The 876,485-nt window shown below is 46.9% G+C and overlaps 14 protein-coding genes, 6 long non-coding RNA genes, 2 other non-coding genes and 2 pseudogenes across 89 annotated transcripts, besides 112 other annotated features; 9 read left to right on the forward strand and 15 right to left on the reverse strand.

Annotated features, from left to right (window-relative positions):
• Window positions 2,132-2,631: an enhancer, noted in NCBI's record as "H3K4me1 hESC enhancer chr10:105014513-105015012 (GRCh37/hg19 assembly coordinates)". NCBI's record gives its function as "activates a minimal SCP1, AML or CMV promoter by ChIP-STARR-seq in primed H9 embryonic stem cells {active_cell/tissue: H9 hESC(primed)}" and the evidence as "EXISTENCE:reporter gene assay evidence [ECO:0000049][PMID:30033119]".
• INA (internexin neuronal intermediate filament protein alpha) lies at window positions 24,514-37,722 on the forward strand. Its single transcript, NM_032727.4, has 3 exons — window positions 24,514-25,652; window positions 34,411-34,535; window positions 35,736-37,722. Exons 1-3 carry the CDS (start codon window positions 24,588-24,590, stop codon window positions 36,043-36,045), a joined length of 1,500 nt encoding a protein of 499 aa, NP_116116.1. The 5' UTR covers window positions 24,514-24,587; the 3' UTR covers window positions 36,046-37,722.
• Window positions 24,929-25,533: an enhancer, noted in NCBI's record as "H3K27ac-H3K4me1 hESC enhancer chr10:105037310-105037914 (GRCh37/hg19 assembly coordinates)". NCBI's record gives its function as "activates a minimal SCP1, AML or CMV promoter by ChIP-STARR-seq in primed H9 embryonic stem cells {active_cell/tissue: H9 hESC(primed)}" and the evidence as "EXISTENCE:reporter gene assay evidence [ECO:0000049][PMID:30033119]".
• PCGF6 (polycomb group ring finger 6) lies at window positions 50,172-98,516 on the reverse strand. Of its 5 annotated transcripts, NM_001011663.2 has the most exons (10): window positions 98,083-98,516; window positions 96,276-96,375; window positions 96,092-96,188; window positions 94,771-94,826; window positions 94,614-94,673; window positions 92,400-92,508; window positions 81,301-81,328; window positions 73,910-74,008; window positions 61,562-61,648; window positions 50,172-51,337 (listed from the first exon to the last, which is right to left on the reverse strand). In NM_001011663.2, the coding sequence occupies exons 1-10, from the start codon at window positions 98,440-98,442 to the stop codon at window positions 51,281-51,283; spliced, it is 1,053 nt and encodes a 350-aa protein (NP_001011663.1). In that variant the 5' UTR covers window positions 98,443-98,516; the 3' UTR covers window positions 50,172-51,280. The 5 variants fall into 5 exon arrangements, with proteins under 5 accessions (NP_001011663.1, NP_115530.2, XP_047281788.1 ...); XM_047425832.1 differs by lacking the exons at window positions 50,172-51,337; window positions 81,301-81,328; NM_032154.4 differs by lacking the exons at window positions 92,400-92,508; window positions 94,614-94,673; window positions 94,771-94,826.
• Window positions 59,812-59,944, reverse strand: RNU11-3P (RNA, U11 small nuclear 3, pseudogene; annotated as a pseudogene).
• Window positions 97,744-98,249: an enhancer, noted in NCBI's record as "H3K27ac-H3K4me1 hESC enhancer chr10:105110125-105110630 (GRCh37/hg19 assembly coordinates)". NCBI's record gives its function as "activates a minimal SCP1, AML or CMV promoter by ChIP-STARR-seq in naive H9 embryonic stem cells {active_cell/tissue: H9 hESC(naive)}" and the evidence as "EXISTENCE:reporter gene assay evidence [ECO:0000049][PMID:30033119]".
• Window positions 98,415-98,644: a silencer, noted in NCBI's record as "silent region_2778". NCBI's record gives its function as "represses an Ori minimal core promoter by ATAC-STARR-seq in GM12878 lymphoblastoid cells {active_cell/tissue: GM12878}" and the evidence as "EXISTENCE:reporter gene assay evidence [ECO:0000049][PMID:35858748]".
• Window positions 101,871-102,425: an enhancer, noted in NCBI's record as "NANOG hESC enhancer chr10:105114252-105114806 (GRCh37/hg19 assembly coordinates)". NCBI's record gives its function as "activates a minimal SCP1, AML or CMV promoter by ChIP-STARR-seq in naive H9 embryonic stem cells {active_cell/tissue: H9 hESC(naive)}" and the evidence as "EXISTENCE:reporter gene assay evidence [ECO:0000049][PMID:30033119]".
• Window positions 115,168-115,462: an enhancer, noted in NCBI's record as "tiled region #5935; HepG2 Activating DNase unmatched - State 1:Tss, and K562 Activating DNase unmatched - State 1:Tss". NCBI's record gives its function as "activates a minimal TATA promoter and a strong SV40 promoter by Sharpr-MPRA in HepG2 and K562 cells {active_cell/tissue: HepG2 | K562}" and the evidence as "EXISTENCE:reporter gene assay evidence [ECO:0000049][PMID:27701403]".
• Window positions 115,215-115,454: an enhancer, noted in NCBI's record as "active region_3956". NCBI's record gives its function as "activates an Ori minimal core promoter by ATAC-STARR-seq in GM12878 lymphoblastoid cells {active_cell/tissue: GM12878}" and the evidence as "EXISTENCE:reporter gene assay evidence [ECO:0000049][PMID:35858748]".
• TAF5 (TATA-box binding protein associated factor 5) lies at window positions 115,352-136,441 on the forward strand. 2 transcript variants are annotated; one of them, NM_006951.5, is made up of 11 exons: window positions 115,352-115,924; window positions 120,734-120,971; window positions 125,611-125,926; window positions 126,984-127,147; window positions 127,260-127,395; window positions 129,097-129,217; window positions 130,614-130,743; window positions 132,702-132,866; window positions 134,551-134,728; window positions 134,897-135,074; window positions 135,382-136,441. In NM_006951.5, exons 1-11 carry the CDS (start codon window positions 115,366-115,368, stop codon window positions 135,597-135,599), a joined length of 2,403 nt encoding a protein of 800 aa, NP_008882.2. In that variant the 5' UTR covers window positions 115,352-115,365; the 3' UTR covers window positions 135,600-136,441. The 2 variants fall into 2 exon arrangements, with proteins under 2 accessions (NP_008882.2, NP_620640.1); NM_139052.3 differs by lacking the exon at window positions 132,702-132,866.
• Window positions 115,585-116,124: a silencer, noted in NCBI's record as "silent region_2779". NCBI's record gives its function as "represses an Ori minimal core promoter by ATAC-STARR-seq in GM12878 lymphoblastoid cells {active_cell/tissue: GM12878}" and the evidence as "EXISTENCE:reporter gene assay evidence [ECO:0000049][PMID:35858748]".
• Window positions 116,585-116,654: an enhancer, noted in NCBI's record as "active region_3957". NCBI's record gives its function as "activates an Ori minimal core promoter by ATAC-STARR-seq in GM12878 lymphoblastoid cells {active_cell/tissue: GM12878}" and the evidence as "EXISTENCE:reporter gene assay evidence [ECO:0000049][PMID:35858748]".
• On the reverse strand, window positions 136,426-143,851 carry ATP5MK (ATP synthase membrane subunit k). Of its 4 annotated transcripts, XM_024448237.2 has the most exons (6): window positions 143,785-143,851; window positions 143,122-143,408; window positions 141,575-141,770; window positions 139,747-139,842; window positions 139,567-139,659; window positions 136,426-136,542 (listed from the first exon to the last, which is right to left on the reverse strand). In XM_024448237.2, the coding sequence occupies exons 4-5, from the start codon at window positions 139,831-139,833 to the stop codon at window positions 139,570-139,572; spliced, it is 177 nt and encodes a 58-aa protein (XP_024304005.1). In that variant the 5' UTR covers window positions 139,834-139,842; window positions 141,575-141,770; window positions 143,122-143,408; window positions 143,785-143,851; the 3' UTR covers window positions 136,426-136,542; window positions 139,567-139,569. The 4 variants fall into 4 exon arrangements, with proteins under 4 accessions (XP_024304005.1, NP_116136.1, NP_001193356.1 ...); NM_032747.4 differs by lacking the exon at window positions 143,122-143,408; NM_001206427.2 differs by lacking the exon at window positions 141,575-141,770.
• Window positions 141,629-141,777, reverse strand: MIR1307 (microRNA 1307). The gene has a single exon (NR_031707.1). It is a non-coding gene; the product is annotated as a microRNA 1307 (primary transcript).
• Window positions 143,114-143,946: an enhancer, noted in NCBI's record as "H3K27ac-H3K4me1 hESC enhancer chr10:105155495-105156327 (GRCh37/hg19 assembly coordinates)". NCBI's record gives its function as "activates a minimal SCP1, AML or CMV promoter by ChIP-STARR-seq in primed H9 embryonic stem cells {active_cell/tissue: H9 hESC(primed)}" and the evidence as "EXISTENCE:reporter gene assay evidence [ECO:0000049][PMID:30033119]".
• Window positions 143,339-143,428: an enhancer, noted in NCBI's record as "active region_3958". NCBI's record gives its function as "activates an Ori minimal core promoter by ATAC-STARR-seq in GM12878 lymphoblastoid cells {active_cell/tissue: GM12878}" and the evidence as "EXISTENCE:reporter gene assay evidence [ECO:0000049][PMID:35858748]".
• Window positions 143,579-143,828: an enhancer, noted in NCBI's record as "active region_3959". NCBI's record gives its function as "activates an Ori minimal core promoter by ATAC-STARR-seq in GM12878 lymphoblastoid cells {active_cell/tissue: GM12878}" and the evidence as "EXISTENCE:reporter gene assay evidence [ECO:0000049][PMID:35858748]".
• Window positions 144,002-193,670, forward strand: PDCD11 (programmed cell death 11). 5 transcript variants are annotated; one of them, NM_001437421.1, is made up of 36 exons: window positions 144,002-144,106; window positions 145,792-145,904; window positions 147,773-147,904; window positions 150,494-150,661; window positions 152,398-152,559; window positions 153,361-153,484; window positions 153,985-154,166; window positions 157,075-157,182; window positions 160,492-160,698; window positions 161,342-161,466; window positions 161,646-161,706; window positions 162,381-162,527; window positions 163,867-164,118; window positions 165,168-165,308; window positions 165,816-166,010; window positions 166,914-167,084; window positions 168,724-168,943; window positions 170,364-170,513; window positions 170,919-171,034; window positions 172,360-172,901; window positions 174,705-174,767; window positions 179,505-179,610; window positions 181,324-181,413; window positions 181,624-181,726; window positions 182,174-182,351; window positions 185,391-185,447; window positions 186,062-186,184; window positions 187,122-187,244; window positions 187,666-187,957; window positions 188,110-188,226; window positions 189,202-189,351; window positions 189,586-189,836; window positions 190,541-190,709; window positions 191,291-191,444; window positions 191,893-192,058; window positions 192,754-193,670. In NM_001437421.1, exons 2-36 carry the CDS (start codon window positions 145,803-145,805, stop codon window positions 192,923-192,925), a joined length of 5,619 nt encoding a protein of 1,872 aa, NP_001424350.1. In that variant the 5' UTR covers window positions 144,002-144,106; window positions 145,792-145,802; the 3' UTR covers window positions 192,926-193,670. The 5 variants fall into 5 exon arrangements, with proteins under 5 accessions (NP_001424350.1, NP_055791.1, NP_001397987.1 ...); NM_014976.2 differs by having other exon boundaries at window positions 189,589-189,836; NM_001411058.1 differs by having other exon boundaries at window positions 144,002-144,071.
• Window positions 144,486-144,987: an enhancer, noted in NCBI's record as "H3K27ac-H3K4me1 hESC enhancer chr10:105156867-105157368 (GRCh37/hg19 assembly coordinates)". NCBI's record gives its function as "activates a minimal SCP1, AML or CMV promoter by ChIP-STARR-seq in primed H9 embryonic stem cells {active_cell/tissue: H9 hESC(primed)}" and the evidence as "EXISTENCE:reporter gene assay evidence [ECO:0000049][PMID:30033119]".
• Window positions 144,988-145,488: an enhancer, noted in NCBI's record as "H3K27ac-H3K4me1 hESC enhancer chr10:105157369-105157869 (GRCh37/hg19 assembly coordinates)". NCBI's record gives its function as "activates a minimal SCP1, AML or CMV promoter by ChIP-STARR-seq in primed H9 embryonic stem cells {active_cell/tissue: H9 hESC(primed)}" and the evidence as "EXISTENCE:reporter gene assay evidence [ECO:0000049][PMID:30033119]".
• A 491-nt stretch (window positions 193,671-194,161) lies between the features above and the next one.
• Window positions 194,162-199,746, reverse strand: CALHM2 (calcium homeostasis modulator family member 2). Of its 30 annotated transcripts, none has more exons than XM_047425278.1 (5): window positions 199,532-199,746; window positions 199,255-199,412; window positions 198,459-198,577; window positions 196,776-197,475; window positions 194,162-194,944 (listed from the first exon to the last, which is right to left on the reverse strand). In XM_047425278.1, exons 4-5 carry the CDS (start codon window positions 197,315-197,317, stop codon window positions 194,896-194,898), a joined length of 591 nt encoding a protein of 196 aa, XP_047281234.1. In that variant the 5' UTR covers window positions 197,318-197,475; window positions 198,459-198,577; window positions 199,255-199,412; window positions 199,532-199,746; the 3' UTR covers window positions 194,162-194,895. The 30 variants fall into 30 exon arrangements, 28 of the variants coding, with proteins under 28 accessions (XP_047281234.1, XP_047281226.1, XP_047281231.1 ...); XM_047425270.1 differs by having other exon boundaries at window positions 196,763-198,176; XM_047425275.1 differs by having other exon boundaries at window positions 198,459-198,661.
• Window positions 198,419-198,788: an enhancer, noted in NCBI's record as "active region_3960". NCBI's record gives its function as "activates an Ori minimal core promoter by ATAC-STARR-seq in GM12878 lymphoblastoid cells {active_cell/tissue: GM12878}" and the evidence as "EXISTENCE:reporter gene assay evidence [ECO:0000049][PMID:35858748]".
• Window positions 198,419-199,357: a biological region, named in NCBI's record as "H3K4me1 hESC enhancer GRCh37_chr10:105211118-105211738".
• Window positions 198,737-199,357: an enhancer, noted in NCBI's record as "H3K4me1 hESC enhancer chr10:105211118-105211738 (GRCh37/hg19 assembly coordinates)". NCBI's record gives its function as "activates a minimal SCP1, AML or CMV promoter by ChIP-STARR-seq in primed H9 embryonic stem cells {active_cell/tissue: H9 hESC(primed)}" and the evidence as "EXISTENCE:reporter gene assay evidence [ECO:0000049][PMID:30033119]".
• Window positions 199,358-199,979: an enhancer, noted in NCBI's record as "H3K4me1 hESC enhancer chr10:105211739-105212360 (GRCh37/hg19 assembly coordinates)". NCBI's record gives its function as "activates a minimal SCP1, AML or CMV promoter by ChIP-STARR-seq in primed H9 embryonic stem cells {active_cell/tissue: H9 hESC(primed)}" and the evidence as "EXISTENCE:reporter gene assay evidence [ECO:0000049][PMID:30033119]".
• Window positions 199,358-200,147: a biological region, named in NCBI's record as "H3K4me1 hESC enhancer GRCh37_chr10:105211739-105212360".
• Window positions 199,818-200,147: a silencer, noted in NCBI's record as "silent region_2780". NCBI's record gives its function as "represses an Ori minimal core promoter by ATAC-STARR-seq in GM12878 lymphoblastoid cells {active_cell/tissue: GM12878}" and the evidence as "EXISTENCE:reporter gene assay evidence [ECO:0000049][PMID:35858748]".
• Window positions 199,819-210,071, forward strand: LOC124902494 (uncharacterized). The gene is made up of 2 exons (XR_007062275.1): window positions 199,819-200,612; window positions 209,806-210,071. It is a non-coding gene; the product is annotated as an uncharacterized LOC124902494 (long non-coding RNA).
• CALHM1 (calcium homeostasis modulator 1) lies at window positions 200,616-206,276 on the reverse strand. Its single transcript, NM_001001412.4, has 2 exons — window positions 205,573-206,276; window positions 200,616-203,123 (listed from the first exon to the last, which is right to left on the reverse strand). Exons 1-2 carry the CDS (start codon window positions 206,125-206,127, stop codon window positions 202,638-202,640), a joined length of 1,041 nt encoding a protein of 346 aa, NP_001001412.3. The 5' UTR covers window positions 206,128-206,276; the 3' UTR covers window positions 200,616-202,637.
• Window positions 206,127-206,286: an enhancer, noted in NCBI's record as "active region_3961". NCBI's record gives its function as "activates an Ori minimal core promoter by ATAC-STARR-seq in GM12878 lymphoblastoid cells {active_cell/tissue: GM12878}" and the evidence as "EXISTENCE:reporter gene assay evidence [ECO:0000049][PMID:35858748]".
• Window positions 214,796-214,935: an enhancer, noted in NCBI's record as "active region_3962". NCBI's record gives its function as "activates an Ori minimal core promoter by ATAC-STARR-seq in GM12878 lymphoblastoid cells {active_cell/tissue: GM12878}" and the evidence as "EXISTENCE:reporter gene assay evidence [ECO:0000049][PMID:35858748]".
• Window positions 215,286-215,345: an enhancer, noted in NCBI's record as "active region_3963". NCBI's record gives its function as "activates an Ori minimal core promoter by ATAC-STARR-seq in GM12878 lymphoblastoid cells {active_cell/tissue: GM12878}" and the evidence as "EXISTENCE:reporter gene assay evidence [ECO:0000049][PMID:35858748]".
• Window positions 218,323-218,522: an enhancer, noted in NCBI's record as "active region_3964". NCBI's record gives its function as "activates an Ori minimal core promoter by ATAC-STARR-seq in GM12878 lymphoblastoid cells {active_cell/tissue: GM12878}" and the evidence as "EXISTENCE:reporter gene assay evidence [ECO:0000049][PMID:35858748]".
• CALHM3 (calcium homeostasis modulator 3) lies at window positions 220,180-226,616 on the reverse strand. Its single transcript, NM_001129742.2, has 3 exons — window positions 226,122-226,616; window positions 223,670-223,925; window positions 220,180-221,080 (listed from the first exon to the last, which is right to left on the reverse strand). The coding sequence occupies exons 1-3, from the start codon at window positions 226,406-226,408 to the stop codon at window positions 220,589-220,591; spliced, it is 1,035 nt and encodes a 344-aa protein (NP_001123214.1). The 5' UTR covers window positions 226,409-226,616; the 3' UTR covers window positions 220,180-220,588.
• Window positions 223,385-224,279: an enhancer, noted in NCBI's record as "H3K27ac-H3K4me1 hESC enhancer chr10:105235766-105236660 (GRCh37/hg19 assembly coordinates)". NCBI's record gives its function as "activates a minimal SCP1, AML or CMV promoter by ChIP-STARR-seq in naive and primed H9 embryonic stem cells {active_cell/tissue: H9 hESC(naive and primed)}" and the evidence as "EXISTENCE:reporter gene assay evidence [ECO:0000049][PMID:30033119]".
• Window positions 224,280-225,174: an enhancer, noted in NCBI's record as "H3K27ac-H3K4me1 hESC enhancer chr10:105236661-105237555 (GRCh37/hg19 assembly coordinates)". NCBI's record gives its function as "activates a minimal SCP1, AML or CMV promoter by ChIP-STARR-seq in primed H9 embryonic stem cells {active_cell/tissue: H9 hESC(primed)}" and the evidence as "EXISTENCE:reporter gene assay evidence [ECO:0000049][PMID:30033119]".
• Window positions 226,617-226,978: 362 nt separating the features above from the next.
• NEURL1-AS1 (NEURL1 antisense RNA 1) lies at window positions 226,979-264,818 on the reverse strand. 2 transcript variants are annotated; one of them, NR_120675.1, is made up of 4 exons: window positions 264,762-264,818; window positions 262,717-262,778; window positions 241,937-242,111; window positions 226,979-227,373 (listed from the first exon to the last, which is right to left on the reverse strand). It is a non-coding gene; the product is annotated as an NEURL1 antisense RNA 1 (long non-coding RNA). The 2 variants fall into 2 exon arrangements; NR_120676.1 differs by lacking the exons at window positions 226,979-227,373; window positions 241,937-242,111 and adding an exon at window positions 259,155-259,531.
• Window positions 237,991-238,060: a silencer, noted in NCBI's record as "silent region_2781". NCBI's record gives its function as "represses an Ori minimal core promoter by ATAC-STARR-seq in GM12878 lymphoblastoid cells {active_cell/tissue: GM12878}" and the evidence as "EXISTENCE:reporter gene assay evidence [ECO:0000049][PMID:35858748]".
• NEURL1 (neuralized E3 ubiquitin protein ligase 1) lies at window positions 241,081-339,922 on the forward strand. The gene is made up of 6 exons (NM_004210.5): window positions 241,081-241,848; window positions 318,248-318,489; window positions 318,877-319,198; window positions 331,912-332,601; window positions 336,890-337,036; window positions 337,510-339,922. The coding sequence occupies exons 1-6, from the start codon at window positions 241,764-241,766 to the stop codon at window positions 337,746-337,748; spliced, it is 1,725 nt and encodes a 574-aa protein (NP_004201.3). The 5' UTR covers window positions 241,081-241,763; the 3' UTR covers window positions 337,749-339,922.
• Window positions 241,290-241,439: a silencer, noted in NCBI's record as "silent region_2782". NCBI's record gives its function as "represses an Ori minimal core promoter by ATAC-STARR-seq in GM12878 lymphoblastoid cells {active_cell/tissue: GM12878}" and the evidence as "EXISTENCE:reporter gene assay evidence [ECO:0000049][PMID:35858748]".
• Window positions 241,426-241,975: an enhancer, noted in NCBI's record as "H3K4me1 hESC enhancer chr10:105253807-105254356 (GRCh37/hg19 assembly coordinates)". NCBI's record gives its function as "activates a minimal SCP1, AML or CMV promoter by ChIP-STARR-seq in naive H9 embryonic stem cells {active_cell/tissue: H9 hESC(naive)}" and the evidence as "EXISTENCE:reporter gene assay evidence [ECO:0000049][PMID:30033119]".
• Window positions 241,450-241,579: a silencer, noted in NCBI's record as "silent region_2783". NCBI's record gives its function as "represses an Ori minimal core promoter by ATAC-STARR-seq in GM12878 lymphoblastoid cells {active_cell/tissue: GM12878}" and the evidence as "EXISTENCE:reporter gene assay evidence [ECO:0000049][PMID:35858748]".
• Window positions 241,660-241,759: a silencer, noted in NCBI's record as "silent region_2784". NCBI's record gives its function as "represses an Ori minimal core promoter by ATAC-STARR-seq in GM12878 lymphoblastoid cells {active_cell/tissue: GM12878}" and the evidence as "EXISTENCE:reporter gene assay evidence [ECO:0000049][PMID:35858748]".
• Window positions 251,868-252,162: an enhancer, noted in NCBI's record as "tiled region #14515; K562 Activating non-DNase unmatched - State 8:EnhW". NCBI's record gives its function as "activates a minimal TATA promoter and a strong SV40 promoter by Sharpr-MPRA in K562 cells {active_cell/tissue: K562}" and the evidence as "EXISTENCE:reporter gene assay evidence [ECO:0000049][PMID:27701403]".
• Window positions 262,891-262,970: an enhancer, noted in NCBI's record as "active region_3965". NCBI's record gives its function as "activates an Ori minimal core promoter by ATAC-STARR-seq in GM12878 lymphoblastoid cells {active_cell/tissue: GM12878}" and the evidence as "EXISTENCE:reporter gene assay evidence [ECO:0000049][PMID:35858748]".
• Window positions 262,991-263,150: an enhancer, noted in NCBI's record as "active region_3966". NCBI's record gives its function as "activates an Ori minimal core promoter by ATAC-STARR-seq in GM12878 lymphoblastoid cells {active_cell/tissue: GM12878}" and the evidence as "EXISTENCE:reporter gene assay evidence [ECO:0000049][PMID:35858748]".
• Window positions 274,959-275,459: an enhancer, noted in NCBI's record as "H3K27ac hESC enhancer chr10:105287340-105287840 (GRCh37/hg19 assembly coordinates)". NCBI's record gives its function as "activates a minimal SCP1, AML or CMV promoter by ChIP-STARR-seq in naive H9 embryonic stem cells {active_cell/tissue: H9 hESC(naive)}" and the evidence as "EXISTENCE:reporter gene assay evidence [ECO:0000049][PMID:30033119]".
• Window positions 275,460-275,960: an enhancer, noted in NCBI's record as "H3K27ac hESC enhancer chr10:105287841-105288341 (GRCh37/hg19 assembly coordinates)". NCBI's record gives its function as "activates a minimal SCP1, AML or CMV promoter by ChIP-STARR-seq in primed H9 embryonic stem cells {active_cell/tissue: H9 hESC(primed)}" and the evidence as "EXISTENCE:reporter gene assay evidence [ECO:0000049][PMID:30033119]".
• Window positions 311,158-312,138: an enhancer, noted in NCBI's record as "H3K4me1 hESC enhancer chr10:105323539-105324519 (GRCh37/hg19 assembly coordinates)". NCBI's record gives its function as "activates a minimal SCP1, AML or CMV promoter by ChIP-STARR-seq in naive H9 embryonic stem cells {active_cell/tissue: H9 hESC(naive)}" and the evidence as "EXISTENCE:reporter gene assay evidence [ECO:0000049][PMID:30033119]".
• Window positions 316,675-317,175: an enhancer, noted in NCBI's record as "H3K4me1 hESC enhancer chr10:105329056-105329556 (GRCh37/hg19 assembly coordinates)". NCBI's record gives its function as "activates a minimal SCP1, AML or CMV promoter by ChIP-STARR-seq in naive H9 embryonic stem cells {active_cell/tissue: H9 hESC(naive)}" and the evidence as "EXISTENCE:reporter gene assay evidence [ECO:0000049][PMID:30033119]".
• On the reverse strand, window positions 327,347-331,119 carry LOC124902496 (uncharacterized). Its single transcript, XR_007062277.1, has 3 exons — window positions 330,088-331,119; window positions 329,815-329,960; window positions 327,347-328,365 (listed from the first exon to the last, which is right to left on the reverse strand). It is a non-coding gene; the product is annotated as an uncharacterized LOC124902496 (long non-coding RNA).
• Window positions 331,790-331,849: a silencer, noted in NCBI's record as "silent region_2785". NCBI's record gives its function as "represses an Ori minimal core promoter by ATAC-STARR-seq in GM12878 lymphoblastoid cells {active_cell/tissue: GM12878}" and the evidence as "EXISTENCE:reporter gene assay evidence [ECO:0000049][PMID:35858748]".
• Window positions 339,788-340,082: an enhancer, noted in NCBI's record as "tiled region #3797; HepG2 Activating DNase matched - State 18:Pol2". NCBI's record gives its function as "activates a minimal TATA promoter and a strong SV40 promoter by Sharpr-MPRA in HepG2 cells {active_cell/tissue: HepG2}" and the evidence as "EXISTENCE:reporter gene assay evidence [ECO:0000049][PMID:27701403]".
• SH3PXD2A (SH3 and PX domains 2A) lies at window positions 341,403-602,952 on the reverse strand. Of its 11 annotated transcripts, NM_001394015.1 has the most exons (15): window positions 602,571-602,952; window positions 548,658-548,738; window positions 514,470-514,545; window positions 483,108-483,184; window positions 471,646-471,737; window positions 440,404-440,432; window positions 415,984-416,028; window positions 408,359-408,490; window positions 374,465-374,578; window positions 369,846-369,929; window positions 364,573-364,690; window positions 360,229-360,566; window positions 358,957-359,006; window positions 353,174-353,293; window positions 341,403-351,165 (listed from the first exon to the last, which is right to left on the reverse strand). In NM_001394015.1, exons 1-15 carry the CDS (start codon window positions 602,640-602,642, stop codon window positions 349,192-349,194), a joined length of 3,402 nt encoding a protein of 1,133 aa, NP_001380944.1. In that variant the 5' UTR covers window positions 602,643-602,952; the 3' UTR covers window positions 341,403-349,191. The 11 variants fall into 11 exon arrangements, with proteins under 11 accessions (NP_001380944.1, NP_055446.2, NP_001380949.1 ...); NM_014631.3 differs by lacking the exon at window positions 369,846-369,929; NM_001394020.1 differs by lacking the exons at window positions 415,984-416,028; window positions 471,646-471,737; window positions 483,108-483,184; ... (1 more) ...; window positions 548,658-548,738; window positions 602,571-602,952 and adding an exon at window positions 440,710-440,854.
• Window positions 346,228-346,522: an enhancer, noted in NCBI's record as "tiled region #15000; HepG2 Activating DNase unmatched - State 12:CtcfO, and K562 Activating DNase unmatched - State 12:CtcfO". NCBI's record gives its function as "activates a minimal TATA promoter and a strong SV40 promoter by Sharpr-MPRA in HepG2 and K562 cells {active_cell/tissue: HepG2 | K562}" and the evidence as "EXISTENCE:reporter gene assay evidence [ECO:0000049][PMID:27701403]".
• Window positions 354,740-355,597: an enhancer, noted in NCBI's record as "NANOG-H3K27ac-H3K4me1 hESC enhancer chr10:105367121-105367978 (GRCh37/hg19 assembly coordinates)". NCBI's record gives its function as "activates a minimal SCP1, AML or CMV promoter by ChIP-STARR-seq in naive H9 embryonic stem cells {active_cell/tissue: H9 hESC(naive)}" and the evidence as "EXISTENCE:reporter gene assay evidence [ECO:0000049][PMID:30033119]".
• Window positions 368,475-368,975: an enhancer, noted in NCBI's record as "H3K4me1 hESC enhancer chr10:105380856-105381356 (GRCh37/hg19 assembly coordinates)". NCBI's record gives its function as "activates a minimal SCP1, AML or CMV promoter by ChIP-STARR-seq in primed H9 embryonic stem cells {active_cell/tissue: H9 hESC(primed)}" and the evidence as "EXISTENCE:reporter gene assay evidence [ECO:0000049][PMID:30033119]".
• Window positions 382,901-383,480: an enhancer, noted in NCBI's record as "H3K27ac-H3K4me1 hESC enhancer chr10:105395283-105395862 (GRCh37/hg19 assembly coordinates)". NCBI's record gives its function as "activates a minimal SCP1, AML or CMV promoter by ChIP-STARR-seq in primed H9 embryonic stem cells {active_cell/tissue: H9 hESC(primed)}" and the evidence as "EXISTENCE:reporter gene assay evidence [ECO:0000049][PMID:30033119]".
• Window positions 384,063-384,642: an enhancer, noted in NCBI's record as "H3K27ac-H3K4me1 hESC enhancer chr10:105396445-105397024 (GRCh37/hg19 assembly coordinates)". NCBI's record gives its function as "activates a minimal SCP1, AML or CMV promoter by ChIP-STARR-seq in primed H9 embryonic stem cells {active_cell/tissue: H9 hESC(primed)}" and the evidence as "EXISTENCE:reporter gene assay evidence [ECO:0000049][PMID:30033119]".
• Window positions 387,166-387,961: an enhancer, noted in NCBI's record as "H3K4me1 hESC enhancer chr10:105399548-105400343 (GRCh37/hg19 assembly coordinates)". NCBI's record gives its function as "activates a minimal SCP1, AML or CMV promoter by ChIP-STARR-seq in primed H9 embryonic stem cells {active_cell/tissue: H9 hESC(primed)}" and the evidence as "EXISTENCE:reporter gene assay evidence [ECO:0000049][PMID:30033119]".
• Window positions 399,267-399,561: an enhancer, noted in NCBI's record as "tiled region #2777; HepG2 Activating DNase matched - State 5:Enh". NCBI's record gives its function as "activates a minimal TATA promoter and a strong SV40 promoter by Sharpr-MPRA in HepG2 cells {active_cell/tissue: HepG2}" and the evidence as "EXISTENCE:reporter gene assay evidence [ECO:0000049][PMID:27701403]".
• Window positions 405,155-405,656: an enhancer, noted in NCBI's record as "H3K4me1 hESC enhancer chr10:105417537-105418038 (GRCh37/hg19 assembly coordinates)". NCBI's record gives its function as "activates a minimal SCP1, AML or CMV promoter by ChIP-STARR-seq in primed H9 embryonic stem cells {active_cell/tissue: H9 hESC(primed)}" and the evidence as "EXISTENCE:reporter gene assay evidence [ECO:0000049][PMID:30033119]".
• On the forward strand, window positions 407,536-413,527 carry LOC124902495 (uncharacterized). The gene is made up of 2 exons (XR_007062276.1): window positions 407,536-408,513; window positions 413,323-413,527. It is a non-coding gene; the product is annotated as an uncharacterized LOC124902495 (long non-coding RNA).
• Window positions 425,754-425,813: an enhancer, noted in NCBI's record as "active region_3967". NCBI's record gives its function as "activates an Ori minimal core promoter by ATAC-STARR-seq in GM12878 lymphoblastoid cells {active_cell/tissue: GM12878}" and the evidence as "EXISTENCE:reporter gene assay evidence [ECO:0000049][PMID:35858748]".
• Window positions 425,824-425,993: an enhancer, noted in NCBI's record as "active region_3968". NCBI's record gives its function as "activates an Ori minimal core promoter by ATAC-STARR-seq in GM12878 lymphoblastoid cells {active_cell/tissue: GM12878}" and the evidence as "EXISTENCE:reporter gene assay evidence [ECO:0000049][PMID:35858748]".
• Window positions 429,357-430,137: an enhancer, noted in NCBI's record as "H3K4me1 hESC enhancer chr10:105441739-105442519 (GRCh37/hg19 assembly coordinates)". NCBI's record gives its function as "activates a minimal SCP1, AML or CMV promoter by ChIP-STARR-seq in primed H9 embryonic stem cells {active_cell/tissue: H9 hESC(primed)}" and the evidence as "EXISTENCE:reporter gene assay evidence [ECO:0000049][PMID:30033119]".
• Window positions 431,297-431,366: an enhancer, noted in NCBI's record as "active region_3969". NCBI's record gives its function as "activates an Ori minimal core promoter by ATAC-STARR-seq in GM12878 lymphoblastoid cells {active_cell/tissue: GM12878}" and the evidence as "EXISTENCE:reporter gene assay evidence [ECO:0000049][PMID:35858748]".
• Window positions 433,997-434,046: an enhancer, noted in NCBI's record as "active region_3970". NCBI's record gives its function as "activates an Ori minimal core promoter by ATAC-STARR-seq in GM12878 lymphoblastoid cells {active_cell/tissue: GM12878}" and the evidence as "EXISTENCE:reporter gene assay evidence [ECO:0000049][PMID:35858748]".
• Window positions 439,270-439,329: an enhancer, noted in NCBI's record as "active region_3971". NCBI's record gives its function as "activates an Ori minimal core promoter by ATAC-STARR-seq in GM12878 lymphoblastoid cells {active_cell/tissue: GM12878}" and the evidence as "EXISTENCE:reporter gene assay evidence [ECO:0000049][PMID:35858748]".
• Window positions 439,570-440,536: an enhancer, noted in NCBI's record as "H3K4me1 hESC enhancer chr10:105451952-105452918 (GRCh37/hg19 assembly coordinates)". NCBI's record gives its function as "activates a minimal SCP1, AML or CMV promoter by ChIP-STARR-seq in primed H9 embryonic stem cells {active_cell/tissue: H9 hESC(primed)}" and the evidence as "EXISTENCE:reporter gene assay evidence [ECO:0000049][PMID:30033119]".
• Window positions 439,570-440,669: a biological region, named in NCBI's record as "H3K4me1 hESC enhancer GRCh37_chr10:105451952-105452918".
• Window positions 439,690-439,849: a silencer, noted in NCBI's record as "silent region_2786". NCBI's record gives its function as "represses an Ori minimal core promoter by ATAC-STARR-seq in GM12878 lymphoblastoid cells {active_cell/tissue: GM12878}" and the evidence as "EXISTENCE:reporter gene assay evidence [ECO:0000049][PMID:35858748]".
• Window positions 440,420-440,669: a silencer, noted in NCBI's record as "silent region_2787". NCBI's record gives its function as "represses an Ori minimal core promoter by ATAC-STARR-seq in GM12878 lymphoblastoid cells {active_cell/tissue: GM12878}" and the evidence as "EXISTENCE:reporter gene assay evidence [ECO:0000049][PMID:35858748]".
• Window positions 443,086-443,832: an enhancer, noted in NCBI's record as "H3K27ac-H3K4me1 hESC enhancer chr10:105455468-105456214 (GRCh37/hg19 assembly coordinates)". NCBI's record gives its function as "activates a minimal SCP1, AML or CMV promoter by ChIP-STARR-seq in naive H9 embryonic stem cells {active_cell/tissue: H9 hESC(naive)}" and the evidence as "EXISTENCE:reporter gene assay evidence [ECO:0000049][PMID:30033119]".
• Window positions 443,397-443,506: an enhancer, noted in NCBI's record as "active region_3972". NCBI's record gives its function as "activates an Ori minimal core promoter by ATAC-STARR-seq in GM12878 lymphoblastoid cells {active_cell/tissue: GM12878}" and the evidence as "EXISTENCE:reporter gene assay evidence [ECO:0000049][PMID:35858748]".
• Window positions 443,717-443,776: a silencer, noted in NCBI's record as "silent region_2788". NCBI's record gives its function as "represses an Ori minimal core promoter by ATAC-STARR-seq in GM12878 lymphoblastoid cells {active_cell/tissue: GM12878}" and the evidence as "EXISTENCE:reporter gene assay evidence [ECO:0000049][PMID:35858748]".
• Window positions 443,942-444,086: an enhancer, noted in NCBI's record as "145 bp enhancer 292 fragment used in the MPRA reporter construct; PK_construct_3458". NCBI's record gives its function as "activates an SV40 promoter by MPRA in K562 cells {active_cell/tissue: K562}" and the evidence as "EXISTENCE:reporter gene assay evidence [ECO:0000049][PMID:23512712]".
• Window positions 444,009-444,019: a transcriptional cis regulatory region, noted in NCBI's record as "NFE2L2 motif; enhancer activity is reduced when this motif is scrambled". NCBI's record gives its function as "necessary for full MPRA enhancer 292 activity {active_cell/tissue: K562}" and the evidence as "EXISTENCE:site-directed mutagenesis evidence [ECO:0005528][PMID:23512712]".
• Window positions 455,053-456,032: an enhancer, noted in NCBI's record as "H3K27ac-H3K4me1 hESC enhancer chr10:105467435-105468414 (GRCh37/hg19 assembly coordinates)". NCBI's record gives its function as "activates a minimal SCP1, AML or CMV promoter by ChIP-STARR-seq in naive H9 embryonic stem cells {active_cell/tissue: H9 hESC(naive)}" and the evidence as "EXISTENCE:reporter gene assay evidence [ECO:0000049][PMID:30033119]".
• Window positions 456,033-457,011: an enhancer, noted in NCBI's record as "H3K27ac-H3K4me1 hESC enhancer chr10:105468415-105469393 (GRCh37/hg19 assembly coordinates)". NCBI's record gives its function as "activates a minimal SCP1, AML or CMV promoter by ChIP-STARR-seq in naive H9 embryonic stem cells {active_cell/tissue: H9 hESC(naive)}" and the evidence as "EXISTENCE:reporter gene assay evidence [ECO:0000049][PMID:30033119]".
• Window positions 469,957-470,458: an enhancer, noted in NCBI's record as "NANOG hESC enhancer chr10:105482339-105482840 (GRCh37/hg19 assembly coordinates)". NCBI's record gives its function as "activates a minimal SCP1, AML or CMV promoter by ChIP-STARR-seq in naive H9 embryonic stem cells {active_cell/tissue: H9 hESC(naive)}" and the evidence as "EXISTENCE:reporter gene assay evidence [ECO:0000049][PMID:30033119]".
• Window positions 479,569-480,117: an enhancer, noted in NCBI's record as "H3K4me1 hESC enhancer chr10:105491951-105492499 (GRCh37/hg19 assembly coordinates)". NCBI's record gives its function as "activates a minimal SCP1, AML or CMV promoter by ChIP-STARR-seq in naive H9 embryonic stem cells {active_cell/tissue: H9 hESC(naive)}" and the evidence as "EXISTENCE:reporter gene assay evidence [ECO:0000049][PMID:30033119]".
• Window positions 480,118-480,665: an enhancer, noted in NCBI's record as "H3K4me1 hESC enhancer chr10:105492500-105493047 (GRCh37/hg19 assembly coordinates)". NCBI's record gives its function as "activates a minimal SCP1, AML or CMV promoter by ChIP-STARR-seq in naive and primed H9 embryonic stem cells {active_cell/tissue: H9 hESC(naive and primed)}" and the evidence as "EXISTENCE:reporter gene assay evidence [ECO:0000049][PMID:30033119]".
• Window positions 493,200-493,721: an enhancer, noted in NCBI's record as "H3K4me1 hESC enhancer chr10:105505582-105506103 (GRCh37/hg19 assembly coordinates)". NCBI's record gives its function as "activates a minimal SCP1, AML or CMV promoter by ChIP-STARR-seq in primed H9 embryonic stem cells {active_cell/tissue: H9 hESC(primed)}" and the evidence as "EXISTENCE:reporter gene assay evidence [ECO:0000049][PMID:30033119]".
• Window positions 494,138-494,638: an enhancer, noted in NCBI's record as "H3K4me1 hESC enhancer chr10:105506520-105507020 (GRCh37/hg19 assembly coordinates)". NCBI's record gives its function as "activates a minimal SCP1, AML or CMV promoter by ChIP-STARR-seq in primed H9 embryonic stem cells {active_cell/tissue: H9 hESC(primed)}" and the evidence as "EXISTENCE:reporter gene assay evidence [ECO:0000049][PMID:30033119]".
• On the forward strand, window positions 494,155-502,785 carry SH3PXD2A-AS1 (SH3PXD2A antisense RNA 1). Its single transcript, NR_038940.1, has 3 exons — window positions 494,155-494,472; window positions 497,158-497,296; window positions 501,220-502,785. It is a non-coding gene; the product is annotated as an SH3PXD2A antisense RNA 1 (long non-coding RNA).
• Window positions 494,639-495,139: an enhancer, noted in NCBI's record as "H3K4me1 hESC enhancer chr10:105507021-105507521 (GRCh37/hg19 assembly coordinates)". NCBI's record gives its function as "activates a minimal SCP1, AML or CMV promoter by ChIP-STARR-seq in primed H9 embryonic stem cells {active_cell/tissue: H9 hESC(primed)}" and the evidence as "EXISTENCE:reporter gene assay evidence [ECO:0000049][PMID:30033119]".
• Window positions 503,303-503,960: an enhancer, noted in NCBI's record as "H3K27ac-H3K4me1 hESC enhancer chr10:105515685-105516342 (GRCh37/hg19 assembly coordinates)". NCBI's record gives its function as "activates a minimal SCP1, AML or CMV promoter by ChIP-STARR-seq in primed H9 embryonic stem cells {active_cell/tissue: H9 hESC(primed)}" and the evidence as "EXISTENCE:reporter gene assay evidence [ECO:0000049][PMID:30033119]".
• Window positions 503,961-504,616: an enhancer, noted in NCBI's record as "H3K27ac-H3K4me1 hESC enhancer chr10:105516343-105516998 (GRCh37/hg19 assembly coordinates)". NCBI's record gives its function as "activates a minimal SCP1, AML or CMV promoter by ChIP-STARR-seq in naive H9 embryonic stem cells {active_cell/tissue: H9 hESC(naive)}" and the evidence as "EXISTENCE:reporter gene assay evidence [ECO:0000049][PMID:30033119]".
• Window positions 506,747-507,041: a silencer, noted in NCBI's record as "tiled region #10495; K562 Repressive non-DNase unmatched - State 23:Low". NCBI's record gives its function as "represses a minimal TATA promoter and a strong SV40 promoter by Sharpr-MPRA in K562 cells {active_cell/tissue: K562}" and the evidence as "EXISTENCE:reporter gene assay evidence [ECO:0000049][PMID:27701403]".
• Window positions 510,995-511,124: an enhancer, noted in NCBI's record as "active region_3973". NCBI's record gives its function as "activates an Ori minimal core promoter by ATAC-STARR-seq in GM12878 lymphoblastoid cells {active_cell/tissue: GM12878}" and the evidence as "EXISTENCE:reporter gene assay evidence [ECO:0000049][PMID:35858748]".
• Window positions 511,135-511,254: an enhancer, noted in NCBI's record as "active region_3974". NCBI's record gives its function as "activates an Ori minimal core promoter by ATAC-STARR-seq in GM12878 lymphoblastoid cells {active_cell/tissue: GM12878}" and the evidence as "EXISTENCE:reporter gene assay evidence [ECO:0000049][PMID:35858748]".
• Window positions 511,375-511,444: a silencer, noted in NCBI's record as "silent region_2789". NCBI's record gives its function as "represses an Ori minimal core promoter by ATAC-STARR-seq in GM12878 lymphoblastoid cells {active_cell/tissue: GM12878}" and the evidence as "EXISTENCE:reporter gene assay evidence [ECO:0000049][PMID:35858748]".
• Window positions 518,718-519,688: an enhancer, noted in NCBI's record as "H3K27ac-H3K4me1 hESC enhancer chr10:105531100-105532070 (GRCh37/hg19 assembly coordinates)". NCBI's record gives its function as "activates a minimal SCP1, AML or CMV promoter by ChIP-STARR-seq in naive H9 embryonic stem cells {active_cell/tissue: H9 hESC(naive)}" and the evidence as "EXISTENCE:reporter gene assay evidence [ECO:0000049][PMID:30033119]".
• Window positions 526,837-527,336: an enhancer, noted in NCBI's record as "H3K4me1 hESC enhancer chr10:105539219-105539718 (GRCh37/hg19 assembly coordinates)". NCBI's record gives its function as "activates a minimal SCP1, AML or CMV promoter by ChIP-STARR-seq in naive H9 embryonic stem cells {active_cell/tissue: H9 hESC(naive)}" and the evidence as "EXISTENCE:reporter gene assay evidence [ECO:0000049][PMID:30033119]".
• Window positions 532,411-532,912: an enhancer, noted in NCBI's record as "H3K4me1 hESC enhancer chr10:105544793-105545294 (GRCh37/hg19 assembly coordinates)". NCBI's record gives its function as "activates a minimal SCP1, AML or CMV promoter by ChIP-STARR-seq in primed H9 embryonic stem cells {active_cell/tissue: H9 hESC(primed)}" and the evidence as "EXISTENCE:reporter gene assay evidence [ECO:0000049][PMID:30033119]".
• Window positions 537,163-538,163: an enhancer, noted in NCBI's record as "H3K4me1 hESC enhancer chr10:105549545-105550545 (GRCh37/hg19 assembly coordinates)". NCBI's record gives its function as "activates a minimal SCP1, AML or CMV promoter by ChIP-STARR-seq in naive H9 embryonic stem cells {active_cell/tissue: H9 hESC(naive)}" and the evidence as "EXISTENCE:reporter gene assay evidence [ECO:0000049][PMID:30033119]".
• Window positions 547,647-548,148: an enhancer, noted in NCBI's record as "H3K27ac hESC enhancer chr10:105560029-105560530 (GRCh37/hg19 assembly coordinates)". NCBI's record gives its function as "activates a minimal SCP1, AML or CMV promoter by ChIP-STARR-seq in naive H9 embryonic stem cells {active_cell/tissue: H9 hESC(naive)}" and the evidence as "EXISTENCE:reporter gene assay evidence [ECO:0000049][PMID:30033119]".
• Window positions 548,378-548,457: a silencer, noted in NCBI's record as "silent region_2790". NCBI's record gives its function as "represses an Ori minimal core promoter by ATAC-STARR-seq in GM12878 lymphoblastoid cells {active_cell/tissue: GM12878}" and the evidence as "EXISTENCE:reporter gene assay evidence [ECO:0000049][PMID:35858748]".
• Window positions 551,149-551,992: an enhancer, noted in NCBI's record as "NANOG-H3K27ac-H3K4me1 hESC enhancer chr10:105563531-105564374 (GRCh37/hg19 assembly coordinates)". NCBI's record gives its function as "activates a minimal SCP1, AML or CMV promoter by ChIP-STARR-seq in naive H9 embryonic stem cells {active_cell/tissue: H9 hESC(naive)}" and the evidence as "EXISTENCE:reporter gene assay evidence [ECO:0000049][PMID:30033119]".
• Window positions 555,113-555,614: an enhancer, noted in NCBI's record as "H3K4me1 hESC enhancer chr10:105567495-105567996 (GRCh37/hg19 assembly coordinates)". NCBI's record gives its function as "activates a minimal SCP1, AML or CMV promoter by ChIP-STARR-seq in naive H9 embryonic stem cells {active_cell/tissue: H9 hESC(naive)}" and the evidence as "EXISTENCE:reporter gene assay evidence [ECO:0000049][PMID:30033119]".
• Window positions 582,031-582,587: an enhancer, noted in NCBI's record as "NANOG-H3K27ac-H3K4me1 hESC enhancer chr10:105594413-105594969 (GRCh37/hg19 assembly coordinates)". NCBI's record gives its function as "activates a minimal SCP1, AML or CMV promoter by ChIP-STARR-seq in primed H9 embryonic stem cells {active_cell/tissue: H9 hESC(primed)}" and the evidence as "EXISTENCE:reporter gene assay evidence [ECO:0000049][PMID:30033119]".
• Window positions 582,588-583,143: an enhancer, noted in NCBI's record as "H3K27ac-H3K4me1 hESC enhancer chr10:105594970-105595525 (GRCh37/hg19 assembly coordinates)". NCBI's record gives its function as "activates a minimal SCP1, AML or CMV promoter by ChIP-STARR-seq in primed H9 embryonic stem cells {active_cell/tissue: H9 hESC(primed)}" and the evidence as "EXISTENCE:reporter gene assay evidence [ECO:0000049][PMID:30033119]".
• A 21,992-nt stretch (window positions 602,953-624,944) lies between the features above and the next one.
• STN1 (STN1 subunit of CST complex) lies at window positions 624,945-665,560 on the reverse strand. Its single transcript, NM_024928.5, has 10 exons — window positions 665,476-665,560; window positions 664,838-665,032; window positions 657,903-657,998; window positions 652,467-652,532; window positions 647,438-647,599; window positions 646,253-646,376; window positions 644,924-645,095; window positions 639,506-639,628; window positions 636,448-636,520; window positions 624,945-630,217 (listed from the first exon to the last, which is right to left on the reverse strand). The coding sequence occupies exons 2-10, from the start codon at window positions 664,968-664,970 to the stop codon at window positions 630,060-630,062; spliced, it is 1,107 nt and encodes a 368-aa protein (NP_079204.2). The 5' UTR covers window positions 664,971-665,032; window positions 665,476-665,560; the 3' UTR covers window positions 624,945-630,059.
• Window positions 655,079-655,680: an enhancer, noted in NCBI's record as "OCT4-NANOG-H3K27ac-H3K4me1 hESC enhancer chr10:105667461-105668062 (GRCh37/hg19 assembly coordinates)". NCBI's record gives its function as "activates a minimal SCP1, AML or CMV promoter by ChIP-STARR-seq in naive H9 embryonic stem cells {active_cell/tissue: H9 hESC(naive)}" and the evidence as "EXISTENCE:reporter gene assay evidence [ECO:0000049][PMID:30033119]".
• Window positions 655,544-655,673: an enhancer, noted in NCBI's record as "active region_3975". NCBI's record gives its function as "activates an Ori minimal core promoter by ATAC-STARR-seq in GM12878 lymphoblastoid cells {active_cell/tissue: GM12878}" and the evidence as "EXISTENCE:reporter gene assay evidence [ECO:0000049][PMID:35858748]".
• Window positions 655,725-655,869: an enhancer, noted in NCBI's record as "145 bp 10:105668179 sequence used in MPRA reporter constructs". NCBI's record gives its function as "activates a minimal TATA-containing promoter with rs35176048 allelic activity by MPRAs in C283T melanocytes and UACC903 melanoma cells {active_cell/tissue: C283T | UACC903}" and the evidence as "EXISTENCE:reporter gene assay evidence [ECO:0000049][PMID:36423637]".
• Window positions 655,797-655,799: a transcriptional cis regulatory region, noted in NCBI's record as "rs35176048 or 10:105668179 MPRA-significant variant associated with a GWAS melanoma risk locus at 10q24.33". NCBI's record gives its function as "allelic transcriptional activity by MPRAs in C283T melanocytes and UACC903 melanoma cells {active_cell/tissue: C283T | UACC903}" and the evidence as "EXISTENCE:reporter gene assay evidence [ECO:0000049][PMID:36423637]".
• Window positions 665,022-665,351: an enhancer, noted in NCBI's record as "active region_3976". NCBI's record gives its function as "activates an Ori minimal core promoter by ATAC-STARR-seq in GM12878 lymphoblastoid cells {active_cell/tissue: GM12878}" and the evidence as "EXISTENCE:reporter gene assay evidence [ECO:0000049][PMID:35858748]".
• Window positions 665,022-665,871: a biological region, named in NCBI's record as "H3K27ac-H3K4me1 hESC enhancer GRCh37_chr10:105677593-105678238".
• Window positions 665,211-665,856: an enhancer, noted in NCBI's record as "H3K27ac-H3K4me1 hESC enhancer chr10:105677593-105678238 (GRCh37/hg19 assembly coordinates)". NCBI's record gives its function as "activates a minimal SCP1, AML or CMV promoter by ChIP-STARR-seq in primed H9 embryonic stem cells {active_cell/tissue: H9 hESC(primed)}" and the evidence as "EXISTENCE:reporter gene assay evidence [ECO:0000049][PMID:30033119]".
• Window positions 665,487-665,781: an enhancer, noted in NCBI's record as "tiled region #190; HepG2 Activating DNase unmatched - State 1:Tss, and K562 Activating DNase unmatched - State 8:EnhW". NCBI's record gives its function as "activates a minimal TATA promoter and a strong SV40 promoter by Sharpr-MPRA in HepG2 cells, with weaker activation in K562 cells {active_cell/tissue: HepG2 | K562}" and the evidence as "EXISTENCE:reporter gene assay evidence [ECO:0000049][PMID:27701403]".
• Window positions 665,522-665,871: a silencer, noted in NCBI's record as "silent region_2791". NCBI's record gives its function as "represses an Ori minimal core promoter by ATAC-STARR-seq in GM12878 lymphoblastoid cells {active_cell/tissue: GM12878}" and the evidence as "EXISTENCE:reporter gene assay evidence [ECO:0000049][PMID:35858748]".
• Window positions 674,501-675,166: an enhancer, noted in NCBI's record as "H3K27ac hESC enhancer chr10:105686883-105687548 (GRCh37/hg19 assembly coordinates)". NCBI's record gives its function as "activates a minimal SCP1, AML or CMV promoter by ChIP-STARR-seq in primed H9 embryonic stem cells {active_cell/tissue: H9 hESC(primed)}" and the evidence as "EXISTENCE:reporter gene assay evidence [ECO:0000049][PMID:30033119]".
• Window positions 675,833-676,498: an enhancer, noted in NCBI's record as "NANOG-H3K27ac-H3K4me1 hESC enhancer chr10:105688215-105688880 (GRCh37/hg19 assembly coordinates)". NCBI's record gives its function as "activates a minimal SCP1, AML or CMV promoter by ChIP-STARR-seq in naive H9 embryonic stem cells {active_cell/tissue: H9 hESC(naive)}" and the evidence as "EXISTENCE:reporter gene assay evidence [ECO:0000049][PMID:30033119]".
• Window positions 684,489-714,421, reverse strand: LOC102724351 (uncharacterized). 8 transcript variants are annotated; one of them, XR_007062282.1, is made up of 5 exons: window positions 713,157-714,421; window positions 707,139-707,216; window positions 705,835-705,922; window positions 685,086-686,735; window positions 684,489-684,523 (listed from the first exon to the last, which is right to left on the reverse strand). It is a non-coding gene; the product is annotated as an uncharacterized LOC102724351 (long non-coding RNA). The 8 variants fall into 8 exon arrangements; XR_007062281.1 differs by lacking the exons at window positions 684,489-684,523; window positions 685,086-686,735 and adding an exon at window positions 704,888-705,575 and having other exon boundaries at window positions 713,157-713,289; window positions 714,107-714,421; XR_007062279.1 differs by lacking the exon at window positions 684,489-684,523 and having other exon boundaries at window positions 685,023-686,735; window positions 714,107-714,421.
• Window positions 714,378-714,837: a silencer, noted in NCBI's record as "silent region_2792". NCBI's record gives its function as "represses an Ori minimal core promoter by ATAC-STARR-seq in GM12878 lymphoblastoid cells {active_cell/tissue: GM12878}" and the evidence as "EXISTENCE:reporter gene assay evidence [ECO:0000049][PMID:35858748]".
• Window positions 714,516-776,609, forward strand: SLK (STE20 like kinase). Of its 4 annotated transcripts, NM_014720.4 has the most exons (19): window positions 714,516-715,271; window positions 738,051-738,215; window positions 739,974-740,022; window positions 740,360-740,509; window positions 746,275-746,347; window positions 746,495-746,689; window positions 747,243-747,324; window positions 748,820-748,948; window positions 749,548-750,903; window positions 752,937-753,067; window positions 753,288-753,411; window positions 755,553-755,732; window positions 758,192-758,284; window positions 765,536-765,665; window positions 766,160-766,284; window positions 767,110-767,298; window positions 767,864-767,989; window positions 768,996-769,109; window positions 772,950-776,609. In NM_014720.4, exons 1-19 carry the CDS (start codon window positions 715,122-715,124, stop codon window positions 773,094-773,096), a joined length of 3,708 nt encoding a protein of 1,235 aa, NP_055535.2. In that variant the 5' UTR covers window positions 714,516-715,121; the 3' UTR covers window positions 773,097-776,609. The 4 variants fall into 4 exon arrangements, with proteins under 4 accessions (NP_055535.2, NP_001291672.1, XP_011538703.1 ...); NM_001304743.2 differs by lacking the exon at window positions 758,192-758,284; XM_011540401.4 differs by lacking the exon at window positions 749,548-750,903.
• Window positions 714,878-714,927: a silencer, noted in NCBI's record as "silent region_2793". NCBI's record gives its function as "represses an Ori minimal core promoter by ATAC-STARR-seq in GM12878 lymphoblastoid cells {active_cell/tissue: GM12878}" and the evidence as "EXISTENCE:reporter gene assay evidence [ECO:0000049][PMID:35858748]".
• Window positions 714,938-715,037: a silencer, noted in NCBI's record as "silent region_2794". NCBI's record gives its function as "represses an Ori minimal core promoter by ATAC-STARR-seq in GM12878 lymphoblastoid cells {active_cell/tissue: GM12878}" and the evidence as "EXISTENCE:reporter gene assay evidence [ECO:0000049][PMID:35858748]".
• Window positions 718,387-718,888: an enhancer, noted in NCBI's record as "H3K27ac hESC enhancer chr10:105730769-105731270 (GRCh37/hg19 assembly coordinates)". NCBI's record gives its function as "activates a minimal SCP1, AML or CMV promoter by ChIP-STARR-seq in primed H9 embryonic stem cells {active_cell/tissue: H9 hESC(primed)}" and the evidence as "EXISTENCE:reporter gene assay evidence [ECO:0000049][PMID:30033119]".
• Window positions 718,889-719,388: an enhancer, noted in NCBI's record as "H3K27ac hESC enhancer chr10:105731271-105731770 (GRCh37/hg19 assembly coordinates)". NCBI's record gives its function as "activates a minimal SCP1, AML or CMV promoter by ChIP-STARR-seq in primed H9 embryonic stem cells {active_cell/tissue: H9 hESC(primed)}" and the evidence as "EXISTENCE:reporter gene assay evidence [ECO:0000049][PMID:30033119]".
• RN7SL524P (RNA, 7SL, cytoplasmic 524, pseudogene) lies at window positions 721,891-722,190 on the reverse strand (annotated as a pseudogene).
• Window positions 778,662-833,256, reverse strand: COL17A1 (collagen type XVII alpha 1 chain). The gene is made up of 56 exons (NM_000494.4): window positions 833,099-833,256; window positions 827,998-828,060; window positions 825,918-825,962; window positions 824,798-824,902; window positions 823,677-823,805; window positions 821,560-821,607; window positions 820,586-820,621; window positions 819,408-819,455; window positions 817,802-817,945; window positions 811,814-811,972; window positions 811,123-811,194; window positions 809,634-809,705; window positions 808,781-808,849; window positions 807,495-807,656; window positions 807,014-807,094; window positions 805,522-805,566; window positions 804,351-804,548; window positions 803,158-803,379; window positions 802,748-802,777; window positions 802,357-802,383; window positions 801,468-801,494; window positions 801,296-801,358; window positions 800,407-800,511; window positions 799,531-799,593; window positions 798,857-798,892; window positions 798,224-798,277; window positions 797,997-798,032; window positions 797,465-797,500; window positions 796,785-796,847; window positions 795,445-795,480; window positions 795,115-795,186; window positions 794,123-794,149; window positions 793,134-793,169; window positions 791,201-791,236; window positions 790,877-790,957; window positions 789,796-789,831; window positions 788,861-788,914; window positions 788,679-788,720; window positions 788,441-788,494; window positions 787,727-787,786; window positions 787,349-787,375; window positions 786,984-787,016; window positions 786,821-786,895; window positions 786,447-786,497; window positions 785,782-785,904; window positions 785,012-785,149; window positions 784,421-784,489; window positions 783,868-784,008; window positions 782,850-782,939; window positions 782,639-782,749; window positions 781,997-782,143; window positions 781,321-781,710; window positions 780,614-780,751; window positions 780,282-780,344; window positions 780,050-780,130; window positions 778,662-779,666 (listed from the first exon to the last, which is right to left on the reverse strand). The coding sequence occupies exons 2-56, from the start codon at window positions 828,047-828,049 to the stop codon at window positions 779,611-779,613; spliced, it is 4,494 nt and encodes a 1,497-aa protein (NP_000485.3). The 5' UTR covers window positions 828,050-828,060; window positions 833,099-833,256; the 3' UTR covers window positions 778,662-779,610.
• Window positions 795,465-795,562, reverse strand: MIR936 (microRNA 936). Its single transcript, NR_030760.1, has one exon. It is a non-coding gene; the product is annotated as a microRNA 936 (primary transcript).
• Window positions 800,458-801,044: an enhancer, noted in NCBI's record as "H3K27ac-H3K4me1 hESC enhancer chr10:105812840-105813426 (GRCh37/hg19 assembly coordinates)". NCBI's record gives its function as "activates a minimal SCP1, AML or CMV promoter by ChIP-STARR-seq in primed H9 embryonic stem cells {active_cell/tissue: H9 hESC(primed)}" and the evidence as "EXISTENCE:reporter gene assay evidence [ECO:0000049][PMID:30033119]".
• Window positions 801,357-802,556: an enhancer, noted in NCBI's record as "CDK7 strongly-dependent group 2 enhancer chr10:105813739-105814938 (GRCh37/hg19 assembly coordinates)". NCBI's record gives its function as "activates an origin of replication core promoter dependent on BRD2, BRD4, P300/CBP, MED14 and CDK7 cofactors, with strong dependence on CDK7, by STARR-seq in HCT116 cells {active_cell/tissue: HCT116}" and the evidence as "EXISTENCE:reporter gene assay evidence [ECO:0000049][PMID:35650434]".
• Window positions 814,314-814,969: an enhancer, noted in NCBI's record as "NANOG-H3K27ac-H3K4me1 hESC enhancer chr10:105826696-105827351 (GRCh37/hg19 assembly coordinates)". NCBI's record gives its function as "activates a minimal SCP1, AML or CMV promoter by ChIP-STARR-seq in naive H9 embryonic stem cells {active_cell/tissue: H9 hESC(naive)}" and the evidence as "EXISTENCE:reporter gene assay evidence [ECO:0000049][PMID:30033119]".
• Window positions 814,970-815,624: an enhancer, noted in NCBI's record as "H3K27ac-H3K4me1 hESC enhancer chr10:105827352-105828006 (GRCh37/hg19 assembly coordinates)". NCBI's record gives its function as "activates a minimal SCP1, AML or CMV promoter by ChIP-STARR-seq in naive and primed H9 embryonic stem cells {active_cell/tissue: H9 hESC(naive and primed)}" and the evidence as "EXISTENCE:reporter gene assay evidence [ECO:0000049][PMID:30033119]".
• On the forward strand, window positions 867,542-873,759 carry SFR1 (SWI5 dependent homologous recombination repair protein 1). 6 transcript variants are annotated; one of them, NM_001384830.1, is made up of 4 exons: window positions 867,542-867,695; window positions 870,341-870,462; window positions 871,090-871,500; window positions 872,889-873,759. In NM_001384830.1, the coding sequence occupies exons 2-4, from the start codon at window positions 870,367-870,369 to the stop codon at window positions 873,078-873,080; spliced, it is 699 nt and encodes a 232-aa protein (NP_001371759.1). In that variant the 5' UTR covers window positions 867,542-867,695; window positions 870,341-870,366; the 3' UTR covers window positions 873,081-873,759. The 6 variants fall into 6 exon arrangements, with proteins under 6 accessions (NP_001371759.1, NP_660290.3, XP_047280535.1 ...); NM_145247.5 differs by lacking the exon at window positions 867,542-867,695 and adding an exon at window positions 869,484-869,530; XM_047424579.1 differs by lacking the exon at window positions 867,542-867,695 and adding an exon at window positions 869,547-870,172.
• Window positions 867,610-868,809: an enhancer, noted in NCBI's record as "P300/CBP strongly-dependent group 1 enhancer chr10:105879992-105881191 (GRCh37/hg19 assembly coordinates)". NCBI's record gives its function as "activates an origin of replication core promoter dependent on BRD2, BRD4, P300/CBP, MED14 and CDK7 cofactors, with strong dependence on P300/CBP, by STARR-seq in HCT116 cells {active_cell/tissue: HCT116}" and the evidence as "EXISTENCE:reporter gene assay evidence [ECO:0000049][PMID:35650434]".
• Window positions 868,293-868,392: an enhancer, noted in NCBI's record as "active region_3977". NCBI's record gives its function as "activates an Ori minimal core promoter by ATAC-STARR-seq in GM12878 lymphoblastoid cells {active_cell/tissue: GM12878}" and the evidence as "EXISTENCE:reporter gene assay evidence [ECO:0000049][PMID:35858748]".
• Window positions 868,965-869,628: an enhancer, noted in NCBI's record as "H3K27ac hESC enhancer chr10:105881347-105882010 (GRCh37/hg19 assembly coordinates)". NCBI's record gives its function as "activates a minimal SCP1, AML or CMV promoter by ChIP-STARR-seq in naive H9 embryonic stem cells {active_cell/tissue: H9 hESC(naive)}" and the evidence as "EXISTENCE:reporter gene assay evidence [ECO:0000049][PMID:30033119]".
• Window positions 869,023-869,072: an enhancer, noted in NCBI's record as "active region_3978". NCBI's record gives its function as "activates an Ori minimal core promoter by ATAC-STARR-seq in GM12878 lymphoblastoid cells {active_cell/tissue: GM12878}" and the evidence as "EXISTENCE:reporter gene assay evidence [ECO:0000049][PMID:35858748]".
• Window positions 869,313-869,542: a silencer, noted in NCBI's record as "silent region_2795". NCBI's record gives its function as "represses an Ori minimal core promoter by ATAC-STARR-seq in GM12878 lymphoblastoid cells {active_cell/tissue: GM12878}" and the evidence as "EXISTENCE:reporter gene assay evidence [ECO:0000049][PMID:35858748]".

Genomic DNA, 876,485 nt, shown 5'->3' on the forward strand with positions numbered 1-876,485 from the left:
AGTTCAAGAACAGCCTGGCCAACATGGTGAAACCCCATCTCTACTAAAAATACAAAAATTAGCCAGGCATAGTGGTGGGCACCTGTAATCCCAGCTACTCGGGAGGCTGAGGCAGGAGAATGCCTTGAACCTGGGAGGTGGAGGTTGCAGTGAGCTGAGATCATGCCTCTACACTCCAGCCTGGGCAACAAGAGAGAAACTCCATCTCAGAAAAAAGAAAAAAAAAAAAGAGTATTGGTTAAGTATTTTGTTGGATAGTCTTCAATTTGAGTTTGTCTGACATTTTCTCATGATTAAATTGAAGTTAAGCATATTAGGAAGAATACTAATTTTTTTTTTTTTTTTTTTTTTTTTTTGAGACAGATTCTTGTTCTGTCACCCAGGCTGGAGTATAGTGGCACAATCTCAGCTCACTGCAACCTCTGCTCCTGGGTTCAAGCAATTCTCCTGCCCCAGCCTCCCAAGTAGCTGGGACTACAGGCATGCACCATGACATCCAGCTAATTTTTATATTTTTGGTAAAGATGGGGTTTCGCCATGTTGGCCAAGCTGGTCTTGAACTCCTGACCTCAAGTGATCTGCCCACCTTGGCCTCCCGAAGTGCTGGGATTATAGACATGAGCCACTGTGCCCAGCCTTTTTACTATATTTTGAGTTAATTTCTTAGTCATTGTCCTGGGAATTACAATTAACATCTTATTTAATAACAACTTAGTTTAGATAAATGCCAACTTAATTTCATTATTACACAAAAAATGTGCTCCTATATAGCTTTGGTTCCCTTTCTCCTTCTTTGTGCTATTATTGTCACACAAAATACATCTTAATACATTGTGTGCATTATCAATGCAGGTTTATAATTACTGCATTATGTACTTATCTTTTAAATAGGATAGGAAAAAATTAAACAAAATTAAACAAGAATACATTTATGCTACCTTTTATATTTACCTATGGAGTTACCTTTAATGGTTTATTTTATTTCTTCATGTAGATTCAAATTACTGTCTACTGTCATTTCAGTCTGAAAGACCTCCTCTAGGATTTCCTTTTTTGTTTTTTTGTTTTTGAGACAGAGTCTTGCTCTGTTGCCCAGTCTGGAGTGTAGTGGCGCAATCTCGGCTCACTATAACCTCTGCCTCCTAGGTTCAAGCAATTCTTATGCCTCGGCCTCCCAAGTAGCTGGGATTACAGGTGCGTGCCACTACGCCTGGCTAAGTTTTTTTTATTTTTAGTAGAGACGAGGTTTCACCATGTTGGCCAGGCTGATCTCAAATTCCTGACCTCAGATGATCCACCTGCCTCGGCCTCCCAAAGTGCTGAGATTACAGGGGTGAGCCACCGTGCCTGGCCTAGGATTTCTTATACGTCAGGTTTACTAGTGATGAAATCTTCCAGTCTTTATCTTAGAATGTTTTAATGTCTTCTTTCCCTCCTTCATTTTTGAAGAATAGTTTCGTTAGATAGAGAATTCTGGGGTGACAGGGGGTGTTTTTTTCTTTCAGCACTCTTAATATATGTCATCTTACTGCCTTTTGGCCTTTATGGTTTCTGATGAGAAATAGGATGTTAATCTTATCGAGCATCCATTGTACACGATGAGTCCTTCCTTCCTCCCTCCCTCCTTTTTTTCTTTTCTTTTCTTCCTTCCTTCCTTTTTCTTTCTTTCTTCTTTCCTTCCTTCCTTTTTCCTTCTTTCTTCCTTTCCTTCCTTTCTCTTTCTTTCTTTCTCTTTCTTTCTTCTCTTTCTCTCTTTCTCTTTCTTTCTTTTTTGTGAGACAGGGTCTCACTCTGTCACCCAGGCTGGAGTGCAGTGATCATGGCTCACTATAGCCTGGCCTCTCAGGCTCAATCAATCCTCCCACCTCAGCCTCTCGGGTAGCTGGGAATACAGACATGCACCACCATGCCCAGCTAATTTTTGTATTTTTTGTAGAGACAGGGCCTCACCATGTCTTGAACTGGTCTTGAACTCCTGGGCTGGTCTTGAACTCCTGGGCTCAAGCAATCTACCTGCCTCAGCCTCCCAAAGTGCTGGAATTACAGGCATGAATCACCACGCCCAGCCTACTTTTTTTTTTTTTTTTTTTTTTTTAAAGAAGCAAGGTCCCACTCTGCTACCCAGGCTTCAGTACAGTGGCATGATCATGCCTTGCTGCAGCCTCAAACTCCTGGGCTCAATCAATTCTTCTGCCTCAGCCTCCCAAGTAGCTAGGACTACAGGCACATGCCACTGAGTCTGGCTTTTTTTTTTTTTTTTTTTGGAGAGACAGGATCTCACTATGTATCTCAGGTTGATCTTGACCTCCTGGCCCCTCAGGTGATCCTCTTGCCTCAGTCTCCCAAACTGCTGCTGGATTACAGGCCACCATGCCCAGCTGCTTTCTTTTTTTAAATTTGAGATGGAGTCTCACTATATTACCCAAGCTAAAGTCGAACTCCTGGGCCCAAACTATCCTCCCACCTCAGCCTTCTGAGTAGCTGGGACTACAGGCATGCACACCACACCCAGCTTGTGATGAGTCACCATTGTCTTACTGATTTCAAGATTCGCTCTCCTGCCTTTGGCTTATAACAATTTGACTACGATGTGTCTTGGTGTGAATCTCTTTGAGTTTATTTTACTTGGATTTTATTGAGCTTTCCAGATGTATAGATCAATGTTTTAAATTAAATTTAGAAAGTTTTCAAGTTTTCAGCCATTATTTCTTTAAATATTCTTTCTGCTCCTTTTTTTCCTCTCCTCTCCTTCTGGAACTCCAGAAGTTCACTTAGGCTCTCTTCATATATCTTCATTCTTTTCTTTTTCTGTTCCTCAGACTTGATAATCTCAATTGATTTATTTTTAAATTCATTGATATTTTCTTCTGTCTGCTCTATCTTTTTTTTTTTTTTTAGATGGAATCTAGCTCTTTGCCTTAGCCTTTGCTTCATGCTTGTGAAGAGCCTGAAGATCAGCCAGAACACTTAGGGCATTCTCAGATCTTTCCTGAACATGTGCATAGGCCTCGGCATGCAAGTGGCTTTCCGGTTTCCCAGGGATATGTCAGTTTTTCAAAGTCCTTCTTCTCCAAAGCATCTCATTCTTCAGTCTTCTCTCCCAAGCTTTATATTAGTCTATTGTTTGCCCCAACTGTTATCCAATGCCCCAGGCAGCAATAACCAAAACATTTGCCTGTAAATATCTTCAACAAATGCTCCTTGGGTAGCCACACTCACCACTAGAGAGTTCCAAGTTAGACAAGATAAAGGTAAGCACTTGAGAAAGTCCTCCAGGGAGCCACCATACAGGTCAAAACAAAGATAAAGGTAAGCACTTGAGAAAGTCCTCCAGGGAGCCACCATACAGGTCAAAACAAAACAAAAACAATTTCTTGCGAATTAGGTCCATTCTCTTCCCTCTAGTACTGGTACCTATACTGGGACTGTAGCTATTTTCTCCAAATTCACTGCTAACCTGGGGATGGGACCAGGGTAAGTTAAAATACTACAAAGCTTGCTATTCTTACTAAGAATCAGCTGTCTTTTTTATGAAAACATTTCACTGGCTGCTGCAGGCCTTTTGGTTAGTGTCTAGAGTTCTGAAAAGTTGATTCTAACAGTTTTTTTGTTTTTTGTTTGTTTGTTTGTTTGTTTAGATGGAGTCTCGCTCTGTCGCCAGGCTGGAGTGCAGTGGCACGATCTGGGCTCACTGCAACCTCTGCCTCTCAGGTTCAAGTGATTCTTCTGCCTCAGTCTCCCGAGCAGCTGGGACTAGAGGCATGTGCCACCATGCGTGGCTAATTTTTGTATTTTTAGTAGAGACAGGGTTTCACCATGTTGGCCAGGATGGTCTCGATCTCTTGACCTCGTGATCAGCCCGCCTCGGCCTCCCAAAGTGCTGGGATTACAGGCGTGAGCCACCGTGCCCAGCCAATTCTAACAGTTTTAACCAACCTTTTGGTTGCATTTATGGAGGGATAAACTTTTGGATTTCCTTACTCTGCCATTTTTCACTGATAACACTTCAGTATTCCTTATTACTGGTAATGTTAACTTTGATCACTCAGTTAAGGTAGTGTCTGCCAAGTTTCTTCACTGCAGAGTTACTATTTTTTCTTTTTCATATGCTATTCTAGAGGTCAGCAAACCATGGCTGGAGGCCCAAATCCAGCCCACTGCCTGTTTTTATAAATAAAGTTTTATTGGCATACAGCCACATTCATTCATTCACATATTTTTTATGGCTGCTTTCATGCTACATCAGTAGGGGTGAGTTGTTGCAAAAGAGATCATATGGCTTAAACAGCCTAATATATTTCCTATTTGGGTCTACGCTGACCCCTGCATGATTTGTTAGAAGTGCACCACTAAATCAGCCCACACTTAAGGGAAGGAGAATTAAGCTTTCCATTGTGGAGGGAGGGGTATCAAAACATTTGGGGACATATGTTAAAAACAAGATAATTAATGCATATTTGGAGGTTTATACTTAGATGCTATGTAAATATCCTGGTCCTCCTTAGAGTTTTGCCCACTAATATTAGCTTCATCAGTGGACTTTATCTGCAGCAATTATTACTGTGGTGTTCTAATTTTCTGTTTCCTTCATTCCCATTTTTTTTTTTTTTTTTTTTTTTTTTTTTGGAGACAAAGTCTCACTCTGTCACCCAGGCTAGAGTGCAGTGGCATGACCTCTGCTCACCTCAGCCTCCACTTCCTGGGTTGAAGCGATTCTCCTGCCTCAGCCTCCTGAGTAGCTGGGATTACAGGTGTCTGCCACAATGCCCAGCTATTTTTTTTGTTTGTTTTTTAAGGACAGAGTCTCACTCTGTCACCCAGGCTGGAGTGCAGTGACGCCATCTCAGCTCACTGCAACCTCTGCCTCCCGGGTTCAAGCAATTCTCCTGGCTCAGCCTCCTGAGTAGCTGGGATTACAGGTGGCCACCATCACGCCTGGCTAACTTTTGTATTTTTAGTAGAGACGGGGTTTCACCATATTGGCCAGATTGGTCTCAAACTCCTGACCTCAGGTCATCCTCTGGCTTCGGCCTCCCAAAGTGCTGGGATTACAGGAGTGAGCCACCGCGCCTGGCATATAGTTTTAAAGAAGATTTTAAATAGCCTTATAAACTGGGAAAAGAAACCCATAGTTCAGGAGTTGAGGCACTTTCTCTTGGTGTAGAGACAACTGGTGCAATGGAGAACACAGTACAAGGTCTTGAGTTAGAAACCTAAATTTATGACCTTGGGCAAGTCCCTTGACCTCTCTCCCTTTTTTACTTTTATCCACAGAATAAAAATATCAATGGTCACCTCACAGGATTCTTGTGAAAATGTTGTTTATATTAGGAAGTAGGATGTAAATGCTAGATTCTTTGGTAATGCACATCCTTTACTCTCACTTTCTTCTTCACTTTCTTTCCTTCCCACTTTCCTTCTTTTTTTCTGGTCCTACCTTTTTTCTCCTCTGTCTGTGTTTTGGGCCCACCAGGGGCCCCCTATAGCACTACAAGTGAAACCAGTGGGGTCTAAGTCATAACACTTCTTATAAAGAAGGATTGCACCAGGACCAGCCCACATAGCCAAATTCCTTTTTCTGTTGTCCCCAGAAAGCCACGTTAAGGACTCCCTTGCTGTTCTAAGCAGACTGCTTCTTTCACACATTTCCTCCCACCACCCAATGAAGGGCAGGGGCTGTGCTTTACATATTACATCTTTGTAACCCCCTCCCCTCCCTTACTGCACAAGGCTTTCCAAATAGTCTTTAGATGTCAACCTTGGATGCAGATTTTAACACACACATATTCTGCATTTTTTTTTTTTTTTTGAGACGGAGTTTCGGTCTTGTTGCCCAGGCTGGAGTGCAATGGCGTGATCTCGGCTCACTGCAACCTCTGCCTCCTGGGTTCAAGTGATTCTCCTGCCTCAGCCTCCCAAGTAGCCGGGATTACAGGCATGTGCCACCACGCCTGGCTAATTCTGTTTTTTTTTTTTAGTAGAGACAGGGTTTCACCATGTTGGCCAGGCTGGTCTCAAACTCCCGACCTCAGGTGATCTGCCTGCCTCGGCCTCCCAAAGTGCTGGGATTACAGGCATGAGCCACCATGCCTGGCCCATATTCTGCATTTTAATACACATTCTACATGTTGCCAGTAGATATTTGATATGGCTTGGCTCTGCCCCCACCCAAATCTCATCTTGAATTCCCACATGTTATGGGAGGAACATGGTGGGAGGTGATTGAATCATGGGGGTGGGTCTTTCTTGTGCTGTTCTGATGATAATGAGTAAGTCTCACAAGATCTGATGGTTTTAAAAAATGGGAGTTTCCCTGAACAAGCTCTCCACTCTTGTCTGCTGCCATGTGAGACATGCCTTTTACCTTCCGCCATGATTGTGAGGCCTCCCCACCCATGTGAAACTGTAAGTCCAATAAACCTCTTTCTTTAGTAAATTGTCCAGTCTCGGGTATGTCTTTATCAGCAGTGTGAAAATGGACTAATACAGTAAATTGGTACCGAGAGTGGGGTGCTACTGAAAAGATACCCGAAAATGTGGAAGCAACTTTGGAACTGGGTAACAGGCAGAGGTTGGAATAATTTGGAGGGCTCAGAAGAAGACAGGAAAATGTGGGAAAGTTTGGAACTCCCTAGAGACTTGTTGAATGGCTTTGACCAATATGCTGATAATGATATGGACAATGAAATCCAGGCTGAGATGGTCTCAGATGGAGATGAGGAAGTTATTGGGAACTAGAGCAAAGGTGACTCTTGTTATGTTTTAGCAAAGAGACTGGTGGCATTTTGCCCCTGCCCTGGAGATTTGTGGAACTTTGAACTTGAGAAAGGTGATTTAGGGTTTCTGGCAGAAGAAATTTCTAAGCAGCAAAGCATTCAAGAGGTGACTTGGGTGTTGTTAAAAGCATTCAGTTTTAAAAGGGAAACAGAGCATAAAAGTTTGCAAAATTTGTAGTCTGACAAGCAATAAAGAAGAAAAACCCATTTTCTGAGGAGCAATTCAAGCCAGCTGCAGAAATTTGCTTAAGTAATAAGGAGCCTAATATTAATCTCTGACAGTGGGAAAAATGTCTCCAGGGCAGGTCAGAGGTCCTCACAGCAGACCCCCCACCCCCAATCACAGGCCTGGAGGTTTAGGAGAAAAAAAATAGTTTAGTGGGCCAGGCCCAGGGTCCCTCTGATGTGTGCAGTCTAGGGACTTTGTGCCCTGCAACCCAGCTGCTGCAGCTGTGACTAAAAGGGGCCAAGTTGCAGCTCAGGTTGTTGCTTTAGAGGGTGGAAGCCCCAAGCCCTGGCAGCTTCTACGTGGTGTTGAGCCTGCAGGTGAACAGAAGTCAAGAATTGAGGTTTGGGAACCTCTGCCTAGATTTCAGAAAATGTATGGAAATGTCTGAATGCCCAGGCAGAAGTTTGCTGCAGGGGCGGGGCCCTCATGGAGAACCTCTTCTAGGACAGTGCAGAAGGGAAATGTGGGGTCCAAGCCCCCATGTAGAGTCCCTGCTGGAGCACCACCTAGTGGAGCTGTGAGAAGAGGGCCACCATCCTCCAGACTCCAGAATAGATCAACCGACAGCTTGCACTTTGCACCTGGAAAAATCGGACATTCAACATCAGCCTGTGAAAGCAGCCAAGAGGGCGGATATACCCTGCAAAACCACAGAGGCAGAGCTTCCCAAAGCCATGGGAGCCTACCTCTCGCATCAGCATGTCCTGGAAGTGAGTCACAGAGTCAAAGGAGATCATTTTGGAGCTTTAAGATATGACTGGGGGCCGGGCGTGGTAGATCACACCTGTAATCCCAGCACTTTGGGAGGCTGAGGCAGGTGGATCATGAGGTCAGGAGATCAAGACCACCCTGGCTAACACAGTGAAACCCCATCTCTACTAAAAATACAAAAAATTAGCCGGGCGTGGTGGTGGGTGCCTGTAGTCCCAGCTACTCTGGAGGCTGAGGCAGGAGAATAGTGTGAACCCAGGAGGCGGAGCTTGCAGCGAGCCGAGATCCTGCCACTGCACTCCAGCCTGGGCGACAGACCGAGACTCCATCACACACACACACACACACAAAAGATATGACTGCCCCACTGGATTTCAAACTTGCCTAGGGCCTGTAGCCCCTTTGTTTTGGCCAATTTCTCCAATTTGCAACAACTGTATTTACCCAGTGCCTGTACCCCCATTATATGTAGGAAGTAACTAACTTGTTTTTGATTTTACAGGTTCATAGGCAGACAGGACTTGCCTTGTCTCAGATGAGACTTTGGACTGTGGACTTTGGAGTAAATGCTGAAATGAGTTAAGACTTTGGGGGACTGTTGGGAAGGCATGATTGGTTTTGAAATGTGAGGACATGAGATTTGGGAGGGGCCAGGGGGGAATGATATGGTTTGGCTGTGTCCCCACCCAAATCTCATCTTGAATTCCCACGTGTTATGGGAGGAACCTGGAGTGAGGTAATTGAATCATGGGGGTGGGTCTTTCCCATGCTGTTCTTATGATAGTGAGTAAGTCTCACAAGATCTGATGGTTTTAAAAATGGGAGTTTCCCTGCACAAGCTCTCTTCTCTTGTTTGCTGTCATGTGAGACATGCCTTTTGCCTTCCACCATGACTGTGGTGGCATGTGGCACTGTAAGCCTAATAAACTTCTTTCTTTTGTAAATTGCCCAGTCTCAGGTATGTCTTTATCTGCAGTGTGAAAATGGACCAATACAGTGTTCTACTAGCAAACTTCATCATTGCAATTCATTTAGTAGTTTCTATCTTCCTACTAGGGCTTCCTTCCTAGTTTGGAGATATTTGACTTTTCACTTCAATAGGCAGTAACTGTGTGGGAGGCTATGAACTGAATCAAATGTGATACTGGGCCTTGAGAAGCCTACAGTACAGTGGATGAGAGAGAATTCTGCAGAAATAACCAAACACAGATTATCAAGGACCTCAAAGGCCTGATATCACACAGTTTTTGTTTATTTATTTATTTATTTTTGAGACAGAGTCTTGCTCTGTCACCCAGGCTATAGTACAGTGGCATGATCGTGGCTCACTGCAGCCTTGGCCTCCTAAGCTTAAGCAATCTTCCTGCCCCAGCCTCCCAAGTAGCTGGGACTACAGGTGTGCACCACCATGCCTGGCTAAGTTTCTTTTCTTTTCTTTTTTTTGTAGATACAGGGTTCCACCATATTGCCCATATTGGTCTCGCACTCCTAGGCTCAAGCAATCCACCCACCTCAGCCTCCTTAAGTGCTGGGATTACAGGTGTAAGCCACCATGCCCAGCCCAAATGGGCTTTTTTCAGCAGGCAGTGAGTAGCCAGTGAAGGCTGTTGAGTAAGAAGGGAACATGATCTATATAAGGAAGTGGAAAGACAGATGCATGTGGCCGATCAGGAGGCTCAAGTGAGAAAGTATATACCTCAGTGGCAGTAAGAATGGAAAGAAGTAAATGGAAACTCCACCCAGGAAAAGTCAACAGGACATGGTAAATTAGGAATCATGAAGGTAACCTTTGAGATTATTTGGGGCAATTCTCTTATGTTTCAGAAGAGGAAGATGAGGACTGAAGACACTGTTACTTACCCAAGGTCACACTGCTGGTTGGTGACTGTACTAATCAGGGTGACCCAGGCTATACTGCAGTAACAGTCAAACAACAAGGTCTCCAGGGCCTAACCTACAGAGGTTTATTTCCTACTCACAAAAGATCAGGAGGCTCTCCAGGGCAGCACTGTTTCAGACGATGACTCAGGGATCCAGTCTGCTTCTACCTTGAGGGTTCTGTCAACTAAACTCATGCCTTCCAAGAAGAGAAAGTGTGGAGAACATGTGTCACCTCCTCTCACAGCCTGTTGGCCAAAATTAGTCACATGCTCCAACCTAACTACAAGGGAAGCTGGGAAACGTAGTGGAGGCAGAGGACATGAGATGTTTGTGTGATGTGTGATGAGCACCACATTCTTTGTCACAGTCACGGAACTAGGAATGGCCTGATTCCCACAATCCAGTCCTTTTACCCACTGCTTACTGAAAGGTGGGATCCACCTCATGGATTTGCTAGCACCTCGGTGTGTCTTGTGTTCTGAAGATCTTCCTGTTACTGCAGACTTGGCATGGGAATTGAAAACAGATTTTCAGTGTTAAAGAAACAACCCCATTCACTGGCCGGGCACGGTGGATGATGCCTATAATCTCAGCACTTTGGGAGGCCGAGGTGGGTGAATCACCTGAGGTCAGGAGTTCGAGACCAGCCTGGCCAACGTGGTGAAACCCCGTCTCTATCAAAAATACAAAAATTAGCCAGGAATGGTGGCATTGGCCTGTAATCCCAGCTACTTGGGAGGCTGAGTTAGGCAGGAAAATCACTTGAACTGGGGAGGCAGAGGTTGCAGTGAACCAAGATCATGCATTCCAACCTGGGTGACAGAGCAAGACTGTCTCAAAAAAAAAAAAAAAAAAGAAAAGAAAAGAAAGGAAAAGAGCCCCATTCAGAAACCACAAGTAGGCACCTTGACATAAGCTAAGCATATTTCAAGCAATTCCAAACTCCGTATCACCATATAGCAATGATTTGTATAATCTAAAAATATGAGCAAAAATACCTGCATAGTACACATCAACTCAGCCAAATACACCTCTCTACAAATCTCTGCTCTGAGATTTGTAAAGTCACAGAAGTAAATTCATAGGGTTAAAGTACGATAAACAGCCTGATGGGAGAGCACCAGAGAGCTCATGCAGAGGGATGAAGGCAATGCCTCTCTGTGCATCCGCATGCCATGCACTCAACTTCCTCCTGAGAGAGGCAGGTCTTTACCATTAGGAGTCATGTTCAACAGCATGTGACTTGTCACCCTGGGTACAACAGATCAGAGCAGGAGAAGATGCTCATCTCAAGGGCAGATAATTTCTAGGTAGGCAGGTGGCTTAGAGCCAGAGATTTATGGAAAGTTTGTCAACTGGCAGTGGGAGCAGGAGATGAAAGCCACAAAGGGAAAAAATATAGCATATCATTAAAATGGTAGAAATGTGGGGTTAGCAAAAGCCTGAGGGTTGCTTTTCACAGGATATGAAGTAGTTCATTGGTGGTGCCAGACCACAAGGAGAATATTGCTAAGTAGAGCATCACTATGTTGACATAATGGGTAAGTATCAGAAAACAACAACTTCCTGCCACTAAGAAATCAATGAGCTATCTTGGTCCCCAGAGCTGTGCTGATCAGATTCCAAACTATATTTAAGTCCTAATAAACCCAGCCACATGGCTATTCCTAAACTTCAGCATGTGGCTGAGATTTCTGTCTTCCTGAATTCTGTTAAGGCTGCTTACAATAACCCTTCATTCCTTCTGGTGGCCTGAGTGAATCTCTGTCCTCTGCAACCACAAGATTGTACCAGGTCATAAAAAGAGATGAAGTTCTGGCCAGGCATGGTAGCTCACACCTGTAATCCCAGCACGTTGGGAGGCTGAGGTGGGTGGATCACCTGAAGTCAGGAGTTCAAGACCATCCTGGCCAACACGGCGAAACTCCATCTCTACTAAAAATATAAAAATTAGCCAGGCATGGTGGTGCACACCTGTAATCTCAGCTACTTGGGAGGCTGAGGCATGAGAATCGCTTGAACCTGGGAGGCGGAGGTTGCAGTGAGCCAAGATTGTGCCACTGCACTCCTGCCTGGGCAACAGAGCAAGACCCTATCTCAAAAAAAGAAAAAAAGAAAAAAAGAGATGAAGTTCTAACACATGATATAACATAGATAAACCTTGAAGTTACATTAAGTGAAATAAGCCAGGCACAAAAGGACAAATATTGTATGATTCCTTTCCTGTGAGGTACACAGAATGGTCAAATTCGTAGAGACAGAAAATAAAACAGGGGTTGCCAAAGACAGTGATGGGGGAAATGTGGAGTTATTGCTTAATGAGTACAGAGTTTCTTTTGGGATGGTGAAAAGGTTTTAGAAATAATAGAGATGGCTGTACAACATTGTCAATGTAACACTACTGAACTATACACTTAAAATGATTAAAATAGTAAACTTCCTGTTATATGCATTTTACCACACATAAAAAGACCCAATTAGCGATAAAGTGTGATGAAAGGAACACCAGCTTGGAGTCAGAGGAACTTGGTTCAAGACCCAGCTCTGCCAATTTCTGGATGTGTCACTTTGGACAAGTTCCCTAATCTCTCAGAGTCTCAGTTTATTCATTTGGAAAATGGGAATAATAAAACCCTAAATTTGTCATGAAGAATAAAAGAAGACAAAATACATCAAATCATTGCATAAATTATCTTTTGGAAATTAGTTGGCTGGGCATGGTGGCTCACACATGTAATCCCAGCATTTTGGGATGCCAAAGTGGGTGGATGGCTTGAGCTCAGGAGTTTGAGACCAGCCTAGGTGCTGTGATGAAACCACATCTCTACAAAAAAAAAAAAAAAAAAAAAAAAAAAAAAAAAAAATTATTTGGTCATGGTGGCATGTGCCTACAGTCTCAGGCTGCCTTGAGAGGCTGAGGCAGAAGGATCGCTTGAGCCCAGGAGGTTGAGGCTTCACTGAGCCATGTTTGCACCACTGCATTCCAGCCTGGTTGACATAGCGGGACCCTGTCTCAAGAAAAAAAAAAAAAAGAAAAGAAAAGAAAAGAAAAAGAAAGAAAAGAAAAAAAATTAGTTTGGAAGAGGAGACAGTGGGAGACCTCTGTATTCTCATTTTGGGAAAGTGTGAGGCATATCTTTGACTGTGTGCTCAGGGCACACTGGTGTGAACTGTGTGGAGCTCACCAAGACTGACTTCAGAGTCCCCAGAAGTCCCTGAATGCCCCTCTTCCATTCCATTTCGCCACTCCCTCTCCAGCCCTTTCGGCTCCCAATGCTCTGGGCTGTCTCTTCCTCTATTTCCCGTGGAGAACAGCCTTTAGGAGGGATTATTTTCTTATTAAACTAGAGTTCCTTTGTTCCCTCTCCGAGACAGTATCTGTATTTAGGCCTTATCTCTCCAGGGAGGGAAAGGCTTGGTCCACACAAGTCTGCTGAGTTGAACTGAAGGATTTTTCCAAGCATTAGCAGATTTGAGTGCAGGAAACGCTGGGTGAAGGCGCCCTCCAGGTCCTTTGTATCTCCCCCCAGCCAGGCAGTTAATAATCCTGGACTATTTGCCGACTAGGATCCTTTCTCTGGGAAACAGCAAAAGGTAGGAGGAGGTAGGCCAAATGGTTTCTCAGATTCGTTTCCATTCTCAGAATCGGTGAAGTCTATAAAGCAGGCGCCGACACCAGGACGGCTGGGGAGCTGTCCATGGTCTTGAAGTGTAACTGAACAGGCAAGTCCCTGTTTCTCCTAATCCTGGGGTTCTGGAAACTCTGGTTCAGCCTAGCCTCAGACTTAGAAGTAAGTGAATAAAGAGAACATTCTGGGAAGGGGAAAGAAAGAGAGGGAGAAAGAAAAATAGGGAGAGAAAGAGAACACAGAAATAGGCTTAAGCACTGAGATACTGCTAAAGCCAAAACATAGAAACCCCAAATTCCTTAAGCAAAAATATGGAAAAACAAACGCTGCACATCAAACAATGCAATGCAAAACTGTGCAAACACAATTTTGTGTGCACAACTACAACCACATAGGACGAACTGTTACTATCAACTAATCCACCCAAAGAACCTTTTTTTTGGAGACGGAGTCTCGCTCTGTCAACAGCCTGGAGTGCAGTGGCGTGATCTTGGCTCACCACAACCTCTGCCTCCCAGGTTCAAGCAATTCCCTGCCTCAGCCGCCTGAGTAGCTGGGACTACAGGCGTGCACCACCATGCCCAGTTTATTTTCGTATTTTTAGTAGAGACTGGGTTTCACCATGTTGGCCAGGATGGTCTCGATGTCTTGACCTCGTGATCTGCCCGCCTTGGCCTCCCAAAGTGCTGGGATTACAGGCGTGAGCCACTGCGCCCAGCCTATTGTTTGTTTTTATCTTCTATGTACATAGAAACAGTTGAGGTTTTATAAATGAAGGACAAACAGGAGTATGATTTAGCTTCATGTCATGTTCTTTCATGTTTCTTTGTTAAAAACATTCCCCTTTCTTCTAGAAAGTTTGGGGCATGATTCTCCCTCATCTTCCTTAATGATATGCTCATGCAATATATTTTCGTAGAGGCTAAAGAAATCTAGCTGAAAAAATAGTCTGAAATCAGACAAAAAAAGGGTAGGTTTCCCTCTGAGTACTTAGAATGTATGGTCTGTAATCAAGTGCATACTGCCTGGTCCTTAAGTTAAAATCTCAAGTTAGTCAAACCTCTTCAACTGATTGTAATTTTTTGGGAGTGTGACTATGTCTCGTGTCTTTTACCATACAGACATAAAAAGTACCAAGCATGCAGCTGGACACACAGCAGGTGTGTGTGTGTGATTATGGCAAAGTAGAGATGAAGGCTGGATTTCACTCAGGCAATGTATTTTTCTTTTCTTTTCTCTTTTTTCTTTTCTTTCTTTTCTTTTCTTTTTTTTTTTTTTCTTTTTTCTTTTTCTCAGACAGAGTCTCACTGTGCTGCCCAGGCTGGAGTGCAGTGGTGCAATCTCGGTTCACTGCAACCTCTGCTTCCTGGGCTCAAGCAATTCTCCAGCCTCAGCCTCCTGAGTAGCTGGGACTACAGGCGCGTGCCACCACACTCGGCTAATTTTTGTATTAATATTTTATGTAGAAATGGGGTTTTGCCATGTTGCCCATGCTGGTCTCGAACTCCTGAGCTCAAAGAAATCCACTCACCTCGGCCTCCCAAAGTGTTGGGATTACAGGTGTAAGCTACCATGTCTACCTTGTTTTTTTTCTTTCTTTTTGTAAAAATCTCATATGCACTTGTGGTAATCATAAGACAAAGAAAAAAAATCAAGAGTGGTGTTTTTATTAGAGAAAAACGAATATTATGGCACATCCTTACAAGTAAATGCTATACTGAACTGTAAAAAGAAGTAAATAGATGTATATAACTAATGTGGAAAAATGTTTATGATTTATGAAGTGAAGAAATAAAGTCGCAGCACATTACATACTATATATAATTCCATATTTTTAAAAATTAAATTAATCTGAGAGAAATGACACCATTTGTCACTTCTAGCTATATTCATCTCTAGGATCCCAGCGGCTGGCATATAGCCAGGGTTCAGTAAATGTGTGTGAGATGACTATGGCAATACCAAGGACTCAGAGTAGCACTTAAAATACTCCCAACATAGTGTGAATTCTGACCTTTTTCTGTTACTTCAAAACAAGCAGGATTTTCCTATTGGTGGGCAAGAAGGAAGGGGGAGAGGTCTTTACAGTTAGCCCAAGTTAAAAGAGTGTTAGACTGAAGGTCACTGGTTCAAGCCCAGATTTGAGTGATACTTTCCTTTTTGCTCTCTCTCTCTCTCTCTCATCTATGTATCTATTAACCAATTTTCCTAACTTCTTAGCTGGGCACAGTGGCTCATGCCTGTAATCCCAGCACTTTGGGAGGCTGAAGCAGGCAGATCACCTGAGGTCAGGAGTTCGAGATCAGCCTTGCCAACCTGGTGAAACCTTGTCTCTACTAAAACACCAAAAAAAGACTGGGAGCGGTGGCTCATGCCTGTAATCCCAGCACTTTAGGAGGCTCTGGAGTTCAAGACCAGCCTGGCCAACATGGTAAAACCCCACCTCTACTAAAACTACAAAAATTAGCTGGGCGTGGTGGTGGGCACCTGTAATCCCAGCTACTTGGGAGGCTGAGGCAGGAGAATCGCTTGAACCTGGGAGGCAGAGGTTACAGTGAGCCAAGATCATACCATTGCACTCCAGCCTGGGCAACAAGGGCAAAACTCCACCCAAAAAAAGAAAAATACAAAAGAAAAATTAGCCTGGCTTGGTGGTACACACCTGTACACCCAGCTACTCTTGTGAGGCTGAGGCAGGAGAAATGCTTGAACTTGGGAGGCAGAGGCTGCAGTGAGCCGAGATCGTGCCACTGCACTCCAGCCTGGGCAACAGAACAAGATTCTGTCTCAAAAAAAAAATTTTTTTTCCTGAATTTTTAATTTGGAAATTTTAAACCTAGAGAAGTTGCAAGGCTAATACAATAAACAACTGTACATTTTTCACCTAAACTCACCAATGGTCAACTTTTTGACGCATTTGTTTTACCTCCCCCTTCTGTGTGCATTTGTGTGTGTGGTATGTGTGGACAGCATTTTTGCCAAATCATCTAAGAGTAAGTTACATAAATTATGATACCGCAACCCTAAAACTTCAGTATGTATCTCCTAAGAACATTTGCCTATTTTTATATATGTCTTACTTTGAAATAGTTTAAGACATAAAAAAATTGCAAAAATAGTACAGAAAGTTCCCATGTACAATTTACCCAGCTCCCCCCTATGATACCATCTTATATAACTATAGTACATTATCAAAACCAGGAAAATGACATTGATACAACACCTTAATTCACTAGAGACCTTATTTGGATTTCATTAGGTTTCTCTCTTCTCTCTCCCACCCTCTGAATTTTTATCATGTGTACAGATTTGAGTAGCAGAAATGTTCCATTACCACAAAAATTTCCTCCTGTTAGCCCCTTTATAGTTACATCCTCCCACAACCCTACAACCTTAATTGCTGTCAACCATTGATCTTTTCCCCATCACTATGATTTCTTTGCTTCAAGAATGTTTTATAAATGGAATCATGTAATATGTAACATTTTGAGATTAGCTTTTACTCAGCAAAATGCCCTTATAATTCACCCAAGTTGTTTCATGTGTCAATAGTTCATTCTTTCTAATGGTGAACAGTATTCCATTGTATGAATGTATTTTAGTTTGTTTATCCATTCACCTGCTGAAAGACATGTGGGTTGTCTCCTGTTTTAGTACATCATATAGAAAGCTGCTATGAACTTTCATGTACTCATTTTTGTGTGAACATAGGTTTTCCCTTTTCTGGGCGAAATACTCAGGAGTGAAATTGCTGAGTCACATGGTAAATATATATTAATTTATTTAATTAATTCATTAATTTATTTATTTTGGAGGCAGAGTCTCGGTCTGCTGCCCAGGCTCGAGTGCAGTGGTGCGATCCCAGCTCACTGCAACCTCTGCCTCCTAGATTCATGTGATTCTCCCACCTCAGCCTCCCGAGTAGCTGAGATTACAGGCGCACACCACCATGATTGGCTAAATTTTTGTATTTTTAAGAGAGATGGAGTCTCACCATGTTGACCAGGCTGGACTTGAACTCCTGAGCTCAGGTCATCTGCCCACCTTGGCCTCCCAAAGTGCTAAGATTACAGTAATGGCTTGAGCCACTGTGCCTGGCCAAATGTATATTAACTTTATAAGAAACTACTAAAGTGTTTTTCCAGAGTATGTGTACCATTTTACATCCCCACCAGCTTTTCTGGCGGGAATAAATTAGAGATCCAGCTGTTCTCCATCCTTGTAAGCACTTAGTATTGTCAGTATTTTGTGTTTAAGCCACTCTAGTAGGTATGTAGTGTCACATAATTGTGCTTTGAATTTGATTTCCTGATGGCTAGTTATGTTGAACATATTTTCATCTACTTATTTGCCATTTGTATATTCCCTCTGGTAAAATGCCTATTCAAGTCATTTGCCCATTTTCTAATTGGAATGTTCATTTCCTTTCTGTTATGTTTAGACAGTTCTTTTTTTTTTTTTTTTTTTTTGAGATGGAATCTCGCTCTGTCACTCAGGCTGAAGTGCAGTGGCGTGATCTCGGCTCACTGCAACCTCCGCCTCCTGGGTTCAAGCGATTCTCATGCCTCAGCCTCCCTAGTAGCTGGGATTACAGGAGCATGCCACCAGGCCCTGCTAATTTTTTTGTATTTTTAGTAGAGACGGGGTTTCACCATGCTGGCCAGGCTGGTCTTGAACTCCTGACCTCAAGTGATCCACCCACCTTGGCCTCCCAAGGTGCTGGGATTACAGGCGTGAGCCACCACGCCTGGCTAGAAAGTTCTTTACAAATTCTGGATACACATTCTGGATACATTTGTTGTCATTTGTAAATATTTTTGGCTTGTCTTTTCATCTTCTTCTTTTTTTTTTTTGAGATGGAGTCTCACTCTGTCGCCTGTTGCCCAGGCTGGAGTGCAATGGCACAGTCTCGGCTCACTGCAACCTCTGCCTGCCGGGTTCAAGCAATTCTCCTGCCTCAGCCTCCCGAATAGCTGGGACTACAGGCACGTGCCACCATGCTCAGCTAATTTTTTAGTAGAGATGGCTAGGCTTGTCTCGAACTTCTGACCTCGTGATCTGCCTGCCTTGGCCTCCCAAAGTGCTGAGCCACCATGCCCAGCCTTCATCTTCCTTTTTTTTTTTTTTTTTTTGAGACACAGTCTCGCTCTGTTGCCCAGGCTGGAGTGCAGTGGCGCGATCTTGGCTCACTGCAAGCTCTGCCTCCTGGGTTCATGCCATTCTCCTGCCTCAGCCTCCCGAGTGGCTGGGATTACAGGCGCCCGCCACCACGTCTGGCTAATTTTTGTATTTTTAGTACAGACGGAGTTTCACCGTGTTAGCCAGGATGGTCTCGATCTCCTGACCTCGTGATCTGCCTGCCTCAGCCTCCCAAAGTGCTGGGATTACAGGCGTGAGCCATGGTGCCTGACTGCCTTCATCTTCTTAACAGGATCTTTTGCAGAGCAAAAGATTTTAATTTTGATGAAGTTAAAAGCATTTTTTTTTTTATGAATCTCACTCTTGGTGTCATGCCAAAGACTTTTCCCAAGTGGTTATATGAGAAAGCATTTTCAACCCCTTTTTTCACCTCACATGTGTTTAATACTGTGATAGGTGCTGAGAGATATATATAGATGTAGAAGATGAGTTGTGCTCAAGGAGCTTCCAGTTCTATTCATCTATTTATTTATTTATTTTAATATTTAGAAATGGAGTCTCACTATGTTGCCCAGGCTGGAGTGCAGCGGTTATTCACAGGTGCAATCATAGTACACTACAGCCTCGAACTCCTGGGCTCAAGAGATCTTCCTGCCTCAGCCCAAGTAGCTGGGCCTATAGGTGTGCACTACTGCACACAGCTCCCATTTCAACTCAGACAAGCATACAAATAATTACAGTAGAAGACTATGTTCATTATGAGCCATGTGAGTGCTGCAAAGGCTATGGGTTTGAGGAGGAGAGTTCAAGGGAAGGATGGATCACCTTCCACTGGAGATACCAAGGAAGGCTTCAAGGAGGGGCGGCATTTGAGCCTTAAGGATCTCAACAGTTGAAGTAGGGCTGGGGGTGAAATTCCAGGAAGAAGGAACTGTGTAAGCAGAGGAACGAGTGGGACAAAGTGAAGATCAAGAAGCAAGGGGAGGGGGGAGGAGAAGAGGGAGATAATAAGTTCACTTTCAGATCTATGGTATTTGAAGACCAGCAAGCATTCACGAGGAGATATCCAACAGGCAGTTAGATATGTGTTTGGAGGTGGAAATTGGAAATAGGGGTTTGGGACTCATTGGCATAGGTCAGGGCCTTAGTTGTATGCCCCACAGCAACTTGTACTTGCCTTCAGAGCACTTGTCATAAGTGTAATTAACAATTAATGGTGTAATTAGCTGCTTAATCTCTGTCTCTCCTACTAGAATGCCACTCCCATGGAGGCAGAGCCCACATCTGCCTTATTCCTATGGAGAAGGCACCTACTCCAGGGGCCTTGGACATAAACATTCAGTAACTATTTGGTGAATGAATTAATTAAAGAAGTTGATACTTCTAACAGCTACCATTTACTGAACATGCACACAGCAGGCACTGTGATGTCTGCTTTGTATACATAATCTCATTTAAACTGCACAGTCATTTCACGAGAGGTAGGTCTAGGGATCTCAATCCCTTAGATTAAGTGGGTTATGGGTAAAGCCCAGGAATCTAAATTTAAGTTCTCAGGTAATTCTAATGATCAGCCAGGTTTGCAGAGCACTCTGGTGGATTGTTTTATTGAAATTTCACAGACAATTTCAAGAAATTACGGCTCAGCAAATAATAGTAATGTGTTTGAGGTCACCTGGCTAGATGCAAAACTAGATTTCTCAGGGAGAAAACTTTATAAGCCTCCCTGCTTCTGGGAGATCTAATATCGTAAAAAGAGAGTTGTTTATTATTATTATATTATTATTATTATTATTATTATTATTATTATTATTATTATTTTGAGACAGAGTTTCGCTCTTATTGCCCAGGCTGGAGTGCAATGGCGCGATCTCTGCTCACTGCAACCTCTGCCTCCCGGGTTCAAGCAATTCTCCTGCCTCAGCCTCCTGAGAAGCTGGGACCACAGGCATGTACCACCACACTCAGCTAATTTTTGTATTTTTGGTAGAGATGGGGTTTTGCCATGTTGCCCAGGCTAGTCTCAAACTCCTGGGCTCAAGTGCTCCTCCCACCTCAGCCTCCCAAAGTGCTGGGATTACAGGCATGAGTCACGGTGCCTGGCCTAAAAAAAGAGTTTACAAAGGAAGAGCGGAAGGCTAAGAACTGAGTCATTAAAACCAAGGAGAGTGGTCAGCACTGCCAAATGCCACAGAGAGACTGGAGAATGTGGCCTTAGGGAGAACTGGGGATGACTGACAACGTGTCTGTGGTGTCTGAGTGTGCCATCAGAGGAAGATGAAGACACAGCCCTGGCACACACAGGGAACTCCCTCAGGAGGCCTGGCCAGCTGGAAGGAGTTATGGATTGAGGCTCAGCCAAGATCACTCCTTCGCAGGATAGCTTTGTGCTAAAATTATTAAAGCCAAACATCTGGGCCTGTGGGGTGGGATGCCAAGAAAGAGGAGGCATAAGTCCCACAGGGGAATACCAGTTTGGAATCTCAGATAAGCTGTTGAGAAAATGCAAAATGCATCTTTGCCAGGGCAACTGTCACTCTGCTGAAATATTTAGGCCTTTTGCCTCACTTTCTTCTGTTCTATGTGTGTTTTGCCTTTGGGGTACTGATTCCACTGGAGGATGGGAAGGGAAAGAAAGCGGAACTCCAACCAGGACATTTTGCTGACTTTCAGTAGTAGTAGCCTGGAGACCTGTGCAAGGGTGTGATGGACTATTTCCTGCAATCCCCTCCCTAAACCCAATTCATATCCTGTTGCTGATGGATGTGAAACCGTTCCTTTCATTTGAAAGAGGATGATGATGACCATAACTCTTTATACCTACAGCTTAAAAGCACCTTCACATGCATCAGCTCAAGCTTTCATGACTCTTGGGAGGTAGGTGTTGTTATCCCTACATGCTTAGTAAGTGGCAGAAGCCACAATTCAAACCCATTGCCTCTGACTCTGAGTCCAATGTTCTTTCAATTACAAACCAGCATGCTGATTTGTTATCAGCCAAAACTCTTCCAAAGCCCACTTAGTCCTATTCTGGCTGCACAGAAATATTTTGTTTTTTTGAGACAGTTTCACCCTTGTTGCCCAGGCTGGAGTGCAATGGTGCGATCTTGGCTCACCACAACCTCCGCCTCCCGGGTTCAAGTGATTCTTCTGCCTTGGCCTCCAGAGTAGCTGGGATTACAGGCATGTGCCACCACCCTCAGCTAATTTTGTATTTTTAGTAGAGACAGGTTTCTCCATGTTGGTCAGGCTGGTCTCGAACTCCTGACCTCAGGTGATCCACTCGCCTCGGCCTCCCAAAGTGCTGAGATTACAGGCAGGAGCCACGGCAGCCGGCCGTGCTGCATGGAAATTAACAAGACTTCAAGAGTCTCACTGCAGGCTGGGCGCAGTGGCTGACGTCTGTAATCCCTGCACTTTGGGAGGCCAAGGCAGGTGGATCACCTGAGGTCAAGTTCAAGACGAGCCTGGAAAACATGATGAAACCCCGTCTCTAGTAAAAATACAAAAAATTGGCCAGGCGTGGTGGCTCATGCCTGTAATCCCAGCACTTCGGGAGGCCAAAGCAGGTGGATCACGAGGTCAGGAGTTCAAGACCAGCCTGGCCAACATGGTGAAACCCCATCTCTACTAAAAATACAAAAATTAGCCAGGTGTGGTGGTGGGCACCTGTAATCCCAGCTACTCGGGAGCCTGAGGCAGAGAACTGCTTGAACCCAGGAGGCAAAGGTTGCAGTGAGCCGAGATTGTGCCACTGCATTCCGGCTTGGGCGACAGAGCGAGACTCCATCTCAAAAAAAAAAAAAAATACAAAAAATAGCCAGATGTTGTGGCAGACACCTACCCGCTGACCTGTGGTGAGCCAAGATCACGCTACTGCCCTCCAGCCTGGGCAAGAAGAGCGCAACTCCGTCTCTCTTTTTTTTTTTTTTTTTGATGGAGTCTCGCTCTGTCACCCAGGCTGGAGTGCAGTCGCATGATTTCGGCTCACTAAAACCTCCACCTCCCGAGTTCAAGCAATTCTCCTGCCTCAGCCTCCTGAGGAGCTGGGATTACAGGCCCGTGCCACCACACCCGGCTCATTTTTATATTTTTAATAGAGACAGGGTTTCACCATGTTGGTCAGGCTGGTCTCAAACTCCTCACCTCAAGTGATCCGCCCATCTCGGCCTCCCAAAGTGCTGGGATTACAGGTGTGAGCCACTGCACCCGGCCAACTCCGTCTCAGAAAAAAAAAAAAAAAAAAAAGAGTCTCACTGCACTAAGCAGAATTATGTAGTGAAGAGAGAATGTATGCTTGTCTTTGCTTGCTGGTGACCTTGTGCTGCACCCGCACCTCGGTGCCTTATCTATAAGATGGAGGTGAGGGCCACCTTGAAGCATGGTTCAGAGGTAAACCTATGCAAAAGTGCCAGCACAAGTACTGGCAGACAATCATTACTCAGCAGTGTTAGCAATCTTTTATTGTTCACCTTACCAGGTCTTTCTAAGCCCAAAGACCTCAGAATTGAGTCCCTCCAACTCAAGGCTTTGGTCTGTGATGAGGAACCAGAGGGGCAGGCTGTGGCAGGGCCTGACCATCTTCCATGACATCAAGCACAAAGCCAAGAGATATGCTCCAAAGTCCCATAAGATCCCTTTTCACCCTTCCTTTAGTGGCCTGTCCCAAGCATATTCCCCTTTCCCCATGAAGTAAAACTTATCCTAGAACTACGTCCTTGAAGATTCCAATATCAATAAAAGGCCCTCAGTCTGGAATTCTGGGATATAACTAAAAAGGTCTTCCTACTCCCTCTCCAAAGCCATATCCACATCCTGAATGATATTAGAAGCTTGCAAGTGGGTACATATTACAGACGCCACACTGACCCCTCCCAGCCTTCATCTTTTCAGATTCCATTCTTTGATTCTCACCCCCTGCCCCACCAACCCTACCATGTGGCAGAAGAGGCCGGCTCAGTCACCAGCACTCTCCCCCACTCCTGGAGTTTAATCTTTTTGCAGGGATCTCTTTTCTCCAAAAAGAGATCTGCACAGGGAGTGGCTCTCTGAAGCCAGTTGAGAACCTGCCCTGCTGGATTTACACAAACTGAAATCTCAAATGCCCACAGGGTCAGAGAGGTAAAGTAAATGAATTAAGAAGGGGGGCGTAATTCAGTGGAGAATGGCAGGGACTGTAGTGAACAGGAGAGCACACTTCTTATACAAATGGCAAGGGCAACTCACCTCTGCCACTGTGGGCATCCCAGCTCTTCCCATTTTCAGAAGAAGCCAGAAATCCAATTTCTTTACAGGTGAAATCTCCTGGTTTAAAAATGCTCCTTTCGAAATATTTTAAAATATAATGCTCTAAACACAAAAGTCTGCAGCCCCCTTTCCAGCAGCTTGTGGTCCTGGCCTGTGCCATGCTTTAGTGCCCTAACGATGAGCCCCAGCAATTCCCAGCGCCTCCTGCTTCTCCAAGTCTGGCCTCTTTTCCCCTCTGTACCGCCGCTTCTCCCCACTCTCCGCAGCTCGGGGTCACTTTCTTTACTGATCTCCCCTCTCTTCTGGGAGAGGCACTTGCTGAACATCTTTCCGCCCGGAGCCTCCCCAGGAGCTGCAGAGGGGCAGCTGGAGAGATGCTTTCTGACGTAGCATCTCCCACCTTTCTCCTTGGGGACCCTGAGGAAGGGGACAAGGGCTCGCTCTGCAGGTCCTCACTGTAACTGGAAAAACACGACCTCGCCCTCGGGAAGGCTTTCTGTGCGCCTCACCTCAGGATGAGGGTGGGTGTAGGGGACACCTCCCAGAAACCCCTAACCTCCCAGTCGGTTAAAGAAGAGGGGATAGGGTCAAGGGATGCGACAGAGCTGTGTGGTTTCCGGATGGGAAACCTCAGTCGTTTAGGCACCCCTCCGCTCGAGTCACTTCCGAAGCAGTCGATTCTTGGGGAGAAGCGCTGCGGAAAGGGGCGACTCCGATGCAGATGGCCCTGTCCCGGCGCCCCAGGTCGTCGCGCGCGCAGCTGCGGTAGTCACTGCGCCTCCCCGCCCCCACTCCTGGATGCCCCCCTTCCCTCTCCCGGCCAGACTCTGAGCAGGAGCTCCGCCCCCAGCGCGCCGCCCCAGCCCCGGCGCCTTAAAAGCCGGGCGCACCGCCCCGCCGCGCCCTGCCTGCCGCACCTCTCCTTTCTTCTGTAGCTCGCGTTGAAGCCGCACGTCCGGCCCCGATCCCGGCACCATGAGCTTCGGCTCGGAGCACTACCTGTGCTCCTCCTCCTCCTACCGCAAGGTGTTCGGGGATGGCTCTCGCCTGTCCGCCCGCCTCTCTGGGGCCGGCGGCGCGGGCGGCTTCCGCTCGCAGTCGCTGTCCCGCAGCAATGTGGCCTCCTCGGCCGCCTGCTCCTCGGCCTCGTCGCTCGGCCTCGGCCTGGCCTATCGCCGGCCGCCGGCGTCCGACGGGCTGGACCTGAGCCAGGCGGCGGCGCGCACCAACGAGTACAAGATCATCCGCACCAACGAGAAGGAGCAGCTGCAGGGCCTCAACGACCGCTTCGCCGTGTTCATCGAGAAGGTGCATCAGCTGGAGACGCAGAACCGCGCGTTGGAGGCCGAGCTGGCCGCGCTGCGACAGCGCCACGCTGAGCCGTCGCGCGTCGGCGAGCTCTTCCAGCGCGAGCTGCGCGACCTGCGCGCGCAGCTGGAGGAGGCCAGCTCGGCTCGCTCGCAGGCCCTGCTGGAGCGCGACGGGCTGGCGGAGGAGGTGCAGCGGCTGCGGGCGCGCTGCGAGGAGGAGAGCCGCGGACGCGAAGGCGCCGAGCGCGCCCTGAAGGCGCAGCAGCGCGACGTGGACGGCGCCACGCTGGCCCGCCTGGACCTGGAGAAGAAGGTGGAGTCGCTGCTGGACGAGCTGGCCTTCGTACGCCAGGTGCACGACGAGGAGGTAGCCGAGCTGCTGGCCACGCTGCAGGCGTCGTCGCAGGCCGCGGCCGAGGTGGACGTGACTGTGGCTAAACCAGACCTGACCTCGGCTCTGAGGGAGATCCGCGCCCAGTATGAGTCCCTGGCCGCTAAGAACCTGCAGTCCGCGGAAGAATGGTACAAGTCCAAGTTTGCCAACCTGAACGAGCAGGCGGCGCGCAGCACCGAGGCCATCCGGGCCAGCCGCGAGGAGATCCACGAGTATCGGCGCCAGCTGCAGGCGCGCACCATCGAGATCGAGGGCCTGCGCGGGGCCAACGAGTCCTTGGAGAGGCAGATCCTGGAGCTGGAGGAGCGGCACAGTGCCGAGGTAGCTGGCTACCAGGTAAGGGCCGGGGCTGGGCGTGGGGAGGGGTGCCCTGCCCTCTTCCGCGCGTACCCTCTTCCTCTGGTAAAACTGGGCCCCAGGACTTAAGGGGAGGGCAAAAGAGAGGAGAGAAGAGCCGCGGCTGGAGGCGCTGGTTAACAAAAAACCCTGGAGTCTTTAATGTTAATTTTAGGGAACGCCCCTCATTTATGTCCCTGCCCCAGCCCTTCAAACAAAGAAGCCCTTAAATTTATTTGAGGTTCGAAAACCCAACTCTGCCTGTCTGTCAGCAAGCGGGCCTACACACACCGGCGACCCGGAGAACAGTGCCCCACCCAAAGTAAGACTGAGCCCAACGGGGCAGGTTACGTGGGCGGTGCTGTCTCGGCTATCTGGCTTGTTTGGTTGACTTTGAAAAGCTTTCTGTGCGCCCTAGAAGTTATTTATGGAGTATGGTCTGCTTCAGGGCTGAAGGAAGAATGCGATCCTGAACTGGGAAGAGTCCTATCCCATTTTCTTGACTTTCGCGCTCCAAAAAGTAGAGATTGGGAGCCAACAAGCTGAGCGATGCTTGAGCTAGTAGTAACCACCCTGCTCTACCCACCTCCCCAACACACACACACACACGATTCCCTTGTCCACCAGCACACACACACACACACACACACACACACACGATTCCCTTGTCCACCAGCTGACATTTCCTCCTTAAGAAAGCGTTCGCCGGTTGGCAAAACGTGAAAGGTCGGGGCGCTGTCCACGGTGCTGATCTCGAGTTCTTCCCATCTCAGAAATTATGTCTCTCCTGTCTCGTGTCCCAGTTATGAATCTCTAGGCAATTAACTGCTTTGATTTTTTTTTTCCTGCAACACCAACACATCAGTCTTGGCTACCTGCAATCAAAGGTCACCTCATAGACAACATCAGTTTTGGCTTTCATGGATGGCTTAGCACTAAACAAAAAACACTTAATTTGCTCAGCAGCTGTGAGGTCCCACTTGAAAATTCCTGTTTTGTTAGTATTTTTTTCATTGTAAGTGCATGTGATAAGTCACAGAGATGGTTTTTCTTTGTTCTAGTGTATGTATTTTTTCCATATTTCCCTGTCCTCTAAGCTCCTGTGATGGTATTGATTGGCTATTTCTTCCCAACAAAGGCCACTGTGTCTTCAGTTTTACTATATAAGAAATTCTGGGATTATGACCGCAAATGGCACAGAGGCAGGGGACAGGGTAAATGGAAGGTGTAGAAAAGAATTGGAATAGTGTGGTTCGGTTTCAAGGTACAATAAAAGCTCCTTTGAATAGAATGACTATAATTCAGAAACTTGCAATAATTCTAGCTAGGATTAAAGTTTACATTTGGTGAGATTAATAGGGCTTGGAACATTGGTAAAATAGAACCAAGAAAGGAATGAAATCTCAAAAGTAACATTTTAATCAGAAGCTAAAGAATTCTTATTGATGTGCAGGTATTTGCTGTTTGTTACAATAACTTCCTTTGATAAAGGAAAAAAGCCTGCTTGGACTGTTTAGGTTAGTTTGGTATTGCATTATCATTCAAATAAGTACTTCCATTTCTGCCTCAAAATCCATAACTTGAACTTTTCATTATGTACCCTAACCCCTGGATGGCCTGAATTAATCACATTTGGCTAATTGAGACTTCATTTTTTTCTTCTAGAAGCCTCCAAGTACGAGCTAGGTGGTCTTCTGGAGGGCTAGCCCAGTATTTCTACAAAAAAAGGATAACTTACTCAGAGCTGCCAGCTGAATTGGGCTTCTCCATTTTCTCTGCTTGTTATAGCCCATACATTCTAAGAAGTAGTGACAGTTTTGCCTGGCTTGTTTGCTGTAAAAGGCTTTCATCATTAGACAATGGTAGCGTCATCCAGACATGGTCTACAGGAAACAAACAAAAAACAACAACAGAGAAACTGCAGCATCTGCAGCTCTGCGGTGCTGCCCCCATCAGCTTGAGCCTTTAGAGCCACAGAGGACCTGCTGATGGGAGTGGAAGAGGAGGTCAGACAACAGAGAGCTGGTTCCCTACTCCTTGGGACCTAAGGCTAAGGTGGAGCTCAAGTCTTACCTGCAGATCCTAACGGCCTGATGCCACAAGGGTGTCTCTGACTGTTCTAACAATCTTAGCAGTGCTGACCAAGGTGAAAAGCCTCCCTTTCTACAGTGAGATTTAGCCATTGTTTTCTTGCCCTCTCATCTCATCCCCACCTTTCACTGCAGTAATGGGAGGCTGTTCTCCTTCTTCTGCTACAGAGATTAGTGGTAGGGCCATTTTTCTTTTCAAACTTGGCACCCTCTATGAAACATAGGAAGGCCCCATTAAAGTCCCATCTTCTCTGCCCCAGATAGCTGATAGCCTATTTAAGGAGAGAAAGCTTCTTACACTTTTGAAAGGGTAAAAAATGATTCACGGTGACACAGTAAGTACACAATAGTGGATGAGAGAGTCTGAATCAGGCAAGAGAAGAGATTAGGAAGAGCTAAGGCTATTGTCTTCAAAAGCCAAATGCAACTCCCCTCTGCATAAAAAGCTGATGGGGTTTCCATTTCTGACATAGGGCAATGCTGGTGCCTACATAGCCACTTCGGCACCATTAGAGTCCTAGTTCTGTTAAAGATGTCCAAAGACATTCTTGGAGGGTACTCAGGGTCTCAGACCTCTACTGTGGTCAGTCTTGGAAAGTTGAAGCTTTCCTTGAAAGACCTTGCTGAATGATCAAGATCACCGCAGGTTAATGCTCTCCAGGGAGACAAGCCAAGTCTTCTCTTTTTTCTCCATTATGAGATTGGAGTACAGCCTAATTAAATAGCAGGAAGGGGCTGGCCCCTTGGAGACTGGAGGTGACAGTGGCTGCATATAAATCCATAGCTTGATAGATCCATTTCTAAAATTAGCTACATTTGATCTTTTTTAAGCTCTTCCACCTGGTTTTTGTTTCATTTTGTTTTGTTTGCCCCTCCCTATCTTACTGTATTACTGTCACCTGGGCTACCATGATAGCATCTTTATAGAAAAAAATTTAAACTAGTGGATCCTAAACCCAGTGACACTCTAAGGTCAATTGGGGGCTTAAAAAAATTATCAGGCCCACTCCCAAAGATATGGATTCAGCAGTTCACAGGTAGGGCCCGGGAATATGCATTTTTCAATAAAAGTGCTGCATCCTGTTGGTCCTCAGACTGACTTTGGAGTACATTGATCTAAACCACTTCTTCCAGTAAAGTAGTTTACGGAGATACGTATAATACAGGATTTTCGAGTGTGGTGGAGGAAAGAAAAAGATGGGGACAAAGGAAAGGTAGGAGTGAGAATAAAGCACGCATGGTGAACCACAAATAAAAATCCTCCGTCCCCACTCAAGTTGATTATGCAGAGCAGTAATTCTAAATAGCCTCTTTCAATCAGACTGTGGGGCACTCACTACTGCCTCCCTGACCCAGGGCCCCCAAACGTGCTGAAATCCACAGCTCTGTCGTTCTTCTTCACCACTGCAGATGTTAGTGTGGCCATTCATTTCTCTTACTCCACCCGGCATCCTTCCAGCCACGGGCTGCGATGCTCAGACGAGCTAAGACGATGCTCAGCGTTTGTCTTAGCTCCTCCAGGAGAGACCCCAGCTGGAGCTGGGCGTGCCGCTCTCCGGTTCCCTCAGGCTAAGCCGGCAGCAGCTGCGTGGTTGGGGGAGGGGACAGACTGCAGCGCTCTGCTCAGATCTCGAGCTGGAGGCCATCTTTGGCAGGGCTTCTGAAGGGCAATGCAAGACACAGCCTGATGTGGGGAGGAGAGCACAAACAAAGAGACCAGACATTGAAGAGCAATCAATGGTCAGAACACAGCACACTTCCTTCTGAAAGGAGCAAAGTTGTGCTTTTCTCTACAGTGATCTGTAAAATAGATATATGAAATCTGCAACATAGAAGTTCAAGGAAATCTCATCTGTCTAGAACTCAGCTCCCCAACCACCTCTTATTCAGAAAACACAGCTGTGAAACAAAAATAATGTTTTAAGCAAGGACCTAATTAACCTGCTGATGAGACATATCATCTATCTCTAAGCCAAACATTAGGAACTTGGCACCTCTACTGCCCCCAGCCTATTCATTCTTAACACGATTTCAAAATGCTTTTTTATTTGGTTTCAAGACTGCAGCAAGATGGAGAATGGGGACCACTGGAGTCAGGCATTGTTAAGAATGAGCAGCAGCAGATCCGTTCATCTTTCAGAACAAAGAAAATCAATGAGCATCAACACTAATCCAAACACCGCACTTTGGGGCCATTTAGGGTAGAATTAAACAGCCTGATATACCTCGAATGACCTAAAAGATGTCACCGAATTATTTTTAAAATTGATTATTATCATGACCCTTAATTGCTGTGGAAGGTGGCATTATGTTTAGTGTCCTGATTGTGAGTGGTATAAGCCACTTTAGAAAGGCTTTTTATTCAAAATTGTTATTAAAAAAAAAAATCTGGTGCTTTAAGGTATATGCCTCCAACTATCCAATATTAAAGTGTTGTTATATGTTACTTTTCGTAGTTATCTAAGGGGTTGGTAATAGTGAGGGCTTGTGATTAATTTGTCTATATCATCAAAAGGATAGAGGGCCATGTGGTATGATATTATCAAGAATAAAAATCACTAACATTTATTGAGTTCTTCCTGTGTGCCATGCTGTTCTGATGCCTACTAATTTAACAGATAATGGACTCATCATATATTAATGTATATGTGAGATATATTAAATTGAAATCCTAATTTGAGGATCTCAGAACACCTTAGAAAAAGAGTAAACATAACTTTCCGTATGCAGAAGTAGAAGATTGGAAGGAACTAAAATGTAGAAAACTGGCTGAGGTCCAATGGATGTTAGTGGCAGAGCAAAAACTGCAACCCAAGTTCCTGATGAAATCCTCCTCTTATCTTCATATAGCATTCCTCCTCCTTCTTTGCATAATCATATTTTCTTCTTTCTCCTTTTTCCCTCACTCTAGACTCTTTTCCCTCTTACCACAGTAATATTGATTCTCTTGTCAGTAGCTAGAGGGTCTATGTCAGTGATTCTATGTCAGTAGCAGAATTGATTATAACCTCAAATAGGAACTATCAGGTAAAATTTCTTGGTAAAAATCTCTTTAAGGCCTCATGATCTCTTAACACACTTTGAAATATATGCATCACGGTCCAGTATAATACGTATTTTTCCTACTGACTGTCATTCCTTGTTCTGTACCCATCAGTCAATTGAGACTCCTCTTTGCAGTATTCCTGTCAATATTTATAGAACAGGTAGGTGGTATGAATTTTAATTCTGCAAATTCTCTTGATTTGGAAGTTTGTACCCCCTGATGTCTCAGCCCTACCTTTCACCATTGCTTTATCATTCTCACACAAGGGGAGTTTCAAGGGCCTGTCAACACTTACTTTCTTGAGGTTTCTGATATGTTTATCTGCATCACTGTTTCTTTTTTTTTTTTTTTTTTTGAGATGGAGTTTTGCTCTTGTTGCCCAGGCTGGAGTGCAATGGCACGATCTCAGCTCACTGCAACCTCTGCCTCCCAGGTTCAAGTGATTCTCCTACCTCAGCCTCCAGAGTAGCTGGGATTACAGGCACACGCCACCACGCCCAGCTAATTTTTGTATTTTTAGTAGAGACCATAGTTTCACCATGTTGGCCAGCATAGTCTCAGTCTCTTGATTGACCTGAACTCCTGACCTCAGGTGATCCACCCGCCTCAGCCTCCCAAAGTGCTGGGATTACAGGCATGAGCCACCATGCCCGGCCCTGCATGACTGTTTCTTAAAAATAACCCCCAATCATTGTGTCTTTTTTTTTTTTTTTAAGACGGGGTCTTGCTGTGTCGCCCAGGCTGGAGCACAGTGGCGCCATCATAGCTCACTTCAACCTCCGCCTACCGGGCTCGAGCAATTCTCTCAGCTCAGCCTCAAGTGATTCGCCTGCCTCAGCTACCCAAAGTGCTGGGATGCCCTAGAGATGTTTTCTTGTTATCGCAACTGGGAGAGGGAAGTATGTGCTTCTGGCATCTAGCCAGGGATGTTACTAAATATCCCGCATTTCACAATAACAAATAATTAGCCAGCCTAAAACATCAACACTGCCAAAGTTGTAAAACTCTGTTATAGAGGAAAGCAACAGAAAATAAACTAGTATAAACCAGTAAATTGCCGGGGCCGGACACTGTGACTCATGCCTGTTATCCCAGCACTTTGGGAGGCTGAGGCGGGCGGATCACGAGGTTAGGAGTTCAAGACCAGCCTGGCCAACATGGTGAAACCCCATCTCTACTAAAAATACAAAAATTAGCCAGGTGTGGTGGTGCACACCTGTAATCCCAGCTACTCAGGAGGCTGAGGCAGGAGAATTACTTGAACCCAGGTGGTGGAGGTTGCAGTGAGCTGAGATTGCGCCACTGCACTCCAGCCTGGGTAACAGAGCAAGACTCCATCTCGGAAAAAAAAAAAAAGAAGAAGATAATTTCATATAATGGTAAGAGCTGAGAGCAGGGTGGCTGCATTCAACTGAGTGCTTTTTTTCTAATTTGCACAAGGTTCCTGCATGGGCCAGTAGCTGCTCTGGCTTAAGGTAAAATAAAGTGCTGGGTTGGTCGAGGATGGATACTTAAATTGGATGCAAATGAAGACCTGTCTGAGGAGAGGACATTATATTTTATTTTATTTTATTTTATTTTATTTTTTGAGATGGAGTTTCATTCTTGTTGTCCAGGCTGGAGTGCAATGGCACGATCTCGGCTCACTGCAACCTCCGCCTCCCAGATTCAAACAATTCTCCTGCTTCAGCCTCCCTAGTAGCTGGGATTATAGGCATGCACCACCACGCCCGGCTAATTTTTGTATTTTTAGTAGAGACAGAGTTTCTCCATATTGGTCTGGCTGGTCTCGAACTCCCAACCCCAGGTGATCCTCCCGCCTCAGCCTCCCAAAGTGCTGGGATTACAGGCATGAGCCATCGTGCCTGGCAGGAGAGGACATTTGAACTGAATCTTTTTTGAGACAGAGTTTTGCTCTTGTTGCCCAAGCTGGAGTGCGGTGGTACGATCTCAGCTCACTGCAACCTCTGCCTTCCAGATTCAAGCGATTCTCCTGCCTCAGCCTCCCAAGTAGGTGGGATTACAGGCGCTTGCCACTGCACACAGCTAATTTTTGTACTTTTAGTAGAGACGGGGTTTCTCCTTGTTGGTCTGGCTGGTCTCGAACTCCCGACTCCAGGTGATCCTCCTACCTCAGCCTCCCAAAGTGCTGGGATTACAGGCATGAGCCATCATGCCTGGCAGGAGAGGACATTTGAACTGAATCTTTTTTTTTTTTTTTTTGAGATGGAGTTTCGCTCTTGTTGCCCAGCTGGAATGCAGTGGCGCGATCTCGTCTCACTGCAACCTCCCCCTCCTGGGTTCAAGCGATTCTCCTGCCTCAGCCTCCCAAGTAGCTGGGATTACAGGTGCATGCCACTGCACCCAGCTAATTTTTGTATTTTTAGTAGAGACGGAGTTTTGCCATGTTAGCCAGGCTAGTCTTGAACTCCTGATCTCAGGTGATCTGCCTGCCTCAGCCTCCCAAAGTGCTAGGATTACAGGTGTGAGCCACCACACCCGGGTGAACTGAATCTTCTATGACAAGGAGTCGGCCATGTAAAGACCGGCATTTTAGATAGAGGAAATAACAAGCCTGAAGGGCCTGGGACAGCAATGAACTTGGTATAGTTAAGGAGTAAAAGAAAAGACCAGGCTGGGCATGGTGGCTCATACATGTAATCTAAGCACTTTAGGAGGTAAAGGCAGGAGTGTCTCTTGAGGCCAGGAGTTCAAGACCAGCCTGGACAACATAATGAGACCTCATCTTTACAAAACAAAAATCTTTTTTAACTAGCCAGGCATGGTAGTGTACACCTGTTAGTCCCAACTGCTTGGGAGGCTGAGACAGGAAGATCGCTTGAGCCCAGGAATTTTGAGGCTGCAGTGAGCTGTGATCACACCACTGTACTCCAGCCTAGGCAACAGAGCAAGACCTTGTCTCAAAAAAAAAAAAAAAAAAAAAAAAAGAATTCCTTCTGGCTGCTCAAGGACTATAAATATATAAATATAAAGCGATTTCTCTTCCATGCCTCGGTGTTTTAAAAATTCTGTGGAGTATTTCTGCTTTCTCCTTACCTATAATGTAAAATGCTCTCAGTAAAGTGACTGATTAGCAGGCTTCTAGGAAATCATCAAAATGAATGGAGGCAGAGAGGTCTTCCTGGAAAGCTCTCTGTGCTTTCCACATTCGGAATTTTCTGAATCTAAGCTGCTAACCTGAGGCTTTGGGTTTTGGAAAGCACATGCTACAACAGAGTTATTTAGCAGCAACACAACAAGCAAGGGAGGGATGGTAAGTGTAAAAAAAAAAAAAATCATCTCCATGTTCAGTTCAGAACTATATGCCGTGTGGCTATCCTGAAAAGGGCAGGTGTTCACTTGCCCTCTGGGTAAAAGTTCCCAGTCCTCACCATGAGTCCAAATCTCCTGGGGACCTTTATGAAAAAAATGCAAATGCTGGGACCCCACCCCAGAACCAGTGAATCTGGATCTGGACTCAGGGACAGACCTGGATATAAGCAAGTTATAAGTTCATTAGATGATTTTAATGTGTAGTCAGGGCTGGGAATCCTTGCCTTCTGGAAATCTTGAGGAATTTCAGCTGGTTTGGCCTAACTATTTTGGATATGTTACTTTTCAGGATAGCATTGGGCAGCTGGAGAATGATCTGAGGAACACCAAGAGTGAGATGGCACGCCACCTTCGGGAATACCAGGACTTGCTCAATGTCAAAATGGCTCTTGACATTGAGATAGCAGCTTACAGGTACTGCAAAGGACCTGCTTACCCGAGTAAATCCAGTCACCTAGGGGCAATGCTGCCCAAATAAGTGGATCTAGTCTCTCTGGCTTCTGACTGGTGAGGGAGGGAAGAAGGGCATCACTGGCCCCTTTCAGGTGAGCTGACTGCTCTGTCCCTCTACTTAGATATAATCCAGCTCCATCTGACTAGTCCCAGAGTATTCTGTGTACCTCTGAAAGGATTTAAGGGGATAATGTGAGTACACAGAGGTTAAAATAAAAACCCATGAGACTCGTAACTTTAAAAATAGGGTTTGGGGCCAAGTGCAGTAGCTCACTCCTATAATCCCAGCACTTTGGGAGGCCAAGGTGGGTGGATCACTTGAGATCAGGAGTTCAAGACCAGCCTGGCCAACATGGTGAAACCCAGTCTCTACTAAAAACACAAAAATTGGCCAGGCGTGGTGGCACACACCTGCAGTCCCAGCTACTCTGGAGGCTGAGGCAAGAGAATCGCTTGAACCTGGGAGGTGGAGGTTGCAGTGAGCTGTGATCATGTCACTGCACTCCAGCCTGGGAGACAGTGAGACTCTGTCTAAAAAAAAAAAAAAAAAAAAAGGATAATTAAAAACTATTAAGAGTTATGAGAAACATGGTTTGGGGCCACTCTTTTATAAGACTGTTTTCGTCACGCTGATAAAAATCTGTTATCTGAAACAGTGTCATTCACTGGTTTTTGTTATTGCTGGTTCTATTCCCTTTGTACCCGTATACACTGAAAAAGTACAAATCTCAAATCCAGGTTGAGTAAGACAGTTTCTACCACCTTTGTGGACATCTCACCTCCTTATCCCTATTGCAGCTAAGGTGTTACTTAGGAAAAGTACTTCTCCCTAGAGCTTTGTTGCTAATTGCCAAAAATGGGTGTGATGTGGCCAAGTGGAGTTGCAGGTTTTCCTCCTGGAATATATTTGTGAACAGGATAGGTTTTCCTTTGACAATGCTTTAAACATAGCTGGTGCTGAAGGGGGGTGTGTGTGTGCGCATGCGTATGCACGTGGTCCAACCCTTTGAGCTTTGAAATTAAATATTTATTGGTTTCAATCTCATGAAGAAACTCCAAAGTCCTTTGGAATCTCTCTCAAATGAATCAGGATTGGAGGGTTGAGTTCTGGGGGGGAAAAGTTATTGACTTCCTAAGAGTTTTTCTCTGTTGAATTTACAGGAAACTGCTGGAAGGCGAGGAGACACGTTTTAGCACCAGTGGGTTAAGCATTTCGGGGCTGAATCCACTTCCCAATCCAAGTTACCTGCTCCCACCTAGAATCCTCAGTGCTACAACCTCCAAAGTCTCATCCACTGGGCTATCACTTAAGAAAGAGGAGGAGGAGGAGGAGGCATCTAAGGTAGCCTCTAAGAAAACCTCCCAGATAGGGGAAAGTTTTGAAGAAATATTAGAGGAGACAGTAATATCTACTAAGAAAACCGAGAAATCAAATATAGAAGAAACCACCATTTCAAGCCAAAAAATATAATTCCATTGCTTTGAAAAAGTTAATGCTTAAGAGGGAATGATATGCATTTGACTTGTTAAACAGCCTATTCCTGAACTATAACACCTGCCACCACTATAAAATGTCTTCAAGGCTTCAGTCTCATATTTAGTATTGAATACTTACATTCTCTAATAAGAAAACCACCCCTTAGATTGAAGTAAACTGCAGTCCTGGAGCAATCACAGATGAGTTATCTAAGAATACAGCTTTCTGACCTTCAGCTCACGCTTCACAGTGATCGATGATTCAGGTGCAGAGGAAGTACAAACTAAGGTGCTAAATCTGCGATCATCGTCATTTGCTGTGAACTGAAATTAAAACTATTCATGCTACCCAGCCATTACCCAGCTAAATAATCTTACTCTAGATACCTAAAACATAAGATCACTGCCAGAGATAAACTAATGGTCCACACCCAATTCCACTCTGATAGAATTATTTCACAAATAATAGGTGTTTGTTTAATGGACACTTTTCACCTCCTTCAATTCCATATATCCTTTTCTTCTATGTAGGAAAAAAATAGTCTAGTGTAGTATTCTTCCCTTTTAAACACATTTTGGTTCTTCTCAAAAGAACTTACCCCCATTCGCGCTCTGCTCAGTGGGTAAAATTAGATGCATGTTGACCATGTCTATGATTCGTGTAATTACTTATCCCTGCCCATTTCATATTCTTTCAATTCTGTAGGTTAAAAAAATGGCAGTGATGAATTTTAAGGGTTTCCCCCAACATATAAAATAATGCAAAGAATCCCTAGACTTTAGGCTTTCAGCTTACACAAATCTATTTAATTAGGAAAAAAACTATTAAGGATGTAGCTTTTCACCTTTACTTTAGAAGCACAGTAAATATCCCAAACTGTGATGAAGCCGACCTTAGATTTAGTAGTGTAAGCTAGAAGAAGTGAGTGTTTCTATGAGTGGAAAAAGCCAAGGTGTCATTTATGTGTCAGTTCATTTGTGGTGATATAGAATTAGCTTTTTCATCCCCTTACCCTTAGAATCCACGTATTCCCCTTCCCACTAGCCTAGGTCATAAAGAGGCGTTGCTTTCACTCTCCTATGCCTTTTACGAGTGCTAAGTGTAGGATATTTTGTCACCAGAACACAATGCTACCGCCCCAAAGTAAAAGAAACCACTTCTGGTCAATCAACACTACCAGCGTATATATAAGAAAGACATCTTTCTCTTTTCTAAAAGACTTCCCTAACACTTACCCCATGGCTGCACAGTTGGTGGGGTCCTGCCGGAGAGGAAGAGACACTCAGACCAGAGAAGGGGTGTGCATGCGCCTACTCGCTTGCTAGAAGTAGATTCTGGACAGTCAGCTCTTCATCTGCCCAACTGTGTAGCATCTGCATTGCCCAGTCTTTCATGTGTGCCAAGGCTGATGCAGGATTTGTTCTCTGTCCAGCAGTCACTTCGGCCAGAGCTGAAGAGTTGCCCCGTCTCTGTTCCATGTCTCCTTTAAGAGCTCTGGTGATAAGGACATGATGCTTTTACTGAACTTTCTTATCCTAGCACATGCTTCAATAGTTCAAGGAACTTGAAAAATACTTTTCCTTACCTTTACCCCATCCCTGTCTTTACTCCTCACACTTACTGTAAGACATTAGTAACATAATAAATTAAAAGTCACACGAATCTCACCAACATAATTCGTGTTCTGTGGTTCCTGCCCTTTCACTGAGAGAAGCACTGTTTGGGTTCAGAGTCAGTCTGGCTCTGACTGATTTGTATCTTCTCTTTTTAGTGAGCCACCTTAATTGCCATGAACTTATTTATAGAAGAAAGATATTGGCCAAGCGTGGTGGCTCATGCCTGGAATCCCAACACTTTGGGAGGCCAAGGTGGGGGTGGTGGGGCAGATGGCCTGATCCCAGGAGTTCGAGACCAGCCTGGGCAACATAGGGAGACCTCATCTCTCAAAAAAATACAAAAATTAGCCAACTGTGGTGGCTCCTGTAGTCCCAGCTACTGGGGAGCTGAGGTGGGAGGATCACTTCAGCCCGGGAGGTGGATGCTGCAGTGAGTTGAGATCACGCCACTGCACTCCAGCTTGGGCAACAGAGTGAGACCCTATCTCAAAAAAAAGAAGAGTAACTTACAGAGTTGAAAAATGATTAATTCAGAATAATAGATAACATGGAAAATGTTCAGAATCAAAGCAGAGAGGTCAAGAGAAGGAAAGCAAGTGACATCAACTGTTACCTAAACAAGACAACAAAATGAATCCAAGAGATGAGGGGAAAGCCTTCCTGCAGCATGTGCTAATGATATCCCATATGACTTTCAGATTCATTAGACAATTATATCCCCTGCATCCAGAGACTTCATAATAGCTAAACTTTATTCAGTACCTATTTACTATGTGTCAGACACTATATGAGCTAGTAAACAGAATTGTATAAACCTCACAACTACTCGTTAGGTATAGTATTTGTATCCCCATTTTACAAATGAAGAAGTAGAACCTCAGAATAACAAGGTTAATACCCTGGTCTGATATCACACAGGAAGTGGCAGAGCTGAGCTTTGGACCCTTGTCTTCTGTCTGACTCTACAATACTTGCTTTTCTTCCCTTTTTTTTTTTTTTTTTTTTAATGAGATGGAGTCTTGCTCTGTTGTTCAGGCTGGAGTGCAGTGGCATGATTTCGGCTCACTGCAACCTCCACCTCCTGGGTTCAAGCGATTCTCCTTCCTCAGCCTCCCATGTAGCTGGAACTACAGGTGTGTGCCACCACGCCCAGCTAATTTTTGTATTTTCAGTGGAGACGGGGTTTCATCATGTTGGCCAGGCTGGTCTCGACCTCCTGACCTCAAATGATCCACCCGCCTCGGCCTCCCAAAGTACTGGGATTACAGGCGGGAGCCACCACACCTGGCCCTTATGTTTCCTTTCTACATAAATCCCCTTGCTGAAGGGAGTAGAAGTCTTTCTTTTTATCTTGTTCCACCTCTTTCTCACCATGTTTTACTTAAGGTTTCTCTGTCCCAGAAAACTTTTGCAACACCAAATCCTCCAGGCAAACTGCTGCACTCGCAGACTTCCTCAGCCGCTGCCTTCCTGCATTGCCAGGAGGTGGTGGTATCTCAAAACTGGACTTTGGGCCCAGGCAACCACAAATCACCTCTGCTTCTGCCAAAAATTACATAGACTTGGGTACTCGTTTTCTATTAAAAAAAAAAAAAAAGGGAGGTGGGGTGGGCTTTCTTATAATTTAGCAAAGGAATTCTGTAGCTTCCCATCAAGGGGCCAGAAAATGAGGGCGTATTACAGAAGGGACAATTCTACAAGAGGTGGTCAATCCAGGGCACTTAGAATTCATTCTACCGCCTTGGCTATCAAGGCAAAATCTGAACAACTGTCTGGAGGCTACAGCCCAAAGTTTAGCTCCAGAGTTAATGTAAGTCACAAATAATTGTGGGGATAAACTTCTAGAACTTACTTGTGAACTCGAACAGAGGACCAGTGCCACCATTAATGGCTCTAAGGACAAACATGAAATAGCTTTTAAAATGTATTTAAGGTCATACGCGGTGGTTCACGCCCGTAATCCTGGCACTTTGGGAGGCTGAGGCAGGTGAATCACTTGAGGTCAAGAGTTCAGGGCCAGCCTGGCCAACATGGTGAAACTCCATTTCTACTAAAAATACAAAAACTAGCCAGATGTGGTGGCACGTACCTGTAATCCCAGCTACTCGGGAGGCTGAGAGAGGAGAATTGCTTGAACCCAGGGGGTGGAGGTTGCAGCTAGCTGAGATCGCACCACTTCACTCCAGCCTGGGTGAAAGAGTGAAACTGTGTCTCAAAAAAAAAAAAAAGAGTATTTAAAAATCAACTGGGGCCAAGTGTGGTGGCTCACACCTGTAATCCCAGCACTTTGGGAGTCTGAGGCGGGTGGACCACGTGACTTCAGGAGTTCAAGACCAGCCTGGGCAACATGGTAAAACCCTCTCTCTACAAAAAATACAAGAATGACCTGGGCGTGGTGGTGCACACCTGTAGTTCCAGCTACTTGGGAGGCTGAGGTGGGAGGATTGCTTGAGCCCAGGAGGTCGAGGCTGCAGTGAGCCATGATAGTGCCACTGCACTCCAGCCTGGGTGATAGAGTGAGACCGTGTCTCAAAAAACAAAATACAAACCTGCAACAAAAAGCAGACTGAAAGTTGCCAAGGCTTGGCTGGGCGCAGTGCCTCACGCCTGTAATCCGAGAATTTTGGGAGGCCGAGGCGGGTGGATCACCTGAGGTCAGGAGTTCGAGAGCAGCCTGGCCAACATGGTGGAACCCCATCTCTACTAAAAATACAAAATTAGCCAGATGTGGTGGCAGGCAGCTGTAATCCCAGCTACTAAAGAGGCTGAGGTGGGAAAATCGCTTGAACCCGGGAGGCGGAGGTTGCAGTGAGCTGAGATGGTGCCGTTGCACTCCAGCCTGGGCAACTAGAGCAAAACACAGTCTCAAAAAAAAAAAAAAGTTGCCAGGGCTGGAGAGAGGGGGCAATGGGGCATGACTATTCATCGGATATGGGGTTTTATTTTGGTGTGATGAAGATGTTGTGGAACTAGATAGAGGTGGTGGCAGCACAACATTGTGAATGCACTAAGTGCCACTGAATCATTCACTTTAAAATGATTGATTTTATGTTATATAAATTTCACCTCAATTTTAAAAACCCGCTGGTAGGAAATTTGGCCAGGCATGGTGGCTCACGCCTGTAATCCCAGCACTTTGGGAGGCCAAGGTAGGCAGATCACGAGGTCAAGAGATAGAGACCATCCTGGCCAACATGGTGAAACCCTGTCTCTACTAAAAATACAAAAATTAGCTGGGTATGGTGGCGCACGCCTGCAGTCACAGCTACTTGTGAGGCTGAGACAGGAGAATCGCTTGAACCCAGGAGGCGGAGGTTGCAGTGAGCCAAGATCGGGCCACTGCACTCCAGCCTGGTGACAGAGCAAGACTCCATCTCAAAAAAACGAAACAAAAAACAAACCCACTGGTAGGAAATTTATGGAACTATCAGAAAAATATAATCATGAACGTCTCATACACTTTCTGCTCCAGCTGAGACCACTGTGTATAGCCACCCTGGGTCAATCCCCGTTAGAAGGAATCCCATTAGGAAAACATAAACCAGATCTAATAAGAGTATTGATTTCAGCTAGGCGTGGTGGCTTATGCCTGTAATCCCAGCGCTTTCGGAGGCCAAAGCGGGTGGATCACCTGAGGTCAGGGGTTCAAGATCAGCCTGGCCAACATGGTGAAACCCCATCTCTACTAGAAATATAAAAATATTAGCCAGGCATGGTGGGGGACACCTGTAATCCCACCTACTTGGGAGGCTGAGGCAGGAGAATCACTTGAACCCAGAAGGCGGAAGTTGCAGTGAGCCAAGATCATGCCATTGCACTCCAGCCTGGGCAACAAGAGCAAAACTCCGTCTCAAAAAAAAAAAAAAAAAACGAAAAAAAAGAGTATTGATTTCAAAACAGAGCCCAAAGAAAAAGCCAGAAATCTCTCTGGATGTAAATGGGTTTAAACACACACACACACACACACACACACACACACACACACACACGCACGCAGAGCTGGAAATGTTGCTTACTTATAAGTACCATCACTAAATTTCAACTAATATTATTTTTATTATTATATCATCAGATGTCTCTAAGTTCCTGAAAAACACCTAAATTGTAGGAATACTTTTATTTTTTTGGCCGGGCATGGTGGCTTACGCCTGTAATCCCAGCACTTTGGGTGGCCGAGGCGGGCAGATCACAAGGTCAGGAGGTCGAGACCATCCTGTCTAACACGGTGAAAACCCATCTCTACTAAAAATACAAAAAATAAGCCAGGCGTGGTGGCAGGCACCTGTAGTCCCAGCTACTTGGGAGGCTGAGGCAGGAGAATGGCATGAACCCAGGAGGCGGAACTTGTAGTGAGCAGAGATAGAGCCACTGCACTCCAGCCTGGGCAACAGAGTGAGACTCCATCTCAAAAAAAAAAAAAGAATACTTTCATTTTTCTTACAACAAAATAAGTTTATGTACCTGAAAGTTTTTTTGATGTGTGTTTTTGTGTTTGTTTTTGTTGTTGTTGTTGTTGTTGTTGAGACAGAGTCTTGCTCTGTTGCCCAGGCTGGAGTGCAATGGCACGATCTCGGCTCACTGCAACCTCTGCCTCCTGGTTTGAAGTGATTCTCATGCCTCAGCCTCCTGAGCAGCTGGGATTACAAGTATGTGCCACCACACCCGGCTAATTTTTGTATTTTTAGTAAAGACGGGGTTTTGCCATGTTGGCCAAGCCGATCTCAAACTCCTGGTCTCAAGTGATCTGCCTGGCTTGGCCTCCCAAAATGCTGGGATTACAGGTGTGAGCCACCGCACCTGGCCTGTACCTGAAAATTAGCACAGTAATTTAAAATGGAAATAACAGAGAGTGGGCTTCATGGGCGTTTAAAGCAGAACTCATATGTGACATTTGATTTTTCTTTATAGAACACACAATACTGGCTTTGCGAAATTTTCAAGCTTAAGGTACGGGTTACATTGAAGTCATCATGCATTTTGCGATTTTCAAATATCTCACCTGCCATTTTCAAAAGGGTGGGTGCTCCTGAATCTAGCAAATAAAGGACTGTTTTTATTACATTACCATGCCCTGCTGCATACTCTTAAAGAATGAAGAGAGTGATTACTATATAGATCAAAGGGCTTCTCTCCTCCTTTGTTGATCTCCCATAAGATGGTTTGATTTCCCCTATGTTTTATGCTGATATTTCACAGGCTTACTAGCTGGGGGCGGAGACCAGCTAAGATTTATAAACCCTTTTTTACATTCCCTTTAAAACACACACATACACACACACACATACACACAGCAGAATTATGATAAAATGGAGTGAGTCACACTGCAGATATTTCAAGACTTATTTTTTTGCAGTGTCTCAGGGATTCTGAATGAAACAAAACAGAGGAAGCTCAAGCTACAAAGAAAACTGAAGATTGAAGTTAGAGGGGTCTCTAGGCTTGCTTCCTCATTGATTAATCACTGTGGATCACCACATGGCTATTCTCTCCCATAATGAGGCAAATGGTCTCTGTTCTGGGTCTGAGACATTTCATTCTAGTTCTATCATACACTCCTAAGGGTTATAGAATGCTCAGTAGAGTGTAACCAAGATCATTTGTATAAGGACTAGAGTTTTGGAATACTAACGAGTGGCAGCTTTTAGTCAATTGCTGATTATTGCACATGGCAAAAATAGCATATTTTCTTAGAAGTGCTTATTAAAACAAATTTAACTCACAGGTTCATTTGCTATGCTACATGTATGAATAAGTGAGAGGTGTAATTTCAATCTTCCATGGTTTCCTGGGATAAGAATTCATACACGACATTTAAAATTCCTGATATTCTTTAGGGCTAAACAATACTTTATCTTAAACTAAGACTTTAGCTCAACAACAGGAACTCTTTCTGACAACTGAAACTGTCTGTCCATGGAATAATCTGGTCATAAAGCAGAAGCAGAAGAGCTAAGATTGGAATTAGGGTGAAAGCAGAATGCAGGTCCAACTTCTGCTCCTGAGATGTTGATCGCCAAGCTGTATCCCCATCTCTTTCCTGGTTATTGATAGAAGCAGGTAAGATGATAAATATGTAAGAAGAAAGGAAAAAATAGATGGCTCAACAGCAATCTTGTAATATTAATGGACCCTCTTATTCATCAGAAAGGAACTAACTCAGCAAAGTAATCTGAGAAGTGAGTATGTAAGGACCATATTTGAACTTGATAATAGATTGTGCCAGGTACTGTTCTCAGTGCTTTATATATTCACTTGATTCTCATGACAACCCCTTGAGTTAGGTACCATTGTTCCCTTTTACAGAGAAGAAAAACTAAAGTTTACAAAAGTTAAATAATATGTCCAAGATCACAGAGTTTGCAAGCAGCAAAGCTGGGATTTTATGTTTTTGTTTTTTGTTTTTGTTGTTTGTTTTTTTGTTTTTGTTTGTTTTTGAGACAGAGTCAGACTGGAGTGCAGTGGCATGATCTTGGCTCACCGCAACCTCTGCTTCCTGGGTTCAAGTGATTCTCCTGCTTCAGCCTCCCAGGTAGCTGAGACTACAGGTGCTTGCCACCATGCCCGGCTAATTTTTATATTTTTAGTAGAGATGGGGTTTCGCTATGTTGGTCAGGCTGGTCTCAAACTCCTGACCTCAGGTGATCTGCCTGCCTTGGCCTCCCAAAGTGCTGGGATTACAGGCGTGAGCCACCACACCTGGCCTACAGCGGGGATTTTAAGCTCTGTAGTCTGGCTCTATGATTTGTGTCCTTAACGACTATGCAATACTGCCTTTATGTCTTATTTTATTTTATTTTATTTTACTTATTTTTTAAGAGACAGAGTCTCATTCTGCCGCCCAGGCTGGAGTGCAGTGTTATAATTATAGCTCACTGCAGTCTTGAACTCCTGGGGTCAAGTGATCCTCCCGAGTAGCTGGGATTACAGGCACAAAGAACCGTGCCCAGCTCCCTGCCTTTATTTCTGTTCAGGGAAAAAAAATGTTCCTGGCAGCCTTTTCTTCATCTTCTAATTTAAAATATTATTCAACTAGCTTTTCTCTCAGGGAAAATGTTTCCTGAGAAACCTCAGAAGAAAAAATTGTTTCTCATTTCAATGAAAATGGTGTCATAATAAGAAGCCCTGTAAAACCACAGACACCATCAGCACCAAATCAAAATGCAGTATCGATCAAGCCATAATACCCATTCTGTGTAAGTAACTACTTGGCAGGCTTTCGGGAGATCAATATGTCATTTCATTTGTGAGAGGACTATTAATCTCTACAGGTAATAAAATTTAGATTTCACTAGTCCAGTTGTGAAGAGAAGCCAATAATCAAACTCATATACACAACAACATAATGAAAAAGGATAAAAAATAGGACTTCCTCTTAAGACATGGTCTACTAAAGAAAACAAAGATGAACATTCAGAATCAGCATGTGCTTGAATCTTCTCTATTATCAGAGGTTTCCAAGATAACAAAATACAGCATAGTGGTTGCAATGACTAGAGGTTCTTTTTTGAGACACAGTCTCACTCTGTCACCCAGGCTGGAGTGCAGTGGTGCAATCTCAGCTCACTGAAACCTCCGCCTCCCGGGTTCAAGCAATTCTCCTGCCTCAGCCTCCTGAGTAGCTGGGATTACAGGCACACGCCACCACGCCCGGCTAACTTTTGTATTTTTAGTAGAGATGGGGTTTTGTCATATTGGCCAGGCTGGTCTCAAACTCCTGACCTTGTGATCCGCCCACCTCGGCCACCCAAAGTGCTGGGATTACAGGCATGAGCCACTGCACCCAGCTGCGAGTTTTAAAGAAAAGAAAAAACAGAATAAAAATTTTAACAGTGAGTTACAAATACATCTGATGAGTAAATATCTCCTGGTGAAATTATAAGAACACTTATCTAAGAGTGGATAATAGGGTACACACTTTGGACAAGCTGAATTGGACAAATACATGGGTCCAAGGTGTTACTTTCAGGAATCCTAAACCAAGTCTCTGTAGGAGAGGGGATAGAGTATGTCCAGGTCGGTGTTAGCTTGGAGTCCAAAGGAAGAACTGTTGAAACTAGGTAAGAATGCATCTGACTGAAGCAGCAGAGAAAGGCAGTGCAGAGGAAGGAGAGTGACGCCCAAGGTCAGCGGGAATGGCTGAGATCTATATTACAGAGAAAACGGGATGGCATTAAAGGAGAAACGAGAAAACTGCTAAGCACTCATTCTGCCAAATTAAAACTACCACGAATGGCCAGGCACAGTGGCTCATGCCTGTAATCCCAGCATTTTGGGAGGCCAAGGAGGGCAGATCACCTGAGGTCAGGAGTTTGAGAGCAGCCTGGCCAACATAGTGAAACCCCGTTTCTACTAAAAATACAAAAATTAGCCGGGTGTGGTGGTGAGTGCCTGTAGTCCCAGCTACTCGGGAGGCTGAGGCAGGAGAATTCCTTGAACCTGGGAGGCAGAGGCTGCAGCCGGCTGAGATTGTGCCACTGCACTTTAGCCTGGGTGACAGAATGAGACTCTGTTTCAAAAAAAAAAAAAAAAATTAAAAAAAAAAATAAAACTACCATGAACTATTCCTCTGGGCATCTTTGCTTAATATTACCTCAGATAGGGATTAGGCAAAAACAAAAGGACCTGCAAATTGTCCCAATCAAACAAATCTTTCTTTAGCCATTGAAGTTAGGCTCTAGAATCTGTACTTCATATGCTCTATTGCAAACTTTTGTGCAGATTTGGGTATCTAGTTTTGTTTCTGTTTCTGTTCCTAGTAAAAACTCCTTTTGAAAAAACTTTCAACCAGGCGCAGTGGCTCATGCCTGTAATTTCAGCACTTTAGGAGGCTGAGGCAGGAGAATTGCTTGAACCTAGGCGGCAGAGGTTGCAGTGAGCTGAGATCGAGCCACTGCACTCCAGCTTGGGAGACAGAGTGAGACTCTGTGTCAAAAAAAAATTAATAAAATAAAAAACCTTCATCTCAGCTAAACTAAATGCATGGTGCTGGTGGTGACAATAAGACTAACACATGTATCCGGGCCTTGTGCACCTTCAGCAGAGATAAAGTGAGAACAGGTAAGTGGGGGAATCAGAGTGAATCAAGACTGGGCATTTGAGCCTGACATGGTGGCTCATGACTGTAACCCCAGCACTTTGGGATGCTGAGGTGGACAGAAACCCCAACTCCACTAAAAATACAAAAATTAGCCAGGCATGGTGGCAGGCACCTGTAGTCCCAGTTACTCAGGAGGCTGAGGTGGGGGAGGATTCCTTGAGCGGGGAAGATGGAGCCTGCAGTGAGCTGAGATCATGCCACGGCACTCCAGCCTGGGAAACAGAGGGAGACCTTATCTCAAAAAAAAAAAAAAAAAAAAAAAAAAAGCTGGGTGTGGTGGCTCATGCCTGTAATCCCAGCACTTTGGGAGGCTGAGGCAGGCGGATCATGAGGGTCAGGAGTTCGAGACCAACAACAACAACAACAACAACAAAAGACTGGGCGTTTTTTTTTTTTTTTTTTTTTTTAAGGAGACAGAGTCTCACTTTGTCACCCAGGCTGGAGTGTGCAGTGCAGTGGCATGATTGTAGCTCACTGCAGCCTTGACCTCCTGGGCTCAAGCAATCTCCTTGCTTCAGCCTCCCAAGTAGCTGGGATCAGAGGAGCACACAACCACGACTAGCTAATTTTTTTTTTTTTTAAACGGAGTCTTGCTCTGTCGCCCAGGCTGGAGTGCAGTGGCGTGATCTCCGCTCACTGCAAGCTCCGCCTCCCTGGTTCACGCCATTCTCCTGCCTCAGCCTCCTGAGTAGCTGGGACTACAGGCGCCTGCCACTATGCCCGGCTAATTTTTTGTATTTTTAGTAGAGATGGGGTTTCACCGTGTTAGCCAGGATGGTCTTGATCTCCTGACCTCGTGATCCGCCCACCTTGGCCTCCCAAAGTGCTGGGATTACAGGAGTGAGCCACCTCGCCCGGCACAACTAGCTAATTTTTATTTTTATTTTTTGAGACAGGATCTGCCTCTGTAACCCGGGCTATGTGCAGTGGTGCAATCTCAGCTGACTGCAACCTCCATCTCCTGGGCTCAAGTGATACTCCCACCTCAGCCTCTTGAGTAGATGGGACTACAGGCTCGCCCCACCATACCTGGCTAATTTTTGTATTTTTTGTAGAGTCGGTGTTTCGCCATGTTGCCCAGGCTGGTCTCAAACTCCTGGGCTCAGGCGATCCTCCCACATTTGCCTCCCGAAGTGCTGGAATTACAGGCGTGAGCCATGGTGCCCAGCATCTGGCTAATTTTTACTTGTGGTTTTTCCCTCATTTTTTGACCTTCTGGTTATTTAAAGACAGCTACAGGCCGGGCGCGGTGGCTCACGCCTGTAATCCTCGCACTTTGGGAGGCCGAGGTGCGTGGATCATGAGGTCAGGAGTTCAAGACCAGTCTGGCCAAGATGGTGAAACCCCATCTCTACTAAAAATACAAAAAATTAGCCGGGCACGGTGGCGGGCACGGTGGCAGGCACTTGTAATCTCAGCTACTTGGGAGGTTGAGGCAGAAAAATCGCTTGAACTCGGAGGATGGAGGTTGCAGTAAGCCGAGATCTTGCCAATGCACTCCAGCCTGGTGACAGAGCAAGACTCTGTTTAAAAAAAAAAAAGAAAAGGTAGAATTTTTTTGACTCACAGTACTTACCAATAACTGCTTTTTATTAGATTCTTAGAGGTGTTGTAACCCATAGGCTGTGAGTTCCTTGAAGACAGATCACTCCTCTTTGAATCTTCTTGTCCACACAATGTCTAACAAGTGACACTCTTAACTTGCTCATCACAGAAGTGTTTATCAAATAATTACATTTGATATTCTACTTTTAAGGAGATAAGTATTTTGCCATGTTACAGTAATGAATGGGATGGTTATTGAGGAAAATAGGGGGTAAGTGAATGCTTACCCCAAGTCTACAGTTGAGTCTCTGTGGGGATAATCTCTTCCCTGAAATGGCAAAATTTGTAATGTGGCCGGGCGCGTTGGCTCACACCTGTAATCCCAGCACTTTGGGAGGCTGAGGTGGGCGGATCACGAGGTCCACGAGGTCAGCAGTTTGAGACCAGCCTGACCAACATGGTGAAACCCCGTCTCTACTAAAAATACAAAAATTAGCTAGGCATGGTGGCGGGTGGCCTGTAATCCCAGCTATTCAGGAGGCTGAGGCAGGAGAATCGCTTAAACCCGGGAGGTAGAGGTTGCAGTGAGCCGAGATCATACCACTGCACTCCAGCCTGGGCAACAGTGCGAGACTTGTCTCAAAAAAAAAAAAAAAATTAGCCGTGTGTGGTGGCACAGGCCTGTAATCCCAGCTACTCGGGAGGCTGAGGCACAAGAATCGCTTGAATTTGGGAGGCAGAGGTAGCAGTGAGGTGAGATCACGCCACTGCACTCCACCTGGGTGACAGCCTTAAGACTCTGTCTCAAAAAAAAAAAAAAAAATCTGTAATGTTGAAAACAACAAAATCTGGGTTCTGAAGACAATAATCTTTAAACATTAACATCTCTTCAACTCTCGGTCAACTCACTTGTTACAAGTGGCACATTCTAAGTAGCTACTAAAGATCAGGCTTTTTTTGAGACAGTGTCTTGCTCTGTTGCCTAGGCTGGAGTGCAGCGGCAGGATCGTAGCTCACTGTAGCCTTGACCACCCAGGCTATTGATCCTCCTGAGTAGTTGGGACTACAGCCATTCACCACCATGCCCAGGTAATTTTTTTTTTTTTTCTGTAGAGATGGGATCTTGCTATGTTGCCTAGGCTGGTCTCGAATTCCTGAGCTCAAGTGATCTGCCCACCTTGGCCTCCCAAAGTGCTGGGATTACAGGCATGAGCCACCACGCCTGGCTTATTTTTTATTTTTTTTGAGATGGAGTCTCACTCACTCTGTCGCCCAGGCTGGAGAGCAGTGGCACAGTCTCGGCTCACTGCAACCTCCGTCTCCTGGGCTCAAGCGATTCTCCTGCCTCAGCCTCCCAAGTAGCTGGGAATACAGGCACACACCACCATGCCCAGCTACTTTTGTATTTTTAGTAGAGACGTTGGCCAGGCTGGTTTCAAACTCCTGACCTCAAATGATCTGCCCGTCTGGCCTCCCAAAGTGCTGGGATTACAGGCATGAGCCACAGTGCCTGACCTGGTTTTTTTTTTTTTTTTTGTGAGATGGAGTCTTGCTCTGTCTCCCAGGCTGGAATGCAATGGTGCAATCTCAGCTCACTGCCTCCCAGATTCAAGCAATTCTCCTTCCTCAGCCTCCTGAGTAGCTGGGATTACAGGTACCTGCTACCACACCCAGCTAATTTTTGTATTTTTAGTAGAGACGAGGCTTAACCATATTGGCCAGGCTGGTCTCAAACTCCTGACCTCAGGTGATCCACCTGCCTCGGTCTTCCAAAGTGCTGGGATTACAGGCGTGAGCCACTGCACCCAGCCCTGGCCTGGTTATTTTTTTTTTAACCCACAGTAAACACTAACATTCCCAAATAGGTTAAAATACATTTTTATTAAATGTTAGAATAAATTTATACACAATTCACAAATTCTTTACAAAGAATTGCCAATCTTTTTCCAATTTTGTAGTAGTCTCTACACATTCAGAAATTCTGCTGTTAAACAGGATTTATAAAATATTTCTTTCAGAAAGCATCACAATGCTAATTTTAGGCAAATAATGTTTTAAAACTGAAGTCTTTGCATGGAGGTGAGCTCAAACACCCTTATTCTTTATTGCAGTGATGAAATAATGAGAAAAATAAACATTAAACTGACTTACTAAGAAAACAATGAATAAGTAATTCTGTAAACTTCTCAAATTCTCCTAAAATTTTTTATTACTTTCAGAAGCAATACTATTGCAAGGTATCAACAACCACACTATGTACCCAAATAAAATGAATGTCAGAAATAAAAATACTGTCACAAAGAAGCACCCCTTATTGGAAGATGTATTGAAGAAGTCTTATTACACTGAAATTTTATGGCACAGATCATAAACTCAGAGTCTCTTCACACATAATAACAATTCATCCATTTTGAAATGAGTAACTTCTCCTTTGTAGTGTTGCTAGTATAAAAAAAGGTACAAGTTCAAAATATGCTGGCAACATACAAAAGTGGCCAATAGTTTTGGTCTTTGAGAGTACACCCTGCAGTTTAACAAAGACTGGCTTTGAATCTTCCACTCAAAAGCACACTTCTCTTCCAAAAAGATGACTGCCCAACTGATGCCATCCCAGAGAGCAGATATCCCAACCACCAACTTGAAATGGCTGAACAAAGAAAACTAACCAATTACTTCAAAGATGGGAAGCAAAATCAATGTCAAGGTATTTAAAATCATAAGAAATTTTAAAATTCAATTTTTGAAAAATTTCCCCTGAGCTTTGGCTGCTTTTTATATACAGTCTCTAGTAACAGATGCATTCCATCGTTCCAAGTTGTACTTATAAACGCTATAATTCTTGGTGCTAAAAATAGGTAAGTTATGTCTTGAACAGCAAAGTGGTAGCAATTACATTTCATGGAAATCTTTGGTGAGATGCAGTCCTGCAGAAGCCTCCTTTGTTTCCCTCCTCATAATGTGCCTAGAATCTTCAAGTTATCTTCAGAGGAGAAACCACAAGACCATAATGAAGGACAAGCAGACCATCCTGAAAAGGGGAGAAAAAAAGACGATTTTGCAGTTCTTTCAAACCAGTAATGCAAATGATCAAGTCAAAGCTGGCTTACTTTTTTTTAATAATCTAACACTAAGGTGAAATTCTTTAATTTAAAGAAAATAAGTGGACCATATAGTTTCTTATTCACCAAACACTCCTTGTGAATGTGCTTTTTTTTTTTTTTGAGACAGAGTCTCACTCTGTTGCCCAGGCTGGAGTGCAGTGGTGCAATCTCAGCTCACTGCAACCTCTGCCTCCCAGGTTCAAGCAATTCTCCTGCTTCAGCCTCCCAAGTAGCTGGGATTACAGGCACCCGCCACCATACTCAGCTAATTTTTGTACGTATGTATCATATGCATGTATGTATGTATACATTTATTTATTTTTTGAGTCGGAATCTTGCTCTGTTGCCCAGGCTGGAGTACAGTGGTGCGATCTCTGCTCACTGCAGCCTATGCCTCCCAGGTTCAAGCAATTCTCCTGCCTCAGCCTACCGAGTAGCTGCAATTACACGTGCGTGCTACCAGGCCCAGCTAAATTTTGTATTTTTAGTAGAGACAGGGTTTTGCCATGTTGGCCAGGCTGGTCTTGAACTCCTAATCTCAGATGATCCTCCTGCCTCAGCCTCCCACAGTGCTGGGATTAGAGGCGTGAGCCAGAACACCTGGCCCGACACCCAGCCCCACTTTTTTTTTTTTTTTTGAAGACAGGGTCTTGCTGTGTTGCCCAGGCTGGAGTTCAGTGGCCAAATCTGGACTCACTGCAGCCTTGACCACCTGGGCTCAAGCGATCCTCCCACCTCAGCCTTATGAATAGCTGGGAAAATAGACACGCACCACCACCAGACTCATTTTTGTATTTTTTGTAGGAGACAGAGTTTCACCGTATTGCATAGGCTGGGCTCAAACAATCTGCCTGTCTCAGACTCCCAAAGTGCTGGGATTACAAGCGTGAGCCATCTAGACCAGCTTGTCAATGTGTCTTTTTAATGACTCTCAGGAGCCAATTCTGAAACTATCATGTAGCCATAAACACAAACTGGAGTGCAATGGCGCGATCATAGCTCACTGTAGCCTCAATCTCCCAGGCTCAAGTGATCCTCCAACCTCAGCTTCGCAACTAGCTGGGACCACACACACGCATGTGCCACCATGCCTGGCTACTTCAAAATTTTTTTTTTCCCAGTATAAACGAGGTCTTGCTATGTAACCCAGGCTGGTCTCAAACTCTTGAGCTTCAAGCAATACCCCCATCTTGGCTTCCCAAAGTGTGGGATTACAGGTGTGAGGCACGCATCCAGCCCAGACTTTTTTTTTTTTGAAACACAGTCTGGCTCTGTCACCAGGCTGGAGTGCAATGGCGCAATCTTGGCTCACTGCAACCTCCGCCTCCCGGGTTCAAGCGATTCTCCTGCCTCAGCCTCTTGACCAGCTGGAACGACAGGGGCCCGCCATCACGCCTGGCTAATTTTCGTAATTTTAGTAGAGACGGGGTTTCACCATGTTGGCCAGGCTGGTCCCGAACTCCTGACCTCAGGTGATCTGCCCACCTCAGCCTTCCAAAGTGCTGGGATTACAAGTGTGACCCGCTGCACCCGGCCCTAGACTTCTTAATAGACTATTTAAGCATTAGATTCTCCTAAAAAAGACTCAACTACTACAACGCATCGCAGATCTGTTCACTTCCACATAAATGCAGCTCACCACTATAATAATTGCTAAAGCTCTGAAACACTTACTCATTTAATGAAAGCCTAAAATATATATGTTTTACTTCTGCCTTAAAGAATGCCCTCAGCTGGATGCAGTGGCTCATGCCTGTAATCCCAACACTTTGAGAGTCCGAGGTGGGCAGGTCACTTGAGACCGGGAGTTCAAGACCAGCCTGGGCAACATGGTGAAACTCCCCCTCTCTACTTATATAATTTAAAAAAAAAAAAAAGGAAAAAGAATTTTTTAAAAGAGTAAAGAATGCCCCAGGGCAGTTAGGCAACTTAACCCCCATACTATATGATTCCAGATGCTATGTGTCCAAGTCTTTTTATCTACTTTTTGTGGCGTTCTATCTCCTTTCTTGATACCAGATCTTAATTCTTTGGCTCTCACCAAGGCTGCATCCGCAAGCAATCCACCTTTTTTTTTTTTTGAGATGGAGTTTTGCTCTCTTGCCCAGGTTGGAGTGCAATGGTGCCATCTCGGCTCACTGCAATCTCCGCCTCCCGGGTTCAAGCGATTCTCCTGCCTCAGCCTCCTGAGTAGCTGGGATTACAGGCAGGCGTCAACACCCACCGCTAATTTTTGTATTTTGAGTAGAGATGGGGTTTCTCCATGTTGGTCAGGCTGGTCTTGAACTCGCGACCTCAGGTGATCCGCCCGCCTTGGCCTCCCAAAGTGCTGGAATTATAGGTGTGAGCCACAACGCCTGGCCGCAATCCACCTTTTTAAGGGACTATTTCTAATTTCCTGCAGACTGGATAACTAGCTAAAAGGAAAGGTCATTGGGAAATGTGCCACAGACCTGAACTGAGCAACACAGAGAAGGGGTTGCAGCTCATATATCCTGTATTTCCAGTGCTGCTCTGGCTATTACTCTCCTTCGCTTCTTTGCTAAGCTTTTCCATGGCTCCACTTCCTCACTCCTCAACTCACTGCAATCTGGTTTGTGTTCCTGGCAATTACAGTAAAAACTCACCAGAATTCTAGAAAAAGGTTCACAAATTCAAGTGCCCACAAGGCCCAGGCCAGTAACATAAATGAATACATAAGTTAGGTATGTGAAGTCAATAGGGAATGTTGAAGACCAGTGGTAAACCAGAGAGAGCAGATGTCTATCTAAAGAAATTTAAACTCAAGGCCAGGTGCAGGGGCTCATGCCTATAATCCTAGCACTTTGGGAGGCCAAGGCAGGTGGATCACCTGAGCCCAGGAGTTCAAGACCACACTGGGCAACATAGTGAGACCCCGTCTCTACAAAAAATACAAAAATTAGCCAGGTGTGGTGGCACATGTCTATATTTCCAGCTACTCAAGAGGCTGAGGTGGGAGGATCACTTGAGCCTGGGAGGCAAAGGTTGCAGTGAGCCAAGATCATGCCACTGCACTCCAGCCTGGGTGACAGAGCCAGACCCTGTCTCAAAAACAAACAAAAAATAAAAAATAAAAAAATAAAAAAATTTAAACACAAGGCCAGGTGTGGTGGCTCATGGCTCATGCCTGTAATCCCAGCACTTTGAAAGGCTGAGGTTGGAGTATCACTTGAGCTCAGGAGTTCAAGACCAGCCTGGGCAACAAAGTGAGACCCCCATTTCTATGAAAAATAAAAAAATTAGCCAGTGGCACACCTCTGGTAACCAGCCACACGGGAGGCTGAGGCAGGAGGATTGCTTGAGCCCAGGAGGTTGAGGCTACAGTGAACCATATTCATGCCACTGCACTCCAACCTGGGCAACACGACAAGACCACACAGCAAGACCCTGTCTCAAAAAAAAAAGAAAGAAAGTTTGTTTATTTCATTCATTTATTATTTTGAGACAGGGTCTTGCTCTGTCGCACAGGCTGGCATGAATGATCAGAGCTCGCAACAGCCCTGAACTCCCAGGCTTAAGTGATCTTCTCACCTTAGTCTCCCAAGTAGCTGGGACTACAGGTGCATGCCACCATGCCCTGCCAGTTTTTGTATTTTTTGTAGAGACAGGGTTTCAGCATGTTGCCCAGGCTGGTCTCAAACTCCTGGGCTCAAGTGACCCTCCCGCCTCGGCCTCCCAGAATACGGGGATTACAGGTGTGAGACATCATGCCTAACCTGAGTACATTTTATGATGCTTGCACAATCATTAAATTGCCTAACAATGCATTTCTCAGAACATATCCCTATTGTTAAGTGACGCATAACTGCATATATATTTGCAGACTTAATGACTATGGTTTATTGTGGAAATCTTTATTGAATTTTTAAAAATAAAATTAATTTAAAATGTTCTTTTTGGCCAGGCATGCTGGCTCACGCCTGGAATCCCAGCAGTTTGGGAGGCTGAGGCGAGCAGATCACTTGAGGTCAGGAGTTCAAGACCGGCCTGGATGTCTAGGCAGAAGCCTGCTGTAGTGGCAGAGCCCTCACAGAGAACCTCTACTAGGGCAGTGCGGAGGGGAAAAGTGGGGTTGGAGCCCCCACATAGGGTCTCCACTGGGGAACTGCCCAGTGGTGCTGTGAGAAGAGGGCCACTGTCCTCCAGATCCCAGAATGGTAGACCCACTGAGAGCTTGCACCCTGAGTTTGAAAATGCCATAGGCACTCAACACCAGCTCGTGAGAGAAGCCATGGGGGCCAAACCCTGCAAGGTCACAGAGGTGGAGCTGCTCAAGGCCTTGGGAACCCACCCTTGCACCAGTGTACCATGGATGTAGGGCAGGGAGACAAAGGAGATTTTAGAGCTTTTTTTTTTTTTCTGAGACAGAGTCTTGCTCTGTTGCCCAGGCTGGAGTGCAGTGGTGTGATCTCTGCTCACTGCAACCTCTGCCTCCCAGGTTCAAGCAATTCTCCTACCTCAGCCTCCCAAGTAGCTGGGATTACAGTAGTGCACCACCATGCCTGGCTAATTTTGAGCTTTAAGATTTAATGAGAGCCAGGCATGGTGGATCACGCCTGTAATCCCAGCACTTTGGAAAGCTGAGGCAGAAAGATTGCCTGAGCCCAGGGGTTTGAGACCAGCCGGGGCAACATGGTAAAACCCCATCTCTACAAAAAAATACAAAAATTAGCCAGGTTTGGTGGTGTGCACCTGCAGTCCCACCAAGCTGGGAGGCTGAGGTGGGAGAATCACTTGAGCCTGGGAGGCAGAGGTTGCAGTGAGCCTATCACACTACTGCACTCTAACCTGAGTGACAGAGAGAGAGAGACTCCATCTCAAAAAATAAATAAATAAATAAAAATAAAAAAATTAATGGCTGCTGTTCTGTGTTTCAGACTTACATGGGGACATATAGCCTCATTCTTTTGGCCAATTTCTCCCTTTTGGAATGAGAGTTATTTGCCCAATGTTTATACCCCCATTGTATCTTGGAAGTAACTAACTTGTTTTTGATTTGACAGGCTCATAGGCAGAAGGGACTAGCCTTGTCTCAGATGAGACTATGGAATTTTGAGTTAATGCTGAAAATGAGTTAAGACTTTGGGGGACTATTGGGAAATCATGATTGTCTTTTGAAATGTGAGGACATGAGATTTGGTGGGGGGGGGGCATGATTTGGGTGGAATGATATGGTTTGGATCTGTGTCCCCACCAAATCTCATGTTGAATTGTAATCCCCAATGTTGGAGGTGGGGCCTGGTGGGAGGTGATTGGATCACGGGGTTGGATTTCTCATGAATGGTTTAGCACAATTTCCCTTTGGTAATGTCCTCACAAAAGTGAATAAGGTCTTGTGTGATATGGTTGTTTAAAAGTGTGTAGCACTTCCCTCCTTATTCTCTCTCTTCTGGTTCCTATCATGTTTTTGCCTTCAGCCATGATTGGAAGCTAAGCTGCTATGATTCCTGTACAGCCTGCAGAACTGTGAGACAATTAAATCTGTTTTATTTGTAAATCACCCAGTCTCAGGTATTTCTTTATAGCAATGTAAGAATGGACTAATACAGTATGTGAATTACATCTTAACAAAACTGCTATTTTAAGAAACAGAGTTCAGGCATGGTGGCTCACACCTATAATCCCAGCACTTTGGGAGGCTGAGATGGCTGATTGCTTGATCTCAGGAGTTCAAAACCAGCCTGGGCAACATGGCAAAACCCCATCTCTACAAAAAATTAAAAAAAATAGCCAGATGTGGTGGTGCACATCTGTAACGTCTGTTGTCCCAGCTACTTGGGAGGCTGAGGTGGGAAGAGATCAATTGAGCCCCCCAGGTTGAGGCTACACTGAGCCATGATTGTGCCACTGCATTCCATGCATTCTAGGCTGGGCAAAACAGAGTGAGACCTTGTCTTTCTTTTTTTTTTTTTTGAGACAGAGTTTTGCTGTTGTTGCCTAGGCTGGAGTGCAATGGTGCAATTTCAGCTCATTGAAACCTCTGCCTCCCAGGTTCAGGCAATTCCCTGCCTCAGCCTCCCGAGTAGCTGGGATTACAGGCACCCGCCACCATGCCCGGCTAATTTTTTGTATTTTTAGTAGAGATGGGGTTTCACCATGTTAGCCAGGCTGGTCTTGAACTCCTGACCTTAGGTGATCCCCCCACCTCGGCCTCTCAAAGTGCTGGGATTACAGGCATGAGCCACCACACCTGGCCCAACCATGTCTTAAAAAAAAAAAAAGAAAGAAAGAAAAGAGAAAACTAATCCCCAGTGACAAAATCATAACAATGGTTGCCTTGGTGCTAGGGAGAAGAATTAACTGGGAAGGAGCATGAGAGAACTCTCTGGGAGTGACAGAAAGGTTCTGTATGTGAAGGAGGGGTTTGAGTTAAACAAATAGGTATTTGTTGAAACTCATGCATTTCATTATATGTCAATTAAAATATATCATATGTACATTATGCACATATAACTATGCATATGTGTATATTTTCTGCTTCTTCCAAGGAACTGTATAATTTGCATTAAGAAAATAATTCTTGGGAACAGATTGTGAGGACAAGAAAAAAAGATAATTCTTATAATATTCACATCTTCTTTTGAGCAGTTGTTCCATTGAGACAAAGGAACATAGGCAATTATACCAAAAAAAAAAATATTATTTCTTTTCTTTCTCTTTTTTTGAAAAAGGGTCTTACTCTGTCGCCCAGGCTGGAGTGCAGTGGTGTGATCATGGATCACTGCAACCTCAACCTCTCGGGTCAATCAATCTTCTCCCTCCTCAGCCTTCTAAGTAGTTGGGACTATAGGCATGTGCCACCACACCTGGTTAATTTTTGTATTTCGTAGAGATGGGGTTTCATCACGTTGTCTAAGCTGGTCTTGAAGTGTTGGACTCAAACAATCCCTCTGCCTCAGCCTCCCCAGGTAACTGGGACCACAGGTATGCACAACCATGTCTGCTAATTTTTCTATCCTTTGTAAAGACGGGACTCGCTATACTGCCCAGGCAAGTCTTGGAACTCCTGGGGTCAAATGATCCTCCCATCTTGGCCCCACAAAATGTTGGGATTATAGGAGCAAGCGACTATGCCTGGCCAAGAATCACTTTTCTTTTCTTTTTGAAACCGAGTCTTGCTCTGCCGTCCAGGCTGATGTGCAGTAGTGCGATCTTGGCTCACCGCAAACTCTGCCTCCCGGGTTCAAGCGATTCTCCTGCCTCAGCCTCCCGAGTAGCTGGGATTACAGGCACCTGCCACCACGCCCAGCTAATTTTTGTATTTTTAGTAGAGATGGGGTTTCAGGATGTTGGCCAGGCTGGTCTTGAACTCCTGACTTCAAATGATCTGCCCGTCTCTGCCTTCCAAAGTGCTGGGATTACAGGTGTGAGCCACTGTGCCCGGCCTCTCTCTTTTTTTTTTTTTTTGAGACATGGTCCTGCTCCGTTGCCCAAGCTGGAGTACAGAGCCACTCATGGGTCATTGCAGCTGCGACCTCCCGGGCTTGAAGCGATTCTCCCACCCTGCCTCCCGAAGTGCTGGGATTACAGGCATGAGCCACCACCGCACCTAGCCGCATTTCTTGTCTTTAATAGAGATATTTACCATATGTTTTCTATACTTAAGATACACAAAATGTTTGTCCTTGTGTTATAATCACCCACAACATTTAATACAACAAACCAATCACATAACCTAGAAACAGTGCATCACACCACACAGCCCTAAGAGGGAGCAGAAACCTGGATTTACCCAATAGGCCATGACTGTCAGCCACGTGTGGTGGCTCATGCCTGTAATCCCAGCACTTTGGGAGGCTGAGGTGGGCAGATCACTTGAGGCCAAGAGTTTGAGATTAGCCTCGCCAACACGGTGAAACCTCATCTGTATTAAAAATACAAAAATTAGCTGGTGTGGTGGGACACCTATAGTCCCAGCTACTTGGCAGGCTGAGGTACTAGAATCACTTGACCCCAGGAGGAGGAGGTGCAGTGAGCCGAAATCACGCCACTGCACTCCAGCCTGGTGACAGAGCAAGACTCTGTCTCCAAAAAAAAAAAAAAAAAAAAAAGTCACGGTTGGGCATGGTGGCTCACGCCTGTAATCCCAGCACTTTGGGAGGCTGATGCAGGCAGATCAGGAGGTCAGGAGATCGAGACCATCCTGGCTAACACAGTGAAACCCCGTCTCTATTAAAAATACAAAAAATTAGCCAGGCGTGGTGGCAGGCACCTATAGTCCCAGCTACCTGGGAGGCTGAGGCAGGAGAATCCCTTGAACCCGGGAGGCAGAGGTTGTAGTGAGCTGAGATCGCACCACTGCACTCCAGCCTGTTGACAGAGCAAGACTCCGTCTCAAAAAAAAAAAAAAAGTCACAACTGTCTAATTTACACAACAAGTAAGGGCTACAGGACCAATGATCACCAGCTGCCCAAGTACCAAAAAATTATGCTTCTGAAATCTCTTGATGTTGATTCTGGCACCAAGAGCAAACGATGCCCTATGTGTGCCACTCACAGCAGAAGCCCTTTTTTCCCCAAGAATTATATTTCTAGCAAACAAAAATTTGTTTGAGAGTTCATCAAATCTTCATTAGTACTTCATAAGCTTCTCAGAGTCATATAGCTCTTAAAACAATTTTCATGGCCGGGCGCGGTGGCTCACACCTGTAATCCCAGCACTTTGGGAGGCCCAGGTGGGTGGATCACCTGAGGTCGGGAGTTAGAGACCAGCCTGACCAACACAGAGAAACCCTGTCTCTACTAAAAACACAAAATTAGTTGGGCGTGGTGGCGCATGCCTGTAAACCCAGCTACTCGGGAGGCTGAGGCAGGAGAATGGCGTGAACCCGGGAGGCGGAGCTTGCAGTGAGCCGAGATCACGCCACTGCACTCCAGCCTGGGCGACAGAGCGAGACTCCGTCTCAAAAACAAAAACAAAAACAAAAACAAAAACAAAAACAACTTTCCACTATAGATTCAGAAATACATTAGAATATGTGGTCCTATTTTCTCTTCATTAAACTTGTAGATCCTATCTTGGTTTTTATTATTTTGACTAAGAGACTTCACATTATATTCCCACTCACATTATAGGTTAATTAAAACATCAAAATAGTTACCTTGAGTTCTTATCTACTGTATAAGAAAAGCTATGTGAATCTCTAAAGCAGGGGTGTCCAATCTTTTGGCTTCCCTGGGCCACACTGGAAGAACTGTCTTTGGCCAACATAAAATATGCTAACACAGGCTGGGCAGAGGGGCTCACCCCTGTAATCCCAGCCCTTTGGGAGGCCAAGGTGGGCGGATCACTTGAGGTCAGGAGTTTGAGACAAGTCTGGCTAACATGGTGAAACCCTGTTTTGACTAAAAATACAAAAATCAGCCGGGTGTGGTGGCACATGCCTATAATCCCAGCTAATAGGGAGGCTGAGGCAGGAGAACTGCTTGAACCTGGGAGGCAGAGGCTGCAGTGAGCTGAGATAGTGCCACTGCACTCCAGCCTGGGCAACAGATCAAGACCTTGTCTCAAAAAAATGAATAAATAAAAATACAATATACCAGTACGAACAGTAGCTGATAGAAAAAAAAAAATCTCATCACGTTTTAAGAAAGTTTATGAATTTGTGTTGGGCCCCATTCGCAGCTATCCTGGGCCACATGTGGCCTGAGGGCCACAGGTTGGACAAACTTGGCTCTAAAGCCTAATAAGTACTTGCAAGTTTTTCTTGAAATGTCCTTCTGGATGCATTGGCCTAGAAGCCTTCAAAATTGTATTATAGCACTGGACAGGCGGAAAAAAACAAGGCTTTTAGAATCAAACTGCCTAGAGTCTGAGCCCTGTCTCACCCACTGACTGTAGGAAGTTATATGTCCTTACTGTATCTCAGTTTCCTTTATCTTTAAAATGGGAAATAAAAAACTGCCTGCTTTCTTAGAATAATTATGAAGAATAAATAAGCTAATCTACATAAATTACTTAGAACAGTACCTGACACACAGCAAGAATTTGATAAATATTAAATATAATTATTATTTATAGTGTAGGTAATTTTAAGAGTATTGTAGAATATTTATGAAAACTTACTGATAACATGGATAACTTTCACTAAGTAACTTATCTGTTAGACATGGGTATGTCTATAACCTACCTGCATTGCTGCATCACCTATTGCACGTCGGATTTCCCTTAGAGTTTGATACTGCTCCAACAGGTGATCACCACAGATTATATCTACCTATGGACATGAAGAGAGTATTAGATTGATTTCTTGCTTCAAAATACCATCTGAAGAAATGAGGAAAACAAATCAACATAAATTGTTTCCAAACTAGATTTTGTAATTTTATTTTAGACTGATTAAACGCTCTTGAAAAGAGAGTTTTAGAAACTTTTTACAGAAGTAAATAAGGTAACATGGGAAGAGCATTAGAGGATACAGCAGGACAACAGCACAGTATAATTGATATTCAAAATGATTTCCCTGAATCTCAAAGAAATTAAGTCATTTTAGACTTTAATTAAGAAATTCATTTTGACATTAATTAAGAAATTAAGTCAAATTAGATGTATTCAACATCAGGTAGCAAAGGAAAGTATATCTTTTTAAATATCTGTGATAAAAATCATTAAGGCCGGGAGCAGTGGCTCACGCCTGTAATCCCAGCACTTTGGGAGGCAGAGGCGGGCAGATCACCTGAGGTCAGGAGTTCCAGACCAGCCTGGCCAACATGGTGAAACCCTGTCTCTACTAAAAATACAAAAACTAACCAGGCACGGTGGTAATCATGGTGCCTGTAATCCCAGCTACTTGGGAGGCTGAGGCAGGAGAATCACTCGACCCCAGGAGGTGTTGGTTGCAATGAGCCGAGATCATGCCATTGCATTCCAGCCTGGGCCACAGAGCGAGACTCTGTCATAAAAAAAAAAAAAAAAAAAAAAAAAAAATCATTAAAAGGTATTAATGCTTAAAAAGGCAATCATCCATTATTTGAAAAAATTCTCTTAGGAGGAATATCTCATTTTCCAACAATGCCACATAAATCATAGTACAACACTGACTTGAAGTTCACACTAAGGAAACTGTTTTGTAGATGGAACAATTTCAACAAGGACTTTTCAGCCCTTTGGTAATTGCAAAGCTCCAAGATATATCTTTTTATTCCCCCCAGACAGGGTGTCACTCTGTCACTCAGGCTGGAGTGCAGTGGCCCAATCATAGCTCATTGCAGCCTCAAACTCCTAGGCTGAGGCAATCCTCCCACCTTAGCAACCCAAGTAGCTGGGACTAGAGGTGTGCACCACCACATCTGGCAAATTGTGTGTTTTTTAGTTCGTTTTTTGAGATGGAGTCTCGCTCTGTCGCCCAGGCTGGAGTGCAGTGGCACAATCTCGGCTCACTGCAAGCTTCACCTCCTGGGTTCACGCCATTCCCCTGCCTCAGCCTCCCGAATAGCTGGAACTACAGGCACCCACCACCATGCCCAGCTTATTTTTTGTATTTTTAGTAGAGACGGGGTTTCAGTGTGTTAGCCAGGATGGTCTAGATCTCCTGACCTGATGATCCGCCCACCTCAGCCTCCCAAAATGCTGGGATTACAGGCGTGAGCCACCGTGCCCGGCCAATTGTGTGGTTTTCTTTTTTCAATTTTTGTAGAGACAGGGTCTCGGTATATTGCCCAGGCTGGTCTCAAACTCCTAGTCGTAAGTGATCCTCCTGCCTTGGCCTCCCAAAACACAGGTGTGAGCCAGTGTGCTCCGGCCAATATACTGACTTTTATATAGAATTCTCTAGAGAGAATATTGTTGTATATATACATTTTATTAAGACTCTACTATACTTACTTGCTAAGATAGAAATGCAAATCTTTAATCTTTCACTGAGTACTACTTCCTATTACCTTAAAATGGGGTTAGAGCCTCAACAGCTTATATGTGTGTGTGTGTGTGTGTGTGTGTGTATATATATATATATATATAGAGAGAGAGAGAGAGAGAGAGAGAGAGAGATATCTCACTTAACTGGCTCCATCTCCTAACATTACTATTTAGATTATGGTATGAAATTTCTCATTGTCTTCCATACCAGAATGTCACCTCTGCTTCCTCTTTCTCCTTTTCCTTTCTTCTTACATGCAATCAATTACAAAGTCCTATTGCTTCTTTCTTCCTATCTCTTGAATTCATATCATACCTTTCAACTACTGCCCATAGACTTAAACCACTAAAACTACCTCCTAGCCAGACTTCTTATCTTCAATACTGTTTACTCCAATAAATTTTATACACTGTCAACATGTTAAACTCTAAAAACTTTTAGCATGGTTGGGAAAGAACAGTAATAGCAGCTGCATTTAAATAAGCAGCCACTATGTACAATAAGTTACATATGTATTTGACATGTGTTATCTAATCCTCATATTCCTATGAATTAGGTAACTACAATTCTGATTTTACAGATAGGGAAACTAAGAAGTAAAGACATTAAACTTTCCTGAGATCACAAAGCTAGTAAATAGCAAAGTTCAGATATAAACCCAGGTCTGTCCAAGATCTAATTTTCTCCAAAGCCTAAATGCCATCTCAGGGGTCGGCAAACCGTTTCTGCAAAGGGCCAAATAATAAATGCCTCAGGCTTTGTGGGCCATAGCATCTCTGTTATATCTCTTCAATTCAGCTGTTATAGCACAAAAGCAGCCACGGTGTGGCTGTGCTTTCAATTCATTTTGCAAATACCACTCTGTCAATTTAAAAGCTAGTAAGTCTAAAATCCAAAAGTTGTTACTAATCTGAGATTATATAGAATTATGAGATAGAACCCGGGTTGGCATACTCAAGGGCCAAATCTAGCCTGTCACCTGTTTTTAGAGTGGTATTTCCAAAGTGACTTGAAAGTAATGATATGAGATCTTGCACAGAGAACTTAGATCCATAAAAAGTTAAAGAATTTGGTACCATCATTGTTTTATTAATTTTATTTTATTTTATTTTTTTAGACAAGAGTCTCACTCTGTCGCCCAGGCTGGAGTGCAGTGGCGCAATCTCAGCACACTGCAACCCTTGCCTCTCAGGTTGAAGCGATTCTCATGCCTCACCCTCCCAAGTAGCTGGGATTACAAGGGCACGCCACCACACTCGGCTAATTTTTGTATTTTTAGTGGAGATGGGATTTCCCCATGTTGGCCAGCCTGGTCTCAAACTCCTAACCTTAGGTGATCCGCCCACCTCAGGCTCCCAAAGTGCTGGGATTACAGGCATGAGCCAAATCACCGGGCCTATGTTTCATTAAATATTTAGCAATCCAAAAACTATCACTCTTAGTGGGCTTTATACCACGTGGTATACATTCACGGTATTATTACTATATTTTCAACTTTGAATTTTTACAGATCTTTAAATTTTTTGTAAAAAGCTTTACAAAAATCTTTACAAAATAATTCACTGTAACAAATTCAGAAAACACAGAGGTGCTGGGTACTGTGGCTCTCATCTATAATCTTAGCTGCTTGGGAAGCTGAGGCAGGAGGACTGCTTGAGTTTGAGGTAGTGAGATATGATCGTACCGCTCCACCCCAAGCCTGGGCAACAAAACGAAACCTCATCTCAAAATAAATAAATAAATAAAAAGACAGGTATATAGTAACAAACTTAAAAAAAATTGTAGAAAGTAGAATGATAAATCCTCACTTCAATCCTAGCCCCTAGAGGGTGGTCAGTTTCTTTTTTCTGTTTTTTTTTTGAGACAGAGTTTCGCTCTTGTTGTCCAGGCTGGAGGGCAATGACGCAACCTTGGCTCACTGCAAACTCTGCCTCTCCTGGGTTCAAGCAATTCTCCTGCCTCAGCCTCCCAAGTAGCTGGGATTACAGGCATGCATCACCACGCATGGCTAATTTTGTATTTTTAGTAGACACGGGGTTTCTCATCTTGGTCAGACTGGTCTCGAACTCCCGAACTCAGGCAATCCGCCCACTTCAGCCTCCCAAAGTGCTGGGATTACAGGCATGAGCCACCGCACCCAGCTGGGGTTGGTCAGTTTCTAAGAGTTTGATGTGTATGGTCCTAGAACACTATGTGTGCATGTGGGTTTTTCTGTTATTCATTTTTTGCTTTAAAAAAAATGGGATCAACTGGGTGCGGTGGCTCACGCCTGTAATCCCAGCACTTTGGGAGGCCGAGACGGGCAGATCACCTGAGGTCAGGAGTTCGAGACCAGCTTGGCCAACATGGCAAAACCCTGTCTCTACAAAAAATACAAAAATAAGCTGGGTGTGGTGGCAGACACCTGTAATCCCAGCTACTCAGGAGGCTGAGGCAGGAGGATCACTCAAACCTGGGAGTCAGAAGTTGTAGTGAACCGAGATCGCGCCACTGCACTCTAGCCTGGGTAACAGAGGGAGACTCCATCTCAAAAAAAAAAAAAGAAAAAAGTGCGGGTGCGGTGGCGCACACCTGTAATCCTAGCACTTTGGGAGGCTGAGGCAGGCGGATCACAAGGTCAGCAGTTCAAGACCAGCCTGGCCAAGATGGTAAAACCCTGTCTCTACCAAAAATACAAAAAAATTAGCCGGGCATGGTGGCGGTCGCCTGTAATCCCAGCTACTCAGGAGGCTGAGGCAGAGAATGGCTTGAACCTGGGAGGCAGAGGCTGCAGTGAGCTGAGATGGCACCACTGCACTCCAGCCTGGGCGACAGAGCGAGACTCTGTCTGAAAAAAAAAAAGAAAAAAGAAAAAAAAAGTTGGTTTTGTTGGCACTCGCTGTCTAACAACTACCAAATTGCAGTTAGAAAACTTTTCACATTAGTGTAGGAAACTTTTTGCAGGCCTAGTTCCTCGATAGCCAAAGGCCAGCTTTGTAAGCAGGCCCTTCTAACGACAGCAGCCTCAAGGCTGATACGTTAACTCTTTTGTGCATAATATCTTACCCTCTGGAGTATCAAGAAGAGATAACAAAAATATTTTTGAATCTCAGAGCAGAAATCAGACCATGAAAGTAGTCTTATTAAAAGGAGAAAAAGTCCTCATCTTTTTAAAAGCAAGATCATGCTAGAGCTTCCAAGTTAAGATTTTTCAATCAGTGTGCTTTGATAAGCCACACTGGCTCATTCCTTTGATCATACATACTCTTCTTTTCGAGATGGAGTCTCACTCTGCCGCCCAGGCTGGAATGCAGTGGTGGGATCTCGGCTCACTGCCACCTCCGCCTCCTGGGTTCAAGCGATTCTCCTGCCTCAGCCTCCTGAGTAGCTGAGACTACAGGCGTACCACCATGCCCAGCTAATTTTTTTTTTGTATTTTTAGTAGAGACGGGGTTTCACCATGTTGGCCAGGATGGTCTCGATCTCTTGACCTTGTGATGTGCCCGCCTCGGCCTCCCAAAGTGCTGGGATTACAAGCGTGAGCCACCGGACCTGGCCATACATACTCTTCTTTGCTACTAAGTTCTTTTTTTCTGTGTCTGGCAAATTCCTATTTGTTCTTCAAACCCATTCCTGAGTTAAATCATTCACTTTTGTGTTATCTCCACTGTTGCATTCATTACATCCTATTGTTAGTTAGTTGTTTACTTATATATCTTTCCTACAAAATTCTGAGTCCCCTGATGGCATGAATTTTGTCTCATCTTTGTACTCCTAAGGTCAAATACATAGACCCTCAATTTAGTAACAATATATAATAAATGGTATGGAAACATCATATATTAGTCCTTAAAAAATTATTTGGAAACTAAATTTAATAGAAGGCTTAATATCATACACCAAATAAGTAATAATAATAACCTAACTTTTTTGAGATGGAGTCTTGCTCTGTCGCCAGGCTGTAGTGCAGTGGTGCGATCTCGGCTCACCGCAACCTCCACCTCCTGGATTCATGTGATTCTCCTGCCTCATCTTCCCGAGTAGCTGGGACTATACAGGTGCATACCACCATGCCCAGCTAATTTTTGTATTTTTAGTAGAGATGGGGTTTCACCATGTGGGCCAGGATGGTCTCCATCTCTTGACCTCGTGATCCGCCCGCCTCAGCCTCCCAAAATGCTGAGATTACAGGTATGAGCCACCATGCCTGGCCAGCCTAACTTTTAAGATGGAATTAGTTATGGCAGGATTAACAAAATCAAATATCACATCTTATAGAAGAATTTTTAGTGATCAATGTGAGGTGTATGTTCTAAATTTCATCTCATAAAAGCAAAATAAGGTCTGAATATCAAACAAAGCAAAATACAATAAGACATCAAAGAGTAAATACCACTAAATCAACCACAGTAACCCTGAGACACTGGAGTCTCTATGAGAAAGAAACATATTTGGATAATTATTGATCTCTAAATTTTAAATGAACTTAAATCTTTCTTAAGAACACATGATGGCCGGGCGCGGTGGCTCACACTTGTAATCCCAGCACTTTGGGAGGCCGAGGTGGGCAGATTGCCTGAGGCTGGGAGTTCAAGACCAGCCTGGCCAACATGGAGAAACTCTGTCTACTAAAAAAACTAGAAAATTAGCCAGGCATGGTGGCGCATGCCTGTAATCCCAGCTACTCAGGAGGCTGAGGCAGGATAATCGCTTGAACCCAGGAGGCGGAGGTTGCGGTGAGCCGACATCATCGCACCATTGCACTCCATCCTGGGCAAAAACAGTGAAACTTTGTCTCAAAAAAAAAAAGATCTGTATTTTTTAAACTTTTGGAATTGTCTTGTTTTTAAAATTTGATCTGCCACAAAAAACTTTAAAGTTTAACAGTCCCGTGGGAATTACTCGTTCCTGTTAGTAAATAACCATAAATGAAGGTCACATATCTGTAAACCATGCACACATTTCCCACCTGGGACTAACTGGTTCAAAGAAAGTCAGCATAGCAGGCTCGTGACTGCAGGACACCAAGAATTGTAGTCTGATGACTAGCAAACCAGCTCAATGTTTTGTTCATATTAGAAGTAACTCTTAATTACTTACTCTACCTTAAATTTAGGCCTCAACAATTTTAGTCCCCAATTAATGGGTCTGTATATTTGATAATTCTAACATTTTGGTTAAATAATAATTTATGAACATTACCAGCTATACAGTAGCTGAGTGGTAGAATATTTATTTAGAGAGCCAAGAGCTGACAAAGAAAATTAAAGGTTGAAACAAATTTTATATCTTTCTTTTTGAGACAGGGTCTCATCATGCACTGCCGCCTTGACCTCCCAAGCTTAGGTGATCCTCCTACCTCAGGCTCCAGAGTAGCTGGGATTACAGGTATGAGCCTTTATATCATTTTATTTCAAAATGCTAAAAGCCTTAAATTCTATGATGTAAGCAAAAAAGAAACCCACATTTTTAGGTAACAAAATCAACTTAGAAGAGAAATACTGTACAAGATGGTGACTATATGTAATAATATATTGTAGGCTGGGCGCGGTGGCTCATGCCTGTAATCCCAGCACTTTGGGAGGCCAAGGTGGGCGGATCACGAGGTCAGGAGATCGAGATCATCCTGGCTAAATGGTGAAACCCTGTCTCTACTAAAAATACAAAAAATTAGCCAGGCGTGGTGGTGGGTGCCTGTAGTCGCAGCTACTCAGGAGGCTGAGGCAGGAGAATGGCATGAACCCGGGAGGCGGAGCTTGCAGTGAGCCGAGATCGCGCCACTGTACTCCAGCCTGGGTGACAGAGACTCCGTCTCAAAAACAAAGAAACAAACAATAATAATAATAATAATATATTGTAATTGCTGAATAGAAATTTCAAGTGTTTTCACCACAAAAAATGTGAGGTAATGGTATGTTAATTAGCTCAATTTTGCCATCCCACAATGTATACATATTTCAAAACATCATGTTGTATACAATAAATAGATATTATTTATTTCATTTCACTTTTTTTTTTTTTGAGACAGAGTCTCACTCTGTCACCCAGGCTGGAGTGCAGTGGCATGGTCTCAGCTCACTGCAACCTCCGCTTCCTAGGTTCAAGGGATCCTCCCACCTCAGCTTCCCAAGTAGCTGGGACTATAGGCATGTGCCACCACACCCGGCTAATGTTTGTATTTTTACTAGGGACAGGGTTACACCATGTTGGCCAGGCTAGTCTTGAACTCCTGACCTCAGGTGATCCACCCACCTCGGCCTCTGAAAGTGCTGGGATTACAGGGTGAGCCACCTTGCCTGGCCTTCACTTCACTTATTTTTATTTTTTTTGAGACAGTGTATTGCTGTCGCTCAGGCTCAGTGCAGTGGTGCAATCATGGATCACTGTAGCCTGGATCTCCCAGGCTCAACCCACCTCAGCCTCCCTAGGAGCTAGGACTACTAGGATTACAGGTGTGCGCTTAATTTTGTGTGCAGCTAATTTTGGTATTTTTTGTAGAGCTGGGGTTTCGCTATGTTGCCCAGGCTGGTCTCAAACTCCTGGGCTCAAGCTATCCATCCACTTTGGCCTCCCAAAGTGCTGGGATTACAGGTGCAAGCCACCACGGCCAGCCCAAAATATTTTGTTTCTGTCAATTAAAAAAACAGGCTGGGCACAGTGGCTCATGCCTGTAATCCCAGTACTTTGGGAGGCTGAGGCAGGAGGATCACTTGAGGCCAGGAGTTTGAGACCAGCCTGGGCAAAATGATGAAACCCCATCTCTACTAAAAAATACAAACAATTTAGCCGGGCATGGTGGCATGCACCTCTAATCCCAGCTACCTGGGAGGCTGAGGCAGGAGAATTGCTGGAACCCGGGAGGTAGAGACCGCAGTGAGTCAAGACTGTGCCACTGCACTCCAGCATGGGTGACAGAGCAAGACTCTGTATCACACACACACACAAAAAGTCCAGCCTGGGCAACACAGTATGTTATCCTTGCCACCAAAAAAAAAACAAAAAACAAAAAACAAAAAAAAAAACAACCCACAAAACACAAAACATACACACACACAGACACATAAATAGCCATAGAATAATCTGTATTCTAGAGAGGGTCCTCCTGGGTATCACTTCTTTTTCTATAATAAGGGCAAGTCTTCTGCTTTTAGAAATAACAGGCTGTTATGGGATCACTCATAATTCTTAATCCAGGAGTCACTAACCAGCTTTGTCTCTAACAAAAACCTAAGAATAACCTCAAGTGTGCTGTGGCTACAAGGTAAAAATAAGTCATTTCTAGTTTTCAGCTGCCATGAGATATAACCAGGATATGTCAAGCTCAGTTAGAGAAGTCATATTTCACTGGATTTAGTATATATTTACTACCAGTAAATATCGGTACTAAAAACACTAGCAAACTTTCAGTCACTTTTTTTTTTGAGTTGGAGTTTTGCTGTTGTTGCCCAGGCTGGAGTGCAGTGGCGCCATCTCGGCTCACTGCAACCTCCGCCTCCTGGGTTCAAGTGATTCTCCTGCCTCAGCCTCTCAAGTAGCTGGGATTACAAGCATGCGCCACCACGCCCGGCTGATTTTATATTTTTAGTAGAGATGCGGTTTACCATGTTGGTCAGACTGGTCTTGAACTCCTGACCTCAGGTGATCCACCTGCCTTGGCCTCCCAAAGTGTTGGGATTACAGGTGTGAGCCACCGCGTCCGGCCCCTTTTCTTTTTTTTGATATAGAGTCTCCCTCTTGTCGCCCAGGTTGGAGTGCAGTGGCATGATCTTGACTCACTGCAATCTCCACCTCCCGGGTAATAGCGATTCTCTTGCCTCAGCCTCCTGAGTAGCCAGGACTACAGGTGTGCGCCACCATACCTGGCTAATTTTTGGTAGAGACGGGGTTTCGCCACGTTGGCCAGACTGGTCTTGAACTCCTGACCTCAGGTGATCCACCTGCCTCGACCTCCCAAAGTGCTGGGATTACAGGCATGAGCCACTACACATGGCCAGTCACTGTTTTAACATATCTATTAATTTAACTAACAATACAGTATTTTATTATTTTATTTTACTATTTTTTTGAGACAGATTATCACTCTGTCGCCCAGGCTGGAGTGCAATGGCATGATCTAGGCTAACTGCAACCTCCGTCTCCCAGGTTCATGCAATTCTCCAGCCTCAGCCTCCCGAGTAGCTGGGATTACAGGAGTGTGCCACCATGCCAAGCTATTTTTCATTTTTTAGTAGAGACAGGGTTTCACCGTGTTGGCCAGGCTGGTCTCAAACTCCTGACCTCAAATGATCCACCTGCCTTGGCCTCCCAAAGTACTGGGATTATATAGGTGAGTCACTGTGCCCAGCCACAATACACAGTATTTTAGATAAAAAATTATTCTATAAAACTTAACACATGATGGAGAATAACAAAAAGGCTTTTTAAATTTGACTAATGAAAAAAAAAAAAAGAAAAAGCAAAGCTATATAAATGTTCATTTTTACTAACTGGACCACAGAACTAGAACTATGAGTATATTTTACTTTTATGTTCAATGATACATGAAGTTTGAGGTTTCCATCGTACAACAAGAAGAAAATATTATGGCTGGGCGCGGTGGCTTATGCCTGTAATCCCAGCACTTTGGGAGGCCGAGGCGGGAGGATCACGAGGTCAGGAGATGGAGGCCAGCCTGACCAACAACATGGTGAAACCCCGTCTCTACTAAAAATACAAAAATTAGCCAGGTGTGGTGGCACAGGCCTGTAATCCCAGCTACTCAGGAGCCTGAGGCAGGAGAATCACTTGAACCCGGGAGGCGGAGGTTGCAGTGAGCCGGGACCGCCCCACTGCACTCCAGCCTGGGCAACGGAGTGAGACTCCGCCTCAAAAAAAAAAAAAACCAAAAAAAAAAAAAAAGAAAATATTACATAGCTAGAACAGGAGATCTCTTTTAATCCATAAAAAAAACTAATAGGGTCAGCTGGGCATGGTGGCTCACGCCTGTAATCCCAGCACATTGGGAGGCCGAGGTAGGCGGATCACCTGAGGTCAGGAGTTCGAGACCAGCCAGACCAATATGGAGAAACCCCATCTCTACTAAAAATACAAAATTAGCCTGGCATGGTGGCACCTGCCTGTAATCCCAGCTACTCAGGAAGGCTGAGGCAGGAGAATCGCCTGAACCCGGGGGGCGGAAGTTGCAGAGAGCCGAGATCACGCCATTGCACTCCAGCCTGGGCAACAGAGTGGGACTCAGTCTCAAAATAATAAATAAAATAAAATAAAATAAAATAAAATAAAATAAAATAAAATAATAGGGTCCCTATTAGATAAAAATATTTCACTTCTCTAGGTGTCCTGAGCTTTGCTTGTTTTTTTGTTTGTTTTGTTTTGTTTTGAGACGGAGTCTCGCTCTGTCGTCCAGGCTGGAGTGCAGTAGCGCAATCTTGGCTCACTGTAACCTCTGCCTGCCAGGTTCAAGCAATTCTCCTGCCTCAGCCTCCTGAGTAGCTGGGATTACAGGTGTGTGCCAACAGGTCCGGCTAATTTTTGTATTTTTTAGTAGAGATAGGGTTTCACCATGTTGGTCAGGCTGGAATTCCTGACCTCGTGATCCACCCACCTCAGCCTCCCAAAGTGCTGGGATTACAGGCATGAGCCACTGCGCCTGGCCGAGCTTGCTTGTTATACTTGAACAACTAATAAATGCAAGGATGTCCTATAAAGAAAGCGGATGATAAGCAATATTTTTCTCTACTACCAAAATGGAAAGAGCTGGAACTGAGGCCTCTTTAATATTTCTATCTTCAGCTTTTCTATGACACTAATAGATTGCCATCAGTGGCAGTAGGAAATGGATACTAGCCTGGCACAGTGGCTAACTCCTATAATCCTAGTGCTTTGGGAAGCTGAGGCAAGAGGATTACTTGAGGCCAGGAGTTTGAGACCAGCCTGGACAAAAGCAAGACCGCATCTCTTAAAAAAAAAAAAAAAAAAAAATTAGCTGGGCATGGTGGCATGTGCCTCTAGTCCTAACTACTCAGGAGGCTGAGACAGGAGGGAGGACCACCCAAGCCCAGGAAAACCTCAAGGTTGTAGTGAGCCATGATCGTGTCAATGTACTTCAGCCTGGGCAACAGAAACAGACCCTGTCTCAAAAAAAGAAATGGACAGTAAATCAAATGTGATTAAAGCTGGAGGTGTGAATCACTATGTATCAATATTCAATTAGCATTAACAATGTCCAGGCGCGGTGGCTCATGCCTGTAATCCCAGCACTTTGGGAGGCCGAGGCGGGCGGATCACGAGGTCAGGAGATCGAGACCACAGTGAAACCCCTTCTCTACTAAAAATACAAAAAAAAAATCAGCCGGGTGCAGTGGCAGGTGCCTGTAGTCCCAGCTACTCGGGAGGCTGACGCAGAAGAATGGCGTGAACCCGGGAGGCTGAGCTTGCAGTGAGCTGAGATCGTGCCACTGCACTCCAGCCTGGGCGACAGAGCAAGACTCCATCTCAAAAAAAAAAAAAAAAAACAATGTCTACAACATCATAAAACAAAAATAACAAAAATAATTGCATGAAATCCTACAGAGTTCTTTCTACAGTGTGCTAAAGGTAAGCTCACAACTTTACCTATTCTTTTACATATATGTACTGTACCTGACAAGCTGGATCAAGACCCATTTTTCTTCTGAGGAATTTTTCTACATGTCCAATAGTTGCTTCTCCTGAAACTCGAACAAACTTCTTTTCCAATGGCTACAAAAACAGACAGATAAAACTATTTTTAGGTTAAATATACCTGTACATGCATGACGTATGTGTATATATATGTAATGTGTAAACATTAAAGAAAATTTTATAGCGAAGATGATTCAATAGACTCTTGAAAAAACTTACTATGAAACAAGTTAATACACATATCAGAGAAGAAAAATGGAAATTCTGCTTAGCTTTCCCTTTCTGAAAAGTATGTCAACAATTTTTCTAAATAGGCTTGCTGGTTTATTTTAATGTTTCATTGAAAAAACAAAACTCAGAGTAAAATTTATTCATTCATTTCAAGTACTGAACTTACACTTTAAAGACACAGAGAAAACACCCAATACCAAATGTCTGAAACAACTTTGAGGCCGGGCATGGTGGCTCACGCCTGCAATCCCAGCACTTTGGGAGGCAGAGGCAGGCAGATTGTTTGAGGTCAGGAGTTCGAGACCAGCCTGACCAACATGGAGAAACCCCGTCTCTACTAAAAATACAAATTAGCTGGGCAAGGTGGCACATGCCTATAATCCCAGCTACTCGGGAGGCTGAGGCAGGAGAATCGCTTGAACCTGGGAGGCAGAGGTTGCAGAGAGCCAAGATCGTGCCATTGTACTCCAGTCTGGGCAACAAGAGCAAAACTCCGTCTAAAAAACAAACAAACAAACAAAAAACCCAAAAAACTGCAAGGAAGAAAAAACAAGATGGAGAAGGAATGGCGAGACTAAAAAACATTAAGGGGTGTAAATGACAAATACATTAACCAATTACAATGTATGGACCTTACTGAATCCTGATTGAAAAACTATCAACAATTTTCAGGGGACAATCTAGGAAATTTAAGTAGTACATGAATATCTGATCAAGGGATTATCATTAATTTAAAAAACTGTAGTATCATTATTATGTTGCCATAAAAGGACACTTAACATGAATTTATAATTATTGGAGTGGTGTGTACATGGGAGTTCATTATACTATTCTGCCTACTTTTGTATAAGTTTTAAAATTTTCATAATAAAGGGAATTCTTTTTTTTTTCTTTTCTTTTCTTTTTTGAGACAGAGTCTCACTCTGTCACCCAGGCTGGAGTGCAATGGTGCAATCTCAGCTCACTGCAAGCTCCGCCTCCCGGGTTCACGCTATTCTCCTGCCTCAGTCTCCCGAGTAGCTGGGACTACAGGCGTGCACCACTACGCCCAACTAATTTTTTTTTTTTTTTTCATTAGAGATAGGGTTTCACTGTTAGCCAGCATGGTCTCAATCTCCTGACCTCGTGATCCACCCGCCTCAGCCTCCCAAAGTGCTGGGAGTACAGGTATGAGCCACTGCGCCCAGCCAGGGATTTCTTTTTTAAGTGAAAAATAAAAAGATCACTATCTAGACACATGTGGCTGGAATGTGGGACCCAATAGTTTGAGGTGTAGGAGGTGATAAGTAGATGACAGAGTTTGAAAGTAAAAACTAATGCTTACCCAGCTCCGATCTGAGACAACTAACGATGCTACGACCTCATGCAAATAAAAAGCTGAAGTAATCAGAACTAAACAGTCCCTTACAGGAAAAGCACAAAGTGTTTTTTTAGGACTTACAGACTGGGAGCCTAGAATGGCTACCTAGGGAACCGAGGCACACATTTGTTCCATGTTACAGCACTCAGCTTTCCTATCTGTACAGTAGTTTGTTCTTGAGAACTTTCCCAACTAAAACTCAGAGTCTATATTAGATAGGTATTTTATTTTTCTAGGTGTCTTGGGCTTGCTTGTTATACTTGAGCAACTGATAAATGGTCTGCCCGTTATTACCACAGTACAGCATACAGAATAGGTGTTGAGTGTAGGCACTCCAGGCAGACACCTGGGCTCAAACCCTGGTTCTGCCATTTTCTAATAGTGAGTCTTTGGGCAAGTTCCTGAACTTGTCTGTGTCTCTATTTGTAAAATAGATAAAAATAGCACCTGCTTCATACAATTATCATGAAAATAAGTTAATGTATGTAAATAATAAAAATACCTGTCACATAGTAAGCACTGAAGAGTTGTTAGTGTTGTGAGCCATTTGTCTCTAAGATTATTTGCATCATTTTTGCTCTTTATGTACAGGATTTTAACTTTTTTTGTTTGTTTTTTGTTTTTGAGATGGAGTCTTGCTCTGTCACCCAGGCTGGAGTGCAGTGGAGCGATCGTGGCTCACTGCAACCTCTGCCTTCCGGATTCAAGCGATTCTCTTGCCTCAGCCTCCCAAGTAGCTGGGACTACAGGCGTGTACCACCACGCTATTTTTTGTATTTTTAGTAGAGACAGGGTTTCACTGTGTTAGCCAGGATGGTCTCGATCTCCTGACCTCATGATCTACCGGCCTCAGCGTCCCGAAGTGCTGGGATTACAGGCGTGAGCCACTGCGCCCGGCGGATTTTAACTTTTGAGATGGAGTCTCGCTCTGTCACCCAGGCTGGAGTGCAGTGGCACAATCTCGGCTCACTGCAACCTCTGCCTCTTGGATTCAAGTGATTCTCCTATCTCAGCCTCCCAAGTAGCTGGGACTACAGGTACCCGCCACCAACGTCTGGCTAATTTTGTATTTTTAGTAGAGATGGGGTTTCATCATATTGGTCAGGCTGGTCTCAAACTCCTGACCTCAGGTGATCCACCCGCCTTGGCCTCCCAAAGTGCTGGGATTACAGGCGTGAGCCACCGCACCCGGCCCCAATTTCTTAAACCTAGTAGAAAATGATTTTATTGTTTTATAGGGCTGTCATTACTAAAAGAGAAAACTGAAACAAAGATTTCATGAAAAAAATATAACCAGTAACGGGCTTAAACAAAAATTCTAACATAAGCATATACATATATATGTTTTTGAGATGGAGTTTTGCTCTTGTTGCCCAGGCTGGAGTGGAATGGCGCGGTCTTGGCTCACTGCTACCTCTGCCTCCCGAGTTCAAGCAATTCTCCTGCCTCAGCCACCCAAGTAGCTGGGACTACAGGCGTGAGCCACCACACTAATTTTTGTTTTTTTAGTAGAGACAGGGTTTCACCATGTTGGCCAGGCTGGTTTCAAACTCCTGACCTCAGGTGATCTGCCCACCTCAGCCTCCCAAAGTGCTGGGATTATAGGTGTGAGCCACCGTGCCCGGCCAGTTTTTTTGTTGTTTGTTTGTTTTTGAGACAGTCTCGCTCTGTCGCCTGGGCTGCAGTGCAGTGGCACGATCTTGGCTCACTGCAAACTCTGCCTCCTGAGTTCACGCCATTCTCCTGCCTCAGCCTCCCGAGTAGCTGGGACTACAGGCGCCTGCCACCATGCCCTGCTAATTTTTTGTATTTTTAGTAGAGACGGGTGTTAGCCAGGATGGTATCGATCTCCTGACTCGTGATCCACCCGCCTCAGCCTCCCAAAGTGCTGGGATTACAGGTGTGAGCCACTGTGCCCGGCCTGTTTTTTGTTTGTTTGTTTTTTTTTTGAGATGAAGTTTTGCTTTAGCCCAGGCTGGAATGCAGTGGCGCAATCTCGGCTCACTGCAGCCTCTGCCTCCCGGGTTCAAGCAATTCTCCTGCCACAGCCCTCCTGAGTACCTGGGATTACAGGCATGCATCACCATACCGGGCTAATTTTTGTACTTTCAGTGGAGACAGGGTTTCCCCATGTTGCCGAGGCTGGTCTCAACTCCTAACTTCAAGTGATCCTCCCGTCCTGGTCTCCTAAAGTGCTGGGATTACAGGCGTTAGCCACCGTGCCTGGACAAGCATATATTGTTTCAACCAGATACATTTTTATATCCCCAAAATGTTTACACCAAGCAAATTACAAACAATGTTTCTATTCAAAGTTTCTATCGAATCTTGGCTTAGGTATTAAAAAAAAATCAACAGCTTTATTGAGATGTAATTCACATACCATTAAATTCACCCTTTAAAAGTGTACGATTAAATGGATTTTAGTATATCTACAAAATTTTGCAACCATCACTGCTATGTAATTTCAGAATATTTTCATTACCCTAAAAAGACGCCTGGCTGGGCAAGGTGGCTCACGCCTGTAATCCCAGCACTTTGGGAGGCCAAGGCGGGTGGATCACCTGAGGTCAGAAGTTCAAGACCAGCCTGGCTAACACGGTGAAACCCCGTTTCTACTAAAAATACAAAAAATTAGCTGGGCGTGGTGGGGCGCACCTGTAATACCAGCTACTTGGGAGGCTGAGGCAGGAGAACTGCTTGAACCTGGGAGGCAGAGGTTGCAGTGAGCCCAGATTGCGCCACTGCACTCCAGCCTGGGTGACAGAGCGAGACTCCATCTCCAACAAGAAAAAAAGAAACCTGTACCTCTTGGTAGTCACTCCCCATTCAGCCTCTTCCCCAAGCCTCTGACAACCACTAATCTGCTTTCTGCTCCTGTGGATTTTCTTGTTCTGCACATTTCAGATAAATGAAATCATATAATATATGGATGGCCTTTTGTGACTGGCTTCTTTTCCTTAGCATCATGTTTTCAATGTTTACCCATGTCAGACCATGTATCAGTACTTCATTCCTTTTTACTGTCAAATAATACTCTATTATATGAAAATACATTTTGTTTATCCATTCATCAGCTAATAGGTTATATACACTGTTTCCAGTTTGGGGTTATTATGTTTTTTGAGACAGAGGTTCGCTCTTTTGCCCAGGCTGGAGTGAAGTGGCATGATCTCAGCTCACTTCGCCAAGTTCTCTGCCCTCCGGGTTCAAGTGATTCTCTTGCCTCAGCTTCCCAAGTAGCTGGGATTATAGGTGCCCACCACCACGCCTGGCTAATTTTTGTATTTTTAATAGAGATAGAGTTTTGGCATGTTGGCCAGGCTAGTCTCGAACTCCTGAACTCAGGAGATCCACCTGCCTTGGGCTCCCAACGTGCTAGGATTACAGGCATGACCCAATGTCCCCAGCCCAATTTGAGATTATTAAAAATACATATATATTTCAAATCAAATCCAAATAATGTGCACACAATGTAATTAATTTATATGTCCCTTAAGTTACTTTTCTCAATAGGTTTCATCTGTAGGTTTATTCTTCATCTCTTTCCTTTTTAATTTATTTGCTGAAGAAACAGAATTGGTTGCTATGTAGTTTTCCACTATCTTGATCTGGCTTATTATATTCCTTCAGTGTCATTTAATACATCTCTCTCTCTCTTTTTTGAGACAGAGTCTCGCTGTGTCGCCCAGGCTGGAGTGCAGTGGTGAGGTCTTGGCTCACTGCAAGCTCCGCCTCCCAGGTTCACACTATTCTCCTGCCTCAGCCTCCCGGGTAGCTGGGACAACAGGCACGCGCCACCGCGCCTGGCTAATTTTTTTTGTATTTTTAGTAGAGATGGGGTTTCACTGTTAGCCAGGATGGTCTTGATCTCCTGACCTCGTAATCTGCCCACCTCGGCCTCCCAAAGTGCTGGGATTACAAGCTTGAGCCACCGCGCCCGGCCTAATACATCTCTGTGTCCCCTGTATTTCTTGTAAATTAGTAATTAAATCTAGAAGCATAGTCACCTTCCTATATGTCTTGGCAAGAACACTTCAAGGTGATATTGCTACCATGTTTTTTCATGTGTAAGAACCACAACTATATATTCTGGGTTGCACATGTGTTTCTGAGGAAGCAGTAGACTAATACTTTATCTTTTCTGTTTTTAAGACAGAGTCTTACTCTGTCACCTAGGCTAGAGTGTAGTGACGCAATCACAGCTCACTGCAGCCTCAATCTCCTAGGCTCACGTGATCCTGCCACCTTAGCTTCCTGAGTAGCTGGAACTGCCCATGCCAACATGCAGAGCTAACATTTTTATTTTTGATAGAGACAGGGTATTCCTGTGTTGCCCAGACTGGTCTTGAACTCCTGGCTCCAAGCAATCCTCCTGAGTTGGCCTCCCAAAGTACTGGGATTACAGATGTGAGCCAACGAACCCGGCCTAATATTTCAATTCATTCTCTAGTTCTTTCTTCATGAGGTTTTAAAACTCTGTTGGACTGACTACTACAGGTTATTAGACAGGCGTCTTCAGGGAACACTGGTAGCATATATCCTGGTGCTTAAACCATACAAAAACGTATCTGCCACTATCCCACCCACTACATGGCTACGAGAATTTCCTAAAGCTGAACACCACCGGTTTGATGTTTTACAACTTAGAAGAGGTTCAACGCTATCAAAAATCATGGGGATTTATGGTCGGGCGCAGTGGCTCACACCTGTAATCCCAGCACTTTGGGAGGCCCAGGTGGGTGGGTCACCGGAGGTCAGGAGTTTGAGAATAGCCTGGCCAACATGGTGAAACACCGTCTCTACTAAAAATGCAAAATTAGCTGGGCGTGGTGGTGCATGCCTGTAATCCTAGCTATTCAGGAGGCTGAGGCTGGGTTCAAGAATTGCTTGAACCCAGACGGCGGAAGTTGCAGTGAGCCAAGATTGCGCCACTGTGCTCTAGCCTGGGCAACAGAGGAAGACTCCATTTAAAAAAAAAAAAAAAAAAAAATCATGAGGACTTAAAACTGCATTCCCTCTATCACATCAATCTCTGAGACACATGTATAATATGCTTCACCCAGAGAATTACCTATCTATTCCTATGCTTTAATTCATGTCTCTGAGCTAGTGTGTTCATAAAACAGTACAGTATATCCAACTAGGTATAATTCACCTAACTTTCAGTACAGACACTTGACAAAGTCACTGAAAATCTAAACAGATCAAAGTCACCTATTCCTTGTATATTTACCTCCCAAGAAACTATAAGGTCTGATTTACCCCTTTTTAAAAAGTTACCTTTTCCTGATGACTCACATTATAGTAGTAACACTGTATACAATGTTACCTGTGATTTCGGAATCTTTAAATCAACTCTGAACTTAAATATGTTACAAAGGAGTTCATTCTTACCTCTAAAACTTCAGTGAATAATTGAAGTAACAAGTAGGGCAAAATAACTTGAGCAAAAAATGTTACATGCAAATAAAATTTTAAGCTCATATTTAATTCTAAATGCCAAATATGCAAAAATGCTTTGAGACATTTTTTATCACCAAATTAACATAGCATTTGGTTTTAGTTTTAAAAAGTATTCACTTAATTTTCCTTAGACTACTGTTCTGAATGAACAAATCCCTACTTAATAACTTTTATTCATAAATCTATAATATTATTAAATGTACTTCATATTTAAATAACTTATTTATACAATCTCCATTTGGTTGCTAATCTGACTCGAATTTGTGTGCTACAGAGTCCTCTTGTGAAATGAATGAAAAAAAAAGTAAAATACCTTAAAATGTCCCGTGCCTTCATTAGCACTGAAAAATGAGAGCAAAATTAATCAATATTTAATACTTTAAGCTATATGTTTAATCATAAAACAACATATATAAATATTTGAGAAACATCAATTCATTGTAATTCTAGAACACAGTCACCTGAAGTTTTATGAAATAAACAAATGTAATTGTCATTTCTGCCACCTAGTGGTTAAGGCAAAGGCAGTTTTATCCAGTATTTTAGTCTACTTTCTATACTTAATTTTAGAAGTTAAAAGTATATTCTCTTTTTTTGATGGAAAATATGAGAATTTACTTATTTTTTCCAGCTTTATTAGGGGATAATAGACAAATTAAAATTGTGTATATCTATAGGTTTTGATACGTATATACTGTAAACTAATAAAATCAAGCAAATCAACATATCCATCAGCTCACATACTTATTTTACTGTAGTGAGAACATTTAGGATCTACTTTTAGCAATTTTCAAGTATATAATACATTATTAACTGTAGTCATCATGATGTACAATAGATCTCCAGGAAAAAGTATATTCTTAAATATTAGATTCCCCCTCACCCCACATTTAGCATCCTAACATTTTACAGCTTAGTCTAATTTCATATTTTTCTTTTAATCATAATCAATGTGATTTTCCTCTCTATAGTAACATTTACAATATAAAATTTCTTACAAGAAGGCTGCTATGCTTCCTATTGCTTTTTTTGCAGAATAATTACCTGGACATAATTTTACTCAGTTTCCTTTTCACCTAGAAGCCTACAGATTTCTTGGTTAAATCAATTACTTTTAAGCCATGAGGGAGACAAGGGTATCTAACTTTTTGTTGAGAAAGTACTATGTGCCAGGCATTGAATTAGGTATTCATGTGCATATGCATGCTTTTCATTTAGTCCTCACAATAGCCCTGCAAATGAGGTATTAGTACCCCTTTCTACAGATGAAAAAAAATTAAGCTCACAGAGGTCATAACTTTCTTTGGGACACACAAATATGGTAGGTAATAAAACTGAAATTCACACTCAGGTGTGCCTAACATCAAAGCCAATGTTCTTTCTTCCTTATGTTGTGAAGATTAGACAAGTTCACAATTCCATCATCTCCAAAGTATTCTTTTTTTCTTTCATTTTTTTCTTTAAGAGATAGGGTCTTGCTCTATCACCCAGGCAGGAGTGTAGTGGCTCACTGCAGCTTCAACCTTCTGGGCTTAAGTGAACTTCTTGCCTTAGCCTACCTGAGCAGCTGGGAGTACAGATATGTGCCACCATGCATGGCTAATTAAAAAAAAAAAAAAATTTTAAGAGATAGGGTCTCGCTGTGTTGGCCAGGCTGGTCTCAAACTCCTGGCCTCAAGCCATCCTTCTGCCTTAGCCTCCCCAAATGCTGGAATTACAGGTGTGAGCCACCACACCCAGACTCCAAAGCACTCATTTTTTTTTTTTTTTGAGACAGAGTCTCACTGTCACCCAGGCAGGAGTGCAGTGGCGTGATCTCGGCTCACTGCAACCTCTGCCTCCCGGGTTCAAGCGATTCTCTTTGCCTCAGCCTCCCGAATAGGTGGGACTACAGGCACCCACCACCACACCCGGCTAATTTTTGTATTTTTAGTATAGACGGGGTTTCACCATGTTGTTCAGGATGGCCTCGATCTCTTGATCTCGTGATCTGCCCACCTTGGCCTCCCAAAGTGCTAGGATTACAGGAGTGAGCCACGGTGCCCAGCAAAGTACTCTTTGTAAGAAAAAAATAGGCTGGGCGAGGTGGCTGATGCCTGTAATCCCAGCACTTTGGGAGGCCAAGGTGGGCAGATAATGAGGTCAGGAGTTCAAGAGCAGCCGGGCCAACATAATGAAACCCCGTCTCTCCTAAAAATACAAAAAATTAGCTGGGTGTGGTGGCGCATGCCTGTAATCCCAGCTACTCGGGAGGCTGAGGCAGGAGAACTGCTTGAACCCGGGAGGCGGAGGTTGCAGTGAGCTGAGATCGTGTCACTACACTCCAGCCCGGTGACAGTGCGAGACTCCATCTCAAAAAAATAAAGGAAAAGAGGCCAGGCGCGGTGGCTCACGCCTGTAATCCTAGCACTTTGGGAGGCAAGGTGGGTGGATTGCCTGAGCTCAGGAGCTCGAGACCAGCCTGGGCAACAAATTAGCAAGGTGTGGTGGCGTGCACCTGTAGTCCCAGCTACTCGGGAGGCTGAGGCAGGAGAATCGCTTGAAATCGGGAGGCAAAGGTTGCAGGGAGTCAAGATCATGCCACTGCACTCCAGCCTGGGCAACAGAGTGAGACTGCGTCTCCAAAAAAAAAATTTAAAAAAAAATAAATAAATAAAAAGAAAAAAGTAATAGAGATACAGAAATATTTATATATTATAAACCTATAAATGATATATTATTTTATATGAAATTATATCAATATATAAATGTAAACTGTAAATCCGTAAATGTACAAATAAATATAAAATATACACATAAATAGAATGTTAAATTATATTATCTTAGAGTTATAAAATAAAACATCCCATTCATTGTAAGAATTATCTCTGTAGAATACTTGGTACATGGGCATCAGCTTCTACCTGAATATCTAAAGACAGCTTAACTGACAAGTCAGCAGTTTCATTTGTGGGTGACTTTGTTAGAAATTGCTTGCTTGCGGCCAGGTGCAGTAGGTCACACCTGTAATTTCAGCACTCTGGGAGGCTGAGGTAGGTGGATCGCTTGAGGTCAGGAGTTTGAGACTTGCCTGGCCAACATGGTAAACTTATGTCTCCAATAAAAATACAAAAATTAGCCAGGTGTGTTGGCACATGCCTGTAATCCTAGCTACTCGAGAGGCTGAGGCAGGAGAATCACTTGAACCCGGGAGGCGGAGGTTGCAGTGAGCCGAGGTCGTGCCACTGCACTCCAGCCTGGGTGACAGAGCCAGACTCCATCTCAAAAAAGCAAAAAAAATTACTTGCTTCCACTTAATCAAACACGCTTCACCCTGTAACATATACCTAGAAGTCATAGTTTTGCCTTCTGGTATTGTGAATCAGACCAATTTTTCTTTTATTTGGTAACCCTTTAAAGATTTTAAACTAATTTGAGGGACTTACCATTGCTTTATTTCCAAACAAAATATTTTTGTTCCTTCTGCTACCACATGACGTATTTTCAAACTTTTACCATTCCAGTTATACCTGTTTACCAATATCTCTCTTAAAATATGGTACCCAGAGCTGAACACAATACTCTTGTTGGACTAAGGCAGCACAGAGTGGGATACTACTCTCGGGTTTACTAAACACCACTGAGCTTAAAATGGCATTAAATTTTTGCTGTATCACACATCTCCTAAGACTCTATTTTCTTTGGTATGCAGGTGTATGTATTATAGCACCATGGACCACTTTAACCTTTATTTTTGAACGGCCCTGCATTATTTCAATACTCATATTGATAATAATTCAGACTTAAGAATATCACATGTTGATTCTTACAACAATCCTTTGAGTTGCTATTGTAACCTCCAGTTTAGAAATACAGAAACTGATGATCAGTTCAGAGAAGTTACATCCCAAGGGTTACCTACTCTGAGTTAGTCTTCAAAACCTATACTCTTTCAACATACCATACTGTCTGTCTTGGGTTATTTCTTTTTATAATCTACTTTACACATAGAAACTATAGAACAAAAAGGATAAGAGTCTATCTTAAGATCATAAAGCTGGGCACGGTGGCTCACGCCTGTAATCCCAGCACTTTGGGAGGTCGAGGTGGGTGGATAACCTGAGGTCAGGAGTTCAAGACCAGCCTGACCAACAAGGAGAAACCCTGTGTCTACTAAAAATACAAAATTAGCGGCCGGGCGCGGTGGCTCACGCCTGTAATCCCAGCACTTTGGGAGGCCGAGGCGGGCGGATCACGAGGTCAGGAGATCGAGACCATCCCGGCTAAAACGGCGAAACCCCGTCTCTACTAAAAATACAAAAAATTAGCCGGGCGTAGTGGTGGGCGCCTGTAGTCCCAGCTACTTGGGAGGCTGAGGCAGGAGAATGGCGTGAACCCGGGAGGCGGAGCTTGCAGTGAGCCGAGATCCCGCCACTGCACTCCAGCCTGGGTGACAGAGCGAGACTCCGTCTCAAAAAAAAAAAAAAAAAAAAATACAAAATTAGCTGAGCATGGTGGTGCATGTCTGTAATCCCAGTTACCCGGGAGGCTGAGACAGGAGAACTGCTTGAACCTAGGAGGCAGAGGTTGCAGTGAGTCGAGATCATGCCACTGCACTCCAGCCTTGACAACAAGAGAAAACCCTGTCTCAAACAAACAAACAAAAAAACCGGTCAGGTGCAGTGGCTCATGCCTCTAATCCCAGCACTTTAGGAGGCCAAGGCAGGCAGACCACGAGGTCAGGAGATCGAGACCATCCTGGCTAACATGGTGAAACCCTGTCTCTACAAAAAAACAAAAAAAAATTAGCCGGGCGTGGTGGCAGGCACCTGTAGTCCCATCTACCTGGGAGGCTGAGGCAGGAGAATGGCATGAACCCGGGAGGCGGAGCTTGCAGTGAGCTGAGATCGCGCCACTGCACTCCAGCCTGGGAAACAGAGCGAGACTCCATCTCAAAAAAAAAAAAAAAAGAAGACCATAAAACACACATACCCTGTTGGGTGCAGTGGCTCACGCCTGTAATCCCAATACTTTGGGAGGCTGAGGTGGGTGAATCACCTGAGGTCAGGAGTTCGAGACCAGCCTGGCCAACATGATGAAACCCCATCTCTACTAAAAATACAAAAACTTAACCGGGCATGGTGGCACACGCCTGTAATCCCAGCTACTTGGGAGGCTAAGGCAGGAGAATCGCTTGAACCCTAGAGGCAGAGGTAGCAGTGAGCCGAGATCACACCACTACACTCCAGCCTGGACAAGAAGAGTGAAACTCCGTCTCAAAAGAAAAAAAAAATGCATACCCAATTTAGGGGAGAAATCTAATTTCATATTCCAGTAACAGAGAAATTAGTGCAGAGGCTGAACCCACCTCAGTGTTTTTCCTCCTCCAAGTCAAGCAGAGTCAAGCACTGAACCAAATTTGCCCCTGTGCTTCCATCAGACTAAAACTCCCCTTGTCCTGTCATGAAAACAGTTTCCTACAGGTTACCCCCAATAGCCTAACTTTTGCGGTAACATAAATGCTTTTCTATGTAATAAAAAGGGTGAGGTGCAGTGGCTCACGCCTGTAATCCCATCATTTTGGGAGGCCAAGGCGGGTAGATTGCTTGAGCCAGGAGTTCAAGACCAGCTTGGGCAATATGGTAAAAAATTAGCTGGGCATGATGGTGTGTGCCTATAGTCCCAGCTGCTCAGGAGGCTGAGGCGAGAGGATTGCTTGAGTATAGGAGGCAGAGGCTGCAGTAACCTGAGATCGCGCCACTGCAGTCCAGCCTGGGCAGCAGAGCAAGACCCTGTCTCAAGGAGGAAAAAACAGATAAAGGACTGTCTTAGGAGGTACACTGAATACCCATCATAACCAACAATTTCTAAGGTTCAATTTTTATTTACACAGGAGGACCTTAATATATACCTTATGAGTCCAGGTGCAGTGGCTCACGCCTGTAATCCCAGCACTTTGGGAGGCCAAGGCAGGTGGATCACGAGGTCAGGAGTTCGAGACCAGCCTGGCCAACATGGTGAAACCCCATCTCTACTAAAAAATACAAAAATTAGCTGGGTGTGGAGGAGGGCACTTGTAATCCCCGCTACTCTGGAGGCTGAGGTGGCAGAATTGCTTGAAACCGGAAGACTGAGGACTGAGGTTGCAGTAAGCCAAGATCGCGCCACTGCCCTCCAGCCTGGGGAACAAAAGCGAAATTCTGTCTGTCTCAAAAAAAAAACACACACACACACACACACACACACACACACACACACACACACACACACACACACAAAAGCATCTTATGAGGCCAGGTGCAGTGGCTCATGCCTGTAATCCGAGCACTCTGGGAGGCTTAGGCAGGTGGATCATGAGGTCAAGAGTTCGAGACCAGCCTGGTTAACAAGGTGAAACCCCGCCTCTACTAAAAATACAAAAAAAAAAAAAAAAAAAAAAATTCAGGCATGGTGGTATGCGCCTGTAATCCCAGCTACTTCAGAGGCTGAGGTAGGAGAACTGCTTGAACCCAGGAGGCAGAGGCTGCAGTGAGCCGAGATTGTGCCTCTGCATTCCAACCTGGGTGACAAAGTAAGACTCTGTCTCAGGGAAAAAAAAAAAAAAAAAAATATATATATATATATATATATATTTTATATACATACCTTATGAATAAACAAAAGCAATTTATTCAAGGTTACAAAGCTAGAAAACAGCAGAGCTACGACTTAAATCCAGATCTCCTATTCCAAGGTAGGGCTTTTTCCTCTACAGCAGGAAATGCATTAATAATGTAACAACTTTAGTAATGGTAATGACTGCCTTGAGCAGTGTGGTCAAGTCTCATCAGGAAAGCCTGCTATGATTAATTATTGATTTCTGCTACAAGTAAAGAAAGAAGAAATGGTGGCACACCCATCACACGTTTACCATCGTTGTATTACAATATCTGACTTTTCAAAAAAGGTATAAAAAGTGGATCCAAGTTCCTGCTGTGATTAGTGGAAAGTGTTACATTTCCCCAAAATAATTTTTTTTTTTTTTGAGACAGGGTCTTGCTCTGTCACCCAGGTTGGAATGCAGTGGTGCAATCAAACCTCACTGCAGCCTCAAACTCCCGGGCTCAGTCGATCCTCCCCCATCAGCCTCCCTAGTAGATGGGACTACAGGTGCATGCCACCATGGCCAATTAATTTTCTTTTCGTATTTTTTTGTAGAGACAGGGTTTTACCATGTTGACCAGGCTAGTGTCCAGCTCCTGGACTCCAGCGGTTCTCCTACCTCTGCTTTCCAAAGTGCTAGGATTACAGGCATAAGCCACCATGCCTGACCCTCAAAATAATTTTTTAAAATTTAATTTTTTAAAAATATAATTCCTTACAGGCGCGGTGGCTCACGCCTGTAATCCCAACACTTTGGGGGTCCAAGGTGGGCGGATCACCTGAGGTCGGGAGATTGAGACCAGCCTGACTGACATGGCGAAACCCTGTCTCTACTAAAAATAGAAAATTAGCCAGGCATGGTGGCTGGCACCTGTAACCCCAACTATTTGGGAGGCTGAGGCAGGAGAATCGCTTGAACCCGGGAGGTGGAGGTTGCGGTGAGCCGAGATTGCGCCATTGCACTCCAGCATGAGCAACAAGAGTGAAACTCCGTCTCAAAAACAAAAAAAAATCCTTTTAATTTTCTTTTTTATTTTTTTTGAGACGGAGTTTCACTCCTGTCACCCAGGCTGGAGTGCAATGGCACTATCTCGGCTCACCACAACCTCCGCCTCCCGGGTTCAAGTGATTCTCCTGCCTCGGTCTCCCAAGTAGGTAGGACTAAAGGCGCGCACCACCATGCCTGGCTAATTTTTGTATTTTTTGTTTGTTTTTGTATTTTTCGAGACGGAGTTTGGCCCTTGTTGCCCAGGCTGGAGTGCACTGGTGTGATCTCGGCTCACTGCAACCTCCGCCTCTCGGATTCAAGTGATTCTCCTCCCTCAGCCTCCTGAATAGCTGGGATTACAGGTGCAAGCCACCACATCCAGCTTTTTTTTTTTTTGTATTTTTAGTAAAGACGGGTTTCACCATATTGGCCAGGCTGGTCTCGAACTCTTGATGTCAAGTAATCTGCCCACCTAAGCCTCCCAGAATGCTGGGATTACAGGCGAGAGCCACTGCGCCCGGCCAACTCTTTAATTTTCAAATTGTAATTAGCTAGTCATTAAAAGATATTACTCCAGCCTTCTTTTGATTAGTATGAAAACAAAACAAAAGTCACATTGTCACATGTGTAAAAATTCAAACACAATGGCAAGTAAGACTTGTTCCCATCCCAGACTCAATAGACTCCAGTGCCGCTTCCTAGGGGCACTGCCATTAATATGTTCTTTTTTTTTTCTCAGCAGTCTTTCTCTGTCACCCAGGCTGGAGTGCAGTGGCACAATCTCAGCTCACTGCAACGTCCACCTCCCAATTCAAGCGATTCTCCTGTCTCAGCCTCCCAAGTAGCTGGAATCACAGGCACGTGCCACCACACCTAGCTAATTTTTTATACTTTTGATAGAGACAGTGTTTCACCATGTTGGCCAGGCTGGTCTCAAACTCCTAATCTCAAGTGATCCGCCCACCTCGGCCTCCTCAAGTGCTGGGATTAAGAGTGAGCCACTGCACCCGGACTTTTTTTTTTTTTCCTTCAGACAGAGTTTCGCTCTCATTGCCCAGGCTGGAGTGCAACAGCATAATCTTGGGTTACTGCAACCTCCACCTCCCAGGTTCAAGTAATTCTCCCGCCTCAGCCTCCTGGGTAGCTGGGACTACAGGCACCTGCCACAACACCTGGCTCATTTTTATATTTTTAGTAGAGACAGGGTTTCATCATGTTGGTCAGGGTGATCTTGAACTCCTGACCTCGGGTAATCTGCCCGCCTCGGCCTCCCAAAGTGCTGGGATTACAGGTGTGAGCCACCATGCCTGGCCAAGATTTTCTTATATGGCCTTTCAGGAATGGCCTGTACACATAAAAAGTATACGTGTACTTGCGTATTTTCCACCATCCTCTTTTTAAAAAACTTAAGTGAGCACAAGGTACATGGGCTTGCCTTTCTGCACCTTGCTTTTCCCACTTAATACATCTTGGAGACTATTCCACATCATCACACACATTATTATATTAGTGCATACTCATGTATGGGTATACCATTATTTAACCTACTCCCTTATAGAGATATAAATTGCAACACTCTTTAATAATAGAAATTGCTGGATTAAAATTTGGAATTACATGATTTCTTCTAATTTTTCCAAAGGGATCTTTATGTCATTATCATCAACCACTACTATGGGCTTCTTGGGGACATAACAAATCTCTTGCCTTTTAGGGGTTCTTTTCTTTTTGAGACGGAGTCTCTGCCGCCCAGGCTGGAGTGCAGTGGCACCACCTCGGCTCACTGCAAGCTCTGCCTCCTGGGTTCACGCCATTCTCCTGCCTCAGCCTCCCGAGTAGCTGGGACTATAGGCACCTACCACCACGACCAGCTAATTTTTTGTATTTTTAGTAGAGACGGGGTTTCACCGTGTTAGCCAGGATGGTCTTGATCTTCTGACCTCATGATCCGCCCGCCTCGGCCTCCCAAAGTGCTGGGATTATAGGCGTGAGCCACCGCGCCCGGCCTTAGGGGTTCTTAATAACAGTTGAGAGCACGAAGTGGATATACAAGGAGATAAATACAATAAAGCACACACTAGATAATAAATGATACAAGTAGCCTAGAGTTATAAAGAGATGACTGAGAAGTAAAATAGTCATCAGTGATACAACATGAGAAATCTAGATTTTTTCCAAGAAAGGCATTTTAGTTTACTGGGCCAGCCAGTTAAGCGTTTGAAAACTAGTTTGATACATGCCAACTCTGGGACCATGACAGTCTGTTTAACATTGCTGCACTAAAATGGAGTACACCATATGCTACAGTGTATGAAAGAAGCAATTTATAAGTATCTAGCAGGGCACGGTGGCTCACGTCTGTAATCCCAGCACTTTGGGAGGCTGAGGTGGGTGGATCACCTGAGGTCAGGAGACCAGCTTGGCCAACATGGCAAAACCCTGTCTCTACTAAAACTACAAAAATTAGCCAGGCGTGGTGGCATGTGCCTGCAGTCCCAGCTACTTGGGAGGCTGAGGCAGGAGAATCCCCTGAACCTGGGAGGCAGCAGTTGCAATAAGCTGAGATTGCACCACTGCACTCCAGCCTGGGCGACAGAGTAAAACTCTGTCTCAAAAAAAAAAAAAAAAAAGAAAGGTATCTAACTAATTTGGCAAAATCAGGTAAAGTTGAAGAGGAACATACCCTAAGACTCAGTAAATCTACACTCGTGGAGAACTATCTATCTCACATATACACAGGAGATACATATGAATTTGTTTACGGCAACATTGTTTAAAACAGCAACAAGTAAATAAACCAACAAACCTGGAAACAAACCTAAATATTCAACAGAACAGGAAAAGATAAGAAATAATATATTCATTTTAATGGAATGCCAAATAATGGTGAAAATGAATGAACTAGGCTATATATTTCAACAGGGATGAATCACACAATACTGAGTGAAAAGTATACCATTTCAAGTTTGGCAAAAACAATGCTACATATTGCTTAGGAATAGATATACACGTGGCAACCACATGAAAAAAAAAGGCATGGGAATGACAAACACTTTTTTTTTTTTTTTTGAGACAGAGTCTCACTCTGTCACCCAGACTGGAGTGCGGTGGCACGACCTCGGTTCACTTCAACCTCCACTGCCCGATTTCAAGTGATTCTCCTGCCTCAGCCTCCCGAGTAGCTGGGATTACAGGCACCTGCCACCATGCCTGGATAATTTTTGTATTTTTAGTAGACAGGGTTTCACCATGTTGGTCAGGCTGGTCTTGAAATCCTGACCTCGTGATCCGCCCACCTCAGCCTCCCAAAGTGCTGGGATTACAGGCGTAAGCCACCATGCCCAGCCTTTTTTTTTTTTGAGATGGAGTTTTGCTCTTGTCGCCTAGGCTGGAGTGCAATGGCGCGATCTTGGCTCACTGCAACCTCTGCCTCCTAGGTTCAAGAGAGTCTCCTGCCTCAGCCTCCCAAGTAGCTGGGATTACAGGCACCCGCCACCACGCCCAGCTAATTTTTTTTTTTTGTAATTTTAGTAGAGACGGGGTTTCGCCATGTTAGCCAGGCTGGTCTCGAACTCCTGACCTCAGGTGATCCACTCACCTCGGCCTCCCAAAGTGTTGGGATTACAGGCGTGAGCCACTGCACCCGGCCCTTTATACCTTTTTCTAATTATTTCTAATATTCAGTTATTTCATAATTTTCCAAGGGGATGTCAGAAAACTTGATTTTACCTGAGTTCACAATGATTTCCTATTAGGACTTTTAACATTCTTTAAGTTAAAAGGTAAATTTTTAGGGTACTCACCCAATGAACTCCAGTAATAAAGACATATCAAGTTCAGGTGGAATACGAAACACTGATTCTAGGACTTTTTTAGATCTTCCTTTGCTTGAAGGGACTGGCTGTGGAACAGCTATTTAATAGTCAAACAAAAATGTTAATTAAGAATAAAAATGCCATAAATTGAGATCTTTGGAAAAATACACAAGTATTATAATTATGTTGAGTATTTAAAAGATCATAAACCACTCAATCTCCCTGTCTTTAATGACATTGGCTAATCTGTCAAAGCCAGTGAAATGAGAGGCAAGCCTGGGGACCACTCCACAATGGAAGGCAGACATGTGGCTGGCTTATTAGGGACGCAGAGAGAGCTCATTAGAACAGCAACATGTGTAGACAACCCTGCATAAGCACTACTATGTGTCAGGGCTCATACTTAGCACTTCTCATGCATCATCTCATTCGTCCTTACTATAGTCCCATGATATAGGTACCAGTGCTACTGCTTTTTTTTTTTTTCTTAACTAATAAAGAAACTGAGACCGCCAGTCGCCATGGCTAATGCCTGTAATTCCAACCCTTTGGGAGGCCAAGGTGGGTGGATCACCTGAGGTCAGGAGTTCGAGACCAGCCTGGCCAACATCGCAAAACCCTGCCCCTACTAAAAATACAAAAATTAGCCAGGCATGGTGGCATGTGCCTGTAATCCCAGCTATTTGGGAGGCTGAGACAGGAGGACCGCTTGAGACTGGAAGGCGGAGGTTGCAGTGAGCCGAGATCATGCCACTGCACTCCAGCCTAGGTGACAAGAGAGAAACTCTGTCTCAAAAAAAAAAAAGAAACTGAGGCTTAGAGAGAGTAAGCAATTTGTGTAAAGTCACTCAGCTAAGTCAAGGAACCAGGATTTAGGCCAAGCAAGGTGGCTCATGCCAGTAATCCCAGCACTTTGGGAGGCCGAGGTGGGTGGATCACTTCAGGTCAGGAGTTCGGGACCAGCCTGGCCAACATGGTGAAACCCCATCTCTACTAAAAATACAAAAAAAATTAGCTGGGTGTGGTGGCACATGCCTGTAATCCCAGCTACTCAGGAGGCCAAGGCAGGAGAATTGCTTGAACCTGGAGGCGGAGGTTGCAGTGAGCCAAGATCATGCCACTGCACTCCAGCCTGTGCGACAGAGCAAGTCCATCTCATTTAAAAAAAAAAAAAAGCCAGGCGCGGTGGCTCACGCCTGTAATCCTAGCACTTTGGGAGGCCAAGGTGGGAAGATCACCTGAGGTCAGGAGTTCAAGACCAGCCTGACAAACATGGAGAAACCCCGTCTCTATTAAAAATACAAAATTGGCCAGGCACAGTGGCTCAAGCCTGTAATCCCAGCACTTTGGGAGGCCGAGGAGGGCAGATCACGAGGTCAAGAGATTGAGACCATCCTGGCCAACATGGTGAAACCCCGTCTCTACTAAAAATACAAAAATTAGCTTGGCGTAGTGGCGGGCGCCTGTAGCCCCAGCTACTCAGGAGGCTGAGGCAGGAGAATCGCTTGAGCCCAGAAGGCGGAGGTTGCAGTGAGCCAAGATCATGCCACTGCACTCCAGCCTGGTGACATCTCAAAAAATAATCATAATAAATAAATAAAAATACAAAATTAGCCAGGTGTGGTGGCGTGTGCCTGTAATCTCAGCTACTTGGGAGGCTGAGGCAGGAGAATTGCTCAAACCCAGAAGGTGGAGGTTGCGGTGAGCTGAGATCACAGCATTGCACTCCAGCCTGGCAACAAGAGCAAAACTCCGTCTCAAAATAAAAAGAACCAGGATTTAAATCCAAATCTATTTCATGTCCATTCCGTGACATTACATCATCATAAAAACTAACGTTTGAACAGTTACTGTGTGCCAGGCACTGTTTTAAGTGCTTATATTACTCAATATATTTTTTTAAATGAAGTGGTATGATTATCATTATTTTGTAGATGAGGAAACAGACATTTACGTATGTAACTGGCTTGGCTTAAGTTATACACCTCATAAAGTGGCAGGGCTAGGAACAAACTCAGAGAATCTAGCTCCACAGTCTGCAATCTCTAATTTTTATAAATAAATTGGATTACACACAGCATTACCTTCAAAATCTCTCTGATCATATAATAAGCTACCCCCAAAAGGAACTTCAAAGGGCATATATTTTATTGTTAGTATTCTTTAATCTGTAAGTACATTATAGTATACACCCAAACTTACCAGGTTTAGGTACTTCTAGACCTCTTTCTTTATAGAAATCATGCATTTGCTTTTTTTCTCCTAAAAAATGATAAAACACAGACTAAATTACACTTAAAATGTAACTACTAGAGTCAGAGATTCTGGGATTCACAACCATGTAATAAAAGAAACTTACTTTCCTCTAGATTGATCACTAATTTGTACACTATGTCTTGTAACTGTCGGTCCAACCTAATAAAAGGAAAGGATGGAGAATACCTCAGAATTCAGAAAAATGCATTTTGGTACAGAGTGAGTTAATTGTGTTTTCTCTTGAGAGTGGGTATCTTTTTTCTCAGAGGTGAGTTACTTTTAAGTAGCATTTACAGTTCCTAAAATATAACTCACTCAAGAAAACCTTAAGTAAATATATGTAATCATAAGTATTCACAGATTCTTGAATGGGTCACTAAACTGTTTCATGTGCATTGTTTTTTGTGTGTGTGTGTGACAAGGTCTCACTTTTGTCACCCAGGCTGGAGTGCAGTGGCTCAATCATGGCTCACTGCAGCCTCCACTTCCTAGGCTTAGGTGGATTTTTCCCACCTCAGCCTCCTTAATAGCTGGGACTAAAGGCGCGTGACACCACGCCTGGTTAATTTGATTTTATTCCCTTCATAAGAATACGAGTTGAGGGCAGAGACTGTATTTTGAACTTCTGTCTATCATCTGCAAAGCACTCCTGTGTGAAGGTAGTAAAAATCAATAGTATTTGTTGAATAACAGTAATCTACTGTTAGTATTTTTCCCTCTCTTAAGAAACTGAGTATGAACTGGAAATTTGAATAATAAGCCACAATGAGCTAATGACAAATGGGCTTTACTAAAGAGGCCAGTTGTTTCAGGTATTACTTCTAAAAAAACAGAATTTGGAATACCTATATACTGGAAATGAAAAGCCTAAACTAGCCTCATTAACCTGAGTAAGTGATGGGATTAAAATTCTCAGGAAAAAGGCCTGTGCCTCTTTTAAGTCCTCAGCAGATATTACAGTGCCTAGTACATAGTAAGTGCTCTATACATATTTCTTAAAAGAATATGTAGTTCCCTTTTAATTTTGAGAGAGGTCAAGAGTTTTTTTGTTTTTTTTTTTTTTGAGATACTCTCATCAGTCTGTCGCCCAGGCTGGAATACAGTGGCACGATCTTGGCTCCTGCAACCTCTGCCTCCCAGGTTCAAGCGATTCTCCTGCCTCAACCTCCCAAGTAGCTGGGATTACAGGCATGTGCCGCCACTCCTGGCTAATAGTGGAGATGGGGTTTCACCATGTTGGCCAGGTTGGTCTTGAACTCCTGATCTGAAGTGATCCACTCACCTCGGCCTCCCAAAGTGCTGGGATTATGGCATTAGCCACTGAACCCATCCTGAGAGGTCAATAATTTATTCCAACTATATAACTTCAAGCTTTCAGAAAAAGTATATTTAAAATACAATTGTAATTTATATATTCTTCTTACCTTATGTTATAAAGAGGTTGTGTCTGATGTACTACTATATTGCATTTTGGACATCTGTTGCTGTAGTAAAAATGTCTTACGATGCAGCTTTTACAAACTGTTGAAAAAGAATGTTGAAGTCAGGATGCTTTCAAGACATTTCAAAAACTGAAAAATTATTCAGAAATGTGATCGGTATGCTTACAGGTATGAAGACATTCTGTGATGGTAGTTGCATCTATTAAGTAACCTTTGCAAATGGAACACAAGATGTATGGGGTCAGCTCAGAGAGATTAATCAGGCGCTGCAAATAAACGGAAACAGTTTTAAAATACAAGTCCTTGCCTTTTACAAATTCTTTTTTTTTTTTTGAGACAGAGTCTCACTCTGTAGCCCAAGCTGAGTGCAGTGATGTCATCTCGGTTCACTGCAACCTCCGCCTCCTGGATTAAAGCGATTCTCCTGTCTCAGCCTCCCGAGTAGCTGGGATTACAGGCGCGCACAACCACGCCTGGCTAATTTTTGTATTTTTAGTAGAGATGGGGTTTCACCATGTTGGCCAGGCTGGTCTCGAACCCCTGGCCTCAGGTGATCCACCCGCCAAGGCCTCCCAAAGTGCTAGGATTACAAGCATGAGCCACCGCGCTCAGTCCACCTTCTTCAAAACCTTAAACCATAATCTCAAAATGTCATTGCAACATGGAAACATACACCTCCAACCCATTAAAAGACTACTGAAAGTTACAATAATAACACAATATAAATTATTGTTTCTTTCTTTCCGTTTTTTTTTTTTTTTTTTTGAGAGGGAGTCTGCCTCTGTCGCCCAGACTGGAGTGCAGCGGCAAGATCTCGGCTCACTGCAACCTCCGCCTCCCAGATTCAAGTGATTCTCCTACCTCAGCCTCCTGAGTAGCTGAGATTACAGGCGCGTGCCACCACGCCCCGCTACTTTTTGTATTTTCAGTAGAGAAGGGGTTTCACCGCTTTGGTCAGGCTGAACTCCTGACCTCGTGTTTCGCCTGCCTCGGCCTCCCAAAGTGCGGGGATTATAGGCGTGAGCCACACCGCGCCCAGCCAAATTATTGTTTCAAAAGGATCTTTACGCTGGGCGCAGTGGCTCACGCCTGTAATCCCAGCACTTTGGGAGGCCGAGGCGGGCGGATCACGAGGTCAGGAGATCGAGACCATCCTGGCTAACACGGTGAAACCCCGTCTCTACTAAAAATACAAAAAATAAGCCGGGCGTGGTGGCGGGCGCCTTGTAGTCCCAGCTACTCTAAAGGCTGAGGCTGGAGAATCGCTTGAACCTGGGAGGCGGAGGTTGCAGTGAGCCGAGATCGCGCCACTGCACTCCAGCCTGGGCGACAGAGCGAGACTCCGTCTCAAAAACAAAACAAAACAAAACAAAACAAAAGGATCTTTACTGCCTAGTAAGCAGTAGCTTCAATAATTATACAGGACAGGCAACGTGGCTCACGCATGTAATCTTTCGGAAGGCCAGAGAGGGAGAATCTCTTGAACCCAGGAGTTCGAGAACAGCCTGGGAACATAGGGAGCCCTCCTCGCTACAAAAAAAAAAAAAAATGTTTAATTAGCCCGGCGTGGTGGCGCGTGCCTGTAGTCCCAGCTACTCCGGAGGCTGAGGCGGGAGGATCGCCTGAGGCCAGGAGTTGGAGGCTGCAGTGAGCCATGGTCGCGCCACTGCACTCCAGCCTGGGAGACCCTGTCTCAAAATAATTATAATTATTAACAGAACGAATGAGTTGGACTCGCAGAGCCTAAGTGACCTGCAAGAACTTCACAAAATAAGCGGGTAAAGACCCAGGCCGGGCCGGAGGCCTGTCGGCGCCACACGCCTAGGCAGCCGGGGCAGAGGTCGGGGGAGGTCCGCTCCAGTGCTCCGCGCGGCGGCGGCGCACTAGGATCGGGCCGGCGCCCGGCAGACGAGGGCCAGCTACGTCCCTGACGCCGCTTGGGCCCAGCGGGGTCGCGCGGGGGCTCTAAATACCTCCTCCTCGTCCTCCGAGTCCTGCCGGCCTCCCTCCAGCCTCAACGAGAAGTGACTCATGTCCTCCTCCTCCTCCTCTTCTTCCTCCTCCAGCTCCTCTTCTTCTTCCAACTCCTCGTCCTCGTCCTCGAAGCGGCCTCTGAAGCGGCCCAGGCTGCGCTCCGGCTCCAGCTCAGGGGGCCGGGAGCCGGAGCAGCCGGGAGCCCCCGTCTCAGACAGAGGCGCCGGTCCCTCCTCACCCGCTGCGGGTGCAGGGGTGAGGGCGGGCGGGGAGACAGGAGGCGGAGGCGGCAAGGCTGCAGCTCCCTCGGTTTTGGCAGCGCCTACGCTGCCCGCCGTCACCACCGCGACCCCCTCCATGGTCGGGAGAGACACCAGGCGAGGCGAGGCGGCGGGAGAGCGCGGGAGTTCGGCCGGCCTCGGACGCCACCACTGCGCAGGCGCGGCAGCCTGAGGGGCTCGCCGGGAAATGTGGTTTAGCGGCCCTCACCTCCGCGGGGCGCAAACCCTGCAGCTCCGGGGCAGGCTGCGGGGCGCGCGGGCCGCACTTTAAAGGAATCTCACCAGATTTTCTCCTTGGAAGGGGACGCTCTCTTCGCCGCCTTTTAAAAACAGCAAAATTGCTACCGTTCCAAGCAACAATATTCTGTTTGCATCACCTAATTCACAGAGCACTGAACTAGGTAGCATGTGACGTTGCATCACAAATAATAATCATTTCCACTTGAGTACCAATTATGCATTTCCTCTGTGGCAAATCACCTCCATCCAAGATTATTTCCCTTAGGAAGTATAAAGTTCCTGTTCTGAAGTATGTACGTTTATTTATTTTAAGGAATTATATAGTGTATTGATACAAGGTGAAAATCTAATCACTACTCAAAGATCATCCATGTCACCCCATCCCATAAAGCCCATTATATTGAATTCGAAAAGCTTTTTTTTTTTTTTTTTGAGACAGTTTCGCTCTTGTCGCTCAGGCAGGAGTGCAGTGGCGCTCACTTGCAACCTCCGCCTCCCGGGTCCAAGCGATTCTGCCTCAGGCTCCCAAGCAGCTGGGACTACTGGCGCCTGCCACCACGCCCAGCTAACTTTTGTATTTTCAGTAGAGACAGGGTTTCACCATGTTGACCAGGCTAGTCTCAAACTTCTGATCTCAGGTGATCCACCCGCCTCAGCCTCCCAAAGTGTTGGGTTACAGGCCTGAGCCAGGGCGCCGGGCCCAACAAACATTTATTGAGGGCCTACTGTAGCAGAAACTCAGACCCACCCAGGTACAACCCACCCCATTGCCCAATTTTATTAAGAGAGGTTTGGAGTTGGCTTAACATTATTCTTGCTAGTCCGGGCGCGGTGGCTCACACCTGTAATCCCAGCACTTTGGGAGGCCGAGGCGCGCAGATCATGAGGTCAGGAGTTCAAGACCAGCCTAGCCAACATGGTGAAACCCCGTCTCTACTAAAAATACAAAAATTAGCTGGGCATGGTGGCGCGTGCCTGTAATCCCAGCTACTTGGGAGGCTAAGGCAGAAGAATCACTTGAGCCCAGGAGGCGGAGCTTGCAGTGAGCTAAGATCGTGCCACTGCACTCCAGCCTGGGCTACAGAGTGAGACTCCATCTCAAAACAAAACAAAACAAAACAAAACAAAACAAAAAACAAAAAAACCATTATCCTTGCTAAGATAATGCCAGCTAATGTCACGATGCCTGCAAGAAAGATTCGGGAAGTCAAATGCTCCTAATCAAATAATGCCTGGCAAAGTCACATTTAAGAGCTGAATGTGACCAGGCACAGTGGCTCCCGCCTGTAATCCCAGCACTTTGGGAGGCTGAGGCAAGCGGATTGCCTGAGGTTGGGAGTTAGAGACCAGCCTGACCAACATGGAGAAACCCCATCTCTACTAAAAATACAAAATTAGCCGGGCATGGTGGCGCATGCCTGTAATCCCAGCTACTCGAGAGGCTGAGGCAGGAGAATCACTTGAACACAGACGAGGTGGAGGTTGCGGTGAGCCGAGATCACACCACTGCACTCCAGCCTGGGCAACAAGAGCAAGACTCCATCTCAAAAAAAAAATAAATTTTAAAAATATGGCCAAGCGAGGTGGCTCATGCCTGTAATCCCAATGCTTTGGGAGGCTGAGTTGGGCGGGTAACGAGGTCAGGAGTTTGAGACCAGCCTGACCAACATGGTGAAACTCCATCTCTACTAAAAATACGAAAATTAGCCGGGCATGGTGGTGCACACTTGTAATCCCAGCTACTCAGGAGGCTGAGGCAGGAGAATCACTTGAACCCGGGAGGCGAAGGTTGCAGTGAGCCGAGATCGCACCACTGCACCCCAGCCTGGGCGACAGAGTGAGACTCCGTCTCAAAAAATTAAAATACAATAAAATAAAATAAAATAGCTGAATGTGTGCCAGGGGTGGTAGCTCATTGCCAGCCTGGGCGCCAGAGCGAGACCCGGTCTAACAACAACAAAAAAAAGAAAATGCTGAATGTGTTGTCTAGGGAATTGATGAGGAAATCAAGTCATGGTGTTTCCTTGGGGAACAGTGAACCAAGTTAAGTATTCCCATTGCTTCTGGACCAGACCCCACCTCTCCTTCTCCAGTCCCAACGTCTGGTCAAGTTTGAGATACTGAAGTCTGCAAGACCCAAGAAGGAATGGAAGGAAGAAAATGTCTTCTAAAACATGGAGGAGGTGTAGACTCCAGAGGGCTGGAAATAAAAACGACTATAGTATTGAAAAAGAGTGCCTCAAGTGGATGTTGGTGGAGCTCTACAGTAATTCCACATAGTCAGAGTTCAAGAACAGCCTGGGCAACACAGTGACAGCTCATCTCAAAAACAAAAACAAAACATGCAATCCAATTTCAAAATGGACAAAGAATCTGAATAAACATTTTTCCAAAGAGACTATATCAATAAGCATAAGAAAAGATGGTCAACATCATAAGTCTTCAGGGAAATGCAAATCAAAATTACAATAATATGCTAGTTCACCCTATTAGGTTTTTTTTTTTTTTTTTTTGAGACAGAGTCTCGCTCTGTTGCCCAGGCCAGAGTGCAGTGGCATGATCTCGTCTCACTGCCACCACTGACTCCTGGCTTCAAGCAGTTCTCGTGCCTTGGCCTCTCAGTAGCTAGGACTACAGAAGTATGCCACCACACCCAGCTATTTTTTGTAGACATGTGGTTTTGCCATGTTGGTCAAGCTGGTCTCGAGCTCCTGACCTCAAGTGATCCATCTGCCTCTACCTCCCAAAGTGCTGGGATTACAGGTGTGAGCCACTGTGCCCGGCCTACTTCACCCATTAGGATGGCTATAATAATAAACAGATAATAAAAAGTTTTGTGGAGGTTGTAGAGAAATGGGAACCCTCACACATAGCTGGTGAGAATGTCAAATGGTGCAGCAACTTTGAGAAACATTCTGGCAGTTCTCAAAAGGTTGAACATAAAGTTACCATGTGAGCCAGCAATTCCACTCCTAGGTATATAAAGAAAAATTAAAACATATGTTCACACAAGAACTCTTACATGAATGCTCATACCAACATTATTCATAGTAACAAATAATTAGAATGAACTCCAATATCCATCAACTGATAATGGGTAAATAAAATCTCATTGATCCACTCAGTGGAATATTATTTAGCCACATTTTATTATTTCATAAAAAATGAAGCAATGGGCCAGGCGCAGTGGCTCACGTCCATAATCCCAGCACTTTGGGAGGCTAAGGTGGGCTGGCGGATCACTTGAGGTCAGGAGTTTGAGACCAGTCTGGCCAACATGGTGAAACCCTGTCTCTACTAAAAATACAAAAATTAGCCGGGCATGGTGGCATGCGCTTGTAGTCCCAGCTACTCAGGAGGCTGAGACAGGAGAATCACTTGAACCCAGGAGGCAGAGTTTGCAGTAAGCCAAGATCATGCCACTGCCCTCCAGCCTGGGCGACAGAGCAAGACTGTCTCAAAAAAAAAAAAAAAAAAAAAAGCAGCAGCAATGGCCAATCAGCATATGAAAAACTGCTAAGTATCACTAATCATTAAAGAAATGCAAATCAAAACCACAAGGAGGCTACTCATGTCTGTAATCCTAGTACTTTGGGAAGTAGAGGCGGGCAGATCACTTGAGGTCAGGAGTTTGAGACCAGCCTGGCCAACATGGTGAAATCCTGTCTCTACCAAAAATATAAAAAATAGGCCGGAGGAGATGGTTCACGCCTGTAATCCCAGCACTTTGGGAGGCCAAGGCGGGCAGATCACCTGAGGTCTGGAGTTCGAGACCAGCCTGACCAATATGATGAAACCCTGTCTCTACTAAAAATACAAAATTAGCTAGGCGTGGTGGTACACACCTCTAATCCCAGCTACTTGGGAGGCTGAGACAGGAGAATCGCTTGAACTCGGGAGGAGGAGGTTGCAGTGAGCCGAGATCGCGCCATTGTACTCTAGCCTGGGCAACAAGAGTGAAACTCCATCTCAAAATAAAATAAAATAAAATAATTATATATATAAATTAGCCAGACATGTTGGCATGAGCCTGTAATCCCAGCCAAGATCACACCACTACACTTCAGCCTGGGCAACAGAGTGAGACTCCACCTCAAAAAAAAAAAAAAAAAGACAAATACTATATGATTCCACTTATATGCGATACCTAGGGTGGTTAAGGTCATACAGGCAGAAAGTAAAATCCTGGTTACCAGGAGCTGGGCAGAGGAGGAATGGAGAGTTTCTGTTTTACGGGTTTGGAGTTTCAGTTTGGGAAGACGAAAAGAATCTGGAGATGGAGGGTGGTGATGGCTGTGCAACAGTGTGAATGTACTTAATGACACTGAACTGTACATTAAATATGGCTAAAGTGGTAAATTCTATGTTTTAGATATATTGTACCACAATATAAAGTAATACATATGATAAAGAATTAAGGCTGGGCGCAGTGGCTCACGCCTGTAATCCTAGCACTTTGGGAGGCTGAGGTGAGTGGATCACCTTAGGTCAAGAGTTTGGGACCAGCCTGGACAACGTGGTGAAACACTATCTCTACTAAAAATACAAAAAATTAGCCAGGCATGGTGGCGCATGCCTGTAATCCCAGCTACTCAGGAGGCCGAGGCACGGGAATCGCTTGAACCCGGGAGGCAGAGGTTGCAGTGAGCTGAGATCGTGCCATTGCATTCCAGCCTGGGCAACAAGAGAGAAACTCTATCAGAACAACAAAAACAAAAAATTAAAACAACATGAGAAAGTATATAAAATAAAATATTGAAGTCCTTTCCCATAATCCCCGTTCATGGACTTGAACACACTTACACTTTCTAAAATACCTGGTATTACACCATCATATTCTTCAGAGGACAACCCTGTGAAAGCCAGCGCATACCTGATAATTACTTCCATACTTCTAGCTGTGGAATTCGTGGGTCATAAGGTAGAAACATTTGTATTTTGGCCACATGTTGAAATTGTCAAGTTATTATTTTAGTGAAAATAGGCCTTTTTTTATTGCTGTTGACAGTGTAATCTGTACAACCTTAAAGAAAGCAATTAGGCTGGTGTGTTGGTCCATGCCTGTAATCCCAGAACTTTGAAAGGCCAAGGCAGGAGGATTGCTTGACCCCAGGAGTTCCAGACCACCCTGGCAACATAGTGAGATCCCGTCTCCACAAAAATAAAAAACATTTAAAATTGCCCACAGTAGTAGCACGTGCATGTAGTCCCAGCTACCTGGGAGGCTGAGGTGGGAGGATCACTGAGCCCAGGAGGTCAAGGCTGCAGTGAGCTGTGATCATGCCACTGCACTCCAGCCTGGGCAACAGAGTGAGATCCTGTCTGAAAAAAAATTAAAAATAAAAATGAAAAGAAAGAAATTAGTTAACATATAACAAGAAACTTAAAAATATGTACAACTTTAGACAGGCAGGATGGCTCACACCTGTGATCCCAGTGACTCAGGAGGCTGAGGCGTAGGATTGCTTAAGCCCAGGTATTCCAGGCTGCAATGAGCTATGACAGCATCACTGCACCTAGCACTCCAGCACTCCAGCCTGGGTGACAGAGAGAGACCATGATCACACACACACACACACACACACACACACACACACACACACACACACACACACATTTAAAAATTGGAAAATAAATGAAAATTATCAAAAGAAATAAAGCCAAATAGCTGAGTGTGGTCCTCACGCCTGTAATCCTAGCATTTTGGGAGGCCAAGGCAGGTGGATTGCCTGAGCTCAGGAGTTCGAGACCAGCCTGGGCAACCCAGTGAAACCCTGTCTCTACTAAAATACAAAAAATTAGCCGAGCATGGTGGCATGCGCCTGTAGCCCCAGCTACTTGGGAGGCTGAGGCAGGAGAACTGCTTGAACCTGGGAGGCGGAGGTTGCAGTGAGCCAAGATCGTGCCACTGCACTCCAGCCTGGGCGACAGAGCAATATTCCATCTCAAAAAAAAAAAAAAAAAAAAAAAAAAGAACAGAAAAGAAAAAATGCCAAATAGATACAAGCTTTTTCATGGAAACAGACATGTTGATTTTAAACTTCAATACATCTATGATACGTGATAGAAAAAAAAATATGCAACAATAGCCAGGAAAACACTACAAAGACAAAGCCCCACCTTGGGCAACATGGTAAAACCACATCTGTATAAAAAATACAAAAATTAACCAGGTGTTATGGCCTGTGCCTGTAGTCCCAGCTACTTGGGAGGCTGAGGTGGGAGGATTGCTTGAGTCAGAGAGGTCGGGGCTGCAGTGAGCCAAGATCCTGCCACTGCACTCTAGACTGGGCAACAGAGTGACAGTCTGTCTCTAAAATAAATAAATAACTTTGTTAGGCTGAGGCGGGTGGGTCACTTGGGCTCTGGAATTCAAGACCAGGCTGGGTAACATGGCAAAACCCTGTCTCTAAAAAGAATACAAAAAATAAAAGATTAACTGGGCGTGGTAGCACTCGCCTGTAGACTCAACTACTGGGGAAGGGATAATGGGAGGGTACGCTGAGGTGGGAGGTTTGCTTAAGCCCACGAGGTGGAGTCTGCAGTGAGCCATAATTGTGCCACTGCACCCCAGCTTAGGTGACAGAGCCAGGCCCCGTCTCAAAAATAAAATAAAAATCTATAAGATGTGTTAAAACTCACAAAAGTACATCAAAAAAGTTCAACTTTATTACATGTAAATTAAATGATGATAATGACAATAATAATAAACCATACTGAGATACCATTTCTCACCTATCAGAATGGCAAAAATTTAGGAAGTAACAATTCACTCTGTTGATGAGGCTGTGAGGAAATAGTCACTCTCACACATTGCTGACAGGATTGCAAATTGATACAAACTTTATGAAGGGGAATTCTGCAACACCTGGGAAAACAAAATGTCCACTTATCTTTTCACCTAGTGATCACTCTTCTGGGAATTTATTCTGAAGATACAATCCAACAATATAAAAATACATACACAAAAGGTTATTTAATGCAGCACTGTTGGTAATTACACAATTCTGGAAACTAAATGGCCATACATAGGAGAGTAGTTAAATAAACAATTGAACATCCACAAGATAGAGTACTGTGCAATGCTAAAAAAAGAAAAGAATGAGGAATTTCTCTAAAGACAGTTACGATTTCCAGGATACATTTTTTTTTTTTTTGAGACGGAGTTTCGCTCCTGTTGCCCAGTCTGGAGTGGAATGGTATAATCTCGGCTCACTGCAACCTCTGTCTCCCTGGGTTCAAGCAATTCTCCTGCCTCAGCCTCCCAAGTAGCTGGGATTACAGGCATGTGTCACCACACCCAGCTAGTTTTTTGTATTTAATAGAGACAGGGTTTCACCATGTTGGTCAGGCTGGTCTTGAACTCCTGACCTCAGGTGATACACCCGCCTCGGCCTCCCAAAGTGCTGGGATTACAGGCGTGTGCCACCTCGCCTGGCCGATTTCCAGGATACATGGTTAAGTGAAAAAGAGCAACTTAAAAAAGAGGACCTGTCGGGTGTGGTGGCTCTCGCCTGTAATCCCAGCACTTTGGGAGGCCAAGGTGGGTGAATCATGAGGTCAGGAGTTTGAGACCAGCCTGACCAATATGATGAAACCCCGTCTCTACTAAAAATACAAAAATTAGCCGAGTGTGGTGATGTGTGCCTGTAATCCCAGCTACTCAGGAGGCTGAGGCAGAAGAATTGCTTGGAGCCAGGAGACGGAGGTTGCAGTGAGCTGAGATCACGCCATTGCACTGTAGGCTGGGCGACAGAGCGAGATCGAGACTCCATCTCAAAAAAAAAAAAGAGGATCTATAGTATGCCACCTTTTGTTTAAGAAAGAGAGGCTGGCCGGGCATGGTGGCTCATGCCTGTAATCCCAGCACTTTGGGAGGCTGAGGCGGGCGGATCACGAGGTCAGGAGTTCGAGACCAGCCTGACCAACATGGTGAAACCCCATCTCTACTAAAAATACAAAAAATAGCCGGGCGTGGTGGTGTGCGCCTGTAATCTCAGCTACTTGGGAGGCTACAGCGGGAGCATTGCTTGAACCTGGGAGGCGGAGGTTGTGGTGAGCTGAGATCGTGCCATTGCACTCCAGCCTGGGCAATAAGAGCGAAACTCCATCTCAAAAAAAAAAAAAAAGAAAGAAAGAAAGGCCAGGCGTGGTGGCTCATGCCTGTAATCCCAGCACTTTGGGAGGCTGAGGCGGGTGGATCATTTGAGGTCAGGAATTCGAGACCAGCCTGGCCAACGTGGTGAAACCCCGTCTCTACTAAAAATGCAAAAATTAGCTGGGCGTGGTGGTAGGTGCCTGTAATCCCAGCTACTCAGGAGGCTGAGGCAGGATAATCGCATGAACCTGGGAGGCGGAGGTTGCAGTGAGCCAAGATAATGCCATTGCACTCCAGCCTGGGCGACAGAGGTGAGACTCTGTCTCAAAAAATAAATAAATAAATAAATAAATAAATAAATAAATAAATAAATAAAAAGAAAAGAAAGAGAAAGAAGAAAATATACTGTACCTTATCTGCACATTTGAAAAAGAAACAGAAAGGATAAAAAGGTGTGGTTAGAATGGGGTGGAACAAAGGATAGAAGGAATGGGTATGACACTTCCCTGAATATACTTTTTTGCATAGTTCTGAATTTTATATTTAAAAATAAGATGGGAAACCTTCTAAAATTGAACACAGCCGGGCGTGGTGGCTCACGCCTGTAATCCCAGCACTTTGGGAGGCCGAGGCGGGCGGATCATGAGGTCAGGAGATCGAGACCATCCTGGCTAACACAGTGACACCCCGTCTCTACTAAAAATACAAAAAATTAGCCAGGCGAAGTGGCGGGCACCTGTAGTCCCAGCTGCTCCAGAGGCTGAGGCAGGAGAATGGCGTGAACCCCAGGGGGGCGGAGCCTGCAGTGAGCCGAGATTGCGCCACTGCACTCCAGCTTGGGCAACAGCGAGACACCATCTCAAAAAAAAAAAAAAAAAAAAAAAAAAAAAAAAAAATATATATATATATATATATATATATATATATAGAATACAAAGAGAAATAAATTAATCAAACCGTGCTTCAAATGATTAAGATAACCACCGTGAAGGATGGGGTGGGGAAGAACTAACCCAAATTACTTTTCAGCATAGGATTTGGACTATATATCCATAGGCTAAACACAAAAAATACAGAAGGTTCTTGCTTTGTTCAGTTCCGACATGTATGAATTTCAATTACCACAGTTTAATTAAATAACATCAGTCCAACAATAACATGGTTCAAAGGTAGTTACCATAGTATATTAACTGTAATTGCATAAAGTATAAACTTTGCTACTAGCTCTTCAGTCCACAAATCTCTAAGTAAACAAGAGACACCTGGTGATCGGTAACCATCATCTCAGTTCTTTCTTTTCTTTCTTTTTTTTTTTTTTTTGAGATGGAGTTTTGCTCTTGTTGCCCAGGCTGGAGTGCAATGGCACGATCTCAGCTCACCATAACCTCCGCCTCCCGGGTTCAAGCAATTCTCTTGCCTCAGCCTCCTGAGTAGCTGGGATTACAGGCATGTGCCACTATGCCCGGCTAATTTTGTATTTTCAGTAGAGACGGGGTTTCTCCATGTTGGTCACGCTGGTCTCGAACTGCTGACCTCAGGTGATCCCTGCGCCTAGGCCTCCCAAAGTGCTGCGATTACAGGCATGAGCCACTGCGCCAGGCATCTTACTTCTTTCAAAGTCAGCTGGTGATTGGTCATTGTACTTACCTTATTCAGTTGTAGTTGTCTTGTCTCCTTGTCTGCCAGTGACTCACATGACATTTTATAAAAATGAATAATCAGGCTGGCACAATGGCTCATGCCCGTAATCCCAGCACTGTGGGAGGCTGAGGCGGGCGGGTGGATCATTTGAGCCCAGGAGTTCAAGACCAGCCTGGGCAACATAGTGAAACCCTGTCTCTATAAAAAATACAAAAATTAGCCAGGTGTGGTGGCTCGAGCCTGTAGTCCCAGCTACTTGGGAGGCTGAGGTAGGAGGATCCCTTGAGCCTAGGAGGTTGAGCCTGTAGTGAGACACAATTACACCTTGCACTCAAGCCCAGACAACAGAGTGAGACCCTGTCTCAAAACAAACAAATAAATAATCAGAAGAAAGAATTAATGAACAAACATGAAAGTGTAGTAACGAAAGGAAAAGTGTTGGAAGTCAAATTTCAATCACCCATAAATGGCAAATTTATTGACATAAATGATGAAATTTGTTGTTATTAAAAGGATGAAGATATCCCAGAGGAAGTGTTGCCAGCAAAAAAACCTTTGCATTAAATACGAGGTCTCAGAGACATTTCACAACATTGAAAGCACAAAAGAAAAAAAATGCAAACTTAGAAAGGAGTACGACAATTTGCTAAGGAACGAAAAACACACTATCACTATACTGTAAATTATAAGAGAAGAAGGCAAGCACTATTCAAACTATTCGTAATGAGTTTTTTTTTTTCCAATAAGCCTTTTGGACTCCTATTATTCTTGATGAATTTTTAACAAAGAAATGAAGCACTTTAATCCTCAATGTTTCTTTTTTTTTTTTTTTTGAGACGGAGTCTCACTCTATCACCCAGGCCGGAGTGCAGTGGCGCAATATTGCTTCACTGCCACCTCTGCCGCCCAGGTTCAACCGATTCTCCTGCCTCAGCCTCCCAAGTAGCTGGGATTACAGGTGCCTGCCACTGCGCCCGGCTACTTTTGTATTTTTAGTAGAGAAGGGGTTTTACCATCTTGGCCAGGCTGGTCTTGAACTCCTGACCTCGTGATCCACCCGCCTCGGCCTCCCAAAGTGCTGGGATTACAGGCATGAGCCACAGCACCCAGCCAATCCTCAATGTTTCTAATATTTTAAGTTACAGTGTACCAAATAAATATTAGTTTTACTATGTTTTTCATTTTTGTTTTTTTTTTGAGACAGAGTCTTGCCCTGTCATCAGACTAGAGTGCAGTGGCTCGATCTCGGCTCACTGCAACCTCCACTTCCCAGGTTCAAGCAATTCCCCTGCCTCAGCCTCTGCAGTAGCTGGAAGTACAGGTGCACGCCACCATGCTCAGCTAATTTTTTGTATTTTAGTAGAGACAGAGTTTCACCATGTTGTCCAGGATGGGCTTGATCTCGTCATCTCCTGATCCACCTGCCTCTGCCTCCCAAAGTGCTGGGATTACAGGCGTGAGCCACCATGCCTGGCCTGTTTTTCATTTTTCTATACATTTACACCCAACAGTAAGAGACTGTTGAATATTTTCACATTTTTTGAAGGTCACAGAGCAATGTTAACATTGATTATTAATATCACTTTGCATGGTTTCCACTTGCAAACTTTTTTTTTTTGAGATGGAGTCTTGCTCTGTCACCCAGGCTGAAGTGCAGTGGAGCAATCTTGTCTTACTGCAGCCTCTGTCTCCCAGGTTCAAGTGATTCTCTTGCCTCAGTTTCCCAAGTAGCTGGGATTACAGGTGCCCGCCACCATGCCTGGCTAATTTTTGTATTTTTAGTGGAGATGGGTTTTCACCATGTTAGCCAGCTGGTCTCAAATTCCTCTACTCAGGTGATCCGCCTGCCTCAGCTTCCCAAAGTGCTGGGATTACAGGCGTGAGCCACTGCACTTGGCCAGCACACTTATTTTTTATGGCCCCAGACTATTGTGCAAAGCTAGAACTGCCAGCATTCTAAAAATTATTGAATCTAATTAGTACACTTCTTTTTTAAAAGAGACATAGGTTAGCAATTCTGAAGCCACTTTCTCTACATCCTAGGATTGAGCAAGTAAGTAAATATGTTGTGAACAATGACAGAATTCTCACTATTGGAAAAGGGTGTCAAAAATACAGAAAAGGGAATGGATAGAATAAATTCTGCTTTACTAGATTAGAATTGGAGACATTTAAGGTGAACTTAAGGATAAAGATAAATGGATATAGATAGATATGTACATGTAGATGTATGTACATTTCTCAGCACTATCTGCTGAGAGGGCCTAGAAGCAATTACATACCTCACACTCTGGTCTTGGTTTCTAATACCAATAAAAGGAACTTGCCAGGCACGGTGGCTCATGCCTGTATTCCCAGCACTTTGGGAGGCCAAGGTAGGTGGATCACTTGAGCTCAGGAGTTTGAGACCAGCTTGGGCAACGTGTCAAAACCCCATCTCTACAAAAAACACAAAAGTTAGCCAGGCATGGTGGCACATGCCTGTGGTCTCAGCTACCTGGGAGGCTGAGGTGGGAGGATCACCTGAGCCCAGGGAGGTCGAGGCTGCTGTGAGCCATGAATGTGCCACTGTACTCTAGCCTGGGACAATATAAAGGGAGTGTAGAATGTCTCATTGTGCTAGAAATTAAGAAGGAAGTGCTCAAACAATTATGTGGCCATGTCAAAGAAATACAGGAGCCAGTTTGAAGGAGATCCTAATGATCAAATTTGTGACAATATCAAAATAAAAATGTTGATAGTAACTGTGTGAATAAATAAATAGGGAGACAGAAAATTATTATTTTTTTTGAGACAGAGTCTCCTCTGTCACCCAGGCTGGAGTGCAGTGGCATGATGGCGGCTCACTGCAACCTCGCCTCTTGGGTTCAAATGATTCTCCTCTCAGCCTCCCAAGTAGCTGGGATTACTGGCGTGAGCCACCATGCCAGGCTTTTTTTTTTTTTTTTTTTTAGTAGCGATGGGGTTTCACCATGTTAGCCAGGCTATTCTCAAACTCCTGACATCAAGTGACCCCCACCCCGGCCTCAGCCTCCCAAAGTACAGGGATTACAGGCGTGAGCCACTGTGCCCAACCAAGAGATGGAAAATTTCTTCCTTCCATTAGAAAACCAACTAATAAGTGTAGGAGAAATGATGAAATTAGAAAAGCACCAATTGGTAACCATGGTATTAATAACTGACGCAAAAAAAAAAAATTCAGCAATGGATGCTAAAACTAGTGTGTGAAAGTGTGAGGGGTTATGCCGGGCGCAGTGGCTCACGCCTGTAATCCCAGCACTTTTGGAGGCCGAGGCAGGTGGATCACGAGGTCAGGAGTTTGAGACCAGCCTGGCTAGCATGGTGAAACCCTGTCTCTACTAAAAATACAAAAATTAGCTAGGTATGATGGTGCACGACTGTAGTCCCAGCTACTTGGGAAGCTGAGGCAGGAGAATTGCTTGAACCTGGGAGGCGGAGGTTGCAGTGAGCCGAGATCACACCACTGCACTCCAGCCTGGGCGACAGAGCAAGACTCCGTCTCAAAAAAAAAAAAAAGAAAAAGAAAGTGTGAGGGGTTATAGAATTATTACTATTATTATTTTTTAAACACAGGGTTAACCAGGTGCGGTGGCTCATTCCTGTAATCCCAGGAGTTTGGGAGGCTGAGGCGGGAAGATCACTTAAGGTCAGGAGGTTGAGACCAGCCTGGCCAACATGACAAAACCGCATCTCTACTAAAAATATAAAAATTAGTTGGGCATGGTAGTGCACACCTGTAATCCCAGCTACTCGGGAGGCTGAGGCATGAGAATCACTTGAACCTGGGAGGTGGAATTTGCAGTGAGCTGAGATTGAAAAAAAATTAATTCAGGCCGGGCGCGGTGGCTCACGCCAGTAATCCCAGCACTTTGGGAGGCCGAGGCGGGCGGATCACGAGGTCAGGAGATCGAGACCATCCTGGCTAACACGGTGAAACCCTATCTCTACTGAAAATACAAAAAATTAGCCAGGCATGGTGGTGGGCGCCTGTAGTCTCAGCTACTCGGGAGGCTGAGGCAGGAGAATGGCCTAAATCCAGGAGGTGGAGCTTGCAGTGAGCTGAGATCCGGCCACTGCACTCCAGCCTGGGCGACAGAGTGAGACTCCGTCTCAAAAAAAAAGAAAAAAAAAAAAAGAAAAAAAATTAATTCAGTTAAGATCAATTTAATGGGTCACACTCAGTATTTTATTTTATTTATTTATTTATTTATTTTTTTGAGCTGGAGTCTCGCTCTGTGGCCCAGGCTGGAGTGCAATGGCACAATCTCGGCTCACTGCAACCTTCATCTCAGCTCCTAAAGTGCTGGGATTACAGGCATGAGCCGCCACCCCTATCCCTAGATTAGCTTTGCATTTCAGTCTCGGGATCACTTTTGAACATTATGCTTGCACTTTCTTAATCAAACATTTACAGAACACCTTTTAAAGTGAAGTAGAAATAACCAATGGTTATTTATTACATACTAGGTATTGCATATGCATTACCTCATTTAATTCTCAAAACACTATGACGTAACTACTATTATTTTTTTGTTAGAAATTGGGCAACTGGGGCCAGGCGTGGTGGCTCACGCCTGTAATCCCAGCACTGTGGGAGGCCGAGGCAGGTGGACCACCTAAGTTCGGGAGATCGAGACCAGCCTAACCAACATGGAGAAACCCTGTCTCTACTAAAAATACAAAATTAGCTGGGCCTGATGTGGCACATGCCTGTAATCCCAGCTACTCGGGAGGCTGAGGCAGAATAATTGCTTAAACCTGAGTGGTGGAGGTTGCAGTGAGCCGACATGGCGCCATTGCACTCCAGCCTGGGCAACAAGAGTGAAACTCCGTTTCAAAAAAAAAAAAAAAAAATTAGGCAACTGGGACATAGTAAATTAAGTAACTTGCTCCAGGTTATTCAGCCAGTAAGCAAGGTCAAGCCAGGTGGTCTGTGCCTGTAGTCTCAGCTACTTGGGAGGCTGAGGTGAGAGACTGCTTGAGCCCAGGAGTTCAAGGCCAGCCTAGGCAATATAGTAAGGCTTCAGATCTCTAATTAATAAAATAAAATATTTTTTAAAAGTAAGCAGGGTCAAAGGACGCTGGTAAGACCTCAAAACCAATAACTTGAACGGCTGTGCTAGATTTTCCCAATGTCTCAGGCTCACTTTTCTCGTCTGTACCTATTCCACAGAGTTACAAGTTTCCAATGAGATAAAATATGCAGGAGGGTTTTATAACCTATGAAGCACATTGCAAAATGGCATATATGATTTTTTTTTTTTTTTTTTTTTTTCCTGAGACGGAGTTTTGTTCTTGCTGCCCAGGCTGAAGTGCAATGGTGCGATCTCGGCTCACTGCAACCTCCGCCTCCTGGGTTCAGGTGATTCCTCTGTTTCAGCCTCCCGAGTAGCTGGGATTACAGGTGCCCGCCACCACACCTGGCTAAATTTTTATATTTTTAGTAGAGATGGCGTTTCATCATGTTAGCTAGGCTGGTCTCGAACTCCTGACCTCGGGTGATCCACCCGCCTCGGCCTCCCAAAGTGCTGGGACTACAGGTATGTGCCACTGCGTGTGGCCATGATTTTTAAATATACAATTAAAATGGTTTATTTGTAATAACGGATAATAGCATGAATACATAACGTACATATTTCACAACCACAACATTCTGGTATTTAAAAACTTTTTTTTTGAGACGGAGTCTCGTACTGTCGCGCAGGCTGGAGTGCAGTGGCGGGATCTCGGCTCACTGCAACCTCCGTCTCCCGGGTTCAAGCTCTTCTTCTGTCTCAGCCTCCCGAGTAGCTGGGATTACAGGGGCGCACCACCATGCCTGGCTAATTTTTTGTATTTTTAGTAGAGGCGGGGTTTTGCCGTGTTGGTCAGGCTGGTCTCTAATTCCTGATCTCATGATCCGCCCGCCTCGGCCTCCCAAAGTGCTGGGGTTACAGGCGTGAGCCACCGCACCTGGCGTTAAAAACTTTTTATTGAAATGTAATGTATACGGGCCAGGCGCAGTGGTTCACGCCTGTAATCCCAGCACTTTGGGAGGCTGAGGCCGGTGGATCACCTGAGGTCAGGAGTTGGAGACCAGCCTCGCCAACATGGCGAAACCCTGTCTCTACTGAAAATACAAAAATTAGCCGGGCGTGGTGGCACACGTCTGTAATCCCAGCTACTCGGGAGGCTCAGGCAGGAGAATCGCTTGAACCCAGGAGGCAGAGATTGCAGTGAGCTGAGATCGGGCCACTGCACTCCAGCCTGGGCGACAGAGCGACACTCCGTCTCAAAAGTTAAATAAATAAATAAATGTAATGTAATGCATGCAGCTCGATTAACTTTTACAAAAGTAAAAATGACAAAAAAAAAAAAAAAGTAAGCACTATTCAGGTCAAAATGTAAAACTACCAGTATCTCGGAAGCCTCCCTCTGGCAAATGGTATATGTTTTTGAGTTAAATACGTGGATTCGAATGTTGACATTTGGACTTTCTTCTTGCCTCTGGTAAGTTATTTAACCTCTCTTGGTTTCAACTGAGCCATCTGCGAGGTGGGGATAATATTACCTCATAAGATTATTTAATTGTAGCAGGGCGTGGTGGCGCATGCCTGTAATCCTAGCTACTGGGGAGGCTGAGGCAGGAGAATCGCTTAACAGCCTGGGCGACAAGAGCGAAACTCCGTCTCAAAAAAAAAAAAAAGAAAAAAGAAAAAGATTATTGAATTGAAGGAGATCACATAATGTAAAACATCTATCATAATGCCTAAATATAGCTGGCCTGCAATAAATGGCAATTATTCTCAGGCAAATGTAATAGGTGGTCACCAATGCCCACTTCCTGCCTTTCTTTCGCTCGGTTTTGAAAGTTGCTCTCTTTCCTATTCCGTTTCTCCTTCCTTTTCGCTCCTCCTACTGCCGTAAATGGCCTACTAGAGTTGTCGTGAAATGCTCCTCCCCGCCCTCCATGTGGCGAAAATGCAATCACGCTTGACGGCGCGAGGTGGCTCAGCCGCAAGATGGCGGCGCTGGCGGAGGAGCAGACGGAGGTGGCGGTCAAGCTAGAGCCTGAGGGACCGCCAACGCTGCTACCTCCGCAGGCGGGGGACGGCGCAGGCGAGGGTAGCGGCGGCACTACCAACAACGGCCCCAACGGCGGCGGCGGGAACGTTGCGGCGTCGTCGTCCACTGGCGGGGATGGCGGGACCCCCAAGCCCACGGTGGCTGTCTCCGCCGCTGCCCCGGCGGGGGCGGCCCCGGTGCCCGCCGCTGCTCCGGACGCCGGCGCTCCGCATGACCGACAGACTCTACTGGCCGTGCTGCAGTTCCTACGGCAGAGCAAACTCCGCGAGGCCGAAGAGGCGCTGCGCCGTGAGGCCGGGCTGCTGGAGGAGGCAGTGGCGGGCTCCGGAGCCCCGGGAGAGGTGGACAGCGCCGGCGCTGAGGTGACCAGCGCGCTTCTCAGCCGGGTGACCGCCTCGGCCCCTGGCCCTGCGGCCCCCGACCCTCCGGGCACTGGCGCTTCGGGGGCCACGGTCGTCTCAGGTTCAGCCTCAGGTCCTGCGGCTCCGGGTAAAGGTGAGCCGTGGGGTCCCGGGTAGGTACGGCCGCCGCGAAGGGGAGCAAGCCGGTAAGGCAGGGGCTGGCAGGCCTGCACCTCTGCGGGCTTGTTTTGAATTTCCTGGGCCCGCCTCTAGGGCCACATGCCCGCCCCTTTCTCTAGTGCGCGGGCTGCGCAGTCAAACCCCCTTCCGAGCTGTCAGTTCCAGTGAGAAGCTGAGGAGAGCTGTTGAGCAGAGGGATGTATGGGGAAGGTGAGCGCGGAGAGGCGGGATCTTCACGCTCTTGGTCCCTTTCCTTTCATTTGGGCTTTTGAGCCTTGGGCAGGTCCGCATGACACTAACAGTGTTTGTACAGTTTCGTACTAGCGTACTTTAAGTACTGTAAGTACTTTATTTTCTCTTTATTTCTTTAGTTCCTCTTAAAAGATGTGTTGATAAATACTTTATAGATTTTTTTTTTTTTTGAGACGGAAACTTGCTCTGTTGCCCAGGTTGGAGTGCAGTGGCGCAATCTTGGCTCACTGCAACCTCCGCCTCCCGGGTTCAAGCAATTCTCCTGCCTCAGCCTCCCGCGTAGGTGGGACTACAGGCTCCTACTGCCACGGCCGGCTAATTTTTGTATTTTTAGTAGAGGCGGGCTTTCACCATGTTGGTCAGGCTGGTCTCGAAATCCTGACCTCAGATGATCCACCTGCCTCGGCCTCCTACAGTGCTGGGATTACAGGCGTGAGACACCGCGCCCGGCCGCCATACAATATACCCTTGTAACAGTCCTGCACATCATGTACCCCCTGAATCTCAGCTAAAAGTTGAATTTTTTTTCTTTTTCTTTTTTTCTTTTTTTGAGACGGAGTCTTGCTCTGTCGCCCAGGCTGGAGTACAGTGGCGTGATCTTAGCTCACTGCAACCTCTGCCTCCCAGATTTAAGCGATTCTCCTGCCTCAGCCTCCCGAATAGGTGGGACTACTGGCACGCGCCACCACGCCCGGCTAATTTTTAAAAATATATTTTTAGTAGAGATGGGGTTTCGCCATATTGGTCAGGCTGGTCTTGAATTCCTGACCTCGTGATGCACCCACCTCTGCGTCCCAAAGTGCTGGGATTACAGGCATGAGCCACCGCACCCGGCTGAAATTTTAAAAATATATATGGGCTGAGTACCACCAGTGTTAAGTCTTTGGAGGATGCAGGTTCCTGGGCATCACTTCAGACTTAGTGAATCAGGTCCTCTAGAGGTGGAATCTGGGAATCTTCACTTTTGAATAAGTGCTTCTAAGGAGTATTGACATATGGCAGCTTGAGAGCCATGTGTTTAGGCATGGGCATTGGACAGACCTTTTTGTCTTTGCTGCATTTACTTGTGTGATGCTGATTGTCATTATTTTTTTAGTTTTTAATTTTTTTTACCTTCGTATTGGCCGGGCGTCGTGGCTCATGCCTGTGAATCTCAGCACTTTGGGAGGCTGAGGCGGGTGGATCACCTGAGGTCAGGAGTTTGAGACCAGGCTGGCCGACATGGCGAAACCCCCTTTCTACTAGAAATACAAAAATTAGCCGGGCGTGGTGGCGCATGCCTGTAATCCCAGCTACTTGGGGGGCTGAGGCAGGAGAATCACTTGACCCCGGGAGGCTGAGGTTGCAGTGAGCCAAGATTGCGCCACTGCACTCCAACCTGGGTGATAGAACGAGACTCTGTCTCAAAAAAAAAATTTTTTTTTTACATTAATATTGTCAGGAGGCAGGTCATTCTCATGTTGAATTTTCTCTCTCTATTAAATGAGTGGTTATGAGGCTTTTTTTTTTTTTTTTTTTTGACTGAGTCTCGCTCTGTCGGCCAGGCTGGAGTGCAGTGGTGTGATCTTGGCTCACTGCAACCTCCGCCTCCCAGGTTCAAGCGATTCTCCTGCCTCAGCCTCCCGAGTAGGTGGGACCACAGGCACGTGCCACCATGCCTGGCTAATTTTTTTTGTATTTTTATTAGAGACGGGGTTTCACCGTGGTAGCCAGGATGGTCTCGATCTCCTGACCTTGTGATCCACCCGCCTTGGTCTCCCAAAGTGCTGGGATTACAGGCGTGAGCCACCGTGCCCGGCCACTTGAGGCACTTATAATATCTATATGTAAAATGTTTGGTATGGATAAGTTTATGCCTCTGTGTATGTACCTGAAACCTGAGCCCCTCCTTTCTCCCAGCAACTGTTGTCACAAATCCATGCAGTAAAACTCATATACCGTATAAGGTATCAAAGGTGATCCTGAGCTAACAATAAATGTTTATTGAATTACCCAGTGCAGAGCTTTTAGCCAAATTAGTCTGTATGAGGCCTAATTTTTGCAGCATTGCCAGAAATGAAGTATTCATACATAGCATTGTATTCATACCTCATTGTAATCCGTAAATAGAAATGTGTGCAGATGTGATTGAAGGCCGGGCTCGGTGGCTCACGCCTGTAGTCCCAGCACTTTGGGAGGCCAAGGCGGGTGGGTCACTTGAGGTCAGGAGATCAAGACCAGCTTGGCCAACATGGTGAAACCCCATCTCTACTAAAAATACAAAAAAATTAGCTGGGCGTGGTGGCATGTGCCTGTTGCCCCAGCTACTCAGGAGGCTGAGGCAGGTGAACCACTTTAACCCAGGCGGCAGAAGTTGCAGTGAGCTGAGATCAAGCCATTGTGCTCTGGCACGGGTGACAGAGCAAAACTCCGTCTTTACAAAAAAAAAAAAAAAGAGAGAGGAATCTTTTTTGAATGTTGAATTTTGTGAATGAACTATAAGATGAATTATATTGTTGGTTATTTTGCTGTAATCTCAGATCTCTTCAGAAACTTGACCTAATTATAGATCATAACTGAGAAATCAGTAAGGAGGAAAAGAGGCCATCAGAGTAACCAAAGAAATTATCACATTTCTGCAGTAAAGAGCAAAGTGTACTATAATGGCAACTTACAGAAATTTCCAACAACCAAATTCTGATTTAATTGACAGATTAATTGACTGATTTAATTGACAGATGTATTGTTAGGTGGTGCTGTATTACCAATAAATACTTACGTTTTCTGTTTTGAAGTGGTGGTTATGGAAATTGTCTTAAGCATATAACTATCTTTTGAAGATATAAATAAGGCATGGTCCTTCCCACCCTTAAGTACTTACATTTTGTAAGGGGTAAGAGATGTATATAATGTGAAGGGAACACAGGATAGGATATGTTACAAGAATGTTACACAGTGCTTGGGTGGCCCAGAGAGCTGGGAATGTTACTGCAGTGCATGGCTTGGTCGTGGTGGGTGCCATTTGCACAGAGCATTGAGAGAAAGTTAATGTAGTTGTTTGATTTGCACATATCTTTTATACAATTTGTCTTTAACATCAGGTAGTTCCAGGAGAAATACTGACTCCTTGTTATTGTTTTTTTTTTTTTTGAGACGGAGTCTTGCTCTGTCACCAGGCTGGAGTGCAGTGGAGCGATCTTGGCTCACTACAACCTCTGCCTCCTGGGTTCAAGTGATTCTCATGCCTTTGCCTCCCGAGTAGCTGGGATTACAGGCACGTCTCATCACACCCAGCTAATTTTTGTATTTTTAGTAGAGACGGGGTTTCACTATGTTGGCCAGGCTGGTCTTGAACTTCTGACCTTGTGATCTGCCCGCCTCAGCCTCTCAAAGTGCTGGGATTACAGGTGTGAGCCACCGTGTTGGCCTGTTATTGTTATCTTAAGATATGGGTGTGCTGATGGGTTTCGGTTTGGGTGATGAAACAAGTGAAAAAAATTCCATTAAAAGATTATGGCTGGGCGCGGTGGCTCGTACTTTTTTTTTTGAGATGGAGTCTTGCTCTGTCGCCCAGGCTGGAGTGCAGTGGCGCGATCTCGGCTCACTGCATCCTCCACCTCCCGAGTTCATGCCATTCTCCTGCCTCAGCCTCCCGAGTAGCTGGGACTACAGGCGCCCACTACCACGCCTGGCTAATTTTTTGTGTTTTTAGTAGAGACGGGGTTTCACTGTGTTAGCCAGGATGGCCTCGATCTCCTGACCTCGTGATCCACCTGTCTCAGCCTCCCAAAGTGCTGGGATTACAGGCGGGAGCCACCGCACCCGGCGGCTCATACTCGTAATCCCAGCACTTTGGGAGGCAGGTGGATCACTTGTGGTCAGGAGTTTGAGACTAGCCTGGTCAACATAGTGAAACCCCGTCTCTACTAAAAATACAAAAATTAGCTGGGCATAGTGGTGCATGCCTGTAATCCCAGCTACTTAGGAGGCTGAGGCAGGAGAATCGCTTGAACCCGAGATGGGGAGGTTGCAGTGAGCCGAGATTGTGCATTGCACTACAGCCTGGGCGACAAGAGTGAAACTCCATCTTAAAAAGAAAAAAAAAAAAGACTACGTGGGCCAGGTGTGGTGCCTCATGCCTGTAATTCCAACACTTTGGGAGGCCGAGGCGGGAGGATCACAAGGTCAAGATATCAAGACCATCCTGGCCAACATGGTGAAACCCTGTCTCTACTGAAAATATGAAAATTAGCTGGGCATGGTGGCACACGCTTGTAGTCCCAGCTACTTGGGAGGCCGAGGCAAGACACTCGCCTGCGAGGTGGAGGTTGCAGTGAGCCGAGATCTCCCCACCGCCCTCCAGCCTGGCGACAGAGCCAGACTCCCTCTCAAAAAAAAAAAAAAAAGATTATGTGATTGTGTTGAGGAAGAGACAGTGGGAAGAAAGAGACAACAGTCTGAGAAACAACTCACCTGTGGGCTTTAACAATACAGCCATAGTCACATGGTCATAATAGGTCATTTTCTTAAAAGTTTTTTGTTTTTTAAATAGTTGGAAGTGTTGCTGTGGAAGACCAGCCAGATGTCAGTGCCGTGTTGTCAGCCTACAACCAACAAGGAGATCCCACAATGTATGAAGAATACTATAGTGGACTGAAACACTTCATTGAATGTTCCCTGGACTGCCATCGGGCAGAGTTGTCCCAACTTTTTTATCCTCTGTTTGTGCACATGTACTTGGAGCTAGTCTACAATCAACATGAGAATGAAGCAAAGTCATTCTTTGAGAAGTATGTAAATTTTTACATATATATATATACACACATACGTAGTGTGTGTGTGTGCGTGCATATGTTTTCACATCTGTAACCACAAAAATGTAAGACTGCAACTTAAAAAGTACGTTGTGAAGGAGAGGTACCTGAGGCTATGAGAACTTAAAATGTGGGGTTTGATCTAGCTGGAGAAGTCAGAGAAGGCTTCCAGAGGAAATGATACTTGAAGTGAGATTTGAGATCTGAAGATTAGGTAGGAGTTAACCAGATGAAGAGAAGAGGGAAAAGCATGTGTAAAAGCTCTCTGGTGGGAAGGATCCTGGTAGGTACAGAGGCTGAAAGATGGCCAGGGTAGCTGGAGCAGAGAATGGGATGGGGGTGTGGTATACTATGAAGCTGGGAATTGGTTAGGGACTGGAACAGTAGGCAGGTTCTATTGTTAAAGTGAAGGCATTGAAAAAAAAGGATAGGCAGGTTTTTGGGCCATGTTGAGGGTCTTTGTTTATCCTAAGAGCAGTAGGGAGTTGTATTGGATAGGATTAGATTTGGTTGAGAGTCACTGAAAACTCATCAACAATGGCATAAATAAAAGTTTATTTTTGCCTTTATCTTAAGAAAACTAGGAAGCAGTGTTAGGATTCGATTAGAATAAGAGTAACTGAGAACCCAAACAACAGAGGTTTAAATACAATAAAAGTTTGTTTATTTTTCTCGTAAATGTGGGACATTCGGGATTGGTGTGGTGGGTTCTTCATTACCAGGGCCCCAAGCTCCCTCGGTCTTGTTGCTCTCTCATGCTTTTCATGCAATTTCCACCTTGTGGCATAAGATGGTTTTCCTGCTCTAAGCAGTCACATCAGTGTGCCAGTCAGCAGGTAGGGCACACGGAAACTGCACACACTTCTTCCTTTTATATCTTAACAGTCAGTGGCCACACCTAGCTACAAGGGAAATAAGAAATGTAGTCTTTACCTAAGTGTCTATGTGCCCAGCTGATATTCAGGTTTTCTTTTATGGAGGAAGACAGGAAAAATGGATATTTGGGGAGAGCGAAGCCTTTTTGCTACAGAGTCATTTCTGCTACAGAGTCATTAAAGGACCATGTCGTTATTAGATATATACTTTGAAAGGACCTTTATGCAGTGGGGAAAACAAATGGGGGATAGAATGACTATAGGGACAAGTTTTGGAAGTTATTGCAGTGGTTCTCAACTGGAGGTGGAATTGCTCCTTCCACTAGACCATTTGAAAATGTGTAGAGGTGGCCCGGCGCTGCGGCTCACGCCTTTAATCCCAGCACTTTGGGAGGCTGAGGCGGGTGGATCACTTTGACCTCAGGAGTTTGAGACCAGCCTGGTGAGACCTAGTCTCTTCAAAAAAATGCAAAAATTAGCTGGGTGTGGTAGCTCACTCCTGTAATCCCAGCTATTTGGGAGGCTGAGGCTGGAGAATCGCTTGAACCTGGGAGATAGAGGTTGCAGTGAGCTGAGATTGCATCTCTGCACTCTAGCCTAGATGACAAGAGTGAGACCCTGTCTCAAAAAAAAAAAAAAAAAAAAAGAAAATGTGTGGAGGCATTTTTGGTTGTCATAATGACTGGGCGGAGGAGCAGGAATACTAAATGTTCTAATATGTGCACCTAGGTAGTCCCACTTTACAAAGAATTATCCTGCCCAAAATGTTAATAGCACCCTTATTGAGAAGCACTGGACTAGGTTGTGGTGGAGGTGAAGAGAAGTAGACAAAGTCATGAGACACTTGATAGATTGGCTAGGGAGGTGAGGGAGATGGAGATATCATTGAAATCTCCAGTTTTCTGGCCGTTCTAGCTGGATAGGGGAGCCAATTCCTGACACAGAAAACCCTAGAAGAGGACTTGATTTGTCAGCCTTGGAATAATTTTGAGTTCTGATTTGAATATGCCTTTGACTCATTTAAGAAATGTCAAGTTGATAGGTAGATGATATATGAGAGCTCAGAACAGAGGTAGGGACTAGAACTATTAATTGGAGTTGTGTGCAATATTGATGGATATGGATGAGGTTGACTAGGGGAGAGTATGAAATAAGTCAGTCAGTGGGCTAGGCCCAAGGAGCTCCAAATTTAATGGCCAAGTAGAAGAGATACACAGGAAGAAAACCAGGGGAGGGCTGAGTTATAGAAGCCAAGGGAAAGGAGTATTTAAGAAGGAGGCAGGCTGGGTGTGGTAGCTCATGCCTGTAATCCCAGCACTTTGGGAGGCTGAGGTGGGCAGATCACCTGAGGTCAGGAGTTTGAGACCAGCCTGGCCAACATAACAAAACCCTGTCTCTACTAAAAATACAAAAATTAGCCGGGCGTGGTGGCAGACACTTGTAATCCCAGCTGCTTGGGAGGCCGAGGCAGGAGAATCACTTGAATCTGGGAGGCAGAGGTTGCAGTGAGCTGAGATTGCGCCATTACACTCCAGCCTTGGCGAAGAGTGAAAGTCTATCTCAAAAAAAAAAAAAGGAGGCCGTGCTTAGCAGTGTGAATAATTTTTTTTTTTTGAGATGGAGTTTTGCTCTTGTCACCCAGGCTGGCATGCAGTGGCGCCATCTCGGCTCACTGCAACCTCCGCCTCCTAGGTTCAAGCAATTCTCCTGCCTCAGCCTCCCAAGTAGCTGGGATTACAGGCATGCATCACCATGCCTGGCTAATTTTGTATTTTTAGTAGAGACAGGGTTTCTTCATGTTGGTCAGGCTGGTCTTGAACTCCCGACCTCAGGTGATCTGCCCACCTTGGCCTTCCAAAGTGCTGGGATTACAGGTGTGAGACACTGGGCCTGGCCTGAATGAGAAATGTTTAATACAAGCAACAGAGCCTGAAGTCAAGATTTATCACTTAACACAGGGTAGTAGTAATAGAGGAACAGTAGAACTTAGCACCCCTGGCTTCTATGCCATTATAGTAAATTCATTATATTAGGATGCCTAATAGGAAGTATATAAGGCAAAATGTTCTGTAGCCAAGTGCTTTTGAAAAAAAAAAAAATAAGAAAGGCTGATGACAGAACTTCTACCCTAGAAGCTAATTTCTCTTTAAAGTACTGTCATCTAAACACTCCATCCTTGGCAACATAGATACTGTCACTTAAAAAAACAAAAACATAGCCTGGGCAAAAGAACGAGATCCTGCTTCTACAAAAAGTAAACAAAAATTGAGCCGGGCATGGTGGCTCATGCCTGTAATCCCACACTTTGAGAAGCCAAGGCGGGCAGAATGCCTGAGCTCAGGAGTTCGAGACCATCCTGGCCAACATGGTGAAACCCCATCTCTACTCAAATACAAAAGATTAGCCAGCCATGGTGGCACGTGCCTGTAGTCCCAGCTGCTCAGGAGGCTGAAGCATGAGAATTGCTTGAGCCCTGGAGGTGGAGGTTGCAGCGAGCTGAGATCGCGTAAACAAAAATTAGTGGAGTATGGTGGCACAGCAGTCCTAGCTACTCGGGAGACTGAGGCAAGAGGAATCCCTGAACCCAGGAGTTTCAGGCTGCATTGAACCACTGCACTCCAGCTTAGGCTTCAGAGCAAGAACCTGTCTCTAAAAAAGAAGGAAAAACCTTTTTGCTCTTCCTGTCTCATGGTGTAGCTGTCTCCCCACATAGGAAGCTGGAACGTCATAGGGGATTCTCTGTCTTCCCATTATGGACAGTCTCACCCCTTGCCAGGACCCCATCACCACAGGAGGATAATGGGCAGTTACTGATATAAGAGGCTGAGATTTCTAATTTTATTCAAATCTTAGATCATATATTGATGAGTTGTAATGGGGTAACATAGTTAACAGTTTAGAAATCTGTTGACTATGTGCTTATCAGAGCTGGAGCCCTAATATGTTTAGTCATTGTTTTAAAAATGTTTTTGCATTGATTGCTGTTTTTAGTGAATGCCAAATATATTGTCTTTAATTTTATTTTCTTAGGAAAATTAAGCGTTGTAAAAACAAAAGTACATTTAAGTTTACTAGTTGTTATCAAGGCTAAAGGCTTTATTTTATTGTCTTTGGTAATAGTTGTTGATACCAAACAATGAGTACTTCCACTTTGTTGTTTAGTGATCATATTAAAGTATTGATATTTTAAAAATGTCTGGTACATGTTTCCAATAAATATAGGAAATCATTAAAAATGATGGGTTTTATGAGAATGTTATATATTGATTATTGTTGAGATGCTGAGTACTGTGTACATTGAGTTCATTATACTCTTTTTTATGCCTTTGAAATTTTCATAATAAAACTTTTAAAAGTGGGTTTTGAGAAACCATAACATTTAGTAAAGCAAGGGTTCTTATATTTTCAAATGTCTACCAGTTTCTTTTAAATGTCTCCATTCTAAAGAAACTGTCTACCAATGGTGGGTATATTATTTTTCACTTAGGATATTTAAGTTCTTTTCTTAAAATGTTTGTGATACATTTCATTAGAGAATTACATTTGTTCATTTTTAGAATAAATTCAGAAACTGAATTATAGTCATTTTGAAATGAGTTACTTCTTATCCTACAGCTTAGTTCAGGATTATTTAGACTACTACATTGAAAATATTCTGGGATGGTTTATAAGTATATGGGGGAAAGGCAGATCCCTTAATGATTACATTGAAAAATGACTTTTTAAAATCACTGAAACAGGTTCCATGGAGATCAGGAATGTTATTACCAGGATGACCTACGAGTATTATCTAGTCTTACCAAAAAGGAACACATGAAAGGGAATGAGACCATGTTGGATTTTCGAACAAGTAAATTTGTTCTGCGTATTTCCCGTGACTCGTACCAACTCTTGAAGAGGCATCTTCAGGAGAAACAGAACAATCAGATATGGAACATAGTTCAGGAGCACCTCTACATTGACATCTTTGATGGGATGCCGCGTAGTAAGCAACAGATAGATGCGATGGTGGGAAGTTTGGCAGGAGAGGCTAAACGAGAGGCAAACAAATCAAAGGTATGGGAATGAACCTAAGAACTCTATAATGCAGATTATGAAAAATTGTAGCATTTCCATCTACATAAGTTACACATTTTTCTTATAGCTAGCTTGGAAACAATTTTTTTCGTTTGTTTGTTTTGAGACGGAGTTTTGCTCTTGTCACCCAAGCTGGAGTGCAGTGGCGTGATCTCAGCTCACTGCAACCTCCACCTCCTGGGTTCAAGTGATTCTCCTGCCTCAGCTTCCCGAGTAGCTGGGATTAGAGGCACACGCCACCAACCTGGCTAATTTTTGTATTTACTTTAGTAGAGACAGGGTTTCACCATGTTGGCCAGGCTGGTCTCGAACTCCTGACCTCAGATGATCCACCCGACTCCGCCTCCCAAAGTGCTGGCATAACAGGCGTGAGCTACTGCGCCTGGCCGCTTGGAAACAATTTTATACTGTATATAAAATTTTGTGTTCTAAGGGTGATGTTTATATGTGACAATTTGGGTATGGTTGCATTTTATGGAACCCTGAATGCAGTGGCTGAAACAAAGAATTTTTCTCCCATAAAATGAATTTCAGAGGAAGGCCTTCCAGGGCTGGCATGAAGGCTCCACAGTGCCATCAAGGTCCCTGGCTCCTTCTGGTTTCTGATCCACCATCTTCAGAATGTGGCTTTCCTCTTTGTGCTCACAAATGGCTGTTGCAGTTTCAGCATTGCAGCTCCGTTCCAAGAAGGAAGAAGGGGGAGGACAAAAGGCATATCTCTGCTGAAGCTTTCCCTTTTTAATCAGGAAAACAATATTTTTTTGATACAACCATACCCAGTATACTTATATGGACATTCCTAGCTGAAAGGGAGCCTGGGAACAGAAATGATTTAACTGAGCACATTGCTACTCCAATAAAATCAGGGTTCTGTTAGTAAGGAAAAAGGGGAGAATGGCTATTGGGTAGACAAATACAGAACCCTGCTTCAGAGTGTAAATTACTATTTTGTAATTGTGATTTATCCTATCAAGATGTAAAATGGGTATATTAATGAATAAATAATTTTAAAAATGTTGGCTCTTTTGACTTGTAGGTATTTTTTGGTTTATTAAAAGAACCAGAAATTGAGGTACCTTTGGATGACGAGGATGAAGAGGGAGAAAATGAAGAAGGAAAACCTAAAAAGAAGAAGCCTAAAAAAGATAGTATTGGATCCAAAAGCAAAAAACAAGATCCCAATGCTCCACCTCAGAACAGGTGAGGAAAAAACTTCAGGAACTTGTGTGTGGAGGTATAAGACAACATGTTATATAGAGTTCAAGTTTGTTAATAGTCAAAAGGTAATTTTGACTCTCTTTTTCTTTCACAGAATCCCTCTTCCTGAGTTGAAAGATTCAGATAAGTTGGATAAGATAATGAATATGAAAGAAACCACCAAACGAGTGCGCCTTGGGCCGGACTGCTTACCCTCCATTTGTTTCTATACATTTCTCAATGCTTACCAGGTTGGTAAAAAAATTGGGCGATTTCTGCCTGGAGAGTCATGTAGGATGATGATTTACCATTAAGAGAGAAACAAATGTATTAGCTAAAATGGAGTTTCGTTATTTAAACTCCTTTTTTTTTTTTTTCTGAGACAGAGTCTCGCTCTGTCGCCCAGCTGGAGTGCAGTGGCGCGATCTCAGCTCACTGCAATGTCCGCCTCCCAGGTTCATGCCATTCTTCTGCCTCAGCTTCCCCAGCAGCTGGGACTACAGGCGCATACCGCCATGCCCGGCTAATTTTTTGTATTTTTAGTAGAGATGGGGTTTCACCGTGTTAGCCAGGATGGTCTCGATCTCCTGACCTTGTGATCCGCCTGCCTCAGCCTCCCAAAGTGCTGGGATTACAGGCATGAGCCACCGCATGTGGCCCCTAAACTCTTATACAATTTAAAGACAGCATTCAGGAAGAGAGAATTGGATACTGCACAGAATAGATAGAAGTCAATGTTTAATGGCATTTGTTTCACCGATCAGAATTCTGCTAGCCTTTGAGGAGGAGCAAATTGTAGTTCATTTCTGTTGAACTTGGTTTAAGTACTTACGTAAACTTATTTATCAATTTTTTTTTTTTTTTGAGACAGAGTTTTGTGCTGTCACCTAGGGTGGAGTGCAGAGGTGAGATCTCAGCTCACTGCAACCTCTGCCTCCCGGGTTCAAACGATTCTTGTGCCTCAGCCTCGGCCTCCTGAATAGCTGGGATTACAGGCACCCTCCACCATGCCTGGCTAATTTTTGTATTTTTAGTAGAGACAGGATTTTGCCGTGTTGCCCAGGCTGGTCTTGAACTCCTGACCTCAAGTGATCTGGCCGCCTCAGCCTCCCAAAGTGCTGGGATTACAGGCGTGAGCCACCGTGCCCAGCCATATAAACCTTATTTTATTTTATTATTTTAATTTAATTTCATTTTTTGAGATGGAGTCTTGCTCTGACACCTAGGCTGGAGTGCGGTGGTGCAATTTTGGCTCACTGCAACCTCCGCCTCCCAGTTCAAGTGATTCTCCTGCCTCAGCCTCCTGAGTAGCTGGGATTATAGGCATGAGCCACCACGCCCAGCTAATTTTTGTATTTTCAGTAGAGAAGGGGTTTCACCAGGTTGACCAGGCTGGACTTGAATTCCTGAGCTCAGGCAATCCACCCGCCTCAGCCTCCTAAAGTGCTGTGATAACAGGCATGAACCCCCGCGCCCGGCCAAACTTAGTATTTTATTTTATTATTATTTTTTTTTTGAGATGGAGTCTCACTCTGTCGCCCAGGCTGGAGTGCAGTGGCACGATTTTGGCTCACTGCAACCTCTGCCTCCTGGGTTCAAGTGATTCTCTTGCGTCAGCCTCACAAGTAGATGGGATTACAGGTGCCCACCACCCTGCTTGGCTAATTTTGGTATTTTTAGTAGAGATGGGGTTTCACCATGTTGGCCAGGCTGGTCTTGAACTCCTAACCTCAGGTGATCCACCTGTCTCAGCCTCCCAAATTGTTGGGATTACAGGCATGAGCCAGTGCGCTTGGCCAATATTTTAAATCAAGAATTTTAAAAGTCTTTATATATTCCTTAAAATAGAGGATTGAGGAGATATTTAGTATAGTGTGAAAATGATTAACATTTGCTTCCTATCTCTAAATATCCTAAAATAGTATTGTTTAGTCTAACCCTTTTATTGGCAGGGTCTCACTGCAGTGGATGTCACTGATGATTCTAGTCTGATTGCTGGAGGTTTTGCAGATTCAACTGTCAGAGTGTGGTCGGTAACACCCAAAAAGCTTCGTAGTGTCAAACAAGCATCAGGTAACTGAGATGACCTTTTGGAATGTGAACTTGCCATTAGTCTATACCAATCTTGATTCCATGGAAAATACACAGGAGATTGTGTTCTTTACAGAAATTCACTTGATTTTACTTTAACTCAAGATTCTAACATTCCCAACAGTGAAAAAAGCTTTGGAGTGACTGGGGTGCTAGACTGGTTTAATTTCTTTAGGTCTCAGTTTTCTCATCTGTAGAATGAGTGAGTATTAAGCTAAAAAACTTAAAGTTAAAAATCTAACATTTTATGATTGCTTGTAAATCTTAAAAAATCTTTAAATAAGGGATGGTACTTCCTGTTTTAGTCATAAAAATGGCTAAAAAGAACAAATAAGGTCAGGATTTTATTTGAAAGTTTTTTACTTTTTGTTTTTTTGAGACAGAGTCTCGCCCTGTCACCCAGGCTAGAGTGCAATGGCGCAGTCTTGGCTCACTACAGCCTCTACCTCCCAGGTTCAAGGGATTTTCTTGTGTCAGCTCCCCAGCTCCCCAGTAGCTGGGATTACAGGTGCCCACCACCATGCCCAGGTAATTTTTGTATTTTTAGTAGAGATAGGGTTTCGCCATGTTGGCCAGGCTGGTCTCGAACTCCTGACCTCAAGTGATCCGCCTGTCTGGCCTCCCAAAGTGCTGGAATTATAGGTGGCTCACTGCAACCTCCACCTCCCTGGTTCAAGCGATTTTCCTGCCTCCACACCCGGCCTGAAATAAAGTTTTTTACTAACTATATTATTTAAATAAAACAATATATTTTAAATTATTTCAATATTTCCATAGGTTTTTTTTTTTTAATTTTAAATTTTTTTTAGATGGGGTCTCACTCTGTTGCCCAGGCTAGAATGCAGTGGTGTGATCACGGCTCACTGCAGCCTCTAATCCCTGGGCTGAAGTGATCCTCCCACTTCAGCCTCCTGAGTAGCTGAGACTACAGGTGTGTGCAACCACACTGGCTAATTTTTTATTTTTTGTAGAGACAGGGTTTCTCCATGTTGTCCAGGCTGGTCTCGAACTCCTCTGGGCTCAAGCAATCTGCCCGCCTTGGCCTACCAAAATTCTGAGACTACAGGTGTGAGCCACCATGCCTGGCCCATAGTTTTCATTTTGTGAAACACTGTGGCATAGTGGGCAAAACTGAGTTTCAGTTCTGGTTCCCACACTGAGTAGCTGTGTGCACTCTAGCAAATTATCTGTTCTGAACGTCATTTTCTTCTCTTACACGCTGAGATGATACTGCCTAATTTAGAGGGATTAGCAAAGTGCGGTTGGTATATAGGAGGAAATTTTCAAATGTTAATTCCTCTCCTGCACTGTGATATGATTACTTTAAAAGTTTTGATGAATGTACTTATAAAATATCAATATTTCTGGACCATTTTAGATCTTAGTCTTATAGACAAAGAATCAGATGATGTCTTAGAAAGAATCATGGATGAGAAAACAGCAAGTGAGTTGAAGATTTTGTATGGTCACAGTGGGCCTGTCTACGGAGCCAGCTTCAGTCCGGATAGGTAAAATACAAACAATAAAAATTAAATACTGCTATGTTATATTGAAATTATATAAAAGTTAACTACTGGAAACATTATGCAAATGCTGGGAAAATTCTGATAAAAATCTCATGGTTGTCTGACGTTCATCATCTTTTAGAATCTTGCCATTTGCTAATTCATCTTTGAATCCTGGTGTTTGTACATGGTAGCAATTTAATGTATACTCACTTTTTTTTTTTTTTTTTTGAGACAGAGTTTCGCTCTTGTTGCCCAGGTTGGAGTGCAATGGCGTGATCTTGGCTTACCGCAACCTCCGCCTCCTGGGTTCAAGCGATTCTCCTGGCTCAGCCTCCTGAGTAGCTGGGATTACAGGCATGCGCCACCACACCTGGCTAATTTTATTTTTTTATTAGAGATGGGGTTTCTCCATGTTGGTCAGGCTGGTCTTGAACTCTCAACCTCAGGTGATCTGCCCACCTCAGCCTCCCAAAGTGCTGGGATTACAGGCGTGAGCCACTGTGCCTGGCCTGTATACTCAAATTTATAGAATCAAAATGCACAGTTTCAGGGCTTACTGGTTTTAAAAATTAGCTTTAGTATTTCCCTTTTTTTTTTTTAATTATTTTTATTTGTTACCCAATGGTAAATAACCAACCAAAGCTTTAGTTTTATAGAACTCCATTAGGGGTTGAATTGCTTCATTGGGTCCCTGCATTGTGTCTTCTGGCTGCTTCATCAAATTTAAGACAAATTCCTGACATTAATGGCATATTAGCTAGTAATTGAGGATTAATCTTTCTATAATCAAAAGTACTAAGAGTAAATGAAAAAGGAAATTCAAAATTGGTTTGCTTCCCTTTAGGTGTATGATTACAATGTCATCCTATGTGTATAGGTATTTGCCTATTTTTCATGATCTCTAACACTGTAAAAATGGGTGGAGGGTGTTTTGTATTCATAATACCATCAGTATATTACTTGGATAGATAATAGCTTTCAGGCCGGGCACAGTGGCTCACGCCTATAATCCCAGCACTTTGGGAGTCCAAGACAGGCGCATCACCTGAGATCAGGAGTTTGAGACCAGCCTGGCCAACATGGGAAATCCTGTCTCCACTAAAAAGTACAAAAATTAGCAGGGTGTGGTGGCGCCCACCTGTAATCCTGGCTACTTGGGAGGCCGAGGCAGGAAAGTCACTTGAACATGGGAGGCAGAGGTTGCAATGAGCCGAGATTGCACCACTGCACTCCAGCCTGGGTGATAAGAGCAAAACTCCATCTCAAAAAAAGAAGAAAAGAAAAAAAGATAATAGCTTTCCATCCATCAAGGTTTCATCATTACGAAACTTTGAGAATTAGGTTTTTTGTTGCTTGATAAGGTTTTGCCAGATGATACATTTTTGAGGGAAACGTCTGATTTCAGTGAAAATTGTAATAACCTTCTGACTATCAATCTTTTGTGTTTATGCTTGAAAAAGGTAGAGAATTATTAGCATGTCTGTAGTTTTTTTTTCTTTTTCTTCAAAAGACATTTCCTTTTTAATTCTTACATAGCTTACACAGCATGGGAAAATAGCATCTTTATTTTAGGGTCAAAAATTGTTGAGTTTTAAGTGACATATCACATTTCTTAAACTTTCTCAATTGACCTTATTTGACTATACTTTGTTAATTACCCCTGCTATTTTTTTCTTGTAAAGAACTCTGATTTTCCCTAAGTTTTTGTATCATATTACCTCATTCAGTAGGTGCTCGGTATATGTAGAGTGTCAGGGTTAACATTAGTTTGGTTAGTTCTTTCAATTGATACCTACTGTGAATTGCGTGTATGAATTAAAAGTGAGATGCAGCATGTTAGGTATATTTAATATAGTCAAATATATATAAAATATTAAATGTATTCAAATGTATATAAAACTGGGCAGGTGACCAAAGGTTACTCTGGGAGTCAAATATATCACCTTCTCTTCTCTCAGGAACTATCTGCTTTCCTCTTCAGAGGACGGAACTGTTAGATTGTGGAGCCTTCAAACATTTACTTGTTTGGTGGGATATAAAGGACACAACTATCCAGTATGGGACACACAATTTTCTCCATATGGATATTATTTTGTGTCAGGGGGCCATGACCGAGTAGCTCGGTAAGAACACTGTGATCTTATGACTGGGTCTATTCAATGAACAGAATGGTTTCTTGTTGGGAATTACACAGCCAGCCAAATTCATTTACACTTCCATTATTGAGGTTCAACTTTCTGAGAAGCTTTTGCATTTATAACTTATTTGAAATTGGGGCCGGGCGCAGTGGCTTATGCCTGTAATCCCAGCACTTTGGGAGGCCGAGGTGGATGGATCACCTGAGGTCAAGAGTTTGAGACCAGCCTGGCCAACATGGTGGAACCCCGTCTCTACTAAAAATACAAAAATTAGCCGGGCGTGGTGGTAGGCACCTGTAATCCCAGCTATTCAGGAGGCTGAGGCAGGAGAATCATTTGAACCTGAGAGGCGGAGGTTGCAGTGAGCCGAGATCGCACCATTGCACTCCAGCCTAGGGGACAAGAGCGAGACTTCATCTCAAAAAAAAAAAAAAAAAAAAAAAAAAGAAAAGAAATTGGGGCAGGAGTATTATTATATCTGCAATTACATCTATATGAATCCTGGTTTTTAAAAAATAGTTAATTAACAATCCTCCCTCCCAACCCCATCAGATACTTAACCTTGTCTTCCATACCACTGTGAGCACCTTTATGTTTCTCTGTCATCTGCTTAGAAGTTGAGGATAAGGTAGTTCAGGTTAGAAACTATTTGGCCAGGTGCAGTGGCTCACGCCTGTAATCCCAGCACTTTGGGAGGCCAAGGAGGGCAGATAACTTGAGGCCAGAAGTTCCAGACCAGCCTGGCCAACATGACGAAACCCCGTCTCTACTGAAAAAAAAAACAAAAATTAGCCGGGTGTGGTGGCACGTGCCTGTAGTCCCAGCTACTCAGGAGGCTGAGGCAGAATTGCTTGAACCCAGGAGGCAGAGGTTGCAGTGAGCCGAGATTGCACCACGGCATTCTAGCCTGGATGACAGAGTGAGACTGTCTCAAAACAAAACAACTATTTGGTGGCCAGAACTAGGGGAAAATACTTTTCTGTGGTTTAGACTAGGAATAGAGGAGGAAGAATATACAGAGAATTGGAGTTCTAGAACTTAAGTTTTGGCTGGCTACAGTGGTACACGCCTATAGTCCCAGCTACTGGGGAGGCTGAGGTGGGAGGATTGCTGGAACCGAGTTTGAATCCAGCTTGGGCAACAGAGCAAGACCTCAGCATTTTTTTTTTTTTTTTTGAGACAGAGTCTCGCTCTGTTACCCAGGCTGGAGTGCAGTGTCGCCATCTCGGCTCACTGCAACCTCTACCTCCTGGGTTCAAGCAATTCTCCTGCCTCAGCTTCCTGAGTAGCTGGGATTACAGGCGTGCGCCACCATGCCCAGCTAATTTTTTGTATTTTTAGTAAAGACGGTGTTTCACCATGTTGGTCAGGCTGGTCTCGAACTCCTGACCTCGTGATCTGCATGCCTCGGCCTCCCAAAGTGCTAGAAGTGTAAGCGTGAGCCCCCATGCCTGGCAAGACCTCAGCTTAAAAAAAAAAAAAAATTGTACCAGATGAACTCTTAGGACTGTGAGTCTCATTTTTCTTCCCCTCAGTTAACTAGTAAGTGGGGGGCCCACTCAGAACTAACTTTTTATGTGGATGTTTCTGTATTTATTTTGTATAGATTTTTGGCGTTTCACAGCTATCTACTAATTGTCATCTTTTGCTTTCAATAACTTTATAAAAGGCTCTGGGCTACAGACCACTATCAGCCTTTAAGAATATTTGCCGGCCATCTTGCTGATGTGAATTGTACCAGATTCCATCCAAATTCTAATTATGTTGCTACGGGCTCTGCAGACAGAACTGTGCGGCTCTGGGACGTCCTGAATGGTAACTGTGTAAGGATCTTCACTGGACACAAGGTATTTTACACTCTTACTATTCCAGCATCCAAGGTTGCTTTCAAAATAAAAATATTTTTTAAACAAGTGACACATAAATTTTAAAGATACCATTCTTACTACAAAACTTTAAAATTTTGTCTTATTTTCCTAGACATACTTTGATCTTTTCTATGAACTTTTTTCTAGGGACCAATTCATTCCTTGACATTTTCTCCCAATGGGAGATTCCTGGCTACAGGAGCAACAGATGGCAGAGTGCTTCTTTGGGATATTGGACATGGTTTGATGGTTGGAGAATTAAAAGGCCACACTGATACAGTCTGTTCACTTAGGTTTAGTAGAGATGGTGAAATTTTGGCATCAGGTAAATGACTATTAATGGCTTTACGATAAATGCTATGTTAAGAGGAAACAGTGTTGACGACTGCAATACTAAGTCCTTATGTTTTAGGTTTTACTTCCCTTTAGCTATGATTCCAGAGTGTCATCCTACATCAATCACTTCTCAGGTTAAAGTACTGCTTGATAATGCTCCTTAGGAAGGAATAGAGTTATTGGTCAAGTTTAGATTTTTCACCCAAAATGTACAGTAAATACATAGTGTAGTGGACAAAATGTCCGAATGTAAATATGATGGATGCAACTAATGGTTTCCTTTGACTTCCCCTTAGGTTCAATGGATAATACAGTTCGATTATGGGATGCTATCAAAGCCTTTGAAGATTTAGAGACCGATGACTTTACTACAGCCACTGGGCATATAAATTTACCTGAGAATTCACAGGAGTTATTGTTGGGAACATATATGACCAAATCAACACCAGTTGTACACCTTCATTTTACTCGAAGAAACCTGGTTCTAGCTGCAGGAGCTTATAGTCCACAATAAACCATCGGTATTAAAGACCTTTTGGAAGCTACTGTTTTTAAAAAGGGAGACTAAAAGCAAATACCTCAGTGATTAATATTTAAGCTACAGAGAATGTTTTTGTCTATATGGATCTGGAAGTATGCTGCTTGGAAAAATCTGAACAGGACAGTTCCACGTTTCTATAGCAACCACATTTGACTAATTTCCGTTAGTTGAATAAGAGGTATTATGATCATGGAGGGGACATTTATGGTGCTTTGGATTGTGTGGAAACTATGCATTTTCTGTTCAAATGCTATTTTAATTTATTACATTTAGAAAAAAAGTTGATTTCAATAATTCATCCTGCTTCAAGATTCAAATTCAGAAATATACTATCATCTTGAATTTTAGCTGAAGAATCCTATGAGCATGTATGTTTCTGCTGTAAAAACGTAGTTACTGTATGGCACTCAAAAACTATGTTAAATGATCCACTAACTTTTTTTTTCTTGGCCCATGATTAATGGAATGTATGTAACTAGGTAGGGTTCCTTTCTTAGATCTAGAGGAAGTACAGCCACCCACTGACATCTGAATTTATATACCTGTTGAGTTTTGAGTGCACCCAAACACTCGATAAACCAGGTGAAGAAATTTAGCTTCCATGTTCTACTTCAGCTAAAACAGCTACATACAACCTAGTACACTTGAAGTCAGACAGACATTTCAGTTGCTTACCTCCAGTACTGAGCCTTGCTTTGGGAAACTAAAAGATTTAGACCAAGTCACTGCCAGTTTTTGCCTTTGTTGCATTTTGTACAGTTTTTATATTTTTGATATCTTGTAAATAAAGACAACCAGCTTTTCCAGGTTCATAATTTATTGTACAAATTGAATTATCACATGATGAGTTGGCATTAGCTTCTCCAGGCATGGGAACTTAACAGATGAGGTTAAGAACCGTAGACAGTTTAAAATCCTATAAACAAAGCAAACAGTTTAGATACAAATGTGGCCAGCTTTACTCTTAAGACACTCAAGAATTACTAAGGTAACATGAACCCACTGAAACTGAATGCGAATTTATTAGATTGTCAAAGATGTAACACCAAAAAAATTAAAGTGTATCTCAGATTAATACTTTTTTTTTTTTGAGACAGAGTTCGCTCTTGTTGCCCAGGCTGGAGTGCAATGGCACAATCTCGGCTCACTGCAACCTCCGCGTCCCAGGTTCAAGTGATTCCCCTGCCTCAGCCTCCCAAGTAGCTGGGATTACAGGCATGTGCCACCACACCCGGCTAATTTTGTATTTTTTAGTAGAGACAGGGTTTCACCATGTTGGTCAGGCTGGTCTCGAACTCCTGACCTCAAGTGATCCACCCGCCTCAGCCTCCCAAAGTACTGGGATTACAGGTGTAAGCCACTGTGCCTGGCCTCAGATTAATACATTTTAACCTAACATTCCACCTTTAACAAATAAGCTACCAACAATTTAGTATGATCCTAAAGGTATACTATTGGAAAAGTCTAGCATATAAAGTAACATCTTTTTTTTTTGTTCGGAGACACAGTCTCGCTCTATCCCCCAGGATGGAGTGTAGCAGCGCAATCTCGGCTCACTGCAACCTCTGCCTCCTGGGTTCAAGTGATTCTCACGCCTCAGCCTCTCGAGTAGCTGGGATTACAGGTGCCTGCCACCACGCCCGGCTAATTTTTATATTTTTAGTAGAGATGGGGTTTCACCATGTTGGCCAGGCTGGTCTCGAACTCCTGATCTCAGATGGTCCACCCACCTCAGCCTCCCAAAGTGCTGGGATTACAGGCGTGAGCCACCACGCCCAGCCTCTCCATTTTTGTAATGGGGATACTACCACCCTTCTGAAGTTAGGAGGTAATTAATATAAAAAATTGGGCAAAATACTACCTGTTCGTCAGGAATAAGCCAGTGATCACTGCATTCTCGGATATGCACTCCCTAAGGTCAACTGTTTTGAGATTGGAAAAGCTCTTAAGCATAGAAGAGGCCAGGCACAGTGGCTCATGCCTGTAATCCCAGCACTTTGGGAGACTGAGGCAGGTGGATCACTTGAGCCCAGGAGTTTGAGAGCAGCCTGGGCAACATCACAAAACCCTGTCTACCAAAAGAAAATACAAAAATTAACTGGGTGTGGTGGCATGCACCTGAAATCCCAGCTATTCAGGAGGCTGAGGCGGGAGGGTCACTTGAGCCCGGGAAGCAGAGGTTGCAGTGATCTGAGATCGCACCACTTCACTCCAGCCTGGGCAACAGAGCTAGAGTCTCAAAAAGAAAAATATCCGGGCTGGGTGTGGTGGCTCACACCTGTAATCCCAACACTTTGGGAAGCCAAGGCGGGCATATCACCTGAGGTCAGGAGTTTGAGACCAGCCTGACCAACACGGTGAAACCCCGTCTCTACTAAAAATACAAAAAAATTAGCCATGCGTGGTGGTGTGCACATGTAATCCCAGCTACTCAGGAGCCTGAGGCAGGAGAATTGTTTGAACCGGGAGGCAGAGGTTGCAGTGAGCCAAGATCATGCCATTGCACTCCAGCCTGGGCAACAAGAGTCAAACTCCATCTCAAAAAAAAAAAAGTCTGCGAAGGAGAGCTACATCAGATGAAGATCTGGCATTTGGGCTTTCCACATATCACCCATTGCCAACACAACAGATATTTAAAGGGTGGGCAAATGGGGGTTGGAGGATTATAAGAAAATAAAACCTATGGGGATTTAAGGAAAAGACAGAATTACATAAACATTGGAAACAAACTAGAAAAAGAAATATTTGCAACTGATATAAAAGGTTGGTTAATGATTACATAGAGCTTCCAAGTCACCCAATTGATAAATAAAAACATGTATAGAATGAATTGTATTTTCAAGAAAAATGCAAACAGTAAACACAGAAAAACATGCCCTTCAAAAAGCAAAAAACACAATTTTTTTTACTCATCAAATTAGCAAAAACCAGAAACTTACATTTCACATTGGCTGGGCAAAAGACACACCCATTTACAAAGCTGGGTACCTCATAATTGGGAAAGCACTTTTGCCTAAGATGACAATCCTAGATATAGACAAGGCTTCATGCTCAAAAGCATTCATTGTAGTATTACTAATTCTAATGGGAACGAGAGTTCCTCTCTGAAATAGTTCATATATTTATAAACAGACATGCATTCAAATTAAAGATATATTTGGTATAAGACAAAATTACAGACGTGATCATAGTCACTGGAAACCAAACAAAATACATGTAACAAAAACTGTTAGGGTCTTGGGACATGGGCAATATTTTTCTTGCTTTTTTTTTTGAGACAAAGTCTTGCTCTTGTCCCCCAGGCTGGAGTGCAATGGCGTGATCTCAGCTCACTGCAACCTCTGCCTCTTGGGCTCAAGCTATTCTCCTGCCTCAGCCTCCCGAGTAGCTGGGATTATAGGCGCCTGCCACCACACCTGGCTAACTTTTGTATTTTTAGTAGAGATGGGGTTTCACCATGTTGGCCAGGCTAGTCTCAAACTCCTGACCTCAGGTGATCCGCCTGCCTCGGCCTCCCATTGTGCTGGGATTACAGGCACAAGCCACTGCACCCAGCCTCTTTTTCTTTTTTTTGAGACACGATTTTGCTCTTTCGCCCAAGCTGGAATGCAGTGGCGTGATCTCGGCTCACTGCAACCTTCGCCTCCTGGACTTAAGCAGTTCTCCCACCCTGGCTAATTTTTGTTTTTTGGTAGAGATGGGGTTTCATCATGTTGCCCAGGCTGGTCTTGAACTCCTGGGCTCAAGTCATCTGCCCGCCTTGGCCTGCCAAAGTGCTGGGATTACAGGTATGAGCCACTATACTAGGCCTCTGTATTTTTTTTTCTTGTATGCTATAAATTTTGCAAAATGACAATGGTTTATTTTTATACTAAATGTTAGGGAAAAATCCTAACATCAAAATGGCTAAATTATAAAGGTTTAAATGTCAACTTCTTACCATTTATGTTGCTTTCACAGCTGGAGTTTTTTTGGACCTTAACTTGAAATATAAGACAATCAATGCAATGCTTCCATATGTGGCCAGTACACACTGAGAAAGAAAGAAAAAAGTAAACAAGACTTGTTGTTCCATCTATATTATTTTAAAATATAACTGCTTAAAGTTATCAATACTTACGTTCATTCTACCTGTGAGAGTATAAGAGTTGAAATATTTTTTAATACCAGTGAACTGGTATTGCGCATCACTTTCTGGACCTGCCATGATTTCAATCTTTTAAAAAAAGAAAGAAAGCAACATTAAATTGGTTTGGATGTAATTTAAAAGTAAATAAATTTTGTCTTGTTTTAGTCTAAAAACTCAAGGTCACTGCATATAAATACTGTAAATTTTTATCTATATCTCACCCAACACAGTAGTAGCAAAGATGGTGGAAAAAGCCTTCCTGAAAGAAAAGCTTTTGGAAGTAGGATTTTACCTTGATCGCTATTTCATGAACACCTCAGAATACATCAAATCACACAATAGCCCCTGCTAAGTTCATTCTCTGACCCAATACAGCTTAATATTTTCATTCCTGGCTCCATCACACCACAGTCCATTGAATTAATCCATTTTAAGGCTACTCAAAAATTGGAGCTGGTATTTTTCAAACATTCAACGGGTGACCATCAACTAAACAGCTCAATTACAACCCCTACTTATACAATTTTTCTTGTTATAAGTAATTTAGGACCTCCATGGGAGAAGGGAGAAGGGATAATTTATTAAATGGAGTTAATAATAGCTACTGGTGGTAGTAAGGAAGCTGGAATCCTTGCACCACCACCAAAATAGATAAAAGATTTAAATGTAAATAGTGAAACCAAAAAGTCCTGGAAGAAAACATGGGGAAATATTTAAGTCATCTCAGGGAAGGGAAAATATTAAGAAAAAAAGCCAAAAACCAAAAAAAACATAAAACCTATTAGTCAAAGAAATGTAAAATGAGATCAATATTTAATCATCAAACAAGCAAAAATAAAATTATGGTAAGTAGTAGTATTAAGTATGTGAGAAAACTAAGAATTCTCTCTCTGTTGCTTGGAGTATAAACTGGTAAAACCAGCCTGGCACGGTGGCTCATGCCTGTAATCCCAGCACTTTGGGAGGCCAAGGCGGGTGGATGCGAGGTCAGGAGATCGAGACCATCCTGGCTAACACGGTGAAACCCTGTCTCTACTAAAAATACAAAAAATTAGCCGGGCGTGGTGGTGGGCGCCTGTAGTCCCAGCTACTCGGGAGGCTGAGGCAGGAGAATGGCATGAACCTGGGAGGCGGAGCTTGCAGTGAGCCTAGATTGCGCCACTGCACTCCAGCCTGGGCGACAGAGCGAGACGCCGTCTCAAAAAAAAAAAAAATAAATAAATAAAAAATAAATAAACTGGTACAACCTTCAGAAAGTGCAAGTTGGCAGTATCTTATCGAATTATAAAATGAGTATACCCTTTCATCTAGCTGGTGTTTTTCTCCAGGAATTTACCCTTATTGAAATATTACAAAGTGGAAACACATTGTGTGGTTCAAAGATGGTCAATGAAATACTGTTTATGAAAATCTTAAAAGTCCATCTATAGAAGACTGATTAAAAAATGATGGTTTCCATTAAACGACACACAACAGGCACAGATCTTTGTGTACTGACATGGGAAGATGTCCCAAGTAACGTTCAATTTTGTAAGAAAAAATCTTATTTCTGGATTTTATAAAGCACGTCAATGGTTCTGGGTCTTGTCCCTAGACCAGCAGCATTAGCATCACTGGAAACTTGTTAGTGCAAATTCTTAGGCCCTACCTATTGAATCAGAAACTCTGGGTCCAGGAATCTATTTTAATAAGGCTTCTAGATAATTCTAAAGCATGCTAAAGTTTGAAAAATACTGCAGTAAATGAAATAGAAAAATAGTAAGTGTATTAAAAAAAACTCTGGAAGAATATATAGCAAAGGCAGCTTAATCTATAGTACCTGTGTATTTTACAAAGGCATGAATTTCTTTTATAGACAAGACGTATTCAAAAGGTCACCAGAACAAGAGCTGAAAATTCGTATGCATGACCGCCTATCTACCACGACCGACGCCACGCCGAGTCGATTGGCAACACAGACGAGCCGGTCGAGGTCCGGTCGAGATTGGTAGGCAGTGACAGTGACTCAGCTGGGTCTTGATGAAATGGAAGAGGGAGATATCTGTCAGGGAGTCATTACTATGGAAACTGGAACTCCCCCATTCAAAGGCTTTCAGAGGCATTCTTGTGTAAAGAATTGGCAATGAAAATTTGAGAAAAATGACCTTAATTTTCAAGTTTCAAGAAGGTTCTTGGAGCAATGAAGGAAATCCAAACTTCCTTAGGCCTCTTCAGAGACCTTGGCCAGTCTAGCCCAAGTAGGAAAATCTCCATTAAAAATAACTTTATACACTTGATCTTAGCCAACAGAAGCGATAAAAGCAACTTTATAATGTAGCTATCAACTGTTCCACTTTACTAAACTTACTAAAGACATACTTCCCCCCGCCCCCCGCCCCCCCACCAGCTCCATTCATTTCATGATACATTTTTGGATTCACTTCTTAGGGTTTGAAGTAGGTTTTTAGGAGAAACGCTACAGAAAATAAGGGCTTCACTTTGACCATTAACGAAAACCTCCACTACATTACATCTAACTAAACTTTTTAGGAGGATATGCCCAACAATACTACAGCGCTTTAAATTTCCCTTTAATTTACACACAATATGGGAGGAAGGCTGATGTTTTGTGATATCCCACAGAAGACTAATTCTGATTGCAGGGAAGTGCATGGTTCAAGAACTGAAATCAATCACTCAAGTTAGTCTGGGTCTTAAAGGAGGAGGACTCTTGAGAGGCTCAAATGGAGGGCCAAATGGGGAACGGGATTGTTGCTGGTGAGATAATGGAGTAAGGTCGAAAAATTTGGTTCTGCACTCTTCAGCACGGTGCAGGTTACTTTAGGGCAAAGATAAAGGAACCCTTGTGTTTACAGTGCCCTTTGTAAGACTCCTAGTTGTGATTTAATGTTGTTAAACGGTGGTATGTTTTAATTAAGTTGCTAACTGCCCTTCTTGAGACAAGGTCTCGCTCTGTCGTCCAGGCTGGAGTGCAGTGGCGCGATCTCAGCTCACTGCAATCTCCGCTTCCCGGGGTCAAGCGGTTCTCCTGCCTCAGCCTCCCGAGTAGCTGGAACTACAGGCGCGCGCCACCACGCCCGGCTAATTTTTGTATTGTTGGTAGGGACGGGGTTTCACCATACTACTCAGGCTGGTCTCGAACTCTGGACCTCAGGTGATCTACCCGCCTCGGCCTCCCAAAGTGCTGGGATTACAGGCGTGAGCCACCGCGCCCGGCCACTAACTGCTCTTAAATGTAACTAATCCTTCCGTGCCTCTCTCCACCTGTGAGATGGGCACTTTATTAAAGGTCCAAAGTGACCAGTAGCTCTTGTTACTTTCTCTGTTCCTCGATATTGCTATTTTCCTTTCTAACTTAACACCTACCTGGAATGGTGAGATCACGAGGTAAGGAAGGCAAAGATGAGTGAGAACCACTCAGGTAACAGAAGCAGCCTCTTGCATTCACGGAGTTTACAGCTCTCTGTTCTGGTTACCTCCTAGGAAAGGCCTTCCCACTGATCGTCTATAGACTGAAATCTAACCCTTTTACAGCGGGCCTGGCGAACTGTAGGGGCCGGGCCACATTCACTCGCTTTGAAAAAGGCTGCAGCGCACCTAAAGGAGGCCCGGCTGGCCAGCTTCCTAAAGCACAGCTCGGTGGGAACAAACAGCTATGGACATACAGAAGAAAAGAGGTTAATTCGGCCGGTGATGGGGATCAGAAGCCCTAGTCCTCGTCCAATATTACGTCACTGGGTGACCTCGAGGGACGCTTCGCGGAGGGCCTCATTTTTCTCCACTGGCGAATGCAATCTAAGGGTCTTCGGAAACTGTGGGAGCCCTTGGGCGCACCTATCCGCCTCACCTCGAGGCTTCTCACCCGCTGGCCGCCCCCTTGCGCCCCTCGTTTTTTCTAGCTCCTTTCCCATTCCCCACCGTTTCTCTCCTCCAAAGCTAAGAACTCGAGTTGCTCCTCGGCCAGAAACGGCGGGCGGTCCTGCAACGTGCAGGCGCCAGGTCCAAGCCCGGACTCCCCTCTTCACCCACCTGCCAAAGCCGCAAATTCCGCAGCTGGTGTCCTTCAACGAATGTAACCACCTCTCGGCCCGGCCGGAAGAAGCCACCTCCCCCGCACGCGTTTAGCCGGCCCCCGCGATTCGGCCTAATGCGACGATTGGCTATGGCTCCAAATCCCGCCCTTCCGATTCCTGTCTCTAGGTCACCTCCGCAACACAGCAACGGAAGTAGGGTGTTGAGCCCGCCCACACTTCCGGAAGAATTGCACTGGACTGTGGGTATCCTGGTCTCCGCGTGTGTGAGTACCGCGGCGCGAGGTTAGTGGTAGCTGGGTGCAGACGCCGTGGCGCTGGTGAGTAAAGGCAGAGGCGAAAAAGGAGGAAACCTCATGGCTGTCAGGTCTGTCCCAGGCCTGGTTCCCTGCCAGGCACACGCTAGATGAGTGTGGTTCGGCCACCTTAGCCCCGCTTCGAAGCCGGCTCTGTTGTAGCAGCCCCTGTAACCCCAGGCTTTGTGTTCGGAAAGTAGCCTAAGTATCTTCTGTGCCCCTGGATCGCCTTACTTTTCAGAGCCTCAGTTTCCCCTTGCTTGAAAGGAAATTAAGGGTGAAATTATCAGCAAACTAGACCCCCCAAACTTTCCTGTTTCTATGAATCATATACCCATCCCTGATTCCATATCCTTGGCCCCACCCGGTCATCACTTCTTTAGTCTAAAGCCCTTGTAGAGTCTTATTACCAAGTGTCTGTCAGAACTAACCTCTCCTGTCTTCTGTTTTCACTTATACCCAGTTCTGGTTCTCATGGTTTCTCTGCTGTACTGCATTTGAATCCTTTTTTTTTTTTTTTTTTTCTGTCACTGAGATAACAGGAAACAGTGCATTTGAATCCTTCTACCGAATTTACTTGCCTTCAATACTGTCTCTCTTCATGTCCAATCTATAGCCTGCAGTATATTTTTCTTGCTTACTGTTCTCTCGCTTTCCCTGCTTAAGTCTCTGACTTGCCAAAGCAAACTACCCATATCTAATTCAAGGTCTTCCACAAAAAAGCCCAACTTCTCCTTTAATTTTTTTGAGACAGAGTCTCACTTTGTCTCCCAGGTTGGAGTGCGGCGGCATGATCTCAGCTCACTGCAACCTCCGCCTCCCGGCCTCAAGCAATTCTCACGCTTCAGCCTGCCTAGTAGCTGGGACTAGGCGCAGGCCACCACGCCCGGCTAATTTTTGCGTTTTTGGTAGAGACGGGGTTTCGCCATGTTGACTATGCTGGTCTCGAACTCCTGACCTCAGATGATCCACGCGCCTCGGGCTCCCGAAGTGCTGGCATTACAGGTGTGAGCCATGGTGCCCGGCCTTCTTTAAAATTTAACTTCAATTTTTATGCTTTAATCTCCCAGTGGTCTAGTTGAATAATTCCTCAGAGACAACAGCAAGCCTTTGAGCAGTTGTTTGATAGGGAAATTGCTGGTGTTTATTGAAATAATAGGCTTTTCCCATCCATGTCTTTTCTCACATTCCCTTTCTACCTGTCAAGCTTCTGTTCATCTTTTACCCTTAAGCTAAAAAAGATCTTCTTTATGAAGCTTGCCTCCTTTACTTATCCCTTCCTACATTGCCTTATCCCTTCCTACATCTTTGTGATCATTTATAATCTGATTTGCATTTTAAGTTACTTGCATAATTGTTTTATCTTCCAAAAAGTGTGCATGTTCTTTGAAGGCAGAGGATTATATATTCATCTGTAGAGCTACAGTGTATCTCTGACTTAACTGTAGCTTCTTAGTGAGTATGTGCTACATTGAATCTATAACTTCTTTTTCTGGAAGAAGGTGGGTGGACTTGTGGTTTTGAAGCAGAGACCTTTGGAAAGATGAAGTATGGATTATTCCGGGCCTGACATCTAAACCATCTATGTTGTAGTCCTGAATGTTGTCTAGCATATTGCTGGAACGTTCTGTCTCTTGCCCGTTGATAACACCTTTCTGAAATCTGCTACCAAGACAACATGTCACCATTATCCTTTGCATTGTTTTTAGGAGACCCAAACATGGCAAACCTGGAAGAAAGCTTCCCCCGAGGAGGTACAAGAAAGATCCACAAACCAGAGAAAGCTTTCCAGCAGTCAGTTGAACAAGACAACTTATTTGATGTAAGTAGTATGCTTGTTTGGTGACACTCACTGGAAACTTTTACTGTAGTGTCTTGTGAAAAATGAGCCTTATTTGAGAATGTGTTATTTTTCCAGATTTTTTTTGCATTGAAGTCTACTTCTATAAATTTAACTCATTTAGAGAGGCCATACCACCACAAGGCTGTATCTTTTGAAGCTTGGCATTTAGTATTAAAGTACTGTTATTAGCTGGGCGTAGTGGCTCATGCCTGTAATCCCAGCAGTTTGGGAAGCCGAGGCAGGCGGATCACTTGAGGCTAGGAATTCAAGAGCAGCCTGGCCAACATGGTGAAACCCCGTCTATACTAATACCAAAACTAGCTGGGCATGGTAGTATACCTGTAGTCCTAGCTACTTGGGAGGCTGAGGCATGAGAATTGCTTGAACCAAGAAGGTGGAGGTTGCACTGACCCAATATTGTGCCACTGCTCTCCTGCCTGGGCGACAGAGTGAGACTCTGTCTCAAAAAACACACAAACAAAATAAATAAAGTGCTGTTCCTTGTTCTTAGACACTCTTTGCCATGTGCCATGTTGATTAAGGATGGAGAGGAAGCAGTTTTTTTTTTTTTTTTTTTTTTGAGACGAAGTCTTACTCTGTTGCCCATGCTGAAGTGCAGTGGCGTGAGTAGCTGGGATTACAGGTGCCTGCTACCATACCTGACTAATTTTTGTATTTTTGTTAGAGATGGGGTTTCACCATGTTGGCCAGGCTGGTCTGAAACTCCTGACCTCAGATGATCTGCTCACCTTGACCTCCCAAAGTGCTGGGATGGCAGGTGTGAGCCACTGCACCCAGCTGATGTTTTTGTTATTTTTGTTGTTGTTTTTTCAAGAGATGGGGAGAGATGATGTTTCACTCTGTTACTCAGGCTGGACTTAAACTCCTGGGCTCAGTCGATCCTCCCTCCTTAGCCTCCTGAGTAACTGGAACAACAGGCATGTTCCACTGTGTCTGACTGATCATTGCATTTTTACAGGGGTTCCTTGCCACATGTAATGGTCAGAATTTGCATTAGACTTCACAGTCTCACCTAGACTAGGCTGTGCTCCAAATGCTTGGGGAAAGGGAACTAACATTTGAGTGTGTGGCTTTAGGTCTGTATTATGTAATCTTTTCAACTGTACTGTGAAGCACTGATTGCAATTCCATGATGAGGAACAGTGTCTTGCTCTGTCGCCCAGGCTGAAGTGCAGTGTTGTGATCTCAGCTCACTGCAACCTCCACTTCTTGGTTCAAGCAATTCTCCTGTATCAGCCTCCCGAGTACCTGGGACTATAGGTGCGTGCTGCCATGCTCGGCTTAATTTTTTTGTATTTTTAGTGGAAAAAAAAATACAGCCTGTTGGCCAGGCTGGTCTTGAACTCCTAATCTCAAGTGATCTTCCCGCCTTGGCCTCCCAAAGTGTTGGGATTACTGGTGTGAGCCACTGTGCCTGGATTTTATATAATTTAGCTGAAACCACATAGCTTGTTATGGTGGAAAAGATGAGAATTTAACTTGGGTCTGTGTAACTCTGGTGTCCATTTTCATGCACTATTCTACATTGCTTCTCAAACTGGGGAACCCAGTGTTCATCCCAGTCAAGAGAGGGAGAACACAAGAGAGAAGAGACTTTGGGAACATGAAGGAGGCTTCTCAGACCTTGGGCAGAGGGAACATTGGCGGCCCCCCCCCTTTTTTTTTTTTTTTTAAGCAAGAATTAAAGGAACAATTGGGAGTGGGATGGGGTAGGGTGGAGTGAAGGAGTAACAAAGCAAGGTGAGTGATGACCTGAAATAGGAGGGAAAACTCAGATTGCTTCTTATTCTTTTGGGTCTTTGTGGGCTCCCCCTACCCGCTTCTAGATTTCTACTGAAGAGGGATCCACCAAAAGAAAAAAGAGCCAGAAGGGGCCAGCAAAAACAAAAAAGTTGAAAATCGAAAAGAGAGAAAGCAGCAAGTCCGCAAGAGAGAAGTTTGAAATCCTTAGTGTTGAGGTTTGTTAAAGTTGGTTTTCATTTAAACAATCGACCTTGGTTGCTTAAGTTTGTGTATGTTCTTTTTTTCTTCTTTCCTTCTTTTTTCCCTTAATTCCATTTTCCCCTTAATATATTATATTTCATGCGTGTGTGTGTAGAGATGCTTGGAATTTATGCTAAGGAGTAAGCATGATTTCCTTCCATTGCTAACCGATGCCAGGAATCTTTTCTTTTTCTTTGTATTTATTTATTATTTTCCAGAGACAGGCCTGACTCTGTTGCTCAGGCTGGAATGCAGGCATGATCATAGCTCACTTTAGTCTTGAACTCCTGGGCTCAAGCAATCTTCCTGCCTCAGCTTCTCCTGAGAAATTGGGACTACTAAAGGTGTGTGTCACCATGCCCAGCTAATTTTTAAATCTTTTGTAGGGCTTGGATCTTGCTATTTTGCCCAGGTTGGTCTCGAACTCCTGTGCTCAAGCAATCCTCCTGCCTCAACCTCCCGAAGTGTTGGGATTATAGACATGAGCTACCCACCGTGCCTGCCCCCTTTTTTTCCTTTAAAGCTGTCGTGGGCTTGTTTGTGTCCTCACAGGACTTGAGTTCTGATATATTCAGAGGTTAGAATGGACAGTAACTTTAGCAGTCATTCTCATCTTACCCATTCATTTCATAGATGTGAAACCCATTTCCAAGAATTGAAGTGGTCTGTGTTCCTTACATTTTTATTTTTTATTTTTTAATTTTGAAATTATTTTATTTTATTTATTTATTTATTTTGAGACGGAATCTCTCTCTGTTGCGCAGTCTGGAGTGCAGTGATGTGATCTCAGCTCACTGCAACCTCTGCCTCCCGGGTTCAAGCGATTCTCCTGCCTCAGCCTCCTGAGTAGCTGGGATTACAGGTGTCTCACCACGCCTGGCTAATTTTTGTATTTTTAATAGAGACGGGGTTTCACCATGTTGGTCAGGCTGGTCTGGAACTCCTGACCTCGTGATCTGCCTGCCTTGGCCTCCCAAAGTGCTGGAATCACAGGCGTGAGCCACCGCGGCCAGCCTGCCTTACATTTTTAGATGATAACACCAATATGTGTTAGTTATAAAAAAGAAAAGAAGTTAAATAACTTTGAAGAGGAACATTCATATTTGGCTAGATTCAGAGTCAATATTTTGTCCTATATGATACTTTAAAAAAATTGTTAGACTTGGTGCCAACATTAGAAAACTAAAATTTTTTTTTTTTTTGAGACGGAGTCTCGCACAGTCGCCCAGGCTGGAGTGCCGTGGTGCCATCTCTGCTCTGCTCACTGCAAGCTCCGCCTCCCGGGTTCTCGCCATTCTCCTGCCTCAGCCTCCTGAGTAGCTGGGACTACAGGCGCCCGCCACCACGCCCAGCTAAGTTTTTGTATTTTTGGTAGAGACGGGGCTTTACCATGTTAGCCAGGATGGTCTCAATATCCTGACCTTGTAATCTGCCCGCCTCCGCCTCCCAAAGTGCTGGGATTACAGGCGTGAGCCACTGCACCTGGCTGAAAACTAAAAATTTTTTTACATGAAAATATGATTTCTGGCTTCTTGTAAAAATTTGAAAGTACTGATAGCAGAAGGCCCGTATTCCCTCATGTTTGTAATGACAAGGAGCTGAGTAGTGGTTGTGTCCTTTAGACCTGGCATGGTCACTCCAGACTGCCATTGTCTCCACTAGCTGGCTTCCTTCATTGTGTTGTCTGCCAGGCATTTGAGTTTGGGTTGCTCAGAATAATGTAAAAGGCAAAGGTGTCCTCCAGTATCCCAGTGCTGTTAACACTGTTGTATAATCTAGACCTTTTACAGTGCTCGGTCAGATATTTGAGAAGTTCACTGATATGTACACATGTGTATTTCTTTTCATTTATAAAATTCCTGTAGGTTTTTATTTTTTATTTATTTTTATTTTTTTATTTTCGAGACAGAGTTTCACTCTTGTTGCCCAGGCTGGAGTGCAGTGGCATGATCTCAGTTCATTGCAACCTCCACCTCCCAGGTTCAGGTGATTCTCCTGCCTCAGCCTCCTGAGTAGCTGGAATTACAGGCACCTGCCACCATGCCCGGCTAATTTTTGTATTTTTAGTAGAGACGGGGTTTTGCCGTGTTGGCCAGGCTGCTCTCGAACTCCTGACCTCAGGTGATCCACCCGCCTCAGCCTCCCAAAGTGCTGGGACTACAGGCATGAGCCACTGTACCCGGCCTATTTTTTATCTTTATTTTTTGAGATAGGGTGTCACTTTGTTGCCAAGGCTGGAGTGCAGTGGTGTGATCACAGCTCACTGCAGACTCAACCTCCTGGCTCAAGCGATCCACTCACCTCCGAGTACCTGCGACTACAGGCGTGTACCACTATGCCTGGCTAATCTTTTTTTTTGGAGAAACTACGTTGCCCAGGCTGGTCTGAAACTCCTGAGCCCAGGCAGTCCTCCTGCCTTGGCCACCCAAAGTATTGGAATTATAGGGCGTAAGCCACTGTGCTTGGCCTTATAGCTTTTAAATTGACACTAGAAGCCAGACCTTCCAACCTTCCCTATTGTTGTTCCCATCCTTATTGTACACATTTCACTTTTTCTCTTCTAGTCCCTGTGTGAGGGAATGCGTATTTTGGGTTGCGTGAAAGAGGTGAATGAACTGGAACTGGTGATTAGTCTCCCCAATGGCCTCCAGGGCTTTGTGCAAGTCACTGAAATCTGTGATGCCTACACCAAAAAGCTGAATGAGCAGGTGACACAAGAACAACCTCTGAAGGTAAGGGAAATCCGAATGAAGCCTGTTATTGAAAATAAGTGGAACACAAATAGATTTAAAATTACAACTTTGCCAGGTGCTAAGAAGGGAAAGTACAAGGTCCCGTGAGAGTTTATCATAAAGGAATTTTTGACTAAGTCTGGGAGCCTGGAAGACTGTTGAGGAAGGGATGCTTAAGCTGAGATCTAAAGAATGAGGGTTCCCTAGATAAAGAAGGAAAGGCGTTCAGGCAGAAGCAATGTAATATATAACAGAGAGAAGGCTAGTATGGCTAGGTAAGGAGAGCAAGAGAGAGTGTGATGTGAGATGGGCAGGAGAGCCTGAATGGGGGCCAGGGCACATGCAGCCTTGTAGACCATTTTAAGGGTTGTTTTTAAATTCTAGAATCAATGGGAAGTCCTTGAAATGTTCTCACTGGGGTACAGCATAACGTGTAGATTGAAGAGGCATGAGAAGTTGCTTAGAGACAAGTTAGGAGGCTCTTGTAGTCGTTCACGTCCTGAGATTGATGGTGACCTGGGTTCAGGATTTCCTGAGGACTGAGGAGGCAAAGTCATTGCTTGGTGATAGATTCAATATGGGTGGTGGGGCAGATAGAGGTGTCAGGGCTGAGTTCTAGGTTTCTGTTTTGCATGATTTGATGCTTGGTCATGACATCCTGAGATAGGAAACCCTGAAGGGGACCTGGATTGGGAGAGATGATCATGATTTTTCAGTTTTTGAGACAGAGTCTCACTCTGTTGCCCAGGCTGGAGTGCAGTGGCATGATCTCAGCTCACTGAAACCTCCATCTCCTGGGTTCAAGTGATTCTCCTGCCTCAGCCTCCCCAGTAGCTGGGATTACAGGTGCCAGCCACCACACCCAGCTAATTTTTGTATTTTCGGTAGAGACAGGGCTTCACCATGTTGGCCAGGCTGGTCTCTAACTCCTGACCTCAAATGATCCACCCGCCTCGGCCTCCCAGAGTGTTGGGATTATAGGTGTGAGCCATCATGCCTGACCTATGATTTTTGTTTGTTTGTTTGTTTTTGAGATGGAGTCTCACTCTTTAGCCCAGGCTGGAGTGCAGTGACATGATCTCAGCTCACTGCAACCTCCAGCTCCCAGATTCAAGCAATTCTCCTGCCTCAGCCTCCTGAGTAGCTGGGATTACAGGCAGATGTCACCACACCCAGCTAATTTTTGTATTTTTAGTAGAGACAGGGTTTTACCATGTTGGCCAGGCTGGTCTCAAACTCCTGACGTCAGGTGATCTGCCCGCCTTGGCCTCCCTAAGTGCTGGGATTACAGGCATGAGCCACCACACCCGACCCTCAAGTGCTTTTTAATGGTCATGTAAGAGATAGACTGCAAAACTGACCACTGGATTTAACAATATGGAACTCATTGGTGATTCTATGGGAGATAGAGTGGTGGAGTGAGAGGGGTGGAAAGCAGATTGCAGTGAGCCGAAGAATGAGTAAGGGATGAAGTAGAGGCAGAAAGTGTAGACAACTCTTTTGACAAGTCATTTTACATGCCAGTTATGTGGAAATATTTGAAGGCCTTATGCTGAAATTCAAGACTGTGGCTAGGCCACAGACCCAACTTCCTTTGTGGATGGGGGGTTATTCCTCACCCACCTTTTGGGTTCTCTGGGGTCTGAGGATGAGAAGTCACTGAGCCAAAGCTGGGTAATGGATTTTTGGTTCAGGAGAAGGGTGTATATCAGGTCTTTCTCATTTGTGTTATGCAGGACCTACTTCACTTGCCTGAACTTTTCTCACCTGGAATGCTGGTAAGATGTGTGGTGAGCAGTCTGGGCATCACAGACAGGGGCAAGAAGAGTGTCAAGCTGTCTCTGAACCCCAAAAATGTCAACAGAGTGCTGAGTGCTGAGGCCCTGAAGCCTGGCATGGTAGGTGTCTAGGGTCGGGGAGGAAGAGTGGCAATGTGCCTTCTCTCTGCCTCTGAGGGAGCGTGGTCTAGGCCACCTTTTACTTTCAGCTCAATTGTGACACATAGGAGTGGTTCTTTTTCTGGAAGGAAGGTCTCTTGGGTTCTTTGGGCACTTAATGGACATTGAAGACTTGAACCTAATCATTACATTGGAGAAGAGAAAAGAGAAAGCAAGTCCAAATTTCTTTTTTTTTTTTGAGTCGGAGTTTCGCTGTTGTTGCCCAGGCTAGAAAGCAGTGGCATGATCTCGGCTCACCACAGCCTCCACCTCCTGGGTTTAAGCAATTCTTCTGCCTCAACCTCCTGAGGCAGGGATTACAGGTGCCATGCCCAGCTAATTTTTGTATTTTTAATAGAGACGGGATTTCACCATGTTGGCCAGGCTGGTCTCAAACTCTTGACCTCAAGTGATCTGCCTGCCTCAGCCTTCCAAAATGCTGGGATTACAGGCATGAGCCACTGTGCCCTGCCGAAAGTTTGCTATCTTTTGAAACCACTTGAGGCAAGAGACTCTTCTATATTGTTCCATCATTCAGCTGTGTTAAACATTCCTCATTGCCTGGCAACCATCAGCTCCTTCAAGCCTGGGAGTGTTGAATTTGATGTCTGCTGTCTAGTGGGATTGTGGCTTAAGGTTTAATGTGGGAGTGGGATAGTGGCAGAGTGTGAGCTTAGTGGCAGGAACATTCAAGTTTGGATGTTTTGTGTGTGTCCCATTACCTTTGAATTGGAACTTCTGGGACTACTTTCTCTTCCCCAGCTACTTACAGGTACCGTATCCAGCCTGGAAGACCATGGCTACCTAGTGGACATTGGTGTTGATGGGACCAGAGCTTTTCTGCCACTGCTGAAAGCCCAGGAGTACATCAGACAGAAGAACAAAGGTGAGGGCAAGAAAAGGGGCCAGTACATGGTGGTGAGGTGGTACATGTGGGGATTATATTTAAGTGCCATTTTGATGAGTAACATGACAGAATGGTGACCCTGAAGGTGCTGTGGCTTTGGTAAAACCAGCACTTAATCCTAGTTAATAGGAAAGGAAAGATGTATGAAGGGCCAGCGAGTGGTAAGGTCTCACTAAGATCTGATGGAACAGTGTCAGTTTTTCTAACCTGGAAGATTCCACTGCAATTAGGGCCCCCATGGCTTCTGAACCAGCAGTCTCCTGGCTTGTGTATTTTTGTGTGGTAATTGAATTCCAGATCAATTAGGATAACTTCGTTTCCTTCTTGTAGTTGGCCCCTTAAAGATTGGGAATTTGGGGAGTAACTGATGCTAACTGGGCAGGTAGGCCATGGGTCTTTTCAGGTATTACTTGGGCCCACGTTAAAAGTCCTTCTCATAGATACATTTTTCCTTTTGGGGCCTGGGTCTGGGCTTACAGGTGCTAAACTAAAGGTGGGTCAGTACCTGAACTGCATTGTTGAAAAGGTGAAAGGCAACGGAGGAGTTGTTAGTCTGTCTGTTGGTCACTCAGAGGTTTCTACGGCCATTGCTACTGAACAGCAGAGCTGGAACCTTAATAACTTGCTACCAGGACTGGTGGTCAAAGCTCAGGTACAGAAGGTAAGCTGTTATGCTACTACTACTTTTTAAAATAAAAATAATTCTTTTCAAAATATTAAATGCATAAAGTCTAAAACTACTGTCTGATAAAGGTAGTCACTAGTCACTTACGCCCATTGAGCATTTCAAATGTGGCCAGTGCCACATGTTGAAATGATAATATTTTGGATATATTAGGTTAAAAAACTATACTAAAAAGTCTTTTGTTTCTTTGTAGTTTCTAAAATGTGACTGCTAGAAAACTTAAAATTACTTGTGTGACTGACATTGTATTTCTGTTGGACAGTGCTGATCTGAAAGGTCAAATGGAATTAAAAGGTTTATAATGAAGAACTTATCCGTCATAACCCCCATCTTTAACTCTTTTAGCTTATCTTTTGAAATTTCTCTCCATATTTTTGAGTAATAAGCTTCTGCTGGTATCTCTTGATTTTTCCATCTTAGGCATTGAGTTTTAACTTTTTATCAAGGTAGAAAAGATTTTGGTCTCTCTTTTTTTAATTAAAAAATATATATATTTTCCTAGCACTTTGGAGGCCGAGGCAGGCTGATCACGAGGTCAGGAGATCGAGACCATCTTGGCTAACACGGTGAAACCCCGTCTCTGCTAAAAATACAAAAAATTAGCTGGGTGTGGTGGCGGGTACCTGTAGTCCCAGCTACTCGGGAGGCTGAGGCAGGAGAATGGCGTGAACCCAGGAGGTGGAGCTTGCAGTGAGCCAAGATTGTGCCACTGCATTCCAGCCTGGGCGACTGTGCGAGACTCCGTCTCAAACAAACAAACAAAATATATATATTTTATAGAGGTGAAGTCTTACTCTGTTGCCCAGGCTGGTGTTGAACTCCTGAGCTCTAGTGATCCTCCCACCCTGGCCTCCCAAAGTGCTGGGATTACAGGCATGAGTGACCTCACCCAGCATACTAGCATGACTTTCTTTTTTTTTTTGAGACGGAGGCTCGCCCTGTTGCCCAGGCTGGCATGCAGTGGCGTGATCTCGGGTCACTGCAACCTCTGCCTCCCGGATTCAAGCGATCCCCCTGCCTCAGCCTCCCGAGTAGCTGGGACTACAGGCATACACCACCACACCCGGCTGGTTTTTGTGTTTTTAGTAGAGACAGGGTTTCACCATGTTGGCCAGGCTTGTGTCAAAATCCTGACCTTAAGTGATCTGCCTGCCTGGGCCTTCCAAAATGCCGTGATTACAGGTGTGAGCCACCACACCTGGCCTACTATGACCTTGAACAGCTTTTTTCCCTTGGAGTTGGCAGTCAGCTTTGTTTTTGTCATTTGCGAAATTCTCTTCCTATCAGTATTTTTTCCTATACCTTCAACTTATTTTCCACTTATTACAATTCTGCATGTTTTCAAACCCTTTAAGTAAACTACTAGTTTCTTTTTCCTCCCACCTAGAACCCTTTTTAATGTCCTTGTGCTCTAGGATGGACTAGTTGCTCTGTAGGGCTCCTGCATAGCCGGTATCCTAGGACTTCCCTTCTGCTGTCTCCTCTGTCTGTATTGGAGCCTTCTTTGGTCCCATGTATTCTTCTTTTTGGGTTTACTCCCTCGTTTTAGTGTGGTACATTATCCAGAAGCATCCTGGGAGAGCCTCTCAACTTTAACTTCCAATTCTCTAGGAAGTTTTTGTTTAGATTGCCATATGATGAGTGAGGTACTAAAAAACTGTGAGCAAGTCTATGTGCCTGTGTGGGATTGTTGACTGTTTTTTTAATTTTTAAAATTTTTATAATTATTTATTTATTTATTTTTGAGACAGAGTCTTGCTCTGTCACCTAGGCTGGAGTGCAGTGGCATGATCTCGGCTCATTGCAGCCTCCACCATCCAGGTTCAAGTGATTCTCCTGCGTTAGCCTCCAGAGTAGCTGGGACTACAGGCACCCACCACCACACCTGGCTAATTTTTGTATTTTTGTAGAGACAGGGTTTCACTGTGTTGGCCAGGCTGGTCTCAAACTCCTGAGCTCAGGTGGTCCACCTGCCTCAGCCTCCCAGAGTGCTAGGATTATAGGCATGAGCCACTGCGCCCACCTTCTTGTTGACCGTTTAACTTTCCTGTCAGGAACAGGACTAGCAGATTTAATTTGGGCAACCTCCTAATGTGATTGTTATAGGTCTTCTCTGGCATGTTAGATTTCTCTAGAAAGGATCTGGCAATCTCCACCCACGAGGGTCTAAGCCTGGCTGCCCGAGAATGAGTACGAGAAAGGGGCTGGATATTTACATGATATTTAGAATTTAATTGACATAAGAATATTTACATGATATTTAGAATTTAATTGACATTTTCAGAATTTGCACTTTTCCTGTTTTTTGATTCTGGTAACAGTTTTCCCAGAGAATAGGTTTAGTATTTTCCGGGAAGGTAAGAGAGAGGTCTTAGTTCTCTGATTTCATTCATCTCCCTCACCACTATCTTTTGAGGGGATTGTTACTTTTCGCTTTTTGGTGACTCCATAAGGGTGACTTGGCTTGCTTGTGGTCAGTATCTCCCTTTTGCAAGCCCTTTTTTTTTTAACCTTTTTTTTTTACCTTCCTATACTGGGAAAATATCTAAGTTAGTAACAATCTATTCCAGTTGTCAGGCTGGCAGTTCCCCAAGGATACATATACAAAGCTTCTTCCATTCCATGGAGGACTCCCAGAGAGTGGGAGGATTGATGTCCTCTCTTAGCTGGAAGGGAGGTGAGCCTACTAAGGAAAGAAACAGCCAGTGCAGGAATTGTTCTGCCAGTTATTTGTATAGGAAGAAAAGATTGTTAAGAGTTACCTGGGAGAGGAGAGATACACAGTTAGGGATACTATGGCATTGAGTGTTTACTGTGAGCAATGTCTCACATTCCTGGTTCTTTCAAAGAACTTTTTTTTATAACTTGTTCTGTTTATTTCTAGGTGACTCCATTTGGCCTTACGCTAAACTTCCTCACATTCTTCACGGGCGTGGTTGACTTTATGCACCTGGATCCCAAGAAAGCTGGAACATATTTCTCAAATCAGGCAGTAAGAAATGTTGAGCCTATATTTTCTTGATTCCAGTTGTGGTCCATTTGCTGTCCAGTATCACAGCTAGCTACAGGGAGGTCCTAGGACTGCATGCATACAGGTGTGCAGAGAGGAGATGAGAGGAATAATGAAAAGTGTTATGGAGGCCAGATGCAGTGGCTCATGCTTGTAATCCCAACACTTTAGGAGGTGAGGTGGGCGGATCACTTAAGGTCAGGAGTTCAAGACTAGCCTGGCCAACATGGTGAAACCCCGTCTCTACTAAAAATACAAAAATTAGCCAGGCGTGGTGGCGCATGCCTGTAGTCCCAGCTACTCAGGAAGGTGAGGCAGGAGAATCGCTTGAACCCGGGAGGCCGAGGTTGCAGTGAGCTGAGATCGTGCCACTGCACTCCAGCCTAGACAACAGAGCGAGACTCCATCTCAAAAAAAAAAAAAAAAGTGTTATGGAAGGAAAGTAAGAAACTCTCAGTGGCTGAACTGAAATTAGAGAAGGAGCAGGTGGAGAAGAAGGCAACTTTCAGTTTTTACTTCATAGTCTTCCATATAGTTTGATTTTTTTTTCCTTTGGTGGTAGTAGTATTTTTGTTTTTATAATTTAAAGTAGTTTAGAAGAATATTTAACATAGGAGAATAAGATACGTTTAAACAGCAAAAGGTGATTTTAAAAGTTGTATAGTATAGATCCAACTTTGAAAAAAATTTTAAAAAGTACCTCTGGTTAAAATACTGGAATATTAGGCAATCAGGTGTTAATAGTGATGAATTCTGGGTGATTTTTCTTTTCTTTTCTTTTTTTTTTTTTTCTTTTTTTTTTAAGACAGTGTCTTACTCTGTCACCCAGGCTGGAGTGCAGTGGCGCAAACACGGCTCACTGCAGCTTCAATCTCCTGGACTCAATTGATCTCCCACCTTAGTCCTCAGAGTAGCTAGGACCACAGATGTGTGCCACAATGCCTGGCTAGTTAAAAAAAATTTTTTTTAGGCCAGGTGTGGTGGCTCACGCCTATAATCCCAGCACTTTGGTAGGCCGAGGTGGGAGGATCACAAGGTCAGGAGTTCAAAACCAGCCTGGCCAGCATGGTGAAACCCCGTCTCTACTAAAAATAAAAAAAATTAGCCAGACCTGGTGGTGCGTGCCTGTAGTCCCAGCTACTCGGGAGACTGAGGCAGGAGAATCGCTTGAACCCAGGAGGCAGAGGTTGCAGTGAGCCGAGATTGTGCCACTGCACCCCAGCCTGAGCGACAGAGTGAGACTCTGTCTTTAAAAAAAAAAAAAAAAAAATTTTTACAGGCGAGGTCTCGCCATGTTGCCCAGACTGGTTTTGAACTCCGGGGCTCAAGGAGTCCCCCAACCTTGGCCTCCCAAAGTGCAGGGATTACAGGTGTGAGCCACAACCCTGGCTCCGCTCGTATTTAAATATTCAAATTTCCTACAATGAACATGGATATTTGGGAAGAAAATCCTAATATATGTTATTCAGAATTTTTTAGAATTCTAAAATGATTTCTTACTTTTCTTTTTTTAAATAGTAATGTGTGCTATAGATAATTTATTTATTTATTTATTTTTTGAGACAAGGTCACACACTATTGCCCAGAGTGGAGTACAATGGCACAACCACGGTTAATTGCAACCTCAACCTCCTGGGTTCAGGCGATCCTTCCACCTCAGCCTCCTGAGTAGCTGGGACTACGGATGCATGCCACCACGCCCAGCTAATTTTTGCTATGTTTTATAGAGATGGGGTCTCGCTGTGTTGCTCAGGCTGGTCTTAAACACCTGGGCTCAAATGATCCTCCTGCCTAGGCCTCCTAAAGTGCTGGGATTAGCCTCCTAAAGTGCTGGGATTATAGGCTTCAGCCACTACAACTAGCTGAGAATTTTTTTTTAAAGTGAAACTAGGATTTTCTACTACCTAGTGGTAATACTGTTAATATTTTCCTAAACCTCTTTTTAGTAATTTTTTTCACCCTATAAGCATTTGTGTATAGAGTTGAGACATTTTACATCTTTTAATGTTATGATGAGATCAGGCTTTTTCTGTTAGTTTCAGAGGAGCCTTGGATGCAGTGACACCAGTACATGGTTTCTGTTGTATTACAGATACATCAGCTCCTTGGTGTTGAGGGGACACCTAGTATATAGTTTTCTGGCCTTGAGTAAACTTTCTGGCTAATTTTTATTTATTTATTTTATTATTATTTTTTGAGACAGGGTCTCACTCTGTCACCCAGGCTGGAGTGCAGTGGCACGATCATCACTCACTGCAGCCTTGACCTCCTGGGCTCACTCAGGTGATTCTCCTGCCTCAGCCTCCCAAAGTGGTGCATGCCACCATGCTTGGCTAACTTTTTTTTTTTTTCTTGAGACTGAGTCTTACTTTGTCACCCAGGCTGGAGTGCAGTGGCACAGTGTTGGCTCACTGCAACCTCTGCCTCCCCATTTTAAGTGATTCTTGTGCCTCAGCCTCCTGAGTAGCTGGAATTACAGGTACGTACCACCATGCCCGGCTAATTTTTTTTTTTGAGACGGAGTCTTGCTCTGTCGCCCAGGCTGGAGTGCAGTGGCGTGATCTTGGCTCACTGCAGTCTCCGCCTCTTGGGTTCAAGCGATTCTCCTGCTTGAGCCTCCTGAGTAGCTGGGATTACAGGTGTGTGCCACCACACCCAGCTAATTTTTTGTATTTTTAGTAGAGACGGGGTTTCACTGTGTTAGCCAGGATGGCCTTGATCTCCTGACCTCGTGATCTGCCTGCTGCCTGCTTCGGCCTCCCAAAGAGCTGGGATTATAGGCATCAGCCACTGCTTCCAGCCTAACTTTTTTTTATTAAAACTAGAGATGAGGTTTCGCCATGTTGGCTGGGCTGTCTCAGACTCCTGATCTCAAGTGATCTGCCCACCTCAGACTCCCAAAGTGCTGGGATTACAGGCGTGAGCCATGATCCCCAGCCTATTTTTGTATTTTTTGTTGAGACAGGGTTTCACTATGTGCGCAGGCTGGTCTCTAACTCCTGAGCTCAAGTGATCCACCTGCCTTGGTGTCCCAAAGTGCTGGGATTACCAGTGTGAGCCACCCATACCTGGCTTGAGTAAGCTTTGATTTAGTCATACATAGTCCCTATGGGACATTTTGATTTTTCTGCATTCTGCTTGAGTGTGGAAGCCAGTTTGAGTACTTACATACTAAGGATGTGAGTACTCACATACCTGGTTAGCATGTGGAAAGGCTTGATGCCTGGAAGGTCTGCTCTAGGGTGCTCCTGTGTGCCTCCTCCTGCTCACCCTGCCCTTCCTTTTGTCTAGGTGAGGGCCTGCATCCTTTGCGTCCATCCTCGAACCAGAGTTGTGCACCTGAGCCTGCGCCCCATCTTCCTACAGCCTGGACGCCCACTCACCCGACTCTCTTGCCAGAACCTTGGAGCAGTGCTGGATGATGTTCCTGTCCAGGGTTTTTTCAAAAAGGCTGGGGCCACCTTTAGGCTGAAGGATGGGGTTCTGGCCTATGCCCGGGTAAGGAGGCCTCTTTGTTTGGTCAGGGATCTTATCACTGGAAGGACTTCTGGAGCACAGGGGGCCATTTCTGCTTCTTTCATTCCTTGATGCTAGTTTAAAATTTTTGGATATTGTAGTTCTAATTCCTGTTCATAGTGATTAGAACAATGTCTATTGACTGTATTAGGATGCCTTAGAACCAGCTTGCCATATCTGATACTTGGTTAATAGTTAAGTATAAGGATGAGTTAGGATCCAGACCAGGGCCCAGCAGAGTTTTTCTTAAAGGGCTATGTCATAAATACTTTAGGCTGTGGGCCCTGTGGTCTCTGTCCTAATTGTTCAACGCTGCTGTTATGGCATGAAAGCAGCCATAGACAGTACGTAAATGAACAGATGGCTGTATTCCAATACAACTTCTATTTACAAAAACAGGCACTAGGCACAGTTGACTGACCTGTGTTCTGGACTTTCCCTGACCTTGCTGAAATTCTGTGATGATAAAGAGCAGTTTTTTAGTGTGAAGAATTACTTAACCAGGCAATCAAAGTACTGTTTTTATGGTACATGATAAGTGTTGAGTCCTCTCTATGGGCTGTAAGGTCTCATTGGCTCAGACCTGTTGTCCCTGGCTTATCCTCAATCACTTGGTACTTTGCAGCTCAGCCATCTCTCTGATTCTAAGAACGTCTTCAATCCTGAGGCCTTCAAGCCAGGGAACACTCACAAGTGTAGAATTATTGACTACAGCCAAATGGATGAACTGGCCTTGCTCTCTCTACGAACGTAAGTCTGTCATTAACAGGTAGGGGTGTAGAGATGTGCACCTGTACATGTTCATATTCCATTTCTCCTGGCTGTGCTTGGGAAGGGTTTTCTTTCTTGCCAGCATGCCTGTGGTAGCCCTGAATTTTAGGCAACCTCTGCCCTAGTTTATTTAATTCTGTGTTTTCTCCTTGTCCTAGGTCTATTATTGAAGCTCAGTACCTTAGATATCATGACATCGAACCTGGGGCAGTGGTAAAGGTAAGACCTCAAGCATATAATTAGGTACTGCCTCACCATCAGGCGTTCTTTAGTTCACGCACAGGTGACTGTCAGCCCGTTAGTCCTCATGTTAACACATTGAATGTCATGTTCCTTGCTTCTGCCTGCTGACTAGAATTTCTTTCTCTTTCTTTGGGTAACTCATAGTTAATTTCAAGGTAAGATCTTACTAGCACCACCCAGCTACACAAAGGCAGTAGATCATAAATCCTGAGATTTGGGATTTGATGGTGGTTAGTAGACCTGATCAAAAGTTAGTCCTGTGATTATTGATCTACCTGGGATATTAGTGAGAAGCCAGTTCCAGGTACCTGTCCTGTCCGACCATTTGGCTCTAATCGAGCAGCTCCCTTTATATGTAGAGTTTATTCCTTAGGAGACCTTGACATAGTCCCTTCCTTTGGGGAATGTATTTTAAGGCACACAGAAAGCACATGCTCACACAGAAAGATGTGAAGGCTCCCATAAATAAAGCTGACAGAATAATCCAGCTCAGTGTGGGGTGTGTGCTTCACCCATGTGCCATCTGGAATAACAGGCACAGTTAGCCCAGGAAGTTGGCTGTGAAGGGGAGGTATGACATGCCTTGTTGTAAGAGGTGGGGGAAAGGCCATTCTTGAGACATTGTGGCAGCTTATCTTTGGATTCTCTAGGGCACAGTGCTAACCATAAAGTCATATGGGATGCTGGTGAAGGTGGGCGAGCAGATGAGGGGCCTGGTACCTCCCATGCACCTGGCTGACATCCTGATGAAGAATCCGGAGAAGAAGTACCACATCGGGGATGAGGTCAAGTGCCGGGTGAGCCTCCTGAAGGGTCTCTTGGGGTTTTGGCTAGATGGGAAGAAAGCAGTTCTCAACTGAAGTTTCTGCCTTTTTCCACAAAGTGAGTGTGTAATGTCTGTAGTGTGTCTTGTGCTGTACCTGGCATTGGGAAGAGAAAAGTGAGTCCCCGTTTTGTGTAGTATAATTGGGAGTTAAAATATTCATACGTGATGAGAGAGCAAGCCAGCCTGTGATCTTTTGCCATGTGGCTTGGTGCAGGTTGTGTGCTGTGGTCACACCTGAGAAAGGGGAGGTGAGGGTGGGCTGGAGCAGCCAGAATTGTTGACGTTATCAGTAGCGACTGCCACGAACAGGACTGCCACGAACAGGTATTCCGTGCCAGTTTCTATGCTAGGCATGTGACAAGCATTATTTCATTTAATCCTTGAAACAACCCTAACAATTAAGCACTATTATCTTCATTTTGCGGGTGGGGAAATTAAAGCTTCGGAAAGCCAACCGTCTTGCCCAGAGTCACACAGCTAATACATGGCAGAACAATTCAGCTCTGTATGACAATAATGTTTTCTAGATTTCTGGCAGAGGTGGAACTTGAAAGGATAGGTAGGATTTGGAAGGTTGGGGAGAGCAAAGGTTGTGTTCTAGGCACAGAAATAGCCCTGGCAAAGCTGCCAAAACATGGGTGATTTATGACAAAGGCTCGAATCCGAAGGAAAGCTTCATAGGGTTGTGAAGATCCAACATGATGATGCACACAAGAGTGCTCCACGGGCAGGCACTCAGCATGTTAGATTTTCCGGTATTCAGTTTATCTCATCGTTATTGACTCAGCAGAGGTAATGATTGCCCATTGGTGCAAAATTTTACAGTAGTGGGATCAAGGGTTAAAAATACTTTTTCTGTCTTTAAGGAGATGACCTTCTGAAGGGGTGAAAGACAGTTGCATCTCCATCTTATTTCATAGCTAATAAACGGCAGTACTAAGGTGGTAAATTGGTTCATCATTGGTTCTGTTAGACTAGATGCAAAGCCCACTAGGAAGGAGCCAAGATGGTGTAGAAGTTAGTGTAACCAAGACTCCATAGAGGTGATGTAAGATAATTAATGTTGCTTCATGGTCAGGAGAGGGTAGTTTGCAGCAATTTATGGGAGGAATTACATTTGAAATAGTGATTTGTATGCTCCAGATTGTCATACAGCAGGAAGAATCTGCCACTGAGATGATTAGAGGAAAAGCTATAGCAGGTTCTTGGGGAATGGCCCCGTGGCTTTTGGGTTTAAGAGGTTGCAGAGACCAGCTCAGTGGCTCTCATGATAACAGATAACTTGATGACAGCCTGTGTCCCTCCCCTAGGTTTTGCTTTGTGACCCTGAAGCCAAGAAGCTGATGATGACCCTGAAAAAAACCCTGATTGAGTCCAAACTACCTGTCATTACCTGCTATGCCGATGCCAAGCCTGGTCTGCAGACACATGGCTTCATCATCAGGGTCAAGGACTATGGCTGCATTGTGAAGTTCTACAACAATGTGCAGGGACTGGTGCCCAAGCATGAGCTCAGTACTGAGTATATCCCTGACCCGGAGAGAGTTTTTTACACTGGCCAGGTAACCCTTCCCCTAGACAGGTCCCCTTTACCCTTGGTGACCCCACAAACACAAATATGAAGGAGCAGTAAGTAGTGGGGCTGCCTTTAGGAGGCTGAGGAAGAGAGCACATGGGGCAGTGGGTGTGAGCCGGCTAAATGGAGGAGACGGGGAACAGAACAGAGAGAAAGCCTCAGCGGGGTTCAGCAGAAGCTGGCAAGCTGATGGATCTCAGGCACGCATGGAAGAGGTCAGTCTTTACTTGTAATAAACCTGTGCCTCTCATATCGGAAATTGTTTTGAGGTCACTGTCACCACATGGGGGCAGTGCTGTAAAACTAGTAAGTCTTGGTATCACTAGGAAAAGCATTTTTTTATTCCTTTAAACGACTTTAAACAGATAGATAATAATTGTACATATTTATGGGGTACAATATGATATTTCTTTTTTCTTTTCCTTTTTTTTTTTGAGACAGAGTTTCCTCTGTCACCCAGGCTGGAGTGCAATGGCGTGATCTCAGCTCACTGCAACCTCCACCTCCCAGGCTCAAGTGATTCTCGTGCTTCAGCCACCCAAGTAGCTGGGACTACAGGCATGTGCCGGCATACCCGGCTAATTTTTGTATTTTTAGTAGAGATGGGATTTTGCCATGTTGGCCAGGCTGGTCTCGAACTCCCTGGCTTCAAGTGATCAGCCTGCCTTGGCCTTTCAAAGTGCTGGAATTACAGGCCTGAGCCACTAAGCCTGGCCACCATGTGATATTTCAATACATGCTTACAATGTGTAACGATCAAACCAGGGTAATTAGCATCTCCATCACCTCAAAAAGAAAAATAATTTTTAAGACTTGGATTGTACAAAAAAAGTTACTTATGTCTTCCATTTATCCCAAAGGCTGCCCTGGGGGATTGTGTAGCTCTCAGTGCATTTCTTCTTTTCACTGCCTCCTGATCTGATCCAAAGGCTCGGTAGATCTCCCAAGTCCTCTGCAGCAGTAGTGGAGGGCACGTTGCAGGGCCTGCAAGGCTTGCTGGGAGGAGTTGGCCAAGCCTGTGTGGTTTCTTGCCAGGTGGTGAAGGTTGTCGTATTGAACTGTGAGCCATCCAAAGAGAGGATGCTCTTATCCTTCAAGCTGTCGAGTGATCCAGAGCCAAAGAAAGAGCCTGCAGGACACAGTCAGAAGAAAGGAAAAGCCATTAACATTGGGCAGGTACGTGGACTTCTCTGGACAAGCTATTTTATGTTACAGTGGCAGAGAGCAGGGAACCACTAACACATGGCATATTGGAACCCACGAAGCGGAAAGATAGAGGTAGCTAGATAAGATTTTGGGGCTAGAGGGGTTCATACGCATTCCTTCCTGTGTGTCAGAACAAATGGAAGCTGTCCCTGAAAGTCCTGTTACAGTGAGGCTTTTCAGCAGTGGGCTGCTGACCTCTTTCCTCTCGGGTCCCTAGGGCCAGCCTGCAGTTCTGGCTTTCCTGGGGCTCCGTGGAGGGACTTGAGAGAGGAGTGCGATGGGTCCACCCATGAGTCCTGGTGAATGTGCACGTACATGCATGCTGGGTGGTTGGGGTGGTGGGTGGGGTTTGGAAGAAAGCTGCCTCTTAGAGATCCTTGGTGCCGGAGTTTAATGCCTCCAAGCCCTGCCTAATCCAGACCAGGTTGTTCTCTGTTCATGACAAGTGCTATTTTTGTCTTTCTCTTCCCTGGGTAGTTGGTAGATGTGAAGGTTTTAGAGAAGACCAAAGATGGGCTGGAGGTGGCTGTCCTGCCCCACAACATCCGTGCTTTCCTCCCCACATCTCATCTGTCGGACCACGTTGCCAACGGCCCATTGTTACATCATTGGCTCCAGGCAGGTGACATCCTTCACCGAGTCCTGTGTCTGAGCCAGAGCGAGGGGCGTGTTGTATCCTTGACTGGTATCTGTGGAGCAGAGGAAGGTGGGGGGCCATGGGTGCTTGGATGGGAAATTCTGGGGAAATTAGACAGCTATTTGACCTCAGAAATATCTCCACAAAACCAAACCAGTGATGAAGCCTGTGCTATGGAAAGTAAGAGCAGGCCTGAGTAAGTGCTGCCAGCAGATGCTGGTGGTCAGGGCGGAGTAGCCTGAAAGGTTGCAGAGAGGGGGACTCTCGGAGGCTGGAGAAGGAGGCCCAGTGGGGTGCTTGGGAGCACATCTAGTTTTCTTGGGGCTTTCAGTGCCTGCCCCTTGGGTTAGAACCAATAATAAGGTGGCTTCTGTCCCCCTTTCCTCTTTTTTTTTTTCCCCTATGCCTTCTCCCCGCGGGGCTATAGGCTCAGGAATATTCCCTTTGGTCTTTGCATGGGTGCTTTGAAGGAGCTTCTCACAGAATGTAAAGTTCATTCTCCTGGGAGTAAAAATGGGCAGAGGAGGGAAAATGAGTTCATCAGTGTAAAGAGGGAGTAGTAGAGGATTGTGTGATGGCTGATCCAGCTGCCAGACCAGGGGGATGAGCCATCCCTTTTTGGTGTCCTCTAGTAATCTGCAGATTAGTGAATCGGGAATGGAATAAAACCGTGATTCTCAGCTGTAGTGTGCAGTTGGGCCATGCAGATGGCTGGGCCACACCAAAGTTTCTAATTCAGTAGGTCTAGGTGGTGCTTGAGAACTTGCATTTCTCCTAAGTTTCAGGCGATGTTGATGCTGCTGGTCTGCACACTTAGAGAATCGCTGTAGCAGCAGAGATCAGCCTGCAGTTCTGTCCTTCTCTGTGGAGAAAGGAGATGGGAGAGATGGACATTTCATCTGCCCTTTCTGGAACATTCCTTGATGAAGTACCACTAGCTTCTTTGCAGGAAGCCAGCCTTGGTCTCCACAGTAGAAGGTGGCCAGGATCCCAAGAACTTCTCAGAAATCCATCCTGGAATGCTGCTCATTGGTTTTGTGAAGAGCATCAAGGACTATGGCGTGTTCATCCAGTTCCCCTCAGGTCTTAGCGGACTGGCCCCAAAAGCTGTAAGTTCAACTCCATGTACAAGGGCTTTGAGGAGAGATACAAGGTCACAGAACCTGAGGGCGGGTAGGGAGGAGTAGGATACTTTATTCCTTTTTTTTTTGAGACAGTCTTGTTCTGTCGCCCAGGCTGGCTTGCAGTGGTGTGATCTCTGCTCGCTGTAACCTCCGCCTCCTGGGCTCAAGCGATTTTCCTGCTTCTGCCTTCCAAGTAGCTGGGATTACAGGTGCCCACCAACATGCCAGGCTTTTTTTTTTTTTTTTTTTTGAGTAGTAGAGACAGAGTTTTACCATGTTGGCCAGGCTGGTCTTGAACTCCTGACCTTAAGTGATCCACCTGCCTCGGCCTCCCAAAGTGCTGCGATTACAGGTGTGAGCCACCGCACCTGGCCAAGGATACTTTACTCTTTTGAAAGATTTTCAGGGGTACCTCTTAAGGTGTGTGTGACATAAAGGCACCTGGGAGGGGTGAGTGCAGCTGAGCTTTTGGCCCATGTTCCTCTCGCCCAGCTGTGTGACCATCTGGAGGAAGGGACACCTTTCCCACTCCACACTACACATTGAAGGCCTTAGTCTCCAGTGTGAAGATGACTGCACTTGTTTTTATTCTCTCAGCACACTTAGACAGGGAAATTGATCATCCTGAGCTACTGAGTACAGGTTTTGCAGACTTCTGAGGTTTTTGAGGTGTTAAGGGACCAGAATGTCTTTGAAATTATTACCTCCCCCACCCCCATGTCATTGAGTCCTGCACTTTCAGATGGGAACAATCCCAGCAGTCCCCTAGCAGAGCCTCCTGGTGTGCCTGGCACGTCAGCCGAGGCCTATTGAGGGGATGGGACTCACCAAAGTCATGGAAGACAGCGAGCAAATGGCGTGCAGCTGATTGCTGCTGCAGATCATTCATCAGTATTTCTTCCCCTCTGTAGGCCTGTCTCCCTGGTGTTTTGCCTGGGAAAATCTCATTTGCATCCCCTGCCAGAAACATTTTAAAAATGGGAGCAGAGGGGAGGGCCCCAGAAACAAGCCCAGTGAGGGGCAGAGGGTTCCCGTGGGTTGTTAGGGGTGAGGACAGCCCTGGTGTCTGCCTGGCTTGCTGTGAATGTGCCTTCTTGACTGGGTGCCCTCTCCTGGAGGCTCTGTTTTTTTTGTTGTTGTTGTTTGTTTTTGTTTTTGTTTTTTTTTTTTGAGATGGAGTCTCACTCTGTCGCCCAGGCTGGAGTGCAGTGGCGCAATCTCGGCTTACAGCAACCTCTGCCTCCCGGATTCAAGTGATTCTCCTGCCCCAGCCTCCCGAGTAGCTGGAATTGCAGGTGCATGCCACCACTCCTGGCTAATTTTTGTATTTTTAGTAGAGTCAGGGTTTCACCATGTTGGTCAGGCTGGTCTGGAACTCCTGACCCCATGATCTGCCCGCCTCGGCCTCCCGAAGTGCTGGGATTACAGGCGTGAGCCACTGCTCCCAGCCAATCCGGAGGCTCTGTTTTTATGGAAGGGAAGTAGAGCTGTGTTCAGAGAGGGCTTGGGGGAGCTTCCTAGGCCCCATTTCCCCCTACTCACGTACCCCTTTCCAGGAACATCAAGTGGGTTGTCTTAATGAAGACCTTTCCTCTTCTCATCTCCTGCCTGTTCTTCTGTTCAGATCATGAGTGACAAATTTGTGACCTCCACAAGTGACCACTTTGTTGAGGGCCAGACAGTAGCGGCAAAGGTGACCAATGTGGATGAGGAGAAGCAGCGGATGCTGCTGTCACTGCGGCTGTCGGACTGTGGTCTGGGGGACTTGGCTATCACCAGCCTCCTCCTCCTGAATCAGTGCCTGGAGGAGCTGCAGGGCGTGCGCAGCCTTATGAGCAACCGAGGTGGGGCACCTGTGGGGCAGGGGAGGTGGGCCAGGGGTGGGAGTATGTGTTGTAAATTACACCTGTTGTTAGGTGAGTTGTTGGGCTTCCCAGAACATAAGAAAAAAAAATTTGGGGCCGGGCGCGGTGGCTCACGCCTGTAATCCCAGCACTTTGGGAGGCCGAGGCGGGTGGATCATGAGGTCAGGAGATCGAGACCATCCTGGCTAACAAGGTGAAACCCCGTCTCTACTAAAAATACAAAAAAAAATTAGCCGGGCGCGGTGGCGGGCGCCTGTAGTCCCAGCTACTCGGGAGGCTGAGGCAGGAGAATGGCGTGAACCCGGGAAGCGGAGCTTGCAGTGAGCCGAGATTGCGTCACTGCAGCCCGCAGTCCGGCCTGGGTGACAGAGTGAGACTCCGTCTCAAAAAAAAAAAAAAAAAAAGAAAAAAAAAATTGGGTTAACTTTTTTTTTAATGGAAGTATGACCTGCATAAAGTGCACAATTTTATTATTATTATTATTATTATTATTATTATTATTATTATTATTGAGACCAAGTTGCACTCTGTCGCCTGGGATGGAGTGTGGTGGTGCGATCTTGGCCACTGCAACTTCCACCCCCCAGGTTCAAGCGATTCTCCTTCCTCAGCCTCCGGAGTAGCTAGGATTACAGGCATCTGCCACCATGTCTGGCTAATTTTTGTATTTTTAGAGAAGACAGGGTTTCGCCATGTTGGCCAGGCTGGTCTCGAACTCCTGACCTCAAGTGATCCACCCGCCCTGGCCTCCCAAAGTGCTGGGATTACAGGCGTGAGCCACTGCGCCCGGCCAAAGTGCACAGTTATTATGTGTGCAGCTCAATAAATGTTTATATTACACCCCTTTAAGATAAAGGTCATTACGAGCATCCTAGATGTCCTCTTCTCCCCACTGCCAGTCCAGAGTCAAAATTTCCCTTAGTTCTGTGGCTTTATATTTGCATTTGCTGTGAATTCACTCGCCTTTTCACCTTTCATTCCTTTATTCAGCAGATGAAATGGAACTGGGACCTGCCAGGCTTTGTGAGGGGTTATTATTCTGACCCTCTTAGACTTTGAACCATTGTGTGGGGTTGTTGTAACTTTAATGGAATTTCATAGCAGGAGGCTTGAGAGGGGACAGTGAAAATTCAGAAACCAAAGGAAAGCCTGTCTTCCTGGTATTTGTTGGCTACTCCCATGAATTATGGTCAGGTAGGATTATTAGCAAGGGGCTTAGGTCTGTCTGCTTGTGACAAGAGTTTTCATGGATACTGAACATTTTTGCAAAAAGTGATTTTACCTTGTCAGTGGTTCCAGTGCTCCACTGTCCTCCGTGGTGATAGCACACTGCCAGAGGAAAAGAACAGTGAGAGTTCTTTCATGGTACTAATCCGTGTTTCCTTTGGATCTCTGGCAGACTCTGTGTTGATCCAGACGCTGGCCGAGATGACCCCAGGAATGTTCCTTGACCTAGTGGTGCAGGAGGTGTTGGAAGATGGCTCTGTGGTATTCAGTGGGGGTCCAGTGCCCGACCTGGTCCTGAAAGCCAGCAGATACCATCGCGCAGGTGAGTGCTTCTGTCTTACCCATTGTGGTTGGTGGGAGGACCCTTTGTCCATTGCTCCCTCTCCTGGATATAGAATTTCTAAATACTTACGGTAGGTGAGTTGATTCGGTAGAGATTTTTGGCATGCCTATCTTGTGTGAATGCAAAGGCTTAGGTATGAATCCTTTAATTGTTACAATTGGGTAAATCTAGATTTTTATATATTAGGTTACATAAATTAAGGCCTACCTGAACTTGAACTATGGGAGGTAGACCCTTGATTTCCCTAATTATGGCCCGTATGGACCCAGGACATGTGTCCTCTTTGCTTTTTTGGATCTAAGGGGTAGCAGCTACATGTGAGAGGTGCTGCTCTCCCTTCACTCTGTTCCAGAAGGATAATCACACTGTGGTTCTGCACTGCAGGGCAGGAGGTGGAATCTGGGCAGAAAAAGAAGGTTGTTATCTTAAATGTTGATCTTTTGAAGTTGGAAGTGCACGTTTCCCTTCACCAGGACTTGGTGAATAGAAAAGCTAGAAAGGTAAGCTTGCTCCTGACTTCCATTTCCATGGTTTCACATGATGTACCCTTCAACCCCACTCCAGTTCAGGGATTCCAACTCAGATGCCTGTAGCAAGGGTAGCCCTATGTCTGGATGGATCCAGGACACCCCCGGTTTAGACCTCTTGTCCTGGTGTGGTTCATAGTGCTGACTTCTGTTCTGGTTCCGGTGATAAGTTACATGGGCACTCCATCTTTAGGGCCAGACAGATAAATAGTGTGCAGGAGTGGAGCTGGCTGTGTGGGTAGGGAGTGGCTGGCCTGGGACTCTGACGAGCTGGAGAGTGCATGCCCAGCCCCTGTGGGGCTGAGACTGTTCAGTCCCGCCCAATTGTTGCCGGGTGGGAATCTGGGGCTACTGCTGCTAAATCTTTGATTTTTAAGAGAAGGCAGAATTTGGATTTTTATTTGAAATAAAAGCTGAAAATGTTGGAAACTTATTTTTTTAAAAACATCCCATGAGCCAAACAGCATGTCTGTGGGCAGTTCAGACCTCCAAGCTGTGCGTCCACACCCTCGCCTGCCTTGTCTTCTGGACACTTTTGTGTGACATAAGAATGGGTTTGAGGGAAAAATTATTATTTTTCTCTGGGTGATGAATATATTTGGTTATTGTCTAAAGCACTTATTAGGCACCTAGTTGCACAGAGTATGGTGCAGTGTAGATATAATCCTTAATTTCCAGTTGCTTACAGTATTAAGAGTTTAGGACAGAGAGAGAATGGAAAGCAATACTAACCTCTCATTCAGTTTTCTAGCAGGACCCTGTACCATTTTATCACCTAAGGGAAGCTTGGGCATATAAGAGCATGAGCACAATTTGGATTTTGAGGAAAGAGAGGCTAGGTGCCTTGCACACAATAAGCTCTCAGTAATGACTCTATTCATTGCTTGGGTTGAAGAGTGATTAATTGGGGGTGGGGGAGCTGCAGGACAGATTCAGGAACCACAGTGTCTCTAAGCTGAGAGAGCTGTTAGAGGTTGCAAGGCTGTGCATCAGAATTATCTCAATAACTTGTAAAATTCAGATTTACTAGATCTAGGATAGGGTCTTGCAATTTAAATTCAAAGCAAAGCAAAAACCAAGCCAAGGTAATTCAGAGGCAGCCCCATGAGTTTAGTGTACAGGAGAGGAAAGCTAGGTCCAGGGAGTGAAGGCTAGTCTGTTCCAGCTCAGACCAGCCTTGAGTTCCCTAGCCTTGGGACCCCAGAGGGTTTCCTCAGCCACACCCTGCCCAGTGGGGCCATGAGTGAGTGACCATGCTGTGTAAGGAAAGCAGGGATGGTGGCTTTTCTCTCTTCTAGCTGAGGAAAGGCAGCGAACACCAGGCGATTGTGCAGCACTTGGAGAAGTCCTTTGCCATTGCCTCCTTGGTAGAGACGGGCCACCTGGCAGCTTTCTCCCTGACCTCTCACCTCAACGACACCTTCCGCTTTGACTCAGAGAAATTGCAGGTGGGACAGGGTGTCTCCCTAACCCTCAAGACCACAGAACCAGGAGTGACTGGCCTTCTTTTGGCTGTGGAGGGGCCGGCTGCCAAGAGGACCATGAGGCCGACCCAGAAGGACTCTGAGACAGTTGATGAGGATGAAGAAGTGGATCCAGCTCTGACTGTAGGGACCATAAAGAAGCACACCCTCTCCATCGGGGACATGGTCACAGGGACTGTCAAGTCCATTAAGCCTACCCATGTGGTTGTGACTCTGGAAGATGGCATTATTGGCTGTATCCATGCCTCCCACATTCTAGATGATGTTCCAGAGGGCACCTCTCCTACTACCAAGCTGAAGGTTGGGAAGACGGTCACTGCCCGAGTGATTGGCGGGCGAGACATGAAGACATTCAAGTATGGAGGCTCTGGGGGTGGGCTGGCTTCGAGGGAGATTGTTGTTGTTGTGGGAGGACTGGGAAAGTAGGTGGGCTCCAAAAAGTTGCATGTAAGTCAGATTCTCTTTTAGTTAACAAAAGGCATTCACCAAAGAATTATTTTGCAAGATTCTTTTTTTTTTCTTTTTTTTGAGACGGAGTCTCACTCTGTTGCCCAGGCTGAAGTGCAGTGGTGTGATCTCGCCTCACTGCAAGCTCTGCCTCCTGGGTTCACACCCTTCTCCTGCCTCAGCCTCCCAAGTAGCTGGGACTACAGGCACCCACCACCACGCCCGGCTAACTTTTTGTGTTTTTAATAGAGATGGGGTTTCACTGTGTTAGCCAGGATGGTCTCAATCTCCTGACCTTGTGATTTGCTCACCTCCACCTCCCAAAGTGCTGGGATTACAGTGCATTATTCTTTTTAAAAATATGGAATATATGGTGTGGTTGTTAAGAACATGGGTTTGGAGTCAGACCCGGGTTTGAATTCTAGATTAACTGTGACCATGTGGCAGTAGCTACTTAAGTCCAAATTTTATTTTCTTAATTTGTAACGTGAGAGTCATGGTAGCGACTACTTTGTAGGGCCATGGTGAAGACTGAAAGAGAGAACGTGTAGTCTGTTCTTTGCCTAGTGGGTTGCTGGCCTCAGTTACTGCGCTGTATACATCTGCAGTTGTCATTCTCCACCTCCCACTTTAATTATCCTCATTTACTTTAAATCTAGTGCCACATGTTACTGTAGCAGAAATTCTTGCTATAACAAGAACAGCAAAAAAAGAATTCAAAGTCTGGCCAATAATTTGCATATTAATTTCAGTAGCTAACTGTGGGGTCTTCAGTAAGTCAATTATCCTCTAAATAAAGACCTCAGTTTCCTTATTTTTAGAATGAAAGAATTGGAGTATATAGACTGTAAGGAAAATTGTTTTCAGGATCTGATATGACAATCCTAAAAGATCAGGCCAGGCACGGTGGCTCACGCCTGTAATTCCAGCACTTTTGGGAGGCTGAGGTGGGTGGATCACCTGAGATCAGGAGTTCAAGACTAGCCTGGCCAACATGGTGAAACCCCGTCTACTGAAAAAACAAAAATTAGCCGGGCACAGTGCCTGTAGTCCCAGCTACTCGGGAAGCTGAGGCAGGAGAATCACTTGAACTCAGGAGGCAGAGGTTGCAGTGAGCTGAGATTGTGCCATTGCACTCTAGCCTGGGCAAGAGAGTGAGACTCCGTTTCAAAAAAAAAAAAAAAATCAGGTGAGGCTGGGTGTAGTGGCTGAACCCTGTAATCCCAGCACTTTGGGACGATGAGGGAGGTGGAAAACCTGAGCCCAGGAGTTCAAGACCTGCCTGGGCAACATGGTGAGACCCCATCTCTACAAAAAAAAAAATAAATAAATAAAAATAAAAATTAGCTGGGCATGGTGGCATACACCTATAGTCCCAGCTACTTGGGAGGCTGAGCTGGGAGGATTGCTTGAGCCCAGGAGATTGAGGCTACAGTGAGCCATGATTGCGCCACTGCATTCCAGCTTGGGTGACAGAGTGAGACCTTGTCCCAGAAAAAAAAAAAATTCAGATGAGCCTGCTCCTTACTAATAACTGCAAAGGTTGGGAATGGAAACCTTCAGCCTGACACATCTGTCTTCAGTGGTGGTGTGACAGTGGAACAGGGTGCTTTTGTGAGCTTGGTTTGGTGGAGAGTAGGGAGAAATCCTGACCTACAGATTACTGTGTTACAGAGATGAAGAGAAATGATTCAGCTTATTTGTTTCTCCAGGTATCTCCCAATAAGTCACCCCAGATTCGTTCGAACCATCCCGGAGCTGAGTGTTCGGCCAAGGTGAGGGGGACATTAGCAGCACTGTCTTACGGAAAGAGCACTGGGCTTTGGAATTAGGAATCCCGAATTCGAATCTTGATTTTACCAGTGTTAGGATTGATTTTTGCCTTTCTCTGTCCAAGTTTTCTTGTTTCTCTAGTGGGGATATTTGGTTCTCCTAGGGCTGGAGGGATCATATGAAAATTAATGCAAAAGCTGTGTACAGGTTTTAAGTATCAATTTAAAGCCTGGTTTCAGTTCTGTTTGTCAGCATGTCACAAAAAGAAACATTTTTGCTCTCAACCCAATTTTCTATAACTCAGTAATTCCCTAAATAAGCAACATGTATCCAAGAATACCTGTTATTTCAACCTAGACGACTGTGTGGTGGGCTGGAGGCTGAATAGGAATTTCAGGTCATGGTGGGGTAGATTCTGAAGAGAAGGGTGTTCCATGAGATACTCTGTGGGGAGGAGAACGAGGAGTTCTCTAAAAGAACCCAGCCTCTCAGATTGATAGACCCTTAGTGAATGAAGCTAGGTGTGTATGACCTTAATTAAGAAAGGCTCTGTGGCTCAGTCCTGGGATCCAGCCAGGTTGTAAATCTTAATGCACCTAGAGATTTACAGAACGGTCTCCAAAGTAACTTCCAGAGCCAGGCACAGTGGCTCACGCCTGTAATCCCAGCACTTTTGGAGGCTGAGGCAGATGAATCACTTCAGGTCAGGAGTTCCAGACTAGCCTGACCAACATGGCGAAACCCCATCTCTACTAAAAATACAAAATTAGCCGGGTGTGGTGGCGGGCGCTTGTAATCCGAGCTACTTGGAAGGCTGAGGCAGGAGAATTGCTTAAATTTGGGAGACGGAGGTTGGAGTAAGTCAAAATCTCGCCATTGTGCTTCAGCCTGGGCAACAAGAGCGAAAGCCGTCTCAAAAGAAAAAAAAAAAACACAAAGTAAATATTCCTGGCACATTGAGTTTCAGATGCTAATAACACTTTTGGAACTTCAAAGTAAGCCCTAAACTAAAATTTCAGAATAATAAGATTTGGGGGATGAATTACATTCCTATTTGTTAACTGTGGTTTCTTAGTTTTGTAGATTTTGATTGTATTTATCCTCCAGTCTTTGTTGGAAAAATGAAGAAACCTCTTCATATTAATGGTTTCAGCCTGCAGTATCTTCAACTCTGACATGTGATGTCTTGTTTTAATTAAACCCTTAATTAGGGTTGAGGTTAAGTAGTTTATTCAAACTAAGGGTAGATATCTTAATTTAACAGATATATGGGGGATGAGTCAGTGAACTCTGTGGGAACACTGAGATCCTAAATGGTTTTTGATCCTAGGAGTACTGAGGAACCCCTCATTAACACTGCTGGTGTTGGAAGACTATGGTATGAGCCAGAGTGGGGGTACTTGGCTGTAGCAGAGTGGGCCATGACAGGAATTGAGTGGATTTGTTAAGGAGGTGGGAGATGTAGAGTTATAATAACAGATAGACAGATGGCCAGACACACTCCCAGACAGATGGCCAGACATCTTCCACTTCCTCCATGGACCTTTGTTGTACTGTGACTTGTTTTAATCTCAAGGCTCTTGAGAAACATAGTGATATTTCTCATGCTTATGTTTTAAAATAAATATTTTGAAGTCAGGATGAAAAACATTTAACTGACAGTTTTGACTTAACGGAGGAATTATAGCTGTATTTTTATTCCTCATTTCGTATGGGGATCTCGTTCACAAAGAGAATGCTGTCTGTTCTAGAGCTGAGTTCAGAGGTGTTGAGGGGCACTCAAGGTTAAGATTCATCTTACCTGCTTACTCCTCTGGAGGGCTGAGAGGAAAGAGACAAGGCCATTCAGGAGTCTTAAACGGTGTCTCTGGCATTCCTGTTAGCCAGTGAGTTTTCTCATAGGTCCCCATTCAGTACTGCCAACCCTTCTTTTTTGGAGGGTTGCTCTTTTTGGAGAGGAAGTTTCAAATCACTTCAGGAAAAGAACAAAGGATAACACATATCCGTTTATGTGGTGGGTTTGGTTTGGTTTGGTTTGGTTGAAATAACAGAAATTTCTTTTCTCACAATTTTGGAGGCTAGAAGTCTGAGATCAAGGTGTTGACAGGTTTTGTTTCTTCTAAGGCCTCTCTCCCTGGCTTACAGATGGCCATCTTCTCCCCATGTCTTCACATGGTCTTCCTTTTATGTGTATCTGTGTCCTCATCACAGATGAGTAATTTTTTACAGTAAAAAATTACTGTAATTTTTAAAATTACTATAACACATACATTTACCCTCAACAATTTTCAGGTATACATTACCTGAAACAACATGCATTGTTAACTAAATGCATGTTATACAGCAAATCTCTAGAAGTTTTTTGTCTTGCGTGACTGAAACTATACCTATGGAACAGCAACTCTGCTTCTCCCTCTCTTCCGCCCCGGCAACCACCATTTCCCCTTCCGTCTCAGTGAATTTGACTGTTCTAGGTACCTCACTCATATAAATGGAACACATACAGTATGCGTCCTTTTGTGACTGGCTTATTTCACTTAGTGTGATGTCTTCAAGGTTTATCCATTTTGCAGCATGTGTCAGAATGTCCTGTCTTTTCTTTTCTTTTTTCTTTTTTTAGAGACAGGGTCTTGCTCTGTCACCCAGGCTGGAGTGCAGTGGCGTGATCATGGCTGACTACAGCCTTGACGTTCTGGGCTCAAGTGATCCCCCTCCCTCAGTCCCCCGAGTAGCTGGGGCTACAGGCACGCACCAACATGCCTAGCTAATTTTTGAATTTTTTTTGTAAAGACTGGGTTTTGCCTTGTTGCCCAGGCTGGTCTCAAACTTCTGAGCTCAGGCAATCTGCCTGCCTCGGCCTCCCAAAGTGCTGAGATTATAGGCATGAGCCACTGTGTCTGGCATATCCAGTCTTTTCAAGGCTGAATAATATTCCATTATAGGTATATGCCACATTTTGTTTATCCACCCATTGGTCAACGGACATTTAGGTTGCTTGTGCCTCTTGGCTATTGTGAATAGTGCTGCATTGAACATGAGTGTGCAAATACCTCTTTGTGATCCTGATTTCAGTTCTTTTGAGTATATACCTATAAGTGGGATCACTGGATCGTATGGTAATTCTATTTTTAATATTTTGAGAAACTTCCATACTGTTTTCCATAATCGCTGTACCATTTTACATTCTCATCAACTGTGCACAAAGGTTTCTATTTCTCTACATCCTCGCCAACACTCGTTATTTTCTTTTTTTTTTTTTTTTAATAGTGGCCATCCTGCCGGGGTAAGGTGATATCTCATTGTGCCTTTAATTTGCTTTTTGTGATAATTGGTGATGTTGAGCATCTTTTCATTTGCTTCTTGGCCATTGGTATATCTTCTTTGGAGAAATGTCTACTCAAGTCCTTTTGCTCTCTTTTTTTTTTTTAAATGGAGTTTCGCTCTTATTGCCCAGGCTAGAGTGCAATGGCACAATCTCAGCTCACTGCAACCTCTACCTCCTGGGTTGAAGTGATTCTCCTGCCTCAGCCTCCCGAATAGCTGGGATTACAAGCGCCCACGACCACGCCCAGCTAATTTTTTGTATTTTTAGTAGAGACGGGGTTTCATCATGTTGGCCAGGCTGTTCTCAAACTCCTGACCTTAGGTGATCCACCCGCCTTGGCCTCCCAAAGTGCTGGGGCAATTCTTACTTTACTAGATAGGAAAGTTCCCATTTTCTACATTTGGGAGCACTTGCTATTGTATTTTACAAATTTACTAACATTACTTGTACCAGTTTGGTTCATTTGGGCTTAGAAATTATTTGAATTGGTAAGTAGGGGTGGCAGTTTTGTGATTCCTTTGAGGTGATTGTGGACTGATAACTTTCAGGCTACATCCCTTTGTGGTTTTTCTGAGAAGAAAAAAGAAAATCAAAGGCTGAGTGCCGTGGCTGACATCCATAATCTCAGCACTCTGGGAGGCCAAGGCCAGTGGATCACTTGAGGTCAGGAGTTCGAGACCAGCCTGGCCAACATGGTGAAACCTTGTCTCTACTAAAAATACAAAGAAATTAGCTGGGTGTGGTGGCGGGTGCCTGTAATCTCAGTTTTTGGGAGGCTGAGACATGAGAATCACTTGAACCTGGGGGGTGGAAGTTGCAGTGACCCGAGATTGTGCCACTGCACTCCAGCCTGGGTGACAAAGCAAGACTCTGTCTCAAAAAAAAGAAAAAAAAATTACTTGAATAAATGAATGCTCATTTTATTAAAAAAAAAAATCAAGAAAATGCTAATGGAAGGGTAGCATAGGGCAGAGAGCCCTGGATTTTGAGTCAGAAGCCCTGATTTTAACTCCTGGTTCAGTAGCATAAAATGGGCTTAATATCTCCCCTGCTGAACTCACACAGTTGTCAAATTCAGTGAGAGATAATTTTTGAATGCAGTTTTGCAAAGTAAAGCAACAGCCAAAGTATTATGAAAGAAGTAAAACAATTTTGTTTCCTGAGTTTATAAAGCCTATTGTGGGCTACCTGCTTTAAAAGCAGCTTGTTCATAAGTAGATGAATGAAACGGAAAAGATTAGCCTCGGGCCAGTATTGTGGACATTCCCCTTTGAGGAGAGAAACGGCCTTGGAGGGTGAGTATGAGTAGGGGAGTCCCGTACAGTCAATCCGTGGCCACTTGGGAGAGATGGTTTCAAACTGGAAGTCTTATCCAGAGATGGGTTTACTGTTTACATTTCCTTTCTGCAAACAGTGAGCTGGAGGATGGCCACACTGCTCTTAACACTCACTCTGTTAGCCCCATGGAGAAGATTAAACAGTACCAGGCCGGCCAGACTGTTACTTGCTTCTTAAAGAAAGTAAGTAGTTTTGCCACTCGGCAATGAGATGTCATTCTTCTTTCAGAAAAAAGGTCATGACGTTGGAGAGAAAAGCCATTAGCAGAGAAAGGCATTTGAGTCTGTGCTACCATGCTGGGTTTGTGGGAGACAGTACGTGGCCTCTGCCACTAGAGAACTTCTGGTCTAATTAGGGAGCTAAAATATGGCTTACACACAATTAGCAAGCAGCTCGTAATTCATTGTTGGTAGGTTAATTGTAGAAATGGAAAGTAAAATACATGGCAAGATTTAGAATATAAATGTATATAATTTGGATTTTAGATTCATGCTTTTCATGAAGTTCAGGTGCACTGTAAAACAACATGAAATTGGGTGCCAGATTATGTGTTCCAACCCCAACTGGAACAGGAGTTCAAAAAGGAAGGAAAGCAGCCTGTACTGGTTGAAACATGTAGGAGAGGCGGCTGGATTGGGTTTGACCTTGAAGAATAATACCTCTCCATTGTTGCCAGATTCCTCTTCGATGAGCATCTTTGAGCATGATCGTCTCTGATGCTTGATCCCTTCAGTTACCTATTGTCTATAGACATTCATACACCCCAGATGCCTTAGCGTGGCAGATAAGGCTCTTCATAATCTGACCTTCCGTGCACCTTGTGTGGCAGTCATTCTGAAAAGCTTTTCTGTCTTTTTCCCTTCCTGTCTTTATTCATGCTGGTTTCTACATCTGGAGTACCTTCTATTCCAATTGCCTACTGCCCATCAAGGTTCAGCACAGATAACCTTCCCTCGTTACTAGTTCCTGTAGCATGTTGTACTTCCTACATGTTGCTTGCTGTTGTAGTTATTTGCACACTGATTTGACTTACTGCTTGTAGGCTGTAATCTCCTTGAAGGCAGGCTCTGGCTTTTATTTATCATTATGATGCCATGTGCATAGTAGCTGCTCGATAAATGATTTGTTAAGTTGACTAGAAAATTGGAGTATGTATTTACGGCCAGGTGTGGTGGTTCACGCCTGTAATCCCAGCACTTTGGGAGGCCGAGGTGGGCAGATCACTTCAGGTCAGGAGTTTGAGACCAGCCTGGCCAACATGGTGAAACCCCATCTCTACTAAAAATACAAAAATTTAGCCGGGCCTGGGGCGTGCGCGCCTGTAATCCCAGCTACCCTGGAGGCTGAGGCAGGAGAATCACTGGAACCCAGGAGGTGGAGATTGCAGTGAGCCGAGATTGCCGCCACACACTCCAGCCTAGGAGACAGAGCGAGACTCTGTCTCAAAAAAAAAGGAGAAAATTGGAGTGCATATTTAGGGCAAGACACTGCATAAACAGTGAAGGATCCAAATCCAAATTGGTTTAGAAATTAAAAATTGGCCTCTGGAGATGGTTAACAATCGCTGGGCACAGCTGAGCTTGGAGGAGGCTACAGAGGTCTGTGGGATTGGTTCTCCAGTTTGAGGACATCTCTGGAGTCTCTTTTGCCTCCTGGTCAGCTGAGACCCTGGAAGAGATGCACATTCTGCTAGGCTAGCAAAGGTTCTGAGCTGGAGTCTGAGGGAAGCTGGTGAGAAGTGGAGGTTGGGCAAGGGCAGTGGGATGGAAGGGTGGATTCCTGTCTCTTGGAAAAGTGTACTGGGGCCCTTTCCACCTTGTGGTTTTAGGAAAGTTTTAATGGCGGGAAACCTTGTATTTGTATTTGCCCTACTCTGGTTCCTTTTTTTCCCTCAGTACAATGTGGTGAAGAAATGGCTTGAGGTGGAGATTGCCCCAGACATCCGGGGGAGAATTCCCTTATTGCTCACTTCTCTGAGCTTCAAGGTCAGTGTGCTTGAGATCCCTGGAGAGGGGACCCAAGTTCCCTAAGCTTGGCCCAGTGCCTGGTGTGTGGGTTTACAGTGGATTTGAGGAAGCTTGTTCTTTATTTAAGGGTTGCTTTGGGAGATACTTGCTTTGGAGACTTAAATGCTGTGGTTTTGGATAAATGACAGCCTTTCTTCAAGCATCACAGGAGTTTTTTTATCCTTCCAGGTTCTGAAGCATCCAGATAAGAAGTTCCGGGTTGGCCAGGCCCTGAGGGCCACCGTTGTTGGCCCAGATTCCTCCAAGACCCTCTTATGTCTGTCCCTCACAGGTGTGGGGATGAAACAGTGCCTGGTCGGGGAAGGGGAGCGGCAGGAAGGGGTGGGATGGGTTTTCAGCTATTGCTTGAGTTGGAGGACCCCTTCGGTATTGGAATCCTCAGAAAGCCTGGTGTGGGACCTTCTTGGAACAGTTTTTCTCTTGGGCTTTGCTCTGGCCCAGTTACTCCACTGCTCTCTGAGTTACCTTTACCTATACAGGTTACCCTTACCTACACAGGTGTTTTTCTCAAGTCCCTGGGAAAGAGTTGTCCACCACTTGGCCCTGAGGTCCTTGGCTACATGGCAGGGTGATCTCAGTCTAGATGGTTCTGGATCACTCAGCCCAGATACCCCAAGTCTGGGCAGCCTCCACCTTCCCCAGCCTGTGTGTGGCTGGCATTCCCGCTCCTCCCTTAGCTCATTTCCTCTTCCCTGAATCAGGTTGGTTCTTCCACCAGGTCCTCACAAGCTTGAGGAAGGGGAAGTGGCCATGGGCCGAGTGGTGAAGGTGACTCCCAACGAGGGGCTGACCGTCTCCTTCCCCTTTGGGAAGATAGGAACAGTCAGTATATTTCACATGAGTGACTCCTACTCCGAGACGCCCCTGGAAGACTTCGTCCCCCAGAAGGTTGTCAGGTAAGCGAAGTGTTCTTCCTCTTTTCACCTGTCTGTGGAATTGGTATATTTAAAAAAAAACGTTGTTGTAATACATGACTTTTTATCAGAAAAACAGGTATATGAAATAGAAAATGAAAATTTCTGTAACCCCTCTGTTTCTCTACCACTTTTTGCCATTATGTACTTTGATTTCTATCTTTCTAGACTTTAATGCATATATATATAGTTTTTCTTTATATAAATAATAGAATATCATTTGATATACTGTTTTTTTCTCATAGTTTATCATGAATTTTTTTCCTTTTCTATGCTAATATATCAAAATCTATTTTGTCCTTTTACCTTATTTTAAAACGTTTGTTTAGTATTCTGGGGTTTTTTTAATTGAAATTTGTGTAACCAATTCTCTGTTGATAGACAATACTTTTTTTGATAGACAATAATGTTGAAGTATCTTTGTACATATATTTGGGTTTTTTGTTTTTTTTTAATTGAGACAGAGTCTGGCTGGAGTGCAGTGGCGTGAGACAGAGTCTGGAGTGCAGTGGCGCGAGACACAGCCTTTTTTTAACTGAGGCAGTCTGGCTGGAGTGCAGTGCGTAGGCTGGAGTGCAGTGGCGCGATCTCAGCTCACTGCAGTCTCCTCCCAAGTTCAAGCAATTCTCCTGCCTCAGCCTCCCAAGTAGCTAGGATTATAGGCATGCGCCATGACGCCTGGCTAATTTTTGTACTTTTAGTAGAGACTAGGTTTCGCCATGTCGGTCAGGTTGGTCTCGAACTCCTGACCTCAGGTGATCTGCCCATCCTGGCCTCCCAAAGTGGTGGGATTACAGGCATGAGCCACGGTGCCTGGCCCTTTTGCATATATTTGGATACTAATGCAGGTATGTTTGGTAAATAAATTCCTAGAAGTGAAATTGATGGGTTACATACCCTCCAAAATGACTGTGCTAATTTATGTCCCCATTAACAGTAAATATGACTGTCCATTTCTCACACCACTATTGGCACTGGATATTTTAAATTTGTGTCTTAGCCATTGGTTCAGCAAAAATTGGTCTCTTGTTTTTTTCTTTTTTTTTTTTTTTGAGATAGAGTCTCGCTCTGTTGCCCAGGCTGGAGTGCAGTGGCACAATCTTGGCTCTTGTTTTGTTTTGTTTTGAGACAGAGTCTTGCTCTGTCACCCAGGCTGGAGTGCAGTGGCGCAATCTTGGCTCACTGCAACCTCTGCCTCCTGGGTTCAAGCGATTCTTGTGCCTCAGCCACCCAAGTACCTGGGATTACAGGCGTTGTGTCACCATGCCTGGCTAATTTTTCTGTTTTTAGTAGAGACAGGGTTTCACCATGTTGGCCAGGCTGGTCTCAAGCTCCTGGGCTTAAGTGATCTGCCTGCCTTGGCCTCTCAAAGTGAGCCTCCGCACCCAGCCAATTGGAGTTTTAAGACTGTTTTAATAGCCTGAATAAACTAAACTTGAGGAGACAGATTTCAGCTGCATCCAGTAGTCAACTGACAGTACAGTAGATGCCCTTGGAGGCAGAGACTGGAAAATAGTAACTGCCCTCTCCTGTCTCAGCTGTCCCAGCCACCAGCACCTACCTGCCTAAATTCTCAACCACTCACAACCACTGCACGGCACACACATGCCCAGGGCCTGGGAGAAGACAAAGAATGAGTCCTAGAGACAGCCAGGATCATCTCTGGTTTCTCTTGAGGCTTAGATAATGAGGTTGTGGTTTTAAATGTGTTTTATTGTGGCCAAACCTACGATAAATTACTTGCCTAAAGGTAGACGGTCCCTTGAGGTTCTGTCCAGCTCTGATGGCTATGATGCCACGTTACCAAAGGCAGACATCTGTCGTGGGAAAATTTTGGACTGGATTTTTGCTGAGATCCTTTCTACCTCTAAGAATCTGTATATTATGGTTTTGGACTACTAATTGCCATTTTAGATGAAATGTTTAGAGATGCAACCCTGCTGTCCCTCCTGGAAGCGCTGACCCGCCTCCTCTGAACTGCTCTTGTGTGTCTGCAGTAGTACCTAGCTGATGCCTTGGGCATGATCTCCTGGGGTTAGTGTGTCTCTCTGCTGAGATCAAACGTTCTCAGGATCTAACACAGAGCTGGTTCTTCTTTTAAGGACATACTGTATGCCTCTGTGAGACTTCCTTTTCTTCTTCCCTCTCTCCCTCCCCTTTCTTTCTTTCTCAGGGTCTTACTTAGTTGCCCAGGCTAGAGGGCAGTGGTGTGATCGTAGCTCACTGCAACCTCAAATTCTTGGGCTCAAACAATCCTCTGTCCTCAGCCTCCCAAGTGGCTGGGACTACAGGTGTGTGCCACCACACCTGGCTTTTTAAAAAAGTTTTTTTATAGAGACAGGGTCTCGCTTTGCTGCCCAGACTGGTCTTGAGCTCCTGGCTTCTAGCAGTTCTCCTGCCTCGGCCTCCCAAAGTGTTGAGATTACAGATGTGAGCCACTACACCTGGCCCCAACACCCTTGTTAGGTAAGAAGAGTAGGTAGTGTTATTTATTTATTTATTTATTTATTTTGAGATGGAGTCTTGCTCTGTCGCCCAGGCTGGAGTGCAGTGGCACGATCTCGGCTCACTGCAACCTCTGCCTCCTGGGTTCACGCCATTCTCCTGCCTCAACCTCCCCAGTAGTTGGGACTACAGGCGCCCGCCACCACGCCCGGCTATTTTTTTTGTATTTTTAGTAGAGATGGGGTTTCACCGTGTTAGCCAGGATGGTCTCAATCTCCTGACCTTGTGATCCGCCTACCTCAGCCTCCCAAAGTGCTGGGATTACAGGCGTGAGCCACCGTGCCCAGCCCGGTAGTGTTATTTCTATTTAATAGACTAGTAAACTGAAGCCCACAGAGGTGACGTGACTTGTCCAGAGTCCCTCAGCAGGTTTTCAACAGAATGAAGAAACATGACCAGAGTCTCCTGTCTCCTCACTCCTGCCTATTCGTCAGCCTGGAGGAGAGGAAGCTGAGACCCTTTGCTGTTCACAGATGCTGAAAATTGAGCGTTTCCTTCTCTTTTGCCTTCATTCAGATGTTACATCCTGTCCACTGCAGACAACGTATTGACTTTGTCGCTGCGATCATCCAGGTGGGTTTCTGTGTTGTTGGAAAAAGAAAGGAGGAAGACCCACTCAGGATCAAGGGGAGGCTACGTGTATCTGACACAGAATTTTGGGCTTCCCACCTTCTCTGCTCATCACTTTTTATCCTGAACCTCTTTTACCCAGAAAAGCTGAGGCTGTTCAGATTGCTGCAAGAATCCTGTCTGCTCAGGCTCTTGTTTTCCATGGAAAGGGTCAGATATCCAGATGTGGGTGTCCAAGGTTGCAGATGGTAGTCCTGGTGAGGGGAGATGCTTTAGCCTCCAGGGTTCCATTGTAGGGGTGAGCGTGCCATGTATGGAGTTGGCTTGAGGTCAGCTTGCTGTATGGTTAGACATCAATGTTAATGAGGCCAAGGCTTTAGGTTTGACCTCTCTGGCTTGGTCCGCCTCTCCCCATTTCTACATAGCTGGGCCCCAGGCACCTGCTTCTGGCCTGGCAAGATGTTAGGAGAGAGTAGAGTTGGGCTCTAAAGGTTATATCCTGCTGACAGGTCCAGAGTCATATTCTTATTTACTAAGTATGATGGTTGCAGGTGTATTGGGGGTGGCATGGGACAGTGGAGGTTAAAGGTGTGCATGTAAGCCTTTTATTCCTTTAGAACAAACCCGGAGACGAAAAGCAAAGTAGAAGATCCAGAGATTAACTCCATCCAGGACATTAAGGAAGGGCAGCTTCTGAGGGGCTATGTAGGGTCCATCCAGCCACACGGTGTGTTCTTTCGGTGAGTGAGGGGGGCTCTGCACCCGGACCCAAGTGCCTTCCCTGAGCCTGTGTTGCTCTGGGGTCCACTGTGTTCCTCGGTCAACTTCTTTGATGGGAATATGAAGGGAGGAGAGTTTATGAGTCCCCACTCATTTTTAAAATTCCAAGTTTTCTAATACTTTTAAAACAACTGTTGAGTTATTAGTTATTTGGTGTTTTGGACAAAGAATATGGCATTTCTAATTTCTGTTCTAAGTAAGTCTGGGGCCGGGCGTGGTGGCTCATGCCTGGAATCCTAGCGCTTTGAGAGGCCGAGATGAGAGAATTGCTTTGAAGGCCAGGAGTTCAAGACCAGCCTGGGCAACAAAGCAAGACCCCCATGTCTCCAGAAAAAAATTAAAAATTAACCAGGTGTGGTAGCATGAGCCTGTAGTCCCAGCTATTTGGAAGGCTGAGGCGGGAGGATTGCTTGAGCCCATAAGTTCGAGGTTACATTAAGCTATGATTGTGCCTCTGACCTCCAGCCTGGGAGGCAGTGATACCCTGTGTCTAAAAAAATTAAATTTAAATTAAAAAATACATAAATGTGGATATTCTGTTTTAGTGTTTGATCATGATTTGTAAGTGTTCGTTCTGTGAAATCACCTCATGTTCACAAGCACCTGATACTGCAGCCTTCCCTGCCATGCTGTTTCTGCAGTTTCTCCTAGCAGTTTGTGATTTATATATTATGATACCACAGTGTGGAGTAAAAAATACCCTCAATCATATCTTCATTATGCTTGATGATGATTTCAAGTTTACAAAGCCCACTTCATCCTGCTGAATGCCAGGAACTTATGTCTGTCACAAATCCTTGTCACAACTTGAGTCCCTGTGAGAGTGAAGTCCCGAGGCCTGGTTGGAATTCTGTTGTTGCATTTGTGACCACAGGACTCTTGCCTCTCTCCTTTCAGCCTTGGCCCCTCCGTTGTGGGTTTGGCTCGGTACTCCCATGTCTCCCAGCACAGCCCGTCCAAGAAAGCCCTTTATAACAAACACCTCCCTGAAGGGAAGCTGCTCACAGCCAGGGTCCTACGGTAGGTGCCTTCCCGTTCTCTCTCTCTCTGTAATGTGAATCAAACCCCTTTCTCCAGGAGCCCTGGGAGGAGATTTCAGGGTGAACTGTAAACATAATGGCTTGCGTAGTGGTGTTCAGATGAATAAAAGGCCTTTGTTTGGAACCTTCTCCCCCAGTGCCTGTGAAAACAGGTGGTAACTTATCTCTGCATAGCTCCTGTTGTTGGGGATGGTGGAGGGGGCATCACATCTACCCCCTGTATTTTTCTACTAAGCATGAAAAATTGTGCAAATCATTCTTGAGAATATTGAAAGGACTCCCAAGGCAGATGGGGGCAGGGCCCAGAATCGTGGGCTGATCAGGAGGAAAAAGGCCTGGGCCGCCTGTGGTGCCCTCTGCTTTTTATGATGTCTTTACCTCCCCATCTTGCTCTGTCATAGCCTTAACCACCAGAAGAACCTGGTAGAGCTGTCTTTCCTCCCCGGAGACACTGGGAAGCCAGACGTGCTTTCTGCTTCCTTGGAAGGGCAACTTACAAAGCAAGAGGAGAGGAAAACAGAGGCTGAGGAGAGAGACCAAAAAGGGGAAAAGAAAAATCAGAAAAGGAACGAGAAGAAGAACCAGAAGGGGCAGGAGGAGGTGGAGATGCCCAGCAAGGAGAAGCAACAGCCCCAGAAGCCACAGGCGCAGAAGCGGGGCGGGCGGGAGTGCCGGGAGTCTGGGAGTGAGCAGGTGAGGTCCTGCGGAGGGCTGTGGCTGCCTATCCTCCTCCTGGAGGGACAGCCATGAGGGCGTGGGGACAGGGCACCCAGTGGGGCCGAGGGAGGGTGTCGCCTGGGGCTGCAGGAGGATGCTCCTAGGCATTCTCCCACCTGGCCTCTCAGGAAAGAGTGAGCAAGAAGCCAAAGAAAGCCGGCCTGTCAGAGGAGGACGACAGCCTTGTGGACGTGTACTATCGGGAGGGAAAAGAGGAGGCAGAAGAGACGAATGTGCTGCCCAAGGTGAGGGTGACGTCGCGGGGAGGGGAAGGCTGCTCCAGGCAAGGGAAGAGCTGGGCCATCCTCTGCCTCATCCTCTTTTACTTCATTTCCTATAAAATACGAAAGCAGGGGCTGTCAGTTGCCTCCATTGACCGTCAGCTCCTTGAGGACAAGGGACCCTTTTTACCCAGAGCAGGCTGCATAAAATAAATTCTAAGGAATATTTATTGGGTGGAACTGAATTAAATTAGGAGGCTGGGCAGAGAAAGAGGAGGCTGAGCCGTTCTGAGCCTGCATCCTCCAAAAGATGAGAATAGTAATACCTGGGCTGAGAGGACCGGGTATGGGATGGCTTATAACCATCTGGGCAGGGCCTCCCTGCCACCCTCAGAATTATTGTCATCTCTCTGTCCCAGCTCTACTGTTATTTTTATTTTTATTATTTTGAGACAGAGTCTCGCTTTGTCATCCAGGCTGGAGTGCAGTTGTGTGATCTTGGCTCACTGCAACCTCTGCCTTCCAGGTTCAAGCAATTCTCATGACTCAGCCTCCCGAGTAGCTGAGACTGCCGGTATGCACCACCATGCCTGGCTAATTTTTGTATTAGTAGAGAGGGGGTTTCGCCATGTTGGCCGGGCTGGTCTCGAACTCCTGACTTCAAATGATCGGCCCGCCTCAGCTTCTTAAAGTGTTGGGGTTACAGGTGTGAGCCACCACACCTGGCTTCTACTGTTATTTTATATACTGGTATGCATATGCATGTGTGTGTGTGAAAATTTTGTTATCTAAATAAATGTATTTACAAAGAAAACTTTTATGTCACTGCTATAAAGTTTCCCCAGTGGGCTGGGGCCTGGCATGGCCTAGGAGGAGAGGAGAGGAGAGGAGGGGTCTCTGGGCTTGGTAGGAGTCCATGCTCCTCCAGGTGGGCTGGCACGGGGGAACAGGGAGCAGCCTGAGCCAGGTGCTTTCTTTAGCGCCTCTGTGTTCCTCCAGGAGAAGCAAACCAAGCCAGCAGAAGCGCCCCGGCTGCAGCTGTCTTCAGGCTTCGCTTGGAATGTGGGACTAGACTCTCTGACCCCGGCCTTGCCACCTCTAGCAGAGAGCTCAGACAGCGAGGAGGATGAGAAGCCACACCAAGCCACGGTGCTGTATTTTGCAGGGCATGTCCTTTTTGCAGGGACCCCTTGGTGTCAGTCTCTTGTGCTCTGTTCCTAGACTGGGTGTCTTCCTGGGTGAGTGGGGGAGGGGGCAGCGGCCAGTCCCAGGCCAGGGGGTATATATAGAGCCCTGGGCTGCCCAGCCAACTCGTGACTTCCACCACAGACCTCCCCTAGGCCTTGAGGAGCAGATGACTCACGGTGTTTCTGCTTTCCATAGCAGATAAAGAAAAGCAAGAAAGAAAGGGAGTTGGAGAAGCAGAAGGCAGAGAAGGAACTGTCCCGCATTGAGGAGGCGCTGATGGATCCTGGGCGGCAGCCAGAGTCCGCGGATGATTTTGACCGACTGGTGCTGAGCTCCCCCAACAGCTCCATTCTGTGGCTGCAGTACATGGCTTTCCACCTGCAGGCCACGGAGATCGAGAAGGCCCGTGCCGTGGCTGAGAGGGCCCTTAAGACCATCTCCTTCAGGTCTCAGCTTTGCCCCAGGGAGCACAGTGTCTTCGCACGTTCTGGGCTGGGAAGTTTCTCAACCTGTGGGGTAGCTCCTCCTAGGCAGGCCGGCAGCATTTTGGGTGGCTGCCACCAGGGGCCCATGGGTCCTCAGGCTTTCTGCCATAGCTGCGGCCATCTGTGAAATAGATCTACTCATTTATATTTTATAGTCTTCTTCCCTGAAACTGCTAAGGGTAACCTTCACAAGAGTCCATACACTTATATGAGGGAACCAGTTTGAGCAGAAACACAGTAAGAAAAGAACTCACTACATACCTGGGCGAAATCCCTGTGGTGGTTTTCCAAACAGAGGGAGTTTTTGAGGCCTAATGAAGAGGGAAGGCAGTCCTTTGCTTCATCCTCTTAGCTTGAAGAGAGAATCAGACCCAGGACTCTGCGTCCAGCCCAAACCTCAGGCCCGTTTGGGATCTGGTGGGCATCCTTTCTAGGAATGGAGGCAGAATCCAGGAGAGCCTCAGACTCAGCCATTGGGGTTGGGGCAGGGGTTTCTAATGCTGCAGGAGCTGTGGGGACACAGCCTCTTAGGGTCTACATTTGGGGTGGGATCTGAGGACACAGATAGAGGCTGGGAGGGGGAGGTGGTTCCTGAGTCTGTCTGGATGGGGCGGGAGGCTCACTGGTTTCATGTGGCGCTCATGTGCTGACTGCTCTCCCTCCAGAGAGGAGCAGGAGAAGCTGAACGTGTGGGTGGCTCTGCTGAACCTGGAGAACATGTACGGCTCTCAGGAGTCCCTGACCAAGGTCTTTGAGCGAGCCGTGCAGTACAACGAGCCTCTCAAAGTCTTTCTCCACCTGGCTGACATCTACGCCAAGTCAGAGAAATTCCAGGTAGGAGGTTGGGCCACAGACGAACTCCTGGGAGTTCCAGGGCCACAATCTCAGAGAAGAGCCCCTGGGGTGCTGGGTCCAGTCCTGCTGTGAGCTTGCCACCCAACATCGGGGCCCCAACTTCCCTATCTTCCAAGTAAAAGAAGTCATTTCCCTCACCTCTTCTTCAGGCCTGTGGGGTCAAGGTGAGGGAAGGAGTGGCTTTGGAAGTGAAGGGGCAGTGGACCCCTGGTGTGTCTGCCTTGGGCTGCTGGCAGGGCATCACAGACAGAAGGGGACGTCCCGGCCCAGCATCCGCTCTGGCGTCTCTCCTACTCCCCCTTGTCATTCTCATGTTCTAGGCTAGGACCGCCCTCCCATGGGTGCGGATCAGCAGGGAATCCCCTCCGTCGTGTTGTGCCTGTTCACGGTGCCCTTCTGTGAGCCTCCCTCCCGCTCCTCTCAGGTCTCTAGCATTAGGCCCTGAGAGTGATTTGGTGTCTGGGAGCCCAGGTCTAGCTTCTTGTGAGTGTTGCTGCTTGTCTGTCTTGTCCCCTCTGTAGTATCACACTCTCCTCAGCGTGCCTCGTCTTTTCCCACAGGAAGCTGGTGAACTCTACAACCGGATGCTGAAGCGTTTCCGGCAGGAGAAAGCTGTGTGGATCAAATACGGCGCCTTCCTTCTGCGGAGGAGCCAGGCTGCAGCCAGTCACCGCGTGCTGCAGCGAGCCCTGGAGTGCCTGCCTAGCAAGGAGCGTGAGTGCTCATTCCCAGCTCCTGAGCCCATGAGCACTCCAGGATCGGGGAGTAGGAACTGGCTGTGGCATTGCTTCTTCTAAGTCAGGAGAGCCTTGTGAGGGCTTTCCTCTTGCTGCCTGTTGATTCTCTGCCCCTCAGCATAACAGTGCATGTTAAATTTCAAATGTCAGGCTCCAAAAGATGGAGGAACAAAACGCAGTTAGTACTAGTTCTGTTGCCCCTGGGATCCCCCACCTCTTCTGTGCCCAGAGAGTGGTGTGTCTGCAGTGCCCATCTGTGTATTTGGCCCCAAACCCACCCCTTTTGGGTCTTTGTCCCTCTTGTCACAACCTGAGTCTTGGGACCCAAGAGCAGGGAGTCAGGTGCACGCTGACCCTGCGGAACACTGTGTTGTGGTGAGGGGGCTGTCTGCTTGTTGGGTCTCTGAGCAGTCCTCTCCCTGCAGATGTGGATGTCATTGCCAAGTTTGCCCAGCTTGAGTTTCAGCTGGGGGATGCAGAGCGGGCCAAAGCCATTTTTGAGAACACGCTGAGCACCTACCCAAAGCGCACAGATGTCTGGTCGGTCTATATCGACATGACCATCAAGCACGGCAGCCAGAAGGACGTCCGGTGAGTGGGGCAGCTGGCCAAGGCCGAGTTCCTCAGGAGAGGGCGTGGTAGGCACTGGTCCCACAGCAGCTCTCAGCATCCCAGTTCTCTTACTTGATCTAGAAAACCAGCTAGATGTGATGCCCCAGGCCCAGTGACATTCACTTCAACTCCTCTTTCTGCCTCAAAGGCCAGCATCTGGTCTGTGTCTGAAACCATTGGTAGGAGGTAGCCTTGTCAAGAGACTCGAGTTTCTCTCATAATTAACACTGTTCCTGACTCTCATTGTAGACTACTTTCACAGGCATTCTCTTGCTTTTGACCCCAGCGTCTCCACAAGACAGGGAGGGTTTAGAGATGAGTAGACTGAGGTCCAAAAAGAACAGGTGCCTCACCCAAGCCCTTCACTATGTATGTTTCTCACTGTTGTGTCCCCCATCCCAGTAGCTTTGTCTTGATCACTGTGTGGCTTTAGGCAGGGAAGTCCCTTACCATCTCTGGGTGTCCATCTGCTCATCTGGAAGATGAGGGTGGTAGTGCCTCTCCCCAAGGCATCATGGGAGTTCATCATGGATTAATAAAGATAATGGTAGAAGTGGGAGTCCTGGATGGGAGAGGGTCCTGGTTCCAGGGCTGAGAGCAAGTGGGTGAGTGCTAGGCAGGAAGCACGTGACCTGGGACTGACAGGCAAATGCCACTCTGCTTTTCCTCAACAGGGACATCTTTGAGCGGGTCATTCATCTGAGCTTGGCCCCCAAGAGAATGAAGTTCTTCTTCAAGCGCTACCTGGACTACGAGAAGCAGCATGGCACTGAGAAGGATGTGCAGGCAGTCAAGGCCAAGGCCCTGGAGTATGTGGAGGCCAAGAGCTCAGTGCTAGAGGACTAGTGGCAGGCTGGCTCTGTGGGACACTGTCAACAATGGGCCAGCCCGGCCCCGCCTCGAGTGCCTGGGCACTCGGAAAACTGTTACCTCAGGACTCTATTTAAATGCTGCTTTTTCTGCAGCACGCTTGGGGAAATCCTGTCAGGATGAAAAGGAAGTTGAGATTTTTTAAATCCCTCTTCGCTTGCTTTATTTTCAGTACCAACTTGTTATCTTTTTCCTTATCTGAGGCTACCTGGGGATTGTGGGCAGCAGGCCCCTGGACTCCCAGAAATGCTGAGGGTCCCTCTTCCAGGGGAGTTCCCTGGGGAGCAAGAGTAGAGGGGCTATTCCCGAGGGTCCTGTGGTCAGGGTCCTGCTTTGTCCCTGGCAGGCTGTCAGTCCAGCTGGAGGGGGTCAGTAGGCTCCAGGGAGTGGGCCCTCCCCTCCGATCTTGGAGTCTCTGGGTGTTCCTTCAGCCTCAGCCTCACTGGTACCTTCTGCCCTTTAGGGGAGGCTATGAGTCTGGGACAGGAGGACAAATTCAGAGCCCAGAGGGGGAAATGGAGAAACCTGGGCTGCTGAGGAAAGCCACGGGTGTTGGCGTGAACTGATGATGTCTCATCCCACGCCCACTATGGCCACATTACCTAACCTCTCCATATCTGGGCTATTCAAGGTCTTGGAGGCCAGCACAGACCCAGCTAGTTGTTGAAGCCAGTTCTTTTTTGTCTTGGTCATGAGGGAATTAAACGTTTTCTCTGGCAGAGCTTTAAGTGTCCTGAGAGCTTTTCCATGGGAAATGACTGAGTCATATGCCAGGAAGCCGGACAGGGCCAAGGGAGAGCATCCAAAGGTTCTAGAGGTGGGGCGGGTGGCGGGCAGGGATGGGAGGAAGGAGAAGCTGGGGCTGGCCTGCTTCTTGGACATGAGCACTAGGTTACGAGAGCTAGTTCTGGCCTGCCCACTGAGCGCAGAATCTTCTGACTCGTGAAATTTCAGACTGTTTCCTTCTGAGAAAGGCCAGGCTTCATCTCTTCCCCACACCAAATCAGATAATAGAACCCAACTGCAAAGAGATCATCAGCCCCAGAGCCTTCCCCTGTGTTGAACCCCTGGTACTCACTGCACCCTCCCTGCCACCCCTGTGGGCCATTTTAGTCCTGTCCCCTTCCCTAACACGGCATAGGATTTGGGCCTGGCCCTATGACCACCAGCCTGCTGTGGCATGCCCATTCAATCACACAGACACCAGGCTAGTCCTTTTAGTAAGAAAAACTTTATCAAAAATTTAAATATATAAAATAAGGCCAGAGGCTGCACTGGAGGCCACTTCCCAGTGGTGCACTGCTGCGCTGGGTGTCCCTATGCAGCTAGATACATGTTAACTGCATAGAGTACCATAAAGGAGCCCACTGGTGAGCTTCACTGTCACCTGGCCCTGCTGGCTGGGGCTTCCATTGTCTACTGGGTCTGTCCACACCCCAGATTGCCTTGTGGTCCTTTCCCCTGGCCAAGAAGATAACAGTTTTTTAAAAATCCCCTTCTGATATGGATGTGAGCAAGCAGTGGGGTTCAGTTTGGGACCAAGTAGTGCCATTTACAAAGAGCATGGGAAGCACCTCCTTAGGAGGGGAGCAGGGCCATCTCCACGTTGTCAGGGGCCGCGCCGTTGCCTGCCAGACCCTGGGCCCACTTGTGCAGGCGGCTGTAGAGTGGGAGGCCCTGGTTCTCACGGTACAAGTAGACGCCGGTGATGGCATTCCACTGTGGCCGTGGCTGCGTGCCTTCCACTGGGAAGTTGGCAATCAGTTCCTCATCATCCTTGTTGAGCGCCACAAAGCCAAAGAAGCGGCGCACATTGTTGGCAGCGAGCACCCGAGAGTGCACCTCGGCCGTGCGCTGGAACAGCTGGTCCTCATTGGCGCGGTACTGCGCCCAGTAGGCCTCCTGGCGGTAGCTGAGTGGTGAGCAGTAATGCTTGAGGCACTTGGTCAGGAACACCAGGATGGCCACCACGCCGATGAGCAGCCATCCAAAGAGCTGGCCAGAGAATGGGCACAGTTCAGGAGGGGCGAGGAACTGCCTAAGCCCTACCCCCCAGAGCGAATGGAAAAGGAGCAAGTTCTGCTTGGGTAAGAGAAGCAGGCCCTTGTGGCTGTGATTCCATCGTTTCCTTACCCCCTTTAACTCACACTCTACTTGCGCTTAGACTTAGCCTGCGTTTTCTGCTGCCACCCCTGCAAACTTAAGAGCACCTCCTTCCCCTGCCATCATCTCAGGCCATCAAAACCCAGCTCAACCTGCCAGGCTCAGCTCAGATGCCACCTCTGGGAAGGCTTCAAAGGCCCCTCTGGGAGCACTTGTGCCTTTTCTGAATCTCCCGTGGCCTGGTTCCTCTCATCACCATCTGCCTTGTTTGGAGGTCACACATGTGCTTGTCTGAAATGCTTGGAGGGCAAGGACAGGCAAGGTCATCCTTGTTTCACCACTTGCTCCTGTACAGAGATCTGGGGGCATTTGATCAGCATCAAATAAGTATCATTTCTTTGTCTACCATCTTCCCGCTCTGGTGCTATCTCCAGCCTTTTCTCTCTTTACGTTTCTTTTTCTTTTTTCTTTGTCTTTTTTTTTTGTTTGAGATGGAGTCTTGCTCTGTCGCCCAGGCTGGAGTACAGTGGCGTGATCTTGGCTCACTGCAACCTCCACCTTCCGGGTTCAAGCAGTTCTCCTGCCTCAGCCTCCCAAGTAGCTGAGATTACAGGTGCCCACCACCACTCCTGGCTAATTTTTGTATTTTTAGTAGAGAAAGGGTTTCACCATATTGGCCAGGCTGGTCTCGAACTCCTGACCTCCAGTGATCCACCCGCCTTGGCCTCCCAAAGTGCTGAGATTACAGGTGTGAGCCACTGCCCAGCCTCTGTTTACATTTCTTATTTACCTATTGAAGAAACCTTTTAGAAAATCTGTGCTCCCTTGAGGTCAGGAGTTTGAGACCAGCCTGGCCAACATGGCGAAACCCCATCTCTACTAAAAATACAAAAATTAGGTGGATGTGGTGGCTGCGTGCCTGTAATCCCAGCTACTCGGGAGGCTGAGGCAGGAGAATTGCTTGAACCCAGGAGGCGGAGGCTGCGGTAAGCCAAGATCGTGCCACTGCACTCCAACCTGGCAAGAAGAGTGAGACTCTGTCTCAAAAAAAAAAAAAGAAAAAAAAGAAAACTTGTTCTCCTTCCTGTCTCTCCCTCACCCCCTGCTTCTCTAAGTTAACACTTGCAGCTGAGATTTTCTGCTACTTCCCAGTTCTCTTCCCTTGCCCTCTGTCCCTTGACCAACCTCCTCTCCTTCAGAGCCCAGCTAAGGCTCAGGACGGCAACTGCATCTTCCTGACTCAACACTCCATCCTGACCCAAGGGACTCCCCTTAGGTCAGCAACACTTGAGGCTGACTCAGTGCTTGGCTGGGCCCTTCCTGGGATAGGAATGTGTTCATCCCCAGAGCCAGCCACACTCCACTGTCAAGGGCCCATGCTCAATCTGGCTGGGGTAAGGGGCTTATCTGTGATTGCAATTAAGGCCCAGACTGAGCCAGAAGAATGTTCCTTTAATGTTTAAAACTAATTTGGTCATATACAACTGAGATTTACAGTAAAAAAAAAAATTGATAAAACTGTCTTATTTGTGTCTGGAACTGGCCCTTGCCCCACCATGCACCAGTTAACCAGCCCTGATACCTAACGCTAGTGCTTTCCCACAGACCTCAGCCCCTGAGGACCAACCCCAGCTTTAGCACTAGGCCATCCCCGGACCTCTCACCAGCCACCACTAGGGAAGAGGAGCTTCCCTTTGCACAGCTCCTTACCTGGGACTCATACCTGAGCCTGCGGCTGACCTCCTCCCGGAAGTCTGACAGGTTGTCAGGGTTCTCCTTGCAGGGGAACCTGGCCAGGATTTCAGTGGCGTGGGCTGATGGGAAGTGCTCTTCCCTGGCCGTGAGTGAGGAAGGGTCCACGAACTCACTGAGAGCACAGACATAAGCCTCACCACGCAGCAGGGAGATGACAGACCAGGTGACAGGGGCCACAGCCGCACGTCCCAGGATGGAGCTTAGAAGGAGGAAGGTGGGGGCGGCGGAGCAGTTCTTGGTCCTCCGGTGCTGGCACTCGGCCACGAGGTTCCAGGTGTGGTTGTTGAGGATGATGCCAATGATGAAGAGCACCAGGGCGGGCACGCCGATGGCCGCCAGCCCGTACAGGTAGTTCCGGGCCGGCGAGCAGGGGCAGTGGAAGGCCACCACAGAGAACAGCTCCTGGCTGCCCACCGTGCCCAGTGCCACCAGGCCGTTGAAAATCATCACATCCTTGCTCTTGAAGAAAAGTGACAGGAAGCGGAAGTTCTCTGCGATCAGGGCTGCCATGGCGATAGTCGTGGCGGGGTGGATTGCAGGAGAGGAGGCAGGAGGAGACGGGATTGATGGTTGCTGGTGGTACTAGGAAGGGGCACAGGCTGGGAGGCGCTGGACGGCAGGGTGTGGTTGTGCTATTTTATCCCCAGCTGTGGTTGGCCTGGTGTTTCCTGTGGAGCAGATGACCGATAAGTGTTTCCCTCTGAAAACCAGGAGTTGAGGAAGATGCTAGTGTGGACAGGCTGGGGAGAAAGGAAGGACCATAGGGCCCCAGGGAAGTGACAGTTGCCACTGTTCACTGAGTTCCTCCAGGGTGCATGGCACCCCTCATTTCCCATCCTCACAGTCCCACGTTGAGCTGTGTGCCCGCCGTGCACTAGGGAAAGTGAAGGCTTCCTGAGGACGAGTGGCTCGCCAGGGTCACAGATGAGAGGCAGACTGAGATTCAAGCTTGGGTGACCTGCCTCAAATGCTTAGGTTCTTTTTGCCACCACGAGCTTCTCCTGGGGTAGGGCTTGGGGGTGGCCCATGGTGCTAATGCATGTGGGGTGCTGACCGGCTTTCCCTCTGGGAGTCCAGGTGGCGCATATTAGCAGAGGGGCCAGGGACTCCTTGGATCCAGGGCGTGTCCTTAGGGTCTCAGCCTTGAGGGTGTAAAAGCTAAAGTGAGTGTCCGGGTGGATAAGGGACTTGGATAGGATCCTGCCGTGTGGGCTGGGGTGGGTACAGCAAGATGCCAGAATCCCTGGAGTTCGCAAGGACATTATCTTTTTGGAGACCTCAGGGTCTGATCACACTTCATGACTGTTCTCTGGGCCTCAGATTCCTCATCAGTGAAAAGAGGATAAATCATCCTGAGCCTTGCTCTTTCCTAGGGATGTTGGAGGGAAAGAAAAGAATAAAAGATGCCTGATTGTGCTCTGCGTGAAACTCTCCATCTCTTCCACCCTGTCTTGTCTTTGGGGTGGGGACGATTCTCCTGCCTGCAAAGATCAGGGAACTGAGACCTGAAGAGGATAAAGTGCCTTGCTGAGGCCCAAGAAATACAGAGGTGCCACAGCAGGACCTCTAACCACAACCTAAGGAGACTTGGGAAGTGGATAAGGGTGATTCTGCACTAAGTGAACCCTCTTTTTTTCTGTCTCCTACTGACCTTGCCGTGTCCATCCACGGGTGTCCCGAAGAACCTCCTCTTCCGCAGCCGTGACCCCTCTCCTATCCAGCAGCCTCCCAGCAGCTCCGCTCCACCCCGCCTGCCAGCAACAGGAAGCCCTGGTGAGACCAAAGGCTCAGCGGTGCCACCAGCTCATCCGGAGATTATTCTGCCTTGGTCTGGGCTGTAGCGACGCTGGCAACCTGCCGGGAAGTGGCCATGGCCTCGGGCAACAGCGAAGTTTAGCCCAACTCCCTTCCCAGCCTCCACCCACACAAGCCTGAGAGACAGGCCAGGGTGTGGCCCCATGTCCTCCCCCTCTGGAGGGTGAAAAACAAAACTCCCCAGGCCAGAGGAAGCCAGGGAGTGGAGGGATGGGGTGAGCGCCAAACACAGACCTAGCCCTGTTCCCTTCCATGCTTCATGGAGGGATCACCCCTTCTAGATCACCCCTTCTGTCCCTGCCAAGGAAGGCTGCCAGATGGGCTCAGGCAGAGCCATGTGGCCATGCAGACTCCAAGAAAAGGAGAAGCTGGAGGAGGAGGACCAGGAGGAACAACAGGAGGAGGAGGAGGAGGAGGAGGAGGAGGAGGAGTCTGATTCTTCCCCCACTTCACAGCCTGGAGCTTCCAGCCTAACTTCCTGGGAAAGGCAGTTTGCATCACTGCTGGGGAAGAATGGGTTAAAGTCAGCCCCCTTTGCCCCATCCTTTTCCCTTCTTGGCTTCTAGGCTCCTAATTAGCTCCCTGTGGAGGCCCTGGGTTCATAAACTGGCTCAAAGTGGGGTACAAGATACCTGCACAGGGTGGGTGGTGAGCAGAGGATGGGCCAGGCCATCTTCTGAGACCACTGCCCCCAGGCCAAGGATGGGTCACATCCAGACCCCCAGTGGGACCTCCTCCAACATCAGTGACGACAGGAGACTGGCGGCTCGGGGAGGGGCAGGACTGCTCCCTGTTCAACCGGGTGGAGGGAACCTCAGCTAGGGGCCTCTCTCCCTCTGGGCAGCGTGGGACAGGCCCCACCATGCTCCGCTGACACCTGGCACACCCCAGGGAGGGCCCCTTCCTTACCTGGGGCCAGCTGTGGGCACTTGTGGCCATGGCCTCCTCGGGGCCGGACTCTCCAAGTGGCCTCCAGGAGGGCGGTGCAGGGCAGCGGCGGCCTCCGCCGTTCCCTCCCGCTTTTCTTCTGCACGGGGGCCTGGGGCTGGTGGCGGCTTCAGACTAATCTAACTCCAGAAAAGAGAGAAGAAAACAGTGGGATGGAGTCTGCGCGCCAGTGAGTGGAAAAACAGCCTCCCGGCGCCACCAGGCAGAGGAGGGCGGGCCCCGAGGGCGGCGCGAGAGGAGAGGAGCCGAGAGGAAGTTGAGATGCCTGTTCTGCAGCTGCTGCGCGTCCCACCGACCCGCTGCTCGCCGTCCCTGGGCCGTGCTGGCCCTCCGCCCTCGGCCCAGACCCGGACCGGGCCATGCTCCACACCAATGGGACCAGTCGGGAGGGCCACGTGGGGATGTGGAGGCATTGGGGAGATCTGACCCAGACCTGCCCCCCATGACAGTTTCAAGAGCACCCCACGTACTTGACCCCCGCTGGGCAGAAGCTACCAAAGGAGACCCCGCGAGGGTCAAGGGAGGGTGTCGTCAGGCCCGCGCTGAGCCCTGCAGGATGCTCAGGGCCAGGGCCCCACCCTCTACTGGCCCTTCTCCCTCAGAGTTGTCCATTGACTGGACAAACCATCCCCAATGCTGACTCTTTGACCTATAGTCAGCTAACTCCCCGGGACCTGCTTCGGATCCCTGGAGGGCTGAGGATTGAATTCAGGAGCCTAGGGATTCTCCGGGTCCTGCAGGCAGAGCTCCAACTGGTGGGTGAAAGTTACAAGGAGGCAGGTTTCTGAAGGAAGCCCTGTGTAATAATCAGAGCTGCCCAGCCTGTATCTAAAAGTGGTCAAGATGCGGGCTGAAGCGTCACGGGTCAGGAATGCTGCACAGGAGAGTCTACGGACAGGCTAGATGACCCTTAGCATGGAGGGAGAGGACCCCCGACATCTGTCAGCTCTGCAGTGCTCGTGGTTCCGTCATGGTGGAGCTGCCGAGTGACCCGCTGGCCTCCCTGAGCTGGGCTTGACCATATGTACGAAGGAAAGAAAAGGTACCAAGTTCTGCTTGTTTATTTGTTTGTTTCAGATCCCAGCATGTGCTAAACACAGTCCCAGATCCTTCCCTAAAAGTTATCTTCCTCTATCCTTACCACAATCCTGAAAATCAGGTCTTTTTTAAAAAATAATTTTTTCATTTTAAAAAAATTATAAATCTTCTCTTTATTCTTCTTCTTCTTCTTATTATTATTATTACTTTACAGAGACAGAGTCTTGCTATGTTGCCCAGGCTGGTCTCCAACTCCCAGGCTCAAGTGATCCTCCCTCCTTGGCCTCCCAAGTGCTGGGATTACAGGCATGAGCCACTCCGCCTGGCCAAGCAGGTCTTCTAATATCCATTTTATAGACAGACACACTGAGGCTTAGAGTGGCTGGGTGACTGGCCACAAGTCCTGCAGTGCTGGTATTTGAACTCAGGTGTGCCTGACCCAAAGCTTTGCTCTTCATCACATTTGTACCTCCTGATACCTCCGGGCCTTCTCTTCCCACTGGAAGTGCTGCCACCCACCAACATACACCTTGTTTTTTGCTCATCCTAATCCTCCCTGACTTCAGGGCCCATACCAACTCCTACCTCCTGGAAGAGCCCTCCCAGCCCACCTTGGCCCACAAAGATCTGAGCAACTCCTCCCAAATAATTAAGAGGAGGGAAACTGGACCCCAGAAGTGGGAATAGAGGGAAGGATGGATAAAAAAGGATGGAATCATGCCAAGATCAAAATGAATCCTTAGATGCTTGGGACTTATGTCTCAGAGCTGAGGGCGGTGCTGAGAAACCTATCTGTACCTCTGTTTCCTCCTCAACAAGATGGAAGCTCGAGTGTTTGTGTTGCTGTCTCATCCCTGCCCAGGGGAGGAGGAAGGAAGTCCTTAGGTTCAGAAATCAACAAATACATTAGCCACCCTGTGCTGGGTGCCTACTATGTGCCATGTGCTTTTACACACAGCAACCCCATGATGGCGGGCCGGGGGGGCCTCATCCTCATTGTATAGATGAAGAAACGAAGGCACAGGCAGTGATGCAGCTGGCCCAGGGACAGGGTTTGTGAGTGGTAGAGACACCATTTGACCCAGTTCTGTCTCACTCTGGAATCTGAGCTGCTTTCTCTTTACACTGCTCTCCTCCACCCTCATCCCACCTGGGCTAGAGCCTTGGAGCTCCTCTTAGCCTCTTAGAACTCCATCCCCAAGAGGTGGGGTCTTTGAGAAAAATGGAGAGACTTCAGCTTCTGTGTCTAACTTCTCAAGCCTTGGGGATGGTCTGATTTCCCCTGGAGACCTGGATGTGACGGGGGTATTAAGGTGGTTTTTCAAAGACCCCTCTACAGGAGGACTTTTGTGCTTGGTTTGTGCTAAATAAACATGCAGTCCACCTGGACAATTGTCACATGACCCCCATGGTGACCACACACTCTGACCTCTTCCATGTGAACCTAGCTTCTGACATCTTGTCTCATCGCCTGTCACCCCAGGTGTGTCACACCAGGTAGGCTGTGTGTCATGTCCTTATGGACCTGCCCCGGCACACCCAGTCTCACCTACGACACGCTTGCCCAAATCAGAGGGCTCCCACTTCATGAGACGCCTGATGATTCCCACTCCCCGAGCCCGGAGCATAAAGGAAGAGAGGTACTGAACAGCCACAGACGAGGGTGGACCCTGGGGCAGGGATGTCTGTTGAACCTGGGAGGAGACAGTGAACATCAGCCTGGGAAGGGCTGGGCAGAGGGGAGCCATTGGTCCCTGTACCTGCCATGACAGTTCCGACCCCTTTAGACTAATACTGCTCATGGGCCCACTGCCCTAGGGCCATCCAGGGCAGTGTCACACCTGAAGGCATCAGATCCCCTTCCAGCTCCAAATTTCCTGCCTCCAATGGGCAGGCGAGTGCTAGGGAGTGTGGATCTGCCTAGGGGAGTACTGCCCAGCACTGAAACCCTTCCTTTTTCCACCTGGTTTGGGGGTTGGAGGGGCTGTGGGCTCAGATCCCCGTTCCTGCCTCTTCAGCTGGCCACACCTCACACTTTGCTGAAGTAGGTGGCCACCTCCTTACGCGGAGGCCGGGGCCCACCCCCAGCCCAGCCGTTGCCCATCAGCGGTGGCTCCTCCTGGCCCAGCCGCAGAGGCGGTTTGCATTTGTGCCAGCTCGTGAGCAGCCTGTTCATGGTGCCTTGATCCGTGATGCCACGCAGCTTCTCCCTTTCCTCCTCCGCACCATCGGGGGTCGTGGGGGCAGCTGCGGAAGCAGGGGCCGTGGCCAGTGTCCCGTGGGTGTGACCCAGCTCCAGGTCATGGTTCATGGCCTCGAAGAACTGCTGGATGCAGACCTTGGCAAAGGCTTTGGCGTGCTCCGTGCACGTCTCGTCGAAGAGCTTGCGCTCGATGTCGATATAGTGGGACCAGTACTTGCTCTTGAGGAAGGCGGCCTGCGTGAAGCAGGGCCGCACAGAGCGCACCACGAATGCCAGCAGAGTGGTCAGCAGCACGAAGGACCAGCCCAGCGCCTGTGGGAAGATGAGAGAGAGTCACGGGGCACTGTCCTTGGGCCTCCGAGCCTGTTCAGACTCCCAAAGCACTCTCTATGCCAGTGCCTCTAGGGCAAAGAGCACAAATTGGGCAAGTGAGCTTGCCTCTTGGCCTCCATTTCCTCATCTGTAAAATGGGCATAGAAATTGAAATAATGGAGATAGGTGCACCTCATGGAAAGAAGATCACGTGGGTAAAGCACCCACCGTGCTGGCGGGGCACCCAGGGCCCAGGAGTTAAGTGGGCAGACCCTGGAGTTAGGCTGCTTGGGTTTGAATGCTGTCTCCACTATTTACTAGTTGACCAGGAGCAAAGCACTCAACTTCTCTGTGCCTCAGTTTCCACACCTATAAAGCAGCTGGTGGTAGCACCTATCTCAGAGTGTTGTTGTGAGGACTGAATGTGATAAGCTTAGTGCAGTGCCTGGTACCCAGTGCTCAGTGACTATTAACCATTACTGTTGTGCCAATAGGCCCTCACTTACTTACTGTGCCTCTTCTTTCAGGAAGCCTTCCTTGATCTCCCCAGGCCATAGTGGCCCATTTTCCTCTGAGTCCTGAACCTCTCCTTTGGCTCCTAGTATTGTCACCAGTGCCAAATGAGCACCTCCTCTGTGTCGGTTCTGAGCTGGGCCTTCAGGGGTCATAGAGGCGAATCAGGCAAGAAATCAAACTCTGCGCTGAAGAGCACCCTGCGCTTGGTTCCAGCTCTGCTCTGTCACCTCACTGCAGGGCACGGGGCAGGATGCTCCCCTGGCCCACGCTTCAGGGTTAGGCCCCAGCCGCACAGAGAAGCACTTGGGCAGATCAGGACTGGGGCTGAGGGCAAGCCCAGATGCCTATGGGGCCAGGCAGGTCGTGACAGAGCACACGGGGTGGGGAGCCACTGAGCATGTGCATAGGCTGGGGGCACCCCAGCCTGTTCCAGGAGTACACGCGGGCCTGGTGGGGCTGGATTTTCTGGATTTCCAACTTGAAAATCTGATTTTTATGTGAAAAATTCCGATTTTTATTTTAATCTTATTTACTTTTTTGTTTTGAGACAGGTCTTACTCCGTTACCCAAGCCAGAGTGCAGTGGCACAATTACATTTCACTGCAGCCTTGACCTCCCAGGCTCAAGCAATCCTCTCACTTCAGCTTCCTGTGTAGCTGGGACTACAGGCATGTGCCACCAAGCCTGGCTAATTTTTTTCTTTTCTTTTCTTTTTTGGAGACAGGGTCTCACTATATTCCCTAGGCTGGTCTTGAACTCCTGGGCTCTAGCAATCTTCTTGCCTTGGCCTCCCAAAGTGCTGGGATTACAGACATGAGGCACATCGTACCCGGCCCATTCTGGTTTTTAGAAGATGCCAACAAATTCTAAAGTTGAATCTAGAATTCAGTCTCTGAAGGCCAAATGAAACATGTATAGGCCAGGCAGCCTGTGGCCTCTGGGGCCCTCTCAGCTTATGATGTGGTGGCTTAAAGGTCAGGTGGAATGACAGCTGCCAAGGCCCTGAGGCCGGGGACGATGGGATGAGTGCCCACAGGAGAGGAGGCACAGGTTAGGGAGGAGAGGGAAGTAGAGTTCAGTCGGGATGCTTAGAGCATGACATTCACCAAGGTCATCTGGGTGGTGACAGAGGCCTCCCAGGAGAGAGGCCCCTGCTAGAGTGGGAAGCCAGGGGTGTCTGGACTTGCCAGGGCAGAGTGTGCACGTTTCTCCAGTCCTTGCAGAGCAGGCTGGCCCCAGCCCCTCGCCCTGACAGCACCTGGTCTGCCAGCTGTGAGGGCAGGCTGCCTGGGTGGTCCTCCCCACACGGCACTGACTGGGTTGGAGAAGGCCCGAGAGGCTTGGATGGGTGAGCATGGAGGGGCAGAGGATGTGGGAGTAGGGCTGGGGAGGACCCTCACTCTGGCTGACCCGTCAGTGGTCTCTCCAAACTGCCTTTCCATCACATCCCAACAGGGCCTCCTCTCTCTCACCCATGCACCCCCTTCCAGGACACCCTGGTCCTCAGCTCCCACTCCCCAGCAGGGAAGCACCAGATGGGGGCATTTGCTAGGGAAATGTACCCAAATGGCCTAGCCACCCACTGGCCTCACCACTGCCGAGGCCCGGAAGAGGGAAAGCATGCAAATTCCTCCAGCTTCCAAGCTCAGAAATCAGGATGGGGATGCAGGTCCACTCTGGGGACCTCAGGATAGGGGTCAGGCCCACTCACCAGAAGCCTCTGGACAGAGGGAGCCAAAGCACGTTCTCCGGATGGCCCTGGGCTGAGGGCAGATGCGTGGCTCTGCCTTCAGCCTCAGTTGGGAAGATGCCCCCCACACCTCGGAGCTCCACCTGAGCAGAGGCCCCATTTTGAGAGGTAGGGGGATAGGGCCCTCCCAGAGGGACCTTGATCTGCCAGGGAGACCCAGCGTGAAGCCATGCGGCCCCTCACCTGGGAGATGCAGCGGAGGTAACGCACGGCCACCTCTCGGGCCAACAGCCAGTCGCCATCGTAGATCTCAGGGCAGGGCACCCGGGCCAGCAGGCGGGCGAGCTCGGGGGCAGGAAGGCCGGGTGCCAGGCTGCCGTTGCCCAGTGCGCTCACGGGCACGGCAGTGCAGAAGGCACAGAGGAAGCATTTGCCGTCGAGTAGCGTGACGGCCACCCAGACGACAGGCGCGATGAGGGCGCGCTGGGCCATGGAGCAGAACATGTAGCGCAACACAGCGGGGTCCTTGGCCCGGCGGCCCAGCGGCCGCTTCCACTCTTCGGCCAGCATGGACACGTTGTTGTTCATGACCAGGCCAAGCAGAAAGAGCACCAGGGGTGGCGCCAGCAGGATGCCCGCGCTGTAGGCTGCATTGTAGCCCGGCAGGCAGGGGCAGTTGAAGTCGAAGGCCGAGTACATCTGGGCACTGGCCAGGGCCATGATGCCACAGATGCCATTCATGAAGGACTCCTGGTTGGACTGCAGGAACTGGAAGATCATCCGGAACTTGTCCATCATGCCCGCTGTGGGGCCCGGCCTCCTCTTCCCAACTCACTGCTGCCTCCAAGAGGGCCCCTGCTGCCCACCCTGCCCACTGGGTGCCCACCTCATGACTCGGGCTCTCCTGGCTGGGACCAACAGAGCTCAGAGCAGAGGCTGAGGTCACTGTCGCTTTGAGGAATCTTTAGTCAGGTGCTGGCTGAGAGGATGCAGATTGACCAATCCTGTGGGTTCAGCCAGGGCTGTGCCCCTCCCTCCTGGGCTTCTCTCTCTCTGCAGCCGCCTCCACCTCCGGCGCTAGCACCTGCTAGAGACCAGCTTTCTGTGGGTGTGGGAGGGAGGGAGGGAGGGGCGGGAGAGAAGGCTCAGACACAGACTGGGAAGACACTGTCTCCAGCAGGGCTGGAGTTTGGAGAGTCCAGGGCTGCTGCAGGGGCCTGAGGTCCTGGACCTTGTCTTCTGGGCTCCTAGGAAGCTCATCGCCCTCCTTTTGCCCTTCCCACTGGGGGTCTCCTCCATGCTGTATCAGAATCCTAGAGGGCTCCTCCATCAGTTCCCCGATGACGGTGTGGTGCTGCGGTGGTGGTGGCTGCAGTGAGGGTGCTGCTGGTGGTCGTGGGGATACTAGCCACAGAGGGGATGGCAGTGGTGGTGCAGGGGATGGTGCTAATGTGGACGTGGCGTAGAATGAAACATCCTGGATTTGCTGGCAGAGGACTTGAATTTGATAAGTTGCCTGGGCAGGGGCTGTGGCCTGTGAGTGTGCTGCAGGGGTCCTTGTGTCAGCCTGCCTGTGTCTCTGTGGGTGTGCCTGTGTGTTTGTGGGCTGTGGATGGCAAACCCTTTCCTGGCTCCACCTCCGACCTCTACTTCCCCAATCAAAAAATAAAGGGGTCTGCATGCTGACAGCAAGGGGGTGAAAAAATTAAATGGGTGGGGTGATGGGGTTTCATGCCTGGAGTTTGGGCCTCCAGAGTGCCTGCAGAAACCTGGCCAGCCCTCCTCCACAGACACATCAAAGAGGAGGAGCTGAGCATGCTCGCTCTGATGCCCAGGGCTCTCCCTGACCTCCCAAGGGCAGGTCAGATCCAGCTCCAGCCGGGGGGCTCCTGTCTGGGGAAAGGGGTGGGGTCTGGGGCTGAGACAGAGCCTGGCCAGGACATCCCCATGGGGCCCACAGATCTGTGCCTCCCCATGTGTGTGCCCACATGTGAGCTCACTGTGCCTTTGGGCCTCTGCATCTGTGTATCCGTGTGTGTGTGTGACCACGTTAGTGATCTTTGTGTCTGAGGGTCTCTGTATCACTGACCAGAACCAGCATTGACCCAGGCTTGCCCTGGGTGGAGCCCCATGGCAGGCACTTACATGCATTGCCTGTGTAATCTTCTTACAATCCTATGGGACAGGTACTGCCATCCCCATTTTACAGAGATGGGGACTGAGGCTTGGAGAGGTTAAGTTATCAGCTGAGAGTTACCCAGCTTGTAGGTGGAGGAGTGGGACTGGAACCCAGGCTAGCTCTCTCGTGGGGCTGGGAGTGGGGGGTGGAGGAGGGGTCAGGAAATGTTTTTTGGCCTTTCTCTTCTGGGCAAATCAGGCTCCTGTTCTGCTGGTCTGGGTGGAGATGCTGGAGTGTCACCAATAGGATACAGTGGGGAAGGATGTTGCTCCTCTTGCTGTCAGGCTGGGCTTGGGGCAAATGGAGCCCCCAGGCTGGTAGCCTCCGGAAGACCCTTGCAGAGGCTCCCCAGGGAACACTATAGGTGGATGGCAGGATGAGGGAGGTCCAGTGATGGAGGCGACCTACCCTGCACGTCTCCTGCAGTGTTTGCGTGCATGGCCAACAGCAGGTGTGAGCTGATGCCAGAGCTGGGGTGGGCTTGGGGTGGTCCAGGAAACCAGGAGGAGTGGTTTCAGGGGGCCACCTGGAATTCTGTCTTGTATATTGCACACAGCTCCCTGTTTGTAGATAATGTGCCTTTCTAGTAGTGCCCATACTGCGTGCTCTAACCACATATACACATTCTGCAAATTCTAAGCGCAGTGTTATTTTAAAATACTTGAGGCTGGGCACAGTGGCTTAAACCTGTAATCCCAGCACTTTTGGGAGGCCAAGGTGGGAGGATCACTTGAACCCAGGAGTTTGAGGCTGTGGTGAGCCATGATCACAATACTGCATTCCAGTCTGGATGACAGAGCAAGACCTTGTCTCTAAATAAATAATAATAATAATAATAATAATAATAATAGTTTGATTAGATTCTCAATCAATCATTATCATAAGAATTTTGGTTGCAGGGTGGGCACTGTGGCTCACAGCTGTAATCCCAACACTTTGGGAGGCCACGGAGGGAGGATTGCTTGAGCCCAGGAGTTTAAGACCAGCCTGGGCAACATAGAGAGACCCAGTCTCTATGCCTGAAAAAAAAATGTGTTACAGTTGTCAGTGAGAGTGAAGAGTGAGGGTTAATTCTTTTTTTTGAGACAGGGTCTCACTCTGTCACCCAGCCTGCTGTGCAGTGGCATGATCTCAGCTCACTATAACCTCTACCTCCAAGCCATCCTCCCACTTCAGGCTCCTGAGCAGCTGGGACTATAGGTGTGCATCACCATGCCCGGCTAATTTTTGTATTTTTTCCTTGTCTCAAAAAAAAAATTATCACCTACTTGGGGTAAGTTTTTTTGTGGGTGGTGTTTATCCAACATTTGAAGAAATCATCATTAAAGAGCCTTCATGAGGGCGGGTGCGGTGGCTCACACCCATAATCCCAGCACTTTGGGAGGCTGAGGTGGGCAGAGCACAAGGTCAGGAGATCAAGAAACCCTGTCTGTACTAAAAATACAAAAACTTAGCCGGGCGTGGTGGCGCACGCTTGTAGTCCTAGCTACTCGAGAGTCTGAGGCAGGAGTATCGCTTGAACCCAGGAGACAGAGGTTGCAGTGAGCCGAGATCGCGCCATTGCACTCCAGCCTGGGTGACAGAGTGAGACTCCTATATCTCAAAAAAAAAAAAAAAAAAAAAAAAGACCTGATGAGCTGGGAGTGGTGTGGCTCATGCCTGAAATCCTAGCACACTGGGACACCGAGATGGGCGGATCACTTGAGATCAGGAGTTCCAGACCAGCCTGGCCAACATGGTGAAACCTCGTCTCTACTAAAAATACAAAAATGGCTGGGTGTGGTGGCTCACACCTATAATCCCAACACTTTGGGAGGCCGAGGCGGGAGGATCACCTGAGGTCAGGAGTTCGAGACCAGCCTGGCCAACATGGTGAAACCCCATCTCTACTAAAAATACAAAAATTAGCTGGGTGTGGTGGCGGGCACCTGTAATCCCAGCTACTCAGGAGGCTGAGGCAGGAGAATCACTTGAACCCAGGAGATGGAGGTTGCAGTGAGCCAAGATCATGCCACTGCACTCCAGTGTGGGTGACAGAGCGAGACTCTGTCTCAGAAATATAAATAAATAAATAAAATAAAGAGCCTCGAATAGGAATTGCCTGTGGTCATTTCATGCAAAAAAACACCTCATATTAAAAAGTGCTCACGAAAGCAAGCTCATTTCTCATTTTGAGAAGTTTAGGAGGTTTCATTTGGATGTTTTACACAAGTCTTTCCTAATACTTTATATTTCATTTTTTCCTATCATAATTATATAAGATAAAGAAATAGTAATCTTTTTGTTTTTTTCACCAGGCATCCCATGGATGTCTCCTAGTTCCCTCACTGTGGCCCAGTGTTGTATATCAACGTCATCATGGATACACCTCCTGTGGGAGGTGATTAGGCCATGAGGGTGGAGCCCTCGTGAATGGAATTGGTGCCCTTATAGAAGGGACCCTGGACCCTGGACCTCCACTCTGCAAGGATACAGTGAGAAGGCAGAACCCAGCCTCAGGTACACTCATCTCAGACTTGCAGCCTCCTGAACTGTGAGAAATAAATGTTTGTTGTCTGTGGTATGTTTTGTTACTGTGGCCCAAGCTGTTGGACACAGGGACACCCCTGGGCTCCCAGGCACCACCCTTCCCTCACGCTGCTGCTCTCCTGGAACACGGTCGTGCCTCACTGCCCATCCAAAGCCACATCCCGGCTCCACCTGCTCACTCCTTGTTTCTTCCACTCGATGGTCAAATTTTTCTCTTACCAAGAAGCTGGCCAGGTGCAGTGGCTCACACCTGTAATCCCAGCACTTTGGGAGGCTGAAACAGGCAGATCATTTGAGGTCAGGAGTTCGAGACCAGCCTGACCAACATGGTGAAACCCCGTCTCTACTAAAGATACAAAAAAAAAAAAAAAATTAGCCAGGTGTGGTGGTGTGTACCTGTAATTCCAGCTACTCGGGAGGCTGAGGCAGGAGAATCGCTTGAACCCAGGAAGCGGAGGTTGCAGTGAGCTGAGATCATGCCACTGCCTGGGCGACAGAGCAAGACTCCCTCTCAAAAAAAAAAAAAAAAAAAAAAAAAGCCATGTCACAGAGCTAAGAGCAACCCAACCAGTGATCTGGGTTCAAGTCTCAGTCTGGCCACACACTAGCCAGGGACCTTGGGCAAGTCATCTAACCTCTGGGTGCTGCAGCGTTCTCATCCGTGAAATGGGGAGAATGATAGCGCCTGCCTCCCAGGTGGTTGTGAAGATTCAATCAGCTGTGCAGGTCAAGAGTTTCGCAGTGCGCCAGGCACACAAGGAGTGGTCGTGAACCATCTTTACAACATTGTAATAATAATAGTGATCATCTCTGCACCTGAGCTTCAGTAGTGCATTTTCAAAATCTGTATTAGTTTTCTATTAACTGCTGTAACAAATGTCCACAAATACAGTGGCTTAAAACAACATGAATTTTTTTTTCTTGTAGTTCTAAGGTCAGGAGCCTGTAATGGATCTTGGCTGACTAACATCAAGTGGCTGGCAGGCTGTTCCTTCTGGACGCTCTAGAAGAGAATCCATTTCCTCGTATTCTCTACTGTGTAGAGGACACCCACATTCCCTGGCTTGTGACATCGCATTCCTCCAACCTCTGCTTCCCTCATCACAGCTCCTTCTCTGACTCTCACCCTCCTCCTACCTCTCTCTCTCTCTCTCTCTTTTTTTTTTTTTGAGATGGAGTCACTCTGTCACCCAGGCTGGAGTGCAGTGATGTGATCTCAGCTCACTGCAACCTCCGACTCCTGGGATCAAGTGATTCTCCTGCCTCAGCCTCCCTAGTAGCTGGGACTACAGGCGTGCATCACCATGCCTGGCTAATTTTGTATTTTTAGTAGAGACGGGTTTTCACCATGTTGGCCAGGCTTGTCTCGAACCCCTGACCTCAGGTGATCCTCCCCTCTCAGCCTCACAAAGGGCTAGGATTACAGGAGTGAGCCACCGTGCCGGGCCCTACCTCTCTCTTATAAGGACATGCAGGACCCACCTGGCTAATCCAGGATCATTTCCTCATCTCAAAATCCATAATTTAATCACATCTGCAAAGCCCTTTTTGCCATGGAAGGTAACATATTCACAGGTTCTAGACATTAGGAGGTGGACTCTTGGGGGCCCATGGTTCTGTTTAACTTCAGTAGGGGTCTTTGGTGGTGCATTTATCAGTGCTTAGTCTTCTCCATCTCTTCCCTATAACTCCCAGGTCACGACTAAATAAATAAAAAGCAGGATGTCACACACATTTTGGAGCATGGTGGCAAACTCAGCCATGGTCACCACTGTGGGATGTACACTCGCCTCCTGCTTCCTGGCCTTGGGGCTGTTGTCCAAGCACCCAGAGGGCACAGCTGGTGAGTGCCCTCTGGTTTGGAGGAGTTAGGGGTGTCATGAAAAGCAGCATGCAAAGGAGGCTCCTGTGGACAGTGGGTGCCGTACTTTTAGGAAAATGCCCAATTTGCGTAGGAGAGTGTGAGTGTGGGGTGCGTCCAGAGATTGGGGCAGTGGAGGAGGCAGGAGCCAACAGCAAATGTGGCTGCCAAGGCATCTCAGGTGCTGGTAGGCTGGGTTATCAGAGGTATGAAGTCTCTACCTGAGAAAGATAAAATGCTACGTTCTCCTTCATCAGCCAAACCCTATGGGGGTGTATGCTGTGGCAAAATGGTAGCACTCACCAAGTCATTCACGTGTTCCCTTATAATTCTCAGCCTCTGTGCCAGGGAGGCTGGGGCCTTGTGCCTGAGTTCTGGTGCAGAATCTACCCTCATCCTTTACCATCTTCCCATTCTTCTCTGAGGGTGGCCATGGACACCAGGTGTAACAGACCTCTGTGCCCCGCCCACTCCCCTCAGACCTCACCACTACCTTCTTTCTTTTTTTTTTTTTTTGATATGGAGTCTCACTCTGTCGCTAAGGCTGGAGTGCAGTGGTGTGATCTCAGCTCACTGCAACCTCGGCTTCCTGGGTTCAAGTGATTCTCTTGTCTCAGCCTTTCAAGTATCTGGGACAACAGGTGCCCGCCACCACGCCTGGCTAATTTTTGTATTTTTAGTAGAGATGGGGTTTCACCATGTTGGCCAGGTTGGTCTCAAACTCTTGACCTCAAGGGATCCAACCGCCTCGGCCTCCCAAAGTGCTGGAATTACAGTCTTGAGCCATCACACCCAGCCTTTCACCACTATCTTCTAAAGGTTGCTCACTAAAAACAGCCCAGACTGTCTGCCTGAGGGCTTTTTTTTTCTGGCACTGGGTTTACATTTGGCCCAAGGAAACCTGGAGGTGCCCAGCTAGTGCCCTAGCCAGTGACAGCCAGAGATTGGTGAAGACATGCCACCTCCTCGTTCCTGGGGAGCGGTTACTCGTGTTGTGCTCTCCCCGAGCTCCCCGGTCGGATCATGCTCTGGTTGCCCACGGTAGTAACTGGCTGGCGGCTCTACCCTTGGTTGGCTTTCTTCCCTCTCCAGTATCACTTCTGTTCCTTGCAGGGTTCCCCGGAAGCAACATTCTTATAAGCTATGTGCACTCATTTCCTTTTCTCAGGACCTGCTTCTGGGAAATACTGTGGGTCTTTTAAATTTTTATTTGTTTATTTAGAGACAGGTTCTTGCTCCATCTCCCAGACTGGAGTGCAGTGGCACAATCACAGCTCACTGTAACCTTGAACTCGTGGACTCAAAAGATCATTAAGTCTCAACCTCCAAAGTAGCTAGGACTACAGGTGTGCACCACCACGCCCAGCTAGGGTTTTTTTTTTTTTTTGTAATTTTTGTAGAGATAGGGTCTTGCTATGTTGCCCAGGCTGGTCTCAACTCCTGGCCTCAATGGATCCTCCCTTGCCTCGGCCCCCCAAAGTGCTGGGGTTATAGGCGTGAGCCACTGTACCCAGCCATATCATGTGTCTTGATGGTGGCATCACAAGATGGCAGTGTCAGCTGGGTCCCCAAGCGACTGTGTGGGGCAGATCCCCCTTCTTCAACCTCCCTTCCCTGTTTAACTACATCAGGTTTTGCTTGAGTGAGAAATACATCTTTATTGTGTTAAGCTACTGACACTTTTGTTTTATTTTTACTGTATTTTATTATTTATTTATTTATTTTTGAGATGGAGTTTCACTCTCTTGCCCAGGCTGGAATGCAGTGGCATGATCACGGCTCACTGCAACCTCCACTCCCCAGGTTCAAGTGATTCATCCTGCCTCAGCCACCCAGGTAGCTGGGACTATAGGCATGTACCACCACCCCCAGCTAATTTTTATATTTTTAGTAGAGACGGGGTTTCACCATGTTGCCCAGGCTGGTTTCAAACTCATGACCTCAGGTGACCCGCCTGCCTCAGCCTCCCAAAATGCTGGGATTACAGGCGTGAGCCACCGCGCCCAGCCTAGTGTATTTTATTTTACATTCCCAGCCTAGCCTAATACAATGTTTATGTGTGAGATTTTAAGCAAGACACCCAGAGTCCATTCTAACTCTGAAATACCTCTAATCTATCGATTCTCTCCATCTCCACCCTAATCCAAGCCCCATCAGTTCTTGCCTGCCTTCTGCAATTCACATGGGCCCCTTTCAAGACACTCCCAGGCTGTGGCCAGGGGAATCTTTTAAAAGTGAACATCTGACTAAATTACTACTTAATTCCCTCCAACGGTTTAAGTCCAAAATCCTTAACAGGGCCTGTAGGACCATGTGAGAGCTGGTACCAGGGCAACTCTCCTCCCGATGCCTCCTCCCCAGCTGACCAGTTTGCTTTCAGTTTCTCAAACAGGACAAGCCCCTTCCCATCTCAGGCCTTTGCACAAGTTCTGCACATTCCAGCAATACTTCTCCCCCTATTCTCACCAGAGAAATTCCTGTGAATCCTTAAGGTCTCAGTGTAATGATTGTGTTGGGGCTCAGAGAAACAATACCCTGAAATGAAGGTCTCAGAAGCAAAGGACTCTTTCTGACCCTCACCTGTGCCCCTGTCTCTCGCCCCTCATTCTCCTCCAAGGTTAGCCATAGAAACTAGACTCCCTCTTCCCCAGGGTGGGTCATAGAAACCAGAACCCCTTTCTCCCTGAAGCCAGCCATAAAACCATACAACCTAAAAATATTACTCTAGGCCCAGCGGGTAGTGGTTCACGCCTGTAATCCCAGCACTTTGGGAGACCGAGGCGGGTGGATCACCTGAGGTCAGGAGTTCAAGACCAGCCTGGCCAACATGGCGAAACCCCGTCTCTACTAAAACATACAAAAATTAGCCGGGCGTGGTGGCAGGCACCTGTAATCCCAGCTACTCGAGAGGTTGAGGTAGGAGAATCGCTTGAACCTGGGAGGCGGAAGTTGCAGTGAGCTGAGATCACACCACTGCAGTACAGCCTGAGTGACAGAGAGACTCTGTCTCAAGAAAAAAAAAAAAAATTACTCTAATCTCCACCCCCAACATTTCTGTGTGAAAACTGGCCATAAAGAAATGATTTGACCTGCCTTGTTAGGTTGCAGGTCACAAGATCCCCTTCCTCCTGTCCCATGGGAGAAAGAAGTGCTGCCCAGAGAGGCCCGGGAGAACCTTAACGGAAGCCTTGCTGGGTTTTCCCCCCAAGTCTGTGACATCAGCTCAGATCTTTTTTGTCCAATCGTATTTCTGCGTGGTTGTTTCCATACTCTGTTGAACCTAAGCATAAAAATGGACCATTTCCTCTGTGTCTTTGGGTCTTCATCCTAAAAACTCTGGCATCAAATTAATATGTATGCTTTTCTCCTGTTGATCTGCTTTTTGTCAGTGATTTTCAGTGAACTTTCATTGGGTGAAGGGGACGTTTTCCCTCCCCTACAGTTCCTTCTTTAGAGAGGCCTTCCTGAACCTTCTGCTGAGACCAGTCCTGCAGGATACAGGCTTTCAGAGCCCCCTGGATGTACTTCCCCTTCCAGCACTGAATACAATTGTAATTACTTTTTGAGGTGGGTGGGTTATTTAATATCTAGGGGCTCCCATTGTACCATAAAGGCTAAAAGTCCTCATCTGTTTTATTCACTACCATATGCCCAATGCTTAGCACAGTGTGCCTAGTACATAAAGGATGCTCAGTTAATAAGTGTGAATGAAGGAATACATGAACAAGTGAATGAAGAAAAGAAGTGAATCTTGGACCAAGATAAATTTGTAGGGAGGCAAGAATTCAGACACAAAAGGGAGACAGCACTCACCTGTACAGTTCCGCGAGGAGATAAGACAGTACACTTCTGAGACGGCACAACTCTGTGAGATGAGTGCGGGGTGAAATGCCTGTACGAAGCTCACTGCCATGGCAGCTGCCACCAGATCACCTCCGACTGGCCTCCTCTAGACCCTCAGGGACCTCTCCCCATCCCACATGCCTCAGCCTCCCCCATCACAGCCAGTCAGCACAGGCAGGGAGAAGTCATTTCATGTGGCTGCAAAGGGCTGGGCAGAGCTGAGCCCCAAACAGAGAACTCCCTCATTTTCTTCTTCTTTTTTATTTTTATTTTTTTGAGACAGAGTTTTGCTTTTGTTGCCCAGGCTGGAGTGCAATGGTGTGATCTTGCCTCACTGCAACCTCTGCCTCCTGGGTTTAAACGATTCTCCTGCATCAGCCTCCCAAGTAGCTGGAATTACAGGTGTGCGCCACCATACCTGGCTAATTTTGTATTTTTAGTAGAGACAGCATTTTACTATATGTTGGCCAGGCTGGTCCCGATCACCTGACCTCAGGTGATCCACCCACTTCGGCCTCCCAAAATGCTGGGATTATAGACGTGAGCCACCGCATCCAGTCATCTTTTTTTTTTAGGATGGGGTTTTGCCATCTTGCCCAGGTTGGTCTTGAACTCTGGGCTCCAGTGATCTGCCTGCCTTGGCCTCCCAACATGCTGGGATTACAGGCATGAGTCACCATGCCTGGCTGGACTCCCTCATTTTCAATGAGAGCCTTGGAAATGGGAGCATGTTAGTGTGGACACGATTTCTCTGCTCCCATTGTAGTCTTTGGGTCCCAGTGCCCTTCCCCGTATGGGGATGCTGAAGGTCTCTCTTGTATCATCGTCACAAATTGGGGCAGGTGCCCAGGGATTTATACGAATCATATAGAAACCTACCCATCTGCTTGGCCAGGACTACCTCCCTGGGTGAGCAGTCCCCTCCCCTGGGAAGTTGGCAATAACCGGTGACTTTCCCTCTGTCCTTCCCCTGCTCGGTTGCTCAGAAGCACCACTAGATTTGTTGGTCCTCCTTCCCCCGTCTAGGGATTCTCTCCTCCCTGGCCTGCCTCTGGACTCTGCCTCTGTGACTAACCCTTTCTCTCCCTTGTTGCCTCCTCTTCCCACTCCAGAACTTTAAAAGTCTTAGTCCTTCCTCATCTCACAGAAGCCCCTCCTCTCGATGGCCCTATCCATTTCTGCAGCTTCAGCATCCTCTCCACATGTGTGAACCCCAAATATCATCACTCTTCCTGACCTTGCCACCAAGCACTTGTCTCTCATTCCCAATTGCCAGCAGGATAAAATCAAAGTCCTGAGCTAAATCCTCAAGTCTCCTGCCATCTTCCCCTCCTCTTGCAAACCTAGCTGAGATGGGGACCACAGCTGCCCAGGCAGCATGAGGGTGGGGACTGGAACAGCCAATGCCCATGCCTCCAGTACATTCCTGCCTTGTCTGGCTTGCCACTGTGTCTCCCGAAGAAGGTCCACATACAGGACACGGTGAGGGGTTTGAAACCACACTGGGGACAGAAGAGGATGAAAGATACATTTGAAAGCTGTCAAGGACAGAAGATCAAGAGAATGTATTCCCAGGTACCGAGCTCAGGGAACATGGTTTGATGGGACTCCTGGGCCCTCTGGCCAAGGTCTTTTGCTTTTGCCAGGCTGGACTGCATGCCTCTCCACTTGGCTCTTTGTTCACTTGTTTTATCTCTCTATCCACTTCCAGACTCGAAGCTCCATTAAGACAGAACTATCTGTCTTGCTCTCTGGCCACTCTAGGCATTCAGTGAGTATCTGCTGAATAAATAAATAGAACATGCTTTGCCCCTTGCCCAACTTTATGCCTTTGTTCCTTTTTCTTTTTTTTTTTTTGAGACGGAGTCTTGCTCTGTCACCAGGCTGTTGCAGTGGCGTGATCTTGCCTCACTGCAACCTCCGCCTTCAGGGTTCAAGCGATTCTCCTGCCTCAGCCTCCCGAGTGGCTGGGATTACAGACGTGCTCCACCACACCCAGCTAAGCTTTGTATTTTTAGTAGAGACGGGGTTTCACCATGTTGGCCAGGATGGTCTTGATCTCTTGACCTCGTGATCCGCCCGCTTCAGCCTCACAAAGTGCTGGGATTACAGGCGTGAGCCACTGCGCCCAGCCTATGCCTTTGTTCTTATTTCTTCCCTTGAGATGCTCTGCACCCTCCCTCCATCTTTCTTTCCACATGTCCAAATCTTTCCCATCCTTAAGACCCATTCAAATGGCACCTTCATTGTGAAGCCTTCCCTCACCCTCAACCCCCGCCCCACTGAGAGCCTCCTTCTCCCTGCTAACTCCCCATGGCACCTGGTTTGCCTTTATTAGATCACTTACACCTTATGCTTTGGATTCTCATAATTTCTGTACTCACCTCTGTCCCCCTAATAAAGTGCCAAGATGTAGACTTTGCTCTCCTCTAGGCCTCTGCCCCTTGCTGATGACTCCCCTCTCTACCCCATCCCTGCCCCGCAGACGTCCTGCTATGGCCTCCATCAGCACAGATGTTGGCCACAGACAGCATACCCGGGTTCGCCCCATGCTTTTCTACTTCCTCAGCACAAGGAAGCACAGCTCCTTGAGGGCAGGGGCAGGTCATCAGTGTATTCTCTCTTCCCTATTCCCTGGCACAGTGCTTTCTATGCAGTAGGTGCTCTATAAGTGCTCAGTATAGGAAGATAAGAGTATTGATTGCAGTCGGCGACTTTTTACTCCAGATGCTGCTTCCCTGGAGCCCAAAGCAGCCTCCCTGAGCCTCCTTTCCCCAGGCTGGGACCTCACTCATGCAGACTGGGCCGCCGCCAAGGTCTCCCTCCTTCCTCCACACCCTATCACTGCTAAAGCTTTGCCTAAACCAGGTCCCAACCCAGCACTATTTCCGACATTTGCATGGCCTGACCGCAGCCAGTAGGTCGGGGGAGGCTGAGCTGCAGGGATTTTCGGGTCTCACAAGGTCTCTTGTCAAGAGCCCAGGAGCACAAAAGTTGCCTGATGAAGGGGGCAGGCTCCAGGGTGGGGGGCATCCAGGGGCCCCTGTACTTCCTGGGGTGCTGAGGAAGTAGAAAAGCATGGGGTGAACCCAGGTCTGCTTCCTGTGGCCACCATCTGTGCTGATGGAGGCGACCACAGGGTGTTGGGGGTGGGGGTAGGGAGTGGGGGCTGGATGAGTCATCAGGGAGGGGCAGAGGCCCAGAGGAGAGCAAAGGCTAAATCTTCCCCAAACCCTTCCTGTTCGGGCTGCCAGAGATGGAGTGGCAGTTTTGTTTTTTTGTTTTTTGACACAGAGTTTCGCCCTTGTTGCCCAGGCTGGAGTGCAGTGGCGCGATCTTGGCTCACTGCAACTTCTGCCTCCCAGGTTCAACCTATTCTCCTGCTTCAGTCTCCTGCGTAGCTGGGATTACAGGTGCCCACCACCACACCCGGCTAATTTTTATATTTTTAGTAGAGACGGGATTTTACCATATTGGCCAGGCTGATCTCAAACTCCTGACCTCAGGTGATCTACCCGCCTCGGCCTCCCAAAGTGTAGGATTACAGGCATGAGCCACTGAACCCGGCCTGGAGTGGCAGTTTTTCCAGCAGAACTAACACCGGCATTTCAAGGGTTTTTATCCCTGAGCTAGAACCCACACTCCTACTTTGCTCTGAGGAAATCTTCACCAGGGTGCTAACCTCTTGCTAAGGGCAGCAGTAGATACCCCTGGGAATGTCTAGGGGAGGGGGTCATCTTAGGAAGGGACCTTGCTGAGCCCAGGGCTCAGGCTAGCGGTGGGGCAGGTGGTGCATGGAAGGTGAGGGAGGAGCACCTGCCCCCGCTGCAGGAGAGCAGAAGGCTGAGAGGAACTGAATCTTGAAGGAGGAGGACCCAGGCAGGGCTGTTTGGCCTTGGTTGGCCAGAATTGGTGGGGCCTGGGAAGGTAGGAGCTGGGAGAGTCAGCCCCTTGACATTCAAACACAGAAATATCCCCTCAACAGGAAAATATAAAAGTAGTCATCTGTAGTAGCCAGCAAGAGGCACTAACTAGTGGTTTCAAGAGGAACTCAACTAGCAGAGCTTGCTAGAACTTGCTATGAGAAACTTGGTATAAGCTGCTAGAAACCCCAGAGAATTAAAGACACAAGCCCGGGCATGGTGGCTCACGCTTGTGTATCCCAGCACTTTGGGAGGCCGAGGCGGGTGGATCACCTGAGGTCAGGAGTTCGAGACCAGCCTGACCAACATGGTGAAACCCTGTCTCTACTAAAAATACAAAAATTAGCCGGGTGCGCATGCCTGTAGTCCTAGCTACTCGGGAGACTGAGGCAGGAGAATCGCTTGAACCGAGGAAGCAGAGGTTGCAGTGAGCCGAGATCGCGCCATTGCACTCCAGCCTGGGCGACAGAGCAAAACTTTGTTTCAAAAATAAAAGACAATTACACAAATGAAACTATCGAGGCAGCAGACTAAGGTCATTATTATTATTTAGAATTGACATCTAGAACCCAGAACCCATGGCAGATTTACTTAGATTCTTGCTACTCAAAGTTTGGTTCACTGACCAAAAGCACATCAGCCTCCAGGAGCTTGTTTAAAATGCAGAATCTCAGACTCGGTCCTGGCTACACTGTCTGAACCTGTATTTAACAAGGCCCTCGGTGAACCGAGTCCACATTAAAGTTTGTGAAGCGCGCTGGAGGCCACACCCAGAAACTAGGCAGAGATTGGGCTACTTTAAAAAGGAGGCTAACAAGACTTAGGGTGCCTGCCGTGGGGTCCCCACGGCCTGGAAAGACTCCAGAACTTTGTCAGCGCGGCATTTCACCTGCGAACACTGCCGCTTCAAGCCTGGCCAGGACCCTACACGTCGGTGTGTTGTGACAGCCTCGTGCCCAGTGCCAAGGTAGGGGCGCGGTGGCTAAGGCCACCCCCGCAGAGCCCGGGGGATGCAGCCAGGTCCAGCGGCGGCTTGCTGGAGTACCACGTGCTTAGGAGGCGGTCCACCTGCTCCCGGCTGGAGATTGCGCGCAGGTGGGCCTTCCCACTTCCACTATCCAGGCCTTCTGGGGGCTCAGGCACTGCGGGGAGCTCGAGTCTCCTGCCTGCATTGCCCCGGCGCAGCCCCCGCGCCTGCAGCTCACTCCGCATGCTGGCAAAGAAGTGCAGCACGCAGCGGTGCGCGAAGTCCCGCGCATGCTCACAGCAGGTCTCGTCGAAGAGCTTCTGCTCCAGGTCCACGTAGTTGCTCCAGTATCTGCGCTGCAGGAAGACTGTCTGGTCGAAGCAGGGCCTCAGGCAGCGGGCCAGGAAGGCCGCGATGATCAGCAGCAGGGTGACGCTCCAGCCGATGGCCTGCAAAGTAAGGAGGCCCGAGGTTAGATGTGAGTGGGGCCTAATCCTATATACATATGTATTTATGAATACGTATATGAATGTTGCATATTTAATTTGATCATGTCTACATAATAATATTCTTCATTTTCCAATGGATTCAAATACTCCTTAGAGAATTTAACTGCAGTATACCACTCCAAACATCATAATTCATTAATCAGAGTATTGAATGAAATGGGACCAAATAAAATAAATTGAGAAGAATGAACGCAAAGAAAATTGTGTGATCATCAGATTACATGTCCTCTTTTGTATCCCTGTGTCCTTGTAAATTTAATTAACTCTTAGAGCATCTGCTACTTGAGGAATTGTCCTGTATAGTGTGGCAAAGGTATTCCAAAGTCCCTCCTTTTACATTTCCCATCCATCCTTCCTCAAATCTATCCACTTTCCTATTCAGTCATCCGTCCTGCCAACCATCCTTCATCCATTCATCTATCCTCCCTTCCATTCATTCTCTCATCCTTGCATCTATCCACCCATTCAATCATCTCTCCACCTATCCAATCGTCCATCCTCTTGTCTTACTGTAAATTCGTCATCTTCCCATCCAGTCAAGCTCCTAACTATCCTTCCATCTGCCATCATCTATCCATCTCTTCTCCCATTCATTCATGCTCTCATATGCTCCTCCTTCCTTCCCTTGATCTATCTACTCATCCACCCCCCCCATCCAACCATCTATCATCCATCCTCTCATCTTTTTATTTATTTATTTATATTTTTTGAGATGGAGTCTTGCTCTGTTGCCCAGGCTGGAGTGCAATGGCGTGATTCAGCTCACTGGAACCTCCCCCTCCTGGGTTCAAGCCATTCTCCTGCCTCAGCCTCCCGAGTAGCTGGGATTACAGATGTGCACCACCATGCCCAACAAATTTTTGTATTTTTAGTAGAGACGAGGTTTCACCATGTTGACCAGGCTGTTCTCAAACTCCTGACCTCATGTGATCCACCCGCCTCGGCCTCCCAAAGTGCTGGGATTACAGGTGTGAGCCACCACGCCCGGCCCCCCTCATCTTTTTATCCAGTCCTTTGTCATCCTTGTGTGTGCTTATCTGTCTATCTTCCCATTTAGGCATCCACTGTGCTATATTTTGTGGGAGGCACTGTGCTAAGAACTAGGGGCTCAGTCGTTGCTCTCACAGAGCTCATACCTTAGTGAAGGAAATAGATGATTAAATAGGTGATGACTGGGTACTTGTCATAGAGAGGGAGTCCAGAGGAGGGACACCCATCCTGACTTTGAGGGCCAAGACTGAAGGCTGAACGACAGTGACACACAATATGAACAGGGGACAGTGTTCCCAGCCAGGAATGAGGACAAACTGAAGTAGTTCTCTAAAGCTGGGGCCCACACCTGGCAGACTCCTCTCCCTCCTCTCTACCTTCCAAAGCCATAGTCTCTTTAAGGCCCAGCTTGAGACCTGATGCAATTGTGTGGACCTGGAGCAGGGAAGTCACGTCTCTAAACCACAGGGACATATTTGAATCCTTATCATTTACAGAAGTGATTTCCACGATTTATAAAGCTCTCTCATTTGGCATCTCACAGGACTCCCCCAACATCACCAGATTTAAGGTGAGTATTTTATACACGAGAGTAGAAAACCAAACAACTTACTAAACTTTACATGACTGATAATTTACAGCTGAGTCAGGATTCAAACCCCGGTCTCACTGCAAATTCCATGCTCTTTCCACCGAACTAGGGAAAGCCTAGAGTTTTGAAGCTTGCAGGGACCATCAAGATGGAGGAGACCAAGCTCCCCTGTATTTTGCATGATAAACTGAGGTCCAGAGGGGTAGTCCCATGGCCACGGTCACAGTCTGAGCCAGAATCAAGTGCATCCTGCACCTGGGTCCTCCCTCCACCGCACCATTGGCCAGCCCATGAGCCTGTCAGACTTCCCAAGGGGCAGGGGCTGTGTGTTTATTATCTATAGCCCTAGTGGTGCTCCGTGTGTAGTGGGTTCACATAAATACTTTTTGGTGGACACAACTCAGTGCTGGGGCTGTAGGAGCAGTGGTGGTGGAATCTGGAGTCTAGGCTGGGGGTAGAGCTGGGGTTTGTCCCCCAAGATAATAGAGTTGGTGCCTTTTGGGAAGATCAGCATCTGGAGAGAGCCTGCATTGTTGGAAGGTGGTTAAGAGGAATAATGACACTCCTTCCGATCCCTGCTCTGCCTCTTATAAGCTTTGTGACTTTGGCCTTATGAACTAAACTCTCAGAGCCTGCTTCCTCACCTGGAGAATGGGATGATAATGGTTGTTCCACAAAGTAAATGAAATAATACATATAAAATGCTCACTGCAGTGCCTGGCACATAAATGCTCAATAAGTGGAGATTAGTATTATTTCTCACGGGTGGGAAGAAGGTGTGCAGTGGGCGCAGGCAAGGCAGAGCAGTGGTCTCCAGCACTTCCCTGCCTCCTGGGAATGGGCTGAGCCCATCATCTGTCCCTCCTCACCACCCCCTCACCCCACTCCAGAACCAATGCGGGGGATTTGTGAGGGTGCAAGGGCCGGGGGAGGATCACCCCAGTTACCTGTGACAGGCACCGCAGGTAGCGAGACACTGCCTTCCGAGCAGGGCTATCCCTGACCAGCTCATCCTCCTTGCAGGGAACCTTGGCCAGGAAGAGCTGTACCTGGCTGGGGGTCATGTTGGCAAAGTCCAGAAACTTCTCAGGGTCCACAGAGCTGCTGAAGGCACACACGAAGCACTTCCCGTCAAGGAGGGCCAGCAGGATCCAGACCAGGGGGGCGGCCAGCGCCCTCTGCAGCACAGAGGAGCACATGTACCTGGCAGCAGAGGAAGGAGGGGGGTCAAGGGGCAGCTGGAAGTCAGCTGCAGCAGGGGAGGTGCAAGGATGGACTGCTGGGAAGTCCCAGGCTGGGTTACATCAGACTGCAGCTCCCAGTGTAGAGGTCCCAGTGACAGAGACAGGCAGAAAGGAGGGCAGGGGCCCCTGGGATCCCCAGGACTGGAGCACTGAGGACTTGGTATTCCTCTTGCCCTAGGCCTTACAGCAGACACTGCTGGTGCCCTGCCCATGCCAGAGGCATCTGTGGGTGCAGTGGCTGGTTCTATTCACCTGGAGGGCCTGAGGGCCTCCTACCTCAAGCATCTGCATTGTTCTGCCCCTGGGGCTTTGGAGGATTTTTTGCTCCAGAGAGGGGTAGGCTGGAAGCACTGAAAAGTTAACCCCCAAATCAACCTTCAACCCCAGAGGGATGGGGCCTTGTGGATAAATATCCCAGCTTCTTAAATCCTCAGTGGGAAAATTCTGAGATGTGTTCTATGCATGCCCTTAGGGGGTCCCCTGAAGGATTAAGCCCCAGTTGCCCACTCATTATCACATTCTTTCAGAGCCTGCTTTTGGAGGAGAGCCTAAGCTAAGACAGCCCTGCCCAGTAACCCTCCAAAAGCAGCACCTCTAACACCCCTACCCACAAGGCATCCCAGGAGCCCACCCTCTGACCGGCCTCAGGCGCCTTTCCAGATCAACTCTGCCCCTGCCTGTAGTGACCTCGACTGGGTATTGGCCACAGGACAGGAGCCCAGTGGAGCTGTGCCCACTGGACCCCAGAGGAAAAGGCCAAGGACACACCCAGTGCCTGTGACCCACCCTGCACAGCTGAATTGCAGGGAGATGTGATCCCTGAGAACATGGAACAGAGGCTGAGGGTGCACCGGATGCAGATGTTGTTTCTGAATTGGATTGTACACAAAACATCCAATGGTGTGTGCCAGGTGTGTGCGTGCATGGCCTACCCAGTGTGAGCTGTAAATATGTTCTAGGCAGTGGTGGCTTTAGCATTTTCTTTTCTTTTTTTGTCTTTTTTGAGTCTTGCTCTGTCGCACAGGCTGGAGTGCAGTGGCACGATTTCAGCTCACTGCAACCTCTGCCTCCCAGGTTCAAGCGATTCTCCTTCCTCAGCCTCCTGAGTAGCTGGGACCACAGGTGCCCAACACCACGCCCAGCTAATTTTTTATATTTTTTAGTAGAGATGGGGGTTTTGCCATGTTGGCCAGAGTGGTCTCGAACTCCTGACCTCAGGTGATCCACTCGCCTCGACCTCCCAAAGTGCTGGGATTACGGGTGAGAGCCACCGCGCCTGGCCCCCCCACCCAATCTCTGGCTCCTTATTTTCCCCCAAGGCTAGCCATAGAAACTAGAATCCATCTTCCCCAAGGTGGGTCATAGAAACCAGAACTCCTTTTCTCCAAAGCTGCCACCATAAAACCTAAAAATATGATTCTAATTTCCCCCCGCCTTTCTGTCTGAAAACTGGCCGTAAAGAAATGATCTGACCTACCTAGTTTCATTGTAGATCATAAGACTCCCTTCTAGAGAGGGTCCTGCCCCGTGTCTGGGAGAAAGGAACACTGTATAGAGAGGCCAAGAAGAACCTAGATGGCCTTGCTGAGTTTCCCCACTCCGTCTATAACATCAGTTCATCCCTTTTTTAATCCAATTCTATTTCTGCGTGGCTATCCAAACCTTGTTGAACCTAAGCATAAAAATGAACCATTTCCTCTGTATCTTTAGGTCTTTATTCTGAAGGTTCTGTGGCACATAAAACGGTAATCAAATAAATTTGTATGCCTTTTCTCTTATTAATCTGCCTTTTGTCAGTTGATTTTCAGCAGAGCTTCAGAGGGCAAAGAGGAAGTTTTCCCGCAGCCCCTAGAGTGGCCTGGGTAATTGGGAATCCTGTGTCATTCCTATGTTTACAGCACTGGCCACGGAAAGGTGACAAACGATAGGAACAGAAATATGTTTCCAGAGTGGAAACTGGCAAGTGGCTCTCTGTGAGCCGATAATTCCTAGTTGGGGAAAGGAGAGGGCGCACCTGGCAGTACCTGTAGGGTGGGTGGAGAATCCCCTGATAATGAGAATGGTTGGGGTCTGGGGGTGCACTTGACAGTGCCTGTGGGGTGGCTGGGGAGCCCCTGGCAAAGCTCATGGGTCACTGAGTGGTGTGGGACCGCACCTGATGATGCCTGGGTCCTTCCTCCGGTGCCCTGCGGGCCGGCGCCACTCCTCGACCATCACCACAGACTGCCGGTTGGCGAGGAGGCCGCAGAGAAACAGGGCGAGCGGGGGCGTCAGCAGCAGGCCCAGGCCGTAGAGTGCATTGTAGTGCACCAGGCAGGGACAGTTGAAGTCAAAGGAGGAGTACAGCTTGACGGTGACCGCAGCCAGCAGCAGGCAGATGCCATTCATCACCGACTCCGAGCTTGACTGGAAGTGCTGGAAGAGCATGCGGAATTTATCCATGGCTCCAGCCTGGGTGGGTGGGCGGCCGTCGGTTCGGCTCAGTGAGGCTCTGGCCACCTTCCTGGTGTCTGCTGTGCTGGGGACGAGCCTGGGATCTGCAAGAGGTTCTCTCTCTGCTTCCAAGGGCCTGAGGGGCCAAGGAGGAAGCAGTGCCCAGGCCCCAGCCCAGGCTCCCGGGATCCAGTAGGCACTTAAGGCAGGGACAGGCTCTCACCACAAAGGCTCCCCTGCCCAGCCCAATGGTCCCCTGGTGCCACTCCCCTCCTGTCTGGGGGAGTGAGTCACCCTCTGTGACCGGGCAGCCCAAAGCACCTCTAGGCAAATGGGCCCCGCCCTGTCACTCCATTCCTCCCGGCCCATTTCTCTTTGCTTTACGGTCTGGATGCTCAGGCTTGACAGCCGTTGGAGCTTCCTTCGGGGGACAGGCAAATTCTGGGTGTGGTGAGGAAAAGATGCTGATGGAGCCAAGGTAGTATATTTTCTGGTCTTGATCAAAAGCATGACTCTGAACTTGTCTCACAGGCATAGTAAAACAACAGCAACAACAACAACAAAATATGACGACTCAGCTCAGCCCAGGGAGATTTCATGTTGGCTTTCAGGCTAGGAGGAGCCAGAAGGGGCACCTATTCCTGACCGAAGGCTTCCTGGAAGAGGAGACCCTTGAGAGGAGTCTTCAACGATGTTTCAGCATTTGCCATGAAAGGGGTAGCGGAAGGGGATGGCCTCCCTGGGCGACGTGCTAAACATTGTGCATTAACCACTGGGTGCCCATGGGAGAGGCTGCTCAAGTGCCACGCCCACACCTGCATGGCTTTCCCCCTGCCCTTCTTCCGTGTGAGGGGCATGCGTTTGAAATCACTGCTTCTTCTCCTAACTCTCCCACATCACTAGGTCTCTCCTTGTGTCTCAGTTCCAGTCTCTCCGAAGGATGACAGCCCAGATGTTTGAGGGACCCCTGAAACCTGCAAAACGAATTTTGTAAAGGTCACTTGGCCCATATTGTAAGTCAGATCATCCCAAATAAGTCTTGCAAATTTCGTAACCATCTGTGTGGTCTGTACTTCTGATGAAGACAGACAGAAACCTGGGTCTTACTTATTATTATTATTATTATGAGATAGAGTCTTGTTCTGTCACCCAGGCTGGAGTGCAGTGGCACGATCTTGGTTCACTGCAGCCTCTGCCTCCCGGGTTCAAGTGATTCTCCTGCCTCAGCTTCCAAGTAGCTGGGATTACAGGCACCCACCACCACGCCCAGCTAATTTTTGTATTTTTAGTAGAGACAGGGGTTTTGCCATGTTGGTCAGGCCGGTCTCGAACTCCTGACCTCAGGTGATTTGGCCCCCTTGGCCTTCCAAAGTGCTGGGATTACAGGCATGAGCCACTGAGCCTGGCCACTTAGTATTTTTATTTTCCATATTTGTACGTTACTCTAGGTCCTATGAGACAGATTTCCCTGTGTGAGGGAAATGAGGCACTGGAGAAGATGGGGAGAGCCACCAGTGGCCCTGTGAGTCTGACTCTGAGCGGAGGAGAGGGCGGGGCAGGGGTGAGAAACCCTTCAAGCCAGGAGGACCACCACAACTTCAGGTGGGTACAGTCCCAGAGGGGCTGTTGGAGGTCACATACCCTGGCGGGGACAGAGCCAGGGAGGAAGCTGGGATCCTCCATCTGTGCCTTTCAGCCTTAGTCACCCACTGGGCTGCTGACCAGAAAAGGGGACTGTCCTGGCCCAAGGCCAGGCTTCGTGACCCTGAACCAGCAGGGCTGGTGTGGAGCAGGCGGGGAGCTAACTGGGCTGGGAGGGTCATGAGCACCCCTCAATCCCATTCTAGTCTCAGGGAGGGATAGAGTGTCCTAAGGGTCCCCAGCCACTCTAACCTTGAGAGTTCAGAAAACAATAGACAATGCTTCTGGAAGAACACTTTGAAGAAAACTGGGTCAAAGACTCCAGGCCAACCTTTTCACAGCTCCAGCCTCTGAGAGGTAAGACAGAGCTACCAGGTCAGCCTGGGTCCCTGGAGCCCTGCAGGGCAACAGGTGCTGAGTGACTGCAGCGGGGCTGACCCTTGCCGGGTATTTACAGGAAATACTTCAGTAAAGAAACAGGCCAGAAAGAAGCCCACCACAAAAGGGATATTATCTGTCAAAGAGAGGGGATGGCTTACATTTTTTTTTAAATCTCTATTTTCTGAATTGTCGACTTTTATAATAGTAGACATAATAAATCATTACTATAATCATAATAATGATTTTTAACTATTTCCAGCAAAAATCATAAAACATTTTAATTAGAAAAACATAAAAAGATAAAAGGACAAGGCAAAAAGGAGAATTCCATTTTGTTGCCTGGAGCTTGGCCCTGCTGAACTAGTAGAGAGAGAACTAGAGGCAGCAATAAATGGAGAAAGGCTTCTTTTACTCACACATATGGAAAGATATTAAATTGCAGATCTGGCCGGGCGTGGTGGCTCACGCCTGTAATCCCAGCACTTTGGGAGGCCGAGGCAGGCAGATTGCCTGAGCTCAGGAGTTTGAGACCAGCCTGGCCAACATGGCAAAACCCCATCTCTATTAAAAATACAAAAAATTAGTCGGGCATAGTGGTGCATGCCTGTAATCCCAGCTACTTGGGAGGCTGAGGCTTGAGAATTGCCTCTCTTGAGGCTGAGGCATGAGAATTGCTTGAACCCAGGAGGCGGAGGCTGCAGTGAGCCCAGATCATGCCACTGCTCTCCAGCCTGGGCAACAAAGAGAGACTAAAAATAAATTACATTTTTCTTTTTAATAATGATTTAATCTTTTTTTTTTTTTTAAAACCAGTTGTAAATATGTGTTAATTTGCAATTGGAAGATCTTTATAGAATAAATCTTTGGTACTTTCTTCATGTTATTTTGTTTTATTTTCAAATTGGAGTCTTGCAGATATATTCTTGGGGGTCTTCCAGTTTTTTTTGATCTTTGCAAAGGAGTCTGGATATTATTTGAGAAACACTGGCTTCACCGTTCTTGGAGTTCCTGTTATTGAGAGGGCTGTTTAGGACTAGATGCCCCCTACTGGAGAAACTCGTTGTATGTGATGTGTGAGAGATGTGTCTATGTACCTGTGTATGCATGTGTGTACACATGTATGTGTATGTGCGTAGTGCATGTGTACATATTTGGTGTGTGTATGCATGTGTGTTTTCATACATATGGGTGTGGCCGTCTTCCTACTTTGTATATGGTGAGTATGCCCTCCCCTGACAGTTCTTTCTTTTCTTTTTCCTTCACAGGGAAGGCATTGAACGTGCGTCCCACTTCTCAGGACTGGGAGACTGTTGTTCTGTGTGTCTAGCAGAGGGTGGTGCCCTTTCTGTCTCTCGGTGGCGTGATTCTCTGCTTCCCTGAGGACACAGGCCTTTGAGCGGTCCTGGCAGACCCGGGGAAAGCAACGTGGCACTTCTGTGGGCCCCACTCTGGTGACTCCACAGAGCCGTGTAGCCCTAAGGGCAGAGACAGGCTGGAAATGAAATGGGGCCATCTAACAGATGGCGCTGGAACAACTGGCTAGCCATTCGGGAGCAATCTCTACTTCATGCTTCATACCAAAATAATTTTCACATGGTTCAAAGATTCAACATAAAAATTAAAATCATAAAAATTCTACAGGAAAACGTAAGGGAATTTATTCATAATCAGAGGCTAAGGAAGGCCTTTGTGAACAGACCCCAGAATTTAGTAGCTGTAGAGGAGTAGATGGACAAGTAAGAGTCATAAAAACTAGACGCTTCTATGGGCAAACATACCAATAAACAAAATAAAAATAACAAACTGAAGGAAGGGTATTTGCCACACAAAGGCCTCTTTTTCTTAATTTGCAGAAGGCTCATATAAATCAATCCAAAAGACGAACAATCCTCTAGAAAAATGGGTAAAGGATTTGAACAGGTTATTTGCAAAAAAAAAAAAAAAAAAAAAAAAAGAGAGAGAGAGAGAAAAGTGACCAAACATCCTGAAAAAATTCTAATCCTCATTCATAATTAAATAAGAAATGAAACCACCAGTTGCCTTTAAAAATTGCCAAGTTGTTAGCAACTGAAAGATTGATACTTCCCAGTGTTGATGAGGCTTAAGGAAATAGCTACTTTTCATCTATGGTTGGAGTACAAATGGGTAGGTTTTTCATGGAACAGTTTAGCAATACATTTAAAGCAAAAATTTAAATACACATGCCCTTTGACTTAGTAATTACAAAGTCTGTATTCATCCCATGGGTAGCTTTGCAGAAGGAGCCATGATAAACAAACAAGAATGTTCATTATAGCTCTTTTAATGACAATCAAACTGGAAGCAATCTAAATTTCATCAACAGGGGACTGTTTAAATAAAATATGACACAGCCATAAAATGGGATCCATGCAGTCATTAAAAGAATGAAGCAGGCCAGATGTGGTGGCTCATGCCTGTAATCCCAGCGTTTTAGGATGCCAAGGCGGGCGGATCACCTGAGGTCGGGAGTTCGAGACCAACCTAGCCAACATGGTGAAACCCTGTCTCTACTAAAAATACAAAAAAATTGGCTGGGCGCGGTGGCTCACGCCTGTAATCCCAGCACTTTGGGAGGCCAAGGCGGGTGGATCACGAGGTCAGGAGATCGAGACCATCCTGGCTAACATGGTGAAACCCTGTCTCTGCTAAACAATACAAAAAATTAGCTGGGTGTGGTGGCGGGCGCCTGTAGTCCCAGCTACTCGGGAGGCTGAGGCAGGAGAATGACGTGAACCCAGGAGGCGGAGCTTGCAGTGAGCCGAGATCGCGCCAGTGCACTCCAGCCTCGGCGACAGAGCGAGACTCCGTCTCAAAAAAAAAAAAAAAAAAAAAAATTAGCTGGGCATGGTGGTGTGTGCCTATAATCCCAGCTACTCAGGAGGCTGAGACAAGAGAATCACTTGAACCCGGGAGGCGGAGGTTGCAGTGAGCGGAGATCCCACCACTGCACTCCAGCCTGGGTGCAACAGAGCGAGACTCCATCTCAAATAGTAATAATAATAATATTAAAGTATTATTATTGACATAAAACAAAATAATCAGGTTTAAATCTTAACATTGTTTCTGACTGAGGAACAGAACATGGAACTGTTTCCCTGGTTGATAATACTTTTTTTCTTTTTGAAACAGGGTCTCACTCTGTTGCCCAGGCTGGATGCAGTGGCACGATCATGGCTCACTGCAGCCTCAGCCTCCTGGGTTCAAGTGATTCTCCTTCCTCGGCCTCCCAAAGTGTTGGAATTGCAGGCATGAGCCACGGTGCCCGACCATAATATATTTTTAACTCCTGTTTTTCTAAGAAGAGATAAATAAGCCTGAATTTTAGAATATTATTTTCTCTTCCCTCTTACATGACTAAGAAACTATAAAGGTAGATTTTCTGCCCAAACGGAAATGACGTTTCCAGACCCTGAAAAGCGGGGCTGGTGCTCTGGCTAGGAGATCCTGCGACCATCGCATGTGACACTACATGTTGGGCCAAATGCAGAGACCTGGGGGCAAAGACAGGCAGGCTGCTTTGGGGGAAGAGGGCACCTGGATAGAGTTTCAGCTCTGGGGGTGATCGGGTGCACAGAGGGCCAGGCTAGGAAGCACCTCTGTTGTTGACTACACACCCTCAAGCTCTGGCCATGTAGTGACAGACGTTCCCTGGGCATCTGCGGAGTGCCAGGGGCTGGGCTTACGCAGATGCCCATACTGGGTAACTGGACACAGCCAGAGGGGCATCCCGGTGTGAGTAGCGGTGCTCTGGAGGACTGTGACTCAGCTGAAGTTTGGGGAGCCTCGGCCTCAGTCCTGGGAGAGAGTCTCTGCAGGGAGCTTTGGCCTTCTGTCCTACGGTCACCATGACAGGGAGAGCTCCTCTGCTGCCGGAGACCCCATCTCAGGATGAAAGGTAAAACGTGGCCTCAGTGAAGGGCACATACTCAGAGGGGAACATCTCAGTGATTGAAGAGGGGGCCAGTTTCCTCAACGGTATATTTTCTTTACCATGAAGTAGCCAATGGAAACTAGAAGGGTATATGTTTTCCCAGCAAAACTCTTTTCATTTTGAAAGAGGAAAAGAGCAATCCGTAAACATTTATTTATTTATATATTTTTGTTTTGAGACAGGGTCTCCCTCGCCTAGGCTGGAGTGCAGTGGCGTGATCACTGCTCGTTGCAGTCTCAACCTCCCCAGGCTCAGGTGATCCTCCTACCTCAGCCTCCTGAGTAGGTGGGTCTACAGGTGCACACCATCACACCTGGCTAATTTTTGTTTCTTTGGTAGAAATGAGTTCTCACTATGTTGCCCAGGCTGGTCTTGAACTCTTGGGCTCAAGCGATCCGCCCACCTCAGCCTCCCAAAGTTCTGAGATTACAGGCATGAGCCACCGCACCTGGCCTCATAAACTTTTTTTTTTTTTTTAGACGGAGTTTCACTCTTGTTGCCCAGGCTGGAGTGCAATAGCGCAATCTCGGCTCACTGCAACCTCTACCTCCTGGGTTCAAGCGATTTTCTTGCTTCAGCCTCCCGAGTAGCTGGGATGCACCACCCAGCTACTCAGTGGCATGCGCCACCACGCCCCACTAATTTTGTATTTTTAGTAGAGACGGCGTATCTCCATGTTGGTCAGGCTGGTCTCGAACTCCCAACCTCAGGTGATCCACCCGCCTCGGCCTCCCAAAGTGCTGGGATTACAGGTGTGAGCTACCGCGCCTGGCTCTGGTAAACATTTTTAAGGTGTTTTGAATGGCTTGAGGGCTCCCCAAAAACGTTTGTCAGAGACAAAGGGGATTCCAATGGAGTTGTAGTGTCACCTAGTGGTGGCTGGAGGGAGGAACTGGGGTGAGAGGAAGGGAGAGGCGGGACACACAGCAGGTCTGCTCTTTTGGCTATGAGAAAAACTTCCCCCAGCTATCGTCCCTGGGAAGAGAGCTGCCCTTGGGTGTGCTCTGGGACTGCTCTGGGGAAGGGTGCGTGAAAGGGAGATGTCACACTGCCAGCAGCAATTGGAGAAAAGTCTGCTCCCTGTCCTGGGTCTCACGCTAAAGGCATTTGGTGTGATTTAAGGCTGCTGGCTTCTTGGAGAGATGCCTCCTGACTCCTATTTGTCTTTCAACTTTGGCCATGAAGGAGTGTTACACTTTTATGTGGTCATATTTATCATACTTTTCTTTTATGATTCTCTGGTCTTTGTAACGTTCTTGGAAGGGCCATCCTGCCAAGTAAAGGCCACTTAAAACATCTGTGAGAGAAAAGAGGATGCTGGGGGTACTGCAGCCATTTCGAGCATCTTTCTTTGATTTTATTGTCTTTTTACTCTGTTTTGTGTTCATCAGTAGCTGTGTGCTCCCTGGCTAACTTCCAGAAAGCTGAGCTGAAGCCACCAGGCATCTTAGGTGTCCTCAAGCAGGAGGGGGCTGGTTCAGGAGCTCAGTGAGGAGGCCTCCTTTGCCACAGGTGTCTCCCTCAGGCTAGGGACGTGAAGGAATTCCACCCTGGTGCAGGCACAGTATCATGGGAATCAGGACTCAGGCTGTCCTAGGGCTGTGCCTCCACGCCTCCCCCATCAGCTCCTAGGCAAGTGACTTAGCCTCCTGAAGCCTCGGGATTTTTATTTGTAAAATAGGAATAATAATAGTAATAATAACAAGAACAAAAATAGTACCTATCTCACAGGGTTGTTTCCAGACTTAAATGAACTAATGCATCTGAAGTGCTTAGACCAAGGCCTGGGACACATGAGTAAGTGCTTCATAAATGTCACCTGTCACAGTTATCTGAGCAAGTGGCCCTGGGATAGATCAACTGATGCTGGACTTTGAAGTCAGTACACAACTGTCTCAGATGGAGACACACTGTCCTCTTTCCGACATTGGGCATTTTCTTTTTTTTCCTTTTTTTTTTTGAGATGGGGTCTTGCTGTGTTGCCCAGTCTGGAGTGCAGTGGTGGGGTCTCAGCTCACTGCAACCTCCACCTCCAGGGTTCAAGTGATTCTCTTGCCTCAGCCTCCCAAGTAGCTGGGACTACAGGCATGAGCCACCATGCCTGGCTAATTTTTCATATTTTTAGTAGAGATGGGGTTTCGCCATGTTGGCCAGGCTGGTCTCAAACTCCTGACCTCAGGTGATCGGCCCACCTCGGCCTCCCAAAGTGCTGGAATTACAGGCGTGAGTCACTGTGACCGGCCAACACTGGGCATTTTCCTTTCTGCTTCATGGAGGAACCTCCTTCCGTCCTTTCAGATACAGTCTTGGGAGTGCTTGGCCTCAGGTCTGGATTTTTTCCATGGGTGCTATGGGTACTTAAGCCTATGAACTTTTAAAGCATCTGCTTGAGACCAGAAAAAAACATTACTGTCCTCAAGTTATGAAAGGAAAACTTCAAACCAAAATTAATAAATGTTCACTTAAATGCCTTTGTTGTATCAATGTCATTGATTGCTAAATGTAGTACTCATAAACATTTCATTATATTTGAAGACAAACATAGTTTTTTTCTCACTTGGCAAGGCATCCAGCACACGCATGATTGCTTAGAAATAAAACCAGTTGTAAATTCAGTGAGTCCCTTGTCATCCAGTGATTCCAAAAGCCAAATTTGTAAAAATCCTTTCAAAATGTTTACTGCAAGAAAATGATGTTTAATGTGGAATGCGGTATATTTTAGTACATTTGGCCTGACAGGGTTGGGCTCCAAAATAAGAGTTTGGGGGTCTATGAAGACCTCACAACTGATCCTGGATTCAGGGGCCACCTCCCAGAGGGCAAGTTTGTCTGTGGGGCAGAGGAAGGGGCTGGGATTCACCCCTGCTACCTCCTTGCACAGTCACCTCTTCCAATAAGTTAGCCCTGCTTGTGTGGCAGCCAGCACTGGCCTGGTCCCCATGGGGTGTCCAGCTTTCCCCCGAGAAAGCCTGTAGGCCTTCTTTAAACACCGTCTTCACAACTAGAACATGTGACCATGTGGAGCAGTTTCCCAATGTGTAATCAATAAATGACCTGTATCATACTCTGCTCAATCTAAGTCTCAAGGGGTGAGGTCTGGGAGTCTGCATTTTAGTAACTTTCTCCCCCTCTCCCCAAGGCCTCATAGATGATTCTGATGCACGTTTAAGTTTGAGAATTATTAGTCTAGAGTGTGTGTGCACCCCAGGAGGAGGGCAAGATGATCCCTTTTTCAATATCATTAGTCTATGTTTCATAATATACATAATATGAATACAGTAGTGCATTTTTAGAAATTATAAATAAAGAAATATACATATATTGGTGTACACACTTTAAAAATTTATTACTGCTAGGGGTGCGTGATCAAAAAAGTTTGGAGCTCAGAGCAACGTGCCCAGCCCAGCTATGCGGTCAGACCTGCTGTATGTTCAGCTCTGAACCTGGGCCTGGGAGGTGGGGAACTGGGACTGGAGTGCACAAAAAGCAGAGGACAGGCTGCCCCATGGTGCTAGCAAGGAAACTGCATCTCATCAGCGCCAGGGATACAGGTAGTGCTCAATAAATGGTCACTGGGCAATGAGTGAAGCTGAATCCCAAAAATACCTGGGAATAAGATGGCATAGGGCCCATTCCATCCTAAAATGGGCAGCACAGACTTCCATCCTTCAGAGGGAGGGCCCGACAGCTTAATCCATCCATTTCTTTATTCATTCATTTATTTAATAACTAGTTATTGAGTATGCACTAGGCATCAGGCACAGGCACTCAGAGATCTACCCCTCCAACTTGTCCAGCCACCCCCTGAAGTTCAGACAGGACACCACCCTCTCCCCCGACAGCTTTTCTGATAGTCTGATTAACTATGGGCTGGTGGCTGGGTGGACATGGTGGCACATGCCTATAATCCCAGAGCTTTGGGTGGCCTAGTCGGGACCTGAAGCCAGGAGTTCAAGACCAGCCTGAGCAACAAACTGAGCTCTCATCTCTTACAAAACACAAATAAATAAAAAATTAGTCAGGTGTGGTGGCGCATGCCTGTAGTCCCAGCTACTCGAGATTGAGGTGGGAGCATCGTTTGAGCCCAGGAGGTCGAGGTTGCAGTGAGCTATGATCACGCCTCTGCATTCCAGCCTGGTGACAGAGTGAGACCCTCAGCTCTAAATACCAAAACCAGGCGGAGTGCAGTGGCTCACGCCTGTAATCCCAGCACTTTGGGAGGCCAAGGTGGGCAGATCAATTGAGGTCAGGAGTTCAAGACCAGCCTGGCCAACATGGCAAAATCCTGTCTCTTCTAAAAATACAAAAATTAGCTGACCGTGATGGCACGCACCTGCAATCCCAGCTACTCAGGAGGCTGAGGCACGAGAATTGCTTGAACCCAGGAGGAGAGGTTGCAGTGAGCTGAGATCATGCCACTGCACTCCAGCCTGGGTGATAGAGTTAGACTCTGTCTCAAACAAACAAACAAATAAACAAAACCCAAACAAAATGAAACAATGGGCTGGGACTTGGGGAATGGGAGGGTGCTACCTGTGGTAGCCAGGGATAGTTGTGGCTGTTTCCCATTTTAAGGTTAATTTCTCTGCCTGGAGGGAGGTGTCATGCCATTGACTAGGGTGGTCTCAATTCAGGGGAGTCCAGCTTGGCCTAGAGGCGCCCCACTTTTGTCTGCCTGAGGAAAGGTCATCACTCTGGTTGGTTCTGAACTCAGTATCCAGAGGCTCAGGGAAGGGAGTAGACTCTCAGTTAAATATGCTATTATTTTATCAACGCGGTAACTCTTCAAGACTTGAATGGATCTGGAAGCTATGGAGAGAGAGAAAGAGGAAGGGAGGTAGAGAGAGGCGAACCAGGCAGGAGCGGACAGCCAGGGTGGGAAGAACAGAGGTTGCAAGGAGAGAAAGTGACCAGGGTGGGAAGAAGCAGAGAAGGAAGGGCAGGGGGAAAGACGAGAGGGGGTGGGAAGGGGGTAGAGAGTGAAAGAAACCAGCAAGGGCCAGGTGCGGTGGCTCACTCCTGTAATCCCAGCACTTTGGGAGGCTGAGGCGGGCGGATCACTTGAGGTCAGGAGTTAGGGACCAACCTGGCCAACACGGTGAAACCCCATCTCAATTAAAAATACAAAAATTGGCTGGGCACGGTGGCTCATGCCTGTAATCCCAGCACTTTGGGAGGCCGAGGCGGGTGGATCACGAGGTAAGGAGATTGAGACCATCCTGGCTAACACGGTGAAACCCCATCTCCACCAAATATGCAAAAAATTAGCCGGGCGTAGTGGCAGGCACCTGTATTCCCAGCTACTCAGGAGGCTGAGGCAGGAGAATGGCGTGAACCCAGGGGGCGGAGTTTGCAGTGAGCTGAGATCGCGCCACTGCACTCCAGCCTGGGTGACACAGCGAGACTCCGTCTCAAAAAAAAAAAAAAAAAAAGAAGGAAAAAAAATTAGCTGGACATGATGGTGTGTGCCTGTAGTCCCAGCTACTCGGGAAGCTGAGGTTGGAGAATTGCTTGAACCTGGAAGGTGGAGGTTGCAAGATTGCAGTGAGCTGAGATCGTGCCACTGTGCTCCCACTGGGCAAGACTCTGTATAAAAAAAAAAAAAAGAGAAATCAGCAAGAAGAGAGCAACAGGGAAGGAAGGGAAGGTGGGAGTGGAGCTGCTGTTGAAGGAAGCTTCCTCAGGTCCCTGCCTGGGGCCTCCCTCTCCTGCATGCCTGTGTGTGCACTCACAACACCTACGCATGCACATACAAGGACACAGGTGTTCGCGAAAGTGCACACGTGTGCACTGACACCCACCCCCTCAGGCACTGCCCGCAGAATCTGCACTGCTGGGTGTGTGGGTGTTGCCACGGTGACTGGTGCTGGAGCATCACCTTGTGGGTATTAATAGCTTCCCCTGAAGCCATCAAAACAGTGACTTCATCAGCCCCAGTCTCCCTGGCAGTTTCCTTCTTCCTCTTCCCTTCCAGGATGGGTCTGGGAAGGGTCTTCTGGATCAGAGCCACCACCCAGGCACCCCACCCCTATGAGCTGCCTTGGGGAAGGATGGCAGGAAGGCCTCTGAGTTCTGCCCAAGGTCTGGGGGTAAGGAGACTGCTGGCCTTCTTTAACCCTCTGAGCTGGGTCTACCCTAAGTCCCTGCCAGGGAGGAGTTGCTGGGGCACAGGACTCCTCAGAAGGGCCACGCTCAACTTCTCTGAGTCCTATGCAGCCACACCAACCTCCTCTAGGTCCCTTCCTGGCCAGAGACCTAGTTGACTCTAACAGTGGTGTCCCCTCTTCCAGTACAGAGCTCCCTGAAGTACTAGGGTGAAGGTAGAGAGGGGCCTAGGGCGTGAAATATAAGAGGACCTAATTCCCAGGCTCGCGCAAGTGCAAGCTTGGTATCTGCATGAACTTGAGAGTTGGCGCCTTCTTCAATTTTGCGCCAGGGATGCCTTGGCTACCTCATCCTATCCCAGCCCTATTGATACTCCCATCAGCTCCTCAACCCTCAGTTCCCTGCCTTTGTCCCTGACGCCTCTCACCTTCCTTTGGGACTCCCTGGGATCACGCTGCCCTGAACTGCAGAACCTGGGCTGCCTCTGGACTCAGGTGAGCATCCGCCTCTGGCCTTCACTTCCCTCCTTCCCTTTGACGTCTTCCTCTCTCCCCTGCTTTGCCCATAGCCCCAGGTCTAGGCCATGTGGGGCCTGTGACATCCCTTTGTCAGGCGCGGTGGCTCATGCCTGTAATCCCAGTACTTTGGGAGTCCGAGGCAGGTGGATCACCTGAGGTCAGCAGTTCAAGACATCCCTGCTGTGCTCTACCTTTGGGGCCTCATCCCCTCCCCCATTCCCCTGCCCACACCAGGCTTCCCTGGAGCCACCGTCTGTAAATCCTAGCTAGGCCCTTGTACTTCAAACACACTCTAGCAGGATGAGTCTCAACTATGCAGAGTCCTCATATTTGTTCTAACTTGTGAAAGGCCTGATTCTAGTGGCCACTCACAGTGACTTCATTCCGGCAGATTTCAGGGGGAATATAAGTGTGTGTGCTTGTATAGGTGTGAGTGTGTGAGATAGTGTAGCGGTGTGTTAGCACATGTGTGAGTGTGTTGCCATTAAGAGCCTGTGGATTTCTGATGCATGAGTCATTAGCTGGGAGTGAGCCTTGGGAAGATACTGCCCATAAATAAGACAGCCATCCCTGACCTGCTGTGGCCATCTGCAGCTGCCTGCACACGTGATCCTGGGCATCTGGGAGGCTGGAGGCCGGGTTCGGGGCTGCCTTTCCCTCCAGATTCCAGAGAGACAGTGGCTGTCACAGATATTTCTAGCTTGCCTGGAGTCCCAGACATTTAAGGGTAGAATGCCTGGAATGGGGATGGAGAGAGGAGAGTAGGAGAGGAAAATAAAGGGTGGTTCAGGAGGCTCTGCCCCCAGGGATCTCAGTGGAGCCTCCTGGCCCACAGTGGGAAGCATGCATTCCACAATTATTTTCTGAGAATCTGTCACATGCCAGGCATTCCCCCAGTGGGTAAGGACACCCTGGTGAACACGACTGACCTGTGCTCTCCCCTCACAGAGCTTATGTTCTAGCAGGGAGGCAGAAGATAAACGAGGAAAGGCTACTTGTAAACAAGTTCCATATAAAAGCTATGATGAAAATAAAATGGAATATTGTGGAAAGTGACTGACAGTGGAGGGGGTCCTTTAGTTGGGGCAGTCAGGGAATGTCAGGACACGAATTGTGCCTAGATAATGAGGAGCTGCCAAATGGAGACTTGGGGGAAGAACCTTTATTACAGAAAAGGATACATGAGATGTCCCCCTGCCCACCCATGTCTTCACTGGACTCTGGATCTGAGTTGCTGAAGCCAGAGCAGGGAGCTAGAGATGACTTAGAGGAGCAGGAAGTCTGATTCCCTGGGGGGAACCTTGGAACATCTTCCATCCCTGATAGACCAGGAGAGATGCCCCGGGTCCAGGAAGGAGAAGAATGACTTCTGTTTCCCTTCCTGAAGGCTTCTTGGTGCAGTGTTGAGCTACAGGAAGGCACTAGCCACATGAGCAGGGCCCTTGCTGAAACCCCCTTCCTCCAGGAAGCCTTCTTTGACTGCCATAGGCTGCAGAGGCTCCTCTCCCCCACCTTGTTATAGCTAACAGAACCACTCAGTTCAGAGCTGGTGGTCTTCTGATGATCTGTCCCGGAGATCTGTTCCCTCAGCTTGGCCAGAGCTCCAGGCTTGTGAGTCTGGTCCGCGGGCATTCAAAGGCCCTCAGTGGCATCTGTGCATCAGTGAGACTGCCCGGGGTTCCTGCTCTGAACCCTTGCCCTAGTGCCCCTAGCCTGGCTGAGAACGGAGGGTCAAGTGCCGGGGTTCTAATCTCAATTACTTTATCCAAGCATCCGCTCGCTCATTTACATGTTTCCCTGGGCTCTCCACTCTGCGCCAGGCCCGGTACCTGGAGCTAGGGAAACCGAACATTAGTGCTGGCTCGCCCGCCCCCGCATCCGGGGAGCTCGGCGTTCTCGCGGCCCTGCTCCCCTTGTTTTCAAGTGCAAGTTCCATGTTTCCGTGCTGGGAATAAGGCCAGCCCCGGGTGCCACCATACTCGCCTGATGTCTTACCCCGACCCGCGCCGCCGAGAGCTTGCGGCTACGGGAACGCGGCGCGCCCCGGGGCCACATCTGGCCTAGCGGGCGCGCGCGTGTCACTAAGACGCTCATTCACCGGCGCAGCTGTCACCATAACAACCGGAGCGAGGGAATCCTGGAGACTGCCGGGGCGGGGGGCGGGGGCGGCGGTCGCAGGAGGGACCCGGCGCGGGCGGGACCGCGGCGGTCGGGGGACACCAGCTGCGTCGGAGCGCCCAGAACGCCCCGCGCTCCGCCGAGCCCCGCTCCACGCAGACCCGCGGGCGGGAGGGAGCCACGCACATCGCCGCCGCGGCCGTCTCCGCGGGGCGGTAACCGAGCCTGCCTCGGAGCCGCCGAACGCCCACGCCAGCGACCCTGACTCTATGGCCCCGGGGGAGCGCGCCGGAGCCGCCGCGCCGCCCACCCCCAGCCGGAACCCTAGCGTCCCGGGGAGCAAGCGGGGAGCCCCGGGCGTCCCCGGCCCCGGCCCAGGGCCCTGCTTGTGGCCCCCGCTCCCGCCACGGGGCATGGGAGGCAGGTAGCCCAGCCTGCGCCAGGACACCCGTGGCGGGCGGAACCCGCCAAGGACCGCGAAGTCCAGAGAAAGGAAGCTGAGGAGCTGCCCGCCCGCCCCCGGCTGCAGCCCCAGCAGGGCCCTCCCCCGGTGGCGCGCACCCGCGCGCGCACACTCGCACACCGCACCTCAGCGCCTGCCCGGCCTCGCCCCCACCCGCGAGCGCCGAACCTCCTGGGGCCGGATGCCATGGGTAACAACTTCTCCAGTATCCCCTCGCTGCCCCGAGGAAACCCGAGCCGCGCGCCGCGGGGCCACCCCCAGAACCTCAAAGGTAGGCTCCCCGGCCGAGCGCTGCTGGAGGACTGGGGCGCAGGTGGAGGGCCAGGGAGGTGTGGTTGGGGAGGGCGGGCAGACGCCACCTGTTGTGCGTGTCTGGAGGCCGGAGATGCACCTCTGGCCGTGGAGTGGGCTGGGGGTGGAGGGCAGCCGGCGATGATGGTGATGGAGGATGGCGTCCCGCGGGGTCTGCGCAGTTCTGTCTGCTGGCACTGGGAACGTCACTGGAGTCCCCTCAGGCCATGGTCTTAGGCGAGCCTGAAGAGATGGGAAAGGATGTTTGCCAGGTCGATAGGGGAGTGGGGAGTGAGGAGGGAAGCTTGGGTCGTCCGTGTCTCCAGGGAGGCACCTCGATGGGTCTCCTTTCCATCGGCCCTAGGGCTGGAGAGACCAGGCTGGGAGCACTAGTTGCATTTCCAATGGGAGGGTTTTAAAAATTCAGGACAGGATTACAGCAGCCTGGAAGAAAGGGTCAGAGCTGCTGGTTCCTGGGGTCCTTTGCAGCCGTTGGGTTTTTGCATCCATTGAATTAGTTTGATTTCTGGTTTTCCCAAAGACCAGATATCCAGTCAGAGCCCTAGAAAAGAGGGTCTGGGAGCCTTGAAACAGAGGGACATTTACTAGGAATGTCTTTGCTCTTCACCTCCCCAGATCCACTCAGCACCCTCAGGGTGGCCCTAGGCCCAGTCTCCCCATTCGGAGCCTGCCATTCCTGTCTTGGATCTTCCAATGCTGTCTCTGACCTTTGGAAGACACTGCTGGGTCCTCCCGGGCCCTCAGACCCTACTAAATTCCTTCCGGAAGGTGCTTTTCTGTCACCTCAGAACCAGTGGCACTTGTCCTGGGCATGATGGCTAAAAGCCAGGAAGGGAAGCCCTTGGGCTTTCAGAAAGAATACCCCACTTCCTAAGCTCCTCAGGTTATGAGAAGGATAACAATAGTGCCCTTTAACACAAGGCATCGAACTTTCTCAAACACATTTTCAGTGAGCATGGACACTGCTTGGGGTAGTCAGCAGAGCAGAGCTAATCACACTATACCCATTTTACAGATGAGGAGAACCAAGGCTTGCTTCAGGTTCCCAAAGCCAGCCAGACCTCGGCGCTAGGTGCTAGGCTGTAGACCCCTATCTTTTGACTTGGAATTCTGTCCCTTCTTTTGCTGAACAGTTAACTTTTAAGACCAGGGAAGAGGAGGAGAGATAGGACCACTGTCCTGCATTCTAATACTCCAGCTCTTTCAGAACTTCAGCTTTCACTTGGCTCAGGAAAATCAGTGGATTTGTTGTGTCTTTCTGGAAATTAATATGGCAATACATGTCAAGATACTTTAAAAATATCAATTTGTTGGCAGGGTGCGGTGGCTCACGCCTGTAATCCGAGCACTTTGGGAGGCTGAGGCAGGTGGATCACTTGAGGTCAGGAGTTCCAGACCAGCCTGGCCAACATGGCGAAACACTGTCTCTACTAAAAATACAAAAATTAGCCGGGCATAGTGGTGCGTGCCTATGATCCCAGCTACTTGGGAGGCAGATAGGCAGGAGAATCCCTTGAATCTGGCAGATGGAAGTTGCAGTGAGCTGAGATCGTTCCACTGCACTCCAGCCTGAGCGACAGAGCGAGACTCTGTCTTGCTAAAAAAAAAAAAAAAATCAGTTTGTTGACCTTGTAATTCTACCTTGAGGAATTGATACTAAGGAAGTGGAGATGCAGGAATATATACTTATGGCACTAGGCTAGGATGTTCATGGCAGTGTTATTTATACTAGGTGGATAACCTAAATGCTCAGTAATCATGGTATATATTCTTGGTAGAGTACTATGCAGTGATTACAATTATATTTGTGAAGAATAGTTGATGACTGTGGAAAATGCTCACAGTATAACGACAGAATACAAAGTTGTGAAGACTGTATGATCCCAATTTTGTTTAAAAAGTGGTGTGAATGCAAAAAACCCCAACAAAAACAAAACAAGCAAAAATGCTTGTAAAGTTTCCAAAGGGTTAACAATTATTTCCTCTGGGTATAGGATCATATGGGATTGCATTTTTTCTTTTTTATATTTTGCTCTTTTCTAAAATTTCTATAATAAGGAAGTATTATTTTTGTAATCAGAAATAAGCTATCAGTGTTAGCAAGTATGAAGACTGTTTCTGAGCATTGGAAACAGATTCCTAATGAACCTATGAATATCGTTCAGCTCAACCTTCTCTGCAAGTGAGAATAATGAGGGAAAAGAATAATTATTTGCCCAAATTAAAGTGGCAAAACTTGGCCCTGTCCTTCAGGGGGCAAGGGTTAGCTGGGGGCAGGGGTTAGTTGGCCCTTAATATTCACAGACTATCTTCCTGAGAAGGTCTTGCTCCATCCTTGACTCTGTGGAAACCCAGAGAGCTCCCAACTAATTGCATCTTTTTAATCTAAAATTTGGAATTGTGGGGATCTGAGGTCTCTGTGGCTAGGGTCTTTGGCAGAAGGCAGGAGTGGGGGCCCCATCCACACACCACTGTAGGTGACCATGGGAATTTTGATCCCGCCCCTACTAAGCCTGAAATGAAGGACAGAAGGTACCCATGAAGGCCGCCAGTTGTTGGCTCTGTCCTTCACCCAAGGTCCACTGATCCTCCTTCTCAGCTTGACTTCTAAGGACTTCTTCCCGTCTTTCTACCCTAATAGAGCCATCACCTTTATTCTGTAATTGTTTAGTGTTTATTCCCAATTCTCTTCTAAATGTATCAGCATTGACCTACGAGTCTTCTCTGGTATATCAGTGGTCAGCCAGAAGTTCATTCTAATTGTGTTGGTGTTGACCTGATAGGCTGTGATGCTAACTGCCTAGCCAGAGTTCTGCTGGGATGGCGTCTGTACTCAGCTTGAATTCATCTCTAATTCTTGTCAGTGCTCATCCAGAAATTTGCTGGGAGTAGGGGTGGAGTGACTGTCTTGATTTTTTTCTCTCCTTACATAATTTCAGTCTCTTGATTCCTCACCATTTTAATTAAAACAACTGGAAGGGACCTGGTATAATGGGGATCCTGGGACTGATTGGAGATCTAAGATTGGTCTGGCTGTTAGGCTGACATGACATGGGACATGGGACCCCACCATCGCCTCTCGGGTGATAGACTTTGGTCTTCTTCCTGGGAACACACTGACCCCACTCTGCTGCTGGTGATTCCCACTGGGTTCTGAACAGCGTTGGTCTAGGAGTGTTCAGGGGAGAGGTCCACGGTGTAGCTCTGGGCTTAGAACCAACAGGCAGTGCCCGAGGAGCTCCCATGTGCCCAGCTCAGAGATAAGACACCCCTGGGCTTTCCCAGGCTGGAGATCTACTCAAAAGGCATGGATGAGGGAGTGAATGGAATCAAGTGTTTGCTTGGTTGTACTGTCGAAACCCAGATATGTGGGCAGAGGTCAGACAAGGGGTATCAGGGGAGGATCTGAGCTGGACATGGAGGGAACTGCAGGAACTGGACAGAAAGCAAGGGATGCAGCAGAGTCCTAGGGTGTGGAAGAAGGGGGAAAGGCACTGACAGTAAAGGCTTGGAGGGGCTTGAGCGTATATCTATATATTACATGAAATAGAAAGTATATGTATATGGAAGTTATGTATATATTTTCAGTGAGGGGCACAGAGTGACTGGGGTAGGGTGCACAGGAGGTTCATGCCTCTTGGAGAAAAATACAAAGAATAAAGATTTTCCTCCTTGCCCAGGTCTTTCTGAGTGCCTGACTGGATGGGCTACCTCCTTTTATTTTTTATTTTTGAGACGGAGTCTCGCTCTGTCGCCCAGGCTGGAGTGCAGTGGCGCGATCTCGGCTCACTGCAAGCTCCGCCTCCCGGGTTCACGCCTTCTCCCGCCTCAGCCTCCCGAGTAGCTGGGACTACAGGCGCCCGCCACCGCGCCCGGCTAATTTTTTGTATTTTTAGTAGAGATGGAGTTTCACCGTGTTAGCCAGGATGGTCTCGATCTCCTGACCTTGTGATCCGCCCGCCTCGGCCTCCCAAAGTGCTGGGATTACAGGTGTGAGCCACCGCGCCAGGCCCATTGTTTTTTATTGTAAAATTTATATAACCTGAAATTTACCATTTTAAAATGTATAATTCAGTGGCATTTAGTACATTTACAATATTGTACAACCACCGCCTCTACCTAATTCCAGAATATTTTTATCATCCCAAAAGGAAATGCCATGCCCATTAAGCAGTCACTCCTGTTACCCTCTCCCCTGAATCCCTGGAAACCACGAATCTACTCTTTGTCTGTATGGACTCGCCTATTCCAGGCGTTTAATATACATGGAAGGATACAATATTTGTCCTTTTGTGTCAAGCGTCTTTTACTTAGCATAATCTTTTCAAGTTTCATCCATGTTGTAGCGTGCACCTTTTTTCCTTTTGTGGTTGAATAATATTCTATTGTAAGAGTATGCCACATTTCACTTATCCATTCATCAGTTGGTGGACTTTAGGATGTTTCTACCTTTTGGTTTTCATGAATAATGCTGCTATGAACATCTGTGTCTAAGTCTTTGTTTGAACACCTGTTTTCGGTTCTTCTGGGTATACACCTAAGAGTACACCTCCCATCTTTCAAAAGGTGGTGCTTCTTGAATTGGATACTTCACAAAGTCACTGGTTGTGACAGTTGTAGGAAGGCCGTCCCCCTCCAGCTCTGGCTGGGTGTGACGCCAGCGAGACACCTGTTGTTTTCAGTCTCTTTTCTATGATGGCTGAGGCTGCTGGGGGGCTGAAGGAGAAGCTGCAAAGGTTGACTAAGGGTCTTGATTCTTGTGGTGGGCCAGAGTGTCTGTAGACCCTGAATTTCCTCACTACTCTCTGGGGATGAGAGCAGGGGCAGGGGAAGGCTCATCCTTGGACAAGGTCTTAGCTATTTTTCTTTCTCTCCCTCCCTCCCTCCTTCCCTCCCTTCCTTCCTTCCTTCTCTTCTTCCCTCCTTCCTTCCTTCCTTCTTTCCTTCCCTTCCTTCCTCCTTCCCTTCCTTCTTTTCTTTTCTTTTCTTTTCTTTCAGCTGGAGTGCAGTGGTGGATCTTGGCTCATTGAAGCCTCAACCTCCTGGGCTCAAGTGATCCTCCTGCCTCAGCCTCCCAAGTAGCTGGGACCACAGGCCCACGCCACCACTCCTGGCTTATTTCTGTAGGTTTTTTTTTAAGAGATGGCATCTTGCCATGTTGCCCAGGATGGTCTGGAACTCCTGGACTCAAGCAGACCTCCTGCCTTGGCCTCCCAAAATGCTGGGGCCACTGTGCTCAGCCTCTAGCCATTTTTCTGCATTCACATTCTCGCTGCTACTTCCCCTATCTGAGTCCTCATCCCAGATATTGCCACAGCTGCCATCCTAATTGGCTTCTCTGCCTCCGGTCCCTCCTTCGATGCTGCCGGAGTGATTCTCCCAAAGTACTATCTTCATCATACCCTTCCCCGCTTCAGTCACCATAATGGGATATTCAAGGTCTCCATTCTTTGGTCAACCCACAGATCTTCCCTCAGCTCTTGTCTGGGCTCCTTCCTTGGTTGTCATGACGCTTGCAGATTAGGTGAGCTCATCCAGCTCTCCACCCCCGGGAATGCAGCAGACGGATCTAGGGGGTGCCTGGTGGCCTCCTCAGAGTGACTGGCTGCGTCAGCCCCGTGTTGAACCCAGAGCACCCATCCTGCATGCCCTGTTGGTTTTCAGTTCGGTTTTACCTTTGAACCCTGTTATGTTAATTATCATAATAATATTTACAATAGCTACCATGCACTGGGTGGTTACTTTGTACCAAGTTCTTATATGTGGATTATTTCCATTAATACCCTCCCAACAACCTACAGAAGGAGGTAGCATTGTCACTGTTTTACAGATGGGGGAAAAGGGGCTAAGAGAGGTTAAGTAACTTATCCCAGTCCACACAGTTAGAAACTGATGGGGCTGGGATTCAAAGCCAGGGCTCTCAGACTTTAGAGTTTATTATTGTGATCGCTGTATTATCCTGCCCCTGTAGCATTTAGCCTTGGGTGGGCTCTGTCTTTCATTGTGGGAGAGAGATGGGGGAGTAATTTTTGCGTCTCTGGACAGAGCCCCAGGGCCGGGAAAGGGCACACAATGGGGTTCTTGATGCTTTCTCCCTTGGCTAACCAGAAGATCAGGAGGGCTGTGCTAGTCTGGAATTCCCAGCCTCCTCCCCCTTACGCTTTCTTCGGGGTTTTAGACACTTTGGAGGAAACTTGTGGTTCTTTGGGGCCAGTGTTTCTCAGAGTGAGGTTTTTCTACTGCCTGCATCAGCATTAGCTGGAAGCATGTATACCATGCAGGTTCCCAGCCCCCAGCTCAGACCCGCTGACTCAGAATATATTGGGGATGGGACCCTCAAACCTGCGTGTTTAACAGGGTCCTCAAGATCTGAGAACTGTTGTGACTCTGGGGCCTCAGAACAGTCCTACTCTTGCATGCTTGGAGGAGGTGGGACCAGGCTCCTCAGAGGAGGAGAGCCCAGAGTTGGATGGGGGAGATTTGGAGGGGAGCTAGAAAGGTGTCTTGGTGAGTGGGCTGGCAGCAAAGGCACAGAGGCAGAGAAACACAGGATGTGTTCAGGGATGGTGAGCAGTCCTCTTGCCTGGATGTGGGGTCCCCAGTGGGGAGGTTAACAGGTCAATCTTTGAAGGTAGGCTAGGGTCATATCTTGGAGGGCCTATGATATTAGGACGAGGAGGTTAGATTTTATCCTGTAGGCATTGGGAGCCATGGACAGCTTTTGAGCAAGATGCATGTAGTGATTTTATTTCAACAGCACCAACAGTGGTGGAAGGCAGGCTGGGGAGAGGAGGAGATGAGGCATCTTGAGCTGCTGAGAGGTTCACAGAGGCTGTCAGCCTTCTGTCCTAGGCCACGCTGAAAGGGCTGGGCGTGACAGCCAAGCTGACCTGCTCATCTGGAGTTCCCATGGGCAAGTCTGAAAGCATTTCCAACCCACAGCTATGGGCAGCAGGACCACTGCTCATAGGCAGGAAAAAAAAACAACAAAAACCAGCAATGAAAGGATTTTTAAGAAGCCCAAGTTCTGATGCTAGGTGTATTCATGTAAATAAATTCATTTAATCTCCCCATAAAGGAGAGGTAGGTATTATTCCCACTTTATTTATTATTATTATTATTATTATTATTATTTTGAGACGGAGTTTCCCTCTTGTCACCCAGGCTGGAGTGCAATGGCGTGATCTCAGCTCACTGCAACCTCTGCCTCCCGGGTTCAAGTGATTCTCCTGCCCCAGCCTCCTGAGTAGCTGGGACTACAGGCGCCTGCCACCAAAGTCCAGCTAATTTTTGTATTGTTAGTAGAGACAGAGTTTTGCCATGTTGGCCAGGCTGGTCTCGAACACCTGACCTCAGGAGGTCTGCCCGTCTCGGCCTCCCAAAGTGCTGGGATTATAGGCGTGAGCCACCACACCCGGCCATTATTTATTTATTGTAGAGACAGAGTCTCTGTATGTTACCCAGGCTAGATTCAAACTCCCGGGCTCAAGCGATCCTCCTGCTTCAGCCTCCTGAGTAACTGGGACTGCAGGCGCACACCACTGTGCCAGGCTCTTATTATTCCCATTTTATACACGAGACAGCTGAGATTAATGGATGTGAAGAGTGCTGCCCAGAAACACTGAGCTAGGAAAGAGCAGGGCTGGGATCTCTACTCAGGACACCAAAGCTGATCAGCGAGGAAACTGATCTTGGGGGGAATTTCTCCATATTAGGACTCTTTTCCTGGGCCCTCTGGGATGGTGTCTTAGTCGGCTTGTTCTGCCATAACAAAATACTACAGACTGGATGGCTTAAACAATGGAAATGCATTTTCTCAGAGTCCTGGAGGCTGGAAGTCTGAGATCAAGGTGCCAGCACTGTCAGGTTCCATTGAGGGCCCTCTTCCTGGCTTTCAGGTGGCTCCTTCTTGCTGTGGCCTCACATGGCCTGTCCTTGGTGTGTGCATATGGAGCGAGAACGATCTTTCTCTCTTCCTCTTATTATAAAGCCGCTAATCCTATCAGATCAGGACCTCACCCCTCTGACCTCATTTAACTTAATTACCTCCTAAAGACCCTATCTCCAAATATAGTCATATTGGGCATTAGGGTTTCAATATATGAATATTGAGGGGGCGGGTAAAATTCAGTCCATAGCAGATGGCATGTGCTCACTTCCAAGGTGTGCACAGTGAGGCACAGGCATTGGTTCTAAATCACAGAGCCCAAGATGGAGGCAGGACGAGCAAAAGCAGTAAGAAAAGGAGGAAGAGTGAGGATAGGAAGGAGGGTGGGAGCTGGGCACTGCCCAGGGTGTGCCAGGGCCGCCTGTTTCCTGTTAGTTTGTGCCTGTCTCATTCCTGGACCTGCACACCCAGGGGCTAGAACTGAGGGGCTGCTTCACGCTGAGCCGGTTGCTTTGGCAACCCTGGGCAGGATGCAAGTGGTCTCCTTGGTAACGCCTGGGAAACCTGCCTCAGGGATGGAGGGAAGTGAACTGGCCAGCATCAGGCTCGGTGGCACAGGCAGAACTGGCCCTGGCTGCTGAGACAAGCTGGCCGATAGGAGGGCCAGCTTCCCAAATAGCCTGGGCTGCCTTTTGGCCATTTCCAGCAAGCCAGAGTCCAAAGGCCCTGTGGAGCCTGTGGGTCCCGCCTGGCCAGACCAGAGGCGCTAATGGGCCAGCCCAGGAAGTGGGAGGTGGTGAGGGGCTGGGGAGAGGGAGAATATAGCTTCTGGATGACAGATCCAGCTCCAGAGTTTATTAAAAGATGCTTATCAGGAGTCATCCCCCGGATGGCTTTGGGAAATGAGCAGGTGTTGACACTTGTAGGGGGTAAGAGGGCAGAACTTAGAGAAAAAGAAGGGCTAAGAGAAGAGGAGGAGGAATAAGCAGGAGTCACTGGGAGGCAGGTGGGAGGCCTTGGCTTTTTCTCTGCTCTAGTGACAGTTCCAAGGGGAGGTGGGGCTCTGGCACTGGGCTTGGGAACTGAAGTTCTCTGAGGATGAGAGTTGGGGTTTGTGGGATGCACTGATGGGGACGGTAAGAGGTAGGTGGGAGAGCTCATTTCATTGTTAAACTAAGCATCAGCTGAGGGCCATCAGCCGTGGGCTAGACACCTTCCTGGGCACGCCGATACGGTGAGAAATGCAATAGGTGAGTGCTCACCACTTCCAGCTTACCCTTTAGTGGGAAGGCAGATGGGAACAAAAATGACAAATGCATAAAAATGAATCTGGAGATCACAATTGCTAACATATATGTGCTAGAGCTCATGCTGTGCTCCCCCTGGCTTTTTTTTTTTTTTTTTTTTGAGACAGGGTCTTGTTCTGCTGCCCAGGTTGGAGTGCAGTGGCGTGATCACAGCTCACTGCAGCCTCACCCCCCGGGCTCAATGGATCCTCCCTCCACAGCCTCCTGAGTAGCTAAGACTACAGGTGTGCACCATCATGCCTGGCTAGTATTTTATTTATTTATTTATTTATTTATTTATTTATTTATTTATTTATCTTTTTGGAGACAGAATTTCACTCTGTCGCCCAGGCTGGAGTGCAGTGGCGCCATCTCAGCTCACTGCAACATCTGCCTTCCAGGTTCAAGGTATTCTTCTGCCTCAGCCTCCTGAGTAGCTGGGATTACAGGCACACACCACCACGCCCGGCTAATTTTTGTATTTTTAGAGAGCTGGGGTTTCACCATGTTGGTCAGGCTGGTCTTGAACCCCTGAACTTGTGATCTGCCCTCCTCGGCCTCCCAGAGTGCTGGGATTACAGGCGGGAGCCACTGTGCCTGGCCTGTTGTCATGTTTTCTTAGTCTCCCTCCTCTTGGTTGTGACAATTTCTCACACTTTCCTTGCTTTTGATGACCTTGACAGTTTTGAGGATTACTGGTTACGTATTTGTAGACTGTCTCTCTATTGGGATTTTTGTGGTGTTCTTCTCATGATTAGATTGCGGTTTTAGGTTTTGGAGTGAAAGACCACAGAGGTAAAGTGCCATTTCCCATCATATCAACGGCACATGCTGTCAACATGACTCATTGCTGTTGATGTTGACCTTGAGCGCCTGGCTGAGGGAGTGCTTGTCAGGTCTCTCCATTGTGCAGTTAAAGTTACACTTTCCTCCCTTTCTATTGCATTCTTTGGAAGGAAGTCACTGTGTGCAGCCCACACTTAAGCGGTGGGGGGGTTACGCTCCACAGGGGTGGGTGTTTACGTTCCACCTCCTGGAGGCCAGAGGCCCCGCTATCTTTAACAGTTCTTCTCCACTACTTCTTTAATTTCTTACCCAAACAATTATCTCTGGGTAAAGGCTTTGAAGGAGAAACTAGGGAGCTATAAGGGGGGAACTTGACTTGGTCTTGGGGATCAGGGAAGGTTTCTCTAGGAAGTGACCTGAAAATGAGTAGGGGTTGGCCTCAGTTCCTAGATGGGAAGCTACTAGCACGTTAGGCGAGAACTGTTCATTTCTCATCCTTGGCCTCTGCCGATTAAATGCCACTGGCCGCTCCAAATGCCAATGTGCCATTAAAAAAATAATAGCTCTCCTGTATCTTTTTTTTTTTTTTTTTAAAGAAACAAAGTCTTGCCTTGTTATCCAGGCTCTGGAGTGTGGTGGTTGTGACCTTGGCTTGCTGCAGCCTCAACCTTCTGGGCTCAAGCAATCCTCCCACCTCAGCCTCCTGAGTAGCTGGGTCTACAGGCACACAATACCAAGCCCAGCTAATTTTTTTTTTTTTTTTTTTGGTAGACGGAGTCTTGCTCTGCTGCCCAGGTTGGAGTGCACTGGTGCGATCTCAGCTCACTGCAACCTCCATGTCTGGGTTCAAGCAATTCTCTCTGCCTCAGCCTCCCGAATAGCTGGGATTACAGGCACCTACCACCACACCTGGCTAATTTTTGTATTTTTTAGTAGAAACAAGGTTTTGCCATGTTGGCCAGGCTGGTCTTGAACTCCTGACCTCAGGTGATCTGTCCACCTTGGCCTCCCAAAATGTTGGTATTACAGGCTTCAGCCATTGCTCTCAGCCCTGGCTAATTTTTTAATTTTTGTAGAGACAGGATGTCACTATGTTGCCCAGGCTGGTCTCAAACTCCTGGCCTCAAGTGATCCTCCCACCTTAGCCTCCTAACGTGTTGGGTTTACAGGCATGAGCCACCATGTCCAGCCAGCCAGCTCTTCTGTATCTTAAAAAGCACCCTAGACGGGGCAGTACTACCCCAGTTGAGCTGGGTATGGAGGCCACATGAAGGGTGTTCTTAGGAGAAGGAGCTCAGGACTGGCTCAGAGCTGCTGCCGGGTACAGCAGGGCTGAGCCCTGGCCAGAGTCACCCCAGCCCTCCTGGCCAAGGAACTTTCAGCAGAAAATCATTAAGTAGCTGCTTCCTTGCCTCTCAGAGGTGTCCCACCCGCTTCTCACTCATTCTGTCCGTGGAAGTACATTGCTGATCACAGACTGTGTGGGGACAGGGGAGGAGGAGGAGGAGAGAGGGCCCTTCTTGGGATGGGGGGACAGAAGAGGGAAGTATGTCTGCTGGCTTACCCAGATGGCCTTCTTTAGCCTTGTTGCCCTAGAATGCCATCCTGGCTGCTCCAGCGGTTGGGGTAAGGACGGAAAAGGGAGAACGTTGACAGGCGAGGTTGCTAGGATTAAGATGATGGCAGGTCCACATGCTCTTGGCTTTCACCTTCATCCTTCCCACTTGGCTTGCCCCAGCCCCTGCCTGGTGTCTGCTGAGAGGCTGATGTTCTCCAGGGCATGGGGCAGTCCAGAGTATGTGTGTCCAAGTATGGGTGTCCAGGTGCCCCTGAGAGGGAGGGGAGGAGGCACTCTGGCCCAATCAGGGTAGAATGAGGCTGTAAGGATATTCTAGCTGATTCATTTCATGTATTGGTGCCTGCTCTGAGCTAGGCATGGTGCTGGGTATGGAGAATTGAGAGGTGAGTACTGGGCATGGTCTCTGCCCTGACATACTCAGGGCCCTGCCTTGTCCAATTCAGTCGGTCCTTATTGGCAGGAGGGTCCTCCCTTCTTCCTCCTCCTCCTCCTCCTTCACGTCTGCTGTCTGCTTTTTTTTTTTTTGAGACGGAGTCTCACTCTGTCGCCCAGGCTGGAGTATAGTGGTGCAGTCTTGGCTCACTGCAGCCTCCACCTCCCGGGTTCAAGCGATTCTCATGCCTCAGCCTCCCAAATAGCTGAGACTACAGGTGTGCACCACCACGCCCAGCTAATTTTTGTATTTTTAGTAGAGACAGGGTTTCACCATGTTGGCCAGGCTGGTCTTGAACTCCTGACCTCAAGTGATCTGCCTGCCTCGGCCTCCCAAAGTACGGGGGATTACAGGTGTGTGCCGCTGTGCCCGGCCCACTTCTGCTTTCTTTTCCTTTTCTTGCCCTGCTCTTTCCAGCTAATGTTCCTTTAAACACATTCTTCCCGAAGGGAGAAGGTCTGGCAGGTACCAAGCACAGGCACAAAGTCAGGCCTGTGCTTGGTTCCTGGTGGAAGGGCTGGTGGCCACTGATTCAAACATCAGAACCCAAGTGTATCATGGAGATTGTTTTGCCCTACCTGCTTTCTCATCTCAGGTCCCCTTGGCCCCAGAGTGGGAAAGTGACCTGCCCAAGGTCATACAGCTGGATTGGACCAAGCAGTAACAAGATCCCCAGGCTCTGACCTTGCAGGATGATGCTCTTAGGAGCTGCTGGAAGCTGACTCCAGAGGAACACCTGAGGGGGACAAGTGCTGGCCCTAAATGTGATGCAGATGCTCCTCTGCTTAGAGTGTGACGCCTGAGGGGAGTCACTGAAGAGCCTTAAACAGAAGAGTGACAGGATCACTTAGATGTGCTAGTAGGCTCTTGGGGCAAGAGATGGGGAGGGGTGGAGAGGGGCCAGGCAGGAGTCCACTGCAGTCCTTTATGCAAGGAGAGAGGTGTGGCTTCTGTCAGAGTTGGGCAGGCGAGCAGATTGACTCGGGAGATACTTTAGAAGGTCAACTTGAAGCTCTGGAGGTGGGTCCAGGAGAGGGAGCTGTTGGGGAGCTGCTTGTGCCATCTCTGAATCCTGACATCTGTGGCAGTGGTCAACATGCACCTGGGGGCTCTGTGGAAGGTCAGGGTGTGCACACTTGGGACCTGTGCTCCTGCCGTGGGTGTGAGGTTTTACAGCCAGGAAGAGAGACAGGTGAGCAGGCTGGGCAGGCTCTGAGCTGTGGTTCCATCCCTACCCCTTGGGACACCATCAATCATTAATGTCCTCTCTGCCTGTCACAGGTGGCTCCCAGGAGGGCAGAGGCAGCACCTGCGGTGTGATGTGCACCTGGCTTCTTTTCTGCCAGGGACCTGCAGCCCTGCCCCAGCCAGGCTCTCTCAGGTGGCTCGCCTCCCTGTAGGTTCCAGTTCCCAGCCACACACACACAAGCCCCTGAAAGGTGGCCATAAATCAGCCGGGACAGGCCAAGGTTGCTCTGGCTTTCCCAGAGTGGAGATCAAAGCCCCAGACCCCCACCCTGGGGCTCAGCACTTATTAAATTATAAAACTGTCAAGGGATGGACAAGCAAGAGGGACTGGATGGATGGCCCTGTAGTAAAACAGAATGCGGAAGAGCAGCTGAGAACCAGGCAACAGCTGGGAAAGTGGGGAGAGGAGGAAACGCCTGTTTGTCTCCGCCCCTGGGCTTGGGGACTTCTCACAGGGTCAGGTCCCTCGAATTTGAAAAGCATGTAACCAACCCCTCTCCCCTCCCATGACAGAATTCACAGCACACTTTACAGAGGAGACACTGAGTCCGAATTGCCACAGGACTGTGAAAGTCCGATCTTCCAAATCTCACTCAGATTCTTCCTGGGTCTCTTCATGGGACCTCTTTGAATTAGCATTAGGGTGACATCCATTTGCGACTCTCATCCTCAGGATACAGCTAGGACCTCTTTCTGTCTCTGAGCGCCCTGACTTCTCTTCCAGCCCCGAGGGACAAAGGCAGACCTTGGACTCAATGGAGTGCCAGCCCTGTCTGGGTGGACAGACTTTCTCACCCACCCCTCCGCAAGTCCCATGCAGGAAACCCCCTCTTTGGAGGGCTGAGAGGGCTTAGCCAGTGCCTGAGAGGGGCAGAAGGGGTTTTCCCTTTCTGAGGCTGGCGTTTGCAGATCTGTGGGACTGAGGAGACCAGCCAGACATGCAGACCCTGATGTGGGCCCAGGGGTTGGAGGAAGCGGTTGGGATAGGTCATGAGGGAGCAGAATGCCACTCACATGAAAGTTTCGGCCTCAGAGGGCAGCCCGCCAGGAAACTAGGGCTCTGTGTGCATGAGGGAGTCCTGCCTCCTTCACAGCAAAATGTGAAAGAAGCTGTTTTAGGGATCTTGGGTTTCCTCATCTGATCCCCCAAGTTGAGGTTGTGTTAAAGAAACCAAATACAGGGTCAGGTGCGGTGGCTCATGTCTGTAATCCCAGCACTTTGGGTGGCTTTGGCTTAGCTTCACCTCCTTAGCACGAGGCTGAGGCGGGTGGATCACCTGAGGTCAGGAGTTCGAGACCAGCCCGGCCAACATGGCGAAAGCCCATCTCTATTAAAAATACAAAACAATTAGCTGGGTGTGGTGGCGCACACCTGTTAGTCCCAGCTACTCAGGAGGCTGAGGCAGGAGAATCACTTGAACCCAGGAGGCAGAGGCTGCAGTGAGCCAAGATCGCACCACTGCACTCCAGCAGCCTGGGTGACAGAGCAAGACTCTGTCTCAAAAAAAAAAAAAAAAAAGAGAAAGAAACCAAATACAGTTGTGTGTGGCTTAACAATGGGGACACATTCTGAGAATTGTGTTGTTAGGCGATTTCGTCATAGGGGAACAGCACAGAGTGCACTTACACAAACCTAGATGGTGTAGCCTCCTGCACATCTAGGCTATGTGTTGTGGCCTATTGTTCCTTGGCTACAAACCTATATAGCATTACTGTGCTAGATACCGCAGGCAGTGGTAACACAAGGGTAAGTATTTATGCACCTAACCATAGAAAAGGTAACATAATGCATTGCACGATGATGTTATCATGGCTACGACATCACTGGGTGATAGGAATTTTTCAGCTCCGTCATAATCTTATGGGATCACTGTCTTATATGTGATCTGTCATTGAACGAAATGTCATTGTGCGGCTCATTTCTGTATAAGAAGAGGCCAGATCGGCTTTTGAAGAGAGAGCTCCCTCCCCAAGATTCAGGACTTTTTCTGAAAGTGGAGGTTTTCTGTCTGGTGCTAAGGTTCTCAGTTCCTGAGGCATGAGGTGGTATTTTGGGGTGAAGGTGCTATTTCTGCAGGCAAGATTTTGGGCTGATCTTGAGGCTCCCATTTGGGAGTATGGGTTCCAGGTTGAGGATGAGGGTTCCATTCCTGGAGGGCAGGTTTCCGTTTCAGGGTCCAGGATTTGTGATTGTGTTTCAGTCTTGTGGTCAAGAGTCCATTTTGGAGCTCAGTATTCTGGAATTGGGTTGAGATTCTCTCCCTGGGTGGGGTTTGATGATCAGGGTGGAGGTCTTGTACCCTGGGAGGAAGGGAAGAGCTAGAACCTCCTTCCTCTTCTAGAGGAGACTTCCTGGGGCCATCAGCAGATGAAGGGGCCGGTAGAGCAACCTCTGAGCTGACACCTGGGAGGCCCAGGCTCCAGCCCTGGCCTTGGTGTAAGACTGTTTGTGGGTAAGTCACTTATAAGCTCTAGGTCTCTGGCTGCAAGCTTTGGCCGGACAGTGATGTTGACTCACAAAGCACCATCCATGTTCACTTGAGCTTCCCAAAATGACACTAATGGTGGGCTCCGTAGACACCCACGGCCACTGCTTTGCTTGGTGAGTCAAATCCATGGTGACAGGACTCAGGCTGCCCTGGGCACTGCCAGCTTGGTCCAATTAGTGCCAATTGGATCTTAACGTGTGCTGAGCGGCCCCTGGGGAGAGTGAGCACACATCGAGTGGGACATGTTAAATCTGGGTCCCTGGGGCTTGGCATGTGGCTCTGTGGGGCGGGAGATGGGCCAGGTTGGGCCAACAGCCCCCCTCCTTGTAGGCCAGCTCTTACCTAGGCCAGGCAGTGGGCAAAGACATGTGGCAAGCCAGGTTCTGAAGGGGCCCAGCTGTCTCCCTTGTGCTGTGCTGAGGGGCTGAGACCCAGAGGGGCTGTTCTTCACCCCTGGCTGGGCTGACCCCTGCCTGAGAAACATCTGTGTCTATATAGGACTGCCACCCACACCCCTCCTCTGTTTCTCTCTTGCTACCTCCAATGTGGATCCTTCTCTTGGAGAGCTAAAGTTGCTGGGAAGAAAAAGTTCCATTCCATTTGTCCTGGGCTTTGAGCTCTGGGAAGCCCTCTTCCTTCCCAGGTGTTGCTCAAGACCCCCCTAGAAGTTTCTCAGGCAGGCGGTCTTGGCCTTATTTCCTGGATGTTTCCAGGCCACCCCCCGCCGCTGTTTCCCATTTCCACTGCCCAGGTCACACCATTGCCAGTGGGCCTTGAATGGGGGGGCTCCTGACTTGGCCTCTTAGCCCGCATCCACCCTGCTGCAGGTGGACTTCCCCATCTCAGAGGCCCTCCTTTGTTTTACCAAAACAGGCGACAGGATAGGAGTGAGTGGGGGACATGCTTTCCAGGTCTAGGGCAATCTCTTCTGTGCTCTGAAAGGACATCTTTGGGATAGAGTCCTTTCCCTGAAGTGCAGGAAACTCAGGCACTTGAGAAGAGGGGGAACTTTCTCCACCAGCCAGTCTGTCCCAGGGACACAGGGGGAGCTCTGGGTCTGCAGGGACCCCCAGGCCCCCTCTCTTGGCCTGGCCATGGAACCTGAGAGGCTGAGAGGCCTGGGGGTCCCACTGGGCTATGGAAACCCAACCCACATGCTGACGCTGGTGCAGCCCAGCAGGCCTCTGGAATTCTCCAGCAGCATCTGAGGGGACCTGGGGTGCAAGGAGGGAAGAGGAAAGGTAGGCAGGATAGAATGCACTGTAGCCAAGGCATAGACTCTGGAATTGGACTTTGTCTTGGCTCCCTGGGCCTCAAAGCTTAACTTCTCCATGTCCTAATTCCTTATTTGAGGTAATGCTTGACTAGTAATAAAAGCATAATAAATATTAGCTATGGTTGCCATCGTTGGGCTCATCCTTCAGGTCTTGGCTTAGCTTCGCCTACTCTAGGAAGCTTTCCCTGACCACCGGGTGGGTTAGATGGCTTCTGCTGTCCCTCTCTGGCTGCCCTGGGCTTCACCATCCTCGCACTGATCACACTAGCTGCCAGGCCTGTTTGCTTGTCTGTATTTTTTACTGTCTCTCTTGCTTACTGCTGTATCACCACCACCAGTGCCTGGCACACACAGTAGGCACTCAACTATGTTTTGAAATTAATGCAAGAATGGGCTGATTCTGGGGAATTCAAACTTTTCTTCTATGGGCTCTTCAGGGCTGCCGCAGCCACATCCAGTTAGTTCTCTGCTGAAATGACATTTTCTGAATACCAGGCTCTGGAGCCCAGACAAGAGCAAGATGGAACCATTGCTTCATTCATTCATTCATTCATTGATGGCACAGATGTTCTTTGGGTGCTCTTTAGGTGTCAGGCCTTGTGCCAGGCTCTGGAGACAGACATGGTTCTGCCCTTATAGAACTTGTGCTGCTGATCACTTGGGCAGAGGGAGGTCAGAAGTCAGAGGAGAGAGTGGTCAGTTAGGCTGAATGGAATCAGGGAGAACTTCCAGGAGAAGGGGTTTGCTTTGAAGAATGGTGGAGAAGTTTAGATGGACAGAGAGGGGCTTTCTCTTGGGAGTGGGCAAGGAGCTGATGGAGGAGATGGAGCCACCTATGTGTAGCCATGAGGCAAGGCTGACCAGTGACAGTGTGGCCTGAGGCTGTGCAGCCAACCCACAGGACTCAAAAGCTGTGGGGACCATTGGTCCTGGCTCTGCCAGCCACAGATAGGTGACCTTGGGCAGGGCACTTCTCTGTCCCTCCAAGTAGTTTAGTCATTTCTAAGATGGGAACTGGCTGGGTGAGGTGGTTCATGCTTGGAATCCCAGCACTTTGGAAGGCTGAAGTGGGTGGATTGCTTGAGCCCAGGAGTTCAAGACCAGCCTGGGTGACATGGAGAAACCCCATCTCTACCAAACAAACATAAAAAGGACGGGAGCTGTGCTGCTCGGCAGTTTCCCCAGCGCCCGCAGGGTTGGGCTGGGCTCAAGGGCAGGTATGTGTGGAGGGAGGCTTGTGTGGGAAAGGGGAGGGCTTCAGGTGTCTCTGTTTTGTAAATAATTAAATTCTTATCTTAAGCTAGTTGTGTCCACACTGAGGGAGGCAGGAGGGGGACTGGGAACAAGGTGCTGTGTTGTCCAGGAAGTGGCTGGGTCCCTTCTCTCCCCTCTTCCCTCCCTCCTGGCCTCCCAGTCAAGGCAGGTGGTGGGGGCCCCTAGGGTCTTCTCGTCTCTGGCTGCCTCACTCCTTCCCCGTCTTTCTCTCTCCCTCTACCTTCTCATTTCTGGTTCCCTGTCACATTCCCACCTCTACGACATAAAGGACCCCCTGCCCCTCTCCATTGACACCCCCCCAGGCCACCATGGCCACCATCACCCGGTGCCCACCCGGCTTTGCTGCCTGCTGAAGTCTTGCTCGCTCCCCAGCAGCCCTCCCTGGCAGCCCCCAGGTCTGCTGAGCCTCTCGGGAGGCCTCAGGGGAGCACTGGCCTCTCCCTTGCCCCAGTGCTCCAGAGACAAGCAGGCACATTTTCATTTTTAGTGCTTACTACTGGGAATGTGAAGGTCTGTTTAGTCTTGTCCAGCTAACATAAACCAGCCGGAACTGGGCCGTGGCAGGGAACTTTGCTGTAGTTCCCTTATTTGGAATGAAATTCATTGTTTTTCACTGGGAGGTATTGGGGGCTTTGGGGAGGCCCCACTGGGCCCTGCCCCAGGGTGTGGCCTGAGTGGCCTCTCCAAGGCTCACTGAGGTGCCTGTGCCACAGAGGCTAGCCCTGGGATACCTCAGCCCCTGCCAGGTTCACAGACTGCGGACAGCCGCGAGCCACGCCTAGTGCCTCAGGAATGGAGAGTGTCTGGGGTCATGTCCAACTCTGTCAGTTCACAGAGGAGAAACTGAGGCTCACAGAGGAGCAGGGACCTACCCAGACTCACAGGGCAAGTTGAAGCAGGTGGAGGTCTAGAACCCAGGGCCCCTGGTCCTCTGGTTCTCAGACCTCTATACTGTGGGGCCAGGGTGCCTCTGGCCTAGGAGCTGGTGAGGGTGGGGGGTGGGAGGACAGGGGTGCGGATGAATCTGGCTGGAGTGGTCTGCAGCTTGGGAATCCCCCAAGGCCTCTGGGGCAGGCTAGTGTGAGGCCTGGGGCAGTGAGGCCGGGGGAGGGCTGTGGGAGAGGAGGAAGGGGAGGTGAGAGGAGAGGGAGAGGTGTCCAAGAGGCTGGGGGAGCTGGATCCGGCCCTGACCCCGCTGTTGTCAGTGTGACTTTAGCCTTGGTTTCCCCCATCTGTCCCAGAGGCTCAGTCTTTTTACTTTTTCTCTTTCTTTTTGCACCTCTCCCAGGAGGTCTCCTGGATGAACTGAGTTGGGGATGTTTCTTTTTCTTTTTTTTTCTTTTTTTTGAGACAGAGTCTTGCTGGAGTGTAGTGGCACGATCTTGGCTCACTGCAACCTCCGCCTCCTGGGGTTCAAGCAATTCTCCTACCTCAGCCTCCCAAGTAGCTGGGACTACAGCATGCGCCACCAAGCCCAGCTAATTTTTTTTGTATTTTTAGTAGAGATGGGGTTTCACCATGTTGGTCAGGATGGTCTCGATCTCTTGACCTTGTGATCTGCCCACCTCGGCCTTCCAAAGGGAGTGTTTCTTACCTGCCATGGACCGCGTCCCCGGGCTGGTTACTATCCCTCTCTGTGCCCAGGCTCCTTTCCTTGTCAAGTGGAGTGTGGACTCTCCTTGAGGCCTCTGCTCTCTGACCCCTCCTGCCCCAGCCTGGGCCATCTGCCCCTGGGCTTCTCTTCACTCTAGACTCCTGAGTCTGCAGGGTCTGGCCCCTCAGACCCAAAAGTTTGTCTGGGGAAGTCCTCCTGCTCAGACCCCCAGCCCTGCAGAGAGGGCAGGGCTGGTGGAGAACAGAGGGAGTAGCCCCTGGCACTGTGGCAAGGGAGTGAGATTGACAGGCAGATCTTGGGTTCAAACCTTGACTCTGACACTTATTAACTAGGCTATTAATTTGGGGCAGCTACTTCAAAACCCAGGGACCCTAAGGGCCCCATACGTAGGATAGGGAGTGGGGCAGGAAGCATGCATGCCCAGGGCCACCGACAGGGGTGTGCTCAACTCTAGGTGCCTCAGGCCAGCCTTGGGGCTCTCTCTGGACAGCCCCCTCTCCCCATCCACCTCACCACCCTGTGGCCTTAGTTCTATCTCAGTCTACTCAAGAAACATCAGGCTGGGCAGGTGGCTCATGGCTGTAATCCCAGTACTTTGGGAGGCCGAGGCAGGTGGATCACCTGAGGTCAGGAGTTTGAGACTGGCCTGGCCAACATGGTGAAACTCTGTCTGTACTAAAAATACAAAAATTAGCCAGGTGTGGTGATGGGCACCTGTAATCCCAGCTATTCGGGAGGCTGAGGCAGGAGAATCGCTTGAGCCTGGGAGGCGGAGGTTGCAGTGAGCTGAGATCACGCCGCCGTACTCCAGTCTGGGCGACAGAGCAAGACTCTGTCTCAAAAAAAAAAAAAAAAAAAAAAAAAAAAAGAAACATCAAGTGTGTGTTTAGATATTCTTTCCAGAGGAAGTTCCCCACTTCACATCCTTTAAAATAACTTCTCATTTACTCACTTATTCTTTTCACAGGAAACGCACAGCTGGGACGTAGGAGGCTGTAACTGACCAGTGTGGGACTGGAAAAGGAAAGAGAGATGTTAGAAAGTGTGGGCCTGGGGAATCCTAACTAGAAGGCCCCTGGTGCTGGGGAAATTAGGGTAGGAGATGCTGCATTGTTTACTATGAAAATTCCAGTCACTGCTCTTTTAGCAGTCATGCTAGTACATTAGCCAAGGCTGTTTATAAAGGTATAGTAAACTTTCACTTCTGCAAGGTCAGTGAGACTCTCATTTGCAAAAGATCATCTTGTTGCCAAGAACAAATCACCACCTAGTGAAACATTTAGCTCAGCCATGAAAGTGAAACCAGATGACGAATGAACTAGTGTCCACACAGACCCTAGGTGTCTCTGGGCAGTAGGAGCTATTGAAAGTTTTAGATTTGCTTTTTGGAAAGATCGTGCTGGCTACCCTGTGGAGGATGGAGTTAAGAGGGACAAGTTGGAAGACCACTTATGAAGGAAGTGAAGTTGTCTAGGGGAGGGATGCTGAAGCCTGAACTACAGATGTGGTCCAAGAGAGGAAGGAACACGTTTGAAACATATTTAAGAGGTGTGCTTTGGCCGAGTGCGGTGGCTCATGCCTGTAATCCCAGCACTTTGGGAGGCCAAGGCAGGTGGATCACTTGAGTCCAGGAGTTTGAGACCAGCCTGAGCAACATTGCAAAACACCATTTCTACAAAAATATAAAAAATTAGCCGAGTGTGGTGGTGTGCGCCTGTAGTCCCAGCTACTTGGGAGGCTGAGGTGGGAGGATCATTTGAGCCTGGGAGGTGAAGGTTGCAGTGAGCTGAGACTGCACGACTGCACTCCAGCCTGGGTGATAGAGTGAGACCCCATCTCAAAAAAAAAAAAAAAAAGAAAAGAAAAAAATAAAAGGTTGTGTTTGGCAGCACTGATAACTGAATGATGCAGGCGGTGAGAGTGAGGGAATAATCCAAGATTATTCCTGGTGCCAGGTTTTCAGGTGACTGGGAGAATGGTGATCCCATCAGGACCCCAAGCAGAAGGCGGGGGTTGGAGGGAAAGATGATAGGTTGAGTTTTGGCCAGGGTGTGTCAGAAGAGCCCTGAGATATCCTGGGGGAGACGCTGGGTTGGCAACTCCATGTGTGAGCTTGAATCTCAGAAGAGAGATCAGGGCCACAATGAGTTGTCAGCAGTGGGTGTCACTTAAACCATGAGAGTGGTTGAAATATCACAGGGTGGACAGAATGAAACCATGAAGAAGGTGTGGGAGAGGTACAAGGAGAATCAGGAAAGGTCAGAGGGCCAGAGAGGCCAAGGGAGCAGAGTTTAGAGGTATGATATGGCACAGTGCAGTGGTTCTCTAAGGGCCTACGAATTGCCTGGAGAGCTTGGAAAAATGTAGATTCCTCCTCAGGGGACCTGGAATAACCAGTACGATTCTGGAAGAAAGAAAAACCTGGAGGACTTACACTTCCTGATTTATTTACTTTCCTTTCTCCTTTCTCCTTTCTTCCTTCCTCCCTCCCTCCCTCCCTCTCTTCCTTCCTTCCTTCCTTCTTTGGAAGAAAAACCTGGAATACTTACACTTCCTGATTTATTTCCTTTCCTTTTCCTCCCTCCCTCCCTTCCTTTCTTCCTTCCTTCCCTCCATCCTTCCTCCCTCCCTCCCTCCCTTTTCTTTTTTCTTTTTTGAGACAGGGTCCTACTCTGTCACCCAGGCTGGAGTACAGTGGCGTGATCTCGTCTTACTGCAGCCTCCACCTCCTGGGCTCAAGGGATCCTCCCACCTCAGCCTCCTGAGTAGCTGGGACTACCAGCATGTGCTACCACGCTCAGTTGATTTTTAAACTTTTTGTAGAGATGAGGTCTCACTATATTGCTGAGGCTGGTCTTGAACTCCTAGGCTCAAGCGATCCTCCTGCCTTGGCCTCCCAAAGTGTTGGGATTACAGGTGTGAGTCACCATTGTGTGACCTGCCCTATACCATTACTCACCTTCTTCAAACTTCTAATAATAAACAAGAAATACCTACTGTTTAATGACCTCCTACTGTGTACCAGGCCCTGAGCCCCAAGACCCACAGCTCTGACCTCATTTACTCAACACAATGGCTTTGTGAGCTAGGAGCTAGGTGGGTCAGCCTGAGGGGCTGGTTTCCGTAGTGAGTCCTCTCCTGCCCACATCTGGCCTTTGCCTGAGCTGGCCCCAAATTTCATCTCCTCTGTGTCTCCTCTGAGTTGATAGGACTGGAAGCCCCTGGCTGTCTGTAATCAAGTCCACAAAGGTTCATGAGTCAAATCAGAAGTCAATGTACTGTTTCCCAAAGAGAAATTTTCTGTCAGATGGACTTCCTGGCACCTTCTCCCCTGCAGCAGCTCTTTGAGTGCTGGGTGAACTTGCTCTAGGCCTGGCAAGTTGAGAACACAGTCTGAGAGTTCAATGCCTATGGGCTCTGAGCCTTGCCCAGGCCACTTCACCAACAGGGAAATGCCTGCCAGGAGGACCCAACACTTGGGCCTGGCAGGCCACCATCTCCCTGGCTCTGCTCCCGTGGGCCTCACCGCAGTGTGCCTCAGTGACATCCCCTTTTCACCGATCTTTGGCATCCAATGAACACATCTTTTCTTCACCTCCAGCCAGGTATCCTTTATGTCTCTTGAGGGTAACTTTGCATGCCCTGATCCATGAACAGTCAATTTCCTAGACTGAAATTTGGGAAAGCTTATTGCCAAGAGCCATGGACTGGGAGTACCTTATTTTGCCCCTTTCTCCACTTACTGCCCACACAGTTTCAGGAAGGAAGCAGTGGGTTAAGTAAATGATGACGTCTATTCACAGGAATACCTTGCAGCTTTACACATTAATGAGGTACCATGATTTAAAAAAAAAGTCTACTATATTATTAAAAGAGCAAATTGTGTAATATGTATAGTATGGGCCTGTTTGCATTTAGAGTGCTACATTTTTCCTTCCCCCTCTTCCTCTCCCTTCCCTTCCCTCCCTCTCTCTCCCTCTTTTCTTTCATTCCTTTCTTTCAACCAGTATTTAGTCAATGCCTACTGTGTGCCAGGCACTGTTCTAAGTACTAGGATACAGCAGGGAACAAGTCCTCTGTCTCATGGAATTATATTCTTATGAAGAGAGACAGATTTTTAAAACCCAAAAACATGACATATGGATGTCAGATGATGAAAAATGCCCTGGAGAGAAAGAAACCATGAGTGAGGCAGATACAGGGATTATGAGTTGGGGGGTCTGGGGAACAGCACTTTGAATAGGTTGGGCCAGAGAAGACCTGATGGCATTTGCAGGAGGTGAGGGAGTGAGCAGTGCAGGTATCTTGGGGAACAACTCTATTCTGTGGTTCCATACCTTGATATCTACCTGTGCATCTAGTTATCACTCAGACATATTTACTTTGTTTGTTTGTACACACACAGACCAAGGCTGAGTGGATACCCACCCAACTGTTACCAGGGGCTACCTCTGGAGAATTGGCTGGGGTTGAGTAGTGTTGGGGAACGGGATGCTTTTACTCCACACAAATCAGTACTGTTATATTTATTTATTTTTAACAATAAGCACATATTGCTTTTACAGTTTAAACTTTTATAGGCGCAGTGTCTCATGCCTATAATCCCAGCACTTTGGGAGGCTGAGGCGGGTGGATCGCTTGAGGTTAGAAGTTCAAAATCAGCCTGGGCAACATGGTGAAACCCTGTCTCTACTAAAAACACAAAAAAATTAGCTGGGCATGGTGGCGGGTGCCTGTAATCCCAGCTACTCGGGAGGCTAAGGCAGGAGAATTGCTTGAACCTGGAAGATGGAGGTTGCAGTGAGCCGAGATCGTGCCATCACACTCCAGCCTAGGCAACAGAGCAAGACTCTGTCTCAAAAAAAAGAAAGAAAGAAAGAAAGAAAAAAACACTTTTTTAAAAAATGAACTTTTATAGCCCTGTCCCCTCCCAAAAGAGAGTATGGTCAGCAGAGTCGTCTTGCTGCTTTGACCAGTGGTATCAAGGAATAAATGAGATAATTGATACGTGATTGCCAGTGGTTGTGCCTATGTCTAGAAAAGGTTAAATTTTGTTTCCTTCTCATATTCTTCCCCTCAGTGCCCAGGCAGGGCTAGGTATCCAGAAGTGCATAATATAACCACAGTGGAGTCCTGGGCTCACCTGCCTTGGTGCAAGTCCCTGGGAGTCAGTGCCTGGGCTCCACATCGTATGCATCTGAGGGCTGGTCGGGTCTAGTTCCCTCCATAGAGATTAAGGAACCCCTTAAGGGCTTATCCAGAAGATGCCAAATCTCCCTTGAGCCTGTTGTTTTGGGCCACCTGTCCTGGACATCACATTACACCATCGTCATCACTTTTGTCACCATTTTAAACTCTACTACCATCACCAGCAATAGTTTTTTGTTGTTGTTGTTGTTTCTTTTTTTTTTTCGAGACAGGGTCTTGCTTTGTTGTCTAGGCTGGAGTACAGTGGCGTGATAATGGTTTATTGCAGCCTTGACCCCCCGGGGCTCAAGCAATTCTCCCACTTTAGCCTCTGAGTAGCCGAGACTACAGGCATGTACCAGCATACTCTGGCTAATTTTTAAATTTTTTTTAGAGATGGGTCTTACTATGTTGTCCAGGCTGGTCTCACACTCCTAGCCTCAAGCAATCCTCCTGCTTCAGCCTCCCAGAGTGCTGGGATAACAGGTGTAAGCCACTGCTCCTGGCCCAGATAGTTGCTTTAAAAACAGTTTATTGCTTAAATTTTTATAAAGGTAACATATACTTTTAGGAAAATCCAAGAACATATGAAGGAAAAAATAAGAACTCACTTATAAATGATTAAAGTCAGTGTCACGTACGTCCGTGTGAAGAGACCACCAAACAGGCTTTGTGTGAGCAATAAAGCTGTATATTTCACCTGGGTGCAGGCGGGCTGAGTCTGAAAAGAGAGTCAGTGAAGGGAGATACGGGTGGGGCCATTTTATAGGATTTGGGTGGGTAGTGGAAAATTACAGTCAAGGGGGGTTTTTCTCTTGCAGGCAGGGGCGAGGGTCACAAGGTGCTCAGTGGGGGAGCTTCTGAGCCAGGAGAAGGAATTTCACAAGGTTAATCACTCAGTTAAGGTGGGGCAGGAACAAATCACAATGGTGGAATGTCATCAGTTAAGGCAGGAACCGACCATTTTGACTTCTTTTGTGATTCTTCACTTGCTTCAGGCCATCTGGATGTTTACGTGCAGGTCACAGGGGATATGATGGCTTGGCTTGAGCTCAGAGGCCTGACATTCCTGTCTTCTTATATTAATAAGAAAAATAACATAAAATAGTGTCGAAGTGTTGGGGCAGGGAAAATTTTGGGGGGTGGTATGGAGAGATAATGGGTGATGTTTCTCAGGGCTGCTTCCAGCGGGATTAGGGTTGGCGTGGGAACCTACAGTGGGAGAGATTAAGCTGACGGAAGATTCTGTGGTAAGGGGTGATATTGTGGGGTTGTTAGAAGGAGGATTTGTCTTATAGAATGATTGGTGATGGCCTGGATACGGTTTTGGATGAATTGAGAAACTAAACGGAAGACACAAGGTCTGAATAAGAGAAGGAAAAAAACAGGTATTAAAGGACTAAGAATTGGGAGGACCCAGGACATCCAATTAGAGAGTGCCCAAGGGGTTCAGTGTAATTACTTGCTTGGTTGGTGAGTTTTTGGGCTCTATCCTGGACAGAGTCCTCCTTTTTAAGTTGGAGGCTGAGCTTCGTGAGGTGTGTTTTTAAAAGACCATTAGTCCGTTCTACCTTTCCTAAAGATTGAGGACAGAAAGGGGTATGAAGGTTCTACTGAATACCCAAAGCCCGAGAAACTGCTTGGGTGATTTGACTAATAAAGGGCCGGTCCGTTATTGGACTGTATAGAGGTGGGAAGGCCAAACCGAGGAATTATGTCTGACAGAAGGGAAGAAATGACCGCAGTGGCCTTCTCAGACCCTGTGGGAAAGGCCTCTACCCATCCAGTGAAAGTGTCTACCTAGACCAAGAGGTATTTTAGTTTCCTGACTCGAGACATGTGAGTAAAGTCAATTTGCCAGTCCTGGGCGGGGGCAAATCCCCGAGCTTGATGTGTAGGGAAGGGAGGGGGCCTGAACAATCCCTGACGAGTAGCAGAACAGCAGATGGAACACTGAGAAGTGATTTCCTTAAGGATAGATTTCCATGATGGAAAGGAAATGAGAGGTTCTAACAGGTGGGCTAGTGGCTTGTAACCAACCTAGAAGAGGTTATGAAATGATGATAGAATAGAATGGGCCCGTGAGGCTGGAAGGAGATATTCTCCTTGGTCCAAGAACCATTTGCCTTGTGTGGGAAGAGATTGATAGGCGGAAGTTTCATTGGGAGAGTAGGTGGGAGTGATCGATGAGAAGGAGAAAAACTGGCCATAAGGGACAGAAGTTGGAATGCTAGCTGCCCGGGTTTCGGCACCAAATGTCATGTGTGTCCATGTGAAGAGACCACCAAACAGGCTTTGTGTGAGCAACAAGGCTGTTTATTTCACCTGGGTGCAGGCGGGTTGAGTCAGAAAAGAGAGTCAGTGAAGAGATAGGGTTGGGGCCGTTTTATAGGATTTGGGTGGGTGGTGGAATATTACAGTCAAAGGGGGTTTTTCTCTTGTGGGCAGGGGCAGGGGTCACAAGGTGCTCAGTGGGGGAGCTTCTGAGCCAGGAGGAGGAATTTCACAAGGTTAATCACTCGGTTAAGGTGGGGCAGGAACAAATCACAATGGTGGAATGTCATCAGTTAAGGCAAGAACTGGCCATTTTGACTTCTTTTGTGATTCTTCACTTGCTTCAGGCCATCCGGATGTTTACGTGCAGGTCACAGGGGATATGATGGCTTGGCTTGGGCTCAGAGGCCTGACAGTCAGCATTTTGATGCGTTTTTTTTTCTGGGTCTTCATTTTTATGTTCTTAAAAGTCCTCTTGCCAGGGATGGTGGCTCACGCCTGTAATCCCAGAACCTTGGGAAGCCGAGGTGAGCGGGTCACCTGAGGTTGGGAGTTCGAGACCAGCCTGACCAACGTGAAGAAACCCCATCTCTACTAATAATACAAAAAAAAAAAATTAGCCGGGTGTGGTGGCACATGCCTGTAATCCCAGCTACTCGGGAGAGTCACTTGAACCCGGGAGGTGGAGGTTGCGGTGAGCCAAGATCACGCCATTGCACTCCAGCCTGGGCAACAAGAGCAAAACTCCATTTCAAAAAAAAAAAAAAAAAAAAGAAGTCGTCTTTGTCTCATGCAATCAGAATGAAACCTTATTGGTTTGTTAGGTAAAACATCAATGTAGGGAATAGTAGTATAAAATAATACATACATAAATATTTTCACCAAAACACACGAATTTGCATTTACTAGTTGGTGTCTTGATGCAGAGCCATGATCCGCTGGTTGGAATTCCCTGAGTACCTCTTGTAGGAACCCTCCTAAGGCACGCTCTCCAGTAGTCAGTTTTGGCTGCTTTGAAGTGCAACAGGAGCCTAAAGATGCTTTTGAATTTTTTAGGGGCAAAATCCTTCTAGTTTTTTTTTTACTGAGGATTTTATAGTTGTCTTGCCTGTATATAATTTGACAGTATTTTTTAGCCTTTATTATTTTTAATTGTCACATAATAATTATACATTTTATGGGGTACAGTGATATTTTGATATATATAGTCAATGTGTTATAATCAAATCAGGGTAATTAACATGTGTATCAACTCAAACACTTATCATTTCTTTGTGCTGGGAACATTCAAATCCACTCTCCTAGCTATTTGAAAATATACAGAGCCAGGCTTGGTGGCTCAAGCTTGTAATCCCAACACTTTGGGAAGCTGAGGCAGGAGGATCGCTTGAGGCTAGGGGTTTGAGACCAGCATGGGCAACATAGTGAGACCCCCATCTTTACAAAAAATAAAAAAAATTGCCAGGAAGGTTGGCACATGCCTGTAGTCCCAGCTACTCTGGAGGCTAAGGTGGAAGGATCACTTGAGTCCAAGAGTTTAAGGCTGCAGTGAGAGATGATGGCACCACTGCACTCCAGCCTGGGTGACATAACAAGACCTTGTCTCAAAAAAAAAAAGAAAAGAAAAAGAAAAAAAAGTACAATAAATTGTTGTTAGTTATAGTCACCCTATAGTGCTATAGAACACTAGCACTTATCCCTTCTATCTAGCTGTGCTTCTGAATCTGTAAACCAACCTTTGGTTATCCCTCTCCCCCTTCCTTTTCCCTGCCTCTGGTTACTATTCTGTTCTCTACCTCTATGAGAACAACTTTTTTCACTTCCACATATGAATGAGAACATTTGCTATTTATCTTTCTGTACCTGGCTTATTTCAATATCGTAATGTCCTCTGAGCTCATTCATATTGCCATGAATGACAGAATTTCATTTTTTAAATGGCTAAATAGTATTCCATTGTGTATATATACCACATTGTCTTTATCCATTTACTTGTTGATCGACACTTAGGTTGATTTCATATCTTGGCTATTATGAAGAGTGCTGCAATAAACATGGGCGTGCAGCTCTTTGACATAATGATTTCCTTTCCTTTGGATATATACCTAGTAGAAGGATTGCTGGGTCATATGGCAGTTCTGTTTTTAGTTTTTCTGAGGAACCTTGATACTGTTTTCCATAATGGCTGTACTAATTTACATTCCCGCCTGCAGAAAGAGTTCCCCTTTCTCTGCCTCCTTGCCAGCATTTGTAATTTTTTGTTTATTTTGATAATGGCCACTATAACTGGGGTGCAATGATATTTCATTGTCATTTTGATTTGCATATCCCTGATGGTTAGTGATGTTGAACATTTAAAAATATATACTTGTTGGTTTTGTCTGCATTCTTTTGAGAGATATCTATTCAGCTCATCTGCCTGTTTTTTAATTGGAGGATTTTTGTTTGTTTTTTGCTGTTGAGTTGTTTGAGTCCCTTGTATATTCTGGATATTAACCCCTTGTCAGATGAATAGTTTGCAAATATTTTCTCCTATTCTGCAGGTGATCTCTTCATTCTCTTGATTATTTCCCTTGCTGTGCAGAAACATTTTAGTTTGATATAATTTCATTTGTCTACTTTTGCTTTTGTTGCCCGTGCTTTGAGGTTTTCTTTATAAAATCTTTGCCCAGACCAATGTCCTGAAGCATTTCTTCTATGTTTTCTTCTAGTAGTTTTATGGTTTTGGGTCTTACATTTAAGTCTTTAGCCAATTTTAAGTTGATTTTTATATATGGTGAGAGATACGGCTCTAGTTTCATTTTTCTGCATATGGATATCCAGTTTTCCTAGCATCATTTGTTGAAAAGACTGTTCCATCCCCAGTGAATGTTCTTGTCACCTTTATTGAAAATCAGTTTTGCTATAAATACATGGGTTTATGTCTGGATTTCCTATTCTGTTCCATTGGTCTATGTGTCTGTTTTTATGCCAGTGCCATGTTGTTTTGGTCTTTTTAATATATTTTGAGGTCTGGTAGTGTGATATGTCTAGCTTTGTCCTTTTTGCTCAGGATTGCTTTGGCTATATGGGGGGTGGGGTCCATAGAATTTTTAGGATTGTTTTTTCTATTTCTGTGAAGAATGTCTTTGGTATTTTGTTGTGAGTTGCATTGAATCTGTAGATTGCTTTGGGTGGTATGGTAATGTTCACAATATTAATTCTTTTAATCCATAAACATGGATGTCTTTCAGTTTTTTTATGTCCTCTTCAATTTTTTTCATCAGTGTTTAACAGTTCTTATTGTAGAGATCTTTCACTTCTTTGGTTGAATTTATTCCTAGATTTTTTTTTTGTAGTTATTGTAAATGGGATTGCTGTGTTTCTTTTTCTGCTAGTTTGTTGTTGGTGTATAGAAATGCTACTGATTTTTGTATGTTGATTTTGTATTCTGAAATTTTACTGAATTCATTTATTAGTTCTCAGAGTTTTTTTGGTGGAGTTTTTTTTCTTTCTTTCTTTCTTTTTTCTTTTTTTTTTTTTGAGACAGACTTTCACTCTGTTGCCCAGGCTGGAGTGCAGTGGCATCACCTCGGCCCACTACAACCTCCTCCTCCTGGGTTCAAGCCATTCTCCTGCCTCAGCAACCCAAGTAGCTGGGATTACAGGTGTGCGCTACAATGCTGGGCCACTTTTTGTATTTTTAGTAGATATGGAGTTTCACCATGTTGGCCAGGCTGGTCTCCAACTCTTGACCTCAAGTGATCCACCAGCCTCCTCCTCCCAAAGTGCTGGGATTACAGGTGTGAGCCATCGTGACTGTAAGTCTTTTGTTTTTCTATATATGATAGTTTATATGCAAATAGGGACAATCTGACTTCCTGTTGTCTAATATGGATGCTCTTTATTTTTTTCTCTTCCTTAATTGCTCTGGCTAGTACTTCCACTACTGTGGTGAATAAAAGTGGTAATAGTGGGCTTTCTTGTCTTGTTTTGGATCTTGGAGAAAAAGCTTTCAACTTATCCCCTTTCAGTATGATGTTGGCTATGATTTTGTGCTATGTGGCCTTTACTGTGTTGAGATATACTCCTTCTATACCTAACTTGTTGAGAGTTTTTATCATGAAGGGATGTTGAATTTTATCAAGTACTTTTTGTGCATCTATTGAGAGGAGCATATGGTTTTTGTCCTTCATTCTGTTGATGTGATATATTGTGTTTATTGACTTGTGTATGTTGTATCCCTGAGATAAATTCTGCTTGATCATGGTGAATCATCTTTTTGATGTGCTGCTAAATTTGGTTGACCAGTATTTTGTTGAGGATTTTTTGCTTCTATATTTACCAGAGATATTGGCCTGTAGCTTTCTTTTTTTTGTTGTGTACTTGTTTGGTTTTGGTATAGGGTAATGCTGGCCTCATTGAATAAGTTTAGAAGAATTCTTTCCCCCTTAATTTTCTGGAAGAGTTTGAGAAGAATTGGCATTAGTTTTTCTTCAGATGTTTGGTAGAATTCAGCAGCGAGGCCATCAGGTCCTGTGCTTTTCTTTGATGGAAGACTTATTATAGATTCAATATTGTTACTTGGAACTGGTCTGTTCTGGTTTTATATTTCTTCTTGGTTCAATCTTGGTAGATTTCATGTGTCCAGGAATTTCTCAATTTCTGCTAGGTTTTCTTTTCTTTTCTTTTCTTTTTTTTTTGAGACAGTCTCACTCTGTCACTCAGGCTGGAGTGCAGTGGCACGATGTCAGCTCACTGCAACCTCTGCCTCCTGGTTTCAAGTGATTCTCCGGCCTCAGCCTCCCAAGGAGCTGGGATTACAGGTGCGTACCACCATGCCCGGGTAATTTTTGTATTTTTAGTAGAGATGGGGTTTCACCATGTTGGTCAGGCTGGTCTTGAACTCCTGACGTCATGATCCACCTGCCTTGGCCTCCCAAGGTGCTGGGATTACAGGCATGAGCCACCACGCTGGCTGGTTTTCTTTTATTTTTCTGCATATGAATGCCAGGTTATAGCGACTAGGCTTTCTAATTTGTTTGTGTATAGTTGTTTGTAATAGTCTCTAATGATCCTTTGTATTTCTGTGGTATCATCTTTTTTTTTTTTTAAGTAAAAGCAAGTTTATTAGAGAAGTAAAGAAACAAAAGAATGGCTACTGCATAGACAGAGCAGCCCTGAGGGCTCCTGGTTGGCTATTTTTATGGTTATTTCTTATCATATGCTAAATTAGGGGTGGATTATTCGAGTTTTCCAGGAAAGGGGCAGACAATGCCTGGAACTGAGAGTTCCTCCTCCCTTTAGACCATATAGGGTAACTTAGGGATGTTGCCATGGCATTTGTAAACTGTTATGGCACTGGTGGGAGTGTCTTTTTAGTATGCTATTGGCACTTTCATTGCTATCTTGGTTTTGGTAGGTTTTGACTGGCTGGATTTTTTTATTGCACTTTTTTTCTTTTTTTTTTGGTTTTTTTTTTTTGAGGCAGAGTCTCGCTCTGTTGCCCAGGCTGGAGTGCCCTGACACAATCTTGGCTCACAGCAACCTCTACCTCCCAGGTTCAAGCGATTCTCCTGCTTCAGCCTTCCAAGTAGCTGGGATTACAGGCATGCACAACCATGCCAGGCTAATTTTTATATTTGTAGCAGAGATGGGGTTTCACCATGTTGGCCAGGCTGGTCTTGAACTCCTGACCTCAGGTGATCTGCCCACCTTGGCCTCCCAAAGTGCTGGGATTACAGGCATGAGTCACTGCACCTGGCCTATTGTATCTCGTTTCATCAGCAGGGTCTTCGTGACTTGTATCTTGTGATTCCCTATCTCATCCTGTGACTAAGAATGCCTAACCTCCTGGGAATGCAGCCCAGCATATCTCAGTCTCATTTTACCCAGGCCCTGTTGAAGATGGAGTGGCTCTGGTTTGAACACCTCTGACATATTTCTCCCTCCATTTTACAAGGGGACCCTTAATCCTATGGGTTGTAGAGGGATGAATATCTATCTTCTCTAACTTCTGCTGGCTGAATAGGGGTGATGATATTTCTATCTATTAGGGTCTCTTGTATTTAGAGTAGAGAGGAGCTCAGTCAGAAAACATTGGTATAAAGGCCGGGCACAATGGCTCACGCCTGTAATCCCAGCACTTTGGGAGGCCGAGGTGGACCAATCATCTCAGGTCAGGAGTTTGAGACCAGCCTGGCCAACATGGTGAAACCCTGTCACTAGTAAAAATACAAAAATTAGGCCAGGCACGTTGGCTCATGCCTGTAATCCCAGTACTTTGGGAGGCTGAGGTGGGTGGATCACCTGAGGTCAGGAATTTGAGACCAGCCTGGCCAACCTGGTGAAACCCCATCTCTACTAAAAATACAAAAATTAGCTGGGCGTGGTGGCAGGTGCCTGTAATCCCAGCTACTCAAAGGCTGAGGCAGGAGAATCACCTGAACCCGGTAGGCGGATGTTGCAGTGAGCTAAGATTGCACCATTGCACTCCAGCCTGGGCAACAGAGTGAAACTCTGTCTCAAAAGAACAGAAAGAAAAAAAAATACAAAAATTAGCCAGGTGTGGTGGTGTGTGCCTATAGTCCCAGCTATTTAGGAGGCTGAGACAGGAGAATCGCTTGAACCCGGGAGGCGGAGGTTGCAGTGAGCTGAGGTAGTGCCACTGCACTCCAGCCTGGGCAATAGAGCGTGACTCCGTCTCAAAAAAAAAAAAAAAAGAAAAGAAAAAGAAAATGTTGGTATGGTGAGGGTCATTCATAACTCTGACTTCTGACAAAAGGTGATATCAGGAAGAAGAATAAGTGTTCAATTTAAGAAATTGTTGAGTAAGCTTATCCTGCATTCCTGCACAAAGAGTACAACAGCAATATGTTTCACAACAGTAAATCAATATAAGTAAAAGCATTCCAACCAAACTAAATGATAAGTTTAGTTTGCAGTCACAGGTATTTGACTGTGACTTGCCCAGTTCCTGGAAAGAACTGGGAACTTCCCAGGAACTGGAACTGGGCAAGTGTTGGAACCAAGGAACTGGGCAAGTGTTGGAACCAAGCTGATTTGGGGTTGCTACCCAATTCCAGTATATGCCCATAATTAGAAGACTGATCCAGATTTTTATATTACCTATTTCTCTTGTTTCTTCTGAGCAGCAGCCAGAAATCACTAACTGATTCACAGAAATAAGCAGGGTCAATCTAAATTGCAGAAAAAAACTAAAAAACAGCAAATAAGACTAGACTCTAATAACAGGTGTACCATAGTTTTTGAAATACAAATTTTCTCTCTCCAGTCTTCATTTTTATTAAAACCAAATCATGGTTTCATTTGCAAAATAAGCTTTAGTCTTATTATAATTGTCTTGATTGTTTGTAGAAGTGCAGCAAGAATAATTATTTGCCATATAGGCACCTTTTAAAATTGCCTTTGATGGATCTTTGTTCGATAAGGAATCATGGATTAGACTTTTTAAAGCCTTGAGCCGAGCCATGGGTTTGTGACTGCAAATACCTGTATGAGCTGGGTAAATTTCTCTCCTCTCGAGGTCCCAAGATAACTTGGGGCTCCTAAGCCTGCCAGAAAATGACATTCTATACTTACCACAGGTGAGGAACCCTGTACAGGGACTGTGTAGACAAGATATGAGGCCAGTTTTCCCAAGGGGCTTTTATTCCTTAAAGGAATCTGTTTATATCTGAAAGAATGCCATTCCAGTCAAAGCCTTGGTAAAAGAACCAGTCTCCAACTGTGTTCTGTTACAAAAGAAAACAGTTGCTTTTTGCACTTATGTAAATAACTATATTGCCATAAGTTAAGAATACTCACAAATAGTTTCCAAATTCTGGAGAAATCAAATAGAGAGAAAGAAATATGCTCCAAGTTTTGCTTACAGGAGGATTCTTTACTCAATTGCTAAAAGCTGTAAATAATTGAAAAGTTTTCTTGACTCCAAAGTTGGCCAATTGATGCTGCAATCTATTTTCTTTGGGTCAGGGGTCTCTTCAGTATCATCCCTTTGTGATTCACCATGGAAGATGTTACTGGAAAGCGGTCACAATTCAGACCCCAAGAGAGGGTTCTTGGATCTTATGCAAGAAAAAATTTGGGGTGAGTCCACAGAGTAAAGTGAAAGCAAGTCTATTAGAGAAGTAAAGAAACAAAAGAGTGGCTACTCCACAGCCAGAGCAGCCTCTGTGGTATCAGTTGTAATGTCTCTGTTTTGATTTCTGATTTTATGTATTTGGGTCTTTTATCTTTTTTTCTTGGTTAGTCTAGCTAATGGCTTGTCAATTATGTTTATTCTCTCAAAAAAAACCAACTTTTTTTGTCAATCTTTTGTGTTTTCTTTAGTCTCAATTTATTTTATTTCTACTCTGGTCTTTACTATACCTTTCCCACTACTAACTTTGTGTTTTGTTTGTTCTTTCTTTTCTAGTGCCTTGAGATACTTCACTAGATTTTTTTTTTTACTGTATTCATTTATTCCTATAAACTTTCCTCATAATACTGCTTTTGCTGTATCCTATAGGTTTTGCTTTGTTGTGTTTCTATTTTTATATGTTTCAAGACATTTTTAAATTTTCTTCTTAATTTCTGTATTGACCCATTGATTGTTCAGGATCATGTTATTTAATTTCTATGTATTTGTACAATTTCACAAATTGTTGTTACTGATTTCTAGTTTTGTTTAATTATGGTCAGAAATGATAGTTGATATGATTTCAATTCTTTTTTTTTTTTTTCTCTGTCACCCAGGCTGGAGTGCAGTGGCACGATTTGGGCTCACTGCAACCTCTGCCTCCCAGGTTCAAACAATTCTCCTGCTTCAGCCTCCTGGCTAGCAGAGATTACAGGTGTGCGCCACCACAGCCAGCTAATTTTTGTGTTATTAGTAGAGACGGGGTTTCACTGTGTTGGCCAGGCTGGTCTGTAACTCCCGACCTCAGGTGATCCACCTGCCTCAGCCTCCCAAAGTTCTGGGATTACAGGATGAGCCACCACACCTGGCCATGATTTCGGTTCTTTTAGAATTGTTGAGACTTGTTTTGTGGCCTAAAATGTGGTCTATCCTGGACAATGTTCTATGTGCTGATAAAAATAATATGTATTTGCCTGGGCGTGGTGGCTTATGCCTATAATCCCAGCACTTTGGGAGGCTGAGCAGGTGGATCAAGAGGTCAGGAGTTCAAGACCAGCTTGGTCAATATGGTGACACCCTGTCTCTACTAAAAATACAAAAATTAGCCAGGTGTGGTGGTGTGTGCGTGTAATCCCAGCTACTTGGGAGGCTGAGGCAGGAGAATTGCTTGAACCCAGGAGGCGGAGGTTGCAGTGAGCCAAGATTGTACCACTGCACTCCAGCCTGGGCAACAAAGCAAGACCCTGTCTCAAAAAAAAAATGTGTTCTAGAGCTGTTTGATGAAATGTTTTGTAAATGTCTTTACATAGTGCAGTTTAAATTTAATGTTTCTTTGTTGATTTCCTATCTAGATGATCTATCCAATGCCAAGAGTAAGGTGTTGAAGTCCCTAACCATTATTATATTGGGTTCTGTCTCTACTTTTTGAAACATTTTTATTTTTTTTATTTATTAGAGGTGGAGTCTTGCTATGTTGCCCAGGCTGGTCTTGAACTCCTGGCCTCAAGCTACCCTCCTGCTGTGGCCTTCCAAAGTGCTGGGATTACAGATGTGAGCACCATGTCTGGCCCCCACTTTTTTTGAGACAGGGTCTCACTTTATTGCCCAGAGTGAAGTGCAGTAGCATGGTCATAGCTCACTGCATCCTCAAACTCCTTGGGCTCAAGTGATCCTCCTGCCTCAGCCTCCTAAGTGCATACTACCATTCCTGGCTTTTTCTTTTTTTTTTTTAGTAGAGATGAAGTCTCACTATGTTGCCCAGGCTGGTCTTGAACTTCTGGCCTCAAATAACCCTTCTGCCTCAGTCTCCCAAAGTGCTGGGATTACAGGCATGAGCCACTGTGCCTGGCCTCTGTCTCTCCCTTTAGATCTAATAATTTATGCTTTATATATCTGGATGCTCCATTGTTTGGCACATATAATTTATGATTGTTATGTCCTCTTGCTGAATTGATCCCTTTATCATTATATAATGACCTTGTCTCTATTTACCATTTTGACTTAAAGCCTGCTTTATCTGATGTTAAGCATAGCTTTTCCTGCCAATTTTGGTTTCTGTTTGCATGGAATATCTTTATCCATCCCTTCATTTTCAGTCTATATGTGTCTTTACAGGTGAAGTGAGTTTCCTGTAGGTAGCATATAGTTAGGTCATTTATTTTCTTATCCGTTCAGGCAGTGTATGTCTTTTAAATGGAGGAATTTAATCTGTTTACATTCAAGGTTATTGTTGATAGGTGAGGACTTGCCCCTGTCAATTCATTAATTGTTTTCTGATTGTTTTGTGTATCCTTTCTTTCTTATTGTTTATGATTGTGGTTTGGGTTTTTGTTTTTTTGGTAGTGATAAGGTTTGATTCTTTTTCTCCTTTGTGTATTTGCTCTACCAGTGAGTTTTACACTTTTATGTGTTTTCATGATAGTGATGATTGTCTTTTTTGCTTCCAGATGTAGGATTCCATTGAGCATTTCTTGTAAGGCTAGTCCAGTGGTGATGAATTCTTTCAGTTTTTGCTTGTGTGGGAAAGACTATTTCTCCCTAATTTCTGAAGGATAGCTTTGCTGGATATGGTATTATTGGCTGATGATTATTTTCTTTTAGCACTTTGACTGTATCATCCCATTCTCTACTGGCCTGTAAGGATTCTGTGGAGAAATCTGCTCTTAGTCTAATAGATATTCCTTTATATGTGACTCAATGCTTTTCTCTTGCTGTTTTTAGAATTCTCTTTTTTTTTTCCTTTTTTTGGAGGCTTTCTCTGTGAACTTTCTGTATCTTTGACTTTTTACAATTTGACTATAATGGCCTCAGGGAGGGCCTTTTTGGGTTAAATCTATTTGGGAATCTTTGAGCTTCCTTGATCTGGATGTCCACATCTTTCCCCAGACTTAAGAAGTTTTCAGCTATTATTTCATTAAATAGGTTTTCTACACCTTTTTCCTTCTCTTCTCCTTTTTTTTTTTTTTTTTTTTTTTTGAGATGGAGTCTTGCTCTGTCACCTAGGCTGGAGTGCAGTGGCGTGATCTTGGCTCACTGCAAGCTCTGCCTCCTGGCTTCACGCCATTCTCCTGCCTCAGCCTCCCGAGTAGCTGGGACCACAGGCACCCACCACCATGCCTGGCTATTTTTTTTGTATTTTTAGTAGAGACGGGGTTTCATCATGTTAGCCAGGATGGTGTCCATCTCCTGACCTCATGATCCACCCGCCTTGGCCTCTCAAGGTGCTGGGATTACAAGCTTGAGCCACTGTGCCTGGCCCTTCTCTTCTCCTTTTAAAACTACTGTAATACAAATATTTGATTGCTTTATTATGTCTCATAAGTCTTGTAATTTTTCTTGACTTTTTTGTTCTTATTTATTTTTTTCTCTGACTGGGTAATTTCAAATGACCTTTCTTTTTTCTTTTCTTTTTTTTTTTGAGATGGAGTTTCACTCTTGTTGCCCAGGCTGGAGTGGAATGGCGTGATCTCAGCTCACTGCAACCTCTGCCTCCTAGGTTCAAGTGATTCTCCTGCCTCAGCCTCCTGAGTAGCTGGGATTACAGGCATAAGCCACGATGCCGGACTAATTTTGTATTTTTTTTTTTGAGATGGAGTCTCACTCTGTCGCCCAGGCTGGAGTGCAGTGGCGCGATCTTGGCTCACTGCAAGCTCTGCCTCCTGGGTTCACACCATTCTCCTGCCTCAGCCTCCTGAGTAGCTGGGACTACAGGCGCCCGCCATCACACCCGGCTAATTTTTTGTATTTTTAGTAGAGACGGGGTTTCACCGTGTTAGCCAGGATGGTCTCGATCTGCTGACCTTCTGATCCGCCCGCCTTGGCCTCCCAAAGTGCTGGGATTACAGGCTTGAGCCACCGCTCCCGGCCTAATTTTGTATTTTTAGTAGAGATGGGGTTTCTCCATGTTGGTCAGGCTGGTCTTGAACTTCTGACCTCTGGTGATCCACCCGCCTTGGCCTCCCTAAGTGCTGGGATTACAGGCGTGAACCACCGCGCCTAGCTCAAATGACCTACCTTTCAAGTTCAGAGAATCTTTCTTCTGCTTGATCAAGCGCTGTTGAAGCTCTCTATTGCATTTTTTATTTCATTCATTGAACTTTTTGGCTGCAGGACTTCTGTTTGTTTCTTTTAAAATTGTTTCTATCTCTTTGTTGAATTTGTCTTTCACATCGTGAATTGTTTTCTTGATTTTTATCAGATTGTCTATCTGTATTTTTTTTTTTTTGTATCTTGTTGATTTCCTTAAGATCTCTTTTTGAATTCCTTTTCTTGAAATTTGTGGATTTCCTTCCCATTTGGGTCTCTTACTAGTGAGTTATTATGTTCCTTTGGTGGTGTCATATTTTCTTGACTTTTGAGTTTCTTTTGTCCCCACATCCTCACATTGATGTCTGTACATCTAGTGGATCAATCACCTCTTCCATTTTAGAATGGCTTTTGTAGAGAAAGGTTTTCATCTGCAGTTGGGTTGTAGTGTGCCAGTTGGAAAGAGTGTGATGACTCTGTTTCTGGATAGGTGCAATGGTATAGTCTCTATGCAGCTTCTTCAGCTGCACTGGACATCAGCAATAACTGTGAGCACCCCCGTGGCCTAGGCTGTAGATGTTTGTACACTGGCATCATAGGTTGTTAATGTCCTCAGTGTTGAGGGCTCTTGAGGTCCTCCTATTCTCATTTAACCCACAAGGGGAAGACTTAGCCAAGGGTATCTCTCTTGGTATCAAGTCTGACATGGCCTACAAGCAGCTGCAGCAGCCCTGAGTTCCAGGTGCAGGTGCTTAGAGTGGCTGTGGGGCTGGGGTCCTAGGCTGAGGGTCTTGCAAGCGTATTATGCCACCTGGGTCATGGGGTGCAACTTTGCTGTCAGTGGCAGGGTTGGATATATGTTGCCCACAGAGCCAGCATCTGTGACTCTGAAGCACCCGCTATCAGCTCAGCCCCATAGGCTGGGTTGTACCTGTGATTCTACTGCTGGGAGGGAGAGGGCACAGTACTGGCCTGACTCCTGGGAAGAAGTGCTCTAAAGATTTGGGCCTGGGAGACAAGGCATGGCTGCAATTCAGGAACTTGAGCCAATAGGGTTCAGCAGCAACTCAGATCCCAGGGGATGAGGCATTGTGTAGTGTGACTCTAGAACAAGGGATTGTGGGGCTTGGCAATAATCCTGACTGTGTGATGCCAGGTGCAGCAGCAGCAAGTATCCCAGAAAGGTGGGGCACAGCTGTTGTTTGGGCACTGAGGGGGCAAGAAACAGCACAGTGATGACTTTACTCCCCAGGGAGAGGGGTATGTCAGCGGCTCAGACTCTAGAGGGCTAGCCCAGCTCTGGGGCAACAGAGTACTAGGGTTGTTTGGCCTGTAGGGCAGGATGTCTCAGTTCATTCACAGCTCTATTTCCCTGGGACATGGGGTACTAGGTCAGCTCAGTTCTGGGATGCACAGTTGCTCAGCTTGGCCAGGGCACTGATTCCCCAGGAGCTGGTGTGCTGCTTCAGCTCATGCTTGGGGGTGATAGGGGACATGACTGTCCTCGGCAGCCCAGGAACTATTTCCCTGAGATGCAGAGCACCACTTTAGCTTAGGCACTGGGGTGAGTGACTGCTCCAGGTAGCCAAGGTACTGTTTTCTGGGATGTAAGGCACTCCTTCAACTTAGGCACCAGAGAGGTGTGACTGTCCTGAGCAGCCAAGGTACTGTGTTTAGGAGGCAGGGTACCTAGGAAATCAGTTAGGCTCTGGCCCAAGGGGGCAGAAGGAGGGGTAGATGGAGTGGCTCTACCTCTGCTGGGCCCTGCAGGGAAGGGTGCAACAGCTGCTGGCAGCTTGGCTTGGGGATGTTGGGCCACTGGGCTGGGGTGGAGGGTGGCTTAGCTCCAGGGATGAAGGGGACCCATGGCAACTCACCCCGGGAGCAAGATGCGCTCCAGCTGTTGTTCCAATTCCAAGATGGCATAGCAGAGTAGCCATGTGGGCACAGGGGGCATGGCACAGCATTGGCTTCTTCTTTGGAGGAGCACTGCTGTGTGGACTCCAGGCAGCTTCCTTAGCTGAGCTTGGTGCCTGTGAGAATTGCAGGGACTCCAGTGGTGAGGTCTGTAGGTGGCCAAGGTGTTGATGGGGGTTGCTTGCACCCTCTTGCTTACCTCCTGGTTTCCAGCTGATCCTGGTGGGGGGATGGAATGGTAGAGTCCCAGCATTTTCTTCTGTTCTCTGTGTAGCCATCTCAAGTTTCTGTCACCCATCTGATGAACTCTGGCACTCTCCCTCAGTTATTTTTGTTAAAATAACAATGTTGACCGGGCGCTGTGGCTCAGGCCTTTAATCCCAGCGCTTTGGGAGGCTGAGGCGGGTGGATCACCTGAGGTCAGGAGTTTGAGACCAGCCTGGCCAACATGGTGAAACCCCTTCCCTACTAAAAATCCAAAAATTAGCTGGGCGTGGGGGTGGGCACCTGTAGTTCCAGCTACTTGGGAGGCTGAGGCAGGAGAATCTCTTGAACCCAGGAGGCAGAGGTTGCAGTGAGCCGAGATTGCACCATTGCACTCCAGCCTGGGTGACAAGAGCGAAACTGCATGTCTCTCTCTCTCTCTACCTATCTATCTATCTATATACCTATATCATTGTTTATTCATTGTTTTGGCTATCTTTATGATGGGGAGGAGCACTAGCGGGTTCCAGTCTTGTTCTCCTCCCGAGTGTGATAGCATTTTTAATGGACAATCCTTTAGGGCATCTTTCCAAAGCTTTCAACTTAGTTTTTGTTTCTGTACTTAAAAAAATTATGGTAAAATACACATAACATAAAATTTAAACATTTAATTTAACCATCTTAACCATTTAAGTGTACAGTTCAGTGGTATTAAGTACATGTGTTATTTTGCACCATCCATCTCCAGAACTTTGTTCATTTTCCCAAACTGGAACCCTGTACCCATTAAACACTAGCTTCCCATTTCCCAGTGCCCTCAACCCCAGGCAAGCACCATTCTACTTTCTGTCTCTGTGAATTTGAGTACTCTAGGTATCTCAGATAAGTGGAATCATACAGTATTTGGTTTTTTTGTGAGTGCTTATTTCACTTAGCATAATGTCCTCAAAATTCATTCTTGTTTTAGCATATATTAGAATTTCTTTCCTTTCTAAGGTTGAATTATATTCCATTGTATGTATGTGCCACATTTTGTTTATCCATTCATCAGTCAATGAACACTTGGGTTGCTTCCATGTTTTGGTCATTGTGAATAATGCTGCTATGAACATGGGTTTATGAATTCTGTTCAAGTCCAAGTCCCTGCTTTCCATTCTTTTGGGTATGCACCCAGAGTGGAATTGCTGGATCATATGGTAATTCTATTTTTAATTTTTTGAGGAACTGATTCATCTTAGTTTTTATAGAAGTAACACTTTTTTCCCCCTACTCCCTCCTCTCGCACTCTTATATATATTTTTTGAGACAGGGTCTCACTGTGTCACCCAGGCTGGAGTGCAGTGGTGTGATCATGGCTCACTGCAACCTCCTGGGCTCAGGTGATCTTCCTACCTCAGCCTCCGGAGTAGCTGGGACCACAGGTGCACACCACCATGCCCGGCTAATTTTTGTAATTTTTGTAGAGATGGGACTTCACCATGTTGCCCAGAGTGGTCTTGAACTCCTGAGTTCAAGCGATCCGCCCACCTCAGCCTCCCAAAGTGCTGGGATTACAGGCGTGAGCCACCGCGGCTGGCTTACGCTTACATTTAATAGGTTTTAAAATACAGCTTTATTAAAGTATAACTGACAAAAATATACTGCACATATTTAAAATGCACAGTTGATGTGTTTTGACATATGCATATACCTGTGAAATCATCAGCACCATGAACTTAGTGGACATTTCCGTCACCCTCACAAGTTCCCTTGTGCCTTAAATAATCCCCTCTCCTACTCCTCCCTGCTGCACCCCCCGCCTCTGCCATAATCAAGTAACCGCCAGCTGCTTTCCGTCACTATAGATTAGTTTACAGTTTTTAGAGTTCTATGTAATGGGAATGATACAGTATGGTCTCTTTTTTTCTCTAGCTTCTTTCACTCAGCATAATTAGTTTGAGATTCATGCATGCTATGGTGTATATCAATAATCCATTTATTTATTTATTTATTTATTTGAGACAGAGTCTCTCTCTGTCGCCTAGGCTGGAGTGCAGTGGCATGATCTCAGCTCACTGCAACCTCCACCTCCTGGGTTCAAGTGATTGTCGTGCCTCAGCCTCCTGAGTAGTTGGGACTACAGGTGTGAGCTACCACGCCGGGCTTAATTTAGGCACAGATTTACCCTGGATTAGGCTGAGCACGGTGGCTCACGCCTGTAGTTCCAGCACTTTGGGAGGCCAAGGCAGGCGGATCACCTGAGGTCAGGAGTTCAAGACCAGCGTGGACAGCATGGTGAAACCCCGTTTCTACTAAAAACGCAAAAACTAGCTGGGCATGGTGGCATGTGCCTGTAATCCTAGCTACTCAGGAGGCTGAGGCAGGAGAATCACTTGAGCCCGGGAGGCAGAGGTTGCAGTGAGTAGAGATAGTGCCACTGCACTCCAGCCTGAAAGACAGAGTGAGACTCCGTCTCAAAACAAACCAAACTTTTTTTTCCAACCACCTGCTACCCACTGATGAGCATTTTTTCTTTTTTGTTTATTTTCTTTCTTCCTTTTTTTTTTTTTGAGATGGTGTCTCGCTCTGACGCCCAGGCTGGAGTGCAGTGGCACGATCTCGGCTCACTGCAACCTCCGCCTCCCGAGTTCAAGTGATTCTCCTGCCTCAGCCTCCTGAGTAGCTGGGACTACAGGGGCATGCCACCTTGCCCCGCTAATTTTCGTAATTTTAGTAGAGGAGGGGTTTCACCGTATTGGTCAGGCTGGTCTTGAACTCCAGACCTCAGGTGATCCACCTGCCTTGGCCTCCCAAAGTGCTGGGATTACAGGCATGAGCCACCGCACCCGTTTTTTTTTTTTTTTCTTTTTCAGACAGGGTATTTCGCTGTTACCCAGGCTGGAGTGCAGTGGTACAATCATGGCTCACTGTAGCCTCGACCTCCCAGGCTCAAGCAATTCTCCCACCTCAGCCTCCTGAGAAGCTGGGACTACAGGCATACACCACCATACTTGGCTGATTTTTGAGCTTTTTGTAGAGACAGGGTTTTGTGATGTTGCCCAGGCTGGTCTTGAACTCCTGGGTTCAAGCAGTCCTCTCACCTTGGCCTCCCAAATTGCTGGGATTAAGGCATGAGCCACTGCACCCAGCCAATGAGCATTTTTTCATGTGCTTATTTGCCAGTTATATATTTACTTTGGTGAAGTGTCTGTTTAAATTTTTGCCCATTATTTTTCATTAGGTCGTTTTCTTATTTTTGAGTTTTAAGAGTTGTTTATATATTCTGGATTCTCTATTAGATATGTGCTTTGCAATGAATTTCTCCCTGTCTGTGGCTAATCTTTTCATTCTCTTAAAAGAGACTTTTCATACTTTTTATGTCCTATTTAAATAAATCACACAGTTTTCTGGCATACCAACCTGTCATCAAGTTTAGGGACAACACGGCTTCTCATTATGGGTGGCAGTTCAGCTGGAGGGAGCAAAGGGGTGTGTGGGGACACCAGGGAAGACACTCCCAGCTTTGAAGTTTCCATGTACTAAGGGCATCAATCAGAATGTTCTCCAGAGGAAATGGAACTCATCTTATGGCTGAGGACCCTGTTTTTAACTTGAGCGTGCAATGTGTCCAATGAAAAGACCACACATTTCAGCTTCTTGTCCAGCTTGGTGTAGGCATGTGACTACATTCTGGTCAATGAGATGCAAATTAGAATTGTTGGGTGGACTTTGAATAAGGCTCCTTTAAAGAGGGGCAGGTAGCTAATATATGTCCTTTGGTTTTGGTTTTCTGTGTTCTTTCTGTTTCTTGCCTGGAATGTGGGCAAGCTGGCTGGAGCTTCAGCTTCTATTTCAGACTATGAAGCAACCTTGCAATGTTATGTGGAAGATGGCGTAGAAAGATGAAAGAAGCCCAGGTCCCTGATAATTACAGAGCTGCCACACTAGCTATGTCTGTGTACCTGCAGACTTCCTATGTTAAAGAAAACACTTAATATATTTTAAAAGCAATGTTATTTCTGTTTTTTATTACTAGCAACCAAATGCAATTCCTCACAGACACAGCTGGTTAACATAGCAGTGCATCAGGAGGAAGTCAGCTGTATTGCATATATGCTTATATCATTGAGATCATAATGTGAGAACATTTTAACCCCTGCTTTTCTGCTTTTAAAATTTTCTTTTATTTTCAGACTTTTTTTTTAAATTTTTTGAGATGGAGTCTTGCTCTTTCACCCAGGCTGGAGCGCAGTGGCCTGATCTCAGCTCACTGCAACCTCTACCTCCCGAGTTCAAGTGATTCTCCTGCCTCAGCCTCCTGAGTAGCTAGGACTATAGCCGTGTGCCACCACACCTGGCTAATTTTTGTATTTTTAGTACAGACAGGGTTTCACCATGTCGGCCAGGCTGGTCTCGAACTCCTGTCCTCAAGTGATCTGCTCACCTCAGCCTCCCAAAGTGCTGGGATTACAGGTGCGAACCACCACGCCCAGCCTTCACACTTATTTTTATCACTACTTTTTTCTCCAGTACCATCACCATCTTCAACTTTATCATCTTGTGCTTAATGTCATTATCATTATGAATAAGAATCATTTTCGTTACCATAACCATCTTTAGAGGATTCTCTTCTTGTTGATGGAGGGTGATTTGTGTATAAAATGTATTTTTTTAAATTAAATATTCCATTGGGGCGAAGTGAGGGGAGGCCGAGGGAGCCTTTGTCATTGAGGAACGTCTGTGGAAAGGGGTGGAATTGGTACTCAGACTTAGGACAGCTTCAATATTCATTGGTCATGGGCCACATCAGTCATTTCTGTGCTGCCAATGGCCAGGGTTGCTCCCACATGGGGATGCCCTCTAGGCATGTAAGTGAAACAACAGGGATGGATTTCAGTCTTCTGCCAGAGTTGGCTGGTAGGGCAGGTCAGGGTCAGTACTGCTTATAAAGAAAGGCAGAAGTAACTGAACTCGATAATGTAAGAAATAAGAAACTGTTGGAGGGTCTTGAGTTGGGGAGTAGCATGGTTTGTGTAGGAAGGATTAGGGATGGGGTGGAAGGGACACACAACTGGGTAGTAGTAGTCCAGGCATGAGGTGATGCAGGTCGTGTGTTAGGCAGGTCATGGGTTAAGTAGACATCAAGAGAGGATTAAACATACATACATACATGCCTACATACATACATAATCAGGGGAAATGCCTGTGTGAAGAAAAATAAGGAGGAAGCTGGGGGAGTCTGGGGGAGCCATCAGACCTCAGTGCAAGTGGGACCCTGAGTGAAGGAGAGGGGTAAGAAAGGAAGGAAGTTTGGTGGGAGCATATCAGACTATAGTGCAATTCTAAGAAAAGTTCTGCAAGACCTTGGAGTATCCTTCAGCCAGAGCCACAGTCCCTGGCCAGTGGAGCCCCACATCTCCCAGGAATGGTCCTGCCTTAATATCCCTGCCACACGCATCACTAGCTGGGGTGAGCTGTGGGAAGCATTGCCTTGGAGCAAACATGGGGATGGACTTCAGAGCTCCACAGCTGGGGCCATCAGTCAAGCGTCCACCCTGCAGTGGAAGATCCAGAGGCCCATTTTCCTGGATGACATGGGGATGACTGGGGTGAGGGACATGAGAAGGTGACTGCTGTTGTCTCAGGCCTATCTATTGCAATAACAAATGCTGGCCTGCACTGACTTAAGCAGTAAGGAGCTGTACTATGCAGAAAACCGGATGTCCCAAGGTGGGTGGCTTTCAGGGTTGGCTGAGTCAAGGCTGTAGGATGAAGTACTTCCCATCTCTCTACTCTGCCATCCTTGGGTTGGTTTCCTTCTAGACCAGTAGTGACATGGCCATGGTGGTCCCAGGAATTGCAGCAGGACACAGTGATATCTGGAGAAAGGAGAACGACCCCTATGTTCTGTGGAGCAAGGATCCCTTTCTCAGAGGGGTTCCAGCACATTTCCCACTGCTGGGAAATCTATGCCTCATTGGCCAGAAGTGGGTCACCTGGCCATTCTTGACCATGTCACTGAGAAGGGGAATGAAACCATTGTGATTGGCTTATTGCCAGGGTATGGCACGCTGGCTGTATGTGAGAATTGCTTGGGGAGCTGGGCCCCACACTTCAGATTTCTCTATGAATTGGTCTAGCGTGGATACTGGGCATCAGTAATTGTTTTTGTTTTTGGTTTTTTTGAGACAGAGTCTCTCTCTTGCCCAGGCTGGAGTACAGTGGCGTGATCTCTGCTCACTTCAGCTTTGACCTCCTGAGCTAAAGCGACCCTCTCATCTCAGCCTTCCAAGTAACTGAGACTACAGACACACACCACCATGCCCAGCTAATTTTTATTTATTTTTTTGTAGGGACAGGGTCTTGCTATGTTACCCAGGCTGGTCTCAAACTCCTGGGCTCTAGTGATCCTCCTGCGTCAGCCTCCCAAAGTGCTAGGATTACAGGTGTGAGCCACCACACTTGGCTCTACCAGTAATTTTATTACCTCCTAGGTGATGCTGATGTGCAACCAGGGCTGAGAACTGCTGTTGTCTTGGGGTGGTGTAGATGTTGGGCATCAGCCACCATGTCCATTACAGTCACTTACTAGTTTTTTGTGGCTTAGACAAGTCACTTACCCTCTTTCAGCTTTGGTTTTCTCATCTGTAAAATGGGGTCTGGCAATAGTTACCTCCTGTGCTTCCTGGGAAGACTGAAACAGTTCGTGAGTGCTCGTAGGCTTTGCAAACTGTAAGTCACTGACACCCGGGGGCTGGCTGCTTATCATTCTTATTCAATTTGGAGGGAAAGCACAGCTCCCTCTGCTGCCAAGAACAGCCAGGGCAGAGATTTCTCTTGAGCACAGCTTCCTGTCATTAAAACAAAAAAACGAAAGAGAAGGGAAAACGACAGACTGGGAAGCCACAGGCAATTGCAGTGGGCTTTTTTCTTCTTGGAAGGCGTGGGTTTGAAGGCGCTGCTATAAATGGTTTATGCAAATGAGCTGGAGGCGCTCTGTCCCCTGCCGCTTTAATCCGGGAGAAGCTGGGAGGGAGCCAGGCACAAGGTTTTCCGCCCCTCCTCCCTGTAGTCCTGCAGTGGGGTGGCTGGGGGCAGGCAGATGCTCTTCTGCTGCCTCCAGGGAAGATGGTCAGATAAGGCTCTGCACTCTGGCTCCCCCATGTTCCAGGACACACCTGGCTGCGTGGCTTCTTGGCTCTTTCTGCTCGAGTGAGCACAGGCTAGTGCTGCCAATAGTACTGCAGGAACAAGGAGGGCCCCCACTGGTGCTGCGAGGTCACGGCCAGGCAATCTGTCACCTTTGGGTCTCACTGGGTCCACAGGGACCTGGGGCACTGGAGAGGAGCAGAAGGGGGAAGAGTAAAGAGCCCGCACCATCGGCTCCAGGCTTTCATCTTCCCTCCCTCCTCCTCCTCTTCCTCTTTTCTTCCTTTCTTCATGAAATCTACTTTGAGCATTATGGAGTGACCACCTTGTCAGATGCTAAGGATCTAGAGATAAAAAGATACCTTTCTACCTTCAGGGTGCTCCCAGTATGGGAAGGGCCTCCTGCCATGGCTGCAGGGCTGGGGCTGCACAGAGGACTGGCTGGACAGCCTTGGAGAGGGATAGTCTGGTCTATTCCATCCCAGGGCATTGGGATGATCTCAGAGGAAAGGCTCTTCTGAGCTGGGGGCTGAAGGTGAGGTGGGAGTGTTTGTGGGACCAGTGCCAGGGAGGGGCACTCCAAGGAGAGGGACAGTGTTCAAAAAGCAACAGACAAGTGATGTGCCATGTTCTAGAACACAACTGGCTCGTGTGCATGGAGCATAGGTACATGGGGTGGGGTAGGGGGGGTCATGGAAGGTGAGGCCAGACACATGGGCTGGGGTCAGTTCACAGAGGACCTTGAATAATCCCCAAAGTGGGGGTCGAGTTTATCCTGATGCTCGGGAGCCACAGGAGGTAGAGGGCTGAGTCGGGCAGAGATGCCCGCCTGGCAGCCCTGCAGAGGGGGACGGAGGCTGGAATGATTGTCCAGAGCAGGATGATGCTGGGGGCCTGAACCATGGGCAGAGCCAGGGGAGGGAAGGAGGGGATGGATTTGAGAAGGACACGGTGACCTCTTGGATGGGGAATCTGGGCTGACACCAGATTTCCGGCCTGGATAACAGAACTCAAGGGATAAACTGGGCCCTGGAACCTTGGGGGTGCCCATGTTGGGTGGGGCCAGGAGGAGGACTGAGAAGCAGTCACTTCCAGTGAAGAATGTGCCGCTGGCCCATCCTGGGTTTCCCACCAGACCCTGGTGGAAGGGGGAATGGGAGAAGGAGCTGCTTCTTCAGACAGTTTAGAAATTCTTGATTGCCTCCCCCCAAATGATCCCCATCCCACATTCCTGATTCAGGGAACTCCTGGTTCAGAGATAAAGTGAACCAGTCCAAAGCCTCTATTTTACAGGTGTGAAAACTGTGTCCCGAGAGGGGACTGACTTGCCCAAGGTCACACAGTGAATTATGGCAGGCAGTGTCATGGTTAGTAAAAAAGGACCCCCAAACAAAGTCTAATGTAGCCCACCTCCTTCACTTGCCCTGAGAACAAAGAGCTCTCTTCCCCAGAGGGAATTGGGCTTGGCTAAGCAGGGTTGAGGTTGTGAGGGGTGCAGCATTTGTTTTAGAGAAGGGAGGGGTTCCCAGGGAAGAGACCTCCTGCCCCTATTTGCCTGCTGGTGGAGCCCAACCCAGGAGCTGCATTTGCTGCCCACATTCTGGAGCCCTGACTGCCACCACCGCCACCAGGAGGGAGAAGCCACGGAGACATTAAAAGGGGCTGCCCTCCCTAAATTCCAGAGCCTCAGGGCCTGCCTGGAACTCAGGAGTTCTGACTGCCAGGGAAGGCTTTGCTTTCTCAATGATGACCCTGCACAGTCCTGGGGTCTCTGAAGGAAGTAATCCCGAAGAGGGAGGTGTCGGGGGACAGGAGCCTGAGAGAAGTTACTGGAAAGGGAAGAAAGGAAGGCGGCGGCAATGAGCCACGGATGAATGTGCAAATTGTGAGATGGGGCAGCTGCAGGGAACAGCTAGGAGCTAGAGCGGTGGGTTTCTGTCATTGCAGTCACCCTGTGGTGGCTCCCCTCCTTGGGCTGTCCTTTGTGCAGGAATACCACAGTCCTGACAGCCACCTTTGGTGGCCACACCTGAACTCTGGCTCAGGAGGGTGGGGCAGCCAGCCCTGAGCCAGCCACATGCCCATGGTCCCCAGGTCTTTAGGGACTAAAAGCCCCTGTTTGTGGGGCTATGAGATGTGAGGTTGTCTGGGGTTGGGGTCAGGGACTCAGTCTAGGGCTAGGACTGGAGGTGTAGTAGCAGGGGACAGAGTTCCTTCCTGGACTCAGTGGGGATGAGAGCCACTGGCCTTTCCTGAGAGGCACTGCATGGACCCCATTACTCACAGGTACCTCTGTGCCTGGGGATCTTGCCTGTGGCCCAGCAGCTGGCATGGCCGGTGTCCTCTGGGCTCTAGGTCATGGCCCATAGTGGTAGGCACAGAGCTGGCATAGTGCAGTGGCTGGACTCAAGTCATCTCTCACCTTTGCTGTATGAGAACAGCAGTTCCTATTTTTTGAGCCAAGCCAAGCCCTCTGCTCCTGCAAGGGACTGCCACACCCTTTTTCTTTCTGGAGCATTTTCAGGTTTATGCCTTGCAACCTGTGAGAGCTGGCACCCCCTGCCTCAGTCCCCACTTTCTCTTTTGGAGACGTGTGTGGTGCTGAAGCTCTGACCCCTAGTGTGGGAGTGGCCCAGAGCCTGGCTGGGGCAAGGCCTGCAGGTGGGTGCCTAGGTGCATGACGGGGACTCTGGCAAAGTAGGATGGTGACTGTGGGCACACTACAGCCAAAGTCCAGGGCAGTCCACATTGGGATCAAATTTCACTTTTCTTTTTTTAGAGACAAGGTCTCACTCTGTCAGCTAGGCCAGGTGCAGGAGTGTAATCATAGCTCACTGTAACCTCAAACTCCTGGGCTCAAGTGATCCTCCTGCCTTGGCCTCCCAAAGCTCTGGGATGACAGACGTTTGCCACTGTGCCCAGCTCAAATTTTACATTTGTGGGTGCAGTGGCCCTGGGTCCCTCTGATTGATGCTGTGTTTATTTAACCGAAGGTGGCTGTTCTCAGGGGCAGCACTCTGCAGTAGACAAAGCCCTGGGGCCTGCACTCTTGAGTCTGAAATCTGGGTTCTGGCCCAGCTCTGGCACTTTATAGCTTTAACAATTAATTTCCACCTCCTTGAGCCTCTGTTTTTCTCTTTCTGTACAAAGGGATGAGCATCTGTCCTGTGGTACCTGATAGGGTACTTTTGCAGATCCAGTAAGATACTGGTGACATTGTTTCATAGCTTTTAAGAGCTGGGTCATTCTGAGAGGCCACGTGGCAGAGGGGCAGGTGTTGGGCTCTGATGTCCAGTAGGTGTGTTTCTAAATCCCAGCTTAGCTGAGCATTAGCTGTGTGACCTGGGCAAAGTATTCAGTGTCCCCAAGCCTCAATGTTCCCATCTAGGGTGCTGAGTTCCTCCCCTTCTGGGGGCCCAGAGCAGATGTTTCAAGATGCTGGCAGCAGATGTAATTTTCTGAATTGATTTGGGTACTTATTTGTCAAGTTCCTGCCTAGTTTTTTCAGAGGAAGAGGTGCCAGGACCCCCTACTGATGGGCTAAAGCCCCTTCAGGGGAGCCAGGTCAGAGGTGGGGGGAGACCAGGCCACTAGGCCTTTTGGGGCTAAAGAGCTTTGAGAGGAAGAAGCCCCCAGATAGAACAGCTCTGGGCAGACTGACTTGAGATCAAATCCCGACTCTGCCATTTCCCACCTCTGTGTCCTGGTTTCCTCATTTGTAAGGAAGGGTAAGGTCAGGGCCTCTGTATAGAGGTCAGGAGTAGCTCATCTACAGTGCTACCACATACTAGCGCTTCCCATGCACCCCACATTGTTCTGAGCACACGACATGCATGAGCTCATTTCATCTACCCAGTAGCCGTAGGAGCTAGGCACTATTACTATCAACCCAATTTTTCAGAAGAGGAAATGGACACTTAGTAGATGTTAGAACCAAGGTTTGAACCCGGGAAGTTTGACTCTGGAGCCTACTCTTAATTGCCACCTCTACTGTGAAGCCCCTAGTGTAGACAACACTGGTGGCACTGAGTAGTATTTGCTGTGTCACAGCACTGGGATCCAGCTGCCAGTGGCCATACTGGGAGTACCCCAGCCAAGGGCCTGAGCCCCTGTGGGGTCCTGTACTGTCACTTTGTTGTAGCTACTGACACCCAGTATCTGAGCCCAAAGGTTGGAGTCAGAGGCCCCAGGAGGGGTAGCAGGCAGGGGCAGGGCCAGGGCATGGGAGCAGAAGTGGAGGCCAAGTCAGCTGGTCCTGGGCTTGGCCATCCCTCTGTAAGCTGGACCTGGGAGAGGCAGGAAGCAGGCAAGAGCCAGAGGAAGCAGAATCCCCAGAGGAAGGAGGGGGGCCTCCCAGCTTTGGGGTGGCTTCAGCTAGCTGGGGGCCTGACACAAGAAGGAGTGGGCACCAGGAGCGTAGGCTGAGCCGTGGGGCTAAAGTTGTATATGTGAATGTGAGTGTGAGTGTGTGCGTGGGGTGGAGGTGAAGGGAGGGATGGATTGAGGAGGATCTCTGCCTGTGGAGGAGGGATTTAACCTCCTGTTATCAGCTGCCAGCTTTTCTCATAATCCAGGCAGGCCCATCAGGGATCAGCAGAGTGTGTTTCCGCATCTCGGATGGACGAGGCCCATGTCTTGTTCCAGCACATCCCGCGCTCATCCTGTCTCCTGCGACACCCTGGGTCTCCTCATTTCTCTGCGTCTCTTCTCCCCATAAAGTCTCGTTGCCTGCCCTTCCTCACCCTCCCCATCCAGGTTCTGGTGTAGGGAGCAAATCTTATGTATTCAGACCCTGCTAATTTATCACTTGTGATTGCTGGGACAAAGGCTAGCTTCCAGTTTAAAATTCATTCTATTCCTGAACAAAAATGCAGCACTAACCAGGTGATAAGGGACTGTTTAATCTACTTCCTTAGAAGAACTGACTGCTACCCAGTGCTCTGAAATGGCATTTGCATGTGAGGCACCCATGCAATCATACATGCAAAGCTTAGAATGTGCCTGATGCAGAGTAAGCGGGTACCGAGTAAATGTTTCTTATTAAAGCAGGTCTTCTATTTCTCCTCCTTGGGGTAATATGTATTTTTCTTTTTTTTTGAGATAGTTTTCACTCTTGTCACCCAGGCTGGAGTGCAATGGCACAATCTCGGCTCACTGCAACCTCCACCTCCCGGGTTCAATTGATTCTCCTGCCTCGGCCTCCCGAGCAGCTGGGATTACAGGGGTGTGCCACCACGCCTGGCTAATTTTTGTATTTTTAGTAGAGACAGGGTTTCATCATGTTGGCCAGGATGGTCTCGAACTCCTGACCTCAGGTGATCTGCCCGCCTCGGCCTCCCAAAGTGCTGGGATTACAGGTGTGAGCCACCACGCCTGGCTGTATTCTTAGTGCTATATGCATATCCTGCATCCCAAGTCACTCTTCTCCAAGGCTGGGACAGAGACTTTAGTCCTTCCAGTTCTACGTGGATTCCCGAGTTCTCTGACTCTCAAGCGTTGCTGTTATGGATGGAGCCAGGCAGCGGCCGTCACAGGTGTTATGTTATTCAGTTCTCACAAGTTTCTGGGCCATGTGATCTCCACCATGGAGAAGAGATGGTGGAGCCTCAGAGAAGCTCAGTAGCTTGCCTGTCCAACCTGAAGACCAGAGCTCCCACCCTCCATGTGGGTGGGGTGGGCACATCCATCCACCCTTCCTGACCTGTGACACAGATCTTATCATAGGCAAATGTTTGCCTCCAGCTAGGGACTCAGTGGGTGTGGGCTTTGTCTGGCACACTCTGTCCTGGGAATAGAAACCTGGTTTCTTCCTTGTTCCATCCTTTCTGCCTGGCATGGATGGTGATCCTTCTGTCCAGTCTACGCTGGCCATGCTGGCCCTGAGGCCTGGAACTGGGGAGCACGAGCAGGTGTGTTTGTGTCTTGGAGAGGCCGAGAAAGGGCTGCTTGGCAGTGGGCCTTGGCAGGGAGGGACCTCAACTCCATCCAGGTTCTGTTTGCTCAGATTCCCTTTCAGTCTCCACCCCTCCTCTGCACCTGTTGTGTTCCCATCCTCCTGGGCGGCTGGCAGCTGTCACGGCTGGGGCACCTGTCCCAACCCCCGAGGACGCCCTCTGGGCTCCCTGGCTCCAGTTTCTCTGCAGCACTTGGCTTGCACTCTCCATCTCTGAGTACTTTTGCTCTCCTCTCCCTCCTCATCTCTCACTCTTCCAGACTCGAGGCAGCAGCCTCCACTCTTGTCCTGGCTCTGGGCATAGAAGGAAGCTTTCAGCTGGGGTTCCCTGCTTCCTATTCTCTACTGCCAGGCCCAGCCTAATGAGTAGAGAGGATGGGGCCCTGGCAGGATGGCCATAAGCCTCAAATGCTGATGAGGCGGCTCATCAACTCAATCAAATTATCCCTTGTTCTTGATGAAGGAAACACTATAGCAGCAAGGGGCTGCCTCCCAGCTCCTCCACAGCAGGGTCACCTCCTCTTCCTGGCCTCCCCAGACCCTAGTCACTTCCCCCTACTTCATAAAAAGAAGTTACCCCCTCCCTTGTCCAGTGTTGTCTTCTATACCTCCTGATGCCTGGATTTATATGTCATATTAGGCATAGCAGCAGAAGACATTACTCCTGGGTCCCAGTCCTCCTTGCCTTCCACCCACTGTGTGGCCTTGGCAAAGTCTCTATCATTTATTGGGCCTTCTTTGCTACACCTGTAAAATGGGCCCAGAACTTCTTTGCCTGCTTGAAGGTAGGGGCTGGCCCCAGTGCTCTCTGGAGGCTCTTCCCCATTAGAGAGCTTGGTGACTGTGACTGTGATGGTTTCTATTCCCCAGTGAATTTGTTCCATGTTTTATTCTGGAGTTGCTGGCTCTGCCTTAGACTTTGAGTTCTGAGAGGGCAGGTTTAGGCTGGGAATGAGGTGCTAGGCCTTGGGGAACCTGGATGAGAGAGGACTTGGTGAGGAAAGCCTTGAGCTAGGTAGACCATCATGGAAACCAAGATGGCACCCAAGGGAAGAGGAGCTGTCTGAAAGGGGTCAGGGGACAGGAGATGGCAGGGAAAAGAGGGACAGCTATAGTAGTGGGGAGGGCCTTGGGAGCTGAATGGGTTCAGAGAGCCAAGGGGCCTAAGGTTCCCTAGATGGCATGAGAGGACAGATGCAGCTGGGGATTCTGTCAGACCAGGCCCCCAGGGGCACTGCCAGCCCTGCTTCCTGCCTGCAGGCTTTGAGGTATTAAGTCCCCACCCAGGTCATATATGGGTCTGTGTTCTTCACAATTTCCAGGATGACATCTCCAGTGTCTGTCTGGGTCACCTGTTAGCGGATGAGAAGTCCAGCCTTACTGCCTGTTCTCCACCTGCATTTAGGCTTCATCCCTGGAATGTCACCTTCTGTCTTCTGGAAAACGTCTAGGCTCTGCTGCCATACAGAACCCTTCTGCTTCCTTAAGGAGACGGTCCACTGTCCCCTTGTCTTCTCTCCTCTAAGCAAGAGGGGCCCCTGCCCGTTGCCCTTTCCTGGATGGAGCATGAGTTTTGATGTCAGGCAGGTCTGGGTTTGAAGCCTCGTTTGTCTTGCCTTCAGAATAACCTCTCTAAGCCTCAGTTTTATAGCCCGAAAATGGGGGTGATTATAACTCCTGAAGGGAAGTTTTGGGATTGGCTGATACATAAGATACTTAGCACAGTGCCTGGCACACAGTAAGCGATCAATAAATGGTAGCATTTATAGCTTCTGCTATATATTTACTTATAGCCTCTCCATTCCCCTTTCACATCGTTTCCAAAGTGCGGCTATAGAATGGAACACAGATCATTTAGCCAGAGCTGAAAGAACCTGATTCCTCAATCCCTGCCTGGCTTCTGCTGGGATCTGGAACTGCCTGTTACCCCGTCCATGCCCGTTTTACACCCCTGGCTTCTGCAGGGTGGGCATTGGGTCCTGCTCACCAGTTGGTGTATAGTGGGCACTCAGTGAATGGTTGATGAATGAATAAGTGAATGAATGATGTATGTTAGTGATTTTCTCACCCTTTTAGTAACAGAATCCTTTGGTCAAATGAATTTTTTTTTTTTTTTTTTTTTTTGAGATGGAGTCTCGCTCTGTCGCCCAGGCTGGACTGCAGTGGCACAATCTTGGCTCACTGCAACCTCCACCTCCTGGGTTCACACGATTCTCCTGCCTCAGCCTCCCCAGTAGCTGGGATTACAGGCGTGTGCCACCACGCCTGGCTAACTTTTTATATTTTTGGTAGAGATGGGGTTTCACCATGTTGGCAAGGCTGGTCTTGAACTCCTGACCTCAAGTGATCCACCCGTCTCAGCCTCCCAAAGTGCTGGGATTACAGGTGTAAGCCACTGTGCCCGGCCCCAAATGAAATTTTATGGGATGCCCCAGTGAATAAAACAGAGAAGGGGTGCAGCTCTTCTGCCATATCCCGGGGCTGCCTCTCCCTCTAGAGGTCCTGGACACTGCCTGAGGAAGTGACAGGAGAGGGAAGCCTCAGACACAGGACATTGATTGCCACATCCTATTTGGGGAAGTGATTGTGGGAAACAGGCTCATACGTCTGTGGGAAAACCCTTTTAGACTGCAGTGTCAAAGGCCTGGGGGCCACTCGGGCCACCTCCCAGTTCTCTGTTCTGTTTCACTCAAGTGGCCAGAGTTGGGGCTGCTGCTCATCTGAAGGACTTCCAGCTCGTGGAGCCCCAAACCTGCCCCATCCCTGCTTGCTTACCACTTGGCTGCTTTCCCACAGTCCTGTGTCTGAAAATTACATGATTTCAGGTCTGTTTGTGAGATGTTTTCTGAGTGCCTGCTCCGGGCAGGGGCAGGAGTGATGTGAAGCCCGAGGGGAGTGAGGCTAAGTCAGGCAAGGCTCACCCTGTGGGGTGCAGGATGCGGGATGTTGCTGCTGCTGCTCCCTCCCCTTGAGCCTCCTGCCTCCTCCCTCACCCTTCACAACCAGATAGGACAGTGACTTTCTGAAATGTGGGTCTGGTCTGTTGCCTCCCTGCTGCAGGACTTCCCTATTGCTCTCAGGAAGAAGGCCAGAGTCTTCGCCCTTCTCCTCAAGACCCTCCTGGTGTATCCCTGACCCATCCTGGCTCGGCAATGGAGCGTTTCCTGAGGCTCCTCCTGCTCACCCTGCTCCATACCAACCTTGCTTCTGGAACACACCAGCTCTCTCCAGCCACAGGGCCTTTGCCTATGTTGTACTCACTCTCTCCCCTAAGCCACCTCCACAGCACAGGGCCATTAGCCTTCAGATCTTGCCTTCACTGTTGCTTTTCAGGAAAGCCTGTCCTGAGCCTCCCAGAACCTTGCTCCTTTCTTTCAGACCCTTTTTCTCAGGTTGTGATGATATACTCCTTAGTGAGACTACTGGATAAATGTCTGTTTCCTTCTGGACTGGAAGTCCGCGAGAGCTAGGACCTGCCACTGAGGGCCACCCTTGCATCCTTAGTGTCTGACACATAGTAGGGGATCAATAAATGTGGGTAGAGTTGAATTAAATGGTTGAGGTGCACCCAGGAGAAGCTGGGGCAAGCAGATAGGGCCCCAGCCAGGCCATGGCTCTCTCTGTATAGGACCGAGTAGGGTAAGTGTTAGGAGATGCCCAGCTCAGGAGCTCAGAGGAAATATAAGTGCCAAGAACAGGGACTTACTCTTACCTAGGGCCCTAGGGAGGCTTCCCAGAAGAAGTGTTCCCAGTGCTGGGTGATGGGAAGGGGGCATTCCAAGTGAGGAGAAGGCAGGAACCAAGGTGAGAGGGAGGCTGATGTCTGGGTGTGGGGCCATAGGAAGGCCAGGCTGGCATGTGCGAGGGATTGGTGGGCAAGGGGCCAGCTGAGTGTGTTAAAAGGCAGGCAGGGTGTGGAGGGTGACTCTGCTGCTACAGGAACAGCCTCCAAAGCATCTTCTTTTGGCCTCAATTTCCTCATCTGTAAAATGGGCATACACATACACTGATCTCTTAGGGTTGTCGTGAGGATTGAGCAAGTTAAATGCGTCACACGCTCAGGGCAGTGTGGATCATGCAGTAAGACCTCGTGTTTGCTGTTATTATGATCATTATCCGACAAAAGGAGTTTGGCTTACTTTCTCCTTGTCAGACTGACTTAGCTTCCCGCCCCCATGGGAACTGGGTATGTGTGCCAGGAAGTGTGTGCGTGTGTGTACGTGTGACTGCACAGCTATGAGCCGGTATGTGCCTGTGGAAAGTGGGCTGCCTTGTGCGGACTCGGGTGTCGTGGCTTCTCCCGGAAGTCGTGGGCATGCCTCTGGCTCAGGGGAGCATCGGCCGACTGGGCTTGCTCTCCCCCAGATCCCGCCCAGCCCTCTGCTGATGACTCTAGGTCAGGCCTGAATGTCCCTCCTAACCGCTTCCCCAGACCCACTCAGAAGTGGGAGCAGCAGGGTCTTGAGCTGCGGGCTCAGGACCCAGTCCAGTCCCTTACAGGGCCCAGGCCTCTGAGTTCCATCTGCTGTGGGACAGCCTCCACCTTTCCCGTGGCCCCTTCCTCAGCCCCTACCCCTCTGTCCTCCCACCTGCCCGCTGGCTTTCTCTTCCCACCCAGCCCTTTCCCTGGGGTCCAAGATCCCAGACCTTGAGGACAGGGGCTGGTGTCCAGGCCAGGGCCAGGGAGGATGGTGCTGTCCTGTTGTCCTGGTAGAGGCCCCTGAGCTTGTGTTGGATGGTGACATTGTCCCTCAGACATGGCCTGAGTCCTGGTCCTGCCTGTGACCTGCTGGGTAACCTCACGCAAGCTCCTTAGCCTCTCAGAACCTCCACTTTCTTCTCTGTAAAACAGATATCATCATAGCCACTGCCACCCACACAGTTCCTGGTGCACGGTGCATGCTCATTGCATGGCAGCTGCTCTCTTGATGATGATCTGGGCTCCCGGCATGCCTGCCCAGGGCTGGAGGGGCCTGCCATCCCAGCCTCCCTCTTCCCCCTCTGTTCCCACCTTTCCCTCTTCCCTGAGTGTGGGGTGCCAGTGTCCACCTTAAGATTTCTCTAGAAACTTTGCGAGTCTGTGGAAGCAGGCGTATGTTGACTGTGGACATTGAGAGGTGTGCATGTAACCATGTGAGTACATGTCTGGTGGTCAGTAGATGGCTGAGTGCGCTCAGTGGTGAATGCTCCCAAGTGCTTATGAGCCCATGTATATGCACATTTGTGTGACATGATGCAGAAGAATAGTGCAGGTCTGTGTTGGGGTGTGTGGTGTGTGTGTATGTGCATGGTTAAAGGGATAGGTTGGTGTGGGGGGGAAAAGCCTGGATTCTGGTGCTGCACTGCCTGGGTTTGCATTCCAGCCTTGCCACCTTTTAGGTGAGCAGCCTCTCTTTGTCTCAGTTTTCTCATCTGTAAGACCATCATCATCATCTTAGAGATGGTACCTGTTGATCTGTTGATAATGACTGTAATACTGACCTCATCATTCAGCCTGTGAGGACCAAAGGAGTTAATACTTGCAAAGCCCTTGGAACAGAGCCTGGAAGAAGACAGAAACGGTGTTAGCACTTGGTTAACAGCTCCATCAGCTTGATTGTGAACCTCTTGAGGGCAGGGACGATGTCTGTTTTGCTTCCCAGGGGGTCCCCTCTCACCTAGCAGGACCTCTGCATGTAGTAGGTGCATGAGGCTAGTGAATGAATGGCTGTCGGCCTGGGCGTTCAGGGAGGGCTGTGTGTGTCACTACATCCCTGAGATGGGGCTGTGTGTGATGGGGATGTGTGTGCGTGTGCGCGCCTCTGCTCGCTTTCTGGAGCTCGCTGCTATTTCAGGAAGCCTCCAGTCTCCTCCTCCTTATGTAAATAAACATGACAGATCCCATCGGCTGTACCAGCGCGGGAGGTGGGGAGGCTGGAGTGGGTGGGAGCGGGGAGGCGGCGGCCGGAGGGGTGTGCGTGCTGCGTGCGCGTGTGGCCGGCTGGCCGCGGGCGGGCGGCGTGCGCGTGTGCCGGAGGGGGCGCGTGGGGGCGCGTGGGGGCGCGGGAGGGGCCTCGGCCCTGCCATGCCGGTCTCCGCCCGCGGGGGAGGAGACGGGGGAGGAGGAGGGGAGCAGCCGGCCGGGGCGACTCGGTGACCAGCCGGCCGGCCCAGCAGAGGTGGCTGCACTGCCCGTCGCCGGAGATGGGGGGACAGATCACCCGGAGCACTCTCCACGGTAAGGCCCCGCGGATGCCTGCGGGCCCGCCCACCCCAGCCCGAGACCGCCTGGGGAGGCCGGGCGGAGGGGCGCTGGGGCTGAGGGCTTGGTCATGCCCCTACTTCTCACTCCATGGAGGGGTCTGGGGCTGTGTGGGGGCACCTTTTGGTGGTGGGCACTGGGGTGGGGGCAGCAAGGGAGCTGGGTAGAGCAGGAAGAGGGGTGCCTTCCCTGACAGTGGCGCCCTCCCACTGATGGTGGGAGGTCAGGCAGCTGAGGCTCCCCACAAAGTCTCCTTGTCCTCTTACCTCCTTGTCCTCTTACCTCCTTGTCCTCTTACCAAGGTGCTGACTAGTCCCCAAGTGGGATGCGAGGTCCTGGGTTTCCCTACCCACCTCTCCCGGGACGGAGGCAGCCACAGTTAGTTAGACAGCTGAGGGGACCTGCTTGTCGGCTCTGGGATGTGGGCCTTGGAGATGGTGCTGTGTTCTATGCTGGAGCCCCGCAAAGACATGTGGGCACCCACATGTGTGCTGAGTGTGCATGTGTGTCTGTGCTCGTGAGTAGGCACTGAAGGTGCCCGTGGGTGTGCACCTGTGCCGGCTTGTGCCTAAGCACACGGGTGTGCAAGTGACAGCACCCCACAGCGCCTGACCTCGCTTCTCCAAGTGTGTGCTCTGTGGGGGAGGCCAGAGAACTTCTGAGCCCTGCAGGTCACGTCCACAGTCAGACAGACCCACAGCCTGGAGCTGGAGGGGTTAAAGAGAGGGGGCCACTGGCTGGCTCCCCATTTGCAGAGCTCCTGCTTGCTCCAAACCCTGTCCTCTTGTTCCCCTAGCTCTAGTACTGTGGTCTTGGGAGCGCCATGGCCGATGTGGCAGCAGACCCGGAGAAGCCTTCCTAGGGACTTGTGTGTCTTCCCTGGGCCCTGGGAACTGGGGTCCTTTACAAACCAGCCAGAACAGAATAGGCTGACCTTGGGGAGTCCCTGACGCACTCCCCTATGTACCCTGCTCCCTGCTTGGATGGGGTATTAGGAGGTGGGACAGTGTCCATCTGCCGAGTCCAGTGGGCACTGAGGAGCCTGGGAGAGGCTCAGGAAGGAAGGAGGGTGGTGGCAGGAGCGCATGGGCAGCCGCAGCCGGAACTGGTGACCAGGTGGCTTCTCCCTTCCAGGCTCTGGACTTTGGGAGAGTAATTTCTAATTAAAAAAGAAAAAAGACAGGGAAAGATGTAGGAAAAGCAAATCATTGGCTCTCTTAAAAGGAAATGAATTCCGTCCTGGGTTTGGAGGGCTAAGTGACAGATGGAAGGCCCTGGAAGACACATAATCCGGAGCCAGGCCAGGGGCACTGCCAGTGGCCTGGGCCTTGGCCGGAGAGTTGGATTGGGCTGACCTGAGCCTGGCCTTGCCCGTCTGTGGGGTGGGGGCTCTTCTCAGGGCTTGCTGGCCCCGGCGGGGCCTGTTGGCAGAGGGTCTGGAGCCGACTGGCATTTTCCACTGGAGTCAGACTTGGGCAAGCCTGTGGTCTGGGAAGGACAGAGAGGCTCTCAGAGCAGACTCAGGACATAGTACACTGTCCTCCAGCTGCCTGGAGCACAGGCTCCCTAGAGGGTGAGACCACCTTAGCTCATGCTCTGGGAGTGGGTAGATATGTTTTGTAAGGAAGGCAAATGTCTTCCCGAGCCTCAGTTTTCTCACCTGTCAATGAGGCTAGTAATAGCACCCTCCTTCTAAGATTGCTGTGCAGGCCAGGCCCGATGGTTCACGCCTGCAATCCCAGACACCTTGGAGGCTGAGGTGGGAGGATTGCTTGAGCCCAGGAGTTCGAGACCAGCCTGGATAATATAGTGAGACCTCGTCTCAAGAAAAAAAGAAAACAAGATTATTGTGAGGATTACATGAATCATGTGAGCAGAGAACTCAACATGGGGAAAATCAAGAGGGCTTGGAAAGGCAACCTGGGCCCAAGGTCATATTCCCTCCCTCTCATTTGTCCCATTTCCCTGGGGGCAGGAGGATCACTTGCGGTGCTCTAAGAACTCTAGGAATTGGGCATCCAGGCTAGGTGGCCATCAGTGAGCGCTCATCAAATGCCACATCTGCCTTGACCTCCACCCTTTTGCCAGGACCGCCCTCCCAGGCGGGGCCTCCCTTAAGCTGGCCCTGGGCCTTTGCCATTGCACAAGCAGAGGGGACAGGAGTTGGAAGGTCTGGAGAGGGAGTGTTTGCCTGTGTCCACACAGCCAACCTCCACCCCCATCAGAACCCTTGCATATGCGTCCTCATGCATCCACGCCCATGTGTGCCCACACCTGTACACACGCCCTAGCTGCCCCAGCGGCTCTGGTTTCACCTTCTTCTGGGAAATGAGCTGGGGCCAGCGGGAGACGCAGGGGTTTGCTCCTTCCTAGGGGTGCCGTAGCCTGTAGCTGGGCTCCTGAAGACACATTGAAATGGTCCTTGATTGTATTATCTTTTCTTTTCTTTTCTTTTTTTTTGAGACGTAGTCTCTCTCTGCCACCCAGATTGGAGTGCAGTGGCATGATCTCAGCTCACTGCAAACTCTGCCTCCTGAGTTCAAGCAATTCTCTGCCTCAGCCTCCCGAGTAGCTGGGATCACAGGCACCCACCACCATGCCCGGCTAATTTTTTGTATTTTTAGTAGAGACGGGGTTTCACCATGTTGGTCAGGCTGGTCTTGAATTCCTGACCTCGTGATCCACCTGTGTCGGCCTCCCAAAGTGCTGGGTTTACAGGTGTGAGCCACCGCGCTTGGCTGATTGTATTTTCTTTAGGGCCTTGGACTTTCGGCTTGATTCGGGCCAAACATTTTGGATTGCTGCGTTAAAGTGAGTGAGGGGAGGGTGACAGGAGGACCCAGGACTCTGTATGTGTGTCGGGGGTCATCTAATTGTGTGTTTTGTTTGTGGACGTGTTTTGGCTCTCTGAGCTTCTGATGTCAACAGATGTGTATCTGTGTTTTAGATCTCTGTGTACCTGTGTGATGTGTCTCTAACTGTGGATTGAAGCGACTGTGTGTTGCCGGGCCTGTGTTTCCATGCGGGGGCAGCCACATCTGTGGTACTCTGTGCCTGTGCCATGCCTGTGTGTGTGTGTGTGTGTGTGTGTGTGTGTGTGTGTGTGTGTGTAGTGGGGCTGGTGGTGAGGAGTCGGGCTCCTCTGGGACCAGCCTGGCAGGAGACCCATGGGGAAATGAATTCCCATTTGGAAAATGGTTTAAGCGGTTACACGCTTGATCTCTTCCATTCGGTAGGTTTCCAGAGCTGCTCCTGGTCTTGAGAGCAGGCTGACAGGGGCGGGAAGGGTAGTGCGAAGAGGGAGGCAGCAGTGACACTGGGAGGTCCCCCTCCTCTCGCCTCTGCCGTCCTCTCTTCTTCCTTTCCCCCCACTTCCTCCTTCACCTCCCTTCAATGCTCCCTCAGGGCAAGGAAGGGACCCCTTGCTGACGGCTGATGTGTGGGTGACACACGCACCTGCACCCAGACATTCATGTCACCCTCAGGTTAGTCTCTGGATTTAACAAGCCTGAGTGTCAGAGGATGCTGGCGTACAGGGACCCGAGACATTGGCTCCCACCCCCTCCTGTCACAGAGGGAGATGCTGTGGCCAGGAAAGGGAAATGGCTAACTGAGGCCACACAGCTGGCGCCTCAGTGGGGAAGCCAGGACTTGTTCCTTCTGCAGCCGGTCCCCCACTTACCGTTCTTGGGTTCCTTAATCCTCAAGCAGGCAGCAGCGGAGAAGGCATCCAGTGGCCTTGTGAAACCCAAGATTAGCAGAGGGAGCTACCTATCTCCCGGCAGCAGCTCTGGGGGCTTAGACCAAGGGGAGCTCCGGAGCTTGAAGGTGCACATCCCCACACCTGGCTCGTGCCTGTGGGCTCCAGGAAGGTGGGCATCCGGTCACTCTAGCTCTGCATTCCCTTACCTCAGCCTGGCGCCTGGCACACAGTGGCTCCCAGCAGATGCTGGGTCAGTGGGTAGCGGGGAAGAGTGTGGGGTGGACAGAGGCCCTTGCCTGCTGGACGGCAGGGCAGTTGGAGCTGAAGGTGGCCTGAGGGGTGGGTGGGGTAGCCATCAGGGAGGTGAGGCCAGGGCTGGGCAGTGAGGCCAGGCAGTATTTGGAAAGGAAGGGAAGGCGGAGCAGGTGTTCTCGGTGAGAGTTTGAATCCTGTTCTGCTCTTGCTGGCTGTGTGACTTTGGGTCAGTACCTTCATCTGTCTGCATCTCAGCGTCCACTTCTGTAAATTGGGAAGGGTAAGTTTTACCTTATAGAGTTGTAGGAAGGATTAAGTGAGCCAGTGGACGCTAAGGGCAGTACACCTGGTACATAGTAAGCACTCCACAGAGTGTGCTTTTATGAAGGTTTTTGTGGAGGCTCCTCTAGGTCTGTGTGTGCTTGCCAGTGCATGCACACACATATGTGCGCACACACACACATGTACATGTACACATACGCACACACATACACACATGCATGCACACACACAACACACACATGCACACACATATTACACACATGCACACACACGTACATGCACGCACATATATACACATATGCACATGCACACATATACACAATGCACGCACACATGCACACATACACACAAGTGCACACATAAACACACGCACACACACATACACGCATGCACACACACATACACACTCACCTGCTGCCTCTGTCCCCCAGCCCTGCACATTGGTTGTGTCTGCCATGAGGCACACGTGCCATCTGTGTGTGTGCACGCATGTACACATGCATGACTGTGGATTTGATATGGGGAGCTAGGGGTGCTGATGTTACTGGGCTGCACTTCCCCTCATTCTCCAGGCCTGGCCTGGGGGGCTGGAAGGACTGGGGCAGGGATTGGGAGCTGAGCCCTGAAGAATTAACATTTGGAGTCCCCTCCTGGAATCTTGAGGTGGGACACAAGAGGGAGAGGAGGAGGACTGGTCCTTCTCCCAGAGCAGTGAGGAATTGGGAGGCACAGCTGTATAACCTCTGGCTGCTAGAAATGTCAGGATGGGGATGTTGCAGAGTGAGTGAGAGCAGGAGGCTCAGTTGGGGATTAACTTGACTATGAAGGTGCCAGTCTTAACCGTTGCCTGCCACTTTCTTTCACCCACCCTGTCATGATGAGTTCATTCATCTTCCAGGGAGCAGCAGGACCTGCCGTTCGCATGCCAGGAACTCTGTGGGAGGTGCCAGGGTGCTAACATGGCCCCCACCCTGGGCATGCACAGGGGCTGTGGTGTTCATGGAGAAACTAACTTAGGAGGAGAGAGGGGACTGAGCATGCCAGTTAGCTAGCTGGAGCCCGTGGAGGAACCTCTGCACCAGTGCGACAGATCTGAGTTCAGAGCCCAGCTCTGCCACTTACCAGCTATGTGACCTTGGGCAAGTTATTGCCTCTCAGAGCCTCTGTTTCCTTATCTGTGAAATGGGACTATTGATACTGTTTTAGTCATCTATTGCTGCTTAACAAATTATTCCAAAACTTAGCAGCTTAAAACAACAAACATTTAATGATCTCCCAGTTTCTGTGGCTCAGGAATCTCTGCACTGTTTAGCTAGGTGCCTCCGGCTTCATGTCTGTCATGAGGTTGCAATCACATTGTTGGCTGTGGCTGCTTCGCAAGGCTTGCCAAGCTTACTCACGTGGCTATGGGCAGTCCTTGGTCCCTTGCCACACGGGCTTCTCCATGGGGTGGCCCCACACCGTGGCAGCTGGCTTCCCCCCGAGGGAGCAATTCAGGAGAGGCAAGAGAGTAACCAAGATGGGAGCCACAGTCTTTTTATAACCCAGTCTTGGGTGTGACATTCCATTACTTCCTCTGTATTCCTTTTTTTTTTTTTTTCGAGACAGAGTCTCACTCTTCTCACCCAGGCTAGAGTGCAGTGGTGTGATCTCAGCTCACTGCAACCTCCACCTCCTGGATTCAAGCAATTCTCCTGCCTCAGCCTCCCAAGTAGCTGGGATTACAGGTGCCCGCCACCATACCTGGCTAATTTTTTTGTATTTTTAGTAGAGACGGGGTTTTATCATGTTGGCCAGGCTGGTCTCGATCTCCTGACCTCAGGTGATCTGCCCACCTTGGCCTCCCAAAGTGCTGGGATTACAGGCATGAGCCACTGCACCAGCCACTTCCTCTGTATTCTATTCATTCGAAGCTACTTGTTAGGCCCAACCCACGCTTAAGGGGAAGGGGTCACACAAGGGCCTGAATGCCAAGAGGTGGATGCAGGGATTGTTGGGGCCATTTTAGAGGCTGTTCCCATAGACACCTGCCTTGCAGGGATTGGAGGGTGTGATCAGGTTGTGTATGAAGGGCAAATGCTGCAGCATTTGATACACAAGAAAGAATCAACCCTCATGGCCTTCCTTATCTGCTTCTTTTCTACTGCTGGCAAGTGAGGAGCTATTGAAGGTTCTTGAGCAGGCAGGGCTGTAGTCAGGCATGCTAGGCAGGGAAGGGAGCTGCTCCCTTTATTCCTTTCTTTTTCTAATTTCTCCACCGGACACCAGAAAGGGCAAGGCACGAAGTGGGTGCTGCCTGAACTCCTGCCAATTCATCAGTAGATAGAAGAATCAAACACTAGCAATTCATTCAGTAACTTTTATTGAGGACCTGCTATATGCTGTGAACTAGGCTATAGGGATACAGTAGTAAAAAAGACAATGGCTCTGGGCACCATGGCTTACGCCTGTAATCCCAGCATTTTGGGAGGCCTAGGCGGGCAGATCATGAGGTCAGGAGTTCGAGACCAGCCTGACCAACATAGTAAAACCCCGTCTCTACTAAAAATACAAAAATTAGCCAGGCGTGGTGGCTCGCGCCTGTAATCCCAGCTACTCAGGAGGCCGAGGCAGGAGAATCACTTGAACCTGGGAGGCGGAGGTTGCAGTGAGCCAAGATCACGCCACGACTCTCCACCCTGGGTGACCGAGCCAGACTCCGTCTCAAAGCAAACAAACAAACAAAAAAAGAAAGTGGTCTCTGCCCTAGGGAGGCTCACAGTCCATCAGGGGGAAAGACAGGCACAAATAACCTTGCAGCCTTTCCCAGTGCAGTGCTACTCTGCAGAACACAGAAGCTGATGGGAGTGACTTCTCAACTCTCCTGAGGATGGCATAGAACCAAAATCATTCTGGATGCAGAAGAGACAAGTCAATGCATTGCATACAACAAGTGCCTCGGGGTATCTGGGCTTAATCTTGTGTAAGAACCAGGATTGGGAAAGGCTGCTTGGTGATGCGTCCTCTGTTAGGGGGCTGATGGGGTCCTCAAAGGTCCATAGTAAGGCCCCTAACCTAGTCTGGGGGTCAGAGAGACTTCTGGGAAAAATCTACGTCCGAAGGATGCATGAGAAAGGCAGATATATAGGTGGGAAGGAGGAAGGAAATGTTCCCAGCACAGAAATGGGCCTGGGCCAAGCCTGGAAATCAAAGACAGGTGTGGGAGGTGGAGGCCCCTTTAGGGAACCCAAAGAAGTTTAATTCTGCCCAGTTTTACAATCATCTCTGTCCCCCAAGTTCCATCCCCACCTGTCCTTCTCCCACCAGGAGTCAGGCATCCCCAGCTTTCCAACCATTCTCCTAAATCCTTTCCCCCAGAGGGAGCCCTGTTCAGTTAATGCAGTTAAACGAGTCCATATCAGGACCACCCTGGCAATCTGAGATTAGGACGTTTGGGGTAAAATAAGACTGAAGTTCCTAGTCTCCCATTGGACTGAAATGAGCCGATCATTTCCTGCAGTAGTTATGTTTGCTTTTATATTTTTAAAAAAGACCTTATGTTGCGATCAAGTGTTAAAGTTTGCAAAATTCTTTCACATCTATAAACTTACCGGGGCCTCACTACAGCCTAGAGAGGTGGGCAGGGCAGCTATGATGAGCTTCATTTTACAGAGAAATAAATCAAGGTCCAGAGAGGTGAAGCAACTTGTCCAAAGTCACACAGCAAGTCTGTGGCCTGGTCAGGGTTTGAACCCACGGCCTCTTGCCTCCAATACTCATTCTCTGTGCCTCGCCCCACCGCCCAGAAAGTGAGACGAGACTGTCTCTTGGATGAAGATGATGATGCCAGCACTGGTATTCAGGACCACAGATTCAGAACAAGATGATCTTGGATGCAGTGGGCTTCAGCTGGGCCTTGAAAGATGGGTGGGGTTTGGAGAGGCGCAGATGAGGCAGAGGGAATGGCTTGAGCAAAGGTGTGGGGATAGGAAAGCAGAATGATATAAATAGTAATAATAATAATAATAGCAACTACCTACTGAGTTTTACAAACACCATCTATTTTAATCCTCACAAGAATCCCATGAAGGCCTGCCATGACCCCATTTTACAGATGAGGAAAGTGAGGCTCCCAAGGTCTTACAGTTAGTGACAGAGCTGCTAGGTTTGGAGGCAGCCAGCCCTGGGTTCAGATCTGGGCTCCTCACTCAATGTGTAAACCTAACTTCAGAGGATCTGTGCCAGAGTGGCATTGGGGGCATAAATCAAGACACTGCCCTTGAAGCCATGAGAGGCTGGGCACTGTCATCAGTATCAGTGCCTCTGCTCTTGGCTGGGGTGGTGAGCTCCCCCCCATCTCTCCTTGGCAGCCCAGCTGAGCCCAGCCTAGGGCATCTGGGTCTCTGCCAGTGGTTCTGGGGCAGAGCTTGGTGGGGGCCATGGGGAGGTCACTCCGGAGGGTATGTGTGTCAAGGCGTCTGCCCTGGGACCCCGCTGAGAGGCAGGAATGTGGTCTGCCAGCTGAGGGTCACCCGGAGAGCTGGCCAGGCTTGTGTCTGGCAGCTCATAAATGCCCAGGAGGAATGGGGCTGTCGGGGGAGTTTCCACCATGTCAGCAGCAGCCTCGCCTGAGGAGGGTGCCCCCACTGGGGCTCCCAAGAAGCCTGTAAACCTGTCACTTGAGGGCCCTCCCTGGGAGCTCTGCTGAGAGCCACGTGGCACAACTGGGGCTCCATCCAGTTGTGTGTGCCTCTGTAGAGCAGTTGTGCAGCCCACACGCCCCCCCCATTTTGAGGCACTTTGCTGCAGCTGCTCCCCTAGCCTGGGCTGCCCAGCCCCTCCTGCACACAGCCTTCCCCGAATTGCCTGCTGTCTTGGACTCGTGGGGAAAAGGAGCTCTAGTACCACAGGCTGAGTAGGGTAAAGGTCCCCAGACATGGCTTTGGAAGACCAGGGTTCAAGTCCCAGTTCTGCCACATAACTGCTGTGTGACCACAAGTGAGTTGCTTAACCATTCCGAATCCAACTCCTTCATTCGTAGAATAGGGACCTTAAAGGGTCATAGTCCCAGTGCTGGGAGGGACCCTGTTACATAGTGTAGGGGGGAAGCCCCACCTCCAGCTGTCCCCTCTGGACCCTTGGCATCAGAGCTATGTCCAAAGTTCATTCTCATTTTGCTTTCTGCTTGCCACCCCACTCCCTGCCTCCAAGATTTTAATGCCAGGATGGAGGAGGGGGTAGCAGGAGCAGGGACACTGCAGTGGGGTAGGAGGGGGGTCACCCTGATGAAGGCTGCACATTGGACACTCATAGTCCATGAGAACAGCGCCCCCTAGAGGAGTGCTGGGCACAGCGCATCGCGGCCCCAGCCCTGGTTTAGAAGAGTGGCGAGGCCTGAGTTAGGGCTGTAGCCGCAGGGTGGACAGGAGAGGACAGAACCCAGGGGTGCTTATTCCTGAGGCAGGATTGGTAGATGGGGTGAGGGGTGCTCAGGGGCTCCCCTGGAGCCAGGAACAGGGAGGGGCAGGTCAGGAGGGCAGCTGGGGCCTGCCACGTGACAGGAGCCCACAGTCCATGGCAGGAGATGCCCAGCACACCAGAGAGGCTTTTCAAGTGGTCTCCCCAGAGGTGGCTCAGTGGGTGATGATCACACAGCGAGCTGAGTACAGACAGAAGGGGCTGAGGACAGCTGCTCAGGCCGGGCCGGGCCTGGCAGAAGACAGGCACGGTAATCAGTGGGTGGGGCTTTGCAGCTATGAAGTGCTCTCTCTCCATACCTGGGGCAGGGAACCCCCGTTCTGTTTCACAGCTGTGGAAGGAACTTAAGGGTTAGGGTGACAGGCCCAACTAAGCACTGGGGCTCTTCTGGTAGATGGCCACATCCTAGGCACTGCCCAGGGTGAGCTGATGGGGGTGCCGTGGTGGTGAGAAAGTGCAGCCTCTCTTCTCTCCGTCTGAATGAAGATGTGACTTGTTAGTTGTATTATAGATTTTACTTTTAAATTTAATTTTTTGTTTGAGACAGGGTCTTGCTCTATTGCCCAGGATAGAGTGCAATGGTGCTCTCACGGCTCCCTGCAACTTTCCAGGCTCAAGTGATCCTCCCGCCTTAGTCACCTGAGCAGCTGGGACTGCAGGTGTACACCACCATGTCTGGCTAAGTTTTGTAGTTTTTTTGTAGAGAAGGGGTTTTGCCATGTTGCCCAGGCTGGTCTCGAACTCCTGGGCTCATGTGATCAGCCTGCCTTGGCCTCCCAAAGTGCTGGGATTACAGACCTGAGCCACCGCACCCAGCCAGTTGTAGCTTTTAAATTGAGGTATAATATGTATATAGTAAAACTCGTCCTTTTCGAGTGTACAGTTTTGTGAGTTTTTACAATGTACAAGTTGTGTAACCACTACCCCAGTCTCAAGATATGGAACATTATTTCTTTCTTTTCTTTTTTTTTTAGAGACAGAATCATGCTCTGTCACCCAGGCTGAAGTGCAGTGGTGCTATCATAGCTCACTGCAATCTCAAATTCCTGGGCTCAAGCCATCCTTGCGCTTCAGCCTCCCAAGTAGCTGGGATTACAGGTGCGAGACACCATGCCTGGCTAATTTTTTATTTTTATCTGTACAACGAGATGAGGTCTCACGGTGTTGTCCAGGCTAAGATATGGAACATTTCTATCGCCATAAAAACTTCCTTCCTGCCTCTTTGTAGTCAAATCTCTCCCCTACTCTCCTTCTCTGATACCTACTGATCTCTGTCTCTCTCTAGTTTTGCCTTTTCCAAAATATCATACGGATGGAATCGTACAGCATACAGCCCTTTGCATCTGGCTTCTTTCACATAGCATACTTTTGAGAGCCATTTTTTTAGTGTATATCAGTGGTTATGTTCCTTTTTATTGCAGAGTAGTGATTGCATGGAGCTGCCACATTTTTAACTGCTCACCAGCTGAAGGACGTTTGAGTTGTTTCTAGTTCAGGGTTATTATGAATAAAGCTGCTGTACGTTTGTGTACAGGTCATTGTGTGGACATGTTTTCATTTCTTGTGGGGAAATGCCTGGAAGTGTGATGCTGGGACATATGTTAGGCATTTTTCACTTCATGAGAAACTGCCAAACCATTCTCAACACTGGCTTTCCAGGTTGTGTCGTGTCCCAACAGGAATGTAGGAGGGCTGAGGACATGGTTTACATTTCTGTGTTTTGGTGGCATACATATACATATATGTATCATAGAGACAACATAATAGAATGCCATGTATTGCCCTGTGTGCTACATGAGATGGTTTTGGGTGGTACATAAAGGAAACTTTGTTTCTTTTCTTTCTTTCTTTTTTTTTTTTTTGTTTGAGACAGAGTCTTGCTCTGTTGCCCAGGCTGGAGTGCAGTGGTGCTGTCTCGGCTCACTGCAACCCTCCGCCTCCTGGGTTTAAGCAATCCTTGTGCCTCAGCCTCCCAAGTGGCTGGGATTACAGGTATGTGCCACCCTGCCCGGGTAATTTTTGTATTTTTAGTAGAGACAGGGTTTCACCGTGTTGGCCAGGCTGGTCTCGAACTCCTGACCTCAAGTGATCCGCCTGCCTCAGCCTCCCAAAGTGCTGAGATTACAGGTGTGAGCCACTGTGCCCAGCCTGAAGGAACCTTTTTTTTTCTTCGTTTATAGGTTATGAGTATTTTTTAATTTGCATTTTAAAAATTTATCCAGCACACCAAATCCATGAATTCTTGGCTATTAATGCCTTTTAATTTTTTTGAGACAAGGTCTCACTCTCACCCAGGTTGGAATGAAGTGGCATGATCATGACTCACTGCAGCTTTCAGCCCCTGGGCTCAAGGATCCTCCTGCCTCAGCCTCCTGAGTAGCTGGGACTACTGGGACTCAGTACAGGCAAGCACCACCACATTCAGCTAATTTTTAAATTTTTTGTAGAGATGAGGTCTTGCTTTTGTTCCCCAAGCCGGTCTCCAACTCCTAGGTCTCAAGTGATCCTCCTGCCTTGGCCTCCCAAAGTGCTGGGATTACAGGTGTGAGCCACTGCACCTGGCCTCTTAATGCTTAATGGCCAATAACAAAGGCCTTGCAGTCAGATTGCTGGGTGTGGCTCTTACGTCCCTTTCTTACTGGTTCTGTGACCCTGGGCAAGCCACTTAATCTCCCTGAGGCACATATTTGTCACCTGTAAATTGGTTGATAATAAGTTTGCCGTAAGAGTGAAACCAGTAAGTGTATGTAAAACTAGTTCAGAGCTTGGCAAATGACTGCCACTATTATTTGATGCATATGACCCATGTGTGATAGGCATGTGTTTTGTATGTATTGTTTTTCACATCCATGTGTACATGACTACGTGTGTGTGTAAGTGTGTGGTTCCTGGTCTCAGGGATACGGGAGAGGATGAACGGCCTAGGGTTGGGATTACTTTCGCATGCTCACAGGTGTACGTGTATGCCCGTGAGTGTGTCTTTTGGAGCCCACATGCCTGGGTGCACATGGTGCCCCTGGACCAGAGTCCTCCTGGCCCCACCTCCTTTGTCTGTTGTGCTGCCAGCCAGGGTGCTGGGCCTGTGCTGCCCCAGCCCCACCCTCAACCCCCTACCCAACACTGGGATTGGCAGGGGTCCTCTCTGGAAGGGAGGCCTTGGGGAATGTCCTTCCAGGAGCTGGGTCTCTGGCCCCTTTGTCTCCACTGTATTTGCCCAGAGTCAGTGTTTTCTGTGCCGTTACCCAGGGCCCCAGGACGTCAAGCAGGATGGGTGGGAAGAAGAGGAAGCATTTTGAAGGGATTGGTGGCCCTGCAGTTGCTCCGTGGATTCTGAGTAGAGGCTGGGGAGGGGGAACCCCAAAGGAAAGGCTGTCATCAGCAGCTGGGCTCAGCAGGGTTTTAAAAACTGCTTCGTGGAGGTGTAATTGACATACACTAAATTGCACATGTTTAAAGTGTCCAATTTGATGAGTTTTGACATAGTGTACCCCCATGAAATCATTACCACATCAAGATAAGGAACACACAGACCACTGAAAACCACCATTTAAAAAAAAAGATAAGGAACACAGCCACACTGCCAAATGTCACCTTGTGCTCCTTGGTAATCCTGCCTCTCTCCCCACACCATCGCAGGCATTCACTTATCTGTTTTTGTTTTTTTGTCTTGTTTTGTTTTTTGTTTTTGTTTTTGTTTTGAGACGGAGTCTTGCTCTGTCGCCCAGCCTGGAATGCAGTGGAACGATCTTGGCTCACTGCAACCTCCACCTTCTGGGTTCAAGTGATTCTCCTGCCTCAGCCTCCCGAGTAGCTGGGACTACAGGTGCCTGCCACCACGCCCAGCTAATTTTTGTATTTTTAGTAGAGATGGGGTTTCACCATATTGCCCAGGCTGGTCTCGAACTCCTGACCTCAGGTAATCCACCCTCTTTGGCCTCCCAAAGTGCTGAGATTACAGGCGTGAGCCATGGTGCCTGGGCCACTTATCTGCTTTTGATCACTACAGCTTCATTTGCACTTTCTAGAATTTGATAAAAAATGGAAGGAGAGGAAGGGTTTTGAAGGGAATGGAAGCCCTGCAGTTGCTCCATGAATCCTGTATTGCTTTGTTTTTAACAGGCTAATTTCACTCACATCGTTATTTTGAAATTCATCTATGTTGTTATTCATATCGGTAGTTCATTGTGCTTTACTGCCGAGTAGTATTCCGTTGAGGAGATGCACCACGGTGTGTTAGCCACCCACACAGCAGGGGTGATTTTTCTCTTATGCTTCCATTTCTACCTCTAGATGTGAACCTCAACAGCTAGCCTTTCACCAGCACATATTTTATGAAACCAAGAGTCAAGCTGTGTCTGAGGCTGGCCTGAGCCCAGTGGGCATCTTTTCCAGGCAGGGCACCTGTAGCCAGTGCCACTCTCTGCCCTTTGCCCCAACTGTCCCCTTCCCTGAAATGGCTTCCCCTCCTCTGCACTATCCAGAGGCCATTCAGCTTCTTCCAGGCAGCCTTTCCAGACTGTCTGGGGCTCTTCTGAGCATTTCCAGCCCTCATAGCCTGACCGCTTCCAAAGCTCTTGCGCTGCCCAGCCATTCCCGTCTTGTCTCCTTGGTGAGGACAAGGTGAACTCCTCCTCATGCCACCCTCTCCTAGTGAGCCTGGCAGGCAGGAAGCTGCTCTAGAGAGACCCGGGGGCTCATGCACAGGGTGTCTGGCTGGCCTGGGGCTTCGGAGACTGCTGTCTGGGGCCTCTGGAGAAGCGGGGATTGGAGATGCAAAGTGGTACAGAGGGATGCAGACCAAAGCCAACACAGAGGGCTGGGCCTCTCCCTCTCCCTTTTCTTCCTGTCTTCCATCTCCTTCCTGGAAGCTGCTCCTCCTCCTCTAGGGAGTGAAAGGGTCTGGGGAGGCAGGCCCAATGCCGAGCTCTTTGCATCATTAAATTCCTGCCTTGGAGGACCAAAATTTGAAACATCCCAGAAGGCCTCTGTCACATTTTGTGGCTTTCTACGGCTCCACCCTCTTCTCCATTCTTCACGGTTCTGTTTCCCCACGATGACAGGATGGGCGGGCTCTACTTGGGCATGGATCTTGGGGGCCCCACCAGAGTCCCCAGCCCCTGAGGCTGTGTATTAATTAATGCTGCCTGTGCTGCTGAGACTTGTCTTGGAGCCACAGAGTAGAGGCCGCCCATTGTGCCAGAGAGGGAAGTGTTGTCTTCCCCAAGGTCACAGAGCCAGTTAGTGACAGCCCCGAGGACAGGATCCATGTATGTTTCATGTCTGTGTCTCCAGTGCTCAGGACAGAGCTTGGTATTCAGCAGATATGTCATAAATATTTATTGAATAAAATAAACAAACCAAGGATGGTGGAGTGCCAGTGAGTGGTGGTAGAGGGTGGTAGTAAAGGTGATGTGCTACCATGGTAGGTGGTGAGAGGCAGAGGGTGGTAAATACTAGTGGGGAGAGGAGGTGGGAGAGGGTGGGGGTGGGAGGTGATGGAGAATGCCGAGGTGAGAAGTGGTGGATAGTGAACCAGTAGAGCATGGTGGCAGATGGTGGAGTGGGAGATGGTGAGAGATGGTGGCAGAAGGATGGTGGCAAGGGGTGGCGGCAGTGGTGAAAGAACTGGGCTCTGGGTGACTTCTGGTCATGCCCAGCCTCTGCCCTTCCCTAGGGGACTCTGGTCTGGCTCTTGGACCCGCCAAGTTCTCTGACACCGTGGCCTGTTCCTTTGCAGACTCTATCGGGGGCCCCTTCCCCGTCACTTCTCACCGATGCCACCACAAGCAGAAGCACTGTCCGGCAGTGCTGCCCAGCGGGGGGCTCCCAGCCACGCCGCTGCTCTTCCACCCGCACACCAAGGGCTCCCAGATCCTCATGGACCTCAGCCACAAGGCTGTCAAGAGGCAGGCCAGCTTCTGCAACGCCATCACCTTCAGCAACCGCCCGGTCCTCATCTACGAGCAAGTCAGGCTGAAGGTGGGCCTGCCCCCTGCCCCCGCCCCCGCCTCCTGCTTCCTGCTCCCCTCATGGCATCCCCTGGGCCTCTGGACTCTGCCCCTCAGCCGCTGCCTGCTGCCACCCCCAGCACCACACCCTGCCCCTGCCTTTCCTCTCTGGTGACCCTCTTCCCTCTTCCTTATGCCTTTCTCAACCTCCCTGTGTGACAAGGAAGGAACCGGGAGGGCGGTGGCCGTGGGAACCCCTTGCTGTCTTCCCAGCAGGGAGGGCTCCTGGGAGGGAACTGTGCTGGAATGGTGGGCAGGCTGCTGTGGGATGCTCCAGGGAGTCCACCGCAGGGAGGCTGCCCTTGGTCTGATTGACCAAGTGGGAGAGGGTGGGCTGAGGCCACCCCCTGCCACCCAGATCACCAAGAAGCAGTGCTGCTGGAGCGGGGCCCTGCGGCTGGGCTTCACCAGCAAGGACCCGTCCCGCATCCACCCTGACTCGCTGCCCAAGTACGCCTGCCCCGACCTGGTGTCCCAGAGTGGCTTCTGGGCCAAGGCGCTGCCTGAGGAGTTTGCCAATGAGGGCAACATCATCGCATTCTGGGTGGACAAGAAGGGCCGTGTCTTCCACCGCATCAACGACTCGGCTGTTATGCTGTTCTTCAGCGGGGTCCGCACGGCCGACCCGCTCTGGGCCCTGGTGGACGTCTACGGCCTCACGCGGGGCGTCCAGCTGCTTGGTGAGTGCCTGCCCCTCCGGCCCCTTGGTGCAGGGGACACCCCTCAGCCTCTGGGCACTGCAGCCTGGCACTGTTCAATCCCATCAGGCGTAGGGACCCCTCTCTGACTGGTGCCAAGGGGAACCGGGGCAGCCCTGGGAACCTTGGCATGAACTGCAGAGATCTCCTTTCCTCCAGGCCCGTGGCTTTGCAGTGGAACCTGGGTGTGATTTCTGCTCTCTGCAGCCTCTCAGGTGGTGCCTTGGGCAGTATGCAACCTTCACAATCATAAATGGTGACCTCAAAGACCACCACCCCAGGAAGTAATTAAATTAATCATCACAACCACAGTTCATAGAACACTTACTATGTGCAAGGCACTTGATTCTTGCCTGTTCTCATAGCAACCCTGGGAGGGAGACCCCTTCATTGGGCAGAAACTCAAGTCCAGGGAGATTACATCATGGTCCCAGGAGCCATGGCCGTTGAGGGGTAGAGCCAGCCCTGAGTCTCCAGCTCTAAAGCCAGCTGTCAGCCCCTGGGCTTTGCAGCCTTCCAGGAGACGGGGTTCCAAGCCCACCCCAGTGCCTTTTGCAGGGATGTTGGATAAAAGGGTAGGATCCAGGAGCAGAAGGCACTGGGGGAGCTAAGACTCTTGGCTGCTCCCTGGCCCCCAGCGTAAGTTAGGCTCTTTGAGGACAGTGAGAGAGCAAGGAGGAGGAGCCTCGGGAAGCAGCCTGGCATGCTCAGGGGCCAGGCTTCCCTGCAATGGCACAAGTACTGGGGCCGGAAGAGGACAGGAGAATCTCCGACTTCCTAGGGTCACACAGTAAGTTGGTGGTTAAGGTAGGACTAGAACTCAGGTCACCTGACTCCCAGCCCAGGATCCTTCCCACCTGGCTCTCCTTGTGCACAGGCACTCAAGTGCATGTGCGCACACATAGACTCTGGGTACAAATCAGGCCATCGGCAAACTGGCTTTGTCTCCAGGCAGAGGCTATGCAAGCCTCAGCTTCCTCAGCTGTGAAATGGGTTGGTGGGAAGATTAAGTTCCATCAGGGAGGCTGTGAGTAAAGTGCCCAGCACAGTCTCGGGTACCAAGTATATGCTCAAGCAACACTTTTTCCTTCGTCTCCCATCTCTACCCGCCTCTCCCTGCAGAGAAAGAGGCCATGAAGGTGGTTGAAAACCTTTTTTTTTTTTCCCTTTCTGACTTCAGAGCCTAGAAACAGTGAAGTTCTTCTGTCCACAACACTTTTGAGCAAAAAGTCAGTGATAGTAAAAACAAAGAAATGAGTCAGAAGCCTGTTTGTTGAGTTCCAAACATCAGGAAGCTGTTTTTATTAGCTAGTAGTTTGGGAACTTTCTGTTTTTCACCTCAACAAAAGTGTTTCTGCACTCACAATGACATGTTAAGAGCCTGGAACTGGGCAGTTCTGGGTCTCAGCGACTGAAGAAGGGAGCCCAGGTGCTTTGCATTTTCTCTGTAAAAGGGGTGTGCCTGCAGCCGGGGGCAGAAAGGGCAGCGTTCATGTCCCTGAGCTACAGAGACCGGCAGATCCTAGCCTCACGCTGTACTAGTTGTGGGGCCTCAGTTTCTTCATCTGTAACGTGGGGCTAAATGCTTTCTCGGGGTTCTTTGAGGAGCAGCTGATGCACAGTAGGGGGTCAGTGGCTGTCATTTGTCCCCACCCATTCTGGGGAGGACAGTTCTTCACTCAGGGCTCAAGTGAATGCCTTGGTGCTGCTCTGGTATCCTCAGGGCCCCACACTTCAAGGCACTGGAGTCCCAGCGCTTGAGTTTGAGCTCTAACCTGACCACTTCTGCCTGAGCCTCAGGCTTCCCACCTGTATAATGGTTGTGAAGGCTTTGACTTAGCCCAGGACTTAACCACATGGTGGAAGACAAAGTCTCTGCTCCTGAGAAAGCCACAGTCTTGTTGAGGGGTGGGCAGGTGAGGGCAGTGGGGCAACATTCTTGCTTTTCCCTAAGCAAAAAGTGGCCTCCCTCACAGTCCCCACTCTGGCTTCAAGGCCAGTCCCAAAGCCCCCTCCCTCCCTGAAACCTTCCTGGGCGGAATTCTTCTCTCCATCTTTGTGTGCCACCAAGTGGTGCTGGTGCTTCTCTCAGTACTGAGCATCGCAGAGCCTTGGTCCGTCCATACGTCCACTTCCCTGCAAGATGGGGAAGAATCCACGTCTCACTCAGTCGGGCTGCTCTCCAGAGTGGAGGCTTCTGCCTGACCTGCAGAGGACGTGGAGGAATATTTGCAGGGTAGGTAGGGGAGAGTAGTCAGGGGCAGGGTGGGGGACGAATGGGAGGGCAGATGCGTTGTTAGATGAAGAAAACGGCAGGTGGGTGGGGGCCAAGGGCAACCCAGCCCTGCCCACAGATAACCCAGGCTCATTGGGAAGTTAGGGAGATGAAGCAAACACTCCAGACGATGCAAGCGCTCAGGGCACAACCCAAGAGAAGCCAGTAAATCACTAACCGCTGTGGTCATGGGATGCCTTCCATCTGCCGAGATGGTTTCTATCCAGTTATCTCATTTAACCCCTCTGAAGCAGGCCCCACAGGGAGTGTTTTTTATCCCCATTTGGCAGGGAGATAACTGAGGCCCACGCAAGGCCTGGCTTGCCCATGTAGGGATGTGGCAGAGCTGGGACTTGAACTGGGTGTTCTGATGCCAAAAGCAACACCTTTCCCATTACCCTCCAGCTGGTTTAAACATAAAAGGAGGCAGGAAGTCAGAGGAGGCTGAGGTCAGTGGGGGAGGATGGAGGCCAGGAGGGCTTCTTGGAAGAGAAGACTTGGGCTGGGCCTACAAGTTCCAGGAGGGCCCTGGCACATGGGAATGAAGTGGAACACGACAGACGGGCTTCCCACCCTCAGGGGCTGAGGAGGGCTTGGAGAATAATCTGAAGGGCCCATCCTGGGCCAGAGCCCAGGTGGCCTGACCTGGTCCAGCCCCATCCCCCCTGTGACTATAAATGGGTTTGCACGCAGTGTTTTCAGTTGCATTTGGAGTTCCTGACAGGCTCCTCTCTGCACACCCGATAAGGCTAAGGCCCCAGCGGATTCCGTCCCAGCCGTAAATCACCATAATCCCTGGGTATTTTCAAACACTGATTATGGCCCCTAAATTCAATTGGCAGATTGAGATATCCCTTCATTTATTCTTCCTGAATTTTTTTTTTTTTTGGTAAAGAGAGAGAGGGAGACACAGAGATTCATCCAGAGATCTCCTGAGGTGGGCGTGATCTCTCCACCTTCGTTCACTGCCTGTCCTCTGAGATACTCCCCTCTACCCCAGGTAGCCTCAGGATCAGCTTCCTTCCCTGCCTTCTCTTTCCTCTCCGCCCCACTTCCCGCCCCTCCCTCTCTCCATCACCTGCACCTTTACTGCACCTGTATCTTTCTGGGCTTTTCTCTCTCCCTTGACCTAGATCCTCTCACCCTTCTTGCTTTCCCTGGTCTTGGTGTCCTTCTCCCCGCTGCTGTCTCTCTTCTGAAGAAAGTCGCTGTCCATCTTGGTGGCTCTGAGGCTGGGCCAGTCTTTCCTGGGGTGACTGTCCCCCAAACCAATGTCTGATCTTTGGGGATTTTCTGCCAGGCCTGCCCCTGCCCCCTTTGTCTGAAGCCTGTGGTCAAAGCCCTCCCAATCTTACCTGCTCTGTGTTTGTTCCTTAGACCAGAGGCTTCCCAGGGTAGCTGGCACATAGTAGGTAAGCAGGTCAGGCCATGGATGGGTTGTGTCCCCAGACAGAGTGGAGGCAGGGGCTGGTGTCTCTCCCCAGTGGACGGTCCTCCCTGCCCTGGCCAGAATCCAAGCCCACAATGGTGCCCATGCCATGGCCCCAGCAGGCCCTCCTCCCTGTTATGGTGCCCATGCCACAGCCCCAGCAGGCCCTCCTCCCTGTTATGCTGGAGTTCTGCAGATCACCTCTTTCTTTGGGGCGCCCTGGCCCAAGCCCAGGCTGGTATCGTCAAGAATAACAGCTTCCTTCCTCCAGGGAGAAGGACCCGCCAGCAACTAAATAAACACAGGTTTTATGGGGTGATTAATACATGGAAAAAGAAGCTCCTATCCCAGTATCTCAAGGTCTCCTTGCTCCTCTCAGAAATGTCAATTCAGGAAGAGCAGCTGTGAGTCCCAGCAGGACTTGGCTGGCGGGCCAAGAGCCCACTTACAGGGTGCTCCAGAGCATCCCTTGGTGCCTACCACTGCCTAGGCACTAAGCGGGGGCAGGTGGGAGACAGAAGAATCAAAAACCCAGCCCCTCTCCTGGAATAATGTTTTCCCTGGGGGACACATCATATAACTGATGCAAGGTGGCCCAAGTTCAATTCTGCAATCAAGTGTGACCTGAAGAGTAAAACTGTGTGTATGTGTGGGAGGGGAGTGCAGCTAGAGAGCAATCCAGGAGGACTTCCTGTAGGAGACAAGTTTTAAGTCAGGAACTAAGTGAGGTGAAAAGAATGGATTGGTTGAGGAACAATTTAGGTCAGACAGGGGGGTGTCCACAGGTGCAGAGGTGGGGAATTGGCGGTCAGTAGGGGAGCAGATCCAGGAGGGGAAGGAATGAGGTAGAAAGGTAGTGGGTGACTTGTGGAGGTGAGGGGTGTGCACAGGTGTGGGTATGTGTATGCATCACAGGGGAGAGAGCCATGAGAGCTGAAAGCTTCCAGCAGCTTTTGTGCTGTCAAGTTGTTCAGTAAGAGGGACTGGCTGGTTGACAGTGGAGAAGTATGAGACCCAGAGATGGGGAGAGGCCTGCCCAAACTCTCCCAGCTGCTCATCAGCCAGGCCAGGCCTGGAACCCAGATCTCTCAGGCTGATCTGGGAGTAAGGTCAGAGGGAGGAGGCTATCAACACATCTAAATGGTGGGGCTGGGTCCGGGAGGGTTCTAGGAGGGGATGAGGTGGGGGCTCCCGAGGGCTTATGCATTCTATTCCATCCCTTGCCATGCACAGGTTCCCAGGTCTTGGTAAAAGACCCACGCCTGCCTACTGAGGAGAGAGCTGTATGGAGACTCTCAGGATGGGCTTCCAAGGGTCATGTGCTGCTGGGTGGGTTCTCCAGGCCCCCTGGAGATAGGGGCCTAGGTCAGGTCCCCTATCCAGGGTGTGCCTCAGCTTGGAGGTGCTGAGCATGAGTGATCCCCAGCCGAGGACCACACTGCCATCTGGGCCTTCTGCTTCCCAGGCTAAACCAATATTTACCCTCAGCTGTGGCTGCTAGGGGCCAAGAGGCAAATATTAGTTTAAGGAGCCTGAGCCAGCTGTTGGGCTGGGGGAAACAGCTGAGGCTGCCGATCATGATTTCTTCCTCTTTGATGATTTTCATTTCTTTTTGATTAAGAAAAAAATCTTGCTTTTCCTTCTGCTTCAGAGGGTTTTCTGGTGCTTCCTTTCTGCTTACCCCAAATTCTGCCAGCTATATCAGTGCCCCACACCAAACCCTCCCCTCCATTAGGAAGCTTTCCCAGACCTCCCTCATTCAAAATGACCCTTCCTCCTCCTGACCATCGGAAGCACTTGGAGACCTAAGTGGTATAAGCAGCTTTGAGTCATGTATTGTCCTGCTCTTTAAAGATCCAGCATATATCCTCTTTGTATATAAAGGAAGGTATTATTGTGCCCATTTTGTAGATAAGGAACAGAGGCTGAGAGAGGTCTGATAACCTGCCCAAGGTCACACAGCTGGCAGTTGGTGGAGCTGGGATTTGAACCCAGGAGCTTGGGCTACATTACCTTCCAGCTTCTCTAGATGTGAGTCCATCTGATCTCCCTATTAGGTCTGGATACCCGACAAGAGCGGGGACAGTGGCCCTCCTGTGCCTTCCAGAGTCGAGCTTACAAGAGCTCAAGGCATCAAGGATCAACTGCACATGTTGGGCACAGATAGGCCACCAGGGCCCCAGCAGTGCTGGTACAAGGAAGAGGGGCAGTGCAGCGCCCAGGATGCCAGATTCAGTGGGGAAGGTCGGTCTGCCTGCCTTATAGTTCCCCGGAGGCTCCCGAGGGCTTTGTCTGGTTCAGTTATTCCTGTGCACTCTAGTTTTCTACCACAATGAATATATATCAAGTTGAACCATATGTAATCACCAGTATTGGACTGTTTTTAACTTACAAGAAAGGCAATCTCATGTTTGCCCCTAGCATCTCTTGGGCCCAAGAGATTGTACTGGGGCCTTGGAGAGAGTGGTGGGGCTCAGGGTGGGGTGTATGTGGAGGGAGGAGCTCGGGCCTTGCAGTATTGGGGACAATGCCTTCATTTAAGATGCAGGAGACCCACTGAATCAAGGCTTGACTTGGCCACTCATTAGCTCTGGGCAGTTCTCAGCTTCTCTGTGCTTCAGCCTCCTCATTATTTGGGCATAATTATACACACCCCACTTACCTCACAGATGTGGAAAGGCATTTACACAAATGAGAAGGGCTTTTGTCTTTAGGTTAAAAAGGAATACCTAATTTAAAGACACCGCCCTCCACGGCCAAAAAAGCCAACCCCTCAAACCAGCTCTTCAACTAGAAGAGGGAGCCTTGAACCCAGGTCTCTGTATCGGGCTGAAAGGAAAACCATGCAATCGAAATTGCTCCTTGGAACAAGATCTGTGCTTCTCCAGCTGGGTTCCTTGGAACACTGGGGTTCCACAGAGGTGTCTTGGAGGCTGCAGAGAAGGCCAGAGAGAGGGTGAGGGGATAGGTGCTAGGTCCACCTCCTAGACTTCAGCCAGAACTTGGGGTTCTGTTGGACAAAAGGATTCCACTGCTTTTTAAAAAAGTTTGAGACCCACTAGACCAGATGATTCTATAAATCTATGAGATCCCGTGGCTTGAAGATTCTCTGAATCTTAAAGTCTGTGACTGTGAGTGATTTTAGGATGTTCTGCCCTTCCCTCTGTGAGCCCCAGAAAGCATGTTTGTTTCTCCTAAATTTCCCATGGTTGGGTTTAAAGGGAGAGGGTGGAGGTGGGTGCTGGGAGGGGTGGAGAACCCCCTTGCCTGTCTAAGCCAGGCACCCGCACTTCCCGGCTCCCTCCCATGCCCCGTGCCAGATGCGGACCAGCAGGAGGATGTTTGTGGAGACAGTAAAGGGCTGGCAGCGCCTCCCAAACAGGGGCCAGCAGATACCTGCTAGCAAGCCAGGCGGCTGCAGGCTGACCTGTGGTTACAGATTAGCCAGTGCTCCGGATGTGAGAACGTCAACAAATGGGACTCTCAGGCTGACGGCAAGCTCTGCCTCAAAGGAGGCCCCGGCCTGCCCTGAGGTCCCCCACGCCCAGGTCCTGCCTTGGTTACCCTGCACTGCTGGCAGCGTATGGCAGGGCCGGGTGGCTTTCTGGGCAACAGCAAGCCCTGGGGCCCTCCTCAGTCTGTCTCCTCCCGCTCCCACTCCTGCTCTTCACCAGGTGTTTGCTAACAGTTTTCTCACCTGTCAACCCAAACCCTCCTGTGTTTCAGCTCAGGTCAACTCCTGTGTCGTCCAGAATACCTTCCCTAGCCCACTCTGAAACAGGAAGGGGACTTCAGCCTTAGTTGGGGATCTTGATCCTAAAGGGGTTATTTACTGTAAAGGAGAGAAGACTCAGAGGGAGCCCCAAGGAGGGTATCTGGGATACATATGGATTCCCACCAGGAGAGTTTTTCTAAGTCATGGTTATTCCAAGGTGGGGAATAGGTAGCCTTGGGAGATGGTAAACTTCCTGACCCTAGGGCCATTCTAGCCTCTAGCTGAGAGATTGGCAGGGATAAATGGATTTCCTAGTACCTTAGTTCCTCGAAAGTCCTGTCTAATCCTAGATACTAAGACTCTGGTAACTGAATTGTATTCAAATATTTTCCTGACTTCGGGGCAGGCATGGTGGCTCACACCTGTAATCTCAGCACTTTGGGAGGCTGAGGCCAGCAGATCACTTGAGCTGAGGAGTTCGAAACCAGCCTGGGAAACCTAGTGAAACCCTGTCTCTACAAAAAATACAAAAATTAGCCAGGCGTGGTGGTGTGCACCTGTAGTCCCAGCCACTTTGGAGGCTGAGGCACAAGAATCGCTTGAACCTGGGAGGCAGAGGATGCAGTGAGTGAGCCTAGATCGTGCCACTGCACTCCAGCCTGGGGAACAGAGCGAGACCCCGTATCAAAAAATAATAATAATAAAAAAAACATGTCCTGCCTTTAAGCCTTGCCCCTTCCACTGACTCTTGGCTCCCAGGGCCCAGTTCCTGGCTCCTCCCTCTCCCAGACTCCCTGCCCAGGGCTGGGCACACAGTAGGTCAGTGAGTAGGGCCCCCAGCACCACCTAGAGGAGGGGAAACACATGGCCGGGACCTCCCTGCCCTGGCAGGGTCTGCTTATTTTTGCTCTGGCCCAGGGTGTTGGTAGAGCCACTGCCGGGCACCAGAACAGGCAAGAGCTGAAGACTGACAGGTTCTTTCCTGAATGATGGGACATGCAAGGGTAGTCAGCTTAGCGGCTTCTCCTCATGGCCTTGTGCCATCTCTGTTCCCATCATAAACACCTCCAAAGCAGGTGGGCACGTGTCCCGGCACCGATTATGTAACTTGTTGCTTCCGAATGTGGGGCCACCCCACTGCTTGGGGTGAGAGGTTGCCCATCTGGTTTTTCTAAGCCTTACCCATCAAGTGGTGCAGTCTTGGGCCGAGGTTGGTCCCATGGTGTTCTCCCATGGCTTGGGGCCCCAAACACTGCCCTGACCTCTAACTTGGTATCAGCTCACTCAACTGTGACCTTTGCCGTCCCTTCTGCGGAGGGTGTTCTAACCAGCTCCTGTGTCTCGAGTTTCATCTATTTCAGGGCTTCGACACAGCTGGGCTCACTGATGGGATGGTTATTTTGGAGCTGCTGGCTGCCTGCAGCTGCTCCTGACCCTGAGGGGTGGAGAGGGAGAGAAGACAGACTTGGGCTGGGCACTGGCCCTAGGGATTCGTTCCGTTTTTAGCTGTTTCCCAGCAGCTTTTGTCCCTCCCCTCCCAACTCTAGCAAGATTTCAAGCAAGGCTAAAGGGATCCTCTTCCTACCCCCTTCTCTTTGTACATCCTCCACTGTTTCTCCTTTCTTTCTTCTTTATCCTCTCACCTCTACATTTTAGCTGCTGCTTCTTGGTCTTTGGTGATTTCATTCAATGAGTATTTCCTGGGTACCCATCATGACTGATGTGAAATCCTGCATTAAGGTTCAAAAAGCCCATGGTCTGAGGACAGGTGTACCTGACTTTTAGTTGAGACTGTGCTCAAGCCAAGCAAATACTAATATCTGAAGTTATCGGGTAGCTTCTGGGTGCTGGGGGTGGTCCCACTTTACCTCGGATCTTTCCAACAACAACTCAGGGCAGGTATTATTACCCCTATTCTCTAGGTGAGAAATTTGAGGCTGGGAGGAAGGTTGCTTACCCAAAAGCCACCAGCCAAGTGCTGGATCAGACATTTAAACCTAGGCCTGATCCAGACCTGGATCACCCCAAAGCCCATGCACTTTCTTCTGAATCATGTGGCATTTCACATGCCAATAACAACGGCTTATATTAACCTAATGACTGTGCCAGGTCTCCTATTAGGTGCCCTGTGTACCTTACTCCTTTTCATCCTCACAGCGTCTCTTCTAAGGGGAGTATTAGATACAGATTTTATGTAAATCAGTAGATGCTGATTTCACTGCTGAAGAGGCCCCAAGAAGTTCAGCTATTTGTCCAGTCATATAGCCCTGTCATACAGGAAATGGCAGGGCCAGGATTTGAACCTAGACTGATGACTTCAAATTCATTGCACTTAACTGTGCTCCTGTCCTGCCTACTAGTATATGAATGTTGGTTACTGAAAAAAACCTAATGTACTTTTAGGTTGCATTATTAGAAGTATAGCATATATACCAAGGGAGGTGATGGCCACACTATGCCTTGAGCTGGTTGGTGCACATCTAGAGTACTGAGTCTGGTTTTGTTCATTATCTAAGAGGTGGGAAGGTGTGTGGGGACTCTGAGTATTCCCTGAGAATTGTCTTCAGTACTGGGCTGATAGGCAGCTCAGGAGGTAGTGGGTTAAATACAGGGAGGTAGATTTTGGTTTAAAAGAAGGAAATACTCTTTAAAGACAGATTAACTCCACAATGGAACAGGTTGCCTGGAAGTTAGTGAGCACCTGGTAGTGTGCATGTTTAAGTAGAAGGGGACTCCTGAAGGGGCAGAGAGACCAGGATAGCTTGCATCCAGCCCCATTAAGAGCTCTGTTCTGAGGGTCTGCCCAGCCCCAGGAGCTCTGGACTGATTGTCCTGAGGGGGTGGTGTGGGCCCTGTGACAGCTGTGTTCCTGGAGGCTCTGGCTGGACATCTCTGAGCGACCTGATTCCTCTTCTCCCTGCTGTTACTGCCCCTTCCCCTCTCTGTCTCCCACCCTCTGAAGTTCCCAAGGGTCAGTGCCTGGAATCCCAGAGGGGTGAGGGAGCAGGGACTGTTCCCCAGGGTCCAGGTCAGCCCACTGGCTTTCCCCCACTCTGCACCATTTGTCTCTCCTACCTCCCCCCTGCACAGGCCCTCCTGGCCTCTGCCTCTGCCTCTCTGCAGCCCCCCAGCCTCTATGCACCATCACTGTCACAGAGTCAATTCCCTGGAATAATCACATTTTCTGGCCGGCTCCCTCCTCCTCGCCAACACGATTCCAGGAAACCCCAATCAGCCAGGCCCCAGGAGGCTTCTCCAGAGCTTCAGGAGGCTTGGGGGGAAGGGCCCACACCCAGAGCTTTCTGGGGGCCAGACAACACAGTTCCTGGAAGGGGCAGTGAAAGGGTGAAAGAAAAGAGGGAGGTTTAGTGACCATGTCTACATTCAGTTGGAACTGAATTTTGGCCTCTGCTGTCCCTACCAGACCAATCCCCCAAGCTTTGCTGTCATACCTGAGAACCCCAGCCATCCTTAACCCAGTTCCTGAAGAGACAGCACAGATTCTCCCTTGGAGAGGTTCAGGGAGAAGGCCCAAAGGAAGGGATCGGTCCATGGTGCGGCTTACAGTGGCACCAGGCATATTTGGAGAGATTGACTCACGCAGAAAGGCTTCAATAAACAAGGAGAGTCTGGAAGTGAAGAATGCGGCATTAGGAGTTGGACAGACCTTTTTTTCAATCCTGGATCTGCCACATGGCGGCTGTCATAACGCCGCTGAGCTTTATCTGTAAAACGGGAACACTTCCACGGGCTGCCGTAAGGATGAATTGCAGGGGTAATTCATGGAACATGGTGATCACTTTTATTGAAAGTTATAGGACTCCATAAAGCAGAACATAACACAGCCATTAGAAGAATATGGTGTTGGAAACAGTTATTGGCACGGAGAGGTGTTCAGATGCTGGGGATAAGATGGAAGGAGCCCAGGAGTTAAATTTTTGAAAATTTTGAAAAAAGCTACCAGGGTTCTTAGCCTGGAGTCCTTGCCCATGAATGGCTTCATGTAGTTCATGAATGCCGAGAAATTATCTACAGAATTTAGTGAGAATGTTCATTTTTCTGGGGAAAAGGGTCAATGTCATCACATTTTCAAAGTGATGTAGTACATATAAAAGGTAAAAAACAAGTGATGTTTATATAGCATGACTCAATTTTTGCACTAAAAAAAGTAACCAGCTGGGTGTGGTGGCTCACACTTCTAATCGTAGCACTTTGGGAGACTGAGGCAGGAGGATCGCTTGAGCCTAGGAGTTGGAGACCAGATGGGCAACATGGCGAAATACCGTCTCTACCCCAAAAATACAAAAATTAGCTGGGCGCGGTGGTGCATCCCAGCTACTTGGGAGGCTGAGGTGAGGATGGCTTGAGCCTGGGAGGCGGAGGTTGCTGTAAGCTGAGATATCTCCACTGCACTCCAGCCTGGGCCACAGAGCAAGATCCTGTCTCAAAAAAAAAAAAAAAAAAAAAAAAAAAGCCAAACAAACAAAAAACCCAAAAATACAGCCTTTAAAAAGGCCAAAAGATCATACATCCAAATATTAAAAATGCTTTTCTCTGGGTGGTGGGCTTATAGGCGATTGTTTTTTCTTTTTGCTGAACTGAATTTTCTACAAAATACCGTTTTATATTTTGTATAACTTGTATGATTTAAAAAAGAACGATGAGTTTGATTCCCTGTTAAGCCACTTTCAAAAGGGTATCTTGGATAGATCTACTTCTCAGCCTGTGTCCTGACATGGCAATGGTAGCCTCAAAAGGTGATTGTTAAGGTTAGATGAGACAATGTACGCAAAGAGGGTGTCTGTGTGTTTGCTGGGGGGTGGTTGCTCCCTGGCTTTCCAGGATGTTAGGCCTTCGTCAGTGCACTCGACAGACGGTTACTGTTTGTCAACAGAATGCTTGGCGCTGTTCTAGCTGCTAGGGATAAGACGGAAGGAGCCCAGGAGTTAAATTTTTGAAAATTTTAAATTATGAGGAATACAAGTTTACTGTAGAAAATGAGGAAGTACACATATGCATATAGCAAGCACCTGTGAGCATTTGGAAGCATCCACATGGTTTCAGTTTCGGTGCTTCCCCCCACCTATTCCTCTGCTTAAACAGATGTCCTGCAAGAGTCGTTTCTTGACTGTGTTCGCTAATTTATGTCACAAGCATCGTGTGCGCCATTAGCCATCCGGGATTGTAACGGTGCGCGCGTAGGGACCGGACAGCGGGGCGCGCCGGGGCCGCCTCCCGAGAGCCCTGCGTGACACTGCCCCGTGTCTCCCGCGCAGATAGCGAGCTGGTGCTCCCGGACTGTCTGCGGCCGCGCTCCTTCACCGCCCTGCGGCGGCCGTCGCTGCGGCGCGAGGCGGACGACGCGCGCCTCTCGGTGAGCCTATGCGACCTCAACGTGCCGGGCGCGGACGGCGACGAGGCCGCGCCGGCCGCCGGCTGCCCCATCCCGCAGAACTCACTCAACTCGCAGCACAGCCGCGCGCTGCCGGCGCAGCTCGACGGCGACCTGCGTTTCCACGCCCTGCGCGCCGGCGCGCACGTCCGCATCCTCGACGAGCAGACGGTGGCGCGCGTGGAGCACGGGCGCGACGAGCGCGCGCTCGTCTTCACCAGCCGGCCCGTGCGCGTGGCCGAGACCATCTTCGTCAAGGTCACGCGCTCGGGTGGCGCGCGGCCCGGCGCGCTGTCGTTCGGCGTCACCACGTGCGACCCCGGCACGCTGCGGCCGGCCGACCTGCCTTTCAGCCCTGAGGCCCTGGTGGACCGCAAGGAATTCTGGGCCGTGTGCCGCGTGCCCGGGCCCCTGCACAGCGGCGACATCCTGGGCCTGGTGGTCAACGCCGACGGCGAGCTGCACCTCAGCCACAATGGCGCGGCCGCCGGCATGCAGCTGTGCGTGGACGCCTCGCAGCCGCTTTGGATGCTCTTCGGCCTGCACGGGACCATCACGCAGATCCGCATCCTCGGTGAGTGCCCGCAGCTGCGCCTGGGCGTATGCCTTTCCTGGAGGCGGGGACGATCCGGGTAGGAGACAAAGGGCGAGCTCCCCTTCCTCCAGGCTCATGATGGTGTTGCTAAGGAATCACAGACACCTAAGGTGAGTTCTGGGCGGGACTTGGTCATCTTGTCAGTGGCCCTTATATGTCACCTGGGAGACTCACCTGGGGGGTGAGGCGAGGGAAAGCGCGGATTATTGAGTTTGATGCCCAGAATCAGATCAACCCATAGTCTCACAGATACATAAACAGTCCAGAAGCACACAACCCACTGACCACTCAAAAATGAGAGGAAAAGGCCAGGTGCGGTGGCTCACGCCTGTAATCTCAGCATTTTGGGAGGCCGAGGCGGGCGAATCATGAGGTCAGGAGATCAAGACCATCCTGGCTAACACGGTGAAACCCCGTCTCTACTAAAAATACAAACAATTAGCGGGGCATGGTGGTGGGCGCCTGTAGTCCCAGCTACTCGGGAGGCTGAGGCAGGAGAATGGCTGAGCCCAGGAGGCGGAGCTTGCAGTGAGCCAAGATCGTGCCACTGCACTCCAGCCTGGGCGACAGAGTGAGACTCCGTCTCAAAAAAAAAAAAAAAAAAAGGTTTCCCCCAGCAGTTAACTTTTTGAGTCTCGGTTACCATTTCTCCAAAATGGAAATAAAGGTCCTCACCTTTAAGGAAGTTTGTGAGTCCAAATGAGAAAAAAAGGTTGGAATGTCAGTAGTCAGGTGGTGCAGGGTGGTGTCTGGTTGGGGGACTCGGGGGAATCCCTGAGCAGGCAGCCTTGGGGGAAGTGGGGCTGCAGAGTTCTGGGCCTGCCTTTTCTCGGGGGCACAGGGTTTGAAAGGACTGGGGGGATGTGCATTGAGTTAAGAAAAGAAGGGAGGAAGATTCTTTATTGGAAGACTTCTCAGAGCCTTTAATATGCACTTTGATTAAGGAGACGGTGATGGTGGTTTTGGTGTAGAGTTTTTCCATACTAATTTGACCGGAAATCTTTTCACAAAGTGTCTCCTGGTACCTTTGTACCCCAGAGTGAGCAGGTATTCATGCTTTCCAAGTGCCGGTCTTTGAACCAGCTCTGTGAGACTGAGCTGGTTTCGTTAGATTTACCTGGAGGACCTATTAAAGTGCAGATTCTTGGACCCCCCCTCCAGAGATTTTAATTCGGTAGACCTTGGACAGGTTCTGGACATCTGAATTGTTTTTCTTTAGTAAGTATGCTTACCCAAGTTTGGAGACCCCTGGGCCTCACAGCCCCTAGCCTAGACCTCAGCCCAGGAGGCTTGATAGATAAGATAATGTGTGTAGATGAGTGAGCATGAGGTAGTTACTCTATGAGATTGGCGTACTGTGTATAGGCACATGTGAGTAACTGAATACACATATGTTAATGCATGTAATGCTGTTGGCTTGTGAGAGCATGAGAAATCATATAAAAAACATTGGGGACTTCCACCTCTGCAAAGAGACCAAATGAAGATGGAGTGAAACATAAATAAAAAGGAAATGAAAAGCCTGGGTGCGGTGGCTCACATCTGTAATCCCAGCACTTAGAGAGGCCGAGGCAGATGTATTGCTTGAGGCCAGCAGTTCAAGACCAGCCTGGCCAATGTGGCAAATCCCCATTTCTACTAAAATACAAAAAAATTTAGCTGGGTGTGGTGGTGCACGCCTGTAAGCCCAGCTACTCGGGAGGTTGAGGCAGGAGAATCACTTGAACCTGGGAGGCAGAGGCTGCAGTGACCTGAGATAGTGGCACTGCATTCCAGCTTGGGCAACAGTGAGATTCCATCTCAAGAAAAGAAAGAGAGAGAGAGAAAGAAAGAGAAAGAGAAAAATCAAGCAAGCAGGCAAGATGAATCAGGCTTGGGTGAGAATTCAAGATGGAATAAAAAGAAATTAGGCTGGGATGCAAAAAAATAAAAAATAAAAAATAGTCAAGCTGATTTCATTGACCAGGATATACTACTCCTCAGGGCAAGGAAATTACATAAGAGTAAGGTACTTTCTTCCCTCAGCACCATCTAATAATAGCTAAGCAGCTTTCCAGTAAGGCTTCTGTTGCCCAAAGAGGTTTACTAGACTGGAGCAAAGGGGAGGCTTAAAAAAATCCAGATTTCTCTCTCCCAAGAGGAGGATAGGCCAAGGTGGGTGTTGAAGAAGAACCACCCAGAATTCAATATACATTCAACAAAGTGCTCCTGATCTGTTTGGAAAATTGGGCATCACAACCAGCAAATTGGTGTTTGAAGATCCTGACTGACTTCAAAAGAATAACTAACCAGTGGCAATGTATGAAGGGTCATTATTAACCTTATAGAGGAATGCTTGGCTTTGTGGCTAGCCTAAGTATACTAAAAATAGAAGGTTATTTCCTTCACTCATGTGTATCACAAAACATACAGCCAGTTCCATACTTATTGGTGAAACATCAGAAATATTCTCATGAAAGTCAGGAATATAATAGAGATGGCTTACAGATGTTGTTCTGAAAATTCTGGCCAATGCAACAAGGCAAGAAAAGTAAATAGGAGTTGTGAATTCCTGAAAGAAGGAGATGATAATTAACTTGGAAAAATATTAACACAGTAAGAGAAACCCTGTGGGCATCTATTGAATATTCTTAGAAATAATAACACAACTAAATGAATTAGAATAACTACAGATAAAAAAGATCTCATTGGGCACTTAGGTGTGTGCAGGGCATTATGTTAGGATTTGTAGGAGAGTCACAGGTGAATACTATTTCCTGTTCTAAGAAAGCTCATGGGCTGGGCGCGGCGGCTCACACCTGTAATCTCAGCACTTTGGGAGGCTGAGGCGGGTGGATCACAAGGTCAGGAGATCGAGACCACCCTGGTTAACATGATGAAACCCCGTTTCTACTAAAAATACAAAAAAAATTAGCTGGGCCTGGTGGCAGGCGCCTGTAGTCCCAGCTACTCAGGAGGCTGAGGTAGGAGAATGGTGTGAACCCGGGAGGTGGAGCTTGCAGTGAGCTGAGATTGCGCCACTGCACTCCAGCCTGGGCGACAGAGCAAGACTCCGTCTCAAAAAAAAAAAAAAAAGAAAGCTCATGGTTTCACTGGAGAAACAAAACTGGAGTCCTGGGCACAGAACAAATATTACCCCAGCCTTTGTGGTTGTGTAGTTGTATGTCTGTAGTGCATGTGTGTGTGTACTTGAGGGAGTAATGTGGTCTGGGGGTAGTCAGGGCGGCCCAGAGGAAGGAGTTTGAGGACAGCTGTCAGAGGCTCCCTGGACAGCCAGCTCTTTGAAGTCAGGGGCTGTCTCTAGCTTTCTGTCTGCACGGGGCCTGATGCCTGGTAGGTCCTTGGTAAGGATTTGTTGAAGGGAGGAGAGAAGGAAGGAGGGAAAGAGGGAGGCGAGGATTGTTAAAAAGGAGAGGAAGGCCGGGCGCAGCGGCTCACCCCAGCAATCCCAGCACTTTGGGAGCCGAGGCTGGCAGATCACGAGGTGAGGAGATGGAGACCATCTTGGCCAACATGGTGAAACCCCGTCTCTATTAAAAATATTAAAAAATTAGCTGGGTGTGGTGGCATGTGCCTATGATCCCAACTACTCAGGAGGCTGAGGCAGGAGAATCTCTTGAACCTGGGATGTGGAGATTGTAGTGAGCCGAGGTCGTGCCACTGCACTCCAGCCTGGCGACAGCGAGACTCCGTCTGAAAAAAAAAAAAAAAAAAAGGAGAGGAAGTGAGTGACGGAAGGAGGAAGGAGGGGAGGAGAGAATCTATGATCAGAACAAGGTGGGAAAAAGTGAAGGCACTGCAGAGGTGCCATGCAGAAAAGGTGGGTGATATCTGGGGACAGTGGTGAAGAGCTCAGGGCTCCGAACAGGAGGGTGAGGTTGCGGGGCAGGGGAGATGGTAATATACATGCTCCGGCCCAGGAAGCTTTGCAGAAAGCATACATGGGGAGGGGCGGAGGTAGGTGCCAGGCAGGGGCCTAGTTTGGAGCTGCTGTTTTAACAAGAAGAAAGCAGGATATGACCCTCCAGTTCATAGGTGAGAACAGAGGCCAGGCTGGGTGCTGTCTGGGGTCAAAGTCTTTAGCTGATTAGCTATACTCCACGGCGGTAATATCAAATGATCCCCGCGCCAGCCTGCAAAATCCCGCTCTTGGCCCTGTGGCTGGGCTGTGTGGTCAGGCCTGGGAACCCACTGTGAGGGACAGAGCTTTCTCCAGTTTGGCCTGGGCAGGCAGCTAGTGTGTCCTTCCCTCCCTCCCCTTTCACAGGCTCCACTATCCTGGCCGAGCGGGGTATCCCATCACTCCCCTGCTCCCCTGCCTCCACGCCAACCTCGCCCAGTGCCCTGGGCAGCCGCCTGTCTGACCCCTTGCTCAGCACGTGCAGCTCTGGCCCTCTGGGTAGCTCTGCTGGTGGTAAGTAGGCTGGCTCCTCTGTTCCTTGGTGACCATGTGGGACTGCAGCAAGGATGCAGCCTTTGTGTCCGGGGCTGGGAGTGGAGAGGAGCTGGAGTTGGGCTCAGTAAACCCTTGTTGGGGGGTGATTTCTGGGGTCATCCCCTCCTGTCCCCTAGCTGGGCAGTGCCAAAGGGTAGCTCAGGAGGGACCTACCTTAAAAGATTCTGGACCCTTTCCTTCCTCCATCTTGCCTTCTTTTCTCTCACTGCCTCCTAGCCACTCTGTCCCCTCATCTGGGGTTGGAGTGGGTCAGAAGTGGGGCTGCTCAGAGCTCAGCCTCTTCCCTTGTGCCCTGGAAGTTGGGTTGTCAGGGTGAACAGGCAGATCCTGATAAATGGAGGGGGACACAAGAGGCCGGGGAGCTCTCTTCCCGTGAATCCAGCGCCGGGTTGGGCCATGTCTCCTCCTGACTGGTGCCCCCTTGTCCTCAGGGACAGCCCCCAATTCGCCAGTGAGCCTGCCCGAGTCGCCAGTGACCCCAGGTCTGGGCCAGTGGAGCGATGAGTGCACCATTTGCTATGAACACGCGGTGGACACGGTCATCTACACATGTGGCCACATGTGCCTCTGCTACGCCTGTGGCCTGCGCCTCAAGAAGGCTCTGCACGCCTGCTGCCCCATCTGCCGCCGCCCCATCAAGGACATCATCAAGACCTACCGCAGCTCCTAGCCCGTTGCGGTGGCCCATCCCGCATACCCATCTTCTCGGGCTTCAGCCCAGTCCCAGCTGAGGAACAAGCCAGTGGGGCCCCTTCTCTTCCTCATTTTGGAAACTTTTCCTCCTCTATTAAACATGGGAAACTGAAGCCCTTGAAGGTTTGGGGAGAGGGGGGTATCAGGCAGGGAGGGGGCAGAGGCAAATCACCGGGCAGAGGGAGGGGAGGAGAGGAGGCCGCACTCTCCCTGTCTCTCCCGTCTCTGCACCCAGCTCCTCTCTGCATGCTGAGGGCTAAATTGGGATCTCAGCCTGCCCTAATCTTTCCCCATCTGAGGCAGGTTTCTAGGAGGTGTCTGTAGTCCATGTGGCACCTTTGTGAGAATTAGAAAACATGTACCTTCCTCTGGGCAGCTGCAGCCCTGAGCCAGGACATGTGGCCTGGCTAGTGCAGCATGGAGTGGATTTTAGGCTCATTTGCCCTCTCAGCCAACTGCCCTTGAGCAGTGTACAGCCTGCTCAACAACCGCCCTGGGCAGGCCGCTCCTGAGCTGCTGTCTCCCTCTCTGACCTATGCCTACCTTCTCTTTCTTCGTTCCCTGCCCACTGGGCATGGCAGCTGGGGGTGAGAGGCTGGTGGTTGCCTCCCGTCCTGGGCAGGCTGCAGCCTCATGCCATGTCTCTCTCCCACTACCTGATGGGCACATGGACAGGCTGCAGAGGGCTCCAGGTTCTGGGCCCCTGGCTGAGAAGGGGAGGATCCTGTCCTGGCTGTAGCCTTCCTGCCCCAATCATCTCGCTGGATGCCATTGCCCAGGGGTAGCCCTTCGGTATGGGCTGGGGAGAAGGGTTGGTCTTCTGCCAGGGTCCCTAAGAACAGGTTTGCAGCTACCCTCTCTGACCTTTTCCCCATATCTTGTGCTGTCCAGGGCCTAGGCTGATAGTCAGAGCCTGTGGCACACCTGGGATGGGCCAGGGCCCTGGGTGGGGAGGTGTGGGTTCCCTGGGCCAAGACCAGCCTTTTTCCTCAGTTTAATTAATTTATTTATTTGGTTTGTGGTTTTGGGTTTTTTTTGTTTGTTTGTTTGTAGGTGAGTTCCCATCCTCTGGGCCCCTAGAAATGCTGCCTTTGTGTGTGGGGTACCTGGGAAAGGGTGTGGCTGAGGCAGTCATAATGCAGTATCTTCCCCTGACTCCAGCCACAAAGCTCATACCCAGCCCTACCAATCATGAACTGGAACTCCATAAGGAGGGGCCAAATTGGGAGGCCTTTTGGCAAACAGTGTCTATTTTACAGAGAGGCAAACCAAGCCTCCTTAGTGCCCTGGGGCTGATGGTCACCCAGAGCCATAGAGCACCCTTCCTCCTGGGCCAGAGCTGGGTTATCATGGTTGGCTTAGGTACCTCAGGTGGCCCAGGAGGTCCCCCCTCCATAAGGACGTCAAACTTCCAGGAGGGCCAGTGTTCCTAGTGTGGGCCAGGAACAGGACAGGGAGACCTTGTGATGGCGGGGCAGGGAGCCTGTTCGTAGGGAAGATGAGGAGGCAAGGGCTGCCTCTCACACCTCCAGGTTCTCTAAGTTCTGGGGAGGGAGCGCCCCACCTGCTGAGGTCGGTCCTCTCAGCCCTGCCTGCCCTGGCCTGGGCTCTCCCAGCCTCCCAGCCCTCTGCCCCCTCAGATGGCTTTTTGTTTTTGTTTTTTTTTGCATCCATCAGAGACTGCACCTCTGTGTGGCAGGCAGGGCATGGGTTTTAGTCCTGGCCACTGACCAGCTGTGTGGCCCTGGCCGAGTCGTAGCCCCCTGGAGCCCAGCTTCCATTTCTATAAAATGGTTGTTTCGGGAGAGAGGGGCAGGCTTTCTGTGTGACTCGGGAGTTCTTCCGTGAGGGCTGCCAGGGGGTGGTGTGCCAGGACCTCAGGCTGGGCCTTTGTGCTGGCCTTGCAGTGGGTGTGTGGGGAAGTCACTGTCCCACTATGGGTCTCCACTACCCAGTCACTGACCCTGGGAGACCCCTTCTGTGTGGGAGGGAGCGGGGGCTGGCTAGCGGGCCCCCCAGCCAGGGATCCCAGAGGCTGAGGGTTGGGGAGAGGAAGCCATCATCTCATTACCTCTGTCAGTGCAGGGGTGGCTGCTGCTTCCCTTGTGCACTTGGGTCGCTGTGATTGTGAATAAAAGTGATTTCGTACCAGCCTGAGGGCGGTGCTGTGCGCAGAGCACTGGGGAAGGAGGGCCAGCGTGTGCGTGCACATGTGGGGGCAGGCTGGGGTGTGGAGGCCTGGTGTCCTGGATACTAGGGGAGTCATCAGGAGCTGTGGCCCTTCCCTGAGGGGTAATTGCAGGCCTCTGAGGCTTCAAGGTGGGCTGGGGCAATCAGGGAAGACTCCCTGGAGTCGGGGGCTGGAGCGTGACTTGGGTCTAGAATGCCAGGTGAGCCTTGCAAATTGGGAGAGGCTACTGCATCTGTGAGGAGCAGGGTGTGGTGGGGAAGGTGCCCTGGGATGGGGCTTCTCCTTAAGGCTGAGCAGGGCTCAAATCTGCCGCTTGTAGGGGGGTGCGCAGTGCCACCTAGGGGGCTAATGGGAGGATGACAAGTGGTCAACTCAGGTCATCAGGGGCTGTGCTCTGAGCTCCCCAGGAACAAGGCTTCCACCCCTCTCCCCAGGCTCAGACCCCCACATCTGGAGGGAGTTCAGCTGTGTTCCCACTGGTGGGTGCAGAGGCCTATACCAAATGGGTGGTGCCACTGAGGAGAAAAGGGAAGCCTCTGGATAGAGTCCTTTAGAGAAGTGTTCTAGATGCGCTAAGTGATCCGAGTGGTGGGGAAGGCTGAGGGGAGAGGGGTGGTGGGGAGGAGGCAGCCAGACTGGCCCCAAGGTCTAGGCACAGTGTTGGAATTGAGCTCATTTGGCAGCACCAGGCCTCAGAGGCACATGGGATACCTGCCTGCCCATCCTGTTCCAGGGAGGATGCTCAGGCTACCCAGCCTCTGCATGGCCTTGCACAGCCATGGCCTGTTCCTTGCATCAGGGTTACCTGGTCCTGCTTACTGGGGTCCAGCAAAAGCAGGAGAGGGTCGGGGGGCCATGCTAAGGAGCCAGCTAGGCCTGCTGGATGTGGGTCCTTGGCCCCAAGATCTGCATCTTTCAAAGCCTTGGCCACTGCCCAGAAAGCCTCCCAAAAGTGGGGAAGAGGCTGGAGGAGCTTGACCACAGCTCTCACCAAGAGTGAGAGCTGGCTCATGTCTGTAATCCCAGACTTTGGGAGGCTGAGGCAGGAGGATTGCTTGAGCCCAGGAGCTTGAGACCAGCCTTGGCAACATAGCAAGAACCTGTCTCTACAAATAATAGAAAAATCATCTGGGCATGGTGGTGCGCCTGTAGTCCCAACTACTCAGGAGGCTGAGGTGGGAGGATCGCTTGAGTAAGGGAGGTCGAGGTTGCAGTGACCTATGATCATGCTACTGCACTCCAGCCTGGGTGACAGGGTGAGACCCTGTTAAAAAAAAAAAAAAAAGCGAGAGCTTACCTACCTGCCCCCACCCTCCAGTGTCCTTTCTTTCAGAGGGCCCTGGGATCCTGAAGTCCACTTTGCAATTTGGGATAATGGGACATTGGCTGTTCAGCTGGATGGGTGTTTTTGGTGACAGGGAGAATTAAGAGGTGATTCCGTTCGGTTAAAAAGGCCCAAAACTTTATTTAGTTTTCAGGGAAATATAAGATGCATGTAAACATAAAATACAAAACAAAACCCAAATCTTACAGTCTAGAAGCATGCCAAGACAGAGCATTTTCTGCAGACCAAAGAGTCCCGTCAAAGTGATAAAGGACACCTGGAAAGTGGCAGGCCAAGGGGCTGGTCCCTTCCCCAAGGGCACTGCATTTTTGTGATGAGATTAAAAACAAACCAACTCCACTATTAAAAATGCTAGAAACATGGAGATAGTTTAGCACCACCATTGATTCTGGAAATATTTCAGCACTCAAATCGACTGCACTGAGTTTAATGTCCTTTCTCCAGTTTCTCTGCTGAGGAGGAAAGAAGGAAAACCTGGAGGAAGGGCTCCTCCTGACCCCACAGAGCCCACTAAGAGCTGGGAGGGGAATTCCATGAGGAATTCTCCAAGGTTCTGGAGCTCCAGAGACATCCACCAGTCCCCACCCAGCCATGCAGTCCACATGCTCACGCTTCAGGGATTACTGAAGTCTGCCTTGCCCGGGAGTCACTTCCTGCAGACCTCTGAGTACCTGGTGGGGAAACCCATTTCCCATCCTGTGTCTTGGATTTAAAGAAAACCTGTTGCAGATAATGAGTTGTAAATTCAAGGAGGGTGGCTGTTTTGCTGTTCTTTCTCTGCAGTAAACTCTTATGGGGAGTGTGCCTTGGTTATAAGGCAACGCAAAATGGTAGGGTATATCCATGGATGAATGTTCATCACACCCAGTCTAATTCATACCAGGTGGCAGGCTCAGCAAACTGAACCACCACAGGTGTCAGAGATACTTGAGAATGACTGGTACCAACAAGACGACAAAGGAGGTTGCCTTCCTCCCAGATGTGCCCAATGGAGTCTGAACTCTGGTTCTAATTTGTGGAGGTGGGTCCCTACTGTATGACCCATTGTGGTCACTGCTCTTTGAGCCATACAACTTGAGAGACTGGCTTTGGATTGGACAGTCAAAGGGAAGTGGGCAAAACCAGCTGAGAACCCGGGAGCTGGATGCATATATTCTGGAATCAGGGCCTGCAAACTCAAAGATTGGTTTGTGGCTGGTGACTTCTCTCTGCTAAGTAAATCAATGACCATTCATTGAGAACTGATGGGGACCCAGCGTGTGGCCCAATGAGTGGCAGTTTTTTCCTAGCCAGTTTCTGTGGCCAAATTTGGAGGATTTTCCAACCTGCTATGGCTGGACCCTTGGGTGTTAAATCACTAAATTCCCTTTCTACCTGCTCTCTTCTTCCTGAAACACTCAGAGCTGACTTCTTCCTTCTTTCTAATCAACAAAGACAAAACTCCAAGCCCCTTTTCAGCCTTCACACAATTTTTCTTTCTAGAAGACATCCGCTTCTGGAAGCCTCCTTCCCTAATGAAGGGACAGTAGGCCCCAGCTACCCCAAACATGCACATGCTCTTCTCACCAACGTGCCTCTCACTTGCCTCTAACGTGCTCGAGCCATCCTTTTGTTCTAAATAATTCTTCCTCCCTCCCTCCCTTTTTTCTCTTTCACCTCTTGAGGCGCAGCCTATTGGCCAGGATGGAACTGGGAGCAAGGCGGGGACCTTCAGTGCAGGGGACCCCATTCTCTAAGGCCACTGAGTTCTAGGACTGGAGTAGGAGAGGGTGCTGTTGTCAAGGTTAAGTGCAAACTTGAGATTTTAAAAAGACAGGATTGGGGAAGGGGGATTGCATGCTAATCCCAACCTTATAGGCAGGCTGGGATCAAGACCTTGGAAGGTAGGGCTCTCCACCCAGTCTGTAAGCACCAGTGTGCCCACCTTATGGCCTGGGGACCCAGGTTTGCAGGAGGGAAGTTAACAGTGGGGCTGTTTTTCCCCAAAGCTGTGGGTCACTGATCCTGTCTTCTCACTGGCTCTGATCATGCAGCTTGGGAACCACAGAGACATGAGACTGCACCAAACAGGGCTGATGATTTAGCCAGAAACTCAGGAAGGTCTAGCACAGCCCTCCACACACTTCCCAGGAAGTGTTTGGTCTGGCCCTGCAGTTGGGACTAAACTTATATGCACCTGCAGGTCTTGTTGGGTGCACCGTGAGCAAGTTCTCACCCCAACCACCTGACCCACCCTCTGAAACAAGGACGAAAGGGCTGGCAGCTTTCATTATAAGGGGCTTCTCATACCCATGGCATGGCTGAGGGGTGGGAGTCAGCCTGCTCGATGACACGTCTGCAGGGGATGACCTAACTGAACCAACTCAGTGTTTCTATTCCCAGTGGCATCTCTTTTGCACATCTTCATTTTGGAGCCTGGGATGACTGCCTAGGCCACTTATGCTAGACCTGTTAATGCCAGTGTGAAATTTCCAACTAAATACTTAATAAAATAATTACAAAAAGAAAAAAAAATGACACATTGCACTCTCCAGCCAGAATGATGTGTGTGAATGACACACTTGCTGCCAGAAGCTGTGAGTCCCTTGGGACCTGCCCATTGCCAAGGACTTGTTCAATGGAGACAGCTTGCCTGGTATTTTTTTTTCTCTAACCCCATGTTATTTAGTTCAAGTGGGAAGTTACCAACACTTGCATACACAGACACACACACACACACACACACACACACACTCTCTCTCTCTCTCTCTCTCTCACAACACATGGCCCTCAAAAAAGTGAGGGAATCTTAATTATTTAGCAATGTGGACAGTTCTCTTCCCAGAGAGCTCTGCTTTGAGATTCTCAAAGACTAAATATCTAGATGGATATACGCCAAGGGAGAGACCCGCACAGGGCACAGTCCCATTCCAGGCACAGAGATCTGTGTCTGTGCAGAAATTCACCAAATAGGGGGTTGAAGTAGCAAGCATACAGTACTGGAGGTGGAGGGAACAAGCCACAGGGACGTCCCTGTCACCTTGAGGGGCAGAGCTCTGAGGCTCCAACCCAGAGGAAACTTCCCATTCTGTTGCTTTCTCTACCGGTGCTGAGGAAGGAGGCCAGATTGGTACCTGTTGTGGGAAGTTTTGTCTGCAGAGAAACTTGAATAGACCCCCCGACTCTTCCCGGAGCAGAATTTGTATGGACTCTCTGGGTGTGGAGCCCAGGCAGGGCTCACTTCTCAGGCTGAAGTCGCTGAGATGAATGGGCAGCCCAGGCTCAGCCCCAGGCCCTGCTGCAGGCTTGTGGGAATTGGTGTCTCACCAGGGTGTGCGCGGCTCAAGGTTCTCACATCCCCCAAAAAGATCTGGTGACTTCTAGGCTTCCTGCCTAGAAACTGAACTGAGGGCACCCAGTTTTAGAAAGATTCAAACATACACCAGAAGGATCACAGCCCAAATATCAGGACACTGGGGTGAGAGAGGGCTGCTGGGAGTCATTTTTAGGCCAGGTCTCTCTGAGCAGCTGGCTGCACCACAACAGAAATCAAAACAAGGAACAGCTCCCGAGGGCCTGCCTCTGCTCCAGGGACTGGGGCCTAGAGGTCAAGGGCCCCATGCCTGAATCCCTTTCTTCTGGGTGGATCTGGCAGGGACCCCTATCATCTTCCCAAAGAAGGGGGAGAGGAGAACGCCACAAGATCAAACTCCACCAACCCACCCACCTGTTCCACAGCTAGGATTCCTTCAGCACCCCGCTCCCTGCCTCTTGCTCTCTGAGCGCCACTGGTATTCCCTCCATTGTCCCCAATGAGCCCTGGCATCCATCTTGGTAATATTGCACTTTTCCTGTCTCTCAGATTGTTTCCATTTTTGATTGAGAATGCAAGGTATTTGGAGGGGTAGGGGAAGTGAGTAACCTTAAAGAAATAATATATTAGTTAAATACAATAACAGGAAAAATAGGGGTTATTTTATCTTTTTCCCCTTATTAAAAACAAGAACTACCAAACCAAGGTCTAAACTTAAATAGTCCTACACCTATTCTGCAAACACTAGTAATAGGAAAATAATGCCTGACTGGAATTCCCTTGTCTTTTTTCCTTAGATGATAAAAGTAGTAACATGCCTTGCTGAGGAAAGCAATGGATATAAATGCCTGTAAAATACGCTGCTCTAACATCTGAAAGTGATTAAAATGATTCTATATAATGCCTTCGTCAAGATGGAAAATCAAGGAGGAAGAAAGAGAAACCTTTGGGGCCAGGCTTAGGGTAGACGGGGCTGAGGCCTGGCAAGACAGCCCGTCTACAGTCATTGGACATAGGGGAAACCCACAGGGCATGGGGCACACCTGCTGCTCAGGGTTGCCCCTTTCCAGCTCTCTCTCACTGCCCCCAAAGTCCCATGGCCTGGTGAGAATAGTGAGGAGGAGAGGGGCAACACAGCCAGGTCTGCTGTCACAAAGAGGGATGAGGTGGGGGGAGATGACATTTTTTTCCCCTTGCAATAAAAGAAAAAGGTCTTGAAACGGAAAGGAAAACAAAGCACCAAATGCTGCATCTTCGGGCATTATATGAACCTCAATAATGACCTCAGAAGGGCTCATTATGGTTAAAGTTGCAGTATACAGCAATACAGTGTCGTTTCACATTTTCAGTCGCAACTCATGGGAAACTAGGTTTGGACACTGCGGAGATTTTGTTTTTCTTTTTCCTTTTTTAGTCCGATCTGGTTTTCCTCCAGATGGGTCAGAGCCCTAGGCCCCCTCCCTCCTCTGCCTGCTGCCGGCAGTATCCTTCAGCATCACAAAGCAGCTCAGTAGCTCAAGGGAAAGGCCCTCTCGCCCTGGCTAGGGCTAGGAGGCCAGGCGCACAAGGCCTGGTACCCCCTGGCCATGTCGGAGAAGGACTGGCATGCACCCTTCTTGCTTCAAGTATTAATATTCTCTTTGGGTTTGCAGGGTTTGTGCTGTGAGTTAGGGGGTGAGGGGGCGAGGTGCGAAGACTGGGGCATGGCAATCCCTGTTCACTGCCCAAATCTACATGCTGTCACCAGATGGCAGCATTCCCCACTTTTCCTGGATGCCTGAGCAACTCCCAGCCATCCTTGGGGCTGGATGTCACAATGTAAACATGACCACACAATAAACTATAATGGCAGTGAGGAGGAGCACGGGATTAATGTAGTGGGGAGATCTGTCATTAACTAGCTGTGGGATTTTGGAAAAGTTGTTTCCTGTCCTTGGGCCGCAGTAACAGGAAGGGATGGGATAGAGACCTCTGAGGTCTCTTTCAGTCCTGCATTTTAATGACTCTATTACTTACAGCACTGGGGGTCAAGGAGAGGGGGTCCTTGGGGGGGGCTGGGAGAATGTGGGGGGCAGTGCAGGTGGTGGGGAAGGGCAGGAAAGGCAGGCTCTCGGGAGCACTGTGGTCCAGTCCAACTGAGATGCTCTGTGCTTGGCAGACATGCTCTGCACTCCCTCCTGGCCTGGCTGGCGCACTAGTGACTGAACTGGCTCAGTGCAGACATCTGAGGAGCGAGGCTGCAGGGCCCTCCCCCTGGAAGATAGCTACATTGAAGGTTCTTTACCTGACAGTCACTCTACTTTTAAATTTTATTTTAAATAGTCATAAATTACTTTTTTTCTCTTAATAAATATGTGCTGTTTAAAAATGAGAAAAGTATATACTGCATCTTTAAGTAATGCACTTTGCTCTCTGGGTTTTTTCCATTCTACCTTATTTAAAGTGCATTAATTAAAAAATAATGAACCACTTCTTTATCATTATTGTTCAAATAAGTACAAATAATATTAACATGAAGACACTAAACCACTACCATTAGTACTGCAATCTAGCAGATTAACTCAACATCCTGCTCTATTTAATACTGTCCAGCAGAAGAAAATAACTAATTTCAATTTTAAACAAACTCACAAAACAAAAGGAAACAAAACAATCTCACCACAGGCCTTCGACAAAGAACACGAGCCATTTGCTCTAGCTGCCAGGCATCAGTGTATGGCGAGGGACAGGGGCTTAGGGTTGCCCAGGCAAGGCCTCTGGGATGGGGTGTGGTGGGGTAGGGTAGGGGTGGGGGTGGGTTTTGAAGGCACTGAGACACTGGGTCCCATGCTGCCCTGCCTGGGTGGGGAGCAGGGTGAGGGAGGGCCTTTCCTCCTCTATAGAAAACACCAACCCCCAGTCCAGGGACCCTGGCAGCTGAATCGGTGGCTGTGAGGCCCAATCTGTCCGAAATCAAAGGCACGTGTGGAAATCCACTCCCAGCGAAGGGGGAGTCCTTGGGGGAAGCCGGCTGGGCTTCTGGAGGGTCCCCTCTGAAATGTCAACAATTGAAAAACACAACCCAAAGGTGACAGAGGACCTACAGGGAACTTTATTCTCTCGCTTCTGTCTTCACTGGGGCACTGACCCTCGGGAAGACCAGGTTGGCTCCTGGCACAGGGATCCTCCATCTTCTTGGGCACCTGTGGCATTGCCAGCAGGCCAGAGGGGGTGGCTGGCGGTGTTGGCTCCAGTCTGACCCAAGGGGCCAGCCGGGTCCCCCCTCTGCCCATAGTGGGGACAATGGCTGCTTCTCCATGCTTCATACGTAAGGCTTCCAGCCCTGCCCAGCTGGGGAACACACGCAGAATGGCGGTCACCCAGCAGGCTGGGAGCTGCCTTCTCTCCAAAAGTCTGGCTCCTGAACACCCTCCTCCTTCCTGGGGAGGGTTTTTGCCCCTCTGAGGTTGTGCAGGAACCAGAAGAACAGTTTCTCTGCTTCACCATGTCTGCAACCTGGGGCTTGCCTAGCCCCAAATTTTTCTGGCAGGCGCCAAGCTCCAGCACAGTCCACACAGTGGAAACCAAATGAAACGACTTTGGCTTGTGGAGGGGGAAGAATGTGAAACAAAAACAAAAGCAAAATCACCCGCCCACAAGATACAACAGAAACCCCATCCACTACCCATCCCCTTCCCATGTGAGGCCGACCACCCAGGCCCCCAAACAACCCCTAAAATAAGACGCAAACCAAAGGCCTGACATATAAGCCCCAAATCAACAAACCTCTCCCGAAACATGCAAAGGAACTGCCCGCCCAGAAATACCCAAAATAGTCTGTGCAGATTAGGAAGAGACCGGTGGCTTCGCCCACCCTCTCTGTAAACTCTGGTACTGTGTCCTCCATGGGGTGCCCCACGGAGAGCGGGCTCTCTTCTCAAGGCCAAGACAGTGACAGTTATGAAAGATGGTCTTTGCTGGCACCTGGGAACTGCTTTTTCTTCAACTAACAGTGACAATGGCCTGGCCCAGAAGCAGGCTTGAGCTCAGAAGACACCCCCAAGCCTGAAAGCCAGTGGTGGCTTCTAATGTACCCACCTGTGGTAGGCGTGGCAATGCCCAGGAAACCAGCACAATTCACAAATACAGCTTAGGACAATACCAGGGATACCTGGGGTGGCAAGATGCCAGCAATCAAAACTGGGCCAAGCAGGGGCAGGACACTGGAGGCCCCCATGACCTTGTCTTTTCCAGATCTGTAGCAAAGGCACAACTGGGGTCTCCCACATGGCCTGTCCCAGATGGCATGTAATCCATTGGTGAAGTCCCTATGGTGCACAGGATATCTCAGCTTTCTTGGCTCTGGGTCCCAGGCCTGGGACTCCCTGGTCCATTCCCTTCCTCACTCAGTGTGGGCACCCCCATCCCCTACCTTCCAGCTGTGGGATGGCTTGGACAGGGGGCATCTTTGAGGTCACCCATTCTGCAGTGTTGAATGTTGTCCACCCCCCACCCCCCACCCCCATTTTTTCCTTTCCCTTTTGTTCGTCTCACCGCTCATCCAGTGGGCGGCCAGAGAGGCACACTGAGGCTGGAAGAGCCCAGGCCCTCTGCTAGTTCTTTTTCTCAAGGTAGTTGGAAGGCACCCAGCCTTTGAAGGGCTTCACACCATCCAGGATCTGGCAGTACCACCAGCCATTAGGGTTCCTCTCCAGAACCTCCATGGACACCCCCTCCTGGAAGCCTGCTGTCTCCTCATCCCCCTCGTAGTCTGCGATAGAGACGTACACATCTTTGAGGTTATTGTGGATGAACTGAGACTTCTCGATGGGCTTGGGGCGCACAGGGGACACGGGTATGCTGTTGCGCTGGGCGGGCAGTAGGGGTGAGTCTGAACCCTGGCTGGCAGCCCGTTCGGCCAGGCGGCCCTTGGCCTCGGCGGCAGCGGAGCGAGCAGTGCTAAAGGAGGAGTTCCGTCGGACGCCTCGGAGGCCATCAGTGGCCGTGAGTGACTCATTCCTCCGCAGGGCGCAGGACAGGTTGTTGTCCTTGGGTGGCGGGGACACAAACACCGACTGGGGCCTGACCGCCACCTGCCGCACTCCGTTCCTCATCTTCACCGCTGGAGTGCCTGAGGTCTTGCCGAAGCCCCCGGGAGGTTTGGAGGGGATGGGGGGCGTGGCCTTCTTGCTCTGGTTGACGGTGTTCAGTGCTTGGACGCGCCTCTCGATCTTCTCCAGGCTGTCTGATTTGCCTTCGTTCTGCCTGCCCTTGGCGGGCACTGTGTCCAGCTCTTTGCCAGAGGGGTCAGGTTGCTCGTTCTCATCCAGCACCAAATAGTGGGAAGGGGCCCAGCCCTCCAGCTCCCCAAACCTCACATACCACCACCCGCTCTCCTGCTTCTCCAGCACCTGCACCTCCACGCCCGCGGGGAAGCTGATCTCCGAGTCCTGGACCTTCTGGTAGGCGCTGCATGTCATGTACGAGGTGGCTGGCCCTTCCCATTCCTTCTTGGTGGGACATGGGGGAGTGGTGGCTGGGAGGGTGATGAGGTCGGATGAGCTTCTCCTAGACCCCTCACTGGGAGCCTCGGAGGCCGTCTGCGGGGGCAGCTCCGAATCCTCACTCTTGGAGCCCTTGAGCCCTCCACGGAGCTGGCCTGTGGGTCTCAGCTGGCGCCGTAAAGTGCTGATGTCCATCTTCTCTTGGCTCTGCGACTCTGCTCGGTTTAGGAATGGCTTGGGCCGGACCGATGGCTTGGCCCGGGGACAGGAGGTCAGCCCAGCGTTCGCATCAGCATCCTTCTTTGCCCTGACCTTGGGAGTGCCGCGGATGCCTGCGTCCGAAGCAGAGCGGGGCTTCAGGTCGCCACTGGTTTTGGACAAGGAAGAGGAGGAGGAGGAAGAGGAGGAGCAGCAAGTGGTGTTGATGGTGATGGATGAGGAAAAGGAGGCTGAGGAGTGGTTCTTCCCCATTTCTGCCTGGGCATTCTTCTCTGCCTTGAGCTTTAGGAGTGATGATGACTTGGGGGAGCCTGATTTGGGGGAGTTTTTCCTGGTCAGGGACAGCGAGGAGCTGCCTGGGGAGTCGCTGTCCCCGGAGGAGCCTCTGGCTGACAGGGTGTCCTCTGCATATGGCCGGAAGCCCTCATTCTCATAGATGGTCTCCTCTTCCAGGGCCACATCCTCTGAAGACTCACCCACCTTGAAGCGGGCCCGCTGCAGAGAAGAGGCCGGCGAGGGCCGGTGGGGCTGGGCAGGCCGCCTCTCCCCTGAGGCTCTGTCCTCCACGGGCTCCTCGCTCAGCTCAGGCTCTGAGTCAAAGCCGAATGCAGGGATGTCATACTCAGGCTCCTCATACTTGAGCTTCCGCGGGGAGTCCTGGCTCTCACTGGCCCCCGTAGGGCCCTCCTCGGCCTCCTTGGGCTTGCTGGGGGGTGCTGGCGGGGGCACCTTGGGCCGGGTCAGCGTGCTTGTGCGGCGGCTCAGGTTGGGCTTCTTGCGCTTATCGATGTATGATGCGGGGGCCCAGCCCTCCTTCTCACCGATCTGCACGTACCACCAGCCACCTGAGTTCTTATCAATGACCTGGGGTACGAGTGCAGACAAGCCAGTGAGTTGGGAGGATCTGGAACCCTATGACATCCCAAGGTAGGAGTATCATACTTTGGCTCTGGGATAAATTATCTCCATTTTACAGATAATAAACCGAGCCACTGAGTAAGTGGCCCAAAACCCAATATAGTAAATAATGCACCAGAATTCAAACCTAGGTCTCTATCATCTCATGGTTGGTGGGTTCCCACTTGCCAAGTTCCCTCCCTGATCCTCCATGTCTGTGTTAACAGCCGGGTTGAGCTGGCCCACTCTGCCTCCCCCTAAACTGCACTGTTCCCAGTCCCTACAATCCTGCCAGTAGACTAAGGACACGTATGAAGAAAACACTGCCCTTCTGCTGCCCCTTCCCTCCTCGTACCCTCGATGTTGCTAGGTCCTCCCTTTGAGTTCCTTGAAAGGGTCTCTAGGGTCAGAAGAGTATGGGAAGATGCAGATGAAGTGACCTGGGAGGTACAGGCCCGAGGCCAGAGCCTCTCTGCAGAGCCTTTCCCCAGGATCCACCCGCTGTGGTCATCTTACTGGAATCCCACTGAAATCCCACTAGCTGAAGAGATTTCTTTGGGTTGATTGGTTTCCTGTAGGAAGGGCAGGGGGCTTTCAGTCATTTCCATGTTAGTATAAACTGGTTTAAGGAGCTTCTTCCTTAACTTCTGGAGATCAACCAATGGCCAAAAGTGTGGCTGCTGGTTGTGCTGGGGTCCATTTGGACTGGGGAACATAAAGGGCAGATAACTGGGGATTGTGGGACACTCCTGGAGGAAAAGGTCCTGGGGTGGGGAAGGGGTAGCGTGAAAACACTGGCACTATGGGAAGAGGGCCAAGGAGGGAGGGAAAGGTGAAGAATGCAAAGGCAAGAAGAGACCAGTCCTCTGCATCCCCCACTAGAAGAGAAAGATTTTCTCCTTCTTTGGGTCCTACATTCTGTCCTTCACCCTGCCCCAGCCCTGTACCTACAGTTCAAGCACAGGTGGCTCCTGAGCCTGACAGTTCTGCCACATTATGCTCTTTACAGACTCTCCTGGAAACCTCAGTACAGAGAGAATGATTTTTCTTGGAAATTTAGTTGCAAGTTCCAGGCATGTGATTTAAAACATTCACATTGGGAATGTCACTGCTTTAGAGGCAGAGACTGCCCAATGAGTCTGACAGGTTCACTTGTATTAGATGGAGTTAACTCAATTACTACACAAAGCCACTCAGAGAATTGACTAAGTTACAGCTCTTCTCTGCTGCCGGGAATACCATGCTCAGCCCCAGCCACAAAATAGAGTGGCATGAATGCTGGAAGACATGCTGGGGGGTGGAGGGGCGTCCCAGGATCTATCACCCTGTTTTGCAGAGAGAAATGCTTAAAGTTGGGGGTGGCGGGTGAGAGAAGTGACTGCATCAAAGGCCAGGGGTCATGTGGTGTGGACTTGGCCAGAGCCCAGGTCCCCAGTATCTCAGTCTACCTGCCTGGTCCACATCCTCCTAACAACACTTCCTGATGTGGCTTCTGCAGGATCCTGGCCCTGAGATGTTCCTGGGAGAGAAAGCTTGTGGGGTTGGGCAATGCTGTCTATTCTAGACCCCTTGTAGGTGACACTCCCAGTGACATCCTTGTATCCTAGGCTCTGGGAAGCCCTGCAATTAAAACAACAAATGGGTTGGATTTTGTTTAATCCACTGTCCTGCAAGCTCATTTGACCAAAGAAGCCCTTTGTTTCAAGGCCCCCCTGTCACAAGCTCCTGCACATGCTCTGGGAAATGTTGTGAGACAAGCCCTGTGAGCTCAGGGTGGAGCGTGAGAGCTGGGATCTAGTTTAGGCCATGGCACTGGCCAGCGCCAGGCAGATGCTCATCTTTGTGGGGCTCATTTCTGTACCTTTCCTGCCTGCCTGCCCCTCAGGAATCTTACTAGCAAGGCCTAAAATGGGAAATGCAGTAGGTTTTCCACCACAATGAGTTAAAACCCTCGGCCTCATGGCCCAAGGCTTACCTCTGCCTTCTGTCCACCCCGAAAGCTGATGCCATCGGAAATGCACGACTGGAATTCGGCAATGGTGTAGTACTCCACCTCAACAGAAGGGGGCTCTGGTGGCTTTGGCAGTTGGAACCCCTAAGGTTAAGGAACACACAGTGGGCAAAACCCGCCTAAATCAGAAGAGTAACTTGGCCAAGGGTTGGTCCCCACTCAGTCCCCAGGGGGTGCGGATGGCCGTTTACACCAGCTGGACAGCAGCTGGCCTGAGTACGTATCTATCATGGGAGTCTCAGGGTATATATCGCCAGGGGACTACTCTGATGAGGCTTTCTAATAATACTCAGGACTCACGGAAGACTTGTCTGAGCTATCAAAATTCTCACATTACTATTACTATCATCATCATCATCATCATCATCATCATCATCATCATCATCATTACTCTGAGATAGGGTCTTGCTTTGGGACCCAGGCTAGAGTGCAGTGGAGTAATCAGAGCTCACTGCAGCCTCCATCTCCTGGGCTCAAGTGATCCTCCCACTTCAGCCTCCCCAGTAGCTGGGACTACAGGCACACACCACCACACCTGGTTAATTTTTTTTTTTTTTTTTGGTAGAGATGGGCTCTCTCAGGATCTGGAAGAATTTGCTAAAAAAAAAAAAAAAAAAAAAAAAAAAGCTCTCCCCCTCCCCCTCCCCTTCCCTCTCCCTCTCCCCACGGTCTCCCTCTCCCTCTCTTTCCACGGTCTCCCTCGGATGCCGAGCCGAAGCTGGACTGTACTGCTGCCATCTCTGCTCACTGCAACCTCCCTGCCTGATTCTCCTGCCTCAGCCTGCCGAGTGCCTGCGATTGCAGGCGCGCGCCGCCATGCCTGACTGGTTTTCGTGTTTTTTTGGTGGAGACGGGGTTTCGCTGTGTTGGCCGGGCTGGTCTCCAGCTCCTAACCGCGAGTGATCCGCCAGCCTCGGCCTCCCGAGGTGCCGGGATTGCAGACGGAGTCTCGTTCACTCAGTGCTCAATGGTGCCCAGGCTGGAGTGCAGCGGCGTGATCTCGGCTCCCTACAACCTCCACCTCCCAGCCGCCTGCCTTGGCCTCCCAAAGTGCGGAGAGTGCAGCCTCTGCCCGGCCGCCACCCCGTCTGGGAAGTGAGGAGCGTCTCTGCCTGGCCGCCCATCGTCTGGGATGTGAGGAGCCCCTCTGCCTGGCTGCTCAGTCTGGAAAGTGAGGAGCGTCTCTGCCCGGCCGCCATCCCATCTAGGAAGTGAGGAGCGCCTCTTCCCGGCCGCCATCCCATCTAGGAAGTGAGGAGCGTCTCTGCCCAGCCGCCCATCGTCTGAGATGTGGGGAGTGCCTCTGCCCTGCCGCCCCGTCTGGGATGTGAGGAGCGCCTCTCCCCGGCCGCGACCCCGTCTGGGAGGTGAGGAGCCTCTCTGCCCAGCCGCCCCGTCTGGGAAGTGAGGAGACTCTCCGCCTGGCAACCGCCCCGTCTGAGAAGTGAGGAGCCCCTCCGCCCGGCAGCCGCCCCGTCTGAGAAGTGAGGAGCCCCTCCGACCGGCAGCTGCCCCGTCTGGGAAGTGAGGAGCGTCTCCGCCCAGCAGCCACCCCGTCCGGGAGGGAGGTGGGGGTCAGCCCCCGCCAGGCCAGCCGCCCTGTCCGGGAGGTGAGGGGCGCCTCTGCCCAGCCGCCCCTACTGGGAGGTGAGGAGCCCCTCTGCCCGGCCAGCCGCCCCGTCCGGGAGGGAGGTGGGGGGGTCAGCCCCCTGCCCGGCCAGCCGCCCCGTCCGGGAGGTGAGGGGCGCCTCTGCCCGGCCGCCCCTACTGGGCAGTGAGGAGCCCCTCTGCCCGGCCACCACCCCGTCTGGGAGGTGTACCCAACAGCTCATTGAGAACGGGCCATGATGACAATGGCGGTTTTGTGGAATAGAAAGGGGGGAAAGGTGGGGAAAAGATTGAGAAATCGGATGGTTGCCGCGTCTGTGTAGAAAGAAGTAGACATGGGAGACTTTTCATTTTGTTCTGTACTAAGAAAAATTCTTCTGCCTTGGGATCCTGTTGATCTGTGACCTTACCCCCAACCCTGTGCTCTCTGAAACATGTGCTGTGTCCACTCAGGGTTAAATGGATTGAGGTCGGTGCAAGATGTGCTTTGTTAAACAGATGCTTGAAGGCAGCATGCTCGTTAAGAGTCATCACCACTCCCTAATCTCAAGTACCCAGGGACACAAACACTGCGGAAGGCCTCGGGGTCCTCTGCCTAGAAAAACCAGAGACCTTTGTTCACTTGTTTGTCTGCTGACCTTCCCTCCACTATTGTCCTATGACCCTGCCAAATCCCCCTCTGCGAGAAACACCCAAGAATGATCAATTTAAAAAAAAAAAAAAAAAAAAGAACACAGGACAGAGGCAGACCCACCAGCAGGGAGAACACCACGTGAAGCCTGGAGTCAGGCTTCCGGAGTCCCGGAAGCCGGGAGAGAGGCGGGGAACAGGTCCTCCTCCCACGCCTTCCCAGGGAACGAGGCCCTGTCGGCACCCTGATCTCCTCGCCCCTAGAACTGGGAGACAACACGTTTCTGCTGTTAAGCCACCCAGTGTGTGGTACTTTGTTACAGCAGCCCCCAAAAATAAAGACACCATTCCATGTCAAGAAAAAAAAAAAAAAAAAAAAGAAAAATTGTGTTGGGATTTAAATTAGAATTTCATCGAATTTACAGATTAGGGATAAAATTGAATAATACCGAGTCTTCTCATCCATAAATGTACCTTATTTCCATTCTGCCAGGCCTTCAATTCATTTTTGTGATTTTTCTTCATCAAAATATTGCACATTTTAATTAAATTATTCTATTCTTTAAAAAAAAAAAAAAAAGAGAAAAAAACTAGAGACAGGGTTTTGCCTGGTCTCAAACTCCTGGGCTCAAGCAATCCTCCTGCCTCAGCCTCCCAAAGTGCTGGAATTACAGGCATAAGCCACTGTGCCCAGCACAAAATGCTCATTATTAATGCAGTAATTTCTAATCTTACATCTCTGGAGGTCTAGTTTTCAGATGCCTCAATAGCTGAATCTCAAAATGAAAATTAAAAAGCAGAGAAATCTCCTGTAATCGTAGTGCTTTGGGAAGCCCAGGTGGGAGGACTGCTTGAGGCCAGGAGTTTGAGATCAGCCTGGGCAAATAGTGAGACCCCATTTCTACCACACACACATACACACACACACACAAAAATTAGGTGGACATGGTGTTATGCACCTGTGGTCCCAGCTACTTGGGAGTCTGAGGCAGGAAAATAGCGTGAGCCCAGGAGTTCGAGGCTGCAGTGAGCTATGAACAGACCACTGCACTCCAGCCCAACTGACAGAGTGAGACTCTGTCTCTGAAAAAAAAAAAAAAAAAGAAAGAAAGAAAAAGCAGAGAAATCATTCTAACAAAGCACTTGCACACTGCCCTGTGGGAGAGGAAGGAAAGCCACTGTCCTGGAGTCTAGGGGTGAGGGCTGCAGGTGGGACTTCTGACAGCACAGGCAAGGCAATGGAGCACAGTGGTCTCTAGTCTGGGGTGTGTGTGTAAGAAGGCAGTGCGGTTGAGTGAGCAAAGTCTTTGGCTGGTCATCATGACAAGGCCAGATAGGCAGGCAAGCACTAAATAAACTCGCAATATTCTGTGGGCAGGGTAGAACTCATTGGAGATCCTCAATGCTTTTCAGAAACTGGCACAGCAGCATCTAAGCATGACATTCAAGGACATTTAGAAGCTGGCTTTGGCCCATGGTTTGTGAGCCTCACCCATTCATTTAACAACTGTTTGTTGTGTGTCTACTGGGTGCCAGACACTGGTCTAAGGCACCGAGCGCCCAGTAGGAAACCAAATGGACAACCCCCTGCCCTTGTGGATTGTATATTTTTGCTTCAATGGTCTTGTCTCTACTCAGCTAAAATGGACTTTGTACCCCGCTATTTATGTCCTCCCTCATGCAAAGGGGTTCAAATAAAGCAATTGGGAAAAAAAGGTGGGAGGGATGAGGGGACGGGAAGAAGCTTGGTGTAGCAGGAAGACCTGGAAAGACCTCAACCTTGGGGCTGGACTCCAATCATAGCAATTTACCAGCTGTGTGGCCCTGGGCAAAGCCCTTGACGTCTCTGAACTTCAGTTCTCTCATCTGTAAAATGGAACTAATACCAGCATCCTGAAGAGGATCCCTGAGATAACATACATCACTTTGGGCCCAGCGAGGGGCATAGGGAGAGCTCAATAAATAGAAGCTGGAACTCAGCACTCCTTCTGAACTTCTCTTCTTCCCAGCCTTCCTCATCCTTCAAGGCTCTGCATGTCCTAACCCCACCAGTTGAAACTGAGCTGAGGCAGAGTGAGTGAGGGGTGGGAGGAAGCTGGTTTTGAGGGATTGAGTGAGAATCTGCCACCTTTCCTGGCCCCAGGGCCTGGCTGTGCAGCCGTGCATGTGAGCAGACACAGCCCAGGCTCAGCCCAGGCCACATCTCTGGCCAGGTGGGATGCAGCTGGGCCTAACTGGAAACAGCAGCCCTGCCTCAGCAATCCCCACATTTGGTAAGTGTGGAAGGAATTACCCCATTCTTGCCAAAATCAAGTCTGCCTGAAAATAATTAGCCGTGGCTAGGAGAGATGGTTGAGAGGGAGAATTCAGTGTTTGGGTGTGTAAAACTCAGGAGGAAAAAGAGAAACTCCACTGGGGTCCATGGCCAAGGCAAGGAAGGTCTCATCTCCAGGGATGAAATCTTTAAAAACCATATTTTTATGGAGGGCCTACTCTTCCATAGACTGGTGCCATCTCCCTTAGCCAGGGCTGATGTCACTGACCACAGTAACTCTTGTTGCTAAGCCCAGATGTGACTTCAGAATCCTCCTTAACCCAGTGCACCAGGTAGTATTACCAAGCAGGCAAGAGCTGACATAGGAAATGGAAACCTGTTTGCTAGCCCCCCACATAAATCATCTCATTTCATCCTTACAACAGCCCTAAGAGATGGCTAGTACTGTCCCGTCTGATAAATAAGGGCACTGAAGCTTGTAGAGGGCAACTGGCTTACCTACAGTCTCTCCGCCTCTAAGTGTCAGAAGTGGAATCCGAATCCATGCCTGGCACTTGAAGACACACTCTTTCCACTACATCCCACTGCGCTTACTAACAGTTCTTTGTTCCAAGGCTCTCAGCCTGCCACCAGCATCGCAGGCACCCCAAGCCCTGGCCCCTGATGCGTATCTACCTGCCCGAGGGTCTGGACACCAGGAAACCCCACCCACATGAACCAGGGACCCTGGCAGTGTTAACCTCTTAAAGCTGGGGCGTGAGCCACTCCTTGCAACTCACACTCCTCCCTGGAAGACGTTCACTGATCTGCCCTCTGCCCTCCCAGACTCTGCCATCCACCACCTCCACTGGGCATTCCTGACCAGGGAAAGCTGAAAGGCTTCCAGGCTAGCATGGACAGGAGCCCCATTTCCAGCCTCTGGCAATGCCCTGGCTGGACACTTTTGCCGGGCAGTCTAAATGTTTATGTCTGCCAATGCAGTGGCTGGGATGGATTTATTTAGCTTTGGAGTGCAGTGTGTTTCCGATTATAAACTGTCCAGCCAGGCCTCCAGGAAGGCTGGGATCTGCAGGCTTCCCTCCCTGCCCCTAGCCCCACAAAACTAGAAGCCCCAGCAGGGCTCTGGAAAACCCCTGGATCAAGAGGCTCTGCCGCAAGATAGCCAATTGATCGGGTGGCTATAGCGCATTCACAGAAAAGGAAGGAAAGGGGAGAAGAAATTCAGTACACATACCAGGCTGGATTCTCTGCGTGGTGGAGGTCTTGTCCGTAGGTTCGGGGAGCCTAGAGGAAGAGACATGGCTTCAGAAATCCTAGTCAGACGATGGGCAACAGTACCCATACCTGCCTTCCCTAGGTGAAACTAACTCCTGATCCTTCAAGTTCATGCTTTAGCTCAGCCTTTATGAAGGACTTGACACTCTAAGTCACTATGGGCACTGTGGTTGGGCTTTTTCAAGGGGAAACTATAGACCTTTACCTTGGCTGTGCTTCCAGGGGATCTATGAACACTCTAAAATTATGTGCACTTTTCAAAATGTGCAGCTATGTGGGCATTTTTCAGGGTAACGGGTGTATAGATTTATCAGGTTTTCAAAGTTAGGAGCAGAGACCATGTCTGTTTTTTGCTTACTATTAAATCCATAGAAGCTAGCATAATGCCAGGCAAGAGGAGGTGCCCAATAACTGTTTCCCAGCTGGTTCCCTAAAAGATTTCAGGCACGAGAGCTAACTTAACCCAGTGGAGCTAAACTAAAGAAACAGCTTTCCTCCAGATTTTAAGAATGGCTGGACACAAACAAAAGCTAGGTTCCTATAACATGGAAGTTTTAAGCCTCAACAAAAGGCATTATTGGGCCAGAGATGGAGGGTGCCAGACTGCCTGGAGTCTCCTGTAGAAATGAAGATGATTCTTGAAGAACGCCCTGTTGAAACTGCCTGTGTAGAGTGGTAAAGCCTTAGCTCCCAAGTCTCTTAGGTTTCCAGTAACGAGTGGAAAGTCATAGGGAAGGAGCTGCTAAGGCCCAGAAAGACGTTTCTCTACAGACTGTCACTCCATAGGGCAGCCCTGCATATAGCACCCACATTCAACAGCCCAGGGAAATGTGTTTTTTTGATTTTTTAAAAGTCAGCTACACATCATCTATCTTGATTTATAAAGCCTTTACCATAAGGAAAAGAAAACATTTCTTGCTCTTGGAACGCGTGTATCTGCAGAGTGACCATTGCTGGCTCTCCACTAGAGGAGGGAACGCTACCACCCACATCCTCATGTGATCTAGCTTCCGTGGAGCAGCTGGGAGCAGTTGAGTCATCATACTCCTCTGCCTTCTCCACTCCTGTGATGAGCATGACACAAGTTGACAGAGTGAGGGTCAAAGGCCAGTCTGTAGCCCAGGAGGAAAACGCCATGGGGGTCCTGTGCACCCCCCTGGCTTTCACGGCACCCATGCCCATTCTCTAAGGAGCTTTGCAGTGAGGACCTAGAGGTCAGCGAGGCTCTTACTGATCTGGGCCCGCTGAGGGGCAATCCTGGCCACAGCTGGAGAGCCCTGGGCCAGCCTGGAGACAGTCCTGTCAGGAACGCCCACGGCACTGCCATTGGAGGCATTGCAGAGGATGGGCAGGCTGATCTCCTTCTTGGCAATGGGGGCCTCATGGCCCTCGCCTTCGGCTGGTGGAGTTTCCTTGTCCCCAGACGCCTTCTTGTTCAGCAGGTTGCTGATCTCCATGATGTTCCCAATGATCTCCACTGGGCCGGCCAGGTTCTTCTTCCGGGTTGGCAGGTCATCCTTGGCCTTCTTCAGGTAGGATGCTGGCGCCCAGCCCTCTTTGCCCAGGTATCTGTGGGGAGGAGCAGGATGTGCTATCATTAGAGCACTCTGACCTCACAGCCCACTCCCAGGCCCTAGGATCCATCTGGCCTTGCCCAGTGGAGCCTTCCCTACCATGTTCTGCAAGGCTTGGCAATCCCACTACTCTGGAGAGAAATGGCACCGAGGGTAGATGGAAAAGACACCCAGAACACCAATTCCCACTGCCCCCCCACCATGCTCCTTTTTCTTTGCCTGATCCCTCTTGGGGTGGGCTCTCATGTTCTGCAAAGTCAGGCAAATGTGGGAGCTTGGGATCAGATTTATCAACTTTTGGGTTGCCCAAAGGAGGACTTCATAATGGCCTGCTACTTCCCAGTCAGTTGAGGATAATTAGAGAGATAAGAAGAAGGTGTGGATGTGGTATGTAGAGGTAAATGGCCTGTAGGAAGGGGAGGTATTATTAGAGAGGGAATTGACTCCAGAAGGTGAGAGTCAGGCAGTCTGAGTTCTAGTCTGTGGTACCTTGCACAAGTCCCTTCCCTGGAGCTCAGTTTGTGTCTCTTTTGCAAGATGCAGGGATAGAGTCGCTGCTAAAAATGTACCCAGAAGGACAGACATGTTGAGATCAACTAAGCTGTCTCCAACATCTTAGCTGGAATGGCTCCTCCATGCCAGATGACTGAATGGGACAGCTGTGGTGCCACTGCAGGGAGAGTAGGTGGATCCTCTATAGACTGTCACAGACCAAGTTCACAAACCAGGCTAAATTTACTGTAGTGGAACAAAGATGCATTATTCAATAAGTGATTTGGGGCTGGGCGAGGTGGCTTACACCTGTCATTACAGCACTTTGGGAAGCTGAGGCAGGAGGATCGTTTAAGGCCAGCCTGGGCTACATAGCAAGATCTCATCTCTACCAAAAAAAAATTTTTTTTTTTTTTAATTAGCTGGGTGTGATGGTGCATACCTGTAGTCCCAGGTGCTTGGGAGGCTGAGGTGGGAGGATTGCTTGAGCCCAGAAGTTTGAAGCTGCAGTGAGCTATGATCATACCACTGCACTCCACTCTGGGAGACAGAGTGAGACCCTGCCTCCAAAAATGTAAAAAGTGATTTGGGGAAAACTGATGACCCAGTTAGGAAAAACAAGTAAGACAGACACTGGCTTTATACCATATAGCAGAATTAACAAATAGAAGATTGACATAATGTTGGGGGTTGAGAAAATCTAAGTGGGGCTCCAAAAGCAGAAACCATAAGTGAAAAGACAAAAGCACATGACTAGATAAAACTAAAACCAAAGCAAAACAAAAACAAAACAAAACAAAAGGAAACAAAACCAAAAGCTCATAAACAAAGGCAAAAGGCAAATGATAGGGCTGACTTAATTTCTGGTGATTCGATGACTTCTGAAAACAAGCTTTTCCTTTTTTCCTCGTGGTGTTGAGTTTTCACCCAAACCCATGGGGACTTCACTTCCTGGTCCAGTAGTCGCTGGCCAGTGCCCCCAAGTCTGGGTTGCAATGTCCCCATCTGCTCCCTGGACACATCTGGCTCTTTGGAATGGCTCCTCCACACCAGATGTCTGAACACCTCCCCCCCCGCCCCGCCCACCGTCTTCCTGATCTGACCTTGTTCTTGGGCGCTCATTAGGTGGGAGAAAAGGAATATGAAAGCTGAAGTTCCTATCAACATGTCTGAGCTTTGCGAGAAAGCTCAGGTAGGAGGTGGCTCCTTACGTTCTGTCACAGAAACATGCAGGCAGGCTGAGCCAAGCTCGCCTCCCCAGGGATTGGGAGGCAGAGGTGAGTTAACACGTGGGTGGGAGTCAGGGGCCTGTCTTTGGCTCCCTGATGCAATGGGTGCAAACAGAAGCACAGAATTTTAAGGGTGGATGGAAGCAACGAGTAAAAATACCTAATCTTATGTGAGCCAACAACTACGGCTCAGAAAAGCAAGGGGGTCACACAGTGAGCGCTTAGCAGCATCTGGCCCAGAGCCTGGTGCTCTTGCATCTCAGAGAAAAGACAAAGATGAGCCCACTGGCCCTCACTGACGATTTTTCTACATGGACACTGTAGAGCTATGGGGAGAGGGGGCTCATGGAGGTGACGGTCAGGCCTGCTTAGGGCCCCGAGTGCTGTATTTGTGTTCCTTCAGCACTACATGGGTAAAATTAAGATTCCAGGAGGAGAAACGCAAGGGAATCAGGAGTGCCTGTGTGTGTCTGGGTCCAGCTCTGCTCACATCTGCTTTCCAGCAATGGAGAATGAAATGACTCCAGCGGGAAGCAAGCTGGAAAGGGCGCGATGGAGAGTGCGAGGGTGTGTGTGTGTGTGTGTGTGTGTGTGTGTGTGTGTGTGTGTGTGTGTAGGGGTTGGGGGAGGAGAAGAAAGACAGGAAATGAGGATCAACGTAGAGCCTGGAATGTTGGGAAATGGCATATTTAAGGGGGTGTCTGGCAGCCTTTTTAAGGTGGAATCTTTTCAGCCGGGTTTTCTCAGTCCAAGCTCCTGCTGGCTGTAAGACTAGGCCATGGGGATAGGAGCGGACTAGAAGCAGCTCAGAGTGACTTTGTTGGTCATTTTAGAAAACAAAAAAATAATAATAAAGCAGCCTTGTAGATAAGCTCCAGGCAAGTGAGCTAGGCCACCAGCCTGCCAGAATGTTTCCTGGCTTTCCCATGTTCAACTCATGGCTGGTGGGTGATTGGGTTGACTCTAGTTTCCATTGCTCAGAGAACATAAAAGTCTAGGGGCACTGGCTTTGGACAATACACATCCAGATGCACAGTCCCATCCCACCCAATGGGACAGAAAGGGACATCTCAGCCCTCCTGACTGATATGCACCAGGGCTCCGGGGTGGGGCGGGGTGGGGGCGGGGTAGGGGCGGGGGGTGTGGTGCGTGCCATGGAGCCATGTTCCATCAGGTCAGACTAAGGTGCAATCTCCATATGGCCAGTGACCTCAGCATGGACTAGCCTTTAATGCCATCATGTTGTACCATGTTCTGAGCAACTGTCCCACGAGTACTCACATCCCCTGGGGCACATTGGTGCCACTGCACAATCCTGTCCCCTCTGTCGGAGACCACCTAGAATGCATGTCCTGCCCACAGTGGATCTGGGGTCCCCAGAGCCCAAGGATATAGGACTATCCCTGTCAGCTGGGTAACTGGCAGAGAAGAGAGAAGGTGGGCAAAGTCATCACAGCTGAGCCAGTTCCAAGGACACCAAAAGCACTTACTGAGATCAAGTCTCCTGGAGCATTTCTTGAGAGCAGGGGTCCTGGAAGGGTAGGTCTTGGCCAGGTAATGGTGAGTGAAACCCACGGGATTGTTTGCCTCCAGCAGGTCAGGAAAGACCCCACTTCCCTACCCATACCATTCAATAGGATTCTACGCTGGGAACTGTGATTAGGCCTGGGAGAGGGAGGGGCAAGAGAAGGAAGAAGCCTCCGATGGCCTGAGCCGAGGCCTGACTTCTGCTCCAGCCCTTGCAGCCAGCCCTGCAGATTGGACAGCCAGTCCCCATCCACCAGGGACGTGGCTGCAAGAGGCCTGCACCTGCACCCGCCCCCGCCCCCAGCCCACCTCCCTGAGTACTGAGCCTGGGCAGCAGAGGTTGCCTGCTGGGACCTCAGCAAGGCCTGCGGACGCCAGTGCTCCAGGCAGCCCTAGCTGTGGAGCACACCAGGCAGCCAAGGCCGGACACACAAAACCAAATTCAGATGTGCTGAGCTCTCTTGGCAGATACGTGGGAAGGGATTGCACCACAGCCTGCAAGCTGACCCGGGGCCTCTGTGCCCCGCTGGCTGTGGCTCAAGCTCTGCTTTACGCGTCCCGGGAGAAAACTTGCAAGATGAGCATTCTCTGGTTGAGCTATTCAGCTGTGCAGAGGTGCAGCAGCCCAGCCCTGTGCCGTGGGCACAAAGCTGTCAGTATCTACCTGCCATCAGGTGGCCATGGCCACTTTGCACTCTGCCCAGGGCCCAGGTGGGCGAGAGGCATCTCGTTCATAATGTAAGGGTTCCCTACCTGATATACCACCAGCCTTCCAGATTCTTCCGGATCACCTCCACTGTGACGCCCTTCTCAAAGCCAATCTCGTCCTTGCTTTGGCTGGTGTAAGGCTGCACGGTGACATACTTCTCCTCTGGGGGTGGGAGCAAGCAAGCAAGATTATTTGAGGTCGGGGTGCAGGTCCTGCTTCCTGTCCCCTCCTCCTGCCCTGGCCTGGCTTTTGCTCAACTGCTTGCCAAGAAGGTCCACTGGGTTGGCTCTGGCTTCTCCAGGGGAGGGAAGGACCAGGCCCCAGAGGTGGCAGCAGGGAGACCATGGGAGCAGAGGTCACTGCTGCTCCCAGTGTGTGCCAAAGCCAGCCAGGACCCAGGTTGTCAGGCAAGGCCCTGGGAGCAGGGAGTCGGCTCTCCCAGCCTGATAATGGCGGCCAGGCTGCCGGGACCTTGGAGTCCACAGGGCTCAGAAGCTTGCTGGGCCGAGGGCAGGATTAGGAGAAGCCGGCCCCTCATGAGGTGTCCTTGCATGCCTTGAGGCCCCACGGCATACCGCTTTTCCTCGAAATGTGCCCTGTTTCCATCTGTGTCCCAGATGAACTCTCCTATCCCTGCCCCCAGCTCAGCCTCTTGCATCCTTCCTCTGTCTGACCTTCAGAGGTTCTAGGGACACCTCCTCGGTGAAGCCTTCCCTGAGCACCCACTTCATCCATTAACACCTGGTCATGTAATCTCCCAAGAGGAGTCCATGGAACCCAGGTCTCATGGAAGCAGTTACATGTGTTTTGTTAAGACAAGGGTTCGATGGCCAAATGAGCTTGGAAACACCAAGCACAGCACAATCAGGCAGCACTGGCCCAAGTGGCTTCTGCAGAACATGCTGTGCCAACCACGCAGCCGAGGCCTAGCCCCTCTGGAGGGCAGCCTGCTCTGTTTTCAAGGATGTCACTTCAGGGTCTTGCCCAAGGTCCTCCCGAGGTGCTGGGAAAGAAGTGCCTTGTAGACTCTCAGGAAGGCTTGGGAGGGCAGGTGTGGGGAGAGTGGGGCACCATGGTGCCTCCCCTGGTTTCTTTCAGCCTCTCTCCTGGCAGGAGGCCTGGGTGCCACCCGCTTGGGTCCTTGATCAGGCTTCCAGGAGGGTGTTTCTTCCATGCCTGCTGGGGTTCAGCTTTCCCTGTCCCAGGAAGCCCCTGATAGGTAGACCCCAGAGCTGAGTACTCCCTGGCTCTGCTCCTAGCTGGCTGGCTAAAGAGTCCTTGCCTCCTGCCTGAGACACTCCGTAGAGGGCTGCTCAGAGTGGAACACTCCCCACCTCACCTTCTGGGGCAACAGGAGCTGAGACAGGAGGAGGAAGTGGCAATCTGGCCATGCCCTTCTGAAGGGTCACCCTGAGCCACTGTTGTCCTCTCTGGCGTGGGTGCTCCCCAGGGGCTGAGACAGTGCCTGGCAGACAGCGAGACACTGTTGACTGCATCACGACCAGGCAAGGCTGAGCAAGGGTACCGATGGGAAGTGCTGTGAGCTCAAAACAGCGGGATGCTGGAGCAGACTGCTGGCCTCTGGTCTCTGGGACACCCACCCCTCCTGGCTCCCAGCTGTGACAGCCACCCCCTGGGCTCCTTGGCTGGATGCTGGCGGGCAGCCTGCCTAAGACTGGTGGCCGTGGGGGTGGGAGGCAGCTGCCACCCCAACCCCCAGCTGTGGGAGGGCCATCTGTCCACTCTCCCCTGGATTATCGGGGCCCTGTCTGCAGCCCTGTGCTGAGCCGAGATAGCAGCTCCCTTTGGGGGTGGTTGTGGCTGCCCTGCCAGGCTGTGAAGACAGAACTGATGGGCTACTAGCCAAATTCAAACGGCTGCCCAAAAGCAGAAGGAGGGTGATGACCCATGGGAGCCTGCAGGATTTTTCAGTACGCCCTTCTCTGCTGCAGAACTTGGTCAGCATCGACTCAGGGAGGGCCTTACTCTGGAGGCTTTCAGATTCCAACCCAGCCATGCTTCAGACTGCTGCCAAGGCGGCCTGAGAACCCTGCCCAGCCAGATTCTGACTCGGCCCTTTGAGAAGTTCAGGGCTCCACAGTCCAACTCTCTCTGCTCTCCTGCCTGCTCCTGGTTCTGCTCCATTTTCCAGTGAGGCATGGCAAATCCCAGCTCAGCGGCGGCCAGAGGGGCAGCGCCAGGCTCCGGGAATCCAGGATTCTGAGGTTAGGATGAGGCGAGGCCTGGGCTCCACATTTTGCCTTTGTTCAGCTGGGCTATTTTTAAAAGTCTGTGGTTCGAGCAGGAAGCCATCATTAAGGTTTTCCTAGGCAAGGTTGCATTTGCAGGGAAAAATGACAGCCCTTCTCGTGGGAAGATCAGAGGAGCCCTGCCCTGCTTCATGGCAGAGAACAAGGTCTAGCCCATCATGTGGGCTCAGCCTCCTGGGCCACTAGGGCCCAGCCCCAGCCTTCGCAGCCTCCCGGGGTGCGTGGAAGACAGAATCCCGTGGGCCATGTAAGCTCAGGCTTTCTCCTGACCTCTTGGGGGTGGGGGCAGAACCAGGGATATCAGTTCTGGCCGGTAAAGTTGAGCTGCTCCTGCAAAAGGTTCTTGGGGACTCTGGGGCTGCAGCAACCACAGATGTCCAGGAGTTCACGTGCTGCTGGTGAGAGCTCCTGGATGGGAGGCTCGTCCTGCCCCGGTCACTGCACAGGTTGCAGGGATGAGAACCCAGAGCCCTCCTCCCTGGCAGGGCTAGGCAGGCAGACCAGGCCGTCCCAGCTCCTGGGTTTCCACCCAGTTGGCTCAGATGGCAGAGGCATGGACTTTCCATGTGGACACAGGCCTTGTGGGTCTCAGGCCTTCCAACTCACAGGTGTCCCAAGGAAGAGAGACTTGCCTGGGCCACAAACCCCATCTGGGGGCGCCAGACAAGAGGAGGCCCAGACAGACGGACATGGCCTCAGCGGGCAGCTGCATGATTCAGGGTGGTCAGGGTCTTGGGAAGAGATGTCCCGTCGGAAATGGGGTTGAGGGAAGGGAGGCTGTGAGCTCCAGTGGGATCCTCCGGGCTTCTGGGAAGCACTGGGGCCGTGAACACTGACCACGCCACCAGGAGACGGTGGCAGCCTGCCCTGGGGAGGGCTGGCCAGGCGGTCAGCCGGGTGGGTGAGGGGGATAGGCCTGCTTTGGTTTTGGAGGCAGGGGCTGGATGTCCTGTAGTTTCCAAACCACAGAAGCCTCCTCTTCCCCAACACTTTCCCCTCTGTCAGCAGTCTCCCCACTCCCTTCCTGCCCCCACGACTTACCCAACCCCACTGAGAGAGGCCTTTTGGTTCCAAGGGCCTGGCTGGCTGAGGGAACGGGGAGCGGAGGCCGTGGGGAAGCTCCGCTTTTCTCTTGTCTAGCTCCTCCACAACCTGCAGCCTGCCTCCCCGACCAGCTCTGCTGTTTGCAGCAAGCGTCTCCAAGCCAACTCTCTGCAAGTTTTTCTTGGCTGCCTGGTTTAACTTAGCCCATCAGGCTGAGGCTGGGACATTATGTTGTTTAGGTCTCTTATTTAAGAGAGAGAGAGAGAGAGAGCAAGAGCTGGGGGCTTATATTTGCTTAGGTATGGGTGACCAAGAATTAGGCATTTCATTGCGTATTTGTGTCTCCACATATCACTGTATGTCTGTGACTGGCATATATGTGGTGCAAGGCGTTGTGTGTATGAAGCTGTATGTGCCCTTGTGAGTGTTGCTGTGGAGGAATGGGTGGCGTATGTGTGTATGTTGCGTATATGTGTGTGTGTGATGATTTTGTGACTGTGTATGATGCATTTGTGGTGGTATAAACAGAAGACACATGGCACGGTGTATGCGTGGCTGCATAATTGGAATTGTGTATGTGTATTGTGAGTGGCTGTGTGCCTGGGACTGTGGATATGTGGGTGTCAGGGAGGCTGGATGTGACAGGGCGCACAGTCGTATCTGTGGCCATGAGGGCTGTGCATGTCTGTGGGGTTGTGGAGATGGTCGTGTTTGGGGCTCAGTGTGCAAGGGTGTTTGGAGCCAAACCTTCATCCGTGCCATGCATTTCCAGACTTACGTCCCACTCTCCTTTGCCGCCAAGGCTTGAGCTGCGTCCCAGCTTTAGGGTGGCCATTGCTCTATGTCCAGCCTGTTCTTGCTGTTTCTACAACTTGACCCCCAGCCCTGTGTCAGCCCACAGGGTCCAGCCCAGGCTGTGCCCTCAGGACAAGCTGGACTTCTCATGGCCAGTGCTCTGTGCCTGATGCTGAGCCAGCCATAGGCTGTAGCCACCTGTGTCCAGGCTTCCTGCTGCTTTGGGCCTGGGGCAGACACCAAAACATGCTCTTACAGTCATTTAGAACCAAGCTGTGAGGGTGGGGGTCACTGGGTGTCCCCGCTTCCAGAAAGGCCAGTGTTTATGATACACCTCTCTCTGTGCCGTCACTGTGAGAAGCACACACACCCTGCTCCATGCGGGGCTGGCCAAGCCCTGGCCCAGGGGACTGCAGATGTTTAAGGGTTTGTTCAGCAGCCCAGCCCTGGGGCTTTGTTCCACTCCCTTACCTCCCAGGTTCCTGGATGCTAGAAAGATCCTGGGCGAGAAAGCTCTAAACCCACAAACATCTGATCAGCCCATGTGCTGGGCCTGGGGGGCTCCCTGGACTCCCCTGGATCAGGCCCCTCCTGAAGCCCCAGCAGTTACTGCTCCTGGCTGGACCTGACCCTCAGCAGAGCCTGTTGGGCTGCACCCTGATGCCAGGCTGGGTCTGGCTTTGCTCCCTTTCTAGTTTCCGTGGAGCTGGCAGGAGGAGCGTGAATGTGAGCCAGTCCTTCTTTCTGCTTTGTTCCCAAGAAACTGATAGAACAACTTTGGCCGAGGGAGCATTTTCTCAGAGGACAGGGGCCATGGAGGATGGGGGAGTGGGATGGCCCCAGCAGAGGGCTAGACACGCTTAGCTCCTTTAATCTGCAGCTTCCAGGGCCAATGTGGCCTTTCTTAAAGACCCGAAACCCCCTTGTCCCCCTCCTCAAGCCCCTGTACCTTTTCAGGGAACCCACAACTGTGTTCCATGACCCTCATACCCAGGAGGTTGACAAAGCCAGAGCCACCCCCAGTGCCACCCTGATTCCCAAGCAGGCCCACCCCACACCAGCTGCAGTAGGTGAGAAGAAAGCCTGGCCCGTGAATCTGGGTGAACAAGGAGGCCACAGGGCAGAGAGCAGAGCCCGGAAAGAAAGAGCAGTGTTAGCGAGAGACAGGCGGTCGCTGCGAGGGAGGAGAAGCCAGCTCCCGCAGTCACCTCGGCTGTGCTGCCTGTTGACCATCCCGCCCAGGGTCCACCGGCGATCCAGGCGCCGCAGATGGGCCTTGCGTCTCTTGGACACTGGTGTGGGAGATGGCGATGGAGCATGCGGCCAACAGCAACCGGCGGAGAGAATGGAGATGAGGATGAGATGGGATGGGGGTGGGAGGAAGGGGCACAGGGAGGGGAGGCCCACACTTCCAGTCACCATCACCTGGACTGAACCAAAGGGCACGCCCCTGTTGGATGGGGCAGATATGACAGGTCATGGTCGGCACACAGGGAAAAATTCAACCAAACTCCACAGCGTGTGCCCCTGAGCCTAGGAGTGGGCTAAAGCCTTTAGAATCCCAGCACCTTAGAGAAAAGAGGGTCCCTAGCTCCAGCCCAGTGCAAGACAGCCCCTCAGCTACAGCCTCCAGGGATGGTGAGATCAGTGTCCCTCACTGCTGGGCGGTGCTGATTCCCAGGAGGGTGTGGGGTCCTGCAACATCTGAGCTTATGTCCACTCGCTCACTGAGTACTGACTGTGAACGTGCTACCTTGGACAGGCACCATGCTTGGAAGAATCAGTGTGCCCAAGAGAGACTTGGATCCCTTCCTTGCGGGGCTGAGAGCTCTCGCCATTCTGGGAACCCTTCCCTGTGTCTCTGCATTCCCAGGGCCTAGCACAGGGCCGGGCACACAGCTGGGTCCCAGGAAGCACCTGCTGAACGGAATGACACAAGGGTGGGTGCCAGAGGCCCTGGCTCTGCTCCTCCTCTCAGGCCACCCATCGGGACATCTGATGACAGGGGCCCCCTCCCCAGCTTCTCACTGCTCCTGACCCCGTGCCCTGAGCAGCATCCTGCACTGCTCCTCTGGTGGCTGCTGCTTGGCTCTGAGCCCCCTGCACCCTCTGCTCAGACCCCAGCTCCAGATGCCTCTGTCTTCCTGTGAGACTCCCAGATGGAATGGATACTGGACCAGGGCTCCAGGGTGCCAGCTGGCCTCACTTCCTGCCACCACAGAAAGAAGGTGCCAGGCTGCCCGGGTCTGGGGGTGGGAGAGGGGCCAGTGGCTGGAGTGAAAATAAAACCGTCCCAGACCACCGAGGCCCTGGGAAAGCATTTGCTTTCCTGGAAGAAGAGGGACCTGTCTGACCTGCTTCTTATAAGGACAAAAGGGTAGGAGGTGTGGACTCCAGTCCAGGCCCCACTGCCAGCAACCTGTGTCACTCTAGGAGGCCAGCCACCCATCTCTAAGCCTCTCTTTCCTCATCTGTCTTACAGTGACACCACCTGCCCTGGCATGAGCCTAGACAAGGGGCTGAATGGGCTCTGGGAAACATGAATCAGGTCCTGTGCAAGGCCTCCTGGTGGGGCAGGGAGAGGTGGGGGAGGTGTGTAGGGCTTCTCTGCAGAGATGAAGGGGTTCAGCTCATGGCCAGACCAGAGGCAGCTTTCACAGTAAGGTGTTGATGTCGGCATTTACTCTGTGTGCGAGGCCCAGTTTAAACCATGTACAAAGATCATCTCACTTGGGCCTCACAAAAGCCCTATGTGGTTGGCATCTTACAAATGGGGAGACAGAGGCACAGGGCTTTAAAGAACACTCTGTGTCAGGCAGCATGTGAATCCAGGCAGTCTGGCTCCAAAGCCTAGACTCTTAGCACAGACTCTGCACCCCGAGCTATTGCTGTTCCCCTAACTCTGCTGCCCCTTGGGCTGCCAAGCCCTGGGAAGAAGGGGATGTGGGGAGGGAACAGGGTCTGGGTGCTGGGGGATCTGCTCACTAATGGGGTACACGCCTTTGGTACAGCAGCACAGAAGACCGTGGTCTGTTCCGCATGTCCCAATATGCGCCCACTCTGGAGGAAGCAGGTCCATACTGGTAGATGTGGGACACAGGAGCAAAGGCAGAGACTTGGGTTCTGGTCTTGGCTCTATCACAAATGAACCCGAGGGCTTGACAGAGGTAACACACCTCTCCTGGTTCACTGAAGCACCCTGCGAATGTCAGGCTTGGACCCGCACCTCTGTCAGTGGACAAGGAAGTCTCAACTCCCACCCTTCCTACCATACTGAACTCCCACAGCACACCTGGGTTCAAGAGCAGCATGAACATACATCAAAGTGTCTCATGATAAGGACACACCAGAACAGCCAATCATCTTTTCTTCCTAAAGTAATGAAGATGAGCTATTAGGAAAGCTTTGATAGGATGCAGGCTTCCAATTTCTGTCTACAGGGCTCAGGGCACCTATGATGGGATGGCCATAGCGCTGGGGTAGAGATGGCTGGAGAGGGAACTAGTGTCGGCCAATCTCTTGGCCATGTGGCTGCAGGTGCAGAGAGACTAGCGGACACACCACAGCAGCTGGGGCCTTAGGCCCAGGGGACCCATCCCTGAGCCCTTCTGTAGATCTGGGTGGGAAATGCCCAAGATGTGACGGTGGAATCCACAGCTATCCAGAAGTTGCCAGGAGAATTGGCACACAGGCCCTGTCAGAGGCGTGCGCAGGAACCTATTTTAGGAGAATCGCCCTGGGCACGCATGCACGCGCACACACACCCACACCCACCCCCCACACACATACACCCACACCGCCTCTGAACGCAGAATCTGCACTGGCTGCCTGATTCTTCCTCCATCAAGGTCAAAATCCTGCCCAACCCACTACTACTTGTTCTGTGCGCAAAGCACCTGCCTTCTGTTCCAACCAGGCTGGCATCTGTGCTCCACACCTCTCGTGCGCTTTCCTGCCCTGGCCTTCTCCCCACTCAGTGCCTAGGTCCTCCATAATCGACCCAACAGCTCCGCTCTGACCTTCCTGGTGCAGCCTTTTCAACTGGGGCTCTGATTCATACACGCACTGCCCTAGAGCTGCCTGTACTGCTTACGAGCAAAATGCTTCACAGAGAGGTGTGTGGCACAGCAGAAAGGACCAAGGGACAAAGGAGGTGGACTAGGGTCCAAACCTGATAAACATCTTGAAGCCTCAGTTGCCACAGCTGGAAGGATGGGGATGGCCATAGCCACAGGGTCCTCCCAGGGTGGGGGCAAGGGCATTTCAGGACCTGGTCTAGCATCTGGTACTTTGTGAGCTCCTGCTGTTTTTGAGAGGCCCTGGCATGCCCTATAGAATGTGGAACTAGGGGCTGGGCACTGTGGCTCATGCCTGTAATCCCAGCACTTTGGGAGGCTGAGGTGGCAGATTGCTTGGGGCCAGGAGTTCAAGACCAGCCTGACCAACATGGCGAGACCCCGTCTCTACTAAAAACAAAAATTAGCCAGGCGTAGTGGTAGGTGCCTGTAATCCCAGCTACTCAGGAGGCTGAGACATGAGAATTGCTTGAGCCCAGGTGGCAGAGGTTGCAGTGAGCTGACATTGTGCCACTGCACTTCAGCCTAGGAGACAGAGCAAGACTCTGTTTCAACAACAACAACAAAAAGAATGTGGAACTAGGTAGGAGGTGAGGCTGGGGACTGCAGGCATATGAGACCAGACCTAGCTCAGGGGCCAAGACTCTCCCCTGCTGCAGAGGTGCAATGGAACCAGAGGGAAGACAGGTGCAGGCTCAGCCCCAGGGCTCAGGGAGCAGCCCAGCCTGAACATGCGGGCCCTTCCCAATGGGGCCTTGTCCCTGGAAACCTGTCACACAGTGGAAGCACATGGCAGGGGCCGAGGCTCTGGTCAAGGGGCTGAAGTAAAGCCTCGACATAGGAGGAAGGGCGAAGCCCCAGCTGCCCGCCGAGTAACCGACATTTAGGGGAAGAATGAATAAGGAGCTGGCACTTGGCGGCTGCTTACTTTGGCCTGGCAGCAGAAAGCAGGCCTGGAGGTGGCCCGAGCACCGGGTGGTGGCCTCAATCCCTCTGGCTTTCAGACATCCATCTGGACCATCCCCACCAACCGTTAGGGAAAGAATTCCCGCAGCCAGGCCATGGGAGGCTTGGAAGCCATTAGGAGCAGGCAGCCAAGAACTGGGGGTGGCGCAAACGGACTGGGCTCAGGCAGCCTGCTCTAGGGAGTACAGAAGCCACAGATAGGCCCAGGCCAGTGCTGGCTTAGAGGGCAGGGGCAGACTCTTTGAAATGCAAGGAGAAAGACCCTGAAAAACCTCACTGAGTAGTTTTTAAGTGTTTGGAATTAAAAAAAAAAAAAGAAAAAGAAAAAAAAAAAAAGGAAGGGCTGGGTGCGGTGGCCCACACCTGTAATTCCAGCACTTTGGGAGGCCAAGGCATGTGGATCGCTTGAGCCCAGGAGTTTGAGACCAGCCTGGCCAACATGGTGAAAGCCTGTCTCTAGAAAAAAATACAAAAATAAAAAAAAATAAGAAAAAGGGGGGTGGGTGGAAAAACAAACCTCATGAAGCCAAAGCTAATCAGAGAGGCTGACTGTGTAGGGGTCTGAGCCATCCCTCAGTTCCTGAGCCCCTGAGACAGAGCAGCAGGGGTCGGACTGGGGTGGGAGGTGAGCTTTTGGGCCAACCTTACTGAGATGGGATCCCAAGGGAGGAGGCTAGGATATGGCTCAGCTCACTTTAGGGGTTCTGTTGGTTCTAGGGAAAGAGTGAGAGAGCTGCCTCCAGAGGCCGCGTTGCTCCCTGCCCCTTGGACCTGCAAGCCCTCACCTTCTCCAGTCTTAGAGGTGTTGATGTCGGAGTCATCCCGAGTACCATTCTGGGCCTCCAGGTAGGTGGCAGGGACCCAGCCCTGCTCCTCAGAAGTGCTCACGAACCACCAGCCTGCAGGGAGGACAAGAGAGAACAGGACTGTGAGATTCTGCAGGGTGGCAGGGGTGGCTCGGGGGCCAGGACAAGGATGGAAGGAGAGGCACAAGAAGCGGAGCATGGAGCCAGATGGCCTGGGGACCCAGCAAATGCCTGGCCCAGCTCCAGCCTCGAGGAGCCTGCGTCTGTTCTAAGGCAGAAACGACCAGCACACTTCCCGAGAAGTGGGACCAATAAACTGTGAGCCACACTAACAAATGTCTGATGGAAAATGAAATAGACATAGTGATATGTCCAGTGTGTGAAAATTCATCTTGCAGGAAAGGCCAAGGGAGCTCCGGCCATACAGAGAGACCATTTATGGTCTTTGAAACCCATTAGGATGACTGGTTTGCCTGGAGCTTGGCTGCCTTCTCAGCTTTCAAGCTAAGTGCCTCACAGACAGTCTCTAACGGTCAACGGTTGCCTTTTCCCCATCGCGGGTCAGCGGTACCTTCGCATTGGTGCCACTCACAGCTGCCCTTTAAGTGTGTTCACGTTTCAGTCGCGGTAAGTGGGCACTGCATCCTCAGCTGATGCTTGACGATCATGGCCACGTGATAAAGCCTCATTCATCTTATTTGTTCATTCATGCAAAGTCCTCTGAGCACCCAGGTCTTGGGACTCCACTAACTGCCTTTGGTCCCTTCCGAGAAGGTCCTCTTCACACGGTCCTGTCTTCCTCCTCATCCCTTCTTCCCTGACACTTCTTTGCCCCCAAAAGTGATTTGGTACTGATTCTCTTTTCTGCTCATGGCCCAGTTCTCCATTTCCTGTCTGGAGAGCTCAAGGCTTCTCCCCGGGCAGCACTGGAGGCCCCGTCACCATCCACCGCGGCAAGTGGCCGCCCAAGGATCTAGAAGGCACGTTGGTGGGAGGAGGCTCTCGGGTGCCTCCAGGTGGGCTCAGCACTGGGAGGTAGAGAAGGCTCTGTGATGGCTGCTGTGAAAACAACGGAGAGGAGGGGAAAACCGCCAGGTACCACTGCACAGTCGCGGGAAGACCTCAAGGACTTAGAACCCCAGCTCATCTCCCAGGTCTTCAACTAGGTCCCCACCGCCCCACATGACAGGTCTGGGCTTGCAAACAGCCAGCAGTCTAGTCCTGAATGCCCTCTGTCTCCTACCCTTTCTGGGGAGTTCCACAACCCTCTGCTTGCAGCTCTGCAAAGCCCATGAAATGCCCTGGACCAGGAGTCTGGACTCTTGAGGTCCAGGCCTATGTGGCTCAGGGGCCTCAGTTGGGTCACTGCCCTTTTACGGTCTCGGTGTCCTCCTATCTGGAGAGGGGTTACCTCTGAGCTACTGGCTCAAGCACCATGATCCAGGGCCCTGTGGGCTGCCTGGACAGCCCACAGATTCTGTCCCTCTCTGCCTGGGGTGAGAGAAGAGAGGTAACAGGATCACTTCCGGAGAACCCCCGGTCAGGCCCTCTTGCTCCCTGTGCCCATCTCCCTCCCCTAGGCTCTGCCAACCCTGGAGACCACAACCTTCTCTTATGACACAACCCATACACACCTGAAAAAAGGAAGCCTGGGCCAGTGAGTCACAAGCCATCAGAGTCAGGAAGAACTGGGGATATGCCCCCACTGCTGGTGAAGCAATGCCACTGGTCCAATTCCTGTACCTCCTGCTCTTGCTCCAAACCCTGTGTCTCCCAGATTGCCCACTTCTCAGACTGTCCGTGCCCGGGCCACTTACTGCCACGTTTATTTCATAAACACGTACATAGGTGAATGAGACACTGTGGCACTGAGGGGCTGCAGAGCCTTGATTGGAGCCTAAGCAGGCTGGCCTCTAACCCCTACACTCTGCTGCCTGTGTGGGACCAGGATAGGCAGGCAATCTCCAGGGTGAGAAACCCACACCAATTCTCAGGTAAACTCTCTACCCCTGAGACCTCCTACGCTGGGGACATTGGTCTGAGGCTGGAAGAGGGCAGGTGGGCATCATCGGCAGGCTGGATAGTTCTCTGGATCACAGAAAAAGGTAGGTACCTCTTAGGAGCGAATAGCTGAAGTCACTGAGCAGCTCGTGGTGACAGGCAGGTGCTGGAACCCACTAGTTGGGGACTGGGCAGCAGCCGCTGGCAGGTCAGAGACTTCTGGACACACCACTAAAATTTATCATCATTTCCCTGGCCTCTGGGGCTCAGTGGTTATTAGAGCACCAGATATCTGTACTCACTCAACTTCTGGGTGATGAGACTGCTTCCAGGTGGCTTGTAATTATGGGAACTCAGGAAGGGTCCAGACCATGCTTGGGGCATGCAGTACCCTTGAGAGCTAGCTACAGTGGGCAAGGGATGCCCACACTGGGGCCAAGGTCAGGCTGGAGGAGGTGGACTTTGGCCCCTAGGGAGCCCCCACCTGACCTCTACTTGCACCTTGGCTGTTCTGACATTTGGATAAACAAGAGGCGCCATTCCTTCCACATTCGGCTATTGGGAGGAAAGCCAGTAGGACCCATTTGTTGACATGGTGGAAGGGGTTTCACTGTCTACTTCCCTTGACCCAGGAAAAGCCCAACCTTCACTAGCTAGTCAAGGAGTCCCAGGGCTCTGTCTCCATGAGAATGCCCAACAACCTTTCCCTGTCTACCCTTTACAGAGACATCCAGCAGAGGCAAAGGGCCTAGGCCTGTCCCCCTGGGGAGAGGAGGGGAGGAGCAGCAATGGATGCAGGGAGCATTTCAGCTGCCTCATTGCCCTGGGCCTGGAGTGGATACCTGCCTTCGTTCCCTCTGCCTGATTCAGGTTGGGAAAATATTACTGAGGCTTGCATGTCAATTCCCCTGCCTTTTGCCTGAAGGTGGCTGGGGGTCACCCTCATCTTGCCCACAGCCACTTGCACATTCTGAACCCAGCATGGAGCACTGAGAGGGCTGCCTGGAGCAGCACCACCATCCTCCCTGATGCCCAGGCCACCATGGTTTGGTTGCTCAGAAGCTGTGGCTGATGGAGGCCCCAAAACAGCCAGAGGGCATGGACTTTGCAAGGGGCTCTGCCTGGGATGTTTTTCCCCCTTCTTGAGCTTCTGGGGGAGTACTCTCAGGAACCCCAGCAGCCTCTGCCAGGAAGCACCAGTCCCAGCTGTTCTCCCACAGATGCTGGCTGGAGGTCACAGAGCAGGGCTTTCCTGTCTCCCTGGGCTGCATGTCATGTGACCCTGCCTCCTTTACCACAGATGTGGGCACATCTGGCCACTCATCTCCTGATTAGTCTGTCATCTCTCTGGACACTGTTGATGGTTCCAAGCAAAGCCACTCAGGGGCTTTTTTAGGAGCAAACGTGGGTGCTTTGATGATCTAAAACCTGAGTCCCACAAAACTCAGGAATTGCAGGGGGCATATGGGGTGAGAAGCCTGAGAATTAAGTCAATAAAGCAGCAGCAGAGTCAAGAGATAGAGAGCCAGAAGCGCTGGCTTGTGCCTGTAATGTCAGCTGCTTGGGAGGCTAAGGTGGGTCACTTGAGGCCAGTTCAGCCTGGACAACATAGCAAGACCCCTACTCCCTTCTCTTAAAAAAAAAAAAAAAAAAAAGGAAAAAGATAAAAAGGAGATGGAAAGTGACTCAGTCCTGATTTCCATCATTTGGGCTCCTGGTTCCAGATGTGCTAAAGCTAAGCCATCCCATTAGACTTCCTAGCTGCAATGAGTTAACGAACTTCCTGCACCGTTTACCTTACGGTAATCCCCCTTATCCACATGGTATACATTCCGAGACCCCCAGTGGATGCCTGAAACTGCAGATGGTACCAAGCCCTTATATATACATTTTTTTCCTATACATACATGCCTATGAAGAAGTTTAACTTATACATTTAAGGCCAGGAGTTCAAGACCAGCCTAGGCAACAAAGTGAGACCCTATCTCTACCAAAAATTTTAAAATTAGCCGTGTGTAGTAGCACACACCTGTAGTCCTATCTACTTGGGAGGCTGAGGTGGGAGGATCAGTCGAGCCCAGGAGTTTAAGGCTGCAGTGAGCTATGATTGTGCCACTGCACTGGAGCCTCGGTGACAGGGCAAGACTGCCTCTAAATAAATAAATAATTTATAAATTTAATAATAAATAGAAATTTACAAGTTAGGCACAGGAGATTAACAATAATTAATAAAATAGAACAATTATAACAATATGCTGTAATAAAAGTTATGTGAATGTGGTTTTTCTCTCTCAAAATACTGTAATATTTTCGGACCACGGTTAACCTCAGGTAGCTGAAACCATAGAAAGCAAAACTGCAGATGGTTGGGGGGACTACTGTATCTGGAGCTGGGTTTCAATCATTTGAACAGAGACAGTCCTTGCTGATGCCACCCCTAACAATCACTAAGGATCATGATTGAAGGTCCCCCATCGTGAGCCAAATCTGAGGAACAAAAGTCAACCAGGCACCTGCTGCCACAGACCTCAGGAGGGAAGGACGGAGCCCACCAAGCCATTCTGGGCATGTGGTCACTCCCCAAATTTCTGCTTACCAGGATGTAACCCCCAAGAATCCCAAAGAGCTGTCACCACAATTCCCAACTTGGAGTCACTTACAGGAGGCTCTTGAAAGCTGAGGCTCTCACATGGCTTCGCAGGTGCAGGTTCTAATGTCAGTAGCGGTCAGGTGGGGGTGGCTCATGCCTGTAATCCCAGCACTTTGGGAGGTCAAGGTGGGAGGACTGCTTGAGCCCAGGAGTTCCAGACCAGCCTGGGCAGCATAGTGAGATCCCATCTCTTAAAAAAAAATGTTAATAGCGCACGGTTCTGGTTCCCATGTCTCATCCTGACACTTCCCACGCTAACCACCCTAGGTGGTGGTATGTGTCTGTGGTCCCTGCTACTTATGAGCCTGAGGTGAGAGGATGGCTTGGGCACGGGAGGTTGAGGCTGCAGTGAGCCGTGATCATACCACTGCACTCCAGTCTAGGTGACAGAGCGAGACCCCACCTAAAAAAAAAACCAACCACATACCCTTGTCCACACCTCCCCCAGCACACTTCCTCTCTACCACTGCACTCTCAGATCCTGTGGGAAAGAAAACGGTGCCTCTGCATGCATTGGAGGGGAGCCTGGAAGCCCCACGGGGCTCACTAGCTGATGCCTGAGCCCTTCTGGGGAGCTGAGCCACATCCAGGGGTTCAGGTTTTGCTTGCTCCTCAGTGGTGCACCAGTGACTTTGGTCAGGAGCCCTGGTTGCCACAATTGACGTCTGAGCTGCTGGCACCTGGCAGAGGCCTGTCAGCAGCCATGGGTGGGGTCAGCGCAGGGAATCTTTCCAAGAGGCCCAACAGTGTGACTCACGCCAGGGTTCCTGGAGGTCTGCATAGAGTCGGGGTGGGCGCCTCTGCTCATGTTAACCTGTGCCCACCTAGGTGGTATTTGAGCCTGTCTATCTTTGCTCAGTGGAGTGCCCATAGCCAAGGTAGTGGCAGGCTCTTCTCTGCAGCTGTCATCTCCCCTGGCATCAACAGAGCCTGGGCCGGGCGCGGTGGCTCACACCTGTAATCCCAACACTTTGGGAGGCCAAGGTGGGCAGATCACAAGGTCAAGAGATCGAGACCAGCCCAGCCAACATGGTGAAACCCCGTCTCTACTAAAAATACAAAAATTAGCTGGGCATGGTGATGTGTGCCTGTAGTCCCAAGTAACTCGAGAGGCTGAGGCAGGAGAATCGCTTGAACCTGGAGGTAGAGGTTGCGGTGAGCTGAGATCATGCCACTGCACTCCAGCCTGGCGACAGAGCGAGACTCTGTCTCAGAAACAAAAAGAACAAACCTCCCCCCGGCCAAAAAAAACCAAAAAACAAAAACAGAGTCTGACACAGGAAGGACCTGAGACCTGAAGCCACACAGCCCCACTCTGCACATGCTAGAGATGACATGGCAAGCCCAGGCTGGTGAGGATAAAAGTCTCAGCCCCAGCTGGGTGCAGTGGCTCAAGCCTGTAATCCCAGCACTTTGGGATCCAGGCAGACGGATTGCTTGAGGCCAGGAATTTGAGACCAGCCTGGCCAACACAGTGAAACCCTGTCTCTACTAAAAATACAAAAATTAGCCAGGTGTAGTGGCCCATGCCTGTAATCCCAGCTACTGGGGAGGCTGAGGCATGAGAATCACTTGAGCCCGGGAGCCGGAGGTTGCAGTGAGCCAAGACCATGCCATTGCACTCCAGCCTGGGTGACAGAGTGAGACTCTGTCTGAAAAACAAAAACAAAAACAAAAAAACGCTGGGCGTGGTGGCTCACGGCTGTAATCCCTGTAGCACTTTGGAAGGCCGAGGCAGGCAGATCACTTGAGGTCAGGAGTTCAAGACCAGCCTGGCCAACATGGTAAAACTGTGTCTCTACTAAAAATACAAAAAAATTAGCCAGGTGTGGTGGCGGATGCCTGTAATCCCAGCTACTTGGGAGGCTGAGGCATGAGAATCGCTTGAACCCGGGAGGTGGAGATTTCAGTGAGCCGAGATCATGCCACAGCACTCCAGTCTAGGCGATGGAGCAAGATTCTGTCTCAAAAAAAAAAAAAAAAAAAAAAAAAAAAGACTCAGCTCCAAGTCTTGACGGCACAGCGGGAGAATAGGATTCTAATAGGATCCTAAGTTGCTATTAAATATCTTAGGGTGAGGAGCTCCTGGTCAGCAGTTAATGTGGTCCAGCCACCATAGAAGCTTCTGGTGCAGCAGAGATGTTGAGATGGGAAGAACTCAGAGACAACCCTGGGCACATCCCTGGGCCACCCACACAATCTGAGATACAGACCATCATGCTGCCCTGCCCAGCGGGCCCCTGTGCCGTACATTCGGCTCCATAGCAAGTTTTGCCCAGCTCTCCTTGTGTGCTGAGGCCTGTGTGGCAGAGGTAGGAGCGGAGGCCAGGCCTGCTCCGCCCCCGGGAGCTTCCAGCTGCCTGTGAGTGCAGACCCATCCTCCATCCGGGATCCCTGGCTCCTGGGGAAGGAAAGGAGCAGGACTTACATGGAAGGCTTCCCCAAGAATGAAGAAGAGGAGAGGATGCCTCCAGTGGAGAAGAGACCCAGATATGGGATCAGGAGGCCTTTGGAGCCAAGGAGAAAGGCCCTGTGTGCTTGGACATGATATGCACATAGCACCGAGGCCGTGTCTGCACATGTGTGTATCACACATTGACAGCTGAACACTGAGCAGGGCGGTCTGTGTTAGGCACTTGCTCCACATATATGACTTTATTCACACTTCGAGGATCTTGAGAAATAAATGTTCTTGTCATCATCCATCCCACTTTGCAGATGAGGACTCTAGGCTTTACAACCAGGGAGTCCAGCTGCAGAACCCAGGTTCTTAGCCACTGTCAGCGGATAAGGTACAGGTCTGTTGCATGCACGAGTATAAGGTGACTCCTTGAGAATGTATGTCCCTGAATATTGGTACTTTACACAGATACTTGAGAATGGACACATCTCTGAGCAGGTGTCTTGTATGTGCACACCATGAGGAGAGATGCCAGCCTGCATGTACCTGGGTGTCAATGTGTACAGCTGAGGGTCCTCTGGGAACAGAGGTAATTAGGGGTATTCAGTCAGAAAGACTCGAAGTCAGGTCCTGGCTTGCTGCTTCCTAGCTGTGTGACCTGAGGAAAGTTACTAGACCTTTCTGAGTCTCAGTCACCCTCTTTGTAATGACAGGAATGAATGGAGCGTATTTCCTGAGGTTGTTGAGGGGAATAAAGGAGACACTGCAGGGAGGTAGCTTAGGTTGAGCTATTATCCACATGGCGGTGGTCGTTAATCACTAGAGGGTCAGCACCCACGGGTGGCCAGGTGGCATCTGTGCAGTGCACAAGCAGAGGGCAGCCTGAGGGCATCAGGAGGCACTCACTCATCTGGGGAAACTGCCTTGAGTGTGTGTGGGCGTGTGCCTATGCATCTGCTCTAAGCTGGGGTTTTAGGGCTACCTTCAGGGGTTTCAGAAGGATGGAAGGAAGTGGACTGAGAAAGTGGCCCTATCTGTGCCCAGGTTCGGGGCAGCTGTTCTCTGGCTGGCTGCCACACCTGGCTTCTTCCCTGAGAAGTCAACCCTGGTTTCCAGGTACAAAGGAAGCAGGATCTTTTGGGAGGTGGGGCAGGGAGCTTGGTGGCAGCAAGAGATAGTGGGGACCCTCCCAAGGGGCCTGGGCTGGCTAGGAGACCCCTTAGTGCACCCTTCAGCCCAGCCTGGCAGTCAGGCCCTCTGATACCCGCCAGGGCGTTTGATGCCTGCCAGGGCCTTGCTTAGGCAGGTCTTCTTGCCTGGAGTGCCCTTATGCTGAGATGACCCCTCCCAGACAGGGGCCAGGGGAGGGGCTACCATGCTCATTCCCTTGAATGGGAAACTGCAGCCTGTTTTAGAGGAACCCTGAGAGAGGACCCCAGGTACACACGGTGTGTGGCAGAAACCTTTATTCTGGAGTCTCTAGCCCTGGTTTTCAGGGCTAAACCCCTAGACCGGAGAAGTTGTTTAGGAGAATCCCAAACTGGACAATACCCCAAAGCTGCCTCACCCTGGCCTGTCCTTCCATCGGGCCATGTCTGTGTGCCAGGGCCCAGCCCTTTCCAGATGGCAGAGGCCCAGAAAGAACGAACATGTAGCCTGGCATTTACAGCCAGCCATGCTCTGTGAGCCTTAAGTAACAACCCACTTTGCAATGACCCAGGGGCTGAGGAGAGGAGGCAGCAACATGGGGGGTTCTGGCCAGCACTTCCAGCTCAGGGCAGGGAAGGGAGGATGTCCCAGCCCCGGGAGGGAAAAGCTGGGGCCCAAGCACCAGGTCCTCCCTCTATCCAGGCTAAGCATCTTCAGTGAACCGGCCCAGCAGAGTCCACCTGTTTGGCCAATTTCAAATCTCTCTCAAATTGACTGATGCTGACACCAGAGGAGGGAGGGAAAGAGTAGAGATGAAGCTGGGCGCGGTGGCTCAGGCCTGTAATCCCAGCACTTTGGGAGGCCGAGGCAGGCGGATCACGAGGCCAGGAATTTGAGGCCAGCCTGGCCAACATAGTGAAACCCCGTCTCTACTGAAAATACAAAAAAATTAGCCGGGCGTGGTGGCGGGCGCCTGTAGTCCCAGCTACTCAGGAGGCTGAGGCAGGAGAATGGCATGAACCTGAGAGGCGGAGCTTGCAGTGAGTCGAGATCGTACCACTGCACTCCAGCCTGGGTGACAGAGCGAGACTCCATCTTAAGAAAAAAAAAAAAAAAAGAGTAGAGATGGAAACTGAGGCACAGATTGACATACACAGAGAGACAGAGGGAAATGAAAGAGTGAGCCAGACAGAGCAAGAGGCCAGGAGAGGGACCAGGGCCTTAGACTCTCCAGGAATGGGGGAGCCTGACTGAGGGCGGCAGGAAGTGACGGGCACTCCCAGGCCACTGCTGTCCCCAGGGTGACTAGGCCACAATGGCCTCCTTAAGGAGGGAGAATAATGAGCTCGTTAGGGCCAGAGTCAGGCCAGCTGCACACAATTAGGATGTTAATTAAGTCCTCTGAGGTCACAGCTCAGCCTAGGACAAAACAGCTGGTGGGGGGAGGGGAGACCCCCCACTCCTTCCTCTCCCTCTGAAATCCTCTCGTCCTCCCGCTCTGACTCCCAAACCTCCCAGCCCTGTTCAGCCCAGGATTGAGCCCAAGGATGCTTCTTAATCCCTTCTTCCTAGACAGACCTCGGTTAGGATCCTAGCTTTACCACTCACTGTTGGCGTGACCTGAGATAGGTCACTGGCCCTCTCTGAGCCTCACTGGCACACCAGAGTAATACTAAGTACCTGGGGATGCCCAGTGGCATCAGGAACATATGGTGTATGCAATACCCAGAGATTTTCACCAGCAAGTATTTCCCGAGCACCTGGTACGGGCCAGGTCCTGTTCCAGGCACGAGGACACTGCAGTGAACAACACGCATCCGGGACTCATGCTCTACTCCCCCATCACCCAGGCATGGCACACGCGGGGTTCGATTGCCGCCTGTGCCCTGGCCCTGAGGCCTGCTGGAGAAGGCTGGGCTTCAGGCTCTGGGCACAAACCCAGAGGATTTCAAGGCAGGATGAGACTCAGAGCTTGGAGTTTGGAAAAACCCAGGAGGCTTTAGATGACTTCCAGGCTTCATGTTTTCCTTCCCCGTGAGTTACTCTTGGTCCTTCACATCTGGCTTAACACCAGGTAATTCAGAGCTCAGAATGTGGGCTGCACTCATTCCATGCCCAGGCCTATGTAAGGGTTTTGGTATCCAGGTGGGGAAGGGTGCATGGTGGAGCTAGGAAAAGAGGAAGACAGGCCCTGCCTCAAACTCCTCCTCATATAGGCTCGGGGTGGGTGAACAGCAGCAGCCCACTTCCAGAACCCTCAGCCAGCACCCTGACCTGCTTCTCAAAGCACCTCTATTCATGATTTAAACCTGAGCTCAGACCTTGACCCTTTGGAAGGGTGATCTTCCTAGGCATTCCAAGTTCTTTGCTTGGTGCGGGTTTGGAGAAGGGAATAGGGCATTTGCGAGCTCCAAGTGGCGACGGGTGGGGAGACACTGAGAGGAAGAAAGGGCTGAGGGCATCCTGGCCAGGCGCATGGCACCAGCGCTGCCTACCTACCCATACCACACCCAGCACAAGGCTGGGCCCAAGTGAGTGCTGCTGTCCTGGACCCAGCCTGACCCCTTTCCCATGACCTCCAGGCAGAGCTAAGGCTTCTGCCTTTGTGGAACCAGAGAAGCTGGAAATGCAGGCTGTCTGCGAGTGCTGTGCCTTTAAGACCAGTGAAAGGCTGCCCACCCTCGGCCAGGCCTCCCCTGGTCAGAAAGCCCTGTCACTGCAGCTCTTGCCAAGACACGCGCCTCCATGGTCCAAAGCAAACAGGAGCGAGCGAGAAACTCCTCCAGTCCCTCCTGCGTGCACCCACACAGCCCCTGCCTTCATGAGCCACTCAGCGGGTCCTACCTGTGCCCACCCTGCTCCGTTGCCCAGGGCCTTCCCTCCCCTAGACGGGCTCTGAGGCCACCAGGGACCCAGAACCTCCCCTGGGCACCTGGGGCCTGGATTCCAAGACCATTAGCACAGGCTGCTACGTCACCATTTGGAAGGCTCCGTGGAGTCCGTGTCAAGACAGCCTGGGCTGCTGCCACCTTCCCACTCAGCTCCAGCCTGCCCACCTCACCGAACAGGCCCAGAAGCCAGTGCTAGGCTGGGTCCCCGCCAAGCCCACAGGGCTCTGGTGTGTCTGAGCAGACCAAGGTCATGGGTGAGGCACCCAGAAGGAGGCCTGACTAACAAGCAACGCAGGCAGAGAGGGACACATGGTTAAATGACAGGTAGCGGAGAATGGTTTCCAGCGAGGGCGCCAGAGCCAGGCTGCCTGGGATTGAGGCCCAGCTCTGCTACTTGCCAGCTGCATGAATTTGGGCAATTGCCTCAATTTTCTCATCTGCAAAACCGACCCAAAGTACCCACATCTCAGTGTTGTTACGAGGATTAGAGGAGCTAATCCTTGAAAAGCCTTCAGAATAGTGCCTGATTGGAATCAGAATAGTGCCTTCAGACGAGCACAAGTCGCAAAGCGCTGACATGAAGTGAAATTCTAAAGAAGGAACCAAGACCTCAATGCGCCTGGGTGACTGGGGCCAGGGATGGCCAGGGAAGCAGGTAGGTCTTGGGTGTCTGGAGTTTCAGGGGGAGAGAGAGACCCTCGTGGTGTCAGTGTCATTTACCCTTGACCTCAGAAGGTCTCTACTGAAAACATGTGGGTCTGATTCTGTGCCTGGCACGGGTGGGGGTCGGAGACAGGTTGAGGTGGAGATTATAAGATGGCATGAGGCCTCTCCAGGAGCTGCAGAGCAGTGGATGGATGAGAAGGGCGGCTGCTTGCAGGGGGACTTGGCACGAGACTGCTTGTGCTGGGTGCGGCAGGGCGACCCAGACAGCCCCATGCAGTGGACATGGCGGTGGGTGATACAATGCTTGCCAAGGAACCAGAGATATCCAGAGATGAGAATGACTAGGCAGAAAAGAATTCTTAGAGGAGAAGAGACTTGAATTGAACCTCAGAGTGACAGGCTGCATGGGCTCACTCTAATGGCTTCATAGGGGATTATTCCAGATGAAAATGAGGCATTCAAGGCCGGGCATGGTGGCTCATGCCTGTAATCCTGGCACTTTGGGAGGCTGAGGCAGGTGGATCACGAGGTCAAGAGATTGAGACCATCCTGACCAACATGGTGAAACCCTGTCTCTATTAAAAATACAAAAGTTAGCTGGGCATGGTGGCGTGTGCCTGTAGTCCCAGCTACTTGGGAGGCTGAGGCAGGAGAATCGCTTGAACCTGGGAAGCGGAGGTTGCAGTGAGCCAAGATCGTGCCACTGCACTCCAGCCTGGCGACAGAGCGAGACTCCGTCTTAAAAAAAAAAAAAAAAAAGAAAAAGAAAAAAAAAAAAGAAAAAAAGAAAATGAGGCACTCACCTCAAGCTGGTGCCCTCTCTCAGTGCCATTATTAAGCAGAGCACAGAGGTGTGAGCCTGTGCCCAGATTCCTAAACATGAGGCGCTCAGGAAAGATGGAAGATGCAAGAAGGTAAACTCTAATGTCACAACTGTAAATGATGTGGATGGTGAGAGAGACCTGCTGTCAAAGGCAAGACGATGGAAGATGATGGAAGAGTGGCAGTCAGGGAAGGAGAGTGGGGCGGGAAGGGGTGGCCTGCTAAGAATCCAGTCAAGACACTTACATTCTCAGAGGTGGAGCCCTGAGGACATGCTCAGGGGAACAAAAAGGGTGTTTTCCCTGCTGTTCCAGCAAGAGAAAGAGTAAGAAAGGGCTAAGTCGGCCAGGCACAGTGGCTCACGCCTGTAATCCCAGCATTTTGGGAGGCCGAGGCGGGCGGATCACCTGAGGTTAGGAGTTCGAGACCAGTCTGGCCAACATGGCGAAACCCCGTTTGTAATAAAAATACAAAAATTAGCCAGGTGTAGTGGCACATGCCTGTAATCCCAGCCACTTGGGAGGCTGAAGCAGGAGAATCGCTTGTACCCAGGAGGTGGAGGTTGCAGTGAGCCAAGATCGCACCACTGCACTGTAGCCTGGGTGACAGAGCGTGACTCCATCTAAAAAAATTAAAAAAAAAAAAAGAAAGAGCTAAGTCTCTTTCCTGAGGAGGGTGTGGCACAGGGAGGAGGGGTCTCCTGGGCTCCTGTCTGCAGCTCAGCATTCGCTCTCAGAAGGAAGGGTCTCAGCCTGGCACACGGATCCCCAGAGGGTAAGTAGACCCCAGGCAGAGGTAGGGACAGCATGGACAGGCTGCCTCAATGCACTCTCACCAGCTGGCCGCAGAGAAGGGTCCCAAGAGCATTTGACAAAGAGCCCTCCAGTCATCATCAGCAATCGTGGGAGACATGGAGATGGGAGCAACACCCAAGGACACAAAATGGGCAACGGTCCCAGCTTTTAGAGAAGAAGGCGGTGAATTCCAGAGTAGAGAAGGGCAGCCTCATGCTGGTCGTGGTTAAGTAAAACATGGACTCCCTAAGGAATGCTGGGAGAGCCTGGGAAGGGGCTCTGCACACTCACCCAGGCAGTGTCGGTCAGAAGGGTGCAACAGGAAGAAAGGGGGCCTGGCAGTGAGTGAGCTACTGGACTGGTGGGCCCGGGATGTGTCACAGCTGAGACCTCCAGGCCCTTGTGTCCCTCATGATCCCCCAGGGCCCTGGGGGCTACAGGGAAGCACTGACAGATCCACAGCTCGAGGGCTGGCACAACCCAGCAGGACGGAGTGGCTCCAATGGGAACCTGTCCTGTTGGATGTTTTAATCAACCCAGGATGAGGACAGAGACACAGTACTGGCAGCACGATCTCATTTAGCAAAAGCTGTGCCAGGATTAGGAGCCAAAAAAGAGGTCTGAACAGATGGTAATGACAGCTCAAATCTGACAAGATGCAAAGTCTTAAATGGAGAGACAAAAGGACATGGCTTAGTATGAGGATCTTAAAATTTACTGTTCAAACTTTTTGGAGCAAATGGAAGGGCAATATCAATTTTAACAACCATGACGCCAAAATCTTAGGTGCAAGCTGGGAGGGTCCAGGCAGCCTGAGTTGTGCAGGTCCCCCTCCTGGCAGTGAGGATGAGAAAGGAGTTCTGAGGACCATGTGTTCAGTATGTCTTGGGGCAGAAGTCTGTCCCCAGGTCCGTGAAATCTTAGGCTGCCTTAGGAAACTCAGAATGGGAGACTTACCCAAGGAGTGTGTGGCTAAGGGGAGGTGCCAGGATTGGCACTCAGGTCTCATACCCAGTACAGCATTCATTCAGCGACCCTTAAAACCACTCCAGCTCAGCTGTTCATTGTCTTGCAGAAGGAAACCAGCAATGCCTGCTCTATTAGTGCCCCAAATGCCTGCTCTATTATGCCCCAAATTCCCATCTGACAGATGAGCCAAGAAACCCAGTCCCTCATCTGCTTCTCCTCCACTCCACTGGTGTCTACGAAGCCCTGAGTCTTGGAAGAGTCGAGGGTGTGGCTTTTCCCACTCCTCATGGAGAGGTGGTTTTCAGGCTTGCCTCCAAGTTGCCTCTCCTCTAAGCCCACATGGTAGGGCGAGGCAGGGACACCCAGGCTGAAAGAGCGTTCTGGCACGAGATCTCACCCAAGGGCTTTGCCAGGCAAGAGTGACTCTGAATCTGCTTTCCCCAAACCTCAGGTATTTCCACACCACACACAACCTTTGCTATATCCTTGAATTACATATACTGTGGTTCATATAACATATACAGATGTGCCTTGACTTACAGTGGGGTTACGTTCCGATAAAGCCATCGTTAAGTTGACAATATCCCAAGTTCAAAATGTACTTAATACCCCCAATGACCCATCATAAAGCTGAAAAATTGTAAGTCACACCATCATAAGTCTGGAAATGGACTGTATATTTAAAGCAATTTGCCTTTTTTTTTTTTTTTTAACTTCAAGAAAGAAATTTGCTAAGGAAACTTCAGATTGCCACCATGAATAAACAACGAGGACCACTGGCTCCAACCAGAAAAGCACACACGATGAAAACAAAGCTATGTAGTACATTTGAACCGTGCCACAAATGAAGAGGCTGAGCCTGTGGCCCGCTCTTTCTTTGCTACACAGATTTGCTAGACAGGGGTTAAAGATCATCGAACATCAAACTGAGATAAGTCAGAAGGCTTGGAAGAGAACTGCAATGAGACAAACTTTTCCCACTGTGTGATGCAGAAGGATTGATATTGCCTCTCTGCCACCTAAGATCCTCCCCTGTATCATGGTGTTGGGTGGACTACAGCTTTAGGAAGCCAACGTCAGACTAGTGTGGTGCCTGGTCCTTCAGATTGGCTGAAGGAAGAGACTGAAGAATGAGGCTTAAGTTCTCATTGGTGAGATGGGAATATGAAACAGCATGTATTTACTACCAGTGTTGTGGGGAGAAAAAGAAAAGAAAAGAAAAGAATGGAAAGTGCCCAGAAATGTGCCTGGTGCTTAATAGATCTATTTGCAGCCTGGAGAAGAGAGCTGTGGTCACTTGAAATATAAAGATTATCCTTATCCATTTAACTGGCTTACTCCAGTGCCTAAGATGCGTACATGTACGAGTTTGTATATTTTTCCCCTTTCTCTCTTTGCTAAAAATGGAAGCTTCTTGGCCCCAGAATGGACTTGGTTTCAACTAAAAGCTGTAGGCTGACAACCATCCCCTCCCTCCCAGCTGAGTTCAGCCCCTCTTCAATTGGGCAAAAATAAAACGGGGACAATTTAGACTTTAAAGACCATCTCCATAAACAAAACAAACCCACTCCACAATTTGTCTAGGGCATTCCTCCCTCCAAAGCCTCCTTATTTAATTTCTGGGGAATTTTAAATAGAGGGCTTGCAAAAATCCAGTACCGCCTGACGTTAGCAGCTCTCTGACAACGTGGATTCTTCTACTTGGTGTGGGGAGCAGCCACCACGAATGCCGATGCTTTTCCAGGCTCCTTTCCCAGTTGGAATTTGGGAGCCACTGGTGTCACCCTAGGAGACAAGAGGCAGAGGGCACCCTAGGTGCCTAAGAGACAGAGTCCCACTTGGGGTCGTTTAACTCTGCATTCCCCAAGCCCTCCGGCCAGGTGAACCAATGAACCTGAGTAACACCTACACTAGTGTCATCTTAGTGTGTTTATTTAAGTTGACTTTATTTTTTAAAACTTAAACATGTATTTCAAAAAGACATTTTCCTATGCTACAGTGGATGGAAAACCAGCATTCCTAGGTATAGACGGGAGATTCCGGAAAAACACATACAATGAAACAATGCCATGAAGTTCAACAAGAGAGCAAGGCAAGTTCTAGCAAGATTCTAAGCCTGGGTCAGATTTGCTCTTGGTCAAACAAACAAATGACATCAGCCAGCGTCTGACAGATGTTAACAGCACAGGAGCCCCAAATGGAGATTCTCCCCTTGACCCAATGTGGAGTGAAAGAGAACTGAAAGGAAAGAAACTTCTCATGACGAGATTCAATGCCACTCAATGCTGTGTCCGCCCAGCACATGTTTGCACGACCCACTCTCGGGGAACCACTGATCTTCTTCAGGTGAAGCTTGGGGTAAAGAATCTGCAGACCAGGCCAGGCGCGGTGGCTCACGCCTGTAATCCCAGCACTTTGGGAGGCCGAGGCGGGCGGATCACGAGGTCAGGAGATCGAGACTATCCTGGCTAACAGGGTGAAACCCCATCTCTACTAAAAAATACAAAAAAAAATTAGCAGGGCGTGGTGGCCTCCACCTGTAGTCCCAGCTACTGGGGAGGCTGAGGTAAGAGAATGGTGTGAACCACGGACATGGAGCTTGCAGTGGGCTGAGATTGCACCACTGCACTCCAGCCTGGGCGACAGAGCGAGGCTCCATCCCAAAAAAAAAAAAAAAAAAAAAAAAAGAATCTGCCGAACCTTGGTTCAAATCCAAGCCTGGCCACAAGCAAGCTCTGAGGTCTCAACTGTTTCCTTTGAAAAATGGAAACAAAGCCACCTGCCCTACTTACCCTTAGAGAGTTACTCTGAGATAATAGATGAGAAAAATGCTTTGAAAAGGATAGGCCAGGTGCGGTGGCTCACACCTGTAATCCCAGCACTTTGGGAGGCCGAGGTGGGCAGATCGTTTGAGTCCAGGTGTTCAAGACCAGCCTGGAAAACATGGTGAAACCTTGTCTCTACTAAAAATGTAGTTTAAAAAATTTAGCGGGGCATAGTGGTACGCACCTGTGGTCCCAGCTACTCGGGGGCTGAGGTGGGAGGATCACTTGAGCCCAGGAGGTCATAGCTGCAATGAGCCGTGATCATGCCACTGTACTCTAGCCTGGGCGACAGAGTGAGACCAAGTCTCAAAAAAAAAAAAAAAAAAAGTCTCCAGGCTATAGGCTGGTGGGGGCAGAGGGGTTACTATTCTAAGCCATTTCAGAAACCCGACGGACTCCTAACTATCCCCAGTAGAACTTACTGCCTAAACTGGATGGTAGCCCATCCCTGTCCATCAGAGAAAAGGATAGGAGGGTGAATATGCCACTTGACAATTTTCTTTCACAGCTGGCCTTTCCCAATAGCCACATGGGTTTCCAATATTATCCTCATGTTACAGATATGGAAACTGAGGAGCAGAATGGCCACATGCTGGCCACAGAGTGGCTATTCAGTGGCAGAGTAGGATTCGAAGCCTTTCTTGGGGCCTGGGAGAAGTACCCCGTCTTGCTTTTTGAATGCACATGCAGCAGGGTTCAGAAGCCCCCAAATGTGTTGATGTCTTTGATTCATTGCTGTAGTACCCAGGCCCCGTCCTTCAAAGCCACTAACTTTGTGATGTTCCCCTGACTCCCCTGCCAGCCAGCGTTCTGCTCTCCTAACTCAAGGCTCCCCCATCACCTTGACCTTAGGTTTGGGTTGGCCAGTCCCCCAGCTAGACCAAGAGCTCTCTGAGGACATAGGCCGAATCTTGCTCATCTTGGCATCCTGACAAGCTCAGACTCTCTGAAGCCCAGCTCCTGGGGCCAATGCGGGATCAGCACTGGGCATCTTCTCTCCAGCTGTCTTCCTGCCGGCCCCCGCAACTTCTGCTCTGCTAGAATCCTGTGCGGTGACTCAGCCTCTGGGCAATGTTCCTTCTTCCAGTTCCCCAATTTGGGGAAATGACTTCGACCCACAGCAAGCATCTCTAGCTTACCCAGGAGGATCTGTCTTCAAGGACCCAAGGCACAGAGGTTTTTGTTGCTTGTTGCATAATTTGCCCAGGATCATCCAGTGAGCTAATACTTCCAGTCCTGACAGCTCATGTAGTCTGCTTGGATACCTGACCCGGCCATTTCCATCTGGGCCTCTCCGCTTACAGGAATGGAAGATCAAAGCTCAGGGAGGCCCCACAGGCTAATCACCAGGAACGGGCCGACATTCCTGGAGGAATGCAGGGGGTGCCACTAGCAGCATCTCCCAAGCCCATTCAAGGCAGCCCCACAGGTTGTTTGCAGGCCTCTACTGGGAATCTTGGTGGCACTGCCTCTCATCCAGGGACCACAAACAAAGTCCTCCTGGGTGCAACTCAGGGCACTGGAATGGGCAGCCCCAGAGACCTGTTTGCCCCAACTCCCAGAGGACAGTGGGGAGAGAGGCATACCAAAAATAGCTCCACAACCATGGCACAAGCCTCCAGTGGATTCACCAAGAGGCAGCAGAGTGTACAGGGGAGAACTGTGGATGACCTGAACCGTCTGGCCCTTGGCCTTCTTAACTGTAAAATAGGCATCACAATACCCATACTTTACAGGGCAGTGGTGATAATTATAAGAAAAAAGGTGTTTCGTTCCCTGCCTGACATATAGGAGGTGCTTTAATAATCTCTTTCTTGTCTTTCCCATCAGTTTCATCGGTTTCTGATATTAAGTCTCCAGAAAGCAGCAAATGGGTCTAACTTGAGCCCTAAATCCCCTTGTCCTGGGATAACCATCCTGGGGCCTCAGCTAGGTTTGTGGTGACCTAGGATTAGGTTCTCTCACTGAGCGGCTTCCTGCCCCATTCCCTTCCTGTCTCTTTTGCCTCTGGGAACCATCTTGTCTTCTTGGTTCCCAAGAATTGGTCTAGTACGGATCCCACCCCAATCCAAGGAGAAAAGGCCACACTCAAACCAGATACTCCCCTAGTCCAGATACCCCACAACACTGGCCCAGACCAGGTTTCTCATTCTAGAGACTCGCCACAGTTACAGTGACTGGTCAGGCAGTGGTGACTGACACCCATGAGTACCAGTGAGTGATACAGCTCTTCCCACACTGACCTGTCAATCTCTGGTGCCTCCCACCCCCAGCACCCACAGGGGAGAGGCCTGCAGAGAGCCAACCACCTTGTCCCACAACCAACCAGCAACCACAGTCCCCTCAGCTGGGTCAGAGCGGGCAACTGTATGTGTCCCCTGTAGACTGTCTGCTCCATAAAGATGGAGATCAAGTCTTTCCTGTTCACCTCTGTGCATCAGTGCCTGGCATACAGCAGGAGATAAAGGCTGGGGAATGAGTGAATTGAATGAACAAATGTCTGATCTCTAGCTCCTGACTATACCCTTGCTTGGTTGCTGGGTTCTGGTTTTCTCCGCTCTGAATAAGGCCCAGCCTTTGATCAATATTCTACCACTGTTTAACAGGAAGATCCAAGTACCTGAGGGCAGAGAGATGGGTAGAAAGCTGGGGGAAGTCACTGACCTGGCCTGCCTGCCACACTGCCATCTCCCAGCCTCCATGGGGTCCTCCAACCACCTCCCTTGGAGGGAGGCCTCTATGGGGAGGTCTAGACGGAGTCAGATAATAGTAGTCAGGGGTGGGGGGATGGAGGTAGGGGATTATTTTGCCCCTTTAAATATACCCTGGCTGTGGCAGGCCAAGATACCCCCAATGAGTCCCAGCTGTCACCCATGAGGAGCCACAGCTTCACTCCCCAGGAAGCGGGCAATACTGCAATATCATGGCATCAGCTCCAGCTCCCCAGCTCTGGCATAGCCCTTAGATTGGATTTGGATGTCTCCGTCCCTCAAATCTCACTGTCCTGTCTCTGGGTCAGAGTTCCTGCCCAACCTGGCTATGATTCCACCCAGCCCCTTACCCTGGAACCACTTCTAGAATGGATTTTCTCCTTCAAGGGCCTTGAGGTGGTAGGATGACCTCCTGGGAGTGGAGAGACCAGGGTGTGGAGGGCAGGTCAGGCCCCTGAGGTCCAAATGCTCCTCTCACCTGGCACATGAGCACCAACAAGATGCTCTAGCTCCACTGAATGTAGAGGCCCTTTAAATCCAAGGAGGCAAGTTTGTGTCTGGTTGTGCAGTCAGGCCTGGGACATGGAGCCTCACTTGGTGCTTGCACATGGTGCTTGGAAACAGAAGAACAGGGTTAAATTCTCCTGAGGGAGCCAGCGAGACAGGAACCCTGGATGCTCATTCTCCCCATGCAAAGCCCAGGTGCCGAGGTAACTATCCTCTCTCTCCTACAAGGAGCAGCCAGTTAAAATCCCACCCTGTGGGCAATGAGGTTCAAGCCACCCTGGTTCTGCTCCGGTTATCAATGCTGGGGAAAGCACACTCCACATAATGCCAGTGCTCCGGAGCAGCGTCGTTCATGCCCAAGCACGAAAGAGTCAATCAGATGCTTGCCCAGGAGGCACTGGTTAAGGCAGGGGGAGGGGAGGAGAAGAGGGTCCCCTAGGGGTGGGTTGGAGCCCGGAGGGATGAGAATCTCCTATTCTGTTATCTTCAGGAGCTGGTTAAGGTCTGCTCCAACGTGCTAGCCACTTCTTTGCTATCCCTGCCCGACTTCCTTCCCACCCACATATCCACGCAGGAAAGATGCATGGCAAGCACTCAGAGAATGCCAGGACACGGGCTGGTGGGCACGACACAGGTGAGGCGATGAGAAGGGCCCAGGTAGACAAGAAAGAGTATGGAAAAACAGGATTCCCCAGTGCACACAAGAAGAAATGGGGTAGTAAAAGGGTCAGGCAAATCCCTACCCCGATACCAGTGGGGGTCAGGGGAGCCCTCCAATGTTTGGCTTTTGAGATCCCTGCACCAAGCCTCTCTTTAAGCGCCAGAGCTATTGCTTTCATGGCTCTTGTTTAACTTGAGAAGGACGGGGGAGGGGGCCAAGGAAAACTGCATTCTTCCCCATCAAAGCCAAGAGTCTAAAGTAATACTTCTGGTTGTAACTGATCCCAGCCTGTTTGTGATTACGGGCCCTTTGCTTGCTTTCTGGCAGGGCGGCCCTGGAACCCCGCAGCCCAGCCGACAGGGAGAGACACCCTCGCTCACTTGGATAATCTTGTCCTCATCTGACATAACCAAAAACGTCCATCAGCCTCTCTGCTTTCAGCAGTTCTCCAGGGCAACTTTTCAAAACATTATTTTAAAAAGGAGGGGAAGCCACCCCAAACTCCTATCATGAAATTCCATGACATTCATCATATTCTTTCTGTTCCCGGCACTATCCTAAAAACCACGAGAAGCACCAGCTGGCCCACTGGCTATTGCAAATTGCAAGATCAGATCGTCTTTTGCTCCTGCCCCACCTCCCACCCTTTTGTCAGGGGAGAAAATGCACGTGCCCCCTCGCGTGCGTGTGCACACCCTTTGGCTGCCATAGTACAGAAGTGGCTCAGGGAAGCTCAAGACTATGTCTCAGCTGTTCCTTCTCCAGAAATTTAATCTGTGATGCATTTGGCTGCACAAAGCCCATTCCAAAGGTGTTCAGGAGTCCACGATCCCTGTGATCATCATTACAAACCCAAAGACGTTTGTAGCCAGTGACCCATTTGGCTGCGGGGAAGAGCTGGCTGAAGGCTTGCCAACATGGTCAAATTCCCCTCGCCTGCTCCCTCTGAGCTGAAACTGGCCCGTTTTCAGGTCCCTAGGGGTAAGATGGAATCTTAGGAGCTCCAGAACTGCAGAGATAAAGTGGGCTTCTTGCCCAGCTTGGTAACAGCACAGTCGTCAGGGGAATGGGGAAGCTTGGTATCTGGAAAGCAACCATGGCCACTGTCTCCACTCCTAATCACCCCTCCATGCTGTGGATGAGCAAAGCCGGTGCTCAGAGAGGTGAAGTGGCTTGCCTGAGGTCACTTGGCTGTTTGGTGGCTGAGCTTAGAGTCTGGGTTGACCAAGCTCCTCTTACGCAAAGCCTGGCCTTCCTCCCTCGATGGCACGCCACTGCTCTGCCCATTAACATGACACTCTGAGCACCATGCCAAGTGGCTATTCCTTGACCCAATGCCTCGAGCAAGAAGTGAGTGTCTAGAACTGGCAGAAAGCCCCACCAGTGCACAGAAAGGTCATTTGGCCAAACCAGGCATGGGAGACTCAAGTAGCCAGTGCTTCAGGTGCTGGCTTGCAGTCTCAAGCGCAAGACCCCAAGCCTTGTATCCTTGCCAACCTGTATGCTACCCCTGATCGCAGCAGCTCAAGATGCTGCTGTAATCAAAAGATGGTGAGCACGCTGAGCAGAGAGAAGGCTGGGGCCTGTGAGAATGCCGCTTAAAAGTACAGAAAACAAAAGAGAAAGACATCATGTCCAGAAACACCAGAGCTGGATGCCTGGCCAACCTCAACAGCAACCTCACCCCCTTCCTGGGGGAAGGGAGGAACACAAGGGGCTGAGGAGGCAGAGCCTCTGGACCTGAGGGGGGACTCAGCCAGCTGTAGGGCAGCCCCACCTTCCCTGGAGCACACCATGCATCCTTCCCAGCCTGACACTGGCCCCCAGAAGCCTTGCTAGATGGGGGAGTTTGCATTCTCCAGTTGGGGCACGTGAAGCTGATCTTGTGGGGAGAGGAGAGGGGAGTTAGAAAAACAGGCTCTTTAAATGCACAGGGATGGGGAGGTGCCTTTGCCTGGCTCCAGGCTCTAGCCCTAGTAACAGGCGGAAGGGCCCAGGCCAGGTGAGCAGCAGCTCAGCAGCGGCAGCAGCTCAGCAGCGGCAGCAGCTGGAGAGCCCTGCTCCCCCTCCTCCCCTCACCTGGCACCTGCCGCATCACTCCCCAGTCCTCCTGGGACCTCAGAGACAGCCACCACTGCACCAGCAGCCCACAGATGTGCCACAGCCCTGCCTCAAACTCACTATGATGCTGGGCACGTGGCTTCACTTTTCCAGGCCTCCGCTATCCCTCAGCCCCTCAGCGCAATGGGGAAGAACAGAGGAAAAGCTCTCTTTGTCTATATTTAAGGCCCTTCAAAGCCCTTGACCAGTTCCTCCAGCTTCTCTCAGGCAGCCCCCAGGCACTGTGGCTGGATCACACCTGTCCACCTGTCCACTTCACCCTCCACACCTCCACATGCATCATTCAGGTTCACTCTGCTTGGAGCACCTTCCTCCTTCAGCTTTGCCAGCCACCTGGGGCCTGCCCCTTGTTCAAGGCCTACCTTCTCCAGAAGTAGGCCTTCTGGACCCACCCAGTCCAGGCCCTGTCCCTGTCTCTGAGCAAACTTGACAGTATTCATGAAAGCTCACGGTGCCCAGAGCAGATTGAGTCCTAGCTCCAGTCCTCAGCCACACTTTGCTTTCTGCCTTGCACACTGTAGGTGCAGAGTGAAAATGACTGACTCACTACACCTGGGCTTTTTACCTTGCAGGTAAAGAGACAGCCCTAGGATGCTGTCACCTTCAGCAATGGGAAGACAGGGACAGCTGCCTCTTGTCCACGTGCACCCCAGTGCTGGCCATGCCACAGGGCACACAGTAGATGCTCATGTTTGTTGACTGAATGAGCAAACCACATCCTATGGAAGCAGCCCCTGCATATAGGATTTCACTGAGGGCTGAGATGTGATGAATGCTGGGGTAGGGGTGCGGAAGGAGAGAGGGTGGCAGGTGGCAGGTCTTCCTTAGGGGGTTTGTGTTTGGGGGAGTGGCCAGGATGGGTCTGCATAGTGGAAAGAAGAAGGCACTGTAGGCTGGAGTGCTGACCAGCCTCCCGGCAGCTGGGTCCCCACAGCTACACACCTCACACCCTTGGTGCTGCCCACCAGGTAAGCAGACTGACCTACCCACACAGACCAGCCCCTCCCCAAGGACCTGGTAAGCCAAAGGTGGGAATGCTCGTGCAACTCTCTTGTGGGAAAAGAGTCAACATGCTTCTCTTCCCTTTCAGATTCCCTCTGACCTGCTGCCCCTGGCCTTTCTCCTGCCCCAGTGGGGCTTTAGCACAACTGACCGCTGCTTTCCTGTGCTCTGTGGCCAGGGAACTCATGTGGTGAAGCACTCTGGAGTTTGGCTTTGCAAAGAAGTGAAATCTACAATGCAAATATCCAGATCTCCAAACCCTGGTCAAATGGCAGTGACTGAAGCTCATGCCCCACCTCCCAGCTGTGCAACCTTGGGGCAAGTCACTTCACCTCTCTGGGCTTCAACTTCCTCCTTGGAAAGACAGAATGCCAACATCCATCCTGCCTCTTGCCAAGATGTTTTATAGACTGCATGGTTTTATATCTTGTAAAACATAAAATACTGTGATTCAGAAAGAGATCACCTTTAAAAAAGTCCAAAATCCCCCCCTCTTAGCTAGCACGAGCAGGCATCTCTCCAGGTGGCCTTGACCTCCCCAATAACCCTCCTGGCAGGAGTGTGGAAGAACAGAACATGCAGGCTTCTGGCCACTGTCCTTAGAGCTTTCCAGGACATGGGGATCCCAGGGCAACCTGTGGCACTGCCAACGGGCCCCGTCACAAGAGGAGAGAGGGATCTGCTATCGCACACCAGTCTCAAAACCCACCCACAGTTCACTTGCTTTATGGACAGTCCTTGGCAAACTTACTCTGAGTTTGGCCTTTGCTCATTTCCCATGGTGCTCCTGGGCCACTTCCCCACAATCCGATCCAATAAAAACTCAGGGGAGGCAAACGAACTTTAGCCGGAGCCTGAGAGATGCCCAGCTAAGAAGGGGAGTGTGGAGCTGGGGCTAAGACAGTTGGATGAAACAAAACCAATGATAATCATGCACGGCATATTTCAGAGGGAAATGAACTCGGGGGTTCTATGAGCCAGAAGCTTCCGTCAGTTTCCTGGGATTCCACAGCTCAGCTCCCAGGATGGGGAGTCCTGCTGAGCCCTGGCTCCCCCAGACTTTGCAGGCCATCTGGGTGAACTGGGTCACCACAGCTACACCCCCACAATGAGGCCAGGATTCTAGGTCAGCACTGGAAACCCAGAGGATGAGGTTATGGAATCTGAAAAGATGCTGAGAGGGATGAGGGCAGCTATCCCCCACTCCCACCGGAACAATTACAGAAAACCCAACTGCTGAAGGGTGTAATATCACATGGCCACAGGATAAGCTGGGGAGAGAATGAGGAAGGGGCAATTTCCCAACCCAAATTCCCCAAGGTCCTGAAAAATTATACTCCCCAGAAAGTGTTTGCTTTACACTTTGCTGAAATCTGTTACGTAACAGTGGAGAAAATGTGTGGGGTGATCTTTTCCCTGCACTTCAGCCGGGGAGGGGGGTGAGAGACCTGTCATTTCCACTGAGGACAAAGGCAGTGTCTGTGTGTTGGGGGCAGGCAGAGGATCTCCAGGGTTGCCCACTCACAGGACACCTGTGCAAAGGTACACCTGAGTCAGAGGAGGCAAGTCACCTCTGTCAGCTCCGCTGCGGGGCTTCGAGTAGGCAGGCAGTGACAGCTGTACCTAGAATAATACTCCTTGGCCCGGCACCCGTCTCTGCCCTTGCTCACTCCTGCCCTCCCAGAACCAGCGGGCCTTCTGCTGTTCCCTGCATTCACCAAGGCCCACCTGTCCCCAGCTTTAACAACACCTCAGTGGTGTCTTTCCTGACCACACCCCTGCCCCCTCCCTGCTGCTGACGTCTCCACAGCGCCTGCTTGTTTCCTGACTTGTACTTGTCAACACCTAGAATTACTTCCTTGGTTTACTTGTCACATGTCTCTTCGCAATATTTGAGCCCCATGAGGGCTTTGTTGGCCTCTGTCACTTCTGGATCCCAGCCTGACACTTAGTCAGCTCGTACAGATTTACTGATGACCGACCGACCAGCCATCGGAAGACCAGCTTCACAGGCCCCTTGGTGTTCAAACTTGGAAAAATAACATTTTGGAGATGCTCATGGGCTCAGTCAGTAGAAACCTGTTTGTCCCCCAAAGGGAAGGCGGCCAGGTATTGCCCTGAGGCTACAACTCGGGTGAGCAGTGGTTGTCACTCTGGCACTTCTGTGGGATTTCCAGGGCTGCATGCCACACCGAGGCCACCACTAACCCATATATTTTGCTGAGAAATAACTATTCAAGGAAAATGGCCTTGGAGGAGTTTGGGACATGAGAGGTCCACAGAGCCAGTAGGTCCACAGAGTCAGGCCACAGCAACTGGACACCAGGCCTGTCCAACCTGGGCAGGGTGACAGCATGGTGGAGGGAGCACCCCCATGCTCACTGCCCCACCTGCCTGCCTGGCAGCTGGCTCCACGCAGGTAGCTGGCAGCACTTGGCATTGACAAGCCCTTGGATGCCTCCCTGACAATAGGCACTGTGGATCCAGCTGGAAGAAAGCACTATTTGCAGAGCTGCCCAGCCCCTGCCACACCTGTGCCTGCCACCCTCCTCCCCACACAGCCCGGAGGGCTTGCCTCAAGGCTCACCCTTCTCAGGGAGTTCTCCGGCTCACCAGCTTCCCGAGGCCCCACCCTCCCACCTCCTGCTGCCCAGCTCCCGCTTTTCTTCTGCTTGGGGCACATAGATGCATGCCTGCTTTGCAGTCGCAGCCCCACCACGCCCTGTACTCCTCGCTCTGCCTGTCTAATCCCTTCATTCTCCCAGCCCTGCTCAATGCCTCCAGGAAGCCTTCTCGACTATGCTTGTCTTCACCCCTGACACTTCAGCTCTGCACCATGCAACAGGGCTACTGAGGGACCATCAGCGTGGGGTTGTCATGAAAGCCCCCAATCCCATGAGGCCACCAATGGGACCCTGACTTGTGTCGCCAACCCTTCTTCCTGCTGGACTCTGTTGATTAGGCTGGGACAAGGATAACTGCCCAAGCAAGAACTCCAGGGGAGTGAGTCTGGCCCCAGAATGGGTTGTCCTGGCCTCACTGCCTGACAGTAAACCCCTCTGCTGCTATAGCCACCTCACAGACCCTCAGGAGTGACAGTCCTCAGATACCACCAAGTCAGTTCTATGACCAGATGGGGGAAATTGAGGCCACAAGAGAGAAACTGGCCCCCTGCAGGTCCCAGGGTCGATCTGTGGCAGAGCTGCCCCAATCAGTGGTCTTTCTAGTGGCTGTCACTTATTGAGCACCCACTGTGTGTCAGGCCCTGCATGAAGCACTAACTTTCTTTTGTCTTTATTATTATTATTACTATTATTTGTAGAGACAGGGCCTCACTATGCTGCCCAGGCTGGACTTGAACTCCTGGCCTCAAGTTACCCTCCCACCTCAACCTCCCAAAGTTTTGGGATTACAGGCATAAGCCACCATTCCTGGCCCTGAATTCCTTTAGAATTAGCATATACCAACCCTATAGCTGTGGGTACAATTATCCCCATTTTACAGGTAAGGAAACTGATGCTGAGAGGACCCAAGAAACTTCCCCAGGATCAGCACAGGAAGTAACCAAATCAAGATGAAAAGCAGCCTTCTCTAACACGAAGTCCATGTTCCTAACTGCTAGGCTATCCTGCAGTCTCCTTCTCAACATAATCTTGATCCTGGAGTGAATAAAGCTGAGTGGAAGGGCCCAAGACTGGGCTAGCATGCCTGCCTCTGCTCCTGGCTTTATGCTCCCAGGCCCTTTCCCCTCCAGCCAGCTCTGTGAAGTGGGTAACGGCTGCACACTGGAGATCGTCTTGGGCCAAAAGGGACTCTGCTGATTAGCCTGATATAGCAAGAACACACACACAGGCTGCACTCTGAAGAGAAGGGCTGTCAGTGCACAAGGCTTTCTGATGGCTGGGACAGGACCTCGTGGGGCCAGGCACCACCTCTGTGGCACCACATCTAAATGGAGTCTGGTTCACTGGAGCCAAACTCTTAAAAGACTGTTGCAGAAATAAGCATGTTAGTTCAGTTTTCCGCAATGCAGACTACAATAAACCTGCCCTTCTAGAAACAGCCTAGCCTATCTTTGTTGGGACACTTCTTTTCTAGGAGCAGGCGAATGTGGAAGTCTGAATTATAATAGTAATCAGGTGGTTACATAGTAAGCACAGAATCTAAGCAAGATGTAGAAGATACACATAAAATCCGTTTAAGACAATGCAGGCTGGGCATGATGGCTCACACCTGTAATCCCAGCACTTTGGGAGGCCGAGGTAGGTGGATCATTTGAGGCCAGGAGTTCAAGACCAGCTTGACCAACTTGGTAAAACCCCATCTCTACTGAAAACACAAAGATCAGGCAGGCATGGTGGTGCACGCCTGTAATCCCAGTTACTCGGGAGGCTGACGCAGGAGAATCACTTAATCCTGGGAGACAGAGGTTGCAGTGAGCCGAGATTGCACTACTGCACTCCAGCCTGGGTGACAGAGCAAGACCCTGTCTAAAAAAAAAAAAAAAAAAAAAAAAAAGCAAGCAAAGTCTGTAAGGCTATCCCAGGCTCACAATACAGTCTACCAGAATGAGCACATCAATTAGACTCTAAGCTCCATAAAGGCAGGAACCTCATGGATGTATACACAATTAGCACAAAGTATTCAAGTATTCAAGAATGGTGAAATAAACGAGTGAATAAATGAACCACTCCTACATACAGTATACTTCATCCTTACAGAAAGCCCATGTAGTATGTATCACTAGCCCCTCTTAACCATCAGAAAACAAATTGATTTCTACTTATATCACACAGTATATAGACTTAGATCTTAAACCCCGTACTGGAATTCTGGATTCTTCACCCTCTCCACCACATGCACAGGTACTGAACAAGTAAAATGGCTGTAGCCACCATGTTTTTGGGTAACTTTTCTTTAAAACCTACCCACCAACAGCCTCTGCTGAAGAGGTTGGTTAGGTAACCATGTTTATACTCTGTGATGGTTCTCCAGGACACAGCTTATTGGACCAGGGCTGGACACCCGATCTAACGTTTGCCAATCCATTGCTGGTGAGAAAACAATCAGATTCAAACTTCGAATTCTGAACTCAGAGAACCAGAGGTCAAACTCAGTTGTCGGGAGAGATCTCAACTGAAAAGTCATGCAAGTCTGGTCCTGAGAAACCAACGCCACTCAAACAAGCTGCTGTCATGGTCGGATGAGAGGAGAAGGCAGGCTGGTCTACAGTTAGAAGAGCATAGCTGTGCTTTAAATCTGCATGGTAGCTGGGCGCGGTGGCTCATGCCTGTGATCCCAGCACTTTGGGAGGCCGAGGCGGGTGGATCACCTGAGGTAAGGAGTTTGAGACCAGCCTGGCCAACATAGTAAAACCCTGTCTCTACTAAAAATACAAAAATTAGTCAGCCGTGGTAGCAGGTGCCTGTAATCCCAACTACTTGGAGGCTAAGGCAGGAGAATCGCTTGACCCAGGAGGTGGAGGTTGCAGTGAGCCGAGATCATGCCACTGCACTCCAGCCTGGGCAACAAGAGTGAAACTCCATCTCAAAAAAAAAAAAAAAAAATCTACATGGTAAGTAAGAGAGACAGAGAAGCTGCTTTGGCTCGTGCTGACTTTTGGTTCCCAGTTCCAGCCTCCTAAGGCTGATTTACTTCTCACCCCTGGGTTTGGTGAGATTTTCCTTTATTGCTTCAACAGTCTCTTGAGAAAGTCTGAGTGAATTTCTGTTCTCCGCTCACAACTCAACTGGGACTAAAGCATTGACCCTAGAGGGGAGTAAAAATTCTCAAATTCTTCCCAAGGTTTGGTTTTCTCACTTGTAAAAAAAATGATGGACCAGGAGCTCAAAATTTCTTGCTTCCATGGAAGTATAAGAACTCCCAATGTATCATGCCCGGTGCCAGGAAGTAAGCAAAGACTCAGAGAAGAAAGGTGAGGCAGGAAAAATTTTGTTGACTCATCTCCCCACTTCTTCCCCTGGCCTGCAGTCCTAAGAAGAAACAATCCTAGGAAGTTGGATGCAGCTTTGCTCAACACACAAATCAGAGTGACCAGGACCCTGATGTCACCACGCTGCCAGAAATTATGCCTGCTGGAGAGGGAAGCCAATGCAGTATTTGAGGCAAATGAATGTCCTAAAGAGGAGGCGCCTTATGCACTTTTGCTTATGTCAAGGGTAGAGGGGTTTCCAAAGACAAAGTAACAATGGCGGCTGCATGCCCTGGTATGGCTTGCTGGGTGGCAAAGCTACCAAAGCTATGAATCTTCCTGCTCTATGTGTCCCTGTATATCAATGGAGAAAAAGAGTCCTCTTCTGGTCTGGCCCTAGGCCCACTGGTTGATCACAAATGCTTTCCTTAAAGCTATTCAAGTCTCACTTTGGGTTTGACTCCTGTTCTCTGGAACAGGTTTGTCCTCAGTCCTAGGTACACATCACCTTCCTCAGACCCTCTCAGCTGTTTCTTGTCCCTAAGTTCAATGGATCAATGAACAACATGAATTCCCATTAGCTGGAAGGAGGGATGCAGAGACAACCTTCCCCACAGATGTTCCAGGGAGCTCTACAGCCATCTCACCCAGCCTGCATCTCGCCTCAACCTACAGCATTGCCAACTTGGACTTCTACCCTTCCCACCTGGGATGGGCCCATTCTCAGCCTCCCTGCATGACCTCTGTTGAGGGGAGAGATCTTAGCTCTTGGACTCTAAGGCAATTACTTAGCCTCTTAGCCTATTACTTCAGCCACAAATTGGTTAAACTCCCTTCTACTGCATGGTGTTGTTCCATGATATCCCAAAAGAATGATGTATGTGAAGCATGTGGCCTGCCACCTGGTGTTTACTGACTCAGAATCACCTTCCATGCACATCTCTCTTTAGACCAATGAGAGCACAGAGGGGCTCTGATGAGCAGGCAGAGCCAGAGGTGGCTGGGTCCCCCTGTGGACACTCTACTTGAGGCACTCCCAGCCAAGTGAGAGGGGACAAAGGCAGAGTCCTGGCACCCTGTGGGCAAGGCAAGGCCCAGGGAGGTGGGGATGGTGCTGGCTGGGGCCATTGCCCAACAACGCAAATGGAAATGCCTCAACACACCCACTGTGTCCCAAGGTCAAAGGCTTCACAATTGGGTCTTTGTTCCTGAGTTCAAAAGCCTCACTCACCACTCCTTCAGGTTGCACAAGACGCCTCCTCTCCCCCACCGTCAGGCCTCCAGCTTCCCTGAACTGGGAAGCGACCATCCCAGAGATCTGCAGCTTGGCCCTCTTCCTTTCTCCCCTCCACCCACTTCATTTCTCTGGTTAGGCTGGATGTATACTCCAGGCCTCCTAGTAGATAGCAACAGACGGGTTTGAATAGGTAGGCACAGCACTGCAGGTCCTGTGCAAATATCTGCAGCTGAGCAGCTGTCTCTACCAACGGTAAAGATACGAAACTCCCAGAAGTAGAAAAGCCATGTTCAGGGAAACTCTTTCTACCCGACACCTTGAGTCCCACCAAGTTTCCCAGCCTTGGAGTTCAGACCTGAGAGAGAGCTCAGGGAGGTCATTTGCTCCAGCCCCTGCTTCCAACCAGCCACAAGGTCATCTCCATTTTATGGAAGGAATAACTGAAGCCCAGAGAAGTTAAGGGACATGAAGCCCCCCAGCAGGCAGTGGCAGGTAGAATGCGGCTTCTAAGAACAGCAGCTCCCTCACACAGTCTGCGTGCCAGACTGGCCTGCTCTGGCCACGGGTGGCCGTGGGGAGCTGGGGTGCCTGGGCCACCTCTAACAGCCATCAGCAGCTCCTCAGGAGAGCAGGCATCTCCCCCTTTGTCAAGGCTCCTTCCCCCAATCCTAGGACTCCAGTGTCCCAGGGTCCTGTAGATGGGATAGGAGGGGAGAGGGCGCACATGCCCTGGGAATCCTGGAGTCTTCCAGCAGGATGACTTCCTCTTGTGTGCTCTCATCTTCAGCCATCCTGGCCAGTGGCTGGCAGCCCCCAAAGACATGGGGGCTCACTACCTCCTGCTGCTCAAGGGTTAAACGGCTATGGTGTGACAGGCAGGCGTGGTGGGAGAACCATTGGTTTGCTCAGAACTTCCCTAGCCAGAAGTTCTGAGAAGAACCAACCACCTTTCCTGATGCAAGCTCTACAACAAACATCTCCCTCGCCTGAGGTCTCCCATGTCACCATTAGAGATCCATTGCTTTGGGTCTTCAGGTACTGGGGGTTTCCAGAGCCAGACCCCCATGACATTGCTAGCTTACTTTGCGGGCAGGGACGTGGCACCATGAGCATGACAAAGGCTGAGGACAAAGCTGCCCAGGGAGGAGCCCAGTGTGGGCACCTGGGACGAAAGGTTGAGGCCTCACAGCAGGGACATGGCTCTGCCAGGGAGGACTGTCACTGCTGACCACCTTGGTGATGACTCCAGGCACAAGGGCAGACACAGTCTGACCTGAGAGGGGAGCAGGCACTTCGAAGACCTCAGAGCAGGAGGGCCACAAGTCAGACCCTATACGCATATCACAGCCCTGTTCTCTGGAGCCACTGGTGGCAGGAGCCTGCACCCACCTCCCCCAGGAGGCCCACTGGGATTTCCTTAGCATCTCCACAGCTCCTGGCCACCAGGAGGCACAGGGTTCTGCTTTGGATCTCAGGAGACTCCCTTCCCCGCAACCTCCCTGTGTCTCGATTCCTGTCTCTACGGAGCAGGCACTGCTGTCCTATGCTTTGCCTTTCCTTTCCGGGTTTAAACACTGGCAAGGCATAGAGTGGGACTAGGAGAGGAGAACAGGCTCCTCCCCTCTGGAAGTATCCACCAAACACCACTCAGAGAGGCTCTGAGCACAGGGGCCTTCCCTGCAGCAAACCGAAACTGAAACAAAACACCCCAGAAACCCATGCAAGCCCTGGGAGGCTGTGGGCTGATGGATGTCCTGGGCTCGAGTCCCAGCCCTGGCCCTGTTGGGGGCCGAACAAGCCTGGACTGACAGGCTTGGGCTCTCCTCTCTTCACCTGCCATGACTCCTGCTGCCAGGGACACCAAGGTACCTTTGCCCCCTCCGTGGCACCCTGAGAACCAGCTGCCCCGGGCAGCTGTCAGTACGGCCCCTGTCAGTGCCGGACCTTGCCTGGCCCAGGCCTGGCTGCATCCCCCTCACTGCGCTTGCTTTCCAGGTCCTGGGGCCTCCAGCTCGGCAGGGGGCAGTCAGATCCCCAACCAGACCCCAACCAACGCCCGCAGGCCTGGCCCTTCCACAAACTTGCCAGCGACCCGGGGACCCTGGACCCCATGGTGACAGCAGGGCCTGCCTTCCCCACCAGCTGGCTGGGCTGTCCTGCCTGGACCCTGGACCCTGGCTCAGAACGTGGTTGTTGCTGGGCATCCCTGAGCTGAGAGCACCCTGCCCCACGGGCCTCCGAGGGCACGGGGACCCCAGCAGGGCTGGCCATTTATTCCCGCGCTGTGCCTGAAACGTGCAATTAACACAGGCTGGTTAATTACCCCGAGCAAGGAGACATTCTTCCACCACCAGGCAAACTGCTGGCCTGCAGCCCAAACCAACAGGGGGAAACTTCAGCCGCCTCGGCCCTCTCTCTGCCAGATGGAAATAACGTATAGCTGCAGCGGTGGGGGAGGAGGGAGGAACAAAAACCAGCTCGGCCCGGGGGCCAGACCGGAACCCCAGTGGACGGCCATTGGCCAGGGCACTCACCGCTCTCGTTCTTCTCGATGACATCCACCACCTCCCCGGCCTGGAGGCTCAGCTCCGAGTTCTCCTGCTTCTTATAGTTGGACACCACCACGTACTGTTCCAGGATCATGGGCTCGGCGGTGGCGTCGGCACCTGGCGAGGGCAGAAAGCACGCGGTGAGCCAGCGGCCAGCCATGGCCCCGCGGCCAGGGCGCCCCCTGTCCATCGGCCTCCTCGGGGGTGGCTGCTCTGTCGCCAGCGCCGCTCCCAGGGGCAGCCCGCAGCCGGGGCTCGCAGCTCACAGGGCGCCAAGGACAGGCCATATAGCAAGGCCCCAGACCGGCCCGCTGCACCGCGGGGTCCGGGGGACATGGGGAGCCAGGGGGCCGGGGAGGGGACGGGCAGGAGGAGGAGGAAAGAGAGAGGCAGAGCGGAGGCGGAGGCCAAGGAAGCTCAGAAAGAAGCCTTGTGCTGCGATGAGTTAGTCACAGCCCGGCATGAGGGAGCCTGCGGGGAGGCCTGGGGCCGACGGGGTCTCTCCGGCCTCCCTCTCGGGCCGGCAGGGGCATCGGGGAGGGCGGCGAGCCAGCGGGTGGGCGGCCCATGAGGGCTGAGGCCAGAGGCAAAGGAAAGGCAAGCAGGAGGCTCCAGCCTCTGCCCCCAACCCCTGCAAACCCGAGAGAAAAGGCAGCCCTGCTCCCTCGGGCGGGAGAGGGAGAGGAGAGAGCGGGAGAGAGCTTCTCCACGGCCCAGGCCCAGGCGAGGAGTCAAGAGGGTTTGAGGCCGCCAATCACTGGGGTTTACTCGCAACCCTTAAATAGAAACACATGAGACCCGTCGAATGAGGAGCCGGGGGTGGAGGCAGGGGAGGGGGAGGAGGCCTAGACTGTTTACTTGAAACCCAAGAAGAAAGTCCCCGCGCCAGCGGCTGGCGAGCCCAGCCCGCCCCCCGCCAACTTTTCCTCAAGTTCGCTCCGTTCCTGCCCCTCGGGCTCACCCAGGCGCTGCCACCGAGCCCAGGCCGGGTACAGTCGGACCAGCCTCAGGCCTGCCCCCAGCCCTGCTTCCAGAGAGGGCCCTCTGGCTGCAGAGACTGACTCAGTTTCTCTCTGCCTTTCAGTGCCGGGGCTTGTGGTCAGGCCCCGGCAGTTTGAGGGGCTTGAGGGGTCAAAAGCTGGGTGCAGCAGAGGGAGGGCAGGTGGACTCCCAGGAGCAAGCAGCTTCTCTGTCCTCCTCAGCCACTGGACCAGCACGACATTTGCTAAGCAGGCACCAGGCAGGAAGGCAGACAGGCTGGGTGCCCTTTTAGCTTCCTAGCTGAGTGGCACTGGATGCTGCTTAAACCTCTGCACTTCAACTCTTCCCATCACCATTATTGGCGGGGGGGGGGGCGGGGGGGGATAAGACACTTAAAATATGATGTGCTTTTTTTTTTTTTTTTTTTTTTTTGAGACGGAGTCTCGCTCTGTCGCCCAGGCCGGACTGCGGACTGCAGTGGCGCAATCTCAGCTCACTGCAAGCTCCGCTTCCCGGGTTCACGCCATTCTCCTGCCTCAGCCTCCCGAGTAGCTGGGACTACAGGCGCCCGCCACCGCGCCCGGCTAATTTTTTGTATTTTTAGTAGAGACGGGGTTTCACCTTGTTAGCCAGGATGGTCTCGATCTCCTGACCTCATGATCCACCCGCCTCGGCCTCCCAAAGTGCTGGGATTACAGGCGTGAGCCACCGCGCCCGGCCTATGATGTGCTTTTAGCTAGGAGTGAAAAGGATCCACTAGCCAGAAATGGACTAGTCACCTCCTACAGGAAGCCTTCTCAGACCACCCCCAGCCCAAAGGGAATTCCTAGTATACTTTTGTTTTTTTTGAGACAGGGTCTTTGTTGCCCAGGCTGGAATGCAGTGGTGCAATCATGGCTTACTGCAGCCTTGACCTCCTGGATTCAAGCAATCCTCCCACCTCAGCCTCCCATGTAGCTGGGACCAAAGGCACACACCACCATACCCGGCTAATTTTTTTATGTTTTGTAGAGCTGAGGTCTCACTTTGTTGCCCAGGCTGGTCTTGAACTCCTGGGCTCAAGTGATCCTCCCGCCTCAGTCTCTCAAAGTGCTGGGATTATAGGCATAGGCCACTGCGACTGGCATAAACTATATGTCTGCCAATCTCCTTGAAGGCTAGGGGGCTTCATGTCACTAGCCTGGCTACAAAAATTGCTGAGGGTCTCCAAGTTCCACACAGCCCCCTTGGTGCCTCAGCCTATAGCCACATTCCCCACACGCCTGAGTTTGACTTGGCAAATGTGATGTGCCAGGCACATTAACCGCCCCATTTCATGCCCACAACATCCCCCTTATCTTCCATTTCACAAAAGACTAACCAGAGGCCCCTCTACAGCAGGCAAGAGACGACTCTAGCTCCCACAGCTGCTATGAAGAGCATCACATTCATTCAGTATGATTTTGTTCAGGCCCAAGCCCATCTGTCTTTCCATTGCAGAATAACTGCCTCTGATTTGTTTCCATCAGTCTGGTTCTTCTAGCACAGTAATCCTCAACTTGGAAGCACAGAATCACCCAGGGAGCTTTTTAAAAGTACTGATGCTGGGCTCCAGAGAGACAGGTTTCTTTGGTCTGGGACTCAGGCATGAGTAGTTTTTGGACATCCCCCCTGTGTCCCTATGGTGCTTGTGTGCACCCAGGTGCAAGAAGCACTACTTAGATCTTTGGGTCCTTCTGTAGGGGGAGGCTCCCTCCAACCTAGGGCAGACGGCAATGGCCACAGAACTCTAGGAAATCCCAAAGGGAGGCCTCCTTCCAGGGAAAGAAACCCACTGCCCCCCGGCAGTTTTCTCCCATGAGGTGTGGGCCCTGCAGGCCCATCTCAGCCCTTTGGAGAAGCAGAAGGGACCCTGCACAGCTGAGTGTGCCACATACATTCGCACGTGCACAGTCCCGAGCAGCCCTGCTAAAGCCGGGATTGTATTTCAGGCAGAAATGCAACCAACAGCCGGGCAGTAGGGCCTGCCCCGCCTCTGTACTTAGGCATGCCAGCTTCTGTGCCTGCCCCTGCCAGCTGGGCAGAGGCAGCGCCGGGTGCTGCGCTGACGGACTACCTCCCACTGTGCCCCTAGGGGAACAGCAGTGCCTGTTCCATGCCTGGAGCCTCTGTGGCCAACAGCACTTCTTAAGCGCACCCGGCACAAAAAGGGCCATCCCTGCCCTACGAGAAATGGGGCCTCCTTTCCCAGTGTGGGGGCACTGGATGAGAAGAGTGGGAAAGAAAGGCTCCAGCAACAAACAAGAATAGAGAGTTCTGTGGCAGGTTAGAGAGCCCGCAAGGCCTGAGTATGGCCAGATCATAGCAATAGTGACAGCAAGCCTTCATCAGTGCTGACTTGGAGGCATCCAACAGCATCGAGCTGCCTCGTCCAATCCTCAGAGCAACCCCATGCAGTAGGTCCTGTGATGGCCCCGTTTCACGCATGGGCAAAGCAAGCCTCATGAGGGTAAGTGAATTCTCTAAGGTCACACAGCTGGGATTGAACCCAAGCCCACCTGACACCACTGCCTATGATCTTAACTTCTGCACTGTATGTGGCCTATAATGGGCCACCGGCGCCTGGTCCCTAGGGAAGGGCCCATTACATCCCAGGTACCTGGGACACAGCGGCTGCTTAATAAAGACTAGAGTATGGGTTTCTTTCTCTCTCTTTTTTTTTTTTTTGAGACGGAGTCTTGCTCTGTCGCCCAGGTTGGAGTGCAGTGGCAAAATCTCGGCTCACTGCAACCTCCGCCCCCCAGGTTCAAGCAATTCTCCAGCCTCAGCCTCCCGAGTAGCTGGGATTACAGGTGCCCACCACCATACCTGGCTAAATTTTTTTTTGTATTTTTTAGTAGAGATGGAGTTTCACCATGTTGGCTAGGCTGGCCTTGAACTCCTGACCTTAAGTGATCTGCCCGCCTTGGCCTCCCAAAGTGCTGGGATTATAGGCATAAGCCACCACGCCTGGCCTAGAGTATGGGTTTCTAGTTGACTCTTGCCACCTCTACTGACCAGACCACAGTGCCTGTTAGGTGGCAGGCACTCAATAAGTGTGAAATGAACCAGTGAAACGCGTGAACTGGCAGAAAGATGAACAGAGGGACTCATTGGTTTGTGGTGTCAATATGAATACCTTGACTCTGATATGGGAATATGGGAAAATGAGCCAAACTCGAAGGGAGAAAGGGGAGATGGGGAAACTGAGGTAAGGAGGAGAAAGAAGCCCCAGCTTTGTGGCCAGAAGATGCCTGGAGGACGAGCAGGAGGTGCTGGGGAGTGGACAGACATCAGCTCATTTTAATCCAAGCCAAGAAAATCTGAGGCAGGGTTTCAAAGCAGAGTTAAATCCACACCCCCACACCCCTTCCCCCCACCACTTTCCTGGAAAATTGGCCTGACCTTCCTGAAGGCTGACTCTCTGGGACACAGGTAGAAAAGTTAAGGAAATATTCTCTAGGCATTGGAAAGCACAGACAGGCTATGGCCTCTCTCAGGAGCTGCTCCAAAGGCTGTGGGATGGACACACGGACACTCTGTCCTTCTGGCTGCCCTTCCCTCCCGTTGCACAGGCAGGCTCCCAGCTCTTCCCTCTGGCAGCTGCCTCTTAGGGTGTTCCCTGGCCAGGGCAGCCGGGCGGGCGGGAGCTGCGAGCAGGTATCCAGATGAGAAACCACTTGCAGGCCAGGCAGGCAGTGGGCGGTGATGTCATCCCACAGAGGCCACTCTGGATCCCCTCTCAGCCAAGGCCTGCAGAACTAGGGGCTGGAGGAGTCTGCCTGAGTGGGGAGGGGGCAGTGGAGGGAGCCTGGTGTCTTTAGATGAGGAGTGCTTGGCAGGAGCATGGAGAAGGGGTGTACCTCTTCTAGACAGCAGAGCCTCTCCTGGGTTGGAAGGGGCCTTTGCATGAGTCTGATCCAGAGATGGACCCTTGTGCTTTATTACAGAGCCCCTGGCTGGACCTGCTGGGGTCCCAGGGGTCCCCTGGACCCCTGCCCCACCCTTGCCTCACATCTGCATTCCTTCAACTACCACCTGGATGGAACCCTGGCTGCCAACTTAAACTTCTCAACTGGGCTTTTGCCAAGTCAGTCCCATGCTCCAACGCCTTCCACGGCTCCCTCTTGCCTATAAAGGACAAATTCAAGCCCAGTCTTTCTTGCCAATCTGAGCTCCCCAAGTTCCTTGATCCCCGTCCCCCACACCACCATTCAATACATCATTCATGATTCAACACATGTATCGAGCACCCACTAGGCGCCAACACCCAACACCACTGCTCCATGCAGCTTCTTACTTTCCAAGTCTGTGCTCTAGCTGCTGCCCCCTGCTGGAATGCTTTCCCTTCTCTCTACCAATCCCAGTTTCCCAATTCTCCCCAAGCATCTCTGTCCTCCAGGAGGCTCCTGATCACTCTTGTTCCCTCTTTTCTGTTCCCTCCTGGACTTTATGTTGGGCATTGCTCCCCAACCAAAGTATGTGCCTTGGACAAGAGTCTCTCGACACTCCAGGACTGGTGCCTCAGGACATGACATGGGACATAGTAATTACCTGAAATTCATGATGGAAATGCTTAGAATTAGAGTCCAAAGGTCTGAGGTCCAGTCCTGCTTTGCCCTTACTAGCTCTGAGATCCTGGGGAGGACACGTAACCTCTCTTGAGCTTTAGTGTCATCTGGAAACAGGAACAATAGCAGTTCCTACCTCATGGGAATTGTTCTGAGCACGGAATGAAGTGACGGGGCTTCAAGTCCTATGGAAATCATAGATGGTCATTTTAAAGCAAGTGGAGGGAATGGGAGATCTGAGGAGCAGCAAAGCTGTTGGTTCCTTCGTGGGCTCACCAGCAGGCAGCTCGGTGCCAGGGCTGCAGGTGCCAGGAGAAGGGTGGGGAAGGGAGGCCGGGGGCTGTGTCCCTGCAACATGCCCCTCCCAGACCCTACCTTCAGCAGGTAACGGGTACTTGCCAGCTGGATTGAGAGGCAGCTCAGAGCCCCCTGGGCCTACTCTGGGGGGATGCCAGGCTAAGCAACCTGAGGCCCCTGATCTATAAGGATCTCCAACATCAGCCCTTACCTCTGAGTTTCCTGTCTCATATCTCAAAGAACCCTCCAACCCTCCAGATGGAGAAACCAAGGCCCAGAGAGACTCTGGCCCTGGACTCGCAGTCTGGCTGGGTTTTCCCCCAGCCCACACTGCCTCCCCTGGGCCTCTCACTCCAAACAGCTGGGATCATCTTGAGACGTGGTTAAGTGTCCTCCCCAGGGTCACAGAGCTAGTAAGGCCCTGTGCTGGCCTCCACCCCAGGCTCCCCACGACTCCCCAACCCTGGGCATCCTACAAAAGTCCCTCTAGCCCCTTATAACTGGTTCCTCCCAGGCTGGACTGGGACTGCTGGCCCCTCCGCTATACGTTTGGTGAATAAAATGTATTGCTGTGGGCCAAGTGGGCTCTGGCTCACTGGCGTGTGGAGAGGGGAAAAAGGGACAGGAGCCCAGTGATTAGCTCAGGCCCAGGCCCTCGTCACAGGAAACTCCAGAAGGAGATTGCAACGCCCTCCGACCCACTGCCTTCTCTTCTCCTCTGGACTCCTCCCAACACGTTTACCTCCCATTCCCCGCCCACAGCTGCAGCAGTAGGGGCTGGGCTTTGGGCTCTAAACACTGGGGCTGGCCCAGCCCCACCACCCCACTCAGCTCCCACCCTTCTGCTTTGTCCCCTATTCCCCCAGCCTGAACCTCTGCTCTCAGGTTTGGGGCTAGAGGGTCAGGGTGTGTAACAGCCTCAAAAATGGAGGGGTCCCATAGAAGACCCTTCTGGAAATTCCATCCCTCCTCCGACCATCTCCATCCAGGAGCTGAGAACCCTGCTGTCCGGGATTCTCTGCCATGGTCCCATAAGACTAAAGGTTGAAGGCAAGTCCCTGACCCCTGCCCAGCTCCTCCCAGACACAGGCCAAGGCCCTAGTCCCTGAGGGCCATCTCAGCCAGGCAGGCCAAGCTCTGGATTGCTGGGCATGGGGGCTGTGACCCACCCTCAGTCACAGTCACAGAACTGCCCCACCCCCTGCCCCAAATCTGCAGCTCCCCAGTGAGATCACTGGAAATGAGGGTTGGGTGTCAGGGCCCGCTGCTCTCTGCCTCAGTTTACCTGCCTAAAGTGAGATGAACCATCTTTGGCTGGGCTCTCTCACTGAGACGGCCAATTGAGATAAGGCTGAAGATGGCGAAAGCCCCACCACTGCCTGAGCACTTTCTGTGTGCCAGGCTCCCCACGAGGTGGGATGGCTTCCCCTTAGGGAGGTTACACACCCCACCCAAGGCAGCATGGCCAGGACGTAGCAGAGCTGGAATTCAGACCCACACACCCTGGGTCCAGAGCACACGTGCTTACACGCTGAGCTACGTGGTCATCACTCAGCAAAGGGCCCCATGTTCAGATCTGACTGGGGAGGCAGAGGGCACAGCAAGTGGCAGACCCCCTGCCATGCTGGCAAACAGCTGCTGCACATCACAGGGAAGCATGCGCAGGGCCTGCAGGCACCGGCTCCCGCGCACACGGACCTGGAACACACATGCTCACACACATGCATGCACGCTGGGCAGTACCTGTCACGTCCTTCTTGGGCGACTCAGCCCAGCTGGACAGCCACACTTCCGAGTCCCCGAGAGCAAGCGGCAGCAGGAGAGGAGAACCAGAGAGAGAGAACGGTTAGGCAGGCAGGAGGTCCACAGTGAGTGGCTGCAGGCGCCGCGCTCGGCCAGCCGCGGGCGGAAGGCGGAGGAGGGAGGAGAGTGATTTCCTGGCCCTGGGCTGGCTGTTGGGCGTGGGCCCGTGTGATTACAGAGGCGCTGGGACACAGCCGGCTGGGACAGGGATAATGAGGTGTCCGCCGAAATGCAGGACTCCTTCGGAGCACAGAGAATCCCACACGATCCTCCCTGGAACGGGGCCCGTGGTTATCACAGCCCTGTACAAGGCAGCCTGACCCTTCCTTTCTGGCCATGTGGGTGGCTGGGTCCCACGGGGCCTGATGGTTGCAAGGATCCTCAAAGGCCAGCGGGCTCAGTGGCCTGGACCCAGAACCTCAAATGTCAGGGTTGGAGCACCCAGGACCCATCTCTAGGCCTGGGGGCACCACACCCACTAGACCCTGATGTGTCATCCAGCCCTTACTGCAGCCCCACCCACTGAGGAAGACAGATCGGCCCCAGCAGAGCAGAGGGAGCATCGTTTTAGGGAGTCTTGCTCCCCAACCCCAAAGCAGAAGGACAGGGACCTTGAGTGACCAGAAGAGATGAGGGCTCTACTCCAGGCTCAGACAGTGGTGTCCAATCTGGGCCTCAGTTTCCTCACCTGTGAAATGGGATTTAGAGTTGTCCTCCTGCCAAGAGGAAGGAGCAAAATCAAAGCAGCATAAAGAACTTATGATTGAGATGTGATACCATTAACATCTGAATGAGGCAGAAAGCTCTTGGTCTAATCAATGGTTTGCGTATTTCTAGAATAGAAGAGAAGAGGGCCACCATGTCAAAAGCATTGATGCAGTCGAACTACAGTGACTCATTTAGTCCCCATGGCAACCCCATCAAGTGGGTAGGCATGTTTAGCCCCATTTTACCGGGGAGGACTCTCAGACATGGAACCAGGTCTGGTGGCATCCCCAGGCTGCTGCTTTCTCTGCTGGGCTGCTCATCACCTCCAAAGGAGCAGAGCACTGGCTGCAGTGGGGACAATTAAAAGGCAACGCTGAATTGCAGGTCTGAGAGACAAACTCTCGCACTGCCCACCAGGCGCTTGCCAGGAGAGCAGCCTGACCCATTCAGAGAGTACTGATAAACAGCAGCAAACACTTATACAGCATTTCCCCTTTGCCAAGCATCCTGCTGAGCACTTTGCATATAGTAACTGGTATTTTTCCCAACAAACCTACAACGATGAGTACTATTATCCCCTCCATTTTGCAGATGAAGAAGCTGAACCAGAGAGGTTAAATAACTTGCCCAAGATCACACAGCTAGTACAGCAGTGTCCATCTCTTGCAGGGACACACACCTCAGCTAATCAGAGCTTGATGCTGCTCTCTATTTAAAGCACCTGACTCTTTCCCTCACTCAGCAAGCCACCTTCCAATTGCAGGTTGGCTCCCGGTGTAGAACTAGAAAGCCTGGCCCCCTTCTGGTTCTCATTGTAAATTAGCAGAGTGGGGCTTTGGTGGAGCGGTCTAGCAAGGCCTTTGGGGTCTGACTGCCTGGGTTCAAATATAGGCTCTGCTCCTTTGAAGAAGTGACTTACCCTCTCTGAGCCTGTTCCTGAACTTGTAAAAATCTGGATGATGTGATATACTTACCTTCTGGGTTGCTGTGAGAATTAAATTAGATAATATGTAATAGTGCCCAGTGCAGTGCCTACTACATAGTCAGTGCTTGATAATGGTTAGCCGCCACTGGCAGTAACTCCCATGAACGTGGTTAGCATAAGCCTGCCTCCCTGGGTTCAATCAGCTCTGGGGACACCCAGAAAATCATGCCCCCGGCCTGCAAGGACAAGAACTAGACAGTGTTCAATACTGGATGCACCAAGAAAAAGCTGGCACCCTGTTAGAGATACTGCCCCACAGTCACTCTCAGACACCGGGTTATCTGGAATGGAAGGTAGAGGGACTCCAGGGGACCTCACCCAGAGACAAACAGGGCAAAATCTGAGGTTACAGCCCCTCCCCAGGTTCAGCAGTCAGCAGCCTCCTTGGGGAGCAGGAGCAATGCTGGCCCAGCTTTCAAGCCCTGGTAGGGCTGAGACAAGGTAGACACACCAAGGGCCTCCACAAGGATTTAAGCTGGTATGGCCAAGGAGGTCTGGGTTCAGAATGTGGGTGTTGCTGCCTGGTGCCCACATCTTGCTGAAGTTTCAACTCCCTGCTGCTGCATCCCAGAGATGTGGCCAAGTGGGCTGCCTGCTGCAAGGCCCTGAAATGCCCCTGAACAGGCCTAGCACCAGGCCCATCCCAGCGCCATCTGGCCCTCTCTCCATGCCACTCTCCACTTCAGTTTGCTTGACCACTTTGTCTACTTTGGGTTCCTTTTGGGTTCTTCATAAGGAGACCTGAAAGCACTAACCTCTTTCAGTGAGCCAAGGAAAGCTGTTTTGCCTGGGCCTGGAGAACCCAAGAAGACCTGCTTTGCTGGACAGGTGCTTGCAAAGGGCCAGAGAATAAACACTGTAGGCTTTGGGGGCCAGATGGTCTCTGTTGAGACTACTCAACTCTATTCTTATAGTACAAAAGCAGCCACAGGCAATACATAAAAGAATGAGTGGGCTGTGTTCCAATAAAACTTTATTTATAAAACGAAAAGGGGGCCGGACATGGCCTGTGAGCAGACAACCGGAGCTCATGCCTGTCCCCTTCAGTCCCCATAAGCAGGCCTTCCCGTATCTCTCCGTAAAGGAAAATGGGAAGCAGACCAGAAGTAAGCCTGTCTTTTTAAAAAGAAACCTCTCTCTAAAACATGATTTATTTCCCAGTCCCCTGACCTGCAGAATTAATCCAGTTCTGCTGCTCCCACTCAAAGTCCCTCCCCCTTCTCTCTAGCCCACCCTAGCAAGCTCTCGAGGGGTGGGAAGGACCCCTTCTCCCTCATTACAATGAACAGAGGAGAGCCCCTGGCTCACAAACCCTGGCCCTCCAGCCAGGAGGCAGACAAGGCTGTTGGCTAAGGGCTGGGAAGACGGGGAGTTGGAGAGACAGAGGGACAGGGGTGAAGGAGCAGTGGGGGGGAGGCGGGGGGCGCAGCCAAGTGAGCAGCTGTGACTGACATGAACCAACTGCTTCCTGCCTTCCTCCTGTCCCTGCCTTCATCTCCTCTGGTGATCCAGAACCAACGGCCCTACAGAGCAGGGTCACTGGCCTGCTAGAAAGTAAAGGGCATCAGACTGGAAACCTGCACCCTGGCTCTTGCTGAGAACACACTGTGTGGCCCTGGGCAAGTGGCTTAAAGACTCTGGGCTTTGGCTGGGCGGTGGCTCACCCTGTAATCCCAGCACTTTGGAGGCCGAGGTGGGTGGATCACTGGAGGTTAGGAGTTCGAGACCAGCCTGGCCAACATGGCGAAACTCCGTCTCTACTGAAAATACAAAAATTAGCCGGGCATGATGGTGAGCATCTGTAATCCCAGCTACTCGGAAGGCTGAGGCATGAGAATCGCTTTAACCCGGGAGGCAGAAGGTGCAGTGAACCAAGATCGTGCCACTGCACTCCAGCCTGGGCCACAGAGTGAGACTCTGTCTAAATAAATAAATAAATACTCCGGGCCTCAGTGCTCACATCTGTACAGTTAAGCATTTGGGCCTATTGCTCTTGTCTGATGGCCTGCCTGAGGCAGTTGTCTGACGTTCTAGACCTTCCCAGCAGAAAACTGGTAGTCTCCATAACACAAGGGGACCACAGCGGAAATGAATCTTTCCAGAGAAACGGACTGTCCTTCCTGGGAAAACCACTTGAATGCAGGCTCAATTGAGGCAACCCGAGTCCAAAATAGCGGATGATTCAGGAGGCACAGAGGGCAGAGATCTGGAGCAAGAATAAAAGCAACCTTGGTTCTTGTGCTGGCTTTGCCACTTAGCTCGCTGACTCTGGGATAGCTAGGAAATCTCTGAACATCTGTTCCTTCTTCTGTAAACGGGGAAAAAACACCTGCCCTGCCTTCTTTGCAGGGTTAAGACTGAAATGGCCTAATGCCTGGGAAAGGTTTTGGAGGGCTGGGAATTAGGCCTCTGGACACAAAGAGGAGTAAGTGGTAGGGACAAAGCTGAAAGCAAAAGCAGTAGGTTCCTGGAAATGGCAGGTATGCCATGTCCCTCCCTCACACAGCCCATAGTGCTCATGTCCCTGCCATGGCTGTCCGTCCTGGCATTGCTCGCAATACCAGCAAGAAGCCAGGCCAGGAGAAAACCAGGGGCCTGGAGATTCCGGCCAAATACAGGGACCCAAAGGTACTTAGATGCTGAACCTGATTCTTGACAGGCCCAGGTGATGCTGAGAAACCAAAGAACAACACTGCAGGTGCCCCTGACTTTAAGGACAACCCACCCCATCCAGCACACATACATCCAAGGACTTCATAGGAACAACTGGATAGGCCTAGGTTAGGAGAGGGTCCTTGGCTGCTCTGAAGATGGTGAGTATCTCAACTGTTCCCAGTGAATTACACGTCAAACTTCTTCTTCCACTCTTTCTCCCCATCTCACTACTGCACTCGACTGGTCTTAAAAATAATAATAATAAAGGCTGGGCATGGTGGCTCGCGTCTGTAATCCCAGCACTTTGGGAGACCACTGTGGGAGGATTGCTTAAGCCCAGGAGTTGGAGACCAGCCTGGGCAACATAGTGAGACCCCATGTCTACAAAAAATAAAAATCTAGCCAGGCGTGGTGGTGCCTACCTGTGGTCCCAGCTACTCTGGAGGCTGAAGTGGGAGGATTGCTTGAGCCCAGGGAGGTCGAGGCTGCAGTGAGGCATGATCACGCCACTGCAATCCAGCCTGAGCAACAGAGTGAGACCCTGTCTCAAAATAAATAAGTATAAAATAATTTTTAAAAGGGCACTTATAGATTCATAGTAAGGCTTCTTTTAACCTTGAGTAACTCCAGAGCAGTGAGAATTGGGTTGAATTTATCCAAATCTAGTCTGAAACCATGTTTCCAGGAATGCTTCCCTGGTGTAAAGCAAGTTCCATCCATCCAAACTAATAAATCCAGAGTGGGCCATGAGCCCAGGTGGGAGAGACCAGAATGAGTACAGCCAACAGCGAAAACTCCACGGAGAATGAAAGAGAACCACAGGCTCAGGGGACCAGGGCAGGGTCACTAGCCTTGTCAGTTTCTTTCCACATCCCCACCCTGGGCTCTGGGGAGGGGAGGGGTGACAGGCCAGGGGCCCGATGGAATGAACACCTCCCTGTCTTCTCCATGCCCTTCCATCCTTCAGTATCTCTACACACTGGAGCACTCAAGCCCTCTCTCTCTTTGGGAATACTGTTCTTACCTCATTGCAGTTTTGAACTGGTTTCTAAATAACTGCTGCAGTTTAAGCCTTTCCTCTCCCATACAACTAAACTTTGTACAGGGCTAGATTTCTTAGGTTTCCTGCAGACTCCACGTTTCTTTTCCTTTCTGGTTAGGAAACCAGGAAATTCGGCCACCACTTTCAGGCCATCAAATAATTAGGGCCTAAGAGATGCTAGTCCTATTATTCAGTAGTAACAGTAATTGTCATTGTTGCCATGAACAGGGCACTTCCTTGTGGTAGGCACTACTGTATAGGCACACAGCAACTCATATCTTTACGACAGCCCAACAGGGTTATCGGTCCTTTACAAAGTAGTTTGGCCTATGTGATACTCACTTTAGAGGACCTGAAACAGGTTGTCATGCTCAGAGCAGCAGAAGCTGAGGCGTAACAGTGAAAGCCACGTGAATGTCATCTGGGAAAAACACGGATGGCCAATTCGTAATTCTTTAAAAGTCTTAAAAAACATGGCACCAGGCTGGGCGCGGTGGCTCACGCCTGTAATCCTAGTGCTTTGGGAGGCTAAGGCAGGCAGATCAGGAGGTCAGGAGTTTGAGACCAGCCTGGCCAACATGGTGAAACCCCGTCTCTACTAAAAATACAAAAATTAGCCAGGCGTGGTGGTGTATGCCTGTAATCCCAGCTACTCAGGAGGCTGAGGCAGGAAAATTGCTTGAACCTGGGAAGTGGAGCTTGCAGTGAGCTGAGATCACGCCACCGCACTCCAGCCTGGACAACAGAGCAAGGCTCTGTCTCTTAAAAACAAACAAACAAACAAACAAACAAAACAAAATAAAACAAAACAAAAAAACAAAAACAAACACCAATTAAGATGACAGAAAACAAATAGTTCAGGTATGACTTCCAATCCAAGCACACCTGGGTGGAAGTCTGGTCCAGGGGGCAGTTGTTTAGTGTGTGAGCTGCTTCTGATGTGGGCAACTCTACAAAAGCTTGTTCCAGGATAAGCAGCAGCCAGCTGGTCAGAGATACCCATGGCATGAAAAAAGAGTGCCCTTGCACTGGAGGGCGAGGGGTGAATACTGTTATTGCAGCAGCTCGGACCCCAGGCCTGCTCCTACACTCAGAGCCTCCAAGGCAGAGCTGGCTTCGTGGAGGTGTGATCTGGGCAGTGGCCTAGGGTCCCAGGTTTAGAAGGGTCCCTGCAGCTGATTTAATGCTCTTCTGTCAGGGGTTTCATCAATAATTTATGAATGAGAGAGTCTTCATTTTCATTTTGCAGTGGATCCTGCAAATTATGTAGCTAGCTATGCCCAAGACCTGAGGGTTTGGGGCCACTGAGCTAAATAAACAGAAGTACTCAAGAAGAAATCTAGTAGAGCTGAATTTCTGATGGATATCTTCTTAAAGACAGAAAGCAAATCCCAAATGGAAAGCCAGGCCATTGTTTGTCTCCAGGTCCCCTCTCTCTGCTACATCTTTGGCTTCTTGGTGGTACCCCCACAGGCTGGAAGGACTATTTAGGGTCTCAGAACCAGAGAGGAGAAGAGACTTGCCTAAGATCACACAGCAAATAAGTCGTAGGGCTGGAGCTAGAATAATTATACCAGTTTCCACTTACTTAACATTCATGCTAGGTGCTGTGCTAAACATTTATGAGCATTTTCTTGTTTAATCTTCACAACAGTCTGTAATTTACAGATGAGGAAAGTGAGGCACAGAAAAGTTAAGGCTCTGGCCTTGTGCGGTGGCTCACGCCTGTAACCTTAGCACTTTGGGAGGCTGAGGTGGGTGGATCATCTGAGGTCAGGAGTTCGAGACCAGCCTGTCCAACATGTTAAACCCCATCTCTACTAAATATAAAATTAGCCAGGCATAGTGGTGCATGCCTGTAATCTCAGCTACTTGGGCGGCTGAGGCAGGAGAATTGCTTGAATCCGGGAGGCGGAGGTTGCAGTGAGCCGAGATCGCGCCATTGCACTCCAGCCTGGGCAACAAGAGCGAAACTCCGTCTCGGGGGAAAAAAAAAAGAAAAGTTAAGGTTCTTTCCCAAGGCCCTACAGCAAGAAGTGATGGCATCAGACTTAAGCCCAGGCAGGCTGGCCAGGAATTGGGAACAAAGGGTCCTCATGGGGGATGTCATTTTCTGATCCTCCCTGGCCACTGGCCAAGGCTTTCTTTATTTCTGCTGCTTTTCGTAAATGCAGCAAGAAAGGACTTGCCTCATTCCCTGGAATCCAGAACACGTGTGGGGGCAGCCCAACCCAGGGTAGGAATGCACTATTGACCCTCTGGCCCTGGGTTATGCAGTCAAGGAGCAGTTTCCCTGCTCAGGCGGGGGATGGGGTGCAGTGGGGGCTGGGCCTGGAGACCCTCCACAGCCCCTTAGGGACTAAGTCCAAGGGTGCCTGCCTAGGCCAAGCCTGGGGCCAGAAGGGTCAGCCCAGCCTAAGTGGGTGTGGACGGAGAAGCCAAGGATGCCCTAGGAGCACTGAGGCTGCCTAGAAGGGGCTGCCCTGGCAGGGAGTAGCAGGTAGTTCTGTCACCTCCCTCCACCCTGCTGAGAAGACCGGAAGCTTCCTGGTTAAAGATAGGTGCTGGGTTAGTGAGAGGTGCCGTGGGTGGACAGAGGGGTGCTGGCCAGGGAGGCTGGCAGGTTCAGAGCCTCTCTGATCCCAGCAGCTGCTGCCCAACCCATGGCAGCCCCTTGGGTTGCGGCCTCCCCCTCAGTTCTCAGGTTCTCACCTCTCCCCACCCCAGGGCATTTGTGTGCAGAGAAGAGACAAACTCAAGTTTGTTCTGAGTTCCAGGATCCCAGCCACCTCCCTCCCTGGGGTGGCCTGCCTTGGTGGTCCTCCCTCACTTACTGGGAGATCCTCCCTCCAATTCCCCCACCCTCCAGCTCCCCCAGAAGCCCGAGCCAAAGCCAGTATTTGCGTTCACACAGAGAAGGAGCAGCAGAGAGGCTGGGCAGTGGGATGAAGTCAGCAGTCGCTGGTCTCCAGCCCCGAGTCTTGCAATCCGCCTCCTCCCTGGCTCAGTCTCCCTGAGAGCCGCGAGTGAGTGATGGAGTCAATAGCAACGGACTCAGGACAGACATTCCCCTCCCCGGACAACAAAATGTGGAATGTCTCCTTCTCTCCAGACTGGACTCTTGCTATCGGATTATCAATGAATCAACCGCCAACTATTTCGGGAGCATCAACGGCCCCTGGTTGAGACCATCTGACTCTCCACCCTCTGTCTCAAAGCATCAGACACACAACCACAGACACCGTCCCCAGCATTCCTGTCTGCTTCAGGAGTCATGTAGGTTTGGGGAGACAGGCTGGGTCCCGGAAGGTCTGAGGGAGGAGACGGCAGGGCTGAGTCCTGGAGGCCTTGAAGGTATAACTGGACCCATCTTTGGGGTAGGGCTCACGGAGCCTCAGGGACATCTGGCTGGACGCTGCCATCCACTGGTGCAAGACAGGGGTGGGGATGGGGGGTCAGGGGTAGGAGGAGAATTCATTCCTGGACTGAGGTTGAGGACACCCACTTTTCAAGGTTTTCTGTCTCCCTTATCATGCCCTGGGCAGGATCTTTGTTCACTGACTGTTCCCACTGGCTCCAAACGTCTGGTTAGGGCTATAGTCCTAGCAAGCGCATAGCGCATAGTAGGTGCTTATTAAAGATTTGTTATGAGTCTCTTCAATCAGACCTTTAGTTCCTTCAAGGCCTTATCCCTGTCAGCACCCCACAACACCTTGAATGCAGGAGGTGCCCAATTAACCCTCAGTGGCTGATGGAAAGATGAATACTCACTGCTCTCAAGCCCAAGGGTGCATGGAAAACTGAGGCCCGGCTACCCCACTGCCCCAGGACCCTCTTGATACCCACGGCTCTGCCCTCTCTAGTCCAGGCTTGGCCTCCGGAACCACATACAGGCATACAGGCCTGGCTTGTGCTGGGCACAGTGGCTCCCGTGCAGGCCTCCGAGCCTGCAGAACACCCTGAAGGGCGTTGGCTCCCAGCATCTGCTTTAATGCCCTTCAAAGAGATTTTTAGAAAAATTACCCCTAAGCAGTACAGTCTCTGGCAGGATGGACGCTACAGGAAACAGGAGCCGGAGCAGGAACGACCCGTTCATGTGTAATGTCTGGGGGGAGCAGGGCTTGGTGCAGCCTCCCATGGTGTTTGCTGGGAGCCCCTGAGCCTTTCCTTACCCCATCCCTCCCCTCCTCTGCGTGGGTCCAGACCAATCCCCTGAGCGCTGAGATGCCACGTAAACAGAGCTGTGCATGCACGCAGTGCGCACGCACACACCACTGCTTGGGAAATCCCCACATCTGGCTCTCACGTGACCCAGCTATGCCCAGAAGGCTGCAGCTGAGAGGGCCTGGAAGATGAGAGGGTCGGGAGTGTGCGGCTCTCTGGGGAGCCCCGAGTTAACCCTTCAGCACCACAGCTCGGCGGCTCTGTCTAATGCTAAGCTTCCAGAGAGGGGAGAAGCCAGGAAGGAGGCCTGGTGCTCAGTGCTCAGCCCTGGCCCTGGTTGCCTTTCCCAGCGTGGGAAGGTTGGGACACTTCTCTGGGCCTCACTGGTCTTGACCTGGGATGTGAAAGGGCTGCTCTTTCCCTGTCCTGTCAATCCTGGTCAATCATCAGCCTCTCGGGAGTTCTCACTGGAGGGAGATTCCTTCCCTGATGGAGGATATTTCATGTGCATCTCCTAGTGTCAGGAACCTGGCTGCAGGACAGTGATCCTGGAATCACAAGGAGTCAAGATTCATGGCCTCCTTTGTCTCCCAGGAAACGGCTGGGCTCTTCCTAACAATAAGGAAAAGGTGGGAGGTGGCTCCTGGGCCAACACATATTAATTAGAACATTTTAAACTTCAATAATTTTATTGAACAAGTAGCAATCTGCAATAGCTCCTCTGAAACAGAACCACACAGTAGGTGCTCCAGGGCTATGAAAGAGATGCCCCACATGGAAGACGTGGCACATGGGGACAGTGGCTCCTACCACTGAACAGATGTCCTCTGCACAGGTACTGTCCTCTTCACCCAGCTGACCCATTTAGAAAGCTCAGTAAATTAGGCTCAGCAGCCATGCAGGTCTGTGTGCCTTGCTCAGAGACCCCTACATGGCGTGGCCCCAGCCCCGTGCAGCACTTGTGACACTGTTTTAAAACTGCTGTTTCCTTGCCCACCTCCCCCATCTGGCCAGGAGTCCTCTGAGGACAAGGACCTCATTGTCTCCATCTTGGTATCACTGAGGTTCCATCACAAGACCTGTCAGATGTGCAGTAGACAAACCTAGAAGGCAGGCACAGCCAGAGCCAGAAAAGCCAGCTTTAGTCTGGAAGGAGCCACCTCATCCCAGAAGGAAGACCTAGTACCAGTGTCCATTCAGAAACTTGCTTCCTATCCACTAGCCTTCAAGGGTACCCTCCCTGCGCCCCAGGAGACAGCTGCCTAGTGTCCACTGAGCCATGGGCTTGGAGCAGAAGGAGCGAGCCAAGTCATGGAGGAAGGGTGGGGGAGAGGGGAGTTCCCCTGACCAGAACCCTGTGGCCAAATGCAAATGAGCAACTCAGAGCCAGCAGGCTCCAGGACTGTGTATGGCAGGAGCTCACAGGCCAGAAGAACTTGTCCCACCCTGACAGATCTGAAATGAGGGATGTTAAAATCTGCATATTTGCAAGGTCCCCCTGGGGGGGCCATTGCCAACATACAAAGACAGTCTTAGTTTGGTCTGTTGTCACCAGCCTGTCATCACTGCTTAGCATAGCAAGGATCTGACCCTCCAGCTGGGAAGTTATGTACCCAGACCTGATCCTCTTCCAACACTCAAAGAGCCTAAGGTGCTCCAGGGCTGAGCTGAGGACACCCTTACTCACAGGGATCCAGAAGCAGTGACAAGGGGGAGGATGGTGAAGAGATGGCCAGCTCTGCCTTCTCTTTTATTTTATTTATTTATTTATTTTTTGAGATAGAGTCTCGCTCTGTCACCCAGGCTGGAGTGCAATGGCGCCATCTCTGCTCACTGCAACCTCTGCCTCCCCGGTTCAAGTGATTCTCCTGCCTCAGCCTCCTGAGTAACTGGGATTACAGGCGCCCACCACGACACCAAGCTAATTTTTGTATTTTTGTAGAGACAGGGTTTCACCATGTTGGCCAGGCTGGTCTCAAACTCCTGACCTCAAGTAATCCGCCCAACTCGGCCTCCCAAAGTGCTGGGATTACAGGCGTGAGCTACCACACCCGGCCTGCCTTCTTTATGTTTTATTTTGAGATAGGGTCTTGCTCTATTGCCCAGGCTGGAGTGCAGTGGTGCGATCACCATTCACTGCAGCTTTAACCTCCTGGGCTCAACAATCCTTCTTTGCCCTCCCGAGTAGCTGAAACCACAGGTGTGTGCCACCACACTGGACTAATTTTTTATTTTTGTAGAGAAGGGGTCTCACTAGGTTGCCCAGGCTGGTCTCAAGCTCCTGGGCTCAAGTGATCCTCCCACCTCAGGTTCCCAAAGTGCTGGGATTACAGGCGTGAACCACCACACCCAGCAAACTCTGTTTCTGAGCACAAGGAAGCAAAGGGACTTTCTAACATGACCCAGTTGTCTTGGTGCAAGACTTTATTCTAACAATAAATAACAAAATACATTTTCAAGCTGGCTGCTTGGGCCACACATGGCAATGATGAAATCCAGGGGGCAAGGCAGAAAGAAGAGAGTCAGGGAAAAGCATGATTTTCCTGTAAACTTCTAAGTTTTATGGAAACTCAGGAAAAAAATATTTTTTTCTTTCACACTTCGAAACAGACCAATTCTAAAAATGCCACGTGCCGACTAAGTTACACACACCACTTTTCTGTTTCTAAAAGTAACTTTAGATTAGAAAAAGGTGCTAAAACAATAAGTAATGCACATTTCCCCCATGTCTTTGTTTTTCCGCCGGCTTTGTCATCACTGGAAAGGTTGCCTCTTCTGTCACGTGTCTATAAACCAAACGCTGAAGTGAGGAACCAGTGACTTTCTGGCCGTGGGCCACGGTGGGAAACATTTCTTTGCTGGACCACAATTTGGGTATTTCCTCCCCCAGCAACAAAACCTTCTGGAAATGAAAGGCAGATGGTGTCTCTCATCAGGTCAGGGCTGGGTAGGCCCCTCAGATAGCCATTCTCCAAGACTCCAAATGCTGGGCTGTGTTTCAGGGGTAAGAGACTTGGGAGTCCTGTCCTCCATTCCTGCCCCCGTAGCCCACCCTCCCATCTCAGGAGACAACTGAATGTTCTTCAAGGAGCAGTCCCATCCAGGCATCATCCAGGCACCATTCATCTTGGGGATGCCAATCCCCCTGCCATCTTGCTGCCTGTCTACCCTGAACATGGCCATCAACCCACATGGATGACCCATCAAAGACGCAACCCTAGCTTGATTTCAGAAGCCCTGGGAAGCCTGTCAAAAATGCAGATTGGCTGGGTGCAGTGGCTCACGCCTATAATCCCAGCACTCTGGGGGGCCAAGGCAGGAGGATCTGCCTGGCCAACATGGTGTAACCCTGTCTCTACTAAAAATACAAAAATTAGCCAGGTGTTGTGGAGGGTACCTGTAGTCCCAGCTACTCAGGAGGCTGAGGCGGGAGAATCACTTGAACCCAAGAGGCAGAGGTTGCAGTGAGCCAAGATCGCACTACCACACTCCAGCCTGGGTGACAGAGTGAGACTCCATCACACACACACACGCGCCCGCGCGCGCGCGCGCACACACACAAAATGCAGATCGGCCAGATGCGGTGGCTCATATCTATAATCCAGCACTTTGGGAGGCCGAGGTGGGTGGACTGCTTGAGGAGCTTGGGAGTTTGAGACCAGCCTGGGCAATATGGTGAAACCCTGTCTCTTAAGAAAATGAAAAAATGCAGATACCTGGGCGTCACTCCAGACACGCTGATTCAGTAGGTCTGGGCAGGCCCTGGGAATCTGTATTTCAATGAGCAGACTCAAGATTCTGCAGTTCACTTTTGCCCATGCAGTTCCCTTTTGGACCAACTTCCTATTTTCCTAGCAGGAGAAACTGGGTGATAGGAGTGAGGGGGCAGAGGCAGCTGTGCAAGCAGGGCTGAGGGAATTGAGGCTTCCAACTAGCTGCCTCCTTCTGGGGATTCCAGGATCCGGGGAGCGCTTGCCACGCCCCTGCCCCCTCCCCGCTCCGCCTTGCTCTGTGTGTCCAGGCCAATTGGGCAGTGGGGCTCAGCCACCTCGAGCCAGGGAGCGTGGCGCAGACACACACGTGAGCAGCACTCACTTTCTCCATCGCATCACCGCCACGTGGGCTGGCCGCAGAGTTGCCAAATCAATCAGGCTCCTTTCATTTCCAATTAGATGGCTTTGAACTCCAAGGGTAAAATCAGGCTGAGGACCCAGAGCCATGCAAATAAAAACTGTTTAAAAACACCAGCCCAGAGGCTGGCTGCGGTGGCTCATGCCTGTAATCGCAGCACTTTGAGAGGCCGAAGAGGGTGGATCACAAGGTCAGGAGTTCAAGACCAGCTTGGCCAACATGGTGAAATCCCATCTCTACTAAAAATACAAAAAATTAGCCAGGCATGGTGGCATGCATCTGTAATCCCAGCTATTCAGGAGGCGGAGGCAGGAGAATTGCTTGAACCTGGGAGGCAGAGGTTGCAGTGAGCCGAGATCGTGCCATTGCACTCCGGCCTGGGCAACAGAGCCAGATTCCGTCTCAAAAAAAAAAAAAACAAAACAAACCACGAGCCTGGGTAAGATGTGCCAGAAGCTGACGCCTTCAAAAGACACGCTCACTTTTGAAATGGGCCATTGGAGGGTGGCAGGAAGATCTTTGCCACATTCTCTAAGTAGCCTGGGCCTTTCTCACTGAGGATGGGTAGCTCAGGAGGACAAGAACGCCTCGGAAATTGCTTTAAAAGGTCTTGCTTATGATACACTCTCCATGACTTCCTTTCCAGACTCATCTCCTGCTCTACCCTCGCTCCTGCCGGGATGATGGGCCCCTCTCCTTCCCTCAGACTTTTCAAGCTCATGCCAGGCCAGGTGTGGTGGCTCACGTCTGTAATCCCAACACTTTAGGAGGCTGAGGCAGGAGGATCACTTGAGGCCTGGAATTCAACACCAGCCTGGGCAACAAAGCGAGACCCTGTTTCTACCAAATAAATAAACAAATCAGTAATAAAAAATAAAGGCTAGAAATGGTGGCTCACACCTGTAATCCTAGCATTCTGGGAGGCTGAGGCGGGTGGACTGCCTGAGCTCAGGAGTTCAAGACGACCCTGGGCAACACAGAGAAACCCCATCTCTACTAAAATACAAAAAAATTAGCCAGGCATGGTGGCGGGTGCCTGTAGTCCCAGCTACTTGGGAGGCTGAGGCACGAGAGCTGAGAAGCGGAGGTTGCAGTAAATCGAGATTGGGCTACTGCACTCTAGCCTGGGTGACAGAGCAAGACTGTCTCCTACATAAATAAATAAGCCAGGCATGGTGGCACACCAGTGGTTCCACCTACTTGGGAGGATGAGGTGGGAAGATCGCTTGAGCCCAGGAATTTAAGGCCACAGTGAGCCCTGATCGCACCACTGCACTCCAGCCTGGGCCATTAAGTAAGACCCCATGTTAAAAATTAACACCAGAAAAACCCACAACAACAACAAAAAAGCAAAAACTCATTCCAGCTCCACATCCTTACTCATGCCTGGCTGTCCCTCCTGCAGGGTGCCCTACCCACACCCTTCAGCCCATCACAATCTCCTCTGTCCTTCAGGGCCATCTCCAGCCTCTCCCACAATGGCCAGCCACCCCTCCTTCCACCTTGCAGATCCCAAGCCATCCTGCCTAGTATTAATGAATCCCTGAAAAGGTCCCACCTTCTCAGTTGAGCTGTGCACTCCATGGGGCCAGGAGCCAACAAACTATTAAGAGAAGTGAAAGCCTCACAAAGCCTGCGCTCTGGAGGGAGGAGGCCTGCTGCCACTGCCTCGTCTCCCTCCATCTCCCTCTGCTGCTGGTTGGGCAGGGCAGGCCCAGGGAGGGCCAGAGAGCCCAGCTCTGCTAGTGCCCTGCTGAGGTATTTACCTTGCGGGGAAGGGAGGTACCAGAGACCTCACAGACCGGCTTCCTGTGCTTCAGGACAGCCCTCCTCACACTTCCACCTGACAGCCCTCCTCACACTTCCACCTGGTTCCAGGGCTTGGTGGGAGTGCTGACCAGCAGAAGACCAGGTTCTGCCCACCCCATACCCTGGGCAAGTGGCCATCCCTCTCTTAAAAGCTTCCTCTATAAAAGGAGGAGAATAGAGGAACTTTTTCAGGTAGACTAACCCTTTTTTTTTTTGAGACGGAATCTCACTCTGTCACCCAGGCTGGAGTGCAGTGGCACCATCTTGGCTCACTGCAAACTCCGCCCCCTGGGTTCAAGTGATTCTCCTGCCTCAGCCTCCCGAGTAGCTGGGATTACAGGTGCGGGCCACCACATCCGGCTAATTTTTCGTATTTTTAGTAGAGACGAGGTTTCATCATGTCGGTCTTGAACTCCTGATCTCAGGAGATCCAACTGCCTCGGTCTTCCAAAGTGCTAGGATTACAGGAGCGAGCCACCACGCCCGGCCATAGACTAACCCTTAATAGTGGCCAGAACTTATGGGCGGGTCTTGCTCTAAGCAAATTCACTTTATTAAAAACCAAACTCATAAAAAGGAAAATTAGGCTGTGTGCTGCGGTTCACACCTGTAATCCCAGCACTTTGGGAGGCCGAGGCAGGATAGTCACTTGATCCTAGGAGTTCAAGACCACCCTGGGCAACATAGCGAGACCCTGTCTCTACAAAAACTAACTGGACGTGGTGGTGCATGTCTGTAGTCCCAACTACTCAGAAGGCTGAGGTGAGAGGATTGCTTGAAGCCAGGAGGTCAAGTCTGCAGTGAGCTGTGGTTGTGCCACCACACTCCAGTCTGAACGACAGAGCCTGGGGCCCTGTCTCAAAAAAGCAAAAACAAAAACAAAAACAAAAAAAAGGCCAGTCATGGTGGTTCACACCTGTAATCCCAGCACTTTGGGAGGCCAAGGTGGGTGGATCACCTGGGGTCAGGAGTTCAAGACCAGCCTAGCCAACATGGTGAAATCCCATCTCTACTAAAAATACAAAAAATTAGCTGGGCATGGTGGCGGACGCCTATAATTCCATCTACTTGGGAGGCTGAGGCAGGAGAATCACTTGAACCCAGGAGGTGGAGGTTGCAGTGAGCTGAGATTGTGCCACTGCACTCCAGCCCAGGCAAACAGCAAAACTCTGTCTCAAAAAAAAAAAAAAAAAAAAAAAAAGAGAATCCTGTGTCTGGCTGACCTGGGGCAAGTTCCTTAACTTCCCTTTCCTGGTCTATAAAATGGGACAAGACCACCTACCCTGGTTGTTGCAGGGAGGCTCCTGGCAATGATGAGATAGTGGACACCCCACCTTCCCCCTGTCTGATTGAGGAGTCACTCCGGAGAAAGGGCAAAAGCTGAAACCAGCGCTCTCTCCTGTTTGAGACGAACCCCTCCGGTGCTGCCTCCTATTCATAGTAAAAGCTGCTTCACCCTTAGTGCTTCCTCTAGGCCAGGCACGGTGCTGGAGTTATCACTTCAGGAACTTTCACTCAATCCTCAACCCCATGAAAAAAACCTGATTATCCCTATTTTACAGGTGAAGAAATGAGCCATAGAGAAGGACTTGCCCAAGATCACACAGCAGGCAGAGCCGGGACATGAAACTAAGCATTCTGGCTCCAGAGTCCACGTTTTTAACTCAACGGAATACTCAGCAATGGCTGAGTCTACGCCCTGTCGTCCCCTCCTGGGTCTCACAGAATGGAAATAAATGTCTCAACTCAAAGACCAACTTCTCCCCTTCTTTCTTAATCTATCAATAATTAAAACGGCAATAACAAATGGCAGAGCTGGGGTTCAAACCCTGTCTTCCTGTTGCCAAAACCTAAACTGTCAACCCCAGGCAACACTGCTTCTCTGCAGTGAAACTACATTAATGCTGATCTCATGAACTCAGCTAATAATACAGTTTTATGATCACTGAGATAGAAGTGGGGCTGAGCTCACCACTTTTCCAAGGAGAAGAATAAAGTAAACAGGATTTCATGAGGAACATCAACACTTGCCTAAGAGAACAAGCTTGTAACAACACTCTTGAGCAACCTCATCTGCATGTAAACGAGCTGGAGCTTCCACAGGACTCCTGGGTTGGATGAACCCTCAGGCTCTCCTGACAACAGCCCCAGGGCCCTGACAATCCCGAGGCTCCGTGGCCACCTGTGCCCCCTAGTGGCGCATCTCAGAACTTCCCGGCTAGGTGCCCTGGCGAAATGCAGCTTTTTAGAGAACTGGGTGAGAGGCATGAGATCTTTGCAGGTCTCAAGAGAACCCCTTGCTCTGGGGAGTCTGCTCCAGCCCCACTGGGGCTCCTGGAGCAGTGCCCACCTTGGGGAAGCAACAACAGCTAACAACAACAGGCCCTTCCTACTGCCAGGCACAGCACAAAACCCCTCAAAGGGCATCACCTCCTTGAACCCTGTGCACTTTGGGGCAAGCCAGGTCGCTGCTACTATAACAACCCCATTTGACAGGTATGATGGTCAGGTGGTACACATCAACCTGGCTAAGCTACTGTCCCCAGTTATGCAATCACACACTAATTTAGGTGTTGCTGGGGAATTTTTTTTTTTTTTTTTTTTGAGACAGAGCCTCGCTCTGTTGCCCAAGCTGGAGTGCAATGGCATGATCTCGGCTCACTGCAACCTCCACCTCCTGGGTTCAAGATTCTCCCTGCCTCAGCCTCCTCAGTAGCTGGGATTACAAGCACCCGCCACCACGTCCAGCTAATTTTTTGTATTTTTAGTAGAGACGGGGTTTTGCCATGTTGGCCAGGCTGGTCTCAAACTCCTGACCTCAGGTGATCCACCTGCCTCGGTCTCCCAAAGTGCTGGGATTACAGGCATGAGCCACTGCGCCTGGTTGGGAATGTATTTTTATAGTTATTAAAGACCATGACCGGATGACTTTAAGTAAGGGAAATTATCTAAAACACTCTGGGTGGGCCTGAGTCAGTAGCTGAAAGGCCTTCAGCAGAGTGAAGGTTTCCCTGAAGACATTTCATCTGCGGACAGCAGCTCCAGCCTGGGCCTGGGGGTCCAGCCTGCCCCCTTTCATGACCTGCCATAGGATTTCAGACTTACCTAGCCAGCCCCCACAATTGTGTAAGCTAGTTCCTTACACTACATCGCTTAATATATACCTCCCACTCGTTCTGTTCCTTTAGTTGAACCCTGGCTGATACAACAGAACAGGTGAGATAATCTGTTCTCAGAGGCGAAGGGATTTGCCCAAGTCACATGACTGGCAAGTTGTCGGCCTAAGAGTGGGACCCCAGGCAACCTGATGCAGTTGTTTCCCAGCTCCCACACAAACTCTCCCTTGAGGCCCACATCCAATCATCAGAGTCTGTCCAACACCCGCAGTGCCTTGCCCCCTCCACTGCTGCCAGAGCCCACATCCTATCTCACCTGGCTAGCAGCCCCCTGCGACCTTGCACATCATAACCCATCCTGCCTAGTCAATCCCCATCATTCTATGATTGAAGCCAGATCATGTCCCTGCCTCTACTTAGAACCCCTCAGTGAATCTTCATCTCACTCGATGAAAGTCAAAATCCTTAGAATGTCCTGCAAGGCCCTACATGGTGCTGCTTCACCCTATTCCCTCCCCACTGCCAGCTACATCTCTGCTCTCACCTCTTTCCACTTTACCCTCCACTATTCTTCATCCCAGCCACAGGCCTCCCTACTGCATCATGAGCAGCCAGCACACACCGTCACCCCAGGGCCTTTGCACTTGCTGTGCCCTTGGCCTGGACTGCTCTTCCTCAGGTAACCATGTTGCTCCCTCACTTCCCTCCATCTAATAGTACATTCTTCTATATAGCTCATCACCCACAGCAGACTGCAAACTTCTCTAGGGTAGAAAGGCACGTTCCTATAGCCTCGACACCTTGCGCAGTGCTTGGCATAGTTGATGCTCAGTTAGGTCAGTCTCCCAACAAGCCACACTTAGTCCTATCCCTCTACCTTTGTGCATGTGCTCTCTCTGGATTACCAAAGCCTCCCGCTCTCTGCTCCCAAACCAGAAAAATGTCTCCTCTTTCCAGGCAATGATCCCCAATTTAAAGCCACAATGACCTTTCTTTCCTGAGCCTGCACAAGGTTCACTCATTCATGCATGCTTTCTTCCATCCACCCACCCATTCAAAAAGTACCAGTGGACCCTGGGGCTGGTGCAAGCCCTGCAGCCAAGGTCTTTGCTCTTGAGGTGGTGGGAGACAGAGAAGAAGCAAGCAAACACACAGGATCACTAGAGTGTGGGAAGCGATGAGGAGGGAAGAAGAGGAGTAATCTGCGGGGGAGGCTGGACAGTGCAGGATCAGGCAGCTTCGCTAAGAAGGTGACAGTTTTAAGCAGAAATCTTAAGGAGCCAGCCATGTGAAAGATCAGGGAAGAACATTACAGGCAAGAGGGAAGAGCAAGTACAAAGGCCACGTAGAAGAATGTGTTTGATGCGTTTAAGGAGCAGAAGGTGACTGGTGTGGCTGAGCAGTGTGATGGGCGGGGACAAGAGGGGTAAAGCCCAGGTCAGGAAGGCAGCCAGGGGCCAAGTCACACAAGCTCTGTGAGCCAGGGTAGGGAATTAGTTCTGGGTGGGATGGAGTCCCTGGGGGAATTTAAGCAGGAAAGTATGTTATTTTCTTTCTTTCTTTCCCTTCTTCCCTCCCTCCCTCCTTCCTTCCTATTTATTTATTTAGAGATAGGGTCTCTCTCTGTTGCCCAGGCTGTAGTGCAGTGGCACAATTATGCCTCACTGCAACCTCAAACTTCTGGGTTCAAGTGATCCTCCCACCTTAGCCACTTGAGTAGCTGGGACTACAGGCCTGCACCACTACATCCGGCTAATTTATTATTTTTATTTTTTTGGTAGAGAGAGGATCTTGCTTTGTTGCCCAGGCTGGTCTCGAACTCCTAGGCTCAAGTGATCTTCTTGCCTTGGCCTCCCAAAGTGTTGGGATTACAGGAGTGAGCCACTGCACCCAGCTGATCAATATTTTTTAAGAGCTCACTCTAGCTGTGGTGTGGAGAATGTCAGATAGAGGTCTAATAGAGAAGCAGTGAGACCAGGTAGGAAGGTGGGGTCTTCCTGGAGAGATGAAGGGGTTTCTAAGGCATGTGATGGTGGAGGTGGGGAGACAGTTGGTTCTGCAGCTCGAGTTGGCAGGTAAAAGACAAGAGTCAAGAATGACTTCTCAGCCAGGCACAGTAGCTCACGCCTGTCATCCCAGCACTTTGGGAGGCTGAGATGGGTGGATCACTTAAGGTCAGGAGTTCGAGACCAGCCTGGCCAAAATGGTGAAACCTTGTCTCTACTAAAACTGCAAAAATTAGCCAGGTGTGGTGGCAGGTGCCTGTAATCCCAGCTACTCGGGAGGCTGAGGCAAGAGAACCACTTGAACCCAGGAGGCGGAGGTTGCAGTGAGCTAAGGTCATGCCACTGCACTCCAGCCTGGGCAACAGGGGAGAATCTGTCTCAAAGAAACAAAAAACAAAAAACGAGTGACTTCTAGATGTTGGGCTTGAGCAATGGGGTGGATGGTGCCAGTTCCTGAGATGGGGAAGATGCTGGAAGGAGCAGGTTCAATAGAGGGAAGAAAGATGCAGATAAATTTGAGGCCAAACTGTCCTTCAGTTTTCAAGGTCACCAGCCTTGCTTCCTCCAGAAAGTTCCTGAGAACTTTCTTCTTCTGTTGACTCCACCATCCCTAAGCCTTGCCTCAAGTCTAAGCTCTATGCTCAGTAAGAGATTTACAGTGAACCCCAGAATGGCATCCATTTCCTCTGCGCAAATGTCCCTGGCTGGAGTGACCCTGGGAAGCTTCGTGAGGTTCATTATAGAGCAGAACAGAGCCCTAAACATGGACTCCAATCCTCAGTTTGCCAAGGACTGTGTGTGGGCAGTCACCCCATCGGAGCCTCAGCTTCTCATTTGCAAAATGGGAATCCCACCACCCATCATGTACTGTGGCTCTGATCAGCAAATGAGGAAACGTGAAAATGTCCTCGCACATAGTAGATGCTCATTCGATAACAGCATCTAGCACTTCCAGGGGAGCTTTCTAGGTGGCAGGCAGTGTTCTAAACATGCTTACATATATTAGTTTATCTAATCTTCGTTATAACCATATGAGGTGTGTATTAGTCAGTGTTCTCCAGAGAAACAGAACCAATGGGAGGTGCATAGAGAGCTTGAAGACAGAGGGAGATTTATTTTAGGAACTGGCTTATGTGATTGTGGAGGTTTGAGAGTCCAAAATGTGATGGGGGAGGCCGGCAGAGACTAAGGGAAGAGCTGCAGCTGAGTCCAAAGGCAGCTGCTGGCAGAACTCCTCCTTGCTGAGGGAGGGTGTGTGTGTGTCAGTCTTTGTTCCATTAAGAGGCCTTCAACCAATTGGATGAGGCTAGCCTGCATTATGGAGAGTAATCTGCTTTACTCAAAATCCACTGATTTATTTAAATATGAATCTCACCTAGAAAACACCTTTGCAGAAACATCTAGAATAATGCTTGACCAAATATCTGGGCACTGTGGCCCAGCCAAGTTGACACATAATAAACCATCACAAAATGGGTATGAATATTATCCCAAATGTACAGAAGAAGTAATGGGCACAGAGAGGCTAAGAAATCTACCCAAGGTCACAGAGGAGAGAAGCCAGACTCTCAACTCCAGCTGTCTGGCTTCAGAGCTGGCATTTTCAACCATGACACTAAGTGGCCATTATCATAAGCACACCAATATAAATTAAATTTCTCCATCCATCCTTTTCCTGGCGTGAGAGTGGAAGACAGAGAAACTGGGGGTTGGCTTTCCCTGGGGGAGGCAGCCTGGGTGTGGCCCTGCATTGCTTAGGAAGCAGCACAGAAGCTGAGCCCCAGAGATTGTGGCGGGGGACCTGAGAGGTTATTTGTTCCAGCTCTTGCCTTTATGGGGGTAACTGAGGCCCAGCATAGAGAAGGAATTTGCCCAAGGTCACATAGGGAGAAAAGTGGCAATGGAGGCAGGACTAGGTCCCAGGCCTTCAGAAAGTGCTACTGCTGCTGCTGCTGAGAACTGATACTTGTACAGTAGTTATTCGGTGCCAGGACTATTCCACATTAACATACTTAATCCTCTATGTGTGAGGCAGATAACATTAGCATTTTTGTTTTAAAGAAAATGAGGAAACTGAGGCACAGAGAAGTTATGAAACTTGCCTAAGGTCACACAGAGCCAGAATTTGAGCCCAGGTTCAACCAGGACACTATACGTCTGAGGCCCAGGGCAAGCTTCCTGTGTGGGCGGTGACAGAACACAACCCCCATTTTGCTGCGCCTTCCATTCTCCCACTTGAGACCTGCCTGGAGTGACAGTGGAGGAATGCTCTTCCCCAGGCTCACCCCACGGTTCACAGGAGGAAATGGCCTTCTGCACCAGTGGGTGTGCCTGCCTGAGACACCCCAGACCCAGGTGATAGGCAAGTGCACACACACCTCATCCCACAGCTAGACATGTCCCAAACTGGTACACAAATACACACAAACACAGACTCCAACCCATAACCAGATATATCTCAACCACACACACACCCCCAGCCTATGCACCCAAACAAGTAAACATACCCTCACAGCACACAGCTATCATGACTCACACATGTGCACAGAACCCCACAGCCACACACGCCCCCAACACATAAACCAGGACACAACTTTCCCTGTCCCAATAGGCACGTGAGCAAGCACTTGTACACACAGAAACATACATATCATACAATTACATCTACCCCACTCTACATCCATCCACCACACAGGGGCACTCCCCTCAACCTATCCACAGGCCAAGGCACTTGGGCACAGGAGCCATTCACAGGAGCCACGTGTTACCTCCTACATCCCCAAGGGCCAGATGTACCCCAAGGTACAGCCACCCTGTCAATATGGCCAATCCACGTGTCAGCACGGATCGCTGCAGCAGTCTGTCCCCGCCCCCACTTCAGCACACACACAGCCCTAACTCCTAGGGACCACTCTCCCCCAGTTAACTACAGCCCGCCCACATCCAGGCGTTTGCCATTTGGGGAGCCCAGCCTCCCACTTCCAGAGACAATCCTGCTCTACCCTCAGCCCACAGCTCCGAGGGCTGGCCCGCCTCTCTCCCTGCCTCCACCCCCTTCCAAACTCTGGGCGGGCCCTGGCACCTGTCAGGCCAATGCGGGGGGCGGGGAGGGGGTTGGGGGGGTCGGGTCGGCCCCCTCCCAAGTGCGTCTCAGCTGCCAAAACGCGGAGCCCCCACCTCCGCAGCAAGGACACGCTCAGAGTTGGGGCAGGGAAGAAGGTCTGTGGTGCAGGCGCTAAAAACTCAAGTCACTCAAGGATGACCCCTTTTCAGTCCCGGTTCTCAATTTCACCTTCTCGCAGGAAAGCCCCGCGTCTCTATTAACCCTTCCATCACCGCTGCACCGCGAGAGGGACCGGAGAAGTCTTAGCACTGCGCAGCAGCGGCCGCCGCAGCCCGGGGGTGAAGGACCCGGCTGCTCACCGTGCGGGGGCCTAGCCCCTTCACGAGCCACCCACGCACTCCCCATGCACCCACCCCCACACCCACTAGGGACAGCGAGGTAGCGGGAGCCCGAGCGAGTCGGTGGAAGGCGAACGAGGGTTCTAGGACCAAGGGTCTCAGGGGCCATGGACTGAGGAGGGGCAAGTGAAGCGAGTACCCCTGGCCCGGCAGGACCCGTAGGCTGGCGTGCAAGGACAACCCCCCCCTCCCCGCCCCCAAGAAGTCCTCTGCAGGATCGGAGGGGCGCGTGCACGAAGCGGGAAGGAAGGCTGAAGGGAAAACGCCCGGAGGCTCCCTTACCTGATTTCCTCTTGGAACTGCCATAGTCCCTGAAAAAGAAGCAACAACAGATAGACATGGTTAGGGCCGGGCGCGAGCGCGGGGCTGCAGCTGCAGGGGCGCCCTCGGGCTGGCTGCGGTCGGTCCCCGGTGCCGCTGCTCATGTGATGCCCACGGCCGGCTAGCCGCGCGCTCCGCAGCCGCACGCACTGCGCGCCGCGCCCGCCCGCCCGCCCGCCCGCGGGCCCCCTGCCAGCCCGGCCCCCAGGCGCGATTCGCCCGCCCCGCCCCGCCCCGCCCCAGCCCGCCCCGCTAACTGGGGCTCACCTTCCCTAAGCCTTGGCGGGGAAGGGCGAGGCAGGTTCTCCTCACTTCCCAAACTGGGAAACTGACGCTCCGGGATGGCGCTCGCCGGAACCCGGCCCCTACCCAGCGCTGGGAGCCCGCTCTCCCCGCCACCGGAGCGGTTCACCTCCCAATTCTTTGCATGGCTTGCCCTAGCGATGCAAAGAATTGGGAGGTGAACCCAGCCTACTCAGCCCGTAAGTCACTACTGAAATGTCACCTCCTCAACGTGTCTTCCTCAAAACCACCCGCCAGGTAATCACAGATTTGTGTGATCCTTTGATTAAAGTCTGCCCCTGTCCTAGACCCGAGACTCGCTGGGGGCCACTGTGGCTGCTTCCTCTCACTGCACGCCCCGAGAATGGCAGAGGCCATGGATAAGGTCCTTCTCAAAGGCTACAGCTGGGGAGTCGGGGTGAGGAGCGGGTAGTGGGGGGGACAGAGGATACTGCAAGGTTAACTGGGAGGCCAGGAACGGTAGGAACGGAAGTGGAGCTTCTGAGGAAGTGGGTTCAAATGCTGTCAGAGAAAGTAACTGCTGTGACCTTAGGCACTGCACCCTCCCAGCCTCCGTTTACCTGCCCTGCCCTCCAGCAAAGAGTCCAGACTCAAAGATGGGCAGATTTCCCAAATCCTGCCCTTGCTCCTGCCTTCCTTATCTCCCCACTCCTCCCACCCCCCTCCATTCACCAATCCTCAGGGGACTGGGAAAGGTGAGCTGGCTCCCTTAACCTGAGCCTCACATGCCCCTAAAGGCTGAAAGTTCTGTTCAGTGCTCAGGGAACAGTGGAGGGGCTGGCTGGGGCTCTCTCCGGAGTCCGAAGGAAATGCCTTCCATTTTCCCCAGGGGCCAAAGAAAATGCCAGTTGCTGCCCATCTTTGGTCGAAGCAAACTAGCCCGCTAGTCTGCCACTGGAAAGGCGGGGTTGGGGGTTTGGGGGGATGCGGTGGAAGGGGGTTCTCTTGGAGGAAGAGGCAGCAGGCTCCCAGGGAAAGGAGCAGAGTCATCCTCATGGAGGCTCCCCAAGATTCCAATCCAGGAGGTCTAGGGGTGCCCTCCAACATTGGAGTGTTTATTAATCTCCAAGGTGATTTGCCTGCACAGCCAGGAGTGGGGAGCTCCCCCTCTCCTAGGCATCGACCTTTCCCAAAACTTAGAACCCACTTAATCAGAATGCTGGGGGCAAGGTCCAGGAAATCTGCATTTCTGACTCTCTCCCCTTCCTTCCCCATCTTGTTTGAGAACCCCCTTGGTATTCCATGTCTCCTTCAATCCTCTCACCCACACTAAGAGGAAGGTCCTATCATCCTAATCCATTTTATAGATTAGGAAACAGAGGTTCAGCCATTGCCGAAGGTTGCCCAATCTGGGGAAGGGCTGTGGTTTATAAGCCCACTGGAAGGAATAAAAACTGCAGCGTGGATGGTGTGGAGGAGAATCTGGGAAACCGTTGCCTTGGAAAGGGACTACAGAAAGGTGGGAGAGCTTCCATTTGCCCCCTCCCCTGGCTCCCACCAGTCAGTCCAGGGAAGGCCTTAACAAAGGCATGCTTGCCCCCCTTGCAGAAGGAAGACTGGGCAGAGACTGAGTCCTAGCTGTGCCCCCCAAAAGCTCAACTGTGCAGGGAATTCCTGAGAGGAGGAGGAGAGTATTAGATCGTAGCTGTGTCCTGCCCAGAAGACTTTCCACTCCCAAGGAGGAAATTAGCTTTTCAGGCCTTTTCACTGAGGGCTACTGGGGAAGGGCAGGGAGTGAGGGCACTGAGGAGCTACCCTCTGCTGTCCCACAATTTTCCTGCTGGTCCTGGCAGGAGAAGCCCAGGACTGATGGCCCACTGACCATCCCCCTGGCTGCCAGTAGCCCAGGCAGGGGTGGCTGCCTCACAGGAATGGCTGCCTTCTCCAGCTCTGAGCAGGTTGAGGCTACCCAGGCTGTTCCTATGAGACAGGGAGTTTGAGACCAGCCTAGGCAACATAGTGAGACCCCCTATCTCTACCAAAAATAAATTAGCTAGGCATGGTAGCAAGCACTTGTACTCCCAGCCACAAGGGAGGCTGAGGTGGGAGGATTGCTTGAAGCCCAGGAGGTCAAGACTGCAGTGGGCTGTGGTGGTGCCACTGCACTCCAGCCTGAGTGACAAGTGAGACTCTGTCTCAAAAAGAAAAAAAAAAAAAAAAGAGTGGGGAAGACACAAAACTCACATGCTTGGAGGGCCTCCTTTGTGCCAGGCCCTGGTTGGTGATTCTCAGCCTGCTATTCAATGGAATCATCTAGAAAGTGGTTAAAATTCAGATGCAGGGCCCCACCCCAACCTACTGCATGGTCTGCATCTCCAACAAACTCCCCTGGGGATTCTGAGGCTGCTCCAGTGTTGCATAATCTCCATCAGGCCTCCAGCCACCCCTAAGAAACATTTATGCTCAGTAAGAACAACGTGCTTGTAGTGCTGAAGGAGCCTCTAGAAAATATCTCTTGGCCTGCCTGTCCTTCAGCCAGAGTTCAGAGTCCTCCCCACCGAGGACTTCCGGGTCCCTCCCTGCAGGGGGTGTGGGCTCTCCTCTTGCAGGTGAGAAGACCAAAGCTTAGAGAAGCCGGACAACTTCCTCAAGGCCATAGTGAGTGGGTGAGACCAGGACTGGGGACCAGAAAACCCAGGCCTTGCTCTGAGGCTCAAGACAAATGCCCACTTACCACCCCTTCCTGGAGTAGTGGATGCAGGAGTAGAAGGCAGAGCCCAGAGGGCCTGATCAGCACATGGGGTTAATGGGGTGGAGGCTGAGGTCCTGGCAGTGGGGGTCACCAGGCTGTGACTGAATGGTGGGAACGAAGAGGAATCCTGAATCCTTCAGGGTGTCTGGCCTGCCCGAGCAGGCGCTGCCCTAATAGGAGACCTTCTGGAAGTTTCCAGTTGGGCATCCTTTAGCAAAGCCATTTCATATTTTTAGCTGCTGAATAGGGTGATAAGCAGTTTAGGTATCCAGTGGCTGGGACTCTCCCATCCCTCACATACGAGGGCAAGACGCAAAGGCAGGGATCCCCCTTCACACCATGACCACTTCCCACTGCCCTATAACCAGTTCCAGTCTGGCAGGACAGCAGGGCCCTCTGCTGGGGCTCAGTTCCCTAACAACTCAAGAACCCCCCCTCTTCCCATCAGTCCCCTTCTCCAATCCACACTCCGTCCTTGCTCCAAGTCTTGCCCTGAGCTGGTGCTGACAGCCCCCACCCTGCCGGTGACTCCACTCCTGGTAGGTCACAGTCTAGCCTGCTTCCGACTTGCTGCTGAATCATATCGGCCAGGGAGCCACAGGAAGAAGAGGAGGGGAGGAAGGGCGGGGCTAGCATCTCCCTCTAGCGTTGCCAGAGGCTAATGTAATTGAAAAGGCCTCCCAAGCTGTGTCCTAAAACAGCTCCCATCAGACCACTCAGCCATTCATTCTCTGCAGCTGGTCCAGGGGTGACTCAAACCACAGGTACAGTGACCCACAGTCCCAGGAAAACAGGGACATGGGACTTTCAGGGCTCAAACTGGACAAACTGGGATGGGTGATCTCCTGTGGTCCACAGGTCTGGCCTGGCTGGGAAAGAGGGGTGGAGTTCCTCCAACCAGCACTCCATCCCTCCCCATCTAAACAAGGACTCCTGGGGCCTCTACTCCCACCCCGCCCCATCCCCGGGTGATACGGTTCCTCTCTTGGCCCCTCCCCATAGGATGATGCAAGCTATGTTTGGATGAGCAGGTTCTGGAGACGGAGGCCTCCAGTTCAAATCCCTGCTGCTTGCAGTGGGGGCAGGGGGGTGCCCTTGATCTACTTTCTTGGCCTCTTGAGCCTCTACTTCTCTATCTGTAGAACGAGGACAATAATAGCACCAAACCCCTGGGGTTTGGGGAAGATGCAATGTACAGTGTGTAGAAAGGGCTTCGCACAGTGGCCGGCACAGAAACTGCTATAAATTGTCTTTGTTGTTATTCTTTCATACCTGGGCCCATCTGACCCACCTCAGTTGCTACACAGGTGGCAAAGACCTGTTTAAACCTGGGTCCTACAGAGCCCCTGAAACAAAAGGAGCTTCTCCTTAAGGACCTCACCACGATGCTGGCAGACAGTGCCAGGCAGGTGTGATTCCAGCCCCACTTTCAGAGTTTTGGGCTTTCGCAAATGCCAGAACAACCACTGGTCTCTGTCTAGCGCCGAGCACCAGGAAGTGTGTTCATCCCTGACCCACAGGAATGGACGCACGCCTCTGGACCCCTCTATTAGGACACATTTAACCTCCCAAGGAGTGGCCAACTCTCAGAGCCCCAAAACCAAGAGATGTAAAGGGCTTGCATTTTTATGCTAATGTAGACCCGAAAGGGTTTTTCTTTTTTCCTTTCATTTTATCTTGGCCAGACACGCTGTGCTCCCTCCCCGGATGCTCTAGTGAAATGGCTGGTGTTGGAGACTGCACAGGGAGAGGCTGGTGGGGGCAGGAAAGGCACTGAACAATTCACATGTGTTGTTCCCCTGTTTTGACACATGGCTCCCCACACTCTGCCTTCCCCTTGAAAACTCCCAGGATTTATTCTTTGGTGTTCTGAAGTAGGCAGAGCAGGTGCTCACCCATTTCATGGATGAGGAGATTGAGGTCTGAGGCTTCAGTGGCTGGCCCAGGCTCCTGAAGCTAAACAGACAGCCCTGACCCACAATGCTCCAAAGGGGCCACGCTGAGGCCCACTAGGGATTTGGCCACAAGGAGAGGTCACACCAGCAGCGGGCAGCAGGCCCTCGCTGGGGAATGGAGATTGCCATCCTGCCGTTCAGAGTTCCCAGAGTGAGAGGTGAAGCCAGGAAGAGCCACTGAGGCACGGGAGAGAGAGGAAAGGGGGCTGGGCCTGGCTGGGCCGGCTCTGTGGAAGGGTGCTGAGTACCTGCCAGGTGGAGTTCTGCTGAATGCTGCAGGGTTGTACCCTCCACTGCCCGCCACACCCCTCACCACTCTCCCTCCCACTGGCAAGTGCCTTGGCAGAGAAGGACACACACACAAACTTCCAGCCTGATGTTCTCACCCTTCTGTCTGCCAGCTGACATTGGCTGCTGGGCCCAGGATGCCTGTCTGCGGGGCCTACAGCCACTGGGAACTGCTCAAGAGGCCGGCTGGGCTGCCAGACAGCTGACTTGGGGGTGACCTTCAGAGCCCAGCAGTCACTGGGGACATGGGCACTATCTAGAATATGAGGGCTGGAGAAGATGCAACCTTGGCCAGGGGAGTGACGTGGGGCTCTTGAGGTACATAATGATTTTGACTGCTGTTATCAACCTAAAAGCACTTTTTAAGCTCTCGCTGTAGGCAACCTCATTAAGGCCTGTGCAGGCAGGCAGAAGAGATATATGTGACATAAGTCCAACGAGAAAGCCAACATTCTCAGACAATCCACGCTGAGAATTACAGGAGGGGTTACACTCAGTGCAGAGAAAAGAGAGGTCCTGGGGGCTACAGAACATCCCAGGTAGCTTCCTGGAGGAGGAGGCCTTAAAGGACAAGGGGGTTTGGATCCATAGAGGGATGCAGGGGGAAAGCTCTACAAGCAGGAGCAAGCAGCTCCAAACAGTTGTGGACTGGGCAGTGAGGGTAGTGGGTGGACGGGCCAGGAAAGGCAAGGCTGAGCAGGGCTTTGATGTCTGGCTGTGAAATCCAGAAGTTTGCAGAATTGGGGAGTGATTTGGTCAGATCCTGGCTGGAGGAAAATTTTGTTAAGAGGAGAGGTTGACAGCTGGGGGTTGGGGGCAGGAGAGGGGCTGTCAAAGTCCAGTGCTGAATGTCCACAGACCCGGGTTCTGGGCCCAGCTCTGCCCCCTCAGGGGCTGGTGACCCTGGACAAGCCACTTCAAACTAGTGCTTTTCAAATGACAGGCAGTGACCCATTAGTGAGTTTCAGAATCAATTTAATGGTCCCAATGAGCATTTTAAGAAGAACAGACTAGAAATGATCAGCGAGTCACCCCTGGCAAGGCTGTTTTGTGGCACCTGCATCAGATGTCTGTCTGCGTATCGAGCTGCAGTGTGATATTTCCCACTGTGGCAGGAGCCCTCGGATTCCCCAGTCCTAACAGGAGGCTACTCTGAGTGTCCTCACAGGGCTATTGTGAGAATTCGAATTATCTGTGAAACCTCCATAGTGAGATGGAGCATGTTCTTCCAGAAACCAAGTGAGGAAGGTCTGAGCAAAGGGCTGGGCGAAGGGGCTTTGGGTCACTGAGGTCTGGAGAGTTGGGGTTTTTTTTCCACCCCTTAGCCCCTAGCTGGGTTTTTGTTCTGGCTTTTGAGAGCCTTTGCACGGAATGGCCTCCAGAGGCAGCAACCTCCAGGCAAGACAGACAGAGGGGCCTGCAGGCCATTCTCTGCCCCCATTTGCTCCCTGATCTAAATCGTGGCACTGAGGGCCCTTGTGTTTAACAAGAATCTGTCCTTTCTCCGCAGGGCCTGTGTTTTCCAGGGTTCTGAGAATGGACCCCATTGTGACCATGTGGCTTGTCCAGAGGGGCCGGAATTCCTGCCCTGGGTGAAAAAGCTGAATTCCTGCGGAGAGAAGGGGTCTTGGGGCTCCCCAGGCTGCATCCCAGAGAGGCCAGATGCTATGGCCATCATAGACCCCAGAACCCCGCCCCCCAGGCATTTTGTCTCCTGAACATCCCAGAGGGTCTCTGCTGCTGCCCTGTCCACAGCAAAAGAACAAAGCACTGTCTGTCTGTCTCCTCTGACTTGTTCCACTATTCTGGGCAAAGGCCCTAAGTGTGTCTTCAGCCACAGGACAAGTTTTACCATGTCCAGGCCTCAGAGCAGGGAGTTAAAAGGGCAGGTGGGTTAGAACCCTGGTTCAGCCACCTAGTGCTTTGTGATATAAACAAGTGACTTCACCTCTCTGTACCTTCGGTTGTAAAAGGGGGTTAAAATAGTTGCTATCTTACAGAGCTGTCGTGGGGATTACATGGGATAATGTGCAAAGCTCTTAAATGGCATCTGGCCCATGGAAAGGACCCGTAGCCCAATAGCCTGGGTTCACAGGGGGCTAGACTAGGAGTGTGGATGGTGGCCGCAATGCAGGAGGTGCTGACTGCCTACCTTCTCAGTGTGGCCTGTGTGAGACCCTGGCTCTGTCACTCAGGGCACTGATGCAGGACCATGATGACAGACAGGCCTGGGTTCCCATCAGGTGCATTCCAAGGAGTCCCACCTAGATGGTGACACTGAGCAGCAGTCCATGGGAGTGGGAGGAGGCAGGGTTAGGGGAAGTGGGGAGGATGGCAGGAATACACAGTTGATTTCTTAGAGGGCAAAATGGGGCAGGGGATTGCCAGTTCAGCCCACTGCCATGGAGTGCTAGGAGCTCCTCCTCAGGCCACCTGAGATCCTGCTCCCTGTGTAAATGCCAGACTGTTCTTGGCTATGGGGGTTCCCTGGACTTCCAGGGGCTACATGCCAGACCTAGGGAACCATGGGAGGGGGAGTGACAAAATGGGGTGATGGGGTTCAACAATGAAGTCCCTGAGGAGAAGGTCAAGGAGGATATCCTATATTTAAAGACCTTCCCTGACTCTCTCCAAGTCCATCCATCATCCATCCATCCATCCATCCACCATCCATCCATCCATCATCCATTTACCATCTATCCATCTATCCATCCACCATCCATCCATCCATCCATCCACCATCCATCCATCCATCCATCATCCATCCATCCATCCATCATCCATTTACCATCTATCCATCTACCATCCAGCCATCCATCATCCATCCATCATCCATCCACTATCCATCCATCCATCCATCCATCCATCCATCCACCATCCATCCATCCATCCATCATCCATTTACCATCTATCCATCTACCATCCAGCCATCCATCATCCATCCATCATCCATCCACCATCCATCCATCATCTATCCATTCATCCATCCATCATCCATCCATTCATCCATCCATCATCCATCCATTCATCCATCCATCCATCCACCATCCACCCATCATCTATCCATTCATCCATCCATCATCCATCCATCATCCATCCATCCACCATCCATCCATCCACCATCCATCCACCATCTATCCATTCATCCATCCATCATCCATCCATCATCCATCCATCATCCATCCATCATCCATCCATTCATCCATCCATCCATCATCCATCCATCCACCATCCATCCATCCACTACCCATCCATCATCTATCCATTCATCCATCCATCATCCATCCATCATGCATCCATCATCCATCCATCATCCATCCATCCACCATCCATCCATCATCTATCCATCCATCCACCATCCATCCATCATCCATCCATCCATCATTCATCCAGCCATCCATCCATCCATCATTTATCCATCCATCATTCATCCAGCCATCCATCCGTCCATCATCCATCCAGCCATCCATCCACCATCCATCATCCATCCATCTATCTTCATCCAGTCATCCATCTGTCCATCATCTATCTACCATCTATCCATCCACCATCCATTTACCATCTATCCATCTATCATCCATCCATCCATCCACCATCCAGCCATCTATCATCCAACCACCATCCATCCATCCTTCATCCAGCCATCCATCATCTATCTACCATCCATCCAACATCCATCCACCATCCATCCATCCATCCATCTATCCATCCACCATCATCCATCCACCATCCATCATCCATCTATCCATCCACCATCATCCATCCATCTATCCATCATCCATCCACCTATCATCCAGCCATCCATCCATCATCCATCCATCATTCATCTACCATTCACCCATCATCCATTCACCATCCATCCACCATCCATCCATCCATCATTCATCCACCATCCATCCACATCTTGACTGAAGGTCTGTTGTAGACCCAGTCTTGTGTATGAAGTAAGAGAGTGGCAGAAGACACACTGTCCTGCCCTCTTTTTCATTTTTTTGTCCATCTAGCTGGAAAGAGATGGCAAACACCCACGAAAAGACAACATACAAGTTCCCTTGTGATCAGGTGCCCCAAAGCTTGGTCAAAGGAAACACTGTATAGAAATTTCCAGGACAGGGAGATCAGAGTGGTCTGGGGTGGTCAGGGAGGGCTATGTGGAAGATGGGGCACTAGAGCTAGCCCTTGAAAGATGAAGACTGTTTAAAAAGAGCAGAAGCAGGAAGGAGATTTGGGGTGGAAGGGATGGTGTGAGCAACGGTGCAGGGGCAGGAACAGATGTAAGCCTGTGTGTGTGCGTGTGTGTGTGTGTGTGCATGCTGGGTGCGGAGGGCAAGAAGGCTGTATGTCTTGGGGGAGCAGGACAGGCAGCTGGGGCTGGACTGAGCCCCAGAGGAAGCAGCTCAGATTTTAGAAGGAAGTTGCTGAGAACAACCCAGCGGCAGTATTCCTAAAGAGAGATTCTCCCTGAAGGCTGTGGCACCAGCTCTGTGCCTGAGGATCACATTTCTAGCTCCTTCTGGTTTCCCTTGTTCAGGTGGTGGGGTGAGGACTTGTGTCGGGGGAGCCAGAGGACTGCTTTGCCCCTCAAGCTACACTGGCCCCATCTGCAGACATGTGCCTGGTCTCTGTGTCACGTGTGTGTATGGGTGTGTGTGACACACGGGCAGATACCAGGGCCCCACTGCAGAGCACAGACCTCTTGGGTCGATCCTTGGCTGATGGCCCCTAACTCCCCAGCCCTGGCCTAGTTTCGACCTGAGACTGGGAGCTTGGGCCAAGGAGCTCCCTATTTCCCATGGAGGCCAAGGAGCCCACCCAAAGTCAGGCTGTGCTTGTTTCTGCCTTGGCCTCTGTGGGAAAGAGGACTCGGAGGGCCCCACACTCCTCCCACACACCTAGCCCACCTGCATGGCCCTGGGAGGCCCGGGTGATCGCCTCTTACAGTGAAGGAACCTGAACCTCCCAGACTTTCCTAGACACCATGTGACAAACCCACAAGCACCAAGCAGCCAGATGTGCCCAGCCCAACAGAGGCAGCTGCGTTAGCCCCATTTTACAGATGCACCTCAGTCAGCTTAAGTCACTTGCCTGGTGTCACACAGCTTGCAATGGGAGGCAAGGCTGCAGACTCGGTTGTCTGTGCTGCAACCACCACAGGCCCCCTCCTGCCCTGCCTAGTGTTTCACAACTTTCAAGGCCTAAGGAAGGGGCACCTCCTCCAGAAAGCCCACTCTGATTTTGACCCCCAATAGCACTGAATGTTCCAATTCTGTCCCCAACAGTGGTGCCCTCAAAGGAGCTGTCCAGTAGAATTCTCCGGGGTAATGGAAATAGTCTCTATCTGTCCTGTCCAGTATGGTACCACTGGCCACAGTGGCGCTGAGCACTCAAACACTGAATTGTGACCAGTATGACTCAAACACTGAATTTTTCATTTTGTTTAATTAAGACTTAGATTTAAAGAGCCACCGTGGCTACTGGCTACTTTATTGGACAGTACAGTCCAGACTCTGACATGGTATGGCCAGAAGGTTTGCTTGGCTCCCATGGTGCGTGTGTGCATGTGTGTGTATGTGTCTCTCTGTGTGTGTGTAGCTGCCTAGGTTCAAATCCCAGCTCTGCCAGACAGATTATTTAGGGTCTCTGTCTTCATTTATAAAGTGCAGAGACTGAAATGATCCACCTAATTGGATTGCTGGGGGATAAACAAGTTAATACACATAAAGTCCCCCGTGCACAGTCAGGCTCAGTAACAGGGAGCGCATACACAGATCCTCCACCTGCTCCAGCTCCACCTGCCAGTCACAGGGCCCTGCTGCCAGCACTGGTTCACCCTCGAGAGGGGAGAGGGAGGGACTCTGGAAGAGCTGTGACTTGCAGGGGAAATGACAGAACCACCTGGGACAGAATGGGCTTGGCCAAAGGAGGGCACTGAGAGAAGGAGCCAGGAAGGTGGGGGCGGTGGCCACTGGAGGAGGAGCAGCATGGGAAGAAGCAGGGACACGGGCCTGGCTGGCCTCAGGGGGAGGGGGGAGCAAGGCTTGGGGTGTCTGTACAGAGATGAAGAAACCCAGGCTCTGCAGGGTAAAGCCACTTTGCTGAGACCACACTGGTGGCTGGTGGCTGGCAGCACTGGGGGTGGCAGAGCTGGGGACTTCCAGGTCCATCTGAATGACTGTTATCACTTTCACATTCCCCCAGAATCCCTTGCTGCTGCCAGGCTGACGGGTCTCCCCAGAGGCGACAGGAGTGACAGCCAAGTCTGGATCCCCCTCGATGCTGGACCAAGAGGCTGACTTAATGAGCCTGTTCCACAGAGGGCAGTGGCTGCCATGCTCCTCACAGCAGGCACTCAAAACGCAGGACAAACGGGCTCCTGGCCAAGGGCCTGTGTGCCCAGGGATGGGTGGCTCCTGGGCTAGCCTGGGTGCAGGGCGGCCTGGGGGCTTCCCCAGGGTCTGCCAGAGCATACATGTAAAGGACGGGGTCTAGGGAGGAGTCCTGTAAGATGCCAAACCAGGGCCATCCCAGCCTGTGAGGCCCGAGACATGGGTTCCAGGCCTGGCTGTCTGAGCAGGCAGCATGACCTGGGTGGTGGCAGCCCTCTCTGTGCCTTAGTTTCCCTGATTGGGCTTTTGCAAAGAGGCCTCCAGCTCCAGGCTCACAGGACAAGCCTGTGTCCTGCTTGTAGCAGGGGGGCCATCCAGGAACCCTAGGTAATACCTAGGTAATACCTCCATGCTCCCAGCCTTCTCCAGCTGCCTTCCTGTCAACCCTGAATGCTCCTGGGCCAGCTCAGCTGCAACTACAGTGAGGGCCCTGCCTGCTCACCAGCCTGTCCACTACAGGTCCCAGCAGGCCAGCCGTGGGCCGCCACCTCCATCCTCCACCAAGCAACCTCTCCTGAGCTTCTACACCAAGGTAAAGCCCCCGAGGTCCCGGAGCAGGCTTGTGCCCATGAACCCCAAAGTATGGTGGCAAACAGGGGGAGGGAAGGGCGGGCGTGGGCCAGGCCTTGGTGGGAGTCACCACTGAGCAGTTCTCCCCACCGTGAGTGAGCTCTTCTTACCCAAAGGTGGGAGTGGTAGTGCTGCTCTTATTATTATTAATACTATTATTGACAAGAGCACTACATTTGTCAAGCATTTACATTATGCCAGGTGCTAAACTAAACCCTTGACACACATCAGCTCATTTTATCCTCACTACATGCCTGTGTGGCAGAGTCCCTTACTATCCCCATTTTACAGATGAGAAATGGAGGATCAGAGAGAGCATGTGACTTGCCCAAAGTAACACAGCTTGTGAGGGATACAGATGGGATTGGAGGCCAACCTGGCTCAGTCTAGTGCTCAAATCCTAACCACCACACTGTTCATTTACCACCTTGTGGCTAAGAAGGACACATAAAATCCAGACAGAAAAGCTAAATGAGGAGTAGGTGGTGAAGAGAAAGGTAAAACGAAGGCAAAGACTCAGGGTCAGAAATACCCAAATGACCAGCCTGGCCAACATGGTGAAACCCTGTCTACTAAAAATACAAAAATTAGCTGGGTGTGGTGGTGTGCACCAGTAATCCCAGCTACTCAGGAGGCTGAGGCAGGAGAATCGCTTGAACCTGGGAGGTGGAGGTTGCAGTGAGAGCCAAGATCGTGCCACTGCACTCCAGCCTGGGTGACAGAGCAAGACTCTGTCTCAAAAAGAAAAAAAAAAAAAAAGAAAGAAAGAAATACCCAAATGACATCACTGAGTTCTAGACTCTTCCTTAGGGAGGTCACAACTTCAGGGCTGGCATGAGAATGTCCAACAGGAAGAAACCTGGCTGGTGACCCGCACAGTGGGTCACAGTGTCACAGCGTCCATGACCACATGCTCAAGAGATGCACTGTGGTTTCCGATGGTGATGGAGCATCCCCTCTAGAGCACCTGCAGCTGTCAAGCTTCCTGGGCTGCCTCCTGGTGGTTCTGCCGCTGGTGTGGCTGCTCAGTGGGTCAGTGGCTGGACTGGAGGAGCCTGAGGATGGCCTGGCCTCACCAGGGCTGGTTTTACAGCCTCCTCTCAGCAGAGGTTTTTTAAGTTCTGGGGGCAGTGATGCCGGACCAATGCTGTCCTGGGCCCCAGCTCCCAGCCTAATACACTTTCTGGCACCCCCCCAAACCTTGTTCTAGCAGAGCACTGGATTATTTTCCTGTGTGGCTGTCACCATTGCCTTTATATTTTTGCCATTGCCTTGTTTGTTGTCTATTTCTTCCCCTCAACAGTAGGCTCCCTGAGAGCAGGAACTGTGTGTGTCTTGCCAGGCCCAGCACAGGGCTGGTTATAATCGTGTTTCCTGAATAAATGCACGAATTCCCTGACAACCAGTAACCAAGCTCAGGGCTGCCGGATGGTCTCAAGAGGCTGGTCAGACGCTGCTAACACCATCCCGAGCATCCTCCACCTGTTCTCAATCCCTGCCTGGCAGGATAGGCAGACCCTGCATCTCTGCTCTCCCCTCCTTTCCCCCCCGAGTAGAGCTCAGTGGAAGTGCCACTTCCTCCAGGAGGTCATCCCTGATTGTCACAGATGGGTCAGCAAGTGCAGACAGTACATTTCCTGCCTATTTATGAGGACGGAATGGCAGCAGCCCGCGGCCTCCTGTGCTCCGTCCTCTGTGACATCACCTTGGTTGTCATGGAAACCACCCTGGCATCACAGTGGAGCCTGGATGCTCTTGCTAATGTCCTGCACTATTGCCTCACGTGTGTCTCTCTCCTCTGGCAGTTGGACTACAGTGTCTATGGCCTCCTTCACCCCTCTCCCTGACAGGGCTAAAGTCTGAAAACAGAGTCTTGTACCTAGGAAGTGATACTCCCTGGGTGCTTACTATGTGCTAGCCATGGCACTATATATTTCAATTTTTTTTTTTTTTTGAGATGGAGTCTAGCTCTGTTGCCCAAGCTGGAGTGCAGAGGTGCGATCTTGGCTCACTGCAACCTCCGCCTCCGGGTTCAAGTGATTCTCCTGCCTCAGCCTCCAAGTAGTTGGGATTACAGATGCCCGCCAGCCATGCCCAGCTAATTTTTGTATTTTTAGTAGAGATAGGGGTTTCACTGTGTTGGGCAGGCTGGTCTCGAACTCCTGACCTCGTGATCTGCCTGCCTCAGCCTCCCAAGGTGCTGGGATTATAGGCGTGAGCCACCGCGCCAGGCTGTATTTCAATATTTTTAAATTAAAAAACATTTTTTTAGAGACAGGGTCTTGCTATGTTGCCTAGGCTCATCTTGAACTCCTGGCCTCAAGCAATTCTCCTGCCTCAGCCTCCCAAAGTGCTGGAATTACAGGTGTGAACCACCCGGCCCAGCTGCTCACTGTACTTCATGTACATTATTTCAGTTAATCCTTGTAGCCACCCACCAAGAAGAAGATGCTATCATTACTCCCATGTCCCAGAAGAGGAAGCTGAGGCATAGTCAGTTAAGTCACTAGCCCAGTGGCAGAGCTGGGATTTGACTCCAGTGCCAGCTGACTCCTAACCATCGTGAGCTTTTGTGTGTGTCTCTCTCTACCTTCCTACCCTCCTGCCCTCCTCTGCTGGGAAATCTCCAAGCCTGCACTCAAGGTCACCCTGGCCCAGGCTGTCTCCCTCTCCTTTTGCCTCCAAACCCTCCCTCAGCACCCAAGTTCACTTGGAGGCCCAGCTCCCTGGCAGCCTTCCCTGCACACCCACAGCCCCCACAGTCTCTCTCCCTTTCCAGTGTCCTCCTGCGCTCCTGGCTTGAGCACCTGTGTGGGACCTGCCTGGCCTCCTTAAGCTCAATGACTGTCTCTGGTACCCTGATCTGGCTCTTCTGGAACAAGGGACACATGAGCCTGGCCTCCTCCCTGCAGGCCTTCCTGATAACCTTTGTTGGCGCCGACCTCAGGCCTTGAGTGAATCACAGTCCTGTCTCCACACTCGTTACAGAAACTCAGCTAGTGACAAAGGGCCTCAGCTCGGGTCCCCAAGCTGGGGTGGGTGGTGGTGGGGACTTCCTGACCTTCCCTGCGGCTGCCAGGCTCTTTCCTCTGGTTCCTGCAGCACCAACCAGTGGCTCCCTCAGTGGGAGGTTGGAGCCCAGGCCTCCCCAGGAGAAGGGCACCAGGAAACCCCAGGCAGTCACCCTAAGCACAGTAGGAAACACAGGCTTTTTGGACAGCTCCCTCCGGCTATGTCTGGGGATGGCCTGGAGGGAGGGAAAAGGGGTGCATGAATGCCCCAGCACCCCTGCCCCCAGGGAACAGCCTGCAGCCAGGTGCCAGTCCCTGCGAGATGAAGCTCGTTGACACTGCGCTTGGCAGCCTTGTCTTCCCTGCCCTGTGTCACCTTACTGATGCCTTCTAGTGTCACCTCCAAACTGCTTGAGCCGCAATCCTCAGCCTCAGATCTGCTTCTGGGAAATTCCAAACCAAGATGCCTGAATTTCCTTGAATTATTTCCTGTCTTGGGCAGCACAAAGTGTCCCCTGCTCGTGCCTATTAAGATCCTCGTGGCTGCCAGGACCTAGCACCGTGCCCAGCACATGAGGGGGCCAGCATGGGGATAATGCATGTCCCCCATCCACTGGCTCCTGAGGCAACACTGCAGTTCTCCAGGGGTCTCAGACCAGGTGACAGGCTCATGGGTGCCCTCTCCTGCTTGGGGTGGGGGCCAGGAAGAGGTGCCCCTGGCAATTAACCTTCAATTCCCTGGCTTGCAGGCACAGCCTGGTCTAAGCTGCAGCCTGCCTCTGCCAAATTAAATCAGACCTGGCCACAGCCAAGCTCCTGCCTCTGAGCCATTCAGAGGAGCCAGTCCCTTCTCCCTGTCCATCAGCCAGGCTCCTACTGGGATCTTCTCAAGGGCTCAACTCAGGCCTCCAGGCACCCTCCCAGGCACCGCACCAGGGATGCTCCAAATGCTCCAAGCCTGGGGTTGCTCTTGAAATCGGCTGGGAAAGTTCTGAGAGCCAGAAAGAGCACTGGACTTGGAGCCAAAAATCCTGGTGCTAATCCAGTTTCTCTGACCTCAGGCAACCATTTCCCTTCTCTGGACTGCACAACCTGCAAAGGCTGGGCTGGATGATGTCTGGGGAACTGAGCTCCAAAGCCTGGGACCAGGGGCAAACCCTCCCACCTTGCCTCTCACTGGGACACAGCAAGGATGGAAGGAGAGGCTGCTCCGATGACTCCAGAAACTGCAAACCCACGTAGCTGAGAGATGAGTCGTGTTTTGTGGGCGCTAATGAGCCAGCCTCTGGCACAGCCCCTTCGGCAACAACAATAGTAACAACTGGTACCATTCATTAAGACTGCATGCTGGGCAGCATGCTAAGCCCTTGCCAAGCTTCATTGAGGGGTAGGATAGGTAAGAGGTTCTAGCCCATATTTGCCAGTTATTGGCGTTGCAAGTCACATGACCTCTCTGTGCTTCAGTGGCTTAATCTGCAAACTAGGGGGAAATGACAACTATACCCACTTCATAGGATGGATGCAAAAATTAGAGAATTAAAACATGTAGGCTGGCCGGGCAAGGTGGCTCATGCCTATAATCCCAGCACTTTGGGAAGCCAAGGTGGGTGGATCACCTGAGGTCAGGAGTTCGAGACCAGTGTGACCAACATGGCAAAACCTTGTCTCTACTAAAAATATGAGCATGGGGGTGGACACCTGTAATCCCAGCTACTTGGGAGGCTGAGGCAGGAGAGTCACTTGGACCCGGGAGGCGGAGGTTGCAGTGAGCTGAGATCATGCCACTGCACTCCAGCCTGGGTGACAGAGCAAGACTCCATCTCAAAAAAAAAAAAAGTCCTCTGGGCACAGTAGCTCACACCTGTAATCCCAGCACTTTGGGAGGCCAAGGTGGGTGGATCACCTGAGCTCGGGAGTTTGAGACCAGCCTGGGCAACATAGCAAAACCCTGCCTTTGCCAAAAATACAAAAAATTAGCTGGGCATCACCTGTAGTTGGGAGGCTGAGGCAGGAGAATCGCTTGAGCCTGGGAGGTGAAGGTTGCAGTGAGTCGAGATCGCACCATTGCACTCCAACCTGGGTGACAGAGTGAGACCCCATCTCAAAAAATAATAATAATTTAAAAAATGTAAATCGCTTAGAAGAATGTCATCACATGGTGAGATACAGTAATTGAGCTATTATTAGCTTTCTAGACCTCATAGTAACCCTATGCTGCCACTTCTATGGTCCCTATTTTACTCCTGGGGGAACATAAGGCCCACAGACAGTCATCCTCTCCATTTATTGCATTTACTGTGTCCATCCTTCAGCTAGCACGAGGGATATGGTAGATGCCTGGCAGTAATGTCCCGGCCCTCAGGGTGTGTGCAGCCTCTCAGGGAAGCCGGATGTTAAGGATTTAATTACCTCTGTGGTATATGCCACAAGTGAGACGTCCCAGTATTGGGGTGAGAGGTGGGGATGGCAGGCCCAGGTGTGGTGAGTAAGTGGTGAGTTTAGGTGGGGTTAAAAGATTGCCTGGGAGGCCAAGGCAGGAGGATGGCTTGAGTCCAGGAGTTCAAGACCAGCCTCAACAACATAGCAAGACCCAATGTCTACAAAAAATTTAAAAAATAGTGGGGCACGGTGGCATGTGCCAGTAGTCCTAGTTACTCGGGAGGCTGAGGCAGGAGGATTGCTTGAGCCCAGCAGTTTGAAGCTACAGTGAGCTGTGATGGTGCCACTGCACTCCAGGACTGGGAGAGAGACAGAGACCTTGTCTCTAAAAATAATAATAAAAAACGGTTGCCCCACCTGGCACATAGCTGGTGGGGGGCTGAACCAGGATCTGAAGTTACACCTGTGAGTCCAAGGCCACCTCCCTTAACAGCTCTGCCACCTTCCTTCCCAGGAGCATCCCAAGAGGGAAAAATGATTATAAAAAGCCAAGCTGATAATCAGCTCCTCATGCACTTTCTGCTAAACAGCTGAGCTGCCAGAACACCTGGAATTTCCCTGGGTAGAAAGTTGGGCATCATTGTGGTGCAGCCTCTTGGCCTGTTGCCTGCACCTACTGGCCTTCTAAGAAGTTTGGGGGGAAGTAAGCATTGCATTTGAGGTGGCCTTCCCACTGACCTGGGGCACGTAACTACCTGGGGTTGGGGATGAAGTTCAAAGTGAACACCCAGCTGGGCCACTGGAATCAATACGCAGGGAACGTGCCCACTGAGATGAACACCCTCCCCCTTCACCCTGGGCGCCAACTCAGTGGTTAGTCCACCTCAGAGCTGCACCGGGAGGGCCAGGCAGACCTCGTCCCCGGGCTACTGAGCAATCTGTGCAAGGGCAGCGTAGCAGCTGGAACTACCAGAGGGCCCAGAAATGACAGCAGCAGCAAGTGGGGCAGAGACTCAGTCCCTGGGAACAGGCATGTCCTCCCCTCACACAGGAGCAGAGGGAAGGGATACCAACAGGTCTCCAAAACCTGGAGTTTGGAAGAATATAAAATGTCCCTCTGGTGGCCAGGCATGGCAGCTCACACCTCTAATCCTGGCACGTTGGGAAGCCGAGGCGGGAGGATCGTTTGAAGCCAAGAATTTGCGACTAGCAGGGGCAACAGAGCCAGACCCCGTCTCTACAAAAAATAAAAATAAAAAAATTATCCTGCCATGGTGGTGTGTGCCTGCAGTCCCAGCTACTTGGGGGCTGAGGTGGCCTGGGACGTCAAGGCTGCAGTGAGCCACGATTGTGCCACTGAGCTCCAGCCTGGGCAATGGAGAGAAACCCTGTCTCAAAATTAAAAAAAAAAAAAGGAAAGAAAATAACCCCAAAACCTCCCTCTGGGATCTTTTAAGGGAGATGGAACTGCTCTAAAATTGGATTGTGGTGATGGTTGCACAACTGTAAAAGTATTAGTAATCAATGAATTAATTGTACACTTAAAACAAGTACATATTATAGCATGTAAATTATACCTCAGTAAAGCTGTCTGGGGGAAACTCTCCCTCTGGCTCTGACCACTGAGCCATGCTCCGGGCCACATGTCCTGGGTGGGGTTTTGCACGTAGCCATCTGCGTGCCCTCTGGACCCATGACCAAATGGGCCATTCATGAGAGAGGGTGTGGGAAGCCAAGGGCTCAGTCTGTGGTTTGGGAGCGGGAAACCTGGTTTTCTGAGTGCTTCTAGAACCGGTTTCCCTGTGTCTGTTCCATCAGAGGAGCCTGTACCAGCCAGGCAGCACCCCTCCTCAGAGGCCTGAACCCTCCTGGGATAGGAAGCCCCTCCTTGGAGCTCCTGAGGCTGGGGGAAGGGTCTCAACAGGCTGCCCTGGGGGGCCTGGACCAGACTTGGCAGTCTCAGCAAACCTTGTACCTTTTCAGGGATGTGGCCCAGCAGGAAACCTGGGTTCCCCTTAAAAGATCCCAAATGTGGCACATGCCTTCAACTCTACCTTCAGCCCCCGTGGTGACCATGGCAACCATGGCGTCCTGATGCAGTTATTCTGCCCTTCTGTCTGATGAAGGGTCCCATCCTGAAATTTGGAGCTAGTTGCCCCAGCCAAGGGTCAGGTGCTTCTCACTTCATCCTCAGCTCACCCCCGTGTGGGGTGTGGACTTGGAGCTGAAGGGCAATGGCATGAGTCCAGCCTCTGACACTTCCTAGCTGAGAGGTAAGTCAACCAGTCTCAGCCTAAGGTCCCTCATCTGCAGAAAGGAGCATGGGCCTCCCTGGATTGTACGGATGCTCAAACAAGATAAACCATGCTCAAGGGTCCAGCACGGCTTTAGTACAGCATCAGCCAGACGCTGGGAGCTGTAATATCCGATATGGCCATGGGGTGGAGCCAGATACACATGTATCTCATGAACCGAGGGCTTCAAAGTGACCCAAAGTTACAGACGTGCCCAAACTCCAACCACCCTCAAGATCCAACTTACAGAGCCTGTGAAGGGGAAGGAGTCACAAGGTCTCTGGATGCTTGTCCCTTTCATCTCGGACTATGTCTATGAATATCTCCCATTCCCACAGCCATCCAGCCCCTCTCTAGATCCTGACTGTTGCATGCTTGGACCACTGCAATAGCCAACTGGTTCTGCTAGGACCTCAGAATGTCAGAGCCAGGAGATAGCCCAGAGACCCCTAGGTTCTGCCCATTTACCTGATGCTGAAGTGTAGCGATTGTTAATGACTGCCTCAGGCCTATCTCTTCTTGGCCTAGCCCTAGCCAAAAATCCCTTACTCTCACGGAAGATGAAATTTCTTTCAATCCTTGAAACACAATCTCAGGGACTCCCTCTGGCCTGGATGCCCTCCTCTGCCACTCTCCTTGAGTAGTGAGCTCTTGCTTTAGTCTCAGCCTGAATGCCACCTCCTCAGGGAGGCCTTCCTGACCACCTCAGCAGGCTGGTTTGTTGCTGCGCAAGGCCCTGCACCTATTACAATCAGTTGTTCTTTTTCTGTCTTCCCCATTATCAGCAGCTGTTATAAGCCCTGTTTTATAGGCAAGGACATTGAGGTTTTGGGAGTTTAAATAATTCCCAGGCCACACAGCAGGTGGGGGAGGAGCCAGGGTTTGCCAGAGCCTATAATGGTCTGCTGCCTCCTGTGGAAGCAAGCCAGGCCCATGCCATGCTATCCTCCCCCTTAGACCACCAGGGCCCCGAGAGTGGGGACTGAGCTACTTCTGAAGTCCCGGGCCTCACATAGAGATGATCTAGAAACACTTGCATGAACACACGCCTCCCACAAGAATGCAACAGAGGAAGGCTGGTCCCAGTGGCCGAAGACCCAGGTTCTAGGTTCAGTTCTGCCTTAAACTCCCCATGGAGGGGTAACTACCCAGGGACTAGGAACATGGAGGGTAGTGATAACCACAGGGGAACCAAGACCCACCTTGAACACAACATAACAGCAAAGCAGGCCTCAGCGCTCTTCCAGGGCTTACCCCTTCCGCCAGAGGCTCCAAAGGGCTCTGTAGGCCTTCCTTGGGGGTAAGAGAGTGGGCACATGGGGGTCTTGAGGTTTCAGAGAACATAGAATGCACAAGCCCAAGAAATTAATGGGGGACCCAGTCTACCCCCACACACTCCTGCACCAGGATACCCTTCCCTGCCACCTTCCTCCCCACCCTGAAGAAAATCCTGTGCCAGGCCTGAAAACAGAGTCATCTTCTCTCCCTGGACATGGGCCTCCCAGGCGTGTGCGCTATGAGCTGGGCTGGACTGGGGGTGTTTGAATCTGCTTCCCTCCAGCTCGCCGACCCAGCATGACAGCTGAGCCTGCAGAAGTCCTTGTTCCCCACGGCCAATGCCCCTTTCAAGTGGGTTGGACACAGCTTCCTGTGGGCATTTTCCTGCCACCTGCCCACCCAGGTTGAAGGGGGCATGGCAGGGGATGGACAAGGTTTATTTATCTAACGTTCTGTTCCCTCCCTCAGCCTCCCACAGCTCCAAGGTCCAGCTGGCCCTCCTGCCCATCAACATAAAGAGGCTATTTGTGCAGCAGCCAGTGGCAGGGGGCTGCAAGGACAGTGTGGCCCACGTCCCTGGCCAGATGGGTGGTGGCAGGGCTTTACAGAGCACACAGAGCCATCTTGATGATAGGTGTCTGACCAGAATGCAGCCAGGCATGTGTGGGTGGACTTTCTACCCCAATCCCCCAGGAGAGACAGGGACTTGGGATGCCCTGGAGTTTCCAACAGCCTGCAGGGTGGTAGGGGCAGCCTCGCTCCACAGGCAGCACCAGCCCTGGCCAGGACTCCCAGAGCAGAGAGGGATGCGGTGAGATGCTCCTCTCCCAGCTCTCACCTTCAGCTCGGCCAACCCAATTCCATTCCCCCAGCCTTTTTGGGGTGGCTGCTCTGTACCCAGGCCTGGGCTAATGGAGGAAAGGAGAAGAAAAACAGAAAATCCCATTTCCTGAGCTTTTGTGATGGGTTAAGTACATAGGGGCATTTTCTACGCATTTGCTCCCTTGAACCTCACAATCATTTTGCCACATGTACCACGGGGGCCTTGCACAGATGGGGAAACAGACTGGAAGAGGAGAAGTGAGCCATTCAAGCTCACAGGCAGAGCTGGGTGTCCCCACAGTTGCCACTGCAGTTAATTTAACTCAATTCACAATTTCAGCTTTGACCCTTGAGGTGATTAGCCTACGCGGTCCCTGGCATACAGCTGGCACTCAGTAACTACCTGCAGAGTGAAGGGAGGCTGCTGTGGAGAGGTTCCAGGGCTCTGTCCACAACCTTCCATTTGCCTCCTAGGAAAAGGAAGGGAGTAGGAGGGTGTATGACTCAGTGCCCAGTTTGTGATCCACACGCATCATCCCAATTCATTCTCCCCAGTGCCGGAGCAGTGACTCCGGGTGACTTACAGAGAATGGAAGGCCACGCAGTCAACCCACAGCAATGCTGCTGGTGAGCAGGGAAGCCTGGACTCTAACTCAAGAGGCTGGCAGCCAGACATAAGCCGAGCAGTCGCCCTGCCTTCCCGAACAGGCCAGACCTGGCATTCGACTGGGATTGGGGATGTGGGGCTCCTGGAGGAGACACCCCACATTCTCAGTGCTATTCCAGCTGCACTGCCACACACACCACCTTGCCCCTCGTCTTCCTACGGGAACCCTGAAGCAGGGCTGGCAGAGTTCATCTGTCCTCCTGGGCTCTGCTTCTCCCAGGCAAATGGCAGCAACAACCTCTGTCCCCCTCACTGGACTCCCCACAATTTTACCATGCAGTCCAAGATGAAACAACCATCCCCAAAATATAAATGGGAGGGGAGGATGAGAAAGTCATGCAGAGGAGAGTGTTTTCTTGAGTCTGACCTCCTCCCACCCCAGGCCCCAAGCAGCATCTGCCTCTGCCCTGGCCCTCCTTCCCTGGCAGCCTCCCTCAGTGTCCTAAGCCAGCCCCTGCACCACCTTAACCAGCCCGGCCCAGTTCCCAAACCTGTGCTCTGGCTGGGGCAGGCCTCCCGCAGGATGGCCTCCCCTTTTGGCCTGCCCTGGGGTTCCCCGCAGGAGGCAGGGACACTGGGGGTGGACTCTGCCCCATGGGGAGTGTTGGGGGCCCCTGATGGGCAGGCTGAGGCAGGGATGGTTCTGGCCTGGCCTCAGTCCATCCTCCTCTCACCCCAGGTCCCTCGGAACATTGGGGCATTGTTCTACTGTACAACAGAGGGTGGCTCTGTGGCCCTGGGCTGAAGAACAGAAACCAGTTTAGCAGGGCTATCTGCTCCTCCCATGCAATGTCAAGAATTTAACCAGGATCATGGCTGGCTTCAGCAGGAAGAAACAAGCCGAAGGGATAAGCCCAGGGTGAGAGCAGGAAGTGGGAGGTGACTGTCTACCCACTGTGTGGGCCCACTATGTGTCCCATCGTGGGTAAGAGGTGGGCTGGTAAGGCCAGTGGGCTGGTAAGAGGCCCAAGAAGAAAGATACTAAGTGAGTGACAAGAGCAGGGCAGATCAGCTCAGCCCTGGCCTCAGTTTTCCCCTCTGTGATATGGGTGCACCAAAGGCATGTGTGCCCACCCTGCCCACAGGCTTGGACTGCCAGCAGTGGTCAAGAAGGCTGCAACCTCAGCCCTGAGGCTGCAAAGGCAGCCTTGCATCTCCAGAAGTGGAGAACGTGTGTATGTATGTGGAGGGAAGTGATGTGGGCCTGCTGCTGCTGTGCGCTTCCACCCGGGATGTCCCCATCCCACCATGATGGGGACAGCAAACACTGGCCTTGGCAGTGCTGACACCGTGCCAGGTTTGTTTGGCACTTTATGTGTGCTAAAGCATCATCCTCGCAACTGCCTTTGGAGGCAGCAACGATTCCCACTCTACAGATAAAGGAAACTGAGGCACACAAGGGCCTTGCAACTTGCCTGAGGCAAGTGGCAGAGCTGGTCTCTGACCCCTGGCCCCCTGACTCCGGAGAGGTTGAGAATCCTCCTGGCTCTGCTCCCCGAGGTGGGCAGTTCAATGTATAACTCTATTAAATAGCCTGGCTTTATTTTGGCACAGTTGGGCAATCACCCAACACTTACTAGGTGCCAGGTCCTGGGGGTCCAGAGATGTGGGTTCCTTGGTGGGGAGAGATCCATAAACAGATCCCAAGGCTGCCAGGTTGCCAGCTCTAGGGAGGGCTTTCTGGAGGAGGGGCCCAAGCTGAGTCTGGAGACAGAGTAGGATGCAGTTCCAGAGCGAGTGGGGAGGAGAGGAGGGTGCTCCTGGTGGAGGGAACCATGGGGCAGAGCATGGAGGCTGGCGACAAGCTAAGAAAAGAATGAGGGCGTGGCCACTGGGCCAGGAGGCTGCAGAGATGCAAAGGTGGATCCTGGGGCCCTACGGCCAGATCTTTCTCCCACCAGAACTGCATCCTCCTGGGAATCTACAGACAGAGTTCCTAGCGTTCGTTTCAAAGACTTTTAGATTCCTTATTTCCACTGGATGAGAATTTAAAATGGAACACAAAGAGGCATTTCTGGGTCACGCAGTTGACCACGTGGTGAGTCCTGCCGGGCCAGTTTGGGCCTGCCTTTAGCTCCTGTTTGCCCTTGTTGACACCATATGGGAGGACTGCATCTGGGGGTGAGGGGCCTTGCCTGTGGAAGCAAGGGATTCTCAGGAGATCAGGCAGAGCAAAGCAAGGGGGAGCTGAGTCAGTAAAGTGGCCTCAGGACACTGTGCCAGGAGGCAGGTCATGCTCACAGTGGGGTCATCTCAGCTGCTACAGAGGGTGTCTCTTGGTGTGGCTTCCATGTGTCTTTTTTTTTTTTTTAAGATACAGGGTCTGTCTCTGTTGCCCAGGCTGGAGTGCAGTGGTGCAATCATAGTTCACTGTAACCTCAAACTCTGGGCTTAAGCAATCCTCCTGCCTCAGCCTCCTGAGTAGCGGGGACCACAGGCGTGTGCCACCATGCCTGGCTCATTTTTTTTCTTTTTTCTTTTTTTTGTAGAGATGGGGGTCTCACTATGTTGCTCAGGCTGGTCTCAAACTCCTGGGCTCAAGCAATCCTCCCGCCTTGACCTCCTGAAGTGCTGGGATTACAGGCATAAGCCACCGCACGGGGCCAAGGGCATGTCTTTATCTGCCTTCTTTGGGATTTGGTGACCAAGGGTCTCCTCATCCCAAGCTGTCACATGGCTCCCCAGCAATTCACACAGGAGAGACCAAGAAACTACATCAAGCTTCTCTTGCCCACCCCTGCCCATTGACCCCTTATGACTGCAGGGCAAAGGGCTGGGGGCTGGGGGGCTGGAGGGGCCTAACAGAACTGCACCCAGGCTCCAAGGCCTGCCTCCCCACTTGGCTGCATGGCCTGGGGAAGTCAGGTAACTGCTAGCAACTTCGCTTCCCCATCTGCTAAATGGGGATAATAACATCACCTTCGTGGGTGGCCTAATATTTAAATGAATATTTAAATAAGCATGATGTAGACTACAGAGGAGGTGACCAATACAATAAGGCAAACACTCTTCCTTTCCCTTTCTGCTCCCCTCCCTCCCCCCAATCAGGACACACACACACACACACACACACACACACACACACACGCACATACACCCCTATTCAACTGCTGACTTTCCAAGAACACACTGCTAGGGACCAAATGTTTGTGTCCCACCTAAATTCATATGTTAAATCCTAACGCCCAAGGTGATATAGTAGGAGCTGATTAGGCTATGGTCATTAGCCTCATGAATGAGATCAGTGCCTTATAAAAGAGAACCCAGAGAGCTTGTTTCCCTGTCCACCAGGGTAAAGATGACTATGAACCAAGAAGCAGGCCCTCACCAGACACTGAATCTGCTGGTGCCTTGGTTTAGGACTTCCCAGCCTCTTTCATAAGAACTGTGAGAATTTTATTTCTGTTGTTTATAAGCCACCCAGGCTATGGTACTCTGTTCCAGCAGCCTGAACAGACTGACACACACCATCCTCAAAGGAAAACATCAAAGGGGCTGAGGCCGGTACCCACCTACTCTGGCTGGGGTGGAGGTGGGGAGCGGGTGCTGACGAGGTTGGGAAGGCGTAGTGGGTGTGAGCTGAGTGATGGGTTGGGTCAGGGCTGTGGTTAGAACCGTAGGTCTGGGGCCAGCCAGCCTGGCTTGGATCTTGGCCCTGCACCTGCCAGTTGGGTGACTTCAGGTGAGTGGCTTCATGTCCCTGAGCCTTCAGCTCCTTGGTAAAATCATGTCACAGTCGTACTTACCATGTAAGACCATAGTGAGGGCTGAATGACAACAATCATTCATCCAACAGAGACCCTCTGAGACCCTGCTCTGGGACATGCACTGTTCTGGGTGCTGGGGATACAGCTGTGAACAGAACAAAGACAAGTTCATACTCTCCTGGAGCCTGTGTTCTAGTGGGAGGGGCCAACAATAAACACAGCAAGCGTCTTAGTCTGTTCAGGCTGTTATAACAGAGTACCTTCTTACACTAGGTAATTTCTTTTTCTTTTTTTTTTTCTTTCTTTTTTTTTTTTTTTTTGAGATGGAGTCTTGCTCTGTCACCCAGCTGGAGTGCAGTGGTGCGATCTCGGCTCACTGCAACCTCCACCTTCTGGGTTCAAGCAATTCTCCTGTCTCAGCCTCCCAAGTAGCTGGGATTACAGGCACGTGCCACCACGCCTGGCTAATTTTTGTATTTTTAGCAGAAATGGGGTTTTGCCATGTTGGCCAGGCTGATTTCAAAGTCCTGACCTCAGGTGATCCACCCGCCTTGGGCTCCCAAAGTGCTGGGATTACAGGCGTGAGCCACCGTGCCCGGCCACACTAGGTAATTTCTTAAAAACAGAAATTTATTGCTCACAGTTCTGGAGGCTGTAAAGTCCAAGATCAAGGTGTCAGCAGATTTGGTGTCTGGTGAAGGCTGGTTCCCCACAGATGGCGCACTCTAGCTGTGTCCTGCCATGGCAGAAGGGGCAAATGCTGTGTCCTCACATGATGGAAGGGGCAAGGGCCTTGCTGGAGCCTCTTTCATAAGGGCGCAAATCCCATTATCCTTCCGTGTGAGGAGGCAAAACCACCATGGCTGCTCTGTGCCAGGCTCATCAAAGGTGTCCATGAAGAACATCCTTTCTGTGCAGGGCCAGTGGTCTGGAAGAGCAACCACTAACTGACCGGAGATGGGTCTGGCTCTCCGCCTGCAGAAGCCAGCGAGTGGCCTGGGATCAAAGCCGAGGCGCTCAGGCCTGCTGCCCACCTCCCCCACTGAGTCTGGGCTGTGACAGACCTTGTCTTCTCTGGAAGATGGAAAGGGAAGACGGTCCCCCACCCCAGCCCCCATGAATTCTCAATGGACCCTGCAGCAGCACACTTGAAAGAAGCCAGGGGTTATCTACAAAATTCCAATTAAATCCACAGGCTTTGATAATTTGATAAGCCACTCCACAGTCGCCCCAGAGTCAAAATATGCTGTTACTCGATCCCGTGTTTATGTTCTAGGCTGGAGGGAAGGGAGGTGCACAGTCGCCTGGAAAGGTCCAAACAGCCGGAGAGGGAGGAGGTGCAGGCACTAGGCTGACACGTCGGCAGCCTGTCAGCCGAGGGTCATGGACAAGCTCTGGCTCTTTTGTGGCAGGCACACTCTGCAGGGGAACACAGGTCTCTCTTGGTGGGTCCTGGAGGCGGAGCAGAGACAGGGCCGGGCCCGGGGAGGGGGAGCCCCTCAGAACTGCCTGGCCACAGCTGAGCTCACTTCCTGAGCCTCAGACCTGTCTTGGGGCTGGAGGCATTCCTATTCCCAGGCCCATAACTTGCCAGACCAGTGGTGAACTGGCCCACGTGGCCAATACCACCTCAAGAAAGAGGCAGATAACCCCTGCTGGCCTGGTGATGGAGCGGCCAAATGCTTCACAGCCCCTCCCTGCAAAAGTCAGGTAGGGACGGAACGTGCACACATTCCATTCTGTTCCCCAGCCTTCCATGAACACAGGTGTGGAGCACTTCCTGTGCACCAGTAGCACCTGGCCGGGTTATTTGAGTAAACCCTCTTGACCAGCTCGTGAGTTCTGCATTATCTCATTTTAGGGGAACAGAAATGCAGAGACATTGAGCAAATGGCCAAAGATCACTGAGCCTTAAGTGGCAGGGCCTGGCCCCAGAGCCTGGCCCCACAAAGCCATGGCCTGCTGCCTCCCCAACAGCCAAGTGTCTTGCTGAGCCTGGTTTCCACTGTTCCTCAAGGGCCTCCTAGAGGTGGGCAAAAGGCTAACTTAATGCCATGAATGAAGTGAGGCCGACGGATTCAGCTGACTGGCAAAGAGCAGGTTTGGAGGCATGGATCACAGGCTGGGTCAGCTGCTTTTGTGGCGATACACCTGCTGCCTCCACCATCAACGATCCTGATCCTTTTCCCCCGTGGCCAGGCACACGATCACGGGGGATCCCAACAGCCACCCACGTAGGGAGGAGCATCTCCTCTCTCCCCATGCAAGGACAGAAAATGAGAGGCTTGGAGAGAACATCACAGCTGGGCAAGGGCGGGTCAGGTGAGGACCCAGGGATACTGCTGCCAGGCTCAGAGCCTTCCCTTGCCCTGAGGCAAGGCAAGGATGAAGAAGGAAGGGGCAGGAGCGCAGACAGGTGGGGACAGAAAGGAGATCCTGAGGAGCTTCAGGACCACAGTCCCCAAACCAGTGAAGCAGGTGGGAGAAACAGATGAATGTGGGCTTCTGCTTGCAACCTGGAAGTTCTGGGTTCAAATTCCCGCTCTAGCTGTGAGCTCCTGTTTTGTAATCTGTAATGTGGGGATAAGAATATACAAGCCCTGGCCGGGCGCAGTTGCTTATGCCTATAATCCCAGCACTTTAGGAGGCTGAGGCGGGTGGATCCACTTGAACTCAGGAGTTCGAGACCAACCTCGCCAACATGGTGAAACCCCGTCTCTACTAAAAATACAAAAATTAGCCAGGTATGGTAGCATGTGCCTGTAATCCCAGCTACCAGGGAGGCTGAGGTAAGGGAATTGCTTGAACCTGGGAGCCAAAAGTTGCAGTGAACCGAGATTGCTCCACTGCACTCCAGCCTGGGTGACAGAGCGAGACTCTGTCTCAAAAAAAAAAAAAAAAAGAATATACAAGCCCTGGTGCAAACCTCTCATCATCTGAGTTTCATGGATAACCCTTGGAGGTAGCAAAAACAGGGCTTAATCACTATTCCCTTTTTACAGATGGTTCCCTATTTCTCGCTATTCTTTCTTCTGAAATTTTACATTTTAAATTTTAATTTTTTGTAGAGACAAGGTCTCACTGTGTTGCCAGGACTGGTCTTGAACTCTTGGGCTCAAGAGATCCACCTGCCTTGGCTTCTCAAAGTGCTGGGATTACAGGTGTGAGCCAATATGCCTAGCTTTTTTTTTTTTTTTTTCAATCAGCTGAATTTAAGATTCATCCCTGTTTCTCTCTAAATGTAGAAACTTCGGCCAGCACTGAGCCACTAGGGACCACAGGAAGGCTTGGGGAAGTTACGAGGGATCTGCCTGGACATTACACAGCTAGTAGCAGCAGAACTGGGACGTGAACTCAATACTTTGCATCCTATACCCTGTGGCTTTCCACTGCTTCACGCTGTGAACCAAGCTACTGATAAGCTCCTGATGGTTCACAGTGCTTGTTTCTTGCCTGAGGCAGCCATCAGTGAAGATGGTCTTTGCTAGGCCAGGTGGGCCTCGGAGCTGCTTTTTCCTCCCTCGAAATGCCCAGGCTATTTCAGGCTATTAGTCTTTTAGCATGCGTGAAGACAGAAGGGTCCCTTTAGGCAGGACTGCCATGTATGGGTGTGCAGGCCACATATTCTACAACCTCATGGGCACATTCACAGAAAGTGCAGTGTGAATGGCACCTCCAGAGCCACGCAATGCTCACCCTCATCTTCAGGCTTTCTCCTCCCCATCACCAGGTTCCCCCTGCCTCTCCCCACCTGGCCCAGAGGGTTCCTGTGTCCTACTCTCTCCTTTCCCTCTGTAGTAGCCACCCCATCTGCCTCTCTCTCACCCATCCGGTACTTTAAGCTTCCAGGGGATAGCTATGGAGTGAGCTGATTCATCAGCATCCCCTTAAGTCCTCTCCCCAACCCTCTCTCTTACCCAACACCCCTCCCTGCCTTCTGCCCACCAGCTCCTGGGTGGGAGCTGAATTTTTCTCTCCAATGAGAACCTATGCTGGGGACTGCAGGTGAGCAGAATGCTCTGAGCAAGAGAGCATGGCCATCTGGATGGAGTCGGGTCCTGGGTGTGAGAAACCAGCATGGCTGAGTGGGCCATCTTTACCACCACCCACAGCATCCCAATTTCAGAGAGAAAAAAGACCTGCATGGTTCCCTGTTTCTCTCCAAACATGGAAACATTAGCCAGCACTGGGCCACTAGGAACCACAGACTTAGGTTCAGGTTTTGTCCTGTCTCCTATCAAACCATCTGCATGACTCTGGGGGAAAAGCACCTGACCTCACCGAGCCATGGTTTCCTCCTCTGTAAATAGGACTATTGAATATGGTAATGCCTATCATAAAATGCTATACATAAAAGATACTGGGTAAATTCATTATGATTTTTTATGATGATTATAAAATCTGTTGTAGCAGCCCAGGACTGCTGTTATTTGGCAGGTGAGTTTTCATCCTGGGCAGTGCACACTGGGACCTCTGCAGCCATAACAGCGAAGAGCAAGGACTGTGCTAGCCCTGAGTGGTCTCGATGGCATGACCATTATATTTTCTGTTATCTCATCTGCTCCTTGTAACAACCCTGTGAGCCAGAAAGAGTTTGTAGGAAAATCTGCTCCACAAATGCAGAGACACTCTTCCCTGCAGCCCTGGGGTAAAGGAAAATGAAGAGTGGGCTCTGGCACTAGGAGCCTGGGGAATAATGTCCCCCATTCCTTTGGACCACTGTTCTTTAGCCCGGCTGGCCCTGCTAGCTCACCTTCTGCTTGTGTTCCCACAGCCTCAGCCTCCCCAGGCTGGCCATTGCTTTAGCCCACGCCTCCCCAGCACACAGGAGAGGCCTGAGCTATTACTTACTCTTTTGGAGGGTTGACATCCTCGGGTCGAGCCTCGAAGAACCGGAAGACTTCGTCACACTGTGAGATGTGGGGGGGCAGCCGGACAAGTGCCTGTGGAGAGACAGGAAGAAAGGGCATTAGGTGTGATGAACTTGGGAACAGGAAAACCAAGACAGTGTCACCTTACACCAACAGTGACAGAGAGGCTCAAGAACTGAGCCATGGAAGACATGGTCAACCAGCCACCCACCTGTCCACCCAGAAAACTAATCAACAAATCAACCAATCAAATAACGAATCAAACAACCAACCTTCCTTCCTTCCCTCCCTCTTTCTATCCATTTCTCTCAACTAACTAGCCAGCCAACTAACTGACCAACTAACCAACCAGCCAATTAATCAACAAACCAACAAGACAACAACAAGAAAACCCCTAACCAGTTATCCAATCAACCTACCCATCAACCATCCAGTCAACCAACCAACCAACCAACCAACCATCCAACCAGCCAGTCAACCAACTAAACAACTGACTTAAACAAAAAAAAAAAGACCACTGAACCCTGGAACCCTGGGTCTTAGGGTCCTCAGGAGCTAATCATTCTGCAGGAACCCTGAGGGAATTCCCTTCTGCACACAGAATAAGTCCAAGATCCATAACCTAACAGTCCAAGGTCACGTCCTCCCAGCCTTGTCTTCCACTAGCCACGCTCCAGCTGCACCAGGCATTCACACTCCCTAAACACTGACCACAAAATTAATTATTTCATGACAAGTTGATAATTGCTGCCAAGGACAACAAAGCACTATGATGGAGTTTGATAGAACCCAAGAAGATGTGGAAGATGGGGAGCCAGTGTTTCAGGAAGGACTCTTTAAAGCTAAGTTCTGAAGGATGGATAACAATTAACTGGTCAAGGTGGAGGTGGAGCGATCAAGCATGTTGGTTTCAGGAGATGAATGAAGGCCAGTGCGGCCTGAGGACCCAGAGCAAGGGAGAGGGGCCATAGGAGGTGGGCAGGGGCATGACTAGCAGGGCCTTGTTTTAGGCCAAGCTGAGGATGCCTGGAGAAACAATGTAAACTGAAGAGTGTGGAAAGGTTTCTTAGAAGAGTGGGCAGGAGCACGGCTTGTGGAGTTTGCAGGGTTTGGACAAGCAGAGAGGAGGAGTGGGCATTCTATGGGAAACAGTAGTCATGGCAAGTGCGTGGGCCAGCTGTGAGCCTGTCATCCAGGCATGGGGAGAGTCTGCAGCTGGAAAGTGAGGCACTAGGTCAGGAGGTAGTCAGAGTTAGGCCAGGCGTGGTGGCTCATGCCGGTAATCCCAGCACTTTGGGAGGCCGAGGTGGGCAGATCACTTGAGGTCAGGAGTTGGAGACCAGCCTGGCCAACATGGAGAAACCCCGTCTCTACGAAAAATACAAAAATTAGCCAGTGTGGTGGAGGGCGCCTGTAATGCCAGCTACTCGGGAGGCTGATGCAGGAGGAGAATCGCTTGAACCCAGGAGGCAGAGGCTGCAGTGAGCCAAGATCGTGCCACTGCACCCCAGCCTGGGCAACAGAGCAAGACTCTGTCTCAAAAAAATATAAATAAATAAAATAAAAATAAAAATAAATAAAATAAAATAAAACAAAATAAAATAAAAAGAAGGCAGTCAGAGTTCATGCTGCACACCAGCACGCAGGACCCTGACCTGGCCCAGTCCGACATGGAGGGGTTGGGGGTGTAGGGTGAGGCCGGGTGTAGCCCCGTTTTCTGGGCCCCTCAATTTAGTATGGGGAGAAATACTGGGGCAAGGAAGGATCCCCTGGTCCAAACAGACAGGAGAGAACACTACCAAAGCAGAGCTGAGGGACGGGGACAGGGAGCCGAGGGCTAGAGCCAGGAGAAGACAGGAAAACCCAGGACTGGAGGAGTCAACAAACACAGGGTTTGTGAGAAACTCCTGATGAGACCTGGTCTATAAGACAGGACCCTGTCCCATACCCCTGCCTCCTGAAACCTCACACACCACGACCAGCTTCAGATGCAAGGCCTAGATCCAGTGGCTCCTGGGCCAAGTACAGTAAGTCTGTGAGTGTCGTTCCAGGAAATTCTCATGAGGGTCGTCCTCATGAGGGCACAATTCCCATCCCCATACTACGGGTGAGGAGACAGAGGTGCAGGGAGACATGTGGCCTGCCCACAGGCACCCACGGAGGGTGGGAAAGACTCACTGGAAGGTAAGCTCCATGCAGGCGCGATTTTAGTCTGTTTGGTTGATTTCTGTGTCCCCAGATCCTAGTAGAGTACCTGACAGAGCAGGCACTTGATTTATATTTGTTTAAAGAAATGAATGAAAAATGGATAAGGTAGTGAAGGTTTCCATGTCTATAAGCCCAATATCCAGTAGCTATGGGACATGATAGTGGGGCAAAAAACCCACATATAATCTTAGGTTGCATCTATAGAATTATAATATTGAGGAAGAGGAAAGTAATGGTTTAGTTATTCTCTGAGCTAGTTAGATAACAATTGAAGTGTGCCATCTAGCACCAGGCATCCTATCAAGATGGGCCCTTCTCGATGCCAAACCCACACCCAGGCAAGATGAGGTAAGACCAGACCATGGCAGATAAGAGAGCATGATGTAACCCTCAGTCATTCCTTTCAGGGGTCATGGCTCTCCAAGGGTCTCTGAAATAACACATCTCCATCAACAGGCAAAAAACAGAAAAGGAAAATTAACATTAAATGAGCAGCTATGTGTCAGGCCCTATCCTTGGCCCCTTGACTCCTCCAGTCATCCACCAAACAGTGAGGGCTTTGCAGTGTGTGCTGCATATGGGGCTGTGCCTGGTTTTACAGGGATGAGAGAGAGCAAATCTAATGACATGTCACCCCATTTTGTCCTGGAGGTAGACATCATTGCCTCCACATACGATGGGGACACTGAGGCTGCTGGGGGTGAAGCCATAAGTGAGGAAAGGGGCAGAATCCAGCCCCAAGCTGTGAAGGTCAGATGGGTGGAGCATGCCTCCAGAATATTCAAGTTCTCATTTAACGCACACTGTCCATGCTGTGTTCTCCTTGGGAAGGGTAGAAGGAAAAGGAAATGAAAAACTGAGGAAAGAGAGAGACAGACAGGGAGCAAGAGGGAGGGAGAGAAAGTCAGGGAGGACAGGGGGCCCCAGGAGAGAGTGCCAATGGGGTCGGGATGGGCAGAAGGCAGGAGGAAACCATTACCAGGGATCCCGGCTCTGTGCAAAGTCATTGCCGGGTGACCACCCTGAAAGGGAGAAGGAGGGACGCAGGGCAGGAGAGGGCGGGTTTCAGCGGCCCACAGCACTAGTGCCCTCCCCGCTCAGTGTGCTGCCACTCACCCTAAGCACAGACCCTGGCCAGCCATGGCTCACCCAGCCCTGGCAGGGAACAGAGGGGCTCTTCATGCCGACAGAGACCCACATTCCGGAGGCAGAGGACGCGTGGGCCACGAGGGCCTCAGACAAAGAGGCCTTTTGGTGGAACAACCGCAGCATCTTTATTTAACGGGGAGCCCTGAGGGGAGCCGCGTGGAGGGCTCGTCCTGATTTCAGGCTGACAAGAGGCTCTCAGCCCAGAGCAGCTTCCATCAGAGCTGCTGCCAAAGCTCAGCTCTGGCCAAAATCATTTGGCAGGAGAGAGTGATGCTGAGCAGTGAGTCCCCGCAGCCTGGGCTGGTGATGATGGCCAGGGCCAGGGCACCCCCAAGCCCAGCCGTTGTGAGAAGAGCAGAGTAGGGGGCCAGATAATGGGCATATCAGGGTTAGCAACCCCAGCTTAGGTCTAAAATTCTGCCATGAGACATTCATGATGTATGCCACGTGGTGGTAAAGTCAGGGCCTCAGAGCCTCAGGGCCTCAGAGCCTCAGGACCTCAGGGCTGCAGGCAGATGCAGGTTTGGGTCCTGGCTCTGCCATTTATGGGCTGTGTGAGGCTGGATGCATTACCTGCCCTCTGAGCTCTGGGATGTGACGTGGCACCTACCTAGCTGTTAGGAAGTTAAGCGAGATGAATATGAGAAGCCGAGCACAGTGGCTGGTGAAGAGTACACTCAGTAAATGTGAGCCGTGATAACATTAGTGTCATCGCTGCCATTGTCATTCTTTAGGAGAAAGCAGTGATGAACACTTGAAAGAGCACTGGAATGGGAGACAGGAGTCAATTCTAGTTCCAGTTCTGCAGTTATATACTTGCTGTGTGACCTTAGGCAGCTCACTTCACCTCTCTGGTTGTCATTTCTTCCAAGATAAAATGGAATCCCGAAGTATGTCTCATGGAAGAACTCCCTGATGAGGTGAAATGAGCTCTGTGAGCACATGTGAAATCTGCCTTGAGGGTCCCCCCATCTTGGCCTTGGGGATCACCATGTTTGTTACCATCACAAAGCCTCTGAGAAATCCTGCAGGAAAGAAACCTGTAGAGCTTTGTACAAGCCAGCATTTACTACTACTAACAATATCCTGTAGGACTGTGTCATTTAATCAGCACATCAACTCTAAGAGGACAGTATGACTATGATTTCAGTTTTACAGAAGAAGAAACTAAAGCACAGAGAGTTTACATAATTCCCTGAGGCCTCACAGCTAGTAAGTAGCAAAGAGTTGTTTTTTTTGTTTGTTTGTTTGTTTTTTTTTTTTTGAGACAAAGTCTCACTCTGTCACCCAGGCTAGAGTGCAATGGCCCGATCTGAGCTCACTGCAGCCTCCCCCTCGCCGGGTTCAAGCGATTCTCCTGTCTCAGCCTCCTGAGTAGGTGGGATTTACAGGCACGTGCCACCACAGCAGGCTAATTTTTTGTATTTTTAGTAGAGACGGGGTTTCACCAAGTTGGCCAGGCTGATCTCGAACTCCTGACCTCAAGTAAGTGATCCACCTGCCTCGGCCTCCCAAAGTGCTGGGATTACAGGCATGAGCCATGGCGTCCGGCTGTAAGTAGCAAAATTTTGAATCAGGCTGAGTCCAGAGCCTATGCCCTGATCCACTCCCTCCTGCCTCTAGCTTTACCCACAGGTATTTGACTGCGGTGCTGATTTTCCAGACAACTCCTAGTGACGCCCTGTGGAACACAGCTGAGGCAAATCCAGGTTCAAGACATTCTGAAGTTTCTTCCAGCTCTAACTGTTAATAGCTCTAACTAAACAGCACCATCACCAGTGAATTCATTTGTCTGATCTATCAATCAATCTGATTGAGACTTTCTAATAGAGCTCAGGTGAGCTCAGAGGGTTCCGAAGGCCTCAGGTTGGAGAAGGGCTGAAATGAGTACGACTTTCTAGCCCTCAGGTTCTGGGGCAAGTGGGAGGAAGCATTGCCCTGCGGGGCTGCTGGAACTATGCAGGTCCCTGGAGAATGTCAGCTGAGCTGGCCTCAGTCCCCCTCCAACCCTGCCATTCTGTAAACCAGGGGTCAGTGAGCTGGCTGAGAGCAGATCTGCAGAAATGGCATGCAGGAAGGGGCTGGGGTAGTGGGTAACTGGGTCGCGGGGACTGGTAATGAGGTGCTGAAGAGCCATTCAGGTTTTGCCATCAGCTAGCCCTGCCAGTTTCCCCATTTCCAGTCCTAAACTGTCCTGCAGTCTCCAGCTCCTGCCCCTCAAGACCATTTCATGGGGGCCATGACATGAGCCACCACTTAGCACTGAGTGTCATCATGGCCAATGATGCAGGTGTAAACAAGGGAGAGGGTGGCTGCATTGTGTGTCTCTAAGACCTCCACTCAGCTATGGTGAGCACAAGTGTGGTCTTTGCACATGCAAGTGGCACAGGAGGGGGCCCCGGCAGACTGTGCTCAGGCCTTCTGCCTCGAAACGGTCATCCTCCACAGAGCCCACCACTCTGGGTAATGCCTGCGTCAGGACAAAGAGCAAAGCTGTGCATTTGGCAAAACACTACAGGTGCCCACTCTTTACACAGGATCAATTGCTTCTCTCTTTTCAGCAGCATCAGTTTCTTTTCTCGTTTCTTTTTTTTTTTTTTTTTTTGCTCCTTCCTGCACACTGATTTTTTTTGTTTTTTAATTTTTTTAAAGCATCAGTTTCTAATCCCTGGAAATCTTGTGGGTAAAAGCCCGGCCGCGCTGGGTGGAGTTGGAGGTGTGGCACAAGGGGGCTGGCATCCTGCCCCTCTGGCCTCCCACCTGTGTCCTTCCAGCCCCACCTCTGGGGCTGCCTCTAACCTGCTTGGACTGTTCTTTCTAGGTCACCATCTAGAAAGCTGGGGTCTCACTGAACTTCTGAGTTCAGAGTATTCAAAACACATGGGTTTTCTTTTTGAAGGATCTGAGCAGCGACTCCCCTTGAAATGTAAATGATGTCTAATTCTTGGTAGCAGTTTAAGCCATTTCACAAGGGATCTTAGTACATCAGGGCCTGGGGGATATGTCACTCTCTGAGGAAGTTTTGTCTACTTGTGATCTTTCCATCTTGTCATCAGGCATTGGCTGGACAATCCCTTAGGGCTGGGCTTCCTGTTTATTAGTGAAGACACAGAGACGACAAATGTGGCCCTCAAGGAGCTCATAGTCTGGGAGAAGACAGACACACAGAAGTTACCCTCCTGCAGAGGAGAAATGCACAGAGTCGGGGTGGGCGCAGTCCTCTGGGGGCAGAATGGCAGGAGTGATCAGCTTTTCCTGGGGAGTCATGAGGCTTATGGAAGGGCCCACTGCGGAGACTGAATGTGCACCCAGGCAGGGGACCAGCACAGGCTCAGGGGCGGAGGCCTGGCTAGCTGGGGATGGCCTTGTGTCTGCCGGACTGGACTGCAGGATATGGAAGACAGAGGCAGGAGCTGAGGCCCCAGCAGCACTTGGAACCAGCCCACACAGGGCCCAGCTGAGGTGCTCAGATATTCTTCTCGGGGGCAGCAGGACTCCTCTGAAGGAGTCCCGTTTTTGTTTTTTTTTTTTTGAAACAGGGTCTCACTGTGTTGCCCAGGCTGGAGTGCAGTGGTGCAACCATGGCTCACTGCAGCCTCTGCCTCCCAGGCTCAAGTGACCCTCCCACCTCAGCCTCACCAATAGATGGGACTGCCGGCATGCACTACCACGCCCAGCTACTTTTTGTATTTTTTGTAGAGACAGGGTTTCACCATGTTGCCCAGGCTGGTCTCAAACCCCTGGGCTCAAGCAATATGCCCACCTTGGCCTCCCAAAGTGCTGGGATTACAGACATGAGCCACTGTGCCCGGGCCTCTGAAGGTCTTTAAGGAGAAAAGGGACATGATCTGCTTTATCTCAGCCTAGAAACTCCTTCTCCTGGGTCTACTATCTGGGTTGAGGGAGATGGTGAGGTTCTACTATCTGGGTTCCCCCAGAGAACCAGGCCACTCAGGAGGCACCTCATGAATGGATCAGCCTTGGGCTCTGCCTAAGACTCCCCATTGGCAAGGCCTCTCCTGGGCCAGGTCTGCTTTTAGAACAAGGACCACAAGAACAACATTACTCTCCTCAAGGGGAGAGCCAATGATTGGCTGTGGTGGAAAATCCCACAGTGGAAGGGAGAATACCTGGGACTAGGAACCACTGCCATGCAATAGCCTCAGTTTTCAAGTCTGGGAAGTGGGAATAAAAATGAATGAGTCTGGGAAGTGCAGAGGGGGAGGGTCAGGGGATCCTTACCCTTCAGTGCTGACCTCTTGTTGGGCTCAGACTTCCTGCCCTTAAGTCTGACTGCACCCAATCCCTCTTCCCTCCTACAAAGAAAGCCATTGATCCCTGAAATCAAATGTGTCATAGATAGACGAATAATAGAAACATGCTCAGCTATTTGGGCAGCAAAAAAATTCTAGTCGTACCAACCAGGAAGTGGTGACTTGGATAAATGTCATTAACATGTCAAAGGGTGAGTTGCTCATTCTCAAACACTCTCTCACACTCCTCTCTGAACCCCTCCCTAGAATATTCATTTTATCCCTTGGACAAACACTGCAAACATGTATTTCACCCCTAGGAACGGGGTAAATAGAGTCACTTAAAAAATTGTGAGTCCAAGCCTCTATGGTATAGCTTACTCTTGTTAGTCTGATGAAAGTCTTCGACTTGTTGAGGTCTCAGACCATTAAATATTAACTGCATTACCACGTTTCCGTTTAAATTAATTTATAAAGTTAAAGAAATGCCTTTGGAACCCCTCTTCATAGACACCTGACCCTCAAGTGCCACATAAAATGATCACTCAGTCGGCATGTGGTAAATTTTCCGTGATTCCCATCCAATCTGCTGCTTATATGTTAAAAATTAACACTGATATTGGGCTGTGAAACCGCCATTAGGTGGTGGGACTGGCTGGCCAGCAAGGGCAGGGAGCCCAAAGTCTGGGGAGGTCCACTGCACGGTCAGACTTTCCATGTCTGAGTCCTTGCAGGGAGCCGGCTGCTCTGTGTGCAGAGCCAGCTGCACAATTTTGGGTGCATTTGAATTCCCATCAAACCCCAGACTCTGAGCCCACATTGTCTAGCAGGTCGAAGGAAGATGACCAGCCAAGCAGGTGGGCTATGCAGGGCACTGTAAGTAGAGACTCCAGAGGCTCTAGGCAGTACGTAGACAAAGGCAGGTAGAGACAGGGGAAGGTCTGGCCGTGGAGCGGACTGCACACGGCACTGTGCTGGCTGGGGTCGGCCGGTGATGCTGAGTGGTCTGTCTGGAGGCCAGCTGTGAAATGCATAGCTAGGTGGCAGTGGCCATGGACTTGTCCCTAAAAACCATTCCAAGGTCAGTGGGTTTCTCAGACAATCAGACCACAGATCCCAGCTTCTTAGTTCAGCAGAATTAAAGGTCACTCTGTACTGCCCCACCCCCGCCATTCTCAGAGTAAATCACCGCCTGTGAGATAGATGGCTGTCTGCTTGGTGAGCCCATGGCCCCATTCCTTGTCTGGCTCTGGGCAGTTTCCATCTGTGCTAATCAGGTTAGGAGGTCCCTCCTCTTGCAGACCCCACTTCAATGGCTCCCCCAGCTACGCGTGGTACACTGGAGCTCCAGAGCCCCTCTGAATCAGGAGTCCTGTTCAAAGCCTGATCCCAGGAGATAAGATGCTATCACTTCCTCCTCCGGATGACCCAGCAGACAGCATTTCCTTGGAGCCCAACTGCAGATGCCTTGGGCTGGCTAATCTGAGCTATAAATCCCAGCTGGAAAAGCCTTCCTCCCGCCCTATGCCCCCTCCTCCATTAGCTTTGCCCATTTATTTAACTTCTTGAGAAAGGAAAAAAGAGAAATAAAAGCTCAGGCTACAGCCATCAATTTAACCAGAAACAGTGAATGCCTGTTAAAGAGAAAAATGAATATTGGTCTGAAGAAGAGAAGTTTCTAGCTTAAGGGAATCCAGCACTGGGGCATCCTTTTAAAATAAGGCAGAACATGTGACCCAAGTATAATGTTCACAGTCACGAAATTCAAACTTCAGTTTAATGAAGACTACATTGTCTTTTCTTCCTATAGGCTTGGGAATGCCAGTTAATAAATTTAGCAAGTTGGTTCTTAAACATTTTTTATTTATTTTATTTTATTTTATTTTTTTAGGGACAGGATCGTTCCCTGTTACCCAGGCTAGAGTGCTGTGGCGTGATCATAGCTCACTGTAGCCTTGACCTCCTGACTCAAGCAGTCCTCTCACCTCAACTACAGGTGTGTGCTACCACGCCTGGCTAATTTTAAACTTTTTTTTTTGGAGAGATGAGGTCTCGTTATGCTACCCAGGCTGGTCTCAAACTCCTGGCCTCAAGTGCTCCTCCTGCAACAGCTCTGTATGAGGACACTGTGATATACATTCTCCCTACTCAGCTCCCATGTGAGGTAGTGTTTTTATATTCATTTTACAGATGAGGAAACTAGGGCTCAAAGAGGCAAAGCAGCTTGCCCAAGGTCACGTAGCTAGTAAGTGGGCACCGGGATTCGACTCCAGCTCTTCTCCTTCTGATACTCTAATACCAGCACTTGTGAAATTTTATACCTTATTTGCCACATTATAACACATTATACCACATCTTCTCAAGATTTTTGAGTCAGGAACCACAGTGGGTTTCATTTAACTACGAAATTCTAGCTCTATTAAAGCCAATGGTGCCCAGTAGAAACATTAAATTATTTTGTGTTTGCTTTATTTGCTTGTTTTTTTTTTTTATTTGCTTTTAATAAAGCCTTTTCACCAGTCTGGGCAACAGAACGAGACCCTGTCTCAAAAACATGTTAAAAATATGGCTGGGTGCGGTGGCTCACGCCTGTAATCCCAGCACTTTGGGACGCCAAGGCAGGCAGATCACTTGAGGCCAGGAGTTTGAGACCAGCCTGGCCAACATGGCAAAACCACGTCTCTACTAAAAATACAAAAATTAGCCAGGCATGGTGGCGCACTCCTATAATCCCAGTTACTCGGAAGGCTGAGGCATGAGAATTGCTTGAACTCAGGAGGTGGAGGTTACAGTGAGCCAAGATGGTGCCACTGCACTCCAGCCTGGGCTGCAGAGAAAGATCTTGTCTCATCAAAATAAATAAATAAATAAAAATTTTTAAAAAATAAAGCTTTTTCATTTGCTTGTTTATTTAATACAAATTGTTTGCCCTTTGTAAAAATAATAACAAAAGCATCTGCTGAATGCTTCTTCTGAGCCAGACGCTGTGCTGTTGCCTTACAATGTGCCAGCTCATTCCATCCTCATGACCACCGTGTGGAGGCACCCTGTGTGTTCTCCTCCCTATTGGACGGATGTGGAAATAGAGGCTCAGGGAAGTTCAGTAACTTGCCCAAGTTCATGAAATTAGACAGGGCTTCCAACCCAGGAAGACTGGCCCTCCAGAGGCCATGTGCCAAGGAAACTGAGGGCCGCTCATCCTCTGGTAGCCACTCATGCTCTCTGCAGCAGCGCTGGGCTCTAATCAAAGACAGACAGGTGGGCTCTGGCTCATGACACTGCTGTCCTTCTCCTGCCTGCTCTTTGGCACTGGCTGTGTTAATGTGCATGTGTTTGTGTGAACACCTGCATCTGTAAAGATGTGTACATGAACATTTGTAGTTACCAAGATTTAGGTGAATAAACAAATGTGTACTGCTGATGCTAGTGAACTGATCCCAACAACATCCCAACAGGAATTCAAAGAAATAGTTCTTCTATGTCCAGCAAAATCTCACATAGAGAAGCAAGCAGCCCTTCAGAAGGAGGCTCTTTGACTTAGCTCCTGAGCTCAGTTCACTTCCCAGAGGAAGTGACTTAAAACTGTGTTTTGTAAACATGGATATGTCCTGACAGGCACAGAAGCTTAGCTGTGAACCCGAGGTCCTTGGGTCCCAGAGGGTGGCCCAGCTACGGGGTGATCCCATACCCACCCCTCTGGCCAGGAAACACCAGGCCTCAGGACGGTTCTGTACAGCAACCTTTCCTCACAGATGGACACTCAGGCAAATGGGCCCCTCTCCTCCCTGAAGCCCTCCCCGAGCCCCTCCCCCAGCCCCAGATACACTCTCACCCGGCAGTATTCATCGATGGGCTTCAGTCTCTTCACAGCTACGTCCCGGATGTGGCTTCTGCGGAAGAGGATCTTGCCTGGAAGAGAGATGCTCATGAGTGGGGGATTCTGGCTAAAACTGCTACAGAGACCTTCTCATTCCCCTCTCCCTTGGCTTCTCAGCATCTTAGTCCAGCACTACCTGCCACCACCCCGTCCACGGTCAAGGAAACAAGAGAGAAACAGTCACCTTTCCTGGAGGGCAGGAGGCGCCCTAGGCTGAGAGCCCAGGACCTCTCTGGTGGGTGAGGAGCCCTGGAGGCTGCCATCTTGGGATTCAATGAGTGACTTGGCCAGGCCACCTTGCCTGGATCTAATGGCAGGATCAATGAATGCCCGGAGTGGGTGCGGCTCTCAAGTGACCTTGCAAATCAACACAAAGTAGAGCCCAGCCCACATGCTACGCTTTGTTTTCAGGCCCATCCCTCCTTGAGAAATCGGCATTCGTTCCTGCCAGCTGGGCAGGAATTCCTATTCTTAGTTTAGGTGGGTGGCTCCTTCCAGGGCGGGCACAAGGCAATACCAAGGGAAGCATGGCTGTCCCAGCCTGACTCTTCCCTGGCCTCGCTGCACACACAGCCTCCAGCCATACGGGCTGCTGCCAGCTGGGCTGGGACACCCCTCTACAGGTATGGGCAAGGCTTACAGGAAATGCCAGCCCCTCAGACCTTCCCAGCTGACTCTCCCAAGCTGGCCACATTCAATCATAACAAATGCATCAAGACATAAGTCCTTTTCTAGTCTGAGAAATTTAGAATCTGAACTCCTTGGTTTGATGTTCAAGGTCTTACACAACTGACTTCTGTGCTAGGCGGCTGTCAATGTCTAGGGCCAAAGCCCCCTTTTCAGAAGGCCTTCCTTGATTGGCTGAGCTGGGAGTAATGTCCCTCTTTCCAGAACATCCACAACTCGTTGTCCATTCCTAGGCTATCTGCCACATTCTGCTGTGAGTTATAGCACTTGTGACCCATTTTGGGGCCCATGAGCTTGGCACATGATGAAGTGCTCACCTGTAGCTGTAACGGGCATCTGTTGCCTCAGTCTACCTAATTTCCCCCTGGAGAAGGCATCTTCCACTCCCAGTCCTTGTGGTGTCAGTCAGTCTAGCCACACCCCCTAGCAACAAAGGTAGCCACAGGATGCAGCCTAGTCAGCCAGAGTCACAGTGATTGGCTCAGTGGTGGGGAGGGACCCAATCTGGGCCAATGAGAGTCAGCCCTGAGACTGCTTTTTCCCACGGTTGCTAAGCTGGCAGGATGAAAGCCTGGCACCTCTAGTGGCCTGGGAAGCAAACGGAATGAGAGAAAGGAAGGGTGGCTAGCACAAGACAGGTGCTTGGTAAAAGCTTCTTGAGTGATTGAAAAGCCAAGTGGAGAGAGGGAGAGACAGAGCCCTTTGACATCATTTCAGCAGCTGGATGTCGGTAGCTGTTCCTAAACCAGGGTCCACCTGGTACTTTTCAGTTGCATAAAACAATACCATTTTCTTTTTCATTTAAATGAGTTGAAGATGGGTTTTCATAACTTGAATTAAAGGACACCCAATTTAGATCATTTCCATTGCATGTGAGCAGACAGGTAGACTGCATATGAATCCACACCAGCTGCTTCTGTCAAGGTCCGAGTGAAGTACTCAGAAAAGCCATTGCCTTGATTTAGATTATTCCCCCAGACACAGCCCCAGAAACAAGGATTTGACTTGTTTTGGAGGCGATCCCAAGAAATATCATTAGGGGAGTGGGACAGTAAGGGCAGGGAGGGGAAGGAAGTGTTATCAGGCCAGTTAATCATGGTGGGCAACTAGAGCTCAATTCTGCTGGGGGGCTCCAGGAGATGACAGAGAATGTACCTGACATGTGGAGGCTGGGGATCTACCCACCAACTCCCTGTTTGTCACTGAGGACTGCCTCTGAGGGCGTTAACTCCAGCACATCTGGCTGAGTGTGTGCCCATGGCTAGACAAAGCCCTGAGGTAGAAGGCCCTAGTGGCTCCAGTGAGCAGCCTTTGGTAGGCAGAAGTGAACAGACAGGGGACCCAGGGGCCATGAAAACCCCAGCTGCAGCCACCCCTGACTTCCCTGCCACCACAAGCATTGGTCGCCAGCCCTGCTGAAGTCAGACAGTGGAACGTGTAACTGCATCCTATTGCATGTGACCTGCTTCCCGTGGATATCTCTCATCTCTCCATGATGGCTCTGCAGCTCACCCCTCCTGTCTGCCCCCACACTACATGGAGCACTAGGCTTTGCATTCAGCAGATGCTCAATGAGTGCTTGCTGGGTCATTCTTGTTCCTCTCCTGGACTCTTGCTCAAGCTCTCCTTCATCATCTTTTCTCTGAAGCCAGAGGGCCGGGCCATCTCCCTGTCAGATGGACAACACTGTGCAGACAGACGACATCACCAAGATGAAGCGGCTCTGCCCTGCGTCCCTCTCGAAAGGAGATAAAACGTGATTTATCCAGACACTGGCGACGCCGCTGTTCCTTGGGGGAAGATGTCACAGATTCGGTATTCCTTGCCTCTTTGCCTCCTACCCTTTTTTGGTTGCCTGTCGCTTGATTGCTCACATGCCACAGGCTACATGTGTGAGGCCAGGGGGAGGCTGTGTAAAAATAAAAACATGAGGTGACCTGAGCTCAGGACTGCCAAGAAGATGGGTGGCCCTGGGGCTGGAATTCTGGGCCTTTCTAATGAAGGCAGTTGTTTGTCAGAAGCTGAGGGATGCCCAGACCCAGTGACACCAGCGGTCCAGCCGTATGAGCAGGACCCTGAAGGACTGTCTGAGATACAGAGGAAACCCAGGGGGACCACAGGAGGGTGGGGGAGGGCCCACAAACCTGCATGGAGCAGGGCCTCAGCCTCCAAAAATGCACTCCCGCCCTTTCTCATCCTGTTGGGGGACAAAAAAGAAAGCAGGGAGATGGGAAGATAAATGGGGTCCCTCTCCCAGCCCCCAATCTCAAGGTTAGCCAAAGCTCTGGCTGAGGCTTAGATCATTCCTGTCCTAGTTGCAGACAGAACTCTCTTTTTTTTTTTTTCCCGAGACGGAGTTTCACTTTTGTTGTCCAGGCTGGAGTGCAATGGCATGATCTCAGCTCACTGCAGCCTCTGCCTCCCGGGTTCAAGCAATTCTCCTACTTCAGCCTCCCGAGTAGCTGGGATTACAGGCATGTGCCACCACACCCGGCTGATTTTGCATTTTTAGTAGAGTGGGGTTTCTCCATGTTGGTCAGGCTGGTCACGAACTCCTGACCTCAGATGATCCGCCCACCTTGGCCTCCCAAAGTGCTGGGAAGAACTCATTTTAAAAACTAGTTAAGGAGCACTGAGGCCTCCACAGGTGTAGGAGATCCAGAGAAGGGAGGGATAGGTTGGGGTGGGGAGGTAGATGAGAGGGTGCTCCTGACTCCTCCCCATGCTGGCCCCAAGCACAGGACCCCGCCCTGCCCTCCAGTCTGCACTCTGAGTGAGGCCACCGGGCCACTGTGCCTGGGGCTGCCCAGTCCTCCCCACCAGGCTCCTGGATCTGCTGCTCACTTGCAAGGTCAGAGGAGAATTTCTGCACAAGCCAATTCCCAGCTGAGTTTTTGGAAGCCCAATGGGGCTTCCCCCTTTCCCGCTGAAATCCTGACAGGAGCAACGTTTTCTTTTCCCAGGGCTTTGGCACAATTGGCCAGTGGGGGAGAGAGGGAGGGAGAGAGGGAGGGCCTGGAAGGGATTCTCCGGTCTTGACTTCTCTGTTAGGAATCCAAACCACACTCTGAAAGCCAAACCGGTGACCGTATAAAAAGGGGGAGAGAAAAAGGAGGGGGAGGAAAATCCCCATGAAGGAAGCCGGGACCACAGGGCATTAAAGGCCTCTTGTAAATATAGTGCAGCCCGTTGACGGCAGGGCTCAGCTTCTGCCAGAGTCTTCAAAGCCATCCAGATGCCGCCCTAGGAATCTGATGAGCATCGCAAGGAAGATTGCACGGGGCATGAGACAGACCTAACTCATCAGGATTAACTCAGTCCTGAAAGCGGAGAAGAAGCTGTGCAGCTGCGACGTCTAAGCAGTAACTGGAGGTCCTTCTTCCTGCCACTCTGGGCTGGGCTGGGGTGAGACCAGCGAAGGAGTGGGGGCCTCCGGTGGGAGTCTGGGGTTCAAGTCCTACCTGGGCCACAGGCTGGCTGTGTGACCCTGAAACAGGTCCCTTCTCCACTGGGACTGCTGTGTGCTCATCGGAGGCCTGGGCTCTATGGCTGCTACCTCTGGAAGCCCTAAGATTGATTGACAGTGGGGACGTTAGTGGGCAGAGGAGGAAGGAGGAAAGGGTTAATGGTAGCTAAGCGCTCAGCACACACCTGGTGCACACTAAGAGCTTTTCACTGAATTCCCTCCCTTCATCCTCGCAACAACCTTGAAGCAAGTACTTTAACCAGGCCCATTTTGTCCTAGAGGAGATGGCAGCTCAGAAAGGTTGAAGGACCTGTCCAAAGTCACACAGCTATCTAGTGGCTGAGCTGGGATTTCAACCTGGGGTTTTAAAGCTTAGAGAGTGTGGGGGAGCCATGATCTTTGCACTTGGATCATGTCAAGCCTTGAGAGCCACCGTGAGGACTTTGGATTTTATTCTGCATGTGAAGGGAGATGAGAACAGTTAAACCCCCAAACCAACCACAGCCTCCAGGGCTCTTCTTGGGAAAGCGGTACCTATGGGATGGACTCCCATGAGAGCCAGGGCCTGGGGCCTCAAGTAGAATCACCAGACACAGTACCACTGGCCAGGGTCCCCACACCAGCCATGAAGAGTTTGGTAGCTACCTCCATGAACTAGGACCCATTTGTAGAGGTAATAAGAGGGCACTGATTATAGGAGCCGTAAGAGAGGGCTGGCCTCGGGACCTCTTCTGGTCTGAGCAGGCTGATCTATTCCTGGCAGCCTCTCCTCTTCACACTCACAGTGTCTATGCATGCATGTACAACTCCTTTTTCCCTGTCTTTCTGCCACTTGGAACGCCATTCATTCTTGGAAGACTTCCCCCTGCCTTTCCTTCTTTCCTTCCTTCCACCCTTCCTTCCTTCCCTTGATCCACCCAGCACTGTCTTGATGGAGGCCTGCTGTGCTGGGCTCTGTTCCAGGCGCTGGGAGCACAGCAGTGAACCAGACAGATGAGGGCCTTGCTCTCAGGAGTTTACCTTCCAATTGGGAAGGGAGTGGGCACGGGAAGAAGGCAGTACACATTTTCATACCTATTGAGTAATTTGGTTATACTTCCAGGTCTTCCCCCATCTCTACAAAGATAATAACACAGGGTAATGTGAAGAGGGGTGCCTAGAGAAGAATTTAGAGAATGGTCAAGGAAGCTTCTCTGGGCTTCAGTGGAGCCTTCAAGGAGAAAAAGCAGCTGTGCAAAGCTCTGGAACAAGCGGGCTTGGCCAGAGGAAACTACAACAGCCAAGGCCCTGGGGCAGAAGGAACTGGACATGATGGAAGACAGAAAAGAGAGGAGCCTGCAGCCACAGAAAAGAGTTTGGTTTTATTCTAAGTGCCCTTGGGCCTGCCTACTTAACACTCATTCTGTCTTTAAGGCACAGTTCCATGCTGCCTCCCCCATGAAGCCTTCCTTGAATGCTTGTCTCGCCCTTCCTTGCCAACCACTAGGGCCCTCTGGCAGTCACCCCACTCTGGCCCTCTCTCCCCTGCTGTCCTAGAGAATTTGTCAGGAAGCCACCCTCCTCAGGACCCCCTCTCATCTTCTCAAGGGGATCCCTGATTTATAGCAACAGGGTCAGCAGCCCCTTGGGCTCAAGGAGGGCCAGCTCCTCCCAGCCACCCTGGCCTCCAGGGATACAGATGCTCACAAACCCCTCCCCTCAATGCAGCCCAGAGAGCCCAGGCTGTCGAGGGAGACTTGCCTAAGAAACAAGGGAGAGCACAGGTGGGCCTGGAGCCCACAGACTGCACGGTGCAAAGGCCTCGTGCTCCAAGGACAGCCCTCCTGCCCTTCTAACTGGGTCTGAGAACAGAAAGGAAGGTGGGAGGCAGTTGTCACCTAAGGCTGCTGGCACAAATTACCACAAACCCAGTGGCTTAAAATAACAGGAATTTGGCAGACCATGGTGGCTCATGCCTGTAATCCCAGCTGTTTGGGAGGCCGAGGCTGGAGGATCGCTTGAACTCAGGAGTTCAAGACCAGACTAGGCAACATAGTGAGACCCTGTCTCTACAAAATGCTATAAAAAAAATCAGCCGGGCATGGTGGCGCACGCCTGTGATCCCAGCTACTCAGGAGGCTGAGGTAGGGGGATCGCTTGAGCCTGGGGGGTTGAGGCTGCACTGAGTCATGATCGTGCCACTGTACTCCAGCCTGGGTGACATAGTGAGACTGTCTCAAATCAAACAACAACCCAGGAATGTATTCTCTGCCAGTTCTGGAGGTCAGAAGTCTGAAATCAAGGTGCCAGCAGGGTCACGCTCCCTCTGGCGGCATCAGGGAGAGTTCTTCTGCACCTCTTCTAGCTTCTGAGGGCTCCAGGCATCTCTTGGCTCGTGGCAGCATCACTCCGATCTCTGTCTCAGTCTTTACATGGCCTTCCCGCCCCATGCCTGTGTCCCACATCTCCTTCTGCCTTTCTCTTATAAGAACACCTGTCACTGAGTTTAGTGCCCACCCTATATCCAGGATGATCTAATTTTAAGATCTTTGATTACATCTGCAAAGACCCTTTCTCCAAATAAGGCCAGATTCACAGGTTTCAAGGGTTAGGACTTGGATATATCTTTTTGGGAGCCATTATTCAACCTACCGCAGGGTAGTTATGGGAGAGTCACAGGGCATACCAGTCACCTGACAGGGCCCTATATCCCTAAGCGGATTTCAGTGGCCCCAAGGACAGGGGTGGTTTCTATACTCCCTGAATCCCTGGAAATGTCTGGCATGGCGCTGGGTGAAATGGATATGAGTGCAGCCTGAAGCCCTCGTGGGGGACAGGGGAGTGTCTGAACAGAGCAGCTCCGGAGTCTCAGCCTGAGAGGAGACAGGCAAGCTGTGGGGACCTGAAGCCGAGAGAATGGGGGGGCGGGTCCTTCTCTGGCTCTGAGGGCTGATGTGACACCCAGGAGAGAAGAGACGAACAGATTTCCCAGATGAACTGGAGGAAAGAAGATGTGAGGATTCCTAGAGGGAACCTCCCTCCCCCCCTCAAGGGTGACACGCATGCTCGTGGGGTGATAAGACACAGGCAATGCATGTGGGAGGAAGGAGGAGAAGTTAAGTTTCCTACTCCCACAGCTCTCTGTGGTCCTGAGACCTGACCAGGTCCCTGTGCAAAGTGGGCTGGACCAGCCAAGGATCCCATGTCCAGCTGCCCTCACCAGGCGCCTCCATCCGTGTTGTTTGCTGACAGATTGATGAAGACAGAAGCTCTTAAATGAAGGGCCCTGGGCAGGGGAGGGCAGAGAGAATATAACCATGATTCCACTAATGGGGCTTTCTTCACCATTAAAAACAAAACACAAACGACCCCTCTTTCATTCTAAGTCTGTTTGATTTCAGAGAGGCTGTTACCAACCCCCAACTCACCGAGTCACTGAGGCTCGGTGATCCAAGCTGGTCCAAGGAGAAGCAGACTGGGACTCTTTTTTTGTTTGTTTTTGAGAGAGGATCTCATCTGCCACCCAGGCTGGAGTGCAGTGACTCTATCATGGCTCACTTCAGCCTTGAACTCCTGGGCTTAAGTGATCCTCCCACCTCAGCCTCCGAAGTAACAGGTGCACACAACACCCGACTACATTTTTATAGTGATGGGGTCTTGTTATGTTGCCTAGGCTGGTCCCGAACTCCTGGTCTTAAGTGATCTTCTTGCCTCAGCCTCCCAAAAGGCTGGGAGTATAGGCCTGAGCCACTGCACCTGGCCCAGGCTGGGACTTTTGATGGTTTAAAGCAAGCAGACACCAAGAGGGTATGCCCTGGGCCCTAAGAATACCCAACTCTAAAAACAAACAAACTCACAATCTACTTCTTTGATGCCTGAGATTGCAGAATCAGAATTTAGTTTCTTTAAGATTTTCGTCAAGATATATCAACTTTTTCCTGGAGAATGGTACAGTGAGCCTTATTAACCATTCACACCTGAGTATGAGCAGGCACCGGCTTCTCACTCAATAACAGGGTCTCGCTAGGGAAGAGAGCATAGAGCAGAGAGGCCTTGATGGAACTGGATGTAATGGGCAGGGGAGAAGAACGGCGGAACAGCCTCTACTGGCTCCCCTGTCTTCCTGAAAGCTGGCCCTGCTCTTGATGTTCAGCTGTTTCCTGACCATGGGGCCACCCAGCTTTCACCTGGGTTAGCCCTGCCTAGGCTAGGGTGGGAGTGGCTGAATGGCAGGCCCCTGCTTGTCTTTTTTTTTTTTTTTTGCGACAGAGTTTCGCTCTTGTTGCCCAGGCTGGAGTGCAATGGCATGATCTCGGCTCACCGCAACCTCCACCTCCCGGGTTCAAGCGATTCTCCTGCCTCAGCCTCCCTAGTAGCTGGGATTACAGGTATGTGCCACCACACCTGGCTAATTTTGTATTTTTAGTAGAGATGGGGTTTCTCCATGTTGGTCAGGCTGGTCTCGAACTCCCGACCTCAGGTGATCCGCCCGCCTCAGCCTCCCAAAGTGCTGGGATTACAGGCATGAGCCACCGCACCTGGCCCCTGCTTGTCTTTTTAAGTGCTGCCCCTGAAACTCACATGTCACCTCTGACCCTCTGCAGCCTGGGGACTGCAGGTCACCTCTTCCCCTGCTGGGCTGCCTCCAGCTTCTGGTGCAGCTGAGATGACATCCCCAGAGTCTACAGCCTTGTACCTGGCTCAGATCACACCCTGACACCCAATCCTTCCTTCTTCACTTGCAACATCTGGCTTTGTTGCCATTTACTTGGGCTGGGGGAAGGCAGGAGTGAGGCCTAGATGCTGAGGCTGGAAGCAGTGGGCACATGCAGGTTCCGGAAAGACACAATCCCCATAGCGAAGGTCAGCAGCCTGAGGCATACTGACACCATGCCCTGAGTTCTGGCTCCCATGAATCTCTCTTTAGAGCCAAGATGCTGCCTCTGGCTTGAAGTCTAGCATGGTAGACATTGGTAGGTTTTGTCTGCCAGCTTTTAATTATTACAGTGCCCGATTTTCTTTTGGGAAACAATCCCTCCTTCATTCTCAGTCCATGGGATTTCAGTGGGGTTGATCCCATCCCAAACTCTGGGGCTGATCATTAAGTACAGTCCAGCCATGGGCATGCAACCCACATTGGTCCAGTGGGAATCAGCCTGGGACTACTGCTGGAACTACCAGGAAGAGATGTGTTCTCTCTCTACAGCTGCTAACTCATAAATGCCAAGCCCCAAGCTGCTAGGAAGCATCTTTATGTATCTCTGTTACCACCTGGGGGAAGCCTATCAGAGAATTAAGTCAACAGAAAAGACAGCAAAGCTGAGGGCTTAAGAGACACAGATTTGGTCCCCTAGATCCAGCTATGCCTGAAACCATTACTCTTGGTTTTCAGTTATGTGAACCAATAAGTTTCCCCTTTTTTCTTAAGCCAGATTGAGATGGGTCTATTTCTTGTCACCAGGAGAGTCCTGACTGGTACATCTGGCTCTGCCAGTTACTGTTATGTGACAGGGGATGAGTCATAACCTATTCGAATGCTAGTTTCCTCAGACTACAAAATGGGAGGCAGTAATGTCTAATGCAAAGGACTATTACGAGGAGCCAGTGAATGAGTCTGTAAAAGCATTTAGCATGGAGCCCAGCCCATGGCAAATGGTGAACAAATGGGATCTCTTATGAGTTGACACTTCCAGGTCAAGGAGGTGGGATGGGGTGGGGTGGGCCCTGCCTGTCTCCTTGCTGGCCACGTGGAATCCAAGTACCAGAAGCATTTCCCAGGCACCCAGTCCATCCACCTGGCTTCCCACCAAGGCCAAACACGAGCTCCCCTCAGCCTGCGGCTGCCCTTCCTGATTCACCCAACCCATAAACACATCTGTGTCTCCCACACGGCTTCCGTTTCTCGGAGGCCCAACTCAGAGGGCAGAGGACGTGACACAATGGCAAGGAGGCCAATTGTTCATTCCACCCGCCCCCTAGGGGCATTCTAGGGTGACTCACACAGGTGTGTCTGCCCGCTCCAGCACTCCCCACTCCCTCTCCCACACGCCCAGGGAAACACACTTGCAAAAGCCCACTGGGGTTCACGACAGAGTGAAGCCTTCACCCTCCTGCAGCCACGGCTTGCTTGCAGAAAGCATCAGCGCACCTTGGAGGGAAGAACGATCTCCCAAATTCTGGTTCGGAGGTTCCCATACCCAGTAAGCAGAGCCAGGCTGAAGGGAACAGTATCTTTCTCTCCCTCACCCCAGGTGGGTCAACTGGGATTTTATGGGTGTCTGCTAGTGATAAAGCACCTAGTCCCAGGCCCATGGAGGGACTAATACATCTTTGCTGAACCAAATGGAATGGAAGTCTTTTTGAGCAGCATTCTAGAGCAGTGGGACCAGAACCATTTCTTTCTTTTTTATTTTTATTTATTTATTTATTGAGACAGGGTCTTGCTCTGTTGCCCAGCCTGGAGTGCAGGGGAGTGATCTCGGCTCACTGCAATCTCTGCCTCCCGGGTTCAAGTGATTCTCCCACTTCAGCCTCCGGAGTAGCTGGGATTACAGGCATGCGCCACCACACCAGGCTAATTTTTTGTATTTTTTTGTAGAAACTGGGTTTCACCATGTAGCCCAGGCTGGTTTTAAACTCCTGGGCTCAAGCGATCCTCCCAGAGTACTGGGATTACAGACGTGAGCCACTGCGCCTGGCCTCAGAATAATATTCTCAAACCATAACCCTTGCTTAACCCTTTCAGTGACTGCCCAGGGCACTGAGGATAAAATCCAAACTCCCTTCTGTGGCCGGGCAGGATTCAGCTCCTGCCTCTCTCTCCGCCCGCCCATCTCCTGTCACTCTGCCCACGCCACAGACACATCCTGCTCTTCCCCACCTCAGGCCTGTGTGTTCGCTGTCCCTGTTCCTGTTCCTGGAGCACTGTTCCTGCTGCCCTTTGCCCAGCCATTGCCTTGCATCCCTCATTGGGAGGCCTTTGGTGGCCATGTGCCCTCTCTCTCCGGCCTCCGTTGTTTCCCTCCCAGAATCTGCCACCATTGATAATGATCTTCTGAACCTGCCTCTTTACAGCGTTCCCTAAGGACAGAATGCAAGCTTCTTGCAGCCAGTGAAGCCCACGAACGTATCCTCAGGGCCCAGCACAAGGACGGGCACACAGGGACCCCGACCGCGACTTGCTGAAAGGTGAGTGAGTGTGAGTGTGTGTTCACACTGGCTTGCTCTAGGCTGTCTCTCATTTACACACCCCCAGACCCCTGGCAGACTAGCAAATACAGCTCACCCCACACATTAGGGACGGCAGCTTCAGCCAGAGCTGGGGAGAGGGGTGGATTCACCCTCCAGGACGCAGACACAGTGGGGCCAGAGTGTGGTTAGCTCAGAGGCCGGCATCAGGGCCAAGCTGTACCCCCTCCATGTGGGCGTGGGTGTGGTGGGCGTGGTGGGCAGTGGCTCTGTACCCTCCCTGTGGGAGCCGGGAATAAAGGGCCCCATTCAGCCTGTGCAGCCTCGGCTCCTCCCTCCAGGGGAGGCTGCCCTCAGGAAAGACGGTGGGACGCTGGGCAGAGCTTCCTGGCAGCCTCTCCCTGTGGCATGGTCCACAGTGTGGGGGGCTTGGCGAGGGGCACGAGGCCTCTGGAGCTCAGAGAAACACTGCAGAATGGCCCAGCCAGATGAGGAGGCTGTGGGGCAGGCAGATGGAAGTCCTGGGTCGCAGTGATGATGCTGAAAGACACCCACTCACTTCTGAGGCTCTGAGACAGAGGAAAAGCCGCAGGAAGCAGAGGCCTGTCGGTAAAGGGCCCAAAACCACAGGCCTGGCCAGGCCAGCCACAGGGGAGTTTGCCTGGCTCTCTTGGGATGGACACTGTCCACCAAAGCCTGCTTTCATTTTATTTATTTATTTATTTATTATTTTTGTAGAGATGAGGTCTCACTGTGTTGCCTAGGTTGGTCTTGAACTCCTGGGCTCAAGCAATCCACCCACTTCAGCCTCCCAAAGTGCTGAGATTACAGGTTTGAACCACCGCGCCTGTCCCAAAGCCTGCTTTCCTTGAGCTTTGGTTCTGTTGGCAAAACTGAGCCCAGACAGTCAACTCTCTTCATCAACCTCCCACCAGCATTTTCTGTGGTTCCACCCATCTCCTGCAAGGATGGTGACAGTAACATTAAGAGGACGTAACATTCATTGAGCACTTGGTATGTGCTAAGCCCTGTGCCGTGTACTTTATATTTATTATGACAGTTGATCCTCATAACAACCTCTGAGCTACATACTGGGTGCTGTTGTTATTCTCACTTTACAGATGAGTAAACTGAAGGTAAGAAAAGTTGAGTGCCCCGCCCAGGGTTGCAAAGCGAGGAAGTGGTGGAGCTGGGATTGGGTGTGCCACAGTCTCTTTCTTTGGGCAGACTGAACATGCCTAGGCTCCTAATGATTCTGCTATCTTCCTTCCTTTCCCTGAGCCCCGGGCTGTGCAACCTGTGGCCAGCTTTCCTGACGGGGTACATCTCAACCCTACCCCATCCCTGAAAGAAGGGGCAACACGCAACACCCATTCACTCCCTCCCAAATGCTGGCACTGTGCTGGGGGCTGGGCTGTGATGGTGACGGTCCCTGCCCTCGCAAAGGATACTGTGTATGGGCACTGCGCTGTGATGTGTTGGCTGTCATAGGCACACGCAGGAGGGAGACAGGGCTGAGGAAGTGGAGAGAGTGAGACAGGCAAAGGGAAGCGGGAAGAGTGTTCCAGGTAGAGGGAGAGTCTGAGCAGAGGCCCAGAGACTGAAGAGACAGGCACATCTGAGAAGCTGAAGGGAGTCCAGTGGGTACGTGCATCAGGACGCATGCTGGGAGGTCCCTGGGGTGGGGTTATGAAAGGTGCCAAAGAGACTGAATGGCCACACAGAGCACACTGAAGCCACTACAGTTGCATATTCAGAAATGCCTGAGTTCCTGGACCTCCAAGGCCAAGGACCATAATGTTCACGGTGAGAAGACACCAGAACCTTCAGACCCTGCCCGAAGCCCTTCTTCCTGAAGTCTTTCTTTCTTTCTTCTTTCTTTTTTTTTTTTGAGACAGAGTCTCGCTCTGTTACCTCCCAAGTAGCTGATATAACAGGCATGTGCCACCACACCTGGCTAATTTTTGTATTTTTAGTAGAGATGGGGTTTCACTATGTTAGCCTGGCTGGTTTCGAACTCCTGACCTCAGGTGATCCACCCGCCTTGGCCTCCCAAAGGTGGGAGCCACTGCACCCAGCCTTCCTCACATCTCAGGAGCTCGGGGAGCAGCCTGGGCCTGGTCACTGGCTGGGCACATACAACGTAAACTCACACCACAGCCCATGTGGAACACAGGGGTGAAGACCAGGTGACCCCAGAGGCCATCTTGTCCAGCCTCCTCACCTTCTGAAGTCAAAGCTAAGCTCTGAGAGGGTCACGCTTTGCCCACCTTCTCTTAGCAACTCAGTGACCAGGCTGAACTCAAAGGGCACCCGACCTGGCAGCCTGGTTCTGGCTTACAGACAGCCTAGCAAACGTAGCCTATAAGCTTCTGTGCTTCTGTGCTTCCAGGCTACATCTGCTAGGGTCTCCAACTCAGCTGTCTTTCCTGCCTCCAATTTCTACAAATCCTAACCCAACAACAAGAGCTGCCATCCACTAACAGTGTTTCATAGAACTGAGGACTCAAAGGAGGCTGTGGAAGTCAGCCTCCAAGATGGCCCCAGTGACTCTTGCCTCGTGGTCCCCTCCCATACTAACCAGGGCTGACCTGTGGAAGCAATTGGATATTGTGGGAATAATCGTATGACTTACAAGGCTAGATTATAAAAACATTGTAACTGCCTTCCTCATCTCTTTCCCAGATACTCATGCTGAGGGAAGCCAGCTTCCATGTTGTAAGGATGCTGAAGCAGCACTGTGGAGATCCATGTGGCAAGGAGCTGAGGCCTCTGCCAGCAGCCAGCGCCAGTCTGCCAGCGAGATGAGCAAGCCGTCTTGCAGGTGGGTCCTCTAACTGCAGTCAAGCCTTCAGCTGAATCTCGACTATAACCTCATGAGAGATTCTGACTCAGAACCATCCAGTTAAGCAGTTCTGAATTCCTGGCCCACAGAGACTATGCTGAGATAATACATTTTTATTGTTGTTGTTTGGAGACAGAGTCTTGCTATGTCGCCCAGGCTGGAGTGCAGTAGCACAATTTTGGCTCACTGTAGCCTCGACCTCCGAGCCTAAGTGATCCTCCCACCTCAGCCTCCCAAGTAGCTGGGACCACAGGTGCATGATGCCATGCCCAGCTAATTTTAAAAAATTTCTTGTAGAGATGGGGGTCTCTATGTTGCCCAGGCTGGTCTCGAACTCCCAGGCTCAAGTGATCCTGCCACCCTGGCCTACAAAAGTGCTGGGATTACAGGTATGAGCCACCGTGCCTGGCCTTTTATTGTCGTTTTAAGCTGCTAATTTTGGGGGATGATTTGTTACCCAGGTAACTACTACAAGGCCTAGCACTCCTTTTGGAAGGACAGGGTCCCTGTGTTACCTGAATCAGAGATATTTGGAACACTGGTAACGAATGAAGTTCCTAAAATTTGCCCAGACACCCTGAATTGAAGTGGAAGGGGATGGACAGGGCGAGAGTCTGCCTTTTTCATGAGCCCCCTGAGCGATTCTCATGTACCTCTGAGGCTGAGAATTACTGACAGAATCTAATACCTTCCAGACCTGGGGAGGCTCAGAGAGCTGATGGGATGGTCCCCATCCTACACACAAGCTGAGGCAGGCCTGAGCCTAGAACCCAGCACCTGACTCCGGGGTCAATGCTCTTTCTGCCTTGTCCATTCAGGTTGCTTTGTTGAGGGGCACGGGCTTTTTTTGTTTCTTTTATTTATATTTAAAATCTGTATATAGCAAAATGCGACACAGCCAATTGTTTGTCTGCTTAAGAGCTTGCTTTGCTTTGCTTTGCCTGTGAACAATTTTGTCAGCACTACCCACAATGAGGGCCTAATGCTAAGAAGGGCAGGGCAGTGCTAGGCCACGCAGAGAGGCTGGCACTGCCGCAGAACACCACAGCGGGAAACGGACTTTTTCTACCACTGAGCTGTCTCAGCTCCAGGCATTTCCCCCAGACCAATAGAATGCAGAGTATGCAAGGCAGAGAAGATGAATGAGGATAATAAGGGAGTGTACCTTTAACCCTTGTCAAACTGTCACCCTAGTAGGTAAGATTAATATTCCCACTTTCATTTGTATAGAACTTTGTGGCTTAGAAAGAATTCACGCATGATCTTATTGAATGACTTTTGTAGACTACAAGATAGATAGGTCATTCAGTCATTCATGCTACACATGTATTGAGCAGCTACTACATACCAGGTAACGCTGTAGGCACGGGGGATATATAGATTTGTTTCCTTGCTTAATAATTATTTATATATGTCTACTATGTGCCAGACACTATTTTAAGCATTTTACAAATATTAACTAACTTATTCTTCACAACAGCCCAACAATATAGATACCATTATTCTTCCCATTTAACAAGGAAATTAAAGCACAGAGAGGTTAAGTAACTTTTCCAAGGCCAAACAACTAGTAAGGAGCACTATGGGGATCTGAATCCAGGCAATCTGGCCCTAGGTTCCACCCTGTTAACCAAGATAAAATGAGATACGGTTCTTGCTCTTCAAAATCTCCAGCTTTAAAAATCCTCATGGGCACAGATGAAAAAACTAAAGCTCAGAGATATCTTCTGAATTTCCCCAAGTCACACACTGCTGGGATTAAACACCAGATCTAATTCCAGGCAGTGTTAAGGAAGGTTTAGCTAGAGATGGGTGCAAGAGAGGCAACAAAGAGGGCGTTTCTAGAGTCCAGAAAGAGAGAGGGTTTCTCCAAGCCCACTGGCAAGTTGGAAGCATCCCAAGAGACACCAAAGCAACCGAATAACCCGCACTCCCTGTCCAGGCCCTCGTGATCTGTGACTGTCTGCTGCCCAGCCGGTATTCATGCCTCCTGATATTTTGGGGCACTGTTATTTATAGATCATGTTTCTATTTATATTTTCATTGAATTCCTACTAACCCTAGCTGATTCCCCGCCTCCCAAACCTAGAGAGGGGAGGATAAGAACTCTTTTTCACCAAGTCAGTGAGGGGCAAAGGTGAAGGTCAAAGTCTTGGCTGTGTATGCAGTCTTTCAGCAGGAGCCCTTTGCAGGGAAACATTCAGGACAAGGGGGCTTTCTCTGCCTTCCAAAGGAAATGGAGGAGTGGAACAGGGGAGTGGGAAGGGCACAAGGCTTGCCTTATACAGAGGCAGCCACGTTCTGCCAGTACAGTGGGATTTGAGGCAGGCCTAGAGGACTCCTGTTCTCCTAAAATGTTTTCCCCTTTGCATGATATTCCATTATTAGGCATTTATTCCTTTGGTCTTAATAGCTATTAGATCACTAAATGCTGGGACTATGAGAAAACCTAGACAGCATCAAGTCCAATACTTGTATTTCACAGACGAGGGAACTCAGGCTCAGAGAAGGGCTGTGACTTATCCTTATGGGGGATTCTGAACTAATAAATACAAATCTATTACAATGCACAGAAGAACACCACCCTAATGTTGGAGAAACTGCTGTCATGCACAGCAAAAGAAACCGGACAGCAAAGCAGACCCCAGGCCCAGAGTTCCTCCCTCACCAAGTTTTAGGAATGAATAAGTAAAACCCTGCGACTTTTCCTAAGGTTCTATTTGGTGCCTCAAAGGAAAACTTCTCAGTTTTCGTGTCACATAGAAACATAACAGTAAAGTGGGACATCTTTCTTCCTTGTTTTCAGTACTCTGTTGAATCGTGGTTTAGGAAATAATATCTGTGATGATTATCATTACAGAGTTACTTCATAGGTTTGGGTTTCCAAAGCCAGCTTTCCAGAATTCAATTATTTCCTTCTGGACACTATGCCTGCAATTCCAGCATCTGCCACTAGGTGGCTGGTAGCAGTTGATAGATTAAGTGAAAGGTGACTGAGAAAATAATGTAATCTAGCTAAAACTTTTACCATAAGAATGTGATACTTTATTAAAAGGACAACATTGATCAACCTCTAATATGTATATATATATATTTAAATGAGATAATACTTGAAACAAGGTTTAAAGATAATGCAAACACCCTGGTGCAGGCAACATACCTGCCATTTTATACCAAATCTTAACTGTTAATCTCCAGACAGTACATCTTTGGTCAATCCCACTTTGTGGCAAGGACATAAAGAATAGTGGTCAAAGGCTGGGTGCAGTGACTCACGCCTGTAATCCCAGCATTCTGGGAGGCCAAGGTGGGCAGATCACTTGAGGTCAAGAGTTTGAGACCAGCCTGGCCAACATGGTGAAACCCTGCCTCTACCAAAAAAAAAAAAAAAAAAAAAAAAAAAAATTAGCCGGGCATAGTGGTGGGCGCCTGTAATCCCAGCTACTTGGGAGGCTGAGGCAGGAGAATTGCTTGAACCCAGGAGGCAGAGGTTGCAGTGAGTCGAGATTGTCCCACTGCACTCCAGCCTGGACAACAGAGCAAGACCCCATCTCAAAAAAAAAAAAAAAAAAAAAAAGAATAGTTATCAAGAGCTTGGGCTTGGAAGTGGAGGGAACTGGGTTTGAAGCCCAGCTCTGCCTCTTACTAGTTGAGTGGCCTTGGGTAAGTCATGCACCCCTTCTAGCCTGTGAGTCTTCATGTGTCAAGTAGACTTGTCATTAAATGAGACAACATAAGCACATGAATCCTTTGCACAGTATCTGGCAGAAGTATATGCTTAATAAGTAGTAGCTATAATCCTTAAGCAGACATTCTCTCTCATTTATAATAGTTTAATTTGTTGAAATTCCAGGCCTCACACAAAGTTCCTTAGAAAGCTGTTTGCAACTTTTTCCCTACAGCCAATTCAACGAATTGTTATCTCTGGACCACTGGGCTCACATCGTGAACAGCTGCTCCACCCTCTGTCTTTCACCAGCAAGTTTTTCTGGTAACAAGACCACATAGGTCTCACTTAAGCCATCTTCACCAACTACCAACTATTAAACTGGTTAATTCGTCTTTCAGATCAGAAACAAGAGGCCAGGAGTAAAAACTGTGCCAATCAGAGAAGAATTACCTGGCCACCAAATTACCAGTCACTCACTCATCTCAACTCTCCTCCCTGGCTCCTTTACTTTGAAGCTTAGGTCTGCAATGGTTATTTTATATAGAAGAGCAAAATATGCTCCTTTCAAATTTCACTTTTTTTTCTTTTTTGAAATTAAAACCAATTTTGTTTAGAGACAGGGTCGCACTCTGCCACCCAGGATGGAGTGCAGTGGCATGATCATAGCTCGCTGTAACCCCAAACTCCTGGGCTCAAGTGATCCTCACACCTCAGCCTCCCGAGTAGCTGGTACAGGAGTGTGCCACCATGCTTGGCTTCACTTTATTTTGTTGACTTAACTTTTTCCAGAGACATCTTACAAGAGCCTGTTTTCCATCCTAACAGTACGACGTAACTCCAGACATAGGCTTTAGACGTTCTCATGCCACCCTATCTTCAAAACCACAGAGAGTTCATGAGCCAGTCTTGCCCATCTCCAATCAGGGAACTTCTAAAATAAAAATCTTAGCAATCTCCTTGGCCCAAAACTTCACCCCATCTTGGAAGGGAGGGGAGAGAGAATGTTCTGATCTATATCTGATGAGGGCGTGTGGTTGGGACCTGAGCATCCTCCTGGTTGGGCTAGTGATGGGGAGAGAGGGCTGTTACTCACGACTCCCTCCCACAGAATACCAGAAACAGGCAGGCAGCTCAGGTGTATGTAAGGATGTGAGGCCAAGAAACCAGCCCTCACCAAGTTACCCCTGTAAATCCTTGTCTCCCCATGCACCTCTACTTTGAGTCAGAAATGGATTCATTGCAGGCTCAGTTGTTTGTATTATGTGAATGAACTGAACGTAACCAAGCACCAAGAGAGCCCTAAAGACACAGTAGACCTCCTGTAGAAGGGCTCTGATGGACCTTCAAACATTGCTTCTCCAACTTTATGGTGCACACAAATCACCTGTGCATGTTAAAATGCAGACGGTGACTTACAGATCTTGGGGGAGGCCAAGTGTCTGCATTTCCAACAAGCTCCCAGATGATGGCCACACTGCTGATCTGAGGACCACATTTTGAACAGCAATCCTTAAAACACACAAGGCTGTGGGACCGCACTCCTGAGAAGAGACCTCACTCTTGGAAGGGATTCTAGGAGGCTGCATTCAAACCATCCCAGAGACAGCTCACAATTTTGTTAGGGACCTGATACTAAAAATTACCAAATCACAATCGTGTGCTGAGGGCTTACTTTGTGCTTTTCAGATGACATTTCATTTGATGCTCTCAATAACCCTGAAGGGATTTCAGAGATGGGGATTATGATGGAGCTTCAGAATTAAACTGATTAAAACTGGCCCAGAGTCACACAACTATGAAGAGGCTGAGTTGGGATTTCTTTTAATTTTTATTTTTTGAAACAGGGTCTCACTATGTTGCCCAGACTGGTCTCGAACTCTTGAGCTTGAGCAATCCTCCTGCCTCTGCCCCCTGAGTAGCTGGGACTACAGATGTGAGACAGCATGCCGAGCCTGCTGAGTTGGGATTTGAACCCCAGGTTTGTCTGGCTGTAAGTCCTCCAGTGTGGAAGTACGATAGCTACCCATCTCAGCCACGGAAAATAGCAGAGTTTTGGTTCAGGCAAGTAGCACTAAGTAGAAAGCCCAGGTATGAACCAGATCTGCAGGAGCCCAAAGTCATTGCTCAGAACCACCCCCTACCCGCTGAGAAGTTCTTCCTGTCCCTGGAAGTTCTCTCTGAGATCCACCCAAATGTGTCCTCACTAAGGCGAAATCTGGCTTCTCCTGTTTGGGCCTGGGGAGAAACATAAACCTAGCCCCTTTCCTTCACACGAGCTTCGATCTTGACAGTTGAAGCCTGCAGGGGTGTCGCCAGGCCACCCTGTCCCTGACAGGTAGAGAAAGGCGAGGCTGCCAGCCAACCCCCACCCTCCACATTTGCCTCCTCCCTTCCCTTTTGAAGGTACATTCAGATGAACGGGCTCCATCTTCAGGCCATGCCAGTCCCCTGGGGCCAACTGTGGTCTGGAGGCTGGGCAGCCTGGCATCCTGGGGCCTCCTCAGTGGACATCAGTCCTGGGAACTGTGGAGGTGAAGGGGGAGGAGGTATTTTCAGCGCCCAGAACGATGGATCTGCTGGGTGCCAGGCAGCCCTGGATGAATGATACATCAGTTCACACAGGTGATGCCTAGAGCCAGCTCAGTCCCTGCCAGAGAAGAGCTCTGGCTTGGGGCTTTGTCCTTGGGCCTGGGTCCAGTTGGAGTGACCCAGGAGGGCAGTGTGCGGGATTAGGCCAGGGACACTGTGGGAGTTTATCTCTTCCAGTGCCCCTCACCTCCTAAGAAGTTGTTGGGGGCCGGAGCTCCTTCTCAATGCGCCTCAGTGTTCCCCTCCACCACCATCACCCGCTGCTGCCACTCCCGAGCCCTCAGTGAAACCTGGACCCAGAAACCAGAGTGCCCAGTGCCCAGAGGCTCCTGGGGAGGGAGGCTGCCCACCACAAAGCACCTTTCATATGCTCCAAAGGCTTCGGCCACCTCAGGGAGGAGGGAGGAAGTCCTTTCCCTTCACCCCCACGGATGCAGCCCACAGGCAGGAGTGGGGAGTGGTGGTGAGGTGAAACACTCCTTCTGCCATCTTGGCCAGGGCTGCCCAGACAGAGCTATGGGCAGTCATCCTCGACCCCACCCCACCACCTCCAATCCATCAGCATGGCCTCTTGGCTGTCCTTCTAAGACAGACCTCAGTCTACTTCCCTCCACCCAGGGCCCAGCCTAGGCCAAGTCACCTTTGCCCTCTCACCTGCCTCTCCAGGACCCCAGCTGGTCTCCTCTGCTCCGTGCAAGCTCCCGCCAGCCCCTTCTCCAGACTCCACACAGGCCTTTGAGGCCTAGCACCTTCTTCTGTCTCTAGCCTCAGCTGCCCACTTGCCCTCTCACCTCTATCAACCCTGGTCTCAGTAACCATCCAGTCTGCCATCTACGCTGGAGTATGAGTTGGCTGGAAGCACCAACCCTGGGGACACCAGGGTATAACTGTACTCTCTCAGCATGGAGGGAAAGGATCCAACCTTGTAAAAGGACATTTAGGCATCAGGTAAGGAAAGGATGTATTTCCAGGGGGAGGGAGTGGAGGGTAAAGGACAGGAGTGTCACCGAGCCCTGAAATCATGCCTGTCACTTTCTGGTGACTTTGCCAACAAGCAAGGTGATCCCTGATTGCTCAAACTTAACTTCTTCAATTTTGTGCCATGGTGATTAGCATGGGGTGCACTAGAATCCAGGACTCTGGAGACCCAGGCCCGGGTGCATTTTCTGCGTCTTAGATGACACAGACTGACTGAGACCATGAGAAGAGACAGGCTTTTCGGCCCAGATCAGAAAGTTCCTGGGGAAGATACCTAGGATACAATCCATCCAGGACGGAGGGTTGGGGGTAGGTGTTCAGGAGCTGATTCCCTTCTAGAATGATTGGGAAGGCACATACCAAGTTGTAACAAGGTGGCCTGGCTCTTTTCCTGGTCTTGGAATGTGGGGATGTCGCGGGGGAAGGGCTTGGGAGACTGATCTACATTTCAAAAGTAAAAAAGCCCCTTGCGTGGCTGACCCCTGCAAAGCTTGTTACTCCCTGCAAGACCTGGAGGGTCTGCAGCTCGGAGTCTGGAAGGTAGTGACAGTGACACTGCCATGTGATCAGAGGCCGGATCCCCACCTTTCATCCCAGATCAGCCATCTGGGTCATCTGCTCTTTAGAAACAAGCTCCTTGCTGCTTTGCAAGTTACCACAGGCCGGGAAAGAACTGCAGGAAGTGAGGCTGTGCCTGGGCTGCGGCCTGGGCTGCAGTGGGAAGAGCTGACTCAGCACAGAGTGGGGAGGGCAAAGGAAATCCCACATCTGTGTCCTGCGGCAAAGCCACCACGAGCACAGACAGGCTTGCGGCACCAGTCCTCTCCCGTTGCACGCCACACAGCGCTTTCCATGCATTAACTGCTTGCGATGTCACCAAACCATGATCAACCCATTTGACAGATGATGCTACAGAGCCTGGAGTCCGTGTGACTGGGCCAGATGGCACAGCTCACAAACACACAGGTGGAGCCGCTCTGGAGTGTCTTGGCTCCACAAGTCCTGTCTGCCCAGCTGTCTCTGGGTGACTCAGCACTCCTCACTGTTCCACACACTTCTTACTGTTCTTCAAACATATACCGGTGGTCCGACTAAGGTTACTGTTCTTGCTGTCCCCCCAAGCCTGGCACCCCTGGGCCCTGATGATCCAAACCTACTCAGTGGAGATGTCACCTCTGCAAAGAAGCCCTTTGTGACCATCTAATTTCAGATGCCTTGAGCTGTAGCACCTGCCACATGACCTGGTTATTTTTCCTTCTGGCACTCATCACTCTTGGAAATTGCTCATCTATTTGTCTTCTGACTCCCACACTGGAAGGTAAACTTCCTGAGAACCACAACCAGGCCTACTTTGTTCTCAGTCATATCACCAGTGACCACAGCTGGCACACAGTATGTGTTCAATAAATATCTGTGATAGAAAGGAATGAATGTAGCTATTCCACGCTGTGTTCAGAGTCAGCTGCTGACAGCAGGCCCTGAAAACTGCCCGTCCAGATTACAGAGTAGGAGACTGATTTTTGGGGATGGGAAGCAGTAATTACATCAAGAGAAGACAAAATACCTCCAGTGGAGGTTGGAGGAAAGCTGTGTTTAAGATGGCACACGGTGCCTCTCAGGCCTATAATCTTGTTGACCTTTTTAAACCCCAGAATTACCAACAGACCCTATTTTTCCTTCTCCATCACATAGTTTGGCTTTTCCTGACATCCCAGGTCACCTGTGGGACCCAGAAACTTCTCAACCTCTCTTCCTTGGGGGTTGCAGTCTGGTGAAATCTCTGAGCCACAACCTCCCTCATAGCATCCAGGGCCCTTCAGGAAGGGCTTTCTCAGCTGGTGCCTGGTGGAGACACACACAGACACCTATAGCCCAGGGAGCGGGCCACGGACCAGCTCTAGTTAAAGACATCCCTTCCCCCTGCTTCCTTCTATGCTGGAACAAATACCGGATCTTCTGCACAGGGCTCTGGGGGCTGGGAGAGGAAGGCCCCGGAGAACATGCTTGCAATTCACCCAGCACCCTCTGCACTGTGGCTCCAAACTGCCTCTTCATTACAGGGCCGTTACGTAAACTGGCGAGTCAGTACAAAAGAAGCAAGCATGCCTGCTGACTAAAAATATACCTCTAAGCTCATAAGGTCACAAGGCTGTCTGCAGGCTGGCAACGCCTACCTTGATTATGGTTATAGATTCACTTTTCTCCCTAAGCAATCTCACTTCTCCAGGACTCATCAACCTGGGGATATGGATAGCGATGCATGGGACTAACTCAGCTATTAGGATGAAGGGCTTTCTGGAAGCCCAGAGGCCCAGTGCCAGCCAGTACAGAGACACAGATGGCTTGCTAGTGGGAGGGGACCTCGCACAGCCTTTGCAGAGGGAGTGCAGCTCTTTTTGCTCCACTGCCTGGCTTCTGAAGTCCCTCAATCCCTGGCCACAGTTGTTTGCTTTTTACATCAGCAGCTACACACTCTACTTCATGTCGTAATGACCATTTCCTCTCAGGGAGTCTCCTCAGGCCAGCAAACTCGGGATACACAGGAAATCTACTCCAATCCCAGGATGGGCAACAGGAGATGGATTTTCCACAGTCATCTTCTAAAACAAGGCAGAAAATTCCAAGTAAACAGTAGGCTGCCCTGAGAGGCTGGTGACCCCGCCACGCTTGGCCCAATGTCCTAAGGAATTTGATTTCTGCCCACCCCTCCAAAAAGCAAGAGACCTCAGAAAGCGCTAAGGCACACTTCTGAGCCAATTCTCCCTGGGCCTCCTGCTGTTGTACATGTCTTGTAAACAAGGCACTAACTGCTTTTTGTTTTGGATGATCTTTTCAAAGGTGCTTGCATAGCAAACAGCCTTAGAAGACAGAGGTAGTGCCTTGCTCTGGGGCATACGGCAGGTTTGCATATAGTCTTGGACTAAGGATAGTGTCCATCTTGGGAGCAAAAGGGCAGGTTTGCTTACCATCCATTATAAAAAGATGCAGGCTCCCCTCCTATAAAGTAACTCACTGCATATGCAGGCATTCATCTGAGCCCGTCTTGTCACACCTACGGAACTTGGAGGAACAGGAGAAGTCCCAAAGTATAAAAATATATGTAAACCAGGTCAGGTGCAGTGGCTCACACCTGTAATCCCAACACTTTGGGAAGCCAAGGCAGGTGGATCACTTGAGTCCAGGAGTTTGAGACCAGCCTAAGCAACATGATAAAACCCCATCTCTACAAAAAAATACAAAAATTAGCCAGGCATGGTGGCACGCAACTGTAGTCTCAGCTACTTGGGAGGCTGAGGCAGGAGGACAGATTGAGCCTCTGAAGTGGAGGCTGCAGTGAGCTGTGACTGTACTACTGTACTCCAGCCTGGGCAACAGAGCGAGACCCTGTCTCAAAAAGATATATATATGTATTTAAAATATATACATGTATATAAAATATAAAATATACAATACAATATATGTATATAAAATAAATATGTATATGTAACGAGGGAAAGATGAATACTTTTTTTTTAATCAAAAGAGAGCTGGAGTAAAAATATGTTTTTTGTTTGTTCGTTTTAGAGATAGAGTCTTGCTCTGTTGCCCAGGCTGGTCTCAAACTCTTATCCTCAAGTGATCCTCCTGTTTCAGCCTACTGAGTTGCTGGGAATACAGGTATGAGCCACTGTGCCCAGCCAAGAATACTTAAAAGAATATTTTTTTTAAAAGTTCCTTGCTTTGCAACAGGATTTATTATATGCCTCTTTTGAATAGAATAATACTTTGGACACCTAAAAGATCATGTGATTTGTTCCAAAGAGCTGAATTTGCACAGGTTTCTGGAATATGCCTTTTTGTTGAGGATGGGAATGCCGAGAGGTTGGGCCTGGGAGTACAGTTTCTCAGGGACTATTATCAAACCACTGCCTCCTTCCTAAAGACCAGCTGACATGCTTGTTTAACAGCACTCTCCACCTCCATAAAATAAAAATCAATTACTCAGGTCTGTGGTCTAGTTAGTTGAGTTGTGCCAATATTAATTTCCTGGTTTTGATAACATACTGCGGTTACATAAGATGTTACCATTGGGGGGAAGTGATGTGATGGTGGAAAGTGATTTGACCTCTCCTTAAAATGGGAATAATGCCAGCTACCCTGCAGTACAGTGGTGGAATTGGAGGGGGGAATGTAGAGTGCCTAGTATTTTTGCAACCTCTTGTGAGTCTCTAATTATTTCAAAATAAAAAGTTTAAAAAAATGCTGTTAGGAAACCAAATAGCCAAACTTGTTAGATCATAATTAAAGGAAGATAGCACTCTGAAAGCCTTGGGACTATCTTATTTGTAATCATTAAAATAATAAGTTAAGTGGTTTAATTGCAAGAAAAATATCAATTACTCTGTGCTGGTGAGTAATTACCTCGGCCACTCAATGGAATGAGAGAACCCTTACAGGTCACCTGAGTCCCCGTGAGGTTCCAGCCACCTGCCACCCACACAGGGCACTCCTGAAACATGAGATAGCAATGACAGCCCGAGGGAGAGGCTGGACCTCCCAGTGGTCTGTCTCAGGCAGAACTTCTCAGATCCCTAACCTGGGAGGTGTGCAGGCAAGAAGGGAGGGACAAAGACAGAGTCTAGCTGAGGCTGTTGTGGCAATTCCTTCTTGCCCAAGGAAAGACATACGGCCCCATAGGAAGAATCGCGGCTCTGCTGCTGTATGGCTAAGTGATGGTGGACAGTGATTTGACTTCTCTTTAAAATGGGGATAAAGCCACCTGCAGTGAGACTGGAGGGAAGGTATGCAGAGTGGCTAGGATAAGGCTAGGCACACACTAGGAGCAATCAACACGTCTTTTTTTTTTTTTTTTTTTTTTTTTTGATACAGAGTCTCGCTCTGTCACCCAGGCTGGAGTGCAGTGGCACAATCTTGCTCACTGTGACCTCTGCCTCCCAGGTTCAAGTGATTCTCTCACCTCAGTCTCCCAAGTAGCTGGGACTACAGGCATGTGCCACTATGCCTGGCTAACTTTTTGGTTGTATTTTTAGCAGAGATGGGGGTTTCACCATATTGTCCAGGCTGGTCTGGAACTCCTGGCCTCAAGTGATCCACCCATCTCAGCCTCCCAAAGTGCTGGCATTGCGGGTGTGAGCCACTGCGCCCAACATGTCTTAACAAAGCACCCCCCATCCAGCCTCATGATAGAAACATGACAGAGGCGGATAAGGGCCTTGTCTCAAAGGAAGGCTGCAAAGGCCAGCAAAAGAGATGGGTGTGTCTCCCTCAGTCTCACATAATACGGGGTTTGGAGGCATAGGCCTGGGGGGGCTCCCTTTCCTTCCCTCTACCCCTTGCCCCCACCACCACTCTTCAGGGTGTCTGGGCTCTGGAGTAACTCTCTGCCCCTTCCTGACCATGAAACGTCTGGGTTTTCTTTCCCAGGATGCCTTGCTGGAGAACTGCCAGTCCCACGTGGGTCCATAGCTTCTCATTGCCCTTCCAAGGCTCTGCAGACTTCATAAAGGCTGGTGGTCCCAGACACAGTGGATTTTCACTTCCAGGGTCCAGAAAGCAGGTTCTAGCCCTGATGAAAACAATTCGGGGGCTCTCTTACGGGCAGTTCCCCTACAAAATTTTCTATAGGATTTGATGGATATGCCAATGTCAGCCCCTGGGTCAGCAGTATACTGGCTCCCCACTCTACCACCTTGTTGGCCCTACTCACAGACCCCCAATCCTTACCCCCAACCTCAGCACCACTGCACAACACTCCATCTGTCCCCCAAGAGCCAATGAGCCCTGTCTGGGTCAGCTTCTCCAGGGATGGAGCTTCTGCCTTTGACCACAGGAGCCCCAGGCACTCACCACTTTTCAAATCTACAGGCTGACCCTGAACTGACCATTACACCACCCAGACATATCACAAGACTGTGTCCTAGGTCCCAAGACTTACGGCCCATGTGTGAGATTTTCTGCCAGGATTTGACTGGCAGATGGGCAAGCATGTAACCAAGCCATGGTTTCCCTTTGTCTCTAATTTCTCTGTCAGCTCCACCAGCCAGTAAAATTTCTATGAGCCCTCAGCCATCAGCCTGCAGCCACATGGGCCAAAGCAAATCAGCTGGCCTAACACTCCAAGCACATCCCGCAGACTCCACACTTGGGCAACAGAAATGCTCAGCACATCCCAGCATCTCTGGAGCTAAAATTGAGACCCTTCTGGAAATAATAGGTGCTCTCTGCTTCCACCCCTTGGGATTTCCTTGCTCTGAAATTTCAGGTGAGGCAAAGGGCTGGCAAGGCTATTCTCAAGGCTGGCTGCTAACCCTCCCTGGGGTTGAAAGACTGTTAAGTTCTCTGGAGTTCTGCTGAGTCACTGCTGCTGGGGGTGAGCCTGGGGGAATCAGCAGGGTCCCTTCAGACACCCTCCCTAGAGGCAAGGAAGCAGAAGCAGAGCCTTGAGCTGGTGCTAGTGTGTATAGCAGATGCTGTCCTGAGCCCCTGTACCAGCTGCGGCTCCTCCCCTCAGTGCTGTGAGTGTGGGCTACTGCTAGGGGCTTCCAGCTGCCCCCTTCTTCAGATGCATGCCCCCGGCCATGAGAGCCATCATGCCCATGCTCCACACCCTTTGGAAGAAGAGGCAGCCCACAGACAATGGATGACTGATGTGGGGGGGCTATAAAAGCTGTCCCCTAAGATGGAACAGTTTTGTGGTGCCATTCACCCTCCAGAGCTCCCCGTGGGATCAGGCAGAGGCTAGACTTAGCTGAACACACATCTCTGCCTCACTTCCTCTTCTGCCCCATCCTGTTTCCTTCCCTGCCACAGGAAGTTCACGTGAGAGCATACCCTCAAAAGCCACTAGCAGGCGAATCCTCATCTCAGGCTCTGCATTTAACGAACTTGACCTAAGACAGGCAATGTTCATCACTGCCCTTCTCTGACACCCTCTCCTCCTGGAAGCCCTGTGCATCAGGGCGGTGGGGGTGGATGGGGAATCCTCACACCCACTCAACTTGCCCTGGCCAGGTTCTGATTGTGTTGCGTTATTTTTCCTCCATCTTTTTCCTTCATGTCTGAGCTAAGGAGTGAGCAGAGCATAACAGGGTTAAGGTAGTTTCTAGTGAGCAGGAGGAAGGCCAGGGACAGGGCTTGGGAACCCCGGGGTAGGATTCCAAATGGCCAGCAATGTGTGTTTTGAAGTCCTGGAGAGTGAGTGAGCTGAAGAGGAGTCTAAGAGGGAACCCTGCTGAAGCAAGGCAAGAAAAGAAGCCAAACCAGGAAAAAGAAGGGCACAGGGTGGGGGCGAGTCAACCTCACTCCTCCTGACAACATCACCCGCTATGCACAGGTCACATTTGCATGGGAGCTGGAAGGTGTCTCCATGCTTGACTTTTCCCAGTAGGTGACGGTGGTGTGGGGGCAGGTGACTTTCTTGATTAACAGCTGCCATTTATTATTTACTGTAAGACAGACTTTGTGCAAAGTGTTTTGCGTAAATTCTTTTAATCCTCACTGCAATCCTGTAAGTGGAAACTGAAGTTCAGAGAGGTCCTCAGTCCTGTGGCAGCTATTGTGTTCTCGGCACCTGGGCAGCTGATGTGGAAGGGAGCCCTGGCCCAGGAGTCAGGAATGACAGCTCTGGTGTGGGCTGTGCTTCCTGGCTGTGTAGCCTTGTGCAAGTCTATTAGCCTCCCTTGGCCTCAGTTTCCTAGTCAGTAAAATGGGGATGATCACCTAGTTGGGAGGATCAAATCAGATTATATATGTAAATTGTGGTGTAAAATGCTAGGCATGTATGGAACATTAGTAATAATAAGGACTAACATTTATTTGGCCCCTACTAGGAGCTGCCATAGTTGTAAGCACCTGAGATACACTCATTTATTTTATGCTTGAAACAGCCCCACGAAGTACATTCTATCATTATCCCCATTTTCCAGATGAGGAAACTGAAGCACAGAGAAGCTAATGCAACTTCTCTGTATTGGTAATCAGCAGAGCCAGGGTTTCCAGGGTGAACCCGGGCAGTTTGACTCCTGAGACAAGGGGCTGAGGTAGCGGCAGTACACAAGCCTTTGCCCTGCGTTCCACCCTCCAAGCCTACCCATCCTGTGGGGGCCAGCTCCAGGCCCCCCTCGTTCAGGAGGTCTCTGCTGACTTCCTCAGCTCACAATGAGGTCACTGTTCTCTGAGCTCCCTCTCCAGTCACCCTCAAATTGCACAGTGGTACAGTCACATCCTGCCTTAAATGGTCCTGGGATGATGGAGCAGGTCTTCTCTCCACTAGCCTGAGCGTTCCGTAGATGAGGAAAACAAATTCAGATCTCCCTTTAATTCACCAGGCCACCCAGCCCCATCAGCTCTGACAGGCTGAGCCCTGGTAAACAGCTGCTGATGGAATAGTGATGGGGTGCTCTTTCTCTGGAGTGCTAGCTGAGGAAGAAGTGGGAGAAGCCCATTCTTCTGGAGCAAACAGGCGACCTTCATGCCCCAAGGCCAGCCTAACACGCTGTGGCCTCAGGTTGCCTCTAGGACTCTTGTGCCCACAGCATCCCAGATGGGCTACCAAACCCTGGCACTGAGCTTCCAGACTGTACCGGAGCACCATCTAAGGTTGTCACCAACCTGGATGCTGGACATTCCATTCAAGACCCAGTGCAAAGCCAAGCAAGGAATGCAAGTCACCCCATGTGAACTCCTGGGCCAGGAATGAAGGAGCAATGCTATGACCCTGTGCGGGGAGGCCAGGGGCCGAGAGTCCCTACACCCTCACTGACTAGTTCCAGTCTTGCCCAAACTGTGGAATTTAGAAGTTCTTCCTTGTAGCTAAACTAATTATCTCTAGCTATAGCATAGGACTCTGAGGACAGGCGGTCATAGGGACTCACATCTTTCGCTGCTTTTGAGGATGGAGGAATGCAGGAGAAACGCCTTTCAGAGAGGAGCCGCTCTCTGAGGGAGGTGCCCCTACATCCGTTTTCAAGTCAGCAAGCAGGCACTGGCTGTGGGCTGGCAGTGTGCCAGGGGTTAGCAAGGTGCAGGCCCTGCTTCTTGCCAAGGTCTGACTGATCACTGTGGTCCTGACCTGTGCAGGTCCAGGGCCAGTCTGAGCCCGGGGGGAAGCCCACTGTGAAGGGAGCTCTTCTGGGGAACGGTAGGGGTTCTGGAGAGCCAAGAGACAGCATCGCTTATCTGGTGCAGGGCAGAGCCAGACATGGACCAGGAGGCCCGAGTTTATTCCTCAGCTCTGCCACTTTTACGGGCAGTTCTTTAACCTGTCTGAACCCCAATTTCTTCACCCATTGGGGGAGATTATAGTACACACCTCGGTATAGAGATGTGCATATGATAACAAATAAAAAAGCACTCCATGGCTATAAATCTCTATACACACTTAAGACATCATCAAAATAACAGGTTATGATACACCTGAGAAGTTTTCCTCTAAATTACATAATGTAATTGATTGCCTTAAACACACTCCAAAATGGTGTAAGCCTCCTCTTCCATATAAGGTGACGTGAGGACTGGAGGAGATCAGATCAGGGAGTGCGCTCAATTTAAGGTTATCCGTGATTAGAATGGGAGTCAGTACAAACATCTCAGCCTGCAGCTCTTCATCCATTCATAGAACTTGGTCTCTCTGTGCTTTTTGTGAAAAGGAAACCAAAGTCCAGGAGCCTGAGAAACTCCTCAGAAGCTACAGGCCAGGAGCCAGCAGAGACGGTCTTGTAATGGTGAGAGAAGCCACTTGGAGGACAGTGGACTTCACAGTCTGGAGCTTCCAAATCCCCTGGGGGAATTGTTCATATGCAGATTCCTGGGCATGCCCCGCCCAGAATCTGCTGCTTAGTACTCTTCTCGGCCTAAGGGAAGGACTGGTCCTTCCCGGGTATCCCCCATCCCTGGGTGGAGCCACCCAATGCTTACCTGGGAGGAAGGGGATGATCCTTTGCTTGGGGTCCTTCTGGCCACCTTCAATGGGAAACTTATCCAAAAGCTGCATCTGAGAAGCCAGACAGACAGAGGGACAGGATTCAGAAGACCAGAACATTCCTCATCATCCCTTCCCCACTCACTCCACTGCTCCAGGGCCCCAGTGTCCTCACACGGATGAGTGACGCCTGAGATCCCTCATTTCACAGATGATTAACAAACCACATGGGGCATGAGAGGGAGGAGGCCAAAGCTCTCTCTGCATCAAAGAGGGCATCTGATCAATCTCAGTGAGCGGGTAGGAGTGCAGGGGAAGGTGTCAGGAGATGACCCCGAGCAAGGCTGGGGTAGGGACCAGAGGCTTTCAGGCCAGGCTGCCTGTAGGGTTTCCAGAGGCTCCTTTGGGCCTAGTTTCTTTCCTACTTCGTCTGTGGGGTGAATCCTTCAGCCACTGGCCATCCCGAACCCTCTTGGGCCAGGATGGGGGAAGGCCCCACCTGATACTTTAGACAGACCACCCACCTTCCAGAACCGTGCTGTGGAAACAGAACCAGCTGTTATTTTAATTGCAAAACCAAATCCATCCCATTGCCCCTGCTGCCGGAAGACCATTCCTCCACTTCCTACCTTCCCACCCTGAGGTCGCTGCTGTTTTTCCAAGGACGGACCCACTGGAAGAGTTTCCAGGGTTCTGGAGGAACAACTGTTTTGTTTTTTTTTTTTTTTTTTTTTTTTGCTATTCTGGACTGAAATTCTATGTAAACTGGAAAAACACACAGGAGACAGGATGGATGAGGCCAGGGCCCCTTTGTGTGTGGCTGATTTCCTTTCTGAGGCATAGGCAGGAGGGGAGTCATGATCTAGTCCTGCTGCCCCAGCTGTGTGACCTCAGGCAAGGAATGGAGCCTCTCAAGGTTGGGCCTCAGGCCCCTCCTTGGTAGAATGAGAAGGATCAGTCACATGATCTTTGAAGTCCAATCAGTCTTTCAAATACATATTGAGCATCCACTTTACAGCACTGGGCACTAAGGAAAGGGCAGTAAAGAAAATAGACAAAGTTCTTGCGCTCAGGGAGTTTACACTCCGGTGGAGGGAGACAAACAGCAAACAAGTAAGAATGTCATGTGCCAGGGAAGATCAGATCAGTGCTGCGGAGGAAAATCAAGTAGGATATGGTACGGGAACAGTACAGGAGTTGTCATTTTATATAGGGCGGCAAAGAAGGCCTGACCTCGAGCTAGCAATTCTACAGAGACCTGCAGGGGGGCGAGGAAGCAAGCTACGCTGGAGAGGGAGAACGTTTCAGGCAGGGAAGCAGGACGTGCAAAAAGAGCCTGGCAAGGCCGATGTGGCTGGAGTGGAGTGAGCCAGGATGAGAGGGACAGGCAATGAGATCTGAGTGGCAGGATGGGCCAGAGCACAGAGGGCCTGGTGAGGCTGTGGTGAAGACTCAGGGCTTGTCGTGATGGAAGGGGAAGTCCTGGAGAGTTCTGTGCAGAGACAGACGATCTGCTTCACACTTAGAAAAGACGGCTCTAGCTACGGCGTAGGGAATGGACCACAGGGTGGAAGCAGGGAGACCAGTTAGGATCCTACTGAAGGTGACTTGGACCAAGGTGTTAGCACTGGAGGTGGTGAAAAGCGGTTTGTCTTAGTCTGTTTAATGTTGCTATAAAGGAAGACCCAAGGCTGGGTAATTTATCAAGAAAAGAATCTTATTTAGCTTGGCTCACAATCTACTAGGCATGTGGTGAAGCCTCAGGCTGCTTCCACTCACGGCATGGAAGGGGAGTGGGCATGTGCAGAGATCACAGGGCGAGACAGGAAGCAGAGGGCAAGGGGGAGGCGCCAGGCTCTTTTTAACAACTGGCTCTCACTCATTACTATGAGAACAGGACCAACTATTCATGAGGGATCAGCCCTCATGACCCAAACACCTCCCATTAGGCCCACCTCCGACACCAGGTATCAAATTTCAACATAAGACTTGGGGGGAACAAATATCCAAGCTATAGCATGGTTCTAGGCTAGACTCTGTGTGTGTGTGTGTGTGTGTGTGTGTGTGTGTGTGTGTGTGTGTGTGCGCGCGCGCGCGCATTTATTTCCATCCATCCATCCGTTTGTCCACCCATCCAGCTCTAACACACAATTTTAGGATTGTCTCTTGCATAATCATTACCCAATATACCCAGGTTATTTAGATCCCACATAATGAAGGGCAGGTCACCGGTGATTACATTCAAAACAAGACAAAGACTGCAGCATGATTAACTTTCACTTCCCTGAATACAGATGGATATTTAACAAAAGCTGGCTCATGATTTTTTCTTTTTCTTTCTTCTTCTTCTTCTTTTTTTTTTTTTTTTTGAGACAGAGTCTGTCTCTGTCACCTAGGCTGGAGTGCAGTGGCACGATCTCAGCTCACTGCAACCTCCGCCTCCCAGGATCAAGCTATTCTCATAGCTGAGATTACAGGTGTGTGCCACCACGCCTGGCTAACATTTGTATTTTTAGTAGAGATGGGGTTTCACCATGTTGGCCAGACTGGTCTCGAACTCCTGGCCTCAAGTGATCCGCCTGCCTCAGGCTCCCAAAGTGCTGGGATTACCGGTGTGAGCCACGGCGCCTGGCCACGTGAGTTCTCAATGTTTTAAGTCAAACTCTCAAACATTAATAATTGCCTGCTATGTGTAAAAACAGCAACTGGGCCATAACACTCTAAACAGGATTTTTTTTTCTTTCCTATACCTTAATGCTCAGCAAAGGATTTTAAAAATTAATACATTTTCAAATAAATTCTATACAGATTAGGACTCCTATTTTCTCCTTTTCCCATTTTCCTCACCCATATTCTGTTTTTGTAGATTTCATTTCTATATTACACTACGACATAAGGAATTCATGTTCGCTAAGGGAAAAAACTAGAAGTTATAGCAGTGGGTGGTCAAAAAGAAACTAAGAATCACTCATAATCTCTCTCCCTGACATTAATATTTTGGGATATCTATCTTTGCTAGGCATTCTTCCATCCATGTAAATAAAATGAACCCATCAATACTTTCACACTATATAATGAACATTTTTCCATGTCAATGAATACTTTCATATCAATGTTCTTTTTTCTTAAGAGACCAGGTCTCACTCTGTTGCCCAGGCTGGAGTACAGTGTGCAATCACAGCTTGCTGCAGCCTCAAACTCCTGGGCTCAAGTGATCCTCCCACTTCAGCCTCTGGTGTAATTAGGACCAGGTGTGTGCCACAATGCCCAGCTAGTTTAAAAACTTTTTTGTAGAGATGGGATCTCACTGTGAGGCTAGTCTCAAGATCCTGGCTTCAAGCGATCCTCCTACCTTGGCCTCCCAAAGCACTGACATTACAGGTGTGAGCCACTGTGCCCAGGACACGTCAGCATTCTCAATCAGGACACAGAATTTCAATGTCTGGATATTGCCAGCTACAAGTGCCACACAGAATGAACTCTTACTTGGTTTGCTCTGGAGTCTGAGCTCAGAGATTTGCTTTCGTTGAAAGCTGACCTGTGGGCAGAAAAGGTGTCCCTGGCAGCTGGTTAGCTGTGCTTCCATTTTCCGTGGCCAGTGGTCCATGGGGGTGGGGGATGACTGACAGGGGGACCAGCTCCGGGGCTCTGCTGGCTTATCCTGGTGGTGGGATATTGCTGCCATAGTGTATTTACCCACTCCCCTACTGTTGGATATTTAGGTTGTTTCTGACTTCTCACTACTATATATAGCACTGTCGTGAATCCCCTTGTTCACATGTCTACGCACACTTCCTTAATAACAATGCATTTCTTTTTACTTTTTATCTTGTTGTATTCTATGCATATTTATAAGTACCTTAAATCTTTTCCATAAGAAGAATGAGAATTCATAAATGGATAACTAACATGTCATTGGGGCCTCTGAGAAATGACTCCATAGGTTTCTGATGAAGAGGTACAGAGATGTCTGAGGAGAGAGGTGGGCCCAGCAACACGCGCCCAGGTATGGAACGCTTTGTCCTTATCTCAACCACCTGTCTCCTGAAACAAGGTGACCCGCTATTCCACCACAAGTGGTGAGACCTCACCCAAGGTGCTATATCTCTCTGGGGCTTAAGGGAGTTAGGCTACCAAAACTTGACATTTTTTCCCCAGCTCTGACATGCATATGTTCTCCGACTCCTCCATCTCTTTCAGACCTAAGAGTCTGAGATTCTCACAGTGCAGAGGGAATGTGATGCTGTGGGGAGTGGGCAGGGGCAGGCAGGACTCATGCATTCATTCCTTTCCCCCAAGAACCGTTTCTGTATGCCTTCTCCATGTCAGGCTCTGCCTTAGGTGCTAGAAATAAGTTAAACTGTAGCCTCATGGCCAGGCGCAGTAGCTCACGCCTATAATCCCAGCACTTTGGGAGGACAAGGCAGGAGGACTGCTTGAGGCTAGGAGTTCACAGACCAGCCTGCGAAACCCCATCTCTACTAAAAAAAAGTACAAAAATTAGGTGGGCATGGTGGTGCACATCTGTAGTCCCAGCTGAGGCAGGAGAATCGCTTGAACCTCGGAGGCGGAAGCTGCTGTGAGCCAAGATCGTGCCACTGCACTCCAGCCTGGGCAACAGAGCGAGACTCCGTCAAAACAACACACACACACACACACACACACACACACACACACACACACAGACACACACATACCCTGCAGCCTTCACATCAAGGAGCCAGGCTTCACAACCTTCAACATGCATCTGCAGCTCTTGGCAAGTTCTGATTCAGCAGGTCTGGGCAGGACCTCAGGTGCTGAGCCCAGCCACACCTGTCACCTAATCCCACCACCAGGATAAACCAGCAGAGCCCCGGAGCTGCTCTCCGTCAGTCATCCCCCACCCCCATGGACCACTGGCCGCGGAAAACGGAAGCACAGCTAACCAGCTGCCAGGGACACCTTTTCTGCCCACAGGTCAGCTTTCAACGAAAGCAAATCTCTGGGCTCAGACTCCAGAGCAAACCAAGTAAGAGTTCATTCTGTGTGGGGCTTGTACTTGCAAAGCTGCACAGTTCAGCATCTTGGCCCTCAATACGTCAGATCGGCGGGCGGTGAGAGACAGTTCAAATGTCACCCCTCCTAGAGGGCCAGGCAGGCTGCAAAGCGGGCTCTAACCTGGTCAGTACCCAATTTGCAGGGCTAGTTTCCACAGATAAAACAATCGGGGCTGAGCGGGGCTGTCTCCTGAACCTGCTGCCCCGCCCTCTGGGAGGAAGAAGGCTGGGCGCGGGGGCGGTGAGGCAGGAAGGCCCCGCCCAGCAGAGAGTTCTCCGGGACCACCTTTGCAGGCAGGAAGCAGATTCTCCTGTCACTCCAGCACGGGCCTGACTCAGGCTGGAGGAAAAGCAGGGCCCATCGCCAGAGTCCTGGCTGGAGTGAGAGGCATTTGGCTAATGGAGCCCCTCGCAACCACATCAGAACCTCGCAGTGTGTGGAGGCGGCCAGGCTGTTTATCTAAAGGGTGGATCGTGTGAGAGATAGGGGACAGCTGGGCTCCACGCGCTGGCTCCAGCCAGAGAAAGCTGATTCGGCAGCTCTCCCAGGGCAGGGCTCCGCAGCAATCCACGCAGGGGAGAGGGGAGGACGGGCGAGCCCAGCTGGGGCACATCTGTAACCCAAGAGGCCGGCTCCTCGCCCCTCCCAGAGGGTGGAGCTCCCAGAGACTCAAGCTTTCAGGCCCCAATCCTCAAACCTTCATCCTTGTGCCCTTTCTATCTAGCTCAAGAAAAAAGGGTGCATTACTACAAAAAGCTGGTGGCTTTCCTGACCCAGAAATTCCCCTTAAAAAGAGACAAGGACAGCCGGGCGCGGTGGCTCACGCCTGTAATCCCGGCACTTTGGAAGGCCAAGGCGGGGTGGATCACCTGAGGTCAGGGGTTCGAGACCAACCTGACCACATGGTGAAACCCTATCTCTACTGAAAATACAAAAATTAGCTGGGCGTGGTGGCGGGCGCCTATAATCGCAGCTACTCAGGAGGCTGAGGCAGGTGAATCGCTTGAGCCTGGCAGGCGGGGGTTGCAGTGAGCTGAGATCTCACCATTGCACTCCAGCCTGTGTGTCAAGAGTGAAACTCTGTCTCAAAAAAAAAAAAAAAAAGAGAAAAAAAGAGACAAGGCCACCCAGTCTCTGTGGGGACCATGCAAGATTGCGGGAAACCTCAGAATTCATTTGTTCATTCTACTTAGCTGAGGACTAAGCAGTCCCCTGTGTTACATGCAGGGGACACATCAGCGAGCATCACAGAAGAAGAGAGGGACAATAATGATAAGTGTGGTTTTTCTTCTCTTTTCTTTCTTTCTTTTTTTTTTTTTTGAGACGGAGTCTCGCTCTGTTGCCCAGGCTGCAGTGCAGTGGTGCAATCTCGGCTCACTGCAACCCCCTCCTCCCAGGTTCAAGCGATTCTTCTGCCTCAGCCTCTTGAGTAGCTGGGATTACAGGTGTGTGCCACCATGCCCGGCTAATATTTTGTATTTTTAGTAGAGACGGGGTTTCACCATGTTGGTCAGGCTGGTCTTGAATTCCTGAGCTCAAGTGATCTGCCTGCCTCAGCCTCCCAAAGTACTGGGATTACAGGTGTGAGCTACTGTGCCCAGCCTTCTTTTCTTTCTTTGAGACAGGGTCGAGCTTTTGTTTCCTAGGCTGGAGTGCAGTGGCACAATCCCAGCTCACTGCAGCCTTGACTTTCTGGGCTCAAGTGATCCTCCCACTTCAGCCTCCTGAGTAGCTGGGATTACAGGTGTGCACCACCCAGTTAATTGTCTTTTTTTCTTTTAGAGACAGGGTCTCACTATGTTGCCCTGGCTGATCTTGAACTCCTGGCCTCAAGTGGTCCTCCTGTCCTGGCCTCCCAAAGTGCTGGGATTACAGGCATGAACCATCATGCCTAGCCATTTTCTTTATATTTATTCTCTTTGGGAGTTCACAGGGCTTCTTGAATCTGTAAGTTGATAATTTTCACAATATTTGGAAAATTTGTGGCCATTTAAAAAAAAGTTTTGTTTCTACTCCATTATAATTTTCTTCTATTTCTGGGACTATTGTTACATGTAAGTCAGAAGACTGCATATTGTACTACATGTTTCTGGGACTGTGCGTGTGTTTCTTCATTCTGTTTTCTCTGTTATACGGATTGGATCATTTCTAATGATCTATATTCAAGTTAAGTGATCCTTCTGCCATTTCCATACTAGCGGTTAAGCTCATCCAGTGAAATTTTCATTTCAATTATGGCACTTTTAAGTTTCAAAATTTCTATTTGACTCTATTTTTTATAGTTTCCATTTCTCTACTATCTGCTTAATCATTAAATCCATATTTTCCTTTAGTTATTTAACTGTTTGAAAGTCGTTCAACATCTGGGCCATCTCTGTGTTAGTTTCTAGTACTTTTTTACACCTATGGGTCATATTTTCTTATTTCTTTGACCACTTAGTAATGTTTCATTTTATACTTGTCATTGTGGCTAATATGCTGTAGAGACTCTGGATTCTGTTATTTTTCTCTGAAAAGTGTTGATTTTTGTTCTAGTAGCCAATTCAAGTAATGGTTAATCACCTCAAACTTACGTAGGCAGAGTTTTATGCTTTCTTAGGGGGGATCTATGGAAAGTCCTAGGTATTTTCCAAGTACCTCTAACTTGATGTGACTCAACCTCCAAATTCTGTCTCCTCTGTGGATATTGTTAGGACTTATTCTTGGGTTTGATTAGGGTGAGTTTACAGTAGGCCTTACTTTAGGGTCTTACTTAGGTCCTTGCTGCTAAAGTGCCGCCCTTCCGGTGTCCCAGCTGGACGCCTGGAGTGTTATGCAGATTTGATCATTTCTAATGATCTATATTCAAGTTAAGTGACTCTTCTACCATTTCCATACTAGTGGCCCCCCAGATAGGCCTGAAGGAACAGCCAGGGAGAGAGCGAGAGGAGAGAGAGAGGACCTGTCCACCCTGGCAAGGAGTTGGGATGCTTTTAGCTGGGACATGGCTCATGCCACGCTGAGGAAGCACGGTGCTAGAACACACCCCAACTTTGACAGGGAGCCCATTCCAGGTTCTAAAGTTCCTTAACAAGTCAAAGAAGTCTTCTTTGACCATTTTCTGGAAAACATGCAAGCCTTCACTACTTCAAGTCCCTTCCCAACCAGGCCTTTACCACATCAGCAGGTTTCAGGAGTGTCAGTCATGGTCTGTGATCCGAGTGGGAGCTGGGACACCCACATGGGTACAAGGGACTTAACTAGCAGCATTAAGTGGGTGTCAACCTGCTGAGTGGTATGAAAAGCCAGGCGATGGGAGTTTAGGAAAGGACAAGATCAGTGTGGCTGGAGTGAGCAAAAGGATGTCTCAGAAGAGACATCAGAGCCAGGCCTTGAATAGAGAGCTGGGAAATGGGAGGAAGGCCTTCCAGGGGGAGGAATGGCAGGGACTTATGCTCGGCAGTGGGCCTGTCAGGATTGCTACAGGAAGCAGTGGGATGGGAGTGATTTGCCTTGCTCACGGATTCCATGAAATGCTGCCGTATGTCAGAGAAAGTGCTGGGATCCGGGGTGGAGGCTCCTGATCATTTATTCCAGCGACTTGAGGATGACCACACAGCTGGCACCAGGGCTGGATGAGGGCAGATGCCTGATGTGCCACTCTCAGGGGTAATTAGGGTGCCCTAAAGCATCACCAGCAGTGTGACGAGATGGAGAAGTCATTTTCAGAACCCAGCTCAAGGACGGCACTACATGTGGCTGGAGTCTCTGGGATGGGGACTGGCAGGTGGGAGGTCTCAGATGCCTGCTCGATAATAACACACACTCACTAAGCTGCTGTCTACAGCATCTGGGTTGGGGAAAGCAGAGCCATTTCCATCCCTGGGCTCTAGGGGAGCATCTGTTTCCTTGCCTTTTTTAGCTTCAAGAGGCCACCTATATTATCTGGCTCATGGCCCCTTTCTCTGTCTTCAAATCATAAGTGTATAGCCGGACACCGTGGCTCATGCCTGTAATTCCAGCACTCTGGGAGGCCAAGGCAGGAGGATTGCTTAAGCCCAGGAGTTTCAGACCAGCCTGGGCAACATGGTGAGACTCCACCTCTACAGAATATATAGATTTAAAAATTAGCTGGGTGTGGTGCTGTGCACCTGTGGTCTCAGCTACTTGGGACACTGGGGAGGGAGGATTAATTGAGCCCAGGAGGTTGAGGCTGCAGTGAGCCATGATCATGCCACTGCACTCCAGCCTGGGTGACAGAGCTAGACACCACTGTCTCAAAAAAAAAAAAAAAAAAGTGTGTGCATGCGTGTGTGTGTCTGTGTGTGTGTGTGTGTGTGTGTGTGTGTGTGTGTATTCTAACTATTTAGTTTGCTAGGGCCACTGTAACAAAGTACCACAAACTAGGTGTCTTAGCAGAGTTTGATTGTCTCACAGTCCTGGAGGCTAGAAGTCCAATATCAAGGTATGGGCAGGTTGGTTCCCTCTGAGGGCTGTGAGAGAGGGTCTGTCCCATGCCTGTCCCCTAGCTTCAGGGATGTAAGTCATCTATGGCATTCCTTGGTTTGTAAAAAGGAGAACCTTGATCTCTGCCTTCATCTCCACATGATGCTCTCCCTGCGTGTGTGTCTGTCTAAATTTCCCCCTTTCACAGGGACACCAGTCATGTTAGATTAGGAGCCACCCTACTCCCGGATGATCTCAACTAATTACATCTTGATGACCCTGTTCCCAAATAAGGTCACATTCTGAGGTACCAGAGGCTAGGACTTCAATATATGAATTTTGGGAGGAATACATAAAAACTTCAACCCATACCATTAACACATTAAAACAAAACATAACCATTAAAAGATAAATATCTGTCCGTATACTATGAAGAGTCTCTTCCTGAATCACAGTGGTGCTTGCACAACATTTTAGAAAATGTGAAGAAAAATAAATCGTGAATAGCTAGGCAGCTCTGCATTCAAATCAGTTTCCTCATCTGTGAAATGGGAACAGGGACAAAACCTGACTGGTCAGGTGGGTGAGAGGATTAAATGAGATAATGTAGGTAAAGTGCTTGGCACAGAGCCTGGCACTGAGTAAGTGCTCCATACACACCGGCTATTCTTATCACCCCTGTCACCATTACTCTTGTTATGACACCAGGCTGCGTCCCTCATGCCAGGGAAAGTGCTTAGGAAACTACAACCCTGAGGTCAGGGAGGCGGCAGGGAGACTGAGAGGGGTGGATGGGTCTGGGAGGCGTCTTGGCCTGGGCCAGCTTGGCTCTGGGCATCTAGAGGCCCCAGGGGAGCTGCCCAGCTGGCGTGCGTGGGCCAGGGTTGGGGAGGAGGCCTCTGGCTTTCCCAGCAGCTCATTCCGTGGGTGGGGGCTGGCCAGGACGTGACATTTAACATGCTAGGCCTGGGCGGATAGCCCGACACCTGCAGTGAGATATACACAGGGTGAATTAAGCAAAGATGTGCTGGAGGATGCAATCCCAGGGGAAATCCTCAAGCCACAGAAAGCCTCTCTCTGATGCCCAAAAGGTGCCCAAGTACCGATGCCTGTCCCCAAACCTACCCCAGTGGCCTCATTCCACAGACCCCCACCTGCTGACCCATGGCCTTTGTGCAGGAGAGAAAGAGCACTAGGTTGGAGTCAACAGAGGAGGATTCCAGTTCTAGCCTGCAAGAAGTTGCTGGGCAACTGGGGCAAATGGCTTGGCCTCTCTGGGTAACCACAGCCTTATCTGTGAAATGCTGGACCTGCCTGTCTCCACACGTGTTGTGAGGATCCAAGGAGAAGATGCAAGCAAGTGCTGCCAAATGCCAGGAGTCATCATTCCCACATAACTTCTCTGAGCCTCAGTCTACTCATCTGTAAAATAGGACCATGCCTGTTTTTCCCCTCCATGGTGGCTGAAGTTAAAAAGGGAAAATGGGCTGGGCGCAGTGACTCACGCCTGTAATCCCAGCACTTTGGAAAGCCGAGGCAGGAGGATCACGAGGTCAGGAGATCGAGACCATCCTGGCTAACATGGTGAAACCCCGTCTCTACTAAAAATTAAAAAAAAAAATTAGCTGGGCACGGTGGCGGATGCCTGTAGTCCCAGCTACTCGGGAGGCTGAGGCAGGAAATGGCGTGAATCCGGGAGGCGGAGTTTGCAGTGAACCGAGATCGTGCCACTGCACTCCAGCCTGGGCGATAGAGCGAGACTCCGTCTCCAGAAAAAAAAGGCGGGGGGAAATGAATAGGTAGAGCGCTTTAACACAGGCCAGGCACAGAGGAAACCCCCAGAAGGAGGCACCTCCCTTGGCACTGTTTTACCATTATTAGTGTTCTAGTCAGTAGTGGAATGCTTGAGGGCTGAAGTCAGAACTCCAGCTTATTCTTTCCTAGCTACATGACCTTGGCCAAGTCACTTAATCTCTTTGTGACCCCATTTTCTCATCTGTAAAATGGGAGTAGAAACAGCGCCCCATGGCACTGTGCGGATGAAATGAGAATACAGGTGAGCAGGTGTGCTGGCCTTACCGTGAGTGCTAGATGAATGGGGTCGCCAGTTTGAAGGTAAAGAGACTCCGGTGGTGTTTCCCTGATCTCTGATGCCCTCCTCCAGCCCTTTCTGCTTTCAGGGAGCTGCTCAGGGCCACCTGCCAAGCCCATCTAACCCTAACTTCCAACAGCTGTAAGGCCTTTTGGGTTTTTCACCTATAATTTCACACCCTTTCTCATCCTAAGGCTGTTGAGCTTTGTCCCAACACAGATAGCTCAGGTGACTTCAGCTCCCCTTGGCCAAGAGGGAAGAGCATGAGGCCAGGGCAGCAGAGCACCTGGGGAGCTAGTGACAAAAGGAGTCAGATAAGAGATTCTGCAAGTGGCCAGCTCTGAGCCTGGCTCCTGGCAGAAGGAATAGTGTCTCCCCAGGAGTCACAGAACCTGAGGCATGGCTTCTTACTATGTTTATGTTTTTGTTTTTGAGATGGAGTCTTGCTCCGTCGCCCAGGCTGGAGTGTACTGACACGATCCCGGCTCACTGCAATCTCTGCCTCCCAGGTTCAAGCGATTCTCCTGCCTCAGCCTCCCGAGTGGCTGGGATTACAGGCACCTGCCACCACGCCCAGCTAATTTTGGTATTTTAGTAGAGACGGGGTTTCCTCATGTTGGCCGGGCTGGTCTCGAAATCCTGACCTCAAGCGATCCACCCGCCTGGCATGAGGCGCCGTGCGGGGCCGGCTTCTTACTATGGATGGGAGCTACACCCCAGCATCCTCCTGATACCCCCGTGTGCCAGCCCCGGCTGCTTGTGAACTTCCCTCCCTTTGGTCCCTAGGAAGTGTGGGAGCTGGGGGAGCCTGGTGCTGGAGCAGGGAGGGTATACATGGGGCAGTGTGAGGGGCAGGGCTGCAGGGGTCATCTGAAACAGAGGAAGAACTCGGACTTCCTCCTCCAGGCAATAGGGAGCCCCTGAGGCTGCTGAGCAGCGAAGGAACACTGTGAAAGTGGAATTCTAGGAAGACACATCTGGCCAGTACAGAGGACGGAGAGTGGTGCAAGAAACATCTGTGTGTGAGACAGCCAGCCAGAGGAATCCTGGCACCAGCCCAGGGCGCCGGTGGTGACACTCCGCAGAGAAGGAAGTCTGCCCAGATTTGAGGTGTTTTCTGGCAGGTTCCTGGCTGTGGTCACTCTGTTTCCTCCTGGGGGTCTCTAGCCATCCCCTAGCCTTGCCAGAGACCACTCACAGGTTTTTGAAATTCTCCCCAAAGCTGCCTGACACTTTTCTCTCTCACACAAACTGCAAGGACTATCCAAAATAGGAGGAGGCCCTGAAGAAGGGGGAAGGGGAAGGAAGGCAAACGGCTTTAACCTTTTCCCGGCTGAACCACACCCCTAGCCCCAATTGTTCTTGATTCTTCTCATCCTCCAAATGGCCTAGAACTGTGGTACCCCAAGTGCCCTGGCCACTACGGGATCAAATTCAGACTGAAATCTGGGACAAAGAGAGCACTTTTTGGCAAAGATGAAGCCAAAACAGACCCTCAGCGGGCCTGGGCCCAGGCTGCTGCTCAAGGCAAGGAGATTCCAGAGCAGGCCCCCAGTGTGCAACCCTGATGGGCTTCCTGGAAAGGGAAGCCAAGCGGAACACTTCTAAATGACAGTCTAACATCCTTGCCTTTCTCCTTCCCTTCCCCAAGCATCTCCATTCCCCACTTTTTTCTCTATTCCAAATGGGTCAAGGTGCCCATAGGTCTCAGAACCTTCTTCCTCCAAAGTCTTGTCAAAAGGAAAAGCGAAAGAGTAGGCTACTGCAGAAGGCTGGGGTCAAGCGGGCAGAGTTCAGCTCCTCCCTGTAGCCTTGCCTGGTTAATATGGAGCCCTGGGGCTGTGAACCAGCACCAGCCTCTTTGGCCTTCCCAGGAAATAAGAGTGGCTGGGCCATCCTAGAACTCAGGAGAGGGCAATGAAAGCATCCTTGAAGACACTGGAAGCCACCATCCAGGCCCTGTGTTGCTGAGTGGAACCCTCAAAGGTCAGGCAGGCGCAGCAAACTCCAGCCAGAAGCACTGCCTGCACCAGGTGACTTGGAGAGTCACCTCCCCACTGCCACCCCTTCCTCCTCTGTTAGAAATTTCCTGGCATGAGAAACCAAGATACATGTGAAACCTCTCTGCAGGTCCAGGCAAGGAGAGTGCTAAGTTTGAACCAGTCTCTAATGTTGCTGCAACTTGCTCCCCACTCTGCAGATTTCATCTTCGGCTTCACACCCTTTGTTGGCTCTCTGCTGCCTGTGGGACACAAGCCTATTCATGACCTCTGCTCAACTGACCTCTCTAGTCACACGCCCTGCCACCCTTGCTTGTCCGTCCCTGCACACTGCCTGGCCTGCCTGAGGTCTCCACAGGTGTAACCTGCTGTTCCACAGCTCCCTCCTCCCCATCACTCCTGCAGATCGGTCACACTTCTAGAACTATGCTTACCATACTGGACTTAATGATTTGCTTGTGAAACTGTTTCCTTCCAAAAGCCTGTGAGCTTCTTGAAAGTCATGTCTGTGCCTTGATATTTCCACTGTCCATCATGGTATCCAACACATACCTGGACCTATGACTAGAATACATTTCCCAGCCTCCCTTGCTGGGAGGTACAATCATGGAACTAAATCCTGACCAGTGGCACATGAGCAGGGTAATGTACCCTTCCCTTTGGCATAACCCACAGAATCTCCCTGCAGTCCTTCATATTCTCTCTTCCTTTGCCTGCTGGCTAGATGCAAAACTCCACGCAGGATGGGGTCACCAGCTGGGGGAGTCTGAGTTCCTGAATGACTGCCTGGAGCAGAGCCCTCTAGTGACTTGTTTAGGTCTGGGACCTGTGCAGAAAATAAATATGTTGAGTCACTGAGTTTGTTATACAGCAGTTAGCCTGCCCTGACTCATACAGAGGAGCTCAATCAAGGTCTATTGAAACAAACTAAAAGAGGGAAGGCAATAGAAAATGTAGATTCCTCCTGCGGTTCTATCCTTAGATCCAATCAAGTCAGGCATTACATTCCCTGCATGACTCAACTATTGCTGGAACTAAACCATCACTCCTCTCCCACAGCTGTATCTATCAAACCCACATGCACAGTGGTTAGAATGCCATGCTTTCCCCCGGAAGGACTGAGAAGGGTGGAGGACTTGCCAGATGGCCTCTGAAAGTCACTCTAGGTGAATGGGCCACACCTCAAGATCCTGGTTTCACAAGCTTGTAGAAAGCACACAGAGACACAAAGCTGAATTGCAGGGAGGAGCCTCCTCCTTGCCACAGGGACATCAGCATGCCTGACACATGACCCTCAAGCTCAGAGGAACCAACGATGGGAACCCACCGCCTCTCTGAAGCAGCCCACGCCATTCCTGGGCAGCCTCTGGGAAGTGCTGCAACAGGGCTCCTCACAAAGCCCAAGTTCACCAGATCAGATCCCCACCTGGTCACGAAGGGCTATGACCTAACAAGGGAAAGATCACACTGGGACCGAAAGAAGAATAAGAGAGGAATGGAGAAGAGGGACTTCAAACATATCCTCCCAATGTTCCACGCCGGTGCTACTCAAGGCAGACTGTGGCACTGACATCATCTCAGAGCTTGATGGAAAAGCACAATCTCAAACCCCAGGCGGACCTGCTGAATCAGAATCTTTTAGCAAGATTGCTAAGTAGTTCATGTGCACATGAAAATTTGAGAAGTCCTCATTGTTCTCTGCCATAAAGATTTCATCTAATCCTTAACAAGCAGATCCCAATAGTAAATCTAGCCCATAGGCAAAGATGGGCACACAAGAGGAGGAATGGGAGCTAAATAAAACTTGCCTTTAAAGCGGAGGAGGAGGACAGCAGGCCTCTCTCTCCCATTCCTTCATAACCAGCGGCAGCTCACTATGCATTCATTTATTCATTCAACAATGATTTCCCAAGCACACACTATATGGCAGGTACTGTTCTAGGCATCGGGAAAACAGAAGCTATGGAGCAGGCAAGATCCTGCTCTCTGAAAGCTCACATTCTGGGGAGAAGGGGAGGGAGGTGGGGAATGACATAGTAAACAACAGTTAAGAAGACAATGGGCTGGGCATGGTGGCTCATCCCTGTAATCCCAGACTTTGGGAGGCTGAGGTGGGAGGATGGCTTGAGCCCAGGAGTTCAGCCTGAGCAACACTGGGAGACTCCATCTCTCCAAAAAAAAAAAAAAAAAAAAAAGATAATAACAGGTTGTAATAAGTGTTTTGAAGACAGTAGAATGTGACAAAGTGACCAAGAGTACATGAAATGAATGCATGCCTTGGGGGGGGGGGCTCTCTGATTCTATGAGAGGTGCCATGTGAGCTGAGGCTGAGTGCCCAGGAGTCAGCTCCTTGGGGACCTGAGGGAAGGGACTGCAGGCAGAGGGAACAGCAAGGACAAAGGCCTGGTGGCAGCACTGCGCTTGGTGCCCAAGGAGCAGGTGAAGCGAGCGAGCTGGGGTGCTGAGAACAAGTGACAGGAGGGTGACAGAGATGGGTCTGGAAGGGCAGGCAGGGCCATCACCCAGGGCCTGGGGGCAGGCAAGGAGTTTGGAGTTCATTCCAAAAAGAAAGGGAGTCTTCAGAAAGGTTCAAGGCCATGGTCTGCCAGGATAGGGTTTATGTTTTAGGAGGGCTCTGATTCGTGGGAAGACTGGATTATGGAGGAGGTGACCGTGAGAATGTGGAGACCCCTGAGGAGGCTGTCTCAGTTGCCCAGGTGACAGGTTGATGCGGGGCTGGACCACGGTGGGGGCAGAGTCGATGCAGAGGAAGAGGGCAGATCCGGGCTGTCTCTGGGGGGCAGAGTCTGAGAAGATGAGCTGAGGACGAGCTGACTTGCTATTGGGCTGGATATGGGACATGACTGGCCAGGTGTGGGGTGGTCCCAACCGGGTTTGAATCCCTTTTGGCATCTTAGATGCACATAGCAGCTGACCCAGGCACAGGTGTGCCCCGTACAGGTCTGAAGGTGTCAAAGCTGGCATCTGCTGCTTGGATGGCTTCCTCCCTGGTCACTGAGGTCAGGCATTTATTTTGCCCATAGACGTCTCCTATAACTTCTTTTTGGAATCTCCTTAAGCCAAGGACTTCCCAGTGTTCCTTCACAGTGGGAAAAGGGGAGAACAAGGTGGAGCCCAGATGGAAAAAGAGAGGAATCCCTAGAGCTAAAAATAAACCTCGGGCAGTGTTGCCAGGGAAGCCTTGTAAAGCAGCCCCCGCAGTGAGGCGAGCCGCCCGGGGCAGCCTGTGCTTCCCAGGCTCTGCTGCCAGCCCTTCTAATGAGGCTCTCCTTGGGGGAAAAACTGCCTCCTGCCAGGGACCTGGGAATGCAACAGGAAAAGTCCCCCCGCAAAGCTTGCTGTCTTCCAAGCCCACCCTGGTGCCCAGCTGCAGGCTACTTCTCCAGGTGGCAGCCCAGCTGCTGACCCAGGTGATGGGCTCCTTTCAAACAGGGGAGCTGCCCACCTGGAATGAGATGCAGGAGGAGGAGGAAGTGCAGGGAGAGAAGATGCTGGCTGCTCGGGGGTTGCTGGGGCACCTGTGTGCAGGCCTGCCCTTTTCCAGGTCCCGCCCTCCCTGGACTTCAGACCCCAAGAGGTCACAGAAGCAGGGGTCGCCCAAGCCTCTGTGCATGCCCAAGGCGGTCCTGTCCCACACCTTGCCCACGTGGATGCCCGTGCCTGGAGCGCCTTCCCAGCCTACCTGAACCCCAGCCCTTCTCCACCTCCAGTTCCACTCCTACACGCAGACCCAAGGCAGGAGGAAGGGAATGTAGCATTGACCAGACACCTCTTCTATCTGCACCATTTTATTTATTTAAAAGAGACATATCTGAAGCAAATGTGGCAAAATATTCACGTGTTAAATCTGGGCAGTCGGTCCTCTCATGCCTGTGATATCATTTTCTATAGGATTGAAAACATTCCTAATTACAAATAAACACTGGAGAGAAGCTGCAGCACAGAGAAGCACTGGCAGCGGCTGGCTGGAGGGCAGGACAGTCCCAGTAAAAACTCGGGGGGTGCAGTGAGGAGGCAGGAGGATGGGTCTGCTGGGGTGGAGGAGGAAGAAGAGGAAAAGAAAGGGGAGGAGGAGGAGAAGTAAGAAGGAGGAAGGAAGGGGAGAAGGGGGAAAAGGAGAAGGGAGTGGGGAGGATGTGGGGAGGGGTCCAGATGGCAGCTGGGTTTGGAACACACTGAGGTGGAGGCACATGTGTGGCTTACACGCAGAGACACCTGGGAGCGGCAGCCTACTAGGCGTGTCTGCTTAGACGGGTAACCAGTCTGCAGGTCAGCTCGGGTTGCATCTGTCTCCAGCCCCTCAGCCCCACTCTGAACACCAACACTTGCCCTTAGCAGGTGCTCAACAAATGTGATCAGGTGCTCACCCCCAACCCTTCCTTCCAGTTGATGGCAAAGGCTTGGACCAGAGAAAACGGCTGTTCACTGATAGAAGATATTCAAGGGCCAGCAAAGCCCTGCCCCAAGCCTGTTCCTGACACCTACCTGACCTGGATCGCTGACAGCTTGGGGGCCAGCCTGTCCCTGCAAGAGCCACTCCCTTTCCTGGGCACCTGCCCACTGCTCAGCTATTTCTAGCAGGAACAGCAATGGGGCAGGTGTGGCCTTAGAGGAACAGCTAGCATGGGGGTGGGCAGGGATTAGGCAATGGAACAGACAGATGAGACCCGGGGACCCTCTGTCCAGTCAGATAAGGGGAAGAGCTGGCCCAAGACTCCTGCCCTCCGTGCCCCTAACCCCACTCACAGGGACTCTGAACCCCACTCTCCGGGGGTAGCCTGAGTGAGGGCTGAGGCCACTGCCAGCCCCTTGTACTCATAGGGCCCCCGGGCACAGCATGGCCCAGGGAAGGGAGGAAGCAGTCACTGCTCTTCTGGGAGGGGGACAGAGCAATGGCTGGCCATCACGGCTGCCCACAGGAGGCAGGACAGCCTCCCCATCAGGTGCCAAGACTGCCGCCTGATTCCAAAAGGCGCGTCTGTACGTGAGCCACTCTCGGGAAAGCTGCCTCCCCATCCCCACAGTCTCCTGAGGAGGGGAAGCAGGTTTCCTCCCCTGCAAGGGCTTCTGCCTTCACTAATCCCAGCAGGAGACTCCCATGCAGACCAGAGCAGGCTTCCACCTGCCCTTCTCCCAGACTTCTGCTTGGGATGCGGCCGCATCCTGGGATGAGACATGCAGACGAGACTGGCAAAGACAGAATCAGGGCGAGAGAAAAAGCCTCCGGGGAGGCTGACATAAGAGCGTAGACGGAGGCTCAGGGAAAGGTCACAGGAACAAACACAGCCACAGCCAGAGATGGGCTCAGAGACCTCAGACAGACAGAGAGAAATAGAGAAACTGAGGAAAGAGAGACAGAGAGAGAACACCACAGGGAGAATCCAAGACTCCTGAGCAGAGCAAGGAAACGAACATACAGAAACTGACCATTTCTCTCTATGCCCAGCCCCCACCTGCCCCTTCTGCTCTGTAGCTGAAGCCTTCTTGGCAAGGAAGGGAAAGGACTCCTCTCCTCTTCGAGGTGTGGGGCTTCCCAGGCTGGCTCTGCAGCACATCAAAGTGGCAGCAGAGAGGAACGGCTTAGCGCATGGATTCCAGCACCAGACTGCCCAGTCTGAATCCTGGCTCCTCCACCTACCTGTGGTGAGACCTTGACATCCTATGTGACCTGAGTACCCTCATCTCTTTTTTTTAAAAAAGGGGGAATGTTGGGGGGCTGTGGCTTGCACCTTTAATCCCAGCTACTAAGGAGGCTAATGGAGGAGGACCACTTAAGGCCAAGAGTTTGAGACCAGTCCAGGCAACATAGCGAGACCCCCCATCTCTACAAAAAATTTAAAAATTAGTCCAGCACAGTGGTGCACACTTGTACTCCCAGCTACTCAGGAAGCTGAGCTGAGAGGATTGCTTGAACCCAGGGGTGAGGCTGCAATGAGCTATGATTGTACCACTGCACTCCAGCCTTGTGACACAGTGAGACCTCTTAAAAAAATAAATATAAAATAAAAATAAATTTTGAAAAATGGGGGAGAGTGGTGGTGCCTACATCCCAGGGTGGGCTGTAAGCAGTTCAGGGGTGATCATGGAAAGGACATGGGGCAGGGCCTGACACAAAGCACGTGCCAACACTGGTTCCTACGGAGAGTCCCCCCAGCCTGAGGGGTGACCCCTGCTCCCCAACCTCCCCTGCCTCAGGAGGAGCAAGTCAGGTTTGTCCCTAAGCTCCTTCCTTCCTTCTTGCCCTTCCTGAGCTGAGGAGAAAGTGCAGAGGTGAGAGAAGCCCTTGGCCGCTGGGACTGAGGTCACCTGCAGGCATCACCAGCAGCTGTGACAGGGAGCTCCTCAGGCCCTAGGGTCTCCTTATCCCAGCACTCCACAGTTCTGTCCAGCTTTGCATCCGATTCACTTATCAAGCCTATCTGAACTCCAGACACAGGGAGCCTGCCCTAGACAGTCAGATTCAGGAGGCTGCTGGGGAACAGGAATCTGGATGCATTTTTAATCTGGCTCGCAGGTGAACCCAGATCACAGGTGATTCTGTCACCCATCCAGGGCACAGGCCCATGGCTCCAGCCCGCACCCTGGTTCTTGACTACACAGCCAAGAAACCCAGGTATTCCAAACTGTCCCAACTGCCAGACTCAGGCAGCAGCAGACTTTTCTCAATATGCACCAAATATATATATAAAGCAATGGATAGAGTCTCCCATTTTGGAGTCCTCCTACACAGTTTTCTTAAAACATTGGCACTTTGCCAGACTGCCTGGCCCCAGTCTCTTCTGTCTTGGTCCCCACCCTGTTGCACTGCTGGATGGAGTGGGGGCAGGCACACACAGAGGGGTTTCCCTCCACCCTCCCACTGGGGATTCCTCCTCAAAGGTTCCAAGATGAGCAGTGAAGCCCTGGGAAACCCAGAAAAAAACCAAGCCTGTCTCCCTGGGGAGCAAGGCAGGCTGGCCTCCGCCAGGGCTGCCCTCGGGAGGTGCTGCCGGGACTGTCTCAGCAGGAAGAATGGCCCTGGCTTGTCACCCACCCAAAGACCCTCTGCCAGCATCTTAGCTCCAGCCCAAACACCAGCCTCATTCTTCCTGTTTGGCAAAAAACAAACAAACAAAAAAAATCTTTTTGAACAAGGTATACCTAAATGGACCACATTCCTGGGCTCTTCCCGAGCCCCTCAGCCAGCACTGAGCACAAGACTGCCAGGGTGGATGAACCGGCCACTTTGTTTACTGAGCACCAGATCAAGGCTCCATAATTAGCAGATAGAGCCAAACCCTGGTGGCTTTGGGGTCTGTCTCCTCACCAGCCCCAAAGCATTGATTTACTGCAGCTTGGAGGTACCCAAGACCCTTCTGTGGCTGGGAAAAATGTTCCCCTAATCCAGGCTGGGCATGCATTCTGTTCACAGGGAGGATCGGAGCCCCTTCCCCTCTCCAGGGATGCCAGAGGCAGCACCAACAATCTCATAATAATAATGCTTCACCGCTGCTCCAGCCATGATGGCAAGGCTTTCCTGAGGCTCATCTTCACATCCCACAACAGCTCTATGGGACAGGCTCTGCGAGTACAGCCATTTTGCAGATGGGAAGGTGGAGACTCCTGGAGGGTAACTCAGGTTCACACAGCTGGTAAAGGGGCAGGCCAAGGCGCAAACCCAAATAAGTCTGGCTGATAACACAGCCTGAACCTTCCATCTCTGGGAGATGCTGCCCTACTTGGAAAGTTGGGAATTTGGCACCAGGACTCCCACAAGTCCTTTGGAGAGCCTGATGTCATCCATCTGTGGAGGTCTCTGGGAGATCTAAAATCTTTTTTCCTTGGCTTCAGCTAAATTGAGGATATAAAGGAAAAAGCTCCAATATCCCAACTACTCCCACAGTGTTCCAATCTAAACTAGTGTCCCTGAGGCCGGGTGCGGTGGCTCACGCCTGTAATCCCAGCACTTTGGGAGGCCGAGACGGGCGGATCACTTGAGGTCAGGAGCTCGAGACCAGCCTGGCCAACATGGAGAAACCCCGTCTCTACTAAAAATACAAAAATTAGCTGGGCATGGTGGCAGGCACCTGTAATCCCAGCTACTCTAATCCCAGCTACTCGGGAGGCTGAGGCAGGAGAATCGCTTGAACCCGGGAGGCGGAGCTTGCAGTGAGCTGAGATCACACCACTGCACTCCAGCCTGGGCATCAGAGCAAGACTCTGCCTCAAAAAATAAAATAAAATAAACTAGTGTCCCTGAGACACAGGGATGGCAGCAACTGAAATCATCAGGAAGCTGAGGTCCAGCCTGGGGCGGGGGCTGCTGATGAGGGAATCAATGCAGCTCACATCTCCCGGTCACCACACTGGTGGCAGATTGCCTCCCAGAGGGACGAATAACTCTATCTTCCCTCAGAAAAGCCCACAGCTCAGGCTCCCATAGCTTACCAGACTGCCCTACATGCCTCATTCCAAAAGAGTCAAAAACAAAACCAGCTGCTGCCATCGTCAGTGGGGGAGGATGGGGGGGGTAGAAGGACCAGGATGTCAAGACCTTCAGGCCCCAGATCGAAGCTGCCCCCACAAGCCAAAGGGAATGCCCACAGCATGCAGGCATGATGCAGGTGGTCTACATCCTGGGCTGCCCACTTAGTGCGGCAACACCCGTTCTGTGCATTCCACCCTCATGCTCTGCCAGCTGAGGGCTCTTTCACCCAGGATGACTCTGGATTTTCCCCTTAGGGTCCCCAGCACCATGCATGGAGTCAGGCACGTAGCTAGTGCTCCTCCAGAGGTGCCAGGAGGCACTTGAAATTCCCTCCAGCAGGAAGAGAGTGACCTGGTCACACCTGAAGCTTCACAGGGTGTGTATACGTACACACACACACACACACACACACACAACACTCACCTGGCCACCACCAAAGATCCCCCTTCCCTTCATTCTCCAGTTTGGAGGGGGGCACTGTCACCCAACACACTTTCCAGACAACTTTCCTGTTGGTTATCCAAAGAGGGGTAAGATGAAGGCCCAGTAGGGGCAGAGCTGAATTTTCTAAGTTGGACCTTTGGGCCTAGGAGCAGAGGAGGAAGGAGGTGGCAGAGGCTGCAACTGCATTCCAACGCCTCCCTGACGTGACACCCAAACACACCCTGACATGACACTGCACACCAGGAAAACAAGGTGTGCAGCTCTGAACAGTCATGAAGGTGGTGTGAGCTGACTCTGACACTGCCCCTGGCAAAGCTGGGGTTTATTATTCAACAATGAGAGAGGCAGGTGACGGTGTGCAGGAGATGTGGGCTGAGCTCCAGGAAGCAGCTGAGCCTGGGAGGGAGCCACCAGCGACCTTTCTGGGATCTAGAGAGAAGTCTTCAGCTCTTTGCAACGGCAGCTTCTCTCTAGGCAGAGTGAATGGTTCCCCACCCCTCCCTCCAGGCACACTCTCAGTGAGGCAACAGAAGCTTCCTGCCCTCATCAGCCAAAAACAGAAAGAGGACTTTCTTTTTTTTTTTTTGAGATGGAGTCTCGCTGTGTCGCCCAGGCTGGAGAGCAGTGGTGCGATCTCGGCTCACTGCAAGCTCCGCCTCCCGGGTTCAAGCCATTCTCCTGCCTCAGCCTCCCGGGTAGCTGGGAATACAGGCGCCCGCCATCACCCCTGGCTAATTTTTTTGTATTTTTAGTAGAGACGGGGTTTCACGTGTTAGCCAGGATGGTCTCGATCTCCTGACCTCGTGATCCACCCGCCTCGGCCTCCCAAAATGCTGGGATTACAGGTGTGAGCCACCGCGCCCGGCCCAGAAAGAGGACTTCTGAGTGGAAGGCTAGGAACTCAGATTGGAGTGAGCTAGAAGCGAGAGTACCAGAGTTCTAGTCCTGCTGTCACTTGCTGTGATCTTGGACAAATCACTCCCTGCTTGGGACCTCATTTCCTTGTCTGTCAAATAAGGGAAATGGGCAAGATCAGAGGGCGGCCAGTTAGTTTCATCTCAAGGTGCCATTGCCAACTGATAGGTAGTGACTTCCTAAAGATACTCGGTTTTGTTTTTTAGAAAGACTCTGAGACCATGTCTGGGCTCGTAATCAATTAACAATGCCTGCCATGGGTACAGGACAGGAGAATGCCATGATCAATTAGTGATGTCTGCTGTAGGCATGAGTGGGAGATAGCAACATGAGTGCCAGATACTTGTCATCCTGCTAGATATCTCTAAGGGCTTCCTGGTTGGAAAACTTATAATTCCACCACTGATTTCCCAGCGGACATCGTTAACATCAGTTGACAAACATGTACCTCCCATATTGTGCTATTTGCACACAGCTGATTTCTCTCCCTGAAAGGGACATTCTCAGCCCTGCTGGACAGTCACTGGGGGAGCAGTGATGCCCCCAAGGCTCCTAGCACTCACACTCACAAGACGTCACCCAGAAATTTAGAGCCAATGAACAGTGCCAAGGACTGACACCCAGAGGACATTCCAGCTTCTTACAATTTTCCCCAGTTTACAAAAGAGCTTCCCCCGCTGTATGAAAATCCCACATTGACCCCATGGAGAGGCTGGGGGTGCAGCAAAGGGCGGAGATGGCTTTTGATTTTCTACTGCACAAATGAGGGTCTGATCTGACAGGGCCTTGAGTCCATTAGGAATAGGATTTGGCCAAACACCCTGTGAACACCGTGAATACCCTGGGCCTGGATCAAATGCACACAACCATCCAAAATGAGGCTCACAGAGCGAGTCCTCAACTGTATAGGAAAGGTGTGATTTCCCACACAGACCCACAGCACGGTGCATATCTGACAACTCCCAGCGGCTTCAGTGTCACACAAGTTCCCCAGCTCTCTTGATGTCCACAGGCTCTGGCTGGGTGGAGAGTTCTCCTGAGGGCAGGCCCCGAGGCGGTGATTCTCAGGGCCTGAGCTCAGCCCTCTGGGTCTTATTTCCCTTTATGCATAGATGTGCAGAGACCTCTCCTAGATGCTCTATCCCCGCTGCCACCACCTTCCTTCCGTACCTCTCTCCATCTGCTTGGAACCAGGTCCCGAGTTGCTCTGGACCTGAGAGGCCCCCACAAGCACAGGGGTCTTCCTAAACCCACAAGGTTGGGAAACTGCACGAGAAGTTGCAAACTCCATCTGCTTAAAGGGGAAAAAAGATCAACCCAAACTTTTCCCAACACCCTCCAGCCGGACCCAGGTAACCCCAGGATTCAAACTCAATGGTAACTGGCTTTCCCATCCTGAGCCTGCCCAGAGGTGCCAGTTCACCCTGGTCTTCCTCTCCCAATATTCCACAACTCCCTCACCTGCTAACAGGATCTGCCAAAGGGGAACTCAGGAGAGGCAGGAGGAAGCTGGAGTTCATACTCAGGCCACAGGCACAAGTTGAAAGGGGCGCTGGAGCCCAGCCAGCTCCCAGGTGGAGCGGAGCCAGCCAGGGAATCCCCAAGAGCCGATGGAAGCCCCACAAGGCTCCCCTGGAACCCCTATGTGTTCCTTCAGGAATCAAAGATGCCTCTTTCCAGGAGCAAGGAAAAGCTGTCAACTAATAATTACTTTTTAAAAAACAATGTTTTCCTAACAGCATTGTTGGAAGGGAAATAGGTTTGTAGTTAAACTTTGAAGGTGAAAATCATTTATCTAGAAAACCTTTAACACTGCCTTCTGCCTCTCTTCCCTGGAGGCAGGCCGAGCTATTTGGTGAAAGTGATGTCTACATTAACGGGGCACAGGAAGAAACTTCTGTCTCTAGATGGAGTGGGGCTCTCTGGCTTTTTGGAGTTTTAAGCTTCTGAGGGCCTAATTGGTGACATTTCAGCTTACCTGTCTGGCGTCTCTGTGCCAGTCCTATCCTAAGGGCTTTCTTTATATGGACTGTGTCATTTTATTTTTCCTGTTACCCAGTGAGGCAGTTATTACTATACACCCATTATACAGATGAGAAATCAAGCACAGAGAGGTTAAATCACTCATCAAAGCTTAGACAGTAAGCGCTGGGGCTGGTCTTGAAACCCAAGTGCCCTGGCCCTGGAGCACATGCCCTTAGCCACTGTGCCCCAGCAACACACAACTCTGAGTACAGTTTCGTCATGACACAAGAACCCCCACCCAACTGCTTCCTGCCTCAATATGTAGTTTGCAGATTTTGAGTAATATCTGAATACAAGATTCCAGTTGGACAAGATAATTTGGACAGGTCCCTGGGGTTGGTTGTAATGGGATCTAACCAGTTTACATTCCACAGGAATGATCTAGAATGATGGTCCAGGAAATATGAGGTAATGTGATTTTTATAATGAGTTTCATGTCCTCCTTGTTAGACATGTTCTTATGTTTACTTTTTTCACCTGTGCTTTCTGTCCCATTATACCATAATGACCAGGAAAGACATATTTTATTTTTGACTTCCCACCAACCCTAGCTCCCCCAATAGGTGACTCTTTAACTATTCAATATTAATGTTGCAAATAATATATGAATGCATTCTCCTTTTCTAAAAGAGTAAAACATTAAGATAAGGTTCCCCCTTTATCAAGCCCTTCCTCCTACTGATATCCCTAACCCCCATCTAGAGATGAGTCGGATACCAATCTGGAGTACAGCCTTCTAGATTAAAAAACATTTACATTCATATGCTGGATATGTACCTGCAAAATATAAATCTTGTTCTTGGGTTTTTTTTTATATAATTATTATCATACTATAAGTACTGTTTTGAAACTTGCATTGTTTGTTCAGAATGTTTCTTGGAGATCCACCCATGGATCAGTCTCATTTGCTTTGACTGCTGTACTAAGTGCTGTGAGAATATCACAGTTGACTTAGCAACTCTGTATGGATGGTCTTTTAGGCTGTTTCCCATTTTTGCCATTGCAAACAACATGAGGCTGTCTGTGCCTGCCTGGGACCAGTGAATGACCTCAGTCAAGGCTGATGTTCTCCTCTGTCTAAGGCATGTGAGCATTCACAATGACCCATGCTCAGCACATTCTGGAGCTGGCACTGCCACACCAGGTGTGCTGGAGCTCTCTGCAATCCTTGGTACAAGATCATTCTTAGAACTTAGCAGGTTACCTCCCCAGGCTGTGGCCTCATCGCTTTAGTCTAGGGTCAGTAATCTCGAACAAATTCCCTCAATGATTAAAAGGCAGAGTGCCTGCGGAAGAGACATTTCCTCCTCTTTTCTGCTTTCAGGTTGGTTCTTGGCACACACTGGGATCACCCCAGGTTGATCTCAGCTGAGGCCTGCTTTGGATATTAAACCAAATGAAAGCTTATATAAATTTAATGAATAGAAAAATTAACACAGTTTGTTACCTGCAAAGTGAGGCACTTGGAATAAGAACTCCTCTAACTCTAAAAATGCAATGATCCCATAAAGCTCCGTAAGTGACATCAGTACACACCCACACCCATATACACATTCATTCCAAGGCTGGTTGTTAGTGATTCAGGAATTATAATTTTTCCACCCATCATGAGGTGGGCTGTTGGGGAGCTGGAAAGTGAGTGTGACCCCAGGGTGGGGTGCATGGGTGGAGAGTCTGGAGAGATGAATAAGGAATAGAGAGAAAAGCTTGTCAAAATAGGTTAAGTCCTTCAGAGCCAATGAGCAAACCTGAACAACCCTCTTAACTCTATCTTCCAAGCGGTGCAGGGGAAAATAAAGGGCCTCTCCCAGTTCTGATCAAATATTGACCCTGTGCACTCGCTGGCCAGAGTTCAGACTAAAGCAATAGCAGCATGGTGGAGTCGGTGTTTGCAGAGCAATTACTGTAGCCCAGCGCTTTGTAGGTCAGGTTGTGAAACAACCGTCCATGGAGCCAGGGCTTCAGAGAGTCTTCCGGCCCCTCCTCAGTGGGACCAGGAAGGAGCTGTGCAAGGAAATAGACAAAGGCTGGAAACGTGGTCCAGCCACCCGTGAGAAAGCAACTGAAAAGGGCATCTGCCGCCCCTCCTCCCACCTCAACTGCACCTCCAAGCAACCCAGGCCCTTAATCACCAAATGGGCCTCGACGTTAGGCCCTGTCCTGGTCAGCTTTCCCTGGGACAGGTCCTTTTCCTGGTCAGATAGGGCTGAGTGGTGAGTTATTTTTAGAAGAAACCAATTTCCACTTGGAGACTAAGAGCCTCACCTCTTCCCTGTTCTTAACTTCACATCTGAAAGGCTCTTAGAAGCCCTCTCGGGAACCTGACCTGGTTTCCAGAAGAAGTGTTTGGAATAGCCGCTGAGCTGAAAAGCCCTAAGGATGGGCAAACTGTGCAGGAGAATAATCTCCCTCTTCTTGCCAGGGCCCTAGAAGATTTCAGGGGGCAACTCAGGAAGGGGCTGGGAGGTGACAGATCACTGTAGGGTGGCCAGAAAGCCAGCTCAAGCCTGTTGTGTGTTCAAAGTTGTCTAAGCTACCAGTCTAATAGAATTTTCTGTGATAATAGAAATGTTCCATATCTGCCCAATACACAACCACTAGCCACGGCCGCCACTGAGTACTTGTGATCTAGCAAGTGCAACCAAGGAACTGAACATTTACTTTTATTTCATTTAATTTTTAAAATTTAATTTCAAAAATTTTTAATTAACTTTAATTTAAATAGCCACATGTGGCTAGTGGCCACCGCGTTGGACAGTACAGCTTTAAAGCCTCCGTACCTGGGGGTTCTAAGTGGGCAGCCCCTGCGTGTGAGTCTGGGTCTGAAGGCTCGTGGCAGGAGATATGGGGAGAGAAGAAGGTCTGGAGAAGAGCAGAGGGTGTTATCCTGGTGCTCATGGATGGATTTCAGGCAGGGTATGGATAACCAAAAAGGTTACTAGAATTACAGGTGCACATTCATGCACTTGTCTGGGGAGAGAGTCTTTGGCTTTCATTAGAAGCATAAAAGAGTCTCTCATCTCAAAAGTAAAATAAGATAAAATAACTCACTGATGTGTCAGATAAAACTTACTTCTTCAGGAAGCCTGCCCTGATCCCAGAGTATAAGGTTTCCCTATAATATGTCTATGGCACCTTCCTTTGTTACATCTGGAATGGTGTAAAACAATATTGTTTGTCTTTGTTTTTTAACTAAAATCTGTCTTCCCTCACTAAGCTGTGAGACCCATAAAGGCAGGAACCAGATCTGCTTTGGATCATCAATGTGTCCCAGAGCTGGCACACCGCCTGGATGTACAAGGCAGACACTTAATATTGGAAGGATGGGAAGAAGGAAAGAAGGAAGGGAGGGAGAGAGGGAGAGAGGGAGGGAGGAAAAGGAAGGAAGGAAGGAAGGAAGGAAGGCAGGAAGGAAGGAAGGAAGGAAGGAAACCAGAGACATATTTTACCCTGATAAGAATTCTCAAAAAACAACCAAATCCCCCCAAACTAGAGTGTGGGTGTTTGGCTATGTCACCCTAGGCTGCTGTCACTAATTAAGACCATATGGGGGCCGGGTGTGGTGGCTGATGCCTGTAATCCCAACACTTTGGAAGACCGAGGCGGAAGGATACTTGAGCCCAGGAGTTTGAGACCAGCCTGGGCAACACAGTGGGACCCTGTCTCTACAAAAAATAAAAAAAAAAATTAGCTAGTCATAGTGGCATGCATCTGTGATCCCAGCTACTTGGGAGGCTCAGGCTGGAAGATCTCTTGAACCTGGGAGGCTGAGGCTTCAGTGAGCCATGATCACACCACTGCACTCCAGCCTGGGCGACACAGCGAGACCCTGTCTCTAAAAACTAAATAAATAAAAGTAAAAAAAAAAAAAAAGAGAGAGAGAGAGACCATATGGGCATCTTCTTTGTTCCCTCTCCCAAGAATGCTCTTTCCTTCCTCTTCATCTCATAGCATGTTGCTTGTACCTCAATCTAGTATTTAGTTCATCTACAGTGGACTTAACTGTTTCCAAGTTTGCCTTCCTCACGAGATGTAGACTCCTGGCAGGAAGAGACCTTGTCCTTCTCAAAAGTGTGTTCCTCAGCCTGCGCCACTTCTGCTCTGTACAAAAGCTGCTGCCTGGGGGGCCTCAGCACAGGCCCATCCACTCTTACCCGGAGCCAGCCTGGACTCTCATCTTTCTACTTCCACCCTCGCCTCTCACACTCAGCCAGGCTGGGGCTCCCAGATTTAACAAGTGAAAATACAGGATGCATAATTAAATTTGAATTTCAGATAAACGACAAATAACGTTTTTTAGTGTAAGTATATGCCATGAAATGTTTGGAACATCTTTTTTTTTTTTTTTTTTTTGAGATAGGGTGTTACTCTGTTGCCCAGGCTGGAGTGCAGTGGCGCAATCACAGCTCACTGCAGCCTGGACCTCCCCGGCCTCAAGCAATTATCCCGCCTCAGCCTCCTGAGTAGCTGGAACTACAGGCACATGCCACCACACTCGGCTAATTTTTTTTATTTTTTGTAGAGACGGGATCTTGCCGCATTGCCCAGGCTGGTCTTGAACTACTGAACTCCAGCAATCCTCCCATCTTGGCCTCTCAAGGTGCTGGGATTACAGGCATGAACCACCACGCCCAGTGCCCACACTTATTCTTAAAAAAGCATTTGCTGTTTATCTGAAATGTAAATTTAATTGGACATCTCATATTTATCTGGCAACCCTAATCCAAGACCTCACAGGTAGCAGGTAAGCTGTGAGAGAAGAAGGTGGGTGGTGGGATGGGAAGGGGACGCTGAGATAAATGGCTCTGCTCTGCACGGTCCTAAGGCTTCAGAAAGCGTGGAATGAGCAGTTACCAGGTGATCGGTGGCGGGGGGAGGTTCTCTCCATCTCTCCCAACCCTCTGACTTTCCCCATTTCCGGTGAACAGCTCCTCAATGCACCATCAGAGTTCTAAGTACCCTGTCCTTAATGCCATGAGTCACCCCAAAGGGACAAGGAACCTTCTCCAAGGACAAGCCTCAGGCTCTTGGCTCCCTCCTGCTTGCTGTTCTCAGGGCTGGTGTGTGCCTGAGACTGTTCATTTCCAAGGATCTACATGCAGGGCTTCACATGCAGGGCAGTTAGGTCCAGGCAGGAGCTTTGAAGATAATAACCAGAGAAATGTTCTGCTTCAGATCTTAGAATCTGGGAGGGGGTGGGGAGTGTGGGGGTGAGGGGGTGGGGAAGGGCTGTGCTGATGTGGAAGCTACTGTGGAGAGAAATGGAAAAACCAAAGAGTGTGGGGTTTCTGTTCAGATGACAGAGCACCCTTCAAGTGCTTCCTGGCCTCATGGCTGCAGAGTGTGAAGGGCAGGGTGCAAGTGTCCATCTCCCTGTGTGCTCCCAGAGGGAGAAACAGAGGGTCCATGTGCTGTTCCGAATGAAACTGGATCTGTATGGCCCTCAACTCATGACCAGAGAGGGTCAGCGACCGCTTGGGATCGCTTTGCACGTGGTTCCCGGGCTGTGTGACACAGGTGGGAACCCGAGGCCGCCTCGTGGGTGCCTGGCCTTCGGGAACAAAGGAAAACATCTGAAGAGGGAGACATAAGGGAGGGGAAGTACGGGGAGACCCACGCTGGGGTGCAGGGAACCAACTTGTACAGGGGGGAACCAAGGGTCTATCAAAGGGGTCAAAGGGGTGTCCAGGCCTCCTGTTGTTATCTGAATAGACCCCCAAGTGCTGCCCAAGTAGTACCGGGTGTGAATGTATGCTTCACGACCTAAACTGGTTTAGCTCAGCAGTTCTTTTTGTTTTTTTGAGACAGGGTCTCACTCTGTCACCCAGGCTGGAGTGCAGTGGTGCAATCATAGCTCACTGCAGCCACGACCTGCTAGGCTCAAGTGATCGTCCCACCTCAGCCTCCTGAATAGCTGGAACTACAGGCACACCATCGCACCTCGCTAGTTCTTCACTGGGGGTCCACAGGGGGTCTGTGAACACTTGCCACTGCAAGTAAAATTGTATGTATCCACTCTTTTCCTGGGGAGAGGGCTTCCATCAGATTCACAGAGGGGTCTGTGGCCCCCAGGAGGCTTAGAACCACGAGTTGGTGAAACCCGGGGAGCAGCTCCTTGGAGGTGGGCCTGGTGAGCCTGGGACTCTCAGAGTCAGCCAAAAAGGAAAGGAGCAAAACATTTCTGAGAGCTGCCCCTGGGCCACACCCCAGCTCCCAGCGGGCTCCCACCCTGCCCCAGAGGACAGCTTCAGAGAGGAGCCTGAGGCCTACCTGGCTCTGAATACGCCGGCAGGGACTGGGCACAGGGAGCTCACCACAGAGTGACGCCAAGTGAGGGAAGCCACAAAGCAACATCAGTGAGTGGGTCTCCAGCCCCTAGACGCCCCCCAGCCATGCAGCCCAACATCCCTGCAACCTGCTAACACCAGGCAACTCACTAGGCAACTAAGTGTTGGGAGAAACGTGGATTCACTCATTCATTCCTCCTAACAACCCTACCGGGCAGGCAATTTGAACCTTCACACTACAGATGAGAAAAGCAAGCCTAGAGAAGTGAAGGAGCCTGTCCGGAGTTACGTGGTGACAGCCAGTAACCGGTCCCAGGGAATGTGCCCCCAGTGCCTAAACTCTAAGCTGCTCTCTTACACAATCTCTCAGGGACATGAGTTCTGAGGTGCACCAATGACCAGAGATGGAGTTAGCAACTCCCTTTGTTCTTCCTCTATAGGATCCGCCATACCAAAATCAGCGACCTGATAAATAAGCAAGGCTTTTCAAAATGAACGCCACTAAAACTCATCATGGCAGGTAAAATGGGTTCGTAAAGATGCTATGCTTGGCTCATAAGTTAATTTCCAAAGAACGATTCCAACCCCTTCCCAAACTGCATCTACAGGTCAGCAATGACCCACGTGGACAAGCCTGGCCAAGCTCATGGCCATTGCCAAGCTAGGGCCAGCACACTGCACTAGCTGCTCCCTGCTTGCGTATCCCCTTTCCACACACAGGGAATGAGCCCTCCAGGCAAGGGAGGTGGTGGTGGGGGAGCAGCATTCCTTTCTCCTGAGATTCTGCAATGCAGGAGTGGGTGGGGGACCATAAGGGAAGAGGGGGAAGAAAAGTTCTGATTTGGAAGTTTCCACTGGCTTTCAGGCCCCCTCCAGCTCATCAATGAGTCCTTTCAGGGTTCCCTCTCCCCAACTGAGTTATCACTTCCTGTCCAGCACACTGCACCCATTGATGGGGTATCAGCAAACCCCACCAGATTACACTGGAATTAAGGAGACTGGACATGAATTGAGGAGGGAAGAGGAAGAAGGCTGGAGAGTAGGGAGTGGCTTTCAATCCCATATTCAATGGGATATTCAATCCCACATTGTTGGATTAAGAAAGGATTTGTAATACAGGAAGCTAGGTCACCCTTGGCTTGTCTCATAGGTAGGGCAATGAGGACAATGAGATAGAATTAGGTATTGGGGGCAAGCACACGGTACCCAAGATGACCTCTCCAAGATGACTGACAACCAAAGGCCTGCCAAGAAAGGAGTGGACCCTGGCTGTGAGGGTAGAAGTGAGTGTCTCTTTGTGTTTTTATTGGCCTAAACCAGGCTCACAACCCCGAGAGGAATCTAGAACATCTTGGCTCTACCTGAAAGGGCTGCTGCTCAACTCACACTGATTCTCCCTTCTCTAGTACTTGCCTGTGATCCGCAGAGGTGGGCTCCCTAGTGGCCATGTCTGTGCTAAAAGACCCTCAACTCCCAGCCATACTGATTGGTCCAGAGAGGGCATCTGACCCAAGCCAGACCAATCAAAATCGTCCCTGGGATTTTTCAACTTGGAACTGGGAGTCAATTTCCCCTCTGTTGGGAGCCAAAAGATATAAAATTCTAGAGCTGCTGACAGCCATATTCCTCAGGGTGTGAGGTAACAGAAGCTGAGGGCAGTGCCAGAGGGAAGCAGAGACAAGACAGAGGGAGAGCAGATCCTGGTTTCAGGCATTCCTGAAGCCTCTGCCTCACTGCCCTTCTCACCATGTGGTCGGCTGCACAAGCTTCCCTGGTCCCTCCTTCCAATCACATCTCCTTTGTGTCTAAGCCAGTGCAATTGTAAAACTATCACTTGCAACCCAAAGAGGCCTGACTAACTTAGCTGGCATCAAGGGGGGTGTCTGCAGGGGTAGCTGTGGGACCCATACTACCATTCCCTTGTGAACATGCCTTTGTGTCTTAGAGACACACACCTACCACGTACATGTACAAACTGGGTGGCAAGTGCCTCATTCGGTCAGACAGACACCGTGGTATGTATGCCTAGTTTGTGCCTGTAGTTGAAAAAATTGCTTATTTTCTGTTTCGGTCTTCCCTGAGTGTTTGCTTTTCTTTGCCTGCAATGATGCAGTGGCTTCTGTCTCACCCTGGATGTTTATAGACACACGTCTGGTCAGGCACACAGCACCTCCCACCATCCTCCCGCCTCTTCACCACAGTTTCCTACCCTGCAGGCAAGGGAGGGTGACAAAGCGTTACTGTTAAGACCATCAGAGGAGGCCAACAAAGTCCTGAGTGTCTGCCTGCAGTATGCAAGATTGAGACGAGCCCAGCTCCACCTTCCAGCTTCCCTCCTCTGTCCCTCTGCTCCCACCTGGACTCTGACCCTGACAGCTCTCTTGGGGGCTCCCTGGATAAGCGAGGGTATGAGAGAGGCCAGCCCACCAGAGAGACTTGGGCCACTGTCCGAGCTCTGACAAACTCACCTGCAGGTCAAAGAACTTGCTGTACCTCCGGTAGATAGTCTGGGAGGTGGAGTCAGACCAGGTCACATTGATTATGTATACCTGTGGGAAAAAGGTAAGAGCAGGTGAGCAAGGCTGGATTTCAAGCTGTCTGTGCCAGGCATCATGTAACATGACTGCAGGTGTTCCATATGGCAGGACCACTCTTTTACTCATCTCATCTGTCCCTAGGGGCTAGCACAGTATCAGCTACCATGTAGATGCTACAATATATGTCTAAATACACACACACACACACACACACACATACCCCTAGAGGGATATTTCATCAAATGCCAACAATGATTATCTTAGGAAAGTAGGATCAGAATGAGTGGTTTTAATTTCCTTCTTTTTATTTGTATATATTTCATACAATAAACATAAAATTGAGGTCACTACATTTTTGTTTGTTTGTTTTTGAGACAGAGTCTCATTCTGTTGTCCAGGCTAGAGTGCAGTGGTGTGATCTCGGTTTACCGCAACCTCTGCCTCCCTGGTTCAAGCAATTCTCCTGGCTCAGCCTCCCGAGTAGCTGGGAATACAGGTGCCTGCCACCATGCCTGGCTAATTTTGGTATTTTTAGTAGAGACGGGGTTTCGCCATGTTGGCCAGGCTGGTCTCGAACTCCTGACCTCAGATGATCCACCTGCCTTGGCCTTCCAAAGTGCTGGGATTACAGGCATGAGCCACCACGCCTGGCCTTTTTAGATAGCTAATTTCCACTGGTTCACAAACTTTAGAGTGAATGAGACTCTATAAGAGGCCCTCCGAAATTGCAGGTGGACCCCGCTCTCTGAAATTCTGCAGACCTGGGTTTTGAGGGCTCGGATGTTTACACTTTTAACAAACCCCAGCTTGTTTTGCTACTGTGGATCCTCAGAACTCACTCTGAAATGCCTTTCAGGAGACCAGAAGTGCTCAGAGATGTGTGATTCATCTCAGCATCCCTGTCTTTGCTCAGTGCCTGGCACAGAGCAGGTGCTCAGAAAACACTTTGCTATGTTGAACAAACACACTGGTCTTCTGGATGAGAAACGGATTTGAAGAAGAGGCGTTAGCACGTGGGAGACTGGAAAAACTTTTCTCTTTGGGAGCCTCACAATGAAGGCATTTCAGGGCCAGGCTGTCACCCCGGTTCCCAAGTCTCCATCAGGCTCTGCCAGAGCTCATGCCACTCTGGAAGGCTGAATTGACTTAGGAATCCTTGGAGAAGGAGAGAAAGCCCCCAGTCCACACAATCTGGCCTGCTCTTCCCACTATTTCTGTCCTTCCTGGGAAAGGCCTGAGTTAGAGGAATGGGTGCCCTCCCACAGCCTCAGGGCTTTTCTGTTGAACTTCTCCCTGGGAAGGACACCTGCAGGGGTGTCTCCAGGAGGACAGTTAAGGGAGGGCACTGATAAGACACAGGTAAGACCTCTGCCCCCTTTCCTCCCTCAGGAGAGAGGCAATGGCTGTAGGTCCTCAATGGTGGTTCCCAGGCCAGGGTGCCCTTTAGGATCACCTGGGGCCGGGGGCAGGCTTCATAAAAATTCAGATTCCGGGGTCTCTGCCTAGTCACTGTGTCCTGTAGGTCTGTAGGGGTGGGGCTGGGGGGACTCTACCCTAAGAATAAAATAGCCAGTGAGGCCAGGGATCTGGGCCAAGATGAGGAGGAACGTTAGCAAAGAGAAGTGGCATTTAGACACCTTGCCATCAGACTGGCCCACCTCCCAGGTGCCTGGAACAGGGTTTGCCACAGGCGTGGTGAGGCTTTGTGCTTGGCTGCTCCGGTGATACACAGGAAAATGAGCTGAATCCAGTCTCTTCTCCCTTCCTATCTCTATGACACAGAGGCAGACTCATGCCATGGCGAGTTTTTTCTGAAACGCAACCAAGGAGAGGGCCATAAAGCCAAAGCAAACAGGTCTGAGTGCTGCCACCCAGAGATGGGGCATTTATGACATGTGGCCCTGATACAGAACATAAGGTAAAAGGCCACCCCTATCTTCATCAGCTCAAAATAGACTATTGGCTATTATTATAATAAATGGGGGTATGCTTTGCTTTACATCATATGTAAATAGGTATCACATGATACATTGTAAAACCATTTTGATAACTTAATGTTACCTAATGTTTAAGCAACTAAATGTAACTAGTTACCAGTACAGCATAAAGCATGTATATGCATTAGCTCATTTAATCTTCAGCCCAATAAGGTAGCTACCACTGTTATTCCCATATTGTACAAGAAGAAGGTGAGGCTCAGAGAAGCTAAGTAACTTGCCTGAAGTTACACAGCTAATAAATTACAGAGCAAAAGATTTGAACCCAGGTCTAGCTGAGTTCTAATACCTATGCTCTTAACTGAACTGGACTATCTCCCTGTACATAAATTTATCTAAACTGAACTACTTTGATCAGGACTGAATGACATTGTCTACCAAAAAGTATCTGAAACAAGTCTCAATCAGTTTAGAAAGTGTATTTTGCCAAGGTGAAGGACACACCTGCGACACAGCTTCGGGAGGTCCTGATGACATGTGCCCAAGGTGGATGGGGTACAGCCTGCGTTATACATTTTAGGGAAATACAATACATCAATCAATACATATAAGATTTACATTGGTTCCATCTGGAAGGGTGAGACAACTCTAAGTCGGGGACGAGGGGCTTCCAGGTCATAGGTGGATTTAAACATACTCTGATTGGCAATTGGTTGAAAGAGTTACTACCATTAGAAAGGAGTGTCTGGATTAAGATAAGGGTTTGTGGAGATCAAGGTTTTATCATGCAAATGAAGCCTCCAGGCAGCAGGCTTCAGAGAGAACAGATTGTAAATGTTTCTTATCAGATCTTAGGTCTGCATTGATATTGATGCTGCAGGAGTATAATGAATCATGTCTGATCCCCACTTCCTGTCATGGCCTGAACCAGTCTTTCAGGTTCAATGTTAGGGTGCCCGGGCTGAGGAGGGAGTACATTCAGATGGTTGCAGGGGGCCTTCAAATTTTATTTTTGGTTGACATCATCTTTTTTTTTTTTTTTTTTTTTTTTTGAGACGGAGTCTGTCTCTGTCGACCAGGTTGGAGTGCAGTGGCGTGATCTCGGCTCATTGTGACCTCCGCCTCCCGGGTTCACGCCATTCTCCTGCCTCAGCCTCCCAAGTAGCTGGGACTGCAGGCACCCGCCACCACGCCCGGCTAATTTTTTGTATGTTTTAGTAGAGACAGGGTTTCACCATGTTAGCCAGGATGGTCTCGATCTTCTCACCTCGTGATCTGCTTGCCTCAGCCTCCCAAAGTCCTGGGATTATAGGCATGAACCACCTCATCTGACCGGTTGACACCATCTTTTTAAATAAAGGTGTGGGTGGTCTGAGAAGCCTGCGGTGCTCTTGCTGAGGGAGTGCACCTTAGAGGAACATGCAGGAACAAAGGCGCCTTCTAAGAGCCTGAGACCAAGAAGACACAGAACTGGGGGCCCAGACAGAAGCAAATGGTTAGGAATGCTACAAAACCGACTGACGGTGAGGACCCCCTCAAACTCAATGCTGTGGGATTTTCCTGGGGGTTATTACCTACCCTGGTCCCCCTGCTGACTCCTAGCTCCATCTCCCCTCCCACCTGCATCTCTGCTTCCCACAGGCCCTGGGGCAGGAGCAGAGGCTGAGCCCACACCAGGTGCTGTTTCTCTGACCTCCACCCCAGGAGCTAAATGTGAGGAGGGCCCAAGAGGCCAATCCGCCCCTGGAGAGAGGGCTGCATTCGCCTGCAGGACATTAGACATCAGCCTTTCTCCGGAACCAACCAAGCGGAGCCCAGGGGAAGGGCTTAACTGAGGCTTAACACACATCCTCCATCCCACTAGCAATTAGGCTTCCCTTCACCTCCCAGAGAGAATCAATCACAGGCTCACAGCCCCTGGCAGCTGGGAGGATACAGGGAGACCTCTCCTTTAGCAGAGGAGAAACCCAGGGGCCAGGGTGGTGATTTGCCGAGGAAAGGGCATGGCCAGGTAGGAAGCAGCAGACTCTGGAGTTAGCCACATGTGGGTGCAGCACCCTCCTTATTGGCTGCAAGACCCCAGCCCAGCCGCTCAGGCCTTCAGACTCCTTCTCTATACAAAGGACACAACCTTCAGGGCTGCCAGTACTGATGAAAACATGGTTATCACTGGAGTGTGCTCACATCCATTGGTGGCAGAGCTGGGACAGGAACCCAGATGTCCCACTTCCCAGCCTAGCCTAGGACTACTCTGCACATGACCAGAGCATCCCCCCTCGGAAAAGTTCTTTGCCCTCTACTCTTCAGAAATGTTGAAAACTGGCAGGGCATGGTGGCTCATGCCTGTAATCCCAGCACTTTGGGAGGCCAAGGCAAGAGGACCACTTGAGCCCGGGAGTTTGAGACTGGCCTGGACAACACAGTGAGGCTCTGTCTCTATTTTAAAAATAAAAGGGCAGGGCGCAGTGGCTCATGCCTGTAATCCCAGCACTTTGGGAAGCCAAGGCAGGAGGATCGCTTGAGCCCAGGAGTTTGAGACTGGCCTGGACAACATAGTGAGGCTCTGTCTCTATTTTAAAAACAAAAATTGAAAATTCACACGAAGTCATCTCTGTTTAACCCTTGGCCTAAAACCATACTAAAGATACACCCCGCTGGAGAGCCAGCCAGAGGGAAGAGCTGACAGAGAGCTGTCCTTGTGGCCCTTGCCGGCCACAGCCACCCGGCTAGGATACAGCCACACTTCCCCCTAAAAAGCAGTTCTTTCCTTGTTTGGCAAAGGATTGTTCCTGCTAACATCTTGCACCCTACTTTCTATGCCCTGAGCAGCCATGAATGTGACTCAGTGTGAAGGATGGGGAAGCGAGCCCCCATTCCCAGGTTCTCCCAAACTTCGGGGATTTGCCAGAGGCCCCCCAGCCTACCCCCCTGGACAGAGTCTAAATCTTGGGTTGAGGAAATAGCAAGAGACCTCCCTGGAGATAAGCCCAGAGATACGAGGACAATCTCCAGACCCCTCTCTCTCGTCTGCTTTCTTCCAAACCTTGGACATCCTAGATTATCACTCCAGGCGGGTGATGGACACACAAAATTCCACCCCAGCCCATGCCTAGCTCCCAACCTCAACACCAGAGCTTCTTAAGTCTCCCTGAGCTGGCCTTGCCAGCACTGGAAACTTCAGAGAGAAACCACAGAGAAAGAACAGGTGACAGGGAAGGGGGACAGGGCAGAGGTCATCCAAGAAAGCCAGCTCTGTTTACAAGCCTGCATCGGGGGCCCAGATAGACTCTCCTCCAGCCTCAGGAGCAGTCAAGATAACATTACCCGGCAGCTGGGTCTCAAGAAAAGTTTGGCAATTAAATATCCTGCTTCCAAACGCTTTACTTGGGGTTATGTTTCACGGGTGGAGTTTCTCTTCCTTCTGGATTTTAAAAACCCATGGATTCTATTTCCCCTGTCTCCAGCCATTTCAGGCAGATGGTAGGCGTCTATGAAGGCTCGCTAGAGGCTAGCAACTGCTTCCAGCTTCCCCTGGGTCAGTCCAGACTGAGGGGACCCAGGGGCTCAGGCCCTCCCACCATGCTCACTCTTGATGGAGGAGTGGAATCATCACCACAGACACTGCGTGGGAACTCTCGCTACACACCCAGCGCAACGCTCTGGCCCAACCAGTCCCACCCATCCAGAGGTCATCTTGGGCTGCCTTCTGTCTGCTCAGCTCACAAGGCCCACCAATGTCTGAGGTTTCCAAAATCGCCTTCCCAGTGGGTGCTTCTGTCCTCTATTAGCCTTGCTCCTTTCAACAAGAAAATGGCCTTGATGCAAACCAGACTTACAGCGCAGCTCCAGAGCACTGAGAATGAAGCCTAGCCCATTTCTGTGGAGGGATGTCCATGATTTGATCTGGTCTGGGACCAATTAGAAACTGCAAATACACAGCCCAACCATTCCTAGAAGGCCTAGGACCCGCCTTGTGTTTAATTAGAAAGTGCTGGTAAGTACCTGTTGCCCCCTTGGCTACAAAATGTACAATGAGAGGCAAGGAGTTAGGAGCTATGGAGGAAATTGCATATCTCCATGGTACTGTGGTCCCATTTACTGAGGAAGGCCTTACTTTCCCTGGACTCCTACCAGCTGCCCCTGGCCCCAGGCCCCAGGCCAAACAGAAACTCAATGGCAATCTTCCTTCACTTGCTCACATGACCATGGGGCTGGGATCAGCTGGCTGCACTAGGGCCATTGTATACAGTTGGGCAAGTTGTTCACTGCCCAGTGGTTGCCTGGTCAAGTGGACATGTAGGTGTGAAATCTAACCTATACTTTACATCCCAAACTGTGCACCCTGGCTCAGGACTGCAGCCACGCTGAGAAAAGTGTGCCTTATTCTAATGTACATGCTCCTTGTTCCCCTGGGTGGGCTGTCAATGCTCTCTAGGGTCCTTGAGGTCATACGATCTCTTCAAGACCCTCAGCTCTTTAACTTACCCAAATCTTCGGAGTCTGGGGATGCAGGGATAGCTAACATTTGGGACTGACTGCTAAAGCATATGGTCCCAGAAATCAAAATGAACACGATTGAGCAGCCAGAAAAAGGGAGTTCACGTGTGGGGACACGATCACCGCTCTGGCTTCCTGGTGGAGTTCATCATTGTCAGGCTCTTACCCAAGAAGATGCTGCCAGCCCGTCTAAGGTACTAATAGGCTCTAACCTTCTGTTCAAAGTGCCCCCATGTACAAGGTTCTATCATGGGGGGGTTGGTAAGAAGGAGGCACATATACTCCAAATTAGTACAGGCTGGTCCCCTAGATGCAGCCCACCCAGCAGAGCAGAGGACTCCAGGGCTGCAGCTCCCCATGAGAGTGCCTACATCAAACGCCGGCCCAGAGCCCCATCTCCTCCCTGCTGTGGCCCACTGCACACCACCGGGAAGCAGTAAAGGCCCTGGTGTTAAAGACCCCTCTTTTTTTTTCTTTTTTTTTTTGAGACAGGGTCTGGCTCTGTCACCCGGGGTGGAGTGCAGTGGCGTGATCTCAGCTCACTGCAACCTCCGCCTCCTGGGTTCAAGAGATTCTCCTGCTTCAGCCTCCTGACTAGCTGGCATTGCAGGTGCCTGCCATCACACCTGGCTAATTTTTGTATTTTTAGTAGAGACAGGGTTTCACCATGTTGGCAGGCTGGTTTGTAACTCCTGGCCTCAAGTGATCCGCCCACCTCAGCCTCCCAAAGTGCTGGCATTACAGATGCGAGCTACCATGCCTGGCCTAAAGACCCCTCTTGACATGGCTGCACCCAGATAAAAATTTCCCCAGACTTCCGACATCTGATCTGGACCCCCACTAGCCTGGCGAGTCTGTGACCATCCCTTGTGGTGCTCATAGTATGCTTTCCATGATTAGTCAATTATTATATCTGCCTTCGTTTGCTAATTGTTGGCTCAGAACACCCAGCTTGACACAGGCTGTGTTGGTCTCTATTCAACACAGGTGAGTCTGTCTTCCTCCCAGGTCTCCCTATCCATGCAAACTATCTTCCTCTTCTCCCCCGAGGCTCACTAGGCCTGCCAGTCTGCTGGACACACTGAGATAATGACTGGCTGATCTAATGCCAATCAAATTCACTGGCTCTGAAATGCCAAAGAGGTGGCTAGTAGCAACACTTGGAGACTGTCCCCATTCCCAGAAGCAAATCCCTGGTGGCCTAGGAGCAGAATACAAACACATCTTTGCCAACCTAAAACCCTGCCAGCAAAATCAAGTTCAACAGCCTGTGGCCACTTGGCTAAGGTTTCTGAGCTCAGCCTGAGAACGATGAGGACCCTCAGGGTAGGGCCCTATTAAAATTCCAACCCCTCCTCTAGAGTGGGTGTTCATTCTTAGGGTGGGGAGAGAGGTGACGCTGCAGATTTGGGGAACAACCACCACTTAGAAGCCTGGATGTAGTGGAGGGTGACCTCCATGGTAGTACACACTCACGGGTTGACTATAAGGCTAATGACCAGGCAGCAGGACTTTTCTAGTCCTGAGACCATCTGACAACAGGACTTTGTATTCAGAATCAGTCATAGTAAATGCAGCAGAAGCGAACCCCAGAAGGGCTCTGGGAGTTGGAGGGGGTATAATGTGCTAGGAGAAGGTTCCTCCCAGAACCACACATCCACCAGTCGCCTCCAAAACACAGACGCTTCTACTGCAGACCTGGGCCAGATGGACCTTCTCTGGGGAAAAGGGTTTTTAAAAGAGACTCAGAGGAGGGGACAATGGCAAATGCCTCTACAGTAGGGAGCATCCTTCAAGAGTGTGTAGCAGGTACCCATCACACTCAGTGCCTGCCTTTGTTTGCAGGAATCATGGGTCTCCTTTCCTCCTTCCCTCTCCCTCCCTCCCTCCCTCCCTCCCTCCCTCCCTTCCTTCTTTTGAGAGAGAGTCTCGCTCTGTCATCCAGGCTGGAGTGCAGTGGCGCCATCTCAGATCACTACAACCTCCACCTCCCAGGTTCAAGTGATTCTCCAGCCTCAGCCTCCTGAGTAGCTGGGATTACAGGCGTGTGTCACCACACTAGGCTTTTTTTTTTTTAGTATTTTAGTAGAGATGAGTTTTACCATGGGTGGCCAGGCTGGTCTTGAACTCCTGATCTCAGGTGATCCACCCGCCTCAGCCTCCCAAAGTGCTGGGATTACAGGCATGAGCCACCTCATCCGGCCCCACTATTTATTTAAATGGGAGGGTAATGAGTAGGTGAGAGGGTCTGGAGGAAGCCTCCCTACTGCTGGAGCCTCTACTTATTACCCTGCAGAATGAAGATCACAGTAGTTACCTTTTGGAGGCTCTTGTGAGGATTCAGGGAGCTGACTCTGTGTCTCCTTGTTAGAATGGAAGCCTCCTGAAGGTGGTTGGTGGCATGCTAGTGCCCAGCACCACACTTGACACCTAAGAGATGCTCACTTACTGTTCCCTTCATCAGTGAAAGAACAAAGCAACCAACAAATATCCAGTGAGTGCTGACCTCGCGCCTGGTTTAGAGACAAGCTAAAGAGAAGATGAGGCAAAGCATCCAACCTCCAGGCCCTCACAGCCCAGCAGGGGCAGTGGGACGCACACTGACAAATCACGGAGGGACAGTGCAAGATGAGTAATGGAGTGCCGAGAAGTGAGCCTCAGAAGGGACCAGAGGCCGTCTTGGCTTCACACAGGAGGAAGATGACTTCAAATTCAAATCTATCCACTTGATGGATTTGAATTTCAATCCATACATGTCCCTGCTACGTGGGCTTAGGCAAGTGTCTTAGACCCTCTGAGTGAGGGTTTCCTTTGCTGCGAAGTGTGGTTTCTAACGGGAGTGTCTCGTTAAATGTGGTGATACCCATGGGGCACCGAGCACAGGGCCTAGCAATGTGCAAAGTGGCCCAATGAATGTGGGCTATTTAGACACTCAGGAAGTGAACTGACTTCTTCCCATTTGCCGTGAGACTTGGATCATGAGGCTATGACTAGAAATAGGAGGGGAGCAGGAAGTAGGGCACAGGGACACAGACATACACACAACACACACAACACACACACACAGACACACACATACAGGGACACAGACATACACAGGGACACATACACACAGAAACATGGACACACACACACGGAGACACACACATGGACACAGGCGCGCGCGCGCACACACACACACACACACACACACACACACGGCAGTGGTGGAACCACTACTAATACCAAGGCCAGCCTGGGAGAGCAGAGGAGCAAAAAATAGCTCTGCTGCCCAGGGCTGGGAAAACAATGACGGTCCCCAGGAGCGTCCGCTGAAAGGATGAACGTGCTGCGGTTGGCCCCTCTGGGGCTGGACACTTTTTCTTTTCTTCATGTTTCCTGGAGGGGAAATGAGTGTATAAACTAGGAACTCCCAGGATTCACAATCCTACATGGACCTTTCAAAAGTTAGGCAGTCACAGCTCTGTCCTTACAGCCCCCAGAACGAGAAGAAAAACAGTCCAAAGAGTCAGCTCCGCCAAACCTTCTTACACGCACAATGGGATTGATTGATCAGGAGTAAAAGAAACACTAATGGCCATGCCAATGTATTGAGTACTGACTATGTTCCAGGCATTGCTAAGCACTTTGTTTGAATTATCTCACTTACTCTTTACAATAGTCCTATGAGAAAAGTGTTGTTATCGTCTCCAGTTCATAAGTGAAGAGACTAGGGCCCAGAGAGGTAACTGGTCTACCCGAGGTCATCATATTTGTAACAAGTAATGAAGCTCAGATTCAAATGCAGCCATTCACTCTATATCCTGAACTCTTTGTCTTCTTTAATAACGACAGCAGACTGCCTGGAGCAAGACAGAGTCCCTGCCACAAGATTTGCCTTGGTGGCTCAATTAGCTCTGTCAGTTGGTGACAGAGACAATGATCTATCTGTCAATACTGAGGCCGCCCATGAGGCAGGTGGCTAGGGATCCTTGCGGGGATCAGCACTCTATTTTGCATAGTTTAAAATCAATCGGATCAATTTCATGAAAAGTTATTATTCTCTCTGAGCCTCCATACCCCATAAAATAAACACATAAAATAGTGTTAAGAATACCTGCCTCACAGTGAAGATTAATGAGAACGCAAGAACAACCACAGTGCCTTGGACACTGTAGGCGCTTAATAAATGTGACTTCCCTTCCCCTGCAAAGTGCCTAGCACAGTCTTTTGCACTTATGAATTTTAGTCTCTTCCCCTAGAAGATTCTGGGGCACCAATAAGTGCTGGGCCTGGCAAGAGCCCACTTTGCAATCACAGAGTTCTGGGCATGTCACCACTGGGACATTCTCCAGAGTACCTGAGAGCATGCGGTTGGACCTTTGTACCTTCCTCCTTCCAATCCTGCCACCACCCTCTGGTCCCAAGTCAGCTTGGCAGAGCAAACAAGTCTGATCACCTCGAGCCAGCAGGCACTCCAATGGAGAGGCCCAGCAGTGGGCAGTGGACATCTTGGGTAATGCCCAGGAGCCCAGAGAGGGCGATGGTGTGCCTAGGCTGAGGTGATAAGGCTAACCTTGCAATGGAAATCAGGGGGAAAAGCTCAATGCTCCCAGACATTCAGGAGCCAGAGTCCTAGAAATTAAACAAATATATCCTCTCCTGAGCCATCAAAAAAATTACACTCCTGGGCTTCCAAGGGGCTTGGAAACAACCCAGTGGGTCTAGGAAAGGGTCAGAAAATGGGATTCTCATTCCACACACTCCCAAATCAATGACTGACCCAGGCCTACTGACCCCGACACACACATCCTGAAAATGTGCCCCACTCCATCGTCACACCCTGGAGAGAATGGCAAAGGTTAACACACACAGCTTGGTTTCCTTTTCCTGGGAAACACAGCAGTCAGAGGCCAGCAGCCGCCTCCACACACAGCCTGCAGGGGAAATGACCCCTGGGCTTCCTCCCCACCATCTGACACACTCACACCTTCCTCTCTGCTGTGCTCAGCAAAGCTCAACTTTTGACACAAGGCAAATAGCTGTCATTAGAAATTTCGTTGCTTGAGAGAGACAAGAACAATCATTTTGGAGAGCTTTTCGGCAATTTCTGTCGCCAAACTTGCATTCCCTTTGACTCAGCAATTTGACCGCTAAGAATTTATCCACACAATTGTGTGTATGCATGTATGTGTGTGTATATATGTGTGTGTGTATGTATATAAAGATAAGGAATATTGAATGTCTATTGATAAAAAAAGGTCAAATAAATTATGGTTCATATACCTACTAAAGATAAGGTGGACTTTTCTATATCATTATGGGAAAAGGTTTATAGTATCTTGAGAAAAGAAAAAAAAGATTATAATGCTATGTATACCATATGATTAAATCTATCTGGGGGATGGATTGTATGGGGGGAAGTTTGCATATGTGTGTGTCTATGCACATTAAAAAGAAAAAAATACAACAAATTGATAATCATGGTTATTTGCATGGAATGAGAGAGAGGAGAAATGGGAACAGTTTTGCTTTCTACTTTATAGATTTCTTTTTTTCTTTTTCTTTTTAGAGACAGAGTCTCGCTCTCTTGCCCAGGCTGGAGTGCAGTGGCACAATCATAGCTCAATGCAGCCCTGACCTCCTGGGCTCAAGAAGTCCTCCCCGCTCAGCCTCCCCAGTAGCTGGGACTATCGGCATGTGCCACCATGCTTGGATAATTTTTTAATTTTTTTGTAGAGATGGGGTCTTGCTATGTTGCCCAGGCTGGTCTCAAACTCTAGGCCTCAAGCAATCCTCCTGCCTCAGCCTCCCAAAGTACTGGGATTACAGGTGTGGGCCACCGTGCCTGGCCAACATTTCTATATTATTTCATTTCTTTTGAACATGTATAGCTTTCATAATCTCCATCTTAGAAAATAATTGAGTCCTCTTAGCCAGTCCTCTGGCTCATGCCAGCTCCTGGATGTTGTGCTGACATCCAGCATTTGCTCATTCTTGTGGGGCTGTAGGGAATTTCAGGTTCAATGCTGAGCTCTTGAAGCCAAGGTCTACAACCCTGGCTGTACATTACAATCACCTGGGGTGCCTTAAAAACACTACAGGATTTAAATCAGAATCTTGGAAGGTGGGGTAGGCACTGATAATTTTAAGAGCTCCCCAGGTGGGTCTACGGGTTGTTCCAGGGTTGAGAACCACTAAGCTGAACCAACATCAAAAAGACCACTGGACTAGCTAAAAAAAAAAAAAAAACAACAAAAAAAAAACCACACCCTTTTAATAGAAAGCAATATTACAGAGTAATTTGTACTACTAAGAGTCAGCTCTGCCTTTAAGATATCTAGTTAGGGAGTTTGTACTGGGTGCTTTTTCTCAAAGTTCTGCTTCCAGTTTTGGAATTCATCAGCTCAAAGTGGGGAAAGCAAACAAGGAGACTCGAGTTCCTTCGTTCTGAGCTGTGGCTGTGCTGGGGCTTTCTTTGGCAGCCTGTGCCCACCCCATGTCTGCAGGCCTTCATCAGCGACTAAGGGGTCAGAGTCCAGCCCTTCTCGGCTCCAGGAGGAACAGCTGAGAGAATTAGAAGCACTCAGCCCAGAGGAGGTATTTAAGAGACATACGATAGCTGGTTTCAAATATTTAAAGGACTGTCAAAATGTGAAGTTCAACTCCAGTTGTCCCTAAAGGAAGGCAGTGGATAACGAGTGCCAGCGATGGGGAAGCAGGTCTCTGTCCAACATCAGGAAGAATTTTCTAATCATCAGAGTTGTCCAAGGATGGAAGGGGCTGTCTTGTGAAGTAATGGGATGGCTGGGGCAAGGGACGAGTGACCACCTGTGACTGTGATGCTGGTAGATCCCCTCCCACTCAGCCCTCCAACTCCATGAGGCCAGAGACACTTACAAAGTCTTAAGCAAAATCCACTGGGAATGTTTCTTTTAACCAAAAGAAGCTTTCAAATAATAGTCTGAGCTCTGGCTAAGTGTCAGGCACTGCGCTAGGTGCTAGAAACGAAGGCAGTAAGCTAGACAGGGTCTGTTGTCATGGAGCTTATATGGGAGGCAACAGACAACATGTCAGACCATTTCTGACGGCCCCAATAAAATGGGGTGGTGACTGAAACTGCAGGGAGGCAGCTGCTTTAGATTGACAGGGGAGGCCTCCCTGGAGTGAGGATGTTTGAGCTGAGACCCAAATGCAGAAGGCAAAGTGTGGCAGGCCAACTGGGGAGGTGGGGGGCTCTTCAGTTTGACTCAGTACAAAATGAGAAGGACCTCAGATCACACACAAAAATTAACTTGAAATAGATGAGAGACCTAAATGCGAGAGAGAAAACTATTAAAGTCTTAGAAGAAAACATAGCACAAATCTCCATGACCTTGAATTAGTCAAGGGTTTCTGAGACATGACACCAAAACCACAGCTCAAAGACAAATAAACAAACTGGACTTCATCAAAATAAAAAACTTTTGTGTTTCAAAAGACATCAGCAAGAAAGTAAAAGGAGAATCCCCAGAATGGGGGAAAATATTTTCAAGTCATTTGCAAATATTCTAGACAAAGGACTTATATCTGGAACATATAAAGAACTCTTAGAAATTGTGGTATATATATGTATAATATATACAGTGTATATATTATACACTATATGTATTTATATACAATATACACACACACATATACAGTGTATAATATATATACTATATATATTATATATATAATATACACACACACACAGTGGAATATTATTCAACTTTAACAAAAGATATCCTGCCATTTGACAACATGAATGAACCTGGAGGACATTATGCTAAGTGAACTAAGCCAGATACAGAAAGAAAAATACTGGGCCAGGTGCGGTGGCTCATGCCTCTAATCCCAGCACTCGGGGAGGCCGAGGCAGGCGGATCACGGAGTCAGGAGTTCGAGACCAGCCTGACCAACATGGTGAAACCCCGTCTCTACTAAAAATACAAGAAGTAGCTGGGTGTGGTGGCACACGCCTGTAATCCCAGCTACTCAGGAGGCTGAGGCAGGACAATCGCTTGAACCTGGGAGACAGAGGTTGTGGTGAGCTGAGATCATGCCATTGCACTCCAGCCTGGGCAACACAGCGAGACTCCATCTCAAAAAAAAAAAAAGAAAAAGAAAAAGAAAAATACTGTATAATCTCATATATGGATTCTAGAGCCAAATATATAGAAGCAGAGAAGAGAAGGGTGGTGACAGGGGTGAGGAGGTAGGGAAAATGGCAGATGTTGGTCAAAGGATACAAATTTCCAGTATGTAGAGTGAATATGTCTGGACATCTAAGGTACAGCCTGAGGACTACCATCACTAATACCGTATTGCATGCAAGAGGTATGCCCAGAGAGTAGATTTTAGTGCTCACACCACACACACACAAAATAAAGAACTACGTAAGGTGATGGATGTGGTCACTTGCTTGACTGTAGTCATCATTTCATTATGTATTGTGTATTAAAACATCATGTCGTAGACTTGAAATACATGCAACTTTTATTGAAAAAGAACTCTTACAACTCAATAATAAAAATATGTAATCCAATTTTAAAATGGGCAAAGGATCTGAATAGATTTTTCTCCAAAGAGGAGGTACAAATGGCCAATAAGCACATGAAAAGATGCTCAAAGTCATTAGCAATTAGGGAAATGTAAATCAAATCACAGTGAAATATCATTTCACATGCACTGGGATGGCTATAATCAAACTCGCAGATAATAAGTGATGGTGAGGATGTAGAGAAATTCACACCTGCATACACCGTGGGTAGGAATGTAAAATAGTGCAGCCACCTTGGAAAACAGTCTATCAGCTCCTCAGATGGTTAAACGTAGCGTCACCGGATGACTCAGCAATTCTATTCTGAGGCATCTACCTAAGAGAAATGAAAACTTACATCCACACAAAAACTTGTATGCAAATGTTCGTAGCAGCATTATATTATAAAATATATACATTATGTAATGTTATGTAATAACTAAAACATGAAAATAACTCAAATGTCCACTACATGAGGAATGAACAAATAAAATGTGACTTATCTATACAATAGAATATTATTCTTTTTTTTGAGACAGAGTCTTGCTCTGTCGTCCAGGCTGGAGTACAGTGGTGCCATTACTGCAACCTCCACCTCCCTGGTTCAAGCAATTCCTCTGCCTCAGCCTCCTGACTAGCTGGGATTACAGGTGTGTGCCAACACACCCGGCTAATTTTTTTTTTTTTTTTTTTTTTCTGTATTTTTAGTAGAGATGGGGTTTCACCATGTTGGCCAGACTGATCTTGAACTCTTGACCTCAGACAATCTGCCCACCTCCCAAAGTGTTCGGATTACAGGTGTGAGCCACCATGCCCGGTCTATTCTTTTTTTTTTTTAACTTTTATTTTAGGTTCAGGGGTATATGTGAAGGTTTGTTATACAGGTAAACTTACGTCGTGGGGCTTTGTTGTATAGATTATTTCATCACCCAGGTATAAAGCCCAGTACCCGACAGTTGTCTTTTCTGCTCCTCTCCCTCCTCCACCCTCCACCCTCAAGTAGGCCCCAGTGTCTGTTGTTTCTATCTTTGTGTTCATAAGTTCTTGTGCTCTGTCACCCAGGCTGGAGTGCAGTGGTGCCATCTCGGCGCACTGCAACCTCTGCCTCCCAGGTTCAAGCAATTCTCCTGCCTCAGCCTCCCAAGTAGCTGGGATCACAGATGTGCACCACCACACCTGGCTAATTTTTGTATTTTTAGTAGAGACATGGTTTTGCCATGTTAGCCAGGCTGGTCTTGAACTCCTGGCCTCATGTGATCTGCCTGCCTTGGCCTCCCAAAGTGCTGGGATTACAGGCGTGAGCCACCATGCCTTACCTGTGTTCATAGGTTCTTATTTAGCTTCCACTTACAAGTGAGAACACATGGTATTTGGTTTTCTGTTCCTGTGTTATGGAATATTATTCAGTTATAAAAAAGAATGAAGTTCTGATACATGCTACAACATGGATGAATCTCGAAAACATTATGCTGAGTGAAAGAAGCCAGACACAAGCAACCACACATTATATGATTCCATTTATATGAAATGTCCAGAAAAGGCAAACATATATAGGGAGAAAGTAGATTTGTGGTTGCCGAGAGCTGTGGGGTGGGTGGGTGGCTGTCAGGGATAAGGAGACTGCTAATGGGGCCTCTTTCTGGGATGATGAAAATGTTTAAAAATGACTGTGGTTGAGAGTTGCACTATCTGTGAATGAACTAAAAACCATTTAATTGTACACTTCAAATGGTTGCATTGTATGATATGAATTCCATTTCAGCAAAGCTATTGTTTAAAAAGTTAGAAGGGAGACAATGTACCTCTTGGTTAAGGGGTTCTTGTCAGAAAGAACTCTATTTCTCCATCTTCTCAGCCTGTCTAATTCCTGCAAGAGCCAATCAAGACCCACCACCTCCTAGAAATCTCCCTGGGCTGCCTCAGCCCTGGTGCTCCCTCTGCCCCCTCCTCCGGTGCACAGCATGCTTGTGTGGGTAGACGCCATGCTATGTCCATTAATCTTGGGGAAATGTATGCTGGACCTCTGCAATCATCTCTGCAGTGATCACATTGCCCATCACCAACTCTGGCACACAGCAGCAGCTGTGCCTGGCTGGTTAAGGAGAAAGGCTGACTTTAAGAGAACACACCTGGTTCCCCAGGCTCAGCAACAAAGAAACCGGCTCTTTAACACTGAGAATTGGAAAGAACTGATTCCTAAAATATCCTGCTCTCTTTGCCTGGAGAGATCACTGGCCCCGGTAGACCCTGATGTGCAGGAAAAATTTCCCAATCATGCGGCAAAACGGGGAATGCCATCAGCTCCTGTTTGGCCTCCAGGATAGAGAAACTGCACTTAAAATCCACTAACCCTGTTCTGACACTGGAAGATCCTATGGCTAGGTGAAATCGGCTCACCTTCTCTGGAAACACATTTCTCCCCTAGTTCCCAGTCCTGACTGTGGGTTTGGGCCAGCCTTCTCCCATGTGATCTCACCCACCCTCCACCCCTTCTCCAGACCTCACTGGGTCCCCCTCTACTCACAGTTCTCCCCTTCTCTGAAACCTTTACAAGGCACCTGCAACCATAGTGCCCACTGCAGCACTGGAGACTCAGATGGCCAATTTCATGCCTGACCGTTCCCCCAACCCATTCCCAGAATCATTCTTGACTGGATTACAAAGTCCTTGAAAGCAAATATTTGATCCGGGCTTCCTTTGTTTTCTCTACAACGTCTAATGACTTGGTAGATCCTCAGTAAAGCCATGTTACTTGTCTGATAAAATTCAGTCCAGTCCCGTCAAGAAGGATTGGGCGCTTATTACGTGCTGGGCTCTGTGCTAGACACTGGCAACACAAAGTCAAATAAAACACAGCTCCAGTCCCAGGGAGCTCTGGTGTGGTGAGAAAGAGCAGTACTAAGGGACAATGTGCTGTAAGGCTAGGTCAAGAGCTGTGCCTGTTCCCAGGGAACCCCAGGAGAGGCACCACTCTGGAAGGCTTCCTAGCAGAGGTGATGCCAGAGTGACAGATAAGGAAGGTAGGCTGGGTGAAGAGGTGAGGGTTGTGGTGGTGGAAGGGTACCCTAGGCAAAAGAAACAGCATAAGCAAAGGCTGAGGGCTAGGGGAGGGGGCATGACACAGCCTGAGTTCCCTGGGAGAGCCAGGGCCAGCTGGGGTGACTGGAGCCTGGAGCCCAAGGCAGTGAGAGGCAGGAGGTAAACTGAGTCCCAGCTCTGAGGCTCGAGGGAATGATGGGGGCAGAAGAGGGAGGAGGGCAAGGGGGCGAAGAAGCACAAGGTCAAAGCCAGCTGAAGTGTTTCTTCGGTGGAGAACTTGGCATAGTTTGGGATTGGAGAGAGAGGCGAGAACAGGTGTCGGGGAGATCTAAGGGCTGAAGGAGGAATAGATGAGCATGTGAGGGAGCCCAGAAGGAGCAAAGGGCCCTGGAGCAGGGGGCAGGCAGGACGATGAAGCAGGCTTGGCAATGAGAGAGAGTGTGGGCAGTGAAATGCGTGGGGTCCCTAGAGGAGGGGGGGAGATGGGAGCCCAGGAGGGGCTGCTTAGAGATCAAGAAATCTCACCCCAAAGGCTCTGGGCCCCCAGATGGTCCACACTCAGGATGCAGTGGAGTGACTAGAATAGATCTCAGAGTGGGAGTGGGTTCCCCAGGGAGACCCTAGTTCCTGGAGGGGCACAGGGTGCTTCACCTGCTCATTTTTGGACAGTTCAGAGTGACTAAGACCCTGAGGCATTCAATGCAGGGAGCGTTAGCGACTTTTGAAAAATGAGAGAAACTAAGTGCCAGAAGTCAATGACTTTGTTTCACGCTCAATTCGCTCCCAGGCACCGGATCTGAGAGCAAACCTTTTAAATCTCCCCTCCTGCTCCCAAACTTGGCTCAAAATGTGGAGCAACTGGAATGAGGAAAGGGGATTCTTTTGAGCCCCCAAGCTGCTTCTCCCTGCCCCTTCCTTCCGTGTGGCCAGAGGGGACCCTCCTCTCTGCCACAGCCAACTCCAGGACGTCATTTGCTCCCAGGTCCCCTCAGGAGGGGAAGAAGGGACCTGCCAAGCTGGCTGGAGAAGAGTCCTGCGCAGCGGCCAGGGCAGCCTGCCAGGGGCTGCATCTGGTCGGGCTTCCCGCCCCAATTCCCCGGTTCCTCATCAGGCTGAGGTTGAGGTGAGAGGAGAAACACACAGCCAGCCCTCCTCCCCCAGTGCCCCCTCAAAGTCACGTCATCCAAGCATTCCCTGGGGAGGGCGGCCCCCTCCCTCTGACCTCAGCCTGTTTTGCTTGGCCAGAGCCCACCCCCAGTGAGCCTGTCCCCTCCCCACACCCTTGCTCACACCCAGGCCCATGCAGGGAAAGGCGTGAGCTATAGATTCCAGCCCTCCCAGGCTGCACACCAAAGCCCCCAGATAAGGGGCGGGGGGGTTGGGCGCCCCTCCCAGCCATGTCTTCTGAGATGCCAACTGGGCTCCAGAGGGTGGCTAGGGGCTGGCGCACATGGCCAGAACTTCCCTTGTCTTCTACCCTCTAAGTGGCATCTCCCCCAGCTTTAACCAAGGGGTCAGGGCCGGGGAGAAACACAGGGAAGCCCAATGTGTACAGCCAAAACCAATTCAGGGATTCAATCCTAGCTTTGCCTCTTAACTGGTGTAAGATCTTGGACAAATCAACGAGTTTCTCTGACCCTGCATTTCCTCGCCTAGACAATGAGGGTAATAAGAGGGTATGCCTCTGATGGTTTCAGTGAGGATTAAATGGGATAATGCATCCAAAGCACTTAGCACGTGCCTGGCCCACAGAAAACATTTAATGTATGGTCGTTCATTCTTTTTTTTTTTTTTTTTTTTGAGACAGTCTTGCTCTGTCACCCAGGCTGGAGTGCAGTGGTGCGGTCTCGGCTTACTGCAACCTCCACCTCCTGGGTTCAAGCGATTCTCCTGCCTCAGCCTCCCAAGTAGCTAATTTTACATACCCAGCTAATTTTCGTATTTTTAGTAGAGACAGGGTTTCACCATGTCAGCCAGGCTAGTCTCGAACTCCAGACCTCAAGTGATCCGTCTGCCTCAGCCTTCCAAAGTGCTGCGATTACAGGCGTGAGCCACCACACCTGGCGTTCATTCTTTTTATTTCCTAGATTTCCTGGGAATTCTAACACCAGTGGCAGTGCCAAGGGAGGCTTAATCCCCACCTTGACAATCTCCATCAGCCAGCTCCAGACACAAGTGGGAGATCTGTTGTTCTTGTTATTATTATTTGAGGCAGGGTCTTACTCTGTCACCCAGGCTGGAGTGCAATAGCATGATCTCTGCTCACTGCAGCCTCGACCTCCTGGGCTCAAGCCATCCTCCTGCCTCAGCTCCCCTGCCCCCCACCACCAGTAGCTGGGACTACAGGGGCGCATCACCATGCTGGGTTAATTTTTTGTATTTTTTGTAGAGATGGGGTTTCATCCTGTTGCCCAGGCTGGTCTCAAATTCCTGGAGTCAAGTGATCCTCTTGCCTCGGCCTCCCAAAGAGCTAGGATTACAGGCATAAGCCACTCCACCTGGCCCTGTTGTTATTATTTTATTCTTACTTCATCCTTCTTCTTTTTCTTTTTTTTTTTTGAGACAAAGTCTTGCTCTGTCACCCAGGCTGGAGTGCAGTGGCACGATCTTGGCTCACTGCAACCTCTGCCTCCTGGGTTCAAGTAATTCTCCAGCCTCAGCCTCCTGAGTAGCTGGGATTACAGGCATGCACCACCATCCCCAGCTAATTTTTGTATTTTTGGTAAAGACAGGGTTTCACCAGGTCTCAAACTCCTAACCTTAGGTGATCTGCCTGCCTCGGCCTCCCGAAGTGCCGAGATTACAGGCATGAGCCACTGCGCCTGGCCTTATTTCATCCTTCTCATTTGACTTATTTGTGTAATTATTTCTCTTGAGTAATAGGCCATTGACCTTTTCTGGATGTTATACATACTGTGCACAAAAGCAACTTTATTAAACTTGCTATTTTTTGTTATTTGGAATACACACTCTAAGCAAAGACAGGGTGCTTCCTATGCAGATGTAACCCCTAGCTGTCCAAGTTCCCTGCAGAAATTCTGGAGCTCTCACACAGCTGCACACATACACAGGTTCTTCCCTGGCATCCTGCCATGGCCCCCCATTCCCTAAATCTAACACCAAACTTCTCATTCAGCCTCACACAAGCTCTGCCCTGATGCAGCACTCAGCCATGAGGGCATGGTGGGGGGGGAGCAGCACTTTCATGCCTGTTAACGAGGACCCCAGGAAGCCTGGAGCAAGCTCAGGGCAGCCTCTTCCCAGGGAGGGTGAAGAAGCTTACTTCTAACTAACTCACAGCCTCAAAGGAAACTGATCTGAATACCACCACCAAGCCCCCTTAGAGAATACCCCCTCTCTCCAAGGAACAATCCTCTAAACCCAAAGTAATAAGCTGAACCACCCAAAAAAATTTTTAAATGGACCAAGAATATAAATAAGCATTTACCAAAGAAGAAATACATATGGCTAACCCATACATGCTAAGACACTCCATCATCTCATGTGTAACTGAAAAAAGCCAAATCAGAACGACAAGATGTTATTTCTTTTCTATCTGGCTGACAGAAACAATCACGTTTGGTCAGATAGGTGCTGAAGTTATGAGGAAATAGATAGGTCTCAGACTTCGTGGGAGGGAGCTGAATTCTTTCAGGAGGGCCATTTGCCAACATATATCAAAATGAGAAATGCAAACTGACCCACCAATTCCCCTGCTAGGAATTTATCTTGGGGAATAAATTCACAAAAGTGTGTCAAGTTATATGTTCAAAGATGTTTTTGGCAGGATCCATCAAGTTGTCCTGGGAATCCTCAGAATAAATACTTTGCAACTGTCTCAAAATCTAGGTAGCCTAGGTTTGCTGACAGGGAGAGAGGATGTGCCACGGATGCCATGAGAAAAGCAGCGTGCAGAAAAATCCGTCTCTTTTGCAGAAGTCACCTTGAAGGCAATGCTGGCTTTGTGTAAGAAGGTGGCATTCCTGATTCAGGCCAGAGTTGACCCTTAACACCCACCTTGATTGAGACTGGCTTTAACCACTGCCCTTACAGGGTTGGGAGCATTATTCTGGCTGGCCTCATCACTGGGCTCCACCATTTCATGGCAACTGAGGCACAGAGGGAGGCCACCCTAGCAAGTTCCATGTGCTAGGCTCTGCACTGGAGACAGCCATACATCATTAAGCCCATGTAACCCATATACAAATCCTTGGGATGGGTACAAGCCCATCTAACAGAAGAAGATGCTGAGGGTCCAAAAGGATCAGTGACTTGCCCAAGGTCACACAGCTGGGATGTATTAACAGTAGAGCTTGGATTCCAGTCCCGGTGGGACTGATTCCAAACCCTGTGTTTTGTCCCTGCCTCATGGCGTGGCCTCACACTACAACTCACAGACTTTGGAAAGCTGAGGGAGCTTGGTGAGCCTAGGGAGTGGGAGGCAGGGAGGTGCCTGCAGACATGGCTGAGATGAGGGAAAGAAGGGCAGCGGGCAGGGGACAGGCTTCAGCTGGGACAGCCATGCCAGGCCAGTCAGCGTGTCAAGGCCGCACTCACTCCTGCAGAACAATGAAAAGAGACATCTCAGCACCCACACCCTAATGCCTCACTCGAGAGTGTCCCCTGAGATGTGTCCCTCATATTGTCCCTTGCCAGCTGACGGCCACTCCCCAACCCCTGGGAGGAAATGTATTGGCTTGCGGGGCTATTTTGAAGCTCTGAGGAATGTGCCTGACCTGGCACTCCCCTGGGAAACCCCTCATCCACTGACTGGCTCAGACCAAGCACCCTCCTTCTGCAGAAACCTCCAGGTGGCCCCAAGGGGAGGGTGGGCAGGCATGGAGTTTGTTTCTTTCGGTGGCTTGGAGCTTTGATTTCCTCGTCTTTAAAATGGGAAGGCATGAGGAAGGGCAGAGTTGGGAAATAACTGCAAGCTCTCCCTTAGCTTCTAATATTCTCTGTTCTCTGGGCTTTTCTGTGGCCAGGGGAGGTTTATTTGGAGGAATGCTGAAGCAGTCCCGAACTCAGCCCTTGCCCAGGCAAGTCCAGCTTCCAGCACAGAGGCTGGGTCAACCCGGAGGGGAAGCCACACAGCATCCACCGAGCCTCTGAGAACATTTTCCTTATCCTGATCTGAATCTACTTCCTGCTAATGCCCGCCCATACCCACTAGTTCTGCCTCTGGGGCCACAGAGAACATATCAAAATCCTCTCCTGAAAGAGGACATTTCACATAGCCCCTCTCCCGGCATCCCCTCGGCTTGAGGATAACCAGCCCTACTTCCTGTGGCTTCTGGTGACCAGTCCTGTGTCTCCACCATCCAGGCTGCCCTCCTACCCTGCTCTCATAAAATGTACACCAGGACCTGAATCCAACCTTCACCTGTGTAGACCAGGTGTAGACAGGCAGAGAGGGCAGAATGGAAGCAACTCTTGCCATGTCATCTCTCTATTTTTTGAGATACAGTCTCACTCCATCACCCTGGCTGGAGTGCAGTGGCACGATTTCTGCTCACTGCAACCTCCACCTCCCGGATTCAAGCAATTCTCGTGCCTCAGCCCCCTGAGTAGCTGGAGTTACAGAAGTGCACCACCAAGCTTGGCTAATTTTTGTATTTTTGTAGAGATAGGGTTTCGCCAAGTTATCCTGGCTGGTCTTGAACTCCTGGGCTCAAGTAATCCACCGGCTTAGGCCTCCCAAAGTGCTGAGCCATTGTGCCCAGCCTCTCTCTAAACTTTCTAAATCCTAAACCTCTACAAATGCATTCCAAGAAATGTGAATTCTGTGAATGCATCCCTAGGATTTGGAGAGGCATTTATACTGCTGGCTTCTGCTGGCTCCCAAACAACCCCAACCCTGACACCTCACACACCTGCTTCCATGAAAACCAAACCTCCTGCTGCCTACACTTGGGCCGCTGATTTCATCAGCGCCCATTACATTTTCTTTTCCTAGGACAGTATCATTTGTTGAGAATTTACTCAAGGTATAATGGCTGTTAACAGGCGTTGCAGGGAGGAGGGAAAGGGGAGTTATTATTTAATTGATACAGTTTCAATTTTGCAAGAGGTGGGTGTTTTATTCTTTTTGATGCTAATAAAAATGGAATTGTTTTCTTAATTTCCTCTTTGAATTGTTCATTCGAAACTCATTACATTTACATCTGTTCAGTTCTAAGCACTCTCTCTCCTTCCTCCCTGGTCACCTGTAAATGTGAACAGGATGCCATCAAAATATCATCCAAGTCACTGACCAACATTCCAGGTCAGAGACAGAGCATAGAGTCCTGTGGCATGCCCCTAGAGACTCTCCTTCCGGACAGCACTGACACACTTGGCTTAGTTCTGTATGAAGCTGAGAACAGGGTGCTCCTGGGTAAAACACAGCATCCGTAACAAATTTTTTTTTTTTTTTTTTTGAGACGGAGTCTCGCTCTGTCACCCAGGCTGGGGTGCAGTGGCGCAATCTCAGCTCACCGCAAGCTCCACCTCCCGGGTTCTCGCCATTCTCCTGCCTCAGCCTCCTGAGTAGCTGGGACTACAGGCTCCCGCCACCACGCCCGGCTAATTTTTTGTATTTTTAGTAGAGATAGGGTTTCACCATGTTAGCCAGGATGGTCTCAATCTCCTGACCTCGTGATCGGCCCACCTCGGCCTCCCAAAGTGCTGGGATTACAGGCGTGAGCCACCGTGCACGGCCAATTATTTTATTTTTCAAACCTAAGAGGAGCTCCCAATATGAAAGTATTGTCAGCAAGTTTTCTCATAAAATGAGAAATCTTGTAAATTAAACAAATCACAAATTGGCCTGCTTTGCACATCCAGAGTTTCATGACCTCTAGCTAATAAAGATGCCCATGTTTGCTCAGGTCACCATGTGTTGGGCTCCTGGCTGGGCATTTCAGGCACATCCATGCTATCATCATCCCTATTCTCCAAGTGAGGATACTTGGGCTCAGAGAGGTTCGGTGACTTGCCTAAGGTCACACAGATATAAACCCAGATGCATGTCCAGGTCTGTTGGACTCCAAAACTGTTCTTTCCACTGTGTGGTGCTGCCTCTCAGGTTTCCTTAAGGAGGCTGCACCTGTTTACATATTCTCTCCAGACTAAGCCCAGAACTCCATCCCAGGCCTCCAGCAGACTCCCCAGCTCCTGCAGGTGATCAAACAGCTTCAGATCTACTGAGAAACATGCAGATCCTAGGAGACAGAGGATCCCAGGATTCTGATGGAACTGGCTGTCCATGCTAGAATTTTCCCCCTAGTGAGTGTAATTCCTTCCAGGTCCCGGAGCACATTTTAGAGCCGGGCACTTTGTAATTCTGGTTAATGTCAGTCATCTCAGCTACTCTGTAACATCCCTTCTCTCCAGGCATGAAATTGTTTTGGTTCACCCGTGAATCTTCAGCACCTGATATGGTGTGTGGCACACAGTAGGCACTTAATAAATGCTGGTTGGAAGAGCAAAAGATCAGATGAGATAACGGACATGGCCATGCTTTTCATAAGGTTGGCAAAGGGTAGCATGGTCACCATTAGGTAATTAGGAAACCCTGCCTGGAGGATGCTTCGGCCCGGCTAATGGAGGGATAACTCGTAGAATGAGCAAGAGGTAGGGAGAGACCCACAGGGCATGGAAGTGATCAAGGGATGAATCCAGTTCCTTCCACAGGAGGATGTCCCCAGGCGAATCTGTCATCCTGACAGGTCCACAACCATTGCAGATGACCACATTGAATAAATCAGCCAGGGAGCTCAGGGTGGATGAGGGGTGGGAGGGAGATGTCACCTCTTCGGAGCCATGGAAACTAGGCCCTCAGCAAGTTCATGTACACCAAGGCGATGTATTTGGGATGGTGATAAAAACTGGGCCACTTCTGGGCGGGGCTGGTGGAATTCCTGCTGCTCCTCAGGCCCACTCCTCTTCCTTTCCCTCAGCCTGGAATGCCCACTCCCTCCTTTCTCCCTTCTCACCTCTCACCCATCCTTCAAGGCCTTCACTCCCGGTAACACTACGGAAATGGAGTGTCTATCATGGTATCATGCAAAGAGAATGTGGTTTGGAGTTAGAAAGACATGTGGGTTCAGGCCCAGCTCCACCACCCATGAGCTGTGTGGTGTTGGGCAAGCTACATGACTCTCTGAGCCTCAGTCCTGTATTTGTAAAGTGAACCTCACAGGAGTGCTTTGAGAATTAAAGAGGTCATGGACACATAGGTACATAGCACACCGCCTGGCACACCACATTCTCAGTGCACCGTGACTTCCTTCCAGCCCCTTCCTAGACATCCCATGCGGTTTGTGGTACCCAGTTCTGCTGGGCCTGGTGGATTATTTGTCCATGCAAGGAGCTCTGCTCTCTACAACTAGACTATGAGCTTTTGAAGGAGGGGCTATGCCATCTCTGCATAGTCCTCAGATAGAGCAGTACTGAAGTCATGGGGCCTAGATTTGAATTCCGGCTCTGCCACACAGTCTACGTGACCATGGGCAGACGTCCCAACACCTGCCAGAGCCACTGGTTCCTCAGCTGTAAAACGGGGATGACAAGAGTGGATGAGAACAGTCGTGCCCCGCAGAGGACTGCTGTGAGGCTCTAGGAAGGTGCACAGAGCCTGGCCTGGTTCCCTGTGCAGAATTACAGCTCGGTAAATGCTGGAGACCATGATCATCATCCCTGCAGGGCCTGGCACGGCAGGCAGGGGCACTGGCACATCTTTTGGGAGAGAGGAAAGTCTACGTAATAAGATGCTACAGTTCTCTGTTTTTGTATTTTGGGTAATGGGGATGATGGGTAGGTAGCCAGACTCTAGGCAGGAAGCGAATGCTTACGCTAGGGAGAGAAAGTTAGTAAGCGAGTGTGAGTGCCAGGTCCCAAATCAGCTGAAGGAACAAGAGTCCATTCTCCACACCTGGGAGTTCTTCCTGATGATTCATGAACAACATTCTCATGTTGCAAGTCCAGTGAGCGATTTTACCACCACTCCTCAAATGAGCTTCCCCAAGCTCATTAAAGTAAGCAGCTCAGCAGCTCAGAATTTGGTCAGCTTGGAAGCATCACCCTCCCTGGGGGTGGCCCTGAGATAACCCAACCTAACTTTTTAATTAAAACAAGTTGACTCCTGGGTCTCCTTCCATGAAAGTCAGGCTGCTTGGCCCTACAGACTTTTCAGGCTTCACAAGCTCTACCTGGTGGTGGAAAGTGGGTGGGAGAAGCCAAACTTCTTATCACTCAATATTCCACTTCCAGAGTCAGGGAGCCCTCCTGGCTGAGATGCTGCCGAGATCCCAAGGGCAGGGCCTCTGCTAGAGCCATCAGCCCTATGGCCAAGTGTCTATCTTCATTTCAGACCAGGATGAGGAATCTCTTCCTGTGAATCTGCCTTTTGGGTCTTTGGAGAACAAAGACTGTTTGTGTTCTGTACTTCGTCCTCTCTCCTCCTAACCTCTCCCCCAGCCCTAGTCACAGTTGGACGATTGCTTGGGTGAGCCACGATACATACGTTGGTGCATTCATTTATTTCCCAGTTGAAAGGTGGTGTTGCGATTTCTGCAGCTGCATCTGGAATACACACACACTTGCTTTTTTTAATGGGGCAGTCACCCGTTGCAGCTCAAGCTGTCTTGATGGTTCTTCCACCCTTTTGAAGTCTCCACCACATCTTTTGCCTACTGAGTGGGAAGTTCCATGCTGCTGGGTTCTTATTTTCTTAACACAGTGGAAATATTTGGCCTTTTCCATAATATTTGGCTCTCCTGGTACAATACATAGACAGCACTTTTTAATGTTGTGATTTCAAGGGACTGTTTATTTAATAGTGATCTGTAGGATACCACACACTGCTGTGGGAGGCCAGCCCTGCAGACAGGGTGGGGTGCAAACAAAGGAGCCATCTAGAATTCTGTGCTCCTAACCCACTTCTGGGAGGCACGCAGGCATCCGATCTTCTCTTAAAGACTGTAATTTATTATGCCTCTTTTAAGTTAAAGAGGCTCTCTGAGTTACTCCCTTAAGACCCCCTACCCCAGAAAGCAATAAAGGCGACTAAAATGAACATTTGTGAGGGTAAGAAGGTAATGCCACTTTTAAAAGGAAGGATTTTGTTTGTTTTTTTAAATAGGTCTGGTTCTAGCCTTTGAAGATGATGGATTAACATGTAATCCTGTGTCAACCACCCAGCAAGTATTTACTGAGCACCTGCTAAGTGCAAAGCTCCATGAAGCAAGGCAGTGCAAGGACGGAGGGAGGCAGGAAAGGGCAGAAAGACCGTGATGCCGCCTGTGCAGAGTTTATAATGTAATCAATCAGACAATCACATAACATGCGCATAACATAGGACCTAAAGCTATGCTTAAGCCTTGCTGGAACAAGGCAAGGTAAAAGCAAGGACAAAAAAGGTAAGACTTCAGTAATGGTCCACTCCAGCAATACAGTTAGGACTAATTATCCATTGAATGGCTCAGGCCAAAAGTCGGGTTGCATTAGGTAGGATTCTTTTACATATAATTATCCCCAGCAAATAAGACCAACTTATTTCCACTTGCAAGCAAAGCTACAGGTCCCAATTTAAACAGAGCTAAATCCCAAAACTGGCTTCTGTGAATGGGTGACATCTGGGGAAGGTCTGCAGCTCCACCCCCACCCCAGGTAGACTCAGGTGAAGCAATACCTCTCAGGGGCCATTTCTGGAGCAATCCACAAGAATGGCCAGTGAGGCTTCCAGGCCCTGAGCAAAGAGGGGAAAACAAGATAAGAGAGGTTTATTTCGGATTAAGTAAAAAAACAAAGGAGGCTTAGTTTTGAAAAACTGGCTGAGTTCTTAAGATAATGGAGGAAGGTTTCGGGTTTCTGGTCCTATCAGTGAGAACTGGGTAGGAAATTATAAAAAGAACTTTCATTCCAGACAAGGGAGACAGGCCAGGAAGGAATGATAGGAAGAGATTAAAACTCACTATGTCTTCCAATGTAGGCTGAATCGGTCCTTAGGGAGAAGTGCCAATAGGCTGGAAGGTCTTCCGGGTATTACCAAGTGTTGATGAGGATGTAGGAGAGCTGGGAACCCTCATGCACACAGACTGCATTTAAGTAAATACTGTCATATGGCTTTTCAGTAGCAATCCCACTCCTGGAGAAATCTTTGTGGAGGTTTTAGGGCTGCAATATATAAGGATGTCTGCTGCTGCAATGTTTGCAGTAGAGGGTGTTGGAGGCAAGCAACTTCAGCGTCCATCAAGAGGGAGAATGAGTAAGTGTGGTGGACATGAGTATGGAATACCATGCAGCAGTCAGAAGCAATAAAGTAGAGGCATACAACCACTTAAATGGATCTTATAAATATAGTATTGAGTAAAAAGGGAGATTACCAAACAAAATCAATAGCATAACACCATGTATATAGATTACCAACCACACACACCAACAGCATAACCTATTTTCTGAGGACACACAGGCTTAGGTTAAACAAATTAGAGAGGATGGCTAAGAGGAAAAGGGATAGGATTGAGGATTAGGGCTAAAAGAAAAAATAAAAATAAGTCAGGATGAGGGTTTGCAATGGTGAGAATACGCAATAAATTGAAAAATAGGATGAATTTCCCCAGTTGGTCAGAAGAACCAACACATGATCTACATTTTTAGGTGGGAACAGTCATAATACAAGACAGGTGCGAAGCATCCTTCCAGTCTGTGTTTGCATGCTTTTACTACAAACATATGTAACCATACATTACACACTATTGTTTTGTGAATAATTTTTAATTTACATAAATGGATCGATATTTCCATAAATAATATTTACATAAATGGTATCAGAGATAATATTCTACTTCTTGTTTTTTCATTCAATACTGTTTTGGAGATCTTTTCATGTTGACACTTACAGATCTTATTCATATTAACTGTACAGAATTCCATCAGTGAATATCCTATACCTTATTTATCCAACCATTGGCATTTGTACTGTTCCAAGTGGTAGCCATTAGGGCTGTTCACTGAATATACCAATTCTTTTCCTTCCCAGGCACATGGTAGAATTGTGCTTCCTCAACAACCTGAAGGTATGTGTGGCCAGGTGACCTCTTTGGCCAAGGGATGTGTTATTTTTGGACAGAAGCATTTTTTTTAAATTGAGGCATAACTCATATACTATTAAGGTCACCATTTTAACGTGTACAATTTGGCTGGGCAGGGTGGCTCAATAATCCCAGCATTTTGGAAGGCCAGTGTGGGAGGATTGCTTGAGCCCAGGAATTCAAGACCAGCCTGGGCAACATCATAAGACTCAGTCTCTACAAAAATAAATTTAATTAATTAACTAATTAAAGTGTGCAATTCAGTGTTTTTTTAGTATATTCACAGAATTATGCAACTAATACATCACCACTATCTAATTCCAGAACATTTTCAACACCCCAAAAAGAAACCTCATGGCAGTTAGTAGTTATTCTCCATTCCTCAATACTTCCAGCTCCCGGAAACAACTAACCAACTTTCTGTTTCTATGCATTTAACTGTTCTGGGCATTTCATATGAATATAATCATACAACCTGTGGCCTTTTGTGTCTGACTTCTTTCACTTAGCATAATGTTTTCAAAGTTCATCCAGGTTGCAGGATGAATCAGCACTTCATTCCATTTTTATGGCAGAATTATATTTCATGGACAGAAGCATTTAATTGCCACTGCCGGACACTGCTACACTCTCTCCCCATGCCCCAGGGACCATGGAAGCACTCTAGGCCTTTGCAAGTCTCAGTTTTCAAGTGCCTACAACGAGCAGCAGCCCCTAATGACTCCAATGGACAGGCAGTATGAGCAAGAAATAGAATTTGGGGGCTGTTTGTTCCTGTAACTTAACCTATCCCATTCTGACTGATAAACCAATTTGTCTGTCTTACAAATACATAGCAATAAAAATCATTGCACGTGTCTTCTCATGTGCACTTGGGAGATAGTCTCTACACCCTAGAATCTAAGGTATACACTTAGAAGTAGAACCTAAAAAGAAAAAAAAAAAAAAGAAAAGAAAACAAGGTTCAACCAGCTGATCTGGAGGAAATAATAAATTTCTATCTACTCTCTAAATAATATCTAAAATACTACACACTATTCACAATAGCAAAGACTTGGAACCAACCCAAATGTCCATCAATGATAGACTGGATTAAGAAGATGTGGCACGTATACACCATGGAATACTATGCAGCCATAAAAAAGGATGAGTTCATGTCCTTTGTAGGGACATGGATGAAGCTAGAAACCATCATTCTCAGCAAACTATCGCAAGGACAAAAAACCAAACATCGCATGTTCTTACTCATAGGTGGGAATTGAACAATGAGAACACTTGGACACAGGAAGGGGAACATCACACACACACTGGGGCAGGGTGGGGGAGGGAAAGCATTAGGAGATATACCTAATGTAAATGACGAGTTAATGGGTGCAGCACACCAACATGGTACATGTATACATGTGTAACAAACCTGCACATTGTGCACATGTACCCTAGAACTTCAAGTATAATAAAAAGAAAAAAAAATAGAAGTAGAACCACCAGGTCACATGATAAGCACACCTTCAAATTACTAGATATTGCCACATTGTTTTCCAAAGTGGTTACACCACTTAAAATTCTACGTAAGTGTTCCCACTTCCCCATATTCTCACCAACACTTAGCATTATTAGGCTTTTCATCCTGTACTTTCTAACAGAGAATCACAAACTCTCTTGAACAAAATTGCTAACTATGGCACTCAAGGGTATAGAATATTCTAAATATCTGGTGGTTAACCAGGAAGCCCTTTATGTTACGTCTTTTCCATCTAAGCATTATTTTAGCCTGCTGCCCAGCCATAAGTGGGAAAAAATGCAAAATAATACAATGTCCATGAAGTGATTCCATAGGTATGAGGGATCCACAATGGTCTTCACTGTAAACATCACTTCTCATTTGATGGATTTAGATACAGATGGTATAGGACAACAGATTAAATGTGAACTGACCCATCTGACATAAATCCTAACCTGTCTTATTTATTAATGTCACTTCAATAATTTATCCTACAAAAATAGTAGCTCAAGTTCCCAAAGACATATATATATATATTTATATCTATATATTTATATTTATATATGGATGTTTAGAGCAGCATTGTTTGAAGTGGCGAAAAAGTTAGAGACAGTCTAAATGTTCATTAACAGAGGAATCTTTTTTTAAAAGTTATAATTCCTTATTATCTACCCGAACTTTCTTGAAAGTGAGATGATAAATTTCCACATGGCTTGAGATTGTTTCAGCTGGGATTTTGTTGCTTGCAACTGAACGCCTCCTAACGATTCACTGGTTTTGCACTGGATCTCCTTTGCTAGAGGAAAAGAAATGCAGCCTGACTCTTGTGTGTGGAACACTTGGCCACTTCCCTATTAGCTGCCCCCAAGAGAGAAGTCCTATGACCCTGTGTTTTGAGGGAGGACAGCGTGACCAGGAACCCAGCAACTTTCACCAGAACTTGGTAAGAGGGCTGGGGAGTTAGTCAACATTAAAAACAAATAAAGATGCTTTTTTGTCTGTCTCTCCCCTCCCCCTCCCGGAAAGAGAGTCCCTGGGGAACAGATCAGTAAAGGCTCTGCCCAGTTTCCACCCCTCCCCCACGTCTCTAACCAGGCCAGAGGAAGCAATGGGAATAAACTGCAGGAGAGTTCAACACTTCCTGAAAGACCCAGCTCTGGCCAGCTTTAAGGTGCTGGGGCAGGGGAGAAAATCCACACACTCTGCAAGGTGGCAAGAGGAAATGCTCTCATGGAACCTGAACTCAGGAGCAGAGGCCAGCCCTGCAAGGGCCATGGGGAGTGGCTGTGTCCAGGACCCCTCGGCCACCACATGGAAGGAATCCAGCTCACCCTACGAGCCAATGAAGGGGCTGATGGTAGATGAAAATGTTATGCTGGTGAAAGAAGCCAGTCACAAGAGACCAGGTAGTGTATGACTCCATTATATGAAATGTCCAGAACAAGCCAGTCCACAGGGACAGAAAGCAGGTTCATAGCTGCCTAGGGTGGTGGTCACAGGTGATGGCTAAAGGGTACAGGGTTTCTTTGGTGGACATGAAAATGTTCTGAAATTGACTGTGGTGGCTGTGCAACTCTGAATATACTAAAAACTCTGGAATCATACTCTTTAAGTGAATTGGTCCTATGGTATGGGAATTATATCTCAATAAAGCTGTTCCAAAAAGGGAGGGAGCCAACTGCTTCGGCATGGGCCACCACTCAGGGAGCACAGTGGGGATGCCAAGCACCTGCTGTCTCTGGTATTTTTACCATTAACGTTGCTTTTATGCCAGCCACCAACTCTAGGAGTTGGTGCTACTTTATCATCCTCATTTTAAAGATGAAGAAACTGAGGCCCAGGCAGATTAAGTAATTTGCCCAAAGTCACATGGCCGGTGGTGAACTCCAACTCTCTCAAGCAGCCCTGCGGCCTGTAACCACTATGTGGGCCGCTACAACCTAATCTAAGTCAGTAGACAGCTGAACCAACATGCAAGTTAATGCTGTAGTAGGTTCACACTTATCTTAATAGTTCTGGGCCTGGGAATTTATTGCAGGATAATTTTTCAACATTTGTGCTGCTCAGGCTGCCTTGAATGAGTCTGCCTGCCTCCCAGACTTGGCTGATGTTGGAGCACACAGGTGGGGCAGAGGTGGCCCTTTAAGGTTCTTGGGGACACTGGCAGAAGCTGTCTGCTTTCAAGCAGTTGTTTGGAGTCACAAGCTGGCTAGGTACCAGGAAGCCCTCTCCCAGCAGCTCTGGAAACCAAAGGGTACGAAAGGCCCAGGCTGGGAGTAAATCCCAAATGCCCCATGCAGACTTGCATCTGGGATTGCAGCTTCCGTGGGATTTCCCACTGCTCTGACGTGAGCTCGCAGGGGTGGGAGCAGCCAGGCAACTCGGGTGGCCCCATTGCCTCTGTCTGCCAAGAACTCACAATGACGAAATGTCCACCCGCGATCCCTTCCAGGAATCCAGACTGGGAAGGTCTGTTTCTCTGCCATTCCCTTATTCGAAGTGAAATCGCTTAGCAGACAACGATGGATCTGCATTGCCCCATCCTCACACACCTGGATATGGAATCTCCACACGGTGGAGAAATCAGACCATGTAAACAAACAGGTTGACAGATGCTCACAGGGTATGAAAACTAGACATAAAGTTCTTTACCCAGCTAGAATTTTCTACAGTCTCTTCTCCTGGAGGCCCAGGGGGGTGAACTCAAGGACGTCCTGGTCTTTTGGCCGCCCCCCCAACCCCTCACCAAGTCTTCGCTGATTTTCCAGTCTCCCGTGCAGCTCTACCCTCCTCTGGGTCACAACAACTTTTCCCTGAAGCAGGTCCTCACAGCACACCTGCACCACTCTATAGTTCATGCAGCCAGGCCTCAGAGCCTTCTGCTCCCTATACTTCCTCCTTGGCCTTCACTGAAGCCAGAAATCACGTTTCTAGAGCAAGTGCCCCAAGTGGAGAGGGAGGCCCCTTTCAGCATGAGCAAAGGCTTGGCTGAATCTCACCAAGCTCCCCCTTCACTGGACGAGGAACCAGCAAAGGATGGACTAAAGGCTGGTCAAATCCCAGTACCGCGTCTTCCTAGTTGTGTTACCTTGAGTGAGTGACTCAGCCTTTCTGATTCTCAGGCCCCTTATCTATAAAGGGGAGAAACACAGTCTCTTTTGAGAGCATGAAATGAGGTCTATGGGCACCTGCCTGGCACCAAAGAGGCAATGGAGGAAAAGATCAAAGGTGGTTATTGTAAGTATATGCAAAGATCTATGAGACCCTTTTATACTAAAATCTAAGTATTCTTGGACCCCCTAGCCTGATCATAGGGGGCTCTCAAGGATAAAAGATTGCCCCAGGAATATGCCAACAGCTTTTATTACACACACACACATCCTCCAGCACACACATGCACACACACACTGCACTCACAGCTACACACAGACATGTCCATACACACACAATACATCCCCAACACACACATTCCACACTCAAACCCACACACAGACACATCCATACACACATAACACATCCCCTAACACACACACTCCACAAACTCACACACAGACACATCCATACACACACAGCACATCCCCCAATACACACATTCCACCTTCAAACTCATATACAGACACATCCATACACACACAACACATCCAACACACACAGTCCACACTCAAACCCCCACACAGACATGTCCATACACATGCAACATTCCCCAACACACGAGTGCACACACACTCCACACTCACAGACATGTACACACACACACACACACACACACCCCTTCTTTTCTCCCTTTGTTTTCTTAAAGATGTTCTCACCATCTCTAAAAACACACTAGTGTCTCCACAATTTGAAACACCATCACAAGAAGCTTTCATGTTCATAATGTCCAATGCTCTGCCAACTAGCCCGATTTTACAGAGGGAATTTTACTACAAACAAGCAGAGCGTCTTGCTCATATATGTCACCTTGCACCTGGGCACAGGAGCCGGCAGCCCCTCTCCGTTTCCTTAGACACTTACTGATGCTGCTCCTCCCAGCCTGATGAGTGACGGATGAAGATATTAGATTTCTATTATCCCTAAGTCTCTCGTTTGTTTCCTGAGGCAAGTCTACATAAGGCCGGGTTCCCTTGTTTCCAAGGCCCGCCTATCGTGTTTGCACTGACTGAGCTCCTCCCTGGTGGGCCCCTAGAAGCTGTTGTACTTATCAAGTATTCTTCAGCCCTCTATTCTTTTACCTACTCAGGAAATTGCCCTCTTATTATCAAGAAGACCTCATCAAACAAGTTTCTTATCTGACTCCTCTCTAACGAGAAACCCATAAACCTCCAGACAGGCACCACCGGACAGGCAGCCTGGTGTGGGGACCTGGGAGTCCCAGACAGAGGTTTTCAGTCCTAGCTCTACCACTTGCTAGCAGGAGAAGTTTGCTATCCTAGTTGGGTTCTTCCTGAAGCCGACCCTAAGACAAGGCCTTGGATCCAGGCTGATAACTCCCATTCCCCACCACTTGAGGGTGGGTTCCAGGGATGACAATTAGCCCCCTACCTTCCCCAAGTCTTTCTCAGGTGCACCCACTTGGGCAGAGCAAGCTTCCCTGGGGCCATGGCCCAGGAGGGAGTGCTCACACAGACAGGTGAGGTGGGGAGCTGTCAGTGTGCTGGATGCCACAGCTGGGGCACTGCAGGTGAACTCAGGTGAGCCCAGGGGACGTGGGGCAGGCATCAACAGTGCCCACCATATTTCCAGGAGTCACGGACCCTCTCTGAGCCTTTCCTTGTCTGTGAAATAGGCAGGAGAACTGTAGCACTTCCCAGCAGCACCCCTCAGAGAAGTTGTGGATGTGAGGAGCTCTGCAAACTAGGACACACACAGTACCTGCAGAAGACACCGTCACCTGCTGCACCCACAGCCCTGCACAACTCAGGGCTGCTCTCGAGAGGAGAGTGCAGGAAAGAGTGGGAAAGGCCAGAGCCCACTGAGCCGCCTCTTGGGGCCCTCGCCAAGCCTCACAGCTGTTTGAACAGCCACCGTGAAGGAAAGTGACTACCGGATGCCTCATGGTGTCTCTGATTCTGCAGCCAACCAACAAGGGAGGCATGGGCATGGTTAGCTGCGGAAACTGAGCCCCCAGGGTGAAGGACTCCTCACAGAACTCAGCTAGGAAATCCCCTGCTGGCCTGAATCTTTACACTCGCCCTTCCTCTAGAACATGCCACAGGTTCCATCCAAGACACCTCTGTCACAAACACCATGTGGCCCTCTCAAGGGCTCTAAATATATACCTGTCAGGCCCCAGGGGCTCTGGGCTGATGGGAAGCAGACTCACCTGCGGTGTGGGTGCAAATCATGGCAGCAACATGGAGCACTAACTCTGCACCAGGCACCTTAGCAGGGCTTTTGCCATCATCGGCATTTAATCCTCCTAACGACCCTATGGGGAAGGTACTATTATCCTCATATTAACGGAAGAGGAAATCCAAGCACTGAGGGGGTAAGTGACTCACCCAAGGCCACACAGCAATAAATGGCACAGCTGAAATTTGAACTCAGGCAGTCTGGTTTCAGAACCCCCTCTCTGAACTACTTTGCTGCTTTCCTCTCTAAGGTTCAGACCATTCTCTTCACTAATGTGTCAGAAGGCAGCACCCCAAATGTTGGGAATGGAGCTACCATTGCCCTCTCTCCTTGGACAAGGACTGCCAAAGGCCAGGGAGGCAAAACAGCACAGGCAGCCACCTCTCCTACAGGACCAGGCTCCTGGGGAGACCGTGTAACAGCTCGGTCCTAAGTGGGGGATCTTTACCAGGCATCGGTGTGCCCACGGCGGCATCTGGCACTGTGGCCCAACACAATCAGGGCCAATGACTTTTTTTTCTTTTTGAGAATAAAGATTTTTCCATTTGGATGTTCTAATGGGGGTTCCCAGTACAATCTTTCCAAAATGGAGAGAAAAAGCAAGGAAAAGCCAAAGACAGCAAGAGTTTCCCAGAGCACAGAGCCAGGAAGAGGCCAAAATGAGCTGGCCCCAGCTGCCAGCCCACAGGGAGGGTGTCCAGAACATCAACATACATACAGACCTAGAAGAACGTCTTGGGGCGTGCACATCAGCACAGATAAATGGTCAACCCCGCGTGGGATCTGCTCACCAGCTCTGAAGGCGGCCCTTGGCTGTGGACATAATCTTCTTTCCATTTCTTACATTACATCAGCAGAACCACTAGCAAGTAGAATAGAAATCCCAACTCTCTTTTTTCATGCCTCCAGCCTCCTTCATCACTAGTTCCACCAACACCCCTACACCCTGAAGTGGAAGTTCTAATCACAGGTTCGACACGAGGCCAAGCAAATTAGCTCGGTAGTACAGACCCAAAAGTCAGGTCAGGAGAACAGCAATTGTGTCAGCTCTGAACATGCACATGCGAAGGATTCTTTCAGGGGATGCTCCGCCTTCTCTGACGGAGAGCATATGCTATTCCAGTCACTGAGCTCTTGCTCTGTGCCTGGCAGTGTTTTGAGTGTTTTCTGTTTTACGTTAATTAACCCGTGCCATCCTCATCACCAGCCTGAGAGATGCTTTTATTATCAACGTTTTACAGATGAGAAAACCGAGGTGCAGAAAGCTGCAGCCCCTCCCCCAAGGCCACACAGCCCCTCCCCCAAGCCCACACAGCCCCACCCCCAAGGCCACGCAGCCCCTCCCCAGAGGCCACGCAGCCCCTGAGTGGCAAGGCTGGGATTCCCGTCAGGCAGTCGGCCTCCCACTGGCTGCCTCAACATAATCTCCACAACATCCCATGATACAGATACTAACAGCTGCCCTTACAGAGAAGGAAATTGAGGCTCAGCATTAAACTACCTCCCCAAAGTCACCAACTAAGCAGCCGAACCAGGGGGCAAATGGATGTCAGATTCTGGAGTCCGAGTTTGCAACCGCCATGCACACATGCCTCACTACAGGGCCGGAGAGGACAGTGCCAGTGGGCAGCCACCAGGCCTGGGAGAGGGCATGTTAGGGCACACCAGCTGGTCAGCAGGGCAGGCTCCGTAGGGCAAAGGTAAAGGGCTCCCAACGCCCAGTGCCATCAAATCAAAAAGGGCAAGGCCAGGCAAGAGCCCAGCGCTGCTGACAGACTGGCAGAGGCAGAAATGATGGCGCCAACAACAGCTGCTGTTTATTTTGGGGCCAGGGAAGAGAGGAAGGACTGGTTAGGACCCATCTCATTCCAACAATAAACTGAACAGGGCAGGGCGGGGAGGTTGCCCCGCTTCCAGCTAAAGCAACAGCCTGGCCACCTGTTGGGTTTCACTGAGTGGAATGGTCTAGGTGTCAAAAACATCTTGCCAGACACCCTAATCTAGCTTCCACCAATAAACACATCGCCACCCCGGCCCAGCCCCCTCCCCAGACCCATGTGCTGCACTTGTAAATGGCCCAGGAAGGCGGCCACATACACCAAGCCCACCCCCTGCAGTGTCAGGTTCCAGAAACAAATGGTTTTTCCTGTCTGGGAGAAGAAAGAGAAACTGCTCATACTGGCCACCCGTGGCTTTTGTTCCCTCACCCTGACACTTGTTAACACCTAATGACAAGTGTCCTGAACGTAAGGTCTACAGACAGCCACCCTGGGCTGCAGCAAGGCTGGCTGGCGGGATTCCCGGAAGGCCAGGAAACAAGAGGTTTCGCGAAGGACTCTGGAGTCCCGCTGCCTGGCTCTGAACCCGGCTCTGCCCCTTCCTAGCTTGTGACCATTGGTAAATGCATCTCATGCATCTCTCTCTGCCTCTGTTCTCTCTGAGTAATGGAAGGACCATAATAGTGCTTTTCTCATAGTCTGTTGCAAGGATTAAATGAGTGATGTGCTTAGTGGCGGGCACATCGTTCATGCTGCTGTTGTTACGGTTGTTATTGTTATGTAGCCTTAGGGTTTCCTTCTCACTGTGAACAATGGAAGACAGTTTCCCTGGATGTTACACACAGCATTTAGGCTCCCAGGTTAGCCTATGCTGTAGGTGAACTAGAGATATCTGGTTGTCAGGGATACAAATCTACTCTGAGGATGAGAAAAGTTTTGGTGGGCTGACTTGAGAATCTTAACACCATTTACGATACAATACTGATAGGAACATGTGTTTTGAGTTTCTAACAACTAACTTCAGCAACTGTAAGTTAGAAGCTTCAGTAAAAATAGGAGTATGAGGTCGGAGGGGAAGGGGCTTTAGTAGAATGAAGCCTTTGTCCAGGGATTTATCACACTGATCCAGGACGCACCATGATCCAGACCCTCTGCTAGCATGAGGAGGGGGCGTTAAAGATGAAAGGATGTGGTCGCTGCTTTTGCAGGAATTCACGCCCCTACCTGCCTCCTGGCTCCCAGCTGGAGCACTGCTTTCAACACAGCACCTTGCACACAGTAGGCACAAAAATAATGTTCAGCCAGTGAAGCTTCCTGGTGTGTACCCTGCCTTTGGGGCCCTGGAGTTCCTACCCATGACGCTGCTGATGGAGACTGTGTTTCCCCAGGAGGTCTCTTTTAAAGGGGGTCAGGGTCAAACCCCAAGCAGTCCTTGAAGCCACCTCTCTGGCAGTGTTTTGGCCAGTTTCAGTCTCCATTAGGTCATCATGAGGCCTCACTGCTGAGCAGAGCATGCTGTGCAGGGTGGGGAGGGATACAAGGCTCAACGTGACCCTTTTCCCTATCTGACCCCATGACCTGCTGCTCTCCCCTCTCTCACTCCACTCAGGCCACACCAGCCACCTCGGGGCCTTGGCACCTGTTGTTCCCTCTCCCTCAACCACTTTCCCCCAGATAGCCACAGGGCTCACTTCCTCACCTCCCTCAAGTCTTACTCAAAAGCCACCTCTACAGTGGGGCTGTCCTTGGCCACCCTCTATAAAATAGCACAGCAAGGCCGGGTGCAGTGGCTCACGCCTGTAATCCCAGCACTCTGGGAGGCCGAGACGGGTGGATCACGAGGTCAGGAGATCAAGACCATCCTGGCCAACATGGTGAAATCCTGTCTCCACTAAAAATACAAAAAAATTAGCTGGGTGTGGTGGCGGGTGCCTGTAGTCCCAGCTACTCGGGAGGCTGAGGCAGGAGAATGGCGTGAACCCGGGAGGTGGAGCTTGCAGTGAGCCGAGATCGCACCACTACACTGCAGCCTGGGCGACAGAGCGAGACTCCGTCTCAAAAAAAAAAAAAAAAAAAGCACAGCAACTCCCACCATCACCAACATGCCTGTCTCCCTCACCTGGCTTTAGTTTTCCCTACGCCATTCAACCCCCATCTCATACACTATGTTTTTGACCTATTTTGTTATTGTATTCTTATTTTTAAATGATATATAATAGTTATACAAATTTTGGGGGTACCTGTGATAATTTGATACCTGTATACAATGTGTAATAATCAAATCGGGGTCATGGGGATATCCATCACCTCAAACACTTATCTTTTATTTGTACTGGGAACATTCCAGTTCTTCTAGTTACTGTAAAATATGCAATAGATTATTGTTAACTACAATTTCCTTACTGTACTATCAAATACTAAAACGTATTATTTCTACCCAACTGTATTTTTGTATTCATTAATCAACCTCTCTTTATTCCTCCCACCTGGCCTCTGGTAGCCGCCATTCTACTCTTCACTACCTCTGTGAGATCTACTCTTTTTAGCTCTCACCTATGAGTGAGGACAGCAATATTCGTCTTTCCGTCTTTCCGCACCTGGCTTATTTCACTTAACATAATGACCTCCAGTTCCATCCACGTTGCTGCAAATGACAGGGTGTCATTTGTTTGTTTATTGTTTCCTTTCCCACACCAGAATGTAAGCTCTAAACGGGCAGGGATTTTTATCTGCCCTGCTGTGTTCCCAGCGCTTGACACATAGTAAACATTCAAATATTGACTGAATGAAACAATGAATGAATGAATATGAGTAAGTATCAGCTTGCCAAAGGCTGAACAATCCAAGGTCATTCTTGGTAAGTGTTAAATGAGAGGTAAAACAGTTAACATTATAAAAATTCGTAGACTGGAAATGTCATTTTAAGATGAGAGGTCAGGGAAGCTTCCAGGAGATGGCAGAAACTGAGCAAAATCAAGAAGGATGATAACGCTGGTGATAGCAATAGTGCCGTTTATGGAACAGTTATCATATGAGTAACAACCATATGGGTTAGGTAGTAGTATTATTATACCCATTTTACTTAGGAAACTGAGGCCCAGGAGGTGAAGAAACTTGGCCAAGTGAAACAAGCTAATGAGTGGCAGGGCTGTGATTCATAGCCAGCTTCAGAGCCACAGCCCATGACAGCAGCTGCCGATGCTCTGCCCCTATCCTCTTGCCCTCAACTTCCAACTGCTGGCACCCAAGTCCCTCTCTTAGTGCTTACTCTGGTTTCCAGAGCCTGGTTTTGCCTAAGCAAGCATGGGGCTGAAAATACCAGGAACTTAAACTCCTCCATGCTCCCTACCACAGTGCCATGCTATCCACCATCCCCAAGAGGAGGATGTGGAGACTGGCAGCTGAACCCTCTGAAGGGCCAGGCCTTCAAAAGTGGCCCTGGGCAAGAGTTCAAGGGGAATACAAATTTGAACCTGCAAATAGAGGCCAGACCTTGGCACAGATCTGTTCCTATAGCAAGCTTGTTATCATATCTTAACATCCGCTCCAACCACATCATGTTTTCAGGGAGGGGCTCAGAGGGAGGGTCACATGGGCAGGTGACCTGGGGTTTAATTCAGCCCTTTGGGGTTTTATCCAGGACCTATGTGACGAGCTCCCTAGCTCCCCATCCCCTAGGGAAGCTGTCAGATAAAGCCGTCGGGCTTTGTTCCTGAAGAGATCTGGGATGCAACCCTGGCTCCCACTGTTGCTGCCAGTGATGGGGCAAGATGCTGCACCTCCCTGAGCCTCAGTTTCCTCCCCTATAAAACACAGATGATGACCAGGGTTTGCTGTGGGGATTAAATGAGACAAGTGCCTGCATCTAAAATGGACTCCACCCATACATTCTCTAACCTGACATCCCCACTTCCCCTGCCTGGGAGCTGCCACGTTCAGAAATAACAAAAAACATGAGGCTGCTTGCTTCAAGTTGCCAATGAGTGATGACTAAAGTCAGTAATTAATCCCAGCTTGAGACCAAAGTGCAGACATTGTTCTATTACGGACCTTAACTCTGCAAGAGAAGCATCAGTTTGCCAGCCCACTGAGGCTCTGACCAGCAGAAATCCCTGGGCTGCCACCTCTGGGAATCTCACACTCATCAAGAAGTGATTCTATCCCTTCTGGGTGCCAGGCACTGCGCTGAGGGCTCAACTAATCTGTTCCAGCCCAGGAGGCAGAATTCAGGACAGAGTTTCACCCTCTCGGAGCTCCACTGCCAGCCCCATGCCAGGCCGGCCAGGCCTCCTCCTCTGTTGTTACAGAGAGAAATTCTCCCACACAGGCAAGTCCCTTAAAATAGCCTTTTGGGTCTGGGCCATCAGGAAATGGGATAACGCTGGGTCAGAATTGGGCCTATCATGAAAGAGTTTACAAAGCAGTCACTTCAAAGGACAGGGACAATCCCTATATGCTCTGAACACTTAGATGGGCAAAAGCAACCAGGGCAAGTTCCCCATGAGGAGCACCTTCTCACAGAAGCCCCTGTAGCCCTGGGTGCCCTGAAAAGGGACCAAGTGTGTAAGACACAGTGATGGTGTAGAACCAGGCGCAGGCTGGGGAAGGGGAGGGAGGTCACATCTGCCTGGGTTTGTGCTTTCTTAACAATGCTACCTGCACTCTCCAAACCTCAGGTTCCATATGAGTCAAATGGGGTTAAAAATGCATACCTTCATGGCCACCCTGGGGCCAGAGGTTATAAATCAAAGGCCATGCAATGCCTGGCACAAAATGGGAATTCAATATGTGGTAGCTGTGTCAGAGGCATGTGAACCAGAGCAACTCCATCTTGAATAAGGGCTGGGTAAAACAAGGCTGAAACCTACTGGGCTGCATTCCCAGATGTTTAGCCATTCTAAGTCACAGAATGAGACAGGAGGTCAGCAGAAGATACAGGTCATAAAGACCTTGCTGATAAAATAGTATGCAGTAGGCTGGGCGTGGTGGCTCACACCTGTAATCCCAGAACTTTGGGAGGCTGAGCCAGGCAGATCACCTGAGGTCAGGAGTTCGAGATCAGCCTGGCCAACACTGTGAAACCCCATCTCCACCAAAAAAAAAAAAACAAAAAATTAGCCGGGCATGGTGGTGTGCGCCTGTAATACCAGCTACTCGGGAAGCCGAGGCACGAGAATCACTTGAACCCAGGAAGTGGACGTTGCAGTGAGCCAAGATTGCGCCTCTGCACTCCAGCCTGGACGACAGAGCGAGACTTCATCTCAAAAAAAAAAAAAAAGAAAAAAGAAAAAGAAAAAGAAAAAAAGGGAAAACAGCATGCAGTAAAGAAGACGGCTAAAACCCACCAAAACCAAGATGGCAACGAGAGTGACCTCTGGTCATCCTGACTGCTATACTCCCACCAGCACCATGACAGTTTACAAATGCCATGGCAATGTCAGGAAGTTACCCTATATGGTCTCACAAGAGGAAGCATGAATAATACACCCCTGGTTTAGCATATCATCAGGAAATAACCATAAAAATGGGTAACCAGTGGCCCTCGGGGCTGCTCTGTCTATGGAGCAGCCATTCTTTTATTCCTTTACTTTCTTAATAAACTTGCCTTCACTTTACTCTATGGACTTGCCCTGAATTCTTTCTTGCTGGAGATCCAAGAACCCTCTCTGGGGGTCTGGATCGGGACCCCTTTCCTGTAACAGCTCTATGATGATGATGGTGATACAATACGTGCCAAGGTCTCCTTTAGTGAGAGTACGCCTCAAAAAAGGAAAACAACGTAGGTTCTCCATCAGGGACCACACAGTGATAGGCAAAAGTGCAAACCAGCCCACACTCCATCAATCCCTACCCCACCTGGTACACCCTGCAAGTTCATTCTCAACATGGGGCATTACTTCCATTCCTGACTCCCTGAAGTTGTGGTCAGATCAGGTAAGAGTGATCAGTTTCCAACAGGTCTAAAGTTCATGCTCCAGGGATCCCAGAAACAGGCTAAATTGTCCCACCCGCCCCACTGCATAATTTATGCTGCATTGACACACACACACAGAGTCTACCCCGACCCAGCCATGGGCCTCCGCCCAGGCTTGGGGAGGGTGGCTTCCTCGCCAGCCAAAGGGAAATGACAGCACAGGGACAGAGAAAGCAGCCCAGTGGAGTGGCAGAAACCACAGCTGTTTCCCCTTTGCTAACTCAGCCACTTAGATATCACTTCCTCCGCTCAGGTAACAGCAGGGAGAGATGGGACTGGGAATAACTCTGTCTTTTCCTGTTCACAAAAAAATGATTGGTTTGGAAAGAAGGAAAACCAGAGGCCGTTTTCTAGAAGAGATCTTCACTAAGAGCCTAAGTACTCCTGAGTCGACTCTGTCTATGAGGCTTCTCAGGAGAGGTGGCTGGGCAGGTGAACCTTGTTTAAAAATTCCCTGGGGTCAGGAACAACTCACTTTGTATAGCATCCCTGCCCTAGATAATTAAGAACCCAGACTGGGGGATCAAGGGACCTCCTCACACAGCTATCATCTCTGGGCTCAGTGCTTTCCAAAGCAGCTGTTATACCTGCCCTCCGCTCTGCAAGGCAAGCCTGAAAAGAAACAGTTGCACCATTTTCTAGATGGGCAAATGTAGTTCTAGAAGGGGGAGGTGACATGTGGAAGATCTCACGGCTTGAGGAGCCAACCAACTAGGCCTAAGGTGGAACCATGGAGCCCAGGCATCCTGGGTGTGTAATGTGTCATTAAGCGGTCTCTGTGGGGACAGGGCAGGCTTTGGAGCCAGCAGACCTGGGTCAGTGCAGGCCTCTCCACATGCAGCTCATCAGCTGCGTGGCATCTGGCAATTCATTTGAGCTCTCTGAGCCTTTGTGCTGTCACCTGTACAGTATGGATGCTGGTGGGAGCTACATGCTGCGTGGGGCTGTTCTGAGAACATCCATATGAGATGCTTAGCACATAGAAAACATTTAGAAAGGTCAGCTGTTATTTTTATTGTTACATTTTCCCTAAGAATAAGGTTTACTAGACTATCTGGGAGTGTGGTAGAGGTCAAATAAATGAAGAGGTAGTTTGAAGCATTGCATTTACTTATTTGTTTTTAGAGACAGGGTCTTGCTGTTGCCGAGGCTGGAATGCAGTGGCATAATCATAGCTCACTGCAGCCTCCAATTCCTGGGCTCAAGTGATCTTCCCACTTCAGCCTCCCGGGTAGCTAGACTACAGGTGTTCATCACGATGCCTAGCTTTTTAGAATTTTTTTTTTTTTTGAGACAGGGTCTCACTCTGTCACCCAGGCTGGAGTGCAGTGGTGTGATCACGGTTTACTGCAGGCTCAACCTCCTGGGCTCCAGCCATCCTCCCATCTCAGCCGACTGAGTAACTGGAACTACAGGCGCATGCCTCCACACCTGGCTTATTCTGGCTTATTTTTTAATTTTTTTGTAGAGATGGGGTCTTGCTACATTGTCCAGGCTGGTCTGAGCTCCTGGCCTCAGGTGATCCTCCCCACTTTGGCCTTTTGAAGCACTGGGATTACAGTCATGAGCCACCATGCCCAGCTGAAGCACTGCATTTAAAACTAAAACAAGTTCAGGCCAGGCGCAGCGGGTCACACTTGTAATCCCAGCACTTTGGGAGGCTGAGGCGAGTGGATCACCTGAGGTCAGGAGTTCGAGACCAGCCTGGCCAACATGGCAAAACCCCACCTCTACTAAGAATACAAAAATTAGCTGCGTGTGGTGGTGCATGCCTGTAATCCCAGCTACTTGGGAGGCTAAGGCACGAGAATCGCTTGAACCCGGGAGGCGGAGGCTGCAGTGAACCGAGATCGCACCACTGCACTCCAGCCTGGGTGACAGAGCGAGACCCCAACTCAAAAAAAAAAAAAACCAACTAAAACAAGTTCAGAGAGATCCTGAAGTAGAAGGCAACATTAGTGTAGATGGTTCAGAAGACACAGACATGCTGGGCTCCCCTCAGACTGTGAGGTATTGGCCCCCAGAACCTACGAGGATGGGCGCATTCTCGCTCTTGCCACTGGGGGAGTGTGGATGGAAATTACTCCACCTGAAACGCTGCTGCATCAGGCCCTCCCAAGCTAGTTAAGACCCAAAGCAGCTGACACCTCACTTCCTGCTGCTCCCTCTCCTCCTCCTCCTCCTCCTCAACCCTTCCTCCCCAGGAGCCTGGGTGCAATCAACTTTTTATGGGGAAGCCAGACCCCTAGGAGTGAGAGCTGTAAACAGGAGGGGTGGGACCCAGCTGGCCAACTAAAGAGTCCCCCAGGCAGAGCTAGAAAAAGGTTCCAGTCCTTACTTAGCTCTGTTCCAGGCACAGTCGCAAAAACAGCGCTGGAGCCCACCGGGAGGACCTCAAAGTGACTATTTAGCTCCCTCTCCCTGCCAAGCCCTTGGGAGAAAAGGAAGGTTCCAAGGTGTCTACAGAATAAACTGAATTCCCTCTGCTGCCATCGGAGCCTCTCAGAGCTGGCCCTGAGCTTTCCTGTCATCCTTCTCTCCCTCATCCACCCTCGGCTTTGCCCAGCTTTTCCTTGCACGTTCCACCTCCAGCACCTTTGCTTTTCTCTTTCTTGGAATGCCCTTCCCCAGTTTTCCCATCTAAATCCTACTCTTTCCCAGCCAAATCCTAATTACACCTCAAGGTCCATCATGAAGCTGCCTTCTCCAGTCGGTCTTCCCTGGAAACTCCAGTTCACAGAGTGCTCTCCCTCCTCTGAACAGCTTCAGGACTTAGTGATTGTGAAAGCAAATACTTATGCTGAGCTCCATAAGGCGCCAGGTACCGGTCTAAGCTCTTTACAATTACAAACTCATTTCATCTTCATCATAACCCTAAGAGCTAGGTCCAACTTTCCCCATATATTCTTTTTTTTTTTTTTTTTTTTTTTTTTTTTACTGATGAGGAAACTGAGGCTCAGAGACATAAGTAACTTGCACTGTATCCCACGGCAGCGAGTGGTGGGGCCAGGATATCCCAATGCTCAGCCAAGGGATACGGCACACAGGTGCTCTGGGACAACACAGCCTCCCAGGTGCACCCCTCATCCCCAGGTGGTGCTGCCTGGACTCACTGGTTATTTTCTCTCTCACCAAGCCAGCTCTGATGGGGAAGAAGTGGCACTCACAGATGTGGGTGTCAGAGACCAGGGTGAGAATCCCAGCCCTGCCACAGAATTACTCTGAGTAGAATGATACGAACCCTCCGAGCTTCAATTTCCCCATCTATAAAATGGGAATAAAAACACCTACCTAACCGCATGGGGTTGTTATGAGGTTCAAGTAAAATCGCCTCTAAAGGCATCTTCTGCATTGCCTGGCACATAGTAGGTGCTTGTATGTTAGTTCTCCCCCTTCTTATGGGGTCTGGACAGCCTTGCTGGACTCTGACCGGCACCATGCACACAGCAGGGGCTCAGTCTCTGCGGCTGATATGGTGACTTGCCTGGGGGTTACCCAGAGGCACAAGAGGGATCCTCATGTGACCCCCATCCCCTTCACAGCTAGGCTCCTGACCTTCCATTCACCTGCCCACCTGTGACTGGCTGCACTACAGGCAGCAGAAGCCCGGGCCAGGCAGGAAGTAGCACGCTGCTCTGGGAATCCGCCTCTGGAAGCCCTGATCACTCTATTGGGCGCTTCCATTATTTTTGGCAATTGTCATGGCAGAGAACACCTCTGGCCCTCACTCAGAACCTATTTCCAAAGCCAGAATCTCCACCTCATTTCCCACACACACCCCTTGTCCTTCCTGTCCCCTGGGTCCCTATCCTAATCTACTATCCCTTTCCTGGATTCTCAGAACTCGAGAGGAGTAAGTGGGACTACCATGTGTATAACTCTATTATTTGTTTCATTTTGTTTAATTAAGAGGTAAAAGAGAACACAGTTGCCCATTAGACTTTTTCTGGCCAAGAAATAGTCTGGTCAGTGACTCAGGCTGAGGCAATTAGAAGGCAATTTACAGGGAACTGCTGTGCAAACCCAAAGTCAGAAGTCCTAACAACACTTCCCTAATTCATAGCCTCCACGGTCAGTTAACTCATGCTGGCCCCGGAATATCTCTTTGGAAAATGCAGCAGCTGGGGCTTGTATTTCTGGGCTGGAATCGGTCTCCTCTGACATCAAATAGGTTTATTTTTCCCTTCTCTTCCCTTCCCCTCTGCCTGCCACCACACATGGTAATTTCTACCCTGGTTTGCCCCCCAAAAGCCCTCACTCAGCTCAACACAGGGTTGCGATAAATGGCTGGCTGTGCTCCCTGTTCCAACAGCCTTGAAGGGTGTGGTTGGTTGTTCCATGAGCAGGGAGCCTTGTCAGACCCGTGAATCACCCCTCGATCACTTCCCTCCCCAGAGAAGAAACCGTTCCCATGCTTGTGCATGTGTAAGAGAGACAGAGGGACAGAGAGAGCAGGCAAGAGTGTTAACCCATGTGTGGTGCTGACCTTGGGGCTAGGATCCTATTTGACCTTGCCCTTACCCAGAGCAACCTCTTTCCTTCTCTCCTAACCTCTGTTTCTTCCCAGCTTACCAGAAAGCCACCACCAGATCCCAATGCTCAGCTCCAGGAACCCCTCCAGGTCTGAACAGCTGCTCTGTGTTTATCTGTTCCTCTTGGAGGCTGGGTGTTTTCCATGGGGCGTGTAACCCACTTCCCCATCAGACTGTGAAAAGCTGGGCCGTCCTTCTTGCCTCAGTCTTTCCTTTTCTCTCAGATTGACCGATTGGGTCCTAAATCACCTGCAGTGCCTTGGTGATCAGGAACAGCAGATGGCAACTAGTATATGGTGCATGTCCATGGTGAGGTCAGGCACTGGGTAGACACTACCCCAAATTATCTCAGGCCAACTTCCCAAGAGCCCTGTGAAGTTACAGGTGAGGAGACTGAGGCTCAGAGTGACAGCCCAAGGTTGCACAACTAGGAAGTGCCACAGGTAGGATTCAAGCACTGATCTGCCCAACACCATACTCATTCCATAATGGAACTGGCCCTGAAAAAGACCCTTGCAGGCTGTGGCTGCACATTCTCATTCCTGTGGGGCTGGAGTCACAATCTAAGGGCTGAGAAAAAAAAAAAAAAAGAAGGGCACAGAAATGAATGAGTTTGGGGCCAATTCCTAAGCATGTAGCTCCCAGGACCAAGAATAAAATCTGGGATGATCTAAACAGAGGAAGAATATATTATGTCCACAAGGTCAACCCTTAATTTATTACCCTAAGCATTACTGGGGACCAGATACCAGCCTGAAGTTGCTCTACTCCTCCTGCCTCACAGTGACCCGCCTGCGTTGCCCACCATGAACTCACCTGCAGGGCACATGGTAGATGTCTCTACAGTGAGGCAGTCCTAAAGACAACCCTGTACTGCTCTGTCACCATGGAACAGGGCTGAGCCTGGCCTTCCTGCCCGGATTCTAATTGAAGAGAAGGGCCCCACCTTATATCCACATCCTCCTTTGGAGCTAACCTGACCTGCATTGCCCTAGCTCTGCCCTGTGCCAGCTGCGAGACCCTAAGCAAGTTGGTGAATTGCTCCAAGTTGCAGTTAATTCATCTGTAAAACAGAATCCAAAAACCTACCCCACATTAGGGTACATTCAATGACCTGCAGGAATCACACGAAAACACGAGTGTTAAGTATGTTTCACCATCGATGGTAACTGCTAAACTGGCTATTATTTGCATTCCCCAAAGAGTCCTGCAGAGGATCAGAACATTCATGATTGGTATTTGTCTGAAATAAACAATCAGGAAATAAAACAACTGTGAAAGTGCAATACCTCCCAAATCCAAATAGATACAATTTCTTGTTTGTTTTAGATAAACGAGCTTTTCTCTACCACATGAATTGATATATACCTATACCTGCCTGTGAGCACAAAGAACCCGGTGGACCTGAATTCAAATCTTTACTGAAAAACTTTCAAACGAAGGAATCTGCATTCTGCATCCAGCATCATCAGGACCATTTTCAAGACAAGCGGTCAGAGGCCAAAGCCAGTTTACCTAGGGTCTCCCCAGGCACAGCTCAGAAAGCCAGGAAAGGAGCCTAGCTTCATGCCAGGGAGCCTGACCTTAGTAGCAGCTGCCTGCCCTTCTCAACCCCACCCCAAGCAGGGGCCTGGCAGAGAAGAAGGAAGCCAGGGCTGAGTGCCATCCCCATGATGGAAGCTACTTGCGTGCCTTCATGAACTGACCGAAAGCACAGGACCCTTCGTGTTCAGGCAGCTCCCCCTCCCCGTGGGGATGAGCAAACCCTTTGCAGAATGTCCTGAGAGAACCTTTGCAGTGTGTTCCCAGCACTCTGGAGCCAGCAGAGCTCCTCCTGCGTGGGCCCCAGGCCTCTCATCGGCTAGCTCTGGCTAACACGCACATCCCGTAAAACCTCTCTGCTCTGCAATTTACCAAACCACAGACTCAGAATTCACCATCAGCAGAGGAAAGGCTGGAAGGAGGCTTGCTCCTCCAGTGTAGAGGGTTTCCAGAACACAGGCAATGGGTGCAGCACGTCCTGCCAGCTGACCACACCAGAGGGCCTTACTCACAACACTTGAGCTTTTGGTGTGTGGTATTCACCGTGCAAGGGCCAGGAGAGGAAGAGGCTGCAGCCTCCCCAAACCCGCTCCTCCTGCCCCTGTCTGTCCCACCAGGCCCTTTCTATTGCTTTCTTTCCCCCTTTCAATTATTGGATATGCTTATGTTATGTATTAATATATACAATGCCCCAAATGGGTAGAAACTTTTTGACCACCAGTTATTTGTCCTCTTAGCCAAACCCAACTGGACTTAGGGTACATGCAATGAAAAAAACCCAGCTGTGAGCAGCTGTGTTGCAAGTTACTTTACCCAATCTGGCTCTCCATTTCCTCATCTGTAAAATGAAGGAGTTGAGCCAGATGAGTCTTCGGGTCTCTGCCCGTTCCACAATTCCACAACATGTAACACTTTCTCCTCTCAGTGTTTTCCAGAACTCTAGTTCAGAACTCTGCATGGCCCCATCTGTTCAGTGACATCACTCCCTGCCCCCCCAAACATAATGTCATCGATTCTTACTCGGGAAGCGGAGATGTCCCGGGAAACACTTTGTCTGTAAAAAGGAAGGAAATGATCATTTCGAGGGAACTGGACAGGACTTCTTTTGTGTTTTTCACATAGAACAAGTTATTATCAATCTTAAAACCCAAAATCTTTCTTCCTTTTTGCCAGACCATTAATAGCTGCTTTTCAAAAATACTTTCTTAGTCAGAATCTCACCAATAATAAGCTACCATTTAATAAGAGCTTACTGCGTGCCAGGAACTGGGCTAAGTGCTTTACATAGATGATCTCATTTAATTCTCCCAACAAGTACATACTATTATTATCCTTACTTGAAATTGAGTAAACTGAGGCTGGGGGAGGTTTAAATAACTTGCCAAGGTGGCACAGCTAGTTACTGGCTGCATGCCAGGCTTTGAGCAAGACCGTCTAACTTCAGAACCCCAGCACGCAATCTTGCCTTTCAATCCTGTCTGCAGTGGGCCCCGGTTCTAGTTTGTTACCAGTGTGTCCTGCATCTGCAACCTTGGGCACCATCGGTGGGAGCTGAAATGTGATGTTTCATTTAAAATCCAGAGTTGGAAACGCACCTGCCTGGGTCTCAGAGCAGAGTGCCATCTGTTGAATGCAGTGCCAAGCTCAGCTGAGGACTACAAATGAGAACCCTTAAAACTTAGCCTGCAACATTTGAGAAAAATAAACCCTGGGATATACAAAGGGACATCTGTCCACAGAGCAGGTTGACCACCTGGTGACCCAAGCCCTCCAAAAAGAGCTTTCTTGTAACAGCAGCAGAAAATGCTTGCTGGACCAGATGACACAAAAGAAACAACTCTCTAAGGGTGTCAGGGACTGGACCCGACAGGCACCCACCTCCCTGCCTAGTCAACCTGCCTCCACATTTACCTCCTCCCCATATGAGCCCAGCCGCATTTGCTCAGCTGTAAAGAAACTCAAAGTTCAGAGCTACACTGGTGACAAAGGCAAAAAGAGTAGCCCGAGGCTGACATTGCCACAAACCCCAGTCCCTTTGCAACAGTGGAAGAAAAGGCACTTCAGAGATCAATGTACAATCCAGGGCAGCAACCAGCGCCTGTTTTAACTGTTAAGATTAATGCTTTGAGCACTGGAACTGCTCCTCTAAATACCCAATTTGCAAATAACATGCAGTCCTCTGTGCTTGGGTCTCTTCTATCTCAAGTACAGGAGCACAGACGCTCAGAGGGGTCAAGGACACCGTGTTTACTTCCTAAGGTGTGAGGGATGGGAAGACAGGACCGGCTGAGATGAAAGGGGAACTGTCACATAGGCTCTGGAGCTGCCCCAGTCAACCTTAACCCCTTCTCATTAAAGTTTGGGGGAGGAAGGGGGAGGGGCGGTTCCTCGGAGACCACAGCAAACATTCGCCTCCTCGTGTCTGGAGATGGAGCATCACTTAAGAGGAAATGAACCCGGTTAAGGGTCACGTCCAGAGGAGGGATAAAAGGAAAAGCCACAATTCTCCTCACACCGACGGACACAATGGCTTTATGAGGGAAATCAAAGCTTAGCGCGGAGGGTGGAGGTTGGGCAAGGGGGCGGCGGCTTCCTTCTGCCCCCAGCCCCAGGCCTAGGAAGGCAGAGACAGAGCTGGCGTGGGAGGCAGGGCGCGAGGCTTCCTTCTCCAGGGCGAGCTCTGAAAGCATCTCGGGCTGTGTGAGCGTGAGCGCCCAGGGCCCCTGGGGAGGGCCGAGGAGATGCGCTTTCCCGACGGGGCTGCTCTGTGAGGGGTTGACGAAAGCTCCCCCCACCATCCATCAAAGGCGGACAGATGACTTCACCGTTGTAACAGACAAGGGCAGCCACTTGCCAATTCCAATGCCAAAAAAAGAAACCGGGGGGGCGGGGGTGCGAAGGAGGAAGGACAGAAGAGGCTTCCCTGGAGATCACAGCCCTGCGAAGAAACTCCACGGCTGCTGGCTGCCCAGTGGGCGCTTAGCTTCGCGACCTCACAGCTGGGAGGGGCAAGGGGCCATCCGGGGCCCTCCCGGGACCTCGGGCCACCCCCAGCAGGGTCGGCGGGGGCTGTACTCACGTAGTGCTTGGAGGGGTTCCTCCGCTTCTCCACGTCCACCACGGTGGCATCCTGCACGCAGTAGGCGAGCATCTTCCCCCACAAAGCGAGTGGCGCCCCCGGCGGCGTCACCTTCTCATCCCGGCCGGGCTCCGGCTCCTTCTCCAGCTGCCGGGGTCCCGGGGCCGCCCGCCACCCCGGCCCGGCGCGCCGAACGCTGCCCGGACTCCCGGCGCCCACAGGTCCGGCCCAGGGACGGGGGAGGGTCCCGGAGGGCGCGCGGGCTCCGTGCGCCCCGGGGGACTCCCCGCCGGCCTGCCGCGCGCCCCTTCACTCCCGCGCGGCCGCCGCGCTGCGCTCGCCCGCTCGCTCTCTCCGCCGCCCGGTGGGTCCGGCGGGAACTGGCGGAGCAGAGGAGGGGCGGGGGTGTGTCCCGTCGGCGAGGGGACGGGGCGGGGGCCCCGGAGCCTGCTGTCAGCGTCCTGGGGAGGGGCCGGCGGCTCCCCTTCGCCGCTCTCCGGCTCGGGCTCCGGGGGGATCGGCGCTGGCGGAGGCTGTGGGCGCAGGAGGCGGAGGCAGGGCCTGGCAGGCAGGGAAGGGAAGGGAGGGAGGGGAGAGAGGGGAAGCGCGCGGGGAGGGGCTCCGGGCCGGGGGAGGGGCTCGGGGCGACGGGGAGGGGGCTGCAGCCCGGCCCCAGTGGCAGGGGCGGGCCGACGAGCCCCCACCCGAGCCCAGCGCGCAGCCAGCGGCCTGGCGCAGCACCGGGCTAGTTCGCTAGGCACAAAAACTCAGGGTGGCTTCGGGGGGAGAGGGAGCGGGGAAAGTGAGCCCCGCGCGCCCCCATCCTGGCTTTCCGCCTCGGAGCGGATTTGTGCCTTTTTGTCCCCACTTTTATGTCCCCCTACAACTTCCACCCCCAGATCTCTTTAATGAGAAGTAGTTTATTACCCGGCTGTTACTGCCCAGGCCCCCGAGGAGGAGATGGGAATGGGGAAAAGGCCAGCTTTAAATCCTTCAAGCCAGAGCCTCTTTGGACGAACCACCTGACCCTCTGCAGGTCATAAAGGGTGAATTCTCCCCGGAAAAGTGATCGATTCGTTGCCTGAGTCGTCCATCGATCTGGGCTTGTGTAACTACCCTGTGCATCATTTACCAATGACAACGTTACAGACTCTGCATAACACCACTGCCTTAAGCCCAGGGCTCCCCTGGGGACCCTCCCCAAGCTGGCGACAGGGAAAGGAGCATACAATGGTGGGAAAACCCACCCGGTTGGAGGCCAGCTCACCGTGAGCCCCAGGCTCTGGCATTCTCACCCCTCCCTCTAGTCTGGAAAACCCACTTTCCAAGCCACTTGTCCGTGGTCCCTGGACTTGGAGCACAGTTACTACTTAATTCAATGTAGCTTCCCCCCTTCTAGTTCAACATTTTTTTCCCATTCTGCTTTCAAACATTTAAAGGGTAGTGTTTTCACAACTACTCCAGTTGTTACACAATCACAATAAAGCTTTGTGACTGTGGACCAATGTGAAACATCTGAAAAGAGGACAAATAATTTTGTGACCTAATTGCATTAATACTTTCTTCTGCGCGTTCTCTAGACTGTCAGAACCCAGGCACAGATCTAAGGCTTTATTTATTCACATATTTGCTCCATACAGAGTAACCCACTATTCCTCCAACCTTCCTGGGGAAGGGCGCTAGGACACCAAACGATGGCACGGGACAAAGAAAAAAAAAGATGGATGGGCCTAGGGGGCTCAGACTGTGAGAGATCTTGGCACCAGGCCAGAGCTTCTTGGTCAGAGAAGATGACAGAAAACCTTTGTGAATGTTGGAGCAGGAGTCCTGGGGGAAGGTGCACCTGGTAATGTTGCTCAGCTGATGGGAAAATGGGAGGACAGGGCACTACCTCCATGAGCAAGGATTATTCCCTGAAGGGATGAGAGGTAGACCTGGAACGGGCCCTCCATATTGAGCTCCCGAACTTGGGAGGGTGCTGGCCAGCTCCAGGTCCTCTCTGATGATGGATCAAGACAGCCTGTGAGTTTGTGAGGAAGAGATTCATCATGGCTCTCGGATAACTCGTCTTCTGTGGATGGCAAAGTCTTCTGGAAGTGCTAATAAAACCTGAGAAGCCACCAGCGAGGGGAGCTGGTGTTTAGCTGTTGTGGGGGGAAGAAGAGGAGGGGGTTTAGTTTGATTTGGGTCCCCTTGTGAATCAAAGCAGTCAGCTCATCTAAAACAGCACTAGTGGTTTCCTTATTACCCTTCTTTCGGACCCAGATCCACAATGAACACACCAAGCACAATAAATTTGTAGGAGAGAGGGCCCAGTTCTTCCCCACTTCCTAGCGGCCTACAAAGTGGTAGCCTTTCTCCTGCCTAAAAGACTCCCTGCAACTTGACATTTTATAAATTCAGGCCTTTAAGCCTGACTTGAGCATACTCCCAACTTCCCCCTTTGTTCCGTAATTACCTTTATTGGAGGGAGCAACTGAGTGCTCCCCACTCAACCCCATGGTGCCAAGATCTGGGCAGAAGTTATTTCTACCTGTGGGAGAAAAATGTCTTTTCTGTACTGGGGCCGTATGTCCAAGGGGATTTAAGTATGAAATGGTGCAGGCTATCTCTTCTCTGGGTACATTTCAACCTCATGCAGATTTATTTCCCACAGTGCCTTGGGAATTCCTTTCTGTTCAATACACATTTATTGAATGCCTCACATGTGCCTGGCAATCCCCCAAAAATGACAGAGACTGGGGGAAGTTTCCTTGGAAACAAGGACTGTGCATCATTCATTAAATACCCCAACTATGCGTGGCACACAGTAGGTATATAGGATGGCCTGTGTTGAAAACATCTGCTCAAAGAGCTAGTGCTAGAAAGGATTAGAGAAACCCCTATTTTGCCACCTCCGCCCATGAACTGGAGATGACTCCAACCTAAGGACATTGTGTGAGTTAAAAATGACAAAATATAATTGCAAATTTTTTTTTAAGTTTAGGATAAGTAAGGGAAAGAGAAGCCAACATAAAGATGCAAACTGATACCTGAAAATCTGATTTTCGAAAACAGGTAATTGTAGAATGCTTAGAATCAAAGAACTTTCCAACTAGAAGGGACAAGAGAGGTTATTTATTTCTCTTATTTTACAGAGGAAGAAACCAAGGCCAAGAAAAACTAAGCAAGTTGCTTGATGCCACATAGCCAGTTAGTCCAAAGCCCGCTGTCTTTCCCCTCCACATTTATGTGCCTATACTAGGGCAAGAAGAGCTTGTTTAAAGGGCACACTTAGCACACCTGCAGGTCTAGAATGTTGCATTCACTCAAACCCTGGAGTCCCTGGTTCCAGTTCTCCATTCACACAAGCATATGAACTCGTGATGCCTGGACTTCCCAATAAAGAGGACTGTACAATCCTCTAGAGCAGAGGCCGTGTGTGTCTCCATGGTCCTCTGTGTACGTGCAAATTCCATCAGCTCCCCTAAAGCAGAACCCGCCCTACCTCCTCTCCCATGTAGGGTCTTTGTGACCACCCCCAAAGAAGACAACATGCAGGAAAGTACTGGAAACCACAGTGGGCTATATGAAAGCACAAGAGAACCTTCTCTTCCTCTTCAGAAATCGAATGACAATTGCTAATCATACATTTGTTTACTAATCATACATCACCCTATGACAGCTCAGCCTTCACTGTATTGAACCTTATTTATATCTTTTATTGTTATTTAACTTTCCTGTGCTTTAGGTTGTGCCTTCTAAACCAGTAAGAAGCCTTTGAAGGCCTTGAGGACCATGAACTTAGACATGGACACCACCCTTTCCCTCCCCACCCCCATCATCCAGCACCTCTGTCACCTGCCACACACACCTGCCCACCCAGCGCAGAGCTTTATACATGCCAGGCCCTCAATAAATGGTTGTCTTTTTAAATTACTGGGATCTCAGCAGATATTTGTAGATAATGCTGGGGCTAAGTAATGCCTAAGAAGAAGAAGAATTGGAGTCTCAGAGCAGGAATTACCCAACCTGGGTTCTACTCCTGGCTTAACCACAAACCAGCCTGTGACCTTGAAGTTCTTTCCCACGTCTGGGTCTCTGGTGCTCTTTCTGGCCCTTTCCATGCTGTACAGTGGTGGATAACTTACATAAACTGAGGTCTAGCAAGACTCTCCCCGAGTTGTGTAAATTTGAGTGAAATTTGGGGCCCTCTTCTGGCCAAAGTGGTTTTAGCACTTTTACCTCCTGCCACAGGGACAGGCAGGAGGGCCTGGGACGAATAACCTGCCCTTCTACAGACTGTAAGCGGTCCAGCGCTCATGCTTCTGTCTCTGCTTCTTCTCATCCTCCTCCTCCTTTTTCTTCTCCCCCACTCCCTTTCTCTCTCAAATCAGCCCTGATATATTTATTGACTTATGTTTGGGGAGTGTCTTGAGGACGGTCCCACCGGAGTGTGGAGCAGACAGCAAGGCCAACTGCCCAGGGAAGTAAATTGCTTGTCAGGCTTCTCCTCTCCTTGCTGGGGAACAGGACCAGGATATGGCCCCAGAACTGCCCTACCACCCAGCCCCACTGTTCACGAATTTTAGCCATACTAACAGGCCCCTCCTGTTGCCAAACTACCAGATGGTGGAAGCCGCCTCCGTCTGACACCCAGCACAGTAAGTTCATCAGCAAAATCTCAACATGCTTCTTTACACGGTCCCTTGAGAGTCTCACTCTCCTGTCTTAGCCTGGATTCCGGTGAGGGTCCGTGTGCAGCAGCAGGTTTTGATAGAACCACTTGAAATTCCAGCCTTAGCAAGTGGTCACGCCCTGGAATACCAGAGGGAAATCCGGGAACTTGCACAGCCAAAGAGGCCAAGGGCATAATTAGATTCACAGAGGAAAACAATATTATTCCATAACTCCAGGCTGCATCCCTAACCCTGACCAGACATCTGGCCCCCAAACTAGTGCATTGTGTTTTAAGACCTTCAGGAACGAGTGTGGGTGGTTTCATACAGTCTATCTCAACAATTGAACACACCTTGACGTGTATTCCTGGCTGGGAGGGGGTTGCCAGCATCATCTGGGTATAAAAGATCAGCCTGTATAGTTCTGTTTTAGTGATAAACCACCACAGATTTTCTTTTTCAAAATCCCCTGGATTTTCCAGAATCCAGCAAACCCTGAGTTGGCCTCTGGAAGACAAAAAGAATAGAAAAGAAAAATACCAGGGGGAATTCAAAGGCAGTTTCTTTAAAAATAGCCTGAAGCCACAAATAACCAAAAATATGAATCTGGTTTTGGTTTTATCCTGTCTTTTTTTTTTCAATTCTCTATTCAGAAATGGCATAGAAATTACTGTTCTTTGTCCTGTTTGAATCCACACGTCTCTTTCAGGTGAAAGATTCAAGACTCTCAAAGTCAAGTCCAGCTTCAGCTCAAGCCCTGCCCTATCTAAAGCAGAAGATACCCCTCTAGTTTGTTCTTTTCTTACCCAATAGGTGAGAGACAGAAAGCCTTAGCAGGCTGGCTTTTGCCTACATGGGTGAATCTGGCTGGGATTTGGATGGTCATCAACAAGGTATTGCCCTAGGCAGATTGCTATGATCTTACCTCCTAACATATGAATAGTGTATGTCTTAGTTAAGACTCGTTGGTTTACAAATACTAAAAATTGAGCTAAGCTAGCTTGGAAACGGGGAGGGGGCTTATTTCCAATATATAGTAGCGTCTCATGGAATCCACACACATCCTGGCTTCTTGAAATAGTAGAACCACGAAGTATCAAATCTTCAAGAACATGAGCAATAATAATTTTCTTCATCCCTTATCTCTGCTTAGCACTGTGTGCCTGATTTACTTTTTTGACTGCAGACTTTTTCTCGTTTCTTCACTCATGTAGCAGGAGGCCCCCACAACACGTAAGTGTCTACCAATCTCTCAATTCCAGACACACCTGAAGACTCGCTGGCTGCCTCTGGAGTCCAGTTCCCCCAGTTTGCTGGGGAAAAAGAATCTGATTGGCCCAGCTTGGGTCATGCATCCACCCTGTCCAGTCAATTACCATGGGCTGGAGTTCTGTGAATTTGATCATAAACCAACACATTTGTTTAGGGAATCAATTCAAAGAATGAGGGCCACATTGGGGCCCCTTCAAGTTACTATTCTTTAAATATTTATTCAGCATTAATTTAATGAAGCCTGGGAGAAATAAGTGTTCTGTTAAGCGTGTGCCTCTTCCTGTACACTTAAAGTAAGGCATTTATTTATTTGTTTTTGAAAACTGAAACGGTTTTATTGGATAAAGTGGATTATGTATTGCTACCAATTAATGTTGAGACCAGTTCTTATACAACAATAGTGATCTTTGTAAATACTCAAGAAATAATAGTACTCAAGAAATAATAGTAGTCCTAAATTTGTGCTCAGATGTGAATAATAGCACACTTGTAAGTTGACTTAAAATTCTGAAATGATGCTTCATCAGACAGGGTTTCTATATCAAAGACAAGAGTCATGAGCCTGGAAGGGAATAAATAAGGGACAATGACGCAAACATTAGCAGTATTGGTGAGTCATTACCATCCTCCAGGCTGGCCAGTCCAAGGAGAGTTGGAATCATGGAGGAGAGATTATCTGGAGGAGCTATAGTTTTGGGGGATGCAAAGACTTAGGATGGGGTGGGTGGGTGTGGTTAGCATCTAAGAATGAGTTTCTCCTTAAATTTCAAGGTAAAATAAGGCATTTATTACATGGACTGAAAGCAATGTTTTCTGAATCGTTTTTTACTTCATGGTTTTTCACACCTGGATAACGTTACTCACTTGCTTACCATAGATAGATGTAACTTACATGAATATAGCTTCAAAGTCTTTTAAAAGATATCTTAAGGGTTTTTGTTTGTTTGTTTTTACTTTCATGGAGGTGAGATGTTTCCTGCATTTTTGGAGTTGTTGCTTTTCATTTTTTATTTGTATTTTTTGCAGGGGAGAGGAATCAGTTTTCTGAATAGTTAACTTCTTGGGAGGCATATTAATAGGTTTGAACTTACTTAAAACAAATCACTCCTTCCAAGTAAGCAGCACTAGCCCATGCATTTTTGCACATTGGCTTTGCAGCTGAGGTGATTGCTGCTGATTTAAAGGGCTATTTGGGGCAGGGGTCAGAGCTGATGGTCCAGGTCAGTCTACAAGTACAAAGCATCCTGCACATGCACACTCCAAGAATACTCCCTGGAGCAGGGCACAGTCACACACACCTGGACTCCCAGCTACTCCAAAGGCTGAGGCACAAGGATTGCTTGAGCCCAAGAGGTTGAAGCTGTAGTGTGCTATCATCGCACCTGTGAATAGCCACCGCACTCTAGCCTGGGCAACACAGTGAGATCTCATCTCTAAAAATTAAAATAAATTTAAAAAAGGAAACTCCCTGGAGATGAGAGGTGCTTGTGAGGAAAGATTTTACATTTCCACTTAAGAGTGTTGTTTACTGTGGTAGGAACTGGACCATTTGTGTCAGGAGACCCTTGGAAAAATCCCTGTCTTTTGGGCCAAGACTCTTGGCCATTTGTCTATCTTGCCTAGCTCATGAGGGGTGGCCACTGCTCAGAAGCTTAGAATCGAAATAGAAAAATCTTGTCGATGGAGAGCCAAGAAACCATGTAGACAATGTCTGATTATTAATTAATGACTTTACTAAAACATTAAGAATGCAAACTCTATAAGCACATAGATGTTGGCCTGGTTTGCTCATCATGGCACACCCCCAAGTGCTGAGAACAATGTCTGACACATAGCCAGTTTTCACTCAATGTTTGTTAAATGAATAAATGACTGAAATAGGACATAAAGATAATTATTGAAAAACCTTTCAAATGAAATCTGACTCTTAGAGTTCTGAATCTTTTGCTCATTGCCGTACAAAAAGCGCCAATAAGCCGGCTGCAGTGGCTCACGTCTGTAATGCCACCCTTTGGGAGGCTGAGTCGCGCAGATCACTTGAGCTCAGGAGTTCGAGACTAGCCTGACCAACATGGTGAAACCCCATCTCTACTAAAAATACAAAAACTAGCTGGGCATGGTGGTGGGTGCCTGTAATCCCAGTCACCTGGGAGGCTGTGGCAGGAGAATTGCTTGAACCCAGGAGGCAGAGGTTGCACTGAGCCAAGATCGCATCACTTCACTCTAGTGTGGGCGACAGAGCGAAACTCCATCTCAAAAAAAAAAAAAAGAAAAAAGAAAAAGAAAAAGAAAAAAAAGTGCCAATTAATTACTTCTAGATTCTGTAAGGAGAAGAGAGTGTCTCCTGATCTCCTCCCAAATTTCTGCAGCACTGATGTATATTTCACCAGTTACACAGATAGAGGTACATGTGTGGAAACTCGAGCCACCTGCTATCATACTTCCAGTTTATTTATCACAGTGATGTTTTTGCAGGCCTTGTGGATTGATACCACAGGGAACTGACCTGGCTTTGTCCAGTTCTGATGAGTAGTGCTCCAGAAGAAATACAGGGAGCCTCAGGAACACAGAGCAGAGGCCCATCCTAGGCCGAGGGCAGGAAAGACTCCCAGTAGACACTGACCAGCAGCATGGAGGACCCTCTCCTCTTGTTGGATGTTAAGGGTGGGATGAAAGTCCCAACCCTCTAATCCTGCCTTGGTCTTTCCAGTGACCAGCCCCCATCCTGAAGCTACCCAGAGTTACTAGCCACCAGTCAACTCATTTGCATACAAAAGGACACATCACTTTGAAGATACCAAATATTTTAGGAGTTTTATGTCAAGAACAGAGGACTAAGGCCAAATATATTTCACAATATCACAAATGTTATATTCACACAACAGAACACTATATACCCATGACAAAGACAAAACTACTGCTTCATGCAACACACTGGATGAGGCTCACAGACACAATATTGTACCAAAAATAAAAGACACACTCAAAGGGTACATATGTGTGATTCCACTTATATAAAGTTCAAGACAGACAAAATTAATTGATGGTGCTGGAGGTCAGGACAGTGGTTGCCTCTGAGAGGTATGAGCTAGGAGGGGCACAGAGACTACGGGGTGCTGGAAATGGTCTCCACCTTGATCTGGGTGGAGGTTTTGAGTCGGGCACTGGAGTTGTGTATTCAATGTACAGATGTGATACCTCAATAAAAAAGAAAAGAATGAATGAAATAAAACTAAACAAATCAGCAATCACCTCTTAGATTCTGGTGAGTAAAAACAATGCAAGTTGCAGAAAGACATGGACAGTATACCATTTATGTAAATGTTAAACATAAAGAACAATACTATACATAATATACATATTTTAGGGATACATACATCTGTGGTAAAAGTATTAAGATGAACACGAAAAGCTGGCATGGTGGTGAGCACCTGTAATTCCAGCTACTCAGCATTGCTTGAGTTCTGGAATTCGAGACCAGCCTGGGCAATATAGTGAGATCCTGTTTCAAAAAATGAAATAAAATAGGCCAGGCACGGTGGCTCATGCCTGTAATCCTAGCACTTTGGGAGGCCAAGGCGGGTAGATTATGAGGTCAGGAGTTCGAGACCATCCTGGCCAACATGGTGAAATCCCGTCTCTACGAAAAATACAAAAATTAGCTGGGCATGGTGGCACGCACCTGTAACACATACTGGACTAATCAGACACCCTCCTTGGGACTTTTCTAACCGGTGCTGTGGGAAGAGAACCTCTTTCCTCTCAGAGCTGTGAAGCTATCAGCCCAGAGCTGACCCCAGCCATCTCTCTGACAACACAGAGGATAATGTTCACAGTGAGAGAGGATACAGCCAAATCTCAGAGGCAGGAAGAGAGAGAAACAAGAGCATCTTCCCAGCATTTGGATTCCTAGGGCCAATTGACCCTAAACCAGTGCCACTCTGTCCCTCCCCACTGTTTCATTAGGTATTCTCTCTTATACCTTACCACCTTGGCATAAGCTGGAGTAAGATCTTTATCATTTATAACCAAAGACTACTACAGGTGTTTAACTCCAGGGCAGAAGGTTGGAATGGGAGTGAGGATGTGAAGCAGGAGATTCACTTTTCAGATAGTATGTTTTTCAGTTCTAGGATTTCCATATAGTTTTTTACAGTTTCCTGATCTCTTCTAAATTTCCCATCTCTTTACCCAGTATATGCATCTTTTCCAAAGACTCTTTAACACATTTATCAAAGGTATTTTAAAGCCCTTCTCTGCCAGTCTGACATCAGAGTTGTCTGTGAGTCTGTTTCTATTGACTAGTATATCTCTTGATTATGGGTCACATTTCTCTCTTTCTTCACATATCTAATAATTTTTATATAGTGAACATTGTAAATGGTATATTGTAGAGACTGGATTCTGTTATCTTCCTCTGGGATTCTAATATACACTAAAGTTCAAGAATGGCTGCCCTTAGGGGAAAGTCATACAAGTGTGGACCTCACCCGGAGTGTCTTCCTTCTTTCAAGGAACAAGTCCCCTTCCTTTAGTCTGGTCGTCATCCAGTGGCATCAAACAGGTTTTTATTTTCACCTTGTCCAGAGTTTGTAATTATGATCTGTAGGAGGGGTTAGCCTTCTACAAATCACTCTACTCTGTTAGACCAAAATTTGGATATTCACATTTTAGTTCAAATACTATATTAAATATGGTTTGATGTTGTTTGCATTCTTTGTCATTTAAAAATAAATTTAAAATGTTTTTAGTTGTACTGGGCATGGTGGCACACATCTGTAGTCCCTGGCTACTTGGGAGGTTGGGGTAGGAGGATTGCTTGAGCCCCAGAGTTCAAGGCTATAGTGTGCTATGTTAGTGCTTGTGAATAGCCGCTGCATTCCAGCCTGGGCAACACAGCAAGACACATATATTTAATTGCTATTTGAATAAAATGTTTGTGAAATCCTGGAAGCACCTTACAGGTTTATGAGACACAGCTTGAAAATCTCTAGTATAAACCATATGATTGACCATTATGGGTATGGATTAGGTTCAACCAGGCATAGGATTATCTCTATGGCAACTGTCGCCATAGCATCAAGCCTACGAGAGAGGTGGAAAATGGGCTTGTGAAGAGTGAAGAGGAATGCAGGGTAATATCTTCCTGGTCCCCATTCCAGGAAATCCAAGAGACTTGCTTTGCACCTTAAAAGAGGAAATCTACAGATGGTGATTAGGTAAAAATGAGCTTTTTGCTAAAAGCAGCCACATTTCCAGCATTCCAACCTATTTTCAGAAGGAGGCTCCTCTTAGCTCCTATGGGCTGATTCATATCCACTTGGTTCATCAATCCTTACCTGTTAACCTGCTCACATGCCCCAAAGTGCAGAGGGTCCCTGCTCCTCAACGAGAAGCAGGGACTCCCACTCAGGAGGGAATTGGCCTCAAGTTTCCCAGTATTTCCAGCCTCTAAGACCTATGGACTGGAGAGAAAGTTCATCTAACTAAATCATTGCAGCCTCTCCTTTTTCTCCTCCCCATTCCTAGTCGGACCCACTAGTGTTTTATTTACCAGGGAGCAGACCTGGACCAAGCTTCTCCAACTTTTTGTTTGTTTGTTTGTTTTTTGAGACAGGGTCTTCCTCTTTCACCTAGGCTGGAGTGCCGTGGTACGATCTCGGCGCACTGTAGCCTCGGCTTCCTGGGCTCAAGTGATTATCCTGCCTCAGTCTCCTGAGTAGCTGGGACCACAGGCATGCACCACTACACACAGCTAATTTTCTTTTTTCTTTTAGAAATGGGGTCTCACTATGTTGCCCAGGCTGGTCTTGAACTTCTGGGATCAAGCAATCCTTCTGTCTTGGGCTCCCAAAGTACTGGGATTCCAGGCATAAGCCACAGTGCCTGGCCCTTCTCCAACTTTAATGTGCACACAAGTCCCTTGGGGGTCTTGTTAAAATATAAATCCTGATTTAGTAGGTGTCATGGGCCAAACTGTGTCTACCCCTCACTTTTTTTTTTTTTTTTTGAGACAGGATCTGGCTCTGTTGCCCAGGCTGGAGTGCAGTGGCAGGATCTCGGCTCGCTGCAACCTCCACCTCCTGGGCTCAAGTAATTCTGCCACCTCAGCCTCCTGAGTAGCCGGGACCATAGATGCACACCACCACGCCCAGTTAATTTTTCGTATTTTTGTAAAGATGGGGTTTTGCCATGTTGCCCAGGCTGGTCTTGACCTCCTGAGCTCAAGCAATCTGCCCACCTTGGCCTCCCAAAGTGCTGGGATTTCATACGTGAGCCACCGTGCCTGGTCATACCCCTCAAAATTCGTATGTTGAAATCATAATCCCCCTATCTCAGAATGTGAATGTATTTGGAGACAGGGTCTTTAAAGAGGTAATTAAGGTTAAATGAGGTCATAAGAGTAGGTCCTAATCCAATAGGACTGGTGTGCTTATAAGAAGAGGAGATGAGGCCGGGCGTGGTGGCTCACGGCTGTAATCCCAGCACTTTGGGAGGCCGAGGCAGGTGGATCACCTGAGGTCAGGAGTTCAAGACCAGCCTGGCCAACATGACGAAACCCTGTCTCTACTAAAAGTACAAAAATTAGCCAGGTGTGGTGGCGGGTGCCTGTAATCCCAGCTACTCAGGAGGCTGAGGCAGGAGAATCGCTTGAATCCAGGAGGCAGAGGTTACAGTGAGCTGAGATCATGCCACTGCGCTTCAGCCTGAGTGACAAGAGTGAGACTCCGTCTCAAAAAAAAAAAAAAAAAAAAGAGGAGCTGAGGACAGATGCAGAGGGAAGACCATGTGAAGACATACGGAGAAGGCAGCCATCCACAAGCCCAGGAGAGAGGCCTCAGAAGAAACAAACCCTGCTGACACCTTGATCTTGGACTTCTGGCCTCCAGAACTGTGAGAAAATACCTTTCTGTTGTATAAGCCGTCCACTGTGTGATACTTAGTTATGGCAGCCCTAGCAAACTCATACATGTGGGTGGGAAGGCACTGAGCTTTCTGCATTTCTAACAAGCTCCTGGATGCTGCTGATTCGAGGACCACACTTTGAGTAGCATGGACCTAGAGAATCTGATTCCTTTTTATTTTATGACATTGTCAGCAGCTTCCTAAGTCATTAGCAGGTGGGGAGGAGGACACTTTTTCTCAAACTCTGCCTTCCTAAAGATAGCTAAGGTAATTGTTCTCTACATTTTTTGTGGCACTTTTGAAATTTTACAAATAGAGTGGCACCTTTCAGTTTCTGTAAGTGAATGCAGTGGGCTGGATATACCCACACGGCATGGCAGGCATAGTATGCAAATTGAGGCACTCATGCTGTGTCTACAGTGGGCAGTTGCCACTCTGTCCCCATGCTAGAATGTGGGCTTAATGTGGTCATATTTTCCAAAACTTCAAGAGCCAGAAATTTGAATTTTTATATTAAATCTCTAGATTTTAAAACTTTCAAATGTTGGCACCTCCATCTGCTTATTTTTGAAATAATGTGAAGCAAAGGAGCTCTCTGAGGTGGTGCTGGACATGTTCAATATTTGGACCTCTACCTTGTTTTAGGTGTATACACATGTAAAAATTCATCATCCAGGTATAGCATAAGCAAACATTCATCAAACTGTATCATTAAAATTTGTACGACTTACCACTTGTAAGTTATGCCACAATAAAAAAGAAAAAAAATCTGCATGGGAATGATACACATGACAGTTATTACCTCTGGGGGCAGAGGCAGGAAAGGAACAGGGTTGGCCTTATGTGTATTTCTAACATATTTCTTCAAAGAGATAGAGGGCTGAAGCATATAGGGGGATTTCTTTCTTTCTTTCTTTTTTGAGACAGGGTCTTGCTCTGTTGCACAGGCTGGAGTGCAGTGGCACAGTCATAGCTCACTACAGCCTTGACCTCCCAGGCTCAAGCGATCCTCCCACTTCAGCCTCCCAAGTAGCTGGGACTACAGGAGCATGCCACCACGCCGCCTGGCTAATTTTTTAAATTTTTAGTAGAGACGAGATATCACTATGTTGCCCAGGCTGGTCTTGAACTCCTGGGCTCCAGCAATCCTCCTGCTTTGGCCTCCCAAAGTGCTGAGATTACAGGTGTGAGCTACCTCGCCCAGTCAGGAGAAAATATTAACAGCTGTTTCATCTCAGTGATACTAGGTATCTGCTTTATTGTTTTCTGTGTGTTTGAAATATTTCATAATTAAAATCAACTATTTTTTAACATTAAAAAAATAAAGCCTGGAAAGACCAACACTGCATGAACCAAATAAAACTCCTCAGAGGCTACTGCACCATTCTCTTGGTCTCCCTGTGGGACTGCACAGTTGTTTATGTACGAATGCTTACTGCCCTGACCCAGGGCTCCTGTATCTTCAGTAAATACCTGCTCCCTCTTTGTCACGGGTGTGATGTGATGTCACCCCACCCACTCAGCCCAGCACCCTCATATGCCATTCATCACCAGAAGTGTGTCCTCGGTGCAGCCTCAACTGTGGGAAAAATAACGTTTATATATCAACCCAAATTTGAAGACACTCTGTATTGGGTTCATAGTTTAAAGCTACCAGAGAACAGACTTCTCTGATCCTGAAAGCAATTAAAGCCTAGTGGTTGAACTCACTGGGTAGAAGCCTGGGTTTTCCAGTTTACTAAATATATGCCCCTGGGAAAGTTAGTTTCTCAGCTTCTATTTCTTCACCTGTAAATTGGGAATGACGACAGTATCTACCTAGTTGGGCTTACGGGTAGATTTAAATTTGCTGAGTTATTGGTGCATAACTGTTCATTAGTTATTATTAAGTAATTAATACTGGGTTGATTTTACTTTAACTATCTTTCTTACATCATAGATTGTCTGAGGCCACACCAGTATGAAATCAACAGCTGGCCACCAAGTCTCAAAGGGAAGATATTTTCGGCTGGGTGTGGTGGCTCATGCCTATAATCCCAGCACTTTGGGAGGCTGAGGTGGGCAGATCACTTGAGGTCAGGAGTTTGAGACCAGCTTGGCCAACATGGTGAAACCCCATTTCCACAAAAACTAGCTGGACATGGTGGTGTGCTCCTGTAGTCCTAGCTACTTAGAAGGGTGAGGCAGGAGAATCGCTTGAACCCAGCAGCCAGGAGGCGGAGGTTGCAGTGAGCCGATATCATGCCACCGCACTCCAGCCAGCCTGAGGGATGCACAGCAAGACTCTCAAACAGAAAAAAAGGAAGATATTTTCAACTCTGATTCAAGTGGCAAATGTAATTAAACATTGTCAAGTGCGGGGCAGTACAAACTTCTTTCTGCCTTCAAGGAATGGATCTGTTTCTGTCCTTCATGAAAAACCCTAAACGGCCAAAGCAACCTTAAGAGAAAACAGAATTGCAGAATCTCCAGGTTGGTTCTTTTCCTCTGGCCTCAAACCTCAGGGGTAGAGCGTTGGCCTCTCCCCTTGGACAGCATGCTGCCAGGACAGCCTCCCTGCTGACATGCCTGCCTGGGCTGCTTTCTGGGGCTTCTTGCTCAAGGTAATCCTCCAGGAACAGCACCCTGCTGGCAGCTTTGCAACCCCAAAAGGGCTTTCGCAATGACTAATAAAGCCATAAAGGATGAACACAGATCCAAAAAAATTCATCCCCTGAAGGAATATGATTTCGACTACTTTTCACTTGGTGCTTCCTTGTCTTTTAAGCCACATGCATTCAATTTCTGTCTGAAATTCCAGTTCTCTCACGTTGCAGTCTCCGGAGGCCATTTTCTCTGGTAAACCCGTGAAACGCTCTCGGAGCCTGGAAAGGGGTAGAGGAGCCAATTACTCATGAAAGCCCATTTTCTCTGTGGGTTTTCCCTCACATTTCAGGAGATGTATTCCTTTAGCATTTCTGCTATCACCAGTTCAGACCCCCAGAAATCTCCTGAGCCCCCTTTTCCCCTCCCATTAATTTAAAAATCCTGTAGCCGTTACTGTGGTCTGCCTTGCAGAACCTGGCAGTTCACCTGGCCTTTTCCACTCTCCCCCAAATTGGTTACCTACCTGTTGGTTCTCTTACACTAATGTCCCTTGCCACTGTCCGGTTCAGGCCCTCCCCACCCCTCCCTGGATGACGGCAGCAGACGTGTCTCTCTGGTCTACCCGCCCCTGACTTCGCCCTCAAGCTGTGCTCCTCCACTCTGCTGCTAAGGTACTTTCTAAAATACAAACCTGATGCCCCCTCTCAGCTGAAAATCCTTTAATACTGACCTCCCCCAACCCGTTTCCAGATGAAATGTTCCCCAGTCCTGCTAGAGCTTCTGCATTGTCAAGAATAGCCAAATACCTGGATTTTTATGTGAATTCCCCAATCCTTTTTTATTTGTAAAGTTATTACATTTTACATTTAAAAAAATTATAAAACATTGCAACAAGTCTCTCACCCATTCCTGCTCCCCGATTCCCTATTTGAAGAGGCCATCACTGTGGCCGGGTTCTTCTGCAGTGCTGCCTTACACGCACACACACACACACCCTACAAACATACACATACACAAGCACACACTGCCTTTTTTTCCATATAGATGGTAGCCAATTTTTAAATGTTGGTATAAAGTTTTAAAACCCTGAGGGTCAAATAAAAACACTTTTGTTCCTCTGAGGGTCAAAGAAAACACAGGCATGTGCCTTATGATCCGCTGGGTTGTAGATCACACAGGCATGTGTCTTTTGATCCACTTGACTGACAGTTCCCTGAAGACAGGAAACTTTGTCCTGGAATCCTCTTCGGTACCTGGGACGATACCTTGCACACAGCTGGCACTCAATAAGCACACTGCCTGTTCATGGAAACTTTTCTTAAGCACCAGCACTGTGTCTAATGCTGAGTCTACCACAGACTACGGGGTGAACTGTGGTGTGCCCACCCAAGAGGGAACACTCAGGAGAGTTAGTTGTCTGGTTAAGTCTCAACTCCTGTGGAAACAACCAGAATCTGCCTGCTTCCCATATTTCCTGGTTACCTGGGTCAACAACAAATGGACAGAAATAGCAGATTACAGTCCCCGTTCTCAGTTCTCAGGCCCCCTAATGGGGCATCTGCTCGTGCTGACGGCCTAAGCTGTGGCAGAGTGCTGAGACCAGTACCTCCTCGCCAGCTGTCATTCCCAGGAGCGGAGCTTCTGGGTCTCGCCCTCCACCAGGACAAGTCAAGCCAGGACAGGACCAAAACCACAGGCACAGGCAGAGCTTGCTGACTCTTCCTGAGGCACTGGGCTGGGCAGGGCAGGGCTGGGCCAGCTGCTGCGATGAGTAAGGCATTCAAGCTTCTTCATGTTGGGAGAAGACTCATTGCTCAGGTGGTTTTGGAATCTCCTAGAATAGATTCTATTTGCTCACTCTCCTGAGTCCCCTGCTTGCTCCCACACAGCCTGGCAGGAACAGGGCCTGTGTTCACAGGTCGCTCTTCCCCTCTGGCAACAGGTGTCATGGTTGTGGGACAAGGTGGCATTTTCATTCATGATGAGGTGGACCCCACTGAGGAATTGCAACAAGATCTTACATATCTCTCCTCCATCCTCGGAGGCAGTGATGTCCAATCCTGTGTCAGCAGTGATGCAGGACAGGTGGTTCCTGTCACAGCACACTCCCGAGGGAGGGCCATAGGCAATGTCCCTGTAACTGTACGGTGACGTCCTCCCCTTCTCCCTCACTCGAGAGCATTCTGGCAGGGAAGGGCATGGGGAGCACGACCTTAACGTTCACCTTGAATGTTATTCTAATTGTGGTGCAGTATGAATCTTACTACCAAAACGCAGGTGGGTGAGACTTGTCATAGTCCTTTTTTTCTTTCTCTTTATTTTTTTGAGACAGAGTCTTGCTCTGTCACCAGGCTGGAGTGCAGCAGCGCGATCGCAGCTCACTGCAACCTCCGCCTCCTTGGGTTCAAGCGATTCTCCTGCCTCAGCCTCCCAAGTAGCTGGGACTACAGGCGGGTGCCACCATGCCCAGCTAATTTTTGTATTTTTAGTAGAGATGGGGTTTCACCGTGTTGGCCAGGATGGACTCGATCTCTTGACTTCGTGATCCGCCCGCCTTGGCCTTCCAAAGTGCTGGGATTACAGGCATGAGCCACCATGCCTGGTCCCTTTTTTTCTTTATTTCAAGTTACCTCAGCCTTGATGCCCTCAACCTCGAGCCTGGCATGAAAATTAGATGTGTGGTAACAGGATGGGGCAGGCTTCCCTTCCCTGGAAATATGTGAAAATCCAGGAGGTTACAGGGTACCTGAAAAACAGGGACAGGTCCACTCTTCTTCTGAGACCAAGACCGCTGTGGAAATCCCCGGGGCTCCAGCCTGCATGCACCTTCAGGGAAGGGCTTGTGGCCGCTTCCTTTCCAAGCTGACACACAGGAATCTTGCTGAAGCTGAGAATCCTAGGCTAAGGCTCTGACCTTCTGAGAGACACCACAAAACCTCTCCACAGAAGTCCTGCCATGAGACTGTCACAGGGAGCACATTCCCATCCGCGATGCCTGGGGGCCACCAATCTCCAATCCTTCCCCAGGCTTCGGGCTTCCAGAAAACATAAAGCAGATTGTCAGGCCAGGCGCAGTGGCTCAGGCCTATAATCCCAGCACTTTGAGAGGCCGAGGTGGGCGGATCACCTGAGGTCAGGAGTTCAAGACCAGCCTGGCCAACATGGCAAAACCCCGTCTCTACTAAAAATACAAAAATTAGGCGAGCATGGTGGCACACGCCTGTAATCCCAGCTACTTGAAAGGCTGAGGCAGGAGAATCGCTTGAACCCAGGAGTTCAAGCAATGAGCCGAGATTGCGCCACTGCACTTCAGCCTGGGTGACAGAGCGAGACTCTTGTCTCAAACAAAACCAAAAAAAAAACCAGAGAGTCTGCGCAAACAACTTCTGAATTCAGCCCCCAAGCCAAACCTCCCTGAGGCAAGGCTAGCTTCCAGCTTGGAAAGAAGAAATAAAATACAGGAAAAACAAAACCCACATCAATAGCTCAATATATTATTCTGCCACCTAACTCATATTAGAATAATCATTCACAATTTCAGTACAGGGTAACATTCAGCCCTTGTCACAAATGCCTGTGTCCCACATCAGAGCTCATGCACCCCGCTGCTGCTTTGCTCTAAAGCAGAGCTGAAGAACTGAAGGCTACTACTCTGTCCTCACCCTGCTTTATTTCCTTCAATCACAGATTGTCCTCAGAATAAAAAATAAATGCCTTCCTCCCCGAGGGAGCAATTTCTAGCCAAGAGGATGATCAAAAATGGTGTTGCCCAATGCCCCAATTAACTGTACCAAACCCAGTAAATGATGAAAGTGAAGCCTCAGCTTATGATGATAATTAAGCTATGTTGAGTCAATGGCAGCTGCTGTAAGACCACTTCTATTACTAAAACTACCTTCTCCACTTAATTAGCACTTTCTTAGAAGCATCCTTAGTTTTTCACATTAATCTGACTGGGGACAGTGTCACTGAACCAGAGCTAAATGGCATCTGGTCTATGAGAGGTCTGAGTCAATAATATGGTGGCTGGTTTTAAAAAGATTGCTGTCCTTTCTTTGCTTGATGACTTGTGATATAGAAAAAAGAAAAATAAATAAAACCATCATTGTTGTAACACATTATTATTTTTAATATTTGGGTGGGCATGTGACCAAGCACTTGGAGTGGCAGGTTTGGAATTTTGAGTTTTGAGTTCTTCCGGATGTTTATTCCAGCTGTGTATTAACTGGCACCTTGGCAGCTGCGCTCTGGGCTGGTTCCGCAGTAGATACCACTGCTAGAACACATGCCTGGCCGTCTGTAGCCCCTGCTGGAAGCAATGGCTACTGTCCAGGGTAGAACTTTATCTAAAGGCTCCCATGATGAACAGATGCTCAACACTACTCATACTAAAAAAACATAAATGCAAACAGAAACCAGAAATCATTTTCACCTATCAGATGGACATGGACTAAAAATACTGATAATACAAACTGTGGGTGAGCTCGTGGGTAAACAGTAGACGCATAAATCATTGATAGGAGTGTACGATGGATCAGTCTTTTTACTGGGTAATTTGTTAGTGCCTATGCAAATTTTAAAAAGCTCATGCCCCTTTTCCTGGCAGTTCCATTGCTAGAAATTTACCATACAAACATACTTTAAACATATACCAAGAAAAGAAAAATGTTTCCTGCAGAATTGGTTGCAATAGCAACAAATTGGAAACCAATTAAATGTTTTTTAATAGGGCCCTGGCTAAGTGCATTATGGAACAGCAATACGATGGAATTATGTCACCATTTTAAAAGATGCTGATTTTGCATGCTAAAGTGAAAAAGAAAAAAAGACTTCCAAAATATAGCATTAATAAAAATGTGAAGTGCATATAAAACGCTGACTTTTTTTTGGAAGGATACACAAAAATATTGTTAACATGGTTATTTTCCTAACAATATATATATAATCTTAAAAATATACACAGTAAGCTGGGCACAGTGGCTCACACCTGTAATCCCAGCACTTTGGGAGGCTGAGGCGGGCCGATCACCTGAGGTCGGGAGTTCGAGACCAGCCTGACCAACATAGAGAAACCCCATCTCTACTAAAAACACAAAATTAGCCGGGCATGGTGGCACATGCCTGAAATCCCAGCTACTCGGGAGGCCGAGGCAGGAGAATTGCTTGAAGCCGGGAGGTGGAGGTTGCGGTGAGGCGAGATCATGCCACTGCACTCCAGCCTGGGCAACAAGAGTAAAACTCCGTCTCTCTCTCTCTCTCTCTCTCTCTCTATATGTATGTATACATACATCACCTAAATATATATACACACACACACACACACACATATATACACACATACTTATATATATAGAGAGAGATATGTATATACACATATATATACACACATACATACACACGGTATTTGGGAAGTGGTAGACCATTCTTTCCCCTTCTTTGTACTTTTTTGGTATTTTTAAGACTAGCTCTTTAAATAATGATGCTGTATTTATATAAAAGCTGAAAGATATCTGTGAGAGACTGTATTTTCCAATGTGGCCAGGGTAATATTCCCGGACCTATATGCCCTTCTGGAACCTCATTACTCCCCATCAAGAGGTGGAGTTTATTCCTCTCCTCTCGAACCTGCATGGGACTGTGATAGCCTCAACAATTAGAAGGCCATGGAAGTGAGGCTGTGGCTTCTGGGGCTACAGAAAAAGGGCCATGTGGCTTCCGTGTGGCTCTTGCTATCTTGCTATCTCTTGGAAAGCCTGCCCTGGAAACCCAGACACCATGATGTGAGGAATCCCAACCTAGCCCATAATTCTGAGTCTGTTCACAGAGTCGTGCACACATCACCACTATCTAATTCCAGAACACGTCCATTAACCCCAAAAGGAGCCCTGTACCACCCAATCCCCACCCTCCCCATGCCTGGCCACACCATCTACTTTTTTTTTTTGAGACAGAGTCTCGCTTTGTCACCCAGGCTGGAGTTCAGTAGCATGACCTTGGCTCACTGCAACCTCTGCCTCCCGGGTTCAAGCAATTCTCCCTGCCTCAGTCTCCCGAGTAGCTGGAATTACAGGTGCCCACCAGCACGCCTGGCTAACTTTTGTACTTTTTAGTTGATACAGGGTTTAGCCATGGCCAGGTTGGTCTTGAACTCCTGACCTCAGGTGATCTGCCCACCTTGGCCTTTGAAAGTGCTGGGATTACAGGCGTGAGCCACTGCACCCAGCCTCATCTACTTCTTCTCTGTGTATGTGCCTATTTTCTGGACATTTTATATAAATGGAATCATACAATATGTGGCCTTTTGTGTCTAGCTTCTTGCACTTAATTTCTTCAAGGTTCACCATGCTTTAGCATATATCAGTACTTCATTGAGTAATATTGCATTGTATGGATAGCCCACCTTTTGTTTATCCATTAATTGGCTGATGGACATTTGGGTTGTTGCTACTTTTTGGTTATTAGGAATAATGCTGCTGTGAACATTTGCTTACAAGTGTTTGTGTGGCCATGTTTTCAATTCTCTTGCGTTGAAGTACTTTTACATCACCTAAATATTAAATGATAAATACATAATAATCAAATGATACTAATAACTGGTACACAATTAATTCTTATTAAAGCAAATTCCCTAAGAGCAGAAACCTGTTCCTTCGTGGTATTTCAGGTTTAATAAAGACCATTGGGTAGACCTGAAGTAATACAACAGCACTATTTCCAACCCAGATTTTTCACCAATTCACACTGACATTTTCTCAAATCAGTCTGAAAAGAGATTGTCTGTTTATTATCTCTATGCAAAAACCCAGGGCTATGCTGTGGTCTTCAAAATCCCTCTTTATGTTCCAAAATGAAAACTTATCATTTAAATTTGACATATAGGAAAGGACTAGAGCCTTTTCAGGAATTTGGAGTTTGATTAGAATTCTGGGGAACACAGAACCTTTTGCTGTACTGTGATTTACCTATTCAGGTTTATTTAATAAATACAGTAGAGGTTAACAGATGATAGTGCAAGTTCAATAGAAGTAGGGTGATTTAAAAACATTCTGGATTACAATGAAAACTCACTTATGTGGGAGTTTGAGCTCACATTTACAGCCTCCACCAGCAGAAATCATGCAAATAAGAACCACTGCAGAGTTCTTTGTCCACAGACACCATCTCCCTTCAGGATGGTCCTGCTTTTCCCCCAGCACCTGTGCAGGCATCTCTGGCGAGCCTTATCACAGTCTTTCTGAGTTTGCCTGTATGCTTCACATAAATGTAGTAAAAAAACAATGAGACGCTTCTTTGGGGCAACTGCTGTAGAGGCCACTAATGAGAAAGTGTAGATGTTTCCATCATGGAAAATTACAAGTTTACTTGGTTTCAGTCCTTGGCACTAAGTCTTAGGTTCCTTGTCACTGAACAGCCTTCTTTCCACTTGGCTTCTCTTGGCCAGCATCCTGGCACACCATCAGAGGAGAAAATAATGAGAAAGAAGTGTCTTACAGGGATGGGGAGCACTGGTGGCTTACCATATGGGCATAATCATGGCTCTTCAAACAAATCCTTGACCAGACAGTAGCACTATTTGTCTTCTTGCCTACACAAGCTACATGTGGGGTTCACACCTCCTGAAACATGTGCACACTAAGAGAACTGGAGAATGTTTGCTCAGTTTCCCTCCTTTTCAGGGGAACCCTCTGGCTGGTCTTCAGTACATGAGCAGTGACCCAGCTGTGGTTAGCTCCAGAGAGTTTTCTAAGAGTCCCTCATGTTCTTAGAGTTCTGATGTTGCTTAGAAGACAGAGGCCTACCTCATTCTTGGTTTACTCATGCTTCAGGTTACATGAATGTGGGGTGGGGAGTGGGAAATAGCTTTATAATTTTTGTAGAAATTATATAAGGAGTCAGGAGTTTGAGACTGCCCGGGCCGAGTCTGGCTTACACACCGGTTGAATTCTTGTCCAGCGCCCAAGAAGAATGAGAATGTACTGACAGTGGAAGAGTGAGCACTTGCTAATTATAAAAATGCCAAAGGATAGCTATGTGGGGTAAAAAGCACCTGAGATCTCACCATGCAGAGGTAACATGTGCATCCCTTTGGTGAGAATTTCTAGTAATCTGTCTGATGTGTATAATTATTCATCCAGCATTTCCCAAATATATTTGTGAACATAGTGTTAGTTTGTGTTCATCCAGGAGCCAATCCTGAGACAGAGACCGGAAAGCAAGAAATGCATCTGGGAGGTCAGCATGTGGTAAAGGGGAGCGGGGAAGTAAGGCAGGGAGGGTGAGGCTGGTGGTTATCAGGTTAGCTGCTCCTGTGGGTGGCTGGGTGGTGCTCAGTCCCACGGAGGAACTGTGGAAAAGAGTATGGAACGTGTGCCTCAGCAATGCTTACCTGAGGGCGAGGGAGCTGGGGCATTTACAGCCAAGGTGCTGTTGGCTGAGGCTGCTCCCTGGGGGTGTGACTTCTGAGCACTTCCAGCCTGCACAGCCTACTAAGACATGTGAGAAAGCACCCCCGCAACCACTGCCCCTAGGAAAGAGGCAGACACTGGCAGCCGGAAGGCAGCCAGACACATACTTATTGGTCGTATTGCTTAGGAGATGCGTCAGGCACTGTTCTAGGTGCTGGGGACATGGAAGGAAACAAAACAGAGAATTCTGCCATCATGGAACATTCTGTCTATTGGGGGAAAATAATAAACAGGGCAAGTAAGAAACCATGGAGTGTGTTAGGCAGTATCAAGTACTGTGAAGAAAAACGAAGTAGGAAAGGGAGTTCTGGGAAGGGGGACAGGAGATGGGTTGCAAACAGCGAAAGAGGAATGAGGGCAGGCCTCACTGAGAAGGTGACACTCAAGTAAAGGCTGGAAAGAGGGCAGAGGGAGGCACTTCACATGGTTACCTGGGAAGAGGAAATAGCAGGAGCACCAGCCCTAAGGCAGGAATATGCCGAGGCATGTGTGCAAGGCCCGTGCGGCTGGGCTGGGAGGGCAGGGTAAGCGGGGCCGTGCTGACCTCTGTGCAGCCTCAGGCTCCTACCTGGGGCAAGACCGAAGGCTGTAGGAGAGTGGGAGCATTAACAGGGTGGCAACAGCTGCTGTGCTGTGAACAGCCCAAGAGGGGCCAGGGCGGAAGCAGAGAGGACTGAGGAGGCCGGGGAGGAGGGTGAAGCAGTTAAGATTCTGGAGATATTCTGAAGGTAGAGCCAAAAGACTTGCAGACAGATTGGATGTGAGGTATGATAGAAAGAAAGAAGCCAATGGATTTGGTTTGAGCAACTGGATGGAGCTACCTCTTCCTGAATCAGGGACATTTTCCAAAGGAGTGGCACAGGATTTTTTTCTCGGTCACTTTGCAAGCCAGGGACCTCTGGCTGGTGACGGCCCACCTGGGCCTCGCTTGACCATGCTACCTGCTGCAGGAGACGGCCCGCCCACTTCACCCGCCTGGGCCAAGTATGGCTTCCACACTGGTTGAGTTCTTGCCCAGCACCAAAGAAGAATGAGAATGTGCTGACAGTGGAAGAGTGAGCAAAGCTGGGAGTTTTATTGAGTGATGAAACAGTTTTCAACAGAGAGGAGACGTGGGGGTGGTCCCCCTACCCAAAGGCAGGAAAGTCCCCTTAATATGGGGGAGTCTGGGTCTTTTTATGGGCTCAGAATGGGGGGAGGGGCAGGCTGTAGGTATTACTGGAAAAGGCAACATTCGATTGGTTAAGGCGTTATTCAGAAAGAACAATTGGGAAAGGGTGGGCAAACAGGAACAGAAGTTCCCACTCTGCGTGGTGGGTTTCATCCAGGACCAGCAATCTGGTCTTTTAGCCTTCAGGCTGATCTTTGCTTGAACGTGGGGTTTCATTTGGGACCCTCCCCTCTCTGCCTAGGCATTTGGCTGCCTCATGTCACTATCAGGAGCAAGCCTGGGGTCAGGAGTAATTGGGAGCCTGGCTTTGGGCCTGTGAAATCTGAGATGTCCATTAGAGACCTAAGTGGAGATGTCAGTAGCAAACTGAATATAGGGGTCTGCAGTTCAGGGAAGAGGCCCATTCTGGGTTTAAACTGAGGTGTTAGACAGCATGTAGATGGTATAATCCATGTGGCTGCTGGAGACACCCCAGTGAGCAAGCCAGATAGAAAAGAGGTCTGGGACTGAGTCCTCAGGGAGGCAGAGCACTGAACAAAGGAACCTGAGAAGGAGCAACCAGAGAGCTTGGTGTCCTGAAAGCCAAACGCGGAAAGTACTTCCAGGAGAAGGGAGTGGTCGACTGTGTGTGTGTATATATATATATATGTACATGTGCTACATTTATAAAGACCTCCATGCAGAAATATACACTCTCTCTACGGATATATACATACACACAGGGAGCTGTAGATAATGGTGTTATACTATAGAAACAGATCTATAACTCTATCTACTTCCCACTAAATCTACTAGGGACAGTGTGCCATGGCAACACTGTCTGTCTGCTTTCATCATTTTTTTCATAGCTGCATAGTATTTCATTGTGCCCAAGAACCGTAATTAACTTTTTCCCTATAGGTATTTTCCCCAATATAGAATTCTAGATTATACAGCAATGAACACCTTGTGCAACCATCCTTTCACACTTGTGTAGCCATCTCCTTGAGATAAACCCCTAAGAGCAGAGTTGCTATAGGCAAGGGTATGCCCTTTTTACCTTCTGATTCTGAACTCCTTCCTGGGCAGCCCCACTAATCAGATGCATTCAACGTGGAACAGCTGCTGACCTCAAGGAAGAACTGCCCAGGACATCATTCCAGGCAGACTCTATGCTAGGGACCCTTCTGTACACAGAGAAGATGCAGGGCAGCCACTACATAATCACTGTTAGAAATCAGCAAAGGTTTGCATCATTACAAAAGTCTATGACAGGAGGCAATCTACTGGTTCTAGCTCTCAGCCTGACGTATCGAGCTGCAGCGGACTTCTGCGTATAAAGACTGTCCTGTTTCCACGGAGAGAGGAGCAACTCTCCAGGCCTAAAGGATCTCCAGCTGAGCCACGAAGAGCTTATCACATCAAGAGCAAATGCAGCAGACGAAGGCAGTGCCTTCTGTGAAATGACTGTAATTAACTCCAAATCTTTCTCCACACTTTATTTTTGCTGGCTGGATTTGTCATTTTGCTGTCAGAACAGGCCTACAACATACCTCAGATGTTTTTCCTTTACCTTGTCATTCTGAGCAAAAGCATGACTCCATCACCTGTCTGGGCACATACCGAGTCTTTGTCTGGATGGTGTCAGCACATCCTGCACACTCAGCGGCAACCCTGAAAATAACATCTACCACCTGCCAGGCAATTGGCTGACTGCCTCCGTGATCTTCAGGGGCATCGAGGGACAATGTATTTAGTCATGCACCTCTGTAAGTGCAGGGAAATGTACTGGGACACCTTTCGATTCCCAAGGAAATAAAAGGAAAATGACAAACACATAGTCACGCTGTGGATCCCTGTTTATTCCCATCTCTGGGCAGGCCTGTAAAGAGCATCGACCCAGGTCTCAACCCCACTGCTGGTAACTGAGCCACAGAAACTGTAAGCACTCATCCAGGGAGAACTACTCCCCTAAACCGGTTCTTAGCCAGCAAGAGAGGCCCACAGGAAGGTCTCTGATAACCTGAAGTTTTGAAAAGCTTAGAACTGTGTGATCAGGCCATATGCCCCTCAGTTCCTGAATGTTCACTACCCTGTGGTGTCCCTTTGCCATGGAAGAGACTCCAACCACACACATCAGTTAAGCTGCCAACACTGTTTCCTCCCCATTCTGCTCTGCGAACAACGCACAGTCCAGCCAGGAGCTCAACAGGGAGGGTTTTCTTGTTGTGTCATGGCTGAGATCAAAGTCATTGTACACCAAGGACATAGTGGACAGAAGGGAGCCAACAACATTTATGCCAAATCCCATTCCCAAGATGACTATATTTTATAGTTTATTATGAGGTAACTGCCTCCAGACAGATAAGCCCCTGCATGATGCTGAAAGTCAGAGCCTGGGGGTGAATGCCACCTTATCTTTGTCCTCCTCAGCTGGTCTGCGTGTCTCTGCTCAGAACGCTGTGTAGTAGTGCTCCATTGTGCTGACAATGTCACTCTGGTCCTCCAGGAGCTCCAGAACTTGCTGCAGCACAGCCTCGCTCAGGCCCGGGCGGATGCTCAGGCGAGCACAGGCCAAGATGTGCAGGAAGTGACAGCCCTTCTCCATGTCTGCAGGAAAAAGGTAGGTGGCTGAGTGTGGACACAACTGTCAGGCCCTCCTCTGTCCTCTCCATACCTGACTTGGCATCTGCATTCTGACCAGATCCCCAGATGATCTTTATGCACATTAAAGTCAGAAATGCATGATCTACCTGATCACAAAAACAAAACAGAAACACCTGTTCTCAGGCCCCTGATGTCACCACGGCGACATGGAGCCACTGCTCAGGGACTCTGAACTTCAACCTTCAAGGATTCCCAATCAAAGATTTTTTTATCTGTAACCTAGTGGATTTTTAGTGCTTGATAAACTTTTTTCTGTGGGGTAATTACATGTATAAGTGTAACGTATTCAGTGCCAAACCTCTAGTTTCTCAGGGAGGAGCCCTCTTGAAACTCACAGCAGAGCTGGTTTGCTGCAGCCTCCGTATGCTTCCCCCTAAGTCCTGATTTGATGCGGCTGCCTGGTGAGAAGGGATTCCTACCTTTGGCCTGTTCTCATTCCTCTCTTCCTGGCTTCCAAAAGTCTTATCTGTGATGGTTGTATTCCTAGTAACCTCTTATGCTCTGCCCCAAACTAAGACCATCTAGTATACAACAATACAAATTCAGAGTTAGTAACCTCTTTCCTAGTTGAAATCAATGACTTAAACGTTGGTAATGAGAAAATGAAATAACTTTTATCTGAAGAATGCAAGTCCTTTTAATTATCAGGCCCAGAGAGACACGACCATGAAACGGAAATCACGCCCTACTCCTACATATTCACCTCGGAAACTGCTTGCTATTGGCACAAGTAGTTATAAATTAGCCTAATAATGCCAAATTGAACACTATAATCCACACCCTATGGCTTAACAATGTATAGCCAGTCACCAATCAATGTTATCTATAAACCAATGAGAATTCCTGACAAACAACTTTGTATCAGCCCACTCCCTGTCCTCCTTTTTGGCTTTTAAAAATCCACTTATGGGCTAGGTGCAGTGGCTCACGCCTATAATCCCAGAACTTTGGGAGGCCGAGGTGGGCGGATCACCTGAGGTTGGGAGTTCGAGACCAGCCTGGCCAACATGGTGAAACCTCCTCTCTACTAAAAATACAAAAATTAGCCAGGTGTGGTGGCATGGACCTGTAATCCTAGCTACTTGGGAGGTTGAGGCAGGAGAATCACTTGAACCCAGGAAGCAGAGGTTGCAGTGAGCCGAGATTGCGCCACTGTACTCCAACCTGGGTGACAGAGTGAGACTCCATCTCAAAAAAAAAAAAAAAAAAAAAAAAAAAATCCACTTATCACTGCTGCTAATCAGAGTGTATATTCAGAGAAACCTGAATCTGTGCTCCCCAGCTGCAATCCTGAAACTTGGCCCAAATCAACTCTCTGCTTGTATTAATTTTGCCTCAGCTCCTTCCTTTTAGGTCGTCGGCAGTAGTCAAACTGGGGGTTGTGCCTATTAGGGGATAACGAAACCAATTTTTGTAGGTTGCGATCAGCAACTTTTTCTTACCAAACTCAAAGAGAGCAGAAATAGAACGTTACAGAATATCTTGCATTGTAATTTGGATACATATTAATTCATGAAACTTAATTTCATATACATCTTATGCATTAGAATTATATAATTTATTGGGTCATGATGTAAAATGTATTTCTAACTTTGAGTCAAAGTCAAACTTCTTTACCAAAAGCAAACCCTCTCCAGTTGTCACAGTTTAAAACTCCATGGCAGGCGCAGGCATGGTCTCTCTCTGCCGTATACCCAGTATCTGGCACACAAAAGGTGCTCCACAAAGTCACTGAAAGTTGTTTACAGATGAAAAATGCTTTAGGCTTCAGGAAGGTGCTCGAAGAGGTATTGCGGTGTGAGGCAAAGCACGGTTCAAGGTTTGGTGCACTTCTGTAGCTTTGGGCAAGCCATCCCTAGGCCTGAGTGTTCTCAGCTGTGGTGAAAACCACTTCCAAGGCCCTTTCCAACCCTAAGGTTCAGAGACTGCTCCTGGGCTAACAAAAATTTGCTAAATTCTGACCTCTAGTGGCTGTGTCCACTCATTACTCCTTCCAACTGGGATTGCTGGCATCTATACTTCCAGGCTGTTTCTTCAACATTCACTCCATAGACTTCCTGAACACCTACTATGTGTGCATTGCTGAGCAAGGAGGAGCAAGTAGAGCTTGGCAGACCTGGAGCTGCCACTGGAGTCCACCACACCAGAATTCAAGCCCTGGCTCTACAACTGGGACAAAGTCACTCCCGGGAACAAAACCACTTCCTTCTCAGGGTGGCTGTGTGGATGAGAGACCAGGGGGAACTACTATGATTTGGTTCATCATATCCGTAATCCAAGAAGATGAATGTAACTTAGTTCCTGCTCTAGAAAAGCTTCATCCCTTCCCAAGAAGAAAAGCCTCTCAAGGAGGAAGAGCTGACCAGCAAGCAAGGATAGGTTTGATGATGGAGGGTGAGGGGCTCCAACCACACAGACCTGCACACGGTAGGGAGGAGCAGAGGGAATTTAGTGCTGCTCAGCTTTTAGTTTCTGCAAGGCCTGGATGCTTGGACCCAGGGCTCAAGGTGACTTACAGGCATCCATGGGGCCCAAAGCAGTGATGCTGACTGTCTCAGAGGCCTTCAACTATTTAGTCAGAAAGGCTGTTCTGCTGAGGGTTATCTGGTGAGGCTGTTCAAAAGTGATCTCCAGTCACTTCGGTAATGTGAACTTAGACTCCTCTCTATTTTTAATTTTTATTTTTTGTAGAGACAGGGTCTTGCTATGTTGCCCAGGCTGGTCTCGAACTCCTGGCCTAAGCAATCCTCCCAAGCATTGGGATTATGGGAGTGAGCCACTGTGCCTGGCCTTAGATTCTTCTCTAAGTGAGAAATTATTATAAAACAGTAAAAGTAGGAAAGGCCAGCAAGGAGCTCCCCAGGGGTTAGTACAATTACATAATTCGACTCTTCTGGAACAAACCCACAAGCCGAAGCAGACTTTTCTGAAAAGTGTTTGCCTGGCAGACATAGTTATCTTATGACGGATCACTATGAGCGGTGATAACTGCGCCTTATATTTTCCCAAGAACTTTCACATGTAGCCTGATTCATACTATACCCCATCATACCTCCACCAGAAACCACAAAGGCTAATGTTCTAGAGACCCAAATGACATAAAGATACATTTCAGATATAACCTACTACTATAACTACAAAAGGTTAAACTTCTTTAAGTCTTTTTTAAAAGTTTGTCTTAAGTTTAAAAAAAAAATCCTCCAGTATAAGTAGTGTTATATGGTACTCAGTTTCTACCAAAAGCAGCAGTTCTCTCCAGCTCTGGGATAGTAAAAAATGAACCTGAGCTAAATACATGGGAGATTTTTGAAAAGCTAATGGTATAAAGTAACATTTAGTGAAAGGCTGCCATTTTGGAACTCATCAAATGTTAATTTTCTTCGGTGTGAAATGATTTGGTGATCAAATAGGAGAATTTCTGCATGCTTAGCAAATACAAACTGAAGTTTTTAGTCAATCTAGGTGAAGGGTATATCGGTGTTTATTGTACCAGTCTTTTAATTTTTTTTTTTTTGATAAATTGGAATATTTTCAGAGTAAAAAGTTAGAGATAAAAAGACATGTTCAACATAGAGCTCTTTTGGATAATTTGCCATTGTTGTACCCATACTGAAAGCCAAAATCCAGATTTTGTCAACTTTACTCCAACAATAATACAGCAAAATCCACATACAGATTCTATCTGAAACTGCCTCCTTCCAGATCAATATTAAACCAAGTAGAGGGTGAGCCTTCAGGCCTGCAGGCTAGAGAATTAGGGGTTACCACTTGTGCCATTAGGAAAGAGAACTTCATTTTTATTTAATACTTTTTGGATCATAATTATGCACTGAGTACTCTTCTAACTTTCTAAATGCCAATTCATTTACTTCTTATAAAAACCCATCTTGTAGGTACTATTATTATCCCCACTTTGCATTTAAAGAACCCAAGGCACTTGCCCAACATTACACAGCTAGCAAGTGGCAAAGCCGGGATTCAAACCTAGGCAAGGTGGCTCCAGAGCACAGCTCCTCACAATGCCGCCACATTGCCCATCTTCAGAGAACAAGTATCAATCCTTCAGGGACCTAAGACAGGCTTGATGTTCATAGTCCTTTCATTATTGAAGGGTTAGCCTTTGTGAGACACTCATAAATGACTTCAAGTCCTTCTACCAATCATCCTGACAAGGAAAAACTCCAGGCTATATTCTGTTTGAAAGGCTAGAAAGGAACTAAAGGCCCAGTAGGTATGGTTAGACTGAGGGTCGGATATTTACCTATACATGTAACAGCATGCTGTCCAGCTAATGAAAAGACGTAGGCACTTTCATGTGTACTGTTGACCTCTAGAAGGCAATGTTAGATCTAAAATACAAGGTGTAGGACAATGTATATCGTCGGCTAAACTTCACTTGTGTTTTCTGTCAAGGATAAATAATATGATATGTTTGTAAGTGCATATCTGTATAGTTTATCCCTGATAGAAAACACATATCCAACAGGATATGCAAGTAACTAATAACAACCACTGCCTTTGGAGAGGGGAACACAGAAGCTGGGGCTCAGTGCTGGGAGGGAGTCTGGCTTTTTGGAGTGGATTTTTGCACTGCTTGGCTTTTCATGAGGGGCATACGTTACTATTCTGAATTGCTATGTTATAACATTATGAAGCGGGGTGGTCACAGCAGGTTCCAACACAGTCCTTATAACATCTTTTATCAGCATTCTCAGTAGCTCAGGCTTCAGAATTCAGCTCCTGGGAGTGTAGTAGTGCCAGGTGATTGGCTAGTGGCTTTTAGAGGCTCCCATTCACAGACTGAGTGGCAGGGCCTGTCCACTTGATGAGCTGTGGGTAGATGTAGATGTTAAACCTGCTACTTTCAGGACACTTCAGAGAGCCAAGTCCAAATGAAATGTGAATTCTTTTCATGTGCTTTACTAGCCCTAGGGTTCAATCCATTCTATTCCTAATGCAGATGAAAATAAGAACCTGGCCAGGAGGCCTGCGAATAGGGTGACTGCAGAGATGTTATCTTGGGAGCATCTTCTCATCCCTTCTTGGCTGAGGAATCCCACATTGCACTGCTCTCAAAAGCTCCTTCAATTGTGGACAGATGGGCTTTTCCCTCAACTAAAGGATATTTGCTTTTATTGTTCTGAATGAAGTGAACAAAGTCCATTCACTTGCACTGAAATAATATATTGCTTTGAGTTTATTTTAAGAGCTGCTGTCACACCACTCTGGGATCCGACCTCATGGTTTCTTAAAGGCTAACTAGGGCTGTCTACCATAAACACCAGTGCTGGAAACCTGGCCCAGCTTCACCCACTGACTCAACCTGGCACAGGTCCAGGCCCCAGGGATGTATGGGCCGAAGGACTGGAGGTGGAGTTCACTGGCAGATCAGGGACCTGGGGTCATTAACAAACTTTTCCAACACTTCTTATTATAGTATGTGTTTGCAAAAGCTAGACTTTGAAAAGTCGCCTTTAAGACCGGTCAGTTTACATAGGATTTAAAGATAGACTAATGCTTCCTTCTCTAACTAGTGTGGAAATGGTATTGTTCCTTGTCAGAGTAGCTACAGTTTCAGTGTCTAACCACTAGGGGCTGAACTAACTCTACCAAAACTATTTTCTAAACCATGTCTTTTGCAAATTAACAGTTTCCAAGATGACTGAATTACACCGTTCATAAACAGTCATGTCTAGAACCATCCCTTCCAACACTGAAAGGCTTTGATGTTAGAATAGAGGGAAATGTCAGGTTTGTGTTCAAAGAAGGGGGGCAAGCATGAAATAGGAAATAACACAAATCAGAGAGAACATGAGAAGCAGAATGACATCAAAACGTCCTAGTGTGGTGACCTCACTGTATCAGAATTCCTTGTCTAGCCCCCACCTCATCCTCTATGGAAACAAAATCCCCAGGGTAGAATCTGGGCTCTGAATGTTCAGAGGGCTCCAAGGTTGAATCTTATGTACAGCCAAGATCACAACAACTGTGCTAGCCCAACACTCCTTTAGAGAGGAGATGGAGGCTCAGGGAGGGCAGGTACTTTGACTATCACCTTTCCAAGTCACTACTGGGAAAAGTCCCGGGTCTCCTGACTCTCCATCCAGTGCTCCCCGGGAGACAGTATCCCCTTCCAGGGCACCAGGGCATCACTTGTACATTATACCACTTACGATTTGGTTTCTGGCAGTCCTGCTGAATGATCCGGTGGATCTTTCTGTGCAGGTCTTTGTCTTCTCTGGTTACCTAAATAGGAAAAATAGTTGAGAGAGAGAGTGTTCTTAGGTAACACAGCAGTTGTGTCATCCAGACTTCCAAATTAGTATTCAGGATAGTTTCTAAAGATTACATAATAATCATCTTCCCTACACCATTAATGTGGTGTTTGATACTTGGCCTAGTGTCAAACCAGTTCTGCCCAGAGGACACGTCCTTGGGAGTTGGTTCATTGGGGCAATGAGGTTAAAACAAAAAAAAAGCTGGAATTGCATACTTTTAAGGGACAACTTTCTTCTTCAACACTCATAACACATTTTTGTTATTTGTTGTTATAGTTTTGAGCGAGGCACAGTGATCAAGGCCTCCAATCTCCACCCCATGACTCCTTCTTCTGGGCCCTGACACCTGTCTTGTGTTGCATCAGTTTTCTTGCTTCTCCCAACCACAAGGAAAAATAAAAGGAGAAAAAAAAAAAAAAAACCCTGCAAGGACAGGCTAGCATGAGAGTAAAGCTAGCCTATCCACTGAAACACATTCTGCTCTCAAAGGTAGACATAACTTAGTCTTTTTCTTTTTCCTTTTTTTTTTTTTTTTTTTTTTTTGAGACGGAATCTCACTCTTATCGCCCAGGCTGGAGTGCAGTGGCACGATCTTAGCTCACTGCAACCTCCGCCTCCCAGGTTCAAGTGATTCTCCCGCCTCAGCCTCCCGAGTAGCTGGGATTACAAGCGTGCACCACCACGTCCAGCTAATTTTTGTATTTTTAGTAGAGATGAGGGTTTCACCATGTTGACCAGGCTGGTCTCGAATGCCTGACCTCAAGTGATTCCACCCGACTTGGCCTCCCAAAGTGCTGGGATTATAGGCGTGAGCCACCGCACCTGGCCAACTTAGTCTTTTTTAACCAGCTCAGATTAAGAGGGAAGCAGCACACAACAGGTTTCACCTTCATGTTCCACAGTGAATCTAGTAACAAAAAAAGAGAGAAAGAGAAAGAAAAAAAAGAAACAGAAAAAGAGAGAGGAAGAAAGGAAGAAAGAAAATAGGCATGCAAACAAATAGCTGTAAGTTTCCTCCTTAAAGACAGCCCAAGAATGCCTGTCTGACCTGCCTTACTGGAGGGGGCATCTTGAGAACACCTGCCTTCTCTCAGCTCACAAGGTTATGACGAAGATTAAACAAGGTCATGTGTGAGAGCTGCTGAACCTAGGAAAGCACTAGGCAAACAGAAGTGTTGACTTATTTTAACCATTTCCCTGAGGCAGGGCTTCAGGAGAAAGGTGACTACAAAGCAGTGGAGAGATGAAGTCAGAGATGGCGACAAGAGATCTATTTGTGCTTGATCACAATGATTCACAGGAGGAAGTACCCAGCCCCACCACGCCTTGCCCTGGACTGCTGCTCCTCAGGAAGGGCTGCTCTCTAAAGGCCTGGGAGGAAAGGTGTGTCCCAGAGCAGGGCTCAAGGTGAGCTGCCCCCATAGCTTCTCCAACTTCCAGGAAGCAACCAACTCCCACCCGGCCTTCCCATGCCAGGACTCCCATCCTGGGACGGTGTGGGAGGCACTCGCCCTTATGTAGACTGGGATACCTGCTTCAAAAGTTATTTAAATGGTATTGTAATTTCTAAAATCTCTCTAAAGAGGGGAGTCACTAGGGTAAATCAACATCAGGAAATGTCATATTAAGAAAAGCTCCCCGTCAGGAATCTTGCCTGTGAATAGTGAGACTTCTGGAATACCACAGAATTTGATCAGTCTCTGGGAGAGCTGCACATAACGGAGTCCACACCCACTGATGTCAGTGGTCCTGAGAAGGCCCATTTCCACCTTAGCTCCTCCCAATATTAAAGGTATGCAGCAAAAGGTGAACTTTTAACTTGAAAGAGTGAGGCAAACAAGCACCTACACTTCTGCTGGGAGTCAACTGGTACAGCCTTCAGGCAGGCCCATCACACTGTGTTGACCAAAAGCTTAAATGGCCATGCCCTCTGCTCCAGCAGCTCTTCTTTTAAGAGTCAATCTTACAGAAATACTGACATGAGTTCACAAATATAGTTGTGCAAAAATAGCCACAGCAACACCATTTGTGACAGCAAAAGTTAGAAATACCCTAAGTACCCATCAAAAAGGAATGTCTAAAAAATACACAACAGGTACCCATAGTATGGAATACCCTGAGGATGTTAAAAAGAACGAGGTAGATTTATAACTACTAATGTGGAAAGGTGCCTGTCATGTGTTATCTTGGTACCAAAAAAGGTACAGAGCATTATTTAGAGTAGCAAGTCTCAATGGTCCCAGGAGATACCCGGCAATGTCCAGGGACATTTTTGGTTGCCACAGTTGGGGTGTTGCTCCTGGTCTCTAGTAGGTGAAGGTCAGGCATGCTGCTAAATATCCTGCAATGCACAGGATAGTTCCCATGGCAATCGATCACCTACCCCAAATAGTGTTCAGATTGAGAAGTGTCAATTTAGAAGATGATCACATTTTTTATAAAGCAAAAAGGTTCTTGCATAAGTCAGGGATTGGAAACAATGAAAAAGCCACAGGAGCACATTTGTATATGTATGCATCTGTAAATGTACAGATAAATGTCTAGAAGGATATACAGTTATCTCTCGGTATACTCAGTGGATCAGTTCCAGGACCCTCAGGTATACCAAAATCCACACACACTCAAGTCCTGAAGTTGGCTCTGTGAAACCTGCATGTACAAAAAGTTAGCCCTCATATGTGGGTTTCACATCTGCAAATACTGTACTTTCCATCTGCATTTGGTTGAAAAAGTCTGCATATAAGTAGACCCATGCAATTCAAACTTGTGTGGTTCATGGGTCAACTGTATTATTAAAAGAGATACCTCGGGGAAGGATAAGGGCCAACTTTCACTTCTGATTTTATGTACCTCCTTAATGATTTTTAAGAATAATTAAGTGGTTATTCATAAGTAATAAATATATTTGTAATTGAAGCTACAAAGAAAAAAAGTTAAGTTGCAAGTGTCTTACATAGTATAGGTTATCAAAACCATCATCTTTCTGGAAAACAAGTCCTTTTTCCTGCAGCAGTTGTATAGCATTCTTAAATATACTATGAATTGCCTTGGAAGTGGTGTCCTTCTTAAAATTCACCTGTAAAGAGAGGAAAAAGAAAAAAGAAAAGAAATAAGTCTCACCTTACGGCACCTGAGAACAACTCCTAGACCAACTGGTTCATGAATTTGTCCAACAGGCCTTTTAACTGCTGAGTCAAAAAGATCCTGGTATGTACCGGCCTAGCAGGATGGTATTTAAGGAGGACTGAGAAGTGTGCCCCGGCAGGTCACCTTTCATAACTGTTCCCTACCTTAGTTGTGATTTTTTTTTTTTTAATGAACTCAACACTCCATAGTGCAGAATAAAAAAAGCTACCCTCACTGTTGGACAATCTTTGACTTATTTTTTATACAAAACCAAAACACTGTATATATATATTAGCCCCCTTTTCCATTAAAATTGAGGCTGTATACAATCTCTTCCTAGGGACTTCAAAGATTTTTTGTATGTTGGAATAATTTGGGGATTCCAGCATGAAGTATTAAATAGCCTCATTATTTTAAATGGAGGACAACAGAGGCTGTGCAGAGATCCACCAAGGGGAGTCCACAAGGCTGAAGGTAGACAGCAGTCCTGGTGAAGCACAGTCCCCACCTAGAAGGGACCTCTGCTGCTGTCAGCTCTCCCCCTCACTTTCAGTGTCTCTTCACTTCTCTGGAGACACGTTTGCCTGGGGAGGGTCATCCAGGTCATCCTGCTTCTTATCCCCGAGGAAGCTAGGCTATCAGCTATGTCCCCCCATGCTTGACCAGATGGGATGCTTCTTGAGTCAGGGACTTTGTTTCATCTTGGCCACCTCCTCCCTAGCACACGTTAGGTGACTGATAAAGTATCTGTGAGATGAATGGAAACAAATACACATTAGAGTGTGTGTATTCTTCTTATTATTCCATTGGGGATTTTCCACTCCTTCCTAAAACAAAGAAAAGGGCGAACAACAATTGCTCTTCAAAGTACAGATCCTTTTTTTTTTTGAGACAGAGTCTCTGTCGCCCAGGCTGGAGTGCAGTGGCGCGATCTCAGCTCACTGCAAGCTCCACCTCCTGGATTCATGCCATTCTCCTGCCTCAGCCTCCCGAGTAGCTGGGACTACAGGCGCCTGCCACCATGCCCAGCTAATTTTTTGTATTTTTAGTAGAGACAGGGTTTCACCATGTTAGCCAGGATGGTCTCGATCTCCCGACCTCGTGATCCACCCGCCTCGGCCTCTCAAAGTGCTGGGATTACAGGTGTGAGCCACCGTGCCCAGCCTACAGATCCATTTTCAATGTGACAGAAATTTGTCAAGATATTGAAAAGATCAGAGTTCCAAACAAATGTGGCAAAGCTTCCAGAAAAGCATTTGAAGGCCAAGTCCTACCTCTATTGAAAGGTACTTACAAAGCCTATGTGGGGCAGCACCCAGAGGTGCTGAAAAAGAGTGGCTGAGATTTGCTAATGACATTTCCTCAAGGGGAGAGGAAAGAGCCTCCACAGGGTCTCAAGTGTTCACAAGTCCGTCCCAAAGTAACCTTCTCTTTCTAGAAGAGACCTCCCAAACAGGCTTTCTGTTACTCTAATAGATCCTGGTGATGTTTCACAAATGTGTTCTCCTGGGCTAACAATAACAGCCTAACACACTAATTGAATTATCAGTCTAAGTTTTTCCTTAAAAGAACAAGCTGGAGAACCTTGTCATTAGAGCCCCCAAACCGACAAACATTCCAGGTTATGACAGCTTCCATTCAGAAGGGAGAATAAGGCTGAGAAATATTTGACAACTCCCACAGGCAGAAAACCTCTCTGGGTGTGTTTAGAATAAACACCACACCTAGCAATCCTCAGCCACACATCTTTTTATTCACGAGGCTTAGGGCAAAACTGTTTTTAATTTCATACATGAGTGCTCTTAGGGGATGCACCATCAGTGCAACATAGACTCCTTTGCAAACCTTCATAACTACTTAATCTTTATAATTCTAAGGAGATCTATCTTCTTTAGTCAATTTAACATAAGGATCCTAAAGGTTAGGTTTATTACATCTCTTAGCAAGATAGAAATAAATTGGAAACTAACTAGAGATGAGTATTACATGATTATTCCTGTCTTTAAAAATGACTCTTGGTTATCCCCAAACCATATAAAAAGCCTAGTTCCCCCTCCCAGATTTCAGTCAGATCAAGCAGCAGGAAGAGACAATGCTAGGCCTAGGAGATTAAAAACACAGTTTCAGCTGTGAGCAAGGACTCAACAGAAATGGCTCTCTGTAAATATAAACAATACTTGAAGCTTCCTTTCCAAAAACATTTGCCTCAGCTGACCCTGGGACATATTTCCCTGGCCTAGTTATAAAGACCATAGTCTCAAGGGTAAAGCCACTAATCGTCTCTTCCAGCCAGCAGCTTTTCCTGGACTGGGATCTGTGTCTTTCTTGTCTTTTTCAAAAAAGCAATGACAGACTCATCAGATTTAGGAAACCGAAATTGCTCACAGGCAAAAAAAAAAAAAAACCAAACAAACAAAAAAAAACAGTCACTAGCTAAACGTGCTGAGCTTTACCAAGCCTCGCCTCATCTCAGGTCAGGAACTGGGTGGATCCCTGAAATATATATAGTCTTCATTCCCAAACAAACTCAACATTCATCCAGCTGTCAAAGAAACAATGGTTTTGCAGGCCCTGCTTATCATGTTTCTGGATTTGCTAAGAAGGACCACTATGAAAAAAAGGAGGAAACATTCAAGCCTGCTCTCTCTCTGCCTCTAAACTATAACACCATCACAATGATTTTTTCTGTTAAGCTTTCATCTGTATGACAACAGAAAGTGCCAAAGGATCTAGGGTTTCAGTCTCATTGTAAAGCACCTTTAGTCTCCCAGGAATCTATTAAACAGAACTCAGTTTAATCACACTGACCTCCCCAACCAGAGCAATGTGAGGGACTAATTCATAATTGATAGAAAAAAGAGTTTCCAAAGACAAAACAAATATAGTGCCATATTCGATTCTTTTTAAACATATAGCACCAGGCAGACACAAGTTTCTGCTGTAAGCATTTTCAAAAAGATATGCCAAAGGTTCCCCACAGATCATTTTGAATGGAGGAGTCTTTTAGTCCTCAAAGAGTCCTTAAGTCTCTCTCTCTACTTAATTATAGCTATCACGGAAGAGCTGGCTTCATGTGAAAAATATGGTCTTCGCTAAGCTTTAAAGTTTCTATCCAAACATGCTGATAGAATCATCAGAAGTCCTAGGAGGTCAATTTGGCTTTGAGCCGCCTCTAAATGATTAAGTGGGAAGAAGGTCAATCTTGCTGTCAGCCGACAGCTGGAGCGCTGCAACTGTTTAGAAGCAACCTTGGCAAAGAACAAAGCAGCCAGTCGTGACCCTTTCCACTTTGGTGTTTTCTGAAACGATATCCCTCATCTCCTCGTATGAAACCATGGGTCACTGGGCACATCAGGCTGTTGCCCAGAAGAGATAATTAGGAGCACAAACAAAACTGAGAAGCAGTGGTCATGCCCAGGAAGTCAGGATGTGACTCAGTATCTGTTCCACCAAAATCAAGAACTTATGTTACCTAGCAAGGGTGTTCACAGCAGCCTTGTTGGTGATGGCAAGAGATCAGAAAACATCTAAACAGTCCAGGAATGGACAGACTGGTCATATACATGATGGTACATGTGACAAAGACTGTAGGGGCCAACCTATATGTACGGCTAGGAAAGAATCTGTGAGACATACGTCAATGAAAAGTGTGGTGTCTCATAGTATACTACGCCATGCTACCATCTGTGTGAAACAGAAGGGGCTACAGTGACTTAGAGTACACACAAGCACAGACTATCTCCAGAATGATATTCCAGACACTAGTACTGGTGCTTGTCTCAGGGGAAAGGGAGTGAGAGGGAGGATGGGAAAGAAACTGACCTTTACCTTTACACTTTGTGGGACAATTTGAATTTTTAAAAATCATTCATTCCTTCAATCAGCAAATAATGAGTGAGAACCTGCTTTATGCCAGCCCCGTTCTAGGCCCTGGGTAGAGAGCAAAGAATAAGACAGACAAGTCCTCTGCTCTCACAGAACTTAAATTCTGATGGAGGAATAGGCAAGCAAACAAATAAAGACCAGTGACGTCAGATACAAAAACAGGGTGTAAGGGTGAGGGGCCACGTGGCAATCAGAGCAGCTAGACGGCCAGGGAGGGCAAGGAGGGACATTTAAGCTGAGATCATTCCCTGGTGGGATAAAGAAAGTAAATAAATGAGTCACGTTACAACAACAACAAACCTAAGAACTGCAATGAAAGGGAAAGCCTAAAATCAATGTCTCAAATAATTCTTAATTCCAAGCAATACGTCAACACCAAGCAACAAAACAAGTTACCCAAATAAAACTAGGGGTAAAAACATGGAGATAACTTTTTCTTTTTTTTTTGTTGGGACAAGGTCTCACTCCGGGTGACAGTCAGGGGTCAGGGTCACCCAGAGTGAGACCCTGTCTAATTTTTGTATTTTTAGTAGAGACAAGATTTCACCATTTTGGCTAGGCTGGTCTTGAACTCCTGGCCTCAAGTGATCTGCCCACCTTGACCTCCCAAAATGCTGGGATTACAGGCGTGAGCCACTGCGCCTGGCCCCTCGTTACTTAATCTTATTATGCTTAATATTTGAGTAGAAAAAAATAATAATAGTCTAAGGTCCATAGTAGTAGGTTGTTAGTATTCATTGAGATGGATGTTTAATCTCAGCAGAAGCCAAGTGACAGGGAAGTAGATGAGAGGAGGTAATTATCCATCCAAGATGATTTATTCATCAGCAAAATGATTCGCGAACTTGAACCATGGTTTTTAATGACTTGCTCTGTCTTTTTCAGAATAAGATTAACCCATTGTGTTTTAGGAGTTTAAATAAAGACCGAGTTGTATTCAGACTCATTTGTAAGTAAAATTTCAAGGAACACTTAAGTAATTTTTTATTCTTTAATTTTTTATTCCTCTTAGAAAAAGTTATCTTGGTTAGCCAGGCGTGATGGCACATGCCTGTGGTCCCAGTTACTTGTGAGGCCAAGGCAGGAGAAGCACCAGCCTGGGCGACAGAGTGAGACTCTGTCTCCGAAAAAAAAAAGATTAGGTAAGGAGGAAGAAGGGGCAGGTCCAGCCTTATGCCTCATTTCAAGTTCTTAGTAGTCAATGACCTTTCCAGAATAGAAATAATGTGTGACAGAACCATTCCCTCCGTTCCCTGGGTCAACTCTGTGAATCTTCATGCCACAGTCACTTTCACCCACACCTGCAGTTGCAGATCTGGGGCAGGGAACCAGAATTCTCACATGGGCATGCTGCACTCACTTGGTCGGAGGAGGCACTGTGAATCACAGGCTGATTGGCAAGGGACAGCAAAGACTCCACCATTTCCAGCTCCTGCTGGTAAAAGCTCTGCACTCTGTTCTCCATGAGGAATTCTTTGGCTTTTTCACTCAGCAAACTCGTGAGACTGGGGAGGTCCAGGGCGCCTGGATTGCTGCGGAGGGAAAGTTTTAAAGAGCTCTGCAGAAAACCATCACCTTTGTTCCTTTTTGGTGTATAAAAACCAGAAAATTAGCTAGAAAATGCAACACTATATTGGAGTTTGTTTTTCATATACAGAGTAATATATACAGGGAACATCATGTGGTTGTTTAAAATGATGAGGCAGAACTACAGGAACTAAGATATTCATGACAGATTAGGAGAAAAAAGTCAAACTGCAGAACAGCATGTAAGGTATGGTCCTATTTTTATATAAAAAAAATGGAAACCCACAAAATCTATGGGTGAATATTCATGCTTGTGTAAGCACAGAAGAAACTAATTTAAAAAGACACACATTGGCTTATGAACATTGGTAATCTCTGGGGAATGGTCCTGAGGCAGGAGACAGGAAAATGGAGAATTTTCACTTTTTATATGAGTCTATAGTTGTGCTTTTAATATACTTTTTTGAATATATAATATATTCATGTTAAAAAACATTAAAGGATACACAGTAAAGTCTCCTTTCTGTCCCCTTCCTGTCCTATCCTCCGGTCCCCACCCCCGAGGGAGCTGCTGTTACCGGTTCTCTGTGTCTCCTCTCAGAGTTCTTTTATGCACATATTAGCAAATATGCACACATTCTCATTCCTCCTGGGTTTTCTCCCCTATAAAAAAGTAAAATCATCCCTGGTTGAGAATGACCGGTGCAGGTTTTTTTAAAACAGGTTTTTGATTATGACGTGCTATGGTATCATATTTTGATTATGAGGTGACTTGGTGCATTTTTCTTCAGGTTTCTTGCCTTGGGGTTCATTGAGCTTCCTGGATCTGTGAGTTTAAAGTTTTTATCAAACTTGGAAAAATGTCAGGCATTATTATTTCTTCCAAGTGTTTTTCTCTGCTCCTGCCTCCACTCCTCCTTCAGTGACTCCAATTACACCCATAATTTCCTCACGACAACCCTAGGACATCTGTGCTATTATTCTCTTCATGTTACAGTTGAGGAAATTGAAGCATAGAGAGGGTTAGAGGGCTTGCCCAGAGCCCCACAGTGCATAGGTGGATGATTCGGGATTTGAACCTAGGCCGATCCCAGCATCTGGGCTCAGCTGCTTCAGTTTTCTGCCGTGGTCACGTGCTCAGCAGTGATAAGTCACCACTTACCTTAGTGCCTCTTCTTTCTCTAGGGCTGAGCTGTGAAAAGGCTGGTCATAAACTTTCCTGTAGATAGTGGGCAGCTCAAGCATCCTTGCAATTTGAATGTTCCACACTGGGTCGTCCACTTTATCTAACAAGTGACCAGAAAAAAGATGCTACAGAAATTACAAATTACATTGAGATCAATTCTTTCCCAGGCCCAAACTGCTGCTAAGACAACAGTAAATGAGGTGCTGGGTGGGCCTCCTTCCTTGTGAGTGCCCAGGGATCACAGTCTAGATGCACTAAATGGCTCCCAGTCATCCTGCATGAGGGAATGCGATGCCCTAAGTGTCATGGGCTTGGCCAGGGCCAAGGAACCAGGAAAGCACATCAATGTATTGATTCGTCTGCTCCTCTGGTGGACAGCAGGGGCTGTCCTTGAGATTTCCAACTGAAAACCAGCCAGCACGTGCAAAGGGAAGATGATGGGGAACTGTCATATTTCTGATTAGCTGTTTTCATTTAAAGTTAATGGACTTAATGGTATTCAAGAAATTTCTGGCCAGGCACAGTGGCACACGGCTGTAATCCCAGCACTCTGGGAGGCTGAGGTGGGCGGATCTCTTGAGCTCAGAAATTTGAGACCAGCCTGGACAACATGGCGAAACCCCATCTCTACAAAAAATTAGCTGGGTGTGGTGGCGCATGCCTGTAGTTCCAGCTACTCAGAAGGCTGAGGTGGGAGAATCTCCTGAGCCCAGGAATTTGAGGCTGCATTGGGCTGTGACTGTGCCACTGCATTCCACCCTGGGCAACAGTGTAAGACTCTGTCTCAAAAAAAGAAAAAAAATAAAGAAAAAATAAAGAAATTTCCATTATTTTGAAGAATATTCATATTTTGCCCTAATGGATTGACATTCTGAACTTGAAAGTGCTTTGGAAACTCTACTATGTCATCCAAATAAACTTGCCAACCATATATAAAGTAAATAATTCATTTTCTTTCCCAACTTATAATTAGCTGTCTTCAAAATAAAAGTAAGAAATGCTGATTTTCTAAAGAAAGCATGTTAAACAATGTAATTCACTCATTAAATAGAGTTATACCTTAACTGAACTTTTTGAAAGTTTGACTTCCAGCTGAACAAGAGGTTTACTGGACGCACATCCAGAAAAACCACCAATTTGGTAGAAATATCTTGTGCTTACAGTAAGTGGTGGCATGAATCTCTCGCTCTTCTCTGTATGTGCGGATACTGCCTCTGACTCGGATCGTGTCCCCGATCTCTATCTTTGTTTTCTGCTCAATGGTCTCTTGTAGCTTCTTAAGTTGTGAGGTTAAGCTGAGCTCTCTTGCTGCACTTGGAGCAGCTGTAGTTGTTTAGAGCCAGAGGGAAAGAGAAAAAGTTATAACACAATCACTCTACCACATCTGTGAGACAGTTTTAGGGTAAGACCAACACAATATGCTTATTTATTCTACTTCTGAGTAATTGTTCTACTGTTGGAAATCCACATAACCTTTTGGAGTACTCCACTGAGAACAAGGTATAAACTGTAATTATTCAAGAGCGGGGTGAAAGGAACGGAGTCTAGACTGAGGTCCAGCGGGCAAGTTCCGACAGGCTCCAGGGCCTTCTTTCCTGCCCTGCATCACCAGTGCAGTCAAAGGGCTCTGCATGGCCTTGAGACAAATTCTGTACAATGAGTTCAGCTGGGCGTGGCAGCAATAGCTTTAAACAACCTTTCAAATGTCCTTGCGAGGAGACTTGTCCCATCTGAGTGCTCAACATCCCAATTTCTCACCTCTCATCTCTGTTGGGAAACTAGGCTAATCTCTCTGTCTCTCTCTCTCTCTCTCACACACACACACACACACTCTCTCTCTCTCTCACACTTTCTCCACTTTCTCTCTCTCATACCACTTAAAACTATAAACTCGAGCAACTTTATAATGAAAAAAACCCAATGTACACTCAATTCTAAATAACTTCTATCACTATTTTACTTCCAAATTGTATTAGTTAAGTAAGAAGAATCGTCACGAATGTCTGGGTACTATAGATGCTGTTCTAAGGAGTTTACAATGTATTAGCACATTTAGTCCTCACAACCACTCCTGCTCATTATTAGTCCCATTTTAGAGAGGAAACTGAGTCACAGAGAGGTCAAGCAACTTGCCCAAAGTAGAACAGCTAGTTAGAGACAAGGCTGGAGTTTGAACCCAGGCAGTCTCTAGCTCCAGAGCCATCCCACTTATCCTTTATTCTCTGCTGCCTGCCCCAGGAAGATACTCACATTTCCCAGTTACGGCTGGTGGGTGTAAAAGACTATGTATTCTGTTTTCCTGTCTAGCATAATTTCAAATACACATATGTATCCAAAGAAGCTACACAGCCAAGCATTTTATGTTTATTAGAGACAGGGTCTCACTATGTTGCCCAGGCTGGAATTGAACTCCTGGCCTCAAGCAATCCTCCCACCTCAGTCTCTTGAGTAGCTGGGATTATAGGTACAGTTTTATAAATTTTTACTTTCGTTTTTTTCACTAGCACTGTATGGGGGCAGTATAGCTCAGCCATCGGCATTTTGGCTACTGGAGTCAGAAAGACCTGACGTGAATCTCAGTTTACCTCCTACTAGCTGTGTAATCTTGGGCAGGCTGCTTAACCTGCTTAACCTCACTGTGCCTGTTTCCTTTCTACACTTACGCTTCGGTTTCCTCAATTATGAAATGGATATAACAGTAGAGTCTACCTCATACATAGAGTTGTTGTGCATTATCTAATTGAACACTTACATTCTGCACTTAGCACAATTCCATATTTATAGGAAATAATAAATGTAAGCTATTTGTGATAATGAATAATTAAACCTTCCAGAAAAAGTATCTTGTTTTTTGGGGGTCTTTCTTTGGAGATTATTACTGGATAAAAAATTACAAACTGGTTTACAGTTCATTACATATTGTCAGAATGCTTGCCAGAAAAAAATGATCAAATCTCTCTGTTTTTAGACAACATTGTCAGTAATGCATGCAGGCTCACAACTCCTACACCAGCTTCAGTCATTTGGATTTTTAATACCTTAAAAAATACATAATTATTCCGTACATCTTATTTTGCTTTTAAATTGCAGGAGAGGCTGTGTTTTTACACAAGATGATCTACTCTCTGTATTTCTTTATAGAGAAACCCTTCATCAAAATCAACCTAATATAATTTTGACAACTGTGGCTCTGTAATGTACAGAGGCATTAATTTTCCTTGAACACACCTACTATACCCAGGGAAACAGCAACATAGGGAGCACAGAGAACTCTGTGCATTCAGTGAGTCCAGGTAGGAACCTGGACGCAATCAGCATTACCGCTGCTCAGAGCTTACTGGGTTTCTTCAAAAAATCCCCAACTGCTACTTTTTCAAAAGTAGCAGTTCCTATCCCCAGGCCCTCTTCTACTTAGGCTGAATTTTAAAGGTATTTATAAATCTCATTGTCATTATGCAGACATTATAGGTGATAATAAATGCTTCACATAGCACCACTGAAATGATCAGACTGATGGTTGGTCTGAGAAAAAGAGGCCCACCTTTCACTTAAAGGGTGAGCCAAGTTGCCAAAAGGAGGCTCAAGCTGTGTAATTAAATGAATATAATGAGAAGACTGGAGCCTGACAGAACTTCACTTTCAGTGTCTATTCCATCATGAAAGATAAATCCCCTTTAACATTCGAATACTCAGGGCCAGGAAATCTTAACTTTGCTCATAAGCTAAGTCCAAATGGTACATTCAATGTGACATTTATGAAAGCTAATATTATATTCTTTTACTTTAACTGAGTGGAACATGATTTTGACTCAGACTAAATTTTGTTTAAAAAATTAGTCTTTGCTGGCCACCTTCCAATGGAAAGCTTTTAAACTAAGGGCAATTAAATTAAAAGGAGAGAATGGGCTAGTTGGGAACAATTTAAAGACGATGAGAATCATTTTTAGGTTTTCTCCTTCTACTCTTACCTTCTCGTTATATTTGCAAAGCAATCTTAAGGCTACCTACTGTGATTGTTCATCCATTCATCTACTTATTGATATTTTAAAAATCTGACTCTCAGTATTAATACCCATTTTGTTGATCTAAAAAATTACGAAGTATAAGAATTATATATTCCTGATGATGCTATTTCTTTAAAAAGAGTTAATTTTGAAAACTGAAACAATGACTAAAACAGGGGTCTGCAAACTATAGCCCATGGACCAAATCCATCCACAGCCTGTTTTTTAAAATAAAGTTTTATTGGAACACAGCCATGCCCATTTGCTTATGTACTACCTATGGTTACTTTCTGTTATAATGGCAGCGTTGAATAGTTGAGACACACAGACCATAGGGTGCACAAACAGAAAATATGGCCCTTTACAGAAAAACTTTGCTGACTCCCCATCTAGAACAAGTACGCATATTCAAACTACACCTTCTGACTGAAGATTGTGACAACAACCAAAAATCTGCAAATGATTTTAATACTGCTACAGTTTGACAAAAACAAGTTTCAATGTTTTTGTCCCCTCAAAATCTCATGTGTTAGAAATTTAACCCCCAATGCAACAGTGTTAGAAGATGGGGTCTAATGGGAGGTGTTTAGGTTATGAGAGCTCCACTCTCATGAATGAATTAAGGCCACTATAAAATGGGTTTGCAGAAGTGGTTCTCATTCTCACGCTCTTCTGCCATGTGAGGAACAGTTCTCCTCCCCTCTGGAGGATGAAGCATTCAAGGTGCCATCTTGGAGGGGAAACCCGGACCTCACCAGACACCAAAACTTTGATCTTGGAATTTCTGGCCTCCAGAACTATGAGAAATAAATTTCTTTCTTTATAAAATTACCCAGTCTTAGGTATTCTGTAACAGCAGCACAAAACAGATTAAGAAAAACACCTCAGACATACATAAAAATCCAGATACCTGATTGTCTCATAGGTTTATTTCTTGCCTATGAGGTATCTGCCTAAAAACACGTTGTCTCCCTTAAATCTATCTACAAACCTTCCTCACCAAAGCAATGCCATTGATTTAGATGTTCCCAAATTAGGAATTAGAATTCCAAAGTTACATGAAACTGATGGCCAAATTCTAAATGTAAATACATCAGAAAATTAAGCAAATGAGCATTCCATTGATCGGTATAGTCAAAGTACAAAGTTGAGATTCTGACACGTAATGGCAAAAAAGAAGAAACGACTCTAAGCACTAGATATTCTTACCATACATAATGCAAGTAGATAGATACTAGATGTTAGATATTAGAGCAGGCAGTGTTTACTGAATAACCCCACTGTGTATGGCACTATACTGTATATGTTGTAAAACACAGGAAAAACAAGGTTCCAGTTTTCAAAGCTTCTCTAGAACCAAAAACCATCACCAATATTGCACGATATTCTTTCATATTATGAACTTAAATTAAAAAATATCTAAAAATTAGGCCGGGTGTGGTGGCTCAAGCCTGTAATCCTAACACTTTGGGAGGCTGAGGCAGGAGGATCACTTGTGTCCAGGAGTTTGAGACCAGCCCTGGAAACATAGTGAGAACCTAACTTTAAAAAAAAAAAAAAGTATCTAAAAATTATTAAAATATATTCAAGCAACTCCAAATGTTGTTTCAGTTATAGTCAATGTATTCACTATACAATTTTAAAGTTCTTTTAATTTATATTACTTAATGGATAATTTCCAAAGGAATCCTATCTTACCTTCTCAGTCTTAGAATTCCTGGTATTATTTGTTTGAACACAGAGATTTTAGAAAATCTGGACCATGGCAGCACAGAAGTTAGTGGCAACCATGTGAGAGAAACAGTCTTCAAAATGTTCTTTGGTCAAGTGATATGGCTGGGACAAGGGGATTCAGACCTGACTTGCAATTAGGCTAAGACACCTTGACTTATGTAATAATGGGCATGGTAAAAATGAATTGCTGAAACTCCCTGTAACCTATTCACATTCTTGTAGGCTTAGGAAGCAGTGAGCACCAAAGAGATGGGAGAAAGAAAAGCAACTGGCTCTCCTATGGCATCAGTTTTCAGAGCAGCCAAAGCTCTGGGTATAGTGCTTCAGGTAGATCAATGTAACTCACCAGCAGATAAATGTGAAAATTTAGCCCTATAGCTGTTTTGATGAACTACATTGAGTAAAATCCATTAGTTAGGTGAAAAGTAAAGGAATGTGGCAAATAAAATTACCTGATACAGACTCAGTATTCAACTTTTTCCAGCAGATGCAGTTTATAACTCCAGTGCTGTCATCCACTGCAAGAGAAAAGCAAAAGGGTATAAGAGAGATTTGGGCAAGGCTGGTGAATTAGCATGCTGTCATTGCATTCAGCCATACTGAAAGATGACCTCTTTCAATAGCCTGGAGAAGCAAATCCCTTATCAAACTCTCCTTCCACCTTTGAAACAACCTCTCACTACATACGAGTATAAACTGCTTGTCTGCACAAGTCAATGTAATACACAAGCCCAGTGGGATATGGTCAGCATTTCACTTATCCTACCTCAAGGTACTAACGATTAGTACCCTCAAGGGTACCCTCATGATGCTGGTCTACACCTCTCTACTAAAAATGGTGGCCTTGGGAAGTTAAGTGCAAAAACTGAATGACTGCTCACATAGAAAATCAGCCTTTCTCTCCCACCCTGAAACAAGAGAGCATCGTGTGGAGTGTGGTTAGAGGCACAGGCACTTAGGGCGCAGCCTTCTGTCACAGTCTCTTTGCTAGTGTGCTGACTTCCCAAGACAAAGTGTTCCAAGTCATCTGGCCTGGGTTTCTCTTTGTGAAAGATCTTTTGCCCAGTCCTCACCACCGCAGGGGCTGTAAGGAAAGCCAAGCACATCACAGAAGGGCACCGTTTTATTTTCATTATAGAAAATAATTATATCCTGGCCACAAAAACAGTACTAGTCTGGCTTATGTTATTCCTGGCTTATCTCATTTTTGCAAAAAATCAAACAATTCCCATTGCAGTTATATTTACAACTACAGAGGAATTTGGAGATGTTTGCTAGGGAATAACAGGCATTTTCTCTTTGCCTAATTTCCGACAAACTCAGAACAGAGGTTGCTAAGCATGGGGTCAGTGGGTCTCTAAATTTAAAAAAAAATCATCAACTAGACTGTTGTAAAAGCACACACAATCCTGAAGAAATCTAAGGCAAAATTTGTTACTGCTGGCCTAAATCTATGCTGAAGAAAAAGCCAAAAAGAGTACTTCCTATACTAAAATAAATCCTAGATGGGTTTCATTTTATTAAATATAAAAAAGGTAAACTTAAGATGAGAAGAAGATATGGGTGAATACCTTTAACCCTGGACTTACAGTGGGTGGGGTGAGACTTCTTTAAGCAGAATCTTAAAATCAGAACTCATTAAAGAAAGTCTGATAAGTCTAACCACCTAAAAACTAATACTGGATAGCAATATTCCAAATGATAGGGTTAATGATTTAATATATAAAGAGCTCATAGGCTGGACATGGTGGCTCATGCCTATAATCCCAGCACTTTGGGAAGCCAAGGCAGGAGGATCACTTGAGCCTAGGAGTTTGAGACCAGCCTGGGCAACACAGGGAGACCCCGTCTCTACCAAAAAAAAATTTTTAAATTAGCCAGGCTTGGTGGTATGTGCCTGTAGTCCCAGCTACTTGGGAGGCTGAGGTGGGAGAATTGCTTGAGCCCAGGAGTTCAAGGCTGCAGTGAGCCATGATCATGCCACTGCACTCCAGCCTGGGCAACAGAATGAAACCTTGTTTCAAAAAATAAAAAATAAATAAAGAGCTCATATAAATTAATAAGAAAAAGATCAACATCACAAGAGAAAAAGTGGCAAAGAAAAGAATATGCGATTCATGGAAGATCTAAAAATGGCCAATAAAAATACATCAGTATAAGTTCACTAGTTACCATTAAGAAAAGCAAGTATACATAATTTATCAACAATGAAATTGACAAATATTAAAAATACTGATACCCTCATATGTCGATAGTGGGAGTATAAATTAGTAACACATTTCTAAAATTTAAATCTTAATGAGCAAGTTTGTAAACAGGCATCGGATTGTGAAATGTAAGCCAGGTGCGGTGGCACATGCCTGCTACTTGGGGGGCTGAGGCAGGATTGCTTGAGTCCAAGAGTTTGGGGCTGCAGTGTGCTATGATTGTGCCTGTGATAGCCACTGCACTCCAGCCTGGGCAACACAGTGAGACCCTGCCTCTTAAAAAAAGTTGTTTTTAAATGTATATATCCTTTGACTTAACAATTACTTCCAGATAAAACAAAAACAAGTACACAGATACATACATCTATGTAAGGCTGTTCACTGTAGTATTCTTTATAATACTGACACTTGGAAATACCTAAATGTTTATAAATATGGAATTGGTTAAAAAAATTACAATGACGTAGTATATGAGAATAAAAAGATATACATGGCTCATTGTAAAATAGAAATATATAATCCAATTTATGTGCAACATTAAACAGTGTATTTTGACAGAAATGATTTTAAGACTTTAAATACTAAGAGCAGTTTCTCTTGGAGTGTGGGGAAGGAACCCCACATTCAATGTATACGTTGACTGTAAGCCTAATTTCAGAAACACTGAGAAATAAATATGCATAATAGTACTAAGGAAATAGGCATTTCTATATTTCTTTGATACTGGGAACATGTTTAGAATGAGGAAGGATGTTCACCCAAACACTGACATTGTTTTGCCTGATTTATAGTGTTTCATATGATTTTTATATACTTCATTAAAATTATCTCTAGTTTGAAATTTTATTTTATAATGAGTAAATACCATTTTAAGAATCCAAAAAATGAATAAGGACATTTTGCGTTAAAAAAATGCATGGCACTTCCAGGCACACCACTTCTCTGTAGGTGAAAAGCTTGATTTATAGTATAATAGAAAGTTAAAAAAAAAAAAATTAGCAGGCCAGGAGCAGTGGCTCACGCCTGTAATCTCAGCACTTTGGGAGGCCGAGGTGGGCAGATCACTTGAGGCCAGGAGTTCGAGACCAGCCTGGCCAACATGGTGAAACTACAACTCTACTAAAAATACAAAAATTAGCTGGGTGTGGTGGTAAGCACCTGTAGTCCCAGCTACTCAGAAGGCTGAGGCAGGAGAATCACTTGAACCCGGGAGGCGGGGGTTGCAGTGAGCCAAGATCACACCACTGCACTCCAGCGTGGGCCACAGAGCGAGACTCCATCTCAAAAAAAAAAAAAAAATTAGCACATGAACATTTGTCCTAGAGAATGCGAGGTCATTCTGGTCTTGACTGTAGCCTTCCAATATTCTAGGTCTAAGCTCGAGTTGCTACCAAGTGTTCTGTGCACTCTGGGCACTGTCACCAACCCCCGGACTTCCCAGTTTGTGACCTCTCCCAGCAGACCCTGTGCCTTGGTGCCCAGAGGTCTGGCTGCTGGAATGCCCCTGAATGGAGGCACCCTTGCAGTGCTGCACAATGTCCTCAGCAGCTACACAGTACCGCCTGGGCCGCTGGCCTTGTTTCAGCTGCGGGATGAGTCAGTGCGAGCAGGAAGCACCCCCAGCACAGGCCTGCGGTGAGTCAGGGGAAGCAGAACCCAGAACAGCAGGGAGCGGCCACCTGGCAGATGGCCCAAAAGCCATATTGTGCCTGAGGACAGCAAGGAGAGGGGCAGTTCTCCACAAGAATTAAAGTTGCAAAAGCCTCTCTACTCTCAATAATTTCAGCAGTCAGATGCTTTTTATTTTCCCAAAGCCCACAGATGTTTCATGCTCCTCAGACACTCACTCAGAGGGAAATGCTTACTGGAGAAGAGGCAATCATAGTGCCTTAATCTTTTTATAATGGGAAAAGAGGTTAAGTGAAGCTCCTTTAGACACAGGCTTAATATCTAGCCTGGTTCTAGGGCCAGGATTTTAAAGTCCTCAAACAGTCTCATTTATTTGATCTGAAAAACAGAAAACTAAAAATCAAATGCAGTTAATTTTTTTTTTTTTGGTGGGTGGGGGATGGAAGAAAGGAGGAGGAGAGAAAAATCAAACTGAGTTATATGGAGACCACAGAACACACTGGAGTCAGTAAACAGAATGGACCCACAAATCTCCATCAGTGGAATCTTGAGTAAGTTACTAAGCCTTAGTTTTCTCATCTACAAAATGGAAATAATACCTGTACTTTCTGTTTCAAAAGACTAGAGGGAGAATAATATGAAATTATGCATATAAAAGTGCTTTACAAACTGAAAGACGCTATTATTTCGTTGTTGGCATTTGGAGAGGAAGCACTGTACTATATACCACAGTGTACTGCCCATAGCTGGATACACTGTAGGAACTTAGTAAATATTTGTTGAGTTGTCTGGAGAAAAAAAGGACCAATATCTTTGGTAAAATAAAGCAGAGAAGAGATTCAGTATGGGAATTTCTGACAGGATGATCCTTTTCAGAATCAAAAAAAAAAAATATATATATATATGTATATATATGTATATATGTATATATATGTATATATGTATATATGTATATATATGTATATATATGTATATATGTATATATGTATATATATGTATATATGTATATATATGTGTGTGTGTATATGTATATATGTATATATGTATATATATGTACATATATATGTACATATATATATGCTGAGAAAAAGCAGAAAAAATAAGCTTTTATTTTTCACATGTTATTTTATTAAAAGCACAAGATAATACTCTTCAGGAAAATGAATACATGTAAAGAAATGCAATAATATTGTATCTACAAATTATCAATCATGCAGGGACTGCCAATGAAACGCTCTTGGTCACAAAGTTCAACTGCCTTCTATCTTTCCTCAAGAAGAGTAAGAATACAAATCCAAGGCACAGCACAAAAAGTGACAATGTCAATTTCAGCAAAGGTTTGGAATTTAAAGTTAAGTTTCCCACAAAATATCTAGCTTGGGCTCTTGATTATAGAGAAGCTTGGAGTTGTACAAGGCAATGTATTAAATGCTTAAAAATCAACTCAATGAAAAAAGAAAGACCTATTACACTAAAATCACATTTGAGCAATTCTCTGGTGTCCAAAATATAGAAACCCTTTATTAAGCTTCCATCATGAGGGAAAATAAACTTTCTGATAATGGGTATTTACCCCTTTGGGTATCAAAAGGCTTTTTGTTAACTGTTCTGGATATAAATATTTTAAAATTATTTTTCACATCTTCCTGTGTTGTTAAAGAATCTACTTTAACATTAATCTGGTCTTCGCTTTTTAAAGTGATCCACATAACCACATATTACCACGCTTTGCTATTTACAGATATACCCTTTGGCATCAGGTGCCCCCCTGCCCGTCCATCGATGCTCATAGGGGGCTGTATTTTAATTCTTCCACTTCTTAGCACCTCAGCAGCTGTCACTTCACTGAATTCATCAGTATCATTCCTACCCGTTGCCTCATTTTATTCTTAGCCCGTGTCTGGGGCTATAAGGGGCACCCCATAGAGAAAGTACATGCCCTTAGTGAGGGTCCCCAGCTACTCTAAATGGCTGGGGCTGCTGAAATCCAACTTTCAGCCCAGAAGGGTCAGCCTTCTACATCAACTTCATTTCAGACACAATTGTTCTTACCTCCATAACTGTAGAAAGCATCTCTTTCTCTCACTCCAATGACAGTTCCCAAGACATCTACCTGTTTTATTGGATGTCCATTGTACAAAAATACACCTAAAATTTAAAAAAAGCAAAGTCGACATAATGTATGATTACATTTTCTGCTTCAATAAATCTTAACTTGTAGGGGGGAAGGGAGTGTAAAAAAATCAATCCATGCTGTTTGCTGAAATTCTAGACTTAAGAATCAGTCCTTGACAAATGACAACGCCCCAAGAAATTCCAATGTCTTTTCCTCACAGGTCCTAAGTAGAAAGCTTGGCATTAAAGCTTGCACTAGACGGGAGAAAACCAACGCTGTCCAACTAGATTTGGTTAATGCACCCTGTTCTGAATGCTCACAAGGGGCCTGAAAACAGTCATTATACTGGGGGACCAAACACAGGACTATATTTGAAGCAACTAGAAGGAAAGAGAGAGGAAACCATGAGAAAGGCTTCTTTGGCTTTTTTTTTTTTTCAAACAAGTGCTTTTCTAAGAAACCAGTCATGATTTCTTTGAACTGGCAATAGCATTTTTTTTAAAAAAAAACAGTAAGTAGGTTACAAAACGCTACCCTTTGGGGCCAGGTTACAACCCCAAAACTTCTCTTTTTAAAACTCTGTTTTCAAAACCTAGGCTACAGATGGTGGCAGGCAACTTCCTGCCAGAGGAGAAAGCTGAGAGGGGGAACCTACCCACTGATACCCAGAGGCTTTTTTCTGACTTGGGGCCAGGACACAGAGGGGCTGCTCAGAGCAGGGAGTCCCTGATGGTCCCAGGGCTGTCCTGGCTCCTGCAGGTCTTCCCTTCTGCCTGTCCCCCAATAACCTAACCCGAGCTCCCCACTTCACCTTAAGCTACACGCACTGTGTTCCTGTCACCTGCAGCTAAAGAGTCCTGCCCAATCTCTTTTCCAGCCTCTTCCCCCCGCCCCCATGACGGCTAAATTCTTTACTTTCAGAAACAGGTTATAAACTTTCATATGGTGATTTCCTTTTTCTTTTTTTTAAATTAGACATGGGCATCTCACTTTGTTGCCCAGGCTGGTCTTGAACTCCCGGCCTCAAGCGATCCTCCCACCTTGGTGTCTCAAAGTGCTGGGAGCCACCACACCCAGTCAAGTCCTTTTTAAAATAAATATACGAATTCTAAATTAAGAAACAATGATCACCTCAGGCATTTGGCCATTCTTCCCCTCACATCAAGCATAGTCACAGCTTCTATTCTGTCCATTCATGGGGGGACCTGTGGCCTGAATCCCGACGCCCCTTATAACCCCCAGACTGGCCTCTGCTGATGGCTCTGTTTCCCTTGTAGACAAAGGGACTGAGAAAGAGTCCAAAGAATGAACAAGGAGCTTCTAAGCCTCAGTTACAGAGAGACACCAAGGGAGTGAGACGTGGTTTTAAGAAATAAGAGGTGGCAAATTTAGCCAAAAGCAAGACCCTCTCCCTCCACAGAGGCACGCTTCAAGAGATAACCTGGTGGTTGGAGATTGTCCTCAGGACCACCTTGCAGGCATGAGCTGAAGATGGCAGGAACAAGGAGGGAAGGAGCCTGGGTCACTGTGTCACCCCCAAAAAGAGAGTCACCTCCATCCAGGAAAACTTGGATTGAATGGAGACAAAGTGGTTCCAGTCTCAACTCCTGGTCTCAAGCAGAAGCCCAACTAATTTTTAAAATTTTTCATAGAGATGGGGTCTCTCCCTGTCGCCCATGCTGGCCTCAAACTCTTGGCCTCCCAAAGCACTAGAATTATAGGTGTGAGCCACTGCACCCAGGCCATAAAATTTTAAGATGTAGCCAGTTCCAACTGGCTTCTCCCAAGTTCTCACAATTGAAACTTAGTCTTTTCCATAACACCATTGATGAGATCTTCAGTCCCCTGCCCCTGCCTGCCTGCACTGACCAAACGCAAAAGGATAGGGAGCCTGCAGAGAAGGGAGATCCCTGTGTCCTGTGTAGTCAAGGGCAGGCTTCCTTATGGCAGAAGCAAACTTTAAACTAGGAAAATGAGCCTCACCCAGGGATGCCCTCTACTGCCGTACACCCCACCACTCAGCCTTGGAGTGCCTGTGTGCAGAGCAGGGCTGAGGCATGGTGCTGCTTTGGTGGTCTAGGTTTGCTGCAGGGCCAGGTGGCCTGAGCTCCAGGCAGGATCTCTGGCTGCACTCAGCCCTTTCTGCCTCCCCAAATGCTCTATATCACTATTTGTACACTGAGCAGAGTAAAGTTAGAGAGAACTGTTTTATAGAATAGGGCTGGCCCCCGCTCCCCTGGCCTACGTGATGGTCCTTCCTGGCTGCCAGGTACTTGTTTGTATTAGAGACAGACACTCCACAGGGTCTGTTGTGGCCCACAGCACATAGGCAATCAGAGGCAGAAAGCAGAGCTGTTTGGACCCACAGAGGGCCGGCTGTCTGCCACTGAAATGTCTTTCCAGTTGGTTGAGAAGCAGCAGGATGCTCTGCTGGTGATGTCTGAAAGTCCCAGGATTCTTTGGGTCTCCAAGGAGATCCTAGCATATACCACTGTCGTGGTTTTAATAAAGAGCAAAAACACTTTCAGATGGGGAGAAGAGTGGAACAAAAGGTATTCTTCCTGGGTTGAAGTCTGGGGGAAAGGCATTGAGAAGACTGGGCTAATGGCACAAACCAATGAAGTACTCAAGTCACCTGTGATGGAGGCCAGTCATCCAATGGTATCAACTTTGTATGTGGCAACACTTAATAAAAATCTGAACAGGTCTTCACTTGTGGACACAGTAGACTTTCTTGAAAAAGGACAGAAAAGTGAGCCCTGTGAATTTTCATCTCACGGACTGACAACAATGACTTGCCTTTAAGGACAGTCACTCAAGATGAAGATGCAACAAAACCCTTCCAGTTCCAAGTGGCTGATGAAAAAAAAAAAATCTTAAAAGCATCACAGAACAACGGAGAAAGAGATCAGAAGACTATAACAGATAGTTTGAATTTTAAAACTCAGAGAAAAGCAACTGAGGAGGAAATACACTGCTTAGAAAGAAGAAACTTCTCCAAGTATATAGAAACGTGAACTATACGTATCAGATGCACAGCATCTACAAAAAGATGGCTGAAGACATGGAAAAAAGAATTAGAGAGCCATTTTCTTGTATCAAAGTGATCTTCTATAAGAAGAGAGCTCAGGAAAGTTGGATGGCTGCTCTGTCAACTGAGAGAAAGCTTAATGAACTAAGAAAAGAAAATGGTAACAAATACTAGATAACAGAGCTCATGTTCCAGCCTTTCCCAAGGCCCTTGTGTTCCTGCTGTTCCACATGCAGCCCACAGAGGCCTAAAAGCATCAGAGGACCCCCTGGATCATCAGGCCCCCAAGAAGGAGGAGGGTCAAGCTATAAGGGTTCAGGGATCTAGGGTCACAGGCAGGTTGACTCGGATTTCAAGCAGCCAACCCTGAACATCCACAACCACAGCAAGACATTTGACTGTTTTCTCTTTTTAAAAGTACTTTTGATTGCTCTCTTTTTAGTTTAACTGCTGTTATTTAATCGATGCTATGTTATTTATGTTTGACAGCATTAAAACACCTAAGATAATCTTTTTCAACCAGATTTAATATAATTCTTATGAATATATTATTTCCACTTCATTGTACCCACTAGAATAATAGGATAAGTATTATATGCTGATTTAAATAAAAGAGTCACTATTATTTAACCCATCATTAAAGTTTGACATGGATAGAGATATTTAAAACAATAAATACGACTTCTGTATGTTATGAGCTATTATTAAAAATACATATATATATATATATATATATATATATATATATATATATTTTTTTTTTTTTTTTTTGAGACAGGGTCTTGCTCTGTTGTCCAGACTGGAAGGCAGTGGTACAATCACAGCTTACTGCAGCCTTGACCTTCCAGGCTAAAGTGATTCTCCCACCTCAGCCTCCTGACTAACTGGGACCATAGGTACTGCTTTTTAAAACTCAGACACGGGGTCTCACTTTGTTGCCCAGGCTGGTCTTGAACTCTGGGCTCAAGTGATCCTCCCGCCTTGGCCTCCCAAAGTGCTGGGATTACAGGCATGAGCCACTGTACCTGGGATACTTTTTTTTTAATGCAAAAAAAACCCAAAAACAAAACAAAACAAAAAGAACCCACACAAATCTAAATACCACCACAATCAAATTTCACAGTATTTTTCTTAGTTCAACTCTAAATTCAAATTTTGAGGAGCTGACGTTTTGCAATCATTTTGCAATGCAATTCTGATGCTAACTACTCAAAGATAGGTTAAATTTCACAGGTGAAGGGCACAGTCCCCAACAATACTGCCCTCATTTGAGTCATGAGTCCCAAGTTTTGTGAGAGTCCTCAGGCCAACTGCACTTCTGACCAACTGGTTATAAATTTGGGGGTCCCCAACACTCCCTCAGGTTTGATAATTTGCTAGAATGACTCACAGGACTCAGGAAGGTGCTATACTTATGATTATAGTTTTATCCATGAAGGATCCAAATCAGGGCCAGCCAAATGAAGAGATGCTAAGGCAGGGTCTGGGAGGGCACAAACACAAAGCTTCTGTGTCCTTGACACCTTGCCCCCTGACACACCAACACATGATTATCAACTAGGGAAGCTCATCTGACCCTCAGTGTCCAGAGTTTTTACTGAGGTCTCATAAGGTAGGCACAATTAACTGAATGATTGGCCACATAACTGAACTCAATCTCCAGCCCCACTCCCTTCCCAAAGGGTCAGACTGATATGATCTGGCTCAAAACCCCCAACTCTCTAATTGAACAGTTGGTCTTTTAGGCATAGACAGCCCCACCCCAAACTATCTAGGGATCCAGCATGAACCACCTGATTCGCATAAATTCAAGTGTGGTTCGAGAGGGCACCATGAATAATGATGACGCTCCTATCACTCAGGAAACTATAATAATTTAGATGTTACCCTGCAGGAACCAAGGGCAAAGGTCAGTGAAATTCTTTATCACACAACACATTCATTTCATATTTTATCATTTTTGGGGTTTGTCTTTGTTATTTTGTTTAAGATATTCTTTGCTGTTTAAACAATCCTAAATTTTATGTAGTCAAAAGTTTTGCCTTTATAGTAAATGGAACCAAACACAACAACAAAACAAAAACCTAGGAGTGGAATTCCCCACCCCCCAGAACACTATGGTATAGTCTAAAGCAGTGGTCCCCAACCTTTTTGACACCGGTTTTGTAGAAGACAATTTTTCCGGGGATGGGGGTTGGGGGAACGGTTTGGGGATGAAACTGTTCCACCTCAGATCATGAGGCATTAGATTATCCTAAGGAGTGTGCAACTAGATCCCTCACACGTGCAGTTCACAATAAGGTTTGCGCTCCTAAAAGAATGTAATGCCGCTGCTGATGTGACAGGATGTGGGGCTCAGGCAGTAATGCTCACTGGCCAACCACTCACTTCCTGCTGTGTGGCCCAGTTCCTAATGGCCATGTACCAGTAGTGGTCTGTGGTCCCAGGGGTTGGGGGCCCCAGGTCTAAAAGTATCCAATCTGTCAGCTGATGTCTGCTTTAACCGTGAGGTTTCATTTTTAAAACACCTTGGAAACATTCTCACCAGTGATAAATCAAAGATCACTGGTCCTGTTTTTGTTGGTTTGTTTTTAACACATCATAAAGTCTTTTGCCTACAGGTAGAGTTAAGCCCCTGTCATGTCCTTGGTACCTGTTTTCTCACCTGCAGAAGATCATTAAGCAAGGCTAGAATTTGGTGTGAATTAATTTCTTCCTGAAGAGATGAGCTATGAAGAAAACCAGACTGGAAAATGGAAAACTGTGGAGGAGGTTGGCTGCCTTCCAAGGGAAAACACAGACCATTTCCAACAATAATTAGGAAATAAAGGTGTGGCGAAAAATCTGTACAAAAGGCATTAGCATAAGGTCATCCAAATATATTTGTACATTTAACTGGAAACAAACAAAACCTTATCTCATTAAAACTGTGGATGCTTGAGATTCTTGACTACTTCTAACTCATAGTTTGTTATTCAGAAGGACCTTGACTGGAAAGCTTCACTCAAAATAGCAAAGAAAGTTTAACCAAACTTCTCAAATAGCACAGTAAACATGTGGCTATTTGTGAATTATTACACAGCTACGTGAATTATTTAAATCCACCCCAAACTATACTTGTTATATTTTTAGGTAAGATAAGCCTATCTCTAGTAGCCACTATTCTAATACAAAAAAAAAAAAAGAAAATTTAAACTTTACATGTATAATGCCTTGTTGCTTCAACTGCTATTTCTATTTGAGGGCCCACTATATGCCAGGCACTGTTCTAAGCCCTGGGATTACAAAGGTGAACAAGACAGATGATGTTCTTCCTCTCAGGGAGTTTATAATATTTTGATTCTGCTTAATTCAAAAGAAAACAAACCCCCTTTACATATCAGGAATCAAAAGATTCCATTACACAGGGTTAAGCTCCATTTTTACAAAGAAACCCAGACTTTGCAGAAGGTGAGTCACATGCCCGGACCAGGTAAGTGGCACATTTAGGAAAGGAGCCAGGCCTAGGAATATCTGGCCCAGCGATCTCTCCAACAGGAGCAGGGCCAAAGAAAAACAAATGAGCATTTTTAAGCATGAAAGACCCTAAATGGAGGTAAAAACCCCAGTACAAAAGTTACTCCCCCAAACACCTACTAAAAAAAAAAAAAAAAAAAAAAAGATTTAGACTGTTTTTTTTACCTTGCAAATAAATGAACTCATGCGAAGGTCCAGGCTAGGTCCCTTTCAAAGCCTGCAGCAGGGAAGGCTCTCCTAAAAGCCTCTAATCCCAGCTTTCTGAGACTTTGGGAAAGGGTGGCAGATGCAGCCCAGGGCATCCCAGGGTGGCTAGCCACATACCTGGCACCTGGCGGGACTCCTTCATGTCCAGGATATCCCTGATGTAGAGTTTTGCAAAGGCTAGAAACACAGGATCCAAACCCCACAAGAGGGAAGGGGTCTCCTCTTCACACCGGCTGGATCCAGGCTGCATCAAGAGGCAGGGCTGTGGCTTCCAGCTAACTCTGAAAGGTTCTGCATCACTGAGTCAAGCATCTAGATGGGACACAGAAATGAGGATGCAATGCGTTTAACGTGGGTCAAAGTGGCACGGCCCTGACGCTGCTCCCAGGTGGGCGTCCAGGACTCCAGGAGGGGTGAACGCAGGGATCCAGGGCCCTGTCAAACTCCATGCCACGGGGCGTGTTAAGAGGCGTTCCTCACGTCAGGACGCCTGCGTTCCTTACGGCTCTCCCGCTGTTCTCCTTCCCACAAAGCACCAACTTCGGAACGGCTAAACATCAACTTTCACTCTGGGAAGATACGTCTGTACAGGCGTAGCAGAAACCGCTTGGGGTCCCGGGAGGAACGGGCGCCCTCGCAGCCCTGCACGTGTTGGGGCATAGTGGATGGGTCTGACTGTCGCTCTGCCCTAAACTTTCCGCTTTTGGGGATGAGCCAAGAAAAGGAGGAAAAAAGATACTAAAAAATGGACCCACTTGTAGCCCCTCCCGCCGCCTGCAGCTCCAGGAGCCCTGAGACCTGGCCCTTCCGGCGCTCGGAGCCGCTGGCGGCGACGACCCCGCCCGGCGCAGGAGCAGTTGGCTGAGGTCGTCTCTGGAGTTCCGGCCTGAGCCCGCCCCCTGCCCCGCCAGGGACCAACCCCGGTCTCCCCGCCAGCGCATTTCCTTTCTGCTGCAGCGCCTCGCCACGGCTCCGCCCCATCTCTCCCGAAGTCCCGCCTCATCCCACCCAGACCCCACCCATCCCGCCGCGGCCACGCCCCATCCTGCCCGAAGCCCCGCCCCATCCCGCCCGAAGCCCCGCCCCATCCCGCCGCGGCCCAACCATCCGCTAGGCCCCATCCAGCCGAAGTCCAGCCCGTTCCGTGCCCCGCCTCAGCGCAGCGTACTTTTGGTTCAGGCAGCGCTGCAGCCCCGCCTTCGTGCTAGCCTCCACCGCTGAGGCCTAGGAGGCGACCTTGAAATTCCTGCAGTTCTAACGCCGCTCTTCTAGTCACCTTTCACCCCTCCTCCTGCTGGTGGCGGGACCCTGAACCTGGGCCTCCTAGAGGTTGGGTCAGGATCAGACTATTTTTCTTTTTGATTCCTGATATGTAAAACAGATAAAAAGTAAGCAGTGCCACGAGTGCATTGTGGCATATTTTAAATGTTCATTTACAGTTGGTAAGTGACCTGACTCACACACTTAGGACTCTAGTTTCACTTGGAGATGTCAATATCTAAATTTGAGCCCTCGAGTGAATGTGAGGTCTTGACTCTGCCAGAGACTAGCCGTGCAAAATCATGACAATACATTTTGTCTCCTTTACCCTTGTTCGGTCTACAGTCTGGAAGGTTGTACACTTAAGAACTTTGAAAAGCTGGCATTTTGGTAAATCATGGCCACCTTGATGGTGCTTAGTCTCCAGAATTTCTATTTTAAAGTGAGGAAAGATAGCCACGTTCCACTCCCATAAAGAGCTACGTTACCCGAGACGTCAGGAATTCTTCCTAATTTACAGAGACTCTGGAAAATGGCAGGGGAGTACAGATCACCCTGGCAGACCATTCCCGGGGGAGGCAGGTGGTGGCCAAAGAGATAATTGCTAAACTATTTATCAGAGAAGGAACTTGGAGCCGCTGGAATGGAAAGTGTGTGTGTCATTAGACCCATGGCATTTAATTACCTCCCCGGCCATTTAAGAAGCTCAAAAACAAGAGTCCTTGGTAAAATACATTGCCCAGATTCTACTGCAATGAACACTAGGAAATGTAGGGTTTAAGATTTAATTAAGAGAAGACACTGGCTGGGCGCGGTGGCTCACACCTGTAATCCCAACATTTTGTGAGGCCGAGGCGGGCAGATCACGAGGTCAGGAGTTCAAGACCAGGCAGGCCAATATACGGAAACCAACCCCCTCTCTACTAAAAATACAAAAATAGCCAAATGTGGTGGCGTGCGCCTGTAATCCCAGCTACTCGGGAGGCTGAGGCAGGAGAATCGCATGAACCTGGGAGACAGCGGTTGCAGTGAGCTGAGATCGGGCCATTGCACTCCAGCCTGGGTGACAGTGTGAGACTCTGCCTCAATTAAAAAAAAAAAAAAAAAAAGAGAGAGAGAGAAGATACCTTCTCTTATAGGAGGAAGGCCCTTGCAAAGAAAACACACCCAGTAGGACAGGTGCTTCCTGCTGACCTGTCAGATGGGGAGAGACAGGTTGAGTGACATTTTCCTGACTGTACACATCTGCTCCAGGGTGAAACCCAAAGGAGGAAATCACTACTAAGTGTCAGAGCCTGAGATGATTTCAGGAATAATGCTCATGGCGCTCAAGGGTAGAGTGTTGGATAAAAGAGCCCTCCTGGACTCCATGCTTACTGCCAGCCTTGGGAAGGACCACACCCAGGTGGTATAAGCAGAGCAGAATGTCCCAATGTCATCTTTTACAATGAAGGGAGGACTCCTTGGAGTCTAAGGGTGTTCCTTTTGATCTGAGCCCCAAACCTGAAGGAGTAGGTTGTAACTGAAACCTAAGGTGAAATGTAGAAAAGAATTTCCAGACTGCAGAAGCATTTAGAGGAATTTGGGAGGATCCTCTTCCCTTTAGTCTCCATCAACACAGATTTCAGGTTCCCCAAGCCACCGCCTGGACGTGTATGAAGGGACTCCTAAAATCCTCAACACTGCAGGGCTCCTCTGGAATTCTGCAACACTGCAAAGCAGATATTTCAAAACCCAGCAGTTAAGATGTAATGCTAGGAACCCATTCTTATAGCTTCTCAATGTGAAACTTGTGAACTTGGTTTTGAAGCATTTGTGACAGAATAGACAATTCTTTCTAGAAAGTTAAGGTTTTAACAAGTTCTTCTGGAAAATGAGGGGATTGAACTGGATATCTCATACCTCAAACTCAAACTATCATGTTTTAAACATGTTTTACACCTTTACAGGTGGAATTGAGTTTGTCCACTTGCAAAGTGGGTTAGATTTTCTGTTTGAAGTTTACAGTTGACAAAAGATTCTCTCTTTGACCAAACTCTAATCAGTCTCCTTGAGTCCTCTTCCCAATTTGTCCTCAACCTTGGCCTATAAAGACATGAACAAATGCTACATAGTTTCAAACAGCTCAAGGCTACATTCCTAGAATGACCCTAGATCCCTTTAAAGTGCCTGCCTGAGAAAACTCAAGACTGCCAAAAGTAACAAACCTGCACGTTGTGCACATGTACCCTAGAACTTAAAGTATAATTAAAAAAAAAAAGAAGAAGAATAATTTACTGTTTGTTCCAGCCAATACCTGAAGGCAAGGCCTTGTCTCCTAGCCTTTGTTGGAGGGTAGGAGCCTAACTCCAATAAGCACCAGTTAGCAAGCCTAGATGGGTCTCACAGGGACTGGTCCCCTCTCTTCTCATTTTTTGTAATTTTTTCACTTCGCAGACTCTTCTTAGGCACCTGCAATTCTTCCCTGCCCCACTGTCCCCCAATTCATTTTCTCTTTAAAAAGCCCGGTGACCTCTCTATAAATCTGAAGGGAACTCAGCTCTTTCCCCTACTGTCAATAGTTATTCAGTAAAGTGTTTTCACTGTTTTAACTAAAGTCTGACTGTGCTTATCTTTGCCATAATAAAGACAACCTCTCAACATTTTTCTTAGGCTACTATTATAACCCCAGGGATGGCAGGTGGGGGGCGGGGACATCTTCAGTCATTCAGCATATCTTGAGCTTTCTCTGTGTGCTTTGGCACTGGGCTGTGGAGGAGCAGTAATTATGCCACTGGAGCAAAAAGGGTGATGCCTGTAATATATTAAATAACAAAGTAAGAGGCTAAATTGTGATTCAATATGAAAGGAGTAGCATGGATAATTACTGTATGAGTTACAGGAGGTAAATTGAGGGACCTCATTAAGTGAGATAATATATGTAACCACTGGAACAAGGTAAGCACTAAATAAATGTCAGCTATTATTCATATTTACTATGGAGGTGGGATTTAAGCTGGGTGTTGAGATTATGGAGGAGCTGTTCATTCATTCATGCTTCATTCATGAAGCATATTTTAAAGGCATTTGTCAAGCACTGTAATAGACATTGAGGGTAAGAAAGAGACAAGACAGTGGGGTTCCAGCCCTTATGGAGCTTCCATTCTGTAGGGGGAAAGTGGAGGGACAATAAACAAATTGTTCTCAGTGCTTAGATGAAGTGACGTCAGGTTGAAACCGGAAGGGTTAAAAAGCCAGCCACACAGAGCTAAGCAAAGAGCATTTCAGGCAGCAGTCAAAGCAAGGGCCACCGTGTGGAGGCAGCAAAATACTTCCCTGTTCAAGGAACAGAAGAGAGTGTGGGGAGAGCGGTTGCATATGCAATGGAGAGATAGGCAGGAGGCAGATCCGAGGGACCTTGTAGGCCATGGTTGGTGTGGATTTTAGTCTTAGTCTCACTCTATGTGAAAAGGGTACTGTGATGCTGTGATGGAGTGGGAGCACGGCATAGGCAGCAGGATGGGCGAGTCATGTTCCTGGGTAAGCCAACACAGCAGCCTGGCTGGAGAGGGAGGCTGCAGTGGAAGCCACCTGGAGACCAAGATTTTAGTTAGATTCTGAAGGTCTTGAGCTAGCTTCTACCTTTATTCCTGTAAACAACGGGAGTTGTTAATTATTCATCAGAGGAACGATTTAATGAATTTAAAAATTGTAGTTAGGCTGGGTGTGGTGGCTTACCCCTATAACCTCAATATTTTGAGAGGCCAAGGAGGGAGGATTGCTTGAGCCCAAGAGTTCAAGACCAGCCTGGGCAACATAGTGAAACCCCATCTCCACAAAAAAGAAAAATATCAGCAGGGCATGGTGGTGTACACCTGTAGTCCCAGCTACTCAGGAGGCTGAGGTGGGAGGATCGCTTGAGCCCAGGAATCCGAACTTGCAGTGAGCTGTAGTCATGCCACTGCACCCTAGCCTGGACAACAGAGCAAGACTCTCTCTCTCTCAAAAAAAAAAAAAAAGAATTGTAGGTATACCTGCCACATCTAACATACTACGGTGGGGGGTACAAAAATGTATAAGAAGTGTTCTCAATCCAATTTACTGAATCTATCCTAAAAATTGTGTCTTACGGATATTCATCAATTGGTGGTGAAGAAACTAGAATAAGAAAACATTTCTGGGCCTAATGCAGTGGGCCTCATCTGTATCACTTGTCCTCCTGCCTCCTTAGCAACCTGGCTCAATCCCTTATGATGTCATCCTCCCTCTCTCTCTGGCTTCCCCTTGGCCCATAAGCACGCTCTCCTGCTCTCTTTAACATCATCCAAACTTTCCAAAAGCAGCATCTCTGAAGACCCCCTTCTCCCCTTTAACTACTGCCCTCCAGCTCACTCTCATCTCCTTTCAAAGCAAAGCTCCTTGGAAGAGTCCTAAATGCTTCCTATCTGTACTTCTCTGTGGTAGGTCTCTAATTCAACCCACCATCATTTGGCTTATCTTGGTCTTCAACCCACCCCACCACAGCCCACCACTCGACTGACATTGCTCTCCTAAGACTCACAATAACCTTAGCAGATTCAAATTCAATGAATACTTTTCTTTCCTTATCATTCTGTATCTTTTTTTTCTTGATGTACTAGTATTTGATGTTGATTTGATCATATTTTCTCTCAGTCCCACCTTGGCTTCCTGATGGGTTTTCTCACCTTTTAGGTTTTCCTCCTACTGCCTCTGTTTCTTCCTTCTCAGTGTCCTCTCCTGTTATCTCTTTTACATGTTGATGTTCCCCAAGGTTCAATCTCCTGCTCATTTCCCTTCTTACCCTATGTACTTTCTCTGAGTGGCCTTATCCAAACCTATGACTTCAGTGGAAACAATCTTCTAGTGACTCTCAATTCTTCACATCCAGCCCAGAACACTCTCCTGAGTCTGTCATGTGAATTTCCAACCAGACTCTCCTGGATACCTCAAAGTAAACCTCTTCCCCATTTCTCCTTTCTAAGTCAGGATGAATGTCAGGATGAATGTCACCACCACCTGCCTTTTGTCGAAGTCAGAAACCTGGAATGTTTCAAGGACACCTCCCTCTGTTTCACCCTACAATGTAATTAGTCATGAAGACCTGTCAGTTCTGTTTTCTAAATGCGTTTTCGTAACTCAGCCTCTCTTCCCTGTTCCCACTGCCATAACCTGAGCCCAGGCTTTTGTCATTTATTGCCTGGGTTACTGACACTACCTTCCAACTAGTTTCTTTGCCTTTAGCCTGGCTTTCTTCCAATTCATCATCTGTGCCACTGTCAAGGTGAGCCTTATAAAATGCAAATTAAACTATGTTACTCCCTTGTCTGAAATATTTCAATGGCTCTATGTGGTCTGCAGAATAATGTTCAAATCTCTTAGCATTTCCTACCAAGTTCCTCCTGGCCTGGCCTCTCCAGGCTCATCTCCCATCAGTCCCTCATAGCCATCCTACACTTCAGACCATCATCTCTCCAATGCTGTTCTGAAGAATACATCCTCAAAATATTGAAGAAAGTTTGCCCAAATAAGTCTGGACTTAAATCCAATCAATAGTTTACATTGGAATACACAACTCAAGCTATTTGGAACAACTTATAGTTCCTACAATATGCCACTCTGTCTTTTGCTTCTCCCCTTCTGCCTAGGATACCATTCACTTATTAATTAATTGATTACAAAAGTCAACTGTTCTGTATCTGCTGAGCAGACTGAAAAAAGTGCTGTATCCTGGGCATACAAAAGGAAAAAAGGCTCCAGGTGAGCCAAACAAGTAAACAGACAATTACAATATGTCATGATAAATGCTGTATAACTTAGCAGCATAAAGTGGGGGCCCTGAGTTGGAGTAATCAGAGGACAGTAACTTTTCCCCCTGCTTCATGTGAGTTATCTCTGAGAAAGGTGTCAGTTTTACTTTATGTATTTTGAGCTTAGTTGTTAAAGGCACATATATTTCTAATTGTTATGTCTTTCTGATGTATTGACTCTTATTGTTATGAAATTGTTCCTCTTTGTCTCTAGTAATATTTCTAGTTTTAAAGTCTGTTTTGTCTGTTAATATAACCATTTCAGTCCTCTAATAGTTACTCTTTGAATGGTGTATCTTTTTCCATCTTCTTACTTTCAGCCTATTTGTGTCTTTGAATCTAAGCCTCTTATAGATATCATATAGTTGGCTCTTGTCTTTTTATTCAGTCTAATAATCTCTGGGTTTTGATTGGGGTATGTAGACCATTCACATTTAATGTAATTGTTGATATGGTTAGATTTATATTTGCTATTTTTCTATTTGTTTTCTATATGTCAACTTTCTTTTTTATTAATCGGTTAATCCTTGATTGCTTTCCTTTTTTCTTTTCTTTTGTGTTAAATATTTTTAGGGTAACGTCTGAATTACTCCACATTTTGAAAAAAGTTTTAGCTATTTCTCAGAGATTGTAGTCTAAGAATTACAATATATGTCTTTATTTATCATAATGTACTTCAGATTAATACTAAATTCCTGAAAAACATAAAAATTTTGCTTCAATATTCTTCTATCCCTCCCACCTTCTTTGTGCTATTATTTACATATATATTACATCTATATGTTATAAACACAGCAATACAATGTTGTAATTATTGCTTTATACAATCTCATGTCTTTGAAAAAAGTTAGATAAGAAATGAGAGGCCGGGCGTGGTGGCTCATGCCTGTAATCCCAGCACTTTGGGAGGCTGAGGCGGGCGGATCACCTGAGGTCAGGAGTTCAAGACCAGCCTGACCAACAAGGAGAAACCCCGCCTTTACTAAAAATACAAAATTAGCTGGGCATGGTGGCACATGCCTGTAATCCCAGCTACTAGGGAGCCTGAGGCAGAAGAATCGCTTGAACCTGGGAGGTAGAGGTTGTGGTGAGCCGAGATCGTGCCATTGCACTCCAGCCTGGGCAACAAGAGTGAAACTCCGTCTCAAAAAAAAAAAAAAAAAAAAAGAAATGAGAAGAAAAATTACCATAGATGATTTTGTAATAACCTGTATAACTATTACTTTTGTGCTCTTCATTTTTCCCTTTAGGAATGGGTACTCCAAATTGAATGAGCCCCTTTGACTGTGGTAGAGGTGCTGCTTGCGCTGAGAGCTTGCCCTTCCCAGACAGAACATCTACATTAACCAAGCTGGGGTCAGCAAGGGGAATGAGAGAGGCCCCAGGCCAAATGCATCAGATGCTCACTGTTCTTACCTGGAGTTCAGTCATTTTCAAGCATAACTGCTTTCAGACTGTTGTGTGTCTTTGATCTCAGAGTGCTGAAATGGTTGTTTTGGTCAGTTTTGTCCAGTTTTATGTTTGCATTTTGGCAAGATGATTTGCTGATCTTGTCAGTCACCCATAACTAGAAGTTATTAGTGATATAGCTTTTAGTTAACAGCAAGTCCATTTGGTCAGGGGGAATAAGGTGGCTCAAGAATTTAAGGAGTGAAGGACTGAATTGTAGAACAAAGTCAGAAATTGCCTAGTTGTAGATAACAGTTACAGCCCATCCCGCCTCATGGACTTTGAAGGAGATTCCTGTGTCAGCAGAAGGCCCCAGGTGAACCAGGGTGCAATTCGCATTTCTGCTTCTTCTCATTCTTGGAATAAGCAGAAGCAGATATAAAAGGGAGAGATGGCTGAGGGTGAGATACCCTCTAGGTCCTTACACTTATGAGACTGACAGTGCTGCCCACTGCATCAAGAGGGCTACTTGGGTCCTTTCATGTGAGTCAAATAGCTCATCCTTCCTGTCCAAATGGCAGGAACTTGACCAAAGGATTATGACCCTTGCAAAGATGAAGAGGGCAGGAGGTAATGGGCTAGGGTTCATTCTGGAGAGCAGAGAATGACTTTAATTAAGGAAAATTTGTGTCCCAAGAGACTGGATTGAGTACACAAGAGAACTTTGCGTTTTGTGCTTTAAAAATCTGCATCTTGAAGAAAGTGGAATGATGGTTGTCAGGGGCTGCGGTAGGGGGGATGAGGAGTTACTGATTAATGGGTACAGAGTTTCAGTTTTGCAAAATGAAGAGATCTGGAGATGGATGGCAGTCATAATTGCACAATAATATGGATATACTTAATACCACTGAACTGTACGCTTAAAATGGTTAAGATGGTAAATTTTATGTTACATGTATTTTAACACAATTTTTAAAATTAAGAAAATCAAAGAATTTTTTTAGAAAGCCTGTATCACAGGGCAACACTGTGCATGGTTTGTGGAGTTTATGGTATAAAAATCTATGTGACTGTTGCCTGGCGTTCTACATTATTCCTGGTCATTTAAGTCATAAATCCACAGTGTCTTGCCAACTTTGGAAGTTCCCATGATTACTGGTAGTTTATGTGATAGGTGAACTCCCTTTTTTTTTTTAACTGGACTCAGGCTTATAATTAAGTGAGTGGAAACAATCAGCCAAGTCTTGATGCACATGCACTCTTCTGAGAAAGTCCCAGAGTATTGCTCTGACAGATGACAGATGTCCTTACAGGGACAGAGCTGGCAACACATCGACCTCCCTAGTGGTCACCAGCTGCTAGTGGGTCCACCAGCTGGAAAACACCTTTGTGTTATTCTTATATTTCTCTTCTCATAAAAATGCTACAAAGATTGTAAGGCATTTGGAGCTGGGTAAAGATTAAGTTTTGGAGAAATTGGATTAATATTCATTATAATAGGCCAGGATAAAAGAATTAATGAAAATGTCAAAAAGAAAAAATAACTTTTCTTTTTAGGCAGGACATTTATAAAAATTTATAGTCTTGGTCAAATAAATTGTGTACAGACATACATACAATTTTTTTTTTTTTTGAGATGGAGTCTTGCTCTGTCGCCAGGCTGGAGTGTAGTGGCACGATCTCGACTCACTGCAACCTCTGCCTCCTGGGTTCAAGCGATTCTCCTGCCTCAGTCTCCTGAGTAGCTGGAATACAGGCGCCCACCACCATGCCCAGCTAATTTTTGTATTTTTAGTAGAGATGGGGTTTCACCATGTTGGCCAGGATGGTCTCGATCTCTTGACCTCATGATCCGCCCACTTCTGCCTCCCAAAGTGTTGGGATTACAGATGTAAGCCACCGTGCCCAGCCCATACATACGATTTTAAAAGTAATCTAAAGGGATGTTTTCCAATTTTTTTTTCTTTTTGGTAGAGTTGGGGGCCTCACTATATTGCTCTGGCTGGTCTTGAACTCCTAGGTGCAAGTGATCCTCCCGTCTCAGCCTCTCCAAATGTTGGGATTATAGGCCTGAAACACCGCACCCAGCTCCAATTTTTAAAATGTTGAGTATATATTAATTACAAAAGCTATTTCTCTTGAATCTCTCAAATGTGATGTGGAATGAAAGAAGGCAAACACAGAAGACAGTACATATCATATGACTCTATTTATATAAAGTACAAAACCAGTCAAAGCTGTTCTATGCTATTAGAGGTAAAGAATCAATTACCCTTTGATGAAGGGTGTTGACTTCAAAGGAGCATGAAGAGGGCTTGTGGGGCTACTGGTTATTTTGTGTTTCTTGATCTGTAGCTATATTATATTTCAATAAAGTATTTTTTTCAAGTTTGCATTCTTCTTAGTGTTTACAGTTACATTTAAAGTTGAGAGGAATTAAAAAGTGAGTGTGTGAATGTGTAAGACCCCACATTTTGCCTTCTTGTCACTCGTATGGAAAAACTGATCATTTTTCACGAGGTCAGGAGATCGAGACCATCCTGGCCAACATGGTGAAACCCTGTCTCTACTAAAAGTACAAAAATTAGCTGGGAGTGGAGGCGCGTGCCTGTAATCCCAGCTACTCGGGAGACTGAGGCGGGAGAATCCCTTGAACCCAGGAGGCGGAGGTTGCAGTGAGCCGAGATCGCACCACTGCACTCCAGTATGGCAACATAGTGAGACTCCGTCTCAAAAAAAAAAAAAAACTGATCATTTTAAATGTTAATGTGATTCCAGAGAAAACACAGAGCATTATTTTGTACTTTGCTTTATTTTTCAACATGTGCCTGTAAACCAAAGAATATCTGAGACAAGACTCAATTTAGGAAGTTTATTCTGCCAAGGTTAAGAATGCACTCGTGACATGGCCCCAGGAGTCCTGAAGACATGTGCCCAGGGTGATTGGGGCACAGCTTGGTATTTTACATTTTAGGAAGACACGGGACATCAATCAATATACATAAGACGTACATTGGTTTGGTCCAGAAAGGCAAGACAACTTGAAGTGTGGTGGGGGCTTCCAGGTCACAGGTAGATAAAGGACAAACGGTTGCATTCTTTTGAGTTTCTGATGAGCCTTTCACTGAATACGGCAATTTACAGGAACAGTCACTTAGGCCTTTGTCTGGCTTAGTGAAACAATAGGCCGAAGGTAGCAATCAGATATGCATTTGTCTTACGTGAACAGAGGAATGGCTTTGAGTTCTGTCTGTCCTTTTGTCCGCAGGGAATTTTCTTGTGGGCAGATTGTAAGGGAGGTATATAGCTTTTTTATCTTTGTAGCTATCTTATTGAGGAGTAGAATGGGAGGCAGGTTTGCCCTATGCAGTTCCCAGCTTGACTTTTCCCTTTGGTTTAGTGATTTGGGGGTACTGAGATTTATTTTCCTTTCACATGCCTATAGGTTCAAGTAGCCATGACATTTCATGAGCATTAGCATAAAGCTGGGCGGCTGAATAGAATTTTGTTTCTCTTATCAACTTATAATTTTCCCCAGGGCTACTTTCAATCTAGGAAAAATTTAACTCCCCAATGATGTCAAAGACAGCATATTCCAGAGATTAATTAACGAGTCACCCAGAGAAGATAGAAGTGCTATTATGCTGACATGTTCAAGGGCTAATCGGTTCTGATGATGTAATTTGCAGTAGTGCTTGATGTATATTAGCCTGATGGGTGACAGCTGCTCTGGGCCCAGATGATTAAAGTGTGAAGCACGAGGGTGGGGTGGAGGGTCGTCGGGGTGTGGTGAGTGCTTTCAAATGGAAAGAGAGTTTTTTTATAGAGCCAGAGTGAATACAGCCTGGTTATGCTGGTTACCTCACCTACCACCTAGAAAGCCTGTTTAATCATCTCTTTATCTACACAGACTTTATCAGGCCTAACACAATCTCCACTCCCGCCTCCCCTCAGCCAAGACCGCCCCAGTCAACATTGGCTGATGCTCCCTTCCCCAAACAACTGTGCAACTTACAGTCAGCATCACATACTTTAGCACCTATTTCTTCAATAGTTATTTCAGGAATGTGTACCATGTTCCCCAACTTAAGCATAAGCTACTTAAGAACATCATTTTTTTCTATGTTCTCCACAGCATGGGGGATAAGCATAAAAGTTCAATAAAAAAATAACTGGAGCAAAATTTTGATAATTATTCAAGCAGAGGGATGGTTACACGTGGGTCTATTCTACTTTCTTTCTACTTTTGTGTGTGTTTGAAAATTCCCTTGATAGCAGGGCTGGCAGATTTAGCCAATCAAAATGCAGGATGTTCAGCCACATTTGAATTTCAGGTAAACAATGAATAGTTTCTTCTTACTAAACACTTCTATTATATTTTATTATAATTACTTATTTATGTCTATTTGATGTGATCATTTAATTTATAACAGTATCATTCATATTCTAACATTACATTTCTATTATAGTATGTTATGTTTTTATATTATTAATATTTTATGGTTCCATGAGACGTACTAAAAAGCTATTTGTTGTTCATCTGAAACGCGAATTTAACTAGGTGTTCTGTATTTTATCTGGCAACCTAACTTGCTAAAACTTAAGAACATAATTGGTGATTAATCAATGGGCTAAAAGAAAGCAGATGGTAGAAACACTGCAGTGCCTCTTAGAGTGAGATCTGGTGTCACTTGCATTAGTATCTTCTGTGGAACCTGTTAAAAAGGAAGGCTCCAGTGGCCTCCTGTCCCAATCCTGGAGCCACCAAATTGGGTTATTTCTGCTGGTGGGACTCTGCATTTGCAGTAAGAGCCCCAGGTGGTTCTGATGCTGTTGCTAGCCAACCTGTTGCCTTTGATGTTTCTAGTTTTTCTGATGTGATCTTTTATTTCCTTGTAACTTGTTTCCTTGGCCTTGTTTCAGCAACTTCTACTCCATTTTTATGTCAGGGACATGACCTAAGAGATGTTAATATTTCTACTCAATGACTCGCTAAATATTACAAATCAAATATAGTCACATAGTCACAAACCTTCTAGCAGCATTTTTTAGTTGACCTACTCCTTAGAATGCATCCAGTGGCCCAGCGTCTTAACTACTGATGTATATTCTATTCATATATATTCATTTTGTTGTTGTTGTTTTGTTTTTTAAGAGACAGGGTCTTACTCTATCACCCAGGCTGGAGTGCAGTGGTGCGATCATAGCTCACTATAACCTTGACTGGCTAGGCTCAAGAGATCCTCCCACCTCAGTCTGCCCAGCAGATGGGAGTACAGGTGTGTGCCACTAGGCCCAGGTAATTTTTCAATTTTTTGTAGGGATGAAGCCTCACTACGTTGCCCAGGCTTGTCTTTAAGTCCTGGCTTCAAGTGATCCTCCCGTCTTGGCTCCCAAAGTGTTACGATTACAGGCATGAGCCATCACACCCAGCCAGATATATTCATTGTTATTGATAGATTATAACTGACAGAATCGCAGCTCCCTGTAGTGTATTTTAAAGCCAGGGCTTATGGACAGATGCTGTAGAGTGACCAAACATTCTTGCGTGCTTGGGACTGTTCAGTTTTAGCGCTGATGTTCCCATGCCCTAGGCTTTTTCTCAGTCCTGGTTGCTCCTGGTCATCCTACCTGTAGGTCAGGTTCCCCATTCTCAGACTCTGAGGATCCCCTGTAGGGGAATATTAGCAAACACTTTCAGGAGCTGAGCCCTGAGTGGGTGAGGGAAGCAGGATTGAGTAGAGGGAAAATGGGGTTTTACTGGCCACTTTCAAGGTAGGGTGACCTCATCCAAAATTATGCCCTGCCCTCAGGGACAGTAACCAGTTGACACATCCCCAGAACTTAGTGCATGACATTTCTGATTAACTATCCCAGCTCTAGAACTTTCTGTGGGATCAGCTGAGGCCTCTATTGTAACTGCCCTTCAATTCAACTTGTCCTTCTGTGCAATCCTGCTTCCCTCATGCCCTCAGGGCTCAGCTCCTGAAAGCATTTTCTAATATTCCCTATCAGGCAAATCTCAGAGTCTGACAGCCCAGAGGAACCTGACCTACAACAGCAGGCACAGGGGTAAAGTGGTCCTAGGAAGCAGCGTCTAATGTAGGATTTTGAAGCTGGGTCGCTGCTGACTGGCTGGTGATGAGAACCCTTCCCTAGTGGTAGATGGAGTCCCTGGTGGGGCAAGACTTTCACCAGTGGTAAACTGGAATGGGCTGAAGGCCCATCCAGAGGTTTGGGGAAAGTAGTAATTTAAGGACAATAAAATGGCATGGTTGTTACTGGCCACTCTCAATGCATTGGAGAGAGACGATGAAAGGTTATGGGTGATTAACCACCAATTTCAGGCTGAATGTAAAAACCAGAAGATCTTCTTGGCAGCACAAGAGACTCTCATCTCCTGCAGTCAGAGTTTGGACCTCCTGAAGATGAGACCCAGAACTTAAATTAGAAAGCCACAGCTGGGCGCTGGGGCTCACACCTGTAATCCTAGCGCTTTGGGAGACGGAGGAGGGAATATTGCTTGAGCTCAGGAGTTCCAAAACAGCCTTGGCAACATGGTGAAACCCTCTCTCTACAAAAAACACAAAAATTAGCTGGGCGTGATTGTGCGTGACTGTAGTCCCAGCTACTTGGGAGGGTGAGGTGGGAGGATTGCTTGGGCCTCAGGAGGTTGAGGCTGCAGTGATCCGTGATCGTGCCACTTCACTCCAGCCTGGGTGACAGAGTGAGACCCTGTCTCAAAAACAAAACAAACCAACCAACCAAGCAAACAGAAGTCGCAGAGCTCCAGTGAAGGCAGAATTCTCAATCCTAGTGAGCTGTCTATGTCAAAGTCACAATCCTAGTTGGGAGGGAGTGGGATCCTGAGATTTGGGGTGAGGACATATAGGCAAGTGTCCTTGTAAATTTTGACTTCCCAGATTTCCTCTGAATTCTCTGGGCCTGCAGAAGGGGCCCATTCTCCTGGTTGGTTAAAGGTTAACACTCCCTACTTTTGAAGTCAATACAGAGATTTTTGCCTTGCAAGAAAACAACTTCTTTCCCCACAGAATCTCAACGTCTCCCTTCATCCTGCCACCAAACCAGTAATGAGGGTGAGGTTACAACATAATTGAAGAGCCTGCTCAGGGAGAAAAGAGACCATTCCTCAAAGGAGCTGCAGGACCTGGACAACATATGTTGTCAGAAGCTGGAAGAGTACATAGGGATCCTGTTAAATTCAGTTTAGCCTAAAGCTGCCTCTTCTCATATTTTAAGTTCAGCCTAAAGGTTTTTCTGTACATAGTGAATTAACTGTAACCTAACTGGATGTGTAAACAGACTGTAATCTACTCTTGTAACAAGTAGCCAAGTCCCAGCCAATCACAGAAACCACACTTCCACTACTCACAGGCAGCCAACTGTTCGAACAGTATTTAAATAAGGCGAACACTGAGCTGTAAGCAATCCATCTGTTTCTGTACCTCATTTCCATTTTCTGAACATCACTTTCCTTTTTCTGTCCATAAATCCTCTCTGGTTGGGAGGGGAGGGAGACGGGGTTGGGGAGAAGTGGCTGTCTGATTTGCAAATCATTCTTTGCTCAATTAAACTCTGTTAAATTTAATTTGTCTAAAGTTTTTCTTTTAACAATCCTGAGTATGCATAATCGAGGGAGGTAGAGCATACAGTTGGATAAAGAAGAATTCATTGATAAGAGAGCACTTTCCCATGATGTAGGAGTTCACCTCGGCAAGGACCCAGGAAACACTAGCTGTTGCACTGCTAGAATGCCTCTTGGAAGTTAGAGAGAACATCACATCAAATTGATCTACTATATCAATGATACCATGTTAATCATACTGGGTGAGCAAGAAGTGCAAGTACATTGGAGGCCTTGATAAGACACTTGTGCTTCAGAGGCTGGAGCTCTGCCATGTCAGTGAAATGTTTAGTCCACACAGTGCCACATAAGTACAGAGCCTGGGTTACCCTGGGATATCCCCTTCAAAGTAAAGGACAAATGTCTGCATTTCATGCCTCCACTACTGAAAAGGAAGCACAGTGCCTGGTAGGGCTCTGGAGGCAGCATCTTCCACACTCGGAAACACTGCTTCAGCCCTTTTGCTGGTGACTGGGAAGACGTCCAGCATTGATCCAGGCTTTGAAGCCGGTCCAGGATGTAGTGAGAGCAGCCCTGTCACTTGTGGCCTTGTAGCCAGCAGGCCTATGCATTTGAAGTCATTTGCATTGCCATGTAAACTCCTCCATCGCTCTCCCCAAATCTTTTTTGTTGTTTTGAGATGGAATTTTGCTCTTGTTGCCCAGGCTAGGGTGCAGTGGCACAATCTCGGCTCACCGGAACCTCTGCCTCCTAGGTTCAAGCGATTCTCCTGCCTCAGCCTCTCAAGTAACTGGGATTACAGGCATGCGCCACCACGCCTGGCTAATTTTGTATTTTTAGTAGAGACAGGGTTTCTCTACTCAGGCTGGTCTCGAACTCCAGACCTCAGGCGATCCTCCTGCCTTGGCCTCCCACTCCCAAAATCTTTAGTGAAGAGGTACCTCCCATCACGGGTGGGTGTGAGAGGCAGTGGAGTTTCACATCCAGATTCATGTGCTGTAAAACAGAGACTAATATGGACGTGTAAACTCCAAGACCATGGAGAACTTACGTACCTCTGGAAATTTTCAGAAAACCAGAGAAACTCAGGCAAGGATGGAATGTGCAGGGAGGCCCCAGCTGATAACTGGGTTACGCGTCTAAGTCATCACCATACAGATTAGGAAGGTGGGGAGGATTTGTTAAAAAATGAGAAAAATGAGTTTTTTTCCCACAAATTTTTGAATCACTTAAAATGTGATTTTATTTATTTTTTAGACTTCGATTTTAAGTTCAGGGGTACATGTGCAGGTTTGATATATAGGTAAACTTGTGTCATGGGGGTTTGTTGTACAGATAATTTCATTACCCAGGTATTAAGCTTAGTACCCATTAGTTATTTTTCCTGATCCTCTCCCTCTTCCCACCCTCCACCCTTCGGTAGACCCCAGTGTGTGTTGTTCCCCTCTTTGTGTCCATGTGTTCTCATCATCTAGCTCCAACTTATAAATCAGCATATGTGGTATTTGGTTTTCTGTTCCTGCATTATTTTGCTAAGGATAATGGCCTCCAGCTCCATGCATGTTCCCGCAAAGGACACGATCTCATTCTTTTTTATAGCTGCATAATATTCCATGGTGTATAGGTACCACATTTTCTTTATCCAGTCTATCATTAATAGGCATTTAGGTTGATTCCATGTCTTTGCTATTGTGAATAGTGCTGCAACAAACATATGTGTGCATGTGTCTTTATGAGAGAATGATTTATATTCTTTTGGGGATATACCCAGTAATGGGATTGCTGAATTGAAGAGTAGTTTTGTTTTTAGGTCTCTGAGAAATCGCCCCACTGCTTTGCACAATGTTGAACTATTAGGTTGGTGCAAAAAGTAATTGTGGTTTTTGCCTAATAATTTACACTCCCACCAACAATGTATAAGCGTTTCTTTTTCTTCGCAACCTCACCAGCATCTGCTATTTTTTGACTTTTTAACAGTACCCATTCTGACTGGTGTGAAGTAAATCAAGATGGATTAAAGACTTAACTGTGAAACCCAAAGCTATAAAAGCCCTGGAAAACAACCTAGGCAAAACCATTTTGGACATAGGAATGGGCAAAGGTTTCATGATGAAGGTGCCAAAAGCAATGACAACAAAAGCAAAAATCGACAAGTGGGATCTAATTAAACTAAAGAGCTTCTGTACAGCAAAAGAAACAATCATCAGAGTAAACAGATAACCTACAGAATGGACGAAAATTTTTGCAAACTACGCATCTGACAAAAGTCAATATCCAGCATCTATAAACTTAAACAAATTCATAAGAGTAAAACAAAGAACCCTATTAAAGAGTGGGCAGGTACATGAACAGACACTTTTTAAAAGAAGATATGCATGCAGCCAACAAGCATATGAAAAAAAGCTCAACATTACTGATCATTAGAGAAATACAAGTCAAAACCACAATGAGAAAAATGAGTTATAAAAGGCAACAAGGCCAGGTGCAGTGGCTCACGCCTGTAATCCCAGCGCTTCAGGAGGCCAGGGTGAGTGGATCACTTGAGCCCAGGAGTTTGAGGTTACAGGGAGCTATGATCACATCACTGCACTCCAGCCTGGGCAACAGAGCGAGACCCTGGCTCTAAAATACAGACAGACATACATACATACATGCCTACATACATACAATCCTGTTTGTTTGGCTTTTTCCCCAGATACCAGGTGGCATTGCCCTGGTCCTCCTCCTGCTCTGCTTCAGCTCCCTGGGAATCTATCTGCTGTCGAGGCTGCCAATGTCTGGGCCAAAAGTGCCCAGTGTCTCCTGCAGATGCCTGGGCTGAAGCTGACAGCAGGCTCTTCACCACCACAAGGGCAGTGGGGCCACTGTCGAGGCTGCCAGCCCTCACGCCGCCACTGCAGCTGCTGCCCTTTGGGCTCACAGCGCCCTACAGAGAGCCCAGTGAATGCTGCCTACACAGCCTCTCCCCAGGACAGGAGCTGGCTGGGGGATCCCCTTGGTAGTACACATTCGGTTATACTTGGCAGTGGCATATCTAATGATTTGATACCCAGAGGGTATAATTTTAAAACAATCTTCCACATGACAAAATAATTTTCAGTAATAATCATGAAAAAATGAATGGTAGTAATGGTCAGAAATGAAATGCAACAGGAAAAATTTTTTTAAAACTTTCTATATATAATCATGCCCATAAATAAATAAGGAAAAAAGAAAGATGACAGTGCAAAAAGAAAAACATGAGCAACATTAATAACTCTGAATTATACTAATATTCTTTTTGCCAACATTTTATTGTGCATATTTTCCAACATACAGTAAAGTCAGAGAAATTTTACAGCAAACACTTTTATGCCCAGCACCTAGATCTTACCAATAATATTTTCTTATATTTTATCACACAGCTTTATCACGCAGCTATCTATCCAACCCTCTATCCATCTACCAATCTTATTTTTTGTTTTAAACTTTTTACTTTACAAAAGTGTTAGTAATTCTAGCACTTTGGGAGGCCGAGGTGGGTACATTGTTTGAGCCCAGGAGTTCGAGACCAGCCTGGGCAACATGGCGAAACCCCATCTCTACCAAAAATACAAAAATTAGCCGGGCATGGTGATGCACTTCTGTAGTCCCACCTACTCAGTAGGCTGAGGCTGGAAGATCTATTGAGCTCAGGAGGTCGTGGATGCAGTGAGCTGTGATGGCACCGCTGTACTCCAGCCTGGGAGGCAGATGGAGACCCTGTCTCAAAAATAAATAAATAAAAATAGTGTTGGCTTTACAGAAAAGTGCAAAGATAGTACAGAGTTCCCACACATCCTGCATCCAGTTTCCCCTATTATTAATATCTTACATTAGTATGGCACCATTTGTTACAACAAATGAGGAAACAATAGTGACACATTTTTATTAACTGAGCTCTCTGCTTTGATCAGATTTATTAATACCCTTTTTCTGTTCCAGTATCCCGTTCAGGATATCACAGTCCATTTAGTTGTCATGGCTTCTTTTTTTTTTTTTTAAGCTGGAGTCTAGCTCTGTTGCCCAGGCTAGAGTGCAGTGGTGCGATCTTGGCTCGCTGCAGCCTCCGCCTCCCAGGTTCAAGCGATTCTCCTGCCTCAGCCTCCTGAGTAGCTGGGATTATAGGTGCCCGCCACCACGTGTGGCTAATTTTTTTTGTATTTTTAGTAGAGATGGGGTTTAACCATGTTAGCCAGGATAGTCTCAATCTCCTGACCTTGTGATCCGCCCACCTCGACCTCCCAAAGTGCTGGGATTACAGGCGTGAGCCACCGCGCCCTACCTGTCATGGCTTCTTAAGGCTCCTCTGGGCTGAGACAACTTCTCAGACTTTCCTTCTTCCTAGACATTCCTTGATGACCTTGACAGTTTTTAGGAGGGAGTGTTGGTCAGGTATTCTGTAGAATGTCCCTTAATTTGGATTCATTTTCTCCTGGTGAGCCTGGTGTCAGGTGTTTGGGAAGAAGACCACAGAAACTAAGTACATTCTCAACACATCATATCAAAAATACAGGCTATCAACGTAACTTATCACTGATGGTGTTAACCTTGGCTGCCTGGAGAAGATGGTGTTTGTCAGGTTTCTTCATTGCCAAGTTACTTCTCCCCTCCTTTCCGTATTGCGCTCTTCAGAAGCAAGTCTCTAAGTGCCATCCACACTTAACACAGGGTAGGGAGTTGCCCTCTGCCTCATTGCAGGGCGATCATCTACATAAATTATTTGGGCTTCCTTTGTATGGGAGAGAGTTTTCTCTTTTCACCCATTTACTTATTTATTCAATAATTTATGCACATTAGTACGGGCTGGTGATTATTTATTTTATATTTTGGATTATAACCTAATACTTTTTTTTTTTTTTTTGCCCCAATTTTTCCAGCTTTGGCCACTGGGAGCTGTTCCACTTGGCTTCTGTGTTCCTTTGAAATATCTCCGTGGTTTTATTTTTTGAGCATTTCCTTACTTTCTAGCAGTAGAAGATGTGCCAGCGTCATCTGGTATACTCTCTGACCCAGTCTTAGAATCAGCCATTTCTCCAAGAAGTCCTGGCTCCTTTTGTTAGGAAATGGCAAAAGAAATCAAGATATGGGCACGAGATGTGTGTGTTGCTACTGGAGTATTGTTGTTTCTAGGCCCTCTCAGTGGATAGGGATAAGAAATATATGACTGTATACTAACCTGTATATATACCCATATCATCATTATTTCTATATCAATCCATTAATATCTATATTAATCTAAACATGAGTTCATATTTATGTTTCTGGTTCTAATCCACAACCACACATGACATTAGAGCCTCTTCCTCTTGTTTATCTGTGGCCTCCCTCCCTGAGAGTGAGCATGTACCAGCCATTTACTTATTTGTTCAGTCTCTGCATACATGTACAGCAGTCTCAGAATTGTTAACTGGTACCCCTTGAGAAACGCCTTTACCAACTAGAGTATAGTGCTAAGTACAGTTCCTTTTGTCTTCAGTTTTCCAGTTTCCATTATTTCCACAGTTATAGAATACCAGTCCTCTTCGGTGCGGTTATGTTATAAATGTGTAATAGAGTTAGGCTCTTTTGTCATTGCCTGTATTTCATCCTGGGATCCCCCAGCCTCCTAGTTGATTTTGTAAAATTTTGCAGACATTAAGGTTCACTGTTAGTTTTGTAAAGTTCTATGGTTTTCCACAAATGATAGTATCATGCATCCACCCCTACAGTAGCATATGGAATAGATGCCCCCCAAGATCCCTTGTTCTTCACATAGTCAACATTCTTCTCTCCCAAACCCCAGCAACAACTGGCTGATTTGTTTCTGTCTCTATAAGTTTTGCCTTTTCCAGAATATAAACTTTTCCAGGATGTAGCCTTATCATTCTGGCTTCTTTCACTCAGCAACATGCATTTAATATTCGTCCATGCTGTATGAATGAATAGCTTGTTCCTTTCGAAAAAGGGAAAATATGCCAATGTTAGTTCTATCTCAGTGATAAATAGTAATATTTTATGACAACTTTTGCAAATTAGGTAATGACTTCATCAAAATTGATCTTTGTTTCTTCATATTCAAAAGACAGTACATTATCAACCAGATTTGATAATCTATATTTACTCATGGTTAATCAAGAACACTTTTTATTAGTTTTCATTTTGAAAAGCTTCTTTCACATAAGATAGCAGATGTGCAAAGTTTACAGAAGAGGTATAATCTTAGTGCTGTTACAAAGGAAAAGATGCTCAATCTCACTGTGAGATAAATGCAGATCAGAATTGTGCAATAATATTTGCACTTCTCAGATTGGCAAAGATCAAAGAGTTTGATGACATAATGTGTGAGTGAGGAGGTGGGAAAGCTGGAACTCTAACACATTTGCAAGTGGAAGTGTAAATTGGAATATACTTTAAAATTATGGCAATAGCTATCAAAATTACATATGCACATCCCTTTGCTTCCACATTCTGTATATAGGATTTTTTTTCTATAGAGGTGTTTTCATATTTGTGAAATGAGGTATGTAAAAGATTATTTATTGCAGCATTGTTTGTAAGGGCCTATGGTTAGAAACAATGAAAATGTTCATCAATAAAGGGCAGAATAAACAAATAAAATTAGTTAAATTAAATTGTGGTCAGGCACAGTGGCTCACGCCTGTAATCTCGGCACTTTGGGAGGCCGAGGCAGGCAGATCACCTGAGGTCAGGAGTTCGAGACCAGACTGGCCAACATGGTGAAACCTCATCTCTACTAAAAAAATACAAAAATTAGCCAGGCGTGGTGGTGGGCACCTGTAATCCCAGCTACTCAGGGGCTGAGGTGGGAGAATCACTTGAACCCAGGAGGTGGAGGTTGCAGTGAGCCAAGATTGCGCCATTGCACTCCAGCCTGGGTGACAAGAGACTCCATTTCAAAAATAAAAATAAAAATAATTAATTAATTATATTGTATGCCATCATAAAAAGATGACATGAAAAGATCTTCCAGACACGTTAAGTGAAGATTGCAAGGTGTTGACCAGTGTGTATAGTATACTTCCATTTGTTTACAAAGTATTCATTTGCATACGCAAAAATGATCTTTTGGGGGACAGTTAAGAAATGTATAATGGTGCTTGACTTTGGCAGAGCAGGTAGACAACCTGGGGTTGAAGGAGGTCTACTTTTCATTGTACACCCTTTTGTGTATACATCCTTGTGTGCACCATGTTAATGTACATGTGACTGCAATGTAAATAAATGAAATTTAAATTTTAAATTATTCTTTGAGAGTATAGACTAACTGCAGAGATTAGGAGAGGGATGAGAGCCCCACATATCTGGATTTAGCAACATCCTGCCTACAGGACAAAAGGACTAGTGGCATTGAATACAGAAAGGTGAAAGGTGGTCAATATCCCAATGATCCTTTGGTCAGGTAAGGAAATATCTATGTTTAAGGATCAAACGTGTGCAAGGAATGCAACATACAGATAAATATGGTTTTTTTTTTTTTTTTTTTTTTTTTTTTTTTGAGACGAAGTTTTGCTCTTGTTGCCCAGGCTGGAGTGCAATGGCACGATCTCCGCTCACCGCAACCTCTGCCTCCTGGGTTCAAGTGATTCTCCTGCCTCAGCCTCCCGAGTAGCTGGGATTACATGTGCATAACCCCACACCAGGCTAATTTTGTATTTTTAGTAGAGACGGGTTTCTCTGTGTTGGTCAGGTCAGGCTGATCTCAAACTCCCGACCTCAGGTGATCTGCCCGCCTCGGGCTACCAAAGTGCTGGGATTACAGACATGAGCTACCGTGCCTGGCCAATATGTTTTTTTTAAACAGATAAGAGAAAAAATTCTAACAAGGTAAGGGAAATATTTATATTATGGATTCAGGCCTAGGAGTCACCCCAGATAGTCTGTCTCCTTCCATCCACCTATGTATGAACCATCAAATCCTATCTATTTAGCCACCAAAAAATATCACAAATATATAGACTTTCCTCTACCAGTTCCCTAGGCCAAGCCACCACCAGCCTAGCTTTGCATTCCCTAACCCTTCCATTCTAAATTAGAATTCCTAGTAGCCTTTATTCTCTTTCACAACACCTTTTATTTTATTTTTCTTCATAACTCTTACCAACATATAAGAAGTTTAATGGCATACCTATTTAATTAATGTCTATTCCCCAGCTGGAATATAAACTCCATGAAGTCAGAGACTGTGTCTGTTTTGCTAGTTACTATATTTCCAACTCAAACATTTGTGTTGAATGAATGAATAAACTAGACTATGGAACTCCCTGGAGAAACAGAGCTGTGTGTGTAATGGAAAACTTTAAAAATCACATTGAGGAGACTATCAGGAGATAAATTATCAGAAGCAAATTGTGATCATAGAAGAGCCTAGAAAATATGCTAGGTCTTTTCGTCTCTGACCTCCACTGATTTGCCACACACTGAGAACTGTCAGCTTAGACATTTCACCAATGTGGCACAAGACTTTAGTACTAGCAGGCTGAGCAAGTCTCCTCTCCCTTGGGAACTTGGTTCTCTCAATTCTGCTTTGGGGTAGATGAGCAAAGAACTTCTTATCTGAAGACATGAAGTCTAAGAAGACTGTATTGTTCTAGCAGCATCTCCCTAGCAAGTCTGTACAGGCTGAGTATGAATCAGGCGGAGATTATGACCAGGTTTTACTTCAGGCATTTTCTAAAATCACTCCACAAAAGTTCAGCTCTCATAATTGAAGATGACATTGATCTCATGCATTGCCAATGTACATTTTAAAACTCTCAGGGAGTCAGGACCATCATGAGTAAGTCTCCAGTGACTATGTTACCAGGTTATAATGGTCAGGAGCACTTTGTATATAATTTGCTTCATGTCCCATTGTATTGTAATCATTTATGTGTCTCTCTTCTACCATTGCACTGTACACTCCTCAAGGCTCAAAGGCAGGAATATAATAGGAGCTCAATAAATATTTCTGGCTTTTTGGGGTTTTTGTGAGACAGAGTCTCACTCTGTAGCCCAGGCTGGAGTGCAGTGGTGTGATCTTGGCTCACTGCAACCTCTGCTTCCTGGGTTCAAGCAATTCTCCTGCCTCAGCCTCCCAAGTAGCTGGGATTACAGGCACCTGCCACCACACCCAGCTAATTTTTGTATTTTTAGTACAGACGGGGTTTCACCATGTTGGCCAGGCTAGTCTCAAACTCCTGACCTCAGGTGATCTGCCCGCCTCAGTCTCCCAAAGTGCTAGCACTACAGGCATGAGCCAATGTGCCTGGTCAATAAATATTTCTTGAATGAATAATCTGAATACAGTACATGGATTTGACTTTTGAAGGAAGACAGTTTATATAGAGACAGTTATATTCAATCCACCACTTATTAGATCTGTAAACCAGAACAGATAATTTAATCTCTCTTTACCTTCCCCCTTTTTGAAAAATTATGAAGTATTTAAATATATACACAAATATAAAGAAGGGTAAAATTAACATTTATCTGCTACCTAGCTTTATATTATTTTGTCAAATATGGCTGAGAGAATGCCATGTGTTCATCAAATATTGTTTCATTTTTCTCTTTCTGGGCACACAAAAAGACTGCATTTCTCATCCTCCTCTGCAGCCAGATGGGTGTCATGAGACTAGTTCTGCCAATGGACTGTAAGCAGATGTGCTATGTGTTACTTCCAGGGTAAGCATAGAAGAATGACTGAGTTCTCTGTTCTCTTTCCCTGCTGCAGTGATCCTGGAAACCACGTTTGAAAACAGTGTTATCAGAAGACCCTGGAGCCTCCATCAGTCTATACCCCTGAATATCTGTATGGATCAGTGTATGAGAATCGCCTTTGTGCTACATCTTTATCAATGCTGAGCTTTTCCAGCTTTAAAAACTTTTCTGACAGTTTGATGGTGTGAAATCATTGTTTTAATTTGTGTTTTGCTGATCCTGAATGATGCTGAACACCTTTCCAAATGCTTGTCATTTGGGTTTTTCTGTGAGTGCCTGTTTGTATCCTTTGCCCATGGTGGATGGGGGAGTTCATTATTCTAGTGTTCTGTGGGATGATTTTATATATTTTGGAAACCAATCTCCTATCAGTTGCATTCATTGCAAATACTTTCTCCAAGTGTGCAGCTTATCTTTTTACTTTGTTTAAAGTATCTTTGTTGTATAGAAATTTAAATTTACCAGTCTTCTTATGCTTTGTGTAAGAATTTTTTCCTATCCCAAAGTTCTAAATATATTTTTCTATATTCTCTTTTGAAAAATTTTTTTCTTTCTACAGTGATGTGAATTTGAAAGTTTTAAAGACTTGATTTTCATTTGTAAGTCTTTAATCTACCTGTACAGTAATAGTTTGTGTGCGTGTGTGTGTGTGTGTGGTGTAATGTAAGAACATATTTGTTTCCATAAAATAGCCAATTTCTCAAGGCCATTTATTGACTAGTTCATCATTTCCATTGATGACAATACAATTTTGCCGTATATCAAGTTTCCATTGATGCACAGGTCTGTTTATAGTCTCTTTAACCTGTTTGACTGGTTTATTCATCTGTCCCTGGGCCAAGGCCATGTTGTCTTAATTGCTATAATTTTATAATAAGTTTTGATATGTGGTAGTGTAAGTATCCCTCCATTTCGATCTTCATTATTGTCTTATGTTTTGTTGACCCTAAGTATTTCAATATGAACTTTGGGATGAGCTTGTCAAATTCTACAAATAACTAAGTTGGGATTTTGGTTGAAATTGTATTTGCATCCTGTTGTTACTGTGGTTGAGAATAATTTTTTTTTACTATTACATTTTCTAGTTAATACTAATGATGCATAGAAATGCTGTTGATTCTCATACATTGATTTTGTATCCAGAAATCTTGTGCCCTCATATTAATTGTGTACATAGAGTCCTTGGAATTTGTCCACAATGTATATTCTTTAATAAGAGTAACTTATATAATACATTTTCAGTTCTTATGTTCCTCTTATACAGTATTGAATAAAAATGGTGAATCTTATTGAATCTTATTCTTATTTTAATAAAAATGTTCTTACAGTTTCACTATTAAGTATTTTGTTTGCTGTATGGGTATACTTAAGCTAAAGAAATACATTCAAATTTTTTATGCCTCAGTCTCTTCACCTGTAATATGTAGATATCAATGCCTGTTTTATTTATTTTTCCAGTCTATTGTGAGAATTAAATAAGGTATCATACAGGAAAGATCACTGGAAATAGTGAAGTACTATATTCAAATGTCAGTTAGTGTGTATATATTGTTTGTTCACTTTTGTGTCCCAGTACCTAAAACATTTTCTGGAACCTAATTGGTGCTCCATAAATATGTGTTGGATAATTGTGGAAAACAGTATTAATATTAAACAGATGTTTCATGCAAAGTATTATTTCCTTATATCTTAACAGGGATGGCAACACTGAGATATTCATGCTGGTATCCCCTGCATTGCCTGCCAGTGGCAAAAAATTACTGAATTATCTCAGAAGGCTTCTTCTGAGCTCGGACTGTCAACCTCAGAATCCATTTCGACTTAGTGTTCTAGGCAGCTATTTCCAATCTATTATAATTGGAATATGAAAAGAAACTTATTTACTTATTTACCAGTTTACTACTGGTTTGGTACCAAGCCAATAACATTGAATCTCTACTCAATTGGGCATATGGTACTGTTATGAAAGAGAAATTTAGGAATCAAGGGTTTCTCATTCCCAAAAGTAAATATCCACAGGAGGGCTACATAATCACCAGCATTTAGGAAAGCTCAGTCTGTTTAATTGGGTTATTCTTCTTGTGTATTTCTCCATAAATTGAAAACACAATGATATCTGTTAAGTAAAAAGGCAACATCAGGCCTATGAAAATATTTCTTCCTTATTAGTAAAGTGCTTTGTTCCTATGTTTATCTTTGTTATTATATTGCAGGCTGGAAATGAGAACTGTGAGCATCATTTTAATAAGTGGATTAAAGGTCTTTATTTCGAAAAATTTTTCCACGAACCTTGCTGAGTCTTCTATTTCTGACAGCTAGAAGTAGAGGTGAATCATGTCATCCCCTTATAAACAAGAACAAACAGGCACTAAATTTACAGAGTAATTGTAAAGCAAGTCATTTTATGTTGTATATTTATGTTGCTTCTCACAGCCTATTTGCTATTTTCACATCTTTTCAGGTTATTAATTTATGATTTCCTGTAAAAAGGGACATTACTGAGTTTCTCTTCCCAGGCATTTCTACCTTCCCTCCCACATACCACAAACCCCTGTCAATTTTTGCCCTAGAATATACAAAATTTAGAGATTAAAGATATAAATGCAAGGCCCATGTCACTGGAAGGACTTGTTCATTTATTGAGAGCTGGCTGATTGTTTCATTAAGTAATATCTCATATAAAAACACAAATATCTGATGCCTGAAAAGATTATGGGTGTCCCTGTGGCCCTTGATACTGTCATTTCCCACTCCGGCTCCTGGGAGGTGGATGAGCTCCAGCGTGGCACCCGCATTGCTGGGCTTTTAGGAAATGTGTTTTAATTTTAAAACAACTCAGATGCTATATTCTCCAACAACCAACTTTGCCAAGATCAAGCCTTGAGACTCTTATAAAAGATTAAAATTTCAAAGCTAGCACTTTTCAGTGAAGGGCACACATCATTATTTTGTTCTAATCTGCAAACACCTGACAGGCTCAAGAAGCAAACACGGCCAGGAACCAGAAATCCAAATATTGTGAAGTCATTGTTGCTTTTCAATTTTGATTCAGCCTGTTCAAAAGCTATTAAGTAATGAAATGTACATGATATAATACTATACGAAAAATGGAGTTTACGAAACAGTATGAGATATATAAGATAGATGTATAAGATATATGCATAACTTATATGGCATTATATATAAAATATTAAGTTAGCTGAGGTCTCTAAGCCTCAATTTCCTCTCCCGTAAAGAAGGTAATCATATCTATCTCATAGAGTCATGATATTAAATGAGATAATCCATGCAAAGTACACAGTATAGTGCCTGGAAGGCATATAATAATATATAGTCTATATTTTATTACCAATATTTTAGAACAAAGGCTAGATGGATATATACCTAAATCCTAAAAATGGTTATTTTGGGGTTGTGGAATTGCAGGTGGGTGCTATTTTCCTTCCTTTGCTTTGACAGTATTTCTAAAATTTCTCTCATGAGTCAATATTACTTTTTTTTTTAATAAGAAAATTCAGAAGTTAGCCTCCTTTGACCAAAAGTACTCAGGTGGTTCTCACTTGCTCAATGATGAAGGGTAGAAATGGGATGAGCAGTGTTAATGACATCTGTAGAGCTTCCTGTGACAGATCATTAGAAAGGCCCCTGGTGAATCCCACCTTTCTAGTTCATATCCTTTTGCTGTGTGGCTTTGCTGCTCTTCCCATCAATAAATGGAGTCTAATTTTCCACCCTTTGAATTTGGGCTTGCTTTGTGACTTGCTTTGTCTCATGAAGAAATGTCTGACAAAAATGATGCTGTGTGAATTCCAGAACCTGGTTTTTAAGAGGCCTGGCAGTTTCCACTTTCCCCATCTTGAAATCCTGAGACTTTCTCTGCTGTGAGAAGCCTTGTTTAGTTTATAGGAAGGATTGCTGATGGGCTGCAACAAACAGCAAGCACCAACAGCCAGACCTGTAACTGAGACCATTTTGGACCCTCCAGTTCTAGGCAGGAGGTTGATGACCAGAACTGCATAAGTGACCCCAGGCGAGATTGAAAAAGAGGAGCCCAGGAGTGTGAGACACAATATAACATTGATATTTTAAATGACCATGTTTTGGGGTGGCTTGTTATGCAAGAGCAGATATCTAAAACACTGCTCTTCATAGATGTCCGTGCTACCCAAACACTGTCTACTTCAAAGGGGCTGCAGAAAGAAGGGACTTCTCTCCAAAGACATTAATTTATTGTGCAATTTGTAGAGAGTAAAAAAATGCTTCCTTTCACTTGTGCTTTGTAACCTGAACTTAAATGTACACTATTGTAAATCTATATGGCTGGTAAGTATGGAATTGAGGGTCCTCTAACCAACTACTCCAGGGGCAAGTGTCCTCATATCAAGGAGCCCATTAGCTGGGCATGGTGGTGGACACCTGTAATCTCAGCTACTTGGGAGGCTGAGGCAGGAGAATTGCTTGAACCCGGGAGGCGGAGGTTGCAGTGAGCCGAGATCACACCACTGCACTCCAGCCTAGGCAACAGCGACAGAGCAAGACTCTGTCTAAAAGAAAAAAACAAACAAACAAAAAGGAGTCCAGTGTTTAAAACTTTTGAGAAACAATGTCTCACTCTCACTTTCCTATTGTATAACTTTCATTTTCTGGGGCTACCCTGGCTGGGATATCAAGGAACCAAACATTCATTTATTTGTTGATCCATTTTTCAGATGTATATTGAACACACATTATGTATGAGACTGGGCTAAGCAATGAAGCATAAAAAGACTTTAAGACATGGTTACTGCTTTCCACAACAGGAAGATATGACATGCAGATAATGTCAATAGGAAGTAATGCATGCTAAAGCACTCGGTGAATGTACAGGCAACTCATAAACCATATGAGTTTCGGGGAGGAAGAGAAGCCTTCCAACCAGGATGACCAGAGTTGACATTATAGTAACCACACAATTTGATTTTAGTCTTATAGACTGAGTTAAGAATTTGGTGGGGGTGAGATGGGGAGAGGCCATGCAGACAAGGGAATCTTCATGAGCAAAGGGCAGGAGAAAGACACAAGACACATTTGAGAGAGGTATCTAGGAGACAAATTTAAATGGAAGGTTCATTTACTGACTCATTTATTGCTTCAGCAAATATTTACTGAATGCCTAGTAGGTGTCAGAAACTCTGCTAGTCTCTGAAAATGCTGAAATATAAATGACCCAGCGCCCATCTTTAAGGAATAAGTAATCTATTGTGCAGGCAGCAAATAAGCCATTGCAGAGAATGGGATGGTAAATTCATGGTTGAATACCAAGGAAGACAAGCCTGGAAAAGTAGGTTAAGGCCAAATTGTGGAAGGCTTTGAAAACCAGGATTTCTCTCCTGCAGTTCAGAGAAACTTCTACTTAAAAAAAAAGTGGAAACTTTTAAAATAACAAATAATACTGTTATTTGGAACTGCAGCATAAAAGACAGATACAAGTGGATCTGTCTGGATCGAAGAGGAGGGGCCTAGAAGGCTTACTGGCCTTACCTCTCTCTCAGTGCTTTTCCCTGCGGCAATCCCTAGGGCATCTCTACAGTTCAAAGGAACACAGTGTCAAACATAATCGTATTGTGCTGGCAACAGAGAATTGCTGAAGTTTGTTTGTTTAAATCAGGAGAGTTCCATAATGTACATAAGATGCCCTGTCAACATAACTCACAATTGTTGAGCACTTACCAGGTAGCAGGCACCATGTTAAGTGACATACTATTTAATATTTACCACAACCCCATCAGGAATGTATTATTAATAATAAAAATAATGATGATAATAACGTTCCCACTTTAGAGGTGAAGAAGCTAAGTTTCAGAGAGGCTAAGTAAATTCTCCAAGCTACACAGTTTGTAGAGCAGGGATCAGAATAGAACTGATCAGATTGCAGAGCCTGTGCTGTATTTTAGGCACAGCTGGTGAGGGTATGAGGCTTCTAAGCTCTCCTGCCTCCTAATCTGCTTACCATATATTAGATGCTTGATTAATGGTATCTATTATCATTACCATTATCTTTATTACCATCAAAAGAGGACAGCTCTATAGGAATTACATTATACATTTGGATATGCAATTTTAGTTGAGGCTGATGAACTAGTGGCCTAAAATCACTAAATTTAAAGATGACTTGTTTCAACATAATAAATAAAGTACGAAATATTTTCATTTACCATTCACTCATTCTATTGGGATAGTGTACAGAGTCATGAAAATATTGCCTCAATGGATTTTCAGCTACTCAGAATAGCTCTCCATAAAGAAAAAACAAAACAAAACACAAATGGCCAATAAAAAATACTAAAGGATGTTCAGACTTACTCATAATTAAAGACATATCATTCAAAACAGTGAGGCTCCAGTGCTGCCATGTGTAGTTGTTCGGTTTGAGCACTGTGTAAGGTGGCTGGCCAAAGGGCAAGTGGAGTGAAAATGGAATTCTGAATGGCAGACTCCATGTTCTGTCATGGTCTCAGTCCGCCTAGGAGGTTATAGGAAGCAAAGAGAGGAGGGAGATTTTTAAATTCCTTTGCCCAAAGGGATTTGAAAAATATTAATGCAAAGGCATGTGTCTTAGTCAGCTTATGTTGCTATAAAAGAATGCCTGAAGCTGGGTAATTTATAAAGAAAAGAGATTTATTTGTCTTATGGTTCTGCAGGCTGTACAAGAAGCACGGTGCCAGCATCTGCTTCTAATGAGTGCCTCAGGCTTCTTCCACTCACAGTGGAAGGGGCAGGGGAAAGGGAGCTGGTGTGTGCAGGGGTCACATTGCAAGAGAGCAGAAGCAAGAGAGAGAGGAGGAGGTGCCAGGCTCATCTCAACAAGCAGTTCTTTCGGGAGCTAAGTATGGGAATTCACTCATTACCATGAGGCCAATCATGAGCATCCACCCTCATGACCCGAACAACTCCAACATTGGTGATCACATTTCACATGCGATTTGGAGGGACAAATATCCAAACTATATCAGCACCCCACATATAATCTTTTCACCTCTTATTATGGACAAAGGTTTAAAAATTTTGTTATGTCCACATCTAGTGAGGGTGCAAGGAAAGGGGCATTCTCTTACATTGACTATGGAAATTTTTGGAATTTAAATTGGTGCTGTTTTTTTGGAAAGCAATTTTACAATTTAAAAAGAGTTTAAGTTCTCACAACATTTGATCAGGAATTCTACGTCTATGAATTTATCCTATATATATACTATACAAAAGGGCAAAGAGGATATTTGAGGATGTTCCTTGTAATCTTATTTGTAAAAGTGAAAAACAAAACACTATCCACATATTCATGTAGGAAAGTCTGGTTAAAAATTTATGGTACATCTATGTAGTGGAATAATATGAAACTACTATGAAAGTATGTGTATGCACTGATATGAAAAGACATGCAGAATATGTTAAATGAAATCAATCAAGTTGCAGAGCAGTTTGCATGTGATACTCTTACTTCTGCAGAAAAGTGACATAAATGTGTGTATATGGTTGTAGACTTATTTTCTGGAAGGATATACAAACAATAGTTAACAGTGATTCCTTCCAGGATGTGGTACTAGAGGAATAGAGGTACAGGATCTTAATCTTTTTTTTTTTTTTGAGATGGAGTCTCACTCTTGTCACCCAGGCTGGAGTGCAGTGGTGCAATCTTGGCTCACCGAAACCTCCACCTCCTGGATTCAAGTGATTCTCCTGCCTCAGCCTCCCAAGTAGCTGGAACTACAGGTGTGCACCACCATGCCTGGCTAATTTTTGTATTTTTAGTAGAGACAGCGTTTTGCCATATTAGCCAGGCTGGTCTCAAACTCCTGACTTCAGGTGATCTGCCCACCTTGGCCTCCCAAATTGCTGGGATTAAGGGTGTGAGCCACCATGCCCAGCCTTGGGATCCTAATCTTTAACTTTATATCTTATTTGTTCAACTATTTTTTAAGAATAAGATGAGAACAAATTAATGGGTTTTGGGGGAAAACAGGTGTGAGACAAGAGTGTGCTGAAATGCAAATACTCTTGGATTTGATACTTAGAGAGGGGAAGGAAGCAGGATTGGGCAGGAAGAAGTTGGATCATGAAACAGTCTCAGTGAAGGCCTCAGTTAACCCCACTGAGATATCTGAAGCTGGAACAGCCCTTCAGGGTCGTCCTGAGTTGAGACAGGGGGGCTAGACCTTGACAGACCCTGGCATCAAGCAGTCAGTGGATGAGGGCTGTCTCAGGAAAAGGATGTGGCCTAGGGAGAGGAGAGCCTCAGCTGGGACAGTTCTGAAGACTCCTGAAGGGGGCACATTGTAGCACCACTTCTCTAACAAAATTGTTTTCCAAAGGTTCAATGACAATTTAAATTTGTCAAAACCCCTCTCAGACCTTTCCAAGGCAGCTGCTGCAGCTGAGAACGGCACTGGATTTTGGCTCTTTCTCCTTGGCTCTGGCTTCCCATATTAAAATATTGACATGTCATTTGATTGCTGGTCTCTTTGAGTTCCTACCCCCAATGCTCAGCAAACTGTAAAAAGATGAAACGTCTTCCATATCAGAAACATCACTGTTCTTTTTCTTTTTTAAGATGGTGCCTCCACTCATTATTTAAAACTCTAATAAAGGGGGTTTAAATCTGCTGGTTAATTTGCTACACGGTCTTGGGAATTAAGGGGATACTGAATTTTTCCTTCTGTGTAGCCCATGAATAAGTAATACTTTGACTACACAGAAACCCTTGTTCCTTAATAAAATGATGTTTTATTGAAGCTGGAGAAGCACATCACCTTACAATGCTTTTATATCAAATACTTGAACTAGTTTGTTTTGCCCGCTCTAAGAAGGAGTGAATAATTTGAAAACAACTCAGTTGGCCTGGTTTATAGGCGTATAACACATTGTAAATAAGCTTATCTGGAGAATCTGGATACTATCAAACCATAATGGAACATAGGCTTCCTCGGGAAACTAAATCGTGTGGTTTGAGGGGAGGACAAAGGAAAGCTCTCTGGAACAAAGGAAAGCTCTCTGGAAGGGAACAAGTGCTTCTGAGTTTGTTAGTTTAGCAGGATTGGTTCTGGTGTGGGATGGCAGTAATATTTGGCTTCAAAGCAGTCTTTATCCCTTAATAATTCCCTAATCCTTGCTGTTATGTGAACCAGCAAACATTTGAAAGGCAAAGCTGTAGAATAGAATTAGGATGGTCTCCTGAGTGAGGCAGAAAGATTCAGTGAGAGGAAAGGACTTTCAGGGTTCCAACAGAAGCCTACATTTTGTGAAAGTCAGTAAATATCAATTATAAGCAAGATGCTCTACAAATCTCAGTATGATTATTGGTGCTAATCAGGTATAAAAACCACCGCAGTGGCTCCCTATTATGGAAAGAATCACAGAAAGGGAAAGGCCTCCCCTAGTGCTTGCTCAAAATCGTACATGGAAGAGGCTTAGGGGGGTCTAAACTATTCGTTTGGAACTGGCAGACTTACCTCTAAGCTGTGTTTACATATCACTTTACATAATGTTGAGAAAAACTACGTCTATAATATTAATACTTGTCCATGTCAAAGAATGAAGGAGGTGGTTGTCAATGGTAATGATGGGGGCGCCAAAGTCCATTCACATCATCCCTACATGCTACCATTTTTCTTTCCTATGAAAATGAAATTGTAATGAACAATGTGACCAATGAAAGGTGATTTCTTAACATTTTGCTTGGGGTCTTTGAGTGTAAAGCTATGTTAACTGCAGAACAGTAACGTAAATTTGGGTTTATTAATATCATTAAGGTAAACCTATGAATTTGCCTTTGAACAAAATACAAGGTCATAAAATTGATTATAATGAAACAAAACTATAGTGACAGAAAGCAGATCAATAGTTGCCTGAAGACGGAGGAGGGAGGCGGGAGAGATTATACAGGAACATACAAATTTATAATTCACAATTATAAAGTTATAATTCAGCTTTATAATAAAGTTTTGACATATATATTCACTTGTAATCTCTCTTCCCTCCTCTCTCTACAGGCAACTATTGATCTTCTTTCTGTCACTATAGTTTCGTTTTCATTTGTTTCCGTTTACTGTATAAATGGAATGTACTCTTTTTTTGGGGGAGCCTGACTTCTTTAACTCAGCATGATTATTTTGAGATTGATCCACATTGTTGGGTATATCTATGGCTCATTCCTTCTTATGGCTAAGTAGTATACCCTTGTATGGATATGCTGCAATTTGTTTACCTATACACCTGTTGATAGATATTTGAGTTGTTTCCAACCTGGGCTATTATACACAAAGCTGCTATAAACATGCATGGGCAAGTATTTGGACCTATACCTTCTTTTCTGTAAATACTTAGGAGTGAAATGGCTGGATCATATGGTAAATATATGTTTGACAGTTTGAGAAACCATCAAACTGATTTTCAAATTAGTTGCACATTTTACATTCCCACCAGCAATATATGAGTTTTTCCAGTTGCTCAGCATCCTTGCCAACACCTGATGGGGAGAGTCTTTTTAATTTTGGCCATTCTGGTGGTTGGGGACTGGTATCTCATCGTGGTTTTCATTTACATTTCCCTTATGATTAATGATGTTGAACATATTTTCATATGCTTGTATGCCCTCCATATATCTTTTTTATTGTTGAAATGTGTGTCTAAATATCTTGCCAATTTTTAAATTGGGTTAGTTGGCTTGGAAAAAACACTCCAGGCAGTTAGGACACCTGAGTTCTATTTCTAGATCTGGTCCCAGTGTTGCCATACTATTTGACCACAGATTTCTTGCCTCTCTCGACCCTTTGCAAATGAGGTTAAGCCCACTGCTCTGTAAGTCTTCTTTAAGAGTCAAGTTATTTGTTGGGTATATGTTTTGGAAATATTTTCCCTGAGTTTGTGGCTTGCCTTTCTTAGTAGCATTTTTTAAAGAGAAAAAGTTTTAAATTTTGATTAAACCCAATTCATTAATTTCTTTCTCTTATAGTTTATGCTTCTTGTGTCATATTTAAGAAATCTTTTCCAAAGCCAAGATCACTAAGATTTTTAAAAGATGTTTTATAATTTTATAATTTTTAATTGTAGCTCTTACATTTAGCTCTATATTCCATTTAGAGTTACTTGTGGTATATGGTATAATGTGGGGGTTGAGGTTACTTTTTATTTTTTCATGTGGCTGATGGTTTCAGCGTTATTTGTTGAAGATATTATCCTTTCCTCATTGAATTGCCTTGGCACCTTTGCCAAGAATCAATTGACTATATGTGTGCGTGTGTGCATATACATATGTGTATGTATACATATACATGTATATGTGTATATATATGTATGTATGTCTAATGCTGGGTTCTCTCTTATGTTTCATTTTTGCCCATCTTTAGACCAGAACCTCTCCTGATTACTATAGCTTATGATAAGTCTTGAAACCTTGTAGTGTAAATCCTGTATCTTTGTTCTCTTTTTCTCTCTTTTGTTATATGGTAGATTGTTTGCTTTTCCATATTCAGCATTAGCTTGCCATTTTCAGACAAAACCCTGAAGGGATTTTGATTGTGAATGCATTGAATTTAGACATCGGTTAGGGGAGAATGAACATCTTAACAATATTAAGTCTTCTAATCCATGAAGATGGTATACCTCTCCATTTATTTGGATCTCCTTTTATTTCTCCCAGTAAAATATCTGGTTACAATAACTGGTTACAAAAATTAGTTGATTATAAACTATTATGAAAATGTATTTTTGAAATCAAGGTCTGTATTTCCTCTTAAGAAGCAATAGACTAGAACTGCCTCAGAATAGAGGGAGGCCAAAATATGTGGGGGCTGCATGAAGTTGTGCCTTTGCTCATAGAACTTTTAAAGAGGAAAAGTTTTTAATTTTGATTAATTCCAATTCATTAATTTCTTTCTTTTATAGTTTATGCCTTTTGTGTTATTCATTCTTACAATAAATGGTATCCTCCTCCCTCAAACTCATAATATCATTTTATATCACCTTAACAAGAGATTACAGATATGTTCAACAATGACTGTCATTCACCAACTTTGTTTTCATTAAAAATTCAATGAAAAGATTACATATGAGTAAGATATATATATATAGCATGTTAGTATTATTTTAGGCTTTCTTTAAAAAAAACATCATTAAAAAGTGATCACAGACTTCCACTATTTTAAAAGTTATAACCTATGTCAATAAGGTTTACTTTTAAAATTCAATGTGATGTTTGGGCATCTCTAACTGAGGCTATTGTAAAAGGTGATAATGTTCAGATGGGTGAGGAAGAATGGAAACTTCTGATGCAGCAGGTGGGTGGATGACAGCCTCTCAAGTGGAGGGATAGGGCACCACATCCATAAGAAGAGGGGGGATAAGAAGAACGGCATATAAAATCATGGAACTTGAGGGTAGAAGGGGATCTTTAAAAGTCACTCAGTCGGCCAGGTACAGTGGCTCACACCTGTAATCCCAGCACTTTGGGATACCAAGGCGGGCAGATCACCCGAGATCGGGAGTTCAAGACCAGCCTAACCAACATGGAGAAACCTCGTCTCTACTAAAAATACAAAATTAGCTGGGCGTGGAGATGCATGCCTGTAATCCCAGCTACTCGGGAGGCTGAGGCAGAGAATGGGGTGAACCTGGGAGGTGGAGCTTGCAGTGAGCCAAGATCGCTCCACTGCACTCCAGCCTGGGAGACAGAGCGAGACTCTGGCTCAAAAAAAAAAGCAAAACTCCATCTTAAAAAAAAAAAAGATCACTCAGTCAGACTACTCATATTTAAAGGGAACATCTGAAATACCATGGAACAGGACAGAGAAGAGCCTAAGGCAACAGATAAGATCTTGGATTTTTTTTTTTTTTTTTTTTTTTGAGATGAAGTCTCGCTCTGTCACCCAGGCTGGAGTGCAGTGGCGCGATCTTGGCTCACTGCAACCTCTGCTTCCCAGGTTCAAGAGATTCTCCTGCCTCAGCCTCCCAAGCAGCTGGGATTACAGGCGCCCGCCACCACACCTGGCTAATTTTTGTATTTTTAGTAGAGATGGGGTTTCACCATGTTGGCCAGACTGGTCTCAAACTACTGACTTCAGGGGATCTCCCCGCCTCAGCCTCCCAAAGTGCTGGGATTACAGGCGCGAGTCACTGTGCCCGGCCGATCTTGGATGTTCAAATGGCTATGCCAAGGTCTATGTCACAGGCCAGGACTAGACTACTTTATAAGTCACCTTTGTAAAACTAGAAAATAGTGTTCCTGTGGGCCAACACAGATTCACCGGCACTCACCCTGGTTAATGAAGTGTGGGCTAGATTTCAGTCTTCCCTTATCCCCTTGGCTATGTGTATTTATGTAGTTGCACAAAAGCCAAACAAGTGGTCTTTCCATAAGCCAAAGAGAAATCTAGAAACCAGAATTCCTAACTCAGTTGATTTGAGAGTGAGGTGATGAGAGTCAGCACAGTTTAAACCCAGAGGTTTCAACAGAAAATAACTTTTCCAGCAATCAGGTAGAGATCAGAGTGGATAAGACTTGGTGGTGGCATCACAGGATAGAAATCAAGGCACTGTTGATGCAAGATAAGAGTGGAATACAGAAGATGAAATGGAGAACTCTATCTCCAGGGGTCACATTTTGTTGGAGTAACTGAAAGGCTAAAGAACAATGACAAGGGGCAGCTGGGAAACTGTCAGCATCTTAGCCCTCATGAAACTATGCTTTGTCTCTGTATTTCTTTTCCAAAGTTCCCTCCTGCTGAAAGGATATGTTTGAGCTGAGACATGGTGGAGGTGAATGTGTGTTGCAGAGACTGAGAATTGGCCTTTGGTGGGAAAACTAAAGAAAAACCTCCATTTGGAATTGCTTGAACCCAGTGGGTGGAGGTTGCAGTGAGCCAAGATCGCACCACTGCACTACAGCCTGGGCGACAGAGCAAGACTCCATCTCAAAAAAATAAAAAAAATAAAAAAAAAAAGAAGAAAAGAAAAAACCTCCATTTGATTTTGATTTTGAATGATAGCAAAAAGGAATAAATTTGGCTTCCACCAGACATGAAACAGGATATATCTTCTTAATTTATTCACTTAAGTCCAATGTTGTTTTTAAGGTCTGGACAAATAAACATACAACTTTGTATCAGTATATTAGAAGTATGTTGTGTAAGATCAGGAAAGAACTTAAGGAAATGTGGAAAGCATTCAACCTCTAAATCAGCATATACATTGCTACTATTACTTTCCAAGGAAAAACAGAATTTAGGTTTTTTTTAAAAAACTTATGTAACCATTGATTATGACCTCAGGGACTTTGGAATAACTACAGAAGGGTCATCTAGGTTTTTTAACTGTCATCAAAGCTTTGCAAATAGTTTAAAAAGACATTGAGGCAAATTTAGGGTATTTTACTTTATTACCAGAATTAACTCTATAACATATGACTTTTCAAATTAAAACTATCCTAATGTAAACTCTTTGCAATTTTAAGAATTAGAATTTCAATTATTGAATTACTGAAAAGTTCATTTGGTTTTCTTAAAGTCTGGCCGTTAACCCCAATCTCGCAAGATGGCACTTTACAATACAGATTCTGTGGTTAAAAATGTTTGAGAAACACTGGATACTCTTGTGAGGGAACATGAAACACATTAGCCCATTAAAAGCTCTGCAGTAAGGGAAATTTTTAAAACTTTAACCAAGAGAGTTTCCCAAAGTTATGTGGCTATAGTATGCCTTCTTAAAGTAAAATTTTCATTTATTGACCATTGTTCTAGTTATAGATTGCTGCTTACTAAACATTCCTAAAATTTAGTGGCTTAAATGAACAGCAATCTTTTTTTTTAGTTCATGAATCGGCAATTTGGGCGGGGCTCAGTAAGAATGCTTGTTTCTTCTCCACATGGTGTCAGCTCACGTAGCTTTACTCAGGGATGGATGATGAACTTCAGTATGGTTCACTCATATGGCTGGCAAGTTGACATTGACTGTCAGCTGGGAGTTCAACCAGGACTGAGGGCACAGGTCTCTCCATGCGGATGTCTCCATGGGTTGTTTGGGCTTCCTCAGGGCACGGTGGTGGGGTCTAAGAGTGAGTGTTGCAAGTGATGGAAAGTTGAAACAGCTAATGTTTTAAGGCCTGAGTCTGGAAACGGGCACAATATTACTTCTGTTGTATTATATTGGTTAAGCAGCCACGGATCCAAGATGCAAGAGGAAGGGACATTGATCCCTAACTCTTAGTGGGAGGAGTTTCACAGAATGTAGGGGTTGTATGTTAAAATCATACGCACAGGAAAATGCACAGATCACAAGTGCAGAAGCTTTTGACACAATAAACTCACCCATGCACTCAGTATCCAGAAGACCTCCCCTTAGGTCTTCCTCCAGGCATCACCCCCTCATAGGTAACCAATATCTTGACCTACAATACTAAAGATTAGCACAGCCTCAGCTGGATAATTCTTTGTGCTGTCCTGCACATTGCAGAATGTTTAGCAGCATCCCTCATCTTTACCCACCAGATACCAGCAGCATCCCCTCCCCTAGTTGTGACAAAAAAAAAATGTTTCCAGAAATTGCCAAATATCACTGGATTAGAACCTGCACATTTTGCACATGTACCCTAAAACTTAAAGTATAATAATAATAATAAAATAAAATAAATCTATTTGTCTAAATCCCACTTAGTCATTTAAAGTTCCAAGAGATTTTTTCGTCTGTTTTGATTTTGACTGATTCCTCAGTCCCTAGAATACTGCCTGACATATACGAGAAAACTGATGACTATCTGTTGAACAAATGAGAGAATGAAAGATACCAATTCTAAATAGTTATTTAAAGAGTCAGCTCTAAAATATATACTTTTTTTATTCTACCAAACCCGCAATCGCAAATCATTTGGTTCATTTTTGTTAGAAATGATCATTTTATGACAACATTGATATAAAATACAAGAATATATTTGCCTCTAACAGGAATCTATATTGGTTAATTTCCTCCTGTAGCAACATGAAATATGAGTCATGGAAATAGAAAAGATTAGGATTTACCAGACAAATAGGCAGTGTCTCATGACAGTGTTAATAATGTAATAAGCCTCAAATTGTGGTTTGTAATGGTCATGACAGCTTTGTGAAAAAGGAATGCATAGTAACAAAAAGTTTTCATTAAAAACCTAGGAGAGGTACTAGGTCCTGAAAGATTAGAAGGGGGAAGGAGGAAATGTATAAGACAGTAGTAGGGACTTGAGTAGTTATTTCTTTACAGGGGAAACTGAAAATTTCTTTTGCAAAATAGCCTCTGATATTACTCTGAAAAAAAATCTCCACTGTCTCCCCCATTGCCTGTGGCAAGCATTTCCTATCTTACCAGGTAAATTTCTTAAGGCTTACCCCAAGAACAGTGTTCAGTGGAAATAGTGTTCTCCATGAATTTTGATGGATACTGTATGTCCTTCTTTTTGAAATTCCTAACTGCACTTATTTGCTCTTCATTCACCATTATGTCAGAAAAATGAACACAATCACCATATAATGCCACTAAAATTAGGGGCACAATAAAAATCGAATTTTACAACTGCAAAGGTTCTTAGAGATCACATGGTCATTTTGATGAAGCAAACTACTACACATTTATAGTAACTTACCTTAGGAATTACCCCATTGCCTAGGTCATTCTGAATTGTTTCATCTCCTTGAAGACACCTCTGTTAAACATGAAATTCCTGTGTAAGACACAAAGTGCAGAGAAGTTAGTGACTTGCCCAATGTCACAGGGTTAACAAGAGGACAAATAATTTGGAGCTAATGATCAAAATGATCATATCCAAAATATGTCTCATGAAACAAAGAACAAATGTAATACATAAAAGTAGGGGGCAATGGGGTAGCACAGAGGCTTTTATCAAGCCCAAAGTGTCGGTTGCCAGATGATGCTGTGGTTGGGTTACTCTCATTTAGTCAGTGTCTGAGTGAAACACATTTAATATTGACCATTCAAATACTTAAAGTTCAAAAGATGTTAGGGAGTCTAGATTTTTAAACTGGAATTGGAGTACCACTTGTAAAAGAAGGATGTCTATCTAGTTTTTATTTTCTAATTTCCCAAGATTTGGATGCATTAAGCCTTCTCATCGCACTGCCAAATGTTTATGATTCATTTTAGCAGAAGTTACTAGGGATGAGGAGAAGGTGGGAGTATGTGTGTGTAACAGTTCTGTATGACGCAGAAAGAGAAATGAATTAGAAGGGAGGATATTTTTCGATTCCTTTTATGAAATAAAAAAGAGCTTAAATCAGGTGACTTGTTTACTTTTTCTTGTTTTCAAAATAGAAAAAAGAGAGACCCAAAACCTGATTTGGAATTTTCTGAATGACACACAATTCTATTTCAGGAGAATAATTGTCATAATCACAGGTTAGTTACCTTCTTAAAATATCTAAAAAATTCCTTTCTAAAAATATAACTCCACAGGGACAGAAAACTGTATTTACGTCACAGAATACTTGTATATCAAAGGAATTTGCTACTTCCATCTAATCTACACAATAGCATTTAAAGAACTAACTAGTAAATTTATTGTCTAAATAAGGAAGGGGAAAGGAATTGACATGTAATTTCTTTCACTAGGTGTAAAGTTTTATCATTTTCATTTATTCATTCAACAATAATGTATGGAATAGGAAGACACTGGGCTAGATGTAGGAGGTACAAGGATGAGCATGACTGTCCCTGCCCTCTAAATGCTTTCCGTCTAGGAGAAACATACACAGCCTCCCATACATATGCAGATATATACACGCTCACATACAAACACATTCACACATACCCATACACACATATTCGTACACATACACACGTTCACACAATATGTACATGCATGCTCACACATGCATACACCCTCAGTACTATACACTCACACATATACACACATATGTATTAACATATGAACACATATATACATATATATCCACATATACACACTCACATGCATACATACATACATACGTGGGAGCTGAGCTGACAAAGTGGAGACAGTGAGTAGAATGTTTTCAATTTAGAGGAAGGAGAAAGACATAGCATTGGCAACGATCCTGTGAGACGACTATGGCAAAATCTCAAGGAGGCTAAGTAGACCGTCTTAGTGGAGTTGTTAAATACTGGAGAGTTAGGTTTTCCGAGATCTGGATTCAAGTGAAAATCTGCCATTACTACCCGTGAGGCCATAACCAAGTTACATAACTCACTGCCTTAGTTTCCTCTCTTTTACATAGGGATTATCATAGTACCTATTTCATGAGGTTGCCATGAGGTTTAAATGAGATGATGCATGTAAACCACTAAGCACAATGTACTAAATTTCCATTTATTTATTTATTTATTTAGAGATAGGGTCTCTGTGTTGTCCAAGCTGGAGTGCAGTGGTGCTATCATAGCCCGCTGCAGCCTCAAACTCCTGGCCTCAAGCTCCCGAGTAGCTGGTGCATAACATCACACCCAGCTAATTTTATTTTTGTAGAGACGAGGTCTTGCCATATTGCCCAGGCTGGTCTTAAACTCCCGGCCTCAAACGATCCTCCTGCCTAGGCCACCCAAAGTGCTTGGATTACAGGTATGAGCCACCGTGCCCAGCCTAAATTTCCAGTTTGTGATGATATCCTTATTATTACCAGAGAAGATTATTTACCAGGTAAATTGTGAAGATAGTATTCCTCTCACCAAGCTGCTTAGTGAGAAAATATTAAACTATTTTTAAGGTGGGTAGAGCCAAAAATTATGTATTAAATGAATTTATTTGCATACCAAAGTATAATCCAAAAAAATTTTTTAAAAAATGAATACATGATCGCTGCTTCATCTTTACTTTTAAAGTTCTAAAAATTCAGGAAAGCCAAATTATCATTTATAAATAACACAAACATCTACATGTCATGGCCTTCACTGGGAATATCTGATCTGACTAAATGACATCACACCCAGTGTTACTAAGTAATTTCTGTGGCTATAACTTCATGGTGAAAATATATAAGCTATTATTAACTCTGTGATCATTTCATCAAAGTATGTTAGACTTGCTCATGTCATTTATAGAATACTGACAAACATTATTTGATATTATTCGTTGATATGATTAGGCAATTCATAAAATAAGAAATAAAAGTGGCCAATATACAAATGGAAAAGTATTACATCATTAATAATCAGATAATTCTAAATTAAGATAAGTTATTTTGGGGCTATTAGCTTGGTAAAGATTAATGGATAGGCCAGGTGCGGTGGCTCATGCCTGTAATCCCAGCTCTTTGGGAGGCCGAGGTGGGCAGATCACTTGAGGTCAGGAGTTCGAGACCAGCCTGGCCAACATAGTGAAACCCTGTCTCTACTGAAAATACAAAAAATTAGCCAGTTGTGGTGGCAGGCGCCTGTAATCCAAGCTGCTTGGGAGGCTGAGGCAGGAGAATTGCTTGAACCCAGGAGGTGGAGGTTGCAGTGAGCCGAGATCATACCACTGCACTCCAGCCTGGGTGACAGAGCAAGACTCTGCCTCAAAAAAAAAAAAAAAAAAAAAAAGATGGATAATACCTTGTTGCTATTGAGGGTGTGGTGAAATTTGACACTCTCATATGTCAACATTTTTCTTTTTCTTTTTTTCTTTTTGAGACAGGGCCTTGCTCGGTCACCCAGGCTCATGTGCAGTGGCACGATCGTGTCTCACTGCAGCCTTGACCTCCTGGGCTCAAGTGATCCTCCCTCCCGTCTCAGTCTCTCATGTAGCTGGGACTACAGGTATGAGCCACCATGTTTGGCTAATTTTTTTATTTTTTGTAGAAATGAGGGTCTCACTATATTGCCCAGGCTGGTCTGGAACTCCTGGGCTCAAGCAAACCTGCTGGCTCAGTCTCCCAAAGCGCTGAGATTAGAGGCATGAGCCACCATGTTTGGCCACCAATCTTTTTAGAGGCCAGTTAGGCAATACAGAGCAAAAACATTTTTAATATGATCTTTGACTCATCAATTCCACTTCTTGAATTGTGTCTTCAGGGAATATAATCAGACAAATACACAAAGATGCTTGTATATGCACACTAACTGTGGAATTGTTTATGATGACAAAAAAATTGGAAACTACCTAGATGCCTGTCATGCCTGTCAATACAGAAATGCTTAAATAAATTATGGTATAGTTAGACACTAGAACTCTGTGCAGCTATTAAAAAAGGATTAGACAGATCTATTTGGGATGGCTTGGAAAGATGTCAACGATCTGTATTGGATGATGCCAGTTTTATATCTTAACAGATATACATGCGGCCAGGTGCAGTGGCTAACACCTGTAATCCCAGCACTTCGGGAGGCCGAGGTGGGCAGAATACTTGAGGTCAGGAGTTTAGGGCCAGCCTGGCCAACATGGCAAAACCCTGTCTCTACTAAAAATACAAAAAATTAGCCGGGCTTGGTGGTGTGCGCCTGTGATCCCAGCTACTCAAGAGGCTGAGGAGGAGAATTGCTTGAACCCAGGTGGTGGAGGTTGCAGTGAGCCGAGATCACACCACTGCACTCCAGCCTTGGCGACAGACGGAAACTTCATCTTAAAAAATATATATATATATATATTTATATATATATATATATACACACATACACATACATACACACAGAAAAAAACATATATAGGCCTAACTTTTTCAAAGTAGCTTTATTGAGGTATAATTTACAAAGCATATAATTCACCCATTCTAAGTGTAAAATCATCACCATAATCTAGTTATAAAACCCTTTTTTATTGTCCCCCAAAATTCTCTCATGCTCATGGGCTTAACTTTTTTTATTTGGCCATGTATTATGTTATTAAAAGGAAAAGCTTTTACAAGAGGCTCATTTCCATTTCTTTTTTTCATAATATATGAAAAAATTTATGATAATATTTCTATTTCTTTTTTTTTTTTTTTGAGACAGGGTCTAGCTCTGTCGCCCAGGTGAAGTGCAGTGGCACGATCTCAGGTCACTGCAACCTCCGCCTCCCAGGTTCAAGCGATTCTCCTGCCTCAGCCTCCCGAGTAGCTGGGATTACAGATGCATGACACCACACCCGGCTAATTTTTGTATTTTTGTTAGAGACGGGGTATTGCCATGTTGGCCATGCTCATCTCAAACTCCTGACCTGAGGTGATCCACCCACCTCAGCCTCTCAAATTGCTGGGATTACAGGTGTGAGCCCCCGTGCCCAGCCTATTTCTATTTCTTAATGGTGTCAGAACTTTATCTTTGCTTTGCTAGTGACTTTTTAAAAACCACTTATTGAATTATGATTGACATACAATAAGCTGCTCATACTTAATGTATATAACTAGATGAGCTGGGTGATAACTGTACATCACCACTGCCTATTACATAAACATATCCATCATCACAGGCTTAACTTTTAACAGTGGTTAGGTCGAGGGTAACTATGAGTAGGGGGGAAGGAAGGAGGACAGAACTATAGACAGCTTCCTAGTTTATAATTTCTGTATTATTTGAATTATTTACAACAAAAATATACTATCTTTCATTTTTATTTTTTCTTCGAGACAAGTTCTAGCTCTGTTGCCCAGGCTGACGTGCAGTGGCACAAACATGGCTCACTGCAGCCTCATCCTCTTGGGCCCAAGTGATCCTCCTGCCTCAGCCTCCCCAGTAGCTGAGACCACAGGTGAGTGCCACCATGCCCAGCTAATTTTTCTGTTTTTAATTTTTGGTAGATGTGATCTCGCCATGTTGCCCAGTCTGGTCTCAAATTCCTGGGCTCAAGAAATCCTCCCACCTCAGCCTGGGATTATAGGTGTGAGCCACCCCACCCAGCCAGTAATACACTATCTTTTAATTGACAAAATAGTAAAGTCTTTTCTATTTTGAAAAGAACAAAATAAGGAAACAGACATATACCCATTGACCGAAATCTACTTTTGGCAATTTATCCTAAGGAAATAATCAAATATGTGGAAAAAGATTTGTGTACAAAGATATTTATCCGTATTTTATTAAAAACAGAGGAATTATAATCTAAATATCTCATAATGGAAGAGAACAATTATTAATTGTATTGAAATATGCGAAGTGCAGGATGCAAACCTTTTTATGTAATACAACCTCAACCATGTTGAAAAAAGTTAATGCACAACCAAAAAAATCCTGTTTTGAAATATAAGTTCTTATCAATGGTTGTGTCTGGATAGTAGAATTATAGTACTTTTAATTTAATTTTATTTTTTAAGCATTTCATTTTCTCCATAAATGATAATAATTACAAATAATTATAGTATTGTTTTCACAGGTCTATACATTTGTCAAAACATATAAAAGTGCACACTTGCAGCAAACCACCATGGCACGTGTATACCTATGTAACAAACCTGCACGTTCTGCATGTGTATCCCAGAACTTAAAGTATAATTTTAAAAAAAAGCAAACAAGTACTAGCAAAAAAACCAAATGCACACTTTAAATATGTACAGTTTATTGTATATCAATATATTGCAATAACACTTAAAAAAATAGAAGGATCTCAAGGAATTGAATCATCTTAAGCGTCTTACTGGAAGGGGGGTTTTGCTATGCCATTTTGGGGCTGAAGGGCAAAATGACTGGGGGGGCAGACATTATATAAATAGCAATATATACATACATTGTCTCTGCTCCAGATACCGCCATTCATTCATTCATTCACCAGATCTGCCTTCCTATTATATGCCAGGAATGTTGCCGGGTACTTGGATATCTTGATGAACAACAAACCACTGGCCTGAAAGAGCTCCCGTCTGGTGGAGGAGGGGAAGGTAGGTCACCACCTGACGGATTCCAGCCAACGTCCACACTGCCCCACCAGGGAGTGCTGCCCAAGGGGGCTGGAGGCAGATCAGGAAGTGGGGGCCTTAGCTGAGGTGGAGTCACCAAGAGTGACACCAGGTTTACAGTTGTGGAGGTGGCCAGAAGTTAGTTTTACCCTCAAGGGAGTGTCGCAGTCATCAGTTGAGAAGTGGGGGCCCGGCGCGGTGGCTCACGCCAGTACTTTGGGAGGCCGAGGCGGGCGGATCACGAGGTCAGGAGATCGAGACCATCCTGGCTAACACGGTGAAACCCCGTCTCTACTAAAAATACAAAAAAATTAGCGGGGCGTGGTGGCGGGCGCCTGTAGTCCCAGCTACTCGGGAGGCTGAGGCAGGAGAATAGCGTGAAGCCGGGAGGCGGAGCTTGCGGTGAGCCTAGTTCGCGCCACTGCACTCCAGCCTGGGCGACAGATCGAGACTCCGTCTCAAAAAAAAAAAAAAAAAAAAAAAAAGAAAGAAAGAAAAAAAAGAGAAGTGGTCTTAAACAGTTTTTATGTATCTGTGTCTATCTTGCCTGCACACTTAAAACAACAAGAGTAAGAACTAAGATTGAGCGTTTACGGGTGCAGGGGCCGCGCAAAGGGCTTCCATCTATTGTCTCATTCACAACCTTCTGGTAGGGACTATTAGGATCTTCATTTTACGGCGAGGAAACCGAGGCTCGGAGAGGTCACCTGCCCAAGGTCACAGATCTCTCTCTCCAAAGCTCAAGCTCACAACCACCACACAAACTCCCCTCTCACTGTACCTGGGGCCCGTCTGAGAGCGAAAAAGTCCGCTTTCAGGTCCCAACCCTAACAGGTCCGGCTTTCACTCCACAGTTTTTCCCAGATCCAGAATGGAGACAACATCCGCTAGCACAATCAACAGGGTCGTCCCACGGGGGCCGCTCCATCAAGGCCGTGGACTGACAGGATTTGGGGCTTGGAGGGCAAATGAGAAACAATCGTCAGGGACCGAAGAACAAATGCGTCCATCACACCAGCCCCCCGCACCCCGAGCCCCGTGCTCCGCTCACGCGAACCCTCGGGGGCAGCCAGTCTGAGGGACGTAGCGCGCGTGCGCGGGGCCAGAGGGGACGCCCCCACGCGAGCGCGCGGTGAGCAGGGCGCGTGACCGGGCGGGCGCGCAGCCGGGAAAGCGCGCGGGCGCGCTACGGAGTCGGCGTCGGCGCGCGCTCCAGGCCGAGGCTGTGTGGGCTGGGGAGGGAGACAGGCGGCGGCGGCGGCGCCCCAGACCCGAGGGGACGCGCGGGCCTTGCGCCGCGGGAGCGGACGGCGGCGGAGGAGACCCTAGGCTCGCGGCCCGAGGCGGGAGGGCTCGGCTTCTCGACTGCCCGCCTCCGAGGCCGCCGGCCGCTTCTCTCTCCCAGAGTGGCCGCCGCCCCTGGAGACTCGCCGTGACACGGGCCTAAGCCGCCGCCGCGGGAGTCCTGACCGCTCGGACCCGTCGGATCAGGCCGGGTGGGAGCGAGCTTGCGGGCAGGTGCCGCTCCCGGAGGGTGGGCCGGAGGCGAGGCGCCCACCGCGCGGCTCGCGGGCCGGGCTCGGCGGAGGGGCCGCTCGCGCAGCACCCCCACCGCGGGCCGGAGCCCGGGTCGCCGCCCCGCCTTCTCCCGGGACCGCCCGGCCGGAGCTGCGGGGGCCGAGGGACGCCGCGCCCGCCGCCGCCAGCCGGGCTCGCGCGGGAGAGCAGGGAAGAGAAACTTTGCCTTTTATTGTTTTTAGTCCTTAAGTGCAAGGAACTCTGTGTTGGGAGGAAAAATGTCCTTCTTCAATTTCCGTAAGATCTTCAAGTTGGGGAGCGAGAAGAAGAAGAAGCAGTACGAACACGTGAAGAGGGACCTGAACCCCGAAGACTTTTGGGAGATTATAGGAGAACTGGGCGACGGAGCCTTTGGGAAAGTGTACAAGGTAAGAGGGGGAAAACGGGAAGTTGTACTGCGAAGGTAAAACAGCCACTGGCCTGGAGTGGCGGGAGGACTTCTGCTCCCCTGGTCCTTATCCTGTCCTTCTTTTGACTGTTACGGTTCGATGCAACTTTACTTGGCTGATCATCCAAGGAGTAGCTAAGAAGTCGGGTTTACGGTGGAACAAAATGGGGCCTGGATGGAGTTTAAAGAGCGATTGGAAAAGGAGACAGGGTTATAAAGTCTACTCTTTCAAACTTCAAAGGAAATGAGAGTGTTCTTTAATTTATAGGAGGGGTCTGGTTGTGCCCTTCAAGTATTTTAGAATGAGAAACTCATTGCACTTTGCAGTGGATTTGTCTACTGACTGCATTCGCGTGCATGCTTGTACTCCAACAGTTCTGTTTTTAGGGTCCAGTATATATATTTGGTTGTATCTAGAGCTAATACAGAACTAGTTGGGATCAAAGTGATTGCTACTTGCAGTCTCTTCTTGAGTTAGTTGCTTGACAGCATACTATAAAATAGAATGGAATTTCTGACAAAATTTCCAAAAAACCTTCATGTGGTACTAGTTTTAAATATATTTATGGTAAGCATTGACTAGAAGTCAGTATCAGCGCTTAAGCAGTTAAAAACACACACGCATGTATTTATTTCAATAGAAAGAGGCTTGGCGTTTCAACCTGAAGGCATTAATGTTAACTATTTAATATCTCCTAAGGAACATATGAATGATGTCATTGGAGTATTTTCATCCTGAAGGGCGAATTTTTTATGAGACAGCGTTTAGGGGAAGGACCCACAGGGTTGCCTAGAAGTGAAAACGTAAGAAAATAACTTATGTTTATACAGGACTTTGAAGTTTTTAAGTACTTTCAAATAATTTGGCCCCCACAAAAATCTTGTGAGGTAGGCAGGTCAGTATTAGTATCCACATTTCACAGATGAAGATATTGAAATTGTTCACAGTCACATGAGTCTCAGCCTAGACTTGAACTCAGGTCTTCTGAGCCCATATTTAGTATTGTTTTTTATTTTAACAGTCACTGGTAGAAATGAGAGCATTTTGCCTACTACTTTCTTTTTTTTTTGAGACGGAGTTTCGCCCCTTTTGCCCAGGCTGGAGTGCAATAGCGCGATCTCGGCTCACTGCAACCTCCCCCTCCCGGGTTCAAGCGATTCTCCTGCCTCAGCCTCCCGTAGTAGCTGGGTTTACAGGCATACGCCACCATGCCCGGCTAATTTTGTATTTTTAGTAGAGACAGGGTTTCTCCATGTTGGTCAGGCTGGTCTTGAACTCCCGACCTCAGGTGATCCGCCCGCCTCGGCCTCCCAAAGTGCTAGGATTACAGGCGTGAGCCACCGTCCCCGGCTGCCTACTACTTTCTAAGCACCATTACACTTCTGCCTCTGCCCTGCCTCAAATGCATCTTGTCAAAACCCCAGTCCTCATTCTTTATCCAGGCTAAAATATCTACTCCTCTCTGTGTGCTTTCAGAACACGTTGTTCACATGGCTATTATAGCACTTGTCACTTATTACAATTAATATGTTTATGTTTCTATAATAAAATTAAGGGCCAAAATTATGATACATATTTGGGTTCATTCACTGCCTTAGCGTATAGTGATGTGTCTGTTTATTTGTTGAAATGAAAGAATGTGTTTTGTCTGCATATGAATGCTGTCGTGGAAGCTATCATAGGCTGTGGAAGTTGGCAAAATAAGCTTTGTTATTTGTGTGGAGGGTAGAGTATGGGCTTCAGCAAGAGCTTCATAAGATGCAAGGCTTCATTGTAGTGGGAAGATCACTCCTGGGAATCAAGAGTTGTGTTTTAGTGCTGGCTGTCACAAACCAGCGTTGTAATCCTGGACAAAACACTTAACTTCTCTGGACCTCCGTTTTCTTAGCCATAATATTAACTTTCTTAGGAGTTTAGATTCTTTCACCCATTAAAGTTCTGTGAGTATGTAATTAGCCTGGAAAGGCAAAAATAAATGCTCAAGGCACCTAGAATCTTGTAGTTAGAAGGTGGTAGGTGATTATGGGCAGTTTTCATGGTGTAAATAAGTTTTATCGAATATAAACAGCTTAGTAGTAAGAGCACTGGCTCTGGAGTTGGAATATAACTTAGCTCTCTCACTCAATAGCAGCATATGACCTTGAGCAAGTTTCTTATTTGTCCTGTGCCTAACTTTGCTCATCCATAAGACATCCTCAGTGTGAGGATTGAAAAAGATAATATAAGGCACATGGAAAGGGCTCAGTAAATGGTAGAAATTACTGTTATTACATTTAGAGCTCATAGATGCAAACTTTGGGATGAGATAGGGAAAGGAACCAAGAAGATAATAAACCATTTTGTTGGTTTCTAATGGCATGGGCAGACTGTGTGGAGATACTAAAGCCCTGTGTTATTCTTTCATGACACTTTCTGCAAAATGTGATCTATCTTCCTGTACTGAGACATTAATTGAAAAATTTCTGAAGAACAAGAGTCTTATTTCATGTAGTTATTTGAGCACTATAAAATTGTGTCAAGGAGAATTTCTGTGATCTTGATGACTGTATTTTAGTATGATATTTGAAGAGCACGGGCTGGCACTATTTTTTCTTTTTTCATTTCACTACTCTCTGCTTCTAAGGAGTAGGGTATGAGTTTTTTAAAAAATAAAATTTGAAATTAAAACTTATCTGTCTTCTTATGGCCTCTTTTTTCTAAAAGTTTTTGTTTTTCAAGATTCCATAGAAATTGAGGATTTATAAACTTCCTTATATTTGGAAGAAAAAGCTATGGAACCTTAACATAGTACGTAGTAGTATGTAGTAGAAAACTGTTTATAAACTTGATTCTAACTATCATTTGCTTACAGAAATTAGTAACTGTTACAAAGATTATATTGTAAATAGAGATGAGGTTGAGTATCCCATTTCCCAAATGCTTGGGACCAGAAGTGTTTTGGATTTTGGAATTTTTTGGATTTTGGAATATTTGCATTATACTTAGTTATTGAACATCTGAAATTGAAAATGCTCTAGTGATCATTTCCTTTGAACATCATGTCATGTTAGCACTCAGAAAGTTTCAGATTTTGGAGCATTTCAGATTAGATTTTCAGATTTGGGATGTGTAACCTATAGGTAATCATGTTGTGTATTTAGTCTGAGTCATTCTTCCATCGTGTACTTGTTGTATTCCTTCCACTCAGTCCAGCACTGTACACATTTAACAGTTACTTCCTTGCCTGAAAAAGCTTCACTACTTTAAATTTATTTTCTCTTTTAAAAATAGTATTATTTGACATATAAATGAAGATATGTAATATCCTTCACAATATTTTATCTTTGGGTTTCTCTTTTTTTGTTGTTGTTGTTTTGTTTGTGTTTTGTTTTGTTTTGAGATGGAGTCCCTCTCTGTCGCCCAGGCTGCAGTGCTGTGGCGCAATCTCGGCTCACTGCAACCTCCGCCTCCCAGGTTCAAGCAATTCTCCTGCCTCAGCCTCCGGAGTAGTTGGGATTACAGGCACGCACCACCGTGCCGGGCTAATTTTTTGTATTTTTAGTAGAGACGGGGTTTCACCATGTTTGCCAGGGTGGTCTTTCCTGACCTCAGGTGATCCGCCTGCCTTGGCCTCCCAAAGTGTTGGGATTAGAGGCATGAGCCACTGCCCCTCACCCCCTGCTGGATTTCTCTTGTTTTTAACAGAAAAAAAAGAATGACATAAGATTATGAATTGAATTGCATTTCTAGAAAGCTATTTTATCTATTAAACCAGTTGAAACTAAACTCTTGGCTGTGTGCTGGATGAAAGTAGTTTTTATATGACAACTGATGGCTGTGTGCCTTTTAAAAAATAGTAAAATATATAATCTTTGTATTAAAAAGTATGGAAACATATACATTTAGCAGATAATAAAGTGAATTATTATTAACAACTGTCAGTGTCAAGGAATTCTGCTAACATCCGAGAATCCCTCTTGCCTCCTTTCTGTATCTAATATCTTCTCTCTCCCTAAAGGAAACCACTATCCTATCTTTAAGTTATTCATTTATTTGCTTTTCTTAATCATTTACTATCTAGGATTATATCCCTAAATGTTATAAATTTAGTTTTGTATGCACTTGAACTTTATATGAATGGAATCATATTGAACATATTCTTTTGTGTCTTGCCTCTTTCAAAGTCAGTATTGTGTTTGTGAGGTTCATCTTTATCACATAGAGCTGTAGTTCTTTTTCGTTGTAGCATTGTATTCTATTATATGATGATATCACCAATTATTTACTATTGTACAATTAATGGATATATTGGTTGCTTCCAGTTTTTGGCTCTTACACAAAACGGTAGTTGCACATATACATGAGTTTCACTAAGAGTTAATCCAGGAATGGAATTGCTAGGTTATAGGGTAGTGTATCTTTAATTTTACCAGATGATGCCAAACTAATTATACAAGTTTACATTCCCACCAGCAGTTGAAGAATTTCCTTGCCCTGCCAGGCGCGGTGGCTCATGCCTGTATTCCCAGCACTTTGGGAGGCCGAGGCGGGCGGATCACGAAGTCAGGAGATCGAGACCATCCTGGCTAACACGGTGAAACCCCGTCTCTACTAAAAATACAAAAAATTAGCCGGGCGTGGTGGCAGGAGCCTGTAGTCCCAGCTACTCGGGAGGCTGAGGCAGGAGAATGGCGTGAACCCGGGAGGAGGAGCTTGCAGTGAGCCGGGATCGCACCACTGCACTCCAGCCTGGGCGAAAGAGCAAGACTCCGTCTCAAAAAAAAAAAAAAATTTCCTTGCTCTGCATCTTTGCTAACATTTAATATTGTCAGAATTTTAAAGTTTTGACAGGCTGATAATGTGTTACATTTCTCATTGTGCATTTAATTCACCTTTCACAGATTACTAAAAGTAATTCTTTTAATATGTTTTTGGTAATTTGAATTTCTTCTTTTGTGTTCAAGTCTCTTATCCATTTTTCTCTTGAAGTCTTTGTTTGTATGTTGATTGTGTGTGTGTACAATATATGTGTTTTGAATTTTAACCATTTGCTGGTGATAGTTATTGCTAATATAGTCTCATTCTGAGACCTGTCTTTTCATTCTCACTGTAGTGTCTTTTTATGAATTCTTTAACATGGTCCAATTTGTTAGTTTTTTCCTTTACAGTTGATGCTTTTTGTGTTATGTTTAAGACATTTCTTCCTAATGTGTGATCATGAAGATAATCTTCTATATTATCTTCTAAAAGCTTTATGATTTTGCTTTTCTTTAACAATTAGATCTATAATCTACCTAGAATAGATGTTTGTAAATGGTATGAGGTAGGGGTCCAGTTTCATTTTTTTCCCCATATGGATACACAATTGTCCCAGAACTATTTGCTGGGAAGAAAAATAATTCCCCACTGCTCTGCAGTGCCCTGTTATGTAGCATGTGTCTGTTTCTGCATTCTCCGTTCTCTTCATTGATCTATTTGTCTATTCCTATACCAGTATCCCACTGTCTTAATTAGGAAAGAATTAAAATAAATTTCTGCTGCTTCTTCAACATAGTTTAGTAGTATTGTTGGCCCTTAGGGCTTCTATGTACATTTTCCAGTTAGCCTGGTTGAGTGCCACAAAAAATCTGTGTTTTTTTGGAGAGATTTCATTGAATTTATAAATCAGTTTTGGAAAAATTAACCTCTCTTTGATATTGAGTCTTCCCACCTGTGCATGTTTTATCTCTGTTTAGGTCTTTTTTACTATCTTAATAATGAGTTACAGTTTTTTTCCCTAGAAGTGGGAACACAAACTACTTCAAGGATGTTTTAAATACTTTGTTTTTCCTGTTAGAATTTCCTCCTTGTTTTTGTTGTGTACAACCTTTAGTAGCCTTCTGAGAAAGGATCCATGGAAAACATATTTTTTAAGAACTTGCCTGTCTAAATATGTCTTTATTATAAGGTCACAACTTAATATATATAATTCTAGTTCAAAAGTAAGTTTTTAAAGAATTTTTAAGATTTAGAATTTGTTAGTTTTGAAGACTTTCTTCCATTCATTATCTTTTGGCTGCAAGAGTTGCTGTTGAATGTCTGATGCCATTTGGCTTCCTGGATCCTTTGCCATCTTTTTCTCTTAATAGCCTTTAGGATTTTCTTTTATCCTCTGTTCGTGGTGATGTACTTTGATATAGGTCTTTTCTTCTTCTTTCGTTTTGCTGTGCTCTTGGTTGGTCCTTTCAATCCAAAGACTTATGTCCTTCAGTTCTGTGACATTTTCTTGTATTATTTATTTGACAGCCTCCACCCACCACTTCCCCCAATAATGACTCTTGCCATGGTCTTAAGATTCTTCATGTCCCTAAATTCAGGGGACACTTACCATCTTACTTGACCTGTCATTACCATTTGAGATACTTGGCCATTCTTTCCTTTAAAAAGTTCATCTTGGCCGGGCGCGGTGGCTCACGCTTGTAATCCCAGCACTTTGGGAGGCCGAGGCGGGTGGATCACGAGGTCAGGAGATCGAGACCATCCTGGCTAACACGGTGAAACCCCGTCTCTACTAAAAATACAAAAAAAAAATTAGCCGGGCGTGATGGCGGGCGCCTGTAGTCCCAGCTACTCGGGAGGCTGAGGCAGGAGAATGGCGTGAACCCGGGAGGCGGAGCTTGCAGTGAGCCGAGATTGCGCCACTGCACTCCCGCCTGGGCCACAGAGCGAGACTCCGTCTCAAAAAAAAAAAAAAAAAAAAAAAAAAGTTCATCTTTTGGCCTTTTTTTTTTTTTGAGATGGAGTCTCGCTCTGTCGCCCAGGCTGGAGTGCAGTGGCGCGATCTCGGCTCACTGCAAGCTCTGCCTCCCGGGTTCACGCCATTCTCCTGCCTCAGCCTCCCGAGTAGGTGGGACTACAGGTGCCTGCTACCACGCCCGGCTAATTTTTTCTATTTTTTTTTTTTTTTTTTTTTTTTAGTAGAGACAGGGTTTCACCATGTTGGCCAGGATGGTCGCGATCTCTTGACCTCATGATCCACCCGCCTCGGCCTCCCAAAGTGCTGGGATTACAGGTGTGAGCCATCTCACCTGGCCCGTCTTTTGGCTTTTAAGTCACCATACTCTTGATTTTCCTTCCACCTCTGTGTCTGTTCGTCACACTCCTTTGCTGGTTCTTCCTCTTTCTGACTTTAAGGTGTGGGAATTCCACAGGGCTTGGGTATAGGCCACCTTCTCCTTTTCTTAAGAGAACCGGTCTTCTCCCATGGCTTCAATTACCATCTAAGTGCAATTTCTATCTTTACCCTAAGACCTCCCTTTTGAACTCCAGATCCACACATCCAACTGTCTATTAGAGATTTCTGCTTGGATGTCTCACAGATACCTTAAACTGCAAGTCCAAAACATGAACTAATTCAGCTCATGATGTCAGTCACAAATTTGCTCCTTCTGTCTTCCCACTCAGTAATTACCACTTCCATCTACCAGTTGCATAGGCCAGAGACCTAGAGGTCATTTTTAACACCTGTTGCTGCCTTCCCCGCCAAACCTAATTAAACACCAAGGCCTGTTAATTCTACCTACTAAATATTTCTCAAAAATACTTCTTTCTTTCTTCACTGTCATTTCACTAGTCAAAGCTGCTATCATCTCTTAGACTACTGCAGTCTTATTGGTATGTTTTTGGGCTTCATATAATCATTTACATGATTCTTTTAATCCTGTAATCATTTAATATATTCCTTTGTGTTGGGCTTCTTTTGCCAAACATTATATGAATGAGTTTCATCCATGTTGTTGCATGTAGTAGTAATTTGATCTTTTTCTTTGCTTTATGGTATTTTATGAAATATTATAGTTTATCCATTCTGTAGTATTTGGATTGTTTTCACTTTTTGTATGTTAAAAATATGATTCACGGCCCGGTGCAGGGGCTCACGCCTGTAATCCCAGCACTTTGGGATGCCAAGGTGGGAGGGTCACTTGAGCCCAGGAGTTCAAGACCAGCCTGGGCAACATAGGGAGACCCCATCTTTATTTGTTTTATTATTATTATTTTTTCTTGAGACAGAGTCTCACCTCTGTCATCCAGGCCGGAGTGCAGTGGCGCGATCAACTCCCCAGGCTCAGGTGATCCTCCCACCCCAGCCTCCCAAGTAGCTGGGACTGTAGGCACCTGCTACCATGCCCAGCTAATTTTTATATTTTTTGTAGAGACGGGATTTTGCCATGTTGCCCAGGCTGGTCTCAAATTCTTAGGCTCAAGTGATCTGCCCACCTCGGCCTCCCAAATTGCTAAGATTACAGGTGTGAGCCACCATGTCCAGCCTTAAATTTTTTAAATTAAAAACCAAAAAATACGATTCATGAATATTCTTGTGCCTTTTGGTGCACATGTGCCATTATTTCTGTTGGATATATACCGGGAAGGAATTTTCTAGGTCATAGGTTATACATATCTTCCAAAGCGGTTGTACCAATTTACACTCCCATCAGTAGGGTATGGGAGTTTTCCCAGTTGCTCTGTGTCTTCACTTACACTTGGTATTGTTATTAATATTATCTTTAATGTTTTTTGTTAGCCATTCTGTTGAGTATAAGTGGTTTTATTTACATTTTCCTGATGACTAATGAAGTTGAGTGCCTTTTTATGTGCTTATTCAATATTTGGGTATCTTTTTTTGGTGGAATTCCTGGTTATTTGCCCAATTAAAAAAAAAAAGCTCTATTTTGAGGTATAATTTATATACCACAAAATTCACCCATATAATTTTGTGAGTTTTAGTAAATCTGTATAGTTTTGCAGCCATTACTACAATCCAGCTTTGGAAGCTTTCTGTCACCCCCCGAAAGTTCTCATGTGCCTATTTTGCAGTCTGTCTCTATTCCCACACCAAGCTCAAGATAGCCCTTACTTGCTTTCGGAATGGCTCTGTAATTTTGCCTTTTCTAGAATTTTTTAATAAGTGGAAACATACAATATGTATTCTTAATATGTATGGCTTTTTGCACTTAGCACAGGGTTTCTCAGTGTTGGCACTACAGCCGTTTTGGACAGGATAATCCTTTTTTGTGGAGGGCTGTCCTATGCACTGTAGGATGCATCCCTGACCCTACCCCTTTGTGACAACCTAAAATACTTCCAGACATTGCCAAATGTCTCCTGGATGGCAAAATCAGCACCACTGGTTGAGTGTAATTTTTCAGGATTCATCTGTGTTATTCATTTGTCTATTAAAATTTTTGGTTATTTATATTTTCCTTAATGATTTGTAGGATATGAGGTCCTTTTTCCACAATGTAGATTGCTTTTCATTTATTTAATTCTTTTTCCTGATCCATAGAGGTATTTTTAAATTAGAAAATAAATTTATTAGAAAACAAAGGTTGAAAATAAACAGAATGAACAAACTCTATTTTTGCTTGCCCCAAAACCTCAATAAAAACTGTTATCTGGCCAGGTGCAGTGACTCATGCCTGTAATCCCAGCACTTTATAAGTTTGAGGCAGTAGGATTGCTTGAGCCCAGGAATTCAAGAACAGCCTGGGCAACATAGCGAGACCCCATGTCTACGGAAAGTAGTAAAAAAACTTAGCTGGGCATGATGGCACTCACCTGTGGTCACAGCTGCTGGAGAGGCTGAAGTGGGAGGATCCCTTGAACTTGGTGGAGGCTGCAGTGAGCTGTGATTGTGCCACTGCACTCCAGCCTTGGTGACAGAGCAAGACCTCGTCTCAAACAACAACAGCAAACAACTATTATCTCTTAAAATTTTAATATTTTTTCATATAAGTTCTGCATTTCCTTGTTAAATTTTTGCCTTGATAGTTTATCTTTCCAGCTACTATTTTGAATGGGATAGTTCTTCCATTATGTTTTGCAATTATTGTTTGGATATAAGAAAGCTATTAATTACTATTCTATAATATCTTAACCTTATTGAGTGCTCTTATTGTTTATTTTCCCCTCAACATTGAAGTTTTTCAATCCTATAAAAATGTTGATATGTAAAAAAAGTTGTATAGAGAACATACACATATCAACTACCTAGATTCTACAGCTGTTCATATTTTGCTATACTGACTTTATTACACACGTCTATCCATCCATTCATCCATTTATCCATTCATTATCTGTTTCTCTTTTTCATTTTCTTAAGGATTTTCTCTTCTTTCAAGTATTTGTACCTTTGTTTTTTTCACTTGTCTAATTATGTTGATTAATCCTTCCTGAACAATTCTAAATAATTCGACATTGGAAATGTTAGTAATTTAGTGAATTATTTTATAATATATTTTCTGGCACAATTTTAAAGTTTTAAACTTTCCTTCTTAGTTTTCTGTTTTCTACCAGAAAGTTATTGTTTATGTGCTGACATAGACTTCTAGATAAAGTGGCATATTACTTTATTCCCATGTTTCTTATTTGTAAATCTGTATTTAAATTCACACAGATCTTTAACATAACTCTGTAACAGAAGCAGTTAATTCTTATTTTGCCAGTGTCTCTATGTCAAGGTACACTTCTGCTTGAATATAAGATGCTATTGCTGTTACTGTATGAAATGTTGCCTTTTTATTATAAAAATCTGTCACTTTTATGTACCAAAATGAGAACTGAGATGGTTTTGAAATTTCAGAAAAAATTTTAACAAAAGAACTAATCGATTCAGTGAATATATATTTTTTTTCCTTAAAGAGCAATCATTTTCAGAAGTAGTTTTTAAGTGATAATCTCATCTCAAGATAATGGGAAGAAAAATGTCAAGACCAGGGCATTTATTTTATATCCCTGTGTTTCTTACTAACGTGTTTTTTATCTGTAAGGATATAACTACTGAATGTACATATGGAGTATAAAAACAATATTTTATTGTTCTTTTAATTTATAAGATGATCAACTTTTCCAATTTACCAGCTTATCAGCTCACATTTCTTCCTATAAATCAATGCTGAAATATTAGTTAATTTGAGTGCTTTCTTTAGAAAGGGAAGGTATTTGAATCATCCCTCCTTCCATCCCTTCCTCCTTTCTTGGAAAGTGTGAGCAAAGTTAATAAATTTCATTTCTCTTTGTATGTTGTCATTTTAGCATCTCAATTTTAAAGAAATGTACTGGAAATCAAGATATTTTATTAATTTTAATTTTAATATTTTTTTGAGACAGGGTCTCACTCTGTCGCCCAGGCAGGAGTGCAGTGCCGCGATCTTGGCTCACTGCAACCTCCGCTTCCCACGTTCAAGTGATTCTCATGCCTCAGCCTCTGGAGTAGCTGGGATTACAGGCGCCCGCCACCACACCCAGCTAATTTTTGTATTTTTTAGTAGAGATGGGGTTTCGCCTTGTTGGCCAGGCTGGTCCCCAACTCCTGGGCTTAAGCTATCCGCCTGCCTTGGCCTCCCAAAGTGCTGGGATTATAGGCGTGAGCCACCGTATCCAGCCAAGATATTTTATTTTTGCTTGTAAAGCATGTTTTATTTCCAGTTGGTATGTTGTATGGCATGAGCTTTATAAAGTCTCTTAAAATTTTAAAGATCTGTGATATGGCTTATTCACATTTAAAGATAAAGTAATATTACATAATTTATTTCAGAGTATCCTGCCAAAGTTTTATAAAGAATGGCCAAGAAACTAGCATACCATATCTGATTTTGGATCTTTAAATTAACCTTGATAGAATCTTTTTTCTGGCCTGCTTTTTTTTGGTCTGTGCCCTGATGGATGTGAAGTAATATCGTCCCTGATTACTAATGAGGTTGAGCTCATTTTCATATGTTTATTGGCCATTTGGATTTCCTGTTCTCTGAAGTGATTGTTAAAGTCTTTTGGGCTCTCTTTCTTTTTCTTATTGATTTATGGGGGTCATTATACATTTTGGATACTTATCCTTTGTCCGTTATATATGAGGCACATATTTTCTTTTGCATTGTGGTTTATCTTTTCACTCTCTTTAGGATTTTCTTTTTTTGTGTAGACATTTTAAGTTTTAATATAGTCCAATTTATTAACTTTTCCCTACATGGCTAATGTTTTTGTCTTAAGAAATTCTTTCCTAACCAAGATGGTGAAGATATCCTGCTGTGTTATCTTTGTAAAGTTTTATGGTATTGCCTTCTACATTAGGTGTGTAATTAAACTGGTGTTGATTTTTGCTTATAGAGTGAGGTAAGGACCGAATTTTATTTTTTCTATGTAGATACCCAGTTGTCCCAGCACCATGTACTTTAAAGACCGTCCTTTTCTTACTGCTTTGCAATGCTTCCATCATATAATGGATGTCCGTACGCACATAGTATATTTCCATGACATTCTCTTAGGTTAAATTTTTAGGAGAATTGTTAGAGCAAAACAAATGATTATTTATTAATGCTTATTTTGAAATTACAAAATTTGTGCACATTTATTTTTCAATTTTTTAATTGTAGTAAAATACACATAAAATTTACTGTCTTGACTATTTTTTATATCCTGTGAAGATTCACCATCGTCATGATTTTTAAATGTCTAGTTCAGTGGTATTAAATACATTCGTAATGTGCAACTGTCACCACTGTCTGTCCATCATGCCTCTTATCTTTTAAAATGAAACTCTACCGTGTTAAACAGTAACTTCCTATTTCTTCCTTCCTCCTGCCCTAGGCAACTGTTCTTCTACTTTTTGATACCATGATTTTGACTATCCTAAGTACCTCATTAAATGGAATCATACAGTATTTATCATTTTGTGACTTAGTTCCTTTAGCGTAATGAGCCTTAAGGTTCATCCATGTCATAGCATATGTTAGAATTTCCTTCCTTTTTAAGGCTGAATAATATTTGTGGTATGTATATACACATTTTTCTTATCCACTCATCTATTGATGTCACTTGGATTGCTTGCATGTTTTAGCTGTTGTGTATTTAGCTACGAACGTGGGTGTACAAGTATCTCTTTGAGACCCTGCTTTCAGTTTTTTAGGGTATATACCCAGGAGTGGGATTCCTGGATCTTGTAGGAATCTATTTTTAATTTTTTGGGGGAACTGCCATATTGTTTTCTGTAGCTGTACCAATTTTACATTTCCATCGATTTGTGCACAAGAGTTCTAATTTCTCCACATCTTTACCTATACTTGTTCTTTTCATTCTTTTTTAAAGTAATAGTCATCCTAGTGGGTGTAAGGTGGTACTTATATAGTTTTGACTTATATATCTCTAATATTAGTGACGTTGAGCATCTTTTCATGTGCTTATTGGCCATTTGTATATCTTCCTGGGAGAAATACCTGTTCGGCTCCTTTGCCTATTTTTGAATTGGGCTAGTTGTGGGTTTTTTTTGTTGTTGTTGTTGTTGTTGTTGAGTTTTAGGAGTTGTCTGTATATTCTGGATATTAATCCTCATCAGATACATGATTTGTAAATATTTTCTGTCACTTTATAGGTTGCCATTTTACTGTAATATTGTCTTTTAAAATGTATAACATTTTACAATTTTCATCAAGTCCAGTTCCGTGTTTTCTTTTGTTGCCTGTGCTTTAGTGTCATATCTCAGAATTCATTGTCAAGTCCAGTATCATAAAGCTTTTGCCTCATGCTGTCTTCTGAGAGTTTTATAGTTTTAGGTCTTACATTTAGGTTTTTCTTTGGTCCATTTTGAGTTAATTTTTGTTTATGGTGTTAGGTAAGGGTCCAACTTCACTGTTTCACATGTGGATATTCAGATTTCCCAGTACCATTTTTTGAAAAGACTGTCCTTTTCTCATTGACTGGTCTTGGAACCCTTGCCAAAAATCATTAGACCATATATATGCCAGTTTTTTTTTTTCTGGTCTCTATTCCATTGGTTTATATTTCAGGACTGCACTGTTTTGATTACTGTAGCTTCGTAGTAAGTTTGAAATCAGGAAGTGTGAGTCTTCAAGCTTTGTTCTTTTTCAAGATTATTTTGGCTATTCAGGGTCCATTGAGATTCCATGTGAATTTTGGGATAGGGTTTTCTATTACTGCAAAAAATGTCATTGAGATTTTGATAGGGATTGCATTGAATCTGTAGATTGCTTTGGGTAGTATTGACATTTTAACAATATTAGGCCTCCAATATATGAACATGGGATGTGTTTTTATTTATGTCTTTGATTTCTTCCAGCATTGATTTTTTAGTTTTCATTGTACAAGTCTTTCATCTCCTTGGTTAAGTTAATTCCCAAGTGTTTTATTCTCTTTGATGCTATCGTAAATGGGATTGTTTTCCTTACTATTTAAAAGTCTTTATTTTTCTTGAATTAATTTCCAGACGTGGTACATTTTTTGTCTTATTTTAAAATATATTTTTGAAATTGTCTTTTTGTGTTCTGTTTTTCATCTTTTCCAACTATGCAATCTATGCACATTTCCTCAGCTTCTTTATTACACAGTTGTGTTTGTTTCTGCATATTCATGCTGCTCAGAGTCAATAAGTCCTTGCAATAAGCAGGAAAACTGTGTGATCTGAGAATTGGTAAAACATTTTGGAAACTGCAGACTTAGCCAAATTTAACTTATTACTGACACCATTTTGTTGCTATATTTTGACTGACCAGTGACTAAATTTTGAATACCTAACCAGAACAATATAAATAAAATAGAGTTTGGGAATGTGAAGAAAATATAAGGAGAATATAAAGTATATTTCTTTCTCTTTTGCAGATTTCAGGAAATGACATAATCCTTGGAATTTCTGTAATATTTTACAGAAATTACAGAAAGAATATGTACAGTCGATCCTCATTATTTGCAGATTTTGTATTTGTGAATTTGCCTACTTGTTAAAGTTTACTTGTAGTCCTAAAATCTATACTTGCGGCACTTACTTGGTTATTTGTGTGTATGCGCAAAGCTGCAAAAAAATTTGACTCCTCTAGCAAGCACATTCCCAGCTAAACTTGAACAAGGTGACACTGCCTTGATTTCACCTCTCATGAAGAGATGACCAGAGGACGGAGACAGCAGAGGGCAGTGTAGTGAAGTGCAAGAAGGTCTGGCTGTGGGGGCCAGTTGGATAGGGTTTGAATCCCAAGTCTGACATCTGTTTTTGGGATGGCCTTCCGCAAGTCACTTAACACTTATACACCTCATTTCTCTTTTGTAAAATAAAGAAAGGAGAATCTCCCTGGATGAATTGTTTTCAGGATTTAAGAATATAATAATCTATGTGAGGGGTGTGTGTATGTGCATGGTTTTCCCTATGAACAATGTTTCAGTAGTCGCTAATTCAGTGCTTGCAGTGATTTTATAAAACATAACTACCACAAATAATGAGAATTAACTCTGTGTGTTTGCTAAATGATGATGAATGATTTTATTCTTTTTTAATATTGATACTTGTTCCTACCAAAATCTTAGCAGGACTGAAAAGATCACCATAATTTGCATGTAATTTAAAACAGATAACAGTATGAACAGTCTAAAAGTATATGCTTCCTTCAGTGCGGTTTCCTCTCTCTTCACTTAATAGCTTTTTGGAACTTTGGATATTTATTACCCAAACGTTTACTCTACTCTGTACCTTAGCTCTCCCATCTGTGTTGCTCATAGGTTTTGAAGGATTATGCCAGTTCTTAATCTCAGTTCCAAATACGCCCTTCTATGCTTTGTGATGCTGGTTCAAAGACTGCAGATCACATTTCTGCCTTGCTAGCAGCTCATTTCTGTTTCAAAAGTATAGGGCACTAGAGGGAGGCTGCAAGGAGAAGGAGGAAGAAATGACTTACACCTTTGTCTTGTTTCCTGTGAACTTCCTGTCTGCTTGTTACTTTGACCATCACCCTTGTAGAGGTTTTTTTTTTTTTTGCTCCAGCATCAGCAGTTTCTTTCTGTAGCAGCTGTTGAATACAGTTTGTAGTTTTTCCAACACTCACAGAACTAACCTCATCATAACCCTTCATAACACCAGCACCAGTTGGCTGGTACCCTGTTCCTCAAAAGTTTGGGTCGCAGTCTCACAGGACCCCTCTTCAGAGACAACAGCACCAGCTGAGCAGCACTCTGTCCTCAGAGGTCCGTCTGAGTTTCAGCTCTGTGGAACCCTTCCTCCAAGCTTCTGAATTTTAATAATTCCAATCTTTTCCCTTTGTTCCCATAGTCCTAGGGGTGGTAGCTTTTGCCTGTAGTTGTTACCTCCCTGATCCTTTGTATTATTTTTTCAGTTGGCAACAGAGTTAGTCATTGTTTTTATTAAATTTCTCTATTAAAATAATCAATGTGATTTTCCTCCTGTCTGGACCCTAACTGATACAAGGATTAAATAAGTTACTAAATGGAAAGTGCAGAGAACAGTGCCTCTTCTAATAGCACGATGGATATTACTATATACGATAACATACTTGAAATAATTTGAGATTTTTCTTACTGATTTCTTTGCAAAATACTAATATTTCCAATTTATATAGGTAAAAACATTAAAATAATCATTGAATTTTATTGATATTAATATGCTCAAATATCACCTCGGTTAGACCTAACTTAACTACCCTATTTAAGTTGTAAACTCTGGCCTGTGTGCTCTCATACCCCATTTCCTCATCTTATTTTATGTTTTTTGAGACAGAGTCTCAGTCTGTCAACCATGCTGGAGCGCAATGGTGCAATCTTGGCTCACTGCAACCTCTCCCTCCTGGGTTCAAGTGATTCTTGTGCCTGAGCCTCCTGAGTAGCTGGGATTACAGGCGTGCACCACCACACCGTGCTAATTTTTGTATTTTTTGGTAGAGACAGTATTTCGCCATTTGTCCATGCTGGTCTCGAACTCTTGGGCCCAAGTGATCTGCCCACCTCGTCCTTCCAAAGTGCTGGGATTCCAGGCATGAGCCACCGCGCTCAGCCTTCTCATCTTTCTTATTAGTTTACTTTTTCCCACAGTACTAATTGCTAATATACTGATTTATTTGTTGACTGTCCACTCCCCAAAATTGTAAGTACCCCAGCACAGAGAGATTTTGCATATTTGCACATTGTCAGCATCTAGAACAGTAACCTAACATATAGAAGGCACTCAGTAAGTATTTGTTGGAAGAATGAATGGATTTCAGCAGATCAACTCTTTTGGTCAAGATTTGACCAAGATTTTTAATAGATTTTTATGCAGTAGTTCCCCCTTATCCGAGGTTTCACTTTCCATGGTTTTATTTACCTGCAGTCTGAAAATAGGTGAGTACAGTACAGTAAGATGTATTGAGAGACATCATTCACATAATTTTTATGATAGTATATTGTTACAGTTGTTCTATTTTATTATTATTGTTGTTAGTCTCTTACCGTGCCTAATTTATAAATTAAACTTTATCATAAGTATGTATGCAAGGAAAAAACATAGTATACATAGGGTTTAGTACTATCCAAGGTTTCCAGCATCCTCTGGGGGTCTTGGGATGTATTCCCTGGGGATAGAGGGGACGGCTGTATTACGTTTCTTTTCTAGAGCACATTTCGCTGGGGTGTTGTTTGTCTTTGTGTTTTCTGCAGCTTGGACCAGTGCCTTGTAGTGGATGTTCATGAACATTTTGAGTTGTTCGTGAACAATTTGAGTTGTTTAGTTTTTACATTTTATGGTTAAATGTTCTTACACACTGGACAATTAGGCTCTTCTTCTTTTGGTGGGGGGAAGAATACCTCAGCCTTGAGATGAAATCAACCAGATTGATAGAATCAGTCCCAGTGATTATTTTTTCTTTTTATTCCTTGTTTTTTAGATTCCTTTTGTATTTATCTTACATATTTTTTGTTTGTTTGTTTGTTTGCCTTTGATTGACTAACACCTCTGTGGGACTGAAATCATCTCTGTTTTCTGTGCTGGTCTTTCAGTTTCCAGCTAAAAATTTTATTAAAATATATTCTTCACTATGAAATACTATATAATGTTAGAAAATGTAAAAATATAGAAAGAAAATAAATGAAGATTTAAAAATTATTCCTGTACTCACCACCCAGGGAATACCTTCTGTTCAAACAAGAGTAATATGAGGGTGTAATTTTTTTAGAATATGAAACCAGTATGGAACTTTCAGACAACTTATGTTTCCCAGTATCCCTCATTTGTTTATGTAATGTGGCCAAGCTCTACTGATGATTCATGAAAATAAAAACAGTGATTTTAGGTGATCATGACTGATATTTGAAATCTTTTTATCAACAGAAGTTATATTTTTAAATTAAGATTGGGATTTGTTATTCCATTTTTGTTTTTAACATTTGTTTAGTTCAGTAGTGCCCATCCTCTTTGGCACCAGGGACTGGTTTCATGGAAGACAACTTTTCCACAGACTGGATGCGGGGATGTTTTGGGGATAATTCAAGTGTGTTATGTTTATTGTATACTTTGTTTGTATTATTACTACATTGTAATATATAATGAAATAATTACACAACTCACCATAATATAGAATTAGTGGGAGCTCTGAGCTTGTTTTCCTGCAACTAAATGTTCCCATCTTGGGCTGATGGGAGACAGTGACAGATCATCAGGCGTTAGATTCTCATAAGGAGCACACAACCTAGATCCCTCACATACGCAGTTCACAATAGGGTTCACAGTTCACGATAGAGTTCATGCTCCTCTGAGAAGCTAATGCTGCTGCTCATCTGACAGGAGACAGAGCTCAGGTGGTATTGTGAGCAATGGGGAGTGGCTCTGAATACAGATGAAGCTTTGCTTACTTGCCTGCTGCTCATCTCCTGCTATGCGGCCTGGTTCCTAACAGGCCGTGGACTGGTACTGGTTTGTGGCCCTGTGGTTGGGGAACCCCGGGTTTAGTTATTTCATTAAGCCTTTATGTGAAGAGTTTTTTTTTTTTTTTTTTTTTTTTCCCTGAGACAGAGTCTTGGTCTGTTGCCCAGGCTGGAGTGCAATGGCACGATCTCGGCTCACTGCAACCTCTATCTCCTGGGTTCAAGCAATTCTGCTGCCTCAGGCTCCCAAGTAGTTGGGATTACAGGCATCCGCCACCATGCCTGGTTAATTTTGTATTTTTAGTAGGAATGGGGTTTCACCATGTTGGCCAGGCTGGTCTTGAACTCCTGACCTTGTGATCCGCCCGCCTTGGCCTCCCAAAGTGCTGGGATTACAGGCATGAGCCACCACGCCTGGCCTATGTGAAGAGTTTTTATGCCTTTAGATATTAGGTAGATAAGCTCTTTTTTAAAAATACTTTATGTCCCAGTTATATTAGTGTAGAGAATAGTGTCACACACTTGTAAATATTTATTTCAGTTTTGTTTTTTTAAAGTTTTTTAGAACTAGATCCTGATGAGTAATCATGTTATTTTCAAGCAATAATTTGAGGCACTATTCTTTTAATGTAACTTTTATTATTTATATTAAACCAAATGATATCATTGTTGGTATAATCAATATATGACAGAATTTGTTACTGTGAGGAATTTTAGAGGTTATCTAGTGTGAGTTATTTTTCTTCCTTCATGCCAGCCCATTCACAAGTATAAAAGATACATCTTTAAAATCTCCAGGACATCAGTCAATTAATTTTAGTGGCTGCGTCATTTTTCATTGTAGAACTGTACTGCATGATTTAAGCAGGTTCCTGTTAAGTGACATTTAGGCTGATTCACTTTTTCACTATTGCAAATGGTGCTTTGATGAGTATTTTTGTATGTGCATGAATTTTATTTTATGAAATTATCTCCTTCTGATAAATTCTTAAAAGTGAGATTTAGACATTTATTTATTGAAACATTTATTAACTTTAAAAAATTTAGTATCTGTTTTTAATGTAATAAGTGGAGTTTTGCTGAAGTGATGTTAATATACATCATAGTGAAATGTCTTATAAAAACAACCTAGTTAGCATTTTAAGATCTGATTCCTAACGTTAAAAATGATCCTAGTATCTACTACATATTTGGAAACCTTTCATTTATAATAAATGATGGTGAGAAGTTAACCAAAGAAGGAAAACGAGAAAGTTAAAGTACTAAGAACAAGGAAAAATGACCAAATGATAGAAATATGGGGAGACTGGAAAGGGTATAGAGGAGGCAAAACTTTGCCTCCACCCTCTTAGCGTCCCTGCTGGGCCCGAGAATTAAACTGACACAAGATAGAGTAGAGGAGAAAAGCATAGACATTTAATATAAGTTTTATGTGACATGGGAGCCCTCAAAAGAAAATGAAGTCATAGAGAAATGGCAAAACCTACATGCTTTTGTGTTAGGTTGAAAGAAGAGAGGCGATTGTAGAAAAGTAGATATGTTATATGGGGAGGCTAAAGGAAGATGTTTAATTTAACAAGGTCTGTTTGTACACAATTCTCTTGACTGTGACTCCCTATCAAAGAATGTTTCTTTTCTCCTGGGATAGAGAAGACGTCTTTTACAGGAACATTTTCATCTCCTAGTTTCAGGAAGAAAAGGTGGAAGATTAGAATGCCCTTCTTGCATCTGCTATTTTTCAAGTGCCTTTCAAACTCAAAGTGATCCTTATGTCAGAGTGGCATGTTTGAAGTGGTGTATTCTGCCACCCTTCACGGGTAATGATTATGCCTAGTGTTCCATTAACGGAACGCTAAGCTTGTGGGGGTTATTTATATCCTACTGCCCAAGGTAATTGCCAAGGTCTGATTTTTCACAAAAAAAATTTGCAACCTCTAGCATAAATGGGTTAATTTCACACACAAAAATTTGCAACCTCCGGCATAAATGGGTTTCAACCTCCAGCAGAAAGGGCTTTGGAAACAGACCTGGATTTAAATTCTGTTTCTGCTTCTTACTAGCTACATGACCTGGGAAAGCCTTTTAACCCCTCAAAGCTCATTTATATCCTCCTTTAAAGTAGAGGTAATAATATATCATGGGGTTGTTGTGAAGATTAAATAGTAATAGTAATTACAGCTAACATTTTTGAATCCTTCTATATATGCCAGATAGTATATTAAATGTTTATATGTGGTTTTTTTTTTTACTTGGCAGATATATGTTATCTTAATTCTCATGAACTTGTGAGATGTAGATAATTTTTACTGATGAGGAGACTAAAAGAGGGATTTTGTAAATTGCCCCAAGCAACACAGCTAATAAGTGGCAAAACCAGAATTTAAATCCAGCAGTCTGACCCACCAGAGGCTGTGATTTGAAATGCTGTCCCCTATGTATATGAAGCCCTTAGCACAGTGCATAGCCATAGCATGCATTAATTCATATTTATGTTTAGGCTGTCTTTTATAAATAGTGTGTCAAGAGAATGAGAAGACAAGCCACAGACTGAGAAAATATTTGCAAGACACATATTTGATAAAGGAAAGTTATCCAGAATATGCAAATAACTCCTAAAACTTAACAATTAGAAAATGAACAGCCCAGTTAAAAAATGGTCAAAAGATTTGAACAGACATCTCACCAAAGATTTGACAAATAAGTATATGAAAAGATGCTCGACATCATATGTCATCAGGGAATTGTAAATTGAAAAGATACAAGTACTACTATGTAGCTGTTAGACTGGTGAAACCCATGCTTGCTGGCAACCCCAAATGCTGGTGAGGATGTGGAGCAACAGGAACTCATTCATTGCTGGTGTGTATGCAGACTCTTTCAGCCATTTTGGAAGACAGTGTGGCAGTTTCTTTTTTTTTTTTTTTTTTTTTGGAGACAGAGTCTTGCTCTGTCACCCAGACTGGAGTGCAGTGGCGCAATTTCGGCTCACTGCAAGCTCCACCTCCCAGGTTCATGCCATTCTCCTGCCTCAGCCTCCCGAGTAGCTGGGACTACAGGTGCCCGACACCACGCCTGGCTAATTTTTTGTATTTTTAGTAGAGACGGGGTTTCACCATGTTAGCCAGGATGGTCTCGATCTCCTGACTTCGTGATCTGCCTGCCTCGGCCTCCCAAAGTGCTGGGATTACAGGCGTGAGCCACCGCGCCCGGCCAACAATTTGGCAGTTTCTTAAAAAACTAAACATACTCTTACGATATGATCCAGCAGTTGTACTCCTTGTTTATTACCCAAATGAGTTGAAAAACATGTCTACACAGAAACCCGCACATACATGTTTATAGAAGCTTTATCCATAATTGCCAAAACTTGGAAACAACCAACATATCCTTAAGTAAGTCAATGGATAAACTGTGGTATAACTAGACAATAGAATATTATTCAGTGCTAAAAAGAAATGAGTTATTAAGCCATGAAAACATTAAGGAACTGTAAATACATATTACTAAGTGAAAGAAGCTAAACAGAAAGGTCTATACATACTCTGATTCCAAGTATATGACATTCCAGAAAAAGCAAAAGCAAAACTATGGATGCAGTAAAAAGATCAGTGGTTGCCAGGGGTTGGAGGAAGGAGGGGATGAGTAGGCAGAGCACAGAGGATTTTTAGGGCAGTGAAACTATTCTGTATGATATTATAACGAGGGCTACATGTCATTATACATTTGTTGAAACCCATAGATGCAAGAGCAAACTGTAATGTAAACTTTGGACTTGGGTGATAATGATGTGTTAATGTAGGTTCATCATAGCAACAGATGTATCACTCTGGTGTGCAGTGTTGATGGGGGGGTGGTTATGCATGGAGCACGAGGGAACTTTCTGTACTTTCCACGCAATTTTGCTGTGAACCTAAAACTTTCCTTTATCAAATATGTGTCTTGCAAATATTTTCTCAGTCTGTGGCTTGTCTTCTCATTCTCTTGACACACTATTTTTAAAAGACAGCCTAAACGTAAATATGAATTAAATATGAATTAAAACTTAAAATCTATTAAAATAATAAAAAATTAGAAAATGATGCATTTGAAATGTGACACTTCTGATACTTTCATTTTCAGGCCCAGAATAAAGAGACCAGTGTTTTAGCTGCTGCAAAAGTGATTGACACTAAATCTGAAGAAGAACTTGAAGATTACATGGTAGAGATTGACATATTAGCATCTTGTGATCACCCAAATATAGTCAAGCTTCTAGATGCCTTCTATTATGAGAACAATCTTTGGGTAAGTATTTTCTGTTGATCTAAAGGAGTAGCCAAAATGAGTTAATTGTCCTAAAGAGATGTTTATGAATTATTAAAACCTATTTTATGTCTTATCTCTTCTATTTAGTTACTTGTGTCACTTGAATGAGAGTTGATCTGCTGATAAGAGAGTAATAACAAAGTTATTCTCAGCTTCAACAGATGTTCAGATTTATGTTTCAGATTGTACAGTTTCATCATGATTGTTTGACATTGGATCCAGGTGGAAAAATTTGGTTAAGAATAATAAATTTCCTAAAATATGAAATTAGATGTCCTTGTTTATAATTTAAATTTAATCATTTAAAAGTTTTAAAAGTTTCTCTTAGAAATTGTTTATAATTTTTTATCCTAAACTTTTTGTAAATCTTGTAATAAACTGTAAAATACTAGAAATGTTAAATATTTATCGTATTATCAGGTTCAACTTTAGTGCATGATGTGATGGCTAAAGCTGTATGTATAAATTTTATTCATTTTCAGAAAATATTAAGGTACAAGTAGATATAGAAATAAAACTTTCATATTCATTATAATAATCTGTCAATCACTTGTTCTGTACCAACATTAGTTTAATCAAGAGGACTTTTTAAAATGCAGCTTCAGTCTTTCTTCCTGAAGGAAGAAGCAAAGTTTTATGAGAGAGAAGAGTAAGTAGTATAAGGAATACCTGACTGGATGCCTAAAGGTCTATATTTTTTTATCCCAGTGCTGCCACTTACGGAACTTGGATAAGTCAGTTAACTTTTATGAGTCTGTTTACTCATCTGTAGGATGAGTAATGATCTACCTCCCAAATTATTTTCTGAATAATGTAATGAATTTGAAAACAATTTCTAATTGGCAAGCACTTGTAAAAAAAAATAAAGCATTATGCTGAGGGAAAAAAGGCAGGAAGCTACCTAATTAGTTAAAAATATGTTATTTTTTAAAATTATAGTTATTATTAATGTGGTGTTTTCTGAAATTATTGTTCAGGGCTGTCGCAGAATGTTTCCAAAGATTATAATGCAAATGAACCCATAGACTAGTTAATAAACAGATAAGACCTTTACTTGGGACTATTGCACAATAAAAATTTAGACAACTGTGAGGGGAAGTTTAGTGGGAGACATAAATGTTAATTAATCAAATAATCACAATAAATATAAAATTACAACTGTGGTAAGGGTTAAGAAGGAAAGGTACATGGTGTTATGTCTTACCAGGGAAGTCAAGATAAGCACCTATCAGCAGGTAATAATTGAGCTCGGATCTGAAGCTTTTGTGGGTATTTCTTCTGTTTTTTTTTTTTTTTTTTCTAAAAGAAGTCTCTGTATAAATATTTTCAGGATTTATTCCTATTTAATACAGTTTAAAAAAACAAATGTATATTTGTTCACTTAAAGCACAAGTTGCCTTAAAAATATAAGTAATAAAATCTTTCATTGGTGACCAAATAGCTGTGCAGTACAATACCAAATGAAAAAGTTCTGTACCTGGTAGTTGTAGAGAAGCAGGGACAGTAAACATGGCAATTAACAAAAATGCCCATGCTTTCACAGTGGGCTTTATCAAATGCATATTGTTTGAGATTTGTAACTCTTTTGACAAAATCTTCGTTTAGTATATCGTTTCCATAACCAGATTATTTGATAGCTATTTCTTTATCTTTTTTGCTAAGCTGAAGAAAAAATACTGAAACTCAAAACTCCATGTAGTTTTAGACACACGCTTTTTTTTTTTTTTTTGCATGCAGATCCTCATTGAATTTTGTGCAGGTGGAGCAGTAGATGCTGTGATGCTTGGTAAATACCTTTTTGTTCTTTCTGTTCATATCTTAAATTATACTTGATAAGATGAAAGAATTTCAACCATATATAAATATATTCAAATATGTAAGTATCGAGTAAAGTTCAGTAAGTTAACTCAAGTATGTTTTTATATTCTTGGATAATTATAGTAAAATTCTAAAATGAAATGTTGAGTGTGTCAAGAATGTGATCTTTGTAGATATAGTTCTTTTAAAATAAATTCCCTGCATATGATCTTTGACAGTGATGATATATACAGAAAGGTATATAGCCTGCTAATATGTTTTCACTGTATAAAAAGCAGATTTTTTTTTTTACTTTCTCCTTATAGAACTTGAGAGACCATTAACTGAGTCCCAAATACAAGTAGTTTGCAAGCAGACTTTAGATGCATTGAACTACTTACATGATAATAAGATCATCCACAGAGATCTGAAGGCTGGCAACATTCTCTTTACCTTAGATGGAGATATCAAATTGGGTAAGTTATTCACTTAAATAAAACATTAGAATTTTTACTCTGAAATTTCCATCTTTATGTATGTGACTTAATGTGGTTTTATTACTACTTAAATATGTGAAACATGGAGAACTAACTCCATGCTGGTTTTTAAAAAACACTTTTTTAGGTAAATACTCATTTTTCTATAATTTCTAAATATCAGCACCTAATTGAATGCTTTAAAAAGAAGATAAGAAAGAATGAATTTTTATTTTCAAAAAGGCATGCTTTTTAAAGACCAATTTCAAGTTTGTACCCTTAAATTTTTGTACGTAGACTTAATACTTGTAAATGTTTTATGTTTAGAATATAATATAGTATGTAAAACTGCTAACTCAGTTTTTTCTTTATTTCCAAAGTTCATGTCTAGTGAGTTTTTCCCCATGTTTAGTTTTATATTCTATTTTATTGATATGGTACGTTGACTAAACTAACAAAGTAATCTTAGTTCTGAAGAGAATACCTAAACGTAAGGACTAGAATTTTTAATTTTACTCTTTATACTGAGGGAAGAAATGTTACCTTCATAAGAAGAATTAGATGTAGGTCTTATGAAAGTTATAGCGCTCTTTACCCAAGATAGGAATTATTTAAAAAGTCTAGAGATGAAGTCCAAATTTGTATATTTTGGAAGGCTATTCAAAGGACAAAATATATTCAGAAGTCAAGTTGATACCAGTGACTATAGTCATTTCACTTTACTTTGTCAAGACATTTAAACAGATGGTGTACTAAATTTTATTCTTTTTAATTTTTTTTTAACGGAGTCTTGCTCTGTTGCTTAGGCTGGAGTGCAGTGATGTGATCATAGTTTACTGCAGCCTTGAACCCCTGGGCTCCAGGGATCCTTCCACCTTATCCTCCCTAGTAGCTGGAACTGCAGGCATGCACCACCACGCCTGGCGAATTTTTAAAAATTTTTTTGTAGAGATGAGGTCTTGCTCTGTTGACCAGACTGGTCTTGAATTCCTGGGTGCAAGTGATTCTTCTGCCTTGGGCCTCCTGAAGTGAATTTTAACCTTTTGATTGTGAAAAATTACAGATATAGAAAACCACACCAGAAATTGTGTAGCTTAAGTTTAGTACTTTGTAGACATAGCTTTGTAATCACTACCTAGATCAAAAAGTAGAACTTTGACAGGCATCCCAGAAGCTCTTCCGTATGCCCATCTCAGCCACTGCCCTTCTCTTCTCCACATTTTATCCTGACTTTTATATTATTTCCTTCCTTGTGTTTCTTTATGGCTTAGTCACCCAGTATTCATCTCTAGATGTTAGGGTTTAAACTTGCTCATATAAAACTTGGGTTTTTAAAGTCTCTTAACTTACAGGCCTTCCCCCATTCCTTTCTTTTCTTTATATTATGGCATGTGTAATGGGGGATGAGGGCAATATCACCCACATGGGTGCAAAAATTAGTTCTTTAGGGCCAAAAAAAAACCTTATGCATTACAATGGTTTGTGACCTTCCAAAGGCCCCAGTACATGAAGAGATATAACACTGTATCTATGGCATTAAAATTTTATGGGAGGAGGGATGATGTGAAAAAAATGTTTAAAATGACTCCTTAGAGGGGCTAGTAATGAAACACTGATCCATGGAACCTGGGCTGTTTGGCCTGTTGTGTTTCCCTCAAACTGCATTTTGCTATTGCATACTCCTGATGATTGAAGTTCCTTTCTGTATTTCCTTCAGTTTGGCAGATGAATCCAAAGGCTTGATCAGTCTCAAGCCTGATCCTTTGGCAAGACTTACAGGTGGTTTTGCATTCTTTCATTGGGAGGCACACCGTGTCTGCTTTGTGCCCTTTTTTGATGTTGCATCTATTGAGGCTTAATGCCTACACCTCTGTCTTTTGGGGTTGCAAAACGAATTCCATTATTTTGTTTTCATTATTTTCGATAATGATTTTGATATAAACACCAATTATTTCATTATTTTCATTCATTATAAAATTAGTAATGAAGATAATGACTTGGCTGTCTCTTATCCTCAATTGATGACCAGTGTTTTAAAAAATATTGTTAGTTCATGGATTTAATTTTATTTGGTTGGTTTCAAATCCATTGCAGTTTTTATTCTTATTGAAGCTCATGTTGTTCCATCTTTAGTCAGTGGGGTCTTCCTCGTGTCTGCTTGTTGGTCTTCTTGACAGCACTAGTAATCTTTGATAGCTTACTTGACAGTTCTGAGATGTTTCAGGCTCATCTGTGTATTTCCTGTGTCAGACCTGTAATTAACCATTTCTTTTTTCTTTTCTTTCTTTTCTTTTTTTTTTTTTTTTTTTTTTGAGTCAAAGTCTTGCTCTGTTGCCCAGGTTGGAGTGCAGTGGCTGATCTCAGCTCACTGCAACCCCCACCTCCTGGGTTCAAGGGATTCTTGTGCCTCAGCCTCCTGAGTAGCTAGGATTACAGGCATGTACCACCATGCCCAGCTAATTTTTGTTTTTTAGTAGAGATGGGGTTTCACCATGTTGACCGGGCTGGTCTGGAACTCCTGGCCAGAAGTGATCTGCCCACTTCAGCCTCCCAAAGTGCTGGAATTACAGGTGTGAGCCACTGCACCCAGTGTAATTAGCCATTTCTTTAAGAAGCCCTGGTTTCTTTTAGTAGAATATAGTATTTCAAGACCACAGTCTGGTGTAAGAGATGCTTGCAGTTTTCTATATTGGCCATTGTTCTAGGACTTTTCAAAGGACAGAGCTAGAACCCTCATGAGTTCATATATATTTCCTATTCAAATTCAGGATAAAGGTTTTTAAAATCTAACCTCTGTAATAAATGTGCATCTCCTTTCTTCTATGTTGAGAGTTCTGGTTCTCAAGGACATTGATAGGTTTAGGATACCTCATAATTCATTTTAACCCTCATTTCTATATTTAATGCTCACCACCACTCCTTATGTTGATGTGTCTTTGGTGATGTTGGTTATCTGAAGCTCAGCTTTTGGTAGATTCCTCTGAAAGGGCTCTCTGAATTCTTACATAGTGATAACAGTTGTACCCTTATAGTTGAAGGTTAGTTTTGCTGGATAACAAATCCTTGGCACAAATTTCTTTCCTTCAGCATCTGAAATATGTTACTCTGTTTTCTTCAGTCATGAAGTGTTGTTGTTGAAAAGTCTGATAATCTGAATTTCTTCATTGTAAGTCATGTGCTCTTTTTGCTTAGATGCTAAAAGTTTTTTTTTTTTTTTAAGACCAGTAGTTTGACCAGTCTTTTCTAATAAATATTTTTTTTCTTTTCTTTTTTTTTTTTTTTTGAGACGGAGTCTTGCTCTTTCACCCAGGCCGGACTGCAGTGGCGCTATCTCGGCTCACTGCAAGCTCTGCCTCCCGGGTTCACGCCATTCTCCTGCCTCAGCCTCCCGAGTAGCTGGGACTACAGGCGCCCGTCACCACGCCCAGCTAATTTTTTGTATTTTTCGTAGAGACGGGGTTTCACCGTGTTAGCCAAGATGGTCTTGATCTCCTGACCTCGTGATCCACCCGCCTCAGCCTCCCAAAGTGCTGGGATTGGTGTGAGCCACCGTGCCCGGCCTTCTAATAAATATTATGCTCGTACAATATTCGAGTGCTTTCTTCCCCGCCCCCGACAGGAAAGTTTTCTGGAGTTATAGATCTGAGCATTTGTTTGTTCCCTTGCATTGACTTGCTTCTTTAGAGACTTTTAGTATTTGTTTGTTGGATCTTTGCCTGTTGTCCATGTTTGTAACTTTTTCTCAAGTCCTTTTTTAGCTTGCTTTCTTTTTTATCGTAGGAAAATATATACAACATAAAATTTACCTTTTTGATCATTTTTAAGTGTACATTTCTGTGGTATTAAGTACATTCCCATTATTATACAACCATTACCATCACCTATCTCCATACCTCTTTTCATCTTGCAGCAGTTAAAGTCTATACCCATTAAACAGTTAGTCCCCATTTTCCACTCCTCCCAGCTTCTGGCAACCACCATTCTGCTTTCAGTTTCTATGATTTTGACCACTCTAGGTATATACGTATGTGGAATCATACAACATTTGTCCTTTTGTGACTGGCGTATTTTACTTACCATAACGTTCTCAAGGTTCATCCACGTTGTAGCGTATTTCAAGTCTTCCCCTTTTAAGATTGAATAATATGCCATTGTATGTATATAACACATTTTGTTTATCCGTTCATCCATCAGTGGGCACTTGGGTTGCTTTCACTTTTTGGCTATTGTGAATAATACTGCTATGAATGTTGGTGTACAAATGTCTGTCCTACTCCCTGCTTTTAATTCTTTTGAGTATGCACCCAGAAGTGGAATTGCTGAATCATATGGTAATTCTATGTTTAATTTTTTTGAGGGACCACCATGCTGTTCTCCATAGCAACTGCACCATTTTACATTTCTAACGGAAATGTACAAGGCTTCCAGTTTCTCCGCATGCTTGTCAACACTTTTTTTTTTTCTATGCTACATCCATCCTACTGGGTGTGAAGCGGTAATGGGTATGAATTTGTTGTATTATTTGCTCTTGCTTTCCCTAGTTTAGCCTTTGTTTCTAAAGTTTTTCTTTTTTATTTTAAATTTTTTCTGGAGCTCTGTCGCCTTTCAGAATTTTTCTAATTCTGACTTACATGGCTCTTTTATGTTTTTCATCATTTTTAAAAGTGTCCTAGCTTATTTTGAAATAGGATGTTACAGTTTTGATCAATTTTGGGGGCATTTTTTTTGTAAATATATTGAAATTTTATTTGAATATAGGGACATACTTGTGTAAAATAATGTGTACCTTATCAATATACTGAAGGTTTAGGAATTGTAAAATAATATTTAGTTAGTTGACAATTAAAATATTTGTAATTTCTGTTTAATTTACAAATACTTCCAGAGAACCTTCCATTTCTGCAACACAGATATATAGAACAATCTTATCCCCAAGAACCATATAATAGATAAAAGTAATTCAGGCAGAATTGCATGACCTTTAAGAGTTCTACAACAAAAACAACAAAGGTTAGAATTGTGAATATGGCTAATAATAGCTACCATTTATTGAGTGTATACTCTGTGGTAGGCATGAGCATCAAATACTGAATTTTTGGTACTTATTCAACTTTGAGAATTGTCGCATCAAATGTGAAACTTAAAAATTCGTGCATTTATAGCATGAGGTGAATTATGCAGCAATAGCAGTTTTATGTTGCTGTTAATGTTGTGTGAACTCCAGGCTGAAAAGGTGGGATTAACAACTGAAAAAGCTATAATGTTACTGTTCTGTATAATTTAAATCAGAAAACATAAGGTTCCCAATTTTTTCTTGACAATATAATTTTATGAGGAATTTAGCAAGACATACACTGTCCTAAAGGTTGCTTTAGTATAATTTCTATTTTTCACACTATAGAAAAAATGTTAATGACTCTTAGTTTAATTGTGCCACATAGCACTAGTTGGCATTTATTTTGAAGTGGATAGACTGGTCTGCTTTTAGAGTTACCATTTTTTATTTTCAATTTTGGAGGATTTGTCATCTGAAGATAAGGTGGTATTAAATGTATTGATAATGGGATCTTTAGCAGGTTTTTTTGGGAGATGGTAGAAAGAGATGGTCAAGATTAAGATGGGAGAGACATCTTTTTCTTTCTGTTTAACTTACTTTTTATAATAAGATTAGCCTTATTAAAGACTTAAAATGCTTTTTCTCCCCATTGAATACAATGAACAATGCTTAAAAGTTCTCATTAATGCTTTTGTGTGATTATTTCAAGCGGATTTTGGAGTATCAGCTAAAAACACGAGGACAATTCAAAGAAGAGATTCCTTTATTGGTACACCATATTGGTATGTATTCAGTTTTATGAATTTATAGTATTAGTCATGTCAGCAGTTATAATTACTCATGAATTTTTGTCCACATAATTGATTATACCATGTGTTTTGCAATCACTGTTCTTAAACATGTTAACTTTTAATTATCTGTCTTCATAGGATGGCTCCTGAAGTAGTCATGTGTGAAACATCTAAGGACAGACCCTATGACTACAAAGCTGATGTTTGGTCCCTGGGTATCACTTTAATAGAAATGGCTGAGATAGAACCACCTCATCATGAATTAAATCCAATGCGAGTGCTGCTAAAAATAGCAAAATCTGAGCCACCTACATTAGCACAGCCATCCAGATGGTAAAAATATTCTTAAAAAAGCTTAATAAGAAACAAATGATACTAGGAAGCAGAACTTGATGTTATATTCTCACAATTTTCCAAGAGTATTTAAAATTGGATACATGGTTCGAAGACTATATGAATTAGAAAAGTGATTTTTGGTATATTTCTCTTAAAGACCATTAAAACTCTTCGAGCTCACTTTTCCCATATATCTGAAAATATGAATGATTTGAGTTTTGCATGAGAAAGGTATTTTCTGTACTATGAGGAAGTGAGGTATATAGATTGATCTATATTTGTGAAATTTATTAGAAATTTTGTGCTTTTTGGCATACTTGTGAGTATATGGCTGTCTCAGTGATTATGTACCTACTTACATATATGTCTAACATGTATTTACAGATGAATAAGTTTTACAAAATCTTAATAGTCTCATTAACTAGTTATTTAAATGTTGAATTAATACTATTACATACATAATGAAACTTAAGCATAACTTATCAAAGAGTTTTGTTTAATTTGATTAACAAGAAAGTAAAATAGAATGTTGTTAAAATTTATTTTAAAGGTCTTCAAATTTTAAGGACTTTCTAAAGAAATGCTTAGAAAAGAATGTGGATGCCAGGTGGACTACATCTCAGCTGCTGCAGGTAAGAGAGTATGACAACAGCAAATAATATAATTATTTTAACATCTAAGAATGTAATTTCATATTCAGTGTGCTTTCTTTCCACTTAAATTTCCCTGTGGAGAGTCAAAATGGCAGTAGTTAACATTTGCTTTACAAAATAAATGCTGCTGTTACCATCAGGCATTTAGCTTAAACGTTATTCCTCCTGTGCTTTTTTGATTCAGTTTAATTATGTTCTTTTCATTTTGGTAGTTATTTCCATTATGTCTCTCCAGTTACTAGAAAGCAAGCTCCTTGGGGACAGGGGCCGTGAACTAATTAATTAAAAAATGTCTTACAGTGAGGGTAAATAGTAAATATTGTTGACTTAAAAAAATGTTGTTAAAGCGATTGGGTAAATTTAATTTTGCTTTATAGAAGGACTACTTGTAATATATTAATTAAAAATTGTCAATTTTATAGGTGGGCAAATAAAATGACAAATCTTGAGGCAATTACTGTTAGGTTATTATGTAACTCCATCATAGTGTTTTAGGTTGACCTATTTATCTGGGGGAATAAAGCAGGAAAAAATTGCTTTGTTGTGTGCAGCAAGTATACCCCTGGAACACACTTTCTATTATTATTTTGTTACCCCCACACTTGAAGCCCTTAGTCTGCGACAGACACTGTTAAATGTTGAGTATACAAAGATGAGTAAAATGGCTTCTCATTCTCAAGAATTTTAGAACCATGTCAAAAATACAGGTGTTTATAGATACTTCTAACAGAATTCTAAAGCTTTTTATAATTTTGAGGCTTTGATAGGGTTTATAGAGATGGTTACTTTTTAAGAAGTAATAATGAGGCCAGGTGTAGTGGCTCATGCCTGTAATCCCAGCACTTTGGGAGGCCGAGGCGGGTGGATCACCTGAGGTCAGGAGTTCCAGACCAGCCTGGCCAATATAGTGAAACCCTGTCTCTACTAAAAATACAAAAAATCAGCCGGGCATGGTGGCACATGCCTGTAATCTTAGCTACTCGGGAGGCTGAGGCAGGAGAATCTCTTGAACCTGGGAGATGGAGATTGCAGTAAGTTGAAATCGTGCCACTGCCTTCTAGCCTGAGTGATAGAGTGAGACTCCGTCTCAAAAAAAAAAAAAAAAAAAAAAAAAAAAGTAATAATGTAGTGACCTGACATTTGCTTTAAATTTCAATTAAAATTTTTTATTACGAAGTTTTCAAACACACAGAAAGTACATGTACCTACTACCCAGATATAACAATTCTTATCATTTTTGATAAATTTGCTTCAGATTCTTAAAAATGTACAGATCCAGTTGCAGGTAGTCCCTGCTTTTGCTCAAGCCCTCTCCCCTCTTTCTTTCTCAGATGTAGCATTATCTGAAGTTTTCTGTCATTTTCCTGCCCACATGTTCATATTTTTTACCACATAAGAATGTGTGTTGTGTGTGTTTGAAACTTAGTTTAGTAGTATTCCAGTTGTTGAGTATGTTCTTTTTAATGATCAACAGCATCCCTTTGTTACTGTTGATTCCAACAAACCCATCCGAGAATTGATTGCAGAGGCGAAGGCTGAAGTAACAGAAGAAGTTGAAGATGGCAAAGAGGAAGATGAAGAGGAGGAAACAGAAAATTCTCTGGTCAGTATTTAGGAAAGAAATTTCATTTAGTGAATAGAGTTCGGTTTTGAGGTGTAGTTGCTCCTGTATCTAAGGATTGATGGGTGGCAACGCAAAACCTTTAAATTTAGACCTGAAGATTAGTAGCAAGGTTGCTCGTCGCTGCACATTTTTGTTATATTTCCCTTTTTTTTGAGATGGAGTCTCACTCTGTCACCCAGGTTGGAGTGCAGTGGTCACTACAACCTCTGCCTCCCGGTGTCAGGTGGTTCTTGGGCCTCAGCCTCCCGAGTAGCTGGGACTACAGGCATGCGCCACCACACCCAACTAATTTTTGTATTTTTAGTAGAGATGGGGTTTCACCATGTTGGCCAGGCTAGTCTCGAACTCCTGACCTCAAGTGATCTTCCCTCCTCGGTCTCCCAAAGTGCTGGGATTACAGGTGTGTGCCACCGCACCCGGCCCATTTTTGTTATATTTCTTGTGAGAAGAATTGTTAATTCTTTAAATTCAGCAACATTTACTGAATAAAGATCTGAAATCACTGTAGGTCTGTAAACATTGTTTTGGTCACTCTAAGGTCATGTTTTAACACTAAAAATACATTAAATCTTTTTTAGCCAATACCTGCAAGTAAGCGTGCATCTTCTGACCTTAGTATCGCCAGCTCTGAAGAAGATAAACTTTCACAAAATGCTTGTATTTTGGAGTCTGTCTCAGAAAAAACAGAACGTAGTAACTCTGAAGATAAACTCAACAGCAAAATTCTTAATGAAAAACCCACCACTGATGAACCTGAAAAGGCTGTGGAGGATATTAATGAACATATTACCGATGCTCAGTTAGAAGCAATGACTGAACTCCATGACAGAACAGCAGTAATCAAGGAGAATGAAAGAGAGAAGAGGCCCAAGCTTGAAAATCTGCCTGACACAGAAGACCAAGAAACTGTGGACATTAATTCAGTCAGTGAAGGAAAAGAGAATAATATAATGATAACCTTAGAAACAAATATTGAACATAATCTAAAATCTGAGGAAGAAAAGGATCAGGAAAAGCAACAGATGTTTGAAAATAAGCTTATAAAATCTGAAGAAATTAAAGATACTATTTTGCAAACAGTAGATTTAGTTTCTCAAGAGACTGGAGAAAAAGAGGCAAATATTCAGGCAGTTGATAGTGAAGTTGGGCTTACAAAGGAAGACACCCAAGAGAAATTGGGGGAAGACGACAAAACTCAAAAAGATGTGATCAGCAATACAAGTGATGTGATAGGAACATGTGAGGCAGCAGATGTGGCTCAGAAAGTGGATGAAGACAGTGCTGAGGATACGCAGAGTAATGATGGGAAAGAAGTGGTCGAAGTAGGCCAGAAATTAATTAATAAGCCCATGGTGGGTCCTGAGGCTGGTGGTACTAAGGAAGTTCCTATTAAAGAAATAGTTGAAATGAATGAAATAGAAGAAGGTAAAAATAAGGAACAAGCAATAAACAGTTCAGAGAACATAATGGACATCAATGAGGAACCAGGAACAACTGAAGGTGAAGAAATCACTGAGTCAAGTAGCACTGAAGAAATGGAGGTCAGAAGTGTGGTGGCTGATACTGACCAAAAGGCTTTAGGAAGTGAAGTTCAGGATGCTTCTAAAGTCACTACTCAGATAGATAAAGAGAAAAAAGAAATTCCAGTGTCAATTAAAAAAGAGCCTGAAGTTACTGTAGTTTCACAGCCCACTGAACCTCAGCCTGTTCTAATACCCAGTATTAATATCAACTCTGACAGTGGAGAAAATAAAGAAGAAATAGGTTCTTTATCAAAAACTGAAACTATTCTGCCACCAGAATCTGAGAATCCAAAGGAAAATGATAATGATTCAGGCACTGGTTCCACTGCTGATACTAGCAGTATTGACTTGAATTTATCCATCTCTAGCTTTCTAAGTAAAACTAAAGACAGTGGATCGATATCTTTACAAGTAAGTGTACATGAGTCATTGTTTGGGTTTTCCTTTGCCATTTTCTCAATTCAGAGTTTATGTGAAATTGATGTCTTGAAAATAAAACAGCATTAAATTAATGTAGTATTAACAATATAAATTCTTACAGCCTATGAAAGCAATTAAAAAGAACTAAGGAGATTGTGGATCTAATCTTTAAATTTTGTGGTAGGATCTACCTATTTTTGCAGACCTGATGCAGATAAACAGTGTAATATGGTTGCTTGGTGTGATTAGGTTCCTTTATTGGACATATCTAGATGCAACATTAGCAAGAATCAACAATGTATGAGAGAATTAGAAATTGAAAGAATGATGTCTTTTTAAGCACATTTAGGGTGTAAACAATCCTTGATTTACCATTGGCCCATACAGTCACAGACATTGCTACTGCCATGAGAACCATTGTGGGGAAAACAAAACAAACACTAAAGCCCAGAACACTTGGAGCTTTGAGTGTAATTCTCAAATTTTAGTGTGCTTAGGAGTTACTAGCGGCTATGTAGAAGTCTGGAGTGGGTCCCAAGGATCACTATTTGTAAAAAAAAAAGATCCCACAGAGTTCTGATGCAGGTGATCCATGGGCTGCCCCTTGGAAAATACTTCCTAGACCCTCTGGGTTGATAGTAGCAGAAGAGAAGACAGAAAAGCAGGAACAACCTAAGAAAACTGACATAGATGGATCTCTAGGGCATGAGTGATTAGTCTGCCTATCTGCCCCAAATTCCTAGGATTTTCTTACATGTATTCCTAGGATTTTCTTCTTTTTTCAGTTTACTTTCTTTCACTGACTGAAATAACCACCACTCTGAAATTCATTCACTGACTTAATAGCCTCTTTTAAAAATGCAAATAACTTGTATAAGAATGAAGAAGATATTAATTATTGAACTTTTAGTAGGAGCTGAAGAAATGTGAAGTTTGGAGGTTAAGGTGTAGATAGGTGTATTTTTTGGAGTCTGCCAACTTTAGATTTTAGAGGAATCCTGGGTAGGGTACCATAGTCCTGGACTTTGGAAGAAGAGCATGAGGATCCTGGAAGCTTGGAGAAGAGAACAGTAAGAGGAGAGGATGCAGAAAGGTGATTGGAAGGTGCCAAAGAGAAACTGTTTAAAATTTGGATGCATTTTGAGTTTAGCATTTTCACATTCCATTTTTGCTTCCTCTGCCTTCTAACCCTTTCTTCCATATCAACACCCAGTAAGTATCTGCCCTGAACACTTAGTTTACCAAAATGTATTTGTAGGAGTCTTATATGTCTGTTATTTCTGTTTGCATTTAAATGTTTTTGGATACCAGTTGAGGAATGAAGAGTTTAGTCTTAATAAAGAATTTTAGGTCATAGCTAGCAGCCAAATCTGGTACTTTTGGGTGCAGCAGAGGCACTGTCTTTCTAGTAACCCTAAAATCATACATATATCTCTGGCCCTGAGATGGAGGGAGGGGCTGTCGATATTATTGTTACTGATTAAGTAGATTTTGATCCCCAGTGCTGGCAGTGTTTAAAAATTACCTGAGAGCTTTTTCAAAAAAAAGAGATTTCCAGCTACCCTCAGACCTGTCAATTTAGTTTTTTTTTAAGAGATGAGCCCCACAAATTCATTTTTAATTGTTTTGTCAGTGAAAAAGCAGAGGTATCTGAGAAACTACAAATTGAAAAGATGAAAAAAAAGGATAACATGTAAAGTTCTACTGATTAGCTATGTGAACTGCTCATCACTTATGCCTAATTATAATGTGTCATAAAAGCTATACATGAAGATGATCAAAATGCATACTTTGAAAAAATTTGATTTCATCTGTAAAGACGTGTAAGTCAGATGACGTTTAAGGTGTTATAACTGGTTCCACAGATGAGTCTATTGCTTTATATTTATACTTTCTATGTGTAGTCTGCATGGCTGTTCAGTTGTTTTGTTTTAAAAAAGAAAGAAATGTTTAAGGAAGAAGAAAATGTTTTCTACCTCCAGTATTCCTTGTACAAAGCCTAACTAAAATAAAATCTCACTCAGGAAACAAGAAGACAAAAGAAAACATTGAAGAAAACACGCAAATTTATTGTTGATGGTGTAGAAGTGAGTGTAACAACATCAAAGATAGTTACAGATAGTGATTCCAAAACTGAAGAATTGCGGTTTCTTAGGTGAGTAGAGAAACAACGTAATTAAAACTGGTTTGTGACTTCTTTTCAGTCTCTGAAAAGTCAGAAGAATAGAGAAACAAGGGTAAATTATTGGCTAATTTTTTTTTATTCTTTTACTACCGTTCCACTCGAAAGAAAATTTTTAAAGCTTTAAAAAAAAACGTATTTCAGAAGTGTAATTTTTGCTGTCTTCTCTATCATTACCATTAAATTTTATCAGACGTCAGGAACTTCGGGAATTAAGATTTCTTCAGAAAGAAGAGCAAAGAGCCCAACAACAGCTCAATAGCAAACTACAGCAACAACGAGAACAAATTTTCCGGCGCTTTGAGCAGGAAATGATGGTAAAGTCTGATTGTTATACCATTTTATATCATTTTGTGTTAATAATGACATTTACTGCATTAAAAACAGACAAACAAAAAAGGTTGTAGAACTTGTTCTCTGATTGCCAGATTTCTCTAGCTTTGTGATTTATTTCTGGCATTTTTACCCTTTTGGTGTTCTGGATGCCTTTTATTGATTTATTCTTTTTTCTTGAAAGGATTTTCTATCCCAGTCTACCTTAAGCTGGTTTATGGTGTGATGGGTTGTTTTTTCTCTCATGAAAACTTATGAAGCCAGTAAACAAAGTTCCTAGATTTGCCTATTGCTGGGTAATTTTTCAGTGCTCTAATTCGATCTTTCAGATTTGGAATCCAAGATTTTAAGCCAGTTTAGAGCAATTGCCTTCAAACCTAGCTGAGCAGTAGGACTCCTCAGGGGCTTTTTAAAAATGTGCTTTATTCTCTGGCTTCTACAGTTAAGCCTCCACATCTCTATTTCCTGCTGCTAGAGGAAATAGTGCTGACTAGTCCTGGGTAGCTGTCACTGAGTCCTTCAGTTTTTGCCTTGTGTCCAAAGTTGGAAAAGGAATTAGTAATGTAATATAAAATTTTTGTAATTTATGTTGACTATCTGCCTTAATGTAGGTTAGAAAAAGTATCATTTGAAATGTTACAGTACTCATGTTTTGAATATAGTCCTTGTGTTGACTTGTAATTTTAATTGATAAAGATTGTTTTGTGTGAACTGTGGATTGTTGATTACATGAGTTGGATCATAACTGAGATTTCCTAAGAAAATAGTGAACTTTTGTTCTCATTGAGTATTTTTATAGTACTTATATTGTTTTCCAAAACCTTATAAAATCTGTATTTCTCCCCCATCATACTTTCTAAAATGTTTTACTTTTCAATTTTTTTAAAAAGAAAACATCCATTACAAATAAGTAACTATACCTGTATTCAAAAACAGTGTTACTGAGTGTTATATAAACAGGAGTCTTGTTGCAAGAGTAGATTTATAATTCCAAAAGATCTGTTCCAATAGAATAAGGTGTTTATTTTAAGAATCTTAATGTGGAAGATTGAATCTGAAAATGACAATCTTATTATTAAATAATGGCGATATTATTAATAATATTATTTTATTAAAGTAGACCTCAAATAAGCTCTTTGATTTATCAAAAATTTTATTGGATAAATATTGAAATTTTTCTGATTTGCCTTACTACTTCACAACAATTAGCTATTCTTCTGGATAATCTAAAAACTTTGAACATTCTACTAGTATAATAGAAAACAAATTTTGGGTCGGGCGCAGTGCCTTATTCCTGTAATCCTAGCACTTTGGGAGGCTGAAGTGGGCAGATCACTTGAGGGCAGGAGTTCGAGACCAACCTGGCAAACATGGTAAAACCCCGTCTCTACTAAAAATACAGAAAAATTAGCTAGGCAGGATGTCACATGCCTGTAATTCCAGCTACTCAGGCGGCTGAGGCATGAGAATCATTTGAATCTGGGAGGCGGAGGTTGTAGTGAGCAGAGATTGTGCCACTGCACTCCAGCCTGGGCGACAGAGGGAGATCCTGTCTCAAAAAGAAAAAACAAACAAAAACAGAAAAGAAAAAAAAAAAGACCAGGCCCAGTGGTTCATGCCTGTAATACCAGTATTTTGGGAGGCCGAAGCAGGAGGATTGCTTGAGCGCAGAAGTTTAAGACCAGCCTAGGCAACATAGTGATAGCCCTATCTCTCCAAATAAATAAATAAATAAATAAATAAATAAAAAGATAAGTTGGTCATGGTGGCATGCACTGTAGTCCCAGCTACTTGGGAGGCTGAAGCAGGAGGATAGTTTGAGCCCAGGAGGCCGAGGCTGCAGTGAACTGTGATTGTGCAACTGCACTCCAGCCTGGGTGACAGAGTGAGACCCTGTCTCTAATAAATAAAATAGAAAAAAAATTTCCATGTTAGAAAAAAAGAACTCATTTTTTTGAGAATTTTCATAACATATTTTAGTGCATTTGACTTTTTCAGTATTGTGAAGGTTATAGTACATTACTAAATTTAAATACTAGTTATGTTCTCTTAGGAAACATCTTTACTATAAGGTATTAATATGGGTGATGGAAAAGTTATCATCTTGAGCTATATTGTTTTACAGAGTAAAAAGCGACAATATGACCAGGAAATTGAGAATCTAGAAAAACAGCAGAAACAGACTATCGAACGCCTGGAACAAGAGCACACAAATCGCTTGCGAGATGAAGCCAAACGCATCAAAGGAGAACAAGAGAAAGAGTTGTCCAAATTTCAGAATATGCTGAAGAACCGAAAGAAGGAGGTAAGTGTAAACTACTGTTTTTAATTACTAAAGCTTTTTTTTTAAAAAAATTGTTTTAAGACTATCTAAGGATTTAGGAATACTAATAATACTTGAGAGTTAAATAGCACCTATTCATTCTTTCATTCGGTCTTCTCAACAGTCATATAGAGTTGTCATAAGGTCAATCATTATTCCCATTTTACTGCCAAGAAAACTGGAGTAAGAGAGGTTTTAGTGACCTGTTTAAGTTCACCTCAAGAGAGGTTTTAATGACCTGTTCACAGACTACCCCTAAATATCCAGCTAAACCTTGAATCAGGTCTTCAAATTGAGTTTAATCCATCTTAAGGTCTACCATTGTCCTTAATGCAACACATTTAAGTCCTTATATAAAAGTATTTTTTAGAAAACTTACTATGTTGTGTTTGCCAGTGGCAGCAGTGATTCATTTTATTATTTATAAGTTATTTTTCATCTTTAATTCATACTTTTAACGATTTTGTTTGTTGATTAGCTTTATTGCCTTTCATGGGTATTGTGCCAAACAAAAGCTGAATAACCTGAAATTTGACATGCTATCTATAACTCATCAAATTGTGAGGTACTTCGAAGAACTAGAAGTGGAACATATCTGTAAAGTCATTTGATGAGAATGAGTTTTTTCATTGTTTCCTGAAACTGTTTCATATTGTTATAGAATCTGTTTGCAGTATAAAAGATTGTCATTGCTTCAGAAGGAAGATTTACTTATTATATTAGCATCTTTTTTTGTCCCAAATTAAAACTAAAAGAGCTTTACATGTAGGTAATTTTCAGAGATAATTTTATAATTTATTAACATCTTCAGTATAGGAAGACGATTTGCCTTTTCATGATATAAAAGACACCAGAGACAATGATTGTGATCAATTTTATTAGGGTTGGAACAAACAGAAACCTCAGCCAAACTAATAAATGCATTTTCACTTTTGTTACACATCTCAAATACCCAGATTCATTGACTTTAACATTTAAATTGAGAAGAAAATTGAATGTCATACTGCTGAATCTTAAGGATTTGCTTTAAAAAGGGTAGAGTCAAACATTAATAAATACAGTGATTTTATGATTTCTTTAGATAAAGATGAATGAAATGGTATGTGATTTTATTTGATGTGGCTTCCATTTCTAAAAATCACTATTTTATTACTATTTCTGATGTTTTATGTAGAATTGCTGTATATACTGTGAGGTATGACATTACTGGGGCTACATGTTAATTTTCTCTCAAGTAGTTTTTGAGATATTCTTTATCTCAGTGAAATTTAAAAAATTTTACAGATAAATATATGGTTTAATCCTAAATATAAAAGTCTCAGTTATTGTTTTTGTTTGGGGGTAGGAGAGTTTCAGCCACGAACATGTTTGAGATCGTGATATGCATATTTTAAATAATTACATTATGTATTTTTTTTTCCTTATTGCTAAACTTCTTGCATTTGGGGAGTCTCTTCCTTTTAATGGTGATTTGGTTTCATGAGGGATTACTGATGGGAAATTTTAAATACACGATGTTAAATCAAAATCAGTCTCTTTCACGGACCATCAATAGCATGTGGTGATTTGGAATCTGGTTTCTTTTGGTGCTTCTACTTGTAAACACATGATTGTTTTTCATAGTTGGATTACAGATCTATTGTTAGATGGAATATACTTCTAGTATTTTGAAATGATTAAAAGAAGGAGCTCTAAAATGTACTTCATTCTGTATTTTATCTGCTATAATAAATCATAGCTTACTAAACTTACTTTTAAGAGTGCTTATATTACCAATTTTTAAGTTGACAGGCTTAGCTTAACTTGTCAGCAAAGGGGAATATTCTAATCCTATTCAAGATCATCAGATACATTCATTTTTACCACACCGTGTATAAAATGGTGTGTTTATGAAAAAACTTAGTATCCATTTATTTCTCCTTTGTGTATTCTAAGACTTGCTTTCCTTTTTTGTTTTTGGCCTCATTAAGTAGATTTTATTTAGCATTATTTCTTTAGTATGATCAAGCCAATTATGAAATTTTGCACTTTTATAAATGGCATTAGCTTTCCTTATGTTCAATATTTCCAACTATGTCAATAGATACGTTTATAATTTTATGATCTTTCAACAAGGTCAGTTGAGTTTATCACCTGTAGTTCAGCATCAGTGCTGCAAGTAATTCTTCGCTGGTTGTCTTTGGACCTTTAAGAAAGAGAATGATACATAGGGTTATTAAGCAACTAATTAACCTTTGTGTGGTGTAATGTCCCTTTCTGCACTGAGATTATGCATGTTCTCTTCTTTCATTCTTTTTCACCAGACTAACACCTATGCTAATGCATGTTGAAAGGAACTTTTTAACAACTTTAATATTTGACTTGTAGCTTATCTGCTCTCATAAATGCTTGCTGTGGAGAAAGTATCATTTCCCCACCTCCTGCATGCTTATACACTGTAGGTTATAAATGAAGTGGAGAAAGCACCCAAAGAGCTGAGAAAAGAGCTCATGAAACGCAGGAAAGAGGAGCTTGCACAAAGCCAGCATGCTCAGGTAACAGCAGCAGCTTAATGCTACTAAAACCAGAAAGCACCATTTTCTCACAGCTTGATAAACCATGGTTGAAAGGGTAAATTTTAAGTGTTATTATTATATGATGTTGACTTCTCCCCATTCAAAAACTCCTGGAATCTTCTTTATTTAATACTAAATTCCTACTAATGGTGACATTTAAGTTGCTAATATGAAGTTAAGTGGAATGTTTGGAAAGTTGACTCCAGATGAAATAAACAAGTATATGAATGTATAATCCACTGTTATCTGATTTTAATCTTGATGGGAGCTTATAGTTTTAAGTAGTAATGCCAATGTTTGTTAGAAAACTTTTAGGACATAAAAATAGAGGATGGTATATAAGCTTTGTGCTTACAAAAAGTATGCCCATTAAAACGCTATTATTTCTATAAAGTGCAGTTAGAAGAAAAATAGCAAATGGTAACTTTAAATGGTAGTTCAAACATGTATTGCTTTTAAGCTTGACAACATAAGCAACTTTAAAACTGGATTTTAAATATTAAGTACCTTGTTTTTCTTTTTGGTTCACAATCCAGCAGTTAAACAAATAGACTATTTTTACCTATATAGAGTTTAAAGCAACCCAATCTAGGTTATGATAAAGTTAAGCCTTGTCATAAGATGGGTGAATTCTTTTTTTTTTTTTTGGTGAATTGGAGTCTCGCTCTGTCTCCAGGCTGGAGTGCAGTGGTGTGATCTCGGCTCACTGCAGCCTCCGCCTCCTGGGTTCAAGCGATTCTCCTGCCTCAGCCTCCCGAGTAGCTGGGACTACAGGCATGCACCACCACGCCCAGCTAATATTTTGTATTTTTAGTAGAGATGGGGTTTCACCATGTTGGTCAGGATGGTCTCGATCTCTTGACCTCGTGATCTGCCCGCCTCAGCCTCCCAAAGTGCTAGGATTACAGGCGTGAGCCACCACCACCGGCTTGGTGAATTCTTTACGAAGTGAGATAAATTAGTATTTGTAACAGAATTTTCTAGAATTATCTCACATGACAAGTCTTTCATATGAAGGAAGATGAATCTTCTGATTAAATTTATGCTAAGCCTGGAGGCAAGGATAAATGAGCTCAATTTTCCATTACATAAGTCAGTGAAAGGAAGAAGAGATGTGGATCGTGTATTTAATCGATCCTTTGAATTATCTTTTTAATTTGTTGTTTTATGTGATTTAACAAGTGGTTCCCAGACTTGTGGATTTTATAGACCCATAAAAAGAAACATAGAAACAATAAAAACCACTGGGGACCATGACATGGGCTGCCATTAAAAAAATTTTTTTTTAAATTTTGCTAAGTAAAGATATTTTAAAACTGCCATTTACTTGTCACCATCATTTCAAAGGAGAGAATATTTTTAACACCATGAAAAATAAGGAAAATATAATCTTAGAATTTAAAAATTAAATAAAACTAGCTTGTCTGAATAAATTTAGTTTGCTTTTGTTTTTTTCTTGCTATGAGCCATTGAAACATTTTTTCTTGGCCTGGTGTGGGTATTCCTAGTTTAAGGTGGTTAATAGCAAACGCAGCATTTACTATATGTCAGGCATTGTTCTAAATGCTTTATGTGTATGAACTTATTTAATCTGAGTTAATTATCCTTGAGGTAGTCTTATTACCCCCAGTTTACAGTTGAGGGAACTCAAGCACAGGAAGGCTGAGTGACCCTCCCAAGGTCACACACCTGGGTAGTGGTAGAGCCAGGATTCTCATCCAGATAAGTTTGGGTACATGTTTCACACACTGATTCGCTGCACCATGCTGCCTCTCATATTTAAGCTACCTACTTGTGCTGCAACTTAAACTCTCGTCAGCTTGACTCAGTGGTTCTTGGCCATGTCTTGTTACCAAGTGAAGAGGAAGTCCTTGCTGGCCACACATGTACTTTTGGTTAATTTGGATTTCAAACCAGATTAGAATAATATGGTTTTTGCCTTATAAAGGAATATAGATTTTTATTAATTCCAAAAGGCCATGTATCAAATTCTAAAGTCAAAACTGAGAATTAATGTTGAATGAATTAGGTAATACTATGTTTTAATAAGACTTTGTTGGTGATTTTTCATATAATTTTGGTAACAGGCCAGTATTTTCTGAGTAGAGCTGAAAGTAATCATAAATTCCTTCAGTAAATCTAATGAGGAATTTAGTAATCTAACAAATATTAAAAGTATTTCTATCTACTGCTTTAAGCGAAGGTACAAAAGCTTTATAACTTTACAGTCTATTTCAAACTTTTTTTGAGAATTCATAAGTAATGGTCATACAGTCATGGAGCTAGAACATATTTGATCATTTAAGTCCAGTGGTTTTCAAACTATACTAACAGGAATTTTGACTTTGAAAGAAGCAACTATGGGAGTCCCTAAGACGGCAAGAACTCTGGGCTGTGAGCCCCTGCTTCTGCTTCAACTCAAGCAACACCACTTTTGCTGTGGTTTATAAACTGGGATTTTTGGGGGTGAATTTTAAAAAAGGGGGTTCTACTAGCTTAAAAAACAACAGCAACACACTAGAGTTTGGAAACCACTGATCTAGTTCAAATCCTTCATTTTACAGATGAGAAAGAGGTCCATCTGTTAAGTGACTTGTTCCAGGCCTCAAGAAACTCAACATTTGTATAATTATTCTTTTCGTTTACAAAAAGTCATTCAGATATATTCTCACCTGGGAGGTGCATTCTATTCTGATCCACAGGGTGTTGCTCAGATCATGATTCAGTCTTTTCAGTTGTCATCTTGTGCAGTCTTCAACGCCCAAATGCAGGACGTAAGTCCCACGTGCCTGTGGGAGGATGGCTTCTCCTGTTTTACCTGCCTTTTCACATGTGCCTTTTCATTGTTGGCTTCATTTGCCAAAATCTAGATGATTGATACATGATAATGTTTGTAATGACAATAATAGTGATAACCTGACTTTAGACTTCAGTATTCTTCAGAGTTTTCACATTTGGTTCTCATTGCCACCACCCTAATATAGGGATGGAGTCATATAACCATTTTACAGATGAAGAAATTGAGGCACAGAAGACTGTGATCTGCCTCAAGTCACATAAGAGATTAACGGTAGAGCTGGAACTAGAGCACTTTTAACACGGTGTTCTGTCTACCCCGCCACAAATTCTAATTTGGGATTTTCATGTTTCTCAAGAAAATAAAATACCCTCTCAATAGTATAAGCTTTGCACATGTGAGAAATTGAATGCTGTGATTAGATTTTTATTTTCGTGTGAAGTGACATTTTGATTGCATATATGTTTATGTAGATGTTTTAATTATGGATATGGTCAGAAAAGCCATGTTAAAAGTAGTGATTTTCATTCCGTTTAACTCTATTTTCCATTTATTCAAGTAGTCAATAATGAATAGTGAGTTTCTATTCTCCTTATTGTAGTTTTAAGTTAAGTTGGAAATTCCAAGCTGTATTCTTTCTTGCAGTTTCTATAGGGAAATAACTAGCTCATTTAACACTGTAATTTTTGTTTGTGACGTCTGATATATACAACAGGAGTAGATAGAATACAGCTTGATTTCAACCCCTCCTTTTTCCTCTCCTGAAATTAGACTTGTTTTTTATTATTGGCAGCTGTTTGACTTTTTACTGTTTTCTAAGAGAGTAAGTAAAACATTGATTTTTAAAAGGAGAGGGAGAAATTATGAATTACGATCACTTTTCTGATCATTACCATTTTTAGCCTTTGTTTTCATTTAAAATGATCAAATTCTATACAAATAGCCCAATATATCATAACCCTTTCTTACAGTTTTCTAGACCCCAAAGTTATATTTTTAATGTTTATAGTTATCTGATTAATATGATAAAATTGTTTATCCACATTTAAACTTGTACTTTTAAAGGGCACTCATTTTACAATTTATGTGTTTACTTTAAAAAATGATTTTTGGCCTTAATAATTTGGGTTCTTTTGTTGTTGTCTTTTATTTGTTAATCCAAGTGATTAAGTTCATCTTTTTTTTTTTAAGGTGTGTTTGTGTAATCTATTTGAAATGTGAGTGCTCTTTTCATACCTGAAAGTAATTTCTAATTATAAATTCCATGTGAATGTTATTGTATTTGGCTTTTGAAGTTAGGGAATTTAGTGAATGTGTAATAACATTAACATTTTGTTTGTTTTGAGGTAATGAAATATATTGATTAGTGTGTAAGGGACCTTTTCAGATAATTTTTAGCTTTAATATAAAAAATCCTTTATACAGTGTCCGACTACATAGTCATCCAGATTCTGCTTAATTTTTCAAGTCTACAGCTCTGTAAGGCAGCTGGGTTCTTTGCTAACTCTAATTGTTAGGACTTGTATACACTGGACTTATATCTGCCTATCTTCACTTTTACCTGTTGATCCCTATCTTACTTCTGGAGCCACACAGTGCTAGTTCTGCCTGCTTCAGTATATAAACAGTCATAGCTCCTCTTTACCCTTTAGGAGTTAGCTGCTTTAAGGAACACTTCTCTAGTTCTTTCAGGCAGTCATTGTGAGGCATGGTTTCTGAACCCTTTATTCCCAGCTTTGAGTTTTCTGTGGTTTACTTTTGAACTTTTAAAAATGTGATACTAAGGGAAGGGACCCACTACTCTTTATGTGGACTGAGACCAAGACTGTTGATACTTGGGACCAATTGAGTGGAAGCTCCTTGAAGGCAGAACTCTCTTTCATTAATTTTAGTAACCTTCTAAGTAGTATAGTGTCCACCATTTACTAAGTGCTTAATAAAGGTTTTCTTTGAATTGAACTCTTACTGTGTTTAATTTAGACATAAATACAGTAATATGAACAAAAATTGCATAGATGAGAAATTACATTTACTGTTTTAGTGGCACTGGCTTATATTTACCTTTTTTATTTTCCCATAAGTATTTATTCACCCCATCCTTTACTTTTGTGTTTGATTTTTTTGTGCCTAAATGTAAGATTTATATTTATGCTAGTTAATTTAGACCCATTGTTTCTGTCTACACAGATTTTTTTTTTAATCCTGTATGTAAACCAATGATAAAAATGTTGAACAAAAGAAAACCCTTTGATATTTTTGCAGGTTATGTTGTTTATTGAACAAGTTTGTATATAGAAATTTTACAGTTGAGGCTGGGCGCGTTGGCTCACGCTTGTAATCCCAGCACTTTGGGAGGCCGAGGTGGGCGAATCACAAGGTCAGGAGATCAAGACCATCCTGGCTACCACGGTGAAACCCCGTCTCTACTAGAAAATACAAAAAATTAGCTGGGCGTGGTGGTGGGCGCCTGTAGTCCCGGCTACTCAGGAGGCTGAGGCAGGAGAATGGCATGAACCCGGGAGGCGGAGCTTGCAGTGAGCCGAGACCGTGCCACTGCATTCCAGCCTGGGTGACAGAGCAAGACTCTCTTTCAAAAAAAAAAAAGAAAAATTTTACAATTGAAATTAGAGAAACAGTTTAATTTTGTTACAAATAGTAGGAAAAAGAAAAGCTTGAACAACTTTGTTATAACTACTTAAAAGATAGGCTTGGAGATTTTGCATCTCTTAATTAAAACTCAGAAGCCCTTATATTCTAGATAGTTGAATTTAAATATTCATTGAAAATTTTTTCAATGATAATTTTCTTAATGATAAAGTTTTACAGGTGACTGTAGCCAAGTTGGTAATTGCATTTTATAGAGGCATTCATTAGTCTTTTCTTTCTCTACTATATATGTATTTATGCTAAAATGCAAATGATGATGCAGATGAAACAGCAGCATTTACAACACCAAATTAGTTCACTCTCTGACATGAACTGTGTCACCTCCAGAGATTCAGGATGGTAGCAAGCCAACCATCCTGAGGAGTGGAGTGAGACTCTCTGTGCATTTGAGGAGCTGCCTGGCAGTGATCCAGACCTCATCAGACTCTGAGGCCTCAAGAATAGTTCCAAAATGCATCTTAGGTTTTGATGTTCTCGAGGATGTGCAAGAGGGGGGATTGCAAGTGAAATTCTGCTTCAATTTTAAATTCTAAATCCACACAAAAATTGATTGAATAGTCCATGAGCCAATCACCACCTGCTGTAACTGCCAAGAGAGGGATGGACAGATCCAAATTTACATTTCTTTAATTTGGATGCTGTTCCTTTTCTTCTGTAAATGTATGATTCTAGCAGAAAGACCATAAGTCACTTTAACATTTCCTTTTTTTGCACAATAATTGAAGGATGTTTTTCTAAAGCAGAAATTTGGCATTCGGGTAGATAGTATGTACTCAATAAATATTTGTTGAATGAATTAGTGAATCCGAAACATGTTTATAGAATTCTGTGATTATACAAATTTTCTTGATAGATTTATAGTATGTAACTCACTTTCCTATCTCCAGTTTGCATTTCTCTAGCAATGCATTCTCATTAATTTCTCAAACTATTGTTCTTCTTTTTAGGCACATGCTGTAGATACAGAAACTATCTTCTTCTGTTAGGATAGCCATGATATTTCTTCCTAAAATTCTTCCTCTTTAGTTCCCCAAATTCTGATATCTGTTTTACCTATTAGCTCTTAATTGCCTTTTTTCCTAGAGGGCCTTTCTTTTTTATTTTGAGATGGAGTCTCACTCTGTCACCCAGGTTGGAATGCAGTGGCATGATCTCAGCTCACTGCCACCTCCACCCTCTAGATTCAAGCAATTCTCCTGCCTCAGCCTCCCTAGTAGCTGGGATTACAGGCACCCGCTACCACATCTGGCTAATTTTTGTATATTTAGTAGAGATGGGGTTTCACCATGTTGGCCAGGCTGGTCTCGAACTCCTGACCTCAAGAGAACCACCCGTGTTGGCCTTCCAGAGTGCTGGGATTACAGGCATGAGCCACCACACCCGACACTTAAAGGGCATTTCTTATTTATCCTTGTTTTAGTCACACCATAGTGGAATGAGTAATCAGTTTTAGAAGCTGCAAATTTACCATTCTCTCAAAGATGCTAGTGTAATAGGGCACTTTAATTATGAGTGGGCTATATGCTTATTCTGTATGTATCCTTCTTAGTGAGTTGAGAATATTATGTATTCTAATGCTTTTTTCTTAGACTGAATTGGGTGACTAAATACATTTGTACTATATAATTTTAGTGATTTTAAAATCCAGCTAACTTTGCAAACTTGGTTTGGAAATCTTGTTAACCACTAATATATACAGCCATATAGATAAATGGATGTTTAGTTCATTAGATACTTATTAACTGACAATTAACTGTTTTTAATAGGAACAAGAGTTTGTTCAGAAACAACAGCAAGAATTAGATGGCTCTCTGAAAAAGATCATCCAGCAGCAGAAGGCAGAGTTAGCTAATATTGAGAGAGAGTGCCTGAATAACAAGCAACAGCTCATGAGAGGTAATTTTTTTAAAATTAAGAAATACTGCAAAATGTAGAATTCCTTATGACAGTAGAAGTGAATGTAAACATATAACCCTTAAAATTTCTTCTTGCCCTGATGATGCTGGAAATATATCTGAATAATTTTGTGTACTCATTATGCCTTATAGTTGTTAGTATACCTAATGGTCGTGTGTTAGAATGGGATTTAAAGTACTTATCTTCCCTAACAAATTAGCTTAGATTTTTTTTTCTTTCTTATTAAGATGATTAAATAGGATTTTGGTGTTCGGAGTAGGACATTCTCTGTTTATACGACATTAGAACAGTCTGGAAAGAGGTAATAGATATTGCCTTACATTGGTTACAGTTGCACTTGGACAGCTCAGAATGTCAACATGTGTGTACGAGTTAGTGTATTTAGAATACTTCTATGTAAATATTAAAATGAAGAGCAAAGTACATTAGTAAAAAAAGAGCAAAGTGACATTTTGAAAACTGCTGTCTTCTAGCTCGAGAAGCTGCAATTTGGGAGCTCGAAGAACGACACTTACAAGAAAAACACCAGCTGCTCAAACAGCAGCTTAAAGATCAGTATTTCATGCAAAGACATCAGCTACTTAAGCGCCACGAGAAGGTTAATGAAAGGAAAATTTCTTCATTTTTTTGTTCGTTTTAAAGTTTGCAAAGCTATTTAGTTTTGAAACTTAAGTTTCTTAGATAATGAATTTTAGATTTCCTTTCTGTCTTTTATCCTACAATTTCTTGGATGAAGTTTGGAGTAATTAATTGTATCTTGATCATGATTGCAAACTTCTTTTCTACAAATTATAAGGAAAGTAACTAATTACAATGCTTAAAGACGTTTTACACCTTGTAATCTTCATCTCGGCTCTCAAAGGTAGCTATTTTGGCTCTATTTGTGGTTCAAGTATCTTAAAGTATGGACTCCTTGTACTTATTAAGAGTTGCAGTATAAAACTCTCATCACTAATAACTTTCTTTTCTTTTTATTCTTTTGAGACAGAGTCTCGCTCTGTCACCTGGGCTGGAGTGCAGTGGCACTCAGTCATAGCTCACTTAACCTCGAACTCCTGGGTTCAAGGGATCCTCCTACCTCAGCCTCCCAAGTACATTCATGCACCACCACACCCTGCTAATTAAAAAAAAAAATTTTGTGTGTGGAGACAGGGTCTCACTATGTTTCACAGGCTGGTCTCAAACTCCTAGGCTCAAGTGATCCTCCTATGTCAGCCTCCCAAAGTGCTGGGATTACAGGTGTCAGCCACCAGACCTAGCCTAACTTCTTACAAGTTATTTTGTGCCTAGTATTTTGCTGGTCACTGCAACAAGGGAGAGGGTAATTATAGGAAACAACAATAACAAAATGACATATTTGAATATGCATGTGGGTACTGACTATTGTTTCTGCGTCACTGGATTCTATTTAAAACTTTCATAGGAAACAGAGCAAATGCAGCGTTACAATCAAAGACTTATTGAGGAATTGAAAAACAGACAGACTCAAGAAAGAGCAAGACTGCCCAAGATTCAGCGCAGTGAAGCCAAGACTCGAATGGCCATGTTTAAGAAGAGTTTGAGAATTAACTCAACAGCCACACCAGATCAGGACCGTGATAAAATTAAACAGGTAAATATGCAAGTTAGTCTCTTCTCTTTTAGGTTTAAAATTTTTGAATGACCATTAGAAGTTCTACAAAATTCCTTTCTTTCTAAACAATTAGAGCCACCTTAGGCTTGTTGATGTTCACTTTAATTCTGTGGGCTGGGACTATAGATACATGGCATATACCAATTAGTCTTCCCCAGGATGGTGGTCACAGAGAGCAAAGCCCTTCCTCCTATACCCCATACCAGCTCCTGAGCTAGACTGGTCCTAAGACCAGCCCTGGGAATGAGATGACTCGGACAACTTTTCAAGTCAAGATATATGGCCTCACTGTGATACTTCTGTAGTCATGGTCACACACACAAATTAACTCAGATCACTAAGCAGATAGGAGGATCAAGGTTTTAATCAGAAGTTCCTGCTCTTCTCTGAAGCTGTGATGTGGACTCCAGGTTTGAGTCTCAGCATATTATTACTTGTAGCTTCAGTTTATTGTGCCTTGTTTTGTTAAATTCCTTTATATCTTCAGAATATATAGAAATCACATGCTTCTGAACTATAGTTTATCTTTTTTTCTTATTTATAGTTTGCTGCACAAGAAGAAAAGAGGCAGAAAAATGAGAGAATGGCTCAGCATCAGAAACATGAGAATCAAATGCGAGATCTTCAGTTGCAGTGTGAAGCCAATGTCCGCGAACTGCATCAGCTGCAGGTCAGATACAGAAGCCTGACAGCAAAGCCCATAGGATGCGGCAGCACAAGTGGCTGCTTTTGAGAGAACAGTAGCTAGCCAAAGTCAACTGCATCATACACGAACATGCTGGGTTTGAGAGGTTCTGTTTTTTGTACAGATCCAAATGAAGATCAGTTTGGTATCATAGGCACTTGTGTAGATTATATATAACCATGATTAATGTAAACATAAAGCTAAATTGTAACCTACGAAATTGAGTCTTTCAAAAGCAGTATTGAGTATGGTTTTTAGTATATTTTGCAAGAAGATGTGGAGAGTTTCAAAATGATGTAGACAGTTTTGTTGTCATATTCTGAATTTTTTGTCAGATTCTAAATTTAAAATTTCTTTTCCATTTAGAGGGAAATAGTTTATTTTCTTCTAGGTTTTTGAAATAAGTGATAAGTTAAATATATGGGAATTTTTCTCCTAGGAAATTTAAAAGTTATTCGAGAGAGGGCTGATTTAGGACCTTACATAGAATGTACAGCCCATCTAAAATGTTTAAGATTTCAGAGTAGTGTATAAATGTGGGTATCTATATATTTGCTTAATTTACTATAGTAGAACAGATCCTAATAGATTGGCCTAATGGGCCAATAGATCTTTTACAGGAATAGATCTATTAGGCCAACCCTTTAGTACCAGATCCCACATTCTGTACTCACGGGTAAAATGTATGCAGGCTGCCTTCTGAAGTGTCAGTTTTATGAGCAAATCTTCTTAGAAAGGAAAAACAAAAGCTCAAGCTAGTTCTTTTTAAGTTCTTTTTATATGGTATGTAATAGTTCTAGCTTCTAAACTTGTAAAAATGAAGCTATGATTCATTTCCTAATTCATGGCCCTTGGTTTTTATAGAGGAAAACTTGAATCTCAGTAATAGCATGATATTTGATGAGTAATTTATTATTATGGAAGATAATTGTATTTGTGAAAAATTGCTTAGTTGATCTGAAATTTTTTTAAATCCCAACTTTATTTTCAGAATGAAAAATGCCACTTGTTGGTTGAGCATGAGACTCAGAAACTGAAGGAGTTAGATGAGGAACATAGCCAAGAATTAAAGGAGTGGAGAGAGAAATTGAGACCTAGGAAAAAGGTAATTTTAAAAGCTTTAATTAAAATGATATGTGTGTACTCGTCCGTCTACCCAGCTATTGGCTCTTTACCTACTGTGTCAGGTACAGTGTCAGGGGCAGGAAACATAGAGATGAAAAGACAAAGTTTTTGTCCCCAGAAGTTTTGGAATCTAGTGACAAGCAGTTAGGAATTGGTAGGGTCATTGCTCTGAAGGAGGTGAGTACAGGATACAAGGGAAAGGAACAGATTTTGTAAGCAGAGGAGGAGGAGAGCTTAAATCTGCCTGGGTAAGTCAGGGAGGGTCTTCAAGAGGAGATGCCTTGCAAGCCAAGTGAGTCTTGAAGGGTGAGTAAGAACTTGCTAAGCGGATGGGCTGATTGGAGTGGAATGGGATGATTTGAGTAGGGAGAAGAGAATGAGTGAAAAGGAAGCGTACAGAGAATTGTAGATCGTTCTCTGACATTGGAGTATGAGAGGGGGTGTGTGCCAGTGTGTAGTCATTAGGGAGGAAGAAAAGGAAGGAAGGAAGGAAGCGATGACAGCTGAGTCTGAACAGGTCAACTGGAGCCATATTAAAAGGCCCTGTTATTCTACGTAAACTTGAAATCTGGTAAAATAGGGATGGTGTCTTCTCTGTCTCACCCCTTTCCCTTGTTTGTGCTTGACACCCTATTCACCTGGTCTTACTGGCTAACCATTTCACCTGAGTTTTTGCTATCACTATATGATCTCTGACCCTTCGTTACTCAAACTTAAACCTTTGTTTTGGGGGGAGCTTCCTGCCTACTGTACATTTCCACCATTCCTTTCTTCCATCCATACAATCAGTCAAGGAAATATGTATTTAGCTATGTGCCAAAGGAAGTGAAATGACTAAATGAGTTCATAGTGTGGCTTTTTGTTTGTTTGTTTAGACAGAGTCTCACTCTGTCGCCCAGGCTGGAGTGCAATGGTGCGATCTCGGCTCACTGCAACCTCCGCCTCCTGGGTTCAAGCAATTCCTCTGCCTCAGCCCCCCAGGTAGCTGGGATTACAGGCATCCACCACCACACCTGGCTAATTTTTGTATTTTCAGTAGAGACGGGGCTTCGCCATGTTGGCCAGGCTGGTCTCAAACTCCAAACCTTAGGTGATCCACCCACTTGGGCCTCTCGAAGTGCTGGGATTATAGGCGTGAGCCACCATGCCCGGCCCATAGTGTGGCTTTTTAATTTAAATTTTCTTTATTGTTAAACTTTTTGAATAGGTAATGCATTCATGTAGTTTAGAATTCAAAAGGTACAGAATTGTAAACGGTGTAAAATCTCCTTTACCTACTTGCAGCCTAGCATCTGCTTCAAACACCCTAGTTGAACTAGTTGACAGTGGTCACAAGTGAGTTGCTAATAGTCAAATCCTATGGCCTTATCTAACTGTTCTCCTTAAAAGTCTTGTTTCTTAAAATTCTCCTCTCACCTGGCTTTTGTGACACAGCTCTGCTCATTCTCTGTGTTCTTTATCCCCTTTTGTCTCCTGAAATGTAGACATTTCTCAGTTTTGCCCCTGTAGTAAAGAACAGTCTTTACCTTGATGATTTTATTGCTAGTCATGGCTTCAACTGTTGCAGATAGACAACTCCAAAACTTAAATGGTAGCAGTTGTATAGAGCATGAATTGTAAAGTCATACAGGTGTGTGTTCAGATCTCAGTACTGACACTTACTGATTAATTTTCTCACTTACCATTTCTAGGCCTAGTTTTCCTAATTTGTAAAATGAGAGTGATACTACCTATTTGGTGTTGTTTATATAGCAGTTATCTAGTACCTGAGCTATAGTAATGGTTCAGTGAATGGTTGCTGTTGCTATTATTGTTTCTTGTTTTTATTATCAGTTTGGGCAGTAAGCGCCCATTTTCCATCTGGGTGTTATGCTCCTCCTCATTTCACCTAGGCCTTGTGACCTTTTTTGGTCACTGTATCTCAGTAGCACCTATACTGAACCCCAAACATTCTGTATCTGCTCTCCTTTCTTTGTTTTTCTTTGTAACAATTCATCACCACCAGACACATTTGTTTATTGTCCCCTCTTGCGAGTGAGAATATAAACTCCTTAAAAGCATGCCATGATCGCTTCATTTATTGATATGTACCCAGTTTCTAGAACAGTTCCTGGCACATTGTACAGATGACTACATACCTGTTCAGTGTTGACTAAAGAGTATAAACTCAGTAGAGAGAAAACCAAACTCAGCATCCTTTTCCTTCATCTCCATCTCACCTTTCCCCACTCACTGCAGGCCCACTCACTGCCAGATGTTCCTTCATCTCCATCTCACGTTTCCGCGCTCACTGCAGGCCACTCACCATCAGATGTTCTTTTCTGCATTCCTGTTCTCTTAACTGACATCTACGCTAGAAACCAGAATTATTTTTCATTTCTGTCACACCCTACATTCAATCAGGCGCCAATTAATTTGGACTCTTTTTCATAATGTGTCTCCTTTCTTTCTCACTGCTATCCTGGTGCTTGTTTAAATTATTCAGGAATTTCCTAATGGGCCTTCTAATTTCTAGTTCCCTTTCCTTTCTTCCCACTCGCCTGCCATCACCGGAGGATTTATCCTCAAGGACATCTCTTGACACTGTCATACTGATGTTGAGAAATCTTCAGTTCCATCAGAGTAAAATGTAAATTAATGCCTCAGTTTGACTGTGAAGCCTTCATAGTGCCACACCTGAGTCACAGTCACCCTTTCTAGCTTCCTCTCCCACTAGCCACTTTGTTCCCAGTCCAGGTTCCAGCCTTGGGTATAATGGCCACTCCTCATACCAGCTCCTCGGCTTCCTGCCTTTGTGCTGTGTTTCGGCTCTGTTTCTGGCATGCCTTCCCTATGCTCCCTATCAAATTCTTATCTTTCCTTCAGCACTAAGCTCATGTTTCACCTCTTTTGAGAACCCCTCCTATATCCTTCCTTCTTTTCCTGTGCTTTGTACCTCTACAGCACCACTTATCCCTGAATCACTTCTCCACAAAGTCATTGATACCTGTAACAAAATGCCATAAACTGGAGGCTGGGGAGTCTGAGACCAGGGTGCCAACACGGTCACGCTTTGATGAGGGCCCTCATTTGGGTTACAGACTGCCGACTTCTCACCGTGTCCTCACAGGGCGGAATAACAACTCTCTTTAGCCCCTCATGAAGGCACTCATCCCATTTGGAGGGCTCTACCTCATGACCTCATCCCTTCTCAGAGGTCCCACCTTCTATGCATAGTATCCGCACATTAGGGATTAGGTTTTTATATGGATTTGGGGGGCACAGACATTCACATCACAATGGTGCCTCTTACATTTCTCAAGCACTTATTTTTGCTCTGTATTATGGGGATAAAAATGATTCTGATTTAAGTTGTACCTTTAAACAGCTTATATTATAGTCTAGTGTGAAAGAAAATACAGGCGCATCGTAACTAAAATAACAAGTAGGCAGGGGTAAGTGCCATGTGGGAGAAACACATAATAGTTAATAATAGGTACCATATATTAGAGTGCATAGTATGTGTAAGTACATCATTATCACATTTATACTTCACATAGCAAATTATCCCTATTTTTACAGCAGAGGAATTGAGGAATTAAATGGTTCTCTAATATAGGGAAGTTAAGTAATGGACCCAAATTGTCCATTTATGTGGCTGAGCTGGACTTGCACATAGGGCTGTACAAAGCTTATGATCTTAAAAAATTGAGCAGGCGTGTCTTCTTGAGGATTATATACAAAGAAAGTGTTTTGGACAAGTAGTTTTATCTTGGCTGTCAGCATAAATTCTATATATAATACCAGCACATAGCAATTTCTTTTTCCCTTTCTTTTTAAGACACTGGAAGAAGAGTTTGCCAGGAAACTACAGGAACAGGAAGTATTCTTTAAAATGACTGGGGAGTCTGAATGCCTTAACCCATCAACACAGAGCCGGATTTCCAAATTTTATCCTATTCCCAGCTTGCATTCCACCGGATCATAACAAAGGGAAGCATTCTGTGCGTGGGTTTGGCTCTTTCAGTATGTCATTCTGTTCTCATCTTCTGCCACAGTCTCTCAGATAGCTCATGAAGACAATCACCTGCCTCACCTTCTAGGTGTTTTCCTTTTTTGTTTTTTTTGTTTTGTTTTGTTTTTAAGCAAAGATGAAGGGAAAACGAACTAAGACAGACGCTAGGCCATGTTGGCAAAGTAGCATCTTGGTGACTAAGGTGACTTTGTATATTCATCTTAAAAATTATGTTCTTTAGACACTGCTACCTGAAAACTGTTGGAGAAATAATGTTTAAAGTTATTTAAGAAAAACTGTTACATCACTAAGTATTAATAAATTCTTCTTACCTGACGTAACTTCTCAATGCCTAAATTCTGTAGTTGAAGCTCTGCTGCAGAGAGTTGGGATAATTTTCTTTTGGTGGATCAGCTCTCATAAAAAAGCTATGATTTGCTCAAATATGCTGTTGACTCAGTAAATGAATATATTTTTTTCTTTAAATAGGAACAACCTCTTTTAAAAGAGAAAAATTATTTCAGTGATTTGTCAAAACGAATTACCTCTTTTGGCATGAGCTAATAATTGAGGGTGCTAATTTTCTTAAGATAGTGCCTAAAACACTAAATTTCAGTCAAGTCGTAAGTAGGATTTTCTTTTTGATCAACAGGGACAAAAACATCTTTAGAATTAAAAACATGGTTGTTTTGGAATTTTTGCTTCTCTTACCGTTTGATAGAAATTTTCATCCTAAAATACATGTACAAAGTTTGGAAAGATGAAAAAAAGAGGTAGCTTTTAGATTGCAAACTGGAAATGTAAAACTCATGAAATTTAAGCAATATAGGTTTAGCTATCTGTGTTTATTTTCTAAAATAATACCTGAGCTGGTTAAATGATTTCTCTCCATCTTAGCTAATTCTGTTTAAAACTCTGTCAGAGGCCTGCAGGCTGTGAGTTATATTTATAAATATATCTTCAGAAATTAATCTTAAAAGAGGCATTAGTTCAGAATACTTTTTTAAAAGTTTAAATTAAATATTTAGGCACGTCAGGAATTACTTTTCCTTATTTTGAAATGAGGCTACTTATGTCTTGGTTTTATTTTGTTCCATGTTTAAATCATTCACTTTGATTTGAGTGGGAAAAGCCTGAAGCCTTTATCATGTGGTTGCTGGTGTGTGTAATTATTAATGAAATGTTCACTCCTAGTCCCTTATGAGGCTTAGAATTTCAACCACGTGTCAGGTCAGACAGTATTATAAACTGTACTTTGCTGTCTGAGACAGCACATTTGTGAATGATGCTTGCTGCCTGCCATTTTCAACCTATTCTCTCTTAAGAGTGCTAGGTACCAAATTGTGAAAGTTTGTTTTCAGTTATATTACTTTTGAGGCTGGTGAAAAATTTAAATGTAACTTTGTGGGAACACTGATTCATATTTAGAAAATGTAAATGTCTGTAGCACTTTCTTGCAGTTAATTTGAAAACTTTGGATGCTGAACCTTGTTTGTCAGTGATTTAGATGATTTAAAAATGCATGTGTGATTTGAATTTTATAATTGTTTTGACAAGCATAATTTACTTGGACAACTTCGTAGGTAGCCTTAACTTCTGGCCAAGTTTGTTTTTTATATAAATATATATACATATATACATATTATGTATGGTTGTAAATTCATACACTTATCACATGAATGTGTTACTGTATACAAAACTCTTAATGCTTTATTCTCAAATGCTGGGTTGAAAAATGTTTTGAAAGCCTTTTAAAATATATATCTTTATAAAGTAATATTCAGGATGATGATAAAAATTGTTTATATTGTTATGATAAAAATGACAGTATAATGTTGCCCAGTGTATTTAATGATTTATTTGAAGAGGGATTGGGAAGGAACGTCTTCATACCACTTTCTCCTTTGAAATTTTCAGTTTATTGACTTTTAAAAAATGAATACCTCAGGCAGTAGACATTTTTTTTCTAGTATCATTTAATTGATACCCTGTGCGCTAAATAGTGTGTGGTGCCTGATTAATTTGGTCTGAATATTTGATTCTTTCTGTTCCTTTCAACTTGACATTCAGATTATTGACTCAAGGAGAGAGGCTCAGAGTGGAATGGTTGGCGCTGTGGGTAAGGTTGGATCTCCCTTAAAACTGCCTTTTGGATTCAGTGTTTGTGCTTGAGTTCGCTTTCAAATATGACCATAATCGTGTGGGTGCAAGACTGTACAGTGATACATATGTAGAGGTAAAGCATTCATTTTAATACTTAAAGTTATATAAATCTTTTCAAAAAGTGTTTTGTTATAAAATACGCTGTTTGTACCCATACCAGCCCACCTCTTCTGAGGCCCTGTATTCAAATAGATGATAGTGATCTATCTTTCCTGCATGAAGTGTAGGTGGCGAGTGGGCGAGGGGCGCAGACTTCTTTGAAATCGAAGGGTACAGTCAAATCTACTGCTGATTTGGTTGTTTTGTTGCTGTGGCAGAATATGCCATGAAACACATACAGACTTCTCCGAACGTGCACCCTCATCAGCCACCTCCTCCCCTCTTTCCCTGAGTGCTGTGAACACAGCAGACCTGCACACTTCTGCAGATCCAGCTCCTACAGCTTGGGGCACTAGGCTGCCTTTCCTAGTCCTGTCAACAACCATACAGTGCGAATTGCTGAATTAGCTGCTATTCTATGTGGAGTCACATTAAGCTTTTTCTTATCTTTTTCTATGGGGAAGCTATAGGGTGGGTAAGGAAAAAATGTTGAATGCTTTTACTTTGCTGAAAATATTAGAACTCTCTTGTGACAGGATACAGCAAATTATAATTAAATATAAATTACCAGAACCAGAGCTACCTCTAAGTCATACTTCCTCAAGCACAAAGCTCTCAGGCATATGAGACCCACCTTAATGAAGGGTCTCTGATTTCTTGAGCATCAGCGAGTTTCAGAAGTGACTATTTTTTTGTACTCTTCTAGTTTCCTTGTAACTATACACTTTTTCCCATTCCACACTGTGCTTAAATGACAAAGACTCTTCTGAGAAGCCAAATTCTGTCCAAGTATTAACTAGAGATATTGTTGATTAAAGAAAATCTAGAACTGAAGTGAAAGAAGAGAGTTCCAGTTCTAATAGTCTTTTGATTAACAATTCTTTTCTGAGAAATGATTTTTATAAGAAATGGGGTGATTCTTTAAATGCTTTTCTTAAGTTGAAGGCACAACAGTTAATGGCTGTATTGTTGCTATTCCGTTGCTGACATGTTTTTGATAAAGCTTTAACATTCCTGCTACTAATTTTGGCGGAGAGTGTTTGCCAGGTTTCAATGTGGGCTGCAGCTTTTTGTGCTCCTTCTCTGGTTTGCAGTGTAATGAGTTCATAAGCTAAATTTTCAGAAAGAATTTTGTTTAAGATTATGCCTCTTATCTACTTGAGAGCAACATGTCTTTTCAATCATGGGATTGACACATGAAAAATAAAGTTATTTCTTAATCAATTTTGGGAAGCAGTCTTTTATTGAGAATCTTTGAAACTGGAGTGTCCTGCCTGAGAACACTTTGCAGTTGTTGGTCCTAGTTATATTGTAAAACTTGCAGTCCCCGCAGGTCTTCTGACCCTTCCAGAGTTAGTATTCCTAGCTGTGTGTAGTCCACAGCATACACGCAAACACACACACACTCAAATGTAGTTTTTAGTGATAACTTGCTGGGGGTTGTCTTTCAGAATGCAAACCCCTCCTTTGGGAGGTGCTTAAAATATTTCTATCAGCCTATGTATATATGTGTATGTTTTTAATTTCTTTTCCTCTTGGGATGGATGATTTTTCTCACCAAGCATTTCACAAATCATATGACCTCACTTCTGCAAAAATAGTCTCTTCGTCATTGATAACGTTCATGCAAGATTCAGTAGACGCTAGGCAGCATCACTCGGCACGTGTCCAGCTGGAGGGAGGCATGGAGTGTCATTTTCTAATCTGGGAGCGTTGTGCACTATTGAGCTCATTCTTGACTTAAAAAAAAAAAATGAAACAAAAGAGGCTAACATCCATTGCCATCCAGCTGAGGACATAACCTCATATCTGCCCATCCTCTTTCTGAGTTTTGTCCAGAGAAGGTAGTAAGTTTGGACTTGTACCCTATTTTACTTGAGCTAAAACTTGATGAAGACTTTGGGTATCTTAGGTAGATCTAGTAACAAGGAAAAAACTCCTATGTCTTGATTAATCAAGATAAGGATCACTATTAAAGGGGATATAATACTTGAACCCCTAAAGCTACTTTTTTTTAAAGGGTCAAAACATCTTTTTCCCCCCTTTTTTTGGAAGTTACTTTTAATAAGTGTAAAAGCTACAATTAAAAAGTAAAAAATTCAGCCTTTGGGTAAAACTAATGAATTCTTTTGAAAAAAAATTATTTAAAAAGCACAATTCCTTTATTATACACAATAGTTTTGCTTAGTAAAACTCAAGTTGTTTGAAATCTGGAGGCTGTATGAACTAATTTTTATTTTATTTTTGTTTTATTTTTTGAGATGGAGTCTTGCCGGCTGGAGTGCAGTGGCACGTTCTCAGCTCACTGCAACCTTCACCTCCTGGGTTCAAGTGATTCTTCAGCCTCAGCCTCCCGAGTAGCTGGGATCACAGGTGCCCGCCACCATGCCGGCTAATTTTTTTGTATTTTTAGTAGAGATGGGGTTTTGCCATGTTGCTCAGGCTGGTCTCGAACTCCTGGGCTTAAGCAATCTGCCCGCCTCGGCCTCCCGAAATTCTGGGATTACAGGCATGAGCCACCGCGCCCAGCCTTATTTTTAAAAAATTCTCATTAATTCATAGCAGGCAATTATCAGGATATAATAAAAGAGGCAAAAAGACCACGTAGAGTGTGTAGTGCTTGACTGGTTGTTGCCGTTAGCGGTTGTTTGATATAGAGGAAACAAGTGGAGTGTTTTTTCTGGGATAATATGAGATACTCAGCAGAGACCTTATGGAAAATAAAGTCTTTTTAGAAGAGTAGTGGTGTAGAAATAGATGCAATTTAATCCCATTTTTAATTATCCAGCAATTTGAGAGTCACAACTTGTAACAAATTCACAAAGTGGCTAAGTAGAGTCTCTTCTCAATTGGAGTGTCTGATTTTACTGTGCATTTCTTTGGGGCATTTGAGATTTGTACATTTTTCTTTAATAGAAGTTTCTATATTCCATATATTACTTGCCCTACAATCATAATTCCATTGCCCCAGGATAAAGCACTACCTAATTGCAAGTAATCTTCTTGCTCATTTGTTGCATGTTTATTTCAAATAACTTATGCTTGGGGAAAACTTTCATGTGCTTTGTAAAATCCCCAGATTGAGTTCATAGTTGCAGGTATCTAAAGATTTGCCTTTGAAGACCTCAGGGATTGAATGAAATACCAGAAGCTATGCCCCAAAATACAACCACTTTTGTTTTCTTGTGTTTGTAATAAACAGTGTTAGAATCAGACCCAATTAACCCAGACTATTTTTTAATCTTTCTTTGGTCAGACGAATCACATTAAACATGATATTAGAAAAAAAAACTTCTTTAATGGGAAATTTTACGATTGAAATGATGTTTCATCTTATAGACCACAAACAAATGTTTTTAGACATTGAAAAGTGGTTAAAGACCAACTGCGCCCAGTCCCCCAAGTGCCATTTTCTGAGTGCAGAATGGAGGGTGACGTCTTGAGCTGATGCTGTGTCCCCAGCATCAGGTTTTCTGTTTTCCCTCTTCTCCCTTTATTCCTTCCTTGTCCATTGCCCTCAACCTTCTTTTTCTGTTTGCTCTGGCCTGGTTCAGTATAACATATCCATGAACTCTAGTATGGGCCTACGGACAATCATAGCTACAATCAGACTTTCTAAGCAAATGGGAATGTGATATACATATAACCATTAGAAACCCTATCATCACCTCCTAGAGGGGAAGTGAATTTCTTAATTTTTTTAGTTGCAAGAGTCACTTCTTAGCCAACTGACTAGAGAATGCAGAATGAACAGGGGAGGAAGGAGCTGATGGCACAGCCTTAGAACAGTAACCAGAACACACCCCCATCAAGTGTCACCTCCAGGAAGGCGCCCCACCCCCATCCTCCGTTTTCTGGGCTCATATTTAGGTAAAGCTCTAAGACTCCTGAGCCAACTTTTATGTAACTGGCTTTCCTAGGCTGGGGCTTGAACTAAGTAAAGAAGCCAAGGAGTTCAGATCTAGATAGCAGAGAAGTAAGTCTCATTCTAAAACATTGCAACTACTGTTAGAGTCCACCCCATGAAGCTGTTTCAGATTGTGTATCTTTGACTGAATTCTATAAGTATATATTGTTCAGACTAAAACAAATGTTGCTAGCTAGGTTGGCTGTGCTGTCTCAGTAGGACATTGACAGACTCCAGCTTTCACCCTCTGGAGACCTTGGACCTAAGTGCCACATGCATTATGAGACCTGGTCCAGGAGCTGTCCTGCCATGGCTAGCTCACGGCTTGACAGCAATACTTCTTCTCCTTCTCCGCCCAGCATAGACTTGGTCACCTGAAAGTTAGAAGATCAGTAGGAAGTTAAAACATATCTTGTGGCCTGTGGGGATCTTGGCTTGGGCAATTATGGCAACCGTGACTACTGCAAAGATGGCTTCAAAGGTGAAATCTTTTGTAAGACTACATTTATTTAACTTGTTTGCCCCATTTCAACACCAGCTTGGTTCTCCTTTTCCTCCCTGCTTTGACACTCTCCTTTTCTTCCTCACTGTGAATGGGATTGTTATGCAAATTCTGCTTTTGGCAGTGTCTGCCTGGAGTAATTGGCATTTGCCTGAATTTCTCAGGCTTGCTCTGGAACAAATCACCTGCTTCTCTAATGAGCGTCAGCCTTGCAGCCCTCCAGAACATGCAAAACGTGGAGCAGTCAACACTTACCTTTGTCTCCTTTTTCTCCCTTGTGTCCTCGAGGGCCAGGTGGCCCAGGATGACCTGGTGGCCCAGCAGGGCCCCTGTCACCTGGAAGGAAAAATGGGGCGTAACTAAGTAATACATGAGTCTGGGGACTGAGGGCACAGGTAGCCGGTGTGGCACCAGCACAGGAGCTGCTTTTCAGTACGAGGTGGGTGTTAACACAGGATCCAGGGACTGGCTCTCTGCCACCACTTACCTTTGGGTCCTGGAGTGCCCATCTCTCCTTTTTGCCCAGGGGGTCCTTGAATGGCTCCATAAGCTGCAAAAGCAAGGAAACACTGGCCTTAGAGTCTTGATCACCTGGAAGCTTGGGACATCAAGTCATTTGTTCAGAGTAACACAGAGAGATAGTGATGGAGTTTGGACGTGTAAGAGGAAACAAAGTTCAGAATTTATAGAATTTGTCTAATTTTGAGCATCTCAAATGTTAATAACTGGAGATTTCTCATGAGACTGGTGTCTCTGGAGCAGACCCGTGGGAACCTATGCAGTGAGGCAGGTGCTGGGAAAGCAGTTGGATGCCCTTACTTTGGAAGAAGTCCATGAGGTCCGCAGTCACGTTGCTGTAGGCAGAGAAGACCTTGCTGATGCCGGGTGGCCCCTGTGGCCCAGGCTGGCCTGGTGGGCCCTGGACAGTGTAGGCCATCCCTTGCAGTAGGCCCTGACCTGTAAAACACCAGAGCTTGGGCACAGGAAGCAGGGATCTCCCAGTACCCTCTTCAGCAGGAGCACAGTGCCCTCCGAGTGTCAAACTCCCAAAGCAGTTGAACTAGATCAAGCCGCAGCAAGGGTGAAGCCCTCCAACTTCCTTTGTATTCCACTGTGTGACTGGCACAGGTCTCTTCCTGCTGTGGGCCGGCATCAAAAGCTTGTTGACTGCGTAACTGTGCCGTTAAGCTGCGCGGGGAAAGGACTCTTAGCCAACATCCTTCTCTCGGCCCCAGCAGAAAATCCAGCATGGTCATATGACTCATCTGGGACCCAGAACGAGCTAGGTGTTGGGAAAACAAAGTACAAAGCCCCCAGCGTGCTCTGTTCCCCACAGCTCGGGTCCCAGGACTGGGGCTCCTTAAGCTGAGTAGGCTGAGAGCTAGGCTGGGGCTGCCTGTCCCCTCCAGCCCCTGCCTGCTTGATTCTGTCTTCACAGCCTGGGGGTTCCACAAACAAGAAAGCCAGTCTGGAGATGCTCCCACGCTCCTTCCCCCCAGCACCAAGGCCTAAATGTCCCCACTTACGCTGCATGCTCTCTGACACCCTCACAGCCAGCTCATTGTAATCCAGATCTCCAGCAAAGTCAGCTCCCAATAGTCCGCCATTGCCAGCATACATGCCGCCTTCTGCTGCTGCCCCATAGCCTCCGCCTGGGCCGATGTCAGTGCCATAGGGACCCCTGTCTCCTGCAGCTTCACCAAAGGCACCGCCTGCACCCAGGGAGCCTGCACCACCTCCTCCTGTGCTCATGGAAGAGCTGTAGGAGCTGCCCCGCCTGACAGATGAGCTGTGTGAGGAGGAGCTGCTACCCCGACTGTGGGAGGCATCCGTGGACAGGAGGCGGCTGTCCCCAGGGGGTCCCTGCGGCCCAGGAGGGCCTGGGGGGCCAACAATGAAGCTGCGCACATCAGGACCTGCAGGGTGAGAAGCTGCATGAGTGGGAGCTCAGATCTCGGTGGAGAGAAAGACTTGGGAGTTAGGGAGTCTCTCCCAGGGTGTCAATGCCCCTGAGAGACCAGAAGTGAACTTCAGGGTTCTTGTACCCGAGTGGGAGAATTTTGGTGTGGAAGGAAACCGGGCTTACCCCACCAGTGGCTCTCGTGTGGCCTTCCTGTCCCTTTAAGTGCCTCCCTGCCCCACTTACAGGGAAAAGCAAGGCCTGCGGGGTGCCTGGTGGGGCATCACCGTCGGGGCACCTACTTGTGAGGTAGCTGATCAGCTCGCTCCGGAAGCTGTCGCTGTTTTCAGCTGCATAGGTTGCCAGGGCTCCTGAGACACCCGGGGGCCCTCGAGGCCCTGGGGGACCAGGAGGTCCTGGAGGGCCTGGGATGAATGACAAGCCGGCAGCTGGGCAGAAGGAAGAGAAAGAAAGGTCGGGGTAGTGCTGCGGAGGAAGCTGAATTCCCAGCCTGTGCTCGGGGCGCTGTGGGCCCCACCTGAAAGGAGGGGATGAGGCTGGGCCTCCCGGGTGATGGGAGGAGAGAAAAGCAGGAGGCCAGAGCCTGCTGTTTCCTGACATCATCCAGGAATGGCTGTTCCCGTCAGGCTCTCCCACTCCCAATTCTGAGCCTCATTCAACTCAGCCCTCCAGTCACTGAGAGGTGGAGCCCCAGGTCGGCCCTAATCACACACCGGGCTGCGCCTGGGAAAGCCATCTCTCCCCACCTCTGTCCCTGCCACGGCTGAAGGCCCCTTGCCAGCACATGTGGCGCTCTCCAGGGCCCTGCACCCAGCACTGTACAGGCTCCAGGAGCACTTAGACTGCCCTTGCTAAAGCCCATGGGAGCCCCCAAGGCCCGGCTGCATCCCCTGCCCTCCCCATCCCACTCCACAGTGCCCTACTATGTAAGTAAGACGAGAGGTCCTCCACGCTGATGCTGGACCACACATTGCCTGGGATCCCTGGTGGACCCGGGGGACCTGGGGGTCCAACGATGCCTCTGAATTCAGACCCTGAGACACCAAGGGAGGGCACGGAGTCAGTCCTGGCCTGGGCCAAGGGACTCTGCTTCCTCCCCAACCAGTTGGACAGATGTCCCCTGCTGGGCCTTACCTCGCAGCAAGGAGAGGAGCTCCTCATAGGAGGTTCCCGGCAAGCCAGGGGGCCCCGGGGGACCAGGAAGCCCAATGCTGATCCCAGAACCTAGGGAGGTGATGGATTCAGATCAGGCAGGGGGAGGCAGATGGAAACACCTGTCAGAGAGGAGGTCGGATACAGAAGAGGTTTGGACAGAAGTGGGGTCCAAGAAAGAAAAGAGATGGTGGCAGGAAGAGAGGCAGAGAGGAGGAGCCCAAAGGAGGAACGGAGGGGCCCACGGGGCCGGAGAAGCAGGTCCAGTGTGCCTGTGTGCTTCATTCTGTGTGTGTGTGTGTATGAGTATGTGTGTATGGGAGTGAGTGTGTGTGTGTATGGGAGTGTATCGGAGTGTGCGTATGGGAGTGTATGGGAGTGTGCGTGAGTACTGGAGTGTATGGGAGCGTGTGTATGGGAGTGTGTATGAGTGTGTGTGTATGGGAGTGTATGGGAGTGTGAGTACAGGAGTATGGGAGTGTGTTTATGGGAATGCGTGTGTGTATGCATATGTGAGTGTGTATGGGTGTGTCTGAGTATGGAAGTGTGTGTATAGGAGTGTGTGTATGGGAGTATGTGTATGGGAGTGTGTATGGGAGTGTGTGTGTATGGGAGTGTGTGTGTATGGGAGTGTGTGTATATGTGTGTGTATGGGTGTATGGGAGTGTGAGTATGGGTGTGTGTGTATGGAAGTGAGTGTGTGTGTGTATGGGAGTGTGAGTATGGGTGTGTGTGTATGGGAGTGTGTGTGAGAGAGAGAGAGTTGTATGTAGACTCCACACGAGACAGTGCCTGAGACCCCCGTTTTGGCTTTCCTTGCCATGCTTCTTGACCTGCTCCAGGCTCACAGGTTTGAACGGCTCTGAGCACTGCTCATTGCTGGGGTTGGTGCAGTCTGGCAGGTGGGGGTCAGTGGGGCAATCACAGGGAAGTTCACGCTGCGAGTCCTCATCCCAGTCATCCCAGGCCCTTCCCAACCACCCCTCCTGCAGACACTTACTCGACATGTAGCTGAGAATGCGACTACTCAGCTCTGCATAGTCCAAAGACAGGAGGGACCCATCTCCACTGGCTCCTGGTGGCCCTGGCGGACCCCGAGGGCCCATCAAGTACTGACGTAGGTACTGACGCACGTCATCCCCTGGAGAGGAGAGGATGCACTAGCAGGACCCACCCAGGCCATGGGGGTCGCAGCCATGATCCAGCCACAGCCTGGGCTCCCCTGCACAAACTGGCTCCTGCGTGACATTTGTGAGTTCTGGGTCCGCAGGACCACGGTGTTCAGGGGGGACACCAGCAAGCTGCCAGGTTCCCAAAGGGACACCTGCCAGCTTGTCTGGCATGGGGGCTTGGGAGGACATTTCCTGCCCCCTTTCCAGCCGGTTTGCTGACTCAGCAAGCAGATCAGAGCAGTAAGTGGCTCTTTGTCCAAAGGACTCTGCCTCCCTCTTGCAGCCCTTCCAAGGCTCAGACGAGGACAAGGTTTGCATGACGAGTGAGGCCAGGAGAAAGCAAAGATAGTCCCACCCTCGATCCCCCCACAGGTGACTCACGCTGCAGCACAGCCAGAATGTCTTCAGAAGAGATGGAGGACGAGAACAAGCTGACACCGTACCCCGAAGCTGTCGGGAAGAAAACCTCAGGTTACCTGCTTAGCAGGTACTGAAGCAACACCCTCACTATTCCAGAATCTGAAAGGCCCGGTCACCGAGCTGTTTGTCTTTGGGGGAAGTGGATGAATGGAGTATTACGAGGCTATTTTGAAAGCATAACAAAGTCAAATACTGTTGTTGGGATTTTTTTTTTTTTTGTAAGAAAGGAAGTTTATTTTTGAGAACATGCTTTAGCCTAATGCCTGCCAGATGCTGCCAACCTTCATGCACAGGTGGGAAGAACCTATAATTAGGAACACATTAGTCAATTGCCGGAAGGCTCACTCGGTGTCTCTCCAGCGTGGCCGCCCTGAATCTGGACAGACCCTTGTTGACACTGTATCCCAGTGGCCCGATTATTATGAATTCGGAATTAAAACTCATGTTCCAGAGAAGGGCAAAGCAAACAGCAAACGAGGAGATGAGGCTCTGGGAGCAAAAGCAGACCCACAGGAGGAAGGTGCCAGGTGCAGGGCGTGGGGAAGGGCTTACTCCGTAAGTAGCTCACAACGTGGCTTGCCAGCTCTGAGTAGTCGAAAGTCTCGCCTGTGATGGTGGTGACAGGTCCTGGGGGACCAGGTGGGCCTGGGGGACCCTGAACTCCGGATAGGTAAGATCTAATACTGTCACCTGCCGACCAAGGAACAAAGCAAAGTCAAGCCTGTCCCAAGAGGACATGTTCTCCCCACGGAGGTGACCTGAAGCACATGATAACATGCCTGCCCCGCCCCACACATGGGCCCAAGGCTGGGCCAGGAGGGAGCCTAGACTTCCCCTCACTGTCCTTCCCCTAAATTACAGATGGAGAAACTGAGGCAGAGGCCTGAGCTGGGTCAAGTGGCCCATGAGGGCTGTGGGCCAGCAAGACTCCAGCCAGCCACCCATTTGACAAATGAGCACATGCAAGGTGTGGTGTGAAAGCATGTGCGTGTAGGGGATGAGCACGTGCGCCAGCCTCCTCCCCAGGGTGTGGGCGAGGTGAGGCTGTGTCGGGGGCAGCTATGAGAAGGCTGGTGTTGGGGAGCTCATAGGCCTGTAGGCCTGGCTCTGCAGGGGGAAGACCTGGGCCTGGACACATAGACACACATACACACACACACACACACACACACACACACACACACACACACACACACACTCCCACTGCCCTACATCGTCCCATGTCTCTTAGCCTCATTTCTGTGATGATACCACAGCTCCCTTGCAAAGAGACTGTATCTCCATGTTCTTGTCCCCACGGCTTGCGGCGGCCAGCTACTCACTCTGCATGTACTCAGAGATGTACTGCTGAATCTCCTGGCCAGAGCTGCTGATAGAGCCCGGAGGCCCAGGGGGCCCAGGGGGCCCTGGCGGGCCTGACACGTACATGGTACTTGATGATCCCCCTGCAGCAAAGAGAAAGCGTCCTGTGTCGGTTTCTCCACCCTAGGGTCAGACAAACGGGCCCAGGAATAGCTTCCATGGTCTGAGGAGGGAGGGTCTTCTCAGGAGGAGAAATAGGATAGTGGCAAGGAGAAGGGTCCCCGAGAAGAGAAGAAAGGACAGCCTGTAACAGCCACTGTCTGAAAGTGGCACAGAGCTAGGAAGCTGCCCCAGGCCAAACCGCCCTTTCCTTCTGCAACCTGCTGAAGGACCCCCAACATCGCATCCCCCTTCTCTCAACTCCCCAGCACCCTGGGTCTGTCTGTTCTCCATCATGCGGTGTCTGCATTGTTAGGTATCATTATATGTACCTGGGTCCTTCCCCTCAACCCAATAACTCGTAACCTCCTTAAAGGCAGCTCATAGGTCCTAGCACATGGAGAAGACAGCCAATCAACAACGAATCATGGAGAAATGAATGAACGAATAGAGCAACATCCTCACTGGAATGATCAGCCTTCACCAGAAGAAGTGGAGAGGAACTTTGGTCACTTTCAGTTCTTACCTTCAGAAGGACCACTAGGAATGCCAAGAGCCCCTGGAACACCTGGATCACCTGGAATCCAAAATGAGAAGTTTGCCTCACCTCCTCCAGGAAGCCTTCCCTGGTTAAGCCAAACCACACTTATTAGTGTGTGTCTCAACAATCGTCCCATGTCTCTTGGCCTCCTTTTTGTAATAATACCACAGCTCCCTTGTACAGAGGCTATATCACCATGTCCTTGTCCCTTCCACCCTCTGGCCTTTCCTTCCTCCAGCCTCTTCTCTCTCCCAAGACTTTACACTGATGAGTACTTGCTGCCATCTCTTCAGGCTCTGGGCTCTGGGCACCAGGCTCACCCCTACTCCTCACCACCTTCTCACTGCTCCCTCACTGACCTTTGTCACCTTTGGGTCCCTGGGGGCCAGGTGGGCCTGGTGGTCCCTGAAGGTTGAGTCCGAAAGAACTGGACCCTGGAAGCCAACAACACACACAGTGCAGTCAGCCAGGGTTTGGAGAGGCTCTGGCCAGAGCCAGAATGGGGCGGGGTTCAGCCCTTACCTGAGGTTGAGAAACCTGGGAGGCCTTGCTCGCCTGAGGAACACACCAAGGGAGGGACAGTCAGCCTCACTTTTCTCACCCACTAACAGCCCTGTAGAGCCTCCCCAAGATCCATGATTGCTGGGGCTGCGTTGCCCTTTGGGCAGTACCTAGAGATGCCACACACACACACACACACACACACACACGCACACGCACACTTGCACTACACCCATGCACACACTCAACCATTCCTAGAGAAACACTGCTCTACTCTTGCTTATTTGCACCAGGTGCCTTTCTATCAAGCTCAAAGCTCTTGGGAGGTGAGCTTTTGCCATCCCCACCCCTACCCCAGGTTTTGTTTGATGCCGGCTCTACTGTACCTTGGTGTCCTCTGGGGCCTGGGGGACCTGAGGGAAAAAGGCAGAGAGCTATGAGACAGGTACCAACCAGGTGTTGTGGTTTCAATGGGCCCATGGAGGAGGGGATAGGGGCTCCAATGCTAGAGCAGATATAGAACTTGGGGTTCCTTGTGCCTCTCCTCTCACTAGGCCAATGTTGGGTGGCTATCCTTTGTAGAGTTTCTGACTATTGTGCCTCCCCCTCTACCTTTGCTCCAGGCTGCTGAGTTCCTAATGGGATAAGGCAGAAGGATGCAAAAATGCCCCAGCTCATTCAGCTTCATCCAAACCCTCCTGGCAACCAGCAGGTAAACAGAGGACACATACTGGCTTCTGGGTTCCCTGATACACTGTTCTCACCTTGGTCTCCCTTGGGACCTGGGGGGCCAGGTGGGCCTGGGGGGCCGGAGAGGAAGGTTTCTGCAGAGGAAGGAAATAGTTTGAGTATGGACACTGATGTTTGTGAAGAAGCAGCACTTTGCACAGCACCTGACAACATAGATGCTCAATCAATACTTGTCAAATAGTTGGATGGGTGGATGGATGGATGAATGGGTGGGTGGATGAATGGGCGGGTGGGTGGATGGATGGATGGATGGATGGATGGATAGGTGGATGGATGGATGGATGGATAGGTGGATGGGTAGATGGATGGATAAATGGATGGGTGGATGGATTTTCCACTAGGAACAGGTTCTGGCCTAATGTTTGCTTTAAAGTTATTTCCACAAGTTTCTATGTTGTACGGTCGGCACTTACTTCACGCGCATGTATCCTGCCTACTTTATCAGACCTGGGCTCCCCAAGGATAGGAACCAGGTCTCCCTGGTTAGGCCAGAAGCTCCCCAAGGGCAGAGCTGGCTCCCTCCCTCAGGCCAGACTACCAGGGTGGTTGGGTTGACATGGTTATTCCCTCCATGTGCAGCAAGCAGGAAGATTATATAAACATATCCCCATGGAAGTCAGGAGCAGGAAGCCTGGTGAGTAGGTTGTGACCACAAGGCTACGGCCACAGTCTGTGGCAGGACAAGGGCTGAGGTGGAGAACAGGTGCGACTTGACTCCCTGACATTACCTGAGTTGGACAGGAACGATCCTGGTGGGCCTGGTGGGCCTGGCAAACCCTCCCCTAGGAAAGAGAACCCCCAAGACTTATTAGTGCCAAGAGGGGAGCCAGGAACCCTCTGCTCAGGAGGAGGCAGCAGGGAAGCTCTTTCCTATAAGCCAGCCCAGAGGGCCCTGGGCTCAGGGTCCCATTGCTACCCACCTCTCACCTCCCCCTCCCACCTCCCAGTGGTAAGCTCGGCTCTCACCTGGTGGGCCTCGGGGTCCTGGTGGGCCTGGAATGGAAGGCCCTGCAGAAGAGAGCAAGGAAGAGGCCATGCTGAGCTCAGGGAGCTGATGCCACCCCTGAGGATCTTGGCTTCCTCACTAAGTGCATTGAATCTCCTGTCCCCCAAACTCCCCACCTTCCAAAGGTCTCCAAGATACTCACCTGGTGGCCCGCGTGGGCCGGGTGGGCCTGGGGGACCTTGTAAATTAAGAACTTCTATAGAGAGAAGAAAATAGAAATGAGCAAAAGCTGTCACGAGGCTGCTCTCTGCCACACTTCTCACCTCTCACTGGATCTGCAGTTCCAGGCACTCCAGGCTACCCTCACAGCCCAGACACCAGGCCCTGTGTCATGGCACAAGAGCCTGCAGCACCTCATCTGCTAAGGGTGCCCCTCACTCAGAGGCAGGGCAGGACCATAGTCAAGCTCCCTGACAGCTGATAAGAGCATGTGGAATGATGGGGATACATTGGATTTCGGTGTCAGAAAGTCTGAGTTCAAACCCCTGCTCCCACACGTCTAGCTGGTGACTTTGGGCAAGTTCTCAACCTCTTTCAGCCTCAGTTTCCTCCTCTGTAAACCAAGGTCAAAAAGATCTACATCACGGGGGTGTTGGGAAGACTCGGTGAAACACTGAAGACCAAGCTCCTAACACAGTGATAGCTCAGAGTGAGCGCTGGACCGGGTGGGCTGAAGCCTCTGCTGTTCTGCACTCCAGATGTCCAGGTGGGAGGCCCGGCAGTCTCCACCTGGGCTCCTTAAAGGACCCGGGAGTGAGTCCTCTCAGCCTGGGCCTGCAGCCGAGAACCCACAGACGGTTGTCATTGCTCTCTGGGTCAGCTGTACACTCCTGCCAGATACTCATCTTCAAGGCCAAGTCTGCCCCTGGTCCTCTTGTAATCCCAGAACTTCTCTGACAGCTGCCCCAAGCCCCAGGGAATCACCTTGCAAGACCCCGGTGAAGAGCCCTGGCCCTGTCCTCCTTTTCCAAAACACACCTTTCACGTCATCTAGAACAGAGAGGCCCATGTCCACCCTGAGAGGAAAGTCCTCCCGACTGGGCCCATCGCTTTGCATTCTTGCAGGGTGTGACATACCTTGATGTCCTGGGAGACCAGCTGGGCCGGCAGGGCCTGGAAACGGGGTTGAGGAAGAAAAGGCTAAATCATGCATGTAGGGTCATAGGAAGAACTAAAGGCATAATTCCTCCCAAGGCATGGAACAGAGACCCAAAGAGGCCACCTTGCTTATTTGAGAGCAATAAGCAATTCGAGATCAGCCCTGCGGTCCAGTTGCGTGAGAACATCTCTGACAGGCACCGGGACCCCGGGGCAGGCGGGACTGCCCCCTCTGCTGCTGTCCTGTAATGGTTAGGGACTTCTACATGCCTCTATGTACTCCTTCTCACTGGAGCTTGTCAGGAGGGAAGGCTGGTACATTCTGGCCTTGGTTGTGGTAAGTTGTGTACTTCATTTGTACATAAAAATTTAAAATAATTAAAAACACATATAACAAAATAACAGGCACTTTGGAAAGGTAGGAAACAAATTGTCCATAACTCTTCAATGTGTGGGCATTTTATTTTCTTCCAGCATTTTTTCTTTTTTGCATCTTGTATTAATACAGTTGAAACCACAGAGCAGGCATTAGTGAGTGTCCTGCTCTTTCAATAAACGTTTTATCTCCTAACAACTTTGTTCAGAAGTTTTCATATTTTTGTCACCATCCCATGTGGAGATATTTTCTTCAAATAGATACCTAGCATTTTTGTTGCCCTGGATGCAGAATATCAAATTGTTTTCCAGGAGGAAACAAAGGGCTCAAGGACTGAGTCTTCTGATTGGCCACAGGCTCTGGAGGTAGACTGATCTGGGCCAAATCCTTTGTCCTGCTGCTTATTGGCCGTGGGACCTTGGGCAAGTCATTTACCCACTCCAAGCCTCAGCCTCCCCTTCTCTAAATGCTGAGAGCACATTCACCTCCTATGCTGTGAAGTAGGATAACTGATCTACCTCATTGTCTGAGAATGCAAGAGTTTGCTTTTCTCAGGCCAAACTCCTTATTCTCTTTACCAGGTTCAGTTCCTGCCCTGGGTTTCAGGATCTGAAGAAATATGGCTAGAGTCACTACCGCCAAGACCTATTGCTGATTTGGGGCAAAGCAAGAAAATAGACTGACCTGGGGCACCTGGAGGTCCTGGGGGTCCCATGGCTCCAGGAGGTCCTGGGGGGCCTGGGACAGTGAGCATCGATGACCCCTCTGAAAACAGAAGGCACATGGAACATTGAGCCCTACTTTTCTCACTCAGAGGCGCTGGGACCCAAGCCAGGTTGTGGTGGGCAGCCTGGCATTTCTTCTTCTCATCGCTGCTAAATTTCCCTCCTCCCCCGCTACTGATCCAAAAAACTCCCAGCCACATCCTGCCCAGAACGCTGCAGAGTCAAGGTAGGTGCCCAGTATAAGAAAGACACAGAAAGGAGGGTCCCTCTAGGACCTGCCTACCCGAAGTCACGATCTTGCCTGGAGCTCCTGGTTCACCTAGGAAGAGAGGAAAAGGCTGAGAGTGGTTGTTCTGAGGATCAATTAGTGGCTCAATAAGCCATTTTCAAGGCTTCTGATTGCATTTGGGACCCACTTCTGGGCCTCTCACCATCAGGCTAAAGGCATTTTAATGAACTGAAGGAAGGCAAGCAGGATGCATTAAGCCCCAATCTTTCAGCCAGAGTCCCTGGAGGCCAGAGCATCCGTCTTCATTCAGAGAAGTGGCTTCACTTGAGGATGTGGAAAGCTTGCCTTTCAGTGAGCCCAGAATGGGGCTGACTGGAGAGTCCTTCATGCTCCCACATTCCACCACCTCTGCCTGGGAATCGCCTTAGGTGGGAAAATTACTCAAAGGTCAAAGGACAGAGGCGATGAGCCCGCCAGGTAGAGCGGGATTCCTAGAGTGCTCTGTGGGACAGTTGTAGGGGCTGTGCAGGATTAAAGGGGGGCTCTGCAGTGGGTAAGTCTAAGAAGGTCTGAGTTATATAAAGGTTAACAAGATCTCTTTTCTGCCTTGTGTCTCAGAGCATTGAAAATACAAGTGTGCGTGGAGAACTTTCGAGAAGAGGACATTCCCAAACGTATCAACTGGATGCAGTGCTGAGAACTGACAATCCACGGACTCACTTGGGGAAACCATTCTTTAGGGGCCCCTTTTTTCATTTCTCAAGTTCTGTTAGCAATTCAGTCATTCACACAATGAAAGGAGACTATTGCTCTCTCCCCTAAAGGAAAGCAGAGGGATGGTCTCTGCTCACCATCCTTCAGCCAGGGCTCATGAACAAGACGGGAGAAGCACTTGAGTTTGTTTTGTTGGGATGCAATCCAACGTTCGGTAAAATGGCCCCTCTTGTGCATGTTGTCCAGGCAGGGTCTGAACTCCCCCTTGGACTGGAAGTCACGGGCCCTCAAAAAGGGAAGGTTTCTGTTATTCTTGGGAATTCCAAAACCTATGAGACTCTTACAAAAGGTACCATCCATTCGTGAACATATCCACGGACCTAGTGTGGTCTGCCTGGGACCTATAAACTCAGTTATCATTATTTTGGAATTACATTTAGTTAGCCCTAAAGAACTCCTTGGCCCAATCAGTCATTGGAAATGATTTCTGGAAAGTGGTTATTTTAGGGTCCCACCAAGAGTGACAGTGACTGCTCATGACAGAGCACAGCTCCATAGAATGTCAAAGTTCAGGAGCGTGTTGGAATCAAAGGAACAGAAGGACAAAGACCATCCCTGAGCACTGTGGGTCCCTGAACTTGCTCGGGGTTGAGGTCTGATAGGCAGAACTGGACAAGAGGGTCACTGTGTGCATGGGCATCACCACATTGCCCCAGTCAGACCCCCGAGGATGAGCTCCCCTCTGAGTACCCGACTTGCCCTCTCAGTAGCATCTTAACACTCCTCTCTGCCTGTACTAAAGCCTCCTCTCAGGAAGGGTCTGATGTAGCCATTCACACCAAGGCTGATATGAATGATAAGGGCAAAGGTAGCTCCTGCCCCAGGGGAAAAGACTTGTTAGGAGGGGACCAAGCCTACATACCAGGGGGATGAAGCACTAATGGGGGCATTTAGAGGCAAAACAGGGCACAGAAAGGCTTTGGGGAGGGCAGTGCCCTTCTAGAACCTCCTGTAACAGTGGCCTGGAGACATCCAAGTATGAAAGCAAGGCTCAGGTTTGTGGGGTGGGGAGGTGTTTGGGGAGGGGTGGGGCTTGAGGACTGGGCTTGGTTCACAAATCCCTGGGCTCCCAGCCTCATAGCCCTCTGCTAGAACCACTAGATGCCACTGTTGATCCAGGCTCTGGCCAGAGAGAGGCCTCCTCCTGTCCATCCCTTCCTTCCACAAAAATGGCCAGTGAAAAGAAAGAAATCTCATTTGGAAATTCACTTACCTTTTATTCCTGGTCGGCCAGGGGTACCGGGAAGTCCTGATGTGATTAGAACAAGTAGTCAGGACGATGAAGGCCCAGCAATTCCAGATACCCTTGGGTGGTCACTAGTGCTCCGTCACTCAGCACAGCCACACTGCTGACTGAAACCCTGGGACGCACCAGCTTTGCCTTCCGCCTTAGTCTAGACAACCCCGGGGAGCCTCTTGCTCTGAGCCCTTGTCCCTCTTTGGGAAATGGGGCAACAGCTTGGCTTGGAGCAGGCAGAGGCCTATGGGCTCAGTTTTGGAGGGTTCCATCCCTTGGGGTTATGAGCCACCTGGAGCCTGCAGAGCAGCCTCTGTCTCCCTTCTCCCCTGCAGGGGAGGGGCTCGGCTTCCTGAGTCCAATGCAGCATCACCCTCTTGCCTTTAACTACTGAACTCCTCTGTAAGAGCATTGGAAGCATGTCCCTATGAATTCAACTGCTGGGGGGCTGCTGCCTGATTTCATTTTCAATCTTTGCCTAATTTCTTTCAGGAAATTAGGGGATGAATGTAGTGATATGGGGGCACAATGGTCCAATTACAGGACAGGCTTTAACACTGAGGCTGTCCCAGAGAAACTGGGCTTTCCCGAACAAGGATGAGCGCCCATGCCCTGTCATGCCAGTGGGGGAACTTGGGCCTCTGGACTAACAGCTCTCCTGGCTAGTGGGAGCTCAGCTATGAGCTTGGGGTTCCTCTCAGATTCCTGCACCCGAGGGGAACAGGGCACAGGCAGACAGAATTGACACACAATCTAATCTCATTTCTACTCGAATGGTGTTCTAGATTGTTCTGTGCCTATTTTTCCTTCCTAAGGTGCTTCTCACGACTCATAGTGAAAGGGAGTGTGTGCCAGGGAGTTGGTGGAGGAGAGGAAACTCTGGTGACTGCAGGAAAAGCCCTGGCCCAAGCAGTTACCCCAGGAGAAGGTGGGAGACAGCAGGTGGGAATGATCCAGCGACTCACCCTGAGGTCCCTGGGGTCCTGTGAGACCTGCAGAAAATCAGACACAAGAGGGAAGAGTTGAAGGGTGGAGGCCATCCCTGGTAGCCACACCCACACCTGCAGAAACCGGTGGACACTGCAGTGGAGGGGTCAGTGGGTACAGAAGGACACGTCTCATGCCGGGGCAGCCAGCATCCTTGGACCTCTCAGCTCTGGATGGAGAGCAGTTCTTCGGGCTTTGCAGTGAAGCGACCCACCACTTTCTCAGGCAATGGTGCTGAGCCTATCTGGGTTCACAGACCCTTTTGGAATCTGAGGAGAGCCACAAATCCGGAATGCTCAACACTCACGGATCCCAATGCTGCCCCAGGTTCCCCCTCTATGGCTCCTGTCTGGGCACCCGCCAAAGGAGGCTGAGGAGGCCCCTACTCTCAGAGGCCCCCGATGAATGCCCACCCGCCTTGACCACACAGCTTTCTTGGCTGGTTTTCATTTGTTCTTCCTGCAACCCTGAGAAGTTTGCTCTTTGCTCTCGGTGGAGACTCTAACAATGGCTTCCTCCTCGGCCTCGTGGGTGTTGGTGAGGGCCCAGTACAGGAGAGGAGGACAAGAGGAGAAGGGCTCAGAGGAGCAAGATAGCGAGGTGACCTTCAAGTCTGCAGTTTTAAGAGTGTCCTTGCCCCTTTCTAGAAATCCTTATGTTTAGCTGTTAATCCCACTCTTCTGAATTGCCAGACTTAGTTACCCAGAGGTGCCAGGGCCTACAGCCACTGCACGCAAAACAACCTAACACTATGGCAGTTCCCTGCTGAGCTGCTGGAGGAAAACGGGATAAGGCACACATGGGTGCATTTGTAAACACCTGCATGCACACACACAACCATGCACATATACACCCCTTCCCCCACAACCTGCACACCTGCACATGCACACGCACACACATGCCTACATCCACACACACAAAGCACACACACACTAAGCAGGGCCATGGCTCCCTCTTCCTGCTCTGTTACCTGGCTTTCCTGGGTCTCCAGAAGGTCCTGGTGGGCCACGGATTCCAGGCATCCCAGTAAGACCTTGTTCACCTAGAGAGAGAATGGCCAACGTGGAAGTGTTTACATTTAGGAAAGCTAAACTGGTTATCACATCTGAACTGATAGTTTCTGAGGGTTTTCCTAATTGACTTGCTGGCAGGTGGAAAGGAGAAGGGGAACAGAACTGGACACTGCACACTTCCACATGCTATATGCTCCTCTGCACTATGGTTAAGGGGACTGAGGGCTGCATGCTGGAACAGGGGCTGTGACGGGAGTGAGGCTGGGGGCAGCAGATGAGTGACCAACCTCTTGGGCCTTGGTGTCCGTCTGGGCCAGCAGGACCTGGTAAAGTAGAAGCAAGGTCTCTCAGTTGCTCCTGGAGTGATTTCTGCGATTCCTCCCTCTACTGTCCCAGTGGCCTTGAAGCACATTGTGTCCCAGGAGCCCACGCAGCCATCAGCCACGGGACAGCCCTGTCTGTCACACTCTCTGGATACGGTACTCCCACTGCCCCTTCTCCTAAACCAGCAATTGTCTCTTTTCCTGTTGAGAATTGTTCAGTGCCTTCCCATTGCATCTCAAGCGCCTCGATGCTCAATGCTTGTCGCGTTTACTTGAGGGCCTAGAAGTCAAGGTCCTCCATGTTCTTGTCTCCTCTGCTCTAGGCATTATTGTAACCTCTCTCCAAAATGGTGGCCTTCTGGGACCATATCTTGCTCTTTCCCATTTCTTTGTCTTTCCCTGCTCGTGCTGTCATCCCTGCATGGAATTTTCCAGACTGGTCATGCTTAAAATCTTTCCAACTTTTTGGGACCACTTGAAATGCCCCCTCCTCCGTCCTTCCTATTGGAAGAAATCTCTCCTTTGACTGTATCCTCACAGCACTCTGTACCTTGCGTGACACTTGTCACCTCATGCAAGTCTTATCTCCCCTTGAGGGAGGTAAAGCATCTCATTTGCCTAGCACAGTGTCAGCACTCACAGCTGGGGAAGTGAACGAGAGTACACATGCTGCATCTCCACAGGTAAGGCTTAAACCCTTCTTGGGTTTGATCCTCAACATGGTCTTTTTTTTTTTTGGTTTTTTTTTGAGAGATGAATTCTTGCTCTGTCACCCAGACTGTAGCGCAGTGGTGTAATCATGGCTCACTGCAGCCTCCAACTCCTGAGTTCAAGCGATCATCCTGAGTCCCAGGGATTACAGGCGTGAATCACTGCACCTGGCTACCTCTGAGATTCTTGGTCAGTTTCTGCAGCCAGGCTGACAGGCACCTCAGGTGAACAAAAGGGTAAAAACCTGGATTTGGCCATGAGACTAGCCCTGGGATTCCTGGAACACTTGAGGCTCCTAAGGACTTCAACACTGTCTTCCCCAGGGGAGTGGGGAGCTCACAGGCAGCTCTTAGGTGAATGGACCATGCCCTGCAAGGCCTCTCCCAAAGTGGAAAGAAACCCACAGAGGTACCTGCAGCTCTCTGATCCCCAGAAAGGATGCCCAGACACAGAAATGACTGGTCAAGGGAGACTCTACCAGGAGTGGGCAGATTAGAGAGTAGGAGAGGCAGCTCTAGAAGACGGATCTCTCCAGGGTCGTGGTGACCCCTCAGATGGGGAACTCACTGAATCCATTCCTTTGGAACACTTACCCATTGCTCCTTTAGCCCCGGGCTCACCAACAGCACCAGGCAAACCTCTCATGCCAGGCTCGCCTGCAAAGGACAAAGAACTAGCTGGTTGGACACTTGCAAGCTGTGTATGCTTTAACAATGGTGGTCTGCTCCCTCCTCCAAGAGGTCAAGGAAGCAGCTTCTGCTTTGATTCCAAGGTCAGGGCCACTTGGAACCCCTGGGAAGTGGCATGGGCTCAACCAGAAACCACACCTAATCAGAATCATGGGCATGTGCATGAGTCTTATTTCCTTGGAAACTGAAAACCACCCCTTGAGTCACAGCTTTATCACTGTCAATTTCCTTTATAATCATGCCAGTTGGCAGGAGGTCAGTGGTTGAGAGGATACCGGGGTGCAAACTTTCTGCTGCTTCGGGAAGAGCTTAATTTTCTCAACTGTATTCCCCAAAAGAATCAGAGACAATCCTACACTTTCTTTTTTGCTCCAAACATTTACTGTTTGGACTATACATCTGGATACCTCCTTATCCTCCACTCCAGGCTTTATTTTCTCATCTTGTGTTTTTTCTAGATCACAAGTTCCCTGAAGGGTTTTAAACAGATTCGGTCTCTTACTTCTGGATTTTTTCCAACCTAGTGACTGATGGATTTACAAAAGTCGTGGATAGATTAAAGTAGATTCCCATGACAGACTGACCTGTGAGGCCTCGAGGTCCTTTCTCACCCTGGTCACCTAAAGCAAACAAGGGGGAGGTGGAAAAAGCCACAGTTGTGAGCAAGGAAAACACTCTCACCCAGTAACAGGGTCCCCGGCTGCAGGGTAGTTCTCACTGTATCCGTGAACTCCTGTCAGCGGATGTTGGTGAGGACACAGCATTAATGCAGCCAAAGGAGCACATCTGATCTTTGGCAGAGTCAGTTCCCCCCCTACAAACTGACTCCCCAGCCCCTGCTGTTGCACAAATTGGTGCCATGGACACAAGAGGTCAGATGCCTTGGAATTCTGTGTCTTCACCACCCCGAGAAACACTCACCACCCCAGAATTCAATGTGATGTTAGTGCTTTGTTTCCCTTCTTTGTGCCTCAGTTTCCCTATCTGAGAGGTTGGATTAGAATGAGATCTTGGTCCAGGTCCTGTGCACCCTCAGACCCTACAGTGAGGGTCCCATCTGGGCTCCCAGGAGTGAGGCAGGCCCTGGTAATGACAGAGCAGCAGTGAGTGGCATACCTTTGGGTCCTGGTGGTCCCATTGGTCCTTTGTCACCTAAAAAGGAAATGGACACCTTGGTGTAAAATGCCCTACAAGGGACAACCAGGAAGGGGCAATGTCTGTCTCTGAAGACAGGCTCCCTCAATCCTGACTTCTTCTTCCCCTCTTGCACTTGTCAGCCTGCATAGGCTGTGGGTCGTGTCCATCAGACCCTCACTGTCCCCCCAGGCCTCCCTCCAGCTTACCTTTGACACCAGGAAGTCCTACTTCACCTCGGAGCCCTTGGAGACCTACAGGACCTGCCCGGCAGAAGAAACCATGCACACAGATGAGTATCCCTAGCTTTGGAATGATGAGACATGTATGCACACACATGCACACATACAGGCACACATATGCACACACCCTATAGTAAAAGTCAAAGGATGCTTTCCATGGACTCCTTCCCAAGTCCTTTTTAAGTCATTTTGGCCCAGGTTCCTTGCCTCTGCTGATGAACAGGCATTAGAACACATTGTCGAGTCTTGGCAGAGGCACTGGCCACAGCTCAAGATTCTCAAGACAGCAGGACAAGCTCTGTGGCCATAGGGGACAAGAGAGAGGCAGGTGCTTGCTCAGATGGAGGCAGGATGGGGACTTCCATTGCTGAAGCTGCTGGAGGGTCTCAAGCCCTAAGCCAGGTCAGAAGGGATCTGGACAGGACATATCAGGGAGCCCAACCTCTGCCACAGGAGACACACATGCAGACTTGAATTCTATATCTCTAGGAGGCTTGCTTTATAATTGCTTCTTTGGCTTTAAAAATATTTGGTTTTCCTTTTAACATTGCCACCTTTGCCCTGGAAACAGAACCTATTTACAAGAAGCAGCAAACTGACCTGGAGGGCCCTGTGGGCCAGGAGAGCCGCTGGAACCTGAGAAGGAGGACAAGACAGCAATCAGCAGAGGGGCAGATACAGGTGGGGACATCTGGCCCCGGTGCAGGGCAGGTGGGGGTTAGGGACGCTGTCTTCCAGGTGAGGGCTGTGTGAGTGTATTGCAGGCCAGGGGTGACCCCAGTGCATGTCCTCCTTAGGGAGGGGGTGCAGCTGGGTGGGATCAAACTACCCTTTGCTCTTTCCTGGTCAGAGTAGAACATTTGGGCTGGGGCAGTAGAACATTTGGGTTTTGAGAAGGGGCCCATTCTCCCTGGGTTGCCCAGACATGTTACTTTTGGTGTGTGCATCTGGGCCGCAGTCAGTCAAGGAAATGGTCTAACTTCTGATTTCCTGAATGATCCATCCACCCACTTAGGGATCACATAACGGGGCCATTGAAGAGAGATGGAAACATGGCCCCAAGCCCATTATGGGGCTAAACTTACAGCCCTAGTCTTGACTCCCCAGGGACTGCTTTTCTGGGGGATGCTCTTTGGACCCACCCACCACCCCTGCACAGGCCTGGGGCAGGGGGTTAGGGCTGTCTGGGGTCCCAGGGCCTCTTCTCTGTGATCCATCCTGAATGTGGCTTCTCCTCTGGAAAACTTTGATTCCTTCCTGCACACTGGACTTACCTTTGGGACCCACAGAACCTGGGACACCAGGTGGGCCATGAGGACCTGGTTCACCAGCAGCCCCTGAGGAGAAATGGAGGGATGAGCACTTTGGGAGAGGCCCCAGTGTGGCTGCCCCCTATCCTGGCACTGTCATTTGGAGGGGATGCTTCCCACCCTGCTAGTGGTCTTGGATCCATTTGGTGCCCCAGTGAGGCCACTTATCAGCAAAACTCCTTAGCTTCTACCCCCAGAGACTTTATAGTCTATGGAGTTTGACACCTAGTAGGCACTCAATAAATTTTATTGTCTGGTTGAGCAATATTTTAAAGAGAAAGTAAAGCTGAAAATAAAGCTTCCTGCTCACAGTCTGTTAGCATTAAGAGGACTTCTGGTATCTGTCTTGGTTTCCCCTGACAAAAGCAGTCTCATAGTTAAGGATGGAATTGCAACACCTTCCCCAGCCTCTCCAGCACTGAACCTATGTCTGGGGCCTTCCCCACCTCCCTCTTGGCCTCCTTCCAGCTAGGAAAGGCTCAAAGGTCTGTGCCCCACTCCACCTTACAATTGACTCTGCCCTGCCCTGCCCCCTGAGCCCCACCTCGGCCTGACTCCTCACCCTCACCACCCAACTCCAGGAAGGCCACTGCTCCTGTGACCACTTTCCCGGTGGATTCCAGGGATGTCAGATGGGTTCTCAGCCCTAGGCCTGGCCCTGTAGCCCAGCCTATGCCCAGCGTCTCTGCAGGGCCTAGCACAGACCCTGACTCAGGGTGGGTGCTCAGTAAATGAAGGAAGGGGGGAGAAACAGAGACAGAGTGAAGGAGGGACGGGTGTTGACAGAGAGAAGGAAGCACAGGCATAGCTAACTCTGCCGGTGAAGGAATTGCCTCTTACCTCTTTCCCCTTTCTCTCCAGATCCAGGAGGCCCTGCCTCACCACGAGGTCCCATGGGGCCTTCTCGCCCTCTCTGGCCCATGGGGCCTTCCATGCCAGGATCTCCTAAAGACAGGGATGGCCAGCCTCCAAGTCAGGATCCCGTACCCCAGCTAACGGCTCCACAGGCAGCCTCCCACGGCAGACGCTTGCCTGGAGCCCTTCCCTGGCCTCCCTGCTTGCTTCTCTCCTGGACCCCATAGCCTTGGCTCAACCTGGAAGCCAGAGTGACCCTTTGAAAATGTGAGTAGATCATGTTCTACCTCTGCCCCAAACCTGCACATGGCTTCTCAACTCACCCAGAGTCAAAGCCAAAGTCCTTACACTGGCCTCTGAGGCCCCACACAGCCTGCCTCCTCTCGGCCCATCCCTTTGGACTTTCCAGCTCAGAGGTCTTCCCCTTCCTGATGCTCCTTAAAAATTGCCCTGGGGCCTGAGCCTTGGCCTTGGCTGCTCCCTCTGCCTGGAATGTTTTCCCTAGATCTCTCCTGCTTGGCTCCTTCTTGCCCTTCGAATCTTTGCTCAAATGGTGGCCTCTCAGGGAGGCCTTCCCTGGCTTCCCTGTGTAAAATTACTCTCCCCAGCTCTCATTCCCAAAATCCCTCCAGGCTCTCCTTTCCCATGTCGTGCATCACCCGTAAACTGCTATAGACTTCACTATTTCTCACAGTTACTGTCTTTCTCCCAAACCCAAATCTCAGCTCCACAACAGCAGGGTTTCTCTGTTTGGTTCACTGGTGTCTCTCCAGAGCCTAAAACAAGGCCTCACATACAGCAGGCACTTAATGAATGTTTATTAAATGAATGAAAGAATGAGGAATAAATGAATAAAGAAAAATGTGTTTCTTACCCACGCTGCCTTTTTGACCCTTTGGTCCTTGTGGACCTGGGTGGCCCAAGGGCCCAGGGATACCTGTGAACACACAAGGATATCTCAGCCCCTGTTTTCCTCCCAGAAGCCATCAGCTAGGATTGAGCAGCTGCAACACTGGCAGGCCTGGAGGTCATCAGAGAGTACATACCTGGAGTCCCAGGGAACCCTCGATCTCCTGCAGGAACAAAGGCAAAAGAGAGAGTGGTCAGCCAGAAGACTGTGCCCAATTCCCAAAGCAGTCACTAGTGGGATTCAGGTAGGGTTGCCAAACTTAGGAAATAAAAATGCAGATGTCCAGTTACATTTGAATTGCAGATAAACAACACATAGTTTTAGTTATAAGTATGTCCCATGAAATATTTGGGACAAGTTATAGTGAAAAATTATTTGTTGTTTATCTTCAAAGTTAACTGGGAGTCCTGTATTTTATCTGACAACTGCAGGTTCAGGTACTCTGGCAGTATCAGTCCCCACCACTAACATGGTCAGGAGGGGTGTGCGGGCTGGAGACTTGGGGAAGGAGGGCTGGGACAATGACCCAGGTATATGCGAGGGTGTGGGTGGCAAGGATCTGAAGGGAAAGAAGAGACTCGAGGGCCCCAAAGTGGAGGAGCTGACTTCCTGCCCTGGGGTTGCCTAGGGAGTGAGGAGGGAGCTGGAGAGAGGTGGGATCCTGTCATCTTGAACGTGGTGCTCAGTATTCTTCTGGCTGCAGAATCACCGTGGATGACTAAGATAAAGACTCCTGCCCACATGCATACCCCCTGAGTCAAAGGCTCGGGAAATGTGGCCCAAACTCTTTTGGAGATTCCTGTGCACAGGGAAGCTCGCCAATCCCGGTCAGCTGGACCAAGGAAAACTGCTCTGTGTCCAGCCAAAGGTCCCTGGGATTGGAAACCTCTCCTCCTCACACACCTGTCCCATCTGTTGTCAAATTACTTCTTGGAGTGCAAGGTGGGTTTTCTGACACTTGCTGATTGTTTGAAACAATTAACACTTGCTAATATTTAAGGTAAAAATGCCCATGTTATAATTACCTTTAGGGCCTGGACTTCCCATGTCACCTGAAACCAGAAAGATATGAAAACTGTGAGATGGGGCAAGAACCCAAAGGCCATACTCTGCCTTGTATTTTAAAACCATTTGACAAGATGTAAACTGTATTTCAAGGTGAGGCGACATGCGGCGAGTCCCTCCCAGTCCCAGAGTCTATGTCATTTGGGCTCATTGCTGGGCTTCTCTTAGATGCTGCCTTATCTAAGATATTCTGACTCTAAAACCAACAGATACCTCCCAACAGATACCATAAGATCATTCAGCTCTTCATCCTTCCATTTAGAACAAAGAAAAAGGCTTCTAATCTACCCAGAAAACTCACTTCCAACTGCAGGAAATGAATCAGAGACAAGGTTCAATCCATGGCAATACCTTTAGGGCCAGGGCTTCCTCGGAGATTTCCTGCAAGAAAAAGCAAATCCTGAGTCAGCTTCACATCTCCTGTCACACACACACACACACACACACACACACACACACACAATAAGGGGATCATGGTATGGGAAGAAGAAACTGAGGCAAAGACTAGAGATCAGATTCTAAATTTGGCTAGTCCAGTGATCTTGAGCAATTATTCTTTCCAGAACTCAGTTTTTCCAGGAGTAAAGTGGGACCACAGTCTTGGTCCCACCTACCTCTCAGCGCTATTGAGAGGATCAGGGGAGGAGAGAGGCCGAGAGTGGGCCGGATGATGGTGCTCACAGCACATGCACACATACCACATAGATGCAAAGAAGAAAGGGACTCAGGGGAGCTGGCCCTGTGCCCGGCGATGCTCTCACCATTTTCCTGTTCCATCATTAGCTTCTTCCTCACGAACATCCAGAGCTCCTCCTGGCTGTCACTGTGCAGCCCAATTTTGTCCAGGTCTGCTCCCGCCGCGGGTGCCATGCCCTGGAGGCGGTCCTTTTCTATTCTATCCATGCTGTCCCCATAGGGCAGTATGCTCCTCCTGATCCTCTCCAGCTCATCCACACGCGCCTTCAGCTTCCTCACCTCCTCCGCTGCAACAAACAGACACACACTGCGTCACTGAGGGCCCGGTCCTTCGCCTTCCATACACTCGCTCCTAGTGGAGAGCCTGACACAAGGGATTGGGGCCTGTGGTGGCTTCTTCATGCTAGAATACTCATGCAGAGATAATCTGCCGTGGCCACCAGCAGGATTAGCTGCTCAGCATCACAGCAGAGCCTTAAAGAAACCTGGCCTGGGAGTCAGTCTTCTCATCTGAGCTGGGTGACAAAGCTTGTCCTCACTCTCCCTGTGAGGTGGTGTGAGAGCTGATAGAAATAGATATGGCTGGCCAGGCGCGGTGGCTCAAGCCTGTAATCCCAGCACTTTGGGAGGCCAAGGGGGGCAGATCACGGGGTCAGGAAATCGAGACCATCCTGGCTAACACAGTGAAACCCCATCTCTACTAAAAATACAAAAAATTAGCCAGGTGTGGTGACATGCGCCTGTAGTCCCAGCTACTCAGGAGGCTGAGGCAGGAGAATCGCTTGAACTCAGGAGGCGGAGGTTGCAGTGAGCCGAGATTGCACCACTGCACTCCAGCCTGGGCGACAGAACGAGACGCCGTCTCAAAAAAAAAAAAGAAAGAAAAAGAAAAGAAAGAAAAGAAATAGATATGGCTGCTTGGAAACAGCAAAAGTCAAAAAGGCTAAGAAAGTCCTGACCTTGTTACCAAGGGCAGCCAGGTGCTTAGACCAGGGCCTACAGGTGTAGCAAGGGTGGGGCTGAGCATCAGGCGCTGCATCCAAATTCAGCTCCACCACTAAGTGGCAGCATGTCCTTGGCCAGGTACCTCCTGGGGCCTCAGTTTACTCATCTGCGGTAACAAGGGTCTGCACCAATGCATTCAGGTCCCCTCGCCCCCTAACACGTGGGCCCATTCACAGATTCCTGCCCTTCTGACAGGCAGTGGGGCTGGCCTGCCTCCTACCACACAGGCTGCCCTGCTGCCTTTGCCACGTACCCAGAGCAATGAGGCCGAAGAGCAGCCCCAGGAGTAGCAGCCAGGTGAGCAGCAGGCCCAGCAGCCACTTCCACCAGCTGCAGCAGGAGCCGCAGGGGCACCAGGCTGGCGCTGGTCCCCAAGGGCCGCCGCCAGCGCCACCAACACCGCCACCTCCTCCACTGCCACCACCACCACTGCTGCCGTAGCTGTGGATATCTGTGAAAGAGACAGGGAAAATGAAGCAAATGCAGGCAGCTCCTGCCTTTTCCCTCCAGATTCTCTGACTTTTGGTGACTTTCTGGCCTGAGTGACTACGACTGGGGGCTTTCAAGTTCCTGTGCTGTTCCACCCAGGACAGGGCTGGCTCCTGGACTGAGCACAGGGCCTGACTGGTGCTGACCAGAAGTCTGGCAATCCTGGCTCCAGCTGTGTGAACCTGAGAAGGTCACTTCACCTTTGTTTCCGTTTTTATAACATGGGGTTAAAAGATTGCCTCCTTCTTGGGAAGGTTGTTGAATGAAATAGGACAAGGAATGTAAAATAGTAGAGGAGTTAGCAGCACAGCACGAGGCTTAAACATCTTTATTTTGAATATAGCATTGGTCTGCATCTGACTGGGCCCAAACCTAGAGCGTTCCCATCTCCATGCCTCAGTTCACACAGTGCTTTCTTTAATCCTTACAGTGCCTAGAATTATACTCAGCTCTTCAGGGGTGCCTAGTGAATTAAAACAATGTTTTTTGTAATGAAAAGTGTTTTTAGTTCCCTAAAATGGGGTGGTAGGACTTGACCTGCTTCTATCACACGGCGGTGGAAGGAAATGAGGAAAGGCTAAGGGGCTGGAGGCGTGCATGGCTTAGTCTCTTCTTGAGCTGCTGTGTAAAGACACAGTCACCCTGTTGTGTTAGGAGACAACCTAACTAACAAGTGTTAATTAGGGGCAGCTGGGGGCGGGGGGCCTGTTAGCTTCATCCCCTGAGCTAAGCTCCTTCTGCGGCCACCTCTGACCCACAGCCTGCCACTCCCCTGACCCCCACCCTGCTCCCTTCTGAGCCTTTAGGGAAACTCTTTAGAGTCTGGTGGCTTCTGTGCACTGCACTGCTTCCAGGCGAGGGACCATCATCTGGTCCATTAGCCATAAGCAGCCCCACTGGATCCTGTCACTGCAGGGTTCGCGGTTCTCACCCACCTGCAGTGGTGGTCTTGCCCTTTGTGGACACAGTCTTCAGGTCTCCTGAAAGGACAAACAGATTGACCTGAGCTTTTAAACTGGAGGAGCTAGCTGCTCTGCCTATGGAGTAGCCATTTTTTTATTCCTTTACTTTCTTAATAAACTTGCTTTCAACGACGTGCAGGAACATCCAGCATCTCAGTCCTCACTAATCTGATATTTGCGATAATTACATCCATGAAGACATGGCTTGGCAAACAATTAATGGTGGAAGAAAGCACTATGTTTTAATTCTCTTATGACCTTAAACCTTAACACCTCAAAACATTTTTGGAACACCAAGTTATGGGTGCCGCTTGCATTCAAACAATAAGTGTGGTTGTGAGAAATGACTCTGATTTCTTGGTTAAGGGACTCTGAACACAAGTTCCTGACCTGGGGTGGAAGGAATTGGGAATGAGAAGGATGAGCTTGGAGGAGGATTGTTCCTGAGTCCGTGATGCTATTTGAAAGTTGAGTGTTTAGGCCAGGCACGGTGACTCACGCCTGTAATCCCAGGACTTTGGGAGGCCGAGGCGGGCAGATCACGAGGTCAGGAGTTCGAGACCAGCCTGGCCAACATGGTGAAACCCCGTCTGTACTAAAAATACAAAAAAATTAGCTGGATGTGGTGGCACATGACTGTAGTCCCAGCTACTTGGGAGGCTGAGGCAGGAGAATCATTTGAACCCGGGAGGCAGAAGTTGCAGTGAGCTGAGACCATGCCACTGCACTCCAGCCTGGGCAACAGAGCAAGACTCCGTCTCAAAAAAAAAAAAACAAAAAAAGAAAAAGAAAGTTGAGTGTTTGTGGGCATGTGTAGAATTTACTCGGCAATTTGTTCATACCTTTCATCAGATTCTGAAAAGGATCTTTTGACTCCACAGCCCTAGACCTACCCCTAAAATGTCAGGAACTGCTAACTTTAAAGACTTACAGTCAGGTTCCAATCTCTCACCTTGTTAAAGTGATAACTGATTTGATTGGCATTCATTTGAAAATGTTCTATGACTTAACATTTTCCTTCCTTTACTGACCTCCCTGAAATCAGTGATTTGGAGAGATTCCTATAGGGCATCGTCAAGAAATGTGGTTATCAGACAAAGAACGCAGATATTTGGGAAGAAAAAAAAATAAAGCTAACAACTGCTTTGCAAAGCATTTTTCTATTAGTTCTGAAGATTATGGAGAAAAAGTAAAATGAGAAAACAAATGCCTTCGTAGACATGGCAGAGGCAGGCTTTTGCTTCAGTAATGCAAATGCAAATCACCTAGGAAGCTTGTTGAACTGCAGCTTCTGACTCAGCAGATCTGAGCTAGGGCTGGGATCCTGCTTTTATAACACACTCCCAGGTGTGGCTGATGCTGCTGGCCCGTGGACCACACTTTGAGTAGCAAGGTCTCCGAAGACAATGAAATGAAATGTGGCCTGGCTGAAGTCAAGGTGGACAACAATCATATTTGTTCTTACCATTAGCTTCGGCTTTTAGGCCTGAGTCAGCATTGTAGGCAGCTTGCTTTTCTTTTTTTAGGGTGTCTTCTGAAAAAGAAGCTATGTACAGAACCCATTATAACCTGGCATATTCTCTTCTCAACCTCTCAACTCTGTCCTGTGTTCCCCCCGCCCTTGCCCACTACCCTGCTTGGGAAGGTCTAGGTTAGACTGGTAAGAAGAGCCCCTCTTTCCTGGGGTTCATCTCCCCTGATCTGTGTTTGCGGTTAGACTTGCTGTCGCCCAAATGCCTCTCTGAGAGCTCTTTGCCTGAATTTTCTCAGCTCATCTGCATTCAAGGCAGACCCTGGAACATACTATTCAGACAGGTGCTTTTCATTAGAATGGGATGGCTATGGTTTCATGACTCATAGGGTCCCAAACCACCTTGCTAGGACATTTGGTCTCCTACACTATTTGGCTTTCTTCTGAAACCCAAGCCACACAGGATCTGACGCACTTGCAGCGATGCTGGCAGGGGAGGCTGTAAAGACCTTCCCGCTGTCCTTGGTCATGATGAGCAGCTCCATCTCCTTCTTGGCAGGTGTGTTGTCTTTCTCTAGGATCAGGAACTTGCAGTCCTTGTGCAAAAGGTCATCGCTCTGCACACTTGTGGTGCAGGCTGGGGAGAAAGAAAATGGGTAAGAAGGAAGGACATGTGCCAGGAGAAGGGAGAGGGGAGAAAAGACAAGAAGAGGAAGGAGAAGAAAGAGAAGGAGGAGGGAGGTAAATTAGCAGGTGTGTATGAGGGTCTCTTGTTCTTGCTGACAGTGGTTACTATGAAGCATCTTGGGGACCAAGGACACCCTCTATGCCTGGCTGGGCCTGGCCACCAAGAGTTTGGGTCAATGTCAGAAGCTCTGGATGGCTGGTTTATGGGGGCTGCCTCCCCTCCTGGAGATTATAGGATCTTTATTGAATGGGTAAAAGTCCCCCAGTCAGGTAAGTCCTTCCTTAACTAACTTGGGTTCATTTTTATCCTCCAGGTCTTAAGAGTTGCCTTCTTGAGGAGGCTTTAGCTGACTACCCCATCTAAAGCACTTCACCCTCATACACACACTCCTATCTCTACCACATTACTTATTGCTTTCCTTATAATCTGTATCCTTTTCTGTAATTATCTTGCATACTTTATGTGTTTGTCGTCTGCCTCCACCACTGACATCAGCTTAGTGAAGGCAGGAATCTATCCTGTCGTGTTCACTGCTGTACTGTCAGCACTTAGAACACTGTCCATCTAATACAAAGAAGGTGCTCAGTAAAGGCTTTCCAATAAATGAATTGTTGAATGGAAGACAACACACTAGGATTAGAACAATGGAGGAAACAGCTCACTGTATGGTGCTGAAATATGTGGACAAAGTTGATATAGATTTTGTAGAAAGCAGGGAGGGTGCCAGCAGTTTCTGAGGGCTCCATGAGCTGCATGTAACAGGTGAAGGCCAAAGGCTTCCAGTCAAGGGCAGTGGCTAATGTGCAAGTGCCTGGCCCTAGGCAGGTATGGAGGGTGGAGCTTCCTGCCCCCTTCTGATAGGAACATTCATGGGAATGTTCACCTTTATTCACTCATGGAAACATCCAAGAGGCCTTTGGGGCAAGTTGCGTTTGCAGGCCTAAGACCACTCATGGGTCCTATTTCCTCTTCCAGTATACCATGTGTATTGGAAGGATACACAGGCAGGATTACTGCAGAGTAATCCTCCCTGTGCACCAGCCTGAACCCTGGCAGCTGGGAGCAGCACTCACCGGCGGAGGTGGAAACGCCAGTGTTCACAGCCGCAGGACTCTGGGGCATGTTTTTCTTCACCCCATATGCTGCAAGAAAGGAAGCTGGGTCAGCATGGGAGGGTGGTTCCAGGTGACTCAGGAGAAGCCTGATCAGCCCTGGCAGAGAGGTACCCCCGACCCTCTCCAGTGAGAAGCAGATGATGAATCAACTCTCTCCAGCCATGGGGACAGTAATGAGGGTTTAGATGGAACGTTCTTAGGTATAATCCTCCTCATCCTTCTAGCTACTTCCAGGAAGTCCTCCTAGACCCCCATGCATCTCCTTCTCTCCTGAACTCCTACAGCCCTTAACACCTGCTCTGCATGGCCTATCACTTATTCCCATTGTCTTATAGAGCCTCTCGTTGTCTCATGTGTGTTAGACTTTCTCTTCCAATTAAGTAGCAGGCAAGTTGGAGGCAAAGGCTGACCTAGGTTTCATGTCCCCAGTCACCCCCAGGTTGGCACAGCGGTGGCAACCTGTAGGGGGTGCACCATAAAATCAACCAGATGATTGATTTGCAGTGACAGTGGGCTGTCAAGGACAGCAGTGAGCTGGCAAGACCACCAACCTAACCAGTTTGGCTGTGAGAGACACAGGAACATACAAGTGATGCCTTACAAGGTGATGCTGTTGACAGGACAGCCTTCCCTGTGTGCTTGACTCATGTCTGAGCCAGTTAATGATCAAGATTGATATCTTGAGTGTTGTGTCTTTGGTGGGAAAGGTCGACTGATTTTCAGGGACATTTTGGGTCTCCTAATTCAGTGAGTTGTAGCTGCAAAGAGGTGTCACTTTCCAGCGCCTAAGCTCCAACCCTAGCCTACTGACCTGTGGAAGTGGTGGTGGTGCCATGGGACAGGGTGGTCAAGCTGGGGGCCAGATTGTTCTGCATGCCAAACACTGTGAAAGCAACCAAGGTCAGGTGAGTACAGGGAGCACGGGGGATGCCCCCTGGCTTAGGACGGCCCCCAGAGTCCCAAACCACTTTCATGATCAATGGTTTTGCCAACAGATTCCCAAACTTCCTCGGTTCCCACACTCTTTGTAACGTAGTAAATTTGTTAATACCCCCACCTACCTACCCCAGGCCAAATATTACTAACAGTTCTACTTATTACGTAGTTAGGTCCATCCAAGTTAAAAGCAGTAGTTTGCACAGGGTCTGACAGATGTTGCTGACAGATCTCTCAAAATTTTAAAATATCATAGGGGTTCCCTGTTTCCTGTGACACCCTGGGGTGCCTTGGTGCACAGTGTGGGAACTGTAAGCTTAGGATATGGACACAGACACCTCGGGTGCTGAGAGGCACTAACTTGGCAGACTCCTAGTATTCCCGTTAGCCCTTCCTTCTCCTGACACAAACACATAAAACTCCCCCACCTCCACTATGGTTTCGAAGGCTCCTTGTTTATTTGATTGCTTGTTTGTTTGTTTTCAACAACGTGCAGAAGCTTATTCCTCCTGGCCAGCAGCTTTGTTATTTAGGGCACAATATCAAGGATCTGGTATCAGCCCACCTTCCCTTGGGACCTGGTTTTTATCAGGACTTTGCAAAGCAAAATAGCAAAGGCAGAAGAAATAAAACATGTAGCCAATGTCTTCTGGATTTGGTGGGCCTCTAGTCAACTGGAGGAAGGTGCTGAAAATCTGAATGCAAAACTTGTACTTGCCTCTATATCAGTCAAGTAAATAAACAAGGCCCACATCATTATGTTTATTAGTCACATTATCACATGGAGAAGGCAGACTCCTTTAAAAAGAAAAGATGTAGGCTGGTAATATTTACATATAGGCTCTTAAGATGTATGTGGAAACATAGCAAATAAATATTTCTTTAAAATTGTTGTTATGTTTGCATTGGAAGATAAGCAGTAACATTATTTACCCCAATATAGTTACTCCAACAAACTATGTGTTATATTTATAGAAAGATCTGAAAGTAGTTACTCAATGAATTCTATTTTTCTTTAAAAGATCTGAAATAAAATCCTTCTAAATTAACAATGCCTTTACCCTGAAAATGTCCTACACGATGATTCCGTTAGACCCTTCATTTCCAATCCTCCAACTCTTCCAGAAAATAAAGGCGCCACCTTAGAATACGCACGTCAATGTGGGCTCACGTCCCCTCGCCTGAGACTTTTCCCTTGGGGTCTGAGTTCTCCCTGTGGTTGAAGGCAGGTTCTGTGCAACCCTGTGCCTCTGCTTCTGAGCTGCAGTATGCATGGAAGAAAGGCCTTCATGCTCTTGGGTGAAGCATCCTAACACTTCTATGCAAATAGCCTGGAAAAGTCATCTCAAGATGGTGACACTGACCTGAGGAGGATGTGCTGAGTCCAGGGTGCAAAGTGGGTGAGCAGGACGCCATGTTGTTTGGAACTCCGAAGACTGCAGGGGCAAGGAGGAAGGCTGGTGAGAGGGACATCTGGCCCAGATAGGGATAGAGATTTGGATACCACAGAAGCACCAGAAGAAATGCCAGGATTGGGTTTTTATATTTTGGTAAATTTTTGTTTTTAGGAAAAACAGGCTCTTGCCTTGCAGCAGAGAATGAAACACTAGCCTGCACTGCACCTTGGGTCACAGCCAACAGGTGATCTCAGGTCTGTCAAACCTGGAGTGGACAGTGGGTCCAGCCAAAGGCTCTCTTGTGAGTGACCCCACTTTACAGAGATGGTCCCTGAAGCTCAGAGAAGTCAAATGACTTATTCAAGGCTCCACCGTCAATTCATATGAAATGAAACTAGATCTCCTACATCCATTTTCAGTGTTCTTTCCAGTTTTCCTGATACACCGTGCTATATATTCTAAAGGGGACGCACCAGAAGCAATACCTTCTAGATTGAATTGAACTGAAGTTCCAGGGGGAATCTCCTGGGATGTTTGGCCACAGAAAGCCTCTCCAGGAGGCCCTGAGGATGGCAAACATTCTGAGGGTCATCCAGCTCCAGGATAGAGGCATGCCGAGTTCAGGGGTGAGAGAGGGTGTGGGCTGCCCGCCAGGTACCTGATCCCGCAGAGTAGGCATTGGTGTTGAGGAGGGATGAGCTCTGGGTTGTCATGTTGTTGTGATAGGTCCCCATGGAGGACCCCGCGGGCAGGGTGGAGGACCACACATGGGAGGGAAGGTTGGCATCCAGGATCGTTGCATCGTAGGTGCCTGACACTGGAAACAGACACATGCACACACCCCAGTGAGAGACAAATCAACACTCCCTGCTGGGGAATCTAGTCACCTCATTTTGCTGGGATTTCCTGGTTTGGGCATTGAAAGCCCCACATTTCAGGAACTTTCTCAGTCCAGGAACCTGGGGTAGTTTCCATCTGAAATCTCAGAGCTGGTGAAATCATTATCTCTTGGATTAGAAATTTTTGCTGGCTCCTGGTAAAATCTGAGGTAGCCAAATTTTGCCTTGGGGTCCAACAATTTCTCCTTCTAAACCTGGCTCCCCATCTCCTGGTGGGCTGTCCCACCAATGGCATTCCTCTCCAGCTGTTGCCAACTCCTCCATCTTCAAAGACGCTGAGGGAACAGTTCTTTCAGGAGCAACAAATGAGACCCCGAAGAGAACCTCTTTCAGTAGAATTCCAGGCACCATGGCCATTGCAGGGTGCATGCCTGGGCAGGGGAGTCCTTGGTCTGGGGCCACACTGCATGCCTGGCAGCCTTCTCTGGTTCCACCCTCCTTAAACATTCCTATGTACCAGCCAGACACTGTGCCCCCAAGAGAGGATTTTCCTGCTTCTTCATATTTGGGGCCAGTTCTGCATATTTGTCTGTGAGAGGGAGCCAGCCATGCAGGTCAGAAAGTGCCCTGATGTTTTGGTTTTAGGGTGAAAAACAAGAAAGATCACAATCTCTAGGCTTTTCTCCAGTAGTGAATGGGAGGGATGTTTCCTATCATAGTAGATCTAGCTTTTTCCCTCACCTCCCTCCACGGCTCTGCTAATTTATATTTCTGCCTTCCACAGAACCTATCTTGCACTTGGGGGACATGTAATATGGAACAGCTGAACAATGCTCATCCTACTTGACTGGGACATGTTGGTTTTCTGACTTCCTCCAGAGACCCACTGTCCACAAGGGCAGTGACTGTGTCTCTCTTGTCCATTGCTTTTCCTCAATGCCTGGTGCTTGGCATAGAGGAGACATTTAATAAATAGTCACTGAATGAATACACGAAAACTCTACACATTTCCCCAGTATTCTTCATTTGGGGGATCTGGCCAACATACTGTCCTGGGAGAGAATCTCTAGGATTTAGGGCTGGGCTATGCATATGGAATGGGTGACCAGCCAGGGGTAGGATAGGTACAGCCCACTTTTTTCACTGCTTGAAGAGAAGGTGCTCAGTGCTTTTCAAGGTCTCTGGCAAAGCCTGAAAGGCCTGCCAAGGCGTGGTTGAATCCCCAGGCCAGGATAGATCTGCCACCTTGTTGCCTTTTCTCCTGAAGGAAATAATGTATACAGTGGTCCATTTCCAAGACAAAGTTTCTTAAATCAGCTTAGGTCAGCAAACTACAGAAGAAACAGGATATACTAGGCCCCTGCTTGGATAGCTAATGCCTGCTTGTTGGTCTCCCCTTCCCCACCAGGTCCCCCCACTTAGTTTCCCTCACTCAGACCAAAGAAGTTTAGTCTAAGGTAAAAGTTTACTAGACTGCAAAATAGCTCATTTTTGTCTGTTCTTATCAGCTTGCCCAGCTACTTAGGTCATAAGTCAAATACTTGAAGAGCCCCTAAGCTAACTAGGATTGCAATGCATTGTGGGCTGCAACAAAATGCACCAAGACAACCCTAAACAAACACCTAAAGCCCCTGCCCAACAAAAGAGGGAACTAAAAAGACACCCTCTAACATTCTCCCAAATAGTCCATTAAGGAAAATGCTGCAGGTTTTTAAGGGCTAACCCTTGAACCAGGGACAAGGAAAAGCAAAAAATGATAAAGTATTGCTGTTTTATCTGGGCCAAAGAGCCCATTCATCAGCCTTCAGTCTTTTGGCCTAAGTTTGGCTCAGACGAGGATTGGGTGTGCCAAGCTTTAATTCTCTATGTGAATAATAAAACCCCATCCTCACAAGAGGAGACGGGTTATGCTCTTTGTTAAATTAGTGAATTAACCCCCATGCTCCCGCTTCAAGAGGAAAAAAAAGAGCATAGTAAAAAGCCCTCACCCAATAAAAAGCTCTGGAATCCCATAACACGCTTGCCTCCACTTTACATCTCACAAAGTAGAGGACAGGGAGATCAGGGAGTAACAGGAAGGCTGGAGGAAGAGGAATCTGGGGATCATAAAGAAGCTAAACCCAATGCTCCCGTAAATCCTTATCCAAACTTGAGGAGAGAATTAGAACAATGTAAGAAGGACATTGAGAATTTCCCTATTCCTTCTAAACAGCAGATGTCTAATATGTACCCTCTTAGAGAAGTCCCTATGGGACAGGGAGAAGTTGGATATGTAAGTGTGCCTCTAACAAGTACTAAGGTTAGGAATTTTAAATAGGAAATAAGGCCGCTCTTGGAAAATCTCCTCGGTGTAGCAAAGCAGCTAGATCAATTTTTAGGACCCAATTTTTGTACTTGGGCTAAGATGATGTCAATCATGACTATTCTGTTTATTGAGGAAGAGAGGGGAATAATTAAAAGGGCAGCCATGACCATTTGGGAAAGACAGCATCCTCTCGGGCAAGGAGTCCCGCCAGCTGAGCAGAAATTCCTAAATGCAAATCCCAGATGGAATAACAATAACCCCAAAGATCGGGCCCAAATGCAGGACCTAAGGGAACGAATAATTAAAGGGATTAAAGAGTCCACTTCAAGGACACAGAATGTCTCAAAAGCATTCGAGCTTCAACAAGTAAAAGAGGAGACTCCCTCTGCATTTCTGCAGAGGCTCAGGAATAAAAAAAAAAAAAAAAAAAAAAAATCAGGATTACATCCAGAGGACCTAGTAGGGCAAGGCCTTTTAAAGGTTAATTTTATGACTAAAAGCTGGCCTGATATTACTAAGAAACTGCAAAAAAGTTGATGGATGGAATAAAAAGCCAATTAAGGAATTAGAAGGTTTTTGCGAAAAGTAAGAAACGAATTGGAAAAAGAGAAAGAGAGAAAGCCAAAGCTGTCCATCTTGCAGACGGACAGAGGGGAGCCACGGCATGGCTCACGCTGGTGCTCAGAGAGAGAAAGAGTTAAGCTGCTGACCCTGAAGGCAAGGGAGCCGGCTGTGCAGCTGCAGGTGTGGGGGCGGCAGGAGCTGCAGAGCCGAAGCAAACAGCCGAGATAAAGGTGGACAGTGTGAGAGAGCTAATGTAAGTAAGCTGTTAACATGGCGAGTGCGCTGGCGCCCAGAGAAAGAAGAAGAAACTGAGTGTAAGGGAAAGAGAAAACAGGGATGACAGAGACAGAGAGATTAAAAAAAAAGAAAAAAGAAAATAAGCGAAAGAGAAAGAGACGGGAAAAGACAGAGATCAAAGACACAGAAGGTGAAACTGGGGAGAGACATAATGTAAAAGGAAAAAAGAGTACAAGAGGAAGAGAGAGAGACAGGGAAAGAGAGAGAGGCCATGTAAGACGGGAGATGGGGAGACAAAGGTGCAGGTGGGCAGTGGCTGCCATGGCCCTGCTGGCGGAGGGGAGTCTGAAGTTGATCTTCGGCAGGGCCCTGGTAGTGAGCACCCCACATCAGGTCAGGAATATATTAAATCAAAGAGTTGGGAGATGGTAAACTAATTCCCAGATTTTAAAATATGAAGCCATATTATTACAAAAAGATAATTTAGTCTTGACAACATGTATTTTCTTGAATCCAGCCAGCTTCTTATGAAAAGGAGAGGAGAATAAAGAGGCATCAAATCATAACTGGATATCATAGAATGTCAAACTAAAGTTAAACCAGACCTTAATATCAAACTAAAGTTAAACCACCCCATTACATAATGGGATGAGACTGTTTGTAAATGGGTCATCCCAAGTAATAAATGGTAAAAAACACAATGGCTATGCTGTCATTAATGGAAACAAATAATCCTTATGTGAAAAAGGTAGATTATCCAATAATTGGTCAGCCCAAACCTGTAAATTACATGCTCTTAACCAGGCCCTCAAGCTTCTAGAAGGCCAAGAAGGCACTGTATATACTAATTCCAAATATGCCTGTGGAATAGTACACACCTTTAAAAAGATCTGGACAGAGCGGGGCCTAATAAATAGCAGGGAGAAAGAATTTGTACATGGGGAACTGATCAAACAAGTTTTAAAAAGCCTCTTGCTTCTAGCAGAGATAGCCATAGGCAAAACTATAGAAGCTGTGGGGAACAGGCTTGCAGATAAAGCTGCTAAGCAAGCTTCCCTGGAGGAAGAAGTTAGATTGTTTAGCCTAATCCCACAGATCCCTAAGGTGATATTAAAACCCAAATTTTCTAAAAAGGAGGAGGAAGAGCTGGGCAAGATAGGGGCCACTCAAACTGAGGATGGGAGGTGGGTGCTCCCTGATGGGAGAGAAATGATAAGCAAACCCATAATGAGAAAACTGATGTCCATACTGCATAAAGGAATTCACTGGGGTCCCCAGGATATGTGTGATGCAATACTAAAAAATTATGGGTGTATAGGGATCTATACCCTTGCTAAACAAGTGTGTGGGTGTTGTGTAACCTGCCAGAGAATAAACAAAAAAGTAGTTAGAAAACAGACTACCAGAGGAAGACCTCCTGGGTTAAGGCCATTTCAAAGCATTCAAGTAGATTTTACAGAAATGCCCAAAATAGGGAGACTAAAGTATCTACTGGTAATGGTAAACCACCTCTCCGGCTGGGTGGAGGAATTCCACCTCCCAACTGCCACCGCCAGGAATGTGGTAAAAATAATCTTAAAACAAATTATACCTAGATTTGTCTTGATAAAAAATATTAATTCGGACAATGGGTATCACTTTACCTCAAGGGTGCTAAGGGGAATTATGGAAAGTTTACACATTAAATGGGATTACTATACCCCTTGGCATCCCCCTTCCTCTGGAAAAGTAGAAAGAATAAGTCAAATTCTCAAAAAGCATATTACTAAACTAATCTTTACAACTAAAATGCCTCGAATGTCTCCCAGTAGCACTCCTTAGGATTAGAACAGCCCCAAGCAAAGACTTTGGACTGTCCCCTTACAAGTTATGATATGGACTCCCATATTTAGATAGGACTACTGATCTTCCTACTATGGAAACCAAAAACCAGTTTTTAAGAAATCATATACTGGCCATATCCTCCACCCTGTCATCCTTTAGCTTAAAAGGACTTCGAACTCAAACCCCGCCTCTTGAGTTCACAGTTCACCACTTCCAGCCTGGCATCTCGGTGCTAATTAAGACTTGAAAAGAAGATAAGCCCCACCCAAGCTGCCAAGGTCCCTATCAAGTGGTCCTAACCACTGAAACGTGACAACGAACAGCTAAACGAGGGTGAACTCATTACACTCAAGGGACTGGTAAAAGAAACCCAAGAAGGAAGGGAAAAGGGCAAATGGGAAGTGTATAAATCACCTAAGGAACACTTAAAGCTAACTCTAAGGAAAACCTAGAAGAGAGCTATAAGCAAACCCCTTCATTAGGGGTGGATATGGTTAGGATTAATCCTAACACACAAAAGAAGACCTGAGTATTGGATAGGGCCCAGTACTAGGGGTGGAAAGTAGGGAATATCCAATCAATCTAATAATCAACATAACTAAAACCTCTACCCCCTAAACCATAAAATTCAATGCCTGCTGAGTCTTACATTGTGGGAATTTAGGAAACCAAAGGCAGCTGTCACAAGCAAACAAATATCTATGCCCTAAAACAGGTTGCTATTAGGGAAAGCCCTGTGCTAGCTGGAATGAGATTTGGTGGGCCCCAATTTCAAGTCTCACTTTCACTGTTCTCTGGGTCTCTGAGTCCACTCTTTGGGTTTGGATGGGTAAGTTTGTTTCTCACACTCCTCGGCAGCCTGGGCTGTCAGACTTACCCGACTGGGAGCTCGCTGTCACAATTTTGGTCTCCACAGTGCCTTTCTTGGGGATGGGGAGTGTGTTGGAGGAATTCCGGGTGGGGCTCACACTTGCCGATCGACTCCCCTTGAGCAAACGCTTAACATCATCCAATTCTGTCCCTGTGAAAGAATCCACAGACGTTTCTGTTAAGTCCAGAGTTCTTTCCTGAGTCCCTGTGCAACTGGGGGGAACATTTGTGGCATTCTGACTACTGGGGAGAATGGCATCTGCCTCACACATTGGAACTTTTTGCTTGGCTTTATAATATTCACATTTTACTAATGAATAGCACTTATCAACTTGGTACTTTGTCATATTAGCCTCAAAAATCTTCTGCGTCTCACAAGGAGGTCAAGGTGCTTGGGAGATATTTCCTAATTAGACCTCATCAAACATCACAGGAATGATTCTGTGGCTGGAAGACACTATTATCTAGGATCAGGCAGTTAGAGAACCAGGTCCCTTGAAACAGATGCTTCAACAGCAGTCTCATCCCCTGCACAGGATGCATCTGATATTGGGTCCTTGACCTTGTATGCCTGGGGCTGTCAAAAGGAATCTGTGGGCCATAACTCCTAAATATTATGCTGTGTTCACGTGTGATTTAATTTCAAGTCTATCTGGCTGATTTAATTTGTAGCAAGGTGAAAAGTGGAGCAAGCTCCCTGTGCCTCCCATACAGGAAGCAGGGAAGCAGGAGAGGTGGGAGGCACCATGCATGGGGAGTGCATGAGAGGATGCATGGGGAGTGCATGAGAGGAGACACAGGTTTGCAGGCACTGTATGCTGAAGGAACTCTCAACCCCAACTCCCTTCGCCTCACCACCCCTAAGCCTGGAAGGACTCAGGTGAGAAGGTGTCGGGCCTGGAGTCAGACTCCACAACCCTAGGTACTGAGCTCTCTGGACAAGCACCCATCTCTGTCCTGAGCCACTGACCATGTTCTTTCTTCTACTCCTTGAACATGACTGCTGTCCTAAAGTTGAGCTCATTTCAAAACGTTGTTAAATACCTCTAGCAAGAACAACAGGTATCTAACATATTCCATCGACAGAGACTGGGGGGTCTCTGACATTTGAAATAAAGTTCAAATTCTTATACTCTACTACTGACCCTTCTCTAATCTTAAACTATCCCATTATGTCCTTGCTTTGAACTGTTCCTTCGATGCCTCATGCAGGCTCATCCCTTTGAGCCGAACTGATCCACTGTTCAGTTTCCTTTCAGGTAACACCTACCCCGGGAAGTCTTCTCTGGCCTGATCTCCATGGGCTGCCGTGGAGCTGCTCCTCCCTGTTCCCTCACCACACTGAGTTGCGATGGTTGGTTGACTTACTGTCTCCCTATTAGTCTGTGAACTACTACACAGCAGGAACCACGGTTTACTCAGCGGCTTAACCCCAGCCACCTAACCCAGGGTCCAATTCACAGAAGACCCTTAAAGATGTTTTATGATTGCATGCATGTACATACATGTGTGTGCATGCATGCACACACACACGCATGCACACACACACACACACACAGCACTAGCCCTGGATTTCTGGACCCTTTCTTTTCAGCAAGATCATGACCACTTACATCGGGTGGATGGGGACGCACTCTGCAGTCGAACTCGAATTTCACTCTCTGTACAAGGGAAGAGATAGAGAAGGGTGTGAATGAAGGAGCTTAGATCACAATCCCTGACACTGAACTCCTAGCAGCAGATGGCCCTTTAGGCTGCTCTGACATTTCTGAGCTCTGGAAACAGGAAATCTAGGTGTGCCCAAGAAGAGTGCTGCTTAAAAAGGGAGACCTCCCTACCTCCAACAATTCCCCATCCTGCCAACTGCATACCTCCCAGGCAGCTGGAGATGTTCTAATAAAATTCCAGGCTGAGCAAGGAGGTTCCAGTACAATCAGCAATGGTCAATCCTTTCCCCATCATCCACCTCATGGCTGCCAGAACCAAGGTTCTCTCCTGCGTCCATGGTCTCAGGCATTGGCAAAAGATTCTAAAAGCCAGAGTGTTTACTTGCCATTTTGGCCTCTTCAGAGATGGGAGGGGCAGGAAGCTGGTAGCTAACATTATTAGTTAGCTTCAGGTGGAGAATTGGCATCTTTCAACTATCAGCCTAAAGTTGTGAGTGGTTGGCATACTCCTAACTTCCAAGTTATTGATGATAATAAGGCCCATAGGAAGTCTAGGTGGGTCATTGTGAAGAATTCTGCCTTCAGCTCAGCCCTAACATGCTGCCCCCTACCCTGCCCAAAGCTTAGCAAGGGCTGCTTCTCCCAGGACCACATTTCTCTCCTATATCATTGTCTACATGACTAGATTACAAAACTGTCATGGAGCTGTTTATCTCCTGGATGAATTTTGAAAAAAAATTTGGGGAGATTTTGCTCATCTTTTGACGTGTAAAGGCAATTAGAGCATATCTTGTTAAAGTCAGCCAGGAGACCAGAAGTGAAAGCAGATGTGGTATCTGCATCTTCAGATGATCCACAGCAAGACAAATGATGCCCCACATTGTTATCATGTGTTTTGCTTCCTGCCTCTACGTGCTTGTTAGATTACTGTCAAAAGCTACCCTTCCCCTCCCGATAGAGCCGGTGGAAGATTCCCAGGATACTCTAAGCTCCTCGAAAGCAGAAAGCATGCCTTATTTATTCTTCTGTACTCCTTACACTCCCTGGCTCAAGGCTGGACACACATTAACTTCTCAGAAAATACTTGTTGAATGAATTGGACTGAACCCAGTGACAGCACTCACCTCGTGTTTGACTCCGTCCTCTGGTTGAAGAAGATGCTGAGAAACAAAGAAATGCATTTTTAGGCATATATAAGAGGTGGCATGCTAAATACTTTTGACATGGAGGCAGATATATTTGGGGAGGGGTTACTTTCATAGTGTGTCTAAATCCAGATAGGGGCTTTTCTGTATAGCAGTTGCTTAATAAATGATGATCACTTAGCAACAGCAGAGAATGTTTTGCAATGCCCTAGTACATTTATGATGTTAAATTAGCTAAATGAATGTTAAGTTAGCTAACATTTTGAATGTTAAGTTAGCTAAGGTAATCTGTTGGGGAGCATGATCCATTTGGACTGGCTGACTACACTGATCAAATGTATCAAAAAGCTCCCAAGTCTTCCCTTTGATTTTTTATTCGAGACTGCCATGGTTTCCCCACTGTAAGCAAATACAGAAAATTATAATCACTGTATAACCAATGATCCTGGCATCAATTCATATGCACAGTGAGATTCCAAGAACATGGAACAAAAACTTAAGGCCAAGTGAAGACACAGCTTGGGGGTTCATGAAGCACACGCAGTTCCCTTGAAAGCAAGCAATAGTGGAGGTGCCGGGATGCCTGGCATTTGTGTGTTCTACTCGCTGCTCTGCTTCTTTGGGAGGCCTCTGTGCATCTCATGGAAAGAAGAATCCCTACAATTATTGCTTGGCCTTAGGGGCTTATCCATCCAAGCCTGAGCCTTATATATAGCTTACCATTTCTATAGTGCCACGAGCAAAGGCTTATGACAGCAAGTTAATGTGGCTGATAGTCCCCTTAATATGCTTCAGGATAAAAAGCAAGGGAAAAATAGGTCAGCAGGGGTCAAACTCTTTTAGAAGAATCCATTTAACTCATGAGGTCCCCTACTCCCACCACTTCATCTCCCCCAGGGATTTTCCTAGTGCCTCGTTTGACCATTTCTTTAGAAAATAAGGAGAGGACATACCAAATTCCTTCCGAGGGTACTCCGGAGAAGAGTTGCCACTGGAGCTCCCTGGAGAGGGGATGAAACACTTAGAACAAATGGCCTCTTAGGCCCATAAAGCTTCCAAAACGGGAGGTAGTGCCTGTTACTTATTTCTGGACCTCCACAGCCCTCAGTGTTTCAGGGGGGAATGAGGTATGCTCTTCAGCATGCATGTCAAAGGAGCCAGGCTCATGATGTAAAACACGACCCATCATGGCCCTGGTCGCAGCACTTTGCTCTGGTCAAGGACCTACTTCAGATGAGGCAGGGATGAACAAAGGAGAGCAGGAGGTTTTGGTTTCTTTCTTTTTTGTTCAGTTCCTCCACCGGCTTGTCCTGTGTCTGTCCTAGAGCAAGTGACCTGCCCTGATCAAGTAACCTGCCCTCAGCACCAGGAACCTCTCTGACCTTATGAGGCTTGTCCCAAACGTGGACCCAGTTAAAATGAAGGTACAAATCCCTGGTCAGGCCCGACCTCAGAAAGCACTGTGATGATGCAATCCACCTCACCTGGATTTGGGGCTTCCCAACAGCCCAGCAGCTCTTGTCCTGCAGCGGCAGGAGGGAGTCTGCTGTGCGTGTGGGATGCTAGCCCGCTGTGATCATTCACTAGAGTGTCTGGGCCTTACTCCTGCTTCTCCAACACCAGCACCAATCTCTTCTCACTGTTAAACTCCTTGGCCACCTGGCTGGTCAGTTTCCCACATAAAACTGCTTCTGCAGATCACCAGGAACTCCAGGAACCTTAGTAATGGAACTCAGGTGTCTTCTTCTACGACTCCTTCTTGACCCTGAGCACTCTCTTGTGTTGACCTCAGCATTGCTGTATGTTCCTGGTCTCCCCTTGTCCCTAAAAGACTCTTCCTCCTCTCTCTGTTCTCTGGCTTTTCTTTCTCCTTATTCCCTCCGCTTTACCTTCCTTTGCTTCCTTCAACTTTTATACTCTCTTTCTTGGCAAACTCCTTTAGTCTTCTGACTTCCTCTAACACCTCTTTGCGAATGGCTTCCACCTGGGTATCTGGGCCCTGACTTCTTCCCTGAACTCAAATCCTGCATCACCCACTGCCTGCTTGCTACCCTCGCCAGAGAGCTGGGCAAGTGGCTGTGCTTCAGGATGAATTAGCTGGATTCATCAAGTGGAGTCATCCATCTAATTCCCTGTTTCAGTTGTTGGCACCACCAAGAACCCAACCTGTGTGTGAAGCCTTCTCCTTACATTTAATCAATTGCCAAACCTGTCAATTCCACCTCAGTGATAACTTTCACTTCTAGCTCCTGACCTCCATCATTACCAACCTGGTCCCAGCCAAAATGTCCCTTCTCTGGATGACCGAGGATTTCTTTTTAACTTGTCACTGTGTTTAGTCTCTTTCTCACCAATTTTTCCAACACATGGCTTCCAGAGTTCCAGTCCTGGACCTAAAATATGATTGTTTTGCTAAAAACTCTCTGTGGCTTCCCATTGCATATGGAATAAAGTCTAAACATCTTATCCTAGCACTGAATCTGAGTCCCTCAAACCTTTTGCACGTAAGTACCACTGAATTTCCGACTTAAGCCCTGGGCTCTCCTGGCTGTCTTTGCTTATGCTGCTGCTCCCACAGCTTGGACAGTCCCATCTCTCCATCTTTGGGTATCAAACTCTTACTCGTCATGAGGACCTCGCTCAGATGTCCCCTCCTCCATAGAATTTTCCCCGATTTCCTCAGCTTAAAGTGATAATCTCCATCTACTTTATACAATTGTATTTTATCTGTCATCTTAACTTGTCTATTAGACTACAGGTCCTGAAGACAAGATCTATGTCTGATTCATTTAAGCATTCGTCAAGGCATTCTACACAGTGTTAAACGCATAGCAGGTACTGGATAAAATACTAGTTGGAAAAGTAACTAAATGGGTGAATGAATAAATAAATGAGGTAGTGAATGAATGAATGAAGTCTTCAAGTAATGGAAGTCCATAAAAGAAATGAAGGAGGAGTGGGGAGAAAGGTGAAGGGCAGACACAGGTGGCCAGCATGTAAATCTTCAAAGAATGAGTGAAGTTGCTTGGGGAAGAGAATGGTTCTCTTGTATGGTTAGTGGGACTGATACCTTCATACGCATGGCGGGTAACGTGAGTTTTCCTTTCAAAGGTTGAGCCTGGGGAGTTGGGCAGAGTGGAGGCAGGTGAGTGAGCCCTCCTGTAACTAGAGGTGGAGGCATGGCCTCGTGTGCTTCCAGCTGCAAGAGGGAAAAAGCATAAGTTCTCAGTGCTTCAGCAGAGAGGTGAACCAAATGGCTACTGTGACCCAGCTATATTAACCAAGTACACTCAGGGAGGGTCTTCGGGAGGGCACAGCTGAAAGGGGCCACCTCAGCATTCCCCCAGCTGTTCACAAATGGAAAGGTGGAATTATTGCCTGGGAACGTCCTTCCTGTGCATGGTTACCATGCATGGAAATGGAAAGGATTTGGCAGGATTTTTCTTGTAGACACTGCTTGGATGGACTAGAATATAATCCAGCGTGGAAGTGTGCCTCAACAGGTAAGGGCAGGTGTTTCTTTTGGTCAACCTGGCTGTTCTAATGTCTTGGGGCTTCCTTTTTAGTCTTACTTCCAAGTATTTTAAATGGCTTCAGGGGCTATCTGGGTGCTTCTTGTTTTTGTTTTGTTTTTGCCTTGCTTTGCTTTGTTTTGTTTTAGTTTGAAAGAGTGCTTCACTGGGAACAATGGGCCTGTGTTGGATGCTTGCCCAGTGGAATCTTGCACAGCATGGGATCACATGTCACCAGCTTCCCTTAGCACAGTAACCCAATCGTTAAGTTTCTTTCGTTGTTAATTCAAATTGTAAACCCTCAGGCGTGCACATTGTTCTCTAAAGAGATGGCTTAAAGGGAGTGATTTAGTGAGGAAATAGCTACCTACCCATGAAGTCTTAATTAATGATAGTTATTTATATTGTGGACTTAATGAAAATGGATCTGATTTTAAGTAGGCTTCAAATGCTGATGATTTATAATTTGCACCCCCGGTCTCCAGCCCTGCTGCCCAATAGCTGTGTGTTATTTAGATAACTCTCAGGGGGATTTGGAATGGATGACAGGTGATTGTAATTGTCCCTTTTGTGCACTGATTCAAAATTGTGTCTGCCCTGTGTCCTGTGTAGGACTTTCTTGGTGTCTCTCTCTTTGTCACCCATTCTTCCCTGACCTCTTGCACTAGTGGGCACTCACTTGAGTTTATGTAGCCGCTGCTGCCATGAGTCAGGCTTTGTTTCTCCAGCCGGCTCCCTCCACCAAGAGAGGCTGTTTTAGCATAGCCATTGCTGGTCCCGCCTTCTGCCAGGAACAAAAGCAGGTGATAATTTCAGGGTGGAGTCAGGCCAGAGGATCCCCTGGTCCCCCACCCTGTGGAAGGCTTCCCTGGTTTTTCACCAGGACCTTCTTAGTTTGGGGTTCCTTTCCCACCTACATTATAAGATGCAAGCTGCCATGCTCCAGTTTCGTTGGTTTTTTGTTTTGTTTTGTTTTGTTTTGTTTTGTTTTGTTTTATACAAATATCTAGAGTGAGTATTCCACCTGATTTAAAAGAAAAGTCTCCTGGGTGGAATATAGCAAGTTGCATATTAGGAAATTTTAAATAGTAGAAAAGGCTGAGCGATGAAAGCTCCTTGAGTCCAGGACCTGGTTGGGCTTGCTTTTTCTGAGTGCCTGGTCAGTGCCCAGGCATGGCAGCCACTAGAAGTGCTGGAGGGGCGTGTGGCAGCTCTGTGTTGCTGGTGTTCCACCTGGCAGCCCATCACTGCTCCGACTTCACCTGCTGGTGGGTGGGCTCTCCCCATCCCCAGGGAACTAGGCTCCCTGGAGGCGGGGGCAGGGGGTAGCTTTTGGGCTCAGATCAATATTACAGGAGTGATAGGAGCTCCTGGAAAAAAAAGTAGCCTCAACCAGAAGCTTGACTGGTAGCCCCCAATCCTTGTTCAGGTTAGATCAGATATCCAATATTTTAGCATCTGGAATAGGCAAATCTACAGAGACAGTAGATTTGTGGTTTCCAGGGGCTGAGGAGAGAGGAGGGAGAATGAGGAATGACTGCTAATGGTCACTTCTTTTTGTGGAGCCATGGAAATCTTCTAAAATTGGACTGTAACCATGGCTGCATAACTTGGTAAATATACTAGCAATCACTGAATTATACACTTCAAACTGGCGAATTCTGTTGTATAGAAATTAATGTCAATATAGCTGTTAAAAAAGATGTCAAAAATTTTGGAGCTCCCATGGAAAAGGTTACAGGTGTGGGGCCCTTCAAATGTGACCTACTGAAAAGAAAGCTATTGAGGTAGTTACTTACTTGGTGGTAAGGATGTAAGTCTTGTGGTTACTGTTTCAGTGACAACTAGAAAAAGACAAAGAAAAGATGAGTTCTTATGTAATGCACTGACACCTCTGGATCTTGGCAAGGTCTAAGCTCTGTCACAGGCTAAGCATATTAAATTAGGTTCGACATTGATTTTTCTATCCTTGTGCTTTAAGGTGTGTGATCTGACCCACTGTGCAAAAAGATATGAGCAACAACAATGGGTTTCATATGCTTGGAAAATAAGTTTATATCTCTTTGGAGCCAAAAGAAGTTATGCACTGCGTTTGAAACATGAGTTGTTTTGCTGTTGATGTCTCTCCTTGGACAATTAGATCCAGTCCAGGCCTGGTCTGAGGTTGAAGGAGGACCAGGCCCTCTTGTCTCAAGTCACTCCGTTTCTCTGCATTTCTCCTTCCCCATGGTCTCTCAGTTCAGCTGAGACCAACACCCTAGCTGACTTCACTGTGTACTTCTTCATGAATTTGGAGGTGTTTAAGAACATTATGTTTCGTTCTAATGTCTTCAGGGCAACCCCTGAATGTGGGGAGTTGTGGGAAGGAAGGGTGCTCCTGGTAAGTCACATTTGGGGTTTGGCAAAATCAGTGATCCAGGCACATCACAGACAGACTTGAAGAACCAGTCCCTTGGCCTCTGAAATTTAGTTCCTGTAGGTCTGAGAGATGGTGAATCCATCACTCATGCTCTGACTGTGGCCCTCAGCACTACCTCCGTCTCTGGTGGGTATACAGAAGACCCTACCTATCTGGGGCTTTTGTTCTTTGATATCAGGTTTCCAGTGTGCTTGTATGCATGCATGCATGTGTGTATGTGTGCATGTATGTGTGTGTGTGTGTGGCATGCATGGGCACATACGTGTGGGGAAGGTGGTGAAAGGAGAAAAGAGTAAAGGAAGATGGTGCAGGATCATTTTGTGCTACTTTCAGCTGTGCCGCTGACACCTGCTCCATCCCACATGACTCTCATTCACACTGTCCTTCTTCATACTGCATTTTGCTAATTAGTTTGGTTGTCCTAGCAAGAAGATGCGGTTATGGACATGCCAGAAACAGTACTTAATGCATAAAAGGAAATGTTGGCTGGGCGCAGTGGCTCACGCCTGTAATCCCAACACTTTGGGAGGCCGAGGCGGGCAGATCACGAGGTCAGGAGTTTGAGACCAGCCTGGCCAACATAGTGAAACCCCGTCTCTACTAAAAACACAAAAAATTAGCTGGGTGTGGTGGTGGGCACCTGTAATCCCAGCTGCTCGGGAGGCTGAGACAGGAGAATGGCTTGAACCTGGGAGGTGGAGGTTGCAGTGAGCCAAGATTACGCCACTGCACTCCAGCCTGGGCAACAGAGCAAGACTCCGTCTCAAAAAAAAAAAAAAAGGAAATGTTTTTGTAGAGTGCAGTGGCAGCTTGATTTGAATAATAGTCCTTCAGCTTTCATTGTATAGAACCTCTCATTGTATAGACCTTTGGGATTCTTTGACACATAAAAGTGAATTATTTCCTAACTAAAACTTTCAAGTCTATGGAGCCAGAATTTTTTTTTTATTGGAGATATATGAAAGTCACAGAATAAGTGAAAGAGTTTCCTGACTTAGAGTTGGTAGGAGGAGAGTTTAAATGTTTCTGAATTTATTATTTGGGCAGTTCCACAAAATAAATTTATTTGTTTTCAATTTTCAGCGTAGAGGTCAACTATGATACAATAACTAGGATGTTATTCGTTTAGATTTCTGTTGCCCTGTACCCCTAAATTTGGAAATGATAAAATAAACTATGGTGAATTCATTTAGCAGAATCCTATCCCATCATTAAAAATGAGGGTTATAAATACTGTACATGGAAATGACAACCTTCATCATTCAAGAAAAAGCAGGATATCTTTTGACATAAAAATCAACAAGAGCTGTCTTATGAGAAGGATTAAAGTCCATTTAGGAACACACTTAAACATGATACAGTGGTTGTGGTAGAATTATTAATGAATTACTTATTCTGTTTCCAAATTTTTATTACTTTCATAATAAAACACATAAATTAAAAAATTCTGATGCTCTTACTTCTCTCAGTGACTTCAGTTCCATCTCGTTTGTTTTTCTTGGTTACATCCATACCATAGCCACCTGCAGGAAAAATCAGAAACCATGATAGTCATACTTATCATTGTTTTTAGTAATTATAGGTCCCCACTGTTGAAGCTGATAACCAAAAACATGATTTCAAGAATTTAAACCATAATTCTTTCACGTGAATATTTTTTATGAGTCATTCCCATTTCTTGTAACAGGTATAATAGAGGTTAATTTAATTGTTCCACTTTGGATTCTATTTCTTTGTGCTGGGATCTTGTTTTTCAGTGTCTAGTTGATCAGCCTGCCCCCTGCTGAGCATCAAGAGGCTTACATAGCAGATCAGGTGTCCTGACCTTTGTTTGACTATAAAACCTCCATTCTTTTCCATGGTAATAAATAGCTGAAGGGGATCTGTCAAGGTACTTAGTGCTATCAACTAATTCATTTTAATGTCTCCCATAATGTTCAATGTTCTTTATGGAACTCTATGCATATGAGACATTCATGCTTCATTATTTAAGAGTCTGGAGGTAAGAATGGCACTTGATGGATTTAAATCAGGATAAAAATAATTATATTTGTCGTACTTGTATGGAACTTTACTCTTCTCAAAGTATGAAACATTCACTATAATCGGCTCTCATGTGCTTATCTGCAGACATAAGTATGAAAAACAGTTCAAGAAAGCCTGTAAAATCTATAGAAGCATGTAGGAAAATACATATTTGTATTTTTTATATTCTCCCTTCATTCTTACTCTGCTTCTGAAAAAGAAAACCAGTGCAATCTTGTCCACTGTGTCCCTCAGCATGGATGGTATGAGGCAGGGCTGTTGCCAAACGGTGGTGGGGATGAAAGCTCAAGTCTTAAACACACAGGAATGCACAGCAAGGGTCCCGTCCCAACTGGGCTCTTCTCTTCTTGCTGTGCTGCCTGGCCCCAGGTTCTGAAAGGACCTGAAATCTGACTTACCCTGTGGTTCTCTCCCTTCCTCTAACTTTCTCTTCCTTCTAGTTTATTTTTTGGTTGTAGTTGGAACTGGGTTCTAGAATGCTGAGGCACACTGCTTTTGCCAGGTGCCCCTTGCTTGAAGAGCTCTCCTTCCAGTCTCTGCCTAGTGCCTTCAGGCTCGACTTACCCAGTAGGCAAAGTGGGCACAGTGCCTAGGCCCACAGCACATTTTGGGGCTCACAAAATGTTTACTTTTAACATCAGAAGGAAAAATAATCAGAATCTAATCAGGATTATGTCCTTCTTTATACCAGTGCAGTTGTAAAATAGAATTTTAAAAAGTTTTTTGATGGAGGAAGGGGCCTACAAAGGCAAAAGTGTCTAGGGACCGTGAAAGTCATACTGTGGCTCTGGGTGACTTCCCTGATGGAAACCAAGACCAAATGAGACCAGCTGATCAACGATCTGGTGGAGTAACCAAGATTCGTACACTTAGCTTCAGGCCCTAGTAAATGTGCCAACTTCTTGCTCGTTGGTGTTTTTCAAACACAGCTCGAGGCAAGGAATGAGGCACAATGGAAAAAATCCTAGCTGGATCTGAGAAGCCAAAGAATGTCTTTATAGGTATGTTTCCTGGAGCCCAGAGGAGGGGCTTCATACACAGTTTAACAAAGGAGTCTAGCCTCATTACAAGGACAAATCTGACCAGTGAATCTGTCTGCATTCCAGCTATAACCTATATGACTTATGTCATGCAAACCTACGTGCAACTGGACACCTTTGCAATCCTTTGTTTAAGCATCAGTTTGATACCTCTGAAAGCCTTCTCTGACTTTCTTTTAAAAAAATAGGTAATAAGCTGTGGATCAGGAGGCATTTGGGGAGATTAAACCTTTAAATGCGCCTGGCAGTCAGTGGGGAGGTGACTAGCTTTCTAGGATGGTACCTGAACTGATATGAAATATTATCCTGAAATGAACTGTTTATAACAATCCACGGAAACTTTTACTTCCTACAAGTTATTGCTTACTTTGATCTTTCAGTGAAAGTTGCTGCTGACAGCTATACATTTGGGATTGGCCGGAAGGGTTCGACTTGCAGCCATTTAGGCAGATGGATCATGACTCTGTTTGCTAAGAATACAGTCTCCAGGCAGCAAACCTGGAAAGTTTTGCTTGTTCTTTCTTTATCCAAAACATAGCAGGCATTTCTAGGCCCTCCATCTTTTCCCTGAATCCCAATGACAAAGCCTTGACTTCTGCAGTAAAATGCTAAGGATTCCCCAACTTCCAGAGGGCACGAAGTGATGACCTACTTAGAAATCAGATGCCCTCCTTCAGGGCCTGGGAGCTCCTCATTGGAAGGTACTTTGTGGATATAACCTGCTCTAGGCAGGTACAGGTAGATGCCTCTCTCTCAATCTGAAGCCACCCCAATGTCTGTGTGTTCCACAGCCAATCTGAGGTGCCAGGTACGTGTTGGGAGACTGATTCCTTTAAACGAAATATAAGAGGAAACTTTCTATAAGTGAGTTATATTAAATGGAGAGTGATGGCGTGGGGCACAAGCCTGGACTAGGATCTTCCCATGGGACCTACAGTATATTCCCAGGACTTCTTTTTTACACATTTTAAGTGCTGATAGTTTTTAAAAGTGTAACGTTAGGAAAAGGAACGTTTCCTGCCCAGGTACATGCCTGAGCCTGCCTATCCTAGCAGGATTCACCAGTGTGTTCGTCTTCCAAAAGTCCTACTTAATGGAAGCACTGTCAAATAACATAATTTTTAACTTCTCAGATATTTGGGCCACTTCACTAGAACTAAGGATGAGCAGATCATTCAAGCTCTCAATTCCAAAATTATACTAATTTCCATCCATAGTTCTAAAGGGTTGCTTTGTGGCTATTTTATAGCTAATGTTTTTGTGAAGGTGTAAAAATGATCCCATGTCACTTTTCTAGGCAAGAAGACACAATTTTAAATCATTTTTCTACTTTTATGAGTTTTTTCCTTTCCCCTTTATTTAAATGATGTCACGTCTACCTAAAACTATTCAGCCGATGCTGTCTAACATACACACACACACAAGGACAAACCACTGTTAGTGACAGTGAACCATCACGTTAACTGTTTACCATCACATTTGGGTTTAAACCATCACATTATCTTATTCTAATGACACATGAAACACTTTGTTCTTGATACAACAAAGAGAATGAAGAAGCTAAGTATTTTTCTCTTTATTTTTTGTTTTAGGAACAAATGTTCCTATACTCTGCTAATGAATTGCAAGTATTTTTATAGCTTCTATTACTCCATTCTCTATACACTTTAAATTTTAAAACAAAACAACAACAAAATTGCCAAAGTATTAGAAAACCATCCACTGGCTATTGACCTGATAACACAGAAGGGCCCAGCAGTTTGATGCCAGGAAAGCCAATGCCCTGGAATTGAATATCTTGGAGGCTTTGTCTCTGTAACACCCCAGAGATGGGTTTGCTGCTTGCTACATTTGGTATCCTGGATTTTCATGACTGGGAGCAGGTGGGATAGGGCACCAGCTTTGTGATTATGCTGGTTTGTTTACAGTTGTGTCCTGCCACTGTTAATAATGGCAAATGAAACAAACAATGTAAACACAGACTTCTTTTTGTTTTTCATAATCTGAGAAGGTGGTTAGTTCTTAGGTCAGGTCAGTTTCACCAATCTAAGGAGTTTTTTTCCTATTTTTTTTTTTTTTTGAGACGGAGTCTTGCTGTGTTGCCCAGGTGGGAGTGCAGTGGCACAACCTTGGCCCACTGCAACCTCTGCCTCCTGGGTTCAAGCAATTCTCCTGCCTCAGCCTCACAAGTAGCTGGGGTTACAGGCATGCACCGCCACACCCAGCTAATTTTTGTATTTTTGTATTTTTAGTAGAGATGGGGTTAGTATAATATGAGTGTGCACCACTACGCACACCACTATGCTTGGCTAATTTTGTATTTTTTGTAGAGTCAGGGTTTTGCCATGTTACCCAGGCTGGTAAGTTTCTATGCAAGCTTGAAGCAGAGCTGTTCACTTTAATTGTTCCTGTGTAAACTCTGATCAGACTCATGTGGGTGTTTTGCAGGGCCTAAGAGTAAAGCAGGACACCTCTGAATCTCTGGAGTGAGTCTGTGTGGGGATAGACATCTGTCTTAGGTTAGTTCTGACAGATCTGTGCCTTAGCTCTAAGAGAGAACATATGGAGGTAAGAAGAAACTATTCTGCTTTTCAAATAAATACCTTTTAAAAATCTTGCTACGTTTTACAAGTCCACTATTAGACTACTGATTAACTACTTCTCAAAAGAAGGAATGTGCCAGAGGTTTTGCCTCCACTTCAAAAAGTAAAGTGATAATTTGTCAGTTACCAGTTAACGTCATCCACTTAGGTATCTAAACTGGTAATTCTCATCTCAAAGTGAATTTTTTTGGCAGGAGGAAACCCAAGTTGACTCGTAAGAGTATATATACGGGAAACAATTTTCTTCCTTTTTTTATTCCTCTAAGTTTGATCCTGCAAAATTTCTGAATTAATCAGATCATTTCAAAGATCCTACTTTTCTTTAGATTAGAGGTAATTTTACAGCATGGTAAACAGCAATGTTTACCATGTATGGCTTAATCAGAGAGGCCCAGTCAGCACAGGGACTGTTTCTAGAAGGCCCCCTTACCTATACTTTAACTTCACCCCTGAGTTGTTCTCTTCGTCCAGTGGAGAGAGAGACAGAGGGAAGAGGAGAGCAAGATAGCGAGAGAGGAAACTGAGATTGGGAGAGAAGGAATTATAAGCCCGTATCATATTCTAAATAAAACAACACAAGTCATTTTACAATGCTGAAAACAATGCAGAAAGGTCTTGCCTCTAAAGCCCGCTATATTTTAACCAGCCTTCAGCCTTCTCCTTTTCCCCACTTATTTCCTTTGAAAGACCTACCCTAAGCAGAATGCATACACCAAAGTCATCTTTTATAACCAATTGATCACTTTAACCAGAATGCTAGAAACTACAGAACTTCATCTTCTTTTCTCCAATAAACATTTAATTTCTAAATGGCAAACCTTAAATCAAAGTCTCAGAGAAAAGGAGAAAGGTCAGTCTTCCTGTTTACTTACCTGGTTTGAGGTTTTGAAGGAATTGGAAACAACTTTGAATAAATCCCCCTCTCTCTTTCTTCTCCTGATGTTTTCTTCTAGAAATTTGCAGTGCTCACTTTTTTTTTATCCAGACCCAGCCAAGGTGTGTTAAAGCTGAGTGATCTTTCAAAAATGTTCACTTTTCTTTCTCTCCACCTTGTTTCTTTCAACTCTTTGCTTCCAAACATGTCCTGACAAAGGTGTGTCATGGTTTACAGCGTTACTCCACCCTTCCAATTATCTGACACTTGCTGGATTTAAAAAAAAAATCTGCCTCCAGGAATCAAACTTTACTGGAGGCAGAAAGCTTCTCCTTCCAGCTTAGGTAGATTAACTATTTATAAGGCCCATGGGGAAAAGGAAACAAAGGACCAGCATAAAGGAAATGCTTTTTTATTGCCTACCTTCTACAGCTGGAGAACTGCCACAACTTTGTGGCAGTACCCTTCCTCAGTGCCATGGGTACTGGAATCCCACTGCATGATTCATGAGTCTAGGCACGTGGATGGGCTCATGGATGAGCATGGTCTAGGCACATGGATGGCCTGTGGTCATACTGCCTGAGCCCTAGAAAAACTGAAGTTGGCAGGATTTATATTCAAGATCTGTTTCCCCTATAGATGTCTTCGTCCTCTGTTCCTGTGTCCTGTGTCCTTTGTCTTGTTTCCCCTATAGATGTCTTTGTCCTCTTTCCCCTCTTGTGACTCAAGCCAGGTCAAGCCCATCTGGAGAAAATAGTTGGTGAACTAATTCATAATATGCTAATGACTGAATGTACTGAGCAATTGGTGGGGTAGGGGTTCGTTTTACAAAAGAGGCAACCAGATATAGTGATGCTGACCTAAAAGAGTGACATGTTAGTGATGGAATTTTAGGCATTTAGCCACCTAATAATGGAGAGAGGTGCTGTTGGGAAGGGATAAGGACCTTCTTGTCCTTCAAATCAGGTGACCGCATAGTCTCCATACACCTAAAGACATGTGTGGGCTCCCAGATGTCCTGCAACTCCAAGTACATCCTGGGGACCTTTAGATTTCCCTAGAGGGTCAACTTGCATCAATCAGGATAATTCTTATGAATACCTGGATAGCATCTGGCTTCCCAGGGGGCCTAAAGACTAGCTTGAGACACTTGGTGTTGGTAAAATGGGAAGTCTGAACCTGGAACTCACTCAGGCAGTCCTTTGAGGCCATAGCACATTCCTGGGACCCAGCATCACACTGGGATTCCCAGTTCTGAGGCATTATCCTAAGATACTGGAGGGGAGCAGTGGGGCCCTTACAGCATAGCACCGATGTGCAACTGCACCTTGCTATTGTGGGCACTGCATCCCATGGAAGGGTAGCAGACCACAACAACAGCTGTGGGGCTCTTGCTCCTAAGCTGCCCATATTCCACACTGGAGTCGTGCATTTCAGAACCCTTTCAATTATGCAGAATTTGACACTTGCTTTGTAGGATGTTCTTGCCTTCCCCAAATAAATACTCAATATGTCTTCCGTCAGTTTCATAGTAGAAGAACACTGAAGAACCCAGAACACACAGAGCTTTCAGCATAAAATAGACATGCCCCTGCATCATTTATTTCTTTATTCATGAATTCAAGAATTAAACAAAAATATATTGGCTCCTGCTTGGAGCCAGACATTAAACTATGTGCTAAGAGTTTGGTGGTGAAATATGAACATAGTCCCTCTGCTTATGGAGTTCACAGTCTAATGGAGGAAGACAGGCCTTACATAATGTATTAGTCGGTGAGGGTTCCCATAACAAAATACGACGGACTGGGTGGCTTAAACAACACAAATTTATTTTTTCACAGTTCTGTGGGCCAGAAGTTCAAGATCAATGTGTCAGGAGGTTTGATTTCTCCTGAGACCCCCCTCTCCTTGGCTTGCAGATGGCCGCCTTCTTGCAGTATCCTCACATGGCCTTTCTCTGTGCATGCACATCCCTGATGTCTCTCTCTGTGTGTCCTCATCTCCTCTTCTTAAAGGACACAGTCAGATTGAATTAGAGTCCACCCTGATGGGCTCCTTTTTTACTTAAATTTAACTACTTCTTTAAAGACCCTATCTTCAAATAAATTCACTGAGGTACTAATGGCTAGGGCTTCACATATGAATTTTGGAGGGACATTATTCAGCCTATAACAGTTACGTACAATATATAATTGCAGATTATATATATATATATATTATAAGAGCAACTGCAAGAATATGATAACTATTATAAAGAAAGCATACTGACTTGAGGCCAGGAGTTCAAGACAAGCCTGGGCAGCATAGCAAGACCTTGTCTCTACTAAAAAAAAAAAAATAGCTGAGTATGATGGCATGTACCTGCAGTCCCAGTTACTCGGGTGGTTGAGAAAGGAGGATTGCATGAGCCTAGCAGTTCAAGGTTACAGTAAGCTATAATGGCGCCAGTGCACTCTAGCCTGGGTGACAGAGCAAGATCAGAAAGAAAGAGTACTGGCTACTGTGAGAGCGTAAGAAGAGACATAATCTTGGAGAGGGGTGTTAGGAAAAGTCCTGCTATATAAGTGATACATGAAGGTTGAAAAGAGATCACACAGGTGAAGGGCAGGGTGGAGAGTGTTCTACTATCTAGATGGGGCAAGAGTCTCTGAGAAGGCTCTCAGGTGGAAGCTGCACGGTGAGTTGGGGGAAGAGTGATGAGGCCAATTTGCTCAAAAGCATCAAGTGAAGGGAGGCAGGCAGCGGGCGAGAGGCTGGCAAGGGAGGCAGGACTAGATCACACAGGGCCTCACAGGCTGTGGAGGGTCATGTTTTGGGTTATGTGGCAAATGTTAAGTTGACATTAAGGAGCAACTCCCTACAGGCACTGTGTGGGTGTTCGGATTATTGATCCCAGGAAAGAAGAACGACTGCAACTAATGCTTTCTAGAACTACTGTAAGCCAGATTTTTTACATCCATTCTCTAACACAATCCCGACAACGACTCCGAGAGGTGTGTACCATTATTACCTTCATTTTATACCTGAGAAAAGTAAAGTTTGAGAGGCTGAGTAACAGGCCAAGGGTCTTCCATCTCATAAGTGGCAGAGTCTAATAGATTCCACTTGACTCTTGGACCTTCATTTCCCACTGCCTTGTGTATTATTAAAATTTAAGTCTGCCCATAGCTTTCAACTGAAAGAAAATAGGCAATATTAGAACAGATCAGGCTGAGGGCAAATTACAACTAAAAAAAACCCCAAACCATCTGAACAGTGGGGATGTTTTCAGTTAACAGCAGTATGGTATTGGAATAACTTATTGATAGTTTTAGATAGAAATCTATTTATAGAACTCAGCAACCACAGACCAATCAATTTTTCAACTATAACAACTATATAAAACCAAACACACAGGCCAGGTATTGTGGCTTATGCCTATAATCCCAGCACTCTGGGACGCCAAGGCAGGAGGATCTCTTGAGGCCAGGAGTCTAAGAGTAGCCTGGGCAACATAGTGAGACCCCCATCTCTACAAATAAAAATAAATTAAAAAATAAAATAAAGCTAACATGCTAAGCAACCATCAGAATCAGCATGGATGGTATTTTCCTACCCTTGGGTTCCTATAAAAATATTGGTATTCTCCAGGTACAATAGAACAGTCAGATCTATAACAGATAACCCCCAAAGTTAATTAGTCAAGGATGCTCTAAGCTAACTCAACAGCTAATAAGACTGCATGTCTGTGTGTGCATGTGCAGGTTCTCACATATTCAGATGTGCATGTGTGAGTAGTGTTTACAGAGTCCTATATTAGGTATTTTGGGGGAGAAGAAAAAAGAATTCAAGTACTCACATTCTAGTTATTCAATGTTCTTAGATTATTGTACTTGGCAAATCTGTGAGTAAGACATGGTACATACAGTGAAAGAAACTTCATTTAACATTTATGTATCAAGTTCCTACCATATGCCTGGTAGTAAGGGAGCTGTCTTTTAAATGTTTTTAAATTAGCCAGAAAACAACAAAATTCTTGCCAAAATGAAGAAGCAAAGAGTCAGCTTTAGGAAATAGAAGTGACTAAGACACTGGAAAGGTGTTTTTTGCTCTCTGACTGCATTTGGAGCTGTGTTAATGAGTCACATTAATCCATTTTTGATGGACTAGAAAGTCCCTTAAAAGGCAACCTGGAAAAATAGTTATACTTCCAAAATTATCTACTGACTTTTAAATAGGCTGGGGAGAAAGAGTGTCTTTTCACGTGTGGCCCAGATTGGCACCAAGTGACCAGACGCATCACTCTCTGAGCAGCGTGAGTACAGGCGGACTCTGCTTTATGTGACTGATGTGTTTCTGAAAAGGGATTTGTTTTTGGTGACCAGAGTGAGTGCTTTTGCCAAGTGACTGTTCACTACCTTATGAATCTTTGTAGATGCATATTTTCTTTATGTGTTTGGTTTAAAGGGGTGTACCCAATAGGTGGATTTCTACCTATTCTATGACTCTTTTCTCATAAAAACAGTATCACATGATAGTGCCATGATGTGCTTATGATACTTTCACGAGGTATCTTATAGCTTTGGGACACATTTTGCCCTCCATTCTCAAGAGACAATAAGAAATAAAGTTCTCTGAAAAGGAGGTGAGGGAAAATAATTTTAAATTTACTGAGGTAATTCCAGTATCTACAATTGTTGATTCAGCTCTTTTGTTGGACAGTAAATCCACTGATTTTTTTTTAAAAAAACCAATTCTCACATATTAAATAAAAATAATACAACAATTATTTGTTAGTTGCCTACTACTGTTCTAAGACTGGAAGACCATCTTCCGGCTTGGCTTCTTTGCTTAGCATGTGCTACTAGATAAGACTTCTCTATACACAATTATGACAACATCATATGTCATGGTGTGTGGAATTGTTTGGCTTTTGGAAGGACATAGCTAAGTAGTACGAACTCCTGCCCTTCCCATGTGGGCTTCTTGAATTATCGCCAGTTGTGTTCCTTGCTGCCTTGATTATAATAACAAAGCACCCTGGTTTCCTTTTCTTCCATTCCCAACTTCAGATCTATTCACTCATTTTTCCATTCAAAACTCATACATATTTGTTGAGTGAGTGGACTACCACCTATGGAGTGTCTATCATGAGCAAGGCATGAGGTGTAGAAATACAACTGAGGGTGAGATATAAAACCTGCCTTCCAGTAATTTACAACACAAAAAGAAAAAATATATGAACACAGTCACCACATATACCAATAATTACAACATACAGAAGAATATAAACCACAAGAGAACAGTTAAGAACTATGAAAATTCACTCTCAGCTGTGAACATCAGCCAAAGCTTCGCAAAAGAGGTGTCCTTTGAGCTGGGCCTTAAAGGATCGGGGGTGGTGAGAAGCCAAGGCTGAAGAAGATATTTCAAGCACAGAATCCAGCACGAGAGGTACAGATGCAGGAAAGAGGAAGGCTTAGGTGGAGAGTGGTGGAGCATAGTGTGAGAAAGGAGAGAAGATGAGGAGAGGTGGGAAGGGTAGGATGCACCTACCCTTCAGAGAAAGTCTGAAGTGCCAGTCTGCGGCATGTCAGTGTCATTCTGAGGGTGAGGGGGAGTTGCCGAAGGTTCAGCTGGGCTGAACAAAGATAAATTTGGTGATAGTGTAGACAGTGGAGTAGAACAGAAAGAGGCAAGATAGACTGATGGGGACGCTCTGGCAGTAGTTTAGTGAAGAGCCTGAGCTTTAGCAAGGCAAGGATGAAAAAGAAAAAGGAACTGAGCAGCGCAAGATCAGCAAGGTTGGACAGAGACAGTGATATTTAGTGGTTGCTGTTAAGATGAGGGAGCCTGCAGGGCCTAGGATGTTGCTGAGATTTTTCCAAGCCAACCACTGACTACAGCACTTCTTTCCCCTTCTCTGCCAAGTTACCTTTCTCAAAAGTCCCCATGTTAGAGCTTACCTTCTGGTGGAGGATATAAAAACAATAACAACAACAAAAAGTTTATTCGCTTTGGTTTGCACTCTTCCCTGCTCCCATTTTGTCCTGTGTTCACCACCTAACGTATTATCAATGGGAGATGTGTAAAAAAAAAAAGGTTTCCGTTCTCTGGACTTGAAGAACTTAGATATTAAGACTATAGGATTATATTAGAATATATCACCTATCGATGATGCATTTAATTAAAGCTACCATAGGTTATTTTTAACACATGGCCTACTAAAGTATCTGTAACTTATGTCTAATAATTTAACAATTATAAATTAGCTTTATCAAAAGACAAAAATGAGCCAAAGAAAAATCTGTGAAGTGTTAGCCTTAGCAGTTGTTCCCCTTTTGCTAGAGTTTGAATATATCCCCCAAAGTTCATGTGTTGGAAACTTAATCCTCAATGCAACAATGTTAAGAGGTGGGACCTTTAAGAGGTGATTAGGTCATGACTCTACCCTCATTAATAGATTAATGGCATTATCTCAAGAGTGGATTTGTTATCTCTGGAGTTGATTCCTTATAAAAGGATGAGTTTGGCCCCCGTCTCTCTCTCTCACCCTTATGAGGCCTTCTGCTATGTTATGACATAACAAGAAGGCCCTCACCAGATGCCAGCCCCTCAATCTTGGACTTCCCAACCTCTAGAATTGTGAGAAATGTTTTTTTAAACAAATTACTCTCTGGTATTCTGTTATAGCAGCACAAATCAGACTAGGACACCCTTTATAATCAGAGAAAAATATCCCTTTGATTCCAAAAGATTCGCCTTACTAGCAGAAGAAATGAAAATCCTCCCATCAGGATGGGAAGTCACTTCTTGTTTTATGCTTGGCAGTGTTTATCTACCCACCCTGGTAGAGTTAAGCCTCTCCAAGAACTGAGGCAAGCCAAGTCATCTGTACTTTATTTGCTCAGAAATGACATGGGAGGGATGTCAGGAGCAGCAAGAAGAGGAAAAGTTTAATACTGCTCACAGAAAAAGATAGGCTCTCAAAATCTGATTATTTTATATAAGTAGACCAGTTCTTTGAAATTTGTGTTAGGCTTGATCCCTATTGGAGGGGCAACAAAAAATTTCAGCAAAACAGCTGGAAGCCACCTGATAGATGGATTTGCCAGAGAGCTGAAAAGTCTGCATAAGGATAAGCATTCTCTTATGCTGCAGGCCATGATTCAGGAGATGTGCTTAGTTTTCACAAAACATGTCTACACAAGGACTATCTTCATTAATATAAAGACCACACCCTATTACCTGGCTTGTGGTTGCCACTATTTTCCTCAAGGATATATCTGTAGCACATGAACTCATGCTGAGAATCAGGTCTTATTGCCTGACATACTCATTGACTTAACATTCTACTGATTATAACAGTCATCTAAAAGTTTTTGAACTGTCATTATGCCAGTGGTTTCCAATATGTGTTTTTGAGGACCCTGGTGTCAGCAATTTGTCAGAATCAGATGCAAATCAGAAAACTCACATTTGGTAAAATTCACTTTTTAGTGGTCTAGGAGCTTTGACAAATGCATATAGTCATGTAACCACCACCATATTTAAGATATAGAACAGTTCCATTGCCCGGTAAAATTCCTTTATGCTCCATTGTGGTCCACTCCCATCTCCAGCCTCTGGCAGTATCTCTACAGTTTTACCTTTCCAAAATGTCATATAAGTGAAATCATACAATATCTGTAACCTTTTGAGTTGGCTTTTTTGACCTAGCATTGAGATTCATTTATGTTGTTGTAAGCATCACAATTTATCTCTTTTTATTATTGAGTAATATTCCATTGTGTGGAACAATAATTTTTTTATACATTTATATGTTTATGGACATCTGAATTATTTCCCATTTTGTCAATTATGAATAAAGTTGTTATAAACATTCATGTACATATTTTATATGAACATAAGTTTTCCTTTCTCTTGGGTAAATGCCTAGGAGTAAAATGCTTGCCTAGGTAAATGTATATTTAACTTTATAAGAAACTGGCAAACAGTTTTCCAAAGTTTTATACCATTTGCATTCCTACTAGCAGTGTATAAGAGTTCTAGGTGTTCTGCATCCTTGTCAGCTTTTGGCATTATCAGTTTGTTCCATTTTAGCAATTCTAATAAGTGTGGAGTGATATTTTATTGTGGTTTTCATTGGCATTTCTCTAGTGACTAATGATGTGAGTCATCTTTTCACATGCTTATTTGCCATTCATACATCTTTTTTGGTAGTGTCTGTTCAAATCTTTGCCCATTTAAAAACCGGGTTGTTTTCTTATTATTGAATTTTGATAGTTCTTTATATATTCTGGATACAAGTCCTTTATCAGATAGGTGTTTTTGCAAATATTTTATCCCAGTCTACAGCTAGATGACCATTTTCTTAACAAGGTCTTTTGGAGAGGAAGTCCAATTTGTCATTTTTTTTCCTACTATGAATCATATTATTGATGTCATGTCTAAGGAATCTTTGCCTAACCTGCATTCACAGGATTTTTTTTTTTTTTTTTTTTGAGACAGAGTCTCACTCTGTCACCCAAGCTGGAGTGCAGTGGCGCGATCTCGGCTCGCTGCAACCTCCCTCTTCCTGAGGTTCAAGCAATTCTCCCGCCTCAGCCTCCCGAGTAGCTGGGACTACAGGCACGCACCACCATGCCTGGCTAATTTTTTCTATTTTAGTAGAGACAGGGTTTCACCGTGTGGCCCAGGCTGGTCTCAAACTCCTGAGACCTGGCAATCCACATGCCTTGGGCTCCCAAAGTGTGAGGATTACAGGCATGAGCCACCCCACCTGGCCAAGGATTTTCTTATATATTTTTTTCTCAAAATTTTAGTATTTTCAGGTTTACATTTATGCCTATGGACCTTTTTGAGCTAATTTGTGTATAAAGTGCAAAGTGTGGACCAAGGTTCGTTTCTAAAAATTTAAAAATTTTTTTTAGAAAATGGGATATTCCTATGTTGCCCAGGCTGGGCTCAAACTCCTGGGCTCAAGTGACCCTCTGGCCTCAGTCTCTCAAGCAGCTGGGAGTAGAGGCATATGCCACTGTACCTGGCTCAAGTTTCATTTTTAAATATAAGACTATTTGTTCTAAAACCATGTATTTAAAAGATTATCCTTTCTCCATTGAATCGTCCTTCCAAATTTGTCAAAAATCAACTACTCGCATAAGTAAGGATTTATTTATCAACTACTCACATAAGTAAGGATTTATTCTTACCTCTGTTATGTTCCATTGATCTATGTGTCTACCTGTCACCAATACCATACTGCCTTAATTGCTGTAACAATATACTAAGTCTTGAAATCAGAAAGTACAGAGCCTATGAATGTTTTCCATTGCATAGTGGTGTACGTTCCGGACTCTGAATCGAGAAAGTGTAAATTGTCCAACTTTGGGGTTTTGGCTATTCTAGTTCCTTCATTTTTTCATATAAATTTGATTTCCACAGAAAATCTTGTTTGTAAATATATTGGGATTGCATTGAATTATAGATCTATTTAGGACATAAATGGCATCTTAACCACAGTAAGTCTTTTAATCCACAAACATGGTGTATTTTTCCATTTACATATATCGTTTTGACTTATTAGTGTTATAGTTTTCAGCAAACAGATTTTACACATATTTTGTTAGGTTTGTACCAAAGTACTTAATATTTTATGGTGCTATTTAAAATGCTTTTTAAAAAATCTTTATTTTCTAATTTTTCATCAATGATATGTAGAAGCAAAATTAGTTTTTATATATCGACTTTGTATACTGTAATGTTGCTAAACAATGGTTCTAGTACAGTTTTGGATATTCTTTGGAGTTTCTTACATAGACAGTCATGTCATCTGTGAATAGTTCTATTTCTTATTTCCTAATAAAGAAATACCCTTTATTTATTTTTTACGCACTGGCTAGAATCCCCAATGCAATGTTGAATAGAGTAGTAAGAGAAGACATCTTGATTTGGTCCCATCTGGGAAGAATAACACTTAGTGTTTCACCATTAAGTATCATGTTAGCTATAGGATTTTTGTAGATCCCCACTATTAGGTTGAGAAAACTCCCTTCATTACTACTTTCTTGAGAGTTTGGTTTCTTAAAATCATGAATGCTTGTTGATTGTCAAATGCTTTTTCTGCATCTATTAAAATAATTACATTATTTGTCTTCTTTGGTCTATTGATATGGTGGTTACATTTATTTAAAAATTTTTTTTCTTTTTGTTTCTTTTTAACTATTTACTGCTACATCTCACAGAGCTTACAGATTGGCAAATTCTCTTTTTTTTATTTTTAAAAATTTTTTTTGGCTGGACACAGTGGCTCACACCTGTAATCCTAGCACTTTGCGAGGCCAAGGCAGGAAGATCACGTAAGGCCAGGCGTTCAAGACCAGCCTGTGCAATGTAAGCAAGACCATGACTCTACAGATAAATTTAAAAATTAACCAGGCATGGTGGTGCACACCTGTAGTCCCAGCTACTCAGGAGGCAAAGGTGGGAAGATAACTTGAGCCCAGTTCAGGCTGCAGCGAGTGGTGACCACGCGACTGCACTCCAGTCTGGGTGACAGAGTAAGACTCAGTCTCAAATTTTTTTAAAAAAAGATTTACCATCTTTACTACTTTTAAGTGTGCATTTCAGTGATAATAAATACATTTATATCTTTTTTTTACCTTTATACCCCCTCCCTCAACAGATTTTGGTTCTTTTTTTATAATTTCTATCTCTTTGTTGATATTTTCTGTTTGGTGAGCCATTGTACTCATACTTTCTTTCAGTTATTTAGATATAGTTCCTTTTACCTCTTTGAATATATGAAAATAGCTGATTTAAAGCTTATGTCTAATAAATCTAATGTCTGGGCTTTCTCAAAGACAATTTCTATTAATTGCTTTTTAAAACTTTATATGGGTTATACTTTCTTGTTTCTTTGCATATCTCATAATTATTTTGTTTTTGAAAACTCAACATTTCAAATAATTAATATGGCAACTCTGAAAACCAGATTCTCCTCCCTCTCCAGATTTTGTTGTTTTTGTTGTTTGCTACTTTTTCTTATATTTTGGCCATGATTTTCCTGGACTAATTCTGTAAAGTCTGTATTCTTTGTTATATGTGGCCACTAAAGTCTTTGCCCAGTTAGGTCAGTGGTCAGTTAATAATTGGACAGAGATTTCCTTAAATGCCCTGAACCAATAAGTCTCTGAATCTTTGCCAAGCGATTCTGTGTGCATGCAGGGACACACATTCAAGATTCAGCCAGCCAGTTGACAGCTCTGCCTTAGCCTTTACTTTCTGCTATCACAGAGCCTCAAAGTCATCCATAGGGCCTTCTTAGGTCTTTCCTGAGCATGCACACAGCCCTAGATATGTACACGTCTATGCATGTACATGGTCTTCTAGATTTCCAGAAATATGTTAAAACTTTTAAAAGCCACTATGGATATTTTATCCCCAGTTTTTCCTTTTAAACTTTTTGTTTAGCCTCTTATTTCCCTCAACTGTTATCGATTTCCTTGGGTAGCCACAATGTTAGACAATTGCATTGAATTGTTTTTGACAAATGCCCCACGGAAAAGGCTTTTCACACTGAATGAGCTCTGAGACAGGTCAAATAAAGACAATCTTGTAAGTGGAATCTTCCAAAGAACCACCAGACGGGTCAAATAGTGACAGTGCTCTGTGAATACAGTTTTGAAGGAACTCCGACCTCATTCTGTCCACTCCAGTGGCTGCCAGCCTCCTGCTTCTCACCATGATTGTGGGCTATTGGTTTTCAAAGATACCACAGAGTTGAGAGGGAATGGAATAGGGCAAGTTAAAATGCCACAAAGCTTGCTGCTCTTACTGAGCCATTTTCCTGAATAAATACTTCCCAGGTTGCTGCAAGACTTTGGTTAATTTTCGGAGTTCTGAAAAAGTTGTTGTGACTATTTTTCCCACTTCCCCCCATTACTTCACAGAAGAGAAAATATTAAGAGGTCCTTGGCTAGGTGTGGTGGCTCATGCCTGTAATCCCAGCACTTTGGGAGGCTGAGGTGGGTGGATCACCTGAGGTCAGGAGTTCGAGACCAGCCTGACCAACATGGTGAAACCCCATCTCTACTGAAAATACAAAAGTTAGCCAGGCATGGTCGTGGGCACCTGTAGTCCCAGCTACCTGGGAGGCTGGGGCAGGAGAATCACTTGAATCTGGGAGGCAGAAGTTGCAGTGAACCGAGATTGCACCATTGCACTCCAGCCTGGGCAATAAGAGTGAGACTCTGGCTTAAAAAAAAAAAAAAAAAAAAAAAGGTTCTTACTCCATCATTTTCACTGATATAACTCCTATGGATTTATTTACTTTGTTTTATTTTTATTTTCTGGAGACAAGGCCTCTCTATCCATTGATTGGTTTTTGAATGTAGAATCAACCTTGTATTCTCTGAATAAATTGCACTTGGACATGACACATTTTCCTTTTAATATATTGCTGCATTTTATTGCTGATGTTTTACAAAAAGCTTTTGTGTCCTTGTTTATGAGAGATATTGGTCTATAGATTTTTCTTTCTTGTAAATTTTTTGCCTTATTTTGGTCAGGATAATAATGGTCTCATAAAATAAGCTGGGAATTGCTCATTTTTCCTTTATTTTTCTGGAAGAATTTGTGTAGAATTGGTATTATTTCTTTCTCAAAAGTTTGACAGAATTTTCAGTGAAGCTATCTGAGCATGGGATTTTATTTTCTAGAAAGATTTGACCTACAAATAAAATTTTCTTAATAGAAGCAGAATTATTCAGGTTATCTATGTCTTTTTGAGAGAGCTTTGATGGCTTGTGTCTTTCAAGAGCTCGTCCATTTCACTGAAATTATAGAATTGCATCATATGTTCTATTTGTTGCAATATTTGAGATGTATCCTCTAGGAAAGACATACACACAAGTTAGGGCGATTTACTTAGGAACCATTAATTTCATTTTTTCCCCACAGAATACAAATCATTAGTAGTGTAGCAACAGTAATGGGCTTTGGTCTTAGAGTGAGGAATTGACCAAGAATTTCCAGAATGTTTGGGAGCAGAAGTGTTCAGTACATGTAGCATTATGACAAGGAATCTGTGCGCAAGCACTATCTGTGGACTACGAATATATTATATTATACATTATTGCAATCATAGTGGTTACCTTCCCATTCTGCCCCCAAAATTGTTAATTTTCATCCATTCCTTTTAGTGGTGGATTTAGGAAGAAATGTGACTCATTTGTTGGCCAATGGTACATGAGGAAAAGTGTTTTCAGGATGTTTAGGAGAAGTTTATTGCTTCTAAGGAGAAAAAGCAGAAACAGCCATTTTCTTTTTCAGGACATTGGTACATCTGCATGTGATGTGGACGTGCTAATGCATTACACTCACAAGGGTATCACCACAGTGAGGAGATGAGGATTGAAAACATCCTTGCTCCTCAATGACAACATTGAGAGCCTGAATAAACAACCATGGGACTACCCTACCTCTGGATTCTTTGTGTGTGAGATAATAAACTTCCTTATCATTTAAGCCAATTTGAGTTGGTATTTTCAGTTATTAAATTTGAAAGCATCCTCACTGGTTCATAATAATAAGTAATAGTATGCTCCAAATATATGTAGGTACTGTTATGAATAATAAACACAAATTCATTTAAAGTGTTACTGGAGTTGGAGTAGCGCCCTGGCATTGCCTAATTTTTCAATCAATTGATTACAGAAGTACAAGTTACATCAAAATATATCAAGTTACATGCAAAATATTTTGACTTCACAGAGAGGTATTCACATTTACAAAGGCTGAGAGTGATTCACCCCATATATAAAGACTATAACTTCCTCTTGATAAAGGCCACGTAGACACCCACGACTTAAAAGTACTATGAAGAGATTACTCTCAGAAGATATTAGGAGCTTTGAGAGTAATTTTAGTAAAAGTGGGCATAATTCTAATATTAATATCATAAAATATTAGAGCTCAAGGAGACCTTACAGATTACCTAGTTTGGGTCACCTAGTTTGCAAAATGAGAAGGTAAACTAAATAATGTGCTGAGGGTAGTTAATGGCAGAGTCAGGACTAGTATGAAAGCTTTTTGTTTGCTTGATCGTTTTTCCTATGCCATTCTGTAAAATTGTTTAAAATAATTTTCCAGGCTCTTAGCTATCCTAAATCATGAGGAGCTTAAAGAATTATCAAAAATTTACAGAGCAAATCTATGCCACTAAAATGCTGTGCAAGTTTCAGCAATTCTCAGTGAAATGTGATAGTGATGATGAACTTAAATAGAATAACCCTGTTCTGGTTTTTTTGTTTGTATGTTTTTTGTTTTTGAGACAGGGTCTTGCTTTGTCACCCAGGCTGGAGTGCAGTGGTGTGATCATGGCTCACTGCAGCCTTGACTGCCTGGGCTCAAGCAATTCTTCTCCCACTTCAGCCTCCTGAGTAGCTGGAACCACAGATATGTGTCACCATGCCAGCTAATTTTTTTTATTATTTGTAGGGATGAGGTCTTGCTATATTGCCCAGGCTAGTCTTGAACTCCTGGGCTAAAACAATCCTCTTGCCTTGGCCTCCCAAAGTATTAGGATTACAAGCATGAGCCACTGCACCCAGACAGAATAATCCTATTCTTGATGGTCTTTACCATCCACTCATTCCTCTTGGAAGTAAGAACGAGGCTCAGCTAGCCTATATACTTACAGAATACTTGGCAGCATAGTTAGGATGGCACGTAATAAAATATACTTCATAAGGTAATGTTTTTTGCCATATACCATACATTAATCAGATTGTGTTCATTTCATCAATGTTACGTGAAACAGCAACAGCAGGAAGAGTACCTGAAATGAGATACTAACATTTAAAATAAAATGTTATTATTTTGGAATATCTCAAATCCTCCCTCTTTGGCCTGCAGCTAACATACTTAATTAAATTTTTAAATGAGCTAAATATCATAAACGTTCAATAAGCAATTCTTCTCTCTTCCTAGAACAAACAAGAAGCAACATTAACTTCAAGATAAGTATTTATAATCATCTTGTGGAACTTGCAAGAATATCCTAAATAAGGTTCAAGAAGTGATTCATAACATATGACCATAATTTAAATTACACATTTTAATATGTAATTTTGAAACCAAGTGAACAATCTAAATTGAAAACCTGGAGAAACAAACCCAGACATCACTGGGAAAAGATATCCCAGTTGACTGCAGCTGTATGGATTTACCCCATGTGGAACTCCATGCCAGTGTGCAACGCTGTTTGTTTTTTTAGCAATAACTTGTGAGTAGAGGACAATGTCCTTGCCACAGAAAAAGCACAAAAGGGGAGTTTTCCTTTAAAGGGCTAAAAATGCACCAAGTATTTGTCTTTTGGGTTTCTATTTTTAGTTTGTCTAGGTTAACTCAGGCAGCTGAGGAAGGACTGGGAGAACCAAGCTGTTTATGTAAATCTTAATTTACTTAATTGGCTTATGAGGATTTTTTAGGCTAGGAGGAATAGACACAAATGGATGGCTGATGAAAAGCATGGGAGTTTTCTCTGATGCTCACACAAATAGAGTTGGGGTGGGGTAGGGTGGGAGAATTTCCATTAGCTCCAAGATCTGAAAAGTTAATGGTCAAAGGGATTTCATCACAAAGACTGAAAAGTGTTTCTGAAGTAGAAAGTTAATTTCATTAGATCTCACAAGATAGAAAACTCCATGGCAATGATCTTCTTATTCTCTCAGAAAATTTTTGCAGCCAATCAGACTGCCAAATTTATTTAAGTCTGTACACTTATCTCAGAACACCCTTGGGTTTATTCTTGGGCCTATAAAATAGGAAGAAATGTAAGAGACCATGGGCTATTTTGCCAAATCAGCATAGTGTTAAGACTCATGGGAAGGAGGCCATGGGTTTCCCTTCCCCATCTAGAGATGGAGACTGTTCTGCTAAGGGAAGATCAATATCCAGTTAGAGAAGAGAGAACACAAATCTGAAAAGCTAACACTCCATGGGTAAGCCTGGCTGGAACAATTTAGCATCAACAGAGCGTCAAGTGCCAACCCCACACATAATGCCTACAGAGACCCTCCTGGCTGATTGGCTCTATGAAGCCAAGGAACTGGCTGGCTTTTCCCATTCCCCCACTTCAGTTTGATCTGACTGCTTTGCTTTGTATCTCCTCAGCATCTGCCCATGCTTTTATCTGGGCACCTCAAACACTTTAATGCTCTTGCTTGTTTTCTTAAAGCCCTTGGAAAAACGGACAGGTTTTATCTTTTCACTGTATTCTCAACTCCAAACACAATATATGTAGTATTCAATAAAACTTCCTCTTTCTTGAACTCCTGCTTAGCATTCCCAACCACTACTGTCTACCTCCATAGATGTCCAACAAGTACTTCAAACTCAACATGTTAAAAACCAGACCTGTTGCTTCTTTCTCCTCCTCCCTCTCCTCCACTTGGCCATGACTCTGATGTTGTAGCCATCTTTGTGTCTGAAGGGCCTCTCTGTATTGGGCTCACTATAAGTATTCATTGAAAGTGGAATGAGTAGAGACATGAGGAAAGGAAGGACAGGAAAAAAATGAGAAAAAAACAGTAAAATAAAGAAGTCATGAAGGCCAGAACAAGGGAAAAGGAGAAGAGGAAGGTGGCTAAGAGTAAGAAGACTATTTTAGGTTGGTTTTCCCCAAACCAGGAGGGGTAGAAAGAATCTAGAGCCCTCCAAACAGGAGCTTGATAGAAAAGAACAATTTTTCATCTCATTCCGCTTCCTTTCCAGTGTTTTCTTAACTGCATGCAGTTTGGGTTAGACTCTGAATGTTTTGTGGGTGTGATGAGAGAAAGGACTTATGGGCACACTTCCACCCTTTTCAGCCACTCCTGCAGATAATAGCAGCTGAGTTCTTTTTCACTATGAACTATGACTCCTTATAACAGTGGACAAAGTAAAAAGTGTGATCAGATGCCTCATTCCTAACCTCACAGTTCCTGAGATGAGGCTCTGAAATGAGCCTGGGGCTGGGGTTCATTTGTCCTTCCCATGGGGAACAATCCCCATTTTGCTTTAGGTAGGTAAAGGGGCAAGCCCTGCCTTGCTCTTCTGGTCGGACTTTTTACAATAGTGTTAAGTTACTCTATGTTTTCTTTTTGGGGTTCTGTTGCCAGCTTATTTTAAGTTTGATGCTCTAGTCTCCTTGAGTGATGACATGTCATAACTGTAACCTCAAGACATTTTCAGGTAAAGGCAAGATGCATGCACTCCTTGATTTTATTTGTGGGAGGAACTTTCTAGCCCACAGGGAAAACTATAAGAAATATTCCGTCATTGTAAGGAGCTTGGCATGCTGACATCTGGTAGTTTTAAAGGGTGCTTAGATCTATGGAAGAAGCATTTTCCAGAGAAATTATTTATTTCAACGCTTGTTCTGAAAAGAAGCTTAGAAGACTCCTGTGAGTCTTTTTTTTAACCCAGTGAAAGCACCTGCTGTTCTTAAGGTAGCTGTCCTCACGTGCTATCAATCTATACACCACAGCTTCTGGTATCCTTGGGAGAGCCTTTCCTATTGGTATGAAGAGTTTTACTAAAATGTAAATGGCAAGAGTTTGTGAACTAACTCCCTCAGTCAGCAACAGGAGGTCTCTTCTTGCTGAACCCTCAGATGGCCCAGAGACTTGAGGCATATTCTTTTTTTGCAATCTTTTAAGCAAATGGTACAAGTACTCCTAGAAATAAATTATTTACACTGTTCAAACTCTATCAAGAGTTTTATTTAGGTTTCTAGTCTAAATGAATATTAAAAGTACAACACAGCTTCAGGCATGGTGCTCACAGGAAATATGGCAACAGTGTAGTTTAGGACACAACAACTCCATACAACTCAAAGGATTGTCCTAAAACATTGGAGTTCAAAAGCAAGAATTATTTTCATATAAAAACAACACATCCTTTCTTAATAAAGCAAATGACACCACACAGCAAATAGAATGAGCACAGAGCCCACTTTTACATGGGTCCTGATAGTACACAAATCATGCTAACCCCATGGATAAACCTTGTATTCCATTGTCAGTGTTGATATTTGTGCAGCTCTATTTACCTAAACATTTCTGAGAACTCTACCCTGTAGAAAGCAGCTAATGGCATTTATCAGAGAGCAGACTCAACTTGGCCTCATAAAGGGAAGCATGTTGGTATCTCAAAGACCCTTTCAGCTACACCTGAATGCACAGGTCATGATTTACCATCAGGTAAGAGTGTGTTCAGAAAAGAAGGATAATTTTATATATTTACCATTTTAAAACAAGACTTGTGATATGGTGAATGGAAATCTCTACATAACAGCAAAGATGACTGATAGAGGAGGCTACTCTGAGAGCTCCTGTGAGCTTCATGCAGAGAAGTATGATATAGGAGAAATTCTGAATTAACCAAGGTCCAGAGTTTACTTTCTGACTTTCTGTTTTGTAGTAACTGAAACTCAGGTACCACCCACGTTGCTTTGTTGTAGTTCTTGGAGGCATTGTTTTACTGAGTAGGTAATTATCATCATGATTGTAAGTGTATGAATAGATATTAAAGTGTTTAATGATAATTTCATTTTCTTAGAGCTCTATATAATTCTCCATAATCTTATTGTTTTAATATTTCCATGAAGAAAAGCTCATTAAGCCTAGAGTAAACATCAATCTAATCCTTCCCTTTGATTTAGTAAGGTGCTTTGATTTAGTAAAGTTAGCATTATGAAGAGACTGTGCTAGTGGTCATTTTTATATCATCTGGTTTAAAATGTTGGCAAGCCCAACTCATGACAACTTTGAGCTGCCTTTGATGTTTTTCTTGACTTTACAATTCATCAGTTCTATTTGTGGATTTTGTTTGTGTGACAAGTGTTTTGGTTGTGGTTTCATTTTGTTTTTGTTTTTGTTTTTGTGATAGGGTCTCACTGTTGCCTAGGCTGGAGTTCAGTTTTGGTTGTTTTAAAACATCTTTGAGTACATCTGCTTTCTCTTCTTCCAACATATAATCAAGACTCACTGTATGTTGTTATATTTAAGGACTAATAAGTGGGTTTGTCTCTTATCCAGTGCTCATAGTTACAGGTCCAACGGAGTTCACTCTAAGACTAAAATGCAGTCATTAGAGTTTTTCCTTTAGTCTTGAGTATTTATTAGAAGCCACTGCTACCTGCTTCTTCTTTGTGAACTAAGACAGGTGAGAACAGTTGTCTTCCTTTCCTTACTTGGTGTTAGTCATTTCTGAGATGCTTCGAATACAGAGGGAGGAGCAGGGGAAGAAATTTGCTGTGAGACCCACTCCAGGTTGGATGTGGTTGATCTTTGCTTATTAAAGTGTACTAGACCTTTTGAGACAACTGTGCTGGAGCAGGGCTTGTACATCCTCTCTTGAGTCTTATGTTGATTCAGAGCATGACTCAGTGATCCCTAATGTGGAGGCCAAGGGTAGAATGGCCCATGGCAGGTCTTCCCTGAAGCATTGTAATAGAATCTTTCACTATAATGTTGACACATCTTCTAACTACCAAAGGTAAGTGGAAAGTCGGCTATTCTAGAAATTTTAGGCCTGGGTAAATCTTTTGCCCAAGAACTTGGCCTTAAATCCTTAGCTTGATGTTACTTGACTTAAGCCATTGGCTAATGGCATAAAAAGAAATGTGCATCCTCTTTCAGAAATAGCACTAATTATAAAGAAGATAAAATCAATCAGTAATGTGAAGGAATAATTATTATGGAAATGGTATGAATTTAGAAACCAAACACTAACAAATTGTGATGGTAGATATGTATCACTAGGCATTTGTCAAAATCCATAGAATGTACAATACAGAGTGAACTCTAGTGTAAATTATGGACCTTAGTTAATAATAATGTATCAATATTGTCTCACCAATTGTACCACAGTAATGATGCTAGTTGCTATTAGTAGGGAAAACTGTGTTTGGGGGTAGAGGTAAAGGGTTATATGGGAACTCTTCACACTTTCTGCTCCATTTTTCTGTAAACCTTAAACTGCTGTAAAAAATAAAGTGTATTAACAAAACAAAGAGAAAAACACTTTATATGTAAAATATGTATCTAACATATATTATTGTTGCTGCCTCAAAAAGTCTAAGTTCAAAAAAGGAATAAATCTTGAGACATTTTAAAAATACTTTTTTAAAATATGGAAGAATAATACACATACAGGGAGATATTTTAGTTATAAGTATAGAGTTTTATGAATAATCACAAAGTGAACACACCCACGTACCACCACTTAGGGCGAGAAATAAAATGTTATTAGCACCTCAGAAGCCCACTTTTTAGAAGCATTTAACACAATAAATTAATTTTGTCTGCTTTTGAAATAGTAAAACGGAATCACATAGTGTGTAATCTTTTGTATCTGGCTTCCTTTGCTTCACATTATATTTATGAGATTCATCCATGTTGTGTGTAATTTATTTTTGTTGCTGTGAAGTTTTCTGCTGTATGAATGTATTACATTAAATTTATTATATATTCTATGTTGTAAACCAAAAGTATCTGAGACAGGTCACAATCAATTTAGAAAGTTTATTTTGCCAAGGTTCAGGATGCGTGCCAGGGAAGTAGGCCTGTACCTTTCTCCAAACATGATTTTGAGGGCATCAATATTTAAAGGGGAAAGGGTGGATACTGGGGAAAGAGGAAGACATTTGTAAAAGATGTGGGTAGATAAGAGAGATAAATGGTTGCATTCTTTTGAGTCTTTGATCAGCCTTTGACCAAATAACAATTTACATGTGAGAGGTGGGTAGAGAAATAGTCACTTATACATTCACCTAGTTCAGTGAATCTGCATTTTACATTAGAGGAAGCAGTCAGATAATGCATTTGTGTCAGGTGAGCAGAGGGATGACTTCCCAGTTCTGCCCCGCACCTGTGAAGATAAGCAATCAATATACATTGTCAGGGTAAAATTCAACAGAACCATTTTAGGGTAAAGACCTTAGGGCCCACAAGGAATTTCCTAGTGGGCAAAATGTGGGGAAGGTACGTAGCTTTTTTTTTTTTTTTTTAATCTTTATAGCTCTCTTTTTAGAAATAAAATGGGAGGCAGGTTTGCCTGATGCAGTTCCCAGCATGACTTTTCCCTTTGGCTTAGTGATTTTGGGGTCTTGAGATTTATTTTGCTTTCACAATGTCGATGGCATTTGAGTTAGTTCCAGACTTTGACTATTATGACAAATGATGCTACAAACATTGTTGGACATGTCTTTTGTTGAGTATATGTACAAAATTCTCACTGGATTTATACCTAGGGGTATACTTACTGAATATTAGGGTACATATATTAACTTTAGTAAATAATGCCAGATTTTCCGCAATAGTTCCAGTTGCTCTATTTCCACATTAACACTTGTTATGGTTAATCTTTTTCATTTTTGCCATTTTGGTGGGTGTGTAGTGGTATTTGTTTGTGGTTTTAACTTGAATTTCCCTGATTATTAATGAGGTTTCCTATATTTTCATACATTGATTGGCTATCATTTGGATATTCTCTTTTGTGAAGTGCCTATTCAATTCTCTTGGCCATTTTAAAGTTGGGATTGTTTGTCTTTTTCTTATTCGTTTGCTTTATCAGCTATATATGTGGTAAATACCTTCTCCCAGTCTGTGGCTCCCATTTCAACTTTTAAAAATGTCTTCAATAAACAGAATTCTTAATTAAAAAAAAATTTTTTTAAGATGAGGTCTTGCTATGTCGCTCGGGCAGTTCTTAAACTTCTGGGCTCAAGCAATCCTCCTGCCTCAGCCTTGCAAAACACTGGAATTACAGGTGTGAGCCACTGTGCCTGGCCCAGAATTCTTTATTTTAATACAGTCCACTTAATTAATTCCTTAATGATCAGTGTGTTTTGTGTTCTACTTTAGAAATCCTTCTATTTCCCAAAGTCATGAAGATATTCTTTTGTATAAATCTCCTAAGTTGTCACTTAAATTTTTTTTTCACATTTGGGTCTAGAACTTCTTGGAACTGATTTTTGTGTATGATGTAAGGTATAGGTCAAGTTTTGTTTTTTTCCATATGACTATTCAATTGACCTACAACCATTATAAAAAGATAATTCTTTCCCTCATTTCTCTGCAGTGCCACCATTATCACAAATGAAGTCCCTACACATGCAAGGGTATGTTACTGGATTCTATTTGTTTCACTGCTATTCATCTATCTTTGCTCTAATTCCACACTGCCTAGCTATTAAGATATCTAGTAAAGCAAGTGATTCCCCCTTTGTTCTTTTTCAAGACATGTTGGCTGTTCTTGGGTCTTTGCATTTTAAACTTCAGAATCAGCTTGTCAATTGCATACGTATACACACACACACACACACACACACACACACACACACACACCTGTCAAGAATTTTTAAAAATTGAAATGGCACAAAATCCATGTATCATTTTGAGGGGAATCAACATCTTTTTTTTTTTTTTAAGACAGAGTCTCGCTCTGTTGCCCAGGCTGGAGTGCTGGGCGTGATCTCCACTCACTGCAACTTTCGCCTCCTGGGTTCAAACAATTCTCCTGCCTCAGCTTCCTAAGTAGCTGGGTTACAGGTGTGTGCCACCATGCCTGACTAATTTTTGTATTTTTACTAGAGATGGGGTTTCACCATGTTGGCCAGGCTGGTCTTGAACTCCTGACCTCAAGTGATCTGCCTGCCTTGGCCTCCCAAAGTGCTGGGATTACAGGCATGAGCCACTGTGCTCAAGCTGGAATCAACATCTGTAAAACATAGAGTCTTCCAGTTCATGAACCCTGTCTATGCCTCCATTTATTGGGGTCTATAATTTTTTGTAATAATGTTTTAGTGTTTTATGTATTTTATAGTTTATATGCGTTATGAACATATATTTTATGTTTTAATGTTTATCATTTATATACTTACATGTTTTATAAATACATCATTTTTATGTTTTATAGTTCATCATTCATAGTTTTCTGTGTAGAGGTTTTATGTCTTTCCTAGGTATTTCATGTTTTTGATGCTACTGGAAACAATGTCTTTTGAAATTTTATTTTCTTTTAGAAGTCTAATAGATTTTTTTACTATATTCACCTTGTATGTAGTAAACTTGCTATACTCACATATTACTTTGAACAATTTATTTGTATATTCTTTCAGATTTTGTATATACTCAATCATATCTCCTGCAAATAATGAGTTTTATTTTTTCCTTTCCAATTCTTATTCATTTTGTATCTTTTTCTTATTATTATACTTTGTAGGAGCTTCAGTACAATGATGAATAGAAATGATAATAACAAGCATCCTTATTATTCTCAAGTTTAGGGGAAAAACTTTCAACATTTCATTACTACATTTATCGTAGATCTTTTGATTAAATCTATCATATAAAGAAGTTCCTTTTAATCACTAGTTTGCTTTTTTAAAAAACATGAATGAATGTTGAGCTTTATTAATGCTTTTTATTAATCATCTATTTGGATAGTCATATAACTTTCAATTTTTTTATTCTGTTAATATGTTGATAATCAAATATTAAACCAGCCTTGCACTCCTGTAATAAACCCAGTTTGGTCATTCTTTGTATACATTAGAGATTTGACTAGTTTTTTTGTTTAGGAATAAAAAATGTTAAGATTCTAATTCCTTAAGTGCAAAGCTGATAAAGTGTAGAAAAAGATTTTGTGGACTTAAGGATTTCTTTGTGGTATATTTAACAATATCAGGGTTCACATAGCTACAATAAAGAAGATGAGTCTTCCAGGAAACTTTTCCAAAAGCGTTTTGAATTATTCTTGTTTCAAACCAGAGCTTACCATCTAGATTTTTTAAAATGAATACAACTGTGGTCTAGGTACAGAAGCATTAGGAAGATGGGTTGCTATTCCTAGCTTTTGTTCACATATTAGATTCACTTTAATGCAGTAAAGCCAGCAATTGAGACAAACAATTAATAAAAATACCAATTAAATTTATGACTATGATAGCTTCCTGAATGTAAATAACCACTTGCTAGAATGAAACTTCATTTAAACTGAAGTAAGGTTCATCCAGACCCTCAGCAGGGTGAGACCACCTGGAAAAACTGGACTTGGGTCCAAAAACGTATGCCATGTCCTTTAAGCCTTTCCATTTGTGTCTGGATAATGAGCCTTCCCAATCTCTTATCTTCCATACCTCTGAATAAACATAGAAGACTTACTAGGATAAACACGGAAGAAGTAACACTGAGCCATACCATGATATGAGAGCTGCCCAGGGTTATTTGACAGATTGACTCCCTACAGTCCTCAGAAATCTGTCAGGCTTGTCAACACATAGAAATGTTCTAGATTCATTCCTTATCAAGAACAAGCAATAGACAAGTTACTCTGAGTCTCAGAGGATTTCTGAGAGGAAGATGAGTCAAGAATTAATCATCTGTGGTTTCCAAACCTTGTTCAATCATTAACTGTGAACAGCTTGGTTTTCTCTTCTTGGGGATGACTTGTACAGAGTATGGCTGGAGCAGGGTATGTTTTCTATTTCCCATGTGTTCTTATTCCAACTCTTTGGAATATCCCAATGGACAGTGACTCCAGGAGGTATAGACGTACTCTTTTATTCATGGTATATGGCACAAATAATACATGCAGCAACAAAGATTTTCTTTGTTTTTAAAATCTGTATCTGTAAAGAAGTGCTCCTCTAATGTAAGAGGAATGAGGAAAGGAATGATTGGGCTTTCCATAGAAATTGCAATAAAATCTAAAGTATGTCTTAAAAACCAGGGCTCCAAAGCTTCAGACAGTGGGATGATGGCTAGCAGATCACATACTCCTGGTCAAGCATGGGGACGTCATGGTGCTCTTTGCAGAACAGCATGAAATGCAGCCATATTTGGTTTTGTTGAATGAACTAGGAGCAATAATACTAGCAAGAAAAATGACTAAATTACATGTGTATGAATCTTTACAAAACAGATACACACACAACCTTTTAAAAAATAAATATTTGTTGAATGTTGAACAAACATTTAAAATAAATCAGGCTGAACATGGTGGTTCACACTTGTAATCCCAGCACTTTGAGAAGCTAAGGAGGGAATATCACTTGAGACCAGGAGTTCGAGACCAGCCTGGACAACATAGTGAGACCTCATCTTTACAAAAATTAAAAAAATTAGCTGGCATGGGCCAGGCACAGTGGCTTATGCCTGTAATCTCAGCACTTTGGGAGGCTGAGGCAGGCAGATCACGAGGTCAGGAGTTCAAGACCAGCCTGGCCAACATGGTGAAACTCCATCTCTACTAAAAATACAAAAATTAGCTGGGCATGGTGGTGCGTGCCTATAATCCCAGCTATTCAGGAGGCTGAGGCAGGAGAATTGCCTGAGGCAGGACCTGGGAGGCAGAGGTTGCAGTGAGCTGAGATCGCACCACTGCACTCCAGCCTGGGCTACAGAGCGAGACTCTGTCTCAAAAAAAAAAAAAATTAGCTGACATGGTGGCATGCACCTATAGTCCCAGCTACTTGGAGAGCTGAGGTGGGAGGATTCCTTGAGCCTGGGAGGTTGAGGCTACAGTGAGCCATGATCGTGTCACTGCAGCCTTGCCTGGGTGAAAGAGTGAGACCCTGTCTCAAAAAAACAAAAACTAAAACTAAATAAATCAGTTTACTGATCTTTCTTCTTAATATTTATTTGTAAACTATCCATTCTGTTATCTGCTGTCATCCACTTGCAGACACTAAAGTTTTAAGGAAAGGACATCGAAAAAAATTAAAATAGAAAACATTCTACTTCTTTTTAATTTTTTCTACAAGCCTGGAAAATATCACCTTAATTTTATTTTACCTGTGAAACACCTTAGACCAGTTCATAGAACCATTGTGCCCTTGGAGCACAATTTGAGACATTGTGCCTAAATGAAAGAGATAAGAAAACTGTCATCAAGCATCTCTCTCTTGTACTGCCCCATCCACCTATCTCCATCCCTGGCTTCAAGGTAACCACCACTTCTACCACAACGACCTTCACCACCATTATGTTGAGTGTCACTATATGCCAAGTTCTGTGTTAATCGCTTTATTTGCAGCATCACATTTAATGGAGTAGATATTATTACCCCGTTTAGTATATGAGGAAACATTTAGGGAGATTATCATCAATAGACTTTATAAGGGCAGAGTTGAGATTTAAATCCAGGTATGTCTAACTCTAGTGTACATTCCCTTAACTGCTACCTTGTGCTTTCTTCTCTATGACCCAATAAGAGTGGAAAATACCAACCTATGATGTTATATATACCTGTCAATCAGCCCTTAGGAAAGTGTTTAAAAACCTCTCAATCATAAATCTATTATTATATCACCCAAGGGAGATCTGTGTTCTGTTACCAGGTTTGTATACTTATAGAATATATTTTACAGAGTTAGTTTTAACAATTTTTTAAAAATGTTGATTGAAAAGCGAAAAGAGTCTATCGAGATTATTGTGGCGACAATAAAATACAACTCAAATACCATTTTTTCCACGAAGTCTTCCTTGACTCAATCTTCTCTGAACTCCCTTAGGACTTTCCCTGTGTATTCTTAGCACTTCATCTTCTGCTTGAACCCAAAAAAAATCTGCTAAGCTTTTTGTTGTGGGGGTTGCAGATATAGAGATCAAAGACACAGTTCCTGTTCTCAAATAGCTCATGGTAAATATGTATTATGACACCTACAGGGTACCATGGAAAAGGAAAGGCATCTAACTCTAGCCAGAAGATTCTGAGGAGGAAAAGAATAAAAGGAGAATGTGGGCCATTGGGAAGCAAGTGAGAGGGAGTGGGGATTTTGACACAAGGTCCTAATCTTGAGATTGGAGTAGACATTAGCCAGGTGATGAAAGCATATGTGTGTGTACATTTGTGTGTGTGCGCACACACATACACATGCCTGTGTCTTCCAGGCAGAAGGAAGTAGCAAGATGATAAGGAGAGGAGCTTGGTCCATTCTGGGAATTTTAAGCACATAATTCGGTAAAGCTGGTGTGCAGGGTGGGTGGCAGGGAGTGGCACAAGATGAAGTTGGAAAGATATGCATGAGTGATTTGGTAAGGAATTTGGATTTATCCTAAAGAGAATTGAGAGTTATTGGAAGATTTTAATATCTTTAAAAAGATCTTTCTAGCAGCAGTGTAGAGAATTGATGGGCATGAGAAATGGGATGGTATAGGAAAAGTGGAAGAAAAACCCAGAAGTCAGGAAACCAGTCAGGAGGCTATTGCAGGCAGGCAGGCTGGACCTGAGCTCGAACAGCAGCAGTGATGTTGAAGAGGAGTGAGAGACAGGACATATGCAGGCAAATAAAGTGGAGAAATGAAGAAAATCAAATAGTAACCTCAATTTTTCAGATAAAAAAATTAAACTTATTTACCTTGTTATGTTATCCCTGAAAGGATGCACATTTCTCCACCTTTTTCAGAAGTTGTACTACAGGTATACAGCACAGTTTGCAGAATTAATAAAATCAGGATTCATTTTTAAACTTTTATTTTACTTTAATTGACAAATAATAATTGTATATATTTACGGGGTACAATGTGATGTTTTGATACATGTATGCATTGTGGAATAAAAATTAGTATTCTTTGTATACCACCCAACATATATCTATTTCCTGCTGTAATATCTGACTTGTTTTCCTTAGGCTGAAGTTATGGTTGGTTTCCACAAACTTAATTTACTTTCACTCTATTTCCTGGCTACACAGACTAAAAATTATACTACCTCTCACAGAAGATTTGGGTAAGGGGGAGAAAAGACAAAGCTGTTAAAACCCATCCCATTGTGAACAAAGGCACCACTTTCAAAGATGGCCAATATCATCATCTGGAAAGGAACCACATGTTTCCTGTATGTTTCTAGTCTGGTAAAAGTAATCTTCCTTGGTCCAATGACAGAACAATACAAAGCAATGATAAGAAATAATTAGAAAACATACAGCTGAACGGTTTATATTAGATTTGAGGAACAGTTTTCCCCTTAGAGAAGCTGTTACACAAGGTATCAGTTGCATCAAAAATATTCTTCCCTGGAGACTGCTACAGCATCACTTCCTCTTCTTATTTTGGGATGCTCACTTTCTGAATTACTGATTAAATAATTAATCAATTCATTCTGAAATTCACCCATTCAAAACATTTATTGAGCACCAACTCTATGCATCCAGTGTTAATAAAGACAGGGACATGAGTTCCAGAAGATGACAGTACAAGTAAGCAAAATAACTTGGAGTATGCCCTGCAATGGCAAGAGGTGGTTGATGAGAGTAGCCTAAAACCCTGGGCTTGAAAGGGTTCGATTAGGATAATGTGGGAGGCCTGCGAAGAGGAAAGAAAGGTCACTGGAAAAAAAAAAACAAAAACTTCTGTGTGCTAGTTTTTCCCAGAGCTGGCTCTGGTTTAATCAATGTGATAAATACTGGTGTCCATTTGTAAACTCCTAAAGAATATATTTATTTTTCCGTCTACAGCACCTAATACATCTTCCATCATATTATCATAATGGTTATTTCTATAGAGAATTTTACCCGTAACTTCATTTAACACTCTGGTGGGAAGTGGTAATTTCAGGTGTACCAAAATGACCCCACCTGGAATTGTAGGAACTAACTCAGAGCCAGGGAAAGATCACTTTTCTCTTCACAATTTATAGATGAGAAAACTGAATTGAACCCCCCAAAGTCAATACAGCTCGTTAGTTTTTAGTGATAGGGTCAGTAAATAACTCAGATGCTCTGACTCAGGCCTATCCCTTGCTGCAGCCATATTTCCAAGAGAATGAATGACTTGGAGAAAAATGTTGTAAACATCAATGAGTGTCATTTTTATTCACCAAAACTTGTATTCAAACAAAAATTCCAAAGACTTCCCAATTTTCCTCAATTTAAACTGACAACCCATGATTATCTCATGTTTAGTACAGATTTAAGCAACCTCACCTTCACAGTTTGTGACCACAGCCCATTTCATCCCCAATTGACTCCATACAGCAAAAAAACTCAACAAAGACAAGATTTGGAATGAAAAAAAAAAAAAAAAAACAAATAAGTAAGGTCTGTGGCTTTATGGCTTTACTCATTCAAAATTTCACCTACTGTGAAATGGCTTATCTAAGTTACAAGGTATAATCAAGTTTAACCTGATCATTATAATATTCCACCAGTGCTAAGAAAGTACACATGTATCTGTAATGCATGCTTATACCTGTATTAAACACAAAATCTTGAACTTCCATAATCCTTTTAACTCAAATGTATCAAAAGGCCTTAAGAACATGACGAATACATTTCTCATTAAGAAAGAAATCATGACTTTGTCAGAATTTAGCCCAAATTAAGCGTGCCCAGGATTCTTGGTGTTTGAGCTGATGCTGAGGCCTTAAAACCCAGGTCAAATCTGCAGAATAACTTTAGTATGGAGTAAACAAGCCTAGTAATCAGTAATTTGTTATGAAAAACATCATTTTGGAACACTAGTTTTTGTTCTGCTTAAGGGCAAGAAACATGTAGTAAATATAGCCCCCTTCCCTCCCTTCCTTCCCTACTGCCCCTACCTCCTCAATTCTTCCCTCTCCTCCTGCACAATTCTTGGCAGAAAATATTTGAACACTCAAGACAACTGACTTCAGTTATGAACACAGTAGTCCAAGAAAGCTTCCTGTAATCTCAGTTTGAGCAGTTATTGATTGGAAGTTGAGGGGTTTCTAAGACTTGCCTTGAGAACTGTTAGTTAGTATGCAAATGTTTAATTTCAGCTTCATAAGTATTCTCATTAGTCCATGTAATTCTTACCTGTAGTGGTTCAAACCTGTGATTACATGCTATTTTTTACCCATCAAAATCAAGTCACTATAGGTACTGGCTTACTGCATCTAGTGCTTGATATGTCTGAATTTCTCTTTCTCACATTTGATTTGGGGACTTAATCCCATTCTGAGCACGAAGGAATTTTATCTAGATTGAGGGGAGCAATAAAACTGATTCTTCTCAACTATAAAAATGAAAAGTATTCATAGACATATTGGTGGGCAAATGTGGTTGATTGATTCATTCCAAAAACTAGTGACTGAAAATAAACTGCTATCCTTGCAGACAATTACTGAAATAAAACACAGTCAGCTTTACATCTCTTCAAAACCTGTGGGAAACAGCTCTGAGTGAAAATAATATATACTGGTAAAACTGCTTTTTTAAATAAGAGAGACATCTTGCAAAAGATTCAAACTCATTCTTTTCAGGGCAACTTAATTACACAAGCTTTATGCTAATTATTGTTACATTAAAGATTTGGCAGCTTTACAAAAATCCTAAACTTGTACATGCAGGTTTAAAATCTCTATTTTAATTCTCCAGAGTTAGACTAGGAAAGCATTTCAGACAATGCCAACCTGTAGTAATGCTTGCTTTTTTTTTTTTTTTTTTTAACCTATCGGTACCTCATAGTTTCATAGGAATTTGCTTAACAAATCTGGACGTAATTAGTTGCCTGGCCTCCAAAACCCAAACCTGTATTCTTTGGTATCATGGGATGCTGTTTGCCAAATGACAGGCCTCCAAAAGCCTGACCATCCTAAAGACCATCTTTGCTGGTGGGTGTTATTCCTGTGCTTAGTATGAATTCCCTTCACACCAGACCTTCAGCAACAGAGGTGTGTTTTCAATATCCAGCATTCATAAAAGGGTGTAGATTCATGTCATACCAGAGCAGAAGAAAGGGAGTAAACAGTAAAATGGAGATATATTAAGCCATCATTCCCATGTAGTAGGGAGTGTTAGAAAACAATTGTTTAAATCACCCTTCTCTTGATTAAAATAATAATAATAAAAGAAAGGTTTCAAAGTGGCTGTAAGAAGAGGACAAGTTGACTCAGAGGTAGGTACTTAAATCAAGTGAAAAATAGCTTAGATAATGTGCTTGATAGATGATATAACAACCAGAGTGGAACATAAGGGGAAACTTTGTGGGGTGGGACAGTTTGGAAAGGTTTGAATTAAAGGTTTACATTGTTGAAGGAAAAGTATTATCTGTCTTAATCTTGTGCTAATAAAGTCTAAATAGCTGGGTGAAATCTTAGAGGACTATGTCAGAGTGAATGATTTTTTATTCTATACTTCTTTTCCAAGATCCTATTTCTGTAAGAAAGACATATTTTTAGTATCTGTAAGAAAGACATATTTTTAGTATCAAAAAGTAATAATATCACTTGCCAGTTGAGGATCACCAGCATCATCATCAAACTTTATACATTATATGTGGGTAGCCACAGATGTGTCATGGAGGTGGAGAGCTGAGTGATGTTGCTGTCACTGACAAGTGGTATAATTTAGACACAGTATGGGGGACATGAGCACTCGACACAATCTTGCAGGTGGAAGGGAGAGGATCCATGAAGAGGTGTCTTTGCTCAAGCCACCTTGCCCGTCTTTGATCATGCCTCTCCACCTGGTCCTCACGGGGGCTTCAGAAGTTCTGGTCAGGGGCTCTGCATTCAGCAGGTTTGACGCTGCTCCTAAAGGTTGATGGTGTTAATGTAATGTTACTTTGCCTTTGGGAGTGGAGACGTAGTGTTTTCTCCTGATTGGTAGAGTGGTGGGAAAGGGATTAAACTTCATTCTAGCTCTCAGCTCCTGACGTGAGCCAGAAAATTTCTGGTTAGGCTAAATTCACAGATTTTCTCTACTATACTTATCATCAAAGTTTGCCAAGAGGTGGAAGAGCAGAAGCACGAAGATCAGTAGTATCCTAGAATATGGTCTCTTAATTCCCTATTTTCCTGGCACCTTTAAACACCCTTGCTCCCCCGTCTAAAAAATACCACCAAGAAGAAACCTTTTATACCCTCAAGACTGAAACAGGAATGAGAGGCAAGGGTAGAAAACTGAGATGACTTGTTTGTCGGCACTTTAAACAGATTTCAATACTGTGAAATTATCTTGGGGGTTGTTTCCTCAAACTTCAAGGTATTTAAAGATGATTAAAAGACATGTTCTCTTGCTTAAGGATTTGCTGACATGTAATGCTTTTTTTTTCCTCCAAATAAATGCAGGAGTGACATTTAATAAAGAGTCTGAGAAGAACATGGCCCTGAGCAGTACTTTTATTCCCATTACCTTTTAAGAATCTAACTCCTATGCCACTATCCCTCCCCCTCCACCCACTTGCCCTACCTTCTCCCTCACCATTATTAATCTAACCTGAATCACTCTATTCTTCTCCAAGGGAACACACCCAGTAACAGCAGTGAATCATAGACACTATTGCCTCTCTAGTCTCTAATGGATTTGACAAAATGCCAGATCTGGGAGAATAAAAGGACAGGAAATTCAGGTGAAGGGAGCTTTTTAGGTTCTTGTTTAGTACATTGTCCTGAATATTAGTTATTAGATACATTTTCTAGCTGCCTGGTGATGGAAAGGTTTCATTGTGCTAATAATACTGATCCTCTCCGTATCTCCGTGTTCTAAGTAACCATCCTACTCAGTGAGGCAATCGCTCCGGCATGCCTAACAGCTATGTCAAGGGCCCTTTTCTCTTGAAGTTGATAATAAAACCCTCTCTTGCATATCTTGGCTAAAGAATATGAAATAGTTAAATCATAAAGGTCAATGTTTGGTAACAAAGTCTCTACAAGTGCAGCCATTACACATTATGGAATTCCATGTGAGATCGTTAAGGTAATAGAGAAAAAAATAGAAATATTTGTCAATTATTCTCAAAGAGAAATTTATGAAATTACACAGCACTAAAACATCACTTTACCATGGATGGGTCTATAAGATGCGACTTGAATTCATGGCAAGAGAAACTCATAGAAGAGTTTTTGAAGGGCATTTTCAACTTATGTACAAATGTCATAAGAAGTGTTGAAAGTCAGTTAAGAGAATTTGGCAGATTTTCTTGTGTTATAAATTTGTATTAAATTTAGTTTGTTTAATTTGTCCTAATGGACATCATAAATCAACAGAATCATGTGGATTTTACACAATTCCTCACCCAAGTGGATTTTAATCCTAGTTTCAGAAGCGTATATTTTTATCTTTGTTTCTTTTTTTTTTTTTTTTTAGAAGGAGTCTCTGTCGCCCAGGCTGGAGCGCAACGGTGTGATCTCGGCTCACTGCAATCTCCGAATCTCCGCCTCCCAGGTTCAAGCGATTCTCCTGCCTGAGTCTCCCAAGTAGCTGAGACTACAGACGCCCACCACCACGCCCAGCTAATTTTTGTATTTTTAGTAGAGACAGGATTTCACCATATTGGCCAGGCTGGTCTTGAACTCCTGACCTTGTGATCAGCCCGCCTCGGCCTCCCAAAGTGCTGGGATTACAGGCGTGAGCCACTGCACCCGGCCTATGTATTCGTTTCTTTTAAAAAAAAACCTATGGATACTAGTTATGTCTACATGACACAAAAATTTTTGTCAATACAGAAAAGTCTATGGTAATATAATTTAAGTTAGCTTGAGACTATTGTTAAGATTAAAAAATAATACTAAAGCTGAGAATTTAAAAATTAAAATGAACATTTTAATTATGGCTAAAAAGTACGTGTGTTTGTGCTTTTTTGTATAGGTAGAGAGAGAGACTGAGAGACTATTTACTATTCTTTTCTTGCCATTAGACAAGAATAAGAATAAAAAAAATTTTTTTGTAAAACCTCATAAAGATTTTAGGTCTATATCATCATCCCACCAACAATAATTACAGACAAGAACGAAGCATTTTACCACTCCCTGATGAGTAACAAAGTAGCCAACAGTAGCCTTGGGTATTGAAGAAATTTTAAAACACAAGGAAAGCCTGACTTAAGTTGATATTAATTACTATTATTATTGGAGTCTACTGCTTAAATTGTTCTCTATGGCAGGGTAAGGAGTCTTTGCTTCCTGGCTCACTGGGCCAGTATTTTTTCCTGCCTGAAAAGTTTCATACGAAACATACAATGTCCTGTGTCAGAAACACCAAAGTCTTCACAGGCTAATAGATTTGAAGTCACTTAAGACATTGAAATGTACGCTATGCTTTATCTAAAGGTACAATTAAAAGTATGGGGGCTATATTCCAGATCTCTGACATGAAGCCGAGAGGAAACTGGATTTCCAGTTTGTTATGTGAAAAGGTTAAGTAAAATACAAACTTCTGTACAGGGAGATAATTCAGTTCTAATAATGCATGAAAGCCAGAGATGTAGATCAACAAATGCACATTTCTGAAATACGGGTTTTTCTGAGTATATGTTCTGAAGTTCTTTGAAAATCTGGCCAAACAATCCCATTTTAAGATACCAGTTCACATAATAAGCAAGTCAGAACATTTGCAAGGCAAAATGTTGTTTTCCTTTCTGCAGCCAGGAAAAACACAGCTCTAAGCTTAGGTTGTAACGGTAAAAGGATTTGGGAGCTGCTGATTTTAGAGACTCATAAAAACAACTCGCCCTTATGCCGGGAGGTATAAAGAATATGCAGAGTCTGCACTGTGCTTCTAGTGTCAGGACAAATCATTCTGCTTTTTCTTTGAGATTAACTGATGCCAATGGATGAGTAAAGGGAGAAATAAATGTACAGACTGAGACCTGCAGCTTGGTGAGGTGAGTAACACCTTTATCACAAAATCATGAGTTCTCTCTTCCCCTTTGTAAATTCCTTGGGGTTAACTTATGTAATTTTAAAAAATTTTAGGAGTGAAATATGTATTATTAATCATATGTGAGGCTCTACATTTTCTGCTATTTATGGTTTATATTGTGTGGGATCTTACAGATCACAGCATCTTTTTAAAATATATGTGCTTTTTTGGGGGGTGGGAGATAAATCAAGGGGTGAAACTGAAGGTGATACATTCCCTTAAATCCATTAGGGAATGGTGAATACACTTGCATATATAAAATAACTACTGAGTGCTTCCTAGATACCTAGCTCTGTTCCAGCTGCCTCTCACCAGTTCTCATTTAATTCTCCAATCCCATATTAAGAGGTGAAGAAACTGAGGCACAGAATCACCTCATTAAGAAGCACATAAAGTATGGTGCCAGGATTTGAACCTAGACAATTTGACTGTAACGTGTACGCCCCTAATCATTCCCTTAGGTAGTCCTCAGGTTCTGTAATTATTATACCTGACTGCTTAAGACTCAGGTAACTCCCTTTTGGCCACTTCTAAGCCACTACTGTCAGATGTTATTAATAGTAAAGAGACGATATCAATGTTTAAAATGGCCATTCAATAAGAGGACTGAAAACACTGGCCCCTGGAAATTCCCAACTTCCACGTGACTCAGAAGTTACTCAACTCTTTCACTAAACCCAGTGCTCCACCCAATGTAGCTAACTTTGTCGTCGCGTAGCAACAGAACCTCGCCATACTGGAAGCGGGGCGCGGGGGGGGGATTTTCTCGACTGAGGATGCTGCTGCCCGGTAGCCAGCAAGGGCCCTGTCGGTCTCAAACGTGAATTTTGGACCGACACAATCTCATGTAGTGATTGTTCTGCTTCCTGTGTTGCGCCACAACAAATTTCCTTGGGCTACATTTTCCCTCAGATTTGAGTAAAAGATTTGAGGTCACGCTAAGGAGCCTGCATACTGAGGTACAGAAACGGTTTTTTGTTTACAACAACAACAAAAAACCTCGCGACGGGACCGCCGAGTTTGCGGCAGCCAAAAAAGCTAGCGATGAGCTCAGCTAAAGTGCCGGGACTCTCGGATAGATTTCTAACATGTTTGAAATGTGGACCCCAACGCTGGAACCCAACGCTGTTCTTTTGTGGTCTCTGGAACCACCACGCTGGAATAGGCTGGAACCCAACCAACGCTGTTCTTTTGTGGTCTCTGCCTCTGGGGAGTCCACAAGCTGTAAATCTAACATGCAGCCAGCCGTGCGGCTTCTGGCCGCCCCACGTCTGAGTAAAGCCTTCACTGTGACTAGCAGGGAGAGGAGACTGACTGGAGCCAGAGAATGGAGGCGGCGGGCTGGCGGGGGTGGGGAGAGGCACTTTCAGGCGCACTTCACAGACGCACAAAAACAAGGAAGCCTGAAGGGAAGGCGGTTGAAAATAAGGCAACAGAAGCCGCGAACGGAAGCGCGCCCCCCTCAGGATTGGTTTAACATTCCGAAGCTCAGCCTCGCCCGCCCCGAAGACCTGCTGCGGATCGCGGCCGCGCGCGCGCGCACTCACGCTGCTCTCGGGCGCTGGGCGGGGAGAGCCGCGCGCACCGGTTAATTCTGCCAATCATGCGTCTGGGCCTCCCATCGTGTGGGCCAAGCCCCGCCCCAACCACCCGCTGGCGGAGGCGCGCGCGCAGTCCCACCGCTCTGAGTCGCTGAGTGAAGCGGCGCCTCGCGCGTCAGGCAATCTGGCCAATTGCGCATCTTTTCCGCCTACCGCACGGCCCCGCCCCTGCCACAGGATCGATTTACGGCCGCAGGTGCGCGCGCTTTTTTGCTCTCGCTGGGAATGGCGGAGGGAGGTACCCTGCTGAGGGGAAGGGGGGATCCCTGACACCTGGGCTTCCCCGGGAGTCGGCTGTGGAGTCGAGTTGAGCTCCCTTTCCGGGTCTGGGGAACTCAACCTCACCTTATGCCTGGGGTCTCCGGGGAACTAGTGGGCTTTCTGCAACGGGGGGAAGGAGGGGACGACTCCCGCCCCTAGTTTACCCCTCAAAAGTTAATGCCTTTGTCGGAGGAAGCAATTTCAGTCCACTCTCCTTTTCAGTCCCTGTTGGCCGCTTAAACTAAAAGGCTACAGACGGGCTTAAATGCGTCTCCGCTGTGTTTCTTATGCCTCGGGCCGGCAGGGTAACGGGTTCTAGTCACAGCTTGTAGAGTTCAGGATGGGTGACATTCAGGTCCTATTGTTTTTGAGTCAAGGTTTCGGCTATAGCTTCTTGAATTATGAAGCTGTCATAATAAAGAATTCCTGATTATCTAAAGCTGTTATTCTTCCCTACTTCCAAGGCAGAATTTGAATATATTTTGGTGGATGAAACGAAAACAAGGAGAGTCTTGTGACTATGAGATACTAGCTGGTTGATGTATCATGAAAAACTTAGTGGTCCCTATGTGGGAAGGTAAATGGAAAACTGCAAAAAGAGCAAGAATGAATTACAAAGTGAAATTAGAAGAAATATCTGGCTTACTTGTGGATGCTTTGTACACCAATACAATATATTATTTGATAAAAGTCGACTATAGAGAGGTGTGGTTAATTCGATTATTTTATAATTTTTCTTTTTTAGAGAAAAACCAAGATTTCACTTTCAAGATGGAAAGTCCGTCAGACTCAGCTGTGGTTTTACCTAGCACTCCTCAGGCCTCTGCGAATCCATCATCTCCCTATACAAATAGTTCCCGAAAACAAGTATGAAAATCTTTGTTCTTCCAGTGGATCCATTATGTGTTTCTAAGTATTGTGGCAGTGGTGGTTTAAATTCTACGGAAGGTTGTTAATTAACATAATGTGTAGCATAAATAAGTAGACATTTTATTAAATAATTTTGTTTTTCTTCTAAGGTGACATATATGACACCCACCAGCCCCCTTCCATATTTTCCTCTTGAATGAATTCATTTCAGTTAGTTTCAGATTAGGTTATTACAATACTCCAGATGGAGAAAGTTTGCATCTGTGCAATATTATTATGAAGGTCTTTAGTGGCAGAGTCTAGGTCTTTTCCTTACTCTGTAATTCTGAAGCACCTGGAGTACTATCAGGCATGTGCTTGTTACTGAACAAATGTTCCTTGATTACTGGGATAAACTTCTCAACACTTTTGGAAAGGTGTTGATCTTGCTGAAGTAAAAAGGAAATAAAACAAATGGAGCTTCCAGAAATTAAAGTCATTTTGTGATGCCTTCTTTAGATGTGGAGACAGAAAGCCATCTAGTGGTGTCTAGCATAGAAATGGAAGGACTTTATTTCTGGTGATTTATTGACATTAAGAATGTTTTTCTTGATTCACATTTTTAATGTTTTGTGCTCTTTATAGCCTATGAGTGCAACACTTAGAGAAAGATTAAGGAAAACAAGATTTTCATTTAATTCCTCTTACAATGTGGTGAAACGTCTTAAAGTAGAGAGTGAAGAAAATGATCAGACCTTTTCAGAGAAACCAGCATCTTCCACAGAGGAAAACTGTTTGGAATTTCAAGAAAGTTTTAAACATATAGACAGTGAATTTGAAGAAAATACAAATTTGAAAAATACTTTGAAGAATCTCAATGTCTGTGAATCTCAGTCACTTGATTCTGGATCATGCAGTGCTCTCCAAAATGAGTTTGTGAGTGAGAAGCTTCCTAAACAAAGATTAAACGCTGAAAAAGCCAAATTGGTGAAGCAGGTTCAGGAGAAAGAAGACCTTCTTCGGAGGCTAAAACTAGTCAAAATGTATAGATCAAAGGTGAGAAGAATTTCAGGACCATTGCATAATTTTTATTTTTACATAAATTACAGGAAAGTAATTTCAAAAATAGAATTTTTTTTTTTACCATAATAAGCAATAAGCCAAATATTCAGAAACCTGGCTTCCAACAGCTTTAATTCAACTCCAGATTTAGAGTAGAAAAGGCCCTTAAACACCAGGTAAAACTTTTTAAGAATCTCAGCTCTGATTTAATATGCAGTTAAACTTTTCTCTCTAGTTTCTAGCCCACAGCAATATTAGAAGTATTAAATGTTAGATGCAAGTACAATGGGAACAGAAGTGAAAGCTGACAGTGAATTAGTAAAACTAAAAATGGGCTGTAGAGTACAATAAAAGGTATTTTTAGTAATGATCTTGTGTCTCCCCCAAATAATTAATGTGATTCAGCCATTTTATTTGAGAAAATATATATATATATATATTATATTTTAGATTTCAACCCATATAGGTTGAATTAAATAGAACTTGGGTACTTGGAAGGAGAATAATCTTTATTACCTGGAAAATTCATATATATGCAATAGCTCATTTTCCCTGAATTACGTGGAATAAGTGATGGGATAGTGTATCTCATTTGTTCTCTTGAAATTCTGGAGTTTTTAAAAAATAAAATTTAGGAGTATTGAATGTTGAAAAAATATATTTTATTTATTTATTCATTCTTTTTTTAGAGACATGGTCTCTGTTGCCCAGCCTGGAGGGCAGTGGTGCAGTCATAGCTTATTGCAGCCTTGAACTCCTGGGCTCAAGTGATCCTCCCAACTCAGCCTCCCTAGTAGCTGGGACTACAGACATGTGCCATCACACCTGGCTAATTTTTTAAAATTATTTTTTTGTAGACATAGAGTCTTGCTATTTTGCACAGTGTAGTCTTGAACTCCTGGGCTCAAGCAGTCCTCCCACCTTGGCCTCCTAAGGTGCTGGGATCCCAGGTGTGAGCCACCATCCCCAGCCTAAAAAAATATTTTTAACTTGAATATTGTAATTTTAAAGAGCAGTTTTAGGTTCATAGCAACATTTAGTGGAAAGCATAGTGTCATTTTTTAAAAAGTACAGTTGTAATACAGTAGATTTTTCCCTGTATTATTGCTTCTTGACATAGTTTTGGCCCTATTTAATGATTTGATTTTTCCCTTATCATAAAGATGGCCCAGAGCTTAAGCCAACAAAATAGCCATAGAACTCAAGTTGAGTGACATTGTAACCATTCTACATATGACCATCCTACTTTTTCCTAGATAGAAGTCCCATTCATCCCTGTGTATGTTAGCCTTTAAACCTGCACATCCACTAATTTAACAACTTTAATTAAGTTGAACTAGCATGACTAGTTATTGACATACATGTTTTTTTTTCTGTTTCAGAATGATCTGTCTCAGTTACAGTTGTTAATAAAGAAGTGGAGAAGCTGTAGCCAGCTCTTGCTTTATGAGTTGCAGTCAGCTGTGTCTGAAGAGAACAAGAAACTAAGCCTTACTCAATTGATAGACCACTATGGGTTAGATGATAAATTACTACACTATAACAGAAGTGAAGAAGAATTTATAGATGTTTAATTCCTGATTTTTGCTCCAGAATATCTTTGAGAATGACAACTTAATTAAAAGATACTTAGGCACTTTTTTTTTTTTTTTGAGACTGAGTTTCGCTCTTGTCATCCTGGCTGGAGTGTGATGGTGCGATCTTGACTCACTGCAACCTCTGCCTCTCGGGTTCCAGCAATTCTCCTGCCTCAGCCTCCCGAGTAGCTGAGATTACAGGCGCCCGCCACCATGCCCGGCTAATTTTTGCATTTTTAGTAGAGACTGGGTTTCACCACGTTGGCCAGGCTGGTCTCGAACTCCTGACCTCAGGTGATCCACCGCCTAGGCCTCCCAAAACCATTAGGGCTCAGAGGAAGGTATCCCAATGAATATCAATTAAGGGCACTTTAATATATAAATTATAAACTAAGTTCTAAAAGGAAAATTAGTATTTTGGATAGATTTGTCAAAACGACATTTAAGTCATGTTTAAAAAGTCATTTGGGCAGTTCTGGAAACTAGTTTTAATACATTTGTTTTTTATGACAAAAAGTTTTATTTTAAATGTTAAAAATTGTCCAATCTGGTGAATGTCTAACCCTAAAGTTTAAAAATTTCTGCCTCCTAAGTTTATGTACCTTGTTTCCATCCATTTACCACATATTTCCATCTGATAGTCTAGCAGGTAATTAAACTTATATGTCCAAAACCATATTCTTCCCTGTCTCTTCAAATGTGTTTTGCATATTCATCATTTAGTGAAACAACCATCTATTTCTTCTTCTTTTTTTTTTTGAGACAGAGTTTTGCTCTTGTTGCCCAGGCTGGAGTGCAATGGCACGATCTTGGCTCACCGCAACTTCCGCCTCTGAGGTTTAAGTGATTCTACTGCCTCAGCCTCCCGAGTAGCTGGGATTACAGGCATGAGCCACCACCCTGGCTAATTTTGTATTTTTAGTAGAGACGGGGTTTCTCCATGTTGGTTAGGCTGGTCTTGAACTCCTGACTTCAGGTGATCTGCCCGCCTCAGCCTCCCAAAGTGCTGGGATTACAGGCATGAGCCACCACACCCGGCTAAACCATCTACTTCTTATAAAACTACATTTCCTTATCTCCCACCCACATGAAGGTATCATGGCATATAAGGTTCTTCGCATTTGTTTGCCTTTCTAGCTTCATCTGTGAAATGGGTTAAATTTAGATTGGTTATTCTATTTATGAACCCACCTCCACAGGTTGGGTTTCTGCTGCCAAATTATACAGTTGTACCTATCATTTTGGCCATATATGGAGATAGGACCCAAACTGGGCCAGTCTCTGAAAATTTGGAATTTAGCTCAGGAAAAGAAAGCCCATCTCTTTTTGTGACTGCAGCTGTTGTATATATACCTGGAAGCAGCAGAGCTGACATGCTTAAGGGCAGTGAGTGTGCTTACCGAGAAAGGCAGAGGTGATAGGAGAGAATTTTATGGATCAGTGGCTTCCTGGTTTTAGTTGCTAGTCATTCTTAAGAGCTTTCTGGATTTCTGCTTTTGGGTCCTTTTAAGTGTTAAAACAGCTTTACTTAGCTTTTTCAAAAGCACTTCCCTACTAGTTTAGCACTCCTCTGAACCCCCCTCAAGTACATCCCACTTTCAGTCCAGTCCCTCCACATAATCTAACCAGTGTTGAATGGTTGGCACAGCAGGAGACGCCAGGGCCCTGCTTTTGTGTCCATTCTAATTGTTAGTGCCATGCCAGTAAACTCTTACCCTGCCCACATACACAAATTCCTGTGCCGCTGGCCTTTATGAATCTGAGGAGACTGGCCCAGACATCATATGAGCTGCCTCTAGCACTGGGATTCCTAGATGGGCACCCCTGTGGACTTCTACTGTTCTAGTGCTTATCAGCCAGCCTCTTATCACTGCTTGCTGCCAACCAGGGGCCTAAATGTGGCAGGGGAAATGTTGCCCCTTGTGGTGGTGCTGGCATTTTGTAGGTCATTATGGTATTTCTCCAGATCTCAGAGGCTGCAGCTGCCCACTGCTGACAGGCACATCACCTGGAGCCACCCATATATATACACTTGGGGGAAATACAGCATCAGCGAGACTCTGGTTCTGGGAAAGCTTAGGGGCATGGTAATGGGGATTTCCAGGGCATTGACTGGGTGCTGAGGTTCCAACAGCACAGCAGCTGCTCTGTTGGATTTAATGGGATGCTTTTATTAAAAACCACTGACTATGACAGCTTTACTTATAAAAATGAGAGCTAATACAACATAGCACTTGTTTTTAATTTTAAAAAACTAGAATATTCCAGTTTTAAAGAAGAAGAAATATAAGATAGTTATTTCAAAATTAAGAGGTTATTTAAAACTCCAATGGCAGAGCCAAGATTTGAAGCCCAGGAATAGATCCTATAATTTTAATTCCTATGCATAAAGCCATACTGTGTCTGATCCAGTTAATTATATCACTAGTTGATAATATAAATAATATTTTAAAGGACTATAAAATATGAATATATTTGCTGTTCAGCAGAAGCTGAGAGGAGTCAATACCATGAACAGTATTAAGAGAGGAGTTACTGTGCATGACCCACATGTCCTTCCAAAGCCCCAAAACCAGAAGGTATCTCCCGTTGAAAGGGCTTCTGGAATAGGGCTTGATGGCAAGAGGTGCCCACTAAGCCCCACTCCATCCATGCCTCAAAGTAAGGCAGTCAAGCAAGGAACATTGCCAGAGTCAACAAAGGTTGATGACTAAGAAATAGAAATGATGCCGGCTGCTTTGTTAAGACCTGGGAATCCACAGAGCATTATCTAGTGAAATTTGTGGCACTACTAGCAAATGGAGTCTCCAGACAGCTAACTTAGGTGAAAATGGAGTTTGTGTCACCAGAAAAGATTGTAAAAAAAATCAAGTCTAGTACATCTATGGTTGACTCAAACCAACAGGACAGAGAACTTCTGGCAATACCATCTTAAGTATAAAGTATTTGCACCCCTACCCTGGGGTCTGTCCCCACAACTCTCATCTCAGGGATAATTTTGAAGGACCCCAGATGTAGGAAATGGTACCCATGGGCACTTCCCTACTGAATACGCCAAACTGACTACTTCATGAGTCCGTCTAGTACAAAGGAGGGGAATCATCAAAGTGTTGGTCCTATCATTTCCCTTACCATCCCCATCCAGCACAGATCACTATGTGGGTGATCAATTACATCTTCTAAAGATTTATTTTGCTAAACAGAAGATTTTATAGTAGCTCTCTTGCTTTATCTACATCAGTGTATATTGGATATGGTACTGAGGATTAAACTTAACGTTGAGTTCATAAATTGCAGAACAGTGAGACAGTGACATCACTTGGAGATTGTGGTCCATGATCCCTGTGGACAGCAGTCCACAGGTTATGGAAGGGCAAAGCAGTTTTATGGCCAATTATTCAT

This window comes from Homo sapiens, chromosome 10 (assembly GCF_000001405.40).
Source record: "Homo sapiens chromosome 10, GRCh38.p14 Primary Assembly".
NCBI lineage: Eukaryota > Metazoa > Chordata > Mammalia > Primates > Hominidae > Homo > Homo sapiens.

Excerpts from the sequence above, each read along its gene's own strand:
- PDCD11 (NM_001437421.1), top strand. The coding sequence starts at position 145,803 with ATGGCAAACCTGGAAGAAAGCTTCCCCCGAGGAGGTACAAGAAAGATC. Across the intron at positions 164,119-165,167 it reads GAGTTTTTTACACTGGCCAG|GTGGTGAAGGTTGTCGTATT; the intron begins GTAACCCTTCCC and ends GTTTCTTGCCAG. Across the intron at positions 181,414-181,623 it reads TCACTTCTCTGAGCTTCAAG|GTTCTGAAGCATCCAGATAA; the intron begins GTCAGTGTGCTT and ends TTATCCTTCCAG.
- TAF5 (NM_006951.5), top strand. The coding sequence starts at position 115,366 with ATGGCGGCGCTGGCGGAGGAGCAGACGGAGGTGGCGGTCAAGCTAGAG. Across the intron at positions 130,744-132,701 it reads GCCAGCTTCAGTCCGGATAG|GAACTATCTGCTTTCCTCTT; the intron begins GTAAAATACAAA and ends CTCTTCTCTCAG. Across the intron at positions 134,729-134,896 it reads GGATCTTCACTGGACACAAG|GGACCAATTCATTCCTTGAC; the intron begins GTATTTTACACT and ends ACTTTTTTCTAG.
- SFR1 (XM_005269521.4), top strand. The coding sequence starts at position 870,142 with ATGAAAAACTTAGTGGTCCCTATGTGGGAAGGTAAATGGAAAACTGCA. Across the intron at positions 870,463-871,089 it reads CAAATAGTTCCCGAAAACAA|CCTATGAGTGCAACACTTAG; the intron begins GTATGAAAATCT and ends TGCTCTTTATAG. Across the intron at positions 871,501-872,888 it reads TCAAAATGTATAGATCAAAG|AATGATCTGTCTCAGTTACA; the intron begins GTGAGAAGAATT and ends TTTCTGTTTCAG.
- COL17A1 (NM_000494.4), bottom strand. The coding sequence starts at position 828,049 with ATGGATGTAACCAAGAAAAACAAACGAGATGGAACTGAAGTCACTGAG. Across the intron at positions 801,495-802,356 it reads GGGAAGTCCAGGCCCTAAAG|GAGATCGAGGGTTCCCTGGG; the intron begins GTAATTATAACA and ends TTGTTCCTGCAG. Across the intron at positions 788,495-788,678 it reads AGGACCCCGAGGCCCACCAG|GGGAGGGTTTGCCAGGCCCA; the intron begins GTGAGAGCCGAG and ends TCTCTTTCCTAG.
- CALHM3 (NM_001129742.2), bottom strand. The coding sequence starts at position 226,408 with ATGGATAAATTCCGCATGCTCTTCCAGCACTTCCAGTCAAGCTCGGAG. Across the intron at positions 223,926-226,121 it reads AAGGACCCAGGCATCATCAG|GTACATGTGCTCCTCTGTGC; the intron begins GTGCGGTCCCAC and ends CTCTGCTGCCAG. Across the intron at positions 221,081-223,669 it reads ACCTGCGGTGCCTGTCACAG|GCCATCGGCTGGAGCGTCAC; the intron begins GTAACTGGGGTG and ends CTTACTTTGCAG.
- NEURL1 (NM_004210.5), top strand. The coding sequence starts at position 241,764 with ATGGGTAACAACTTCTCCAGTATCCCCTCGCTGCCCCGAGGAAACCCG. Across the intron at positions 241,849-318,247 it reads CCACCCCCAGAACCTCAAAG|ACTCTATCGGGGGCCCCTTC; the intron begins GTAGGCTCCCCG and ends GTTCCTTTGCAG. Across the intron at positions 318,490-318,876 it reads ACGAGCAAGTCAGGCTGAAG|ATCACCAAGAAGCAGTGCTG; the intron begins GTGGGCCTGCCC and ends CCTGCCACCCAG.
- STN1 (NM_024928.5), bottom strand. The coding sequence starts at position 664,970 with ATGCAGCCTGGATCCAGCCGGTGTGAAGAGGAGACCCCTTCCCTCTTG. Across the intron at positions 646,377-647,437 it reads GATTCATGCCACCACTTACT|ATAAAGTGGACGACCCAGTG; the intron begins GTAAGCACAAGA and ends GTCACTTGTTAG. Across the intron at positions 645,096-646,252 it reads GAGAAAGAAGAGGCACTAAG|CAATCCAGGCGCCCTGGACC; the intron begins GTAAGTGGTGAC and ends TTCCCTCCGCAG.
- CALHM2 (XM_006717883.3), bottom strand. The coding sequence starts at position 197,317 with ATGGCAGCCCTGATCGCAGAGAACTTCCGCTTCCTGTCACTTTTCTTC. Across the intron at positions 194,945-196,762 it reads GGCTCAGGTATGAGTCCCAG|CTCTTTGGATGGCTGCTCAT; the intron begins GTAAGGAGCTGT and ends TTCTCTGGCCAG.
- INA (NM_032727.4), top strand. The coding sequence starts at position 24,588 with ATGAGCTTCGGCTCGGAGCACTACCTGTGCTCCTCCTCCTCCTACCGC. Across the intron at positions 25,653-34,410 it reads CCGAGGTAGCTGGCTACCAG|GATAGCATTGGGCAGCTGGA; the intron begins GTAAGGGCCGGG and ends GTTACTTTTCAG. Across the intron at positions 34,536-35,735 it reads ATTGAGATAGCAGCTTACAG|GAAACTGCTGGAAGGCGAGG; the intron begins GTACTGCAAAGG and ends TTGAATTTACAG.
- ATP5MK (NM_001206426.2), bottom strand. The coding sequence starts at position 139,833 with ATGGCAGGTCCAGAAAGTGATGCGCAATACCAGTTCACTGGTATTAAA. Across the intron at positions 139,660-139,746 it reads CTCTCACAGGTAGAATGAAC|TGTGTACTGGCCACATATGG; the intron begins GTAAGTATTGAT and ends TTTCTTTCTCAG.
- SH3PXD2A (NM_001394015.1), bottom strand. The coding sequence starts at position 602,642 with ATGCTCGCCTACTGCGTGCAGGATGCCACCGTGGTGGACGTGGAGAAG. Across the intron at positions 471,738-483,107 it reads CCATCGATGAATACTGCCGG|GCACTTGTCCGGCTGCCCCC; the intron begins GTGAGAGTGTAT and ends GTCTCTCCACAG. Across the intron at positions 408,491-415,983 it reads GCCCAAGAAGGACGTGACAG|GTGCCGACGCCACCGCCGAG; the intron begins GTACTGCCCAGC and ends TGCCCTCGCCAG.
- PCGF6 (NM_001011663.2), bottom strand. The coding sequence starts at position 98,442 with ATGGAGGGGGTCGCGGTGGTGACGGCGGGCAGCGTAGGCGCTGCCAAA. Across the intron at positions 96,376-98,082 it reads ACTCGGAGGACGAGGAGGAG|CGCCTGATTAATCTCTCTGA; the intron begins GTATTTAGAGCC and ends GTTTATTTGCAG. Across the intron at positions 96,189-96,275 it reads CACAGAATGTCTTCATACCT|TTTGTAAAAGCTGCATCGTA; the intron begins GTAAGCATACCG and ends CTTTTTCAACAG.
- CALHM1 (NM_001001412.4), bottom strand. The coding sequence starts at position 206,127 with ATGATGGACAAGTTCCGGATGATCTTCCAGTTCCTGCAGTCCAACCAG. Across the intron at positions 203,124-205,572 it reads ACCTCCGCTGCATCTCCCAG|GCGCTGGGCTGGTCCTTCGT; the intron begins GTGAGGGGCCGC and ends ATCTTCCCACAG.
- SLK (NM_014720.4), top strand. The coding sequence starts at position 715,122 with ATGTCCTTCTTCAATTTCCGTAAGATCTTCAAGTTGGGGAGCGAGAAG. Across the intron at positions 740,023-740,359 it reads AGTAGATGCTGTGATGCTTG|AACTTGAGAGACCATTAACT; the intron begins GTAAATACCTTT and ends TTCTCCTTATAG. Across the intron at positions 769,110-772,949 it reads AATTGAGACCTAGGAAAAAG|ACACTGGAAGAAGAGTTTGC; the intron begins GTAATTTTAAAA and ends TTTCTTTTTAAG.